At 47.7% G+C, this 1,153,433-nt stretch overlaps 1 protein-coding gene across 2 annotated transcripts; it reads left to right on the top strand.

The window, feature by feature from the left end:
• The first annotated feature begins 473,354 nt into the window (after nt 1–473,354).
• LATS1 (large tumor suppressor kinase 1) lies at nt 473,355–1,132,541 on the top strand. 2 transcript variants are annotated; one of them, XM_069607721.1, is made up of 8 exons: nt 473,355–473,464; nt 558,526–559,029; nt 646,361–646,502; nt 699,353–700,878; nt 901,516–902,098; nt 989,566–989,748; nt 1,025,954–1,026,060; nt 1,130,810–1,132,541. In XM_069607721.1, the coding sequence occupies exons 2-8, from the start codon at nt 558,679–558,681 to the stop codon at nt 1,131,323–1,131,325; spliced, it is 3,408 nt and encodes a 1,135-aa protein (XP_069463822.1). In that variant the 5' UTR covers nt 473,355–473,464; nt 558,526–558,678; the 3' UTR covers nt 1,131,326–1,132,541. The 2 variants fall into 2 exon arrangements, 1 of the variants encoding a protein (XP_069463822.1); XR_011268115.1 differs by lacking the exons at nt 989,566–989,748; nt 1,025,954–1,026,060; nt 1,130,810–1,132,541 and adding an exon at nt 726,864–726,930 and having other exon boundaries at nt 901,516–901,743.
• The last annotated feature ends 20,892 nt before the right edge of the window (nt 1,132,542–1,153,433 follow it).

The raw sequence follows: 1,153,433 nt of genomic DNA, 5'->3' as shown, positions 1-1,153,433 counted from the left end.
GAGGAGATGAAATTACTGACGGGCCCATTGGTCAGTACTCAACCCCCGAGAACTTGTAATACTAGATAGCTGCAACATGTGAGGACAGGGTGCAGGCTTCACATACTCCAGCACATCTAAAAAATCAGGACTCAATAAATTGGCAAAGGGAAGTCCGTTTTAATAATACATACATCAGCATATCAAAATCAGCAGCATCTCAAACATTTGTCTCGCTGCAACTTCCTCAAGCTTCAGCCGAACAGCCGTTTTTACAGGCTAAACTCGTCATCATTGACGTCTAATTCTACAAAAAATCATCACGCAATATAATTGGTTGGAAACGATAACTTAAGTATAGGTGTTATATATATATATATGACAATAGAGCATGCGGATTGGTTAACTCTTATCTGGTGGGCGTCTACGGCCATCCCTCTATATCACACGTGATTGACATCACCATAAGTACGACGTCCTATTGGCTACAATATCTATTGGATTCCAGATAACTTGGTCCATTATGATTGGGCAGGTTACACCCCTAAACATAAATCTCCAGTTTAATTAGCAGCAAGCAGGCTGGACACCCAGGTGCCTAGTGTCCCAAGATTCACCCTTCCTCCCTTCCATCAATCAGTGGTTTTAGGATGATGTTTCAATTAGTTGGCTAAGGAAGGCCTCGAAACTGTATGTCTCTTATCAGGGAAAGTTATGGCACCCCTCAGATCTGGGTGACATCAGACGGTGGTACATCTTCGCGCCTGGCTGGTCACGTGTGTTACGCTCACCTGACTCCTACGGAGGCGCAGGTCTGGTTTGGAGTGTTGTTGCTTCTTCTATGGTGAAGCGCAAGACCCGGAAGATGGACTGGACCGGACCTTTGAATCTGGCTTGCCTGGCTCGCAGGAATATCTGTCATGATGCCTACCCCCGGAGCACCAGGCCAGGCCCAGCACCCCCGGGAGCAGGCATCATGCCCCTGGGTAAAAGCCCAGCGGCCCCTTATAGGGGCTCTTTGGACTCTGTCCTGGCGCCGTTGGTGCCAGGATCATGTTGGACATCAGTCCTGGCGCCATAGGCGCCAGGCTCATAAAGGAAGGTGTTTTGTGCACTTACCTGATGCAGACCATGCTGCAAGATTCAGGCCTCCCTGAGACCTGAAAGGGACTATTTTTTCATTGGGACTATTTTGCCACTCGGGCGTGGCCAGGGAAGGATACTTACCTGGAACTACTTTGGGGGGCTATTTAAGCCACGCCCAGACAGTAGCTCACGCTTTGCGTTGTTCTGCATCCAAGCAGCTGAACGCTCACCGTGTCTGCTCCTGCATCTGGTCTCCAGCCACGCCCGCCTCGATCCTGGAAAACCTGTAAGGAAAGAAGAGAAGAGAAAGGTGAAAACCAAGAATTTTATCAAACTTCTTACCTGCATCCGGAACCTTCACGCCAGCGTTCCTGAGAAAAGACTTTCATTTAAAAGCACTGCGTTGCTCGCTGCACCGCCGCGCTTCACTCACCTATCCTCGGGAGTTCTTCTGGCTCCACCGTGACTGTCTGCACCGGTGGCCACATCTCTGCGCCTAGGGGAGTGAAGAAGAGACAAAAGGTGAGCTGAAGGAACATATGAGGAAAGCCTAATTTTCCGCCATAACACTTACCGGTCTTCTGTTGGTGGATCATTCCTCATTTCGGGTTGGCGCCGCTTCGTTGGCAGGTACCGCACCCCGGCCCCTATGGGGAAAGGACAAAAGACATTACTGGAGGAATATAAAGACATTAAGAGGGATCGCCCCCATCGCTAACTCACCTGAGTTTACCATCGACAATTCAATCCCTCAACGCATCGCCTTCATTCTGAACCTGAAATAAAGGACAGATCACAGGTTAGGAAGGCAACAGAAAAGGAGGTTCAACACTTGAACTTTAGTAATCTTCATACTTGCAGCGTTCCGCTCGGAAAAGTCAAGTGGATTTTGCCAGCGCCATTCTGAAAACCAGTGAAGTAACTGGACAAACATGTGCCCCTGCACCAGAAGCAGGATGGAGAGTTCATCCTTTCAAACCATAAGGTGAGCTTCAACCAGGGATTTCGGAGGAAGTTAGAGAAGAACGAAGGGAGGAAGGGGGGAGCAAGCACACTATTCTGCAGACTGTTAATCCCCTTTCTCATCTGCAGAAGGATATTCCTATGGGCCAGACAAGCAAGATTTGAAGGTCCTGTTCAGTTGGTGTTCCGAGTTCTGCGCATCACGCTCGAAGAGGCCATAGCCACCCAGACTAGACCAGCGCCCCTGTGGGAGTCAGGCGAGCGTTACAATATCTTTCTGTATGTGAAAAGGGAGTATTAATAATCTGCGGGAGAAAGTATAAGCCTCCCGCTCCCTTCTCACCCCCTCTACGAAACCCTCCTGCGACCCCCACGTGAAGTCTCACCTTAGGGTTTGAAAGGTTGAGCTCTCCATCCTGCTTCTCATGCAGGGGCACGTTGTATCCAGTTACTTCACTGGGATTTTGATTGTAGAGGGTTCAAGTTTTGTTTTCCCGGTATAGTACCATAAGGATTCTGTTAATGAGTATGATTCTGCAATAATAATTGTTCGTTGTCTCTTTTTCAGGTGCGGAAACTATTCCGAGAAGAGCTGTGGAACCGAAGAATGAGACTCTGGTGAGCTTGATGAGAGTTCTCTGTGTCCTTGTATCAATGCGCTCACTAACGCTGATGTCTTTTTTCCCCATAGGGGCCGGGGGCCGGAAATGCCTGGATGCGGCACCGACCCGAAACGAAGCTCAATCCAGAAGAAATCAGGTAAGTCTTTAATGGGCGTTTGGGTAATGTCTTTTCATGCGCCCACTAACACTGATGTCTTTTTTCCCCATAGGGGTCGGGGTCCGGAAATGCCTGGATGCGGCACCGACCCGAAACAAATATCAATCCCGAAGAAATCAGTTAAGTCTTTAATGGGCGTTTGGGTAATGTCTTTTCATGCGCCCACTAACACTGATGTCTTTTTTTCCCCATAGGGGCCGGGGTCCGGAAATGCCTGGATGCGGCACCGACCCGAAACAAATATCAATCCAGAAGAAATCAGGTAAGTCTTTAATGGGCGTTGGGTAACGTCTTTTCATGTGCCCACTAACGCTGATGTCTCTTTTTCCCCTTAGGGGCCGGGGTCCGGAAATGCCAGGATGCGGCACCGACCCGAAATGAAGTTGGAATAACCCAACAGGTAAGCTTTGTAATGGAAATTAAGGTTTCCTTGTTTTCTTTCCTCTCTCACCTTTATTCTTGTCTTTTTCTCCCTAGGCGCGGTGATGTGGCTGCGAGTCCAGATGTCGCCGTAGAACGTGGTGGTACCTTGTACAGGTGAGTGAGATGCGGCGCTGCAGCGATCGATGCGATGTTCTTTTAAATGGATGTCTTCCTTTTCAGGACCGTCGGCGAGATGTCTCCGGAATGCGGATTAAGCAGGTAAGGACTCTTCTTTACCCTTTTCTCTTCTCTCTTTGCAGGTGTTCCAGGATGCTGGCAGGAGTGGCAGAAGACAGAATGCAGGAGCAAACACGGTGAGCGTCCAGCTGCTAGATGCAGAACAACGCGAAGCGTGAGTTGCTGCTTGGGCGTGGCTTAAATAGCCTTCAAAGTAGTTCCAGGTATGTATCCTTCCTCTCAGGTATGTATTCCTCCCCTGACCACACCCGTGTGGTTAAGTAGTTCCAAAGATAAAGTAGTCCCATTCAGGCCTCAGAAGGCTTGGATGTTGCAGCATGGTCTGCATCAGGTAAGTTAACACTAAGCACCTTTAACACAAAGTCCCCTTTTATGAGCCTAGCGCCTATGGCGCCAGGACTGTGGCTCGATATGAGCCTGGCGCCAAAGGCACCATGGACTGAGTCTAAAGAGCCCCAAGTTGAGGCTGTTGTGACTTCCCTTGAAGACATGATGTCTGCCTCTGGGGTAGCTGGGTCTTGTCTGGCACCTTGGAGGTCGGCATCATGACACGTGTTCACCGTGAATCTGCTTCAGTTTCCAGCTTTTTGTGTATTTAATTCTGCTTCGGCGCTGCCACCTGCCTGGGCCTCTCTTATCTTGACCTTCACGGGCGAGCTGGTATGCTCTGGAGTTTCGATTCTCCTTAGCTGATGCTCGCCTCCCTCTCTTGGGTTGACCTCGATTTCCCAGGCCTGAGCCGTCCTTTGTTGAATTTCGATTCTGCTCTTTCCCCTGGCTTGGGCTTGGATATGAGACCCGACCAGTTAGGCCTTGGCCGCCTGGGCGTACTTCTGCTTTTACAAAATGGAGTCACACGTGTACATTGTGCCTGATTGCGGTAGATGTATGGTTGGCGCTTGCCGCTCTATCTTCTACTAAGCACTGCAAGCAGTATCAATTTCTTAGCATCTTGCATTTCAAGCCTATTTACACACGTTTATCAGGCCGGTTGCTTCCATCTTGTCACGTAGCACCGTTTCCTCACGTTCTAACATTCTCTTCCCTGCGTCCATTACATTTATTTTCGTAGTTACTTGCACTGGCGTGCTTGTCTTTCCTCATGCATTAGTCTGTGCAGGGCCTCTTCTCATCATCGTTTGCCTTCCATCAGGACTCTTTGTGTCTCCTCATGGACAGTCTGTAAATACTCATTGTTTCGCATCAGCAGCGGGTATGGTTGTCTGATTGGGTACCGTGCTGCTCTGGGCTGTCTGCTTATTGGCATTTCAACAGGTACTGATCTTCTAATGTACACAGGGCAGAGGCCCAATGCGGCTCTCTGTTGGTTCAGTTGCTCCTCATACGTAACATACCTTGGTGAGTATTTTACTGGCAACTCGCAATGGGGGCAGGGGTGCAGGTCATATCTGGGACCTCCTCTACACTCCCCCCTCTGGTCTGTTCATCGACCACTTCTGCTTCCCCTTTATATTTAGTTTCTTTGTTTCTTCAATGTCTTGTTCATCGTCTGGGTTTACACAAGATGGCGTGAATGTATGCAATTTTGGTGTCCATATCTTTATCACCCCTTTCAAGCTTTCAGCTATTTTCACATGCTCATCTTTGTTCCAGGTCATCAGCTGCCATTGTCTATTTGGACTGCAATAAATCCATTTTCCTTCATACCTTCTTTGTTTCTCGGGATAAGTGAATTTTGTTCCCTCTGGTGCAAATTCACTGGCCTTCACAAAGTCCTTTATCTCTTCATCTGTCAGGTCTCGGCTTCCAACCTGGCTCAATATCGACCATAATTTCCATCCCAATGGCCTTCTTTGCAGTTTTCTGGCACCGTGTGATGATTATCTTGATAACACAGAACCCTAGCAGCACCATAGCTAGTAAGGCTCCCAGAAACTTGAATATGTCAGCCATCCATTGCGGGACCTAGGAGAATAAGTTCCCAAACCAGCTGTCATCGTCCACTTCATCTGTTTCCTCAGTCATCTGGTTCTTTAGGCTTGTCAGCATTTCTATGGCCTCGGTGAGGGTTCCATTTTCCTCATGTGATGGTATAAGTGTGCAACATGATTCTCCGATTTTTGCACAAACGCCTCCATCCATCCCTATAATCATGTCAAGCACATATCTATTCCAGAGAGTCATCAGTCCGATTGCTCTTAGCTCTTCTTTGATCGCGTTGAATCCTATTATAGTGGTATTGATGGTCTGCAATAACTCCCATCTGGTTCTGCAACCATTTAGCATTCACTCCAACTTGGATGTGGGGCAAGAGTAGTGTTGTGAATACTGTTGAGGTGAGGCTGAACAGCCTGTGTTCATACGGGATTGCATGGAATGCCTCTTCTGATTTGGGAGAAAAGTAATTTTCTCTCTTCATCCTGGATACCAGTTCCACAGATCTCCTTCTTCTTAGATGAGCATCTGCTTTCGGGAAACTGTCCAAATTCAGTTCATTTTTTGGAATCACCAGTGCAGGAACATGGATGTTCACCAGTGTGCATATGCCTCCCCAGTACCTTGGTAGTCTTATATATGCCTTGGATCTACATGCCCAATAATGGTCCATCAGGACTGCAGTTCCTTGCAACATCCCTGGGGCTTCATATATTCGTCCGCAGTTTTGATTCTCCCCCATTTTCCTTGTGCCATTACTTCTGAAGCACAGTTTTGGGTTTTCCAGTGGTACTATTCTCAGGGGTCCTCCTCGGTCTTCGACCCATGTCAGCAGTTTTACCAGTCTTGGCCACAATGGTTTGCATAGTCTTTGTGAATTTTCTATGGCCTCTTGGCAGGCTCCAACGACCATCCAGGCTCGGCAGATCACGACCCCTTCTTCCCATCCGTTTGGGGACACTACTGACCCCCAGATCTGCATTTGGCCTTGGTTCTTCCAGATTTTAGCTTCTTCAACTGTTTTCCCTTGGACATTCAGTCTCGGGTTTATTTCCCATCTTATTACTGATCCTTTGGCGTCAGGGTTCTCATATCTAATCACATGATTCTTGGTGTGCGCCCTGTTTCTTGTTTTGATGTCCTGAACAAAACCGTCTTCATCAGGGAAATCCTTTTCGTTGGCCCATATCAGGGAGGCGTCTCTCCCCATAAACTGCCCTCTAGTGTAGCACATTGCTACGTGTGGCATGCAGTGTGCAGTGGGGACATCAACTTCTATCGCTACAAAGATTTTGGACTTGCCCATGCTGTATGGCAGGAGTGCACAGATGAAACATTCCCCTTCTGATTGACTCCTTTCAACTTCCTTCATGTGTTGGTACCAAATGTTGTTTCCTAGATGGGCTGTACTGTCCAAGTAATCGTTCAGTTTGTTGTCGGTTTCATATGGGCTTCTCTTGATTCTTAATGTTTTTCTGTTATTGGCTATCACTATGTCCCTGAATGCGTCTGTACTGCTCTTCCGTTCGGGTAGGCTTTCGGTATTATCCTTGGTGGGGCAGTTTCATCTCTTGCCCTGCAGTAATAGGGGGATGTTTTGCGTTTCTTTTTCTTCCCTCATGCATTCTTTTGTAGACTCCCTCCCACCACCATTGGCTCGTCATTTTCCCAATGCGTGGCGGCATTGTAGGCATGATGCTTATTTCTGGCATTGGAGCAGGCATGCTTCTTCTTACAGTTTCTGTGGTTTTCTTGCTCAGCTCCTCATGTAGCTTCTTTGCTCTAAGTATGAGCGGAAATACATACTCAACCAATGCATGTGTTTTCTCAGTAAGTTCTTTCGTGGCTTCTTCTGGTTCTTTGAGGGATTCTGTCATGCCCCCTCTGCTTGGGTTCTCGCCTGACTCCTCTTGTTTACTTTCACTATTTTCTGGAGCCGGTTGTTCCTTAGGCAGTTTTTCTTTTACTGTTAATTTGGTCGGAGGTTCCGTAGCCATTGACACTTGCCCTTGTTTGCGTGCATTCAGTGTGTGGGTGCGTGCCGTGGACAGTGCTATGTTATCATTCATTCTGAGCTGACCTTGTCTCCAGCTTTTCTCATCATTCATAACCTCAACCGTGTAGCTGTCACTATTTATTACATCCAATTTCAGTTTGTTTGCTTTACCATCAGCTTTTCTTGGAACAGGGATGACAATATATGGTCTGGGTGCTTTTGTGGGTCCCAGATGTTTGTTATCTCGTGGATGCACAGACAATGGGACCCTCCGTGCACCAATAAAAAATGCAGTTCTGATAGTTAGAGACAAAAACACAATAATAATCACTATGCATCTACATATAATGGCGTTAAACGATAGCTTGCAGTATCTTCTTCCAGGGAAACGGGGGCGCCCCCCCGCAGGTGGCAAAACTAGGTTACTGTTCTGGGCCCCCATGTCGATCGAGTCCATAGTCAATAGTTTATTTCCTTTCTTACTTTGATCTTGTTGCTCAAAAGGGTTCAGCAAATACTAAAGTGACTATTATTCAAATGTCCCCTTTATGGGTGTAACCATTAGTCTCGAGATATGCGGCACAGCACCGTTTAGCTAGACTATGGAGAAAGGTTAGACTACCGTCTTTATCATATCATTTTCATTTTGCATTTCTATAATAAACAAAGTCCCAAGGCACTCCACCAATTCACCTTGGCCCTGAGGACACGCAGGAATCTGTTCGCAATGACACCATGAAGAGATGGATTTGCTACAAATCACTCAAAAATAAAATGTCGAAAAAATAAAAGTGAACATATAAGAAGGTAGGAAAAATAAGAAAGATGTTGAAAATGGAAAAACACAATGGTGAAATTTTCATGTCCGTTCCTTCCAATTGGTCGTTCGTTGGCACGTTGAAGAATAGTGTCTCTCTCCTCCATCTGCGCCACGGCACAAAGATGATGAAAAATAGAAGAAAAATACAGGAAATAAAAATAAAATACGAACACGAAGTGGTTATCCTTGTTTCCGCTCTTCTCAATCTGTCCTATGTTAGCAGAATGGAGAACTTTGTCCTTGTTTTCTTACTCTGTCCTCAGCGGAAGGATGATGAAAAGTTTTATCGTGGATCTCCCCCCTCTAGGGCTCTCCTCAGCAATGGATGTCCATATTTGCTTCTCAGCTGTGAGAAGATAGCTCTCAGGAGCCTGTTGAGTTGCGTGTTCTTTGTTGGGTCGCTGAGGAAGGTGGACACGTCGACAGTGATGGGTCTACCCACTAGTTCTGGAAAGTTCTCAATGAGGTGGAAGAAGACTCGGAATGCGTATCTGCTGTCTTCTGGTGTCAACGACATTCGCTCTTACTTTCTGGCCTCTAGATCACAGGCCCCCCCCCTTTTTTTTTTTTTTAACAGTCTTTGTACTTCCCTCGATCTGTCCCTCAGTGAACAGTCTCACAGGCATCTCCTTAGGAACTCTCGCTGGAAGTTGGACAGGTCCACTTGGAGCATAATCCCGTGGAGAAGAGTCTTCATGTGTAGGAAATTGACTGGATCTCTGAGGAAAGTGACGACATCAACATCGGCAAGCCTTCCCACCATTTCTGGATAGTCTGACTAGTCTAATCAGGACATTGTGGGCTAGCTGCATGTCTGCAGGGGACCGGGACATTTGTTTTGTTTTGCTGGATCCTGATCACAAGTCTTTCTTTTGTCGTGAGCAGTTTTTGCACTTTCCTGCTGCGTGGATTGCTACCACATGGTTCAGTTTATACCACACTTGGTTAAAAAAGTCCTTGTTTCGGGGATCTCTGATGAAAGTCCGTGTAGCTGTGGTTCTCCCGACAAGTCCTGGGCACTCCTCTATGATTCAGAAGAATAATGTATACGTTATTTCATCAATGATCACTTGGGGTGGGAGCATTAGTCTCTTGTTCACTGTGCTCGGGCAACTCGGCGAAGACTTCTGTGATGACAGTCAGTAGTTGCCTGATTATCTTCTTATTTTCTGGATCTAGAATGTATTCTGCGACACTCGTTCCTCTCCCTATGAGTGACGGATATGTTGGGAGCATGAGCTGAAGGTAGGTGAGTACATCCCACTTGAGACTTCTGCCGGGATGTACCATACATTCTGTGCACAAAGTCTTGGTACTGAATGCTTTAGGATAATGTTTTTTGGTTCTCAGAAATGTCTTATTTTACTACTTATCCGAGTCTTAGAGTTCATGTTCAATGCTTCGTATGATTCAACGTGTTCGAGTTATCAGTGTCACTGTGGTTTCGGAATATATGATTCTTCTTTTACCCTGCACCTTTGGCTGCACAGAGTGTTAGTTTGCTTGGTTTTGTCTTTTTTTTTGCATAAAGGAAAAGTTCAGTGTGGACACTATTTTCACAAACGGGCTCTTTTCTTTTATTCTCTGCTCATGCGTCCTTCTTCCTCGCCATAGATCTTGTCTGCACGTGCTGAGGTCCTTCCCTGTTGTCTGTAGATTCCTCGGAGGTGGATGCAGTAGGAGTGCTCTCCCCTATAAACGGTTTGATGTCATTTAGGAAGATCCAGGGTCTTCTGCCCTTGAGCTTGACAGCAGATGGGGTGCAGTCCTCTATGATGAAAGGGCCATTAAACCATGGCTTGTCCCATTTTATCCTTGTAAAATTCTGTACGAGGACGCTGTCGCCAGGGAAGACAAGGGGTGCACGAAGGCTGTGAGCTGTGCCTGCATCAGCACTGTCTGTTGTGGTTTGTGCTGTGCTGTTCCCTTTACGCCGTCACTGCAGCTGGCCTGAAATGACAGTGGCGCTGGATGTGAGACAGTCAAGGTAATGCTTCATCTCTGCTCCCAGAACCTCCCTAGCAGGCTGGGCATCACATCTAGCCCTGTCTCGGGGGGTAAGAGGGGTCCTCATCCTTCTACCAGTAACAATTTTGTGCGGCGTAAGATGATGATCGGAGCCTGGTTGGTTCCGAAGAGCATACAATGCGAGTGGTAGACAGTGCAGCCATCCTTTCTTTAATTTGAGCTTTAATTTAGCTATTCTCTCATTTAACAGGCCGTTGAGCCGCTCACATATCCCATTTCCCTCTGGGTGATACGCCGACGAGAACTTGTGCTTTATACCAAGCAACAAGAGAATCTGCTCAAACACTGTGTTTTACAAAATGGGGCCCATTATTTGATTGATCTCATTACCTCGCACACCCGCCACCTAGGGAACACTTCCCTCACCAGAAATTTTGCGGCACAGGCTGCATCGGGGTGTGTACAGGGACCTGCTTCTATCCATCTTGAGAAAGGACACACCACCACAATTAAATACCTGTACCCATTACACACCTGAATCATATCGACATAATCGATGTGTAGGGGCTGGAACGGTCCATTAGGTCTGGGAATGATTCCTCTCACTACTTTTAATGTGTGCCCAGCGGTGAATTGCTGACAAATTATGCAGTTGACTATAAAATATGCAACATGCTCCGCTAAATTCGGCGTGAACCAGTCTTCTGCAAGCGTTGCAGCAAGATTTTCTTTTGACATGTGTAAAGGGGAGTGGAGCTGTTCTAATACTACCTTTAGAAGGGTGACGGGCATTACTGGTTTACCAGTGCTGTCTTGCCTCAACAATCCGTCAGAGGGGTTTAAAGAACACCCTTGACGCTTCCATAAATTTTTCTCCTCCTGAGGTGCCTCCCCTTGGAGCTCCATTAACTGAGTCTGCCCCATATTGCTATAGGCTTCTGGTGTGGCATGTGCTACCATCATTTGTTCATGGGTATGTGCCACCTCCACATCCATGATTGTTTCATTCTTGGATGCCATGCGCTTGGCTTCCGTGTCCGCTTCATGGTTTCCACGTAACACGAAATCTGTCCCCTTGGTGTGAGCGGCGCATTTCACGACCGCTATGCACACTGGGAGCTGTAGTGCTTTAATCAGCCTATCCAGTAAGGCTGCATGTTGCACTGGCGTGCCGTCTGCTCGGAGGTAACCCCTCCTTTTCCATTGTGCTAAACCTGCGTGCATGGTTGAAGTCACATAGGCAGAGTCACTGTACACCGTTACTTCCTGATCTGCATGATTTTCGATAGCGAGTATCAGTGCCACCAGTTCTGCAGCTTGGGCTGAATAGTGAGAGGGTATTCGCGCACTGACGAGTATCTGAAACTCTCCATCCGCCAGGTGTTTCACCATGGCTACGCCTGTATACCTTTGTCCGTCTTCTTGGTCGATTCTAGAAGACACGTCAATGAAGACGACCTCCCCACTTGGCAGGGCGTTTTCCTTTACCCTTGGGATTTCATCGTAGAATTCTTCATAGTTTGCACAGTCTTGGACTGGTTCACCCTCGGTTACTGGTTCTAATATGAACTTTGCAGGGTTCACCGTTTTACATTGAACTATTTTGATCGATGGATTAGAGATGATTAACTCATAGGCGGATGCTCTCTGTGAGGTCAATGTGCCTTTTGGCTTTTCCAGTATGGCGAACAGTGAGTGCCCAACATACAATGTCATAGAGCACCCCATCACAATGGAAGACGCCTTCTCGATGGCAAACGCGGCGGCGGCCAGATTTTGTTCGCATGGGAAGTGGCCCCTCATAACCGGGTCCAGACTCCCGCTGTAATACGCTAGAGGTTTGCACCCCAGCGATGTTCGTAGAGCAAGTACTGCCGTCATAAAATTGCCATCGGCATGTGAGAATAGATAGAATTCTTCTGCATAATTAGGGATCCCAAGAACTGGGGCCTTACAAATTGCCCCCTTGAGTTCTGAAAAACCCTTTTCCATTGCCTCATTCCACCCGATTTCTTCCTTTGTCGCTTGGGCCTTCTTCAGGGCCTGGTGTACGAGCTGTAGTCAAAGACCCAAGCTCGGACATAATTGCAGAGGCCTAAAAAGCTTTTCATTTGCTTGTTCGTGCGTGGCTTGGCCGTGTTCATGTAGGCTTCAGCCTTTTCTGAGGTTATCTTTTTCCCTTCATGAGAGATTAGTTGCCCTATGTACAGCACTTCCTGCTGACAGTATTGCAACGTTTCCTTGTAATCTTTGTACCCCTTCTCAGCTAGTATCGTTAGTAGCTGGACAGAGTCACTCTTGCATTGCTCCTCAGTGGTGCTGCAGATCAGAATGTCATCTACATACTGCAAAACAACACTGTCTACCGCAATGTTGCTTAGGTCCATTTGCCGCACTCTGTTACAAATGGATGGGGACTCGCAATACCCCTGTGGCAGCCTTGTGCTTTTCAGGCACATTTGCCTGAATGTGAACAATGTCAAGTCTTGTGAGTCACGGTGCAACGGAATTGAGAAAAATACATTTTTCAAATCGATCACTGTGAAATATTTTGCCTCAGTGGGTATGTTACACAAAATTGTAGACTGGTTAGGGACTAGAGGGAACTCTGCTTCGACAATGTCGTTCAATGCCCTTAAATCCTGGATTAAACGCCAAGACCTGCCCTTCGATTTCTTGACGGGATAGATCACCGTGTTACATGGTGATTCTGACGTCACTAGGATGCCCTGTTCCATCATGGCGGAAATTGTCTTTGCGATCCCCTCATCCGCTTCTCTGGACATGGGATATTGTTGTGCTCTTGGTAGGATCGCTCCTGGCTTTAGTTTGATTTTCACCTCTCCCGCCCCCTTCAGGAGACCTACGTCATAAGGCCCTGTTGTCCATACTGCGACAGGCACCTGGGCCATGTCCTCCTCAAAGTATTCTGGACGTACCAGCGCCAACATCATTCTCTGTGGCACTTCTCGTTTGATCATTTTGACCCAGAATATGAGACTTACTTCCACTCTTGTCTCTTCTAAGTCAGGGTGTTCTTCGAACAGATCGCCATCCATGACGACAGTCACTCGATACCCTTCTTCAATGGCGATAACAGCGCACCATTGTCTTCCTTCATCATCATATCCTTCTACCAGGACCACCTTCCCCTTTACTGCGGCAGATTGTATTTCCAAGGGACATATTTGTCCCTCTTCCTCACTTCCTCATGCATGGGAATTCTTGGTCTAAATAGAAATTTGTCAGGGGTTCTCATAGGTTTGTCTGCGAGGCCTGGCAATCCCGCCATAAGTACTCGTACGCCTTATGCGAAAACTTCTGGCTCCAGCGGTATAGCTCTCATGGCTGCATGTCCAGAGTATGCTCTGATCATTTCACACACATTAGAATAGTGCATTCCTGGCGTGGAGCACACTATACCATCCTCCGTAAACGAGATTGTCATATGCAACTTTGTCATCAAATCTCGACCCATGATGTTTACTGGGGACTGACTGAGTCCAATAAGGGCACATTCATTTCACGCTCTCCCACTGAGACTGGGAGTATGTCCGTAAAGGGAACTCTGCTATGAGTGAACACCCGTGTCAACTAAGAAGGAATATTCTTTACCCCCTATGGTGACATTTACCCTGGGTTCCCTATTAGGGTCTGGTGTCACCGATAAGATAGAGCACATCAGAGTTTTCCGTGAGCTGTCCTATTTTATGTATAGGTTTGGCCCACTGTAAATTTGCGGAATACCCCCATTCCCGGGGTTGGTTCACCCTTCATTGTTCATTCCTTGTGGCACCGGCGGTGGTGCCTGTTGGGGCTGCCCCTGTTGCAAGTTCCCCATGTTTGAGGGTTGAAACCCTTGTTGTGCACCTTGCATACCTGCTCCCATTCCTTGGCCATTTTGCCACATGCCTTGGTTTCTGCACATGTGCGCCACATGTCCTGTCATTCTACACAGCCAGCATACTGGCAGTGGTCGGACCATCTGCCCATCCGGCATGGCTTGACCGTTCATCTGTTCATTTTGAAAACCTCCCTGATTACCATGGAAACCTCCCTGATTACCATGGAAACCTCCCTGGCCACTTTGCCATCCTCTTCCTCTAAATCCTCTACTCCTCGGGTAATATCCCGTATTAGCTTGGTTATTTTCTTGCTGCGCGCTGGCCTCGGCTGGGCTGGTCAACATGGCTCCCTCGAGAGCTTCTTTTGTACCAGCTTCGCCTCCTCCCGCTTACGGGTTGCTTCCTTTTTTCAGTTCTTTTCTTGTAACAATCTGCAGTAGTGTGCAATTGTCAACTGAATTTCAGCCTACGGTTTGGCTTCGATCCCTACCAATTTCTTGAGCTGTTTTTGCACCGGTTCAGGCAACCCTTGATACAGTATGTGGTAGAAGACAGGGATAGACTTTGACCAAGACTCATGCATTTCGAGCACCCACCCGTCTTGAAAATTTTGGATATAAATCAACGAATCATCTGACTTTCATTTTCAGAGTCAGTATAGCTCCCATGTCTGATGTGTCTGGGTATAGCGTTTGCAGCGCTTTCCACACTGCTGCTCTACAATTAACGGTGCTCCATCATGGGTAGTGTTAGTTATCATTACCCTTGGATACCCAGCCCATTTCCACACATCGTCAGCCCTTTCACCAAGTATGGCGATCAGGAGGCCCTTGATGTCCCATATAGCTAAGGTGACTCCCCCGGTCATCTTTTCTAACTCGTGTATCCATTTCCCAGCCCCCGATGTCAGCATTGGAAGCTTATTTTTTAAGTTTTCTCAGTCCATGTGTGGTCATGGAATGTATTGTGGCCTCACTCCTCCTTTTTCTAGCAGCGGGAATTGAAAGGCACAATCTTCCTTTTCTTTTCCCCCACTCATCCCGACTACTGGTGGGGCACAATTACCATCTTGCCGTCTACCTAGCAGTGCCCTTAATCTGCCTGTATTGGTGGATGCTGGCTCCCCCCCCTCTGATCGCGGGGTGTTCTCTCACATTTGCCATGTGCCTTGATAGGCTTCGATGTCCTAGGTTCAGAATCACTGGCATTGGACCAACCTACCCCTTGGCCTCGAGGGAGTGGCTTTTCACATCGTCTCCCTTCCTCCTGTGCCTCGTCCTCCGTATTCCCACCGGAGTCCGATCCTGAGTAATCCCAGTTTACGCAACTCCTTCCATCCTTCGTTTTGCCTGATCTCCAGTCTATCAAGGGACAGTCCCCTGCTCCCACTACCTTGGGTGGTATCCCCAGTGTCATATAGCTGAGTGCTCTCTAAGTGCTCACCTTCCCTTCCCCCTTGGTGGGCTACCTCTAGTCCCATCTCGTCATATATTTTATCAATTGTTTCCCCGATGCTTCTGGTATCAAAGTCATTGTCAATATTTATCCTGCTTGTACCTGGTACTGCGTCGCTTGCAGGAAAGAATTCTTCTATGTCTTCTCACTCTACTGTAGGATTGGGTTTAACGACTACCCGCTCCAAATACTCAAGATCTCGTGCCCTTTGTCTGCGTTTTCGTTCCAATTCCTCATCTATCTCCTTTCGCTTTTTTGTTTCTTCTCTAGCCTTATCTACTTCTCTCATTCGTTAATTTCTACGTTCCTTTGCCCTTCTACTCTCCTCGTCTTCCTGCTTTTTTACCTTCCTTTCGTGCACTCTCCTTTCTTCCTCCAATTTTAACATGTTCAGCCTGTATTTTTCATAGGCTGCATACTATGTGCGACTGAGCGGTATTCCTTGCCCTTCGCGATATAGTTGTTCTCGCCTTAATCTATCCTTCTTTCTCGTCCTTTCATCCCTCGCTTCTTTCTCCTTTCTTTGCTCTTCATCGTGCCTTCCTCTCGTCCGCACATCACTTCCCTTTCCATCTAGCTTTAATAGTATCTAACCTCCCATCCATTCGTCTTTCGCGAATGCTGTCTCATCATTTCCTTTCCGCTTCTTTCCTTCTCTCTTTATTGAGAGGTGCACTAGCCTGTGCCTGATCCTTACTACTATCGCTGCGCCTCTCCTTGTCCCTCGGGACTGTGGAGGCCAAATCAATTTCCTGCTCCTCTTCTTTAGTTTCGTCACTACTACATTTAGGTGACTCTGCAGGGTTACTGTAACCTGTGGCTGCTTTGAGTTCTCGTAACGGGTAAAGACCCTCTGATTTGCTTCCCTCAATGAATAATTCTGGCGGGTCTGGTGGCGCGGTAGGCATCTCACCCTCCTCCGTACATACATTTAATACCCAGTCTGCAGGTGGTTCTTCTTCCTTCGTTTGCTCAAACATCTTCCAAAGCTTGAGAACAGCAGGGCGTTTCTCAAGCTTCTTGCCAGTATATGCGGCATGTAGGAAGGTTGTCATGTGCTGTAAAACAGCCTTAGACAATGACCCATTCTGGGGCCAAGGCATAAACATCTTATTGGCAGTACCCTTAACCCACTCCTGGCTATGTTTCTTCAATTTTGTTGCATGCTTGGGCAGTTGCTTGCACAAGTGCGCAAGTGGGGTAACCTCTTCCATTCTCTTAACTCCGACACCAACAATATTTACCCAATATTTTAATCTTCCCACTAGTATGAGCGAGCACCACAACCACAAGCTCCAATCCACTTCTTCCTGCCAAAATGTATGCTATCAATTAATTCAAAAGAAACCACCAATTCACTGGCGATTCCCTCTTAGTTACAGAATCGCGTAAGGCCAAAATGCATTTCAATCAATCACCAATACAATTGTTGAACATTTAACATGCAGTAGGACACACATGACGGACACTTGACAGACACCAGCTGGTCATACATGTCCCTGCCTTCTAATTAATACCCCAATAATGAACGAACCCTGTTAATTCCATCTTTAAACGTAATCGTAGCCTAAATTGTCCCCCCTCTGTGGGCTCTGGGTTCACGTTCCTTCTGACCACTCTTTAAAGCGCAGGAACAAGGCAAATTCTCATTTTTCTCTCGGGTGTCCCCCCCGGTATTCTCTTACGTTTTAGCACAGGTGCCCCCCTGGTATTCTCTTACGTTTTGGCTCAGGTGCCCCCCTGGTATTCCTCTTTATATATGTTTTTCTTTTTAAACTCGAGTCATTAACCCTTTAAATATATATCGTCTTCTCTACCTCTAGCTACTTTATTTTTCTCCGCCACCCTCCGTTACCTTTCCCCTACTTGCTCTAATGCCTATAAGACATTTGCCAAGGTAACGAGTTTCGTTGTTTCACTCACTGATTGCCTGTTTTCCTCTCTGGAACTTCAGGATCACCGCCCCTTCCTCTTCACGCTTTTATCATTTTCGTCTGATCCGGTGCCTGTGGGAATGCAAAGGGTTATGCTTGGAAAGGCGGGTTCCTTCAGACCCACTGCAGATTTTTTTTTTAAATTCTTTACTCTATCATTGTCCACGGGGAGCTTCTCGACCTACTCAGCCGGAATGGCGAAAGGACTTGTGATGTAACCGAAGGCCCAAAGTTACTTCGTGCCGTCGGTCTAAGGGTGTCTTATAACTATATCAATCGATTATCAATAATCGATGGCCAAAACCATCCTCACGCTACCAAGTGTTCACGAGGGGAGGAAATTACTGACGGGCCCATTGGTCAGTACTCAACCCCCGAGAACTTGTAATACTAGATAGCTGCACCATGTGAGGACAGGGTGCAGGATTCACATACTCCAGCACATCTCAAAAATCAGGACTCAATAAATTGGCAAAGGGAAGTCCGTTTAATAATACATACATCAGCATATGGAAATCAGCAGCATCGCAAACATCTGTCTCGCTGCGACTTCCTAGAGCTTCAGCCGAACAGCCGTTTTTTTCAGGCTAAACTCATCATGATTGACGTCTAATTCTACAAAAAAATCATCACGCAATATAATTGGTTGGGAAAGGTAACTTAAGTATAGGTGTTATATCTATATATGACAATAGAGCATGCAGATTGGTTAACTCTTATCTGGTGGGCGTCTACGCCCATCCCTCTATATCACACGTGATTGACGTCACCATAAGTACGACGTCCTATTGGTTACAGTATCTATAGGACTCCAGATAACTTGGTCGACTGTGATTGGGCAGGTTACACCCCTAAACATAAATCTCCACTTTAATTAGCAGCAAGCAGGCTGGACACCCAGGTGCCTGGTGCCCCAAGAGTCACCCTGCCTCCCTTGCATCAATCAGTGGTTTTAGGGCGATGTGTCAATTAGTTGGCTAAGGAAGGCCTCGAAACTGTAGTCTCTTATCAGGGAAAGTTATGGCACCCCTCGGATCTGGGTGACATCAGACGGTGGTACATCTTCGCGCCTGGCTGGTCACGTGTTGGTTCACAGTGAATCTGCTTCAATTTCCAGCTTTTCGTGTATTTAATTCTGCTTCGGCCCTGCCACCTGCCTGGGCCTCTTACCTTGACCTTCATGGGCAAGCAGGTATGCTCTGGAGTTTCGATTCTCCTTAGCCGACGCTCGCCTCCCTCTCTTGGGTTGACCTCGATTTCGCAGGCCTGAGCTGTCCTTTGTTGAGTTTCGATTCCGCTCTTTCCCCTGGCTTGGGCTTGGATGAGGGACCCGACCAGTTAGGCCTTGGCCGCCTGGGCGTACTTCTGCTTTTACAAAAATGGAGTTGCACGTGTACATTGTGCCTTATTGAGGTAGATATATGGTTGGCGCTTGCCACTCTTTCTTCTACTAAGCATTGTAAGCAGTATCGATTTTTTAGCATCTTGCATTTCAAGCCTATTTACACACGTTTACCAGGTCAGTTGCTTCCATCTTGTCACGTAGCACCGTTTCCTCACGTTTTAACATTGTCTCTTCTCTGCGTCCATTACATTTATTTTTGTAGTTACTCGCACTGGCGTGCTTTTCTTTCCTCATGCATTAGTCAGTCCAGGCACTCTTCTCATCATCGTTTGCCTTCCATCAGGGCTCTTTGTGTCTCTTCATGGACAGTCTGTAAATACTCATCGTTTTGCATCAGCAGCTGCTATGGTTGCCTGATTGGGTAGCGTGCTGCTCTGGGCTGTCTGCTTATTGGCATTTCAACAGGTACTGATCTTCTAATGTACACAGGGCAGAGGCCCAATGCGGCTCTCTATTGTTTCAGTTGCTCCTCATACGTCACATACCTTGGCGAGTATTTTACTGGCAACTCGCAATGGGGGGCAGGGGTGCAGGTCATATCTGGGACCTCCTCTACACTGATGTAACTGCATGATAGGGCTTCCTGCGTGCTATTAGAAGCTGAGTAGTACTTACTGCCCTATACTCCGCCGTCTTATTCTCATATTCCTTAATGCATCGTTCTATGCACCATTTTGTATTGCTCGGAAAATATGGGTAATGGACTGAAGTAGTCCCTGTCTTGGTTCTCCTGACTATAGAGAAAGTCACTCCTTCTGGTCTGTTAATCTCTAGGGCTCTAACTTCTGATACTGGTTTGCATGAAATCAGACACAATAACATAGCTAGTTTACCTGATAACTGTTTAAGAGAAAGGTATTTATCTGTTGGCCAATCTGCTAATAATCGTAATACTGTCGCCACGTCCCATGTTGTACTATATCTGGGCTCTGGCGGAACTCTGAATCTCGCTCCTCTGATGAGCCTCACTACTGCGGGATGTAATCCTGCCGGGACTCCTTCTATTGTCATGTGCCCTGCTGATATAGCTTATATAGCTGATCTGTATACTCCTATCGTACGGAAAGCTCTTCCTTTCTGCAATAAGTTCGCTAGGAAATTCAGTATTTCCACTACAGGTGCTGAAACGGAATGAACACTTCTGTTCTTGCACCAGCCTGTCCATTTTGCCCAAGCTGCGTCGTAGCTCCTCCTAGTGGATGAAGCCCAGGATTCAGCGATGAGCTGAGCAGCCTGCGCCGAAATTCCTGGCAGGGCCCAACGTCTCCTGATATCCTGCACGCGACTAGCGGGAGTGTTCATCTCACTCTTGGAGGATGACACAACCCAGCTGGGTCCGTGAGCAGTCGCTCTCCTTCAGGGAGGACTCTGGGTATGTCTGCTACCAGCTCCATTAGCATTGGAAACCACACTTGTGACTTCCACAAAGGTGCTACTAATACCAGCTCCGCTTTCTCCCTCCGACACTTCGCTAGAACTCTGCTCAACATCGCGAAGGGGGGAAAAGCGTAATGCGGGCCTCTTGCCCACTCTTGCAGGAAGGCATCTGTTCCTTGCGCTCCTGGGTCCAGCCTCCAGCTGTAGTCGAGGCTTGTCTGTGCATTGAGCTGAGAGGCGAAAAGGTCCATATGTAATGGTCCCCATCTCGTGTTCAGCACCTGAAACACTGCTGGATCCAGCCTCCAATCGCTGGAGTCTGTCAGGTATCGAGAGTTCCAATCTGCTACCACGTTCAGTGTTCCTCGCAGGTACTCTGCTGTCACTGATGTCTCCGATCGTAGGCAGAAGTGCCAGAAACCTTTCCCTAGTTCTGCTAGCATCTTGGACCTCGTGCCGCCTAAGTGGTTGATGTACCTCACTGCTGATATGTTGTCCATCTTCAGCAGTACACAAGATTTCACTATTCCTCGTGAAAGCCTTGATCACGAATGATCCTGCTAGGAGCTCCAGACAGTTTATGTGAAGATGGAGCTCCTCTCCTCTCCACTCGACTCCGGTCTGTAGAGTCCCACATCTGGCTCCCCAGCCCTTCCGGCTGGCGTCTGATTCTAATATCAGATCCGGCTTGTCTCCGAATATGGCTCGCCCATTCCAAGCAACCATATTCTTTAACCACCACTCTAGTTCTGGAATGGAGTCTTGATCTAGGGGTACCTGCTGGTGGTACTTCAGACCCTGTTGCAGATGTTTTATCTTCAACCTCTGCAGTGCTCGGTAGTGCAGGGGGCCTGGGAATATGGCTTGAATAGATGCTGCTAATAGCCCTACTATTCTCGCCAATATCCCGAGAGATATCCGTTGTTTTTCTAAGCATAATCTGATCTCTCTCTTTATGTCCTTTATCTTCCGAACTGGTAGCTCCAGAGTCGCTTTCTTGGTGTCTAGCACAAACCCCAGGAAGTCTAACCTCTGCGCTGGTATGGTATCTGACTTCTCTGTGTTCACTAGAAATCCTACTGAGACCAGAAGATCTTGTACCCATCTTGTTTGGTATACTAATACCTCTCGATCTTCTGCTAGGAGTAAGAGGTCGTCCAGATAAACGATCAGTCTGACGCCCTTATCCCTGATCGCTGCCGCTACTGGCTTCATCAGCTCCGTGAATGCCCAGGGTGCCGAAGCAAGTCCGAATGGCGTTGTCTTGAATTGCCAAAACTGTCTTCGCCAGCGAAAAGCTAGGAATGGTCTGTACTCCTTGAGAACAGGGACTGTGAGATAAGCGTCCTTCAGATCTAAACGCGTCAGCCAGTCTCCCTCTCTTAGGGAGTCCCTGAGCTGATGGATGCCCTCCATCTTGAAGTGGCGATATATGATCCAGCCGTTCAGCTCTTTGAGATTTATAACTGGACGCACCTTCGCTTTCCTGTGCACCAGGAAGATCTTGCTCACAAACCTGGGGGTCGTCTCGCATCTCTCTATCGCCTGCTTGCGGCTAGCTGTGCTATATCGCTGTCTAGGCATGCTTGTTCCGCTTGCGCTAGTCTCCGACTCTGTGGTCTGCTCCGCTGAACTGGGGTCTGTATGAAATCTAGCTGTAGACCTCTGACGGTCTGCAATATCCACGAATCGCTTGAAAGCTCATGCCAATTCTCTAAAAACATGCGCGTCCTCCCACCTACCGGAGGATACTGAACCGCTCTCACCTGGCGTAAATCCTTGACCGCGTTCTGATCCTCTGGACCTGTGGCCTCTTAGGAATCTCCCTCTGGACGGGAAGAATGTATCCTGGCTCTTGTTCTCCCAGTATTGCGCTGTGGGGTTCTGGGATCTTCTCCCTCCTTGATTGCGACCGGCTGCACGACCCCTGAAGCGGCCGATCCCTCATTAAACTCTACTTGGGAATATTTTGCGGATCGATGCTTGAGCCTTAAGGCCCTGGGCTCCTTCTCCCGCTTCATACGATGACAGATCGCTAAACTTCGAATCTATCTTGAGTAATAGACCCTTCCTTCTCTCTGAAGTGATGGCACAATTTGCATTCCCAAGAAGACAGACTGCTCTCTGCGCCCATCCTGCTATAGCTTCAGGGTCAACTTCTTCACCTGTGTCCTTTGCCCTTTCTGCGAGGCCCATGATTTTCACAAGAGGGCCTGCTAAATCTAATACTTTTTCCTGGCAGCTTTTCCAGGACCTATCAATACCCTTGCGGGGATCTTTACTTGTTTTTGACACGAAGGTCAGAATCTTCGGATCGAGCTCGGGGGCTTCCGCTACTTTTCCTGGTAGATCTGGTCGCGGACACTCTCTTGCCCCCACTGGGTTTCACCCAGTCCTCCTTGTCTTCCTGTGAGGCCTGATTGTCTACCTGCTCATCTTCCGAGCCTGGGTCTTCTCCTGTATTTTCTTTCCATGGAGAGGGGGTCATGAGGTCTGGCACCGCCTGACGTTGCAGATACATCTCCTTCAGCTTTGTAAACGCATCAGGCACCTCTGGGGCCTTTTCTGCTGCCCCTTCCAAAGAGCCCTGGGGGTCGTCGGAGGCTTTCCCCTTGAGGGCTATTTTACTCCCCTGGTGTCCCTCCTTCAAGGGATCTGTGGGCGTGCGCTTCCAGTCTTTGGTGCTACTATTAGGCTGTGAAAGCATAGCCTCCAGCCTCTCCTGTAGGGGTCTGATGACCTCTGCCACTACATCAATAAGGGAGCTTCCCAGCACTTGCTTAAAGCTGGCAGCGAGGTCCTGCGACTGCTCCTCCTCGCTCCACTAAAATTCTGACATTTTCTGCTGTGCTGTGTGCCTAAAAAACCTGAGTCAGGTGTCTTAGCACGCCCACTGCTCCTTCTTGATGATTCAGAGTCCGTAAAATCTCTTTACTTCTTTACTCTTCTTCTTTTTTTTTTATGCTTTTTTTCAGTGGCTGCACCTTATATGTACTCAGCTTTGTGGCTCCTGCGGGAGCCCTCTCTTCTGTTGCGCCAATCTTCTGCTGATTAGCAGTGTGTGGGATCTGCAGTCTCTTGGGCTCTGCTGTTCACTAGCACGTGGACTGCAGTCCCCTTGTATGCTCCCCTGAAGCACGGCACTCGCAATCGTTATGATCGCTGAATTCTGTTAATCTTTTATTGATCAAAGGAATCGGAATATTTTCCGCTCTTACGAGCGTTCTGATGCCGGTGTGCTATACGAATGGCGTCGCACAAATGCAGCGTCTCAATGTGCGTGTAAACGCGCTAAGCTCCTCCCACCCGCAGGTGGGGGCTAGCGCTTAGGAGCGTTGAGCTCCGCACTCGGTTCACGGTTGCTACGCCCACCCGCAGGTGGGGACTGTAGCCACGAATGCAATCTGGCCGCACTGCGTCTCTCGCGGGTGCCGGCTCCTCCTACCCAAGGGTGGGGGCCAGCTCGCGAGTGCAGGTGCGACCGGTGCTGCGTAGTTCGCGAGGCTGACTAAATCCCTGAGGTGCCGGTCTTACGATACTGGGCCGTCAAGCTCCTGAGTAAAATGAAACCTTTGAGGCTTTGCCTGATTATCCCTCGCGCTGTTGCGAGCCGAAAACTCCTAATTCTGTATGCGAACACGCTTCCGTATTAAAACCAAACCATATATATATTTTTTATTATTATTATTATTATTTTTTACTATAAACGATTTAAACGAATCCTCTCCTTCACACACCCAGTGCCTTGTCTATACATGTCTAATATGCTATTGAAACTAATCTCCCACTCTAACTCAGTCAATTCATCACTGACATACGGAGAAGGAAGAAATGGTACTTACCTGCTTGAAGAGCAGTAAAAGAAGAGGAGGAGTCCAAGCAAAAGAAGTGGGTTGTGACTGGTGGAAAGGATATGGACTACAGACACTCATGGATATTGTAGTTTGGGGAAAAAAGGAAAAGTATGTTGTTCACTTTTCAAAGTTTTATATGAGTTTGTTGAACTGCTGAAGAGTAGAAATAAATGAAGATGAAGCATAATGCTCGCCTCCAGTCTTGTCATAGAATTTGTGCTTTGCAGTTCAGTATAGGAAAATCTAATCAGATCACTGCATTTACTGATTAGTGATCTGCAACACTGCAAACTCGCTTTCTTGCAAAGCACTGTTGGTGACTGTGGAGGGTCCGTACTCTCTTTGAGCCACGCTGTGTTCTGGAGCATAGTCGACCACAATCTTAGGAGTCTACAGTGTGAAGAGTGGAGCAGTAACTCTTTCAGAACTATCTGCAAGGAGGTGTAAAGGAGGAGGAGCCTATAACTTAAGACCTAGGGTCCTCCGCAGAGCGGACGCAGAGTCGACCAGAGTCTTAGAAGAGCTTGGGTGACTGGTGAAAAGATGCAGAGCCAAACACGACTGTGTACCACTTCAGAACCAGTGGCAAAAACAAAGGCGCCTGGCTCAGCGGTAAAAACTAAAGCATCACAGCCCCAATGCGCCGCAACCTGCACATGCAACTGCGCAGTGACACAGAAGAGCTGAGTGCTGGACTACAAGTAAGAGAAAGCATAAGCGTAAAAGAGACACATACGCTAAATCTAAAGCCATGCTCCTCCAATGTCATGCTCAGTGCTTCTCCCGAATTCACGAGAGATGTGTCTGGTGCACTCTTACTCTCACCTTCACTCCTTCTTAAAGCTACATCTCAAACTGTGGAACATTGTGTGCAATTAGTCCCAATCCTGCAGAACGAACATTCAACTTTCCTTGGTACTGTGACAAATGAAGCACAACGCTGCCTTAGTCGGTTACCCGCCAGCCCTCCCGCCAATCACACAACAACGGAGCAAACAGCCACACAGCCTGGGGTGCTGGCGTATGGTGGCGGGTTTAAGATTTTTCCTCTGCGTGTTCTTGCTTGGCGAATTTGTGGTGAACCTCACCGGGGGTTGGCGGCTTTGGGCTACTGCCCAGGGAGGTGGTCCGTGTCTGCAGTCTGTCCGATGTCCCTGTTGGTGGCCTCTGCTGCTGTGCGCAAGCTGAATGGCATGGTGGGCAGAGACTGTGCTGTCGGAAACGAGGCCCTGGATTGCGGCTTGCTGTGAGGCGTGGCCGCAGGACATGTGACCAGGTGCGTGTGGTTTGGTTTGGCATGTCGGCTGCCCCAATGTTAGTAACAATGCATGTGGTTGCATTGTTACTAGGAGCCGCGCTGTAAGCGTTGTGTGCCCTGAGAGCCTTCCATCCACACATTCTACTGACCCAAAAGGAGACATGAGGACATGGAGCACGTGCGAGGCAAATAGCTCGCATGGAGAGCCATTTACAAAAAATAATATACAAAGGTTGAGCTCCCTTTTTTATGACTCGTTTGAAACTATTCCATAAACGTCTAACAATTGAATGAGTCCAATAAAATTGCTCCTCCTATGTTGGCGCTGTTCCAAAAACAATCATTGTCAGAACAAACACTATGTGCGAGCAGTCAACCTGACTGTCATTATTGAACGTAGAAAGTCCCTTGATGTGGTGAATACATTACTGTCAGACCTTACTCAGATTAATTCTGTACTTAATATAAAGAACTTAACTAAAAGTCCGAATTTTGCAGAAAGTGACAAACTTATGCCTTGTAAAGATCACATGCCTGGTAATACTGACAGGTCATCACTTTGTGCACCCCCTGGGAACAAATGGTCAAGTGGTGCCTTAAAACGGAGGAGAATTGAACTGAACCATTCGCCTCCTTTAAACTGCTCTCAGACAAGAAGCGTAAATGACCTGGCAAATGCTCAAAGTAGGCACGACCTTATGTGTAAACAGCTGCCCACCATCAAGTCTAATACGCTGCTTGTTCCTCCCCGCTTACCAATGCTGAATCCTCTCCAAATGATTAGTCATCAGATTCTTCTTTAGCAGAACGCGACTTTCCAAAAGTCAGGCGTTCTTTCTCTACTGCCCACTCACGATCTAAAGGCGGCAAGAAAGACTAAGAAGCAGTAGGTGAGGTGGTTTTGAAAGAGATACAACCAATTTTAATGTCAGCAATTACCATCTCATTAGCACCTTTCTTGAAGATCTATGAGCACATCAACGAAAACCTAAAAGACTTGAGCACTCTCTATGCTCTTATGAACACCAAATTGGCTAAAATGGAAAATGACAACAACTCTACTGTCTCAAGAACCCTGGACATACACAAAAACATGGAGCTCTCTCTGAAAGTTTTGGCAGAGCAAAAATGGAACAGCGAGGACAAATGACTCCTGGCGGAAGTAGCATGTGAAGCTATAGGCCTGTTAAAACATAAGCAAGAGGTTTCTACTATACAATCGGCCCATCCGCAGCCGGGAGGCTGCTGCTACCATCCTAACAAAAGCAGTCAAACATTCATGGAAGGCTCTGATCGGTGATCACGGTGTATTAACCAGTCCCTCCCTCTTACTGATCAATTAGAGCTGTTGCCTGCAATCACGTTGGTGGCTCATCTTGTGCTGGAATCTAATGAGGTACCAAATCGGGGCCCAGCATCAACGCCTGATCAGAAGGATACTGATGACAACAGATGTACCTCGCAAAATGATCAATTGGAACCGGACAACTCAGCAATTCAACTCAGTCCAAAGAAATCAAAAGAAGTGGGACTTGGCATACAGGATAAGCCCTCTACATCAAAAACGGGAGTTGGGTCTGCTGAGGCTCCACAACCACAGATGGACCGCATTGACCTGACCAAAGGAACAACGGATGCCGTTTTCCCTATTTTTGGTACTGGGAAACAGACTGAACAAAAGATTACAGTAAAGCACCTCAAGTCAAGAAGTCTAAAAATCAAGCAAAAAAGAACTGCGCTAACAGCTCAAAGATGTTCCTTTGAAATATTAAACTGGTGAACTTAACTGTTAATACTGGACGTCTTGATCCAGTTTAGAAAAATAATGAAAAGGTGGAAGGGCACATGCAAACTACAAATCCTCGATTTATAGTACAGTCCGATGAAGAACAGCTAAACGAAATAATGAATATGTCCTTATATGAAGATATAGATGACATAGAGGAGATTGAGGCTTTGCCAAGGGCTCCTATTAATATCCACCCTACAGAGGCACCTGCTCTAAATTCTCTAAAGGCCAGCAGAAGGAAAGAGCAAACCTGTACATTGATTCAAGAATTACCCGCAACATGCTGCTAGAGGCAGTCCCTCTGCTGCTATCGATGGGATTCGATATCCGAGAAGTCGAAATGGATGATCAACATTCTAAGCCCCCGCCTAAAATATGCCCCGGGAATGGACATGCATGCCTGTTTAAACACATACAACTACAGAAGTACGAAACAACAGAACTAATAAACGATCCCATGAAAATGAAAAATGTAGCTGAAAATGCAAAGGCCCCCTTCTCCGGGAGTGATGTACCCATGACTTCTCGGGTGATAATAACAATTGAAGGCAATGCAGATTCAACTCAAGCCATCCCAAACCAAACGAAGGATGGGAATACCAGCAGTGAACAAACAGACTGGACCTGGATGGCTGCAGCCTTGGCAGGTCGAAGTTCCAGTTAATGTTGGGAATCCTTGCAAAGAACAAGTATAAACCTTGGCACCTTGAACACCAGAGGTTCTGCTCATCTATTCAATATGGCCTGGACCTGGATGGATGAATTGGATATCTTGTGCCTGCAAGAAACTTGGTTAGATCGATGCTCGTTGGTAGATCATTTTGAAGTAGTAATTAATCCGGCCATAAAAAAGAACAGGGAAGTCAGATGGCTGGACTGCTGACAATGGTACGGAAGGAATCGGGGTTCCGTATATCTGAATCTTGGAACATATCTCTGTAAATTCAAATAAGTAGACTTGTTCGTGATGGCACCAATAAATGGAAGTTAACCGAAATCTATCTAATAAATGTATACTGGCAACATCAAGCGACGGATTCCTGGACAGTAATTGATACCATAACCCAGGTCATTGACATCTTAAACAAGCATTATGAGACACCTAACATAATTATATGCAGAGATTTAAATATTAACCTCATTGACTGTGATCATGGTACTGTTGGAAACAAAATAAAAGATCGCAGAGATGAATTATCTGTTAGATGGTGAGAAGAGATTGAAACAAGAGAACTCCATCTGATGAATGGGAATACCAGGGGAGATATACCAGCTCAACCCACATGGAAAAGAGACCATCAACGAATCAGTCCTTGATTATTTATTTTTGTCTTCCAACCTTGCTAAACACGCCATAAAAATGCAAATCATAGACACACTGCAGAATGTTCCTAACCTGGTCACGATAAACTTAGCAGGTACGGAACCCATGAAAATTATCAGCAGAGGGCCTGAACCCGTGGTCGACTCTAGTAGGATAGGACTAAAATTAAGTGAATCAGAAGTGAACACTGCAGTCGACACGTACAGATCCCAAATTAACAACTTGGAGTACGTGAATTCGTTAAAACAATTTACTGTGCGGAACCAAGTGCTGTGAACTCTCGCATTTAAACCAAAACCCATGTTTGATGTCACAATTGCGCACAGGAAAAGAGCACTCCAACAAGAACTCAGGCAATGTGTACACCTACAGCTGCCCGAACGACTCATACAAGCAAGAGCTGCTAAACAGAAATATAAGAACTAGTTGAAAGCCCACAAACCTAGGCTCGAACAACAAGATGCCGAAGCCATGCTGACGAGACTTGCAAACAAAAAAGCTTACAAATTTTGGAGGATCATAAAGGAAGAGTCCTATCCTGACACTGCGGTGCAACTCAACATGGTAACTGCAAGTGACTGCGAACAACACTATACTGAGCTCTATGCCAAGAAGGGCCATCTAGCTGACTGTGCTTATTTAACAACTGACAAATGGGATCTACCGTTTGATGAACACAATATTTTAGGTATCTTCAACAGGGCAAGTTCATCAAGAGCCCCAGGCCCCAAGGGTTTGACAAACTGTACCCTTAAAGAACATCTGGAAAAATGGGCTGAGTTGTGTGGTCTAATAATTGCAAGGATTGTGAGAGAAAAATCAACTCCAGCATCATGGAAGTCCGCTACAATTGTCTAAATATTCAAAAAGGGCAACAGGTTGAATCCCAGGGATTACAGACCAATTGCTCTTCTGGACGTTTTGGGCGAGGTCTATGCCACACTGCTACAAAAGAAATTGTTGGCCTGGATTAAATCTACCGGGAGGTTTGACGTTAGACAAACCGGTTTTGTGAAAGGGGTAGGCTGTGTGCTCAACCTTCTCATCCTGAACATCATGAAAATGGAAGCTATAAGGGCAGGAACATGTGTCTATCTAGTATTCATTGATCTCTCCCATGCGTTCGACAGCATCAGCCGTGAGCTCTTACGGGAGAAGATGCGCAAGTGGAATTGTCCGAGTAGCCTGCTGGTGGCAATTAAAGATCTATACACCAATACCAACCCAAAAATCAGGCTGGATCGGAGAGGCCCCCTATCTAATCTAATTAAAACCTACTATTGTCACAACCTATATACAGGCTCACCTGCAAGGGTTTGGAGTGTCTCTACTTTGTAGGTTCAAGCTTCCCGCACTTCTTGGAGGTGCGGTTCGTGGAGGTAAGGACAGGTTTCTTCCGACACCACTCTGTCGGGCAGTCAGTTCAATTGTCCAATGTGAAGACAGTATTCCCAGGGAAGAGTAGGAGCGGTCAGAGCAACCGCAGGTAGTTCAAGGATTCAGGAGCCCAGGGAGGAGTTGCAGCAGTCCGAAGGCAACCGCGACTATTTGGAAGCCCAGGAAGGAAGAGCAGCAGTCCGAAAGCAACCGCGGCTATTGGAAGTCCAGGAAGGAGGAGCAGCGGTCCGAAGGCAACCGCGGTAAGACTGAAGAACTCTGCTGCGGCTGAACACTCCAGGAAGGGTGAACACAGGATTGAACCACTGAGCAGAGATTCCAAGGTAGGCGAAAAAAACACAAGGAAAGCAGCGACCGGAGAACTCAGAAACTGCAAGCGTTGACATGCGCCGTACCGCAGGGGCAGGGCTCTTATCTAGCTATGGAGGTATTCCCAGGAGCTAGACCCCGGATCCGAATGCAGCATCTGCCATGTTGGGGTGCTTGTGAGGTCGTTCTGGTACGATACTGTATAGACCAGGAAGACAATAGGGGGCAGAACCGAGGTTTCATGACAGTATACCTGCTCCGAAACCTCAAACCCCCAGGCTTGCCAAGGTGTAACCGATGGAACTGTTGCACCAATCTAGGGGCATTAATGTTAGAGACTGGTTCCCAGGTACGATCACTTGGTGGATATCCCTTCCATTCTACCAAATACTGTAAACGTCCTCTCCTGTATCTAGAATCACAGATCCTGGAGACTTCATATTCAACCTGGCCTTGGACAAGAAGAGGAGGTGGTCGAGGAGTGTTCTTGGTGGTTTGATGGTAGGGTTTCAACAAGGAGGTATGGAAGACAGGATGAATCTTGTTCCACGCGGTAGGTAGATGCAGTTGGTATGCCACAGAATTGATGATCTTGGATACGATGAACGCTCTATCGTATCGGGGTGCAAGCTTGTTTGGTCTCAAATGCCTACGTAAATATCGTGTGGATAACCAGACCTTTTCCCCAACAGCATATGATGGGGCAGGACGTCTTTTGGCATCTGCATGTCTCTTCACATCTCTCCTGGTTTTGGTTAGGTGATTTTTGACATCCTGATGCATTGAAAATAAATGTGCAGCCCAGGAATCAACAGAGGGAACAGGATTTGGTGAAGGTAACACTGATGGAAGCACTGAAGGGTGGAAGCCTTGGTTACAGAAGAAGGGACTGGTTTTTATCGCTGAAGGCTCAGAGTTGTATGCAAATTCAGCAACCGGAATCAAAACAGACAAATCATCCTGTACCTTGGTGGCGAAGCATTGTAGATATTGTTCAAGGGTTTGGTTAACCCTTTCGGTGATGCCATTAGTCTGGGTATGGAATCCTGATGATAAGGCACGTTGGATTCCTAGCACTTTACAGAGATGTTTCCAAAACCTCAAGATGTACTGGGGTCCAAAGTCAGAGATAATCTTAGACGGGAGTCCATGCAGTCGGAAAATGTGTTTCACAAAAATGCCAGCCATTTCTGGCACAGAAGGCAATTTCACCAACGGCGTAAAGTGGGCCATATGAGAGAAGAGATCTATGGTGACCATTATGGCTGTATGTCCCCTGGAGGGAGGAAGTTCTACTATGAAATCCATTGCAATGGTTTCCCAGGGCCGACATGGTAGGTCTGGCTGGAGGAGTAATCCTGCTGGTTTTCTGCTGTCAGTCTTGTTTTGGTTACATGTAGTACATGTACAGAGCCACAATGCCCTTGGGCTGTCTGCGTGTGTTCTGCTTGATTTATGCTTGGTTCAAAATGGCATGGGCGCGCAATGCATTCTGGGAGCGCTCGGAGCCATGTTGGATATTTACTTCACTCCGCAGTGAAAGGCTGCACACATTTTGCTGAAGTGTTAGATTCACAGTGCTGAGACAAACATGCTTTTTCAAACTTGTTATGCAGTCAAGGCCATTTCTGTTGGGAAAAGCTCATGTTGTTATGACTTGCTACTGTTCTCCGTGGAGCATGTTTTTAGAGCAGGGAGGCCCTGCGTTACTTGGTGGGAGCTCTCGATTGACCCAGCTGGCAACCGACGGCTGTTCCTCAACTGCGCAGGTGCAATTCCAGAAGGTTCGAGAATGAGCTCCCCTTTTGTGGAGTTCCTATATATGCGGAAACCCAGAGGGGTCAGGTGAGACTTCAGCCAGAGAAGGACGCTCCGTCTGGCCTTCCTGTGAGCTGTAGCACTCTCTTCCTGGCTGCCCCCAGAGTCTTCCAGCCGCTTCTGGACGAGATGAGGACAAGAATTACGCTCACTGTGATGTATTTCTTTTGACTTCTTCTGTGATCTATGTCCATGTTAGTTTTATGAGTTATTTCTATGTACTTGTAATCTTTGAATAAATAGCCGTAAAGAGCTGATTATCTTCTAAAGAGTGCGTGGCTGTGAGTTATTGTGTCTGTCTGTTTATGGGTTGAAGTATTTGCTCTATAATTGCATTGGTGATTTATGGTAGTTCTGTGCACTTTTCAGGGGATAGCAATACAGCGCGCTATATAAAAAATAAAAAATAAATACATGCCTGGATATATGTTTGAACATCCTTGATCATCTTTGGCCACCAGAAGTTCCTTTGGATGGAAAGAAGGGTACACCTGACTCCACGGTGTCCGGAATGGAAGGTGTCATGGCATAGGTGTATTATCCGTTCCTTCAATGCCTGGGTAGGAATCACTGGTTGGGAACCTCGAAAAAGGAAGCTGTCTTTATATTTCAGGACCCATGAGTTATTTCCCTGGAATTCCTTCCATATGTCTGAAGTTGTGGTCTCACGCTTAATAGTAACCAGGAGATTATTAGCCTGGGTGATGAACACAGTGTTAGGCAACATCCTAGGAAGATCGTGTATTTCTTGTGACAGATAGTCTGGATGTCTGGACAAAGCATCTGCAATAACATTCGAGGTTCCTGGAATATGTTGAATATGGAACTGATATTGAGCAAAGAAGAAGGCCCATCGTGCTTGTTGACTGTTTCTGCATGCCATAGACTGGAGGACTTGTAGATTTCTATGTTCCGTTCCTACCAGCACAGGGTAAGTGGCGCCCAGGAGGAGATGATGCCATTCCTTAAAGGCTTGACGAATGGCAAGTAGTTATTTTTCCAGGACTGAATAATGAGTTTCACAGAGAAGCACGGTCCGAGACAGATAAGCCACAGGATGTTAAAGACCATCTTGTTTTAAAACCGCACCAATAGCATATTCTGAGGCATCTGTTTCCAAGAATGGTCTTGAAGTATCTGGTTGTATCAGAACAGGTCCTTGTGTGAACTTCTCATTCAGATTTTGAAAGGCAGTTTCTTGTAAGGAAGTTCATTGAAAGGGAATGTTTTTCTTGAGTAGGGACCCAATCGGTTGAACAATAGATGAAAAGGAAGGTATGAATTTTCTGTAGAAGTTCGCAAAGCCCAGAAAGGATTGAATCTGTTTAACTGAGCATTGGACTGGCCAGGAAGTGATTGCTTCTACCTTGGTTGGATCCATAGCCACCCCTTGAGGGTTCTAGACATATCCCAGGTAACGTACGTAGAAACATGGAATATACACTTTTCAGGTTTGGCTAGCAATCGATGTTCCCTTAGTCTTTGTAGTACCGCAAAGACATGTTCTTGATGCAGAACTGGGTCGTTGGAATACACCAGGATGTCATCCAAATATACAATAACGAAAAGGAGCAGCATGTCTGAAAAAACCCTATCCATAAAAAGTTGAAAGACAGCTGGGGCATTGGCAAGACCAAAAGGCATAAACAGATACTCAAAATGTCCAAAGGGTGTTCAATAGGCAGTCTTCCATTCGTCGTCTTCTTTTATTCGGACTAGGTGGTAGGCTCCTCTTAAGTCTAACTTGGTGAATTTCACGACACCTCGAAGTGCTTCCAGGATGTCTGATATCAGCAGTAAGGGATACCTGTCTTTCCGGGTACATTGATTTAATCCTCTATAGTCCAAACAGGGTTGTAGTTCCTTGGTGTCTTTTTTTGGGTACGACGAATAAAGAAGCTCCTGCTCGGACTTGGATGGACGGATGGTTCTGTTAGCAAGGTTGGTGTCCAAGTAGTCTCGTAGGACCCTTTTTTCTGATTCCGACAGGATAAACATCCTGCCAAAGGGAATGATCGCGTTCTCCTCGGTATCGATGGCACAGTCTTCAGGACTGTGAGGAGGCAGAGATTGCACAATGGCTGAGGAAAAGACATCCGAGAATTGTTGATAGATTTCTGGTACCTGATTGATATTGGATACGGTAAGGGGATGGTTGGATCTTTTGCTTTCCATGGATATGACTGGTCGTGTGTCTTGTGAAAGGCAATGTGACAAACAGAACTCGGAGCCCAAAAACAATGACCTGGCAGTCCAATTGATGTAGGGTTTATGTTTCTTTAGCCATGGCATGCCCAGGACACTGGATAGTGAGCGGCTTTTATGATGTCGAACTGTATGTTTTCCTGATGGTTGTGGATTGAGAGTAGGATTTTCATTGTTTGTTGGATAATTGGTCCAGAAGATAGAGGGGAGCCATTGATTCCTTCGACTGCTTGTATGATATTCTTGGATTCTCTTGGGAAGTTGTGCTTTAAGGCCCACTCCTCATCCATATTAATACCGATAGCTCCACAGTCTACCAATGCCAAGACATCCGGTGGGAGGGGTCAAGGTAACCTGAAGAACTACCAAATTACATCTTGATGAAGGTTTCAGGGATTGAAGGGTGGAGCGGTCTTTGGTCTCCCGAAGCTGGGCTCCGTTCAGGATCGGGAGCTGGCGTTTCCCGAATGCCACGGTGGAGCTATAGGACAATTTCTGACTAAATGCTTGTCTGAGGCACAATAAATGTATAGACCACTGTCAAATCTGCGGTTTCTTTCTTGAGCTGACAAAGGGCCTCTCATAGCCCCCAGTTGCATAGATTCTGGCTCAGCAGAAGGGGCTTCCCTGGAAATCGGAGCGAATGGAGATGACTTTGGGGGAGAGCTTCATGATTTCTTCTTTTCAGCCTTTCTTTCCTGTATTCTGAAATCAATCTGTAGGGATAGATCCATAAGAGCCTGGAATGAACCTGGCCGTGCTATCCTGGCCAGCTCGTCCTTCACCTCTTCATTCAGGCCACGACGGAACAAAGTAAAGCATGCCTCTGAAGACCAGTCAGCTTCTATAGCAAGCTGCTTAAAGCGGGTAACATAAGACAGCATGTCCTGGGAACCTTGTTGGAATTCCAGCAACCTCTCTTGTGCGGAATAAACCTGGTCTGGACGGTCAAACATCTCCTGGAAGGCTGAAATGAATCCATCATAATTGTCCAACAAGGCATCCCCTGCAGAAACCAATGGAGTAGCCCAGGCCAGGGCATTACCAGTAAGATGGGCTATGACAAAACCCACCTTAGCCGTGGTGGTGGAAAAATAATATGGTTTAAAAGTTCATTCACCAAACATGAATCCAGGAAGGAGTGGAGCGTCTTAGGGGTGTCATCATATTTATCCACAACACCACCCATCGAGGCACTTTCCTGATAGGCTGATTCCCGGGATAGAACTAGTTGTTTAAGGACTGCATTTTCTGCCTTAAGGTTCTGGACCTCTGTGGATAATTCTTGCATTACTCGTAAAAGATCCTGTACAGTAGGATCCATGTCGGGCCTCTTGTTAATTAGTGGGCATGTCAAACTGTATGCGGGCTCACCTGCAAGGGTCTGGAGTGTCTCTTCTTTGTAGGTTCAAGCTTCCCACGCTTCTTGGAGGGGCAGGTCATCATGAGGACCTCATAAGCGCTGCCTAGTTTCCAGTGATTCTGGGGATTCCATGGTTACGAAGGCATAGTTCAAGTATTGGCTGGACCCTGAATACCATCCAGTTCCAGTCCCAATATTGCTCTCAGGTTTGCCTTACCGAGAAGGTCAAAGACTCACAAGCAGGTATTACTGTTTCCTTGTTGTCATCTGTTGTGCTCTCTATACCTAAACACTATCAAGGCTTTCAAGACGTTTTTGAGGATGTTACCCCAAGAGAATTACCTCATATCGCATGAAAGACTGTGCCATTGATCTACTACCTGACACTACAGTACCGTTTAACAGGATGTTCCCATTATCCTTACCAGAAAAGAGGGCTCTGAGAGATTACCCTGAACTGCAACCTTCAAATCAGCCTAATCCGTGAATACAAATCTGCTGCAGGTGCCTCTCTTTTCTTCATCCCCAAGAAGGATTTGAAGAAGTTGAAGTCCTGCATAGATTATCGCCGACTCAACAATCTTACGTTTCAAGACAGATACCCCATGTCCCTGATTAAGGATGTTCTCAAAGCCGTTCAGGGTGCCAAAGTATTTACTAAACGCGACCTACGTGGAGCCTATCGTCTTCTCTGAATCAGACAGGGAGATGAATGGAAGACAGCATTCTGGACACCCCTCGGACATTATGAATATCAGGTCCTGATGTTTGGTCTGGTTAATATCTCAGCGGTTTTCCAGAGGTTCATGGATAAGATATTCACGGATCTCCTGTTCTCCTCTGTGGTGGTCGATTTAGATGACATCCTGGTGTACAATCTTCCCTTACAGAACATAGACGGCACGTCACTGAGGTCTTGCTTCATCTTCAACAACATCGATTGCTTGGTAAACCAGAAAAGTGCATCTTTGAGTATTCTCTAGTCTCCTACATGGGATTCATCCTCTCCGAAGAAGGTGTGCAAGTGGATCCTAGGAAGACCCGGTCCATCATAAAATGCCCTGAACCCAGGTCCGTCAAGGAAGTTCAGCGGTTTCTGGGACTTGCAAACTTTTATTGGAAGTTTATCCATCAATTCTCTAACATCATCCTACTAGTTACAGCATTACTCAAGATGGGAGTTTGTGTCATGATGCCTACCCCCGGGGACCCAGACCAAGTCCAGTAACCCTGGAAGCAGGCATCAAGTTACCCCAGGCAAGCCCAACAACCCCCGCTAGGGGCTATTTGGGTGCAGTCCTGGTGCCTATGGCGCCAGGCTCATATGCAGGCTCATAGATTAAAACTTACCTGATGCAGACCATGCTGCAAGAGCTCCAAGCCAAAACGAGGCTCGGAAGAGACTATTTTACCTAGGGACTATTTTTTTTTACTCGGGTGGGGCTGGGGAGGAATACTTACCTGGGACTTCTTTGGAGGCTATTTAAACCACGCCCGAAGAGCAGCACACGCTTTGCGTTATTCTGCATCCAGCAGTGTAACGCTCACCGTGCCTGCAAGTCTGCATCCAGTCTTCTGCCAAGCCCGCCTCGAGTTTGGAGCTCCTAGAAAAAGGGAGAAAGAAGGAGAAAAGGTTAGAACAAGAGCAATACCTTTCATCCTTACCTGAATTCCCGATCCATCGTGCTGTCGAGCTGGAAGAAAGAAGTTATTTTATGCGCGTCGCCTTGCCTGCTGCAGTGCCGCACTGAACTCACCGGCCTTCGCAGCATCTTCACATTTCAGCACATCCTCCTGCATGTTACCGCCGCACTCCGGCACCTAAGGAGAAGACAAGAACAGCAAGGTGAGCCAAGGGAATACACAGAGGAATACCCCCCATAGACTTACCTGATTTTACCACCGGGGGGTACTATTCTTCTTCACGGGTCGGCGCAGCTTCCACTGCATCCTAGCCGAACCCCGGCCCCTAAGGGGAAACAAAAGGACAGCAAGGTGAAACAAGGGACTAACAAGGGGAACCCTCCTCACCACAAAAGACTTACCTGATTTTACCGCCGGAGGCATTATTCCCCGAGACTTCATACTTTCTCTCAACGCCTGAATAAGGGAGAAAGCAACAGGTTACATATGGACATAATTTTATCGAACTGTGTTGGATAATACAAATCCTTACCAGAACATTACCGGTTGCCACGAGGAACTCTTCAGTAGGGTCACGCTGCAACCTGCAAGGAAACGGACAAGAGTGAAAGTCAGGCATTTGAACTCTTACAAACCACATGCTTACGGCGTCTTGCCGAGAATATCGGAGTCAATATTGTCCTGGAACTCACCAATTCCTTCGAGCCAGTGAAGCAACTGGTTATCTACGCGTCCCTGCGCTCAATGCAGGATGGAGAGCTCATCTTTTCAAATCATCAGATGAGACTATAAGAGGGAACATCCAAGGTGATCTGTGGGGAGAACAGCGGAGTGGGGGGATTTACGCTCAACTCCACGGGTGGTTAATTGCATTTCTCCACTTGCAGAAGAATATTCCAACGGGCCAAGCAAATGAAGCTAGGTGGGCCAGTCCAGTCCGTCATCTCGGCCCTACGCGTCACATTGGTGGAGACCGCAGCAGTCCAGTCCAGTCCAGATCGACGCCTCTGTGGGATCCAGGTGAGCGTAACAGTTTGCTTTGAATGGAATCATAAGGCTAATTCAGCATTCCAGAAACTTAAAACAGCCTTTTGTTCGGCACCTATTCTTCAACAGCCCAATCAAACGACTCCCTTTGTAGTCGAGACAGATGCATCAGGGGGCGCTGTGGGATATTTTGACCCATTCCAATGTACCCCACTGCATCACTTTAAAAATGGTGAAAGAAACAGCCCAAAATGGATGTGCTGACTCCTGTGCATGCCAAAATCTTCAAAACTATGTTTGCTCAGCCATCCAAGAAAAGGCTGCACACCTCGCCATACACAGTCAGGGGGGTGAAAACAGAGTTGTCACTGCAGGAGCATGCCAGTGGGCTTTGCCACATTCAACATGGAGCAAAGCAGCAGAATTGTGCTGAAAACTGAAAATGCCTTTTAAAATGTTAGCTTTGCAACCTTAAACAGTGCTGTTTTGGCGCTAGATCCATTCATTTCCATTAAATCATTGAGATTAAAAGGGTATTGCAATGCCCAGAATCATCCAGTGTGGCTCAGAGGAACTGGGCCTCATTGACTGACAGCTCTATAAAATGTATCTAATGAAAAAGCAGCGCAGGAACGCTTGTTTTCATTTTCCACGGGAAAAACGTGGCTAAAATCGCAACAAGTAACAGAATCAGCTGTGCAGAGAGAAACTCTAAACAAAGGCAGGATGCATGTATCCAGACTGCAAACAATCCCAGCACTCAAGGGAAGAAATAATTCTGAATAAAATGTGTATGTGCTGCATAGGAAAATCAGAGTAAAAGAAAGCCGTTTGATGTGCTTTTTATGAATGAAGTGCAAAATCCCCTGTTTTTAAAACAGGTTTTTTTTAAAGGCTTAATTCTTTAAGAAATGTCAAAGGATTGCTAAGGTAAAAATCCACCTATAAACTGTGTTCATTTTATGTGTTTAAATTAAAGATTTAGGTGAAACTTAAAGTTAAACCCAGTCTTGAGTTAATTAATCCTGATTTCCGCGTGGCGCCCTGTTCCTGAATTCTCCATCTTGTTCCTAATTCCAGATTTCTTTACAAAGCCAAGGCTCAGCATTGTTGAACTCTTTTTCAGCTAGGCCCAAATCCTGAAACCATCCCAAAACCAGAGGGAAGCAATATTGATCCAGTTTGGCTTGCTACCATTAATGCTTGCCTGCTGAAACACGCCATCCCACTGATCTATAGTGTCAAGCAACCAGTAGGGCAATCCAATCCAATCCAGTCCAGTCCAATCTAAGGTGCCAGTCCAGTTGACCAGAACTGCCCAGCTGACCTATCCCGCCAGAAGTGCCCTGCTGTCAGTAGACCCGAAACGTGATGACCAGAACCCTTGACGGTCCAAAATCTTAATTTAAAATGGACTGTAAGTATCAATAGGCATCATAGTAAACCATAGCATATATTGCCTTACATTGTCCCATCGCAATCTATAAACCATCCTATCTTAAAATTAAGAAGTTATAATATTGTCACCCCAGTCTTGAAACCTTGCCTTTGATTCCTTGTGCTAGTGATAACTTCTTTAAAATCCTTTTGTCTTGTGAAATCCCAAACTCTTAATCCTCCCTCGGGTAATCGGACTGAGTCCTCCAGGGCGGACCAAGAGGTTGTGGGGTTGGTTCTGCGGATCAACTCTAGAGCTTACTGTGTTTCATACTGATAACCAGCCTGAATGCCCTAGTGTAGAGCATAATTGTCATTGTAAAAATTGATTTCTGTTTTCTTTTTCGCGCCATTATTTTCCTGAAAACACCTCTCATTTAAACTTGCATACCTTCCTCAATTTAATAGCTAGAGACTTCATTTCAACTCTGACTTAAACCTATGACCTTTAGCTACATCCCCACTACATCCCCACCCAAAAACCGCATTCAGTTTCTTAAAAAACCGTTTACGGAAATTTAGGCTGGAATTCACATTTTTGCAAAGGTTTTACACATGTGATTTTCAATTTCTATTAATTCCAAACTTCCATTCTGATTCCATCAATTCCAAACTTCCATTCTGATTCCAAGTGTGTACTGTTGCTCATACTATAGCTTTTGTTTATTAGGATCTTTTCAGTGTTGCTCCCATAGAGATTTATATCAATTTAAGGACTTTTTGCACACTTGTCATTGTTTTTCTAAGTCATTTTCGAATGTCATTTTAAAAAGTGTACAATTTCCAAAACGTTTTTCTCTCTTGTTTGGGGAGGGAAGATAGAATTCAAACCCTATACACTGTTCTTTATTCCTGAATACCTGCTGCTTACTTACATCTGTGTAGAATTGCTTCTTTGTGAGTTGAGAAATTTGCAGGGGGAAATCTTAACTTAAGCGCTATCTTTCAAACAAGCCAAAACTGTTCTTTTCCCTGTGTTTTATCTTCTGTATTGCTATAAGTGAATTCAACTGCCTTACCTATTTTCCAATTTGTATTGTCACCACATTGCTGATTGCTGCCCCATATATTAAAACATGTTTGATTTGAAGTTTAAATAAATAAATATTAACTTTACCAACCAGCCTGATTCCTGGTCCATTGTGACCTGGGGGTATTTTGAGAAGGGGTGTGATATGAGTGGTATATCACTCAGAATATTGAACCTATAGACACAAAATTATTTCATCTGTGCATTGCATTCTAGGTTGAGACCCGGGTGTATGGCCTAATTGAAATCCTTAACAGAGCATTGGGAGCCATTCTTCTACAGAAAGGAGTTGATGGCATGGAACACCCTGTTGCATATTACTCAGACACTCACAGCTAGTAAGAGGAACTATTCTGTCCATGAAAAGGAGCTGCTGGCTAATCGCCAGGCATGTCAGGAATGGCGTCATCTTTTGCTGAGAGCTATATTTCCGTCTGTTGCCCGCAGGGACCATCAAAAACTCAGAATCCTCCAACCGATGGAGTGCTGCAATTCCAGACATGCTCGATGGGCTTATTTTCTTTCACAATTTGATTTTGTGATCACATATATACCAGGAAAGGGGAACATTCTGGCAGATGCCTTGTCTCAAAGTTTCAGTGGAGACTCTGGTATACCAGGGCAATGAAAGGATTCTAACAAGAAAAAGCTTCATAGGAGAGGTTAAGACTTTCCTGCAAGATGTCAGACAAGCCAACAGAGAATTTGAGGCTGGTATATCTAAATGATTTGATAGATCCTTTTGTTCCGAGCAAGGGTTTCCTTTTTTGAAACAAGAATTTGGTTCTGCTTACAAGAGAGCTACAAGTGTTGGCAATGTCATGGTGCCATGATTAACAGACCACAGGTCATAAGGGACAAGCAGCCACCTTGGATTTGGTTACACCTTATTTCTGGTGGTCTTCGGTGAACAGGGGTGTGCAAGAATATGTTTCTACGTGGCTGTGTTGTGCTCAGAATAAGTATTAGACAGACAAATACTTGGGTTGTTACAACAAGAGCCTCCTCCCACAGAACCTTGGCAACATGTTTCAACAGACTTCATTGTTGATACCCCGCCTTTACAGGGACATACAGCCATAATGGTAACTGTTGAATTGTTCAGTAAACTTGCCCATTTCTCACCCTTAGCAGGGATTCCTTCAGCTCCTGTGGCAGCGTCAGTGTTCCTCAAATACATTGTCAGATTGCACGGCTTCCCACACACTATCATGTCCAATAGAGGCTCTCAATTTACCTCAGTCTTTTGGTCTACCCTGCGTAAATGACTAGATATCCACTGTGCCTCATCAGGATATAATCTGCAAAGCAATTGGCAGACCGAGAGGCTGAATGCCACCCTGGGGCAATATCTGCATTGCTTCAGTAACCAAGAACAGGACAATTGGTCGGACCTATCACCACTGGCAGAGTTTGCCTACAACAACACCACACACACTGCAGCGGGCGCAAGTCCATTCTTCTGAACCTTTGGATACCATCCCAAACATCTTCCCACTACAGTGTTCCCTTCTTCTAAGATACCATCAGAGGATATTCTTCTGGAGACCCTGTCCCGTTCCCACAGGGAAGCTCTTCAAAACTTAGAAAGAAGCAAGGAATCCTACAAGAACGTGGACGACCGAGGCAGGAGAAAGAACCCTTCCTGGGACACAGGCACTAAGGTGCGTTTATCAACCAAGTACCTGCCTAGATGGGTATGTCCCACTAAGTTCTCTCCAGGTTACATCAGAACTTGTGAAATCATTTCTAGGGTAAATCTCGTAGACTACCGACTCGAACTACCCCAGAGATTAAGGAGGATTCATCCGGTCTTCCATACCTCACTCCTAAAGATCTGTCTTCATGACCCCTTCAGAAGCAGAAAGGACTTGGGAACCTACACACAACATCTATGCACCCCTGCTTATCTGCCAATTCCATAGGTGACATTTAGGAATACCCAGAGGACCCCAGATTAGGAGGGGCCATACTGTCATGACCAAATGTTGCAGCATATGGAGACGCTGGCGGTGTAGCTGTAGTTCCATCACATCTTCCACCGAACTGACATCAGCGGTCTAGTTTTTATCCAAGATGGCTGCTGTGTGTATTTTCAGCATCCCACTCATCGCTCGGAGCATTGTAACCCTCATTTCCCCGGGTAAGACGCTGCCGATTGTTTTTTTTGGCTTCCCTTCCTGCTTCACTGTCTCAGCTGTGAATTCCTTGCCGTTCTGCAATTTGCCTTTCCTTCTTCTTACCTCCGCTTGTCATCCTGCTGTTCGGTGATCCATACTACTGTATCCTCCCCTTTTTCTTCTTTACTTGCTTGATCATTCTGTTGACAGATTCCCATTGTCTACACTACTCCACTGTGTATTCTCGGACCAGGACTGGTGAGTATAATGTTGTCTGATCAACGTTCCATTGTTCCATCCTCCTGAGTTTGCCACTGCCTACACTCTATTACAGACTTTCCTATTTTGAAGCTACATCAGCAGAATCTGTGTTTTTTCACTGTAAGGCTTTTTCCCTGTTTGGGAGGGTTGGCTCCATGGGGTCCATACTTCCTGGCTTGTTTATCAACCAGGCAAAGTGGCCCCTGGGGGAGTTCGCCCTTATCTCTTCACGAAGAACCAGAACAACGGTGGACAGAGACGAAGGAAGAAGGGTGAGCCACAAGAAGAATCTGCCGATGATACAGGTGAGGAAGTAGAAGAGTGACTATCTTCAGATTCTGAGAGTCACAACAGAAGGCCTGGTGATGTGCAGGAGGAGGATCATCATACCCACAGGTCTGAGACAGCAAGTGGTGACCTGGCACATGAAAGGCATTGAGGCATGGTTGCCACTAAATGTCAGATAAGAGACACCATGTGGTTCCCAGGCTTTGGCACTAAGTTAGACACCATAAAGAAATGCCACCTATGCCAGTGCTCATCGAAGCACACTAATCCAGAACCACTCAGAATGTGGGAACTGCCAGAAGCACCCTGGACCCATGTGGCGGTTGATTTCTTTGGGCCGTTTGGTGGGGAAAGTATTGGATGGTGCTGATGGACAAATTCTCCCGGTTCCCCCTTGTACAGATGATCTTGTCCACGCCAGCCAGCACCGTAATCTCAGAACTAGACATCATATTCTCTGCGTGGGGCATTCCCAATATGCTGAATTCGGACAATGGGCCTCCGGTTAGCAGTGCAGAGTTTGCCCGCTTTATGAGTCATATGGACATACGCCACCAGAAAATCACCCTGTTGTGGCCACAGGCTAACAGAATGATAGAGATATTCATGGGGAGCTTGAAGAAGGTACTGCAGCAAAACGAGCTGAGCCCAATGTCTTTGAACCAAGCAGCATGCAGCATGCTCCGGGGATACCGAAACTCGCCACATGGGACAACAGGAAAATGCCCCTCTGAGTTGTTGTTCCAAAGAAAGGTGAAGAAGAGACTGCCCCATAGAGAGTATATTCTAGAGACGGACCTTGCAAAGCTACAGGTGGAGGATACCAACAGGAAACATGAGATGCAAAGGTATGGTGACGAGAAGCGCGTAGCACAGTCATCAATGCTGCAACCTGAGGACAAGGTCCTTATGTGCCGGAAACAAGAACGGAAATCGGAGTCAAGATTTGATCCTGGTCATCTAGTTATCATGCAGATCAAGGGACCTATGGTGACAGCCTGATCCCCGGGCAGGGTGAGCACACAAAATGTGTCACAGTTCAGGCTATACCGAGAGGCGGAGAAGGAGCTGGATGAAGACAAGATGGGAGAAGAAGCTCACCAAGGAAGATCGGAGATGGACGAGGCGGCGGCGACTGAGAGTGAACTGCCTGTGGAGTGATCCACAAGACCGAGGAGATGTATTACAAGGCCTGTGAGACTGATAGAAGAAATGTGATGCCAACTGAGAGTAACAGGATTTTGTTTTGCCGGAGAGGGGGAGATGTTGTGTCCGGCATGGGCACAGTTTATCCAGCGTGACGAGCAACACTTGTTACCTCGAGTATGGCCAATGAGGTTCGGAGGTCTCCTGTGTGAGGCAGAAAGTCAAAGTGTAATAAAGTGATGAGAGATACACTCCATGGCTTTGTGTCCCTCATTTTGGCACAGCTGCGCGTTGGGGGCATAAAGGACCGCATTTAAGCTCCCTGGTGTCCACAGGCAGGAAACTTTATTTACTAATGTTCCTGGGTTGGTGTAATGCCTAACTGGCCCCAACACTAAAGGGATGGTTCTGTGAACTGATGTTTCTAAGGGACGTCGAAGTCTGAAAGTCCAAAGTAAACATCTGTCTGTGTCTAAACATATGCTTGTCCTCACTCTTTGATAAAAATGTGTTAGGAAGTCTCATAAAAGAAGAATATATTGGTTCAATAGAAAATAGGAAACCAAGGTTGGCTTCCGATGGTCTTCTCACCAGGTGTAGTTTGGTCATTTTCCCAAAAATGAGTTCAATCTAAAAGGGCTATTCATGAGAGCTTCTCCACAGTTCTTGCAGTAGTCTCAAACATGTTCAATGCTTTAAGTTCCTTAGGATTCCCTTCCCTAAGTGTTAACTCTTCCAAGTTCAAAACATGACCAATAGAAATATACACAGTTCCTCTTCAAGCTTCTCATGGTTCCTTTCCAAAAGCTTAAGCCCCTCATGGATTCAAACGCAAGTTCAGCTTGTCAGGATGCACCTTTCTTTCATATACAGTTCATTCACATATAATCCATTCAGGGGGTAGCATCAGAGACTTTTGCGAACGGCCGGTTCTTTGATCCTCCTAACCACTCTGATCTTTAGCCCCTCTCTTTATTCCTTGCTCTTCCATTTTTAACCTTTCACCTTCAGGTGCTTCCTGCACCCCTTCTTGTTCTCCTTTGTTTCCTTTACTTCTTTGTCGTGCACACTTGCACCTTCCTTGCTTGCTCGTGCACAGTTGCACTTTTCTTGCTTTCTTGTGTACACTTGCACTTTCCTTGCTTTCTCATGCACACTTGCGCCTTCCTTGCTTTCTTGTGCACACTTGCACCTTCTTAATGTCTTTACTTTCCATCTGCACCGCTAGAACCTTTTCCTTTTGTTGCTTTCCTTATCTATATCTTGTGCTTTCTGTCTTCCTCATATTTCCTTTCCCTTTTCCGCTCCTTGCCGTTCTACAAGCTTTCTCTCGCTGCTTTCACTTTTCCACTCCATGCCACTTTACAGGCTTTTTCTCGATTTTCTGCTCTGTGCCATTTTACCAACTGTGTTTTTCTCCCTCTCCGCTCCAGTCAACCACATGCTCCCGAGTTTCTTTCACTGACATGAAACTCACCAGGAAGCATCGCATTGATGAGTGGTCACTCTGGATATACAGGGATGAGACCAGGTCTCACCACCTACCCCTCAGGCACCCTTGGGACAGGCACAAATCCCAAGGGATCAAGCACTTTTCTGACTGCTAACCGCAGGATGCAGGGTGCCTCGCTCCGGCTCCTTGCATACACAGCTCCCTACCCATGCTGCAGCCCCTTACAAACACCGGGCCAGCGTCTCGGCACACTCTTCTCCTCCAGGCTCCAGGTCCTGTTGCTCTCAGCTCCTTGGCCTCTCTGGTCCACACAACATCCCCAGCTTGCTCCCTGCTTCTGGCAGAACTCCACCTTTTATATTGTAGGGAAGAGTCAAGTGGAGTCAGGTGTGCACAGTTGAGATAAAGTGCCTGACCTTTGTCAGTGTGACCTCCGGGGTTGGGGAGGCCCCAACTCCTCCCGCGTCCAAAAAGGAGTATGATGCACACACAAGAGCAAAGTAATTACTGCTGTTTATTATAGTAACGGCAGGGATCGTTCTCCGTCCGTATGAATCCGGGGAGACGCTCTCGTTCTTAGTGGGGCTCACAGGCCCTTTTTACCATAGTATGACGCGCTGCTCGCGTCACCTGGGAAAAACCATCACAAAACCTATCACCACTTCAAGTTGGCTCCCCGAGTGGTAGGGTTATTATAGATGATTATATGGAGGAATATTAGTGGATAAGGGCAGGTCAGGAGGCACACTTGGGTTTTCCCTAACACTTGTTACAATAAATTGGTTACACGGGGACCCTTGGTGATTGGCTAACTGAAATGGCGTCAGTGAGGAGCCCCTTGTACTCTGATTGGTTCCCTCGTGAGCCCCCAAGCCTGGGACCATCGCTGTTCCCAGCCCGCAAGGTACCTGGTGTTGGCAACATTGTGCAACTATGTGTTAGTGGCGGACAATGGACAGGTCTTTGCTAGTGGCTGACGATCATGCCTTTCCCATCGGTGTAGGTGTCCAACTTGTTGCTTCGTTGTTGCAGCCTGCGTCCCAGACGTGGGACCCCGGCGACTTTCTGTCTCTCGAGCTTGGCATCTTGTCAATTTGGCTTGGTCATGTGTGTAGAGACCGTAGCTGGAGCAGAATTATGAGCATTTGATTTGTTTTTCGGCCCAGAGGGGCGCTTGGCTGCGGCAATGGAACTTTGGTACTGAGAGCTCGGCATGCAAGTTGCAACATTGTGGCCTTGGCGGAAGGCTCTCTCTGGGACTCGTGCATGGTCAGCGCATTGCTTTTCGTCTCAAGAGGGTTGTTTGTGTTAGAGGCTCCGACCTGGGGACTCTTGCTTTGCGGCCTACTCGGGCCTAGTTCCCAGGAGGTGGTACATAATACATAACATGGGTGCCGCAGGGCGACAGAGAGTCACAAGTAGCAGGGGATATATATACGAAGGTGTTTCTATGAGGACAGGGTAGCATGAAGCGTCTGCAAGCATATACACGAGCTCTTCAGGCATCTTGTGTTTCTGTGGTGCTGTAGGAGGCCTATGTGAAAAATTACAACGATGCATGTCCGTGAGTGTGTCAGTCTGCTACGCCATAGCACTGAGTATGTTCTTTGTGTAGGTTGGTGTGTGAGTGACCAGTGTGCATGGTGGCACGTGTTTTCTTGTCTGTTGGCTATGTCGTCATGGCATCTCTAACGATGTGGATACTTGTGGCTGTTGTTTTAGTCGATCTGGTCCATATCGCAAGCGTCGGTTTGGCCAGGGCATGGTAGTGGGCATGCTCTTTGTGCATGTGGGCCACGAACACATGGTACCTTGTCGTCTGGTAAGGAGGTGAGCGGGTCAAACTCCTCTCGCGGGGGGTACTTGGGCTGTGATCCTCTAGGCCAGGGTCTGGATGAGAATGGGGGAAGTGTGTTCTCCCATTTTCCCACTTCAGACCCCCCTCTGGTCGACCTCTCTTGTCTCTGCATGGTCTCCATACCTTTGATATCCCTCCTAAGTGTCCATACTGGTTCACATGATCTTCAAATGACCAGTACATATACACACATCCACCACCGGGTTTGCAGTAGACCCACTTTCCAACATAGCTCTTCGGGTTCCTTGGGTTTTCTATCTTCACAGACCGCTGGACCGAGTCATTTTCTAATATTTGCTTGTGCAATCTCTCCCTTTCCTTTATTATTATATCTGTGTGTCTGTCGTCTTCTGCTGGCATTAAGGCGTGCATGCCGATCATTTCCATCATTTCATCAGTCGTCCGAGCTCTCCACAACCTTAATCCTAAAAGGGCAGCCATACCCAGTATTATGCACACAGCTATTATTTTAAGACCATCTGACAACCATGATGGCATCCACGACCACAAGTAGGAAAACCAGCTGCCATCTTTCTTCACTCCTTTAGCTTCTTCTTCCATCTTGGCAAGTTGTGATACTGACTCAGTAAGTGTGCCGTTGTCTGCGTCATTAGCGGGGATAAATGTGCAGCATGATTTTCCAATGTTTACACAAACTCCTCCTTCCATTGTGGTAAGGCGGTCCAGCACATATCTATTGTGTAGTGCTACCATTCGTACTGCCCTCAATTCTTCTTTTATTGCATTGAATCCGTTGACGGTGGAGTTTGTCATCATTAGCTCCCATCTTGTTATCTGGAGCCATTTTGCATTTGCATATGCCTGCAATCCTGGATGTATTATTGATGAGAAGAACATTGCCGCTCTGCTAAACAGTCTGTGTCCTGGTGGAATGTCACAGAGCTGTTTCCGATCTTTCCCACAGGTAGTTTCCCGTCAGTGGTTCCCCTTGTCTTTTCACTCTTAACAATATGTTTGTGTCGTTACTTTCTTTTTCCCCTCTATTAATCACATATCTTTTCCTCCTTTTATTCCCTTCGTCCATCTTAGGGAAGTTCCCCAAATTGACATCTTTCTGTGTTACCACTAGGGATGGCTTTAGCAAAACAGAAAGGTGATGGCTGGAAAGTTTTGAATTAATCATAACCACGGGCAAAACTCCGGGCAACCCTCCAGACCATCGTTTTTCAGCCTGCCAAGTCATTACACAAGGGGAAAAACCATATGCAAATCAGGCTTGGTCCTACCCCAAAAGGGGCAGTCCAGCCCGAACTGCTAGGTCACAACCCTTCTGCACGAGACCACAAGCATCCCCAGACATGTTTCAGCCTTGTTGGGTGTCATCAGTGAGGAGTAGCGTGGGTCTCTAGGCCCGGCAGACTCGGGACCCACGTCTGGGCATACCCGTTCCACTCGGGGTGACTTTAGCAAAACAGAAAGGTGATGGCCGGACGGTTTTGAATTAATCATAACCACGGGCAAAGCTCTGGGCAACCCTCCAGACCATTGTTTTTCAGCCTGCGAAGCCATTACAGAAGGGGAAAAACCATATGCAAATCAGGCTTGGTCCTACCCCAAAAGGGGCAGTCCAGCCCGAACTGCTAGGTCACATCCCTTCTACATGAGACCACAAGCATCCCCAGACATGTTTCAGCCTTGTCGGGCGTCATCAGTGAGGAGTAGCTTGGGTCTCTAGGCCTGGCAGACTCGGGACCCACGTCTGGGCATAGCCGTCCCACTCGGGGTGACTTTAGCAAAACAGAAAGGTGATGGCTGGAAGGTTTTGAATTAATCATAACACATTTATGTGTACCATTGTGCATAGTCCATTCCAAGATGGCGGCAAGCTGTGGTATGCCTTATCTCCACAGGCCAAATAGTGGTCCATTAAAACCGATGCACCGGCACCCTCCTTAGTTATGGTCACTATCCTTTTGCAGTTTGTGTTCCTTCTGACATTGACATCTCCGTTGTGTTGATAACATAGTGTCGGTGCAATTAGAGGAAGTATTGATACCGGGTCTTTGTCCTTCTCTAACCAGGTCACCAGTCCGGCTGTCTTAATCCATCCGTTGAAACACTTGTTGTTCTCTTCGTCTATTTTTGCTATATTTGGTTTTGTCAGTGTTACCATTTCGCTCCCCACAACCCCGTCTGTCCATCCTTCCTTCGTGTATACTTTCCCATATATTAGCAGCAGTGGTCTTTCCCAGCACCCCATTACTCCAGCAACCTCACTTGCGCACCATTCACATGGTACGTAATTCAACGTTACTTCCTTCGTCTCTCCTTTGTCTGGGCCATCCGCCACGCACTGGAGCCCTTCTGTTAGCTGCCAGTAGTTATAGTACATGTGTAGTGTCTTGATGAAGTTATTTTCATACGGGTATGTGTCTCTCGTCTTCCACTTTATTATTGCCATTCTCCCTTGGAAACGTCCTTTGTTTGGAACAGGGCCAGGTATATCAGGCACTCTACTGATGTTGCTGGTACTTCAGTAGCCACAAATGTTCTGGAGGCGCTCATGGTTTATGGGATCAGTGAGCACACATAGCAGTTGTCCTTGGTTGTCCCCTTACCAATTTTGGACATGTGCTGATACCACATGTTTGAGACGTGTGCGGAATCTGTAAGATATGCGTCAACCCCATTATTATCAACATATGTGCTACGTTTAATCCTCCCCCTGTTTAATCTTGTTCTGCTCGTACCACCTGACACCGTACCTGTTGCAGCTGTGGTAGGGGGTTCATTAGAAGGCGGTGCAGCCATAACATAAGAAGCATAGTGTTCCTGCCAGACAGCGGCAGCAAGGAGACCAGTGATAAACAATAAACCTATAATTTTGAATACAATAGCTAATATCACTGGCATTTTCCTCTTACCTTTGCTGCGGTCCTGCAGCTTATTATTTGTGACGATATAGATGCCCACCTGAACATTTCTAAAACTAAGCGTTAATTTGTTAGTTTTGTTTATTCAAGCTCTCCCTATCAAGTAATCGTTTAATGCCCAAGCGAAAAGCTGTTCCCACGCGTACCTTAGTGGCCTATCTCTTAAGGCTGGTAAGTGCCCGTGGAGATGTGGGAATGATTGCTCTATGGCCAGAAGGAACGTGTTGTAATACACACATATTGTTCTCTTCTTTAAATATTTTGGTTTTTTTCTAACGTATACAAATTGGTGTGACAGCGCTTCAGGTGTGTCGTCATCTGTGGGCAGCATTTACCTTTGGGCAAAACGCAACGTTAGTTACTTCTCTTTTCTTTATACGTAAACAGTAATATGTGGTACCTGCATGTGCGAGACAAAAAGAGAAAGAGAACATGCATGATATGATATGATATGATATGGCATTTGTAACGCGCCTATACACAAGTGTTTCAAGGCGCGACGAGGCAGGGAGGGGGGAACAGAGGGGAAAGACAGACAACGAACCTACTAGGCCAGGTGTCATTCAGATCGCGCAAGTGCAGGGGTAGGGGGAAGGGAAAAAAGTGCAAGGGGAAGGGGAGAGGGGGAAGTGCTGAACTGGGTAAGTAGAATAAAAAAAAAATAATAAATAGGGCCAGCTGGTGGCAAGTGCAGACAAGTGCTGGGAGGGGGGGGGCTGTAAGGGATGTAGGGACAGCCCCCAGTGCAGGGGTTGCCAGGGAGGCAGTGCAAGTGGAGAGTGGCTGGGCCAAGGACCGAGGTCGGTGAGAGTGGCCCAGGTGCAGGTTCAGTGCAGTATCAATGAAGAATTAGCAGGGGAGAGGGAGAGAGAAAGCAGAAGCAAAGAGGAAGGTTTTGAGGTGCTTCCGGAACCGAAGATGGTTCTCCTCAAGTTTCAGGGAGGCGGGAAGGCTGTTCCAGAGGGAGGCCCTTGCCGCAGAGAGAGATCTACCCCCAGCTCGTTGCTTCGAGAAGCGGCTGACCCTGAGGGAGTTGGAGACAGATGAGCGAAGGGCTCGGGAAGGAAGATATTTAGGAAGAGAGAGTTGAAGGTATTTAGGCCCCAGGCCCCAGAAGGCCTTGTGGACAATGCAGAGGGTTTTGAACTTAATCCTCGCAGCCACAGGGAGCCAGTGTAGAGATTTCAGTCCTGGAGAGATACGGTCCCTGGGCTTGAGGCCAAGGACAAGTCTCGCAGTCCTGTTCTGGATGAGTTGCAAAGGGCGGAGAGTAGAGGCAGGCAGATTAAGATAGAGGCTGTTACAGTAGTCCAACTTCGAGAGAACCAGGGCTCTGGAGACCGTGAGCTTCTGGGGGAAGGAGAGGAAGGGAAGAATACCTCTGAGGAGGTGCAGCTGGTAGTGAGACTTCTTAGAGACGTCAGTTATATGAGGAGAGAAGGAGAGTGTGGAGTCGAAGATGACCCCGAGGATTTTTGCCTTTCAAGTAGGAGAAGGAAGCGGGCCAAGAGAGGCTGGCCAGAGCACTGCAGGGAAGGAGGAAGTGGGTGTGCCGATGAGTAGAATCTCAGTCTTACTGGCATTAAGGCAGAGGTCATTGGCGGCACACCATTCCTGGATAGCAGACAGTCGGAGATGAGGGAAGGAGAGGAGGAGGCCGAGGGTAGCCTGAAAATGAGCTGGGTATCGTCCGCATAGCACTGAAAGTTGGGGCAGAGAGTGGCGATGCGGTGGGCAAGGAGTGCCAGATACTGGTTGAACAGCCATGGAGAGAGATTAGATCCCTGGGGGACACCACAGGTAGAGAAGAAGATGTCAGAGAGGAAGGACCCCAGTTGGACCTGGGAGGGTTGATTGGAAAGGAAAGAGGTCAGCCACACCAGAACCTGACCAGTGATACCCAGGTTATCACGGAGATGGTTGAGCAGGATGGCATGGTTGACAGTGTCAAAGGCAGAAGAGAGATCGAGCAGAATGAGAACACACGGAGTGTTGGAGTCGAGGTTCGAGAGCAGGTCCTCACGGATGTTCAGGAGAGCAGTTTCCGTGATTCTGGCAGCTCTGAAGCCAGATGGATGGTCATGAAGACTACCAACAGATTCAGCATGGAGGTTGAGCTGGGAGATGGCCAGTTTCTCCAGGAGCTTGCCCAGGAAGGGAGTGATGGAGATTGGGCGATAGTTAGCCGGGCAGGCGGGGTCGGAAGAGGGTTTCTTGAGAAGAGGGTGCACAAGGGAGTGCTTAAGGGGGGATGGGAAGACTCCAGAGGCGAAGGAGTGGTTGCAAAAGTCAGCCAGGGCAGGAGCCAGGGAGTCGATGTGGTCCGTGATAGTTTTGGAGGAGCAGGGGTAAACCTGTTTAGACGAGACTTTCATAGATCGGACATGTGTCTACAAGTGTTGTGCAATATGACAGTTTGTTATACAATGTCCTTTATTTGGGTAGTGGCAGGGGTGGGGTTGGCCGGGGCAGTGTTTTGTTTGCTCTGGGACCTCGTGACCATGGGGTGGGCTGTGGGCAATTGTCCATTTAAGTCCTTAGGGGTGTCTGGAGTTTGGGAGGGGATCAGGGCCTGTGTCGCCGTTGTCTTTTGTTGCTGTTGCTCCTGCATTCTCTTCCGTTGCTGTTGCGTTGGCCCTGTCGTCGACGCAAGGGTGGGTCTGGTCTTTGTAAGGCTTGATGTCGTGTAGGTGAGTCCAGACCTGTTTATCCCTCAACTTCACTGCTCTAGTAGTTACTTTATCGACCTGGTGGGGCCCAGTAAATCTTGGGCTATTCCACTTTCTTTTAAAATTGCAAAGGAGAACGTGATCCCCCTCGCTTACTGTCCACTGTGCTGCTTGCTCCTGTCCTTCAGTTGTTTTGTCTTCTTGTTGGGTGGTCTTCGAACTGCCCCGCGTCCTCTCGAGCTGTTGAGAGATAAAGGTGACACTAGTAATCAAAGAAGATATATATTTGTACATTTCATCACCAAAAACAGTTTGAACAGGGTGGCAATCTGTTATGGCCCTTGATGGTGGTGTCAGTGGGAGGTCCATTTGGCGTCCGGTCACCACCTCGTGGGGTGTGAGGTGGTGATCCGACCCTGGCCTGTTTCTTAACTCAAATAGTGCTAAGGGGAGACAGTAAAGCCAGCTTTTCTTGGTAGATTGCTGAATTTTTGCTATCTCCTCTTTTAGGAGGCCGTTGAGGCGTTCACAAACGCCATTCGCCTGTGGGTCGTACGCACATGCAAACTTGTGCTTGATGCCAAGGAGAGCAGTTATGTGCTGAAACATTTCATTGGCGAAGTGTGGGCCATTGTCTGACCGCAATACCTCACACACCCCCCACGAGGAACTTTGCTGCTCTAAAGGCGTCTGCATGGGAGCATGGACCGGCTTCGATCCACCTTGAGAATGGGTATACTACCACAATCATGTATCTGTACCCTTGACGTTGATCATGTCAATGTAGTCAATGTGGAGGGTTACCAAACATTTGGTCGAAAAAAATTGGTCGACCAGACAAATGGTCGAATTTTTTATTTTTTTATTTTCACCCCTTTTATTTTGGGGGGGGGGGTCCCCACCCGGGGGTCCCCACCCAACCCCTTTTTTTTCTAAAAACCCATTTTTGTAAAAAATGAAAACCCAAAAAATAAACATATAATTAAAAAAAAAATTCAACCGTTTCTTTTTCGACCAAATTGCGTCGACCAAATGTCATTCGACCAGTTTTAGGTCGACCAAATGTCTGGACACCAATGTGGAGGTGTAGGAAGGGTCCTTCCGGGGTATAATACCTTTGATCACTTGCAGCGTTTGACCGGCCGTAAACTGTTGGCAAGTGAGACAATTACTAATGAAATTTGCAACGTGTGAATTTAATTCGGGACAGAACCACCCTTCCTTAATTCGTGCTGCAATCACCTCTTTTCCTGTGTGTGCAGGATGGTGTAGTTGGGCCAGGGCTGTTTTCAATAAGGCCAGGGGCATGACTATTTTGCCTGTATTGTTTTGCCACCATAACGCGTCTATGGGGGACATTGTGCATTGCCTTGTGACCCAGAGCTCTTTCTCTGCCATGGGTGCTGCTGCCTGTATCTCCATTATTTCATTCTCAGGGATATGAGTGTACCCATCCTTCATCAGAATCTGTCTTCCCCCCACTCTCCCCTTATCTTTTTCTTTTTCTGGGGGATCCAAAGCTCCCCGTAGTACGCAGCATGTTTAGCATGTGCATCTGCTGTTTCATTACCTTTGGAAATGTGATCATCTCCGTTTGTATGGGCCTGACACTTCACCAAGGCCAGTTCTTTGGGGTCTTCAATTACTTCAATTAGTTCAGCAAGTAGTAGGGCATGTTGCACTGGGGTGCCGTCTGCCCTTCTTAACCCTCTTCACTGCCATTTTATTAACCCGGAATGTACAGTGTAGTTTGGCAACCCACTGTTATTGAGGATGATTTTTCCACCACAAAGGCTGCGGCAGCCAGGCTCTGCTCACACAGGAAGTGTCCTAACATTACAGGGTCCAGGTGCCCGCTGTAAAATGCTACTGGTTTGTGCCACATGCTAGTTCTTTGTGTCAGTCCTGCTCTCATCACTGCTAAGCTGCAATGTGAAAAGATGAAAAATTGTTCTTCATAATTTGGGGTGGCTAGTACTGGTGCTGTGGATATGGCATGTTTTAGTTCTGTGGTCCATCTCAACTTCTTTTCCCCTCTCTTTGCTTCTTTTAGTGCCTCAAGCAGTGGTCCTGTGTATGAGCTGTAATCAAAAACCCACGCCCTGCAGTAATTGCATAGGCCCAAGAACTGCTGTAGTTCTCTCACTGTCTGTGGCTGCGGTGTGTTTGTTATGACCTGTGCCCGTTGAGGTGCAATGTTTCTTCCATTTTGTGAAAGGAGCTAGCCTATGTAGAGCACTTTTTCTTGGCAGTACTGCAGTTTTTCCTTGTCTACCTTGTACCCTTTTTCTGCTAAACACAGTGAGCATCTTCACAGAGTCTCTCCTGCACTTCTATTCTGTTGTGCTGCAGATGATTGTCATCTACATATTGTAGCACTGTGCTCTCCATCTCAATGTTTCCCAAGTCCATTTGTATCACCCTGTTAAATATGGATGGGGACTCACAATACCCTTGGGGCAACCTCGTGTGTTTCCCTTTTGTGTTGCGGTATGTGAAACTTGTCAAATCTTGTGAGTCAGGGTGTAGCGGTAATTGAGAAAAATGCATTTTTGAGGTGAATCACAGTGAATCATGATGCCTCTGTTGGTATTCCGCATAGTATAGTGGCTGGGTTAGCCGCTATAGGGTATTCAGCCTCTACAATGTGGTTGAGGGGTCTTAGATCCTGTATGAAATGCCAAGACCCTCCCTTGGCCTTGCACACAGGATACACAGCAGTGTTGCATGGAGATTCTGATGGTACTAGTATACCTCTCTCTATCAGTGCTGTTATTGTTTCATATATTCCTTCATCTGCCTCTTTTGATAGTGGGTATTGCTTCACTCTCTGCAGCATGGCCCCTTTTTTCAACTTTATTTTCACACCTCCAATGCTTTTGATACAGCCCACGTCATATGGACTGGTGGTCCATAGAGATGCAGGTACTTTCGCCATATCTTCCTCATAAAACGGCACAACTGTAGCGGCTGGTACTTCTAGCGCCAGTGCCATCCTCTGTGCTACGTCTCTGTATGCTACCGTCGCCCAGATGTGGACGCTCATTTGAAACACCATCTCCCCCTCACCATTATCATCTGAGAAGAGCTCCTCATCATATAATTGTTAGTTGGCACCCCTCTGCTAGAGCTATAACTGCCCTCCATGCTCTCCCTTCCCAGTCTTTGGCATGCACCGCGATGTAGTCCTGTGTTGCCGCAATGCTCTCAATGCTCAGTGATATCCTTGTCCCTTCCCGTTCACTGGTTGGTGTTTCGGGTCTGAAAAGGTAAGCTGCTGGCCTCCTCCAAACCTTCCCTTCACTTCCTGGCAGCCATGCTATTGCCATGTCTGTCCCATATTGAAATAGTTCTCCATCTATTGGTTCGGCCCTTGCTACTGTTTTGCCGCAATAGGCCTGTAATATTTGTCGTGCTGTGAGCATGCTTATGCCTGGTGTAGAGCAAATTATTCCTTTGTCAGTAAAGGAGATAGTCATGTTCAATCTGCTCATTATGTCTCTACCTAGTATGTTTACTGGTGACTTTTTTGAGTATAGCAGCGGTAGTGACATATCATGATCACCTACAGATAAGGAGATGTTATCTATGAAAGGAACCAACCCTCGAGCCCCAGAGAATCCTTGTGTGTTCATAGCTTCGCCTGACAATTGAAACTTCCCCTCTCTTATGCATGACCTAGTGGCCCTTGTGTCAACTAAGAAGGAAACATTTTTGTCACCTATCGTCACCTGTATGCGTGGTTCCTCCGCAGGGTTAGGTGTTACTGATAGGATGGGACACATCTGTGGGCTGTCCTATTGTGGGTATAGTGACTGTCCATTTCCTGTGTATGGGTTGTGACCCAGTATTGTCACCCTTCGAAGCTGTGTCTGGACTACATGTGTGTCAGTAGATGTTATTGCATTGTCTTGTATTGGTGCCAATTGTTGGCCAGTTTGGACCTGTTGTTGCTGCTGTACGTTTGGCTGTTGCTGCGTTTGTGTGTGTGTTTGCCTGTGTGGTTGTTGCTGCAGTTGTGTTTGCAGTGTCTGTTGTTGTTGTGGCATTTGTGTTTGTTGTGGTGGTAGCTGGTATTGTGTCTCCTGCTGTTGGTAACCCTATTGTTCCCCCATAGGCCCTTGCTGTCCCTGCTCCCCCATGCTGCCTGTGCTGGTCTCATCCTACAAGTGCGCGACATGTGTCCTACTATCCCACATATCCAACATGTCGGTGGTTCCCGCGCTTGCCATTGAAGTCCCCCCATATAGTCCTGATACACCTGCTGTCCCTGTTGATTGTAACCTTGGAACCCTCCCCCTTGCTGGTGTGTGGGTGGGCCATATCCTTTCCCTCTCATTTGCCCGCCCCTCCCTCTCTAGCTGTTTGAGTACCCGTTTACCATTTGCAAATATCCTCCCCCCATTTGTTCTGTGTATGTCGGGGGAGGAAGCATTTGCTGTGTCACTACTTGTGCTTGCTGTGATGGTGTTACAACAACACTCGTACACCAATGAAAGGATACTGATGGAAAAGGATACAGTCGGACTTGCCCCGTAGCGAAGAGGAGTAGGACGATGTCCGTTGAGAATCAGACCTTCCAAATAATGTCACTCTCTAGCTGGGTGAAAATGACAGCTAAAGAGAGTAATTAGTGGAAAGGGCGTGTAAGAGACCAAGAGCACAGGACTGTAAAAAGAAGAGAGTGACTTTAGAATATACCAAACCCAAACTGAATGTTACAACCTTACTAAACAACACTAACCTGTGATAGGAACAGTCCCCAGCAGAATGCAAAATCCATGGTCCTCCAAGGAAACAACGAAATAGGGAAGGTTGTTAGTACGGGAACTACCCCGAACGGAAGGAGGGCCGCACTAGAGACGGGCTGGTGCACTCAGGGTAGCGTCCTTAAGTTCAGTGCACTGGTCCGGAATGGAAAACCTCAGTGGATTTGGAGGAAGGAAAGTCAAGGTCCCTTAATCAAATGACAGGTAAGCCCTTAATGAGAATGAAGTAAAATGACAGGCTGAGAGAAAGGCTACTGACTGGAATATGTAGCCTAGTGTTCCCCTGTTCCCCGAGTATTAGAGTAATGGGAGCTGGAGGGGGTTAGCTTGCTTTGTAAGAGTGGCCATGCTGAGAAGACTGATTATGCACCTTGAAGATACGTGAAGTTGTGGAATGGTCAGCAGTTGGCTCCAAATGGGAAGGAGCGTTGATGTTGTTGTGCGTTGCACCACAGAGGAATGCAATGTAATTGTTGGCGAGGGGATGGGCCGACAACTCCAGGCGGAATTGGAGTGAATGCTGTTGAGTCCGTTGCACCGCTGAAGAACGTGGTGGAAATGTCAGCGGAGTAGAGGAGCCGACTGCTCCGGATGGAAGGAGCGTAGGAAGCTGTCTAGCGATGCACCGCTGAGAACTGCGGTGGAAGGTTGGCAGTATGGACAGCCGAGTCCTCTGGGAGAATGGGAGGAGAATACTGCCAAAGGAGGCACTATAACGCAATGAGGAAAAAATAGAGCAAAGCTGCGGGACACAACTCCAAGCTTCGAATGAAAAAACGATCAGAAGCAGGGAACCCGAAACTCTTCTGGGTTTATTTACAAGTCACGTGAAGACTCGCATAACGCGTATGTCTTCCAAAAACCACGTGACATGTTCCGATTTAAAGGAACAGAAGCGTCTCTGACGATAAACTAAAGAAAGAATAAGCATACCGTGCGTGCTATTGTTAAAAAGGACGCTTCCCCGGGAGTTTGCTGAAGAGACTCCAGTGGGTGTAGAACGGTCTGGCTGTTCTGTGTGCAGTGTGAGCATGAGGTCTCTGATGTTTAGGTTTAGGGCATGCAGACATGACAGTGCCATCCCCCAAAGAGCGCCCCACCCCCCGGAGGCATGGAAACGGTGTAGCAGCAATGGAGCATAGATGTTGGATAGTGGTTCCCAGGAGCGATCTTCAGGGCTGTACCCCTTCCAATCAATGAGATAATGTGGAACTCCTGCCCTCAATTTCATATCCTATATGGCACGCACCTCATACTCATCTGAACCTTTAACTGAAATTGCCAATGGCCGTACATGTAAACGAGTTCCTGGGACGTATGGTTTCACCAAGGAGACGTGAAACACTGGATGCACCCGCCAACACGAGGGTAGGTCCAAGCGAACGACTGCGGATTAAGAACCTTGTTGATTTTGTACGGCCCAACGTAACGTGGTAAGAGCTTTCGTTTCCCTGGAATTTTGAGGTTTTTTGTTGACAACCAAACACACATGCTGTCATGATGCCTGCCCCCGGGAAACCAGACCAGGCCCAGCAGCCCCGGAAGCAGGCATCACGCCATTTGGAGCATGCCCAAAAGCCCCAGTTAGGGGCTGTTTGGGTGCAGTCCTGGCGCCCTTGGCGCCAGGCTCATAAGGACAAAGTCAGTCCTGGCGCCATAGGCGCCAGGCTCATTAATGATAACTTACCTAAAGCAGACCATGCTGCTTACTCACCTGATGCAGACCATGCTGCATAAAGACCTAAGCCAAATGAGGCTTAGGAGGGACTATTTTATGCAGGGACTATTTTCTTACCTGGGTAGGGCAGTGGAAGAATACTTACCTGGGACTTCTTCCAAAGCTATTTAAGCCACGCCCGGACAGCCACACGTGCTTCGCGTTATTCTGCAGTAGCAGCGTAACACTCACCGTGCCTGCAGCAGCTTCCAGTCTTCAGCCACGCCCGTCTACACTCCGGAGCTCCTGAACCCTGCAAGGAAAGCAGAAGGAAAGGTTAGAGCAGGAGTTTTATTCATACTCACCTGAATCCTGCATCTTCCCGACTTGGACCTGGAAGAAAGAATCCATTAGACGCTCTTGCCGCGCCTCCTGCAACGCCGCTCTGAACTCACCTGTTGCCATTTTCAGCATTCCTTCATGCGCATCTTCAGTTCCCGGCCGCTCTTCATCACCTATGGACATAATAACAATAAGGTGAGCAACAGAGAGTTATCTAAGACAACAAAGGCAAATATTAAGACTTACTTGAGATCACCGGGGATACTCACCTAATCTCGGGTCAGCGCGACCTCTTCCGCATCTCCGCCGCACCCCGGCCCCTATGGGGAAACATTCCGCTACAGACTTACCCGATTGCGGTAAACGCTTCAATACACGGATCTTCCTCCGAATGGATGCCTGAAAAGGAAAAGACCACAGGTTAGAGCAAGCTTCCCTCTTTATTCCGAAACAGCTTTTATAAACACTTACCTGCGCATCTCTGGTTGCCACGTGAACTCTTTCCAGATCCATAAGGGCAACCTAGGGGAATTGGACAGAGTGAATTCCAGACGTTTTGAACTCTTTATAACTATTACCTCTACGGAGTCAACACCGTCTGCAACTCGCCAACTTCCCACACCAGTGAGGCAACTGGTCATCTACGCGCCCCTGCACTTGAAGCAGGATGGAGAGTTCATCTTTCCAGATTATCAGAAGAGTATTCATACGAGCCACACAGACCAAGCTGGGTGGCCCGGTCCACTCCATCATCTTGGCGCTCCGTGTATCACTGGAAGAAGTAACATCAGGCCGGTCCAGATCAACGCCCCCGTGGACACCAGGTGAGCGTAACACATGCCCGGTTTATAGGATGGAGCTGCGATTCTATGTTTGCATAATATTTTGAGCGTTTCTGTGCTTTTTCCAGTTGATTTCTTACCCTGGTATGCAACGTGGTTAAAGCCGCCAATTTGTCAGCTGCTCCTGGAACGTTCCTAGGAGACTCCACATCCAGGGGTATAGACCTGGGGTGTTGACCATACAGTGCATAGAATGGGGTAACACCAGTTGAGGTATGCCTCGAGTTATTGTAAGCGAACTCTGCCGCAGGCAACACTGAATGCCAGGTAGTTTGATACTACAGCCATAAACATCTTATGTATTGCTCCATAGTACCATTAACCCGTTCCGTTTGACCATCTGTTTGTGGATGGTAGGAACTGGACATGCGCTCATCCATAGGAAGGGAGGAAGTTAGTGCTCTCCAGAAACGGGATGCAAACTGCGACCCCCTATCTGTGATCACCACAGACGGTAATCCAAAAAACCGAAAGACATGTTTCAGGAATAGATCGGCCAACATGCTTGCAGTGGGAATACCCTGACAGGGTATGAATAAGGCCATCTTGGTGAATTAGTCTACTACTACCCATACTGTATCATATCCGTGACTGGGAGGTAATTTGACTACAAAGTCCATGGATACCATGTACCAAGGTTTGTGTGGCACAGGTAAGGGACGCAACAGACCCATGGGTTTGCTTGGTGAAGATTTGCATTGAGCACATGTGGCACATGAAGAGACATAGTCTACCACATCTCTTGCTATTTTTGGCCACCAACACCATCTCTGCAGTAAATCCAGTGTTGTCTTCTGTGAGCTGCAACTAAGGAATCATGACCCCACATTAATGCTTTATTGCGGGTTCCTTCTGTGGGTAGATACAAAACACCATTGATATAAAGAAGACCCCCTCTGATTTCTAAATGGAGATTTCACACATCCTGAGGGTTCTGTGAAACCCAATGTATCATCACCTGTTTCAAGGAGGGCTGGACAGAACAACTGCATATGACATTGTCTGCCAATAAAGGAGGATTTTTTGTGTCAATCCTGTTCATCCCCGTATGAAGACGCGATAGTGCATCAGCTTTAATATGGTCTCTGGAAGGCCTGTATGAGATACGGAAGTCAAATTGAGCAAAAAAACAAATGCCATCATGCCTGGCGTGTAGTAAGGCACTTCATAGTCTTGATGGCCTGAAGATTGCGATTATCGGAATAGACAGACACAGGATGTTTTGCCCCAAGTAGGTGATGCCGCCATGTGAGGAGAGCGTCTTTAATAGCCAACAACTCTTTCTCTGTTACGGTGTAATTGCATTCATAGGGAGCCAGTTTATGAGAGAAAAATGCCACTGGATGTTCTGCCCCAGTGTCAGTACACGTCTGGGATAATATAGCACCAATGGCCAAATTGGAAGCATCCGCTTCTACTATGAATGGCATATCCGGATTGGGGTGCTGCAAGACCGGGGCCATGGCAAAAGCTTCCTTGAGCTGATCAAATGCCTTCTGTGCAGCTGGCGTCCAGTGAAAAACTCTTTTTTAACTGGTCAAGGCTGTAAGGGGTGCCACAACCTTAGAAAAAGAGAGTATGAATCTTCGGTAAAAGTTCGAAAAACCAAGAAAAGATTGAAGGATCTTAATGGAAACAGGTACCGGCCAATCAAGTACGGCCTTGACTTTTGATTGACTCATTCAGACTCCTTGGCTGGTGACATCATACCCCAAAAAGTCTTGGGTGTCAAAAACACACCTTTCTGCCTTAACAACAGATGGTTGTCTCTCAGTCTCTGAAGGACTTTAGAGACATGATTAACATGTTCTTCAGGAGAAGCAGAATAAATCAGGATATTGTCTAGATAGATGACTACAAATTGATCAATGTAGTCTCTGAAAATGTTGTTACTAAAATACTGGAATGTTGCGGGGGCATTGCACAAGCCGAAGGGCATGGCGAGGAATTCAAAAAGACCATAACGGGTCTTGAATGCGGTCTTCCACTCGTCACCCCTTCGCATACGAACAAGATTGTACTCTCCCCGTAAGTCTAGTTTTGTGAAGATGACCGAAGAACCCAATTGGTCTAAAAGGACATTGATTAAGGGCAACGGATACTGGTTTTTTATGGTTAAGGCATTGAGGGTTCTATAATCAATGCAGGGTCTCAAGTCCCCTTCCTTTTTTGGGACGAAAAATAATGGAGAGGCAGCAGGAGATTGTGAGGGACGTATAAAGCTGATTTGTAAGGCTTTATCTAGGTACTCCTTTAGAACAGCATCCTCCTGCTGAGTGAGTGAATACACTCGTCCTGTTGGTATCTTAGACCCAGAAACCAGCTTGATGGGATAATCATATTGTCGATGAGGTGGTAGCAGCTCCACCTTGCCTTTATCAAACACATCTGCATAGGTGATGTATTCTCTAGGGACTGAATCCTTGTGTAGAACTAGCGCCCCTATGTGCAGTACTCCTGCAAGAAAGGCCAAGACAGGAGTGTGTACGACCTCAGTTTCCTGGAAACAACTTTTGTTACAATGTTCAGAGGGATATTGAATGTGACCAGTGACCCAATCTATGATGGGATTGTGTAGTCTGAGCCAAGACAGACCCCGGATCAATGGGTATTGAGGTGCAGCGATCACGTCAAAGACCAGGTTTTCAGTATGCCCATCAGGTAAGGATACCTTAAGGGGTATGATTTCTTCAGTTACCATACCGGAAGATAAGGCGGAACCATCCACTGCGTTGACCGATTCAGGTACTGGTTTGACAACCATGGGAACGGCAGACTGTCTGGCAAAGGTAACATCAATGTAGCTATTAGAGGCGCCTGAGTCTATCATTGCCTTAGTTTGAACAGTGATGCCATGGAAGGCCAGTGACACCTCCGTAATGATAGTAGAGGATGGATGTGAAATGGAGTCCGACTTGGCACTCGACACAGGGACCCCCACTATTGTCGAGCTTTGGCCTTTCCCATCTTTTTAACTGTTTTTTTAGGACATGCAACCAGTAAGTGTTCGGCAGAACCGCAATACATACACAGATTGTTTCTGCAATGGTTTTCACGCTCAGCGGCCGAGATGCGGCCACAAATTGCTCCGATTTGCATAGGTTCGGGATCACTGGAAGTAGACTGGGGTACTTCAGAACGCCCAGGGGCGGTCAAGAAGGGCTTCTTTTCCCCCTTTCTAGCAGACCTTCGTGCATCCATCTGAAGGATGAGATCTACTAGTTCTGTGAACCCGGTAGGGACTACAGGAACTGTTGACAAGGCGTCTTTGAGTTCATCTGATAAACCCTTATAAAAGACAGCAGTCCGCTCATCTTCTGGCCATTGTGTTTCTTCCGTCAACTGATTGAATCAAGCAAGATAAGCCAACAAGGATTGAGTGCCTTGTTGTAAATTCAACAGTTCCAAGTCAGTTGCCTGCATTGAGTAACGCATATCAACGACTCTACTCATTGCAGATAACAACGCATCACAATCATACAAGAGCGGGCTGTTGGATTCAAGTAACAGGTTTGCCCATGCTGCTGCAGTACCCCCTAAATATGACAACACAAAATCTGCTTTTGTAGTCAAATCCGGAAAGGAACTGGGTCTACACAAGAAGTGGAGACGACACTGATTCACAAAAGTACGATATGTCTTGGGGTCTCCTGTGAACCTCTCTGGTGGAGCCAAAGGGAATTGAGTCGGCATCAACACCTGTACTGATTCTCTTGGGGAAACTGGGAGACCTGAACCAGAGGCAACCGGTTCCGGACTAGCCATCCCTTGAGGAGATGCATGCATGGCGTCTTGTAAGATGTCCATGCGATGCCGCAAAGTATCCTGAGCTGTAATCATTTCCTGCCTTAAATCCGCCACCAGCTGAGTGAGGACTGTTAAGGGGTCAGAGCCCTCCATTTAAGGCTTCTGATTCTGTTACAACAACACTATTACACCAATGAAAGGATACTGATGGAAAAGGATACAGTCGGACTTGCCCCGTAGCGAAGAGGAGTAGGACGATGTCCGTTGAGAATCAGACCTTCCAACTAATGTCACTCTCTAGCTGGGTGAAATTAACAGCTAAAGGGAGTAATTAGTGGAAAGGGTGTGTAAGAGACCAAGATCACAGGACTGTAAAAAGAAATGTGACTTTAGTATATACCAAACCCAATCTGAATGTTACAACCTTACTAAACAACACTAACCTGTGATAGGAACAGTCCCCAGCAGAATGCAAAATCCATGGTCCTCCAAGGAAACAACGAAATAGGGAAGGTTGCTAGTACGGGAACTACCCCGAACGGAACGAGAGCCGCACTAGAGACGGGTTGGTGCACTCAGGGTAGGGTCCTTAAGTTCAGTGCATTTGTCCGGAATGGAAAACCTCAGTGGATTTGGAGGAAGGAAAGTCAAGGTCCCTTAATCAAATGACAGGTAAGCCCTTAATGAGAATGGAGTAAAATGACAGGCTGAGAGAAAGGCTACGGACTGGAATATCTAGCCTAGTGTTCCCCGTTCCCCGAGTATTACAGTAATGGGAGCTGGAGGGGGTTAGCTTGCTTTGGTAGAGTGGGCGTGCTGAGAAGACTGATTATGCACCTTGAAGATACGTGAAGTGGTGGAATGGTCAGCAGTTGGCTCCAAATGGGAAGGAGCGTTGATGTTGTTGTGTGTTGCACCGCAGAGGAATGCGATGTAATTGTCGACGAGGGGATGGGCTGACGACTCCAGGCGGAATTGGAGTGAATGCTGTTGAGTCTGTTACACAGCTGAAGAACGCGGTGGAAATGTCGACGGAGTAGAGGAGCCGACTGCTCCGGATGGAAGGAGCGTAGGAAGCTGTCTAGCGATGCACTGCTGAGAACTGCGGTGGAAGGTTGGCAGTACGGACAGCCGAGTCCTCCGGGAGAATGGGAGGAGAATACTGCCAACGAAGGCGCTAGAACGCCGTCAGGAAAAAATAGAGCGAAGCTGCGGGACACAACTCCAAGCTTCGAATGAAAAAACGATCAGAAGCAAGGAACCCGAAACTCTTCCCAGTTTATGTGCAAGTCACGTGAAGACTTGCGTAATGCGTACGTCTTCCAAAAACCACGTCACATGTTCCGATTTAAAGGAACAGAAGCGTCTCTGACAATAAACTAAAGAAAGAATAAATATACCGTGCGTGCTATTGTTAAAAAGGATGCTTTCCCGGGAGTTTGCTGAAGAGACTACAATGGGTGTAGAATGGTCTGGCTGTTCTGTGTGCAGTGTGAGCATGAGGTCTCTGATGTTTAGGTTTAGGGCATGCAGGCATGACAGATGGTGCTACTTGTTGTTGTGTTGTGTCTTGTGTCACCGTTGCCTGTGGTTGTGCGGGGGCTGTTATCAGTGCTCCCTCCATGGCATATTTCGATAACTTCTTCTGGACCAATTTTGCTTCCTCTGCCTTCCTATCCTCCTCCTTTTGTTTCATTTTCTCCTGCCACATCCTGCAATAGTGTACTATTGTCAGTTGTATTCCTGGCCATCCTTTAGCTTCCATCCCCACTAACGTCTTTAACTGCCTCTGTACTTGCTCCGGGAGCCCTTGTATTAGTATGTGGTAGACAATTGCTAGTGTTTTGTCCCACGGTTCCCGTGTTTCCAAGCGCCACTTCTCCTGAATCTCCTGTATGTATTCAACAGGATCTTCATTCTCACGCATCTTTCGTGATGTAATTGCTCCTATGTCTGAAGTGTCTGGAAATTGTACCCTTAATGCTTGCCAAAGTGCATGTCTGCAATTGGCAAATGGTGCTCCATCATGTGCTGTGTCATGTATTGTCACCCCTGGGAATCCTGCCCTCTTCCATATGTCGTCAGCAGCATCCCCCAGTATGGAAATTAGGAGGCCCTTCACATCTCCCACCGCTAATGTTTTCCTTGCAGTGTGTTTTTCCATCTCATATATCCATTTCACAGCTCCTGCACTCAGTGATGGGAGTCTGCATTTTATATTTTCCTTGTCTGCATGCTTCCAGGGGATGTATTGTGGTCTTGTTCCTCCTCTCTCTAGTAGTGGCATTAAATTGTACCCCTTCTCCTCTCCCTTCATCCTCCTATGTGTGGTTATGTCGCGGTATTCATCATTTTCCTCCATGTCTGGTTGCTCTTCAATGTTGTCAATGTTACAGGGGTTTGCTCTTTCACTCCCTATATCCCTCCTCCCCTTTTTGTGTCCTTCTGGTCCTATCATGGGCGTGCTTGCTCTCTATTCCTGCCCGAGTCCTGGGAGGTCCCTAAGCCTGCCAACATATGGGGTGTGTGTGGGGGTTGGTGTCAATAGGCGTGGTGTTTGTGCAGGTGTGGGTGTTAGTGGGCGTGGCATTTTCCCTATTATCTCCCTGCTCTTTGTTTCCTCTGCGTTAGGTCCTCCCCTTCTCTCGCATGCCCATGGTGACTCGCAATTTGTGCGCGTTATGTATAGTTTGTCTAAACTCTCCCTACTTTCATCTCTTCATTTATGCTTAAATCCTCCTCTTCTTCACTGCAAAACCCATCAGCTAATGTCGATCTCCACTCTGTGCATTTTCCCCCTACTGTCACTGTCTTTAAATCTATCAAATCTTCATCTGTGTACTCACCTTCTCTACCCACAGCTACCTGTGTTGATGTTGATGCCATTTCCTTATCCTTGTGTGTGTATTTCCTTGCTCCATTTTCCATCCTCCTATCTCTTACCTCCCCTTCCTTCTTCTCCACTACTTCACCACCTATTTCCTCTCTTTTCCTTTTTATTTCTTCCAATACTTCTGCACTTACCTTTGCTAATATCCTCTCCTCATCATCCTTTCTCCCTTTTATTCCCCCTTCCCTTCTTAATATGCTTTCTATTACCTTCCCGTCTTCATATTTCCTTGCGCTTTCAGCTATAATCCTATTTTTCCACATTCCCATTTCCCTATCGTTCTCTTCCCTCTCCTACTCCTTCCTTCTCATCTCCCATTGTTCCGCGCATGCCATTCTTTCTGCCATTGCCCTGATGCGCTCTCCTTCCTTTTTCCGTTCTTCCGCCTTCACCTTCATTCTCGCCATCTCTTCCTTATGTGCTTTCTTTTCATTCTGCCTCTTCCGTGTTTCTTCCTCGAACTGCCTGAGCAAAGCGCTTCGCACATTCCTCAATTCCGCCAACCTTTCCTCCAGTATCTTTTCCTCTTCTTGTGATAATCGCCCTTCTCTTTCTCTACTTATCTCTAACCATGTCTGCATGTTTCACTTCTCTTCCTTATTTACCAGTTTCACTATTCCTCCTCTTCCTTTGTTAAGGTTCCTCAGAGCTTCAAAAGCACCTGCGCTGCCATCCACTCCTCTGGTCCTACGTCTGCAAATCTCCCCAATAGCCCCCTGTCATCCCCCTCCTTACCTGCGTAGTTGTTGAATCTACTGTACCTACCTCCCCCGTCCTCCTTTGGCTATCATCCGGGGGTGCGTATGGCGGGGGGCTGAATGCAGGGTTGGAATATCCTTCAGCAGCCGTTAATTGCTGTCTGGCCGCTTCTCTAAGTTCTTTTAGTGGGTACAACCCCCCCTTCCTCCTTCTTCACTACCATAGCCACTTGCGCTTCTTCTGGCCCTTCTGGTTTTACCTTCGCCTCTGCTACCGCAAATGATCCTTCCGCATCTTCTTCGCTTTCTTCAGTGCTGGGCGCATTTTTGTTTTTCTTGTCCCCGCCCCCTCCTTTCTTTTTCTCTTCCTTAACCTTATTTTCCTCCCTTATCCCCTTCTCCTCTTTTATCCCCTGCACTGCGTACATACCTGTGTCCCCAGGTCTAGTTCCCTGGAACATATTCCAGAGGTCAAACACTTCTAAGTGGTTTGCTAATTTCTTCCCCTTGTAGGTATTGTGAATGTATGTTAACAAACTATGCTGTGTATACGTATCGAAGCTGCCATTGGGCGGCCACAGTATTCTTACTTTGTTGTCCATTCCTTGTGTCCACTCAATGCTGTACTTAATTATTTTTTCCCTGTGTGGTGTCAATGTCGTACAGATTTGCTGAAGTGGAGTTGTTAACGCGCTTCCCATGTTCCTCCACCCCGCTCCTGCCCCCGATCTATAGTACAGGGCCATATTACAACTTTACTTTTCCAAATTTAGCCTTTTACCTGGCCGTGTAAGCTGGGGACTTCGATCGTCCACTGAAAAGGAAAGCAATCTTTTATATGGTACGGTTATTACTTATAACTACGGCCCCCTACGGCCGAGGTACACAAAGCCCCCTGTGGCGATGTGCCCTGTGCGGCGTGCCTCTGGGCTGCCCCACCTTCCTCTTCCTTTTTTACTTGTCACACCTTCAACGCAACTCCTCCTCCTCCTCCCCTTTTCCTCTTTCCCCTCAAACCACACCCTCTACTTTCACAAACCCTTGTTGAGCGCTGCAGGCTTTCTCCGTGCGCAGCCGCCTCTCACCCGTGGCCCTTCCCCGTCTGAGCACGGCCAGCGTTCTCTGTGCGCGGCCACCTCTCCCCCGTGGCCCTTCTCCGTCTGAGCGTGGCCGGCATTCTCCGTGCACTGCCGCCTCTCCCCCTTGCCTCCTACCCGTTCGCACCCTCTGCCCCCGGCCACCCCTAGATGGACGTGGGGTGTATCGCAATGTCCTATACAAACCCTATGGGTGACATCACCAACTTCTACAACACACCGTAAGTATTTATTAATTTCAAAACTTCACAAATGCGCTCTTGTTCTCACGCCGTTATCCCCCATTAACCCCACAGCTGTCTTCTCGCCTCGTCTGGAGCAAGGTAATCAACAATCAATTCACTTAATTTAATCGGTCTGCGCACGCTGCGTCACGTGTGAAACGCCCCCTCTCCAGAGGAGCTTAACCAGCCAATTATCTTCCACACTCAGTAAACAACCTGGCTACCCCCTGCGGTAAAAACATCATCTACATAATGAGCTTCAACACTCAATTAGTAGTGAACCTCATCTACTCATTGATCTATAACGTCAACTCATAGGAAAACCACACCCCCCTCTTAAACAGGAGTCCGCGATCTCAAACCAATCCGCGCCCTCTAACAATCACACGTGGGTGCCTGAGGCCCCACCCAATCCACTTTGTGACGCTGTACGGGATGGTCCTCGTGCCTGTCCCGTTACACCTCACACCTCTATTGCCGCGGAACAGTCAAAATCAATTTCCAAACCTTGTTACAACTGCCCTCCTCCCTCTTTACAACTCCTCCCCCCTCCCTCACAACATTACATTGCTGGTTGGATGTGCCATACTCACCAAGTCGTCGTGAGTCGGGGCCGCTCGACCGTGGGCAACCGTCCAAAGCGGCTAGCCACCGCACCTCGTCTGGACCATGTCTGGACACGCGCCAACCGTGGGCAGGATACTTTTCAAGTCGGCTCCCGAGGGCCAATGTCCAGTTTGCGCTGTCCGGTCTTCTTGCAGTTCCGCGATGGTCCTGTAGTCCTTGAAAGGGGCAACGGCAGAGGGGGCCGCATGGCGGGTTGCCTCGCTGCAGGAGGCCTGGTAGTTATGCTCTTAGGGTAGGTTAAGCAGACCACAAACAGATCTTAGCAGTGCCTGCAACTTGTCGGGGTGATCTCCCGGGGGCCGGCAGAGCCGCCCGCGGACCTCCGGCGTTGGGGAGGCCCCAAATCCTCCCGCGTCCCAAAAGGAGTATGAGGCACACACAAGAGCAAAGTAATTACTGCTGTTTATTATAGTAACGGCAGGGATCGTTCTCCGTCCGTATGCATCCGGGGAGACGCTCTCGTTCTTAGTGGGGCTTGCAGGCCCTTTTTTACCGTAGTATGACGCGCTGCTCGCATCACCTGGGAAAAACCGTCACAAAAACTATTGCCACTTCGGGTTGGCTCCCCGAGTGGTAGGGTTATTATAGATGATTATGTGGAGGAATATTAGTGGATAAGGACATGTCAGGTGACACACTTGGGTTGTCCCTAACACTTGTTACAATAAATTGGTTACACAGGGACCCTTGGTGATTGGCTAACTGAAATGGCGTCAGTGAGGAGCCCCTCGTACTCTGATTGGTTCCCTCGTGAGCCCCCAAGCCTGGGACCATCGATGTTCCCAGCCCGCGAGGTACCTGGTGTTGGCAACATTGTGCAACTATGTGTTAGTGGTGGACAATGGACAGGTCTTTGCTAGTGGCTGACGATCATGCCTTTCCCATCGGTGTAGGTGTCCAACTTGTCGCTTCATTGTTGCAGCCTGCGTCCCAGACGTGGGACCCCGGCGACTTTCTGTCTCGCGAGCTTGGCATCTTGTCAGTTTGGCTTGGTCACGTGTGTAGAGACCGTAGCTGGAGCAGAATTATGAGCATTTGATTTGTTTTTCGGCCCAGAGGGGCGCTTGGCTGCGGCAGGTATAACCTTGGTACCGAGAGCTAGGCATGCGAGTTGCAACATTGTGGCCTTGGCGGTGGGCTCTCCCTGGGACTCGTTATGCATGGTCAGCGCATTGCTTTTCGTCTCAAGAGGTTTTTTTGTGTTAGAGGCTCCAGCCTGGGGACTCTTGCTTTGCGGCCTACTCGGGCCTAGTTCCTAGGAGGTGGTATATAATACATAACATGGGTGCCGCAGGGTGACAGAGTCACAAGTAGCAGGGGATATATACGAAGGTGTTTCTATGAGGACAGGGTAGCATGAAGCGTCTGCAAGCATATACACAAGCTCTTCAGGCATTTTGCATTTCTGCGGTGCTGTAGGAGGCCTATGTGAAAAATAACAATGATGCATGTCCGTGAGTGTGTCAGTCCGCTACGTCATAACACTTAGTATGTTCTTCGTGTAGGTTGGTGTGTGAGTGACCAGTGTGCATGGTGGCACGTGTTTTCTTGTATGTTGGGTATGTTGTCATGGCATCTCTAACGATGTGGATACTTGTGGCTGTTGTTTTCGTCGATCTGGTCCATATCGCAGGCGTCGGCTTGGCCAGGGCATGGTAGTGGGCATGCTCCTCATGCATGTGGGCCACGAACACATGGTACCATGTCGTCTGGTAAGGAGGTGAGCGGGTCAAACTCCTCTCACGGGTGGTGCTTGGGCCGTGATCCTCTAGGCCAGGGTCTGGATGAGAATGGGGGAAGTGTGTTCTCCCATTTTCCCACTTCACCTTGCATGACTCTATTAGTGAGACAACCTAGTGATAGGTTGTAGTAGTGTTATGGGAGAACTACCAGGCAAGCAGGGTGGTTGCTGGGAGTTCGTGAACACCAAACTCATGGAACGTCTAACTCCTTCTCTTTCCCAAAAGGAACGCAATTCCAGACAGGCAGCAAGTTCAACTGTGGTTTATTACAGCCAACAAACCATCAGGGATTAGTACATGGAGAGAATGCCAGAAGTCTAGGCGGAGAGTACAGGGCAGAGGCTATCTCCCACTGCATCAAGTAGATTAAGGGAGATTCCGGAGACAATGTTAGCATATAACAGATTAAAGGTACATAGCAAGCTGTTAGTTGAAACAGGTATTCACAGGAACTGCAGGAGTAGGCTGTAAACAAAGAGACAGAGAAAAGGCAAAGAAAAGAAGTACACTGGGCAACACGGATTGGTCAGAAATAAGGGTGTACTGGAATATGATAAGGGATCTCCAGGAACTAAGGAAAGCCCTTGGGATAGGTACCAGCAGATTTACTCTTAACAACAGTCATACAGCAACGTCATGACTGGGGCGTGCCGAGGAAACTGTTGTACTCAGTGCAAGGGTAAAACTGAAAGACCATATACTGAGGCAGGTACGACTTCAACGGACTAGGTGAAGGCAACAGAAGTCTTCCCTTATCTGAACGGAGACCAACCCAGGGTCGCACTGTAAAACGGATTCAAGTGGAGACACCACAGTAGACAAAGATGTATACAAGTAGAAAGCAGTGTTGAAAGAAATACCCAGGTAGAGTACAGGATAGGATATCAGAAGCTAGAACAGGCAGGTTGTAAGGCAAGGAGCCCAGAGGAACTGGGCAGAAGGCAGTGGAGTGCGGCAGAGCTGTCAGGCTGAAGCCCAGAGGAGCAGGGCGGAAGGCAGCGGAGTGCATCAGAGCCGTCAGGTGAGAGCCCAGAGGAGCAGGGCAGAAGGTACAGGTGGGAGCCCAGAGGAGCAGGGTGGGAGGCAGCGGAGTGTGGCAAAGCCGTCAGACGGGAGCCCAGAGGAGCAGGGTGGAAGGCAGCAGAGTGCGGCAGAGCCGTCAGGTAGGAGCCCAGAGGAGCAGAGCAGAAGGTACAGGTGGGAGCCCAGAGGAGCAGGGCGGAAGGCAGCTGAGTGCGGCAGAGCCGCCAGGTGGGAGGCCAGAGGAGCAGGGCAGAAGGCTGCAGCAGACTGGAGAGGGAGCTGCAAGCATCAACAGCAACAGGAATCAAAGGCCAAAAGAGGATTTCCAGGAAAGGTCAAAAACTGGTAACAGGAGCACCAGCACGAACTCCCAGTGGAAGCAGTTGACTGAAAACTGCTTCTGTTCAAAGTGAGCTTATAAAGACCCTCCCAGCTAGCAGGCCTGCAGGGTGGAGCTGATTGCAGACTCTGGCAGCTGTGTTCAATTAAGCCCAGCCCTGGCTTCAGTAGCCTGCAGCAGTAGCAGCAGTGGTTTCTAATCAAGTGCTCTCCAGCTCTATGCAGCCTAGCCTGCAGTAGCTTGGAACATGTGAATGCAATCAGGCCCTCTGCAGCTCTTAGTAACTTGCTGCAAACAAATGTATTTAGTATGCCTCCTCCAGCTCTCTGCCTTTTGGACAGCATACATGTCCCAGAATGCATCTGCTGGTTTAACCCAAAAGCCAGAATGGAACATGCAATTAGATTAGTCCAAAACTGCAGCAGTAAAACAAGGAAATAAAGGCAGAGGGGCATGTAGCGGTTCTGGGTGGCAGGCAAGCAGGAGCGTGACAGAGAAATCCAGGCACATGTCAGCAAACACTGGCTCGCAGGCCAGTTTTGTATTACAGTTACATTACAACGACATCATAGTCTGGGCCCTTCTCCAGAAATGTATGAACTTCTATGATTGGGTGGTGAGTGGTAGTTCCCTTATAGCGGTCCCTATAGAGGTTAGTCCACTGGTCCTCCCTTGTCAGGTGTCAGGCCTGGATCATCCCTGAAAAATGCTACTTCTAAATGTTACAGTATGCAGACCTGATGATTGGTTGGAAGTGCCAGCTACCCACCCCTAGGGCCATAAATTGTGATTGGTCGAGCTGCTAGTCCCCAGGCCTAGCACTCAAGTTGGTTCCCAGCTCGGAGTGTACTTGTTCAAGGTGACATGTGCAACTATGTGTCTGCATTATAACTGCATGTGAACCACCATAATTATGAGTGTTCTTTTCCCATCGCACAACTTCGGCTCTGGTTATAACAACTTTGTTGCCAGCCACTGTCTGGCTCATGAGACCGCTGCTCTTCCCACCGGTCAGTTCTTGGCTCATGGTCCGCTCTGCTGGACCACGTGTTCAGAGACCGTGTTTGTGAGCTTCTGGAGCTCTGAATTAGTCTGAATTTTAAGAGAATTATTTGTGTCTGCTGCGCTGGTGTTACTTCAGTTCGGGGGAAAGAATGTCTCTTGCAACAATGCGACCATAGCAGTGGTCCTGTTCCACACATGGCAGCTCTCTGGTTTGCGCTGCATTCAGTTTAGCTTCAGCTTTCTGAGATCATTGTGGCCTACTGTGATTTCCTGAGCCATAGTCTGGTTTCTACTGTATGTGCTTTTCCATGGTATCCATAGGATAATGGGTTCCGGTTCTCTGCTGGGTCCCTCGAGTGTCCCTGTATTTCTGTAGGGTTATTTGCATGGGAGCATCTGCAAGCATTTACACAAGATCTTCTTGCGGTTTCTGTGTTGCTGTGACAAGCTAATGACACAATAATAAATGTGTAGGTAAAGTGCAGCAAAAGTCCTGGTTACCTTGCAATGAGAATATGTTTGAACGACCCTTTAAATAAAGGATCTGATGCTTGTTGTTGTGTTTTCAGTGTGTATCTTTAATATTGTTATAGTGTAGACATTTTGTCTAGAGAGGGTGGTCAGCCGACACGTGTTTCAACCCCTAAGGGTCTTTCTCAAGGCTGATATTATTTATAAGGGTAGACAATGATGATCACAATCATGCAGTTATGTTACATGTAGAAAAATTGATACAATGGCAACCATTTGTGAGGCATAGTGGCAAAGTGACAAAGTGACAAGGTGTGCGTGTTTCAGTAAAAAAAACATAAAGAAAGTTTTTAAGCATGAAGAGTAATGGTGTTTGCATTTATCCATTTACATATAGTTGCATTTGGGCAAAAATGAAAAGGAAGAGGAGGAAAAAGGGTGTTAGACAGGGAGAGAAGAAAAGAGAGAGAGCTACAATTAATTGGAGGTCTAAAGGTGTCAAAAGCATTCTAATTAAGAGGACCTGAAGGTGCTTACCGGGTGAGGAATGGGGGGGGGGGATAATATCCTGTTAAGTTTGTTTGCGCCGGATGGCAGGGAGGTCTGCATATTTCAAAAAGTGTCAATGAGGCTGAAAGAATGGGTAGATTAGGGAATTAAGGTTCCAATTGTATTTGCAAGGGTTAAAAAGCCTGATAGCCAAGTGTGGATGGTGTAATCAACAATGTGAAGGTAAGCTAAATACTAAGCGTGCCTGTTGCGTTCCAAATTATCAAGAACCATTGAGAAAGGGTCAGTTCTAAGGAGACTGCGGTCTAAGTTGAAAAAGCATGTGTGATGCTGTGAATAATTTGTTTGAAAAAAGCTGTGTGGGGACATATAGCGAGGTCTGCATAATACTAGAACAAACAAAATGAATTCCGTCTTCCAGTTGTTCTGTTTCTCCCTGCCGGTGCGCCGGCTGAAGAGAGAACAGAATGGGGCCTGCCTTGGGCCCGGACAACAGAGCTGCCAATGATTTACACAACACGCGCTGTCTCCGTTTTGCCCGTAACTGCTGGCATGTGTGGTGGGGCGCGCCCTTTATTTACTCACGCCTTACGTCACTGCGCTATTGCCGTAAGGCGTACACAACATTCCTCCTTTTTCCCAACAGAATACAATGTCACATAACCTTGGTAACTATGTCAACAAATTAGCTTACCTCTTCTGTGCACTCAATTCCAGCACAGTTTTCTTGACCTCCCCCCAATGTCCTTAACGCATAATGCCCTGGCTTTGGCCTGGAGCCTGTCCCCGGGCTGGTTCCCCGCTCAGGCTCACCTTCATCATTTGGAGACGCCTCCTCCAGTCCGTCGGGTGGTTCGTCTGACTCGTACCTCAGGGTCACCTCTCCCTCGAATTGATGGCTTGCACCCTCCAGTGGTGGCTCCGCTTCCTCTGAGGTTGGCTGGTCCCCATCAGTCCACATTTGTCGGGGCACCCTCTTGAACCATGAGGCGTTCCGGGTGATCAGTTGGTGCCCTTGTGCAGCTGTCACCATTGTCCCTTCCTTTCGTGTCATGGTCCAGGGTAGATGATCATACTGTGTTTCGAGCTTGGTCTTTGTGCGGTTTCGCACCACCAACACCTGGTCTCCGACTTGGTGTTCCGATTTCCGTGCATGCCTCCTGATGCTCATGTGTTCATTTGCAGCCACTCTCCTTCGTTGAGTACGATCACTATCATAGGCGTCTATGCCCCTGCTTGGGTGATGGGGAATTGACGAGTTTATCAATGTCCCGTACATATCTCTGGTGTCAGAAGACAAGTGCACTGGCGTCCGGTCAAATAAAGGATTGTCTTTAAAACACTGTCACTCACACATAAATGTCTGCATGGATTAGCTCCCCCCTATCTAGCCCAAAGGATCATCAGACAAACCTCCTCTAGACCGTCCAGGTCTGCTTACACCAATTGCATTATTGTCCCTACCACACACCGAGTCCGAGCTGGCGGCTCCAGCTTCCCACCCATGGCAGCGACATACTGGAACACCCTCCCAGACCAAATCAGAGTGATCGAATCTCTTACAGCCTTCCGTAAGGCAATAAAAAACAGCCTCTTTGTATGACAGCTTCTCATTCTAACCTGTTTTGTGCTCCATGCCCTCTGTCGCTTTCATACCATGTACTGTACTGTAACTAAGCAATTGTATCTAACTGGGACTGCTCACATGTAACCCTGAAGCAAGCCTACTTTCAGCCTTCTTACACCGCATCGTTGCCCAAGGTTTGTAGTGCGCTAAACAAATCCAAAAATAATAATAATTATTGATGGATGTTAATATTGGGCCTCATTACAACTGCTCCGGCCCGGAATTAACGCTGCCGGTATAACCATACCGGCACCGTTTCTGCGTCCGCCCAATCATGACCCGCGGCCCTAGAAATAGCACCTCCCCCAAACGCCACCGCGGAGTTAAGGGTCCCGTAAAGTTCACCTCCACCGAAACCCCTCCGTTACCGGCAATACAAAACACCGAGAGCATCACAACCAGCGCAGACACGGAAACAACGCCAGAAAAATGGCGTTAAAACCGTGATCACTGCGGCGGTACCGCCGCCAACGTGAACATGACGTTAAACAGTGCCTGCTGAACTGAATCAGGGCACAGGTGCACCAAATCAGCCCAGCTGGACCCAGCGGCACACTGGGAGCTTACAAAAGGGCCACACCTAGGCCAACACAACACAAAACCATGCAGGCAGCAGCTCTAGTAGCACTTGGACTGGGCCTACTCAACCAACAGGCAGCACTGCACATGATGGCAGTAATGGTGCAGAGGAGGAGGCGGAGGCGAAGGAGGCACATGCGCCAACCAGCCAACCCTGCACCTATGGCAAACGCCATTGTCCAGCCGGCACAACCCCACAGGCAGCCTGCAATACCACGCATCAGGGCCTCACCCTAGAACCTTACCCCAGGACAGATCCACACACTATACCGGCTGGACCGTCCAACAATCCTGTACATCACTGCCATGATTGAGGACAACATCAGCAGCCACATAGACACCCCACCGCCACCCCCCCCCCCCCCTGAAGGTTGTGTCTGTGCTGCATTTCCTTGGCACTGGCACCTATCAACACACGGTCGGTGAGCTGCAAGGCATATCACAACCCTGTTTTTCAAAAATCATGGTACAGGTACTGGATGCCCTGTTGCGCCATGTGTCGGAACACATAGCCCTACCCCGTACCCTCCCCAAGGTCATTGCCACCAAGTTGGCCTTCCATGCCATAGTAGGCATGCCAAATTGCATAGGTGCAGTTGACTGCACCCACATTGAGCTGACAGTACCACGTGCAATTGAGATGGTGTTCCGCAATAGGAAACAGTATCACTCGTTGAATGTACAGATGGTATGTGATGCCACGCTACTGATTACACACTGCTGCGCATGTTTCCCAGGCTCAACCCATGACTCAATGGTACTGCGGAATTCCACGGTACATGGAACGCTATGCTGGACAAAACACGTGGCTATTAGGTGAGTACATCTGACAATGCTCCGACCCTGTTGAAGTGGTGTGTGTGTCTCCAGGCCAATGAGCAATGTGAGTGTGCCACTATGAACGCACATGCATCACCCCCCCTGCCATCAACCAAATAAACAGCGGATCCCAAACATCACAAAGGAAGACATGACAGGTCGACACAGTGTGCCCGTACACACCCTGCCACATGACACACACAGCCGATACTGTCACTGTCCCATACACCTTGTGCCACTGCAAACACCCACCCACAAATGGAACACTGCCCTCCCAATGCACATGCCTGTAAATGAGACGTCCTGCATTAACTACTTCAATACAGTGGAGTGACTCTGCCATGTGTGCACATCACTGCACTATGCCATACTCACAATCAAATTTCACCCGCAGGGCAGAGTACACATGCACGTAAATGTGTAGGTCAATATCCATTTGGCTACATCCACTGTGATGGCCGATAAACACTTCCAACCACTGCATGGCACACATACATGAATGAACAATGATACAAAATAGCACAGCATCAGATGAAGACATGATAAAACAAACACTGACATGTCCCCCCATCTACATCCCATGTAGGTGATGTTGGATATGCACTCACACCATGGATGATGACACCTGTACGGAGACCAAGGAACAGGCATGAAGAGGCGCACAATAGGGCACATGTCCGCACACGTGGACTGATTGAAAGGACATTCGGACTGCTGAAGGCGCGGTTCCACTGTTTGAGCAGATCTGGCGGATCACTGCTGTACAGCCCAGTGAAGACTGGTAAAATCCCGCTTGTATGTGCCATGATGCGCAATCTCTGCCTGCGCAGGAACATCCCAATGGCTCCAGACGCAGATGAAGAAGATGGGGATGGAGAAGGGGATGGGGATGGAGATGGAGATGGGGATGGGGATGGGATGGCACCACCTCCCCCTGGGGGTGCACTTGATGGCCAAAGAGCACGGGATGAACTGATTCCCATTTACTTTTGAGACACAGCACATTCACAGCAATGCATGGACATGGTGATGACAATAAATGATTTTTTGTACTGCAAATGAAATGATAGATGTCCACACATGTATGTTTTGATTTCAAATGATGATATATTGATGAATTAACAACAGGGAAGGAGGTGCAATGGTTAGGGAAGCTGTACACCCGTGCCCACCCACCACCCAAACATGCCCACCCACCACCCAAACGTACCCACCCCCACCCAGGCCCCAATGTTCAAACACCCAAAACAACCTCCCCCACCACCCAAACGTACCCACCCCTCACACCCTTCAAGTCCACGTGTGTCCTGCAGTGCCACACACACATGCCATCACTTCCGTGTGCTCTTCTGTGCCTGTGCATCCTTGCCCGAGAGCCCCGTTAGCCGACTCGAGCGCCTCCTTGGGCTTGCAGTAGTGGAGCTGGATGGGGTGGTGGTATTGGATGGCACAGAATCAGGTATAGATGGCATATGTGCAATATTTGCCTGTTGCCCAATCAACATGGACTCTATGAGCCTGGCGGTGTTGTCATTACCCTCCCGCACATGGCGTGCCAGGGGGACAATAGTGCTGGAAAAGCGTCCAATGGACCTTGATAGGCGACGCACTGACGTGCTGTAGCACTCCCTCTGCAGCCTAGATTCCTCGAGCTGCCTCTCCACCAGCTGGGTGAGGGGAGCCTGCTGCTCCTCCATCCGCTGCATGCGGGAATTAAGCTCTGCCATAGATGGGGTGGGTGACCTCATGGGACTTAGGGGTGATGTGGGACTAAACTCCAGCTGATGGACGGATCCCAGGTCATCAAATGTGGGCATCTCCCTCTGTGGCCCAGTATCAGAGTGCTCTGCCGGGGCACTGTTGTCACTACAGGCCGCCTCCTCTGCAGTGCAGCTGCCTTCTGTGTTGGTTTGGGTGGGCACGATGGGTTCCCGTGGCATCTGTGTTAACTCAGGCATGCAGTTGGTACTGGGGGCAGAGATGCCGAACTGCTGGCAGCATCCTCGTGTGCAGGGGCGGTGGCTTGGACACGTGCCGGTGCAGATTGCCTGGCCTGTTGTGCAGTATCACTGTCACTTGACACGGCTGTGGGGGCACAGAGGACATGCAATTAGTGTTGTGGTGGTGGCTGATGGGTGCATCACATGCATCATACAGGTTGATCATTCAATAGTGTTAGTTACTGATTGTTGGGGGTATGCATTGTTGTGATATTGGTTGCCATACGGATCATGATGGATCCTTTGGCCCAGTCATGCACTGCTTGGGGGGGGGGGGGGTTGTTAATGGGTCCTTTGGCCCAGTCATGCACTGCTTGGGGGGGGGGGTTGTTAATGGGTCCTTTGGCCCTTTCATGCACTGCTTTGGGGGGGGGGGGTTGTTAATGGGTCCTTTGGCCCAGTCATGCACTGCTTGGGGGGGGGGGGGGGGGGGGTTGTTAATGGGTCCTTTAGCCCAGTCATGCCATCAACATATTGTCATGTGGCATTCATGTTTCACCACTTACCAGCATCTGCAGGTGGGCTCACTCCTGCCTCAGCCTCCCCGATCCCATGGATGCCATCAAGGTCGAGGACACTGCTGCAACGCTCCTCCCATGCTTGCAGCCTCAGTGGGGAAGGGGGTCCTCCACCTGTCCCACTGCTGCGTTGGCGGTGTGTGGAGATCAGGTTCCGAACCCTCAGCCTGAGGTCGTCCCACCGCTTGTGGCAGCCCTTTACGCTCCTCACATTCACGCCCACAGCAGTGCACTTGTGTGCTGCTTCCGCCCACACTTCCTTCCTCCGCTGCTGTGTGGCACGCCATTGATCGGCACTGAACAGCATCTCTGCATGCTCCACTATATGCGCCACCAGAACAGTTAGCTCCGCCTCACTAAAGCGCTGTTTGCGCTGCCTCTGAGCTGGAATCCTGGCAGACATGCTGGTGGTCCCTTTTGACTTCTCACAGTGTGGATTCTGCTTGTGCTGACTCTGGATGGCAATGGATTGTGCTTTATATGATGGCCGCCTCTCTGTTTCCTGTTTTGGTGATCATGGTATTTCCGGTTCCGTGTCCGTGGCGACGGAGGCGGACACGGTTTTTGCGCTACTTGTGGCAGCGCTATGTCCATTTCCGTGGCTTTTTACGTGATGGCGGTAACAATGTTTCCGCATCCGTGTGGTGCGCGCGACCGACAGCATGTAATCGGACGGTCTTTCCGCAACCTTGCGGACACGGAAACTTTGTTACCGCCGTCACGGAATCACCGCGGTCCAAACCTGACAGGTTTTAATGAGGCCCATTGTCTTTTGGTATGTCATGAATAAGTATGATGTTTGAATTATGGGAACCATGTTATGTGAAACCTGAAAATATGCTCACACAAATCAACTGCTGAGGTCATTATTTGTGGATGTCAATATTGTCTTTTGGTATGTCATGAATAAGTATGATGTTTGAAATATGTGAATCTTGTTATGTGAAACCTGAAACATGCCATGTATAAGGTGATATGGGTCTGTAAGGACTGTCAGTCAACACCTGCCACTCCCATGCTATGCACTATGAATGGACATTTAGGGTCTTCTAGAGCTAGACCCGCCCAAGGCGCACCAAGATTAGGTAATGTCCACAATCAACTATATAGGAAGAGGACCTTGTGTGGCTTTGAGAAACCATGCAGGTCAACATACTGTAGACCTGCATGGTGAATCCACCACGTATAATGAGAGAGAGGCACGCAGCTGTTTTTGCAGCAGACGGCCTCTCCTCCCACAAACAGTTTATCTTAGGATCACAGTCCGGGGATCACCAGCTCGATTGGAATTAGCTACACAATATACATAAGGTGTGGTTCCATGCACCTGGCACCAGGAACATTAAGATTGACACTCTGCCGTTTGTTACGGCGGACGGCCTCTACTATTATGCACATTCTGACAATTCCATTGAGGGGACGATAAGGGGGATATCTCTTCCTTTGTCCCTGCTTCTAAACATGGAGGGTGATGGGGCACCCAACTGATTTTTATCGGGTTGCTGCCTTATTTCCCGCAGAGCGTGTACCATCGGTGCAGTTCCTTCAGTCTGAATTTGAATGTAATGGTCCCAAATACAGCTTCAGTTCCCCACTCATACGATTATGATTTGGTTACCCTTAGCAACGTACACCGTCCCACACCAAGATGGTGGAAGACACAAGTGCGTCAGGTAACTTAGCAACGAAAGTAAACATCAGCCGCTCAGGACTCGTGTGAGTCAGACGCCGAGCGGGGCTATGGTCACCGATGTTACGAGGAAAGCAGCATTCCCTATTGTGAGTGCACTGCTTGTTAAGACCACAATTGAATAATATAGCTAACGTAATTTTGAAGATTAGCTCAATAATAACTACGGGGAAGGGGGAGCGTGATTATCTGCCCCTACATAGTTATACACACATTGGCTGCAGAGTGATCGGAGGGATCTGCATATGAGTCAGTGCCTCCTTTTAAAAATACAATCCCTGCTGTAGGGTTTTGCGCGGGTCCCCTAACCGCTCGGGACAATATCACGCGTGAGCCGGTGTATAGCGCAACCTCTTTATTCTGCCTCTACATAGGAACTGCCCTTCCCAACGTCCCGCCCCCTCCCTAGCCCAACGTCACTTCCCTTGTGCAGGGAGGTAAGACCGCAACGGCGGTCTGCCCACACAACGATGTGGGCGGGCTGTATAGCCCTCACTTAACAACCTGACATCTCCCCCCTTTTTTAGCACTCACGTGGCTCTCTCCTCCTTAGTCCATTTCTTCTATGAGTCTGTGAGGCTTGAACCGACTTCTCTGGGGTCGACCTCTGTGACCCGGCGTTTGCTCAGCATGGCCTTGGGTGATGAGATGTCCTCATCTTCTGAGGTCTCGCTCTCCTCCACGTAATGTCTGTCCTGAGCGTGGCCATCCTCGCTGTCTGCTTCGTGATCCTGTGCATCCTCCATGTGGTACCTCTTGGGTTTGAAGTACGACACATTTCGGGTAACGGAGGACTGGTCGGCTCGCTGGGCCGTAATCATCGTTCCTTTCTTGTGCGTGACCGTCAGCGGTTCCGGTGCAAACGTAGCATCCTCTTTGCGTTGTTTGGGTTGTCGCAACCACACTTGGTTTCCCAGTTCCATGTTCGACTCCTGTGCCTTCCATTTGTGATCAGCCGTATCCTTCATTTTGGCTTTTGCGATGTCGTCCCTGTCTCTGGCCTCTTGTTCTAGGGGCGTGGCCTCTGCTGTACGTGCGTCTTCCGGCAGTCGTGTCAGGACTGGTCTGCGGAACATCAAATCAGCGGGGCATATGCCTGTCGTGCTGTGGGGAGTGTGTCGATAGTCCCTGAGGAACTGGTATAATGCTTGTTTGAACGGTTTGTGAAGTATGGTCGCTATTTGCAGGGTTCTTTTGATGTTGGCCATGAACCTCTCAACCATCCCTTTGGCCTGTGGCCATCTCGGAGTTATCTTCCGATGGTGGAATCCCATATATCTCGCAAAGTTCTCAAAGTCAGTGCTCATGAACGGTGCTCCATTGTCGGATTTTATGATCCTGGGTATTCCGTATGTGGACAACATGCGGTCCAGTACCGGGATGACACTGGCGGCTGCCGTGCTGTCCACAATCTGTGCGTCTGGGAATCGGGAGTGTTCATCTATTAGCACTTGCACGTATGTGCCATTTCTTAGGGGTCCAAAGAAGTCCACCGCCAGTTCTTCCCATACCTTCTTCGGTAGTGGCGACATTTGGAGTGGGTTAGGGTGCGGAGGCGGTGCTACCTGTGCGCACGTCGTGCATCGACCTATGATTTCCTCCACCATCATGTCGAGTTTGGGGAACCACACTTTTTCCCTTAGTAGTCTCTTGGTGGCAACCACTCCTCGGTGGCTTTCGTGTGCTACCTGGATTGTTCTGGTGCGCAGTGACTTCGGGAGGAGTACTTTGCATCCTTTTAGTATTATGTGGTCATCGACGATGGAGAGCTCGTCCCGGACGTGGTCTATTAGTTTGACATCCTCTCTGACCTCTTCCGCTTCGTGCTGCGCCTGTTGACGCATGTGTGCCCTTCTGTCTTCTTGTATGCAGTGGCGTACGATGCGTAGAGCCGGGTCTTGCTCTGAGTGTGCAATGATGTCTGCCCAACCCACTGGTAGCGGCTGTAGGTGATGCACCACATAGTTGAGGTATTCATCAGCGATGGATGGTTGGGGTATGGCGGGGCTACTTGGGTGGCGTGACAGATAGTCCGCAGGATTTTCCTCTTTCCCCGGCCGGTGCTTGATGTTAAACTTGTAATCCTGCAGTCGTAGGCCCCATCTGGCTATTCTAGGCGGCATCCTAGACTTGGGGTCCCCATATATTGTGATCAGTGCCTGGTGGTCCGTGACGATGGTGAACTCCTTGCCGTACACAAACAGGTGAAAGTACTCACATGCCCATACCACCGCTAGGCTCTCCTTTTCCGCCTGGGAGTATGCTTGTTCTGTCGGGGTTAGGCTCCTGCTGGCGTATGCGACCATGTATATTTTCGCGGGTTCTAGAGGGTCAATCTGCGTTAATATGGCGCCCAGGCCTGCGGTGCTGGCGTCCACTATCACCACGGTGTGCCTTTTCGCATCATAGTACGCCATGTCCTCCGCCTTGGAAATGGCATCTTGTATCGCCTCAAAGGCCTTTTGACAGTCTGAGGACCATGTGTAGGGTTGGTCCTTGCACGTTAAGAGGTGCAGCAGGTTACTGATGGTTGCATAGTCCTTCAGGTATCTGGAGCAGTAGCTGGCCAGCCCCAGGAAGGAGCGAAGCTCCGTTGTGTTCGTTGGGGGCGCGGCTGAGTTGAGTGCCGCCACCTTCTCCGGGTCTGGTCGCATCCCTTTGTCAGAGAATATATGGCCGAAGAATCTTAGGGAGCCTTTCTCAAATTCGCATTTGGCCTTCTTGAGCGTCAGCCCGGCCTCTTGCAGTGCGGCGCACACTCTGTGGAGAGCAGTGTCGTGCTCTTCTTTGGTCTTTCCAAATACGAGGACGTCATCCGAGTAATTCAGGCAGTTGGGCACGTGCCTGATGACTCTATGTATTTCCTCCTGGAAGATTTCTGCTGCTGAGGATATCCCAAAGCTAAGTCTCTTATATTGGAACAGACCCAGGTGTGTGACAAATGTCGTGATGTACCTAGATTCGGGAGCAATCTCAATTTGATGATGTGCCCCATGGAGCAGGTGTATCATGTCGGTGATCCTGGGCGCCTGGTGCCTTTCTCTCTCAATGGCCACATTTATTTATTTTGCATTTGTTAAGCGCACTTGCAGCCCATGAGGCATCGAGGCGCTGTTACAGAGGAAACACAGATTAAGATTAGATTTTTTTTTTTTCTTTGTCTTAGTTACGTATTTATAACGCGCTTAAACACTCGGAGGTTTCTAAGCGCGGACCCGGGGATCGAACCTGTTGTTGCTTTGTGTCGTCTTGCTTCCAAGACGCGCACGCTGCCGCTGTGCTATCCTCCCGGGACATTGGCTCTCCTCATGTCGACACATAGGCGTATCGATCCGTCCGGTGACTTCTTGGGGACGGGAACGATGGGGGACACCCATGGAGTGGGCCCTGAGACCGGTTCAATGACGTTGAGTTTGATTAGCTTGTCCAGCTCCTCTTCTACCTGATGTTGTATATTTAATAGAATGCCCCTGTAGTGCTGGGCAACGGGCGGTATCTTCGGGTTTATGTGCAGCTGTACCTTTCGGTGTTTTAGTTTTCCTAGGCCCCTGAATAGCTCGGGGAATGACTGCTCGATGGCGTCCGGTCTAGCAAAGTATTTGTGGGCCATAAGCTGGTACAGGATGTGCACCAGGCCCATCTCGACGGCTGTCTTGAAGCTGAGGATGCACCCACTGTTGGCTTCCGTCTTCAGGATGTGTAGCGTGATCTTTGCTGCGTGCGATTTATGTACGCACCATGCTGATATGGTCCCTTTGCATGGTAGTGGGGTTGTGGCTCCATAAGGGTATATGTCCACTGACGCCAATGTTCCCTCTAATTAGTTTTCTCTATGTGCGGAACTGGTTGGCTGTTGTGCGCACATTATTTTCTATGTGCGCAACTAATTAGGTAAGGCACTTTGTGAGCTACCGTCGCAGAAGAGAGTTTGGAATTTCCTCTTCCCAGCCACTGCAATTCTTTAAAAATATTACAACACTTTTTCCAAACACATAGGCTAAAATAAAATATGTCATATGTGATTATACAGAAAACTCTTCAACCAGTCCAAGACTTCAATATCTGCCACAGTACCTTCCAAACGTACTTCTGCACAGAGAAAAATGTCAGCCTCATTACGAGTTTGGCGGTAAGTGGTAAAGTTGGCGGTAATTCCATTACCACCAACTTTACTACTAGGCCAAATTACGATTTGGGGCCTGGAGTGGAGGATTTGGCTCCAAGAAAATCCAGTAGGTAAATCCTCCAACTCAACGCCGAAATCGTCTGAATTTCCATTGCAGTAATTCCGCAAAAAAAGCCACATTGAGTCCAATGGACTCAATATGAATGGGGAATTACACCACCTCCACCAGTTGTAATCTGGCAGAAATTCCTCCGGACCAAGGGGTGGTGACAGTAATTTGTTTGGGCGGTATTCTGGTGTTTTTACGCCGGGATACCGCCCCAAGTCGTAATGAGGACTTGTATGTTTTATGCCACTGGAAAATCACTCATTTGTATTACAAAACATAAATATCTCTTGCCATAACTGATGTGGCTGTCAAGAAACGCAACAGAATACATTTGCCGATGGATTAATGGCAATTAAAAGCAATGTGTCAAAAACATGCTGAAAGGAGTTCAAGTTCCACTTTAATGGAGTAATGCAAGGGCCAGGAGAACATGCTTCTAATAATTTGTCTAAGGATAATTGCATCAGAATAACTGCACCTTAGAATACGATGAACAAAAATTCCTGTGCCTCTGATTACTATCCACATTACGTTCTTCTGTGGGTAGCGAGAACACCAGCCTTAGAGCCAAGAGACATATGCACTATGCATTTTTACTCCCTAAAAAAAGGAAAATGTGCCTAACAAAAATGAGAAACAATGAACATATCCTTGCTTCAACCCACAAAGCTCCGCTGATATTTTTTTGAATTAGTGACAAGTAGAGGAGTGGCATAGAAAGGAACTCTAATAATATTAATGCCTGATCTCAAAGGGAATTTGAAGGTGAAAGAACGTCTTTTAATAAGCAGAGGGAATCCTTCTTGCCAAATCTAATTACTTTTTTACTCCCTGAAAAATCATTTGACTCCAAGTAGAGAGCAAAATCTGATTAGAGCCCTGCTTGTACCCCCAGCAGTTGGGCATAGAAAGAAAAAGAAGGTGCTGTTGTCTAGATGGATACTAGAAATTCCTATCCTTTAGCAAACAGGCAACACATTTCCTTCAGTGTACTGCTGAAACGTCTGACTTAGTCTTTGAAATGTGCTGCTTTGTTCATTACCCGCAAGAAGTGACGCTTCCACCCATACCCTTCCCCAGCACCTTTGCTTGCCTCCAATACTAGTTGATAGAGCACTGTAAAAAGTGAGGGATTGTAGCAGTAAACACTCACTGGGATATTTGCAGACCCACAATACTTTGCAAACAAGGCATATTTAAATGCCTCAACATATGATGCGCATTTTGAGAATGTCATGACTCTGCATGTGCACAATTCTTTTGCAGTGCATACAAGATTGTTTGCAACATACCCCATCCTTATATCATTGTGTAGGATTACACAAGTGCTCAGTGAAACTGTTTTTGTATAGAAGCGAGTTACCATATAATATGTGATGGTCTATGCCCAAAGGAACTCTGAACACTTGGAAACGATGCAGATTTTGTGAAAAGCATTCTCCCGTCTGAATATCTGGTGCCCTGATACTATGGACGAGTAATCCCATCCCAGGCATAGTCCATACCCATTATCCCTTGTAGGCTAAGTAAATGATATTGCTGTTTACCTATAGGGTAATGTTAGTAATGCTAAAGTAGGAGACAATGAGCATCACATTTGTCTTTTCAACATCTTTAGAGGGCAAATTAGTATTTGAGTTTTATAATGCATTAATTTACAAGGGGGCCGTTTCAAAGCACTTGTGTGAAATATGTACAAAGAAGAGGAAGTATGGGATTTGGTTACATATCCAAAAAGCCTGCTTACTTACAGTCAGTACCCGATATTTGAGCTGGTAGTTCGATTACATAGTGTGGGTGACGCTTTTGGTAAGGCACAATGAGTAACAAATTCTGGCGTGTGGATGTTATTCATGTTATAACAAACCTAAAACGTGGATGTAGGTACACGTCTGCTAACCTTTTGCAGAGGCAAGAGGGGAAAGTCAAGGTTGTCCGGTAGTATCTTAATGTACTCTGGGGCAGAAGTTAGAGTCATAAGGTAAACGTGTGGTAGAGTCAGGTTTAGGATTCATGGGTGGAGAGTGAACATTTTCGGTTAATGTGTGCAAGCATATCTTGGTTATATTCTTCTGTTCATGGAGCCGGTTTTGATATTAGTTTTTAACCTCTTGTGTTGTATTTTGCTGTTAGGGATTTTAAGTGCATAGTAGTGTAATGCAAATTAGCAGAATATTAAGACTAGTTGCTTATTTTAAGAGAAAGAAAATGTAAGGTAATTGCTGTGGCTTGTGCCTTATTAAATCTTTTTGAATAGGTGAGAATTGTCTGTGTGCGCTGCTAAAAATCTTCTGAGTGGCACCCAGAAGGAAGCTGGGCAAGCGCACATGCGCACAGCTTAGAGGGAACATTGACTGACGCTTTTCGGATCTTTGGGGGGCTGGCGAGTGAGCTGTACGCCTGTTCACTTATTATGTTAACTGTCGCCCCCGTGTCTATGAGGAATTCCACCGGTGTGTTGTTGACTTGTAACAGGAGTGTCGGACTGTGTTGGGTGGATGTGGCGTTGTTGAGCGCCCACACGTACCCTTTTTTCCGTTGATCATCCTCTGATGACTGGGATTCACTGTCCGATGGGGATCTCATCTCAATGTACCGGACGAACCGTCTTCTTTGCGATCGCCTCGATCCGTCCGATGGCCTTCTGTCGTCTCTGGCGTAGGAGCTCCTTCTGGGTTTTTCTACTCTCCTGGGTCCCGGCTGATCTTCTTCCCCTCTGCCTGCTGGTGGGCTCTGTCGCGAGTTTCTCCTTCTCTCCTGTTGTCTCGGTCTGCTGGGTCCTTGTCCTGGCGGATTTTTGCAGACGGCTCTGTAGTGATCCATTCCGCCACAGGCGGCGCACTTTTGTCCTACAGCTGGGCAGTCGCCCACGTGCGGATACTCAAACCCGCATCTGTAGCACGTGGCATCTGTTCCTTTCCCTCCCGGTGAGGGTGCGGTGTGTAGTCTGTTAATGGCCTCCGCAGCCAGCGGCGGGTGTTGAATGGTAACCTTGCCTAGGCTGTGGAGCTGCAACTCAACTGCAGCCTCCATCCTGGCAAGTGCGAGAATTTCCTCGAGGGACCTTTGTTTTTGGAGGAGCTGCTTCCTAAACGGCTGCGAGATGCAGCCGGCTATGACTTGAGATCTTAGCGCCTCGTCATTTGAGTACTTATGGAAGTCACAGTACTTTAGCTTGATGCGTAGACGCATCACAAAGTTGTCAAGGGACTCTCCTTTCTCCTGTCTCGTCGTGTGAAAGACATGGCGCTCGTAGTCTGTTTGTATGGGGCGTGAAGTATTCCGATAGCTTCCCATGTAGTTCCGCATAGGTGACCGTGTCTACGTTCATCAGTTCTCCTGCGATGTCTCTGACGGCGGGGCCTACTGTCATGAATAGAGTGTTTTTCAGCATCGCGTTGTCGGTCAACCCGATTGCCCCAGTGTAAAATTTGAAATCCCTGAGCCACACGACCCATCTGGGTCCTAGGTTGGATGTGTCTCTAACATCAAAGGGGCCCGGTAGCGGTAAATTGTGAGCGGCGGTACCTGACGTTGGTGCCTGTTGAGGGCCATCAGCCATGGCTCCAGCTCCGTCCGACGAGGAGGCTACGGGGCTCGCTGGGGCCGACATGTCCGCTGCGATGGTGGAGGACTCCAGGCGCCTCTGTGCTGCCTGCTGTCGTGCTGTGCGGCAACCCGCAGCACGTATGGTAGTGCTTAGCCTCTCCACTGGCTATGGTGTGTCCTTGGCCTCCTCACGGGCTAGTGCGTGCTTCCTGGTGTTGCCCCTTGGATCCTTGGCCCGTTTCAGGGCCTCCCGCCGAACGCAGGTTGATACACAGGGGGGGCGGGGCCAGCAGCAATGTGCCCGCGGGCCTGCGTTCGCCTCGACAGGCGTGGCTGCGGCCACTCTCCCGCACGATGTTTGTGGGGGGGCCTCCCCCTCCTCGGCACTCCGTGCCGGCGCCCTCTTCCGCGGGTCCCTGCGTCCGCTTCCGCTCGACTGCGGGCCTCCGGGGTTGCGAGTGGGTACGATGTACCCCTCGTCGCCAAATGTAGGGTTTTGCGCGGGTCCCCTAACCGCTCGGGACAATATCACGCGGGAGCCGGTGTATAGCGCAACCTCTTTATTCTGCCTCTACATAGGAACTGCCCTTCCCAACGTCCCGCCCCCTCCCTAGCCCAACGTCACTTCCCTTGTGCAGGGAGGTAAGACCACAACGGTGGTCTGCCCACACAACGATGTGGGCGGGCTGTATAGCCCTCACTTAACAACCTGACACCTGCAACCAGCGCAGACATGCGCGATTGCACTATATAACAAGAGATAGAATTTAGCACCATTAATCTTAACCAGTTGCTTTGTATTTCTAGTTTAAGGTTTCCACAGCAATTTCTGTGTGCACGTGTTCTGACTTGATGGTCGTGCAGATGTTTGGAAACTCTGTCCCCAAGTACCACACGAGCAGAGGTAAAAAACACCTCTCGTGTAATCTTTGAGGCCACAGGTGTAGAGTGCCATCAGTCTGCAACCAGGAATGCCGGAAGAACCCCTGACCACTGTAAGGTAATGAATGGTTAGGTCAAACACAATTCCAGAAGAATATACGTTGTGATGGCAAAGAAAGTGGTAAGGGCTTACCTAGTGGAGGTGGTAGGGCGACCTGAGCAGAGTAAGTGGGACAGGAGTGTATGGTATCCGGCGGCAGCAGCTGGCTGTTGGCTGTTAAAGGATAGTTCCGGGACTTTTTTTTTATTGTCCCTACGGTTCGGCCATGTGTTTTTAAGCATAAATCGGTAGATCGTAGAAAACTTTCCTATGGACCATACCCGACTTTTCGTCCATTAACGCACTCGAAATCAGCCGCCATTTTCTGATAATCCTCTCACTTGCCGCATCGCCCTGGCTCACCTGCTTTTGCGGCACTAAATCAAATCCCCCGCCCCTGAGCCTGACATCAGCAGACGCGTACCGCCCATTTCCCAACGCCAAAGCACGTTTCGTGTCAACAATCGCTGCGCCTCAGCTAATGACGTGTCGCCATGGAAATGGCAGGACGCCTCTTTCCTCAATAAGTATAAACACACCGTTTCACAACACACAGCAGCAGATTTTCGATTCCATTATTCTCTCTGTGTTACTTTGAGTATTCTGTGACTCGTTTCTGTGCTCTGGTCAGCTACCTTCGCCACTTCTAGGCCTTGTGAACACCTGTACCATCTCTGTAAATTATTTTACTTTCTTTACCACACAATGGCTACAATAATGCCGTATATGTACGAGCCCGAGTACACCGAGGAAGAACTACTGGAAAGGCAAGCACGCGAAAACGATGGGGATTCGGACGGCAGTTGGGAGGACCAGTCAACGGATGAAGAGCCTGGACCATGTCGCATGGACGGCGTCTCCACCTGGTGCACGTGCAATCGGTGCGAGCTAATGCCAACTGAGGAGGAGAACTGCTGCTGCCGTGAAAATTCCGGGTGCTTGGCCTACATTTCGGAAGGCGAGCCAAGTCCGCAATGCATCACCGAGCTGCCAGAGTTCAGGGAAGCCTGCCTCTCACGGACCGTGTTGAGGATGATGATGGTGCTTATGCACGAACTTCGCGGCACTGTTCGTCCGCGTAATCCCAGTAACGAGTAAGTATACTCTGGTTTTGATGTCAGTGATGCCACTACTATGTCATGGTCATCTCCCACATATAAAATTACATCTACATATCATTCGAATGCATGTAAATTGGGTCCATATTGTGCATTTTCTAGATAGAATTTTTTTCAAAGCAGAATGATAAGAAAGTTTTGTCATTTTAATACAGTTTGCATCTTTCATTTTCACAGGTGGTACAGGCTGGTGGCCTATCGTTGCTTCACTTGGTGGCTTCACGGGAGGCTCGGACACCACGTTCGGAGAGTAATACCTGCCTGTGCGGTACTTGCCATTAGACAACATTTCCCAAGCGACAGTGGACAATACCGCGGATTTTCCCTGGATGTGCTGCAACCGGAACTTTACAATGTGTAATGTTTATTATTTATGTTCAATTGAAATTAAGATCTAAAATAAAACCCAACATATATTTTAACAATGGTTGTTTTCATTTTTTAAATGAATCTAGTGTGTCTCCATTGAATAGTCTTCCTGTGCCTTGTCTTGTCACACCACATGTCTCCGGCCAGCATCCTCCCTCACGCTGGCCGCCCACCTTCAATCCACATAACCTTTGCACCCATATATTCTCCTGGGAGGGTGAGGTATTTATAAAGTCACCCCCCTGCCTTCCATGTACTAGATCCTGCAGCCTGCCTCTTACATGCAGTTAGATGGCCTCTCCTTGGTGAGGCCCTGCGGCAAACGAGTCTTGTCTGCACGACCACCGCCCCAATCCACCCCCCCGCCCTATCAAAGGCAGTTCGCACCGGGGTACTTGTGCTGCCAAGTGGAGCTGTCAGGGAGCGATAAAGGCCAAGAGGTGCCAAAGACCATGTACACTTCAAAGTGGTCTATAGAGCATGGGTTGTTGTTCCCATGTCTACCTCCAGACCCCGTGTCTCCTGCCAAGCATCCCCCCTCACACTGGACGGCCCCCTGCAATCCACATAAGTGTGTCTCCATTCACGAGTCTTCCTGTGTCTTGTCTGCACGACCAGCGCCCCAATCCACCCCCCGCCCTATCAAAGGCAGTTCGCACCGGGGTACTTGTGCTGCCAAGTGGAGCTGTCAGGGAGCGATAAAGGCCAAGAGGTGCCAAAGACCATGTACACTTCAAAGTGGTCTATAGAGCATGGGTTGTTGTTCCCATGTCTACCTCCAGACCCCGTGTCTCCTGCCAAGCATCCCCCCTCACGCTGGACGGCCCCCTGCAATCCGCATAATGCCACGACATATAGACGTCATTCATTCACAAACACACCCCTGTTTCGAATTCTTTATAACCCACTTCATATTTCTAATGAGCACTTCTTTGCGCTTTGCTAGTCAACCCGTGAAGGTGCTGGTTATCTGCTCTTCGTCTCTGTGAACTTCCGTGACCACTCGAGGAAACTCCTCAGTTTGCAACCGGTGAACTGCTCCCTGTTGTACGACAAGAAAGTACTCTGATCTCTGCATCTAACTGTTTGTTCGTCAAGGTAAGGCCATGTACCATAATCATTTTGCGTCCAATTTCTTTTTGTTCAAGACAGTACATGCAAGGAACTAGTCACATGTTCTGAGTTTACATTGGTATTCATAGAGAATTGTTGATCTTTACTTTTCAGAACTTTCCACAATGCCTGCCTGTTCCATTGGCGGTTGCCCTTCGAAGACCCATAATAAATCTGAAGGTACTATCATGCATGTTTTCCCTAAGACAATAGATCAGATAAGAGAATGGGTCCGATATTGCGGATATCCACCGTCTGAGCTTGAAAGTAGAGTCCTAGAAGTCTTTGCGGACAAGAGGGGTGATCGATACCGCATCTGCAGCAGGCACTTTAGCTCAGACATGTACTCCACATCATTGCTAATAAAGAAGAACACACCGCGAGCGAGGCGAAAATTGCTCTCAACCGCTATTCCCACTCTATTCGTCCACATCCCTCCACTGGTGAGTCAAGTTTACGTATTTATCTCTCGGCCTTGCGGTAGTGTGTAGCATTAGCTAACAATAATTTCCCCATTTATGTATCCACTCAATATGAAGGCGGAAGATTCTCCATCCGTGTCGTTATTGCAGTCATCAGCCACTTCAAGCGCCTATCGGGTAATCTTACTTGGCTATTCTGCCACTGACTTTTTTTAGGCATGTAAATCAATAGTTTTAATTTATCGTGTAATTATTTTACCTAATGGTACACCCTTGTACTCGTCCTCTAATCTTTGTTTTCAGTTATAATTATTGTTATCCAAAATAATGCAAGTACTGTCTTTCAGGGAGATGCTGAGGAGTCCAACGTATTGACGACAACCGTTGATGTCACTCAGATGCTCGAGGTACGTTTCCGGACAGTTCCATCGATGGAGATCATCAGATCTTGCATTCTTGTAGCGTGATTGTTACACACAATGTTTCTTTCGTTTTTAGCCATTGATATGTCCTTCTGTCGTCGCCCTCCTATGTGTCTTCTTTTTTCAATATTGTGTTCATTACTAATGAAAGACCTACGTTTCAGGGAGTCGATGGAGCATTAGTCCAAGAAGAAGGGGGAGCATGCAGTTACGGGTCGGCGCAACAGCTTGCAGAAGTGTGCACCGCAGTTACATCCTCCCTTGATGTTCTTATGCATTTCGAGGTATGGATACTGACAGTTCGATCAAGCGAAATCATATGACGTGATTACATCCGCTATACTTCCATCTTTATTAACGCAAGTACTATGTTTCAGGGAGATGACGGAGCTTCTTCTACAAGGACATCACCCCTAGTAGTTGATGCAGATCTCTGGGTGGTGACACTTCCAACGATCGAGCAAATCGAATCATATTTACATATCCATTATTTATTTTAGACAACTGATCATTTGTGCAGGTCTATTTAGATGAGCCGTTGACGCCTGCACAACGTTTATGTTCTTTTTAACAAAATAGAAAACCATACTAATGCAATTACTGTGTTTCAGGGAGTTACTGAAGCATCATCTTCAATAATATCATCAATGGAAGTCTATGAGGAGCCCGAGGTATGGATCTTGACAGTTCCATCTAACTAGATCAACAATGCGTGAATAATTGTCGTTTGAATGTTCTACACAAAGCGTTCATTCGTGTTTTGCTATTGAGATGTACGTGGGTATTGGTCCCCAAGTACATTTTGTGTTTTCGATATTATTATACATACTAATGAAAGTTCTATGTTTCAGGGAGTCGATGGAGCGTCAGTGCGTGATGGATGTGCTTATCATGAAAATATAGTCGTTGCAGCGCAAGAGGAAGTGGAGACATGCACACACGAGTCGGAGCAACAGCGTCCTGATGTTGAAGTTCGAGGCAAGAAAGTTTCAAAGAAAAGAAAGCAAAAGAAGGTTAGTGTCCTGGTCACTATATTATGTTGTTTTTCACTGTTAATAGTTCAATACTGTAAGTTGTGTTTAAACTGAACATCCCTTTTCCAATCTGTCCTCTAGTTGCGAGTGGGTGTACGAACTAGATCTACACAGACAGTGAAGCGAACGAGAGATGTTGCTTGTCAAACCTTTTGGCAGGGACTTGAGACTGGAGATGCATCGTGCCAATGGGAAGAATATGAAGTGATTGACAACGGAGCTATACCACATCCAGCCATTGATAGTGAATGTCCTCCTGGTAGTTCGGATACAGTCGGTGATCAGTTCACAGAATCCACACCCGCAAAAACTAAGACCGCGAGAAAGTTGAAGAAATTGTCTTATTCACCCATCGCCGGAGAAGGAACAGATGTTGCAATGGAAGAGAATGAAGTGGACGACAATGAAACACCATCAATATCACTTAACATAGCGGAAGACGATATCATAGATTCTACCTTTCATGTGAGTGACATGTCCTCAACGTTACAGGCCGAACCAGCTGGGATGCAAAGTGACAGTATAAGGAAAGAGGCCAAATTCATTGTATTCGATAGTTGTTTGATTGATATTATTATTCGGATGAAATGTGGGCATTCGGTTGGTGGGGAAGTATGTGGGGAGCCATTGATTAATGTGACTCGTGCAATTCGAGGCACTAACCTTAAAATACATGCCACCTGTACAAAATATCATCCTTTCTCATGGTCTGCACAACCCATGCTGGGGCAACTGCCAGCAGGCAATCTACTTTGTGCAGCGGCTGCACTTTTTAGTGGTTCAAGTTTTAAAAAGTTAGAGTCTTTCTTTCAGTTTGTGGGAATCCATTTCATTGCGAAAACTCAGTTCTACAAATACCAAACCGATTATCTATTTCCAGCCATTAGCGAAGCTTGGAGAATGGAAAAAATGTCTATTGATAGTACATTCGCGGGCAAACGGTTCAGGCTAGCAGGTGATGGACAGTGCGACAGCCCAGGATTTTCAGCCAAGTACTGCACCTACCACTTTCAGGACATGGAAAGTAAGAAAATTGTGAGTTCAGTGGTCGTGCAGGTGTCACAAAGTACATCCTCAGTGGCCATGGAGAAAGTTGGCTTTGTAGCATCATTGCAAGAACTACAATCGCGGGGAATGGTGATCGACCTGATAGCCACGGACAGACACGTTTCAATTGGCAAGACAATGAGAGAAGAGTACAAAAATATAAATCACCAATTTGACGTTTGGCATCTTGCAAAAACAATCAATAAAAAAATGTCTGCTGCAGGTAAAAAAAAAGAAACGCAAGGTATTTCACAGTGGTCCAAGTCAATCAGCAACCATCTTTGGTGGAGCTCAAAAACATGTGGAGGGTCGTTGGAAATTCTACTGGAAAAATGGCGGTCAGTAATGCTACACTGTACAAACGTTCACCGTTGGAACACAAACCAACATTTCCACAATTGTGAACATGGCCATTTGTCCACAGAGGAGGCACGGAAGAAGAAGTGGTTGATTCCTTCATCACCCACTCACAAAGCCATTGAAAAGATTGTATTTGATAAAACTATAACAAGAGATTTGAGGGGACTCACGGAATTCTGCCACACAGGAGATTTGGAGGTGTTCCACAATATGTGCCTAAAGTACAGGCCAAAACGATTGCATTTTGGCATGGAGGGCATGATAAATCGGACTCTTCTAGCGGTCTTGGCACATAACCATAATGTTGGACGTCAACAAAGTAGGACGACCGGAACTTTAGGGACGCTTCGCTACAATAAGGTCTTCACTAAAAGAAGTAAACAATGGGTGATCAAACCAGTGTTTGAGGATATGCAATATGAGTTTATTGAGAGACTTATTGTTGACGTCCTAGATAGGCACATAAATGGAGTTGTGAACGAACCTGTGCAGGGGACAACTGCATTGCCACCCAACATTGCCTCTGTTCCATGTCCACCTAAAGAAGAGCTCATTGAGAAATACACATCACGGTTTAAATGATTGTAATTTGATTGTCTGTTCTCTCGAGTCTCCTCATGTCGCAGGCCCATTGAATATGTGTATCTATGTAATGTGTAAATTAAAGTGATTGCTCAGTGTACATGCAATGTGTCTATCCAACCTTGTTCATCTGCGCATTAAATTAAACCAAACAGTATTATAAATCATTTTTCAAAAAATATAGAATGTCTCCGTATTTATGGTTCTCTGGGGCTGCAAAGCACGCAGACAAAATGCAAAAATGGAGTGTAAATTTCAAGTCCTGTGAGATGGCCTTACACTGAATGTAGCTAAATAGGAATGTGCGCTCGTTCAAAGTGAAGGTCAGCTGCTTTGATTTTTTGCTCGGGTGCCGGAATGGCCCACGACTCAGTATAAGGTTGTATTGTTATTTGACCTTGACAGGCCGGGACCATCCCGAAAGACTTCTTTTTGGGGGTGTGGGGCAATAACGTAAGAAACGATAATGAAGCCATTTCATGTTCGTTCATTAGAAGAAATAACGTCGGCATAGAAGGAGTGGTATTTCGGGGCTGCCCTACGCACAGACACAATGGAAAATGCAAATATAATGTAAGTAACTCTTTAGATGAGTTTATACCGCAATTTAATTACTATACAGTAGCTTTAAAGACGGGTTAAGTTGTACTTGTTCGTTCTATGTGGCATATTGTTTTGTACCACCACTATCTTGAGGAGAACCATCTCCTTTTACGGAAGCACCTCAAAACCTTCCTCTTTGCTTCTGCTTTCTCTCTCCCTCTCCCCTGCTACAACTGGTCCACTGTCTGCGATCTCGGTCCTGGGCCCTTCCACTCTCCACCTGCACTGCCTCCCTGTCAACCCCTGCACTGGGGGACTGTCTCAGTATCCTACAGCCACCCCTTGATGTATAATACCCAGTTGCACTGTCCTAGCTATGAAATAATTTCCCGACCTAATATATAAAATGAATAATTTTAATAAAGATCAGATGGTGAGACTAATTTCATTTTTTATGTTTTTCAAACAGGTACATCATGCATTACTGCATGTGTCACGAGTACCAGACACCGGCGGATGGTTTTTTTAACAGCCAGTTGCTTCTCCGCGTGAACAACGTTACCACCCTGACCATTTTATGGGACGATCGCCAAGTACAAGTATGCCCTTACGCGGTACTAACGGCTAGATGCAACATACAGACCGTTGTGGTGGCCTAGTGCCTCGTTGTTGGAACAGCCATGCGATTATCAGTGCGACCGAAGAGCTTATTTTATCGTAAACCAACACCCTGTGTACTGCACACGAACATCGCTTGCCTCAAGACGAACTATTTTGGATCGAGAGCAAAGAAAAATGCAAATCGCAGAATATTCTCTAAACATTTGATGTCGAATAAATGTACTTTGCCAAATGTACAATCTTGCCGTTTGCTTTTAAACCACAGTTTCATATTCCGAATTGTGGCGCTGTATTGTGAGATGATCTAAGACCCTGTGTACAGCAAAGGAACATCGCGTGCCTCAAAACGAACTTTTTGGAACGTGAGCAAATAAAAATGAAAATCGCTGAATATTCTCAAAACATTTGATGTCAAATAAATGTACTTTACCAAATTTACAATCTTGAAGTTTAATTTAAAAGTACAGTTTCATATTCCCGATTGTGGCGCGCTGTGTTGTGTGAGCTCATCTGTGTTGATTTCCGGGTTCTGTGTGGAGTCGCGTAGAAGACGCCTGGGCGCGTTTGCCTACGCAGCTCAGTCACGTCACGGATAGAGGCGGGGAATATGAATGTTTTGATAAAGTCTGTTTCAGGGGCGGGGGATTTGATTTAGTGCCGCAAAAGCGGGTGAGCGAGGGCGATGCGGCAAGTGAGAGGATTATCAGAAAATGGCGGCTGATTTCGAGTGCGTTAATGGACGAAAAGTCGGGTATGGTCCATAGGAAAGTTTTCTACGATCTACCGATTTATGCTTAAAAACACATGGCCGAACCGTAGGGACAATAAAAAAAAAGTCCCGGAACTAACCTTTAAGGGTCTTGGTAGCACTCTGGATAGACAGGAACACCTGGGGGCTCATGTAGAGTAGAGGAGGATAATCCGTAAAACAGTCCAGTAAAACAATCTGAGGTCGAGCCAAGAGTTATGCCAAGATCAAGGGGGGGTCCAAATATCGTGTCCAGTGAACAGTGCCAAGTTCGAGATCCAAGAAGACAGAGAACGACTGGTTTAAGGGAAATGGCAAGGGCAGTCCGTGCAACAATCCGTGGTCCTGAAAACTGAATCAAATCCAAGAAAAAACAATACGCCACACAGAAATCCGATGCATCAGCTGTGATGCGTTTCTTTGGTGTTTGTCTGATCCTTTTGAATGGGGTGTACGGTCACATGACGTGACTTACGTGACCGAGCGTCCCGAGTCATGTGACCCGTGATGTGAACGGGAACTGCTGTTCTTGATCACATGATGCAGGGATCTCCTCACGCCTGCATACTGCCGATGGCCATGGGGAAACCGCCATGGCAGATGCCAATGGAGAAAAGGTTGTAGAACTCCTGGACTGCCGGCCAGGAATCCCCGTTTCCGGGTGAGCCGCTGCCGTCGGATATGAAAGTGAGTGCGGGGATTGCAGGACATTCAGTGAATGTTGAATGTGAGGTCAGGGGGACAAGTACTGGATGCGGTTCGGGACATGACAGAGCCCCCCCAAAGGCCCACGACCCCGTGGGCTAGACGGGTGATCACGATGAAAGCGGGCAACCAACCGAGGGGCATGAACATCCTGAGAGGGAACCCAAGAGCGATTCGCAGGACCATAACCTGCCCAGTCCACTAGGTACTGCAGGCGACTCCTACAGATACGAGAACCCAAAATGGCTTCTTCGGGATGAAGAAGATGGGGCTTGTCTGCAGGGGAGGAAGAGGGTCGTATGTGGCCCAGCTTCAAGGCCTGTTGGATGTAATCCTTCAAGGCCTGTTCTTCCGAAGGTGACAGTGAATAGATCTGACCTTTCGGAATCGAGGCATCCGGGATCAAGTCAATGGGGCAGTCATATACCCTATGCGGCGGAAGGCCTTCAGCAGAGGCCTTGTCGAACACTGTTCGAAAGTCATGGTACGCTGCCGGTATCCCTGCTAGGACTGCCCCAACTGTATGAGGCATTGCAGATGCAAGGTTGCCCTCTTCGATGGACAAAGAGGCCACCACCCCTAGGGCACTTGCAGGGTTGGATACAACCTCGGAATCCAGCAGGCAGTAGTGCTGACAGACCTCAGACTCAAAGGAAACTTGACCGGTACCCCAGTTTATTAACAGGTTATGTTGCCTGAGCCATGGTATGCCTAGGATGATCCCAAACTGTGGTGTAGCAATGAGATCGAATGACAGGGTTTCTTTATGGGTACCTTGAATCAATACCTCCAAGGCAGCGGTTTGCTGTTTGATTGGGCCAGAAGCGAGGGAAGTCCCATCCACCGCCTGCACTGGTTCAGGGTGTTCTTTCCTTATCAGTGGTAAGTTCAGTGATTTAGCCAGTGTAATGTCTATGTAGCACCCAGTAGCCCCTGAGTCGATCACAATGTGTACCGAATGTGTACAGTCCCTGGTGGGTTTCAACAGAGCTTGGACTACAACTGGTCTAATAGGACCAAAAGGGGTCTCGGAGGGGTTTTGAGGAGCGCTCGCCCTTACCCCTGATCTCAAGGGCGAGCCTTCTGAAAACCCGGATTCCTGTTTTTTGGGCGGCGAGGACACTCCTTGACGTAGTGGCCATTGAGACAGCAGTAAAAACAGGTGTTGTTTGTTCTCCTACGTTCCCGTTCTGCATTGGTTATGGGACTGCGAATCCCGCCTATTTGCATGGGTTTGCTGTGTGAGTCTGGTGGAGGGAGAGACTGATGACCCGAAAGACCGGCTTCCGCCCTGCGTTCGGTTCTCCGGGCATCCACCTGTAGAGCCAGATCAACCAGATGGCCGTTAGAGACGGCACAACCGACAGGACGTCCTTCATGGCGCTACACAGACCTCTGTAGAATACAACAGCCTTTTTATTTTCGGGCCAAGACGTCTCCGCAGACAGTTGGTTAAACCGAGTTATATATTCGATGAGTGTTTGCCTGCCCTGGGTGAGGTCTAATAACTCCAGGTCTCGGGACTGTGCTTTGTACCTCGTATCGAACACTTTGGCCATCTCACCCACTAAGAGATCGAAATCGTACAGCGCAGGGTGATCGTTTTCCCTGATAAGTGAGAAAGCAGAAAGGCAGCCTTGGTGACAGAATCTGGGAATGCTTGAGGTCGGCATAGGAAATGGAGCCAACATTGGTTAAGGAATGTTCGGTACTTTCTAGGATCCCCCTGATATCTTTCTGGGGCCGCAAGAGGGAACTGGGTTGGGATTACCACAGGAGTAGCTGGTGCGGGAGAGGACATAGCAGGAGTCGGGTTTTGGGGTGTGACATCCCCGAACTCGGGATCTGCGGGTAAGGGAGGGCGGGCACTCTGTAGAGAGTTGAGGCGGTGGTGTATAGCGGTAGTAGCCGCAGCCATGTCCGTCCTGAGAGCCGTGACTGCTTACATTAGAGCAGCCACCGGGTCCCCGGCTGAGGTATCCATGATCTGGACGACCAGAAAGGCTTCACAGTGTGTTCTGACTTGATGGTCGTGCAGATGTTTGGAACCTCCGTCCCCCAGTACCACACGAGCAGAGGTAAAAAAACACCACTCATGTAATCTTTGAGTCCACAGGTGTAGAGTGCCGTCAGTCTGGAACCAGGAACGCCGGAAGAACCCCTGACCACTGTAAGGCAATGAATGGTTAGGTCAAACACAATTCCAGTAGGATATACGTTGTGATGGCAAAGAAAGTGGTAAGGGCTTACCTGAGCAGAGTAAGTGGGACCGGAGTGTATGGTTCCAGCAGCAGCAGCTGGCTGTTGGCTGTTAAGGGTCTTGGTAGCACTCTGGATGGACAGGAACACCTGAGGGCTCATGTAGAGCAGAAGAGGATAATCCGTAAAACAGTCCAGTAAAACAATCTGAGGTCGAGCCAAGAGTTATGCCAAGATCAAGGGGGGGGGTCCAAATATCGTGTCCAGTGAACAGTGCCAAGTTCGAGATCCAAGAAGACAGAGAACGACTGGTTTAAGGGAAATGGCAAGGGCAGTCCGTGCAACAATCTGTGGTCCTGAAAACTGAATCAAATCAAAGAAAAAACAATACGCCACACAGAAATCCGAAGCATCAGCTGTGAAGTGTTTCTTCCGTGTTTCTCCGATCCTTTTGAATGCGGTGTACGGTCACATGACGTGACTTACGTGATCGAGCGTCCTGAGTCACGTGACCCGTGATGTGAATGGGAACTGCTGTTCTTGATCACATGACGCAGGGATCTCCTCACGCCTGCATACTGCCGATGGCCATGGGCAAACCGCCATGGCAGATGCCAATGGAGAAAAGGTCGTAGAACTCCTGGACTGCCGGCCGGGAATCCCCGCTTCCGGGTGAGCCGCTGCCGTCGGATATGAAAGTGAGTGCGGGGTTTGCAGGACAGTCGATGAGTGTTGAATGTGAGGTCAGGGGGACAAGTACTGGATGCGGGTCGGGACATGACGGCACGCGAGCGAATCCGCACGCAGTGCATTAGATGTACCGCCACAGCCGCAGAGCCGTGCCTGCCAATTTATATGCTGATGCTTAACTCTGTGATCCCAGGACTCCAATCCACTGCACTAGGGAGTTCCCTACTGCAATTGGAGGTGAGTGAGGAAATATAACTACTCCTTTTGAATGTATGTATTCACACACAACACTAATACCGAGCTTCCTGTGTCACCTCACAGGCATTATATTGAAACGGATCTCTAACACACAGAAACTATATGCTCCAAGGCCCTGAAGAAGGATCTTATGATGACCTGAAACGTGTTGGCACAACCCTAAAAGAAAAACATCCAGGAGTGGAGCCTATTAGGATATTTTGACATTTGAGATTGGATTTATTGCTTGCAACAGTGTAGACTTGTGTAAAGAAATATAACACAGTTGTGTGTTGCATTGTCAGTAACTTTATGTTCTGTTAAATGAAGCCCCTTCAATTATACTGTTATTTTGAATGTTGTGTTGAATCTTCCAAACTTGGAGAATTTCTTGTTTCTTTTTTGCCTTATGATATTTGTTATAGAATTATACGTTTTTCTGAAAAAACACTGAGTCGACATGATTTGAATAGATTTCATTGGGCCTCATCACGACTTGGGCGGTAACGCTATTAGCGCGGGCGGTATTAGCCCTACCACCAAACTCCCCGACGCTAATAGCGCCGGATCACGAGTTTGGCGGTAATGTAAGCCCCCATTCCCCACTGAGCCCATTTGGGAATGCCCCATTCCCCATTGGGCTCAATGGGGAACCTTCGCGCTAATACCGCCGGTGGATTTCCCGCCGGCAGTAATAGCGCAAATTTTCAGCGGATTTCCCCCCAGCTCAGAGCTGGGGCGAAATCCGCCGAAGCCCTGATTCGGCGGACCCTTAAATCCGGCAGTAATAGCGCTACTGCCGGATTTAAGGGTTACCGCCGAAGTCGTGATGAGGCCCATTGTATGCACCAAGAGGTACGGTTGGACTCAATTTGTCTATTCGCCATTTTTCCATTGAAAGTATACATTGACCGTAAAGTCGCACACTGCGAGAAGAGAGTAACCACCATTTGAATTGTAACGAAATACTTAGGGATGTTGGTCTATATCCCCCAGGAATGCTTGTAGAGTTGACCTGTTAGCAGAAAACAGGTCTTGGTTTTCGTCATGGTTACAAGTCCTAGTGGCCTTGGGACTGTTTTTCTCTTAGCACCTGAAATAATCAACAATTACAGAACTCTGAAGGGGTATAAACAGGCATTGAATTGTGACTATTACCAGCATATAGTAGTGCCCCCCAAACACCAGCTTTGTTATCAAAAGCTGCTGACGGGTTCAGCAGAAAGAGGATGGCCAGGTTGCCTTTGTCTTTGGCTTCATCCATTTGGATTTTAAGGTCCAGGAGAGCAGTTTCCGTCCTATGCCTGGGTCTGAAGCCAAATTGACGCAGGCCTACGACATTGTTGTCCTCCAAGTGTTTTTGGATTTGTAGATAGGCCGCTCTATCTAGAATTTTTAGGAGGAATGGGACTGTTGTTATTGGTCTATAATTGGTAGGTATGTTAGGATCTACATTGGGTTTATTTGAGGAGAGGCATAACCCACGCCTCTTTGAGATTATTCGGGACTGAGCAGTCTTTGAAAGAGGATTTAATCAAAGTGGCAATGTAAGGAGCTAGATCTTTTGCTCCTTTCTTGATAACTGATGCTGGCCAGATGTCTCCCTGGCAGCTTGAAGGTTTTAGCCCAATGATGACGCTTTCCACTTCTTTCGGGGTGACTGAGGAGAAGTAGAAGGGATGACACAGAGGGGGTTAAATGTCAGGCGATTTGCACAGGTTGGAACTCGAGGATATGCTGTACTTTTTAGACTCAATTTTGGCTTGTAGTAGGGCTATCTTGTCAGATAAGGCTTTCTGGATATTGGCACACCAAGCTGCGTCTTTGATACACGCTTCTGTAGTTGGTGCGGCAGACACCAGTTCCCTTAGTATGGTAAAGAGCTCTTTCGTGTCTGATTTTTTTGTATTTTGAATTCTGACATTGTAGATCTCTTTTTTGGTATTGAGGATAGCAGTTTCGTAGGTCATGGCAGCCGAGGTGAACCTTTCCTTGTTTGGGTTTGATGGTGTTTTTCTCCAGATGGCTTTGGAGGGGTTTTTAGGTTCGGATTAGACCATTTATTTAAATGGGCTGAGGGTTTGGCTTTTCTTAGTTTGAGTGGGGCAATTTTATGTAAGGCTTGTTCTAAGGTATCATTATACAGGTCGACCAGAGACAAAGGGTCCGTATTTATGTTTTTAGGAGAGTCAATGATGGGCTGAAGTAAGGGTAATAGGTTGTCTGCTGTTATGTTACGTGTATTTCTAGAATGTTTTTCTGGGGGCGATGGCGGTACTAGTATTGAGATGGACACTGTCCTGTATATTAAAGGTGATGCAATGGTGGTCTGACCAGGCACAGGCACATTGTTAAGGATTGTGGTGGTGCAGTTGGTCTGCTAACCAATCCAGTGTTCTTCCCTTGTTGTGTGTAGGCTCATTAATGCAGTGTTTGAAGGCAAGTTGTGTGATAGTTTCCTAAAATGGGGGCGTTCGCGTCATTAAGGTCATTTGGGCCTAGGTTAAAGTCTCCCAGCAAAATAGTTTGAGAGTCAAGTTTTGTGTTTTGAGTGAGTAGGTGTGTAATATCCTCCTCAAATGAGGAAATGGACCAAGGGGCCGGTAGATGAGATATAGTAGAAGGGTGCGGTTAGCTGAAAGGGAGAGTTTAGCTGTGTGAAGACCGGTGGGGGGGTCTGTACTTCCGCTCTCTATATGGTAGAGGAGAGGCACAGAGGACCCCAGCCAAGATTCTCTAATACGGTAGCGATGGACGAGCAATCAAGGCCTAGCTTCTCAGGAGGTGATGCAGGCTGGTTCTTAAGTACAGTGTATCCCCAAGCCCCCCACAAAGGAATGTCCACACACTGTATTACTGAAAACACAGTCTTTATATAATTAATATTCAAGGGTTATGTACACTTATCACAACAACGCACTTTGTGCTCAGGAAAACCAATAATGATAAATATCTACAATTCTAAAGTGGTACCACTAATATTAGACCTCATTAAAGTGCATTCACAATACTGTAAAAATGGCACACAGATCAATAAGAAGGAAACCAGCAATAGAGAGAGGAGAGATAAAAGATGGTTGAAACAATAGGCAGAATACTGGCCCTAGCTACTGGACACAGTTCTGTGTGGAGATCCCCCCACCTGGGCAACCTGTAAAATAAAGGGATATGACACAAGCCCAGTCCATATATTGTTCAACAGTCTTATTCTCTCCTACAATGTTTTTACCCCCCCAATGTACCTGGTGGAGTCGAGTTCTTCGAAGAGGCGTCGACAGATCCTTCTTGAATGACCCCCTTTTAAGCAGGAGTCACGGATCGTCGAGAGGCGTCGAGAAACGTCGAAGACCTCGGGGTTCGGCGACGGGGAATCGACGGCCCTTCTTGAATGCCTTCCCTTTCAAGCGGGAGGCACGGGGCGTCGAACGTCCGTCGACAAACGAGGTAGAACGATGTCGAAGAGGCGGCAGCTTCGTCCGAGCGGTGCTCGTCGGCGTCGGGGCGTCGGCGTCCTGCAAGGCGGAGGTGTGCGGGGCACCTCGATGACAATAGTTCTGGACCGCAAAGATTGTAGAGACGGGAGCCCAGCAAGGGCGTCGAGTCGCTCGAGTCTTTGGGATCGTGAGGTGGCGGGAAACCCACCGGCGGATTCTCCTCGGCGCGTTGGTCGTCCTCGACTTTCTCCGGCAGGGCAAAAGCGGTCGACGGTGCGGACGAGGGAGTCCTTCGAGTCAAATGTTCTTAGGCAAGGAGCGGACGGCTCCGGTCGTCGGCGGCACGGCGTCAAGTGGTTCCCACGGCTGGGCAACACAACTTCGACGGGCCTCCAGCGGTTACACAGACCTGCGAACCCTGGTCGACGGCAATGGACTTCGACAGCGTCGAGGTCCGGGTGCTTCACTTCGATCTCCTCGGCGGTCCCGTCTCGGGTCGGCAGCCTTTCGAGGGTCTGACTTCCAGGGCGCTTCGGCGAAGATTCAGCGGTGCTCGATGGTCCCTCGGAGCACGGGAAGAGGGCGCCTAGCCAGGTCCTCTCTCGGGTCAGTCCTCGACGATTTCGACAACCTTCAGTTTCTGTCGAAGCAAATGCCACAGCAAGTCTTCTTCTTCCAGTTGGACGTCGAGGATCAGCAAATCCAGTTACTCTTGAGTGGAGACTCAGCTTCTGAATGCTTCTGAACAATTTCCAGTGGTGAGAGGTCCCCAGATATACTATTCTGTCTCTCATCCACACTGCTGGCACACACACAGCAGCCAATCACACAGAAGGGCATTCATGCAGTCAGTCAGCCAATCAGGCACATAGTGCATTCAGGCCACACTCCTCCCTTTCAGACACTCACAACAAGGAATGTGGATTGGGACAAGTACCCAGCCATTCAACACTACACACTGCATTCAGGCCAGTTTCGGGCAGGGCTGTCTCAGTCTTTGTCTCTCATGCCAGAAACCAGACAACCACAACAAGGAGTGTATATTGGTCACACACTCCATTCACCCAGGTCCCACCCACAGGAGGTACCCATAACATACAGTCACTGGGAAGGCTCCAGTCAGTCTAGCTGGGCCTTCACAACAACACCATATATGGAACTTCCACCCAACAGCCAGTCAGGGGGAAGGGACAGAGTCAGGGCTTCCCAGGACTTTGGGAAAAACAAGACAACAGGCAATAGAAAGCAAGAGGCCACAGGGGCCATCTTGTTTTCTATCAGGAATCAACTGATCCCAATGGCAGGGCCTGGGTATCCCAAAATGGAGGACGCCCAGAGCACCTGTCTAATTCAGCATGGAGCTGCCACCAGCCCATACCCTGCTCTGTGGGCCACCCACAGGTGCCCAAAAACATACACTAGGGGCACAGGGTTGTACCCCTACCCATGGGTGCCATAAGGGTATCCCATGGGTCTGTTCACCAAACCAAAAGAGAGCTGCACTGCCAGGAGTCCCTCATGGACTCCTGGGCAGAAAACATGACAGAACACACGGTAAAAACAGAAAAAGGACAAGGATTCAGAGGCCCTGTCCCTCAGATGCATTTCCGGCATCACAGTCGCCCCCCCCAGTCTGAGGTGGAGGGTGCCTAATCTCCCACGGGATAGACACCCTCATCCAGACGGTCAACATACCTTCTGGAAAGGCCATCTGCATTATCGTGACTCTTCCCTGGTCTGTGCTCTATGGTGAAGTCTAGCCCTTGTAGGCTAATCGACCACCTGAGCAATTTCGGATTCTCACCCTTCATCTGCATAAGCCACTTCAGGGGCTTATGATCTGTTTGGACCTTGAAGGTGGACCCCGTAAGGTAGGGCCTAAAACGCCTAAGGCTCCAAACTATACTAAAACATTCCTTTTCAACAGTAGCCCACCTAAGTTCTCTACCCTTGAGTTGTCTACTGATGAATATGATAGGATGTTCTCTCCCTTTGTCATCTAACTGGGACAAGACAGCTCCAATTCCGGTGTCGCAGGCATCCGTCTGGACGATAAAGGGTCGGCTGTAGTCAGGCGCACTCAACACAGGTGCCCTACACAGACTTTCTTTCAAGCCATCAAAGGCCCTCTGACAGTCTTCAGTCCAATTAACCTTCCTAGGCTGTTTGGGTGAAGTTAGAGCTGTCAGGGGTGCAGCTATGGTTCCATAGTCTGCCATGAAATTGCGATAGTACCCAGTGAGGCCCAAAAAGGCTCTCACCTGGGTTTGAGTAGTGGGAGTCTCCCAGTTCTGTACGTCCTGTACTTTACTGGAGAGAGGTTGGATTTGACCCCCTCCTACCTCATGACCAAGATAGGTAACTTTCCCCTGAGCTATCTGGCACTTGGTGGCCTTGATAGTGAGGTTAGCCCTTTTCAAGGCCTGCAACACCTTATCCAGATGTGTCAAATGCTCTTCCCAGGTGGAACTGTAGACGGCAATGTCGTCTAAGTAAGCCACACAAAAGGCTTCCAGCCCACTGAGCGCATGGTTGACCAATCTCTGGAAGGTGGCAGGGGCATTCTTCAACCCAAAGGGCATGACCCTAAACTGGTAGAGTCCCTCAGGTGTGGAGAATGCCGTCTTTTCCTTGGCATGGTCCGTCAGAGCTATTTGCCAATAGCCTGAGGTAAGGTCAAAGGTGCTCACAAATTTGGCAGCACCTATGGTGTCCACGAGCTCATCAGCCCTGGGCAATGGGTGCGCGTCAGTTTTGGTGACGGCATTGACTCCTCGGTAGTCCACACAGAACCTCCAATCCTTGGTACCCGCCGGGGAACTTGCCTTGGGGACAAGGACCACTGGACTGGACCAGGGACTGGTGGAGGGTTCAATAACACCCAGATCCAACATCTTGGCGACCTCAGCCTGGATGTGGTGTTTGACGGTATCTGACATACGATAGCTCCTGCTTTTGACAGGCACACTGTCACCAGTGTCAATTTCGTGCTTACACCACGGTGTAAGGCCCGGTGTCAGTGAAAACAGAGGGGCATACTGCTGGAGCAAAGCCCGGCAGGCCCTCTGCTGCTCTGTTGTCAAATCGGGAGAGAGTTGTACTCCCTCCACTGAGCCATCCTGAGGGTTGCTATGCAGCAAATCAGGAAGGGGCTCACTCTCATCCTCTTCTTGCCCTGAAGCTAGCAAGAGACATGAGACCTCTGCTCGCCTGTGGAAAGGCTTGAGCCTGTTGACATGGAATACCTGGGGGGCTACCCCAGAGGCTCCCATGTCCACCAGATAATTGACTTCGCCCATCTTGGAGATGATCCTGAAGGGTCCAGTCCACTTGTCTGCCAAAGCTCTAGGCTTGGTAGGCTCCATCACAAGGATTTCCTGTCCCGGAGTCCAATCCACTTGCGAAGCTTTCAGGTCATGCCAGTACTTATTCAATTCCTGGCTGGCCTTGAGATTTGCTGTTGCCTGACCCATCATTTGTGTCATCCTCCGCCTGAGGCCTAACACATAGTCCCCCACTTGCTTGGCGGGACCTGGAGGGGTGGCTTCCAAGCCTTCTCGGATCAAGGCGAGGGGCCCCCTCACGGGATGTCCAAAGAGTAACTCAAAGGGGCTGAAACCAACACCCTCTTGAGGTACCTCCCTGTAAGCAAACAGCAGGCATGGCAGGAGGAGATCCCATTTCCTCCTTAGGGGCTCTTCCAAAGCACCTAGCATGCCCTTGAGAGTTTTGTTAAATCTCTCAACCAGACCATTGGTCTGGGGGTGGTAAGAGGTGGAGAACTTGTAGGTTACCCCGCACTCTTTCCACATGGTTTTCATGTAACTAGACATGAAGTTGGATCCTCGGTCAGAGACAACCTCCTTGGGGAATCCAACACGGGTGAAAATGCCCAGGAGAGCCCTGGCAACCACCTTGGCAGTAACAGTCCGAAGGGGTATTGCCTCAGGGTACCTGGTGGCATGATCTACCAAGACCAGGATGAACCGATGTCCACCTGAAGTGGGAGGGTCAAGGGGACCGACGATGTCGATGCCCACCCTCTCAAATGGTGTGCCAACCACTGGTAATGGCTGCAGTGGGGCAATGACCCTGCCTCCAGTCTTGCCAGACAACTGACAAGTTGGGCAGGTCCTGCAGTGGGACTCCACCTCTACTCCCATCCGTGGCCAGTAGAAATGGGCAGAGAGCCTCTGCTTAGTCTTCTTGGTCCCAAGATGACCAGCCAAGGGCACCTCATGCGCCAACTGCAGTAGGAAGGGCCTGTAAACCTGGGGTACCACCAACCTCTTGCGGGCACCAGGTTCGGGCTTAGTGGGCTCACTAACAAGGAGCTCACCCTCCCAATAAATCTTGAATGTCCTAGGCACTTCACCTTGTGCCTGGGACAGGGCCTGTTTCCTCAGGCCCTCGAGAGAGTGGCACTCTCTCTGTCCCTTACAGAAGTCTGCCCGGGAGGGTCCCCCTTCAGCTAACAAGCATTGAAGGTCGGGATGATCCTCCGGGTTGAGAACCTCTCCCACAGGAGAGTCTTCTGTCTCTTCTCCCACAGGAGTTGAGTTTGGGTTTTCCGCTGGACCCAGCCCGTCCGGAGCATGGATCCCAATGGGTGCTGTCGGAACAGCAGGAAGAGAAGGTGTTCCCTCCACAGAGGTGGCCTTCTTGGTCTTCCTTCTTCTTGCCTTAGGCCTCGCCTTTGGCTCGGGTACCTGACTCACAGCCAGACCCGGTGTCACCTGTGACCTAGTGACTGCAGCAGCAGTCATGGGAAGACCATCCGAGATCAACCCCAACTCTACTAGATCATTTCCTAACAGAATGTTAGCAGGGACATTGTCCTGAACCAGGACAGGAAGCTTTGCTGTCTTGTCTCCAATCATGAGTGTGACTAGGGCTACAGGCGATAATTTGGGAGGCCCACCAGCTAACCTGGTGGTTCTCAAAGGAGCACCTACATAGTCCTCTGGCTTGAGCAGGGTCCTGTCCACCACTGTCATGCTTGCCCCAGTGTCTCTCAAACCAGTAGAAGGATGGCCATTCAAGAGGACACTTCTCAAAAACCTACGGGTGTTCTGCGGGATAGTTGCCAGTACTTCTGCGTACTGGTCCCAGGCCCCAAGGGACACTAAGGAAATCTCTACCGGAGCACCAAATGTGATTCCTGTAGAGGAGGGGAGGACAGTGGCCTCCACCTCAGCCACGGGGTAAGGGTAGGTCAGGCTGACAGCCTGTACTCCAAGTGCCTTACCTTTACACTTGGGGTCACCCCTTTTGTGATCCAGAGCCCCACAATCTCAACAAGTGCCAGGAGTGCGGGGTACGGTACTGGAACCACTGGGAACCTGCTTTGCAGCAGGTGGACCACTACTCTTATTCCCACCCACAGAGGACTTATCCCCACCAGATTTTTGGGTCTTAGGAGAGGAAGGTTTTGGTTTACTCGACTGTGATTGCTTTTGGGACTCCTCAGCTTTCTGAGAGGTCCCCTTTTCTTTGTCCTTGTCCTTCCCACTGGAGTCCTTAGGGGACACCCGGTGGGAGACCCACTTGTCAGCCAACCTAGCCAGCTTAAAGGGGTCCAAAATGTTCTGGTCAGCCACATACTGACGCAGCTCTGGTGAACAGGCTTCAGAAAAATGCTCAAAAAACAAGAGGTGGGACAACTCAACAAAAGTTTTCACCTTGTAACCGTCAATCCACCCCATCATGTTCATGTGCGCAGTACTCACCCAGTCAACCCAAGACACATTCTCTCTTTTCTTAAAATCCCTGAACCTTTTAAGGTATTGGGTAGGTGTCTTGCCAAACTTGGCAATCAAAGCAGACTTCATACACTCATACTGACCCCTTTCCTCCACACTCAGCTTCAGAATACAGTCATATCCAGTTTGAGGCACTCTGCTTAACAAACACTTAGCCCAATCTCTTTTATCTACATCATGAATTGCACAAGCCATTTCAAACGCTTCAATCCATTGGAGGATATCTGAACCCTCCACAAACACACCAACCAAATCTTTCATAAACTTGGTGGCTGGGGACCTGCCACTCTCAATTGGTCTAGCTGAAGTCTCCACTCTAGCTCTCTCTAGCTGGATTCTCTGACATTCAGTGTCCTTGTCTTTGAGCGCAAGATCCCTATTCTTGAGTTCCACTTGCTGTGCCAGCTCCTCTTTCTTAAGCTCAGCTTCTATTTCCAACTTGCGATATTCAAAGGCCAATTACATCCTTAATAACTCAAGTTCCATGGAATTGCTGGGGTTTGGAACAGAGGCAGCAGGAATGGTGGCATTCCCAGAAACAGATTCAGCGACAACCCCAGGGGCAGAGTCCTCACTGGTTGCATCCCCCCCTTCATCAAGGGTTTCACCATCAGTCTGGTAGTCCACCAGGGCAGCTATCAGCTCAGCCCTAGACTTATCCACAAAGTCCAACTCCCTGGCTTCACAAGCACTCTGGAGAGCCTCTAAGCTCATCCGAGTCAATTTACCATTTGCAATGGGCTCCATTGCCTGTAATGCAGTTATTTGGTACACACCCAAACCTTAATCTAATAAAGTGCGGATATTTTGTAAGTGGCACGGTTATACACTGAGTCTTAAAACCATAAGCATCCCACCGCTGCCACCAGCTTGTGAAGACCGGTGGGGGGGTCTGTACTTCCGCTCTCTATATGGTAGAGGAGAGGCACAGAGGACCCCAGCCAAGATTCTCTAATACGGTAGCGATGGACGAGCAATCAAGGCCTAGCTTCTCAGGAGGTGATGCAGGCTGGTTCTTAAGTACAGTGTATCCCCAAGCCCCCCACAAAGGAATGTCCACACACTGTATTACTGAAAACACAGTCTTTATATAATTAATATTCAAGGGTTATGTACACTTATCACAACAACGCACTTTGTGCTCAGGAAAACCAATAATGATAAATATCTACAATTCTAAAGTGGTACCACTAATATTAGACCTCATTAAAGTGCATTCACAATACTGTAAAAATGGCACACAGATCAATAAGAAGGAAACCAGCAATAGAGAGAGGAGAGATAAAAGATGGTTGAAACAATAGGCAGAATACTGGCCCTAGCTACTGGACACAGTTCTGTGTGGAGATCCCCCCACCTGGGCAACCTGTAAAATAAAGGGATATGACACAAGCCCAGTCCATATATTGTTCAACAGTCTTATTCTCTCCTACAATGTTTTTACCCCCCCAATGTACCTGGTGGAGTCGAGTTCTTCGAAGAGGCGTCGACAGATCCTTCTTGAATGACCCCCTTTTAAGCAGGAGTCACGGATCGTCGAGAGGCGTCGAGAAACGTCGAAGACCTCGGGGTTCGGCGACGGGGAATCGACGGCCCTTCTTGAATGCCTTCCCTTTCAAGCGGGAGGCACGGGGCGTCGAACGTCCGTCGACAAACGAGGTAGAACGATGTCGAAGAGGCGGCAGCTTCGTCCGAGCGGTGCTCGTCGGCGTCGGGGCGTCGGCGTCCTGCAAGGCGGAGGTGTGCGGGGCACCTCGATGACAATAGTTCTGGACCGCAAAGATTGTAGAGACGGGAGCCCAGCAAGGGCGTCGAGTCGCTCGAGTCTTTGGGATCGTGAGGTGGCGGGAAACCCACCGGCGGATTCTCCTCGGCGCGTTGGTCGTCCTCGACTTTCTCCGGCAGGGCAAAAGCGGTCGACGGTGCGGACGAGGGAGTCCTTCGAGTCAAATGTTCTTAGGCAAGGAGCGGACGGCTCCGGTCGTCGGCGGCACGGCGTCAAGTGGTTCCCACGGCTGGGCAACACAACTTCGACGGGCCTCCAGCGGTTACACAGACCTGCGAACCCTGGTCGACGGCAATGGACTTCGACAGCGTCGAGGTCCGGGTGCTTCACTTCGATCTCCTCGGCGGTCCCGTCTCGGGTCGGCAGCCTTTCGAGGGTCTGACTTCCAGGGCGCTTCGGCGAAGATTCAGCGGTGCTCGATGGTCCCTCGGAGCACGGGAAGAGGGCGCCTAGCCAGGTCCTCTCTCGGGTCAGTCCTCGACGATTTCGACAACCTTCAGTTTCTGTCGAAGCAAATGCCACAGCAAGTCTTCTTCTTCCAGTTGGACGTCGAGGATCAGCAAATCCAGTTACTCTTGAGTGGAGACTCAGCTTCTGAATGCTTCTGAACAATTTCCAGTGGTGAGAGGTCCCCAGATATACTATTCTGTCTCTCATCCACACTGCTGGCACACACACAGCAGCCAATCACACAGAAGGGCATTCATGCAGTCAGTCAGCCAATCAGGCACATAGTGCATTCAGGCCACACTCCTCCCTTTCAGACACTCACAACAAGGAATGTGGATTGGGACAAGTACCCAGCCATTCAACACTACACACTGCATTCAGGCCAGTTTCGGGCAGGGCTGTCTCAGTCTTTGTCTCTCATGCCAGAAACCAGACAACCACAACAAGGAGTGTATATTGGTCACACACTCCATTCACCCAGGTCCCACCCACAGGAGGTACCCATAACATACAGTCACTGGGAAGGCTCCAGTCAGTCTAGCTGGGCCTTCACAACAACACCATATATGGAACTTCCACCCAACAGCCAGTCAGGGGGAAGGGACAGAGTCAGGGCTTCCCAGGACTTTGGGAAAAACAAGACAACAGGCAATAGAAAGCAAGAGGCCACAGGGGCCATCTTGTTTTCTATCAGGAATCAACTGATCCCAATGGCAGGGCCTGGGTATCCCAAAATGGAGGACGCCCAGAGCACCTGTCTAATTCAGCATGGAGCTGCCACCAGCCCATACCCTGCTCTGTGGGCCACCCACAGGTGCCCAAAAACATACACTAGGGGCACAGGGTTGTACCCCTACCCATGGGTGCCATAAGGGTATCCCATGGGTCTGTTCACCAAACCAAAAGAGAGCTGCACTGCCAGGAGTCCCTCATGGACTCCTGGGCAGAAAACATGACAGAACACACGGTAAAAACAGAAAAAGGACAAGGATTCAGAGGCCCTGTCCCTCAGATGCATTTCCGGCATCACAAGCTGACAGAAGTTCTGATGATGGGAGGCAAGCACTAGAGAATTCTCTAAGAGCAAGATGTGATTTTGCTATGAAAGCCACTCCCCACCTTTGGCAGTGCCTCTGTCTGCACAGATGATTGTGTAATTATCTGGGAGAGCTAGTGACAGGGTGGGTCTTCCCGCAGGTTATAGTCAAGTTTCTGGTATGGCCAAGAAGTCTAGTTAGTTGCTGGAGATGAGGTCAGCAATGTCCAAGTCGTGGGCTAACACAGATCGTACTTTGATAAGATCTCCTTTGATTGCTGGTATGCCTATGTCTGGTGCTCCGAGTAATGGAGTTGTGATGCCAGGGGAGCAAGATTTGTTGTTGGAATCTGTGGACACAGTGGGATAAGTTACAGGCTGGGTGTTAATCAGGTTGTTCGGGGGTGTCAGGGCATTAAGTCTACTTGTCGTCTTATTGCGTGAGATACAAGACCCCAATCTCGCGTTCCTTAAGCTGAGTGGACAAAGGACTAGTGGTGTGGGGGGGAGGCGAAGAGATGGATCCATTCAGCAGGACTGATGGGATAAAGGGCATTGTTGCCAGGCAATAAGTTCACATCAGGGCAAGGTAGGTAAGGCTGTAGGGAGGGTAGGAACTTAGTTGGGGCTATAGTCGGGAACAGTGGTAGGAGGGTAGCCATAGTGAGCATTACTCTCCTTAAGGTGGCCATGAGCAAGAGAATAAATGGCGTAAGTTAGAATTCTAAGTTCTTTGATACAACACAATGGAGTATGTCGTGATATGCTGAAGTGAGGCACCAGTACTTGAATGTGATGCCAGAGGATATATCCAAAGATGGAGGAATAGCAACATATACTAGATGCCACAAGATATGGTATGCAGTGGAAAGCTAGGTACAGTAGCAAATACTAAATTCAACAGAGTATGGTACACAATGACATGCTGGGTGCAGCACTAGCTACTAGAAGCAACAAGATATGGTATGCAGTGGAATGCTGGGTACAGTAGCAAATACTAGATGTGACAATGAATGAGTTTGTGACAGGCTTTAGGGAGGTCACAGAACGTAGGCATATGTGTCCATATAAGTAAAGTATACAGATGCAGGACTACATATAAAGTCATCAACAATGAGAGCTTGGTCTGTGGCCATAATATTAGGGAACCATGCTTAGGGTCCCTTACAGCAGCGCTTAGGAATGGCGTGTCAGAATGAATGAGCAGAGTGGGGAGGAGGCTTGTTCCACACAATCGTTTTTAGACGGTAGGGGTTGGCTCGGTGGTGTCTCTTACTGTAAACTATTTCGGGCAAGTGGCTACATCGATGTTTGATGACTGTAGTTTTGCGGTGAGCAACACATGTAACATAGGTAGTAGAGGTGCGGCTTTAAACGAAGGGTGACATCCTTAGACCTCGGGCAGTACTTCTCAATCAGGATGGGAGAGGAAGAGACGATGCAGAGTGGAGGTGTACGTGAACAGGCTTGTAGGTCGGTCAGGTGACGCTTTGTGGTGGTATAGGGAACTAAATATATGGATATACTGATACATGCTTACCTCCTGATCAATCTGGATGAGGTATTAGCTGTGGATGGCAGAACGAGCAGTAGGACGTGCCCTGTGGCCTGTTACGACCCAGAAAGGCAACGACAGGCCTTGTAAATCGGGCCTTAGAATTAGAGCCGGCTTCCGCCTGCTGGTCCTTTGATTGGCTCTTTAGTGAGCCTTAGCCAATCAGAGAAGCTTTCCAGTGATAACAACAGGCTATTCAAACAACGGGTAAAGCAGCAACCATGTTCAAAGGCCAACGTGTAACTAACGTAGCTGCAGAGTTTGAATATAGGTACTGCGCAGATGTTTTAAATGCTTTTCGGATCTCAAACGCACTCAGATTGTTTGGAAAGGGCTACGTCTATGAATAGTTATGAGATTCAATTTTACAAAGCAGAAAGTAGAAATACGTGGCAGCAGACAACAAAGCTCTCACCAGTGCGAGTGCGGGTATACTGGCTTCTTCTATTGCTGCAGCTGGGTTCAAGTCCTGGGGGAGAGGACTCCTGCCCACACTGCAATGCTCCAAGTAGAAACGAATGTCGGCACCGTCAGGCCTTGTAAATCGGGCCTTAGAATGAGGGCTGGCTTCCGCCTGCCGGCCCTCGTGATTGGCTCTTCAGTGAGCCTTAGCCAATCAAAGAAGCTTGCTAGTGATAACAACAGGCTATTCAAACAACGGGTAAAGTAGCGGCCATGTTCAAAGGCCAACGTGTAACTAACGTAGCTTCAGATTTTGAATATAGGTACTGCGCAGATGTTTTCAATGCTTTTCGGATCTCAAACGCACTCAGATTGTTTGGAAAGGGCAATGTCTAGGAATAGTTACGAGATTCAAAGTTGCAAAGTAGAAAGTAGAAATACATGGCAGCAGACAACAAGGCTCTCACCAGTGCGAGTGCTTGTATACTGGCTTCTTCTATTGCTGCAGTGGGGTCCCAGTCCTGGGGCAAAGGGCTCCGGCACACTGCGATGAACCAAGTAGAAATGAATGTCGGTACAGGCAGTCCTTGTAAATCGGGCCTTAGAATGAGGGCCGGCTTCCGCCTGCCAGTCCTCATGATTGGCTCTTCAGTGAGCCTTAGCCAATCAGAGAATCTTGCCAGTGATAACAGGCTATTCAAACAACGGGTAAAGCAGCGGCCCTGTTCAAAGGCCAACGTGTAACTAACGTAGCTGCAGATTTTGAATACAGGTACTACGCAGATGTTTTCAATGCTTTTCGGATCTCAAACGCACGCACATTGTTTGGAAAGGGCGAATTCTAGGAATAGTTATGAAATTCAAAGTTGCAAAGTAGAAAGTAGAAATATGTGGCAGCAGACAACAAGGCTCTCACCAGTGCGAGTGCTTGTATACTGGCTTCTTCAATTGCTGCAGCGGGGTTCCAGTGCTGGGGGAGGGGTCTCCTGCCAACACTGCAATGCTCCAAGTAGAAATGAATGTCGGCAGAGGCACCAATAGGCCTTGTAAATCAGGCCTTAAAATGTAGAAAGTAGAGCCTCTCTTGCTCCTTAATTCTGCGCAGAGGACCTCCAGTCCAGCGCCTCTTCTTCTTACACTGCCACGATCTCGCATGCTCGGCGTTCCTCCAATTTCCCAACTGAACTTGGTATGGAGCGCCTCCATCTTCCCGGCTTGTCAGGCGTTTTAAAGTTCAAAGCATTGGTCCGCTGTTTGGAACAACTAGCCTGCACTGTGTGGTTCTCGGCGGGTGTGATCTTCAGTACTCGGGCCCTCTTCCTTGTCCCCATAGGCCCTTAGGAACAAGTATCTGTTTGTCTATGGTTTTTAACAGGAAGGTCCATATTCCAATATAAGGCAATGACTGGTGACTATTATCTCTCACATGGGGGGTATGACAGGTCTTCCTCTAGTGATCAATCTTCACCCCACCATGGTTGGTTTTACTCCATGTGGTCCTCCCTCAGATAGCCATCCCCAGGGTTGGAGTCAGGTAACTTCTGCCCTTCCCTGGCCACATGGGTAAGACCCTGAGCCGGGGTCTAGTGACGACATCCCCAGATTCGTCAAATACCCTTCCCCTTAAAAAGGAGGCTCCCTATTGAAAATTGTGTTGGGGTCTGTCCTCTGGACTTTTCCATTCCCAAATGGATTTATTAGGGAAATACTTCATCTCCTACCAGGAGTCTATAGGGGAATAATTTGTTATAAACTTGTTAGTGTTATCTATAAGGGTTTTGAAATTCGGGAAGTCTGTGCCTATAATAGTTTCCTCTGGTAGACCTGGGATTATGGCAGAGTTTACATGCGTCTCTTGATCTTGTATTCGGATGACCACAGGGGTTCAGTGATATATCTCCTGGTCATTTTGTACACATGTCACCTGAATAGGTTTGCCAGATCTGAACTCATTTACCTGCATCATATCAGCTCTTCCAGCGGTCTGTTTGCTGCTGGAGTTGATTAATGCTTTGACAGGTCTCCCATTCACAGTGGCCATATCATGTGTTTTAAACGGCGTGATATTACAAAAATAGTTGATCGCCGTTTCTATAGGTTCTTCTTCGATTATGTCCCATTCTTGCCAATGTTCCCCATTCATGCACCCGATCTCCATGGGTTCTTCCTTTTTTTAAATGGGCTATTTTGGGCCAGATGCCCTTCCTGTCAACTGATTAGGGGGACTTTAAGGCCTCTGACTTCCTCTAGCTGCTGTTCCCCTCTGTATTCTGGGCTAAGATATTTCTTTAGTTCTCTTTCCTTCCTCTCTGGATCCTACCCACTTGTTCTAAAAAGATTCTCGAGACCCTGTTCTTTTTCTGCGGTACGTGGAAGGTTTCGGGAAAAAACTCACAAATCTTTTTTACTTTCATATATTTTGTACATCACCCTGAGTTGTTTACTGGCTTCAGCAAATTTTTGAGCAATTTTGATGGCAATTGTCACAGTAGGTTTATTTATTTGTAAAACCACTTTTTGCAGAAAGGGGGGTAAACTATCAACAAATTGCTGTAACGCCAGGATTTCTAAAACTTCTGGGAGTGTCTTCCTTCCTAAACATAATGATAGGGTATTTTGGACTCGGGTTTCGAACTATGCTGGTGTTCTCCCGGGTTCAAATGGATTTCACAGAATTTCTGTTTATAAAAGGTTCCTGTTTAGCTGACCAGCTGTTTGATCTCATCCAACAACAAGTTCACCTTTCAAAAGGGCGGCGAGATAACACATTTTTAATTGATCCCCCATTCAAATTGTTATGCTAATCTATCAGAATTTAGAAAATAATTCCTAGGTCTTCTCCCTCCTTATACAGTTTTAAAACCCCATGAGGGAGACTAGGTCTATGTTAAGCAGTGATGACTTGTTCTAAAACTGTCTGTAATCTGTCCTCCACTTGAATTTGATGGTTTACCAATCGTTCTAATGTGGCCATGTTATCTCCCTGTCTTGGTACTACTTCTAGGGTCTGGTCTTTTTGTGTATATTTTAACGCAGAAGTCATTGGGGAAGAAAAATCTCTTGCTCAAACTTCGGGATATTCTCGTCGGTTTTGAGAGGGGAGGGAACGTATGCCATGGAAGTAGTGGAATGAGCTGGGCAATCCTCCTTTTGGACAGTACCAAAAAGAGTGGACATTTATATGCTAGATTTTAGGCCTGGAGAGCCCATGGGGAGAATAGGTGGAATGTGTTGTATAACTAGATTTTATTTGGCATTGGGAAGAATAAATTAATCTGACAAACAGCCGTCTGTCATGAATCAGAGGCCTTGAAAGTTGTAGGACCGTTGGAGGAAGAAACCAATGGTTTCCTATCTGAAACCATACAAATATGTACCTTGTGAAGGCATCATAAAGTAAGACACAGAGAACAGATTCACTTTTCTAAAATAAAATGGTTTATTTATTTGTCAGGATGGAGTAAGGCCCGACTTGCCCTATGCTAAGGTGGGATTTCCCTACCTAAATAAGCTAAGGATAGTCTGTGTCATTAGGTTGGACTCAAAAGTGTGTCTGTGTCCAAAACCTATACTTGTCCTCACAACTAAAGATATACAATGTGTAGGGATGTCAGCACCAAAAAGAAACAGTGTTCCAACATGAGGACCCAAGCCTCTTCCAGCTCCTGGCTTGCTTTTCAGCTTTCCCTTCCTCAAGTTCAAAACAGTTCCACAAAAAGGCCTTGGGGTTCCCTTCCCCAAGTTCAACACAGTTCCAAAGTCTTGGGGTTCCCTCCCTTAAGTCCAACACAGTTCCAATAGACTTCGGGGTTCCCTTCCCCAAGTGCAACACAGTTCCAATGGACTTCGGAGTACCCTTCCCGAATAAGGCAGCTCTTCCAGCTTCAAAACCAGTTCAAATCTCTCAGCTTTCAATAATGGTTCCAAGTCAACTTCATAACCTTTCAGGCTTTTTAACAGTTCACATAGAATTCTCCTTTCTTTAATCGCTTCAACACTTGTTAGGCAAAACAGCTTCATTATCTTAACTTTCCTTGGTTATTTCCAAATTGGGTTTACTCCGTCTAGGCGCAGTTGTTGAACCAAATCGTCCACCCATCACAGGTCACGCAACCGATAACCCTTGGTACATTGTTCTCATTGGACCTCCTTGCCAACACAAGCATTCTCTTTGAACCTGTATTATTAGTTCACTTTCAATTGTGTTTCTCTTTGGCGGTCTCTTGACTCTGCCACAACGTGACTTTCACACAACTTGCTTTGTGGTGTTTATTCCTTTTCACCACCTTGCTGTCATATTGTCATTGAGTGCTCATTACTTGCTTCTCACTTATTCCATACGTGCTCATTACAGGCTTTTTCTTTATTCATACTTTCAAATTGTCCATCAATGCATCTCTTGCATTCACTTACTCCACAAGTGCTCATCACTGGTTTTCACTTTGTTTTTTTGTTCCATATACGTATCTTTCTCTATTTCAGTATTCAATAATACTGCTTGTAACTCAAAAATACTTTGCTGTTTGTTCGGCATTCAAAATTATTCCATTTGGTCTCCAGACCCATTCATGCATTTTCCTGTGCTCAAATCCAGCCCCTGGAGCACCACTGGGATATGTGTTCCATCCTTGTCACTCACCGGTGTGCGGCTGCTCCTCCGGTTGCCTTCAGCAGTGCCCGCCCCTTTCGAATCTTGCTGCTGCGGTCGGTGGTACACTGGAGCCTTCTGTGTTCCACTGCTCCGTCTGTGGACTCACGGCACAGAGGTCTGCAGGGCTCTTGGCTCTCTTGTGGCCTGCTCAGTCCTCAATGTCTTCCTCACTCCCCTGCAGGGTTCAGCGTCCTTTTCACTGGCCCCCTCCAGAGCCTGCTCCATGTTGGGTTGCAGCAGCCTTCTCCGCAGGTCAGTTTCTCCCTTGCTCTTGCCTGTCTCTCCTTGTATGCACCTGTAGCCGCTCAATTGGTTGCAGGTGCAAGTCATTTGCCTGGCGATAGTTATCTTTATTAGTGGGACATGCCTGACCTTTGTAGTGGTACTCCATAGTCCACTTCCTTTTCTCAGTACCAAAGTGGTGTGCATGAATGGAAGTGTGCATAACTCCCAGTTGCTTCTTTCTCGTGCCAGTTTTAAAGGAACATGAATGTGGGATAGTTTGTGCATGTGTGAAAGAGGGAAAGCCTGAATGGAAGGGAGCATAATTCCTAGTTGTATCTTCTCTATCTTGTTATGGCTATGATAGTTTTCTGTATTAACAAAAGGAGGTTGATGTGGGCTTAACCTGTACATAGAAGAAGGTGTCCTATTTGACCTCTTTCTTGTTCCTCTGTAATGATGGTATTTCCGAGGGACATTTTGAAAGGAAGAAAAGGAGGGATTTTGACAATACCCTATAAAGCCTTCTGGCACTGAGGGCTCATTGTGAAATGGGAAGGGGGAATACCATGTCTCACCCAAGTACATCCTCCCTCCATTCCCCAAATCTTCTCCTCCCAGGAGATCCTCCTCTTGCAGATTCACCCCCAGGGTCAGGATCTAAAAGCAATGGCCTTTCCCTGGCCACCTGAGCAGAGGATGTTGGGGAGAAGGAAGTGAGGACTCCCTCAGGTGTCTCACAACCTCCCAAGATGGCCACCAACTGGGGGCCGGACGACTAAGCAGCAGACTACAGTCTAGAGCATCATCATGCCAGCACTGGTGAATGACTTGCATTCTCTTCATGAGCTGCCAATATCAGCAACTCCTTACATTGCTACGAACATAGGCGCACTGAGTTAATCCCCCTTGCTATGTTCTGCTGCTCGGCGCAGCTTCAGGTATCCCCTGGCTCCTACCTGTGCTCCTTGCTTCTTCCCTGCTCATGTTCCGGGCTATCGGCTCAGTGCTCCCCGCTCTCTGTACCTTACCGCTCCTCGCACCATTCTCCCATTTCCTGACTGCTTCTCTCTGCGCCTCCTGCACTCTCGTGTTCTGGCCAAGACTCGACCCGGTTGCTTGCAGGACACTTGGCAGACAGCGCTCCTTGCATCACACTGCCTCTTTCCCTTCTCCTTTCCAGCTCGCATTGCAGCCTGCGCTCCTCGCATAATGCTGCCCCTTTCCCTTCTAATTTTCAGCCCACATTGCATCCTGCACTCCTCGCATTATGCTGCTTTCTTCTCCTTGCTAATAATGGTTTACATAGCAGTCAGCGCTCCTAGCTCTGCATTTACCTCTTCCTTCCATCAGTTTACTTTATCCATTTGCTGGAAGTTCTGCTCTGCGCTCCACACTTTGCCTTAGTACTGGACTCCACAGGGATATCTCCTAAATTACAGCTATACACTGTCCACAATCTAGGACTGAGCAGCTGGACTATACTCTTCCCAGCAGTCCCATTGGACCTCTTCTCCTTGCTACTATCAACACACCGGATCCCTCTTGAGGGGTTTTCTCCCTTTCAGAGCATTTCTCTGGTTCTGCACATCCTCCTGTGTTCCTTCAGGGGACTGCCCGAGTTGGGGATCCCCTTCTTTGACTTCAAGCAGAAAAAGACAACACAGTATAGGTTAGTGTATACCATACTATCCTGACACCGTCTTCCAAAGGTCACCCTTTAAAAAAAGATTTCTGTTGATATATGGGGAGTTTTAGTTATTCATGTATTATTTCTCTGAGAGTCTTAACCTGTTTGTATTCATTCCCTTGTGTCTCTTTAATTCTTATTATTATGGAAATGGAAAGGAGAAAAAAGAAGGGGAAGGACAAAATGATGTATCTTGTGGATCCCTCAGTTTGTATCAGCTGAGCCAGATCCCACTCCTGACACCATATGTGAGGTATTGTGAGTAAGACTTGGACACAGAGGCATAGTGTCGATTGCTATAATCCTTTTTAAACAAAATGGGTTGGAAAAAAGCCTATTTTTCGCTAACTCTAGCCGGGGTTTCCCTGCCTCAACAAAAACAAAGTATGTTCTCTCTCAAGATGTCCAAAGTAAAAGTCTGACCCTCACATGCTAAAACTACAATAAGTGCAAAAGTGATTAATGTTCTCTAGCTGCCACTTACAGCTATAGTTCACAAGTTAAACTTAAAGGTCCAAAAGGGTGTCAAAGAAATAAACAACCAAATATTCCAGAATCATTGGAAGTGGTTTCTCTTTCCCTAAGTTTCTTAATTCTTTCCCAGTTCACAGTCTCATAAGCACCAAGAGGGTTTTGACTTCTCTCAGCCTTTCCTCCACTTTCAAATATATGGTAAGGATTTTGTATCAATGGATTGTCCTTTTTTTCTCCTTACAATCTCTTTCTTCCAAGGGATTTGGTTCCCTTTCCATGGGTTTCTTTGCTTTCTCCTCGGGCTTGCTTTCCGCACAGTTCAGGTGTGAGTCTCTTGACTCACGAACACAAAAAGCCTGGTGTACTCTTCTGCAAGGACTTGGTTAAACGTGACTATTTGTATTGTGGCTGTGGGTCCAAGACTTGTATTTAAATTGGCTAGTATACACTCCTGCCAGGACTTTATCAGACTTCTTTATTTTCTTTATTTGGGTGCGGATCCCAGACTCGCATTCAAGGGACGTGGGGTCCTGCCAGGACTTTGCCAATGTTGTAACACTGTCATATGTTTATATTCTTTTCCATTTGAGTATTGGCCATTTGCCCGCCTTTCATTTACAACTTCACGTTGCCAGGTTCCCCCAGCTACCGTGCTTGTTTTCTCTCAGGCTTTCTAATTACTTTCAGTTTTCGTGCAGTGTACGCCTCAAAGCGCCCCAGTGCCCCAATCTCCTTTAGTTGGCTCACTGGTCTCTCCTGGCTGCTTCGGTGCTCTCTGCAGTCTGCGCATCCATCAGTAAGTTTTGTCTTCTGACCAGTGTCGCGTAGGCACCCGGTCCTCGTACTGCAGCGGGTCTCCCAGTACAGGGTCTCTTGCTCCTTACTTCCGTGTTGGAATTCCTTACCTACTCTAAGAGCTAAGGGAATCACTCCTAACAGAAACAAACCTGCCCTCACTCTAAACAACAAAACATGCAAAGTAAATTATGAACAACATAAATTAGTCAATAACCTGTCATTTGGATGACTTTCACCTGTCCTGGGTAAATCCCTTCCCCAGGATTGTCAATGTCCTCAAATGTTCAAGCAGAAGAATAAAGTCTTGAACCAGTTCTTCTAAGTTCCAAATGAAACAAGAGTTCACCAAATAAAAATCTTTAGTAACAGTTCTTCAGCTTTCAGTTGAAAATATCCCTTTCCAATTCAAGCCAAAGTAAATAGCACCAATGGTAATCCTGGATGTCTTCCTTCCAGGATTTTGACACAGTTCAAAGAATAGCTTAGCCACTTCTTCTTCCATAATTCTAAAGGTGTTCATAACCTCTGTAGTGCATTGGGTATCATTTTCAGGATGCTCCTTCTTGGGTTGGTGCTTTCCACCTGACAACCACCCTTCTACTGCTGTTACCATGGAAACAGACTCCTTGGTTCCACAATATGCCACTACTTAAACCAACTTCAATGTGACATCCCCTGACAGTATTATACACAACCACAGTTCCTATACTCTAAGAAAAGGGCAGCCTCTTTGCCTCTTCACAGTCTGCCTCACTGCCACAAGTATAACTTGTTTCAGCTTCCAGGCTGACTTTCTCTCAACTTCAACAGTCTCAGCATTATAGGTTATTTGCTCAATCTTCTTACAAGCACCCAACTCCTATTAATACCAACACGTCTGAATGCTTGTTCTTAGTGTTACAAGGTTCAGTCTTCAAAGGAAAACCAGGTTTAGGCCTACACAACCACCCTTTAAGGTAGATCTTCAACCTTAAGTATGTATAAGGGTTTGTATTCCACCATATTAACTCAGAGACACGTTCTACTGTGGTCGAGAATCACAATTGCTCCCACATGACCTTCCTTTGATGCTGTAAGATCTTGTAAGTGTGAAAGTCAGCTTCAGGGATATCGGAGTACTTTAGAAAGCGTTTACTCTTTTTATTGGAGACACACGACCACTCCGGCAACATTTAAAAGTTCGACAATAGGAAACGAAAGGCTTTTCTTCACACACAAGCACTATAACGTTTACTAGAAGTGCGTGTGATACATTTCCATTATAAAGAATAACTTTCACAATGACAAACAGTTTATACTAGCTTCTACTCTTATGCAAGCCACTTTAGAGGGTATCACTACATATTATCCCCACCAAAAATATCGCTGTATATATGGTCATCTGGAACGGCTATAGGCAATGTTTTTGGGGGGGATAATTTTGGGGGGGTTTGGGAACAGGGGATGCAGGGGTGTCCCCCGCTCCTTTAAAAAATAATGCATGGGTTGCGGGGTTGTCCCCCGCAGGTTCCATGCCTTAATATCGGCGCAAAAATATGGCGATATTTTTGTACCGCGATATTTTTGCGGGGATATTAACACATGGAACCCTTTAGAGCTGATAACAGTTACCAGCAAGGGTTTATGAATGAACCTGAACGCCAAGCTTCACTCACTGGCTGCTTCAACTTCCGACTTCTTCCTGTTCTAATACGGCTTTATACACACTTGGGACCCACATCCCTCTGCAGCATGGGTGTCTCTGGTCCAGCCACGCCAACTGGAAGTCACCTGCACTCCTCTGTCCCTGCCTCTGTCTTGCTTCTTTCCACAGTCTTCAGGCTTCAGCACGGTCACGGCTCTGCAATAACAGCCACTAGGTGCACCTGGTAAGACCTTCACTCTCAGCACGTCTATCTCAGTGCAGCCACAGTAAGGCAGGGTTTGTGAACAAAGGACCCTCTCAGAACTTGCAGGCGAAATCTGCTTTCTCCACGACCCGGCATACCTTAAGTGATCACACTTCCTCATGAACTGACAGCCTTGCGCTCTTCTCCTTCTGCTACTACTGCCAGCCTACCTGCTCCTTCCTTCTTCCCCCTCCTGATGCAGCCTTTTATGCCTCTTACGTGGGGCAATTGATTTCATGTGCAGGCCATTGCTGTTAATTGCCTGATACAGGAAAAGGCTGTTGGGCCTTATTGCCTGTCCTCCACTTCTACATGCGTCTTCAGCCCTCTTCTTCATCTTAGTCCCTGTGGGATTCTCAGACGTGTGGTTCACTAGTCACTTTATCAAAGCTTTGTGTTTCTACTTCTTGTATATTTGTAAGGGTAGATTCAATTCCAGTAGTCATTTTAACAGAGGGTCTATTGGTTTTAACATTATTAGAGGATGAAGATGCAGAGAAGGCAACATTTCCGCCATTCCTTCTAGTGGACCCTGGATATTGAGGAAGACCTTTGCTTTTAGGGACCACAAGGATTCTTTCTTTTAGTACAATAGGTTTGGGAGTTACAACCTATTTTTAGCAGGAGGTTGAGAGATATTAAAATGACAATAAGGCATAACCTCTTCTGGCATTTTGGTAAGAACATCCCTTTCAGAGGAAAGATAATGTGCCTCATCCCACGAAATTGCCTCACCACCCTGGGCCCTATGTCCACCCAGGTGATCCTCCCACAGTACACTACCCCCAGGGCTGGGATCAGGAAGCACCTGCCATGCCTTGGCCACCTTTAGGCAGGGTTTTAGTGAAGAATCCACAGGACTCTTCACAGGAGTATGAAAACTGTTCTTCTAGTGAGCCATCTTCACCCCACAGAGGTTGGTTTCCACCCATGTGGTGTTCCTGCAGATAGCCACCCCCAGGGCTGGAGTCAGGTCACCTCTGCTCTTCCCTGGCCACATGGGTGAAGACCAACCCCCCAGGCTCTAGTGACGACTTTGCCAGATTTTTCACAGGGGCCAAAATTAGCTCCTGGTAGTTGTTGGTTTCAAACTAACCAGGCTATTCTAGGCTACAAGCAGGAGCTAAATAGTTCCAGCTTCCCTCAATTTTAAACCCTGTCCCCACTGAGCAAATACTTCAGTACTTGACACTACTTCAGTACTTGACACTGTTTGTTATGGCAGTTGATCGTGCTGGCACATCAAGGGCAACAAGGCGCGGCAAAGAGAAAGGTACGCCTACGCCAGAAGGCCTGGTTCCTTGACCTTGAACGAAGGGTGGAAGAGTTTGTGGCGTCCTGTGTATGGTGCCAAGCAGCGTCCCCTGCCCAGAGAGAGCCGGAAGTTGAGACCATGCCGAGAGGGATCAGACCATGGGAAGTAGTCCATGCAGACTTTGGGTCCACATCAAGGGGCACCCTTTTTCTGGTGGTGGTTGACGAGTGATCCCGCTACCCAGAGGTGGAGTTCATCGAGTCTGCGGCGTTCGACAAGGTGGTGATAGCAATTGAGAAGATCTTTGCCACCCATGGACTGCCCACGGTGCTCTGTTCTGACAATGACCCGCCCTTCCAGGGGGAGAGTTTTGCTGGGCTAATGGAGGAGTACGGAGTTCACCACCGCAAAGTAACCCCGCTGTGGCCACGGGCATATGGGGAGGCGGAGAGAATGATGCAAACCCTCAATAAAGTCTTTCGCATCGCCCAAGGAGAAGGCAAGTCCCTGGAAAGGACACTGTACAAATTCCTGAGAGGATACCGCAACACTCCACATACCTCCATGGGTGTGGCCCCGGCAGAGGCAATGTTCCAAAGGTGCCCACAAGACCTGTTGCCATAACTCGGGGAGCGGGAGCCAACTGTGATCGACAACGAAGAAGTAGAGCGGGAGCGCCATGAAAGGACTGCAAATGAGAACATTCGGAGAGGACTAAGACCATAGAGGCTGGTGCCCGGGGACGAGGTGCTGGTGAAGAACCGACACCCCCAAGGGAAGTTGTCTTTGACCTACGAGCTGGAACCCTTGGACGTGGTGGCATGAACATTGTGTCTGAAGCACCAGTACTTGGTCTCCTATGTGCACCTCTGTCTCTCTTGCCTTTCTCCTTGTGTCAGCATACACTTTCATTCTTTCTTTGCTTTCCTTGTCTTTCTCTCTCAGCTTTCAGTTCTGCGTCAGTAGACACATCGTTGGTGGGCAGATGTGGAATGTTGGTTCTTACAATTCTGCCGTATTCTGCCGTATTCGTGCCATGTTCGTATGGGCACACTCCTGTGGAGCTATGAGAAGTGTTTTGATAGTCCCGAGGAGAGTGCAGATAGCTTGCATAAATGAAGCATTTGTGATGGAGCACAATTGGAGGGTGCAATTTAGGTTTGCCATAAATCGTTCTACGGTGGCATTTGCTTGTGGTCATAAGGGGGCTGTGGCTGTATTAAGTGTATTTCTGGAATCTGGACATTTCATCCATAATGACTAGGACGTGCTTGCCATTGGGCAAGTCGACTGCTACTTCCGTGCGTACTTGAGGTGGCATCACTGTCATCTTGAGGGGTTCTGGAAATGTGCATGGTGCAACCGCTTTGCATATTGTGCAGCTTCCTAGGATCTTCTCAAACTTTGCATTCATCTGGGGGAACCACACCTCCGTCCTCTGTTATCTTTTGGTGGACACGATTCCTCCTTGTCGGTGTGTGCCATGTTGATCACTCTGTCTTGTAGTGTCTCTGGGATGACGACTCGATCCTCTTTTAGAAATAAGCCTTCTGGAGACAGGGATAGTGATTGCTTTAGCAGATGAAAAGTTTGGAATAATATCCTTTCAATGTCAGACATGCCTTTTTCTTCCTGTTTCAATTCCTGACATCTCCCAGAGGATATCCTCATTTTGACTGTCATGAGCACTGGGTCCTGGAGCATGCTGTTGAGGATTTCGGGAATGGTGAGTGACTTGGGTAGTCCATTGCTGGCAATGTAATTAATGTACTGGTCTGACTTGCGGGATTGCGATTCCTCTTGCGCAGGAAGTGGATACCTCGATAGAAAATCTGCTGAGTTGTTGTCTTTCCCAGGGCAATGCAATATTGTGATGGAATATTCTTGCAGGTGAAGTCTCCATCTTGCAACGCGGGGAGGCATTTTGGCTGTTGCTTTCCCATAGATGCTTGTGAGAGCCTGATGGTCGGTGATGATAGTGAATTTTCACCCGTAAAGGAACAGATGATAGTGCTCACATGCCCAAACCACTGCTAGACTCTCTTTTTCAGACTGCGAGTATGTACACTCCGCAGGAAACAGACTGCGGCTTGCATAGGCTACAGTGCGGCGCGATGCTAATGAGGGAGATCCTGTTTTGTATTGGGCAAGGATTGCTCCTAGAATAACTGGGTTTGCATCTATATTTAGCTCAGTTTCAAGATCTAGATCGTAGTATGCTATATATGAGACCAATGCAAGTGGTTGTTTGATTTCTTGGAAAGCCTTTTCGCACTCGTTTGACCATATGAAATCTTGTCCCTTTCCTGTGAGATGCCGTAGGGGTGTGTTGATGGACGCGAAGTACTGTATATACTGTGTACAGTAGCAGACCATGCCTAACAATGAACTGACTGCTGATGTTGTTCGGGGCGCGGGCGCCTCAATAAGCGCTTAAACTTTGTGAAGATCTGGTTGTAGTTCTTTGTGCGACAAAATATGTCCAAAGAATTTGAGCGTTGTCTTGCTCAGTTCGCACTTGTCAACATTTAGAGTCAAATTGTCTTCTTCTAGTGCCATGCATACTCGACGTAGTGCGTCATCATGAGCTTCTTGAGTCACACCAAACAATAGAATGTCATCACTATAATTGACACACTTCGGAATATGCTTGATTACCCGATATATTTTGTGTTGGAAAATCTCAGTGGCGGAGGACACCCCAAAACTAAGTTGCTTGTAGCGAAATAGACCTAGGTGAGTGAAAAATGTGATTATGTAGTGGGAGTCTGGTTGTAATTCAAGCTGGTGGTAGCCTTTGTTGAGGTCTAATTTTGAAAAGACTTTCGCTCCATGTAGCATGTGCATTATGTCAGTCATTCTCTGAGACACGTGCCTCTCTCCCTCAATGGCCACGTTGAGTGCTCTCATGTCCACGCAGATGCAAATGCTTTTCCCATTCTCCTTCTTCAGGACTAGGACAATGGGTGACACCCATGGTGTGGGCTCTGTGGCATGTTCTATAATGTCTTGATTTAGGAGTCATTGTATCTCGTCCTCTACTTGTTTTTGGATGTTTTGCGGAATTCCTCTATAGTGTTGTGCGAAAGGTTTGATGTCTGGGTTGATATGTAATTTGATTTGTTCTCCTTTAAGTCGTCCTAGTCCTTTGAAGAGGGTTGGAAACATTTTATTCATCATGTCTTTTGGGCTTGTGGTGTAGGTCCTCATGATTTGGTACATGATTTGTACTAGTGCCATATGTATGGCAGACTTGAAACTGAGGATGCTGCCACCTGGCACCTCACCCTTGACTACATGAATCATAATGTTTGCTGTTTTGTCCTTGTATGTGCATGTGGCTTTGAACATGCCATTACACTGTAGGGGCGCGTTTGTGCTATATGGATCGATGTCAATGTCAGATGGTTTCAACTTTCACTTACATTTGAGACCTTGATATGTCTCTTCATTAACAACATTCTCAGTTGCACCAGTCTCAATCAGGAATTCCTGAGGGCTGCCATTCAGTTGCAATAATATTGTCAGGCTGTATTCTGTTGCGGTCTTATTACCTATTGCATGTACGTAACCTTGCTTTCAATCATCACTGGATGATGAGGAATCTGAAGCATTATGGCGTCTTGGTGAGGCTTCTATGTATCGCACCCTGTGCCTTGTCAATATTTTTGGTCCTCAGGCGAGCGCCTTTGTCGAGAGTCCTCTTTTCTGTCCCTCTGATGTCTGGATCGATGTGGGGATTCTCTTCTTCTGCTAGTTGACTATTGACTTTTCCTTGCTGGAGATCTTGGGCCTCATTACACGGTAGGCGGTAAGGGATTACCGGCACCGGTAAGGGCACCGATGCTGGTAATCCCTTACCGCCCTACTACGAGGTCCCTCAGCGGGTCCCGTCCTTGACGCCTGGTCTGACCAGGCGTTAAGGACCGGACCCGCTGAGGGACCTCAGAGCTAATAACGGTACTGCTAATAGCGGTACCGTTATTAGCTCCTTCCCCATTCCCATTGAGCCCTATGGGGGCTCGAATGGGAATGGGAAATGGTAATTGGCATGGGGACTTACCGGGTCCCCCAGGGTCGGAATGACCCGGTAAGTCCCCATACCGCCTCCCCGGACCCAGAAGGCGGTAAGGGGGCAGCCATGGCGCTAATAGCGCCATGGTTACCTCCTACCGTGTAATGAGGCCCCTTGTCTGCCCCGAGCGAGAGCTGTCTCTCCTCCTACTTTGTTCGCTGTAGTTGGCAGGCCTTTGGAGGTATTTCACATTCTTGCATACTGACTGAAAATTATTCTCACCTTGGCATTTATCACAATTGTGACCGACTGCTGGGCATGGGCCAACATGGGAAAAGTTGTAGCCACACCTGTAGCACTTCTTCTGATCTTTGCTCTGTTCTCTCTCAGACACCCTGCCCTGGCATACGGGCATGGTTGATGAGGTTTGCGTAATTTTGATGTTTCCCAGGGATTCGGTCTGCATGGAAAGAGCCATGTCTGCCCTGGCTTGTTATAATATTTCCTCTAGCGACCTATTTCTCTGCAATAACTTCTTGCGAAATTAGGTCAATTCACAGCCAGCAATTGTTGGTGATTTGAGTGCCTCTTCCGTTGAGTAGTGTTCACAGTCATAATATTTTAATCTTTTGCAGAGTCTCATGATGAAATTGTCTAACGTTTCTCCTTTTTCTTGAGTGGATGTGTGGAAAATATGCCGTTCATAATACACGTTTCGTAGTGGCACAAAATAGTTGTTCAGGGAGTCAATGATGCCCTGAAACATGGTGGTGTTGTTTTCTGGCATTTTGAAAACGATGTCATACACTACAGGGTCTAGCAAGTGCATTAGAATTCCTCTGAGGCGGCGTTCCTCCCTCACCCCCGTTGCATCAATGTATATGTGCAGTTCTTGGAGCCATCTGTTCCACCTTGTGCCAAACTGCTGGTGTCTGTGATGTCAAAATGCGGGACCGCCTGTAGTTGCAAGGATTCAGGACCCCGGTCATGGGGTGCAGAGACGGGGGGAGAGAAGCTTGTGCAGACGAGCTACTAACAGCCTCATCCTCCGACATGATGATGGCTTGTTGAGACGGCATGTGGGCTCACAGGGGGGGCACCTTCACTCCAGCTGCTCAGTCTGGGCCAGTTGTTGCAGTGTAGGCTTTAGCTGCACTGTGGCACGTGCAGCAAAATAGGTTCCAGGAATGAAAGGGCCCCAGTTGTAGAGGCGAGGGCGTGGGCTGGCCTTCCTTTGTAATGGGAGCACTGGAGCCTGGGGCACATGTGTTCTCCAAAGGATGTTCAACGTTGACCAGATCTGCTCCTCGCACCTCGGGCTGGCTGTCAGCTTCGTGGGAGCATCGGCAGGCACTGTGTTGGGGAGATTTCTCACACAAGTGCTAAATTCCCTCTACCTTAGAGCCCTCCAGCTCTTTTGCTATATGTTGGGGCTTTGAACTGTTCATTTTCAATGTGTTTACTTTTGTGTTCTTTGGTTATGGAGTTTTAAAACAACTTCATAGGCATCATCTTTTTCTGTGTGTCACACTGCACCTTCAGTGCAGTGGCACAGGGTTGTCTTTCAGACTTCCCAAGGTTTAAACACCTTCTCTGGGACTGACTAGTGTCTCCCAGAGCCTGTAAAGTTAAATTGACTTTACTAGTTTCTTTAAATTTACTGACCCAGCACACACTATCTTCCTATAGAGTGCTGGAGGGGTTCCTTAGCTTCCCCTGAGTCAAAACACTCATGTAACAGTAAAATGGTACCCGTTCCTACTTTAAATGGCTGGTGGCAGTGGTTTAGATCAACTACCGTGATTTTTCCCGACCGCTAACAACGGTACCAGAACTGTGCTATCCTATACAAAAGACTGAACTATTGACTGTGGCCCAGGCCTATTGAGAAGAATTGCTGGTTGTATTTAACTGAAACCCTTTGCCCTGCCTATGAATGTATTTGGGCTGTCTATTCTTATAACCTTGTCTTTTCCCTCCTTTATTAAGTATCTGAAGGGCCATTTTGCTCCCACTTCATTTTGGAGCTGAACTTGTTAATTTACTTTCCGGTCGTATTTTTGTGGTTTATTAGTGTGTGATATTGAGCTGCTTATGCTAGTGTAACGTTTCCTAACTGAGTAAATAAATGTATATTCTTTTACCAAGAAACTTTGAGTGTTTACTTGAATCACTGTATTGGTTGGTCCTTTGTGTAACTTGTTCTACTGCTCACTTAAACTCTTGAGATAAGTCTGGCTGCCCAGCCATGCTACCACTTTACTGTGTAGTACGGGTGTGTACCAAAGGTGAAATTGTGCTTACACTTGTAGTCCTAATTGCCTGCAGTGTTCCCAAATGGTACTGCAGGTGATTTTGCCTAACACACTGCCCTGCAAGGTGTCAGGAATAACGCGGAAATCAGGATGAATAATAAAAAGTTCTGCGGCATACGCATATTTTATGACTGTGTCGCCATTGTTGTGTGCCAACAAGATAAAAAATCGTGTGTAACAAGACACAGGGGCAAAGCAGTAGGTCTTATCTGCTTTAATGATAGCAATCAACTGAACTGCCTTGGGCGATAACCACGCCCACTAACGTGCGCCTCGGCGCTCAAACATAAACATAGGACAGGTCCCTTTGTAGGGGTTCATGGGCATAGACATAGGACGCTAGACTCATGATAGTGTACCATTCATATTACTACCGGCACCTTCTTTTAATGTAATTTAGCTTGATCTCCTTGAACATCAAAAAATAATTCTTTGGTGTTATTTTCTGTGAGGTAACTATATACGCAAATCCAAATAAAAGCTCACTCAGTTGTTTCCTCCATGAGCTTTTCTGTCCACATAGATCATATTTGGTTGCAAGTGGGATAGTTTGCATGTGTGAAAGAGGGAAAGCCTGAATGGAAGGGAGCATAATTCCTAGTTGTTTCTTCTCTATCTTGTTATGGCTATGACAGTTTTCTGTATTAACAAAGGGAGGTTGATGTGGGTTTAACCTGTACATAGAAGAAGGTGTCCTATTTGACCTCTTTCTTGTTCCTCTGTAATGATGGTATTTCCGAGGGACATTTTGAAAGGAAGAAAAGGAGGGATTTTGACAGTACCCTATAAAGCCTTCTGGCACTGAGGGCTCATTGTGAAATGGGAAGGGGGAATACCATGTCTCACCCAAGTACATCCTCCCTCCATTCCCCAAATCTCCTCCTCCCAGGAGATCCTCCCTTGCAGATTTACCCCCAGGGTCAAGATCTAAAAGCAATGGCCTTTCCCTGGCCACCTGAGCAGAGGATGTTGGGGAGAAGGAAGTGAGGACTCCTTCAGGTGTCTCACAACCTCCCAAGATGGCCACCAACTGGGGGCCGGACGACTAAGCAGCAGACTACAGTCTAGAGCATCATCATGCCAGCGCTGGTGAATGACTTGCATTCTCTTCATTAGCTGCCAATATCAGCAACTCCTTACATTGCTACGAACATAGGCGCACTGAGTTAATCCTCCTTGCTATGTTCTGCTGCTCGGCGCAGCTTCAGGTATCCCCTGGCTCCTACCTGTGCTCCTTGCTTCTTCCCTGCTCATGTTCCGGGCTATCGGCTCAGTGCTCCCCACTCTCTGTACCTTTCCGCTCCTCGCACCATTCACCCATTTCCTGACTGCTTCTCTCTGTGCCTCCTGCACTCTCGTGTTCTGGCCCAGACTCGACCCGCTTGCTTGCAGGACACTTGGCAGACAGCGCTCCTTGCATCACACTGCCTCTTTCCCTTCTCCTTTCCAGCTCGCATTGCAGCCTGCACTCCTCGCATAATGCTGCCCCTTTCCCTTCTAATTTTCAGCCCACATTGCATCCTGCACTCCTCGCATCATGCTGCTTTCTTCTCCTTACCAATAATAGTTTACATAGCAGTCAGCGCTCCTCGCTCTGCATTTACCTCTTCCTTCCCTCAGTTTACTTTATCCATTTGCTGCAAGTTCTGCTCTGCGCTCCACACTTTGCCTTAGTATTGGACTCCACAGGGATATCTCCTAAATTACTGCTATACACTGTCCACAATCTAGGACTGAGCAGCTGGACTCTACTCTTCCCAGCAGTCCCATTGGACCTCTTCTCCCTGCTACTATCAGCACACCGGATCCCTCTTCAGGGGTTTTCTCCCTTTCAGAGCATTTCTCTGGTTCTGCACGTCCTCCTGTGTTCCTTCAGGGGACTGCCCGAGTTGGGGATCCCCTTCTTTGACTTCAAGCAGAAAGAGACAACAGAGTATAGGTTAGTGTATACCATACTATCCTGACACCGTCTTCCAAAGGTCACCCTTTAAAAAAAGATTTCTGTTGATGTATGGGGAGTTTTAGTTATTCATGGATTATTTCTCTGAGAGTCTTAACCTACCTGTTTCTATTCATTCCCTTGTGTCTCTTTAATTCTTATTATCATGTAAATGGAAAGCAGAAAAAAGAAGGGGAAGGACAAAATGATTTATCTTGTGGATCCCTCAGTTTGTATCAGCTGAGCCAGATCCCACTTCTGACACCATATGTGAGGTATTGTGAGTAAGACTCGGACACAGAGTCATAGTGTCGATTGCTATAATCCTTTTTAAACAAAATGGGTTGGAAAAAAGCCTATTTTTCGCTAACTCTAGCCGGGCTTTCCCTGCCTCAACAAAAACAAAGTATGTTCTCTCTCAAGATGTCCAAAGTAAAAGTCTGACACTCACATGCTAAAACTACAATAAGTGCAAAAGTGATTAATGTTCTCTAGCTGCCACTTACAGTTATAGTTCATAAGTTAAACTTAAAGTTCCAAAAGGGTGTCAAAGAAATAAACAACCAAATATTCCAGAATCATTGGAAGGGGTTTCTCTTTCCCTAAGTTTCTTAATTCTTTCCCAGTTCACAGTCTCATAAGCACCAAGAGGGTTTTCGCGTCTCTCAGCCTTTCCTCCACTTTCAAATATATGGTAAGGATTTTGTATCAAGGGATTGTCCTTTTTTTCTCCTTACAATCTCTTTCTTCCAAGGGATTTGGTTCCCGTTCCATGGGTTTCTTTGCTTTCTCCTCGGGCTTGCTTTCCGCACAGTTCAGGTGTGAGTCTCCTGACTCACGAACACAAAAAGCCTGGTGTACTCTTCTGCAAGGACTTGGTTAAACGTGACTATTTGTATTGTGGCTGTGGGCCCAAGACTTGCATTCAAATTGCCTAGTATACACTCCTGCCAGGACTTTATCAGACTTCTTTATTTTCTTTATTTGGGTGCTGGTCCCAGACTCGCATTCAAGGGACGTGGGGTCCTGCCAGGACTTTGCCAATGTTGTAACACTGTCATATGTTCATATTCTTTTCCATTCGAGTATTGGCCATTTGCCCGCCTTTCATTCACAACTTCACGTTGCCAGGTTCCCCCAGCTACCATGCTTGTTTTCTCTCAGGCTTTCTAATTACTTTCAGTTTTCATGCAGTGTACGCCTCAAAGCGCCCCAGTGCCCCAATCTCCTTTAGTTGGCTCACTGGTCTCTCCTGGCTGCTTCGGTGCTCTCCGCAGTCTGCGCATCCATCAGTAAGTTTTGTCTTCTGACCAGTGTCGCGTAGGCACCCGGTCCTCGTACTGCAGCGGGTCTCCCAGTACAGGGTCTCTTGCTCCTTACTTCCGTGCTGGAATTCCTTACCTACTCTAAGAGCTAAGGGAATCACTCCTAACAGAAACAAACTGGCCCTCACTCTAAACAACAAAACATGCAAAGTAAATTATGAACAACATAAATTAGTCAATAACCAGTCATTTGGATGACTTTCACCTGTCCTGGGTAAATCCCTTCCCCAGGATTGTCAATGTCCTCAAATGTTCAAGCAGAAGAATAAAGTCTTGAACCAGTTCTTCTAAGTTCCAAATGAAACAAAAGTTCACCAAATAAAAATCCACTAGTAACAGTTCTTCAGCTTTCAGGTGAAAGATCCCTTTCCAATTCAAGCCAAAGTAAATAGCACCTATGGTAATCCTGGATGTCTTCCTTCCAGGATTTTGATACAGTTCAAAGAATAGCTTAGCCACTTCTTCTTCCACAATTCTAAAGGTGTTCATAACCTCTGTAGTACATTTGGTATCATTTTCAGGATGCTCCTTCTTGGGTTGCTGCTTTCCACCTGACAACCACCCTTCTACTGCTGTTACCATGGAAACAGACTCCTTGGTTCCACAATATGCCACTACTGAAACCACCTTCAATGTGACATCCCCTGACAGTATTATACACAACCACAGTTCCTATACTCTAGGAAAAGGGCAGCCTCTTTGCCTCTTCAGTCTGCCTCACTGCCACAAGTATAACATGTTTCAGCTTCCAGGCTGACTTTCTCTCAACTTCAACAGTCTCAGCATTATAGGTTATTTGCTCAATCTTCTTACAAGCACCCAACTCCTATTAATACCAACACGTCTGAATGCTTGTTCTTAGTGTTACAAGGTTCAGTCTTCAAAGGAAAACCAGGTTTAGGCCTACACAACCACTCTTTAAGGTAGATCTTCAACCTTAAGTATGTATAAGGGTTTGTATTCCACCATATTAACTCAGAGACACGTTCTACTGTGGTCGAGAATCACAATTGCACCCACATGACCTTCCTTTGATGCTGTAAGATCTTGTAAGTGTGAAAGTCAGCTTCAGGGATATCGGAGTACTTTAGAAAGCGTTTACCCTTTTTATTGGAGACACACGACCACTCCGGCAACATTTAAAAGTTCCACAATAGGAAACGAAAGGCTTTTCTTCACACACAAGCACTATAACGTTTACTAGAAGTGCGTGTGATACATTTCCATTATAAAAAATAACTTTCACAATGACAAACAGTTTATACAACTTCTACCCTTATGCGAGCCACTTTAGAGGGTATCACTACATATTATCCCCACCAAAAATATCGCTGTATATATGGTCATCTGGAATGGCTATAGGCAATGTTTTTGGGGGGATAATTTTGGGGGGGTTTGGGAGCAGGGGATGCGGGGGTGTCCCCCGCTCCTTTAAAAAATAATGCATGGGTTGCGGGGGTGTCCCCCGCAGGTTCCATGCCTTAATATCGGCGCAAAAATATGGCAATATTTTTGTACCGCAATATTTTTGTGGGGACATTAACATATGGAACCCTTAAGAGCTGGTAACAGTTACCAGCAAGGGTTTATGAATGAACCTGAACGCCAACCTTCACTCACTGGCTGCTTCAACTTCCGACTTCTTCCTGTTCTAATATGGCTTTATACACACTTGGGACCCACATCCCTCTGCAGCATGGGTGTCTCTGGTCCAGCCACGCCAACTGGAAGTCATCTGCACTCCTCTGTCCCTGCCTCTGTCTTGCTTATTTCCACAGTCTTCAGCACGGTCACGGCTCTGCAATAACAGCCACTAGGTTCACCTGGTAAGACCTTCACTCTCAGCACGTCTCTCTCAGTGCAGCCACAGTAAGGCAGGGTTTGTGAACAAAGGACCCTCTCAGAACTTGCAGGTGAAATCTGCTTTCTCCACGACCCGGCATACCTTAAGTGATCACACTTCCTCATGAACTGACAGCCTCGCGCTCTTCTCCTTCTGCTACTACTGCCATCCTACCTGCTCCTTCCTTCTTCCCCCTCCTGATGCAGCCTTTTATGCCTCTTGCGTGGGGCAATTGATTTCATGTGCAGGCCATTGCGGTTAATTGCCTGATACAGGAAAAGGCTGTTGGGCCTTATTGCCTGTCCTCCACTTCTACATGCGTCTTCAGCCCTCTTCTTCATCTTAGTCCCTGTGGGATTCTCGGACATGTAGTTCACTAGTCACTTTATCAAAGCTTTGTGTTTCTACTTCTTGTATATTTTTAAGGGTAGATTCAATTCCAGTAGTCATTTTAAAAGAGGGTCTATTGGTTTTAACATTATTAGAAGAAGAAGGTGCAGAGAAGGCAACATTTCCGCCATTCCTTGTAGTGGACCCTGGATATTGAGGAAGACCTTTGCTTTTAGGGACCACAAGGATTCTTTCTTTTAGTACAATAGGTTTGGGAGTTACAACCTATTTTTAGCAGGAGGTTGAGAGATATTAAAATGACAATAAGGCATAACCTCTTCTGGCATTTAGGTAAGAACATCCCTTTCAGAGGAAAGATAATGTGCCTCATCCCACGAAATTGCCTCACCACCCTGGGCCCTGTGTCCACCCAGGTGATCCTCCCACAGTACACTACCACCAGGGCTGGGATCAGGAAGCACCTGCCATGCCTTGGCCACCTTTAGGCAGGGTTTTAGTGAAGAATCCACAGGACTCTTCACAGGAGTATGAAAACTGTTTTTCTAGTGAGCCATCTTCACCCCACAGAGGTTGGTCTCCACCCATGTGGTGCTCCTGCAGATAGCCACCCCCAGGGCTGGAGTCAGGTCACCTCTGCTCTTCCCTGGCCACATGGGTGAAGACCAACCCCCCAGGCTCTAGTGACGACTTTGCCAGATTTTCACAGGGGCCACAATTAGCTCCTGGTAGTTGTTGGTCTCAAACTAACCAGGCTATTCTAGGCTACAAGCAGGAGCTAAATAGTTCCAGCTTCCCTGAATTTTGAACCCTGTCCCCACTGAGCAAATACTTCAGTACTTGACACTACTTCAGTACTTGACACTGTTTGTTATTGCAGAGCAGTTAAAGAAGCAGCTATCTGTAAGCAAGGGTTCATGTAAGTAACCATTGAATTCCAGAAGACATTATGTTTTAACGTTTGAAAGTACTGCGATAGGGGTATTTATATTCCAAAAGCACACACAATGGCCCTCATTACGACCCTGGCGGAGAACCATGGTGCAATTTGCACCATGGTCCATGGCGCTAAGCTGCCAACTCCGCCATAGTAAGTCCCCAATCCCCATTTACCCTTCCCCATTCCCATTTTTGCCCCATAGGGTATAATGGGAGTGGGGAAGGCGTTAATTACGCCACCGTAAATTACGGTGGCGTAATTAACAACAAGTCCCGTAGCGCCATGGATTTTTCCGCCTGCAAAAAGCAGGCGTAAAAATCACCATGGCGCTACGGGAACTCGTACTCTGGCGGAAAGGGGCGCCATGGTTTACGCCGGCGTAAACCCCTTTCCGTCAGGGTCGTAATGAGGGCCAATGTCCTTTTATATGACCAAATCAATGACTTCTTTCAAGACAATTGAAATGTCACCAAGTTTTAAACAACCTCCCTTGTTTTCATTCATTCTTATTTGACACCAAAAGTCGCTTACTTGTTTGGCGAATGCTTCCCAACCTCACGTATGAGGCATGCCTTTTGTAAAACAATGAAAAACAATTGGGTTATTATTTTATTATTATCTTTTGTTGTGTGTCTAAGTAATGAAGGTACTTTTACAAAACCGATAAGCCATTTTTTCCCCTCCTGCTGAATTGCATGCCAGTATTTGTAGTCTTCCATTCAAAGAGGGGTAGGGGCAAGAATGCTAAAATCATACCCTTTTTGATTAACATATTTCTCTAAGGATGTATACATTTGTCTGAGTGGTTAATGATGATTTGTGCTTTTTTTCAAGTCATCTCTCTAAAATAGAAGAAGGAAAGTGGCTGGCCTGGGGAGTGCAAAGGTTGGTTTCCCCAGGCCCTGACCCCGAGTTGATTTGGCGAACGGTCACAGTAGGAGACATTCTCTAGGTGTATGGCGATGTATATAGCTCACCTTACGGTTTACACATACAAATATTCCTTGTAGGTTAAAACACTCATGGAAGTGCTACAAATAGAACAGCTTGCCTCAAGTAGCAGAGCACAATCACAATTGTTAGGCCTGCGTGCCAAAGTCATGTGGGGGTTTTAAAGTAACGCTGCAAAAGGACCTGTGGCAAAAAATATTTCTATCAACCACGGCTGATAAGATGTGGTTAAGTGCCTGAGATGCACATTGCTCTCAAATCCGGGATTTGCTACTAACTAAAGGATGTGCTCTGGGCAAATACTTAGATCACACTGTGTCATATCTGTCAAAATGTGAAGGCTACTGTGATGCAGGCCCTTTAAAGGCTGCACGCACGCAGCGGAGTGACGTTGCACCCCGCCGTGTGCAGTATAAATAAAGGGGGCGTTCCAAGCCGCGCAGAGCGACCGGGGAGCCCAAACCACACAGACGTGTCCATGTGAGCTCTGTGGCGGGAGGGGGCTCACGGATGCCCATGTGCACATCGGGTGCAACACAACAATGGCAACGAGGCGGGACTGCATCCCGGCCCGTGCGGTGAGATCGAAGGTGATTTTTGTGTGTTTTCATTAACAACTGCACCGTTCGATTCATGCCGCATGGAAAGATGCAGTCCACGCGGTCGGTGGCCATTTTGTGACCGGTCCTAGGAAGGGCGTGGCTTTGTTTCTGAAGCATCTAGAGGCCATCCAAGGACAATTTTTGGAACATTTAGCAGCGGAGGGCTGCTTATACCACATACTGTGGTTTGGATGAAGATTTTGTAAATTTGTGTCGTTTTACACCGAGTGAATGGTGGATCCAGGGGAGACCTGCTAATCTGGTAGGACAGACTTTGGTAACATCTTCCTGGCAAGACTTGAATGTGCATTCTGGAATCTAGTTGGTGAAGGGGCTGGTTCAACATCTTCCTACCTACAAGAAGAAAGTGCTTGAGTTGCGGCCTTTGGGGTCTCATACCAAGGTGCTTGTGCGCAAGGCAGCCATCCAACAGGACTCATGGCGGATGGTCATCGACTCCCTGGCAGCCAGAACACAGGAAGCTAAGTCCACACTATAGCTAGCAACTGTGGAGAGTGAGGGGAGAGTTGACCTTCTCGGAGAGTGGCCTGCTGCTAAGAGGCGACCGCATTGTCATCCCCCAGAGTCAGACACAGCAGATGATCGTGCTGGCACATCAAGGGCAACAAGGCGCGGCAAAGACAAAGGTACGCCTACGCCAGAAGGCCTGGTTCCTTGACCTTGAACGAAGGGTGGAAGAGTTTGTGGCGTCCTGTGTATGGTGCCAAGCAGCGTCCCCTGCCCAAAGAGAGCCGGAAGTTGAGACCATGCCGAGAGGGATCCGACCATGGGAAGTAGTCCATGCAGACTTTGGGTCCACATCAAGGGGCACCCTTTTCCTGGTGGTTGTTGACGAGTGGTCCCGCTACCCAGAGGTGGAGTTCATCGAGTCCGCGGCGTTCGACAAGGTGGTGATAGCAATTGAGAAGATCTTTGCCACCCATGGACTGCCCACGGTTCTCTGTTCTGACAATGACCCGCCCTTCCAGGGGGAGAGTTTTGCTGGGCTAATGGAGGAGTACGGAGTTCACCACCGCAAAGTAACCCCGCTGTGGCCACGGGCAAATGGGGAGGCAGAGAGAATGATGCAAACCCTCAATAAAGTCTTTCGCATCGCCCAAGGAGAAGGCAAGTCCCTGGAAAGGAACACTGTACAAATTCCTGAGAGGATACTGCAACACTCCACATACCTCCATGGGTGTGGCCCCGGCAGAGGCAATGTTCCAAAGGCGCCCACAAGACCTGTTGCCATAACTCGGGGAGCGGGAGCCAACTGTGATCGACAACGAAGAAGTGGAGCGGGAGTGCCATCAAAGGACTGCAAATGAGAACATTCGGAGAGGACTAAGACCATAGAGGCTGGTGCCCGGGGACGAGGTGCTGGTGAAGAACCCACACCCCCAAGGGAAGTTGTCTTTGACCTACGAGCTGGAACCCTTGGACGTGGTGGCAGTAAAAGGGTTGATGGTGACCGCCTCCGACGGACACACCTACGTGACTCGCAATGCTAGCTTTTTCAAATGGCTAGGAGAACCAAAGACTGAACCAAGGACTGATCCGGTGCCCAGCGGGCAAGTGATGGAAGTGCCACATGAGGGCGGTGGTTCCATTTGCCTTCCCAGCTCCACGGCTCAGGAGTTGGCGAGTGAAGACGCTGGCAGGAGGTACCCCCAGAGGACTGGGTGAGGGAAACGTGCCCGTCTCACCGACTACGTGTTGGAGTAAGACTGTGAGTGGGAGCCCTGAATGTCAAGGGGACCCGGGTGGCTGCTATTAAAGGGGATCCTGGGTTTGTATGCAGTGATGTTGTTTGGTAGATCGGTTAGTTATCCTTTGTTCATCTGTTTGTTTTTGTTATGAAAAAGGAGGAGTGTGATGCTGCCCTTTTAAGGGCTGCACGCACGCGGTGGAGTGACGTTGCACTCCACCACGTGCAGTATAAATAAAGGGGGCATTCCCAGCCATGCAGAGGGACCAGAGATCACGAACCACACAGACGTGTCCGTGTGAGCTCTGTGGCGGGAGGGGGCTCACGGACGCCTGTGTGCACATCGGGCGCACCACAACAGCTACTGTCTGCTACTCCAAAAGGGCTTGCTTATTGTTGTGTGCCAACCAGATAAGAGACTGCGTGTAATAAGACACAGAGCTAAAGCTGTATGTCTTATCTGCTTTAATGATAGCAATCTTCCGAACTGACTTGGGCTGTAAGCCTGCCCACTAATGTGCGCCCGACGCTGAAACATAAACCTAGGACAGGGCCCTTTGTAAGGATTCATGGGCATAGACACAGGACGCTACATCTCCCCCTTACTTAACTGAGAGAGTCCTCATTCACCCCATTTCTCTGATCCATCTGATGGGTCTACGAATAGTTCTATTTGACGGGTTGCGACTCACCAGAGAGTGATTGTCTCTCTCACTGTCACTGTTGTCCATGTCTACATCGCCATCCATAAAGTCTGAGCAGCTGTATGAACAGTCCTCGGAGAGGGCCCTCTCTTCACTTTGTTGGGTTGCTTCTTTTCCCATTTGTTTGAAGAATAAGGAATTTCTGGTGACAGTGCCATTTGGACTTGCTGCTGTTGTCATGGATCCATTGACGTGGGTGACTGTCATGGGTTGTGTATTGAATGCAGGCATCTCTTTTGAACATTGTGTCTGAAGCACCAGTACTTGGTCTCCTATGTGCACCTCTGTCTCTCTTGCCTTTCTCCTTGTGTCAGCATACACTTTCATTCTTTCTTTGCTTTCCTTGTCTTTCTCTCTCAGCTTTCAGTTCTGTGTCAGTAGACACATCGTTGGTGGGCAGATGTGGAATGTTGGTTCTTCAATTCTGCCGTATTCTGCCGTATTCGTGCCATGTTCGTATGGGCACACTCCTGTGGAGCTATGAGAAGTGTTTTGATAGTCTTCGAGGAGAGTGCAGATAGCTTGCATAAATGAAGCATTTGTGATGGAGCACAATTGGAGGGTGCAATTTAGGTTTGCCATAAATCGTTCTACGGTGGCATTTGCTTGTGGTCATAAGGGGGCTGTGGCTGTATTAAGTGTATTTCTAGAATCTGGACATTTCATCCATAATGACTAGGACGTGCTTGCCATTGGGCAGGTCGACTGCTACTTCCGTCCGTACTTGAGGTAGCATCACTGTCATCTTGAGGGGTTCTGGAAATGTGCACGGTGCAACCGCTTTGCATATTGTGCAGCTTCCTAGGATCTTCTTAAACTTTGCATCCATCTGGGGGAACCACACCTTCGTCCTCTGTTATCTTTTGGTGGACACGATTCCTCCTTGTCGGTGTGTGCCATGTTGATCACTCTGTCTTGTAGTGTCTCTGGGATGACAACTCGATCCTCTTTTAGAAATAAGCCTTCTGGAGACAGGGATAGTGATTGCTTTAGCAGATGAAAAGTTTGGAATAATATCCTTTCAATGTCAGACATGCCTTTCTCTTCCTGTTTCAATTCCTGACATCTCCCAGAGGATATCCTCATTTTGACTGTCATGAGCACTGGGTCCTGGAGCATTCTGTTGAGGATTTCGGGAATGGTGAGTGACTTGGGTAGTGCATTGCTGGCAATGTAATTAATGTACTGGTCTGACTTGCGGGATTGCGATTCCTCTTGCGCAGGAAGTGGATTCCTCGATAGAAAATCTGCTGGGTTGTTGTCTTTCCCAGGGCAATGCAATATTGTGATGGAATATTCTTGCAGGCGAAGTCTCCATCTTGCAACGCGGGGAGGCATTTTGGCTGTTGCTTTCCCATAGATGCTTGTGAGAGCCTGATGGTCGGTGATGATAGTGAATTTTCACCCGTAAAGGAACAGATGATAGTGCTCACATGCCCAAATCACTGCTAGACTCTCTTTTTCAGACTGCGAGTATGCACACTCCGCAGGAGACAGAATGCGGCTTGCATAGGCTACAGTGCGGCGCGATGCTAATGAGGGAGATCCTGGTTTGTATTGGGCAAGGATTGCTCCTAGAACAACTGGGCTTGCATCTATATTTAGCTCAGTTTCAAGATCTAGATCGTAGTATGCTATATATGAGACCAATGCAAGTCGTCGTTTGATTTCTTGGAAAGCCTTTTCGCAGTCGTTTGACCATATGAAATCTTGTCCCTTTCCTGTGAGATGCCGTAGGGGTGTGCTGATGGACGCGAAGTACTGTATATACTGTGTACAGTAGCAGACCATGCCTAACAATGAACGGACTGCTGATGTTGTTCGGGGCGCGGGCGCCTCAATAAGTGCTTAAACTTTGTGAAGATCTGGTTGTACTCCTTTGTCAAAACATGTCCAAAGAATTTGAGCGTTGTCTTGCTCAGTTCGCACTTGTCAACATTTAGGGGGTAATTCATAGAATTCAGCGCACAAGTGGCGCACGCGGCTGGCGCACAGTGTGCGCGTGCGAATCCCTGCGCCAGCCGCGTGCTCTAAAATTCATTTCCGCGCACAGCGTATTCATGGATTCCAGCCACCAAAACCAGCCGTGGCGCACAGTGGCGCAGCGACCCTGCAGCAGCGCCAGTTACGCCCCCAAGAACGCCTCTCGCGCAGGGAAAAGCCATCAATATACCCAATCCTGCGCAAAGGGCTGCGCTAACCCTGTACCAGCATGGCAAGCGGGCTACGTGTATCACTGGGGTGCGCGGGAAGTACCTCACGCGATTGGCCCCGTGCGAGCAGGGTACGCGTATTTCAGGGGTGCGCTGGAAGTTCCACACGCGATTTCCGCAGGGTACGCGTATCTCAGGGGTGCGCGGGAAGTGCCACACGTGATTTCAGCAGGGTATGTGTATTTCGGGGTGCAGGGCAAGTTTCACACGCGATCTCAGCAGGGTACGTGTATTTCAGGGGTGCGCGGGAATTTCCACACGCCATTGGGCCCGTGCGAGCAGGGTACGCGTATCTCAGGGGTGCGCGGGAAGTGCCACACGCGATTTCAGCAGGGTACGTGTATTTAAGGGGTGCGCGGGAAATTCCACACGCGATTGAGCCCTTGCGATCAGGGTATGCGCATTTCAGGGGTGCGCGGGAAGTTTCACACGCGATTCCATCAGGGTACGTGTATTTCGGGGTGCGGGGCAAGTTTCACACGCGATCTCAGCAGGGTACGTGTATTTCAGGGGTGCGCGGGAATTTCCACACGCGATTGGGCCCGTGCGAGCAGGGTACGCGTATCTCAGGGGTGCGCGGGAAGTGCCACACGCGATTTCAGCAGGGTACGTGTATTTCAGGGGTGCGCAGGAAATTCCACACGCGATTGGGCCTGTGCGAGCAGGGTACGCGCATTTCAGGGGTGCGCGGGAAGTTCCACACGCGATTCCATCACGTTACGTGTATTTCGGGGTGTGGAGCAAGTTTCACACGCGATCTCAGCAGGGTACGCGCATTTCAGGGGTGCGCGGGAAATTCCACACGCGATTGGGCCCGTGCGAGCAGGGTACGCGCATTTCAGGGGTGCGCGGGAAGTTCCACATGCGATTCCATCAGGGTACGTGTATTACAGGGGTGTGCGGGGAGCACCACACGTGAATTGCACGTGTGGGTCCTCCCAGGTGTTCCCTCTACACCCTCCACGGCCCCTGCAGGTGGCTCACACCACAGGGGCCTACCCTGCACATGTCCTGAAGGCACACTATCCACCATGGCCATGACCCCCAGCCAACCCACATGTCAACTTGCACTACTGCCCACCAACGCATGTCCCCCTGCACCCCCAGCCACCAGGGGCACCCTCCACCAGACCCCCACCCCTGTCTCCCACCACCCCCACCCCCCAGCAGTGCAGGGGCACCCTCCACCAGGCCCCCACCCATGTCTCCCACGACCCCCACCCCCCAGCACTGTGGGGCACCTGCCAGCAGGCCCCCACCCATGTCCAACTCATGTCTCCCACCACCCCCACCCCCCAGCACTGTGGGGCACCCTCCACCAGGCCCCCACCCATGTCTCCCACCACCCCCACCCCCCAGCACTGTGGGGCACCTGCCAGCAGGCCCCCACCCATGTCTCCCACCACCCCCACCCCCCAGCACTGTGGGGCACCTGCCAGCAGGCCCCCACCCATGTCCAACTCATGTCTCCCACCACCCCCACCCCCCAGCACTGTGGGCCACCTGCCAGCAGGCCCCCACCCATGTCTCCCACCACCCCCACCCCCCAGCAGTGCAGGGGGGTGGGGGTGGTGGGGAACATGGGTGAGGGCCTGGTGGAGGGTGCCCCTGGTGGCTGGGGGTGCAGGGGGACATGCGTTGGTGGGCAGTAGTGCAAGTTGACATGTGGGTTGGCTGGGGGGCATGGCCATGGTGGATGGGGTGCCTGCAGGACATGTGCAGGGTAGGCCCCTGTGGTGTGAGCCACCTGCAGGAGCCGTGGAGGGTGTAGAGGGAACACCTGGGAGGACCCACACGTGCAATTCACGTGTGGTGCTCCCCGCGCACCCCTGTAATACACGTACCCTGATGAGATCGCGTGTGGAACTTCCCGCGCACCCCTGGAATACACGTACCCTGCTGATGTTGCGTGTGATACTTCCCCCGCACCCTGAAATACACGTACCCTGATGAGATCGCGTGTGTAACTACCCGCGCACCCCCGAAATACACGTACCCCGCTCAATCGCATGTGTAACTTCCCGCGCACCCCCGAAATACACGTACCCCGCTCAATCGCGTGTGTAACTTCCCGCATGCCCCCGAAATACACGTACCCCGCTCAATCGCGTGTGTAACTTCCCGCGCACCCCCGAAATACACGTACCCCGCTCAATCGCGTGTGTAACTTCCCGCGCGCCCCCGAAATACACGTACCCCGCTCAATCGCGCGTGTAACTTCCCGCGCACCCCCGATGTACACGTACCCCGCTCAATCGCGTGTGTAACTTCCCGCGCACCCCTGAAATACACGTACCCCGCTCGATCGCGTGTGTAACTTCTCGCGCACCCCTGAAATACACGTACCCCGCTTGATCGCGTGTGTAACTTCTCGCGCACCCCTGAAATACCCGTACCCCGCTTGATCGCGTGTGTTACTTCCCGCGCACCCCCTCAATACACGTGCCCCGCTCGCACAGGCCCAATTGCTGTATGTTGCCACTTTTGTGATGCGCTGGGACTCTACCGCCTGCCTTCGTGTGGCGGACGTGTTTCAGCTTGTGCGTGTCTTTGGCTGTGCGTTGCTTTGCCCTATTCGATTCCATGAATATGTGTAGTACGAGTGCGTGTGGGCGTTCCGTCTGCTTCCCTGCAGTACATCCCTAGTTACGCCCTTATTTTCGCACGTTGTTCCCCATTCCTCGCGTTACGCCCCGTGTCCCGCCCACTTGCTAGGTGTATGCGCCGAGGTTGTGCGCTTTCACTGTGCGCGTCGCGCACGCCTTTCGGGATGTTGCAGTGACTTGTACGCCATGCACGAGTTTGGCACACATCCCGAGGTAAACACGCGCAGGGACTTCCATGAATCGTACGCGTGCGCCTGTTTTTTTGCGCTTGCGCCTGCTTGCGCGAAGATTTTCGGCGCACGTTTGTTGCATGAATCGGCCCCTTAGAGTCAAATTGTCTTCTTCTAGTGCCATGCATACTCGACGTAGTGCGTCATCATGAGCTTCTTGAGTCACACCAAACACTAGAATGTCATCACTATAATTGAGACACTTCGGAATATGCTTGATTACCCGATATATTTTGTGTTGGAAAATCTCAGTGGCGGAGGACACCCCAAAACTAAGTTGCTTGTAGCGAAATAGACCTAGGTGAGTGAAAAATGTGATTATGTAGTGGGAGTCAGGTTGTAATTCAAGCTGGTGGTAGCCTTTGTTGAGGTCTAATTTTGAAAAGACTTTCGCTCCACGTAGCATGTGCATCATGTCAGTCATTCTCTGAGACACGTGCCTCTCTCCCTCAATGGCCACGTTGAGTGCTCTCATGTCCACGCAGATGTAAATGCTTTTCCCGTTCTCCTTCTTCAGGACTGGGACAATGGGTGACACCCATGGTGTGGGCTCTGTGGCATGTTCTATAATGTCTTGATTTAGGAGTCATTGTATCTCGTCCTCTACTTGTTTTGGGATGTTTCGCGGAATTCCTCTATAGTGTTGTGCGAAAGGTTTGATGTCTGGGTTGATATGTAATTTGATTTGTTTTCCTTTAAGTCGTCCTAGTCCTTTGAAGAGGGATGGAAACATTTTATTCATCATGTCTTTTGGGCTTGTGGTGTAGGTCCTCATGATTTGGTACATGATGTGTTCTAGTGCCATATGTATGGCAGACTTGAAACTGAGGATGCTGCCACCTGGCACCTCACCCTTGACTACATAAATCATAATGTTTGCTGTTTTGTCCTTGTATGTGCATGTGGCTTTGAACATGCCTTTACACTGTAGGGGCGCGTTTGTGCTATATGGATAGATGTCAATGTCAGATGGTTTCAACTTTCTCTTACATTTGAGACCTTGATATGTCTCTTCATTAACAACATTCTCAGTTGCACCAGTATCGATCAGGAATTCCTGAGGGCTGCCATTCAGTTGCAATAATATTGTCAGGCTGTATTCTGTTGCGGTCTTATTACCTATTGCATGTACGTAACCTTGCTTTCAATCATCACTGGATGATGAGGAATCTGAAGCATTATGGCGTCTTGGTGAGGCTTCTATGTATCGCACCCTGTGCCTTGTCAATATTTTTGGTCCTCAGGCGAGCGCCTTTGTCGAGAGTCCTCTTTTCTGTCCCTCTGATGTCTGGATCGATGTGGGGATTCTCTTCTTCTGCTAGTTGACCATTGACTTTTCCTTGCTGGAGATCTTGGGCCTCATTACACGGTAGGCGGTAAGGGATTACCGGCACCGGTAAGGGCACTGGTAATCCCTTACCGCCCTACTACGAGGTCCCTCAGCGGGTCCCGTCCTTAACGCCTGGTCTGACCAGGCGTTAAGGACAGGACCAGCTGAGGGACCTCAGAGCTAATAACGGTACTGCTAATAGCGGTACCGTTATTAGCTCCTTCCCCATTCCCATTGAGCCCTATGGAGGCTCGAATGGGAATGGGGAATGGTAATTGGCATGGGGACTTACCGGGTCCCCCAGGGTCGGAATGACCCGGTAAGTCCCCATACCGCCTACCCGGACCCAGAAGGCGGTAAGGGGGTAGCCATGGTGCTAATAGCGCCATGGTTACCTCCTACCGTGTAATGAGGCCCCTTGTCTGTCTCGAGCGAGAGCTGTCTCTCCTCCTACTTTGTTCGCTGTAGTTGGCAGGCCTTTGGAGGTATTTCACATTCTTGCATACCGACTGAAAATTATTCTCACCTTGGCATTTATCACAATTGTGACCAACTGCTGGGCATGGGCCAACATGGGGAAAGTTGTAGCCACACCTGTAGCACTTCTTCTGATCTTTGCTCAGTTCTCTCTCAGACACCCAGCCCTGGCATAGGGGCATGGTTGATGAGGCCTGCGTAATTTTGATGTTTCCCAGGGATTCGGTCTGCATGGAAAGAGCCATGTCTGCCCTGGCTTGTTATAATATTTCCTCTAGCGACCTATTTCTCTGCAATAACTTCTTGCGAAATTAGGCCAATTCATAGCCAGCAATTGTTGGTGATTTGAGTGCCTCTTCCGTTGAGTAGTGTTCACAGTCATAATATTTTAATCTTTTGCAGAGTCTCATGATGAAATTGTCTAACGTTTCCCCTTTTTCTTGCGTGGAGGTGTGGAAAATATGCCGTTCATAATACACGTTTCGTAGTGGCGCAAAATAGTTGTTCAGGGAGTCAATGATGCCCTGAAACGTGGTGGTGTTGTTTTCTGGCATTTTGAAAACGATGTCATACACTACAGGGTCTAGCAAGTGCATTAGAATTCCTCTGAGGCGGCGTTCCTCCCTCACCCCCGTTGCATCAATGTATATGTGCAGTTCTTGGAGCCATCTGTTCCACTTTGTGCCAAACTGCTGGTGTCTGTGATGTCAAAATGCGGGACCGCCTGTAGTTGCAAGGATTCAGGACCCCGGTCATGGGGTGCAGAGACGGGGGGAGAGAAGCTTGTGCAGACGAGCTACTAACAGCCTCATCCTCCGACATGATGATGGCTTGTTGAGACGGCATGTGGGCTCACAGGGGGGGCACCTTCACTCCAGCTGCTCAGTCTGGGCCAGTTGTTGCAGTGTAGGCTTTAGCTGCACTGTGGCACGTGCAGCAAAATAAGTTCCAGGAATGAAAGGGCCCCAGTTGTAGAGGCGAGGGCGTGGGCTGGCCTTCCTTGGTAATGGGAGCACTGGAGCCTGGGGCACATGTGTTCTCCAAAGGATGTCCAACGTTGACCAGATCTGCTCCTCGCACCTCGGGCTGGCTGTCAGCTTCGTGGGAGCATCGGCAGGCACTGTGTTGGGGAGATTTCTCACACAAGTGCTAAATTCCCTCTAACTTAGAGCCCTCTAACTCTTTTGCTATATTTTGGGCTTTGAACTGTTCATTTTCAATGTGTTTTACTTTTGTGTTCTTTGGTTATGGAGTTTTAAAACAACTTCATAGGCATCATCTTTTTCTGTGTGTCACACTGCACCTTCAGTGCAGTGGACAGGGTTGTCTTTCAGACTTCCCAAGGTTTAAACACCTTCTCTGGGACTGACTAGTGTCTCCCAGAGCCTGTAAAGTTAAATTGATTTTACTAGTTTCTTTAAATTTACTGACCCAGCACACACTATCTTCCTATAGAGTGCTGGAGGGGTTCCTTAGCTTCCCCTGAGTCAAAACACTCATGTAACAGTAAAATGGTACCCTTTTCTACTTTAAATGGCTGGTGGCAGTGGTTTAGATCAACTACCGTGATTTTTCCCGACCGCTAACAACGGTAGCTAAAAATCGGGTCAGCCATGTTTTTCAATATGGCGCCACAGACCTATCTGTAAAAACAGACTCTGGTCATCTTTTTTCCCCATTTCTTTTAGGAAAGATCATTCTTGTGTTTGTCTCTGCACGCCAAACCAGGTTTGGTCCCTTTGTTCATTGGCCTTTGGCAGGCTTCAGTGCTGGAACCTTCCTCTGGTGCCTGGGGTGGACAAGATGTGAGGGAGGTGCCCGAAACTCACTGTGCTTAGTCTCCTAGGAGACCTGAATGCACTCTGGCTTGATTGGCCGGCTGGCTGTTCGGCAAGGACAGCCAGCCTGCTGTGTGAGTGACAGCAGGCTGGAACGAATGGGTGAAAACTGTTTAAAAGCAGGTATCTGGGACTTGGAAAGCAGAGTCGACCACTGGAACGAAAGAACCGAAGAAGAGAGGAAGGAAGAGGACTGCTGCAGCTCCTGGATGACCGGTGAATTGCCTGAAACTCTGACGACAGAGAAGCCCTTCTAGGTTAACTTCTTCCCTTGAGTTTGGGGGAACAACTAACTCGCAAGCCACCTGCGCACCGTCTCCATCTGGTCGAATTTTCATCAGAGTGCTGTTGAAAACCGGATAGCCAGAGCCCAGAGCAATTGCCAGTGGTTTAGATTCATTCGAAACCTTCCACCCATCACTTTTGTGGTCAGTTTGTTTCTCCTTGTGAGAGAGGGTATGCCCAGACGTGGGTCCCTTGCTCGCTGCGCCACAGGGAACCAGGCTGCACCTCACTGAGGAGGTCCAACAAGGCCGAAACATGTCTGGGGTTGCTTGGTTTTCTGTGCAGAGGGGACCTGGCCTAGCAGTTCGGGCTGGGCTGCTACCTTCGGTGGCGGCAGCTGCTGACTGATTTGCACATGGCTGGTCCCCTTTTGCAATGGCGCAGATGGGCTAAAAAACGGTGGTGTGGAAGGTTGCCCAAAGCAATTGCCAGTGGTTTAGATTCATTCGAAACCTTCCACCCATCACTTTTGTGGTCAGTTTGTTTCTCCTTGTGAGAGAGGGTATGCCCAGACGTGGGTCCCTTGCTCGCTCCGCCACAGGGAACCAGGCTGCACCTCACTGAGGAGGTCCAACAAGGCTGAAACATGTCTGGGGTTGCTTGGTTTTCTGTGCAGAGGGGACCTGGCCTAGCAGTTCGGGCTAGGCTGCTACCTTCGGTGGCGGCAGCTGCTGACTGATTTGCACATGGCTGGTCCCCTTTTGCAATGGCGCAGACGGGCTAAAAAACGGTGGTGTGGAAGGTTGCCCAGAGCAATTGCCAGTGGTTTAGATTCATTCGAAACCTTCCACCCAAAACTTTTGTGGTCAGTTTGTTTCTCCTTGTGAGAGAGGGTATGCCCAGACGTGGGTCCCTTGCACGCTGCGCCACAGGGAACCAGGCTGCACCTCACTGAGGAGGTCCAAAAAGGCCGAAACATGTCTGGGGTTGCTTGGTTTTCTGTGCAGAGGGGACCTGGCCTAGCAGTTCGGGCTGGGCTGCTACCTTCGGTGGCGGCAGCTGCTGACTGATTTGCACATGGCTGGTCCCCTTTTGCAATGGCGCAGACGGGCTAAAAAACAGTGGTGTGGAAGGTTGCCCAGAGCAATTGCCAGTGGTTTAGATTCATTCGAAACCTTCCACCCATCACTTTTGTGGTCAGTTTGTTTCTCCTTGTGAGAGAGGGTATGCCCAGACGTGGGTCCCTTGCTCGCTGCGCCACAGGGAACCAGGCTGCACCTCACTGAGGAGGTCCAACAAGGCCGAAACATGTCTGGGGTTGCTTGGTTTTCTGTGCAGAGGGGACCTGGCCTAGGAGTTCAGGCTGGGATGCTACCTTCGGTGGCGGCAGCTGCTGACTGATTTGCACATGGCTGGTCCCCTTTTGCAATGGCGCAGAGGGGCTAAAAAACGGTGGTGTGGAAGGTTGCCCAGAGCAATTGCCAGTGGTTTAGATTCATTCGAAACCTTCCACCCATCACTTTTGTGGTCAGTCTGTCAGCTTCGTGGGAGCATCGGCAGGCACTGTGTTGGGGAGATTTCTCACACAAGTGCTAAATTCCCTCTAACTTAGAGCCCTCCAGCTCTTTTGCTATATTTTGGGCTTTGAACTGTTCATTTTCAATGTGTTTTACTTTTGTGTTCTTTGGTTATGGAGTTTTAAAACAACTTCATAGGCATCATCTTTTTCTGTGTGTCACACTGCACCTTCAGTGCAGTGGCACAGGGTTGTCTTTCAGACTTCCCAAGGTTTAAACACCTTCTCTGGGACTGACTAGTGTCTCCCAGAGCCTGTAAAGTTAAATTGACTTTACTAGTTTCTTTAAATTTACTGACCCAGCACACACTATCTTCCTATAGAGTGCTGGAGGAGTTCCTTAGCTTCCCCTGAGTCAAAACACTCATGTAACAGTAAAATGGTACCCTTTTCTACTTTAAATGGCTGGTGGCAGTGGTTTAGATCAACTACCGTGATTTTTCCCGACCGCTAACAACGGTAGCTAAAAATTGGGTCAGCCATGTTTTTCAATATGGCGCCTAAGACCTATCTGTAAAAACAGACTCTGGTCATCTTTTTTCGCCATTTCTTTTAGGAAAGATCATTCTTGTGTTTGTCTCTGCACGCCAAACCAGGTTTGGTCCCTTTGTTCATTGGCCTTTGGCGGGCTTCAGTGCTGGAACCTGTGACGTCCCAGTTGTGTTGGTGCGCATGCGCGGGCCTCGTTATGGTCCCGCGCATGCGTAGTTTAATAAAGTGCGCCCGTGCGGCAGTTCCCGCCGGGACGCGGAGCAAGCAGCATCGCGTCCCGTGTATTCTTGTGTGGTCCGTGTCTGCATGTGTGCGTGGGCCCTCACGGCCAGATACAACAACTGGCGACGAGGCGGGATCGGCGCCACAGCGTTCGCCCCACGAACGGGGGCGTGTGACACACGTCACCGGCACGAGAGTACAAGACGGGGATTGAGCGAAAACATTCGTTGCTTCGAGGCAGTAGCGGCCTGCACAGGTGCTCGTGCGCTGCCACGAGGAAAATTTTTGGAACTCTTGTTTGTTCCCAGCAACCTGGGGACAATCCGAAAAAAAAAAAAAAAAGAAGCGGACACGAGGCCAGTGACGGGACACAGCGGAAGGTGTGCGGAACAGCGCATCAACCAGGTTAGCGGCCTCTATCACACCGAGAGGTGCCTGTGCGACCTGTGAAAATGACAAGCAGTGAGGATGAAGCAGAAGTGGCGACAAGAGTGGTGAGGACACAACAGGGTTCGCTGCTGCCCATGCAGGAGTTCGGGGCCCCCGTCCAAGTTGGGTCCCAGGTGGCTCCTATGGGTCAAGAAGTTGGAAATGTACTTTACTGCGACGGGGACGTAGAATGACGACGCAAAAAGGGCGACCCTTCTGTATTCAGCTGGCCTGGACATTATGCGAATCTATGAATCATTTGCCCTACCGGTGGTCACGTATGACACGGTCAAGACCGCGCTGGAGAACCATTTCATCCCACAGTCAAATGTCGACTACGAAAGGTTCCTGTTCTGCAGGGAGAGGCAAAGGGAGGAAGAATCTCTCGATCAGTTCTGCGCCAGACTGAGATTGATTGCTAGCACGTGCCCCTGGGACAACGACGAGCTGATGATAAGGAACCAGGTGCTCCAGGGCTGCAGTTCGGGCAAATTGCGACGTCAAGTACTGAGGGAGCCAGGATGGTCACTGCAACAGATACTTGACAGTGGGAGGACGTACGAGCTAGCAGAGTCCAGAGGTGCGAGCATGGACGCAGCGGTCAGGCCAAATGCGAGGGAGGAGGCCTTTGCCGTGTCCAAGAGAACGAAGCAGAAAGAGAAGTGGACCCCGAAGGCATCGGAGACCAGACATCCGTCCGTGCCTGGGTCGATTTGTCCGGACTGCGGATATGACTTACCTCACGTGGAGGAGTGCCCCGCCAAGATGAGGTCGTGCGGGTGGTGCAATGGTCTGGGGCACTATGCTCGAATGTGCCGCGCACCGGCCCCTATCCCCACACAGAGAGGTCCCGCGAGAGCGAGAGGCGGCGGATTCAGAAGGCAGCGCAGCATTGCTGCCCTCGAACAGGAGATACGGAAACTGCAGCTCGCGGAGGAAGAGGAAGAAGAGGACGAGGACGAAGAAGAGGTTTTCTTCATCTATAACATTGCCTCGGGGAACAAAAGGAGGAGGCAGCCCAGGTGCGTGGTGGACATATTGGGTGTGCCGACCCAGATACTGATAGATACAGGCGCTTCGGTGTGTGTGCTGGCAGAGGAGGACTATCAGAAACTTCCAGGCCCGCCGCCACTGGACATGTCCACGGCGAAGATATTTACTTTTGGAGGGGACACCCCGCTACCACTCAAGGGTGTGTTCGTGTCACCTGTGTCGAAAGGGGGCAGGAGCATCAAGGCCAAATTCTTTGTTACAGACGTGAGCCCCCACTCACTTCTCAGCTGCGCGGCGTCGGAGGCCCTTAACCTGGTTCATTTTGCATATGGTGTATACCAGATAGACATTGAGACACTGCTGGACAGGTTCTCGAGCATCTTCGAAGGCATTGGGAAACTCAAAGCACCCCCCGTGCGCCTCCACATCGACGAGTCTATCAAACCGACGGCCCTCAAGCACCGCAGGATCCCGTTTCACCTGCGGGAGAAAGTGGAGGAGGAGCTCCGATCACTAGTGGAGATGGACATCATTGAGAGAGTGGAGGGGCCCCGATAGTGGTGGCCCCCAAGCCAAAGCAACCAGGGGCCGTGAGAATCTGCGTGGACATGCGCCTCCCGAACGCTGCTATTAAGAGGGAGAGACACCTTACACCCACTCTGGATGACATCATCGGAGAGCTTCAGGGGGCGAGAGTGTTCTCGAAGTTAGACCTACGAGCGGGCTACCACCAGCTCGAACTACACCCGGACTCTAGGTTCATAACTACGTTTACGACGCATGACGGCCTCTTCCAGTTCAAACGGTTGAGCTTCGGCATCTCATCAGCCGCCGAAGTTTTTCAGAACACCATTAAAGGAGCGTTGGCTGGCCTCAAAGGGGTGCTGAACATGAGCGACGACATTTTAGTCTTCGCGGACTCGGAACGGGAACACATGAAGAGGTTGGAGGACACGCTCCTGAGGTTGAAGAACTTGGGGCTCACCCTCCATCGGCAAAAATGTGAGTTCTTCAAGGACCGTATTGGTTTCTTCGGGTTCATTGTCCACGCAGCTGGTGTGTCGCCCGACCCAGCCAAAGTGAAGGACATTAAGGAAGCCCCCGCCCCCAGTCACCTACGGAAGTGAGGAGCTTCCTGGGGATGGTAACTTATTGCGGGCGCTTCATCAAGGGGCTGGCGTCGCTGGCCTCGTGCTAACGAGGAACGACGCTGAGTGGAAATGGGGGGCCAATGAGCAGGAGGCGTTCCAGACTCTGAAAAATGCCCTTTCGGATGGAGACACCATGGCCTACTTCAACCCCAAAGTAGAGTCCGAGGTGGTGGTTGACGCTAGTCCGGTGGGAGTGGGGGCGGTGCTAATGCAACCTGACGCACGTGGAGACATGCGCCCCATCGCATATGCGAGTAAGGCCTTTTCGGACACGGAAACGAGATACTCACAGATTGAACGGGAAGCGCTAGCCATCCTGTGGGGCTGTCGCCACTTCCGGTTGTATATACTGGGCAAACCTGTAGTGGTGGTGACGGACCACAAGCCACTCCTGCCCATTCTGGCAGGGGGAGCCTCCAAACCCCCCCCCCAGGATTGAGAGATGGATGCTAGCCCTGATGGAGTACGGGGTGAAACTCATATACCGACCAGGCACGAGCAACCCGGCCGACTACCTGTCGCGCCATCCCAACAAGGAGAGCGCTGTCACCGACATAGGAGCGAATGAGTGCCACGGGCTGTTGTGTCAGGTGGTGGAAGGGTCCCTTCCGATGGCAATATCAAGGCTAGAGATGGCAACGGAATGTTCCAAGGACGAAGTGTTCACCATTGTCAAGAATGCCGTGAGAAGCGGCGAGTGGAGGGAAGTGCTGCAGGACAACTCCCGCCGGCAAGCGGAGGCGCAGAGTGACCTTCGAGCGCTCTGGAAGGTCAAGGATGAACTCTCAGTCGCGGACGATGGACTCATACTTCGAGGGCGGCAAATTGTAATCCCGCGGGCACTGCGGTCAAGGATCCTCGAACTTGCCCACATCGGACATCAAGGGATTGTCAAAATGAAGGCTCGGCTGAGAAACAAAGTATGGTTTCCGGACCTGGAGGGGCGAGTGGAGAGTTTCGTAAGGAGGTGCATCGCATGTCAAGCGGCGGCCCCGGGGGACAGAGCTCCGCCGATAAGGTCGATGGAGCGCAGTTGCCGTCCGTGGGGAACTGTCCATGTGGACTTTGGCTCGACTGGTCGGGGAATGTACTTTCTGGTGGCAGTGGACCAATGGTCCAGGTATCCCGAGGTGGAGGTAGTACACTCGACGGCGACAGAGTTTGCAACGAAGGCACTTGACAAAATGTTTGCCACCCATGGATTCCCAGACCTCCTGTGCTCGGACAATGGACCACCTTTCACAGGCAGCCAATTCGCGACCTACCTCCGTGAAAGGGGGATCCGGCATCGCAGGGTGTCCCCGCTCTGGCCGCGGGCCAACGGGGAGGCCGAAAGAATGATGAGGACTCTCAACAAGGTCCTGAGGATCTCCGCCTGCGGCGGTGAAGACCTGGAGAGGAAGCCCGTGGAGTTTCTGAGGGAATACCGCACGACGCCCCACCAGTCCACGAGAGTGGCCCCAGCTGAGGCACTATTTGGGCGATGCCCAAGGGGAATGTTGCCGGAGGAGGATGGCCGGCTGCCCGGAGTAATAGACGATGATGGTGTCCGGGGCGTACGGGCCAGGCGCAATGACAAAGAAAGTGAAAGGAGGGGCCTGCAAGAAAAGGAGGTGCGAGTGGGTGACGCAGTGTTGGTCCGGAACAGGCACCCCGAGGGGAAGTTGTCCTTGCCCTTCGAGCCGCGCCCGTGGAAGGTAACGCACGTCAAAGGCACCATGGTGACGGCAGCCTGCGACCGAGGGACAGTCACGCGCAACCGGTCGTTCTTCAAACGCATTGAAAGACCGGCAGAGAATGGACCAGCAGAGGAAGACGCAGGGCAGGCTGGTCCGCCAGAAGATCTGGAGAGCGGGCAGGCGGGCCCGCCAGGAGGTCCGAAGAGGGGGCAGGACAAGGAAACATCGAGGCTGGAACATGACGATCCTCCTCCGCCTCCCGCCTCACCAAGGTACCCTACCCGCCGTGAAAGGCGATTGCCCGGGCATTTCAAGGACTATGTCCTGGACTCACGTGACTGAACTGAGTGAGGCAAGGTGAGACTCAAGTGGTCATATGGCCGCCCGGAATACCTGGCGTGCAAGGTGATGCGCGTTTAACTGTTTACGTTGTTTTGATTGAAGTTAAAAAGGGATGTGACGTCCCAGTTGTGTTGGTGCGCATGCGCGGGCCTCGTTATGGTCCCGCGCATGCGTAGTTTAATAAAGTGCGCCCGTGCGGCTGTTCCCGCCGGGACGCGGAGCAAGCAGCATCGGGTCCCGTGTATTCTTGTGTGGTCCGTGTCTGCATGTGTGCGTGGGCCCTCACGGCCAGATACAACAGAACCCTCCTCTGGTGCCTGGGGTGGACAAGATGTGAGGGAGGTGCCCGAAACTCACTGTGCTTAGTCTCCCAGAAGACCTGAATGCACTCTGGCTTGATTGGCCGGCTGGCTGTTCGGCAAGGACAGCCAGCCTGCTGTGTGAGTGACAGCAGGCTGGAATGAATGGGTGAAAACTGTTTAAAAGCAGGTATCTGCGACTTGGAAAGCAGAGTCGACCACTGGAACGAAAGAACCGAAGAAGAGAGGAAGGAAGAGGACTGCTGCAGCTCCTGGATGACCGGTGAATTGCCTGAAACCAGGCCCGGCTCCAGCAGGGGGGCCAGGCCCCCCCCAGAGCCAGCCCCTGGCCCCCCCTAGAAAAGAGGCCATGTCAGTGGTGTAATACACCATTAGTAACCAAGGTAGTGGAGGGTGGATGTCACTCTAAACATTCATCAGCAACCTCAGAGACATCATTCTGAGAGGCTGAACTGCAGGAGGCCCAGCCAGGATTTGTTTTCTTGCCCTAGACAATGATTTATGCCCCACAGCTATGAAAGTACAAATGGACCCGGAAGATGGAGGGCCATTCACAACTCTAAGTGAGGTAGCACACGGATTCAAGTAGGCTGCCTACAACTATTTTCTCAAACCTAAAATCACAATTTTGGTTTCTGTAATTTAAAGTATGTTTATTTTTTGTGGGAACATAGTGGTTTTTCACATCATGCTTAATAAAATGGTTAATTATATCAAACAAAATAAATGGCAGTTAAAGTTGCTTGAACACAGATTTCTGCAGAAGGTGCGTCAACTGACTGGTGGCTCTTACAAATTAAATTTAAAGTATATATTCTGCTGCATTAACTACTTGAGTACAAGTGAAAAGATAAGATTGGTAGTAACACACATTTAATTCTGGAGGGGAAGAGTGTAGTAAAATCAAAGTGATAGATGCAAGGCTTTGAATTAAACATTACCACTACCGTTTCTCTGCGCAACATTCCATGCCATAATTCTGTAGTATGTATGTGCCATTACAGAAGGGGACAAGCCATTAGCTAATTACTTTTGGTGCTGCCACCAAAATGTGCAGTTCAATATCAATTGCTAGGCTGTGTTCCATCTGCACTGGAACACAAGTAAACACAGTCATTTTTAGGCCCTGTGGTCTAGCAGTATGCGACGGGCTTCTGATATTAGTGACAGGGCCAAGGCTGATATGCAAACAATGGTATGGAAGGCTGGCCAGAGCAATGACAGCGGTTCTAATTGATTCAGAGACTTTTTACCTGTTTGGTGCAACCAGAACACATGCTGTGAAACACAGATAGGATTGCAATAAAATGTGAGGAGAAACACACACCCTACGGGGGTGTCTGGTCATTTACCCACCTAATGACTAGCCATGGCTATGTTAATGCCTCATCACCAAAACCCAACCTTTCTAGAACTCTTTGAGCAAGCTCTATCACAAACTAACACCAAATGGGTTGCTGTATAGGGCCTGCCAGTGTTATATCTAAGCATTCTTTTGAGTGTTTAATTACTTAATTGCCTCTGTAAATGAACGCCTGGTTCTCTTAATGCGTGTCTTCAGCCAGTTGATTTTCAATATATTTGTCAATGCCTCAGTGACAGTGCACTAAAGTCCTGTCTTAAACAAGCAATCACATTTCATCAGTTTTTGCTTGTGCATAGGTATTAGCCGACATTTGCCAGGCATGCAATCATATGCCCAGTTACTGGTACCATTTTCCTGCTGTTGTCATTTATGGCCATTTGGTACCCGCATGTGGTACCCTTATGGCAGTGCCTGGCAAATGCCTATCCATGCCTAATCAAAATCCCAAGCTGTTGGCTTTGCCAATGCATGTTGGCTTCCGTTTGTTTCCCTAAGTGAATGTGTATATGCCCAGATGTGGGTGTCTTGCTTGCTATGCCTAGGGAATCAAGCTGCACCTCACTGTGCTGGTCCAACAAGGCCCTACCTGAAAATGATAAGGCTAGGTTGGCAAGTATTGACCAGTTTCAGATTTTCTGATGCATACTTACCAGTGGGGCTGCGACTTAAATAGAATGCATCTTTGTTTGGAAGCCTAGTCTATTCTGCCAGAACGTTTCGTGTTTCAAACTGATAGGTACTGACTTGATAACCTCATTCTGTTTGAGTAACTTTACAGAATTTGCATGCAAACAGAATATGTAATGCTTGTTGTGGGATTTGTTTGGAAAGCATGATGTGAATCCTGGGTGCTAGGTGTTTATGCAGTGCCGGAAATGAAACATGAACACCTGTTAAATAACATAAAAGAAGAGCGTTTTCTATAATGTTGCGGGCAGCAAAGTATAAAAGGTGCACATCTTTTATAACTAAAAAGCAGTATTTCAATGTTTTCTAAAGAGCGCCATCAGAGGTGAATTTAACATCTGGACAAGGTTAAAATGCCAATGCCATCCACCCCCTGTTCTACCCTCTCCCCTTAAATGCAAATAGCATGGCTGAACAGGCCCTACCATTGAGATTGTTTCTTTTTAACGTGCCTCAGAGGCAGATTATTTACAACAGGAAGTGCTATGATATGCTTATGATACTGTGCCTTTTCCCTTTATCAGATGACCACTCCAAAGACACTGAGGTCATTAATGCCACATACAGCCAAATCCAGCTGATGCTGTATAATGACCTAGCCCTGAATAACTCAAAAACTGAGAATAATATCCTGGGCACAGGCCCCAAGTGGCGCCAGCTTGATCAGTCCTATTGATTCTTTCAAGTTGTAGACAGTCTGCTCCCCACTTTGAAAAAAGTAAAAACCTTGGGGATCACTATTGACCAATAGTTCTCAATGAGGTCCCATATCAGTGGCCTAGTGTCTAACTCAACCTACTACATTACACTTTTGGCACAAATCAGACCATTCCTTGAGGCCTCCAGTTGTACCACCCTATCAAGGGCGATCATTGGGAGCCGCCCGGACTTCTGTGCTAGCAGTCTACTTGGGGTAGGCAAAGGAGAATTCAATTGTCTGCAAGTTGTGCAGAACAGCGCAGTGAGGGTCGTTATTGGTATGCGTAAAACAGATCATATTTCAACAGCACGCAGAGCATTACATTGGCTCCCCATTAGAAAGAGAATCAAGTTTCATACCTTTTGCATTGCACATGCTTGCATGTATGGTCTAAGCCCTTCTTATATGGCAGCACATTTGAAGTGGCTATCTAACAGGTGTAATCTAAGATCCAATAACACTGGGTTGCTTTTCACCCCAAAGGCCAAGCTGGTACAGGTGCAAAATGGATGCTTCGCAGACGCAATTCCTCACTTGTGGAATACTCTTCTGCTTGATTTGAGGCTGTGCGCCACTCTTCCCAGGTTCAAATGTGTCCTGAACACCTTTCTTTTAAAGTAAATTGATCCTTGGCCTCCAATAGTTTCCGTCAGGTTTCTCCTGAGGCCTCTCTGAGCTCTATGTTTTTATTGTATGTAATGTCAGCGCTCTTATGCCTCCGGGGCCACTGTCGTCGCGCTTTAGAAATAAATTAAAGATGAAAAAAGGTAAAAAGGCAGGGACCTTTGCTGTGGCACATTAAACAAAAAAAATTATATAGGGTTTTAAGAAGCTGTTTGGGTGATTAGTAATTAAGGGGATACAGAACAAGCTGTGTGAAACAATTACCTTGTCATGCATTTCATTTCACTTTGTGGCTGTATCAGACTTTTTGTAAGTTCTCATTAATTGCTATGCTGGAGCTTATAGACTTCCATTCAGGATGGGGAAAATAAAGCTACAGTCATAGGGGATTATTTTCCAGGTCAAGCGGAGTGGAAGAAGTGGCACTAAATGCATTTAGCTCCACTTTTTATAAGCTGTAGGATTCTGAATGATTTGATAGGCGAAGTTGGAGAGCAGATCAAACTTAACAAGGTCCCCCTGCCAAAACCAATTGGTATTGCACCACATATATTTTTATGTTGGCAGAAAACCAATGGATTCCTATGGGATCTGCCTGACTTTTACACCTGACAAAAGTGGACAGAGTCAAAAGGAATCCATTGTGGATGGCTCCCACTATCAGTGGTCGAAGTGTACGAAAAGAAGTATGGGAACTATGTTCCTTGCTGGCCTGCACCCACTCCCCACAAACCCCATCATCACGTCCCCTCCCACACACAATACACACCACCAAAACACTTGCACCTGCTGTTTAAGGGAACGTTCAGTGCAGTGCACTGAAAGTGCAAGCTGCAACGTCTTCCTACACTTTTATTTTAAAACGAAACTGTTCCGGAACGGTTTCTTTTTCAAATAAAAGTATAGGAGCTGTAAAAGGTAATATTAAAAAAGTAGAGGAGCACCCCTCCCGACCGCTCCCGCTCACTTCGACCACTTCCCACAATCGTTAATTGTGGAAGTGATTTACACTTTTCCAGACACGTAGTGGTAAAGTAAAGAGCTAAGGTGATTTTCGCATGTGTTTTACTCTTTACTTTACTTGGTGGAAACAATTAAAATTAATGAATGGCCCCTTTTGCAAAAAAGTGCAAACAGTAGAATTCAGCTCTATGCAGTTTATAATTCAAAACAAAATGCCCCCCTTAATCTTTTCATCAACATGTTTCTACAATGATGAATACATTGTCAGGTTGTTTTATCATGTGACTTGTGCATTTTTAAAGTAATCTGTATATAATTGAGCATTGTTTTAGGTATTCAAAGCTAAAATTCAACATATATTTGTACCAACTTGAGCTCAGAAGATGTGTAGTATCTAAATTTCAGTCCAGTCTGAAATTATGGCTTTACCACTTAATCAAAGTGTGTGATCCTGGGCATTTTATTTTTCACTATGCCTTGCTTGATAAAATGAGGTGCCCCTAGAAGTGATTCAGTTCGCATTATAAGCTATTCCAAAAAACAAACAAACACACCACATTTATAGAACAAATTTGTATCATTCAATGCCACATCAAAGTAAACACATCAGGCAAAGAGACATCATGGACAATTGCATATTATAAACAGTATGTACCAGACAATGGTGTGCAAGGCCCTCTCCTTCATGCCACACCCCACCAGGAGTGATACCAGGATGCCGGAAACCCCTCAACCAGCACCGTCTGACTCCTGATGCAGCCCTAGCACTGTCTTGCACTCAATTAAAATGTGTTGAAAAAATGCACCAAAATCAAACATTTTGTGTTTAAAATGTAATAATTTTGGACATGAATCATTGATGGGAAACATTCAGAATGGGACTACTGTAGGGGATCAGTTGGAAAGGAGGGGGGTTGTTGTGGACTGGGTGGGTGAAGGGAGGATTGTATACATGTGTATGCTATTGGAGGATATGTTTTTGTGCTCTAAATATTGTTAAGATCAACAAGGCTACATGTATTGATTGTTTGAAACAAAATGGTGGCGTCCTGCCACGTACATTTATGTCAGTTTGCATTATAATTTCCTGCAAATATTATCTCATTTGTCATGCTGAATATCAGAGACACTGTATACTCGTCATTATATGAGATGTAAGTACAAAAGGAATCCCAAGTTTGATTTTTAGCTTATTTATTTGGCTAAGGTCAAAACGAAGAGGTAGAGTAAGGGTACAGTTTCCCTTAATATTTGGTGCTTTTTACAAACCAACACTTGCCTCTAGGTTGGCAAACATGTTCGAAATGGAGTGAAACAGAAAGCAAATTATAGACATAATTCACAAACTTATTGTGCATAGTCATAACATTGTTAGTGCATGAGCATAAGAGCAAGACAGTTATTTCAGCAATTATGATCAAGACAATACATAGGTGTGAGCCATGAACTGAAGTTAGGTTTTCACATAAAACATCCTGGTAGTTATTTCCAAGCTGTATTGGCTTATTTTGAGGGAGGTAACCAAGTCTTTGGCCTACGTCTAGATGTTGATCAGGTGGTGTGAGGGGACCGGCATGTCTGAGCCAGAGGGGGTGTGGTCCTGTGACGTTTCGGCGGGAAGCGCCTTCTTCAAGGGAAAAACTGAGTCTCCCTGAATGTGTTAGAAATGGAAATGGGATTCATCTTCCATTGGCGTGGATTTGAGAAGAGTGGCCTGGGACAGAGTTTTAAGGCAAACACTGTTCTGTGCCTGGACCCAAGGCTCATTAATGGCTTCTTCTGTGATTAAGGCCCAGCCAGCCACTCTCTCTGTTGCGCTCGGCGCTGGACGTGAGCACACAGCTCTGTTATCTGCCCCTTCCCCACTAAGATAAGACCCCCCACACCGAGCATGCCTTCCTGCAAAAAAAGCACTTTGATTGGGCATGGTATGTTCTGTTCTTGAAAATAAAAAGAAGTTTGAAAAAAATGTAATTTTGTAGGAAATAAAATCTCCTATTCCTTCCTTCAGTATTCTGGGGTTTAGGGGGGTATATCTTTCACAACAAGATGGAGGGAGCACAAGCATCTCCTCCGAGGTCTGCTGGGAGTAGCCACAGTGCTCAGGAAGGTTTTGTTGGGCAGACACCATCTGAGATGGTACAAAGACTGGGGGCCTCACTGCTCAGCCTCTCAGAGGAAGTTGAGGAGGCATCACCCTCAATTCTCCCAAGCCAGGCCAGGAAAGGTGTGCTGGGTGCTATTGTGAATAGGTGGAAGGGTAGGTAAATGGGAACGGTGGTTAGGGCAGCTGTAGGAAGGTGTCTGGACGGTGAAAGGTGAAGGAGGATCAGATATAACAGAAAGGGGAGAGCAGATGGGAAGGGAAGATAGGTAGGTTGAAGTTGCAACACTATTTGCCTTGCTTCTCTTTTACTATCTACTGTTTTTTATAGAGCAGTGCAAATGGGAAATCTGGATTCACGCCAGCACTTTGATTAAGGTACTCCTAGACCCACATCCAATGAAATGTGGGCCCCCCTGGTCAGAACCCTGGCCCACCCAGATGAAAATTCCTGGAGCCGGGCCTGCCTGAAACTCTGACGACAGAGAAGCCCTTCAAGGTTAACTTCTTCCCTTGAGTTTGGGGGGAACAACTAACTCGCAAGCCACCTGCGCACCGTCTCCATCTGGTCGAATTTTCATCAGAGTGCTGTTGAAAACCGGATAGCCAGAGGGAAGGAAACCAGCTTGTGGACTTTAAGGCACTCACACCTTAAACTGAAGACTTGCTACAGCTTCTGGCCTCTTCCCTTGGCAATGCAGGAACCTCCTAACGTCCTCCTTCTTGTCTCCACGACTGAAGATCAGGAACAGCGAGATCTGCTTGAACTGCCAGGAACAACTGCCTCAGCTACAGCTTTCTTCATTGACAAGGTACTGTGCAAACGCGGTCCGGAAATCTTTTCAGCCATCGAGAAAGTGCATGAAACTTTCCTCAACTATGAAGGCTTGTCCTTCCATAAACATTCGTCAAACTATTTGCCGAGCCAAATTCTTCTAATCTCTGTGGCAAAGACTTAACCGTTACTTACCAGAACTGTGGTATCCAATACAAAAGACTGAACTAATGACTGTGGCCCAGGCCTATTGATAAGAATTGCTGGTTGTATTTAACTGAAACCCTTTGCCCTGCCTATGAATGTATTTGGGCTGTCTATTCTTATAACCTTGTCTTTTCCCTCCTTTATTAAGTATCATTTTGCTCCCACTTCATTTTGGAGCTGAACTTGTTCATTTACTTTCCGGTCGTATTTTTGTGGTTTATTAGTGTGTGATATTGAGCTGCTTATGCTAGTGTAATGTTTCCTAACTGAGTAAATAAATGTATATTCTTTTACCAAGAAACTTTGAGTGTTTACTTGAATCACTGTATTGGTTGGTCCTTTCTGTAATGTGTTCTACTGCTCACTTAAACTCTTGAGATAAGTCTGGCTGCCCAGCCATCGCTACCACTTTACTGTGTAGTACGGGCGTGTACCAAAGGTGAAATTGTGCTTACACTTGTAGTCCTAATTGCCTGTAGTGTTCCTAAATGGTACTGCAGGTGATTCTGCCTAACACACTGCCCTGCAAGGTGTCAGGAATAACGCGGAAATCAGGATGAATAATAAAAGGTTCTGCGGCACACGCATATTTTATGACTGTGTCGCCATTGTTGTGTGTCAACAAGATAAAAAATCGCGTGTAACAAGACACAGGGGCAAAGCAGTAGGTCTTATCTGCTTTAATGATAGCAATCAACTGAACTGCCTTGGGCGGTAACCACGCCCACTAACGTGCGCCTCGGCGCTCAAACATAAACATAGGACAGGTCCCTTTGTAGGGGTTCATGGGCGTAGACATAGGACGCTACACTCATGATAGTGTACCATTCATATTACTACCAGCACCTTCTTTTAATGTAATTTAGCTTGATCTCCTTGAACATCAAAAAATAATTCTTTGGTGTTATTTTCTGTGAGGTAACTACATACGCAAATCCAAATAAAAGCTCACTCAGTTGTTTCCTCCATGAGCTTTTCTGTCCACATAGATCATATTTGGTTGCAAGTAAGCAATGCAGGTGTTCATTACCGTTAATTCCCCCCACTTGGAACACAGTCATGTTTATCTTGAAGCCTGCCTTTTGATCCAAAGGTGTGCACCTTTGCCAATACAGTTTTAGACACGGCTGAACATTACAAATTGAATGCTTGGGAGCCTTCTCAACAGCTCTATAGAAAATATTTGAAATCCGTTCCCCTTGAGTGTAACATGCCGGAGTAGACTGAAAGCAAAAAATAAACTAACTTCCACTGTTAATTCTTATTGCACAACACTGCCACTTAGTGGATAATTAAGTAAATAGCAGGCCCTCGTGCCAGCGTTTACGAAAGGCAGAATCACATTCCAAGTGCCAGCACTAGGTAATGCCCTTTCACGACTTGTCAGCGGACAACATATCTTTAGGACAAAGAGCATGTCCAGGGTGTCAGGAGATAGGATTTCCGCAAGCCTGAACACCACCTCTGACCAGCCTATTTTGGCCTTTGCCAATTCTATTACATCCAGTATTTTACTCCTTTTAAGGGCAATGCTTGGCATGTCCAGCCTCAGATCCATTTCAGCAGCGTTACCCATTAATGGATCTTTAAAGTTGTGGGCCAATTCTGCCTTTATAATAATAATTTATTAATGTGATACAGTTTTATACATAAGTAAAAAACTTTACACATATCCACATAGAATAAAACAGAATCAGTAAAAAAAAAAACAATATATACTAGGTAATGGATTAAACCAAACTTTACCTACAGCATATTATAGAATAAAAAACTAATAATAATACGACAAGAGCAGCAAATACCTCATCATGTCAAACATAAGAACTCATACAAACGTTTTAGTATGCGATCATGTATATACAAATTTATACCAGTTTTGGTAGAGTCTGTGTATTTACCTCTAACTTTCACAATTGCCTACTAAAGAAGGTGGCTAGATGCCGGGCCAGCCCTAGTGCAGCTATTCATACGAGTAGCGGCATCACGCCACACCTGAAAAAGTGCTATGTGTAGTTTGGGGTTTAGTGTGTTAACACACTGATACCAAAATTCTATCTGTTCTAGATATTCGGAGTTATATATGAGGTTTTTAACTCGACTTGTACTCATCTCTCGACATTGGGTTAGAACATGATGAGCAGTTTCGGACTCGGAAGGCAATGCGCATATTCTGCAATACCTTTTTGACTCAACTAGCCCCATTTCAGGGCCTCTAGTAGCCAATGTAGGAAGATGGTTAGTTGGTTAGTCCGCAGAAGCAGAATAAAACGCCTTACCAAGTCAGAAGGACAGAGATTTAAGTAGAGCTGAGCCTTTTTAAAGGTAAACAACATATGCATGATGAATTTGTAGCTTTTCAGGCTTTCCAGGTGCGCAAAAGTACTCTGCCAATCCCACAAGTTTAAGCATTTCTGCATACTAAGAAACAGGCGCTCATTATCCTGTCCCCACTCAGGTGACCAACTGATTTCTTCAAACAGGGTATTAATTTGGGCTTCTAATTCATGCTGTCTGCCAACCTGTGTATCCTCTTTAATAGCCATAAGAAGCCTATTAGTAGGCTTATCATTGAATCTTATGTAGAATTCCGTTCTCTTTCTCAGAACAATGGATTTAAGAGAGGCGATTCCTAGCTCAAGCCTGATCATAGCCATAGGAATGCACTGAGGGAGACCAACAATTTTCCTCCAAAACCTGCCCTCTACCAGCTGTAACCACTCCAGATTCATATTGATAAGAGGATCTAGGCCATACGTGACCATAGGTACTAAACACTGAATATACAGTTGACGTGCTGCCCAGATCGAGAAGCCACTCTGATCGCGCGTGAATTTATGTATTAACGCTGTGAGTTGAGCAGCCTTGATTTTACGCGCCTGGTTGCACGAAATGTAGTTTCCCCTGTGGTCAAACTCAACACCAAGGTATTTCTACATATGGGTGTAATTAATTTCAATAGTACCAACCAACATACACAGCCTAGCCACCCTTCCTGCTGTATATAATAGCAGGTTCGTTTTGCTGTGATTAATGACAAGTTCGTTGGCCTCGGCATATCGCCATAGCTGTTCCGCAGATCTTACAATCCCACTAAATGTGTGGTTTAAGATCACAAGGTCATCTGCGTAGGCCAATATCAAGCAGTGACTGGAGCCGACCTTTGGAGGGCAGTTGTTGATCCCCCGCACACAATCGGGAGCATCAAAGACAAATAGGTTGTATGAAGTAAGGGCCGTAACACAGCCCTGCTTTACACCTTTCAACTGTGAGATGGGGCTGGTCATAGTGCCATGGTTGTCGAGTCTCAGTTGTACCAATGTATTTGTATGTAAAAGCTCTAGATAGTTTAAGAGAGACACAGGGCAAGCCAGACTTCTCAGTTTCCTCCACAATAGGGATCTGTTAACCGAGTCGAAGGCCGCCCTGAAATCTACATACAGAGCGTACAACGGGGGACTAGAATGTGCCAGCGCCTTACTTCTAAGTGAGTTCATAATGAACAGGTTGTGGGATGTGGAGTAGCCCGTTCTAAATCTGCTTTGGAAGCGGTCAAGTATTCCCGCACCCTCAGCCCACTTCTGTAATTCCTTTAGGATTAGCGCCGCAAACATCTTTCCCATGAAATCCAACATAGACAGTAACCGATAGTTACCAGGTTCAGTCTGTTCCCTTTTTTAAAAACCGGTATGAGAATAGCTGCCTGCCAAGTGGCTAGAATATGTCCCTCCGCTAGGATTTTTTCAAATAAGATTTTCAAGAGGCCAGCCCAGAATGGAGGGTTATTTCTCATAACAACATTGGATAAGCCGTTAGGCCCTGGAGCACGGGAAGAATTCAGCTCTCCAATTCTGAGTTGGAGCTCCTCAGTAGAGACCACTAAGGGAGGGTTCAATGGTTTGAGGATATTAGGGCTACTAGTCTTTCTGCATACCATACCATTACGGTTTTCCCAATAGGTACACAACTCCGCAATACCTATAGGGTTAATCGTATGTGAGATCTTACTACCCTTAACCTGCCCCAACACAGACCATATGTTTTGTGTGTTTCTACTGCATAATGTTTTGACAGTATGCTGCCATCTTTCCAATTTCCCGTGCTTATTATGTATTTTCAACCAGAATCTATAGCCATTTCTCAAATTTCCTAATGTTATTAAAGGTGACCACACTAGAGAAGCTCCCCGATCTAACTAGTCGGATATCTTTGCTGAGATTACCTTTCCTGTCTCTTATAGCACGGTCATAAGTAGCATCCTTCGGTGATTTCCCCACCATTGACCGTGCGCTACAAGAAGCGTGTAGACCACAGAAAGCACATATCCACCTCTCAATTTGCTCGGCAGACATATGTTTGAATCTATGAGCCTGATTTAAGTCCCAGGCACCAGTAGCCTTATTAGCTTTTAACACGTTCCTCTCTGACCAAGAGATACGATTTAAAGTGTGGTTGGCAGCTAGCTCTCCCAGGTTAGCTCGTCCCACCTGCGGGGTGAGAATCCCCAGACTCATGACCAGGGGATCATGATCACTCCATTCGGTTTCCCGAACTCCCATGTCTTCCACAATGGACGCGACCTGCGCACTGGTGAAGATATAGTCAAGGGTGCTCCCCAACCGCCCATTTCTTCAGGTGATCTTGCCTGGTCTGTCACCCTTGGTGTGACCGTTGATAATCTCAAGGTCCCAGCACTCAAAGAATCCAGACCAACAGTCCCATTCAGCATCTGGGAGTATGTGATTCCAGAGGCTGGAGTTACTCAAAAGCGGATTGTTGCCCGTACCACCCCCGCCGTTGATACGGCAATTTAGATCCCCAGCAACAATCACAAGGCATTTCTCATTGACAAGCCTCCATTTACCCAATAGCTCATGCAAGGAATCCTGTATATGTTCTCTGTGCTTTGCCCCCGGCGGATTGTATATGTTAACTATTAACATTCTTTCCCAAGATGTTTCTATCAGAACGGACACTTCGACAGCGCAGATGTTGTTATCGTCACCAGTGGAGATCTTTTTACTGGAAATCTTGTTGGTAATCCCAATGATGAGACCCCCAAACTGCAGCCCACGGGCTCCCTTCTGGGCAGGGATGTGATGTAGAGTGAAACCATCAATAGCCAAAGGGAGCTGTAACCATGTTTCTTGGAGAAAAACGAAGGAATGTTTGTTAATGAGCGAAAGGGAACCCTTAGCCGTCAGGAAATGTTGATGGCCATGTGTGTTCCACCTAAGTAGAGAACTATCTCATGGCTGTTGCAATACCGTAGGTAGTGAGTCCACAAGCCATTTCACGGTATTCTGAATGTCGCTCAACAGCACCTTCTTTGCCGATGGTTGGGCAGGCCTGCTGCCCTTGCTTTTGGGTACTGGGTAGCCCTTGCTCGGAAGGGAGGGGTCTTGCTTCTCCTTGCTCGCATCGACCTCTAAGCCAACCTGCATGAGACTTTTCTTGTGCGTCCGAATCAGTTGAGCAGATGCCAAAACTCTACAATGGAGGACTGAGACGTTGGGATTGCATACCCTAAGTGGTTCCACAATCGAAAAGTCCTCAGAGTGTATGAAACGCAGTTGGGGAATAAGGTGGAGTTTAGTCAGGACCTCCGTTCTTGACAACCACCTATCCCTTTTCTTCTGATTCAGGTTTTTAATGATGCACATTTTGCTTGCTTTGGGGTCTTCTGCCTCTTCGACCGTTGGCTGTCCTTGGTGCTCCTCCTCCCTAGGCTTATCTCTCCTGCGGGGCGTTGAGAACTTTGTTGAGTCACCAATTGTGCAGACCGAGAGGTCAGATTCTGAATTTTCCGTGTCTGCATTTTCTGAGTCACAGTTTTTGTCCAGCTCGTCAGGGTCCCGGCCCCTTTGTTTGCACGCTTCTTTGATTTACGGCCCCTTTTCTTTGCTTTTTTGGATTTAACTACTGGGGCATTGGTGGCAGGTAAAGAGGGGGCAATTTCCACCACTGTGTTTTTTATAGCTGCCCGTTTAAACAAACGTTGCTGCTTTTTTGTCAAGGGAGGGGCTAGGCTGTCCGCCACAGGTGCAACAGGGTTACCATTATTCGTAGGTACCACAGATCCATGGGCCCCCATCGGTGATGTCGGTTTTCTAGGCTCCTGGTCCAACCCAGCCTTAGGATTTGGCAACCCCAGTTGTATGGTAGTATTTGTATGTATCCTCCCACATAGTTTTAGCAGGATTTTTAGTGCAAATTGCACTGATGCCATGGACGCCTGCAGCTCAATTATGGCTGTATTGTTTAGAAGTTCTGCCGCCCTACGCCCGTCGCCATGCTCCAGGTCTTCCGTGTCAATGTACAGATTAGGGTAAGCTGACAGGCGTCCCATGGTTGGTACCACAGGTGAAATGGGGGTAGGGTGTATCGAATGATTTCCTGACAAATTAGACGTGGAGTTGCCAGACTGTTTAGGACTTGAGATCTCATAAGCTGCTTGGGAGTCATTATGAGCAGCGTTCAAGACTTGCGCCTCCACCACAATGGTGCTTTTTTCATTGGCGTGGTGGGTCTGTTGTTTGCTGCCATGGACTTTTGGATTGAGAGACACAGATCAAGGAGTGAATTATTGTCAATATCATTACAGTTTGTCGTGTACATAGCCGCACTGCTATTATGTGAGTGAGAAGAAGCCCCTCCTTCCAGTACACTTTTATCCGCCGGGGCGGTCACCTTAGGAGTGACTATAGAAAACATGGCAGGGATAGTCCCTTTGTCCAGATCACCACCCGCCACATTATTAGCATTCTTCTTGGGGGCTTAGAGGGATGTTTTGCCGTTTTCTCAGTGTTTCCTCTGCGGAGGTTATATCCGGATTTCCCAGATTTTGCTTTAGTCATTTTATTTCATGGGGTTAGACTTAGTTACCGTGACCAGAACGGTGATAGAGTCGTAGAGAATCGGCTGCTTTAACTCACCCCAGCTGTAAGAAGGGGGGGACGAGTGCACCGTACAACACAGTCAGCGGAGAGGGGGGTGGGGTAATAACTCAGAAACTGAGGAAAACAAGACCCTCACAGGCAGTGTTACACTCCGAGATAAGCGAAACAAGCAGCCGGGATCAAAGAGGGAACACAGCCCTCCACAGTCTCCCGTCCGCAATAAAACAGACTTAATGACTTGTAAGTTCCTTTTCTTACCGTTCCATACAGATAAGCGCCATGTTCGTAATCACCCGTTGGTGCGTGCGGCACGTCGCGTCAGGCACAGTGAAGAGGGGCTCCTGCCCACCGCAGCCCACAAGGTGACCACAAAGGACCACTTGTCCTCCCACTTCTCTGCGCGCACTCCGCGCACCAAATGGGATTTTGTAGAGAATGCAGTTCAATCCACCGGTATGGCTCCGCCTCCAAACAATGTCCACTGAAAAAACACTGTCAAAGCACCACAAAGGACCACTTGTCCTCCCACTTCTCTGCCTTTATTGTTACCGCTTGCAGCTGCTCTGGGGTAAGGATTTGTTTAAGTAACCCTGACAAATCTGCAGTGGTAGGGTTATGGGAATTGTGACGAATCTGATCATGATTTCCCAGAGGCGGCCTCTCCTCATGTGGCCAGGGGACGGCTGCCGCCTCCTGACCCTGGGGGCGGCTATTTGAGGGAGGACCACATGGGGGAGGTGGCCCTCGGGGATGACAAAACATCCTCAGGTGAGACATGGTACCCTCCCTTTTCCTTTTAGGGATATTCCCTCTATTCCACATGCCCTAATGGCATATTGCCATCATCCCCTTCAACAACTCGACAATTTTACTGACAGTATTCCTCAATATCAGATAACAAATAAAGAAACAAAAACTGAGCCGAATAATGATTACTCCTAATGCGAACCAACGCCAAGAGTCTAGTAGCTGGAAGAATTTGATTGTCCCGACATGGTTTAAAACCATGCCGGGAAAAGAGGGGAGGAGTTTGTCGTCTTCTTTCCCAGCTGTGGTGAGTGCAGCTGAGGAGAGAGACCGGGAGAATGGCGGCTGGCGGCGCAGGAGATTCACTGCTTCCGACGCAGGTCAGAACAGCCAGAAGAAGCAGCCGGTCTTGCCAAGTCATGGGAGACCTGGGAACATCGTTCAGAGAAGCTCACGGGTCGAACCACTAACGCCTAGAAGCGAAGAAGATGCCATGGGGAGCCGGAGGCATGAATGAAAGTGGATGAGTGAATGAAGTGCTCCGCAGACCCGACGACAAGCCACAGACTGACACAGGAGATGCGAATGGGAACCAGTGACCCTGCTCAGAGGGAGGGGGCCACCATGGCACTTTGGAGGGTGTACTGTGTACCAAAGGTAACACAGTGTGAGAGCTGGGGGATGGCTGAGCAGGAGAATAGGGCCCCTGCGACATTTTATTACAAGATAAGAAGTCCATGAGAAAGGGTCTGAGACCCGTAGCCACATTAGAAAAAACATGTGGGAAAAACAGTGTGGCAGGAAGGACTGAAATGAAATACAACATGGGAGGTGTGGATTCTTCAACCCATTGCGTGTCAATCAAACCAAAGCCATGAGCAGGAGCAGAATCGGATCTGTTTGGAATAGCATTGGTACCGTGGAACACAAGAGGCTTCTCCCACCCGACGGTCAAAAGAGACAACACCTGGTATGAAGCTAATTTCATATGTCTCCAGGAGATTTGGCTTGCCAGAAATCCCTCTCTCTTGAAGGTTTTGTGGCATTTTTCAACCCAGCTACTGTTCATGCAGGTGGTTGCATTGGGTGGTCTGCTAATTTTGATAAAGACCGGAACCTCCTTTGAACCACTAAAATCAATCAACTCCGGCCCCTTCATTCAACTCACTATCCTAAAACAACTTCTCACAACAATCTCATCTGAAGCTTCCAGTAGTAAACATCTGGCATTGATTAACGTGTATTGGAACCCAAAGAAAAAGGGTAAGGATCAAATGTTGGCAGACATTGTAAAGACCGTAGACAAGGAATATACACTGCACAATGTGGACATCCTTCTATGTGGGGATCTAAACCTGTTGTGTGGAGAGGGACTAGAAGTTCAAACTACTGGGTTTACAAATGTAATGACCCAAAAGAGACTAAGAGGATCCCGATGGTCTGAACTGATGAAATCTTGAGATCTCCACCTGCTCAATGGTGCCTTCGAAAAAGAGAAGATCTGTAACCCTACATGGCACAGAGGGAAAAACTCCTCAGTAATAGATTATGTTTTTGTTTCAAGAAGCATGATGGGAATCATTAAATCTTTGGAAGTGTGCTCTGCAGAACAAAGCGATCACAATCTGCTCAGAGTCCAGTGGCACTTTGAAGAGAGGCATACTAAATCGACCTATTTGTGCCCCTTGGAACTGGAAAATAAAGGATCCAGGCTTACAATCAAGAAACATGATATCCGGAAGTTGATTCTCACACTACGGAACCAACTAAACTCAATGGAAGTTGTACCTTTAAACTAATCTAGAGCAAACTATATTCCTTTGCTGGCTATATTTCAGAAGCCAAACACTCGAACCATGTAAAGCTCGCCCCCCACTTACACAGTTATGATACAGAGTTTACAAAAAAAGAATCGGTCTTGAGAAGGAAACTGAGACTGATAAAAAAGATCCAACCCTCGCTTGATCAAAGAAAACTCAACTAGACGTAAAAACTCCTATAAAAACTGTGTGAAAGGGAGAACGTTTGAGCTGACCAGAAGAGTTACACAATTAATGCTGAGGACTTTGTAAAAAGAAACTAATTCAAGAGATCTGGGGTCACTCATTAACTCTACGAGTCCAAACCAGACTTTACCCCTACTGAACGGAGTATCAGAGGGAGCTTGGATACAGTTCTTTAAAAGCGTATACGCAGACACAGATGAACAGCCCTTAAACAGACAAGTGTCTTGGATTCTGAATTATGATCACGCATACCTAACATCAATGATCAAAAAAGTGAACACGTCATGTGCACCAGGCCCAGACGGACTCTAAAATCAGATGCTTAAGGAATGTCCAGAAGAATGGGCCCTGGTGATGGAATCGATATTGAAGATGATTGTGGTGACCAGATCTATCCCACAGTCATGGAAGGAAGTGATTATAGTCCCGATATTTAACAGCGGAAACAGAAGACCCTGGGAACTATCACCCCATCGCCCTGCTTGATGTCTTGGGGAAACTCTATGCGACCCTCCTCCTAGAGGGACAAAAAACCTGGGCTCTGGATAGTGGGCACATGGACCATTTCCAATTTGGCTTTACAAAAGAAAGGACTTGGAACCTCACCTCACCTCACTTGGTAATACCGTCGCTACTTAAGAACAAGGGTCTGAAATCAAACTACAATTGCTATCTAGCTTTTGTAGATTTTCCTAAAGCTTTTGATAGCATTAGTAGATGACTACTCTGGGAAAAACTGAAGTCATGGAATTGCCTGGCCGATCTGATAGTACAGATAAAAGAACTTCATATGTATACATTCTGCAGAGTAAGGTTAAACACTATCGTCCTGCTAAGCGACAAAATCAGAACGAAGAGAGGTGTTAAACAGGGATGCCCAATCGCGCCCTCCATCTTCAATCTCTATATCTCTGACTTCCCGGCATTCAGAAAATGGTGTAGAAGCATACATCCGAAACTAGGAGGAGTGGAAATCATGCACCTCCTATATGCAGACGACCAAGTCCTGCTTGACAGGACCCCCATGGGCCTTCAAAGACAATTGAGACGCCTGGAACACTACACAATGATAAACCACCTAGAGATTAACATCAAAAAGACAAAAATCCTTCAACTCCAGAAGAAGGGAAAGAAATTGCAGAGCTTTCGTTGGTCTATTGCCTCGACAAAATTGGAATGTGTGTCTTCCTTCAAATACCTGGGGCCTGGGGATACAGTTCTCTATGAAAATCTGGGAAAAAGAAAACATCCTTACCCTTATAGGGAAAATCAACGCCTTGACAAACCAAGCTCTAATTCTGGAAAAAAAGGTTCTGTAACTTCTCATTAAAACCTGGATTGGATTTCTACAGAGCAAAGGTGGTCCCTATGATAACATACAGGTATGAGGCTACGTTAACTATTGAGAATGATATATGGCCATGTCTGGAAGGGAAATTGGGGAAACGGGTGTTAGGTTTACCTAAGTCAATTCCAATCCAGATACTGAGAAGAGAACTAATTTCACTTAAAGCCGTGGTAGAATGGAAAGCTCTATCATTTTTCAGGAAATAGACAACCCCAAACCCGGCAGAAAGTTTTAAGATCATCAAAACAGAGATAAAGTATGGAAAAAATGAAGCCGGCTGTGCAAGAGGCGAAGCCTGTAAAAACACTTTAGAAGAAATTGGAGCCTCGCAGGATGAGCTGTTGGCAAATCCAACCAATGTCAAGAAGAAACGCTGGAAAACAGACTGGATCTCTACCTGCGAGGGGGCTAACAAGTTCAAACTACATCACCAACTCTCGAAGGAGATTAGACCTTATGGGCAGACACCAATGTACCTAATAAAATATCCGGACCCGGTTTATAGGTGCAATCTAATGAGGATTCGGTTTAACCGATTTCCTACAATGGAGATCCTTACTGTTAGATCAAAGGGGACCTCCATTAAATCCTCATGTAGATTCTGCAAGTTACCAGAATCAGCGGAGAACCCCTGCTCTGGATTGACGGAACTAAAATCTAAGCTCTTTGGAACGTTTGTGGAGACCACCCCGTCTTTATCAACTGAAGAATGGTGGTCGTTGGTCTTGAGAGGTGACCAAGTGGGTCTTACTATTGCTGCAGTTGACTTTTTAAGGGAGTGTCTGGAGAAGGAATTCTTATCTGGATAACCAATGTACAGTTTTATTTTTACTAAGGACCAGTTATCTGTTTAATCACCTGACTTTTGACAAAAACACCATGAATATTGGGTTGGTCATTGGACGCTAAAGGACGTCACCTATCTCTCTCTCTCTCTCTCTCTCTCTCTCTCTCTCTCTCTCTCTCCCTTTTTCTCTCTTTCTCTCTCACTCTATCTCTCTCTCTCGTGTAATGAACTAAGTATGCAAAGAAAAATGAATGTTAGAAGACATGGCAGGAGAGTATACCAGGCAAAGGCATGTGTGTATAAAGTGAACTACATGAAGAAAGTCCTGGAAGGAGTGTATAAAAGGCAAAGCCAAGTGGGTGAAGTGAACTGCAGTGAATGTGTAAAGAGAACCTGGAGTCTGGGACCCGCACCCAAATTATATTATATGAAGGATAATTATATGAAGGAACTATATGAAAGAACCTGGCAGGGGAGTATACCAGGTGTTGTGTGAATCAGAGAATCCAAAGGAAGATTCATGCCCTTAGGATTTGTGGATTACGTTGAATGTGAGAAGGACTTGGGGAAGGGAGACATTTCCCCTGGAATAAGTTGCAACATCAAGAGGAGGGGAGCTATCTTCTTGAACTACAAAGAACATAGTTATTCTTTTGAACTTTTGTTTTGGTGGAGAGAAACCTGGGGAAGGGAGTCATTCCCTGGAACTGTGAACATTATTCATTCAGAAATTTTGTTGGATTTACACCTTTTTTGTTGAACTTGAAAATGTTCACATTTTGCAAGTTAGATACATTACCCTTAGCACCTTAGAGTAACTTTTAGAGTGTGAGGTTTAGGATAGGATTTCAGACACAGGACATTTTTGCTTTGGACATCTTGAAGCATGACAGGCCGTTAGTTTTGATTGAGGTAGGGAAATACCTCCTAGGTTAGGGACAGTAAGGCATTTTGCAACCCCTTTATTATTTAATAAATGTTTATGGCAAACACCATGAGTCATCTGTGTCCGCATCTCATTCCTGAATCTTCACATAATCTATGATGCTTTCTAGTTCCCTAACAAACCTTCCAGCGGTTGCATGGAGTGGCGGAACTGCTTCCTTTAAGGACCTTAACTGATCTGGTGTCCACATGGTACGGCACAGTGTGGAATCCCTCAGGTGCAGGAATGATGCTGAAAGGATATGCATGTGCTCCCATTTCCACCTGTTCTAGTGGTGATATGTTTTTACGTAAAGATGGTGTATCCCCTAACCTGTCATCTCGCTGTAATGCATCCAAAACATTGTACAGTAGATTGCTCAACCCCTTATTAGTAGTTTATTTACCCAACTGTGACACACTTTCCTGTAGGTGAAATTGAAGTCCATCTTATTGTTTTATGACTATCTCCACCCATCCTTCTGAAGTCTCTCTATTGTCATTGACCTTTTGTGGAGGAAGAATGGTCCGTAGATGTGCTTGCCAGATGATTGTGTATTCTTTAAAATGCATGTGGGAGATGGGCGGTGCTAGGAGAGTGAGGGGTAGAGGAGTCAGGTGATGCGACCACCGAGTGTGGCAATGGTGGGGATGGGTCTGAGGGAATTGATGAGTGACATGTTGGCACTGTAGTTGTAGGTGGGTAGTATATTGGAGGAGGGTCAGTGTAATTATTACTGGGCAGTATACTAGTGGGTGCTAGGACAGGCTAAAGAGCATGTTCTGCTTCATCATTATGTTTCTTATCTTGTAATTACTTCTCTAAATTTAGTTTTTCTTTCCTATGTTTACGGATTAGTTCCTGTGCCCTATTTTCAGATTTTATTTGTCCAAAGTGCAAAAACTGACATTTTCTTTGGATGGAGTTTATACCCATTGGAGTCCAGTAAAACAAGGATAGAGTTCAAGTACCCCTCCTGAAACGTGCCCATATGCGGATACTCTGTAGTCCCCTGTGCCGCAGCAGCAGTAGTGTGTTTGTGGCATTTAGCAACAAATCTGATTGAGTCCTCCCCAAAAGCTGTCTCCATCTGTCCAGTAGGAGTGTCATACTGATAGTGGTTATTATTATGTGATGTACATGTGGATGTCAGCTACCCATTGTTAAAGGGAAGGGTCTGGCAAACTCGCCACAGAGACAACAAGGGAAGGACTGGCGAAAAACTCCCCATAGACAAAATAAGCTGTGAGAAAACTGTTAAACTCAATGGGCTCCCTAATTATAAAATACTTCCCCTTTTTATCCCGGGCATTCCCTTCAGACTGGGGTGTGTGTTGTGTAAGCAAAGAATTAGTGGGGATTAGAAATAAGGCAAACACACCGGCAATGGGAAAGGCAGTACATATAAAACGTATCAATCCGTAGTACGCCCTTCCTACTTCCCCCAGCAGCAAGTTGTCTCGTCCTGTGTTATCAGAGACACAGGGCACTACTGTAAGCTTCCAGATCTCTGTGGTCTTCCATCTGAAGGGGATTTCTTTGGAGAAATGGCTACACACTCATTCTGTAAAAACAACCTCCACACTTAGATAATGAGTAAGTGCTCCCTGCATTTATTTTCAGAGGCATATTTATACACAAAAAGCCACAGAAGGAAGTACATTTCCTGTTCTGACCAGCCGTTCTTAGCGTGACCCGTTAAGGGACCTTGGAGCAAATAACGGGCCCGCTATTAGCGGGCCCGTTATTTGCTCCTTCCCCATTGCCTATGGGGGCTCAAATGGGAATGGAGAATGGTTTACTGAATGGGGACTTACCGGGTTCTCCAAGGTTGGAATGACGCGGTAAGTCCCCATTCAGTGAGACCGGACCCGGGTTTGGAGGCAGCCATGGCACTAATAGCGCCATGGCTACCTCCAAACTCGTAATGACCCCCAAAGTGTCCATTGCCACCAGCCCCCCTCACCACACATGACAAAGGACCTCATTACGACCCTGGCGTTAACCATGGCACTATTAGCGCCATGGTTGACGCCGGTATTTTTACCGACTCCGCCATGGTGAATGGCGGAATTGCCGCCCCATTCCAAGGTTGGCGGGGCGGTAATTCCCCATTCACCATTGGCCCTTCCCCATTCCCATTTTTGCCCCCATAGGGCTCAATGGAAATGGGGAAGGCAATTACCTCGACTGTCCCTTTGCGGGTTCCTTCCTTAACGGCTGGTAAAACCAGCCATTAAGGTCGGGACCCGTAAAGGGACCTCGTAATTAGGCGGTAAGGGTTTAACGGCGCCGACACCTTTTACGTCCCAAAGTGTTCAAAGGACAGCCATAAACTGAAGGGCATAATATATGAGTCATTCTAGCTGTGTCATTTTTATCTAAAAGAAAGATGTCTGGCCTTCGGCTGACCTGTTCTTAGGAAGGGCATAGTATACGAGTTATCCTGACTTGTGACATGTTTATCTAAAAGTAAGATATGCTGCCTGGACCGGAACTGTGCTTTAAGAGACTCCCTGCTTTATCATTTTTTGACAGCTAACCCCTGCAACATCCTTGAGTTTCCGTTCCCATCGCCTCAGCATACGCTAATGCGCACATTGCCAAAAAGCATTATGTAAGCATAGCTTTAAGATGGCGGAATGTTGCAAGACAAAATGGCAACCTAACACCACTGCTACACTGTTTGCCAAAAAGCACATCAAGGATCACCCGCGCCACATTGTCAACAAAGAGAATATTAATGGGAGTGCAGCAGCTGCTACCTAGGTGTGACACTGGACAGGAAACTCAACTGGAGGAACTACATTAAGAGTACTCGGCAGAAAGCAACTAGAAAGATGGCTGCACTGTACCCACTCCTGTAGACAAAATCCATGCATATCTGGAGCGAAATTAACATCTAGAAGTTGATTATCAAACCCACCCCTAAAATATTCCTTCCTGGTCATGGAGCACCTTGCTGGAAAGGCATTGTATGAACTTCAAAAAGTACAAAAGAAAGCCATACGGGTAGTGGCTGGAGACTCACTCTTCACAAGAATCACAGACCTGCATAGGGAGCTAAGCATCAGGATGTTGGAAGAACAACTAGCAAAGCTGAACAGTGAGTTCTTCCAAGGACTGGATCAGAATGCAAACTGACTAATCAAGAAACTTGAAGCCCTTAATGCGAACCATTGTGAATGCCACCCGCAACCTATCACAGCGCTGACACTGTGAAATTAACTCTACTGTGGTAATGTAACAGATCAAGAAAAAAAACACACCATCACTACATATTCAGCCGGAGAAATTAGAGTAATAATGATGTCATCACTCCTTTCTCAGAGTTAACCTCTCCTCATGTGGCCAGGGGATGGCAGCCACCACCTGATCCTGATCCTGACTCTGGAGGCGGCTATGCGCGGAGGATCACACGAGGGGAGGCGACCCTCAGAGAGATGGACAGGTGTCATCAGATGAGGCATGGAACCCCCCTTTTCTTTTGGGATGCCCCCTCCATTCCCCATGCCTACACAGCATATTGTGATACCGCTTTACAATATCCTGAAAAAGCTTCTGACAGAACTTGTAAAAAAAATGTCACCTTGTAAAACAGCATGTACTGAGAAGAAGAAGAGGACTGCCATGAGAGAGAGTGTGAACCATAATGCACAGTCTAGTGTTGTGAAGAATATGATTGGTCCAAGACATTTCCAAGCCTGGAGGCAGGAGTTTAAATCAGCCACTCTGAGAAAATAGAGCGGGATTCCTTTTCCAAGCGTCGACTTGCAAACAGATGGAAAACCCAGGTTGCAGTGCAGAGCAGACAGTGTTCCAATCCTGGAGCAAACCCCGAAGGCAGGCGAGTGGAGGCGGCAAAAGAGGGAGGGGACCCAAGCACTCCTGTCTGGTAAGGTGGCCTAGGAAGCAGAGGGGGGCGAGAGCTGTGGCTGCAGAGCACTGCCAGCAAGAGGAGAAGTGCAGAGCGAGCTCCAGACTGACCGCATAGTGAGCGGTGCCAGTTGACAGCGGAATCGCCAGACAAAGAAGAAGGAAGTTGCAGCGGGATCTGAAGGCCAGGACAGGGTTGGTTCTGATGCAAGGAGCGAGAATGCTCCTGCCGCTCAGTGGGGAAAGCCAGCAAATACTGATGTGAGTAGCTGAATATGGACAAGTGGAGTGAAAGAACGTATATGTTGTCAGTGAACCCAAAGGGAAGAATGGAACGCTGAAACTGAGGCAAACTGACCTTGAAAGAGTGTATTGGTTGCCGAGAGTGGGGAAGAGAGTAATCCTCATTGGGATCAGTGTCATCTTCATAGTCACAGTACTTTGCTATGAAGTAGCTTGGGGGAAGACCCATACCCCCTTGCACTGATTGAGAAAGACAGATTGAAACTTAAAGACCTGGCAGGAGAGTCTACCAGGTGAACTGCGAGTTTGGATTCACACCCATAAGGAACTGTACAAACAAACCTGGCAGGAGAGTATACCAGGTGCTTTGCAAGTCTGGGACCTGCACCACAATTGTTTAAAGAACTGTATAAGAGAGCATGGCAGGGAAGTATACCAGGTGCTCTGTGAGTCTGGTTCCCACAACCAAGTTGTGTTGTCTTAGAAAGAGAATCCCAAGGAAGACCAATGCCCTTAGGATGAGAACTGTATTGAATGTGATAAAAAGCCTGGGGAAGGGGGTCATTTCCCCTGGAGTGAATTGCGACGCCAAGAGGAGGGAGCTATCCTCTTGGGCTATAAAAAACTTGGTTATTATTTTGAACTTTTGTTTTTGCTGGAAAAAAACCTGGGGAAGGGAGTCATTCCCCGGAACTGTGAACATTATCCATTTAGAACTTTTGTTGGAGTTATACCTTTTGTTGAACTTGAACATTTGCGCACTTTCAAAGCCAGAGACAATACCCTTAACACTATAGAGTTGGTTTTTAGAATGAGAGTACTAGGATAGGATTTCAGACACAGGACATTTTGCTTTGGACATCTTGACATCTGACAGGCCCTTAGTTTTGGTTGAGGTACGGAAAAAACCTCTTAGATCAGGGATAGTGAGGTATTTTCTAACCCCTTTATTATTTAATAAATGTTTATGCCAATCACTATGAGTCCTCTGTGTCTGCGTCGCATTCCTCACATAAGTGTCAAGGATGACGTCAAGAGGATGAGACATACCTGTCTTCTTCACGGCTGGCGTTGATCTTGAAGCCAGGCTGCCTGGTTTCCAGGCTATCAAAGACTAAGTAGTGCAGGGTACCAACCCAACAACTCTCTGCTAAACAGACAGGTACTGGATCAGCTCCCAATGCCACGGACGGCACTTCCACAATTTGCGTGGTGTCAGGACAGTGCAAGCACTGATAGGGAAGGACACTGTAGGTGTAGAGGTTCCCAGATGTCCAAACCATGGGTAGCGGTATAGCAGATGCAGATAGTTGCTGGGCTAAAGCACTAGCAGAGGTGGCAGCTGAGTAGACCAGAATGGGTCAAAGGGTGAGGGGAGAAAGACAGAACGGCAACCCAGGGAGAAAGACACAGGCCCAGGAGCCAAGGAAGGGAGAGGCGAGACAACCCAAGAACCAGGGATCCAACAGGGGTACCCCCAACCCAGTTCTGGAAGAGCAAGAGGGAAACAAGAAAGGGACCAAGGTACAGAGCACAAGGCAGGGTTCAAGTATCAAAACTGAGCGCAGAGGGAGCAAAGCGCGATTCAGGCCTAACCTTGTTGATACGCAACTGGCAGCATCTGTGGTAGGCGGAAATAGTCCTTCGCATGAAAACGAGGCTTGGAACACAAGCGCTCGTCGTCGAGGGCTCCGCGCATGCGCAGAATGGAGAGAAACTGCAACTGCACATACGCAGATCTAGGCGATACACAAACTCCCAGAAAGCCTCATGCGGTATGCTGAGGCAACCAGGAAAGGGGCCAAGAGGGATAGAGACTCCAGGAAGGGACGACCAAGGTTCGGCGAACCATGGGCCCCCCACAAGTGAGTGGCATGACAATAAGGCTCAACCTTGGAATTGTCATGATGCATGCTGCAAAACCCCCGGAACTGATGGGCTCACCCAAGTCACAAGCACCAATAAGGGCTTATCAAGCCCCTAAGAAGTGCCAGAGGACCCCCTGGACTCAGTCCTGGCACCGGTGGCGCCAGGCTCATAATAAGTGTTGAAGTGCATGGAGCTATTTACTCAGCCTAGTCAGGCTAAGCCTTTCTGTATATCCAGGGTGTGGCTGACGGACTACTTTATCAGAAAGGCAGGGTGTGGTTTAGAGACTACTTTACCTGGAACAACATACAAGGCTATTTAAGACACACCCTGCAGGCAGAACACCCTTCGCGTTATTCTGCACTCCTGCAGCGTAACGCTCACTGTGTCTGTTCTGTCCTTGAACTGCTACAGCCACGCCCGTCCAGAAAATCCATCCATCGGTACCTGAGAGAAGAAAGAAAAGAGAACAGGAGTCAGTACAGCAGCGAAGGCCTTACCTGCAAAATTCCATCTCTCGGTTGCGCCTTCAGCCGTTCTCCGGACCACCGCACCTGCAGAAGAAAAGGTACCCGCTCAGGCATCCAATACTCACCCGCGGTCAGCATTCATCTGGAACAAGTCAGAGTGGTTCTTCCATTCATCATACCGGAGCCGCGCTGCATCTGCAGAGAAAGAAAAGAAAACAGCAGGTTAGTCGCTCACGGAAGGGAAAACAGTTATTCAGACATTCAGCGCCACTCTCTCGCGCAACTACTCACCTGAAGGGAAGCTGCTCAGCATCTTAGGAAGAGGCGATCCTCCTTTCAATAATCCGCTCGAGACTGCGCCTGAAAGAAAAGACAAATACAGGTCAAAAACCTGGGGAAAATAAAGACTTCAAGCACCTATACCAAGCAACCATTGGCATAGAGACTTACTTGTTTGAACCAGCTCTCCAAGACTTGGAAATCGCCCACAGGATCAGTGAAGTAACTAGATCCGGGAAAGACCGTGCTTATTGCGCCCATGCTAGAAACTGCAGGACGGAGAGCCTACCTCCTTAAACTCTAAGGTGAGATCGAAGAGGAGCAGGGCAATAGGTGGTTAAGGAGGTGGATTCAATCCAGCCCCACCCAGTAGCTAATATCTTATTTCGATCTTGCAGACAAACACCTCTTGGGGTGATAACAAGGGAGAAGTCACGGCAAGCATCACCACCTGCGGAGTGCCACGCCAGTGCAGACATCATTCGTGCAGCCACGTGCTACGCCCCCGTGGAGACCAGGTGAGCGTGACAGCAATCCAAAGTTATAACTGCCAGATCAAATCTGTCAGCAAGAAGGAACCCTTGCCCACAGCATGGTATCAAGATCATAGTGTTAAGGTTCTAATAGGGCACAGCACCTCTGTGTTTGCTTAGTGGTGTAGTTTTTGACTAAGAAGGTCATATATAAAGTGACAAAACCATATGATAACTGATGCGGCTCCATATTTTTGATTGTAGTCACTGTAGAAATATATGTGAATGAATACATTCAATATTGTTCAGTGCAAAATATGTACACCCATTACTGCGATATGTGCTACAATAATTTTGGAATGTTTAATACAGCAAAATGTTAATTTTGAAAGTGAAATCTACAGTACATTTATTGCATTAGTGAACCTGTAGGCCCTTTAGGTGATCACACAGAATACAAACATGATCATCACCAATAGTGCTCCACGAAACATGAAAATATTCACCATTCATTGTGGGACCCATGAGAAGATCAATGCAAACCAGCTGTCATCTGCAATATCTTCTGTTTCATCTTGCATCTTGATGTGCAAGTTCGTTAGCAACGTTATGGCCTCTGTCAAGGTCCCATTTTTGTCATCGTGAGAAGGTATGAATGTGCAACATGATTCTCCGATTTTGGCACAAACACCTCCACCCATACCTGTAATCATGTCCAAGACATATCTGTTCTGGAGAACCATCAGTCTTATGGCTCTCAATTCTTCCTTGATAGCGTTGAATCCCTTTATGGTAGTGTTGATCGTCTGCAGGAGCTCCCATCTGATAATCTGTAACCATTTTGCATTCGCCATCGTCTGGATCCCTGGCATGAATATAGTCGTGAATACTGCAGCAGTCTGACTGAACAACCTGTGTTCATACGGAATTGAATCAAAGGCTTCTATGGACTTAGCTGAAAAGTAGTTTGCCCTCTTTGTTCGATTAAGATGATTAAGAAATCCAACTGATCTCCTCTTCCTTAGGTGGGCATCAGCTTTTGTAAACTCTCCAATATTCAAATCACTCTTTGGAATCACCAATGCGGGAACATGAATGTGTACTATGGAACACAGCCCTCCTCAGTCTTTGGGAAACTTCATATGCGCTCTGGATCCACAGGCCCAGTAGTGGTCCATTATCACTACTGTTCCATCCTTTATTCCTGGTACATCGAAAATGTGGCCGTACTGCTGATTCATTCCAACCTTTCTTGTGCCATTGTTTCAGAAGCACAAGGATGCATTCGCTAGAGGCACTATGTGTAACGGGCCTCCTTCATCATCAACCCATGTTAGCAACTTTGTATTCTTCGGCCAATGATGTTTGCATTCATTCTTTGCATGCCACACAATTGTTTCAGGTTGTCCGGTTAGTGCTGGCGCTTTACACACAATCATCCATTCTGAGTAAGCACTGTTCCCTTGATTTGTATTTGTTCAGGGTCCTTTCTTTGACAATTGAGCTTTTTGGTTACTTCCCATCTGATTCCTGCTCCATTTATTCCAGGCTGTTCATATCTTATCACATGATCTTTTGTATGGGGTCTCTCTCTTGTCTTTAAATCTTGCACATAGTCATCTTCTTCCCTTCACCAATAGCTAGGATTCTGTTTGACCCTGGAACTGACCTCTCGTATGGCAGAGTGCAAGGTGCGTCAGGCAGTTAGCTTTCTGGACTGCTACTTCTATAGCTATACAAATCTTGGAATTCCCCATGGCATAAGGTTAGAGAGCACAAACAAAGCAACTCTCTTTAGACATTCTCTCTCCCACCATTTTCATGTGCTGATACCACATGTTATTCCCCAAATGCGCTGTACTGTCTAGATAATTGTTTAATTCATAATATTCGTCCCTTGTGCTTCTCCTGTGTCTCCCTCTCATAAGGAGGGTGCATGCATAATGCCCATAAAGCATATCAATAAGGGTCCATCCTACAGGGGTAATCACAGGAACACTTGTCATAGAAATGGGTGGCCTCATACGTGCCACTCTCATGAACCGTCGTCTGCGTCCCTTCTAGACTTCCTGGTCCCTGACCCATAGAGGATTGAATACAGTGATCCTTCCAACATGGCCGCTTGAAACGGAATACTGCTGGCCAGTCTTTACGCTCCACGCTGTATGCTCTACAAAACAGACATGCCCCCACGGCTCTGCGTGTCTCAACGCTGCCGCTTGCTGTAGTCGGACTTGGGTTGCCAGAGTTCGCTCGGGGCTTTCTTCTGATTCCTGGTTCCCGGTTCCTTGAATCCCCCTTCCTTCGTCACCATTCCTCTACCTTACCTCCGAACTTCCTGGATTTTCTTCCGCACTCGGGTCACAGCGTTCCATGCCTCCGAGTGCGAACATTATTCCTTCCTGGTATCCACCCTGGACTTCTGAACGTTCCCGGAAGTTGGATAGCGAACCTCACGCTGGAATCCGAGGACCAGTGCTCGGGTTTGTAAAAATCCCAGACCGTGAGAAAGAAGACATCACAGAAGGTCGAAAGCAAACAACAAAAGCAGGTGAGAAGGGGAGAGACTTGTGACAGATTGAGACGCCTAAAAAACAATACAGATACAGAGATGGAAGCCGCTGTTGAAGACCTCATGCGAGACATGCAGGAACTAACCACGGAGGTACAGAACCTTAAGGCTGAGAATGCTGCATTAAAACAGCTAGTTTTGTCACGTGACTCTGCAACTAAGGAAAGCATGTTATTGGGAGGAGTAGTGGACAATTATGATGGTTCTTCAAAGACTCTCTGTGCTTTCCTTGATTCATGTTTAGTGCACTTCACCTTCACCTTCGGTTTATGCTAACACCTACATGTATAAATTTGAAAAAGAAAACGTGTTGGAGCACCCATTTTGGTCATTCAAAATCTTGACCTGGAAACGTTATATAGATGATATCTTTGGTATTTGGTGTGGAACACGAGATGAATTGGATCTCTTTTTGGAACATCTGAATTCAGTAAATAACACAATCAAATTCACAATGGAAGTTGGGGATCCTTCATTACATTTTTTGGATGTGAGCTTACAGATCAAAGAGGGTCACATCGACACCACGGTGTACCATAAACCAACAGACGTGAACAATCTTTTACATTTCAGCAGTTTCCATCCTAAACCCATGCTTAAAAGCCTACCATTCAGTCAAATGTTAAGATTGAAGAGAATTATCTCAGATCCAGCAGGCCTTGACTCAGAATGTTCATTTTTAGTTGAACGATTTGGTTCTAGGGGGTATCCAGATACTGTCATAGGAGAAGCCCGCAACAGATCAGAGACCTTCACGAAGGAACAACTACGCATCCCTAAAGTCAAAGACAAACCCACACCGCTACTCTACATTTCAAAGTATTCACGACAGAGTTTCCAAATCAGCAAAACTTTGCGTAAAAATTGGACCATACTACACAATGATCCCTTTCTCCTGAAATTATTTCCTAAAGCACCAATGATGGCCTTTAGACGTGGACACAATCTCAAAGATAAACTAGTGAGAGCGGAAAGACCTCCTAAAGACAAACAACTTGTACTGAGTACCATAAAGAAGGGTACATTTCCCTGCTTGAATTGTACGAACTGTAACAATGTTATAAAAGGTGAAACGATATCTCACCCACAAACTGGGAAGAAATTCAAAATCAGAGATTTTTCCACCTGCCTCTCCGCAGGTGTCATCTATTCATTGAAATGTCCCTGTGGTAAATTATACATAGGACAAACCATAAGACCCGTCAAAGAAAGATGGTCAGAACACAAATCCACCATCAGATGTAAGAATCTCAGATCCCCAGTGGCAAGGCATTTCATCGAATTCCAACACACGATTGCACAAATTAAATTTCAAGTTATAGAAATTGTCAAACGTCCACCCAGAGGTGGCAATTACCAATCCCTGTTGTCACAGCGAGAGAAGTACTGGATCCACACACTTGACACTTTGCAACCTAAGGGTCTGAATGATGAATTCTCTTTGAGTTGCTTTCTATAGTTAATTGTGAAATCCACATACTACATTGCCAATTACTATACACAAGTGTCTGTATCCCGGATTTAAAACAATTTTTTGTTTACACTACTTTAATATTCTATTTCATTACAACTGTTGTGACTTTGATGTTTTCTCCAAAGGAACTGTATTCTCCTTTGTTTGATTTGCCTATATTTACTTAATTGTTTGCACTTGTCCACGAATGACCTATTGAACCATCTTTCTATGGGTTCGAACCTTGTATGAGTAATAGGCTATATCGCAATCTCTTATCCTTGTCCTCAATCCCCTTGCCATTGTATCATACTTGTTTCACTATATAATGAGTAGCCTCATGACTCTATATGATTGGTTTTGGACTATTTAGAGTAAACTGCATGTACCATTTGTGTTATCTATCATGACTGTAATGATTACTGTACTATTCACAAATTTCTGCTTTTTTAGTACCTAAATTATAAAATGCGTTACGATGGTGAACACCAGAATTCCTAAATTTCGAACCTTGTATGAGTAATAGGCTATATCGCAATCTCTTATCCTTGCCCTCAATCCCCTTGCCATTGTATCATAACTGTTTCACTATATAATGAGTAGCCTCATTACTCTATATGATTTGTTTTGGACTATTTAGAGTAAACTGCATGTACCATTTGTGTTATCTATCATGACTGTAATGATTACTGTACTATTCACAAATTTCTGTTTTTTTTAGTACCTAAATTATAAAATGCGTTACGATGGTGAACACCAGAATTCCTAAATTTCACTATGGAACATATTTACTCTACCTTTCTTATTCATCCTGATCTCTGGTCAGTCCTTATGAGTACGTTTGCACTATGCGCCATTGCAAGATGGCCCCCATATTCCTCACTCACCGTCCTCTATGCCCCCTTTTTTATGTTTATTATTTAGTTTCCTTTTTACGTCTGACGGCGTGTCCCCAGCACAGTTCGTTTCCTAGGTCACGACCGTGCGGAGCCATTGCCTGCCGGTTTCAGTTTCCACTAACAGTGTTCTACACACTGTATAGGTAAGCTACCGCTACTTGGATTTCTTTGCCCGGTTGGGAGACCCCATGTTCATTTCTCTTCAGTATAACAGAAATGTATGTGTCCCCACTTAGGTGCCAGCAGTACGTGTCTCTTTGCAGATGCCCTGCATCGTATAATTGTTTCAAATATTTGTTGACCACACGGATGCCCCTGATACCTTGGCTACCCGTCCCGCAACTCGAGTGAGGGCATTCTTTAAAACCGTTTCCGGTTCATTCTAAGTATTATTTATTTTATTCAGTAACGCTCTTCTGGAGTTTTTCTTTTTTCTTTTCCCGTCCATAGGAGGGGTAAGGTTTTTTTCTTATACACGCTCCCCATATTGTCTCTGCTTTTTCACTATTCAAGGGTGGTCCTTGCTATTTATAACCCACTACCGCCTTTGGCTTATCTCGATCTGTTCAATCTTTTATCACGCCATTTTCTAGATCCCACCATGTAGGTGGATCTCACACAATACATCTCCTTTGTTATGGGTTTAGTTATTAGTATAGAGTATTTCTCTTTTATCTGAGAGTTCACTCTTTTCACCATACTAGATCTCCAGTATTCTGCTTTTCACCATCTCGCTAGCATCTCGAGTTATGTACAGCTTGTCAGTCAGTCCTTGACTGGTATGGAAATAAAATAAAAGATTTTACTTTTTGTCTCTTTGTAATGTTGTCAACAGTTCAATTGGGCCCTTATGAAGAAGAGGTTACCCTCGAAACGCGTCGGCCACCCCACAATTGGACAGCATCATCTCTTCATCATTTATTGCTTCATCGCAATTTGTTTTAATATGTCATACGTCATGAATTACTTTGTATAACAGATTGTGCTTTTTGGCAAATTTTATTTTGTTTTCTTCTTTGCCAAATAAATCGTTATATGCTCAACTAACAAAACTGCTGTTATATATTTATACATTGATAGATTTATATCTATATATTTGAAGGCCCTATGTGGCATCAGTAAATAGTGTGCAGGGGACGGGAGGGCCCCACCTTTTGGGCCCTCTTCTATTTTCACTTCACCTTCAAGCCCTACTACTTTTCCACTCCTAGAGCAAAGGTGGGCTTTATGATCTCACACCTCACTGGAAATGCCTTGACCTGGGCAACCCCCCTAGTCAATTCGGGCGACGCCCTCCTGGATGATTATGATGGGTTTGTGGAAGCTCTAAAGGCCATGTTTGATCGCCCAGAACAGGTGTACACTGCTCAAGAACGACTACTTGAATTTCAACAAGGATCCCAGGATATTATCATGATACCTACCTCCAAGGAGCCAGGTCCGACCCAGCAACCCCAGGGGCAGGCATCATTTCCCCCAGGGAAGTGCCAGCGGGCCCAAGCTGGGGCCCTTTGGACACAGTCCTTGCGCCTTAGGCGCCAGGCTCATGTTGGACCCCTGTCCTGGCGCCATAGGTGCCAGGCTCATAAAGCTAGACATGTGTTCAAGTGTTTTAAGGTGCACTTACCTGATGCAGACCATGCTGCTACATCCAGGCCCTCTTGAGGCCTGAATGGAACTACTTTACCTGTGGACCTACTTTCCCCTGGGTGTGGTCGGGGAAGGATACATACCTGATCGGTGGAAGGATACATACCTGGAACTTCTTCCAAAGCTATTTAAACCACGCCCGATCAGCAACTCACGCTTCGCGTTGTTCTGCTCCTCGCAGCTGGACGCTCACCGTGTCAGCTCCTGCATCTGGACTTCAGCCACGCCTGTCAGCATCCTGGGTCACCTGCTAAGAGAGAATTGGAGAGAAAGAAGACCTTACCTGCTAAAGCTGCATCACGGAGACTTCACACCGACGATCCTGAAAGGGAAGACATCATTTTAAAAGCATTTCGCTTCGATCGCTGCAGCGCTGCATTTCACTCACCTTTCCTGGGCACCTCCATCTTCAGCAGCGATCATCCGGATCCGCAGCCACTTCCCAGAGCCTAGAGAGAAAAAGACAAGAACACAAGGTGAGAGAAGGAAGGGAATAGGAAAAGCTCAGTTTCCTTTTAAGACTTACCTGTTGGGTCATTCCCATTTCATTTCGGGTCCTGCCGCTTCCTGGCATTCCGGACCCCGGCCCCTATGGGGAAAAAAGACAAAGACATTGAATGAGCGAATGCAAAGACATTACCTGAACGCTCATCCAGAACTTACCTGTCATTTACTGGAACTGCACGTTTCACTTCGGGTCGGCGCCAAATCTCCGGCATTCCGAACCCCGGCCCCTAAGGGGAAAAAAGACATAAGCGATTAGCGCTTGCTGCAATAAGACAATGAACATTATTATAAGGCTTGAACTTTTGAACTTGCTACAGAACTCTTACAGCGCCTTACCTGAATAGTCAAGCTTATTTGAACTCCCATCAAACCTCAATCCAGTGAAGTAACTGGGTTTCAACGCGCCCCTGCATCAGAAGCAGGATGGAGAACTCATCCTTCCAGACCCTAAGGTGAGACTTCACGGGGAATCGAGGAAGGGTATCGTGGAGGGCTGGAAGGGAGTGGGAGGCTTGAGCATTATTCCGTCAGTAGGTAATACTCCCTTTTCACGCACAGGGGAATATTCCTGCGAGCCAGTGAGTCCATCTTCAGAGTCCTGCGCTTCACCATAGAAGAACCATCAGCACTCAAAGCCAGACCTGCGCCTCTGTGGGAATCAGGTGAGCGTGACAGAACGCGAAGCCTACCCATAATTTCCCACCCGGGCGCTATGGAGACTTCCGAGACAGATGCGCGGGCCCAGCTTTTGGGGGAATTACGGGCAGAAGTGCACTCAGCCCGCCAGGAGACTAACGCTCTCAAAAGAGAACTGATCCTATCTAAGGAAAGAACAGATGACCTGGCCAAAAGGTTATTGCAGGCCCAGGCAGGGCACACTCCTTTACCTAATTCCGGAGATACTTCCACATCAATGGGTTTGAATAACCCAGTACAAATCAATCTACCTGGACACATGCCTTTGGCCCCGCCTGAACGTTTTGCGGGGGATCCCAAGAAATATGCCGTCTTTATGAACCAATGTCGTTTACACTTTCTATGCAGACCCGGGGCCTTCCCTAACGACCAGACCAAGGTAGCCTTTATACTATCTTACCTCAGTGGCAGTGCTGCCGATTGGTCTATTCCATTGGTAAATCAGGATGATCCCATTCTCCAGAATTTTCAGGGTTTCCAGGCCAGCATGGAAAGATTGTTTGCTCGACACTCTCAAGGACAGGCCCTTGATAACGAACTGCTATCCTTACGACAAGGTAATCAGGATCTTCTGTCCTACGTTGCCACCTTTAATAGACTGGTTGTGGAAACTGGATGGCCAGAAAACAAAAGGATCACATTGTTTCATCGAGGCCTGCGCGGAGAGCTTAAGGATGTTCTAGCTCAGATAGTAGATCCACCCCAGGTCTGCGCAGACTACATAGACTTGGTGGTTCAACTTGATCACAGACTTCAAAATAGAAAAGCAGATCGGTTCAAGTACGAAACCCAAGTACCGATCAAAATCCACGCTAACTCCAAGAGTACCGACGTACCCGAACCTATGCAAATCGGCGGTGTTAAAGGATCATTAACACAGAAGGAACGAGAGAGAAGGCGGCAAATGCAACTTTGCCTGTATTGTGGGACTTCCGGTCACTTTCTTCGAAATTGTCCGGTTAAACCACCGAAGAAGGTGGTTGGAGCCACTGATAATGATTTATTGACACCTGATTCGGGAAACGACCTAGCCCGACAAGCGTAGGGGTCCGCTTGCCGAGCTTGAAAACAAACTCTTTGACCTCGCATTTTGTCATGCCAATGGTGCTAGTGGACCCAAAACAGCCTCAGCTGTTGCATGCTATAAAAGCATACATCGACAGTGGAGCTATTGGAAATTACATAGACCGTGAATTGGCTTCCAGGATTAAGCTCCCTCTCCGCCCGAAAGTAACCCAAGATGTCATTACTACAGTAGATGGAACCGAAATTGCCTCAGGGCCTGTAACGCATTCCACTGTTGAAATGACACTGGTGGGTCAGGATGGACATCGGGAAGCAATTGTGTTTGATGTGATCAAGGCCCCACAATTTCAAGTAATTCTTGGAATTCCTTGGTTAGAAACACATAATCCCAGAATCGACTGGCGAGCAAAGAAGATAAGTTTTTCTGATTGTGAACCAACTTGTTACCCAAGAAATCCAGTTATGGGTCTAGCCTCAGCAACTTCCACCCCTGTACAGCTACCGTCTGAATACCAAGAATTCCAAGACGATTTTCAGAAGGAACAGGTTACCTCCCCATCGGTCTTACGATTGCCAAATCGATCTGGTACCCAATGCTCAACTACCTTGTAGTAGGATTTATGCTCTTACGGAACTGAGAACCTACATTTGCGTCAGTATTTAGATCAGTACCTAGCCAATGGTTTTATTCGCCCGTCCAAGTCTCCTGTCTCCTCAGCTCTGTTCTTCGTGCCGAAAAAAGAGGGCGACCTTAGAACATGTATAGACTATCGCGCCCTAAATCAAATAACGATTAAGAATCGTTATCCTCTGCCCCTGATCCCTGAGCTTATCGACCAGGTGAAAGACGCTTGTGTGTACACCAAGTTAGATCTCCGAGGAGCTTATCACCTGGTGCGTATAAAAGAAGGCGACGAGTGGAAGACTGCATTCCGCACCAAATTTGGGCTCTTCGAATATCAGGTGATGCCCTTCGGTTTGTGCAATGCACCTGCCGCCTTTCAGTACTTTATGAATGATGTTCTTCGGGAACGTATCGACGTCTGTGTCATTGTTTATATTGACGACATCCTGGTGTACTCCTCTTCAGAATCCGATCACAGAAAACATGTTAGGGCAGTTCTTGAGAAATTGCGCCAGCACAGTCTATTTGCAAAGCTCGAAAAATGCGTTTTTTATACCACAGAAGTGGAGTTTCTCGGATTTATCCTGACACCTCAAGGAGTCTGAATGGACTCGCGAAAGGTGGACGCCATCCTCAAATGGCCATCTCCTAGCTCGGTGAAGGAAGTTCAGAGCATGCTCGGCTTCGCCAATTTCTATCGAAGATTCATCCCGGAATTTTGACTCTTGAGGCCGAACAAGCCTTTCAGGACCTGAAAACCAAATTCACCTCTGCACCTATATTGAAGCACCTGCACCCAGATCTCCCTTACATTGTGGAAACCGACGCATCCAGTTCGGCCATGGGAGCTGTCCTGTCGCAAAGAGACCCAGAAAATAACCAACTACTCCCTGTGGCCTTTTGGTCCAGGAAATTTTCTCCTCCTGAAATCAACTACGCAATTACCGACAAAGAGTTACTGGCTATTAAATCTGCTTTCAAGGCTTGGCGTCACTACCTTCTCGGGGCAAGACACACCATCACCGTAATTACGGACCACAGAAATTTACAGTATTTAAAGACGGCCAAGGCTCAATCTTCACGACAACTCCGATGGGCTCTATTCTTTGCGGAATTTGATTTTGTAATTACCTATCGCCCTGGCTGCAAGAATGGTAAAGCGGACGCCTTAGCCCGGATTGGCATGGAATAACCCAATTCGAGTTTAGAACCTGTGCCAATCATACCAGAACAAATAATCTTAGGCCTAACTTCATTGCAAACTATTGAGGACATCCAAACGCAAGTAAAACAACTTCTAGACTCTTCAGCCTTACTGGAATGGAGTCAATAGGGTCCTCATTACACCGTTAAGGATGACTTACCCTACTTCCAGGAGCGGTTGTTTCTGCCTAGTAAAGAATTGCAAGAACTTGTTATTGCCCATCATCATGAATCATTAATGGAAGGACACCCTGGTATCGCTAAAACGGAGGAAAAAATCAAACGCCACTTCTGGTGGCCTTCTTGGAGAAAAGACATAAAGTCTTTTGTTTTGTCTTGCGGAATTTGCGCCCAAAACAAGGGTCAAAAGAAAAGGCCAGCCGGCCTACTTCAACCCTTGGATATTCCACCGGCACCATGGCACACCTTGTCAATGGACTTTATAACTGACCTGCCTCCTTGTGCTGGTTACAACACTATCCTTGTAATTGTGGATCTATTCTCCAAAATGGCCCACTTTATCCCTTTAAAAGGTTTGCCTTCAGCTTCCACCTTGGCCAAGGAATTTCTGGAGAATATAGTTCGCATACATGGTTTCCCTTCCATATTAGTCTCGGATCGTGGAAGTCAATTTATCTCCCATTTTTGGAAGAAGTGTTGCCAACTAGCACAAATAGATGTGCGGCTATCCACCAGCCACCACCCCCAGAGCGACGGACAAACCGAGAGAACCAATCAGACTCTCGAGCAATATCTTCAGTGCATGTTACACCAATCCGAGTTAAATTGGAAAGACATCCTTTGGATCGCAGAATATGTGTTAGGCAGAAACCTGTGCAGTTCCCTTGGGGAACACTGCAAAAGATTTAAGACTACAGGTAGAGCAGTAAACCCCTTTGGTAGCAGTCTGTACCACCCAGATTTACCTGGTAGCTGTGGCTGAGCAGTCAGACTTCTCTCAAGAAGAGTTAGGCAGTATGCAAAGTATACACAATATGTACCAAAACACCATAGCACAAGCAAACACTGACCAGAGCTTGGTTTCAAAAGAATATTGTTATTTATTTAAAAACACACATAAGTAAAAACACTCTAGCAACGAATATGGTAAAAACACTTCAACACAGTTATAATGAAAGTAAATTCAATCCTTTCTCCTATCTAGACAACTCTAGGTTAACACCACTTAATTAAAACAGAGGTGAGTGCTTAACGTTAGATGACACTCTAGTAGTTTCCAAGAAAGGGAGAGAAAAAGCAGAAATAGGTTAAACACACCACTCTAAGGTCCAGAACACTTGCAATAGGCTTAAAGAAGCACAAAGTCACAGGTGAGCAAAAGTCACTAGGCAGGGCCCACTCTTAGAGTAGCCGGAGCGAAAAGGTGCCCAAGATCACACTGTTAGTTAGAGATTCAAGTCTTGCAAAGAGTCACAAAGAGTTTTAGAGTGGCTCAGAAAGTTTAGCCAAAGTGTCCCAGGCACTCCCAGGTTCGAAAGCCGGGGACTAAATCTACCCCGTACAGTCGGTGGCAAGGGAAGCCAGGCGGAACACAGTACCTTAAGCGGAAAGGATCCTCCAGCGGTGGCAGTTGTTCCAGGCAGTGGCAGCAGGGCTCGACGTCGGTCAGGGGAGAAGAAGTTCTCGCTGAAGAGCAGAAGAGGAGGGTCGTTGCACTGCCCGGGAAGAAACCAGCCGCGGAGTCCTCCGGTTAAAGGGTTGGTACCGACTTTCGCGGTAGGGGGGTAAAGTGTGGTATTCCGGTTGCCGGGGTGCTTGGCACAGGCAAGGCGGCCACGAGATACCTCAAAGAACGGAAAGAAGGCGAAAACTGGTTGTCCCCACCAGTTAAGGGAAGGAGCCACTCCGTTAAGAGTTCTCCTCGGTCGTCGGGAAAAAAGTGGTGAGACGGTTCAGCAGGGCTCCACCGGGTGGTGTCGTCGAAGCAGGTCGGCTCAGCTCTTCCCTCGTCGGATTCTTGGTCCTGTGGCGACTTCTGAAGTCCCAGTCCCCAAAGCCCTGCTTTTATGCAGCAAGCCCCCATTCACCCAGCCTAGCTGTCACTCAAACATGCTAAGTGGTGAGCCGGGCGGCTCACCACTTGGGCCAATCAGGACGGAGTGCGACTTGAGTTACCAAGGTAACTCAGTCCAGGGTGCCTAAATCCCCCTCCACCCCTCCTAAGTACCCCAGACAGAGTGGCACCACTTTGGAGGGCTTCTGTGGAGAAGCCCGCCAAAAGTGGAACAAAGGGCTCCACTTTGGGTCAGAGTTACAGAGGCGAACACCAACGCCATTTTTGAATCAAGTTTTGGCAAAAAGTCCCAACCGGAGTTATAAAAAGAAATATATAAACCGGCGGGATGTTTAAGGCTACCGTAAATAAATAATTAAATGTGTTAGCCTAAAACAATGGGAAATCCCATAGGGAAATATTCGCGGTCGAATATAAAAAGTAGTTTCCACTGCCACCAGCCAAAACTCGATCAGGGGGGACGGAGACGTGCCCCCTCGACTAACAGATCCTGGGGCAATCGAATTGCCCCAGCCAGTACGTCCACAATATGATGGTTTGTACTGGTTCTGTTCAGGATTCAAGACTAGCAAAGTCTTTGGTGACTTTACATGCCCTGGGAGACAGTAGTCAGTCCCAGGGTATGGAGTCTATGTTGGGGAGTCCCTAGGACACCCCTGGGTCACGGCACAGAGGGTGCTGTGTGACCCACATCACAAAAATACATGAGGCCCTATGGAGTAAAAGACCCCATAGCCCATTCAACACAAGGTTTAACCAAGAAAACACACTTCAACATGTCCAAGAGTGAGGGTAAAAGAGTCTCACTCTTGGCAGGAGAAAAAAATTAAACCCCAGAAATCCAGCAAAGCTGCTGGGGGACTCACTAGGTAGGGAAATTCAGCCTAAACAGAGAATTCTCCCTAACACTCGCCCCCCCCAGACTAAGGGACAGGAGGATTTAATCCACTCCTGGATGAACCTCATACCTCTAGTCGATGATATACATCCTAGAGAGTCCATCAGCATTTTGATGGTGACACCTTGACCTATGCTTAAGGGAGAACTCAAAGGTTTTCTTTTGCAAGCTAAAGGACCTACAAACCCTTTGAGGAACATCAGTCTTTTTGTTATAGGGGATCTGGTTGACCAGTCCCTCAGAAGTTGGTACAACTTCTGAACCTATGTTAGGCTTTTTGAAGGGGTCCTTATAAAGGATTCCCTTAGATCTAGAGGGGCCTCCAAGGTTCCTCACCACCTCTCTTGTGGGAGCAGGTTGGGTCTTAGGCCTCTTGGTTGGAGGGGTTGGGGTTAGGCAATGCACCTGCTTCCCCTTCCTCTTAGATCTACCCTTACCTATTTTAGGAGTTTCCCCCCTAATATTAGGAGTTGAGTTGGGGTCTTCAGTAGAAGGTCCAACAGTCTGCAGGTTTTTGGCCTTAGACTTTTCCTTTCTGGTTTTCCACCAGCACTGAGAATTACCAGTTCTCTCAGGTTCAGATAGGGGCCTAGTTGGTCTATCCACCTCTTCCTCAGAAGCAGGGGGAGTCAGAGACTCTGAGACTAGGGGAACAATGATGGAGCTTGGTTGGGGCGCCCATGTTCCTAGCATACTATCCTGAAATGTGCCTGGGCTAGAGGTCAACTTACTAACACCAGGGCTTGTAGTGGGGTTCTCAGTAGAGGGTCCCACAGGCTTAGAAGGGTCCTTCAAGGTAGCCGTTCTAGCCAATTTGGTTAAGTTCTGCTTCTCCATACTGGGAGGCCTGGGGGTATGTGACACTACTCCTAGAGTTCTTAGGTCATTCCCTAACAGGACCTTCCCAGGTACCTCAGCCTGAACACTGACAGGGATCCTTACTGTCATGTTGTTACATTGAATGAGGGCTGGTAGAATAGGAACCATTTGGACAGGGCCTCCAGACATCTTAGTGGGACCTTTGGGTGCTTTGGCCACATCCTCAGGTTGAAAGAAGCTTTCATCCACTACTGTTCTGCTGGCCCCAGTGTCTCTCCTGGCAGGAGTATCCTGGCCATTGACAAGAACACTGTCCACATAATACACCTTAGAGTTAACAGGTAGGGAGTTATATACAACCCTATTCTGGGGACTAACCAGACCCATAGGCTCTAAGTTTACAGTTGCTTGAAGACCCAAGGGTTCTTCAGCAAAGAGTTCAAAGTGGGCACTAGCCATCTGTACTTCATCCTCAGGAGTGAAGGCTAAGGAGACTGTGCTGATCCCTGCAGGTTTACCCTTGCACTTGGGATCTCCTTTGATATGGTCAGTACCCTGACAGACATAGCATTGTCCAAATGCTCTCTGGAAGGGTGGCTTGTTCTGACCTCCTTCTGGCTTGTGGCCAGAAGGTACAGTAGCCTGACTAGGTTTCCCATGTGGCTTACCCTGGTTATTTTGTGGTTTGGGGCCCTCTTTGGGATAGGAATTATTAGAATTCTCTTTGGAGTCTTTTTTTGGCTGTTTCTCCCCATCCTTCTTCTGAGTGACCCCAGAATCCTTGTGAGTGGCCCTGTTGGCAACCCACAAGTCAGCAGCCTTAGCTAGTTTCCGGGAATCTAATTCCCTGGAATCAGCCAAGTGTTGTCTGAGCTCAGGAGAGCAGGCATCATAAATAGTCTCCAACATAAACAAATTCTTCATACCTTCATAAGTGTTCACCTTGTAACCCTTAATCCATCCCTCTAAGTTTTTCAAACATTCATTCACCCAGGTAGCCCAAGGGGTACCATCATGCTTTTTGAGGCTCCTAAACCTCTTAAGATACTGGGAAGGGGTCTTCCCAAACCTAGCTATTAAAGCTAGTTTCACACATTCATAGTCCTTCCTATCCTCCTCCCCCATCTCCATTACCACATCAGTTGCAACAGGGGGAAGCCTAGAGAACAACCAGGTGAGTAAGTCATTTCCTGTGATGTTCTGGAGCCCATGATTATATTCAAACAGAGACAACCAATCCAACACATCCAACTTAGGCTCATACATACCAACCAATTCTTTAGGCATCCGGGGTCTTTTAGGACTGGAACTTCTAGAGGAGCCAGAGAGAGAAACATTCTCAACAGATAATTTCTTCATTTCTAAGTCATACTTGAGCTCCATTTCCCTTAGCCTTAGTTCTTTGTCAGTTTGAGCATTAAGTTTCTTATACTCCAATTCTAGCTTCATTTTCTCCAGTTCAAAGTACTGAGGACTAAATGTGGGACCTGGTAAAGGTCCAGTAGGCACAGCAGGTAGAGCAGGCAGAGGCCTAGGGGGGACAGTTACAACAGCCTCACCCTCCTCTTCTGACTCTTCCTCAGAATCATCAACATTTTGCTCCATGTTAACTTCAACACTGTCATCTACAGTTGCTGGAGTGGTAGGTTCCTCTGAACCATCACCCAGACTTTGGTTAGCTAACAATCTTTCAATCAGCTCCATTTTCTTGCCCTTAGTCAGGAGATCCTTATGTTTACAGAGCACTCTTAAACAATCAGCAGTTTTGGCTGCAAGGGACTCTTGACTATAGCTTTCTATAACTGACATGTTAGAGGTTTTACTTTTTCAGTGCTAAGCTTTGTGGTTAGTTGCACTAAGGTATCTAAAGCACAATAAAGTGTATACTCAATACAAATCCCACCGCTGTACACCAGTGTTAGGCAGAAACCTGTGCAGTTCCCTTGGGGAACACTGCAAAAGATTTAAGACTACAGGTAGAGCAGTAAACCCCTTTGGTAGCAGTCTGTACCACCCAGATTTACCTGGTAGCTGTGGCTGAGCAGTCAGACTTCTCTCAAGAAGAGTTAGGCAGTATGCAAAGTATACACAATATGTACCAAAACACCATAGCACAAGCAAACACTGACCAGAGCTTGGTTTCAAAAGAATATTGTTATTTATTTAAAAACACACATAAGTAAAAACACTCTAGCAACGAATATGGTAAAAACACTTCAACACAGTTATAATGAAAGTAAATTCAATCCTTTCTCCTATCTAGACAACTCTAGGTTAACACCACTTAATTAAAACAGAGGTGAGTGCTTAACGTTAGATGACACTCTAGTAGTTTCCAAGAAAGGGAGAGAAAAAGCAGAAATAGGTTAAACACACCACTCTAAGGTCCAGAACACTTGCAATAGGCTTAAAGAAGCACAAAGTCACAGGTGAGCAAAAGTCACTAGGCAGGGCCCACTCTTAGAGTAGCCGGAGCGAAAAGGTGCCCAAGATCACACTGTTAGTTAGAGATTCAAGTCTTGCAAAGAGTCACAAAGAGTTTTAGAGTGGCTCAGAAAGTTTAGCCAAAGTGTCCCAGGCACTCCCAGGTTCGAAAGCCGGGGACTAAATCTACCCCGTACAGTCGGTGGCAAGGGAAGCCAGGCGGAACACAGTACCTTAAGCGGAAAGGATCCTCCAGCGGTGGCAGTTGTTCCAGGCAGTGGCAGCAGGGCTCGACGTCGGTCAGGGGAGAAGAAGTTCTCGCTGAAGAGCAGAAGAGGAGGGTCGTTGCACTGCCCGGGAAGAAACCAGCCGCGGAGTCCTCCGGTTAAAGGGTTGGTACCGACTTTCGCGGTAGGGGGGTAAAGTGTGGTATTCCGGTTGCCGGGGTGCTTGGCACAGGCAAGGCGGCCACGAGATACCTCAAAGAACGGAAAGAAGGCGAAAACTGGTTGTCCCCACCAGTTAAGGGAAGGAGCCACTCCGTTAAGAGTTCTCCTCGGTCGTCGGGAAAAAAGTGGTGAGACGGTTCAGCAGGGCTCCACCGGGTGGTGTCGTCGAAGCAGGTCGGCTCAGCTCTTCCCTCGTCGGATTCTTGGTCCTGTGGCGACTTCTGAAGTCCCAGTCCCCAAAGCCCTGCTTTTATGCAGCAAGCCCCCATTCACCCAGCCTAGCTGTCACTCAAACATGCTAAGTGGTGAGCCGGGCGGCTCACCACTTGGGCCAATCAGGACGGAGTGCGACTTGAGTTACCAAGGTAACTCAGTCCAGGGTGCCTAAATCCCCCTCCACCCCTCCTAAGTACCCCAGACAGAGTGGCACCACTTTGGAGGGCTTCTGTGGAGAAGCCCGCCAAAAGTGGAACAAAGGGCTCCACTTTGGGTCAGAGTTACAGAGGCGAACACCAACGCCATTTTTGAATCAAGTTTTGGCAAAAAGTCCCAACCGGAGTTATAAAAAGAAATATATAAACCGGCGGGATGTTTAAGGCTACCGTAAATAAATAATTAAATGTGTTAGCCTAAAACAATGGGAAATCCCATAGGGAAATATTCGCGGTCGAATATAAAAAGTAGTTTCCACTGCCACCAGCCAAAACTCGATCAGGGGGGACGGAGACGTGCCCCCTCGACTAACAGATCCTGGGGCAATCGAATTGCCCCAGCCAGTACGTCCACAATATGATGGTTTGTACTGGTTCTGTTCAGGATTCAAGACTAGCAAAGTCTTTGGTGACTTTACATGCCCTGGGAGACAGTAGTCAGTCCCAGGGTATGGAGTCTATGTTGGGGAGTCCCTAGGACACCCCTGGGTCACGGCACAGAGGGTGCTGTGTGACCCACATCACAAAAATACATGAGGCCCTATGGAGTAAAAGACCCCATAGCCCATTCAACACAAGGTTTAACCAAGAAAACACACTTCAACATGTCCAAGAGTGAGGGTAAAAGAGTCTCACTCTTGGCAGGAGAAAAAAATTAAACCCCAGAAATCCAGCAAAGCTGCTGGGGGACTCACTAGGTAGGGAAATTCAGCCTAAACAGAGAATTCTCCCTAACAATATGCATACAACAATTCAGTGCATTCTGGAACCGGACAAACTCCTTTTTATACTTTGTATGGTCACCATCCTCGGACCTCTAATCTAGATCCACCTCTGACCCTGGAAATGCCCACAGTAAATCATCTGCATTCCACAATAACCCAAGCCTTCAAAGAAGCTGCAACTCATTTACAGCAAGCCAAGAAAAAGTATAAAGAAAACGCTGATTTGCACCGAAGTAAAACTCCTCCTTACCAAGTAGGAGATCAGGTATGGCTAGCAACAAAACATTTACCTCTCAAGGGCCCGCGAACTTTCAATCCCAGATTCATAGGACCTTATCCCATCAAGGCTATAATCAATCCCCTGGCCTTTAAACTAGATTTACCGTCTAACATGCGTATTCATCCAGTTTTTCATGCATCACTTTTGAAGCCAGTACAACCAGGGACCCGACTGTCCAAGCCTCCAGACCCAGTTCAAATTGAAGGGGAATTAGAATTCGAAGTTAAAGACATTTTAGACTCCAAGGTGTTAAAGTCCAAACTCTTCTATCTTGTTGACTGGAAGGGATATGGACCTCAGGAGAGATCGTGGGAGCCTAGTAACCATGTTCACGCACCTTGATTAATACAAAGGTTCCACCGGAGATTTCCGAACAAGCCAAAACCCCCAGAGGGAACAACCTTGGGAGGGGCCTTGAGGGGGGGTACTGTCATGATGCCTACCTCCAAGGAGCCAGGTCCGACCCAGCAACCCCAGAGGCAGGCATCCATTTCCCCCAGGGAAGTGCCAGCGGGCCCAAGCTGGGGCCCTTTGGACACAGTCCTGGCGCCTTAGGCGCTAGGCTCATGTTGGACCCCTGTCCTGGCGCCTTAGGCGCCAGGCTCATAAAGCTAGACATGTGTTCAAGTGTTTTAAGGTGCACTTACCTGATGCAGACCATGCTGCTACATCCAGGCCCTCTTGAGGCCTGAATGGAACTACTTTACATGTGGACCTACTTTCCCCTGGGTGTGGTCGGGGAAGGATACATACCTGATCGGTGGAAGGATACATACCTGGAACTTCTTCCAAAGCTATTTAAACCACGCCCGATCAGCAACTCCCGCTTCGCGTTGTTCTGCTCCTCGCAGCTGGACGCTCACCGTGTCAGCTCCTGCATCTGGACTTCAGCCACGCCTGTCAGCATCCTGGGTCACCTGCTAAGAGAGAATTGGAGAGAAAGAAGACCTTACCTGCTAAAGATGCATCACAGAGACTTCACACCGACGATCCTGAAAGGGAAGACATTTTAAAAGCATTTTGCTTCGATCGCTGCAGCGCTGCATTTCACTCACCTTTCCTGGTCACCTCCATCTTCAGCAGCGATCATCCGGATCCGCAGCCACTTCCCAGAGCCTAGAGAGAAAAAGACAAGAACACAAGGTGAGAGAAGGAAGGGAATAGGAAAAGCTCAGTTTCCTTCTAAGACTTACCTGTTGGGTCATTCCCATTTAATTTCGGGTCCTGCCGCTTCCTGGCATTCCGGACCCCAGTCCCTATGGGGAAAAAAGACAAAGACATTGAATGAGCGAATGCAAAGACATTACCCGAACGCTCATCCAGAACTTACCTGTCATTTACTGGAACTGCACGTTTCACTTCGGGTCGGCGCCAAATCTCCGGCATTCCGAACCCCGGCCCCTAAGGGGAAAAAAGACATAAGCGATTAGCGCTTGCTGCAATAAGACAATGAACATTATTATAAGGCTTGAACTTTTGAACTTGCTACAGAACTCTTACAGCGCCTTACCTGAATAGTCAAGCTTATTTGAACTCCCATCAAACCTCAATCCAGTGAAGTAACTGGGTTTCAACGCGCCCCTGCATCAGAAGCAGGATGGAGAACTCATCCTTCCAGACCCTAAGGTGAGACTTCACGGGGAATCGAGGAAGGGTATCGTGGAGGGCTGGAAGGGAGTGGGAGGCTTGAGCATTATTCCGTCAGTAGGTAATACTCCCTTTTCACGCACAGGGGAATATTCCTGCGAGCCAGTGAGTCCATCTTCAGAGTCCTGCGCTTCACCATAGAAGAAGCATCAGCACTCGAAGCCAGACCTGCGCCTCCGTGGGAATCAGGTGAGCGTGACAGATATGCTTACCTATGTGACCCGTTTTAAACAACTCGTTAAGGAAGCAGATTGATCTCAAGAAGCCAGCTTCACCCTCTTCCGTAGAGGTCTGAATGAAGAAATAAAGGATGAGTTAGCTAGGGTAGCTCGCCCAAGCTCCTTTCAGGCTCCCATGGACCTTTCCTTGCAAATAGACTTCCGAATCCAAGAAAGAAGAGCGGAGAAAAAGAAGTCTAAATCGGCTTTCCAAAAGGCCACCACAGAAGACCCGTCTAGACCTGAGCCCACAGTTTCTCTAACCCCGGACCCAGAACCCATGCAACTGAGTGTTAGGAACACCCCTAGAAGTCTTTGGAAACACTGGAAGATTCACCATCATCGGCGCACCCAGTGGAATCCAAGATGGCGCCTGTTGGATCACGTTTCCACTACCTAACAGTACAGGTCTAGTTCTCGCACTCAGTTTCCACGTGACCACTCTTACTTATACACAGGAATTCTAACACACTCTGCGTTGCTACTCGCTCCCGTGTATGCATTGCTGCCTAACCCTTGGTTCTGTGCTCTCCAGCACTCCTTTCCCTCGCATTTTTCATTTTCCTTCTTCAGTTCAGCTCTGCCGACCCTGGCATTGCGGCGCCTTTTTCCCCGCTCGGCTTTTGCCGTATTAGCTGCTCGCAGCGCCTGTCCTCAGTCCTCAGCTCGGCGTCTACCAAACTTTGGTAGTTCGCTGCTTCCTTTTCCACACGGCTTGCCGTGTTAGCTGCTGCTAGCCCTTCTCGGCATCTTCTTCTCCGCTCCGGCGCCTGCCACTCCTGTGCTCGTAGCTTCTGTTGCACTTACCTCTCTCTGCTTCTTTCCGCCGTCGGCCTCTCCCTCCCGCGGCTCCTCTCCTCCTGCTGTCACTTTGTTTCTTCTCCTCTCTTACCTCAGGAGTCTCGTCTCTCGAGTGACAGTTCGCTTCTCCTGGTACTGTTGGGGTTTTCCCCAGCTCCTTACCTTGGATTATTCCGCATTCAGTCTTCTATTGAACAACAAGCTCACTATTCTACTTCTTCATTGATCCTGCGGACTACCATTCTACACAATCGGAACCTGTCTGATTCTGGGTTTTCTTCCCCACGAGGGTTTCCCAGGAGGGTGGCCCCCTAGGTGCACAGAGTACTACTCACGGTCTCTGGACTCCTGGGGGGACGTCTCTCTCTTCTCTACAAACATCCGGATAAGAACCGAAGATTTGTGAGTACCATTCCTGGCATAAATAGAAGGCGAGGTATTGAAAGAGATTGTAAGAGATAGCAACGCCATGGAGCAGCAGATACAGCAGCTCGTAGCAGCTGTACAAAATCTCAATACCGAAATGCAAACCTTGCGCAATGAAAACACCATGCTTCGCCAAGTAGTACATTCAAGAATCGAACTGCCTCCAGGACCCCTCCCAATGGGGAAATATGACGGCAGTCCCAAGAAGCTAAAAGAATTTATTGACTCTTGTACTGTACAATTTACATTAAAACCAGCCTTCTTTCCAAACGACCGATCCAAGGTCAGCTTCATGATATCCAACCTATCAGGGAGTGCTCTGGCATGGGCCACACCCCTGGTGACTACTAATAATCAAATCTTAGACTCTCTAGTCGGGTTCTCCAATAGCCTACAGGCCATGTTTGGACGCAGAGAATTAGTGGTCTCTGCACAAGAAAACCTCTTAGACCTGAAACAAGGAACAATGGAGATTCTGGCGTACATCACACAGTTCAAGCAACTGGCACATGAAACGGCCTGGGCAGATGACGCCCTCATTACTATTTTTAGGAGAAATGTAAACGAAGACTTGAAGGACGAACTGTCTCGGGTGCCTCGCCCGCATAACCTCGCAGAGATGATAACACTCGTTCTACAGATGGATTATCGTATCCAAGAAAGGTACTTAGAAAGGAAGAAAGGAAAAGCCGACAAGCCCGATGGGCCTATTTTTTCTCTTCTTTTGACTTTCATATCACCCACATTCCAGGCACCTGTAACCAAATGGCTGATGCCTTGTCTCGCAGTACACAAACAGTAGACGGTACAGTTAAGGAGAAGATATTTCCGCAAACCACTTTTGTTTTTGTAGTCTCTTCATTTCTCCAAGATGTCCGCAGTCAAATAAAAGACATAAAAGATAGTGATATCCAAAATTACCAGCTTCAGGAAGAACATGGTCTATACTACTATGGCACTAGTCTGTTTGTGCCTACAGAAGACCTAAGACAGCAGGTATTACACATGTGCCACGATCACAAAGTAGCAGGTCACAGAGGAATAGCCAACACTCAGGAACTGATCAGCCGTCATTTTTGGTGGCCCACCTTAACTGCAGACGTCAAAGACTACGTTTCTTCTTGTGTCATCTGTCTCCAAGAAAAGACAACAAGGAGACTCCCAGTAGGAAAACTGGTCCAACCCACTCTACCCGACCAACCTTGGGAAAAAATTTCTACAGATTTTATTGTAGAACTACCACCTTCAAATAATAATACCACTATAATGGTAACTGTGGATTCCATGACTAAAATGGCACACTTTATTCCCATGAAAAAACTCCCAACAGCAGCTCAGATGGCCTCCTGTTTTTTGCAGACAATATTCCGATTGCATGGACTCCCCAAAAACATCATCTCCGATAGGGGACCACAATATATATCGTCATTCTGGAAAGATCTATGCCAATCGCTAGGAATACAACGAGATCTGACCTCTGGATACCATCCACAATCTAACGGTCAGACAGAGAGGCTGAACCAGTCTTTAGAACAATACCTTAGATGCTTTATTTCGGCTACCCAAGACAACTGGTACGACTTCCTTCCCTATGCGGAGATAGCATACAATAATTCTCAACACTCTGCTACCAAAATGTCTCCTTTCTACTGTACATACGGATATCATCCTGTAATAATCCCTACCACTCCTCCCAGAATTACCAACTCTCCTGCAGTAGAAGAATTGGTAGCCAACATTCAGTCTGGACATGCCCTGGCCCGTAGAGCTCTCAAGGAAACACAAGAAAGGACTAAAAAACAAGCAGACAAGCGAAGGTCCCAAGAACCCACTTACCATCAAGGGGATTTGGTATGGTTGTCCTCTCGATACCTCCCAAAAAGACTGATACCTACTAAACTATCCCCCAAGTATTTTGGTCCATTTACTATTTCCGGAGCAGTAGGGAAAGTGGCATATCGCCTTCAGTTACCTCCTTCTTGGTCTAGAATACATAATGTTTTCCACGTCTCTCAGCTAAAGGCCAATGTTTCAGACAGGTTCCAAAGGCAAGATAGAAACAAACCTTTGCCTATTGACTCCTCCGAAGGACAAGAATATGAAGTATCGGCCATAGCGGACTCCAGATACCATCGGGGAATTCTTCAATATCTCCTAGATTGGAAAGGTTATGGACCGTCCGACAGGACTTGGGAACCAGCTTCTGCAGTTCATGCACCAGCATTGGTGCGCCGATTCCACAGGTCTCAACCGTGGAAACCTGGACCTTCCACCCCACGGGAAGGGCATACTGTTAGGAACACCCCTAGAAGTCTTTGGAAACACTGGAAGATTCACCATCATCGGCGCACCCAGTGGAATCCAAGATGGCGCCTGTTGGATCACGTTTCCACTACCTAACAGTACAGGTCTAGTTCTCGCACTCAGTTTCCACGTGACCACTCTTACTTATACACAGGAATTCTAACACACTCTGCGTTGCTACTCGCTCCCGTGTATGCATTGCTGCCTAACCCTTGGTTCTGTGCTCTCCAGCACTCCTTTCCCTCGCATTTTTCATTTTTCTTCTTCAGTTCAGCTCTGCCGACCCTGGCATTGCGGCGCCTTTTTCCCCGCTCGGCTTTTGCCGTATTAGCTGCTCGCAGCGCCTGTCCTCAGTCCTCAGCTCGGCGTCTACCAAACTTTGGTAGTTCGCTGCTTCCTTTTCCACACGGCTTGCCGTGTTAGCTGCTGCTAGCCCTTCTCGGCATCTTCTTCTCCGCTCCGGCGCCTGCCACTCCTGTGCTCGCAGCTTCTGTTGCACTTACCTCTCTCTGCTTCTTTCCGCCGTCGGCCTCTCCCTCCCGCGGCTCCTCTCCTCCTGCTGTCACTTTGTTTCTTCTCCTCTCTTACCTCAGGAGTCTCGTCTCTCGAGTGACAGTTCGCTTCTCCTGGTACTGTTGGGGTTTTCCCCAGCTCCTTACCTTGGATTATTCCGCATCCAGTCTTCTATTGAACAACAAGCTCACTATTCTACTTCTTCATTGATCCTGCGGACTACCATTCTACACAATCGGAACCTGTCTGATTCTGGGTTTTCTTCCCCACGAGGGTTTCCCAGGAGGGTGGCCCCCTAGGTGCACAGAGTACTACTCACGGTCTCTGGACTCCTGGGGGGACGTCTCTCTCTTCTCTACAAACATCCGGATAAGAACCGAAGATTCGTGAGTACCATTCCTGGCATAAATAGAAGGCGAGGTATTGAAAGAGATTGTAAGACTGAGGGCCTTCCGTGGACCCAATACCTCAGAAGAAAGGATGCGACGGATTCACACTGGTCTGTGCATGTATTGCACCTCCGATAAACACCTCATGAGAGAATGCCCTATTGCTCCTCCACGGCGTTCGGGAAACGCCAGCTCCCGATCCTAGAAGGGGCACAGTTTCGGGAGAGAGATGTTTGCTCCACATCAATTCCATCCTTGAACTCTCCTGGACAAAATAATCTTGTGGTTCTGCAGGCCTTTCTATCGCCTTCCAAGAAAGAATCTTACCCCATCCTGGCATTAGTAGATTGCGGAGCCATGGGCATATTCATAGATCCTGATTGGGTCACTGCTCACAACATTCCACATGAAACTCGAGGAACTATGCAACCTGGAGAGGCTATTGATGGGAGACCTCTGTCTTCAGGACCCATAACCCTTCAGACTAAAAAGATCTTACTCTCTATAAACCACCATCAAGAGAGGAGCAACTTTGACATTATAAAATCAGCCCATTATCCAATGGTTCTAGGAATGCCCTGGTTACAAAAGCATAACCCCTACATCAATTGGGCAGCAGGCTCCTTGTTCCTTGGTTCTGAACACTGTATGTCTCACTGCTTATCCCTAGATTCCTTACCAAAGTCTTCTGAAGACTCGCAAGAGAGTCAGCAAAATCCAGTCACCGTCTCTAACATCATCCGGATACCCAGGGCCTACCAGGCCTTCACTGATGTATTTTCGACCGCTATAGTTCAAGGTCTTCCTCCTCACAGACCAGAGGATTGCGTCATCGATACTGAACCTTCAGCAGTGATTCCTTTCGGAAGGATGTTTATTTTATCAGAACCTGAAAAAAGGGCCCTCCGGGAATGCCTGGATACTAACCTGGAAAATGGCACCATACGACCATCTAAATCCCCAGCGGGTGCTTTGTTGTTTTTTGTTCCCAAGAAAGACACCAAGGAGCTCAGATCATGTCTAGATTACCGTGGCCTTAACCAGTGCACTCTCAAGGACCGCTACCCATTGCCTCTCATCTCGGATATCCTGGAAGCAGTCAGAGGTGCAGTAGTCTTCACAAAACTAGACCTCAGGGGTGCCTGCCATCTTATTCGTATAAAGGAAGGTGACGAATGGAAAACAGCCTTTAGAACCCCCTTTGGCCATTTTGAATACCTGGTTATGCCCTTTGGACTTGCCAATGCCCCAGCGGTCTTCCAACATTTTATGGACCGAGTGTTCTCTGATATGCTGTTCATCTTCGTCATTGTATAGCTGGATGACATACTGATATACTCCAAGGACCATCTAAAACATGAAGAGCATGTGAAGGCAGTCTTACAACGTCTACGTGAACATAAGCTCCTGGCCAAGCCCAAGAAGTGCCTTTTCCATGTATCAACTGTTCACTACCTCAGATTCGTTCTCAGCCCAAAGGGAATTGGAATGGACTCCTCGAAGATAGACTCCATTTTATCCTGGCCCGTTCCAACTACTGTAAAACAAATTCAATCCTTCCTGGGGCTTGCTAATTTCTATCAGAAATGTATACCTACTTTTTCGGAGATTGTGCATCCTATCGTTACATTGTTAAAGAAGGACACCCCCTTCCTGTGGACCTCAGCCCAAGATACGGCGTTCCAATGGTTGAAGTCGGAGTTCACACAAGCCCCCATCCTAGCTCAACCAGACATTGATCGACCTTTTCTTGTGGAAACTGATGCTTCCAACTACGCCATTGGGGCAGTCCTAAAACAAGAATTGGGTGACAAGTTAGAACACCCCATCACCTATCTTTCTCGCACATTGACTCCCAGTGAAACTCATTACTCCGTTCTGGAAAAGGAATTACTAGCCTTCACTGACTGGCGTCATCTTCTGCTGGGAGCCAAACACCCAGTGCAAGTTTGCACGGACCATCGGAATCTTCAAGTCCTAAAATCTCTAGAATGTAGAAACAGTCGTCAACCCAGTTGGGCCTTCTTTTTTGCTCAATACCAGTTTCAAATCCATTATGTCCCTGGAACACACAACATACTAGCCGATGCCTTATCCAGACGTCCTGATTACAAACCCCTTGAAGATCGGACCTTCCCAAAGATGTTTCCCCACACAATATTTGTTGCCCAAGCACCTACCCTCCTGGAGAATATTCAAATTCAAACCAATCCTCTGAAACCTGGAAGGAGTTTAAGAGAAACAATCGATGGAATCTCAAAACAAAGGACAGATATCTATTCAAGGACAATCGCTTGGTCATTCCCACTCCTGGACTGAGACAAAAGATCACAAGCCTATGTCATGATATCTTTCATTCAGGACACCGCAGCATCACCAACACCCTCCATCTAATACAAAGACAGTTTTGGTGGCCGAAGATGAAGGATGATATCAGGATCCATATCCAGACATGTGCAGTCTGCAATCAGAACAAACATAATAAGAAACCAGCAGGTCTCCTGCTCCAACCAGCAATACCAACAAGACCCTGGGAAATCATTGCCACAGATTTTATCGTGGAACTACCAGTTACTATTGATTTGTTTACTCATATGGCTCATTTTACACCTTTATACAAACTGCCATCCTCATCTGAACTTGCCGGAATCTTCCTGGAACTCATATTCCGCCTTCATGGGCTACCCTCCAAGATCATTTCAGACCGAGGACCCCAGTACATATCTCAGTTCTGGAAGCAATTATGTTGTATACTGGGAATCCAGCGTGCCTTGTCTTCAGTTTACCACCCACAGACCAATGGAGCCACTGAACGTGTAAACCAAACTCTAGAACAATACCTTTGTTGCTTCGCTACCAAGGTCCAAGATGATTGGTCACTCTTAATACCTGTGGCCGAATTCGCTTATAACAATTCGGATCATTCAGCTATCAAAACCAGTCCTTTTTTCTGTAGTCAAGGATTTCATCCTTCAGTTCTACCTTCTGTTCTCCCACACCCTACCCCAGTTCCTGCGGTAGATTCCTGGATTGAAACCCTTATTACCGTACACAAAGAAGCAAAGGAACACTTAGAAAAGGCCTGAAGAGACCTTAAACATTATGCTGACTCCAAAAGACGACCTGGACCTTCCTACTCAGTAGGCGATAAGGTCTGGTTATCCTCGAAACTCCTTCTTCGACATCTGCGCCCAAATAAATTGGCTCCCAGGTATTACGGGCCATTTTCGACTCCAACTACCAGAATCATGGAAAAGGATCCATCCAGTCTTCCACACCTCACTGTTAAAACCATAACTTCAGTCATCTTGAATAGCTCCAAAATCTACCCCAGTGATTGTCAATGACCAACTCGAATACAAGGTTTCCAGAATCTGTGACTCTAGGTACCGACGTGGTCAACTACAGTATTTGGTCGAATGGAAAGGATACCCTCCCAGTGAGTGCACCTGGGAACCCATGTCAAACATGAATGCCCACAGGCTGGTTCGAAGAGGAGCTGGGCTTCAGAGGAGGCATGTTGTCATGAACCATCGTCTGCATCCCTTCTAGACTCCCTGGTCCCTGACCCATAGGGGATTGAATACAGTGATCTTTCCAACATGGCCGCTTGAAACGGAATGCTGCTGGCCAGTCTCTATGTTCCACGCTGTACGCTCTACAAAACGGACATGCCCCCGTGGCTCTGCGCGTCTCAACGCTACTACTTGCTGTAGTCGGACGTGTGTTGCCGGAGTTTGCTCGGGGCTTTCTTCTGATTCCTAGTTCCTGGTTCCTTGAATCCCCCTTCCTTCCTCCCATTCCTCTACCTTACCTCTGAACTTCCTGGATTTTCTTCTGCGCTCGGGTCACGGCATTCCGTGCCTCCGAGTGCGAACATCATTCTTTCCTGGTATCCACCCTGGACTTCTGAACGTTCCCAGAAGTTGGATAGCGAACCTCACGCTGGAATCCGAGGACCAGCGCTCGGGTTTGTACAAATCCCGGACCGTGAGAAAGAAGACATCACAGAAGGTCGCAAGCAAACAACAAAAGCAGGTGAGAAGGGGAGAGAATTGTGACAGCCACTGGTGTAGGGATAATCACAAATGGTCTTGGTCTCTCAGTAACAGACAATCCTGTGAGAGTCACTGGAGTGGAAAGAATCAAAGGGACCTCTACTTTTCTTTGACCAATGAAGTAAACAGTATGGATCAACAAAATCAGGAAAACAATGATAAGTGTCGTTGAGTTTGCTCACTTTCCAAAACTGTACCATTCTCGACATTCCTCATTGTGCCTGTGTACTGCTTTAAGGAAGGAAAAAACATTTTTAATCAGGCAATTCTGTTAAATGGTCAGGTAACTGCAGGATCTGTTCAACTATTGCAACAAGCAGCCTCCTGATCGCAGGGCCATTTTTAGGATCATGCAGAAAAGTGTGAATATCACTACTGTGCGCAACAAGAGCAGGATAAGCTCTAAGTATAACAACGAAAACAGCAAGAAGGAGCCTATGGGCATCGGCATCTGTCAGGGCCATTGATTTATCTAAGCAGAAACACAGTGAGGAACGAGTCTGGAAATTGCTCACGTTTCCAGTGGTCAAATTCAAACTCCAGGTCTGGCATGTTTAGTACATCAATACTTTCTAAAGTCCAATTCAAAAGATTCCTGTGACTCAAGAACTGGATTTGCACTCCTGCTATAATATCTATAAAGAGTGTCTGGGGTGGCCACAGTCCAAATGAACACTTGCATTTATTTAATCAGCAGCCTTAGTGTCCTTCTTCCTAGTCATGCTGAACTTCTTCTTCTTGTCTCGCTTCTGAATCGATAGTTGGGGGTGCGTCGGTCTCACCAGCATATGGCTTTACGTCACTCAAGTGGATCCAGGCGCATCTCTCTTGGACTTTTACTGCTGAGGGAGTAATGTTTTCTACAATAAAGGGACCACTAAAGCGTGGCTCGTGCCACTTCCTGGCGAAGTTACGCACTCAGAACCGAATCTCCAATATAAAGTCTTGGTACAGGAAGTCGTTCTTGAATTACAGTTGCTGAATGGTTTTCATCTGTGTCCTGAGACCGCCCCCCCTTGTGTTTGAGTTGATCTGAAATGACAGAGATAGTAGCGGTCATACATGTTAAATTAGCATGTAACTAATTTCCTAACATTTCTGCAGTCTTCTAGGCATCACTTCTGAACCTCGATGGTGGACACAAAGGCGTTCTCATTCACCTCCTTGTCACTAACCCGTGGGGTGTGAGGTGGTGGTCAGACCCAGGCTGATTCCTCAATGCATATAATGCAAGGGGCAAGCAATACAGCCATCCCTTCTTCAGTGTCAATTTTAATTTTCCAATTCTCTCTTTAAGGGGACCGTTGAGTCCCTCACATATCACATTCGCTTGCAGGTGATAAGCAGAAGAAAACTTGTGTTTTATACTTAGTAATAGACTAATCTGTTCAAATACTTCATTAACAAAATGGGGTTCATTGTCGGATCTCAACACTTCACCACACTCCCCATCTGGGAAAGACTTCTCGGACTAAAACTTTGCTGCGCAAGTAGCGTAAGGGTTTGTACAAGGACCTGCTTCGATCCACCTAGAAAAGGGACACACCACCACTATCATATGCCTGTAACCACTACATACTTGCAGCATATCAACATAATTGATATGTAAATACTGAAGCGGACCGTTCGGTCGAGGAATGACTCCACTGATCATTTGCAGTGTATGCCCAGCGGTAAACTTTTGACATATGATACAATTTACTACATAAAATGCAACATGTTCTAACAGGTTCGGTACAAACCAGTCCTCTGCAATAGCTGCTGTGAGGCTTTCCCTGGTTACATGCGCAGGGTAGTGCAGCTGTTCAAGCACTATCTTTAACCGTGCTACTGGCATCACTGGCTTTCCAGTGCTGTCCTGTCGCCATAATGCTTCAGAGGGGGGGATAAAGAATACCTGCTTCATTTTCACAATTCCTGCTATTCCTGTGGGGCACTGCCTTGAACCTCCATCAACTGTGTTCTTGATAAATGATTAAACCCATCATTTACTGTCATAATCATAATCATGACATTTTTTTCCTTTAAATCTGGAGTATCAAAACGTGAAATATCTGGTGAATATGCAATCCTTTTGGCCTCTTCATCTGCGGCTTTGTTCCCGCAAGAGATAGTCAGTTCACTTAGTATGTGCTGTGCATTCAACTATTGCAATGACTAGTGGGAGTTGTAGTGCCTTCATAACCCTGTCCAATAATGCTGCGTGTTGCACTGGATTGCCATCCGCTCGACGGTAGCCCCTCCTTTTCCAACGTGCTAGCCCTGTGTGCACAGTTAACGTCACATAGGCAGAGTCACTGTACACTGTTACTTCCTGTACTGCATGTTTTTCGAGTGTGACAATAAGCGCCACTAATTCTGCTGCTTGCGCTGAAAAGTGAGACGGTAGTCTTGCACTTGCTACCACCTCAAATTCAACATTTGCTCTGTATCTTATCACAGCTGAACCTGAATTCCTTTCCCCACTAGTTTGATCGATTTTCGAAGAACCATCAATAAAGAGAATCCCCCCCGCTAACACATTTTTCGTTACGCGTGGGATGTCATCATAGAATTCCTCGTAGTTCGCACAATCATGCACATGCTCACACTCTACCACAGGCTCAGCTACAAACATGGCAGGGTTCACTATTTTACACCTGACTGTTTTGATTGCTGGATTCGATATAACCACCTAAATTGCAAAAGCTCTCTGAGATGTTAATGTACGCTTGGGTCTTTCCAAAATGGCACACAAAGCATGCTCGACAAACAATGTCATAGAACACCCCATCACAATAGTGGTAGACTTCTCGATTGCGAACGCGGCTGCTGCCAGCAACTGTTCACAAGGAAAGTACCCTCTCATAACTATAATATGCCACAGGTTTGTACCCCAGTGTAGTTCTCTGTGTAAGCAATGCTGTCATGACTGTGCCATTTGTGTGCGAAAATAAAAAAGAACTCATCATAATTGGGAATTCCTGAAACTGGAGCTGTACAAATTGCTTTCTTCAGTTCTTCAAACCCTCCCCCCATTTCCTCAGTACATTCTATTTTTTTCCTTTTTCGCTTGTGCTTTCTTCAAAGCCTGCAAATGGGGTCTAGTGTATGAACTATAATCAAACACCCACGCTCTAACATAGTTGCATAATCTCAAAAACTGTTGCATGTGTTTTACCATGTGCAGTTTTGCTTTTATCATAATCACCTCAGCTCTTTCAGGTGTGACCCTCATGTGAGATCAACTGGCCTACATACAACACTTCTTCTTGACAATATTGCAACTTCTCTTTGTCTACTTTATATCCCTTGTCTGCCAGGATAGTCATTAACTGAATCAAATCTTGTCTACGCTCATCTTCTGTTGTGCTACAAACCAAAATATCATCTACGTACTGTATCACAACGCTTGTCAAATCAATATTGCCTAATTCCATCTGGAGAACCCTATTAAAGATCGATGGAGACTCACTGCATCTTTGGGGCAAACAAGTGCTTTTCAGCCTAGTTTGGCAAAACGTGAATGACGTAAGGTCTTGGGAGTCCTTTTGCAACGGGATTGAGAAAAATGCATTCTTCAACTCAATCACCGTAAAATATTGTGCTTCTGCTGGTATACTACACAATATTGTCGCTGGATTTGCAACTAAAGGAAACTCTGCCTCTACAATCTGGTTAATTGGTCTCATATCTTGTATTAATCTCCACCACTCTCCCTTCGATTTTTTAATCGGATACACTGTGGTATTACACAGTGACTCTGATGTCACTAAAATACCTTGTTCCTTCAAGGCTGATATAGTCTTAAAAATACCCTCATCTGCCTCTCGAGACATTGGGTACTGTCTTGCTTGACGTAAAATTGCTCCTGGTTTAAGGTTATGTAGAGGAGGTCCCAGATATGACCTGCACCCCTTCCCCCCATTGCGAGTTGCCAGTAAAGTACTTGCGGAGGTACGTGACGTATGAGGAGCAAATGAACCAACAGAGAGCCGTACTGGGACTCTGCCCCGTGTACATAAGGAGATCAGTACCGGTTGAAGCAGCCATAATGCAACAACCCTGGGCGGCGCGGTACCCTATCAGACAGCCGTACCAGCCGCTGATGCAACATGAGTACTACCTGCACACGGTCCACGAGGAGACCCCTAAAGCCTTAATGGAAGGCCAATGGAAATAAACCAAGGCCCCGAGCAGCCCCGAGAACAAACAGAATTGGCTACTGAAAGCACGTATGCCAGTACTAGTAACTGCAAGGATAATTATAACGGATACATGGGGGAGACACTGGTAAAATGTAAGAGAATGGTGCCATGAGACAAGATGGAAGCAACCGCCCTGTTGAATGTGTGTAAATAAGCTTGAAACGCAAGATGCTAAGAAGTCGACACTGCCTACAATGCTTAGTAGAAGAATAGAGCGGCAAGCGCCAACCATATATCTACCTCAATACAGCACAATGTACACGTGCGACTCCATTTTGTGAAAGCAGAAATGTACCCAGGCGGCCAAAGGCCTGACGGGGCTAAGTTTCAAAACTCAGCAAAGAGGCTCATGCCAGGGAAATCGAGATTGACCAGAGAAGGGGAGGTGAGCATGAGCTCACGAGACTCCAACTACAGAGCATACCAGCCTGCCCATGAAGGTCAAGATAAGAGAGGCCCATGCAGGTGGCCAAGCGAATACGGAATTAAATGCACAAAAGGCTGGAAACTGAAGCAGATTCATGGTGAACCAACACGAGACCAGACAGGCGCGAAGATGTACCACCGCCTTATGTCATCCAGAACCTGAGTATGCCATAACTTTCCCTGATAAGAGACTACAGATCCGAGGCCATACCCAGCCAACTAATTGACACATAGCCCTAAAACACTGATTGATGGAAGGGAGGAAGGGTGAATCTTGGGACAGTAGGCACCTGGGTGTTTATTCTGCATGCTGCTAATTAAAATGGAGATTTATGTTTAGGGGTATAACTTGCCCAATCACAATGGGCCATGTAATCTAGGGTCCTATAGACACTGTAACCAATGAGATGTCGTACTTGTAGTGACGTCAATCACGTGTGTTGTAGAAGGATGGGCATAGACGCCCACCCAATAAGAGTTATCCAATCCACTAGCTTTATTTCCATATACAGCTATAGCACCTATACTTAAGTTACCTTTCCCAACCAATTATATTGTGTGATAATTTTTTGTAAAATTAGACGTCAATGATGATGAATTTTGCCCATAAAAGAGGCTGTTTGACTGAAGTTCGGGGAAGTCGGGGTGAGGCAGGTGTTCGTGATGCTGCTGATTTCCATTTGCTAATGTGTGTATCATTAAAGGGACTTCCCTTTCCAATTTATTGAGTCTTGGTTATTGAATCTTGCTGGAGTATGTGAATCCTGCACTCTGTCCTCACATGGTGCAGCTATCTTGTATAACTGGTTTTCGAGGGTGAGTACTGACCAATGGGCCCGTCAGTAATTTTCTCTCCTCGTCAACACTTGGTAGCATGAGGATGGTTTTGGCCATTGATTATAGATCATCGATTGATATAGTTATAAGACACCTTTAGACCGACGGCACGAAGTAACTCTGGGCCTTCGTTTACATCACGAGTCCTTTCACCATTCCGGCTGAGTAGGCTGAGAAGATCCCCGTGGACAATGATAGTGTAAATATTCCAAAAAATCTGCAGTGGGTCTGAAGGAACCCACCTTTCCAAGCATAACCCTTCTCATTCCCACGGCAGTGGATCAGACGAAAACCTTAAAAGCAGGAAGAGGAAGGGGCGGTGATCCTGAAGTTCCAGAGAGAAAAAGAGGCGATCGGTGAGTGAAACAACGAAACTTGTTCTCCTGGCAAAGGTCTTATAGGCCTTACAGTAAGAAGGGGAAAGGTAACGGAGGGTGGCGGAGAAAAAATAAAACAGCTAGAAGTAGAGAAGACTGTATATATATAGGGGGTAAAGACCCGAGCACCTGAAGTAATTGGTGAAAGATACCGGGGGGCACCCGAGAGAAAACTTTAAGGAATACTGGGGGGCACCCGAGAGAAAACTGTAAGGAATACCGGGGGGCACCCGAGAGAAAACTGTAAGGAATACCGGGGGGGGCACCTGAGAGAAAACTGTAAGGAATACCGGGGAGGCACCCGAGTGAAAACTGTAAAATTCGCCTTGTTCCTGCGCTTTAAAGAGGGGTCAGAAGAAATGTGAACCCAGAGCCCACAGAGGGGGGACATTAGGCTACGATGGCGTTTAAAGACGCCATAATGGGGTTCGTTCAAATCCCATGACGGGGTAGTGATTAGAAGGCAGGTATACGTATGACCAGCTGGTGTCCGTCTAGTCTGTCAAGCGTCTGTCCTATATGTCCTGTGTATGCTGAATGTGGAATTGTTGTATTATCGATTGATGGCAATGCATTTTTGCTTTACGTGATTCTGTAAATGAAAGGGAATCGCCACTGAATTGATGAGTCTTGAGTAAACTGTTGGTATAAAAATGTTGCGGAAAAGTTGGATTGGAGCTTGTGTATGTGGTGCTCGCTCATAATAGCGAAAGGTTGAAAAACTGTGTGAACATTGTTGGTGACAAAATTAAGAATGGAGCAAGTTACGCTACTTGCACATTTGTGCAAACAGTTGCTAAAGCATGCAACAAAGCTGAAGAAATATAGCCAGGAGTGGGTTAAGGGCACCGCAAATAAAATGTTTATGCCGTGGCCCCAGAATGGGTCATTGTCTAAGGCTGTTTTACAGCACATGACCACCTTCTTACATGCCACATATAGCGGGAACAAGCACGAGAAACGCCTTGCTGTTCTCGAACTTTGGAAAATGTTTGAACAAGTAAAGGAAGAAGAACCCCCCGCAGACTGGATAATAAACGTATGTACGGAGGGGGGTGAGACGCCTACCGCGCCACCTGCCCCGCCGGAACCAGTTGTTGAGGGAAGTAAGTCGGAGGGTCTGTACCCACTAAGAGAACTTAAGGCAGCCACAGGTTATAGCAACCCTGCATATGAGTCACCTGCATGTAGCAGTGACGAGACAAAAGAGAAGGAACAGGAAATTGACTCGGCCTCCACAATCCTGTGGGACAAAGAGAGGCGAGGTGAGGAAAGAAAGGGCCAGGCACAAACGAGTGCACCTCTCGATAGAGAGAGAGAGAGGGAAAGAAGCGGAAAGGAACCAATGAGTTAACATTTGCAAAGGACGAATGGATGGGAGGGCAGATACTATTGAAATTAGATGGAAAAGGAAGTGATGGTGCAAGGCCAAGTGAACGGTCTGACGAGGCGCAAAGAAAGGAAAGGGAGAAAGAAGTGGACATAAGAGACGAGAGGGCAAGAAAGAAGGATAGGTTGAGGCGAGAACAACTATATTGCGAAGAGCAAGGTATACCGCTCAGTCGCACGCAATATGCAGCCTATGAAAAGTACAGGCAGAACATGCTAAAGTTGGAGGAAGAAAGGAGAGTGCACGAAAGGAAAGTGAAGAAGAGAGAAGATGAGGAAAGTAGAAGGGAAAAAGAACATAGAAATGAATGGATGAGGGAAGTAGATAAGGCTAGAGAGGAAGCGAAGAAGCAAAGATAAATGGATGAGGAAGCAGAGCATAAACGCAGGCAAAGGGCGCGAGATTTAGAATATTTGCAACGGGAAGTTAAAAAAACCAATCCTGTTGTAGACTGGGAAGACATAGAAGAGTTCTTTCCTGCAAGCGATGCGGTACCAGGTACAAGCGGGACAATTATTGATGATGACTTCGACACCAGAAGCATCGGGGAAGCAATTGATAAAATATATGATGAGATGGGACTGGAACTAATCTCCCAAGTGGGAAGGGAATATGAGCGCTTAGAGAGCACTCAGCTATATGACACTGAGGATGTCACCCGAAGTAGTGGGAGTAGGTGACGTTCCCTAGATAGGCTAGATGTTGGGCAGAACGAAGATGATGCAAGAAGTTGTGTAAACTGGGAGTATTCAGAGTCTGACTCCGATGGGGAAGCGGAGGAAGTGATACATGACGAAGGGAGACGGTGCGAAAAGCGGCTCCCAGGGAACCGAGATGTACGATGATCAGATGCTGGCGGGTCCATAAATAGGACACCGAAGTCCGCTGGACAGTCCAGCCGACATGAAGAAACACACCACGGTCAGAGGGGGGTGTCAGCACCTGCCTATACAGATAGATTAAGGGCATTGCCAGGTAGACGGCAAGGAGGAAACGCCACCCCGGCGAGAGACCGGGGAGGTATAGAGACAGAAAAGGAGGATTGTGCATTCCAATTCCCACTGTTAGAAAAGGGGGAGCAAGACCGCAATATAGTCCATGGCCACACATGGACCGAGAGAATCTTAAAAATAAGCTTCCATTGTTGACATCGGGAGCCCGGAAGTGGATACATGAGCTAGAAAAAATGACGGGGGGCATCACCCTAGCCATAGGGGACATCAAGGGTCTCCTAATTGCTATACTCGGAGAAAGAGCAGATGATGTATGGAAAAGGGCAGGCTACCCTAGGGTAACCATAACTAAAACCTCTCATGACAGTGCGCCATTTAATAACTGTAGAGCAGCAGTATAGAAAGCGCTGCGTACGCTATATCCAGACACATCTGATATGGGAGCTATAATGACTCGAAAAATGAAAGAGTCAGAGGATCCGTTGCTGTATATCCAGAGTTTTCAAGATGTGTGGGTGCTCGAAATGCATGAGTCTTGGACGAAATCTATCCCTGAATTCTATCATATATTGTGCCAAGGGTTACCAGAACCGGTGCAAAAACAGTTAAAAAAATTGGTAGGAATAGAAGCTAAACCGTGGACCGAAATCCAGTTGACAGTTGCACATTACTGTAGACTGTTGCAAGAAAAGAATCGGAAGAAAGAGGCGACGCGTAAGGGAGAAGAGGCGAAGCTAGTGCAAAGGAAGCTCTAAAAGTATGCTCTTGAGGGAGCCATGCTAACAAGCCCAGCCGAATCAAGTGCACAGTGTGCAACTAACCCACCACAGACTAATCAGGGTAACGTGGGATTTTACCCGAGAGGAAGGGGATTTGGAGGAAGAGGATGGCAGAGTAATCAGGGAGGGTTTGGAGGTAACCAAGGAGGTTTACAGAATGTTCAAAATGGTATCCAGAACGCACCGATGGGCAGCCTGACTATGCCAGATGGACAGATGGCCCGACCACTGCCAGTGTGTTGGCTGTGTGGAGTGACAGGACATGTGGCGCGCATGTGCAGAAGCCAAAGCATGTGGCAGAACAACCAAGGGATGGGGGCAGGCATGGTGAATCAACCCGCTACCCCACAACAGGGCAGTGCACAAAACTATACCGTGCAGCAGCAGGCGGTTGGCTTGCAGCAAGGTGCACAGCAAGTGGTCCAGCCACAGAACGTGGGGAATGTACCATAGGGACAACCCCAGCAGACACTGCCGCAAGTGGCTCAGGGAACTAATTTCGGTGGGGGAAACCCACAGATATACAGTGGACCGAACCTATATATGAAATAGGACGACTCACTGGGAACTCTGATGTGTTCTTTCCTATCAGTGACACCAGACCCTAAGAGGGAACCTAGGGTAAATGTCACCATAGGGGGGGAAAGAATATTCCTTCTTAGTTGACACGGGTGCAACGCGCTCGTGCATACCAGAAGGCAAGTTCTCCTTGTCCGGCGAGGCCATAGATACCCAGAGTTTTATTGGAGCTCATAGCAGAGTTCCCTTTACTGATGCACTCCCGGTCTCAGTGGGAGAGTGCAACATGAATGTACCTTTATTGTATTCTCGTCAATCCCCGGTGAATATCATGGGTCGGGACTTGATGACAAAGTTGAATATGACCATCTTGTTCACTGAGGATGGCATAGTGTGCTCCACCCCAGGAATGCATTATGCAAACGTGTGCGAAATGATCGGAGCATACTCTGGACGTACAGCTATGAGAGCTGTACCACTGGAGCCAGAGGTTTTTGCATATGGTGTATGAGTGCTTATGGCGGGATTGCCAGGCCTCGCAGACAAACCTATGAGAACCCCTGATGAGTTTCTATTCAGGCCAAGAATACCCATGCACGAAGAGGAGGGACAAGTATTTCCCTTAACAATACAATCTGCCGCGGTGCGAGGAAAGGTAGTATTAGTTGAAGGTTATGACGACAAGGCCAGACCATGGTGTGCGATTGTCGTCATCAAAGAAGGGTATCGAGTGACTGACGTCACCGATGATGATCTGTTCGAAGAACACCCTGACCTAGAAGAGACACGGGTGGAAGTGAGTCTCATATTTTGGGTCAAAATGATCAAGCGGGAGGTGCCGCATAGGATGATGTTAGCAGTGGTACGCCAGGAATATTTCAATGACGACATGGCCCTACTGCCAGCCAAAGTATGGACTACAGGGCCTTATGATGTAGGTCTCCTGAAGGGGGCCGGGGAAGTAAAAATTAAATTGAAACCAGGAGCAATTCTGCCACGGGCACGACAGTATCCCATGTCCAGAGAAGCAGATGAAGGGAACGCAAAGACAATCTCTGCCATGATGGAGCAGGGCATCCTAGTGACGTCAGAATCACCGTGCAACACAGTTATTTATCCTGTCAAGAAATCAAAGGGAGGGTCCTGGCGTTTAATCCAGGATTTACGAGCATTGAATGACATAGTCGAAGCCGAGTTCCCTCTAGTCCCTAATCCATCCACAATGTTGTGCAACATACCCACTGAGGCAAAATACTTCACGGTGATGGATTTGAAAAATGCTTTTTTCTCGATTCCATTGCACCGTGACTCACAAGACCTGACATCATTTACTTTCAGACAAATGCGCCTGAAAAGTACGAGGTTGCCACAGGGGCATTGCGAATCTCCATCCATTTTCAACCGAATCCTGCAAATGGACCTAAGCAATATTGTGGTGGACAGTGTTGTTTTGCAGTATGTAGATGACATTCTAATCTGCAGCATCACTGAAGAGCAATGCCGACATGACTCTGTCCAGCTATTGACTATATTAGCTGAGAAGGGATACAAAGTGGACAAGGACAAGTTGAAGTACTGCCAACAGGAGGTGTTGTACATAGGGCAACTGATCTCACATGAGGGGGAAAAAGGTAACCCCAGAAAGGGCTGAGGCCATCATGAACACGCCCAAGCCACGCACATTAAAGCAAATGCAAAGCTTCATAGGCCTGTGCAACTATGTCATCGCATGGATCTTTGACTACAGTTCATATACCAAGCCCTTGTTGCAGGCCCTTAAAAAGGCCCAGGCGATGAGAGAAGAAATTGAATGGAATGAAGAAATGGAGAAAGGGTTTACAGAACTCAAGAGGGCAATTTGTAAGGCCCCAGTCCTCGGGATTCCTAATTATGCTGAGGAATTCTATCTGTTTTCTCATACTGATGGCAATTTTATGACGGCAGTGCTCGTGCAGCGAACCTCGCTGGGGTATAAACCCCTAGCATATTACAGCAGGAGTTTGGACCCGGTCATGAAAGGCCGCTTCCCATGCGAACAAAATCTAGCTGCCGCCGCGTTCGCCATTGAGAAGGCGTCATCCATTGTGCTGGGGTGCTCCATGACACTATATGTTGAACACTCACTATTCGTCATACTAGAGAAGCCAAGGGGCACGCTGACTTCTCAGAGAGCATCAGCCTACGAGGTGATTATCTCTAATCCATCGATCAAAGTAGTGCGATGCAAAACTGTGAACCCTGCTACATTCATAGCTGAGCCAGTCACAGAGGGAGAACCTATACACGACTGTGCGAACTATTGTCATGATGCCTACCCCCGGAGCACCAGGCCAGGCCCAGCACCCCCGGAAGCAGGCATCATGCCCTCGGGTAAAAGCCCAGCGGCCCCTTATAGGGGCTCTTTGGACTCAGTCCTGGCGCCTTTGGCGCCAGGCTCATGTTGGACATCAGTCCGGGCGCCATAGGCGCCAGGCTCATAAAGGGAGGTGTTTTGTGCACTTACCTGATGCAGACCATGCTGCACGCTTCAGGCCTCCCTGAGACCTGAAAGGGACTATTTTTTCATAGGGACTATTTTTTCACTCGGGCGTGGCCAGGGAAGGATACATACCTAGTTGGGGAAGGATACATACCTGGGACTTCTTTGGAGGCTATTTAAGCCACGCCCAGACAGCAGCTCATGCTTCGCGTTGTTCTGCTTCCTGCAGCTTAACGCTCACCATGTCTGCTCCTGCTCCTGGACTCCAGCCACGCCCGCCTCGAACCTGGAAGACCTGCAAGGAAGGAAGAGAAGGGTGAAAACCAAGGACTATTTCAAACTTCTTACCTGCAGCCGGAATCTTCTCGCCAGCATCCCTGAAGAAAGACTTCCATTTAAAAGCATCGCATTGCTGGCTGCAACGCCACGCTTCACTCACCTGTCCTCGAGACATCTCCCGGCTCCATCGCGGCTGTCAGCATCGGACGCCACATCTCTGCACCTAGGGGAGAGAGGAAGAAACAAAAGGTGAGCAGAAGGAACACAGAAGGAAAGCCTGATTAACAGCCATAATACTTACCGGCTTTTCTTCCACATTTCGGGTCGGCGCCGCCCCGTTGGCAGGTACCGTACCCCGGCCCCTATGGGGAAAGGACAAGAGACATTTCTGGGGAATGATAAGGACATTTAGAGGGATCGCCCTCATCACTACTCACCTCGGCAGTTTAACCCCTCGACGCATCGCCTTCATTCTGCACCTGAAATAAAGGACAGATCACAGGTTAGAAAGACAACATAAAGGGGGCCTCACTTGAACTTTGAACTTTCATACTTACGGCGCATCGCTCAGGAAAGTCAAGTGGATTTTGCCAGCGCCATTCTGAAAACCAGTGAAGTAACTGGACGAACACGCGCCCCTGCACCAGAAGCAGGATGGAGAGTTCATCCTTCCAAACCATAAGGTGAGCTTTAACCGGGGTTTGGAGGAAGTTAGAGAGGAACGAAGGGGGAAGGGGGAAAGGGGGGAGCTAGCACACTATTCTGCAGACTGTTAATCCCCTTTCTCATCTGCAGAAGGATATTCCTACGGGCCAGGCAAGCACGATTTGGAGGTCCTGTCCAATCGGTGTTCCGGGTCCTGCGCATCACGCTAGAAGAGGCCACAGCAATCCAGACTAGACCAGCGCCCCCGTGGGAACCAGGTGAGCGTTACAACTATGAGGAATTCTATGATGAGATCCCCAGGGTAAAGGAAAATGCCCTGGTGAGTGGGGAGATCGTCTTTATTGACGGGTCTTCGAGAATTGACCAAGAAGACGGACAAAGGTATACAGGCGTGGCCGTGATCAAACACATGGCGAATGGAGAGTTCCAAGTACTTGTCAGTGCACGAATACCATCTCATTATTCGGCACAGGCTGCAGAACTAGTGGCATTGATACTCGCCATTGAGAATCACGCAGACCGGGAAGTGACAGTGTACGGTGATTCCACCTATGTGACGTCAACAGTGCACACAGGTCTGGCGCGCTGGATGAGGAGGGGCTACCTCCGAGCAGACGGCATGCCAGTGCAGCACGCAGCCCTGTTGGACAGGCTGATAAAAGCACTACAGCTCCCAGTGGGCATAGTGGTCGTACAATGCGCTGCTCATACCAAGGGGACAGATTTCGTGTCACGTGGGAATCATGAAGCGGACACAGAAGCCAAACGTATGGCATCCAAAGCTGAAACAATCATGGACGTGGATGTGGCACGTGCCCATGAGAGAATGATGGTAGCACGAGCCACACCAGAAGCCTATAGTAATATGGGGCAGTCTCAGTTAAAGGAGCTCCAGGGGGAGGCACCTCAGGAGGAGAAAAATCTGTGGAAGCGTCAAGGGTGTTCTTTAAACCCCTCAGACAGATTGGGGAGGCAAGACAGCACTGGGTAACCAGTAATGCCTGTCGCCCTTCTAAAAGTAGCGCTAGAACAGCTTCACTACCCCATACACATGTCAACAGAAAATCTTGCCGGAACGCTCGCCGAAGACTGATTTATACCAAATTTAGCAAAGCATGTTGCATTCTTTATGGTAAACTGCATTGTCTGCCAACAATTTACCTCTGGGCACACTTTAAAAGTAGTGAGAGGAGTCATCCCCAGACCAAATGGACCTTTCCAGTACCTTCATATTGATTATGTCGATATGATTCAGGTGTGTAATGGGTACAGGTATTTACTTGTGGTGGTGTGTCCCTTTTCCAGATGGGTAGAAGCAGGTCCCTGTGCACACCCTGACGCTGCCTGTGCTGCTAAATTCCTGGTGAGGGAAGTTTTCCCTAGATGGGGGGTGTGCGAGGTAATCAGATCAGACAATGGGGCTCATTTCGTGAACGCAGTGTTTGAACAGATTAGCTTGTTGCTTGGTATAAAGCACAAGTTCTCGTCGGCGTATTATCCATAGGGAAATGGGATATGTGAACGAATCAACGGCTTGCTCAAGGAAAGGATAGCCAAGTTGAAGTTCACATTAAGAAAGGGATGGATGCACTGCCTCCCACTGGCATTGTATGCGCTTCGGAACCAACTAGGCTCCGACCATCATCTCACGCCGCACAAAATAGTTACTGGGAGAAGGATGAGGACTCCCCTTACCCCCCGAGACAGAGCTAGATATGATGCCCAGACAACTAGGGAGGTTCTAGGAGAAGAAATGCAAGCTTATCTGGACTGTCTCACATCCAGTGCCACTGTCATTACAGGCCAGCTGCAGCGACGGTGGGAAGGGGACAGCATGGCGCAAACCACAACAGATAGTGCTGATGCAGGCGCAGCTCATAGCCTTTGTGCGCCTCTTGTCTTCCCTGGAGACAGCGTCCTCGTGAGCAATTTTACAAGGAAAAGATGGGACGAGCCAAGGTTTAATGGCCCTTTCATCGCAGAGGACTGCACCCCGTCCGCTGTTAAGCTCATGGGCAGAAGAGCCTGGACCTTCCTGAATGATATCAAGCCGTTCATAGGAGAGAGCACTCCTACTACATCTACCGCCGAGGAATCCACAGACAACAGGGAAGGGCCTCAGCACGTGCAGACAAGGTCTATGGCGAGGAAGAAGGACACACAAGCAGAAGAGACAAACTAAAGAACTTGCTGTAGAAATTGTGACTATACACTGAACTTTTCCTCCAAGCACGGAATGAGATACAAGACTTTCAAACGAACGCAATCTGCAGCTGAAACTGCAGGCTAAAGAAGAAAACCGCATATTCTGAAACCGCAGTGACACGGGTAGCTTGATCACGTTGAGCCACGAAGCATTGAACATGAACTCTCAGACTCTGATAAACAGTAAAATAGGACACTCCTGTAAACTAAAACCGTTATCCTGAAGCATCCAGTATCAAGACTTTGTTCACGGACATATGATTCACCCCAGCAGAAGTCTTAAGTGGGATGTACTCACCTACTTTCAGTTAGTAATACTGACCTATCCGTCACTCATAGGGAGAGAAACAAGTGTCACAGAATACATTCAAGATCCAGAAAATAAGAAGGTAATCAGGCAACTACTGACTGTCATCACAGAGGTCTTCGCCGATTTGCCTGAGCACAGTGAACAAAAGACTAATGCTCCCACCTCAAGCGGTCATTGATGAACTTACCTACACTTTATTCTTTCGAATCATAGAGGAGTGCACAGGACTGGTCGGGAGAACCACAGATGCACGGACTTTCATCAGAGATCCCCGAAATAACGACTTCTTGAGTCAAATATGGGGTAAATTGAATCATGTGGTAGCAATCCACGTAGCAGGAAAGTGCAAGAACTGCTCATGACAACAAAAAAACTTGTGATCAGGACCCAGCAAAACAAAGCAAATGTCCCTGTCCCCTGCAGACACGCAGCTAGCCCACAACGTCCTGATTAGGCTAGTCACAGACTATCCAGAAATGATGGGAAGGCCTGCTGATGTTGACGTTGTCATTTTCCTTAGAGATCCAGTCAATTTCCTACACATGAAGACCCTTCTCCATGGCATCATGCTCCAAGTGGGACTGTCCAACTTCCAGCGAGAATTCCTAAGGGGATTCCAGTGAGACCTTTCGCCGAGGGACAGATCAAGGAGACAAAAACTGATCACACTGCAAGAAAGGCCTGTGACCTAAGAGCCAAAGAATCAGAGCAAATGTCATTAACACCTGAAGACGGTCGGTATGCGTTTCGTGTTTTCTTTCATCTCATTGAAGACTTTCCAGAACTAGTGGGCAGACCCCGCAACATTGATGTGCCCGCTTTTCTTAATGATCCAGCAAAAAATGCTCAATTGAACAGACTCCCGAGGGCTATTGCGTCACAACTAAGAAGCAACTATGGACATCCACTGCTAAGAAGAGCCTTCGAAGGGGGAGATCCAAGATAAAACTTTTCATCATCCTCCCACCGGGAACAGAGCAAGGAAGCAAAGACATAGTTCTTCATGCTGCTAACATAGGACAGATCAAGAAAAGCAAAATCGAGTATACCAACATCTTGGTCTCATTTTTCTTATTCTTTCTATCCCTTCATCATCGTTCCACAGTGGAGTAAATGTGGGAAAGAGAGACTGTTCAGCAACTCGACCTCGAAGGACCAAGTGAAAGGAACAGAGACACGAACTTCACATCCGTGTTTACCTTTTTCAACCTTTTTCTTATTTTTTCCTACCCTCTCATATGTTCACTTTTATTTTTATTTTTATTTTTTCAATATTTTATTTTTGCGTTATTTGTAACGAACCCATCCTTTCATGGTGTCACTGTGAACATTTTCCTGCATATCCTCAGGGCCAAGGCGAGTTGGAAGAGTGCCCTGGGAATGCGGTTCTCACAACAATGCAGAATAAATATGATGTGCTGAAAACGATAGTCTAACCTTTTCCCATAGTCTAGCAAAGGAACTGTACTCCATACTCAGAGACTATCATCATCACTCGCAAGAGGGGGGACATTGAACAGCACTTGTCACTTTAGTGTTTACTGAACTTTTGAGCGACAAGATTAGAATAAGAAGAAAAAAAAACTATTGACTATGGACTTGTTTGAAATGGGGGCCCAAAACAGTAACTTAGTCGTGCCACCAGCAGAAGGGCGCCGCCGGTTTGCTCAAAGCCATTATATGTATATGCATAGTGATTATTGGAGTATTTTTGTCTCTAACTATCAGAAGTGCATTTTTTATTGGTGCACGAAGTGTCCCAATGTCTGTGCATCCACCAGGTAATGAACGTCTGGGCCCCACAAAAGCACCCAGACCTTATATTGTCATCCCTGTCCCAAGAAAAACTGATGATAAAGCAAACGATTTACAGTTGAATGTAATTAGCAGTAATACGTATACACTTGAAGTAATGAATAGTGAGAAAAGCTGGAGACAGGGTCAGCACGCAATGAATGGTAATGCAGCACTGTCCACGGCACGCACCCATACACTGAGTGCACATGAACAAGGGCAAGAGTCAATAGCTACGCAACCGCAGGCCAAAACAACTGAAAGAGAAAAGTCATCTGTGGAACAAACAGCTCCAGAAAACAAGGAACCAAGCGAGAAACCGAACAGAGATGGCATAGCAAAATCCCTCAATAGAACGCAGGAAGCCACGAAAGAACTCACTGAGAAAACACATACGGTGGTCGAGTATGCGTTTCCACTCATTCTTAGAGCAAAGAAGCTACATGAGGAGCTGGGCAAGAAAACCACTGAGACAGTAACAAAGAGCACGCCAGCTCCAACGCCAGAAGTAACTACCAAACCTACAACACTGCCACATGTTGGGAGGATGATAAGCCAAATGTGGTGGGAGGAGTTCTACAAAAGAGTGCATGAGAGGAGGAAAAGAAATGCAAGCCCTTCCTCTGCTACTGCAGTGCAGGAAGTGAGACCTGCACCACCAAGGATAATACCTGAGAGACTACCTGAACGAAAGAGCAGCACAGACGCATTCAGAGACATAGTAATAGCCAATTACAGAAACACGTTAAGAATCAAGAGAAGCCCATATGAAACTGACAGCGAACTAAATGATTACTTGGACAGCACAGCCCATCTTGGAAACAACATTTGGTACCAGCACATGAAGGAAGTAGGACGAAGACAATCAGAAGGAGAATGTTTCTTCTGTGCACTCCTGCCATACAGCATGGGCAAGTCCAAAATCTTTGTGGCTGTAGAAATCGATGTCCCCACAGCACACTGTATGTCACACGTAGCGATGTGCAATACCAGAGGACAATTTATGGGAAGAGACGCCTCGTTGATATGGGCCAAGGAAAAGGACTACCCTGATGAAGACGGTTTGTCCAGGACATCACAACAAGAAACAGGACGCACACCAAGAATCATGTGATTAGATATAAAAACCCTGACGTCAAAGGATCAGGAATAAGGTGGGAAATAAACTCAAGACTGAACGTCCAAGGGAAAACAGCAGAAGAAGCTCAAATCTGGAAGAACCAAGGCCAAACGCAGATCTGGGGATTAGTAGTTTGCCCAGACGGTTGGGAAGAAGGAGTTGTAATCTGCCGAGCTTGGATTGATTGATTGATTGATTGATATTTTATTTCTATCGCACTCGTACACAAGTGTTTCAGAGCGCGACAAGGCAAGGGAGGGGAACAGGGGAGAATAAAACAGCGATCTTACTAGGTCTAGTGACATTGAGAACACGCAAGAGCATGGAAGAGGGGGAGGGGAAAAGTACATGGAAGGGGGAGAGGTGGAAAGTGCGAAGCAGAGGAGAACAGATAAATAACAATAAATAAATAATAAAGGCAACAAACAGTGGTAATGCAGCCAGCAATTTGCAAGTGCTAGGTTTAAGGCAGCAGACAGGGAAGGTCTTATAAGTGCAGGAAGAAAAAGGGGGGGCTGTATGGGTACAGATACAGACCCCAGTGCAAGGGGTGGCCCGAAGGCAGTGTGGGATGGTGGCAGGATGAGCAGGTACCTGGGCCCAAAAGAGAGAGGGTGGCCAGGTGCACGGTGCCAAGAGAGAACAGATCAGCAGGGGAGAGGGGGAGCGAAGGCAGAAGAAAAGAGGAAGGTCTTGAGGTGCTTCCGGAACCAGAGATGGTTCTCCTCAAGTTTTAGAGTGGCAGGGAGGCTGTTCCAGAGGGAGGCCCCAGCCGAAAACAGAGATCTACCCCCAGCTCGTTTCTTAGAAAACGACTGACCCTGAGTGAGTTGGAGGTAGAGGAGCGAAGAGCTCGAGAGGGGAGGTATTTGCGGAGGGATAGCTGAAGGTATTTTGGACCCATGCCCCAGAAAGCCTTGTGGACAATGCAGAGGGATTTGAAATTAATCCTTGCATCCACTGGGAGCCAGTGGAGAGATTTCAGAGCTGGAGAGATACGATCCCAGGGCTTGAGGCCAAGGACAAGTCTCGCAGTCCTGTTCTGGATTAGTTGCAGAGGGCGGAGAGTAGAGGCAGGTAGATTTAGAAAGAGGCTGTTACAATAGTCCAAGCTAGAGAGAACCAGAGCTTGAGATACCATGAGCTTCTGGGTGAAGGAGAGGAAAGGCAGAGTACCTCTGAGGAGGTGCAGTCAGAAATTTGACTTTTTAGAGACCTCAGAGATGTGGGCGGAGAAGGAAAGGGTGGAGTCAAAGATGACCCCGAGGTTCTTAGCCTCACCTGTGGGGGTAGGAGGAGGGCCAAGGGAGGCCGGCCAGAGAGTGAGGGGAAAGGATGGTGAAGGTGTGCCGATGAGGAGGATCTCCGTCTTGCTGGCATTCAGACAAAGATCATTGGTGGCGCACCAATCTTGAATGGCAGTTAGGCAATCAGAGATGAGAGAGGGAGAGGAGGTGGCAGAGGGCAGATTGAAAATGAGTTGAGTGTCGTCAGCGTAGCACTGGAAATTTGAGCAGAAAATGGCAATGCAGTGGGCGAGAGTTGCCAGGAATTGGTTGAAAAGCCAGGGCGAGAGGTTACACCCCTGGGGAACACCACAGGTAAAGAGGAAGATAGATGACGGAAGGACCCAAGTTGGACCTGGGAGGGTCGATCTGAGAGGAAAGAGGTCAGCCAGGCCAGAGCCTGATCAGTGATACCCAGGTTTTCACGGAGACGGTTGAGCAGGATGGTATGGTTGACCATGTCGAAGGCAGAAGAGAGATCGAGGAGGATGAGGACAGATGGAATGTTAGAGTCAAGGTTGGTGAGCAGATCTTCACGGATGTTTACGAGAGCAGTTTCCGTGCTTCTGGCAGCCCTGAAGCCAGACTGGTGGTCATGGAGACAGCCAACCGAATTGGAATGAAGGTTAAGCTGACAGATGGCCAACTGTTCCAGGAGTTTGCCAAGAAAGGGAGTAATGGAAATTGGACGATAGTTAGCTGGACAAGAAGGATCAGCTGTGGGTTTCTTGAGAAGAGGATGCACAAAGGAGTGCTTCAGAGGGGAGGGGAAGGATCCAGAGGCAAAGGAGTGGTTGCAAAAATCAGCAAGGACCGGAGCGAGGGTGTCAATGTGGTCCTTGATGGTTTTAGAGGAACAGGGATGAACCTGTTTTGAAGAGGCTTTCATAGATCGGACTTGTCTAGCAACCTCGTCAGGGGTGAAAAGAGGAAAGGATGAGAAGGATAGTGGGAGGGTGGCTAAAGGAGGGTCAGCAAGCACAGATGGAGAGGGAAGAGGAGGAGTGTGGGTGGAGAGGGTGGACAGGATGTTCTGGGTTTTTGAAATGAAGTGAGAGGCAAGGGCATTGCAAAGAGCCTGGGAGGCAACAGGAGGGGTAGAGACTGCAGCAGGGTTGGCCAGCTCCTTGCAGATTTTAAAGAGTTCGGCCGAGTTGTTAGATGCCGCAGAGACACGAGCTTGAATGTGGACTCTCTTCTTGGTGAGGACATAGAGTCGGTATTGCCTTTGTAGCAGGCAACAGGCCAGTTTGTCAGAGGATGAACAGGAAGTCCTCCATTCCCTCTCAGCAGCCCTACACTTACGTTTAAGTGTAGCTAGGTCAGAGTCATACCAGGAATTGCACTTGGCTTTGGACTTCAAACGGATCCTCATGACAGGGGCAAGAGCATCAAGCGTATCAGTAATTGAAGAGTAGAGCAGAGACAAGGCAGTATCAGGATGAGAGACAGCCAAAGGTGGAGGGGGGAGAGAAAGTGACGGCAAAAGCCTCAACTGACACACGCTTCATGGGCCGGATGTCCGAGAAGGTAGGTGGCAGTGTTGGGGTAGGCTTTGCTTGGGGGGAAGAGAGGGACAGATGAGATGAGAGGAGGGAGTGATCACTCCAGTAGAGAGGAGTGGTCAGAGGGATGGAGAGGGGGAGGTCAGTGGAGATCAAGATATCGAGTGTGTGCCCTGCAGAGTGAGTCGGGCCAGAGGGGAGGATGGACAGGGAGAGGGAGTCGCAGAGGTCACGGAAGAGTACAGAGGAGGAGCAAGGAGAGTCTAAATGTATATTTAGGTCACCGAGGAGGAGGAGTGAGTTGAGTGGTAGAGGCCAAGAGGGAGGAGGAGAGGTCTGCCCACTCAGAGAGAAATGAGGTGATTTGACCAGGAGGCCGGTAGATGGTAACCACAGTAAGAGAATGGGTAGGCGAGAGAGAAAGCCTACAGACAAGGCATTCAAAAGAGAAGTAGGTCTGAGTGGGAATGCTAGAGGCAGGAATCCACTCAGGAAAGATCGGGGCTACCCCCCCCCCCACTGGACCGGGAGGATCTGGGTGCTCAGAGGATCTTGTAGCCATCAGGGAGGAGAGTGTCAAAGCTGGTGACTGAGCTGGCCGTGAACCATGTCTCAGTAAGACCAAGGACATCAAGGTCTAGTTCTTCAAGGAGGTGGCAGATGTCAGAGGAGTGTTTGACGGCAGAGCGAGAGTTCAGAGTGGCAATATGAAGAAGGTTGCCAGCCTTAAAAACCTTCCGGGGAGGGGTACAGATCACAGGTACGCCCTGTGGAGGAGAAAGAGCCCTCGGAGGGGCAGAGGAGGAGGAGGAGAGCGAGGGCAAGGTAGCCAAGGGGGGAGAGGAGGGGACAGCAGGAGATGAATGGAAATTGATGAGGCGAGGGAAGCGCCTATCAAAGAGGAGGAGATTGGCCTAAGGGCCTTGGACCATGACAGTGCCATTTAAGTAGACATTAATGATGCCTTTAGAGGAGTCGAAGGAAGCCATGAGAACTTCCCAGCGAGTGCCACCATTAATGGGAGAGGAGGAGATAGGGCAGAGCACAGAGACTACAGGAGGAGTCCATAGATCTGGCGAAGGAACGACAAAGAGGATGTCGGTAAGTGTCTGTCTGGCGGAAGCATTGGAGTAGGTTTCGGCGATAGGAAGACCAGGATTAGAGGCCAAGATATCCTTTTTGAACTTCTTCCTACCAGACTTAGTGAGAAGGGAAGGATGGTCAATGGAGAAGCAATTGGAGAAGATAGGAGAAACAGAAAGCGCCATTGGGGTGGAAGTAAGGAGAGGATGGAGATACTGGGCGGGCTAAGGCAGGTAGGTGTGAGACAAAAGAGAGTGGTGAGGTCACTGGGCTGGCAAGTTACAGAGAAGAAACAGTATCCAAGCAAAATATAGAGAATTTCACAATGGGCAGCAAGATATGACTTTGTAGCACAAAGCAAAAACAGCAAGATTTGACTTTTTAGTACAAAGCAAAAACAGCAAGATTTGACTTTTAGTACAAAGCAAAAACAGCAAGATTTGACTTTTTCAATCTTGGAATCGGATGTTAGCAAAGGGTTTTAGGAAGCACTGCGCAGCAGGATGACAACATGGGATCAACAAGGAGAAAGAACAGTGATAGTCAAAGGCAGTAGAAGTGAGTACATAAGGCGGGAACTAACCCATAGTTCTGGAGGTGGCAAAGTCAAGGCAGTCCGGATTTCTTAGAGGAGTGAGGTGGCAGCATCATTGTGGTTAAGGTTCAGGGGGGACCACAATTAGCGTTCTGGAAGTGGACAGGGAGCAGACAGGGGCCTTGAAAGTGGGCCTTGGAAGTGGGCCTTTGCTGAGAGGGCCGGCTGAAGCCTTCCGGTCCCTGATTGGATGGAAAAAAACCCTCATCAACCAATGGGAGTGCAGCACAGGGAGAGGTGATTTAGCACAGCCTGCCTAAACAACAAAGAAAACCACGGTGGCCATCTTGGAAGGGCCAAAAACAGTCAAATAAGCAGCAATAGTAGGAAAAAACGAGTGCTTTCAAAATAGCAACGCAGCTACAGGTATTAAAAAGCTCAAAAAATGGCTGCACGATGAAAATGCCAAATAAAACAGTCCTTTCTAACAATATTATGCAAATTTCCTCTATTTTTCTTTTTCTTCTTTTTTTTCAAATTTCGATTTTTCAGGTTCAATAATTCCCCAGGAGGTGCAGTAATGCACAGAAAGTGCACCTACCTAATGGAATGGTCAGCAGCCAGGCACAAACTCCACATGTCCAGGAGAACAACAGATGGCCAGGAGGGTGGAAACAGGACCTCACTCCCAGTGAGAAGCAGATGAAAGAAACCAGTTCCAGCCAGTGGGCCTTGCTGAGAGCCTGCCGGTCCCTGATTGGATGGAAGAAAACACTCAGCAACCAATGGGAGTGCAGCCCAGGGAGAGGTGATTCAGCACAGCCTGCCTACACAACAAAGAAAACCACGGCGGCCATCTTGGAAGGGCCAAAAACAGTCAAATAAGCAGCAATAGTAGGAAAAAACGAGTGCTTTCAAAATAGCAAAGCAGCTCCAGATATAAAAAGGCTCAAAAAATGGCTGCACGATGAAAATGCCAAATAAAACAGTCCTTTCCAACAATATTATGAACATTTACTCTACTTTTCCTTGGTCCTTGGAGCCTGCCAAGAAGCAATAGAAAATTCACAAAGACTATGTAAACCACTGTGGCCAAAATTGGTAAAGCTGTTAACGTGGGTCGAAGACAGAGGAGGCCCCCTGCAAATAGTACCGCTGGAAAACCCGAAACTGTGCTTTAGAAGTACAGCACGAGGAAAATGGGGGAGAACCAAAACTGTGGATGAATATATGAAGCCCCAGGGATGTCGCAAGGAACCGCAGTCCTGATGGACCATTACTGTATATGTGGATCCAAGGCCTACATAAGACTACCGAGGAACTGGGGAGGCATATGCACACTGGTGAACGTCCACGTTCCTGCACTAGTGATTCCAAAAAATGAACTGAATTTGGACAGTTTCCCGAAAGAAGATGCTCACCTGAGGAAAAGGAGGTCTGTGGAACTAATGTCAAGGATGAAGAGAGAGAATTACTTCTCTGCCAAATCAGAGGACGCATTTTATGCCATTCCCTACGAACACAGGCTGTTTAGCCTGACTTAATCCGTATTTACAACAATACTCTTGCCGCATATCCAGGTTGGTGCAAACACCAAGTGGTTGCAGATAACAAGATGGGAATTACTGCAGACCATCAATACCACCATAAAAGGATTCAACGCGATCAAAGAAGAACTAAGAGCAGTCCGGCTGATGACTCTCTAGAACAGATATGTGCTTGACATGATCACAGCGATGGATGGAGGTGTTTGTGCAAAAATTGGAGAATCTTGTTGCACTTTTATACCATCACACGACGAAGAAAATTGAACCCTCACAGAGGCCATAGGCATGTTGACAACCCTAAAGAACCAGATGATCGGTGAAACAAATGAAGTGGACGATGACAGCTGGTTTGGAAACCTATTCTCATGGGTCCCACAATGGATGGCTGATATATTCAAGTTTCTGGGAGCCTTGCTAGCAATGGTGCTGCTAGGATTCTGTGTTTTCGAGATAATAATCACACAGTGCCAGAAAACTGCAAAGAAGGCCATTGGGATGAAAATGATGGTCGATGTCGAGCCATGCTGGAAGCCCAGAGACCTGACAGATGAGGAGATAAAGGACTTTGTGAAGGCCAGTGAATTTGCACCAGAGGGAACAAAATTCACTTATCCCAAGAAACGAAGGAGGTATTAAGGCAAATGGATTTACTGCAGTCCAAATGGACAATGCCAGTTGATGACCTGGAACAAAGATGAGCATGTGAGAACAGTAGGAAGCTTGAAAGGGGTGATAAAGATATGGACACCAAAATTGCATACTTTCACGCCATCTTGTGTAAACCCAGAAGATGATGAACAAGAATCTGAAGAATCAAAGAAACTGAATATAAACGAGGAAGCAGAAGTGGTCGATGAACCGACCAGAGGGGGGAGTGTAGAGGAAGTCCCAGATATGACCTGCACCCCTGCCCCCCATTGCGAGTTGCCAGTAAAGTACTCGCCGAGGTACGTGACGTATGAGGAGCAAATGAACCAACAGAGAGCCGCACTGGGACTCTGCCCCGTGTACATAAGGAGATTGTTACCGGTTGAAGCAGCCATAACGCGACAACCCTGGGCAGCACGGTACCCTATCAGACAGCAGTATCAGCCGCTGATGCAACATGAGGAATACCTGCACACAGTCCACGAGGAGACCCCTAAAGCCTTAATGGAAGGCCAATGGAAATAAACCAAGGGCCCAAGCAGCCCCGAGAACAAACAGAATTGGCTACTGAAAGCACGTATGCCAGTACTAGTAACTGCAAGGATAATTATAACGGATACAGGGGGGAGACACTGGTAAAACGTAAGAGAATGGTGCCATGAGACAAGATGGAAGCAACCGCCCTGTTGAATGTGTGTAAATAAGCTTGAAACGCAAGATGCTAAGAAGTCGATACTGCCTACAATGCTTAGTAGAAGAATTGAGCGGCAAGCGCCAGCCATATATCTACCTCAATACAGCACAATGTACACGTGCGACTCCATTTTGTGAAAGCAGAAATGTACCCAGGCGGCCAAAGGCCTGACAGGCCAAGTTTCGAAACTCAGCAAAGAGGCTCTTGCTGGGGAAATCGAGATTGACCAGAGAAGGGGAGGTGAGCATGAGCTCACGAGACTCCAACTACAGAGCATACCAGCCCACCCGTGAAGGTCAAGATAAGAGAGGCCCATGCAGGTGGACAAGCGAACACAGAATTAAATGCACAAAAGGCTAGAAACTGAAGCAGATTCATGGTGAACCAACACGTGACCAGACAGGCGCGAAGATGTACCACTGCCTGATGTCATCCAGAACCTGAGGATGCCATAACTTTTCTTGATAAGAGACTACAGATCCGAGGCCATTCCCAGCCAACTAATTGACACATAGCCCTAAAACACTGATTGATGGAAGGGAGGAAGGGTGAATCTTGGGACACTAGGCACCTGGATGTCTATTCTGCATGCTGCTAATTAAAATTGAGATTCATGTTTAGGGGTGTAACTTGCCCAATCACAATGGGCCATGTAATCTAGGGTCCTATAGACACTGTAACCAATGAGACATCGTACTTGTAGTGACGTCAATCATGTGTGTTGTAGAGGGATGGGCATAGATCCAATCCACTCGCTTTATTTCCATATACAGATATAGCACCTATACTTAAGTTAACTTTCCCAATCAATTATATTGCGTGATCATTTTTTGTAAAATTAGACGTCAATGATGATGAATTTTGCCCATAAAAGAGGCTGTTTGACTGAAGTTCAGGGAAGTCAGGGTGAGGCAGGTGTTCGTGATGCTGCTGATTTCCATTTTCTTATGTGTGTATCATTAAACAGACTTCCCTTTGCCAATTGAATCTTGCTGGAGTATGTGAATCCTGCACTCTGTCCTCACATGGTGCAGCTATCTTGTATAACTGGTTTTCGAGGGTGAGTACTGAACAATGGGCCCATCAGTAATTTTCTCTCCTCGTCAACAGTTATTCTTAACCTCCCCCACCCCCTTCAATAGACCTACTTCATAGGGGCCTGTGGTCTATAAAGAGTTTGGTACCGTTTCTAAGTCTTCATCAAAATATGCAGGCAGCTGCTGCACTATTATCATTCGCTGTGGGATCTCTCTTTTCTCTATCGGGATCCAATATTTAATACTCATCGCGAATATCACTTCATCATCTGATGGATCATCTCTGAACATATCCTCATCAGTGACGTCAGTCAATCTATACCCTTCCCCAATGGCAATCAATGTTCTCTATGGCCTGCCCTCATCATCGGTTCCTTTGAGCATGGCCATCTCCCGTCGCACTATGGCTGCATTTAAATCTAGAGTAATAATCTGTCCCCCCTCTTCGTCCATATGTATCTGTGGCCTGAACAAAAATTAATCAGGCATTCTCATGTCAACAAAATGCATACACCATAAAGAAAGACTTCTGGCTCTAATGGCATTCCTCACAGACCCATTTGCCCTATAAATACCAATATAAATTTGCCCACATTCAGATAGTGTATCCCTGGTGTAGAACATACTATGCCTTCATAGGTAAAAGAAATCGTCATGTTAAGCTTTGTCATTAAATCTCGTAATAGAATGTTAACTCGGCATCTGTCTTGAATACAATAATGGAACAGACATGTCACACTCTCCTATGGAGACTGGTAATTCAACAGTAAAAGGAACTCTATATCCAGAGAAACCTTGCGCATTCATGGCATTTCCCAAACGTGGGTATTTTCCCTCTCGTATACATGAACAAGTAGCCCCAGTGTCTACTAAAAAATAAAGAGATTAGCCTCCGATCGTCACATCAACCCTTGTTTCGTCTTGGGGTTCTGGTGTCACTGATAGTACTTAACACATCAAGTCACCCTGTGAGCTGTCCTATTGTGGATACATACTTATTCCTGTACCCGTGAAAGGACTTCCTCATAGCACAGTGACACCCCTACTCTAGGTGTCAGTAACCGTCCCGTGTTTGCATACTGCTGTATCTGCATGGGTGCGTGCTGTGACTGCCCTTGTGGGGGATTCAATGGTGCTTGCTGTGGCTGTAATGCCTGTTGCATTTGCAGCGCTTGTGCTTGATACACTGTCTGATCTTGGGCAAACCCATCACTAGCTAGTGAGCTATATGCTGGAGGATAAGCTGTCCCCCCTCTTAAGAATTGTCCATTCTGCACATACCCTTGGCTTCCACATGTGTGCGCAATGTGCCCTGTCATCCCACATGTCCAACATACAGGAGGATCTTGTCTGATTTGTCCGCCTTGATTAAATCCTCCTGGCACATTCTGATTATCATTCTGCATATTCTGAAAACCGCCTTGATTATTCTGAAAATCACCCTTTCTTCTGTTGCCTATTCCTCTTCCTCACGACATAAACCCATTCCCACACAGCCTAAGGCACAGCCCTCCCTGTCACATTTAGTTGAAATGTGACACCTAGGAGTACATCAAGGCATTTCAAAAGGGGGAGGGCAAAACCTTTTTCCTGCCATGGCCAGCCTAATTAAATAACAAAGGCTCTATTCATCTGCCCTATCCTTTGTTGGCCCAGCAGAATGGTGGTAGCAATTAAACATAATTAGCATACTAATAGAGTATACTGCAAACAGGCCCACATGGGGCATAGCTGCAGAGGCTAACAAAAGACAGGAACATCCCCAACAACCTTTGATATGCACTGTGTCAACCTGAAGCCAGCTCCCGTTCCTCAGTATCAAGGGCAGTGAAGTGTCATGTTTGATACATCTGTTTACAGTGGGCAACACCTGCAGAGGGGCCCCATTCAGATGTTAGGAGTATGTGATTTGATGGAGACAGAAAGTCTGTTCTCGCCACAACTTCAAGGGAGACCTGCCTTGAATCAGGAACCATAGAGAGCTCAATTAAACAGAGAGATACTTTGATCCACAACAGACAGGAAGATGGGTGGGATTTAGTAGTACATGTTTTCACCCCTTTACCTTTCTTGTTGCAAAGCACTCGGGTTATGACCTCATGCATAACAGACGATTGTTGGTGGAGGTCCAGGATTGGACTATTAAGGTATGCTTAGCCTACACCAATCAATGGGCCCATTTAGCTTTAAAAGAGGGTTGAGCCACTCTTTTGGCAGATCATCTGAAGACTTTGCAAGGAGTAGCAAGAATAACTCATTGGGACCCTGGCTGAAGGTACAGTCTGCCTTACATCTTACACCAGTGAAGGAAGGCAATGAACTCCAAGAGGGAAGCAAGATCCCTCCCATAAAGGTCTCCCAGGGAACAGAGGGAGATAATGAATCAAGAGGACCCTCCAGCAGCTCCAGAACCAGTACCCAGCCAGCACACAGTGTGCCCTGCTAGGTTTTAGAAGCAAGCTTCCTAGGAGGGAAGTGCCAGACAGTCTCTGAACCAAACCAATGACAAGATTTTGGGCCGTCCGCCTTAAAGGACGACACAAACCCAGTGAAGAAGCTAGGAGGAGTGCGCCGACATGCATCAACCAGCGTCCACCTTAAAGGAAATTTTTTCTAAACAGTCAAGCCCCTCGAGCTGCAACCGACTGCTGACTGTTGTCATGCTGCAGTCGCTCACGCCATCCGAGGCGCCTCGACCAAAGCTTCAGACCCACCAACCAGCACTGAGACAACGATTCCTGGCCCGAACTGCCGTTTAGGCAAGCCTGCAGTCGTCCATCCAGCCTAGCTCACCGAACTGCCTGCCGCCTGATACCCATAGCTGTCTCCTGTCTTGAACTCTGTCACTGAAGCTGCAAAGAGCTCTGAAACCAATTCTACACTGTCAAGCACCAAGAACTTCTACAAGCACAAGGCACATTGTGGTTTATGGCCCCTGGTCCTTCTCCAAAGGCCCATACTGACATTTTATTACCCATTGCTCCCTTTGTGCTGAAACCAAGTATCCTTGGTCTATTGCAATTAATTACTTTACTGACTACCCTCCCGTCAGTATCCAGAGTGTATTCCCTTTCCTTCTTGAAACTGTCTGTTCTCTGCATTCCTTTACAGGGTGGGTTGTATTTTTTAGTGTGCTACAACTGTCTGTTGGGATAATAAGAAGGTAGATATTTTTATACAACCTTGATTGGACAGTCACTGTTATCATTAGATAATAATTGTATTTTCGCTGTGTTGCAACTAACCAACGATCCACGACCTTATGGTGATAAGCCTGCCGCTCTGTCCACGTTACCAAAATTGGACAAGGAGGTTTATAATTGACTTGTGTTTCTAATATGTTAGGTGTACTAGACGTGTGGGGCTGATTTATGGTTTAGAAACTGACATTCATCCCTGGACCACTGGTGCCCCGGAAGTTGATTCGTCAAAGCTCCTCTGCCCGGACTCTGCAGTTCCAACTGCCTGGTGCACATTCCTGACAGGACATCTCTTGTATTTCCAGCTGCTTTGTATACTCCCCTGCCAGGGCTTCTTATGTGGTTTCAACTGCCTGGTATCCTTCTCTTGCCAGGACTTCTTATGTCTTTCATAGTTCCTCTTTACCACCAAAACTGCATATTTTGTTCTTAGATCAGTTTATCTCTCTGTTTCAATTTTTCGTTCAAGCTTTTCCCCACACTTGCATTTCATGCATTCATATGTTATTGGGGTTTGTAGCTCCACTTTGCCTTATCTGCTTTCAAACAATCTTCTTGTTGTTTCTGTATTAGCAATCGCATAGCATTCTAATTATTGTTGCAGCAGTTGCCAAAACGCCTTTGAGTCCCCACTTGCTTTGGGCTGACCCACTGACTCTCTGTAGAGTCTTCGGTCTTGTTCAAGCTTCTGATGCATTTCTCTGCTGCTCGCTTCCCCCTCTGGGTTGTTTAGATGTCCTTACGGCTTCCTTCATGGCTATGCTCCCACGTGCCTGCTAGCCGTCAGGTTCTGGTAAGGAGAATACTGCTTCTTGGAGGTGCAGAGCACCCAGGAACTCTCTTGCAGCTCCTGGTGTCTCCATGGTATGTCCTGCTTGCGCACTGCATCTCTCCTTTTTTACTGGCTAACTCCACTGCTCCGCCAAACCGGCTTGAGTCTCCAGCATTCGCAAGCCTCTGTGGAAGATCTGACGTCTTCTCTTGAACCACCACACATTATAGTGTAGTTGCCATCTTGAAATGTCCCGCGCACAGGTGGTTTCATTAAACAACTAGCACGCACATTGAGCTTAAGTCTCCAGTAACTTTGTACCAACTCCTTCATCCTCCTGATCACAGGTGGTTGCAGGAGTTGGAGTCCATGGATGTCATTGGACATATAGTATTTGGATAGTCTCTCTTAATGGTTATACATGAATGAACAGTCTTACATAAAGGTGAACCAGAAGCGAAAAGGGTTTTGTTGAAGCTTTTATTCTTTAGGCCATAGGTGGGGGTTCGATCTAAAGAATATTGGAAAAAGGTTTCTTTATTCCTCTACAGGGGGGAGCAAACACATGGCAATAAGCCATTAGGGTGTTGGGCATTAGGGGGGCTTCCTCATGAGTTAAGGGGGATACTACACTTCATCCATTGAAGCCAAGACATCTCTCCGGTAGTTGTCTCCTCCCATGTGATCCTCCCTCATATGGCCGCCCCCAGGGTCAGGATCACGTAGTAGCTGACGTTCCCTGGCCACATGGAAGGAGGTCAGCTCTGGGGAATCTGTGATGACCCAATTGGATTCAGCACATACCCTTCCCCTAATGTCGCTGGTTCTCTCAGCACCTATTAGAAAAGGGGAAAGGAAGTCCAAGTTACCCTTTTTGCTTCCTTTCCTATGTTCCAATGTAAAACAATAGGGGTGTAAATCTAAGAACCAGCGCATGACTCTTGCATTTGTGTCTTTGCAGAGGCACATCCATGTTAATGGGGCATGGTTATAGCCCACTTTAACGCCAAAGTTGCTAACTCAACAGTGGCGTAATATTTCTCTCAAGGGAACAATTTCCTACTGATGTAGAGGACGGGATGCTCAATGCCATCATGATCTTGTCAGAAAACTGCCCCCAGACCAATTTTCGAAGCTTCTGTCAGTAGGATAAAATCCCAGGTGAAATCTGCCACTTTCAACACAGGCTGACTACACAAAATGTGCTTAAGCTAGTCAAAAAACAACTGATCTTCCTCTCACCATTTAATTATCTGTGGTTCAGCATTTTTGATTTATCAGGAAGACAAGACGCGAGGGATGAGAAACTAGGTATAAAAAGTCTGTAATATCCTGCTAACCCCAAAAAGACTCTCAGGTCTTTCTTTGTCTTGGATTTCTTTAACTGCCTTGACCTATCCAGTTTGGGGCTGGACCAGCCCATTACGTATGAAAAATCCAAGATACCTGACTGCTGATTGCGATGAATCAGAGATGATTCCCCAAGAAATCCTCGCATAGGATCCTTCTCATGTGGATAGGGAAAGGCAGATGCTTTCTTATCCCGGCCCTTGGAGTGGTGTTCTGCGGGAAGATCACATGAGAGGGGGAGCAGGTCAGGAGGAATGGGAAACCCACTTGTTCAACTTCCCCTGAGACCCCAAACCTCTAATGGCCTATTGCAAAATAGAAGAGTTTAGAAAAATGGACTTTTGCATTATGGACATCAAGTCCCCTAACCCCTGAAGTGCTGGGAAGAAGAAGAGGGCTGAAGAAGAACAAAACTGCAAAGTGCAACTTGTTAAGTGGAATGACCCACACCTGAAGGAGACTGGGAGGCTAAAAAGGCTCCCTCATGTCTGGGCCTAATCACTAATGTGAGAAGAAAGAGCAGAGCAGTATCATAAGTGGCAGAGTTGTGAACTTTCCATGTTGCAGCAGAAGCAGAGACTGGAGGAGGAAGACGACACAGGGACCACTGTTGAGCGACAAGCAGTAGCTCGTCTTGAGAGGGTCTTTGCCTCCAGAAGCCTTAATTGCAGAGGTCGCACAGTGGGAAGTGTGAGAGAGGGAAGCTCGTCCGATGGATACCTGTTTTTGAGAGGCTGCGCAGCAGGAAACGAAAGCGTGGAAAGCTTTCCTCCCCACAAGGCTGTCTTCGGTGGTAGGTGAGCACTGGAGAGCCTCCGAAGCAAAGGCGGCTATGTGTGTAAGTAGCACGAGCCATGTCAGACTGAAACCAGCAGATTGCCGGATTGTGAGAAGCCGCTTAAATTAATGACCTGTAAACAGCGAGGGAAACCTACATGCACACCTTACCCGATGAGTTCACCAACTGATAGTGACACTGTAGCACTCCGTGACCGCTCACATGCTCAATGCAGGTATTTTCATATTAGAAAACAATCGCGCATGTGTGAAATTAAGACAGAAGGGCATTTTGAATACTGAACTAGCAAAAAACAGAGAAAACATTATTATGCAAAACCAAATAACTGTGACTTTATGCATGCAAGTTTATTTAAAACCCAGCAACAAGATGGGACAATACTTCTAGAACTTAATTCAAACAATCATTACCCAAGCCAAAAGAAAATCAAAGCAAGGCAATGTAAAACCAACAAATATTGCCAAAGTCAGGAGGGGGCAAAGGAAGGTCCCAGAGTTTGTAAAGCGTATTGCCCATGTTTGAAGAAGTACATAGCCAACGAAGAGGCAGAATAAAACATTATCATTGTCAGTGTTTGGTTAATAAAGAAGTGGGGAAACACGAGTTGCAAGAAGGCTGCCCTACTGGCAAAGGTTATTCAGGAGGAGAAGAGCATAATTTACAGAGGTTTTGAAAATCACAAAAGTGTACTAAAGAGCACCAATGTGAATCTTGCCTTCCCCAAAGAATTGCTTAAAACCTGATGTTGTAAAGTAGGAAAAACTGTGAAGTTGTTGTAAGCTGATCTTAACCACAGAGGCACTTGTTTGTAAATTACTGTTCGGGCGGGGGAGTATACCCGAACAGCAAACTTTGAAGTAGTAGGCCTGGCATTGGAGTAAACCAAGTGTGATTGAAGTAGCAAGCCTTGCCTGGCATGGAAGTAAGCCAGGTGGAAGTTGATGAAGTGTTGTGAAGTCGGGTTAACAAAGTATCATAATTTTTTAGATTATTGTACACCAGTAGTGATTGCGCTCAGCCAAATAATTATTTGAAGTGCTTTGTTGAACAAGAAATGGACTCCTGGTCCTATTGAATGACATGTAATGGGTTCTTGTGATTCAAAATCTAAGTGTGTTAAATATTAAACAAAATAATATTGTACCAAAAGATGTTCAATCTTCACTTGCACTGATCCTTAAGATTCCCAATCTTAAGATGCACATGAACAATTATTGTACTTGTACTTGTATTGTTACAGAAATTATAAATGCATTGTGCCCCAGCTGACAAGTGTTTCAACCCAATAGGCCCTTTTCAAGGCTTTACAATGGGCAAATGAGTAAATCACCAATTTACTAAAATTGACAAGCTCAAACAGGACATTGCAGATATGGATAGTCTAGAGAGCACAATGCAGACGAATTATACCAATATGTACTCCATGCTTATGGACTACAAGGATGAGGTAAAATTGAGGAAATCTTGCAAGTATTTCATTAGAGATTACAAAGATGATAGAGTTTATACTTTTCAAACTAAATATGACAACAATAAGAGAGACTCATCAAGGAGTAACACACCACTTCCTCACTAGGTACCTCAGATGTTGAATCGGAGGGAGAAACCACACAGGGAATTTTAATATAGAGCCCCACCAATGAAACTATACCGCAAGGAACCACTAGCATGAGGAAAGGTCTTTTAGAAGAGGTCAAACGGTACAAGAGGGGAAATCAAAGGATGAATTTAAAACATGTCAGATGTAAAGACCCCTCCTGTACAAGGTATGCTAATTGAAAGAACATCCTCAGGGGTAGAAGAGGAGGTAATCGCATGTGTAGACAGAAACCATGATCAAATAATAAGACTTACCAGATCGAGCTCCAGGATACTATCAACCAAGACATAGAACAGAATCTAGCAATTAATTTATCGTACAGAAAGCTAACCAATACCGAATCATCTGTCCTCAACAGAGGATTGGCTTTTGCACCAACAGTGGGTACCAATTTTATAGACTTCCAAATTGATCTTTTTAAGTTTGTGAGAAATCTCAAACTTAACAAATATTTCCATCATAAAGTCAAAACGTACAGACCTACTAAGGAACCAATTCCATTGAGTAATCTAACAATGGTTGATATTGAAAACACCCATTTAGTGCTCTTATAAGAGCCAGATACATCTAAGATTATGGAGAAAATTTGTGAAGAACTAGATGTCCAGGGAAGTAATATAAAAGTATGTGAATTCAAAGCTAACTCTAAATTTAGTCCACAACCTCCAACTGAGAGTGCTATTGAGACATTTCATAAAGCAGTCACCACTGAAATACATTGCCATATGGATAAGGACCACAAATAGTATACCAAAAACAGGTCAAATTTGAGCAAAGGCAAGAGACAAGCCTTGGAACAACTGTCTACCGATAATGATATAGTTATTAAGGAAGCCGATAAAGGGGCCAATGTGGTGATCCTCAACAGCCAAGACTATATATGAATGGGGGAATCACATTTGGAAACCCCAGATTGCTATGTTAAATTGACTTCAATCCGACCAGAAAAGTAGTGGGAAACTGTTAGAACTTATTCATAAATGGCATAGGAGAGGTCTGCTAACTGATGAGGAGAGATTCTTCCTTAGTAGAACAGAACCAACTATGCCAACGATATATTTTCTCCCTAAAATACACAAGACATATGAGAACTTACCTGAGGTATGCCCAATAATGAGTGGCATTGGTTGGGCTACTGAGGGTCTGTCAGAATATATAGATAATGCTATTAAAGGACAGGTACTTACTCTACCTTCATAAAGCAGGGAATTGACCCAAGTCCTTCAAATCTTAGAGTAGACGGAATGGAAAATCGGCTACAAATTGGCTACACTTGATGTTAAGTCCCTAAATACGTCAATTGAACGTTCACAAGCTATTGAAGCAATTGATTAAACATTGTGAGAAACCTGAGGGCGTTCTCACATTTACTCCCCTTGGATCCTTTGCTCAGGTGACCAGGAAAGGGCCAACGTGCTTGCATCCCGACCTTGGGGGTGGACAAGCAAGGGAGTATCACCTGGGTAGTGGATCCTTGGGGAGTGGGAAGGGGATGCTGTCAGGCGAGATGCAGTATTTTCCCTATTGGGAAAGCAATATTTCTCCTCGTCCCTCTTCCTTTGTGGGGTACTGCCAACCCTGTCCCTACAGCCCCTCCTTAGTCAAACCTGGTATGGGCATTTGAGACATTAGAGAGAAGATAAACCCCCCTTTCAATTATAACCACCAATTTATGAATAAGGTAAAGAAAAGGAACAACTGGGGAAAACATCTATGGTCTTTCCTAAACCACAACCTGTTCCTTCTTCTCTAAATTACGAAAGCCAAAGATCTGAAAGCACATCATGGTATCCCCTTTTTTCCAACATCGACCTCCCCTACAACCTCTCTGCCTTTGTGGGCTATTGTGACCCTAGCTCCAAGCAAAAACCTACACTTCCCCTACAGGCCATAAAAGCACTAAGAAAAGACATACTGTCCCTTTAAGATCCGACTCACTCAGAGTCAGGCATGTCCAGATAATTGGGTAATGGAAGGTCAGGCAGGCTCTATACTGACCACAGACCTGCAGCCTGTTAATCACATTCAGCAGTGCAGAGAGCAAAAGTTGGAGACATAGCAACAGGGAGGCTTTGTGGCTGAGTCCACTGACTGGATCCCTGACTTGCAAGGAACTGGCGTTCTGGAGGCAAGCAGCAAGGAGGCGGAGAAAAAACTAGCTGGAGGAGACTGACGGGCAGGCACGCTACCCAGTGGCAGAGCAGAGGCTCTGGGGTGAAGCGGTGAGGGAGACGTGTCTCCAGGGAGCCTGTGTTGGTTAAAAAGGGAAGGCCATGGGCAGGGCCGACCTTCCCTTATGTAAGCCGGCACGCTCATTCTTCTGCCGTGGCCAGGAGTGTCTGTGGGGAAGGTGGCGAGACCCTGACCTCAGCTGCAGTGTTCTTGATGCAAATAGCCTGTAAGCGTGAGCGAAATCACTGCCAGGGAGACTGGAGTACAGGGAGGCTTGCAATGTGATGTGCACGGCTAAATAGTGCAGTGTTCTGAAGCAGATAGCCTTGAAGCGCGAGCGAAATCACTGCCAGTGAGACTGGAGTACAGGGAGGCTTGCAATGTGATGTGCATGGCTAAATAGTGAGTGTAAGTGGAATTAAAGGAAATCCATTACTGCAGTCCTCCACGATTGTGAGACAATCGAATAATGCGGACTGGGAAAGAAGAAACACAAAGTATCTGAATGAAGGCGCAGGAAGGGAAAACCCATGGTGAAGGCCTTCCGATAGAAAGTACTTTTTGTGGCAGGACAAACAAATGGAACCTTGTGTGATACAAAGTTACCGAGCGGTTGCGTAAGGAAGATTATGTTGTCGAAAGTCTCAATGGACTGAAAGAAGATAATTGACATCCCGAGCGGAGCTATGTGAGGTGCGAAGTGCAAGCTAAGTAGCGTTGGCAATCGAAAAACACAGTGAGAGCCGACAAAAGGCTGTGCAGGACAAGGGAACACTCTTAAAGGGCCAGAGCAAATAAAGCCCAGCCAAGCCTAGTAAACTAAGTAAACTGACGAGGAGGGGGCAGAGCTAGAAGCCCCAGGCCCCGGGTTGCGCAATCTGCAATGGGTCGACCATGCGGTCCGACAACTGCGCCCAGACCAGGGGGAGCCTGAAAGTGGAACACCGATGTGGGGAAGAGAACCCCAGAAGTGTTTGTGAATATATACAACAGCTACAGCTGAGAGCTGAGACTTGGGCAAGGGAACCCTGAGTCTAAAAGGTACTGTGGACATTAACGGAAAAGACAAAGTGCTGCTTTCTGAGTTCAGGCAAGAGAAGCCTAAGAAACTAGCTGGACATTTGTTGTTTGGGCAACTGAGGAAAGCAAACAGGAACATTGTGAAACAGAGCATAAGAAGACTGGTGCTAGGTGTAACCAAGAACAAGGAGCTGATAAGGTACTGTGGCTTAAAATAAAGTATAACAAGATCTGTGAATGAATACGTTACTTTGATAGTTTTTTGAGAAGTACAACTTGAGAGACCTGTGGAGTTTTAAATCCCTGAGTGTCGCAAATGTAGGGGAAGGGAGCGGGTAGGAAGCTCCTGAAAGGAACTATTAGAGAAAGCCCACAGGCAGATTGGAAACCTAACATGACAAGAACTGTGAGCCGTTAAAATACTGTGACATTTACTTGGAACTAAATCCTGAAAGTTAATGGAACTTTACTCCCTGAGTGTCCTGAACTTGGGGAAGAGGTAATGGGACATTTACTTGAAGTGAATCCTGAAATCCTGTGGAACTTTACTCCCTGAGTGTCCTGAACTTGGGGAAAGGAGTTGTGTGAGAAGCTCCTGAATGACACTGGCATGTGATTTTGGAACACTTATTTAGTTTGAACATTCCAACACATTTTTAGTATTAGAAGTAAGGGCAAGTGTAGTCTGTGACACAGACAGCATTTTAGGGTTAGGGCAAGTTAGGCGATACTCCCATCCTGATGTTTAAATAAAGGTTTTCCAACTGCATCTCTTGTGTCTGTGTCTAACTGTTCATATCATGTCTTTCTCACAACATTCACAGACTTATCTGCATCTATATGGTCGCATGTAGAGATGATTAAAGATTTCCTTCATTTTACTCTAGACTAGAGCATAACAACTTTCTCTTTAACAAGGACTATTATTTACAAACAAAGGGAGTTGCCATGGGGGGCCAAATAGGCCCCTCTCTGGCAAACCTATTTATGGGCCAGTTTGAGGACACCTTTGCCCGCCAGGCAAACATATAGAAGCACCAGGAGAATGTTTGGAAGCGTTATATCGATGACGTGATTTTGATATAGGATGGTAGCCAGGAAAGCTTTGGTAACTTTGTTGATTGCCTTAATATCAATAGGTTTGGAATTGAACTAATAGGGCATAGTGATAAAGTAGCAATTGATGTTTTAGACCTGCATATTTACATAGCAGATGGAAAACTGGAAACTAGGATTTTCAGAAAAGCTACAGAAGTCAATTTGACGCTACATGCTAGTAGTTGCTATAGGAAAACCACCATTCGCAATATACCTGTAGGAGAATTTTATAGGGCCCAAAGAAACTGTAGCAAGGATGCAGCATACAAATGTGAACTGCTAAAGAAATGGTTTTGTGAAAGGGGTTACTCAATGGAATGTGTCCTCAAGGCCTGAGATAAGGTCAAGAATATTGAGAGGAAAAATATGGTTAAAACTATAGAAAAGGCTAAATCGGCACACACACCCACTGTCAATTTCCTTACCAAATTCTCAAAGGATAGTAATGTACTATACAAAATGTTATATGGGCATTGGCACATTCTATTGCGAGATAATGATTTAAAAGATTATATCTGTGAAAAGGCCAGCTTGATCTACACTAGGGCCCCCATCATCAAGAATAAACTAAGCATGTTTTTTTTAAAAATAATTGGGCCTCATCACGACCTCGGCGGTATTAGCACGGGGGCTATTAGCACGACCGCCATAGCCCCCGGCGCTAATAGCGCGGGGTCATGAGTTGGGCGGACTTGGAAGTCCCCATTCCCCATTGAGCCCATTCGGGAATGCCCCATTCCCCATTGGGCTCAATGGGGAAATTTTGCGCTCATACCGCCGGCGGATTTCCCGCCGGCGGTATGAGTGCGAATTCTCGGCGGATTTCACACCAGCTCAGAGCTGGGTTGTAATCCGCCGAAGCCCTGATTCGGCGGACCCTTAAATCCGGCGGTAATAGCGCTACCGCCGGATTTAAGGGTTACCGCCGAGGTCGTGATGAGGCCCATTGACTGAAAAGGGGGTCGTGTCTGGCTAAAATACTTGAGAAATGGTTTACATAAATGCAGAACTTGTAGTATGTTTAGTTTAGTTTAGTTTAGTTTCTTTATTTGTACCGCGCACCAAACCCTCACGTAACTGGGCGCCAGAAGCTTAAACAATAGTTACAGACAATTTAGAGAAAAGCAGTATGGAAAAACGGTAGGAATTACGTGCTGGTCTACCGTGGTTACATAAGGGTCGAGAGGTGCGAGAGAGAGTTACAATACCAATCAGTTAATGTTACAATAGGCAGAAGAGAGAGTAAGCATGCAGGTGTATAACGGGTAAGGTAGCTGATCACTACTGTTTCTTACTGAAGAGCCAGCCCTTTACTTTGGCTCTAACAGTTCAGAATGATTGCTCCAGTCTGAGGCTAAGGGGTAGGGCATTCCACTGTTTGGCTGCTAACACTGGGAAACTTGCCCCCCTGCTCTTTTTAGAAGAAATCTAGGGACGGTCAGGCAGTGTGAGTATGTGGCTCTAGTTGGTCTGGTTGGTTGACATTTGTTGACTTTATCTGCCAGGTATTTGGGGGCGGAGTTTGAGAGGCACTTGTGGGTGAGCATGCGCGTGCGAAGGGCGATTCTGTCCCGCACCGGAAGCCAGTGTGCGTCTTGCCTGAAACAAGAGATGTGGGCAGATTTGGGTATGCTTAATGCCGCTCTTAGTGCATTATTTTGAAGGACCTGGAGTTTGTTGAGGTTCCTTTCAGAGGTGCCTAAGTAGAGGGTGTTATAGTAGTCAATCTTGGATAACACTAGTGCCCTGGCTAAGGCAATGCAGCTACTAGGTGAAAGGAATGACTTGCAGGCGTTAATTAGTTTGTTAGTGTAGGCCATGGAGGAGGAGGTAGCATTCACTTGCCTCTTAAGGGAGAGGGTGGAATCCAGGTATACCCCAAGGTTTTAATTTCTTTGGTCACTTTGATTGGGTTTCCATCGATGTTGATGGACACATAGCGGGGGTCTAGTTTGTTGAGGCGGGTTTGGGAACCGACGATCAAGAGCTCCGTTTTTTCGTCGTTGAGGCAGAAGCAGTGTTCTGCCATCCATGCCTGGATTTCCAGGTAGATCTCGTCAACCCTTTTACAATCATCTTCATAGCATCCTGAGAGTGTGATGAGAACCTGGGTGTTATCAGCGTAATTTGTGTATGTGACACCCAGGTTATCAAGACGATCAAACAGGAACTTGGTGAAGATGTAAAGCGTTGGCAGGACGCAGGAATCTTGCGTTATGCCGCACTGGATGGGAATTGGGTCCGCTGAGGCAGACTGAGCGAATACGGTGGTGCGGTTAGACAGGAATGATTGTATCCAGGTAGAGGCATTGCTGGAGAAGGCAGCTGCTGTGGCCAAGTGATCGGTGAGGATCTGGTGGTCGACAAGGTCGAATGCTGCTGATAGGTTTAATAGCAGGAGCATGGCAAGCTTACCCTTGTCCTTGGTCTCATCCATTTGGATTTTAAGGTTTAGGAGGGCTGTTTCCATTCCATGTCTTGGCCTAAAGCCCGATTGTCTAAGGCCAAGTAAATTGTGGTCCTCCAGGTATTTCTGAATTTGCAAGTAGGCCACTCTGTCTAGGATCTTTAGGATATAAGGAACAGTGGTGATGGGCCTATAATTAGTGGGAACATTGGGATCTAGGTTAGGTTTTTTTTAAGAGGGGCATGACCGAGGCCTCTTTGAGGTTGTCGGGTACTGTGCTGGTCTCAAAGGAGGAGTTGATTAAAGCCAAGATGAAAGGGGCCAAGTACTTGGCACCTTCTGGATGATTGTCGCTGGGCAAAGATCTCCTTGGCATCTGGATGGTTTGAGGCTTTTTATGATTTTTTCTACTTCGTAAGCTGAGACCGACGAGAAGGAGAAGGGTGGGCAGTCAGGGGTGCTGATGGGCGGGGAAGCAGGGGTGCTGATAGGCGGAAGGCAGGTGGGGTTCTTGGCTAGGCTGATCTTTTTTAGCTCCATTTTTGATTGCAGCATAGCAATTTTGGCAACAAGAGCTTTCTGTATGTTAGCACACCAGGCCTCATCTTTCACACAGGTTTCTGCAGGTGGTGCCGGGCACTCAAGTTCCCTGAGAATACTGAAGAGCTCTTTAGTCTTGGATTTGGCATTAAGGATACGGTTGACATAGGTTTCCTTTTTAGCGTGTATTTCAAAAAAGGTAGCAGGCGCTCCTCTCCAGAAAGAACAAGGCATGATAACCTGCTCTGAGATGAGAGTTTGCAGCACACGCTTTTTGCTCACTGTACCTTTCACAGATGGGAAATATCCATTTGCATATCAGTCTTTGTCCCGCCTACATGGGCAGTCCAGCACCGAAATGCTATGCCAATTCCTCTCTGAACAAGAGTACCAACAGCAACCCCATACATGTGTTTCAGCCTTGTTGGGCCTCATCAGTGAGGTGAAGCTGCGCCTCTATGAGCACAGTGAGCAGGGAGCCCACGTCTGGTTGCCCCCAGGTAACTTAAGGTTTTTTAGCGTGGAGGATAGCCGATTTGTAGGCTGTGGCGGCTGAGGTGAAAAGCTCCTTGTTAGTGGGGTTGGGCAATTTTCTCCAAGTGGATTCTGCTGCTCTTTTGGCATTCCGGAGGCTTTTTAGTTTAGGTGTGAACCATTTGCTAAGGTGGGCAATCGGTTTGGCTTTGATAAGTTTAATAGGGGCAATGCTGTTCATAGCATCCTCCAGTGTGTTGTTGTATAAGTCAACTAGCTTATTTGAGTCCAGATCTTTGAAGTTAGCTAGGTCTAGGAGGTTCTTGATCAGAGGACGTAGGTTTTGGAGTGTTAAGTTTCAGTTGTTTCTGGCGAGGACCTGCGGTGCAATGTGGGGAATAGGAGTGGTTGGGGCGTTTCCCTGGATGATGAACGAGAGGAAATGATGGTCTGACCAAGCGGTGGGAGTGTTTTGGAGGATGGTGGTAGAGCAGTTGACGTGTGAGAACTTGATCCACGATTTACACTTGTTCCATTAAGGTTAGTATGGCGTCAGTGCATTCCATATCGAGGAAAATACGAGCAGGAAACAGAGAATAACTTATAGTTTTTTACATATTTATTTTATAGATTAAGAGAGGAAGGTACCTGAAGAAGGGCAGACAGTTGGCCCGAAACGCGTAGTGAAAACCCTAGAGGCTCAGTTTTTGAGCATCAGTTTAACATCAAACACAAGATATCAGCACTGAACAAAACTGAAGAACAATAGAAAAGAGTGGTCCAGAGACATGATCACTGAGTATCAACACAGCAATTAATGAATATGTGAATACATTGTATTATAACATGTGATTAGAAATTAATCAGACTTATGTGAAATTTGTTTTGATGAGATATCATGACATTGAAATGTACATATGATAAATGCTAAAAAAAAAATTGTTAAATGATTAGTTATGCAAAATTACGAATTGAACAATTTATGCATATGATTTTTGTCTTTACGAACAAATACAAAGTATATACTTTTTTGAACTTAAGGAAATACGTAATTCATTTACTTTATGGATGTGTCAGCAAAAAAGTGTGGTTTTGCTATGTCCTCTGTTTGAGATGGAGGAACACTCCTCTCACTTTTGTTTAGATACTAGTCTGATAGCACAGACTTAGCGAATAGCACCTGAGGGTGTACATACAATATAGAAATATCTGATAGCCAGGAATTAGGTAGTCCACATTAAGAGAGTAGACCTCCCCACCATATCTTCCATTAGTATACGCATTGTTGCTACACCTAACTTGGAGGTTGCACCATCAAACTGAATAATATGTCGTTTTCTAAAATCGAATCTCTTACAACAAACAGGGCAGAGACCCTGGCATTTTCACAAGAGGAAGCTACTAGAATTCTAAAACTCATTCAAAATACCGAACAGGACCTCAGCACTAACGCTAAACTTGAAGAACTAGCAAATCTGTTAGAGCGCTTGATAAGTCGAGAAATAAGTCAGAGACTACATGCAACTACTCTGTCACAATACTTTAGAGCACAACGAATCCCAAGAGGTCTAAGGATCTGGAACCTACCCTTTGTAAGGAAAACCCAGACTTCGTGAAACGTTGGAGACTCATACTCAATAAGTGTTCATTGGACCTTATTCTCTTAATGATTGAGGCGTTATCTAAATCTTTAACAACAATTGAACATGATCTGAACAATTGAACATCGCCCTGTGATCCGCCATTGCCGCACACGAGATCGAGCCACAGAAATGGCCGTCCGTGTTTTTGTTTATTAGGTTGGTAAGCAACCACCCGACAACGAAACGACCCCTGATTGGGCCTCGGCGCGCATTTCTATCGCACGACGCCACCGGATGGCGTTAGCCGGCCCGACCACAACAAGGCCCGCCTCATAAGGCCAACGCCTGTCTCCTGCCTGTCCACTGCCTACTGCCAGAACCCCTGCTGGACTCTGCAGGGCCCTCCACGGAGGCGCAAACAAAGGTACTCTGCTTGTTCCACCCCTGAGCGCCTGCTTCACCCCGTCCGGCACTCACCTCTATAGCCCCGCATTTCGCCTTGTTCCCACTACTACTCTGACTAGCGTACTTGCCTGACCCCAGCCTCCGTGGCTGTTCTCTCTTGTTTTCTTCATCATCACGGCATTTATGAACCTGCGCCTATGCCCCTAACTACTATACTGTAATGCAATTGTAATCTGTAAACTGCTCGCACCGTCTAGATGTGACTGTGTCCATGCCTCCTACATTGACATTCAAATTTAGATGTGATTGTGCTTATCCCTCTTACTCTGAAACTAAGCATGCCTTTAGCCTATAGCGCTCTCTGACACTGAAACTAGGTATGCTTATAGCCTATAGCAATTCCGTCCTAAGCACACCACTCACATTGCCCACTGTTGCTGTGTTAGCTGTGTGTTTTTGGCCCAGGTGCCCCCGTGCATTGCCTACTATTGCTGTGTTGGCTACTCTCTTGGCCCAGGTGCCCACCATGCATTGCCTACTATTGCTGTGTTAGCTACTCTCTTGGCCCAGGTGCCCCCGTGCATTTCCGACTATTGCTGTGTTAGCTATTCTCTTGGCCTAGGTGCCCATGCATTGCCTACCGTTGCTGTAACAGTTCTATCAGGCCCAAGTGCCCCCCATGCATTGCCTATTACTGCTGTTCTGTTTCTTATTGTCAACCCAGCACACACCCCATTATGCTGGTCTAGAACTTTACCTCTGACTATATTCTCCTTGCTGTATATCTCACCCTTAAACTATCAGCACTTCTGGAACCACTACCACACTATTATTACACCCCTATTGCTATACCACACACTCTCCCATTTTTCTCCTGCGCCTCACAACTTACACCCAACATGGTCCTCACTGCACTCAAGACATGCCGCCATGGCACCTCAGACTGCACACAGCAGCAACACCCTACGTCGGACACTATGGTCGACACTCCTGCTAACCCCTACCATAACTCACCGTCCCTCTGGCTCGAACACTTTGCCATGAAGCCCACTCGCTCTGTGTCCGCCAGAAATCTCAGACTGGGAGCCAGGCTCTCCCATTCTTCCTACCACCCTACCAACATCCACCTGCCGACCAAACCACCGTGCACTAGGCCCATAGCCTCTGCCCACTCCCACGCACCCCCAACTGTTCTGGAAACTACTACACCTGATGTGAATACCTTACCGCACTGCCCCAATACTAGTCTTAAGGCTGCCCTGATCAACACTAGATCACTCACGGCTCATGCACTCGACGTAGCTGACCTCATAACCACTCATGACCTGGACTTTATAGCCATTACCGAAACCTGGCTCCACGCTGCCTCAGGACCTCTACTATCATTAGCTATCCCCAAAGGCTACACGATCATTAGATGTGACCGCAACACGGACCAAAGCAAAGGAGGTGTATCGCCATCATCCACAAAACTTCAATTAATATCTGCATCACCACCCCTGGCCTAATGTCCTCAGGAGAACTACTCACAGCCAAGCCATTACCCCCAACAGGACTATCACACTCCACATTATATGTAGACCGCCCGGCCCACTATCATCATTTGCTGAGGACCTCTCACACATCCTCACTGACAACGCTAAGTCCAAGTCTCAAATCATAGTATTAGGTGACTTCAACCTAGGCTACCTAGACCCTAACAACACCCCCGCCCAGGACATTAACAACCTGCTACTCAACCTAGGCTTCGCACAACTGATCACTCTGCCCACCCACTCCAAGGGCTGGACCCTCGACTGGATAGCTAACTTAAATTGTGACACAAACATCGAATCCATTCAACCATGCGCATTGACCGACCACCATCTGATCACCTTAGCATTCCTGCCAAAACCACCAATCCCACGCACAATATAGCACCAGCCACCGCCACTAGAAATAAGCGTAACATAATCTGCGCTAAACTACTCCCACTTATCCTCCCTGCTCTTAACGATATCTCATGCTCTGACCCCACTGTCTTGGTTGACTTGTACAATCAAACAATGCTTAAATCGCTCGATCTTATCGAGTCCTCCAAACTAATAAAACCCAAATGTTGGGCACACCTCAACTCCTGGTTCACGCCGCAGCTGAGAACCTTACGTAAGGAAAAAAGGACCCTTGAAGCACGATGGAAAAGCAATCCGACGGAAGCCAACAAAGCTAGTGTCGCCTTAGCTACTCTTAACTACAAAGAAGCCATACTCACGGCAAAAAAAGAGACGTACAATAAACGCATTAAACTAGCCCAATCTAACACCAAGGAGCTATTTAGATATTTAGAGTCCTGAAAGAGCTAGAATCTAATGCCACCTCTTCCCTCCCCCCCCCCGACACCTGCTCTAAAGACAGCACCTGGTGTGCTAACATCCAAAAAGCCCTCCTTGGAAAAATCCTCACTCTCCAATCCAAAATCAATGATAAAAAAATTAGTTTACAGCCCAGCCTGCAACACAAACCACCCCGGACTAACACCAACCCGAACACCGAATCCATGAAACCCTTCAGCTTCACACCCCTCTCCACCATTGAAGTAGAACACATCATCAATAACCTTAAACCTACTAACTGTCACAGGGACCCCTGCCCCGCTACCATCATCAAGGAAGCCGCTCATAACCTAGCACCCTTTATCACCTCACTTATCAACTCCTCTTTCAGCACTGGGACTGTCCCCGACAACCTCAAGGATGCCTGGGTCATCCCTCTCCTGAAAAAACCCACACTGGACGCCAACATACCCACCAACTACAGACCGATCACTATGGTCCTTTTCCTTTTAAAACTTCTTGATCGTGCTGCATACCTGCAGATCCAAGACTACTTACAAATCAATAATCTGTTGGGTTTGAGACAGTCTGGTTTCCGCCCACGATACGGTACTGAAACAGCTCTACTAGACCTAAAAACCCAGATCAAAGACCTCGAATATAAGGGCAAACTGGCCGTCCTACTCCTCCTTGACCTCTCTGCGGCCTTCGATTTGGTTAATCACCAAATCCTATGCCGTCACCTAAAAACTGCCACCCACTTCTCAGACAAAGCGACAGCTTGGATCACCTCATTCTTGGATAATAGATCGATGCGAGTCTTCTCCCCTACCGCCACTGCAGAGCCCTCCCCAGTCACTTGTGGAGTGCCTCAAGGATCCTGGGCATCCCTGAAACTCTAGAATGTATTCACAAAACCTCTATTTGACATTTTGGATCTTCTGGGTGTTACGTGTACCAACTACGCTGATGACACCCAGATACTTATCCCGATCACAGGTGACCACAAAACCGACTCACTCGCCATCAACACCATTTATCAAGTCATCCAGGCCTGGATGGCCCAACACGAACTGTGCTTAAATGACGACAAGACTGAGCTCATCATCCTTGGCTCCCACCAAAGACTTAACAAACTTGACCCATCGTTCAAAGCTTTCACCATTGATGGCAGCACCATCAAAGTGGCCAAGGACACAAAAACGCTTGGTGTCTACATTGATTCCACTCTTTCCTTGTCCAGACAAACCAATGCAGTATCATCATTGGCCTCATACACCTGCAAGCTCATCACAGCTTGCCGCCCTTTCCTCTCTCCAGCCAACTGTACCACACTAGCCAGGACCTTGGTCCTATCCAAAATCGATTATTGCAATGCTCTCTATCTAGGGACCAACCAACGCAATATGAATAAACTTCAAATCATCCAAAATAACGCCATCAGAGTGGCGCTCAATATTTCTAGGAACCTTCACATTTCAGACTCCAAGCAAAGCCTTCGCTGGCTCTCAGTCTCCCAAAGAGTCTCCCTCAAAGCACTCGCTCTCACACACAAAAGCCTAGCCAACCAAGCCCCTAGCTACCTAGCCAGCAGATTCGCATTACACACCTCTACGAGACCATTCAGAAGTGCCCAAACTAACTGTCTCTCTGTCCCACGCTGCAACTTACAAAGATCTGGGGGACGCAGCTTCCCAGTCCTAGCAGCCAAGCTGTGGAACTCGCTACCTAACCCACTAAGAGCAGAAACTTTGTTCCCGTCCTTCAAGCGCAAAGCTTCAGCCTTGCTGTCTGCCCGGGACTTGCTATGATTCCTAGCTCATATCGCCTAGGCTCTCCACAACCACGCTACTGGCTCATTGCCATTACCCTCTCTCTCACATTGTATATCTCCTTGCTTAATAGGTCTCTCTATGTATATCACACTCAACTGCATTATTTTACCATGCCTGCACATGTTGTATAATTTGTATATTTGTAGAATGCCTGTATTTCATGTTGTATAATTTGTATATTTGTATAATCCACTCTAAATGCTTTATGCATCATGCCTATAACTAAATAATGCGCCCAGTTGCCTTTGGGCCTGGTGCGCTATACAAATAAAATAAATACTAAATACAAAATACTCTAGAAACAACTAAAAAAGCATTATCATCATTGATGACGAAGGACGAGTTATCCTCACTCTTGGAGGAAATCAACAACAAATTGAACAACTATAAAAAAGAAACAGAATCTAAGAAAATCAGGGTGCTCAGGAGTGATACCCTAGACTACAAACTTGATATTTTTGTCATGATGCCTACCCCCGGATCACCAGGCCAGGCCCAGCACCCCCGGGAGCAGGCATCATGCCCCCGGGTAAAAGCCCAGCGGCCCCTTATAGGGGCTCTTTGGTCTCTGTCCTGGCGCCGTTGGCGCCAGGCTCATGTTGGACATCAGTCCTGGCGCCATGGGCGCCAGGCTCATAACGGAAGGTGTTTTGTGCACTTACCTGATGCAGACCATGCTGCAAGATTCAGCCCTCCCTGAGACCTGAAAGGGACTATTTTTTCATTGGGACTATTTTGCCACTTGGGCATGGCCAGGGAAGGATACTTACCTGGAACTACTTTGGGGGTTATTTAAGCCACGCCCAGACAGTAGCTCACGCTTTGCGTTGTTCTGCATCCAAGCAGCTGAACGCTCACCGTGTCTGCTCCTGCATCTGGTCTCCAGCCACGCCCGCCTCAATCCTGGAACACCTGTAAGGAAATAAGAGAAGAGAAGGTGAAAACCAAGAATATTATCAAACTTCTTACCTGCATCCAGAACCTTCACGCCAGCGTTCCTGAGAAAAGACTTTCATTTAAAAGCACTGCGTTGCTCGCTGCAGCACCGCGCTTCACTCACCTGTCCTCGGGAGTTCTTCTGGCTCCACCGCGACTGTCTGCACTGGTCGCCACATCTCTGCGCCTAGGGGAGAGAAGAAGAGACAAAAGGTGAGCAGAAGGAACATATGAGGAAAGCCTAATTTTCCGCCATAACACTTACTGGTCTTCTGTTGGTGGACCATTCCTCATTTCGGGTCGGCGCCGCTTCGTTGGCAGGTACCGCACCCCGGCCCCTATGGGGAAAGGACAAAAGACATTACTGGAGGAATATAAAGACATTAAGAGGGATCGCCCCCATCGCTAACTCACCTGAGTTTACCATCGGCAATTCTATCCCTCAACGCACCGCCTTCATTCTGCACCTGAAATAAAGGACAGATCACAGGTTAGGAAGGCAACAGAAAAGGAGGCTCTACACTTGAACTTTTGTAATCTTCATACTTACGGCGTTCCGCTTGGAAAAGTCAAGTGGATTTTGCCAGCGCCATTCTGAAAACCAGTGAAGTAACTGGACAAACACGTGCCCCTGCAGCAGAAGCAGGATGGAGAGTTCATCCTTTCAAACCATAAGGCGAGCTTCAACCGGGGATTTCGGAGGAAGTTAGAGAAGAACGAAGAGGGGGAAGGGGGGAGCAAGCACACTATTCTGCAGACTGTTAATCCCCTTTCTCATCTGCAGAAGGATATTCCTACGGGCCAGACAAGCAAGATTTGAGGGTCCTGTTCAGTCGGTGTTCTGAGTTCTGCGCATCACGCTCGAAGAGGCCACAGCAATCCAGACTAGACCAGCGCCTCCGTGGGAGTCAGGTGAGCGTTACAATTTTGTATACGTGGAAAGAATATTACCAACAGAGAGACAACAGTAGAGGTACAAGACTTGGGTGGAACAAGAACAGGAAATACCCTAACCAGACAACACAGTCATCAGACGCATCTAGTGGAGAGACAGAACAACCCGAAACTGCTCCAAGTAGAGAACGGGGAGAGAACAAAGAGACCCCAAGTGGTAGTCAAGCACCAACAACTTCTAAACAAACTGCAGAAACCACAAATCCACATACTCTTTTTTAGACCAAATCCATTCCGAAGAGGGAAAAGGAAAAAATCCATCGAGAAAAGCCAACCTACAACAGAAGAAAACATAGTAATTAATATATCTAGGTATCAATTTATAAAGTTTGAAAGAAAAACACTACAGAACGGAATTTCATTTGTCCCTTCATTTAACAGCACTTCACTCAAGGAGAAGATAGACTTCTTCAAATTGACCAGGAAAATGAAATTGAAAATATTTTTTTACTCTCTAGAAGTACCTGAAAGAAGACCAACGTCAGAGAACCTGGAGATGAAACCAAAGAGCACCTGCAGTCCACCTGTACAAAATTCAGTGTTGGATGCATTCCAAAAAACAGTATTGAAAGATTTCCAGAAAATCAAATTTAGAGACAGAAAATGCTCCAATTTGACAAACAGAGAAAAACAAGTTCTGGAAAAATTATGGCAGAATTCTGACATCATATTGAAGCCGGTCGACAAAGGAGGAGCACTGGTCATTTTAGACATTGACAAGTACAGAACAGAAGTTGAACGACAACTCAATGACCAGGATACCTATTTAGAAATATTTCTGGACCCCACAGAAAGGATACGGGAAATAACAAAGAAGAAGCGGAAGTAGATGACATCATCACGAATAAGACCAAAATGTTCCTGATGAACTCACACCCGATAATGCCAGTGTCATGATCTCTGCTTCCAAAAGGTCAGGGTTTTCCCAACTCCCTTGGAAGCAGATCCATAACCCAGGTTCCGAGTGCCAACCAGTCCCAATTGGGACCTTTTGGACCCAGTCCTGGCGCCAGTGGCACCAGGCTCATAAATATGCCCAGTCCCAGCGCTGGAAGTGCCGGGCTCATAATGCTTGGGTGGACTTACCTGCAGCAGACCATGCTGCTTACTTGCCTGCCAGTTGAGCCTCTGATCCTCTTCTGTTTGGAACTACTTTTCCTGTTGGGTGGGGCAGGAGCCACTCCCTAGGTTCAGAACACTGGAACTCTTCTGGAAAGCAGGAACTCTTTTCTTACCTAGGCGTGGCTGTGGAAGGAGACACCTAAGCACTACAGGAGGCTATTTAAACCACACCCGATGGATGAATCTTGCTTTGCGTTATTCTGCATCCTCTGCAGCAGAACGCTCATCGTGTCTTCTGCATCTGATCCTGGGCCTAAGGAAAAAGACTTACCATCCTGAATCCCGTCTTCAGCAACACCTATAAAGACAAGAAAGAACAGGTTAGCATTACGGTCTTCAGTGACAGCGCTTCACTTACCTGTTCCATCGGCTGTCACCAACGCCTCGCGCTGCATTCCGACATCTGAAGGACAAAGGCTTACCTCCTCTTCGTGCGCTCCGGAGGTCTTCACACTGCATTCCGGCATCTGAAAGACAAAAGCTTACCCACTCTTCGCACGCTCCGGAGGCCTTCTGCGCTGCATCCCGCATCTGAAAGACAAAACAAGGTGCGTTTAAAGACATTGGGGAACTTTAATACTCACGTGCCATTACTCCTTTCCACATCTAACCCAGTGGGTATTCCGGCACCCTGCAGCCGCTCCGAACTTATACCTGCAAAATAAAAAGACAGTTAGAGCGCATCGTGAAGCAGGCAACAAGCGCTTACTTACGTGCTTCCAGGCGCTTCTATTCATCACACGGGCTCCATCTTCAACTCACTTCAGCCCGTCATCTACCATCGCCGGAACCCTGCAAAACAAGAGACATCATTACTAAAGACTTTAAAGACATTAGAATTACTCGAAACTTACCGTTCGTGCAGTAAACGACGGACAGCAGTCCTCTGAAGTCAAGAGGCCTGCTCCCCTTATCCAGTGAAGAAACTGGTTACAGCACCCTGCCCCGAGGCAGATGGAGAGCACGGCGTTCACTTACCTAAGGTGAGAGCGTTAACCTTCGGGGTTCGACAGGAGAAGAGAAAGGGAAGAAGAGAGAGACATTCAATAACCCAGTTCATTAATCCCATATTTTCTATCTGCAGACATCTTACCCTTCGAGTCAGACATACAGTGCACAGAGGTCCAGCCCAAAGAGCCAGCCGTGTGTTACACATCACCTTTAAAGATACGGTATACGCCCAGTCAAGACCGGCGCCTCTACGGGAATCAGGTGAGCGTTACAGCCAGTGATCTACATCTTCCCAAAGATACACAGAACTTGAATAACCCACCTGGACGTCCGATAATTGCAGCAAAGAATAGCTTACTGAAACCATTAGCCTAATATGTTGATACAGTGATCCAACCATTGACACAAAAATCGACTACTTACATCAAAGATACTAACCATTTCTTGAAAAACTGGAATGCATTACATTTGACGCAAGCACAGATATTATGTTCACGATGTACGTAACAAGCCTTTATACCAATATTAACCATCAAGCAGGACTCAAAGCCATGGAATGGCTCTTACTAAATACGGAAGAAGTTGTCAGAAGTGATCGATTATTGATATTGAAACTATTGACAATAAATCTGAACAATAATTACTTCATGTTCGAGGATTGTTACTTTGTGCAGATATCAGGGACCTCGATGGGTGCCGCAATGGCCCCCAGTTACACGAACACTTATATGAAATATCTAGAGGAGACGCATGTCTTTCAGAATCCTAAATGGAAGAACAAACTTACATTTCTTGTGCGATTTATAGACGATCTATTTGGAGTATGCAATGGGACGGAAGAAGAATTAAAAGAGTTCTTTACATTTATGAACACCATTGCACAGAGAATTAAATGTACGCACAAATACAGTAAAACCTCAATAGAATTTCTGGATGTGATGATCTCGACTCCAACAAGCTTGAGACAACAATCTTTACAAAAACAACAGACAGGAATAGTCTAGTCCGTGCATCAAGTTTTCATCCTAAAACGACATTGGAGAGTATTGTTACGCTCACCTGGCTCCCACAGGGGCGTCGATCCGAACTGGACAGCTGCGGTCTCCACCAATGTGACGTGTAGTGCCGAGATGACAGACTGGACTGGCCCTCCCAGCTTGGTTTGCTTGGCCCTTAGGAGTATACTTCTGTAAATGGAGAACGGGAATTAACCACCCGTGGAGTTGAGAGTTAACCCCCACCTCCCCCTGCTGTTCTCCCCACTGATCGCCTCTAATGTCCCTTCTTAAAGTCTCACCAGATAGTTTAGAAGGATGAGCTCACCAGCCTGCATCGAGCGCAGGGGCGCGTAGATAACCAGTTGCTTCACTGGCTAGAAGGAATTGGTGAGTTTCAGAACATTGTAGTTCATAAGAGTTCAAATGTCTGACTTTCACTCTTGTCCGATTCCTTGCAATTTGCAGCTTGACCCCAGCGAAGAGTTCCTCGTGGTAGCTGACGAAGTTCAGGTAAGGATTTGTCTTATCTAACACAGTTCAATAAAATAAGACCAGAATGTAACCTGTTGCTTGCTCCCTTATTCAGGTGCGGAGAGAAAATATGAAGTTTGGGGAATTCCCCTTGTTTCTCCCATTGTCTCACCTTGTTGTCCTTTTGTTCCCCTTAGGGGCCGGGGTACGGTGAGGATGCAATGGAGACTGCGCCGACCCGTGAAGAGGAATAGTACCCCCAGCGGTAAATCAGGTAAGTCTATGGGAGTAGTTACTATTGCCTCTGTTTATTCCCTTGGCTGACCTTTGCTGTTCTTGTGTTCCCCTTAGGTGGACGGAGTGCGGCGGGAACGTGTAGAAGGATGCAGAGGATCGTGAGAATGCTGCGAAGGCCGGTGAGTTCAGCGCGGCGCTGCATAAAATACTTCTTTCTTCCAGCTCGAAGGCGCGGTGGATCTGGAATTCAGGTAAGGATCGAAGATATTGCTCTTGTTCTAACCTTTTCTCCTTCTGTTCGTCCCTTTTTCTAGGAGCTGCAGACTCGAGGTGGGCGTGGCAGAAGACTGGATGCAGGCTTGCAGACACGGTGAGCATTACGCTGCTGGATGCAGAATAACGCAAAGCGTGTGCTGCTCTTTGGCCGTGGTTTAAATAGCCTCCAAAGTAGTCCCAGGTAAGTATTCCTCCCCAAACCTACCCGAGTAAAAAATAATCCCTAGGTAAAATAGTCCCTTCCAAGCCTCATTTGGCTTGGAGCTCTTGCAGCATGATCTGCATCAGGTATGTTTGCAGCATGGTCTGCATCAGGTAAGTTCTATTTTATGAGCCTGGCGCCTATGGCGCCAGGACTGACTCTCCTTACCGCATCCAAACAGCCCCTAGCAGGGGTTTTTGGGCTTGCTCAAAATGACTTGATGCCTGCTTCCGGGGTTGCTGGACCAGGTCTTGGTCCCCGGGGGTAGGCATCATGACAGCACTCCCCCCCAAGGCCCCTCCTATAGTCGTTCTTCCCCGTGGTTTTGGTTTGTCTGGGAAATTTCGGTGCAATCTTTTCACCGATCGAGGTGCATGCACGTGGTCACTAGGTTCCCAAGACCTTTCCTGTGGTCCGTAACCTTTCCAGTCGATTAAATAAAAAAGTTTTGACTTCACCATCTTGGAGTCCAGGATAGTCTTCACCTCAAATTCGGGTTCCCCGTCTATAAGGATGGGGTCTGGTGGCTTGGTTAGTCTTGTCCCTGGTTGCACTGGCTTCAAAAGTGACACATGAAAGAAGGGATGAATTTGCATATTAGCAGGTAAGTCCAACTTGACGGCCACCGGGTTGATAATGGCCTTAGTGGCGTAAGGTCCCAAATACCTAGGGTTAAAGGTCCGTGTTCCCTTTAGAGGTATGTGTTTTATGGCCAACCATACTTGATCCCCTATCTGGTACTGTGGAGTATCACTTCTATGCCGATCAGCATCTTTCTTATATTTCTCCTTCGCTTGTTTTAAATGTGCAGTTGCCTCCTTAAAGGCTTGTGTAATTGTAGCGTGTAGAGGGTCTGAGGTTCGAGGATGGTGTCCATATAGGGTATAAAAGGGGCTTTGACCAGTTCCAGAATGTACTGAATTATTGTATGCATATTCGGCGATCCAAAGAATTTCCTTCCAATTACTCTCAGTCTGATGTAACATAGAACGCAGGTATTGTTCAAGAGTCTGGTTGGTCCTCTCTATTTGACCATCGGTCTGGGAGTGGTGACTGGTCGATAATCTCACGTTGATTTGCGCCAATTGACAACATTTCTTCCAAAAATGTGAAATGAATTGGCTGCCCCGGTCAGAGACCAACACGGACGGAAATCCATGTATACGAACAATGTTTTCGAGGAATTCTTTGGCCAGGATTGAGGCTGAAGGTAATCCTTTTAAAGGAATAAAGTGGGCCATCTTGGAAAAAAGATCCACAATAACGAAAATGGTGCTAAATCCATTACAAGGAGGTAGATCAATAATAAAGTCTAACGATAAGGTGTGCCATGGCGTAGGTGGAATGTCTAAAGGTTGTAAGAGTCCAGCTTGTTTTTTCTTTTGACTTTTGTTTTGGGCGCAAATGCCACAAGACATCACAAATGATTTAATATCCATTCGCCAGGTGGGCCACCAGAATTGTCTTTTAATTTTAGCTTCAGTCTTTGAAATACCTGGGTGCCCCTCCATTAGGATATCATGATAACGGGAAATGACTAGCGCTTGTAGTTCCTTGTGTGGCAGAAATAGCCGCCCTTGGTAATAAGGCAGATCATTGGTGACAGAGTAGTCTGGGCCTTTCTTTACCCATTCCTGCAGGGCTGTAGGATCAAAGAGTTGCTGGATCTTTACCTGAATGTCCTCTAGTGTCTGTAGAGTAGTCATGCCAAGAATCCTTTGTTTGGAAATTATAGGTACTGGTTCTGGGTTCACTTCTGCCTCTCCCATCCCTATTCGGGATAAGGCATCTGCTTTACCATTCTTACAACCTGGTCGATAGGTTATCACGAAATCGAACTCGGCAAAGAACAATGCCCATCGGAGTTGACGGGACGATTGGTCCTTGGCTGTTTTTTAAATACTGTAGGTTCCGGTGATCACAGTAATGGTATGCCTGGCACCGAGAAGATAGTGCCGCCAAGCCTTGAAGGTGGATTTAATGGCTAATAACTCCTTGTCGGTAACCGCATAGTTTAACTCGGGTGCCGAGAACTTTCTGGACCAAAATGCTACTCGGTGAAGCTGGCCAGTTTCAGGGTCCTTTTGAGACAGGACAGCTCCCATGGCTAGACTGGATGCATCAGTTTCCACTATGTATGGAAGGTCAGGGCGCAGGTGCTTTAATACAGGTGCAGACGTGATTTTCGCTTTCAGCTCTTGGAAGGCATTTTCAGCTTCTTCAGTCCACATAAAGCGTTTATTTTTTCGCAAGAGTGCTGTGATGGGATGTACGACATGTGAAAAATCTGGGATAATTCTGCGGTAGAAATTGGCAAAGCCGAGAATGCTTTGTACTCCTTTAACTGAACTTGGTGATGGCCACTTAAGGATTGGGGTCAGGATAAACCCAAGGAATTCAACTTCTGTGGCATGAAAAACGCATTTTTCTAGTTTTGCATATAGCTTGTGCTGGCGCTGTTTCTCAAGGACTGCCCGGACGTGCTTCACATGGTCATATTCTGAAGAGGAGTACACTAGAATATCATTGATATATACGACAACACAAACGTCAATGAGTTCACGAGGGACATCGTTCATGAAGTATTGGAAGGCTGCTGGTGCATTGCACAACCCGAAAGGCATCACCTGGTATTCGAATAACCCATACTTAGTGCGGAAAGCAGTCTTCCATTGGTCGCCCTCTTTTACACGTACCAGATGATATGCCCCCGGAGATCTGATTTAGTGTATATGCAAGCGTCCTTCACTTGGTCCAGTAGTTCAGGGATCAGAGGCAATGGGTATCGGTTCTTAACAGTTATCTGGTTCAATGCGCAGTAGTCTATGCACGTTCTGAGGTCACCTTCCTTTTTGGGCACGAAGAACAAAGCTGAAGATGCAGGGGATTTGGATGGGCGAATAAAGCCATTGGCAAGGTACTGGTCTAAGTATTGTCGTAGGTGAAGGTTCTCAGGTTCCGTAAGGGCATAGATCCTGCTACAAGGGGGTTGTACACCAGGTATGAGATCGATTTGACAATCGTACGATCTGTGAGGTGGTAAGGTGTTTGCCTGTTCTTTTTGGAAGACATCCTGGAATTCTTGGTATTCTGGAGGTAGTTGCTTGACTGCTGTGGTTACTGTGGCCAGGCCTGCGTTCAGATTTTTCTTTTGGTAACAGGTTTGTGCACAATGCGGGAAGGTTATTCTCTTCTCTCGCCAATCAATACAAGGATTATGTGTTTCCAACCAAGGTATTCCCCGTATTATTTGGAACTGTGGGGCTTTCGTTAGATCAAACACAATAGTCTCTCGATGCCCATCCTGACCCAATAGTGTCATCTCTGCGGTGGAATGAGTCACAGGCCCAGAGGCGATTTCAGTTCCATCGACTGTGGTGATGACATCAGAGGTGGTTTTTCGGCAGAGAGTTAGATTCATCCTGGAAGCCAATTCGTAGTCCACATAGTTTCCTATGGCCCTGCTATCAATGTATGCCCTTACTGCGTGCATACGCGATGGCTGCCCTGGATCTACGAGGATCATTGGCATAATGAAATGCGACGTCTGAGTATCCTTATTCAAGCTCGGCAAGCGGACCTCTACGCTTGTCGGGCGTGGTCGTTTCCCGAGTCTGACTCCATATGGCTTTTATCAGCAGCTCCTAGCACCTTCTTGGGTGGTTTCACAGGGCAATCCCGTAGGAAATGCCCAGAAGCTCCACAATATAGACACAATTGCATTTGCCGTCTCCTTTCTCTTTAATTCTGGGTTAAGGGTCCTTCAACCCCTCCGATTTGCATGGGTTCTGAAGAATATGCTCCTTTGGGATTAGCGTGGGTTTTAACCAACACCCGATTCTCAAACTTGGCTCGATAAGCCTTTCTGTTCTGAAGTCTGTGATCTAACTGGACCACTAAGTCTATATATTCAGCGCAGTCTTGAGGTGGGTTCACGACTTGAGCCAAGACATCCTTGAGTTCTCCTCGAAGCCCTCGATGAAATAACGTGATTCGTTTTACCTCAGGCCATCCAGTTTCCACTATCAACCTATTAAAGGTCGTAATGTAGGATAGAAGGTCCTGGTTACCCTGTCGTAGAGACAAAAGTTCGTTATCCAGGGCCTGTCTTTGGGAGTGCCGGGCAAATAGTCTTTCCATGCTCGTTTCAAAGGCCTGAAAATCTCTAAGAATTGGGCCATCCTGAGTAACTAGTGGAATTGACCAATCAGCTGCACTGCCACTGAGATATGACAATACAAAGGCTACTTTGGCTTGATCGTTTGGGAAGGCTCCAGGTCTGCATAAAAAGTGCAAGCGGCATTGGTTCATGAACACGGCGAACCCTTTAGGGTCCCCGGCAAAGCGTTCGGGCGGAGCTAATGGAATAGTTCCTGGTAGGTTTATTTGCACAGGGTTACTCGATGAAACAGGAGCTGGATTCCCCCCGAGCTCTGGTTGGGGCGTTTGTCCAGCCTGGCTTTGCAGTAATTGCCTAGCAAGATCATCAGTTCGCTCCTTTGACAAAATCAGCTCTCTCCTAAGAGCATTGGTCTCTTGACGGGCGGAATGCACTTCTGCCCTCAGTTCCCCTAGTAGTTGGGCCAATTGGTCAGTTTCTGAGGTTTCCATAATGCCCGGGTGGGAATTTGTGGGTAGGCTCCGCATTCTGTTACGCTAACCTGGCTCCCACAGGGGAGTCGATCCGAACTGGACAGCTGCAGTCTCCACCAATGTGACGTGTAGTGCCAAGATGACAGACTGGACTGGCCCTCCCAGCTTGGTTTGCTTGGCCCTTAGGAGTATACTTCTGTAAATGAAGAAAGGGAATTAACCACCCGTGGAGTTGAGAGTTAACCCCCACCTCTCCCTGCTGTTCTCCCCACTGATCGCCTCTAATGTCCCTTCTTAAAGTCTCACCTGATAGTTTGGAAGGATGAGCTCTCCATCCTGCATCGAGCGCAGGGGCGCGTAGATAACCAGTTGCTTCACTGGTTAGAAGGAATTGGTGAGTTTCAGAACATTGTAGTTCGTAAGAGTTCAAATGTCTGACTTTCACTCTTGTCCGATTCCTTGCAGTTTGCAGCTTGACCCCAGCGAAGAGTTCCTCGTGGTAGATGACGAAGTTCAGGTAAGGATTTGTCTTATCCAACACAGTTCAATAAAATAAGACCAGAACGTAACCTGTTGCTTGCTCCCTTATTCAGGTGCGGAGAGAAAATATGAATTTCGGGGAATAATGCCTCCGGCAGTAAAATTTGGTAAGTCTATTGTGGTGAGAAGAATTCACCTTGTTTGTCCCTTTGTCTCACCTTGTTATCCTTTTGTTCCCCTTAGGGGCTGGGGTATGGCGAGGATGCGATGGAGACTGCGCCGATCCGTGAAGAGGAATAGTACCCCCGGCGGTAAATCAGGTAAGTCTATGGGGGTAGTTACTATTGCCTCTGTTTATTCCCTTGGCTCACCTTTGCTGTTCTTGTGTTCTTGTGTGCCGGAGTGCGGCTGGAACGTGTAGAAGGATGCGGAGGATCGTGAGAATGCTGTGAAGGCCGGTGAGTTCAGCGCGGCGCTGCAGCAGGCGAGGCGGCATGCGTAAAATACTTCTTTCTTGCAGCTCGAAGGCGCGGTCGATCCGGAATTCAGGTAAGGATCGAAGATATTGCTCTTGTTCTAACCTTTTCTCCTCCTGTTCCTCCCTTTTTCTAGTCTAGGAGCTGCAGACATGAGGCGGGCGTGGCAGAAGACTGGATGCAGGCTTGCAGACACGGTGAGCGTTTACACTGCTGGATGCAGAGTAACGCGAAGCGTGTGCTGCTCTTCGGGTGTGGTTTAAATAGCCCCCAAAGTAGTCCCAGGTAAGTATTCCTCCCCAGCCCCACCCGAGTAAAAAATAGTCCCTAGGTAAAATAGTCCCTTCCAAGCCTCATTTGGCTTGGAGCTCTTGCAGCATGGTCTGCATCAGGTAAGTTTTCAGCATGGTCTGCATCAGGTAAGTTCTATTTTATGAGCCTGGCGCCATAGGCGCCAGGACTGACTCTCCTTATGAGCCTGGCGCTATAGGCGCCAGGACCGCACCCAAACAGCCCCTAGCAGGGGTTTTTGGGCTTGCTCAAAATGACTTGATGCCTGCTTCCGGGGTTGCTGGACCAGGTCTGGGTCCCCGGGGGTAGGCATCATGACAAGTATCCCTTTAAGTCAATGTTTGAGATACAGAAGGATAATATCAAAGAAGGAAGAATATGTCATGAAGGCAATGTGTTAGGCGATCCCCTGCATACCAGTCCGACAAACAACACAACACTGCTCACATACCCCCAATGTCCCCACCCACGCTTCGAGGCTCAAGTGATGCGGTGAACCCAGAGAACCGACTACTCCGTACCAGCTTTGGTGTACGGGCTCGACTGCAACCCTTTCTGCATTGGCAATTGCCTTGGAGAGCGTATAGCAGAAGGGGCGCTGTTACGTCTCCACGTCGATCACGTGATCCAGCGTGGCGTTCCTCACGTGACCTTGTTGGACGTCACATGACCCAGAGACGTCACATGATCCAGAGACACACAGTATAAAGGCCTGAGGAACAGAACCACTCATTGCTTCTCAGCTGTCTTCAGACCCTGTTTGGCGTTACACCTTGCTCCACTGTTGCCTGTGATCATGGAACTCTGCCTCGGACTCCTTTGGATACCCCTTTGTACCTTTGCTTGGAACTGTTTACCTGTTGCCGGATTTTGGACTGTAACCTGACTTCTCTTTGGAACTGCCCTTTTGGTACCTTGCTGTACTTCTACGCCATTCCCCTCCCGGGGATTCGAATCACGCCTCCACGCCTACAGGTGGCAGATCCCACGTCCACGCTAACTCACGGTTCTACTATTCCGGGACCGTCGCATCATCTGAGTCTCGAACCTCTCCTAGGTTTCCTGGGTTATTCTGACACCAGATAGGTAAGACCTTTTAGATTCTTTGGTATACCTGACTGTACTGTGATTGCCTGATACTTAACCTCGTTCCCTTTTGACAGCAGCATCGGTGTTCCAGAGGTTCCGTGGATCTGGGAAATCATCTCTCACCTGTGGCCTCAAGGGTCGCACAGCGGGTTTCTATTTGTTCCCCTGTGCGTCACTTGGGGACGGAGGTCTCATCGGTCTACACGACACTCAAGTCAGAACAGACTGAGAAGCCGTATAGTCGTGTTTGACGATGCAGGGATCCACGGAAGAACCCATAGCTGCTCTAGTTCAGGCGATTACAGTATTAAGGGCGGATATGGCCGCCGCGAACGCGGTGATCCACCAAAGGTTAGATTCCATACAGAGTGTTCAGCATTCCCTTCCGTCAGACCCTGAGTTCGGAGATACTAGTCCCCCTACTACACCTCCTCCCTTGGCTAATATTACGGTCCCAACTCCGGTGGTCCTCCCAACCCCTTCCCCCCTGGCTGCACCCGAACGTTACCAAGGTGACCCCAAGAAATTCAGAACCTTTGTTAACCAGTGCAAGTTACATTTCTTGTGCAGACCTCTGGCCTTTCCTACTTCCACTGCTAAGGCCGCCTTCGCCCTTTCCCATCTAGCCGGGACAGCTGCCGCTTGGGCAAATCCCCTGTTGGAGAATAACAGCCCAGTCCTTTATGACTTTGATTTGTTGGTTCTAGAACTATCTCGAGTGTTTGACACCCGATACAGGGCACAGTCTAGAGATTTGGAGTTGCTAGAATTAACCTAGGGTAGAAGGACTTTGATAGACTACATCACCCAGTTCAATCAGTTAGTTGCAGAGACATCATGGCCAGAAAGCAAGCGGGCGGTTGTCTTTTATAGGGGGTTGAGTAACACCATGAAAGATGCTTTAGCAGCGATCCCTTCCATGCCCACTCAGTTTCTGGAACTGGTTGATCTTGCCCTGCAGGTTGATGCACGGCGATCGGAGCATAGAGCCGAGTTGGGGGTTTCTTCCCATCTTTCTCTTGCCAGTACTCCTGCTTCCAGTACAGAAGAACCTATGCAAGTGGGAGGTTTACGTAGTCCTGTAACAACAACTGAGAGGGAACGTAGAAGGGTGGATAATGCATGCTTTTATTGTGGCACCACGGGACATTTTGTGAAGGAGTGTCCTCGACGTCCCAAGAAGAACCAGGTTTTTCGGACAGCTCGACCTTAGATCCGGAGAGCAGGTCGAGTATTCCATCATCATCTCCGGGTACCCCTCTTGCCTTTGCTTGTGTTCAACCCATCTCGGTTAAGGCTACTCTATGTCCCTCTACAGGCCTTCTGCATACAGTCACAATCATCATTGATTCAGGTGCTACTGGAAATTACATAGACATTGATTTAGCCCATTCCCTCAATCTACCTTTAGTGGTAAAACCCCGACCTGAACCCGTTCAAGCCGTAGACGGCTCTGCGTTAGTTTCTGGTCCTGTTAGACACCAAACTGCACCTCTCTTGTTGACCATACAAGAAATCCACACCGAGACCTTAAGTTTTGACTTGATCACCACGCCCCAATTCGGCATCATATTGGGGATACCATGGTTACGCGAACACAATCCGCTGATCAATTGGCAATTAGGCACTGTGCTCTTCGAGTCCGAGATCTGTCAGAACTATTGTCTCCCGATCCATCAACCAACTGACACCCCTTCTCGGGTCTTGGGAGCCTTAGCTCAGCTCACGCTGACTGTTGATGAATCAGAGGTTGTGCATTCTCATACTATTGGGGCCTTGGTGTCTGGGATTCCATCTGAGTACAATGCTTTCGCATTTGTTTTCGATCGTGGCTCTTCTGAAGTACTCCCTCCACATAGACCATATGACTGTCCAATCGAATTACTCCCTGATTCCACTATTCCTTCGGGCAGGATATATTCCTTGTCTCCCTCGGAGGAACAAGCATTGAAAGAGTATGTACAGAACGCCCTTCGTTTGGGGCATATTCGTCCCTCTAAGTCACCAGCGGCAAGCCCTATCTTCTTTGTACCTAAGAAAGAGGGAGATTTACGTCCTTGTGTGGATTATCGGCGTCTTAACGCTATCACAAAAAAGGATAGATACCCAATCCCGTTAATCACACCTCTTATGGACCACTTATCACATGCTTCTATATTCACCAAGCTTGATCTGCGCGGCGCATACAATTTAGTGCGCGTTCGCGATGGTGATGAGTGGAAAACAGCTTTCTGTACTCGGTACGGCTTGTATGAATATCTAGTCATGCCCTTCGGCCTATGTAATGCCCCAGCCACTTTCCAACGATTTATGAATGACATATTCAGGGATATTCTAGATGTATATATGGTTGTATACTTGGACGACATCTTAATCTTTTCTCGTAATCTTGAGGACCATGTACGGCATGTCCGTGAAGTACTATCCCGACTGAGAAAACATTCCTTATTCGCCAAACCTGAGAAATGTCAGTTCCATAAAACGTCTGTTGAGTTCCTGGGATTCCACATTACCCCTGGGGCGTTATCCATGAATGAATCCAAGGTCAAAGCAGTCTTAGATTGGCCAGTACCTCAAACACTCAAATCCTTGCAAGCCTTTTTGGGCTTCGCCAACTTTTATAGACGTTTCATTTCTTCCTTTTCCACAATAGTTGCTCCACTCACGGCCCTGACCAGTCCTCAGGTACCCTATCGTTGGCAGAGAGAACACCAAGAGGCTTTTGAGGCTTTGAAAACTGCTTTCACTACCGCACCGGTGCTCCAGCACCCCAATCCTGATCTCCCGTTCATAGTTGAAGCAGACGCCTCTTCCTTTGCTCTTGGCGCGGTATTGTCTCAAACTTGTCCTACAACAGGCAAATTACACCCAGTGGCATTCCATTCCCGTAAGTTTTCCAGTACTGAGACTCATTACACAGTTACGGAGAAGGAACTCTTGGCTGTCATGGATGCCTTTCGGGTTTGGCGCCATCATCTTCTCGGGGCTAAACATCCCATCACTGTATACTCAGACCATCGGAATTTACAGGATCTGGCTTCATTGAAGTGCATTAATAGCAGACAAGTCCGATGGCATCTTTTCTTTTCCTCTTTTGATTTTCGTATTATGCATCGCCCTGGCACTGCTCATGGTAAAGCAGACGCCTTGTCACGTTCCCCAGGGGGGGTCGAGTTGCCAACCTTCCCCGACACTGTCCTCGGAAAGACTCATGTGATTTGTCTCTGTACACCCTCATTGTCATTATTAGATTCGGTCCGATCCTGGACTAGCAGTCATTCCGACCTGTTGCGAGAATGGGACCCCGTGTATTCTGATGGTTTGCCTTTCGTGCATGAACATCTGTTCCTCCCCACACCTGACACTCGTAACCTGGCCCTCGAGTGGTCTCATGATGCTCCTTTTAATGCCCATCCCGGTCAAGAACGCACCCTAGATCTTCTCAAACGCTGGTGTTGGTGGCCCTCTATGAAGCGCGATGTAGAATGTTATGTCAACTCGTGCGCAGTATGTACTCAGGCCAAACATCGGAGAGGCCGACCGGTTGGGTTGCTACTTCCGCTTCCGGTACCTCCCAGGCCTTGGCACACGCTGACTATGGACTTCGTTACCGACCTCCCCAAAACGAAAGGTTATGATTCCATCTGGGTAGTGGTGGACACGTTCACAAAAATGGCTCGTTTTGTTCCTTGTAAGGGGATTCCTTCGGCCCCGGTCTTGGCGGAATTGTTTTTTGAACATGTGTTCATGTTTTTTGGCCTCCCCTCGGTCATTATATCCGATCGAGGATCACAGTTCACCTCTCTGTTTTGGAAATCGTTGACTAAATTGTTGGGCGTTGATACCAGGTATTCTTCGGCCTATCATCCTGAGACCGATGGGCAGACCGAAAGGACGAATCAAACCATGGAGCAGTATCTTCGTTGCCTTATAATGCAACATCAGACATCTTGGTTGGCCGTTTTACGACTTGCGGAGTTCGCGTACAATAATGCAGCTCATTCAGCTACTGGGTATTCTCCTTTCTACACCCTCTACGGCCAACATCCCAAGGTCCTGCCGATCCCTGATGTTTCCAGTTCTTCGAATCCTGCGGCCACGGCATGTCTTAGGGATCTGTCTGCTGTGCATGCTAGTACAGTGGTTCATCTCACGGAAGCAAAGGCTTCTATGAAGGCCCTTGTGGATGGCAAACGTCTGGCTGCTCCTCCTCTGGTGGTGGGTTCTCGGGTCTGGTTGTCTTCACGTCATCTTCGCCTAGTGGGTTGCAGGAAATTGCTGCCTCGTTTTGTCGGGCCGTATGTGGTATCACAGGTTGTTAACCCGGTGGCTTTTCGTCTGTAGCTTCCTGGTTCTTGGCGCATCCATCCTGTGTTCCACGTCTCCCTCCTCAAACCTTGTTCCGATTCCGTCCGTCTTCGGACCCCTGTTGCGCCGGTGTCTCTGTCCTCTCCCGATGTCTTTGAGGTGTTGGCCATTTTGGGGTCCAGATGGTTTAGGGGTAGGCTCCAATATCTGGTGGATTGGAAGGGTTACGGTCCGGAGGAGCGTTCATGGGTTTCCGCTTTGGACCTGAACGCCCCTCGGTTGGTGGCCCGCTTCCATAGGGATCATCCGTCCTGCCCACGGGGTCGTGGGCCATTGGGGGGGGCTATGTTAGGCGATCCCCTGCATACCAGTCCGACAAACAACACAACACTGCTCACATACCCCCAATGTCCCCACCCACGCTTCGAGGCTCAAGTGATGCGGTGAACCCAGAGAACCGACTACTCCGTACCAGCTTTGGTGTACGGGCTCGACTGCAACCCTTTCTGCATTGGCAATTGCCTTGGAGAGCGTATAGCAGAAGGGGCGCTGTTACGTCTCCACGTCGATCACGTGATCCAGCGTGGCGTTCCTCACGTGACCTTGTTGGACGTCACATGACCCAGAGACGTCACATGATCCAGAGACACACAGTATAAAGGCCTGAGGAACAGAACCACTCATTGCTTCTCAGCTGTCTTCAGACCCTGTTTGGCGTTACACCTTGCTCCACTGTTGCCTGTGATCACGGAACTCTGCCTCGGACTCCTTTGGATACCCCTTTGTACCTTTGCTTGGAACTGTTTACCTGTTGCCGGATTTTGGACTGTAACCTGACTTCTCTTTGGAACTGCCCTTTTGGTACCTTGCTGTACTTCTACGCCATTCCCCTCCCGGGGATTCGAATCACGCCTCCATGCCTACAGGTGGCAGATCCCACGTCCACGCTAACTCACGGTTCTACTATTCCAGGGACCGTCGCATCATCTGAGTCTCGAACCTCTCCTAGGTTTCCTGGGTTATTCTGACACCAGATAGGTAAGACCTTTTAGCTTCTTTGGTATACCTGACTGTACTGTGATTGCCTGATACTTAACCTCGTTCCCTTTTGACAGCAGCATCGGTGTTCCAGAGGTTCCGTGGATCTGGGAAATCATCTCTCACCTGTGGCCTCAAGGGTCGCACAGCGGGTTTCTATTTGTTCCCCTGTGCGTCACTTGGGGACGGAGGTCTCATCGGTGTACACGACACTCAAGTCAGAACACAATGGAACCTAATAAGAAATTTCTAGAGAGAGGATGAAGCCCAGATTCAGTATCGAGACATGCGGCTAAAGTTAAGGAGACCCCAAGAACCGAAGCAATGAAACCTAAGCCAAAAAACACTGCTACAGAACTTGTCCATGTGGCTACGTATTCTCAGCAAAGCAACAGCATAAGAAAAATAATCAAAAATAATTGGAAATTACTAGAATTGGATCCTAAACTGGCAGCTCTATTCCCCAAACCATCATTATTTGCATATAGTAAGAGTCCATCGATTCATGACCAGTTGATGAAATCTGACCTTGGGCGCAAGAAGAGGAAAAGTGACATAACACATAAGGGCTCCATCCCATGTAATAATTGCAATTGTTGCAATAATATAATCAAAGGGAATACAATAAACCATCCACAGAATGGAAACAAAATATCATCACTACACACCTCGACATGTGAGACTACAAATGTGATTTATGGAATTAAATGTCCTTGTGCCATTTACTACGTTGGATTGACAAGACGGAAAGCCAAAACAAGATGGTGTGAACAAAAATCAAACATTAGACAACAATTAGCTAAATCACCAGTTGCACAACACTTCGGGGCACAGAAACACACGATTGCACAAATCAAGTTTGTGATTCTTGAACACGTGATCCTACAACGTAGAGGAGGTGATTTGACCAAAAAACTCCAACAAAGAGAGATCCATTGGATAGAGAAATTGGACAGTATGTATCCACGAGGCATGAATATGGAATGGGACTTGAATTGCTTCCTATGAAGGAATTGGTCAGAATAGATTGCTACCTAGCAGTGACTCATATAGTCATTTGACACATTAGGACCAGGAACAGTAAAAGAAAAATGAATTTTGTTAAATGGAAAGAATTGACATTCATAATAAACCCTATATGTGAGGGGTCTTTACCCAATCAGTAGGGTTTGGAAATCTTGTTGAGGTTTTGACATCTGTATGAACACAGATAAAATAATTACAACATAAGAGAAGAGATCGGAGTGCTTATTGAAGTAATGGGTCTAGATAAATTGTAAGCGGTAACTTAAGAATAACAGACACATGATCCAGATAAAATGTGTCAAATGAGTATAAGGGAACCCATGCACTTGGCAAAAACATGCAATGTGAATTAACTTTTAAGGTCACTTCAATGATGTTTAATGTAATAAGAGGATACTGAGAATTATGATTGTCCGTGATTCCCTGTTGTATCTTTGCGCACTATGATGTGCGAAGAATGAGATCATTACCAAACTACAATGTTTACAATCTGCTTAAATGTGAGCACTTTTGTATTAAATTCTGTGCGGCAGAGTGTCATCTATGATATAATTGTTGAAATGTAATGATGACGAGTCAGGATGAGTATGAACATCCACCTGACACTATTATACATAGAGTTGAAGTTAACACACATATACACTCAAGATGGCGGACAAAAAAGACGCGAGAGCTAATATAACAGACAGAAGAGGGCGTAATGTTACTTAGCAACAGTCCATTGCTGCATGCGAGAGACAGAGGGAACGCTGAGCTTGAGCGGGTCGGAACAAATATACAGCCGACAAGGTAAAGAATCCCTTTATAGATGAGAGGAGCCCCCGACCGCATTTTTGTTAATAAGCCTGAATTCGCAGTATATAGAACTTAATACAGGCATATCTTCTTGAAGTGACGGCGTCACACAAGAAGGATCTAATACACACAGAGCCTCAGGCTGAATTGAAGCACAAGATTGATTAACAACTCTTGCAATGCCGGATGTATTTAACACAGTCCTGCTTTAAGCATCCAACAAGTTCACTTAGAACGACGTGCATTAACAGGTACGAGATAGTTGGGTAAATAATTAAACTGACTAGAATGTTACCAGGATAGAGAGGATAATGAATTAAGTTTACCCTGATGATTTCTTTAAGAAGAGACTCAGAGTCCAACGTCAGAGCGAGTGACTCCGTAGAACTGGGTTAAACCAGACTTCGTGTTCTGGTAAGTGCTGTAATATAAAAAGTGAGTATTGACATACACGTGATCACAGAGTGGGACCCAGCGCTTTCTTGGCGACTGGTCCCACTCGTGATCACACCACACTGTTATTATCTTGATAAGAAGTTGCAGACCTTTAAAGTAGTGCTTTATCTTCGCAGTGAAGAACACATGAGAAGAATAAACACATACCACACTTATGAGAGAACCTGGTGGTCCAATCCAGACGTGTGAGAACTTGATCCACGATTTACATTTGTTCCATTAAGGTTAGTATAGCGTCAGTGCATTCCATATCGAGGAAAATACGAGCAGGAAACAGAGACTAACTTTTACATATTTATTTTATAGATTAAGAGAGGAAGGTACTGATATTCTCACCTGAAGAAGGGCAGACAGTTGACCCGAAACACGTCGTGAAAACCCTAGAGGCTCAGTTTTTGACCATCAGTTTAACATCAAACACAAGATATGAGCACTGAACAAAACTGAAGAACAATAGAAAAGAGTGGTCCAGAGACACGATCACTGAGTATCAACACAGCAATTAATGAATATGTGAATACATTGCATTATAACATGTGATTAGAAATTGATCAGACTTGTGTGAAATTTCCTTTGATAAGATATCATGACATTGAAATGTGCATATGATAAATGCTAAAATATTTTTTGTTAATTGATTAGTTATGTAAAATTACGAATTGAACAATTTATGCATATGATTTTTGTTTTTACGAACAAATACAAAGTATATACTTTTTTAACTTAAAGAAATATGTAATTCATTTACTTTATGGCTTTGTCAGCAAAAAAGTGTGCTTTTGCTATGTCCTCTGTTTGAGACGGAGGACCACCCCTCTCACTTTTATTCGGAAAAAGTATATGGCCACCTCAGAATGACTGCAAAGTTTAGTGCGGTTTTGTCCGGGGGGGGCAAAGTTATAGGCCGTTCCCACATTTAAAAAAATCCTTATAGACACAATGAGAACAAAATGTGCTTGAGCCTACAGCCCAAACCGCTGGATGGATTTGCACCAAACTTGCATGAGGAGCAGCAGCTTGGTCCCGAAAGCATGCTTTTGGTGTAAATTCGTCCAGTAGTTTTTTTTTTTTTAAATGGCCAAAAAGTAGGTCAAAAGAGATTACTGATATCTGGGTCTGGTCCGCGGACTCATTTCCTCATTCGGAGGCTGCAGACGCCTCTGGACCAATCAGAGAGCACTGTGACGTTCGCAGACATAATACGCGCCCGCTGAATGGTCAATTAGGAACGTGAGGTGTGTCAAAACCTTTTGAAACGTATGCCATGTTAGTTTCGCCAACTGCACCCGTAGTCCACAGACATTGCAGTAAAAACATATTAAATAACATAACATTGCAATTGCCAAACTAATGAAACAATCTCTAGGGAGGTGAGGGGTGATGAGGAGCGGATGGGATATGGGTATAAAAAGACCAAAATTAGGTGTTTTTTCTTCTACGAAGTCCACGAATATCTCAGTTGTTCGGGGACATCCATGCATAGTTCTGCATTACAGGGTCGGTGAAAAGCAGTTTTTTGATGGCTTATAACTTTGGCGCCACTCAATGAAACTGCATGGGATTTTGCATTTTAGACGTGACCCTGAATGGTTCTACAAAGTTTAGTGCCGTTGCGCCAAGAGGGAGCAAAATTAGAGGGGGGTCCCAAAATGTTTGAAAGGCTTATACATTTGGTTCCGTTTCATGTCGAATTGACTGAAAATGGTGAATATAAAATGTTGAATGAAGAAAAAAATCTGCATTCGGCATTAACAAAAGGGACACTCATGGCAGTCTCTACCCATTTTAGGGGTAGGAGACAAACGTAGCAGGGGGAAGGGTGACAAGAGGATCAGGTGCGAGAGAAGGTAAGTAGAACAAGCTAAGGTAAGTAGGGAGCGGGGGTCGGCGTAAGGGGAAAGCAGGATTCAATATTATGGTAATGCAAAGCTTTCCACTTCGCAAAATTCCTCTGCAGTCTTTTCCGCTTCAATTATTTCACGTAGATCCGTTTATCGAATCTGCACAACAGTTCGCAAAATAATTTAGATCCAGATTTGAATGTTTTGAAAAGTTTGGTGGGATTTTGTCAAGAGGGGGCACAATTAGAGGGGTGGTCTCAACATTTTAGATGGCTTATAACTTTGTTGCTGTTTGACAAATTTGCACAAAGGTTTTCAGAAAGATTATAGACCCATCTTTGAATGTTTGTGCAAAGTCTCAATGGATTTTGTCAAGTGGGGGCTAAGTTATATGACTAATTTTTGTATGTATATTTTCTAATTTTTCAAAAAATTAAACTTGGGCGGATTTGCAGCAAACTCGTGCAAGGAGCATTGGCAAGGACCCGAAAGTATGGTTTTGCAAATGTATCCATGTTTTATATTTTGAAAAGTGTCACAATTTGGTACAAACAATTGTGATATACCTTTGGTTACTGAGGTATATCCTGTGGCCATGGGCAGTGGCCAGATTGTTCGGGACATGGCCAAAGGCCATGACCCGGACTATCTGGCCACTGGTCATGACCACAAGGGATCGGCAATGGGGTTAAAGTGGGCATGGCCACCAGGGACCGGCTGTGTGGTAAGGTTTTTCGAAATCGGGATAGGGTTGAATGGGAAGAAATATTCTTCTCTTAGCTACAGCCCGAAGTGCTGTACAGGATTGCAGCAAACATTAGGGAGGAGTGTCAGCAAGGACCTCAAAGCATGGTTTTGCAAATCTGTCCTGTGTTTTATTTTTTCTAAAGTGTCAAAACGTAAGTACACAAAATTGCGATATAACTTTGGTGCCTGTGCAATGGGTTTGACCCTGAGCAAGGACAAATGTGTACTCTGATTTGCTTATTGGGGAATGTGGCATGGCCGAAACCCATGCCCCATGGATTGTGCAGACTGGCCATGACTGCAAGCCATGAGCTCTGCCCATTGGTCACATTATGAGGGTATAGTGGACACTCAACAAGGATACAGGGCCGGTGCAGTGGATAATGGGGGTGGTTTGGTGGGGCTGGGGTCATGGTCGAGCCTCATGCCGTAGGCAATTCGACCATGACTTGCACCCCCAGCAGGCCCTGCTGATAACGACACACATCAGTATACGTTGCAAAAAATATGCTTGTTAAAGGAGGTTTAGAGTTTTTTCATATATGTTAAAAGAGGAATTCTTAATAACTTATATACAGTGATGTAACATCATGAAACATTGTCACTCAATGTTTTTTCAGTGAATATATATATATATATATATATATATATATATATATATATATATATATATATATGTTGTTATGTAATAAGCCTTAATAACCCCCTTTGTTTATAGAGGTAGACTATTTGAGTCAAGTTTAAACAAGAAGCAATCTCATTTATTTAAATTATCTCAATTCCTCATATAGTTCTAACCTAAAATATGGTCAACTATGAGTACATTGGGAATAATGACAGGACAATGTAGCAGGACAGAGATGATTTAACTGGGAATCAGCAATAGATAATTTATTTTGCATTGCACCATAAACATGGGTTAATATGCAAGAAGTCATTGGGCCTCATTACGAGTTTGCCGGTTTGGATACAACGGTACCGGTAAGCTTACCGGTACCATTGTATCCTGACCGGCAAACTCCGAGCTCAGCTTGCTTGTAGCACCGGCACGGTAATGAACTGTGCCGGTGTTACAGGCATTCCCATTGAGCCCTATTGGGCTCAATGGGAATGGGGATCACCCGATTCTGGCACCTACAAAAGGGCAATTATCGGGTCCAGCGGGGCCGGAATACCCCGGTAATTGCCCATTTGCTGGTGCCAGACTTTCTTGTGAGTACCGGCAAGGCTACCTCCAACCTTGTAATGAGGCCCATTACCTGCGTGTTTGCAATCGCGAACACAGATGTTCCATAAATATAAAATGTGTCAAGTCAGAGATGACTATAAGAATAAGCTAAACTTCTGGTGCTAATCTATCTTAATACAATTATTCTCAGTTACAAGATTGAAAAAACATAACAACATTTATTTTTGGATTCCAATGGATTTGATTATGGGATTTTTACCGCGATGTAGCTCATTAAAATGGATGCTGCAATGTTTACTAATGATAATACGGATGCGACATCACATGTTGCGTACGTGTTACGTCACCCGCAGTATAAACATTAAAACAAAATAGCAGGAGAGTTACAAGCAGCTCAAAAGAGAAAATAAGGATGATTCCATACAGGATATCCTCAGCTTAAATATATATTAAAGGTAAGTGATAGGGGATCAATGCTTTTGCACATAAGGACAATTAGCTATGTGTAGATGATATAACCATTTCCAATATATAATTGAATTGATTAGTTGTTGTTCGATTTTTCTATTAGATGGACTTAGCATGAAGATGGAAACTTTAGACATACAATATCCCTAAACACCTGGAGAGCTATGATAAATGAACTGTGGTGTGTGCCGTGGAGTTGTACACACATAGGGTGTAGAAATAAAAGCCTCTGGGCATCTAATATTAATACAAATAGATTTATCCCAGATTCAGACAAATTCTCAAATCTATGAGGATCCTAAGAATATTGCTATGAACCACTACGGATACCAGATGTAAAGAGAATGTTTATAGGGTGAATTTGGTACAATACCAAATCATGGTTTGGAATGTGAGAAACCTGAAGGTGTCTCACCCGCTAGTCCCTGGGGATCTGTCATCCAGGTGGCCAGGACACCACCATCCCTTTTGGATCTAGTTCTTGGGGTGGACCAGTGCGGGAGGATCACCTAGATGAGGGGTCTTCGGGAGAGGGGCACCGGATGGTGAGATGCGGTATCCCCTTCCCTGTAGCACCTTTTCTCCATCCTACCAGGTAGGATACCTAGGAACTCAACCCCCACCTTTACTAACATGAATACTTTCTCATAGACAGTTCACAGTGAGCGACAACCGAATAACACTAGAGCCGTATACCTGACATGTCCCAATACAATGGTCAGGCAATTACTGATCCTTACACACATACCTGACTTCCATCACACTTCACCACACGGACAATAGGCAGAGCATAAAAGCACAATCTGAGGAAACAGCAGTTCCAAGATGTCAGTTTAAAACAAGGAGAAAGACGGCAAGACCAGAGAGGGTTACAATGAGGGAAGTGCCCTTGACCTTTAAAGAACGTTACTTTCACAAATTTTGGAAAGTAAAAAGCCTAAAACTGAGAGCTAAAGCTGAACAAACCTACACTGTGCATCGAAGGTACCCAGGGCTCTCCCACGTCTATAACCAAGGCGGGGAGGAGTGATTGCCACTGTGGTATGGCCGTTGGCTCCTACAACAAAGCAGCGCCAGTGAAGACGGCACAGCCGGCGAGTCTGTGAGACTGATACCAAACCAGCTTGTGCTTGAACCAAGGTTGCAAGCGGCAACATTGTATGAAGGAATCCAAAGAGGATAATATGTGAAACGCATTTGATGAACGACGCAAATATAACTGGAAACCAAAGGAGTGAATGAACTTTGGGAGGCCAAGTGAGATACCGTATACAGAGTGGTCCGGTACCACTTGGGTGCTCATTCGAAGGTCTCTGTTAGGTATCCAACTGAATGGCGACTGTATTGGAAAACAAACATTTGTATCGAATGAGTAGTCCTGCAACGGGTGAAGCCAAATCCTGTGCACATTTGAAAGTCTTTGATAAACCAAGGTGAAGAACAATTGGTCTGAACCTGGCTGAGGGAGACTAATTGAAAAGGGGAACAATCTGAGACGGTTGAGCGGGCTCCGGGGTGAACCGTTAATCACCCAAAAAAGAATATTCTCAGAACTTTGTAAACAGTGGTATCTGAGCCCGGAAGAGGGGGATCTGTAGTAAGGATCGTAAAATAACAGGGATCTGAGCCCAGCTGAGGGGGATCCAGGGTGAAGCACACGAGCTGAATACTTGTAAGAAGAAAAGAATTGTGTATATTCTTTTTATACATCGGGCCCCCTGAATCAAGAGACTTTGATGAGAAACGAGACTTGGGCACAGAAGGCACTGTTTCTGGAAATGGAACTGTTGAAGAAAATGTGGGGAAGGAAGGCCAACGGCCCGAACATTCTGACATATTATTTTCTGAACACTTCTTTCTTCATGAACACACACTATTTGTAAAATAGCGATATGGATTGGCAATTGTTTTTTTTAGTATAGGCCCTTTTTATTTTGACAAGACTCCACTAGGTCTGCATTATTATTATTAGATGGTCATAGCTTGCTCCAATCTGTAGATTTAGGTTTAGATAGGAGTTTATCACAGCCTTGTGAAAGTTCAATAAACACCCTTGAACCATGGTCACGTGTCTGTCTTACTGTTGATACAGTGCCTTCATTACAGGGAGCACAATGATGCATGAATTACCATGTTGCAATGTTGCGCTGCTGTTTTACTGGAAATACCTGTGCCTGAACGTTCGTTTGGTGAATCACATACTTCCAGCATTGCGAGCTGTCTAGGGGCTCTTGCTGGCATACGCTCGCTTCCTGGAGGAGGCGGAGCTCGCTCTTGACACGTGATTTATCACGTGACTATTCTCCACTACAAAGCGCAGAGGAAACCTCCCGAGTGGCGTGCGCTGCTGTTTTACTGGAAATACCTGTGCCTGAACGTTCGTTTGGTCAATCACATACTTCCAGCATTGCGAGCTGTCTAGGGGCTCTTGCTGGCATACGCTCGCTTCCTGGAGGAGGCGGAGCTCGCTCTTGACACGTGATTTATCACGTGACTATTCTCCACTACAAAGCGCAGAGGAAACCTCCCGAGTGGCGTGCGCTGCTGTTTTACTGGAAATACCTGTGCCTGAACGTTCGTTTGGTGAATCACATACTTCCAGCATTGCGAGCTGTCTAGGGGCTCTTGCTGGCATACGCTCGCTTCCTGGAGGAGGCGGAGCTCGCTCTTGACACGTGATTTATCACATGACTATTCTCCACTACAAAGTGCAGAGGAAACCACCCTTGCGGCGTTAAGCCCGACGGTGAAAAGCCCACTGGCTGTTGTGCGGCTGTTTGGCGGCACAATCAGAAGGGAGACTGCAGTGTATAGTCACTTTGATCCCTGAGGCTCCATTCCAACAATCGTTTTAACACTTGTAACTCTCCGGTTAGTCCTGAAAATAGAGTAATATATTATATATTGCTAGATTACGAAGATCTCATGATTTTATAACTAGCGCTGGTGAGCGTGGGTGAGGTTCCATTTTTATAAATTGTTGACATTTTATGCTAATTGGTATTGGTATATTGGTATTTTATCAAAATTTGAGTGTAAAGCTAGATTAGTCTTTATTGATCTTTGTTTTATTCCAACAAAGCTGAAAACCCTGTCTCTTTATTAATATATTGCACCAGTGCTATATTTACTATTTTAACTATGGCTAACGGATTGCGTAGCGGGCGGTGCACGGGGGCAATATTGAAAGCTGGTACTGAAACTAATACTGACCTTTTAGACCACAAAGGAACTATTTCTGACAATGAGCTACTCGATAATGACACTCCAGCTGTGGTAGCTAACGACGATAATATGAATCATACTGATACTCCAACACGAACTACTTATGTGGCCCAGATTCATGCCAATCCAACTCCTACTTCGTCCAATTCCATAAAAGACGAAGTAAATATTGATGCTAGGGTGAGTTTGGGGAGTTGCATAACCCCACTGCTACCTTGCACTTTTAATGAAGACCCGTTTAGAATAACTATGAAGAAAATGGCTGAATTAGATGAACAGGTTAATCAATCTATTGAAATGATGACCCGATTGGTTCACAGATCATCTAACAGGATTATTTTCAAATCAACCTATAGCAAGGGCATTACAAAAACTGATAATGAAATAATACGTGAAGGAAGCTCTGAAGGGAGCTCGCATGCTCTATTGTACTCTCCCGAGCAACTCAAAGATCAAAGAAGGTTTATAAATGATGATCCTGAGGGTAATATATCAGAGAGGTGTAGTGTTGAACATCAATCTCCTAGCCCCCTTCCAGTGATCACAAAAATACTAGATCTTCTTGACAAGGGCCATGAACTTACCCACTTGGAATTAAAAGAACTAAAGGCAATTATGCATTATTTCTGTTCCAAGATGGATAAAATTGAGGGCTTCATAACTGCAATTGATACCCTGAGATCTTTGCAATATGAAACAGGTGGCCAAAGATCAAGGGTAGGTACGAATGAGTGTCATGAGAAAAGCACGCATTGTTTGCTACCTGCTCACCTAGAATGTAACAATTCCGGACAATCACATGGGGTATCATCTGAGCCATTGAAGTGCAATTGTGAGAACGATCTGAGTGAGATTAAATCATCGATAACTGCATTAAACGATATTATAGTTTCACATCTATTTAACAAAGCACACCCTTCTGATATGCTGCAAAGTCCTATTACTGAAGTTCCGATTCTAGATCCGCCCGATAGCCCTTCTGTCTTGTTGGATGAAATTGAAAAACAAAAAAAGACGGAAATTGAAAATACTCACACCGAAGCAACTCCAACCTTTATGTCTCGCCGGGCAAAAAGGATGCATATGCGTGCTGTGAAAAGACTTGCTAAAAGAAGGAGGGAAGCGAAGATCAGTAAATCAACTTCCATCCTAGAAATTGCAGATGAGGAGCATATCAACTTGGAGGAGTTGTCGAAAGAGAGCCAGTATGCCCTCGCATCTGCTACTGAAGTAAAAGTGGAAAAAGGAGGAGGAGATCTAGGCACCCCTTCACTACTGAAGGATGACGTGCACACCAACATGGGAATCATAAAAACTAGTACCACACAATTGGCAAAATCAAAATCTCAAAAAACCTCAATTTCCAAAACTGTGTTACATCAAAAAATACCTATGATTATTACAAAAGACCACTCAACTCAGCAAAATGAAACCGTAAAGTCTAACACAGATTTCATTACGCAAAACTCGGCAAAAGCCTCTTTAAGTGAATATTTCCCTATAGTAGGCAGATGCTGTACCTCAAAAAATCAAATAAAACATCAAGATGAAGCAATCAGCGCCTCCCTAAAAACACCTATGAGGAAATCCTATAGCGAGATATGTACTAATGTTCCGAATGATCGTACACATGTAAATAATATGTGCACAGTGAGTAATGAAATACAATTAGAAGTAGCAAATAGAAATAGTAATAAAATGAATGTAACACGTGATGATTCAATAAGGTGTGAAAATTGTTTATTCGATAAAAAGAAAAATGTAGTGATGCTAAATGGCCAAGGCAAAAAAGCGGAAATTGTTGAGACACCTCTCAGGACCCAGCCTGGGAATTTATCAATTAATGAAGTAAATAATGTGGATGTCCCCTTTGCACCGAGTTACATATCTATTCACGGTCCTCCTTTAAGAAGGTCCTTATCTGAGAAACAAACTAATATGAATAAAGAATACGATCTCTCCGATAGCAAGAGCGCATTTTCACTTGAGTTGAATCCCCGCATGGCTACTAGGGCATCCCCATTGGTTACAACATTAATAAATACAGGAAAAAATACACCTCTAACTAGGCATCAAGATAGTGAATTGGAAACACAGTATATTATTGGATTTGAGGGGGATGAAAGGATATTGGCGGATAATCGCATTAATCGATCCTTTATATTCTCCGTATTCTCAAAAATACCTCAATTGAGAATAATCAAATCCGAAGATATTACAAGGGTTTCTTTGGTAAGTGTAAATAATCACAGGGCTATATGTTATCTTACCTTTGAGGCTATTATGAAATTTATCTGGTCCAATCATGAGGAAATAAAAAAGGAGGGTTTGACGCTGTTTATGTTTGACTCTGAGTCGGAGGCTTTACTATTTCTGGAAACACCGGCCAAGGGCATTGAAAAGATAGAAGAAGCAGGTAGGCCTCATTCGCAATCTGAAGCAGGGCTGGATGGGGGCATGTTGGAAATTTTGAAATTTGCAGCCAATACAAAAGGGCTACCATGGCTGGAACCTATGCTTTCGGCAATTTTATGTCCAAAATTACCTACCCCTGCTAAATAGCCATGCAATGATACGAATATGCAAATTATATCTTGGAATTCTTGCGGACATGTAAACTTAATGAAGTGGCACTCTGCTTTAACTCCCGTAGATCAACCTACAATAATAATGATACAAGAAACGATCAAAACTGAGCCATTCGTAATTCCTGGGTATTTAACTTTTACCTCACCTGCAAGAAGATCTTTGCTAGGACGTCCATCTGGGGGTCTGTTGGTTGGAGTTAAGATATCCTTGCAGGCTCAAGCGGAATTAGCTTGGGTATCTGCCAGTATACTGGGGATTCATCTTACAATACCCTCATTTAGTTATTCCTCACTTATGATAATTACCCTATACTGGAATCCAGCTGTCTTACCAGTCGACGAGATGTTGGACGAACTGGACGCATGCTTATTATATATATCTGGTAGATACCGGACTTGTGAAATCATTATAGGCGGTGACTTTAATTGTGATTGTAGAGATTTGACTGAAACCCACAAATTTAAATCATCCACTCTTTCTTATAGTAGAGGAGTTAAATTTAGAGAACTCCTCACAGAGTGGGATATGGATTTAATGGTAAGAAATGGCATGAATCTACGAAATACATGGGCAAGAGGAACGTTGCACTCAATGATAGATTATATATTTGTATCTCACAATCTTATCATGCATATGGCTCCCCTAGTAATAGGACAGATTGAGATAGGAGATCACGCTCAACTTTCTACCTTTTGTCAACTGAAATGTCATTCGCTCATGCCAAATATTACCTTGGCAGTGGTCGAAATTGATCGTCCTCTGCATTCCATTAGATGGAATCGAGGGATCTGCAATTTTGTTGTTAAACAAATTTCCTCGGAGATCGAGAGGATCAGACGCGCAGGGGGAAATTATGAATATATATTGTGCATGCATTATTCTGATATAGTTGCCACAGCACTCGAGCGACTTGGTAAAATACAAAGTAATGTGCAACATCCACACTTATATGATCATACATGTAAATTATTAAAAAGGGAGAAGAATAGGGCGTTGAGATCTTTAAAGAGAAGCAACTTGGGCATCGAAGATAGCAAGGCAAGGAGGAATAGAATATTATCAGCCTACAAACATAATTTGAAATCTGCTCGCATTTCAAGATACAATGACGTAAATTGCACATTAATTCGAGCCATTCTGGCTCATGACACACAAGTAATTTGGCGCACCTTGAAAGCTAATAATAAATGTGTGGCATTGTATTCGCTAACTGTATTCCTGAGCAGACTTGGCAAACATTTATAAAGGCTAAATACCAACTGCCTTGCAGTTTTCGTTTTGTCCCAGATGTTTCTCTTGAATATTCTAAAATCCCAAGGCTGAAGTGGGATTGTATTGACATTATGTGGGCAATCTCCAGGTTGACATATTCAAAAGCTGCAGGACCGGATGGTCTTCCCCCATGTCTTTATAAGGCGGATCCAGTGCTGTGGTCTGGCATTATAAACCATAAGTTCAACTCTATCATTAGGTCTGGGGAGGTTCCACCCTCATGGCTAACTGCTAACATAGTACCCATATTTAAAAAGGGTGATCCATCTCTCCCGGAAAATTATCGTCCAATATCTTTAATTGATACTGAGGCTAAGATTTTCACTATCCTTCTCTTAAACGAATTGGAGAAAGTAATTGAGGCGAATGACATGTACTCGAAATACCAAACTGGATTTAGGAAGAGCATGAGTACAACCTTAAATGCTTTTATCATGTCGCATGTCATTTCGGGAGTAAAAGAAAAGAATTCTAATCCTGTTTATATAGCAATGATCGATATGAGTTCAGCTTTTGACACGGTGGTCCGCAATTTATTGTGGAAGAAAATGTTGAAAATAGGGATTCCAACTGTGCTGATGTATTGGATCATTAAGTTGCACACAAATACTTTGTATAGAATAAGAATCTCTCCGGAAGGTGGGACCACTCCCCCATATGTACAACAATTGGTGTGAAACAGGGTTGTAATCTGGCGGCTACCTTATTTAACTTATACCTTTCTGATCTGGGTGAAAATTGGGAAAAAGAGAATTTGTTTTCTGTTAAAGTGGGGAGTATTCATCTGAAATGGATTGCATTCGCTGATGATATCATCTTGTTTGACCCTACTCCGGTAGGACTTCAAACTAAACTCTCATTATTTGAGACTTTTGCAAAAGCTAATAATTTGACACCTAACCCAGCGAAAACTGCCATTATGACCTTTGGAGTTAAATCAAAAGGAGGGAATTTTAGATGGCAAATGTTGAACACACAAATTTGTCGTGTGAACAATGCTATCTATTTAGGGTATTATATATCAGCCCTCAACTCCATTAACGCTTGGTCAATTATAATTAGAAACAAAACCCGACCACTATTGTCCCAAATGAAAAGGATCTATAGCCAATATTGCAAATTCTCTTTAATCCCGCTAATAGATTTTATGACATTAAAAATTGAAAGTGTTATATTGTATACATTAGATATTTGTCTATGTGACATGGCAAGCGCGCTGGACAGCTTACAGGGCTCTCTTTTGAAATCTGCAATGTCTCTCCCTATGTCAATTCCAAATGCCATTATTCGGCATGAATTGGGGCTGGTTGCACTATCATCTCGTTGGAAATGGAGACAGCTGTCCAACTATGTCAGGATGCATTATCCTCCAATTAACTCATTGTATATCGATCTAAACAAAATGTTGGGTTCTCAAACTCCAAAATCTTTTTCTAACTATCAATTGAAAATGCAACAAATTTTGGACAATGCAAATATTACTGTTGAGGATATTCAATATCGTCCTGGTTTTGCCAAGAAAAAACTTTTTGAAATGGATTGGTGTATAACAATTGATTCAATTAAGACCTATGGGCTATATAAAGAATATGGTACACATGTAAAACAGCGCATTCCACGTTACGATCATGTCTTGTTATTCCCCTGTGAAAATATCCGAAAGGTATATATCCGATTTAGACTAAACCTATACCATACTAGGGAAAGAACTAAGAACTGGGAAATGAATAAATCAAATAATTGTGTGGGATGTCGATTTGCTGAATGTAATGAATCTTATGAAACATTGAAACATCTTATATTGTATTGTCCGCATTTTAAGAACTTAAGGACACTTAAATTGAGGAAATTTGTGGAAATTGAATTTGAGGACTGCCTTGAAGTTTTGTGGTCCAGAATGATGCAGGGATCATATAAACCCCTAATATATGAAGTGGCAAATTTTTGTAAGTACATTGAAAATTAATTAGTTATTTTCTAAACTGCAATGATTGATTAAATGATTATCTGTAAGATTTTAAACTTTGTAAAGGTTCTACATGAATTGTCATGTATTTTGAACCAAATGCAAATAAAAAAAAATAAAAAAAAATAAAAGTTGCACAATATTATGAGCACTGATTGGGCGCTAGGTGATATTTTAACAAATCAGTCACTGTACCATTCCCTAATTGCATGCTATACCTGGAAGTGTGGGTTTGTGGCTCCTCTTAAAATACTAGATATGTATATAATGACTGACTGTTCAAATAATGGGACCACAATGTGGCACGAACACAGTGACATCCTTTGGGAGAATTAGGTGAATGGCCTTACGTGTATATTTTTGGAACTTTATCAGTAACTTGCTATGAGATCCAGCATACTAATTAAACTTTTATATTTTTTCTTTCCAACTTTTTTATTTCCAGTGGGAATTGTTTTCTTAATTATTTTTTGTACTTGGATATTATTATGTGATGTTTAAACAATCCTTCCTAACCACCTCTCCTACGCTCTCAATATGTTCTCCTTTTTTACAAAAAATCTGTTTATGTAATACATATCGTATGATGGTTTATAGGTTTTTCTGTCAGGAAACCGAAACCACGCAGACTATGAAAACCTCTGTCCCCAAGCACCAGTCAGAGAGATTACTACAAAGACTTGCTGACCGGTTATTGGGGCCAGAGGTAGGTGAGAGCAGGAACACAGGACCCCGGGCCGCTGCAAGAAAAAGGCAATAGTAAAATAGTTGACAGTGCTTTTGTGGACAACAGTGTGCAGCGTAACAGACAACGGACACCTACCTAGATGAGGACAGTGGTGTGCTGGGAAGAGGGTCTCTACACCTGATGTGCAGCTATGAAATACCAGGAGTACTTAGGGAACAGGAAGGCGGACCCAGCAGCTGCAGATTGATGATGGTGTGCAGAAAATAAAGGAGAGATTCTGTTTCGTGTTCCAATAGGTACAAGAGTGCTGCCAACATGCGTGGAAAAGGCAGGAGTCAACAGAAGAACTTTCGTAGCAAGCCAGAGATAGCTTTAGGTAGCCAAAAATGAGGATGAGGACAAAGGCAATCCGGTGGACAGTCCGTGGTCGTAAACAGTACAGGGGTTGAACAATCCAAAACATGATACAAGCGCAGTCCAGTAAGCAGTTCGTAGTCGTCAGTACAGCCGGGTAGAACAATCCAAACGTAAGGCAGGCGCAGTCCAGGGACGAAGCGAAGATTCCCAAACCAAAAAGATCCAAGGTAACAGAGCCGAGGAGTTGCATAACAACTGTCGAGAACAGCTGATAAGCACTGTTCTAAGGGAGCGACTTCCTTATGAGCGTCCCGTTCTGATCACTTGATTGGAACTTGCGTAATCACGTGATCGGTTCCGCGTTGCTCAGCTGGTGCTTGTGCTTTGTCCCCATGGCAACCTCAATCTCCATTGTGGCCACAGATGCCACGGTTGCCGGAAACGACGCACAAACAGGCTGTTCGCAATGCAAAAGCCAGGACGCCTCACACCAAGATGCCGCCGCTGGGTGCACACAGAAGACTTCAAGGTAGGGGGGCTGCCTGGGGTACCGGGGTATAAGGGTGGAATTGTACCACAAGGACATTTAGGGGCGATGGAGTGTGATGTGGAAGCCGTGACAGAGCCCCCCCGAAAAGGCCCGCGACCCCGTCAGCTGGACGGATTGTCCCAGTGAAAGCGGAAAACTAAAAGCGGGGCATTAACGTTCACAGTGGGTTCCCAAGACCTCTCCTCGGGGCCAAACCCCAACCAGTACACAAGGTAAAACAGGCGACCTCCAATGAGCCGAGAGCCAAGGATGGTGCTGATCTCGAACTCCTTGGGGGAACTCGGCGTGATAAGTGATGGCGGCAGTATAGCCCGAGTAGACAGAAAAAAGGACTTCAAAAGGGAGGTGTGACACACCGGATGGATCCTCCAGGTGCTGGGAACGAACAAGCGGTATGCCACCTGTTTGATGACCTTAGTGACCTTGTAGGGACCCACAAAACGAGGTAACAACTTCCTGCAACCAGGGATGTACAGATGTCTAGTCGACAACCAGACTTTGTCACCAACATGATATTAAGGGGCCGGAGTCCGGTGCCTGTCAGCGGCCCGACACATAAGGGACTGTGCTTACCGGAGATGGGACAATGTCTGGTCATGAATGGTGGACAAATCCCAGAGGCAGGCATTGGCGGCAGGTGTGTCTGAGAAAGGAAGGTCAGGAAGTGGCAGGGTGCGAGGATGCTGTGCGTACAGAACATAGAAAGGGGAAAAATCAGTGGAGGAGTGGGGGGCGTTATTGTACGCAAACTCAGCAATGTGCAATACTCGATGCCATGAGTGTTGTAACTGCAAGGCTAGACAACGTAAGTACTGCTCGAGGGATTGATTAACACGTTCTGTTTGGCCATCGGATTCCGGATGATAGGAGGACGAAAATCGAGCATTGATGCCTGTAAGTTTAGTGAGGGCCCGCCAGAAGCGTGAAGTGAACTGTGAACCCCTATCGGAAACCAGGACCGAGGGGAGACCAAACAGGCAGAAAACAGAATGAAAAAGCAAGTCAGCCAAGGTGGGAGCAGAGGGCACCCCAGTACAAGGAATGAAACGGGCCATTTTGGTAAAGGAATCAACCACGACCCAAATGGTGTTGTAACCTTGTATATTGGGTAGGTCTGTTATGAAATCCATGGACACTGTATGCCATGGACGGAGTGGGAGGGGTAATGGTTGAAGTAAACCCAGGGGTTTTCCTCTCCGGTTTTTACACTGGGCACAAATGGGACTTGCGCATAGAAGGCCACCAACACCACCGTTGAAGCAAGGCAAGGTTACACTTCTGACCGGGATGTCCATTGATAGGGGTGTCATGTGACCATTCCAATGCGCAAAGGCGGGGTGCCATGGGTGGGTATATAAAGCCTGTCCTGTATGAATGGCAACTCGTTGCGAAGTTCTAGGTTCCAATCCAGTATCTGTTCAGGATTACGGGATGCCCATTGCTTAATGGTTTTGAGTAGATGGTCTGGAGGGGTACATAAACAAATGACATGTTGTCTGCCTAAGAGTGATTCAGGAAAAACCGGGAGGGAGTCACCACCAGGTAGACGTGACAGGGCATCTGCTTTTCTGTGGATAACACTGGGGTGGTGTCGTATGATGAAGTCATAGGTGGAAAAAAATAGATGCCAGTGTACCTGTCGACTGTTGACGCATCTAAAGATTGCTAGTTCCTGCAGGTTGCGATGGTCCATATATACCGTGACCTGGTGTTTGGCGACCCAAAAGATGATGCCACCATACCTGGAAAGCATCTTTGATTGCCAGTAATTCCTTTTCAGTAACGGTATAGTGGGATTCCGCAGGGGTGAATTTACGGGAATGAAAAGCCACTGGATGGAGGAGACCTATGGTGGGACAAGGCTGGGATGGAACAGCACCCAAAGCGTAAGAGGAGGCGTCAGCCTCAACGACAAAAGGTAGGTCTTCTTTAGGGTGCTGAAGTATGGGTGCCATAGTGAAGGCTGTCTTTAGTGTGGTAAATGCTTCTTGATGTACAGAGGACCATAAGAATGGTGTCTTTGGACTAGTAAGAGCGGTTAAAGGAGTGACTATGGAGGAAAATCCCAGGATGAAATGCTGATAAAAATTGGCAAACCCAAGAAAAGACTGGAGCTGTTTTACATTAGTGGGAACAGGCCAATCAAGGACTGCTTTGACTTTGGAGGCGTGCATGGACAACCCACCCGATGAAATACGGAATCCCAGGAAATCTACTTCTGTCACATGAAAAAGACACTTCTCAGGCTTGGCGTATAGTGCGTGGAGAACCTCCCGGACATGCAGTATGTGTTCACTGATACAGGATAAGAAGATCAATATATCATCTAAATAGACGATGACATAGGTGTCAACGATATCATGAAACACATCATCCATGAACCGCTGGAATGTGGCAGGGGCATTACCTAGGCCAAATGGCATTACAGTGTACTCATAGAGGCCGTGTCGGGTGCAGAATGTGGTTTTCCATTTGTCGGCCCTTCGAATGCGTATTAAATTATAGGCACCTCAGAGGTCGAGTTTTGTGAAAACCGTGGCATTGTTCAAACGGTCCAGAAGGGGGTTGATGAGCGGTATTGGATACCGGTTCTTTATGGTCACCTGGTTAAGCCGTCGATAGTCCATACAGGGACGGAGGTCCTCTTCTTTCTTTGGCACAAAGAATATTGGACTAGCCGCAGGTGAACGAGATGGCCTAATGTGTCCAATACGGAGGGCATGCTGGATATACTCCCTAAGGGCCTGGTCTTTGGAGGGAGACAACGAGTATATCCGACTTGTGGAAATAACCACATCCTGGAACAAGTCGATAGGGCAGTCATGGGGTGGAAGATGTTCAGCACATCCCTTATCAAAGACCTCTGAGTACTCTTGGTACTCCGCGGGAATACAGGACACCAAGGCCCCTATCATATGGTCGGGAGAGCTGGAACCCATAGGTTAGGAGTCATCTACTCCTACAGTCAAACGAGCCAGGGCACCTAGAACCCAGGATGGAGATGACAAAATATCCGAAATCGTGAGGCAATGTTCCTGCCAGTAGGAGGACTCAAAGAAATCTCTCTCACTAGACCAATCAATGGACGGGTTATGAATAAGCAGCCAAGGGATGCCCAATATCATGCCGGACTGAGGTGTAGTGATGAGGTCGAAAGACACTGTTTCTCTATGGGTGTCCTGAATGATCAGTGTTAATGGAGCTGTATGTTGTAAAATGGGGCCAGACACAAGAGTGGAACCATCTACCGCCTGCACATATTCGGGTTTTTTCTTATTCTGCAGGGGCAGATTCAAGGAGGCCGCTATTGTAATGTCAACTTAGTTACCAGTGGCCCCTGAATCGATAACCAATTGTACTGAATGTGTAAGATCATCTGGGGACAAGAGGAGGCGAGTAACCACTATGGGTTTCGTGATGCCGGAAGAAAACATAGAGGCTTGCCATGGGCTCGTCCGTGCCCCCGGAACTAGGGACGAGCCTTCTGAAAATCCTGTGGTTTGTGACGTGGGTGCCTTGGCATTCCCTAACATAATGTCCCTGCAGTCCGCAGTAAAAGCAAGCATTGGAACTCCGGCGTCTCTCCCTCTCCGTGACAGTGATTGGACTTCTGATGCCCCCAATTTGCATGGGTTCACTGGGGGCTGGGGCAGGGGAAGCAAACCAACCAGAACCCTTACCAGTTTCAGATCTGCGCTCGGCGCGTCAGGTATCTACCTGTAAAGCCAAGTCAACTAATTCTGGATATTGGGCAGGTAAGGAGGGGACTACTGCTAGTGCATCTTTTATGTGGTTGTTCAACCCTCAGTAAAACACCACATCCTTCTTGCTCTCAGGCCAGGATGTCTCAACCGATAATTGGTTGAAACGGGTGATATAATCAACCAGAGAGGACTTTCCTTGGGTCAAGTCCAGTAGTTCGAGGTCGCAGGTTTGTGCTTTGTGACGAGTGTCAAATACACGTGTCATTTCAGTGACCAGCCTATCAAAGTCATAGAGTACTGGGCTATCGGCTTCAAGTAGTGGGTTGGCCCAAGTGGCAGCAATACCACTCAAATGGGAGAGGGTAAAGGCAGCCTTTGTACTGGAGTCTGGAAATGCTTGAGGGCGACGAAGGAAGTGTAACTTGCATTGGCTGATAAAGGTACGAAACTTCCGGGGATCACCCTGGAACTTCTCGGGAGCTGCCAAGGGAAATGGGGTAGGGACATAGACAGGAGTTGGCTGGTTGGGACCACTAGGAGCACTGGGGGTTGGTTGAGGAGCCCCAAATTCTGGGTCTGCAGGCAGATCATGCCGTTCGCTTTGAATGGTATCCAGTCGTTGGTGTATGGCTGCAGTGGCGGCTGAATTACCTGCCCCCAGGACCGTAATTGCCTGATCCAAAGCGGTATCAGTCTGTCAGGAAACCGAAACCACGTGGACTATGAAAACCTCCATCCTCAAGCACCAGACAGAGAGGTTACTACAAAGACTTGCTGACCGGGTGTTGGGGCCACAGGTAGGTGAGAGCAGCAACACAGGACCCCGGGCCGCTGCAAGAAAAAGGCAATAGTAAAACAGTTGACAGTGCTTTTGTGGACAACAGTGTGCAGGGTAACAGACAATGGACACCTACCTAGATGGGGACAGTGGTGCACTGGGAAGAGGGTCTCTACACCTGATGTGCAGCTATGAAATACCAGGAGTACTTAGGGAACAGGAAGGCGGACCCAGCAGCTGCAGATTGATGATTGCGTGCAGAAAATAAAGAAGAGATTCTGTTTCGTGTTCCAATAGGTACAAGAGTGCTGCCAACACACGTGGAAAAGGCAGGAGTCAGCAGAGGAACTTTCATAGCAAGCCAGAGATCGCTTTAGGTAGCCAAAAATGAGGACGAGGGCAAAGGCAATCCGGTGGACAGTCCGTGGTCGTAAACAGTACAGGGGTTGAACAATCCAAAACGTGATACAAGCGTTGTCCAGTAAGCAGTTCGTAGTCGTCAGTAGTGCCGGGTAGAACAATCCAAACATAAGGCAGGCGCAGTCCAGGGACGAAGGGAAGATTCCAAAACCAAAAAGATCCAAAGTAACAGAGTCAAGGAGTTACGTAACAACTGTCGAGAACAGCTTATAAGCACTGTTCTAAGGGAGCGACTTCCTTATGAGCGTCCCGTTCTGATCACTTGATTGGAACTTGCGTAATCACGTGATCGGTTCCGCTTTGCTCGGCTGGTGCACGTGCTTCGTCCCCACGGCAACCGCAATCTCCATTGTGGCCACAGACGCCACGGTTGTCGAAAACGCTGCGCAAACAGGCCGTCCGCAATGGAAAGGCCAGGACGCCTCACACCAAGATGCCGCCACTGGGTGCACACAGAAGGCTTCAAGGTAGGGGGCTGCCAGGGGTACCTGGGTCTAAGGGTGGAACTGTACCACGAGGACATCTAGGGGTGATGGAGTGTGATGTGGAAGGCGTGACATTTTCAGACCATGGCCCTCATTACGACCCTGGCGGAAAGTGACTGACCGGACCGCCACAGCGTAAATAGCGTTTCCGCCATTGCACGATGGAGCAAAGTGCGGCCCATTCCGACCCATCGGGCACGAGCACCACGCCATGGCGGAAGTGCAAAGTCCGCGATGGCGGAAATGACCCCAAAACGGCCCACACCGCCGCCGTACGGCGCCCTAGGTGCAATACCGCCACCCATCATAGCGGACACCGCAGTGAGCGCCAACCGGAAAGTACGGTGACCGTAAATATACGGAAACGGAAGTAAAAACATGGGCCCGGAACGGGAAACAACACCCCGTACACCTATAAAACCACAAAATACACACAACCACTAAAAACACCACCCTGAGACACATTCCAACCCGTCATCCACCCTAGTGAAACCAAGAAAAATGGGAAAAGTAGCGAAGAAAGCGTGCGACCGCAAGCGGCAGGTCCACTTCTCCCGTGAGGAACTCACCGTGCTTACAGAGACCCTCCAGGAGAATGCCGCCGCCGTCTTCTCCACGCAAATGACCAGGACGGCACTTGCGAACAAGAAGGCCATATGGGCCCTGGTGGCACAGCGGGTAAGTGCGGTGGGGACCGCACCCCGCAACCCACAGCAATGCAGGAAGCGGTGGGACGACCTGCGGATACTCGTCCGTAGCATACTTTCTGCCAACCGCAACATTGCCACAGCCACCGGGGGAGGGTCGGAATCACCCATCAAGTTGACCCCCTGGGAAGAAATCTGTGCCTCCACCATTGGAATGGAGAGCATAGAGGGAGTCGGAGGGATGGAGAAAGGAGTGCAGACATCCGGAGAATCAGGTAGGTGGCCCAAATAAAACCATGGCAAATCCACAATGTCCAATCATGTGACTCACATGTGTCCACATAGCGCAACAGCAACACATGGCCAGGAGAACGTCCACACACATTGGCCTGATAGCGCACTTTAAAACTCACAATAAATACATAAATAAGTAAAAACCCCAAAAACACCCACTTCACGTGCAGCAGGCACACCCTAACTGCAGGCTGCCAAACAACTGCACCCTCACTCCACACACAAATGAAAGCACCTCCAAGGCCCCGACCCAAATCACCCTCAGGTACCACCCCAATGCATGTGATACATTGCCATTCCATTTCCCACAGACCCATTAATAACGCTCGCCCTCCTTTACTCCACCACAGGGTCCGATCCAAACGACGAGCTCCAGGACACCCCTACCAGCACACCTGCAAAGAGGGCCAAGACCGACGGCCAAAGACCCTCCACCTCAGCTGCACGCATCAAGACACGGCAGCAGCACATATCAAGTGGCAGCACACAGGAGGGAACATCAACAGGCACCCCAGCAGCCAGCATGCCCACAACAGCACCACCACAGGTCCTCCCAATGGATGCCACAGAAGGTACTGCCTCTGGTGGCAGCAGCACCATAGGTGACACCCCATTAATGGCAGCATGCTCCGACACAGAAGACGGGGATGTCGAAGTCAGATCCATCCATGACCTGTCCCAATCCCCCTGTCTGTTCCATCCCGTACACCATGAGGATACCACGCAGGGGCACCCACAAGACGACGACTGGCCATCCCCCACAAGCCCTGTGGCAGGGCAACATGAGGCGAACAGCCCCTCTGTGACACCACCGCAAATGGCCATGGCCCAGCACAGGCAACAGTCCCTCGACCAGTTAATCGTGCAACAGCAGCAACTGGCCACGCTCCTCAAGGACCATGCCGATGGATGTGGGGGCACTAAGGCAGACATAGAAACATCAACTGAGACACTTAGGGCACAAATGGAGAGTAGCACCGAGAGCCTGAGAGTCCAAATGGAGAGTAGCACCGAGAGCCTGAGAGTCCAAATGGAGAGTAGCACCGAGAGCCTGAGAGTCCAAATGGAGAGAAGCACCGAGAGCCTCAGGGGGGAACTGCATGCGACGTCCAAAGACGTATGTGCCGAACTTGCCGCAGTGCGCCGTGTGCTCACTGAGCTCTCACAAACCCTTAGGGACATGCATGGACGTGAGCAGGCAGAGACATCATCCGTTGCAAGTTCCGTCCAGGGCAGCCCCCAACGTAGATCTGGGAGGAACCTGCGCTCCACAGGCAGGGGTGCCCCTGATACCCGCAGAGGGGGCTTGCAATAGCGACTGCCCACTGACAATGAGCATCTTTGGACACTGGTGTTCGGGGAGGAGGTAGGAGGGTGGAGGGGGTGTGTTGGGCTCACTTGGGTGGCGGGTCGATAGGGTGTTCAACATGATATCACATATGCCATAAACAATGCACGATCAAACAATGAGATGTGTGGACAATGATCTTTGTGTACTAGGCCATCATAGGCGTACAGTCCATATTGTGCATGTACCAGACACACACAGTGCCACGAGTCCCGTGTCCATGTATCAGCCACCAGGCGTGAGTGCTAGAAGCATGCATCTATGAGATGCTGACGAATTTCACGGCCCTCCTGTGCCTCGCAGACTCCTTGAGGTGCTGCCACATCCCCACCCTCATCATGACCATCTTCAGGTGCTTGCAGTTCTGAGTCAGGGGGCATGGGCACATTTCTACGTACGCACATGTTGTGGAGCATGACACATGCCATCACCATCTTTGCAACCTTCTCATGGCGGTACAGGAGTGCCCCGCCAGACCTGCTGAGGCACCGGAAACGGGTCTTCAGTAGGCCGAATGCCTGTTCAATGACTACACGGGTACGTGAGTGGGCATGGTTGTAGTCCTCCTCATGCTGGTCCCGTGGGTTCCGGACTGGTGTGAGGAGCCATCTCTTCAGTGGATATCCGGCATCACCTGTATGTGGACGATAAACGAATTATGTGGAATGCCATTGCTACGTACGCACCCCCCCCCGCCCTTCCTGCCAGGTCATTGCCGCATCACATACCCCACATCATCATGCATGAAATGAGACTCACCGAGTAGCCAGGATCTGTTCCCTGCGTGTCGCTCCATGTAGCGTGGTATTGTAGAGTTCCTCAAGACCATAGAATCATGGGTTGATCCAGGGAATCGGGCACAACAATGTGTAATGATCCTGTTGGAGTCACACACCATTTGTACATTCAGTGAATGAAATTGTTTTCGGTTGCGGTACTGGGCCTCCATGGCATGTGGGACGACCAATTCCACATGGGTGCAGTCGATGGCACCAATGCAACCCGGTATGCCGCCAAGTGCATGGAATCCCACTTTTGTGTTGGTTATTTCCTGCTCCGAGCCTGGTAGAGAGATGTAGTCGTCTGCGTGCTGCAGGAGGGCATCGAGCACTTGCAATAGTGTCCGTGAGAACAGTGGCTGAGAAATGCCATGCAACTGTCCGATTGTGTGCTGGTAGGTCCCTGTGGCCAGGAAGTGGAGTACAGACACCACCTTCAGTAGGGGTGGGATGGCGGTTGGGCTATCTATCATGCTGACAAGGTCAGCCTGTGTCATGTCCACAATGGCGGCTATGGTGTCCCGGTCCAAACGGTAGAGGGTGTGGATCTGCTCATCAGTGAGGTTGAACGGATGTGCTCGGAGGCGTGGGATTGCGGGCTGCCTGCGTGGTGGTAGTGGCTGTGCTGGCAGCCCTTGCTGGCCCTGCCTTGCCCTCCTCCTCCTCCTGCGTCTCCTCCGTGCGGCCGGTTGTAGTTGGTGTTCGTCTTCTTCTTGGAGTTGGAGTACTTGCAGTGCTATCAGGTCCCCCAGGGCCAACATCGCGAGTCCTGCCGGTAGCATTTCGGAGTGGGTGTGGTTGTGGGAGGAGACTGGGTGTGCAATTTATGTGTTTTCAGGCTGTATGGCCTCCACCTGTGGTGATTCATTCCACCTGTGCAAGCTGCTCTCCCCTTTGGGCGAGCACGTCCCGCACACAACGCTGCAATTCGAGGAATGGCATCTTGCTATTACAATCATGTATTAGTACCCGATGGCCGTGTAACATTGGTTGATATGTTCATTCGGCTATGGTCCCATTGTTTCACATGCATTCTTTGCAGTCGCGAACAGACTTGTGAAGGGTCAGTGGAACGTAGTACTTGAGTAACGGTGGACCCTCATGCATCACTGTACCGAGGTTCACCGACGGGCGGGGCCTCCCATTTGTGAGTGAAGGCAGTTGCCATTTTCACACACAGCCGCACTAGATGGATTAATTTGTGATTTCAAGCGGCCACAGATGCCTTTTCGACGTGATGTTGCAAATGAGGAATTCGAAGGGCGGCGCTTTCGGTCTTCAGCTAGCGGCGAGGAGATGCCCACAGGTCTGACTGCAAATATAACGTTCTATTGTTCAGTGTCCTTGGGACAGGGGCCATGGCGGGGATGCAATGATTGATATGAATAGTTTGGGATGCGCAATAGCGAAGTGGATGATGAGGCCGGACGTTCCCAAATACATGTTACTTCACAACACTGGAATTACGGGCTGGGGCACAGTGGATTTTGCAGGCTGCATAACGCACAGACTCAATGGAATTCTCACATGTTATGTGAGTATGGAAACAGGCGTTATCATTACGGGATGAGGGAATGATGAATGGATGCATGGACAGATGATTTGATACGGTGTTTGCCATGTACAGGGCTTCTTGGAATCTGTCCGCCTCCCCTGCGCTATGTGATGCAGGGCTGCCATAGTGGGACCATCGTCTATCTGGCCTTGTTGAGCCCTCCCTGTCTCGACGCGCCTTCAGACACTTGTGTCCATGCACGTTACCAATCCCATCTGATGGATTCTGTTTTCATAGACGCATGCACAGGTACACTCGTTTGTGATGGTGTTTTCACCTCGATATGGATAGTTATGAGTCGCAAGTGGTTTTGGGGTGGTGATGATCCTTTGGAGTGGGCTAGCATGCATATGGCTGTGGATCTAGTGTGATCATTGAAGTGAGTTGTTCGAATGTAGTTCTGATGGCCATTCTATTCTTTTTCTTTTCTTTTGGTTGACAGGTATCTCCTCCCCTTTTGCCACTGCCATCTGTATGCCACTCCTGCAGATGGGTTTTACTCCCGACACCTGCTGCTTCGTGTTAATCAGTGGAGCAGCATTACGATCTTATGGGACGATCGCCAATGGGCCACATGCCCTTACGCAGTACTAGTGGCTCGGAGCAACATTTCGGCCTTTCAGCTGGACTAGTGCCTCCCTATTGGGACGGCCCTGCGGTTCTAGGCGCTTCCATGTTGCCTTTTCGTACGAGAATGTAGCCCCTGTGTACCATGAAGGAACAGGGCGTCACACAAGAAGTAGCTGGTCATTTATTGCGGATGCAGCCCACAATGGTGAAATGTGTTTTGGAGTTCATGGCCTAATGGCTGTATGGGCTTGGTGAATTTGTTGTGCATTAAATTTCTATTCTGATATGGGCCGTGTAGCGTTCTTCTTTGCAAGTGATGTGGCATATTCCTGTTTGGGGAGCGATGTATTGTGAGGAGATCTGCATTGGGTTCCAGCTTCGGAGTATAGTTGCGTGGTACTGTGCTGGGCGCGTTTGCCTACGAAGCCCAGTGAGGTCAGGGGTGAGGGCTGCCAATATGACTGTTTGAATGATGTCATGCTCAGGGGCGGGGGATTAGGTTTTGTGTAACAGATGCCGGTCAGCCAGGTGGATTGGTGGAATGATGTGATTATCGGAATATTGCTTGGAACTCCGGCGTCTCTCCCTCTCCGTGACAGTGATTGGACTTCTGATGCCCCCAATTTGCATGGGTTCACTGGGGGCTGGGGCAGGGGAAGCAAACCAACCAGAACCCTTACCAGTTTCAGATCTGCGCTCGGCGCGTCAGGTATCTACCTGTAAAGCCAAGTCAACTAATTCTGGATATTGGGCAGATAAGGAGGGGACTACTGCTAGTGCATCTTTCATGTGGTTGTTCAACCCTCAGTAAAACACCACATCCTTCTTGCTCTCAGGCCAGGATGTCTCAACCGATAATTGGTTGAAACGGGTGATATAATCAACCAGAGAGGACTTTCCTTGGGTCAAGTCCAGTAGTTCGAGGTCGCAGGTTTGTGCTTTGTGACGAGTGTCAAATACACGTGTCATTTCAGTGACCAGCCTATCAAAGTCATAGAGTACTGGGCTATCGGCTTCAAGTAGTGGGTTGGCCCAAGTGGCAGCAATACCACTCAAATGGGAGAGGGTAAAGGCAGCCTTTGTACTGGAGTCTGGAAATGCTTGAGGGCGACGAAGGAAGTGTAACTTGCATTGGTTGATAAAGGTACGAAACTTCCGGGGATCACCCTGGAACTTCTCGGGAGCTGCCAAGGGAAATGGGGTAGGGACATAGACAGGAGTTGGCTGGTTGGGACCACTAGGAGCACTGGGGGTTGGTTGAGGAGCCCCAAATTCTGGGTCTGCAGGCAGATCATGCCGTTCGCTTTGAATGGTATCCAGTCGTTGGTGTATGGCTGCAGTGGCGGCTGAATTACCTGCCCCCAGGACCGTAATTGCCTGATCCAAAGCGGTATCAGTCTGTCAGGAAACCGAAACCACGTGGACTATGAAAACCTCCATCCTCAAGCACCAGACAGAGAGGTTACTACAAAGACTTGCTGACCGGGTGTTGGGGCCACAGGTAGGTGAGAGCAGCAACACAGGACCCCGGGCCGCTGCAAGAAAAAGGCAATAGTAAAACAGTTGACAGTGCTTTTGTGGACAACAGTGTGCAGGGTAACAGACAATGGACACCTACCTAGATGGGGACAGTGGTGCACTGGGAAGAGGGTCTCTACACCTGATGTGCAGCTATGAAATACCAGGAGTACTTAGGGAACAGGAAGGCGGACCCAGCAGCTGCAGATTGATGATTGCGTGCAGAAAATAAAGAAGAGATTCTGTTTCGTGTTCCAATAGGTACAAGAGTGCTGCCAACACACGTGGAAAAGGCAGGAGTCAGCAGAGGAACTTTCATAGCAAGCCAGAGATCGCTTTAGGTAGCCAAAAATGAGGACGAGGGCAAAGGCAATCCGGTGGACAGTCCGTGGTCGTAAACAGTACAGGGGTTGAACAATCCAAAACGTGATACAAGCGTTGTCCAGTAAGCAGTTCGTAGTCGTCAGTAGTGCCGGGTAGAACAATCCAAACATAAGGCAGGCGCAGTCCAGGGACGAAGGGAAGATTCCAAAACCAAAAAGATCCAAAGTAACAGAGTCAAGGAGTTACGTAACAACTGTCGAGAACAGCTTATAAGCACTGTTCTAAGGGAGCGACTTCCTTATGAGCGTCCCGTTCTGATCACTTGATTGGAACTTGCGTAATCACGTGATCGGTTCCGCTTTGCTCGGCTGTTGCACGTGCTTCGTCCCCACGGCAACCGCAATCTCCATTGTGGCCACCGACGCCACGGTTGTCGAAAACGCTGCGCAAACAGGCCGTCCGCAATGGAAAGGCCAGGACGCCTCACACCAAGATGCCGCCACTGGGTGCACACAGAAGGCTTCAAGGTAGGGGGCTGCCAGGGGTACCTGGGTCTAAGGGTGGAACTGTACCACGAGGACATCTAGGGGTGATGGAGTGTGATGTGGAAGGCGTGACATTTTCAGACCATGGCCCTCATTACGACCCTGGCGGAAAGTGACTGACCGGACCGCCACAGCGTAAATAGCGTTTCCGCCATTGCACGATGGAGCAAAGTGCGGCCCATTCCGACCCATCGGGCACGAGCACCACGCCATGGCGGAAGTGCAAAGTCCGCGATGGCGGAAATGACCCCAAAACGGCCCACACCGCCGCCGTACGGCGCCCTAGGTGCAATACCGCCACCCATCATAGCGGACACCGCAGTGAGCGCCAACCGGAAAGTACGGTGACCGTAAATATACGGAAACGGAAGTAAAAACATGGGCCCGGAACGGTAAACAACACCCCGTACACCTATAAAACCACAAAATACACACAACCACTAAAAACACCACCCTGAGACACATCCCAACCCGTCATCCACCCTAGTGAAACCAAGAAAAATGGGAAAAGTAGCGAAGAAAGCGTGCGACCGCAAGCGGCAGGTCCACTTCTCCCGTGAGGAACTCACCGTGCTTACAGAGACCCTCCAGGAGAATGCCGCCGCCGTCTTCTCCACGCAAATGACCAGGACGGCACTTGCGAACAAGAAGGCCATATGGGCCCTGGTGGCACAGCGGGTAAGTGCGGTGGGGACCGCACCCCGCAACCCACAGCAATGCAGGAAGCGGTGGGACGACCTGCGGATACGCGTCCGTAGCATACTTTCAGCCAACCGCAACATTGCCACAGCCACCGGGGGAGGGTCGGAATCACCCATCAAGTTGACCCTCTGGGAAGAAATCTGTGCCTCCACCATTGGAATGGAGAGCATAGAGGGAGTCGGAGGGATGGAGAAAGGAGTGCAGACATCCGGAGAATCAGGTAGGTGGCCCAAATAAAACCATGCCAAATCCACAATGTCCAATCATGTGACTCACATGTGTCCACATAGCGCAACAGCAACACATGGCCAGGAGAACGTCCACACACATTGGCCTGATAGCGCACTTTAAAACTCACAATAAATACATAAATAAGTAAAAACCCCAAAAACACCCACTACACGTGCAGCAGGCACACCCTAACTGCAGGCTGCCAAACAACTGCACCCTCACTCCACACACAAATGAAAGCACCTCCAAGGCCCCGACCCAAATCACCCTCAGGTACCACCCCAATGCATGTGATACATTGCCATTCCAATTCCCACAGACCCATTAATAACGCTCGCCCTCCTTTACTCCACCACAGGGTCCGATCCAAACGACGAGCTCCAGGACACCCCTACCAGCACACCTGCAAAGAGGGCCAAGACCGACGGCCAAAGACCCTCCACCTCAGCTGCACGCATCAAGACACGGCAGCAGCACATATCAAGTGGCAGCACACAGGAGGGAACATCAACAGGCACCCCAGCAGCCAGCATGCCCACAACAGCACCACCACAGGTCCCCCCAATGGATGCCACAGAAGGTACTGCCTCTGGTGGCAGCAGCACCATAGGTGACACCCCATTAATGGCAGCATGCTCCGACACAGAAGACGGGGATGTCGAAGTCAGATCCATCCATGACCTGTCCCAATCCCCCTGTCTGTTCCATCCCGTACACCATGAGGATACCACGCAGGGGCACCCACAAGATGACGACTGGCCATCCCCCACAAGCCCTGTGGCAGGGCAACATGAGGCGAACAGCCCCTCTGTGACACCACCGCAAATGGCCATGGCCCAGCACAGGCAACAGTCCCTCGACCAGTTAATCGTGCAACAGCAGCAACTGGCCACGCTCCTCAAGGACCATGCCGATGGATGTGGGGGCACTAAGGCAGACATAGAAACATCAACTGAGACACTTAGGGCACAAATGGAGAGTAGCACCGAGAGCCTGAGAGTCCAAATGGAGAGTAGCACCGAGAGCCTGAGAGTCCAAATGGAGAGTAGCACCGAGAGCCTGAGAGTCCAAATGGAGAGAAGCACCGAGAGCCTCAGGGGGGAACTGCATGCGACGTCCAAAGACGTATGTGCCGAACTTGCCGCAGTGCGCCGTGTGCTCACTGAGCTCTCACAAACCCTTAGGGACATGCATGGACGTTAGCAGGCAGAGACATCATCCGTTGCAAGTTCCGTCCAGGGCAGCCCCCAACGTAGATCTGGGAGGAACCTGCGCTCCACAGGCAGGGGTGCCCCTGATACCCGCAGAGGGGGCTTGCAATAGCGACTGCCCACTGACAATGAGCATCTTTGGACACTGGTGTTCGGGGGGGAGGTAGGAGGGTGGAGGGGGTGTGTTGGGCTCACTTGGGTGGCGGGTCGATAGGGTGTTCAACATGATATCACATATGCCATAAACAATGCACGATCAAACAATGAGATGTGTGGACAATGATCTTTGTGTACTAGGCCATCATAGGCGTACAGTCCATATTGTGCATGTACCAGACACACACAGTGCCACGAGTCCCGTGTCCATGTATCAGCCACCAGGCGTGAGTGCTAGAAGCATGCATCTATGAGATGCTGACGAATTTCACGGCCCTCCTGTGCCTCGCAGACTCCTTGAGGTGCTGCCACATCCCCACCCTCATCATGACCATCTTCAGGTGCTTGCAGTTCTGCGTCAGGGGGCATGGGCACATTTCTTTTTTTTTTTTTTTGAACTTTTGTTTATTGGCAGGAAGTCAAAACAGGTACAGCATGGATAGCATACATGTAAGCGAGCATCATGACAGCACATAAATGCATTGCAAAACAGATAGAATCAACAGTACATAAGAGCAGGGGGGATATTGTGGGATAGCTCGGGCGGGGCATGCCTCATTTTTAGTCCGGTTGGGCAGGTGAGGGGGTGGAGGTCCATTCAACCCCATCCTTATTATTTAAATAGCTGCAAAATTCTGACCAGACATTCCTGGGGCGGGAGGGGGTGGGCAGGGATCCAATGTACTCCTCTTCACACGTTTGTACCCACGTGAGGGCCCTCAGCCACATGTTGAAGGATGGGGGGTTATGGCGCTTCCAGCATTGCAGTATACATTTTTTGGCAACAATAGCACCCACATTTAAGAATTTCGACTTTTTCCTCTCGTCCTCCCCAGTCCAAATACCGAACACAAGGCTAGTGGGGTCGACTCAATTGGGGAGCCAATTATCTCCGATAGCGCTTCTGTGACCTCACCCCAAAATGTGTCGAGCGCAGCGCAGGACCAGAACATATGACCGTGGTCTGCCTCGGGAGCTCTGCATCTCGGGCATGTGTGTGTGGAGTTGGATGCGAATTTTGCCACTCTATGTGGCGTGTAGTAGAGTCTGTTGAGAAGTTTGTATTGCATGCAGCGGAACCTGGCATTGAGTGAGACTTTGCGCGTGTGTGCACACATTTTGCTCCAGACTGCGTCGGTGATCTCTGTGTTCAGTTCCTCCGCCCATGCTCGGCGTGAGTCTGGGGTCGTGTTACCCAGTCTGTCCAGCTGCATTTTGTACAGGGAGGAGATTATACCCCTACAGCCTGAGGAGTTAGCTATATATTGGAGTTCAGGGGAGTCAGGAGGCTCATCAGGGAAGGAGGGCCACATCTCCCGTACCGCTGCTCTCAACCTGTAGTACTGCAACAGGTCCAGTGCTGAGCCGGGGTGTCCTGAGCGCCATGTTTGGGGAGTAATAAATGTGCCATCGTGGTAGAGATCTGTTAGGGCCCGATATCCCAGGTCCTCCCACCGCCGAGAGAGAAGGCGATCATGTGTCGGAGGAAGGCCAGGGAACCGCCATAGGGGGAGCCACTTGTAATACGGACGCTGCTCCCGAGTGGAAGGGAGGATATTGTTCCAAGCCCTAATCGTAGTGGCCACTGGGTCCGATGGGGCATCAGTACGGTATGTATAGTGTAATAGTAAGGTCATGGCGTGGGTGCCATCGCCAGCCATTTTCTCTAATTTGACGTGTGGGGGCGGATTTGGGTGAGTGTACCAGTGGGTGGCATGTTGGGCCTGTGCAGCATTCCAGTATAGAGTCAAATCGGGGGCAGTGAAGCCCCCTCTTTCGTAAGGGAGGGCCATGTGTAGCCACTTCTTGCGGACTGCTCCGGAGTGCCATAGAAATTGGGCAAACGCTGTGTGGAGGTTCTTGAAGTACTGCTTGCCTGGCCATACCGGCACGTTGGCGAATATGTAGAGGAGCTTGGGTACCGCGATCATTTTGATTAGGGAAAGTCTGCCCGCCAGGGATAGTGGCAGGTTGCGCCACTTAAGCAGCTTGGATTCGATGAGCTGAGCTGTGGCTGCGTAATTGTCTGCCAACAGGGATGTTTTAGCTAATGACACTTGCACTCCTAGATATTTAATTCCGCCCGGGGACCAGCGCAGGGGGAACTCACAGGACGGTTGCTGAGTTGTTTTAGTTAGGGGGAAGATTTCAGATTTGGAGTAATTTATAGTAAAGCCCGAGTACGTTCCTATTTTGGTTATGTCGCGAATGATAGGGTCAAGGTGTATGGAGGGCTGTCTGACATAGAGGAGTACGTCGTCCGCATATAGTGAGATGATTTCTGGTGAGTCCTGTAAGCGTAAGCCCTTCCGGGTGTGGCGGTTCCTAACGTGATCAGCCATGGGTTCGATGGACAGCGCAAAGAGGATGGGGGAGAACGGGCAGCCCTGGCGTGTGCCTCTGTGTAGTTCGAAGGGGGAGGAGGGGACGGAGTTGATGAGGACCCTCGCCGATGGCCTTGTGTATAGCAACTTTATGTAGGAGATCATGTTCGGGCCTATCCCCATTTTCTCCAGCACAGCCCATAGGTATTGCCATGAGACCATGTCGAATGCCTTTTGGGCATCTAGTGTGACTGCCACTGCGTCGGCATTTGGATCAATTCTGGACAGGACATTAAAGAGGCGCCGGATGTTGAGTGCCGTGGAGCGCCCAGGGACAAATCCGCTTTGGTCGGCATGGACCAGGTAGGGCATGGACGGGAGAAACCTGTTGGCAATTATTTTGGCAAAAATCTTCGTGTCAGTGTTAATAAGCGACAGGGGCCTATAGGAGCTACATTCGTCTGGGGGTTTCCCGGGCTTGGGGAGGACAGTGATCAATGCCTCTCTTAGGGAGGGAGGAAGGATGAGTGTACGTAGTGCTTCCGTCCAGACTCCGTGGAGTATGGGCGCTAGTATGGCAACATGCTCTTGGTAGAACTCAGCTGTGAGCCCATCGGGACCCGGGGCCTTGCCCTTCGGAAGATCTGAGATTGCCCGAACTATCTCCTCTAGGGAGAACGGGGCGTCGAGGAGTTCTTTGGTGTTTTGGGAGATCAGGGTCATAGGAATAGATTCCAGTAGGTCATCTAAGTCCTGGGATGAGTGTGTCGGTTGGGGACCGTATAGGTTGGCGTAAAAGCCAGTAAAAGTGTCGAGGATAGCTTGGTCCGACCAGTGTCTCACGCCCCTTTCGTCGATAACACTATCAATCCGGGTCCTACCTCCCTCTGATCGCACCAGTTTAGCAAGGGTCCTGCCCGGCCTGTCCCCCTCTCCATACTTTCGGGCCGCAATGGGGCGAGCATGGTATCTCACCTCACTCAGGGCGTGCGTCTCAAACCGTTCCAGCTCCGTTCTAATCTTCGCTAGGGTTGCAGGCGCTGGAGTAGAGGCGTAATCTCTTTCTAGGTTTTTAAGCTTAGTTTCAGAGTCCCTCAGCGCCTGCCTTATGGCCTTGAGGACCCCTGCCTCCCTGGAAATGCACATACCTCTAATATAAACTTTGAATGCCTCCCACCTGGTCCCCTCGGGCGTGTCGCAGGCGTTGTTGTTTTCGAAAAACAAGGCTATGTCCGCCAGAATCTCAGCCTTAAAGACTATATCTGACAGGGCGTCGGGCTTGAAGCGCCATGCAGGGCGGGCTTCAGGGGCTCTACCAAGTTGGATCTGTAGGAGCACTGGGGAGTGATCGGAGAGCGTGCGCGGAAGGATCCTGACATCCGAAACCCTGCCCATGCGGTCACCCGACAGGAGGAATAGATCTATCCTCGAGGAACTGTCGTGTACCGTAGAGTAAAAGGTGTAGTCCCTCTCTCGGGGGTGGAGTGTCCTCCAGGCATCGATCAAGTTGAGGGAGCCCATATGAGTTTGAAGCCGTTTAGCCACGCGAGACATGGGTCTACGGGCAGTGGCCGTCCTGTCCAAGGTCGCATCAAGTATGAGGTTCATGTCTCCGCCCCATATGATAGAGATATCGATATATTTCATGAGAATGGCAGATATGGTGTCTATAAACTCCGGGGAGTCAATATTGGGGGCATACGAGTTCACGAGCAGGCATTCGTCCCCGGCCAAGGTGCAGTGCAGAATTACATATCTACCTTCTGGGTCGATGTGGGATGTGTGAAGTGTAAACGCAACAGCCTTGTGTATAAGAGTGAGTACCCCCCTGGACTGGGTGGAATACTGAGTGTAGAATCTGTTTGGACCCCAGGTCTGTGCGAGGTTCGATGACAGGAGTTTCTGAGCGTGAGTTTCCTGCAATAGGAGCACTTTGATCCCGTGTCTCTGTGCGTACGCCGTTATCCTACGAGACTTAGTAAAGTTGGTCAGACCCCGTACATTCCAGGTCAGCACTCTGATGGCCATAGCAGGGGGTTACGGGGCATCCCAAATGCGGGAACTGACTGCCACACCCACCAGGGGCGCCTGAGTGAAGTAGACCCACCACCCTGCCGCGTCCGTCAAGACCATCCTGCCATTTTGAATAAAGTAAACCCCAACTGTCCCACCCCCCACCCTCACCGCCCAGTAACAACTAGCAGTGCCTCGACACCCGCCCACAAAGCAACCTGCGTGCCATCCCCAACTCGGCAGCACCAAAAACATAGCCCAACAGGGGCTCGATAACATAACTCTCGCCTTAAGCGGCATTGCAGCTGCAGTGGGGGCTGCTGCTGCCGTCTAGACCACCTTTGTGCGATCATTGCATAATAAAGCATCGTTACAGTTTACAGTTTTTCCCCACCAGTGCGGCGGGGGTTACAAGCAGGAGGATAAACCGTGTTGTTTGAGATTGCAAGGACGAAGGGGCCGGGGATCCAAGATGTGAGCAGGCATCCCCCGGAGGAGATGCAATGTTAGACCCAGGGCCATGGGCCGGGGCAGGCCGGCCAGAGGGAAGTCAGGAGAGGGCCAGCACCAATCCACAGATGGGCAGACCTCAGTAGCCAGGGCACAAGAGGTTCATCTATGAGCACAGGGATGATAGTCTCAGTCCTCGCCAATTGGTTCCTCCGGGGGTTGTGGCAGTGGAATCTGTGCTTCTATAAACTTAACCGCTTCATCAGGGACCGTGAAGAAGTAGCTCTTGTTGCGGTGGATGAATTTCATGCGGGCAGGGAAGAGCATAGAGTATTCAATTTTCCTGTCTCTGAGCATCCTCTTCACCCCGCCAAATCGGCGCCTCTCCATTTGTACCCCTACCGAAAAGTCCGGAAAGATCCTGACAATTTGTGATTCAAATCTTAGCTCCCCCTTCTCTCTGGCCAAACGGAGTATATGGTCTCTGTCTTTGTAGCTCAGTAGCTTTGCGATGATCGGTCTGGGGAAGTCGCCAGGCTTAGGCCGGGGCGCCAGAGAGCGGTGCGCTCTCTCGATTGTAAAGAATGGTGAAAACTCCGGATCGCCAAGGAGATCTCTAATTAGCTGCTCGACCGCCACCTCCATGCGCCCTTTAAGTGCAGACTCGGGAACCCCCACAATGCGTATGTTGTTCCGCCGGGATCTAGATTCTAAGTCATCATTCTTGGCTTTGACCTGTTTCATGTCGTGGACGAGCTCAGTGACTGTGTTTTGGAGAGTATGAATATGGTCCTCGCTGGCCCCTATCCTCTGCTCCGTTTCAGTTATCCTGGTCCCATGTTGGTCCACCTTAGTCCGTAGGGAGGCCACACTAGCATTGATGTCGTCCAGCTTTTCGTGGAAGGATGCGAAGTTTTTCGCCATGGACTCCATCAAGGTGGTCAGATCCGGGTGTGGGGGGTCCAGGGGGGGCGCGCTATCTTCCTGTGCCGCAGAGGAGGACGCCAGGTCTGCCCTGGGCGCCGCTTTGGCAAACTTGTCCATAGCGCCCACTTTATTAGCACCCCGTGCTCTGCTGGACATGGCCAAGGTCGAGTCAAGGATGGGGCGACACGTGGGGGGTGGCAGCTGGTCAGGGGTAGCAGGGTGGAGGAGTCGTAGAGTCGGAGACTGGGCAGAGAAAGCGGGATATGGTGGTGGGAAGGTGGCGTGGTCTTGTGCGGCGGCAGCAAATGAGTGGGATCCCGTGCACTCCGGTGCCGCCGTGAGGTTAGCCAGCCGGCTGTCGGATCCCGGGAGCGGTGGCTCGTAGTGAAGTGTGTGGCTAGGGCAAAGGAGTGGGCCCAGTTCTAGCAGCAAGGTGAGGTAGGGGGGGGCCGCAGAGGTCCCAGCCCGTGTGTGGACAGCCCTCCGGGCGACTTAGGCCGATGGTACGGGGTCCGCACCCGAGGGGGCGGAGAGGGGGGGCCCCCCGCGTAGCGCCAAGCACCCACCTTCCTGCCCGTAGGTGGGCGAGACCGCCGCCTCCCAGGAGACGTCAGGGGATCAGGTCCGGATCAGCGGCCATCTAGTGGCGTGGTCTCGGTGATTTCGGGGGGGGCGGGCTGCGTCCCTCAAGGCGCCCCCCGGACGGTGTTGCCGGCGGCTCCCGCCGCGGAGCACACAAGGCCGCAGCCGGCAGGGGCGAAGCCCGCAGGGTCCAAGGGATCAGGCCGGGAGGCGGTGTCCGTGTGGGGGGGGCAGGAGGCCCCCGAGCGCTGCGCACAGGCAGACCAGTCGCGCCAGCCCCAGCCAGGGAACGGTCCACGGGAGCCTCGGCAATCAGTCCCGGCGGCAGGGGAGGCCTCGGATGGGCGCGGAAGGCGGCGCACAGGTGACGGGCGCCGGGACGCCACGCGAGCCGGAGGTCGCAGCGGCCGCGGCAAGGCCGTGGGGGAGAACCCGCTCCGGCGGGGCCCGCGCGGCTCCCAGGGTCCGATTCAGCCCGGGATTTCGGGTGGGTGTCGAGGACGGCTCCTGCTTTCAAATCGCAGCAATTGCTGCAGTTGCGAGTGCGGATTAGCACCGATGCGAGGAGGATTCCGGTGGACTGCGACGGAGCTCTCGAGCTAAGCAGCCATTTTCGTTGGCTGCTCAACAGCGCCCCCGGCATGGGCACATTTCTACGTACGCACATGTTGTGGAGCATGACACATGCCATCACCATCTTTGCAACCTTCTCATGGCGGTACAGGAGTGCCCCGCCAGACCTGCTGAGGCACCGGAAACGGGTCTTCAGTAGGCCGAATGCCTGTTCAATGACTACACGGGTACGTGAGTGGGCATGGTTGTAGTCCTCCTCATGCTGGTCCCGTGGGTTCCGGACTGGTGTGAGGAGCCATCTCTTCAGTGGATATCTGGCATCACCTGTATGTGGACGATAAACGAATTATGTGGAATGCCATTGCTACGTACGCACCCCCCCCCCTTCCTGCCAGGTCATTGCCGCATCACATACCCCACATCATCATGCATGAAATAAGACTCACCGAGTAGCCAGGATCTGTTCCCTGCGTGTCGCTCCATGTAGCGTGGTATTGTAGAGTTCCTCAAGACCATAGAATCATGGGTTGATCCCGGGAATCGGGCACAACAATGTGTAATGATCCTGTTGGAGTCACACACCATTTGTACATTCAGTGAATGAAATTGTTTTCGGTTGCGGTACTGGGCCTCCATGGCATGTGGGACGACCAATTCCACATGGGTGCAGTCGATGGCACCAATGCAACCCGGTATGCCGCCAAGTGCATGGAATCCCACTTTTGTGTTGGTTATTTCCTGCTCCGAGCCTGGTAGAGAGATGTAGTCGTCTGCGTGCTGCAGGAGGGCATCGAGCACTTGCAATAGTGTCCGTGAGAACAGTGGCTGAGAAATGCCATGCAACTGTCCGACTGTGTGCTGGTAGGTGCCTGTGGCCAGGAAGTGGAGTACAGACACCACCTTCAGTAGGGGTGGGATGGCGGTTGGGCTATCTATCATGCTGACAAGGTCAGCCTGTGTCATGTCCACAATGGCGGCTATGGTGTCCCGGTCCAAACGGTAGAGGGTGTGGATCTGCTCATCAGTGAGGTTGAACGGATGTGCTCGGAGGCGTGGGATTGCGGGCTGCCTGCGTGGTGGTAGTGGCTGTGCTGGCAGCCCTTGCTGGCCCTGCCTTGCCCTCCTCCTCCTCCTGCGTCTCCTCCGTGCGGCCGGTTGTAGTTGGTGTTCGTCTTCTTCTTGGAGTTGGAGTACTTGCAGTGCTATCAGGTCCCCCAGGGCCAACATCGCGAGTCCTGCCGGTAGCATTTCGGAGTGGGTGTGGTTGTGGGAGGAGACTGGGTGTGCAATTTATGTGTTTTCAGGCTGTATGGCCTCCACCTGTGGTGATTCATTCCACCTGTGCAAGCTGCTCTCCCCTTTGGGCGAGCACGTCCCGCACACAACGCTGCAATTCGAGGAATGGCATCTTGCTATTACAATCATGTATTAGTACCCGATGGCCGTGTAACATTGGTTGATATGTTCATTCGGCTATGGTCCCATTGTTTCACATGCATTCTTTGCAGTCGCGAACAGACTTGTGAAGGGTCAGTGGAACGTAGTACTCGAGTAACGGTGGACCCTCATGCATCACTGTACCGAGGTTCACCGACGGGCGGGGCCTCCCATTTGTGAGTGAAGGCAGTTGCCATTTTCACACACAGCCGCACTAGATGGATTAATTTGTGATTTCAAGCGGCCACAGATGCCTTTTCGACGTGATGTTGCAAATGAGGAATTCGAAGGGCGGCGCTTTCGGTCTTCAGCTAGCGGCGAGGAGATGCCCACAGGTCTGACTGCAAATATAACGTTCTATTGTTCAGTGTCCTTGGGACAGGGGCCATGGCGGGGATGCAATGATTGATATGAATAGTTTGGGATGCGCAATAGCGAAGTGGATGATGAGGCCGGACGTTCCCAAATACATGTTACTTCACAACACTGGAATTACGGGCTGGGGCACAGTGGATTTTGCAGGCTGCATAACGCACAGACTCAATGGAATTCTCACATGTTATGTGAGTATGGAAACAGGCGTTATCATTACGGGATGAGGGAATGATGAATGGATGCATGGACAGATGATTTGATACGGTGTTTGCCATGTACAGGGCTTCTTGGAATCTGTCCGCCTCCCCTGCGCTATGTGATGCAGGGCTGCCATAGTGGGACCATCGTCTATCTGGCCTTGTTGAGCCCTCCCTGTCTCGACGCGCCTTCAGACACTTGTGTCCATGCACGTTACCAATCCCATCTGATGGATTCTGTTTTCACAGACGCATGCACAGGTACACTCGTTTGTGATGGTGTTTTCACCTCGATATGGATAGTTATGAGTCGCAAGTGGTTTTGGGGTGGTGATGATCCTTTGGAGTGGGCTAGCATGCATATGGCTGTGGATCTAGTGTGATCATTGAAGTGAGTTGTTCGAATGTAGTTCTGATGGCCATTCTATTCTTTTTCTTTTCTTTTGGTTGACAGGTATCTCCTCCCCTTTTGCCACTGCCATCTGTATGCCACTCCTGCAGATGGGTTTTACTCCCGACACCTGCTGCTTCGTGTTAATCAGTGGAGCAGCATTACGATCTTATGGGACGATCGCCAATGGGCCACATGCCCTTACGCAGTACTAGTGGCTCGGAGCAACATTTCGGCCTTTCAGCTGGACTAGTGCCTCCCTATTGGGACGGCCCTGCGGTTCTAGGCGCTTCCATGTTGCCTTTTCGTACGAGAATGTAGCCCCTGTGTACCATGAAGGAACAGGGCGTCACACAAGAAGTAGCTGGTCATTTATTGCGGATGCAGCCCACAATGGTGAAATGTGTTTTGGAGTTCATGGCCTAATGGCTGTATGGGCTTGGTGAATTTGTTGTGCATTAAATTTCTATTCTGATATGGGCCGTGTAGCGTTCTTCTTTGCAAGTGATGTGGCATATTCCTATTTGGGGAGCGATGTATTGTGAGGAGATCTGCATTGGGTTCCAGCTTCGGAGTATAGTTGCGTGGTACTGTGCTGGGCGCGTTTGCCTACGAAGCCCAGTGAGGTCAGGGGTGAGGGCTGCCAATATGACTGTTTGAATGATGTCATGCTCAGGGGCGGGGGATTAGGTTTTGTGTAACAGATGCCGGTCAGCCAGGTGGATTGGTGGAATGATGTGATTATCGGAATATTGCTGGTCACAGGTGCCTGTGTTTGCGTGCGTTTCTTGGTGGGAGACTGAGGTCATGTCCATTGGTATAGCTTCTGTATTCGTGCCATCTGTGCCCTGCAGCTCCCATTGGCCCCTCTTGTGATTCTTTTGTTCGTTGGCATGCATGGGTGACTTGTACATTTCACTGGTTGCATTGTGACTTCGTTGCACCTACGGGGAGTTGTACTATGTGGCCAGGGAGCGGTGTACAGGCACTCAGTGGGGCCGTTTACGGTTGATTCGCGATGCCGTACTTCTCACCATGGCGGAATGGTACTTTCCGCCGTGCTTGATGGCGTTAAGTACATGTCCGCTAGGGTCGGAATTCGCGTACCCTTGCGCCATGGTGCTAATTACGGTTTGGCATGGCGCGCGCGCGCGTACTTGGTACAGTTAGCGTTGGCGTTCACTACGGTGTCGCTAATGGCATCGTACTTTACGGTGACGGGTCATAGTCGCACCGAGCGCTATTCGATGGCGGTATTGCATTTCCGCCATCGTTTTTCGATTTGCGCCAGGGTCGTAATGAGGGCCCATATGTGATTGTAATTTTGTGATTAAGTAATTTGCCCATTGTAAAGCCTTGAAAAGGACCTATTGGGTCGAAAAACATAATGGCTAGGGCACAAAGTATTCATAATTTCTGTAACAATACAAGTACAATATTTGTTCATGTGTATTTTAAGATTGGAAATCATAATCATTATTTTGTTTAATATTTAACACACTTAGATTTTGAATTACAAGAACATATTACAAGTCATTGAATAGGACTAGGGGTCCATTTTTGTTTAATAAAACACTTGAAATAATTATTTGGCTGAGCACAATCACTACTGGTGTACAATAATCCAAATGTGCATATGGAGGATAAGGTAGGGGCAGAGCCTAAACACACCAGCTGTAGCAGCTATCCTACTTGAGCATAGACACTGTTTTTGAACATATAAATACAACCCAAGCGCACCTATACACCAGGTTAGCCCCTCTATATAGCACTAGTAACACATTATCATGACAAACTTTCATTGCTGAAGCAAAAACTATATAAAACTGCTGCAGAAGTGTTCTATATCTTGAGAACTAATATGTTGTTGCAGAAGCATCCTGACAAATACAATGTATATTAATACTGATGAACTAAGGCAATATTATTGGTTTATGGGAAGAAGATTGCTTTGAGTATTACTATTACAAGTGGAAGAGAAAGAACCTTTGTTGAATAATTCTGAAGTGTTGGAACTTTTTGTTGATAAGTTGGAGTCACACAGAACTGTGCTGGAACTTTGTTACAAAACAGGATTTCCTTATTTGTTTTGGAGCTGTGCAACATAATCCTGCTTGAATCCGGGGAAGGGAATTTCACCCAGATTATAAGGAGAGACTGTTATCATCATATTGTGAATTTAACTGTTATATTTGCGATGCCTCTGAACTGCCATGCATTACCTTGCTGAGTTACTGTATGTATAAGTGTGAGGAACAAATACCTTTTGTTAGAGTATTTCCTTTAGTTTGTTTTAGGCAGGGAAATCCTTGTCAGGGTAGGTAGGTTAGTGAAGCACTTATCCAACCTTTTGAGGTAGTAAAATGGCATCTTTTGAAAAACCTTCACAAAGTTGTCCGCCTCACATTTCTAACCCCTCACATGATCTAGCCAAGTGGCATTTCTTTGGATTTGCTTTGAGCTAGGTTTTTCTTAATGCACTGGTAACTAAATAAAGTTGATAAACACTCTCTCTCCAGGATTTGCTGTGGATGATTATATCATCAATGTATGCTCCACAAAAAGATGTAAAGGGTCGGAGGATTTGGTCCATTAAACTTTATTTATTTGCATTTATAAAGCGCTCACACAGCCCAGGGACATCAAGACGCTGCTACAAGCATATGTCTTAGTTGCAGAACATAGGTAGGCTGTTATGTTACATTAGTCCACATAATATGTTGTCTTAGTTAATATTCTTTAGGTAAGTGGCTTGGTTACATTAGCCCTTGCCTAGGTTACAGTATGCATGATTGGTTACAGTATGCAGACTTGGTTACATTGGTTACAATTGTGTGATAAGGCAGCAAGGTCACATGTCGTGCTGCAGTCATACACATGATACAGTTGTTTGGTTAAGGATACCCATAGTCAATAGGATACGGTTGTTAAACATTGAACAAGTATCAGTGGAGGGTAAGGCCTTAATAGTTGTGTGTGCAGTTTTAGGCAAACAGTCTAGTTTTGATTGCCTTGCGGAAGGCGAGATGAGAGAGTTCAACTCTGATGGCATGATGCAGGGAGTTCTAGTGCCTGGAGGCAATGAAGGGGAAGTTTGCGCCCCTGCCTCTAGCACGTTTAATTCTTGGAACAGGCAGTAGATTGGCATTTGGTGTTCTTATGGGTCTTGCGGCAGGAGGAAGGATTACTCTCTGAGAGAGGTATGGAGGTGCAGTGAGATGGATGCATTTATGCGTAATGGGGAGTGTTTTGAACAAGATGCATTGGCGGACAGGCAGCCAGTGTGCTTGTTGTCTGGCTGCTGAGATATGTTCTCTTTTGGAGATGCCCAATGCTGCGTGCAGGGTGTTATTTTGAATAGCTTGTCATTTGTCTAGATTTTTCGCGGAGGTTCCTGTATATAGAGTAGATTACAATAGTCCAGCCTTGAGCCTATGAGGGCTCGCGCGATTGTCAGACAGTTTGTGGTGGAGAGGAACGGTCTGGTGGCATTGAGGAGTTTGGAGTAGTAGGCTGCAGAAGTGTTGATTGCGCTAACTTGTCTAGACATAGTTAAGTTAGTATCTAAGTAGACTCCCAGTGTTTTCACTGAATCAGAGACTGGGATGATGATGTTGTCGATGGTGAATGATAGATACTGGTCATCCAGTATGATATGTGAGTCAGTAGGGGTTAGCAGTAGTAATTCAGTCTTGTCCCCGATCAGGCAAACCCAGTTCTCAGTCATCCATGTGTGGATGGAATGAGGACTTGAGTATCGTCGGCATAGTAGATGATGCAGAGAGAGTGAAGTAGGTTGAAGAGGGAGATAGTCAAAAGTGTGGGGTATAGGCAGGAGCCCTGTGGGACTCCAAATAGGATGGTGTCTGGATTTGCGGCCGCTTGGTCTGAGAAGACACACATGGCTCTTCCTTGTAGAAAGGAGACGATCCAGATGATTGCATTAGGTGAGAAGAAGGCTGAGGTTGAGAGATGGAGACAGAGTAGTTTGTGATTCACAAGGTGAAATGCTGCCGATAAATCTAGGAGAAGGAGTAGGGCAGGTTTACCTGTGTCTCTGATATCGTCAATTTTATTATTTTTTTAAGGTCCAGTAGGGCCGTTTCAGTGCCGTGACCAGAACGGAAACCGGATTGTTGGGCGCCTAGAATATTCTTCGATTTTAGGAATTGCTGGACTTTGCTTGTATGCTGCTTTGTGAAGAATCTTAAGCAGGAAAGACAAGGTGGTTATGGGTCTGTAGTTATTGGGATTGGATGGGTCAAGCAAGTTTTTTTTCTAGAAGGGGCAAACCCATGCTTCTTTTAGGTTGGGAGGAACCGATCCTGATGCAAAGGAGGCGTTGATGAACGCTGTGATGAACGCTATGAGCAGGTCTGCACATTCCTTGATAAGGGGAGGCTGGGCTGATAACCCCTTTGCACATGAAGGGTTTAATGTTCTTCATGATCGCAGCGACTTCTGTCTCATTGACGCCTCTGAACGAGAAGAGTGTTGTGTCAGAGGTCTGCTGGTTAGGAGTGGGTGTTTGAGCAGTATTGGAGTGGAGTGGATTAAGTTGATTTGCTCTGATTTTGTTCTGAAGGGTGTCAAGCTTGTGGAGCATAGCTGCTTGTCTTTAAGATGGCTTGGGGTGGAGTGGTGTGGGCAGGAGTTTCTAACTCTCTAAAGATGGAAAATATGTCCTTACAATTGGACTTGGCATTGGCTATTCTAGTACTGAATGAGTTTGCTTTGGCAGGAATGATCGCTGTTTTATATTCATTGGACAGTTTGTTAAATTCAAGTTTGTCTCAGGCAAGTTGGTTGGTTTGCCATTTCGATAGGGCTGCATGCTTTTTAGCGCATAGGGCTGAGAGTTCCGGAGTGAACCATGTGTTGGCGTGTTTGGTTCGTTTGGCTTTGCGGGCAGTTAGGGGGGCAATGGCATTGATTGCTTCAGAGAGAATGGTACTGAGGGAGAGGGCAAGGGCATTCAGATCTTTGGAGAAAGGGGCCGCTAAGGATGGGACCCTGAGGTAGGGGGCTAACCTTTCCTTGGTGAGGAGGCGTGCGCTTCTGGTGGCGGCAGAGCAGAGAGGTATGGCGGTAGGTTTTTGGAGCTTAGGTGTGGAAAGGGTGAAAGGAATGAGGTGGTGGTCTGTCCATGGAAGGGGAGAGTTGGCTGTGACAACCGGAGGGCAGTTGTGATGGTAGCCGGTGCCCTATGCAAGCCAATTGGTAACACCTTAAAATGAAAAAGCAGAGTGTTTGGCAGTGTGCTGCCGTGTCCGCTCACTCCAACTGGTGCTTGCAGAGTCTTATTTCAATGCCCTTTGTTTCCTGAAGGAGATGCTACCCTTGAAAGACTCAGCCTGGGAGCGGAGGGTGGCAGAGGGTTTGGCAGAGAGTGTTACCCTGTTTCTGTGGACCTGTGGAGGTGTAGAGAACTACCATCTTGAGCCTTAATTTGGAGTGTTTGGCCAGCGGAGGTATAGTGAAAGGGTAAACAATAAACATCCGATCCACGGGGGCCGGCAGCATTAACTTCAGAGCACTGAGGCAGTCTGCTTCTGGGTGAGCATTATCCTAATAATCACTAAGTGCCCCCCTCATTATACCCTGAAGTATTGTGACAGTTTCAACTCTGACTTTCTGCCAGCTACTTACCGTGTAGAAAGACGGTAAAGATGCTGTGCCCCCAATCTTTCACAAGGAAGTGAGTCACCTTAAGTGACCGTGTTAGAACCGGTTGAGGTAGCAGTCATTGGGGGTCATTACGAGGTAGGCGGTAATGGAAAAACAATGCCGGTAAGGGATTACCGGCTCCGCATAGCGCTCTGGGCTATTATGAATCAACAACCCGGTATCAGCACCACTGCTGATACCGTGCATCCCCGTACCGGCATGCGCGCGGGTACGCGGCCGTCCGGTCCGGCAATACCAGGATGGCGCTAACAAGAGGACATCACAAGTCATGCGGACATGCAAATACTGGCATCATGAAGGTGGTAATAAGGGATACCAGGATGCCGGCATCACGAACCACCCGCAAACAGCAATGTGCAGTGTTCCCAACTGCCACAGGTGCACACAATCAGCACAGGTGGAGGCGATGGAGTCTGGGCCAGCACAAAAGGAGCACACCCACACACCACACCCCTTTGCACACCAAAATGATTCCACTTGCAGTAGCAATATTGGGGTTGGAGGACATGCTTGCATTGCTACATCAGCAACAACAACAACAGGCACCACAGAGGAGACACAGGAGGAGGAGGGTGAGACAGGCCCAGCAAGCCCCACCAGTGCAGCCAATGGTACCAAGCAGGCAGCCCCCAATCCCTCGCATCAGAGCCAGTGCATTCAACTTAACCCCTGAGCAGATCCACACCCTGTACCGTCTGGACCGGGACACCATCACCACCATTGTGGACATGATACACGACAACATTGTCAGCCTGATTGAAATAAGCACCGCCATCCCTCCTCTACTAAAGGTAGTGTCTGTGCTCCACTTCCTGGCCACAGGCACCTACCAGCACACAGTAGGGCACATGCATGGCATATCACAACCCTTATTTTCTCGCATGCTGAACCAAGTGCTGGATGCCCTCCTGAGGACTCAAGGAACTAAATATCCCTACCACGGACTGCCCAGGAGATCTTTGACACGAAAGTTGGCTTCCATGCACTGGCAGGCATGCCAAATTGTATTGATGCACTTGACTGCACCCATGTTGAATTGATGGTCATTCATGCCACAGAGGTGGTGTACCGCAATCGTAAGCTTTATCACTCCATCAATTTACAGATGGTCTGTGACTCCAGCAAGATCATCACACATTGTTGTGCCCAATTTCCCAGATCAACTCATGACTCAATGGTCCTGCGGAACTCCACGCTACCACGCTACATGGAGCGACATGCAGGACGACGTGCCTGGCTGCTTGGTAAATCGCATGACAGGCACATGGCAGTGTAATGGGGGGAGAGATGCACACACCACCATGGCGTCATTTTTGTGGGGACAGCACAAAGACCACATCGCAAAACACTGTGCCCCAAAGCATCCCAAACTGAACATGACAACCAATCCCCATAGCAATGATGGAAGCTGCACACCAATTACAGCATGCCTAACTTTCAACCAGCCCACATCACACCACCCATCATCAGACCTCACCCTCGGTAACACAATCCAGCAACATGCTGTGAGTATGCACAATGTAAATGTCCGCAGCAATTCACAACACAGGACAAGCATCCATGAGAGTGCACAAATCAATTCCACCAAGGGAATACACTGCTTGTCACAGGGCCACCAGCACAGTAGCGCTGCGTGTCACCATGAGAATAATAAGCGCTGAATGATAAATAATGCTGAGACTTCTGCCAACGCTGACAGTAACAAAATAATACTAATCACTACACATCACATAATGATAACAAACACAGTGGTATGCATCCACAGTACATGAAAAACAGCAAGGGAGTGTACACCATGTAACAACTGGAAGACGCAATCCACACCATAAGACCATGGCACAGCACACATTGTGGCAAGGTAAAATGTGTGCATACAACCAGGGACATGTGCATGTGAACAACATATATCTGCAGGCATGTGTGATAACTATAGGTCTCCATCAGGAATTGACTTACACATACCTTATTTTTAGGTTTCCTATTTTTGGGGTTTATTTTTTTTTTTACTTCCGGGGTGTTTTTCCAGTGTTTTCAAAACAATTCGGAATCTGTGTTTATCAGTGTTTTCCCATTTGCCCCTTTCAAAAAATCGCGGACAACTGTTTTTCCAGGTGTAAAAACAGAAATTTTATTTTATTGCTTCATTGCATGCAAATGTAGGGTAATTTCTCAATGTGAGATGTTCTAAGGTCCTGCCCCGTTCTGCTCCTCTGCCACGGCCTTGTTTTTTTATTTATTTGGACAATGTTTTTCGGGTCAACATTGCGGAAATAAATAATTAATCGGGTCCACGGACCCGAAGAACATTGTCCAAATAAATGTTAAAAAAACAAGGCCGTGGCTGAGGCCTGTAACTGCCGCTGGGCACCAGTGGCAGTAACCGCCCGCCCCACATCCCACTCCTCTGCTGTTGGGGGAGCTATCGGGGGCCAAGGGCATGACTTGCCTCTGGCCACGGCATGGTTTATTTATTAATTTGGACGTTTGTCGGGTCCACAGACCCGTCCAAATAAATAAATAAACCAGGCCGTGGCGAAGGCCTGTAACTTAGGGTGATCAGATTTACAAAACGAAAACCGGGACAACCAACAACATAAAAGAGGGACTACCACATCGCAGCCCACCAATGACCACCCCTCCCCCAATACGTCCCCACAACCACCACCCAATCATATTTCCAGCTATTCTCCTTTTTATAAACTGTATATAATCTCATTAGTGCAGTTTTGTCTCTGAATCTTGGCATGTTAATTCAAAACAAGCGTTTGCTACAACTGATAATACATGGCCTGCTGTACAATTATGTCCAAGCCAGTCTCTGTAGCACAGTTAGTAAGTGTTGCGACTTGGGGGTTCGAGCCAATCCTCCACCTCCAACATTGTGAAAAATAATTACAATTTTAATTACCATAGTCACCAACCATGCAAACCCCGGACCGGGTTTCTAAAATGAAAAAAAACTCCCGGGTCGCAGGACGGAGGGTGATTTCCCTGGGAAAACCGGGACGTCTGGTCACCCTACTGTAACTGCCTCTGGTGCCCTCTTGCAGGGGGCACCAGAGGCAGTAACAGTCCTGCTCTCGTCCTGCTTCTCGGCCAAGGGCGTGTTTATTTATTTATTTGGACAACGTTTTTCGGGTCCGTGGACCCGATTAATTAATTTATTTCCGCAATGTTGGTCCCACCAACATTGCGGAAATAAATTAATTAATCGGGTCCACGGACCCGAAAAACATTGTCCAAATAAATTTAAAAAGCAAGGCCGTGGCTGAGGCCTGTAGCTGCCTCTGGCAGAGGCAGTAACCGCCATCCCCACGTCTGGCTCCTCTGCTGATGGGTGAGCTACTTGGGAGCCAAGGGCATGACTTACCTCAGATACTGAAGGCAGGTTGCCAAATGCAATTCACCATTCAGCCACAAGGTGGCAATGGTGCATAATCATTTAAGGCACTAAATCGAAGTCTTTCATAGACCTGCCATGATAGCTCACTGGCAATGCTTCTGTCTTGAATACAAGACATCACAGCTTTCCCGCTCCCTGCATATGATTTACCGGGTTTATCGGAGTCCCCCGAGTAATAAATAAATAATAATGGGGTCTAGATATCGGGGAAAATCGGTAATCACCGAAAACCGGACTACCTACTTATTTTGCACCCATGCAGGTGATAGTGGCTATCCCTTGAAGACGTGGCTCCTCACCCCTGTCCGGAACCCGCAGAACAGGCACGAAGAGGACTACAATTGTTCCCATACCCATGTGGTCATCGAGCAGACATTTGGCCTGTTGAAGGCACGTTTTCGCTGTCTTAGCCGGTTGGGTGGGGCACTCCTGTACCGGCATGAGAAGGTGGTGTCACGATTCCTGACCCCAGCCCCCCGGCATATCAGGCTGGAGCCAGGTCACGGCCACCTAGTCGGCCCCTAAGGGCCTCTCCATCTCCCCAGATACCTACTTGGACTCAGACTTGGCGCCTTTGGCACCAAGTTCACACACAGTCCTGAGATCCACTTAGTGTTGGACTTGCAATGTATTATGGGGCAATGGATGCCCCCATGTAATTCAGTTGCTTGAACTGGATGAGCGGTCTAGTCTTTCGGGTGTGGCTCAGCCAAGGGATACCTGGGATACCTACAGACTATTTAAACCACACCCGGCCTGAGAAACATGCTTTGGTTTCTCTGCAGCGTGACACTCACCGTGCTCGGATCTCCTGAAGAGGCCCACTTCTTTCATCAGCGCCAGCGCACCTGCAAGAATAAGAACTTCGTTGCCAATACTCACCTCGAAGAGCATCCAACTTCTGTCCAGCTCTTCCCAGTCTTGCGGATTCCTATGGCAGAGTCATCTCCATCTCGGCACGCCACGCCCTACCAAAGGCGAGAAGAATAGAAGAAAAGACGTTAGTAAGCGTTCTGCAATACTTAGCCTCTCGAATTTGCAAATAGAGTTTAATCCCTACCTGAACTCACGTCGATCGGACAACTTCTGCTCTGGAGCATCCCGCCGATCTGAAAAAGGGGAAAAGACACATCAGTTTAGCGCAAAACATTTAAGAGGCGCAGCACATCACGCTTTCTCACTGCAGCTCATCTCCTCAGCTCGCTTCCATGCTGGGTTACTGCGGCACCTAAAAGGACACGGAAAAGGCGAACATTGGTTAGTGCTAAGGAAGCCAATAAGCATCACGCTCCGCATTCCTACTTACTTCAGCAGCGCATCACCATCCTCAAGACCTTCATCACCTAAGGAAAGAAAGACACAGTATTAAAGGGACTAGAGCCATCAGAACATTTGTAAGACTCATTCCAATTACCGGTCGGGCTGAAGCCGCAGCAAGCCCCGTCCGCCGGGCCCGTGCCAGTGAAGCAACTAGGCACCTTCCAGCCCGCATCACCCAACGCACTCCTGCATTGAAGGCAGGACCGAGAGCGCCCCACATCAAAAAACAAGGTGAGGAGAGGTCTGGGGGAAGGTTGGGACCCAGGGAAGAAAAGGGGGGCCAGACAAGCAAGACCAATAGGGAATTGACCTCTGATAATACTGTGTTTCAGGCCCAGTGCTTGGTTGAGCAAGTCCAGGGAAGGGTTCGAAGTGGTCGGAAGTCCGGACCGGCTGAGTGGCGTCCCCGTGGATATCAGGTGAGCGTTACAGAACGCAAAGCCTCACACCAAAAATCCACCTGGGCGTCATGGAAACGTCAGAAACCGACCAGTTAGCCCAAATGTTGGGACAGTTACGCTCCGAAGTACACGCAGCCCGTCAGGAGACCAACACCCTGAGGAGGGAGTTGATAGTTGCTAAGGAACTAACAGATTACCTAAGCCGACAACTTCTCCAGTCACAAGCGGGACATGCACCATTGCCGGGAAACGTGCCTACAATGTCAGTGCCATCAGCCAGCCCTGTTCAGATAACCCTTCCTGGGGCAGTTCCCTTGGCGCCACCGGAGCGATTCACTGGGGACCCTAAGAAATATGCCACTTTTATGAACCAGTGCCGTCTGCACTTCCTTTGCAGGCCCGGGGCCTTTCCAAATGACCAATCACGGGTCGCATTTGTACTATCTTATTTGAGCGGAGGTGCTGCAGACTGGTCAGTACCATTTGTGACTCAAGACGATCCTCTGTTACATGATTTCAGGGGTTTTCAACAGGAAATGGAAAAACTTTTTGCCTGTCGTACTCATGGACAGGCTCTAGACAACGAACTTCTATCCCTTCGTCAAGGGAACCAAGACCTATTGACATACATCGCCACGTTAGATAGACTTGTGGTTGAAGCTGAATGGCCTGCAGAGAAGAGACCCACGTTATTTCATAGGGGTCTGCGGGAAGAGCTAAAGGATGTCCTCGCACAAGTAGTGGACCCCCCTCAAGACTGTGCAGAATTTATTAAACTGATGGTTCAGCTAGATCAAAGATTGCAAGACCGAAGAGCAGATCGGATCAGACCCGACTCTCGCCCTATTTATGTGCGTTCAAAGGACAATGTTTCTCGATCAACAGAAGGCTCAGGGGAACCAATGCAGATTGGAGGCGTCAGGTCACCCTTGACTAAGGCGGAAAGAGATAGGAGGAGGCAACAGCAATTATGTTTGTACTGTGGAAAATCGGGTCACTTTCTAAAGGAGTGCCCAGTGAAGCCACCGAGAAGGATAGTAGGAGCTACAGACAAGGAAGACCCCACCAAAGAGTCGGAAAACTCCCCAGCCCGGCAAGTGTAGGGGTCCACTTGTCGAGCGAAGAAAGTGAACTACAGACCTCCCATTTTGCACTAGCTGTGATCCTGATTGATCACCAACAACCATCGCGAATGCACGCAGCAAGAGCGTACATAGACAGTGGAGCTGTTGGGAATTACATAGACCAAGATCTCGCAGCAAAGAAGAGACTTCCTTTATGTCCAAAGTTAACCACAGACACTGTAACCACAGTCGATGGCACGGAAATAGCCTCCGGTCCAGTTTCCCAATGCACTGCAACATTGACCCTTCTGTGCCAGGATGGGCATCAAGAATCTATCGCTTTCGACCTCATCAAGGCACCTCAGTTTCGACTGAGCTTAGGGATGCCCTGGTTGGTAGCTCATAATCCTCGAATAGATTGGCGAGCAAAGGAGCTGGCCTTCTCTCAAACGTGTTATCGTCAAGAGAAACAATCAATCGACGCCAGAACCTCTACGCTGGGAACAGTGGCAGCCGGGACCCTACCAAGAGAGTACCAGGATTTTCAAGACGTGTTTCAGAAGGAACAAGCTAATACCCTACCTCCACACAGACCATACGATTGCCAGATTGACCTGATACCCGGCACCCAGATCCCTTGTGGATGAATCTACACACTTACAGAACTAGAAAACCAGCACCTGATGTCCTATCTCAACCAATACCTGGCAAACGGGTTCATCCGTCCCTCGAAGTCCCCGGCGGCCAGTCCTCTGTTCTTCGTACCGAAAAAGGAAGGGGACCTAAGAACGTGCATCGACTATCGTGCATTGAACCAGATTACTGTCAAAAACCATTACCCCCTGCCATTGATTCCTGAACTGCTTGACCAAGTCAAAGATGCCTAAATCTACACAAAACTAGATCTAAGAGGAGCATATCACCTTGTCTGAGTTAAAAAGGGCGACAAATGGAAAGCTGCCTTTCGTACCAAGTATGGCCTGTACGAATATCAAGTAATGCTCTTTGGACTTTGCAACGCGCCAGCTGCATTTCAATATTTCATGAACAATGTTTTAAGGGAATTAATTGATGTCTGTGCTTTATTATACATTGACAACATCCTAGTGTACTCCGCATCAAAACAAGACCACGTCAAACACGTTCGATCCGTACTGGCAAAACTCTGCCAGCATCAGATCTATGCCAAGCTTGAACAGTGTTCATTCCATGTTTCCGAGGTGGAGTTCCTTGGTTTAATTCTTAGTCCGAAGGGTATCCGTATGGATGTACACAAGGTCGATGTGATCCTAAACTGGCCATCGCCAAACTTGTTCAAGGGAGTACAGAGCATGTTAGGTTTATCAAACTTCTACGGCCAGTTCATCCCGGAATTCTCACAGATAGTACATCCCATCACATTGTTACTAAAAAAGAGCAATAAAAAATTTCAATGGACAGAGGAAGCAGAAAGAGCTTTCGAGGAACTTAAGGCTCGATTCACTTCAGCCCCAATTCTACACCATCCTCGCCCAGAACTCCCATACGTGGTGGAAACGGACACATCAAACATGGTCATGGGAGCCGTCCTCTCGCAAAAGAATCCTGAAATGGGTCAGTTACACCCGGTTGCCTTCTGGTCACGTAAATTTACACCCCCCGAGCTCAATTACGCCATTACAGATAAAGAGCTCCTAGCCATCAAGTCTGCCTTTAAGGCCTGGCGCCATTACCTTCTGGGTGCAAGACACACCATCACTGTCATAACAGATCACTGAAATCTCCAGTATCTAAAAACTGCTAAAGCGCAATCTTCACGACAGTTACGTTGGTCCCTATTCTTCGCTGAATATGACTACGTGATTACATTTTGACCAGGAGTCAAAAACGGGAAGGCCAATGCCCTTTCCCGTATGGGTATTGAAGAACAGGACTACAAACCACCGGACCCGATACCTATTATCCCATGTGATAAACTCCTGAGAATTACAGCAACCATCACTCAGAAAGAACTGCACGAAAAAATCCAAAACTTGATGAGTCCTAAGCAATCACAAGAGTGGTGCACACAAGGGGAACATTACACGATAAGGGACCAGATGCCCTACTTCAGAAACCATTTGTTCTTACCAAATCAGGAGCTAGGAGGACAAGTCATGTCCAGCTATCATGATTCCTTAATCGAAGGCCACCCGGGGATCGCAAAAACTTTAGCCAAAGTAAAACGGAATTATTGGTGGCCCACGTGGCGTAAAGACATTGTTCAATTTATCTGATCTTGTGGAGTATGCGCTCAAAACAAATCATCCAAACAGAAACCGGCAGGACTCTTGCAACCGTTGGATATCCCACCGCACCCTGGCACACATTATCCCTCGACTTTATTACTGACCTACCATCCAGTCAGGGATTCAACACCATTCTAGTAGTTGTGGACCTGTTTTCAAAAATGGCACACTTCATCCCTCTAAAGGGGCTCCCAAACGCATCCACTCTAGCAAAAGTATTTCTGGAATGCATCGTACGGCTCCATGGTTTCCCCTCGGAACTGGTTTCGGATCGTGGTACTCAGTTCGTGTCCAATTTCTGGAGGAAGTGCTGCTCTTTGGCTCACATTGACATCTGACTATCCACCAGTCACCATCCCCAAACGGATGGTCAAACTGAGCAAACGAATCAGACGCTCGAACAGTATCTACGCTATATGCTCCATCAAGCTGAGGAGAGCTGATCAGATATATTATGGATTGCTGAATATGCCTATAACAACTCCCTACACACCAGTACTGGGCAAACACCCTTCTATACCATATATGGTCGACACCCACGCACTTCCGAGTTGGACAACCCTACGACCTTAGAAATGCCAGCAATTAAAACCTTATATACAACCATTTCACAAACCTTCAAAAAGGCAGCAGAACACCTACTCCAAGCTAAGGATCGTCAGAAGAAATTTGCAGACCAACACCGAATCAAAGCCCCCAACTACCAAGTGGGAGACAAAGTCTGGCTGGCATCCAAGCATGTACCCATTAAAGGGACCCAAACCTTCCGTCCAAGATACCTAGGACCATACACTATCACCTCTGTGATAAATCCAGTAGCTGTCAAACTAGCCTTCCCAGCTAATATGCGAATTCATCCTGTGTTCCACGTGTCTCTCTTAAAGCCTGTTCAACCTGGGACCCGTGTGACACCAGCACCGAAGCCAATAGAGATCGCAGGAGAGCCAGAATTCGAGGTCAAGGACATCCTGGATTACAAGTATGTCAGATCCAAACTATACTATCTAGTGGACTGGAAAGGGTACGGTCCCCAGGACAGAACATGGGAACCCTGTGAATACATCCACGCACCTCGTCTGCTTAGGAGGTTCCACCAAAACCACCCAAACAAGCCGGGACCTGAGGGGAAACCTCGAGAGGGGCCTTGGGGGGGAGTGCTGTCACGATTCCTGCCCGCAGCCCCCTGGCATATCAGGCTGGAGCCAGGTCACAGCCCTAAGGGCCTCTCCATCTCCCCAGACACCTACTTGGACTCAGACTTGGCGCCTTTGGCACCAAGTTCACACACAGTCCTGAGATCCACTTAGTGTTGGACTTGCAATGTATTATGGGGCAATGGATGCCCCCATGTAATTCAGTTCCTTGAACTGGATGAGCGGTCTAGTCTTTCGGGTGTGGTTCAGCCCAGGGATACCTGGGATACCTACAGACTATTTAAACCACACCCGGCCTGAGAAACATGCTTTGGTTTCTCTGCACCTGCAGCATGACACTCACCGTGCTCGGATCTCCTGAAGCGGCCCACTTCTTTCTTCAGCACCAGCGCACCTGCAAGAATAAGAACTTTGTTGCCAATACTCACCTCGAAGAGCATCTAACTTCTGTCCACCTCTTCCCAGTCTTGCGGATTCCTACGGCAGAGTCATCTCCATCTCGGCACGCCACGCCCTACCAAAGGGGAGAAGAATAGAAGAAAGGACTTTAGTAAGCATTCTGCAATACTTAGCTCTCTCGAATTTGCAAATAGAGTTTAATCCTTACCTGAACTCCCGTCGATCGGACAACTTCTGCTCCGGAGCATCCCGCCGACCTGAAAAAGGGGAAAAGACACATCAGATTAGCGCAAAACATTTAAGAGGCGCCGCACATCGCGCTTTCTCACCGCAGCTCATCTCCTCAGCTTGCTTCCATGCTGGGTCACTGCGGCACCTAAAAGGACACGGAAAAGACGAACATTGGTTAGTGCTAAGGAAGCCAATAAGCATCACGCTCCGCATTCCTACTTACTTCAGCAGTGCATCACCATCCTCAAGACCTTCATCACCTAAGGAAAGAAAGACACAGTATTAAAGGGACGAGAGCCATCAGAACTTTTGTAAGACTCATTCCAATTACCGGTCGGGTTGAAGCAACAGCAAGCCCCGTCCGCCGGGCCCGTGCCAGTGAAGCAACTAGGCACCCTCCAGCCCACATCACCCCAACGCACCCCTGCATCGAAGGCAGGACAGAGAGCGCCCCACATCAAAAAACAAGGTGAGGAGAGGTCCGGGGGTAGGTTGGGACCCAAGGAAGAAAAGGGGGGCCAGACAAGCGAGACCCATAGGGAATTGATCTCTGATAATACTGTGTTTCAGGCCCAGTGCTTGGTTGAGAAGTCCAGGGAAGGGTTTGAAGTGGTCGGAAGTCCGGACCGGCTGAGTGGCGTCCCCGTGGATATCAGGTGAGCGTTACAGGTGGCCAAGATCATCATGGCATGTGTCATGCTGCACAACATGTGCATCGGACGGAACGTGCCTATGCCCCCTGACATTGAACAGCAACCACCAGGTGAGGATGAAGAAGATGAAGAAGATGGGGTTGTACATCATCCCGGTGGCGATGCACAGGAGGTTTGTGCTGTGCACCAGTCAGTGATAGGCCAATACGTCTAAGACACATGGGTGCAGAGGGTGCCATGAATGTGGGACTGAGGGCACTGGGTGTGGGGGTACATGGACACTATGCACTGTAAACCAATAAATGACACATACACAATAAGGAATGTCCAGTCAAATATTTTTTCAGGTACACAACGGGTGTATTTAACAGGAAAAAGTTAAAAGTGCTCTTACCCTCCACCTCACACACACACCCTCCCCCCACAACTCCCCCACACATGGCGTGCAATGTTATGCCACTCGAGTCTGCATAGGTGTGCACATGTAGGCTGAGCCTGCAACTAATGTCCTGTGTCTGACTCATGGGGTGGCATGTTGGGGCGGCGCATGGTGCGCACACACCTGCGCAGGGGGCTTGTCTGTGTGGAGCTTGATGAAGACCCCGTGGGCGCATGCTCTACTGTCGGGGCAGGACGCAGAGCCTCCATGGCATCCGCAATCCTGCCAAGGACCTGCCGCACTGCCGACAGCTCCTCACAGATCTTCTGTGTGCTCGCCTCTATGGCCCCTTTCATGGCCGCAGTGTTGTCTCGGGCCTGCCTCCTCGTCACATTACCATCAGTGACATATTGCTTCACTAGGCCGGTCAGCTCCTGCTGGTGCGCCTCCATCTGTGACATCCTGAACTCCCTGTCCCGGACCCCTGTGGAGGTGGATGGCAGGTGTGGCAAGGGGCCCAATTCTGGTGTGTCCTGTGTGGGGCTCCAGGCCTCTGCTTCAGCCTCTCCTCCCGACTGGACATGAGACGTGCCATCGGGTGAGCTGATGGGTGTGTACTGGTGTGCTTGGGTGGGGCTGGGTGTGCCAAGGAATTCCATGGAGCGGGTGTCCTCCTCAAGGACACAGACCTAGCCTTGGGAAAGGACCTTATTGCCACTCTGTGGTGCAGTGGCAGCTGCCGCCCCAACCGAACTGGTAGCTGCAGACAGTGTCCCATCTGCCACTGGCTCTACAGCTGCGGATACCACAGGTGTTGGAACTTGTGGAGTAGTGGATGACCTATGACGCCCCTGTTCCCTACCATCCAGTGGTGCCTTTGTCCTCGGTTGCTGATGTGTCTTGCCAGGGCCCATGTAGGTAGAAGGCGTGGTGGTGTCTTCCCTCCTGGACATGGCCCTCTTCGTAAGAGTGGTGGCCTATGCTGCAGAGTCCTCTGCATCGCTGTTGGTATCATGTCCTGTGGGGGACCATAAGAGGGACGGCATCAGTGATGGTTGTACATGCATCATGCATACAATGGTATTAGTGCAGTTGTACACATTTGATGACTTGCTGTCCTACTCTTGTGGCATACAGGTTATCTACCATTTGGTGGGGTTGCTCAGGCATTCGTTAGGTTCACACATGTGTGAGGCGGTGTCTGCTGTGTGACATACCTTTGTGTTGTGGACTGCGTGCAGTGTGACACATGTCGTTTCCCTGTCTGTGGTGTGTGTCAGGTATGGCATAAGAATGCTGCATGCATGTGGATGTGTCAGTGCTGGGGACCGCATCTAGGCAGGGATGTGTCCATGTGTGTGTAATGGGCCATGCATTGCCTCATGGCACGGTCACATTGGTGGACTATCATCACACTTTGCAATACAGTGTTTTCTTAGGACACTCACCTCCATCTGCCGATGACGTGGCTCCATGTTCCATTTCTCCCACACCTTCTATGGACTCCATACTGATTGTGCTTGTGCAGGTTTCTTCCCAGCGGCTGAGTTTGATTGGTGAGTTAGAGCCACCGCCAGAAGCCAGGCCCTAGCTACGTTTGGCAGACAAGATATTGCGCACTCTGAGGCGCAGGGCGTCCCAACGTTATCTGACGTCCTTTACTGTGCGGGGGGTGGTGCCAACCGCACTGACTTTCTGGGCCACTAGCTCCCATATCTCCTTCATTTTGAGCTGTGCTGCTCTTTTCAGGTCTGAGGCAAAGACCACCTCTGCATTCTCAGCCAGAGTGTCAGCGAGCATGTTGCGTTCATCCTCGTAGAACTGCTCCTTCCGCTGCCGGGATGCCCCTTTCTTTATAGCCTTTTGCATGGTGCTGGCGGTATAGTAGATGTTCTGAGCGTTGGTTTGAGGCTCCAGGACCTGTGTATCCAGGATGGCAATGGATTGTGTTTTTCAAGATGGCTGCCGTGCCATTTCCCGTTCCGGCGCAATGACGTTACTTCTGGTTCTGGTATTAGCAGGCCCGTTATTAGCGGGCCCGTTATTTAGAGGTGGACGGACGGGGAAGGGCTGTCAGCGCTTTCAATGGTGCCGGTAAAAGATGTTTTAGGGTCTTTTGCGGCAAGCTGTTGTTGTTGTTACTGGCATGCAGCTACGCGCGTGCACGCATACTCGTAATCGGCTACTGTTAGCAGTGTCATTACTACCTGGACCCGATATTGCCTCCATGCCCGTAAAAACTGATTTTGACAGCGATTCTCGTGATGACCCCCATAGTGTTAGTGCCCCACCGTGCTTAAGTGGGGGAGCTTAGTGACTGCAGGGTTATACCCTTTGAGGTGATGTTAGGGAGAATTCTCTGATTAGGCTGAATTTCCTAACCTAGTGAGTCCCCCAGCAGCTTTGCTGGATTTCTGGAGTTTGTTTTTTTCATCCTGCCAAGAGTGAGACTCTTTTCCTCCCACTCTTGGACATGAATGTGGTTGATTTCTTTGAATGTCAATGTGTTCTATGTGCTATGGGGTCTTTTACTCCATAGGGCCTCATGTGTTTTGCTATGTGTGTTACACCGCACCCTCCGTGCCGTAACACTGGGGTGTCCTAGCGGATCCCCACCATAGACTTCATACCCTGGGACTGACTACTGTCTCCCAGGGCATGTAAAGTCACCATTGGCTTTACTAGACCTAAATTTACTAACAGAAATAGTACAGACCATCCTATTGTGGACGTACTGGTGGGGGTAATTCGATTACCCCTGGGTCTGTTGTTCGAGGGGGCACTGTCCCATCCCCCTCATCGAGTTTTGGCTGGTGGCAGTGGATACTACTTTTTATATTCGACCGCGAATATATTCCTATGGGATTCTTCCCATTGTTGGAGGCTAATACTTTTTCACGTTAGTCTCTAACATACTGCCGGTTTATTTGTCTTAAATAAATCCACTGGTTGGTATTTTCTGCCAGAACTCAGTTTTTAAAATGGCGTATGTGTTCGCCTCTGTAACTCCGAACCAAAGGTTGAGCCCTTCGTTCCACTTTTGGCGGGCTTCTGCACAGAAGCCCTCCAGAGTGGTGCCATTCTGTCTGGGTACCACAGGGGGTGTGGGAGGGGGTTTAGGCACCCTGGACTGAGTTGCCTTGCCAACTCAAGTCGCACTCTGGTGTGATTGGCCCGAGTGGTGAGCCGCCCCGCTCACCACTTAGCATGTTTGATTGACAGCTAGGCTGAATGAATGGGGGTTTTCTGCATAAAAGCAGGGCTTTTGGGACTGGAACTTCAGATGTCACCACAGGACCTAAGAATCCGACGAGGGTAAAGCTGAGCCGACCTGCAACGACGACACCTCCGGTGGAGCCCTGCTGAACCGACTCACCACTTCCCAACGACAGAGGAGATCTCTCTGCTGGAGAGTCTTCTCCCGCTGACTGGTGGGAACAACCAGTCCCTTGCTTTTTCTTCGCTTCCAGGACGTCTAGTGGTCGAATTGCCCGTGCTGAGCACCCCGGCAACCGGATAGCCACTAACCACTGTACCGCGACCAAAAGGTGGTGCCTTGTGACTGAGCACTCCGTGGCTGGTCTCTTCCCTGGTGGTGCAACAATGTTCAACTTTCCTCGATGACGAGATCATCTCATCTTCTGGCAAAGCCCCGACTTGCATCCACCACCAGGAACAACTGCCCCAGCCGGAGCTGTCTCTTCACTCTCAAGGTACTGTGTCCGCCTGGCTTCCCTTGTGACGGTTAGCGTGAGGTGTCTTAATCCTTACCTTTCCATTGGGTCGCCTCCAGACCTTCTTAACTTTTTGTTCTAAAACTGGTCCAACCTTTCTGTGACATTTTGCTACAAAGACTTGAAGTGCATTTCCACTGTGATACTTTTGGGACATACAGCCTTGCCTCTCTCTGAGTGGGCCTGGCCTCTGAACTTTGTGATTTACAGGAGACCCTGCCTTGCTCGCCTTGCATTTGTTTCGTAAAAGTGTTGGTACTGAGTTGGTTTCATACCCTGCCTTTTTCTCTCCTTTTCTAACGAATACTAGAGTGCCATCTAGGTTAAAGCATTCACCTCTGTCTGCAAATAAGGGTGCCGTTGAACCTAGACTTGTCGAAGTATTGTTATGGGATTGATATATACTTATAGTAACTGTGATTGAAGTTGTTTGCCATATTAGTGCCAGTGTGTTTTCCATAGATGTGCTTTTAAATAAATAATTATACATCTTTACACCCAAGCTCTGATCCGTGTCTGCTTGTTCTACTGTGTAAATTGCCCTATCTTGTATACTTCAAATACAGCCTAACTCGTCTTGAGAGAAGTCTGACTGCTCAGCCACAGCTACCAGGTAAATCTGGGTGGTACAGACTGCTACCAATTGGGTTTACTGCTAACTCCTGTAGACTTAAACTTTTTGCAGTGGTCCCAGAGGGAACTGCACAGGTTTCTGCCTAACACTGGTGGCAGCGGTGGGATTCGTATCGAGTATACAGTTTAGAGTGCTTTTCAACACTTTAGGATAACTAACCACAAAGCTTAGCACTAAAAAGCAACTTTCTAAAAAAACATGTCTACTATGGAAGTTTACAGTCAGGAGTCCTTGTCAGGAAAAAATACTGAGAGTTTGAGAGCTCTCTGTAGACAAGAGAATCTTTCTGTAAAAGGCAAGAAAATCGAACTGATAGCGAGATTGCTGGAAAACCAAAGCATGGGTACTGGTTCAGAGGAACCGACGTCTCCAGCAAATGTAGATAACAGTAATGGTGTTGATCTAAATCAAAGTTCTGATGATAGTGATGAAGAGGCTGAAGAGGAAGGAGAGGCTAATGAAACTGTCTCCCCTGCTCCCCTGTCTGCCTTACCAGCTGTACCTACTGGGCCTATAGCAGGTCCCACACTAGGTCCTCAAGTCCTTGAACTAGAAAAAATGAATATAGACTTGGAATTCAGAAGGATTACTGCTCAAACTGAACAGAAACACCAAGAAATGCAACAAATTCTTAGGCTCAGAGAAATGGAGCTCAAGCATGAGTCAGAAATGAAAAAGTTGTCTGTCGAAACTACTTCTGTCTCTGGCTCCTCTAGAAGCTCCAGTCCCAAAAGACCCTGGATGCCTAAGGAATTAATTGGTATGTATGAACCAAAGTTGGATGTGTTGGATTGGCTGAGTTTGTTTGAGTACAATCATGGGCTCCAGAACATCACAGGTAATGAGCTACTTACCTGGTTGTTCTCTAGGCTCCCCCCTGTTCCAACTGATGTGGTAATGGAGTTGGGGGAGGAGGATAGGAAAGAGTTTGAAAGTGTGAAACTAGCTTTGATAGCTAGATTTGGGAAGACCCCTTCCCAGTATCTTAAGAGGTTTAGAACCCTCAAAAAGCATGATGGTACCCCTAGGGCTACCTGGGTGAGTGAAGGGTTGAAAAACTTAGAGGGATGGATTAAGGGTTACAAGGTGAACACTTATGAGGGTATGAAGAATCTTTTTATGTTGGAGTCTATTTATGATGCCTGTTCTCCTGAGCTCAGACAGCACTTGGCTGATTCGAAGGAATTGGATTCCAGGAAGCTAGCTAAGGCTGCTGACTTGTGGGTTGCCAACAGGGCTACTCATAAGGATTCTGGGGCAACTCAGAAAAAGGATGAGGGAAAACAGCCTAAAAAAGACTCAAAAGAGAATTCTAATAACTCAAATTCCAAAGAGGGCCCAAACAAAACCATAAGGGTAAGCCACAAGGAAAACCGCAGCAGAATAGTGTACCTTCTGGTGCCAAACCAGAGGGAGGCCTTAACAAGCCACCATTCCAGAAAGCATTCGGAAAATGCTTTGTTTGTGGCTCTACTGACCATGTGAAAGGAGATCCCAGATGCAAGGGTAAACCTTCAGGGGTCCAGCTTGTCTCCTTAGCCTTCGCTACAGAGGAGGAAGTCCAAATGGCAAGTGGAAACTTTCTACTGCTGGCTGATGAACCCATTGGAGTCTCAGCCAGTGTTTCTTTAGTGTCTCTGGGTTTGTGGGAACAACAGAATTTAGATGTCTATAATTCTATCCCAGATAATACTAAAGAGTATTATAAGGACAGTGTCCAGGTGAATGGCCGGAAACTCCTGCCATGAGGGACACTGGAGCCAGCATAACTGTGGTGGATAAATCTTTTTTTCAGGCTGAGGATGTTGCTAAGGCACCCAAACGCCTCACCAGGTTAGCTGGAGGGCCTGTGCAGATGCTTCCCCAATTACCAGTTCTCATCCAGTGCAATGACATGACTGTGAAGATAACTGTCAGCATACAGAGTGAGGTACCAGGACAAGTTCTGTTGGGTAACGATTTAAAAACTCTCTGAGTTGTGTCTCATACCCCCAGACCTCCTAGTAAACGGTTACAGGAGCTAACCAGACCTGCAAGGGAGAGAACCATGAGAGGTACTCCCCAGGAGATGAGGAAGAAGGATATCACTCCTGCTCCACTGGAATTGTCAGCTGCTGTCTCCAAGAAATCAGAAGCGAAAGGGAAACCTAAAACTTCATTACCGAAACCAGCAGCCAGCACTTCAGTGCAGCCAACAAGGACTTCCCCTTGGTTGTCCAAAGTTACACCAGTAACTCCCCCTCCAGCTGAGGCTGAGAGGGTGGTACAACCCTGTGTGGTAGAATTAGACTCTGAAGAAGAACTAATGGAAGGCCAGGAACTCATTGGTGATCTGGATCCTGTTGACCATCCTGAGCTGCAGTCTTTACTGGCAGAAGGTGGACCCAACAAGGCAGACCTCAGTAAGGGACAGAGAGAATGTCCAACTCTGGAAGGTCTTCGCCACCAGGCAGAAGCTCAGACTGAAGGGCAAGAGCCTGGGAAATACAGGTTGCACTGGGAAGATGGCCTCTTCTACAGTGAACCGACCGAGTCTGAACCTGGAGAATACAAACGACTTGTAGTACCCCAAGAGAACAGACAACAGTTCTTGCAGTTAGCCCACGAGATTCCTTTGGCTGGTCACTTGAGTTTCAAGAAGACTAAGGAAAGGCTCTCTCTCTACTTTTATTGGCCAAAGATGGGGGCCGAAGTAGAAAAACACTGCAGGAGCTGCCACACCTGCCAGACCTCTGGTAAGGTTGGCTCCAAGAATGTGGCACCTTTAGTGCCTCTCCCAGTTGTGGGAGTCCCATTTGAGAGAGTAGGGATTGACATTGTTGCTCCCCTTGATCCTCCGACCTCCTCAGGCAACAGGTTTATACTTGTTGTAGTAGACCATGCTACTAGGTATCCTGAGGCAATTCCTATGAGGACTGTTACGGCTCTGGCTGTGGCTAAGGCCCTCCTTGGTATTTTTACCAGGGTCGGGTTTCCTAAGGAAGTAATCTCTGACAGGGGGTCAAACTTTATGTCCCACTACATGAAAGCCATGTGGAAAACCTGTGGAGTTACTTACAAGTTCTCAACAGCTTACCACCCCCAAACTAATGGGTTGGTAGAAAGGTTCAACCGAACCATGAAGAGCATGATAGGTGCTTTAGAGGAACCCCTTAAACGGAAGTGGGACCTTCTACTGCCATGCCTTCTCTTTGCTTATAGAGAAGTCCCTCAGGAGGGAGTAGGTTATTCTCCCTTTGAGCTTCTCTATGGTCATCCCGTCAGAGGTCCATTGGCCCTGATTAAGGAGGGGTTGGAGAGTGCTACTTCCCCCAAGCCAGTCAGAGTGACTGACTACGTGATAGGTCTCCGGAGGAGAATGTCACACATGATGGCGGAAGCAAGTGATAACTTGAAAGCTGGACAAGCATTGGTCAAGCACTGGCATGATCAAAAGGCTAACATGGTTGAGTTCACTCAAGACCAGCTAGTTCTCGTTATGATCCCAACAAGGCAGAGGACCTTGCAAGACAAATGGATGGGACCCTTCAGAGTTGTGGGTAAACTTGGAGAGGTCAACTATCTGGTGGACTTGGGCAATCCCAAGGAGGCTCTGACAGTCTTCCACACCAACAGACTCAAAGCGTATGTCTCGAGACCTGATGTAGGAGCGTTGCTTCTAGCATCATCAGAGGAAGAAGAAGAGAGTGAAGCTCTTCCGGATCTCCTCAGAGGCTTACCTTTAGACGAAAAAATTGAAGGAGTAAATCTCTCTTCAAATCTGACACCTGAGCAACAAGAAGAGTGCAAATCTATGTTGAATCAGTTTGCCTCTCTGTTCTCACTTTCACCAGGCTTGACCCCTTGGGGCCAGCATGACATACTCACTGGTGACTGTCTGCCAGTCAAAAGCAGAGGATACAGAATGTCAGAAAGTGTAAGAACCCACATCAAAGGTGAGGTCAGCAAGATGCTTGATTTCGGGGTAATAGAGCCCTCTACTAGTCCATGGTCTAGCCCAGTTGTGTTAGTACCAAAGGCAGGATCTAAAGAACATAGATTCTGTGTGGACTATAGAGCTCTTAATGCAGTCACCAAGACTGACGCCCACCCTTTGCCAAGAACAGATGAGTTGGTGGATAGACTTGGTTCAGCCAAGTTGCTCGGCACATTTGACTTGACGTCAGGCTATTGGCAAATAGCCCTGACAGACCATGCCAAGGAGAAAACTGCATTTTCTACCCCAGCTGGCTTATACCAGTTTAAGGTAATGCCTTTTGGATTGAAAAATGCACCTGCTACATTTCAACGGATGGTAAACCAGGTTCTAAATGGGATGGAGGACTTCTGCATGGCATACTTGGATGACATAGCGGTGTTCAGCAATTCCTGGGAAGAACATGTAACCCACCTAAGAGATGTTTTGCAGGCTCTTGGACGAGCCAATCTGACCATAATGGCGAGTAAATGCCAAATTGGACAGAGTAAGGTAGTCTATCTTGGACATGAGGTAGGAGGTGGATAAATAAGGCCTTTGCTCAGTAAGATTGAAGCTGTGCAAAATTGGACAACACCTACTACTCAGACCCAGGTGAGAGCCTTCTTAGGTCTCACTGGGTATTACAGGAACTTCATTGAGAACTATGGGACCATAGCTTCTCCTCTGAATGTCATCTCCTCTCCAAAATTCCCTAAGAAGGTTAGATGGAACGAGGAGTGCAATCAGGCCTTTGAAAACCTGAAAAAGGCTCTTTGCCAAGCCCCAGTACTCAGAGCTCCTGATTACCACCAAACTTTCATTGTGCAGACAGATGCTTCAAATGTAGGAATAGGTGCAGTACTCAGTCAACTGGATGGGAAAGGTAGGGAGCACCTTGTTTGCTTCATCAGCCGCAAGCTGAAGGATCCTGAAACAAGGTGGGCAACAATCGAAAGAGAATGCTTTGCTATCGTGTGGGCTCTGAAGAAGTTTAGGCCATACTTGTATGGTTCTACTTTTGTCATTCAGACTGACCACCAACCCTTGAGATAGTTAATGCAAATGAAAGGGGAAAACCCAAAACTACTGAGATGGTCAATCTGCCTGCAAGGGTTTGATTTCACCATTGAGCACAGGTCAGGGTGTCACCACCAAAATGCTGATGGTCTCTCTAGGATGTATATCATCGACTAGAGGTATGAGATTCATCCAGGAGTGGATTAAATCCTCCTGTTCCTTTAGTCTGGGGGGGAGAGTGTTAGGGAGAATTCTCTGATTAGGCTGAATTTCCTAACCTAGTGAGTCCCCCAGCAGCTTTGCTGGATTTCGGGAGTTTGTTTTTTTCATCCTGCCAAGAGTGAGACTCTTTTCCTCCCACTCTTGGACATGAATGTGGTTGATTTCTTTGAATGTCAATGTGTTCTATGGGCTATGGGGTCTTTTACTCCATAGGGCCTCATGTGTTTTGCTATGTGTGTTACACCGCACCCTCCGTGCCGTAACACTGGGGTGTCCTAGCGGATCCCCACCATAGACTCCATACCCTGGGACTGACTGCTGTCTCCCAGGGCATGTAAAGTCACATTGGCTTTACTAGACCTAAATTTACTAACAGAACTAGTACAAACCATCCTATTGTGGACGTACTGGTAGGGGTAATTCGATTACCCCTGGGTCTGTTGTTCGAGGGGGCCCTGTCCCGTCCCCCTCGTCGAGTTTTGGCTAGTGGCAGTGGATACTACTTTTTATATTCGACCGCGAATATATTCCTATGGGATTCTTCCCATTGTTGGAGGCTAATACTTTTTCACGTTAGTTTTCTGCCAGAACTCGGTTTTTAAAATGGCGTATGTGTTCGCCTCTGTAACTCCAAACCAAAGGTTGAGCCCTTTGTTCCACTTTTGGCGGGCTTCTGCACAGAAGCCCTCCAGAGTGGTGCCATTCTGTCTGGGGTGTGGGAGGGGGATTAGGCACCCTGGACTGAGTTGCCTTGCCAACTCAAGTCGCACTCTGGTGTGATTGGCCCGAGTGGTGAGCCGCCCCGCTCACCACTTAGCATGTTTGATTGACAGCTAGGCTGAATGAATGGGGGTTTTGTGCATAAAATCTTGGCTTTTGGGACTGTAACTTCAGAAGTCGCCACAGGACCTAAGAATCCGACGAGGGTAAAGCTGAGCCGACCTGCAACGACGAAACCTCTGGTGGAGCCCTGCTGAACCGACTCACCACTTCCCAACGACAGAGGAGATCTCCCTGCTGGAGAGTCTTCTCCCCCTGACTGGTGGGAACAACCAGTCCCTTGCTTTTTCTTCGCTTCCAGGATGTCTAGTGGTCGAATTGCCCGTGCTGAGCACCCCGGCAACTGGATAGCCACTAACCACTGTACCACGACCAAAAGGTGGTGCCTTGTGACTGAGCACTCCGCGGATGGTCTCTTCCCTGGTGGTGCAACGATCTTCAACTTTCCTCGACGACGAGATCATCTCATCTTCTGGCAAAGCCCCGACTTGCATCCACCACCAGGAACAACTGCCCCCGCCGGAGCTGTCTCTTCACTCTCAAGGTACTGTGTCCGCCTGGCTTCTCTTGTGACGGTTAGCGTGAGGTGTCTTAAATCCTTACCTTTCCATTGGGTCGCCTCCAGACCTTCTTAACTTTTTGTTCTAAAACTGGTCCAACCTTTCTGTGACATTTTGCTACAAAGACTTGAAGTGCATTTCCACTGTGATACTTTTGGGACATACAGCCTTGCCTCTCTCCGAGTGGGCCTGGCCTCTGAACTTTGTGATTTACAGTAGACCGCCTTGCTCGCCTTGCATTTGTTTCGTAAAAGTGTTGGTACTGAGTTGGTTTCATACCCTGCCTTTTTCTCTCCCTTTCTAACGAATACTAGAGTGCCATCTAGGTTAAAGCATTCACCTCTGTCTGCAAATAAGTGGTGCCGTTGAACCTAGACTTGTCGAAATATTGTTATGGGATTGATATGTACTTATAGTAACTGTGATTGAAGTTGTTTGCCATATTAGTGCCAGTGTGTTTTCCATAGATGTGTTTTTAAATAAATAATTATACATCTTTACACCCAAGCTCTGATCCGTGTCTGCTTGTTCTACTGTGTAAATTGCCCTATCTTGTATACTCCAAATACGGCCTAACTCATCTTTAGAGAAGTCTGACTGCTCAGCCACAGCTACCAGGTAAATCTGGGTGGTACAGACTGTTACCAATTGGGTTTACTGCTAACTCCTGTAGACTTAAACTTTTTCCAGTGGTCCCAGAGGGAACTGCACAGGTTTCTGCCTACCAGGTGAGGGTCCCCACTTCTCTTACACTAGTTTCTGGCTATATCATCATGTTTGGTCTGCGCACTCTTGTGAAGAATTCCAACATTTCATTGCATGAACAGATGGTAGAGAGGGCTGAGGAACTGCCGCTTCCAGATTTCCCGCTTGCAGCCGAGACTAATAGAGTTTTAGGGGTATCAGAAGTGCAAGTAGCCCAAAACAAAGCTGTGACGGCGGGGGAAGACCGGCAGTAGCAGACACAATGGGGCATGTGCCTATAATTGGACAAGCGACCCAAGCGGAGAGTACAACGGGGTACCTAACTGAAGTTGTTAATAGACTGGGAGATAAGTCAGAGCAGGGAGGAGGCTTTTCACTGTTCTTCTATACGGAGAAGGAAGGGGAGGATATACAGAATGATTTGAGCACTTCATATGCATCTACTCCACTTCGGAAGTCTAGAAGGAGCTCCTTCTGTCCTCAGTACCATCAAGCACTGGTCAGCGAAAGCCATGCACAAACGGCATTAACATCCCTTAACCAGGTCATCTCAACATTTGCAGCCCTGTACGAGGAAGTCAAAGCAGAGGTAAAACTCCACACCATAGTACTGGGGGCAATTCAGAGCAAACTGGAGGTATTGAGGGATTGAATCAGTTGGAATTCCTCCCAAAATATGATCCATCACCCGGTCGGATCAGACTTATCACAAGCAGTAAGTATTTGTGAAAAGAATAACCCAATCGAGGTACTAACCAGTGCACAGCTTTCAAGTGATGCCACCATGCAGGGGCAGTCTGGTATAACCCTGCTTAAGGTAGACAAAACAAAAAAGAGTGCAGAACAAGTGGACAATGGACTCTTCGCGGAAACTGAAGGTTAATGTATTCTTCATTTGAGGGAGGTACTATAAGAGTGAGTTGTAAGAGGGCAGAAGCCCAAAAGAAACCGACCAAAAAGAAAGGAAAGGAAAAGTTAAAGACCCCTTGCCAGAGCAAGTCTTTGAGAAATTTAACTATCCCGTAGGTTCTGGCAGCAAAGAAATCAAAGAACTTGTCATTCGCTAATTTCAAGACAGAGCTGGCTACAATAGTTATTGATAACCTCTCGGAAGAGGAACAGGAACCAGGGACTCCCCCATAATCATACTGCAAACTGATTCAGTGAACGGTAGGTTCAGTGTCTGGTGAAGGTTACATGTTTCCTACAATGCTGATGAACGTGGAGGCCAATGATTTGTTTATCCCAAAGTGGGAGGGAAAGGGGTGGCAGAGGGGTTCTTTTGTCATAAGAATTTGAAACCAATGTTAATTAAATGTCAAAATGACAGAGTATGACGAGTCAGAACTAATGGGGTTGATGAAAATGACGAGGGGTGGAGCCGGGTAGAAAAAGATCCAGTAGCGATGCTGAAAGGTCCACATCAGTTGCCAACTAATCAGTCACATAAAGTATTTTCATTCCAGGGTGATAGTTCTCTGGAAACAGAAATGTTATGTGGCTGGCGAGAAGTGATCAGTTCGGCTAAGGTGGACTTGAGTGGGCACCAATACTTGTATGAAAGGCTAAGTAGGCATGGGAATCCCACTTTAAAAAACAAATACGAGCAAGTAAGTGATCATACAAGAGGCCCAATCTCCATACTGGAAGGTGCTAGGGGTCGTGAGCTTGTGAAATAAGCAACAGTAGGAAGGGTGAGGAGAGGGAAAGAGAAAATTACAATAACATGGCCAAGAACCTTAACTCTAAACAACGTTGGCTAAAGAATAAGGCAACTAATATGTTATTATTAGGAAGCATTTTTGAGGCGGGCGGTTGATTAGTATTGAATCGTACCGCAATATTACCTTTGTGCTCAGAAATTGAGAATCTGAGTGTCATTTTGACACGAAATATAGAGAGTGTGGAATTTGTAGACTCAAGTATATTAATTGTTGTTGAACGAAAAGACCACCTTGAGACAAGTGGGTTTTTTTGATTGCCCTTTTAGAAATGGTGGTGGAAACACCTAGACGGGATGGTGATTACTCAGTGGAGAGGGGAATGCCGCTCAGGTTCATATGCTCTGTTGATTATACAAAGATGAAAATGTATAATAATAACGAAAAAAAGGTAATGGGCCCGGGGAAGTAACCTACAGGACTGGTCCTGGCTGGCATCGACACTGAGCAGTCACCTCCTGTTGGACGTGTTTAATAGAAGACTCTAGCGCAAACATCCATCTCATTGGTCTCTTGGAATTTGAGAGGGCACACCCATCTATATACAAATCCGGAAGTGGGACTCATGCTTAGATATTTGTAATTTGTATTCAGGAGTCCTGGTTGACAGAGTCTCTGGTACAAGAGGGATACACATCTCTGGTACAAGATGGATACACAGCGACAACTCAATTGGCCATAAAGGAACCTAGAGGGCGGCCTAAGGGGGGTTTAATTACCCTGTTGAAATCAGAGAGTTGAGTAATGAATGTAAAGAGGTATGATGTTTGTGAGGGGATTTTGGGAATCTAATGGGAATACACTGGAGTGTCTTCCCTACTGCAATGTTTTCTTTGTAATATCTATTGGCATGAGGGAGTTTGTCCTCTGAATGAGTTATTGAACGTCTTGGGCACATCCGTGATGGTTTGGTTAGAGAAACACATTAATGGTCATGTGATTGTGGCAGGCGATTGTAATTCCTCTTGTTTCTGCTCAGAAGAGGATAAAAGATCTAATAACTGGCCTGTTTCTGCTCATTATGATCTTATTGGCCAGGACTCAGAAAATCTTGACAATGGAGGCAAATGGAGATTGTACCTAAATAATATGGGGCTGTTCCATTTAAATGGGATACCGGGCTATGATCAAGGGGATCACACAACATGGCATAGAGGTCATCAGAGCTCCACATTGGACTATACATTTGTCAACGAATTTCTACTGAGGAAGTGCAGTGGCCTAGAAATCATTAAAAACCAGGCGGAGTGACCATTGCATGTTTGTTACTTTGACAGGAAAGCAAGACAGGAAAGGTTGTGCTATGAGGAGAGTGTGTCAACTAATCCATTGAACAATAGAATTATCTGGAATAAACATAGGATTGACAAACGTAATCAGGAGCTGGAACGGGTGTGGAAAAACACTGGGTATAGTTGGAAGTTGTTAACCTTCACTCACGAGAATTTCAATGCCTTTATTCAGGGTTTCATTGCTCAATCATTTGGATTTAACGTGAAAAGAAATGGACGTAATAGCCTAAACTATAAAAAAGCACATAGGTATGACGAAGATGTTGCCAGTAAAAAGAGGGAAATGAGGGTCAACATCAGAGAGATATTAAGAGAAGAATCCCATGACTCGGTCATTCAGAAGGAGATCCAAAAGATTAAATTAAAATATAAAAATTGGGTGAGACACCATCGAGCATGGATGCATCAGGCTGATGCTGAGGAAATGTTGGGCCACATAATGCAGAAGGACTCACATTCGTTCTGGGCATTAATTAATGAACAACAGAAGGATGGGGGAACAATTAATTAATGCAGTAACGGAAACGGTTTGGATGAGGCATTTTAGCCAGTAATATGGTGATAGTAACCAAATTATCAGTAAGGTTGACCTTAAATTGGAAGATATTGGGCTGGAGGGTTCCATCATTTATGACATAGAGGATGTTTGAAGTGTAATTATGAAAGCCAGTGACTCAATAGCCCATGGTCCCAATCAAACCTCAAACAGGTTCTTTAAGGGAGCTCCTACTGAGTGGGCAGGGACCCTAAACTTTCTGTTTGATGATATTTTGAAGTCAGCCAAGTATCCTTCCTTGCGGCACACAGCGTATGTCATCCCAATATACAAATCTTAAAGTAGAACCAAACCCAGAAATGATCACCGAGTTTCAATTCTGGACTCAGACAGCAAAATATTTGCAACTCTAATCTTAAAACATCTAGAGGTACGGGCACAGAGCATAGGACTGATCACCAAAAACCAAACAGGTTTTGGAAAATTGTACGGAACTAACTTGAACAGGTTTTTGTTGGCATGTCTCCAGGATTTGGTGACCAGGGGGAAATATGATGTAATTCACTTGGCAGTGGTGGATTTATCAAATGCTTTTGATCTGGTATCAAGACCAAGACTATGCAAAAAGCTAAGGAAATGGGGTATCCCCACAGGACTATTAAATTGATTATTAAATTACACGAAGAAACAAATGTGAGGGTTAGATTGAACCAGGAAGGAATGTTATTCCAGATGATCACCACAAGTAATGGATTGAGGCAGGGGTGGATTTTGGCCCACTGCCTCTTTAATTTATGTGTGGCAGATGTAGGTAAGTCACTAGAAAAGGCAGCCTTCGTCACCCCAAAAATAGGGAACCTGTCAATCTGTTTGCTAGCCTACACCGACAATTTTATTTTAATAGATTGTACAGGAGTCGGGTTACAATGTTTACTGTTTGCCTTTGAGAACTACTCCAAGGAAAATGGTTTAAAGATTAACGCTAAAAAAACACAGACCCTGTCATTTGTTTAAAGGAATAGGACAATTTCCATCCACTGGGTAGTGAATAACACAATCTTGAGTAAAGCTAAAACATTAATTTACTTGGGGTTTCCTTTTAGTGGATATCCAAATAAAGTATTTATTATCACTCATTTGAGAGCAAAAGCTGATGCCCTAATATCACAAATTAAGCAGTTTAGGAATCGATATTGTAAATTCTCCTTGACTCAACCAATTAAGTTCTTTACGGGAAAGGTTTGCCCGAAATTATTATATGGATTTGAGTTGGGTATAGATTGGGTCTGGGAATATATTTCACTGTTGGAAGGTGTAATATGCCAAGCTGTACTAGGTGTCTCAAAGTCAGTCCCAATATCTGCTATAAGATATGAACTTTGTCAGTTTATAGGAAGTTGTTGCAAGCTCCAGGAAACACCCTTTACAGCGAGTTTGCTGAAATCATGGAAAAAAGAGAAGATTCGACAGTGACAGACTATAGGCCTCATTACACGGACGGCGGTGGTCCATGCCAGTAAAATACCGGCACCGCCTTGGTGGAAAGGGGAATTACCGCCCTATTCCAAGGTTGGTGGGGCGGTAATTCCCCCTTTCCCCATTGCCCTTCCCCATTCCCATTTTTGCCCCATAGGGCTCTATGGGAATGGGGAAGGCGCTAATCACGGTACCGCAAATTGCGGTACAGTAATTAGCTCCCTGGTCCCTTTGCGGGTTGGTTTTTAACGCCTGCAGAAACAGGCGTTAAATTCCCCAACCCGCAAAGGGACCTCGTAGTAAGGCGGTAAGGGTTTACCGGTACCGGTAAAATACTGGTACCGGTAAACCCTTACCGCCTACCGTGTAATGAGGCCCTATGTCAATCGCTGCTCTTTAATCATGAGGTGCTCTGGTTCCTCAAATGCAGACCTGATGGCCGACCTAACAAAGGTAAAGAAATTAATGTTGGATCAAGATTGTTGTGGGTATTTGCAACTATTCAATGGCTACACAAGTTTGAGTCATCTTCAGAAAGAGCATAAGCTTAGAGGCACCATTGCTCAGTATTACAATTGGCTGGAACAATCAGGCGTCTCTCTGCCTCTGTTCCTGGCAGCCATTTCCACTGGCTATGGAACTGACTATGCAAAAAATGGCCTTTACCCAGGCGCACCAGCGTTTCAGCAAAGGAAACTGCAAAGAATCCAAAATGTTGCGGCCCGCCTGCTCATTAACCTCCCTACCAAAGAACACATCAGCCCTACACTGAGAGTCCTCCATTGGTTCCCTATTGGCCGACGCACTACCTGTAAAGCCATGTGCATCACCCATCGGGCCATCCACAACACGAGCCAGAGTACCTTCAAGGCGAAGTCACCCACTACCACCCCTCCAGGACTCTCAGATCTGGCACAGCATCTCTCATAGTAGTCTGTGAGAAACCTGAAGGTGTCTTACCTGCTAGTCCTTAGGGATCTGTCACCCAGGTGGCCAGGACATGGCCATCGCTTTTGGGGGTGGACCAGTGAAGGAGGATCACCTGGGTGAGGGGTCCTCGGGGAGTGGAAGTGGGACACCGGATGGCGAGACGTGGTATCCCCTTCCCTGTAACACCTTTAGCCAATCCTACAAGGTAGGATATTTAGGAACTCAACCCCGCCTCCCTTTTCCAACAGGAACACTTTCTCACGGACAGCTCACTGTGAGAGAAAACAGACTAACACCCGAGCCGTATACCTGACATGTACCAATACAATGGTCAGGCAGAGTCAGGCAATTACTGATCATTAAGTAGCATGAAAGCACACTCTGAGCAAGGTAAATCACACGAGGAAGCAGCTGTTCCAAGATGGCAGTTTAATACGAGGAGAAATATGGCAAGACCGATGAGGGTTACAAGAAGGGACGTGCCCTTGAACTTTTCAGAGAAAGACTGTACTTACATGAGCCTTTGCGAATAAGAAATTTAAGACCCGGAATCAAAGCTGAAGAAACCAGCATTGTGTGTTGGAGGTACCCAGGGCTCTCCCATGGCTATAGTCAAGATGGGGAGGGTTGTTTGCTGCTAAGGTACTGTCCTTGGCTCCTACAACAAAGCAGCGCTGGTAAGGCCAGCACAGCCGGTGAGTTGTGGAGACTGATAACATACCGGTCTTTGTTGAAGCCGAGGTTGCAAGTAGCAACATTGTATAGTGAAAACTGAAGAGAACAGTGTGTGAATCATATGGGCAAGCGACGTGAACATGATTAAACATCAGATGAGTGATTGAACTTTGAAGCCAAGATACGATACCTTAGACAGAGTGGTCCGGCACCATGTGGGTGCTCATTCGAAAGTCTCTGTTAGATATCCTACTGAGAGGTGGCAAATGTTACAAGAAAAGGAATTTTGAAATCAAAGTGGTCCTGCAACGGCTCAAGCAAAACCCTGGGCACATTCGAAAGTCTTCGCTAGTAAGAATATAAAGAAACTAAATGAAGTTGGTCCGAGCCTGGCAGAGGAAGATCAGATAAGAGCTTTCTGTTAAAGCCAGTGTGTGCTAAGAATTTACATGTGAAATTAAAATTGGTCTGAACCCGGCTGAGGGAGTCTAATTGTGGTAAAAAGGATCTGAGCCCGGCTGAGGGGGATCTGGTGTGAACCGTGAGTCCCCCGAGAAAGAATATCATATGAACATTGTATAAAGAGGATGTGAGCCCAGATAGGGGGGATCCAATGTGAAGAACATTGTGTTGAAAGGATCTGAGCCCGGTTGAGGGGGATCCGGGGTGAATGGTGAATCGCCTAAAGAAATTGAGTACTTGTGAAATCTGAAAGAGGAAAATAACTTCATTTATTTATCGCATCAGGCCCTCTGAAGAAAGAGAGTTTGGGCCTCATTACAAGTGCTCCGGTCCGGAATTAACGCTGCCGGTATAACCATAGCGGCACCGTTTCCGTGTCCGCCTAATCATGACCTGCGAACCTGGAAATAGCACCACCTCCAACCGCCACTGCGGAGTTAAAGCTCCCGTAAACTCTGCCTGCACGGAAACCCCTCCGTTGCCGGCAATACGAAACACCGCGAGCATCACAACTAGCACGGACATGGAAACACAGACAACAAAATGGCGGTAAAACCGTGATCATGGTGGCGGTACCGCCGCCACAGTGAACATGACGTTAAACTGTGCCTGGTGTCCTGAATCAGGCCACAGGTGCACCAAATCAGCCCAGCTGAACCCAGCAGGCCACTGGAAGCATACAAAAACTGCCACACCCAGCCCAACTCAAAACAGAACCATGTAGGCAGCAGCTCTAGTAGCATTGGGACTGGGCCTACTCAACCAACAGGCAGCACTGCACATGATGGCAGTAATGTTGCAGAGGAGGAGGAGGAGGAGGAGGCGGAGGCATAGGAGGCGCAGGCGGCAACCAGCTAAGCCTGTACCCATGGCAAACCCCATTGTCCAGCCGGCAGCACCCCGCAGGCAGCCTGCAATACCACGCATCAGGGCCTCACCCTGGAACCTCACCCCAGGACAGATCCACACATTATACCGGCTGGACCGTCCAACAATCCTGTACATCACTGGCCTGATAGAGGACGACATCAGCAGCCACATAGACACCCCCACCGCAACCCCCCCCCCCTCCTGAAGGTCGTGTCTGTACTGCACTTTCTTGGCACCGTACCTATCAACACACAGTCGGTGAGCTGCACGGCCTATCACAACCCTGTTTCTCAATAATCCTGGGTCAGGGACTGGATGCCCTGTTGCGCCATGTGTCTGAACAGATTGCCCTACCCCGTACCCTCCCCCAGGTGATTGTCACCAAGTTGGCCGTCCATGCCATAGCAGGCATGCCAAATTGCATAGGTGCAGTCGACTGCACCCACATTGAGCTGACAGTACCACGTGCAATTGAAATGGTGTTCCGCAATAGGAAACAGTACCACTCACTGAATGTACAGATGGTATGTGATGCGACGCAAGTGATTACACATTGCTGCGCACGTTTCCCGGGCTCAACCCATGATTCAATGGTACTGCGGAATTCAAGATTGCCATGGTACATGGAACGCTATGCTGGACAAAGCACATGGCTATTGGGTGAGTACAGCTGCCAATGCTCCGGACCTGTGTAAGTGGGGTGTGTGTGTGTGACCAGGGCAATGAGCTACGTGAGTGGGCTGCTGCGACTGCACATGCATCACCCCCTGCCCATCCACTGAATAGACAGCAGAACCCAAACTTCACAAAGCAACACATGACAGGTAGCCACAGTGTGACCATACACACCCTGCCACCTGACACACACAGCCTGAACTCCCGCTGGCACACACACCTGGAGCCACAGCAAACCCCCCCCCATAATATGCAACACAGCACTCACAATGCACATGATGGGTGTACATGAGACGTCCTGCATCTACTATATCATCACTGTGGAGTGACCCTGCCATGTGTGCACATCACTGCACAATGCCATACTCACAAGCCACATGCACACCAATGCATTGGTCAATGTCCAGCTGCCAACCCCCACTATGATGGCCATAGAAGATTAACACCCATCAGTGAAAACACTGCATGACACATACGCATGAATGAACAATGACACAAGATTGCACTGCATCTGATGAAGACATGATACTACCAACACTGACATGTCTCCCACATCTACATCCCATGTAGGAGATTCCGGATATGCACTCACGCCATGGCTGATGATGCCTGTACGGAGGCCAAGGAACAGGCATGAGGATGCGTACAACAGGGCACATGTCTGCACATGTGGCATGATTGAGAGGACATTTGGACTACTGAAGGCCCGGTTCCGTTGTTTAAGCAGATCTGGCGGATCACTGCTGTACAGCCCAGTGAAGACGGGTAAAATTACGCTCGTTTGTGCCATGCTGCACAATCTGTGCCTGCGCAGGAACATTCCAATGCCCCCAGACGGAGATGATGAAGTTGGGTATGGTGACAGAGACGGAGATGGGGATGGGGATGGGATGGCACAACCACCTCCTGGGGGTCCACTAGATGGACAACAAGCATGGGATGCACTGATTCGCATTTACTTTTGAGAGACAGCACATCCACAGCATTTCAGGGATATGGTGATGCCACTAAATGAACAAAGGGTATTTCCGTGACCAAATTGTAATTGTCCCTACGGGTCGGCCATGTGTTTTCAGGCATGGATCTGTCGATCGTAGAAAAATTTCCTATGGACCTTACCCGACTTTTCGTCCACTAAACAAAAGATTAATCAGGCTGCTGTGCGCTGACATTATGTGATAATCCTATCACTTGCCCCATCGCCCTGGCTGACCTGCTTTTGCGGCACTAAATCATATCACCCGCCCCTGAGCCTGACATCAACAAAGCATTCATATTCCCTGCCTCTCTCCGTGACGTTACTGGGCTGCGTAGCCAAACGCGCCCAGTCGACTTCTACGCGACTTCACACAGAACCCGTAAAACAACACAGATCATCTCACAACACAGCGCACCACAATTCGGAATATGAAACTGTGGTTTAAAAGCAAACAGCAAGATTGTACAATTGGTAAAGTACATTTATATGACGTCAAATGTTGAGAGAATATTCAGCGATTCGCATTTGTCTTTGCTCTCGATCCGCAAAATTTCATCTTGAGTCAGGCGCTGTTCCTTTGCGGTACACAGGGTGTTGGTTTACGATAAAGGAAGCACTATGGCCGCACTGATAATCGCAAGGCTGTTCCAACAACGAGGCACTACACCACCGTAACGGTTGGTATGTTGCTTCTAGCCACTAGTACCGCGTAAGGGCATATTGGTCCTTGCCGATCGTCCCATAAAATGGTCAGGGTGGTGAAGTTGTTGACATGGAGCTGCACCTGGCAGCTGAAGAACCCGTTGGCCGGGGTCTGGAAATGATGGCATTGGCAGTAGAGAAGGATGTACCTGTATCAAAAACATAAATTAGTCTCTCCAGCCGATCTTCATTAAAATTATTCATTTTATTTATTGGGCCTGAAACTATTTGCTAGCGAGGATAGTGCAACCGAGTATGTTACGTTATTCCCACGAACCCACCCCCTCTCCTCTGCCTTTTTCAGAGCCGCCTCAGCGCCAGGGGACCACTTCGGCGTTGATAATGCGCGGTACAAAATGCCACATTGAACGAACAAGTACAACTTAACCGGGCTTTAACGCTACGCTATTGTTAATATATACCCGTATAAAATCATTTAAAGGGTTACTTACATTAGATTTGCATTTTCCATTGTCTAGGCGTAATGCAGTCCCTAAATACCACTCCGTCTGTGCCAGCGATCTTTCTTATAGTGAACAAACATGAAAATCGGTCTTGTTTCTGAAATTTCATCCTTATCATCTCTTACGTTATTGCAGCCCTCCTTCAAAAGAAGTCTTTAGGCACGGTGCCTGTCTGTCAAGGTAAAAAAACAATAGAACCTTATGCTGCTAGTCATGGACCACTTCGGCCCGCGAGCAATAAATCGAAGCAGCTGACCTTCACTGTGAACGTGCATACATTCTTACTTTGCAACATTCTGTGCAAAGCCATCCCTGCGAACTTGAATTTTACACTCCATCTTTGTATATTGTCTGCGTGCTTTGCAGCCCTAGAGAACCATAAATATGGAGATAATTGTCTATTTATGTAAAAGTGAGATTTATCGTTTGTTTAGTGGACGAAAGGTCAGGTAAGGTCCATAGCAAATTTTACGACGATCGACCGATTAATGTTTAAAAACACATGGCCGACCCATAGGGACAATAAAAATTTAGGACTGGAAATACCCTTTAATTGTACTGATTATGAAATGACAGATGTCCACTAATTATGGTACTTTTCAAAGGTGTTGTATTTTCAATAAACCAGGTAAGAAAGGGCATTGGGTAGGTAAGCTGTACACCTGTGCCCACCCGCCACCCAAACGTACACACCCCCAACCAGGCCCCAAACAACTAACCCCTAATGGACCTCCCCACCACCCAAACGTACCCACCCCCCTACACCCATGGTGTCCCCAAATGTCATGTTGACTGGCATCCCCACATGCCACTATTTGCGGCGGCGCTTATGCAGTGCCGTGTCCTTGCTGGCAGCTCCAGCCAGCCGACTAGAACGCCTCCATGTCCTGGCAGAGCTGGATGGGGTGGTGCTGGCTGAGGTGACTGTCGGTGTGACTGTGGGCAAGTGCCCTTGAAATGCCTGCTGGGCTACCAACATTGACTGAGCAATGCTGGATTGCACACTGTTCCCTTCCCTGACATGGCGTGCCAGGGTGACAATGGTGGCCGCAAATCACCCAATCGACCTGGAGAGCCGCCGCACTGACGTAGCATTGCTCTCACGCTGCAGCCTGTCCTCATCCCGCTGATGCACGGCCTCCTCATGCTGCAGCCTGGCCTCCTCCAGCTGACTTTCCACCAGCTGCGTCAGGGTGGCCTGTTGTTGCTCAAAGTGCTGCAAGCGTGTACTAAGCTCAGCCACGGAGGGAGTTGGGAAGCGCATGTGGCTGTGCAGTTCTTGGGGGCTGAACTGTAGGCCATGGATGGGTGACACCTCATCCATGTTGTCCCCCTCACCCTGTTGTACTGCTTCGGCCTGCATGGCCGGGGCACTTCCATCACTTGATGCAGCCTCCTCAGCTGTGCAGATGGGCTGCGAATCATCATCCGGGACTAGGGTGGGTGCCTGCATGGGGATGGTGGTGTATGCTGGTGTGCCTGATGTAGCCGGTTTGCCTGATGTAGCCGGTGTGCCTGATGTAGCCGGTGTGCCTGATGCAGCCGGTGCTTGTGTGCTGGAGCAGCTAGCATCATCCTCCTGGGCAGAAGTGCTGAGTTGGGCACGTGCAGGTGGCCGCTGCGTTGCCTCTTGGCCGTCGCTGTCACTTGTCTCGACTGTGGGGATACAGAGGGCATGCTGTTAGTTGTGTGATGTTACTAGATGTGTCCATCACATGCATCCAACATGATAATCCATGACCACTTGCATGTACACACTTGTGACTATTGATGCACTCAGGTGTGTGTGTGTCTGCTTCCAGTCAGGCACGCACTGTGTGCATTTCCAGGGTTCATGCTTTGGGGATGTGTTACTTGTCATCTGGCCAGTCAGTGGGTCCATTGGGTCACTCCTTCCCTGTTGGGGGAGGGGGGGATTGTGTGTAGGTCCATTGGGTCACTCCTGCCCTGTTGGGGGGGGGCATTGTGAGTGGGTCCATTGGGTCACTCCTGCCCTGTTTGGGGGGGTGGCATTGTGAGTGGGTCCATTGGGTCACTCCTGCCCTGTTGGGGGGGCATTGTGAGTGGGTCCATTGGGTCACTCCTGCCCTGTTTGGGGGGGCATTGTGAGTGGGTCCATTGGGTCACTCCTGCCCTGTTGGGGGGGGCATTGTGAGTGGGTCCATTGGGTCACTCCTGCCCTGTTGGGGGGGGGGCATTGTCAGTGGGTCACTCCTGCCTGTTGGGGGGGGCATTGTGAGTGGGTCCATTGGGTCACTCCTGCCCTGTTGGGGGGGGCATTGTGAGTGGGTCCATTGGGTCACTCCTGCCCTGTTGGGGGGGAGGCATTGTGAGTGGGTCCATTGGGTCACTCCTGCCCTGTTGGGGGGGGGAGGCATTGTGAGTGGGTCCATAGGGTCACTCCCATTCACACTTATGGCTTTGTACTATGTGCACTTACCAGCATGTGCAGGTGGGCTCACTCCTGCCTCTGCCTCTCCTATGCCGTGGATGCCTTCGAGGTGCATGACACTGCTGCAGCGCTCCTCCCACGGTTGCAACTTGAGAGGGGATGCAGGGCCTCCACCAGTGCCAGTGCTGTGTTGGTGGTGTGCAGTCATGAGGTTGCGCACCCAGAGCCTGAGGTCATCCCACCTCTTATGGCAGTCCTTCACAGAGCATGTGGTCACACCGACCGCTGTGCACTTGCGTGCTGCCTCCGCCCACACCTCCTTGCGCCGTCGCTGAGTAGCGCGCCGCTGGTCTGCACTAAAGAGCATTTCCGCATGCTCAACAATGTGGTCCACCAGAACTGTGAGCTCAGCCTCACTAAAGCGCGGCTTTCGCTGTCTGCGTGCTGGTATCCTGGATGCCATTTGATGAGTTGTCAGTCTCACTGAGGTAATCTGACCTATGGTGTCTGAGGATGGCAGTGGATTGTGCTTTATATAATGGCCGCCTCTCTGTTTCTGTTTTTTTCCCCGCGGTCATGGTGTTTCCGCTTCCGGTGTTGGTGTTTCCGCTTCCGGTGTTTCCGTGTCGGCGGGGGCGGACACGGATTTAGCACTGTTTTCTGTGGCGTAAAGGTCATGTGCGTGGGTGTTTAAATGACGGCGGTGACTCCGTTTCCGCCTCGGTGTGTTGCGCGCGACCCAAGTGCCGTAATCGGCCCTTCTTTCCGCAACTTTGCGGTCGCGGAAGTGGAGTAACCGTCGTCACGGAATCACCGGATTCCGGCACGGCCGACTCGTAATGAGGCCCTTTGAAAGACAAAGAGACTTGGGCACAGAAGGCTGTGATGCTAATGATTGAACTGTATCCTCATGCTAGAGACTCTGCTAAGCTCGAGTGAACCGCCTTATCCCATGCTGAAAATGTGGGGAAGGTAGGCCTGAACATCCTGACATATCATTTTGTGAACACTTCTTTCTTTTTGTAACATTGTTTCCCAAACTATTTGTATTTAGCAGTAAGGATTGGCTATAGGTTTATTGGTAAAGGCCCTTTTATTTTGACAAGACACCACTAGGACTGAGATTTAGGTTTAGGTAGGCGTTTTTCAACCCTTTTTTGAAGTTCAATAAACACCCTTGAACTGTGGTCACTTGTGCTTGTCTTACTGTTGATACCATGTCTTCCTTACAAGTCTCACAGTACAACTCCTGCAAACTCAGCGGACCCTCTTTGTCCATCCAAGCACCGACCATCTGGAACTCCCTACCCCTGCACATTCCCAATATTGACAATCACCTGGCATTCAGAAATGCCCTCAAAACCTGGCTTTTCCCTACCTCCTCTTGAAACCCTCCCCCACTCTACACTCTCAATAGGCGCACATAACGCTTCCTTCCCAAACACAACCAGACTCATACCCACCAATACCCCATGGACGGCGGCAGCGTTCGCAGCGTCATACCGTTACAAACTCTTCCTTCACAAACACAACTAAACTCATACCCACCAATACCCACCGGATGCCAGCATCCTTCGCAGCGGCACACTGTATCAAACTATCACCCTCGTTCAACCCCAGCCCTCCATCCCTTTGGGTCCTCTCTCACTGCTCAGACTTGCATTCCAGGGAGACAACGAATAGCGACACCAGCCAAATGCACAGGACAAAGAAAAAGAAGAAGAAAGCAATCGAACTACGCTAAGGTTATGGTACGTATACCTTACACCACGTCTGTGGACACAGGCCACAGGCACGGCCACCCATCCATGCACCCATCATCAGCTGCTCGTTATTCCGTAACGTATGCAGCGGTCTAGCTCTTTTTCCAACATGGCAGCCGCCGCTTCTATAATTCCTCCCTGCGGCATCCCCACTGTGCGTTGCAACCCTGCTCTTGACTCTCTTGGGGTAAGATGCTGTTTTCTTGTTCGTGTGCTCTTCGCTCACTCCCTGCGGCATCTTTGTTCCTCGTGTTGCCATATCACTCCTCTCATTCCTTGGTTCCTGCTTTCTTCGCTGGGATTACTTCTCTTTTTTTTTGCCGCTTTGTTTCCTTGTGTTATTTTTACCTTCCTGTGGAACCTTTCCTTGCCTTCCACTGGACTCCTGGTTCTGTCGCAGGGGTGCCATTCCTGTTTCTATCCTATTCCTCCTACCTCCTTATATTGAATGCCAAAGTACTATAGGATACTTCCTTCCCGATCTTGGACATTGCAATCCAACTGATCTTCAGCATTTCTCTGCTACTTTGTACCTTGGATTGAAGGGTTTTTTCGGCGCCTGTTGGCTTTTTTCCTTCATTGTGTCATTTCGGTTGGGAGTCTTGTGCCTTTGCTGGGAGACAGCTGGCATAGTGGCTTCCCCCCGAGATCTACCATACCTCTACAAACATAGACAATCTTCCCGAAAGAAAGGAACGCCATCACCACAGGAAGAATTATCTAGCCTATCCAGCAATGAAGACTCAGGTGAGGAAGACGTCCTCGTTGTTGACAGCAGCCTAGAATGCAGCTATGGCTATGCTATTCCTGCCTAGCAGCACACATAGCCGTCCACACTGAAACCCCTGACGTACCACAATGCCTCTGCCATTAGTATACAGTGACAACCATCGAAAAATAAATCAGTTTAGCTAGGTACACATTGAATCTTCAGCACTAGAACCCTATCCTAATACACCAACAGCACCCACCCACGCGCCTGACCTGCTGGCTCCTTACTGGAGCCTAGCCAGCCTACCTAAGTCCTAACCCGGCAGAAATACACACAAGCATCTTTAATTCAAACTCTTAGGACTTCCTGCAGATGAACTGCGGTCACCAAGGATGTTGTGAGACACCTGAAGGTGGGGGATTTGTCATCCAGGTGGGCAGGATACGGCCATTGTTATTGGATCCAGTTCCTGGGGGTGGACTAGTGAGGGAGGATCACCTGGATGAGGGGTCCTTGGGGAGTGCAAGTGGGACACTGAAAGGTGAGAAGCGGTATCCCCTTCCTTATGACACCTTTTCCCCATCCTGCCCGGTAGGATACTCAGAAACTCTACTCCCGTTTTCTAACAAGAACACTTTCTTACAGCATGAATGACAGGGGACCAATGCCCGAGCCGTTTACCTGACATGTCCCAACACAGGGGTCAGGCAGAGTCAGGCAATTACCGACAACTACATACACCTGACCAGCCTTTCCCTTCCTCATAGGGATAAAAGGCAGAGCCCACAAGCCCACTCCGAGCAAGGCAAAACGCACAAGGAAGCAGCCATTCCAGGATGGCAGTTCAAATGAAGGAAAAAGGCGGTGAGACCAAAAAGGACATCAAGGAGGGAGTTGCCCTTGCCATTTTCAAGCCAGATCCACAAAGCCTCTGACGAAAGATCCCGGGAATCGCAGCTGGTAGGTGCTGCAACGGATGTCAGCGGTACATAGCACCCTCCCACACTGTTAGCCAGGGCGGGGAGATGTGGTGGCCATCGAGGTACCATCCTTGACTACAGCGGAAAAAGGAACAGAGCGAGTTCAACACAGCTGGTGAGTCAGAAACACCTGATAGTAGACCAGCTTGCGTTAGGCTCAAGGTTGCAATAGCAGCTGTAAGAAGATAAAGTAGACAGAGGTTGTGTGTGAACAAACTGGGTACCAGAGTCAGAGTGGTCCAGCGTTGTGTATGCGCTCAGTTGAAAGGTCTCTGGCTGGTACCCCTCTCCTGAACAAGGAGACTGTGTTGAAAATTAGAGTTAAAGGAAACTACAAGTGCTAAGAGGCCATAGGGAAGGCCGTGCTATAATTTGTTAAGGTGGTCATACAAAGGTCAAGTGAAATCCTTTGTACAATTAAAAGTCCTTGACACATTGTAGAGGTTTTATTGTTACAAATTGGCTTTTGCGCCCGGCTGAGAGGAACACTGTGCGAACTGTGATGGTAAAAACCCTGCACTTGCCGTCGGCTAACAGAGTGGCCCAGCGAGGCAAGATCGCCCTTTGGAAGTCTCTGTTTGCATCGGTGAGCGCTCTGGAGATCTGAGCTCGGATGAGGGGGACCTAGTGTGGACATTGTGCGATTGTTTAAAGAGACATTAAGAGTCACGATTGTCATAGAAGAAGAGAAAAGCTAAGCAAAGCAAACTGTGCGGCTTAAGAGAAATTCTGACTGGGAGCTTAAAAGAGAGCCTGACTGTGGGCTGGAAAACCAAGGGAAGTGAATCCTGCACCATGTTAAAACACCTATGAACATTGTGATGACAAGTGTGAACCCGACTGAGGGATGTCCACAGTAAGTGGTTGGTCTGCACCCGACTGAGTGAGGCTGATGATTGAGAGAAGGATCAGAACCCGGCTGAGGCGGATCCAAGAGTGACAGGTATTCACCCCATGTAAAGATTAACCAAAGGAACTTTCGGTTTTCTATTTTGGTGTATCAGGCCCTCTGAAGCAAGAGACTTTGCATAAGAAGAGGCCTGGGCACAGAAGGCCCTGATACTGGAACTGTAACCTTGTGCTGGAGAAGCCCAAGAGTGTGCTGTGCTCAGGAGTCCCGCCTTGTCCCGTGCTAGAAAATGTGGGGAAGGGAGACCCCGGCTATAACATCCTGACTTATTTTTGTGAACACTTCTTTCTTCTCTTATGAATATTATCCCACACTATTTTGTAGCATAGCGGTAAGGATTGGCAATAGATTTCTTAGTATAGGCCCTTTTTATTTGACTAGACTCCACTTGGACAGTATTATTATTATTTGATGGTCGTAGCTTGCTCCCATTTCAGATTTAGGTTTAGGTTAGGTGTTTATCTCTCCCATTTTACAGTTTAATATACACCCTTGAACTGTGATCACTTGTGTCTGTCTTGCTTCGATACCATGCCTTTCTTACAGTGTTGCAACCACAAAGCGCTTTGAGGCCATACAAATGGGGAAAGGGTGCTATATAAATGATGAATACAATACAATTTAGAAATATTTCTGTGCTCCAAAATTAGAAAGTAGTTTTTACGTTTCTGATGAAATTTGCACCTAACTAGGGAAGTCTTGCTAAAATGAAAACTGATAAAGACATCAGAGTCATACGGTAGATTTTGTAATAACTCGGATAAGATCGAGACTTTGAAGCACCTGTTGGTGGAATGCCCTAGTTTGAAGAATCTGAGATATATGCATTTTAGGAAATTCTTTGATGCCTGTGTTACATCTGATTGTGACACCTTCTGGGAAAGATGTGTACGTGCCTGTAAAACATCGACTGTTATATCAGTGGTCACATTTTTGTATAGTTTGAAGCTTTTAAGCTTTGAGCTCAGCTGTTGTTCGCTGGCGGCCTTGCTTTTTGTATCGTGCAAATAAGTATGGTCCTCCCTTGCTGCCAGGACTCCCTACAGTGATACAGGGTGAACCGGCTGCCAGAGAGGCCAATCCCCCAAGGTAAAAAAAAACCTGCCAATGGGTAAAAAACCTTTTGACTGGTGGTAGGTGTAGCTGGAGATAAACACTGGCGATGTGAGGGCTGGAGTTTTAGCAGGAACCCAAGGCAGGTGAGCAATATTCAGGTAGCAGGATCCAATGGTGTTCAATTATGATGGAAGGCAATAGAACCCAAGGCAAAGCAGCCACCAGTGAGGACACAGGTAAGAAGGCAGAGCTGAATAAACAAGTAGAAGGAAAACAGAGCAAAGAGCTCTGAGGAACAGAGCGGGAAAGGAAACAGCTGAACACGCGGAGAACTAGTATTTACACAGCAAGTTACAATGTGTAGAGCTGGCATTTCGTCTCTGTACTTGTTTGGAATTAATCGGCCCCTCCTTCCAAAGCGTATGAGGTAGGTTATGTGGCAGCCATCTTGGGATTGGCCGATCCAGCTCTGGAGAACTGTAAGCAGCCATTGAAAGGTTGGCAAAGCTTCTCCGAGAGTTCTGCAAGTGCTGATTCCCTCCTATTGCGAAGAAAGGACCAGATTGGACGCTGACACATTACAGAAGTTGAATGAAATATGGACTGTGATCATTGAATGAATTTAGTAGGTAACTATCAGAGAGATTAATTCTATTGGAATGTTTCTATTTTTTTATTTTCTCCCTCTTTTCTCCTTTGTTTTAATCAGTTATGAAATGTTTTGAATATCATGTTTTAATTGTTTGCATATGTGAATGTGATGATTTTAATTTTATGCATTGTCTTATTGTGAAGATATGTTATGGTTGAATTCATTTTAACTGTGAGAAACCTGAGGGTGGTTTCACATATAGACCATGGGGATTATTTGTTCAGGTGGCCAGGGCACAGAAACAGACCCTGGGGGTGGACCGGTGTGGGAGGATCCCCTGGACAGGGGGTCCTTGGGGACTGTTGTAGGAATGCCCTCAGGTGAGACTCGGTATTCCCCCCTTGTGTCTGACACGCCCCTACCCGATATCCCCTTTGTCTTTGGAGGATATTGTCAGCAGAGTCCTGTTGCAACCCAACCTTTTAACTTAGAAAAGGGAAACAGAAAACACCATGGGAAATGAAACCATCTTTTGACCCTTAAAAGTAACCTAGACCCCCTCTCTTCTAAACCCAGAGGACATTGAATACATCCCTCCTTTTCTGTTTTCCATACACAAGCTATCTACTGTCACGACAGGGAACTACAACTCACATAATTCCCTCACTCCACTGAGTAACCCATGTACTACAACTAGAAATACCTCTAGTAAAATGCAGTGGCCCTGCCCCACTGAGACCCCGCAGTGTCAAGCGCTTAATCACAATCACAATCACATCCATTCTGCCTCTAAAGGACAATTTTTCCATCACATCTCCCCCTCCACAATTTCGAAAATCACTAAGAAGAAGAGGAGGTGACTAAGAAGAATAGAGATTACTCAAAGCCACAGAGAGAGACAGAAGACAGACTGCCACATGTTAATATTGGACTGTCCCACTAATGGAGTCGGGCACGGACAGGCAGACCCAGCCCAGACCCAGCCCAGAACTCACACCTGCAGCCCTTTAAAGTAACCCAGGCGTATAAAAGGTGGGGTACCTGGCAGAACATGGAGCAGCAGTTGGGAGAACTGAAGGGAGGCTGCGTGGCTGAGTCCAGCAAGGGAGCCCTTCCTAATCCCAGCCCTAATTGCTACCTCGGCCATTGAAAAGCCAGACGCTGAAATGCAGACCCGGTGTGGCTGGAAGCTTTCAGCCTGGAGAGAGAGCCAAAAAGCAAGGAGAGCTGCTTGCAGCAGGCTAGTGCTGCTTTTCCTGGGTGGATGTTGATCCCCAGGAGACAGAGGGGGAGGTGGCGAGACCCTGACCTCTGAGCTAAGAGCGGGGAGTATTTTCCCGACAGCATTGCGTGTCCGGTGAGTTTCTGAGTAAGGGGAAACCCGGAACACGTGTAAGGCTTATGAGAAGGATCACTCTTGACACGGGATGTGAACGTAATAACTTTTATTAAACTTGGAGTCCGTAACGTTTTCTTCAGGCTTTAACAGTTTTGTGGGGGTGAGGTGAGAAGTTGGGACTTCCCTCGATGTTAAATGTCCCAGTACGTGTGGCAGGTCCTTCACCCCGGAGGTTATGTCTTTTCGGTGACCTGAATCTCACCGGGTACCACAAAGAGAGAATAGATAGTATAAATGTCCTTAACTAGTTAGGGTCAGTATTGTTCCCCAGCAACGACAATTGCTCCCTTAAAAGTCTACGACCCTCCTTTCCATCTTGAGACCCCTTCGCCTTCTATTTTTTTCTCTTTGCCAATGTCCTTGCCTCTCTTGTTTAAACAGGCCTCTCCTCACAATTCAGACTCCTCTTGTTAACGTTTCTTTTCTAAATAGTCCTCTACCCTTTATATAACAGTTCGGGCACGTGTCACAGTCCTCACCTCCTTTAGGTTCTCTGCCTCCGCAGCGCTGTCGATGGAGCCAGGCCTCCTCCTCTTCGCCCTTCTCTCCTTGATTCGGGAAGATCGACTATCCCTCTAGGTCCTCGTTCGCTCCACGGCCTGCTTGTATCTTCAGCTTCTCCTTGATGTAACGAACCTCCCCTGTCTGATGGGCGCCGTCGCGTCCGCCAACTTCGTGTAGGACTCCGCCGTCCCCGACAGGCCGGAGTGCAGGAGTGAACAGCGCTCAGCTGTTGGACGGAGCAGCTGGGAGATACAGCTGACTGTCAGCGTCGGCTTCGTTCTTCAGCCTCTAAACCCAGGACTTCTCGGCGACGGTTCTCTTCTTAACTAGACTAAAAACTTTAACCCTTTTTCCTTAAAACATGCTCAACCGGAGCTTCCAACGTTTATATTGTCTCTTCCTAATAGGCCCATTCATACGCGGCCGTTTCCTCCTTCTGGTCTCCTTCCTCTTCACCGCTTTCAACCGCCTGCAGAGCCCAACCGCAAAACAAAAACAAAACAAAACAAAACATCATCCATCCACAGGATTGTTTCAAGAAAAGCACCCTTTCTTTTCCTGTTCTTTCCTCATTGGAGCATAGATCTGACTTTTCTTAGAAGACCCTCCCATCGCCACATCATCTCCTGCTGACATCACAATCCCCTCAGCTTTCCTGCCTGGAAGAGCCTCCCATCGCCACATCATCTCCTGCTGACATCACAATCCCCTCAGCTTTCCTGCCTTCCTGAATGACTGCACCTTCAGTTGATTGGCTCTGATCAATGCTCTGATCTGTACCTTTCTCTCTTAAACTGTCACATTTCCCCTCCCTTAAGCCCTTACGCTCGGGAAGGGCATGTAATCTAGACAGGAAGTCTGCTTGAGACATCTTGTTCCCAGATTGGTGAACAGTCTGGAACGAATAAGGCTGCAACGACAGGAACCACCTTAGCACCCGTGGGTTGGTTTCTTTGTTTCGAGACAACCAGACTAGCGGCGCATGATCTGTAACTAGTGTGAACTTCCGGCCCAGTAAATAATATCTCAAAGAGTCTATTGCCCATTTTACTGCAAGGCATTCTTTTTCTATCGTTGCATATTTCATTTCATGTGGCATCAATTTCCTGCTAATAAACAGAATGGGTCGCTCGTCTATCCCTCTGTTCTGAAAGAGAACGGCTCCTATGCCTGTTCCCGATGCGTCTGTATGCAGATAAAAAGGCATCTTAAAATCGGGGCAGTGAAGAATAGCTTTGTTCGATAAAGCGTTCTTGAGGGCCATAAAGGCTCCTTCAGTTTCAGGATTCCTCCGCTCTCTTTTTGGTGGTGCATCAGATTTTAATAAATTTGTTAAGGGTGTTGCAAGCGTTGAGAAGTGGGGTATGAACCTACGGTAGTAACCCACAAATCCTAGAAATGCTCTAATCTGTCTTGTGTTTGCTGGGAACTGTACTTGCTGGATGGCTTCTACTTTCTCTTGTTGCGGACTGATGGTTCCTTGTCCCACATAATAACCCAGATATTTGGTATGTGAGTTTGCCATATTTGTCTTCTTTGGATTTATGTGTAAGCCCGCTCCCTTCAGGCTCCGAAAGACTGCCCCCAAATGTTTTAGGTGATCGGCCCAGGTTTGGCTATAAACCACAATATCGTCCAAATAGGCTCCCACATAACCTTCATGGCCCTTAATTAGGTGATTCATTAACCTTTGGAAAGTGGCAGGGGCCCCATGTAAACCAAAAGGGAGAACGGTAAATTGAAACAAGCCGCTGGGTGTAGCGAAAGCAGTCTTTTCCTTGTCTTCGGGATGCAAAGGAATCTGCCAGTAACCTTTGGTTAGATCGATTGTTGTCAGGAACTTTGCTTCACCCAATTTCTCTAGGAGGTCATCGATCCTTGGCATTGGATATGCATCAAATTTGGACACCTCGTTCAACCTCCGAAAATCCATGCAAAACCGAATGCTCCCGTCTGACTTCGGAACCATCACCAGAGGAGAACACCAGTCACTATGGGAAGGCTCCACAACCCCTAGCCGAAGCATCTCTTGAACTTCTTTCTCCACAGCTTGTAATCTGGCCTCTGGTAATCTATACGGTCTTATTCGTACTCTGACACCCGGATCAGTCTGAATGCGATGGCAAGTTAATGTCGTTCTCCCGGGCACTGAGGAAAACAAATCGGCATGTAGATCCAGCAACTCGGCCAGTTCCTTTTTTTGATAAGGGTCTAGCTGTGAGTTTATGTTTAAAGCCTCCCTACCGACTGTTTTCTCTGAAGTCGGTAGATATTCTGTTGTCCCTTCTTCCACATTTATCATGGCAATCATCACATCTGGTTCTACCCACTTCTTTAACAAGTTGACGTGGTAGGTCTGAAGAGGGATTTTATTATCAGTTTGGCGTACCTTATAAGTCACTGGTCCTAGTACCTTCTCCACCGTGTACGGGCCCCTCCACGACGCTAACATTTTGTTTTCAGAGGTAGGAAGAAGCACAAGGACCTGTTCCCCAACTTGGAAGGTACGCAACCTTGACTTCTGATTATAATACTGTTCTTGCTTCCGCACAGCTTGCTGCAGATTCTCCCGGGCCACAGCTTGGAGCTTCTTCACTCTTGACTTTAACTCTGAGGCGTATTCCGTTAGGGTAACCTCTGGGTGAGCTTGCTCCTCCCATCCTTCTTTTAGAATATCTAAGAGAGTCCTCACTGGTCTTCCGAACAAGAGTTCGAACGGGGCATAACCCGTTGAGGACTGAGGCGTATTCCTCAATGTCATCAAAACCCATGGTAACAGCCTATCCCAATTTCGCTCTTCAGGTTGTACAGTCTTCCTCAACATCTGCTTTATGGTCTGGTTGTATCTCTCAACCAGGCCATCTGTTTGGGGGTGGTACACGGCTGTTCTAAGTTGTTGTATGTGTAATGTTTCGCATACTTGCCTTAACACAGCCGACATGAAGTTGCTGCCTCTGTCGGTAACTATCTCCTTAGGAATACCCACTCTTTCTATAAATGGAACGAGGACATCACATATCTGTTGCGCAGAGGTGGAACGCAATGGAAAAGCTTCGGGGTACCTGGTCGCATAGTCAACGACGACTAGCAGATATTTGTGACCTCTACTGGTGGGATCCAAGGGACCGACGATGTCCATTCCTATTCGTTGAAAGGGTTCTAAAATTAGTGGCATTGACTGTATAGGCGCCTTGCTTATATTTGCTCGATTCTTTTTTTGGCATTCCGAACACTGTTGGCAGAACCGGGCTACTTGACCATAAATCCCCGGCCAAAAAAATCTCGCTAAAATCTTTTGTGTGGTCTTTTCTACTCCTAGATGACCTTCCCCTATCTGTAGATGGGCGACCTCCAGAACAGTCCGGTAATATTTGTGGGGTATCAACAATTGTCGAAGAGATTCTTGGTTCGGCCCTGTTGTCTCTCTATAGTATAACCCATTCTCCTTAATAAAATGGGGAGTCTTTCCACTCGTACCTAGTCCTATTGAGTCTCTCGCATGTTTCAGGAGGGGGTCGAGTTCTTGGGCCATACGAAAGCTATCGCCTCCTTCATCTATTTTCCAGTCTATGGCGACAGGGCACATGTTCTTCGTGATCCAGGCTTGTTTTTCTATCCTTCTCTGATTTTTACTTTTTCTCCTCTTATTGTCTCGGGATATCACTTCTTGGTTATAGAAAGGGGCCTCCTTTAGCCACTGACTCTCAATCTTTCTAATAAGTCGTGGTAGATCAGGCACATCAGAGCCAACTAACAATGGTTCCGGCAGCGTGGGCATTATTGCTGCCTTCACAGTCATTTGTTCCCCAGCTAGCTTAACCTTAATCTCTTTGACTGGGTACCTTTTAACATCCCCATGCACACATCTGATGGATATTCTTTTGTTCAACCCCTCGACTCCACCTACCAGTTCAGGGATCACCGCTGTCTGAAGACTTCCTGAATCTAGCATGGCTCTGGTAGGTCGACCCTCGACCTCGGCTTCACATACATAAGGATACGTGGTCTTCCGGCTTGGAGTAGCTTCATACTGGTTGATCTCCTTGGTTGCATCGAGAACTCCTACCTCCATCGGTTCTGCTTTAACCCTCCTCGGACACAGCCTGGCTAAGTGACCCCAATCGCCGCACTCAAAGCATTGCGGTCCTTTGGCGCTGAGGCTCGGTGGTCTGGAGAGCTGGGAGGTCAACTGGTTTTCACTAATAGGCCGAAATCGTCCTCCTTCCGAGTCAGTTTTTTTAAGCATTGAATTTGGCCATCGAGAGGTGGGCATAGGTCGGATGGCCATACCGGTGTGACTTCCTCCGGCCCTAGTAGTGGAAGGGTAAACCATTAGCTTCGCTTGACCGGCCTTCTGGTATGCAGAAGCGATATTGACTGCCTCAACCAGAGTGGGCCTATGATGTTGCCTCACCCATCTCTGCATTGGGACTGGCAAAGCCTCGACAAACTGCTCCATTATGACCTTCTCGGCTACTTCATGAGCTGTCGAGGTTGTTATTTGCATCCATTTTTCCCCTAATTCCTTTATCCGGTAAAACAGCTGTCGAGGTGTCTCCTCCGCCAGGAGTTTAGCCTCACGAAACTTGATTCTGTAGGCTTCGTCGTCATGCCCGAGCCGCTCAAGGACCACCCGTTTCATATCGGCATAGGCTGTGTCCCCGGCTGGGTATGCGCTTTGCATCTCTCCGGTCATAAGTGGTGCGATGTAATGGCACCACCTCTCGGCAGGCCATTGAGCATTCCTGGCGACTCTCTCAAAATTGACAAAGAAATGGGCGGGGTCTTCACCACTGGAGAATTTCTGAAGGACTGATGTAGGGACAGGTGTGTGAATTCTCATGTTGGTGGCCTCCAGCAACTGGGCCTGCTGTACCTGTAGCGCTTGTTGGAAAGTTTGTCGATCAGCTTGGGCCTGTTGGCTTTGAATTTGCAGGGCCTGCTGTAACAACTGTTGGCCCTCAGTCAGGGTCTTGATTAGTTCTTCCATCGTCTCCGTGTTCCGATAAATCCCACTTCTGACACCAAGATGTAAGAGTGTGTATTGAGAAGGATCACTCTTGACACGGGATGTGAACGTAATAACTTTTATTAAACTTGGAGTCCGTAACGTTTTCTTCAGGCTTTAACAGTTTTGTGGGGGTGAGGTGAGAAGTTGGGACTTCCCTCGATGTTAAATGTCCCAGTACGTGTGGCAGGTCCTTCACCCCGGAGGTTATGTCTTTTCGGTGACCTGAATCTCACCGGGTACCACAAAGAGAGAATAGATAGTATAAATGTCCTTAACTAGTTAGGGTCAGTATTGTTCCCCAGCAACGACAATTGCTCCCTTAAAAGTCTACGACCCTCCTTTCCATCTTGAGACCCCTTCGCCTTCTATTTTTTTCTCTTTGCCAATGTCCTTGCCTCTCTTGTTTAAACAGGCCTCTCCTCACAATTCAGACTCCTCTTGTTAACGTTTCTTTTCTAAATAGTCCTCTACCCTTTATATAACAGTTCGGGCACGTGTCACAGTCCTCACCTCCTTTAGGTTCTCCGCCTCCGCAGCGCTGTCGATGGAGCCAGGCCTCCTCCTCTTCGCCCTTCTCTCCTTGATTCGGGAAGATCGACTATCCCTCTAGGTCCTCGTTCGCTCCACGGCCTGCTTGTATCTTCAGCTTCTCCTTGATGTAACGAACCTCCCCTGTCTGATGGGCGCCGTCGCGTCCGCCAACTTCGTGTAGGACTCCGCCGTCCCCGACAGGCCGGAGTGCAGGAGTGAACAGCGCTCAGCTGTTGGACGGAGCAGCTGGGAGATACAGCTGACTGTCAGCGTCGGCTTCGTTCTTCAGCCTCTAAACCCAGGACTTCTCGGCGACGGTTCTCTTCTTAACTAGACTAAAAACTTTAACCCTTTTTCCTTAAAACATGCTCAACCGGAGCTTCCAACGTTTATATTGTCTCTTCCTAATAGGCCCATTCATACGCGGCCGTTTCCTCCTGCCGGTCTCCTTCCTCTTCACCGCTTTCAACCGCCTGCAGAGCCCAACCGCAAAACAAAAACAAAACAAAACAAAACATCATCCATCCACAGGATTGTTTCAAGAAAAGCACCCTTTCTTTTCCTGTTCTTTCCTCATTGGAGCATAGATCTGACTTTTCTTAGAAGACCCTCCCATCGCCACATCATCTCCTGCTGACATCACAATCCCCTCAGCTTTCCTGCCTGGAAGAGCCTCCCATCGCCACATCATCTCCTGCTGACATCACAATCCCCTCAGCTTTCCTGCCTTCCTGAATAACTGCACCTTCAGTTGATTGGCTCTGATCAATGCTCTGATCTGTACCTTTCTCTCTTAAACTGTCACAAGGCTTAAGCGGGAACTTGTCAGAAACATGAACTTTTCTTGTGAGCATGAAATCCACTTTTTAAAAAAAATACATTATTTGCATTTTTAAAGCGCTCACACAGCCCAGGGGCATTGAGGCGCTGTTACAGGAATATGTCTTAGTTGCGTACTTATAACACACTTAATACCCAGAGGTTTCTAAGCACGGACCCAGGGATCGAACCTGTGTTGCTTCGTGCCGTCTTGTTTCCAAGGTGAGCATGTTGCTGCTTGAGCTATCCTCCCGGACATATTTAACCATTAAGGAAAGGTGAATTATGGGACATGTAGTGGAAATACAACCTCAAAGACATCTGCACCTTGCCTATAACTTGTAAACTGTGGACGATTCTACAGAATAACACAGAGCTCCGGCATAGTGAAAGTACCCAATTGAAAGACTGTTTAGTTGACTGTGAGAAACTGCGAATTGAAGGGATTGGAAGTTTAGGGGAAGGAAACCCCTACCAGTGTTGTGATTGCAAAGTCTGAGCTTGGCTGAGGGAGACCTACATGGAATCAAGTGCTTCTTGTTGAAAGAGGTCCGAACCCGACTGAGGGAGACCTGCATACCTTTTAAATCCTGTGCGAAAGGTCCGAGCCCGACCGAGGGAGACCTATAAACGAACATTGTGTTTAAAGGGTCCAAGCCTGACCGAGGGAGACCTATTGAGACTTTGTGTTTAAAAGGGGTCCGAGCCCGATCGAGGGAGATCCAGTATGAACTGTGAACCTGAGCCTTGAGAACTTTCAGATCCTAAAGAGAAGGAACTTTGTTTTCTGTGTGCGATTTTGTTTTGGAAAGAGACTTGGTCACGGAAGGCCCTGGCTTATGTCCCGAACTGCAGCCTCGAGCTGAAAAAGCCAGAGAGTGTTCCAGTGCTGAGTGTGCCCCCTTGTCCCATGCTGAAAACGTGGGGCAAGGAACCCCACTGTTTAGCAAGGCATAAAATAAGTGGTATCGCATCGCAATTTGTGATATAATACTGCTGTTTTGCTGTGTATTTAAACAATCATGTCGCACAAACTGCGATATGATTTCCACAGCTAAAAAAGATTGTGCCTTTAAAGTCTGCCTCTCCACAGCATGCACTGCAGGCGAGGCAGAAGCACCCGGACTGGGCTAAAAACATTGAATCAATATTATGAGCCCAGCCGGGATGCAGCGTCATCACGTCGTGAGAGGAGGATCTCAGCTCCCCTCTCACACTCTGGCTTCGTATTTCTAGAGGTAAGGTGGAGGGAGTCACAGTGCTAGGGGAGGTTTGGGTGGGGGAACCGGGCCCTTTTGAGGCAAATGTGTTTGGGTGCTGGATGTAAGTGGCTGATGATATTTCTCCCGCCCGTTCGGGTGGGAACAATATTATTCTCAGCCACTTGCTAACACCCAGCACTCGCCGTAATAATGCAGCCTGCTTCTCGTAGAAGGCCTTTCAAAAGGTCTTCTGCGATCAGCAGGATGCGTTATTACTGCGGGTGCTGGTGTTAGCAAGTGGCTGAGAATAATATTTCTCCCGCCCGAACGGGCGGGAGAAATATTATTGCCAGCCACCCTCTAACACCCAGCATGCGCCGTAATAAGACAGCCTATTCTCTAACACCCAGCACCCGCCGTAATAACGCAGCCTGCTGCTCGTAGAATAGGCCTTCTACGAGCAGCAGGCTGCGTTATTACGGCAGGTGCTGGTGGTAGAGAGTGGCTGGCAATATTTCTCCCGCCCGCTCGGGTGGGAGAAATGTCATTCTCAGCCACTCTCTAACACCCAGCAGCCGCACTAAGCAGCATCAGTCCCGGGTGAAGATGTGTGCTTCCCAGCCCCCCCCACTGCTGATGGTGGAAACAGTGGGGAGGGTCGGACTGAGGCATACAATTGTCTTGGGCACCAACGAAAAAAGTGCTTCACAGTGAATTCATTCCTTTTGTGACGTTGTTTGAATAACCCATGGGGGAGGTGATGCAAATTGTACATTTTAATTCAGCAACACTGGTCAAAACTATTAACCATTAGGGCCAGTTTGATGAGTTACTGGACTCCAGTAACTCATCAAACTGGCCCACATTGGCAAAAAAGGTGGGCCACTAATTTCACCAAACAAATGGGCCCACACAGCTTCCAGAAGGCCTTTCAAAAAGTCTTGAAGGCTGTGTTATTACTGCTTGGGCAAATGTTAGTAAGTGGCTGAGAATAATATTCCTCCCGCCGTAGAGGGCGGGAAAAATATTATTCTCAGCCACTCTCTGACACCCAACATCCGCAGTAAGCAGCATCAGTCCCGGGTGAAGATGTGTGCCCCTCCGGATCCCCCACTGCTGATGGTGGAAACAGTGGGGCAGGGTCGGACTGGGGCATACAATTGTCTCGAGCACCAACGAAAAAGGGCTCCACAGTTGCAAATCAGAATTAATTCCTTTTGTGACGTTGTTTGAATAACTCAAGGGGGAGGTGAGGCAAATTGTACATTTTAGAATAATTCAGCAACACTGGTCAAAGCTATTAGCCATTGGGGTGTGAAGGATTCGAATGGGTTGTCACACATCGGACCAGGACCCTTGGTCTTAGCCTAGGATGTAGCGCTCAATGAGAATATTTTTTCTTTATTTTCTACAAATTCGAATTGAGCTGATACCCAGCCCGCCTAACACCACCTTTTACAAATACCCCGGGTCACAATGGACCATGAACCAGGCCGGTGGGTGGTAATACAATATTTATTTGTTTTAATTTCAAAGGAAATCACACAATTTTTATATTGGGCAGCAATCACCAATGGGGTGATAATGACAATGAAATACTCTTGGATAACCTTCTACAAGAACATATCGAAAGCACACATGAATAGGAGCACCTTTTCTATTCGGGTAGATAGCACCCGCGTTAAGGTTTCCCCCTGCAATGTTCCCTCAAACCCAAATTAATCAAATTCTGAGTGGGTGGATAGAAAGAAGCAGCAGGGAGGCAGGGATCTGAGGCAGCAAACAGAATCAAAATCTGACCTTCCCTCACAAAATAAGAGGCAAAAACCCTTTGCAATGGCATAAAATGACACTCGGAATTTGACAAATAATTAATTATATGTGTGGTTAAATAATGATGTACATATGTTTTATCACAGTATCAGGGATGTTATATGACTAGCAACTATAGGACAAAGTATCACAAAACCATACAGTCCAAAAGCCACTTAAAATTGACAACAGAGTGCAGTCAAATTAACACGTGGAAAAATTGTAATTTACACTTTTTGCAGTTTTAAATGTCAAACGTTTTCTTTTTTTAAACGGGTGAAATATACAGAATCGGAATGCAGTTTTTAGGCTGGGTGATAGATGCACATCACAGGGACAATAAAGAAGTGAACGAGTGACTATAGCTGTACACTTGGATGAGATTTTCAATGTGAAAGAAATTCGGTTTTGGTAAAATAAAGCAGTTAAAAAGAGAAAATCGGTTTGGAAAGAAAAAGGACAAGTTTTACTTAAAGTAGATTATCAAGAAGATAGCGCTGCCCATGAAAACAGGTTAAGCAGCCGTCTTAACCTCCTTCACGCCGCGTGTCTCTTTATGTGGAAATTAATTAAGTTAGGATGGCGCTAACACTAGGAAATCAAGGACAGGATGCACAGAGAATTCTAACAGTTTTAAACAAGTTACCACGGTATGAATAGGATTACTTAGAACACAGGACAATGACAAAGGGTCAAGATGGGATAGGCTATGTGTTGCTAGCGGATGGGGAAATACTCACAATCTGCACTTGAGTTTGGGATTTGGGACAGCTAACCCGTTTCTGGACTCAAAGGGCTCTGGTCACAGCACAGCAGGTGCCCCTTACAGCAAACAGCTGGGCAAGTCTGGTCACTGGATGGCAAGGGTAGAGCGGGCATGCAGGTAGTGGGCAAAAAGCTGGTCTGGTCACAGGATACTCCCAAAAGAGTACAACAGCTTTTTCTCCTTCGTTATTGGGATTTTTAGTGGGGTTTCTGGATCAATGGCCTTGCTGGGATAGGATCAAATATGCTTTGGCCTGGCAATAGAGTCTGGAATCTTGCCAAGATGGATCTGGAATGTCCGGATGCGCAGGCGCTGGAAATTCAGGAGACAGTGTCCTGTCCCTGTGAGCTCCCACCCCTTATATAAAGTGGTGACATCACCAGGTTTATTGTTGGGCAGAACTAAGCTAGACCTACTCCCAAGAACCGGATAGGTCAGTCTATGTTGGCCGCCTCCTCCAGGAGGGGACTCAGTTTCTGGGGTTGTGTTTTATGATATACATAGCCATCCCACCGTCCTTTTTGCCAAAAATCAATCTTAACATAAATCACACATTTGTACAGATGTGGCATTTTGGCAAATTACATAGGCAAGTTACATATTTCACACTGAGCATAGCAGTCCAATTCTCCCGTTTCTAGGACTTTGTTTCATCTGTCTAATAATTTTTCATCATTTTCACTGAAACTATTTTACCTAAAATTCTATAACTTTATACATATGTATGTATTATCATAAGGCATGTATTAAATTTCAAAGTGGCATCATATACACTTTCCTCAGAATATCCAATTCTCTGACATTTCTGTCCCCAATATGTGTCATGATCTCTGCTTCCAAAAGGTCAGGGTTTTCCCAACTCCCTTGGAAGCAGATCCATAACCCAGGTTCCGAGTGCCAACCAGTCCCAATTGGGACCTTTTGGACCCAGTCCTGGCGCCAGTGGCACCAGGCTCATAAATATGCCCAGTCCCAGCGCTGGAAGCGCCGGGCTCATAATGCTTTGGTGGACTTACCTTCAGCAGACCATGCTGCTTACTTGCCTGCCAGTTGAGCCTCTGATCCTCTTCTGTTTGGAACTACTTTTCCTGTTGGGTGGGGCTGGAGCCACTCCCTAGATTCAGAACACTGGAACTCTTCTGGAAGGCAGGAACTCTTTTCTTACCAGGAACTCTTTTCTTACGTAGGCGTGGCTGTGGAAGGAGACACCTAAGCACTACAGGAGGCTATTTAAACCACACCCGGTGGATGAATCTTGCTTTGCGTTATTCTGCAACCTCTGCAGCAGAACGCTCATCGTGTCTTCTGCATCCGGTCCTGGGCCTAAGGAAAAAGGCTTACCATCCTGAATCCAGTCTTCAGCAACACCTATAAAGACAAGAAAGAACAGGTTAGCATTCCGGCATCTGAAAAGCAAAGGCTTACCTACTCTTCGTGCGCTCCGGAGGTCTTCACACTGCATTCCGGCATCTGAAAGACAAAAGTTTACCAACTCTTTGCACGCTCCGGAGGCCTTCGGCGCTGCATCCCGCATCTGAAAGACAAAACAAGGTGCGTTTAAAGACATTGGGGAACTTTAATACTCACGTGCCATTACTCCTTTCCACATCTAATCCAGTGGGTATTCCGGCACCCTGCAGCCGCTCCGAACTCGTACCTGCAAAATAAAAAGACAGTTAGAGCGCATAGTGAAGCAGGCAACAAGCGCTTACTTACGTGCTTCCAGGCGCTTCTATTCATCACACGGGCTCCATCTTCAACTCACTTCAGCCCGTCATCCGCCATCACCGGAACCCTGCAAAACAAGAGACATCATTACTAAAGACTTTAAAGACATTTGAATGACTCGAAACTTACCGTTCGTGCAGTAAACGACGGACAGCAGTCCTCTGAAGTTAAGAGGCCTGCGCTACCTATCCAGTGAAGAAACTGGTTACAGCACCCTGCCCCGAGGCAGATGGAGAGCTCGGCATTCACTTACCTAAGGTGAGAGCGTTAACCTTTGGGGGTCTACAGGAGAGGAGAAGAGGAAAGAGATAGGGACACCCCAATAACCCCAGTTCATTAACCCCATATTTTCTATCTGCAGACATCTTACTCTACACGTCAGGCATACAGTGCACAGAGGTCCAGCCCAAAGAGCCGACCGGGTGCTACACATCACCTTTGAAGATACGGTAGTCGCCCAGTCAAGACCGGCGCCTCTGCGAGAATCAGGTGAGCGTTACAGAACGCAAAGCCTACCGCAAAACTCTCGCCCAGGCGCTATGGAAACCTCGGATACTGACCCCCTAGCCCGGTTACTTGGGGAACTAAGGGCAGAAGTGCATGCAGCTCGTCAGGAAACGAATGCTCTAAGAAGGTAACTAATTATTTCCAAGGAGAGAACAGACAATCTTGCTAGACAAGTGCTACAGTCACAAGCCGGACAGACCCCGTTACCCGCATCAGGGGCAAATCTTCCTTCAACATCCTCTATGAATCCAGTGCAGATCAACCTACCTGGGAATGTACCTCTGGCTCCGCCCGAACGATTTTCTGGTGACCCAAAGAGGTTTGCAGTATTTATCAATCAGTGCCGGTTGCACTTCTTATGCCGGCCAGCAGCCTTTCCAACTGATCAAGCAAAAGTAGCTTTTGTACTTTCGTACCTTAGTGGCAATGCGGCAGACTGGTCGATCCCTCTAGTTAATCAAGATGATACGGTTCTCCATGATTTTCAAGCCTTTCAGCTTAGTATGGAAAAACTGTTCGCAAGACATTCACAGGGGCAGGCCTTGGACAATGAGCTTCTTTCGTTGCGACAGGGTAATCAAGACCTTTTGGCTTATATTGCATCTTTCAATAGACTAATAGTGGAAACTCAATGGCCTGAGGACAAAAGGATTACGCTGTTTTATAGAGGTCTACGTGGAGAGCTCAAAGACGTTTTAGCCCAAGTAGTGAATCCCCCACAAGACTGTTCGGATTATATAGACTTGGTCGTTCAAATAGATCACAGGCTGCAGAACAGGAAGGCCGATCGTTCCAAGTTTGATGCTCGAGTATTTTCCAAACCACCAACTCCTTCCAAAGGAGTAGACTCCAGGGAACCCATGCAAATAGGGGGTCTGAAAGGTCCTCTAACACAAAGGGAGCGGGAAAGGAGGAAACAGTTGCAATTATGCCTATATTGCGGAAACTCAGGGCACTTTCTTCGAGACTGTCCGGTGAAACCTGCCAAGAAGGCAGTAGGAGCTGCAGTTACCAAAGTTACAAACTCTGAGCAGGGAAACGACCTCGCCCGACAAGAATAGAGGTCCTCTTGCCGAGCGTGAAAACCAGTTCCGTGACCTCGCATTTCGTGATACCTATGGTCCTCATTAGCCCTGATAATCCGGATCGATTACATGCAATTGAAGCTTACGTCGACAGCGGTGCCATCGGCAATTATGTGGATCATGAAATGGTTTTGAGGATTAATCTAACTCTTTGTCCCAAGGCTGTAAAGGACGTCATTACTACGGTGGATGGTACGGAGATAGCCTCCGGGCCAGTAACGCATACCACTCAAGAGGTGACGCTAGTAAGTCAAGATGGACACCATGAGAAGATCGTGTTCGATGTGATCAAGGCCCCTCAGTTTCAGATTATTCTAGGAATACCTTGGTTAGAGAAACACAATCCTCTGATCGATTGGCGAGCAAGAACGGTCCAGTTTCCAGAATGTGTCTCTACTTGTCACCCTCCACCTGGTGTTGCACTGGCCGCAATTTCTTCAGAGACTCCCCAGTTACGTCCCGAATACCTAGAATACCAAGATGTTTTCCGGAAGGATCAGGCTAACTCTCTACCTCCTCATAGGTTTTATGACTGCCAGATAGACCTGATACCTGGATCTACTCCTCCTTGTAGTAGAATTTATGCCCTCACCGAGCCTGAGAACCTTCACCTTCGACAATACCTGGATCAATACGTGGCAAATGGGTTTATTCGTCCTTCCAAGTCCCCTGCTTCTTCAGCTTTGTTCTTCGTTCCAAAAAAGGAAGGAGACCTTAGAACTTGTATCGATTATCGCTCCCTGAACCAGATCACCGTTAAGAATAGATATCCGTTACCTTTGATCCCTGAACTCCTGGACCAAGTCAGAAAAGCATGCATATATACAAAGCTGGATCTTAGAGGAGCTTACCACTTGGTACGAGTAAAAGAGGGCGATGAATGGAAGACGGCCTTCCGCACCAAGTATGGGCTATTTGAATATCAGGTCATGCCCTTCGGACTTTGCAATGCCCCGGCCGCGTTTCAATATTTTATGAACGATGTCCTCAGAGAGCTCATAGATGTATGTGTTGTTGTTTACATTGACGACATCCTCGTTTATTCTTCATCGGAATCTGAACATCGGAAACACGTGAAAATGGTCCTCGAAAGATTGCGTCAACACAAACTTTTCGCTAAGTTGGAAAAATGTGTTTTCAACGTGACTGAAGTTGAATTCTTGGGATTCATATTATCACCTGGCGGAGTGCGTATGGATTCAAAGAAGGTCGATGCAGTTCTCAAATGGCCATCACCATCCTCCGTAAAAGGTGTGCAAAGCATGTTAGGCTTCGCTAACTTTTACCGCAGGTTTATCCCCGAATTCTCTCGAATAGTCCAGCCCATCACTGCCTTGTTAAAGAAAAACAAACGTTTTGAATGGTCTACCGAGGCGGAACAAGCTTTCCAGGATTTGAAGACTAAATTTATCTCTGCACCAATCTTAAAACACCCTCGCCCCGAACTCCCCTACATCGTGGAAACTGATGCTTCAAGCCTTGCCATGGGGGCAGTTCTATCACAAAAGGACCCGGTAACCAATCAGTTGCATCCCGTGGCATTTTGGTCCCGCAAATTCTCGCCTCCTGAAATCAATTACACGATTACTGACAAGGAACTTCTGGCTATCAAGTCTGCCTTTAAGGCTTGGCGGCATTATCTGCTGGGGGACCGACACACCGTTACTGTGATTACGGATCACCGAAACCTGCAATATTTGAAGACCGCAAAAGCCCAATCCTCTAGACAACTCCGTTGGGCATTATTCTTTGCCGAGTTTGACTTCATAATTACCTATCGACCTGGTACAAAGAACGGTAAAGCCGATGCCCTTTCTCGGATGGGAGTGGAAGAACACTTGGTCAACCCTAAACCTGTACCAATCATTCCCGAACAAAGAATTCTGGGTGTAATCGCCACAGAATCCATAGAGGAAGTTAAGGATAAAGCCAGGCAACTTGTAACTCCAGCAGACATACAGAATTGGCATCTGCAGGGAAAGGACTTTGCAGTAAAGGACAACTTATTGTATTTCCAAGAACGATTATACCTACCCAGCACAGATTTACAGAAAAAAGTAATCTTTTGTTATCACGACTCTTTAATGGAAGGTCATCCCGGTATAGCCAAGACCTCAGAAAAGATCAAGCGCTACTTCTGGTGGCCGTCTTGGAAAAAAGATATCAGAGACTTTATAATGTCCTGTGGAGTATGCGCCCAAAACAAGAGTCAAAAGGAAAGACCAGCAGGCCTCTTACGCCCTATTGACATCCCACCTCGCCCTTGGCATACGCTTTCTATGGACTTCATCACCGATCTACCTCCATGCTCCGGATACAATATGATTCTAGTAATCGTGGACTTATTCTCCAAGATGGCGCATTTCATTCCGCTCAAAGGCTTGCCAACAGCAGCAACTCTGGCCCGAGAATTTCTCGAAAACATCGTCCGACTGCACGGTTTTCCTTCGGTTCTAATTTCGGATCGAGGTAGTCAATTTATTTCTCATTTTTGGCGAAGTTGCTGTCGGTCGGCTCAAATTGATGTGAGACTATCGACCAGTCACCACCCTCAGACCGACGGACAAACCGAGAGGACCAATCAAACTCTGGAACAGTATTTACGCTGCATGCTGCAACAAACTGAAAAAACTTGGAAAGATATCCTTTGGATAGCCGAGTATGCCTACAATAACTCTGTCCATTCGGGAACTGGGAAAACCCCGTTTTTTCTTTTGTACGGCAGTCACCCTCGAACCTCGGAGTTGGATCCCCTCCAAGATCTTGAAACACCAGCAGTAGACTACCTGCATTCTACAATCACCCAAGCCTTTAAGGAAGCTGTTTCTCACCTTCAAAGGGCTAAAGAACAATACAAGAAAGGAGCAGATCAACATCGGAAGGAAGCCCCTCACTATCAAGTAGGGGATCAAGTCTGGTTATCCACCAAATATCTATCTCTAAAAGGGCCACGCACATTCAACCCAAGATACCTTGGTCCCTATTCCATCACTACCATAGTAAACCCAGTAGCGGTCAAGTTGGACTTGCCCCCGCACATGAAGATACATCCGGTCTTCCACGTCTCTCTATTAAAACCCGTGCAACCTCAAACCCGACTAACCAAATCTCCAAAACCTATCCTAGTGGATGGAGAACTCGAGTTTGAAGTCAAAAGCATTCTGGACTCCAAGATCTCCAAATCTAAACTATTCTACCTAATTGACTGGAAAGGCTACGGCCCCCAAGAGAGATCCTGGGAACCTGCTGAACATGTCCACGCTCCTCGCCTAATCAAAAGATTTCACCGAACATTTCCTGACAAGCCAAAACCCCCGGAGAAGCCCGGTTTGGGAGGGGCCTTGAGGGGGGGTACTGTCATGATCTCTGCTTCCAAAAGGTCAGGGTTTTCCCAACTCCCTTGGAAGCAGATCCATAACCCAGGTTCCGAGTGCCAACCAGTCCCAATTGGGACCTTTTGGACCCAGTCCTGGCGCCAGTGGCACCAGGCTCATAAATATGCCCAGTCCCAGCGCTGGAAGCGCCGGGCTCATAATGCTTGGGTGGACTTACCTTCAGCAGACCATGCTGCTTACTTGCCTGCCAGTTGAGCCTCTGATCCTCTTCTGTTTGGAACTACTTTTCCTGTTGGGTGGGGCTGGAGCCACTCCCTAGATTCAGAACACTGGAACTCTTCTGGAAGGCAGGAACTCTTTTCTTACCAGGAACTCTTTTCTTACTTAGGCGTGGCTGTGGAAGGAGACACCTAAGCACTACAGGAGGCTATTTAAACCACACCCGGTGGATGAATCTTGCTTTGCGTTATTCTGCAACCTCTGCAGCAGAACGCTCATCGTGTCTTCTGCATCCGGTCCTGGGCCTAAGGAAAAAGGCTTACCATCCTGAATCCAGTCTTCAGCAACACCTATAAAGACAAGAAAGAACAGGTTAGCATTCCGGCATCTGAAAGGCAAAGGCTTACCTACTCTTCGTGCGCTCCGGAGGTCTTCACACTGCATTCCGGCATCTGAAAGACAAAAGTTTACCAACTCTTCGCACGCTCCGGAGGCCTTCGGCGCTGCATCCCGCATCTGAAAGACAAAACAAGGTGCGTTTAAAGACATTGGGGAACTTTAATACTCACGTGCCATTACTCCTTTCCACATCTAATCCAGTGGGTATTCCGGCACCCTGCAGCCGCTCCGAACTCGTACCTGCAAAATAAAAAGACAGTTAGAGCGCATAGTGAAGCAGGCAACAAGCGCTTACTTACGTGCTTCCAGGCGCTTCTATTCATCACACGGGCTCCATCTTCAACTCACTTCAGCCCGTCATCCGCCATCGCCGGAACCCTGCAAAACAAGAGACATCATTACTAAAGACTTTAAAGACATTTGAATGACTCGAAACTTACCGTTCGTGCAGTAAACGACGGACAGCAGTCCTCTGAAGTTAAGAGGCCTGCGCTACCTATCCAGTGAAGAAACTGGTTACAGCACCCTGCCCCGAGGCAGATGGAGAGCTCGGCATTCACTTACCTAAGGTGAGAGCGTTAACCTTTGGGGGTCTACAGGAGAGGAGAAGAGGAAAGAGATAGGGACACCCCAATAACCCCAGTTCATTAACCCCATATTTTCTATCTGCAGACATCTTACTCTACACGTCAGGCATACAGTGCACAGAGGTCCAGCCCAAAGAGCCAACCGGGTGCTACACATCACCTTTGAAGATACGGTAGTCGCCCAGTCAAGACCGGCGCCTCTGCGAGAATCAGGTGAGCGTTACAATATGCCAGTGAAGGCTACCACGTCTTAAATTAAAGCCACCAAAATTGCATCTAGATTGTGAAATTTTCACATTACTGCGTTGTCCAATTTCGGAGATAAAAATTCTTGAAATGTATTCAATCAATCAAACAAGTTTATTCGGATGTATAAAAAAATGTATTCATAAAATAGCCTTTGGAGCCAGATGGCCAGAATTGTCTACCAAATAAGGGCATAACTTCCAAGGTTGCTCTGGAGTTGGGTTTGAAGCTCCCCAGAAGAAGTTGAAGGGAGGTGATTTTCCAAAAATCACACGTAGGTGTCCCAGAATCTATTGTGTCAACCTGGAGCACAGACAGAAGTCTGACGAGCATGTGATATTCTGCATCCTGGTCCATTCAGAGTTTCAAAGGGCACAATTAACACGTAGGTGTCCCAGAAATCCATTGTGGCTTCCTTTGGGGGTGAGGCCACTCCTGTTGTCAGAACCCAAATGTCCCCTGAGCCATGGCTGAAAACCTGTTTGGGCTGATTTCCCAGTACAGCCAATACATTTATTTCTTCATTTTATTTGATATTGTTCTGAATCAAAAGCAAGCCTGTTGAAATAAAACATCCCATATATGTCCCAGAAAAAAACCTTTACATTGCTAGGCAAGGACAGGGCCTTATTCAACATTACACTTTTAAAACAGGTATTTTTCTTATTTGCAAAAGCACATTTTAACACGTGGCGAAGTCTGCTGGCATGTCCCTTTCAAAAGGTTTTCTCTTCCATCTGAATTCCAAACATTGTTTTGCAGCCCTAGTCAGTTTCTCTTATGCAGAAGTCTGTTCAAGAAACAGGTCCACTGAAATTGACATCTGCTCATAGAGCTAGGGTTTCCTTTGAAGCATTGATTTTTGACATTTTGTAGACCAAAAGTCAAGCATTTTCCGTGTGGCTGACAGTAAAGTTTCTGTTGATTTCCACGATCTGGTCTGACACAGCCTGTCATTCAGGCATAATGCTCTCTTCTGCTGGAGCACAATCTAAATATGGATGGGATAGGGAGGGTCTCACTGATAAAAGCAGTGTAATGTTGAATAGATGAAAAGAGCATCAGGGCCCTTTTCAATGTAAAATATTCCCTTTTCAATGGGAACTTTTTAGCAAGCAGCAGAGCAGAGCGCTGCTTTTCAATTTGCTTTTTTGGTGCACACAAGAACACACACTGGCAGCCTTTCCTGGTGTGCCCCCTGTTCCAACTTGCCCAATAGGTGCTTTGCAAGACAGTGCAGCCATCATTTTGTAGCTGCAAACACAATTTTGATGCGGGGCAATGGTGCTCCAAGGAGCCAGCGCTGCCATTTTGCTGTTAACTGCTGAAGTGCAGCTTGGTTATGGATGGGAATTCTGCTGAGTGGGTCAATGTATTCCACAAATCCCCTCTGACTCTTCTGAGAATTCTTGTCGAGGGAGAGTAGGGCAAAGTGGGGTTCATCAGTCGGGCAAAGTGGGGTTCACCAGGTGGAGTCCTTCTTCCATCAGGGAGCGGTACGCCACGCTCCTCTCGTTGTCTCTATTCAGAGTGTGGAGCGACACCCAAAGCTTCTCCTCAGGTCTTTCTTTGTGGTGTGGAGCAACACCCCCAGATTGTTCTTTTATCTTTCCTTCCCAGGTCTCCGGGAAGGTCCTCCTTGGTCTATGAAGAGGTGGAACCAGTACGAATCTCGTGAATAAATAAGAACCGGTTACTACATTTTCCCACTGACTGCCTTCCCGGAAGGTCGACAGCAGTGGAACACACATGCATTGCGATCATTACAGTACTTAGATGATAAAGACAAATAAAACACTCACAAGACAAGACACAGATAACTATTGATTTTACTAGAACTTTTTGTGATCCCTTTCGTACTGACAATGAAGAAAAATACTCCCTGTTAAATAATTATACCTATAAACCTACTTGTTCCTTTCTGGTTCTTCTTTTTCTTGTTCTTATTCTCCAGATTTCTCCTCTCTTTGACTTTCCCTTGGCGCCTCAATCCGCTGCAAAATATGTCTGGGGTGATAACTTTTTAACTGATTAATATGGACCCATTTCTCTTCTGCCAACACTCCTTTGGGGATGTGGATTCTATAGGCGCCAGGTGAAATTTTATCTACAATTTCAAAAGGACCACACCAGCTGGGGAGAAATTTCCGCTCCTTGGTCTGGTTCCTTTGCAAATTGTACAAGTAGACCCTGTCTCCTACCTGGTATTCCTTTTTGGTTGTTTTTAAGTCATATAGAGTCTTCATCCCCTCTGCAGATTTTTCCAGATTCTGCTGAGTGTACGCAAAAGCATGTTGAAGGTGTTTTCTTAGATTCTCAACATACTCATGAGTTGTGGAGACGTTTATCAGTGTCTGCTCTTGTGTTCTGTAGAGGAGATGCTGAGGTAGCACCATCCTCCATCCAGTCATTAGCTCAAATGGAGACATCTTGGTCGCAGAATATCGTGTAGATCTGATGACCATCGGGACAAGCGGTAATCGGAGGTCCCAACTGGGCCTAGAATCTGCCCATCTTTTTTGGAATGCTCACAATGGTTTTATTGTACCTCTCAACTCCCCCAATAGAGGACCGGTGGTATGCAATGTGAAGTTTCCTTTTTACCCCAAGTATCTCCCACATCTTTCTCATCACTTCGCTGGTGAAGTGACTACCTCGGTCTGACTCAATCCTTTGGGGTAGGCCAAAACACAAGAAGATGTGGTTAATCATCAGGGCAGCTGCTGTTTATGCCTTGCAGTTTGGGACGGGAGACATTCCACCCATTTGGTAAACAAGCAGGTTACTGTCAACATGTACTTGTTCCCCCTAGAGGAGCGAATTACGGGCCTGATGAAATCCACTTGCAAATCTGACCAAGGCAGTGTCATCCCCCTCTTCTGGTGGGGAGCTCGGTGTGTGAGTGAAGCTGGCTGAAATTGTCCAAACACAAGACACCCCTTCAAATATTGGTCGAGGTCCTGCCCCATGTATGGCCAGTATGCAACCTCCCGCAAGATTTCCAGAGTAGTGTGAAACCCCCGATGACCGGCTGTGGCCACGTCATTGGCGTGACTAAGCATCAGGCTTTGGAATGAGGTAGGTACCACCCACTGGTCACAGCCAGAGATGGATCTCCTTACCAACAAACCGTCTTGGATTGGGAACATTTTTGGACACCTCATCAACACCCTGAGGACCTCTTTCCCAATGTAATCGGTATCCGACAGAGGAAAGTTCTCAGGGTCCTCAATGGGTTGATAAAATTTCCCAATAATTGGATCCCCTTTTTGTGGTGCCGTGATTAAATCAGCATCTGGGGTCTCCTTACTCCACTGGGTAGTTGAGAGTTCATTGTGAGCATTTGTCTGGAACCTAGTGACGGCAGTGACCTGGATTTCCCCCAACAGGGACTCGACCTCAAGGAGATCCCCCTGGATGGCTCTGGTTTTAGCCAGCTGATCAGCTAGGTCATTTCCAGTTTTGTCTGGCCCCTCTATTCTGGAATAACCCTTGATCTTCTTCCAATAGATGGCCATCCCATTAGAGGGGTCTAGATCATCAATATTTTGGATTAGCTTGCCATGTTTAAGCAGTTTGTTATTAGCACATAGCATGCCTCTGGTTTTCCAATTAATCAGGTGCTCCACGAACCCGTTCCGGACAGAATCAGTGATTATGACCAGTTCGTGGAGTTGGTGTTGGACGGCAGTGAGGATGGCCTGATGAACTGCCATCAACTCCGCCACCTGACTACTGCGGGGGCCGATTTTTTACCCAGCGGAGGGCTCCGGGGCATCATTCACCCCATTGTTGTCAACATGGTAGGAGCACCCGTCCACATAAAATGTGGGCATTTCCTGGCATTTGTCTTCTTCATAGATTTTGTGCAGGGAATTCAGGTACGCCTCCATGTAGTCCTGGGTTTTAAGACTTTCGTCGTCGAGACAGTTTTCTCTGGCACAATCATGCAAGTCAGCCAGACCTTGCGCGAGGGGACTCTTCTTGTTTTGGCCATATCTGACCTCCACAGGAAAGCCTTGCATTGACAGAATCCAGGAAGTAATTCTAGAATTACTCACATTTCTGGCCCGGATTCTGTCACTTTGGAGGTATTGCAAAGGCTGGTGTGGAGTCTCCACTATGATGTGTTCCCCCAGGATGAACGGGCAGTAATTCGTCAATGCCCACACCATTGCCAGGAGTGCCTTCTCACAATCGTTGAATTTTTCCTCCACAGAGGAAAAAGCCTTGCTTGCATAGGAGGTGACTTTATTGACCCTGTCATGCTTTTGATATAATACTGCTGTCAAGCATCTATTTGAGAACCCTGTCTCCAAGAAGAACTCCTTGTTTTTGACAGGGTAAGCTAGACAAGGCGCTTGTGAGAGACTTCTTTTGAGTTGTTTTACTGCCTCAGCTTGTTCTGGACCCCACTCCCACTTGACCCCCCCTCAACAGATGGATCAGGGGTCTTTTGACCTCTGTGTAATCCTCAATGAACTTCCTACTGTAATTAGTCAGTCCAAGGAGGCTCCTTAGCTCACGCAAAGTTGTGGGGTCTTTCTTTTTGACGAGTGCTTACACCTTCTTCTCCTGGGGACAGAGACTCCGAGGAGTTATTTCATGTCCCAAAAAGTTGACACGGGTCCTGCACCACTGTGCCTTTTGGAAGCACAGTTTTTCCTCCGGCAACCCTCAACTTGATCAGAACATAACCGATTTCCGCTTTGTGTTCCTCCACAGTTGAGCTTTTTATCAGGGCATCATCCACATAGGCCAGGTTACCCCTTTCACCGAAGTCGAGCATGGCCTTGTGTAGGAAGATGTTGAATTTGTTCACCAGAATTTATGTATCCGAAAGGAGTCAGGGTCCACATGTACTGCTGGCCCCCGAAGGTAAAGGCCAACTTGTATTGGTCCTCCCTACTGACGGGCACGGTCCAGTACCCATTTGTCAGGTCAATGGCAGTGTATACCTTTGATCCCTGGATCTGGGCCAGCCCCTGGTCAATGTAGGGGAGAGGCCATCGGGGCGTTTGTAGACCTGTTTATTTAGCTCGCTAAGGTCTGCGCAGAGTATCCATTGGCCATTTGGTTTTTAAATCCCCAGCACCGGATTATTAAAGGTGCTGTGGACTGGATGAATTATCCCACAGGACTCAAGGTTTTCGATTATTTCTGTCATGGACTCCATGGATACGAGAGGCAAGCGATATTGCTTCACAAACACAGGGGTCATTCCAGGGTCCGTGGGAATTGTTGTAGTATGGATCTCGGTGCAACCACAGTCGTACGAGTCCACAGCAAAGAGATCTTGGAAATCTAAGCACACCTGTTTCAACTTTTGCTTTTGCTCTGGAGTCTCACAGGCAACAGCTAGGTTGACCCGCTCTTCAACCATTTGCCTGAAGCCTGAGAAGACTTCGGGTTTTGCTATCTCAGCGGCCTCCTCCAATTTGGTGGAGAGGTCTCTAGTTAGCGTATTGACCTGGACAGAGGGTTTCTGGTAGGAGAGGAAGTCCTGGTGGACCTGGAATCTCACCTCATCCAGCCTGATGTCTCAAGTCACCTCTTCCTCCCTGTAAGGGCAGTAAGAATACACCAGGAAATTCCCCCCTTTCTGGGTGAAGATCCTGTCGGGAGGTATGTCATTGTCAAAGCAGTCCTCTGGGATTGGTCCTATCAGTTCGGTTCCTAGATCCATGGAAAAATGTCAGTCATCAACCGCCATTCCAATAATGGTGTCTGCGCCCAGAGTGATACTCCTGAGGTCGCTGTTATCCATCAATATTGGAATGGTGTTATGTTCTACATTAAGTTATGGTGTTGGGTTTAACCCCAACCCCTGCTGTTGGAGATGAGCATTGAGGTGTACACATGCGTCAGGATTTCGCAGTTTCTATCCTCTTTTAATTTTTAATTCAAGTGGGAATAGTCGTGTCCATCCTGGGATGGTGACCTCCTCTCCAATTTGAACTTCAACTGCATACGGCAGCAACTGGGTTTTTAAGAATTCTCAAAGCCCATGGGATTGCCCCCTAGTTGGGACCAGAGTTTGTAATTTAACAGGTCCAAATTAATTTAAACCGATTCAGAATGTCACTGCCTAAATAGAATGCAGTAGGGACATCTCGCACAACCCAACAATTAAGTTCTATGCTTTTGTTGCCTATAGAAATTTTGAGCATACACCTGCTAGGTAGGGGATGTTTGGAATTGGGAGTTTCCAGGCCCATTTCCCACTTATCAATCAATTTAAATGTGGGAGTGGCTGAATCTTTTGAGCGCTTTCTGAGTATGGCTTCGCTGATGAAGCTCTTTCCGTTGTTCACGCACATTCGGGCAAGAACAGACTCCTTTCCCTCATTTAACTGAATAGGGAGGAACAACTGTTCTCTTTCTGAATGTCAGCTAAACTTTGAGCTGGTTTCTCATCACTTTTGACTATAGAATTGGGATTTTCAGATTGTAAATCAGTATACAATTTCAAAGTATTTCCTTCCAGTGTGGAATGCCATTTAAAACTGGAAGGAAGGTTGATTTTGAGGAATGGAGAGGAGTTCCCACCACCAGTTTGTTGTCCTACAGCAATTACTGTAACGTCAAGTATTCGATGATTCTGGAAATGAAACTCAATCTGATCAGATTTCGGTTCAACTATGTGCCATTTAAACTAACAAGGTTGACACTTTGTTTTAACTTTATTGGCTGGTTAATCTGACTCCAGAGGACCTTGTTCACACAGTCTATTAGGGGAGACAACCTGCAGAGGATGTCAATACTAATAGACAGGGGGTTCCCTCTGGAGTCACGACTATGAACAGCTGTTTCACCTTGTGTTGCCTAAATTTTATCTCCAAATCTGCAGTCCCCTCGACAGGAATTTAATTCCCATCAAAGTTCTGGAGTTGTCCAGGAAGAGGGGTGAGAGGGATCTTGTGTCTCTCCCCCCTTCCTGAATTTATCTGCTCAAAGGCCATTTTTGACAGAAGAGTGGCTTGGGATCCAGTGTCCACCAGTGCTGAAATTGCACATTGCCCTTGCACTTGGACGGGGGCATACAATCTCCCCACCTTCTCCTCAAGTGGGCAAAGGTAATGGGCATTTTGGGCAAGCTGGGTGGTCAATTTCTTCATTTTTTACTCCGACGCAGTGGCGTTTTGAACAATATTCTGTGCCAGAGTCTGTGAATCTGTAATAAAGATTTGGCATCCTGAAATAGATGTGATTTCGGAATCCACTTTTTCCCCTAGTTCTGTGCTGCCCCATTTTACCTGGAGGCGGTCACTAGGACCATGTTGTGGGGAGGATCCCTCCTTTACTATTTTTTTCTCAAAATGGCAATTCTGGGGTTCAGGTATGGGTGGCTCTGAATCAGTCCCCACACCCACCCAGTCTTCATTCAGATCTCTTCGGACCCATTCTTCTTTGGGAGGAATACCCCCTTCCTTGAAGGAGAAGATTTTTTTCCCAGAATCCTCTAAGGATTCTTCCCCTTCAAACTGGAGGACACTAACTTCCTCCACAAAATAGGCCTTTTTGAAGTTTTTATTCCTCCTACCCGCCCTCTGTTCCCTGGGTTGCAGATTTTAGGGGGAAGAGATTTTAGTTCCGGTTCCGGGGGGGACGGGGGCTTTTCACGGGTGAGGAAGGAAGCTTCCTCTAGGGCTTTACACTGCCCTTCCCCTGTGCCTCTTCCTCAGGAACCAGTGAATTATCGGGGTTCTCTCCCAGTCATTGTTCTGAGGTGCCAGACACTGGGTTTGCGGGGTTCTGAGCCGCGACGTTCATCTGAGGGTTCTGCTGAGCCTTCAACATGCGACCCAGATCCTGTGTGAGGTTCTGGACCTGGCGCTCCAGTTGGGACACCGTTCTGGCTGGTACGGGGGTCTTTGTTCGTACCTATGTGTTTCACAGGAAGGGTAACTATCCCTTCTCCCAGAATACCCTGGGTACTGGGGATTTTCGGAACCCTCCACCCTTGGCCTCCCCTCACCCGGATTGGGTTGTCTGGGCTCCTGAAACCAGGGAAAGAAAGGAGGGTTGTCCTGCAGGTTGGGGTTTTGTGGATACCGGGGAAAGAAACTTATGCCAGGATTAGGGGGATTGCTGCCCTCCTGAGGGAAGTTAGGAGGGAAGTTTCCTGGGACGGTACTTACCTGGTGGGCCCTCCCACCCCTTGGGCTGAAGGAGTCCATACATACCGCAAGATAGGTTGGTTGCCCTTGTATCTGGGACTTATGTAATCGGGGGAGTTAGGGGTCCCATTGGTGGGATTACCTGCCTGACTGGCTTCTTGGTCTCTGATTTTGCTGGTTTCTGGTAGGTAAATTTTTAGGCCTCCCCATTTCTAGGTCCAAAATGGGGGCAACCTTCACCACCGCCACCTTTGCAGGGGCGTTGGCTGGTTTGGGGTTTTTCATCTGGTTTTTATTTTCTGCAGGTTTTTGGACATCGTAAATGTTGGTAGCCTGCTCTGTTACCCACTCCAGGGATCTTTTATCATGAAAATCCCTCACCAGCTGGGTCATGATATATTTTGGGAGTGCATGAAAGTAGGTAGTTATAAACTCTCTGCTATCCGTGCGCACCCTCCTAGTGGTTTGGGCAAAGGGGCGTTTTAGCTCCTGCACAAATTCTCGTGGGGCCTGATCTCCTCTGCATTGCAGATTATAGGCCTCTTTGCTAGGCTCTTGGCGGTTTCTGTGGGCGGAAAAGTGTTTCAAGATGGCTGCCCTGTAGGTGGACCATCTTGAATGTTTTTGGTCTTCCAGTTCAGCAAAGAAACTGGAGTACTCTTGAAAGAACGTCCACCTAGCATACTCTATGCAGTTCTAGCTGTCTTTAAGGTGAAAAGTGTCCATCATTTGTTCATAGAGTTCCAAATGCTCACAAACAGAATACTTTGTGTTTTTTGTGGTACGGGGTTATGAAATTTCTAATGGCCTTGATCTGCCTGATGGGGTCTTTTCCCATCACTCTCTTTAGTTTATTTACCTTCTTTGGCCGCGTCACCTGAGTCCACTCGCCCTCAAACTCAGATGTGCTACTGCTTGAGGACCCCACATGATCTTCTAGGTGCTCCCTGATTCTGTGAGCTTGGGAGGGGCTTGCAGAATGGAGCAGCCTAGTTTTTGCTCCCCTGTGGAGCACAGGAGAGTAGTCTTCTGACTACTCCCTGCTTCCAGGTTTGGTGGACGACCCGCCCCACTGCCCGAATTGGGTGGAGGTCTTCAGAATGCTCTTTTTGGGCCTCAATGCATTCTGTTTTTCTACAAATTGAACCAACTGGTCCGTTTGGAGGTAGTATTTCTGCAGATCTAATTCCCTGACGTTCTCCTTATATGAGACTTCCTTGTCAGAGACATCAGCCTCAATATTTTTATATCTATACAGGGATGCCCATCCATCCATTTGTTGGGGGCGCTGACCTGTCAGATCCATCATGCTAGGCCTATTTAATTCTGGTGGCCTCATGGTTTCTGGCTCATGTAATCCAGTAGACATGAAGTAAGCTGTGCACAAAGTCTTAAATGGGTTTGAGTCCCTTAGTACAGAGGTCATCATACTATGATCAGGGGTTGCCCTGTCCCTCTCTACTTGTTCGAGGTCCCTCCAGTTTGGATTAAATCTAGCACCCTCTTTCTCCAACCTCGCTAGTTTCTCCTTCCCAGCCCCTACCTCTTGATAATAGGCAAAGATCTGAGCCTTTTGCTCATCTATCAGGGCTTTACTGGCCTCTATGACCCGCTCCTGAGCTGCCACGTGCTGGTGGAGCCCCTTTTTGTCCTCACAGAGGGCCTCATTGTCTCTTTGCGCTGCCTGTATGGTGTGGGAACAATGAGACCATTTCTGTTGCAGGAGGTAAACCTTCTTTTTCTGCATATTTAGAGCCTCTATGTCACGACTCGCTCCCTTCGCTCCCGTTCCCACCATTTGGGGGCATGATTTGGGGTTTGTTCCCTACTGGACTCTTCCTCTGAACTTTATGCTACAGTGCTGTGATGATTTGGGAGCGCTAAATCCCTATTTTCCCAGCTACTTCCCTTCCGGATCCATTCCAGGTTTTTGGCAGCCAGCATGCTTCTTTAACCAAATGACTATGCTTCCCAGAATGCCTGGCCCACTGCTCCACCTCCACCCTTGCAACACAAGGTTGGGTGGAGGATAGGTAACAGCTGCGGCGGCAGGTGCAGCTATCAGCACACCCGAGGCGTGTGCTCGTTAAGCAGCTTTAAAAGCCTCAGTCTTACTTCAGTCCAGCGCTGGTCATCGTTTGCAGTGTTCCTGTTTTTGACTAGACCCTGGTTCCTTGCCTTTGTACCTACTTCCTTGTTCCTGTTTTCTTGTTTCCTCCGCCCTGAATTTCGGATTCATGCGCTAATTGATTTCTGCTCCCTTGATTCCCTTTTTGCTTTCCTCTGTTTGCAGGCAGCAATTCTCAGTGCTTTCCCCTTTTAGATGCAGCCCAGTTTGTCTGTGTTCTATTTTCTTTGACTCTGTCCTTTGCTGCTGTTACCCATTTGCCTTAGCCTTCCTCTTAGTTTAGTTTCCTGTCTTTTCCTTGGAGGGGTAGGGAGAAGTTTGCATAGGTTATTTCGTTTTTCCCTGCTCCTGATCCTTACTTTCTAGAGGATCCATTCCATGTTTTCCACTGCACTTCTGCATTTATTTTCCCTTTGATTATTAGGTGTGGTGTGCGGTAGTAGCTAGCTCCTGTGTGAATGCTTATGTTTTCCTCACTATTTTGTAAACACTATTCCCACTTAGGTATTTAGTTTTCCTTCCATTGCTGTTCTAGCCTTTCGGGGTCCCAGTTTCTTCAACAGGATTCGTGGGCTAGCTGACATTCAAGAGGTTTATCTCGTCCTCGTGAGTACAGTTCTTAAGTTCCCTTATGTAATACCATCAAGAGTGTTAGTACACAGATCCTGTCATTGCTTGCCCTCCACGTGGGTTTAGCGCTGTCAGTACCTGTAACAGCAATTGGGGGTAAGGCGCTTGCCGACTTTCCTCGCGGTCAGGTGCTTACCCCACATCCCTTTGCATATATTGGTTTTGATGTCACACTCTATTTGCACTCCTGGGTTCTAGCATACCTGAGTCGTAGTTCCTGGGTGCACATTTCCCTTGCCATATTCGCTGCCTTTGTACTCGCCTGACTAATCCTGACAGTATGACCAGCCCAAAATTCCCATTGAATATGGCAAGTTTAAGAAAGAAAGGCAGCAAGGCCTCTAACAAGTTTGTACAGAAAGCTTCCCCTACGTTTACCCGTGACAATCAAACCACTAGTCCTGACTCCAATGAACTCCTTGTCACGAATGGGCATTTACGTGCAAGTATTTTTCCCATAGGATGGCACATCCTACATGGCCTGATCCTAGTTCTATCTTTGGTTTTGATCCCGATTCTATGTCAGCACAAGCCTTAGCCGCAGAAAACAACACACTGTTAGACTTATTATACGAGAGTACCTCTGTTGTTGAACCCCATGATTCCAGTTGTGCTTCACCTCAGATAGAACAGTTTCATGATACCAACATAAAGAATGGAGGGGTTTCTTGCATAACTTCTGTTTTCTACCCTCAGTCTAACGCATACTCCGTTGCACAGGTACATACTGTAGTCCCTAATGCCAAGAGGTCTAATGTCAATAGTTTGTTTAAGGGAAACACAGACCAAGTTGGAAAGATAAACTATAAATCACAGAACCTGCAAGCAGTAGTGGACAATGTACAATCGAGGCACATCCAGATTGCTAGTGCAGGATCCAGCCCTGATGCCACTATGCTTCCCCCTGTGCCTACTGATAGTGATGTACAGTTAATGCAGGGCATGCTAAGAGCTAAACTTGAGGAGTTAAGACAAGAACTCATTTCTGCACAAGAGGAAAATAAAACCTTACACTCTTTACTGAATACACCTCAGACTTTTTCTGTTGATGTGGAGGAAGTGAACACTGTTCAGCCCCTGAGGGCAGAGACTTTGGTAAACCATGATATTTGTCGATATGTTAGATCTATTGGGAGTGAAGGTCTTTCGTCTAGCACAGCGCTTAATCTAGGCACAGGTTCTAACATTTGTTCTGCTGTTTATCAGGGATTGCAGTTAGCTGAAGAGTTACAAGCCACTCCTTTACCAAAAATACCCTGTGTAGCAGTTTGTCATAATTCTGAGCTAGCACACATACAAGCTTCTGATTTCCAAACACAATCCACAATGGTGGCATACACAGATTCAGTCACTACCGTAGGCTTAGGCTCTGCTCTTGATACAGCTGCTGAGACTGAAGTAGATGTTAAAGCTGATGTGGAAAACAATGTTACCTCTGGGTTCACTCTTCCTTCTGCCACTTCTGATCAATACGAACAGTCAGAGACAGTACAGATTTCATGTTCTGATGGACTCATTCCACAGTATACTGAACCAAAGAACCGTCAGGCGGTTCCTGAACTGTTGATTGATAATCTGCCTCTTTCAGAAGCTAAAACAGAGGAATGGACAATAGACGAAATCCTGATTAACAGAGACTTTACTATGGTGATTCCACTGATTGATTTTGACTTCTACAAAGAAAAAGACTCTGTGTCACCCACTAAAGAAAGGGACTGCAAGGGTACAGCTCAGTCTTTGGTTACTGGTGCCAAGGAGTCGACTGCCCTAAAGGTGCCCTTCATTCCTGAGCCACCGATGGGTCTGTCAACTTCTGAGACTTCTGTCTGTCCTCTTACAACCATTGACTCTTCTATGATTCAATCCACAGCCCTGCAGTCATCTTTGGCACACCTGTCTTCAACCAATGAACCGCTGCCATGTCTGCCATTTACTCAAGAGCCAGTCCCAAAGACCTGGACATGCTTGTATCCAGCAACCGAGATTGCTCCAGCTTGCATGCCTTCAGCCTCAAGGTTTCCCCTGACCTGCCTGTCTTCAGCTACAGTGACTCATCCTGCAGATCATCCTTCAGCTTTAGAGCCTCCGGTAGTCCATCAAAAGAGCATGTCTTCAGTCCTGGAGTATACTGAGTATTTGCCTTCAGTTCATGAGACGCCTGTATCCTGCATAGCCTCGCTGCCAATATCAGAGGTATACCTGTCTACACCATCAGATTCTGCTGTATTTACTTCTGCTCCAGCGATTCCTCCTGAATCCCAACCATTTACAGTCGATGAACGTCTAGCCTGCCTTTCTTTTGCTTCAGGAGGAGCACCAGAATGCCTGCCTTTTCCACAAGACAATTCTCCCAACTGCTTCACTTTAGCATCAGAGCCTCCTAAAGATGCAGCATCAGAGTTTGAGACTTTTGCCAGCTCCCGCTTCAGAGTCATCAAGCTGGACCAAGTGATGAGTCAGAACCACTCACTTGGGTGTGCACAAGGGGGGGTGCAGACTGGCGTATTACCTACAGGACTTGTGCAACAGAATTCCGCCAAGAAGCACCAGTCGGGTGCTAGTAGCCAAAGGAAGGGAATGACTGCTGCAGTTCAAGATGTGTCTGTTATTGCTCCTTCTGCGAGTCTGCCTGAAATACCAAGTACTGCGTCTATCACTCCTATCAGGATACCAAACATCCCTGCTGTGGTATCCCACGTGAAACAAAGTGGCTACACGACTGTCACCAGGAGTACTAGCCTTGTACAACCCATTGGACTTTCAGGTCTCCAAGGCGTAGAACATGTGCAGTCAAACCTTAGTCACTTTCAACCACAAGCCTTTTCCCAGATGGATGACAGAAGGAAATCTGAACCTCTACCTCAGCCACCACCTTCTCTAATGGCTGAGCATAAACCTTTCCTGAAGCCAGCGTTTTCCTCACCTCCCGCATGTCCACTCTCGGCCGAAAGGCTAACAGAGCTTCTACCATTGCCTAAGGCATGTTGCACCAGCCTGCCTCCCTCCTCAAAGACTTATAAGGGTCCACTCCCAGTGACTGAGCTTCCTGGACCTTCCAACTCTGCTTCTGGTCCTGCAAGTCCTTCATGCCTTTCTTCGAACCATGAGTCTCTTCCTCACCAGAAGCCACCGTTTCCATCAGTACCATCTCCAAAGACAAAGCACTCCTATCATGGAAGTCCATCTGCCTTTGCCCACAGGCCACCATTTCCATCAGTGCCACCTCCAAAGAAAAAGCACTCCCATCATGGAAAGAAGATGTCTCGTGCGGGTGGCGGGCACCCGAAGCCGGCCATAGGAGGGGGTATACTGTCACGACTCGCTCCCTTCGCTCCCGTTCCCACCATTTGGGGGCATGATTTGGGGTTTATTCCCTACTGGACTCTTCCTCTGAACTTTATGCTACAGTGCTGTGATGATTTGGGAGCGCTAAATCCCTATTTTCCCAGCTACTTCCCTTCCGGATCCATTCCAGGTTTTTGGCAGCCAGCATGCTTCTTTAACCAAATGACTATGCTTCCCAGAATGCCTGGCCCACTGCTCCACCTCCACCCTTGCAACACAAGGTTGGGTGGAGGATAGGTAACAGCTGCGGCGGCAGGTGCAGCTATCAGCACACCCGAGGCGTGTGCTCGTTAAGCAGCTTTAAAAGCCTCAGTCTTACTTCAGTCCAGCGCTGGTCATCGTTTGCAGTGTTCCTGTTTTTGACTAGTCCCTGGTTCCTTGCCTTTGTACCTACTTCCTTGTTCCTGTTTTCTTGTTTCCTCCGCCCTGAATTTCGGATTCATGCGCTAATTGATTTCTGCTCCCTTGATTCCCTTTTTGCTTTCCTCTGTTTGCAGGCAGCAATTCTCAGTGCTTTCCCCTTTTAGATGCAGCCCAGTTTGTCTGTGTTCTATTTTCTTTGACTCTGTCCTTTGCTGCTGTTACCCATTTGCCTTAGCCTTCCTCTTAGTTTAGTTTCCTGTCTTTTCCTTGGAGGGGTAGGGAGAAGTTTGCATAGGTTATTTCGTTTTTCCCTGCTCCTGATCCTTACTTTCTAGAGGATCCATTCCATGTTTTCCACTGCACTTCTGCATTTATTTTCCCTTTGATTATTAGGTGTGGTGTGCGGTAGTAGCTAGCTCCTGTGTGAATGCTTATGTTTTCCTCACTATTTTGTAAACACTATTCCCACTTAGGTATTTAGTTTTCCTTCCATTGCTGTTCTAGCCTTTCGGGGTCCCAGTTTCTTCAACAGGATTCGTGGGCTAGCTGACATTCAAGAGGTTTATCTCGTCCTCGTGAGTACAGTTCTTAAGTTCCCTTATGTAATACCATCAAGAGTGTTAGTACACAGATCCTGTCATTGCTTGCCCTCCACGTGGGTTTAGCTATGTCAGTACCTGTAACAGCAATTGGGGGTAAGGCGCTTGCCGACTTTCCTCGCGGTCAGGTGCTTACCCCACATCCCTTTGCATATATTGGTTTTGATGTCACACTCTATTTGCACTCCTGGGTTCTAGCATACCTGAGTCGTAGTTCCTGGGTGCACATTTCCCTTGCCATATTCGCTGCCTTTGTACTCGCCTGACTAATCCTGACACTCTATGGCCTGCTCTAACGCAAGTTCTATTTGTCTCCTATGTCCCATTAATTTATCACATTCTTCTTTATGCCAGTCAGTACCTGAAGGTCTGACTCCCTTCTCTCCAGGTTGGTTTTTAATCTGCACATTTCCTGGTATAGGGCCTCTTTCTCCTGATCCAGAGCGCCCCTTTGTTCAGCCAGATCATTCCTTTGTTGTGTTATGGCACCCAATTTCTGGCGCTCTTCATCAAATTCTGATTGAGAGTGGAGTTCTCTCATAATGAATTTATTATTTTCCTCTTACACTTTTTCAATCTGCTTCTGTAACACCATTATTTGTTCTGAGCAAACTTTATTATATTTTAGTTGTTGGTTTAGTTTCTGTCAGCCTTTTCCTGACACTCCATTCTTAAGGCATTTAATTGGGCATCATTGTCTGAATTATTCTGTAATTGTAGAGCCAAGTCCTCTTTTAGCTGTTTGATGTAATTTCCAGATTCTGCCTCAGAATCTTGGCTCTTTTCCCATTTTTTCTCCACTAATTTTATATCAGTCTGGATAGTTACGAGTTCATATTGATTTTGCGCAAGAGTTGTATTTTCTTCATGCCTTTCCTGCATCACTCCCATATGGAGAAACATGTAGGCCGTGAATCTGACAAATTTAATCTGCTCCTCTTTAATTTTCGGGTTCATGTACAACTCACTCAAAGCTTGATGTAATAGGCCACCCTCCTGCCACGTGTCCATGTCCATGGCGAGGACTGTGGCATCATTTCTTCTAGCTAGATGTTTTCATCTTGCTCTGGCCATTCCCTTCTGACAAATAATTTGTGCAGACAATGCTCCCTAGCCATATTGATCTCTACTGTGGCCATTTTGGAAAGTGTCCTTTATTAATTAATTTATTTATTTATTTATGTAAGGGTAATCTGTATTCTGTTGCTTTTTGTCTATTTTTGGTGTTGATTTAGCTTTAATTTTATACACAGGCCTGATACTTAGGATTTTTGTTTTGGGGAGGCGCTTCTACAGCGTAACACAGTGTTCAAACACACAAAGTATCACTACCTTGAAGGTTAGCCTGCTGTGTTAAGCTGTCACAGGTGAATAAACAATCCCAGTTCTCAGCACGAGCCCCCAATTTGTGAAGGATTCCAATTGGGCGTCACACACCGGACCAGGACCCTTGGTCTTAGCCTAGGATGTAGCGCTCAATGAGAATAACTTTTCTTTATTTTCTACGAATTCGAATTGAGCTGATACCCAGCCCGTCTCACACCCCCTTTTACAAATACCCCAGGTCACAATGGACCATGAACCAGGCCGGTGGGTGGTAATACAATATTTATTTGTTTTAATTTCAAAGGAAATAACACCATTTTTATATTGGGCAGCAATCACCAATGGGGAGATATGACAATGAAAACCACCGAAATACACTTGGGTAACCTTCTACAAGAACATATCCAAAGCACACATGAATAGGAACACTTTTTCTATTCGGGTAGATAGCAACCGAGTTAAGGGTTCCCCCTGCGATGTTCCCTCAAACCCCAATCAATCGAATTCTGAGTGGATAGAAAGAAGCAGCAGGGAGTCAGGGATCTGAGGCAGCAAAAAGAATCAAAAAATCCGACCTTCCCTCATAAAATTACACTCGGAATTTGACAAATAATTAATTATATGCGTGGTTAAAATATGATATACATATGTTTTATCAAAGTATCAGGGATGTTATATCACTAGCAACTATAAGGCAAAGTATCACAAAAGCATACAGTTCAAAAGCCACTTAAAATTGAGAACACAGTGCAGTCAAAATCACAAGTGGAAAGGTTGCAATTTACACTTCTTGCAGTTTTAAATGTCAAAACATGTATTTTTTTAACGGGTTAAATATACAGAATCGAAATGCAGTTTTTAGGCTGGGTGATAGATGCACATCACGGGGACAATATAGAAGTGAAAGAGTGACTATAGCTGAACACTTGGATGAGATTTTCAAGGTGAAAGAAATTCGGTTTTGGTCAAATAAAGCAGTTAAAAAGAGAAAATCGGTTTGGAAAGAAAAAGGACAAGTTTTACTTAAACTAGATTATCAAGAAGATAGCGCTGCCCATGAAAACAGGTTAAGCAGCCGTCTTAACCTCCTTCACGCCGCGTGTCTCTTTATGTGGAAATTAATTAAGTTAGGATTGCGCTAACACTAGGAAATCAAGGACGGGATGCACAGAGAATTCTAACAGTTTTAAACAAGTTACCAGGGTATGAATAGGATTACTTAGAACATAGGACAATGACAAAGGGTCAAGATGGGATAGGCTATGTGTTGCTAGCGGATGGGGAAATACTCACAATCCGCACTTGAGTTTGGGATTTGGGGCAGCTAACCGGGTTCTGGACTCAAAGGGCTCTGGTCACAGCACAGCAGGCGCCCCTTACAGCAAACAGCAGGGAAAGTCTGGTCACTGGATGGAAAGGGTACAGCGGGCATGCAGGTAGTGGGCAAAAAGCTGGTCTGGCCACAGGACACTTCCAAAACAGATCAAAACAGCATCAGGGCAGCATCCTTTTCAATGTAAAATATTCCCTTTTCAATGGGAACTTTTTAGAAAGCAGCAGAGCAGCACTGCTTTTCAATTTGCTTTTTTGGTGTACACAAGAACACACACTGGCAGCCTTTCTCGGTGTGCCCCCTGTTCCAATGTTCCAACTTGCCCAATAGGTGCTTGGCAAGACAGCGCCGCCATCATTTTGTAGCTGCAAACACAGTTTTGATGCGTGGCAATGGTGCTCAAAGGAGCCAGCGCAGCCATTTTGCTGTTAACTGCTGAAGTGCAGCTTGGTTATGGATGGGAATTCTGCTGAGTGGTTCAATTTATCCCACAAGGGCCAGTTTGATGAGTTACTGGACTCCAGTAACTCGTCAAACTGGCCCACATTGGCAAAAAAGGTGGGCCACTAATTTGACCAAAATAATGGGCCCCCACAGCTTGCAGAAGGCCTTTTGAAGGCTGCGTTATTACTGGGGGTGCTGGTGTTAGCAAGTGGCTGAGAATAATATTTCTCCTGCCCGTTCGGGCGGGAGAAATATTATTGCCAGCCACTCTCTAACACCCAGCACCTGCAGTAAGCAGCAACAGTCCTGGCTGAAGATGTGTGCCCCCCGAGTCCCCACTGCTGATGGTGGAAACAGTGGTGCACGGACTGGGGCATACAATTGTCTCGGGCACCAACAAAAAGTGCTCCAAAGTTGCAAATGGGAATTAATTCCTTTTGTGACGCTGTTTGAATAACCCAAGGGGGATGTTTCTGATAAAATGTGATGCAAATTGTATAATATTCAGCAACACTGGTCAAAACTATTAGCCGCACAATTTAGACCAGTAACTAATCAAACTGGCCCACATTGGCAAACAAGGTGGCCCACTTTGACCCAAAAAATGGGCCCACACAAGCATTTTGCGTTTTTTGGTTAAGCCATGGGCCTATTGCCATGTAGGCCAGTCCAAGCAGCCTGCAGTGGGTGCATGGATTTAGCATGAGGCAGGCAGCCAGAGCCAGTAGGAAGCTTTACACCGGCCATAACTTTAATGTGAGCACTGCAAAGCACATATTAAAAGCCCCCTGTGCTTTGTGGACTGGAAATATGGGGGCAGTTGCTGGACTCTCTCCCCCCAGAGGCTCAAGGCCTCTTTTGTTTGTAAAGGCGAAAGGCCCCAACGCTGTCCCCGATTGCCGGCCTGGGTGTTAGCAAGTGGCTGTGCTGGCATTTGTTCGGGTGGGAGAAATGTTATTTTCACTCCATAGTGGGTTCTGAGGGGCCCTGTCGATTCTCGAGGTACGCCCTCCTCCCCAGAGTGAGTGTGCATTGTTGTGGGTAGGTAATGAGATGCTTTTTGTCTATTTTGTAGGATTTGGTCTGCAGTGTAGAGGAAGATTAGACAGAGAGGACCTTCTCACTGTGACTTGATAACAACGGGCCTGAGAGGTAAACAAATCCTAGCCCAACTTTTTATTCTAAAAATATCTTTTTAATGTAGACTATTCAAAGGCCTTCTGTAAGCAGGATGTGTTATTGGTACAGATGGCTGCCCTGGGAATTAATTTTCTCCTGCCCGTTTGGGTGGGAGAAATATCAATACCAGCCACTTGTTTGCAAGCCCTTTGCTAGCATGCAGCTCTGCACTGATAAAGCCTGCAGAAGGCTAAATGATTTGTTCTTTACTGTCAGCAGCAACTATGACTTGCAATAATAGATTTGTGATAATCATGTTAGCACTTGAATCAGAATAGTGCTTGGAAGCAAGTGGAAATGGGAGACCATTTAGCAAGCTAACTGTCAAGAGTCCCACAATGTGTAAATAAGTTAGATGCCTTAAACACCACATTTGCACAGAAAGTGACTCAAAGCTATTTCTTTTTAAAGCTGAGTTCATCCATGAGATCAAAAATGGTTTTGCTTTCTGATACATGTAGTCTTTGGTTCGGGGTGGTGCAAATACTCCAAGGAGGTTGTTTTGGGTGCACTTTGCAAATAAACAAGACCATTGTGGGTCTTGTTTAACCCAAAACAAATGTGTACTAATTAGAGCTTGGATGTTTGTGGCAGGTAAGTTAAATTGCTGGCAATTCTGGCTTCACTGCTTAACCAAAGCATGTGATCCTGGGCAAATCATTTGACCCACCCAACCATACAAGTGCTGGCAAGAACAGAAATTTGCATTTTATCCATTGGCAATGTCAGTGGCCTCAGCCCTACAGATAAAGGATGTATCAGCCCATATTACTCCCTTAAAACAGGCAAATACACCCAACAGAAAATGTGTGCCCCTGCTTTCACCCACAGAGCTCCTTATATATCATGTTTGGACCAGTAGTACCACAGGAAGAAACTAGGGTTATATCTGCCTGATCAAAAGTAAAGCCGTAGCTTTGATTGTGCTTGAATAACTAGGTGCAAAAAATATTATTACTTAGATAATTTCATTTTCCAGTATGAAAAAATGTTTTCCCACTTATAAAATACTGTCATTCGAATTAATTTCTACCCCTAAAAAGTCATTTTACTCAAGACTTTAAAAAATAGGGAGTAAAATACTCCCACTTTCAAATATCTGGAGCACTGGGTGGCCTAGATGGCCATTACTTTGCACAATTTGCTGTTAACTGCCACTCAGTACTTCCCAGAATCCCGTGGAGTCACAAAATGCACTTGTGACCCGGTTCAGAGACCAGATTTTTGATCTCTTGGCCACCCGGTTAATTTTTTTAGATTGGAATTAAGAGGTATCTGGGATGGCTGCATGCCCTATTTAGATAATTTATTTTGATCTTTTAAATCATCTGAGTTTTTTCTGACTTCCAATAAGCCAGACCATGGATGATTACACTTTCTGGGCCTGTTATTGTCTCGCACATAAGAAAGAATTTCTGGCACTAACTGGCTGGTGCGACATTAGGGCCTCATCAACACGTGCATATCAAGAGACTGAAATCTGGGCATCTACTGTGGTTTTGGTGCTGCAGAGTCTAATTATGTCAGTCCCCAAGTTGTTGCCCCCAGTTTGTCACAACCCCCTTGTAGCTGCTGTCTTCATCTTGAGCAGTTGACACTGTGATGCAGTCAACTGATGGACCTTTAACGTTTAATTGTTTTCAGTTTAGTCATGGCCACCTCAAAACCACATACTGTGAAATTGGCCACAGCTATGGGGTGGCAAAGACATTTTTTTTGTTTTATTTGTTTTGATCAAATTAGATCTTTACAAAATAATAAAAAACAACTTATTGCCAATTTAAGATCAACATTGAATTTACAATTCTTTTATACAATTCTACCAACAGAAGACATGCTTTTAAAGAGGAAAGGAAGAAGCAAACAAATGAACAAGAAAGGAAAGCTTACATTTCCCCAATAAAAACAATGAAAAAGAAAAAAAAAGAAAAACCCTTTCACCTCCTCCTCAGTTTTTGAATTCTACCATTAAATTTCACCACTTTTCTTTTCTGCCAAACGCATGTCTGAGTCAGGCCAAGTTTTAAAAGAACCTGACCCACTGCAATCGTCAAGGCGGTGTTTTGCCCCGAGATCAAGCGATTCCATAAGTTCTCTGAGTGCAGACATTCCAAACTATGGACACATTTCCCAAAATATAGAATTCTGGTTTCCCAAGTTCCTTCACATTCTAAGAGCAAATGGTGCAGATTTTGCTTATTTTGATTTGCAGATTTTACAAAACGGTATTAAATTCTGGCTTTGTCTTCTGATATATAAAATCTCACCTGTATGAATTACATTTACGCGTGCTCTTAGAAAAACAGATCTTGATTCGCTGCTTGGATGTTTTAGCAGATATTTAGGCAGTTCTCCCAGTTTTTTCCACTAATAGGAAACTGTTCTTTGGTTTTACAAGCCTCATTTCCAACCCTGTTTTGATCCAGTCCATTATTTACAGTTCTTTCTTTACTTTCGTGGGATTCTCTTTCAGGGTTTCTACAGATGAATCTGCTCCTACCAGGTTGTTTTTAGCTTTCGTATCCAACTGCTGGAGAATCTTGGAGCTGTCCATTTGGAGATGACACTTGAAGTCTTCATAGAGGGAATTTTTTTGCAGGATTATCATTAGCCTGTATAAAGATATCAATCTCCAGGCTACTTGTTGCTGCAATGATTTCAGGCCAAGTTCGAACCTAAGGACCTGCATAGGAAGACAACTAGGCAGTCCCAGGGACCTCTTGCAAATCTGACCTTCCACTTTTAGCCAGTCTATGTCCCAAAGCTTTGGTTGGGCCGCCAGTCCATACAATATCACTGGTACTACTTTGGCGCTATAGTACTTTATTAGTGGTTTGAATGTGAATTTGCACAGCTCGAGGAAGATCTTTTTCATCTGGGGTATTGTTTCTCAACCTTAGATCTTATTTCTCGTTCCACCTTGCTGATTGAGGGTGAAGCAAACAACGTGTAGCCCAAGTAGACTAATTCATCTACCCTTGTAATCGCCTCACCTTCGAAAAACCATTTGCCAAAGTTGATTTGCTTTTTCGGATTTTTCAACACCATAATTTTGGACTTCCTCGGATTTACTTGTAGACCGTTAAGTTTGGTGTATTCACTTAGGCCATTCAGTAAGTGCTGCAAGCCTATTGCTGTCCTGTCAATCAGGACGATGTCATATGCATAGGCGAGCCAATAAACCTTGGTAGAGTTGAATTTGGGACTTGCCATGGTCCAATTTTGAAGAAATTTGGCCAGATCCGACAGGAAAAGATTGAAGAAAAATGGGGCTCCCAAGCACCCCTGTCGCACTCCTTGCTCTACACTGATTTTATTTGAGAGATGACCAGCCTCATCTAGTCTAACCATAAGCGAGGTGTTTTTATGAAGCTCGATTAATATGGACAGGAGCTTGCTTGGAAGACCCCACCTCCTCAATTTAACCCATAGTTTCTCCCTGTTTACGAGGTCGAAAGCTCTGGAGAGGTCTGGCCAAGCTCCATATATCGGGCCCTCTCCATATTTTTTGGAGTGTTCTGTTAAGAGACTCAGGGTGATGCCATTTAATGTTGTCAACATCCCTCGTCTGAATCTTGTTTGGAACTTAGAAAAGATGTTATTTGATTTGCCCAGTCCTCTAGCTCTAGCAAGAGGATCCGCATAAAAATCTTGCTTTCAATGTCCAACAATGCAATTGACCTATAATTTTCAGGCTGGGATCTATCCCCGACCCTTGGAAAATGGTATTATGACCGCTTGTTTCCAGGAAGGAGGAAAGATTTTTGACTCTAGTATTTCCCTACAGAGGGTAACAAGAAGGACCGCACAGGTATCAACATTGTTCTTCAAAACCTGATAAGTTAACCCATTAGGGCCCGCCGCCTTAGATGTTGAGGCGCTCATGATCAGTTTTTCTATTAGTTTTAGGTCAGTCAACTGATGGACCTTTAATGTTTAATTGTTTCCAGTTTAGTCATGGCCACCTCAAAACCACATACTGTGAAATTGGCCACAGCTTTGGGGTGGCAAAGAAAATACAACCCAGGCAAAACCTGCTAGACATTTATGAAGAGGGAGATGCTGTGTGTGCAAGATGTAAAGTTTGTGCAGAGTTTCAAGCAGATTTGCGTTCTATGAGGAATTTCAGAGCCTCATTGATTTCTGGGATCAGTGGCTCCCAGCTGAAAGTAGACACACTCCGCAAGAACCTGGAAACAGAGCACACCGAAAAGACGAACAATTCAAGAAATTTGGAAAGTAACGCAGTGCTGTGGACCTTTATCGCCACACTCCAATTGGTACGTTAGTGAAGATTTTTCCTAGGGCTGTGCTTAGTTTGAGCAATTGCAAGCTGCTTTTGACAGTCATTGATTTTATGGTTTTTTATTTGTTAAAATAGGGAGAGCTTGGGCTACAGGAGAGGATCAGCATAGACTCACTGTGGGCAAGCTAATGGATATCCTTTATACAATGGCAAAGGAGGACATTCCTATTAAAATGTTTTCTGCGTTGGCTGAGCAGTAGAAGCGTCATGGTGTTGACCTGGGCTCCAAGTACACTTATGCTGTAACAGGACGAGAGCTTACAATTTGTAATTGAGCACTACCTTGAGGAAGAACTATTTAATGTTCTCAAGACTGCTGATTCTTTTTTCTGTTTTAATGGATGGTTGCACAGATAGCGGTGTAATAGTGAAGGAGTTGGTGTACGTTATATACATAAACCGACAAAGTGGTGAAGTGGAGGTTTCTTTTCTGTAAATAAAATCAGTTAGTGATGGTCGCAGTGAGGGATTGAAAAAACCTCTATTGGAAGTCCTAAATGAAACAGGACTCTCCTTAATGAAAATGGTGGGTTTTGGGGCTGACAGGGCAGCTGTTAACTTGGGTGTGAAACAGGGTCTTGCTGCACTGCTCAGGCAAGACATTAAATGGCTGGTGTCTGTCCATAGTTTTTCTCACCGTTTTGAATTGGCTGTGTAGGATGCATTGGATAAGACTTACTAACTGCTTTACGCATGGTACTCGCTAACTCCCTGGCGTTCTCTACCTTTGTTCCTAGCACCGTGTTCCTCGACACACGGACAGGTTTCCCAGCGGTCCCTACCTTAAAAGCGACACTCCAGTTCCTAATTGTCCATCTCTGACATAACTGGAGATGGCATGCACCAGATGTTTGACTGCCAGCAGTGACAGCTTTATCCCAGGAAGGCTCCTTACATGCACATTGGACCTCCAGGTAGGCTGTCCAGCTTCCTGTTCTCTCCTCTGCATTTGATCAGCGGATTTCTTTATACTCCAAGCATTTACAGGGGGCCTCTTCTTGTTCCCCCCTCCCCTTCTCTGTTTGACAGTGGCTTTTTGGAAACTTCACATGCTTGCTGCCTCTCACGACCTGCGGCACGCAGATTATACCTATGCTGTTGGAACTTGGACCAAATAGAAAAAATACACGCAAACTCCCTGCCTTTTACCCCCCTGGACCCAAGCTCAAGGTTGGCCTGCATCCGTGTGGATGTTTGGGTTTTTTTAAACATGAGAATGTGTTCTCTTTTTTAATCACACAGGTGTGTGTCCTTGTAATCATTACTCGTGCCACCTGTGCTATATTCCACTTTGTGCTTAGTCTAATATTCCTCCATTTTGAGTTCACTACCTATAGGGAGACACAATCCTTTGGCCCGGAAGAAGGCACCAAATCCTGGAAGCCGAAACGTCCTAGGATCCAGCCTCACTCTTGCTGGATCCTTACATACCTCTGGGTATTTTTTTGTCCCCGACGTAGACAAAGGGTTGGTCACCTGTAGTTCAATAGACTATTATCTAAATATACAGGACTTGCTTCGACTATGGAAGGACAAGTTTCGTTCTGTCTAATGTGTAGTGCTTATTAGACATGCTCCTGTTTCACTGCAATTTACTTTTATGTTTCACTTCACCAAATTGTTGTCAGTGAACTGATGTTTAGGTTCTTTTTGCTTTTCTTGCTATTTTCATGCTTCTTAGTCTACAACTCCTGTGTTTTGACTACATGTGAATAACCTGTTCTTTGTGCATATTGACTATTGCAAAATACATTCAAGATACATGCTTCTAAGTGTTATCTATCTGTTTTCACAAGTATCAAGATGCCCTACCTTGATTGTAGTTGGCCTCATGTTTTTAGCTTAATGTAATAAATGTGCACTATGTAAAGCTCCCGTTTTTGCTAGTATTGTGCCTATATGTACAAAGGAATGTGCCTATAGCCCTTACTTAATGGCGTCACTCAGACTCTGTCACAAATATGGATTAGTGATGATCTTTGTTAACACCACAACCACCTTTTTGTAAATAATGGCATACAAAACCATGAGTATGCCCTAACTATTTTTCGGCGGTTACCCCTATATGTCATACATTGGATCAGACTTACTTCAGTGATGTGTACAATATGTTAGTGCAATTGTTTTTTTTGTATCAAAAAAGCCCCAAAAGGTTGCGTGAATTGCATGCTCTGGGATTAGCCATGGAACAGTCTGCGCAGAAACCAATGAAAGCTCATGGGACCCCTTGGGTGCAACATAAATTATTTGCTACTCAGGCTCTGAATAAATCGTTCCTTGTTGTTTGTGCACATTTAGAAAGTATGGGAGCTGATCCAAGCCATGACCAGGCAAAAGCCAAGGGAGTATTGCAGCTTTTAACACGGTTTCAGATGGTATGCCATCTGCTTTTCTTTGAGCAGATGCTGCAACCCCTTGCTAGATTTTCTCTTGCACTTTAGAAGCAAGTGATTGAAATGCCAGAACTCATTAGCTCTATTTCTACTTTAAAAATGACTCTGCCAACCTTAAGGGGAGAGACTGCCTTTGTAGGAAGTGAGCTTGATACTCTTACAAGTGAGGCCAACAAATTATTGTCTGTAACCTGTGAGTCTGTTTCCTATGGTGGGGTCCAACTAACACATGTGAGTGCTCAAGTTCTGAACAGTTTCAAGCAACAGTGTACATAATATGTCATAAACATTGACAAATCTTGTGTAGATTGGGCCTCATTACAAGGTTGCCGGTCCGGTAACAACGGTAGCAGTATGCTTGCCGGTACCGTTGGTACCGGACCGGCAAACTCTGAGATGTGTTTGCGGGTGCCTTTCATTCCGCCAGGTCTTCCCTGGTGGAATAAAAGACACCCACGAGCACAGCAAGCCTGTAGCACCGGCACTGTTATGAACGGTGCCGGTGCTACAGGCATCCCCATTCCCATTGAGCCCTAATGGGCTGAAATGGGAATGGGGATATACAGGCACTGGCACCCGCGAAAGGGCAATTACGGGGTCCGCCGGGGCCAGAATACCCCAGTAATTGCCCATTCGCAGGTGCCGGATTTTCATGCCGGTATGGAGGTAAAACCGGCAAGGCGACCTCCAACCTCGCAATGAGGCCCATCTTTTACTGAGGACCGTATTTACAACTGTGCAAACGTGTTAGAAACAAGATTATGGCCATCACAGTTAGAAGAGTTGGAAAAATATGGAAATAATGAAATTGTTAGAGTGGCAGAACACTTTTCAGATTTAATTCTTGACTGTAGTTTTTCAGTAACAAGTCCTGGAATAATTCTGTCTGAGTGGCAAGAGTTTAAAGTATTTGCCCAGAACAACCTTCGTAAACTGCCACCAAAAGAGATCTGGGTGAAGCTGGCAACCCTCTATGGCACCTCATATCCCCAGCTTGTGAAGCTCATAAATATCTTGAGGGTTTTCCCGTTGTCCAATACAGTTGTAGAACGCTGCTTTTCCTGCATGAACAAAGGTAAACCTGACTGGAGAGCATCCCTATCAGAAGAGACCGTTGAAACACTCATTCATATTAAGAAGCAGGGCCCTTCTCCTGCAGAGTTCAAATCCAAAAAGGCTGTAGATTTATTTTTTAGCCTGAAACCAAGACGTCCTGGTGTTGCCAATGATGACTTAAGGCCTACCTCTCCCAAAAAGAACAGATCATGCACACCAAGCATGTCTCAAGACACAGATTCTTAGTCCTACACATTAATTTAAAAATATTTTCCCCAATTTTAAACCAAGTAAAGTTGCGTGTGACCGTTTATGCCAAACACTTGCTATATGTAACTTGATATAATAAAAGGAAAATTACACATGTACACACTATTGAGTCTTTAATTGATCTTGTTAACAAAATGGAGGACAAAGCACTGTGCTGCAACACTGACTGCATGACCCAGCTACACATCCTTGAACTGAAAAATGTTTTTATTTGTATATTTGTTTGGCCATTCAAGCAGCGAACCTTTACATTTTACAGACTTTGCACTGATGTTATACTTCAGAGGTACATAGAATTCATTTCTGCATTCTTGCTAATTCTATATCTTGGGGTACAACTAATTCTGGTGACATTCAATATTAGTACAAAATTGCTAATCAAATAAGTTAATTTGCTAATCAAAAATATTTTAACTAGCAAAATCTGCTAATCAATTTTTTTAAAACATATGTATGCCTTGGTTCAGTCATCCTGATACACAATTTCTTGAACACTGTTTTCTTTTGCATGCACCTTTTCCCCGCACACATTTGTTATAGCGGAAGGCTTGGCAATCGTTTTTTTAGTATAGGACATTTTTGATTTGACATGACACTACTAGGACTGCGTTATTTATTATTTAGTGGTCAAGCTTGCTCCCATCATTAGATATAGGGCTAGATAGGCGCTCTACCACCCCATCTTTGCTAAATAATGTAAGGAAGACACAGTATCAAGAATAGACAGACACTAGTGATCACAGTTCAAGGGTTCTTATTAAATGTTATGGGTAGGTTAGAAAAACACGTGTGTTACTCATGTAAATCTAAATCTAAGATGGGAGCAAGCTACGACCATCAAATAATAATAAGGCAGTCCTAGTGGTGTCTTGTCAAAATAAAATTGCCTATACTAAAAAACCTATTGCCAAGCCTTACAACTAAATATCAAAAAGAGTTTGGGATAGGATTCACAAGAAAGAAAGAAGTGTTCACAAATGATAAGTCAGGATGTGGTAGCCAGGGGTCTCCCTTCCCCACATTTTGAGCACGGGATAAGGTGGGACTCCTAAGCACAGCACACTCTCGAGCTTTCCCAGTACAAGGCGAGAGTTTCATTTTCAGCTATCAGGACCTTTGGCGGTTAAGCCTCTTTTCTACAAAAACATCTCTTGCCCACGCAGACCTGATGTGTTCAAAATAACAAACAAAAAGTTCCTGTCCTTATGCACATTGGGTGATGACTTTTCACCCCTGGATCCCCCTCTTCCTGGATCAGATCCCCAAACAGTTCTTAGCAGTATCAGGACCTTCAAAGGTTAGATTTCTTGCTCCTGATCGTCTGATAGATTCAAAATAGCAAAAAAAGTTCCTTTTGTATTGCACTTGAGGTGATAATTCTTCAACCCTGGATCCCCCTCTTCCGGGCTCAGACCCCTCTCAAATATCAGCCTCCCTCCCGTTGGGTTCACTCTGGCTTGTATTCAAAAACTATTTCTCAGTGGCATTCGCGTGTTGTTGCAGTGATGGCTTCTAACCCCTGGATCCCCCTCCTCTGGGCTCAGACCCTTTCTTGATTGTTTGCCTCCCTCCGTCAGGTTCACTCTGGCTTTTGCAAAGATATTTTCACCTTTCGTATTCACAAATCTTAATGTCTTTTTAAACAGCTCACCGTGGACATCCCTCTGTCGGGTTCACCTTTCTCAACACATTGTTCATTGGGTCCTTAGACTTTGCCCCGTTCTGTAGGCATCCATCCATCGGGTTCACTCTTGCCAATTTTACAGTTCCTTTGTTTCCTTTGGTTTCTATTCAATTGTCGGTCAAGGACTTTCCACTGTACCGAGGATTTTGCAAGACCCCTGTATGACCACTTTGACTTCTCTTTGCGGCTCTCCTACGGCCTTCTGGTATCAGTAGTTTCTACAAAACGTGGGATTAACCAGAGTCTCTTGAATGAGCACCCACGTGGTGCCGGACCTCTCTGCAGCTGGTTTTCCCTTAATGTTAATACTTCTTTGAACTCTTCCTAATTTGCCACTTTGCGACTTTCATTCAACACAGTTCGATTTCTATACCTGTTCCCCCTTGACTCACCGGCTGTGATGAACAGCTTGGATTTTCAGTATATCTGGAGTCAAGGCCGGTACCATTGTTTGCGGTATTACGATTCCTTCGACGGAAGTCTCACCAGTCTCGATCGGAAAGGGCAAGGTCGTTTCTCTCCTTGTCAGCCTTTTGGTTCTCGCTGCCTTTTTCCTCCTCTTGAATTGCTGTGCTTCGATAGCTGTCTCGTCGTGTGGTCTGCCTTGCTCGTCTTGTGCTCGCATGCTCTACCTTTTTATCCCTGTGGGTAAGGGAAAGGGCAGCCAGGTGTGTGTGGCTCTGGTCAATTGCCTGACTTTGCCTGACCCTTGGGTTGGGACATGTCATGTAAGCTTTAGTGTTAGTCCATTGTTTTTTTGGGTCGGGAGAAAGTGTTTGTGTCGAAAAGGAGGGAGGTAGAGTTCCTGAGTATTCTGCGTGGTGGGATGGAGAGAAGGTGTTTTAAAAAGGGGAAACTGTATCCTTCGTCCTAGGGGGGTAGGGTTTGTGAAATGAATAGGGTGGATTATGGGAACAGTGGTGTTTTGTCCATGCTGACTGGGAGTTTGGAAAATAATAACCCGAGGGACGTGGAAAAGAAAGACTGGAAGTATTCAGGTAGGACACAGGAAAACAGGGATTCTGGGAGAGAGAATTTACAGGTGCAACAGGGTTTGGGGTCTTAGGGGATTCGTTATATATGGAGGGGTCATTGGATCTGGGCAGGAGAGATTCAATGGGAGGAAGGGAGGCAGATGTAGTACAGCTTACAAAAGCCTCACGGATCTCGTCCTCATCTCCTTCTTCATTGGTAAAATACAGCGTCTCACCTGGAATATTTCCCTGACCACAACCCCGGGCTCCCCCATCCAGGTGATCCGCTCTCTATCGTCTGCCCCTAGGGTTGGGATCTGAGAGCATTGGCCCTTCCCATGCCACCTGAATAAGGGATGCTTGAGGTCCGCTTGGGAGAATACCCTCAAGTTTCTCACAATAAACACCATTGAACTGTGCCTCATGTGTTAAAAATTGAATTGATGTGAGATATAATGTTTTACCCAAATGCGCCAACCTTTGAAGTGAAATTTGTTGCAGTGAGTATTCAAATTATAGATCCAGTTAACAGATTTTTGAAAAAGAAAAAGAAAAAGTCTTCAATGCATTGTTCCTATTATGTAGTGCTTTTTATTTTGATTTCCACATGTTACCATCACATGTATAATTCCATTTAGTCCAAGTGTTTAGTCCACACTTAACAATTCAATAAGCAAAAAAGTGCTCAAATATAATATCTGTTTTCTCACTTGATTGTTTTAATTCCCACTCACTTTCGACACGTGTTTCCCCATTGCTCGTTGCAATGGTTCATCAGGAGAGCAAATCCTAGTCAGTTTAATATTATTGTAAGAAAAGAAAGGAAAAAGAAAAAACAAGGACCATTGTCACTATTGTAATTTATGAAATAAAACTTTTTGATGATGTGAAATAATGTATTGTTTCTTAACTCACCCTTTTTTAGTTCCTTCATAAACAATTTTAATAGTGTGTTCACTTTTCCAAGTTGGTTTAACTTTCAATCAATATAAGTCCAATAGCTGTGCGTTTTCTAATGGTAATTTTTAATCAGCTCTCTGCTGGTAGTTCTTAATAAGTTCTCTTGAGGACAGAGAAGGCTTGCTTAGACAGAATAGGGTATTTCTAGCTAATATTAAGTTTCAAAATGGCTTGGAAATGTGTATAGATTTCCAACACAAAAGTGCCTCTTGGTAAAAAAAGGCTAACTAATCTCACCTTTGTTTTCTGTTTTCATCTTCAAAAATTTCCTTCCTGATCCTGGTATTAACAGAGTGCTGCAGGATGCTTTCGTGGCACCTCTGTTTTCAGACGCTGTATTTATGCACAGCGCGAGGCGCGATGATGTCATCACGCCGCGCGGCACGTTGTTACGCGCTACACGATGATGTCATCACGTCGCCTCACGTTTCGGGGCCATTTTGTTTGTAATTATAGTTCGAAACGATCTTTTTTAGTGGTAATCCTAATTTGATTTTAAAGTGTTTATAAGTTAACACTTGTTGTATTATTCATGATTAGATGACAGGTATCCCTTATTTAATGGTTAGGCGTGACAGTTATTTTTTTGTGATTCTATTGATGTATTTTACTAGAGAGAATTGTTCTCGAAAAATACAAATCTTTACATAGTTATTTCTGATTGCTAAATTACATGTTCAGAAAATCTTACCCAAAATGAATTCTTTATATTGTGTTGGTGGTCAGTTAGACTAGGACATCATTACTTAAGCATGACCAAATCATATGTACAACTTGTTCTAGTCAGACAAATTCATAGTTAATATAACGAAATGCTAAATCATAACCAATTGTACATCTCTGTGTCGCAATTCAAGCCAGTTGTGCATGTGTCCATAATACATATCCATTTACTTTCCTGCTTTCTCAAGATTTCTTCCTTGTTACCTCCTCTAAGTGGTAAGGAGATTTTTTCCAAGCCAAATATCTTAAGATTTTATATCTCCAACGTTGGATGATTTTCCATTATGTGAAATGATATGGGAGATCTTAGGTCTTTATTTTGAATAGCTCTCAGGTGTTCAAAAATTCTTACCTTTAGTTTTCGTATTGTGCTGCCAATGTGAAGTTTTTTGCAAACACATTTTAGCCCATATATCACAGATGTTGAGTTGCAATTAATAAGTTGGTTGATTTGTTTAGTTTTTCCATTTGGTAATAAGATCTCCTTTTTTCCTGTGCTTAACAATGGGCATAGTTTACAATGTCCGCATTTATGAGTGCCCTTTGTGAGTGATTGAAAAAATATTTTTCTTGTATGTAGTAGTGGTTTGAGGAAACTAGGACTGATGAGATTTATTATGGTTGGGGCTTTCCGAAAGCATATACTTGCTGTTTCATCCAAATGTGTTCTTAAACTCGGATCCGTAAGGAGAATGTTCTAGTTTTCTGATAGTATCTTTTTAATTTTCTTTGATTCTGTGCTGTAAATTGTAATAAATTGGGTCTTACGTCTGGTGTTTGCAATTTTTGGTTTGTCAATGAGTAGAGATTGCCTAGAGATGTTTTCTGCCTTTTTTATGGAGGTTTTAATGTTGTTAATGCCATAGCCTCTTTGTCTGAATTTTGAAAAAGTTATCTTCAAATTTTCTTGAAAGTTAGAAGTAGTACTGCAGTTTCGTTTTATTCTAAGAATCTCCCCATATGGTATATTTTGAACTGTATGTCTCGGATGATGTGATGTTGCATAAAGGAGACTATTTCCTGCTGACGGTTTTGTGAACAGTTTAGTTTGAATCTGGGAGTCTTCTACGAAGAGTTCCAGGTCTAAGAATTCTATCTTTGTCAAACTAATCCGGCATGCATGGAAACATTCACTTTTCAACAACAATGTGAAATTCTGGGGACGCTTTATAGATGATATTCTGCTCATTTGAGAAGGCAATACTGCACAGCTGGATACCTATGTAACTCATCTTAATGACAACAACTATAATCTTTCCTTCACAAAATCAGTTAGTTTGACAAAGATAGAATTCTTAGACCTGGAAATCTTTGTAGAAAACTCACAGATTCACACTAAACTGTTCACAAAACCGTCAGCAGGAAATAGTCTCCTTTATGCAACATCACATCATCCAAGAGATACAGTTCAAAATATACCATATGGGGAGATTCTTAGAATTAAACGAAACTGCAGTACTACTTCTACCTTTCAAGAAAATTTGAAGATAACTTTTTCAAAATTCAGACAAAGAGGCTATGGCATTAACAACATTAAAACCGCCATAAAAAAGGCAGAAAACATCTCTAGAGAATCTCTACTCATTGACAAACCAAAAATTGCAAACACCAGACATAAGACCCAATTTATTACAATTTACAGCACAGAATCAAAGAACATTAAAAGATACTATCAGAAAACTGGAACATTCACCTTACGGATCCGAGTTTAAGAACACATTTGGATGAAACAGCAAGTATATGCTTTCGGAAAGCCCCAACCATAAGAAATCTCATCAGTCCTAGTTTCCTCAAACCACTACTACATACAAGAAAAATATTTTTTCAATCAATCACAAAGGGCACTCATAAATGCGGACATTGTAAACTATGCCCATTGTTAAGCACAGGAAAAAAGGAGATCTTATTACCAAATGGAAAAACTAAACAAATCAACCAACTTATTAATTGCAACTCAACATCTGTGATATATGGGCTAAAATGTGTTTGCAAAAAACTTCACATTGGCAGCACAATACGAAAACTAAAGGTAAGAATTTTTGAACACCTGAGAGCTATTCAAAATAAAGACCTAAGATTTCCCATATCAGTTCATATAATGGAAAATCATCGAACGTTGGAGATATCAAAACTTGAGATATTTGGCTTGGAAAGAATCTCCTTACCACTCAGAGGAGGTAACAAGGAAAAAATCTCGAGAAAGCAGGAAAGTAAATGGATATGTATTATGGACACTTGCACAACTGGCTTGAATTGCAACACAGAGATGTACAATTGGTTATGATTTAGCATTTCGTTATGTTAACTATGAATTTGTCTGACTAGAAAATGAACGTTTCGAACTATTATTACAAACAAAATGGCCGCCGAAACGTGAGGCGACGCGATGACAGCATCGCGTTGCACGTAACAACGTAGCGCGCGGCGTGATGACATCATCGCGCCTCGCGCCTCGCATAAATACAGCGTCTGAAAACAGAGGTGCCGCGAAAGCATCCTGCAGCACTCTGGTAATACTAGGACCGGGAAGGACATTTTTGAAGATGAAAACAAACAGAAAACAAAGGTGAGATCAGTTAGCCTTTTTTACCAAGAGGCACTTTTGTGTTGGAAATCTATACACATTTCCAAGCCATTTTGAAACTTAATATTAGCTAGAAATACCCTATACTCTCTAAGCAAGCCTTCTCTGTCCTCAAGAGAACTTATTAAGAACTACCAGCAGAGAGCTGATTACAAATTACCATTAGAAAACCACACAGCTATTGGACTTATATTGATTGAAAGTTAAACCAACTTGGAAAAGTGAACACACTATTAAAATTGTTTATGAAGGAACTAAAAAAGTGTGAGTTAAGAAACAATACATTATTTCACATCATCAAAAAGTTTTATTTCATAAATTACAATAGTGACAATGGTCCTTGTTTTTTCTTTTTCCTTTCTTTTCTTACAATAATGTTAAACTGACTAGGATTTGCTCTCCTGATGAACCATTGCAACGAGCAATGGGGAAACACGTGTCGAGAGTGAGTGGGAATTAAAACAATCAAGTGAGAAAACAGCTATTAATATTTGAGAACTTTTTTGCTTATTGAATTGTTAAGTGTGGACTAAACACTTGGACTAAATTGAATTATACATGTGATGGTAACATGTGGAAATCAAAATAAAAAGCATTACAGAATAGGAACAATGCATTGAAGACATTTTCTTTTTCTTTTTCAAAAATCTGTTAACTGGATCTATAATTTGAATACTCACCCCAACAAATTTAACTTCAAAGGTTGGCGCATTTGAGTAAAACTTTATATCTCACATCAATTCAAGTGAGGGGATTCCAAGATGGCCGCCTGCAGGGGATAGACGTGCCGGCGGAGCTCTTGAGTCCCGACACTGGGGAAGGCCCACCACCCAGTCACCGAGACCGATCATTGTTGCAGTGGAATAGAGGTGCAAACACTGTGCGATCACCTAGTAGCACGGGGTGAGCGAGGAACAGTGCAGTGGTTTGTCTCTGGCGGCTGCCGCGGCGCAGGAGCGGTTGAGGCGGGCCGGAGCATTCGAGATCCGAGGAGGCTGTTGTGAACCTTGTACGCAGCGTCTTGCTGAGCGCTGGTGCCGAGGGAGGAGGAGCTGTGGCGGAGACCGGGGAGAGCCTGGCTGTGAAGCGGAGGAGCGAGTTGCGGCCAGCTGCTGAATTGTGGAGCCTGCGGTGAGGGGGCCGGACCCGGATCAATCGAGCCCTGGAGAAGGCGGGGCGGAGCATGGAGGCGCTGGCGCCCGGGGAGGCCTTGGGAATGTGTCGGCTGACCGCGACACTCAAGTGGGGGGTGCCCCGTGAGGAGCGGCAGACCCCATAATCAGCGAAGGAAGCGGGGTGCCCTCGAGGGAGGTGGGGTGCCCTTCCCAGAGGAGCCGAGACGGGGCCCGGCGGTCTGTCCCCTGCGCTGGGTAATGTGAGCGCAGTGGGGAGTGGAGAAGTTGGCATCGACGAGGCGTGGAAGGCAGCAAGGCGGCCCCATCGGGGGCCGCGCAAGGTACTAGGCAGCGTTCTCGCCTGGCGTGGTGGAGCTGGCTTCGTGGGGGCCCGAACTTGGCAGGCCAGCATAGTAGGACAGGGGAGCAGCGCCAGCCCAGCAAAGCAGAGGAGCAGAGCGCGACCCAGTTGGGGGGGCTTGCAGAAGCTCCCATTGGCGACGTTGGAGCGGTCGCCCCCTGGAGAAGGGGAATATGAGTATCAAGTGACTGGGGAAGCGCCGGACCGGGAGACTGCAAAGGCTCCAGGTTCAGAAGATAGGCACCCAAGCGGCGCAAAGGTGAAGCACTGCCCCCGGGGCCCCCGGACACCGTTAGCCTCCTCGGACCACACCAGGAGGAAAGTCAAGTGTGGGTGGTCCGCCCCTCACAGAGGGGTGCCTATCAGTCGCTGCGGCGGAGCATGCCCCCACGCTGCCCGAGGAGCTATTGAACATTGAATTTAGTGGCCAGAGGAGCGAAATATCGAAGGAGGGCCAGAAAGGAAAAGTACTTTGGTAACCCTCTGGAGAGGGAGCAGGGCTTCCCTGCCAGAGGTGGGGCCCGGCTGGGACGAGGAGTGCACTGCATGGTTGGACCCGGCACGGACATGGCAGCAAAAGCTAAGGGGAACAGTGTGAGGGTGTTGCCAGCCTCGGTGGAGGTTCTGGGCACCCTCCCTAACATTTGGCCGATGCAGGAGGTGAGGGAGACAACTAAGGCCACAAAGGAGGACTCACTGAGAAGTATCTCATTATCCGAAGGGGAGAGTACTGCCACGATATCAAGGCAGGACTTTAGGGGGGAGATGCACGCCCTCCAGTCCAGCCTGACAAAGACTTTCCAGGATCACTTCCAGCTCCTTCGTGCCGACCTCAACTCGGCCTTAGGGGAAATAAAACAGGAGATGCGACAGCTGGGCGAGCGGACGGACCTGCTGGAGAGAGGCATGCAAGAAATGGACAAGGAGTTGACGGCCAACAGCGAGGCAATCGAAAGGCTGGACACGGCCACACACAATCTGGAGATCCAAATGGAGGATATGGAAAACAGGTCCCGTCGAATCAACATAAGAGTTAAAATGCTACCGGAAACCGTACAAGACAAAGATCTAAAAGGGGTGACCCAATCTAGCTTCGCACAGATCTTGGGAGTCTCGCCTCCGGAAAAGATTGAGCTTGATCGGGTCCACAGAGTGGGCCGAGGGGGCACAGGTACACAGTCATGGCCCAGAGATGTCCTGGCAGCATTCACCAGGTACGCCCAAAAGGAAGCAGTCTTGCGGGAGGCAAGGAAACAAGAGCCAATTATGCTTCATGAATACCGAATTGCGCTGTTTCAGGACTTAGCAAGCAGTACCCTCATGAAGAGACGCCAAATGGGACCAGTCCTTAAGGGGCTAAACGAGAGGGGGATTAAATATAAGTGGACCTTCCCTTTTGGATTAGTGTTTGAGTGGGAGGGGTCTCGAGGCGAATAACTACAGTACAGGAAGGGGCGAGCATTCTGAGTATGGATCTGGACGACACCCCCATGGGATCTAAAAAGCAGACCACAACCGCGGGGTCAGAATCGAGGCCATGGGCCTGGACAATAGTGGGAGAAAAGAGAAGGAGGGTGATGTCGAGCGAAAAGTCCATCAAGGAAACCAGCAAGAAATGCTCCGGGGAGGTGGGAGGGGATGCGCAAGAGGAGATCTAATTCAAGTAATGCTATAAGGGTGGTGGGCCACTACAGGGAGCAATTGGCAGAGGGGAGAGCATCCATCTATGAATCGGAAAGGGTGGGTATATCCGAGGAGTGGGGGGAAGGGGAGGCGGGAAGGGCACGCCCTTTGGGGGGTAGGGGAGGGGGAGGGAGAAAAATGGGTGGGGGGGTGGTGAAGACAGCAGAGGCTTTGCGCAAGGGTCAGAGTACGGAGAGTAGAGATTCTATCCAGCGCCAGGGGAGGTGGGGAGGGATCAGGGGGAACAACCAGAACGTCCCGCTGTTTGGGCACCCATGGAAGAGGAAGCCCTCGGGGGATGCAAGGCGACATGGCAGTGGAGGTATATTAGCCCACTCTTAAGTGGATAACGCATAATGTGAGGGGCTTGAACACCCCCCTCAAGAGGAAAAAATTAGAGCAATTCACGAGAAAAGAGAACCCGGACATTCTGGGTCTGCAAGAAACGCATCTTAGACCCAAAGACCAGGGGCGCCTCAAGTTACGGGGGTTTGATCAGATTTTACACACATCGGGGGGGAGCAGGTCAGCGGGGGTGGCCCTAGCTATTAAAAGCTCAGTGGACTTTAGGACTTCTGAAATTATAAGAGACAATGAGGGTAGGTACATAATAGTTATCGGGATGTACCAGAACAGTCTGTACACTTTGGCAGTAGTATATGCACCAAACGCAGGTCAGGAGCAATTTCTGATACATATCCTGGAGAAATTGGAGGACAGAGCCCTGGGGCAAATCATCTTGTTGGGTGATATTAACATAGCCTGGGAAAGGAAATGGGACAGGTCAGGGTGCCCAGTAGGAGGAGGGGGAGCAGTGATGTTGGCAGAGTTAAAAGACAGAATTCGCGGTGCGGGGTTGAGAGATGTGTGGCGGGAGGTCAAGGGGGAGGAAGAAGGGTACACTTTCTTATCTGGGGTCCATGGATCCCAATCCAGAATCGACTATATCTGGGTAACCTCGAGTCTAGTGGGCCGGGTTCGCAAGGTAGTAACGGGCCCCATTGGTATAGCAGACCACAAAGTGGTGTCTATGACAATGGACCTAGGTCGTAGGGAAGGAGGCGTGTGGACGTGGAGGTATCCAGGACACCTCCACAGAGATCCGATCATTAGGCAGGACATAGAAGATAAGATTAGGAACTTCTTTGTAATTAACCAAAGGGGAGATACGAGGGAAGAGATAAGATGGGATGCCTTCAAGGCTACGCTGAGAGGTGAACTGATAGCAGCAGCGACTCATAGGAAGAAGCAATTGAAAGGGCTGGAAGTGAGGTTGGAAGAGGAAGTTGAAACAGCAAGACGAAAGGCGGGGGTGACCCCGACAAGGGCCTCTATGAGGGAGTATCGTGGAGCATTAGGACAGTTGGAAGTCCTTCGTACTAAAAGAGCCGAGGGGGCCTTGTTGAGGGTTCGACAGCAATTTTACGCTAAAGCGAACAAGGCAGATACTCTCCTGGCACGCTTGTTAAGGGGAGCGAAATCCAGAAATGCGATCACGGCTCTAAAAACAGGTTCGGGGGAAAGGGTAACAGAGACAGGGGAAATACAGGAGACGTTGGTGGCCTTCTTTGAATCACTATACACGTCACAGAACCCCCGGGACTGCTCACAGGTAGAGTTTCTAAATAAGGTGGAGCTGGAAAGGATTGGGGAGGAGGCATTAGAATCACTAAATGGGGAGATTAAAGAGGAGGAAGTAATGAAGGTGATTAGAGGGCTACCCTTGAATAAGGCGCCAGGCCCCGATGGTTATACAGCGGCCTTTTATAAAACTTTTGCGACAGTGCTGGTTCCACACCTAACTTACCTTTATAATACATTTCACATGACAGGGAAAATATCCCTGTCTATAGAAGAGGCGAGATTGACCCTTATCCTGAAGCCTAATAAGAACCCAGAGGAAAGATCATCTTATAGGCCAATAGCGTTGATTAACATCGATGCCAAGATTTTCACAAAAATATTGGCGAACAGACTGGAGGGCCTTCTCCCGGAACTGATCCACCCGAATCAAGCGGGGTACATAAAAGGCCGACAGACAGTGGACAACATAAGGAGGGTGGCCCACTTGGTGGAGAAGACTCACAGAACAAACACTCCCGCGGTCCTCCTATCTTTGGACACAGAAAAAGCGTTTGACCGCGTGGGGTGGTCGTTTCTGTTTAAGGTAATGCGAAAAATGGGCATCGGTGGGGACTTCTTACGTATGGTTCAGGCCAACTACCAAACACCCACTGTGAGAATAGCGGTGAACGGGGCTATGTCTAGATCCTTCAGTGTGAGTAGGGGTACCAAGCAGGGATGCCCCCTGTCTCCCATGCTTTACGCAATCTATCTTGAGCCTTTATTGCAGGCAATTAAGGAGGCGGAGGGGATAAAAGGTATCCCATTTGGGGGAGTGGAACAAAAAGTAGCTGCCTTTGCTGATGATATGTTGTTAACGCTAACAGCGCCAATGTACTCCATTCGTCTAAGCAGGAAATTATTGGAAGATTTCGGGGAGGCCTCTGGCCTTAAGATAAATTTTGGCAAATCGGAACTCCTGAATTTAACACTAAGGGTGGAGGATCGGGAAACCTTGTGGGAGGCTACCCCATTCATATGGAGCCTGGGGAGACTTAGATACCTAGGCGTAAAAATCACATCGACATTGGCAGGCTGGTATCAAGCTAATTACCCACCGTTATTGAAGGATATCACACGGGACTTCCGCAAGTGGAGGGGGCTTCGGATCTCGTGGCTAGGCAGGGTAGCCGCAGTTAAAATGGTAACCCTCCCGCGGCTGTTGTATCTTTTTCAGGCAATACCTCAGGCAATTCCTACAAGCTTCTTTAAGGAACTGGGATCTTTGACTAGAGACTTCTTGTGGGGAGGGAAAACAGCGCGGTTCAGTAGGCATCTATTGATGGCGCCCAGGCGGGAGGGGGCTCTGACATTACTGAATTTCCAACAGTATTATGAGGCAACACAGTTACGGGTAATTAGAGATTGGCTCCGGGAGGGAGAGGTTACACAGGATAAGCAATGGGTGGCAATGGATAGAGCAGTGGCACATCGAAGTCTGGCGGAAATCCTATGGCTCCCAAAACAGCATAGGCCCAAGCACGTATATGAAAGCACTATTACGAAATTGATGGCAGAGAACTGGGATAAATTGGTGAGGAACAAAGGAATCACAACCTTTCCCTCCCCCTTCACACCCCTGTTTCGCAATGGAGACTTCACCCCAGGGCTGGAGGGAGGGGCATTTAAGCAATGGCAAGAGGGGGGCTGTAAGCGGTTAGGCGATATGTTTCAGGGGGAAGGATCCTCCACTTCGAGGAGTGTAAGAGGGAGTACGGGGTGAAGGCGGGAGAAAGACTCAGATACGCACAGCTATGCCACTGGGTCCTGAATCCTGTGAACAAACGGGACGCAGCAAAGGAAACAACACGGTTTGAGAGATTCCTTCTGTCTAATGACGGATCCAAGGGTGTAATATCTAATTTATATAAGATTTTGGATAATGCAATTGCCAGAAGTCAATGGTCGTATATGCAGCTGTGGGAACAGTTCTTGGGAAGGGCAATCGAGCGAGAAGAGTGGTAGAGATTATGGAGGAAAATTCCCAAGCTGGTCAAAGCATCTCAACTGTAGGAAATGTGGTATAAAATTTCATTTGGGTGGCATTATACACCAGCCCGTCTTCGGGAGATATATCCTACCACCTCTGGGAACTGTTGGAGGGGATGTGGGATGGAGGGCACGACTCAGCACATCTGGTGGACATGTCCAAAAATTAGGCCCTTTTGGTTGGAGGTTCGAAAGGTTCAGGAGCAAGCATATGGATCAGGCAGTAGCAGACCCCCTGTGGAGGTCCTTTTGGGAGTTGACCGGGCTAGCAGCGCGGGGGAACCCAAGTCCCGGGGAAAAGCAAGGGTGATCCTTATGATTGCAGCTATGACAGTAATAGCACAAAGATGGAAGAGCAAGGAGGTCCCTCTTCTCCAGGACTTGCTGCGAAACCTCTGGGAAATCGTGGCACCTGAATGGGCAACATATGCGAAGGACAATAATTTACAGTCCTTTGCAAGGGATTGGAAGGAAACTTTGGTCTTTCTTAAAGATGACTTTCGGATTGGGTGGCGCCCTCAGCGCCTGCGATTACTGGACTTGTGCTGAGCGATGGCAAATGACCCATGAAGCTAGTGGATCATGGACAAGGAGGAGCCGCTTCAAGGGAAGGAGAGAGGGAGGGTTTTGGGGGTTACTGTTTGTTTGTTATGTTATTGAAAACTTGAAGTGCCTGGTCCATGGCGCCAATGGGCTACGGACATAAAACAGCTGTCTTTGGGGGGAGGGAGGGTGGGGAGGAGTTGGGGAATGCATTTTTTCTGTGTTGTAAAATCAATAAAAAGAAGTATAAAAACAAAATTTAAAAAAAACAATCAAGTGAGAAAACAGATATTATTATTTGAGAACTTTTTTGCTTATTGAATTGTTAAGTGTGGACGAAACACTTGGACTAAATGGATTATACATGTAATGGTAACATGTGGAAATCAAAATAAAAAGCACTACAGAATAGGAACAATGCATTGAAGACTTTTTCTTTTTCAAAAATCTGTTAACTGGATCTATAATTTGAATACTCACTGCAACAAATTTTACTTCAAGGGTTGGCGCATTTGAGTAAAACTTTATATCTCACATCAATTCAATTTTTAATAGTTTCTGTGTAGCAGCCACACACGGATTTGAGAATTACTGATGCAGACAACACCCAAAGATACAAGAAAAACATAACTTTATAGAAAGCTGTCGTCAGGGATAAGCTTTTTTTTGGCTGCAAACTTTTTCTCAACAATGTGCCTCATGTGTGTTTGTCTTCATTTATGATACCATGCCTTCCTTACATAACCAATACACATTAAAAAAATAGAACATTAAAAAGCCCAAAGGGAGTAGAGAATGCTGTTTTCTCCCTATCTGCTGGATTAACAGGGAATAACCAGTACCCTTTTGAGTTGCGAAGAAAGGCAGTCCTGTGAATGAACTCTGAAGTGAGGGCAGCTGTGATATCAGCGATACTGAGTAACAGAGTGGTCCGGCGAAAGGAAGAAGCCCACTCGAAAGTCTCAGTTAAAGGTGCATTGTTTGTAGCGATAAAGTGAATGAACTGTAAAAGCGAAGTGATAAAAATTAACCCAGAGAGAAGGGGATAGTAAAAAGCTGAACATTGAACTTCGAGTCGAAGTGGTCTTGCGGTGGTCTGTAAAGAAATCCATGCACATTCAAAAGTCTTTGACAGACGAAAGCGGTCTGAGCCCGACTGAGGGAGATCCAAAGTGTAATAAGCTTAGGGAAGGGAGTCCCCTGCAAGTATTTATGAACTTTTTGTTGCGAAAGGTCTGAGCCCGACAGAGGGGGACCAACATGAACCTGTTGAGGTCTAGACCGGACAGAGGGGGATCGGCGTGAGGTTTTTGTTGAACGTTGTTTGAACGGCTGGAAAGAGAGACTTTAACGTGGAAGGCCAGGTGGAACTCAACCCAAGTTTTGAATCGTTTGTATTTTAAAAACCTGAGCCAGGGTGTGTCAACCTGCCTACGGGAACCGCCTTACACTGTGCTGTCTGGCGTGGGGAGGAGAGCATATTCAGCCAAATGTATTCTTTATATTTGAACACTGATTTTCTTTTATATACATATCTCCTTTATGCATCTTTTGTTCAAGAGATAGGCGAGACGTTCTTTTTTTTTTAGCATAGGCCATTTTGATTTCACTAGGACTGTTTTGTTTATCATTTGATGGTCGAGACTACTCCCATCCTACATATATGGCAAAGTTTGAGTTTTTTCAAACCCAGAAACTTTAATAAAGGTTTTACAAAATGTACCCTTTGTGTCAGTGTCAAACTTGTGATACCATGCCTCCCCTACAGGACATGCAGTATTTGAATAGTTTCTCTCGATGGTTTCACATGAAAGAACAGTCTCACATAAAGGTGAACCAGAAGCAAAAAGGGTTTTGTTGGAGATTGTATTCTTTAGGTCATAGGTGGGGGTTTGATCTAAAAAATATTGGGAAGAGGTTTCTTTACTTCCCCTACAGGGGGGAAGAAACACATGACAAAAGGCCATTTGTCATAATGCTTACCCACGGGGACCCAGACCAGGTCCAGCAACCCCGGAAGCAGGCATCAAGTTATTTTGAGCAAGCCCAAAAACCCCTGCTAGGGGCTGTATGGGTGCGGTCCTGGCGCCTATGGCGCCAGACTCATATGGAGAGTCAGTCCTGGCACCATAGGCACCAGGGTCATAGGGTAGAACTTACCTGATGCAGACCATGCTGCAAACTTACCTGATGCAGACCAAGCTGCAAGAGCTCCAAGCCAAATGAGGCTTGGAAGGGACTATTTTACCTTGGGACTATTTTTTACTCGGGCGGGGCTGGGGAGGAATACTTACCTGGGACTACTTTGGAGACTATTTAAACGAAGAGCAGCACATGCTTCGCGTTATTCTGCATCCAGGAGCGTAACACTCACCGTGTCTGCAAGCCTGCATCCAGTCTTCTGCCACGCCCGCCTCGAGTCTGCAGCTCCTAGAAAAAAGGGGAAAACAGAAGGAGAAAAGGTTAGAACAAGAGCAATACCTTCGATCCTTACCTGAATTCCGGATCCACCGCGCCTTCGAGCTGGAAGAAAGAAGTATTTCATGCGCGCCGCCTCGCCTGCTGCAGTGCCGCGCTGAATTTACCGGCCTTCGCAGCATTCCCACGATCCACCGCATCCTTCTGCACGTTCCCGCCGCACTCCGGCACCTAAGGGGAAACACAAGAACAGCAAAGGTGAGCCAAGGGAATAAACAGAGGCAATAGTAACTACCCCCATAGACTTTCCTGATTTACCGCCGGGGGTACTATTCCTTTTCACGGGTTGGCGCAGTCTCCATAGCATCCTCGCCGTACCCCGGCCCCTAAGGGGGACAAAAGAACAACAAGGTGAGACAAAGGGACAAGCAAGGGGAATCCTTCTCACCACAATAGACTTACCTAATTTTACCGCCGGAGGCATTATTCCCCGAACTTCATATTTTCTCTCCGCACCTGAATAAGGGAAAAAGCAACAGGCTACATTCTGGCCTTATTTTATTGAACTGTGTTGGATAAGACAAATCCTTACCTGAACTTCGTCAGCTACCACGAGGAACTCTTCGCTGGGGTCAAGCTGCAAACTACAAGGAATCGGACAAGAGTGAAAGTGAGACATTTGAACTCTTATGAACTACAATGTTCTGAAACTCACCAATTCCTTCTAACCAGTGAAGCAACTGGTTATCTACGCGCCCCTGCGCTCGATGCAGGATGGAGAGCTCATCCTTCTAAACCATCAGGTAAGACTTTAAGAAGAGACATTAGAGGCGATCAGTGGGGAGAAAAGCATGGGGAGGTGGGGGTTAACTCTCAACTCCACGGGTGGTTAATTCGCTTTCTCCATTTACAGAAGAATACTCCTACGGGCCAAGCAAACAAAGCTGGGTGGGCCAGTCCAGTCTGTCATCTCGGCACTACACGTCACATTGGTGGAGACCGCAGCTGTCGAGTTCGGATCAACGCCCCTGTGGGAGCCAGGTGAACGTAACAGAACGCGAAGCCTACCCACAAATTTCCACCCAGGCGTTATGGAAACTGACCAATTGGCCCAACTACTAGGGGAACTGAGGGCAGAAGTGCATTCCGCCCGTCAAGAGACCAATGCTCTTAGGAGAGAGCTGATTTTGTCAAAGGAGCCAACTGATGATCTTCCTAGACAATTACTGCAAAGCCAGGCTGGACAAACGCCCCTACCAGGACTCGGGGGGAATCCAGCTCCTGTTTCATCAAGTAACCCTGTGCAAATAAACCTTTCCAGGAACTATTCCATTAGCTCCGCCCGAACGCTTTGCCGGGGACCCTAAAAGGTTTGCCGTGTTCATGAACCAATGCCGCTTGCACTTTTTATGCAGACCTGGAGCCTTCCCAAACGATCAAGCCAAGGTAGCCTTGGTATTGTCATATCTCAGTGGCAGTGCAGCTGATTGGTCAATTCCACTAGTTACTCAGGATGACCCAATTCTTCAAGATTTTCAGGGCTTTCAAATGAGCATGGAAAGACTGTTTGCCCGGCACTCCGAAGGACAGGCCCTGGATAACGAACTTTTGTCCCTACGACAGGGTAACCAGGACCTTCTATCCTACATCGCGACCTTTAATAGGTTGATAGTGGAAACTGGATGGCCTGAGGTAAAACGAATCACGTTATTTCATCCAGGGCTTCGAGGAGAACTCAAGGATGTCTTGGCTCAAGTAGTGAGCCCACCTTAAGACTGCGCTGAATACATAGACTTAGTGGTCCAGTTAGATCACAGACTTCCGAATAGAAAGGCCGATCGAGCCAAGTTTGAGAATCGGGTGTTGGTTAAAACCCACGCTAAACCCAAAGGAGATGCTTCAGAACCCATGCAAATCAGAGGGGTTAAAGGACCCTTAACCCAGAAGGAAAGAGAAAGGAGACAGCAAATGCAATTGTGTCTATATTGTGGAACTTCTGGGCATTTTCTACGGGATTGCCCTGTGAAACCACCCAAGAAGGTGGTAGGAGCTGCTGATAAAAGCCATATGGAGTCAGACTCGGGAAACAACCACGCCGACAAGCGTAGAGGTGTGACACTCTAATCCGGCAAATCAAATGAAAACCCACAAGCGGGTGAATGTACATACAAGTTTCCACCAACCTGGTCAGAACGCCGGAACCGGGACAGCAACGGCGGAAATGAAGAGCCTCCCTGAGAGTCCTGAGCCCCCTACCCCTTCGGAAGGAAAGAAAACCTCAACAGGGAGAGGCAGGACCCCCAGGGAAACCCTCAAAGGGGAAAAAACCCTGGACGCGTTGTCGGAGATCCTTGCAGAAAGATGGCTATCCAAGGCACAGAACTCCTGGCTCGATGGCAGTATCACAGGATCTATCGGGAGAAAATAACAGGTAAATATAGGAGGAAACCGGAATAGAAGAACAGAATTAATACAGGTGAGTATGTTCTTACGGATGGTGTTGGTAGATTCTAGCTGTTGATGAGAGGTGAAGATTTCTTGGAGTGAAAGGTAGGTAAGGACTGGAGTTCTAGTTCCTTCAGGAACTTCTGTAGTAATGAGAGGAAAGAATACTAAACAGGAGCGGGAAAGAACGGATAAAAAACTAACCAGGAACGGAGAAGAAATGGAGGACCGGGGAAGGAACTCACCGAGTCAGGAAGACTTGGGATTCCGCTGTTTTCACTTTGTAATAAAGGCTTGGGATAGGATAGCGAACGGGTTCCCGGAAATGCAGGCTGAACGGTAGTAATAGCTGGAAGGGAGCGCTGGAAGGGAACGCTAGACGGTAGGAGAGAAAAAGGAATAAGTAGTCACAGGCAGGATAGCTTGGATACACGAGAGTAAGGAGTACCTAGAATTCGAACTTACGGAGCGTCATGCAAGTCAGTAGCGACGCGAGAGGGCGAAAGCCTTCGGTTCTGAAATAGTGCCACATGACTTGTCGTAAGAGTCAGCTGGTTGCGTGGATGAATCATGTGACCTATTCTTGACGTGCGCTGGCAACGCGGAACAACAGTACCGCTAAAACTGATAGCATTGACAGGAATAGACAGCGCTGCCGTACAACAAAGCGCGGAACTGCACAGTCTCCACTTATGCAAATGTAAAAAGCAGCGATGACGGAAAGGTGTAACAAGAGGTCCGCTTGCCGAGCTTGAAGAAGGATACTCAGACCTCTCATTTCATCATACCAATGGTCCTCGTAGATCCAGGGCAGCCATCGCGTATGCACGCAGTAAGGGCATACATTGATAGCGGGGCCATAGGAAACTATGTGGACCACGAATTGGCTTCCAGGATGAATCTACCTCTCTGCCGAAAAACCACCTCAGATGTCATCACCGCAGTCGATGGAACTGAAATCGCCTCTGGGCCTGTGACTCATTCCACCGCTGAGATGACACTATTGGGTCAGGATGGGCATCAAGAGACTATTGTGTTTGATCTAATCAAAGCCCCACAGTTCCAAATAATACTGGGGATACCTTGTTGGAAACACATAATCCTTGTATTGATTGGCGAGAGAAGAGAATAACCTTCCTGGATTGTGCACAAACCTGTTACCCAAAGAAAAATCTAACCACAGCAGACATGCAACTACCTCCAGAATACCAAGAATTCCAGGATGTCTTCCAAAAAGAACAGGCAAACACCTTACCTCCTCACAGATCGTACGATTGTCAAATCGATCTCATGCCCGGTGCACAACCCCCTTGTAGCAGGATCTATGCCTTTACGGAACCTGAGAAACCTTCACCTACGACAATACTTAGACCAGTACCTTTGCAATGGCTTTATTCGCCCATCCAAATCCCCTGCATCTTCAGCTTTGTTCTTCGTGCCCAAAAAGGAAGGTGACCTCAGAACGTGCATAGACTACCGCGCATTGAACCAGATAACTGTTAAGAACCGATACCCATTGCCTCTGATCCCTGAACTACTGGACCAAGTGAAGGACGCTTGCATATACACTAAATTAGAACTCCGGGGGGCATATCATCTGGTACGTGTAAAAGAGGGCGACGAATGGAAGACTGCTTTCCGCACTAAGTATGGGTTATTTGAATACCAGTTGATGCCTTTCGGGTTGGGCAATGCACCAGCAGCCTTCCAATACTTCATGAACGATGTCCTTCGTGAACTCATTGACGTTTGTGTTGTCGTATATATCGATGATATTCTAGTATACTCCTCTTCAGAATCTGACCATGTGAAGCACGTCCGAGCAGTCCTTGACAAATTGCGCCAGCACAAACTATATGCAAAACTGGAAAAATGCGTTTTTCTTGCTACTGAAGTTGAATTCCTTGGGCTTATCCTGACCCCGAAGGGAGTCCGAATGGACTCACGAAAGGTGGACGCAATCCTTAAGTGGCCATCACTAAGTTCAGTTAAAGGAGTACAAAGCATGCTCGGCTTTGCCAATTTCTACCGCAGATTCATCCCAGATTTTTCACATGTCGTACATCCCATCACAGCACTCTTGCGAAAAAATAAACGCTTTATATGGACTGAAGAAGCTGAAAATGCCTTCCAAGAGCTGAAAGCGAAATTCACGTCTGCACGTGTATTAAAGCACCCGCGCCCTGAACTTCCATACATAGTGGAAACTGATGCATCCAGTCTAGCCATGGGAGCTGTCCTGTCTCAAAAGGACCCTGAAACTGGCCAGCTTCACCCAGTAGCATTTTGGTCCAGAAAGTTGTCGGCACCCGAGTTAAACTATGCGGTTACCGACAAGGAGTTATTAGCCATTAAATCCGCCTTCAAGGCTTGGCGGCACTATCTTCTCGGTGCTAGGCATACCATTACTGTGATCACTGATCACCGGAATTTACAGTATTTAAAAACAGCCAAGGCCCAATCGTCACGTCAACTCCGATGGGCATTGTTCTTTGCCGAGTTCGATTTCGTGATAACCTATCGACCAGGTTGTAAGAATGGTAAAGCAGATGCCTTATCCCGAATAGGGATGGGAGAGGCAGAAGTGAACCCAGAACCGGTACCTATAATTTCCGAACAAAGGATTCTTGGCTTGACTACTCTACAGACACTAGAGGATATTCAGGTAAAGATCCAGCAACTCTTTGATCCTACAGCCCTGCAGGACTGGGTAAAGAAAGGCCCAGACTACTCTGTCACCAATGATCTGCCTTATTACCAAGGGGCGGCTATTTCTGCCACACAAGGAACTACAAGAGCTAGTCATTTCCCGTTATCATGATACCCTAATGGAGGGGCACCCAGGTATTGCAAAAACTGAAGCTAAAATTAAAAGACAATTGTGGTGGCCCACCTGGCGAAAGGATATTAAATCATTTGTGATGTCTTGTGGCATTTGCGCCCAAAACAAAAGTCAAAAGAAAAAAACAGCTGGACTCTTACAACCTTTAGACATTCTGCCTACACCATGGCACACCTTACCGTTAGACTTTATTACTGATCTACCTCCTTGTAATGGATTTAACACCATTCTAGTTATTGTGGATCTTTTTTCCAAGATGGCCCACTTTATTCCTTTAAAAGGATTACCTTCAGCCTCAATCCTGGCCAAAGAATTCCTCGAAAACATTGTTCGCATACATGGATTTCCGTCCGTGTTGGTCTCTGACCGGGGCAGTCAATTCATTTCACATTTTTGGAAGAAATGTTGTCAATTGGCGCAAATCGACGTGAGATTATCGACCAGTCACCACCCCCAGACCGATGGTCAAACGGAAAGGACCAACCAGACTCTTGAACAATACCTGCGTTGTATGTTACATCAGACTGAGAGTAATTGGAAGGACATTCTTTGGATCGCCGAATATGCATACAATAAGTCAGTACATTCTGGAACTGGACAAAGCCCCTTTTATACCCTATATGGGCACCATCCTCGAACATCAGACCTTGACTCACCATAACACTTAGAAATGCCCGCAGTGGACCATCTACACGCTACGATTACACAAGCCTTTAAGGAGGCAACTGCATATTTAAAACAAGCGAAGGAGAAATATAAGAAAGATGCTGATCGGCATAGAAGTGATACTCCACAGTACCAGATAGGGGATCAAGTAAGGTTGGCCACAAAACACATACCTCTCAAGGGAACATGGACCTTTAACCCTAGATATTTGGGACCTTACTCTATTAAGGCCATTATCAACCCGGTGGTCGTCAAGTTGGACTTACCTGCTAATATGCAAATTCACCCCGTCTTTCATGTGTCACTTTTGAAGCCAGTGCAACCAGGGACAAGACTAACCAAGCCACCAGACCCCATCCTTATAGACGGGGAACCCGAATTTGAGGTTAAGAACATCCTGGACTCCAAGATGGTGAAGTCAAAACTTTTTTATTTAATCGACTGGAAAGGTTACGGACCACAGGAAAGGTCTTGGGAACCTAGTGACCATGTGCATGCAGCTCGATTGGTGAAAGGATTCCACTGAAATTTTCCAGACAAATCAAAACCAAGGGGAAGAACGACTTTAGGAGGGGCCTTGGGGGGGGGGGAGTGCTGTCATGATGCCAACCCCTGGGGACCCAGACCAGGTCCAGCAACCCCAGAAGCAGGCATCAAGTTATTTTGAGCAAGCCCAAAAACCCCTGCTAGGGGCTGTTTGGGTGCGGTCCTAGCGCCTATGGCGCCAGGCTCATATGGAGAGTCAGTCCTGGCGCCATAGGCGCCAGGCTCATAGAGTAGAACGTACCTGATGCAGACCATGCTGCAAACTTACCTGATGCAGACCAAGCTGCAAGAGCTCCAAGCCAAATGAGGCTTGGAAGGGTCTATTTTACCTTGGGACTATTTTTTACTCGGGCGGGGCTGGGGAGGAATACTTCCCTGGGACTATTTTGGAGGCTATTTAAACCACGCCCGAAGAGCAGCACATGCTTCGCATTATTCTGCATCCAGCAGCGTAACGCTCACCATGTCTGCAAGCCTGCATCCAGTCTTCTGCCACGCCCGCCTCGAGTCTGCAGCTCCTAAAAAAAGGGGGAAAACAGAAGGACAAAAGGTTAGAACAAGAGCAATACCTTCGATCCTTACCTGAATTCCGGATCCACCGCGCCTTCGAGCTGGAAGAAAGAAGTATTTCACGTGCGCCGCCTCGGCTGCTGCAGCGCCGCGCTGAACTTACCGGCCTTCGCAGCATTCCCACGATCCACCGCATCCTTCTGCACGTTCCTGCCGACTCTGGCACCTAAGGGGAACACAAGAACAGCAAAGGTGAGCCAGGGGAATAAACAGAGGCAATAGTAACTACCCCCATAGACTTTCCTGATTTACCGCCGGGGGTACTATTCCTTTTCACGGGTCGGCGCAGTCTCCATAGCATCCTCGCCGTACCCCGGCCCCTAAGGGGAACAAAAGGACAACAAGGTGAGACAAAGGGACAAGCAAGGGGAATCCTTCTCACCACAATAGACTTACCTAATTTTACTGCCGGAGGCATTATTCCCCGAACTTCATATTTTCTCTCCGCACCTGAATAAGGGAGAAAGCAACAGGTTACATTCTGACCTTATTTTATTGAACTGTGTTGGATAAGACCAATCCTTACCTGAACTTCGTCAGCTACCACGAGGAACTCTTCGCTGGGGTCAAGCTGCAAACTGCAAGGAATCGGACAAGAGTGAAAGTCAGACATTTGAACTCTTATGAACTACAATGTTCTGAAACTCACCAATTCCTTATAACCAGTGAAGCAACTGGTTATCTACGCGCCCCTGCGCTTGATGCAGGATGGAGAGCTCATCCTTCCAAACCATCAGGTGAGACTTTAAGAAGAGACATTAGAGGCGATCAGTGGGGAGAATAGCAGGCGGAGGTAGGGGTTAACACTCAACTCCACGGGTGGTTAATTCCCTTTCTCCATTTACAGAAGAATACTCCTACGGGCCAAGCAAACCAAGATGGGTGGGCCAGTCCAGTCTGTCATCTCGGCACTACAGGTCACATTGGTGGAGACCGCAGCTGTCCAGTTCGGATCGACGCCCCTGTGGGAGCCAGGTGAGCGCAACACCATTCGGGTCTTGGGCATTAGGGGGTCTTCATCATGGGCAAAAGGGAGGATACTACTCCTCATCCAATGAAGCCATGACATCTCCTTGATAGTTGTCTCCTCCCATCTGATCCTCCCTCATATAGCCGCCCACAGGATCAGGATCAGGTAGCAGCTACCGTCCTCTGGCTACATGGGAGGAGGTCACTGCCGGGGAATCCATGATGACTCCATTGGATTCATCACAGCCTGCTCAGCAGCAATCAAAGACATTTCTACTAAATCCATGTGTTGGGTCATATGTAAGCCACAACATAATTGGCAAGAAGGGTTAAGGATCGAACCCACCACCGCTGAGATGGAAGGTGCAACACCACTGTAAGCTTTTCTGCAAACATCAAGTAGGCCAGCAATTCCGTGCCCTCAATGGGAACCCCTATTAACGATGCATTTGATGCCTTGGGAGGGACAGATTATGCCCCAGACAGGAAGAAGGCCATGCTACTTAATGGCATGGGGTTGGAAGGACAAAGGATTTTCACAGGTTTGAAGCCCAAACCGATTGCGAGTAATGAGGATGGTGTATTCAAAGTTGCCATGTGTTAATCAACTGTAAAATTATTAAGGTGAACACTAAACTTCAGTGGTGATGACAAGGAACGAAAACCTTAGAGTGGACTCACCCGCAATGAAGGCCTCTTGAATTTACTTGACACCGGATACCAGGTAGGAAGTAGCTGAAAATGAATCCCTCTGGGCTCTCCCTTACCCTCTGTGGCAAAAGCCCTGGAAAGGAAGAGAGCTCCCAGGGAAACCCTCGATTGGGAAGAAAACCCTGCGCTTCTGCTTCCTCGTTAGCCCTCTGATGTCTTCTAGTAGTGGCAACTCAAGGTAGGGAGTATCGTGTAGTCTAATGTCAGAAAATGAAAGAGACACGTTAGGCAAAGGGTATGGAAAGTTCACTTCAACAGATAATTCAATACAAGAGGGAAGTAGGATGAAACTAGTACCTGTAGCGGCTGGGCAATGGTTATGCCAAAGACCGGAGATTCAGCTTTCGGAAGGAAGCACTAAACAGAAAGAAGGGGGTTGAATATGGGCAGAGAAACTAGAAGCAGAGGTAAGTGGGTCTCAGTCAAAAGAAATACCTGTTAGATGAATCGGATTGCCTGCTGAACTGGGGTTCAGCTAAGTATATCTCTGCCTTACGGGATTGAGGTTTTAGCTTGAGAAGGGAAGAAAATCAATTTAGAACTAATATTCTCCGAACAGATGGAAAAACAGGTTTACCCTGCCCGGTCCCTGTACCTCGGGAGTAACCGAGGGAAGTTCTGGTTCGGAGATCCGAGAAATCCCGGAAGAGTCCCTTGAAAGAGATAACGCTCGATCTGCTGGAGACAGTACAGCGATTTCTATCCTATCGCTTGAGGAGAAGGATAGCTAGTAAGGGAAACAGAAGAGAAAGTCAATAGATTCAATAGTAATGTAAGGCCAGATAGACACAGCCTAGGTCCGAACTTACGTAGCGTTGAAATGCTGGAGTAGCAACGCGCCTGCTTGTTGACAAACGGGACTGATATGCAGCGTTCGGCTGAGAGGGAGGAGTCAGGTTGCCATGCGGATAAACAACAGCTAGACTGCAACCAAAAGCTGTAGGCGCCATCTTGGGTGAAAAGATGGACACCGCGTACCTTCTGGTCCAGCGGCACCATAGCGACCAGCGCTTCCTAAGGGGCGTGACACCATGGGAAGGATAGGTAAAAGGTTCTTCAATAATGAGAACATGGTGTTGCACAGAATAAAGTTCTATACCAGGAAGAAAGAAAGTGCAGATTTGGTGGATGACTATGCCACAAGAATGCGCGAGATGGCTGTGCTGTGCGTTTTTGGGAGCAATGCAGAAAATATGATATGTGACACGTTGATAGTGCACACCAACAGCAGGAAAGGGCAAGACTGGTTTATTCTGCAAAAATAACTGCAGTTAGATAAGGTCATTCAGATCCCCTGGGCGGTGGAAGAGACCACGTGCGACGAAAGAAAATGGCAGAAACTCACAAACTGTGAAGGTACAAGCTATCCAATAAAGAGCAAATAAAGAGAGGCCCAGGAGTGGCTCCAGAGAAGAGAGAGGGAAGCAGAAGGAATCTCTAAAATGCCACAGGTACACAAGCAGTTGTCAACTGCCAAATGTCAAAGCATGCCTGGCCAGAAACAAAGAATGCACGAACTGTAAAAGATTTGGACACATCACAATTGGGTGCCAGTAGCATGGAAAGAAAGTGACGTCTGTAGAAGCTACTAGAGATACGGTAGACGATGAGTCCTTCAATGAAGACAGGACAACAGTTATCATGGTAAACTGTTTGATGGCCAGGAGAGAGAACCTGCATTGCGTGATCAGGGTAGATAGCAATGAAACCAAAGTAATGGCGGACTCTGGATCAGACCTAAACATATTATCCATTCGCACCTACAAGCAAATGGTAGGACGTTTGTAGGACGAAGCATCAACCTACGGTGTTCGGTGGGGCCTCAGTACATCTACTGGGTTATATCAATGAAACTGTAGAATTCAAGGGCAGACAGACGAAAACAAGAGTGTGCTTTACAGAGGAGGGTCCAGCAGTACTGGGTTGTGATGATCAGGCAAGTTGAACATAAAGCTGAATCCCAGCACAGAAGATCAAGGGCCTCATTACGGGTCCGGCGGTAACCCTGCCGGAGATACCGGTGGACCCAAAATAAGTTACTGGCGCCTGACTTCCTGGTAACAACAGGGGATTACAATCCTGGTGGTCCAGGAAGTCAGGCGCTGGGGACCATAGAAGCAGTGGCACCTTTAACAGTGCCAATGCTTCTGTGACGGCTTACCTACCGTGGCCACTGTGCCCGGCAGGCAAACCCATAGTGTGCCGGTACGGAACCACTTGTAATGAGGCCCCAAGTACTCTCCATCAGAGCAGGAGGAGTGTATGTGTGAACTGTCAAGAGATGAATTCCCAAAGCTGTTTTCAGAGGGACTGGGACTGGGAAAGATAAAGAATTATGCACACAAGATTTGGCTAAAGCATGATGCAGTGCCAATCGAGTAGAAAGTTAGACCAGTTCCTGCGACAGTGAGCAGTGTGTTGCAAGATCAACTCAGGAAGATGGTCAATGAGGGCATGATGGAAACATTAGAGTCATCAGAGTGGTTAAGCCTAGATGTTCTGATTAAAAAGCAACAGTCTAATGATATCAGGATCTTCATTGATATGCACAGTTTAAATATGGAAATCATAACAGACAGCTATCCATTGCCTAGCATAAACAAACTGATCTTAATGACGAAATTGGATATGAGGAATGCTTATCAGTCAATACGTTTGCACAACTAATCAAGGGCATTGACAGTGTTCATCACACCATTTGGCACGTATCAATTTACCAGAATGTCATTCGTTTGTCCTCTGCAGCCTCGATATTCTAAAGAATGATGGGCTCGCTTTTGCGCAACATTGGCAATTTGTCGTATTTTCAGGACGACATCCTCATCTATGCCGAGGATGAGGAGACTTGTGATATTGTCTTTAGAAATGTGCTCACGAAATTGCAAGTGGCAGGAGTGAAGTTGTGATACGAAAAATGTATGGTTAAGGCAAAAGATGTAGAATACTTGAGATACAAGATCTTACGAGAAGGAATCAGTCCCAAGAAAAAACTACTGCAAGAAATTGTAGAAACCCCGGCACCAAAGAATAAGGAGGAACTAAGATCATTCCTAGAATTAGCAGAGTATTATGAAAAATGTGTACCCAGATTCTCAGAAATGACAGCGCCGCTGAGAGAATTACTTAAGAAAGGGGCAGAGTACGCTTGACAGCTGGAACAGAAGAGAGCGTATGTAGAAGTAAAAATGATTGTATGAGCCCCATGCTTACAACCATTCAACCCGATGTGAAAACCTACATCACCACTGATGCGTGTGCATACGGGCTGGGGGCAACATTCACACAGAAAAGAGGAGACGCAGAACACGTGGCGTTCGCGTCCAAGGCACTGTCAGATGCTGAGAAAAAGATGTTGGCGTGTGCCTGGACAGTGGAGTACTTTAGGACTTATGTGTGGGACACCAAATGTCATCTAGTTATAGATCACAAGCGATTGGTGTACATGTTGAGCACAGGTGGCACAAAGACGTCAACTCCGAGGTTGGCGCACATTGCTGCAAACTGCAGCAGTACACATATGAAATCATACACATTTTTTTCCACCTGATTTCCATCTGGTGAGGGCTTCCCAATGTGTTAGGCAGGGCCAGCAGCAACTACTTCAGGCCATACTACCCTACCACTCTTCTAACGCAGCATCAACAACGTAAATTCATTATAGTTGCACTCTGAAACATGTCCTTGCATGTGAAAGGTGTCCCCAATTGCATTTAGAAGCTGCACCCAATAACCTCCCTGAGAAAAGTTGAATTTAGAAGTGTACCCAATTGCATCTAGAAGTGTACCCAATTGCATTTAGAAGTTGCACCCAATAGCCTCTCTGAGAAAAGTTGAATCTAGAAGTGTACCCAATTGCATCTAGAAGTGCACCCAATTGCATTTAGAAGTGTGCCCAATTGCATTTAGAAGCTGCACCCAATAACCTCTCTGAGAAAAGTTGCATCTAGAAGTGTGCCCAATTGCATTTTGAAGTTGCGCCCAATAGCCTCTCTGAGAAAAGTTGAATTTAGAAATGCGCCCAATTGCATTTTGAAGTTGCGCCCAATAGCCTCTCTGAGAAAAGCTGAATCTAGAAGTGTACCCAATTGCATCTAGAAGTGCGCCCAATTGCATTTAGAAGTTGGACCCAATAGCGTCTCTGAGAAAAGTTGAATTTAGAAGTGTACCCAATTGCATTTAGAAGTTGCACCCAATAGCCTCTCTGAGAAAAGTTGAATCTAGAAGTGTACCCAATTGCATTTAGAAGTGTACCCAATTGCCTCTCTGAGAAAAGTTGCATCTAGAAGTGTGCCCAATTGCATTTTGAAGTTGCGCCCAATAGCCTCTCTGAGAAAAGTGGAATTTAGAAGCGCGCCCAATTGCATTTTGAAGTGTACCCAATTGCATTTAGAAGCTGCGCCCAATAACCAAGCCTCTCTGAGAAAGTTAGTTGAATCTAGAAGTGCGCCCAATTGCATTCTGAAGTTGCGCCCAATAGCCTCTCTGAGAAAGTTGCATCTAGAAGTGTGCCCAATTGCATTTTGAAGTTGCGCCCAATAGCCTCTCTGAGAAAAGTTGAATTCAGAAGTGCACCCAATTGCATCTAGAAGTGTACCCAATTGCATTTAGAAGTTGCACCCAATAGCCTCTCTGAGAAAGTTGCATCTAGAAGTGTGCCCAATTGCATTTTGAAGTTGCGCCCAATAGCCTCTCTGAGAAAAGTTGAATTCAGAAGTGTACCCAAATGCATCTAGAAGTGTACCCAATTGCATTTAGAAGTGTACCCAATAGCCTCTCTAAGAAAAGTTGCATCTAGAAGTGTGCCCAATTGCATTTTGAAGTTGCGCCCAATAGCCTCTCTGAGAAAGTTGCATCTAGAAGTGTGCCCAATTGCATTTTGAAGTTGCGCCCAATAGCCTCTCTGAGTAAAGTGGAATTTAGAAGTGCGCCCAGTTGCACTCTGAAGTTGCGCCCAATAGCCTCTCTGAGAAAGTTGCATCTAGAAGTGTGTCCAATTGCATTTTGCAGTTGCACCCAATAGCCCTCTGAGAAAAGTTGAATTTAGAAGTGTACCCAATTGCATCTAGAAGTGTACCCAATTGCATTTAGAAGCTGCACCCAATAGCCTCTCTGAGAAAAGTCGAATCTAGAAGTGTACCCAATTGCATTTAGGAGTGTACCCAATTGCATTTAGAAGCTGCGCCCAATAACCTCTCTGAGAAAAGTTGCATCTAGAAGTGTGCCCTATTGTATTTTGAAGTTGCGCCCAATAGCCTCTCTGAGAAAAGTTGAATTTAGAAGTGTACCCAATTGCATCTAGAAGTGTACCCAATTGCATAGAAGTGTACCCAATTGCATCTAGAAGTGTACCCAATTACATTTAGAAGTTGCACCCAATTACATTTAGAAGCTCCGCCCAATAGCCTCTCTGAGAAAAGTTGAATTTAGAAGGGCGCCCAATTGCATTCTGAAGTTGCGCCCAATAGCCTCTCTGAGAAAAGTCGAATTCAGAAGTGTACCCAATTGCATCTAGAAGTGTACCCAATTGCATTTAGAAGCTGCACCCAATAGCCTCTCTGAGAAAAGTTGCATCTAGAAGTGTGCCCAATTGCATTTTGAAGTTGCGCCCAATAGCCTCTCTGAGAAAAGTGGAATTTAGAAGTGTGCCCAATTGCATTTTGAAGTTGCGCCCAATAGCCTCTCTGAGAAAAGTTGAATCTAGAAGTGTACCCAATTGCATCTAGAAGTGTGCCCAATTGCATTTAGAAGTTGCACCCAATAGTGTCTCTGAGAAAAGTTGAATTTAGAAGTGTGCCCAATTACATTTGAAGCTGCGCCCAATAGCCTCTCTGAGAAAAGTTGAATTTAGAAGTGTACCCAATTGCATCTAGAAGTGTGCCCAATTGCATTTTGAAGTTGCGCCCAATAGCCTCTCTGAGAAAGGTTGAACCTAGAAGTGCACCCAATTGCATCTAGAAGTGTGCCCAATTGCATTTAGAAGCTGCACCCAATAGCCTCTCTGAGAAAAGTCGAATCTAGAAGTGTACCCAATTGCATTTAGGAGTGTACCCAATTGCATTTAGAAGCTGCGCCCAATAACCTCTCTGAGAAAAGTTGCATCTAGAAGTGTGCCCTATTGTATTTTGAAGTTGCGCCCAATAGCCTCTCTGAGAAAAGTTGAATTTAGAAGTGTACCCAATTGCATCTAGAAGTGTACCCAATTGCATAGAAGTGTACCCAATTGCATCTAGAAGTGTACCCAATTACATTTAGAAGTTGCACCCAATTACATTTAGAAGCTCCGCCCAATAGCCTCTCTGAGAAAAGTTGAATTTAGAAGGGCGCCCAATTGCATTCTGAAGTTGCGCCCAATAGCCTCTCTGAGAAAAGTCGAATTCAGAAGTGTACCCAATTGCATCTAGAAGTGTACCCAATTGCATTTAGAAGCTGCACCCAATAGCCTCTCTGAGAAAAGTTGCATCTAGAAGTGTGCCCAATTGCATTTTGAAGTTGCGCCCAATAGCCTCTCTGAGAAGGTTGCATCTGGAAGTGTGCCGAATTGCATTTTGAAGTTGCGCCCAATAGCCTCTCTGAGAAAAGTGGAATTTAGAAGTGTGCCCAATTGCATTTTGAAGTTGCGCCCAATAGCCTCTCTGAGAAAAGTTGAATCTAGAAGTGTACCCAATTGCATCTAGAAGTGTGCCCAATTGCATTTAGAAGTTGCACCCAATAGTGTCTCTGAGAAAAGTTGAATTTAGAAGTGTGCCCAATTACATTTGAAGCTGCGCCCAATAGCCTCTCTGAGAAAAGTTGAATTTAGAAGTGTACCCAATTGCATCTAGAAGTGTGCCCAATTGCATTTTGAAGTTGCGCCCAATAGCCTCTCTGAGAAAGGTTGAACCTAGAAGTGCACCCAATTGCATCTAGAAGTGTGCCCAATTGCATTTAGAAGTTGCACCCAATAGCGTCTCTGAGAAAAGTCGAATCTAGAAGTGTACCCAATTGCATTTAGGAGTGTACCCAATTGCATTTAGAAGCTGCGCCCAATAACCTCTCTGAGAAAAGTTGCATCTAGAAGTGTGCCCTATTGCATTTTGAAGTTGCGCCCAATACCCTCTCTGAGAAAGGTTGAATTTAGAAGTGTACCCAATTGCATCTAGAAGTGTACCCAATTGCATAGAAGTGTACCCAATTGCATCTAGAAGTGTACCCAATTGCATTTAGAAGTTGCACTCAATTGCATTTAGAAGCTGCGCCCAATAGCCTCTCTGAGAAAAGTTGAATTTAGAAGGGCGCCCAATTGCATTCTGAAGTTGCGCCCAATAGCCTCTCTGAGAAAAGTCGAATTCAGAAGTGGACCCAATTCCATCTAGAAGTGTACCCAATTGCATTTAGAAGCTGCACCCAATAGCCTCTCTGAGAAATGTTGCATCTAGAAGTGTGCCCAATTGCATTTTGAAGTTGCGCCCAATAGCCTCTCTGAGAAAAGTGAAATTTAGAAGTGTGCCCAATTGCATTTTGAAGTTGTGCCCAATAGCCTCTCTGAGAAAAGTTGAATTTAGAAGTGTACCCAATTGCATCTAGAAGTGTGCCCAATTGCATTTAGAAGTTGCACCCAATAGCGTCTCTGAGAAAAGTTGAATTTAGAAGTGTGCCCAATTACATTTGAAGCTGCGCCCAATAGCCTCTCTGAGAAAAGTTGAATTTAGAAGTGTACCCAATTGCATCTAGAAGTGTGCCCAATTGCATTTTGAAGTTGCGCCCAATAGCCTCTCTGAGAAAGGTTGAACCTAGAAGTGTACCCAATTGCATCTAGAAGTGTGCCCAATTGCATTTAGAAGTTGCACCCAATAGCCTCTCTGAGAAAAGTTGAATTTAGAAATGCGCCCAATTGCATTTTGAAGTTGCGCCCAATAGCCTCTCTGAGAAAAGCTGAATCTAGAAGTGTACCCAATTGCATCTAGAAGTGCGCCCAATTGCATTTAGAAGTTGGACCCAATAGCGTCTCTGAGAAAAGTTGAATTTAGAAGTGTACCCAATTGCATTTAGAAGTTGCACCCAATAGCCTCTCTGAGAAAAGTTGAATCTAGAAGTGTACCCAATTGCATTTAGAAGTGTACCCAATTGCCTCTCTGAGAAAAGTTGCATCTAGAAGTGTGCCCAATTGCATTTTGAAGTTGTGCCCAATAGCCTCTCTGAGAAAGTTGCATCTAGAAGTGTGCCCAATTGCATTTTGAAGTTGCGCCCAATAGCCTCTCTGAGAAAAGTGGAATTTAGAAGCGCGCCCAATTGCATTTTGAAGTTGCGCCCAATAGCCTCTCTGAGAAAAGTTGAATTTAGAAGTGTACCCAATTGCATTTAGAAGTTGCACCCAATAGCCTCTCTGAGAAAGTTGAATTTAGAAGTGTGCCCAATTGCATTTTGAAGTTGCGCCCAATAGCCTCTCTGAGAAAAGTTGAATTTAGAAGTGTGCCCAATTGTGGGTATATTGGACGAGTGTATAGATTGACCGAATGTGTGGAGCGGACGATTGTGTTGAGGAGCAGACGAGTGTGTGGAGCGGACGAGTGCGTGGAGCGAATGAGTGTACGTGGAACGGACGAGTGTACGTGGAGCAGATGAGTGTATGTGGAACGGACAAGTGTATATGGAGCGAATGATTGTATACGAAGCGGATGACTGTGTGGAGCGGATGACTGCGGAGCAGATGAGTGGCAGATGAGTCTGTGGAGCGGATGAACGCATAGAACGAATGAGTGTATGGAGCGGATGGATATATAGAGCGGATGAGTATGCTGAACGGACGAGTATGCTGAACGGACGAGTACGTAGAGCGGATGAATAGTGCATAGAACGGATGAGAAACAAAATGCATAGAACGGACCCGACTGCTCAGAATTGCATGACATATATATTATGCTTTGGAATGCAAGGAACTTTTGAAAGAGCATACTTCATATCACACCCCACGCTTACTCTCTCCTTACACCACCACTCAACTAGAACACAGAGATACTATGACACCATTCGGTAAAACTGTTCTCATATCAACATCTGCCGCTCACTCCCCATCACTCTAAGTAAACATCGCTGGTTTCACACCCCCCAGCCAGGCATTTCTCCTCAGGCCTAACGCTGCCACACTCGGCCTGGATAATTCCGGCCAGACCGAACACATACTCCTGATCTCTCAACCACCACACCTACCGCTAAGAAGCAGCTACCACATGAATCCGCACCCGCTGCACACATACCTGGTGCGCACACGCACCTTTGGACTCTCTCTAATCTCTTTACTGACCCGAACTTCGGTTCCCAAGGGCGTTCAACCTACCAGCGCCTTCAGACCATACCAATGGTATATAAGGCGCTATACAAATGCAAAATAACATAACATAACATAACAACCCTGAGTGGAGGAATGCGCAAGCTGACTGTATGTCTCGCTTACCGGGGCAAGGAGGTCAAGTGACAACATTCCTGAAGGATGAGTGCATGGTGGCATCAGGGGGGGATCTGAGGAGTAAAGAATTTATGGAGATGAGCGAGAGCCAGTGGCTAGAAGAATCTGCCATGGATGAAGTTTTGACGCAAATAATCAAATGGGTCAGAAATGGATGGCCATGCAAAACAGCTATCCCGGAAGGTCTAAGACTGTACTGGAAGGTGGCTGAAGAGAGCTACGAGGCAAAGGGCTTACTACTTAGGGGTGATCAAGTGATACGACTTTTGGCCACGAGGAAGCTCATACTGTGCAGAGCACATGCCGGGCATCCGGGGAGCACCATGACGAGGTACGAGGTTAATGGAGCCATACTGGTGGCCCTGCATGGACCAGGAAGTCTTAGCTATGATCAAACGGTGTCACAAGTGTCTAAGCAGTGACAAAAGGCTGAAAGTGAGGCAAGCCCCTTTAATTCCCACAGAGATCCCGGAAACAGTATGGCAGAAGACAGGCCTGGACTTTATAGGACCGATAGAAGCCATGCCTGCTAAGCATCGATATTGGGTAGTAATGGTTGATTATCTCTCAAAATGGGTGGAGGTGAAATTTGTGCCTGGCATTAACACAGCCACAGTAGTGGATGTTCTCACTTTAGCCTTCCAAAGAGAAGAGTTACCCAAAGAAATAGTGACAGACAACCAAGTTTAGCTGACGTCAAATTAAATGGCGACATTTTTGAGAGAGAACAAAATCAAGCAGAGAAAGGCATCCCTGTATCAGCCCCAAGCCAATGGGCTTGTAGAAAGGACTAAAAGACTTATAAAAGGAGCCTGGCAACTATCCATGGCATAGGGCATGGATCCATACAAAACGGTGAAAGAAGCAGTGACTGCACACAGGTTGACACCCAAAGGAACAACAAATGTGTCGCCATTTCACATGCTAAGAGGCAGGAGGGCTGGTTCTACACTAATGCTGCCAATCCAATGTGAGAGAGGATGACTCCATAAATATGGAAGATGTAGTGTGGGGAATCAGGAAGAGCAAGGACCACATGGAAAAATAGAATGACAATCGCTGGTCAGTGAAAAGAATAGAGGTAGAAGGAGGCATAGAGAAGATTCGCATGCAGCATAATGACAACGTGACAGGGTCCAAATCACATATGTACGGAAGATGGGAAGCGATGGAACTTAGAGAGAGTGGCAGTATTTGGAAAGGGACTGCCTCCTGATAAGGAAGAGAGATTTGCCCTAGAGAGAATGTACAAGGAATGACCGGTGAGGTGAGAGAAGAAGAGTATGCAATGAATGGTGAACAAGATCTGCAGAATGAATGGGAAGCCACGGCATCGACAAGAAGCAGGGAAGAAGAAACGGAAGGGGAGTCACCCAAGGTATGGAGTGAGTCAGGGCTGCCGCACCATGAGAGAAAGAGGACAGCGAGGTACCAAGACTTTGTGATGGAGTACGACCATGCTGCTAAAGAAAAGGAGGTGTGTAGAGACAAAGGGCCTCATTACGACCCTGGCGGAAATCGAAATACGATGGCGGAAATGCAATACCGCCATCGAATAGCGCTCGGTGCGATCATGAACCGTCACCGCAAAGTACGATGCCATTAGCGACACCGTAGTGAACGCCAACGCTAACTGCACCAAGTACGCGCGCGCGCGCCATGCCAAACCGTAATTATCACCATGGCGCAACGGTACGCGAATTCTGACCCTAGCGGACATGCACCTAACGCCATCAAGCACGGCGGAAAGTACCATTCCGCCATGGTGAGAAGTACGGCATCGCGAACCAACCGTAAACGGCCCTACTGAGTGTCTGTACACCGCTCCCTGGCCACATTGTACAACTCCCCGTAGGTCTAATGAAGTCACACAATGCAACCAGTGAAATGTACTAGTCATCCATGCCTGCCAACGAACAAATGAATCTCAAGAGGGACCAATGGGAGCTGCAGGGCACAGATGGCACGAATACAGAAGCCATTCAAATGGACATGACCTCAGTCTCCCACCAAGAAACGCACGCAAACACAGGCACCTGTGACCAGCCATATTCCGATAATCACATCATTCCACCAATCCAACTGGCTGACCGGCATCTGTTACACAAAAGCTAATCCCCCGCCCCTGAGCATGACATCATCAAAACAGTCATATTGGCAGCCCTTATCCCTGACCTCACTGGGCTTCGTAGGCAAACGCGCCCAGCACAGTACCACGCAACTATACTCCGAAGCTGGAACCCAATGCAGATCTCCTCACAATACATCGCTCCCCAAATAGGAATATGCCACATCACTTGCAAAGAAGAACGCTACACGGTTCATATCAGAATAGAAATTTAATGCACAACAAATTCACCAAGCCCATACAGCCATTAGGCCATGAACTCCAAAATACATTTCACCATTGTGGGCTGCATCCGCAATAAATGACCAGCTACTTCTTGTGTGACGCCCTGTTCCTTCATGGTACACAGGGGCTACATTCTCGTACGAAAAGGCAACATGGAAGCGCCTAGAACCGCAGGGCCGTCCCAATAGGGAGGCACTAGTCCAGCTGAAAGGTCGAAATGTTGCTCCTAGCCACTAGTACTGCGTAAGGGCATGTGGCCCATTGGCGATCGTCCCATAAGATCGTAATGCTGCTCCACTGATTAACACGAAGCAGCAGGTGTCGGGAGTAAAATCCATCTGCAGGAGTGGCATACAGATGGCAGTGGCAAAAGGGGAGGAGATACCTGTCACCCAAATGAAATGAAAAAGAATAGTATGGCCATCAGAACTTCATTTGAATTACTCACTTCAATGATCACACCAAATCCACAGCCATATGCATGCTAGCCCACTCCAAAGGATCATCACCACCCAAAAACCACTTGCGAATCATAACTATCTATATCGAGGTGAAAACACTATCACAAACGAGTGTTCCTGTGCATGCGTCTGTTAAAACAGAATCCATCAGATGGGATTGGTAACGTGCATAGACACAAGTGTCTGAAGGCGCGTCGAGACAGGGAGGGCTCAACAAGGCCAGATAGACGATGGTCCCACTATGGCAGCCCTGCATCACATAGCGCAGGGGAGGTGGATAGATTCCATGAAGCCCTGTACATGGCAAACTCTGTATCAAATCATCTGTCCATGCATCCATACATCATTCCCTCATCCCGTAATGAAAACGCCTGTTTCCATACTCACATAACATGTGAAATTTCCATTGAGTCTGTGCGTTATGCAGCCTGCAAAATCCACTGTGCCCCAGCCCGTAATTCCAGTGTTGTGAAGTAACATGTATTTGGGAACGTCCGGCCTTATCGCCCACTTCGCTATTGCGCATCCCCAACTATTCATATCAATCATTGCATCCTCGCCATGGCCCCTGTCCCAAGGACATTGAACAATAGAACGTTATATTTGCAGTCAGACCTGTGGGCATCTCCTCGCCGCTAGCTGAAAACCGAAAGCGCCGCCCTTCGAATTCCTCATTTGCAACATCACGTCGAAAAGGCATCTGTGGCCGCTTGAAATCACAAATTAATCCATCTAGTGCGGCTGTGTGTGAAAATGGCAACTGCCTTCACTCACAAATGGGACGCCCCGCCCGTCGGTGAACCTCGGTACAGTGTTGCATGAGGGTCCACCGTTACTCGAGTACTACGTTCCACTGACCGTTCACAAGTCTGTTCGCGACTGCAAAGATAGTATGTGAAACAATGGGACCATAGCAGAATGAACATATCAACCAATGTTACACTGCCATCGGGTACAAATACATGATTGTAATAGCAAGATGCCATTCGTCGAATTGCAGCGTTGTGTGCGGGACGTGCTCGCCCAAAGGGGAGAGCAGCTTGCACAGGTGGAATGAACCACCACAGGTGGAGGCCATACAGCCTGAAAACACATAAATTGCACACCCAGCCTCCTCCCACAACCACACCCACTCCGAAATGCTACCGGCAGGACTAGCTATGTTGGCCCTGGGGGACCTGATAGCACTGCAAGTACTCCAACTTTAAGAAGAAGACGAACACCAACTACAACCGGCCGCACGGAGGAGACGCAGGAGGAGGAGGAGGGCAAGGCAGGGCCAGCAAGGGCCGCCAGCACAGCCACTACCACCACGCAGGCAGCCCGCAATCCCACGCCTCCGAGCACATCCGTTCAACCTCACTGATGAGCAGATCCACACCCTCTACCGTTTGGACCGGGACACCATAACCGCCATTGTGGACATGACACAGGCTGACCTTCTCAGCATGATAGATAGCCCAACCGCCATCCCACCCCTACTGAAGGTGGTGTCTGTACTCCACTTCCTGGCCACAGGCACCTACCAGCACACAGTCGGACAGTTGCATGGCATATCACAGCCACTGTTCTCACGGACACTATTGCAAGTGCTTGATGCCCTCCTGCAGCACGCAGACGACTACATCTCTCTACCACGCTCGGAGCAGGAAATTACCAACACAAAAGTGGGATTCCATGCACTTGCCGGCATACCGGGTTGCATTGGTGCCATCGACTGCACCCATGTGGAATTGGTCGTCCCACATGCCATGGAGGCCCAGTACCGCAACCGAAAACAATTTCATTCTCTGAATGTACAAATGGTGTGTGACTCCAACAGGATCATTACACATTGTTGTGCCCGATTCCCTGGATCAACCCATGATTCTATGGTCTTGAGGAACTCTACAATACCACGCTACATGGAGCGACACGCAGGGAACAGATCCTGGCTACTCGGTGAGTCTCATTTCATGCATGATGATGTGGGGTATGTGATGCGGCAATGACCTGGCAGGAAGGGGGGGGGTGCGTACGTAGCAATGGCATTCCTCAAAATTCCTTTATTGTCCACATACAGGTGATGCCGGGTATCCACTGAAGAGATGGCTCCTCACACCAGTCCGGAACCCACGGGACCAGCATGAGGAGGACTACAACCATGCCCACTCACGTACCCGTGTAGTCATAGAACAGGCATTCGGCCTACTGAAGACTCGTTTCCGCTGCCTCAGCAGGTCTGGCGGGGCACTCCTGTGCCGCCATGTGAAGGTTGCAAAGATGGTCATGGCATGTGTCATGCTCCACAACATGTGCGTACGTAGAAATGTGCCCATGCCCCCTGACGCAGAACTGCAAGCACCTGAAGATGGTCATGATGAGGGTGGGGATGTGGCAGCACCTCAAGGAGTCTGCGAGGCACAGGAGGGCCGTGACATTCGTCAGCATCTCATAGATGCATGCTTCTAGCACTCACGCCTGGTGGCTGATACATGGACACGGGACTTGTGGCACTGTGTGTGTCTGGAACATGCACAATATGGACTGTACGCCTATAATGGCCTCGTACACAAAGATCAATGTCCACACATCTCATTGGATGATCGTGCATTGTTTATGGCATATGTGATATCATGTTAAACACCCTATCGACCCGCCACCCAAGTGAGCCCAACACACCCCCTCCACCCTCCTACCTCCCCCCCGAACACCAGTGTCCAAAGATGCTCATTGTCAGTGGGCAGTCGCTATTGCAAGCCCCCTCTCCGGGTATCAGGGGCACCCCTGCCTGTGGAGCGCAGGTTCCTCCCAGATCTACGTTGGGGGCTGCCCTGGACGGAACTTGCAATGGATGATGTCTCTGCCTGCTCACGTCCATGCATGTCCCTAAGGGTTTGTGAGAGCTCAGTGAGCACACGGCGCACTGCGGCAAGTTCGGCACATACGTCTTTGGACGTCGCATGCAGTTCCCCCCTCAGGCTCTCGGTGCTTCTCTCCATTTGTACTCTCAGGCTCTCGGTGCTTCTCTCCATTTCTACTCTCAGGCTCTCGGTGCTTCTCTCCATTTGTACTCTCAGGCTCTCGGTGCTTCTCTCCATTTCTACTCTCAGGCTCTCGGTGCTTCTCTCCATTTCTACTCTCAGGCTCTCGGTGCTACTCTCCATTTGTGCCCTTAGTGTCTCTGTACTTCTCTCCATTTCTGCCCTAAGTGTCTCAGTTGATGTTTCTATGTCTGCCTTAGTGCCCCCACATTCATCGGCATGGTCCTTGAGGAGCGTGGCCAGTTGCTGCTGTTGCACGATTACCTGGTCGAGGGACTGTTGCCTCTGCTGGGCCATGGCCATTTGCGGTGGTGTCACAGAGTGGCTGGTCACCTCATGTTGCCTTGCCACAGGGCTTGTGGGGGATGGCCAGTCGTCGTCTTGTGGGTGCCCCTGCGTGGTATCCTCATGGTGTACGGGATGGAACAGACAGGGGGATTGAGACAGGTCATGGATGGATCTAACTTCGACATCCCCGTTTTCTGTGTCGGAGCATGCTGCCATTAATGCTGTGTCACCTATGGTGCTGCTGCCACCAGAAGCAGTGCCTACTGTGGCATCCATTGGGGGGACCTGTGGTGGTGCTGTTGTGGGCATGCTGGCTGCTGGGGTGCCTGTTGGAGTTCCCTCCTCTGTGCTGCCACTTGATTTGTGCTGCTTCCGTGTCTTGATGCGTGCAGCTGCGGTGTAGGGTCTTTGGCCGTTGGTCTTGGCCCTCTTTGCAGGTGTGCTGGTAGGGGTGTCCTGGAGCTCGTCGTTTGGATCGGACCCTGTGGTGGAGTAAAGGAGGGCGAGCGTTATTAATGGGTCTGTGGGAATTGGAATGGCAATGTATCACATGCATTGGGGTGGTACCTGAGGGTGATTTGGGTCGGGGCCTTGGAGGTGGTTTCATTTGTGTGTGGAGTGAGGGTGCAGTTGTTTTGCAGCCTGCAGTTAGGGTGTGCCTGCTGCACGTGTAGAGGGTGTTTTTAGGATTTTTAATTATTTATGTATTTGATGTGAGTTTTAAAGTGTGCTATCAGGCCTATGTATGTGGACGTTCTCCTGGACATGTGTTACTGTTGCACTATGTGGACACGTGGTACTTCACATGATTGTACATTGTGGTTTTGGCATTGTTTTATTTGGGACACCTACCTGATTCTTCGGATGTCTGCACTCCTTTCTCCATCCCTCCGACTCCCTCTATGCTCTCCATTCCAATGGTGGAGGCACAGATTTCTTCCCAGGGGGTCAACTTGATGGGTGATTCCGATCCTCCCCCGGTAGCTGTGGCAATGTTGCGGTTGGCAGAAAGTATGCTACGGACGCGTATCCGCAGGTCGTCCCATCGCTTTCTGCATTGCTGTGGGTTGCGGGGTGCGGTCCCCACCGCACTTACCCGCTGTGCCACCAGGGCCCATATGGCCTTCTTGTTCGCAAGTGCCGTCCTGGTCATTTGCATGGAGAAGACGGCGGCAGCATTCTCCTGGAGGGTCTCTGTGAGCACGGTGAGTTCCTCATGGGAGAAGTGGACCTGCCGCTTGCGGTCGCACGCTTTCTTCGCTACTTTTCCCATTTTTCTTGGTTTCACTAGGGTGGATGACGGGTTGGGATGTGTCTCAGGGTAGTGTTTTTAATGGTTCGGTGGAATTTGTGGTTTTATAGGTGTACGGCGTGATGTTTCCCGTTCCGGGACCATGCTTTTACTTCCATTTCCGTATATTTACGGTCACCGTACTTTCCGGTTGGCGCTCACTGCGGTGTCCGCTAAGATGGGTGGCGGTATTGCACCTAGGGCGCCGTACGGCGGCGGTGTGGGCCGTTTTGGGGTCATTTCCGCCATCGCGGACTTTGCACTTCCGCCATGGCGTGGTGCTCGTGCCCGATGGGTCGGAATGAGCCGCACTTTGCTCCGTCGTGCAATGGCGGAAACGCTATTTACGCTATGGCGGTCCGGTCGGTTGATTTCCGCAAGGGTCGTAATGAGGGCCAAAGTCTTGCAAGAGTGGCCTCGGCAGTCTTCTTGTAGGACTTTCGGTCGGCACTGATGAGCAGAGGCGTACGCGCGAGAGAGAGGTGCGAGATGGAACACAGTAGGATAATAACCTGGCACTAAAGGAAATAGGAGCATGAGATAAAATTGAAAGAATGTGCAGTGCCTGTACGCAGCAAGGTGTGAAAGGTACCAATTACAGTGAGAAAATATTTAGAGTTGTTATTAGAGGAAATGGTATGGGATGACATAATAGAATCCATTGAGAGCTCAGAATGGGTTTCTTCTGTGGCTCTGACAAGAACATCTGACAGAAGGTTGAGAATGTGTGTTGATTTAAGGAATGTGAATGAGTTTGCGGTAGCTGATAGTCATGCCCAAATTGCAAGTAATGTTAGCGCTTCTTGGCCAAATGTTCAACACCTTAGATATGACTAGTGCATATCATGAAGTGAAGATACATAAGAATTTGAAACAAATAACTGCTTTCATAACACCTTATGGTGTGTATCAATTTGAAAGAATGCAATTTGGCTTAGTAAGTGCCTTGTCAGTGTTCCAGAGAATAATTCATGTTTTATTCAAGGGGTTAAGTGGAGTGGTGGCACTTCAGGATGACGTGTTGATCTATGGGAAGAATGAGATGGAACATAACAAAACCTTGAAGGAAGTGTTGATAATTTGGGGGAAAAAAAGCATGACGCTGAAAGCAGGAAAAGGCTAATTTGGGCTGGAATAGATAAAGTATTTAGGACACTGCATTTTGAGAGAGGGTATCAAACCTAAAAAGAATCACATTGATTCCATACAAGGAGCTCCTGCTTCGGTGAATGTAGATCAAATAAGGGCTTTTCTTGGTGTAACTGAGTTTTATTCAAGATTTGTGGAGCAATTTGCACACGAAACAGAACCTTTAAAGACATTTCTTAGGGAGGGAACTGAGTTTGAGTGGTCTGAAGTCGAAGATAAATGTTTTAATGAGATTAAGGAGGAAATTAAAGTGGCAGTGCCCCTGAATACATTTGAGAGTGGTAAAAGATGTGTGTTAGGATTGGATGCGAGTAGCTATGGTTTGGGTGCAACATTATCACAAAAGGAGAATGATTGGTTAAATGTTGAGCACATGCATCAAGAACCCTAACTGGAAGTGAACAGAAGTATTCAGTAATTGAAAAGGAGGCCCTCGCCCGTACCTGGGCTGTGGACAAGTCCAAAATGTTTTTGTGGAGAACAGAATTTACTATTAAGCTAGATCATGAGCCAAATATTACATGAAATGGCTACAGGTGGAGGCATGAATCTCAGTGCTAGATTGCAGAGACTAGTGTTAAAACCACAAAGATACAAATTCAAAATAGAATACATTCCCGGAAGAGATAATGTACAAGCTGATTGTTTATCAAGGATACAAATGGACATAGCTAGTGATCAGGTTGATTCTGAAAGCGAGGTTGCTTGGATTGAAAGTGAAGAGCAAATTAGTAAAGAAAGTGGATGGCTAGGTGAAAAAGCGATTTCAAAAGATGAGTGGCGCAAAGAAATGTGTAAGGATGTGGTATTAACGCAAGTTAAGGAGTATTGTGTAAAGAGTTGACCATCTGAGAAAAATGTAAAAGGGTAATTGAGTTCAATGAAGAAAATAGCTGTTAAGATTTGTGTTCATGGAGAATGTGTTGAGAGGTGAGGTGTTGATTCCTCCCAGATCATTGAGGATGAGAGTAATTAAAGTTGCGCATGAAGGACACTTGTGTATATCGGTTGCGAAGAGGAAAATCAGAGCTGACTTTTGGTGGCCACATATGGACTTGGAGATAGAAAGTGTGGTGAAGACCCCTAGACACAGGTAACTGTAATAAAGACAACTTTATAAAAAATAGCTTTTGTCCGTAAAGTTCGCACCTGGAATGGAGATTGCCACATGGAAATCGGGAGACACATATTTACCAATAGGAATGCATTTGGGCTACAGTTATTTTAGGCGGGAGACTGTGAAAAACAGCAATATTTTTCACCTGAAAATCGTGAGTCTCCTGCCTAAATCGGGAGGGTTGGCATGTATGACTACGCCCACCCTAAGCTCCACCGCCTTGACCCGACACCTAGGGCCCTGTGTCCAGAGCCGGCCTTAGTGGCAGCAGCGACCCGGACAGAAAAAGAATAATTTGGCAACCCCCCTCCTGCCGTGCCCCTGGTCAATTGGGGGGGCGCCAAATGTTTCTTTTTGTAGTGGGAGAAGTGTCATTTTAAAATTAAATGTGCTCGGGGGAGCCGGCTAATTTAACAATAGGATGCTTTGGCACCATATTAAGATGATTATGTCCCCACTCCCGCGCTGGAGCAGGGTGGTAATTATCTCAATAGGGGGCCAGCACACTATTGTTAAATGCTCCGACGAGCGCATTTAATTGCAAAATTACACTTCTCCAATGTTAAATATTCACTGAATACCTTTGTAGAGCAGCATACAATCGTATATATTCGTGATCAATATTGAATGCAATCAATCAATCAGGACCGGAGGCAGGTGCGTGTCAACAGGTCTTTAATCAAACGTGAACTGCCTAATTGGCGGTAACTCCGCCTCCATAATCACGTGGGACGCAGCCCACAAGCAACTGCAATAAACAGAGGACTGCTCCTCTGAACAAATAACAATAATAATAAAAGTAGGACATTACATCTCCCCTGTTCTTGAAACAAATACTTTAATACTGTCCAATCAAACTCTTCAATCCATCTCGTGGGTCTGCGGATGACCCTCTTGGATGGGCTGCGCGCCGGTGGGACCAGTTTCACTGGAGTGCCGTCACTGCCACTATCATCAGCGTCTCTTCCCTCTTCATGATATTCAGAGTCCTTATCTGACGAATCATCTGTAAGTGTCATTGAGGTGCTGACAGGGGTGTCCGTGCTGTTGAAAGCCTTGAAAAAGGATGAATTCCTGGTGATTGTGCCATGAGGGCTAGCAGCCATTACCATCGACCCTTGGATGTGAGTCACTGTCATGGGGTCTGGCTTGAAAGCAGGCATGTCCTTAGTGACTTGGTTCTGTCGTACTAATACCTGGTCACCAATGCGAATGGTGCTGGGTCTGGCCCTTCTTCTGGCATCTGTGTATTCCTTCATTTTGTCCTTGCTTTCTTGGTCCTTGCTTCTGGCATTCTGTATGTGCGTGGAATCATCCTTGTTTCGAGCATAGTGGGGAAGCCTTGTTCTGATGACACATCCGAACATTAGCATTGATGGGCATTCGCCAGTTGAGCTATGCAGTGTATTCCGATATTCTCGTAGTAACGTGCAGATGGCTTGCATGAATGACCCGTTTGTGATGGAACAGAGCTGGAGCGTGCGTTTAAGGTTTCCCATGAAACGTTCCACCATTCCGTTTGTCTGTGGCCACAGTGGTGTGACCTTGTGATGTTGGAAGCCTAGGTGTTCTGCGAACATAGCAAAGTCATGGCTCGTGAAAGGAGGCCCGTTATCAGATTTGACTCGTGAGGGGATGCTGTAGTCAGCAAAAGTTTTGTCCAGCGCAGGTATGACGGCTTGAGCACTGTTAGAGTGAATCAAATGTACATCTGGGAATCGCGACATTTCATCAATGATCTGATCACCAGCACATATTTGCCGTTTGCCAGCGGCCCAAACATATCCACTGCTACCTCATCCCACACCTGCAGAGGCATCTCAGATGTTTTAAGCGGCTCTGGGAATGTGCGCGGAGCCACCGCCTGACAGGGTAAGCATTTCCTTAGTAGTTGTTCCACCCGTTCGTCTATGGATGGGAACCATACCTTCGTTCTTAGTTGTCTCGTGGTTGACACTATTCCTCTGTGTCCAGCATGGGCGATATCTAGTACCTGGTCTTGCAGGGTTGCCGGAATTACTATTCTGTTTTCTTTCAATAGCAGGCCTTCGGGTGACGTGGACAGGGTATGTCGGACGAGCTTGAGTGTGCGAAAGTGTTGTTCCTCTTCCGTGGACAGGGAAGGTGCCCCTTTGGGTCTGTTCTGCCATTGGTTCGACTTTACGCAGGATTGTACTGTCTGGAGAAGTATGTCCTTTTGTGTCGCTTCTAGCAGCTGGGCTGTGGTGATGGATTTGGGTAGCGCACTGCTGACTAGGTACCGTAGATATTGGTTTGCTTTGTGTGATTGGCATTCATCTTGAGCCGGAAGTGGATAGCGTGATAGAACGTCTGCAGGATTGTTGTCTTTGCCTGGTTGATGGATTATCTTGAATGAGTATTCTTGTAGCCTTAAACCCCATCTGGCGATCCGTGGTGGCATTTTGGCTGTTGGTTTTTAATAGATGGTGGTGAGAGCCTGGTGATCCGTAACTATGGTAAACGGTCTTCCATACAGAAATACATGATAGTGCTCACACACCCATACTACCGCTAAGCTCTCTTTTTCGGGTTGGGAGTATGCACATTCTGTGTTGGAGAGACTACGGCTTGCATAAGCTACAATTCTCTTCGGAAAGTCAGGTGATGCACCACGTCTGGATTGTGCTAGGATTGCTCCTAGTCCAACTGGGCTGGCGTCTACTGTGAGTTCCGTGTCAAGGTCAGGGTCGTAGTATGCCATGCATGAAGCCGTTGCAATTCTTTTCTTAATTTCTTGAAATGCTTGTTCGCAGGTATCTGACCACTGGAATTCTTGATGCTTCCCAGTTAGCAATCGAAGAGGCGTGCTCACAGAGGCGAAATCTTGTATATAGCGAGTGCAGTAGCTCGCCATTGCCAGGAATGAGCGTACGGCTGAAACTGATGTGGGTGTGGGCGTCTCTACCAGCGCTTGAACCTTTTCCGGATCTGGTTTCAGGCCATCTTTTAAGAAGATATGTCCAAAGAATTTGAGAGTGGATTTGCTGATCTCACATTTGTCCGGGTTGAGTGCGAGGTGGGCATTTTCTAGTGCCATGCAGACTCTCCTCAGAGTATCATCATGGCTGCCTTGTGTGGTGCCGAAAATTAATATGTCGTCCGAGTAGTTTAAACAGTTGGGGATGTGTTTTATCACTTGATGTATCTCATTTTGGAAAATTTCGGCAGCCGAAGATACCCCAAAACTGAGTCTTTTATACCTGAATAAGCCGAAGTGGGTTGAAAAAGTGGTGATATATCTTGAAGCAGGGTGTAGCTCTAGTTGGTGATATCCCTTATTTAAGTCTAATTTCGAGAACACCTTGGATCCGTGCAGTAGGTGCATCATATCAGTCATTCTTGGGGCAAGGTGTCGTTCCCGCTCTATGGCAACGTTTGGGGCCCTCATGTCCACGCAAATGCGAATGCTATCTTTGTTGTCCTTTTTCGGTACGGGTACAATGGGAGACACCCAGGAAGTTGGTCCTGATGCTGGTTCTATGATGTCCTGCTGTAATAATGATTGAATCTCGTCCTCCACGTGTCTTTGTATGTTGAGAGGTATGCCCCTGTAGTGCTGTGCTCTCTGAGGTATCCGGGGATTGATGTGCAGCTTTACTTGTTTGTCCTTTAAATTTCCCAGCCCCTTGAATAGAGAGGGAAACATTTTTTTCATCATGTCCTTCGGGCTGGTCGTGTATGCCGACATAATTTGATACATAATTTGAATGGGTCCCATTTGGATCGCAGACTTGAACCTCAGAATGCTGCCGCCTGGCACGTCCCCTTTTATGACATGTATTTTGATCTTTTGATTTTTGTCTTTATACTGACAGTGTGCCGTGAACATCCCTTGGCAGTTGAGAGGCTTGTTGGAGCCGTATGGATATATTAATGTGTCTGCTTCTTTCAGTGACTTCTTGTAGTTGAGTAGTTTATGTCTCATCATTTATGACATTTACCGTTGCTCCCGTGTCAATTAGAAATTCTTTGTTTTGCCCATTAATTTGTAGTAGCAGGGTGGGACTGTATTCTGCGGCTATGCTGTTTCCAGTTGCGTGTACATATCCCCTTTTTCTGTCCCCGCTGGATGAGGATGAGTGCGATTCCTGTCTTCTGCGAGGCAAATTTTCTAGATATCTGATCTTCTGTCTGGATTGTCTCCTTTGCGAATCATGTCTGGTGCTAGTGCGGCTCGAGTAGTCACTTCTCTCTTTGCGCCTTCTCTCCTCTCGTGGCGTGTCGCGGGATGAGCTTTGCGGTTGGTGTCTGGATGTTGCAGGCGACTGCCTCCTGCGAGATCTCGAACTTTCTCTCGTCGAGGTTCGATCTTGTCTCTGCGTGTCCTTGTACATATCAGTCGGCTGGAAGAAATTGACGTTTCTGCACACGGATTGGAAGTGGTTTTCCCCTCCGCACTTGTCACAGTTGTGTCCGATGGCTGGACATGGGCCTACATGTGGAAATTTGAAACCGCACCTGTAACATTTTTTTTGCTCAGCGGGATATGAGTCTCTCGATGTTCTGATGGGGCATACTGATGCAGTGGAAGCAGACTGCGTGATCTTCATGTTATGAAGTGATTCTATTTGTTGCATGAGGGTTGCGTCTGCTTGTGCGAGTTGCAATATCTCTTCCAGTGTCCTGCTTTTTTGAAGTAGTTTCTTTCTGAACTCGTGCGATGCGCAGCCAGCGATGGTTTGGGACTTTATTGCTTCATCCGTTGAATATCTATCAAAATCACAATATTTTGCTCTTTTCCTTAAACGCATTACGAAGTTGTCCATACTTTCACTGCTGTCCTGTGTAGATGTGTGGAAAATGTGTCGTTCATAATCAACATTTCGTAAGGGTGCGAAGTAGGCATTTAGTGCGTCAATGATGCCTTGAAAAGTGTCTGTGGAAGATTCAGGCATTTCAAAAACGATGTCCCGTACTACAGGTCCTAGAGAATGGAGTAGTATACCTCTGAGTCGACACTCCTCCCTTACCCCTGATGCGTCTATGTAGAGATGCAGTTCCTTGAGCCATCTGGCCCAGCTGGGGGCGAGGCTGCTGGTGTCTGACATGTTGAATGGTGGCACAGCTTGTAGTTGTAAGGATTCTGAGCCACTGTCATCTTTGTTAGTGGCTTGCCGAGGTGTGGAGCTCGAGGAGGGGTTCAGAATTCCACTGTCTGTATTGTCTTCCGACATGTTTGCCTTCTTACTGCCGCTGGCAGTGCCTTGTTCGTTGTGGTAACTCTGCTTGTAACGGTTTCTTCACAGCGTGCCGAGTGTGCGCGTATTGCTGGGGCTGGACTCCACGTGTGTTACGCGGTGCGCGTAATACATGAGTTGCCGGATTCTGTCTGCTCAAACGATTGCTGCATATGAAGTCGAGTCTTCTTACTTGTGCGGATGCTTGCGCCGCGTGAGTCGTAAACGGCTCCGGTGCTGCAAGTTAGGCAGGTGGAATCCTCGAGTCAGGGTCGGGTAACTGGCAAGACCTTCTGGTTCCGGCGCCGTTTCACGGAAACCTCTTCGCCATTGTTAAATATTCACTGAATACCTTTCTAGAGCAGCATACAATCGTATATATTTGTGATCAATATTGAATGCAATCAATCAATCAGGAACGGAGGCAGGTGCGTGTCAACAGGTCTTTAATCAAACGTGAACTGCCTAATTGGCGGTAACTCCGCCTCCCTAATCATGTGGGACGCAGCCCACAAGCCATAGCTCTCAATCATTTGTGCTGCAAAGGCGGGTGAAATCACACGATTTTGTTTTTGGTGGGTGAGACGCCCATTGGAATGAATGGGCGTACAGGAGGCTTGGCGGGTGAGTCAGCCTTTTACAAGGCGGGTGACACCCGCCAAAAGCGTGTGAGTTGAGAGCTATGCCACAAGCAACTGCAGTAAACAGAGGACTGCTCCTCTGAACAAATAACAATAATAATAAAAGAAGGACATTACATCCAACCACACAAGCTCGGGGTAGCCCTTGAAAGGCTCCCTTGAGTTGGCGCCCTAGGAGGCTAATGGCGCCCTGGGGGACTACGGCACCCTGGGCTGTTGCCCGGCCCGCCCTAAGGCCTGCTATGCCTGTGTCAGATGCTGCCCACGGGGCCCTTTGCCTTAAATCTGCCACTGGGTGAGCCACTGAACGTTCTAGAAGTGAAGGTTGAGTAAGCTAGAGCTAGTGGCACTGTGATTGGCCGCCTCTCTCCCCTGCTTACTTAAATTAAATACGTCGATCTGGCTTGGGAATCTTCACTCTTCTACAGCAGCTCTCTCGCCCCTAAACTCCTTACAGGCCCATTTAAATCAATGAGCCTTCACCCGCCAAATACAAAATCTGGTGTATTCATCAGCCATTGGGCCACAAAAGGTTGAGAGCTATAGTATTCACCGTAGATATTTTTTTTTTTAAACGGGAAGTTTGCACTTGGCTTAGGGCAACCAAAACCTATTGGATCTGCCAATGCGTGTTTCAATGGTGTCCAATACAATACAATATTAATAGGAAGATCTTGATGCAGCAAGAAACTAGGCTGCCGGCGAATCATGGGAAACCTGTCTCCTAGCGTCTATCAACTTTTAGATTATTAAGTACTACCTTGTCTTGCGACAGATTTCTTTTTTTGCATTGACGTGTTCAAAATAGTTTAAAGTGAAGAAAGACTGTAACACCGAACGTACATGACGGCACCCAGATTTTACATAAAGAACGTCAATATAGCAAAGCCAATTCCGACAATTTGGAATGACATGGTTTCACTGTCATTGCCAGGGTGGAGGTCCTCGCACCTACGAACAATTTAGGGCAAAAACTCATAAATTAATGGGAGAGAAATTTGCGAAGACTGTTATAATGTTAGTTTCACGAAACAATGGCCTACATGAGGTTGTTGTATGGGGCCTGCCAGCCAACACTAAAACACCGATAGTCGTGCACCTGCTGAGGCTTATGCGAGTTTCTCTTAATTTCGCCTGCGTGAAGCAGCCCAACTCTGACTGACATGATGTCTGAGAACTTGTCCTCTTTCTAGGTCCATGGCATAGTGAGCCCCGTGCTAGTCCGCTGTGAGTGGCTGCTTTTGGCAGCGGAAGAGCAACCGAGGCGGAAAGGGCTGGGCTACAGAGGCGACCCCCCGCAGCCACCCCCCCTGGCCTGTGGAGAAAATGGAGGAGCCAGACCCTGCTGATTGAGGTACTGTGAGCCACGGAGAGTAGACAGGGTGGGTGAGGTTGGTGGTCGCGCAGGCGGGGCTAAATTCTTGAAGCCCCAGAGGGTTGGTGACAGCAGGTGTGACCCTTCTGCTGCTCCGAAGCAGAGGAGAACGGATTCCCTTTGGGCTATCTGGTACAGTTCATACTGTCGTTTTTAGGGGTAACTTCGGAGTTGGACACCGGCGGTGTTGAACAACATGCACCCAGCCAAACAGCATGCCTTGTGGTCATGACGTCGCTGTTGCTGAGATGTCATCGCTTTGCGGTGGTGCTAATACCTGTCTGGGTGTATTATGCTTGGTGGGCGACAGTTGATTTGCTCTCCGACAAAGTGGTGGGTTGCTAGGGGCTGGCCATCGCAAGTGGATTTGGCTAGTTCACGCATACTGTGTTCTGGTACAAATGAACGGCCACAAGAAATCAAAGGGAAAAAAAAACATGTCCACGCTAGTGGGTTACTCGGATCTGACAGGTGACGTCTCTGCCGTGAAAAGGCAAGGATTTTGAATAGGTATTGTCACAGAGCTCTAAAGTTTCCCATGGCCATGCGTGAGAAGAAGACAATTCAGTCTTGTTCCTTCAAAACAGAGTGGATGGGTTTATCACGCGCGGAGCCACTGGAAACTCGAGAGCTCCAGTGTTTTTATTTCTTGTTTTTAAGTTCAACTGCATAACTGGAAGCCTTCCGAAGATCTAGCAATCGAAACATTAAAACATACCACATCATTTGGTATTGTCTTGTTTCTGACGGTTGTATTTTGATAAAACCCTTATCTCGCTGCTTAGAAGCAGGAAGAATATGTATGGCGTGGTATGCTTTTTAAAAGTGTGATAATTTTTTTGGGGTGAATTGCAGGAACAGCTGTGGGTGAGGGGTAGATACATGAAATGTTTCTTTTTTAGGGCACAGATGCTCAAATACCATACTTTCGTCTTAGTGGGTGGCTCAGCGGTTAGTCGATTGGCTCAGCGGTTAGGCTATCACCTCTTGACATATACGAGCCTTTACTTCGGAAGTTAAAATCCTTGCATTTCGCCATACCTGCACCTGCCCGAGGTCGATACATTGAGCTCCATTAAATGGGGATAGCCATAACGCCTGTTGGGACGCTTAGAACCGAGAAAACGCCAACATAGCTTATGACCTGTTTAACAAAAACATGGCAACTAGTCTAAATGGAGACGGGAAAAGCTGTGCATGTTGTGGCATGCACAACATTTAAGACCACACCATAATTCAATGTACTTTCCAGGACCAATTCATCCTGTCTGCCTGTCGTATATAGCCAAATGTCACTCTTAAGCTTTGGACTTATGACTCCCCATCACCTATAATGGGTGGATAGCTACTCTGGAAAAGCCTTATTAGCCTCTAGCAGGGTAGTTCAACTCCAGGCCTCGAGGGCCGGAATCCGGACGAGCTTTCAAGATATCCCTAATTAATCATTCATGAGAAATGTGCATACATTTAGAATCCTTGTATGCAAATCTATCGCACGAATATTGAGGGATATGCTGAAAACCTGTCCGGATTCCGGTCCTCGAGGCCTGGAGTTGGACAACCCTGCTTAACTGTACCGTGCACTTCATATGTTTGAATCCGGCTGCAGGGCTGGGCTTGCCTCGCCTTTTATCCTTCCGAGTTTGATAACTTCAAAAATGGGGGGCGAGTAACACCTTTTATTGCTTAGAAAGTGGAGGAGTCTGACATCAAGCACAATAAAATAGTATTTATAGCAATAGAAAAGTTGTCTTTTGTGCATGCTTTACTTTTTCTATTAGACCAACAGATAAAGTATATATCCCTTGGCCTAATTTTAAAGATTACCTTCACGCGGTTTGCATAATTGTGCTATATACTAGAACACAATATGCTAGCATTTTCAGGGCCAAACATAAATATCTGTATTTTGTCCCAAATGCGAATTTAGTTTTTTATATTTTGTAGAAATGTACTCTTTGTCTCTGATTACCGCTTATGGCCCTTCGTATTTTCTTTTTTTAGTATCAACTATTCAAATGTGTGTATACTTGATCTCAAACATCTTAAATAAGTTCACTTTGATAGTATTGTGTTAAAGTAAAGTATGTTGCCCTAAGAGCACATTGCGCAGACAGTGGCAATGGTGTCCTTATTCCCATCGTTGCTGTAGAGTCATGGTGTCTCACTCCAGCACTTGTTTATTAGCAGGAGCATCCTGCAATAATATAATGTTTTGTTGTTGCAGTCAGACATGCTGAAACCCAAAGCCCGGGGCCTGCTGTTGACTGCATAGGTGTCATACATTTTGAAAGTGGGGGCCATTGCCCATGCTCCTGGCCCCACCCAAGAGCTGCCACTGGCCAGCTCTCCAAATAAGCAGCACGCCAGTCTGTGTCTGTTTTTACGCCCAAAAATTGGGCAAATACAAAAAAAAGAGAATAACAGGTAAGTAGGTTTCTGCCCCGTTGCTCTTGCTGTTTGTGTTCAGAACAGAGGTAGCAGCACTCCAAGCTATACAGGGAGACTCTACCTTTGTGTTTGACGTAATGTGGGTGTAAAAGATACAATGAACATCTTATGTACAAATGCATTAGACGAGATCAGGGGGCAAAAATTCAAGCTGCAGGCTACTAGCCAGCCATAGAAAATATCAACTGCAATGCTATACATACACAGCACACTTACTCGCCAAGAATCAAATATCACGAGCTAGTGGCGAAAGATATTAAAGGTTGAATGTGCACAAATGTATGATTTCTGGGCTGCAAAACCAGAAACTAGGCTAATAACCTGAGTTGCAGAGAAAATCGTGTTCGGGGGCGGGGAGGACTGTGGACTGGACGGTTGAAGGTCTATTTGCAGAATATTTAAAAGAGAATTGATATATTTGCAAAAAAGCAAAGGAAAACCTCGTGCAACACTCAGCATTTTAAAGCGCGAAAAGCGACAGTTCCAAAATGTAGGCCTTTTGAATTGCTAACTGGGCGTGGAAAGTAGAGGTTTTTAAACCTAAAAGTTGTAATTTCAAGAGTTTCTAACACATTGACTGCTCGTGGTCCATGGTTGTTTGTTTTATTAATTGGTGGGGTGCACCAAACCCTTAGGTAACGGGGCGCTCAGCATACAAAGAATATTTAAAGCTTAGTTACAGGTAAAGGTAAAATATATACATACATTAATAGTAGAGTCAAGATACAATGCAATAGGAACTGATTCAGGGAGCAATCTGTTGGCAGATACTGTACTGATGCAGTCATTTAGTTATAGTGGTCGTTGGATCGTAGCCAGTTAAGAGTGTTGCGTCTGAAGCTGTAGTGGGACTGATCCGTTCTGAGCTCAAGTGGTAGTGCATTCCAGAACTGGGCAGCTTCCGCCCGTTTTTTTTTTTTTTTTGGTCTGACTCTAGGTATTTGGAGGCAATGGGAGTTGACTGCCCTGGAAGGGCAGGTGGATGTTCTTCTAATTATTCTTTCCGTAAGGTAAGGTGGGGCTGCGTTATTTAGACATTTGAAGGTTAGAGACACAGTTTTGAAGAGGATCCTATCACTAATTTTAAGCCAGTGATGGTCTCTCCTTGTATTAGATACATGCTCTCTAGTTGGGAAGTTCAAAGCCGTTCAAGGGCATTGGTTTGGAGTGTCTGTATTTTGTTGATGTATTTATTGGCTCCCAAATATAAGGCATTACAATAATCAAGTTTTGATAAGATGAGAACATTGGCTAGAATAATGCAACTAGCCTGTGACAGGAAAGGCCTACATGATCTAATAAGTTTACAGGTGTAGGCAGTTGATGAACCTAGAGATTTAACCTGTTTTTTTAAGGTTAAGGTAGAGTCCAGATAGAAGCCAAGCATCTTCACTTCTTTGGCTGCTGTGATTATGTTGCTATCGATGTTGAAAGCGGCATAGTTGGTGTCAAGTTTTTTTTAGATTAGTAGCTGAACCGAGAACCAAGCTCTCAGTTTTATCGTCATTCAGGCAGAGGCCATGAGTTTCCATGCCTGAATGAGGATGTATATTTCATTTGCCAAGGCTGTATCGGAGGCAAAATTGCCAGAAAGGGGAATGAGGATCTGGGAGTCATCAGCGTAATTTGTATAAGTGAGACCCATTCTGTCCAATTTGTCAAAGAAAGGCTTGGTAAAAATATTATACACAGTTGACGAGACACAAGAGCCCTGTGGGACGCCACATGTTGTTTGAATTGGGTATGCTGATGTGGAGAAGACTCGCATAGTTCTGTTGTACAGAAAAGACTGGACCCAGGCTATGGCTTCACTCGAAGTGGGCAGCCGATGCTAGGTGTGAGTCAAATGCTGCCGACAAATCGAGGAGGAGCAGCAGCATGTCGGTGATTCCTTTATCGTTGAGCTCGTCAATTTGTGCCTTAAGGTCAATTAAGGCCGTCTCTGTGCCATGTTGAGGTCTGAATCCAGATTGGCGAGAGCCCAGGAGTTGGTTAGTCTCAAGATAGTTCTGAATTTGAAAATAGGCTTCTCTATCTATTATCTTGAGGAGGAAGGGGACCGTAGTGATGGGCCTATAATTAGTTGGGATGGAGGGGTCTAGGGTTTGCTTCTTAAGAAGAGGTAAAACCCAGGACTCTTGAATTACTTGGGACAGTGTTGGATGAGAGGGAGGCATTAGCAAGTTAAGAGATGAAGGGGGCTAAATCTCTAGCAGCATCCTCAATTATTTGGGCAGGGCAATTGTCACCTTTACAGTTGGATGGTTTCAGGGATGCAATAATTTTTTCAGTTTCCTGAGTGAATACCTTGGTGATTTTAAATGGTGTTAAACTGGGTTTGTCATTAGAAATGATGGTCGTTGGTGTCTTGGAAGGGAGGGGGCAAAGATGCTTTATTTTTAGGGCAATTTTAGTTTGCAGTGTTATTTTGTTAGCTAGGGCATTCTGGATGCTAGTGCACCATTGCTTGTCTTTAGGTAGGTTGTCAGGAGGAGGTATTGGTGTTTCTAGTTCTTGAAGGATTGCAAACAGTTCCTTAGTATTGGAGCTGGCATTTGAGATTCTTTCATTGTAGAGATTTTTTTTTTGTGTGGATAATTTCTTGTAGTTGCCCAAAGTTTTAATTTTTAATATCTTCCGTTGGGGAGTGTCGCCATAGGGTTTCTAGTTTCCTCTTTTGTAATCTTACTACTTTGAGGTGTACAGTGAACCAAGCATTGAGGTGAGTCTGCTTTTGCTCTTACTTAGCTTAAGTGGTGCAATGGTGTCTAAGGCCTTAGCCATGGTGTTATTCTAAGAATCCACCAGAGTATCTGGGTCAGAATTACATTACTTGGCAAATTGTTAATAACAGGGAGGAGGATAGGTAGAAGTTTGTCAGGTGTGATATTTTTCTTAGATCTAGTGGGGAGGGGGTGCCATAATTTTGTCTTTGGCTATTTATTTATCTAAAGTTAGGCGGAAGTCAATTAAATGGTGGTCTGGCCATGGCTGGGGTGTAATTTTAGTAATGGCTGTTGGGCAGTTCAAGGTGGCTACCCAATCTAAGGTCCTGCCTTTATTGTGGGTTGGAGAGAGGACTTTTTGGTTGAGGCTGTGTTCAGCGCGCATGTTAGCTATAACTTGGGGTCATTTAAATCCTAGGTTGAAGTCGCCTAAAATAAGTATTTCAGAGGAATCTTTAGAATTGTTTGCTACGAGGCTAGGTAGGTCCTCTTCAAATGTGCCAATAGGTCCTGGTGGTCTGTATATTCAGTAGATAGTTAAGGTGCGACAAGGGGATACGGGCAATTTGGCAATGAGTAGTTCACATGATTTTAGTGGGGTAGAGTAGATAGTCTTAGGTCAAGGTTAGCTTTAACAATGATGGCTAAGCCACCTTCTCTAGTATTAGGTCTGTCCATTCTAATAAGTTGATAGTCCTCTGGTATAGCGAGTGTAAGGGCTGCACCTGCTGCCTCATGCATCCAGGTTTCTGTGACCGCTAAAAAGTCAAGGTTAACAGAAGTTAGGATATCGGCTATTTCAGTGGCGTGAGCCACTACAGAGCTGGCATTAATCAGCGCTCCAGATACCGTAGTTATATTAGGCGGTCTCTGGTTTCATGGTCGCTAGTGTGTTTTTTCGGTTTAGCACACAGTGTCGTTCGTATAGAGGCTTGCTACATGTGCGTGGGGTTAGAGCAGCAGTTTAAGTAGTTATTACTAGTAATTGTAGGCTCATGGAGGTAGGAGAGTCTAGCTTGTAGCCTGGTATTTCTGTCAGGAGTGGGACAAGGTATGTACTTGATTTGGTCCAAAGTTAAAAAGATTATTTGTAGGGTCAGCAACGGTAGAAGGGACATCAGGGTTTTACTGACACACATTGTTCGAGTGGTGGCGGAGTAGAGTAGTTTAGATGTGTCATTAAGGTTGGTCTAGGGACTAGTCACTGGAGTAAGACAAGGTGCAACTAATACAGAACAGGACTGCAAGACTTGTCCTTGGCCTCAAGCCCTGGGATCGTATCTCGCCACTGGCTCCCAGTGGATGCAAGGATTAAATTCAAAACCCTCTGCATTGTCCACAAGGCTTTCTGGGGCCTGGGTCCAAAATACCTTCAGCTATCCTTCTGCAAATACCTCCCCTCTCGAGCTCTTCGCTCCTCTACCTCCAACTCCCTCAGGGTCAGTCGTTTTTTAAAGAAATGAGGTGGGGGTAGATCTGTCTTTGGCTGGGGCCTCCCTCTGGAACAGCCTCCCTGCCACTCTAAAACTTAAGGAGAACCATCTCCGGTTCCGGAAGCACCTCAAGACCTTCCTCTTTTTCTGCCTTCGCTCCCCCTCTCCCCCTGCTGATCTGTTCTCTCTTGGCACTGTTCACCTGACTACCCTCTGTCCTTTGGGCCCAGGTACCTGCTCCCACTGCCTCCGGGCCACCCCTTGCACCGGGGTCTGTATCTGTACCCATACAGCCCCCCACCCCTTTGTCTTCCTGCACTTATCAGACCTACCCTGTCTGCTGCTTTAAACCTATAGCACTTGCAAATTGCTGGCTGCATTACCACGGTTTGTTGCCTTTACAATTTATTTGTTATTTATCTGTTTCTCCTCTGCTTCACACTTTCCACTTCTCCACCCTTCCATGCACTTTTCCCCTCCCCCATGCACTTGCGCGTTCTCAATGTCACTGGGCCTGGTAAGATCGCGGTTTTGTTCTCCCTTGTCGCGCTCTGAAACACTTGTGTATGAGCGCGATAGAAATAAAATATCAATCATTTGATCGGTACTGAATGGGTCAGTTGTGGCTCAAGATAGGTCAACAAAGTATATTAGATGCAACTTTCAATTATGCTGCAGTAGCATAAGTGATGTATAGGAGTAGTCGTGCCGAACATGAACAGGGCAGGTGTGAATTTTAGATAGGCTGTTCTGACCTTGGTGGGGCAGTTATGCTTTGAGGATAAGCACCCCTAACCTAGCAAGGCAAATGCAAGTTTTAAGTAGGCTGGTCTGACCTTAGTAGGGCAGTTGTACATTTGTGTAGTCAAGTCTAACATAACAAATCAGATGCAAGAGAAATTTTAGTAGGCGCGTCAAGCTAGGTTTACAACAGCGCAGTTAGCAAGGCAAATACAGTTTAAGAGAAGTCTACAGTTATGCATCCGAGTAGTAAACAGTGAGCATGCAAGTGTTATTTTAAGAGGATACGGGCATTCGGCATGGCATTCAAAACACTGTTGCATAGAGTTAATGTTTGCACTGCTGCTACTGCTGCTGTCTAGCTGGGTAGTTTGCAAGCAGTAGTGTGTACAATCAGTGTTGCACTACAGTGGTAGACAACTGAGTGCGATTGATTGTAGACAATTAATCAGCTGATAGTCAAGAATGACATTAGATAACACAGACGTATTAGATAAAACAAAGTTCGGAAGTTCCTGTAGTTCGAGTATGCAGACCATATTAGTAGGCCATGTATTGTACAGATGAGCTGATAGTCAGCTGGGGTCAATTGGATAAGTAACGTCGGTCACAGTGTGTAGCTTCTGATGATGGGGTGCGCACGTAGAGCATTGGCCAAGTTAGTTCTGCAGGATTGAAGCCGGGTCCATGGGCTATGATAACTGTGGCAGTGCAGTTGGGGAGTGGGTGAGGTTTGATACAGCAGTTAGAGGATTGTAGGTCCAGCAAAAACGGCCCTTGAGGGTAGATGTAGGTTTAGTAAGACCGGTGATAGTACAGGGTTTTGTCTGCATGTAGCGGGTAATAGCGACTACAATACAGGTGGAAATGTACAAAGTAATTTGTAGGTACAGACCATTTAGTGCAGTGGTACTCACTTTGGGGCGCTGCGCCAGACTTTCTGGCCGACGGCCAGACGGCACCGGACAGGCACAGGACAGGGGTTGTCCTTCGATCGGGTCCTTGGATCGAAGATCCGGCTACGCCTACCGGCAGTGGGTTGGCCATGGCCTGTGTTTGTGGAATAAATGATACCCATACCCATACCCATACCCTTTCTCCTACCAGTATAACTACTGGGCACAACATGTTACTCCGAAATATCTGCGTTTAAAATAAATGCATTTTTACTTTCATAAAAATACCCCAGTCGTAAATTCACTAGATTTCCACCGCTGAAATATATTTTTCCCCCCAACTTCTGAAAGTTAAATACACAATATTACTGCCTCATATTATTATTTGTACGCATGGAACCTGATGACCCGAGTAATAATGGAGATTCCCCATTTGCTTTGCCACTCTATTGTGACTGAATCACTTTATCTTTGCTTCCTTATTTGCCAAATCTGTAAGCACTTTGAAACATGCTATTACATATGAAGTGCTTTTAAAATGGGGTATTAAAATCTCGACTGGATAGCCAGACTTTATTTGTTATAAAAACATTTTATTTATTGATACATAAAACATCACAGGAAAATAATGATCAGTGGAACATAAATGCATCACGGCACAATTGTGCAGCACACACTAGTATACATTGTATCGCACTGGAAGAGAACAGTATATGCGGTTCTAGGTTGACCACTTTTTCTGGCAAGATGCATGCGTGTATTGTTCTCCTCTGAAAAGTGCACGGAACAACCATAAATCATTCAAAGATTACAAGTACATAGAAATAACTCATAAAACTAATATGGACATAGATCACAGAAGAAGTCAAAAAGAAATACATCACCGTGAGCGTAATATAACTCATCTCTTCCAGAAGCGGCTGGAAGACCCCGGGGACAGCCAGGCAGAGAGTGCCGCAGCTCACAGGAAGGCCAGACGGAGCATCCTTCTCTGGCTGAAGTTTCACCTGACCCCCGCCGGGTTTCCGCATATATAGGAACTCCACAAAGGGGAGTTAATTCTCGAACCTTCTGGAATTGCACTTGCGCAGTTGAGGAACAGCCGTCGGTTGCCAGCTGGGTCAATCGAGAGCTCCCTCCAAGGAACGCAGGGCCTCCCTGCTCTAAAAACACGCTCCACAGCGAACAGTAGCAAGCCATAACAATAGCTTTTCCCAGCAGAAATGGCCTTGACTGCATACCAAGTTTGAAAAAGCATGTTTGTCTCAGCACTGTGAATCTAACACTTCAGCAAAATGTGTGCAGCCTTTCACTTTCAAGTAAATATCCAACGTGGCCCCGAGTGCTCCCAGAATGCATTGCGTGCCCGCGCCATTTTGAACCAAGCATAAATCAAGCATAACAATTCCACCCTTTGGATATTTATCTTCCGTAACCAGGTGGCACTGGAACTGGTCTCTGAAACCTATGAAATGTTAAAACTAAATTGGGAACACATTGAAGGCAACAACAACAAGCAATTATAATAGACAGAATAATAAAAATGCAAGCAAAAATATAACTTAGTGTACCGCCAATATCAGGTATCCATGAAAATAACCAATCCCACCAGTTTTTATTTTGATCTTGAGACACTTGAGAAATGAGATCCCTCAAACCTCGAATATGACTTTCAATGGATCGTGAGTGGTCACTCAAATTGAAGCAACACATACCTTCAAAGGCATTACACCCTAAATTATGTTTCAGCAATAGATAATCAACAGCAGCTCTGTTCTGCAAAGTAGCTTTTCTAATAACTTGACTATCAAGGAGTAATTCTTCTAAAGCTTGCGAAGTATGATTAAGACTTTTACTACTAAACACGCTAATTTCATCAAAGATTTGTAACCTCCAGCAGCTAAACCTCAAACACCTACTAATGAAAGGGTTAATGCTAGAACCTCAGCTTCTGATAGCAAATGTACATGTGAATCACAGTCAGGAGATAGTCCCATAGATTCAAAGGTTGACCTTTTACCTCGAGTTATCGCTGAGTGTAAAGGAAACATCATTAGTCCTAATCGAGTCAAAGCACTTGGACCTCCAGAAATGTTAGCTGGAATATAAGTATATGTAATGTTACCACATGAAAAGAGCCATCCTGTTGGAAGTTTCATATGATTCAAATGACTAGCAGTTATCACTGTATGATTGCAAGACATAGAGTGTTATTTACACTGGTGCATTTGCGTGACATTCGTGAATCCAGTCTCCTCTCGAATGTAGTATGATTGTATTGATCGGTCAACTCTATTTGTCTGCATTTACCAATTTCTTGTGCTTTGCACGTCATAATATAACACACATCACCTTGGGTTATGTTGTACGTAATCACACGTGTCAAATTTCTCCACTTCTTGTCGGTTTCTTGGCAGAACGTGCAATATTCGTAAACTGAAAAAGATTGTCTAATGTCTGAGTCTTGAACTAAAGAATCATTGTGTGATGCCGAAAATATGCTTTAAAACCGGAACGGGCGTTGGCACTGCTACTAAACATGTAGTCAATAAAGCATTGGGCACATCAGTCAAACAAAAGTGTGATATATTCAGTACTTGCTGTGCCAGATATATCCACATATTTTCTTCTTGGGTTATCATAGAGTGTTTCCTCCGTCCTACAAAGGGCTCCAGCACAACTGGCATCAAGGTTGTTTTCACTTGCTCCTGATGTGTTTGTCGCAATTCACGGATCCATGTCTTCGGTCTGGCGGGCTTGTCGGCACTGGCATAAGGCTGCTTGGGGACAACATTCTTCATCGCTATCAGTATCCCCTTGATCACTGGCACAGATGTGACATTTTTTGCTGGTGACCGAAGACCATCTAACCCTTCCAAATGGAGTCCATTTAGTGCCATGCATTGCGCGCCCGCGCCATTTTGAACCAAGCATAAATCAAGCATAACAATGCGCAAGTCCAACCAAATGTCTTTCGGGCGGCTGATACTTGGCAATAGAGTAATATGCAGTTTTCTTCATTGTCGTTGGCCTAATTGATGTCTCTCAATCACACTTAGCTTGTGGGAGGCTGTTTATGAGCCCACCTTATCGAGAATGCCCTTTTAGCTAACAACAATACCACATTTAAAAATCTACGTTTAGCAACCTTCATTTTCCCTGCGTAACCCAGTATGCATTCTCGTACAGTTAAATTCAACTGCTGACCAATTGTATCAGATAATGCAGCAATGACGGTGTGCCAATATTCGTACAATTTGGACCAAGACCATAACCTATGTAACGGGGTCGAATTCTTGTCTTTGCATCTGGGACATCCTCTTGTGTGTCCATAGTTTGTGCCAGCTTATAGAGCATTGAAATGCTTTTTCTGCCAGAGGACCTATGTAATCTTAGCATCTGGGACATCCTCTTAACCTGTCCGTATTCCCAGATGAACCTCCATGCGTTGAAGGAACATTGGCCATCTGGATTTAAATGCTGCTCGCATTCCGAGATCATGCAATGTTTGCAGTGGACTATCACCTGTGACTGTTTTCAGGTTATCCCAATTTACAAAGTGTCCTACGTATATGTCGCCAACGGTCAGGATACCAGCAGCACTCCAGATCTTTTCGATACTCTATCAGTGGTGGGAGTCAACATCGGCATCCCCCATAATGGGAGATGCTTGGATTTGAGCTTAGTATGGCGTCTCTTCCACACCCTCCTGGTTGCCCCTATTGGGTCTAATGGGTGCACAGACTGGTATTCACCAAAAGTGATACCAGTGGAGCTGAGCTGACTCGTGCCCGTGCAAGACTGATATGAGTCAATATAGTGTCTTCCGCTGGCCAATAAGTTGTATAATGCATCTGCGCTACCTAGTAGTACAATTCAAGGTCAGGGGTGTCAAACCCTCCACCTTCAAACGGTTGAGTCCGATGTGCCCACCTCATGCCAAATGTAAGACATGCATGTGGCTATGAGGTCTTGGAAGAGTGCGCAGCCTGGTCATAGCGGTATGTTATGAAACCTATATAGTAGTTCAGATACTATAATCATCTTGATTAAGGATAAACCTCCCTGCCAGTGTCATCGGTATGCTATCCCATCTCTGAAGTTTGGCTTTCTTTTCCCTTATATACACCCCATAGTTCAGCACCATAGTTATTGTTGGCAACCAAGCTATTGTAATTCTTGAATATCTTATTGATTGCACTGCCTATTTCATCCCCAACGCGTGGGTCGGTTCCTGTGTGTCATCGGTCAGTGGGAATATTTCTGATTTGTTATTATTTAGACTCTGGCCCGAGTAGTTGCCAAACTACACTAGTGTCAATTACTCTAGTCAAGTTGGTGTCTGGATCCCTGTTTTATAACAAGATATCGTTCGCGTATAATGAATTGTCTTTCCTCCTATCCATATAGTTGTTTGGTGCCTATCCTATCGCTGAGTGGCTTGATCACTAACGCGAATAGCAAGGGGGTAAGGGGGCACCCATGCCTAGTTCCTCCCCCCTAAGTGCAACACTTGGCAGTCAGACCCATTAGCACAGACTTGGGCCAAGGGTTGTTCATAAAGCAGCCTAACCCAGGAGATGAATCTAGGTCCAAATTCATAGTTGGATAATACCTGAAACAGGAATGGCCATGATACAGTGTCAAATGCTTTTTGCATGTCCAAAGTGACTGCTACAGCCTGTGGCTCTGCAAGTGTCGGAGCCATGCTATTATAAAGCTGTCTTAAATCAGGAGAAACATGCTGGTCTTGGAAGCAAGACCATGCAGAGCAACAGAGGTTCGGATCCCAGAGCTGTGCTTAGAAACCGAACTTGGGTATTAAGCACGTTTTATATAAAAAAACAACTAAAATAAATGCTGTAGACCGGTCAGGTATAAACCTGATTGTTCAGGGTGGACCATGTATGGCATTAGGGGGATAGTCTAGGTGCCAGTACCTTGGCAAATATCTTGGCATCTGTATTTATGAGAGACAGTGGTCTGCAGGAACCACAGTCCTCGGCCGGCTTCAGCAATAGTATTATAATGGCTTCTCATGCTGTTTCAGGCAGCACCCCTTTTATTAGTAGTGCTTCTTATAATTGCAGCAAATGTGGGGACAGCACCTCATGATACTCCTTGTAAAATCTCTGCTCCCAAACCGTCCGATCCAGGGGCTTTGCTGTTAGGCAAATATGATATATGATATAGCTGCGCTAACCTCCTTTATCATGAGGGGTACCTCAAGAGTGTCGCGTGCCCCCCCAGAGAGCAGAGTGGTCGGTATCCCGTTTGAATACTGCTCTGTTTCACTCGGAGTATCACTCCCCTTTGGTTGATATAAAGCCAATTAAAAGCCATAGAAAACATTATTAATTTCTGCATCGTGTGTGCTGTCAACTCGTCTGTCTTCCTGAAATATGGTATATGTGTATTCATAGACACAGATTTAACCAGGCGAGCTAATGTGCAACACATCAGCTTCCCCATATTTCCTGGCTAGCATCGACCTGTGCATGAATTTCACTTCCCTCTGTGCTATGTCTCTGTAAGTGTCCAGCGCAGATTTGACCTTTTAGGTGCAGGTCTGGGGATGGACACTGCTCACACCTCTGCTGCAGAGCTTTACCTCTGCTTTCTTAGCTGCCAAATCCCTCCTCAGGCATTTGAGGACCCCACATTCTGCTGACATTGCCACACCTCTAACATGCACCGTAGATGCCTGCCAGAATGTTGCCATTGATGAAACAGTTCCCACATTGTAATCGAAAAAAGAGATCACTTGCTTGTGTAAGTTCAGGGAGAACACAGGGTCGAGACCAGCCGGTTTAAACCGCCAAGGCGGGCGGGGCACATTGTCCAATGTGAATTGCCCTGTCAGTAGTACTGGGGAATGATCAGATAGGGTGCAGGGTAATATTGAGCACGGGGACACTTTGAGTAGTAAAGCAGATATCAGTCACGTGTCAATTTGGGAGTACATATCCTGTAAAGAGGAGTAGAATGTGTACTCTGTCCATGCCTGCAGCGTTCTCCGTGCATCCAAGAGCCTCAGTGACTGCTTGCTGTGTAATATTTCCTGCGCGGCTCTAGTCCATGATCGAGTGGGGTGCTGGTGTGATCCAGCATTGTGTTTGTCACCACAATATCTGTCATCGGGGATGAAGTGGAGAGTGACAGCCACTGCATTTGCCGCCGCCACCTTCCTTCCTCCTCCCACCTCATCTATTGACTCTCATACCAACTCTGCTCTTGCTAACCTTCACCGTTCCATCTGCAACACCCTGGATGTCCTTGCCCCTGTCATGAGGATTCGCATGAAGCATGCCTCCAAGCGCAACTCTTGGTATGACTATGAGCTGGCTGCTCTAAAACGCAAGTGCAGAGTGGCAGAGTGGAAGTGGCAGGCCTCAAGCGCACCCTCTGACAAACTGGCCTGCCGCCTGCTCCAAAGGCAATATTGATTCTCTTCAATCTAAGAAGAGGGCTCATGTCCAAGCCCGCATCCCTGAGGCCACCAATAACACAGGTGAACTTTTCAAAATCTGTAACGCACTTGCCAATACTACTGCAGTTTCCACTTCTCCTCTTCCCTCCCAGGCCCTGTGCACCTCACTGGCCTCCCACTTCGCTACTAAAACCCAGCACATCATTCTCTCTCTCTCTCTCTCTCTCTCTCTCTCTCTCTCCCCCCCCCTTCTCCTTCTTCTCCTTCTCTCTCTTCTCCTTCTTCTCCTCCTCCTTCTCCTCCTCCTCCTCCTTCTCCTCCTCCTTCTCCTCCTCCTTCTCCTCCTCCTTCTCCTCCTCCTTCTCCTCCTCCTTCTCCTCTCTCTCTCTCTCTCTCTCTTCTTCTCTCTCTCTCTCCTCCCCTTCTCTCTCCCTCTCTTCCTTCTTCTCCTCTCTCTTCTCCTCCTCCTTCTCTCTCTTCTCCTCCTCCTTCTCTCTTCTTCTCCTCCTCCTCTCTCTCTTCTCCTCCTCCTTCTCTCTCTGTCTCTCCCTCCCTCCTCTCTTCTCCTCCTCCTTCTCTCTCTCCTTCCCTCCCTCCCTCCTCTCTCTCCTCCTTCTCCTCTCTCTCCCCTTCTCTCTCTCTCCCCCTTCTCTCTCTCTCCCTCTCTCCCCCTCCTTCTCTCTCTCCCCTCCTTCTCTCTCTCCCCTCCTTCTCTCTCTCCCCTCCTTCTCTCTCTCCCCTCCCCTCCTCTCTCTCTCTCTTCTCCTTCTCCTCCTCTTCTCTCTCTCTTCTTCTCCTCCTCCTTCTCCTTCTCTCTCTCTTCTCCTCCTCCTTCTCTCTCCCTCCCTCTCTCTCTCCTTCTCCTCTCTCTCTCCTCCTTCTCTCTCTCTCTCTCTCTCTCCTCCTCTCTCTCTATCTCTCCTTCTCTCTCTCTCTCCCTCTCCCCCCTCCTTCTCTCTCTCTCTCTCTCTTCTCCTCCTTCTCTCTTCTCCTCCTCCTCTCTCTCCTCCTTCTCTCCCATTGCACCAGATGAGGTCTCTAAAGTAGTCTGCTCTAGGAAAGTCTCCTCCAAACAGGTGCTCCCATGTGATGCTTCCATGCTCCTCCAGAACTATTGAGGACAACATCTCTCTCGCCCCTGCCTTGGCTGACTTCTGTAACCAGTTTTTTGCCACTACCCCTCAAGCACTTCATTGTACACCCTCCCCTAAAATAGCTGTCTGCTGACCCTTCCTGTCCAGCTACCTATCGCCCTATCTCCAGCACCCTTTTCCCGTGCAAACTCCTGGAGAAGTTGGTCATCCCACAACTGATCCACCACACTGAATATGTTGGCTCCACGATCACCAGTCTGGCTTCAGAGCATCCAGCAGCACCGAAACTGCTCTCCTGCACACCTGTGAAAACCTGGTCTAAATCTTGATTGCAAATCTCCCTCCGATCTCATCCTCCACGATCTTCCCTCTTCCTTTGATTCAGTAAATTATGCCACCCTCATAAATCGTCTTCATGATACCCTTGGCATCACAGACTTGGCACTGGATTGGCTGACTTCCTTCCTATCCAACTGACCTTCTCAGGTGACCTTCGAATCCTCTCTCTCCTCACCTCGCGGACCTTGCCAAAAAGGCCCAATATCAGCTGCACCTCCTCAGAGGCGTTTAATTTCTCTCCCAGAAGCTCGATGTCTCCAGAGCTCTGGTCCTCTCCTATAAATATGCTATAAATAAAGTACATAGTGCAAATTCCTTACTTAAAACGCCTGGGGTCATCCACATTGGGACCAAAAACATTGAGTAGGAGAATTTCTTTCTTATGCAGAATCCCATGCACCATGACTTATCTGGTCTCAGCGTCTACCCTAGTTTCTAAGGTAGACCCAGTATCCCTCATTTCCATTCCATGATGGACTCTCAGTCCCAGCAGTATTATGGGGTATTGTGACTCTCTTCCCTTTTCTTCCTTCGAGAAAAACCCTACAAAATCCCCTCAATATTGGAACACTAGGAAGAGGAGGATGTCCGCGTGCGAGACATGGTATCTGCCTTTTTTTTTGGTAATAATCAACCTTGCCCTCCTCCTGCCTTTTTATAGGCTCTTGCCAATCACTTACTTTCATACCATTATAGCGACTAAGAGCGTTGCACCCTTACATGTCATTTCACCACTCTGGTACTGAGACGAGGAAGAGGCCTGCAGACTGTTGTAAGGGTCTGCATGTCCAGAAAACTCCACTAATTATGGTCTGGCAATTGGGCCTGGGGACGCATACCTGTAAACTGTTAAATGGTTGCAGGTGTATAAAAGGTCGTGTCGACCATCAGTGGAGAGAGACCAGTAGGAGAGAAGCCGAGCAGTGTCTTTCGGGCCTGAGGGGAGAGAAATTCTGTGCAGAAGGAGGCTGCCGAGGAGGGTCCTGCCTGTAGGCCAAGACGCAAGCACCCAGAAGAGACTGTGGCGCCGAGGCTCAGCGGGCCGGGTGGGTCACAGTGCTGGGAGCCTCCCATGTCAGGTGCCCACAGCAGGAGCTGTGGGGCACGAAGGAATCCAATTGCTGTAAGCTACTGGCAGGATTCAAGAGAGGCGAGCAGAGCTGCCGGGCAACCATAGAAAGACCGGAGTGCGAGCAGGGCTCTCAATACATCGAAGACGTGTATGCAGAGCAGAAGCAGAGGAAAGCGACCGCCCGGAGGAGCCACCTGGCACCAGTGAGTGCACAGAAGGGAATACTTGTATCGGGGCGCTCCTGGGGGTTGTTACAGGGCAGAAGTAATTGCCGAACCAACGAAATGTGATGTGCAAGATTAAGTGAACCCACAGTGAAGTGTTGTAGTGAACATTATTCACAAGATGAACTGTGAATGAAAAGAATATGAGCTAAGAAATATTGAATACCGAACTAAAGGAAAGCTTTTGATAAAGCCTATGAATGGAAGGCAAGCTTGTGTTAAGTACACAGAATATATATTGAAAAGCAAAGAAAGAATCATATGAAATACAATGAAAAGCAAGTAATGAATATCACTGAAGAGTGTGAAAGTACTGTGGTGAAGGAAAGAGAACTGTATGAAGGAACACATTGTGGCAAAGTCAAATGAGACTGGCAAAGAGGAAAACACATTGTGGCAAAGCCAAAAGGCTGGCGAGGAGAAAGCTATGTGAATCGGCACGCCGGCAGAGTGGCAAAAGAACCTCTGTGGGCAAGAAAGCATAGGGTTACTGGTTGCATGGCCTGCAATGGGTGGACTGTGTGGTCCGGCAACTAGACTGTGGGTACCCGCTCTGTAAAAAAAGTGAAGGAAATATGCAGAGAACAAATTCACACGTGTAAGAGAGATTGCTGAAGTAAAGCAGAGCAAAGCTATCTGTATAAACTGGCAAGGAATCAGGACTGTACAGTTGATCTGGAACTGGTTTTGAATATTAAGAGATTTAAACTTAGTATAATTGGGCCAGTTCAACAACCTGATGTCTTGGGGGAAGGGAAACCTAAGACCTTGTGGACTTTGTGGGTGCCTTGAGAAAGGGAACCTCGAGGCCCTTGTGGAACTGTCTCAAACTTGGGGTAGGGAAGCGGGAAAGCAATACTTGAAGAATAATGGCAGAATAAACGAACCTACTAATTTACCATAACGTGGATAATGTGCTTAATATTGAATGAGTAGGCCTATGCAAGCATTTACCATTTGTCAGTGGTCTGCTGTATTACTAACACTCTACTCCAATCTAACAAGAGCTACAATATGTACTTGGGCATCCTCGCACAGTACTGGCCCCAGATGCTTAGGCCCTGGATGGTGCACATACCTGTGAACAATTAAGTTATCTGGCATCGCATATCTACACTATGCTAAATACGTATTCTTCACGTGTGACCAGGACTTTAAATGGTCATATCCTCATTCCCTAAATCACTGCACAGCTGGCCGTGCATCACCTGTTTAAATGTATACAACCTACACGTTAGTATAAATAAAACTTTCTACAGAAGGTCACTTTTTAGAGTTGTAGGAGAGCTTCAGGCAATTAAAACCAAAGTGCCCTTCTCATTGCCATTGTTATAATGCATGTAATGCTTCACATAGATTCGGCCAAGTAGCAAACCAAATGTTTCCTTTATTTACAGTGAATTACTTGTTGCTAGTTGCGCTTAATTATGATGGTGCTTAACCCCCTCTGTGATATCCTTCAATCCCCCAGTTTTTAAAGTGCGATCTGAAGCAGTTGGTGGGGGTGCCATAACGTTTAATTTCCCCCAATTGTGTTTTCCCGAAAGCCTCCATCAGTTCAAGGAAGGGAGAGCCTACTGCTTCCAGATCTGAGTCTAAAACAGCCATGTCATCAGCATATAGTAAGGTCATCTGGGTGTATTCCGCCCTATCCCTGATCCCAAGTAAATCTTGCCATTGCCTAATGGCTGCTGCTATCGTCTCGACAATCAGATTTTTAAAAAAAGCATAGAGAATCAGGGACAGCCCTGCCTAGTTCCCTTCTACATGTTAAAGGATTCAGTAATCATACTATTCACCCCAGGGATCGAAATACGGATTTGACTAGCAGGAGCTGAAAGCAGTTCCTGTGTATTTGGCATCACTCAGTAAGCAGGAGCTACCTCTGGGGAACCGCAGATGCTATTTGGCGTTCAGCAAAAAGATGGCAACTAGAACGTTATCAATTATGTACAACTAATATATTTTAGATGTGCCCTACTGCTCATTTAGATGCATTCCCAAACACTTAGGAGCTAAATATAGCTCCTGTCAGTTGTTTGTGTCAAGCCAACCAGGCTCTCCTGGGCTATGACCAGATGCCCAACAATTTTGAGTCTTATACCAAAACCTTGATGGAGGGCTAGGCATTGAGCATGTGAAAATGGTGAATGGAAAGCCTCTCTGAAACCAAACATTTGAAGGTTATGTCCAGCCCACCAGGTGAAAGGTATTTTCCCTGTCTATTAAATACTGCTGCTAGCGGGATCTGTTCTTCAGCCGAGTGGTGCTGAAAACTGGGAATTGTTCTAACATTGTCGGCGGCTGCATACTCTTTAGGAACCCTGATTGAGAGGAATCCAATGCAGCAGCTAAGCCTTTCAGTGAAGTCTTTGAACTATAGGTGGGATCGGCTTATATTTCACACATTTTGTGGGGTCACAACCAAGCTTGGCAGTCCGGAATCCGTTTCACCTCCCTGAAACAATTGCTGAATAGCTCTTGAAGGATGGGGCCAGAACATGTTCGACCTTTTGGTAGAATTCACTGCTCAACCAGTCCAGACCTGGAGATTTCTTATTACTGGCGGACTTTAGGGCTGCAAATTCCTCACCTCTCTCTCTCTCTCTCTCTCTCTCTCTCTCTCTCTGACCTCTCCTTGCTCTCTAGCATGCTCGCTCTGGTGCGAGACCCCTGGGCAGGTTCTCCTTAAGTCTTATAAAGTTGTCTATATTAGCTTAAAAAACAGGCATTTATATCGAATGATCCAGTAACAAGATGACCTGATTCAAACTTAGATGGCTTTATAGCGTCCCTGACTTTTTCTTTATATCTGCCTCCTCTCTGCCAGTAGTATTTCCACTTCATCTCCATGTTGTCAGTAAAATTGGTGCATCGAATAAACTGACTTTTTTTGTATGGCCATGGAGTACAGCTCCTAATTCAGACTTGGTGGCCACCGTAGCTCATCATTGATGTTTCAGCTTTTTTCAAGCTTTCCGACAGGACTTTAATGGTGAGCTTCGTCTTACGATGGGAGAGCAGCTAATGAATTTATTGCTTGCATTAGTCTTGAAAGGATCCCAAACCATGTCTAGCAGTGCGGTCCTTACCTTTTTCCTTGGATTGATTTTTTTCCCCTCTAGTTCCTCCGCTTAACAATCGTTGTTCATGCTATATGCTGGTAGGCCACACTGCCTATTGTGACATGGGGAAGATGACCGCATCAAGGTCAGTGATCTGGTGTATGGTCGGACATCATGTGTTCCTCGATTCCCACTTCTGTAATCTTGTTCATGACGCATCAGAAACCAAGAACTAGCCCAATCTTGAATAACAATTGCAGGCTTCTTCGCATAAAGTAGAGCCACACTCATTCTGGTGCAGTCCCCAAAGCGCACCATATATGTCCTGGGCATCTACAAGGGTCAGAGTGGGCTTTTGAACTTCCCAACTTGGGCCTTATGCCAGTTCCTTATTTCTCCAAGGCCAGATTTCTACCGGACCGGTTTCTTTACATGATTAGTCTCCTGTGAAGTACAGTTACTGGGCCACAGCCTGTTCAGCACTATCCTCGATTCCAAGAAGAAATCATGAGAATAGGTAGATCATTGAAGGAACCCATAATAAACAAGGTGTCATTCGCTTAAGTCTACACCAAACATATCTGCCCTCTGTAAATTTCAACATACTCTGCACCTGCTAATTTAGACTTCTATTGATTTTAATATTGCACCCCTATTTCTTCTCCCTCGTTTGTTGCAGATCTTTTGATATTTGAAAATGAATGACATGTTGTGGTGGTGGCATGTAATGTCCATACACACAATCTGTTTTTTCCTGTGTCCGTGTATCCTCGGGGTGTTTGCACGAAACAATTTTTCTATGTTTGTTCTGGGCCTTGAACTCGACTGTACTGGAAGAACAAAAGGGAAGCTGCGCTAACCAATCTGCTACAACAGGTTGTAATTGGACAGCTAGTAGGCATAAAGCTACCTGTTAGAGGCTTTGCACAGTATTGCAGTGGAGTAAGAGTGAAGGGCAGGTCCCTGCACCCCCAAGCAGTCTGTGATTCGGCTTTACATGACCTAGTAGCAGCTTCAACCTTTACTGCAAAAGGAAATCTACTTAATCTGAAAATATTGCCCTTGAAAAACTGTTGTGTAAAACTAGTGATTCTAATGGGAAGATTCCTGGCAATTTGGTGATAATGCTTTCAGCTTTTGTCTCAGCCCAGTATGTTTCTCATGCCAACATTACACACTGATTCACAGTTCCCTCCAATGCCTAATGGGAAGATTCCTGGCAATTTGGTGATAATGCCTCCAGCTTTTGTCTCGGCCCAGTATGTTTCTCATGCCAACATTACACACTGATCTCACAGTTCCCTCCAATGCCTGGGCTCCGTATCGTTTCGAACCCTTACCTGAGACTTTTCACTGACAGTCGTGGGTAGGCCCTCCAAAATAATATGGGGCCAGTCATTGGATGCAGCAGTGACATCAGTGTTTAATGTTGGCATGAGATAATTAGCTGACAGCATCACGGCTAGCAAGTTAATTGCCGATCTTTAGAATTCTACTCCTCTCGACCATAGCTGAGGGGCTTGCATGAACTCTTGTCTGTGTTTAAACACATTCTAGGCAGCATGAGTGGGTAGAGTAGATTGAATGTATTACAGCACAGGTTAGTTTACTGCCATGTCAAAGTGGGGATTGTTATTATTCATAACTTGGATCAAAATTCTCTGAGTGTCTTTGCTCCCTCTTGTCTCATACAGTAGTCGTTAGGTTTTCGGTACACTTTGCAGTAGCTTCTCATTCTCCTGATTATGCTCCTGTTTACTGTGTGATGCTTGACACCAGTAGCTGCTTTTTAGCACCTGTTGTCAAATCTTTTTTTTCTCTGCAAATTATTGTAACTTTCTTTGGTTATACTTGTCGGCTTATATTGCTTATCAGTAGTTCACATTCTGGCCTCTACCAGCCACCTCAGACCTGCTATTAGGCCATTGTTTTGTTTAACAGCAAATTTGTCAGTTCTCATGCCAACAAGTGCATATTCACTGGCATAGCAAATCACACAGTAATCTGCTCTCAATGCATACGGTGGCTAAATATAATGTTGCAGTACAAGTTATCTCTGCCAAAGTTGTCATTTGCCTGCGTTCATAACATGTAATGTTTTTCAAAAAAAATAACTTTATGTAATACCGGGTACAGCAGATTACATACAGGTTAAGGAAACAAAACAAAAAAGAATAATAAGGAAACAGAGACGTAGAATATGCAGGTGTCCTGACTTTTGCCTCATCATCCTTCCCCATCCGTCGGGCCATGTCCTTGGGGTTTTCTCAGTCTCGGCGGCCCCTCCAGCACGGGGGAGGCAGCCTCTGTGGCCTTATGAAGCTTCTCGCCGACTGTGGTTGGAAGGTCAATGCCGGGAACTGGCTAATGAATTCCAGGATCAGAGCCCAACAGTCTGTAAAGCGGTGTAGTGCTCATTCTTTTGCCGCCGTGAAATTTGCTGCCACTAGGATCTCACAAACCTTAATCCACCATAGGGATATCAGGGGGTCCCTTCTGTGTTTTCCATTTGCGGGCTAGGGTTATCTTTGCCGCCAGAAGTAACTGGGTGAGTCATTTTGCGGATGTTTGGTAGCATTCCGGCCATGCCACGCTCAGTAGGATCACTTCCGGGTTTAGAGGCAATTTGCAGCTGGTTATTTCTTCAATGCTTTGTATCACCTCTTCCCAGAAAGCCCGGGCCTTTGGGCACTCCCACCACATGTGGAAGAAGGTTCCGCGGGTGCCACATTGCCTCCAGCAAGTCGGGTCCAGGGAATTTTGGAAATGTTGCAGACTCTCTGGGGGGAAGGGGGTAGTACCATCGGTGGAGGAGTTTGAGTGCACATTCCTTGTTTGTTTTGCATGTGGAAGCAGTGTTTCTAGTCCAAATGTCCACCCATGTTTGGTCGTCCACAGGGTGCCCTAGGTCAGTTTCCCAGCAGGCCATGTATGATGGCCTAGCTGCCAGCATGTCGACTTGCAGTCATTTATAGAGTTTGGTGATCAGCCCCTGGCGTGGGCTCTCTTTTATGGCATGTTCCAGGGAGTAAAGCTCCCTCATCGGCCCCCTGTCTAACCGTTGGCTGGGTGATTCAGTGTCGTATCTGAGAGTAGGTGAATCTTATTAGTTTCCGCCAAGGAGAAGCGGTTATTGAAATCCTCGAAGGTAACCGGGGTACCATCTCAAACAGTTGTGAGAGTTTGGAGTCGTTTCCACCCCCCCCCCCCCCCGAGCCCCCCAAGCACAGCTCCCAAAGTTTGCGTTTCCATGCCTGGGGAGAAGTCTGGGTTCAGGAGGTCTGGAGAGAGCGGACTCAGTCACTTGGGGAGCTTTTTCTTTCGCCGGCTGAGGCCCAAGCGTGTTCAGGGTGCTCCTAGTAGAGGTTAACACTGTCGGCCTGAGGTGGTGCGTCACGCCCGAAATGTGTAACAGTGAACCTAGCGGGGGGGAGGGGGGCTCCTGGCTTGTTTGATGCGTGTCCACTTTGGGGGGTTTGTGTGTTCTATCCAGGTGATAGGATTCGATAGTTGGGCCGCAATGTAGTAGCCCCATTCCTCTCCATTTTGCCGCTCCGGTCATCCCCTTCAATGGGATCCTAGCTCTGCCCCCTTTCCAGAAGAACTTGGATAGCTAGCTTCTTCTGTAGCTGTAACGGTGGTTGTCTGGTGGGTGGGTTGGACAGGTATGGATGAGCAAAGGTACAAGAATCTCGGCAGGAGGTTCCTCTTACATGGTGTGATTCTTCCCAGCAGGGAGATTTCCTGTCCCTCCCATCTCTTCAGGTCGGCCTCCAGTTCCTTGAATAGGGGAGGGAAGTTTGGTGCATATAGTTGTTTTGGGTTTGCTGCAATATGTACCCCCAGGTACGCTGATGACGTGGTGCTGCATTTCAGCGGGCATGTTATTCAGAGGTTATTTATAAGCTTGTTCGGCATGTTCAACACTAGCGCCTCTGGCTTGGTATAGTTCACTGCGAAGCCTGCCACCCGTTCAAATGCCTCTAGCTCAGTCAGAGTCGCCGGTAGGGAGGTTTGGCTGTTGGTAAGGGAGAGCATCACGTTGTCAGCGTATAGTGATATCTTGTATTGATCTCCTTTTAGCTCCATCCCTGTTATGCTGTCGTTCTTACGTATTCTCTGTGCGAACGGTTGCATCATGAGGGTGAAGATTAGAGGGGAGATCGGGCAGCCCTGTGTCCTCCCGCAAGAGAGTGAGATTGAGGCAGAGAGCTTTTGGTTTATCCTTAGGGAGGTTTTCGGGGCTTGATAATTAGCCAGTAGCATCTTGCGTAACATTGGTCCAAATTAGAATGCTTCTAGAGTGAGCCGCATTAAGGCCCAGTCTACCTGATTTAAAGGCTTTTGTGGCATCCAGGGTTACTATTGCTAGTTCCCGTTGTTCTTGGGATGTCACTTCGAGGTTTAGGGCCCGGCTGATGTTGTCCCCTGTGCTTCTCCCCCTGATTAAGCCTGTCTGGTCTGGATGGATGATGGTTGGTAGGACCGTCGCCAGTCTGTTCGCCAGCACTTTGGAGTAGATGTTTGCATCTACATTGAGTAGGGCAATGGGTCTGTACGAGGAGCAGTCTTTAGGGTCTTTTCCAGGTTTTAGGAGCATTATTGTGACTGACTCTTGCATTGATGCAGTTATAGCGCCTGTTTCGCAGAATGAGTTCGAGTTCCGTTAACTGACGCATTAGGACGGGACGAAAGAGTTTAAAGAATTTAGGCGAGAAGCCATGGGGACAAGGTGCCCTTGGTTTCAGGGCTTTGATCACTGTTTCTACCTCTTCGGCTGTAATCAGGAGGTCCAGGGCGGTCCTATTCGTCCCTGAGATGGGGGATATTGGCCTGTTCTATGAATTGCTCCTGCTGAGATAGGGGCCGAGGGGTGGCAGTCAGCGTGTTGGTGAGGTGGGTGGTTGCTAGCTGGAGCTTTGCCTCTTCCCCGTATAAGGTTGTGCCCACAGGGTCCCTTAAAGCTGTGAGGAGATTTTGCCTTCTCACTTTTGCCAGTTTAGTGACCAAAACATTGTTGGCCTTGTTGCTGTTTCCATAGTAGCTTTGCTTTGTTCTGATCAGGGCCTGAGCTGTGTCTTCCACATAATGTGCCTCTAGTTTTGGTGCGGGCGAGTCAGAGAAGTTTGGCGTTTTAGGGGACCATCGTTTCTTGAGGTGTTTCTCCGCTGCCCCCACTTCCTCCCTCCAGTTGTTCAACTTGCTGCGCCGTTTCCTATATGCTGCTGCTCTGCCGATCAGTTCCCCTCTAAAAACCGCTTTCATGGCCTCCCATCTAGTTGCTGTGAAAGTGAGATCCGGAGGGTTCTCCTTAAAATAGTTGTGAATGGCTTTGGTTATGGCATCTCGTATTGCCATGTCATGTAGCATTGGATCATAGAGTGACCATTGGGTTCTTTGGGTGGGGGGTTTGGGGAGGGGGTTGGGATCGAAGGCCCTGGCTGTCAGAATTATTGGAGTGTGGTCGCAGAGGACCTTTGTGCCTATTTCCACCTCATCAGTGAAGGTGAGTAGGGGCGGACTAGCCAGTAGCAAGTTAATCCGTGATGAAGTGCAGTGGACATGGCAGAAGACCGAGAAGTCTGTAGCTTCAGGTTGAAGGATCAATCCTCCATGTGTCTACAACACCCAGAGACCTGAAGGTGGCAGAGGCCCAGGGCGATCTTGAAGTCTCTGGGTGAGGGGTGATTTGACCTACCTGCTAAGGGTTTTGGGACCCCATTGAGATTACCTCCCATGACCACCTGGCCTTTGAGAAGGGGGAGGATCGCTGATTCCAGCTCTGTGAAGGTTTCCTGGCCCTCGTTTGGGGCATAGACCGAGATTAAGGTGTGCAATTAGCCAAACGGCTCCCCTTTCACTGCAATGTATCTTCCCCCCGGGTTCCGGTGGACCTCCTGTTCCCTGAACGGTATGCCTTTTGCTAGCAGGCTCGCTGTCCCACCCCTCTTGTCTCCGGATGCCAAGTATTGTTACGGGAATGCTCTGTCTCGCAGTCGTGCGAAGTCTGATGAAAGTAGGTGCGTTTCTTGGAGGAAGACCACCGAGTTGTGAAGGTACCTTAGGCACCGGAGGGTGGGTTTGCGTTTCTCTGGGAGAGTTTAGGCCCCTGGTGTTTAGTGAGACCTATCGCAGTTTCAGGTGTGGTGGGGGGCCTCCTGACGTCCCGCTTCAGCTATCGGGGGAGACGGGAAGAGGGGGAAGGGGGGAAGGCTGGGGTTATCTTCAGCTTTCTGTCTTCCATTATTGTATTGTGTGGACTGTTCTTCAGCAACCGGCTTTTTAAAACTTTTTCAGTCAGGTATTGAACATGACCCGGGACAACAAAAAAACAACATGAACAGGAACAAAAACAAAGTGGGTCCATAGGGCTTTGGGCCAGAGTGTGTATCCATACACTCGGCTCAGGCATATCGTGGGATGGCCAAGCTCCGAGGGTGCGTTCTGGCTTAGAGAACAGATTACTTTTAACTTGTTCCCTCGCCGCGGAGGGTGCTTAGACCTGCTTTGACTGGTTTGGTGGCTTTCCTCCTTTGGGTATCCTCGTCCAGACGTTTTGCTGCGCTTTAGGGGTTGCTCCCTGTTCCCTCTCTGGGGACGGGCTCATTAAGTCTTCATCCAGGGTCACAGGGTTACCCCCCACCCCCTAGAATACCTCTGCCTCCTTTAGAGCATGGATTATGCATGATTGGCCTTCGAATGAGAACTGGAGTGAAGCAGGGAAGAGCCAGCGATATTTGATTTTCCGGTCTTGGAAGAAGGTTGCCAGGGGCCTGAGGGCTCTGCGTCTTTGCACTGTTGAGGCCGCTAGGTCCTGAAAGATTTGCAGTGAGGCCCCTTGATATGTTAATTCCCCCTTAGAGCGACTTGCAGTCATAATTTCTTGCTTCGTAGAAAATAAGTGGACCTGTGCAATCACTTCTGGTGAAGCTCCTGCTGGGGAGCCCCTTCGGCCCCGTAGCCTGTGGGTACGGTCCAGTAGGAGTAGGAACTTGTTGCAGTCGGGGAGTAGAGTTTGCAAGAGGTCGCTGACGTATGCTGGCCGGGCTTAGTCCGCGATTGTGGTTGGAATCCATCTGATTTGAATGTTATTCCTGCGGGCCCTGTTTTCCAAGTCCTCCTGCCTGCGTTTCCTTCCCTTGCTGTCCTCCTCCAGAGCCCGGAGTTTTTGTTGCAGATTCGCAAGCTATGTCGAGTAGTCCACGACCTGGTCCTCTGTTTCACTGACCCTGCGCTTCACTTCCTCCATGCAATTGTCTAGCCCTTCTATTTTTGCTGCCACCTCTGTCATGCAATTCCTAAAATCTCATTTGATGTCCGCCAAGAGGGCTTGGATATCGTCCTTTGCGGCCCTGTGATCTTTGTTTGGCCATTTTGGTTATGGAGGTTGAGGCCACTCTGGGGAGATGTGGTTAGGCTTTTTATAGGCTTCCGGCCAGTGCATGGAAGAGTTGAAGACTCCCGCCACTTCTTGAGTTGGAAGGCCACCCCGCTGCGTCTTCGGCTCGGGTATCGACTTGGTGCTTTTGGCCTTTGTATTTTGGGTGCTGCTCTTGCCGTTTCGTGGCTGCCCCGTTAAGTTTGTCCTTTGGCGTGGGGGGGGTTATGGCTGATGTGAATCAGGTGCTGTTTGTAGTCCTGGTTATGCTTGGAGCTTGGGGCCCTGGTGCTCCTGGTCTGCTAAACGTAGGATACCTTGTGTTCCCCCTGCCCACTTGATGTGGCCAGCTAGCATGGATCTGGTAGGTCAGGAGGGGAAAGTGGGGGTAGGGGAGGTTGGAGAATTGCGGAAGAGCAAGTGGCCAGCCCCCTTTGGTCCCCTGTTCTTGTGCTGGTAGAGGGGGAAGATCCCCAGGCGCGGGGAGCTGTGTGGCAAGTCCGCTAATGTCTTCCTTGTTGTAGCCCTGGAGCTTAGGTCGCCAGTTTTAGCGAGGCAGGGCTGTGTGGGAGGGTAGAGTGCAGGTGTGGTGTGTTGCCCTGCTCCCCGGCTGGGGGTTCGAGGTTCTCTGCCTGCTTTAAGTGAGGCACTTCACCTTTTTGGGTTTGCGGCGCAGCCCGGCCACCAGTGCAGTCAGTCTTGAGGCCAGAGGAGTGGACATGCAGGGGATGTTAAGTGTGTGTTTTTTTTTTTTGTTTTTTTTTTTTTTTTTTTTAAATAACTTTTTTTATTACGTTTTACAAAACAAGCAAAAACAATATGAATGTACTTAAGCAGAGAGCAGGCAGCGGGGTCATAAGAAAACAGTGTAGATGGTAAACAATACAAGCCATACATGGAGCACCCAGATTCTTTGACTTTGAGGGAGGGGGGGAAGGGTGCCAGTGGGCGAGGTTCACCAGTTCCATGTGGGACACCCATCCGTGTTCCTTACTCCCTCCATTTCCCCCATATTTTCCGAAATGTGCGAGGGCACCCCCTTGCGGTGTAGATGTGTTGTTCCAGAGAGGCACATCTGTTCATTTCATTGGACCATCGGTCTACGCATATTTTACCTGCAGAGCCCCATGTAGCAGCAGTTAGTCTCTTTCCTACCCCTAGCGCCACCCCAAGGAATGCTTTTTCGTATTTGGTGAAGTCAGTTTCTCCCCACACCCCTACCAGTATCAGTTTTGGGTCTCGTGGTACTGGGGATCCCCTTATCCAAGAGAGTCTAGTGATGCACACCGCCCAAAACTCCTTTAGTACTCGGCACTTCCAGATCATGTGGAAAAAGGTGCCTTCTGCTCTTTTACATCGAGACATTCCCCATCATCGGCCTCTCCCCATCTAGCCATCAGTGTTCTAGAGTAGTATGGCCTGTGTAATCGGAGCTGTATCAGTCTCAGTTTGGCATCATTACCTATTTCTCTGGGGAACACCAACGCCTCCACCCGTTCTTCCGCCTCTAATGTGCCTAGGTCATTTTCCCATCTTCTTTTCAGTTTTGTGAGTGCCCTAGTGCCAAAGGAGTTGAGCTCCTGGTAGAGGAGACCAGGCTGGTTCAATAGCCAGTTTCGGGAATTTGTTGTTGATGGCATGTGTAAGCTGTGCGTGTCTAAAGCGGTTCATAGGTTGCAACCCATATTTCCCTTTCAGGGTTTCAAAGTCTACAAGTTGCCCCCCTTGAATAATATCCACCAGTATGCATACACCACCCATCTCCCAGGTTCCGAAGTATCCCATTCTCTGTATTTCAGGGCAGTGGCGTGCAGGGGATGTTGGCAGGTCCGCCCTTTGCGGTGCATTCGGATGGAATGGGCCTCCGTCCCCACCCCCCCCCCTTGGGGATGCAAGGGGTCTCACCTTATGGTCCTCCTGGATGGGCGGTGGGGGCGGCCTGCTTGTGCGACGATGTCGCCCAACCTCTGTTGCCCAACCTCTGCCTGCAGCCCGGCCCAGGCAGTAGGCAGCCTGGGCCGGGCTGCAGGTCCACCCCCTCGGCAGAGCTTCAGGTTTCTTGGGGAGTACTTGCCTGCTGCTGGCGGTTTGCTGGGGCCAGGCGTGAGGACCCAGCTACTCCTGCGCCGGGGATGGGGCTCTCTTCAGCTGTGTAGGAGCCCTTTCCAGCTCCTTCCGTTGCGTGACGGTACCAGTTGCAGCTTCGGTATTAGGGGCTAGCTGCTCCTTCGCTTTGTTTGCGAGTCTCGCTCCCGAGCTGCTTCAGCTTGCCTCTCGCTGGTTCTGGCGGCACTGGTCAGGCCGATTCCCAGCCCCGTGGTACCGTTGTCGGGGCATTATGGTGGGGGCCTGGCTTGCTGAGTGGTGGTCTCGTCTGGCCCCCGTTGATGGGTCTCTGCTGTTGCGGGATGATAGGTGCTGGGAAGGGGGGCGATGGTGCGGTTGCGTCCTCCACTTTTTCTCTCAGTGCCCCATGAGTGCTGCCATTTTGGGTGTCGGGATGTTGGCCAGCGCTTCGCTTGACACAGGGATTTATGGCTGCTGGGGTCCGATTACCCTCCTCATCTTAGCGGTGAGCAGTGCCACTGGTAGCCTGTCTCTATTGCTTTTCCTGCTGTTTAATATAGGCGCATATCGGCGGGAACTCGGGCGGCCCACAGAGGCTATTAAAGAGGCAACCGCATTGCCAGCGCCTCAAGCCACACCCCCAACATGTAATGTTAATACAAATTTGTAATGTAAATGTACAATTTAAAATGTGTACCAAATATGCATGTAATGTGAAATATTGGCAACATGTAATTGCAGAGCCCTCAACCACCATCTGTTGCTCCAGGGAAGTGTTCTTCAAACTGTGACCAGAGGGGGAATGCCATGCTCTTCCAAAAGGAGTACAGTGACTGCTTTTAATAGAAAAAATAAGCAGACATGGGTCGGCCCAGCAACAATATTTGTTTTCAAGCTGGTTGGCAACATCATTTTTACTCAAGGGGGTCCTTGGAATAAAAAAGTGGAATACCACTGCTCTAGGGATCAATAATTACTAATTTACAAGGCTCGATGCCCCGTACAGTGTCACCATGTGAGTTGACCAAGTCCCATGTTAAAAGAGGTCCTCATGCCAGAAATCAAACACTCACCGACATAGCAAATCACACAGCACCCCAACACCTACATTTTCTAAGTATTATGATACAGCACTAGTTATCTCTGCCAAAATGTGTCCCTTGCTGCATTCATACATATGTAAAATCCCTCTCCTGCAATGCAGTGTGCATCATTTGTGTTCAGACATCCGTTTGCTGAACTTCCAGACAAGTGCTTCGAGGCCATGCCAATCACAGTTCAGTGCTATCCAAATACTACAAAATGTGTTTGTGGCGAGGTAGGGTGAACATCCAGGAGCCAGAACATGTTTTATTCCTCTGGTGGTGTGTTGACGTATGTTGGTGACTGAGCAATTGTTACCAGGCAATGCTTCCGATCCATAGAATTATTCTTGCTGCATGCATCTTGAGGCAACCCTAAGTAGAGTGAAAAGTGTGGCCAGTGCCCGTAGCTGGAAGTAGAATAACGCATGTCGATGAAGAGTGGCCCCTCAAGCTACATGCATTGTTTTTATTTTCTGTGATTGGATGGCGGTAAGAAACAGACTTCCAGAAATTTCCTTTAGGAGGAGGGTTCCGAATTCCCTTTCTTTTCTGCCTGTAGTGTGTAGTTCCTGAGCCTAGGCTCAAGGGGGCTTTACAGCTAACATGCTGGCGTAAATGTTGTTGGCGCCACCATGAAAGTGTTGTGCAGTGGCAATACTGGCGTAGAGTTGTGGATCGGCAGCATCACGTGTTTTACAGGGCCTTGCTGGCATATATTTTGGTCCAAGGCATCCTACATCTGTTCTGTGTGCAATGTTAAAAAGTACAAGAATTTTAAAAAGGAAACCTAGTTTCCCAGTACTGATTGTCTGAAGGACTAGTCAGATTCCCCATAACCATGAATACATGGCCAGGGAAGTGAAGCTGAAGGCTTTACTTCCCTTCAAAAAATCAGAACCAGTTCAAACCCAGAGAAAAAAAGTAAGGGGTTCATAGTTTCTATGGAGGGAAAGCTGCAAAAAGATAAAAAAGTATGAAGCAAGGGAATATGGCAAAATGTCCTGGTTGGTGTTTTACCCAGAATAGACATGAATGTTTCTGCTTCACAAGGAGCTATACTGCATATCCATCGTCCCTGTGCTTTTCTGATACTCATGAAAAGGGGGAGGCGGCTCTCTGGAGGAAGTGGGTTCTCTTGACCCAGATTTGCCATCTCGTCGACGGTCACTGAATTTCACTGAATTTCTTGATCCCAGCACCTGAACTGCCGCTTCGGGTTAAAGAGAAGGAAACATAGCACAATCATGTGGTCCTATTCTCCAGGCAACTATGACCAGTCATTTAGTTGTCGTCGAGCAACTGGGTGTTTAAATGACTCCTCAAAGTGAACATATTTAAATAATCATTGGATTGTTGCCACGAATAGAGGCCTACATCCAGATATAACCAACTATCTGTGCTAAAGGTGCTTTTAACTGGTTACACAGAGCAGACCTCCAAATTTGAGAGGATATTTGAAGGACATTTATTTTTGCCATCAAGTGGAACTTTTCTTTGGAGGCACATTTGAGGATGTGCACCACTTTAAAGCGCAGCCTAGGGGACCCCAAACATGTGCTCCAAAGTGACTGCAAGGCAGCATAAGCGCTATACAAAACATCTAAGCAAATAGATATTTTATGTTTTTACCTCTAGTGCTGAAACGCTTGGGGGGGCCCTCTTGATCTTTTGTTTTCTCGAATACTCGCAAAATTGGCACATCTCAAAAGTGAGGGAATTAATTCTTGATGAGTAAGAATTGTGCTCTGTGTATGTCGAGAGCTAGCATTCGTGCCAGAGGGCCAGTTCATTTCATACCAGGCTAATGGTCTGCACCATTATCTTTTCCCCCTCTGGATGCAGCCACAACAGCTCCTTTATTTGCAAACTGCTTATAATTCTAATATTGTCATATAGACATTGTGAATCCTTGCACTTGCAACTCCTGGGCACCTCTCACTGGAACCAACAGAGCGAAAACAAACTTCAGTAATTCCCCCACCGGCCCCAATCACCCCTAGTTGACCCATCAAATCATCTGGGAATATCAGTCGGGGGGAGGGGGGGGTTAACGCAAAGCATTTGTACCCCCCATCCTTCATAGGATAACATTGGGACCCAGTCTCTTTGCATCTTCATCTTCTATTCCACTGCTTTTTAGTCATTGAACCTGGGTAGTATTTTCAGAAATATAAGAACACAATTTACTTATCTAATCTTTTAATCACCAAAACAAGTAAAATTAGAACTTCCCTACAGAGGCTACATTTTGGGGAGAAGCATTGTGACTCCTGTGACATTTTGGGAACCAGGCCACATTCTTAAAGGGATTAGACTGCTGAAGTTAGGAGAATTCGCGTGTGACTTGGTTCCATCTTTACTGCATTAATTTACTTACTGTCACAGCAACCTGTCTCTGTGGCACCAATGATGAGATGGACGTCGGCTGTTCACCATGTTTTCCGATGATCTTCAGACACGCTCTAGTGTTTTCTTTTGAAGATGGCGTCTTCACGTATACGTCTGTTGTATTTATTCCGGACGGATGAAACGCGAGAAGCGTTGCAACCCGGTTCTTTTCTGTTTTGCTCGGGTAAGACGCTAGGGTTTCTTGATCCTTACTTCTATCCTTTTTGCTTCGAATTTCCCAGGTTTTCTCCTCTGCTGGCTTCTTCTAATTTCTGCTTGCTCGCGCTTTCCACGCATCGCTCTACTGTGACTTAATCTTCTTTCATTACTGCGCATCGCGCACCTTAAAGAAGGTCCTTCCTCCTTTGTATTGCATGCTCCAGACCCATTGCTGCTTGTTGTACTCCTGTCAGTGGCCTGCATCTTTTCTGATTTGCTTCCATACCAAGTGGGTTCTGTTCTCTTTACTCTTCTGCCTACTCCATGTATTTCCTACTGCAAAACTACGAAGGACTTCCCTGCCCACGTTGTGTAGTACTGCTAGTGCTGTCCACTGAGAACCTATCCGGCTTCCATCCAGAGTCCCTACCACTCCTGTGAACTACCATTTCTACAGACAGGTTTTTGTGCTAGTCAGGCTTTTCCCTCTGAACAGGGGCAGTTCCCACCTATCTCTGTCCTTCCCAGTCATCTTTAGGGTGAAAGCGTGGCGGCAGCGCAGGCGCGTCCTTATCTTTTCGAGGATAGGTTACGGGATACGTCCAGAGTAAAGAAGAGCACCAAGAAAACATCTCACAAGGAGTCGGGCTCAAATGATACAGGTGAGACTTGCCTCCTGTGTTTGTCATTTGAATGCATTTTAAGAACCTATGGTGAATGTATATATGTTTATTGGGTATTGTGCGTTAGTGTGTATAAAGGCCTAGAATAAATATTTTTATACATTCCTGTCTAAATTGAATGATTGTGTATTATATTGTGTGGAATCATTGAATGCCCATGACTCCACCCACTCTCCTGAGAATAACCTTGACTGCTCTTCATGTTTACCTTGACTGGTTTTTGGCTAACCCCTGGAGGTCCTTGTTCACTATAAGTAGGGTGCCCCCCTAAGATCTGTCCAGCAGGCCAGAATCTAGAAATCCATCTTGACCCATATCTTACTTTCAAGACCTTGTGATTGGCAGAACATATGTATTACTGATGTTTACCTTAAAGTAAGAGGGCATTCCAAAGTGTTCAAACAGGAAAAAAAGTTCTGGCGTAGAGTATGCTGGGTTGGAGAGGACTATCAAGAGATCTGCATGGGCAAGTACATTGACTTCTATAGGGGCCCATCTTTATATCTTTGCTAGGTCCGTAGGGGCCCATCTTTATATCTTTACTAGGTCCGTAGGGGCCCATCTTTATATCTTTGCTAGGTCCTTGCTTATTGCTGACAAGCATGGTTTTTGGACAAGGTTTCAAAAGAACGGGGCAACAGTGAAGACCTGTCTGGTTCATTTCTGCAGGGCAAAGCTGTTGTAGAACATCCCATTGTCAAGCATAGAGGCATTGCCATACAAAGCGTTGAAAAGTTCTTTGCATCCAGCCCCATTGATGCCATGGAGCTACCAACTTAAGTTATTTGGCTTTTATACTGCACAGGTCACCACATTTTTGGTCTTTAAGGCCTGAGCCCTTGTCCGTGGGTGGGCGAATTGTTAGCCCACGCAGGATGTTAAACCAGACCGTATGTAGTCTGTGGGAGGAGAGGATAAAGGGAAAGCGAAGGCAGAAAATATTAAGTTGAAGGAGAATGGCAAACCAGACATAGCAAAACTTGGACAACAAACATATCTGCAATTGTATGCCATCTGTGGTAAATCGGACTCGGGAGATGGAGAAGTCATGTTGCAACTGGTATTTTACTAAACAAAAGAGAATAAGGCCTATCCTGTCCCTACTCCTAGGTGTTCTTGGCCCTTTCTAAAAGAAAACAATAAAGGGAGCTCGTCGGGATGTGTCTCCACACAATTAAGTCCTCACTTCAAATACTAATCTAACTTAAGTTTTTCCTCTACCACTAATAAAAAGGATTAACATAAGATCAACCAGAAAAGTCTGGAAATGGGATTTTCTCTCAACCTTTGAGGTGGCTTCTGCTTTCCTTACCCACCCAAATCTCTGTCTTACTCCAAGCGTCCGAATTGCAGGCAGCAAACTTTCTGATGCTGATGTCACTGCTATACAGCAGGGTTTTAATTTTATTTTATTGCAACGGTCACACACATAGTGAAGCTTTAAACTCGTTACCACTGCAACGTGTGTATAGGCTGGTGCTGCTGAGGGGCACATGAATACCACAATTAACAAATGTATTACTGCTGTCAATTCAATGTGTAAGGGGGCATACATTGTGATATCCCCCTTGCTATTTGGAATATGGTTTTATGTATTCTCATTAAATTAATCGGCTGTCTACTTTATACCTGTTGTGTTCAGTACGTTGCAGTCTGCAATTTATTCACATTACATTATGACCCAGCCTTTGGGCATTCATTTATACGATATGAGTTATAATTACTTTGTTTTGTGAGTATCATTTTTGTTTTTCTAAAACTGTTATCCCCGATATTCGGATACTCTTAGGGTGCTCCTCTGCTGATTAGTTATTCTTCAAAGTCACGTGCCTGGTTGTACAGTTCAAGTTCTGGGTAAACAAATGTCTCTCTGTTCTTCCTCTTTTCCTGTAAGGATAGTCTTGCAGTTGGGCTCTGGACTCGCAGACCCGGAATGCGGTTTCTTTCACCACTCCCACCCCCCTTGGGATTGTGTTTATCTTGCCCCGCTTTGAGGTATTGCTACTCGAACCCCACCTTTGGGTGTATTCTTTATTTTTATTTGTCCCCACCTCTCACTCCCTCCCCACCTGAGATTTTGCCTTTGGGAAGGGCTTCTCACGTTCCACTTTAAGGTCTTTTTCTTCTCACATCCCACCCTTGAATTCTGGATATCTCCTAGGGGTCTCTGGTCTCTCATCCCGCCCAGAGGTCTCTGCTGCCTGTTCCCGCCTTCCTGGAGGACGTTTCCCCTCACGGCGGGCTCATCTGGATTTTGTCCACCTGCGACTGGCTCGGTAGGCTTTCCTCTTTCTGTGGCTGACTCCCTCTTCCTCCTGTGCTGCTTGAGCGGCCTCTTTATGCTTCAGGCAGAAATGTGATTAGAAATCATTGATCCTGCGGTTCATGGGTCAATCCCCATACAGCCAACAAACGCATGGGACTTTTCACTTGATGGAGGATGAATAGAAACCTTTTCTGGGTTTCCTTGCCCTCGAAGGGGGAGTCACCCCCAATGGGATCCTTCTTGCCCTGTCCCCTAGGAGGTAAGTGTAACTGGCTCCCCTCTGTAGTCCCAAAGGGGGTGGTTCTCCCTTGGGACAAACTGATTGATACCATGGATTTGTTACACATCTAACAGCTTTCATACATTGTCACTTTCCAAGCATTACTCCATGAATCCAACATGATTTTTGTGGCCTAAATTGGGCATTGCATCATCCAGACAAGCTGCAAAAACATTGAATCCATATAATGGGGGTAATTTGCTCTATGCATCAGATCTTTCCTTTTTCATAATCAAGGCGCCCTGTTTAAGTGTGGCATTTCTTTGCCTCCACTAATGAGTTAAACAGCCGAACAAACAGAGGAAACAAGGTATGTAGTGATAGTCGTCAGGGAAAAGGCTGCCAGGAGGTGACATTGCCTCAGATTTATACTTCTATGAAAAATCAAGCGCTTTCCCCAAATATTCTAGGGCTGGAGTTAGAACAGTAATTGATACCATCCTAGAATACCTGGGGGAAGGTTTTTAGGGGTGCAGGGAAAAAGTCACCTACCTGGTGACTTTTACCTAGGGGACATTTTCATATAGAACCGGTTACAACATATGTCCGCGTTTTAAAATTCCACCGGAGTCCATGTAACGCCGGCATCATATTGCAATTCATATCTTGAAGTGCTTGAGCTATTTTCAACTCTTCGCAGCCTTTCCAAGTGGGCCCATGCATTCATTGACAGCGGTGCCAGGTGGATTTTAGGGGAAAGGACTTCACTGTCTCCTTTTTGGGGTAGCAGCGAACTATGCACCTCCTCATGAAAGGTGTTAAGATGATTTTTTAGAACCTACTATGGTGGGGGATTCTGAGAAGCTAACTTAAAAGTTCTACTAGATCACACTTAAGGTTTAAAGGTGTGTTCAGGAACAGGGGCCCACACAGGAAAGGGCAAAAAAGTACTTTTTATTGAAAATAGGCAATCTGTAAAATCAACATACCACTGGTAAATAAACATGCGATTAAACATATACATCACAATTTGGTAGCACCTGGTTCGCTTCTACGTACGATTTCAACATTGTTTAGTAAGCAACACATCCTGTATAGTGGCTAAAGTGGGAGGAAGAAGGGGCTAAGCACAATTTCTTTTTTTTTTAAAAATCTTTATTTTTGTTGCACACAGTTAATACAAACACTTAGCTGCAGTACTGATATGTTCATGCATTATACAATTTCAATTACTTTTCAGAGTCAGAGTGTTCTTGCTTGGCCTTTTCCAGCATGTAAAGTTTGTATCTTTCCCATATATTCTTTGGCCGGGATACTGGCAATACCGAGTCTATGTATAGTTCCTCCATATCGTTTGCCCATACCATGTCTCTATCCCAGTCCGCCTTGGTTGGGGGATTGGCACTTTTCCTTTTTTTTTATTTTTTTAATTTTTTTTTTATATTGTTTATTTTTCATTTTACAAATACAAGAATACATTGAATCATGAAATCAATACATTACAGCATGAGCAACAAAGTAAACCACATATGAATACGGAAAGAGAGAGAAGAAGAGAGAAAATAAATAAATAAATATACATTTTTTCTGCTAATACAAAATCATAAACATCTTTCCAGTTAATACAGATCTAAAAATACATTCCACACCTTAGCATGCACTTGTAATTTCCTCAGCCGCCTGTACATCACCCTCTCAATATTCGCGAAGGAAATCATCTCATCCGTCCAACCTTCCACTGTCGGTGGGATCTGGGATTTCCAACCCCTCAAGATCATTTTCTTAGACACTGAAGCACCCCTGAACAAAAACTTTTTCTCAGATACAGAAAGATCCTCCAGTAATTCACCACAGCCCAGAACCATCGTCTTAAAATCCAAATCAATGTTACAATCCAGGACCCGTAAGCACATTGTGCAAACCTCTTGCCAGAAGCCTCTCACCCTGACACAATCCCAGAGCATATGTTCAAGAGTTCCAACCTCCAAACCACAACACCAACACACATCGGAGTCAGACATGCCTCTATTCTTGAGCCTCTCCGGACACCAAAACACTCTGTTAAGAATTTTAATTTGCCTAGATCGTTCACACAAATTAACCGAGCAGAGCCGCTCATTCGCACATATCTCATTCCACATAACGGTAATCATCCAATCGTCTGCTCCACTCCTCCATCAATCCTGTGTTATCTTTGTAACCTGCAACCATCCGACGATACAATATGCCCGCAACAGATCGACAACCCACAACCATATTTTCCAGAACCTCAAGTCCACTCACACCAACATCACCAATGCACTGTTTCAATTTCCTGTAATCCACAACAGACACATTCCCAATATTAAAATCAGCACATAACACATCAAAATCAATCCATTTCCCATCTCTGTAAATATCTCCAATCCATTGAACACCGCTAAGAAACCATTCCGGCCAATAAATAGGCTTGCCAGCCTCAGTAATGGACTTATTAAACCAAATTGAAGCCAAGGGTGAAGTCTGAGCAGATGAACCGCACATATCGTGAACGCCCCTCCATACATCCCGCAAAAAAACAGTCAAAGGAAGTGTCCTGCCACGCCTGCCAACAGTCGTAAGTATCGCCCGTGGGGCCAGAGGACCCAAAACACTAGCTTCCGCCACAGCCCAAGCTCCTGGAGATTCATCTAGAAAAGGAAGTAAAAACTGACAAGAGAAGGCCAGATGGTATATTCTAAAATTTGGGACACCAGGCCCCCCCTCTGTCAACAGGAAGTTGTAACTTCCATAATTTAAGCACAGGAGGCTTACCGTCCCAAAGGAAGGCCTGCATCACAAAATCAATCATTTTCCAGTAACATGCACTGATCCTCAAAGGGAGCATACTCAAAACATAGTTGATTTTGGGGGCCGCAACCATCTTCAAAGCGTTCACCTTTCCCCATAAAGATAAATGCAAAACCGACCATCTCTGCGTGGAGGACTTCAGATCACGGCAGGCCACTCCTAGATTCGCTTCCAACATATCATTCACAACCGGAGTCAGCCAGATCCCCAAATATTTCATTTTGTGTGTGCACCATTGAAAACCAAAACCAGTCACCATTGATCTAACACAACTCTTCGAGATAGGTAAAGCCTCCGACTTCGACCAGTTTATTTTATATCCCGCCACCACATGGAACCGGTCCAAAATATTCATCAAAGAGCGCAAAGAAACTTCCAAATTCTTCAAAACCAATAAAAGGTCGTCCACAAAAAAACAGGTTTTCTGTTCAACCCCATTGAAAGACACACCTTCCAAGGTTAGATCAGTCCGCAGAGCAATCGCAAGTGGTTCAATAGCTAACACAAACAATAAGGGCGAAAGCGGACACCCTTGTCTAGTGCCCCTCCAAAGATTAAAGGTTTCTGATAACAAACCATTTGTCCTAACATTAGCCATAGGATGAGCATACAAAAGTGAGACCCAAGATATGTATTCCTCACCCAGATTCATCGCCCGCAGTACTGTAAACAGATATTGCCAATTAACGCGATCAAAAGCTTTTCAGCATCCAAAGAAAGCACGGCCACATCATCCTCCAAACTCTGGGCCTGGCTCATGGTCAACAAGAGATTCCGAATGTTGCTGGACGCCCTTCGAAGTTTAACAAAACCTGATTGATCCGTGTGAACAAGTCTTTGAACCAATTCTTCAATGCGTAAAGCAAGCACCTTAGCCAGAATTTTGCTATCAGTATTAATTAAACTGATTGGCCGGTAGCTGGATGGCAAGACACTGTCCCTACCACTCTTCAGAAACACAGAAATGGTAGCATGCATGGTAGATTCTGGAAGGTATCCCACCTCCCTGGACGCAACATACATGTCCTTCAAAAGACCTAATGCCGATTCAGGAAGAACCTTATAAAATTCTGCCGGTAGGCCATCAGGCCCAGGTGTTTTCCCAGAATTCAGACTCGCTATAGCCACCCTAATTTAATCGACAGTCACCAACCGACTCAACCCCACCAATTCATCATCAGAGATTCTCGGAATAGCCAAATTAGCCAAGAAGGAAACACCACCAATACCAACCTCATCTTGGTACAAGTTTGTATAATAATCCTTGAAAACAGTGTTAATCTCAGATGGATCAAAAGTTATCGTACCATCCAGCCCTTTTATAGAAGTAATGGCACCCTCTGAAATCTGTTGCCTCAACCTGTAGGCGAGCCACCTGTCACACTTCTCACCTTTCTCAAAATAAGCACACCTGATTCTGTATAAGTCCTTTTCAGCCCTAGTGTCCAAAATGTCATTCCGATTTTTCTTCAAACTCCTCAGTTCCACTCTCTTATCAACATCATTTCGATCACGGATCAACTCACTCATCACTGCAACAATGCGGGCCTCAGTCTCACCCTGCGCCATTGCCATTCTTTTCGTCCTACCACAGGATAATCCCAAAGCAATGCCCCTCATAGTACATTTGAAAGCTTCCCAAATTACCTTCTTACTAAGAACCTCTGAAGAATTCTCAATCACAAAGCATTCAGCCTCAGTTTTAAAAATAGTCTCATCCTGCAAATTAGAAGTATTCATCTTCCATTGAAAAGTCATACAGCGTGCAAAATTCAAAGATGGGCCCGAAAAAAATATACAGCCAATACGACTAGTTAAAAGATTCGTGGTCGCACCCCCAGCAGTAATGGGATTGGCACTTTTCCATTTGATCAGGATCGCCCTTTTGGCTAGGAGCAGACTTAAGTTCAACAGTTCACGCCATATCGGGTTCATTTTCTCGATTACCCCCAGCAGGCACATCCGTGGGGTCCATTCCACTGGTTGATCTGCCATCCCATCGAGGGCCAAACACACCTCCTCCCAATATCCCCTCAGTTTTACACATGCCCATAACATATGGTAAATGTTTGCATTTTCAGCATTGCATCTCGGGCAGTTCCCAGTCATGGTCGGATATATGCGTTTGAGCTTCATTAGAGTGCAGTGTGTTTTTTGTATTATCTTATAGTGAATTAGCCTGTATCTAGAATTACATGAAATCTGCTTGGTAAGTGCACAGAGTCGGGACCATTCATCGTCTTCGATTTGCTCTCCCAGGTCTTGTTCCCACTTGGCCTTAGTTGTGCGTTGCACTATCGGGCGTGTCTGGAGTATAACCTTTATACAGTGCTGACGCCGTTATCTTTTGAGATCCCCCCATGAACATATATCCCAATCCCATATTCTGCGATGGTTCATTAGGAAAAGTCGGACATATACTTTGTATGACTGCTTGTATACGGTTATATTGTTGCCTGGTCCCGTGCGTGTTCCCCCCTACGTCCTTGATATCATCCCACTGAATAAAGTGCCCATCAGTGAACAGTTGACCCCATTGTGATATGCCCCTGGAGGACCAGTGGCGGGCTACTTCCCCATCTATGCTGAAGGGTGTTTGGGGGTCGCCCCAGAGCGGCATACTCGGGTGGTATCTTATCCGTGTCGAATATCTCAACTATTTTAGCCCATGCCGTAGTCCCCACCTTTGATGGTTTCATGGCGTTATAATGCTTGGGAGTTGGCCTCGTAATTTGGTGGAGCGCCAACACGGCCTCTTTTTCGGGCTGGCTCGGTACAGGGCCCGTCGGGTTCAGAAATATTGTAGCCCACTGGGCGGCATATTGTGCCTGTGCCGTCAAAGTCCGGTGCCATCAAACCACCCTTTGGATAGGCATCAGTTAGTACCCTCCAGCTCACCCTAGGGTGACCACCCCATACAAATGAGACACATGCGCTAGACATCTTGGTGAACAAGGCCCACCCTGGCCAGACCGGCACCGTACTAAATAGATAAAAAAAGCTTTGGAAGAATTATCATTTTTACCAATGCGATCCTACCCATCATTGAAATGGGGAGAGCACTCCAACGCTTCAACTTAATACATAGAGTATCTGCCAGCAGGTTGTAGTTTAGTGCTCGCGATAATTGAGCCGTCCTAGCAATGCACGCTCCCAGATACAGAATATGTGTCGGGCACCACAGTAGGCCATGCAGGTCATGGGGTTTTCTCATGTTTTCAGTAATGGGGAACACTTCTGATTTGTTGGGGTTCAGTCGTAGGCCCGAGAATCTACCAAACCGTTCTACCTCTGCCAGGACCCTGCCCAATGTTCTGTCTGGATCTTTTAGGTATAGCAAAATGTCATCTGCGTATAGATTTATATTGTGCAGTTTACTCCCTATCCTCAGCCCGTATGCGCTGTAACGTGTCCTCAATATGTCCGCCAGTGGTTCTATTATTAGGGCGAACAGTAGTGGTGACAATGGGCAACCTGGTCTAGTGCCCCCTCGTAGTTCGAGCTTTTCTGTTAGGGTACCATTGATTCTAATTCTGGCCTGGGGGCCTGTGTATAGTAATTGTATCCATTTCAGGAAGTTTGGACCAAACCCATAATTTAGCAAAACCCCGAATAGAAAGGGCCAGGATACCGTATCAAATGCTTTACGCATGTCTAATGACACGGCTATAGCCTGCTGATCTGAGGGTGTCGTAGTCAGGATCTCATGGCATCTTCTGATGTTAGTGGCCGTGGACCTGCCAAGAATGAACCCTGCTTGATCCTCGTGGACCATATATGGCATCAAGGGTGTTAACCTAGTGGCGAGTATCTTTGCCAAGACCTTTGCATCCGTATTAATGAATTATAGTGGTCTACAAGACCCGCAGTCATCCGGGGGCTTCCCCGGTTTGAGCAGTAGCGTTCTTACTGCTTCTCTTGTGGTCTCATGGAGCTCTCCCTTATCTATGGCTTCGGTTCACACCGCGAGTAGTTTGGGTACTAACAGATGTTTGAACTCCTTGTAGAACTCTGCACTAAGGCCATCGGTGCCAGGGGCCTTCCCGTTGGGGAGTGCCTCAATTGCCTCCACAACTTCCGCCTCAGTTATCGGGGTCTCCAACAACTCCCTGGTATTCTCCGCCAGTAGTTTCGTTGGGATTTGGGAGAGCTAATGTTCAATCTCCGCATTCGTTGCGTCGGATTGAGGTGAGTAAAGTTATTCATAAAATGCGTGAAATGTGTCGTGTATCTTACCCTGATCAGTGGTGACCCAGCCATCCGCTGTTCGTATAGATGGGATGTCTGTTGATCCCCTTTCTCCCCTCACTGCTCTGGCTAACAACCTCCCCGGGCGTTCGCTTTCTCCATACCGGCGTGCAGCCGCTGGTTTGTCAAAGTAGCTGATCTCTTGGACCGCTGTCTCCGTATATTCGAACAGCTTGTTCTTTATATCTACAGTGAGTTGTGGTGTTGGAGTAAGCACGTATTGGGCCTGTATTGATGATATTTGCGCTTCTAGTCATTGCAATCTATTCCTAATGTCTTTAAGGATGCCACTTTCTTTTGATATGGATGCGCTCCTTATATACACCTTAAATGCTTGCACAATATCGCGAGACAGGACACGGAGTTCTCGTTGAGATCAAAGTATTCTTGTATGTGCTGTTGCATTGCGTTTCTATAGGCAAGATTACGTATCGCAGCCGGTTTGAATCTCCATGGGGGCCTGCCCACAGCGGCGCCGGGTATTTGTAATGCCATCAGTATGGGGGAATGATCTGAGTACGTCCTGGGGGATTTCTGAGTGTCTGTGACCCATGATAATACTGTTATCCACCAACCAAATATCTATCCTGGAATGCATATCGTGTATTGTCGAGTAATATGTGTATCCTCTCACAGAGGGGTGTAGCGTCCTCCATGTGTCCTTCAATTTCAAATCTGCCATGTGTGTGATAATTGTCTGTGCTGCTTTGGTTAGCGCCCTCACTTGTGTCGAAGTGCGGTCGATATTCACATCAAGAATGGTATTGAAGTCCCCCCCGCATATCAAATGGGCCGTGGGGAAGTTTGCCAGTTTCCCGAAGATTGTGGAGTAGAATCCCGGGTCGTCTATGTTCGGCCCGTATATGTTAAGGAGGACTATCTCTTTGTCTCGTAGAGTATCATGTACTAACACATATCTCCCCTCAGAATCGCATTCCACTTCTTTGCACGTGAACCGCAAGGTCTTATGTATCAAGATTGCTGTCCTCTAGCCCTTTTCGAATAAGTTGTGAAATATTGGTGCGTTCCCCAATTCGGAACCAGCTGCCCCTCCTGTTGTGGCGCAATGTGCGTCTCTTGTAAGAAGAGAATATTGGGGGTCTGTCTGTTAATGTATGCTATAATTTTCTGTTTCTTAACTCTGGAGCCTAGACCTCGAACATTCCAACTCATTACTTTAATATCATCAATGCCTGTTTCAGCCATTCCACATGAAGTGATCGTGAACGTGTGTTTGCGAATATTTTTTAACAATACTTTCAGAATTTCCAGTGTACATTACCTGTGTGCTTTTTATTTTCTTCCCCTCCATAACATAACTCCCGCCCAACGTGTTAAACTCTCCCCCTCCCCTCACCCTCACAGTTCCCCCAACTTCAACTGTGGTTTTAGGATCCCAACCCTTGCCACCCTCCAACTGCATGTGCACCTGCTACAGGGGGGCCTGCGGTGATTCCCAGGGCCTATGCCTTTCTAAACCATGAGTAAGAGTAACCGGTTCCATACATTGCTCTCACACATGTTGTTGTCTGCGGGGGACATTGCAATGCAGCATACCATACTTATTGAAACATTCCCGCCCCCACATAGAGCTGCCCACAAAAGGGGGAGCCGACATTTCAGGACTTATGCATCATTAGTTGAACTTTCTGTTAATGCAGACCTGTGAAGACTACTCCTGTTCATTCACTTCAGTGCTCCTCGACGGAGTGGGGATATGTGTCTCTATGAAGCTGGCGGCTTCCTCAGGAAAGGTGACGAAGTGGATCTTGTTTTCATATTGAATTTTAAGTCTTGCCGGGTAAAGCATGGCGTACTGGACCTGCCGTTCCCGGAGCAGTTTCTTAACCCCATTGAAAAGTTTCCTTTCTTGTTGTACCGGCAGTGTGAAGTCTGGAAAGATCCGTATAACGTTGGCTTCCCATCTCAGCTCCTGTTTTTCCCTTGCCGCTCTCAGTATCAGGTCCCTGTCCCTGTCTCTGTAGTTCATCACACGGGCTATGATTGGTCTGGGTTATGCTCCCGGCTTCGGTTTCGGGGCCAAAGACCTATGAGCTCGCTCAATAATGAACATTGGTGACCACCCAGGGTCCCCCAGCAGTGTGCGCAGGAGGGCCTCAACTCCCTTTTCCATGGAGCCCTTCATCGCCTCCTCCGGCACCCCCACTATGCGAATATTGTTGCGTCTTGATCTCGCTTCTAAATCCTCGCATTTAGTCTTCACCGTTCCTAATTCGATCGCCATCGTGGATACCGTACTTTTCAGGGCTTCAAGGGCATCTTCAGTGCCCGATATTCTTGTTTCTGCCTCCGTTATATGTGTTGTTTTGTCCAATTTCGTTTTAATGGATGCCACATTTGCGGTGATCCCATCAAGTTTGTCGTTGAGTGCTGGTCGAGCGGGGTCGTTACCTCCTCCATCTCGGGTGTTGAATCTTTCTGGATAGTTGTGGTGCATTTGTCGATAGCCCCGTTGCTCTTCTTGTGACCAAGATTCTTGGGCATTATCCCCCTTTTCTGGTTGATTGTTCAGTAGGATTAATGAGCTCTGCTTTCTCTGATCGAAGCACTGCAGCAAATGCAATGTGTGGTTGTGGCCCCCGGTGTGTATTGCACAGAGTAGGCCTGATCAGGTTAACACTCCATTCGTGAGCCCCACTGTAAGTCTTATCAGAGGTGGGGGGTCGGTGTCAGTATAGTTGTTGCAGGTAGTGCAAATTCGATGTCGCGGCACCAGTGCTGCGGTAGGAGCTCGATACTGTCTGTCGCGTAAGCCCCCCTAGTCGCTTGTTGTGAAGATGCGGTTCTAGAGTGCCCCTGAAAGGCCTCACTGTCCGCCGAGTACAAACAGAAATCCTTTCAAATCGTTTCTGTCTGCCGCGTATGTTTGTACTTTGCCCCAATTATATTGCGGGTGGCCGGGTGGGGGGGGTTCGCGCCTAGTGCACTACTGCCACCTCCCCCTCACCGCCCCACTTATCTGTGTTGCGGCCGCCAAGGGCCCGGGGGTACCGCTCCTGCAATTAGTCGGTGGATTCTCGTCGCCGGATACGAGCCGAGCACTGGTCGTTCAGCGGTGCTTGAAGGAGGGGGATGGCGCAAGCTGGTGGGGTTCGCCGCAGGCGCTCTACGAGGAGCGGAGCACCCGCAGCAAGCTCTGATATCGATGGGCCTCAGGTGTCCTGGGCGTAGCACGCGCCTTCTTCCGCCGGGCTCCTCCCCTCGAGTTCTGGCTTGACTTCAGGCTCTGTTCCCCACTCTCCGTGGAGTTCGTATAATGCTTTATCTCGGAGAGTCGTTCACCGTTGGCTTCCAGGTTTCGCCGTCCCGTTCAGTAGTGAATGCCATTCAATCCATGTTTCATAGAAGTAGAACCGGACCCGTTGAACCGTTATATCTGCATTACGGCCCTGGTTCACTCCGGAGCTCACACAGGAGCGGCCATTTTCTCCCGTGGGCAACAGCGCACCCCCCCCCCCCCCCCCGCCCTGGATAAGCACAATTTCAAAAGCATCAGGTAGGCTAGAAACAACTTAGTTCATCCATTGCTTTGTGTTTTGTTTTGTTTATTGCAAGCCGAGGCTCTTAAACAGGTTTTTTCAAAAGTGTCACTGTATACATGTTTAAAAGGGTTCTCTAGCTATTGAGTGGGTGGACAACTCACCATAGGCTTTATTGCAGGAGGGCGAATAAAAAGTTGCAGTCCAGTACCAGTCAGGTGCAGCCCAGGTGACGACTCCAACCTTTGAAAAAGTGATGGAACCAGACCAAGCCCTGCCACTATTTGGCCCCAACAGTCCAGAAGAGGAAGGCACCAAATTCAGGTTTTCCCAGTCAGTTAAAAGTCTGAGTTCAAAAGTCTGAGTTCAATGCAGGGTGATTAGCATAGCAAATTATGGTCGCAGTAGCAGTCTCTGGCAGTCGCCCTGCTTCAGATGCCTGTATCTTATCACATTTGGTTTCAGGTCTTCTTCTTTTATCTAGATTTCGGGCTGAAGGGCTGCAGGAGCACCCCCATGGAAGGTACCTGCAAGATTTTACTGGATGTAAGCTGTCCAATCCGTGACAGCTTGCAACCTCCCATTCTGCCCAGCAACTGGACCCTTAGCTAAAGTGTGAATAGTGACGAAATGGTCCAACCCAGTTTCAGCCAGTTCTCACATTCAAATAACTAATTTGTAGTCCATAGATGGTTGCCATGAAAGTGCTTGGGCTTGTTTGGCAAATTCCAAACCAGGAGGGCGGGAGGAAGATGATGGCACAAAGAACAGGAGTTCAGGGTTTGAACTAAAGAATTGATAAGAATCGGAAGCTGAGTTTCGGGCGTCACCAAGTATGCAGGAGCTTTCTCTTGGGAGGTAGAACGAGGCAAAAGCTGCAAATTACAACTTTATGTCCATTTCTAGAAAACCCTTGCAGATCTCCTGTGGATATGCCCTAATGCTCCTTTGTACACCTTCCCAAACAGAGTTTTTGTCAAATTGGAATTTTTGTATGGAACGAGTTGTCCTGGGAAGTCAAAAGTAGCTTCTGGCATATATGATATGATATATTTTATTTGTATCGCGCTTGAACACCAGTGTTGTAGAGCGTGACTAGGTAAGAGAGGGGAAACTGGGGAGAACACAAAACAACGATCTTACTAGGCCCAGTGACCTTGAGAACACGCAAGTGCATGGGGAAGGGAAAAGGGAAAAAGTGCATGGAAGGGGGGGAGAGTTGAAAGTGCAGAGCGGAGGAGAGCAGATGAATAAATAAAAATAAATAGAAAATGGAGGCAATAAATGTTGGTAGTGCAGCCAGCAAGTGGCAAGTGCTGTGTTTATGGCCGCAGACTGGGTAAGTCTGTTAAGTGCAGAAAAGAAGAAAAAAGATGCTCATTTAAAGCTAAGCAGTCTCTAGAAGGCTACATGCAGGAAATAAGTACCGAGCCCTCACCAGTTTCGAACTCCGGGCTTGTACCATGAGGAATAGCACTTTGAATGTGTGGTACTCTAAAAGACGTTATCATGGGCAAATATGATGCACACCCATCCACCAGGGAAACAAAAGAACATCTGTTGACTGCCACCAGCCTGTTCAGTACACGTTGCAAAAGTAATTCGGATGTTAATTAAAATAAAAGGCACACATGTGTCCCTGCAGCACTCCACTGAAGGTAGCCTGTGTTGCACTGTAAACACGACAAGACCCATTCCCTGCACTGGTAGCTGTAGGAAGTGACCAATGCACCACAAACGAAATATGAGCAGCAGGTGAGCGAGGGGGAAAAGGGCCTTCCCCTAAAAAACAGTTGTGACCCATTCCGAAAGGAAAGATGCTAGGCGTTCCTTTTGAAGTCCGGTGAGGAAAATTGAGAAAAGAAAGTCTTTCCTATGGTGGAAAGGAGGGACGATTGTCGGGGGGCCCCTCAACGCTTTTGGATGAATCAGAGGCCTGGGAATGTGGGGGGGGTAGGGGAGTTTAACAGGGTGTACGGGGGTTTCGCTAGGGGCCATAGTGCGGGGAGGGCAGTGTATGTTTTTGCTCTGGTATACATGGGGAATCGAACACCATCTCAAATAGTAGCAGCCATATTGGAATCGAGGCCTAGTGTGTGCTGAAGCCAGGGCCGCAAGCTTGAGCCACATATATAGAAATAGTGTATGCAAGCAGGAATAGGTTGTAGCTTGGGCATTGGCTAGAAAAGCCAGAGATTCATAGACCCTTCGTTGTCTCATGTTGCCAATATTTCGTATCCCAGAAAGAATGCACCCTGCAAGGCCATGACGGGGTTGAGGGCTCACTGTGAAAAGTGTTCCCATGGGGAGGAAGGCACAAGCCTCCCAACTTCCCTGTCCCAGCTTTAAGGTATGGCACCCGAAGGCCCCAGGCCCAAGACCCCCATAATTTCATGGTACCAGTCAGTCCCAAACCACCAACCATGAAACTGTTTGACACCCCCCTTCCCCACCCAAATCGATCAGAATAGATCTGAAAACAGGGTTCAGTTGCCTTCACCTTAGGTTGCGAGATTTGTGCTGCGATGTGCCGGGAGGGATAGCTAAAACAAGAGTGGGGAACTTTGGTTGGGCGCCAACGTGCATGGAATTGAACTGTAGTTTGTTAGAAGTGATGGCCTGAAAGTATCCTCTTAGCCCATGTTTGAAGTACCAGGCGCACATCGGGTTAGAGATAGTATTGTTTTTCTTCACATAATTGCCAACTAGTTGCAGCCTTATGATGTGCGAGGAGGAGCCCACATGGGTGAGTGAGTGGTTTATGGGTGGGTGTGTGTGTGTGTGTGTGTGTGTGTGCATGGATGGATGGATCGTTCGAGCAAATGGTCTGGTATCCCTTATGGAGCAGGTAGCCTATGTATAGGGTCTCGACTAACCAGCCATTTGGATTTGTACTTTATGTAATTTACGTCACTGATGACACTGTTGGCCTTCATGAACTGTTTGTATTGATTTCGGTAGAGCCTTCCATGGCAGCAGAGTTCTTTGCTGGCGCATTTCTATTTTTGTGGAAATTAGCTGTTTTCTTTGCAAGAGGTGTGCTGTGCCTTTTTTTCCCAAGTGGGTGGTATTTATTTCTGGTGTGAGCGTTGAGGGGGCTTCTCTACAATTTTGGTGACCATGATGTGACCCCCAGCGACCCCCTGCAAAGACTAGGGCTGTGCCCACCTACAGTGACCAAACCCAAGCGCGCAAATCGTAGTGGTGTACAGGATCCATTTTTACAGAATTGCTATCTGATCTTTGAAGCGCGCGTGGCTCCCAGGAGAGTGCAGGCCGTTGTTGGGACCCCATGACGGAGGAGCTCGGGTGAACACGCAAAAATAAGTACACCTCTTGCCAGCAACGACAAAAGGGGTAAGAGTGAGTGTATGGGTAATGAGAGAGTGTGAAAGGGCCACGTGGCGGTTTTTGTATTTTGTTTTATTTATTATTATTATTATTATTATTATTATTATTATTATTGAGATTATGAGGAGGAAACTGTGGGATCCTCCCTAAGTAAGGGGAGTAGGTGTTGCCATTGTTTTACTGCGATAAGGAGGATGCAAACTTAGGAGCTCTGTATAATTAGAGGGCTCTGCTTCCTGTGGCCAATTTATTTCGGGTGGGGGAAAGAGGAAAAGTAGTGGTTGTTGTTTTAGCTTATTATTTTAGTTTATTGTATTGAAATAGTATTGTGAACTCGGTGGAGGCCAAGGGAGGGCTGGTGAAAATAGCTTGTGTGTATGGTGTGAGAAGGGTGAGAGGGCGTGTGGGAAATGGAGCACTGGTAGTGACGGTTAGAATAACACTCTGTGCAATGTACAACTAGAAGCTTCTTTTGAATATACACATTGTCAAAACTGGGTGAATGACTGTGCAGGAGTATGTATAGTGCATTGCAATTGTACAAGGACAAGATAGTGAAGTACCACAAGCTGTGGTTTGTCGAGACCCAAAGGGGAATACCCCACCCCTTGCCAGAGCACAGTACTAATAATAGGGAGATATTAGAGCACATTTCTAACCGCCAAGTATAAGGGTAAACCACTGCAGAAGCGAAAAGAGATTTTAGACTTGTGGAAAATGGGGGTAGATGTATTGGATATCGCCGGATGTATGCCTCGACACGAAGATGGTGCCCCTTCAAATGTAGTCACCATGACCGCGCTAGCGGAAGCGCTGCAGCCCGCGCCTAGAGAGGGTCCCTATCCACTTACCGGCCTGCCAACCCTCAGGATACACCTTCCCATCGTATGTGCCCCCGCATGCTACTGCTCCACGCCCGTATCGACCATCCCCAAACAGCATTACATTGCACAGCAGGAGACTAAATCACGGAAAGCGTCAGAGGAGGCATTGGAGGCAGCACATGCAGAGTTGGCCCGGTTGAGGGCAGTAAAAGAAGGGGAGCGCAAACCAGGGTGTTGGTTGGACGAGTGGAGTGCTGGGGATATTTCCTTTAGACTGTATAGCACCGCTATTAAGGATGTGCGCGGCAAGTACGAGAGTATCGATCGAGGGGTGGAAAGTACAGGTTATGGAACAGTGAAGTTGGACAGGGAGGCAGGAAGGAGACTGGGACAGTGTGGAAGAATTCGAGGGAGGTGAGGCGCAGGGGGCTCCAGAAATTAGACTACACCAAGGGTAAAAAGTTTGTAGGGCGAGCGATTGAGGAGCAGGTTTGGACGGGTAGCAGTGGCAAGGAAAAAGGAAGTGGCAAGCTGAGAGCAGGGCGAGGACTAGGCAAGCAAATGCTGTTATTACACAAGGAACCTGGGAGGGCGCATTATGTGCAATGGGCGCAGATGGATAAAAACAATTTGTTCAGGGTGCTCCCGCTCCTTACTCCCGGGGCTGAAGTCGATATAGGCCTACGAGAAACGGACAGATGGGGTTCCTTTGGCGGTAGGGGACATGAAAAGCTTACTTGTGTCAATAGTTGGGTACTAGGATGTGTGGGTAAAGGCAGGCTACACCGGAGTAAAACTAGATGATGCACACAATGGGGCCCCTTTCAACAATATTGGGGCACAAGTGTGGGACGCTCTGCGATGGGCGTGCCCCTGTACACCTGACTTCATAATGCAGTACGCTATGGGGGACGAAGAAGATGCCGCTCAATACATTTTTAAAGTGCAGTACATGTGGCGAGCGGAGACGGTTGACCAGTGGGACTGATGCGTTCCTCTTTTTAGGGGACTGCCCAATGAAGTTTAGAAAGCGCTTAACAAGATAGTGGACATAGAGGCAAAGGGGTGGGCCGAGATTCAGACTATAATTGTACCCCATTGCAAAAGGATTAAAGAATGAGAAAAGGAAACGTATCGAAGGTTGCAGGCGGAGGAAGTGAAACTAGTACAGAAGAAGTTGGCTAAAATAGCAGCGGAAGGGGCTGTGATGCCAAACACTGAGGCAAATTCAGCAGAGCAGGCCGCAGCTCGCGCAGATGTAAGGATGGTGTTTTGGACCAGGGCAGTGGGGTGCCGGAACCCCGTATCAGTATCCCGAGTGGCAACAAGGTGGTCAGCAGAGGGAGGTTTCAAAGGGGAAGAGGGGGTTCTGAGGGATGGAACGCAGAGGCGGTGTAGGACCCATCTCAGTGTTGAAGCTGTGGGAAATGGGGACATTTGCAGGAGAGTGCAGAAGCAGGCAGGGGGTGGGGTATAATGCATACAATCAACATTACCACAGCTGTCCAGGTTCACTTCCTTATGAAATACATCAGGCTTACACGCAGTTGCCCCCAAGCCCCCCACACATGCAGACCCAAGCGCCGCCTAGTGCACAACCGCAGGCGGCCCCAGCAGAACACTTTATACAGAGGCCAGATGTCCACACCCAATGCAGTGCCGAATGGGATTGTAGCACCGTACCGAGGGGTCATTGTCATGGGAGGAAACCCCTTCACGTCACTGGGTACTAATACGTATCCTCATTAGGGCAGTGCACCGAAAGCTCTTGCGTGCCCAGTCCTGTCCATGTCTACCCACCCTGACGAGGAAATCTTGGTGGGTGTTGAGATGGGTAATAAGCACTTAATCTGTATGGTTGATACAGGTGCCACTAAATCATGCATCAGTGAAAGAAACCTCCCGCTATCGGGTGTCGCACTCGACATGCAATGATTCTTAGGGGTTGTCGGGACAGTTCCCTACACAGAAGAGGTTGCTATCAAAATACGAGGGAAAGTGGTGCGTGCACTCTTACTATACCCAGAGACCTCCCCCAAAAATCTATTGGGACGGTATTTGTTGAGCAAGTTGAACATGACCATTTCCTTTACCGACCACTGGGTGGTATGTGCCACCCCAGTTGTGTGTGTGCCTTAAGGCCATTGGTCATCATTCAGGCACAGGGAGGAGAGGTGATGGTCCGTGGCATCCCCGTAGACCCGGACATGTTGGTTTATGGAATAACCGTATTGCTTGATGCAGTGACGCAGATTGGTGGGTACCCTCGGATTTCATTTTCCGACCTGTGGTGACCCCAGAGCTTGTGGCAGGTACTATACTGTCCCTACATTTGCAGGGCCTGGTTGTGTCACCCAAAAGGATTGTTGTGGTTGGGACAGATCCTCATGCGTGCAAATGGCGGATGGTGCTGTGTATTAATCCAATGGTTCCCCTCTGTGACAGTTTAATTGCCTGGTCTCCCTTTTCTCCCCCTTCTGTTGAACTCTCCTCACCTGAACCGCCGGAATCGCTGTCGGGGTCCTGCAGACGCCGTCGAAGTAGATAATCCTTCTCCTTTTTCCGATGAGCTTGCTTGTCACGGAGGGAGGCCACCGTGACCGCTGAAGAGAACAGCTGTCCGAGGACCTCCCTTCCGGAACCAAGCTGAAAATAGGGGAAAAAACCCTGAATGGGGAAAAAACCCTTGGACTCCTCTGGTCTGTAGCACGGAAGGTGTAGTTCCAGCAGAAAGTAGACTTTCAGATGGGTCGGAGGAAAATAGTAGACTGTATCCGTAAGTGTGACTGAAGACAACACAGCAGCGGAACAGGGGAGTCCTGTCGTGGGATCCGGAACACCCACCAGCCAAGGCCGCCAGCGGGGTGAGGACCGGAGGAGAGGAAGCAAGAAGAAAAGCGCCAGGCAAGTAGCAGAGAGAGAAAAAGAAAAGCACAGGGAAAAAGGGCGGCGCCTATCCGCGGGGACGGGGCCGCAAGAGAAGAGAAACAGAAACCGCCGAAGCGCGGCGGCAGCAGAGAAAACTGGAGGAGAGAGAAAGCAAGAAGAACACTCGGTGGAGGGCGCGAGTGAATGGAGCCTGAACAGAGCGAGGCAGGAGCGAAGAAACCCGGAAGAGCGAGAGCTTCCAAAGGATAGTTGCAACGCAGGGACCGCTGGGCCGGGAGAGAAGATATACTCCCAGCGGCCCCGCACTACAAGGAGAAAACAGTAACGGACACAAAGGAGGGACTAGTACCTCCCGTACCTGCGTCCCAAAACCCAGCGTGGACGAAACCGCCAGTCGGAACGCCTGCGGGTGACAGTATGCCCCCTTCAAGTCCGCACCACCCCAGGCTTCCCCGGGTGCAGGCAGTGGAATCTGGCGAGTAAGCGAGGAGCATGCACCTGAGAAGCAGGTTCCCAAGAGTCCTCCGACTCTGGATAACCCTTCCAGGATAAAAGGTATTCCAACCTCCCTCGGTAGAACCTAGAGTCTCGAATGTTGGAGACCTCAAATTCTGCTTGATCGGGTGTCTGTGAGGGAGTGTGTCTGGGCACTGGTCTGTGATGGGAATCGGAATAGAAAGGTTAAGGAGAGACGAATGAAATACAGGGTGAATGCGATTTAGAGAAGGAGGCAGCCGAAGACGGTAAACCACAGGATTGATTTTGAGAAGAATGGGAAAGGGACCCAGAAAGCGAGGGGAGAGTTTAGAGGGCTTTGTCCATCTGGGTAAAAACCGAGTGGACAACCACACCTTGTCGCCTGGCTTCCAATCTGGACATTCTTTGCGGTGTTTATCTGCTCCGATCTTCGATCGTCTCCTGCTGTTCTCTAAACTCTGCAATGCCGTGGCATGGGCCTCCTTGATCTGATCCAATACCTCTTCGGCCGCTGGGGAGTTGGTGAAACTGGGAACCTCCGGAAGAATGGATTTAGGGTGGACCCCATAAGTACAAAAGAATGGCGAGAGACCAATGGCAGCGTGCCTGGTATTGTTATACGAGAATTCTGCAGTAGGCAGTAGAGAAACCCAATTGTCTTGATGCTGAGTGACATAACATCTCAGATATAGTTTGAGAGTAGCGTTCAGACGTTCCGTCATCCCGTTGGATTGAGGATGGAATCCCGAAGAGAGTGCTCTCTCAATCCCCAATCGGCTACACAGGGCTGTCCAGAATCTCGAGGTGTACTGACTACCCCGATCAGAGATGATCTTGTCAGGTAAACCGTGAAGTCTGAAGATGTCTCGTGCAAACACCTCAGCCATCCTGGTGGCTGTGGGAACACCAGAAAGAGGAGAGAAATGTGCCATCCTGGAGAACGCATCTACCGTGACCATGATGCAGGTACAGGATTCGGATACCGGTAGGTCTACAATGAAATCCGTAGAAGCCAACCCCCAGGGGCGAGTAGGCATCTCAATTTGGGTGAGTAATCCCGACGGTTTCCCTGTAGGATATTTAGACCGAGCACAAATAGGACAGGGCTTCACAAAGTCCAGGGTATCTCTTCTCTCTGTGGGCCAGGAAAAATTCCTCGAGATGAGCTCCAGGGTGTTGATTCCCCCGCGGACACCTGCAAGGCGAGAAGTGTGACACCAATCCAGAATCTTCTTCCGCAGTATGCCTTCCGGGACATACAGTCGTTTCTTGAAAAACAGCCAGCCGTCCTTCTCCTGGTAAGGAGAGTCGGAGTGTAGCGGTAATTGGGGAATTTCCTGAACCACAGCGGCTTTAACCTCTTGTAGAAAAGAGCTAACAAGGGCCAATATCCGGTTGCGATGAAACATGGGTTCAGCGGATAACGAAGCCCTTTCCTTGCTGGAGTCCTTGCGGGATAGGGCGTCTGCCAGACGGTTTAGTGACCCAGGAATGTAAGAAATCTGGTAATCATATTGCGAGAAAAGATAGGCCCAACGTGCTTGCCTGGAATTAGAACACTCCATTTCCTGGAGGGCTTTCAGGTTCTTGTGATCAGTCCTGATAAGGAAGGGATGTCGGGCCCCCATGAGCAGAATTTCATTGCCAACAGCTCCTTTTCTAGGACAGAATAATTCAATTGACTGGGTGAGAGTGTCTTGGATAAGTAAGCTACCCGATGTTCCACTCCACCGACAGCCTGAAGTAGTACCGCTCCGATGGCAATTGCAGAGGCATCGGTTTCCAGGATGAAGGGCTGAGTTTGGTCCGGGTGTCGGAGAATCGGGGCTGAGCAGAAGAGATGTTTGAGCAACTTGAAACTGTTATCGGTATCGGTTGACCAGCGGAACGGAGAGGCCTCCTTCTTGAGTAGGCGAGTGATGGGGTACACCACCTCCGAGAAGTTGGGGATGAACCTTCGGTAATAGTTGGAGAGTCCCAGGAACCTCTGCACCTCTCGGACAGAAGTGGGGGCGGGCCATTCGAGAATGGCCTGAACCTTCCTTTGATCCATGTCTATCCCTTCTTCTGATAATCTGTACCCCAGATACTGCACAGAAGGTACTGCAAATTTGCACTTCTCAGCTTTAACCAATAGCTCGTTCTTCTGGAGACGTTCAAGAACTTGAGTGACATGAACAATGTGTTCCTGTAAGTTCGAGGAGTAGACCAAGATATCATCCAAATAAATGATGACGGAAGTGGAAAGCATGTCGGAAAACATTCTGTCCATAAATCTTTGAAACGCTGCAGGAGTGTTAACCAGTCCAAATGGCATCACCTTATACTCGTACAGGCCGAATGGAGTGCGGAATGCCTCTTCCATTCGTCACCCTTGGAGATTCTGAGCAGATGGTATGCGTTTCTGAGGTCGAGTTTGGTAAAAATTCTGGCTCCTTGTACAGCCTCGATGATATCGGAGATCAATGGCATGGGAGAACGATCTCGGATAGTCACCTTATTTAGACCTCTGTAGTCTATACAGGGTCTAAGTTCAGTGGAATCCCTTTTCTTGATGAAAAATAAGGGAGCCCCTGCAGGGGATTTCGAAGGCTGAATCAGCCCATTCGTCATATTTGTGTCCAAATAGTTTCGTAACACAAGCTTCTCCGTAAGTGTTAAAGAGAACATTCTGCCGAAGGGAACTAGTGCATATTGGGTACCAGATCTATGGTACAGTCCTCGGGCCGGTGGGGTGGCAGTTTGGAGTGAAGGCTTTCTTGGAACACTTCGGAGTATTTCAAACAAAAATTGGGTAGTGCAAGAACCCCCACACAGTTGGAGGTGTGAGCCGTAATAGATTGAAGGCCCTTCTGACTCTTCGGTGGAAGACAGTGTTCGGTGCAGTATGCAGAACAGAAACTCAGCTGGTTATTTGTCCAATCGATTTGGGGATTGTGTCTGCGAAGCCATGTGATTCCCAAAATTATTGGAAAATGTGCAGCCCGGATGATGTCGAACCTTATCACTTCTGAGTGCTGAAAAACTGTTAAGGATAGCTCTTCAGTGGTATGGGTGATGAGTTCGGATGATAGTGGAGAGCCGTCAACTCCTTCTATCTTCTCACCTTCCTTCCGGGGTATCCTGCGTAGACCGACCTTATCAGCCCATAGGGTATCAACGAAATTTCCTGCTGCTCCGCAGTCCAATAATGCGAGAGTCTCCACCTTCTCACCTTCTATCATGATGATAGCTGAAACTACCATGAGTCTGGAATCTTCCTTGGAGTCAGAAGAAGAAACTGTTAGAGAAACATAGGGACGAGTAGACAGAACTGGAAACCCCCGGACACTAGTCCCTATTGATGCCGAGGGTGATCGTTTCCCTGCCTCTTGTTAGGCAGTTCTGTGCAGTCTTTTAGAAGGTGTTGATCCGACCCACAGTAAGCGCAAAGTCCTTTTTCTCTTCTTCGCCGTCTTTCGGCAGCAGTCAGAGGTGCTCTTGTGAAGCCAATCTGCATTGGTTCCTCTGAAGCGGCAGCAGGAGAACGACTAGGGGGAGAGTATGTCCGAGAATCCGGGAGGAATCCTGAGCCTCGTTGTTTGTGTCTTTCCATCTTCCTTTCCTGTAGGCGATACTCAATATGTAGTGCAGCAGTTAGCAGGTCAGAGAAAGTAGGTGAGCGAGTAGATCTGGCTAACTCATCCTTAATCTCCTCTTTTAGACCCCTCCTGAAAATGGCATACTGTGCCGGTTCTGGCCAGAGGCTACTGTTTTGAAAGCAGAGATATACGACAGGACGTCCAAAGAACCTTGTTTTACATCCAACAACTCTTCAGAAGCAGTAAATGACAACTCTGGGCGTTCGAAAGTCTGTCTCAGAAAATTTTGGAACGCTGCGTAATCTTGGAGAATGGCATTGTTGCTTGTGACTAGGGGAGTGGCCCAGGTCAGAGCGTTGCCTGTCATGTTCGAGATTAGGAAGCCGACCTTCGCTTGGTCTGTAGAGAAAGTGCGGGGTTGGAAAGTAAAGTAGACGGTACACGCCTCTAGGAACTCCTTCACTTTCTTGGGGGCACCATCAAATTTTCCCGAGGATAGTGTTGTAGGCGGTAGTTCTGGAGGGGGAGGTTCCCGGGCGGATACCATTTTGTCTAAGGAGGGCGTTCTCAGCTTTGACTCCCTGAAGTTCCTGAGACATGGCTTGAATTGCCTTCCAAAGTTCTTGCACTTGCCCTTCGGCTGACATGGTGTCTTTCTTTGGCGTTGCAATCTGTGACAGTTTAATTGCCTGGTCTCCCTTTTCTCCCCCTTCTGTCGAACTCTCCTCACCTGAACCGCCCGAATCGCTGTCGGGGTCCTGCAGACGCCGTCGAAGTAGATAATCCTTCTCCTTTTTCCGATGAGCTTGCTTGTCACGGAGGGAGGCCACCGTGACCGCTGAAGAGAACAGCTGTCCGAGGACCTCCCTTCCGGAACCAAGCCGAAAATAGGGGAAAAAACCCCGAATGGGGAAAAAACCCTTGGACTCCTCTGGTCTGTAGCACGGAAGGTGTAGTTCCAGCAGAAAGTAGACTTTCAGATGGGTCGGAGGAAAATAGTAGACTGTATCCGTAAGTGTGACTGAAGACAACACAGCAGCGGAACAGGGGAGTCCTGTCATGGGATCCGGAACACCCACCAGCCAAGGCCGCCAGCGGGGTGAGGACCGGAGGAGAGGAAGCAAGAAGAAAAGCGCCAGGCAAGTAGCAGAGAGAGAAAAAGAAAAGCGCAGGGAAAAAGGGCGGCGCCTATCCGCGTGGACGGGGCCGCAAGAGAAGAGAAACAGAAACCGCCGAAGCGCGGCGGCAGCAGAGAAAACTGGAGGAGAGATAAAGCAAGAAGAACATTCGCTGGAGGGCGCGAGTGAATGGAGCCTGAGCAGAGCGAGGCAGGAGCGAAGAAACCCGGAAGAGCGAGAGCTTCCAAAGGATAGTTGCAACGCAAGGACCGCTGGGCCGGGAGAGAAGATATACTCCCAGCGGCCCCGTGCTACAAGGAGAAAACAGTAACCGACACAAAGGAGGGACTAGTACCTCCCGTACCTGCGTCCCAAAACCCAGCGCGTAAGAAACCGCCAGTCGGGAACGCCTGCGGGTGACACCCTCGAGGAAGTGACTGGTGCTGAGTTGTCTACATTAGTGTTTCTTACTGATATTTGTGCCAAAGTTTACTTCTACTTACGATGGAGAAATTGTGTTGGCAATCTGTATCCCTTGTGACATTATTGTACAATAGCGGAAGGTACAAAGATCCTTGATGGCCCTTGTCACCCCACCCGCATTTACTGAGAGTGACTTAGAGCAAGTATCAGAAAGGTTATGGACAACATACGCCCACAATGTAGGGCTTTTGTAGGGGGTGGCGCTGGATAGAATAACACTGAAGCCAGACGCAGTGTTGCTCCGAGCTATGCAGTACCTGCTGTCCAAAGAAGCGGAGGAGGGCATGCAGGATACCATTGTGGCACTCTTGAATCAGGGAATAATAGTGCCCTCTACCTCCCCATGTAACACAGCGATCTATCCAATAAAAAAGGCAAATGGGGGAGTGTTGGGGTGGAGGGGGGTTTGGAGGATGATCCACGACCATTGTCATCTAAATGACATTGTCCAGGCAGAATTTCCTGTAGTTCCAAACTCTGCAACGATACTGTGCAGCATACCCTAGGAGGCCACCCACTTCACTGTGGTAGATCTTAATCACCTTCTTCTACATACCCCTGCACCCCGATTCGCTGAACCGCACTGCGTTTACCCATGGGGAATGCGTTTCCAGCACACAAGATTGCCCCGGGGTACTGTGAGTCCACCAGTATCTTCAACGGGATCTTACACCCTGATTTAGGGAATATCCAGTCCAAGTTCCCAGTACCATTATTCAGTATGTTGACTATTTGCTGGTGTGTAGCGACAGCGAACAGCAGTGCAGGAAGGATACCATCACCCTCCTGCAGCTATTGGCGTACAAGGGGTACAGGGTAGATAAGGCAAAGCTGCAATATTGTCTCCAAGATGTGCTCTGTTTGGGCCATATGGTATCTGTTCATGGGAAAGAAATTCTACCTGATCGTGCTGCTTCAGTGCACAAGAAGTCCCCAGCCCAAAACTGTCAGAGATGCAAAAATGTTTAGGGTTGTGTAATTATTGTAGGGCATGGATCCTAGAATATGCGGCGTAGACCAGGCCCCTTCTACAGGGCTTTAAAGAGGCCCAAAAGAATGATCATAACAGGGATTGAAATTGCTATTTGCTGACCAGGAGCAAAAAGGAGTTCTTGGGTATCCGGCATTACCAGTTGGGAAGGAGCTACCTCTGGGGAACAAGATGCAAACTCTAAATTTGTGTCAATTTCATGTTATCCAATATGCGCTAAATGTCCCTTAAATATATTCTTTATTGTCCTTTATATACAGCCCCAGACATACTTGGTTAATATCACATAGCTAGGATTGTACCACTTGCCCCAGGAGTTAAAAGTAGCTCCTGGTAGCTATTAGTTTCAAGCTAACCATGCTCCCCTTGGCTATAACCAGGAGCTAAATAGCTCCCAGCAATTTCGAACCCTGCCATAAGATTGCATGGGCGCAGGACATGCCCACCAATTTTAATGTGCGTAGCTACTTGTGTGCCCTAACCAAAGCCAGCAAATGTATCTCTCAACAGAAACGACCAGCGTTGCATCCAATACTCCACACGTCACCTCCTCGTCAGCTTTTTCCTGGCGACCACGTCTTTATAAAGCACCTTGTCTGCCGGTGCAGCGAGTCTAGATATAACGGCCCCTTTGAGGTGGTGTCTGCTACATCTCTTGTGGTAAAGGTTTGTGTATTACGGTACTGGGTGCATTTATCTGATGTTCGCAAAGCGCCCCATGCCACACTCCCCGTCCAAACTCAGTAAATTACTAAAGAGTACATGTTAAGTTTCTGCCAAGTAATACCTCCTTTCCAGGTACAAAATCTATAGAATAGCAGTCAGCTGCAAATTGGCCGTTGGTGTCTCCCCTATGTGTTTTTTAACTTCACTAAAAATACATTTAAAAAAACGGGATTCCACAACAAGCATACCTCTGTGATACATAAAAACGCTGCTATGCTATCTTCCTCTTTTTTCTTTTTCTTTCTCTCCCTCCCTCTATTGCCTCCCTTTCATTTTTTCACCTTGGCAGTGGATGTACATGGGGTCCAACAATTCAATTTGTAAAGCAATGTTACCGTTTTCAGAGGGATTCTCTTGTAATTATGTTTTCCCCTTACATATGTGTAATGCATTGGGTAGCCAGTATATTTGCAACTTTTATGTTTGGACTAGGAATTTATGTAGGATGGCGTTTTATATGGAGTAGTGATATAAAAAGGGGAGTGGGTTATGAAATGCAGGCTATATTAACGGATTGTTTACTTATGGCTTAACACATGACAATGTTGCAATTGCAAATATAACTGACACAAATAATACTGCAGCTGCAGTTCATGATAAACTACTTGATGCATTTCTCAGTGATACTCTTGTCACCCAGCAACGTACGGGGAGTGTTGCAAACCTGCTCATGGTATCATTATGTCCTAATGTGCTTTCTAACGTAATTGTAAATACTTCCTTTCTGGTGTTTCCCATTTTGTTAGAACAAAACGTTTTAAAAGACAAATTAGAAGGGTTAAATACGATCGATTGGGTTAGATACGATAGAAGATGTGCACCACCCAGAGTTGAGTAATAGTTGGTACACAGAGATGAGCTCAGTGGGGAAAACAAAAGTTAATGGAAGCTGTTACGTATGCTTCTTGATTCCACACGCGTCTGGAGCCCCCAAGGTATTAACGCCACAGGAAATGCCGATTGTGGAGACTCAATGTTTACTGCATCTGACATCATGCAGGCTGCAAAGCACTTCCAGGCACAAAGCATATGACGTGGCAGCTACAGTGTGCCAAAACCCCAGGTGTGTGGTGCAGTGTTTGCAAAGACCGTATATAAAATTGGAAGGTGTCGAGTTTGTGGCGAACAGATGGCCACAAACTACAATGGGCTGCATGGCAGGAGGACTAGTAGGATTCGGAGGAGAAGAGATGGATCAAGTAAACTGGGTATGCAGAGGATACTGGAACGAAGAAGTGGCAAAACTCACATGGATCGAGGCAACGGAGAAAACAGTGAAAGTGCAAAAGCAGAAAGGATATTAACTGTGCATTTACAACAAAGGGAGTGTCCTTGTGGGGATCAATAGTAGGTGCAGCTAAACATTATACATTCCAGATCTCAAAAAAGGGACATCTGCCATGATGGGGAACTACTGGGTGTGCGGCCAGCAGGCTTTCTGTACCTCCCGCCATCATGGAGGGGCACCTGCTCACTGGTCTCGTTGCACTCTGCTCTTCTGGTGGTCCCTGAAGAACATTTGATAGTGGCAACAGGTGGCTTGTCTGTTCTAACAGCTACACCAACACCAAGGTCCGGCATTCCCACCACGGTGCCACCGCAAAAGCATATCTTTCGCATTCTACGAGAGAAAGAGAAAAGAGAAGGATTTAGGAGGAGGAGAAGATCGAATTATCTATCACAAGATTCCTCTCAATTACTAAAAGAAATCCCCGATCAATACTAGCTCTACAGCAAAGAAGAAACATGTTTTTGTTGCTACCGGGGTGAAAACTGCGGCAAATGCCAAGTGGCTCCAGATCGTGCAGTGGAAGGAGGCCACTGGAGGAGCAGGAGTTCCACAAGGCTGCCAGAGCAGCAACACGCAACGTTTACCTCTCTTCAGCTGCCCGAGGTAAGCCACCAGGCTGTACCACTTATTGAAGGATTCTACAGCATTATTCTGCCATTTCTGTGCTTAAATACACAGTTGCTGCAATCTACTTTGCCCAGCTGCCCTATGTCCGTGAATCCCTTGTTTCACATTGCCACCATCGAGCTCCACGAGGCAGTACCCATTTAAAGATTGCCGCACCAGTTTTTTGTCATCTTCAAAGCGGCCCAGCCACTTGCTGTTCTGGCATTCAATTGGCTGCAGCACTCCATTTGTGAACCAATCCACGACCGGAAGTGCGAGCCGGCCCACCTCCTGGAAGGCCCTCGACTGCAAAGCTATCACCTGTCCTAGCATGTCCGGAGCCGTTTGGACCGCGGCCAGAAATTATGTCTCTTCTTTGATCCATGAAGTAAGTACAAACCTATAATCTGCCCGGTCCCCCCACTGCCTTTCATCCAAATAAGTCACCCAGCATTCGTGAACCGCACCGCCACTGCCCGGGCTGACTGACCCACATGATCCCAGCGCATAATATCTGACTCTGGGGCACCCCTCTCGCGGCATAGCCCACGACCGGCTCAACTGCGCTACTTCACCGTACACTTGGACCTATACTTCATAGCTATCATCATGCTGACTAACTTGGCTCGATGGATCCCCAGATCCACCAACCTTCTTGCCTCATTCACTGTGCCTGTGCTATGCATCATTGCCAGTTCCATTTGCCTTGCCCGCATTGTTTGCAAAATTGTATGTGATCTTGTCTGCCTCAATGTTTGCATTGTTTGCCTTGCCCACATTGTTTTTGCGAAATTGTGTGTGATCAGATTCTTATTGCCTGCTTCAATATTTGCATCGTTTGCCTTGCCCACATTGTTAGCGAAGTGCTATTTGCTCTGATCTACCAAGCCGGCATTATTTGTGCCGTTTGTCCTCCCCGCATTGTTCCTGAATCTGTATTCGACCTGACAGGCCTGCATTGCTATTTGCTCCACTCGCTTTGCTCCTTCTGTTTCCAAATTGTGTATTAGATCTAACCCACCAATCTTGCTTCAGTTTTTGTGCCACCTGCGCTGGTAAATGCTTTACCACTACCCGCCATCAGTGTGCCGTGTGCCGTGTTACAGGCTTGCCCACTGCCCATACATATCTAATCCTACCGGCACCTATGTTCTAGCTTCCCAGCCACCCTCACTGCTAGTCTGCCTGACTCATGCTCACATTGATCTCCTAGCTCTTACCATTCGCGCAGTGTCAGACTAGTCTGCTAGACCTCCCTGCGGTGCTCCATTCCAAGTGTATTCAGACTACAACCTATTACATCACTTGCTTGCTACAATTCACCTATTACCCCTCAGAATTAACCAAGGGCCAATCCTGCCTAGAACCATGGCCTCATTCCAGTGTGTCACACTAGCAATGGCCTCCTTTCTACCGTTAGTCCATAACATCTCCCCAACCAACCTCCTACCACCATTCCTGTCCAACAAAAGCTGGCCATCAGTCGATTCTCCCCCTCTCCCCCTCATGAGTCCTGAAACCAATTCACCTCTCAGCCCTATTGAATGGATACAGCGCTTCGCAGTTGCACTCACGCCACTTATCCCACTGCCTGTCCACATCAGAAACAGGAGACTAGGCTCTTGTTTTCTAAACCATAAAATAACTCTAAGAATGAGCAGTCAAGCCACTCAGCCTACACCCTATAAACACAACCTAACCACCTGTGTAGCAGCAGTACCGAAACCTCAACTACCCTCCTCCTATCTTATCAAATCCAGCTGCCAGCCCCTCTACCATCGGCCTCCCCACCACACCCAGCTAACACAAGTTTAAGAATACCCTCACACAGTCCTCTGCCTCCTACCATCACAGGGGCACTCATCAATGCTCTGTCCCTAGTCGCCCACACCACCGATATCTCTGACCTAATTGTAGCCAACCACCTAGACTTCCTGGCCATCACTGAAACGTGGCTCCATCCTGCAGCAGGCCCAGGTCTCTCTAGCCTTGCCAGCAGGATACACCATCATCAGTACTGACAGAAACCTAGGTAAAGGAGGTGGAGTGGCTTTCATTTCAAAAACCCATGTAGGTCCCAGAGCCACCACTCTAATCAGCCTTCCTTCTGCAGAACTCCTATCAGCCAAACAGCAATCTCACCCGCCCAAACCTTACTCGTGCACCTCATTTATCGTCCCCCGGGTCCGACTTCGTCCTTCGACGAAGACATCACTAACCTCCTTTCTTCCAACACCAAACCTGGATCCCAAACCATCCTCCTGGGAGATCTAGGCCTTCCAAGACCCTAACGATCCACAAGCACTAGCCGTGGAAAACTCCATTACCTAACTGGGTTTTAAACACAGAGTCACCGAACCCACTCATTCCAAAGGTCGAATTGCGGACTGGGTGTCCGACCTTAACTGTGCCATCACAATTCTCCGAGCCAGTGGCCTGGTCGGACCACCACTTCATCTCCTTTTCCATCCAAGGAAACATCCCCCCTAACACTTCCTGAGCCCCACTCGCACTTTCCAGAAACTGCTGCAATATGTCAATAGTATTCGCCCACTCATCAACAATATCCTTGACGCCTCCAAGTTTAAGGACCTTGACTCGAACAAGTTGGACGACCTATACAATGCCACACTCAAATCAGCATTAGACACCAGCGCACCCCTCAAACTAAGAAAAGCCAAACAACTGGTTTACTCCTAAATTAAAAATCTTAAGAAATGCCAAAAGGACAGCGGAATCCATTTGGCGCAAATCACCCACTAGCCAGAACAAAATCACATTCACCACAGTAGCCGCAACCTACAAAGCGGCTATCCTAACCACCAAAAAAGAAGCTTATAATACCCACAATGCCAAATCAAGTACCAAGGAGCTCTTTAGTATCCTAAAGGAGCTTGAATCCCCAGCACCTCCATCACAGGATTGTACCAAGGACACTGCCTGGTGCACAAAAATTCAACAAGCATTAGCCGACAAAATCACCCTATTACAAAGTAAGATTGAATCCAAGAAAATCAGCCTCTCAAGCTGCCATCGCCCTAAACCGAAGTCTGCGAATACTCTTCCGCAATGCCCACCTTTCGCATTCTCCCAAGTAACCCCGAAGGAAGTGGAAGATATCATCAAAACGTTGAAACCCTCCCACTGTCGGGGTGACATCTGTCCAGCCTCCATCGTCAAGGAAGGAGCTAAAGACTTAGCCCCGTTCATCGCCACTCTGATAAACTCCTCATTCAAATCCAACCAAGTCCCTAACAATCTCAAGTAAGCCTTGGTTATGTCTCTCCTAAAAAAAGAAAAAAAAACCTTGACCCCAGTACTCCTCCTAACTATAGACACTAGACCCATTACGACTGTCCCTTTCCTTCGAAAATACCTCGACAGAGGCGCCTATCTGCAAATTCAGAAGCATTTAGAAGAAAACGACCTCTTAGGCAGACAGTCCGGATTCAGACCTAGACATGGAACAGAGACCATTATGACTGTCCCTTTCCTTCGAAAATACCTTGACAGAGGCGCCTATCTGCAAATTCAGAAGCATTTAGAAGAAAACGACCTCTTAGGCAGACAGTCCGGATTCAGACCTAGACATGGAACAGAGACCACCCTTTTAGACCTAAAGATTCAGATAGATGAGACAAAGGCAAGCTAGCGATCCTCCTGCTCCTAGACCTGTCGGCGGCCTTCGACCTTGTTAACCACCAAATCTTAATCGGACACCTTACCACTGCTGCAGCCTTCTCCTCCAATGCTTCTGACTGGATCAACTCTTTTCTCTCCAATCAGACCACAAGGGACTTTTCCCCGTCAGTCTCAGCAGACCCGATCCCCATTCTCTGCGGAGTCACTCAAGGTACGTGTGTATCACCCACACTCTACAACATATTTACAAAGCTCCTCTTCGACCGATTGGACAACTTGGGTGTCATCTACACCAATTATGCAGATGACACCCAAGTCCTTATCCCACTCTCCGGTTGCTATGACCAAGACTCTAAATTACTGAACAATGTCTACCTAGAAATCCAGGCTTGGATGGATACCAACAGCCTATGCCTTAATGGCGATAAGACCGAAATCCTAATCATCGGCACTCTGGCACGTTGAACAAGCTCCATCATATATACACATTCTTCAGTATCGACGGTAATACAATCAAGGTCTCCAAAGAAATAAAAACTCTGAGAGTCTACCTTGATTCAACTCTATCCCTCAAGAAACAACTCCACTCTGTGGCTTCCTCCAGAGCCTACACCAACAAGCTTATCTACAGCTGCAAATCTTACCTGTCCTCTAGCAGCTGCCTAACATTAGCTAGAGCACTTGCTCTGTCAAAAATTGATTATTGTTACACTCTTTCTAAGCTCTTCTGAACTCAATCTAAATAGGCTTCAGGTCCTCCAAAACAACTCCCTGAGAGCAGCACTCAATTTACCCAGAACCAGCCACATCTCATCACTCGGACGCAACACTAACTGGCTGCCAGTTCGTGACAGACTCATGCTCCGTACATTGGTAATCTCTCACAAGTGCCTTGCCAACACAGCCCCCAAATACCTTTCTGACAAATTCAACAAGCACCTTCCCTTTCGCACCACCAGATCTGCCCTTTCTCATCACCTCACAGTACCTAGATACAACTTAAAAACTGCAGATGGAGCCAGCTTCCCAGTCCAAGCAGCCAAACTCTTTAATGCAATTCCCCCTACCTACAGACAAGAGCCCTCCCTCCTGAAATTCAAATCGGGCCAAAAAAATGGCTTAGCACCAAACCACTCCCCTGAGAACCCTCGGGCGATTTCTCTCAGACCTCTCCCAATCTCAATTCTATATATATCTAATGCACTTGCGCTCATGTTTTTGTACAAATGTCAACTCCTAGACCTATCTGTAACCTCCAGGTCTTCTTTACTGTTACCTCGCTTTTCTATTGTATATATGCTAGACCTACTGTAACCTGGTCTCTAGACTGTTATCTTGTGTCTGCTCCTCTCCAAAGTCTCTCCAGCGCCAAGTTACCTCAGGGTTCAGTGCGTGATATAAGTAATAAACAAATACAAAAGGTGATCCAGCTGGCCAATGATCCAGAACCAAGGCCTGAATGCGATCAAGATGGAAATGCGTGCAATCAGTCTGAGGCTGCAGAATGGATACGTGCTGGACCTCCTCACTGCCATGTAGGGAGGGTCTGTAAGGAAATTGGAGATTCATGCTGTACCTACGTACCCCCTAATGACAAAGAAAACAGGTCCATTACCAATATAATAGGGGCCCTGCACGTTCTCTGCACTCGTATGCAAATGGAAGCCGGTATACAAGAGACTGACTGGTTTGACATCCTTTTTTGTTTGTGCTCCATCCTGGATGGGGGCGATTGTGAAGATGTTGGTGCCTGTGGTCGTGTTTGTATTGGTAATATTCTGCACGTGCCTGGGGGGACTTCGGTGTTGGGCCAAAGTTGTGCTTAGCAGTGCGATGATGATGGTCTCAATTGGGGTACAGCAGGCATCTCGTGGTACAAAAGTTAGCGCAGTTCAGACTGACGATCCAAACAAGCCACGCATGGTTGCAATAGAGCAACGTCTTCAACCCCAGGTATCACCGCAATGCCCCCCACCTGACCCTGAGAACTGCATAGAACACTGGGTGGATTTAGCAGGGGATGGAGGAGATGTATGTATATATATATATATATATATATATCACTGAGAAATATGCACAAACAGTTGAACGTTATCGGTCTGTATGCAAGGTGTGGGTGCCAAAGCAAGGGTCGCCTCCATATTTAGAAACTGAAAGGGGGGAATGGAATGTTGGGCCCTGGGCCCCCAATGCTTTTTGGTGAAGCCTGGGAATGTGCAGTAAGGGGTAGAGGAGGTTACAGGGGGGAGGGGTGTCGTTAGGGCCCATAGTGCAGGGAGGGTAGTGTGTATTTTTTGCTCTGGTATACATGGGGAATCAAATGCCATCTTAAATAGTAGCAGTCATATTGGAATCGAGTGATGGCCTCACAGTATCCTCTTAGCCCATGTCTGCAGTACTAGGTGCTCATCAGGTTAGAGATGGTTTGTATTGCTTTTATTCGCATAATTGCAAATTACTTGCAGCTTTATGCCTGATGACATGTGAGTAGGAGCCCACATGGAAGAAGATGGGCGGACAGGGCTGGGACCAATGGCCTGACATCCCATATGGGGCTGGTAGCCTAATTATAGGGTCTCAACCAAACAGCCATTTGGATTTGTACATTTTGTAATTTATGTCACTGATGATGCTGTATGCCTTCATAAAGTGTTGTTTGTACTAATTTCGGCAGAACGTCCCGTGGCAGCAGAGTTCTTCGCTGGCACGCATTTCTATTTTTGTGGAAATTAAACTTTGTTTTCCTTGCAAGAGGTGTGCTGGGCCTTTTTCCCTACTGTTGTATTTTTCTGGTGTGAGTGTTTAGGGGCTTCCCTGCACCTACCAAAAGGCCTTAAAGCGCCCAGCAATATGGTCGACCCGCCACAGTATTAGATGGAACCCATCTAGAGATATCCATCCTCTTCAATCTTTTAGCCAATAGCTTCCCTACTTTTTAACATTTTTTTTTAAATTTTATTTTATTCATTTGTTACACGCCCAGACCCTGGGATGTCACGCCGTGGTTACAGACAACTTAGTAACTGGTAATACATTTGCGGTAAGAGCAAACAGGTAAATGAGACACAAAGCAAAGGTAAACAGTGTATACAAAATACAGGCGGTCGCACTGGTGTCCGTTCAGCAGTGTGCTAGTATTGATTGAACAACCATGTCTTTATTTGCTTTTTGAATCTAGGGAAGGAAGTCTCTAGTTTGAGATTGATGGGGAGGGAGTTCCAGTGTCTGGGGGCTAAGACCTGGAAGCTGCCAGTTGCACCAGCTGCTGCCCATTGCTCTGGTATTGGTGTAGCGGGGTAACACAAGGAGTTTACTGTCATTAGATCTCAGCTTTCTGACATTTTCTTTTTTCTGAAGGGTGTTGTTCAGATAAAGGGGAGCTTTTTTGGCCAGACACTTATGTGCGATGCATAAAGTTTTAAAGATGATCCTGGCTTTGATGGGTAGCCAATGGACATCCTTCCTAGTCTTAGAGATATGATCATGTTTTTTTTATTCCTAATTCTGTCATTAGGGCTTTATTTTGCAAGAGTTGCAGTTTGCAGAGGTTGGTGTTGGATGTCTCTAGTAGAAGCACATTGCAATAGTCCAACTTCGATAATACTAGGGCTCTGGCCAGGGTAAGGCAGTTGGGAGGTGTCAAGAATTGTCGACTTAAAGCAATCAGTTTGGCTGTGTATGCCGTGGATGATGACAAGGAATGGATGTGTTTGGTCATTTTGAGGTTAGCGTCAAGGTGAACACCTAGTGTTTTTACCTGCTTGAGGACTGGAATCATAGATCCAGTTGTAATCTGCATGGAGTGTTGCTATTTTGGTTGGGGATCCGACAAAGAGGATTTCTGTATTCTCATCATTGAGACAGAGACTGTTTAGTGCCATCCAGCTTTGGATGATAGCATATATTTTGTTAATGGTATCCTGGGAGTAAATCCCTGTGATGGGTATGAGGATGTGGGTGTCATCTGCGAAATTCGTATAGATGACACCCATATCGTCAAGGGCAGAGAAGAGGAGTTTTGTGTAGGCATTATAGAGTGTAAGGGAGAGGCACGATCCCTTGGGTACTCCTAAGGGTACTGATATGGGGTCAGCAGCTTCCTTACCTATGGTCACTCTAGATGTCCGTTCAGCCAGGAAAGATTTGACCCACAGCGTCGCTTCTTTGGAGAAATTAAAGTCATTGGATAATGAGGTGCACAGCTTATCATGGTCCACAAGGTAGAAGGCTGCAGAGTGGCCTAATAGCAGCCGAATACAGAGTTTCCCTTGGTCCCTGATGGTGTCCATCTGGATTTTTAGGTCCAAAAGGGCCGTTTCTGTGCTATGATTAGGCCTAAAGCCTAATTGTCTGTTTCCTAGGAGCTGGTTCTGTTTGAGATGAGATTGTATATGTGAATATGCTATTTTATCTATGAGTTTCAGTAGAAATGGGATCGTTGTTATTGGTCGATAATTAGTGGGTACTGTCGGGTCCAATGTTGGTTTTTTAGGATGGGTGTGACCCAGGCATTTTTAATGCTTGCTGGGACTGTATTGGTTTTAAAAGAAGAGTTGATAAAGGTTGTCGGGATGAGAGTGGTAGCACAAGCTTTCACTAGTTTGGCTGGTACGCTGTCGCCTTTGCAATTGGAGGCTTTTAGTTTGGAGATGATGTCAAATTCCATTTAATGGTTGACTGGGGAGAATTGGAAGGAGGAGTTGGGATTTTCAGGGGGGGTGGGAATTGTGTTGATGTGTTGGTGTTTTTGTCCACTAATGCCAGTCTTTTGGCAGAGATTTTATTTTGTAATAGGACAATTTTAGCAGATAATGCTTCTTGAATAGTAGTGCACCATTCTTTGCTGGAATTGATGGGGGTCGTACTTGGGGTGGGATTTTCTAATTCCCTGAGAATGGAGAAGAGTTCTTTGGAGTCTGATGCGGCATTGCTGATGCGGGTGTTAAAGCCATTGGCTTTATGGGTAATGATAGCTGTTTCATAGATTTTGTTGGCGTCTTTGATTGCTTTGGTGGTCTCTGGGGTAGGATGTTTAGTGTAGGCATGTTCAAGGGACCGTTTGGTTTTTCTTAGGGAGGCTAGTTCTTCATCAAACCAGAAGTGGTTATTTTTGTCAATTCGGCGCGTTTTAGTTGACAAAGGTGCAACTTCATTGATGGCGAGGGTGAGGCACTTGTGGTAGTAGTCTAGAATGATACTGGGGACATTGCTGGCGACTAGATTAGATTCAAGTGTTTTTATGAGGTTAAGGGTGAAATGTTCTGGCGTGAGTTTGCTGGGATTTCTGGCTTCGATGGTATCCGCAGTATTGGTCTTGGGAGGAAGGAGTTCCTCGCTCATGACGGTGAATTCTATGCAGTAATGATCTGACCAGTTGAGGGGGGTGATCAGGTCGATAGTTAGGGTGGTGTTAAGTGACAGTATCCAGTCCAGGATTCTGCCCTTGACATGTGTGGGCTCATTCACCAGTCGGGCGAAGTTTAACATGCTTGGCAAGTGAAGAAACTGGTCCTTTCACTCTGGTGTGTGAGTGAGCCTAGAGTGTTTGGTTCCCTGAAGTGCCTATAATACACTCTCTCTTAGTAATGTATGATTATCTCTTGCATTCTCTAGTGCCCCATCTAAAAAAACGGGTTCCCTTCTCTTATTCTCTTAAGCATAGTTATTTATAGGTCTTCCTTGTGACGTCATTAAGTGCATCCCAAAGACAAGTCAGCCACTGAATCGGCCTTCTCTGTAACAGTGTAACAAGTACAGCCGACACATGATTTGAAAAAGCCCCTCATCCGTTAAAAACCGTAACTTCCATATCTTATCCCTTACCCAGACCCTCCTAAAATACACATTAAGTGCTATCACCATATCCCCTATTGAAGAGGTCACACTATCCCAACAGGTTATTGGATATCGGGTAGTAATCTATGAATGAGTGGTTTGAGTTAATTGTGATGGATGGGAGCGAGGAAGGGTAAACTCTCTCAAATGGTTTCACGTCATGCAACGGGTCAGCCGTATTTTCTTTCTTTTTATCTAGCTCCACCTGCTGGTCAAGGATGGCCAAGCAGAAGAGTGATCAAGACCATTCAAGGGCAAAGTTAGGCACCCCCAGAAAAACCCTGACATCCCATAAGGATTATCTTTTCAGTCATTAAATAGAAGTCTCCCTCAGAGCAGCTAGGGGCCTAAATGTTCCTGACATTGGTGTTACCTCAACTACTACATCCACTAATACGTCGTGCCCTTCCGAAACAATCTTTTACTGCTGTTTAAAAAAAAAAAAAGATTCAAAATGTCAACCCCTCTTGACTTATGATTGGCAACTTCACTAAAAATAGTTCAGTATATAGCTCTTATTATTCTGGAGCAGCTGTGTTTCCTGCAACGTGTTGACATTCCAAGAGTAACCACCCAGCCATTTGGACATCCCAAGGGAACATGTAACACAAGGACGGTCATTAGTCCATAACTCTGGTGTGGAGTGATTGTCTGAAGTGGGATAATGATCACCTTCCTTTCCCCTTACTCTCTGGCCAGCCTCCCTTGGCCCTCCTCCTATCCCCACCTGCGAGGCCAAGAACCTTGGTGTCACCTTTGATTCCACACTCTCCTTCTCTGCCCACATCGCTGATGTATCAAAAAAGTCAAACCTCCTACTGCACCTCCTCAGAGGTATTCTTCCTTTCCTCTCATTCCCCCAGAAGCTCACTGTCTCCCAAGCTCTGGTTCTCTCTAAGATGGACTATTGCAACAGCCTCTTTCTTAATCTACCTGCCTCTACTCTCCGCCTTTGACAACTTATCCAGAACAGGACTGCAAGACTTGTCCTTGGCCTCAAGCCCTGGGATCGTATCTCTCCAGCTCTGAAATCTCTCCATTGGCTCCCTGTGGATGCAAGGACTAAATTCAAAACCCTATGCATTGTCCACAAGGCTTTCTGGGGCCTGGGTCCAACATACCTTCAGCTATCCCTCCGCAAATACCTCCCATCTCGAGCACTTTGCTCCTCTACCTCTAACTCCCTCAGGGTCAGTCGTTTCTCAAAGAAACGAGCTGGGGGTAGATCTGTCTTCGGCTGGGGCCTCCTTCTGGAACAGCCTCCCTGCCACTCTAAAACTTGAGGAGAACCATCTCCGGTTCCGGAAGCACCTCAAAACCTTCCTCTTTGCTTCTGTCTTCTCCTCCCCTATCCCCTGTTGATTCTGCTCTCCCTCGGCACCATGCACCTGGCCACCTTCTGTCCTCTGGGCCCAAGTACCTGCTCATCTTGCCACCCTTGCGCACTGCCTCGGGGCCACCCCCTGCACTGGGGTCTGTATCTGTACCCATACAGCCCTCCCCTTTTCTTCCTGCACTTTCAGACCTACACGGCCTGCTGCCATAAACCCAGCACCTGCCACTTGCTGGCTGCACTCCCATTGTTTGTTGCCTTTTTATTTATTATTTTATTATTTTATTTTTTTTTCCTTCTCGCTCCGCACTCTCCTTTTGTTCCCCCTTCCATGCACTTCTCCCCCTTCTCCCTCTACCCTGCACTTGCATGTTCTCAATGTCACTGGGCCTAGTAAGATCGTTGTTTTTGTTCTCCCCTGTTCCCTTTCCCTGCCTGGTCCAGCTCTGAAACATTTGTATGAGCGCGATAGAAATAAAATATCAATCAATCTGCTAGTTTCCCTGGTGGTCCCAGGGTTTCATGAGCCGTATGCGGCCAGGCAAGCGGTTTGGAGCACAAAGCTCACAATGCAAAGTAAGGTAAGGGACATCAAGCAGTATTGTAACAACTAGACATCAGTTTAACTTCAACAGAGTGGTCCCAAACTATGGGCAGGCACAAAGCCCCCCCCCTCTCTAAAACCAAATTGTCATGCTCCGCAGCAAAGCAGAAATGCCTACACCAGATTTGGCTTTCCGTTTTGAAGTTGAGGTTCTCTCATGGATAGTAAGTACTCCTAAATTATGGAGGTGGGTAGCACAGACATTTAGCCACCTCATTTCTTCAGCATAATTTCCCAACCGAACTCGCACTAGCCAGCCACTCCCATCCCTGCCAATGACAGACTCCACGAGAGCAGACCTATTAAAAGACTGAATACCCCCACATACCTTCCAGCGGATTGAGGTGCAGGTTCAATACGTATGAAGCAGGGTAAGGAGAGGTAACTGTTACACCACCCTCCTACTTTCATCTCATGCAGACAGATAAGTTGCCAGTGATCCTCTACCAAACCCAAAATTGGAAGTCCCCTCTTCATGCACACCTTTCATTACTGATCAGCTGGGGGCCACACGGCCGCTGACCCTTTGCTGCTTTCTCCCAGGGCAGACAGCCATTTAAGAAGCTGGTTGGTCGTTCTCTGCTCTCAACACCACGCTGGAGGACTGTATAAATATATTGGTGATTTTTGTGTTTGTATCGCTGTAGAGAGGATTCTGAATCTCGCCTTCACAGGAACTACATACAGTATACATTTCATGTGGGAGTTCATTGATTGTAAAATGTATCCTCACTTAAAGGAATGGTTCGGTCAAAAAATGTTATTGCCCCTACGGATCGGCCATGTGTTTTTAAGCCTAAGTCGCTCAATTTTAGAAAAATTCCCTATGGACCTTACCCGAGTTTTCGTCCATTAAACGCACGCGAAAACGGGCATCATGGAGCTGCCATTTTGTGATAATCCTATCATTTCCCCCATCGCCCTGGCCGACCTGCTTTTGCGGCACTAAATCATATCCCCTGCCCGTGAGCCTGACCTTATCAAAACATTCATATTCCCCGCCTCTCTCCGTGACGTTTCTGTGCTGCGTAGGCAAACGCGCCCAGTCGTCTTCTACGCGACTTCACACAGAACCCGGAAACCAACACAGATCAGCTCACAACACAGCGTGCCACAATTCGGAATATGAAACTGTACTTTAAAATCAAACAGGAACACGGTAAATTTGGTAAAGTACATTTATTTGACATTAAATGTTTATAGAATATTCAGCAATTGCCATACGAACTTCGAAAGTCATTTATTTTCTTTTATCTCTATCCGCAAATCCGTAAAAGTTTAACGTGAGTCACGCGCTGTTTCTTTATGGTACACAGGGTGTTGGTTTTCGTTTGAAGAAGCACTTTTGTCGCACGTTGAAACGCAAGGCTGTTCCATCAAGCACTAGGCCAGCGTAAATGTTGATATGTTGCTTCTAGCCGCTAGTACCACGTAAGGGCATATGGGCCCTTGACGATCGTCCCATAAGATCATCAGGATTGTGCAGTTGTTTACATTAAGCTGCAGCTGGCACAGTGGCAATGTTGGGCGGCAATGGATCAGTGCTCTGCACAGAAACGTTCAAAATTCCATATCTGTGCTTCTCTAATACAGCAACAATAAGGCTTTTGACAAAGTCGAACTCCATTTCCTCATAGACTGGTTTGATCACCCATTGCTTACTTCTTTTTGAAAGGGCCTTAGTGTAGCGAGGCATTCTTACATTACCCTTGGTCCTAGACTGTTCACGGCCGAGATTCTTGTTATGGGCCAAGACCGCTAGTAGAGTCCTATGTCTCATGCCCTGTATGCTGAAATGCAAGCGCTTTGGCCTGTACTTTAGGCACATATTGTGGAACACCTCCAAACCTCCTGTGTGACAGAATTCTGTCAGTCCCCTCAAATCTCTTGATAGAGTTTTATCGAAAACAATCTTCTCAATGGTTTTGTGTGTTGGTGAAGATGGATTCAACCACTTCTTCTTCCGTGCCTCCACTGGGGACAAAGGACCATGTTCACATTGGTGGAAATGTAGGTTTTCTGACCAGCGGTGCACATTGGTACAGTGGTGCATCAGTGACCGCCATTTTTCAAGTAGTATTTCCACTGACCCTTCACAAGTTTTGGAGCTCCACCAAAGAGGGTTGCTGATAGATAGGGACCACTCTGAAATACTTTCCAAACCTTTTTTTTCCCCTGCAGCTGAGATTTTCTTATTGATTGATTTAGCAAGATGCCATACGTCAAATTGATGTTTAATATGTGGGAACTGCTCTCTCATTATCTTGGCAATTGAATCGTGTCTGTGCGTGGCTATGAGGTCGATGTGCATTCCCCTCGATTGCAGATATTCCACTGATTTTATAAATCCTAGTTTCTCCATGGCCACTGGAGATGTACATTGTGTTACCTGCACGACCACCAAACTCACAATTTTCTTACTATCCATGTCCTGAAAGTGGTAGGTGCAGTACTTAGCAGAAAATCCAGGGCTGTCGCACTGTCCATCGCCGGCTAGCCTGAATCGTTTGCCTTCAAATGTACTTGCTAGAGACAATTGTTCAATTTTCCAAGCATCACTAATGGCCAGAAACAGTTAATCATGTTGGTATTTGTAGTACTGCGTTTTTTAAATGAAATGGAGTACCACAAACTGAAAGAAAGACTCTAACTTTCTAAAACTGGACCCACTAAAAAGTGAGGCAGCTGCACACAGTTGATTGCCTGCTGGCAGTTTCCCCAGCATCGGTTGTGCAGACCATGAGAACGTATGATTTAATTTACAGGCGGCATGTATTTTGACGTTACTGCCTTCTTTTTGACGAGTCACATGAATCAATGGCTTCCCACATACTTTCCCTCTAACTGAATGCCCACATTTCAGCATACTTATAATATTCATCAAACAACTGTCAAATACTATGTATTTGCCCTCTTTCATTAGACTGTCATCCTGCGTCAAAGTTGTTTCGGCCTATGACGTTAAGGACATATTACCACATTTGAAAGAAATATCACTGCTATCAAGTTCTGATGCGTTGGTGAATGCTGCTGGTTCATTCTGTCATTTCACCATCTGCTACTTCAACATTGATGGGAGAACACAACAATGTCGACAGCTTTTTGGGTGACAATTTTTTGGCGGGTGTAGATTGTGTGAATTGATCTGCGACTACTTCAGAGCTATCTTCAATACATTCAGTATCATCTTCTTGTGGTGGTGCGGTCGCATTGTAGCAATGGTCCTTTACAACTTTACTGGATTCTCCGCACACATTAATTTCATGTTCTGGCCATTGGACATGAGCATCTCTAGTCTCAACACCCAGCGTCTGAATTAATAGTTCCTCCATAGTGTAAATGGTCTGGCAAGCAACATCTCTCATTCGCTCCACTGTCTGTGTATGTATAGTTCGGACACCCACGGGTAACTAGAGGATAGATTGGAAAAAGGATGTTCAGTTTAAACACAAGATAAAGTATAGTACAATTGACTTGAAAAAAACATAAAATAGTCCCCAGCACAAAAGAAATTCTGAAGTTATGAACTGTTTGTAACTAACCTTATTTTTGTTTCTTTTCTTTGCAACTTTTTTGACTCGACCTTCAACATCTGCACACTGTTGCTCCGATACGTATCTGCATGTCTCCCCTTCCTCTTGCGCTGCAACGACTATATTTTCTGTATCCGCATAGACAGCACGGAATGAGGCTCCATCGACTCCCTGAATCATAGATTTTCATTACTGTGTATCAAAATATTGTTAGCATAAAACACACGTGAGGACGAACACACATGTACATCTCAATAGCCAAACACAATTTAAACATTGTGTGGAAAAATCAAATGACAAGTATTCAAGCTCTGATGACCTAGTTCGATGGAGCTGTCAGTATCCATACCTCTGGCTCTGGATGGACTTCCACGAATGATTGTATTGAAGGAGGCATCAGCAACTCCCTGAAACACAGTACTTGCGTTAGTATGGTTTTCAATATTGTAAACATAACACACACTTGGGGTCGACGGCACACGTACATCTAAAGAGATGACCACAAATGTTGCATTGTCTAAAAGAATCGAGGAATATTTAAATATGATCAGATTTAATCGACTTATTTCTACGATTTCTTTACATCTGCATCATCTAAATGGGATCTTGTGATTGTAGTGGAAGCTCCATCGTCTCCCTGAAACACAGTACTTGCGTTAATAGGGAAGAAAGTGTAGCAAATGGAATCACGTTATATGATCACGCTCGATGGAGCTCTCAGTATCCATACCTCGTGCTGCTGAAGAATATTTAGGGCTGTTGTCAATGTGGTGCGCACTTCCGAAAGCTGTTGCGCCGATTCGTATCCGCATGGTCCCGCTTCCACCGGAATTACCTGAATGTCAGGCTCTGCATCAACTGCTTGGGTTGACGATTCAACAACTGCCTGAAACATAGTATTTGCATTAGTAAGGATTACAATATTGAAAACACAACACACGCTTGGGGTCGACCGCACAGGTACATATCAACGGCTAACCACAAATGAAACATGGTGTAGAACAATCAAACGGCAAGTGTTCTAGTCCTGATGATCACGGTCGATGGAGCGGTCAGTATCCATACCTCGTGCTGCTGAAGAACATCTAGGTCTGTTGTCAATGTGGTGGGCGCTTCAGCATCTCCCTGAAAGACAGTACTTGCATTAGTATGGATAACACTAATTATAACTGAAAACAAACACCAGGGGACGACAGCTAAGGTGTATATCAATTGGAAAGCACTAACCAAACAATTGGTAAAATAATCACACGATACATAAAAACTATTACTTGACATGCATAAAACAAGTCTGTAGCGGAATAGCCAAGTATGATTACCTGATACGTGCTAGAAGTGGTTGATAACTGCGAGCACGTGACGGAAGTAGAATGTTCTTGCTTCAGATTCAAGGGATAGTCAAGAAGTTGTAAAGGTAAATTATTGTTTGATAATGAAATGCCAATATTTAAAATTGCCATTAACGGAGACAGAATACTTGAGTAATGCGCAATATAGCACAGTTGCCTGTGCCCATATATAGATTTTGTTTGTGCGTTATGAAATCTAAAAATAATATATTGATAAATGTCATTATTCAAAAATATACACTCATATCAATGTTGAAAGTATTACAAATTGGAAACAACAGCTAAAATATCAATGAATCCATTCGGCTACCTACACACTACCGCAAGGCCTAAAGCTAAAAACGGATACTTGACTCACCAGTGGCGGATTGTGGACGAATAGAGTGGGAATAGCGTTTGCGAGCAATTTTCGTGTCGATCGCCGTTTATTCTTCTTTGTTACCCAAGATGTGGTGTACATGTTCGAGGGAAAGTGCCGGCTGCAGATGCGTTATCGATCACCCCTCTCAAAGACTTGTTGGACTCTACTTTCCAGCTCATCCAGTGGATATTCGCAATGTCTGACCCATTCTCTTATTCGATCAACAGTTTTCGGGAAAACATGCATTCTAGTGCCTTCAGATTTAGCATGGGTCTTCGAAGGGCAACCGCTAATGGAACAGGCAGGCATTGTTGAAAATTCTGAAAATTAAATATCAAGATTATTATAAAACCTTGATGAATAAAAATGTCATAAAAAAGTAAATGAACCGTACCATGCTCAATGCAAGGTTTGTTTTGGTCGCCGGAACCAAACTAGTTCATCATGTGCGGCTTAGTATTTGCATAAATTACAGACATTTTTTTAATTATGTGACTTAACTCTGAACATGTGACTCGTCCCTTGGATGTTCTGATTTGCACGAAAAGGAAACATGTTTACATTATAGACTGGACCCCCGAAGGATACCATTCGATGACAATTGACACAAATGTTAATAAATAGATCTATTGATAGCATAACAATTGAAACTCAAGTCAATAGCAATGAGACCAATGACCACAGCTCTATTGGGTACTGTAATAGCAAATAGATTGAAATGTAAAAATGACTGAAATATGACTAGGATACATGGCCTTACCTTGACCAACAAACAGTTGGATTCAGCAGGCCGAGCAGTATGTTGCAGGAGAACAGGTAGATGGCAACAGGAAGCACACTGACGAGTTGCTCGAAGCGGTCACAGATAGCACGGCGATGGGCAGATTAGCATAGATCTCAGTGCTTCTCAGGTAGAAGGTTCAGGAGTTGACTTGCAAAGCACAAAGATGTTCTCATGAGACATATCAAGTGGTTTATAAAGTATTAGAAACAGAGGTGTGTTTGTGAATGAATGAATGACGTGTGTATGTCGTGGTATTATGTCTATTGCAGGGGTGCGGCCTGCCTCGGGGGAGGCCTGCCTGGAGACACAGGGTCTGAGGAGGCCATGTGAACGATGGCCCCTGGGCGTGGGATACCTTTTGAAGTGTACATGCTGTTTGGCACCTTGGCCGTTTGCGCCCGTGGCAGCCCCCCATGCCCGCGCTCATCCCCGGGTGCGAACCGTCTTTGATAGAGGGGGTGGGATGGATGGGCCTGGGGCGTGCAGATAAGGCACAGGAAGACTGATGAATGGAGACACAGTTATGTGGATTGCAGGGGTGCGGCCTGCCTCGGGGGAGGCATGCCTGGAGACACGGGGTCTGAGGAGGCCATGTGAGCGATGGCCCATGGGCGTGGGATACCTTTTGAAGTGTACATGCTGTTTGGCACCTTGGCCGTTTGCGCCCGTGACAGCCTCCCATGCCAGCGCTCATCCCCGGGTGTGAACCGCCTTTGATAGAGGGGGTGGGACGGATGGGCCTGGGGAGTGCAGGCAAGTGTGTGGGAGCAAGGGGCCATCAGGCCCCTCTCATCCTTTACTTCTCAGTAGAAACTCGTACCAAGTGCCTCCAGTAGTGGGTTCGCCCCTTGCCCTTATGTGATGTTAACTTTGGATGACATTCGCGTAGATGGGAAGACTGAGCAGGACACGGGGCATCCCTTTTTGTACCCCCTTTCCACTCCATCTTGGTGACCAGGCCTCACTGCGATAGTACAGCGCGCAGAGCACATGGCCCACACCCTCGTTCCCACTCTGACTGTAAAACTCCAGAGGTATTTGCAACAGCTAATAAATGTAACACATCACTCTCTGAGATCACGGTCCTGCATGTGAACCGGCCTGAACCAAGCACATAGCTCGTTCATCTCCACAAACGTGTCCTTGCCCACGCACCCTTGCCAGTGGAAACTTACTGCCATTCTGACCCTGTGTCCCTGCAAGGTATTCTCTTCATGTGTCAGACCACTGACCACGCCATGATGCCCACCTAGCAGATCCCCAACTAACATTAGACCCCTACTTCAGTATATCGTTGCCTATCAATAACAAATGCCACATACCGGAGATTCTTGTGAGCACAGACCCACACTTCAAACAGTGTATTATAGTGGTCAAGACCCTTGACCTAAGGCCTGTATAATCCAATGTTAATTGATAGTATATATATATGTGTGACTTTTATAGAGACATAACCGACTGAAAGACTTTGAACAAGTGTTATTTAGTGCATGCATTATTGATAATATATTATGTTAGCTTAGATTCGGACCACCCCGCTTCACAGCGACCTGAACTTCACCCATTCCGAGCACAGATGTCTGACGTCCATCCTTGAATGGAGACCCACTTGATTCATTTAAAAAATCGAAACAACTGTTGTTAAAATATGTGGTGTTTTATTTTGTATCTTATTTTGATGACACAAAAATACAAGACTTTAAACATTGTACAGTTCAGGTTGCAGCACAGCGAGAGAAAATCCCCTGTACTGACCGCTGTCACTCGGGAACGTTTCTCTTATGGCACGAACGGCACAGGCGGGTATCACTGTTCGAACGCGGTGTCCAAGCCTCCCGTGAAGCCACCATGTAAAGGAATGATAGGCCACCAGTCTGTACCACCTGTCAAAAGGAATGAAACAAACTGTTTTTAAATGACCAAGATAAGTTTAATAAATGTTTGTTGTCAATGACAATTCTTGTAACTAATGGCATTCTGCTCGGACAAATGCTATCTAGACACTGCACACTATTGAACGACTTTCGTGCGTTACAATGATATGTATATGTAATTTTGGATATAGTAGAAGACCATAAAATAGGAGTGGCATGACAAGCAGAGTATACTTACTCGTTACTCGGATTACGAGGACAAACAGTTGCGCGAAGTTTGTGCATAAGCACCATCCTTATCCTCAACACGGACCGTGTGTGGCAGGCTGCCCTGAAGTCTGGCAGCTCGGTGATGCATTGCGGTCGTGGCTCACATTCTGAAATGTAGGCCACGCATCCCGAGTTTTCACAGCAGCAGCAGTTCTTGTCCTCGGTTGGCATTCGCTCGCACCGATTGCATGTGCACCAGGTGGAAACACCGTCCATGCGACTAGGTCCAGGCTCTTCAGCTGTTGAATCGTCCTCCCAACTGCCGTCCGAAGACCCATCGTTTTCGCGTGTTTCCCTTTCCGGTAGTTCCTCCTCGGTATACTCTGGCTCGTACATGTAGGGCATTATTGTAGCCATTGTGTGTTAAACTAAAATAATTTATAGCGGTGGTACTGGTATCTGTTCACACGGGCTACAAGCAACGAAGGTAGCTGACCAGAGCACAGAAACGAGTCACAGAATACTCAAAGTAACACAGAGAGAGGAATGGAATCGAAATTCTGCTGCTGTGTGTTGTGAAACAGTCTGTTTATACTTATTGAGGAAAGAGGCATCCTGCCATTTCCATGGCGACACGTCATTAGCTGAAGCGCAGCGAATGTTGACATGAGACGTGCTTTGGCGTTGTGAAATGGGCGGTACGCATCTGCTGATGACAGGCTCAGGGGCGGTGGATATGATTTAGTGCCGCAAAAGCAGGTCAGCCAGGGCGATGGGGGAAATGATAGGATTATCACATATTGGCAGCTCCCTGATGCCTGTTTTCGCGTGCGTTTAATGGACGAAAACTCGGGTAAGGTCCATAGGAAAGTTTTCTAAAGTCGAGCCACTTAGGCTTAAAAACACATGGCTGACCATTCCTTTAAAAGCATGACCACGACACATGGTGTTGTGGCTTTATATTGAATGTAGTAATTCTGCAATATCAATTTAGTTTTCCCTGCTATACATTGCTACCGAACCACAACTGGGGTGCATGTGAAGAACAAAGTATACACCAAGACAAGACCCACATGTAAATTAAGCCTTTTCATGAGAGCGCATCTGATTTAACTGTTGCTTGCACAGGGAATTTTGCCAACTATTCTTTTTATTGAAGCCTGGTTTGATCGCAGGTGAAGATCGATTTGTAAAAATGTTAACCAGACCATGGCAACTTTGACAGCTACATGTCCTCTTCATTGAGATAAACTCGATAAAACCTTTTAGTTGGGTAATACAAACAAACGAACCAAGAAAACCAGTGTTGCCACAGCTAGAAACATTTTGGTGCAGTGTCCAGACTTTACAACTGAGTTTACGAGACTTACAAGTAGGCTTGCTTCAAAGCCACCATTGAAAGCTTAAACGAAAAAGTGACTGGTAAAATGAGAACTTGTGTACAAGGCCACAATCCATGTACTTTTTCAGGGCCAGGGTTTCAACGCTTCTGTTCTGCCAATTGTAGTGGGTGACTGACTGTGTTCCCGAAGGGCAATTTGATTGAATACGTAGCAGTATTGTTTGCGAATTGAAATAAAGTCAAATCGGTTTGTGTATGCATGTCCTTTTTGAGTTTGAAAAAGCTTTTGTCAATTTTTTCAGACCATGAAGTCTTCCAAAAACAATTGTAACATGTTTCCTTCACCCCCTTACATAACTTTGTGATCATGTTAGTATGCATGCTTTTCTTCTTTTTGTTAGTTAATTCTATCAAACGATTTTAAATATAAATGACGCAAAGTACCGTTTCAAGATGGTTGAGTTTATGTAGAAACTAATTAAATGGACGTTTATATTGGTTGAACACACTAAACTTATTAACGTCCTTGTTTTTCTTTCTAGGATGAACCATTCAGGGTGTGAAAAACTGCAACATCACAAGAAGGAACTGTTTGAAAGCTTGCACACCCTCGTTCTTAAGGCCTGTATTGTACCTTCCACCAAGTTGCTCTGTACTGAAGTTCCCAGTAGAGGTTCCACGGGTTACATGTATTCATGAAGAGAAGCGAGAAACCGGAAGGCCATCGGCAAATGAGGCCTAAAACCTTTCCTGCCAGTAACTTCTCTGGCAGCAGTCGCCAGATGCTGCTGGAAATACGCGAGAGCCTTCGGCATTTGCCGAAGCCATCAGAGGCTGTCAAGGCTGAGCACAATGTAGGGAAAGTTAACACTGAAGACTCTCGACAAGGGCGGAATCCTCCAAAGTTTGTAACGCATCATCAAGCTCTACAGAAGATTCGGAACTCCTTGCTACCCTTTGCCAATGAAACAAGCTCTTCCAACCGCTGTGCCTCAGATATCAACCAGCAAATGTTTCAAGACTTGTTGACCGCAGGGTTTGAAGAGGTAAGCAGCGCTGGTTTATTTTTCTATGCTTTCAATGAAGCATGTTTCAGTCATTAACCAAATACTGCTAGTGCTACTGCTTTTGCAGAAGAACGATCTTTTATGGTGTTTAGTGTTGACCCTGCAACCACACACTATTACCGTCAATGCAATATCTGGGCACATAGACCATTAGTAACTCATTCTTAGGGCCCTTGATTCACTTCAGTTAACAATCCTGGCAACCTCCTTTAAATTTACAAAAAGCAGGCAAAGGAATTTCTGAACATGGTTGTGTTTTTAATAGTGCCCACATTTCACGCATCTCAAATAAAGGCGCATGCCATTCTACCAGAAGTCACTACACTTAACATCGCATCTGTATAGGCAGTGATGTTGACAGCAACATAATGCACCACAAACTCTATGAATGCATGTAAAGTTCACTCTAATGAAAACTCTTGTTCACATCATAGCGCCTTTGCACATGTGCTAATCCTCTTAAAGGAACCTTTGTGCCTTTTGTTGCTCATTGTATTCATTTTACCTAACGTACCTGTGTGAGGTGGATTTTTTGTTTTTGTTTTTAAATGTTTGAGTTACTGCCACCAGATTCGCCATTATGGATACTTCCTTAATACTCATAAACGCTACCTGAATCCATACGTTCGATCATGTGGTTGTCTTTTATCTTAATTTTTTTTTTTTTTTAAACTTGACATAAGCGCATTTGATTTCCTGCTTTAATGCTGTCATTAAACTGTGCTCAGTGGAGGATAATCGAAGAAGGAAAGGCAGCTAGATAAATTCAGCATAAGAGACCTTCCCCTTTCAGCTGTACCAGTATACCATCATGGAGTGTAGTCACAATAGAGGCACTGTTCACTTTTTCACTGTGCGGAATAAGCATTTCTGAGCACTAAAATCTTTCAAGATTTTTTTTTTGTAAGCAAACATTTATAAAAGAGTCAAATTTCGCACAATGTCCCCCGTGTACTTTATACATCAACATTTTGGTGGCGGGGAGAGGGTCACCGCACCTCCCCCGCTTATTTTTTTTTATTTTAAACTTATGTATTTTTTTGTTGTTTTGGGTTTCTGACTGACTTGTGGTTTCTGACTTGTGTTGTCAGATTGCGAGCCAGTAAGGTGACCTTCTCAGAGTGTTTGGGCACCCACGCAGAACCGCACAATCAGTGGCCAGCTCTGACACGCGTTTAGGTGTGATATTAAAAACCATTATCAATCATCAAGGTCGTTTTTTGATAATTCTGCTCGAGATAATGTTCACTGTAGAGGGGCGCTCTTCACTCCCAGTGTTGAAAATCCATCATCTTGAGACCTCGTTCATGTCGAAGTATACGCATTGAGGATTTCAGTGGCCTCTGCACAAGTTCTTTTACAGCCACCAGCCCACACAGGCATGGCTTTTGACATAACACCTGAAAGATCAAGGGAGACACAAAGTATCACCGGAAACAAAAGGTCTGGAAGACTTGACCACGGGCTACATATTTCATTTGTGTTCTCATTCATTGACTCGACAAAGCCCATTCCCTTCACAGCCCATTCCCTTCACAGACTATCTACATTGACTGCATATTTGAGCAAATATTTTACATGATTCTGGTACTCTAACGAGATTCTCCCTATCTGACAACATCCTGCACGTTCTAGAGGTTTCCACGATCGTGGCTGTGAAGCTGCTTATCCCTTATCTATTCTTCAAGTGAAGATTTCAGTTACTTTTGAAACTTCAGACATTAGGAATTTCCAAGACCCCAAATATTCTTACTGTTTTGCCTTCAGGAACTCGCCAAAGAAACCCTTCTCCCTCCAACCTCTGTCTGTGGATGAGAGGTGTGTTCAGAAATATAAAACTCCCGACTCCGACTCGTTTCCTCTGGAAGCCTCTGTCTCCAGATTCCCTGATGGTGTCCGAATCAAGGAAGAGATTGCCATCTGGAGACTGGATATTTTTGTTTAAAAAAGCAGCGGTCATCATTTTCAGTGTCGAGTTCACTGCCCTGTTGGGCCAATACGATTAAGACCTTAGGGACTCATTTCTGTCTCTGTGACAAGAACAGGCTTGTTAGATGTCACCAAAGGGGAATAACTCATTTTCGATTCAATTGTTAGTGCAGCAAACTTTGTAGTGCATAGCTATTCCTGGACTAACTTTTCTGAAAACCTTTTCAGGATTCTGGTTGGCTATTGTGCTGATGTGGCTGTCCTAATCATGAAATCTGCACTGGTCTCCTTCGTCAGGGGTTTGGAGCCAAAGACTGGGGAGTATGCAAGGTTGTCTTATTGATGGCTGAGGCAGGGCTTTTCCCCCATTGAGGTCAACCCTCCCACAGCAAACAATCCTAGTGTTACCAACAAACTGAGGCTTGCTTACCTCTCCATAATACATAAATGGTTGAACGGTGTGGAAGGCAACCATCATGGGGCTCAGCAGGACCGACTCAGCCAGTATGTTATTTACCAGCATTCGCCCCATACAATGGAGGAATTTGCCATTAAAACAACTTGCATGAAGTGCGTTTGTTTTTTCATATATTATCGTTCAGAAATGGTGACATGTCTCTACTGTTTACCCTATGCTTTATCACTATTCAAAATGACATGAGCTACAAACCAAGAAATGGCAAACATCACATAGGGTGCTGTAGCACATTTATGTTTTAAACAAGTCCTGTGAAACAAAGCAACAGTTTAGTCTCTTCATTGCAATTAATTTCCCTTTCAATAGAACATAATGAAACAAAATTGCTAATCCTATAAATTGGATGTGTGAGGGGTCAGAAATGCGAGGCAGACAACTTGATAAAGGTTTTCCACAAGAAGCCATTTGCTTAACTTAAGGTGTGATAAACTCCTCTCTTTCCCTAACCTAACATGGGTTTCCCTGCCTATGAAATGAAGGCTAAATGAAAATGCTGCACAAAAAGGTATTTGTCCCTCACAATTACATACAACAAAAGCATTTCAGGTATTTATATGGCTGTTCAGATTCAACAAAATAATAATTTGAACCAAATATTCTTGCAACCAGGGTTGGACCCCCTTCCTCAGGATTAAGATCGACATTCTAAATAAGTTCCAATGAATAAAGTTCACTCCAATAATCAGGTTCCAGGTATCGAAATTAAGTTGGATAAGCAGGAGCTAAAAGTAACTCCTGGGTATCCAGCATTAACAAGAGACTAGGAGCTAACACTTGGCAACAAGGAGCTAGTGAATAGCTTTCCGCAAATCTAACTCTTGCATACGATGCAAACATGTTTTGTGTATTATTTTTCTTTAAACCTTGCTAGGTGCAACCTTGATCCGGCCTCCCCAGCGTCGGATTGGCCAGCCTCCCCTAATCAAGCCAATCGCTGTGGCCGGGAAGGCAGAAGCCGGCCCAATTGCACTAAGGCACAATCCAATAAGGCACTGTCTGTGCCCTACACTGCTATCCACTCTGCAGCGACAACAAGAGGGCAGGAGCCTTCTCCACATCTTGCCTGTTAATGAGGATCCTTACAACCTTGTTTTGTAATGAGCACAGTGAGATTTAGTAAAGCCTAATATTGCTTGCCCATCCGCTTGCTCTAAGCACCGTAATGCTAATTGAAGTGATATTCCAATACCGCTGTATTATTTGGCCTCCTCGCAGGATGGTGATATAGCTTGTATGCCAAAACCGACTGCATCGTGATTTTTGGTGCCTTGAATTTGCCATTACAAAATGGCCCCTACGTTCTTTACACCTTGCTAGGTGCAACCTTGATCCGGCTACACCAGCGTTGGATTGGCCAGCCTACCCTGCCCTATTCAAGCCAATCGTTGTGGCCGGTAGGAGGAAGCTGGCCCAATCGCACTAAGGCACAATCCAACAAGGCACTGTATCTGCCTGTCCGTGGCCAAGGGCCCAGCCACCCTGCCCGTCTGCCATCACATATCCTAACATTATGCCCTACTAGAGCTCTGATCGACTCACCGGACGTCCAGCATTGATATTCTATCAAGAATCCGATAAGCAAGACACTCTACCGTACCTGCAAAACTGTGGCCACGATCGTATGCATAGTGAGACGGTAAATCCTGCCTGTATCTGTAAGTCACATGGTCGCCATAACCTACTGCAGTTTTGCTCACTAACAAGTGATGAGGAAACTGCCTAGAACCTTAAGTGTCACTAGATAACCTACCTTAATCTACCCCCATTATTTGCGTGGAAAGTAACTTTCACGATTAACGATGCGTATGTCTAAAACACGCCTCTAAATGTGCAACTAACTACATATTGATCATCTGTTGTCTGCCTGAGTCCTATGTAAATGTTGTGCTTGGATCTGCGTTTGCCATATTATAGTTACTGCTTATTCTTACTTGCCCACTCGGTAGATGCCACCTGACTGAACCTGCTTGTAAGCAAACTGATCTATAAATTAAATATGTTGGGGTTTATATTCACTGTATGTGTCTACCGCATCCAATTGCAAATGGTTCGTTAACATAGTACCATCTGCACATACTAGGAATTGCCCTCCTGTAGGAGTTCACATGCCCATTGTTTACCCACTGTCTTCCTGACTCTGCCTGTAAGCGTTAGACCTGTAAAGTGACTGCTAGGAATCACTATGTCGCCCCCCCCCCTTGCACCCCATCTACCGGCAATGAATGACACTGTACTAGTATAACAGTTTATCGACATTTCTAGATATTCGATTGACTTTGTTTGAACCCTTATGATCCAAGGCTAATGTGTTAGTAAATGTATACCAAATTGACACTACCAACCATGCTCCCCTATCTGACCACTAGACTAGCTAACTTCCATTCGCCAACAATATCATGTCTCGTCAATATTAGTGACGCTACTATTTGCAAGCCTAGCCATCACTCCGTTACAAAGCACAATATACAAAAGACTGTCTCCTTCCCATAAACCTAGGCTCTCGCTATCCATGTGTACAGTACTCCCTCCACCAGAGTCTATTGCCCCAAGTACATTCCTTCCGCCCCAAGTACATTCCTTCCACCGTGCATACCAGACTTACCAAATCCTGTGCGGATGATTAAGTCTACAACGAGTCACCATTATGCTCTTTCCCCAGCCCAATGGATTCAACGTTGGGCCTCAAGCCTACCCCAAACCTACCTTGCACAACTTGTGTCAGAAACAATAGGCTAGGCTGTAGACTCATTATTGACTATCCATCACCTACTAATAACCGTGTCAGTCCTAATCCTTCACGAGCACGGATAAAAAGTATTAAAACTAATGTCAAACCCAGAAAAAGAACGTATCCATCAAAACTACCTCTCCCTTACCTAATTAACTCTAGTTGACTTGCCTCATATCAAAGGGGCACTAATAAATGCTAGGTCTATGGTAGCCCATGCACTAGATTTTGCAGATCTAATTACCACTAACTAACTAGATTTCCTAGCAATAACCGAAACCTGGTTGAATGCCGCAGCAGGCCCATCTGTGTCACTAGCATTACCAGACACCTACACTATACTAAGGGCAGACAGAGAAACCTCCCGAGGAGGAGGTATTGCTTTCATCGCTAGAACCAAATTAGGTCTTAGATTACTACCTCAACATCACTTCCCATCAGGAGAACTCTTTACAGTCAAACTGCCACTCACACCATCACCTACCATAACGCTGCAAATTATATATGGCCACCCCCCCACCCCCCCACCCCCTCCGGGTCCCATCACTTCCTTTGAGGAAGATATCGCCTCCTTACTTACGACCAATACTAAACCTTGTACTCGGATTATACTTCCTGGGGACTTCAACCTTGGCCTTAATGACACTAATGCTTCTACTCTCGCAAACAAGATCACTGAACTGGACCTTAGCCACCGCATCAATATGAGAACTCGCAATAAAGGAAGAATATTAGATTGGCTTGCTGACCTCAATTGTGAGACCATAATTACAGCTAATGAACAATGTGCTTGGACTGACCATCACATGATCACATTCCAATTACCAGTTAGGTCATCTTCTACCCCTAACCTTATTTCTCCCCCTACACTGACCAGAAATAAGAGAAATATCACTGTACATAGCCTACTGCCACTACCCCAACCTATCACTAATTCTAAACTCACTAACCTATACCCAACAGCTTTAGTCGACCTATACAATATCACGATTAACTCGGCAATTGATAAAGTAGCACCTCTAAAAATGTGCAAAGAAAACCCTTGTGCACACCTTCATTCTTGGTTTACACCTAATCTTAAAGTCCTAAGTAACGAGAAAAGAAGTGTGGAAACCCTCTGGAAGACTAACCCTACGGATGTCAAAAATGAAACATTTTACACCATATCTAAACAATGTAAGAATGAGATTTCCCCAAATGAAAAAAGAAACCTTCAATAACAGGATTAACAAAGCTAACTCTTAACACCAGAGAGCTTTTCATTATCCGAAAAGAATTAGTCACTGGTACCCCCAGCATAAACTTGCACTAAGTACAAGACCCGGTGCACTAATATTCAGACTGCGCTAGCCAACAAAATATCACTACTCTAAGAGAAAATTGAAAACAAAAAATGGAATCCATCCAAGGATATTCCCTCCCCTAAACCAGACGCAAATTGGGTGAAACTTTGCAACCGTTTCAAATCCACCCCGGTCTCTTTACAAGTAGTAGTTAAAATAATATCCTCCTTAAAACCTTCTAAATGCCAAGGAGACTCTTGCCCAGCACCCACAATAAATGAAGCAGCCAGGGAACTAGCGCCATTCATAACCAACCTCATTAGATTCATGTACTGTCCCTGCAAACCTAAAAGTCGCATGGGTCCTCCCATGTCTTAAAAAAAACAAAAAAAAAGCAAACAAACCTAGATCCTAATATACCCACTAATTACAGACCAATTACAACTGTCCCCTTTCTTCTAAAAATCTTATATCGAGCATCCTATCTGCAGATTCAGTCCTACTTAAAAACAATCTCCTTGGTCTACGACAATCTGGCTTCAGACCTAAACATGAAACTGAATCCGCTTTACTAGAGCTGAAAAACCAAATGGACAGTCTTAAGGATAATGGAAAATTGGCTCTCCTACTCCTTTTAGATCTCTGGGCGGCATTTGACTTAGTTAGCCACAAGCTCTTATGTAATCACCTCACATCAGCAGCATGCTTCTCGGAGGAAGCCACGGCCTGGACTCAATCATTCACGGAGAACCGTACCATAAGAGTCTTTTCACCCAATGCCTCGGCAGAACCCACTCCCATCACATGCGGAGTCCCACAAGGGTCATGTGTCTCGCCAACACTGTATAATATATTCACCAAGGCTCTTTCGATGCTCTCGATAATCTAGGTGTCACCTACACTAATTATGCGGATGACACTCAGATTCTCATCCCCATCACTGGAAACCATCAATATGACTCCTCCATACTCAGTAATATACTCAGTAATATATATCTGACAATACAGGCATGGATGGCTACCCACGGCCTATGTCTGAACGACGAGAAGACTGAGCTTCTCCTCGTTGGATCCACAGCAACATTAAACAACCTGAGCCACCAGTTTAACTCCTTTTTAATGCCGACGGCGGCAACATCAAAGTGTTCAAGGAGGTAAAAACCTTTTTGTTTCTACCTCGACTCAGCACCAAATCTAAAAAGACAGATTAATGGCACTGCATACACATGCAAATTAATTAATGCTTTCAAACTGTTCATCTCAACAGCCAGTTGCACCATATTAGCCAAAGCACAAATTTTATCAAAACTAGACTATTGTAATGCCTTATCTATGCTCGAGTAAATATAATATAAATAAGTTACAAACTCTGCAGAACAATGCATGAAGTATATTCAATATCCCTAGAACACAGCACATCTTATATTAGACTTGGTATTAACTGGCTCGCAGTGAAAGACAGGATCCAACTCAAAACTTTAACACTCACTTATAAATGTCAGACTAACTCTGCCCCAAAATATCTTGCTGACAATTTTGCCAAAAAGTCATCACACCCTACTAGAACTGCACACTTGCATTGTCTGAATGTACCCAGTTTCAAACTGCAAAAATCAGGCAGAAGTAGTTTCCCAGTAATGGGCACCAAATTATGGAACTCATTACCTGTTGACCTAAGAGCAGAACAGTAATTGTTTAGCTTTAGGAAGAACACCAAAATCTGGCTTTCATCCTCTGATGTATAATGAATGTCCTGATTTCACTCCTATCTAGATACATGTACGCAATATCTGTATATATCTGTAACTTATTGTAAATACTGTCCTGTGCTTTTTAATTTTGCTCATTATGTAACTTTGTAATGCACCAAGATGCCTACGGGTTTGGTGTGCTTGATAAATAAACCCTTATGATTTAAATGTCGTATAGATGTGTCCTCCTGTTTATTTATAGATTGTCCCAAATGCACATAGTTAAATTCACATTGGTTTGTTGTTTCAAAATCAGTTGACTTGGGGAGCCAAAAGTAGCTCCTGGTAGCTGTTGGTGTCAAGCTAACCAGGCTCTTCTAGGCCACAACCAGGAGCCAAGGAGCTGCCAGCTCACCTGAATTTCGAACCCTGAGGTTCTACTTCAAAAGGTAACACACACAGATTTCTCCTGTATGGCAAGTCCCCTTCATGACAATCACAATAATCCAAAGAGCAAAAATTGAGATGCATGAGATACAAGAAAAAAAAACCCCAGCCTGCCCAAAAAATGTAACGGCCAAGTCTGGGAAATATCTAACAGACATTCCCAATCAGCCAGCCAAATTGGCATGTTATATAGTAATAACAGAAAGGAAAAGAAAACAGTTGTTGCAGGTTTCATCACTATTGATTGGCTGGTGTGGTCAACAATATAGGTACTTCTATACATTTTGTACATTCATTGGCCTATTCTAATCACGTTAACTATTTTTTACAACAAAGTAATCTCAATTGGACAGAGGCATTAGACATATGCATTAGTCAGAACTACTTTATATGGGCAAAGGTGCTCGTGCAATGAGTTGTCTTTATCCCTGTTGCATTAATCCGATAGAAATTGTGTGTTATTCTCTATATTGTTCACTAATTCTTAATTGAGGCTACATAGCATTTATTTGACAGAGAGCCCTGTGCACGAGATTATACCCTATGGGGGGAGGGGCAGTGTTGTGCTGTGTCTATCTCTACAGTCATGCTTCATGCTCCACTTCTTCCAATGTGGGACTTTCATAAGTTTGCTTGTTCTGCCTAGGGACACAAATGGTTATAATTCTCTGGAACATGGCTATGGGAACTCAGCAAACCTGATGGGTTCTGGCCAATCAGAGTACATTGTCTTGTCCTTAAACTCCGGGGTCTTTTACCATTTTCTGTTGCTCGTTCATGATCTCGCTACCGCAAACTAAACCCAGGGACAGCTCCCCCCCCCCCCCACCTCCCACACCCCATTCCTTTGACCAATCCCTGCACGGCGTTCAGCCTTGAGCTGTGTGAGTGTTGCAATTTGGAATGTGTGTAGCTTTCAATTGGGACCTGGCCGCTATTTTCTGACATGGAGTGATTGGCGGCTTGGGGGTTCCATGCTTCAGGGAAAGCTAACTAAATCTTGAGGACTACATGTTAGTGCATTGAGCGTAGTGCATTCAGCTAATGTAAAAGCAATGGCAATCGATTATTTCATCAATGTCTACTATTTTTCTCTACTGCTGTTGGTTGCTGCTGAGTTAAGTTAAGAGTATATGGTTAGGTTTGTTTACAAGAGGTGTGTGATGGCCTAGTCGAAGCGTGGCTACTGGTGCTTTGTTGGTCTATACACAAAGCATTTTGCTAAATGGGGCTGCTTGCTTTTTCGCAGCGTGCTTTTCTCACAGTGACTTCCACAGCTTATATTTTCGTTCAGGTTTGGGACGTTGGACACAGCTTATATTTTCGTTCAGGTTTGGAACGTTGGACACATTATGTCATGAAAGGAGGTTCATGGAAGATGTGGTCCCGGTGGAAACTCCGCTAGTCCTGTTTCTATCTCTCTGCAACTATGTATCTCTTCCCCTTTAAATGCAGGGAAGCCACGCCCCCTCAGTGCGTTGCAACTGTGTTGCGGTTTCCTCGCTCTCTGGTTCTCTCGTAGTTCCAGCCCTCCTTCGTTTCTTCCTGAAAGCCCTCCGTAGCGTTCCTTCCAGAGCTCATTTCTTCCTGCCTATCTGTCTGCTGTTACCTTTATCTGCAAGCAGTATTCGAGGGTTTCTGACATTGTTTACTTTCACTTTCCGTCGCGGCGCTCGCCGCTTTTTCTTACTCCGCCTCTTTCAGTCCCTTTGATTACCTTACCTTCCTTACAGGAGTTCCCAGGTATCCTGACCACTTGCTCCCGTTTCGGTGCCTTCATTCTGGGGGTAAGAAGTTTTCCACTTGCAGAGGTTTCTTTTTTGCACGTTAGTACGGTGACCTTATGCGCTTGTACCATTCTCTCTTTCTTAAACCAACTTAACCTCCTATCTTTTCCCCTGATATTTTCCTTGGTTTCCTTTCTCCTTCTATTTTTCCACCGAAGTTTCATCTTGTTTTTCTGGTACTCTTCCGCCCTCCATTTTTCTTTTCTTCAGAACCACAATTCCCAGTTCGCATCTTGCCTTCAGAGTTTTGTCTCTTCTTCGTCCGCTGGATCTCCATCACACCAGCCTTCAGGATCAGATTTGCAGAAAGAACAGTTACTTTTCAACTTACCTGATTTATTCAAGTCATTCTACTGGATCGGACAAGCCATCATCTCCACACCTTCTTGCCATTCCATCTATAGGGGTTTTTGTGCCACAGGCTTTTTCCCCTCCGTGGTCTGCACAGGGGGATTGTCATTTCTGTCTGTGACTGTTACTCAGCACGACAATTGTGGCGAGCTCCCGGAACAGACCTTACCTCTTCACAAAAAAAAGGAACGCCTGATCTCTCGGCAACGATTCTTTCCGGATCCGACCTCTCCTCCGGCGAATCGGATCTCGAAGCACAGGTGAGCCCCACTTTTGATGACAGTTTGCAACGCCAAAAGATGGCTACGGCAGAACAGGTCCAGGAGTTGCTGAACGCAGTTCAGACCCTGTCTATGGAAGTACAGGGGGTTAAGGCTGAAAATGCAACTCTTCGCCAGATAGTCGCGGCCAGAGACGCCCACCAGACTGATCTTCCACCCTTGTCTTTAGCAGTTGGGAAGTTTGATGGAGCACCCAAGAGAGTCAAGGAGTTCCTGGATGCCTGTATGGTATATTTCACATTTAGACCGGCTACCTACGCGTCGGATCGCACCAGAGTGGGGTTTCTCGTCTCTAACATGATTGGAAATGCCCTGGCCTGGGCCACCCTATTAGTTACATCCAATAATCCGATTCTACAAGACTAAAAAGTCTTCACTACGCTTTTTCGACAGACTTTTGAGAGACAAGAGATCGGATTCGCAGCAGGCGAAGCCTTGTTTGATATTAAACAGGGTACAATGGATCTTTTGTCATATATCTCGAGTTTCAAACGACTGGCTGCAGAAGTAGATTGGCCTGAACCAGTCCAATATACAGCATTCAGAAGGGGCTTGCATGAGGATCTGAAAGACGAGTTGGCGCGAGTACCCAGACCTACTACTTTGGCTGATCTTTTTACGCTGGTACTCCAAATCGAATACAGGATATCGGAGCGTAGATCCGAGAAAAAGAAGAGTCGAAACCCAATGTTACCTGTATCCGGATCTCCTTCATCCCTACCACTATCTTCAAACCGTACTGGTGACGAACCGATGCAAATCGGCACGGCCAGGGGACCTTTGTCATCTACAGAACAAAGCCGACGCCGGGACAAGGGTTTATGTCTTTACTGCGCCTCTGATTCTCACCTGTTGAGGGATTGTCCTGAGGTTCCTCCACGGCGTCGGGGAAACGACGGACCCCGGTCTTAGAAGGAGCCGCTTACTGGGGTTCAGTCAAAGGCTCACCTTGTGCTCAAACATCAGAAGAGGACTCTCGTCTCATGGTTCTTCAAGCAACCATATCCAAGAAGAACCAACAAAAAAAAAATGTCTTAGCCCTTATTGACAGTGGAGCTGCAGGAAACTTCATTGATATCCATTGGGCCAAACAAGAAGGCATCCATCTTGTTGATAAACCGGAAGAACAGAAGGTAGAAGGTGTGGATGGCCGTCCGTTAAGTTCTGGACCCATTGTTCAGGCTGCAGTAGACCTTGAGCTTTGTATCTCCCATCATCATGAAACCCTCACTTTTGATGTTATAAGAGCAGCTCACTTCCCAATCATTCTGGGAATTCCGTGGCTTCGCAGACACAACCCGACGATCAACTGGTCTCTCAACACCCTGAAATTTGAATCCGAGTACTGTGATCAACGATGCGGAGTTTCCAAAGCGAGGTTTCCAACAAGATTAAAGAAGCTGTGGTGACTTTTCCGTCCTTCTCATCAGATTCCCTTTCAGTCCATAATATCCATTCTATCTTCCAAGAGTTTGTCGACGTATTCGAAGACAAGCTACCTAAGACTTTGCCTCCACACAGACCCAAGGACTGTGCAATTGACATTCTGCCTGGCTCTTCGGTCCCATTTGGACGCATGTTTTCTTTAACCATTCCTGAAAACAAGCACTAAGAGAGTATTTAGACCAAAACCTTCAAAACGGTCTCATCCGGCCATCTAAGTCTCCAGCTGGGGCGTCTTTATTTTTTACTTCCAAGAAAGATTCGAAAGAATTACGTCCTTGTATTGACTATAGGGGCCTGAATAAGATCACAGTGAAGGATCGCTACCCAATGCCTCTAATAAGGGATATATTGGAAGCCGTAGAAGGATCACGCTTGTTCAGCAAACTTGACCTCAGAGGTGCCTACCACCTTCTCAGGATTAAAGAAGGGGACGAATGGAAGACGGCGTTCCGTACTCCCTTTGGACTGTACGAATACTGGGTGATGCCCTTCGGCCTAGTCAACGCCCCGGCAGCCTTTCAGAGGTATATGGACCACCTTTTTGCTGACCTTCTGTTTGTCTCAGTTATTATATACTTAGATGACATCCTAGGTTTTTTCGCGAAACCCTCACCAACATCAGGCTCATCTAACGGAGGTCATGCAGCGATTAAGACGTCATCAGATGTTTGCAAAACCGGAGAAATGTCTCATTGCAGTATCTTCAGTACCCTATCTAGGTTTTATACTATCCGAACAAGGAGTTGAGATGGATCCCAAGAAGGTTTCCGCAATTCTTGCCTGGCCCTCTCCTTGCAATGTGAAAGAGGTACAAGCCTTTTTAGGTCTTTCCAATTTTTACAGGAGATTTATCGCCAACTTCTCAGAGCGGGTACTACCTATCACAGCCTTATTAAAGAAAGATGTTCGGTTCGAATGGAATTCTTTAGCAGAACAGGCATTCTGCGGGCTTAAGCAAGCCTTTTGTTCTGCACCCATCCTGAAACAACCCGATCAGAGTCGACCTTTTATTGTTGAGACTGATGCCTCTGCTGGAGCCCTAGGAGCCGTGATTAAGCAAGAACATAATGGAGTGGAACATTCGATCGCATATCTCTCTCGCACTCTATGTCCCAGCGAGATCAATTACTCCGTAATTGAAAAGGAATTGTTGGCCATTAAACAAGCCTGCTCTGAATGGAGACATCTTCTCCAAGGATCAAGACATCAGTTCGAGATACGCACCGATCACAGTAATCTCAAGGTGCTTCAAAACATGGAGTGCAGGAATTCCCGCCAAGCCCGATGGGCATACTTCTTTGCTCAATATGATTTTTACATAACATACCTTCCAGGAAGTAAGAATATCCTAGCCGACAGTTTATCTCGCAGTCCCAACTCCTTCAATAATCCACCTTTTGAAGGCGAGGTGTTGTTTCCCAAAGTCCATTTTATACAGGTCATTTCAAAATTCTTGATAGACGTCAAGAAAGCCTCTCCAGAAGCCCTACTTCCGCTTCCCAGAAGTCTATCAAGCCGATTAACTACCAAAGAAGATCTATGGTTTTACCAGGGGAGACTTTTCATTCCAGACACTAGGTTACGAGCATGAATCCTTCATTGGGGTCACGATTCTAAGATAGCGGGACACAGGGGTGTCACCGCCACATCCGAACTCATAAGTCGGATGTTCTGGTGGCCGAAAATGCTTACTGACATCAAACTTTATGTACATTCATGCCCTATCTGTGCCAGAAGTAAGGGATCCACATCTAAACCGGCGGGTTTGTTACATCAACCAAGACTACCTTTGACTCCATGGTCTCATGTCTCTACTGATTTTGTGGTGGATCTTCCCAGGTCAAAGGGATTCACAGCGATCATGGTCACAATCGACAGTTTCAGCAAGATGTGCCATTTTTCTCCCTTAAAGGGGATACCCTCTGCTCCCGAAATGGCACAAGTGTTTTTGAGAGATGTGGTACGTCTCCATGGTCTACCAGAAACGATCCTGTCAGACAGAGGTTCACAATTTACCTCAGCATTTTGGAAGACTTTATGTGCTCTTTTAGGTGTAGAAAGAGCTCTTACTTCCGGATACCATCCTCAGTCCAATGGCCAAACGGAGCGACTCAACGCAACCATGGAACAATATCTGCGTTGCTTCGCCAATGAACAACAGGACAATTGGGCATCTCTCCTCCCCATGGCAGAATTTTCGTACAATAATACTGTTCATTCTGCTATCAAGATGTCGCCGTTTTTCTGTGTTTTTGGTCGTCATCCTCGTTCTTTCCCTTTGAGTAACATCCCCAGTTCTGCTATACCTTCGGTGGACTCTCTTCTGGATGATATTGCAAGGATACAAAAGAATTCCATCACTAATTTACAGGAAAGTCGTCTCCGATATAAACTCCAAGCAGATGTTCACCGCACTCAGACTCCAGGATGGCAAGTGGGAGATAAGGTATGGCTATCAACAAGATACTTACCTAGATGGACTCATCCCTCCAAGTTGAGCCCCAAGTTTTTGGGTCCCTTCCCATCACGGCCCGCATCAATCCGGTGGCTTTTCGACTGAGACTGCCTTCTCAGCTAGGCAGAGTTCACCCAGTCTTTCATTCCTCCTTGTTAAAGACCTATCTCTCGGATCTCCACCATCGGAAGAAGATCTTTAAGTTGCAAAATAAGAAACCGGAACCAGAAGTCTGAGGTGGAACGTATTCTGGACTCTCGTTACCATAGAGGTAGACTACAATACTTGGTTCATTGGAAAGGATACTCTCACGCGGAAGACTCTTGGGAACCTGTAACCAACATCTGCGCCCCCAGATGTCTACGACAGTTCTATGCCCTTCACCCAGGTAAACCCGGGCCCGTTGCCCCAAGAAGGGGACATACTGTCATGAAAGGAGATTCATGGAAGATGTGGTCCCGGTGGAAACTCCGCTAGTCCTGTTTCTATCTCTCTGCAACTATGTATCTCTTCCCCTTTAAATGCAGGGAAGCCACGCCCCCTCAGTGCGTTGCAACTGTGTTGCGGTTTCCTCGCTCTCTGGTTCTCTCGTAGTTCCAGCCCTCCTTCGTTTCTTCCTGAAAGCCCTCCGTAGCATTCCTTCCAGAGCTCATTTCTTCCTGCCTATCTGTCTGCTGTTGTTACCTTTATCTGCAAGCAGTATTCGAGGGTTTCTGACATCGTTTACTTTCACTTTCCGTCGCGGTGCTCGCCGCTTTTTCTTACTCCGCCTCTTTCAGTCCCTTTGATTACCTTACCTTCCTTACAGGAGTTCCCAGGTATCCTGACCACTTGCTCCCGTTTCGGTGCCTTCATTCTGGGGGTAAGAAGTTTTCCACTTGCAGAAGTTTCTTTTTTGCACGTTAGTACGGTGACCTTATGCGCTTGTACCATTCTCTCTTTCTTAAACCAACTTAACCTCCTTCTATCTTTTCCCCTGATATTTTCCTTGGTTTCCTTTCTCCTTCTATTTTTCCACCGAAGTTTCATCTTCCTGTTTCTGGTACTCTTCCGCCCTCCATTTTTCTTTTCTTTAGAACCACAATTCCCAGTTCGCATCTTGCCTTCAGAGTTTTGTCTCTTCTTCATCTGCTGGATCTCCATCACACCAGCGTTCAGGATCAGATTTGCAGAAAGAACAGTTACTTTTCAACTTACCTGATTTATTCAAGTCATTCTACTGGATCGGACAAGCCATCATCTCCACACCTTCTTGCCATTCCATCTATAGGGGTTTTTTGTGCCACAGGCTTTTTCCCCTCCGTGGTCTGCACAGGGGGATATTCATTTCTGTCTGTGACTGTTACTCAGCACAACAATTGTGGCGAGCTCCCAGAACAGACCTTACCACTTCACAAAAAAAGGAACGCCTGATCTCTCGGCAACGATTCTTTCCGGATCCGACCTCTCCTCCGGCGAATCGGATCTCGAAGCACAGGTGAGCCCCACATTTGATGACACATTAGCCCATATTCTCCTATTACCCGACTTTCCCCCCCTTCATCCCTCAAGGGATGATTGTTTCTCTAAATTCTTTCATAGGTTTGTTCTTCTTCTGACCATTCATAGACACTCGTGGGTATCCATAATTTCCCTACATCTCTCGTCTCCTCCGGACATGATCTAATCCCATGCACCGCAGATAGTTGTGGGGCCGTACTATTATAATTATTCTTTTATAACACGCTTAATACCGAGACCGGTTTCTAAGCGTGAGACCGGGATTCGAACCTGTGTTGCTATGCGTGTACTTGCTTCCAAGACAAACGCGTTGCCCCAGGGCTATTCTTCCGGCCCAAAAGTGGTATTGTTCTAAAGCGGTATTGCTATAACACTTGAAATAGTTGGTGGGGTCATTGGGTTTGGACCAAAGGACATTATCTGGGTAACAGCGTCTGTTTGCTTCTCCTGCCCATCTGTTTGGCTGATTTTATCTTTCCACTGAGGAGTGGCATTACCTGTGAGCGGATCCACACGTCGTGAGGTGCAGAAGTGGCATGAACAAACCACCCCCACTGCGGTTTTGGGACCTGAAAGTCAGGACTTACACAGTGCTCTGCAACCCCAGCAAGGAAGGAGCGTTAGGGTAACGTTGGTTGGATAGGATGGGGGAAGTAGGGTAGCCGGGAAGAGGGTTAGGGAGAGGCTATGGATAGGTAGGGGTGTGTTTGGGCTGGTTTCTACCTCTGCGCACACTTCCAGCATGTAGCCAGTAACACACCAACACTCCTACATGCTCTTGCTTACCACCCTACTGCTGTCATGCTTTCTGTGAGCATAAGTAGTACAAGAACATTAGGAATCGTCAAACAGGAACACCTGTGTACATGAACCTGTGCCTGGGGAAAAAAAACAAGACTGTGCAACACTTAGCTTAAGTTGTGGTTCTCCTGGAGTGTCCCCCTGTTGTCTCCTACAAGCGATCGAGAAGGCCTGTGTTGCAGGAGCAGTTCAAATTCTCAGAAAAAGTACTATGATTAGTGCACTGGTCTGCACCGCATTACGACCGCCATACATGCCTATGCCTTTTGTCCTATGAAACCGCATGTGGCTGTTCACCTGCTTAGTGTATATTCTTATGCTTGCACGTGGTTATACATGTGCTTCACACATGCAGTTAGGAAAAGCTGCATGTGGCTGTAAACATGCACTACATGTGGCTTGGGCAGTACTGGAGAATGCAGGCGTTCCTGCAGTTAGCAAATGCTGCATTAGGCTTCCCAGTGTTTTCAGAGCATCCACAGAACTGCATATGGCCGTGCGCGGGCAAGCAGCGCTGGTGAATGCGCTTCGTTAGGCTGCATATGTGGACTTAACTTTCCCGCTTGCAGGGGCCAGTGATCTGGTGGGACTGGGCCCCCTGTATAAGACCCCCTCTGCCCCCCTTAGGCTCTCGAGGCGCTCAAGCACTTATTTGTGTCAGGTGATGGGCGGTGAGTGATCTGTTGGTGCGTGGCCCCTCGCATTGGCTTGGGTGGCTGGAACAGCTTGGAAACAAGTCTTCCCGACGTGGAAACCTGAGCACAAACCCGGTGCCCTGTCTTCTGTGTACGTGTGCCAGCGAGCCCCACCCGACATGGAGTTCCTCTTGTGCTGGGCCCAGGGCTTGCTAGGTAGTGTAGATTTATAGGCTTTTTTCCTGCAGATGCTGCACAGAAGCCTCCTATAAGGCTGGATGTGCTTCATATGGATGTAACTTTGTTTCGGTTTGGCCTTGGACTTTGTTCCTTGTTTTTGCCCATGACTTATGCCACATAATGTCACTGCAATGCCCTTTCCATGTGTGTCCCTCCCCTTTCTAATTCTAGCCCTGACAACCTGTCATTACTGCAAAGAAACTTTTTTAATGTCACGGGACACACAACAGGTGATAATCAAATGATATATGCACCAAAGTAATATGTGGATAGAGAACAAAACTCGACCAAAGTTTATAAGCCAATGAGGCATCCAATGAGGCATCCATGATGTGAACATTGACAGCCAGTGGTCCTTAACGATTCCTCCTCCTTTTTCAATATCAACAGTTAATTTGCCCATCTGCTTGATGGCAAGAGTCAACGTCCCATTGTCCGCATTGTTGACATAGGCGCAGCAGGAGCTCCCAGTTTTCCTGCAGACCCGCCCTCCGTTACAGTTATCGGGTCAAGTGCCTGAACAGCCTCCCTGCCACCTTGAAACTTGAGAACCATCCCCAGTTCCGGTAGCACCTCAAGACCTTCCTCTTCGCTTCTGCCTTTGCCCCTCTTCTCCCCTGCTGATCTAGTTTGTCTCTTGGGCACCATGCACCTGGTCACCCTCTGACCTTCGGGCCCAGGTACCTGCTCACTTTGCCACCTTCCTGCACTGCCTCCGTGCCATCACTTGCACTTGGGTCTGTATCTGTTCCCATACAGTCCCACTTTTCTTCTGCACTTATCAGATATACCCTACCTGCTTACCCTAGCACTTGCCATTTGCTGGCTGCAGTAGCACTGTTCATTACCTTGTTTATTTTACTGATTATTATTTATCCTGCCTCTCCTCTGTTCCGCACTTTACACCTCTCCCCCTTCCATGCACTTTCCCCTTTTCCCTTTCCCATGCACTTCGCGTTCTCAAGGTTACTGGGCCTAGTAAGAGCGTTGTTTTTGTTCTCCCTTGTTCCCCTCCCTTTGCCCAGTTAAGCTTAGAAACGCTTGTGTACGAGCGCAATATAAATAAAATATTTAATTTCAAGCACCATGCGATTTTGGAGTGCCATAAGCCTGAGCATGCGTAGCTCCTTGTGTACTGCACTTAATCATGTTCAGTTGCATTGGTGAGTGCCATCAAGTTCCAATGTATTAATTGTAGCCATTTCGAGTTGGTGGCTACTTGTATTCCAGTTTTGGTAAAGAGGCGATACTGTGCTGGCATCTTTTCCAATGCTTCACTTCATCTGTTTCCTTTGAAAAATAACCTGACCTTCTTTCTTTGCACCCTAGGTGAGTCCAAATGTTCTACATTCATTGAGGGCTGTTCAAGGGACTGGGATTTCCCTTTTGGCAGCTTATGTTTCTCCGGGACGACCATGATGGGTGTGTGTAGCGTGGCAAGAGAACAGATGCCACTCCATAATGGTGGCAAGTAGTGTTCTGCTTTACTGCCACTTTGCCACAGGACGTCTATTATTGTGGCTGTGCCTTTGTTCAGTGCTGGCATCTGGTATGTCCAGTTGCAGTTGTTCTTTACACCAACAGGCACACCGTGCCTTTGTCTCTAAAACAAAATGAAGATCGAGTGAGTTTCTGTATTAGAGTTTGTTCATGATGACACAAACTTGTCAACTTATTCATGTGTAATGCCCCCACATGTCTACGCAGTTACTCTGTTTGCTCTACTTCTTCTGTAAATCCCATTAGTCCCTCAGTGTTGAATACTGCTTGCCCGTTTACCCACTTCTTGTTACAAAATGTTGCTCCTCCTATTATCAGGGGTTTGTCTGGACACTGTGCCTTCTCGTTTTGCCATCTTTTTACATACTACTTCTGATCTCTTTTCCAGTCTAATATACACTTTGTTTCCTTGGAATTGGCCCTGAACTTTACAGGTTACTAAATGTGCCAAGCACTGAGTCTCTAAAGTCGGCAGTTCCTGTGATCAGAACAGTTTGAGGGTGCCAACCCCATGTGGGATAAGCCCACAAATGTAGCATGACTCTATTACCTGGGCCCTGCTGAAATCTTTCATGAGTTTGTACCACATGTTTGTACCTTCTGAGTCATTCTCATCTAGCACGCAGCTGGTCTCTGCGCTCACTCGTCTTCTTTGTCTAATCATAACGTTAATCCTAGGTGCGAATACATTTTCTACCTTTGTACCATTTTGTTTAGGACCTCTAAGTCCTAATCTTAGCAGCTCAGTAAAGAGGATATAAAGAAGAAAAGAGAAATAAACAACATATCCCTATCGATCCATTTTTCTTGTTTCTATGACTATTTTCTCGAGCTTACTCCATATAGCTCTTATCCTGCTATGCACAAAGGGCTCTGTTTCATCTCTTATTTGTTTTCAAAGTCACTTGATATACTCCACTTTCGTTGCTTGTTTCGATGTTGGAGACGGTTGTTAATCAAAGTTGAGGTGCTGTGCGCAAGTCTGTCAAGTGAACCCAGGCATGACAATCCTTCAGTTTTGCAGCAGTTGGGGTTGCTTGCTCCATCTCGTGTGGTCTGTTGAACTTCGATTCATTCCGTTTGCACTTGTGCTGTTTTGTGTAGACCTTGTCAATTCGGCATTGTAGCTGAAGAGGTTCTTCTTGCTATGAAGTTTATCTGTGAAGAGATTAACTTTGCACAGGTTGACAGATTGTTAAGATGGACATTAAATTCTTCTCCTAGCAAATCTGCACCTGCGATGTGCGTCTGACTCTGTTCGTGACGGCACATCTGGGGCAAACATTCTTCTTCCTGTTACTACCTCGTGGGGTGTGAGGTGGTGGTCTTTGCTAAGCTGATTTTCTTAAACTAAACAGGGCCAGGGATAATCAGTGGAGCCAGCTCTTTTTAAGGGTGTCGCAGAGTTTTGCTAATGTGATTTTCAGCAGGCAATTCAGCCTCTTTACCACTGTTTGCCTGCAGATGGTATGCAGTGCAGAGCTTGTGTCTGATTGCTGACAGTCGAGTGACCCCTACCAAACATTCATTCACAAAGTGGAGACCATTATCTGACATCAACGTCTTGCAGATACTCATCTAGGGAACACTTACCTCACCAAGAACCTGGCGGCAGATTTAGCATCTGCTGTGACTCGAGGGCCTGCTTCGGTCCAACAGGATTATGGGCACACTACCACTAGTACATACCTGTATGTGTGGCAATAATTCACCATATCTATGTAGTCTATATGGAGTTCCTTGACTGGCTCTGTGGGGGCGGGGAAATGTTCCTTTCAATGTCTTAAGTATGTGTTCTAGATGGAATTTTTGACATGTAGTGCAGTTGGCCCCGTATTTGTCAACTTATTCGGCCAGGTTTGCCACAAACCTGTGCTCGCTTATATCAGCAGCAGTGTACTGCTTAAGTGTATGCGTGGGGGTAATGGAGCTGCTCTCGTGCAATGTTTAATACCCTACGGGCATCACTACTTTACCTGTGCTGCTTTGTCTCCATACAATGTCGGTGGGTGATAGCACAGCTAGTAGAGTGCTCGCTTTGACATCTGTGCAGATCCTGCTGATGCAGGTTTGAATCCCGGCAGGGCCAAACTCAGCCTTTCATCCTTCTGAGGTTGATAAATGAGTACCACACACCGTGGGTAATGAGCAGCGCTCAGATACCTGAGGGTTCGTAGCGCTATATAAATGCTAAATTATTATTTTTATTATCAAGTTCACCCTCTCTGTACCCATAAAGATTTTTCATCTGCTGGGGCTCTTTCCAGATTTTCAATTGTGTCCTTTTGATTGTGCACTGTATGCTTCTAGTAACACTCCTTGTTGTGCTGCGGTACTAGGCATTGTGCTTCCTTCCAGAAAAGGCATGTAAGCTAACTGTTTTGCAGCAGTGTCTGCAGCTGCATTTCCGGGTGACGCAAAGTCTGTTCCTTCAGACTGCGCTGCACACTTTAGCTAAATGCGCTTGGGTTTTTCAATGCTTCTATTAGTCTTGCTAACAAAATTGCATGCTGGACGGGGGACCCATCTGCTCATCTGTATCCTCTCCTCTCCCATCGTGATAAACCTGAGTGTACTGTAGATGTAATTTTATTTATATTTGTTTGCTTGTCAGGTGCTTATACAGGATGTAAATGTGGTTTCAAATCTCCCACCGGGCAACAGGGAGGGGCCAAGGGAATGTGAGACAATTAAACAATGAATACAATTATACATACAGACCTATTAAATCTAGTGGGTGGGGGAGGACAAACCTATTGTGAGTGTTCAGAACGTTCAAGTGTAGAAAGGAGGAGGAATGGGATAGGTTCTGTGGTGCTCATGTTTGAGCAACAGGTGAAGTGCAATGTAGGGTAAGTGCGAGCAACCAGGGAGGAGGGTGAGCCAAGGCAAGTGCTGAGGATAGACAGAAGCTGGGGGCGATTCGGTGTGGGAGGTCCGGGCTCTGATGATGCATAAGGGCCCTGCACCGCAAACCAGCAACTGTGAGATTAGCAGAAGAGAGTCACGTATGCAGAATCGGTGTCGTTAGGAACATCCTTGTATGCTGAGATGTCTAAAGCTTCAATAAGTGCAAAGAATTCTGCTGCTTGTGCTGAATAATGTCGGGGCAATCTCTGCTGTATTACTATCTGGAATTTCTCTTCTTGATCCTGCACCTATTTTCACAACTGCTGCACTCGTGTGCCTCTCACCATTTTCTTGGTCTATGCTTGATGAGCCATCTAACTAAAGCACTTTTCCCGTGTCTTCGGGGTCTTCACTGATCCTGCTGAACTCCTCTGATTCTCCCTCGCATACTGCATAATCATGTACGTGGTCTTGTGGCTCAACTGGATTGGCAAGGTAAGTTGTTGGATTAACTGTGTGGCACCTCACTATGGTGATGGCTGGATTTGTCAGAATTATCCCCTACCCACTTGCTCTCTGTGTGGTGAGTGTCCGCTTGTTTCTATCAAGTATCGAAAAGACTGCATGTTCAGTGCACAAAATGAGTGCACACCTCATGACAATCGTGATGGACTGCTGCTGCTAATGCTTGTTCACATGGAAAATGTCCTTGCATTACTGGAGGCCACTATAAAATGGCAATGGTTTGTTTCTCTGATGATCGCTTTGTCAGTACTGCTGTCATAACTTGGCCATTTCAATGTGAAAATGAGAAGACTTGTTTTTTGTAATCTGGTGTTGCTAGCACAGGAAGAGCTGGATTGTAGTTCATAGTTCGCCCTGAAATGTTAATTAGAACACAGTTTTCACACACAAAAACACTTTGTGGGGTCCACTATTTGGTGTGGAAGTTTTTCATTCTTTTGATGCCATTCAATGTGTGGCCTCAGTGGCTATTTCTTCTGGGGTAGCCCTTGTAGCATGTCCGGGCTTCCGTCCTTAGGTGTGGGATGGTGGGGTCTTCTGTCTGTTTTGGGGTAGGTATAGTAGTGGTAGGGATCCAGTCCCTAATGCTGTAGTCAGTTGGCTATTGACCACCTGCTGCTTGATGATGGTCGTAGCTTGTCAGTGTCTCAGAGGACGTTGGGGCCGCATTTCTAAGAGGAACTGTTTCCATGGGTCACGGGACCGTTATTATTTTATTGACCTTCACAAGAACTGTGTGGTCTCCAAGTCATAGATCACTTTCTGATTAAAAAGTTCATAAAACCTGATCCGTTGTTGTGGGATCCTCTTGGTTGTTTTAATAGATCTGGATTAGATGTCCAGTATCTTTTGGGTGGTCTGGTTTCTTTAGATTATGACCACTCTATTCTAGTTCAAGTGTTGGAGTACACAGAGCAGCGGAACTTAGGAGGGTCCTTCCTCCAAAGATAACATTCACTTTCTTAGTGGTATCCCAGCTGGTTTCTTGGGATATCCCAGGTTTAAAATGGTCGACCGGTTTCGATGATAATCATTTGTCATCTTCTTCAGGACCGTACATTCAGGCCTGTCTCAATAGGATCAGGATATCAAGGAGATGGGCGAAGCCGTCATTTAATCTGCCTTCTGCACAGCACTAGCTAATACGCTCGCCAGGGTATCCCATGCTGTATGCTTTTCTATCGCACTGATCCATTTACTTGCTCCTTCTGTAAGAGGTGGCAAATTATTCTTGTCCATATGTGCCCATGGTACATATTGCAATCACCACACTTCTTTCTGTATCAATGGGAACTGCCTTGCCTGCTTTTGGCTATGCTGTGTCCTAGCCTTCTTCCCCCTAACCACTGCCACTGTTCTAGGACGCAGTCTCAATTGTCTACCCCCATGGAGTTCTCTCTTGGTCCTCCCCTGTTTCCCAATTCTCATTACCTTCCTCTGGCTCACTCTCACTTTCATCTGTCCCATAATCTGCATCCTGCCGATCTTGTTCCTCAGTTTCTACTTTCACCTTCTTTATTACTGTCTCATGCAATTTTTTTAATAACATTTCTCCAGCTGCCCACATTTTTGTATCTGCCATGGGACGTGGCCCCTCCTATTTACTGGTCGCCCTGTGTAATTCTTCCTGTCTTGCACAGCCCTCCAGATAAGGTGTGTACTGGGCTATTTTATGCAATTAAATCCTGTGCATACGCCAAATTTGTTTTTATCCTTGCATATCATTTATGTAGCAACACAAAGTTGTTTGTGTAGTTCCTGCTTTTGTCCAATCGGTGGCACTGTGCCACTGCAGCTTAACAAGAAACAGAATGCTGTTTGCAGACACTGCAACACTACAACCAAGCTGACTGATCTGGGGGACTCTGGGGGTGGGGGGGGGATGATGGGGATGCTACAGAAAAGGCAGCATAATGTGCACTACTGCAGTGGTATAGGTCACAAGTCAGCCTTCAAAGGGTAAAATGCTGTAGAAAGTACTACTGTAAACCTCCTCCTCTCCCCCAGTTGCACCTAGCTTTACACAAAGTGCTAATGGCAGCACGGTTATGCTCATTTCCCTTAAGGAAAGTGAGCACCAGTTTTCCGTTTTGCTCTTTTGTCCCCTGGGGATCTATCCCTAGGTTGTAGACCGAAGGGGACGGCCGAGGGAAAGCATAACCACTTCCTGGAGCGCCGGTTGGCAAATAAAGCTTTGCATGTGTTTTCACAGCAGGCATAGCAGTACCCAGGGCTGGCCAGAGAACAAACATACTTTTTCCAGTTCAGCCACCGGACCAGTCACCAGAGCATTCCTGAAAAGGTCCCCATCGTGCTGCAGTGACCATCAGGAAAAGCAGAGAAAACCATGCTTTTTTTTTGTACCTTCCAAGAGGGTATGAAACCTGTTGTATTGTTTCCAAGGGCGCCCCAGGGCCTTCCATTCAGTGTGAGAAGACTTGGGGTGCCTCTTAAAGGTTTCTCCTATTGCAGGACCAAAGTGTGTTCCTGCAAGCCCTCAGAAGATGAAGTGAAGAAGCTTTTTCTCTGATGAGCTTAGATGCTGCTGCAAGACAAACTGAAGAATTTGTGTGCCTATCATCGTTAGGCACAAGATGACCATGATTTGCATGAATGGGCCCCACTTTTAATGTGAGCTAGAAAATTCCGAACTGATCAATTACCCTCAATGCTACAACAAATGATAGTAAAGTCATACTTTCTTTGTTACAACCTTCCGGACCCATGTCTGTGACAAGAGTACGTATCTTGGTCTTCCCCCAACTGACCCTGCATACTGAGCTCGTTGGTTGCCTACACGACCATCAATCTGGAATCGCGAGCATCCAGTGGCACGGAAAATGCTCTCCTTAACACCCGTGAAGAATAACTTGCATCTATTGATTCCAACTCACCTACCGTTCTCATTCTATTCACTCTCTCCTCTTCTTTTGACACAGTGAACCATTCCATCTTCATAAAACGGCTTCATGATACCCTTGGTATCCTCGGAGCGGGCACTGGACTGGCTGATCTCCTTCCTCACTGACTATCCTTCCCAGGTTATCTTGGGTTCTTTCTCTTCACCTACCTCTATCTCCACTTGTGGCGTTCCCCAGGGCTCTATCCTCTCGCCCTTGCACTTTAACATCTATCTCGCTCCTCTTGCTCACCTTATCTCCACTTTTTCACCACACTTCCAGTGTTATGCAGACAACACCCAACCCTTCAGACTACCCTCTGCATTGTTTCTAACCTCTGTCATTCCTGACTGCCTCTCTCACCTCTGTCCCAATGCCAGCAAGACTGAGATTCTTCCTATCGGGACAAGTATTCCTTCTTTCCTCCCTTCACTCTGGCCACCATCAATGCGCTCTCCTTCGTCAGCGACCAGAAACCTGGGAGTTATATTCGATTCCTCTCTCTTTCATTCCTCACATCTTGCACCTTGCCAATGATGCCCATTTCCAACTCTACCTCCTCAGGGGGCATCCTCACTTCCTCACCTTAACCCAGAAGCTCAATGTCACCAGAGCACTGGTACTCAAGGCTGGACTACTGCAACAGACTCTTCCTAAATCTACTTTCTTCTTCTATCCACCCCCTCCAGCTAATTCAGAATAGGGCTGCAAGACTTATCCCTGGCCTTAAGCCCACGGACTCTCTCTTCACCTCTAACATCTCTCCACTGGCCCCCGGTTGCTGCAAGGATCAAATTTAAATCCCTCTGCATTATCCATAAGGCTGTCTGGGACCACTCTATCTGCAACTTGCTCTCACCAAATACTCTCCTTCCAGATCGCTACAATCCTCTGGTTCCAACTCTCGCCTTGTCAAGTGCTTCTCTAAGAATAGAACGGGCGGCCGTTCCCTCTCTTCAGCTTGCTCTGTCCCCTGGAACAGCCTCCCCCTTTCTCTACACCTTGAGCCGGATCTCCTCAAATTCCGCAAACATCTGAAGATTCCCACCCTCACCCCTACCTCCAGTGCTAAACCCCATAGTAGCTGTTGATTGGTGGTCTGGGCCCTTATGTGTTGGTCTGGGTCCTGGCCTTCTGTCCGATCACTCGCAGCATCCACCCTCCCCCTGCACTTGCCTTTGTGCATTAATAGGCCTGGTGCCTCACAGTTCTGCACTATTGATGGGCTGCTGACCCCTTGTCCATCTTGTGGTCACTGCCTGGCTCTTGTTGCCTTCGCAACTGACTCATGCACTTCCTGTTGCTTTGCAACTATCCCGCTGGCACTTCACCCCTCTGTGGATCCCTAGCACCTACACCCCTTCCCTTTCTGTCTCCCTGCACTTGCACAATCCAAATTTTCACAAGGCCGAGTAGGACCACTTTTCTGTATTTTGCATCTTCCATTGTTTTGCTTTTTTCCTTGTTCCCTTCCCTTTGCCCTGTGGGTGCTTTGAAGCACAATTTTCTTCATGTATAAGCGCCCTACAAATGCTCAATAAATAAATCTGTTTAAAAGTATGTGTATGATAGTGATTGTAATCAATGCCTCATTGTCCTAATCCATCCTGATGCAAGTGAAAGATTAGCTCAGGAAACTGTTCCCAAAGGCTGGCTCCTAATGGAGAGATGCTGTTAAGTATTTCACCAACACACAGCAATAAAGTTGATGGTCTTTCACTCGCTTTTACAATAACTCATGAGCATCTACCCTGCAGATTGCAGTCACAATTGTTTCAGAGTAAACGTCTATTCTATTCTCACTTGCATGCTGTACTACAGTAGCAGGCCTTTGGGCAAGCATCACCTCTGCAGACTGCACTACAGTGACTGCATGGGCATTTCCTCTATATGCTGCTGTGCAGACATTTGTTTTGGAATGCTTATTGCCTTTTCTAACAGAATTCCATATTTTCTGATTGTGAAAAACACCTGTGAAGTAGTCAAGAGTCGGGCATGGTCTTAAAAAAGCCTCACCAAAACCATCTCCTACACTGAAATCTAGCTACCCAACCCACACACTCAGTGCTCCAGATAAGTTTTGAAGTGGGAGTATTTTACTCCCTATTTTTGAAAGTTGAGAGTAAAATGATTTTTTAGGGAGTAAAAATGTAATCCCAATTCCCAAAATGTTTTAACTGTAAAACTGGAATGTGTTTGTAAGAATTATTCATTTGTACCTAGTTATTCAGACACTTTAAAATATACATGTTTACTTCTTCCTATCAGTTGGTAATAATAGTTTCTTCCTGTGGTACTATGGGCCCTACTGGTCCAAACATATCCATGGAGCTGTGTGAGCGAAAGAAGGGGTACCAGGTCCTACATGTCTTTCCTACTTTTTGTTGGGAGTATCTTTATACCCTATTTTTATTTTTATTTTTTGGGAGTATTTGTCTATTTTTAGGGAGTAAAAGTGGCCAATACACCCCTTATCTGTAGGGCTGCACACACCTGCAGAAAAGGTTATTTCTTTATAAATATGTCTAGGAGAATGCTTCAGAAAGGGACAGATTGGCCATTAGTACCCGGCGAGGGTCAATGAGCTTGTAAAACGCAAGCTCATTGGCCCTCGCCTGGACTTTGCCTGCCCGAGAACTCTCCAACCTCTGCAGTGTCAGGAGTTCTTTCCGCGACTGCCCGCCATAGAAAGGGAGAAGGGACTACATAAAGGCCCTTCCCCCTGATCATGGCAGACCTATTTGTTTGCTTTTTGCTCGAGTCGAGAAACTGTGGTAGCACCGTTTCTCGACTCGAGAAAAATTGCAATTGGTACCTCGGTACGACGTGCCAGAGTACTAATGGCACTATGAACTTCGGAGGGTGGCCATTAGCGGTCAGGTAATGCCCCCGGGGCTCCATTAAAGCCCTTGCTTCGCTCTGGCTTCTAACTATGGCCCTGGGGGCATTACCTGACTGCTAATGGCCCCTCTCCTCGGGTCATATTGCCCAATTATACTCTTACATCCCGTGCCCTTTGCTCCATACTTATGGGACATTTCTCTGTCCTGTGTGACGGGACCGGAGCACTTTGTAAAAAGCATCCACATTTTTTTCAAAAATATGTCCCTCTTCTCTTTGCTGCGCGGGGCCCGACATGCGGCCGTAACCCCACCCACCTTGGCTCCGCCCCGCGCATCGCCCATCGGTCCTTTTCTCGGCACGATCGGGGCCGGACGCACTTGCATCCTCGAAGATTTTCTTCCCTTTTTCCCTCTCTGGCTCTCGCTAGCGTTCGTTTACTAGTCCGTCTGTCTTTTAAACTAGATTTTCCAGACTGTTTGTGTCACCATCGCTTCCCGAGGGCGGATACCCATCCTCTTTGTTTAGAGTGTTTGGGTCCGGAACACCGTTGGGACTCATGTTTTTACTGTGACTCCCTTTCGGTCCGGGCACTTCAAAGTCGGTTGGAGCGGTGGGAGGAGGTTTTCGGACAGACTCCTCCTTCGCATTTTCAGGCGTTCATCGACGAGAAGAAAAAACGCCCGGTAAGTTCTTTAATTTTCAGGGCACCCCGGCCGGGGGATACCTTTCCGGGTTCCTCTCGAGCCGGGGGGGGCGTGGATCGCTCTGTTAGCGGGGTTTGCCCTGATGTGCCTGTCGGGCCTAATAATTCTACCAGAGTTTTCTCTGAGGGTCTCCGTAAGGGGCCTGTGAACACCGGAGTACGCTCCGAGGCCCCTCCTGTGGGGGCTGTTTGTAGACCCAGTTCTGACTCGTCGTGGGGTACCTGAGCTTGCTCTGAGGCCGCTCTTTCGGCTTCCCACAAAAACAAAACCGGGGTGCCCCCCGTGGTCTTGGCTGGGCTTGAGGTTACCGAACGGATGTTCGAGGCCCGTGCTGATAAGGCTTCTAACGGGCCTAGGTCCGAGGTCCCTCATACAGAGGCTAAGGATACCAACAATTCTGAGGGGCCGGGCAAGGCCCTGTCGGTGACAGCGCACCGTTCCCGCTCTTGTGGTGACACCAGATCTGTTGAGGGGGCAAAGAAGAAAGTTTCTTCTTTTACTGGCAGTGCCGAGGCTCTTCCTTTGAAGGCTCAGTTGGCGGTTGGTATGTCGCAGCAACATTCCAGGCCTCATAGTACCAGCTCTGCTGAGGTTCCTTACGTTAAGGCTAAAATTAAGACACCTGACCCATCGACGGGGACCCCTGCCTCACTTCCTCACGTGCCGCAGTTCCCCTCAGATGAGGACAAAATGGCGGCCGTTCCCGCCACGACCACAGCGGCCATTTTAGGTACTACCCCTACAACTACGCCATCGGCCCCTGGTGTAGGGTTCGGTCCTTCGGGTGAACCTAAGGTCCCTTGTGCGCATCCTTACCGGCCGGTTTATGATTGGAACGCCCGGATGCCTCTTCCGCACAATGTTTCGTTGCCCGCGGGGGCGGCTCCCTTGATTTATGTGGATACGTCGGCGGAGGGGCCGGTGTGGCACTCTTCCCCGTTACGTCCCTGGATTTGTCCACCTCACAAGAGGCCTCCTCAGGTTCCGAAACGATCTCCTGAGGACGCCTTTTTCGGTAAATTTCAAACGCTTATGCGCACCGACCCCATGAGGGAATATTTCAAAGGGCTTTTCAAGGAGATATGTACACCCGCGGCTCCGGCTCCACCCGTTCCAACAGTGGTTCCGCCGGCGCCTCCCTTGCCCGTGGGGCCTCCCCCTGCGCTTCCGCCTGTGCCTCCATTGTCCCCAGTGGACAAGGCAGTACCTGACACGGCTCAGCAGGATCCTGACCTGTCAGATGACCCTCAAGGCGATCAGGACACAAGGACCTTCCCCGCTCTACCAGAGCTTTCCATGACCGGGTACTGGACTGGATATGTTTCTTAGATGTTCCGGTGCCCGAGGCACCTGCTACGCAGGAGGCCGTGCTTACTGGGGGGTTCACCTTGTCTCCTTGTCTCTGCAGAAGGACGTTCTGGCCGAGGTCTGAAGAGTTTGAGAAAAGCCACACTCGGGACTTTTTGTAAATAAAAAGATTGACGCGAGGTACAGGCTACATTCCTCGGAAGAAGTGGCCTTGTCGCCTTGTCCGCCTCCCTCCTCCACAGTGGTGGCTGCGGCTACGTTGCAATCTAGACCTGCAGCATCCTCCTCCGCGACGGCTACTCAGGTCTTGGGGAAAGGAGGACAAGCTCCTGGACTCCCTAGGGAGGAAAATCTTTGCCAATTCGGCCTTGCAGCTCAGGCAGGCCAATGCAGAATTGATTTTGGCGGGAGCTAACATGCAGATGTGGAGAGGTCTGTCGAAGTTTGAGGAGCACATTCCGGTCGAGAAGTTGGAGGATTTCAGAGGAGGCCTTTCCGATGCCAGGGTCTTGGCCCAGGATCTCCTGGAGGTTGCGGCTCACCACGTAGACACCTCAGCTCGGGGTCTGATGCTTGGGGTTGATACCTCGCGGCAAGTGTGGCTACATGCCACTAAGTTCTCGAAGGAGGTGCAAGACAAGGTTCTGGACCTTCCATTTGATGTTAAGGAGCTTTTTCACTCTTCTACTGATGTAGAGCTCACCAAAACCAAAGACAGCACTCAGACGGCCAAATCATTGTCTGTTCTGGTTAAAGCTCCCTTCAAGGCTCAAAGGCTGTTGTCGCAAGGTCGACCTTCCCCTGGTTTTAGGGGCTTCCTCGACCGCACATCTCGCAAAGTGGATACTCCTGCGGGGAATAACTGCCGTAGACAACAGCGTACGCTGTATTTCTCCCGCTCCTCAGCCTCCTGATCAGGTTCAGGTGGCACCACCACCGATAAACCTGCCAAATGAGGTTTTTCCCCACTCGCACGAGACCCCGGTGGGAGGACGCATTGTGTCTCATTGGGAGGCATGGCAGGCCATCACAGAAGACAGATGGGTCTGGTCAGTCGCTCGAGCGGGCTTCCGCTTACCTTTACCCCCTACCCCACCCGTCAACCCTCCTTTTCAGCTGTCGGGCTCACCCTCCCTCAAGGCCGAGGTTCAGAAACTTCTACTCCTCAGAGCTGTGGAACCCGTTACCCTTGGGGAGCGAGGGGAGGGCTTCTACTCCCGGCTGTTTACGGTGCCCAAACCCAACCAGGCTGGCCTGCGCACCATCCTAGACCTTTCCCAGTTCAATCTTTCCCTACCCCAAGAGAAATTCAAGATGATCACGCCCGGCCAGATTCGCTCCTCGTTGCAGACGGGCGATTGGCTCAGCGTGGTGGATCTTCAGGATGCGTACATGCATATCCTGATTTGGAATCCACACAGGAGATACCTCCGTTTCTCTTTGGGAGAGGAGCACTTCCAGTTTCGGGTGCTTCCTTTTGGCCTCAGTTCGGTGCCGCGTGTCTTCACGAAGATGATGTCGGTGATTGCGGCCTATCTTCGTCTCCAGGGTATCCATGTGTATCCCTATTTGGATGACTGGCTCCTACGCAGCCCTTGTCCGTTGGCAGCAGCGGGCAACCTCCAGACTCTCCTTCAGCTCCTGTTCCATCTTGGGCTGTCAGTGAACTGGCGGAAATCCTCCATGACGGTCTCACAGGACCTGACTTTCCTGGGTTTTCGTTGGAACACGATAGACTGCCGAGTGTATCTGACCGGGGACAGAATGGCGGATCTGTTGGCCACGTGTCAGATGTTTGCGCAGTCGGAAAGCATGTCGGCCTGGTGGTTCCAGAGGCTTCTGGGCCTCATGGCCTCGTGTGTACTGGCTCTTCCTCTTGCTCGTCTCAAAATGAGACGGACCCAGATGGCTCTTCCGAGTTCCTGGTGTCAGGCTGTAGACCCGGATTCCAAGCGGATAATGATTCCGGATTCCATGAGAGTGGACCTGGACTGGTGGTCATCTCTCAGCAACCTGTCAGTGGGCGTGAGGTTCCAGGACTCAGCCCCCATGGTGACGATCACGACAGACTCCTCCCTTTTCGGGTGGGGTGCGACGTTAGATCTTTTTCAGGTCTCAGACCTCTGGTCACCTCAGGACAAGCTCCTGCACATAAATCAATTGGAGCTTCTGGCGATTTTTCTGGCGATCAAGGCGTTCAGACCTCTCATTGTCAACAAGGTGGTCCGCATAAGAACGGACAATGTGGTGTCAATGGACTACATAAACAAGCAAGGGGGAACGAAGTCTCCCCCTCTCGTGGATCTTTCCATCCAGATTTGGGAGTGGGCCGTGCTTCATGGGGTCTGGCTGCTTGCAGTGCACATCCCGGGCCGGCTGAATGTCACCGCGGATGCCCTCAGCCGGGGGACAGTGGTCGGCTACGAGTGGGAGTTGAAGGCGGAGATCCTCTCATGGATTTTCTCGCGTTGGGGCACACCAGAGGTGGACCTCTTCGCCACGGCGGTAAACAAAAAGCTTCCTCAGTACGCCTCCAGAGGGGGGCTGGGAGCCTCCTCTCTGGGGGACGCACTCGAGATCCCATGGCACATGAGAGTTTACGTCTTCCCGCCTCTTCCTCTGGTTCATCGAGCATTTTGGAAGTTGAAGAGCTCTTGTCAACTGTTCTCTTCTACTGATAGCTCCGTGGTGGCCGGCCAGGTTTTGGTTCTCAGAACTTCAACACCTGTCGGTGTGTCCTCCGATCAGGTTACCAGTAACTCCCGATCTTCTTCACCAAGGGGAACAGCAGATGTGGCACCCCTCCCCACAATCGCTCAACTTGGCGGCATGGTGCCTGAGTTCACGGCTCTAGAGCATTTGGGTTTGTCTGCGGATAACATGCGCATTATCAAGGCAGCCAGGAAACCCTCGACCAGATCCCAATACAAGAGTAAATGGCTCAGGTTCTGTCATTGGTGTTTGGAAAAAGAATTGGACCCGAGGGTGGCGGCGATTGACACAGCGCTGTCCTTCGTATCCTCCCTAGCAGAGTCAGGGGTTCATGTCTTGTCCTGTAGGACTTATCTCTCTGCGATTTCCGCCTACCTCTCTACAGACCAGTGTTCGTATTCGTTAACTAACCCGGTGGTGAAGAGACATTTTGCTGGTTTCACACGCATCTACCCTCCGGTTCGTAGTCTGCACCCGCCTTGGGACCTAAATGCAGTCCTGACTGCGCTGTGCCATAAACCCTTTGAGCTGATGGCTACGGTTGACCTCAAGTCGTGTCCTGGAAAGTGTCCTTTCTGGTAGCCGTTACGTCAGCGAGGAGAGTGAGTGAGCTCCAGGCATTGTCGGTGGAGTATCCTTTCTTGGTCTTTCACAAGGACAAGGTAGTCCTTCGGACGAACCCAGCTTTCCTACCAAAGGTAGTGACCGAATTCCATCTGAATCAGTCGATTTCCCTTCCGGTCTTTTTTCCGAACCCTGCCTCGGAGGCGGAAAGGGTTCTACACTGCCTGGATGTCCGAAGAGCTCTTAAATTCTACCTGGACAGGACTTCTGAGCTTCGGAGCTCTTCCCAACTGTTTGTGACCTTCGGTAAACCCCAGGGCAGGCCGGCGTCTAAGGCATCCATTTCCAGATGGATTGCTGCCTGTATCACGGAATCTGTCACCGTCCAAAAGCTGAAACCTCCTAAAGGTATCCATGCACACCAGGTGCAAGGCAGCCGTGGTTGCTTTTCAGAAGTATGTTCCCTGGGAGTCCATCGCTAAAGCGGCTACTTGGGCCTCCCCATCTGCTTTCTGTAAGCATTACTGCCTCGATATGACGCTCTATTCATCCAGGCTGTGCTGAAGAACCTGTTTCAGTAAGGGGTATTTCCATCCACCCATAGTTCCTGTAAGGAGTGCTTGGGAATCTCCCATAAGTATGGAGGAAAGGGGACGGTACGTAGGAGTATTACCAGGTTACTCACCGTAGTGACCACCTTACTCCTAGTCCATAGTCCCCTTTCCTCCATAAGCCCGCCCGCCGTCCCCTTTAATAAGGTTCCTCTGTTATTGCTACTGGGTCTTTGACCCTGCGATAGAAAAGGACTGATGGGCGATGCGTGGGGTGCAGCCAAGGTGGGCGGGGTTACGGCCGCGTGCCGGGCCCCGCGCAAGAAAGAGAGGAGGGACACATTTTTGAAAAATATTGGGATGCTTTTTACAAAGTGCTCCGGTCCCGTCCCACAGGACGGAGAGATGTCCCATAAGTATGGAGAAAAGGGGACTATGGACTAGGAGTAAGGTGGTCACTACGGTGAGTAACCTGGTAAATCCGAGCAGGCTTTCAGGGATGGTGGCCTGCCAGTTTAAAATGTGCATGATACACAGGATCACTACCCTCCTCCCAAGGGCTGCCTCAACAGGGAAGCCCACCATGAAGTATTAGCATAGCTTAGTTACTGGAATGTTATCATTCTGCTGCACATCCCTCTTAACATCCATGTAAATAGCTAGTCATTTTCAGACCAGGTTTACAGATCTCATAGCTCATAGTTATGTGATTGCTATTTACATGTTTGAGTCCCAGGCCCTACTCCAGTTTTCATTTTTATGGGGGTTGATAATGTGTGTAAAATTGATGGTATTAACCCTGGTTTTGCAAGTTAGCATGCACAGACGTGGGGTGTTGGTACTAGTTTTTGTCCTGGAGACCCATAACCACAAGTGTTATACATTGTTTTAAGCCAAATAACTTTGTTATACAATTCTTGTATTGCTTCAAATGTTTTCTAAATAGGTTTAACTTAATGCACACATTAGATGGTTTTACTTCATTTTTACTCTCTTGTGAAAGAAAATAATTTTTACTCATGAAAATGCATTTACTTTCGAATTATAAAAATAAGGAGTAAAACACTCTGATCTCAAAATCTTATCTGCAGCAATAGTCTTGCGCATTGCTGCTTCTAAATCTTTGCATGCTTTATTCTCTAATTTTACTATTTTTGGATCTAGTCTATCACACTGTGCATTTGCTTCCTTTATGGGGGTTGTTTCTGAATAAGCAGGGCGTTTGTATTTGGGGTTTGTGTAACCTGCAGCTGGCTTATTTATTTCATGTATAAAGTGCACAAACATCCCAATGGCATTGAGGCACTGTTACAGTTAGAGGTAATTCATATAGAGTACAATTGTAAAGCATTTTGAGTACATACAGGTAAAGATGTACAGAGAGGATAAACTGAAAGCTCTAGGCAATTCAGTCAAACTGCTGTGTTTGTAGTGCTTTTCCAAATACCTAGAAGGATTTTTTTCAGCTCTTAACCCTAGGGGTGGGGGTGGATTCCATTGTTTGACTGCGATGTATGGGAAGTTATTAGTGGGCTTTATAAGGCTGGGGAAACGGCTAGGAGAGAGGGGGCTAGGGTGGGGACGAGGTTGGCTGGCCACAATACACATTTCTCTGAATGGGACCCTTTCCAATTGACTGAGGCTCATTTGTGCTGTAGAGGAGAGGAGTCATGGTATCACAAGTATGACACTGACACAATGGGTACAATTTTCTAAAACCTTTATTCAAATGGTTGGTGTTGGAGAAACTCCTAGTGTGCCCTTTAACTAAGATGGGAGTAGTCTCGACCATCAAATAATAACGCAGTCCTAGTGTGGTCTGTCAAATTAAAATGGCCTATGGTAACAAAACCTAATGCCTGCCCTATCTCTTGTATAAAAATGTGAATAAAAGAGAAAGGTATGCAAAAGAAAAGATCAGTGTTCAAATGCATTAAATGTGGTTGAATCAGCTCTCCTCCCCATTTTGGACCTCAGGGCGTAAGGCTGTCCCTGTAGGCAGGATGAAACACTCTGGCTCGGCTTCCAACACAAATAGAGTTCTGGAATGTGGATCAAGGCCCATGTGGCCTTCCATGTTTAAGTCTCTCTTTTTCTCGACGTCCAAAAATAATGTTTCAACCAAAATCTTCACAAAGGTCCCCCCTCTGTCGGGCTCAGACCTTTCACCACACAGTTCTTGTCAGTCCCTCCTCAAGCTGACTTCACTTTGGGTCTCCTTCTGTCGACCTCGGACCACTTTCGGATGTCGAAGGCATTCAAATGTGCGTGCCTAACTTTTCAGACCATTGCAGGACTTCTTCGATTCGAAATGTATATTTGAACTTATACTTTCCCCATTCTAGGAGTTAAACTATCACATTTTGTATATTCTTTCTTACTTCGAACAATTTCCCTTTCACAGAGACTTTGGAGTGGCTACTTCCTTTCACCGGACCACTCCGTTACTTAGTATCACTGAACGCGCAGCTGCCATTTACTTCAATGTTCATTCACAGGTCTGCGTTTCCTTGCGTCTCATTCAAAGGTGTGTAGCCTTCACTTATGATAAAATGTTGCTATTTCAAACTTTAACACACACCAGTCTTTCAGGTTGCTTGCCAACTCACTGGCTGTGTGCGTTTCTTCTTTGCTTTACGATTTCCAATTCAAGAGTCAAGGTTAGTACCACAGGCTTGGCATCGCCTCCCCAACTCTTCTGTTAACCCGCCACCAGGGTTGCTGGCGTCCTTGAAACACAATGCAGTTTTCACTTGCAGGAGCTGACCTTCTCCACGTGTCGCTCGCGGCCTGTTGGAGGCAACGACGTCCAGTAGGGAACTGGCTTTTTTTTTGTTAACCCGCTGCTCTCGCCCCTTGGTCCTTCGCTCTGCTTCAATAGGGTTGACTTCGTCCCAGAAGGTCTTGTGTTCTGAGTATGTCTTTGGGTACTGCCTTGTATTCGTGTGAGGAGAGCGACTTGGTATCAGGTGTATGCACTTAGATTTAAGTGCCTGATAAGGATACACCTTTTTCTCACCCCAACCTGGTATAAGGGACCCCACAAATAAGATTCAGACCAAATAAGTCAAGTCATCCATTTATTCAATTTAAGCATTCACGAAGGGCCTGGCTCCCTGCACATTCAAGAGGACTGCGCAGGAGTGAGCTAAGCATTCAAAGTTTATACAGCTTATATACATTTTGGTTAACATTACATTCAATAGCTGGCACGTAGTCCAGACAAAATCTGCATAGTCATTGGCAGCTGGTTGCACGCCCTGTCTCACGTGTCTTCGTTCGTGCAAAGGATTTCTTGCAAACTCATTCCTGTGGCTTAACAGTTATCACACACACCACGCCTGCCTTAACTTCAGGTGGCCTAGTTGTGGTTGCATAACTAATGCATATCTTCTGCTACAGACATGCGTCTCTCCCCTGCTAGGCTGCTCTTCTTGGCATACTAAGGGTCTTAGTCACAAGCTATCGGCCCTTCCTCGGAAAGTGTCAGAGGTTTCCGAGAAGGGTTTATCTTGCTGAAAACATGAGCACCAACTGAAGCGTCATGCCCAGCCCTCCTAATCAGAATCCACACTGATCCGATTAGCGGGACATGGCAAGTATGATGTGTGAAAGTTAATGTTGTTACTCCGTCACCCTCTTCCTTTGCCCAGTGTTTGTGTAAAAAGGGGATGGGGGGGGGGAGCTGGGACCTTGGAGCATCGTAAAATAAAGGATGGGTTGGATAAACAAAATAGGGGGGAATACCACGTCTCGCCATCCCATTGGATCCAGACCCTGGGGGTGGACCAGTGTGGGAGGATCACTTGTGTGAGGGGTCTTCAGGGAGTGGAAGTGGGTCTCCGAGGGTTGAGATGCGGTATCCCCTTCCTTGTAAAACCTTTTTCCCCATCCTACCCGGTAGGATATTTAGAAGCTCTACCCCCAACCCCTCCCCCACCCCTTTCCAACACGAACACTTTCTTGCACTGTAACGGACAACATACTTGCACTAGAGCCATTTACCTGACATGTCCCAACACACAGGTCAGGCAATAGACACTAACCATGCACACCGGTGGCCCTTTTTCTCCCCCACAGGGATAAAAGGCAGAGCACGAAAGCACACTTTGAGCCAGGCGTAACGTATGAAGAAACGGCTACACCGAACCGGCAGTTCAAACGGAGGAGAAAGGCGGCGAGACATGGAAAGACAACGAAGGGAGAACTGCTCTTGCCCTTTACACCTCAGACCCGCAAAGCCTCAGAGAGGGAAATCATAATACCGGAAGTTACAGCTGGCGTGTGGAGGAACAGATGCCAACAGTGCATAGGGCTCTCTAGCATTGATAGCACAGGCGGGGAGGCGTGCTGGGTACCGTGGTAACGTCCTTGACTCCAGAGGCAAAACCAGCCAACGGCTCAACAGCGTCAGTGAGTCTAAGGAAGCTGATGTCAAACCGACGTGTGTTGAGGCAAAGGTTACAAGTGGCAACATTAGATGAACCCAGGAATCTGAAACAAAGAACTTGTTTGTGTTTGAACATTATGTGAAAGCCCAGAGAAGGGCCAGCTGCAGAGTGGTCAGGCGCTGTAGGAGTGCTCAGTCGAAGGACTCTCGCAGGCCCCTTTTGTGTTGAAAAATAAAGTACCAGAAGGCCCTAGGAAACGGTGATGTGAGATGTCCGAGTGGTCCTATAAAGGTCACATCAATTCCTTTGTACAATTGAAAGTCTGACCCATGGCGGAGAGAAATCAGCAAATCATGAACAGTGTTGAAATTTCATAAACTGTGTCATGGAAAGGCTGTAGTGAACCCGACGGAGGGAGGCCCAAGTTACAAAGAGGATCCGAGCTTGAAGGAGGGAGATCCTAGGGGCGAAGAGCAATCGCCCAAGTGCAAAACCACCAAAGGAACTTTTGTTTGTTTTAGTGAATCAGCAGGCCTTCTAAGGCAAGAGACTTTTACAGGAAAGCGACTTAGCCTCTGAAGGTTTTTGATAACGTTGAAATGGAACTGTGAACCTTGTGCTAATGAGGCCCAGGAGTGTGCTGTGCTCAAAAGTCCCCCCTTATCCCGTGCTTAAAACGTGGGGAAGGGAGACCCAGCCATACCATCCTGACTTACAATTTTTGTGAACACTGCTTTCTTTTCTGGTGAACATTATCCCGCGCTCTTTTTGTAACTTAGTAGTAAGGATTGGCAATAGTTTTTCTTTTAGTATAGGCCTTTTTTATTTGACAAAACACCACTAGGACTGCCTTATTATTTGATGGTTGTAGCTTGCTCCCATCTTAGCTTTAGGTTTAGATTAGGTGTTTTTCTCACCCCTGCATACAGTTTAATAAACACCCTTGAACTGTGATCACTTGTGTCTGTCTTTACTGTTGCCACTGTGAGTTCCTTAAAGTGTGTGGGGATTGATGCTGCTTGTCTAGATTTTTGCACAAGGTCGGTCTTGAACTGGTGTGGACGTTGAGTGGTCGTCGGCATAGATGTGAACTTTGCGGAATTCATGGCTGGTGATGAAGGATGCCACGAAGGACAGTTAGTGATACGACCCAAGGCACCAAGTTATCTTGGTGTGTCGTCGGGACAGGGCCAAGTGTGGCATGTAAACAGATATTACCTATCCTGGATGGACGTAGGTAGACTGAGTTACGCATGGGCAAGGTCTGCTCCTTAAGCCTGTGGACCCTCTATGTGAGGCAGTGAGGGCAGTGATTTGAAAAGGTGGCGGTCGACAGAGGAGGTTGACAGATGTGCTAGGTGTGGCTTAGTGACTTTCTCTGGGGTTCAAATCAATCGAGGATATAGTAACCGGGCTGGACGTAACAGAGATGTCTTGGCAGAATCTTGGCAATAGTGCACGTTTCAGCCTCCATGAAGAATAGGGGGTTTGTGTAGTGTGACGGTCGAGTTGCGTGAGTGGTTATCCTGCTGGCGTGCTTTCTCTCTGTGTAGGCTTGCTCTTCCACAAGCTGCGGATGCGCTCTGCGTGCGGCTGCTGGGAGTTCTGTAGCCTTCCTGGAATGGCGGATGTGTTCGATTGCAGTTAGTCGCGTATACAGGCTTGAGCAAAGACGGTGGTGGTGTGGATATATGCAGTGCACATGTGAGGTTGATTGGGTAATTGCCTACAAGGTTTGGGACTATCGGCTGTGTAGACAGCTGCCCGAGACAGGCAACTGGCATGGAGTGTGCGTCTCCCCCACGGGGTAACCTGCAACAGCAGCGCTTTCCACTGCGCGACCCCTGCAATTCGGGCTCCTTCTCACTGCACCATCACCCATCAAAGATACGGCGGTGGTCCGGGCAACCTCGGCTCTCTGATAATGTTTTCCACCACTACTACTGCTGCTCCTCTGCACCTGCACCTGAGGGGGATTTAAATACTCAAAATTCCCGCTCGGGTGTAAGTTGTCAGGAACACTAGACTGCATACTGCAATTCTGGGCCTCTGTGCTCTTTGTCCTTGTCCCAGTACGTATTTCATTATGGGACTGGAAGTCCCCAATGTTTTCCTTCTTTTGATCACATATTTCAACTTTGCAATAGGGCATTAAGGCAGTAGGGTAATTAGGGAGGTTGTTTAGAGGGTTTTCCCAATTCTCCTAACCAGAGTCGCCTCCCATATGATCCGCCTGCAGAACACCACCCCAGGGTTCGGATCAGGTAGCGGTTGCCTTACTCATGTCACCTGGGAGGAGACTTTAGGCAGGGATTTTGTGAGCACTCTGCAGGATCGATCACAGATGGCTAATCAAAACGTTTTCATTTAGCAACATTGACTAATTGATTTCACAAAACTAATGTATGCCTTTTGTGAACTGAAACTTACTTCCAAACCCATATATGTACATAGATTGTGATTTTAAAGTGATGGCACCTACACTTTAGAAATCGAACTGTATAATCGGTTCAGATTAATAATGAAACAAGAGAAACTGTAGGCAGTATGATTGAGATCAATGCATTTAAAACCTAACCCCATATGCTCTGACTTATAATTTTAAGCCCCCTATGGCTTCAGCAGTCTTTCCCTACCAGCTAAGTATGCCTACTCCCTCAACAAAGTCAGGTAGGTAAGTACCTGAATAGGGGGCATGAAGTCTTGACAGTGCCTGTTAGGCAGAATTACATGCAGTACCCTTTGGGAACACTACACACAATTAAGACTTCAAGTCTAAGCACAATTTCACCTTTGGTACAAGCCTGTACTACACAGTTATGTGGTAGCAGTGGCTGAGCAGCCAGACTTATCTCAACAGTAATGTGAGCAGTACAAGTAAGGTAATATAGCTCAGCAGGTTGAGCGCTTGATGCTGCGATCTGAGCATGATCTGCAGGTCGCAGGTTCGAATCCCGGCAAGGCCAACTCAGCCTTTCATCCTTCCGAGGTCGATAAATGAGTACCAATTTCGATTGGGTGATATTGTATGTAAATGTGCTCTGTAAAGCGCTTTGGATTAAGGCGCTATATAAATAACACAACATTATCATTAACATTACAATCGGTTACACAAAGGACTTGCGATCACAGTAGTTCAAACAAACAGTATTCAAGGTTTCTTGGTAAAAAAATGTACATTTATTTACTCAGTTGGAAAACATTCCACTAGTAAGAATGCAGCTCAAGATCACACACTAATATACTACAGTACACATCCAATATGTTTCTGAACAAGTTAAGCTCCCCTTAAGTGGGAGAAAAATGGCACTTCAGTTACTTTCAAAAGGGGTAGAAAAACCAGGTTAAAAGAAGTTAAAGCACAATTACTTTCATAGGCAGGGAAAATAGTTTGAGTTCACTACAACCAGCAATTCAATTCAATAGGCCTGGGTCAAAGTCAATGGCCCTGGCGGATAGCTCAGCGGCAGCGTGCGCGTCTTGGAAGCAAGACGACACGAAGCAACAACAGGTTCGATCCCCGGGTCCGCGCTTAGAAACCTCTGGGTGTTTACGCGCGTTATAAATACATAAGTAACTAAGACAAAAAAAAAAACAACACAATTACTCAACTAAGAAAAACAAACAATTCTCCAGCATGGGGTCTGGCATGGATTCACATGCTCATGAATATTCCCCGTCGTCAGGCTGGGAATCCTCGGTAAAGAAAAAACCAGTATCAGTTTCGTTTCTGATCTGTCTTTCGTAGTAGTAACCAATCACTGGTCTCTGCGTCATACTGACCACAGCCAATGACTGCCCTCTACCTAGGCCCCGCCTCTGGCAGCCATCTTCAGATTTTTACCGCACGTTCATGTGTTGGGATCCTCGTGCTATTGCTCTCGAGCGTTAGTGCTATTTTTTCCCGTTTTTTCTCAAATACTTCATTTTTTTCGGTCAAAAGAGCCTCGAGCTCCACCGACTCTCCATCCGATCAACGGGGACCCGTGTCGGATTCGTCCACGCCCCTCAAGGGTGAAGATTCGTCGAGCTACGCTTTTGGAGGACTCCAGAAGTTTCCCAGGCCCATCTCGGTCATGGCCCAGGAGAAGGGAAGCTCGACGCCCGGAAAGCTGTTCAGGGTCTGCCCTGGATGCCAGCTGCAGAATGTCTTTAAGGAAGACGAACACTCCTTTTGTCTTTACTGCCTACATGAGGACAAGACGCACGTGGAGAAGGACTGTGAGTTTTGCGGCAACATGTCGGAGCGGACCATGAAGGACCGCCATCAACGTCTCGCCAACTGGCTGGAAGGGAAGAGCCCGTCCGGCGAGAAGAAGAGGAAGAAATCCGAGCGGTCTTCTAAGACCTTTGAGGACGCCCAGGAAATGGGGGTCCAACATAAGGCCAAGCACCGCGAGTCCGCTGGCACCGGGAGCGCCGAACGGTCGGGCTCTACGGGCGCCAGGCAGGGCGCACCCTCCCAGGCACCATCAACCACGAGCCAAGGCTCTGGGTCGGGTAAGAGGAAGGCCGAGCACCCGGCGAAGCTCCTGGAGAGGCCCCGGTCGAGCTCGAAGGCGGAGGGGGAGCGAGGCAGTGTCCCCCCCCCCTCAAGGAGAAGGCGGTGAGCGCACCTAAGGTGGTGAAAGCCTTAATCCATCCGGCCAAGGCCTCTATCGAGACAGTCGCGGCGGCCCTGGCTCAGCCTGTGGAGGCTACAGCAGTGGTGGCGACCTCGGGGCTCAGAGTCTCCCTGCCACCGCGGAGGGAGTCCTCTTTTATGCCCATCGACAGGACCCCCGTGAAACCTCCGACGGAGAAGAAAAAGGGGGGATTCGGCCTCAACCTCTGAGGAAGAACTGATCGAGGTCTTAAGCCATGGCGTTGGCGTGGAAGAAGACCAGCCTGTCGGGAGGGATCCCGACGCAGGAGACGACGACGTCGTCGAGGGTACCGACGGGGCCCCTGACCGCCCGTCGGATTCCCCTCTGCCAGTGCCGCAAGACAACTCGGCGGCCATTTTGTTGGCTATACAGTCCTTATGCTCAGAGATGAGGACGAGACTGCCGTTACCAGTGGAGGAACCACTCCCGTCGGGGGACCCGGAACCATGCCCTTCGGGCAGCCCCCCTCCTAAGAAAAGGAGGATTCACCATCCACCTCCTTTTCAGCCGCGCGCCCCGCTCAGCCCTCCTCCCCGTCCACGACTCTAGGGGATGATACGGGGACTGACATGGCCGCGACGGGTACGGACGACGAGGTGTACGACGAGGATCTGCCGTCGTCTCCTCCCACCCGGGCTTCCCCGCCCGACGAGATTGGATCTTTTCACTCCATGATCGCCAGGGCATCCGAGCTCTTACAGCTCTGCCCGGAGGAGAAGAAGGAAGGTTTCCTTTATCAGCGGCGCGAGGCCAAGAGGAAGACGGTCCTCGCGGTACCTCTACTGGACGATATTTGGGATGAGGGCCTAGCCCTCCTCAAGAACCCGTCCACGATGCCGGCTAGAAGAGACCGGTACGAGAAGAAGTACCGGGTCCCGGACGCGGCCCCCTTGTGCCTCCGGGCACAGCCTACCCCGGACTCCGTCCTCTCCGCGGCGGCCAGGAAGAAAGCGGGGGGGGGGGGTGCGGCCTCCACGTCGACTTCCCCGCCGGACGGCGAGGGAAAGAAATTGGACACGATGGGGCGCAGGGTCATCTCGTCTGCAGCGACGACGATTAAGGCGGCTAACGCCTTGGCTATCGTAGCCCGCTACGACAGGGAGCTGTGGTACAAACTGGCTCCCCTGCTGGACTTCCTACCGGACGACAAGAGGGCGGATGCCCTGGAGATCTTGCAGGAAGGTGAGGTGGCGTCGGACCACGCCATCACGATTGCGACGGACATCGCCGACACTGGATTTCGCCAGTTGGGCAACGGCGTGTGCCTTAGGCGGCGTGGATGGCTCAAGGCTACTGACTTCCGTCAAGACGTACAGACCAGAGTCCTGGACATGCCGTTCGATGGGAACAACCTGTTTGGGAAAACAGTGGACGATTCCCTTCAAGCCTTTAAAGCAGACACGGAGACGGCCCGGGCGCTCGGGGTTCTCCAGCAACGGCGGCCGCCCTTTCGGAGCGGCGGAGGCAAGGGCGCCTCCAAAGGTTCCGGCGGCGGATTTTCCACCTACCGTCAAGCGGCCCGTTCGTCGTCTCAGGAAGCTTACAGGGGATGAGGCAAGTCAGGCGGACCCCGCCGTCGTCGCCAAGGAGGTCAAGGCGGCAAAGCCTCGTCTAAGCAGGATTGAACCGGCCGTGGGGTCGGGCCCCCACCGGAGCACCCCGGTGGGAGGCCGGCTGGCGAGCTTCGTCAGCGTGTGGGAGTCCATCTCCACCGACCGTTGGGTGCTGGACGCCCTAGCCCAGGGCCAAGCGCTCGAGTTTCAAAGAAGGTGCCTGCGCGTCCCCCCTGTGGCCAGGAAAGAGCTTCACGTCCCTCAGCTTCTCCGGGAGGTAAAGGCGATGCTCAGGAAGGGCGCCATCGAACTCGTCCCAAAGAGGCTTCGGGGCTCCCGAGTTTACTCAAGATACTTCCTCGTGAAGAAGAAGACGGGAGGATGGCGCCCCATCCTAGACCTACGACGGCTGAACAAGTTCATCAAGGCACAGAAGTTCCGGATGGTCACCCTCCAGCACGTCCTGGGTCAGCTGGAGGAGGGCGACTTCCTGTCGTCGTTGGATTTGGAGGATGCCTACTTCCATATTCCCATCCTAAAGGGGCACTGAAAATTCCTCAGGTTCGTGGTCCAAGGGCGTCACTATCAGTTCAGAGCCCTTCCCTTCGGTCTGTGGTCGGCGGCCAGGGTATTCACCAAGTGCCTTGCACCAGTGGCGGCGCAGCTGCGCCGAGAGGGGATCCACGTCTACCCCTACCTGGACGACTGGCTCATCCGAGCCAAGACAAGGGAGCTCGCCGTGGAGCACACGGCAAGGACCGTCCAACTTCTCACGGACCTGGGATTCTCCGTGAACTACGCCAAGTCCCACCTGGTACCCGCGCAAGACGCACTGTTTCTGGGAGCGAAGCTCGACAGTGTCCCTTCTGGCCTCCCCGTCGGAGGAAAGGACCAGGGCCATCCTGGGCAAGGTACAGCGGATGTTGGTTGCCGACGCGGCCAAGGTGAGGTCCATCAAGTCCCTCCTCAGAATGATGTCTTCTTGCATCTACCTCATTCCCATGTGCAGGCTCTGGATGCGCCCGTTGCAGGAGTTCCTGGACGCGTGCTGGATCCAAACGACGGGCGACTTCGAGGAGAGGATCACACTCGACGAGAGTTTCCGACGAGCGATCCGGTGGTGGGGCACCCGCGCGCATCTGACGGCGGGCATGGACTTCCAGACCCCAGGCCACCAGAAGACAGTGACCACGGATGCCTCCCTGGAAGGGTGGGGAGCGCACACCGAAAATCTGCACGCGAGAGGCATTTGGCTCCCGACGGAGAAGTCCCTCCATATCAACGTCTTGGAGCTCCGTGCAGTGTTTTGGGCCCTCAGGTCCTTCCTTCCGTCCCTCAAGGGCAAGGTGGTGAGGATCTTCACCGACAACACCACCACCATGTTTTACATCAGGAAACAGGGCGGAACCAGGTCCCCAGCACTGTCCAAGGAGGCGCAGGACCTGTGGCATTGGGCCGTCGCCCAAAGGATGTCTCTGGTGCCGTTTCATCTGGCAGGGATAAAAAACACCATCGCCGACTCACTCGGCACGGAGCTGCGCTCGTGCCACGAGTGGGAACTACGGCAGGATCTAGTGGATCGCCTCTTCCGACGGTGGGGCACACCCCAGATCGACCTGTTCGCGACGGCGACGAACTCCAAGTGCCGGAGGTTCGCCAGCAGGTTTCCCCAGCCGAGGAGCATGGGCGATGCTTTCTCGTTCCCCTGGGAAGGCCTGTTCCTATACGCGTTCCCTCCACTGCCACTGCTGATCCGGCTCATCAACCAGCTCAAGAGGTCACGGTGCAGGATGATCCTCGTCGCACCTGCGTGGCCGAGGCAGATATGGTTCCCGGACCTTCTGGACTTTCTCCAGGGAAGGAGGCGCCATCCTCCACCACGACCCGAAGTCGCTGAACTTGCAGGCCTGGCTCCTGCAGCGCTAGAGTTTGGAGGATACGACATACCGGCCGACTGCAGAGAGGTTCTTGCAAAGGCCATGGCGTCCTCGACTCTTAAATGCTACGGACACAAATGGAAGAGGTTCTCTGTCTGGTGCCACGCACAGAAGATTAACCCTCTAAGGATTACGGCTCCCCAAGTACTGCCGTACCTGTTGACGCTGGCCAAGGCTGGACTGGCACACGCGTCCATCAAGATTCATCTTGCTGCGATCTCCCGATACACCAGAACCACGGGGCGGACGTCCTTGTGGTCTCATCGTCTGGTGAAAGAGTTCATGAAGGGACTGTTCAGATCGTTCCCGCCGGTGAAGGCTCCGGCCCCGGCGTGGGAGCTCAACGTGGTGCTGACCAAGTTCATGGGACCTCCGTTCGAGCCTCTGCACTCGGCCCCGTTGAAGTTCCTGTCGTGGAAAACAGCGTTTCTTGTGGCCATCACCTCCGCACGACGAGTGGGAGAGATCCAGGCCCTATCTTGCAAGCCACCATACTTGACTTTTCACGACACAAGGGTGGTGCTCAGGACGCACCCCTCCTTCATGCCCAAGGTGCCGTCGGACTTCCACCTCAACGAACCCTTGGTGTTGCCTGTGTTTTTCCCGTCGCCTTTGTCGCCGGCTGAGAGGACTTTGCACTCGCTTGATGTGGCTAGAGCGCTGAAGTTCTACGTGGACCGCACAAAGTGTTTTCGGAAGACGTCACAACTCTTTGTGAACTTTGGACCTGTCAATCAGAGGAAGGCTCTCTCGAAGGCTTCCATTTCCAGATGGCTCTCCGGCTGTATCATGTACTGTCATCGGTTGGCAAACCGACCGCTGCCTGGCCGTCCGAGAGCCCATTCCACCAGAGCGATCGCAGCTACCACGGCGTTCCTATCTGGTGTGCCCCTGCTGGACATATGCAGGGCTGCTACGTGGAGGTCGACGCACACCTTCACTAAATTCTACTGCGTCGATCGGGATTCCAGGGAGGAGTCCAGGGTCGGCCAAGCAGTGCTGCGCAACCTGTTCGCCTGAGGTGAGCCTGGTGAGGAGGTAAGATTGCTTAATGTTGAGTTTGATGTAATGCTTAATGTTGAGCCTTTGCCACCTCCCGTGGTTGTGCATGTGTGTACTGCTATGTATTCTTTATTCATGAGCATGTGAATCCATGCCAGACCCCATGCTGGAGAAGGAACAAGTTACTTACCTGTAACTGTTGTTCTCCAGCATGGGTCTGGCATGGATTCACATGCGAACCCTCCCGCCTACCCCTCTGCGGCTCTTCACTTGGTCATACTGCCACTTCACGTGCTTCCAAATTTGAAGATGGCTGCCAGAGGCGGGGCCTAGGTAGAGGGCAGTCATTGGCTGTGGTCAGTATGACGCAGAGACCAGTGATTGGTTACTACTACGAAAGACAGATCAGAAACGAAACTGATACTGGTTTTTTCTTTACCGAGGATTCCCAGCCTGACGACGGGGAATATTCATGAGCATGTGAATCCATGCCAGACCCATGCTGGAGAACAACAGTTACAGGTAAGTAACTTGTTCCTTCCTGTAACAGCGCCTCGATGCCTGTGGGCTGTTGGAGCGCTTTATAAAATGTAAATAAATAAATGGTTCAGAGCCTTGAATAGGATAGCACAGTTCTGGTAGTAAACGGTTAAGTCTTTGCCAATGTTCGAGGAAGTAGTTTGCCAGAAAAAGTTATGTCGGTTTAGGAGCGAACAAGGCCCCAAAGTTGGGAAAATTTCACAAACGTTCACCGTGGCAGAAACGAGTTTCGCACCGCATTTGCACAGTACCTTAGGTATGAAGAAAAGCTGTACCTGAGGCAGTTGTTCCTGGCAGATCCTGCAGATCTTGCTGTTCCTGAGCTTCAGTCGTGGGGACAAGGAGGACGCCGGGAGGGTCCTGCACTGCCCAGGGAAGAGGCCACAAGCTTGGCTAAGCGTCGGTTTAAGGTTCGAGTGCCTTAAAGCCCACAAACTGGTATTCTTCTCACTGGCTATCTGGTTTTCAACAGCACTCTGAAGAAATGCGACCAGTCTGGAGACTGTGTCCAGGCGGCTTACAAGTTGGTTGTTCCCACCAGCTCAAGGGAAGAAGTCGTCCTTGAAGGAGCTTCTCTGTCGATGGAGTTTCAGGCAATTCGGACCTGCATCAGGGCTTCACTGGGCAGACCAACAAGGAGGAGTTGCAGCAGTCATCTTCCTTCAGCTCGTCTTCGGTTCTTTCGTTCCAGTGGTCGACTCCGCCTTCCAGTCCTGGAGACTCGCCTTTTAAACAGTTTTCTCCCATTTATCCCAGCCTAGCTGCCACTCACCCAGCAGGAAACAGCGAAAAAAGATGACCGGAGTCTGTTTTTACAGAGAGGTCATGGGTGCCATATTAAAAAACATGGCTGACCCGATTTTTATGCTACCGGTGTTCGCGGTCGGGAAAAATCACCACTGCCACCAGCCATTTCAAGAGGAAAGGGTTACATTTGACTGTTACTTTAGTGTTTAGACACAGGGGATGCTAAGCAACCCCTCCAGCACTCTATAGGAAGATGGTGTGTGCTGGGTCTATGAATTAAAAAGGAATAGTAAAGTCAATTTAATTTCACATGCTCTGGGAGATGGTAGTCAGTCCCAGAGAAGGTATTTAATCCTTGGGGAGTCTGAAAGACACCCCTGTGACACTGTACTGAAGGTGCTGCGTGACACACAAGAAAAAGATGATGCCTATGGAGTTTGTCTGAAAACACCATAACCAAAGAACATACAAGTAAAACACACATCAAAATACATGAAAGAGTGGGAAAAAAGGCTCGCACCCTTTCCAGGAACAAATATAAATCCTAGAAATCCAGCAAAGTTGCTGGGGGTCTCAAAAGTTAAGGGAAATTAGCACATTCTTGAGAATTCACCCTAACGGTGCCCCAGAAAAGGCTGTGCCAAAGCCAATATGTTGTGTGCAGTTCCAAAATAAAGCACTTTGGGAGTTTTAAAGTAAGTCAAAAGATTTTACCCACCACAATACCCCCACAGGGTTGCCCTGAGGGGGTCATGTCGTCCAGAACTCCATCAATCATCAGTGAGGGGTTAAGGATTTCACACCTATACAATCTCTCTGACTAGATGTGGGGGGGGCGAGCAAACTGGTATGCAGGTTGTGCCCCAAATTCAGATTTTCCAAGTGGACACCCCCCTGGGGTCTCGATACTGGAGCTACTTCTGCCGTCTGTCTAGGGGCCAATGATGTGGCTCAAATCAGATTTGGGCAACATTAATGAACCCCAATCTAGAATTTCTGAAAATGTATAGCCCTACATTCAGCAATCTGGATGCAGGGAGGAAAGCACCACTTTAATGGGTTACTTTGTTGAGAAGGTTTAATCTTTTTTTGTAAAACAAAATTCATACATCGATATAAACAAAAACATATGGCAGGGATGCAAACGGAATTTCAGCTTGCCATCCGTGCCTCACAGAGAATAATCAAACGGCAATCAAGTGACAATGTAAAAGAAACAAATCTACAAAACACGGGGAGGAAGGAGCCCCCGACTCTCAACCTTATACACATAACAATTGCGTCACATTCACACACATCACACAGACATGAAAAAATGCAATGTAATAACACAACAAACACAAGATTGTAAACAAATGAACAAGGTGGCAACTAATTGTAGGTAATGTATACAGTTAGTTTACTTCACTGCAGCAAATCTAATGTTTAACAGTTTTCTAAGGTGAATGTATAGGTCTCGTTGGTGGGACTGAACAATTAAAGAAATTTCACATGAGAAATAAAATTAAAAAAACAATCGAATGGCTCCCGGATTGATGAACTGTCGACTCGAGTTTCGGGCTACCCTGGTCTCCAGCGAAAGCCGGGACCAGCTCTCTTCAGGACAGTACGTGTGGCAGTCGGGGTGGCTGTTCTTGTTTCCAATAGTTAGATGCGCTCTATAAGGAGATTCAAAGACACATGAAGGCTGATTTAGTACCGATGTGCTGTTCACGCCCACACAGATGTTCAAATGCAATCACTAACAAAGACATCAATCACTAATACAGCATAAAGCAGTTCAGCAAGAGAAGAACCTGTGCTACCACGAGGGGCGTGCCCAGAGGCGGAAGTCAGAGTAGTTGGTTTAAGGAAAATGATGAGTGAAGAAACTGATCCTGGAAAGGACTGGATGAATACCATGCACACCGTAGCAGGTGAAAAGAGGTTATGGAGTAAAGGTGTGCATGCGCATACAGTGATGTGGTTGTATGAGAAAACTCACAGAATAAATGAGCCAAACAGCCAGGACCCTTCCTTGGACTGCAATTGATAAAACCATTCTCGGGGGTGTCACAGCAACTACAGCATGCTTGTTTCCAAACGATGCTAATCCTTGTGGACAACTGACCTGAAATAATAATAGTGACCCGTGTTAGTCATGGTCACAGTCCAATGCAAGGCCACCTGTGGCTGAGCCACTCGCATATGCACATCCAGCCTACCTTCCTTAGAGAGAGAACGCGTTTGTAGGAGGCTGCTCCGGTGCGTCGTTGAGGTCCAACATTCCTTTGGAGGGGGAAAAAGTTAATGCTCTTGCTGGGTGGAGACTGTCCTGCTATAAGCACTGAGAATGCCTTCAGATCAGAGGCCTTGACCGCGTTCCCTGTCGACAAATACGGGACCATCGCGGCAGCCATCTTGGATGGGGATTGTGGGTGGAGTTGGCCTATTGATGATATACTAGAAGCTACCCCTTTCGAGGGGAATGTCACAGTTGGCAAATCAGATCAAAGATCAAAAGATGGTCAAATTTTGGTTCATTTTTGGCTAGATGGCAGTTCCACGCTTGACTAGGATGGTTCTGATGTTCTCCTAGCGGCTCTTCCCATGCATTTTAGGACAGCAGCCACAGTGGGTCTTTTGACAAGAGAAAGCACTCTCCTCGGACATTGCTGAGATGGGCATCAGTGAAATTCACTATGATCAGGGGGCTGCAGGCAAGGTGTGTGGTGGCGAGGAAGACCCAACTCCAGTAAGGCCCCTTTATTTCGTGAGAGCGGCAGCTTCAATGGTCTTCAGGCCCAAGTAGTCGACCTAAAGAGTCCCATGCTGCAGGCCAGGATGGTGACTGTTGAAGTGGAATGGTCTTGTAGAGATGGTCCTGGGTTACTTCCAACTGTGACCTCCTCATGCAGGGGTCTGGACTGATTGGTCCCACCGATAAGGGCTTTTAAGGATCACAGCAATAGAAGCAGGGCTTCACTGGGACTTGGCTTTGGTAATGCTGGTCATCCCCAACAGCATTCTTCAGCATGGACTTCTCATCTTCGGTTGTTGACTCCAGTGGTCAAACTAAGAAACTCCTGCAGGTCTCCTCTTCTAATCCCAAATTCGGGCTGGTTCTGCGCTACTCCATCAATACTGAGGATCCGCACCATTCAAACCTGTAAGGGGTGGCCACTCGTCAACAGCCTCAAACCCCACATCTGTCCAGCAATGTACATCCCCAGGCTGGAATATGCATTTGAACAAGACCAACACGTCCCCCAAATCCGGCGTGGTGGCACACAACCTTGCTTTTTTGCGAATCCAAGATGGTTCCCGCAAGCTGCATGCCTTGTATGGTATTAACGGACCTGAGCAGGCAGGAAGAAGTTCAACACAAGATGGCCAAAAGGCAAAGCAAAAACCACATGGCATGGCATTTAGAGTATATGGTCCTCAAAATGGTATTATGTAGTAAAAAATAAACGTGTACGCGAGTGCATCAGAAAAAGTAGCACAACTTCGACCGCTTCCGCCAGCCACTATATTAGTCACATGAAAAAAATAACACACATGTTACTAAAGAAAAAATAAAAGGGATATGAAGTACCCATGTAGCACTTCGCTATAGGGACACGTGTGCTACTTTAAAACACAACGGGGAACTTGCACAGGGGACAGAGTCCCTCCCCCCCGCACTGGTAACCTTTTGGGCCCATCTCTTGCTTGATGGACTTGATTTTCGGTGCAGTGAAGTAACGCAGATGGACTTTAGGAGGTAAGTCGCTACATGGTTCAAGGTATAGGAAAGAATTTTCTTTTTCAAATTTCATTCCCTTGAACTCGTTGTAACCCCCAGCTATTTGCTGATACCCTTTCTTCAGCACCCTGAACACCAAGTTGTGTGAAAGCATACCAAATCATTATCTAGACTGTACCTCACAGGAGGCAAATTGATGTTCAACGTTTTTCAAGCTGGCTAGAAAATTAGGTTTTTTTGAGTGCTCAACCCAATATCCTCTGACGTCTACTAGCTTGCTCGGGAAAGTAAATTTATCGCACTCAAGCTCAGTAAAGAGTGCCAGCATCTCGTCAAGCTAGAGAGATTTACCACTGTCACGTCACGCAGCGCAAGGAAAGAATTAAACAATTTAGACCAACTGTATAAAATGGCAAGTAAAGTGGGCAAAAAAAGAAAAATTCAGAATGTTGTCTTTGCACCAGATTTTCCTCATTTGTAGATAAAGTAGATTGTGGACTATAGAAGCATATTTACAGATTTTAATTTGGTTGATAGTTTAAGCCGTGGTTGCTGCTCTTTTCAGGAAAGCCAAGAAAATATCTCTATCCCTCTCAGCACTACTGGTTTATAAAGGCAAACTCGCCCCAAAAGACATAGATTTTCCAACCTTGTATCCGGCCTGAGAGAAACCAGCTTTCATAACTATCTGGAAAATGTGTACTTGCTCTGTGCACTACTCTGAACATTAACAGGCCAATAGTGTCTTGTTAGAAGGGGAGGTTCACATCGATCTACTAGCTCACATCGATCTACTAGAAGTACATCAATCTGAAAGTCCTGCCTCACCCATCGACTACAGCAGTTCCATCCCTACTGATCTCCTACGTATTGTGAGAAGTCAGAATCGGGAAGCGGACAAGGAGGCTTGATTTTTCACAAGTTTTATTCTCTATTGAATTTTAGTAGGCTTAGTATTACAGATTTAAGTAAATAGTAGGTGTTTTGAGTCTGAAGGTCAAAAAGAGTGCTTGTCAGGGCTTTAAGATGGCTAAACATAAATTAAGTCCTCTGTGCAGAAATCCTATTCGAATGGATTGTGTCCTCCCACGTATTTCTCATCTTTGATATTCAATATCCAGCTTCAGATGCGTTTGGAAAAATAATTCGGCAGATGGCGCTGTGTGTTGATGCAGTTGACTCGATGTCCCTTGAGGGCCTTCGTCTCGAGGATGATGTCATCAAACGTATATATTGTTTAGTAGTTTAGACCATCCCCATCTGTGAATGGGACTGGGGAAATGTACAAAATTCGAACACAAAAAGTTGCCCCAGGAAGGTTATTTGCATCTGAAGATGAATCACTGTTATTTCAATAAAAAGCGTGGTGGTATTGCATGTCTTTTCTATTTGACGCCTATCTGACAAGACCCAGTAATCTATAAATCCTAATGTAAAAATGTGTGAACATTTTAGCTTTTTTCACCAATCACACATTTTATTATTCATTTGGCTAGGTGTACATTTTAATTATAGTAAAAACAAACAAAACATTACAAAAATTCTAGATATGTTAAAAAAACAAAGATTATACAATTTGAGAATTCATAAAAATGTGCTAAATCAGAAGGAGCAAACCAAGTATAAATAAAATTTAATTAACTGTCAAGGTGCTCCTCTATCTAGATAATAGGTAATATGACTAAAATTTCCTGCCCATTAGACAATTTTAGGGCTCGAGTGTCCGTCCAACTATTACATTTACCATTGAGGCAGATAAGGAACAGATAAACTTTTTGAATTTAATCATTAAAGGGGTAAATGGCCAACTGAAATGACTGAAATGCTCTCTTCAAAAAAACTACTGATGGAAATACTATGCTCCATTATGACAGCTTCCACCAGAAGCCACCACTAAAGGACAATTTACCTTTTAGTCCATTTAGTCCGCAATAAATCTTGGGGCTAACCTAAAAGACAGAGGTTATCCAAAGAAATTAGTATTTCATGCCCTCAAAAGCGCCAGATCTCTGTCGTGCTGTGCAGCCCGTCTCGCGTGTTGTTGGAGCCACTGTGTACCTGCTTGTGAGGTGCGGTCCAGCTCGGGAGACTTGTGCAGTCGGTCCGGCGTTACTCTCTGCGCAGAGTCGTTTACGCAACTGCTCAACTGAACTCCAGCAGTGCTTGTCGAGGAAACGGCTTCTTGTTCAGCAGCACCACGACTCAGTCTTCTTCGCGGTTGCTTCTGCCTCCTCTGTTCTTCCTGTGGCCCGTGGACAAGACTTTGGTTTCGGGTTTGCTGGATTCCGGCAAACCGCTCCTGCTCAGTTGTTCCTGTCTTTAGGTGGCTCTAGGCTCTATTCCGTCCTCTTCGACTCGGCAGCGTTCCGTGACTCTGTGCACCATGCCTCCAACATGGTCCTGCCTCCAGGTTGTTGCTAGGGATACTTTCCCTCCTCTTCGCTGTGACGCAGACACTGTGCTTTAGCAACTGGCTGGTGCTCTCCGCCCCCTCCCCCCTTATGCGTGGCCCGAGCCTTTCTCGTTTCCTTCCTGGAATACGAGAGCGGACACCATTGGCCCTAGGTTTCAGGTAGGGGCATCCCCAGACTAGGGTCAGAAACCAAGCCAATCACCTTAAAATGTCCTTCCACATTATGAAACTGTTCAACTGCAATATATCCTACAAACGTGGGAGTCGGCATACTGGTGAGGTGTGGAAGCATCTCTGCCTGGGGACAACTTGTTCCCTAGGTGCGGGGGGCTCTCCCCCAGTGAGATCCTGCTTGCCCTGTCCTCTAGAGAGTGTTTTGCGTAGGTGGTTCGTCTCCCTGGTCCCAAAGGGGCAGCTCCCCTTTGGGGAGCAGGAACACAGTTCTTGATTTTCAAATAGCCCATATGGCTCCTAAGATGAGTGTGCTTTATAAGCACCCCATAAAGGTCCCAGGGGACGCTGTCTAAGTTTTTCCTCTTCCTGGTTCTTCTCACTTGCTGGACTGGCTGTCGGGGGGTCAGTGTGTGGGTTGTTGCAGTGTTAAATCCCTGATTAATCCTCCTGGACCAAGCACCTCGATTTAGAGCCTCCCTTGCCCTAGTGTGGCAGGTCACCTCTGCTACTCTGCCTCGGGTCATTTTGGGTCACCACCATCAATTGCTTCCCTTGTGGGACTGTTATTTGTTGGCTGGCTGGTCCATCTTACCCTTCAAGCTGGCTGGATCCTCTTGGTTGGATTCCTTAGTCTTCTAGAACCTTCTCGTTTACTGCTTTTGCATCTGGCTCGTGAGACCCCCTCCTGGAAAAGCCCATTCCTCTTTCTTGATCGTTGCTGGTCCTGGATTCAATACCTTGCAGGAAGGATCCTTGTCCCTGCCCTGTAAAAGAAGCCATGTACGTAACTGGTTCTGCCGGAGTCAGTGACTGACACTAAAAGTACTTGTCCCTGGGGCAATGATATAGTCTTCAGAATTTTTTTCACAGTTCCCTGCATCTGGGAGTAGTTGGGTTTTGTATGCCCCTCTCAACCACAAATCACCATGGACTTCTATTGGTTAGAATTCTGCTCTGCTTCAGTATTTCTGCAGCTGGCTGGGTCTTGAACCTGCTTTCAAGGTAGTTTCCTCTGGTGTTTTCTGAGGTTGGTTGCGTCTTTGGCTACACATGCAGGGTAAAACTTGAACTAAAGCTTGCCTGGCTTTAATTCAACCATGGCTTGCCTTCACGACTGGCCCTGTCATCACGGGACGAAACGTTTGCAAATGTTAGAGCTCCAGCAACTACTGAAAACCTGTTCTATCCTTGACTTGGGTATTTTTCTTGGCTCCACCTTGGGTTCATGGAATTCTCTGCCAGAAACTGACTTTAGGGGGTACTTGTAATTTATTCGGGAATTTAATGTATACATCTCTGCTATTCGCTCTTTTCCCCATAGAATATAATTGAATACGTTTTTACAGCATTTCTTAATGTTATATGTACGGGTGAATTGGGACCTAAATGGGCCCCAGTACAGGTTATTTGATTTGCCTGTATTTTTGGATGGTCTTTGTTAGGAAAGATTTCTCTTCGCAACTTTCCCTCCATAGTTATATGGACTGTGAGGGTATCGAGACAGAGACAGCCCCAAAAGTATTAGTTTTAAAACCATTTATTTACTAAGGTTCCTGGGTTCGTGGAATGTCTGAATGGCCGTAACTTTAAAGGGACGGTTCCCTTAACTGATCTTTCGAGGGGATTGGTTCCTCAGACGTATTCCATATCTATGACAGGTAATTGCCACAGCTCTGCTGCTTCAGAATTTTTTTCCTGCGTCGATGACGTCGATACGCTGTCCTCGAGGGCCTCTGTCGTGCCGACATCACCGGATGTTATAAGTAGGACGCACAACACCCGTAGCCTCAGTTCCGTTTTTTCCGCGAACGTGTTCGCTTCGGAGATCTCGGCGCGCCTCGGTTCTTCTGAGTTGTTTTATCGGTTTGTTTGTGAAGATTTCCATGATGTCTTCGTCTTCTACCCCGTGGCCGGGTTTCAAGAAGTGTCGGGACTGAGGTTCCAAGATGTCGCTGACGGACCTGGACGACGCCCGCCTCTGGTGCCTAGGTGAGGACCACGCCACGGACGATTGTGACGAGTGCCAGTCGTTGGCATCGAAGGCCTTGCGGGAGCGTAAGAAGAAGCTTTCTGTCGGTAGGGTGTCCAAGCCCCAAAAGTCGAAATCCACTGGGCTTTCGACCAACGATTCGAGGGGCGACTCTCCACATTGTCGGCATAAGTCCAGCGGGTCTTGGTCCCGGAGTGGGTTCCGCCATTCCTCTGCCTCTTCGAGGCACTTGCGGAAGCACCGTCACCAGTCGCCTTCCTCGTCCGAGGACTCCACCCGTCGGCAGGTTGCTTGTCCCAACAAGCATTCCTCTCCTGCGGAATGGGATTCATTCCGGAAGGAGATGATGGCGATTTTTCAGACGCAGGGCTCCGTTCCGTCTGTGCAGTAGAAAGACGCCGGCAGGGAACGTGCTAGAGCCACCGTTCGCATGCCTTCGGGCTCGAGCTGTTGGCGCGATCTCCGGGAACCTTCGAGTCCCGGTCGGACAAGGTGGATCGCTCTAGCCATGCCCGATCCAGGTCCCGGTCCTCGACGCCATCGAGACTGTCGGAGCCTGTGACGTCAAAGAAGACGTCAAAGTCTTTGGCGCCGAGACCGTCAAAGGACTCTCGAGGCTCTGCCTCAGAGGAAGCCATTGATGTCATCAGCGCCGTGGCTGTCGAAGGACATGCTCGGGGCTCTGCCCTCGAGGCCTGTGTCGAAGCCATCGGCGCCACGCTCAACGTTGACGCCAATTCCGTCAACGCCTTTCGAGGAGGCTTGATCAGAGGTTCCCCGGAGACCGGTGGAAACCCTGAGGAAGGCTCTGGCCAAGTCAAAAAACGTGGTTGTGTCTTTTTCTGTGCCCTCATCCAGGGATTTATTCCAGCCTCTTCATTATATTTCTGAGGTGGATGAAGGGTCTGAGGAAGGTTTGGTTCCTGACGACCTCTTATCTGGTCATAGCCAGTTGGAAGACCTGCGTCAGTCTTTGCACGACGCCCGTGGTCTGGACACCTCTCTGGAGGTTGAGTTCGGTAGGCCTGAGCCTGGCATGCACGCCGATTCTTTGTACTGGCGGCTCATGTCAAGGGTGACTGAGTACTTGGGGTGGTCTGCGCCAGCAGTGGATTTTCTGCAGGATGACCTGACAGATATCTTGGACCAAGGTCCACCAACTGACCCGGTTCTGCCATTCCTTATGGGTGGCAGCGGCTTGGACTGCTCCGGAGAGTCTCCCGGCAGTGAGCAAGTCTTTGCTGAAAAAATACCATCCAGCCAGTAGCGACCCCTGCTACCTGACCACGCACCCCACTCCGGAGAGTTTGGTGGTGCAGGCGGCGACGGCCCCAGCAAAGCAGGCGTTGTACCCTACATTCCCTTCTGATAGGGACAACAAGCGTTTAGATGGCTGGGCGAAGAAAGTGTTTTCTTCAGGGGGTATGGCTTTACAGGCAGCCAACTCCGTGAGTGCCTTAGCACGTTTCACTCACACTGTGGAATTGTCTCTTTGTCGGCTGAACATATTCCCGAAGGGGAGGAATGGGATGTCTTTCTTGCTCTTGTTCAGGATGGCAAGGATGCCATGTGTGAATCCGTTCAGTCGGGTCTGGACATGGCCGATTGTGTCAGCTGGTCCATGGCGGCGAGCACCATGATGCGTAGATTTGCGTGGTTGCGGAAGTCAGGGTTTGCTCCTGATGTACAAGCCCGGCTTCTCAACATGCTCTTTGATGGTGAACATCTTTTTGGCAGCAAGGCTGACGAGAGCCTTGAGAGGTTGCAAACCTCCAAAGCTGCAGCGAAGTTGAGTGCTGCAGTTCGCCAACCTCAACCTTTTTGTCCTGGGTGACAGCAATGGAGGGGTGGTTCCTTTCTATACTACTCTTCCTTTGGTAGATCGAGAGGAGCTGCAAGTCAAAGGGGCCACCGTAGGAGTACCAGAGGTGGAAAACAAGGTACTCGAGGTGCCAAGGCCGCTCGGGCAGTTGCCTCTTTACCCTCAGGAAATGCCACAGCCGCTTCAGCTCAGTCATGAGGCCATGTCCCATGGTTCGCCGGTTGGGGGAAGGATGGGGCAGCATTTGGTAGAATGGCGTGCCATTACTTCAGATGTGTGGGTTCTGGAGATCATAACCCACGACTTCGGTCTTCCTTTCTGGCAGAGGCCTCAGGACAATCCACCAGGGAATGTCTCTTTGAAGGATCCGCTCCTTGCGCAGGAAATCCAATCCCTCCTGTCGAAAGGCACCATAGAACTGGTGCCTGAAGCGGAGAGGAACAAGGGATGGTATTCCTCTTATTTTTTGATTTTAAAGAAAGACTGGGGATTGAGACCCATCATGGACTTGCGTGGTTTGAACAAGCTCCTCAGGAAGGACACGTTCAAGATGGTTACTCTCTCTCAAGTCCTCCAGGGCCTTCAACTTCAGGACTGGTTGGTGTGTCGCGACCTCAAGGACCTCAAGGACGCTTATTTTCATGTGCCGATTCATCCCAAGCACAAGAAGTACCTGAGGTTCGCGGTTGGCGACTCGCACTTTCAGTTTCGGGTCCTGCCTTCAGATTGACCTCCGCCCGAGGATTTTCACCAAGCTCATGGTAGTGGTGGCAGCGTATCTCGGGAAAGGCGGATTCACGTCTACCCCTACCTAGACGATTGGTTGATCAGGGCACGCTCTCCCAAGCAATTCCTGGATCATCTGTCAGTCACCTGCCACACCCTTCACAGGCTGGGCTTCTCCCTCAACTTAAAGAAGTCCCACTTGACGCCAACCCAGCGGCTCCAGTACATCCGAGCAGTGCTCGACACATCCCTGGTGCAGTGTTTCCCCTCCCCAGGTGAGGGCTGATCACATTCTGCAGATTGTGCACAAGTTTCAACCTGCCCAGAGTCTCCCGGGGTTCGAGTTCTTGAGGTTGCTAGGCCTCATGGCATCCTGCATTCTTCTGGTGCCAGAGGCCAGGCTGCGGATGAGATCTCTGCACTGGGCTCTCATGATGCAGTGGTCACAATCCTCCGGCAGGAGGTCGGATCCCGTTCAGGTGCCGTCTTCGGTCGCCCAGGATCTCCTGTGGTGGGCCGTCGAAAGCAATCTGGTGAAGGGGGTCCCATTTTGGCTACCCTGGCCGTAGGTGAAGATCGTGACGGACGCATCCCTCACGGATGGGGAGCTCATGCCAACGAGTTGACAGTCAGCGGTCGTTGGTCTCCGTCGGAGTCCAGACTCCATATCAATCTGTTGGAGCTGAGGGCCGTCAGGCTTGCCCTGAAGGCTTTTCTGCCGACTGTGCGAGGGAAGAATGTCCTGATTCTGACGGACAACACAGTGGCCATGCACTACCTCAACAAAAAGGGGGGGCAGGGTCACTTCCTCTGTGCAGGGAGGCGATACAGCTCTGGTTCTGGGCCATCCAGCAGGAAATTTCGATCTCAGCAGTTCATCTGGCCGGAGACGAAAACGAGACGGCGGACGCTCTGAGCAGGCATAGCGTGATCTCTCACGAGTGGGAGCTGGCTCAGGAGTTTCTCCTGGAGATCTTCGCCCTTTGGGGGACCCCACAAGTGGATCTCTTCACCTCCAGTGTCAACCGAAAGTGCGAAAGGTTCTGCTCACAGGAATTTCCTTCAAGAGGAGCCTTAGGGGACGCGTTCGTGGTGGAGTGGTCCTTCCCACTGCTGTACGTGTTTCCTCAAGTCCCCGTCATTCCGCAAGTGCTGCTGAGGTTACGGAGGTTTGGTTCTCGGATGATCCTCATTGCTCCGGCATGGGTCAGGAGATGGGTCAGGAGAACGTGGTACCCGGACCTTCTGGACTTGTCCATCTGCCCTCCACGCCGTCTTCCCTACCGAGACGATCTGCTCTCATGGGAGGGGGCCAGGTTCTCGATCCAGAGGTCAGATCCCTCAATCTTCACGCTTGCCTTCTGAAAGGTTGAGGTATAAGGATTGGGACCTTCCTGAAGACGTGATGGAGGTGTTGCTTTCGGCCAGACGGCCTGCAACAAAGTCCCTGTACCATTGCCGTTGGAGAAAGTCCTGCGACTGGTGCAGGGTTCAGAATGTGGACCTTTTTCATGTGACATTCCTGTGGTTCTGTCTTTTTTGCTTTCATTACCCCACAAGGGCCTGCAAGTGGGTACCGTTAAAGGATACCTGAAGGCGCTGTCCTTATTTAAGCGCTCGTCTGAGGAGTATTCTTATTTTGAGATTCCTTTAATTTTTCAGTTTCTGAAAGGGCTCACTAATGTGTTCCCACTTTCACCTTTCCAGGTTCCCGGTTGGGATTTGAACCTGGTTCTAAAATTCCTCATGGGTGCTCCCAGCCTTTACATTCTTGTCCTTTAAGACTGTTAACCCTTAAAACTGTATTTTTTGTTGCGGTTACTTCCGCTCGCAGACTGAGTGAGTTGCAGGCACTTTCTGTTAAGCCACCCTTCACAGTGTTTCATAAGGACAGGGTTGTCCTTAGGGTTTGTCCTTCCTCTCTTCCGAAAGTTGTGTCGGAATTTCATTTAAGCCAGAAGGTCCTTCTTTCGGCGTTCTATCCTCCTCCGCATCCTGGTAAGGAAGAGGAGAGGCTCCATAGGTTCACGCATGTCCCGGGTCAGAGTGGACGATCAGCTCTTTATAGGATACACTGGCAGGCGTTTGGGACAAGCTGTTACTAAGCAGACTTTGTCTAGATGGATTATCTTGGCAATTTCTGAATGTTACCGCTTGGCGGGTAAGGACCCTCCGGTAGGCTTGCGGGCCCATTCTACTAGGGATGTGGTTGCCTCTACTGCTCTGCAGAGGGGTGTTCCCATTCGTAACATTTGTGAAGCAGCCACATGGGTTTCGGTCCATACTTTTGTAAGACTCTTAGATTCTATCCATGGGCAGGATCTGGCCTTTGGCAAGGTGGTCCTTTATTCTGCAATTTAATTAGGCATTCTAAATTTCTAAATTCTTTTCCCTCCTCCATACATTGGTACTGCTTTGGGAGTCTGTCATAGATATGGAACAAGTCGGAGGAACCAATCCCCTCGAAGAACAAGTTACTTTCTTACCTGGTAACGTTCTTTCGATGGGATGTTCCAACGACATATTCCATATCGTTCCCTCCCAGCCTGCCCCGCTACAGAATTTCTTATGCGATTGCAGATTACGTTTCCGCAAGGCTGTCTGTGGTCATACTGGCAGAAGATTGGTGCCACACGTTCTGGGAAAAAACTACAACTGGGGGTACGGGCGTCCTACTTATAACATCCGGTGATGTCGGCTCATCGGAGGCCCTCGAGGACAGCGTATCGACGTCATCGACGCAGGACGCAGACGCCGAATTTTTTTTCTCCAAAGCAGCACAGCTGTGGTGATTACCTGTCATAGATATGGAATACATCGTCGGAACATCCCATCGACGCAGGACACAAACGCCAAATTTTTTTTCCGAAGCAGCACAGCTGTGGTGATTACCTGTCATAGATATGGAATACACCGTCGGAACATCCCATCGAAAGAACGTTACCAGGTAAGAAAGTAACTTGTTCTTCTAATGGCCGTCGTTGTCTAATAGTCCAAAACAAAAATCTCTCTGTGTCTAAACCTATGCGTGCCCTAATGCTTTACAAAAATGTGATGGGAAGTCTTTTTGAAAAGAAAAAATAGTGATTCAACAAAAATAGCAAAACCAGAGTTGGTTTCAAGTGGTCTTCTCACCAGGTGCAATTTGGTCAGTGTCACAAAGATGTGCTCACTGTACAGGACTGTTAGAAAAATACCTTCTCCACAGGGCTCTTACAGTGAATTCCACCACCTCCAATGTCTGAGTTCCTTGGGGTTCTCTTCCCCAAGCTTCAACTTGTTCACTTTACTTTCTTCAATGGGTCTCTCGGGGTTCCCTTCCCCAAGCTCAGGCCTCTTCCAGCTTTCCAAAACACAAAGCAATAGGTATCAGTTCCTTCTTCATCTCTAAGGGCGCCCTTCCTCACGCTTGGGACCCCTCTAGTTCCAAACACCAATTTATCAGTTCTCTCTCCCTCTTCCCTTTTTGGTAATGTTAGGCAGAAACTGTGCAGTTCCCTTAGGGACCACTGCAAAAGATTTAGGACTACAGGTGGTTGGCAGTAAACCCAATTGGTAGCAGTCTGTACCACCCAGATTTACCTGGTAGCTGTGGCTGAGCAGTCAGACTTCTCTCAAGATGAGTTAGGCAGTATATAGGGTATACACAATAGGTACAGAGATACAGTAGCACAAGTAAACACTGACCAGAGCTTTGGTGTAAAAGTATATAATTATTTATTTAAAGACACACTTGTAAATTACACTAGCACAAAGAGGTAAGTAAATTCAACACATAGTCACTATTATATATATATACAACCCTAATTACTTATTAGACAAGCCTTAATGAGAAGCACCACTTATTTTCAGACAGAGGTGAGCGCTTAACATAAGATGGCACTCTAATAAGTTATTAAAAAGGGAGGGAAAAAGGCAGAGTTATGAAAGCACACAAATGTCAATATTTTTCAAAGAACCACAGTGAGGCAGGTTAGGCAAAGTCTACTGGAGAGCAAGGAAGTTCAAATGCCAGGCCCACTCTTAGAGAGAGCAAGCGAAATGTGTCCAGGATCACACAGTGGGGTTATGCCCAAAGAGTCTTTGTAGAAAGTTCACAAAAGATTGAGATCAAGTCAGGAAAAGTTAGTTAACAGGTCCCAGGCTAACCCAGGATAGAAAGTCGAGGATTTACTGTCACCCCGAACGATCTGTCGCAAGGGAAGCCAGGCGGGACATAGTACCTGAAAGTGGGAAGAACGCTCCAGCGGGGGCAGTTGTTCCTGGCAGCGGGTGCAAGTCTGTGTTTCGTCCAGAGGAAGAGGAGGTCTCGACGTGGAGGAAAGCTGAAGGTCGTTGCACTGCCAGGGAAGAAACCAGCCGCGGAGTTTCCCGGTTACAAGGTACCACCCTTTTCTTCGCGGTAGTGGCAGGGTGGCCACGAGATGGTCCAGGAAGGCGAAAAGACGGGCAAACTGGTTATCCCCACCAGTCAAAGGAAGAAGACTCTCCGGACTGGAGATCTCCTCTGTCGTCGGGAAAAGTGGTGAGACGGTTCTGCAGGGCTCCACCGGTGGCGTCGTTGTTGCAGGTCGGCTCAGCTTCTCCCTCCTCGGATTCTTTAGCTCCTGTGGCGACTTCTGAAGTTTCAGTCCCCAAAGCCCTCATTTTATTCAGAAAACCCCCATTCATTCAGCCTAGCTGTCACTCAAACATGCTAAGTGGTGAGCCAGGCGGCTCACCACTTGGGCCAATCACACAAGAGTGCGACTTAAGTTGCCGAGGCAACTCAGTCCAGGGTGCCTAAACCCCCCTCCCACACCCCCTGTGGTACCCAGACAGAGTGGCACCACTTTTGGAGGCTTCTGTGGAGAAGCCCGCCAAAAAATGGAACAAAGGGCTCGACTTGGGTTGGAGTCACAGAAGCGAACACAAACGCCATTTTGGAACCAAGTTTCGGCAAAAAATACCAACCGGTGAATTCATATTAATTGAATAAACCGGTGTATGTTCGAGGCTATTTTAAAAAGTGGTAGCCTCGAACAATGGGAAAATCCCATAGGAATATATTCGCGGTCGAATATAAAAAGTAGTATCCACTACCACCAGCCAAAACTCGGTCGGGGGGAACTGGACAGTGCCCCCTCGAACAACAGACCCAGGGCAATCAAATTGCCCCGACCAGTACGTCCACAATAGGATGGTTTGTACTGGTTCTGTTCACAATTTGAGACTAGTAAAGCTAATGGTGACTTTACATGCCCTGGGAGACAGTAGTCAGTCCCAGGGTATGGCGTCTATGTTTGGGGGTCGCTACGACACCCCTGGGTTACGGCACGGAGGGTGCTGTGTAACCCATATACCAAAAACACATGAAGCCCTATGGGGTAAAGGACCCCATAGCCCATAAAACACATACAAAGTCAAAGGAACACCTCAAATCATGTCTAAGAGTGGGAGGAAAAGATTCTCACTCTTAGCAGGAGAAAAAAATAAACCCCAAAAATCCAGCAAAGCTGCTGGGGGACTCACTAGGTTTGGGAAATTAGCCTTTACAGAGAATTCTCCCTAACAGGTAACATTGTAACAGTGTACACAGCATCTTACAAATGTCTCCCCACTTCACTGCATTGCATCATCCCAGTCATTTACACTTGGGATTTTTTACTTTGCTGCCACCAGCTTGTCTTTAGACACATATCGATCACATTTGTACCATTTGCGGGTTATTTCTAGTGTGCACGTTCGCGTTTATCGCGTATGGCTTGTGAACGGCTAGTTCCCTAAAATGGCCACGCCATGAGGTTTTTGCTTGTTCTTGCTAATATTGTGGTGTGTCCTTCTTCCTGCCTTGCCATGTCAGGAAATCCCATACAGCGTCATATGAGGGAGAGAGAGCCCCCCCACCCCATCCTTTCCAAATCAGAGGTACCTGAAAGTCTAGGTGCGTGGAATGATTGAAACCCCTGTGGTCCCCGATTAGACCACTGCTGGCTGTTTGAATGGTGCATATCCTTACCATTGGTGGGCTTGGACTTGCTTCAAGGCAGAATCTTGGAGAACGAGAGGACTCCTTCAGCATTTCTTCAGATTAGCATTGAAGCCAAGTATCCTGTGTAGAAGAGCAGCTGACTGAAGATCTGTGGATGACTCCCGAACAGGCCTAGCATCACTGCCTGTGTTTGGCCTGGGGAAGCCCTGCTGGGACTACCGGAACTGCGAAGGCCTGAGCGGTTCTTCAACCCCTGGACTGGTGGGACCAGCCAGTCTCTGCACGTTCTTGAGGATCCAGCCTTCCTGAGCCTTTCCAATTGTCCCTGGACCACCCGGGGGACTGACCAGCTCTCCTGTGGGCTACATTACGACAACCGTCCGCGTTAGTCACCGGAACATTGGTGGCCACCAGCTTTGGGTGTAAGTCGCCTTCCTGCCAAATTTCAGCCTCCCAGCTTTAAGGAATCCTGCTCTGGAAGGATGCCTGCCGTTGCCCGTGTGCGCTAACCGTCAGTGAAACTCACCTTCCCCCGTCTGGTGAAGTGTCCTGAAGAGGTCTGCATCAGTGCCTTCTGCATTTCTTCATCCCCAAGGGTTGGACTCTCTTCTGGTCAGTTCCAGGAGCAATCTTTGCACCCGCAGCTCCTGTGCACCTATCACTGGAATATATGGCAGCAAAGCCTACCTCAAGTGAACCCCCTGCTTCCTCTTCCCAGTCAACCCACCCAGTGCTCTTGGAATATCTGAGTCAGGGGGGTAAATAAATGCATAGCATTTGTCCCCCCCCCGATCCCTGATTTCCTTAGAATTAATCTGAGGTATTCTATTCCACTGCTTTTTGATCGTCGCATCTAAAGCATTTGTACCTGAAGGATATTTTTACCTACCAGTAAGTTTTGTTGATTATCTTCTCTGGAACTTTTCACCAACACAAGAACTTTACTTGCAGCAGACACTTCATGGGGAGAAGCATTGTGACCTTTGGGTACGAGGCCCCACTGTTCATAGGTATTGGACTTTGGATGTTGTGGCACATTTCTTGTGGGTTGGTTCCATTTTAATGCATCACTAAACCTTCTTTTGTTGATTAAGTTATTGAATGTGTTATAGACAGTAATATTATACAGTGCAATAGTCATTTTAATGGCTATTGGGTAATTGGAATTGTACATTATGTATGATTGTTATATTTTGTCTTGCATTTAGTAATGTATGTGAAACGTTCTTTGAGCTGAAACACATTAATAATAAACAAAGGAAATTACATGCATTTCTAAGAACCTATGGTGACTGTATATTACAGGGTCTGAGGTAGTGGCCCCGTAGTTATGGCTAAGTTATTCAACTCCTCGAAAGAGCACTGCTTGGGTGGCTTATAACTTTGCCTACCCTGGACGAATCTGCACCAAACTTTGCAAAAAAGTATTTGTCCCCTTCAGAATGATTTAGCAAAGTGTGGTGCGGTTTTGTCCACGTGGGGCAAAGTTATAGGGGGCAGGGGGCAAAATGTGTGGAAATCCTCATCAACGCAATGGAAATACATTTTTGCCTGCGCCTACAGCTCAAACCACTGGACGCATTTTTACCAAATGTGCGCTAGGAGCTTTGGTTGTCCCCGAAAGTGTGCTTTTGTAAATTTGGTGTAAATCCATCCAGTAGTTTTTACTGTGATATAACTGGTTTTAAGTGATCTATCTGGTTATGGTTCCGGTTTGCAGACTCCTTTCCGGATTCAGAGTCTGCAGACACCTATTGACTAATCGGAGGGTGGCTTGGTGTACGCAGACATCAAAGATGCACGCCGATTGCATGTTAAACGTGAGATGAATGATTTTTTATTTTTTTTATTTTACATGGTCGCCTATTGGATCTGTGGTCAACGGCAGTTATCCACAGACAGTGCAGTGTCTGGAAAACACATTTGGGGTTATTTGGTGGCCTAAAGAGGGTATGAAAAGCGTGCAGGAGGGGAGAAATGTTCATGGGGAGCTGTTTTTTTAGGTGGAAAAAAAGCGGGTCATGTAATACAGTTTCTGGGTACACCACGGTAGTCCACAGACCTGCACGTGTCATCCGGGTCTTTTAGGGATGCCTGGCACGGAAAGAGGACATCCGGGGAGTAAAACAATCAGGTTTTGTGGTTGTGGAGGAGGAGTTGAGAAGTGTACAGGAGTACAGGATAGCACGTATTTTGTTTTGTGTAGTGAAGATGGCTATGAAGAAGCAGTGTGTGTGGATGGTGGGAGATTCTTGGATCCGTTCATTAAAGTTTTATACTGAATCTCATGGCATCTCTGCTGCTATTGGATTGGAAGAAGTGAAAGTTTCGGGGTATGCAGATTGTGGATTAAAGTGGGCGACTTTATTACCGTTCTGTAAGAGTATGCCTCACTTTAAAGGGCCAGATATTTATTATTGTGCGTTGTGGAGGCAGTTGTTTGGGCTATGTGACTGCAGGATCTTGACAGTTTGTTATGAAGCACATGTTTCCAGCTGTGAAGATTCTTTTGTCTGAAATCTAAAAGTCAAATATGGAGACCTCTAAACTTGTTTTGTTCTGAAATGGAAGAAGCTAGACAGCATGTCAATAAAGGTGCATTTGTTTTTATTTGGATTATGAAAGGCATCTTTTGATAATGCAAATATCAAGTTGGATGGTGTAAATATTTTTCGAGGAGATGCAATGCATTTGCTGATGTCGGAAATCAGATTTTTCTTTTGAATATCCAAAATGCACTGAATTTGTTTTGTGAATCTGTGAAATATGTCGGAAGAGGAGTTGTAAATAAAAAACAGAAAAAAATAGATGTTTTTGAAAACATTAGAAAAAATGAAGTTCAGTAGAACATTTGTTTCTTTAGTATATAATATATATATTTTTTTTTAAACGGTTCTTTTAAGAGCCACCATTTCTGAATGAAAAACAAGTTAATTGATTTTAATTCCCCCCACGCTTGGAATTTTCCAGATGTCCGTGGCCCTTGTACTGTCCGCGGACTATGTAGACTGCAAAAGGTGATTTGATTTTTTGTTTTTGTTTTTAGTTCTATTTTTTAACTGTGGTGGTTTGAAAAGGAACCTTTTTTGTTGCCTTTCTGGCTTTTATATTTTTGGGGGATTTTGTTTTTTTTGTAGGAGAGGTAAGGTGGGAGTGGGAACAGAGGGAAGGGGCAGCAACCACAAACAGAGGGGCAGGTGGATGGGGGAAGATGCTGGGCGTGCGTTCAATCTAAAGTAGGTGGCAGTGTTCCTCGTGCACCTTGACTGCAGCCTGGAAAACACTCTGAAACTGCTCACCCATGCAGAGTGCTTTGTCACAGTACAAACTAATTTCCTTTTTGGGAACGTTTTCCTCTAGCCACTGAAGTGCGATTGCCATTTCTGTCAAAATAAGAAATTACTATATTGGTTCATGAGAAAAGTTTATATAATGAGTGGTAATATCATTTGTTAAGTTGCTCAAGTTAAAGAAATGGTACTTTTTTGGCAGCTTATAACTTTGGCGTTGTTCGACAAATGGTCACCAAACTTTACAGAGAGGCGTATGCTGATTGGATGTTTGAAAATGTGAGGTGCGTCATCATTTAAGAAATGGTCACCATATTGGATGGGTGGATCATATCCTTTGTTCACGGACAGTGCGGTGAGGAAAGTATGTACAATATATTTGGGCTTATGTTGTGGATGAAAGAGGGCCTGGAAATGGTTGGGTTTAGGGGGGTGGAAAAAAGTTGATGGCTCTTTTTATAGGTGAAAAAAGCTGCACCGAAGCTCCCGAGTCCGCCGTAAATTTTTCTGTCCACTGAGGTTATTGGGATTTGGGGGGCTGGGAGGGTTTTTTGGCGAGTCTTGTTATTTGAAGGTGTATTATCTGGTCACTGGCCACATACAGTATAGTCATATGTGTATAGTTATTATAGGTACTATAGGGGAGTATACTGTATTTGTAATATGGTTGAATGATACAATTGAAGTGTATATGGTATTTATGATCATAGTTAGTACAGTTGAGGATAGTGCTTCTTGATCTCTCCTCCGCCATGAACATGGTCAAACATTCTATCCTCATTTAATGGTTACATGATACCATTTGTATCACAGAAAGGGCACTGGACTGTCTGACTTGTTTTCCTTACTAACCACCCTTTCCCAGCTGTAACTGGGCCGTTTCTACTCCCCCACCTCACTCTCTATCTGCAGCGTACCCCAGGTTTCTCTCCTATCGTTGTGGCTCTTAATATCTACCTGGTTCCTCTGGATCACCTGATCTTCTCTTCTCATTTCTAGTATTATGTTGATGACACACAGCTTTCTTTGAAACTTCCGTTTTGGAGCTTGTAAAAAGGCCCACCTTCATCTTCACATCCTTACAGGCAATATACTGGTCCTCACCTTCCCCCAAAAGCTCAACATCTCTAGAGCCCTGACCACTCTAGGCTGGACTACTGCAATAGCCTCCTTCTGAACCCCCCCTTTGTTGTCTATGCCCCTTTCAGCTAATCCAGAATAGACCTGCAAGATTTAACCTTGGCCTCAAACCCAGAGATTGTATCGCTGCAGCCCTAAAATCTGTACATTGGCTTTGGTGGCCTCAAGGATGAAAATGAAGATTCTCTGTATCATTGACCAGGGTTTCTGGGGCTTCTGACCACTCTATCTCCAACTTCGTCTCCCTAAATACTCCCTTGTCGAACGCTTTTTGACACAGAGAGAGCACAAGGCATGTCTCTCTCTTTGGCCGGTGCCTCTCTTTGGAACAGCCTTCACACTCTTCCCAGACTTCAGCTGGACTTCCTTAAGTTCCGGAAACTTCTCAAAAGTGCTTTTCTCTTCCCGCTTCCCTCGATCCCTTCCCTGCTAACTCATACCACTGCCACTGAGACTGGTGGCCTGGTTCCTTGTGAACCTCACAGGTATCGGGCCCTATATCTAGTCGACATCAGTACACCTCCCCCCTTCAGCACTGACCTTGTGGGTCTACTGCCTGGCAGCTGTGTACCCAACCCTTGGGTCTGCTCTGCCGCAGCAGTTAGGCAGTGGTCTTCCGCCTTGGCTTCCCTTGGCACTTTCCTCCTGGGCTCCCATTACAAGCAGTTGGCCATGCCTACTCCCCCTTCCATTCATGCACTTCTCCTGCTGCACAATGCACATGTGCATTTGTAGCAGCACTATGTACATGTTTTTTTGTATATGTAAGGGAAATGGAGATGCAAACGATTTCTGAAGCATTAAGTGGCAGTTGGTGTGTGACAGTTTAATATGTTGATAGGGTTATATGTAGAGTTTTTGGAAGTGATTGTTGGATGGATGTGTGACTATTCGAAAGCAGGAAATGAGAGAGTGTTAGGGAACATAAAAGTAAAAAGGGTAAAAGGGCTGTCCTGTGCGATCGTGTGCACATGCCATCCAGGTCTTTATAATGATGCATGGCCTGGAAAGGGGACTGCGGAGACCGCGGGTAGTCATGAAGGTCCATGGATGATGGTCCTTATTGTATGCTAGAGAAAAGTATTTGGGACGGAAAATTGATTCTGTTCTTTTTTATATTTCTTCTTTCTCCGGTATACATACAGTTGTCCATTATTACTTTACTGAAAAATGTAGATGGAGTCTATAAGATTATTTTATTTTTGTTCTATTTTCTAACTGTGAAACGTGGTTCCTAAAGGAAACTTTTTTTGTGTTTTTTGATTGTATTTTTATTTTTTTTGCAGGAGAGGCTAGGAAGTAATGTGGGGGAGGGAAGGGGCACCAACTACAGATCTGGAGGTACAGGAGGACAGAGTGGCATGTTTCAGTCTATACAGTGTACTGTTATCTTGGAAAGATATGGATTAACACCCTCCTTCTTAGCTTGCAAGGTAGCTGGTGAGATCTTCTGCCCCACAGGAGTAGCCTGTGTGGTGGCAGTAGCGGTTGAGGAAGATGAGGTCGCGGAGGACGGCCTACTACTTCCTGAGAAAGGAACAGCCTTTCTCAAAGAACCTGGGTGGGTTGAGTGGGTGTGGTGTTGCATGGAGGTGGTACCAAAAGAGTATTGCCCATGTTGTCCGCGACGGAGTATGATTCCACACTCAATGCATTGAACTTGGGTAGCTTGAGCCTTTGGTACCCCTCATACGTTCTAAAAGGACTGCCACACCCATGATTCTCTCTGGGTGCTGGAGGGTAGTATTTATCTCATCTTCCTGGTCCTCTTGATCATCCTCTGCAATATTGTGCCCTTTCCCTTGCCAGGCCCTTGAGCTGGTGGTGGTGGTGGCCCCCCCTGGGGAGGAGGGATGGCCATGGCTGATGCCATTTTTGAATTTCAATACCAGGTGTGCCAATACTCTTTCACGCAGGTGCTTTCTCCTGGATTGTAAATGGAAAATGAGTAAGAATGGGTCTAGGAGCTGCTTGAAACATCCATGATTGGTTGAAAATGCTGTGTAGAACTGTTTGCGAAGCGTGGCCGCGTTCGCGAACAATGCATGCAGACGTACGTTCATGTGATGCTGTTCGGTAAGTCCGCAGTGACGTCAGACGTTCACGAAGGTGGGCAGACAAAAAAATGGTGTAGTTGTAGAAAGGATAGAAGTGTTTAGAATGTTACTAGGAGGTGGGGAATGGCACCGTTTTTACTTGAAACTTTATAGATTGGGTGAAAAGGATGATATATTGGGGTGAGTATGATATTAGGAAGTTTGGGTGAAAAGGATGATATATTGGGGGTGAGTATGATATTAGGAAGTTTGCGTGAAAAGGATGATATATTGGGGGTGAGTATGATATTAGGAAGTTGTAACAAATTAGGGTGCACCGGTAACCTATGAAAAAAAGTTGTTAAAGGGACACTATGGTTACAAGTAAAACCGAAAACACCAAGAAATTCCCCAGTTATGGTAAGCTAAGCAACCATAACTCACACCACCACCGAGCACTGCTAAGACTAACACCCAGGGCATCACCGATGACATCACACATCAGGTCCACTTTTTTTTGTTCACTGACAGTCAAAATATTAAAATTGAGAAGGTGCTATATATACGACATTAACCTTCCATGTTCTTAAAGTACTTTCCTTGGGGTTTGCTCTCAACTCTTTGTGCACATATATGGGGCAAAACGCAGGCCTCAAACACACAATTCATTTGTATACATGATGATTAACTTTAATGTTATTGACATTTTCCAGTGATGTTGTTTCCTTCTACCTTACTTTAGTTTCCCTGTATGTGCCTCTCATTTGTATGCATTGCAGGTCTTCATATGTATTGTTTGTACTAAAAGTATGTAGTAAGTCTTCAGTTATTAGGTATTTACTCCATGTTCAACATTACTCAAAACGATAAGGTAGCATTAATTATTTTAATAGCCAAAATGACTAGATAAAAAATATTTCACTTCTTTGATGCATGCAGCAGCCATGGCTTGTGTCTATGTATGATTAGGTTCCTGCATTAACAACAACACGTTGAATAGAATGGGTGATTCACAAGTTTTTGTCAAAGGGGGGTTGGATTTGTGTCAAAATAACACAGCGAAGTTGATGTGTGAAGGAAAGAATAAAAACATTGCACAAGGTTTCCAGAAATGAACAACGCCCACATTCAAACAACTCTTCAGCCGACGCTGAACAATAATTTATAACAAGCTTCGCATCTAAAGATTGACACATACAGAAGCTGAGTTATTAAGGACCATAAAACAACACCTGGTCGTTGAGTTACCGACTGTGGAAGACGCAAAATACACGAGTCCCACAACGCACAGAAGATGATATATATTCTTCACAAGTAGTGAAAACACTCCAATCTGACTGAACACAGGACACAGTGTCTGTGTGTGCAACTACGAAAGGGGTGAAAGTATTGATTTTGTTCCGTGAAAAGAAATATATATCTGTCCTGAAGACGGCTATAAGAGGAAAATGGACACTACGGATAGTGTCTAATTTATATTTTCTGCCGAAACAAATGTAGACAAATCCAGGGGATTAAAAACAACAATCCCACCATAGAGGAATAATTGATCATTCCTGTGCTTTAACAATGGCTACAAATAAACAATGTAATCTAACAAAAAACGACACAAATTTATATGAAAACAAGGAATGTGTCATAGGCGTTTGTATACATATATATGTCACTTACTAACCCCACCTCTGGATATAATACCGCACTGAAAAAGTCATATTTTATGTATGTGTGGCTTGTGGAAAGTGCACATCTTTTTTGAATTGTGATGAATGTTTTTTAGTAATATTTTTGATGTTTTGAATAAAATTTGGTTTTAATAAAAAAAAAAGTGATTTTTGAATTTGGCTATGAGATGTTGGGAGTAAAAAACTGCTTTTGTAAAGGCACGCTTGGTACACAGCAAAATGAGATAGGGGTAGTTGATTGGTTGTTCTATATTTTCTTTACAACACTCCAATATAATATTTTGTTTAGATGAGCACATTCTTTAATACATCAAGTACTTCATATTAGGTCTTTTGATCACACCTAATGTCTTGTTTCCAAAGTTGTAAACACAACACCTCGTAAGAACTTTTCATCAAAATTAATTTCATATGTGACATCATCAGTGATGTCATCTAGGACATTTGTGATGTCATTGTTGATGTCCTGGTGTTAGTCTTAGCAGTGCACGGTGGTGGCATAAGTCATGGTTGTTTAGCTTACCATAACTGGCGAATTTCTGGGTGTTTTCGGTTTTACTTGTAATCATAACGTCCCTTTTACAAAGTTTTTTTCACTGAATATGTTTAATTATTTTGTACAATATTGCCACCTGCTTGTTACATATTCTAGTGTGTGTTTTGGGCATAGAATAAATATATTGTTGTGCTTACCTCTCTGAATGGAATTATTGTGTGCTTAACTGTGTGGCCTCGTTGTGGATCCCGGACTACACTTGCTCTCCTGAGAATAGCCTTCACTGCTCTCCTCTGCTACCTCGATTTGGTTTTGACTAACCTCTCAGTTATCCTGTTCACTATAACTAGGGTGGCCTCCTAAATTCTGTCCACCAGGCCATAATCTAGAAATCTATTTCAACAGTCCTCTGGTCCGGTTTTGTAATTGTGTAACCCTTTCCCACCCTCTGTATAAAGATTGTATGTATATGTAACATCCATTCCTTTTAACTATTGCGGTTTTGTAATATAGTAGAGATTGAGGCGAACAATTGTTCAACCCATGTACTGGCATGTTGATTTGAGGATGTGTGTATGTATTTTCTTGCCTGCTTAAGGATACCTCCTTTAGTATCAGAATGTCCAGGAGTGGGAAGGGTCTGACGTAAGTACTATGCTTTTCTGCGCTTTGTGCACACCCCAACACACTTATTTGATCTGATATTTTTTTTCAATTTGTATTCCACAATAGTGTAATATTGTTTAGCGTACCTTTTTGTAGCATATTCTCTTGGATTGCTTAATTGGGCTAACTGTACCTGAGCACCCTCTTTCTCTGCTTCCCGAGTAAAGCCTGACAGCTCTGCCATCTCCAACTATTTTGAGTTTGGTCTAATTTTATTTTGGAACCCTACTCTATCTTACCCTTGGGACAGATGATTTCACACCCTTCAATAGATGGCTGTGAAAAGAACTCCCTAACATCACTGTACACTTAGTTTGAAAAAGTCTACTTTTCACTATGTGCCCCGTTTGACAAACCTAGTGTAATGAGCACCACACACCGTGGGTAATAAGCAGCGCTCACATTCCTGAGGGTTCGTAGCGCTATATAAATGCAAAATTATCTGTTATTGCACAATGGCTGTATATTGACAGTTTGAGAATGCCGGTAGAATCTCAGTTTGTGCAAAGTAGCTAGACTAACTCACTGTTGAGTTTGACCATTCTGTTACGTTCCCAGTAAGGCAGTCCCATTTGAACAGTTCCACAGCAATTTCTGATGCAAGTATAATCTGATTTTACCAATCCCAGTATATTCTGATTATGGCAACCCAGTAATGGTCCCACTTTGCACGAAGCCTTGAAGATCTAGATACGGGGGATGTAGTTTCACTTTGCAAGTTGCTAGCCAGTTATTAAAAGCCACTTGTCCCCTCAATTATCTATATGCACACAGCACACCGTTTCTTACTTGCCACAAGTGAAATATCAATCGCTAATGGCTACTGGCGAGTGCACATTTTGTGCCCTGATAGTTAATCACCTCATCTCATTCACTACTTCTCCCCAACAAGAAATCACACAGTAATATCAACTGAACTGGACAATATACTTTTCTGATGTGAAACACAGATTATAGTAACAGTATAAACTTATAAACGATTCAGGATAACAGTTATTCTAGGGTAGATGGACCTTGGGGTGTAATATTCAACTACAGTTGCTTTTCACTTCACAGACCAAGAGAAGCAATAATAACTTATTTTAGGATAACCGTTATACTCAAGGTAAGTAACACCTATACACTTTTTACAGGAGCTATAAGTAACTTAAAGGCAGGTACTAAGACTGTTTTTGTGTCTGTCTACAACAGACCAGGGAGAGCAAAACCCAGTGTTATACTTTATGAATGACTCAAAGTTATTCTAGGTAGGTAAAACCTAATGCAGACTTATTCTGGACAGGCTAACAGCAAGTCATGGGAAGCAAGACCCAGTTAGGGATACTCGTACATTTATCCTAACAGGAATAGTGAAGTGAAACCAACAGCATTACTTTTGGGAAGTGGCACAATCAAATCACAGGTGAGTAATATAACCATGCATCTACTTTCTGTTAGAATGGCGAAACAGTTTCTAAGGAAAGAAAGATGTTACATATACTTTTCAGAATGGCAGAACATTTCGATGGTAAGTAATAACTTTGTAACTGTTCACTCTGAGTTACCAACCAACTTCTTTTGCAAGTAAGTAACTTTACAGGCAGGTCAGGATAGGTTCTTAAGTAGCAAAAGTTCCTAAGGAAGACTGTTATAACAAGTACGTACTTTACTTTAGAGTTAGTTGAGGGTCCCGGGGCTTCAGAGAAGAGCCCCTAAGAGGATTCCAGTAGGGGCCTGGGTGCACTGGACGAGAGGACTATCGCAGAAAACACCCCAAAAGTACACAGGTATCACAAGAGACTTAGGGCAAGTAAATACCCAAGCCAGCACACTACCTCAGCAGAGAAGATTTTGCAGCAGGACGACTTCAGGATCTGCAGCCAAAAACCAGTTTGTTGCAGCCAAAAACCTGGTCGTTGAATTCCTTGATCAGGACTTTTGCATCACAGGAACGGCTCTATTCACGGTTTTCCTCGCGGCTGGGTGCGGCTTTATGGATTTGGTGCCTTTTTCAGGAGCAAAGAAGAAGACAGAATATCGCTGGTCGGATTCTCGTTGTTTGCAAAGGTCCAGCACTCTGGTGAGAGACATTTTGGACTGGAATCGTGCCTCTGGAGATCCAGAAGGATGGCCACAAAGTTTCAGAGATTTGGAATTCTGAAGACCGTGCACTGCACAAGGGCTCGCTGTCCCAGGGTAGTGGGGTATTACAGTCCTGCAAGGTGGCAGCACTGCGTGAGATGGCTCAAAATGGAGGTCTTCTTGAGTCTAGTGGGACTCACCAGGCTCTGGGTCAGGGTCGTTGTTTCCAGAGTCCCCAGGTTGATTGGATGGAAGGGCTACAGCAGCCTCCGGTTACACAGCAGGCTCTCTGGTCGCTGGAAATTGTTTCAGTCGCAAATTCTACGTCTTCCTCTTCAGTTTTGGTTCCAGTGGTCGACTACCTCTTCAGCTTCAAGGTTTGGACTTTTATGCAGGAACTCAGCCAATCAAACAGCCGTGCAACATTCAAACTTGGGGGTGGACAGCCAGCTAGCCTCCCAGTTTGAACTGCAATATCACACTCGGGCTGGGAAACAAAGGGCTTCAGAGTTTTGGACTCCTCCCTCGCTTCTTGCCTTCACAGACACTCTGGGTGGGGAGGCCACAGAAATCCTGCCGAAGATAAAAATATTACCTTGGAATTTCCCACCCTGGATGTCGGGGGAACAAGAAAGGACAAGGAACACTAAAATGGTGAAAAAACAAGACGGGGGCCATTTTGGTCAAATGATAACCCATGGGTGCTGTTACCGGGGCTGTACGAACAGCCTGCAGTAAAGGTTCACTGAATTGATGAAAAGGTTCACTGCCTCCAGCCATTAAAATTACGTTTGTCCTCGTAACATACATGTTACATTTAAAATGAGGAAGGGGATACTCAGTACCTCCCCAGCACTCCACATAAAGTGGGGGTGCTGGTCTTAGCTAATAAAATGTAAAAGATCCTTTCTACCCTTGGGAAGTGTAGTTCTTGCAAGGTTATCCAGAGGAAATTTAAAGGGGAGCCCCTAGGGCAACCCAGCAACAATAGGCACTTATTGCCAAAAGATAGTCAGAGGAAAACTTATAAAAAAAAAAAAAAATGTGGAGAGGATTAAAAATGACACCCATAAAAAGAGTAACAGATTCTGTGAGTTTGGAAACCGGTTCCCACTCGCGGGTATGAGAAAAAATAATTTGCCACTAAAAACAAAAAGTTCTGGGGTGACACAGGTCAGGAAGATTTACCGTTACTATGAAAATCTTACTGAACACCAAGCTAGAACACAATCAGTGTTCCTAAACCTTTAATACATAGTAACATGAATGGTAACAATTTGCAGCTTACATTGAATGTAGCACCTTAAGGGAGTAGAGGGGGTGAATTCTTTGCAAACCCACCACAGATTAATATTAATAACCAGCAGTTGTACGTTGTAATATCATTTTCAGCAGACAGGAGTGTAATACCAATACTTAATAAAATAAAAAATCTGGTGTAAATGCTGAATTTCCAGTTCTTTGGCCTAAAACCACAAAGACCCAAAGGGTGGTGGCAAGAACAATTTTTCTGTATAGAGAAGTACTTGTTTAGTCAATTAACGAGTTAAAGTATGACAAAATCAGGTGATAACAGAGGAGACCTGCAAAAGAGTTCCACTGTCAGATTGGAGACTCAGTAGCCCCAGCAAGAAGTGAAGCACAGTAGGATACCGGCAATGTAAGGCAATGGCAACATGCGATTGAAGGGAGCCTTCAGAAACCCCCACTGCGTTATGCCTCCACATGGGATGGGCTAAGATACCCATGCTGGGACTGTTTTTGGTCCTTATTGCTGCTCCTGAAATACTGCCTTGGTCATACACCTTGGGGGTAGAAAGCTCCCATCATCCAGAAGGTTTGTGGGGACAACACTGACCCACCTTTGCTGTTTGTCTGGGATGTCTCATGGGTCTCCATCGTAGTTGCTTCTCTGGAACCATATGCTACTGGTTAGCTGTCCCTCTTTGTCCTTTGAGCTGGCTGATAGTTTCAGTTTCATGGAAGGCGAATGTATTCTTCTTTTGGGTCGTCTAGGTCTTTAAAGATCCTGGTTTCAAGTGCTCTAGGTAACCTAATCCTGTAAACCACCCTGCAAGATTTTTTACTCGGCGTTTTGCCATTTCCTGAGCCATGTTTTTGGGAACCTCTACCATGCGTACTCTCCTCTGTGCCCTGTGCTGCTGGGTTAATCAAAATACTTATCCTCTGATCCCTGTGGTCCATGGTTGAGTATTTCTCCGGACCCCTTTTGACTGCGTTTGCCTTTGAGTTACATTGGGATTATTGCAGAGCTCATTGGTGAGGGATGTGGAACCTTCTAATTAAAGGGAAACTGGATACCAACTAAAAGGAAAGTCTTAGTGGTAGCTGTGGCAGAGCAGTCGGGCTGTACTCAAGGAAGGAAGGATGGAAGGAAAATTGGAAGTGAAGTACAGTTAATTGTATGCTAAAGAAAACGCTATTAAACAAGACATCAAATCTGGATTCATTTTTTAAAAAGCACTTCATAGTGTTATATTTAACTCGATTTATGTATAAAAACAGTAATGGTCATTTAAGACCTTATACGCTCCTAAACTAATTGTTTCCCTCTACATGGTGGTAGGTGTTATTTATACCACACACCACTACCACCCAAGAGCAGTCTCCAGGCGTTCTGTGGTAGGAAATATTTTCTTTTTGCAACTTTCCCTCCATAGTTTCCTATTGAACCCCATTATTTTTGCTCTGTTTATCCTGTCGTAACTTTTTGCAGAGAAGTAAAGCCTTCAGCTTAACTCCTCTTGCCTATTGCTCCCATGTTATGGGATAACAATTGCTCACATGTTATGAGATAACTGATCAGTCCTTCAGACTACCAGTATTGGTCAACTTTGGTTCCCTTTTGAATTCTTGTATTTTTATATTGCATACAGTGCAGTGGGGATACTTGTGTATGTATCACTATATATTTTCCCACAGAGGATTTTGTGGTTACTTTTATATGTGCTTTGACAAATTGAGGTAATTTGCCCCTTCTCCCCAGAGGGGAGCCCCCCTTGTGAGGCTAGGTAGGTGAGCCCGCTCAGCAACACCCTCCCTATGGGTAGTGGCATGTGGGACTTCTCCAGGAGTGACTCCCTCTTAGGGTACAAAGACTCCCGTGCCTGTGAGGGACTCCTAAACAATTTCACGTGATGGCATACATGGGACTATCTAATATGCCAAATGGTTTCAAGTCCCGAGACTTGACTGAAGAGGAAGCTAACTTACACCATTATGAGGAAGAAAGGAACATTGCCCCTTTAAATAAGGACCTCCAATTAACTGGGGCGAGTACGTTGAAGGAGTACATGCTGAACAAAGGCGAGAGAGCGGGATGCATACGCAGGCAGTGAAGGCACCCTGGATACCGAACACCTGACAGAGGCAGAGCGAAAGAGACATGGAGCCCACGACGAGCAGGTCTGCTCTGAATGGCAGAATGAAATGCTGCAAGCCCAGCGTGTGCTGCAAGGGGGAAATGGGGGTGACAGGAGCCCAAACCTCGATGATGGTGTGACCACAAGAAGATGGTGGGTAGACTACCCATCCAACTACTCTGACACCACCAAGCATAAATCGCAGCGAACGGTCCGGTTATCCCGTGGAGGTACTGAGACCCCGAGAAGGAGAAATGCAAGAAGAGGACGGCGGGAAACCAAACAGACGTGCAGGGGAACAAAAGAGGAGCATTACCCTGGGAAGGGGGAGGGAAACTGTCACGTTTATTCAACAAGGAAATAGAGGAATATAACAGAGAGAAAACATTGTGAATGGCAAGACAGAGAAATCCCTAAGTAAAATAATAAACAAAAGAGGCCAGGCTGTAAAGAGCTTAACTATAATTGTCCAGAGAACAAGACCTACACAGAGAAAGGTTAAAGAAAGACCTCTCTAAAGAGGAGAGAAAAGCCAACAGTATCTTGAACGGTTCTGTTTTTTTTCCGCTGCACTTTTTGCCAAAAAATATTTGCCCAAGAAAATCTGATTCTCTTTTTTTTTTATTGTGGGGGGGGGGGTCCCCCCAATCTACCCCGCCCCTATTATTTATTCCCTACACACCACCCTACCCCTTATATTCGCCCCTCCAAAAACAATTAGATATTTTTATTGGCAAAATGACTCACCAAAAAAAATAAATGAGTCGATGAATGAATGTCGTACCCTTGAGAACTACGTGAATTGAAAAAGAAAGTAACGAGAGGCTATTTAAAACTTGCATATTAACAAGAGGAAGAAAGAAGACAACTGCAAGAAGCAATCATCAGTAAAAGGGAGTTATTCTCCTGACCTTAGTTTGTTTATTTGTTTATAATAGTGGTAAGGTCAGTCAGGGCTAGGTTTGGTCAGCTGACCTACTCCTTTTGGACCTTTACTGACTACTGACAAACACCTAAGTTAGTAATATAGGTAGGAAATGCCCCATAGCGATAGTGAAAGTTAGGCATTATTCTTTAATAAGCACATGTTGGAAATGTCCAGAGTCTCTGCGTCCTCCTTCTGAGCTGCCGCAGTGCCTATAGGCAGCAGTTACATTTTTTACAGTTTTTGATTTATTTTTGGTGTGCACTTTCGCATTCACTCTGTATGGCTACTAAACTTGGCTAGTGCCCTAAAATGGCTGTGCCACAATACGTTTTGCTTGTTTTTTGGCCATATTGTAATTTGGCCTTCTTCCTGCCTTCTCAGTTCATGAAACTCCTTATATGGGTATGCACTTCCCCGCTAAAGCTGCTGCTTTTGCGGGCTAGTGAGTCTTTGTGTGTATCTGGCTCAGGAAGGGGCCTGGGCCTGTGCAGTCCCAGTCCATATCCACGGTGCCAGAAAGTCTGCTTCTGGTGCGGATGTGAAACCAATAGTTGTCCCCGATTAGACAACTACAGGCTGTTTGAATGAAGCAGATCCTCCCATTGGTGGGCATGGACTTGCTTCCAGCTCGACTCTTAGATAAATGGAAGATCTCTGTAGCTATTTTTCAGATCTACGCTAGAGCCAAGAATCCCTCAAAGAGCAGCAGTCGGCTGAAGATCCGAAGACTATTCCGAAGTTGCCAAGCATCCCTTCCTGCTCTGCTCCTCTGCCTGATCTTCATGAGTGGTGCTTCAGCCCTTGGTCTAGTGGGACCAACTAGTTTTGATTCCTTCTTAAGGATCCAGCCCTTCAAACCCTTCGGCATTGTCTGTGGAACTCCCGGTGGACTGACCAGCTCTCTCATGGGCTACCTTTCCAGAACAGTCAGCGTTCCGAGTTGAAGCTCAGAACTTTGGTAGAACTTTGGTAGTCGCTAGCTCTGCCACAAGCCACATTCTCCCCAAATGTCAGCCGCTGTGACTGTGACTGGAAGGACGCCTGTCATCCCCTGCAAACAGTGATAGTCGCTGGATCTCTCCTTCCATACTGTGAAGTGTCCTATGGAGGCCTGCATCGTGGAACTCTACATTTCTTCACCAGCAGGTGTTGCAACCTTCATTTCCATTCAACCGAAAGAATCCTCGAACCCGGAACTCCTCAGTGGAACAAACGCCAGAAGATCAAGCCCCCCGCCCCTGGACGATACACAAATCTTAGTCTGTGAGGTAAGTATCATCAGTGTTCCTTTTCAAGACCCCCCCCGACCCCACCTCCATAGAATAACATTGGGAACATGTTCCTTTGTCTCCCGTCCCTCCACCCCTCACCTTTTGGTTGTTGAACCTGGGTGAGGTGTCCTGTCCCTGTGTTAGCTTTGGGTCTGGAAGAGAGGAGAAAACTTTCCTTTGGTAAATTGTTAAATAACTTTTAAATGGTTTAAAACTTCATCACCACCATTTGCCCGTTGCATCCTTTCTAAAGAGAAGTCATGCTGGTGAAAAACAGACTTTTGGCCGGTGTCCTCATGTAAGCAGGTGAGCCTCCTCGGAACCTCCTGACCCTCTGAAAAATCTTGGGCCTTGCCTTTTTTTTCTGCCCCCATGCTCCGCATGCTGCCTTGTATCGCCGGATCCCTGTTAGTCCGCTCCCAAAGCCTGCCCCCCAGCCCTCTGACCACCCATGACTGGTTAGTTCCCTGGTCTTAGCTGCTCCCCCCAGGGCAGCCCTCTGCCTGTTGCGGGCCCCTGCGGCTAAGGGCCCGAATGGCAAAGAGCAGCTCCTGCATTGGCAGCTCCAAGATGTGTCTGCAGGTGTCCACAGGGGAAGCCAAGGATGCAGCAGTGAACAAACACCAACAAAACTGTGTGTGGCATGGGTGGGGTTCTAGAACAATCACCCTACTCCAGAAAGCCCCTGCCACTCTACTTTACCTTTACATGAACATAGCCTGCCATAGACTTACACAATGCATACTTAGAAAGACTTGTGACCATTAGCCTAATCTGTTAGATGGAATCCCTAACTTAAGCCTGCGTCGCATCTGAATGGGATCATGATTGTTAGCATGTGCGACACTTAGATGAATTCCTAACTTTAGCCTGCGCCGCATCTAGATAGGTTTGTGATTATTAGCATGTGGCACACTTAGATGAAATTCCTAACTTTAACCTGCGCCGCATCTAGATAGGATTGTGATTGTTAGCATGTACCACACTCAGAACTATGAATGCTAGCAACGCCACACCTAGACAAAACTGCAAATGTAAGCATATGCCACATATCGATAGAACTGTGAACATCCGCACACGTCACATCTAGATAAAACTGTGAACACTGGTCTGCGTCTCATCTAGATAGGATTGTGAAGGTTAGCATGTGCCACACTTAGAATTGAACATTAGCCTGTGCCGTATCTAGAAAGAATTGTGAATGTTAGCATGTGCCAAACCTAGACGTAATCTTGAACATTAGCCGGCGTCGCATCTAGACATAATCGTAAACGCTAGCTGTCGTCGCACCTAGATAGGTTAAAATGTCAGCATGTGCCACACTCACATAGAATTGTGATTGCTAGAATTTGCCCAATTAACCAATCCACTAACGATTTCACCCCTCTGCATACACCTCTCTAACTCTAACCAAACACAACCACAAACCTATAATACAACAATCCGCACAAACTTCACTACACTGCAACAACAAAACAAACCACACATAGACTCGCACAGCAGCACACAACGACTACCGACCAGAAAACGCCCCAAGCCCAGCCAACGGAATTCCGGGTTGAGGCCGCCAACAGCACATCACTGCTCTCTTGTACTTTTCCAGCTTACTCCCACTAACTCACCCTCACCCCCCCCCCCTCCATTTTTCAGAGGCGCCAGGGGACCACTCCAGTGGTGATAGTGCACGGTACAAATATCCTTTAACATTAACATTAACACAATGGCCCATTCAGCTTAAGTGGCCCATCTCAAGTTAGGATATTGTTCAGGTTCTCGCCACCTCCCCGGATCTGATGCCACAGTGAGGGAAGATGTGTTACAGATCGGAAAGATGGGGTATAGTTGGGATGGGGTTAGGGGGGGAAAAGGGGATGAAAGGATTTTGTAGCATAATTGTAATGCCTGATTAGAACACGAGAATTTCATAGGGTAAAGGGGTGTCTTGGATTGACATATGTACATGGTAGATTCATGTTGAGAGAGGGGAAGATGCACAATGTGTAGTCTGGCTGGCACTTATGTGTATGGAGGAGGAAACCTTGGGATGGTTATAACTGTTGTAGTATATTGTACCCAACTCTGAATTCTTGCACAAACTTAATAAAATACATTTAAAAAGAAAAATCAGGATATTGTTCTTGTGATTGGATCCCATCAATTACCGCATTTGACTTACTTACCTGCTTTGCTTGATTAAGTTATCTGATGGTTATTAGGTGAACCTATTGTGATTGTATATATTTGTATTATTTTGTGTGATGATATTTGAGCAATAAACCCTTGCTGGGGTGGGGGGCATTACCGTGTCCGGTAATGGCCTAGGACCTCAGTTACAGAGGGCCTTTACGAAGTCCCCGGGGCATTACATGATGCGGTAATGCCCTCCACCCCCAGCAAGGGGTTTATTGCTATCCGTATCCTGGGTGTATTTCCCTGCATACTAATAGGGTTGGTGACACGGGCTGGCTGCGTTGAACGAAAGCGAAGATTGATACCGAGCACGCCTGCAAAATGGCTGCGCTGTGCATTAGGGAAAACATTAGACCGCTCAATTTGTATGGACGGTAGATGGTGTCTGGCAGCCATGTTGGAAGCTGTTCTGGAAACCAATCAGTCCTTCGCCGACAGAATAAGAGTGGTCAAAATGACTGGATTGGATGTGGGAGACTTTAGACATCAGAAAGTTAGATTTTAAGTGACACAGAGGTGTGGATCGCTGAGACCGCGTCACGGAAAATCGTGAAGGGGAATGAAGATTTATTATCGGCTAGAAAAAGGCGGTGGAGGAGGGAAGACAAAAGACAAAAGGCAAACGGAAAGGGATGGAATGCAGCAACCGGATACGTTCGAGACATGAGGCCCATGAGTAAATGAGGGATTTGTCAGCTGGTAAATCCCAACAACTTGGTAAGTAGAAAATATGGCGCTGGGGTGCGAATACCGGCTGAATTCATTTTTCATTGTGTTCATAAGGCCTCAAATAAAGAACTATTTTTATAACTGAATTTCTAAATTGAATTGTTGTGTGCCATACTGTGTGGACTCATTGAGGGCCCCTGAGCCTACTCTCATTCTTCCTAGACTAAGCCTTGACTGCTCTACCGGTTCAGATTCTTGAAATACACCTTACAGTTGCACAATACAAGACTAATGGGTGGAGGAAACAGAGGTCCCAGATAATAGAAACATACCTTAATAACGTCATGATCGGGACCCATTATGCCACCACATACACAGTGATTCCTAAACCTCATACACATAGTAACATTAAAGCTACAAATGTTCACCATACATTCAATATAGCACGGAGGGTGGAAAAAGGAGGGTTAGTACTTAAGAAACCCATCTCTGAGGGCCACCAAAAGGTAGTCTAAGGTTTCTTATTACACTCCTAGGCAATAAATGAAATGTATAACTGCTGGTTATTAATGAAACATTGCATTTTCAGTAGACGGGAGTGAAAATAGATTACAATAATCACATTAAATGCTAAGGTTCCAGCGCTTTGGCCTAAAACTGCAAAGTCCCAAACAATGGGCAAAGGACACATGTTCATATACAGGTAAGTACCCGTTTAGTCACTTTAAAAGGGTTTATGTTGGTGTAGAAGATTCCCATAGGAATACATTGGAACAAAGTCTGCAGGCATAGCTAAAGCTATGCAGACTATTCAGGTAAGTCTGTTCCCTTCTATAGGTGCAGATAAGGTAGCCCAAGGAAAATCAGAGAAGATTCTCTTTCTTGCCAGATTGCCTTGTGATGTAGACATTTAGGTTATGGGTCACCTGTTTGTTACTAGAAAAGCATGATTTGTTATTTTTAAATAAAGTGTAAAACAATATTTCATCAATATAGACACATTTGATAATTTGATATATAAAAATGAATAGCAAGAATATAAATTGACAAACTTCCAATGAATGTTTCTTCAGTTTTGCCAGTAATAATGACTTGGACACTTTGGACAATTTAGCCATGTGTTCTATTGGTTAAAAGTAATTATGAAATGGTTAGTAACATAGTGAGAAATTAAAATTGTTCAATAGATGAGGTAGTGTTCAGCAGCAGAGGGGTGAAACTGCATTGTAGAGAAGTTAAGCATCCACTGCCATTTTGCCTTGGACCTTTAGATTGTATGTTACATTTCAGCAGTTTTTTACACTACAAAAGTAAGTGGCCGTATATTAACCTTTACTCATTTCTTTTAGGAAATGGTAATTCGAGCTCTGCGGCAAACTGGAAGCCTTGGCATAGAGGCCGCAATTGAATATATAAGCTTTCAAGAGTCTTTAAGGGATCAAATGATTGCCCCAGAAACCAGATTGACGAATGCAGGAATAAAGCCAACAGGTATTTTATCCTGCATGTGTGTCTGTTTGCATTTATTCATTACTTGTACTCAACCTTCTTTGTTTCTGAGAAATGGTTGATGTGTTTTTTTTTAATGCTAACCTTCCACAATGGGCATGATTTTTTTTTTTCCTTCAAGATAATCCGTTGGTAAATTCTTACATTCCGCCCTGTTGATGCCCAATTGTTGCAGTTTTCTAACCCAGTTAATATTTTTATTACCCTGGGTGAACTAGTTTTCCTTCAGTATGTTTTGTAGTGGCTTACTGTTGCTTACTCTTGCAGTTTCCTGGGCGGTTCCTTAGTTTGGAGATATCTTCTTTTTTTGAAAATCCAATAGTACTCCTTTTCTTTATCCTTGTCTCACGTTTACCTCTGAAACATTGTAAGCTGTGGGCAAAGTGTGTAGTTGCTTCCCAAAATTCAGTTATAGACACTTTGTTGCAGGCTTTACTTTATATATTAGACCAATATATTTTTTCAAATATGATTGAGTCGTAATCTCTGCCTAGTTAAGTTACTTTAGTCCTACAGCCCTTATCTGGCCCTTCTTGCTTATAATCTTGTTTTCCTTACATGAAACAAAAAACCTTGCAAAGAATAGCAAGATTAAAATCGGACACTTTGCTTGTTTTCGCAGCATATTTTTCCTTTGTTTTGTTTAAAATAAAGTTGGCCGCTTGGGTGCTCCCCCATGGTATTTGTGGAATCTGCTGCAGTGCATCCTACCCCATATATGCCAGTTTGCTATGATTTGTCTGGCAACACGTTCTATAATCGGAAAGGTAACTGGTCTCCCAAGACTACCCCCATCACCCGTGCAGTGACCAAATTTTGATTGGAGAGAACAGGAATGTTTTAACAGTCAACACCGAAGACTGTTCCTATTCTAATGACATCATTGCTGGTTCGCCACTCTGCTGGGGCTTGCTGTCAGCTATGTCTCACCTGTTTGCCCAGTCTTTTTTTTTGACTATTTGCAAGGGGTTTTAAATAACAGATGATCCTTTCTCTTAGGCGCATAGTCTTTTTATTTTTCAGTTTTCCTGTCAGTACTTTAAATATTGTCCCAAATGTCTTAACTGCTTTTAAAGCCTCCTCCAATTCAAGCCTTGATGACAAGGAGCTTGTTGCTTTTTATGTTGTAAATCAGATTTCCTGAGTGAACGGTGACATTGTCAAAAGTGAATCTGCTAATGTATAAGCAGCTGGGTTTCATCTAATTTATTTTATCATGGTTTTCCTTAACAATTGGTAGGTAGTTTTCCTTTTTCAGCTTGTACTGCAACCTGTATTGCGATGATGTAGTGGATGGTATTTCCTATTCACTGATCGGCTAAATTCAAGTGTTATCTAAAATCTTGATACTCCGATCTTCCTTCAACTTGGTTTCAACTGATAAGGGGACTCGAGCCGTTGCTCGCTTCCTTTACATTTTTATAAATAGACACAACCTTTATTCTACACCATCTAGCACAAAGCAGTTCGTCCAGTAGCCTATTCGTTTTGGGAATCATTGGTTTGCACGGACTCCTGCTAGTTCTAGGTGATCCAACCTGCTCATCCTTCAAAGAATTTGCAGTGATGATGGAAGACTCTTCACCTAGGCTGTCCCGGCTCATAAATCTACAATTAATGTGTAGATTGCACAGGGTATTCATCTCTGCCGTGGCCTTTTGTGAAATCCAACGCGTGACACACTATTTTGTTTGCTTCTTGTAAGAAATCATCCTTTAAACTAACCCCCACTCCCTTTCATTTGCTGAGCATTTTAAGGTTCTGCTGCATTCTATCCATACAATGTATGTCATAGCACTACACCACCCCCAAAATAGCACACACTGATGTAGACTGTCCTCCCTCCATTCCTCTCCATCTGTAAAAGACCACTCCTTTCTGTAAGAAAGGCATGGTATCAAAGCAAGACCGACACGAGTGATCACAGTTAAGGGTGTTATTAAACTGTAAAGTGGGTGAGATACATGCCTGATATAAACCTAAATCTAAGATGTGAGCAAGCTATGATCATCAAATAATAAGAATACAGTACTAGTGCAGTCTAGTCAAATTAAAAGGGCCTATACTAAGAAAACCTATTGTCAATCCTTACCGCTATGCTACAAAATAGTGTGGGATAATGTTCACACAAAAGAAAAAAAGTGTTCACAAAATGATAGCCAGGATTTTATGGCCAGGGTCTCCCTTCCCCACGTTTTTAGCATGGGACAAGACGCAACTCTTGAGCACAGCACACTCCTGGGCTTCTCCGGCACAAGCTCACAGTTCCTTTTCTCTATATCAGTGCCTTCTGTGCCCAAGTCTGTTCTCATGCAAAGTCTCTTGCTTGAGGCGGCCTGATACGCCAAAACAACAAAATAAAAGTTCCTTCTCGTAACCTTAACGTGGGGCGAGTACTCTTCACTGTTGGATCCCCCTCAGCCGGGCCCTTTTCCTCCTCTGTGATTAGCCTCCCTCAATCGGGCTCAGACCAACCATGTGGACATTCTTCAGTCAGGTTCATACTTGTCACAATGTTGTTCACTTAGCTTCTTCAAAACTTTTCTCTTGACGTCCCTCAGTCTGGTTGACTATCGCCTTTCAATCACAATTTCCTTATTTGTAATGTTCAAGAGTCTCAATGTCTTTTTAAACAACCACCTTTTAGTTGGGTCCCCCTCACCCGGGCTCAGACCTTCCACAGCACTTGCCAATTTTAAACAAAGCCTTCCGAAGGGCACTCACGTCTCTCTGAGTCGCTGATAGCTTATTGCAAGGTCATGTCCATTCACAATAACCAGTTTGCACAGTGTTCCCCTCCGCCGGGCGCAAACGCCTGTTTCACAATTCCCTCAGTCGGGCTCACAATTCTATTATCGTCAAAACCTCTAACGTGTCAAGGACTTTCGATTGTACAAGGGGTTTTGCTTGACCCGTGTATGACCACCTTACACCTCACGTCCGCCTTCCCTAAGGCCTCATGGTACTTGTAATTTATTTACCCTTTATGTTCAACAGTCTGTTCGTTCAGGAGAGGGGTACCAGTCGGAGACCTCCCAACAAGCGCCCACGTGGCGCCGAACCACTCTACCTCTGGTACTAAGTTTGTTCACAAAAGACCTCTATCTCTTAATCATCTTAATGTTGCCACTGCAACCTTGAGTCTAACACAGTCCGGCCCATTAGCCGGTTCTTCCGACTCACTGGCTGTGCTGAACTCGTTAGCGTTTTTGCAGTTGGGAGGCAAGGACGGTACCACAATGGCAACCGGATCTCCCCACCCTGGCTATCAGTGCGGGAGGGTTCCATGTACCACTGACATCTGTCACACTATTCGCCAGCTGAGATTCCCAGTCTTACGGTTCTTTTGTCGGAGGCTTCACGGGTCTGGGTTGAAAAGGCCAAGGGCAACTCCCTCCTTGATGGTCTTTCAGGTCATGCTGCCTTTCTCCTCCTTTTGAATTGCTGTCCTGGAATAGCTACTTCCTTGTGCGTTAGGCCTTGCTCCGACTGCTCATATGCTCCGCCTTTTATCCCTATGGGGAAGAGGCAGGGAAGTCGGGTGTGTGTGGTTATCGGTAATTTCCTGACTTTCCCTGACCTCAACATTTGGACAACATGGCAGGCTTTCATAGGTAATAACCCTTGACTACCCATGTGGATTCTTTCTAACTCTTAGTTCATCATCCCTCATCCTAGGTGGCATTGGTAAACTCGAAAGGGTGAGATTTGTAGGGTTTGTGAAATGAATGGGAAAAATCTGTAAAATAATAATTTGGAGGTTTGTTGACGGAATGATCAGGATTATTGTTGTGAAATGAATATGGGGGATTGTGGGAACTGTAGTGTTTTGTCAAAGTAGACTGGGAGTTTGGGAAATAATCGGAGGGACGGGGAGAAGAATGACTGGGAGTACTTGGGTAGGCAACAGAAAAATAGGGATTCTGGGAGATGTAGTTTCCCACTGCAACAGGGTTTGGGTTCCTAATAGGTTCACCAGATGCAGAGGGGTTGTTGGATTCTGGTAAGGGAGATTCATTGGGTGGAAGGGGGGAGTCCTTGTTCTCTTCCCCGGTGTAATACTGCGTCTCACCTGTTGCATTCCCCCGAGCATAACCCAAAGCTCCCCTACCCAGGTGATCCTCTCTCCCTTCCTCGCTCGTCCACCCCCAGGGTTGGGATTTGAGAGTATCAGCCCTTCCCACCTGAATAAGGGATTCTTGGGGTCTAATCGGGAGAACACACTTAGGTTTCACACATTCAGTGGGAGGGCAGTCTGTGACTTAACATCATCTAGTCTAAACCTCAGTCTGATCTCTGCTTTCTCAATCTGTCCTCCACATATCCTTCCTTCACATTTTTCACCTCGTGACCATTTCATGGTGCCAAAATAGTATTTCACAGGCAGAGAACAGGCTCTTCAAGTGGTGGGTTCATAGCCATCTTGTCCCCTCTCTTTTCCTCTTAAGCATTGACATCTGTTGCACTTTACACAGGACTGAACATCTTGTACAGCAAGTGATTCCAGAAAAAGCACAAGAGAAGCCAGTGCATCACACACCAGTACGCCTCCCCACCCACACACCTTCTGACCGGGCAAGACGCAGAGCAATTGTGGGATCCTCACAATGTTCTAAAATGTATTTATTACACCCGCCTTTCCTTGGAACTTTTCTTAAATCTATGCTGTTCAGGAAAAAGCTTTAAAGTTTACCAGTTCTACTCTCGAAATGTATTTTGTAGCAGACATGCATAAGCTGTGCCTTGCAAAGACCTGAATCATACCTACCCACTTTGCCTCCCCTCTGGCACTTTCAATTGGGTATTTGAGATCACGTTTCATGTAATGGGAGGACCTCTTACCTGTCCTTTCTCTTCGTTGAAATAGTAATGTGGAAAAAGAGTGGCAGGATACGTTTTTGCCAGCACCCCACGCTAGTGATACATTCCTGCAGGTCATTGGTTTTAGATGGGAGTCATTCTTATTCGTGCCACTCAATGCCGTCCCAGTGATAGCTTTGAGATTTTGCTTCAAATATCTAACATTGGTCCCCAATGTCCCCAGATTCTTTCTTGGCCCAAGGCATCCACTAATGCCATTACTAGGTGGGTACCCAAGGTGTCAAATATGCCAGAAATGTGATGCCTTTCCCACCCACAAACAGGTCTACAACTTGCCCACATCAGGTTGTCCCCTGTGAAGTTGAACTAGATATCTTAAATCCATAATAGTAGGACCTAATAATGTGCCTTGTATGGATCTTTCACAGTTTATTTTTTTCTTTTCTTCAGAGGTGTGAAATCAAGCCACAACCAGATGGTCTCAAGGCTCTGCACGTGGTATGCACCTTCGGTAGTGATAATTGCTACACGCAAAAGACCTACCAATGCAAATAAGCCTTTAAGCTTACTGCCAAACGATTTGCAGTTCAAACAATCTTAACAATCATATTGAATGGGGGAAAAGAGCAGAAACAACTGTGCCTGTTGAATTAGATACAAACTTCTTCTGTAATGCCCCATGTTTGATCCACCGCCTGTGAGATATCCTCCATGTAAAGGCAGAAACTATTATGTTACACTCATTCCTGATCACTCTGAACAACTGCCCACAGCACTACCTGCACCTCCTGCCCCTCTCCATCCTCCTTGCTGCTCTACCCATTTTCTTTTTCGCCACCACAGGCTGACCTCTGGTTACTCTAGGCATGGGCCCAATACCCACTCTTCACAAGCCTCTGCTCTGCACATCACACATTTGCTTATCTACTTTTTGGGAGCAGCAGACCAATGTTCTGCAACCTAGCTATGGTTTATTCTTTTCACTGTAGAGGCCTTCGTTTTCTCGACTGGAGGAAGTTTTGGGACTCTCGCTTATGAAATGCAAACCCTTCTAGCTTTGTGGAAGAACCCATTCAATACACTTTTCCCTAGGCCCCCTCTCCATCATCCACAGGATGATTTCCAAACTTGTATGAAGTGCTGCATATGTTGACGTATTCTCATTCTGTTCTTTTGGCCTACGTTTTTGTTTCTTGTACCACATTAACCTGTCAGAGGAACTTCTGTCACTTAGTGAGGTTTGGGGATGGGAGCACCTTCTATCAGCAGGAGGGTTGAGCTTTACATCCCCTGTGTCGGTGATATTAACCACCTATTTTACAAGTAGCTGGTGTTTGGACCCTCCGATCTCTCGCTGGACAATTAATTAAATCCTCTGTGTGGCTAGGAAAGACTAAGCTTGTGCTCAATAAGAAAGCAAGTGACTCTGGTTCTGCAACTGGGTTTAGTACAAGGAGGTCATTCTCCTGTCTTGCTCTAAGGACCATATCTTGTCTTGTTTGTCACCAGCCTGGCTAAGCCTGGTATCTGGGTAGGGTGCTGCAGACCTCCATGTTTGCAATCTGAGTGTTTTGCGGTACTAATGGTGTGTTCTATTCCAAATTTTTAGAGGCTCGTGGACTGCACTTTAGTTTAGTTTCTTTATTTTTACCGCGTGCCGAACCCACTTGGCGCCAGAGACTTGGAGCAGGTTACAACAAATTATAGACATACATACATGATAATGACAATAAGTGCAGGTGACCAGGTAACATGGTGATCAGAGGGCAAACATAGGAAGATAAAGCTACAGTGAAGAGGCAATGGAAGAAGAGTCAGGCAGTGGAAGAGTTCTTGTTGGCGAGCCAGGACTTAGTTATGGCTCTGAAGGTCCAAAAGGATGGTTCTGATCGAAGATTCACTGGTAAAGCGTTCCATAGTTTGGCTGCTAAGACCGGGAAACTGGGAGAATTTGGGGATGGAAAGGCAATGAGAGTACAACGTTCTCGTTGGTCTGGCTGAGATGTGCTTGCTAAACTTATCTGCCAGATACTTGGGGGCGTCATTAGAGAGGCACTTGTGGACGATGACGAATGATCCGAGAGTGATTCTGTCTCGTAATGGGAGCCAGTGGACATCTTGTCTGAAGCTGGAGATGTGAGAGTCTCGCGGGATACTCGGAGCCGCTCTGACGGCATCATTCTGTAGCACCTGCAATTTGTTCAAGTTGCGTTCTGAGGTGCCAAGGAAGAGAGTATTGCAGTAATCGATTTTTTTTTTTTTTTAAATTTTATGTTTATTGGTTTTACAAAGAACAGAAAAATGCAAACATTGTTTAAACACAGTTTTACCTCCCTCAGGGGGGCAAGTCAGGCACGAAATGCAAATCAGAACAATATGCTAAGAGTCTCTTAGTCGTGCGACAGTCCCCGTTACCTGAGTATGCTTCGTTGGCTGTTTGCCGTACTCCCTCCCCCCCCTCCCCCACTTGGTTTGTTGTACATCACAAATGCAATCGTCTAACAGTAACATCGGCATTGTGCGGTTGGCACAGGGCTAAGCGTTGCAAAGTATTGGCAGTCGGACTTAGGTGACTCGCTTTCTGTATTTTGTAATGTTCTTTGTATTGTCCTTTGGACGTGGCATCATCCGGTCGGGTTTTGAGGCTCCTCTGACTGGGAGGCAGAGGGGGGTGAGATATACGTGTTCTTGAAATCCGTCCATAGGGTTTCACATTTCGCGGATTTATTGTGCAAGGAGGCGGTGATCGTTTCCATCACATAGATATTTGTAGCAATTTTGATCCACTCGGCTTTCCCTGGGGTCCGGTGGGACTTCCATTTGGTCGCTATGAGGGCTCTTGCCGCCAACAGCAGCTGGGGGGCCAGGCCTTTCACCCGGAGCCATTCTTCCTCGTCTCTTTCAAGGCCAAACAAAACAAGGTGTGGGTCGAGTTCTCTGTGAGTATTATCTATCTCCTTAATCCATCCCAAAACCTCAGTCCAGAACACCTTGATGCGCGGGCAGCTCCACCACATATGCCAATAGTTGGCATTTTCTCCACACCTCCTCCAGCATTTCGGGCTCATGGATTGGGACATTTTAGAGAGTCGGAGTGGGTCATAGTGCCATCTATGTAGGAGCTTTATTGCATGGAGTTTGTACTGGCTGGAGATGGAGGATTTGGGTGCGGCTTTGCACATCTGGTCCCATTGGTCGGGGAGTATCTCCTCACCTAAGTCTTTTTCCCATCTGGCTTTGAGGGGTTCCGTATTGCCGCCTCCTGCTGCTAAGAGTGTTTGGTACATCACGGATATGAGGCCTTTCATTTCCGATCTGGAGTCCAGAAGTTTCTCAAAGGCGGTGAGGTCTCTTCTCAATTTTGCTCTCCATTCAGATTTTGTCAACACCCCTTTCAATTGGATAAAGTGAAATGTCGATAAGGTACCTATCCCCAGAGCCGTTGTCAGGTCCGGTAGTGTAATGAACGAGTCTTTTTTCTGGAGTTGCCCTATCCTTTCAAGGCCCGCTTCATACCATGATTGGAATCGCTCCAGGTTCGGAATATGGTCATTTACACCAGGAGACCATAGGTGACTAAGCGGGGATGGCCAGGTGGTGACTTCTCGCATCCCTTTCCCGGTGCGCCATATGTTCCATATAGTAGTCAATATGGGGTGTTGTTTGATTCTCCTCTGCACCCGTTGGTATGGGGACCAGAGCCATTCTGCTACCGTGGCAGGGGACAAATAATGGTTATCCATCTGGACCCATTGCAGGTGTTTGTGGTCTCTAAGGTGTGGGATTAGGACGCGCAACTGGGCAGCTTTATAATAATTCCGTAAGTCAGGAAGACCCATCCCCCCTTTTTCTGTGGGGAGAATAAGCGTGTCATATGGGACCCTCGGTCTCTTCCCCTGCCAGATGAACCGCAGCATGGTCCTCCGGGCCTCAACAAAAAATTGGTCAGGTATCACGATCGGTAACATCTGGAAGGGGTATAGAAAGCGAGGGAGGCACACCATCTTAACGGCGTTGATACGCCTCAGCCATGAGATCGTCAGTTTGCTCCATCTCTCGAGATCTCTTGCAAAGCTTCGGAGAAGCTGGGGGAAGTTGGCCTCATAGAGGTCATCTAGGGTTCTAGTGATCTTTATACCTAGGTATTGTAATGTCACGTGTTCTATTTTAAGCCCGAGGGAGAGGAACTTTGCCTCATTTTCGACCGGGGCACCTTGGAGAGGAAAGAGGATAGACTTGGACATATTCACTTTGAATCCGGAGAACCGACCGTATTCTTCTATTAGGGCTATGGCATGAGGGATTGAGGTCATAGGTCTGGTTAGGTGTAGGAGGATGTCATCAGCGTACAACGCTGCTTTGTATTCGGTCCCTCCCAGCCGTATTCCCTCTATTCGGGAGTCGTCTCTGAGCTTTTGTGCCAGGGGCTCCAGGGAAAGTGCGAACAGGATCGCTGAGAGCGGGCATCCCTGTCTGGTCCCCCTTTGCAGTTCAAACCACCTGGAGTATTCTCCATTTACGAAAATTGACGCTTTGGGAGAGGCATAAAGAGCTCGTATCCCATCGCAGAATTTGGGGCCTATTCCCACTTTCCGGAGGACTGCACCTAGGAAGTCCCATTCCACCCTGTCAAAGGCCTTTTCCGCGTCAAGCGAAAGGAGGGCCGGGTCGTCTTGGAGGCTGTGTCCAGCGTGGACAAGGTGCAGAGTCTTGCGCATGGTGTCGGCACCCTGCCTGCCGAGGATGAATCCGACCTGGTCGGAGTGGACTAGTTTGGGCATTAAAGTTTCTAATCTGGCTGCCAATATTCTGGCATAAATCTTCGCGTCCAGATTGAGGAGGGAAATGGGGCGGTACGATCCACATAGTTTGGGGTCCCTACCCTCTTTAGGGATGACAGATATGAGGGCTTTCTTAAAAGAATCTGGGGCGGTCCCGGAGCTCACTATCTCGTTAAAAAGTTCCGTGAGGAAGGGTGACAACTGGTCGGCGAAGGTCTTATAGAAGCCGGCTGTGTAGCCATCTTCGCCCGGAGACTTCCCTAGTTTGAGTCGTTTGATCGCGTCTCTCGTTTCACTTTCAGTTATGGGGCTATCGAGGAGTTCGGCTTCCGTTTGCGTTACCGTAGGAATGGTAATTGGGGACAGATAGGACGTTATGTCAGAGTGAGCCGGTAGCAGCTCGGAGGTATATAGATTTTCGTAAAAGGTGGCGAAACGCTCGGGTATTGAGCAGGGTGTGTGTGTCGTGGGGTTAGTGGGCTCTAATATCTCCTTCACCTTGCGTTCCTCTCTCCGTTCCCTGAGTCTGGCAGCTAAGAGTGCATCGGCCTTGTCCCCTTTTTCATAGTATGTTTGTTTCAGGAATTGCAGTTTCCGCACCACTTGGCCATGCTCCACCAATCGTAGTTCTTCTCTTTTGCGGTGGGCCATGTCTAGCTTGGCGGAGTCTACCTCTGTTCCATCTCTCAATTCACTCTCCAGTTGGTGTATTTCACTGCGTAACTTGTTTTCGACAATCTTCCGCTCCCTCTTTTTAGAGGAGCCCTCGCGCATTAGCAGGCCTCTCCACGTAGCTTTCCCAGCTTCCCAGATCCCTTGTTTGGAGACCTCTCCGTTGTCATTTGTCCTAAAATATTCTTCAATCTCGGTCTCCATTTCTCCCCTGAAAACCGTATCGGTCCAAAGGGACTCATTGCAGCGCCACGATCCTCCGGCAACAGGCAAATCAGCCCAGTCGACGTCCGCCAATACCATATCGTGGTCTGTCCATGTAGTCGGGACTATACTGGAGTAGCTTGCGGACTTCGCTAGATCAGACGAGAGGAATATATAGTCTATGCGCGTGAATGTGCCATGAGGGTTCGAGTAAAAGGTGAAGCCCTTTTCGTCATGGTGCTGTGCTCTCCATACGTCACGTAGGTCGTATAACTCCATCAGAGCAGCGAATTCAGTGTGGGTCCCTCTATGTTGATTCCGTGTGTCGGGGTTGCCTGGTCTCCAGTCTACAGATGGATCCATCCACTGGTTGAAATCGCCTCCCACCACGAGATGGCCTGCAGTTTCCAGCACTATCTTGGGGATCGTTTTCCTGAGGAATGCGGTCTGTCCGGTGTTGGGCGAGTATACTGTGGCAATCGTGACCTGAACCCTTGCAATTTTCCCCACAATCAAGAGGGCCCGTCCGCTCACATCCGACCAGGACTTCTCTAATTCGAACCCGACTCCTTTCTTAATGAGGATTCCAACCCCTCCTTTTCTGAGCGGGCCAGAGCCCCAAAATTCCGTGCCTCCCCTAGTTCCCAGAACTGTCCGCTCCTCGCCTCTCGCGAATTTTGTCTCCTGTATGAGGAGAATGTCTATGCCAGATCTTCGAAATTCTCTATGTACCAGTGACCTCTTGGTAGGAGAGTTCAGTCCTTTCACATTGATTGACCCAATCCTGAGAAGACCCTTGCCCTTGACCTTCTCATGTGATGCCATTGGTGGTCTGTAGTCTGGAATCCGTCGCCTCCAGAGTCCGAAAAGACCTGCAGGTACCCTGTGTCACCGCAAACACGATACCTTGAAACGAGTGCAATGATATTTGTACATTTCCCAAGTGTTCATTATCTCTCTCCCCTTCTCTCGTGTCCCACCATAATCGGTGGGGCTTGTTTGAGCGTAGGAATAGGGTGTGCTGCGTCGGCAGCCGTTGACGGCGTCCGGAACGGACTAGGTGGAAACGTATGGTCCGTTGGCGGACCATCGGTGGGAACCGTCGTCCCACGGTCCCGATCATATTTCCCATCGCTACTTAAGGGTGAGCCCCCATCTTCTTTCTCCCTCCCCCAAACATTATACAGTTTCTACAACAGTAACAACAAACAGGTGAAAAATTCCAACGTTACGTGCGGTTTACTGGACTCTCCGCGGGAGTCCTCATCACTTTTCGGTCCGGAGGGATGCCCCGCCAGCGGCGACATCCGTTCAGCGGGGTCCGCCATGTAACGATCTCCGCGGGAGACAGTGCAGCCCACTGTGGCCATGGCTGTGGTCAGCTCAGATTTCGCCTGGGTCCCTTGGCTCAGGTCTGCTCGGGGGTGTTGTTGGGGCGTCTATATTTTCTTGATCCCTTTACCCTCTTGCGTCTAGGGCCCTGGAGTTCCCATTGCCTTCCCGGGCGCTCGCCGTCGTCATCCTCTTTGCTTCCCTGGTTCGCTCCGAGGAGATCGGCGATACAATCCTTGATTTCTTCTTCGGAGCGTAGGATCAGTTTTCTGCTACCATGCTCGAAGGTAAGCGAGAAGGGGTATCCCCATCTGTACCTTATGTTTTGGTCTTTCAGCCATTTCGTCAGGGGGCTGCAAAGGCGTCTTAGGGCTAGCGTTAGCGAAGATAAGTCTTGGTAGATGGTGATTTGCGCGCCCCCCATCGTGAGCGGGCCACCAGATCTGGCTTTTTCAAGTATTCTGGTTTTGTCTTGGTATCGGTGGAATTTGGCCAGTACAGAGCGTGGGCCGCCAGGCGGTCCTCCAGCTCTGTGTATGCGTTCAGTCTTAGGTTCATCAGTGTCCTCGTCAGCTGTTAGTATCTTGATGATATCGTGAATGGTGTCTCTGAGGTCTTTCTCCGTTTCGCCATCACGTTCCGGAATGCCGAAAAAGCGAAGGTTATTCCTCCTTTCCCGGTTTTCCAGGTCATCTATCTTGAGCCTTGCCTCAATCTCTCTTTTCTCGATGTTGCGGATTCGTACATCCATCTGAGTTTCGAGGGTATCAATCGAGGTCTGATTATTCTCCACGCTTTCCAATCGCTCCTCGAAGCTGTCCATTCTCTGGGTGATTTTGTCGATTTTGCCGCCAAGATTGGCACTCATGTTTTTTATTTCAGACAATAGAGTGGCAATGTCTCCTTTGGTGGCCGCAGCACCTGCCTCCGATGAGTCCGAGGCCATGGCGTCTATATTCCTAGAGGGTGCAGGGGATGGTCCGTAGGCAAATTTATCCAGTTAGTGTCGTGGGTCCATGCGCAAAAATCCCGGGTTAGAGGAGGCACACGCCCCTGGACAGGGGGCCCTACCCTCTGGGAGGATGCACGGGTAGCAGGCTCAGTGTTGTCGCTTGTTCTCGGCTCTTTGTGTGGTGTGGGCCCGTTCCTCGGGCCAGGTCAGCGGAGGGTCACGGGGGAGGGTATTGCCCTGTATGTAGTGCTCAGCTGGCGGGTTACCCTTGTCCCTTCAATATGGCATTTGGCACGAGAAGCGTATGCCTAGGCAGCCAGCAGCTAGGAGCGATGGTCATGTGAGGATTGAGCTTTCACACGGATCGTGCTGTGGGCCGCATCTTTGAGTACGGCGTCTCGCGGCCTTCTCGGCCTTCAGGTGGGTCGTCCCCGCCTCTACCGCAAGGAGGTTCAGGGCTCACCGCCGGGATCTGGCGCGGCCCGGTGTTTAATAGCACCTCGCTATCCCCGGTGGGGCCGGGGGCAGCAGCACAAGCGTGGGGGTCCAGATCCAGCAGGCAGCTACTGCGGGGGTCGGCGCACTGCCGGGGCACAGCTCATAACACGCGTCGTCGGCAGCGAGGAGATGCGCGTATCACGCGGCGCCGCCGGGGCACGGGCCTGGCGCCGCGGAGTCTCGCGGTGGGGGTCCTCACTCACCCCGTGTGCATATGCCGGTCCCGGGGGGTGTCGCCTCTCCGGGGCCCCGCGTCCAGTCTGCTCTGTAGGCTCGGGGCGCGGACCGTCACCGCAAGAGAGGCCCGTCACGGGGTCCGCCGTACTCGGGTCTCCCGCGGTGCAGCAGGCGAGCGCTCCTAAAAACTCCCCGTTCTCGGTGAAATCGGGCCCGATTTCCGTCGGGTTTCTTCTCCGTTGCGGGGGGGTCTCTTCAGACAGTAGAGTTTCGCACTTTCGTGGTGGGGGGGGTCCGTTAGCGGGGGCTCATGCCGCTATCTCGGGACCATGGAGGCGGTGCTCACACGGAGAGGACTTTCATCCGTGCGCCCCCTGGTGGCCAGTCCCAGTAATCGATTTTTGAGAGTACTAGCACTCTGGCTAGTGTAATGCAGCTAGACGGCGAGAGGAAGACCTTACAGGCATTGATGAGCTTATTTGTGTAGGCCGTGGAGGAGGCTGTGGCGTTCACTTGTTTTTTGAGCGAAAGTGTGGAATCAAAGTAATCCCCTAAGGTTTTGATTTCTTTGGCCACTGTGATTAGGTTACCGTCTATGTTGATAGAAGCGTAACAGGGGTCCAGTTTGTTTAGCCGTGGTTGGGATGCGACGAGAAGAAGCTCAGTTTTCTCGTCGTCGAGGCATAAGCCGTGTGCTGCCATCCAGGCTTGAATCTCCAGGTAGAGGTTGTTAATCCGTGTGGAGTCCTCTTCATAGCAACCTGAAAGGGTGGTGAGAACCTGGGTGTCATCAGCATAATTTTTGTAGGTGACACCCAGGTTATCTAGTCTGTCGAAAACTAGCTTTGTGAAGATATTGTATAAGGTTGGCGAAATGCACAAACCTTGGGGGACGCCACAAAGGATGGGCATGGGGTGGGCTGAAGCACCCGGTGAGAAGACCCGGGTGGTTCGGTTGGTAAGGAAGGATTGGACCCAGGCGGTCGCCTGACTGGAGAAAGCAGCTGACACCGCCAAATGTTCCGTTAGGATCTGGTGGTCAACGCGGTCGAAGGCTGCAGAGAGGTCAAGCAGCAAGAGAATGGCTAGGTTACCCTTGTCCATCTGGATTTTTACGTCCAGAAGGGCTGTCTCAGTTCTGTGCCTTGGGCTGAAGCCAGATTGTCTGAGACCCAGAAGGTTGTTCTCTTCCAGATGCTTCTGGATTTGTAGGTAGGCCACTCTATCTAGGATCTTTAGGATGTAAGGGACTGTGGTGATTGGCCTATAATTAGTGGGGTTGTTGGGGTCAAGGTTTTTTTTTTTTTTAGTTTTTTTTTTTAGGAGGGGCATGACCCAGGCCTCCTTGAGGCTGCTAGGGACTGAGCCCGTTTTGAAGGAGGAGTTCATTGGGGCCTTTATGAACGGGGCAAGGTCACTGGCGCCTTCCTGAATGATGGAGGTTGGGCAGGAGTCCCCTTGGCATCTGGAAGGCTTTGAGGCCTTTGCTGATGCTTTCCACTTCTTTTGTTGAGACAGGGGCAAAAGAAAAGGGGGCAGGTTGGAGTTTTAGGAGAAGATAGTGATGTAGAGTTTGCTTTTTTGGCTAGGCTGGTCTTTTTTTTTTGTTCGATTCTAGATTGTAGCAAGGTAATTTTGTCTGCCAAGGCTTTTTGGATTCTCTCACACCAATCTACATCTTTCACGCAGGTTTATGTATATTCGTGATTTGGCATTGTCGATTCTATTGTCATAAGTCTCTTTTTTGGCCAAGAGGATGGCTGTTTTGTAAGTGGTGGCCGCAGTCGTGAATAGAGCTTTGTTGGCCAGGTTGGGTTTTTTCTCCAGTTGGATTCTGCCGCCCAATTGGTGTTCCGATGGATTTTAAGCTCCGGAGTGAACCATTTGTTCAAGTAGGCTGCCGGTTTGGCTTTGGTAAGTTTGATGGGGGCGATGTCAATTGCTGATTCTAGCGTATTGTTATAGAGGTCACCAAGTTGATCCACATCTAAGTTGGTGTAGTTTACGGGGGCCAAGATATTATAGATTAGAGGGTGAAGGCTGTGCATCGTGATGTTGCGGTTATTCCTGGAGAGGGTTTGTGGGAGGGTCGCCGGTAGGGTGTTCGGCTGCACCTTGCAAATGAACAGAGTAACTGAATTCACGGGATGTAGTATAAATTCACCTGTCTATCAGGAGGATGATATGACTGGCATCCTTTCAGGGGGACCTCAGAAAGACCCCATACTTCCTTTTCATGCAGCCTTACAAAGGAGGGTTAACACTGAATGGGGAAACCCTGAATCTATTCCAGCAGTAAATAAAATGTGTCAAAATATAGGCCCTGTTCCTCAGATCCTGAATATTTGAGTAAACACCCATCACCTGAAAGTCTTGTAGTTCAGGCAGCTACTTCTACTAGAAATGCTGCATATCCTACAATTCCCCCAGATAGGGATGATAAAAAGATTGATGCATGGTCCCGAAACATTTTTATGCCAGGGAGCATGGCTTTAAAATCTACAAATGTAACTTGCACCCTTGCAAGATTTACATATACCCTGTGGGACTGTATGACAGCGGCAGCTGAACACAACCCTGAAGGTGAGGAACGTGAAGGGTTCCCGTCCATAGTAAGGGATGGAAAGGAGGCTTCGGGGAATGCCTTCAATCAGGTATGGACACAGCTGACAGTATCAGTAGGTCCATGGCGTCTAGTTCGGTGCTACGCAGATTTGTGTGGCTGAGGAAGTCAGGTTTTGCATCGGATGTACAATCCAGGCTTCTCAATATGCCATTTGACGGCTCGAGGTTGTTTGGCAGCAAGGCGGATGAAAGTTTGGAGAAGCTGCAGACCTCCAAAGCGGCGGCAAAATCACTCGGTGCCGCTATAAGACAACCCCAACAATGCCCCTAAACAGGCTCATCTTCCTCGAGTGGTCATCCCTTTCGATTTTAATCCTCATTTGGAAAAGGAAGGGGACAGGCCAGTCAAAGAGGACAAAGGAAATTTCATCGGGGCGAGGAAAAGGTACTAGATCTGCCCCAGCAACGGCAACTGTCCCCTCAGCCGCTGCTGCAAAACCACTCTGAGGTTTTGACCCACAAGGCCCCGGTGGGAGGCTGGATCTCACAGTATCTGGAAGAATGGCGGGGCATTACTTCAGATGCTTGGGCACTGGAAACAGTATCCCAAGGTTACTGCCTTCCTTTTCAAAAGAAACCTCAGAATCACCCGTCGGGTTACAACTCTGCCAAACATCCACGCCAGCTCCTTTTGCAGGAAGTCTTAACCATGCTATAGAAAGGTGCAATAGAACATGTACCTGTAGCGGAGAGGAACAAGGGTTGGTATTCCCCATATTTCCTCATACCAAAGGACGACTGAGGATTGCGACCCATCTTGGACTTGAGAAGGCTGAACAAGTTCCTCAGGAAGGACAAGTTCAAGATGGTCACACTTTCTCACATCCTTCAGGCTCTCCAACTACAAGACTGGTTGGTATCATTGGACCTTCAGGATGCTTACTTTCATGTGCCAATAGATCTCAAACACAGGAAGTATCTGAGGTTCGCGATTGGCAATTCTCACTATCAGTTTCAAGTTCTGCCTTTCGGGTTGACCTCCGACCCGATAGTTTTCACCAAGTTGATGGCCGTGGTGGCAGCAAGTCTCAGGAGAGGGGGGGGGATTCATTCACGTCTACCCCTACCTGGACGATTGGATGATCAGGGCACGTTCTCCAGAACAAGCCCAGGACATCTGTCCTAGACCTGCCACTTCCTTCACAAACTAGGCTTTTCTCTGAACTTAAAAAAGTCAAACATGATTCCATCCCAGAAACTCCAGTTTATCGGAGCAGTCCTGGATCCTTGTTCGGGCAAAGCCTTGCCTCCCGAAGAGAGAGTTCACCACATTCTGCAGATGGTAATACAATTCCAGAATGCCCAGTATCTACCGGCCATCAATTTTCTCAGGTTGCTCGGTTTAATGGCATCCTGCATTTCTCTGGTGCCAGAAGGCAGATTGAGGATGAGATCCCTTCAATGGGCCCCGAGGACTCAATGGTCCCAATTTTCAGGGAAAATGTCAGATCTTTTGCAAGTTCCAACCAGAGTAGCACAGGATCTTCAGTGGTGTGCTTGCAGGGAACATATCCTCAGGGGAGAATCATTTTGGCAACCATGACCGGAGATGACGATAGTGACAGGCGCCTCACTCACAGGCTGGGGAGCTCACACCAACGAGTTGACAATCGGTGGTCGTTGGTCTTCATCGGAGTCCAAACTACCCATTAACCTATTGGAGCTGAGGGAAATCAGACTAGCGCTGAAGGCCTTCCTGCCCTCTCTACGGGAAAAGAATGTCCTGATAATGACGGACAACACAGTGGCCATGTACTACCTCAACAAGAGAGGAGGAGTAGGGTCACTACCACTGTGCAGAGAAGCAATGCAGCTCTGGTTCTGGGCAATACAAGAAGGGATCTCTCTGTCGGCAGTTCATCTAGCCAGAGAGCAAAACACAGCGGCGGACGCTCTGAGCAGGCAGAGCAGTCTCCCACGAGTGGGAACTAGCTCAGGAAGTCCTTCAAGAGATCTTTGCCCTTTGGCGAACTCTGCAAGTGGATCTGTTTGCGACCAGTGTCAACAGGAAGTGTGAACTGTACTGCTCAAGGGAATTTTCTCAGAGAGGAGCTCTAGGGGACACGTTTGTGGTGGACTGGGAATTTCCACTCCTGTATGCATTTCCTCCAGTCCCTGTGATCCTTCAAGTAATCAGGAGGTTGAGAAAGTTCAGGAAAACTGTGATCCTAATTGCCCCGGATTGGGCCAGGAGAACGTGGTATCAGGACCTTCTGGACATGTCCACCTGCCCTCCAATACGTCTTCCAAAAAGAGAGGCTCTTCTCTCGCAAGAGCAAGGTCATGTTCTCCATTCAGAGTTCAAGACACTCAACCTTCACGCATGGCTTCTGAGAGGCTGAGATACAAGGATTGGGACCTTCTGGATGACGTCATGGAGATCTTGCTTTCGGCCAGAAGGCCAGCAACTAAATCTCTGTACCGGTGTCGTTGAGATAAGAATATGGACCCGTTTCAGTGTAATATTCCCACAATATTGTCTTTTCTGTTATACTTGGCTAATCTGGGGCTGCAGGTTGGCACGATAAAGGGTTATTTAGCAGCGCTACCTAATTTCAAGCGCTCCTCAGAGGAAGAATCTTACTTCAAGATACCCTTTTGATAAAACAATTCTTCAAAGGTCTAAATAATGTGTTTCCTCCAATACCTTTTAAAGTACCAGTGTGTGGCTTAAACTTAGTACTAAAGTTCCTCACATGCATTCCATTTGAGCCTTTACATTCCTGTCCGTTAAGGCTCCTTACTTTAAAAACAATACTTCTTGTGGCAATTACATCAGCCCGCAGGGTGAGTTCCAGGCACTTTCTAGCGGGCCTCCTCACACCATCTTTTATAAAGATAAAGTTGTCCTTAGGGTTAAACCCTCTTTTTTGCCAAAAATTGGCTCAGATTTTCACCGGTCACAAAAAATAACACTGCCTGCTTTTTACCCTCCCCCTCAAGCAAGTAAGGAATAGGAAAGGCTACATAGATTAGACCCTAGAAGGGCTCTCAGCTTCTATATTTCAAGATTGGCAAGATTACTTCAGTGTGACCAACTTTTTGTCGGATACACTGGCCGTAAATTGGGACTGAAAGTGACTAAGCAAACATTATCTAGATGGATCATTTTGGCTATTACTGAATGTTATAGATTGGCTGGGAAAGATCCTCCAGATGGGCTGAGGGCTCATTCAACCAGGGGCATGACGACTTCAACAGCACTTCAAAGGGGTGTCCCAGTGCAAGATATTTGCGCAGCAGTCACATGGTCATCCATGCACACTTTTTAATAAAATACTATGCTCTAGATTCGACTTCTTCACAAGGAGGACTTTTTGCTAAATCAGTACTTCATTCTGTACATGACTAATATTTCTGTATTCCCACCTCCGATACAAAACTGCTTTGGGAGTCTATCGAAGATGAGGAATACGTGGGAGGACACCCACGTTACTTACCAACTGTAACGTTCTTGCGATTGGATGTTCCTCCCACGTATTCCTCATCGACCCTCCCAGCCTACCACCGAGTACAGTTTACGTGGTTTACACTCAAAATTCCTTTACGGCTTGGGTCAAAAGAGGCACGCCATTAACTACAATCCATTGGCTACAATATACGAAAAAACAGAACTGAGGCCAACGTGCGCACTCGAGGCATTTATATAGCGGATGGCGTCGGCGTTCAACAGATGCCGCCGAGGGACATCGATGCTGCATGCCTCGAGTGGAGCGCCCTCTGGTGGGGAGAGAATTTTTTTTCCAAAGCAGCAAAGCTGAAGGTAAGGATATATCTGAGATGAGGAATACGTGGGAGGAATATCCAATCGAAAGAACGTTACAGTTGGTAAGTTAACTTGTTCATCTGCCCCGTGCCACTCCAATCTGCTGACCCAACACAGGGGAATAACATTACACCCTCACCCTCACTCTATGAACCTGACAGCATGGCTCCTGAGGTCATAGAGTTTGCACACCTAAATCTTCCACAGAGGTGTATGGATATCCTCAAGGAAGCACGTAAACAAAACACTGAACACTGTTATTTCGACAATGGGAGGAGATTTGTTATTTGGTGCCAGTCTAAACAAACCCTGTAGAATGTACCCCATCCAACATTCTAAACTATACGCTCTACTTGGTAGACTATGGGTTGGTATTTAACTTGATAAAGGTCCACCTGGCAGCTTTATCGGCTTAAACCATCTCTCAAAGCAAAGTATTGTGATTGAAAGTTCACGTCATTAACGCATTCATGGAGGGAGTAAAAAGATCCACCCTCTAATTTCAAACCCATCGCCGGGCTGGGATCTGTGTATTACTCGCAAAGCTCATGGGACCACCTTTTGAGCCTATGCATAAGTCCAGTCTAAAACACCTGCCTTCTTAGTGATTATCACATACATAAGAAGGGTTAGTGAACTTTAAGCTTTGTCAGTGCAGGACCCATTCTTTGTCAAACACAAGGATTAATAAATTGGTTTTACGAACAAACCCTAGGTTTTCACCTAAGTTAATTTCCAAATTTCACGTGAACCAATCCATTGAGCTACCAGCCTTCTTCCAGAACCCTACAAGCTTAGCTGAGAAAAAAACGACATATACTAGATGTAAGGAGGGTAGTCCTTTACTATGTAAACAGGACCAGACTGATCAAGAAAACAGACCAACTGTTTGTCTCCGTAGCACCAGGCAGAGAAGGAGACCGCATTTCGAAGAATGCAATCTTCAAATGGATAGTTAGATGCATATAGCTCTATTACTCATTATCAAGCAAAACACTGCCTTTCACACCAAGAGCTCACCCCACAAGAGTTGCAGGAGCTACTTTGGCTTTCATCGTAAATGTCCCGCTGGATACCATTTACAAAGCAGCTGCATGGACCTCAGTACCCACATTCACTCAGGACTACTGCATTGACATTCATTCCAAAGTAGATACCCATGTGCAACAAGCGGTTCTAAAACATCTATTTGCCGCTGGACCTTCTCACTACCCACCACCTTCTCCTAACACTGCTCGCGAATCTGTGCACAGCATGTGATCCAAGCAGATTCCGCAAGCCTCAGAGGGGATACATTACTCACTGTCATTGTATTTCTGATGCTTGTATCTGTTTAGATTCACATGCGCCCACCCTTGCTCCCCTGGAGAGAAGGTGCATGGATGTTTATATGAGCTTTATCTGATCATATCTGAGTTAATACACCTGCACCCATGCTACCTCATGTCAGAAACAAAACAATCTGAGGGACCTCGACGCGTGAAGGACCATGGGTACAGTGGATGTCACACTAGGGATAGTATTACTGGCACGCCCTGTCGATGTCCCTTTTTGAGTTTCAAAAACAGCTGTAATCTGAAACCACGGCAAGAATAATTTATTTGAATAATAAGTGGACAGGGAAACGCACAACGTGTTTTGCAGTACACAAACCGCTTGATCACATAGGAGGAAAAGACATAGAGATAGGACATTAATATGGTAAAAAGATCTATGGTTCGAGCAAGAGAGATAGATCTCGTTGTTGCAGGAGCACCTAATTCAAACTGAAATGTATCTGACATCTTGTAGTGTCTTATTTCGGCTGGTGAGCATCACAAGGCTTTGATGGATAGACGTGAACCATAGGGACAAATGCATTAAGAAAACAGCACTGAATGCGAGTACATATGAGTTTATTGGTAAAATTGCTGTGTGTTTTAGGTATACCACAAAATTGTGCAAAATGTTGCTAGATGTCCCAAAAGGCACAATAATTGTGCGATAAAGTGCTTAGTGCACAGTTTAACCAACTTATCAAAGTGGAATATATTTCTGAGGCTTGTGGATCTGCTTGGATCACATGCTATGCGTAGGCCGACGTCTAGTGGTAGTAGCGGATTACATTATTTGTTTTCGAAACTTGAAATGGGACGTCGACAAGGCGTGCCAGTAATACTATCCCTAGTGTACCCATGGTCCTTCACGCATCGAGGGCCCTTGGATTGTTTTTTTCTGCCATCCTAGTCTGACGCAAGTTGCAGAGTTCCTTCTTTCTTGCTAACGCCTTTGATTATACAAGTTTTAAAAGTAAGATTTCTTCCTATCCTTTCGATGGCTGTACCAGTGTAAGACCTTCTGCCACGGCTTGCAAGGACAGATTCTTCTTCGACGATGACTACTTCACCGTCTCTACGAACATTGACCTAGGCCTACCTAAGCTCGGCCCTTCACAGTAGGGAGAATGGGGGAAGGTCATAACTTCTTTCTTTAAAGAATGCCTATTTCCATATTCTTCCTTTTTCCATCGCTGGGCTGCCATCTTTCCATACTATGGAAAACACACCATTTAAATGTTGCCCTTACTGTAACAGGAAGTTTCCCTGGAAGGACTTGCATAGGGTGTGTAACCTCTACCTCCCCAGGGACCAACCCGAAAGGCATTGTAAGTTCTGCAAACTCTTTCAGCACAAGACACTAAGGGACCGTAAGACTAAGCGCTGTGCCCATCACGCCAAGCAGGGTCAGGCCGCTATGGACATGGAGGGAGCCTCCAGCGATGGCAGCGTCTGCGTCCTTAGTGACACTGAGGGCGATCGGGACCCAACTGTTTCCTGCGTGCAGTCCCCAGAGGCCGGCGGTTCTGCTACGGAGACGACACCCGGTGGCTCAAGCACCCACACTGCACGCCACACAAAGCACACACCCCATGGTCGACAGCTTCGTCGACCGTTAAGCCACACGCAGTGTTGAAGGGAAGGTCTGACAAATCCCTGTCTTCTGGGCCATCGCCACATAACAGGCACCCAAAACAGATGCCATAATCTGTTCCCAACACTGCAAATAAACCAGACAAACCCTCCGGTACCAGCGAACAGGCGTCGAAAGACGTTTCGATGGCCATTCCAATAACTCTAAAATGAGGCAGTTTATTAAGAAACGTGTCCCAGACACACTCCTCAAGTCCAAAGAGTAGGAAAACTCAAAATCTTCGATGCCCCTACTCTCTAAATTACCCTATTTTAAAGGCTAAAGAACCCTCTCTCTAGTGACACCTTTTCAGGGGCCATGCAGCATAAACAACACACTACATCAGAGAGTGTATCTACCCCTGTTCTCACAGGTTTTCCAAGCTCCACCCAATGGACCCCTGAAAAATTCAACAAAGTAATGTGAAGAATGTCATGGTTAGTTGACTCCTTTGATCGTCAACCTGATCAACTGTCCAACCTCCAAGGGCCTTCGGAAGGAGAGGCAGCTGAAGACCAACCTACTGCCAAAAGACCATGACTAGACACTGCCCAGCCAAGTACTTTGCAGGACATGTCGCAATAACTCTACTACATTGACACTTCTGGCTCTCAAGATCCTGGTTCAATAGCAGACCAAGGAAAACAATGGGACCTATATGACAGACCAGTATTATGATGACAGTGACGTCTACATCATACAATCTCCGGACCATCATGACCAACCCATGGCTGACTCCCCTGTGGATAATCAGCTGTAGTATGATAAAGGCTGCTGAACATTTCAAGATTGATACCTTAGCACAAGTCGACAAAGATTTTGTAGAGGGCATCCTTGGGGATAAGAGGTCTGCAGCACATTTTATACCACTCCTGCAGTCCGTCCAGAGAAGCATTCAGCCTTCTCTACTTACGCCTACCCTTACATGGGCAGTTAACCCCGTATTGAAAAGATTTTCAGGCCAGCACCCTCGACCCATTATACATCGGGGGTCAATTAAAGCCTGCCTCTCTAGTTGTATTTACCACAAGAGAAAGGGCGGGCACGCCCTCAGCCTCTGCTGATGCCCCTCTGGACAAGGAGAGCAAAACGATATATACACTGGCCAGGAAAGTAGCTTCCTCGGCTGCATACCAAGTAAGACTAGCTAATAACACCATGCACTTGGCAAGTTACAACTGCCATAAATGGGACAAGATCATACAACAAATTGACTCTGTCTCATAGCCCCTTACAACACAGCTTTTAAAAACAGTAGCTGGGGGTAAGCAAGTGGCCAACTGCATCCTTAAACTAGATGCAGCAGAAAATGCAGGCCGTATAGTAACAGAGGGTACTCTTATTTAGCGCCATGCATGGTTCAGACAATCCTGTTTTAAGCTGGAAACTCAAGCCACCCTACTTAATGTGCCCTTCGAACCACAGGCCTTATTTGCAAAAGCAGTCGAGGATGCATGGAAAAGTGCTAAAGAAAAGTATGACACGCTCGAGTCCCTGGAACAGCTTACTAACAAACCTTTTGTGCAAAGAGACGTGTTAAATACACACACGATTTCGAGGACAAAACTTCCAGCGGTCCTCTAATTGCAATCAGAGTGGACAATCTTCATCTTGTGGTCCCTCGCAGGGGCGGTCCTCCCAGCAAAAATGTTCAAAGGGGTGTGAGAAACCTGAAGGTGTCTCCCTGACTAGTCCCCAGGGATCTGTCATTCAGGTGGCCAGGACACCGCCCTCGCTATTGGGTCCAGTTCCTGGGGGTGGACCACTGACGAGGATCACCTGGATGGGGGGTCCTCGGGGAGTGGAAGTGGGACACAGACGGGTGAGACGCGTTATCACCCTTCTTATGACACCTTTCCCCCAACCTACCACGTAGGATACACAAACTCTTTACCCCCCGCCCCCTTTTCCAACGTGAACAATTTCACATATTGCGAAGGATGACGGACTAAAACTTGAGCCATTTACCTAATCGGTCCCAACACCAGGTTCAAGCACCGTCGGCAATTAACCAGAACCGCACACACCTGACGGCCCTTTCCCTTCCCCACAGGGATAAAAGGTGGAGCACAGGAGCGCAATACGAGCAAGGCAGACCACACGATGAGAGAGCTAACTCAGCTCTGCAGTTCAACAGGAGGAGAAAGACGGTGCATACCGAGAGGGTGACAAGGAGGGAAGCAACCTTGCCCTTTTCATCCAAGGCCTGTGAAACCTCTGCAGAAGTAATCGTAAGACTGCGAACAATAGCCAGCGTGTGTTGCAGCAGATGTTAATGGTACACAAGACCATCCTCCGCTGATAACCAAGCCAGGGAGAGAAGTCTGTCTCCGTGGTACCAACCTTTACTCCGAAGAGAAAGAAAGCCAAGCAGTTCACCACAGCCGGTGAGTTGAGGGGAGACTCGATAAGAAACCATTATCTTCACCACACAGCGCATGGCCTGTTGACACACATCACAGCCCAGAACCACGTCAACCTTCTGGAGCTGCTAGCGGTACTCCAAGCCCTACAAGCTTTCCAGCTGCATCGAACTGGCCAAACGGTGCAAGTCCTCACAGACTGCACCACTGCCGTGTTTTACATAAACAAACAAGGATGCACACACCAAGTCTGTCCAGGCTGTCCCAAAGTGGAAATAGGCACTCAAGCGGAACATGTTACTAGTGTCACAACAGGTTCCAGGGGAACTCAATGTTCTAAGCATAAATACTCTACACGATCAATACGAGTGGCAGCTCGACAGTGTAATTATGGACAGTCTTCTCTCTCTGGGGGTTATCATCCTTTAGACTTGTTTGGCACAAACCTAAATGCACAATGCCCAGACTTCGGATCCAGGTTTCCCCAACCGAGATCCAAGGGGAACACCCTGTAGATGAGCTGGTCAGGGAAATTTGCTTACGCTTTTCCACCAACACCACTCCTGAGCAGGATAGTGCACAAGAGGCACCAAGAAAAAGCTACTCTTGTCCTGGTTGCTTCTATGTGGGCGAGACAACCTTGGTTTACACATCTGCTCAAACATGTGATGTGCGAAACCATCAAACTCCTGTGCCCCTACAAAATGCTATCCCAGCAAGGGGGGGACAACATTCCAACCACATCCTCACTCTATGAACTTGGCAGCCTGGCTCCTGAAGTCCTAGAGTTTGGACAATTAAAATTACCTCAAAGGTGTATGGATATCCAGAAGGAGGCACGCAAACCTAACAGGCACTGCTACTTCAACAAATTGAAAAGATGTGTAATATGGGGCTGATCAGAAGATGTAAACCCTAATGAATGTACTACATCACACATTCTTCACTACATGCTCCACTTACTAGACTCTGGCGTAGTATTCAACTCCATCAAGGTTCACCTAGCAGCTCTGTCGGTGTACACCACTTCTCCAGCATGGGGTCTGGCATGGATTCACATGCTCATGAATATTCCCCGTCGTCAGGCTGGGAATCCTCGGTAAAGAAAAATCGGTATCAGTTTCGTTTCTGATCTGTCTTTCGTAGTAGTAACCAATCACTGATCTGAGTCATACTGACCACAGCCAATGACTGCCCTCTCCCTAAGCCCCGCCTCCGCAGCCATCTTCATATTTTTACCGCACGTTCAAGTGTTGGGAGTCCTCGTGCTTAGTTCTCAAGCTTTTACTGCGTGTTTCACGCTTTTTCAGGTGAATTTTTTTCGGTTAATCGAGCCTCAAGCTCCACCGTTTCTACTCCCGTTAACGGCTACCCGTTGCAGGATTTTCCTACGCCCCTCAAGGGTGAAGATTTCGTCGAATCAACTTCTTGGAGGATTCCAGAAGATTCGCGGCCTACTTCGAGATGGCCCAGGACGCGAGTTCGTCACCCGGACCCAAGCTGTTTCACAGCTGCCCTGGATGCGGGCTGCAGAATGTGTTTAAGGAGTACGAACATTCGCGATGCCTCTACTGTCTTCATGGCGACAAGACTCATGTAGAGAAGGACTGCCAGTTCTGCAAGAACTTGTCGGAGCGGACCATGAGGGACCGTCGATCCTGTCTCGACCAGCTGGTTGGAGAAGGGATCAACGGGTGAGAAGAAGAAAGGGTCTGAGCGGGCTTCTAAGTCCTGTGCGGGCGCCCCGGCGACGGGGGCCCAACACCAGGCCAAGCGCTGCGAGTCCGCTGGCTCCAGGAGCGCTGAAAGGTCGGGCTCTTCGGTCGCCAGACAGGGCGTGCCTTCCCCGGCACCGTCAACCACGAGCCAGCGCTCCGGTTCGGGGAAGAGGAAGTCCGAGACCCCGGGTAAGCTTCGGGAGAAGCCCCGTCCGATCTCGGAAGAGGGGGAGCGAGGCGTCTCCCCTCCCCCTAAGGAGAAGGCCCGGGACGCACCTAAGGTGGTGAAGGCCCCTACCCAGCAGGCAAAGGCCTCTATCGAAGCGATCGCGGCGACTCTGGCCAAGCCGGCAGAGACCCCGCCAGCGGAGACTGCCTCCGGGACTAGAGTTTCCCTGCCGCCAAGGAGGGAATCCTCTTTTCAGCCCATCGTCATGGCCACCATGATGGAAGAAGCGAGGGGGGGGCACGGTAGCCTCCTCGAGCTCGGAGTCAGCCTCGGAGGAGGAACTGACCGAGGCTGTGAGGAATCTCGAAGTCCAATTCGAGAAGGTTCGATCCCGTAAGGAAGATCCTCGGGAGATAACCGAGGAAGACGACGATGGCGAGGAAGAGCAGCCTTTCCTTCCGGTGCAGCCGGAACCTAGGCCTCAGTATAGCTCGGCGGCCATTTTGTCGGCGATCCAGTCCTTATGCTCTGAGATAAGGACGAGATTACCACGGCCCAGACCGGAGGACCTGCAACCTGGCCCGTCGGGAAGTCCTCAGAACAAACGACGGAGGACCCAACCCTCTCCTCCACTCGCCCCCGTAAGGCCCACAGTTCCCTCCTCATCCTCCCACGAGTCGGGAGATGACGGTGCGATGGGCTCGACGACGGGTTCTGAGGGCGATGACGACGGAACGGGTCTCCCGTCTCCCGTCGCACGGGCCTCGCCGCCCGACGAGATTGGCTCATTCCACGCCATGATCGTCAGGGCGTCCGAATTGTTCCAGCTCTGCCCGGAGGAGCAGAAAAAGGAGGGTTTCCTCTATCAGCGCCGGGAGGCCAAGAGGAAGACTGTCATTGCGGTGCCTCTAATCGATGACATCTGGGAGGAGGGCCTGTCGGTTCTCAAGAATCCCTCCACGGCACCAGCCAAACGGGACCGGTACGAGAAGAAGTACCGGGTCCCCGAAACCGCTCCCCTGTGCCTCAGGGCCCTGCCAACGCCAGACTCGGTCGTCTCGATGGCGGCGAAGAAGAAAGCGGCGGGGTCAGGAGCCTCGACGTCGAATTCCCCGCCGGACGACGAGGGAAAGAAGTTGGACGCCATGGGGCGGCGGGTCATTTCGTCGGCGGCGACGACGATCAATGCGGCCAACGCCCTGGCGATCGTGGCCCGTTACGACAGGGAGCTCTGGTTTAAGCTGGCCCCCATATTGGACTTCCTACCGGACGACAAGAGGTCCGAGGCCCTGGAAATACTTCAAGAAGGTGAGGTGGCGTCGGACCATGCCATAACGGTGGCAACCGATATTGCCGATACCGGGTTCCGCCAGCTGGGCAACGGTGTTTGCCTACGACGACGGGGTTGGCTCCGGGCGACCGACTTCCGTCAGGACGTCCAGACCAGGGTGTTGGACATGCCGTTCGACGGCAGCAACTTGTTCGGGAAGGCGGTGGACGAATCCCTCCAAGCCGTAAAAACGGACACGGAGACGGCCCGCGCCCTAGGAGCCCTTCAGCAACGACGGCCCTTTCGGAGCTCTGGAGGCAGACAGGGTGCCTCCAAGGGTTCCAGCGGTGGCTCGTCGTCCTACCACCAGGCAGCATGCTCCTCGTCTCAGGAGGCCTACAGGGGTCGCGGCAAGCAGGGAGCGCCTCGCCACCGTCGGCAAGGTGGCCAGGGCGGCAAGGCCACCACCTCCAAGCAGGACTGAACCGGCCGTGGCCTCGGGCCCCCACCGAAGCACCCTGGTGGGAGGCCGGCTGACGAAGTTCGTCGGCGTGTGGAAGTCCATCTCCACCGACCGTTGGGTGCTGGAAACCCTGGCAAGAGGACACTCTATCGAATTTCTGAAGAAGTGCCCTCACGTTCCACCTGTGGCCAGGAAGGAAAATCACGTCCCGCAACTGTTGTTGGAGGTACGGGCGATGCTCAGGAAAGGCGCCATCGAGCTTGTCCCGAAGAGGCTCCGGGGCTCCGGGGTGTACTCAAGGTACTTTCATCAGGAAGAAGACGGGCGGCTGGCGCCCCATCCTGGACCTTCATCGTTTGAACAAATACATCAGGTCACAAAAGTTCAGGATGGTCACCCTCCAGCACGTGCTGGGACAGCTGGAGGAAGGCGACTTTCTATCGTCGTTGGACCTGGAGGATGCATACTTCCACGTTCCCATCCTCAAAAGTCACCGAAAGTTCCTCAGGTTCGTCGTCCAGGGACGCCACTACCAATTCAGAGCACTGCCGTTCGGATTGAAGTCGGCCCCCAGGGTCTTTACCAAGTGCCTAGCACCTGTGGTGGCGCGGCTGCGCCTGCAGGGGATTCATGTCTACCCCTACCTGGACGACTGGCTCATCCGCTCAAGGACGAGGGAACTCGCCGTCGAACACACTGCGAGGACTGTCCAGCTACTCAAAGACCTGGGATTCGCCATAAATTACCCAAAGTCCCACCTGGTGCCGTCGCAGGTGGCCCTGTTTCTGGGAGCGAAGCTCGATACAGTGAGGTGCCTGGCGGCACCGTCGGAAGAACGGACGAAGACCATTCTAGGCAAAGTGCAGCGCCTGCTAGCCACGGACGTGGCCAGGGTGAGGTCCATCAAGTCCCTCCTGGGGATGATGTCCTCTTGCATCTACCTGGTGCGCCTCTGCAGACTACGGATGCGCCCTCTTCAAGAATTTCTCGACGCCCGTTGGATGCAAGCGACGCGCACCTTCGAAGACAGGGTCCCCCTCAACGAGGTGTTCCGGCGGGCAATTCAGTGGTGGGGCGTTCGAGCGCACCTCACGGCGGGCAAGGACATTCAGACGCCGGCGTACCAGGAGACGGTGACGACGGACGCCTCCCTGGAGGGTTGGGGCGCCCACACCGGAGATCTCCACGCAAGATGGCTCTGGCTCCTAGAGGAGAGGCTCCTGCACATCAACGTCCTGGAACTCCGAGCCGTGTTCTGGGCTCTCAAATCGTTCCTCCCGTCCCTCAAGGGCAAGGTGTTGCGGGTCTTCACGGACAACACCACGACAATGTTTTACATATGGAAGCAGGGAGGCACCAGATCCCCAGCCCTATCCAAAGAGGCACAGGATCTGTGGCACTGGGCGGTCGCCCAGGGGATGTTCCTGGTTCCCTTCCACCTGGCAGGAGAAAGAAACACCATCGCCGACTCGCTCAGCAGGGAGCTGCGCGCGTGTCACGAGTGGGAACTGCGCCAGGATCAGGTGGACCAACTCTTCCGACGATGGGGCAAACCCCAAATCGACCTGTTCGCAAGAGCAACGAACTCGAAGTGCAAGAGGTTCGCCAGCAGGTTTCCCCAGCCGAGAAGCATGGGCGATGCGTTCTCGTTCCCCTGGGACGGCCTATACCTGTATGCGTTTCCTCCGTTGCCGTTGCTGCTTCAACTCATCAACCAGCTCAAGAGGTCCCGGTGCAGGATGATCCTCATCGCTTCTGGACTTGTCAACGTCCCCTCCCATCAAGCTGTCGGCGGACGCGGACCTTCTCTCCAGAGAAGGAGGCGCCATCTTCCACCACGACCCGGCGTCGCTGAACCTGCAGGCTTGGCTCCTGCAGCGCTAGAGTTTGGAGGCTACGATATACCGGCCGATTGCAGAGAGGTTCTTGCAAAGGCCAGGGGGTCCTCGACTCTCAAATGCTACGGTCATAAGTGGAAGAGGTTCTCTATCTGATGCTGAGCACAGAAGATCAACCCCCTATGGATTACGGCCCCTCAAGTGCTGCTGTACCTGCTATCGCTGGCAAAGGCTGGGCTAGCCCATGCCTCCATTAAGATTCATCTGGCGGCGATCTCCAGATATACCAGAACCACAGGACGGACGTCCCTGTGGTCCCATCGACTGGTAAAAGAGTTTATGAAAGGACTGTTCCGGTCGTTGCCGCCGGTGAAGGCCCCGGCGTGGGAACTTAACGTGGTGCTGACCAGGCTCATGGGGCCCCCATTCGAGCCGATGCACTCCGCACTGATGAAGTTTGTGTCGTGGAAGACTGCATTCCTGGTGGCCATTACCTCCGCACGACGAGTGGGAGAGATCCAGGCCCTATCCTGCAAAGCACCGTACTTGACTTTCCATGCCTCGAGGGTAGTGCTTAGGACGCACCCCTCCTTTATGCCCAAGGTGCCATCGGACTTCCATTTTAACGAGCCCCTGGTGTTACCTGTTTTCTTCCTGTCTCCTTCGTCGCCGGCCGAGAGGACTTTGCACTCGCTGGATGTGGCTAGAGCGCTGAAGTTCTACGTGGACCGCACTAAGAGTTTTCGGAGGACATCACAGCTATTTGTGAACTTTGGACCTGTGAATCAAGTGAAGGCTCTCTCGAAGTCTTCTATTTCCAGATGGCTCTCCGGCTGCATCACGCACTGCCACCGGTTGGCAAACCGACCGCTGCCAGGCCGTCCGAGAGCCCATTCGACCAGAGCGATCGCTGCTACTACGGTGTTCTTATCTGGTGTGCCCCTGCTGAACATCTGCAGGGCTGCTACGTGGAGGTCAACGCACACCTTCACGAGATTCTACTGCGTCGATCGGGATTCCAGGGAGGAGTCCAGGGTCGGCCAAGCAGTGCTGCGCAACCTGTTCGCTTAAGGTGAGCCTGGTGAGGAGGTAAGAGATGCTTAATGTTGAGTTTTTGTATTGCTTAATGTTGAGCCTTTTGCCACCTCCCGTGGTTGTGCATGTGTGTACTGCTAGGTATTCTTATATTCATGAGCACGTGAATCCATGCCAGACCCCATGCTGGAGAAGGAAGAAGTTACTTACCTGTAACTGTTGTTCTCCAGCATGGGTCTGGCATGGATTCACATGCAAACCCTCCCGCCTACCCCTCTGCGGCTCTTCACTTGGTCATACTGCCACTTCACGTGCTACCAAATCTGAAGATGGCTGCTGGAGGCGGGGCTTAGGGAGAGGGCAGTCATTGGCTGTGGTCAGTATGACTCAGAGATCAGTGATTGGTTACTACTACGAAAGACAGATCAGAAACGAAACTGATAATGATTTTTCTTTACCGAGGATTCCCAGCCTGATGACGGGGAATATTCATGAGCATGTGAATCCATGCCAGACCCATGCTGGAGAACAACAGTTACAGGTAAGTAACTTGTTCCTTCACAAAACAAGGTGTCCTGGTAGAAAGTCGCTGTTAAGGCTTTCATGGAGGGAGTAAAGAGACTTTACCCCCCATTTCCAACCCAGGATCTTAATTTTGTACTCTCATAGCTCATGGCTCTACCCTTTAGGCCTATGCACAATTCCAGCCTCATACACTGGACGTACAAGACAGCTTTCCTAGTAGCCATCACCTCAAAAAGACAAGTTAGCGAGCTACATGTCAGTGCAAGACCCTTTGTTATCCACAAGGACAAAGTGGTATAACACACCCCAGGTTTTCTCCTAAATTCATATCCACGTTCCATGTTGACAATCCATTAAACTACCCTACTTACTTTCAAAATCCGTCCAACTCAGTTGAGGCAAAACCGCCATACACTAGATGCAAGGAGTGCGGTTTTGTACTATGTAAAAAAAACAAAACTGTTAAGGATAACAGATCAACTGTTTGTCTCCATTGCACCTGGCAAGGAAGGTGATCATGTTTTGAAGAACGACATCTCCAGCTATGCAGCTTCCTATCAAAGAAAACTCTGCCTTTCACACCAAGAGCTCACGGTACCAGAGGTACAGGAGCTACTTTTGGCTTTTATTGCAAACGTCCCCCTAGACACCATTTACAAAGCAGCTACATGGAGTTCCATACATACCTTTACTCCGCACTACTGCATTGACACACATTCTAAAGCTGATTCACAGGTGGGACAAGCGGTGCTCAAACATCTATTTGCTACCGTACCTTCTCACAACCCACCTCCTTCTCCTGATACTGCCCGCTGGTCTATGCATAGCATGTGTTCTAAGCAGATCCACAAGCCTCAGAAGGGATACATTACTCACCGTAATCGTATTTCTGATGCTTGTATCTGCTTAGATTCACATGTGCCCACCCTTCTTCCCCTTGGAGTGGAAGGTGCATAGATGTTCTCTGGCTTTATGACTCTGCTTTTTTACATCTACTCGCGCTACACTTCATGTTACCTCATGTCAGAAACCAACCAATCTGAGGGACATCGACGCGTGAAGGACCATGGGTACAGGGAACGTCACACTAGGGATAGTATTACTGGCACGCCCTGTCAGCATACTTTTTTTTGAGTTTCAAACACAAATAATGTAATACATTGCAGCTACTCACTAGATGTCGGCCTATGCATAGCATGTGAATCTAAGCAGATACAAGCATCAGAAATAAGATTACGGTGAGTAATGTATACCATATATAACTGCATAAAGGAAGCCTGCAGTACCCACGAAAACACTTTGGGAATGCAACTTTCCCTTTGTTATGGGGTTTGCAGGAAATGGAAACCAAGAGAATCCTTGTTAAAGCATGAAAATCAAGGCCGGTAGACTGACGAGGGAAATTCGGAGACTGGAGAGAGCACACCATGACTGTGAATTAGGCAAAACAAAACAGAAATACACAACGTACTTAATTGGGGATTAAGCCTTCCCATTGGGAACACCTAAAACAGGTGGAAGAAGGGGCACTAAGAGGAGAAACGTATCCTCTGAGCCCCGGGATTAAGACCAGGGGAAGGGGTATTGTCCTCCTGGCATTGGAAGTGCATTTAGTAAGACCAAGGATGAGGATTGTCCCCTTGGCAATGAATTATCCACCTCATACCCCTTAGACACTGGTACCCATACGGTGGAAGAGAGCTGCGAAAAAGCAGCCAATTATATATATTAGTAATAGTTTTGAATACTTTAGTGTGAGGGTCAGAATAGGTTTTGGACACAGGACTGTGGACATATTTTTGGGTTTTGGTGATCCTGACAATCCTTTCATTAGTTTTGGTGAGGCAGGGAAACCCCTCCCAGAATTAGGGATGTCAAGGCCTTTTTTTTTTCCACTCCTCTTATTATTTAAATAAAAGCATTTGTGCAAACACAACACTAGTACCTCAGTGGCCGCTATAAAGGGGCTTTTTCCTATTTATTTATAATGGCTACAAATAGTGTAATCAAAAGTACAGTTGCCACCAGTCTACTCCCCCAATACACTTTCAGAATGATGGAATCACCCTGGGACCAAAATGGTGTGCTTAAAAAGCACACATGCCTTGGTATTTCTATGGACTACAACAGGGTGGAGCACCAATATGAGTGGCAAAGACTGAGGGATTCTACTGAAGTCGCCCTGAGCACAAAAACATCACAAATCTACATGTCTTTAGAGAAAGGGATTAGCCCTCTTTTCTGCTCCTTAATTTCAGATATTGTAAACTCTGTTCAATTGAAATCTTGCATTTCTTCCCTATCTTCGCACTGGGCTTCAAGGAAAAGATATTATGAGCTCTTCTGTCAGATCTAGTTTTAAAAAGACACTATCACGGACTACTGTATTTGTCTTCACATGTTTATCCATCTGTGTTCTTCTTGGGAGCTTAATGCAGTTTTTTCAATGCTGGCTAACAACTTATTTTTGCCTGTGCATGCTGTGGATCATAAGATTGGCGCTTGGAAGTACATGACCTACCAGCCCCAAAAGGCGATGATGCTCAATGAATGTAAAAGCTGCCTTTGTTGCCTTCCAGATCACTCCCCTTCAGAGGTTATTTGTGGGGCTGCTTTATAGAATGCTCCCTCTGCTTTCTATAGACCTTGCTTTGGACTCTAGTTACAGGGCCAACACTTTGCCCTGCCAACTGGTCTGCAAATTTCTTTTTGTTTGGAGCAAGTTGCGCCACATCCCACCCCACAGCAACCCTATCCCCCACACGCCGTTCGCTGACTTGCTTGGTTAAGCTCTGCCAGAAAGGAGGTAATTGGACAGGATATAGGAATACAAAAAAGATAACTTGCGATAAGGACTATTGTACTCCCATTCCATAGTTCACTTTCCTCCATTGGACTCCTTTCATGCTTGCTAAGACTAGGTGTCTGCATTGGGGACATCCTACGTGGGTGGAAAGGGACTCCTGAATGAAGTAGCAGAACAGAATCTGTGAGGATAGGGCATGACACAGATTTCTTCATGCATGTGCACCAGCTGTTTTATTCAGTTTGTGCGGTTCTCCAGCAATGGGGTCTGGCATGGATTCACATGCTCATGAATATTCCCCGTCGTCAGGCCGGGAATCCTCAGTAAAGAAAAAATCAATATCAGTTTCGTTTCTGATCTGTCTTTCTTAGTAGTAACCAATCACTGATCTCTGGGTCATACTGCCCCCAGCCAATGACTGCCCTCGTCCTAAGCCCCTCCCCTGGTAGCCATCCTCAGATTTTTACCGCACGTTCAAGTGTTGGGAGTCCTCGTGTTTAGCTCTCGAGCTTTTACTGAGTTTTCACGTTTTTTCAGGAGATTTTTCTCATTTTTTTCGGTTAATCGAGCCTCAAGCTCCCCCGTTTCTACTTCCAATAACGGGGACCCGTTTCGGAATTCTTCTACGCCCCTCAAGGGTGAAGTTTTCGTCGAGTTACGCTTCTTGGAATTTTCCAGAAGATCTGTGGCCTACCTCAACGGACATGGCCCAGGACAAGGGAAGCTCGACGCCCGGATCCAAGCTGTTCAGGAGCTGCCCAGGATGCGGATTGCAAAATGTTTTCAAGGAGGACGAGCATTCGAGATGTCTCTAATGCCTTCATGAGGACAAGACGCACATGGAGAAGGACTGTGCGTTCTGCAAGAACCTGTCGGAACGGACCAAGCAAGATCGTTGTTCCCGCCTCGCCGCCTGGCTGGAGAAGGGCACAGCAGGTGAGAAGGCGAAGAAAAAGTCTGAGCGGTCTTCTAAGTCCTGTGAGGGGGCCCCGGCGACGGGGGCCCAGCAGAAGGCCAAGCACCGCGGGCACCGGGAGCGCCGAAGTTCGGGCTCCTCGGCTGCCAGGCAGGGCGCCACTTCCCCGGCACGATCAACCACGAGCCAGCGCTCTGGTTCGGGGAAGAGGAAGTCTGAGAACCCGGGTAAGCTTCTGGAGAGGCCCCGGTCGATCTCAAAGGGAGCCGAGGGGGAGCGAGGCGATGACCCTCCCCCCAAAGCGAAGGTCTAGGACGCACCTAAGGTGGTGAGGGCCTTGATCCACCTGGCAAAGGCCTCTATCGAGGTTGTCGCAACGTCCCTGGCGAAACCGGCAGAGGCTACGCCACTGGAGGCGGCCTCGGGGCCCAGAGTTCCCCTGCCGCCGTGGAGGGAATCCTCTTTCCAGACCATCGTTAAGACCCCGGCGGAAAAAGAGGGGCGGGGCGGTGGCCATTAGGGACTCGGATTCAGACTCCGAGGAGGATCCCGTGGAAACCGTGAAAGGCCTCAACGAGAGGTTCATAGGCCTCAACGAGAGGTTCGAGAAGGTTCGATCCCAGGGGACGGTTCCCGCTGATGTGATCGAAGATAGCGACGATGGCGACGACGAGGGCCCAGTGGAGCAGCCATCCTGTCCGTCGCAGCCATTACCCGAGCCCCAGGATAGCTCGGTGGCCATTTTGTTGGCGATCCAATCCTTATGTACTGAGATAAGGACGAGGACCCCGACGGAGGATCCAGAAGCAGGCCCGTCGGGAAGCCCTCCGAACAAGCGGAGGAGAGTCCACCCCGCTCTGCCCTTCGTGCCCGCAAGGCCTGTGGACCCCTCATCCCTCTCGCTGGACCCTAGAGAGGATACGGCGACGGATACAGCGACGGGGACGGATGACGACGGCGATGACACAACGGACATCCCGTCATCGCCCCCCCCCCCCTCGGGCTTCTCCGCCCGACGAAATTGCCTCTTTTCACGCCATGATAGCCAGGGCATCCGAGCTCTTCCAGCTCTGCCCTGAGGATCAGAAAAAGGAAGGTTTTCTTTACCAACGACGAGAGGCCAAGAGAAAGACGGCCCTTGCGGTGCCGTTGCTCGACGACATCTGGGACGACGGGTTGGCTATCCTCAAGAACCCTTCCACGACACCCGCCAAGAGGGACAGGTACGAGAAGAAGTACCGGGTCCCCGATGCCGCCCCCTTGTGCCTCAAGGCCCAGCCCACGCCGGACTCTGTCGTCTCGGCAGCGGCCAAGAAGAAAGCAGCAGGTGCGGCGGCTTCAACTTCCACTTTCCTGCCGGACAGCGAGGGCAAGAAGTTGGACTCCATGGGACGACAAGTCATCTCATCGGCGGCGACGACGATTAAGGCGGCCAATGCCTTAGCGATTGTGGCCCATTACGACAGGGAGCTTTGGTTCAAGATAGCTCCTCTGCTAGACTTCCTACCGGATGACAAGAGGGGGGAGGCCCTACATATTCTGCAGGAAGGAGAGGTGGCGTCGGATCACGCCATAACGGTGGCAACGGACATTGCCGATACTGGATTTCGCCAAATGGGCAACAGGGTTTGCCTCCGACGACGAGGATGGCTCAAGGCGACGGACTTTCGCCAGGACGTCCAGACCAGAGTTTTGGACATGCCGACGGCAACAACCTGTTTGGAAAGACGGTGGATGAGTCCCTCCAGGCCATCAAGACAGACACGGAAACAGCCCGAGCCCTAGGAGTCCTTCAGCAAAGGCGGCCCTTTCGGAGCTCTGGAGGCAGACAGGGAGCCTCCAAGGGATCCAGCGGCGGCTCTTCTACTTACTGCCAGGCGGCCCGCTCCTTGTCCCAGGAGGCCTACAGAGGCCGCGTCAAGCAAGGAGGGTCTCGCCGCCGTCGGCAAGGAGGCCAAGGCGGCAAGGCCTCTTCCAAGCAGGACTGAACCGGCCGTAGCGTCGGGCCCCCACCGAAGCACCCCGGTGGGAGGCCGGCTGACGAAGTTCATCAGCGTGTGGGAGTCCATCTCCACCGACCGTTGGGTGCTGGACACCCTGGCCCGCGGACACTCGCTGGAATTTCAAAAGAAGTGTCCTCGCATTCCTCCCGTGGCCAAGAAGGAGAATCACGTCCCTCAACTGCTGTTGGAGGTAAGGGCGATGCTCAGGAAGGGTGCCATCGAGCTCGTCCCCAAGAGGCTCCAGGGCTCTGGAGTATACTCAAGATACTGCCTCGTCCGAAAGAAGACAGGCGGTTGGCGCCCCATCCTGGACCTGCGTCGGTTGAACAAGTACATCAAGGCACAGAAATTCAGGATGGTCACCCTCCAGCACGTGCTGGGACAGCTGGAGGAGGGCGACTTCCTATCGTCACTGGACCTGGAGGATGCTTACTTCCACATCCCCATTCTAAAAGGTCACAGAAAGTTCCTCAGATTCGTAGTCCACGGGCGTCACTACCAATTCAGAGCCCTGCCGTTCGGATTAAAGTCGGCACCTAGGGTGTTGACCAAGTGCCTCGCACCTGTGGCGGCGCAGATGCGCCTGCAAGGGATCCACGTCTACCCCTACCTGGGCGTAGGGATGTAATGGTATTACTGTATACCGTTAAAGATACCGTGAACTAATTAATTGAACAATAATAACCGTCACATTTTTTATACCGGTATACCGTTCATACCGTTAAGTGTGCTTTTCAATCTGATTTGGAAAGGCTGCAGTAAGCAAGTGCTGCGCAGTCATGGTCTTGCACTGTTGGATGTGCCGCCTGCCAAGTAGTTTCAGTTTGAGCAATTTTTAATGCCATTCCATAAACCACACGTGCCTGACACAAAATCAATATGTTAGCAATAGGAAGAATAAATACAGTGCCAAGGAGGAAAAGGGTTTGCTTTTTTAAAAATTTATATATTTTTTAAAGCGCTCACACAGCCCGCAGGCATCGCGGCGCTGTTAAAGAAATTGTTTTTGTTTATTTAGTTGTGTAATTGTTTTTGTCTTAGTTGCGTATTTATAACACGCTTAAACACCCAGAGGTTTCTAAGCACGGACCCGGGGATCGAACCTGTGTTGCTTCGTGTCGTTTTGCTTCCAAGGCGCGCACGTTGCCGCTGAGCTATCCTACCGGGACTTTGGGTTGGCGGCTTTGGGGTTTATATATTTATAATGGATAATGTTTTCTAAACATATGACAATGGGGGATTTCCCTGGTTCTATCATTGAATTTACATATAATAAGTCACACTGCGAAATTTAATCATCTCTGTGGGTGTTCCCTGCTGCCATACCAAAGGGTAACGTGTCCGTCATTACTGAACACCTTTTGGCCCGGAAGTAAACTAAAGGCTGTAATGTAAAGAGAGAGTTTGTGTGCATGCGCACAAGCGTATACTACCATCAGACGCCATTGATATGTGGCATGCAGGTTATCAGGATGGCAACATGTTCATCTTCACCAGTAGCCAGTGGGGGAGCTAAAAGCCTAAATGACCACTTAAGAAAAGCTATTCAGTTTGCTTTGCCTGTCGCAGCAGGGCTCCCCCCCCCCCTCCTCCTCCTCCTCTCCACACGTGTGTTTGTGTATGGTGGAAGCAAGGGGTGGCATTTCAGTGGAAAGTATGTTGAAAAGCCCACTTCTGGCCCTGAGTGCCTGGTTTTGTTTGTGATGAATAATCTGACAATGGATGACCTTTTAGAAAATATTTGTTAAGATTAGTTAACTCCACCTGCTATACCGCGATAACCATGATATACCGTCATTTGGCAAGAAGGTTATTGTACCGTCATAAAACTAATACCGTGACACTCCCACCTGGGCGACTGGCTAATCCGTGCAAGGTCAAGAGAACGCGCCGTCGAACACACGAGGACCGTCCGCCTGCTCACAGAGCTGGGGTTCGCCATCAACTATCCCAAATCCCATCTGGTCCCCTCACAGGTGGCACTGTTTCTGGGAGCGAAGCTCTATACAGTGAAGCGATTGGCATCTCCGTCGGAAGAAAGAACGAAGGCCATTTTGGGCAAGGTGCAGCGCCTGTGAGGTCCATCAAGTCCCTCCTCGGGATGATGTCCTCATGCATCTACCTTGTGCCCCTTTGCAGACTTCGGATGCGTCCGCTACAAGAGTTCCTCGACGCCCGCTGGATTCAAGCGGCGGGCTGCTTCGAAGACAGGATCCCGCTCGACGAGGAGTTCCGTCTTTCTATGGTGGGGTGCCCGTGCACACCTCTCGGCAGGCATGGACTTTCAGGCCCCAGCATATCAGGAGACGGTAACGATGGACGCCTCCCTGGAGGGATGGGGGGCCCACACCAGAGATCTCCACGCAAGAGGCCTCTGGCTCCCGGAGGAGAGGTCTCTTCACATCAACATCCTGGAGCTACGAGCCGTGTTCTGGGCGCTCAAATCGTTCCTTCCGTCCCTCAAGGACAAAGTGGTGAGGATCTTCACCGACAACACCACCACGATGTTCTACATCCGGAAGCAGGGAGGCACCAGATCCCAAGCCCTATCCAAGGAGGCCCAGGATCTGTGGCACTGGGCCGTCGCCAAGGGGATGTTTCTGGTTCACTTCCACCTGGCAGGAATAAAAAACACCATCGCCGACTCACTCAGCAGGGAGCTGCGCTCGTGCCACGAGTGGGAACTACGCCCGGACCAGGTGGATCGGCTCTTTTAACGGTGGAGCAAACCCCAGATCGACTTGTTCGCGACGAACTCCAAGTGCCAGAGGTTCGCCAGTAGGTTCGTCCAGCCGAGGACCATGGGCGATGCTTTCTCGTTCCCTTGGGACGGCTTGTTCCTGTACGCGTTCCCTCCGTTGCCGTTGCTGCTCCGTCTCATCAACCAGCTCAAGAGGTCCAGGTGCAGGATGATCCTCGTCGCACCGGCGTGGCCGAGACAGATCTGGTTCCCGGACCTTCTGGACTTGTCAGCATCCCCACCTATCAAGCTGGCGACGGACGCGGATCTTCTCTCCAGAGAAGGAGGCGCCATTCTCCATCACGACCCGGAGTCGATGAACTTGCAGGCTTGGCTCCTGCAGCACTAAAGTTTGGAGGATACGATAACCCGGCTGACTGCAGAGAGGTTCTTGCAAGGCCAGGGCGTCATCAACTCTCAAATGTTATGGACATAAGTGGAAGAGGTTCTCTGTCTGGTGCCGTGCACAGATGATTAACCCTCTGCGGATTACGGCCCCTCAAGTATTGCTGTACCTACTGTCGCTGGCCAAAGCTGGACTGGCTCACGCCTCCATCAAAATACATCTGGCTGCCATTTCCCGATACACCAGAACTACAGGACGGGCGTCCTTGTGGTCTCATCGCCTGGTGAAGGAATTTATGAAGGCACTATTCCGATCGTTCCCGCCGGTGAAGGCCCCTGCCCTAGCGTGGGAGCTCAACGTGGCACTGACCAGGCTCATGGGGGGGGGGGCGCATTCGAGCCTATGCACTCGGCGCCGTTGAAGTTCCTGTCGTGGGAGACAGCATTTCTTGTGGCCATCACCTCCGCACGACGAGTGGGAGAGATCCAGGCCCTATCTTGCAAGCCTCCATACATGACTTTTCACTACACGAGGGTGGTGCGGAGGACGCACCAGTCCTTTATGCCCAAGGTGCCGTCAGACTTGGTGTTGCCAGTTTTCTTCCCATCGCCTTCGTCTCCGGCCGATAGGACTTGCACTTGCTGGATGTCGCTAGAGTGCTGAAGTTCTACGTGGACCGCACGAAGAGTTTTCGGAAAACGTCACAGGTGTTTGTAAACTTTGGACCTGTGAATCAAGGGAAGGCTCTCTCGAAGGCTTCCATTTCCAGATGGCTCTCCGGCTGCATCATGCACTGTCACCGGTTGGCAAACCGACCGCTGCCCGGCCGTCCGAGAGCCCATTCGACCAGAACGATCGCTGCTACCACGGCGTTCCTGTCTGGTGTGCCCCTGCTGGACATCTGCAGGGCTGCTACGTGGAGGTCGACGCACACCTTCACGAGATTCTACTGCGTCGATCGGGACTCCAGGGAGGAGTCCAGGGTCGGCCAAGCAGTGCTGCGCAACCTCTTCGCTTAAGGTGAGCCTGGTGAGGAGGTAAGAGATGCTTAATGTTGAGTTGTTGTATTGCTTAATGTTGAGCCTGTTGCCCCCTCCCGTGGCTGTGCATGTGTATACTGCTATGTATTCTTATATTCATGAGCATGTGAATCCATGCCAGACCCCATGCTGGAGAAGGAACAAGTTACTTACCTGTAACTGTTCTCCAGCATGGGTCTGGCATGGATTCACATGCGAACCCTCCCTCCTTCCCCTCTGCGGCTCTTCACTTGGTCCCACTGCCACTTTACGTGCTACCAAATCTGAGGATGGCTGCCAGGGGAGGGGCTTAGGTAGAGTGCAGTCATTGGCTGGGGGCAGTATGACCCAGAGATCAGTGATTGGTTAATACTAAGAAAGATGGATCAGAAACGAAACTGATACTGATTTTTTCTTTACCGAGGATTCCCGGCCTGACGACGGGGAATATTCATGACCATGTGAATCCATGCCATACCCATGCTGGAGAACAACAGTTACAGGTAAGTAACTTGTTCCTTTTGTTGTCCAGTTGCTCCTGTCACTTCCCCATAGAGATAATCTCTCTACAAGAATGGAGGAAAGGGACTATTAGTGCACTCCTTCAATGGGAATCACAAAAGTAGAACAAAAAACGTTTATATTGGTCTTGTGACAATCCTACTTGTGCAAGTGCATGACAAGGTGATAAATGCAAGGGGGTGGGGGTGGTAGAGGGAGAAGTGCAGGAATGGGTTACATCCATGGTGGGGGCAGGCGGCAAGTGTCAGGGGAAAAGGGGGGAGGAGAGGATGAGTGCGGTGGACATGGAGGACCAAGTATGGCTAGTCTGGGAAAGGGAGCCAGAGGGCAAGTGCTGGCAAAGGACGCTGGGGGGGACTGGTAGGGGGTGGTGTGGCCCCTGTATGACTAAAGGGACCAGGCCCCAGTCGCAGCGGCAGATGGAGTGTTTAGCACAAGAGGGGGAGAGGGAAGGAAGAGGAGAAAAGGAAAGTCTTCTTAAGTTTCCGAACTTAAGAAGATCCGGTTCAAGTCTGAGGGGGGAGGGATGCTGTTCCAGAGGGAGAAGCCAGCTGAGGAAAGGGATCTACAACCCACTCTCTGCATGGAGAAACGTTTGACCTGCAGAAAGTTGGAGCCAGAAGACTAAAGGCCACTGGCTGGGAGGTATCTCGGGAGAGAAAGCTGGATGTAAAGTGGTCCAAGGCCGCAAACAGCCTTGTGGATGATGCAAAGGGTCTTGAATTTGATCCTTGTGGTCACGGGAGTCAGTGGAGAAATATTAGAGGCTGGAGAGATGCAGTCCCTGGGCTTGAGGCCAAGGATAAGTCTTGTAGTCCTATTCTGGATTTGTAAATTAGGGCGAAGCGAGGAAAGAGGCAGGTTGAGGAAGAGGCTATTTCAGTAGTCTAGCCTAGAGAGAACCAGGGCTCTGGAGACGTGGAGCCTTTGGGGGAAGGTGAGGAAAGGTACAATACCCCGGAGGAGATGAATCTGAAAATCAGACTTCTTGGCAGGGTGCATGATGTGTGGAGAGAAAGAGAGGGTGGAGTCAAAGATGATCCCAAGGTTTTTTGCCTCACAAGTGGGAGAGGGGAGAGGACCCAAGGGGTCTGCCATAGAGTGGGGACGGGGGAACAAGAAGCGGGCGTACCAAGGAGAAGGATCTCTATCTTGCTTTCATTAAGGCAGAGATTATTGGCAGAGCACCATGCCTGAATAGCAGTCAGTCGGGTATGAGGGAGTTGGAGGTGGTAGGGGAAGGCATCTTTAAAGAGAGCTTTGTAACACTAGAAATGAGGAGAGAAAGTGGCGATCAGGTGGGCCAGAGGTGCCAGGTAGATGTTGAAGTTTTCTACTTGGCAGTCTTTGGCTTTGCCACAACTAGTATTCCATTCACTCTGTGGTGTTCATTCTTTTCCCCCACCTTGCTTTCACATTGTTTATTAATGTTCATCAACTTGCTTTTCACACTTGCTTTCCTCTTAATTCATAAATGCTCATTACAGGCTTTCACTTTGTTCATGAATGCTTCTTAATGGTTTTTCACCACGTTCCTAACCGCACATCGTTCGCGTTCCACTTGTGCTGTATCTTAGCATAATGTCCATCTCTTCTCCTTGGCTCAGCATCTTGTTGCTTTTCAAAAAGTACTTTTTAGTTTGTTCGGTATTCAATATTCTTCCATTCGGTTTCCAAATCCCACTCTTCGAAGTTTCAGTTTGATCGATAATTGCAAAGGTCCAATTCCCGCCCCCTGCAGCACCATGGTACGAGTGTTCCCTTTCTCAAACTGACCGGTGCCCGGCTCCTCCTCCGGGCTTCTTTGTAGTTTTCTCCGGCTTTCACTCGCTTCCCGGGTACGCATCGAGAACTCCATCGAGCAGCGCTCGCAACCTGTGAACCTCGCTGCAGCAGCCCCTGTCAATTTCTGAGTCTTCTGTGTTCCCTAGCTCCAGCTGGAAACACGCGCCACAGAGGACTGCAGGGGCTCTGACCCTCTGTGCAAGTCGCAGCGTCTTTCTCACTCCTCAGCAACACACTGCGTCCTCTCCGCTGGACCCTTTCCAGCCTGGCTCCTCGCCTTGTAGCTGCATCGTCATCCCCAGGCAGGTTCCCCCTCCCCCTCTCTCGGTCTCATTTTATGCACCTAGGCCTCGCAATTGGTTCCAGGTGCAAATCCTTTGCCTGACCACAGTTGCAATGGTTTTCCTCCTCACTCCTCTTCCTCGTCTCGGTACCAAAGTGGTGAAAATGTCTAGAAGCATGCATCACTCCTAGTTGCCTCTTCCTCGTCTTAAAGGCATATGATTGTGGCACAGTTTGTTTGCATGAAAGGGATAAAGACTGGCAATACCCAACGAAGGCATGCGGAGGCTAGGACTCAATCTAAATAAGGAAAGGGGGGGAATACCATGTCTCACTTGAAGACGTAATCTCTCCACTCCCTAAGGTTCCTCCGCCTAGGTTCTCCTCCCTCGCATATCCACACCCAGGGTCAGGATCCAAGAGTGATGGCCTTTCCCTGGCATCCTGAGAGGAAAATCCAAGGAGAGTAGTTGGGAGGATGCCCTCGGCATCCTCACAGAACGTGGCAAGGCCATGCTCCGAGATGCAGTGGTTATTTCACCTTTGTGCTTCTACATAATCACCCATATTGAAGAATTGATGCTAAATGCCAATTAGTCCTGATTTTGGTTTGAGACTAAAAGTCAATAGAAACACCAAGTACAAGTACTGACTGCTGTACTGCTGTGATATTGTCCCGGGAGGATAGCTCAGCGGCAGCGTGCGCGTCTTGGAAGCAAGACGACACGAAGCAACAACGGGTTCGATCCCCGGGTCCGCGCTTAGAAACCTCTGGGTGTTTAAGCGCGTTATAAATACGTAACTAAGACAAAAAAAACAACACAATTACACAACTAAGAAAAACAAACAATTCCTGTAACAGCGCCTCGATGCCTGTGGGCTGTGTGAGCGCTTTATAAATGTTAAATAAATTAAATTAAATTAAAATAAACCTTTCTTCGTCCTACAGACTTTTCCAACCAATCCAGCTTCCTGGATTTCAACTATGTGGCTCCTCCTGGGTACCACAACTATACTTGTACCACAACTACACTTGTACCACAACTACACTTGTGGACTTTCATTACCCCAATGAACTTCAACTTCTGTTAAAACTCACTATTATATATTTTCTCATTCATCTCTTTAGCCACGCCCCCAACCACGTGGGCCCTATAAAATCAGCCGGCACGCGCCCCTGCGCGCACGCACCTAGCACGAGTAACAGCGAGGGCTGACTGCTGCGCCGTGGTGCAGCTGAGCAGTCTTATCTAGCCTGCCTTTCTGTAACTCTAAATCTCCTAACCAACCTCTTGCCTTTTCAGGCTCTCTTCCTTGCCTGACAGTACGCGCAACATTAACTCCTGCTTTAATCCACCATGTCGGCATACCGCTTAACATCGGGCATGCCGCAGCCAGTTCTACGCCTTCCCCAACGGAATGCTACTTCTAAATCTTCTGTTCAGCGATCTCGTTCTCGCGTGCCTGCTCCCCTAAAAATTGCACCTTCTAAAGCAGATATCAGAACGTTTTTATCCCCAAATGGAGATCCTCCGGGAATGCCATTTTTCGGTATGGCAATGCAATTAACCAAAAACCAGGTGCCAGTCACTCCTCCTTTGAACAAACACCCCCTGGCCGATAGCGAAGCCAACCCACTCCTTTGAGACTCTACATTGCAGTCTTGCACGTTTCCTACAGCTCCCGGCGAAGACATAGCAGCTCAGAAGACGGTTCAGCTACAAAGTCATTTCTGGGTGAAAAAGTCTTCTGACACCTGTTACTATACATGCAATTGATGCATCTAGCATTCCCCAATTATACTCTCAAGTCGTACAACAGCATACCTCCGGGAACCTAACCCCTTCCCTCCCAGCAACAGCTACTGCAAAGCATAGGGATGCTGCTCCACCATGTGCCTTATTGCGCGGACTCCCATCCACCCAATTTCACTCCACCCAGAATCCATCCATTAACCAAATCAAGCACCCTACCAACCGTTCCAAACCCACCCCTCTGTATGCAGCTCCACCCAGACTCTCCACTTCGCACGTGCTTTTCTCAAATAACTGTACAAATCACAACAGCTCATCTGCTGAATCTGAGTCTTCCATGGTCGCCTCCTTCACCAAACCCACACTGTGACCTTCTTTTGGTTTCCCATCAACGTCAAGCTCTGCGCTTGACTCAGCCCTTATGGCGATTAATACAAGCATATTTACCTTACCTAAACTATTTGAGGTACTTGACCAGAAAGCTGCCGCACAATTCCCATCTCTTAATGCCTTTACTAGCAAATTAGACTGGTTTGCACGGAATCTTCCTGTATTACTGAAATCTGTTCATGGTACCAATGCAGTAACTAGCTCGGCAGCTAGCTCATCCCCACAGTTTATTTTATTTATTTATTTGTTTGTAAAGCGCTGAAAGCCCGCGGCATCAGAGCGCTGACGAAAAGACAGGACAACGAATAGTGAAAAACAGGACACAGCGTGAATTGACCGATTTCCTCAAGAATGATTTAGCCTGTTTCGCGAAGTTAATTGAAAAGTAATGTTTTCAGTTACTTCTGGTGGTGCCACAAACCGAGATGGAGGATCCTGCCAACATTATTCCTCCCTCCCTGCAGTCTATTATTGAAGTTAATGACTCTGTATATCCCATATCGGAACCTCTTGACATGTTTCTAATTCTGAAATCCCATTATATGAAGTTTTCTGTCCTGAATCTCTAGGGGAAAAAAAGGAAAAGAAAGAGGAACAGGAAACGCTCATCTAAAATTGCCAGTGCGTCTAACACCAACAATTACCAAAATAGCAATTAAAAAAAAAACTAAAAAAACAAACGACATGCCTACACTGATAAAAATAAAAATAACAACAAAACCAAAGCATTCATTGCAAAAATCGCCAAAGCAAACACTCGGCTGCTAGTCTGGAGATTGAGGAATCGGAAACTATCGTCCAAAGTAACAACGAAACCAGAGATTCCTCTGAGACCGCCCTCACTCCTTAGTTGCCTGTGGCACTACCACAAGGTAAGATGCCCAATGAACCCAGCATTCTAATTGTTCCATCTGTGAATGAATGCCTTGCTGACGAAGTTGCTGAGACTGACACCATCACAAAAAAGGACCTTATGACTGTCAGTTTACTTTAACAACAATATTTCACTATCAGAAACTGTTCACCATAGTCTCCATGACCAACAACCAACTGCTGACAAACTGAAACAAACTTTCTTTGTGAACCTAAACATTGATCCTTCAATGTTTAAATCCCTTGATCAAAAGACGCAGTGACGCATTAGTCCATGCAGTACTATTCAAAGAACAATCTACCTCCCTGCCAGTTATAAATAACAATGTCTTACATCTGAAACCTTTCTGTTCTTTGCAATCTAATCTTTAACTGGCATTTAAATCTAAACAAGCCAATAGTCACTAGCCTGAAAAGGTGCTACTACATGATGAAGTTATATGAATCACCATGCTGGAGAGTGTACTCAGACCTGTATCCTAATAGGACAAAACTCATCATAGTTTTAAACTCCATTCCATCTCTGAGGCACATTAGGCCGGCTGACATTCACCTTGTTCAATACCCCATACCAGCCAATCAGGATATTGTAGAAGTTATCATTCCTTCACAAATTGTTAAAAACGTAGTCTGGCAGGAAAGGCACAAGTTACTTCGAAAAGGCCTGCATCTCGAAGCTCAGACTCCACCGCCGCTGATAGAACAAGCTTCAGAACCCTCAGAATCAACCCCTCCGGCCTCTCAATGAAGACCCACAACTGACTCCTATGACAAATGAACAAACCTGCTGCAATTGTAAAATAAACCCGCAACCGGCTGCACATATACAGCCTACACCCAAGTGGTCATGGATCTATGATGCAAGGGGCAATTCACAGAAACCTCCAGCCCAATAGTACAAAACTGCAGGCTCCACACATGCCCGCTCAATAGCTACCTGAAATACGAGAGGTTTCTCCTATCTGCTGAAGAAGATCCCTGCAACTCTAAATATATTCGACCTAGTACTTTTCCAAGAAACCTGGATGACGACAATTCCCATCTGGGCTGATCATGAAATTGCTGTAATAACTGCTACTAAAGCAGCTAGAGGCCGCCCGGTGCAGGCCTTTTAATAACAGCCCAAACTGATTCTGAACTACACCTTGAATCTTGGTTATCTCCTGATTTAGGCATCCAAGCTGTTAGAATTAAAACCTCTAACCCCTATCACCGATCACCCACTTTTTCCCACTGCAATAATAATAAACATTTACTGGAATCCCATTTTCCCAAACAAAGCCCTTTTCATTGACAAAATTGATGCCATCTTAGATCTCATCCTGCTTGACCAGTCGGTCCGGACAACCATCATTGCAGGAGATTTTGATATGAACTGCATCACTCCAGCCAATATTCAGTCTCGAGCAGTGAAATGGACTACAATAATGGAAACTAGAAATTTCAGCATGCTAAATGCTCCTCCCTCAAAGACTGTCCACCTGCCTTTACGTGGTCTAGATGACGGAGCACATCAGTGATAGACTACGTATTCATATCATCGAATGCAAATAAGCATAGCTTCTTTTCAAGTGACCCCTACTACCGCCAGTGATCACAACATTATCGAAACACACTGGTCCCCCCATTTGTGGTAAAGTTCCCAATACTACACACCGTCGCTTGTACTGAACAGCGGCAGAAACTGCCTTCGGTGGAACCCGCGACTCATAGCTTCTTTAAGACGGAGGCTTATTAAATCCAATGCAGGCTCTGATGCAATTGTCCAAATATTCTATACTGATTGTATACAAATAATACAATACTAGCAATTTAACTCTCGTCCAATATTTAAGCATAGATATAGTTCTAATGCACGGATCCAGGAGCTTTAAACTGATCTACGATGCTCTTTGCGTCACCTCTCCCCACAACGCACCTAACCGAGAGGTCCACTCTGAAAACAAGATATAAAAATACAATTAAACAAATTCTTCTTGCACAAAAACAATATGATGCAGAAGTAATGCTTAAGGCACTTATATCCAAATCTGCCGGGGACATATGGCGTATAATTAATTATTCACCTGTAAATGCTTATAAATCAATCAAATTAAACATTATAGGCGAAATCACATGGAGCAAACCTTTCCAAACTTCTTAAAAACAAAACAAATGCTCCAGCAACTTCAATATTTTCCGAAATTCCAGACTTGACAAAATTTGACTTTGATACTTTAGATATCCTTATGATAATCAAAAAGCTAAGTATGTCCAGAGCTGCTGGTGCTGATAACTTAACCACTGCCATCTGTAAAGCTCATCCTGAGGCTTGGGCCTCTGCGCTTGAATTAATATTAAAAAAAAATATTTTTACTGGCTAAATCCTGTCGTCGTGGCAAACACCATAATCATTCCGATGTTTAAACAAGGCGATAGAAATTAACCAAACAGCTATAGACCCATTGCGCTTTTAGATGCCACAGGTAAAATTTTTGCTAGACTTTTACTTTGTGACATTTTTAAAATGGCTCACTCTGAACAATCCACTTGACATACACCAGTCAGGTATTGGCACCGCGCTAAACTGAAATGATATTATCATCAGCCATAAATAAAAAGCCATCCAATCAAAGCAGCCTTCGATTTTAAACATGCTTTCGATTACGTCCCTCGTGAGATTTTATGGACCAAACTTCTTTACAACAATTTCTCTGACTACATCGTTTTTTTTAATCCATCAGTTTTACCCAAACACATCCGTTAAAGTGAAACTCATGACAGATGGGCTTTTATCGAAAGCTATACAAACAAACATTGGTTTAAAACAAGGCTGCCCCTTTGCGTCGATTCTTTTTAACTTTATTAATGACATTCATCTCGCTTTTAAATCCGTTTGCTCATTCCCCCCCTAAACTAGGCACCTTTGAGATACCTTATCTTTTATACGCGGACGACTTGGTGATATTAGATGGAACGCCAATAGGGCTGCAAAGAAAATGATTAGCCCTAAGCAAGTATGCTCAAGACAACAACCTCACCATTAACATTAACAAGTCTAATAAACTTATCTTCCAACACAGCTTCAACTGGCAACTTTCGAAGAGATCTTTGTCTCAAATTTACCAATACAAATATCTCGGGGGGTGAATACCAACTCTCATCCTTCTGGCCAGCCTTACAAAACTGAACTTTACTCTCGAATGAGACACCTAGCCGCACAAGGGAAAGCACTCCAAAATAAATATGGGAAATTTTCAATCTGATCAGCAATAATTTTCTACCAACAAAAGGTAGTCCTGATTATTACATATGGCAGTCTAAATCAATGTCCAATGCCCCTAGATGGGACACCATAGAAGGCATTTACTGGAAATCTATCCTTCTCGTCCGGATAAACCCACCAATCGCAATTATCAGATTTGAACTATGCCTAACCTCTCTTTTTTGCAACTGTAATCTGGCTAATGCTGTCATCCTACGGAAGTGCCTTTTAGCCTTAAGCAATTCACACAACCTTTTCCCGGTTCTCGAAGCCCTTTTAGAATCCCCATACTCGGGCCCGATTCAAGCATGGAAAGAGTTATGCTTATCGTCACTGCAAATTGCAGATATTGCACTCAAGCTTCTATTAAACAATCCTGAAAAAGCAAAAATCAAACTTTGGCGCTGGGATTGGATTACCATTTGGGATGAATGCAATTCATATGCATCATTTAAAGCAGGTGCCTTTCTTACTAAATCCATGAATGAGCAAATTCCCGGATCGGATCTATGCCGATTCATTCTTGCGATTTCGTTTGAACCTCCCTCCGATGAAAGTAAGAAAGGCAAACCATATCAGAATCACCAATTATATATATGTGAAGATTTTGTAAAATTGAAAGTTCCGTAGAGTCCACCGAGCATCTGATAACTGAATGCCCTGCCATATTAGACCTAAGAGTTCGATATTTTCACAAATACTTAAAACGCATGACTTCAATGATAAAAGAACAACTCTGGGAGGCAGTGGTTAACACCACTAAAATATCACTGGTCATAGCTACTGTCCAATTTCTTGTGCCCTTAAATCTCCCCTCCCTGGATAATCCTGACCGGCAAAATCATGTCTTACTAGCTAGAACCTCTGCGCGGTATATTTTGTGCGACAAAAGTGTAACTTCCAAAGAATCGTGGGCCGTGATTAGCTGACAAAGGTCACCGATTCCACAGGATCATCTACTTTCTCCAACTGGGATTTCTTGCTTTTCAATGACATTTTATTTGCTTTTAAGGAACATTTTTGAACTAGGCTTTAACTAAGCCTACCCATGTTGATTACTGCAATCTCCTAAAATGTCAGCACTTCTACTTGCATAAAATGGATAGTGAGTTCATGTTTTAACCTAATCTAGATAAAAAGTATATTGATCAATACCTCTTCTAAATATTGATGTACACCTTTTTCATTAATAACTAAAAAGTTAAATTGTATTATCTTGATTTTAAAGGTTAAGTTTGAACAAGGTTTTTAAGGATTCTAAAACGGGTTGATTACGGTTATATTTTAACATTCCAGTACTTTTACTCCTACAAAATGAATAGTTGGGGCATGTTTTAAATTAATCATTTAAAAGTCTATTGACCAACACCGTTTTTACATATTGCTTTTTTATCTGGTTTTAATGTGTCAATGTTTTTCAGCTCTTGATTATTCTGACCATTTGATTGTGAGTCCAAAGAAATGCATCCTAGTCTCTTTTTTTAACCACTTTGTAGACTGTTTATATACTCAATTTGGTGAAAAAGCTAAGAGCAATGAGTATGTATGTTCATATCTACCAACTATCCCTTGTTGATGTAATACTGATTGTATTTGATTATGTAACGGTTTGACAATTCAGGTGATATGTTATTGTAATGCCTATATTGAAAAAGTTGATATATCAACTAAAACAATTGTTAAATAAAAAGAAAAAAAAGAAATGGGTTTTCTTTCCGTAGTTGTGTATTTGTGTATTCTGAAAAGTGTGCTAGTCCTTCTTCTAGTTTTGTGATGTTTCTAAAGCTTAGTTGGGTGAAGACAATTGGCAAGCAAGAAGTCATGGACTACATCTACAGTACCATTGGCAAGGGAGTCCATGCTTTATATATGGTGTTCTTAGATGCATATTTGGTGGTTGTGATATACAGTATTTTTCACTTAATAGTCTTAATGTGCAGTCAAAAGCATAAAGGTTCATCTTAAATAACACACGTTCCCTTTTGCCAATACAGGCAATGTGCAACAATCTGTTAACCGGAGACAAAGCTGGAAAGGCTCAAAAGAATCCTTGGTCCCTCAACGACTCGGCCATCCGCTTTCTGATGGTGGGTACCATCCAGAGAGCCCTAACTCTCAACACGAAATGGGAAGACCTCTGTCAGGCTCAGGAATAGCCACTTTTGTTCAAGCTTATCCTGTGAATGGACAGAGGGTGAACCCACCTCCACCACCTCAAGTAAGGAGTATCACTCCGCCACCTCCACCTCCTAGAGGACAAACTCCGCCACCTAAGGGGACCACACCACCTCCATCTTCCTGGGATTCCAACTCTCAAACTAAACGCTATTCCGGAAATATGGAGTACATGATCTCTCGGATTTCTCCAGTTCCATCTGGAGTATGGCCAGATGGGTACCAGCCTTCTCAGCCTCCCATAATTAATCATCCAACACAAGGTCAAAGGGCTATGAATTCTGTTCCTGTCGGCCGGCAGCCCATCATTATGCAGAGCTCCTCCAACAATAAATTCAATTATTCTTCTGCAAGAGGCGGAGCTCAGAATGGTAACGGTCAGTCAGATTTTATGGCACATCAAGGAACAAGCAACTTGATGAATCGACAAGCGCCACCTCACCCAATAGCATCTGCAAATGGACAGAGCCCAACCGCCTTACAGATGCAATCTGGAGGACCTGCTGCTACATCTGGGTATGCCAATGGAAATCTTCCACTTTCTATTATGGTGCCAAGCCGAAATAGTCATAACATGGAACTTTACAATATCAGTGTGCCTGCGCTACCGACCTCCTGGCCACAGCCTTCATCTACCCAACCTCAGTCTGCCCCAGTAAGTGGGCATGAGATGTCTCCCTGGCAACAGAATATTCCAGTTAGATCAAACTCCTTCAACAACCCCCATGGAAATCGGCAGGGTCCCCATAACAACACTCAGCCTTCTGCCACCACTGTAACTGCTATTACACCAGCTCCTATCCAACAGCCTGTTAAAAGCATGAGAGTGCAAAAGCCAGAGCTGCAAACTGCTCTGGCACCTACCCATCCTTCTTGGATGGCCCAACCAGTGCAGGCTGTTCAGCACACATCCTTTACAGAGTGGACAGCTGTAAGCATGACTCCCATGTCGCCTGTAGCAGAGGCTCCAAATTACCAAGGTCCTCCACCACCATATCCTAAGCACTTATTACAGCAGCCACCCTCTATCCAACCATATGATGCCTCATCAGTGAAAGTTAGCAAAGAAGAACTGCCTTATTTACCCATGCCTCCAAATAAAGATGAGGACAGTGAAAAAGGTTCCGAATGTGTGGAAAGTCAAGACAAAGAAAGAAAACAGATAACCACTTCTCCTGTTCCTGTGAGAAGAAACAAGAGAGACGAAGAGCGGAGGGAGTCTCGCATTCAGAGCTACTCTCCACAGGCCTTCAAATTTTTCATGGAACAACATGTGGAGAACATCCTAAAATCTCATCACCAGAGAATGCATCGAAAGAAACAACTGGAGAATGAAATGATGCGGGTAAGTTTTCAAATTCCAGTCAAGGTTCATGTATGTTTTTAGTTGATTGTTATCATTTGAACTAAAGTTCATGATTTGTTTTCATGTAGCACATTAACTTGTAAGGATACTAGGTCTGTAACTAACGAAAGACCGTTAAAGTATTTCTTTTAAAAAAAATATGTAAGAATAATTGCCTGTCTGAATTGCTTGCTGTAAATGAGGATCCTGACTGTCTTTAACATCTTTTATTGTGTATCAATTGATCATAAAAGAAAGAATAGCTTTGAAACCAGCACATGTATGCACATTTTTCAAGAAAAGCACACCAATACCGCCTCAGTAGAACACAAATGGGTTTGAAAAGCGGGAGGAAAGAACAAGGGACTGGGGATATTAAAATGAACAAAGATGAAGAATGGTGGGGGCAGTGGCAAGGTGACCCACCAAGATGATGCTTAACATGACCAAAAATAACACTACCAGCCCCTCCCTAATCCCCACTATTGCTATTCAGAAATTGGAACCAACACCAAAATGCACATCACTTTAAGTATCCCCTAGGCCAGGGGTCTGCAAAATTTGGCTTTGCAGATGTTTTGGACTATATCTCCCATCAACCCTATCCAGCATAGGCAATGGTGAGGGATCATAAGCATCATTGTGCAAGACACCTGGAGATCCAAAGGTTGCAGACCCCTGTCTATGCCCCAAAGGCTAATATGACTGTCCAAAGCATCCCCCTTGACCTCCGTTATTTCTCAGCACAAATTCAATGGTATCAACTGGGATCAGTAAATGCATAATTAGATTTAAAAAGCACCACAAGCCTAGGTGGGCTGAACACTGATGTTTTCATCCCCATATCTGAAAGTAACTTCCTATTATCCAGCAGTGTTCTCCTTTTGGACGTAGATCCCTTATTCGGGATCCGTTACGTTAAGATTCTAGACCCCTCCAACTCTAGCTGACTGATTCTTCAAAGATCCAGGAGATAGAGAGGTGCTTCTGAGGAAAGTGAAGATTGGTATCTCTGCCCCCTCCTGAGCATTGAAAGAGGAGACACCCCCTGCTTGTGGCCTCAGATGCAACATCCATTTGACAGTCTTGTTCCCTGCAACTGAATCCACAATTGAGTCGACCAGGGACTGCAAGGTGGAACATAGCATATTCTCAGGAATTAATGGGGAGGATACATCTGCCACCCTTCCTTTTGGCCCCATCACGGAGGACAATCAGTGCTCCTTTGCAGGCTAGTCCTGGGGCATTCGACCCTCCCTAGTCCATCAGCCAGTTAGGACAGTCCTGATAGCCCTGACTCTCCTGAGAACCCCAGTAAGACCATGCAGGGCAGTGATAGTGAACACCCTCTCCAACGGAGAGCCTAAAGCTCGTTCTAGGCACGCTCAAAACTCCACTGAACGAAATCGAACCGTTTTATTTAGCTCTAGTCCAATTCATTCATACAACATTGGCAATGATTGTCCCGATACTTTTATAGTTCCACCTGCAGTATCTGGGAACGTAATTTTAAATCCCTGAACAGAGAGAATATGAACTTCAGAGACCAGCGCATGAAAAGTTCCTAATTCAAGGTCTCCCGGCAGAGCACTCAGAAATCAGCATTTTCTGCACATTCTGAGAGTCAGTTAGCCAGGGTGGACTGGAGGAGCAGGTGGCTAGAGTTTGGCAGTGGCTGGAGATTTGAGAGTTGTAAGCTGGAGAGGTGAAGGAGGTTGGAGATGTGTTGGAGAGGTGAGACATGAGAAGGTGGTGTGAGATAAGTGATTGAAGGAAGCAGGGGAGTGAGAAGGAGGAGGTGTTCACATCAGGAGAAGATGTTGGACATTATTAGAATGGATTTTGAACTCTGCTCTGGTGAACAGCTGTTCAGGAGCTCACCATTGTTAGTGAAACAGCAAACACTTTGAAATTAGCCAGGACAATTCAAGGTAGCTTGGAGAGCAGCTTGGAGAGCAGCCGAGACTAAATCTCAGGAGTAGTGGGGCGGGATCTGTGGTCTTGGATGAGCACACACAGTAGGACAACAAGAATTACCCATAGACAGTAGTATATCAAAACTACACATTTTATTAGGCCCAGAACAAACACCAGTGAATAATGGCAAACGTAGTAATATCACTACACACACTATATAAAATATATGTACAGGCACTTTTTGGTCAATGCAGTAAAGTGTGGATTCCCGCCAAAACCTGTGAGGAGGGAAAGCAGACAAACCTGATCACAATGCCAACTCCAGGAATGAATGTCCCCAACTTTAAAAGTCCAGCCCTACGAAGATTGAAGCCTTGTGCTCAATGTCGAGTTTGTGCATAAAAGCACTTACTGATGTGTAACGCTACAAAACACAATGTTCAAGGGGGAGGAAAAGTTAGAAGAGGATACTACAGTGTGGAAAATGTGGTTCCGAGAGTCAGAGGAAGATCTGCTGCATAGAACAAAGCTATCCCCAACTTTTGGAGGGCCTTGGGAGGCAGGGGCCACCCAAGAAAAGGACATCAAGGGATCCTTTGTGTGTGAAAACGGGTTGGATGAACTAGGGGCCACTGGTAAGTGGTATGATTACTCGCCACCCTTAGCTCACTCTGGGGTCAAACTTGGCAGGTTTGAAGAAGGTAGCCTGAAGTATGAAATCCCCTCCTTGCTTAAGCTTCAAGATTCACAGGCACTGCGGATGCGGATGCTGGTCTGGTTTACAACTGGAGCTTGATCTCTCATCACGATTGCAGGACAAAAAAAGCACTGATGCAGCTGGTATCAGGACACTTGTTGAAAGGTGGGAAAGTCCCCAGCAGTGACTGTTGCACAGTGACGCAGGGGCACCCAAGTCTCGTGGACTTCTTTCTTGCGGGTCAAAGTAGCTCGGACAACGGAATTTGGCAAGAAGGTTCTTTGCAGTGCGAACTAGGATTACCCTAAAGCTCCAGCACAGGTGCCAATGTACAAGCTGGTCTGTCCACTCTAGGGCCCAGGGACGCTTCAGAGAAGGCTTGTTTGCAGGACACTGAGAAGGCGTCACAAGCGATTGGTCCCACCACTCCAAGGGGTTGAAGCACCTTTGCAGGCCTTGGGAGATCGAGTTCAAAATAGAGCTGTACCGGGACAACAGCAGGCTCAGGGTGCCAAACCTTCTGTGCGCGGTTCCGTACAGTCCTTGGTTCAGAGTATAGGTGGATTCGGATCTATGGGTGCTCTGTGGGTCTGCACTCAGGACCCCTCCACAAATCCTAAAAGCCCAAGGCATACTCGCACACAGCTCGCCAATGAGGAGATCTGCTCACTTATGTACGCCAGCAGTGGTCCAATCGGGGACCACTGAGGCTCTCACGTCCGCAGGCACACCAGACATCCTGGCACCAGTAGTCTGGATTGGCACCAGACAGTCCCAGCCCACTTACTGGCTATCCCCACACGTGACCTGTGAAAAGAGCGGGCTTTCGTGGGCAAATGCATGCCCAAAGAAGGACTCCCGGGTCACAAAGATCAGGTGCAAGGCCAACGGTCAAAATGGCCAAAGGAGAAGACCAAAGACCTTGTGGCACGGCCATGGCAGACACTAGCCACAGTCATGAGCCAAACACAGTATGGCTTGGTAAAAGTTATAAAATTACATGAAAAAGCTTCTGCTGCCACCAGTCTACTCCTAGGCACATTGTCCAGTTACCAAAAAGCCCTTAGTGGATGGCTAGGGCCTGAAAACACAAGGACCCCAGTGTGTGGTACAGTAATGTACTTTGCACACTGAAATACGGTTGCCAAAAGTGGCAACAAATTCCTAAGACTAAGGGAAACAAAGTTCAGAAGGACAAGTCAGTTTCCTCATAATGATGAGTGAAAGCCCATTGAAGTGCAGCTGATGGCTGTGTTCCACTGGCCGAAGCAAAACAAAAGAGGTGATGGCTGGAAGGTTTAGAAGAAATCTTAACCTCTGGCATTGTTCTGGGCAACCCTCAGACCCTCATTCTTCGCCTGCCAAGCAATTGCAAAAGGGGAAAGACCATATGCAAGGCTTGGTCCCACCCCCAAAGGGGTAGTCCAGCCCGAACTGTTGGGTCACATCCCTTCTGAACGAGACCACAAACATCCCCAAGCATGTTTCAGCCCAGTGAGGAGTAGCTTGGCTCGCTAGGCCCAGCGGGCACAGGACCCACGTCTGGGCATAGCCGTCCCCGAATGACAATGAGTCAGGGAGGTTATGTTGAAATCCTAGAGGCGAGGGGAGAAGTAACGGAAGGGACCCCTGATAAGGCAGACTGCCAGAGACGCTGGTCCAACTCTCCCTGCTAGCATCACCAACTGACCCTTCTGCTCTGAAAACGACATGCCTAGGTTAGTTTTGGGGTTTGGTACCCAAGACAGCAACCGGATCAGCAGAAGAATGGTTTGGGAAACCTTAAAGCCTGCAATTCTGAGAAAGGGTTGACAAAACCTGAACTGAATGGACTGGGACAGACAATCCTGAGGCCAGGAAATTATAATAATTGTTTTAATAACATGCTTAATACCAGCGAGTAGCACAGGATCAGGATTTAAACCTGTGTTGCGCTGCGTTGTCTTGCTTACAAGACCAACGTGTTGCCCCTGAGCTATCCTTCCTCCTGCCAGAGAACCTGGGATGGCACTGTGAAAGTCTTCTAATGGGGAAAGAGACCTTGTTAGTCGAGGAGACATACCTTCCTGACAGTGTTTACTTAAAAATCCTATTTGTACTTTGAGTCAGCACCTCTTGCAATTCCCCAAATTAAAGCTGCTGAATTGAATGTTTGGTCTCGGCTTACATTTTGTTCCCAGTCAACCCTGTGATGCACCCAATTAATTGTCTGAGTACACCCTACCTTGGGTAACCCTTGGGCATTCTGGTTATAGACTTTACAAGCACAAGAGGATCTAGATGTTCGCAAGGCTTTTAGTTTTCCTAATATCTGGATTTGGGAGAGACTGACCAACAGTTTAGCAGCAGGGTTTCCTCAAAGCTGTCCCTGGCTCACAAATTGGTGGATGTAACTGAGCAGTCAAGTCAAGTGCCCCTTCTACGATAACACTGGTAGTTCTGATAGAGTACAATGCACACACAGTTCACTTATGGAATTTGCATGCAAAGATGTTCTATAACTGCTTTAGCTTCTGTGATAGCAACTAGATGTAATGCAGGCTACAGGTGAGGAAACATTAATGACAGTCATTTAGGTGTCTTGATTTTGAGATCCCTGCAGTTAGTGTTACCAGCAATGTCCAAAGGCCTGCCGATTCTCTGGGTATCAAATGAAGTGCTCAATATCCTGTTCTTGGTGTGTTTTATGGATGGAAATCTTCACAAAGGGAGGCCAGTCTCTCATAGGAATGAAACGGAGAGATGGAGCAGCTTTGAATAGACTGAGCAGTATAAAGTTTTGGTACAGCTGTTCCCCTCCAATGTTAACATTGGCCCAATCACGTAGGACAGTACTTTTGCAGTAGCCAATATTTGCATGGATTGTGTCCTCCCATGTATTCATCATTGTTGATATTCTATATCCAGCTTCAGCTGCTTTGGAATTTTCTTTTCGGCAGAGGGCGCTGTGCGTCGATGGCGTGGACCTGATGTCCCTCAAGGGCCTCCGCCCAGAGGATGTCATCGAAGGGATATATAGCACATGCAGTGCCCGTTGGATTCAGTTCAGCTTTTCTGTGACCGCTTTAGCTTTGGGAAATACTGCGCAGTACCTTCACTTTCGCGACAACTTCGTTATTTCGAAAGTGAATGGAGAAAATGTCTTATTCGTCTACACCGACAACCCCGAAGACCAGGTTCAAAAAATGTTGTGATTGTGTGTCGAAAATGTCTTTGACCGATCCCCATCTTATTTGTTTGTGGTGCCTCGGGGCAGACCATAACACCTCGGGCTGCTCCAAGTGCCAGTCGATGACTGGAAAGGCCTTGAAGGAACGAAAGGGGAAATTGAAGGTAGGTCGAATCCCAAATCTCCTACCCTGGCCAAGAAACCTTCGACTGACTAGTCGAGAGGCGACTCTCCTTGGAGGAAGAAGGCCAAGCGATCGAGATAGAGGAGTAGCTCTCACCACTCTTCTTCGTCCTCGAAGAACGAAGGCACCATAGGTCACCTTCGTCGACTTCGTCGGACGCTTCGCCTGAGAGGGTTTCTTGCCCAAGTAAAATATCCACTCCGGCTGAGTGGGAGGCCTTCAGAGCAGAGATTCTCAAAATATTTGAAAAACGGAAACCTCCAAGCCATGCTTCTACCGCGCATTCGAAAGAAGCCGGGAAGGAAAGGGCTCAACCTAAATCCTGCATGCCCTCGATCCCGGGACAAAGGCCAGATCTACATCGAGAGGCGTTGAGGTCTCGATCCTATTAAGTAACATCGAAAGATCAATCGAGCCGAAAGCATAAGTCGAGGTCGTCGAAGCCAGCTGTGCCATCATTGCCAGCTGCGCCATCGACGCTAAGCTCCCCAGTAAAACCTATGGCGCCAATGAAGGTTTCGACAGCTCCTCCAGCATCAAACCCATTATTTACAACACCTCTTGTATCTGAGAAAACCAATGTGCCACTACCGAGAAAAGACTATTTTGAGTCTCTTTCTTCCATATATGAGGAAAATGAACCCTTGGGTGAAGATGCTCCATTTGGCCTCCAATTCGGTACGCCAAATGTACCAAAGAGTTTTATTGCAGAGGAGTCAAGGTTGATAGACCTCAATCTACAGACTGGAAGTGGGGTGGATAGCTCACCTGAGTTGGAGTTTGGGAGACCATAGGATAGGGAGCATGCAGATGCGTCCTACAGACAACTTATGTTCAAGGTAGTGGACTACATGGGGTTGAGTAGGCCTCCATTGCCATTCGAACAAGATTATCTAACAGACATCTTAGATAAGGGTCCTCAGTCAGATCCCATATTACCGGTTAACATTGCTTTGCAGAACAGGGTGGCGTCGAATTGGGAAACACTGGAAACCAATCCGGCTGTAAACAAACACTTGACCAAGAATTACCGCCCTTCCAGTAGTGACCCAGACTACCTGTCAAAACACCCCACTCCAGAGAGTCTGGTGTTGCAGGCAGCTACTGCAACATCTAAGCAGGAGGTTTACCCTACCATCCCTCCTGATAGGGACGGCAAAAGAGTAGACAGATGGCCACGTAAGGTATTTTCTGCAGGGACTGTGGCATTAATATCTGCCAACTTCACATGTGCCCTTGCAAAATGTACATTCACTCTGTGGGACTGCATTTCCATGGCTGCAGAGCATATTCCCGTAGCATCAGCAGAGCCATGGCTACTCGCACGGTTATGCGCAGGTTTGCGTGGTTGCGAAAGTCCGGTTTTGCACCGGATGTGCAATCCAGACTTCTCAACATGCCCTTTTACGGGTCTCACCTTTTTGGAAACAAGTAAGAGTCTTGAGAAGTTGCAGAGCTTGAAGGCGGCAGCCAAATATTTAGGCGCTGTTATTGGGCAATCTAAGCCTTTTCGGCCTAATGGACAACCTTGGAAGGGTAGATCTTTAAGCTACTACTCCTCAGTTGGAAGGGCGAGAGGAATGGCTAGTCAAAGGGGCCAAATAAGATTTCCTCGTGGTGGACAAGGAAGGGGTACAAAGCCAGCTCAAGCAGGGGCATCCTTAACATCTGCCACTGCATCAGCTGCCTCAAAACTTCTGAGGTCTTGAGTCACAATTCACCAGTGGGAGGCAGACTGTCTCAGCATCTCGAAGAATGGCGATACATTACTTTGGAAACTGTAGCCCACAGGTACTGCCTTCCTTTTATACAGAGACCTCAGAACAATCCACCGAGGAACCACTCTTTGAGGGTTCCAGATCCGTTCCTTGTGCAGGAGATTTTAACCCTGCTAGGGAAAGGCGCTATAGAACCAGTGCCTGTAGCGGAGAGGAACAGTGTTTGGTATTCCCCTTATTTCCTAATACCCAAGAAGGACGGAGGACTGAGACCCACCTTGGACTTTAGATACTTGAACAAGTTCCTCAGCAAGGACAAGTTCAAGATGGTCATGCATTCTCAGATCCTTCAGGCCCTCCAACTCCAGGATTGGTTGGTATCATTGGTTTTATATTTATTTTATTTATGTACTTGTAAATTGCAGAAAGCCAGCAGGCATTGGTGCACGCAACATAAAACATGACACTACCTAAAAGACTTTTAACAATCTGACCTAAACTAACTGAATGTACAGGTGCAGGTAGCCTTTATTTGTGTTTTAAGGCTCTTCCTAAAGGCCAGGTAGCTTGGTTCCAGTCGGAGGGTTAAGGGTAGGTTGTTCCCGTTCTTAGCAGCCAGTACGGGGAAGGCCCTGCCCGAGCCAGTTGCCCGTCTGTCGGAGGGCACTGTGCTCCTGCCTTGCACCTCTGGATGGATCTTCAGGATGCTTATTTTCATGTGCCAATCCATCTCAAGCACAGAGAATACCTAAGGTTCGCAGTTGGCGGTTCTCATGATCAATTTCGAGTTCTGCCATTCGGGCTAACCTCCACCCGAGGGTTTTCACCAAACTTATGGCGGTGGTGGCAGTGAGTCTCGGGGAGGGGAATTCACGTCTACCCCTACCTGGACGATCGGCTGATCAGGGCGCGTTCTCCTGAACAAGTCCTGGATCATCTCAACGTCACCTCGTACTCTCTTTACAGATTGGACTTCTCTGTCAATTACAAGAAGTCCCATATGACACCTTCTCAAAAGCTCCAGTTCATCAGAGCTGTACTGGATAAATCCTTGGGAAAGAGCTTGCCACCCGAGGTGAGGGCTCAAGACATTCTGCAGATGGTCACCAAATTTTAAACTGACCTGTGTCTCCTGGCCTTCGATTGTTTGGGTTTTTTTTAAATTTTTTTTTTAGGTTGCTCACCCTCAACATCCTGAATTTTCCTGATGCTAGAGGCCTGCCTGAGGATGAAATCCCTTCAATGGCCTCTCAGAACTCAACTGTCACAGTGCTCAGGAAAGATGTCGGACCTACTTCAGGTCCCAAGCAGGGTCGCACATGATCTTCTGTGCTGGGCCTGCAAGGACAACGTTCTGAAGGGAGAACCTTTTTTGGGCACCTTGGCTGGAGATAACAGTAGTGATGGATGCCTCACTCACGGAGTGGGGAACCCCCACCAATGATCTGACAGGTAGCGATGGTTGGTCTCCATCAGAGTCCTAACTACATATCAATCTTTTGGAGCTGAGGGCAATCGGCCTAGTGCTGAAGGCCTTTCTGCCCTCTCTACGGGGAAATAATGTTCTGATAATGACAACACATTGGCCATGTACTACCTCAACAAGGGAGGTGTAGGGTCACTACCACTGTGCAGAGAGGCAATGCAGCTCTGGTACTGGGCAATTCGAGAAATAATCTCTAGATGCAGTTCAGATAGGAGGAAAACATGGTGGTGGATGCTCTGAGCAGGCAGTGCAGTCTCCCACGAGTGGGAACTAGCTCAGGAAGTCCTTCAAGAGATCTTCACCCTTTTGGGGAACCCTGAAGTGGATCTGTTTGCGAGAGGTGTCAACCCGGAAGTGCAAACTGTACTGCTCCAGGGAATTTCCCCCAAGAGGAGCTCTAGGAGACGCGTTCATGGTGGTCTGGGAGTTTACACTCCTGTATGCGTTTCCTCCAGTCCCTGTCATTCCTAACGTGATCCTGAGGTTGAGAAAGTTCAGGAAACGCATGGTCCTAATTGCCCCGGATTGGGCCAGGAGGATGTGGTACCCGGACCTTTTGGACATGACCATCTGTCCTCAAATGCATCTTCCACAAAGAGAGAACCTTCTCTCGCGATAGGAGGGTTCTCCATCCAGAGGTCAAGACACTCAACCGTCACGCTTGGTTTCTGAGAGGCTGGGATACAAGGATTGGGACCTCACCGATGATATAATGGAGATTTTGCTTTCGTCCAGAAGGCCAGCAACAAAGTCTTTGTGCCATTGGAATAAATTCTGCAACTGGTGCAAGGAACAGAATGTAGATAATTTTCTGTGTAAAGCACAAGATGTTTTATCCTTTTGACTATCTTAAGCCAATCTAGGGCTCCAGATTGGTACTATTAAAGGCTATTTGGCGGCACTGTCCATCTTTAAGCGCTCGTCAGAGGAATGTTCATATTTCAAATTCCACTGGTGACACAATTTCTAAAGGGGCTCACCAATGTGTTCTCCCTCCGACCCCCCCAATCTCCTTTCCATGTTCCAACTTGGGACCTTAATCTGGTATAGAATGTCTTATGTGTGCATCCTTTGAACCTTTACACTCATGTCCTTTAAGGTTAACTTTTAAAATCATTCTCTTGGTAGCTTTAACTTCAGCCCATAGATTGAGTTGCAGGCACTTTCGTCTAAGCCACCCTTTACTATCTTCCATAAGGATTGAGTTTTTCTGAGGGTTAAACCTTCATTCCTACCCAAGATCATTTCTGACTTTCACGTAGGACAGAAAATAGTTTTACCTTCTTTCTATCCCCCACCTCCTCCTGGAAAGGAGGAGGAAAGATTACACAGGTTGGACCGTCGAAGAGCTTTGAGCTTTTATATATCTAGGCTGTCAAAACTTTGCATTGATGATCAACTTTTCATTGGCTATATGGGCCACAAACTGGGTCAGGCTGATACGAAACAGACCTTATCCAGGTGGATCATTCTGGCTAATTCGGATTGTTGCAGACTGGTAGGCAAGGATGTTCCTGAAGGGTTAAGAGTCCATTCTACCAGCGGCATGGCTACCTCTACAACCCTGCAAATGGGCGTACCGATAAAAAGTATTTGTGAGGCAGCAACGTGGTCTACGATTCACACGTTTACAAAACATTACTGCTTAGAGTCTTCCCTCGGTCTGGATGGGAGCTTTGGTTCATGAAAGGCTATAAGAAACTGAAATTCTTACTCCCTCCACCAAATCCAACATTGCTTTGTGAGTCTACCAAAGATGAGGAGTACATGGAAGGAGACAATCCATTCAAAGAACAAGTTACTTAACCCTGGTAAAGTTCTTTCGACTGGATGTTCCTCCCACGTATTCCTCATCGCCCTCCCAACCTACCCCACAGTAGACTTTCCCATGCTATTACAGCTTTCGTTCCTTCAAGGCTGAGTACGGTCATTCCCGTGGTTATGCGGGTATTTCTACTGTAATAAAAAACAGAACTGAAGCCAACGGACGCTGTGCGTGCTATATATGCCTTCAATGACCTAATCCTCGAGATGGAGGCCCTCGAGCGACATCTAGTCGCCGCCATCGACGCACAGCGCCCTCTGCCAAAAGAAACTAATTCCAAAGCAGCTTAAGCTGGCTATCGAATATCAAAAATGCGGAATACGTGGGAGGAACATAACCTATTCTTCTAACTCCGCCAAGCCACAAACGGCTAGGTTTAATAGACTAGAAAGCTGGAAGGAAACGTGAGCACACTTAACTGATGGTGGGATTTCATACCACAACTTCTTTGGGAGCAGAAGCTCAGTCACGCCTTCCTGGAGGTTCCAGAGTCCTGGTGGTGCCTTTAAGGTGTAATGATCTTAATAGTGTGTGAGGCAGGAATCCTCTTAGGATGGGCGCTTATGGTAGTTGATTTATATAATCCAGCCTTTGACTTGCCTTTTCACCCTGGGCTGGAGTTATTGTGTACTGTTAAGAGAGGACATCGTGGTTCAAAACTGATTTTGTAGGTCTCCTTTTTTTTCCGTCTTTAGGACAGCTACCTGCTGTCTTATGGCTGCTTCAAAGGTGCTTGAAAATCAAATATTTAAAGCAAAACATTATAGTGAAACCTCAACATAAAAGAACATGACCTAACCAGTTAGTATAAAAGGAAACGCACATCATAATGTCCCCCTCCCCCAAAAGGAGCCAATGAGTACATACATTAGCACTCAGGTTGATTCTAGTTAATGTGCTTTTAGTTTTGGGAAATTAACACATTTGATCCCAGCAGAGCACAACATTACCAACATGTTTGGATGGCTTGAAACCGGACATGCAACAGAACATAGCCCAGTGTAACATACTAAACCTTATTCAGTGTTGGACCTGACGCGCCTCCTGAATCTCTTGGGTAGACTGTACGTGTGTCTGAAATATAGTATATTTTCATAAGTAAATAACTCCCAATATTTCTTAAACCCGTTTTTAAATGCTTTGTGGCATGCACCACCTCAGTGTGAGGTATGGGTTCATGTCAATCAATGAGACAATTCTTAAATATTTTTCCTGAAAGTGTTTTCTTTTTTTTTTCCCCGGAATGTTCTTCAGTAGTCTCTTCATTTCAAATGGATTGTGTCCTCCAACGTATTCCACATCTTTGACATGTAATGTCCACAGCTGTGCACTTCGGAAAACTTTTCGGCAGAGGGCGTCCTGCGTCAGTGGTGTCGGCCGATGTCCCTCAAAGGCCTCCGTCGAGGACGACGACACCGGATGTTATAAATGGGACGCACAGCACCCATAGCCTCAGTTTCGTTTTTTCTGCAAACGTGTTTGCTTTGAGAACTCGGCATGCCTTGTGGATTCTACGTGAGAATGTCTTCCTCTTCGACCCCTCCGACTCCGCGGTCTGGCTTTAAGACCTGCCGAGACTGCAAGTCTAAAATGTTGATCACCGACCCGCATCGAGTTTGTTTGTAGTCCTTGGGTGAGAGTTATGACACCGACGACTGTTCCAAATGCCAGTCGCTGACTGCTAAGGCCTTGCGCGAACGTAAGGGGAAGCTCCAGGTAGGTAGGGGTTCAAAACCCAGTAAGTCTAGTAAATCCAAGTACAAAGGTATGTCCACCGACGACCCGAGGGGTGACTCTATGTGTCAGAAGGAGTCCCTGGGGTCTCGGAGTGGTTCCTGCCATTCGTCCTTGTCTCGGCGTTCTAGGAAGTGCCGTCACTGGTCGCCTTCCCCATCCTCCTCGGTGGATGGCACTGCGAGGAAAGTGGCTTGCCCGACTAAATCCTCTGCCCCGGAGGAATGGGCTGCTTTTCGGGAGCAGATGATGGCGATTTTCCGATCACAGGGCACAGTTCCATCCGCGCCTTCTGACGAAGCCGGTAAGGAACGGTCTCGATCCGTAGCTTGCACGCCTTGGGGCACGGGTCCTTGGCACGATCTTCATCAGGAACCTTTGAGGTCCTGTTCGGACAAGGCTCAAGATGGTCGCAAGAGACATGCTTCCAGGTCTCGGTCCTCGTCCCCAGCGAGACCGCAGAAACCTGCTAAGGGCTCGAGGTCGGCGTTGACTCCGTCGGCGCCGTGTCTGTCAGATACCGACGCCGAAGCTCTGCCTTCGTATCAGCCCACAGCGCCGTCAACGCCGACGCCCTCGACGCCGAAGCCATCAGCGCCCTCGACGACTTCGAGGCCCTTTGGCCAAAATTTGCCATCAGAGATCCCTATTGCTGTGGATCCTCCTAGGAAGGCTACTTCCAAGTCTGAGGCCTGTTATGGACTCCAGGACCTCGCCTGTTCCGAGACAGGACTTCTTCCTTCCTCTGGGTGACATCTATGAGGAGGAGGAGAGGTTCGATTTTTATCTTGATGCTGTTGAGCCTGTTGGGGCGCTTGTCTTTTCTGGGGATAGCCAACTGGAGGAGTTGAGGCAAATCCTTCATGACGTTAGTGGCCTGGACACTTCTCCGGAAGTGAAATTTGGCAGGCCTGAGCCTGGGGCTCATGCTGAGTCGTCCTACAGGAGAATCATGGCTAGGGTCTTGGAGTATCTGGGCTGGTGCAGTCCTCCTGAGGATTTTGTGGAAGATGAGCTCATGAGGACATTTTAGATCAAGGTCCATCCTCTGACCCGGTGTTACCTTTTCATCTAACCTTGCAGAAAAGGGTGGCGGCTGCTTGGTAGTCATCGGAATCTCTTCCGGCGGTTAACAAATCGTTGACCAAGAAATACCACCCTTCCGGTAGCGACCCCAGCAACCTATCCACTCCCGAGAGTTTGGTGGTTCAGGCGGCTACGGCCACCTCGAGGCAGGTGGCGTACCCTACCATCCCTCCTGATTGGGACGACAAACGCTTTGACGGTTGGGCATGCAAGGTGTTTTCTGCGGGGAGTATGGCGCTGAAATCTGCCAACTCCACTTGTGCCTTGGCAAGGTTTTCACACACTCTGTGGAACTGTGTTTCTCTTGCGGCTGAGTATGTATCAGAGGGGGAAGAAAGGGATGGGTTCCTTGCTCTCGTGCAAGATGGCAAGGATGCCATGTGTGACTCCCTTCCGTCGGGTTTGGACACGGCTGACAGTGTTAGCCGGTCCATGGCTGCGAGCACCGTTCTACACAGATTTGCCTGGTTGCGGATGTCAGGTTTTGCTCCGGATGTACAAGCCCGTCTTTTGAACATGCCCTTTGATGGTGCGCATTTGTTTGGCAGCAAGGCTGACTAGTGCCTTGAGAGGTTGCAGATCTCAAAAGCTGCAGCAAAATCTTTAAGCGCAGCCGTGCGCCTACCTCTGCCTTTTCGTCCTAGGGGACAACAGTGGTGGGGAGGTTCCTTTCATTACTACTCCTTTGATAGAACGAGAGGAGCCGCCAGTCAAAGGGGTCAGCGTATGAGTACCCGTGGTGGTCGGGGAAATAGAGGTGTGAAAGCTGCTCAGGCAGCTGCCTCTTTGCCTTCAGGCGCTGCCACAGCCGCTCCAAAACAGTCATGAGGCCATGTCCCATGGTTCTCCGGTTGGGAGCAGACTGTCTCAGCATCTCGAAGAGTGGCGAGCCATTACTTCGGATGTGTGGGTTCTGGATACAATTGCCCACGGCACTGCCTTCCCTTCCTAAAGCGGCCTCACGACAATCCACCAGGGAATCTCTCTTTGAAGCTTCCGGATCCGCTCCTGGAACAAGGGATGGTAGTCCCCTTATTTTTTTGATCTCAAAGAAAGACGGGAGATTGAGACCCATCCTGGACGTCTGTTGGTTGAACAAACTTCTTAGGAAGGACAAGTTCAAGATGGTAACTCTTTCTCAAGTCCTCCAGGCCCTTCAACTTCAGGATTGGTTGGTGTCTCTGGACCTACAGAATGCTTACTTTCATGTGCCGATTCATCTCAAGCACAGAAAGTACCTGAGGTTTGCGGCTGGCGACTAACACTTTCCATTCGGGTCCTGCCATTTGGATTGACCTCCGCCCGAGGGTCTTTACCAAGCTGATGGTGGTGGTGGCAGCGTATCTCAGGCGAGGGGGGGATTCGCGTCTACCCCTACCTGGACGATTGGCTAATCCGTGCGCGGTCTCCCAAGCAGGCATTGGCTCACCTCGGTCTCCCCTGCCGCGCCCTACACGGCTGGGCTTCTCCCTCAATTTCAAGTCGTCGCATCTGACACCTTCCCAACAGCTCCAGTACATCGGGGCTGTGTTGGACACGTCCTTGGTGAAGTGCTCGCCTCCCAAGGTGAGGGCTCATCACATTGTGCAGATGGTGGACAAGTTTCAACATTTCCAGAGTCTCCTATCTTTCGAATTCTTAAGGTTGCTCTGCCTCATGGCATCCTGCATTTTTCTGGTGGCAGACGCCAGGCTGAGGATGAGATCCCTGCAATGGGTCCTCAAGATGCAGTGGTCGCAGTTCTCAGGCAGAATGTCGGATCCCGTTCAGATTCCAATCTCGGTGGCCCAAGATCTTCTGTGGTGGGCCAACAAAGGGAACCTGATGAAGGGGGAGCAGTTTTGGCATCCGTGGTCGGAGGTGGCTCTAGTGACAGATGCTTCCCTCACAGGATGGGGGGCTCATGCCGACGACTTGACCGCCAGCGGTCGTTCTTCTCTGTCATAGTCCAAACTCCACATCAACTTGTTAGAGCTGAGGGCCATCAGGCTTTTCTTCCGTCTGTGCGGGGGAAGAGTGCCCTGATCATGACAGACAACATAGTGGCCATGCATTACCTCAGCAAAAATGGGGGGGGGGGGTAGGGTCATTCCCGCTGTGCAGAGAGGCAATGCAGCTCTGGTTCTGGGCCATCCAGCAGGGAATTTCGATCTCGGCAGTGCATCTGGCCGGAGATGAAAATGCAGCAGCGGATGCTCTGAGCAGGCAAAGCACGGTCTCTCACGAGTGGGAGTTGGCTCAGGAAGTCCTTCTGGAGATCTTTGCCCTTTGGGGATCCCCGCAAGTGAATCTCTTCGCCACCAGTGCCAACCGGAAGTGCGAGAGATTCTGCTCAAGGGAGTTTCCTCTGAGAGGAGCCTTAGGAGACGCATTTGTGATGGATTAGTCATTCCCACTGCTGTACGCGTTTCCTCCAGTCCCCGTCATTCCTCAAAGTGTTATCATGATCCTCATTGCTCCGGATTGGGCCCGGAGAGCATGGTACCCGGAGCTTCTAGAAATTTCCATCTGCCCTCCATGCCGTCTTCCCTACTGGGAGGATCTACTCTCGCGAGAGGGGGGGGTCAGGTTCTCCATCCAGAGGTCAGGACTCTGAACCTTCACGCTTGGTATCTGAAAGCTTGAGATATAAGTAAGGATTGGGACCTCCCGGATGATGTGATGGAGGTGTTGCTTTCGGCCAGAAGGCCGGCAACAAAATCCCTGTACCATTGGCTTAAGTTTTGCGACTGGTGCAGAGGACAGAATGTTTATCCTTTTCAGTGTTCCATTCCTATGGTTTTGTATTTCTTGCTTTCTTTGGCCTACACAGGCCTTCAAGTGGGTACCATTAAAGGTTACCTGGCAGCGCTGTCTATCTTTAAGTGCTCGTCTGAAGAATGTTCTTTAAGATTCCTTTGATTTGTCAATTTCTTAAAGGACTGACTGTGTTCCCGCCGTCCCCTTTCCAGGTGCCGGTTTGGGATTAGAATTTGGTTTTAAAATGTTCTAATGGGTGCTCCGTTTGAACCTTTGCACTCTTGGCCTTTGAGATTATTGTCCTTCAAGACGGTGTTCCTGGTTGCTGTTACTTCCGCTCGCAGAGTAATTGAATTGCAGGCACTTTCATCTGTGCCGCCCCTTACTGTGTTCCACAAGGACAGGGTTGTACTGAGGGTACCTCCTTCCTTTCTAGCTAAGGTAGTGTCTGAATTTCATTTGAGCCAGAAGGTGGTTCTTCTTTCTATCCTCCTCCTCATCCTGGTAAGGAAGAGGAGCGACTCCATAGGTTGGATCTTAGAAGAGCCCTGAGCGTTTATATTTCTAGGATGTCCAGGGTCAGAGTGGATGATCAACTCTTTGTGCGATATGCTGGACACCGATTGGGCCAGGCTGTTACCAAGCAGACCTTGTCCAGGTGGATTATCCTCACTATTACTGAATGCTACCGATTGGCAGGTAAGGACCCTCCTGAAGGGTTGCGAGCTCATTCCACTAGGGGCGTGGCTACTTCCACAGCTCTACAACGGGGGGTTCCAATTAGGAATATTTGTGATGCAGCCACATGGGCTTCTATCCACACCTTTGTTAAACATTATTCCCTGGATATGGTCCATGGTCAAGATATGGCCTTTGGTAAGGCGGTTCTTTAGTCCGCCATCTGATTGGGTACTCTAAATTCTTTTCCCTCCTCCATTTTCTGGTACTGCTTTGGGAGTCTGTCAAAGATGTGGAATACATTGGAGGACACAATCCATTCGAAGAACAAGTTACTTACCAACTGAAGTTCTTTCGATTGGATGTTCCACCAACGTATTCCACATTGCCCTCCCAGCCTGCCACTCTGGAGAATTTCCTATGCCATTGCATCTTACGTTTCCGCAAGGCTATGTGCAGTCCAGCAGGCATTGGATTGGTGCCACACGTTATGAGGGGAAAAAACATAAACTGAGGCTATGGGCGCCGTGCGTCCTATTTATAACATCCGGTGACGTCGCCTTCGAGGGACATCGACCCAACGCCATCGACGCAGGACGCCCTCTGCCAAATACATTTCCGAAGTGCACAGCTGTGGACATTACATGTCAGATGTGGAATACGTTGGAGGAACATCCAATCGAACAAACGTTACCAGTTGATAAGTAACTTGTTCTTTTCATGTGCAGTCTCTCAAAATCTAAGTTTTGTTTTGTATGAAAAATTGTTTAGTGTCTTTTTTGGTTGCTCATTAGCTTTAGAACTACCGTCTGAAGCCTGGAACTTCGAAAGTTATTGTATTGTTCCATCTCGGTATAATATTTATTTGGCCTTAATTCTATGATTTTTAAAACTACTAACAGCGTGCAACCTTTTGATCCAAAATTACAGTATAATATACCATAATATAAGGTTGGCCACGTTTTAAGTTTCAAGGATGAGGTCAAATCACAGGAGACTAATTTATCAGTTTCTAATGTAAAGTGTCATGTAACTTTTCCAGCAAGAGACATTTCAATCTCTTGCAACCTGAGCTATTTACCTCCTGCTTATAGTCTAGGAGCGCTTGGTTTTATAGCTTGGTTAGCTTGATCGGAACAGCTGTTAACTGTGCTTGAAGCCCAGGTTACCTTCATCCAAACAGCTACTAGGACTAAACATAACAGTCCCATTAACTGTGTGTTTGAAAATGTTTACAAATGAGTATTGGGACACTTCTACATTTTAAACTGTGATAGTGAATATGTAATGCAGTCAAAGTTTGCACCTCATGTGAGATTCCATTTTTGACTCTCTAAATATTAGCTCCTCATTGCCCAGCAGCAGCTCCTTCTTTTCCTGTGTGATGCTGGATATCTAGGAGCTGCTTTTAGCTTCAGCTGAAAAAATCCTTACTGTGATCTCTGCTGTGTGGCCCCAATATATTGGTATGGGGTGGGACACCCCATGGGGCTATGTTCTGGTGCGCTGGGATGCTGCACTCCTTTGGCCGGTAATGAGTAAGAGACAACGGGAAAGGAGCATGGCATTGCCACTGCCCTCGCCAGCTCTCTTGTCAAAAGGTAAGACAATGGATGTGGGAGTGAGCGGTGAAATGCATGGGAGTGGCTTTCCATTGGCCGCAATAGAGGGTGCATTATCACTGCTGTTCCACTGCTGTGGTTTTTGTTGCACGCATCAGTACATGAAAGGGCTGTTTGTCAAGCCAAAGTACAGTATGTCTCTGCAAATCTGGATGAGTTCTCATCAGGTATTTTATTCAGTCCTCTATCTGAAAAAGAGCCAGCAAATCGCAACATCTATGGAACTAGACACCTGAAATGCCTGATTCAGTTGTGGTGGCTTCGTGAGACACTGTGGGAAAACTGCTTTCTGTGTAATCTGTAATAGAAAAGGGGTAGTACAAAATATAAAAGGTTCCAATTTGTGATTTTAGATTTCTTTTTGTATAACTGTTCAAAGTGTGTTAAGTCTTTCAAATGTGGCAATCTGCTACACAGCGCTACTCACAACTCTTGCTCTGCTGTCAAACACTCATCTGACATCTGCCGACTCCTCGAAGAACTTGATCTAGATACCCTCTGTCTCACCGAGACATGGTTCACGGCCAGTTCTGTCACAAGTTTTGACCCCCCGCAACCTCCCGATGGTTACAGGATCCTCTCCGAACCCTGAACCAACTTTCCAGGAGGTGGAGTAGCTCTGATCGTTCCGGAGTGGATCCCTGCTTCTGTCATTCCTATGCAGGCCTACTCCTCCTTTGAATGCCTGTTCTGCAGGTTCTCCATCTCTCCTGGCCTCTCTTACTGCTCAGCGGCCACTATTTACAGGCCACCTTGCCAGGTTACCCCCTTCCTCTCTGAGTGAGCCAACCTCTCCTCTCCCCTTGGCTCCACCTCTCAACTTCTCCTTCTTGGAAACCTCAACATCAATCTGGATACTTCTAACACCTCCTCTGGCTCTTTTACAATCTCTGCGACTTTCTATTCTACCCTCTGTCCCGACACACTCCGCTGGGCACACCCTGGATGTACTCATCTCCTCCGACATCCCCTTCTCGCAACATTCTTCTCTTCCCACCTGACGCTCTGTCTTCTAGGTGAAGCCGACCCCAGCACTGCCACCCACCTTCTTGGCCATCCGGCCCATGAAGCATGCGTCAGTGGAGGCTTTCGCCGCTACTTTCTTGCCGCCTCCTACGCCTGCAGCTGACTCGTACTCTGACACAGCCCTCTCTAACCTGCATCTCTCTATCACTAACACTCTTGATGTCCTTGCCCCTGTCCTGAGGATCCATTTGAAGCCCACCTCCAAGTGCAACTCTTGGTATGACTCCTACCTTGCCACCTTCAAACGCAAGTGCCGGGTGGCAGAAAGGAAGTGGAGGACATCAGAAGCATCCTCTGACAAACTGGCTTGTCGCCTGCTCCAAAGGCAATACAGACTCTGTCCTTTCCAAGAAGAGAACCTACATCCAAGCCCACGTCGTTGGGGCCTCTTACAAGCATGGCTTAACTTTTCAAAATATGCAAGTAGCTGGCCAATCCTGCTGCAGTCTCCACCCCTCTTGTTCACTCTGAGGCCCTCTGCATGGCACTGGCTTCTCACTTCACCACAAAAACTCAGGACATCCTGTCCTCTCTCTCCTCTTCCTCTCTCGAACCCCGCTTAGGCCGCCTCTCCCCCTCCTTCTCCATACTCCTCTTTCCCTGTGTTCACTCCTCGCAATATTTCTAGACCAGTCCGATCTATGAAAGTATCGTCCAAGTAGGTGCGCCTCCAGATCCATCAAGGACCACATTAACACCCTTGCCTTGGCAAATTTCTGCTCCTTTGCCACTGGAACTCGCCCATGCCCCCTAAAGCACTCCCTTGTGCACCCTCTCCTGAAGAAGCCTTCTGCCGATCCTTCCTCTCTCGATCCTTCCTCTCCGGCAAACTACCGCCCAATCTCCACTCGTTTCCTCGACAAACTCCTGGAAAAGCGGGCCATCTCCTAGCTCACTCTCCATACCGAATCTGTTGTTTGTCTCCATGACCATCAGTCTTGTTTAAGAGCAGCCAGAAGCACAGAAACTGCTCTCCTGAACACCCGTGAAGACCTGCTCTCAAATCTCGACACTTAAAAAAAAAAAAAAAAAAAAAAAAAAAAAAAGAAACCAGGTCTGGTCACTCGTCCTGTACAAATCAGTTTTCCCCAAGGGTGGCCTGGGTACCATAACATACAAGAGATGTAGGATGACTTTTGTACACTGTTGTCTTCGGGTTAGAAATATTATGCGAGGGACCAGAAGTTATATATGAACCTCAGTGTTCTGTTAGGAGATTTTTATGATAATTGTACAGTTTGAAATCTCAACATGTTTCAGTTCAGAGCTACACAAATGTAAGAAATTCATCAGGAGTGGATAACCCAGTAGTTAGAAGCGTGGTGGTACGCTCTGGTGCTTGGAATAGTTTATACGTAGAATTTCTAATCTTTCTTAACCTGTCAGAAAAAACAAACATAAAATGGAGTAAGCCACTGTTCCTATTTCTCTATTTTTGCTCAGTCAATGAGTTCGAAACCTATGTAGGTTAATAATTACCTGAGTTGGTATTCTTGAGGTCGAAACCATTGAGATTAGTGGTAGTCAGGACTAGGATAGGTCCTTCGCAGTGCCTAATTAATGGAAAAAGCATAAGGGTATGCTTTTATAATCCCTAAAACAAGCCACATCGGGTAAGTACTCTGATACTACAACAGAAACTAGAAATGTTTATTGAAAGGCAAAGCACAGGGTCACCCATTTCCCTTATTAGTTGTGAGCAGCTTATCTTGTGCAGTTAGTGAGGAGGCTGAGCCTTCAGATATACAGTGGCAGTTGGACACTTGCAGAGGCCTTTTTTGAAGCCCCATTCTCAGTGGGTTTCAGGTGATTGCCGCAAACCTAAAACAGGAGATACAGTAATGGAAGTAAAGACACAAGGTCTATACCTATTGTATATTCTGTGTGGATGTCATGTGTGTAGCATAAAAATTGGAATTACCTTGCAGTTATGGTCCATACATGCACTGTAATGAAATTGTGGGTAGCGAGTCTCGGCTCGCCCTGCGGTGCCCGGAGAACATCCGCGTGTCTGCGTGAAAACTGCAATGATAAGTAGCTGCGATCAGCGTTCGTAGTATAACTATGTGGGAGCTTCGTACATGCTAGATAGCTGTGTGTGGAAAAATGAACGATTAGATCACTCACCAAAGTGTACGCGCGATGTAGATCTAAATTCGCTTGTATAGTCCGGTGGTTCCCGCATGGCTGCAGCAGCGTTCTGTAAGTCTGCGTACTCTGTGGTTGGAGTTGGTCGCTCGGCAAGGGAAAGAGCTTTTCCACTCCTCCGCCAACGAGGAACTCAGCAAGACAAAATCAAGCACATTGACGGCTAAATCTTTGTCAGTCCTAGCAAAAAATCCTCCAGCTAAAGCGGCCCATACACAGAGGACGGGGAACCAGACAAGATCCTTTTCAGGGTTTAGAGGTGTCCAGGAACGTCGAGGACGCCGAGCATTGTCTGAGTTCCACATAAACCAGTCAATATCCCTCCTGGTTTTATTTTTGGACCAAGTCTCTGATGCGGAGAGGGTGCTTCAAAACCTAGATGTCAGAAAGGCTCTGAAGTGTTATCTTCAATTTCAGAAGCTCCCCACAACTCGGTTGCTTTCGGGGACCCGAAAGGGAAACCGGCCTCAAAAGCTTCCATTTCACAATGGATCGCTTTCTGTAACTCAGAGGCTTATACAGTACAACGCCAAAGGGCGTTCATGCTTATTTTGCCCGAGGCAAAGCGGCTGCTGTTGCCTTCCAGAAGTATTTCCCTTGGGAGTCCATAGCGAAGGCGGCTACGTGGGCTTCTCCCCCTGCTTTTTGCCGACACTATTGTCTTAACCTGAGCTCCCGGGCTGATGTCCAGTTTGGCCACGCTGTTCATAAAAACCTGTTCCAGTAAGGGACATTTCCATCCTCCCATTTCTTTGGTCAGCGCTTGTGAATCTCCCAAAAGTATGGAGGAAAGGAGATGGGACGTAGGAGTATAACAAACTTACTCAACATAGTGACTGCGGTACTCGTAGTCCATAGTCACCTTTCCTCCATACGCCCACCGCCCCCTCTCCTCCAAAAAGTTTGCTCTATTTTGCTATTGGTCCTTCGACTTTGGCGATAGAAAAGGACTGAGGGGCGATGCATGGGGTGGAGCTCAGGAAGGCGGGGTTATGACCACGTGCGGTGACCCTGTGTAAAATTAAAAGTACAATAAGTCGTTTTTTGATGCTTCAAAGTGCTCCGGTCTCGTCCCAAAGGACGGAATGTCCCAAAAGTGTGGAGGAAAGTGGACTATAGACTAGGAGTAAGGTAATCACTACGGTGAGTAACTTTGTTACTACTACTGGCCCAGGCTTGGAGTTCGGAAAGCCTGTGGAAATACTGAGCTACTTTCAAAATTAAAACATCTCCTGAGTCTAGAGAGGGGGCGGGGGATGTGTCCCATCAGTAACACATGTGAAGAAGGAATTAATGGGGCTGAATGAAGCTGCACTATGGGAATTCCCTGGCAAAAATGGATAAATCTGCTTTGCCCAGAATTAAGAGGACTATAAAATCGAGAGATAGCTGATGCTTGAAATGGCGAGAATCATCAAGCTGGGTCCAGCCTACATTGAGGGCAAATTAGATTTTAGTTTAGAATATTAATTGTTCTGTTATTATTATTATAATTAATTGTTCTTTTATAATGCGCTTCATACCGGGGAACCAGTTTCTAAGCGCAAGCCCGGGATTCAAACCTGTGTTGCTCTGCGTTGTCTTGCTTCCAAGACAAACGTGTTGCCTCTGAGCTATCCTCCCGGACCAATATTATCTTGATGCATAGATCCGCCATATGAGAAATCCCGGTCTATGCGCTTTAGGATGGGAACGCTTCAATTAGCATCCTTTACTAATTCTTTGGACCATGGCAAATCGGGTATATGCCCTTTATGTGGCCTAGGTATGGAAACAGTTACTCACTTTTTCTTTATCTGTACCCGATTTGAGAGTTTGCTATTTAAGACCGCTTCTCAGGACAACTAGCTTTCGATTTACTATTGAAGCGATTCAGTTTTGTAGATTCCCTAATGAACTTCATATTGTATTTGCAGTAGCACGCTATATTCATAGGGCCTGGCTGCTCAGACGTAAGTTACTGAATAAGGGTATGAACGATGAGTCAAAATATTTCTATATAATCCTCACATATTAGAAGGTAATGTAATATAATTTATAAAGTGCAGGGAAAAAACACTGCCAAAAAGGCATCTGGGCGCTAGCAAAACCAGTAAGGAGAGAGCAACAATAGAGGATAAGAAACAGATCCTGCCGGGCTCAGAACAAGAAGATCTTGAGTGCTCTACGGAACTGAAGATTATCAGGAGTCTCCCTTAAAGAACCTGGTAGAGAGTTCCATAATGCTGAGGCAAGCACAGAGAAAGAACAACCTCCTGCTCGGGTTTTACAAAACCGAGGGACTTCCAACAAGTTAGCAGAGGAAGAGCGGAAGGAACGCACAGGCCGATAAGGGGTCAGTTTAGATTGTAAAAAAGATGGCCCTGTATGAAAAAAGCATGATGCGCAACAGTGTTTTAAAATGTAATCCGACTCTTGACTGGAAGCTAATGCGAGGCTGATGCGAAATGGGGTATTGAGCGCCAAGGGCACATCAGAATTTTGGAGGACTTGAAGCTGGTGGGCCAAAAAATCATGTTGGCCCAGATAGATACCATTACAATCGTCTATGATGCCCATGATGGAAGCAGTGACTACCGCTGCCCGAAACTGCAAAGGCACAAATGGAAAACCTGACCTACAAACTGCTGCAATCTGCCCCTCTCTAGAGCCTGAGGGCAGCAGTTTAACACCTAGGCTTTTAACCGAAAGGCTAGGAGAGGGACATGGTCCCAGTGAGTTAGGCCAGAAATCACGGTGCCAGAGAACGTGTGCCTCAGGGTGGCCGGCAGAATGTGCGCCTCGGGGGCCGGCTACCATGATCTCATGTTTTTATCGCTGTTGAGTTTTAGCCAATTTTGAGACATCCATTGGTCAATCTCTCCCAGGCAAGACCTAAGCTTAGCAGCTGGATCAGAAGCCGAAGTGTTCAATCTAAAATGGAGTATCGTCGGCGTAGGTACAGAAATGTGCGCCAAACGATTCAATTAAATTTGCCATCGGACGCAAATATAAATTAAAAAGCAAAAGCGACAGTGAGGAACCCTGCGGCACCCTGCACAAGATTTGCATAGGCGGGCCATGAAAACCTGAACAAGATTGTCTGCATACGGTCTTGCAGAAAGGGAGAAAACCAGGCCAATGAGGATGCAGTGATTGATTTAAATCTTGGATCTTAATGAGGCTGTGAGTATAATTCCCTCATTTTAATAAGGAAGGGAAAAAGTGAAGGGAATAGGAATATATTTATTTGTCTTACATTTTTTTAAGGACAATTTTAAAGAAAATGTCATACATTTGAAAAATGTTTTACCTTGTATGTTTTGTACGTTTGCCTTCTTTTGTTATGTACTTTAGGGTTTGTATGATTGACAAAGTGTTGCATGGTTTTTTGAGGTGAAGAGGATTACTGTCTGAAGGAGATGTTTTGTAAATATGTGCTGCGAGATCATTGTACTGATGAATTTTCTATGTATTGCTCTACTTGCAAGTTTGTAATAGCAATATTGTTAAATGCAATGGAATGCAAAGCAAATTTCACCCATCTAAAAAAAAAAAAAAATATCTCCTTTTCAGCGAGAGGCGCAAAAAATGTAATCCAGATAGTTTCTTAAGGTACTTCTAACGGGTAGTCTGTTAAAGAAGATTAACATTCAAAACCTTGTCTCCATTTGATGCTCACAACCCTGCATAATTTGTACAAGTGTTCTATCATTTACTCTGTTGGATAATATTGTACAGATATTTGGGCGCATGTTTTTGATGGGCTGCTGTCATGACTATTAATTTAATGTTAAACTGTACTTTTGTCTTACGCATAATGTTATGGTACAATTTTCTTTGATAGGTGATTGAGTAATGTCAACCCCTTAGTTTCTTGTTTTTAATGTCGACCTACATATCATGTTTGCTTGCGTGGGTGCCTATTCTCTTAGTCTCTTCTTTTTTCTCTTTCCTTTTTCCACTTTCGCTACCAGATGATTTAAAGTTTTAAGGTGTTGGAAGCTTTGCTGATCCTATCTAGGCTCTTTTCTGTGTACGCAAGTAAGATTCAGAGTGACTGCTGTATGGAGCATAGCATGTAACCCCTTGAAAGGACTGCATGCATTATTGCATCACAATTTAAAGCATGAAGACGATTGTATTCAAGTCATGCTACTAAGTGCCAACCCTAACTTGTAAAATCCACTTTACATTTTTAGTTTCTTCAATTTTCTGTAAATTAATATACCTCGTTTTTCTGTTTTTTGGTGATTAACTGTCTTTCTGCTACAAAATATCACGCTGCAGAACATGCTTCAGAAATGTTTTATCTTTAATTACTTAGTGTGTACAAGCTGAACAAGGAGTAATGTGTTTGTTAATCATTTTTTCCCCTACAGATTTACTGGAATATTTTAATAACCACAATCATGATACTAGTCAGAAATTGCAGTATTCCAATAGATGCTTCTCCTTATTAAATGCTGCCAGGTTCAGACTGGATGAAAACTTTGTAACCATCAGGGAGTATCAAAGCGATTCCAGCTTCACTCCATGTGAGATTAGTGCCACTACCGCTAGAAATGAAGTGCAGTTTTTTTAATGGGACGGGCAAGTTTCCCTCTACTTCAGTCCCTACTTTTCACGTGCCACAGATGCCACACTTTGAATGTGTTATGTTTTTATTGGTGAATACTGCCCTTGTATCTATGGTTGCTCCCTCCATCCGAGCCTCAAAGGGTGTCCTGTTTTAGGCCTTACAAGAAGTGCAAAATGCTGCTGCCTTTTTCATAACCGTGCAGATGTGGCCTGAAGTGTGACCCCCTAGCCGTGCAATATCAGAACATGCAAGGAAAGGCCACCTAGAACCATGCAGCAAAGTGCTTTGTTTTCCTAACAAATGCCTGTGTGACAAGTCGTTCCGTCTCTCTACCTCACCACCAGTGTGAGTTGACATTCCTGCAATATTTTGAACTTTAGCCTGTCTTCCCAGTTGTAGAGCCTGACAAGAGGAAGTTCATAGTCTCATGGCCCACTTCCTACAATTGGGCGCTGACTCCAGCAATCCCAGCACAGCTTGCATACCTAAGAGCTGATCCTATTTCCTGATGATCCTAAAAAAAAAGAGGTTTTCTCTACTGCTTCCACTCATGCTGAATTGGAGATATTTAGGATATACCGTGTTGGTTATCTTCGAGTGGAATTCTTCGGCCTCAATTACGGTTTCTGCTTCTCCTTCACAGGATGACGTCTTTGAGTCTGCTTGTCAGCTGTGCCACACCCACCTATGGTGTCATGACCGAATGCAGAACTACTGGCTTCTGTAAACCAATTCACTGCTCCTGGTGGTTCTCTCGCTGGATCATACTGCTCCCCCAGCTGATCAATGTGCTCCAACCTTGGCTTTTTATGAAGATCTTTTTACACAGCTCAGGGAATGAAATTAAGATTCCATAAGCAGGAGCTAAAACCTGCTCCTGGGTGTTAGGCATCACCCAGTAGGCAGGAGCTACTGCTGGGGAACCAGTACACAGCACACCGCAAATCTAATTTCCACGTGAGATCCACACTTTAACTTTTGTCTATTATATATGATTCCTGTTTAAAAATGTTTTAGATGTGTTTAGATATGCATGTTTGTAAAGCACCAGTTGGCCTGGGTAGCTAAAAGTAGCTCCTTGTAGCTGTTGTTTTCAAGCTACCTAGGCTCTTCTAGAGTAGAAGCAGCAGCTAAATAGCTCCCAGCTACCTCAATTTCGAACCCTGTATCTTTTTTTTAAATTATTATTTTTTTTTATCAATAGCTTATTTTCCCTGGCATGAGCAGTTTGGTGCTTGTCAAGCTGTCGCTGTTTTTATAATTGGTAATTTATAACGTGCTTAATACCCTGAGGTTTCTAAGCGCGGACCCGGGGATCGAATCTTTGCGTCGTTTTGCTTCCAAGGAGAGCATTGACCCTGAGCTATCCTCCCAAGACCACCTGTTGATGCAGCGGCCACTCCCCCTCTTTTGTGAGTATTTTAGCCACCTGTGGGCAAAATGCAGTTACACTCAATTTACTGCAACAGACCTCACCTCCTTGTCATTGTAAGAAAATCTTTTATTTCTAATATATAGGCGTGATTCAGAAACATAACACACAAATAGTTGACAAACATCAGTAATATCACAAAGATCAATAATCCACAAAAGCTTATTATAAAAAAGAGCTGTGTGATATGGGGTTAGTAACCAAGTGCCTTTTGTGGAATAAAGATATTTCTTATTACAGAATAATTATCCTTTTCAGTTTACTATTTGTAACCATTTGGGCATGAAAACACTACCAATACAGATTATTTTACGGAAATAATTCATTTTTCTGATCCAGTTAAATGAGTCATATCGTTTTAGTACAAAGCTCAATAGGTGAGCTGTAAAGTTCATCCTTCCTTTTATATTTGTTTGGTTTATTTAACATTGCCCTTGGTGCGTTTTCTAACCTTGTTTAGGATGTTTTAGAAAAAAAAAACCAAATCTGTTGACGCTGGGTGTTTCCGCCCTCCACATAAGATCCACCCATCCTTTAGTGTTCTTTTCTTTTACATTACAACAAGGCCTTTATCGGAATTTAACATTGATTCACATAATGAAATTCATTCGCTGGACTACCCCATAGAAATTCATTTTTATTTTGTAATACAACAAACACAACAAGTAAAACCATTGAGTGAGGGTCCTTTTTGTGTAAACACTTGCATAAAAGTTGTCCAAAGTACAAGATGCTACCAACCTTTGTATTGTTAACACATGGGGGAAGCATTAAAGTTATTTGTATGTTTTTTATGGACTATGTCTATTCTTGCCGTGGCACCTACAGTAATAATCCTATGATTATTTTAATTCTCCATCTTATTCTATAACGTTTTTTTAACTTCATGTTTGGTAGTAAGAAAACACACTAACCTTCATTCTTGGAATGCAGATAACGTATTAGTTACACCTGGTGCTTTTCTCTTAGCGTCCACAATCCTGGTCATCCCTATTTCTTTATAAAAAAATCATTATCAGAAGGCTAGTATATAACCTGAGTAGAGTTGCACAGGCATCCCATTTTTGTTTATTATTAAATTCAAATGGACTGGATCAGAACAATGTATTTCCGTTAAATCTATATTGGTAGTGTTTCAATGCCTGAAAAGAATAATTATGTTATAAGAATCAACTTTATTGCACAAAAGGCACTTGGTTACTAACTCCATATCACACTGTTATGAGCAGTTTTGCACATCAATCAGCAGCTCTTTTGTATAATATGTTCTGCATTGATGTTTGAGATTATTGATGTTTGTCAACTATTTGTTTTTGAATTAAGCCTATATATAGCCTGTATACATTACAAATAAAATATTTTTCAACAATTACACAGAGGTGTGGTCCCTTGCAGTAAATTGACTGTACCTGCATTTTGTCCAAAGGTGGCTAAAATACTCACAAAAGAGGGAGGGGCTGCTTCTGACTCGACTGTTTTTGACATACGTAATGCTTCCCCCTAGTCAGTGAAGCCCCCCGATAACAAAAAATAGGGGATGTTCCATTTTTTTATAAAGATGCAGCTGGTCTGGCAAGCATATAAACCACACTGTCAGGATCTAAGTCTACCTCCCCCTTCTCCTCACCTGACTCTCCTGAGGTGGATTCTTGATGGCCAGGTTCAGTCTTCTAGAGTCTTTTTTCTTTTATTCTTGCACCCTTGGGTGCTCGAATCTTCTTTTCGTGCAGGTAAGGTCTAGCCCCTCCGGAGGCCACCTTGACAGAGGCAAAGACCTGTCCTAGGGGAACCCCAGGGGGCCAGCCTCCAATCTAGGGAAAAAGCACGAGGCAGAAAAAACCCTAGTTCATATATGATCTGGATGATGATTCGAAGAGATGGCACAGCAGCTCTTGTTGTGGATCCAGAGAGGCGAAATTACAATCCAATGGTAAAATAGATAAACCTCGCGGAGGCGAGCAAAACACAGCATATGACTGGGGGTACGGAATCAAGTAAGAAGGGAGCTGCCGAGCTGGCAGTGGACAAAAGGCAGCAGAAAAGGAATGGAGAACACGGTGCGAAGAAGAGGCACTGCGTCCTAAAGGTAGGAAGTTGAACCAAAACTGCTGGCGGAATGGATAGGTAAGAGAGGAAAGGAAACGAGCGTAGTTCAGGCTCGCTACGGGAGGGCTGTAGAAGGAGTAGAATCACGGAAGGAAGATACAGGTAAACAGCACTCGGAGCGTTGAAAGAAACAGCAACAGATACAACGCGCCGAGCAGGGGGGCGGAGCCTGCTTTTAAAGGCATAGCGCCATGTTGGATGAGGACTAGAAAGATCCTCGGTTTCGGAACTTCCAAGGCATAGCGCCATGTTGGATGAGGACTAGAAAGATCCTCGGGGTCGGAACTTCCATCGACTCCAGCATTTCCAATCCTGGTTCCTGACAGTATACCTCCTTCCTCTCGGGGAACCCCCCGGCTTGCCCGGGTGGAGATAATGGAACTTCCTGAGAAGTCTGGGTGCGTGGATGTGGCTAACTGGTTCCCAGGACCTTTCTTCCACTGGATAGCCCTTCCAGTGTACCAGGTATTGGAGTCTGCCCTTGCGGTATCTGGAATCCACCAGGTAAGCCACTTCGTATTCTTCCGGAATACATCGTACTTGGGCGCGACCCTTGTGGATGGGTCTAAGGAACGGATCTTCCTTATACTCCTTAAGCAAGGATATGTGAAAAACCGGATGAACTCTCTTGAGGTAGTCCGGAAGTCTGAGCCTGTAGGCTACCGGATTGATTTGTTGGAGGATAGAAAATGGCCCAAGAAATCGAGGGGAAAACTTCCCAGCATGGAACCCATCTAGGTAGGAATTTGGTTGACAACCAAACCAGTTGACCCACACCCCAGTTGGGATTAGATCCCCGGTTCTTATCTGCCCATCTCTTTTGAGTCTGTAGACTGGCCTGGTGTGCCTTCTTGGCAAGACCATGAATTTCCTGTATTTCCTGCAAGATACCATCCAAGGCAGGGATCCTTGTGGCTGGAGAACTAAGACCTGGTAGATGTTGAGGATGATACCCATACGTGCACAAAAAAGGGCTCATTTGGATAGAGGTATGCAGAGTGTTATTGTATGCAAACTCTGCTTGCGAGAGGAAATGGTACCACCTCTCCTGCTGTGGACTGCAGAAACACCGCAAGTATTGTTCTAGGCTGGCATTCAGCCTTTCTGTCTGCCCGTTACTCTGAGGGTGGTAACCCGAGGAAAGAGCGCGGTGGATTCCTAAAGTCTGACAAAGTGAAGTCCAGAATTTGGACGTAAACTGAGATCCCCTGTCCGATACAATAGTCCGGGGTAATCCATGCAGTCGGACAATGTCTCGAAGAAAGACCTCAGCGGTCTCAGAAGCGGATGGTATCTGCCTGAATGCAGAAAAGTGGGCCAGCTTGCTGAAGGAGTCTATTGTGACCATGATTACTGTCATGTTGTTAGAAGGAGGGAGTTCGACAATGAAGTCTGTAGACACGTGTTCCCATGGTCGTGATGGTAAGGAATGCTGCTGCAAGAGACCGAGTGGTTTGCCAGTGCGGTATTTATTAGAAGCACAAATAGAGCATGAAGTGACATACTGGTGCACATCCTTTCTTACCCTTGGCCACCAGAAACCTCGTTGCAGCAATTCATAGGTCTTTCGGATCCCGGGATGTCCTGTCAAAGGAGAATCATGACACCAGGGAAGAATGAGTTTCTGCAGATCTTTAGTGGGAATGAAAAGTGCGTCTTCATGGTAGTACAACCCATCACTACGTAAGCGGACCGAAGAAGGGAGTTCTGTGCAAGCCTGATATTGAGGTATCAGGTCTTGGAGGAAGGAGACCGCAGTTGCTAAAACCTTAAGATTGGGGAAAATACGGTCATGCCCTTCGTAATTCCCTGAGCTGTCCCCAATGCTTCGTGCCTTCTTGTTTTCAGAGCCGGGAATGTAGGTTATCACAAAATCGAATTGCAAAAAAAAATGAGCCCACCGGGCATGTCGGGCATTGGTACACTCCATTTGTTGGAGAACCCGAAGGTTACGATGGTCCGTTCTGATCACAAAACAATGGGCAGCGCCCTGTAGGAGATGTCGCCATTCTTGACAGGCTAATTTGATGGCCAATAGCTCTCTTTCCAGAACAGAGTAATTGCGTTCGCTGCTGGTGAGGGTCTTAGAAAAGTATGCCACTGGGTGTTCACACTCATCCGCGGCCTTCTGCAATAGGATAGCACCTATCGCTCCTATCGACGCATCAGTCTCTAAAATGAAAGGTTTGGTTTGGTCTGGTTGTACCAGAACAGGCGCAGAAGAAAAACACTCCTTAAGGGTTAGCATAGCCTTCTGTTGTTCCTCTCCGAAGACAAACTTGACACCCTTCTTTAGCAGGGAGGTCAGAGGAAGCACTAGGTTGGAGAAGTTGGGAATGAACCTCCTGTAAAAATTTGCTAACCCTAAGAAGCTTTGTAGCTCCTTGACGGTATTGGGTTCTCTCCATTCCCTGATGGCCTTAACCTTACCCGGATCCATCTCTATGCCTCTTTCTGACAAAAGGAATCCTAGGTAGGATACAGAGGTGGTTTCGAATTGGCACTTCTCCGGTTTAGCTAATAGCTTGTGTTCTTTAAGACGTTGTAGTACTCTCTTAACCAGTACCCTATGCTCGGTTAATGTCTGGGAGAATACCAGGATGTCGTCCAAGTACACTACAACAGATACGAACAACATATCCGCGAATACCTTGTCCATGTATCTTTGAAAAATGGCTGGGGCATTGACAAGGCCGAATGGCATCACCCGATACTCGAAAAGTCCAAATGGGGTGCGGAACGCCGTCTTCCATTCGTCCCCTCTTCTTATCCTTAGGAGGTGGTAAGCGCCCCTTAAATCCAGTTTGGTGAAGTAAATAGCCCCCTGTACTGCCTCCAGAATATCTCGGATCAAAGGCATGGGATACCTGTCCCGAATTGTCACCTTATTCAAACCTCTATAGTCAATACATGGACGTAATTCTGCACTATCCTTTTTTGGAATAAAGAACAAGGAGGCACCACAAGCGGATCTAGACTCCTGAATAAGCCCGTTTTGAAGATTGGAGTCTAGGTAATACCGTAGAGCCTTTCTTTCAGGGAGAGACAAGGGATACATCCGTCCAAACGGAACTACAGCATCCGGAAGTAAGTCGATACCACAGTCTTCTGCCCTGTGAGGAGGTAACTCACGTGGTTGGATGTCTAAAAACACCTCCGAATACTCTTGGTAATGTGTTGGAACCAAAGCGATGATAGCCGGACTTAGAGCAGGACCCGACCTTCCGCCATGGTGAGTTAAGCCGATTGACTGGTTCATACAAGTGGACCTACAAAAGTGCGAATTAAAGCTCACTCTATTGGCCTTCCAGTTGATCTGAGGATTGTGTCGTCTTAACCAAGGGATACCAATGACCACTGGAAAGTGCGCAGCTCGGATCTGATCGAACACCAAATATTCAGAATGGTGGCTCAATTCCATCCTCAAAGGGATAGTCTCTTTAGTAATAGGTCCGGAAGACAAAGGCCTCCCATCCACACCTTCTACAGGTATGGGAGTTGTCTTTGGTCTTGTGGGCACCTGATGTTCCTTAGCCCAATTGGAGTCCATAAAGTTTCCGGCTGCTCCACAATCCAACATAGCAAGAACTTCAGTGGGACTCGAGTCAGATAGCCACAATTTAACTCGGAACACCATCAGACTGTTCTCCTCGGGGTTATTCATGGTTCTTGAGCAGTTGCAAGGGTACTTGGCAATTCCCCCGAGACTTCCCTTGCGACAGCTCGAGGGTTGTAGTTTTCCTTCCGCCTAGGAGGAACTTCCGGACAGTTTCTTAGTAAATGTTTAGAGGAACCGCAGTACATGCACAATCCGGCTTCTCTTCTTCGTTTGCGTTCCTCAGGGGTGAGAGGTCCTCGGGTGGCTCCTATTTGCATAGGTTCTTCAGGAGTGAGGTTTGACCTGGATGTGGGAGAAGGAGCAGGTAGACCGACAGTCTGAGGGGTGCCTCTGATTCGTCTTCTTTCTTGTCTCCGTTCTGATAGACGGAATTCGATCTGTAGAGATAGAGTCATCAGTCCTTGGCAGGACAAGGGTCGAGCTACACGAGTTAACTCATCCTTGATTTCATCGTGTAGCCCTCTTCGGAATATTGTTTGTTGAGCAGAGTCCGGCCAATCTGCCTTAGCCGCCAATCTCTGGAAGCGGGATATGTAGGTCTGAACGTCTGTGTTCCCTTGTGTGACATCCAATATAGCTTCCAGTGAAGAGTAGAATACTTCTGGTCTGTCGAACTTATCCTTAAAGGCTTCCACAAAACGGTCATAGTCATTCAGGGAAGGATCATTTCTGGCTACCAGGGGAGTGGCCCAAGCCAGTGCGTTGCCAATGAGGTTGGAAATAATAAATCCGACTCTGGACTTGGCGGATTCATAGGCATGGGTGCGAAAGGCAAAATAAACATTGCAGGCGTCGAGGAAGTCCTTTAATCCCCCTGGGTGACCATCATACTTGCCAAAAGAAAGGGGCATAGCGGGTAGATCCCCGCGGTCGTCACGGTGTAAGACCACCTGTTGTCGGAGGGCGATATTCTCAGTTCTCAGCGCTTGGACTTCTGCAGTTAGGTTCTGCATAGCTGCCACTAGTTCTTGGTATTATTCCAAGGAGGCCATGGTTTTGCACAGGCGTTGTATTCTGTCAGGATCTAAGTCTACCTCCCCCTTCTCCTCACCTGACTCTCCTGAGGTGGATTCTTGACGGCCAGGTTCAGTCTTCTGGAGTCTTTTTTCTTTTATCCTTGCACCCTTGGGTGCTCGAATCTTCTTTTCGTGCAGGTAAGGTCTAGCCCCTCCGGAGGCCACCTTGACAGAGGCAAAGACCTGTCCTAGGGGAACCCCAGGGGGCCAGCCTCCAATCTAGGGAAAAAGCACGAGGCAGAAAAAACCCTAGTTCATAGATGATCTGGATGATGATTCGAAGAGATGGCACAGCAGCTCTTGTTGTGGATCCAGAGAGGCGAAATTACAATCCAATGGTAAAATAGATAAACCTCGCGGAGGCGAGCAAAACACAGCATATGACTGGGGGTACGGAATCAAGTAAGAAGGGAGCTGCCGAGCTGGCAGTGGACAAAAGGCAGCAGAAAAGGAATGGAGAACACGGTGCGAAGAAGAGGCACTGCGTCCTAAAGGTAGGAAGTTGAACCAAAACTGCTGGCGGAATGGATAGGTAAGAGAGGAAAGGAAACGAGCGTAGTTCAGGCTCGCTACGGGAGGGCTGTAGAAGGAGTAGAATCACGGAAGGAAGATACAGGTAAACAGCACTCGGAGCGTTGAAAGAAACAGCAACAGATACAACGCGCCGAGCAGGGGGGCGGAGCCTGCTTTTAAAGGCATAGCGCCATGTTGGATGAGGACTAGAAAGATCCTCGGTTTCGGAACTTCCAAGGCATAGCGCCATGTTGGATGAGGACTAGAAAGATCCTCGGGGTCGGAACTTCCATCGACTCCAGCATTTCCAATCCTGGTTCCTGACACACACAACCGTATCCTTTTGTTGAGGATGAGGGTGGCAGTGCCCATATGCATCTTCTTTGGATTTCCCAGGGACTACAAAGAGTCGCTGGATAAGTGCATTTCTCCAGCATCGGATCTTTCATAGATTCACATGCTTGAATATTCCCTGTCGTCAGACTTGGAATCCTCTGTAATTTAAAATGTGTAATTAAATAAACGCTTCCCATTGGAAAAGGGTATACGGCAAGCCCCATAGGACCTGTGTGGCCATTCACTTGTGTAGTCCCTCCTCCTTAGGTCCTTTTATACCCTAACCAATGAGGTGGCAGGGCATTATGTTACTGCCCCCCCCCCCTTCCTACCTCCAGACAGCCACCTTCAGATTTGTCACTGTGGCCTAACTGACAGGAGAAGCCTCTTGAGCTCTCTGAGCTATTTTCGCTATTCCTTTTAAACATGTTATTTCTTCTACCCAGAGGTATGCTCCTACTGCTGGGATTCTGCCTTCCCTAGCTGGAGTGTTTCCTGGGCTTGGGGCACCTTAATTCCCACCAGATTAGTCACATTTTCGCTGCCTTTCTGTCACCTCCATGGCAGAGCCAGATATGCACATTGCTAAGGAAAAGACCTCCCTTTTCAGGGACTGCAGCAAGTGTGGCAAGAGAGGGATTTTTATCAGCGACCCTCATGAATACTGTATTTACTGTCCCTACCCCCAGACATTCTCAAAGAAAACCATGGAGGATAGGCACAGAAGACTAATGGGACACTTGGAAAGCAGACTGATGTCTTCTTACGAGCAATCCTCAAAAACTGTAAGAGCAGTGCTGCATCAGTGGGTTGGACCTAAGCTCCACAGGCGAAGAAAAGGATTCAGACGGTCACCTTCACATCAGAAAAGGCCTCCAAGGTCCTGCAAAAGGGGCACCACCACAATAAATGTAAAGATTCGGTTTCTTAGTCTTCGGCAGAGTGATCGTCCATTGCGGCTCCGTCCACGGCCTAACCTTTGTCGATGTCCACGAGCGGCTTCACACCGGCCAAGACATCTGACATGTCGACGGGTAAATCCTTGTCGACCAAGATGTTTCTCGTTGTCGAAAGACTTGGTGAAACATTTGTCCATAAAACACCCCTCGCCGACTAAGATGCTGTCGATGGAGACTCAGTTGATGGACACTTCCAAACAACAGAATTAAGCATTAAGCACAGTCGATTAGCACTTCACCCTCCACATCCACAGCAGCGGACATTTTTGATGAGCCTCCACTACGGTTAATTCACCCGGAGAAGGAGCTTGTTGCGCTGGAATCGCAAGTTCCACAGTTAGCGAACTTAGGGGAGGTTGCACAACTGTCCCCAATAAGAGAAATGGCAGAGAACCTGACCTGTTTCTGCAGGAGGAGTATTCAGAGGGGGAGGAGCTGCAGCCAGCACAGCCTAAAGAGCAGAGCCCACACTGGCTGGCAACCAGTTATGGAGGGGTATACTGAAACATTTGTCCAGAGGTTTTTTTATTTTATAAAGGTATCAAATTTTATTTACTAAGATACATTATTTTTTCAATGAATTAATCATCTATTAATATACACATTAAATTACATAAATGTTGCAGGAGAGCATGGTACACCAGATTCTAAAACAACCTAACACAACCAACATTCTTCAACAATCAAACCATCATTTGTACCTCAAATCAATCAACCTCATTCATTCACAATAAAAATTTGGACCAAACAATTGGTGCAATATATATGTGTAGTAGCACTTCATTGATTAGCCCCACATAATCTTTGACATTTCATTTCATCCACATTCAGTATGTATTAGCACAATAATTGTCCAAAATGTGCTCTATTCCGCGGAGTGGGTGCATTCAACAAAAAATGACAGATCCCATCCCCGGATGCTGTTCTACCGGTTTCGACGTTTGAGGATAATTGAACCAACGTCTTCATCAGGAAAACCAATTATTGCAATATAACAACTGATTTCCAGTGTCAAATGCTCTCAATGGTTGGAGCCCCAAATATGACTCAAAACGAGTTCAGAAGGATTCCAGATCCCGGGCCAGATGTCGGAGATATTCCAGTACTGAGCCTACAAGTGCCACGTGTGCCATCGAAGTAGATAAAAATTCAACTTGCACGGATCAAAATTTCATTGTTATCACTACCGAACGCTGGACAAAGCCTCGCATACTACAGAAGAATACTTCCAATTTGGACTTGTTTCCGACAATGATGTCTGTCAGACATCTCCAAATCAATCCTTATACAGGGTACACATTGCAATTCTACCTAAACCTCTTCAATCTGTCACTTTCGGCAGGGAGAGTACTGCAAGCCTTCAAATCTGCCTACATCAAACCGCTCCTCAAGGAAACAACGGGTGATGTGGATCACCTCTCAATCTACAGACCGATCTCAAACATTCCTTACCTGGCAAAACTATTAGAAACCTATATCTACAAACAAATACTGGAACACATGGAAAATAACCAACTATTGGAACAGGCACAAGTAGGCTTCAGACCCATGAGAGGAACTGAAACAGCACTACCCTCTATATGGGATGACCTAAAGATCAACGCAGACTCGCTTTGGATCAAATCTTTCTTGTCCGAAAGACCAGAAACAGTATGGATAAAACAATTCAAATCTGCATCCTGCTCCTCTTCAGCTATATGACGCTACTAAACAACCTAATCAAAAGACACTGCTTCACATGCTACAACTGCGCAGATGATACCCAAATCATGTACAAAAACGGTGATAAACAAGAGGGGAGCCCAACGCTAAAATACTTTCTCAAAGAACTGTACCAATGGATGAACACAAATTACCTAAAATTACCTAAAAATGAACCCGGACAAGACGGAAATCATGATTACACCTGACGACCAAGGAAACAACCTGTACATCTCGTGGCCCACAGAACTGGGAACGCCTCCCACACCGTCCAAAGTAGTAAAAAAACCTGGGAATCCTAATGGACGAGTTAACCATAGAACCTCAAGTAAATGCAATAATTAAGAAGTGCTTCTTCCATTTTCAGATGATCAAAAAGATTCTAACATGCCTCTCATTCACGCACAAAACACTAGCTATCGTCTCCCTCATGTCTAGATTAGACTACACCAACAACCTATACAACCAAATGCCAGACTACGTACTGAGGAAACTGCAACGAATACAGAATGCAGCTGCCGGACTTCTCCTCAATCTCTCACGAAGAGACCACATCACACCAGCGCCAAGGATGCTACATTGGCACAATCCACGGCCAAGGAGCGGAATTCATACGAAAGAAAATAACCATCTACAAGCCAATTTGAACATTTGGATCCAGCAACGACATTTGCTTAGAACATAAACTATACACAAGGATAAAACATAGTGGATCAGCATTCTCTTGCAAAGCCGTAACACTTTGGAACTCTCTCCCCAAAGAAATACGAACTATGAAGGACCATCTAAAATTCAGAGAATCTCTCAAATTCAGAAAACCCCTAATAACCTGGCTCCTCAGCTCTGAACGGGATGAAAACGACTGAGCAACCACAATGTACCATGAAACAACGCATAATAGAAAAGGAATGTGAAGTATGTCAGACCGGAGTAGTGCCAGGGAGAAGAGCGGCGTCTGACTGGGAAGGGTTGTTTCAGACCTGAACTGTACCTATCCTGAAGGAAGAGACACGGGAGGGAAGATGTGTCCCACTTAATCCGAGGGTGTGAAACTCGTCCCATAAAAAGGAATATGGCTGGAGGAAGAAACCAGGTAGCCCACGGACTGACCACGGGGCACAGGGAGCACATTACTCCTGGAGTAGCTCGCAAGGCTGGTAATTGCTGCACTCTAGATTGAAAGACTGGGCAAGGGTAGGGCATTGCATTTAGTCAGAACAGCGGGGGTAGTAAATGTACTGCCACTAACAGTACTAAAAGCTCACCCTTCTGCATACACCTCTCAAAGTATTAACTAAACACAACCATACCTCTACAGCACCACACATACTTCACAACACCACAACAATGAAACAGACCTCCCATAATCTCGCACAATTACAAATGGTGGCCACCAACTGAAAAATACACCTATGCTCAGTGACAGGTGTATCCAAACTGAAGCTGCCTACAGAACATCATAGCTCTCTTGATCTTTTTCCCCGCTGAGTCCTACTAAGATACCCGCCACCCCCCTTGCATTACAGATCCACCAGAGCGCCAAGAGACCACAACAGAGCACAGTATACGAACCTTTAACATACAATTCTTCCAGTTGGCTGGTAATGCAAGACCCAGCTCCTGTCAGTGTAGGAATGCAGATTCCAATGATACACAGGCCTCCTTTGGACACTTCATTGGATGGAGGAAGGCAGGTTCCAGTGGCAATCGCTGTTTGCAAGCGACAACAGGCGTCCGTCCAGTCGTAGTTGGAGCAGCTGCGCCAGGACATGTTCACTCGAAGGTGGGAAGCTGTACTTTGGGGAGAAGGCCATTCATGGCACAAGCTGGCGGCCACCAAAGTTCTGCCCTTGATCGCAAAACGGCGACACTTCTGGCGAGGAAGCCCATAAGAGAGCTGGTTAGTCCATTGGGCAGTGCAGGGACACTTTGGAATATTTCTGAAGGCTCAGAAAGACTGGATTCTCGAGAAGGTGTTGAGACCAGTTGGTCCCACTAGTCCAAGCATAAACAAAGAAGCATAAACTTTTCTGTTTTCCCACTAGTCCAAGAGCTGAAGCACTGCTCAGGGTCTTCAGAGATTAGGCAGAGGAGCAGGACTTCACCATGGCGGACACTGCTGGGCCACGTCAGGAGTCGTCTTTGGATCTTCAGCAGTCTGCTCTTCTTCAAGGGATTCTTGTCTCCAACGTAGATCTGAAGAATAGCTGCAGAGCCTCCTTTTATCCAAAATTCGAGCTGGAAGTAAGTCCGAAAGTCTACCAATGCTAAGGATCTGTACCATTAAAACAGCCAGTAGTCTATCAGGGACAACTACTGGTTTCACATCCACCCCAGAAGCAGACTTTCTGGCACCAATCATGCCGACTGGGACTAGAACGTCCCAGTCTCTCTCTCTCTCACTCTCTCACTCACTCACTCACTCACTCACTCACTCACTCACTCACTCACTCACTCACTCACTCACTCACTCACTCACTCACACCCCCCTTTATAAGGACTTTCCTGACTTTAGCAGGAAGAAAGCCAAACATAACATGGCCAAAGAACAAGTCGAAATCTCATGGCAAGGCCATTTAAGGGCACTAGCCACGTTTAGTAGCCATACACAGTAAACCTGAGAGTTGTGAAAGCATCATGAAGTAGACACAGACAACTGAACTCAAGTTTACTCTTTTGGAAGAAGGCCTAACTTGCCCTATATTAAGGTGGGATTCCCCCATCTAAATAAAACTAAGGATAGTCTGCCGGAATGTCAAAAGTAAATGCCCGTCTGTGTCAAAAAAACTATACTTGTCCTTACATCATTTGTATACAATATGTAGGGATGTCGGCTTCAAAATCATAAGTGTTCAAATATTAGCTCCAAACCTCTTCCACCTCCGGGGTTGGAAAGGATCTACCTTCCCCACAATTCAAGATAGTTCACAAAGCACAAAGGGTCTCCCTTCCCCAAGGCTTCAAGTCTCAAAAATTCCACAAAGTTCAAATGCTTAGTTCCAGTTCACACTAGATTTCCTTCAAGTTCACCTACAAGCACTGTTGCAGATATTTCAATGGGCTTTTCCATAGGTGGGTGTCCTCGGTCTAGGCACGGTTTTAAGAAATGCTGGGATTGCAGGTACAAAATGTCACTTACTGACCCGCACTGTATCTGTTTGTGATGCCTCGGGGAGGGCCACGATACCTCTGACTGTTCCAAGTGTCAATCCATGACGGGGAAAACCTTGCAGGAACAGAAGGGGAAAACTAAGGTAGGAAAAATCCCTAAAAAAAATCACCTGCCCGACCCGCTAGGCCTTCTACCGACGAGTCGAGCGGCGACTCTCCTCGGAGGAAGTAGGCCAAGAGATCTAGGTCGAGGAGTGGTTCCCACCACACTTCTTCGTCTTTGAAGAAATCATAGAGAAGGCACCGATGGTCGCCTTCGTCGTCTAACGTTTCCCCCCAAAAGGGTCACTTGCCCTACAAAGAAATCAACCCCAGCTAAATGGGAAGCCTTCAGGGCGGAAATGTTAAAAGATCTTCGAGAACAAAAAAAGCTTTGCTCCTACCAAACCTTCGAAACAAGCCTGAAAGGAAACATTCCGTCCGAAAACCTGCGTGCCCTTGAACCCGGGTAAAAGGCCTGAACTGCATCGGGAGCCCTCAGGCCTCGATCCGAAAGATCAAAGGATCATACGAGACCAAAGGCGAGGTTGCGGTCGTCGACGCTGGCGGTGCCTTCGACGGCCGCCAGGCGCCCGACATCGACGCCGAAGCCCTCGATGCCAGCTCTGCCACACTTGCCATCTACGCTGTCAGTGCCAAGCGCCCCTCCAAAATCATTGCCGATAAAGAAAACATCGACAACTTCGACATCGAAGCCTGTTCATACAAAACCTGACAAAATATATGATCCACTCCCGAAGAAAAAGTTCTTCAAATCTCTTACTTCAATTTTTGAAGAGGAGCAACATTCTGAGAATGATGAAGCCCCATTTGGCTTGCAGTACAGTACACCCAATGTACTAGAGAGCTTTATCTCTGAAGAATCCAAAATGCAGGACCTGAATGACAACTTACAAACAGCAAGTGGGGTAGATACCTCGTCAGAACTTTTGGAAAGCCAGGGGAACATGCAGACTCATCTTATAGGCGGCTCATGTCAAAAGTGGTCGAATACTTGGGTTGGAGTAGGCCCCCATTACCTTATGATCAAGACGACCTCTCAGACATTCTGACAAGGGTCAACAAACTGATCCTATTTTGCCTTTTCATGTGGCACTGCAAAAAAGGGTGGCTAGGAACTGGGAGACTCTGGAATCTAATCCGGCAGTCGATAAGAACTTGACAAAAAAATACAGCCCCCTCCAGCAGCGACCCCGACTACCTGTCGAACACCCTACTCCGGAGAGGCTGGTGGTGCAGGCAGCTACGACTACTTCTCAACAAGCAGCGTACCCTACCATCCCTCCTGATGGGGATGACAAGCACATAGATGGATGGGCGATGAAGGTGTTTTCTGGAGGGAACATGGCACTAAAATCTGCCAACTCCACTTGTGCCCTTGCAAAGTTTTTGTATACTGTATGGGACTGTATCTCCATGGCGGCAGAACACATTCCTGAGGGGGATGAAAGGGACGGCTTCTTAGCTATTGTTAAGGACGGCAAAGAGGTCATGTGCGAGTCCCTTCAAGCAGTATTGGATTCTGCGGTCCGTTGTGCGCAGATTTGCGTGTTGAGAAATTCGGGTTTTGCACCGGAAGTGCAATCTAGGCTTCTCAACATGCCTTTTGATGGGTCTCATCTTTTTGGCAACAAAGCTGATGAGAGCCTTGAGCAGTTGCAGACCTCAAAGGCGGCAGCCAAATCTTAAGGCACCGCTATTAGGCAACCTCAGACTTTTCGTCCTAGTGGGCAACCTTGGAGGGGTAGACCTTTTCACTGCTGCTACTCATTTGAAAGGTTGATGCGAATGGCCAGTCAAAGAGGTCAGAGAAGATTTCCTTGTGGTGGAAGAGTTAGAGGTGCAAAGCCAGCTCAAGCAGCAGCCTCCTTACCATCGGCCTCTGCAGAAGCCACCACAAAATCACTCTGAGATCTTGAGTCACTGTTCACCAGTGGGGGGCAGACTGTCTCAGAATCTGGAAGAATGGCAAGACAATACTTTGGATGCTTGGGCTTTGCAAACCGTAGCCCACAGTTATTGCCTTCCTTTTATAAGAAGACCTCAGAAAAATCCATCCACTGGGGAACCGCTCTGAGGATTCTGGCCCCCGCTCCTTGTGCAGGAAATGTTAACCCTGCTAGAGAAAGGTGCTGTAGAACTAGTGCCTGTAGCGGAGAGGAACAAGGAATGGAACTACCCATATTTTTTTATCCCCAAAAAGGAGGGAGGACTGAGACCCATCTTGGAATTGAGATACTTGAACAAGTTTCTCAGAAAGGACAAGTTCAAGATGGTCACACTTTCTCAGATCCTTCAGGCCCTCCAACTCAAGGATTGGTTGGTGCCCTTGGACCTTCAGGATGCTTACATTCATGTGCCAATCCATCTCAAGCACAGAAAACACCTGAGGTTTGCAGTTGGCGGTTCTCATTAATTTCGAGTTCGGCCATTCGAGCTGACCTCCACCCCGAGGGATTTCACCAAAGTGATGGCGGTGGTGGCAGCGAGTCTCCGGAGAGGGGGGATTCACATCTACCCCTACATGGACGATTGGCTGTTCAGGGCGCATTCTCCCGAGCAAGCCCAGGATCATCACAACATTACCTGCCACTCTCTTCAGACTGGGCTTCTCCCTCAAATACAAAAAGTCCCATATGACAACTTCCCAAACGCTCCTATACATCCGAGCAGTGCTAGATACATCCTTGGGAAAGAGCTCGCCACCTGGGGTGAGGGCTCAAGACATTCTTCAGATGGTGATCACATTTCAGAATGCCCACAGTCTACCGGCCTTCGATTTTCTGACGTTGCTAGGCCTCATGGCATCCTACATTTTTCTGGTGCCAGGGGTTTGCAGAGAATGAGATCCCTTCAGTGGCTCTTAAGAACTCAATGGTCCCTGTTCTCGGTAAAGATGTTGGACGACTTCAGGTTCCGAACAGGTTCTCACGGGCCTGCAAGGACAATATTTTGAAGGGAGAACCCTTTTGGCAACCATGGCCGGAGATTACAGTAGTGACGGACACCTCACTCATGGGGTGGTGAGCCCATGCCAATGATCTTACAGTCAGCGGTGGTTGGTCTCCATCAGAGTGCAAACTACATATCAATCTTTTGGCACTGAGGGCATTCAGACTAGCGCTGAAGGCCTTCCTGCCTTCTGTCCGGGGAAAGAATGTCCTGATAATGACGGACAACGCAGTGGCCATGCATTACCTCAACAAGAGACAATGCAGCCCTGGTATTGGGCAATTCAAAAGGGAAACTCCCTATCAGCAGTTCACCTAGCCGTGGAGGAGAACACAGCGGCGGACACTCTGAGCAGGCAGAGCACAGTCTCCCACGAGTGGGAACTGGCTCAGGAAGTCCTTCAAGAGATCTTCACCCTTTGGGGAACCCCTCAAGTAGATCTGTTTGCGACCGAGGTCAACCGGAAGTGCGCAATACATTTCTTCAGGGAATTTCCTCAGAGAGGAGGTCACGTTCCGAGCGGACTGGGAGTTTCCACTCATGTACGCGTTTCCTCCAGTCCCGGTCATTCCTCATGTGATCAGGAGGTTGAGAAGGTTCAGGAAACGCATGATCCTAATTGCCCCGGATTGGGTCAGGAGAACCTGGTACCCAGACCTTCTGGATATGTCCATCTGTCCTCCAATGCATCTACTACAAAGAGAGGACCTTCTCTCGCGAGAGGGAGGTCTGGTTTTCCATCCCGAGGTCAAGACTCTCAACCTTCACGCTTGGTATCTGAAGGGCTGAGATATAAGGATTGGGACCTCCCGGATGATGTAATGGAGGTGTTGCTTTCGACCAGAAGGCCAGCAACAAAGTCTTTGTACCATTGCCGTTGGAATAAGTTTTGCGACTGGTGCAAGGAAAAGAATGTTGATCCTTTTCTATGTAAAACTCCAGATGTTTTATCCTTACTCTTACGTCCCGTCCCGTTTCCTCCAGACTGCATTGGCGTCCCTTTAAAGGGACGGGAGACTGAACCTTTTTCACCAGAAAAAACCTTATTCCGCTTTAAATTTAAAAGCGCGCTGTGGTGTGGCCCTGGGAGCGTGCGCTTCCCTGACTCCGCCCTCTGGCACCACACCTTGTTCCCTTTTTCCGCATCGACAGGAACAGGCCCAATTCAGCAGCGCTCCTGGGTTTGGCTTCGGCCATGTATTTCCACGCGCGGCTACTTCTTCTCTTTGTCTTTTTTGTCTTTCTTATCATTCAGGTACTCGGTCCTCGGGCGTCCCGCTCCTCCCCGGCGCATGTCGACTTCCACAGGGTTCAGCAGGTTCCATCCTGCAACGGGCTCTTCCCAACTTCAGACCCCCACGCCCTCTGCCTACGTTGCCTTGGCCCAGACCACGGTTGGCAAGCTTGCACAGCGTGCAACACCCTGTCATCGAATTTGCTGAAGAACAGACTAGCCAGGTGGAGAGAGCTCTTCCAGAAGTCACCTCCAGAGGACCTCAAGAACTTCGTGAAACATCGAGCGAGGCCCAAGGTAGGGCCTCTTTTCCATCGCACCCTGCAAAGGAGACTCCTTCCCAAGGACTCTCCCGCACGGGAGGGACCACTCGGGTCCTTGTATCAGCATGCGCACTGAGACTGCTCCAGCTACCGGCCTACTGGCCGAGGGATTCTCGGATCCTCCCGGTGACAGTGGTGAGGGAGCGGAAGATGATTTTTTGACCGGGTCTTCACCCGAGGGGCTCTGCCCTTTTACCAGCATTATGTCTGAGGGGCCACGCCCTAGTACCGGCAATACTGCAGAGGGTACGCCTAAACGCAGCTCTAACGGCCCACAGGTCGAGGGTGTCGCACCTACCGGCCTAGGCCCGAGGAGCAGGCTAGGCCTCGCGATCCACACTCAAGAGTCTTGGAGGAGGCTGGGCCCAGCGAGCCGAGCAACACGACACAGGCATGTGGCAGGCGGCTCAACAAAATGGCCGCCACACCAGACATCGGCACTTGTCCGATGCCATTCCAGGAGTTTGGCGAAGAATGAGTGTCAAGGTGGGACTGGCCTCAACCAGGTAGGTGGCCTACAGCCTATCCTTCATTTGCACAGGGCAGGTTCCCACTGCGTCCTTAGGGGCAGGGTATGCAGCGGCTCCAGCAGCCTCCTGCTACCCCGTCAATATCCCCTGCCACCTCGCCGACCTGTGAAGAAGGGTTCTTCGAGAGGTTCCTCAGGCTCATGAAGTCACCTCGGATGGGTGTTATCCTCAGGGACGCCATCAGGGACGTGCTCCTTACGATGCTACCGGCACCCACAGGCTCCTCTGGCGCCCCTGGCCCCGGCACAGCCTCTGCCTCCGGCTCCCCAGCCGATTCCTCAGGCGGTTCCGTACCAGCCTCTGCCTCCGGTCCCCGTACCCCAGACTCCAGCTCCCGCTACTCCTCCTGACCCACAGGATATGGATGAGGAGGAGCTTTCCACGAACATCTTGCAGGGCTGACAGAGTACCTGGACCTACCCCAACCTGAAGTTGAGCAGCCGGCAGAGGGGGTTCTGGCTAAAGTCGTCACATGTCGCCCCTCTGCCAAAACGGGAATTCCATTGCAGACCGATGTAGTCTCCCTGGCTTAAAAGGGTTGGCTCAAGTCCCACTCTGTCCAGCTGGTCAATCGAAGCCTGGACGCCAAGTACAGGCAGATGGAGGGGGATACACTCTTGCTATCGGTGCATCCTCAGCCACACTCCTCTGTGATCGCTGCAGGATCACTATACTCCAAGGCTCAGTCAGCCTCAGCCTCCTCTGCGGCAATGCTACTAGGCAAGGAGGAGAAGATCTTGGAGGCGTACGGGGAAGAAGCTGTATTCCAACGCATCCTTACATCTTTGTCAGGCCGACGCTATGCTGGCGGTAAATTGCGTACTTCCCTATGCAGAGCCAATCACGCTTCAGGGTGGGACTGGTTGAGGCCAAGCTGGTGGCGCAGGACCTCATGGAATCCACCGTGGCCCATATTGACACCTCTGGCCGTGCCATTTGTATCGCCACGGACATGAGAAGGACAGCCCGGCTCCAGCAACGAAATTCAACCCGGGTGTACAGGAACGCATATTAGATCTGCCGTTCGAGTTGGGGGGGTGGGCGGGACTCTTCCACTTCACCAATGACGAGGAGCTGGACAAAAAGAAAAACAGTTCCCAAACGGCCAAGTCTTTATCCATCTTGACAAAAACCACACCCAAGTCGTACACCCAGTCACAACAGCGCTCCGACAGGGGGCGTATGTATGGAGGGGTCCGCGGCTTCCAGGAACAGAGATCCACGCAGCTTGACCGCTCCCTGTCTCAAAACCGGCGCAAGCACCAAAAAGGGGTAGGGGGTAAGGCCTTTTTCCAGTCCCCCTCCACTGCGACAGCCTCCGAGGGAAAGAAGGCATGACACGCCCCTCCGGGTCCACGTGTCTCCAGTGGGGGGGGGGGGAGGCGGCTTGCTCTCCATGCACATTTCTGGTGCCAGAATTTTGCGGACACATGGATCCTCTCCGTAGTATTCATGGGGTACTGCCTACCCATCCCAGCCTCTCCTCCCTCCTCCCCTCCACTCCCTCAAGTTGGGACAGCAGCTCTTCTGGCAGAGATCTGGTCGCTCGTAGAGAGCCAGGCAGTGGAGGAAGTCCCAGCCTGCCAGCGAGGCTTGGGCTTTTACTCCAGGAGTTTTGCCATTCAGAAGAACCGTGCAGGCCTGAGAGTTGTGCTGGACCGTTCAACCCTCAACCTCTCCTTTTCAAAAAATTCAAGATGGTTACGCCAGCTTGTATAGCAGAGACATTGTGCAAGGGAGACTGGATGTGCCCCCTTGTTTTGAAGGACGCGTACCTACATGTCGCGATTTGGCAGCGCCATTGTTTTTTCCTGCGGTTCAGTGTCATGGGCTACCATTTTCAATACAAGGTCCTCCCTTTTGACCTCAACTCAGCCCCCAGGGTCTTTACCAGGCTCGTGAATACGGTGGCTGCCCTCTTCGGAGCGCAGGGCCTCCACATCTACCCATACCGCAACGACTGGCTCGTCAGGGCTACATCTCCGCAAGCGGTTCACCACTCTTCCCATCCCCTTATGAACACACTGCACAATCTGGGTTTCTCGCTCAGTCTCAAGAAGTTGCAGCTGCAGTCCACGCAGACTCTGACATTCTTGGGCCTCATCTGGGACACGTGCTCCGAGAAGGACAAGATCTCGGCCATCAAGAGGGCTACGACCTCAACGGAGAGGTCACCTTGGCATGGTGGTACCAGCATCACCTGGGTCTCTTGGCAGTGGTCCTATTAGCCATCTCATACAAGAGATTGAGGATGAGGAGGATTCAGCTGCACTTTGCAGCCTCATGGAACCAGGAGTGGGGCTCTCAATCCGAGATGATCAACATTCCTCTCTCTCCACCCGGACCTAACATGGTGGTCCAGGGACTGCAACCTACGGACGGGCAAGCCCTTTTGGCTGCCTACCCCGCAGGCCACCATCACCACGGACACCTTGGTGGCATTCTGTGGAGCTACCCTGCATGATCTCTTGGTCCACGACACCTGGACTTGACCGGAGCAGGAATACCACTTCAATTGGTTTGAGCTGAATGCCATCTGGCTAGCGCTCAGAGCATTCCTACCACTTCTCAGGGGCAAGGTTGTCCTCATCCAGACAGACAACTCGACCAGCATGTACTACGTCAACAAGCAGGGCGGCACCAGATCCCCTCCTCTGTGCAGACTGGCAATCGGCATGTGGGAGTGGGCCCTGGAAAACGACATCTACCTCACGGCAGTCCACCTCCCGGGCGAATCCAACCTGGAGACGGACAGGTTCAACAGGTTAGGAGCAGTCAATTACGAGTGGCAGCTAAACCACCTCGTTATTCAGGAGATCGTCAACAGGTGAGGTCATCCCCTGGTGGATCTCTTAGCCACCTGGCACAAGAAGTGCCCTCAGTTCGCCTCCTGGCAGGCACAGCGCCCCGTCTCCCTGGGTGATGCATTTTGGCTTCAGTGGAACGGCATGAAGGCTTATGCCTTCCCACCCACTCCGCTGATTCACAGAGTGATTTGCAAGATCAAGGAGTCTCGCCACCTCAACATTATTCTAATAGCTCCATGGTGGCCTTGGTTTTCGAAGCTGCTCAGCCTCTCGGGGATGCCTCTGATTCACCACCCGACAGGCCCAGCACCTCTTCTGGCACAGCAGGGGGCTAGGGTCATCCACTGCACGCCTCAGAAACTAGCCCTCACAGCGTGGTGCCTGAGCAGGTAACGCTGCGGCACCTCAGCCTCTCCCAGGCTAATCTGGAAATCATACAGGGCGCAAGGAGCAAGGCTACCAGGGCCCTGTATAAAAGTAAATGTACCAGGTTCTGCAACTGGGCAGACTCCAAGGAAATCAACCCCCTGGCATGTACTTATGATGACGTGCTCTCCTTCTCGGCGCACCTCGCCCACTTTGGTGTGCAGGTGGACACCTGCAGTACATACCTCACAGCCATCGGGGCTTACAGGAACTCGGAGGAGGGGATCTTCTCCTCCTCCAATCCTATCACCAAGAAACATTTGACGGGGCTTGCAAGACTCTACCCGTCCATCAAGAGGCCGCACCCCGTGTGGGACCTTAATATAGTCTTGGGTGCCCTCAAGCACAAACCGTTTGAGCCAGTGGTGTCCGCCGGCATTACGCTGGTCACCATCACAACGGCCTTACTAGTCGGCCTCACCTCAGCTCGTAGAGTCAGCGAAATCCAGGCACTGGTCGCCTCGGAAGCATATACTACCTTTCACAGGGACAAAGTAGTCCTGCGGACACACCCAGCATTTCTGCCCATGGTGCTGTCTGCTTTCCACTTGAACGAGGAAATAGTCCTTCCTACGTTCTTTGCCGATCCTAAAGACGAAGCACAGAGAGTGCTTTACTGCCTCAATGGTTAGGTGTGCCCTGAAATTCTTCCTGGACAGGACCAAGGGCTTCTGCAAATCGGATGCCCTGTTTGTCACTTTCGGAGGCTCAAGACCAGGCTATCCGGCCTCCATATCCCGATGGATGGTCTCGGCCATCAAAGAAGCATACGAGGGCCAGCACAAACCACTTCCGGCCAACATGCACGCCCACGCAGTCGGGGCCAAGGCAACGGCCATCGCATTCCAGCGCCATGTCCCTTGGCAAGTCATAAGAAGGGCGGCCACTTGGGCCACTCCATTGGCTTTCTGCAAGCATTACTGTTTGGATGCCGGCGCTAGACCTGATGCGGCTTTCGGACAGGCGTTTCTCAGGAACCTGTTTGCTTAAGAAGGGTCTCCTCTCCACCATGGGGTTACATTCAGTTGTAATCGCCCATGCAGTATGGAGGAAAGGGGACGGGATGTAAGAGTAATTCGAAGTTACTCACCGTAGTGACTAACGTACTCTTAGTCCCTATTCCTCCATAAGTCCCACCATCCTCCCCGCCCTTATAATACTGGTGTCATTAGGCAATGTTAAATCTATTGTCAATGGGGACTGAGCTGTGGCGCCAGAGGGTGTAGTCAGGGCAGCGCATGCTCCCCCGGCCGCACCCTGTGGTAAATTTAAAGGGGAAGAAGGTTTTTTCTGGTGCAAAAGGTTCCGTCTCCCGTCCCTTGGACGGGAGGCCCATGCAGTATGGAGGAAAGGGTAGTCACTATGGTGAGTAACTTGTATACTCCTACATCCCGTCCCCTTTCCTCCATACTTTTGGGACATTCCGTCCTGTGGGATGGGACCGAAGCACTTTGTGTAAAAAAGCATCAAATTGAAAAATGTGTCCTTCTTTTTACGAGAGGTACCACACGCGGTATAACCCTGCCCTCCTTAGCTCCGCCCTGCGCATCGCCCTTCTCACCTTTTCTCCGACGCGGTCGGGGCTGGACGCACTTGCATCACCGGGAATACCTTTTTCTTTTCCCGTTGTCCTTCTCTCCTCCTCCGGTTGCGTAGTCCTCCTTCTTTGCCGGGTCGTTTTGGATTTGTCGCTTGTTCCTCTTGTGAACGTCGCTTCGCTAGGGTGGATCCCCATTCTCTCTGTTTGGAGTGTCTGGGACCGGATCACCGTTGGGACTCATGTTTCTACTGCGATTCCCTTTCGGTCCGGGCAATTTCACGTCGTCTTCGTCAGTGGGAGGAGATCTTTCAGAGACTTCCTCCATCACATTTTCAACTCTTCATCAACGGAAAGAAGAAACACCCGGTAAGTTCCTTACTTGTCAGGGAACCCCGGCCGGGGGCTGGGTTCCTGTGGTCCTCCAGGTCCGGGAAGGGCCTCAAAAGCTCTGCTACCAGTGTTTCTCCTGAGGTGCCTCGGAGGCCTAATAGGAGAACCAGGGTTTTCTCCAAGGGGTAGCTCAATTTTTCACTGCAAAAGGTTCTGGTACCATCCCCATGTTGGAGGGACACCCCACAAGGAGGGAGGAAAGGGAAGTATGGACTAGGTGTACTCTATTCACTACAATGAGTAACGTTAATGTATTTCACAATATGTGGATAAAATCAATGGGAGCTTTCCACATTCTGTGGACACTGTAAACTAAGCAGTTCAATACACACCCATCAACACATGGGAGGAGGAGGAGGAGGAGGAGGAGACAATGCTTGCAGAGCTTGGTGTAACTCTTATTGGGGATGACTGGTACGAAGCTCCATTAATGCACTGGCTTGGCATATGGTGTAATGCAAGAGCTTCAGTTACCCATGAAATCATTAGATCCTTGATGCTTGGTGTATCTTGGAGTAGGATACCGTGGTTGAGATTTATTTGTGACTGCCTAAAACAGGCGAATGCCCATAACCTTCAGTGCCTGGGGAATCTCTTGACAACAAAGGGATAGCAAAATGTTCAGAATGAACTTTCGATACTTAATTAAACCCAAACGAGAATCAACAGGGCTGCACTGGAATCAAATGGAAAACACGCCAGTATTACGAAGTTTGATGCCCTGCAATACTATCTGACACTCGGCAACAATCCAGTAGATCATTGGACCTTAACACGAGCATGCATTAATCTACTGTTGCTGCGAGGCAACACTAAGAGCTGGCAGGCATATGTCCAAAATTTGGTTTGCCTGTGTTGTAGTGCTGAAACAGAAGACCTTTTACATTTTGTCTTATTTTGCCCTTGATACATGGAAATCAGAAAGCGGACAATTATGCCAGTACTAAAACAAGCAAGATTTACTCAATGCCGACTGGCACTTTACATTTTTATGCAAAAAAGAGAAAGCAATCCGTGAGGGATAGCCGCGTCCCCTGCACACTGTCTAACAGGCCGAACGGCCTAATGGAGTTGATAATCCGAAGATTATTTTGAAAGTTTATGAATTTCTTTATATTCAAAATACAGAAGATTTAGGAAAAACACATTCAATAGACAATTAGTGATCATCAACAGTAAATTCTGTTATTTATTTGTGTTTTCAAGTGCCCAACGCGTTTCGAGTCGAAAAAACTCTTCATCAGGGGCGACATATTCATCAAACAATTTCTATAAAAGGAAAATTATATACAATATATTAGTGCTTTAGATAGACTTAATGGTGAACAAAATCTAACAACAAAATCACATTTGTTATGAAGACAGTAATTAGCTTAAACATTTTAGCTGTATTGGTGGGTAACACATTCTATTGAAAAAAAGCCCAACATTACCCTAGTCTTTCCACATTCACCAAGTTAGTGTGATTATGCCACATATGTGTCTATATAGAAAATAGGTAGCTGCCCCTATATTTTGCCTTTGGCGCAGTGAATTTTGGGGGGATAATTTATTACTAAGGAGTGCAAATTATTGTGCTGCACTGATGCAAAATGACCTCTTACCTTGAGTTATGCTAATAACCAGCAAGGACTCAGAGGGTAGACGATTGTGTATTGTCCACTAGGCTCACGGTAACTAGTTCTTTTAAATCTGTGACCAATGGGGACCGATGGCAGAAGCGAATCTCTCAAGTCTAGAGAGAAGGAAAGATATTTTATAACAATGTATGTGAGAAGCTTTCTAAAAGAAAAAAATAGGCTTAGAGCCCAAAGTTAAGTGCGTTTACTAAGTAGTTTTAAAGTCCGGTTTAAATACTCACTTCGATTCACACCAGCAATCTAGGAGGAGTTCAGGAGCCGTAGAAAACGGCAGTTGAATGAGCCTCTCTCACATTTTGCGTGTTTTTATATTGTTAAGTGTTATGACGTCACTCGCGCATGCGTTGGCGGCGTCACGCTTACGCATGACGTCACCCGCGCATGCGCGGAGTGATGTAAACAATCCCCCATGTTGTGTATGAATTAAAATGCAGCATTCTACCATAGGCGATCCATATGCGGAAGCAACGATATCGATTTTTAATTATATGGCGTTACTTAGTAAAAAGTGATGGCCGTAGATGTGTATTTCTAATCTAAAATTTGAAATAGCGGTAATCCGTGAACCTCGATATGGGCAAAAGTGGGTCAAACGGGCTAATGATTAGGCTTTTGTACTAGGGCAACTGAAGAGAGTAGGTTGCTCTCTGAATTGTGATGTTATGTAATTATAATTTGTGTATATATCATCAACAATACTGTCGTGGAAACTTTGTTTAACACATTTAGCATTTTTCAGACCCGTATAAACGTTTCTTAGTTAATCAGTGGAGCATAAGGAAAACACACATTTCAATCACAATGACATAGCAGAATCCAAAAAAGGATAAGGTTTTGAATGTAAAGAATTAAACCGAAAATAGCTTCTAAAAGACATGTCATTGGTTCGGAAAGTTATATCTAGTGTAAGGTTGACCTATGTGAGTGAGACTAAGATGGCTACCTCCTTGTAGTGGGAGTTCATAGGAATGGCCCTAGAAAATAGACCTCATTAATTCCCAGGGGTGTCATAGCGTCCAATTTGTTGATCCAGAAGAGTTCTCTTTGTGCAAGCTTTTTAGGAAGATTTCCACCTCTACTTGATGGTCGTAGGACCTCCAAAACCACAAATCTCAACTGTGAGATATTGTGTTTTTTCTCTTCAAAATGTCTATAGACTGGGGATTTGCAATTTTTGGTCCTGATGCAGGATTTATGCTCCGTCCATCGGTCTTTAACTTTCCTGTTTGTTCTCCCCACGTAGTATATACCGCATGGGCAACGTATAGCATAAATTACATTCTTGGTATCACATGTTGCAAATTGTTTTAACGAGATTTTCTTGCCGTTGTAGGGGTGTCTGATATGGTCTCCTTTTATTACATTATTGCAATGTTGGCAATGTAGACATGCAAACGTACCAAGTTTTTGTTTACTGAGAGTTGTCTGTGATGGTTGTTTTGGTTTCTCTGCCTTAATCAGTTGATCTTTCAAATTTCGCCCTCTTTTGTAAGCCATCATAGGTGGATCCGGGAAAAGCTGAGCAAGCGTATTGTCTGATTTAATAATGGATCGCCTATGGTAGAATGCTGCATTTTAATTCATACACAACATGGGGGATTGTTTACATCACTCCGCGCATGCGCGGGTGACGTCATGCGTAAGCGTGACGCCGCCAACGCATGCGCGAGTGACGTCATAACACTTAACAATATAAAAACACGCAAAATGTGAGAGAGGCTCATTCAACTGCCGTTTTCTACGGCTCCTGAACTCCTCCTAGATTGCTGGTGTGAATCGAAGTGAGTATTTAGACCGGACTTTAAAACTACTTAGTAAACGCACTTAACTTTGGGCTCTAAGCCTATTTTTTTCTTTTAGAAAGCTTCTCACATACATTGTTATAAAATATCTTTCCTTCTCTCTAGGCTTGAGAGATTCGCTTCTGCCATCGGTCCCCATTGGTCACAGATTTAAAAGAACTAGTTACCGTGAGCCTAGTGGACAATACACAATCGTCTACCCTCTGAGTCCTTGCTGGTTATTAGCATAACTCAAGGTAAGAGGTCATTTTGCATCAATGCAGCACAATAATTTGCACTCCTTAGTAATAAATTATCCCCCCAAAATTCACTGCGCCAAAGGCAAAATATAGGGGCAGCTACCTATTTTCTATATAGACACATATGTGGCATAATCACACTAACTTGGTGAATGTGGAAAGACTAGGGTAATGTTGGGCTTTTTTTCAATAGAATGTGTTACCCACCAATACAGCTAAAATGTTTAAGCTAATTACTGTCTTCATAACAAATGTGATTTTGTTGTTAGATTTTGTTCACCATTAAGTCTATCTAAAGCACTAATATATTGTATATAATTTTCCTTTTATAGAAATTGTTTGATGAATATGTCGCCCCTGATGAAGAGTTTTTTCGACTCGAAACGCGTTGGGCACTTGAAAACACAAATAAATAACAGAATTTACTGTTGATGATCACTAATTGTCTATTGAATGTGTTTTTCCTAAATCTTCTGTATTTTGAATATAAAGAAATTCATAAACTTTCAAAATAATCTTCGGATTATCAACTCCATTAGGCCGTTCGGCCTGTTAGACAGTGTGCAGGGGACGCGGCTATCCCTCACGGATTGCTTTCTCTTTTTTGCATATGTTTCCAGCCTAGATACCAAGGCTGTGTATTTTCTCCCCTGCACCTTGAACTCTGTAATCATTATTTGGAACAGTCCTCATTTTACAAATTTGAATTGTTATTAATTTGGTGTGCAAGTGTATTTACCAGTTTGTGTTCACTTTACATTTTTATTACAGGCTGAACCATGTATAGTTGCCTGGTCTTTCCTTGAATATTTGAGGAGGGCTTGGAATCTAAGAAATCACTCTGTGGATGTTTTAATGTAGATTTGATGTATGGGTGGCCGCCCAGTTCTTAGGTAATTGTACTGGTTTAATCCGACAATGTTATGTTTATATTACATGCTGCATAGTGATTATATTAATTGTTTTTTATTGTTGTACACTTAATTCTTGTGGAACAATCAGTTGTTTAATTTTATGCTGTGTATTGGTTATCGATTGTATCAGAATTAACTGTTTGTTTTGATTGAAGTACACATATTAAAAGTAGTCTGGATGCCACAGAGACTGCTGAAAGACGATAATTAATGCGCCTGTTGCAGGTGTTCGTCATCCCCTTGGACATTTTACCACCAAGACTTGCCAAAGAGTTATTGCCACCTTTTACAAGCAAGATTAAGTATTTGTTCAGCCAATCGCTATTGGCTGTTGTTGTCCCGTCACAAAGGAAGAGGGCAGTGGTGTGCCGTCTCTTAAAGAAACCCTCCTTGAATCCAAATGATTTAAGTAATTTTCTACTGATATCAGTTGCCATTTCCTAGTAAACAACTGTAACATGTCTTATCGAAACAAGTTACCTCATTTATAGAAAAAACAATATCTTGGATCAGTGCAACTGGACTTAAGATCTGGTTGTTAAACCGAGCTTCTCTGCAACATTTGATACTGTTCACCACAATACTCTATTAGCCCTTTTAAAACTTTTTGGAATTGGTATCACAGCATTTATTTGCTTGTCATCTTTTTTGCTGTTTTCTAAACCAGAGTGCTGAATTTGCAATCACAACTAGCCATTGGCTAGTGATATTTGAATCTTGGCGAGTAAGAAATGGTGTGCTGTGTTCATGTATAGAATTGAGGTCATAAATGCCTTTTTTAATAGCTGGTTAGTAGCTTGCAACTTTTGCCCCCTGTCTAAAGTATGCAGACAATATACACATCTTAGCAAGCATATGTGATGAAAGAGAAAAACTGTCCCTTAGGTTGAGCAACTATTCAACAACAATGAAGAGTAGATGAACAATAACTACTTCAAATAAAGCCTAGTGAGACCGAAGGGCTGGCTACTGAGCTATCCTTCAGACCACGTTGCTCTCTATTCAGGCCTACATCCTTTGGCTCATGCCTTACCCCGTTGCCTGTTGTCACGAATCTTGGTATGCTTATGGGCTGTAATCTCACACACAAACTGCACTTGTCACAAGTACCAATGTTTTCTAATTGAAAAAACTGAGACACTTGCTGCCTCTTAAATCCAACTGTCATAGTGTTAGTGGAAAATTCATTTGTTTCCACACATTTTGACTATTGAAACACTATCTAACTCCATCTCCCAGAGAAACTGATCAGGCAGTTGCAGAGCCTAAACTCGGCGCCCAATCGTCTTCTAAAAGAATTGTGAATCATACAATAAGATGAAAGACCATATGTATGTTTTTTCAATGCAGTCATGCACAGTAGAGACTGCCTGCTTCGCCTTTTGTCACAGATAGAGGAAGCTGTTGCCTTAGGATATTTAGGGGTCCCACTGTTTAACTGAAAACCATCTTCTGTATCCCACTCATGACGTTTTCTGACAATGAAACTATTACACAAATAAAATATATACATTAAAATATATGAACAAAAATTCCTTTGATTATGCACTGTTTCTCTGATATTACGCACTTTGGACGGTGTATGATAATATTTCTCCTGAAGGTGCCTTCGTAACTTGATTCCCGTAAAAAAAAGTTTTACAGCAATGTGTTTCGTTTTTTTGCGTGCAAAAAAAAGGCTTTTGCATTGTTTAAATCACCTACAGTCCTACAGACCGCTCAAATCTAATATTAAACACCTAAATATTAAACACCTATTAAAAATCATGAAAATTAGAAGACTCAATGGGGTGGGTGTGCTTTTTCATAGCCAGCTGCAAAAAGGTGGAATGTGGAACTCCCACTCCCCCCTTTATTCACACTCTCCGTTTCAGATCTGCCAGAGCACCTGGGGACTAATTTGGTGGTGACGTTGTGCAGTATAAATACCTTTAACGTTAACATGACAATGATTTTCTTCCAAAAATAATGAAGGACCTGCCTCGCTTCACCTAATTTGTCTGGTGTAGTTATGCTAACCGCTGTTGGTTCACACACATTTTCTGTAGCACATAATGCCTTCGGGGGATAATACACACAGTTAATGAAACCCACCACAGAACGTAGCAGTACTTAAAAACAATACTTCCGGCTAAGGGTTGCAGAGTTGAAACCTGTCACAAGCAATTCTTGTTAACCCGCTAATAGATGGTAAAATTCCTATTTGATAGCGATGTCAGTAAAGCCCATAAACAAATGAGAGACAACATGAGACAATGAGATCTGGGATCTCCGTCAAGGATATTTTGTAACAAAAACGCTGCGGAAACGAGGGTAGGGTTCAAATCCCACTCATTATCCACTTATCAGCATGTTTTTCAGAGTTTATAATTGCCCCAAATGGTTTTCCCTTAAAGCCACCAAAAACACAGTCAACCCCACTGTTGGTACAGTCGATACTGCCCAAATAGAAGAGGACAAACAGATTGTGGTGGCGCAGCCCAGGGTGACACAGCTACAAAACAGTACTCACTGCATATGCCCTCTAATTGTTGCCCAGCAAGGGGACAAATGATTTGCCCAGGAAGGGTAAGCAATCATCAGTTTAGTGGGTCCACTACACAGTAAGGTATGATTACTGTACAAGAGTTTGATTTCCCTGTAAAGCATTCCACTGCAGAAATCAAGCAGGAGCTACACCACTTCTGCTAAAGGGTGCCATACAGGAGTGTCTATTTTTGCATTTAAACGAGGGACTCTACTTAACCTATTGCCTAATTCCAAAAAAGCACAAGACCATGAGACCCATAATGGACTTATGGCAAGCTAACGCAACATGCTCATCAAAGCACCAAAATTCAGGATTGGTAGCCTTACAATATGTCCTACCTACAAAATATATCCAGCTTTCTCTTCTGAAGTATCTTTCTACTGTAGCTCTTCGCTTCTCCAACTCCTTGAGGGTCGGTCGCTTTTCCAAGAAACCAGCTGGGGGCAGATCTCTCTCTTCTGCTGGCACCTCCCTCTGGAACAGCCTCCCTACCTCTCTGAAACTTGAGCAGAACCATCCCCGGTTCCGGACGCAGCTCAAGACTTTTCTTTTTGCTTCTGCCTTCTCTTTTCCTCTTCCTACTGATCTCCTGTCTGATACTGCACTGGTAACCTAGCTTCCCTCTGAACCATGGGCCCACGTCCCTGCCCTCCCAGTTTCACAGCTGCACTGCCTCCTGGCAACTCTGCACTTGGGGCTGTACCTGCAACCCTACAGTCCCTCTAGCTGCACTATCTAACACTTGATGTCTGCACTTAACCCCTGCACTGCCACCTGCTGGCCGCACTTCTTGATTTTTGATGTTTCAATCCTATATCTTGCACTTGCTTCTCCTCCCCTTCCTCTGGCAATTTTCCCCCTTTCCAGTTCCCTGCACTTGCGCAATCTCAATGTCACTGGGCCTAGAAAGATTGTTGTCTTGTTCCCCCTTTGTTCCTCTGCCCTGCCTCTTTGCGCCTTGAAACACTTGTGTATAGGCACGTTATAAATAAAATTTCGAGGGGATTGGGTCCTCCGACGTATTCCATATCTATGACATGTAATCACCACAGCTGTGCTGCTTCGGAAACTTTTTCGGCGTCTGCGTCCTGCGTCGATGACGTCGATGCGCCGTCGTCGAGGACCACGTCCGACGTCATCCGATGTGATAAGTAGGACGCACGACGCCCATAGCCTCAGTTCCGTTTTTTCCGCGAACGTGTTGCTTCGTGTTTCTCGGTTTAAACGCCTCGACTCTTTGGAGTTCTGTTCTTCTCGGTTCTTCGAACCTGTTCGTTTGTGAAATTCCTTCTGAAGATGTCTACTTCGTCTTCGACCCCGCGTCCGGGTTTCAAGAAGTGCGGGGAGTGTGGGTCCAAGATGTCGGTGACGGACTCGCACGACGCCTGCCTCTTGTGCCTCGGGGAGGCCCACGACACGGATGACTGTATCGACTGCCAGTCGCTCACGTCCAAAGCCTTACGCGAACGTAAGAAGAAGTTGTCGGTAGGTCGGGTGTCCAAGCCCCGGAAGTCGAAGTCTGCGGGGCTTTCGACGGATGATTCGAGGGGTGACTCTCCGTGTCATCGTCGGAAGTCTCGTGGGTCTCCTTCTAGGAGTCGGTCTCGCCACTCCTCTGCCTCTTCGAGGCATTCTCGGAAGCGCCGACATCGGTCGTCTTCCAGGTCCTCTTCGGAGGGCTCTGCCCGGCGCGTCGCTTACCCCTCCGGCCGTGCGACGCCGGAGGAATGGGCTTCCTTCGGGAAGAAGATGTTGGCGATTCTTGAGTCGCAGGGTACTCAGCCGTCCGCGCCCCCGAGTGGGGTCGGTCGTGTGAGGTCGAGAGACACCGCTCGCAAGAGTGGTCGGCACGAGTCACGGGAGAGGTCCCGTTCGGACAAGGGGTCTCGTTCTCGACGTACCCGTTCCAGGTCCCGGTCCTCGACGCGTTCGAGACCGTGTGCACCTGTGAGGTCTTCGAAGAAGGCATCGACGTCTGTGGCGTCGAGGGCGTCGACAGGCTTTCTCGAGGCTCTGGCTCCGAGGAAGTCGTCGATGCTCAGGTCGTCGAGGGACACGCTCGGGGCTCCGGTCTCGAGGGCTGTGTCGACGCCGCCGATTCTGGAGGCGCTGCATCTGACGTCGACGCCGATCCTCTCGGCGCCGATGCCAGTTCTCTCGCCGCTGGCGCCGATTCGCTCGACGCCATCGACGCCTTTCGTGTCGGAGGTACCCCAGGGCACGGGTGGACCCCCTAGGAAGGCTCTGGTTAAGAGCAAGCACTCTCGAGTGCCTTCTTTTCGCCACCTGGACTATATTTCAGAGGCGGATGAGGATTCGGATGGCCTGGTTCCTAGTCAGGTTCCGGATGACATTGTCTCGGGCCATAGTCAGTTTGACGAGTTGAGACAGTCACTGCATGATGCCAGTGGACTGGACACCTCTCCGGAGGTGGAGTTTTGTAGGCCTGAGCCTGGCTCTCATGCTGATTCCTCGTACCGGCGCCTTATGGCTAGGGTTTCTGAGTACTTGGGATGGTCTGCTCCCCCAGGGGAGTTTGTGCAGGATGATCTGACGGACATCCTTGATGTTGGTCCCCCAACTGACCCGGTTCTGCCGTTCCATATGGCTTTACAGAGAAGGGTGGCGGCGGCTTGGACTGCTCCGGAGAGTCTCCCGGCGGTGGGCAGATCCTTGTCGCGGAAATACCGTCCAGCCAGTGGCGACCCCTGCTACTTGACCAGGCACCCCACTCCGGAGAGTTTGGTGGTGCAGGCGGCCACGGCCCCGGCGAAGCAGGCGTCGTACCCTACCATCCCTCCTGATAGGGACGACAAACGTTTTGATGGCTGGGCGAAGAAAGTGTTTTCTTCTGGTGGTATGGCGCTTCAGGCGGCCAACTCCATTTGTGCCTTGTCACGTTTCACGCACACTCTGTGGAACTGGGTTGCGTTAGCGGCTGAACATGTTCCCGAAGGGGATGAACGGGATGGTTTCCTTGCTATGGTCCAGGATGGTAAGGATGCCATGTGTGAGTCCGTTCAGTCGGGTTTGGACTTAGCTGAATGCGTCAGTAGGTCCATGGCGGCGAGCACCGTGATACGCAGGTTTGCGTGGTTGCGGAAGTCGGGGTTTGCGCCTGATGTGCAGTCCCGGCTCCTCAACATGCCCTTTGACGGTGAACACCTTTTTGGCAGCAAGGCTGACGAGAGCCTTGAGAGGTTGCAGACCTCAAAAGCTGCAGCGAAGTCGTTGGGCGCTGCAGTTCGCCAACCTCCGCCTTTTCGTCCTAGGGGACAGCAGTGGAGGGGTGGTTCCTTTCGCTATTACTCTTCCTTCAGTAAAGCGAGAGGAGCCGGCAGTCAAAGAGGCCAACGCAGGGGTACCAGAGGTGGACGACAGGGTACCCGTGGTGCCAAGGCCGCTCGGGCAGTTGCCTCTTTGCCCTCAGGTAACGCCGCAGCCGCTCCCACTCTGTCGTGAGGCCATGTCCCATGGTTCGCCGGTTGGGGGAAGGCTGGCGCAGCATCTTGTAGAGTGGCAAGCCATTACTTCAGATGTGTGGGTTCTGGAGATCATAACCCACGGCTACTGTCTTCCTTTTCGGCACAGGCCTCGCGACAATCCACCGGGGATCCTCTCTTTGCAGAGTCCGGATCCGCTCCTTGCGCAGGAAATTTAAGCCCTGCTGGAGAAAGGCGCCATAGAACTGGTGCCTGTAGCGGAGAGGAACAAGGGATGGTATTCCCCTTATTTTTTGATTTCGAAGAAAGACTGGGGATTGAGACCCATCATGGACTTGCGCGGTTTGAACAAACTCCTCAGGAAGGACAAGTTCAAGATGGTTACTCTCTCTCAAGTCCTCCAGGCCCTTCAGCTTCAGGACTGGTTGGTGTCACTCGACCTCAAGGATGCTTACTTCCATGTGCCGATCCATCCCAAGCACAAGAAGTACCGGAGGTTCGCGGTTGGCCACTCGCACTTTCAGTTTCGGGTCCTGCCGTTCGGATTGACCTCCGCCCCGAGGGTTTTCACCAAGCTCATGGTGGTGGTGGCGGCAGCGCATCTCAGGCAAGGGGGGATTCACGTCTACCCCTACCTGGACGATTGGTTGATCAGGGGGAGCTCTCCCGAGCAAGTCCTGGATCATCTATCGGTCACCTGTCGCTCCCTTCACAGGCTGGGCTTCTCCCTCAATTTAAAGAAGTCCCATTTGACGCCAACACAGCGGCTCCAGTACATCGGAGCGGTGCTCGACACTTCCCTGGGGCAGTGTTTTCCTCCCCAGGTGAGGGCTCTTCACATTCAGCAGATGGTGCGCAAGTTTCAGCATGCCCAGACGCTCCCAGCGTTCCGAGTTCTTGAGGTTGCTCGGCCTCATGGCATCCTGCATTCTTCTGGTGCCAGAGGCTCGCCTGCGGATGAGATCTTTGCAGTGGGCACTCAAGACGCAATGGTCGCAGTCCTCCGGCAGGATGTCGGACTCGATTCATGTGCCGTCCTCGGTCGCCCGGGACCTTCTGTGGTGGGCCGTCGAAGGCAACTTGATGAAGGGGGCTCCGTTTTGGCTTCCCTGGCCGGAGGTGACGATCGTGACGGATGCATCCCTCACGGGATGGGGAGCTCATGCCAACGGGCTGACAGTCAGCGGTCGTTGGTCTCCGTCGGAGTCCAGACTCCATATCAATCTGTTGGAGCTGAGGGCCGTCAGGCTAGCCCTGAAGGCTTTTCTGCCGTCTGTGCGAGGGAAGAATGTCCTGATCCTGACGGACAACACAGTGGCCATGCACTACCTCAACAAAAAGGGGGGGGCAGGGTCCCTTCCTCTGTGCAGGGAGGCGATGCAGCTCGAGTTCTGGGCCATCCAGCAGGAAGTTTCGATCTCGGCAGTTCATCTGGCCGGAGCCGAAAACGTGACGGCGGACGCTCTGAGCAGGCAGAGCGCGATCTCTCACGAGTGGGAGTTGGCTCAGGAGATTCTCCTGGAGATCTTCGCCCTTTGGGGGACCCCTCAAGTGGATCTCTTCGCCTCCAGTGTCAACCGGAAGTGCGAAAGGTTTTGCTCGCGGGAATTTCCACCAAAAGGAGCCTTAGGAGACGCGTTCGTGGTGGAGTGGTCATTCCCGCTGCTGTACGCGTTTCCTCCAGTCCCCGTCATCCCGCAAGTGCTGCGGAGGTTACGGAAGTTCGGTTCCCGGATGATCCTCATTGCCCCGGCGTGGGCTCGGAGGACGTGGTACCCGGACCTTCTCGACTTATCCGTCTGCCCTCCACGTCGTCTTCCCTACCTAGACGATCTGCTCTCACGGGAGGGGGGTCAGGTTCTCCATCCAGAGGTCAGATCCCTCAACCTTCACGCTTGGCTTCTGAAAGGTTGAGGTATAAGGATTGGGACCTCCCTGAGGACGTGATGGAGGTGTTGCTTTCGGCCCGAAGGCCAGCAACAAAGTCTCTGTACCGTTGCCGTTGGCGTAAGTTCTGCGACTGGTGCAGAGTTCAGAATGTGGATCCTTTTGCATGTGACATCCCCATGGTTCTGTCCTTTTTACTTTCTTTGGCCCACAGGGGCTTGCAAGTGGGTACCGTTAAGGGTTACCTGGCGGCGCTGTCCATCTTTAAGCGCTCGTCTGAAGAATGTTCTTACTTTAAAATCCCTTTGATTTCACAGTTCCTAAAAGGGCTCACTAATGTGTTCCCTCCGTCACCTTTCCTGGTGCCCGGTTGGGATTTAAACCTTGTTCTTAAGTTTCTTATGGGTGCTCCGTTTGAGCCTTTACATTCTTGCCCTTTGAGGCTGTTAACTCTGAAAACTGTGTTTTTAGTTGCGGTTACTTCTGCTCGCAGAGTGAGTGAGTTACAGGCACTTTCAGTTAAGCCTCCCTTCACTGTATTTCTCAAGGACAGGGTTGTCCTTAGAGTTCGTCCTTCTTTTCTTCCGAAGGTGGTGACGGAATTTCATTTGGCCCAGAAGGTTGTTCTTCCGGCATTCTATCCTCCTCCGCATCCTGGTAAGGAAGAGGAGAGGCTCCATAGGCTTGATCCTAGGAGAGCTTTGAGCTTTTATGTTTCACGCATGTCCCGGGTCAGAGTGGATGATCAACTCTTTATTGGTTACGCTGGGAAGCGTTTGGGTCAAGCTGTGACGAAACAGACTTTGTATCGCTGGATTATTTTGGACATCTCGGAGTGCTACCGCTTGGCGGGTAAGGACCCACCGGCTGGCTTGCGGGCCCATTCTACCAGGGGTATGGCTGCGTCTACTGCCCTGCAGAGGGGTGTTCCTGTTCGCAACATCTGTGATGCAGCCACCTGGGCTTCAGTACATACATTTGTACGTCACTACTCCCTCGATTCCATCCGAGCACAGGATCTGGCCTTCGGCAAGGCTGTCCTTTGCTCTGCTATTTGATTGGCTATTCTAAATTTTGATTCTAAATTCTTTCCCTCCTCCTTGCTTTTGGTACTGCTGTGGGAGTCTGTCATAGATATGGAATACGTCGGAGGACCCAATCCCCTCGAAGAACAAGTTACTTTCTTACCTGGTAACGTTCTTTCGATGGGATGGTCCGACGACGTATTTCATATCGCTCCCGCCCTGCCTTCCCCGCTGCAGAATTTCTTTTGCGATTGCAGCTTACGTTCCGCAAGGCTTTGTGTCTGACTGGCAGTTGACTTATGTCACACGTTCTGGGGGAAAAAACTGCAACTGAGGCTATGGGCGTCGTGCGTCCTACTTATCACATCGGATGACGTCGGACGTCGGAGGAGGTCCTCGACGACGGCGCATCGACGCAGGACGCAGACGCCGAAAAAGTTTCCGAAGCAGCACAGCTGTGGTGATTACATGTCATAGATATGGAATACGTCGTCGGACCATCCCATCGAAAGAACGTTACCAGGTAAGAAAGTAACTTGTTCCTCTGATGCTTGTTAATCTGCTTAGAATCACATGCTGTGCATATCGTCCGACAACCAGTGGTAACCGCACAGTATTGCATCTGGTCTTTCAGGGACCGAAAGGGGACGTCAGCATAGGCGTGTTTGTAACACTATCCCTATCGTGATGTGTAGTGTACCCAAAATCCCTCACGCACCGAGGTCCCTCAGATAGTTTTTTTCCACCCAGATGACTGGTCGCCCTATAGCGGAGCTCTTACAAGAGACATTGTTTATCTTTACCGACTTGTCGGTTATTCCCCGTTAAGTCACTTCGGTCAACAAGAACATCTTCGATGAAGACTACTGGGGATTCTTCTGTGGCTGTGGATTTCGGCGCCTAAAATCCGGCGGCCGGATTTTCCACGTGGTCGGGCCCTCTGGCCAACATATACAGTAGGGAAAGTGGGGTCGGGGTGGCCATATTGTCGGTATGTCTTTCCTGCTTTCCCCTTTTTCCCTTTTCGTCTGGTCATCCTTCCCTTTAGCTATGGAAAGGACTCCTTTTAGATTTTGCCCTAAGTGTAGGGTCCGATATCCTTGGAAGGACGAACACAGGACGTGTAACGCCTGTCTCCCCCTAGAGCACGAAGAGAAGCGGTGTGCGGCCTGCAAACTCCTTCGGCCTAAGGCCCTTAAGGAGCGCCGTGTGAAGCGGTGGACCGCGTACGATATGTCGCGGGTGGAACCCCCTTCCCCCACCGCCACACCCGCTGAGAATGACGGGGGTACTTCGGATGACCAAACATCCATTGCGGATGTTATAGACCTCGAGGCGGACACTTCTAGGTCCGCCACACCCTTCCCCGACCCTTTAAGGCCTGACTCTGGTCTCGCTACAGGGACAACACCCGGTGACAGGGGCGTACAAGCCCATCACACTAAGCAGACAACCCCTACACCGTTCTCGACGTCTTTGTCGAAGAAGGTGAAAGCGCCAACAGGGCCGCCGAAAACTTCGCTGGTTTCCTCGGATCGTTCAGATCCAAAGCCTTCCCCGCATCTGCAGCAGTGTCTTGCACTGGCCAATCAAAATCAAGTAAGGGCGCTACTCCAAAAACTTCACACGTCGAAGCACGGAAATCCGACGCTTCGGTCCCGAAGTTTGCGGTAGGCCCTAAAACTACGGTTAGGCCTCTACCCGGAAAACCAACCGCTAGGCCCTCTAGCGCCGTGGAAGGTAGTACACCTACCAATAAACCATCAGAACTACTGTCTCACGCCGATTCAGCGACTATCGAAAGAATTACGGCGGCGGTGGGTCTTACCCCGGTTCCGCCTAAAGTTATCGGACAAGCCGCGGAAAAAGTTTCAGATGCGGATTGGGATCCCAATTCTTACGATGCTTGCGAGGATAGTCAAGAGCCTCTTTCCGACACCCTAAGAGACTCATTTCGACGTCGTAGGGCAGAGAACGCCGTTCTTCCACCCGTAGGCCCGCTTGGGTCCACTAAATGGACTACAGAGAAGTTCGAAGGGTCTATGGATCGGCTGTAGAAGATTATCAGTTTTCCTGATTATCCTCCCCCAAAAAGGGCTCGGGTAGACCCTAACCTCCAAATTCAAAAAGATCAGTCTTCTGCCTTTCAGCAGGAAGACCTTGTCCACATGGACACATGTAGGGACATTTATAATGAAGAGGAAGAAGCTTCATTTCTACAAAGTTATGAGGAAGAACAGGATACTACGGACAACTGGGAAGAAACCCAGCAGGAAGGTCAGGACCCATGGACACAGCAAGATCAGGACACTGATGTTTTGTGCCTGGATTCTCATCCGTCCACCCCGGCTCGCCAGGCCTCTCCTGTAGATGACCAAATGGCATTCAACTCCATGTTGAAAAAAGCGGCTGAATACTTAAACATTTCCACTCAAGAGGCTGTCCCTGAGCAGGATTTTGTAGAGGATATCCTTAAGGAGAAACCTCCATCTAGCCGGGCCATCCCCCTCCTTAATTCTATTAAGAGAAGGGTGGCCCCCTCATTGGTATCACCAGCTCAAACGCGGGCAGTGAACCCAAGAGTCGAAAAATGATTTTGCCCTTGCCCTTCTGACCCTCTATACATTAGAGGACACGCCGTCCCAGATTCATTGGTAGTGACTACCACTCGGAAAAGGGCAGGGGTACCCCTTGCCACAGGGGAATCGCCACCGGACAAGGAATCCAAGCGACTGTATGCCCTTGGCAAACGTGTCACGTCGGCGGCCGCGTACACTAAGCGGATTACTAATAATACAACACTATTGGCAAGCAATGCTGACGCCCAATGGAACTTGCTGCAGGAAGGCCTTCAAGAGGTTCCTGAACCCGCCAAATCAAAGCTTCTCTCCATTGTAATGGAGAAGACAAGTTAACCAGCATGTGATCAAAAACACCCTGGACACTGCGGAAACTGCAGGCAGGTCTCTGACCCAAGGGACCCTACTGAAAAGACACGCTTGGCTGCGTACCTCAGGTTTTAAACCGGAAACTCAAGCCTCCCTCATCAATAAGCCCATTGAGGAATCTAACCTCTTCGGGAAAGCGGTGGATGAGGCTTTGAAAACAGCCAAGAAGGAGCATGAGACTCTGAACTCTTTGCAACAGATCACACACAAACCTTCCACCCAGAGGGGTAATAACTCTCGGCGGTCATTTCAAGGGCAAGCCTGTGCTGGTCAAAACAAGTATGGCACGGGGAACCTCAACACAGGACAAACTTCTGGAAGCCCAGCATCTACCCTTCAAGGGGTCAGAAACGTGGCAAAGGCAGAGGTAGAGGCCCTAATATCAGAGGAACCACAGCCTCTGTTCAGAAATGACCACCAAATCCAGGTCCCCTCCCATGTCGCCCCGGTCGGGGGGCAATTAACATCTTCCTCATGGCATGGGAGGGGATAACTTCAGACCAGTGGGTTATGAAGATGGTCGCCCACGGTTACTGCGTGGAATTCGCCCGACCTCCACAATTCAGACCGCCACGCTCACGGCGCCTTTCACCGGACCATCTGGAGATCCTGAATCAAGAGGTGCAAGCACTGCTGGGAAAGGACGCCATAGAAGCCGTCCCTATGTCATGGTTCACACTAAAGGCTCCATGGATCTCATCCCCCCCCCCCCCGTCAGCGACTCCATAAGGGCTTTTCAATCCCCCAGAACCTCTTGGACTCAGTCCTGGCGCCAGGCTCATAATATGGGATAAATCATGTGGAACTACTTGCCCAGTCTAGCCAGGCTGAGCGTTTGTTTCCTCAGGGTGTGGCTGAGGGACTATTTTATTCAAAGAACAGGGTGTGGTAAAGGGACTACTTTACCTGGGACTACTGGCAAGGCTATTTAAGCCACGCCCTGCATGCAGAACACGCTTCGCGTTATTCTGCACTCCTGCAGCGTAACGCTCACCGTGTCTGTTCTGTTCCTGAACTTCTACAGCCACGCCCGTCCAGGACTTCATCCATCGGTACCTGGAAGGGAAAAAGACAGAGGAAAAACAAGTCAGTACAACGGCTAAGCCTTAACTGCAGCATCCTTCCATCGGTTGCTTCTTCAGTTTCTCCCGGGCCTTCGCACCGGCTGAAGGGGACGGTCTTCGTTCTGGCTGTAAGAGTCCTCTCGGGTTCAGCATCCTTCCGGGGCATCTTCGGAGCGGTTCCTCCATTCTTCATTCCAGCCACGCGCCGCCTCTGCAAAAGAAGAAGAGTGATGGGTTAGCCACGCACGGAAAGGAAAAACAGTACTTCAGATTTACAGCACCTCATTCTTGCGCTTCCACTCACCTGTAGGACATCTGCTCAGCGTTCTAAGTCCATTTGAACCCTCATGCAAAATCCATTCGAAGTTGCGCCTGAAAGTAAAGACAAAGACACCGATTCAAAGGAGTTGGGGCCAAATAAAGTCTCAAAGACTTTATACCAAGCTGTCATTGGCATAGAGACTTACCTGTTTGACCAAGCTCTCCAAGACTCGGCAATCGCTCATCAGATCAGTGAAGTAACTCGATCCTGGAAAGACTGTGCTATTCGCGCCCCTGCTAGATTGCAGGACGGAGAGCCTACCTTACAAAACTTCAAGGTGAGAGCAAGCTGAGAAGGGCATCAGATGGTGGCAGAGGTGGGTCCAACTCAACTCCCTCCCCAGTCGTCAATACCTTATTTTGACCTTGCAGACCAAAGCCTCGGCAGGGTGATAACAAGGGAGAAGTTGCAGCGACATCACCAATCACGCAACACCACGCCAGCACAGACATCATTCGTGCAGCCACGCGCTATGCCCCCGTGGAGACCAGGTGAGCGTGACCGAACGCGAAGCCTTGTACAAAAACCTCTACCCGGGCGTAATGGAAACTTCTGAGACAGATCAACTAGCTCAGCTTTTGGGGGAACTCGGGGCTGAGGTACATTCAGCTCGGCAGGAAACCAATGCCTTGAGGAGAGAACTGATCGTGGTCAAGGATCGTACTGGTGACCTTGCTAGACAATTGCTTCAGTCACAGGCGGGGCAAACACTTAACTGGATTGGGGTCAACGGTTCCAACAATGGCAAGTAATCCAGTCCAAGTGGTCCTTCCAGGGGCCGTACCTTTGGCACCTCCGGAACGCTTTGCGGGAGACCCAAAAAGGTATGCAGTCTTTTATCAATCAGTGCCAACTGCATTTTCTTTGTAGGCCAGGAGCCTTTCCGAACGACCAAGCTAAGGTGGCCTTTGTGTTGTCATCTCAGTGGCAGCGCGGCGGACTGGTCAGTGCTACTAGTAAATCGGGATGATCCTATTTTGCAGGACTTTCAGAGGTTCCAATTGAACATGGAGAAGCTTTTTCCCTGCCATTACCAGGGCCAGGCATTGGATAACGAACTCTTGTCTCTACGCCAAGGCAATCAAGATCTGTTAACTTACATCGCCACTTTTAATCGGCTGGTAGTGGAAACCGACTGGCCAGATGACAAAAGAACAACACTGTTTCACTGAGGGTTAAGAGGGGAATTAAAGGATGTTTTAGCTCAAGTGGTTAACCCTCTTAGAGACTGTGCTGAATATATAGACTTGGTGGTTCAGCTTGATCATAGACTACAGAACCGTAAGGTGGACCGAGCTAGAATGGACACTCAGGTATTTGTACGCCCAAAGGAAAGGGCGTCTAGAACCACCGACTTCGCCGAACCCATGCAGATTGGAGGGGTACGCGGGCCACTATCCAAGGCTGAGAGAGATCGGAGACGGCAGCAGCAGCTGTGTTTACATTGTGGGTCAACCGGCCATTTTCTCCGAGAGTGCCCCCTGAAGCCTCCAAAGAAAGCAGTTGGGGTTGCCTGCAAAATGGAAGCAGAGCCAGAGTCGGAAAACTACCCCGCCCGACAAGCGTAGAGGCCCGCTCGTCGAGCGAAAAGAAGGATTTCCAGACCTCGCACCTAGCCTTGCCAATGATCCTTATAAATCACCAACAGCTGTCTCTAATGCATGCGGTTCAAGCTTATATTGACAGCGGTACCATTGGAAATTATATGGACCAAGAATTGGCTACAAGGATGAATCTTCCTCTCTTTGTAAAGGCAACAACAGATCTAGTCACCACTGTTGACGGAACAGAGATCGCTTCGGGTCCTGTAACGCACTCAACGACTGAGATGACACTTCTGTACCAAGACGGACATCGGGAAGCCATTGTGTTCGATATAATTAAGGCCCCACAATTCCAAGTTATTCTGGGAATGCCTTGGCTAGTATTACACAATCCTTGCATCGACTGGCGTGCTAAGAGCCTGACATTCAAGAGTGCTATCAGGTAAAAGAACCCCTGGTCAAGTAAGCGACAACGATCATGAGCCTAGTTAATCCACTGCCCCCGGATTATCAAGATTACCAGGATGTTTTCCAGAAGGATCAAGCCAACACTCTGCCTCCTCATAGATCGGACTGTCAAATCGATCTCATACCTGGCGCACAGTTTCCATGCTGTCGAATCTATGCACTCACCGAACCCGAAAATCTGCATCTAAGGAAATATCTAGACCAGTACCTGGCTAACGGTTTTATTCGCCCTTCCAAGTCCTCGGCAGCCTCCCCCTTATTCTTTGTGCCTAAAAAGGAAGGTGACCTTAGAACTTGTATTGATTACCGCGCATTGAACCAGATCACAGTAAAAAACCATTATCCCTTGCCTCTAATTCCTGAACTTTTGGACCAGGTTAAAGACGCACAAATTTATACCAAGTTAGATCTCTGTGGGGCATACCACCTAGTATGAATCAAGAAAGGGGATGAATGGAAGACCGCCTTCCGCACCAAATACGGGCTGTTTGAATACCAGGTGATGCCCTTTGGCCTTTGCAACGCCCCAGCAGCGTTTCAGTATTTCATGAATGACGTCCTGCGAGAACTAATCAATGTGTGTGTCGTAGTGTACATCGACGACATTTTGGTGTACTCCCCATTTGAACAAGAACATATGAAACACGTCTGTGCTGTTCTGGCAAACTCTGCCAACACAAACTATTTGCAAAACTGGAGAAATGCTTCTTCCACGTCACAGAGGTTGAGTTTCTTGGATTTGTCCTAACCCCTCAGGGTGTACGAATGGATACGCGGAAGGTGGATGCCATCCTCCATTTGCCCTCCCCGACCTCAATTAAGGGAGTTCAGAGTTTGCTTGGATTCGAAAACTTCTATCGTCGGTTTATTCCAGGTTTTTCACAGTTGGTGCACCCTATTACCTTGTTACTGAGAAAGAACCGGCGTTTTCAATGGTCAGAGGAAGCAGAGAAGGCGTTCCAGGACTTAAAACAAAAATTAATCTCAGCCCCAATCCTGAAACATCCCCGCCCAGATCTACCGTACGTGGTTGAGACCGACGCTTCCAGTTTGGCAATGGGAGCGGTACTCTCGCAAAAGGACCCTGAATCCGGTCAGCTTCACCCTGTGGCCTTTTGGTCGCGGAAATTCATGGCCCCAGAATTGAATTATGCCATTACGGTAAAGAACTCTTGGCAATCAAGGCCGCCTTTAAGGCTTGGCGGCATTATCTCTTAGGAGCAAGGCACGCGATCACGGTAATCACTGATCACCGCAATCTACGGTACCTAAAGGTGGCAAAAGCTCAATCATCTCGCCAACTTTGATGGGCACTATTTTTTGCTGAATTTGACTTTGTGATTACTTATCGCCCTGGTTGTTGAAATGGTAAAGCGGATGCTTTATCTCGTATAGGAGTAGACAAGGAGACCGTCAATCCAGATCCAGTGCCAATCATCCCTGGAGAAAAAATCTTGGGAATTACGTCCCTCACCTTACATGACATCCATAAGGAAATCACTCATCTCATAGATACCAACACTCTGAAAGCTTGGCCTACCAAAAGTGCTCACCCTTCAATCTCAGACCAATTACCATACTTTCAGGGTCGCCTTTATCTGCCCAGCAAGGAACTTCCAAGAAAAGGTCATTTCAAATTATCACGAATGAATGATCGAAGGTCACCCTGGAATCGCTAAGGCTGCAGCCAAGATAAAGCAACACTTTTGGTGGCCAACTTGGCGTAAAGACATCAAACAGTTTGTGTTATCCTGTGGGGTCTGCGCACAAAACAAGGCCCTAAAAAAGAAATCACTAGGCCAATTGGAACCTCTGGATATTCCACCTACACCTTGGCATACATTGTCGCTTGATTTTATAACTGATCTTCCTCCTTGTAATGGCTACAACACAATTTTGGTGGTAGTGGACTTGGTTTTCCAAGATGGCTCATTTTATCCCACTGAAGGGGTTACCCTCGGCTTCTATCCTGGCAAGGGAATTCCTAGAACAGATAGTCTGGATACATGGATTTCCTTCTATCCTGATTTCTGACCGTGGCAGTCAATTTGTATCACGTTTCTGGAGAAAATGCTGCGAGTTGGCTCACATCGATGTAAGACTTTCCACCAGTAACCACCCCCAGACTGATGGGCAGACTGAAAAAACCAATCCGACCTTAGAACAATACCTCAGGTGTATGTTACACCAAACAGAAGACAGTTGGAAAGACATTTTATGGATAACGGAATACGCCTATAACAACTCCCTACACTCCAGCATTGGACAAAGTCCTTTCTATACTATCTACGGGCTGCATCCGCGGACCTCTAATCTTGACCCACTTCAACCCCTGGAAATGCCAGCAGTAAGAAGTTTGCTCACAACTATCACTCAAGCCTTCAGACAAGCAACTGATCATCTGAGACGAGCAAAAGAAAGCTGCAAGAAATCAGCAGATATGCATAGGAGTTAAGCTCCCAAATACCGAGTGGGGGATGAAGTCTGGCTGGCGTCAAAGCATATTCCCGTGAAAGGAACTTGCACCTTCACTCCCAGATACATAGGCCCATACACCATTAAGGCCATCATCAATCCGGTAACTGTAAAGCTAGACTTAACTTCACACATGAAAATCCATCCGTATTCCATGTCTCACTTTTGAAGTCAGTGCAACCTGGAACCCGAATACTGAAACCACCAAAACCAATCATAGTTGACGGGGAACCTGAATTTGAAGTTAAGGATATCCTGGACTCAAAAATCGTCAAATCAAAACTATTTTATCTAATAGACTGGAAAGTATACGGATCACATGAAAGATTGTGGGAACCCAGCGAACACATTCATGCTCCTCGGTTGTTGAAGAAGTTCCATCATAACCACCCGAACAAACCGAGTCCATTGGGAGAACCCACCGTTAGGGAGGATTTGGGGGGGGGGGGCCTGCTGTCATGGTTCACACTAAAGGCTCCATGGATCTGATTCCCCCCCCCCCCCAGTCAGCGACTCCCATAAGGGCTTTTCAAGCCCCCAGAGCCTCTTGGTCTCAGTCTTGGCGCCAGGCTCATAATATGGGATAAATCATGTGGAACTACTTGCCCAATCTAGCCAGGCTGAGCCTTTCTGTTTCCTCAGGGTGTTGCTGAGGGACTATTTTATTCAAAGAACAGGGTGTGGTAAAGGGACTACTTTACCTGGGACTACTTGCAAGGCTATTTAAGCCACGCCCTGCATACAGAACACGCTTCGCGTTATTCTGCACCCCCACAGCGTAACGCTCAGCGTGTCTGTTCTGTTCCAGAACTTCTACAGCCACGCCCGTCCAGGACTTCATCCATCGGTACCTGGAAGGGAAAAAGACAGAGGAAAAACAAGTCAGTACAACGGCTAAGCCTTACCTGCAGCATCCTTCCATCGGTTGCTTCTTCAGCCGCTCCCGGGCCTTCGTACCGGCTGAAGGGGACGGTCTTCATTCTGGTTGTAAGAGTCCTCTCAGGTTCAGCATCCTTCCGGAGCATCTTCGGAGCGGTTCCTCCATTCTTCATCCCAGCGCCGCGCCGCCTCTGTGAAAGAAGAAAAGTGACAGGTTAGTCACGCACGGAAAGGAAAAACAGAACTTCAGACTTACAGTGCTTCATTCTTGCGCTTCCACTCACCTGTAGGACATCTGCTCAGCGTTCTAAGTCCATTTGAACACTCATGCAAAATCCATTCGAAGTCGCGCCTGAAATTAAAGACAAAGACGCTGATTAAGAGGAGTTGGGGCAAAATAAAGACTCAAAGACTTTATGCCAAGCAGTCATTGGCATAGAGACTTACCTGTTTGACCAAGACTCGGCAATCGCTCATCGGATCAGTGAAGTAACTCAATCCTGGAAAGACTGTGTTATTCGCGCCCCTGCTAGATTGCAGGACGGAGAGTCTACCTTACAAAACTTCAAGGTGAGAGGAAGCAGAGATGGGCATCAGATGGTGGCGGAGGTGGGTCCAACTCAACTCCCTCCCCAGACACTAATAGCTTATTTTGACCTTGCAGACCAAAGCCTCGGGAGGGTGATAACAAGGGAGAAGTCGCAGCGACATCACCAATCGCGCAGCACCACGCCAGCGCAGACATCATTCGTGCAGCCACGTGGTACGCCCCGTGGAGACCAGGTGAGCGTGACACCCTATTCTTCAGGTAAACAAGGGTATTTATTCAGTGTACTTCCTTGTACCCAAAAAGGATCTCATCATGCGCCCTGTTCTGGACCTGCGCCCAGCGAACAAGTTTATGAAACCCCGGAAGTTTTGCATGGTCTCACTGCAAGAGGTGATCCCATTGCTAAAACAAGGGGACTACATGGCAACATTGGACATGAAAGATGCATACGTTCATATTTCAATGTTGCCAGCGCACAGGAAATATCTAAGGTTCATGATCCAGGACAGGCATTACCAATTCAAGGTACTTCCCTTCGGCATCGCCTCGGTGCCAAGGGTGTTTACCAAAGTCCTGGCAGTGGCGGCAGCACACCTGCGCAGACTATCGGTCCCAGATTACCCTTACCTCGACGACTGGCTCATCGCAGGGGACTCGTTCGATGCATGTTTTTCGAACACCCAAAAAACAGTAGATCTCCTCTTCAGTCTGGGTTTCTCAATCAACGAAAAGAAATCCAGTTTAGTCCCCAGTCAAATAAAACAATTTCTGGGAGCTCTAATTCGGACGAAGGACCGTCTCGTCTTCCCCTCCAACGAGAGGGTTCAGAACATGCTTTTTCAGATCCCTCAATATGTAGCCAGTCGGGAGGTGACGGTGCGCAAAGCCATGCGCTTGCTAGGAATGTGGCATCATGCATATACTTGGTTCCCCACGCGCGGCTGCGCCTGCGTCCCATGCAAGAGTGGCACAACAGCCAGTGGTGTCAGGCCAGCGGACAATGGGAAGATCTAGTAGTCTCGCCAGCCCTTATTCTCTCTCTGCAGTGGTGGTAAAGAGAAAACCTCTTGAAGGGGATGACCTTCACCACCCCTGCAGTGGAAGCCACTCTCACTACAGACGCATCTCTCACAGGGTGGGGAGCTCATCTGCTTCAGCAGACAGCGCACAGGGTTTGGTCCCCTCAAGTAGCGTCCAACCATATAAACCTACTGGAGCGATTGGCGGTGTTCAAGGCTTTGAAAGATTTTCAGGTGCATCTGCAAGGGAAGACGGTGCTGATTCTAACGGACGGCACTACAGCTATGTATTACCTGAACACACAGGGGGGCACTCACTCTCCAGGGATATCCAAGCTGTCCCAAAACATTTGGATATGGGCTCTCAAACACAAGATGTTTCTGTTGTCCCAACATGTTCCAGGGGAACTCGATCTTCTGGCAGACGTACTCAGCAGAGATTTTCCTCTGCCCGAAGAATACGAATGGTGGCTACACAAAGACATTGTGTCCAACGTCTTTGCAGAATGGGGCTTCCCAGAGATCGACCTGCTCGCAACTCAGGAGAACGCCCAAGGCCAAGACTACGCCTCCAGGTACCCCCAGAACCGATCCAAGGGGAACGGTCTCTGGATAACATGGTCAGGGAAAGTTGTCTACGCTCCCTCCCCACACCCCCCCCCAACTCCCCTTCTCAACAAGATAGTGCACAAGATGCACCAGGAACCAGTTACCATGATACTGGTGGCCCCCATGTGGGACCACCAACCCTGGTCCGCTCACCTGATGGAAATGTCCCTCTCCCCACCAGTGAAACTAACCTGCCCGTACAACATGTTGTCTCAGGACAGGGGGGATACCCTACACCCATGCCCACAAACTCTGAACTTAGCAGCATGGCTCCTGAGGTCATAGAGTTTGGACACCTACAACTCCCTCAGAGGTGCATGGACATACTCAGGGAAGCTAGAAAACCAAATGCACGTTATTGCTATGGCAGCAAATGGAAACGTTTTGTTATCTGGTGCAATTCCAAGGGCGTCAATCCCATCGATTGCTCACCCACACACATTGTGCTGTACCTAATCCACCTGTTGGACACTGGGTTAGTCTTCAATTCCCTAAAGGTTAATATGGCTGCTCTGTCAGCCTACACCACATCACAACAAAAAGTGTCATGGTTGAAAATACCGGTGATCAAAGCCTTTATGGAAGGGGTTAAGAGGATTTATCCTCGTATTTCACACCCAGCACCTGGATGGGATCTAAATGTGGTTTTAACCAGGCTCATGAGAGTTCCCTTTGAGCCTATGCATATAGCAAGTCTGAAAGACCTGACTTATAAGACAGCCTTCCTAGTGGCTATCAGAAGGGTTAGCGAACTACAGGCACTCTCTGTTCTAGACCTCTTTGTTACAGTCCACAAAGATAAGGTAGTTCTGCGCACACATCCTAGATTTGCGCCTACTTCCATGTGAACCAATCAATCGAACTACCCACTTTCTTCCAGAACCCTACTAGCATGGCCGAAAGAAGCCTACACACAATAGATGTGCGCAGGGCAGTCATGTTCTACCTGGAAAGAACTAAACTACTGAGGAAAACGAAACAATTCTTCGTTTCAGTGGCAGCTGGTAGAGAAGGGGATCCTGTCTCTAAATCAGCTATCTCAAGGTGGATTGTCAAATGCATCACACTATGTTACACTCCTGCTAAGAGAAAACTGCCCTTCAAGCCTAGAGCACATTCTACTTGGGCACTGGGGCATCCATAGCATTCATTGCAAATGTTCCCCTTGAGTCCATTTGCAAAGCGGCAACCTGGAGTTCTGTACACACCTTTACAAAACAATATTGCCTATACGCTCATTCTAGGTCTGATTCTCAGGTAGGACAAGCAGTACTAAGACATCTTTTCTCTACTGTTCCTTCTCACAACCCACCTTTAACTCCGGGTACTGCTCGCTAGTCTATGCACAGCATGTGATTCTAAGCAGATTAACAAGCATCAGAAGACATGCATTACTTACCGTAATAGCATTTCTGATGATTGTATCTGCTTAGATTCACATGTGCCCTCCCTACCTCCCCGCTCGGCGTGGGCGGAACATGGACGTCTTACTACTTTCTCTCTTTATGTACTCACTCACTATAGGCTTGGGCTCCCTCATGGCAGAAAAAATCCAATTGGAGGGACCTCGGCGTGTGAGGGATTTTGGGTACACTACACGTCACGATAGGGATAGTGTTACGGACGCGCCTGTGCCGACGTCCCCTTTCGGTCCCCGAAAGACAAGATGCAATACTCCGCGATTATCAATGAATTTCGGACTATATGCACAGCATGTGAATCTAAGCAGATACAATCATCAGAAATGCTATTACGGTAAGTAATGCATGTCATATCATACTGGAATTAAACCAGTGAGACTTCATTGCAAGGTTCGACATGAAAGATGCTTGCACTCATATTTCCAGGTTACCAAAGCACTGAAGATGCCTTCATTCAAGGTAGGTGCATTGCACAACTTGTTCTTCCACTTGGGACAACACTGGCAAAACGTGTATTCACGTAAGTGCTATGTTGTCGCATTACACTTGCGTGGGTAGACGGTCCATTTATTCACCTACCTGGATGATTAGCCTTACGACTGGGAATAGTGCCTTATAGCCCGAAGAGCACAATAAGCCAATTATCACACTTTCACCTACCTACTGGAAACCTCAACTAATGCACCAAAGTCAAGTGAAAAATAAAATTCCCAGGGCAGACTTTGACACAAATCGGACAGTTTTTTCTGTACAGTGTGTTAAGCTGTCATCGCAACTGGTTCACTTTTAGGCCTTCACACAAGATCGTGGTAAAAATAAGTGATAAAACTGCTGGGAATATGGTTTCTCCAGCATTGGATCTTTCATGGATTCAAATGCTTAGAATATTCCCCGTCGTCAGGCTGGGAATCCCCGGTACATTATATAGACCCTTTCCCGTAGGAAAACTTTTTCGACGCTTATGCGTCCTATCCACCTCGTTTTGTATCATGCGTGCCCGTACCGTCAGGACGTCATGATATAAATACAGGCCCCGCCCCCGCGCTCCCTCAGATTTCAACCGTCTTTCAAAGTAGTGGGATCCTCGTGTTTACTACTAGTGGAAACTAGGTTGTTTTTTCTGTTTCGCTTCGGCGACGTTCAAATTCTGGAGAATTATGTCCGGAAAAGTGTTATTTCGCCCTTGTGCAACATGTGGCCTCAAAAAAGTTTATGAAGGAGATGGCCACATGGACTGTATCTACTGTCTCCACCCGCACCACACGGCGGATACATGTGAGATATGCCAGGGTTTCTCCCAAAAAACCCTTAAGGACCGTAAAAGAAGGCTGGTCGACTGGCTTAATGACGGAGCGGGTGCCTACCCGGCTTCGGAAGTGGGCTCCACGGCCTCCAGGAGCAAGTCGGAGCCTCCATCGAAAAAGGTACGGCCAGCGGAAATTCGCACTGAGGACAAGCATAAGGGGAAGCATGCTGGATCTTCCTCATCACATAAAAAGCCCTCCTCCTCATCATCTAAGACGGAGAGGCTAGCGCTGTCAAAATCCTCCTCAGGGGACCGTCCCAGGTCTTCCATGAGTCGAGATGCTTCAGCCGGGAAGTCGGCATCGAAATCGACGACGAAGTCTAAGGGCTCGACGACGACGACTTGCTCGTCGACCTCGGTGTCATTGACGATGCCTATTACCGTTCAGGCAGCAGCGGTTGGGATTCCTTCGTCGACGGAGACTCAGTCTATGGCTTGGCTGCCAGAGGTCTATGACCCGATCCCCCCTGAGGTCTTACTGCAGCCTGACACGGCCTGCTCGGCGGAAGGAGAAGGTGACACGGTTCTGCAGCCATCGGATTTAGGCTTACGGCCTTCCACGTCTACGACGACGACGAGTGCGAGTGGGGGTATGGTACCTATATCATCCACGTTACTGACCCCCCAGACGATTTTGTCTCTGGATGTGCTTAATACTCTTCAGAAGCTCCTGCAGCGGCTGGATACGCAGTTCCCTCAACCTGGGACGTCATCGTCTCTTTTTTCTGTACCTTCCGTCGACGAGCAAACTTGTACGGCTCGCTCGACGACTAAACACCCATCGGTTCCCCAGGCGGTAAAAGATCGTCCTCGAGCTCAGGAGGAGGGTGAGTTGTCGGAGTCCGACTCTATACCGGGTGACTCGGGGTCAGACATCTCCCTGTCACCGTCGAGGGACCCAACATGGAGTTCGGATGTAGAGGTAGAGTCTACGAGGAGCCAGACACAGCCATCTCCCCCGGATGATGTGGGAGCCTTCCATGCAATGATGGGAAAAGCTTGTTCCGAGTTCGGCTTGATTCCTGAGGAGCAGAAGAAAGACTGTTTCCTTTTTGACCATATGGGTCAAAGGAGAAAATCGGTATTTGCCATCCCAATTCTGGACCACGTGTGGCAAGAAGGTCTCAAGACGATGCGCCATCCGTTCTCGGAGCCAGCTATAACGGGACGGATCGAGAAAAAGTTTAAAGCTCCGGAGTCCACTCCAAAATGTCTAACATCACAGCCTCTGTCTGACTCGGTGGTGTCGGCGGCAGCGGCTAGGAAGGCCAGGGTACAGCAAAAATGTTCAACGCCACCGGAAAGCGAGGCTAGGAGGCAGGACGCCTTTGGAAAAAAGGTGCTCTCGGTCGGAGCGACGACAGTAAGAGCAGCCAATTCCTTAGCGATCGTGTCACGATATGATAGAGAAATGTGGCACAAACTAGCCCCTATCCTAGAACACCTGCCAGACGAACACCGGAAAGCAGCTATGTTACTGGTGCGGGATGGCGAAGAGGCCTCGAACCACGCAATTAATATCGCAGTTGACCTAGCAGAGTCTGGCTTCAAACAAATCAACCATGGAGTAGTGCTTCGTCGACAAGCGTGGCTCAAATGTACTACTTTCCGTCCTGAAGTCCAGTACAAAGTCCTTGACATGCCATGTGAAGGGGAACACCTGTTTGGCGAAAAGGTTGATGAAGCGTTGAAGGGGATGAAAGAAGACACGGATACTGCTAGGTCCCTCGGCGCCCTTCAAACGGGTAGAAACTTTCGCTCTTTTCGCCCCTTTAGGGGTGCTTCGGGAAACTCCCGCTTTGGAGCCTCGAGGGACCGTGGATTCAACAGGCCCTCGTACTCTTCACAAGGGTTCAGACGAGCGTCCCAGTCGGCACGTAGAAGCAGGGACTATCAAGCCTCCAGGCGGCGAGGCTCGGGTCCGTCGTCGACGAAGAACAAGCAAACCAGCAACCAATGACAGCCTTCGGAACGTCCTGGGGGGGTCAAGTCTCTCATCACTTCGACCGATGGAAATGCATCACCACAGATCGATGGGTTCTAGACACGATTCGCATGGGGCATGCGCTACAATTCAAAGACAAGCCTCCGCGTCTTCCGGCTTTATTCTCGACACAGCCCCACCTCCGAATCCTACGACAAGAGGCGGCGCTTATGTTGCGGAAAGGGGCGGTAGAGAGAGTTCCTGTGACACAGGAAGGACAAGGAGTTTATTCCCGGTTCTTTGTTGTCAAGAAGCCAAACGGCAAATGGAGGACCATTCTCGACCTGAGGGTACTCAACAAGTGGCTAAAGAGCCTAAAATTCAAAATGCTAAAGCTCCAAGAGGTTATCAGGTCGGTGCAACCCATGGATTATCTATCGTCACTAGACCTTCAAGATGCTTATTTTCACATCCCAATACGCCCACGACACAGGAGATATTTAAGGTTCGTCGTCGGGAGAAAGCATTTTCAGTTCAAGGTCCTCCCGTTCGGGCTCAAGTCCTCCCCCAGGACGTTCACCAAGTGCTTGGCCCCTATAGCGGCCCATTTAAGGAAGGATGGTCACCATGTCTATCCATATCTAGACGACTGGCTGGTCAGAGGTTCGTCCAAGGAACAAACACGAGACAGTCTAAGGGCCACAATGTCCCTCTTACAGGAACTGGGCTTCGCAATAAACTTCAACAAGTCCTCCGTAGAGCCTTCGAGGACCTTGGTCTTTCTAGGAGCGGAGTTTCATACACACACAAGCCTGGTGAGACCATCCAGCGAACGAATTCAAAAACTTCAAAGCAAGGCGTCGGAATGGAGAGGCGGTACCAAGGTTTCAGTGCGCAAGTACATGTCCCTGCTAGGGACCATGTCGTCCTGCATTCCGTTGATAAACAACTGCCGTCTGTTTATGAGACCTTGCCAGGAATTTCTAGCGGACCGTTGGGCGCAGAGCCGAGGTCGCTGGTCCGACAGACTGGTCGTCGACGAACAACTAGTTCAAGCACTCTGCTGGTGGAGAGTGTCTACTCATCTAACGAAAGGAATGCCTCTACTGGAACCGGAGTTCCAAAAGACGGTGGTGACGGATGCATCGCTGAGCGGATGGGGAGCTCATCTGGATACGTTACAGGTACAAGGCCAGTGGTCGTTGCAGGAGTCCTCCCTGCATATCAACCTGCTAGAACTGAGAGCAGTGCGATGGGCTCTGAAATCTTTTCTTCCTCAACTGAGGGACTCGTGGTGCGTGTCATGACGGACAACACCACTACGATGTTCTACTTGAGGAAACAAGGAGGGACACGTTCCAGGTCCCTATCGACAGAGGCACAGAAAATCTGGCATTGGGCCCTGCAACACAACATGAAAATCTTAGCGTTCCACCTACCAGGCGTGAGAAACGTGGAAGCCGATGCCCTCAGCAGAGAAATGAACGAAGTTCACGAATGGGTGCTGAACGACCAACAACTACAACAAGTATTCAAGAAATGGGGACACCCTTCCATAGACTTGTTTGCGACGAAGAACAACAGGAAAGGCCATCAGTACGCAAGCAGATGGCCTCAGCAGGGCTCACTGGGGGATGCGTTCTCCTTCCCATGGACGAACAAATTCCTGTACGCATTCCCTCCATTTCCCCTTGTCCGGAGGACGTTGCAATGGATCCTCAGGTACCCATGTCGGGTAATTCTGGTGGCCCCGTACTGGGCCAGACAGGTGTGGTTTTCAGACCTGCTACACTTAGCGGTGGCGGAACCGATGAGATTCCAGAAGACCCCCGACCTTCTGTCTCGACAGGAGGGTGTCGTTTGGCATCACGACCCGGACAGCCTCAAGTTGACGGCCTGGCTCCTGACTTCGCCGAATTTGGTCGGCTAACGATTCCGGAGGACTGTTGGCGTATCCTGCAAGCGGCAAGAGCACCTTCCACAAACGCCTCATACGCGTACAAATGGAGAAGTTTCTGTCAATGGTGCGAGGATCAACCAGGTTTGGCCCCGCAATCGATTAAGCCGGAACAGCTCCTTCCATACTTGCTGTTCTTAGCTCAAAAGGGCCTGTCGGTATCGTCAATAAAAGTACACCTAGCAGCCATTTCCAGGTTTACTCGTCAACGGCATTCGGCACCATTGTTCAGCGACCGCCTGATTATGCACTTCCTTAAAGGCCTCTTTCGGAGTTTCCCTCCAGAGAAGAAATTTCCGCCGGAGTGGAGCCTCAATCTGGTCTTAACGTCTCTTATGAAGCCTCCTTTTGAGCCAATGTCATCATCGTCTCTAACGTTTTTGTCGTGAAAATTGGCCTTCCTGGTGGCCATCACTTCAGCCCGACGTATTTCAGAAGTTCAGGCTCTAATGGTAGACCCACCATACTTATGATTTTTCAAGAACAAGGTAGTCCTAGCCACTAACCCACAGTTCATACCAAAAGCTCCTTCGGTGTTCCATAAACACTCCTCTATTGTGTTGCCTACGTTTTTTCCGGAGCCATGCTCGGGAGCGGAGCGCATGTTACACACATTGGATGTAAAAAGGGCTCTCAAGTTTTATCTTCATCGTACGCAACCGTTCAGAGAAACGAGACAGCTGTTCGTGGCCTATGGTTTGGGTGCTAGAGGAAAAGCCATTTCAAAGCAAGGACTGTCAAGATGGGCGTCATCTACCATTTCGTACTGCCATTCCAAGGCAGGGAAACCTCTTCTACGACGGCCAAGAGCTCATTCAACTAGAGCAGCGGCATCGTCGACGGCACTGTGGGCCGGAGTCCCTCTGGGGGACATCTGCATGGCGGCTACCTGGGCGGCTACACACACCTTTACCCGCCATTACTGCCTGTCGCAGCAACATGCCGGAGATACCCGGATGGGACAGGCGGTGCTCCGACACCTATTCCAATAAGGTAAGCCCCGGCTGAGGGGTTGCATCCTGTGGAATTTATGACTGTATGTGGTTCGTTTTCCTATGTTAACGTTTTCTAATGTATACATGATCATAGGGAACGGGCTTTGCGAAGAAAGTATATGGGTTTGCATGCACGCCTCCTCTTTGGGGGTGGTACTGCTATGTAATCTATTCTAAGCATGTGAATCCATGAAAGATCCAATGCTGGAGAAGGGAATAGTTTCTTACCTGTAACTCCATTTCTCCAGCATTGGTATCTTTCATGGATTCACATGCGCCCACCTGCCTCCCCTGAACATGCAAACCGGTTCCTCCACTACTTTGGGGGCCGAAATCTGAGGGAGCGCGGGTGCGGGGCCTGTATTTATATCATGACGTCCTGACGGTACGGGCACGCATGATACAAAACGAGGTGGATAGGACGCATAAGCGTCGAAAAAGTTTTCCTACGGGAAAGGGTCTATATAATGTACCGGGGATTCCCAGCCTGACGACGGGGAATATTCTAAGCATGTGAATCCATGAAAGATACCAATGCTGGAGAAATGGAGTTACAGGTAAGAAACTATTCCCATCCTGCATGTTCTTTGTGCCACAGGCAAGACTGCATGTGAGAGGAATGGCTCTGTGCACAATGAACACAAGCAACCAAGGATTGTCAATCTAGTAGTAACACAAAATATTATCCAAGCACTAAAACTGTGGAATAAGCACATCCTGTCCAAAGGATGTCCATTTAGAAGTCCCCCCCTCCCCACCCCCCCCAATCCAAGTAACTATTAGAACTGATGCCGCCTCAGGGGAGCACATTCCAGTCCTACAAAACTAGAAGGACCTAGACACATCTTGAGGCAGAGTTACAAATCAATGTCTTGAAACTCATGGCAGTTGAACTAGTTTTATGCTGCCAGATACAAAGACAAAGCGTCATTGTAAAGACTGCTAGTACAACAGCATTGTTTACATAAAGCAGGGAGGAGCTCACTCCAGAAACTATCCTAAACAGCACAATAGATTTGGAATTGGAGCATACAAAGGAAGGTATGCCTGCAAGCACAACATGTGCCCAACATAGACAGTTGCCCAGCAGAACACGCAGACACGCCAGTCTTCTCCCACTGTATTGTAGGGAAATGTAATAAAGCGCAAACAAAGACCGGTAAGGGCATTAAGGCGCTGCGGGGGAGGCAAGAGACTAGAACCAGCACAAGTACTCATAACAGAAAAGTTTTCAACTGCTTGCGAAAGGAGAGAAAGGGGGGGGAATAGTCCTAATGTCAACCGGGAGAGCATTTCATAAGGTAGGAGCAAGCACAGAAAGACAGTACCCTAGCCTGTGCTAGGCCTACTCGTCGGATGCAGAGCAAGGAGAGGTTAGCCGACCGCAGAGCCCGACAAAGCTGATACGGAATCCGTTTGGATTGTAAAAATTCTGCTCCTGCTTTTGATTTGCTCGATATACAAGGCTACAAACCTTAAATTTAATGCAGCTTCGTACAGGGAGCCAATGAAGCTGACTTAGAAGTGCCTGCGAATGAACCATTCTAGGTGGCTTCAAGGCCAGACGAGCAGCCGAGTTCTGTAGAGTTTGTAGCCGCTGAATCAGAAATTCGGGTGGGCCTAAATAGATTCCATTACAATAGTGAATGGAGCCCATAATGGAGGCTGTGACAATTTTAGATATTGATTCGGGTGGAGGTAAGGGGAAAGCCTTTTTTAATGATTTAAGTTTACGAAACGTGGGCAGATCAAGAACCTGAAGACATGATTTTTATGCCCAGACTTTTCACTGTTGTAATAGGTACAGGGCAGGGTCCGAGGCAGGAGGGCCAGTAACAGAAGACCAAGAGCAACTGCCACAGGCCTGAGCCGACCTGTAGTATCTCAGTCTTATCACTGTTGAGCTTCAGCCAATTAGTTGACATCCATTCAGAAACTACCAAACAGCAATGTTTGAAGCGGATGTGGAGGATCAGTGAGAGAGGCGTTAAGCCGAAACAAAATTAAATTTGGGTGACATCGGCATATGAATAAACCGAATGCTGTGACTGGCGATCAAATTAGCTAGAGCAAACATATATAAGTTAAACAAGTGAGGCGAAAGAGCCGACCCCTGTGTAACTCCGCAATCCAAAGCCACAGGAGAAGACATGAAAGGTGTTACAAAAACAGACTGGGTATGATTTGATTAAAAAGGATGAGAACCACTTTAAACGAGGGTCAGAGATTCCTGACACTGAAGAGTCTTTGATGATCGACAGTATCAAGGCTGCAGAGAGATCAAGAAGAATAAGAACAGTGGCCTCTCCGCGGTCCTGAAGTAGAGCATTGTCATCAAGAAGGAAAACCAACACTGATTTAGTACCCATGCACGGACGAAAACCTACCTGAAAGGGTTGTAGAAGATGGTGAGATTGCAGAAAGTTGAGGAGTGACAATAGCTTCCAACAACTTCATAGCCACAGGGAGAAGAGAAATAGGCTGGTAATTCTCTACCACAGCCGGGTGAAGCTGAGGCTTCTTTAATAAGGGAGAGATAAGAGCATTTTTAAGTGTGGCTGGGATATAGCCCGTAGATGGGGAATGCTGAAGAGCACGGGTAAAAAGAGGAAGAAGACTGGAAGATAGATTTTGCAAGATGAGGCAGAACTATGCTTGAGTAATGCAGTAGCGACTATAGTGTCCATCACAGTAGCGAATTGGAAACTGTTAACAGTAGCAGTGGTAAAGGAAGAAGCCGGGTTGGGAGATGGATCAAGCCCACCTCTGTCAGTGCGAATCTTGTCACAAGTTTTGCAGATTCTTTCCTTAAAGAAAAGTGCAATTTGGTTGCAATCTTCTAAGTTATTTGTCGGTCAGCCCAGTAAGTTACTATAATGCACACAAGCTGTGGCAACTCTGAACCAAATAACTCTGCTAATAGATGGGTTTTGATTTGTATGTGAGAACGCTCTCAGATATGGTCAAAATTGTGACTGTTACGAATACGTGATTTAACTTGTTTAATAATTTCAGCATTAATGTAACGAGGCCAACTAGTGGCGCTGTTAATACTTAGAATTCCAATCGGCACCCCAGCTTGTCCTTCTTATTTTAAATCTTGATTCATTCAGATTGGCTTTGATAAAGACTGGTGTATGTGTCGAAAAACGTGTTGACTGGGAAGTCATTTTGTTGATCACCACAGAAGAAGCAATTCAAGTTTCTGTAAAGTATTTTCAGTTACTCCAATCTTAGATTTTTGCATATAGCTTGTCAACATTTCTATAAGAGGGACCAAGTTGGTCAGGGCATGACGCTGTTTGTATTCACAATCTGTGACGTTGACCTTCACCACACCTGTGTTGCCCACCCTCTGTTTTTTTTTAAAATTTAAATATTTCCAAATTTATACAGCAATGCACAACGTATCAAACATACAATAATTCCTTCAATGGAAAGTCAACAACAACGAAGCATTTGTGGGAAAATAAATAAATAAATAAAAAAAATAAAAAAACAGTATTCAGAAGAGGTCATTGAACCTACCCCAAATTCGTTCATAGAGAGACAATTTCTGTTTCATTTTGAAGATCAGTTTCTCAACTCTCGAGAGTTTATGCATTTCATCCATCCAGTTCTCCAACAATGGAGAAACCCTGATCTTCCAACCCCTCAGAACCAGACGTTTCGCAACAATCGCACCTCTAAAAATATTTTTTTTTATGCGGTGAACAAAGATCATCAAGTGAGGAGTCATCCCCCAATATCATAGTTCTAAAATCCAAGCTTGGATGCCCACGCCCACCAGAAACTTGAATACAGGCAGTACATACCTCAGACCAGAAGCCAGCAACTCTTACACATTCCCACATCATGTGTTCCATGGATCCAATTGCGTTCATACATCCCCAACACTCATTACTGTCAATCATCCCCCTCCGTTGCAGCCTTTCCGGGGTCCAGTAAACACGGTTCACAATTTTAAGCTGCCTCGCCCGTTCACCCAGGTTCAAAGAACATAATGAGAACTTCCGACAGATCGTACGCCAACAATCCGATGAGATATCCGAGCCAATCCTTTCGCTCCAGGTATTCTGCAGCGTCTCATTCCCTTGATAACTGGACACAATCAACTTGTAAACCCTACTCGCCCGACCACCAGAATTGTCCATAATTGCAGCCAGAAGACTATTCAAACCGCCAACATCCACCCAATCAATGGACCCCACACACCTTCTCAAACGCCTATACGCCGAGTCCGTGAGATTCCAAAAATTCCACCTCCTCCTCAATTCATTCGTAGACATCCAGTGGTCACTCTGCAATAAATCACCCAATTCCTTAATACCAACAAGAAACCAGTCCGGCCAGAAAATTGTTTTCGTATTATCCCTAATCTTAGGATTCAACCAGATTGACGACTTCGAGCATCTGAAAGCATCCACACCCACAAGAGACAGCAAATCCCTCCAAAGCAGTGCGTAGAGATGTCGTAACCAGCGAGCTGCAACCACGATCTTTGGTATTAGTAGACTATAAAGCCTCCCGACCCAGAGGACCGAAAGCATTAGAATCCGCCAGCGCCCATTGATCAGGTTCAGAACATAAAAAGGGGACGAAAGCATGAGCAAAAAAAGTGATATCCCCTGAAGTTTGGAATTCCCAATCCACCTTCACAAACCGGTAGTTGCAGTTTCCAGATGGCAAGCCGGGGGCTTTTGTTATCCCATAAAAAAATCTGAACAAGGCGGTCCAGCTCCCTCCAGTATCCATTATTTATCTTCAACGGAAGCATACTCGTCACAAAATTTATCCTAGGTGACAAGTTCATCTTAAGGGCATTAACTTTACCCCACAAAGAAAGGCGGAGAAGCGACCACCTATCAAGACTCATCCTACAAACCTGAGTGATCGCACGCATATTCACATCAACTATATCCACAATTGAGGGGGTTAACCAGACACCTAGATACCGCAATCGCTCATCACACCACTTGAAACCCAAACCAGTCACAATAGTTTTATCACAACGAAACGTTAAAGGCATAACGTCAGACTTCAGCCAGTTCACTTTGTAACCTGATTAATTTTGTGTGCGACACCCAATTGCTGGTTGGAGTTGTTTGCGCCTGTTGTAGCCCAGCTTGTTTTCCTTTGTATTTTGTACAGTTATCCTTTCCCATTTTCGATCACCAGAATTATTTAATGGAGGCCGCTGTCAAATGTTCAGCCTAGCGTCTCTTTGGAGGTCAACGTTTAAGAGTTTCATCTAGAAATTATGAATTGGTGGTACACAGACAATAACACACATTAAATGTTAGCTTGGCTTGAGCTGCATATAAAGGTTAATGCAAAGGTAAAAAGCATCAATTTTAAAAAGTGTCACCCACCAAGTTCCAATGTATTTTTATCTAAAATGACCAGATTTAGATTGTTACCTGTAAAACACTTAAACTAAAACTGAGAATCTTGCATACAACACATGTAATCAATGAATTGTAGTTAATCTACTTATAAGCCACTTTCATACCATCCTCCCACTGTTCCCTCTTCACTTTCTAGTGAACAATTTATCCTATTTTTTGATATATGTCAGGATATATAGGTATATGTTAAATTCAGGCCACCTTGAAAGTCGTTCTCATCATCTGAAGGATAAAACTAAGATTGCTTTTGCAAATTGGAGGCAACAATCCTTTACTTCCCTCGGTCTACTTCGGTACCATGCAGTTGTTTCCGCCATTGTCCATCTTCTCAAATCCTGTAACCATTTGTCTATACTTGGGCTTTCTTCCCTTTTCTGCGCCATTGCTATTTTGCTTTCAGCCAATACGAAAACCAAGTCCATACATTTTAGTACGTGTTTTGGAATTTCAAACATGTTTCAGGTTTCATATTTTCTGATGCTTATTAATCTGCTTAGCATCCCATGCTGTGCATATAGTCTGACATCCAGTGATAACCGCAGAGTATTGCATCTTGTCTTTCGGGAATCGAAAGGGGACGTCGATATGGGCATGCCTGTAACACTATCCTGAACGTGACATGTAGTGTACCCAAAATCCCTCACGCGTCTAGGCCCCTCAGATTGTTTTTTCCGCCCAGCTATCTGGTCGCCTTAATGCAGAGCTCTTCATAAAAGATTGCATTATTGTTATATTTCTCGACCTTCGATCGTTTGTTCTTATTGTCACTCCTCTCGACGGTTGATTCCTGTGCCACTGCCGAAGACTGCTGCCTACGGAACTTCGACAGCTGTTGATCCGGTCGGCGCTGCCGACCACGTGGCTGGGCCTTCTGGCCTGTTCAGTAGAGAGAATGGGGTTGGGGTGGTCAAATTCTTTTCAAGAATGCCTTTCCTTTTCCCCTCTTTGTTCCCTTGGGTTTGTCGTCGTATCACAGTCCTGCGCTATGGACAGGACTCCATTTAGATTTTGTCCTTCCTGTAAGGCAAAATTTCCATGGAAAGACGAGCACTGTCAGTGCAATAGGTGTCTTCCGCTCGATCACACCGAGGCGGCCTGTAAGCTCCTACGTCCCAAAACTGTTAAGGAGCGACGTTTGAAGCGGTGGGCGGCCTAAGGTATGTCGCAGGCCGAGAATTAATCCCCCGCCGCCACAGTGTGACGAAGAGGTTTGCTAAGACCAAGGCTCCACTTCGGAGGCCATTGACCTTACGGTGGAGAGTTCTCACTCCGCAGCCCCCCTCGGCCCCGATAGGCACGACGAGAGTCCTGCTATGAGGACTGTACATCCCGGCGATAGAGATGCACCCGATTCCCCACAAAGCAAACAACCCATGGTTCGGCTTCGGCAGGCCAGTCGAAGCGCTTCAAAGCGCCAACGGGCACGTTGGATTCTTCGGCGGTGCCTGCTGATCTTTGATCGGCAGCCCTCCCCGCAATCGCGGCAGCAGCATGTGTCCGGGCAGTCCAAGAGTAAGGGCGCTAGCACCAAAATACACGCAGCCGTGGATACGCATCAGAAGAAAGGGCTGACACTGCTTAAGGCCCTGGTTGTGCCGAAATCCGCCGCGCAGCCACCGGCTCAACTTACACACCTCCCTGTAACACCGAGGATCAGTGATAGTATTGTGAGGATCGCTTTGGCGGTAAAACAAAAAACAGTTGAAAGATGTCGAAACAGAAGGAACGGTCTAAAGACACGTCTAAAGACACGTCGCAACGCACGGAGCCCCGAAAGGATTACACTGAGAGCCCTTTGTTTTTATCTAAGACTTGGGGGGAGGGGGGGGTGGAGGGGAATTCTCAACGTTTTAGAGAGGAAAATCGTCCGGAAGACCCCTTTGCTCCCCTGGACTCTTATAGTTCATCATCATGGACAAGAGAGAAGTTTGAGGGGTGCACGAACAGACTGGAGAAGTTTGTTGAATTCTCAGAAAGGTTTGCTCCAAAGAGGCCTCGTGAGGAGTTCCCATATACACCTATGGCCAAGTTTCAGAGGACCTTTGATGCTCCTCAGGAAGAGGATGTTTATGCCCTTACTGATGATGAGGTTCCTATGGATCCATACGTACAGGATAATTATCCTTTGGAGACCCTACTGATGATCCTGCTGATCCCATGGAGGGTTGGGAAGACAATGGATTCCCCTCCTACCAGACCAGTCCCGCAGGCCTCACCTGTTGATGATCAGATGGCTTTTACCGCTATCTTAAAGAAGGCAGAAGAACATTTCCAAATCGCCACACAGGAAGGCTGTGCCGGATTCGGATTTTGTTGAAGACAAACTAAAGGAAAAGCCACCTGCCACTGGCGCCACTCCATTACTGAACTCTATTATGAGACGTCTCTTTCCTTCATTGTTAACACCAGCTCAGACCAGGGCGGTTAATCCCAGAGTAGAGAAGTTGTTTTGCCTTTCTCCTACCGACCCCCCCGCGCTTAAATTAGGGGGCATGCCACTCCAGATTCCCTGGTAGTTAAGACAATGAGGAAGAGGGCGGGTGTCCCCCTGTCTGCAGGTGAGACGCCGCCTGATAAAGAATGCAAAAAGTTGTACGCACTCGGAAAGAGGGTTACGACTGCTGCAGAATTCTCCACCCGCATAGCAAATAACACCACACTGTTAACAAGAATATCAGAGTTCGGGAGGATATCTCGCGCTCGCACCAATACGTTTTTTATGAAACCTATTATCACTGTTTCTAAAATTCCTCAGGATAGGTTCAAAAAAGTCTTCAAGTTACACAACGCTTGTCAATTCCATATATTTTAATTTATCTTCCAAGGTAAAGAACAGCCGACACGTGTTTCGACCCTTGGTCGTTATCAAGGCCTCTCTATGTCATTTAGTAATATTTTCCATCCCTATGTTGTAGACCCTGAAAATCTATGTTCTTAGAATACCAAATGTTCCAATAGTCTTTACTTTCGAAATGTTTTAGGTCCAAAATTGGCTTTCACTTCCAGAAGCGCACCTCTTCACCTCAGATTCAATGGCTCCTCTCCAATTCACATTTCTTATATATATATTTTTTTGAAGTTCGAGAGTGGAAAATAGCGCACACAATTTGATAGCGATCCCACAACATTTGGTATTTAACACCACACTGTTGGCTAGCTATTCGGATGTCCAATGGAACCTGCTGCAAGAGGTCCTTCAAGAGGTCCATGAACTGGTGCAGGCTCGTCTGCTTGCGGTTGTATCTGAGGGCAAGCAGATGAACCACAACATTCTTAAAAATACTTTGGACACTGTTGAAACAGCGGGCAGGACTTTGGCCTAGGGTACCCTACTAAAACAGCACGCCTTGGTTGAGGAACTCCGGGTTTAAGCCTGAAACCCAGGCATCCTTAATAAACAAGCCGATTGAGGAGACCAACTTGTTCGGCAAGGCTGTTGATGAGGCACTTGAGACAGTAAAGAAGGAACATGACTCTCACGACATTGAACCAGATTACCCAAAGACCTTCCCAAAAGAGAGGGGGGGGCTCTCGTTCCTTTCGTGGGCAATCTTGCTTCCCTCACAACCAGTATGGTTCAGGAAACAACTGGTCCTTAGGACAAGGATCTAGCACCACCACCACGTATCCACCTAGAGGGCAACGACGTGGGAAGGGTAGGGGCTGGAATTCCACTCCCAGAGGGTCCCCGGCCTCAGGGCAGAAATGACCCTCCGGTCTGGGTCCCCTCCCATGCCTCCCCGTTCGGGGGACGCCTAACATCATTCCTTCATGCATGGGAGGGGATAACAGACCAGTGGGTACTCAAGACCGTTGCCCACGGGTACTGCATAGAATTTTGCCGACCACCTCAATTCAGACCACCACAATCAAACTTGACCCTGGATCACCTACGCATGCTGCTGCAAGAGGTCGAGATCCTGTAGGAAAAGGGCGCCATAGAAGTCGTCCCTCTTATACAGGTAAACAAGGGTATTTATTCAGTGTACTTCCTTGAACCCAAAAAGGATCCTGCCATTCTCCCTGTGCTAGACTTGCGCCCAGCGAACACATTTCTCAAACCTCAAAAGTTTAATATGGTCACGGTGCAGGAGGTAATTCCTCTGCTGACGCAGGGAGATTACATGCCAACATTCGATATGAAAGATGTATATTTTTATATTTCAATGTTGCCGGCGCACAGAAAATACCTAAGGTTCATGATAAAAGACAAGCACTATCAGTTCAAAGTACACCCCTTTGGCATTGCCTCAGCACCAAGGGTGTTTACGAAGGTACTGGCAGTGGCAGCATCGCACCTGCGCAGAGAATCCGTTCCGGTTTACCTTAACCTCGACGACTGGCTCATAACGGGCGATTCCTACAGAACATGCCTCTAGAACAGTGAAAAGATGATAGACCTCTTATTCAGCCTGGTATTCTCCATCAACGAGAAGAAATCCAGACTAGACCCCAGTCAAGTCAGCAGTTTCTAGGGGCTCTAATTCAGTCAGAAGACGGCCTCGTCTTCCCCTCCGAGAGGGTACGACGTCCTTTCGTCGCGTGATGTTTTTTCACTGGGTTTTTTACCGCGATTTAAATATCGCGGTAAAAAACCCAGCGAAAAAACATCCCGCAATGAAATGACATGCTGTTTCAGATCCCTCCGTATGAAGCCGGTCAGGAGCTGACTTTTGCAAAATCATGCGACTCTTTGGAATGATGGTGTCCTGGACTTACTTAGTTCCTCACGCGCGTCTGCGTCCCATCCAAGAGTGGCTCAACAGCCAGTGTTGTCAGGCCAGCGAACAATGGGACGATCTAGTGGTTGTCTCGCCAGCCCTCGTTCTCTCACTACAGGGGTGGTCGAGGGACAACCTCTTGAAGGGAAAGGCCTTCACCACCCGCAGTAGAAGCCACTCTCGTGACGGATGCATCTCCCGGGGTGAGGGGCTCACTTGCTTCAGCAGACGGCGCATGGCGTGTGGTCCCCAGAAGTAGCATCCACCACATGAATCTGTTGGAAATGTTAACCGTATTCAAAGCACTGAAAGCCTTCAGGCACAGCTGCAGGGGAAGACGGTCCTGATCCTCCCAGACAGCACCACGGCCATGTACTACCTGAACAAGCAAGGGAGCACGCTCTCCAGGGCTATCCACGCTGTCACAGAACATTTGGAAATGGGCTCTCAAGCACAGGATGTTCCTGTTGTCCCAGCACGTTCCAGGGGAACTCAATCTTCTGGCGGATGTGCTCAACAGAGACTTCCCACTGCCCGTAGAGTACGAATGGCAACTACACAAAGACATTGTCTCCAACGTTTTCGCGCAATGGGGCTTCGCTGAATGCCAAGATTACACCCAAGAACCGATCCAAAGGGAACAGTGTCTGGATAACATGGTCAGGGAGATTTGTTTACGCTTTTCTCCCGACTCCCCTTCTCAACAAGATTGTGCACAAGATGCACCAGGAACCACCATGTGGGCCTCCGACCCTGGTTCTCTCCCTTGATGGAGACGTCTGTATATCCTCCAATGAAACTGCCTTGCCCATACAACATGTTATCTTAGGACAAGGGGGAAACACTTCACCCATGCCCGCAAACCCTGAACTTAGTGGCCTGGCTCCTGAGGTCATAGAGTTTGGGCACCTACAACTTCCTCAGAGATGCATGGAAATACTTAGGGAGGCGAGAAAACCTAACACTCGATATTGCTACTCCAGTAAATGGAAGTGCTTTATCTGGTGCATTTCCAAAAACGTCCATCCCATTGACGGTTCTCCTACTCACATTGTATTGTACCTGTCATGATTCCTGCCCCTCATGTCCCCTGCCCTCCAAGATGTCGGGCTGGAGCCAGGCCACGATCACCTACATGGCCCTCAAGGGCCTCTCCATCCCTCCAAAGACCAACTTGGAGTCAGACTTGGCGCTTGTGGCACCAGACTCACTCACTCCCATAGGATAACATTGGGGATTGGACTTGTAATGCATTGATGGGTACAAGATGGATGCCCCTACATATTTCGGTTCCCAGAACTGCATGTGCAGTCTAGTCTTTTGGGTGTGGTTCAGCCCAGAGACTATTTAAGCCACACCCAGGCTGAGAAACATGCTTTGTGTTTTCTGCACCTGCAGCGTGACACTCACCGGGTTCGGATCGGTCTCCAGTAGGCCTGCATCTTTCTTCTGCGCTCAGCTCCTGCAAGAACAAGAACACCATTAGGAACAGCCTTACCTTGTGGCGCTTCTGCCCATCATTCATCGCTCCTTCTGTTCTGCGGGCATCTTCGGCGGTGTCATTCCCATCCCGGCACGCCGCTTCCTAAGGAAAAGGGAAAAGAACAGAAAAAGGCATTAGTAAGCATTCAGCAAATCTTCGCTTATTTTTAAAGACTGTACGAGCTTCAAACGCTTACCTGAATCCCAGCCGCTCTGGGGGAACTCTGTCTCCGGAACTTCTCATCCATCTGCAAGAGGGAAAAGACACTCCAGGTTAGCGTGGAAACATCTAGAGGCGCCGCATACCGCGCTTACTCACCGCATTTCTTCATAACCGGCATCCACGCTGAAAACGTTGCGGCACCTAAAAGACACAGAAAAAGAACTCGGTTCAATACAAATATGAAGGGTCGCATCGCGCTCTCACTCACCTTCAGCGCTACTCATCTCAGCAGCACGTCGCTATCCCCGTACGACGGCCATCATCTAAGGAAGGAAAGAAACGAAGTTAGAGAACTGTTTAAAAGACTCATTATACTTACCTGTCGTACTCTTGCCAGTGAAGTAACTAGGCAGCAACAAGCCTGCATCAATCAACGTGCCCCTGTGCTGAAAGCAGGACGGAGAGCACACTTTCCAAGAAAACAAGGTGAGCTGTGGATCAAAGGGAAGGGTTGGACCCTGGGGAAGAAGGGTTTCAAGCACACACGGACAATAGGGAGTTAAACTCTACCAATCCTGTGTTTCGGGCCCACTCTCCAGTCGAGTAGACTCCAGGGAAGGGTTCAAGGTCGTAAGAGGTCAGAACAGGCTGAGTGACGTCCCCGTGGATACCAGGTGAGCGTTACAGTACCTGACTCACTAGACTCCGGCCTGGTTTTTTAATTCCCTGAAAATTCACTTAGCTGCTTTCTTAGCCTACACTACGTCACAACAGAAGGTGTTATGGTGGAAAATACCAGTGAAGGCTTTTATGGCAGGGCAGTCATGTATTACCTGGAACATGACTGCCCTGCCATAAAAAGAACTAAACCACTAAAAGACTAATCAGTTTTCCGTTTCAGTGGCAGCTGGCAGAGAAGGGGATCCTGTCTCGAAGTCAGCCACCTCAAGATGGATTATCAATTGCATCACACTTTGTTACACACTTGCTAAGAGAGAACTGCTCTTCAAGCCTAAGGCACACTCTACTCGAGGCACTGGGGCTTCCATAGCATTCATTGCAAATGTTCCCCTAGCGTCCATTTGCAACACCTTTACAAAACTTTATTGCCTAGACACTCATTCTAGGTCTCATTCTCAGGTGGCACAAACAGTACTAAGACATCTTTTCACTGCTGTTCCTTCTCACACCCCACCTCCAACTCCGGGTACTGCTCGCTCGTCTATGCACAGCATGTGATTCTAAGCAGATTAATAAGCATCAGAAGACATGCATTACTTACCGTAATAGCATTTCTGATAATTGTATCTGCTTAGATTCACATGCGCCCACCCTTCCTCCCCGCTCGGGTGAAAGGAACATAAACGTCTTACTACTTTCTCTCTTTTATGTACTCACTCCCGATAGTCATTAGGCTCCCTCATGGCAGAAAAACTACAATCGGAGGGACCTCGACGCGTGAGGTATTTTCGGTACACTACACGTCACGTTAGGGATAGTGTTAGAGGCACGCCCATGTCGACGTCCCCTTTCGATCCTCGAAAGCAAAGATGCAATACTCTGCGGTTACCACTGGATGTTAGACTATATGCACAGCATGTGAATCTAAGCAGATACAATAATTAGAAATTCTGTTACGGTAAGTAATGCATGTCATAGGTTGGTATACCAGTATTTTCCTATTTAAGCAATACTGATACCTAAAAATGTTTGACTATTGGAACAATTCCGAATATATTTATCTGATCTGCTTCACTTTGAGTGCATTTATAACAATTCGACAGATGTCTTGGTAACATCTTTGAGATTCTAAGTGGTGGTTGAAAAGGTCTGGTTAACCTAGTAAATTGTAGTCATTTAAAAACCTGCTCCACCATTTTCTCCATGTCTGCATCCCAGATCTCGTTTTCAGTCCGTTATAACCTTAAGCTTTGTGTGTTGCAAAATGGCAGAACAACAACTTGGTCAAAAATATCCACCCACACTGATAGAATCTGTTGTATATTGGGCAGGTAAGGATAATCTAAGATTAGTTCCTTCAGTGTCTTAGTCCAAATATCATGTCAGTAACATCAGGGAATTTCTGGGGTTTTCACTGTCTATCCACAGAACCTCCTTCGAGTCATATGGAGAATCATCTGTGTTAGTAATTGGGTGAATGTATGTGCTCCTCAATTGAGAACCATTGACTGTGCTGCTAAGAACTACATGTGATAATTTTTTAACATGGCCTGCACCTTTTTCTAGGTGCCCGTAAAAACGCTCTGATCTTGAGTGTTCATTTCAGTAAAAAAAAAAAATCTCTCAGGAATATTAAGTACAGCAATCTCTGGGAAGAATCGTCATCTCAATCAACGCCACTCTTCCCATCAACTAGCAGTGCAATTCCTTCCCAAAATGTATTGCATTCTTAATTCTGCAATTCCACAAACCGTGTTGGGTAGAGAGAATTATCTCTGCCTGTATGGTGTATTTCTATAGGCAAATATTTAAGACTAATTTTACCAGCACAGTGGCAGTGCTGGCACAATCAAGTTTTCCTTTCCAATCAAGACGCAACAAGTAGAATTTCTCCCAGTTAATTTTGATGATTGATAATTTACCAAATTCTCTAAAACTTCTAGGATGTAAGACCAATTTGTGCCAGGATCAGCAACCTAGAAATGTATGTCATCGGCATACTTTGATATCAAATGTTGGATTCCCCCCAACTTTTATCGCCACATCCTCATATTCCTTTCGAAGTAGAGCAGCAAGCGGCTCACGTGCAATAGCAAACAATATTGGTGATTACAGGTATCCTTTCCTGGTACCCGATTTGATCTCCTACACTTTTGATATGTTAGTTCATGTCCTAACCCTAGCCATCGGCATCTTGTACGAGTCGTATCCAATTCAGAAAACCCTCTTATTACACCAAGTGTACGAAACGCTGCAAACTACCATTTTCACCTGACCAAATCAAATGCTCTATGACATCAAGAGATGCCATAGCATAATCATGGTATCAAAATCAGCCTATTCTCTATGCACTTTTTCCAATATTAATGGGTTCTCATCCAAAAACCACACTTGCAACCCTCTAAAATATGTCGAATTTTCTTTTTTTTTAAATTGTACATGTTTAAATTAAACCTTTACAAATTCATTTAATTACAGAAGATAAAAAGAATCATTACACCAGTGAATGAAGAACATGAGATTCAAAATCATAAAACCATATAAAGGCAAATAAAATTAAGAATTAAAAGCAACAATTAAAAATAAAAGGAGCAGAAGAAAGAAAAAAGAAAAAAAGACCATATTTAAATAACAGTTATAAAATAATCACTGTTCCTAAGCATAATACAGCTCATTCAAATCCCATGTTAAATAGTTGATAATATTAGGTCAGCATGTAGTAAGAGCCAAATACCTGTAATTACGAATGCTAAGTGAGGCGACACTGAAATACTGAGGTAACTAGAACAAATTCACCATAGTTTGTAATGATTCACAGTGAGTCACAATACATAATTTCCCTTACATATTCATTACATTTAAAGCTTTAATAAAACCAGCTAGGGCCAGCCGCTCTGAAACTTTCTGGATGCTAAGGCACCGCTTCCACCGTAAATCTTCATCAAATACAGAGTTGTGTCGATAAGCAGACAGGAATCTAATTCTTAACCCCACAAGAGTAGGTGTTATCACATTCCAGAACAAGGTGTTTAATTGACTCTTGTTTTACCTTACAAAATCTGCAACCCAGATCCTCAATTAGGATTTGTTTTCGCCTATATAAAATATCCGTAGTTGGTAAAAGGTTCCACCTTACTAAGGATAAGCCTGCGATAGAAGCGGTTTGGAAATTGAAGGAGGATGGGGGAGACGGTTCCTCTGCGTTTATGTTCATGGACAAGATGGCTCATAGATGCATATGACTGGATGGCATGTTTATGTTTATGGTCCAACAAATACTTTTTTGTTCGCACAGGATTAGTAGTCAAAATGGTTAAATTAGAACCAATGTCAGATAAGATCAATTCACATCTTCCCTTTGCATCATTCACTTCTATTGACAATTTTACATTATCTCCCAAAAGTTGGCAGAGCGAATTTGGTTAGGGGTCATAATTTTGGCATATAGTGTTAGTTAACGCCATTGGACCCTTGCCACCAGAAACGGCAACCCCAATTCGTACCTGATGGCTGAGTTTGGCACTGCATTGGGGATGCCAAGGATCCGTCTCCAAATCTTACCCTCAATTTTTTGAAGAGATGCCCAAATACCCACTGCAGATAACTCCAGGCCATAAATTAATTTCGGCACTATCTTCCCTTCAAAGAACATAATCGCTGGTTTCAATAAAAACCGCCCAAACTTGTGATCGATTTTTACAATTTGAGATTCAAGCAATTTAGCTTTTTAAAATGTTTATTTTTGAACAAGGCAGGTTATGATAATACAGTGTTTGATCAGATTGACATGCATCATAGAAACAGCATATTTTATTGCCCTCCCTTCACTCCCAATGATTGTTAGGACCCCTAGCGCTGCCCCTTCTACCACATTTCTTGCGCCATGCCTCCATCCTTTAGAGTCCTTCGCGCCATTTGGGGGCTTGTAATTCAAGGCTGGGAAGTCTCGGTCAAAGTCTAGGACTGGGCCCCAAATATTTTGGAAACGATGAAGGTGGCCCGCCCTAGCTGCCGTTACCTTTTCTGCGGTTAATACCTCCCATACTTTCACCCATCAGAAGGGCATAAGAGGACCCTATACAGATTTCCATTTGCGGACCACCACAATTCTGCCCTCCAGAAGGCACTGAGACAGCAGTTTAGCTTTGGGTCCAGATCTTGGGTATGTTCCGGCGATCAGAACTCCCAGCAGAATGGGTTCGGGGTCTAGGGGTAACCGTATCTGGGTGACTTCTGCGATGGTTGTTAGACATTGTTTCCAGAAGGTTCTGGGCTTTAGGGCAAGTCCACCACATATGGAAGAAGGACCCTATTTGGCCACATTGTCTCCAGCATTGCGGGTCAAGTGTGGGATTGATGTGGTGGAGTCTTAGAGGTGGGTAGTACCAGCGCATAAGGATCTTATATGCACATTCCCTGTTTGTGATACACGCTGATGAGGAGTGGGCCCGGGTCCAGATATCCACCTATGACTGGTCTTCTATAGGGTGACCCAGGTCTGCCTCCCATTGGGCCATATATCGGGTTTTGAGGGTAAGAAAATCTTTCTGCAGGAGTTTGTATAGAGTGGACATTTTCCCCCGGGCCGGGAGCTCCCCAAGAGTTAATTCGATAGCTCTAAGGGGACGGGTAGCTGCTTGGCAAGTCTGTGGGTGGGAGCACCAGTGACGCAGCTAGATGTATGTGAATCTGTCCTTTTCCTGAAGCTGGAAGCTTTCCTTACATCATTCAGAGGTGTGGGGCTGACCTCCTTCAAAGAGTTGTCCTAGAGTCTCCAGGCCTCCCGCGATCCAGGTTTTGAAGTTCTGGGGGGACATCCCAGGTGAGAAGGTTGGGTTCAGGAATACCGGGGAGGAGGGGCTGAGTCACACCGGAATCCCCTTTAGCTTTAGGGTCTTATTCCAGATCGCGATGGTGTGTTTGGTGGTCGCCACCATGTCCTACCACTGTCGCCGCACTAGAGGTGGGATGTGTAGAAGGAAGCGCAGTGGAAGAGATAGTTGCGATTGTTTGAGGTCCACCCACCTTGGGCGATTGGTAAGCACTGCCATGCCTGGATGCAAGCTACTTGGTCCGCCATTTGGTATTTCTGCAGGTCCGGGACCCCGAGGCCGCCGAGCATTGCATTACCTAGCATTGTGATTTTGGGGATTTTAGCTTTTTTCCCACTCCAAATGAACTGGAGCATTTTCCTCTATATCCTGGAGGGCAGGCGTATAGGAATCCCGGTAGCAGGTTCATTTTACATGCCGTAATCCGGCCCATTAGAGAGATTTCTTGCGTCGCCCAGCGTTTGAGGTCAGATTCCAGTTCCTTAAATAATGGGGGAAAGTTTGCGCTATAGACTGCTTTCGGGTCAGCTGGGATCCGGACCCCCGGATAGTCAATTGCCCTTGTCTTCCATTGAATTGGGCACAGTGGGATCAGGGTCTCCCGCTCCTCCGGGTTCAACCCCACTCCCAGCGCAATTGATTTCTGGAAGTTAAGGGAAAATCCTGCAACCCTTCCATAGTTCTCTATTTCGGCTAAGGCCTGCGGTAGGGAAGAGCGAGGCTCCGTAATGGTCAGTACGACATCCGCGTAGAGAGCTAGTTTGTGGTGCGAGGTGCCAGTATGAAGGACTTTGACCAAGGGGTTCCGCCTGATCCCCTGGGCAAATGGTTCCATGATCAGCACAAAAAGGAGAGGTGAGAGTGGGCATCCCTGTCTGGAGCCACCAGTCAAGGTGATCGGGGTGGAGAAAATGCTGTTGATTCTGAGAAGGGTTTTAGTGATTTATAATTGGCCAGTACCATCATACAAAATTCTGGTCCGAACCCAAATGCCTCGAGAGTGAGCCTCATAAAGGTCCAATCCACTTTATCGAATGCTTTGATCGTGTCAAGTGCCAGGAGCACTAGTTCTTGGGAGTTCCGGGAGGCGAGCTCTACCAGGTCTAGGGCTCTGCGAATATTATCAGCTGTGGATTGGTGCTGAAGAAATCCACTCTGGTCTGCGTTAATTATTTCCGGCAAGATATGGGATGGGTATGTTGCTAGGATTTTGGAGTAGATGTTAACATCTATATTGAGTAGGGCAATTGGCCTGTAGGAGGCAGGGTTTCTCAGGTCGCCTCCGGGCTTAGGTAGCAGGATCGTGATGGATTCTTGCATGGATGGAGTTATGACGCCTGAAGTTCTGAATGAATTCAAGAGGTGTACCAGGGGCGCTAGTAATTGAGGCTTAAAAACCTTGTAGAATCTGGTTGAGTAGCCATCTGGGCCAGGGGCCCGAGATTTGAGAGCTTTTATCGCCTCATCCAACACCTCGCTGGTGATTGGGGCCTCCAGGGAATCTCGGGCTAGGTTCTTTAGACAGGGGAGCGCAGCCATCTGCAGATATTCTTTCTGCTCCTCTATATCCCATACTGGGGCGGACATAACCTGAGTCAGGTGGGCTGTTGCTAGGCGTAATTTGTTTTGGTCAGCGTGTTGGATTCTGCCTTGTGGATCTCGAGTCCAATGATTGTGTTTCTTTTTGCTTTGGCGAGTTTGGCCACTAATACTTTGTTTGCCTTGTTATTCTTAACATAATAAAATTGTTTAGCCTTCGCCATTTGATGCATAGTGTGCTCGGCGTAGTGGGCCTCAATCTTCTTTCGCACCACATGGATAGCTTGTTGTGCTTTAGGGGACCAACCTTTCTCCTTGTGAGTCTTCTCTGCTTTTTGGAGTTCCTCTTCAAGGATCAGGCGGGTTTGTCTCCTCTTCCCGTGGAAGGCCACCCCTTGAGCAATCGGTTCTCCCTATATTACTGCCTTCATTGCGTCCCAGTTGTTGGTGGGAGAGGTGTCTTCGATGGGGTTTTCCCTGAAGAAGTTTTTGATTGATGTGGCGATAGTGTCCCTGAGCGGCATCTCGTTGAGAATTGGGTCATATAGTGTCCATCTACGTCGGTGTGGGGGGGATGGCTCATGCACACGAATTTCCAGAGTCACTGGGGCATGGTTGGAAAGGATCCTCGAACGTATGGTGACCTTGTTAGTGAATGTGAGTGTGTGCGGGGATACCAGAAGGTCTATTCTGGAGAATGTTCTGTGGACATAGGAGTAGAAGGAGAAGTCTTTCTCGGAGGGGGTGGAGTATCCTCCACAAATCCACCACTTCTAAGGTTCTGAATAGCCATAGGAGAGCAAGTGCTGTAGTGAAGTCTCCGGGGGAGGGCGGATGCGATTGGTTTTTTGGTGGGGTCTGGGACCCCATTGAAGTCGCCACCGATTATTGTCTGGCCCTCCAAGAAGGGAGAGAGTATTGAGTTTAATGAGTCATAGAAGGGCGCTTGGCCAGTATTTGGAGCGTATATTGAGGCTATGGAGAATAATTGTCCCCTCAGTAGGCATTTCACGGCTATAAAGCGGCCCTCAGGGCAGCGTATAGAGTCCAGAATCTGAGGGTTTAGGTCTTTCCTAAAAAGGATCGCCGTGCCACCCCTCTTAGCATTCCCTGATGCAAAGAGTTGTTTTGGAAAGTGTTGGGAATAGTGATGCATTTCCTGCAGCATAACCACTGCTGCATTGTCATCTTGGAGTTTCTGCAAAATTGACTTGCGTTTGGCCGGTGAGTTCAGCCCTTTGACATTCAGAGAGACAAACCTCAGCGTTGGGTGTTCCGGGACGGGATCTGGCACTGCGGGTGAGTTCTGGGGGGAGGTGGGAGTCGTAGGAGGATCAATCAGCATGTCGTAGGATCCGGTGCCGCTCAGTAACCTGCCTTTGAAATTTTTGCTCGGTCCTCCAATGGGAGGGCCAAGATTTAACTGGGGGGGGCTTTGGTAGGCCCCCACCCCCCTGACCAACGGGGCCACGGAACAGATTGTAGCCAACATGGCTAAAACCAAAGGTAGTCTTAGTGGGTCGCTCCAAGGACTCATAGGTGGTTTGTACCTTGGAGCGGGCTATGGGCCGTGGGGTAGTGCCCGCTGCTTCGATGGTTGGGGATCATCTGAGCTCTTGTAGGTGATGGGCGTTTCTGGGGTGCCAATCCTGGGGCGCAGGGCCCTGTTGTGTCGATGGTTCCATTGCGTATTTGTGCACACCTATTTCCTTTTTCTGAATCTTGGGACCTTCCACCATGAGTTCTGCTTAGGTTTTGGAGAGGCCCCGGGATCTGTATCTGCAGCGATCTCTGTAGATGGTGGGAGCGAGGCTCCAGCTGAGTCTGGGTGTATAATCTTTTCGGCATCCTCCAAGTGGCTAATTCTCGGCAGAGTGCCTTTGTATGAGAATTGTAAAGCAGTAGGGAAGAGCCATCTGTAGCTGATTTGTTGGTCCTGCAGGAAGGTGGGCGGAGGGCTCGTCACTTTTATAGGGTTAGCAGCGATAGGTCTTGGTAAATTTGGAGGTGGACGCCTTGAAAGGTAATTTCGTCTTTAGAGCGGCCGATTGCTGAGATGGCTTCTTTTGTGGTAAAGAAATGTACCCTGGTGATAACATCTGGTGGGGCATCTGAGTCCACCCCGCGGCGGAGACGCAGTCTATGGGTGCGGTCTAGGAGCAGTTGTGACTTCTCCAATTGTGGCAGGAGAGACTGAAAGAAATCGCCCACATATTGTTCCAGATTCTTGTCTGGGACTGATGCTGGAATGCCACGAATTCGGAGGTTATTCCGTCGGGCCCTATTTTCCAAGTCGTCCTGCTTGAATTCTAGGATTTCGCATTCATCTTGGAGGAGCCTGATTGAGCGCTGGACCTCTATTAGGCTGGTGGCGTGGTCTTGGATGTGATCCTCGACCTCTCCCAATCTTTGCTCAGCCTCCGATATTCTTTTATCAGTGTTCTCTAGTTTCGTAGTAAGTTCAGTCATACATGACCTGAATTCTGATTTAATATCGGCCATGAACTCTTGGATGTCATCTTTGGTAGCCAGCGGTCCCTTGTTATCTAGGGATTCCCGTGACAAGGAGGGGGGTCTTGTTTCTTTGGTTTGTCAGATGACATTAGCATTGCCGCGATGTCTGCGTTCTTGCCAGATTTAGGTTGTTTAGTCATTGTATTGTTCGTAGTTGGCGAGGTAGCCCTGCGCCCCCCTGGATAAGAGACCGCGGTAGGGGGAACCGACTGTTGAAAGATGAGATGCTTTTAGAGCTGTCCATGGCCTCTCTGGTGAGCAGGGATGCACTGTCGGTGAGAATGCTAGCACTCAGGTGGGCTTCCTGCACCCCTCAGTCTATATCCCACAGTGCCCAGGTTCCTCTAGGTCCGCCTAGGTGAGGACAGACGAGTGGGAGGGGAGTGGGCCGGGACGCCCCAGGAAGGGTTCAATGAGAGGAGGGCGAGGGGGACCAGAGTCGCGCAATCGGGCTGGGGGAGTGATCCCGGGGTTTACCTCTGGTTGTCGTAGGGTGGGGGTTCCTCTGCAGAATCACCTGGTCTCCTGGCTAGGTGCTGCTTGAGTCACTCCGTGGCACGGAGGGATGCAGCATCCACTTGCTGAGTGGGGTGGGTCTGCTGCCCCCACCTCAATGTGGCCTTCAGACCTCTGCAGCTTGTGCGTGTTCCCAGCCTGCAGTAGTGCGCCTTCCAAATGATCAGTACCAAGATTTGGGCCGGGGCGCCCCAGGAAATGTAAAGTGGGGGAAGGGCGGCATCAGAGGGTGCCCAGAACCGAGCAGCAGGCTGCAATGACCACTCCCCCTCAGTGCTGGGGGGAGGGGAGAACAGCTGGTGTGTCAGCAGGGTCCAGGCAGGGGCTCCAAAGTGTCCGTGGCTTCCCCAGAGCGGGTCCGGGGTTCCCCAGTCCCGTGGCGCCCCACGGTGCACTCAGCCGCCGCAGTCGGGAAAGAGAAGGGCGGAGCAGTGCCACGCTCCGTCCCTGGCCCCCGGTCCTCATCGCGGGTGCAGCTTAGATTTCCCACCACAGCTCGCGGTGCAAGGTGCTGTCCATGGGGCTCACGGTCCCCAGGCCGCCGCCCCCAAGCCAGAGCAGCCGTACGGGCGAGGTTAGCCAGCCCAACAGGACCCACCAAGAATCTGGAGGTGGTTCAGGGGCAGCAGAGCTTCGGGTGTGGGTGACTGTAGGTCAGCGAGCGGGTGCGTGGGAATGCGGCACCACAGCAGAGCTCTTCAGGGCTGGGAGCCCCCATCATCAGCATCTCTCTCAGTGCTATCGCGGGCCACAACCGCTCCGTCCGCCATCTTGGAGGAGGCGGCGGAGGGGCCGCAGAGTCAACAAGCCCGCTTTAGGGCTTCCCAGCGGCTCAGAACTCCGCTTCTTCTCCAACAGTTACCCCAATGCTTCATGTGTCCCGTCAGGCATAGTGTCCCAGAGTTCGGGTAATGGAACCTTGCTCAAATTGGCAGCATAGCGGGCCCGCCACGGAGGCCATTAAAGGAGCGTCCGCATCGTCGGCGCTCCAGGCCACTCCCCGCAAGTTAGCTTTTTGCATCAGAATGTCAATGCCCCGTTTGATTCCCTCATTTGCTCCAAAATCGAAACCCGATATTTAACATTTCCCGATGGTTTGATAGGAGTCCCTTCAATGGACCAGAAATTATGGCTTTTTTTAGATTTTACTTTTGAAAAGACCAAGATTTTTGTTTTAGCAGGGTTAATTCTGAGGCCATTATATTTAGCATAGCTGGAAAATCTATTCAGTAGTTGCTGCAGCCCGACCTTTGTAAGAACAAATATCAAAAAGTCGTCTGCATATGCAATCCAGATGATTCTACTATTCCCTACTTTACGGGCTATCAGTCCTTCATTAGCTAGGCAGACCGCGACATCTGACATATATTGGTTAAATAACCAGGGGGCAAGGACACAACCTTGCCTGACCCCCCCCGATAACATCGAATTCGTTCTGATAGGTCCCCTTTTTGGCTTAGTCAAACTTGTATTCCACCGTTCTTATATACCCCTTGGATCAGCCTAATCAGCCCAATCGGCAAACCCCATTTTGCCAGTTTAGCCCAGAGTTTACCATGGACTATACAGTCAAAAGCGGCCGAAAGGTCGATTGAGGCCATAAACGTGCAACCCTTCCGTCTTCTGCAGGCATCCTCCTGAATATATTTAAGGACCAGCCCTTTGATATTACTCGCATAGCCTTTACAAAACGCTGTCTGCATTTATCAAGGGGGTGAGCCCCCCCTGGCCCATTCCTCTAAATGTGAGAGTAGAAAAGCAGAGAAGGTATTACAATTCCGCATCTCTTAATGATAAAGGGCGATAGTTCTTAGGATCTGTTCTACTCCCACATTTGTAAATGGGAATCACATGGGCCATACACCAAGACAGAGGATAATATGTTAAGTTGCTCCCTACCATGGCAATTTTTCCAATAACGTAACCTGTCTAGTCTGTGTCAAAAGCGTTTCCTAAAGTAGTGTTTTAGCTTTCCTTTTCCTCTTCAGATAAGAGTTAACTCTTTCTCTTTGTGTAGCCGTTCAGTCCACTGATGATCCAGGTCAATACCTTAATGCTAGACCCCATGAATACTAATATCTAAAATGTCAGTGTATCTTCTGTCTTTGTCGTCCTATAAATTCACTTAATCCCGCCCAGCCATTGAGTATCCTTTAACATTCGTCTTCCCGTCTCGTATTGTGCCCCTAGACTAGAAAACATTTCTTTAATAACTGTAAACTTAGCAAACTTTAAACTAACTCAATAACTGTGTGCTATTTCAGAATTGCGCCAGGTTTTACCACACTCCCACTGCTGTGCATGCTATGAGAGTTGTGCCCTGTGTTACTGCAAACCCCCTGCTGTGCATGCAGGCCGCATGTTTAGGGGCCCATGAAGTTGCTTAACCAGTTATATTTGGGGGAGTTTTTCAGTGTCCAATGCAGTGCTTTCCAGCAAAGTATCACCTTCTAAGTGAGTTTGTGAGGTTGCTTCACCTAAGCCTCTCAAGGCTCAGTAATCATAAAGCAGTAGATCTTCTTTCTGTTTCTGAGGCAGTTCAGGATCTCATGTTGAAATATTGTTGTAGCCTCTATCGGGCTCCTATTTTTCAGCATACATTGCAGTTTCTGGAGCTTGTGAATTTGCTTAGATTCACATGCTTTGCATTGTACGCCAACTGGGGTGTTGCATCTTTTCTTCGAATTCGAAAAACTGGCCATAGACGGGTAACACTGTCCCTTGTCTACATGGCACAGGGACGCACAATCCTTCATGCTTCGACGTCCTCAGATTGATTTTTTGTTCTACTGTCTGTTGTCAGCAACTTCCAGACCAAGACTGTTTTGACACCATTTTAGACGTAAAGTTGGAAAATTCGAGACCTGGTATCGCTGAGAGAGCAGTGGATGACACTGAGAGCCGGCATACAGTAGGTAGAGCGTGGAGAGATGTACATTCATATAGATAATTAAATATTTATATGCATTCTCCAATGGGGAATGTATATCACCATCGGCTTTCCTATTACCTAGGCAGCATTGAAACCTCAATACACTTTTTGAGAGTAAACTGTTTACATTTTACCCATGGTGCAATTCTAAATTCCCCATACGAGATGCACAAAAGGTGTGCAATAATGGTTTACTCTGAGACCACGCTATAGAGCGCTGTTGGGCATGCCAGAAATTCAAGCTGAAAATGCTTAGGAAGCGCAGACCGAAACATTGGGTGACCTACGCAATGCAGTCTGAGTCGGCATAGGACGAGACCGAAACGTTCCGAAATGTTTCAAAAGCAGGGGCCGGGTCAGACCACCAACAGCTGCACAAAGACGCGCCAGTAGCAAAAGCTTTGTGGGTGATCTCCCTGCTGTGGCTTGCCAAAATTCGTGATTGAGATGTACCCTGTCAATCGAGAAGGCTGCTAAACACATCCAAGCAAAAAAAACGATGGGAGTTGAGAAGTGCAGAGATGTCCTCATCAACACTGAAACACTTCCCAGCATGTCGAGCACAGTAAGCCCCGACACTGAAAAGGGAAAGGAAAAGAGCACCCCCAAAGTTTCAACCCGTAGTACAGAAAAACACTTACACTAAAGGGATTAGTTCCATTTTTGAGGCTATGAAAAGAAGATGTTGGTGCACATCTCCAACTCAGAAGACTGGGAAGATGAGGAACTGGGGTAGTACAGGCATAGAAAGTTTTGACACCGAAAGCCAGATCCCGTTTACTCCATCGGAGGATAATCCTCAACCCCAAAAATTGTTTCATGAATGAGATTGGTGACACCATGGCTATAATGCTTTCCTCTATGAAAAGCCATGAGCAGAACAAAAAGAGAACCTCTGCTCTGCCTCAAGGGGAAATCCCTGCGCAGCCATAGTCAAGACATGCATTGGTTAGAGTACAGGATTTAATCCAGAGATGCTGACTACTATGACTGGTCAGTGATGTGAAACTCGTGACTGTATCAAGTTTTCTCAGGATTTGCCATTTTATTAAACACCAAATAATTATCCTAATTAAACTTACTCCACCAGGAGATTCCCTACCTATTATAAGATATGAGGGAAGACCTACTAGCATTCACTAAACTAACACTCACCATAAACAATATTGACATTCAAACAACATAAATACAACATAAATGACAGGTTACCAAACACCCAGTGGATGGCTTCTTGTGGTCCTTGGTGGAACACCCTCCCACCCCCAAGAAATGTCCAAAGTACATTTTCTCCAAGTAACAAACAGTCTTCACCAAAGTCTTCAAAAGTTCAGAAGAAACAAAACGTTCGCACAAATAAAAACCACTGTTCAAAGTCTCTTCTTTGTTTGGTGAAAGACTTCCTTCTTTACAGTTCCACATAGTATTAATGGTACCAGTGGAGTTTCCTTCCAAGAAAAAATAGATGAACTTGGCAAAAGTATCTTCTCCCACTTTGCCAACAACTACTTCACTTCAAGATTCTCTGGTGTATTTTGTACAATTGTCAGGATGTTGTTGCTTGAGATTTACTCTTCTCTCAACCAACTTCCTTCTACAATGTAACTGTGAGAATAGCTCTCTTGGCTTTGCAGTTAGCTTTAACAATATTGACAGCAACAGTCTTGCTACTGCTACTACAACCTCTACTGCTTCTCAATATGCTGCTACAATGGCAACTGCAAAATTGGGCATTGCTACAAGACATCTTGGCAAGGCACTCTTCTTTCTATATCCTCCGAAACAGCAGCTTCCTTGCTTGTCTTTCAGCTATCATAGACTCTGCCTCACTTCGGTGAACAAGTACCCAGATCCCTTCGCCAGCTTAATGAATACCTGGTCTTCAGTAGTTACCAAACAGTGGTTGTGCCACTCTCCCAACTTTGGATGAAGACTCTTGGGTAACAACACTTTCATCAACTTTAAAACCATCAGTGTACCGATATTATATGCATGGGATTTGGTTTTCATAGAGATCCCTCTATGAGCTAGAGCATTGCTTGTTCTATCTGCGACTTCTTCTACTTCTCCAGCATTGGATCTTTCATGGATTCACATGCTTAGAATATAGAAACCAAAATTAGGTGCATGCGATTGCGTTTTAGTATTGAACTGTCATTTCAAAGAAAGACCAGTTCCCACTTTTCAGTCAGCACTCAGCCTCCAAAGCACAGGGAAATATTGTCTCATGTGTGCGGTCCCTCTAACAATACTTGCAACTCTTCAGAAAAGTCTGTTTCGCTTTGCTTAGGCTACTGGCAGTGTTCTCTGTGCTAATCCGAGACACGCGACTGCTCAGCAATAAAGTATTGCTCTTCTGGAAAGAAAGGCTTTTTATCACATTCAATCGTTTCAGGTAAGCGTGCGTTATTTTCCCATTAATAAAAGACTTCCTACTTCTACGATTGATTTTCACTCGCTCAACGCGAGTATAATTGCAAGCTGGCTACAGTACCGGCAATGAGCTTCTGCTTCTTTGGACTACGGAGCTTCCTTTTCCGACTCCCAATTATAATGATTGCGGGCTGCAGCGGCTTCCCAACTCTGCCGCTTATCCTGCTACTACTACGAGCACTCCTGGATCCACACCCCTCTGCTGCAAGGGTGTCTCTGATCCGGCCTCATTAAGGGAGAGATTCCCACTCTCTAGTTTAACCTCGCCTTGACTCTGCACACGGGCCTTAGTAACAACTGCAACTTCAGCTCTGCACACACAGCAATGAGGCGTACCTTTTAAAGACACTGTCTGCTTTCTTTTCTCTCTAGTGCTGCCACAGCTCTTCAGGGTTTGTGAGCACAAGACCAACTTAGTTTACAATTGGAATTTGCCACTCTACTCTGACCCTTTTGTTGTCACACTTTGTGTTCTGCTGACTAAGTGCTCTGCTTCTGCAACTTATGACCTTCCAGCTCCTGCCCCAGCTTCAGGTGCAGGCCCTTCTGCTTAATTGCCTGATCTTGTTTAGAGTCATTAGGCTTCCCGGCCTGACCTGGACTCCTGCTTGCCGTTTTAGCCCACTTCTTCACAGTCCCTGAGGGATTCTGCGACTTGTAGAAATTCGTTTTCTCTAATTCTTCAATGGATGTGAAAATTGTTTTTCTTCCCCCAGGTTTTATTAAGAGAAGAATTTTATAAAGTTTAACCATTTCAGAGCCCAAAGGTACAAAAAAGGTCATATGGTCATTTTTCCTATTGCAATATATTTGATATTGGAAAGGACATGGCGTTTTAGGGGTACAAAAGAATGGCTCTGGGACGTTAATATTTTTCCAAGGTTGACATTCATCAGAATGACAAGAGGCTAACATTTCTTTGGAAAGGATTTTATTATCATCTCAAGAAATCGTACTGTGTCTCACCCTGGAATATTCCCCCACCTCCCTGGGCCTGGCCACCTCGGAGTCTCTAGGCAGGGTTTTAGTGGGGGATCTGCAGAATTCTCCACACTACCCTCGAAGATGAGCCAATCGAGGAAACGTACTTCTTCGGGCGCCAGTAGATGAGGCTCTAGATAGTGCTAAGAAGAATCACAACACCTTAAAGACTCTGGGGCAAATCTCAGGCAGAAACTTTTTAAAGCAGAGGTTTCCCTGCAAATGGTCAGTCTTCGGTCAACAACCTATATGCAGCCAATTACCCACCAGACACATATAGGGTTAGTTTGTTCGCACGGGCACACCAGGAAATGGACACAAGGGCTGTCCTCGAGTCAAACACAATGACTGCAAGATTAGGGTCCCCTCCCATGCAGCCCTGGTAGGAGAGTGTATAAAACATTTCACCCATGCACGGCAGGGAATAACATCAGACCAGTGGTGTTAGACACAATGTCCCAGGAGTGCCTCAAGTTATGTCAGCCTCCACGCAGCCTACCTCCATGAGACCAGAAAATGCCAGTAGAGGCATTACTACTAAAGAACCCCATCAAGTACCTTGGCATCAGGTAAACAAAGGCATTTACTCACTTTATTTTCTAGTGCCCTAAAATAACAAGACAAAAAGACTGGTACTTGACTTAAGACCTGTAAACAAGTATGCAAAACCACAAAAGGTTCGGCGGACTACCCTTCAGAAAATCATTCACTTACTGAAAAAAAGGATATACATGATCACTATGTAAATAAAAGATGCATACTGTCATATTTCCCTGTTTCAATTCACATAAGACTCCTAATGTTCACTGAAGAGATACAAAACGTCCAGCTGCAAGTACCATTTTGTAGAATGGCATCACCACCACATGTATTCTCAAACGTTCTTGCAGGTCATCGGAGCACATCTATGCAGAGAGAACATACCCGTCTATCCCCCATCTAGACGATTATCTCATAACAGGCAAGATGCTACCTTCATGCCCAGAGATCACACAAAAAACTGCAAACCTAATTCACCCCCTAGTGTTCACCATCAACAAGACAGTCCAGTTTAGTTCCTAGGTGCAATAATAGAATCGATACAAGAACTAGCCTACCCATCGGAGGAACGATGGCAGGCGATTTGAGCACAGATTCCCACCTACCAGATGGGGCCAAAGATATCCATACGAAAGGTAATGAAATTGCTAGGCATTATTGCAGCCTGCATATACATTGTCCTGCACACGTGCCTAAAATGCGTACATTACAGCAGTGTCTCTAGAGCCTGTGGTCCTAGATGGATGGTGGTTGGGATGATCTAGTGGTTATAACAAAGGTTCTAATAGGTTCTTTGAAATTGTGGACAGGACAAAACCTCTTAAAGGGAAGGCCATTCATGCAACTGCCAATACAGAAAACACGGACTACAGCTGCATCACTGCTGGAATGGGGAGCACATTAGCAAGAATTGACAGTTCAGTGAGCGTGGTCACAAATGGAAATGGAGAGCCACATAAACGTACTGCAACTCAGCCATTAATATTGAATTACTATCTTTTCAGACAAGATGATCCAACAGTCTGCTAGTCCATGCCAACCACACCACTGCAATGTCCTACATAAACAAGCAGAGGGGTAACACAGACTGTAGTTATTTCACTCGGCACAGAACATGTGGAGGTGGTGCATCAAAAGAGGAATTTATATCCAAGTTCAGCATATTCCCGGGGAGATCAACTGCCTAGCGAACAGCATAAGCAGTGCGTTACAACAAAATCATGAGTGGGAATTAAACACAAATACACTTGGACTGACTTTCATCAAGAAATGGGGACACCCCAGAGTGGACATTTTTGCAACAGCACAGAACACGAAATGCCTCACCTTCACATCCAGATACCCAGAGAATGGGACACTAGGGAACGTACTATGGATGAACTGGTCAGGGACATTTGCTTAGCCCACTCCTACGCAAGGTGATACACGAACGATTACAAAAACTGCTCACTCTGATACTTATAGCACCAATGTAGGCATGACAAACGAATACATCTAAAAGCTGGCTACCCATCCACCAATCAAGTTACAGAGTAGACACAACTTGCTAACACAACAAGACAAGCTACTAACACATCCATGCCCGCAGACGCTGAACTTAGCAGTTTGCCTTCTCAAATCATACATTTTGGGCACTCAAAACTCTAAGATAGATGTATGGAAATTCTAAGGAAGGCAAGAAAACCAAACACAGGACATTGCTACTCCAACAAATGCAAGCAATTTGCCATTTGGTTCAAATCAAATCGGATTCACCTCAACTGCACATCCTTAGATATTTTAATATACCGATACATGGACTGGGTTCAGGGTTGGTCTACAACTCTATCAAGGTAAATCTGGCACCGGTAGCTGCCTATTCTACCTCTCAACATAAAACATCCTGGTGGAAGGTACCAGTTGTTAAAACAATCACAGAAAGGGTTAAATGCGTTCATCCCCCTGGGGTGCACCCACAACCCTGGATGGGACCTTCATATACAGTCCTTCAATAACTCATTGGAGTGACTTTTGAACCCATGCAAAAGACTTCCCCAAGAGATCTTACTTACTAGGTTGATTTCTTAAAAACAGTCAGATCTATTACTCATCAAGTAGACTTTACTCTTAATTACAGAAACTTGGCTTTCAGATGATCAGACCCCGGTTATCCATACAAGTATCTCAACGAGGTTCAAGATCATCTGTGCTAATCACAGCAATAAGAGAAGACATGGTAGAGCTCTTGTGCATCGAGACTTCTTCGTACCCTCAATTTACACCATCCCTGACTGCCAATCGCTCGCTCTGATCTGCTTCCTCTCTCCCACAGCTACATTACGGTTCCTCTTAATCTATAGACCTCCCTCCTATAGGTCGCACTTTGCTGACAAACTCGCTGATGCCACCCTGTCCGTATTTCGCCAACTACTGGCTATAATTTGAGATTTCAACATCTGGCTCGAGAAAGAAGACGCTATTACGAAATCACTTGATGCATACCTTGCTGCATTACATCTCAAACAGATGGTCAAGGGTCCCTCCCACATAGCTGGACACACTCGGGGATGGCATTTTTTGTAATGAAAACATAATCAATGTCTGCTCCCCAGTCCACCTCCCCTTGGGGGATCACTTATCTATCCTGTTCACAATATCCAAAGAGAGACCACGCCTCCCAGGACCTTCAAAAGAACCATCAACCATGACCCAAACCATAGAAAGGAATGCACATAAACTCCCTTCTGGAAAGGCGAGAAGCAACCAAATTTACCATATCCGCAGATAGACCAAAAACTACATTGGATGCAAAACTCCACATTTGCAACTGGATTACATCTGAATTGGACTACATTCCCCCAGAAAACTCTAAAAAAAAAAGAAACAAGCCAAATTGTTCCCCCCAGACTAAATCAGTTCAAGGAAATCTGGACCGGGATAATATCTGGAGGAAAAACCATCTACCCTAGCAAATTCTCCTACCACCAACAGTTACACCTTTACAGGGCTGAAACACTCAAAGCAAAGAAAACACACTACTCAAATGCATTTATTTGGCACATCACAGTGAAAGGGAAATGTATAAGATCGTCAGAATTTGAAAAGTGAGACGGCCTGTAACACATCTCATACGACTGCAGAAGAGCTCTGTGGCCAGATTGCTGCATACTTCAACCAAAAGATCCTAGACATCCAGGATGACCTTGACAATAAAGGATGCACCCACCCACATGCCACTGAGATTAAACCAACACCTCCCACTATCTCCTCTATTGTGTCCTTCTGCCTTCTCTCTACAGAGGACCTAAAAGCCACCATTCACTCATGCAACCCATCAGGATCCCCTGTGGATCCATGTTCCCCCAATGAAATCTCCAGACTTGGCTCCCATCGTCCTATCCCTCCTCAATGACTCCAATCAGCACCAGAAGAGTCCCGGCTCTGTTGAAATCTGCATACATCAGACCTTTTTATAAAAAGCCGACAGAAGACCTATAATGATCCATCTCAAACATGCCTTTCATCGGGAAACTTTGGGAAAAATGCATAGATCGTCAACTCTGGGACTTTATCGAAATAAACCAACACCTAAATGAGGCACACCTTGGTTTTGGAACTTCTATGCGTACAGAATCGGCTCTCTGCTCCATCTGGGATACCCTTAAAAACAATGCAGAGGAAAACTCAGAGTGTGCACTCATCCTGCAAGACATCCCAGCCTCTTTTGACACCATCAGTCACGAGATCCTCCTGAAAAGAATGGAAGATATTGGTATTAAAGAATTGGCTCTACACTGGATCATCTCCTTCCACACAGGTAGAACAGAAGCAACAATCTTGGTCCCATATAATTCCCGGCCTTGCCCACTTACCTGCAGAGTACCCCAATGATCCACACCCTCACCTCTACCTTTCAACATCCAAGTGACACCCCTACTTGACGTAATCCATAACTCTAGTATCTTCTGTTAAATCTATGCAGATGAGACTGCGAAGATCCAGGAATGTAACACAGACACAGAGGACTCATGTTTTGGTTGGAAACTTGTATTAAATGATAAAGGGGTTGGAAAATGCCTCGCTATCCTTAATCTGAGGAGTTTTCCTACCTCAACCAAACTAATGGATCTGTCCTTTGTCAAGATGTCCAAAGCTAAAATATGTCCTGTGTCCGAAATCCTATCCTGGTCCTCGCACCCTAAAACTAAATCTAACGTGCACAGGATATTATTTTCAAAGTGCATGAATTTTCAAATCCAACCAGAAAGATCCAAGTGGACAATGTTCACAGTTCCAGGGAATGGCTCCCTTCCTCCGATTCCTTTTCTCCAAAAACAAAGAGCTCAAACAAAGAATAACCACATTCCTTGTAACCCAAGAGGGATAACTCCCTCCTCTTGGTGAGTTCGCTGTTCATGGTGAAATGGCTACCTTCCTCAGGTTTCTCTTCACATTCAAGACAGTTCAAAATTCTAAGGGCATATATTTTCCTTGAGATTCTCTTTTCGCTGTATTACAATTTGGGTGTGTGTCCCAGACTCGCAAGTCACCTAGAATACTTCTTGCCAGGCTCTTTTCCACATTTACAACAATTCACAATCTTAAGGGCATGGATCTTACAAGAGTCTCTTCTTACTGTAGTTTCATACACACTTGACTTTGCCTGGTATACTCTCCTATCAGGACTTTCATGCAGTTTCTTTCAACAATGTGTGTTTTGGTACTTTTAATATATTCTTTCAGCTTGCTTTCCAAACACTTGGCATATTTCTTTCTACCAGGTTTCACCCTGTAATGTCTCCCTGGTTTCCCTTCTTGGTCTCCCCCAAGTTCGTACTGAGGGTCCCAGACCCCAGTGCCACTGTCAAGGGCTTTCGTTATCTCGCCCGACAGTGATTCGGTGTCCCAACCCTTTCCCTGGGTTCACTGATTCTCTTCTTTTTTTAAATCCCTATTATTCCAACACTTAACAAACATCAACGACCGACATTACACTACAACTGGCACTTCGTATAGGGATCCGCACTGAATCCTCCGTCTCCTTGACGCATCGGCTTGGCTCTCTTCTTGTCTGTTCATCGTTCAGTATCGGTCATCCCTGGCTACCGCGTTTGACCCGTTGTGGCATGTCCACAGCCCCCTCAGAGTTCCCTCACCCCCATTGTCGCTGGGAGTTCAATCCTCCTCCGGTCCACTAAGGCCTGTCGTGTCTTGCCCTTCCGTGCTGTTAAAAAGGTCCCGTATAAGAGAGTTCCATGCCATTCTTTTGTGCCGCCTCTGCGTTCCCGACTCCAAGTCGGATGTTTCTTCAGCTCCCATGCCTCTCTTCTGTTGTAGGCACCTCCAGTACGCGTTCGGGCATCGGTCAGCTTTCTAGTCAGGAAGCGCAACTTCTTCGTGCTTTGTTCTGGTTGCTGCAGAGCCTCCCTGAACGCATTGCTCACTGGACTGCCCTCTCGCTCTGTGTAGCTGCTTGGACTTTCGAGTCGCCGCCGGTGCCTCGCTGTGTCCTGAGCTGGAGAACGCCATGCTTCTCTTCCCGGCATGCAAGGCCAATCTAATTTCCCCAGTGACTAGACCGCTGATATTGGTTCTCATTAGAAGTAATCGTCATTGCACATCTCCACTTCCTCTTCTCAGTTGTTAAATTGTTCCTTATTTGATGTTGGAGAAGCTGATGTTGGACCTCATTGGGAGTAATCATCATCATCGCACCCTGTCTCTTCGCCATCTCAGTGTTTGAGATATTCTTTCGGTGATATTGGGGAATACTTGAAGTAGACTTGGCCAGTGGTTGAGCAAGAGTGTTACAATGTGCCATCAAGGCATGTGGAATGGATGGAACATCCCTAAAAGGGAATGGGGGTGGGTATGTGACTTATGCTGTAGTGTCATACCCCTGAGGGTCGCCTCCCCCTCATGTGGTCCTCCATCATATAGCTGCCCCCAGGGACAGGAAGTGGCTGCCGTCCCTTGGCCACATGAGCGGAGGCTACATCAGATTCATCACAACACACAAATCTATACATTTGTGAACTACCCATCACCAAATGCCCAAGACATTAAAAACTGCCTAGCACAGGTGGACACATGGATGACCACAAACGGACTAAAATTCAACCATAGCAAAACAAAGCTGATGTTTTGTAGTCATACAGGTTCTAACTCCACCACGATGCCTTGGCAGGACCAGATGGGACTCTGTCTAAACCTGTCGGAAGTGTACACCACCCTTACTCTTGTTCCACAGCTCAGAGCCTTCATCAGAAGCTGTTTCTCAGAGTTGTGCATGCTATGCCGCATCGTATCTTACTTAACATTCACTCACAGGGCAATGGCATCATTGTTCTAATACTATATACACAAGACTATGCACACAGCCTCTATATCTGACTCCCAGATGACTTGATGAGGACAAAGAGTTCAAATGCAGCAGCAAGACTACTTTTCAAGATGAGGCGATTTGAACCTATCACACCAGCATTACGTACTCTGAATTGGCTACCCATTAAAAAAAAAGCGTTAATTTCAAAACATTGCATCGCCCATCGTTCATTCCACGGATGTGACCATTCCTCCTTCAGAAGTAAGCTTCTCCAGCATGGGGTCTGGCATGGATTCACATGCTCATGAATATTCCCCGTCGTCAGGCTGGGAATCCTCGGTAAAGAAAAAACCAGTATCAGTTTCGTTTCTGATCTGTCTTTCGTAGTAGTAACCAATCACTGGTCTCTGCGTCATACTGACCACAGCCAATGACTGCCCTCTACCCAAGCCCCGCCTCTGGCAGCCATCTTTAGATTTTTACCGCACGTTCATGTGTTGGGATCCTCGTGCTATTGCTCTCGAGCGTTAGTGCTATTTTTTCACGTTTTTTCTCAAAAACTTCCTTTTTTTTTTTTTTCGGTCAAAAGAGCCTCAAGCTCCACCGATTCTCCATCCGATCAACGGGGACCCGTGTCGGATTCGTCTACGCCCCTCAAGGGTGAAGATTCGTCGAGCTACGCTTTTGGAGGATTCCAGAAGTTTCTCAGGCCCATCTCGGTCATGGCCCAGGAGAAGGGAAGCTCGACGTCCGGAAAGCTGTTCAGGGTCTGCCCTGGATGCCAGCTACAGAATGTCTTTAAGGAAGACGAACACTCCTTTTGTCTTTACTGCCTACATGAGGACAAGACGCACGTGGAGAAGGACTGTGCGTTTTGCGGCAACATGTCGGAGCGGACCATGAAGGACCGCCATCAACGTCTCGCCAACTGGCTGGAAGGGAAGAGCCCGTCCGGCGAGAAAAGGAGGAAGAAATCCGAGCGGTCTTCTAAGACCTTTGAGGACGCCCCGGCGACGGGGGTCCAACATAAGGCCAAGCACCGCGAGTCCGCTGGCACCGGGAGCGCCGAACGGTCGGGCTTTACGGGCGCCAGGCAGGGCGCACCCTCCCCGGAACCATCAACCACGAGCCAACGCTCTGGGTCGGGTAAGAGGAAGGCAGAGCACCCGGCGAAGCTCCTGGAGAGGCCCCGGTCGAGCTCTAAGGCGGAGGGGGAGCGAGGCAGTGCCCCCCCCCCTCAAGGAGAAGGCTGTGAGCGCACCTAGGGTGGTGAAAGCCTTAATCCATCCAGCCAAGGCCTCTATCGAGACAGTCGCGGCGGCCATGGTGCAGCCTGTGGAGGCTACACCAGTGGTGGCGACCTCGGGGCTCAGAGTCTCCCTGCCACCGCGGAGGGAGTCCTCTTTTATGCCCATCGACAGGACCCCCGTGAAACCTCCGACGGAGAAGACAAAGGGGGGGCAGGAGGTCGTTGTGGATTCGGCCTCAACCTCTGAGGAAGAACTGGTCGAGGTCTTAAGCCACGGCGTTGGCGTGGAAGACGACCAGCCCGTCGGGAGGGATCCCGACGCAGGAGACGACGACATCGTCGAGGGTACCGACGGGACCCCTGACCGCCCGTCGGACTCCCCTCTACCAGTGCCGCAAGACAACTCGGCGGCCATTTTGTTGGCTATACAGTCCTTATGCTCAGAGATAAGGACTAGACTGCCGTTGCCAGTGGAGATCCCGTCGGGGGACCCGGAACCAGGCCCTTCGGGCAGCCCCCCTCCTAAGAAAAGAAGGATTCACCCTCCACCTCCTTTTCAGCCGTCGCGCCCCGTTCAGCCCTCCTCCCCGTCCACGACTCGAGGGGATGACACGGGGACTGACACGGCCGCGACGGGTACAGACGACGAGGTGTACGACGAGGATCTGCCGTCGTCACCTCCCACCCGGGCTTCCCCGCCCGACGAGATTGGATCTTTTCACTCCATGATCGCCAGGGCGTCCGAGCTCTTCCAGCTCTGCCCTGAGGAGAAGAAGAAGGAAGGTTTCCTTTATCTGCGGCGCGAGGCCAAGAGGAAGACGGTCCTCTCGGTACCTCTGCTGGACGATATCTGGGATGAGGGCCTTGCCCTCCTCAAGAACCCATCCACGACGCCGGCTAGAAGAGACCGGTAGGAGAAGAAGTACCGGGTCCCGGACGCGGCCCCCTTGTGCCTCCGGGCACAGCCTACCCCGGACTCCGTCGTCTCAGCGGCGGCCAGGAAGAAAGCGGGGGGGGGGGGGTGCGGCCTCCACGTCGACTTCCCCGCCGGACGGCGAGGGAAAGAAATTGGACACGATGGGGCGCAGGGTCATCTCGTCTGCAGCGACGACGATTAAGGCGGCCAACGCCTTGGCTATCGTAGCCCGCTACGACAGGGAGCTGTGGTACAAACTGGCTCCCCTGCTGGACTTCCTACCGGACGACAAGAGGGCGGATGCCCTGGAGATCTTGCAGGAAGGTGAGGTGGCGTCGGACCACGCCATCACGATTGCGACGGACATCGCCGACACTGGATTTCGCCAGTTGGGCAACGGCGTGTGCCTTAGGCGGCGTGGATGGCTCAGGGCTACTGACTTCCGTCAAGACGTACAGACCAGAGTCCTGGACATGCCGTTCGATGGGAACAACCTGTTTGGGAAAACAGTGGATGATTCCCTTCAAGCCATTAAAGCGGACACGGAGACGGCCCGGGCTCTCTGGGTTCTCCAGCAACGGCGGCCGCCCTTTCGGAGCGGCGGAGGCAAGGGTGCCTCCAAAGGTTCCGGCGGCGGATTTTCCACCTACCGTCAAGCGGCCCGTTCGTCGTCTCAAGAAGCTTACAGGGGACGAGGCAAGTCAGGCGGACCCCGCCGTCGTCGCCAAGGAGGTCAAGGCGGCAAAGCCTCGTCTAAGCAGGATTGAACCGGCCGTGGGGTCGGGCCCCCACCGAAGCACCCCGGTGGGAGGCCGGCTGGCGAGCTTCGTCAGCGTGTGGGAGTCCATCTCCACCGACCGTTGGGTGCTGGACGCCCTGGCCCAGGGCCACGCGCTCGAGTTTCAAAGAAGGTGCCCGCGCGTCCCCCCGGTGGCCAGGAAAGAGCTTCACATCCCTCAGCTTCTCCGGGAGGTAAAGGCGATGCTCCGGAAGGGCGCCATCGAACTCGTCCCAAAGAGGCTTCGGGGCTCCGGAGTTTACTCAAGATACTTCCGCGTGAAGAAGAAGACGGGAGGATGGCGCCCCATCCTAGACCTACGACGGCTGAACAAGTTCATCAAGGCGCAGAAGTTCCGGATGGTCACCCTCCAGCATGTCCTGGGTCAGCTGGAGGAGGGCGACTTCCTGTCGTCGTTGGATTTGGAGGATGCCTACTTCCATATTCCCATCCTAAAGGGGCACCGAAAATTTCTCAGGTTCGTGGTCCAAGGGCGTCACTATCAGTTCAGAGCCCTTCCCTTCGGTCTGTGGTCGGCGGCCAGGGTATTCACCAAGTGCCTTGCACCAGTGGCGGCACAGCTGCGCCGAGAGGGGATCCACGTCTACCCCTACCTGGACGACTGGCTCATCCGAGCCAAGACGAGGGAGCTCGCCGTGGAGCACACGGCAAGGACCGTCCAACTTCTCACGGACCTGGGATTCTCCGTGAACTATGCCAAGTCCCACCTGGTACCCGCGCAAGACGCACTGTTTCTGGGAGCGAAGCTCGACACAGTGTCCCTTCTGGCCTCCCCGTCGGAGGAAAGGACCAGGGCCATCCTGGGCAAGGTACAGCGGATGTTGGTTGCCGACGCGGCCAAGGTGAGGTCCATCAAGTCCCTCCTCGGAATGATGTCTTCTTGCATCTACCTCATTCCCATGTGCAGGCTCCGGATGCGCCCGTTGCAGGAGTTCCTGGACGCGCGCTGGATCCAAACGACGGGCAACTTCGAGGAGAGGATCACACTCGACGAGAGTTTCCGACGAGCGATCCGGTGGTGGGGCACCCGCGCGCATCTGACGGCGGGCATGGACTTCCAGACCCCAGGCCACCAGGAGACAGTGACCACGGATGCCTCCCTGGAAGGGTGGGGAGCGCACACCGGAAATCTGCACACGAGAGGCCTTTGGCTCCCGACGGAGAAGTCCCTCCATATCAACGTCCTGGAGCTCCGTGCAGTGTTTTGGGCCCTCAGGTCCTTCCTTCCGTCCCTCAAGGGCAAGGTGGTGAGGATCTTCACCGACAACACCACCACCATGTTTTACATCAGGAAACAGGGCGGAACTAGGTCCCCAGCACTGACCAAGGAGGCGCAGGACCTGTGGCATTGGGCCGTCGCCCAAAGGATGTTTCTGGTGCCGTTTCATCTGGCAGGGATAAAAAACACCATCGCCGACTCACTCAGCAGGGAGCTGCGCTCGTGCCACGAGTGGGAACTATGGCAGGATCTAGTGGATCGCCTCTTCCGACGGTGGGGCTCACCCCAGATTGACCTGTTCGCGACGGCGACGAACTCCAAGTGCCGGAGGTTCGCCAGCAGGTTTCCCCAGCCGAGGAGCATGGGCGATGCTTTCTCGTTCCCCTGGGAAGGCCTGTTCCTATACGCGTTCCCTCCTCTGCCACTGCTGATCCGGCTCATCAACCAGCTCAAGAGGTCACGGTGCAGGATGATCCTCGTCGCACCTGCGTGGCCGAGGCAGATATGGTTCCCGGACCTTCTGGACTTGTCAGCGTCCCCATCAATCAAGCTGCCAGTGGACGCGGATCTGCTCTCCAGGGAAGGAGGTGCCATCCTCCACCACGACCCGAAGTCGCTGAACTTGCAGGCCTGGCTCCTGCAGCGCTAGAGTTTGGAGGATACGACATACCGGCCGACTGCAGAGAGGTTCTTGCAAAGGCCAGGGCGTCCTCGACTCTTAAATGCTACGGACACAAATGGAAGAGGTTCTCTGTCTGGTGCCACGCACAGATGATTAACCCTCTAAGGATTACGGCTCCCCAAGTGCTGCCGTACCTGTTGACGCTGGCCAAGGCTGGACTGGCACACGCGTCCATCAAGATTCATCTTGCTGCGATCTCCCGATACGCCAGAACCACGGGGCGGACGTCCTTGTGGTCTCATCGTCTGGTGAAAGAGTTCATGAAGGGACTGTTCAGGTCGTTCCCGCCGGTGAAGGCTCTGGCCCCGGCGTGGGAGCTCAACGTGGTGCTGACCAAGCTCATGGGACCTCCGTTCGAGCCTCTGCACTCGGCCCCGTTGAAGTTTCTGTCGTGGAAAACAGCGTTTCTTGTGGCCATCACCTCCGCACGACGAGTGGGAGAGATCCAGGCCCTATCCTGCAAGCCACCATACTTGACTTTTCACGACACGAGGGTGGTGCTCAGGATGCACCCCTCCTTCATGCCCAAGGTGCCGTCGGACTTCCACCTCAACGAACCCTTGGTGTTGCCTGTGTTTTTCCCGTCGCCTTCGTCGCCGGCTGAGAGGACTTTGCACTCGCTGGATGTGGCTAGAGCGCTGAAGTGCTATGTGGACCGCACAAAGTGTTTTCGGAAGACGTCACAACTCTTTGTGAACTTTGGACCTGTCAATCGGGAAGGCTCTCTCGAAGGCTTCCATTTCCAGATGGCTCTCCGGCTGTATCATGTACTGTCATCGGTTGGCAAACCGACCGCTGCCTGGCCGTCCGAGAGCCCATTCCACCAGAGCGATCGCAGCTACCACGGCGTTCCTTTCTGGTGTACCCCTGCTGGACATATGCAGGGCTGCTACGTGGAGGTCGACGCCCACCTTCACGAAATTCTACTGCGTCGATCGGGATTCCAGGGAGGAGTCCAGGGTCGGCCAAGCAGTGCTGCGCAACCTGTTCGCCTGAGGTGAGCCTGGTGAGGAGGTAAGATTGCTTGATGTTGAGTTTGATGTAATGCTTAATGTTTAGCCTTTGCCACCTCCCGTGGTTGTGCATGTGGGTACTGCTATGTATTCTTTATTCATGAGCATGTGAATCCATGCCAGACCCCATGCTGGAGAAGGAACAAGTTACTTACCTGTAACTGTTGTTCTCCAGCATGGGTCTGGCATGGATTCACATGCGAACCCTCCCGCCTACCCCTCTGCGGCTCTTCACTTGGGCATACTGCCACTTCACGTGCTTCCAAATCTGAAGATGGCTGCCAGAGGCGGGGCTTGGGTAGAGGGCAGTCATTGGCTGTGGTCAGTATGACGCAGAGACCAGTGATTGGTTACTACTACGAAAGACAGATCAGAAACAAAACTGATACTGGTTTTTTCTTTACCGAGGATTCCCAGCCTGACGACGGGGAATATTCATGAGCATGTGAATCCATGCCAGACCCATGCTGGAGAACAACAGTTACAGGTAAGTAACTTGTTCCTTCAACACTCCATTCCTTCCAGAATACTTAGGTCCAGCAATGCTGGACTAGTATTAGTCGCCAACTTCAACAAGAAACGGCAAGCAGGATCCTTATTTTCACTTCTGGCCACAAAAATCTGGACCACCCTACCCAAAGCTTTCCAGCTGGAGGAGAACTACCTGACTTTCAGGAAACGGCTCAAGACTTGCCTTTTCAACCAACCACTTGAAAGAAAAGAAAAAGAATAGCAACTGACTAAAAGCAGTGCGCTAGAGACTTGGGCTATTATACAACAAGCATTTTTCAAAACTCTTGGCACTATCATCTGCGGGAAACCACGCGGACTCATGAAACCTCTCATGCGTGGCACTGGACCACACCTTTAATCTCAGTGAAATTTACCACCTAGAGCATGAAAGTTGCAACACCCTCGTCCCCACTTTTCACACACCCCTCAACCTGCTCCTCACTACTAAAATCTTGCATAATTGCATCTCACACACTCCTACAGATCTCCTAGGTCTAGTGTACTTAACAGATTCAGGCCCAATCCATCTTCTATCAAGAGACATGCTGTTTATTTTTGCAATTCACAATCCGGAGGCTGTCCATATGGCTAATCTGCCCACTCGGTACCAACCACAAACAGATTTTCATATCGACACACAGGCAACGGTACTTCAGTTCTACATCCATCAATACCAAAGGCTTCTTCATCTGCCTTTCCACTGTCCGACTAACACAGACTGCCCTCCTTTCTTAGACCCATGCGTAGCAAGGCCAACATTATTGGCAGAACGGCGCTGTAAGAAAACTAGAAGCACTATCGGTTACAGAACATTTCATATCTCTCCACAAACATAAGGTAGTTCTAAGAACACACCAATGATTTTCACATGCATATACATCTAAATTTCGTGTCAACCAATCCATCAAGCTCCTTATTTATTAGTAGGGTTGAAACCGCATTCTATACTAGATGTACTCCGAGCTGCCACGTACTACATTAACGAGATGAAACCAATAAGAAAGACATGCCAATTCTTTGTTTAGTTTGCAACAGACTGAGAGTGGGATCCCGTTACTAAGGCCAATATATCAAAATGGATTATCAAATGTATTCAACTGTGGTACTCGCTAGCACATAACAGTACCATTCACTCACAGAGCTAACACTACATGCAGTACCGGGGCAACCTTAGCCTTCATTGCTAATGTCCCTTTAGAATAGGTTTTTAAGACTACAACATGAAGTTCAGCTTATTTTTTTATAAAACACTATTGTGTAGATACACAGACAAGAGCAGATTCACAAGTGGGTCAAGCAATTCTTAAACCTTTTTCTCCTGTTTCTTCTGCTTACCCACCACCTCCTTCGTGTACTGCTTTCTAATCTATGCATAGCATATGACTCTAAGTGGATTTGCAAGCTCCAGAAGACAAATATTACTTACCCAGTAATCGTCATTCTGTGGCTTGTATCTGCTTAGAATCCAATGTGCCCACACTACTTCCTTGCAAGGAGGAAGGGGAGCAGTGGTCACAAAAACCCTTAATCGGTTACAGATACAAATAATATACTCAGGGCAGGAAATAAAAACTATCTGAGGGCCTCAGTGTGTGACGTATTGTGGGACCCTTTACATGTAGAATATGGATCGTGTTACAGGAACGCCCCTGTCGATGTCAGTTTTGTTAATTCAAAAAAGCTGTAATACTTCGAGTTAACCAGTAAATGGCGAACTATGCATAGCATGTCATACTAAACATATACAAACTACAGAACGACTTATTGCTAGGTAAGTATTATTTGTGATCTATCACAATTGCATACGAGTGCTCCAGAGAATGTAATCTTCATCAAGGATCTTCACTTATGTACATCCCCCTTTTCTTTGTCTGCAGGAGTTTTCCTTTCAGCTCCAGTAACATTCTTATGTGTGGCCTGCACAATTTATTGATCCAGCCTCTTCTGGATATCAAATATAGATCTACCCTTGAAGATCATTCTCAACCTTGCTTGATACAGTAACATGTATTAAATTTGCAATTTTTGGAGCCTCGCTTTTATGGATTCATACATTTTTCTTCTTCTTTCCGTTTCTGCCGTGTAGCCGGGAAATGTCACCAAATCTCAATTGCCTAGTCTTCTTTTGCCCCCTACCTTTAGAATTTCGAAATTAGATGTGTATCCTTGTAATTGAGTACTTTCGAAATTGTAAGCCTTTGGTGTGCCTATTCAGGGGTCTCTCTTTATTTAAAGCCGTGTGCGTGCTCTCTGGTGTTAATTTGTGCTACCGCTTACCCAGTCCGCTCATTGACAGGAGTGGTTTCTCTATGTAATTGTTGGGGACGCTTCCCTCTTTCCACTGTGACGCATCTGTCTCCTTTACACACAACTCCAGGAGTGTATTGTCCTTGCAAAAGTTCTCAGAATGAATGCGCATCACCAGTCATCCATAAGTTCAGAAGCTCCTGCTGTAGAGGTCCTGTGTCTGTGGCTCCTCCTTGTGGTACGACCACCATGGTGACTCGGTTGGAAGGTACCTGTATTAAGTCTGCGCTACTGCGTCCCGCGGTGGTAAGCCACTGATAGTAGTAGTAGTAGTATCACCCTGATTTAGGTTTCTCTCAGCCCCTAAACCTCTATTCTTATTACTATCCTTCACTGTGACTTCTCTCCCCCTTCCACAAGCTTTAGAAGACCGGGCAGCAGTGGTTTATCGCCCTGTCAAAAGTCGGGAGCGCAGATGTTCTTCACAGGAGTCCAGCAGCTGCAGAGGACCTATATCTGCTGCTGCTCCCCTCGTGCCGCAATCATTGGACCAAGCCCTGCTCTTAAAGGTGCCATCTTTCCTGCCTATTGTATTGCGCTTCAACTCATTAAACCTAAAGATGTCTGGGTCTCAGCTGAATCTTCTGTGTAGTGTGGCGGGTCAGAAGAAGGGCACAGACTAGGATCTTCCATTTGTATTGTATTTTTTAGTAAAGTAAAGAGGAAAACAAACTTCTAACTTTCTCTAATCTATGGGTTTTCCCTACCTAACCAAAACAAACTACGGTGCTTGTCAATTATCAGTCCAAAAGAAAGATCTGGCCAAAACTAATCTAACCTGATCCTACCACTACAAAAACCAGATAAGGTACAGGAGAATGACACTCCTCTCCTGTAGGCTGATTGCTCATCAAGTTCAATTTAATACAGTACTCGTAGGTACTTCTTAGTGACTACTTTTATTGGGTCAAGTAGTTCAGAGATTCAGCTCTTCAATTGTTCTGCTAGTGTCCTTTTATTCTGTTTCTCTCTCTTTTTTTTTATTATTCTCTCATGGGATCTTGTTTGGTTTTATTCCTCTTTCCTTGAGACAATTTAGCTTTTTCCTTATAAATCTTTAATGTCCAGTCCTCTTTCTGACTAGGATTAATGAGACTGTTCAAATAATAACTTTCTTTCTTTCTATTAGTAAGAATGTTCCAATGATACCTCTCGCATGTCTGATGCACTTTGCACACTTAGTCTTTCTGAGACTTAGGGTTCCAGTAATGATTTGCACTCTTCTCCAATATTCACTTTGTACTGGGACGAGTAGGAGTGTTCTAGTAATGATTCTCACCCTTTTCCAATATTTGTTCTCTACTGAGATGTGTATGAGTGGTCCAGTGCTGGTTCTTACTCTTCTCGCCTCTTCAGTATTTACTGGGACGAGTTTGAATGTTCTACTAATGATTTTCACTCTTTTCTAATATTTGGCCTTTACTGGGAATAGTATGAGATCTCCCATGTTGAGTCTCACTCTTTTCCCCATCTCAGTCCTTACTGGGACAAGTATGCATATTCCAGTAATGAGTATTACTTTTCTCCTCTGCTCAGACTTTACTGGGACGGGTATGCAAACTCCAGTACTGATTCTTACTCTGCTCCACTACTCGGTCCGTGCGAGGACGAGTATGCTTATTCCCGTAATGATTCATACTCTTCTTCTGTACCTTCAATACTCTGTCTTCACTGAGACGAGTATGATTGTTCCCTTCGTTATTTTCGGTTTGGCTCCCAGGTCTCCTGCTCGGCCGGTTACCTTTTTGCTTTGGGGTTTATGTCACCGGGCCTGTGGTTAGGATGGGACCATCTGCGATTCTCAGCTCAGCTTAACGGGAGCTGCTTCTTTATGCACGCTCTGCGGTGTCCTCTTGTAAGTGATGTCAGTGTAGTTTACGGACTCCCAAGTCCACCGACTGTTGTCATTCCACAGCCACCACTTCTTACTCTATTGCTTTCCGGACCTTCCAGTCCTTCGACTCCTCTCGCTTCAAGTTGCCACTGGCGGGGAGTTGCACACCATCTCCCTTCCAAGCTGTGAAGCCATGCGTCCCTGTCTGCTTCAGCTTCACTTGTCCAGCTGATTTGAACTCCCAGGCTTCTTGCTCTCTCGGGTGGTTTCCTCCCAGATTAATGACACAGTGGGACTTCCCCAGCGTAACGTAATCGTCCTTCTTCTTTGTTCTACTTGAGGTCTGTATTACTTCAGTGATTTTCTTCGTCTCAGTACCACAGTAGTATTCTTTTTCAGGTTTACTCACAGGTTCTATGTAACAATAACAAATGTCCACTTTTTCTCCATGTTTTCTTCTAGCAGATGAGGTTACCAATGGATTCTAGTTAAGAGGGTTAGGGAGTTCCCTCCTCGGCATGGGAGTCCTAGTCCCCAGGAGGGGCGTCTCTCTCGGTGAGGTCCTGCATGCCTCTACCCCTAGGGAATGTATTGCCTAGGCGGCTCACCTCCCTAGCCTCGCAGTGAAAGGCTCCCCCTTGGGGAGAAGTGACTGTATCCCGCTGTTCGTCACCGTAGGCTCTCAAACTCCAAACACTTTTTTGTTTTGATAATTAAAAAAAGGCATGAATGGAAGCATTTGTCATATTTCAGAGGCCTTGTGCACGGAGCGTGCACGGAGCAGGCACGTCCTCATGCACGCGTTCTTACCTGATATGCTCTCGCAATGCCCCCAGATTAGGATATTAGCTTAGATAGTAAAGTCATCTTGCTCCACAACCAGAATCTACAAAATAATCACTGAGTGCCAGTAAATAAAGGGCCAAGGCCTAGGTGTTTAGACACATAGGCTGCCATCTAGTGGTTGGCACAGTGTATAAAGTTATTTATTTGCAAAGTAAAAGGGCATCAGTCAGCAGAGACGTTCCTGTTGCACTAATCCTACCATAAGTGAAAAACTACCCATGATCCTCCTCCATCTATCCTCAGATTGTGGGGTTTTCTGCCATCAGTTGGTTACGTGAGGAAAGGTGGAAAGCGAAAAGACGTTGGGAAAATTCCTGTATCTGAAATCAAAACCAGGCTCCAGTTACTGACCACAAACTGTGTACAGTATGGACATTTTTCAGTTGTGAGGGCTTGAGGTTGATGCTGCCTACGCTTCCCCTGATATTTACATGTCTTCTCCCCAGATTTTTTCCTGTCCGCTAATGAATAATACACAATTTAAATTCTGCCCTAGCTGCAACTTGAAGTTCCATTGAAAGACACCATAAGATGAATAACCACTACCTTCCAAGGTACCACGTTAAAGACACGTTAATAATTATACGCTGAAAACATTGAAAGACTGTCCAGTATGTGATGGGCTGCAAATGTAACAGAGGCTGAGGCCTCTGGGCGTAAAAAAGACTTCCACCTATGAAGAGGTTCAGGAACTCTAGCAGTCTGGGGGAAGGGGGAGATTTCCAACCCCAAACGGCTCTTTCAGAAAAGTAGTGCTGGGCTACCCACGCAGTTGGCCCACCAGCTGTATTTGGTCTGCTGGAAGACTAAGAAAGAGCCTTTAGTAACCTTGAGACTGTGTCTCTCTCACAGGCAAAGACCACCTTAAAAACCAAGGCCCACCCCAGGTCCACTAAGCATGCCATGATGCACTGACCCACAAAATCATCGCCAGAGGTTCTGGGTGAATCCTGACACGCAGTGCTGACCTGTCTAAGATGCCATTAAAGCGTGGAGTGTAGTAACTTTCGCAGGGCTCAAAGGCCGAAGAGCACTCTTCAACACTTTTCTTTTGCATAACATTGTTTCCCACACTATTTGTATTTGGAAGTAAGGATTGGCAAAAGTCTTATAAGTATAGGCCCTTTTATTTTGACAGACTCGACTAGGACTGTGTTATTATTATTTGATGGTCGTAGCTTGCTCCCATCTTTAGATTTAGGATTAGATAGGCATTTTCCAAACCCAATTGAAGTTCATTAAACACCCTTGAACTGTGATCACTTGTCTGTCTTACAGTTTGATACCATCCCTTCCTTACACCATGTGTACAAGTGACAATTGACACACTTGCGTAGCATGGCAGGTGGACCCTTCATCACTCCTTTCGCATAAATGTCCTTGGGTTACTGGCTGTGAAGCAAGCACTGATCTGCTTCCAAACACCACACATTCACAAAAGCATTCTAATCAACATAGATACCACAACAGCCATGTTTCACATAACTAAACAAGACACTACACAACTTCTGGCACAATGACAAATGGGCCAGCAAATTTGGCATTGTTGCATAAAGGACATGTATATTCAAGCGCAAAAGGTCCCAGCAATCATCATCAGCCTAGCAGGTAGTCTCAGCAGATCAGTAGATTTGCGAGTGGGGACCGAACACACAAACGCTGAACATGGGTGCATCTGGACATAATTATTTCTAAGAAAAGCTATTGCGTAATGAGATACCTATAATCGTGGTCACTGGGCAATGTCGTATGGATGAGTTGGTATGGGATATTTACCTATGCGTTCTCATTTGCCTTTGTAAGACTCTGAATTAGTCTTCAATGCATTTAAGGTTCACTTGGCTGGTATGGTTCCACCCTGCAACATAGTGTCGTGATGGAAGGTACCCGTGATTGAAAGCCTTCATGGATGGGGTAATCCACCATTGCCGCTTCTGACTCCAGGCTTGGATCTCAACTCCGTACTGTACAGACGTAGTCTGCCACCTTTGGCTCTCCAGATGTATGTTTTCGACTACAACTCCGTTCAGCTCTCGCCAGCATAGTCTGTGCTGAGGGACAAAGGGAGTTATGTTCCAACATATCTAGCTAGCCACAGGTTGGAGACTCCTGCTGTACTGGCTCATGGATCCCGCATTTCAGCCCACACATCAAACATCCTTCAAATCCCTCACAAAGTGGCTTTTCTAATAGCCATTATGTCTTTTAGAAGAGTGAGTGAATGTCAAGCATTTTCCAACGCATAAGTTGACACTTGGAGAATATCCATGTTTCTCACCAAAATGGATTTCAGAATTTCATGTCAATCAATCCACTGAGTTCCAAGTCTACTTCCAAAATTCTCATACTCAATGCGAGAAAGTACTATAAACTCTTGATATGCAAAGAGAGCAGTCCTGTTGTATCCAGACAGAAGAAAGTTACTGTGCAAAACAAGTCCGTTCTTTGTGTCTTTAGTAAACAGGCAGAAGTGGTGTCAGCCACTAAATCTAACAGTGTGTACTGGATTGTGTCGCAGTTTATTCGCGCTTGGTTCAAAGGATTTAAATCTTTTACAAATCAAAATGAATCCATTGGTAGTTGAAATGGCTAGGCAAGCTTTTGAAATAAACAATATCATGGAATGCGAAGATTGTCTTGTTTATTCCTTATTATTCAGAAGAACAGCCAACACGTGTTTCGACCAGCTTGGTCGTTATCAAGGCTGTATGTTATAATGTTTCCGATTTAATCAACACAAGATAATGAGGGCAAATTAGCCGACAAAGAAAACAAATAACAAGACACATGGTTCGTATGAATAGAAGATTAAAATAAAACATACCACACAGGATGTTGCCATTGGAGAAAGCAAAACGTGTAGTCCTAATCAAAAGAAAGAAAGAAAGTTACAGTTTCAAATCTTTATCGATCTTAGTATCATCGTTAAATGATTGCATATCACATCAGTTAAATAATGTAGTCCCAAGACCAATTATAAGTATAAACACAATATGTGTATATCAAACACAATCCAGTGTCCAGACACATTGATAGTTCACCATATTTAGTGCTAGGTGAGTAATTCCAATTAATCATCATAAGATATTTAAGCCGAAGACTCTTCGGGAGCGCTGTCAAAAGCACTGGACATAATATGCATTGCAGGCAGTGTCGGAAGCTGCAGGGTCTGACGTCGAAACGCTGGTACCCGAGATTGGGGGTCAGAGCTGAAACCTAACGGTCAAACAAAGAGGGGCTTTCAAAGAAAGCCGAGCCTCTGATCCCCAGCTCTGACGGCTTGATCTGAGGGCAAGCTATGCAGAAGACCCCTGGTGATCAGGAGGCTGCAGAAAGCATAAAATGAAATGTAGACACAAACATGAGGGTACTCTAGAAAATACAGTCGAATCCTCGGACTGTGCATAAGTCACATACCCCGGTGTCGAGCAGAAAAGAGGCCGACAAGGGGGAAGCCAAGATAAAGGCGGTGCAAAAAGCACACATTCGGGAAAGGTGACTCATAAACACTAACGCCCTCCACGTCAGCAGTCAATGCAACGCTGAAGGAGTAGAAACTTTCTTCCACATTAAAACATACATTACTAGAGGTTTCTGACTCCAAAGACGAGTCAGAGGGGGAGACAACATGGCTGACGAACAAGATGTCAATGCTGACATTTTAACATCGACCCCGAAACGGGGCGCTACTTTCCTGAATAAATGCTTTGACATCCAAAGGAGTGGCCGATGCTAGAGTTCAGTGATACAATACCAAAGGTGATTTCTTTTACGAAGAAACATAAAACGTCACACAAGGGTAAGAAAAGCCCATTCACATAGTGAGACACAGTCAAAGCTATCACGTAAAGTTCCCCAGGAAATGCAGGAAGACACATTAAGAGACAGAGATTTCTTAGATGACACTAGTGACATGGATCAACATCTGAAATACCTAATGCCTTCACCAGATGAAGTTGACCTACTAGGCACCTCTCCACCAACGGAAGACCATTTCCAGTACTCGTACCAACAACAGGAGGCAGTTGAGCATTTTGGCATTTTTACTGATCCTCCAGATAAGGATGCAGGCTTCATAAAGGATATTCTAGAAGGATAAAAATGGTTTTTCACAAGCATTGCTCTACTAGCAGCAATTAAAGAGCATTATGTCATTCTCTAGCCAAGCCAAAGCGGTAAATCCCAGTAAAGTGCTTTGACCCCGGATTCTTTAATGGTCACTACTGCTAGAAAAAAGGTCAACTGCAGTGTCTACCATAGACTACCCTTCCATATATGAAAGTAAACGCTTATATGCTCTACTAATGCCCAGATACTTGAAAACAAAGGGTGGCGCACATGCATTTATATCTTTACATATATTTTCTGTATATCTATTTTTTCATGCTTTATATTGCTGCAGAAGAATCTGCTTTTTGCTACTTTCAGTCAATTGAGAGATAGAAGAGCAAAAACAGTTATTGAGTTCACGTAGCTTTTTATTATTTAGCTAGTGTTGGAATGCAGTTATTACGCAATGCCTTACTTTTATTTTAATGAAGAGGGTTTTCTTTGGGTATTCAAAAAGTTCTGCATGCTTGTTATACTCTTTTTTTGTAAATTGTAGAGAAAAACAAACATATTAGATACACATCAAAGTGGACTAACAGGTGCAAAGATCTACATAAATACAATACATTGTTGGACAGTGTAACCAATTGCAATGCACCTTCTTTGCAAATACATTCAGTCAATGTAATAGAAGGCACTACTGTGCTAAATACAGAAATATTTATATTCAAAGGTTTGCGTTAGTGTGTCCTTCTTTTTTCTTTAGGAACACTGGATGATCAAGGTTGTCAGGCGGAGAGGTGACCTAGTCATCGGTCTACGTCTAGATGTAGATCAACTGTAATAGTACGTGACGGGAATTTTCCAAAACTCAAGGTGTTCCGTCCTGGGACGTTTCGCAAGCTGGTCAGACAGCCTTCATCATGGGCCTAGACCGGGTCTCCCTAAAGGGGGAACATATAAAAGGGGGAACTCAATTAGTGTCCAGCTCTTCTCTGCTGGGGCCAAAGACTCATATAAACGCATGAACATTTAAATAGTAAAATAAAAAGCCGTATACTGGATAATTGAGGAAAAAAGGGATTTCCTATTATGCAGGGGCTTGCCAACCGGTAACTGACCTGGTCTGAGTTATTCTGTGGTACGTCTTCCTGGGGTGAGGAAGCAGAGGAACCTATGTCTGTTATATTAGAATGGCTTATGGTAGCCACACATCCTACAGTGCTGTGGAACAATAGACAGAAAGCAAGGGGTTGAGTCAAGTGCTTGGGTTGAAGATCGTATCTGGAAAAGATAGACTAAAGAGAGTAGGTACCTGTGCTTCCTCTATGTTGGAAGTGTTGTGGGCACTGGAGCGGGTTCAAGTGAGGTCAGCAGGGCTGAAAAAAGGTTGCATAAGCCTGTGCAGGAGAAAGGTGGGGAGAGAATTAGGAAATGGTATCCCCAAATGAGGGAGGCTAGCAAGGCACTATTGCTGTACAGAAAATAACCGACATCGTATTGTGAAAATGAGGTCAAGGGTTAAAATAGGATTGTTCTCATCCACAGTAGTTGGAGAGGCTTTAAATTGCAGGTCGTGCAGTAAAACGGAGAGTACTGTCTTTCAAAGCACAGCAGACCCTGTGGGGAAGAAGAGGAACGGGTGAGCTGCTGTACCAAGGAGCCAGCTCAGTGAACTGAAAGGAGCCCCAAAGCTGAGCGTGCAAGTCTGGCCACGCCCGGTGGTGGATACTGGGGAAGAGGGGCAGAGGGCTTACCTAGTGGGGTGTCCGTGCAAAGTATGTCGGCTCCTGCACAACGTTCTTGCAGGCAGCCAGCAAGGAGTGATTACAGCGCACTGGGAAACAACTGCATTGTGAGCTGTGTAGGAAGAATATGATGTGCATGCGTGCGGGGGAAGTGTCCTGGCATTAAGCGCATGCGCACGAGAACGCGTGTACAGTTGTCAACGGCAACCAATGCATAGAGGATCACATACGTCCTGATTGCCGAACAGGCTCCTCGTAGTGGAGACTGTGCCTAATGTGGCATTTCAATTTGCCTGAGGTAGGCGGGAACGCATAGGCTTGTCACAGATATTAACGTTACGAGACTGTGTGCGCGATCTCAGGGGGCAGCCATGTGCTAGGGCTGTCCAACAAAGATGCAGCTCGCAGGGCTAGGCGTGTAATTTTGTTGGAACAAAAAGTAGCAATCATTATCCACACATTTAATGTGCTAAGTGAAGCATTTGTGATGGAGGCCAGGCTCGGTGGAAGCAAGCTAAAGCAGCTAATAGTCAGTGTGTTGTAGGACACAGTAATCGGAGGACAATAAATAGCGGAAAGCACTGAGTGTTTGTTCAGGTGGCTAGTTGGTGCTATATATTGTAGTATTTGCATATTGTTACAGGTACAGAGTGAAATAAATCAGAGAGGTCAACAACATTTCCTAGGTACAAAGTAACAATAGAAGTAGAGATGGAGGGTAATCACAAGTTACTTGATGACAATTCTATACATTATATAGTGAAAAACCGGTATACATCTCTATCACAGTTCCCATTATGACTAGAGGAACACATTGCACTGTTAAAACTGAAAAGGAAATGTTTTCGAACAGAAGTTCATGGACACTTCCTAAGGGAATACTGGACAATAAAGAATACAAGGTTGGTTTTAGTAAAATTTCTACTAAATGTTCCAGAGACCTCATGGTGCTTACTATAACCACTGCCCAGGGGATACATGCCAAAATTAAGGAGGAACTAGCAGCTGAAGAAAGCAAATTCCTTAATAATGAAGATCTAGCAAAATGCCCGTTATAAATGTAGAAATCAACACAGCCCTTGACCAGTTTATGGCAGCAACCCTAGAAAAGAAACACAAAAAACTGGCTAAAGATATCAAAAACTAATTGAAAATGTGTATCCATATTTGGCGGCAGACTATAAATACAACAAGGAAAAGGAACACTAGCCAACCAGACGGGGCCCAACAGAAACAGATGAAAATGGGTGACGTTCTCTGACACCTCGAGTTCGGGGTCTTCAGACGATCAATCACAAAACCAAGGAAAACAACAATATCTAGGGCAATTCCAAACCCCACCACCCCAGGTTCCTTTTTTAGGGAGAGGGGGGCCCCAGACGACGTTACTGGGGCCCGCCACCAGCCATGCCTATGCCCATTTACAACTACCAACAGTGGAGGCAACCATACAGGAGACGACGCAACCAATGGAGGTATTAAAGGACATTCCTATCTTCAATCTATCCGGCATTGAACTAACCAAAGCTGAAACATCGGTCCTGGAGAAAGGTCTCTCCTTCGTACCCTCGAATACTACCAACTGGTTTCAATTTGATCAAGAACTGTAACTTCTTCAGAACTATACGCCGAAAAGCATGAGCACCACCGGAACAAGATGATGATTCAGGCCTACGGGTTCCATCCAACTTCAATCCAAGAGAAAACGATGACCAGCATCCATAGTGATCTTTGAAAAATGCATAAGGAAAGAAATGATAAAGCTACAAGAAACACCCCAAAAACTGAGGCATAATTTGACCTCAGATGAACACAAAGCCCTTAATCTTTCATCAAACAGTCATTAAAATGGCTGACGAGGGTGGGGGCATTGTAGTACAAAATATGAACCAATACAAGGACATGGTCAGGAACCTTCTAGATGAGGCAACTAACTATAGAAAACTGAAAAAGGACCCCACTGTTGAGATATGAGCCAAAATTCAAGAGACAACCAAGTTTGCCTTTGACCACAACTGGATCAGTGAAAAGGAAGAAACATTTCTAACCACCTTGGAAGGTAGAACACCGGCATTTTATGCCCTTCCCAAAGTGCACAAAAACAAACTCCATCCACCAGGGAGGCCCCTAGTGTCCGGATGTGGATCAATATTGGAGCCCATCTGTAAATTTGTGGACCATTTCCTTAAACCTTTAAGCCAACAGACACTGACATACCTGAGGGACACAATGGCTACAATCTCTATATTTGAAAATCAACCATTTTCTCCATCAGAACTACTACTGGTCACAATGGATATTCCAAGTCTATACACAAGCGTTCCTCAAAACTCAGCAATAGAATGTATCCGCCACCATCTCACTTGCCATATGACGCAGAAAAGAGTCGAAGTTAACTTCATTGTGGAGCTCCTTGAATTGGCTTTGACCAATAACATCTTTTCATTTGATGAAGTCTTCTATCTGTAAACCAGCGGCACTGCATAGTAGCATCATAGACATTCTAGACACTGTAGACAAGGCCATTCCCAGCTTTGGCTTTTATTTGGTACATTGTGTATTGTGCATATCTTGGATATATTTGTGTATATTTTGTATATGTTTAAGCATGTAAGCATTGTATTTGGTGTACATTTTGCAACTTTGTTAGCTTTGCATTTTCATACTGCAGCGCCCTTCTACTTTCGAGTCTGGTGCACTTAACAAATGAATAAACAAACAAACAAACAAACCGCAATGGGGGCTGCTTTCACCACCAGCATGGCTGTCATCTTTATGTCTGAGTATGAGTGGCAATACATCCTGAATACCAACAATCCCTTAAGAGACAAGATCTCCCGTTGTTTCCGTTATATAGATGATATAATCTTTATCTGGTAAGACAATGACGCCACTCTGCCCAACTTTCTAGATTGGATTAACGAACAAACTCTTGAAATCAAATTCACATTGAGTAAAAGCAATCAGGAAATTTATTTCCTAGATCTCGTGATTGGCACAAGGGAGAACAAACTAACATGCTCACTGTATAAAAAAGAAATGGATAGGAACACACTCATACATTACAGGAGCAACCACCCGAGGAATCTAAGGGACAATCTACCCTTCGGACAGTTCCTACGGCTAAGAAGGAATTGCACAGAACTAGACCAATTTAAGAAACATGCCAACGAACTCCAAACCAAACTACAAACCAGAGGTTACCCAAGGAAACTGGTCAAAAATACAAAAAAAGAGAGCCCAGTAAACTCCACGAGAGTCTTTGCTCACACCCAGAACACAAAATATGTAAAATGAACAACTTATGACTTGTGTCACTACTTTCGGACCTAGCACTACAAAACTGAAGTCCCTGATGAAAAAATTCTGGCCTCTCGTTTACCAGAAGAACCAATGCCAAGAATGGCTCTGAAACTGGGTAACATTTTTAAAGACGTATTAACTCTCGCCAGAATCAACAAAAAATCACAAAGGACCGAATTGTGGAGCATGAGAGAGATAGTGGGCCACCATCCATGCGGGTTCTGTAATGTATGCAGACTGACCAAGAAAACAACTTCCTTCATGATTGAAGATAATGAATGGAAAATCAAACATTTCTCAAGTTGCTAAACCACCAATGTGGTCTACATAATTGAATGCCCCTGCGGGCTAAGATATGTAGGCCAAACTAAAAGACAGGTTAATAAAAGAATCGGGGAGCACAGATCGCGGATCAGATGCAGAACACATTCAGCCCCCCTGGACTCACACTATCTTGAACATCAACATAGCGCAGACGACATACGTTGGTGGGTCGTAGATACAGTTTTGAACACCACAAATGCCACCAACGCATTAAACCATAAAGAATCCTGGTGGATCTTTAAATAAAAATCCACCACCAGAGGTCTCAATGAAGTTTCGCCCACATTCTGTTCATGAACTGGCACGTGTGACCCCTTTCCAGAGATCTAGGGTACTACTTCCTCACCAGCAAGGAACAAAATAAACCCCCACTCCCTCATTCCCTTTTTTACAGTCCCTTTACAGACTGTTCCACCTAGCACTAGGCTAGCCATAAGGGCATTATATCCAGTGCAATGTGTTCCTCTAGTCATAATGGGAACTGTCATAGAGATGTATGCCGGTTTTACTGCATAATGTATAGAACTGACATCAAGTAACTTCTCTACTTCTATTGTTATTTTGTACCTAGGAAATGTTGTTGACCTCTGATTTATTTCACTCTGTACCAGTAACAATGTCCAAATACTACAATATATAGCACCAACTAGCCACCTGAACAAAGACTCTGTCCTTTCCGCTATCTATTTACTCCGATTACTGTGTTCTACAACACACTGACTATTAGCGGCTTTAGCTTGCTTCCACCGAGCCTGGCCTCCATCTCGAATCCCTCACTTAGCACATAAATGTGTGGATAATGATTGCTACTTTTTGTTCCAACAAAATTACATGCCTGGCCCTGCGAGCTGCATCTCTGTTGGACAGCCCTAGTACATGGCTGTCCCTTGAGATCGCGCGCACAGTCTCATAACGTTAATATCTGCGACGTGCCTAGGCGTACCCGCCTACCTCAGACAAATTGAAATGCCACATTAGGCACAGACTCCACTACGAGGAGCCCGTTCGGCAACCAGAACGCATGTGATCCTCTAAGCCTTGGTTGTCGTTGACAACTGTACACGCGTTCTCGTGCTCATGCGCTTAATGCCGGGATACTTCTCCTGCCCGCATGCGCATCATATTCTCCCTACCAAGCTCACCATGCAGTCGATTCCCAGTGCGCTGTGATCACTCCTCGCTGGCCGCCTGCAAGAACGCTGTGTAGGACCCGACATACTTTGTCCAGACACCCCACTAGGTAAGCCCTCTGCCCCTCTTCCCAGTATCCACCAGTGGCCGTGGCCAGACTCGCACACTCAGCTTTGGGACTCCTTTCAGTTAACTGAGCTGGCTCCTTAGTACCGCAGCTCACTCGTTCCTCTTCTTCCCCACAGGGTACGCCGTGCTTTGAGAGACAGTACTCTCCGTTTTACTGCACGAACTGCAATTGAAAGCCTCTCCAACTACTGTGGATGAGAACAATACTATTTTATTAAGGTACCCTTGACCTGATTTTCACAAAACGATGTTGGTTATTTTCTGTACAGCAATAGTGCCTTGCTAGCCTCCCTCATTTGGGGATACCATTTCCTAATTCCCTCCCAACCTTTCTCCTGCACAGACTTATTCAACCTTTTTTCAGCCCTGCTGACCTCAAGTGAACCGTCTCCAGTGCTCCCGACACTCCAACATAGAGGCAGCGCAGGTACCTACTCTTTTTAGTCTATCCTTTCCAGACTACGATCTACCTTCAACCCAGGCACTTGACTCCACCCCTTGCTTTCTGTCTATTGTGCCACAGCACCGTAGGATATGTGTGGCTACCAGGAGCCATCCTAATGTAACAGACCCAGGTCCCTCCGCTTCCTCACCCCAGGAAGACGTACCACAGAATAACTCAGACCAGGTCAGTTACCGGTTGGCAAGCCCCTGCATAATAGGAAATCCCTTTTATCCTCAATTATCCAGTATACAGCTTTTATATATATGTTCATGCATTTATATGAGCCTTTGGCCCCAGCAGAGAAGAGCTCAACACTAATTGAGTTCCCCCCTTTTATATGTTCCCCCTTTAGAGAGACCCGGTAGGCCCATGAGGTAGGCCCTTCATGAAGGCTGTCTAACCATCTTGCCGAAACGTCACGGGATGGAACACCTCCGCCTGTCAACCCTGATCATCCAGTGTTCCTAAAGCAAAAATGAGAACACACTAACGCAAACCTTTGAATATAAATGTTTGTGTTTAGCACAGTAGTGCCTTCTATTAAATTGACTGAATGTATTTGCAAAGAAGGTGCATAACAATTGGTTACACTGTCTAACAATGTATTGTATTTATGTTTCTGAGGCTTGTGGAATCTGCTTAGATCGCATGCTGTGCATAGGCCGACATCTAGTGGAAGCTGCAGAGTATTACAGTTTGTTTTTCGAAACTCGAAAATGGGCGTCGACACAGGGCGTGCCAGTAATACTATCCCTAGTGTGACGTCCAGTGTACCCAAGATCCCTCATGCGTCTAGGATCCTCAGATTGTTTTTTTCCGCCATACTGGTCGGAAGCATTTTGCGGAGTCCCCTGGCCTTAGCCATACTTTTGCTAGAATTTAAAATAATAATCTATTGACATCCTTTCGCACCCCAACGTCGAACTTCGACACTCGATGCCGGCTGGAGAAGAAATCGACCGTCGGCTGCTGCACGACGGATTTGGGCCTTGGAAGGCCGCTGGCCTCGGCTCGGGCCTAGTAGGCTGCTGGCCTCGGCCCTGCAAGTAGGGAGAGTGGGGGGTGGTACATACTCTACACTCTTGTTATATAGGTACACCTTATACATTTCCTACACTTAACAGCCCGCTGCCTCAAGGTGCGTATGGAGGGTACCCCTTTTCAATTCTGCCCCAAGTGCAATCGCAAATACCCTTGGGTCGACAGGCACGCCACGTGCAATCTCTGCTTGCCGAGGGACCACCCTGAAGCGAACTGCAGAGCGTGTAGTAGGTTTAAACCTAAGACACTTAACGACCGTTCGACGAAGCGTTGGGCCCACCACGCCAGGCAGGCGGCCATGGCAGCGGAGGGCGCATTCAGCGATGGCAGCGACGCCGTACTTTCGGACGGTGAGGGCATTACGGCGTCGAAAGACAGCCGAGCGCAGGTCCCCGACCTCGGAAGGTCGTCCGGCAGGGCGGCTATGGGGAAGACCCCCGGCGACACAAGCGCTTCACATACTATATACACTAAACACACTAAGTCCAACCGAGACTCGACGACGTCGAGTTCTCGGAAAGAGGCACAGACAGAACGGTCCGATTCGGTGTCCTCTGTGCGCTCTCGATCAAGATCGCTGCATGACTCCAGGCAATCATCCACTCTTGCCAAGAGTGCCTCGCTCCCTAGGCTAACAGAAGTTCGATCGTCGGAAGACGAAGACGACTTCCACCCCCAGGCCGCGCTCCAGGAGTCAGAGCCCGCAATTAAAGCCAGCGAGGCCCCACGCTCGAAGGACAGGGACACCTCTCCCGATCCTCGACGCCAGGCGTCGAAAAACTCTGGAGCCACTAGGGGACAGGGAAAACATTTTTCTACGCACAGGGAGGGGGGAAAACAGCAGAAGAAACTACCTGTACATTCTTCCACACCTGTGAAACACTCGACCCCCCCTAAACAGACAGACAAGCCCAGGTCTGCTGATAGGTCCACAACCAGCAAAGCTACTCAAGATAAATCCCATAGACTTGCTGAGAGAGTCATTTCCAGTTCCAAAAAATGGTCCAGTGAAGACATAGATAGGGTCATGTCAAGAATGTCTTCTTTGGCTGATTTTTATGATAAAAATCCAGAACATTTCCTCTCGTATGATCCACAAGGGGCCACACCCTCAGGCTCTACTGATCCTATCCCCCCTAGTAAGAAGGCCCGGTTTGAAACTCCAATGAGGTCCGAACCCTTCGAGGTACAACCTTACGCAAGACCATACTCACGGTATCAAGGAGAGGATTCCTTTTGTGAAGACCATGATTTTGGGTTGATAGAAGAGCAAACCGGGGCGGCCTACTATGGGGATGATGAGGACCAGGAGCAAGAAGAGGATGACCCGGAAATATACAGAGTAGATTCCCCGGTAGAGAACGAATCCCCGGTTACCGACTCCCCGGTCGATAACCAACCCCTCCTAAATGAGGTTCTCGCTCGCGCAGCAGAACATTTCCACATTGACACCCACGGTGTACAGGAGGAAAGGGACTTCGCAGAAGAGTTAGTGGGAGAAAGGAGGCCTGTTGCCCAGACCATCCCTATCCTTAAATCCATTCAGCGGAGAATAGATCCGTCCCTGGTGAACCCAAACTTCACCAGAACAGTCAATCCCAGGGTTGAAAAACTTTTCAGGGCAGCTCAGTCTGACCCTCTCTATATAAGAGGACATCTGAAGCCAGACTCCCTAGTTGTCACCAACACTTGTAAGAGGGCTGGGACACCCTTGTCTTCGTCAGAAGCTCCTCCCGACAAGGAGAGCAAAAAACTATACGGTTTCGGCAGGAAGGTAGCCTCAACGTCCGCCTATCAAGCAAGGATTGCTAACTCCACCACCCTGTTGGCCAGCTACAACTGCCATCAGTGGGAAGAAGTCGCGGCTCTCATAGCCTCTGCTCCTGAACCATTAAAGGGCCAATTAGCTTGGATTTCCGCAGAGGGTAAAGCCGTGTCTGGTTGCATTTTGAAAGCAACCTTCGACGCCGCGGACAACGCAGGCAGATTGATAGCAGAAGGTACTGTTATCAAGAGACATGTGTGGTTACGGCATTCTGGTTTTAAGGCAGAAACACAGGCATCATTGTTAGACAAACTGGTGGAAGCCGATCTGTTGTTTGGTAAGGCGGTCGAAGACGCACTGAATGCACTGAAAAATGCCAAGGACGAATACGAGACACTCAAATCCCTTGGTCAGTTAACCAATAAACCCCCTAACCAGAGAGGGAATAGTAATTTTCGTCGCCCACGCGGCCAAAATTCCCAGAGAGGATCTAACTATTCCCAGGGGCAGGGTACACAGTGGAACAACAACCAACAGTCTACCCAGGGTTACGGCAGAGGTAATAGGAGAGGTTGTGGTAAAGGCAGAGGCAGCCCCAGCAAGGGAGGCGGCAGGCCTCCACCAAAGCAGTGACGCTCAGTTCAGGGTCCCTTCTCACGCAACCCCAGTAGGGGGACGCATTTCAAACTTCACCCAGGCTTGGGAAGGGATCACATCAGACAGATGGGTGCTATCAACAGTATCCATGGGATATTGTATAGAGCTACTGCAGCGTCCCCGGAACCATCCTCCACGACAAAGAGTACACTCCTTAGAACATCAGAAGATTATCCTCGAGGAGATCGCCATTCTTCTACAAAAGGACGCGATAGAACTCGTCCTGGGACACCAGGTAAACAAGGGTATTTATTCAACGTACTTCCTTGTGCCAAAGAAAGACTTGATAATGCGCCCAGTATTGGACTTACGACCTGCCAACAAGTATGTCAAGCCCCAAACATTTTGTATGACCACGCTACAAGAGGTAATCCCCCTCCTAAAAAAGGGGGATTACATGGCCACCTGGATATGAAAGATGCTTATTTTCATATTTCCATGTTCCCAGCGCACAGAAAGTACTTGCGCTTCAAGGTGGACAGTCGGCACTACCAATTCAAGGTACTGCCCTTCGGGATAGCTTCAGCACCAAGGGTATTCACCAAGGTACTGGCGGTGGCGGCTGCACACCTACGCAGGGAGGCAATCCCAGTGTACCCTTATCTGGACGACTGGCTCATAACGGGGGAAACCCCAGGAATTTGCAGGACAAACATTCAAAGGACTATCAACCTCCTCCACGAGTTAGGCTTCTCAATCAACGAGAAGAAGTCAAACCTGGTGCCAAGAACCTCAAAACAATTCCTAGGAGCAATCCTGGATACCCAGGAGGGGTTTACCTTTCCTTCAGAAGAAAGAATTCGGAATATACTACTGCAAATTCCGCATTATCAGTCCGGTCAACAAATAACGGTACGCAAAGCAATGCGTTTACTGGGCATGATGGCGTCATGCATTTACCTGGTCCCCCACGTGCGCCTCCGCATGCGTCCCATGCAGGAATGGTTGGTGAAACAGTGGTCTCAGGCAAGTGGTCAGTGGGACGATCTAGTGGTTGTTTCGCCAACACTGGTACAAAGCCTTCACTGGTGGACAAGAGAAAATATCGCACAGAGGAAACCCTTTTACGATCCCGAAGTACAGGCAGTAGTCACTACAGATGCATGTCTGACGGGGTGGGGAGCTCACCATCTCCACCACACAGCTCAGGGTCTCTGGTCTCACTCAGTGGCCAAGAACCACATCAACCTGCTAGAGGTTCTGGCAGTATTCAGAGCGCTTCAGGCGTTCGAGCCCCACCTACTAAACCTGTCAGTGCAAATCCGGACGGACAGCACTACAGCCATGTTCTACCTGAACAAGCAAGGAGGGACTCGCTCGCCAAATCTGTCCAAGCTTGCCCAGAAAATCTGGATATGGGCACTCAGACGGAACATCTTCCTGTCATCACAACATGTTCCAGGGGAGCTCAATTCCCTAGCGGATGCTCTGAGCAGAGACTCCCTCCCAGAGGAACACGAATGGGTTCTTCACAGAGAGGTCGTAGAAGATCTCTTCGCTCAGTGGGGTTTCCCCACTATAGACTTATTCGCCACAAGCGAAAACAGACAATGCCCAGATTTGCATCCATGTTCCCCCAACCAGACTCCCAGGGGAACGCCCTGTGGATGAACTGGTCAGGGATGTTTGCATACGCTTTTCCACCAACTCCTCTCATCAGGAAAGTGGTGAACAAGATGAACAGGGAGTCGATGACGCTCGTCCTAGTTGCTCCCATGTGGGCAAGACATCCGTGGTTCCCACACCTACGCAGGATGGCGGTGTGCGAGCCCATCAAACTTCCAGCCTGGTACAACCTACTGTCCCAGCACCAAGGGCAAACAGTGCACCAGCAACCCAACTAAATGAACCTGGCAGCATGGCTCCTGAGGTCATAGAGTTTGGACACCTCAATTTACCACAGAGGTGTATGGACATCCTAAAGGAATCTAGGAAACCAAACACAAGGCACTGTTACTTTGACAAGTGGAAGATGTTCGTTATCTGGTGCCAGAGTAGACAAATCAACCCAGTTGATTGCACTCCTTCCACTATTGTTACATACATGCTCCACCTGCTAGATGCAGGATTGGTTTTTAACTCACTGAAAGTACACCTGGCAGCCCTCTCGGCTTACACCACTTCCCATAGCAAGGTTTCGTGGTGGAAAGTACCAGTAGTTAAAGCCTTCATGGAAGGAGTAAAGAGACTTCACCCTCCTATTTCAAACCCACCACCAGGGTGGGACATTAATGTGGTGCTAGCCAAGCTCATGGGCCCCCCTTTCGAACCCATGCATAAAAGCAGTCTCAAACACCTGACTTATAAAACCGCCTTCTTAGTAGCTATTACTTCTATAAGGGTCAGTGAAATTCAGGCTCTGTCAGTGCAGGATCCTTTCTTTACTATCCACAAAGACAAACTGGTTTTACGCACACACCCTAGGTTCTCGCCTAAATTTATATCAAAATTCCATGTAAACCAGTCCATCGAGCTTCCGGCTTTCTTCCAGAACCCGCAAAGCTCGGCTGAGGTGAAACTACACACCCTAGATGTGCGTAGGGTGGTCCTCTACTATGTAAATAAAACCAGACCGCTAAGGCAAACAGATCAACTGTTTGTCTCCGTAGCTACAGGCAGAGAGGGGGATCGCGTCTCTAAAGGTGCCATCTCGAAGTGGATTATTAACTGTATCCAGCTGTGTTACTCACTCTCTGAAAAGACTCTGCCTTTTACGCCAAGGGCCCACTCTACTAGAGGCATTGGGGCCACTCTGGCTTTCATTGCAAATGTACCCCTTGACACCATTTGCAAAGCAGCTACTTGGAGCTCTATTCACACTTTTACTCAGCATTACTGCATTGACACCCATTCCAAGGCAGATACACAAGTGGGACAAGCGCTTCTAAGACACTTATTTGCTCATGTCCCTTCTCACATCCCACCTCCTTCTTCTGGTACTGCTCACTAATCTATGCACAGCATGTAATCTAAGCAGATTCCACAAGCATCAGAAGGGATACATTACTCACCGTAATCGTATTTCTGATGCTTGTATCTGCTTAGATTCAAATGCGACCCACCCTTCCTCCCCTCCGAGAGAAGGCGCATGATTGCTTGTAGTCTTACCTTTCTGTCTATCTGCTTGGATTATCTGTACTCGCGCTACTCCTCATGCTACCTCATGTCAGAAAAAATACAATCTGAGGATCCTAGACACCTGAGGGATCTTGGGTACAGTGGACGTCACACTAGGGATAGTATTACTGGCACGCCCTGTGTCGACGCCAATTTTCGAGTTTCGAAAAACAAACTGTAATACTCCGCAGCTTCCACTAGATGTCGGCCTATGCACAGCATGTGAATCTAAGCAGATACAAGCATCAGAAATACGATTACGGTGAGTAATGTATCCCATATCTTTGCACCTGTTTGTCCTCTTTGGTATGTATCTTAATATGTTTGGTTTTCTCTACAATTTACAAAAAAAGAATATAACAAGAATGCAGAAATTTTTGAATACCTAAAGAAAACCCTCTTCATTTAAAAAAAAAAGTAAGGCGTTGGGTAATAAACTGCATTTCAACATTAGCTAAATAATAAAAAGCTACGTGAACTCTAACTGTTTTTGCTCTTCTTTCTCTCAATTGACTGAAATTTAGCAAAAAGCAAATTCTTCTGCAGCAATATAAAGCATGAAAAAATAGATATTCTTCACATAAAATATATGTAAAGAGACAGAAAATATATGTAAAGAGATAAATGCATGTGGAAGAACGCCACCCTTTGTTTTCAAGATAATTAGCTCATTAGTCCTCCCACAAAAATGAGCAGTCCCTCCAGTTACCCACTAATGTCCAGATACAGCAGGGCACAGTTGGTTGACATAGAGAAAATAGAAGAAAATATCCCTAATTAGTTCCAGGCTACTTGTTGGGGAATTGTAGGGTAATGGAAGAAAACAAGCAATATGATTATTAAAAATACACTTGATGCAACAGAAACAGGGAGCCCGGTTGCTCGAGCGAGCGTCATTCATGGCTACAATCCTCAGAGTTCAAGTCAGACACACAGACAAGTTAGGCAACACCTGCTGGACAAACCTGTCAAGGAGGCAGCACTGTTTGGAAGAGCATTCAATGAGCTTGGATGTCGAAGCATTTGATCAGACGCTGTAGAAGTCCAAGAATTACCACACAACCCTAAAAATACTAGACCTGATGTCAGGGAGATCTTTCCATTCCAAAGGAGCACAGTCGAATTGCCACTCCGTTCCTACCAACACTTAAACACGACCAACAGCCCAGTTCTAGTGAAGCAGCTTGTATGTTGGAAATCAGCAACAGCAGCAGCCCTTCTCATCCCTCTCAAGACTACATTGTTGGGGAAATGGTAGGGGCAGAGGACAAACGCCCAGAAGGATGACCTCTGCCACAAAACAATGACTCTAGCATCCTGGTCCCTTCCCATGTCACCCCATTGGGTTGTCGCATTACATCATTCGGCCACGAATTGGAGGGGATAACATCTGATCGGTTGGTGTTGGACACTGTCTCATAGGCATCCTGTATAGGATTGGTAGGATCTCCTTGTGACTTAACTCCATACAACCGAATATTACCGTAAGATCATCAAGAAGTTTTTCAACAGGAAATCGAGACACTTCTACAAAATGGAGCCATCGAGAAATTTATACTAAACCAAGTAAACCGGGGCATTTACTCCTGTTATTTTTTGGTACCAAAGAAAGACATAACAGAGACCAGTATTATGCCTAAGGCCAGCAAAGAAATGCGTGAAACCCCAGGAGGTCATTCCACTTAAAATGGGAATATTTATGACATTAGATGAACAAGTTACTTACCAACTGGTAACGTTATTTCGATTGGATGTTCCTCCAACGTATTCCTCATTTTAGATGTATTCCATCCAGCTTTGCTGCTCTTCGGAAATTTTTTCGGCAGAGGGCGCTGTGCGTCAATGTCATCGAGTCGATGGTCCCTCGAAGGCCTCCGTCGAGGGTGACGTCATTGGGTATATAAGGAGCACGCGCGGCGCCCGTTGGCCTCAGTTCTGTTTTTCCCCCTTTTATCTTTGATCTTGTACTGTGTAGATTGTGCCGGTAGACAGGTATCAGCCTTGCGCGATTTGATTTGGCAATAACCCGGAAAAATCTATAGAGGGGTAGGCTGGGAGGGCGATGAGGAATATGTTGGAGGAACATCCAATCGAAATAACGTTACCAGTTGGTAAGTAACATATTCTTTAAGTGGACTTGGTCCTCCAACGTATTCCTCATCTTAGATCGACTCCCAAAGCAGTATGTATAATTTCTCTGGAGGAGGGGTTAGATTTTTCAATGCCCTTAGATGGCGGAATAAAGCACTGCTTTTCCAAAAGTCAGTTCCTTAGACTGGGAAGCATCCAGGCTATAGAATTTTGAAAAGGTGTGTAGTGAAGACCAAGTTGCTGCTTCTCAAATGGACCTTATTGGAACACCTCTTTGAAGGGCTGTCGAAGAGGCGATGCCTCTGGTGGAATGAGCCCTTAACCCTTCTGGTGGGTCTTTTTTGCTTGTCTGTAGCATTCTGAAATGTAAAGCACAATCCAGTGTGAAATTGCCTGTTTTGTCACCGATTGACCCAGTTTCCTTCCTGTGTAACCTGTAAACAGCTGGTTGTCCACTCTAAGTCTGGAAAGTCTAGAGATGTAAAAGCTTAAAGCTCTTTTTGGATCCAACTTCTGTAATCTTTTCTCCTCCTTAGTAGGATGGGGTGGAGGATAGAATGCGGGTAAAACAATTTTCTGACTTAAATGAAAATCAGATATTACTTTCGGTAAAAATGATGGTTTAACCCTCAACACAACTCTGTCCTTATGGAACACAGTATAGGGTGGCCTAGAAGACAGTGCCTGCAATTCGCTCACTCTTCTTGCAGATGTTAAAGCCACTAAGAAGGCAGTTTTACATGTTAGTAATCTTAATGGGCACTTGTGCATCGGCTCAAAAGGTGCACACATTAAGAATTTTAGGACTAAATTGAGATCCCAAATCGGTACTTGAAATGGGTGAGGAGTAAACACATTAGTGAGTCCTTTTAAGAATTGTATTAGCAAAGCAATTTTGAAGTAGGAGCATTCATCCGACGAGTGCTTGAAAATGGAAAAGGTAACCTTTTATTGTTCCAATATTCAGATCTCTATGTGCTAGGGTCAGAAGGAAAGATAGTACTTCCGGAATAGAACATAGAAAAGGCTTGACATTCTTTTCTCTGCACCAGTTGCAAAACTTTTTCCAACGGTATAAAGACTTTGTTGCTGGCCTTCTTGCCGAAAGCAACACCTCCATATCATCATCTGGAAGGTTCCAATCCCTGTATCTCAGCCTTTCAGATACCAAGCATGAAGGTTGAGCGTTTTGACCTCTGGATGGAGACGTACTGGAGGACAGATGTACTTGTCTAGAAGGTCCGGGTACCACGTTCTCCTGGCCCAATCCGGGGCATTTGGGATTATGCGGCTCCTGAAGCTTCTCAGCCTCCTGATGACCTGAGGAATGACGGGAGAATGAGGGAACGCATAAAATAGTGGGAAATTCCACTCCACCACAAACGCGTCCCCCAGGGCTCCTCTCGGGGGAAATTCCCTTGAGCAATACTTTTCGCATTTTCAGTTGATACCGGTTGCAAATAGGTCTACTTGAGGGGTTCCCCAAAGGGTGAAGATCTCTTGAAAGACTTCCTGAGCCAGTTCCCATTCGTGGGACACCGTGCTCTGCCTGCTCAGAGCATCTGCCGTCATATTCTCTTCCACGGCTAAATGAATTGCTGTTAAAGAGATTCCCTCCTGAATTGCCCAATACCAGAGCTGCATTGCCTCTCTGCGCAGAGGTAGTGACCCCACACCTCCTCTTTTGTTTAGGTAATGCATGGCCACTGTGTTGTCCGTCATTATCAGGACATTCTTTCCCCTGACAGATGGCAGGAAGGCCTTCAGCGCTAGTCTGACTGCCCTCAGCTCTAAAAGGTTGATGTGTAGTTTGGACTCCGATGGAGACCAACGACCGTTGATTGTCAAATCGTTGGCATGAGCTCACCACCCCATGAGTGAGGCGTCCGTCACTACTGTGATCTCCGGCCATGGTTGCCAAAAAGGTTCTCAGAATGTTCTCTGTAAAGGTCCACCATAGAAGATCTTGTCTGACCTTGTTCGGAATCAGAAGAAGATCCGTAATTTGACCCGAGAACTGGGACCACTGAGTCTTTAGAGCCCATTGAAGGGATCTCATACTCAAGCGTGCCTCTGGCACCAGGAAGATGCAAGAAGCCATGAGGCCGAGCAACCTTAAAAAGTCATAAGCCTGGAGATTTTGGGCATTTTGGAATTTGGAAACCATCTGAAGAATGTCTTGAGCCCTCGACTTGGGAGGCAAGCTCTTTCCCAAGGATGTGTCTAATACAGCGCCTATTTACTGAAGCTGTTGGGAAGGTGTCATTTGCGACTTCTTGAAATTGAGGGACAGGCCCAGTCTGTGGAGGAAGTGGCAGGTGACTTTCAGATGATCCAGTGCTTGCTCGGCAGAATGCGCTCTGATCAACCAATCGTCCAGGTAGGGGTGGACATGAATCCCCCCTCTCCTGAGGTGCGCTGCCACTACTACCATTAACTTGATGAAGACCCTCAGGGCGGAGGTCAATCCGAATGGCAGGACTCCAAACTGATAGTGTGAGTCGCCAACTACGAACCTCAGGTATTTTCTGTGCTTGAGATGAATCGGCACATGAAATTAAGCATCCTGGAGGTCCAATGACCCCAACCAGTCCTGAAGTTGAAGGGCCTGAAGGATCTGAGAAAGGGTAACCATCTTGAACTTCTTCCTGAGGAACTTGTTCAAGTCCAAGATGGGTCTCAGTCCTCTGTCCTTTTTGGGGATCAAAAAATACGGGGCATACCATCCCTTGTTCTTGTCCGCTGCAGGTACTGGTTCTATAGCACCTTTCTCCAGTAGGGTTAGAACTTCCTGCTGTAGGAGCGGGTTCGAAGACTTCAACGGGCGTCTCCCTGGTGGATTGCTTTGAGGTTGCGTTAGAAAAGGAAGGCAGTAGCCTTGGGCTATTATTTCTAGAGCCCAAACATCTGAAGTAATGGCTCACCATTCTTGCAGATGCTGTGACAGCCTACCTCCTACAGGTGTTTTGTGATGCAAGTCCTCAAAGTGGTTTTGTGGCGGTTGTTGCAGCCACTGATGGCAGAGAGGCTGCAGCTGGAGCTGGCTTTGCACGTTTTCCTCGTCCACTGCGAGTGGCCTTTTTCTGGCCCCTTTGACTGGCCATTCCTCTCGCCTTTCCATATGAGGAGTAGTAACGATAGAATCGCCCCCTCCACGATTGTCCTTGCGCACAAAAAGGCTGAGGTTGCCTAATAGCAGCTCCTAAAGATTTGGCAGCTGCTTTTGAGGTCTGCAACCTCTCAAGGCTCTAGTCAGCCTTGTTGCCAAAAAGGTGAGACCCGCCAGAAGGCGGTTCTGTACGTCCGGTGCAAAACCCGACTTCCGTAGCCAGGCAAATCTGTGCATTACCGTGCTAGTGCCCATGGACCTGCTTACACTATCCGCAGTGTCCAATCCAGATTGAAGGGATTCCTGCATGGCTTCCTTTCCATCTCGAACGATGGCTAGGAACCCTTCCCTTTCTTCCCCTTATGGTATGTGCTCCGCCGCCATTGCGATGCACTCCCACAGAGTGTACGAAAATTTTGCCAAGGCACATGTGGAGTTGGCAGATTTTAAAGCCATACTCCCAGCTGAAAATACCTTCCGTTCCCAGCCATCCACAAGCTTATCGTCCCTGTCTGGAGGGATAGAAGGGTACGCAAGTTTGTTAGCTGTGGCTGCCTGTATGACCAGACTCTCGGGAGTCGGATGTTTGGACAGGTAGCCGGGGTCGCTACTGGCCCGGCGGTATTTTGAGGTGAGGGATTTATTTACTGGAGGAATAGAATACGGAGTTTCCCAATTCTTGCCCACCCTATTTTGCAAGGCTACATGAAAGGGTAGTACTGGGTCTTCGGTGGGACCATGGTCCAATATATCTGTTAAATCATCCTGGATGAATTGGGCTGGTGGTCTAGCCCATCCTAACTTACTACCTTTGTCATTAATTGGTGGTATGATGGACTGGCATGCTCTCCTGGTTCTGGTCTGCCAAAGTCATTCTGAGGAGATGTGTCAATGCCACTTGCATTGTGTAAAGATTCCACCAAATACCTCATTCGAAGGGATTGTGTCCTCCGACGTATTCCTCATCTTAGATATCTCCTTCCAGCTCTGCTGGCCTCGGAAAAATGTTTCTCTCTAGAGGGCGCTGCGCGTCGACGTCCTCCGTGTCGATGTCCCTCGACAGCCGCCGTATCGACGTTGACGTCATCCTGCCTATAAAGGCCGCGCGCAGCGTCCGTTGCTCAGTTCCGTTTTTCTGCACTTACTCAGTGCCTCGGAATACCATTGCTCAGTTTTGTCAGGTTAAACTTATTTACCTTGAGTTATTCGATCCGTACTCGATGGCTTCTTCGTCGGAACCGACAACTCCTCGATCCGGCTTCAAAAAATGCTGAGATTGTGGAAAAAAGATGTTGTTGACTGACCCTCACAGAGTTTGTCTGCGGTGTTTGGGAGCTGAACACCATTGTTCGGAGTGCGAGGACTGTATGTCCATGACAGCTAAGGCCCTGAAGGAGCGTAGGGGGAAGCTGGAGAAAGGTAAGACTTTTAAAGCTTCTTCTTCGTCGACGAAGTCGAGACATTCGTCTCCTCGTCACCATTCGCGCTCCAGGTCTCGGAGTGGGTCCCATCACTCCTCGAGATCGAAGCATTCGAAGAGGAGACGCTGAAGATCCCCTTCTCCGTCTTCCTCTTCCTCTGTTTCGCCAAAGAGAATCCCTTGCCCCACGAAACATAGTTCCCGGGCTGAATGGGAGGAATTCCACAAAAATATGATGACCGTCTTCGAGAAAGCGGCCTCAACCCCCTCGAAGACTGCCGAGAGCGATGCTCTGGTCGAAAGACCCGAAGGTCAAAAACGCCGCGAGTCGCAGTACCCGGCGAAGGAAACCTCTCGAGCGCGTCTCAAACCCTCGAGTAGGACTATGACCTCCAAAGGTTCCGTCGACGAAGGTTCCGTCGACGCCGAGGTCGGTGTCTTCGATGCCGTTGTCGAAGGGACCTTCGACACACGGGTCTGTCGACTCGACGCCAGCTTCGACACCAGCGTCGATGCCAAGAAAGGTCACGGTCACGACACACCCAGTGACTATCCCCAGGTCCTCGATGACGATGGCTTCGAGATTGTCTAGCAGAATCCCAATTCTGTCGAGGTCATCGAGGCCTCCGCCTTTGTTTTCGACGCCACGCTCGAAGCCTTCGACGTCGGCGTCGACGACATCGACGTTTTCGAGGCCGATTATGACAAGTTCGGCACCCTCTGCCTTGGAAATGGGATTTACACCCTTTATGAGTTCAGAACAATTGAGAACTATGTCCTCAATTATGGAAGAGGGTGAATTGTCTGAACAGGAAGACACATTTGAGTTGCAGGGACCTGTAACCCCAATTAGAGAATTTTCCTCTGAAGAACGCAGGTTAAAGGATCTTCATGATTCCTTACATGAGGCAAGTGGGTAAGACACTTCCCCTGAGGTGGAGTTTGCTATGCCAGACCCGGGGGAGCATGCTGAAACCCCCTATAGAGCCTTAATGGCCAGGATCACAGAGTTTATGGGGTGGTCTGCACCTTCACAATCTTTCCAACAAGATGACCTCACGGTTATTCTTGACAAAGGCCCACAGGAGGATCCTGTGGTGCCTTTTCATAAAGCCCTTCAGAGGAAGATTATGACGAACTGGGAAACCACAGATGTCGTCCCGGCAGTAAACAAAAAACTGTCTACAAAATACAGGGTATCCTCTACAGACCCGGAATTTTTGTCAAAGCACCCATCCCCAGAAAGTCTGGTGGTACAGGCGGCATCTTCTACCAATGTCAAGACGGCTTATCCTACCGTCCCACAGGACAGGGACGATAAAAAATATGATGCTATGGCAAAGAAAGTTTTTTCGGCATGTAGCATGGCGTTAAAATCTGTTAATGCTACTTGCACCCTTGCTAGATTCAGCCATACACTTTGGGAGTGTGCTTCTACAGCGGCTGACTGCATCCCGGAGGGAGAAGAAAGGGAGGCGTTCCTGAATATCATACAGGACGGTAAAGACGCTATGTGCAAATCCCTCCAGATGGGTATTGATTCGGCTGACAGTATCAGCAGAGCAATGGCGGCAAGTACAACAACCAGGAGATTCGCTTGGTTGAGAAAGTCTGGTTTTGCCCCAGATGTGCAAGCCAGGCTCTTGAACATGCCATTCGATGGCTCTTCTTTGTTCGGGAAAAAGGCGGATGACAGTTTAGAGAAACTGCAAACTTCAAAAGCAGCAGCAAAATCCCTAGGCGCTGCAATCCGTCAGACACCTTTTCGTCCCACAGGAACCTCTGCGAGGGGCAAGTCCTTTCGCTTCTACTCCGCATTCGGAAGAGGTAGTAGAGGACGACCGGCTCAAAGGGGACAAAGAAGAACTACCCGAGGTGGACGGGGTAGATATTCAAAAGCCGCAGCAACAGCAGGTGCCTCTTTACCATCGGCATCTGCATCAGCCGCCCCAAAACCACTCTGAGGACTTCCCTCACAGGACACCTGTAGGAGGAAGGTTGACTCAACATCTGGCGGTATGGCAGGCTATCACGTCAGATGCTTGGGCATTGGAAACAGTTGCCCAAGGTTACTGCCTGCCTTTCCTACGCATACCTCAGTCATCCACCGGGGATCAGCTCTCAGAAAGCTCCAGATCCGCTCCTCTTGCAGGAAATTTTGGACCTGCTAGAGAAAGGTGCCATAGAACCGGTACCTGTAGTGGAGAGCAACAAGGGCTGGTACTCCCCTTATTTTCTCATTCCAAAGAAAGACGGAGGACTGAGACCCATCTTGGACTTGCGAGAATTGAACAAATTCCTCAGGAAAGAAAGAGGTGAGGGCTCAAGATATTCTACAGATGGTTACCAAGTTCCAAGATGCCCAACGTCTCCCAGCCTTCGACTTTTTGAGGTTGCTAGGCCTCATGGCATCCTGCATTTTCCTAGTGCCAGAGGCTCGGCTGGGAATGAGATCCCTCCAGTGGGCACTGAGGACTCAGTGGTCACAATTCTCAGGGAGAATGACAGATCTTCTTCAGGTTCCCGACAGGGTGACTCGAGACCTTCAGTGGTGGGCCTGTCAGGAGAACATTCTAAAAGGTGAACATTTTTGGCAACCCTGGCCGGAGATAACAGTAGTCACGGATGCCTCACTCACGGGGTGGGGAGCGCACGCCAACGACCTGACCATCAGCGGTCGTTGGTCTCCATCGGAGTCCAGACTACATATCAACCTGATAGAGCTGAGAGCCATCAGACTTGCGCTGAAGGCGTTCCTGCCAGCTGTACAAGGGAAAAACGTCCTGATAATGACGGACAACACAGTGGCCATGCATTACCTCAACAAAAGAGGAGGCGTAGGATCACTACCCCTGTGCAGAGAGGCGATGCAGCTCTGGTTTTGGGCAATCCAAGAAGGAATCTCTCTATCGGCAGTTCACCTAGCCGGAGAGAAGAACTTGACAGCGGACGCTCTGAGCAGGCAGAGCACAGTCTCCCACGAGTAGGAACTAGCTCAGGAAGTCCTTCAAGAGATCTTCGCCCTTTGGGGAACCCCTCAGGTGGATCTGTTCGCCACCAGCGTCAACAGGAAATGCGATCTGTTCTGCACAAGGGAATTTCCCCCGAGAGGAGCTCTGGGAGACGCGTTCATAGTGGACTGGGAGTTTCCACTCAGAGAGAACCTACTCTCACAGAAGGGAGGTCAGGTTCTCCATCCAGACATCAAAACCCTCAACCTTCACGCTTGGCTTCTGAAAGGTTGAGGTACAAGGATTGGGACCTCCCTGATGATGTTATGGAGGTGTTGCTTTCGGTAAGGAGGCCAGCAACAAAGTCTTTATACCGCTGCCGTTGGAACAGATTTTGCAGCTGGTGTAGAGAACAGAATATCGACCCATTTTCATGTGGTACACCAATGGTTTTGTCCTTCCTTCTATATTTGGCGAATTCAGGCCTTCAAGTTGGCACCATTAAGGGCTATCTCGCAGCGCTATCCATCTTTAAGCGCACTGCGGAAGAACCATCCTATTTCAAGTTACCCTTGGTAATACAGTTTCTAAAGGGGTTAACCAATGTTTATCCCCCAAGACCATTCCAAGTTCCCCTATGGGATTTAAACTTAGTACTAACTTTCCTGATGGGCACCCCTATCGAACCACTCCATTCTTGTTCGTTAAGATTCCTTACCCTTAAAACTGTTTTATTAATAGCACTTACATCTGCTAGAAGGGTGAGCGAATTACAAGCTCTTTCTTGTAAACCCCCTCACACAATATTTCACAAAGACAAAGATGTCCTGCAAGTGAAGTCTAATTTCCTCCCAAAGGTGGTTTCTGAATTCCATATCACTCAGAAGATTACCCTACCATCTTTCTATCCTCCTCATCCGGGGAAAGAGGAAGAGAGGTTACACAGGCTAGACCCTAGAAGGGCTTTAAGTTTTTACATCAGTAGACTAGCCAGGATAAGACAGGCAGACCAGCTGTTTGTAGGTTACACAGGTCACAAGCTGGGGTTACCAATAACTAAGCAGACCATTTCCAGATGGATCATTCTAGCCATTCTGGAATGTTATAAACTGGCAGGAAAAGAGCCCCCTCAAAACCTTAGGGCTCATTCGACCAGAGGTATTGCAGCTTCATCGGCCCTCAAAAGAGGTGTGCCAGTTAAAGACATCTGTGCGGCCGCTACATGGTCGTCTGTCCATATCTTTACACAATTTTACAATTTGGATTCCTCCTCCAGTCAAGAGACTAGGTTTGGAAGGGCTGTACTGCATTCTATTCATCAATAGAAGACAGCGTGAAGTCAGTACTCCCTCCTCCAATAATAGAATACTGCTATGGGAGCCTATCTAAGATGAGGAATACGTCGGAGGACACAATCCCTTCGAAGAACAAGTTACTTCTTACCTTGTAAAGTTCTTTCGACGGGATGTTCCTCCGACGTATTCCTCATCGACCCTCCCATCCATCCCCGCAGTTCTACTTCCCTTGTTGTTGCAGCTTACGCTCCTTCAGGGTGATTAGTCTAGTCCAGAAAGTATTATTGTGGGCTACAAAACGGAGGACGTCGACGCGCAGCGCCCTCTAGAGAGAAAAAAATTTCCGAGGCCAGCAGAGCTGGAAGGAGATATCTAAGATGAGGAATACGTCGGAGGAACATCCCGTCGAAAGAACGTTACAAGGTAAGAAGTCACTTGTTCTTCTGCTTTCTTCTGAGATCAAGCATTCTGGGAAATTTGGGTGCCATATTCTAGCCCAAAAGGTACATTTTCCTCATCAGATCTCTCCTGTTCCTCAAAAATTGAGGTCAGGGACTTGGAAAAACTCCTTCCTGGCGAGAGGCTTGAAAACCTTCTCTGGGAGAGGCTTGAAAACCTTCTCTGGGAGAGGAGGAGGAAGAGGTGTATTACAGGGCTCTGAGGATATTGCAGGTTTTGTACCCTTGTCCTTCCCTTTTTCTGGCTTCCCTGGCTTGGCTGGAGCCTTTGGCGCCGAGGGCTTCGACGTCGATAAGGGCGTCGACTCCGTCAACGACATAGTGGTCGTCGATGGGGTCTGCTTCGAAGGCGTTGAGGCGGTCTTCGAAGATTTTCCCTTCGCGGTGTGATGGATCTCAGACAGCGTCGGTGAACTTGAACGGTCGACTCAAGTGTTTTTAGCTCGGCGTCCTGGAAAGTTCCCTATCCTTCCTTTTTCGATCACCCCGGCTCGAGGGCGCGCGAGTGTGGGAGCGATGACACTCCTTGCCGGCTTCCGAAGAAAGCGCAGACCGAGGCTTCGCTTTCTCAAACACCTCCATCATTTTGACCATGAATGCTTCCCACTCTTCGGGAGACAAGTGTTTTGTGGGGCGTTTTGAGGGAGACCTGTGGTGTCATTTCTTTGATTTTTTTTTTTTTATTATTTTTTTTTGACGAAGATGACGAGCGATGAAAATCGCTTCGGGGCCTGATCGATGCCTTTCGCGTCGAGGAGATTTCTCCTCACGGGATCTCGACTCGATGCTAGATGCACCACAAACACTCTCGGTGCGGCTCTGTGATCGACATTTTTGAGCCGCACGACTTGCACTTTTTGAATCCCGATTTCGGGGTCGTGGTCGGCGTCGATGACTAGGACATATTTCGGTATATTTATTATTCTTCACAGAACTCGAGGCGCGACGAATCTCCGAAGCAACGTATACTGCGGAAAACGGAACTGAGGCCAACGGGCGCCGCACGTTCTACTTATATACCCGATGACATCACCCTCGACGGAGGCCTTCGAGGGACCATCGACTCGACGACATCGACGCACGTCGCCCTCTGCCGAAAAAATTCCCGAAGAGCAGCAAAGCTGGATGGAATACATCTAAGATGAGGAATACGTTGGAGGACATAATCCACTCGAAATGAAAGATTCATACTTTCATATTTCAATGTCACCTACTCACAGAAGATTCCTAAGGTTCAAGGTAGGAAAGGAACACTACCAGTTCAAGGTACTGACTTTTGGAATGGCATTAGCACCTCGTGCATTCACGGAAGTGCTTGCGCTGGGAGCGGCACATCGCTGCAGAGGAAACATCCCAGTATATCCTTATTTCGACGACTGGCTTATAAGCGGGGAATATCGAGTGGAATGTCTAAAGAACACTCAAATAAAAGATAACCTGCTCTTCAATCCCAGAAAAACAGATGATGGGAGCAGTCGTAGATTCAGAACAACCGATTACCTACCCATCCACAGAAAGGGTGCAAGCTTTTGTGATGAATTCCGCGTAATCTACACTAACTCTCCAGTGGTAGTCTCTGCCTCCATCGCCAGGGAACGACAGCCGCTACCTGATTTTGACCCTGGTGGTGTCCAGAGGATCATGGAGGAGGTGATAAATACTGGGGAGGGGTGGTGGCTCCAACAGGAGAGACAGTGTTGTCCCCCTTTTGAGGAAGAGGAAACCTTAAGTTCAGAATTTATTATGGCATATTGTTGTGAAACATCTGATGTTCATGGTCATTGTAATGTTGGTGCAACTGTTCAACAGTTTAATGTGAAATCCATTGAAACATCTTTGGACTCAAAGTCCCAGAAATCCTCAAGTACTTTGATGAAGAGGAGTAAGGAGTTCATGTGGAGGAAATGGGACTTTGGCAATACTGTGCAGTCTCGTTGTCCCAAGTCTAATCAGCTGTGCTGGACTTTTAAATTCCCAAATCACCTGCAGCTGGGAGAACGTGGAAAAAGATAGAAGGCAGGTTTTAGAGTGCGCAAAGAGGAAAGCGTGACCGGTGACAGAGGAGATCCTAATAAGAATTGTAGGAATAGAAGCTCATCGTCAGTAGGCCGGCGGCGTTCGGAATAGGGGAAAGGAAGCTCCGGGTGAGAGAAATCAGAAGGCGCGCAGCAGAGCCGTCTACAGAGACGCGGTCCTACAAATGCGTTGGTCTTGGTGGAGAAGGCTGGAGGAGCTGATGTCGACCCAGCTGGACTCTGCCACTAAAGGGGAGCTGGCTCCTCGCGCATCTCTCAACCCCTGCATGAAGAGCCAATGAGTCAGCCTTATAGAGAAGGGGTCCCCGGGATGTGCGGATATGCTGAAAAGTATATTAAAAGTAGTTTTGAAAACCGTATGAATAGAAATTGATGGAAAAGGTGAATGTGGTGCAATTTTCCTGAATTAAGAGGTCACTTGGAGGAAACCTGGGACCAGCATTGCCTAAATTAAGAGACATTGCCAAACGAACAGGGGCAGATATGGTGCAAGTCTCCTGACTTAAGAGGTCAGTTGGGAGAAATCTGGAACAAGCATTGCCAGGAGTCAAGAGGTATTGTTGAAATGAAAATCTTGAACAAGCCGTCAGACATTGGCTGTCAGTTTGGTAGAGATTGGAACAAGTAATGGTTCAAGTCAACATAAGTGTGCTAGTTGTGATGAATCGGTGAGGATTCCTCCCAGAAACCTGGCCTGGGACCCTTCTCATGTGGCCAGAGAAGGGCAGACACTTCCTGACCCTGGGGGTGGTGTTCTGCGGGAGGAACACATGGGGTGCGGGGGTCAACAGGCCAGGAAGACTGGGAAATCCCCCCGTTTAACTTTCCCCATAACCCCACACTTTTAATGGCTGTCTGCACAACAGAAGAAGTCAGACATTCCGATTTTGTTGTTGGGTCCCATAATCCCATACATTCTGGGGCAAGGACGCGGACTGAGTCATGCTGTAGTAGTAGTCGGGCAATTAAGCCTGATAGCCCACACCTGAGGGAAGCCAAGATGCTTAAAAGGACCCCTCAGCTGAAGGCAGTTAGGAGGAGCTGGAAAGGTGGCTGGAGTGCATACAGTAGTAGCAGAAGTAGAAGGAAGAAGGCACATTGTTGGCAATCCAGGTAGAAGTGGAAGAATCAAAGGGACGCTGGTACTCTTGATAAAGCAGATTTCACCCGCTTGTCCTGTGAGGGGGTTGTTTCCCCAAACTCTGGTGTGCAGTGGCTGCCCAGAGGAAGACGTTGCGGAAGGCTGCCTTTCCCCATGTGAGCCTAATTGCAGAGATTGGGCAGCAGGAAGCGCGTTGGAGACCATAGTGAGGAGGTGTCGTGAAGCTGTGGGTCTTGGGAGCGAGAGGAGCTCCTTAATTGAGTGGCAGACTAGAGACACCATCAGCGAGGAAGGGTGTGGATCCCAAGTGAAGCCAGAAACTGTACATGTTGTGCAACACATGGAGAAAGGCACACTTAGGCAGGTGAGTTAAACCATGCATCCTGATTCCTTGCGTGAGCACTGCCAGCAAAAGTATCCAGCTGAATAATAATTTGTGTATTCATAAGTGATGCACACTTGATCGTTGAGCCTTTAACAAAGGAACACTTGAAATGTAGCATTTGCGTGTGATCGGGTAGTCTTTCACTTGAATGAGAAGCAAATGCTACAAAAAGCAATTGTTAAACTCTAAACTTTGTAAAGTACATGAAGAAGTGGTTGCATGTGCCCAATTACGATTCTAGGAGGAAGAGAGACCTCTGAATCTTTAGTCACGTCGTCAACAATTGCTAACAAAAAGTGTCAAGTGTTGAAACATTATTTGGAGTTGGAGAGAGCAAGCACTGCCCAAGCCAAGAGTGAACAAGGTATATTCCCAATTGAGACTGAAACCAGCCTTTCCCAAAGCCTGTGAACAGTCTAAAAGTATTGTAAGCCAAATAGCATCTTGGCATTGCCTAGGATACAAGTGTACAAGCATTATCTAAAGCCAAGAGAGTGGTATTAGGCAGAATCATATGCAGTACCCTTTGGGAACACTACACACAATTAAGACTACAAGTGTAAGTACAATTTCACCTTTTGTACAAGCCTGTACTACACAGTAAAGTGGTAGCGATGGCTGAGCAGCCAGACTCATCTCAAGAGTAAAGTGAGCAGTACAAGAGATTACACAAAGGCCACAATTAATATGGTTCAAACAAACACTGATTCAAGGTTTCTGAGCAAAAGAATATACATTTATTTACACCATTTATAAAACAGTTCACTATCATAAAGCAGCAGAAAATCACAGTCTTTAATATCCTACAACACCACCCAATCAATTCTGGACAAGTTAAGCTCAAAATGAAGTGTGAGCAAAATGGCACTCCAGCAATTTAAAAGGGACAAGGTTATCCAAAATCAATAACACCAACAGGTTATAGGCAGGGCAATCTTGAAAAGGCTACTACAACTAGGATTCAAGTCAATAGGTCTGGGCCAATGTTAATGGTTCAGAGTCTTTGCAGAGGATCACACAGTTCAAAGTAGGTTGCGGTTAAGTCTTTGCCAAGAGTTCAAAACGAAGTTGGTCGGAGGAAAAGTTATTTAAAGGAAAAGAGAAGGACGAGCCTTCGGAGAGGCAAAAGATTTCCCGCACTTTCTCCGCGGTCGGACGGAACGAACGACCGAATTTGCACAGTACCTTTAAAGAAGAATGCTGTAGCTGAGGCAGTTGTTCCTGGCAGTTCCTGCAGGCTCGCGGTTCCTGGAGCTTCCGTCATGGTGACAAGGACGACGGCTGGAGGGTCCTGCACTGCCCTGGGAAGAATCCAGCAGCGGAGCAAAACGACGAATAAAAGGTGCGCTCCTTAAAACCCAAACTGGTTCTCTTCCCACTGGCTATCCGATCTACTGCAGCGATGCACAGTAAATTCGACCAGGATGAGGACCGGTGTCTGGTGTTAGGCGAGCTGGTTGTTCCCACCAAGCTCAAGGGAAGAAGATTCCTTGCAGATCGCCTCTGTCGTCGAAGTTTCAGGCGATTCGGACCTGCAGCAGGGCTTCACCGGGTGTCCAGTAGTTGCAGCAGTTGTCTTCCTTCAGCTTCTCTTTGGTTCTCTCGTTCCAGTTGTGACTCTGCCTTGCAGTCCCAGAGACTGGCTTTTTATGCACCAAATCACCCATTCACAGAGCCTGGCTGTTAATCACACAGCAGGGTGGCTGTCCGGCAGGGCAGCCACCAAGCCAATTAAACATGAGTGCGACTTGGGTCTCCAAGGAGACCCTGTGCAGGGTGTCTCAAACCCCTCCCTCACATCCTGTCCAGCCAGACACTCAGGCGCCTAAGGAGAGTTTCTGTGCAGAAGCCCGCCAAAGGACGGCGAACAAACGAACCAAACCTTGTTTGGCGCGCTGAGTAAAACACTAGAAAGACCTTTACAAAAGATATGGCAAAAGAACTCGACTGGAACCAAGTAAAAATAAAAGTGGATTGCCGAGTTTGAGTTTGAGACTACCACCATAGCCTCAAATGGTACCAAAGGCTATTTTCATAGTCTGTGGTAGAATAAAAATGGTAGATACCACTGCCACCAACCAAATCTTAGAGAAAGGGGAACATACTAATGTTCCATGAGAATCAGACAAAAGGGGATAACTATTAACCCCTTCAGTACTCTATTGGAAGATAGGGTGTACTGGGTCTGTAAATTTAAAAAGACTAGTAAAGTCAATGGTAACTTTACATATTCTGGGAGACAGTAGTCAGTCCCAGAAAATGGAGTTTAAAGTTGGAAGTCTGAAAAGACAAAAAGAGGATGCCTATGGAGTGGGTGAGACTCCATAGTCCATGAGCATATAAATGTACAACACACAGCAAAACACATGTAAGAGGGGGGGGGAGGCGGCTCATGCTCTTACCAGGTGAAAAAATTAAACCCTAGAAATCCAGCAAAGCTGCTGGGGGACTCGTAAGGTAACGGAAATTAGCCATTCTGGAGAATTCTCCCTAAGAAATGTGAACACAGCTTCTGGGTAATTATTCTGGCTAACAGTTGGCAGATTGATAAAGCCAAGGTTGGGAAAGGGAAACTTGCTACTTATACACCTTATTTGAAGTTGATACAACCTATATTGCCAAAGACTGTAGGAGAAAGAGAAGTGCGTCCCAAAGGTAATTCCAGGTTGTTGTAGCGGGCCGACAAGAACGGCACAGAGGCTGCCCCTCTGAAAAGGAAGGTTCAGAGGAAGAGTGCCTTGTCAAGTGAATCTTGTCATAACTACAACTTGATTGAAATTACAAAGTGCTGAAGCTGTGGTGGTGTGTTTGGTTGTCAGTAGATTTGAGACTTCAGTAGCACAAAAGATTGTGGAATGACTATGAGGCAAATGAATTAGACCCTCATGGTTAACTCTTATAGACTTTGAAGCTGTTGAAGTGGAAGTAGATGTGATGTGATGTCATCCTGACAAATATACTGTGACTCCTAATCTTGTAAAGACACATACTAAGTGTTGACCAAGGACTGTGTTTCATTAACACTTACAGAAGTTGTATTTTCTTTAAACTGTGGTCATTTTTCTTGGGTAACTGGCAAAGCATCGTGTCTGGGAATGACATTGATGCTATTTTGAGGAGATGGAAAGTCCTTATTCCAATAAGAAGAAAAGCTTTGCTGTTTGAACTTTGGTTAACAAAAATTTACTTTGACATTGAAACATCAAGAACTTAATTACATCCGTTGATTTCCTTATTTCTTTTTGTTGAACATTGGAGCTGGATTTACCTTGAATCCTGGGGAAGGGAGCTCATCCAAGTTACTGAGAGGTTATCAAGAAACAGAATTTCTGATGTTTGTTAATCTGCTTAGAATCACATGCTGTGCATAGTCCGACATCCAGTGGTCACTGCGGAGTATTGCATTTTGTTTTTCATAGTCGAAAAGGGGACGTCGACAAGGCGTGTCTTTAACACTATCCCTATAGTGACGTGCAGTGTACCCATAATCCCTCACCCGTCGAGGTCCCTCAGATTGTTTTTTTTCCGCCCAGATATTGGTTGCCTTTATGCGGAGCTCCTCGAGAGACATTGCAAAAACTTTATTCGACCTTTGGTTGTTCTTAACTTATATTATTACTTACATCCCTCCTTCGGCATCATAGCTGCGAAGCTGTTCACCGCTGATCAAGATCTCCGACGTCGGTGCCTTCGACGGAGGAGGAGGTTCGGCGTTCGCCGAACACGTGGCCTGGCCTCGACTCGCCTCGACGGCCAAATACAGTAGGGAGAGTGGGGTCGTGCAACATTTGTTTCTCTTTGAGAATGCCTTTCCCTTTCCCCCTCCCTTTCCTTCGGGGTTGTTGTCACGTGCAATCAGTTCCTCAGCTATGGAGAGGACACCCTTTAGGTTTTGCCCGCTTTGCAAGGGCAAGTTTACCTGGAAAGACGAGCATAAACGGTGTAACCGTTGCTTGCACCTCGACCACAAAGAAGACGGCTGTGCGGCCTGTCAGCTCCTTAAGCCGAAGACTTTAAAAAACTGCATGGTCAAAAGGTGGGCAGCCTATGCCATGTCTAGGTCTGATTCATCACCCGCCGCCGCTGAAAGTGACGAGGAATGTGACAACCCAATGTCCGTTTCGGAAGTCGTAGACCTCTCTAAGGAGCGTTCACGCTCCTCGTCTGTCCCCGGCCCTGACAAGAACGGCTCACGCCCTGCTTATGGGGATGAACACCCGGGCGACAAGGACGCACACAGAAAACACTCCCATAAACACGACCCACGGCTCTTCCTCGTCGAAGATGAAGAGACCATTAGCGCCAACGGAGACGCAGGTCCTACCGGCGGCCTCCTCAGACCATAAGAGTCTTAAGCCCCCCTCACAACCGCAAACGCGACTAGCGACTGGGCTACCCCCAGATATGTGCGCTATCACTAAACCGCCAGACGCGCACCGTCAGAGAGCGCCGTCGGCGTAGAGCAAGCAACGCCTGTAACGTCGACACCGGAGGTACCCTCGACAGATAGTTTAGTTGTCGAGAGCCTGGCGTGGATTATTTCCACCGATAGCCAGAGACGGACGGCGAAAGAAACATCGATCACTGCTCATAAGGCCCAGGAGACGCCGAAAAGGTCAGAAGGCAGGAACCGTCCCCTCCGTCGAGAGGGACTCCTAGCCTACCAGAAGGATTTTCAGAAGGCGAGGGGAACCTTTCTTCGACGTTATGGGATAGGTTGAAGCGTTTTCTAACGGAAGGCCCTCCCTTTCCCCCCCCTGACCGCTCTGGGGTACCTCACGAAACCCTAGAGAGACTCCAGTTCTGTATGGACAAAATGGAGAGGTTTATGGAGACTCAGAACCTTCCAACACCCAAGAGATCAAGAGAGGGACCTCAGAAGGATCCCAGGGCCAAGTACCCTAGGCTGTTTGATTGATTTACCCCCCGGCCCCCCCCTCCAGAGGATGTAGATTTATATGACCTCACTGGAGAGGACCCCCCACTTTCAGGAGGATGATGAATTCTTAGGCAATGAGGGGGAACAAAACCTTGAGGAGGAAGGTTTTGAAGACAACCCGGATATGGGTGGTGGGCGCTTCACGGCCCTGGCAGTCCCCATCAGCGTTTTCAGACCCTGACGCTATAAACCTGTCCCCACCCAAGGACTCACCTATTTGGAATACGTCACCTATAGACGATCAACCTACCTTTAATGCACTACTACGCAAAGCAGCAGCGCATTTCGAGATCGAGACCGGGGAAACTTCTCCTGACATCGACTTTGTAGAAAAGATCATTAAGGAGAAACCCCCTGTCAGCCAAACCATTCCCCTTCTCGCCTCAGTAAAGAGACAAATTATTCCTTCACTATCCACTCCCGCGTTGATCAGAGGGGTCAACCCGAGGATAGAAAAATTATTCTCCATCGGGCCCGTTATACATCAGGGGCCACTCTGTACCAGACTCTTTAGTGGTGACAAATACTAGGAAGAGAGCAGGGGTCCCGCTGTCAACTAGCGAGGCACCACCAGATAAAGAGGGTAAAAAATTGTATGCCCTAGGAAAGAGGATTACAGCCTCAGCTGCCTTTTCCGCAAGAATTGCCAACAACAACTCTTTGCTGGCAAGTTACGCAGATGCACAATGGAGCAAACTACGTAAGGACATTGAGGAGGTACCGGAACCCCTACGTACTCGGCTTCTAGCCACGGTGACTGAAGGGACCTTAGTCAACCAAAGCATCATTAAAAATACTCTGGATGCTGCAGAAACTGCTGGCCGTTCCCTAGTCCAAGGAATCCTCCTCAAATGCCATGTATGGCTACGTAATTCAGGCTTTAAACCTGAAACACAAGCATCTCTAATTAACAAACCTATAGAAGATGCAAACCCCTTTGGTAAGGCGGTGGATGAGGCACTAGAGACCGGAAAGAAGGAATTTGACACCATCAAAACCCTAGACCAAATTTCAAGGCCTCCCAACAAACTTGGTTATGGCAACAAACGCTTTTTTTCGAGGCCAGCAGCAGCAATACTCTGCAGGTAACTGGTCCTCTAAGCAAGGTACCGGTGGACAATACAACCAAAGAGGGCAACGTCGTGGCAAGGGAAGAGGTCGGGGTCCCACCCCTAGAGGTTCCCAAGCCACCAACACCAAATGACTCAAAGATTCGGGTCCCCTCCCATTCTTTGCCGGTCGGGGGCAGGTTAACATCCTTTCTTCCAGCAAGGGAGGGTATAACATCAGACCGCTGGGTACTATCAACCATAGCCCGCGGTTACTGTATAGAATTCAACAGTTCCCTTACATACAGACCCTCAAGGGGACGACGCATGTCGCCAGATCACCTCGCCATCCTTCTTCAAGAAGTGGACCAACTACTAGAAAAAGGAGCTATAGAGTTCGTGCCTCTTTCCCAGGTAACAGAAGGTATTTATTCAGTGTACTTCCTTGTACCCAAAAAGGACTTAACCATGCGCCTTGTACTAGATCTGCACCCAGCGAACAAATTTGTCAAACCTTAAAAGTTATGTATGCTGACTCTACAGGAGGTAATCCCCCTGCTTTCACAGGGAGATTACATGGCAACACTGGACATGAAAGATGCATACTTTCATATTTTAATGTTGCCAGCGCACAGGAAATACCTCAGGTTCATGATAGAGGGCAAACACTACCAGTTCAGAGTGCTACCCTTCGACATAGCATCAGCGCCGAGAGTATTCACGAAGGTACTGGCAGTGGCAGCGGCCCACCTGCGCAGGTTGTCCATCCCAGTATACCCTTACCTCGACGATTGGCTCATAACGGGGGATTCTTACGAAACATGCTTCTCAAATACCCAAAAGACTGTCGACCTTTTGTTTCAACTGGGCTTCTCCATCAACAAGAAGAAGACCAGTTTAGACCCCAGCCAGATCAAACAATTCCTAGGGGCTCTAATTCCAACAAAGGACGGCCTTGTCTTCCCCTCCAACGAGAGGGTCGAAAACATGCTGTTTCCCTCAATATGTGGCCGGTCGTGAGGTGACGGTACGCAAAGCAATGCGCTTACTAGGAATGATGGCGTCATGTATTTACTTGGTACCTCACGCGCGCCTGCGCATACGCCCAATGCAAGAGTCGCTCACCAGCCAGTGGTCTCAGGCCAGCGGACAATGGAACGATCTAGTGGTGGTCTCGCATGCCTTGGTTCTCTCGCTACGGTGGTGGTCGAAGGAAAACCTGGTAATAGGGAAACCATTTGCCACCCCCGCAGTGGAACCCACTCTAACCACAGACACATCCCTCACAGGATGGGGGGCTCCCCTATCCCATCAGACTGCTCACAGAGTTTGGACTCCGAGCGTAGCATCCAAGCACATAAACTTACTGGAGCTACTAGCTGTGTTCAAGGCATTGAAAGCCTTCCAGGCACATCTGCAAGGGAAGACAGTGATGGTCCTCACGGACAGCACCACAGCCATGTACTACCTCAACAAGCAAGGGGGCACTCACTCTCCAGGACTGTCCAAGCTGTCCCAGAACATCTGGAAGTGGGCTCTCAAACACAACATGTTCCTACTGTCACAACATGTACCAGGGGAACTCAATCTGCTAGCAGACGAACTCAGCAGAGACTTCCCTCTGCCCTCAGAGTACGAATGGCGATTACACGAAGACATTGTCTTCGACGACTTCATACAATGGGGATTCCCAGAAATAGATCTGTTCGCAACTCTGGAGAACTCCCAATGCCAAGATTACGCCTCCAGGTATCCCCAGAACCAATCCAAGGGGGAACGGTCTATCGATACCATGGTCAGGGGAATTTCTTTACGCTTTTCCCCTCCGACTCCCCTTCTCAACAAGATATTGCACAAGATGCACCAGGAACAAGTTACCATGATACTGGTGGCCCCTATGTGGGCCAGACAGCCTTGGTTCGCTCACTTGATGGAGCTGGCCCTATCTTCTCCAGTAAAACTTCCCTGCCCGTACAACATGTTGTCACAGCACAAGGGCCTTGCCCGTACAACATGTTGTCACAGCACAAGGGCAGGACACTGCATCCATGCCCTCAGACCATGAACTTAGCAGCCTGGCTCCTGAGATCATAGAATTTGGACATTTACAACTCCCGCAGAGATGCATGGACATTCTCAGGGAGGCTAGAAAGCCTAACACTCGTCACTGTTATTCTAGCAAATGGAAAAGATTTGTCATCTGGTGTAGGGGAAGGAGCATCAACCTGGTTAACTGTTCTCCCACACAAATTGTTTTGTACCTGACTCACCTACTAGACTCAGGCTTGGTGTTTAACTCTATTAAAGTCCATTTAGCTGCACTTTCCGCATACACCACTTCCCAACTTAGTGTCATGGTGGAAAGTCCCAGTTATTAAATATTTCATGGAAGGAGTGAAGAGGATCCACCCTCCCATAGCTAATCCGCTCCCGGATGGGACCTAAATGTGGTACTAACCAGGCTCATGGGGTCTCCCTTTGAACCCAGGCACAAAGCACCACTTAAAGACCTCACTCTTAAGCCTGCTTTTATAATAGCTATCACCTCCATTAGGAGAGTAAGTGAAATACAAGCGCTCTCTGTACTAGACCCCTTTGTAACAGTTCACAAGGATAAGGTGGTTCTACACACACATCCTAGGTTTGTGCCAAAATGTATCTCTAAATTCCATGTCAACCAATCAATAGAAATAACAACGTTCTTTCAAATTCCTTCAAACTTAGGTGAGAAGAGCCTACATACACTGGATGTTCGCAGAGCCGTTATGTTTTATATGGAAAGAACTAGACCATTGAAAAAGACTAATCAGTTCTTTGTCTCGGTGGCAGCAGGAAGAGAAGGAGATGCAGTTTCAAAATCCACTATTTCTAGATGGATTGTACCATGCATCACTCTCTGTTACACTCTTGCTAAGAGAGAACTACCCTTCAAGCCAAGAGCACACTCCACTCGAGGCACCAGGGCTTCCATAGCTTTCATTGCAAATGTCCCTCTTGAGTCCATTTGCAAAGCGGCAACCTGGAGTTCTGTTCACACCTTTACAAAACACTACTGTCTAGATGCCCACTCTAGAGCTGATTCCCAGGTGGGAAAAGCAGTATTAAGACATCTTTTTTTATACTGTTCCTTCTCACAACCCACCTCCAACTCTGGGTACTGCTCGCTAATCTATGCACAGCATTTGATTCTAAGCAGATTAACGAACATCAGAAGACAATGCATTACTTACCGTAAAAGCATTTCTGATGGTTGTATCTGCTTAGATTCACATGCGCCCACCCTTCCTCCCCGCTCAGTTGGAAGGAACATAGACTTTCTTCTATATCTCTCTTTTCTGTACTCACTCACGTCTAATAGGCTCCCTCAGGGCAGAAAAAATACAAACAGAGGGACCGCGACACGTGAGGGATTGTGGGTACACTGCACGTCACTATACGGATAGTGTTACAGACACGCCTTGTCGACGTCCCCTTTTCGACTACGAAAAACAAAATGCAATACTCTGCAGTGACCACTGGATGTCGGACTATGCACAGCATGTGAATCTAAGCAGATACAACCATCAGAAATGCTTTTACGGTAAGTAATGCATTGTCATCAAGGTTGATGTTATTTGAATTACCATATATTTTCTTTGTGTATTTGATGTTTAAGTGTGAGGCCCAGGCATCCTGTGTTAGTGTTTCCCTTTAGATTTGATAGGCGGGAAATCCTCGTCAGAGTAGAGATAGTGAGGCGTTTAATGGCATTTATAATTTAATAAAATGCCATGTTTTGAACTATCATCCAAAAGTTGTCTGCCTCACATTGCTGCCCCTCACATAGTGAAGAAGCACAGTTATCTGATACTTGAGGAGAAAGTGAATGTGAGGAGAAGCCCGATTAAGATATCAGGTAGCAAAACCTTTTTGAACAAGGATACCTGGCAGGGGAGTACACCAGGGGATCAGAGTGAGCCAAAGGGGAGATATTCCTAGCAGGAGAGGAAACCAGAACATCAAGAGTTTGAGTTTCCTGGCAGGAGAGTGCACCAAGAAACTCACTTTGTTTTGTCATGTTGAAAAGAGACATTTCCATATTGAGTTCTTATTTTCTTTGAACATTTTGTCAACCAGCTACTTTGAAAAGTCTTTCCTTTTGCCATTCTTAAATCTGTTTTGGAAAATACTGTTTTGCCATCTTGAAAAGTAGTAAAGAACTTTCCTTTACCTTATCCAAACCAACAATGTGGAAAAGATACTTTGTGTGGCCTTTCTGAAAGACTATGAGAGACTTCTTCTTTTCAGTCTCATGGACGGAACATTTGTTTTGTCGTCTTAAGGAGAGTGTTCGGTAAAAACATTTATAAGGCCTTTAAGAGACTGGTTTTGGCACAGAACATTGTGATAATGCTTGAAATAATCCTAACGGAAGGAACCAACCCTTGGATGTAAGAAGTCTTTTTGTTGAGCTATCTGTTTGAGGTATTACTCTTTTCTACTGAGTTGAACTTTGAAACAGTTTCCTTGCACATTTTGTTTGAATGTATTAGTGTGAGGGTCAGATTGAGTTTGGACACAAGGTCATCCTGCTTTAGTTTTTGTTTTATAGGAAGGGACACTCTTGTTAGGATAGGGAAAGTTAGGCCTTTATCCGAATCTCTTTACATTTATAAAATGGCTAATGTTGAGAATGATACCTCTTTGTGTCCGCCTCTCGTTGCTGACCCCTCACACTTTTACTTCATCTGAGCCCTTGTTTCAAAACAGGCATCCAGGTAACAGTAACAAAGATCATGAAAGTGATAGGTATGAAGGCATCCTGCATCTACATAGTGCCAAATGCACGATTTAAATATGAGACAAATACAATTGCTGTCACAATATATTAGTGGTTTCAAAAGAGGTGGTAAAAGCTCTGCAGTGGTGGACAAAAGAAAACCCCTTAAAAGGCAGGCCCTTAAAACAACAAATAATCCAGGAAACTATAGCTACAGTCCCCTCAATGTTGGGGTCGGGGGGCCCATTATCAAGAACAAATGACTCACGGCACGTGGAAAGAGGCAGACTGCACATATGCACATTACATAAACATACTACAACATTTGGCAATAGAAATGGCCCGCCTGTCATTCCAAACATCGATTAACCGGAAACAGTGTGCTAATCGACACACCACAGCTATGGCATACATAAACCAACAGGGAGGAACACACTCTCATACACTGTCTACTTTAGCAGAAGAAATATGGCAGGGGTGCATCAAAACATGATTTATTTACAAGCAGAACTGGTCCTAGGGGAAAACAACCACCTGGCAGACAGCTAATGAGATTCTTTTAACAAATCCATGAATGGGAGGTAAATGCATCCACACTCAGATTTTCAGGAGTTTGGTCAGGGGTGGGGGTGCGGGGTAACCAACAGTGGGTCTATTTGCAACAGCATAAAACAAAAGCCAAAACTTTTCTTCCATGTACCCATAGAAAGGGTCACTGGCGACTGCTCTATGGATGGATTGGTCAGGGATATTTGCTTCTACTTTCTCCCCCTGTACCCTCCCCCAACTCCCCTTCTATGAAAGGTGATTCACAAGCTCCTTTACGACAGTTCAACAATAATACTAATCTCACCAATGTTGGCCATGCATACTTGGTACCCTTGCCTGCTGAGCATGGTGTCAGCCATCGGTCAAACTTCACCCAGTTCACAACCACTAACAACAAGGCAAACTAACTCACCCCTGCTCAGGAGCCATGCTGCCAAGTTCAATGTCTGCGGAGTCCTAGAATTTGGGCACCTTATATTGCCTCCAAAATGCATGGAAATATTTACAGAGGCCCAAAAACCAACCACAAGACATGTATTACTTACTAGACTCAGGCCTATTATACAGCTCATTCAAAGTCGATTTAGCAGCGCTGGCAGCCTATACTACATCCCAACACAAGTTGTCCTGGTGGAGAGTGCCAGTGATTAAAGCCTTCATTGAAGGCGTCACAAGATGACATCCTCCTATTGCACATCCACCCCAAGGGTGGAATTTAAATATAGTCTTACAAAGACTCATGGGAGCACCATTCAAGCCTATGTGCCAAGTCACATTAATGGATGTCTCTTACAAAGTGGCTTTTCTTATAGTGGTTACATCCATAAGAAGAGTTAGTGAGCTACATGCACTATCTCTGTCGGAGCCTTTCATCTCCATATGTAAGCACAAGGTGGTGCTTTGCACCCACCCAGTTTTCTCTCCAAATGTCAAGAATTGAGCGGAAAGGACTCTGCACACACTAGATCAGAGGTTTGCAATCTGCGGCTCTCTAGATCCCTCACAATTGACTATGCTGGATAGGTCTGATGGGAGTTATAGGCCAAAACATCTAGAGACCCAAAGGTTGCAGACCCTACACTAGATGTACAGTCATGTTCTATTTACCAAGACGAGCTATGTAGAAGTACAATTCTTTGTATCTTTTGCCACGGGCAGGTAAGCTGACTCAGTAACCAAAGACACTATCTGCAAATGGATTGTCAAGTGTATTCAACTTTTAATCACTCGCAAATAGAACATTCTCTTTCAAATTTGGCACACTCCACGCACAGCAGAATAGCTACCTTTGCATTTATAGTAAGTGTCCCATTGGAAGAAATCTGCAAGGCTGCAACTTGGAGTTAAGTGTACACTTTCACACACGACTACTTTGATACTCAAGCTAGAGCAGAGCAGATTCACAGGTGGGACATGCAGTACTTAAACACCTTTTTCAACTGTCCCAAGTAACCCACCACCTGCTTCAAGTACTATTGGCTAAATACTATTGGATAAATTATGCAAAGCATGTTAATCTAATCAGTTTCACAATCTCCAGAAGACAAATATTACTTACCAGTAATAGTCTTTCTGAAACTTGTATTTGCTTAGAATCACATGCGCCCGCCCGGCCTCCCCCCAGGAGAGCTACGGGACCAAAAAATGAAAAATATTAAATGCATGGAATTATTACACACACCTTACAAAACTATATGCGGAAAAAGAATCTGAGGATTTCGACGTGTTATGGTTCATGGGTACCTGCACACGTGTGACGCATGCCCTGCTTGATGTCTCTTTTTTCGACTTCGAAAAAGCAAATGTTATACTCTGAGCCAACCACTAGATGGCAGACTATGCAAAGCCTTTGTTTCTAAGCAGATATGAGCTTCAGAAAGAGGATTACTTGTAAGTAATATTTGCTGTATATTGACAGCATCCCATCCATGACTCTGGGGACTTCAAGGGGGGTGGTTTAGGGGGCCTGGCGCGTCTTCAAGCTGGAAGATGATGCAACAGGTGATGTGGGGTGGATCCCCAGGTCACCCTCCTTTTACCCCAGTTGTGTACCAGAGGACAGCCACAACACCACCAGACACTCCTACCCCTTTTAAAAAATCTAGTAACAGTGGCCCCACATTACGAGCAGTGCCTACATGCCCGGCTGCCCTTGCATGGATGCAGGAATCCCTACAAATCTACAGAGTTGAAGAAAGGGGCCTGAGTGTGGAGGGAATCCTTAATCCGGCAGCCAGCCATTGCCCAAGGCTTCCACACTCTGTCAGGAATAGGCTAAGGGAGTCTACCCTGGTTGAAGGGGTAGAGGATGTGACAACCAGAGAAAGGACCGCCCAAAAGCAGAGACTAGCCAGACCAAAGTCCCACATCAAAAATGGAAGCCATCCTCCGGGGTTGTGACCACTTACCAATCCCTGTTCTGCTGTCTGAAGTAACACACCCAAGCAAGTCGCCTTCCTCCAAAATAGGCTGGAAAGCAGGGTCAAACAGTGGCAGACAGTGGAATGGCTTCCCAAAGTGGGGAATGAGCTAACCCTAAGTTCCAGCCATCCCCAGGGACTAAGCCCACTAGTCAATCCTCATCATAGCTAACAGACATGAGTGCCCTCTTACCAAAGAATGATTGAAAGGTCAGGAGAAGATCCAATAAAAGCTCACAAGTTCAGTGTAGTGATGTGGGAATTTGGAGGGAACAGCACACTTTGCTCGCATCTATTTCCCTGACAGGCCGCTTTCATCGAACAGCGGCCTGTCTGGGAAACTGCATGTGTTTACTGCGCATTGAGGAAGTGGACTGACCATCACGTGGTGCAGACTATTCGATAATGAGGGGGTATAGGAAGTGGTGGGTGTGTGGGGGGGGGGGCCTGTGTGTGTGTGTGAATAACGAGTCGGGGCATCAGGGTGTTTCCCGCTGAACACATGATTGGGGCCGGGGGAAGAGGGTGGGAGAGGAAACAGACGTTGTAGGTATGTCACCCACATTAGGAAAGGCCACAGAAGGGGGCGCTGAAAGGGAATGATGTTTCCCCGCTGTGCCGAGGGCCCGGGGAACCCAGGCTTCAGTGAAATCAGCCTGTGGGGAAACATCATATGTCTGTTTGGAGCTCAGTGGCAAATACGGAGAGCGTATGGAAGAAGTTGGAGGAGGGAATGAGTGATTGGCTGAACAAGAGGGAGAAGGAGGTGGTTAATAAGGTTCGTGAGGAGGCGTTTATTCAACATCAGGAGGAGGTCAATGGAATGCAAGGATGTGGTTGGTCACAGCAAAGATGGGGGTGGTGGAGAAGACCAAGAGGAGAAATGGGGGAAATGTCTGAAGCGCTACAGGAGAGGGTTGGAGGCTACACAGAGGTGGTAGGGGAAGAACCTTCCAGAACTTTGTTAGGTGACTTTGGTGTGGGCGGGTAAGAGACTGGGCGGGTGGAGGGTGACTGACTTGGTTGAAGGAGGTTAAGATGAAGTAAGGCAAGGAATCCCCAATAGCTAGTCCGTTAAGGACGTTTATAGAGGGCCTGATTGGCTATAGACAGCTGTTAAAGGTGGGAGGAGCATCACACACACTCAGAATGGTGTTTATGAGGGTCTGAGAGGTGAAGAGGGAGAGATGATGTGGGCACATCAGCCCCTGAGATCGACCCTTGTACCTGACACTGGGATGCCAGCTCCCCCCAGAACCTGAGACACCACATGGAGAGAGGAAAGCTAAAACTGGGAGTCATACAAAAGAGTGCCGTGTCCCCTATAAGCCTGGGACTGTTGAAAGAAGACACTTGGAATCCTTTTAAAACCTGAAACGGACATCTTCATGAAAGAACTGTGCGGGCGACCTTAAAACCCAGAAAGACGGGCACAGGGTGCCGGAAACCTTCCCTATGGGGTGGCAGGCAAGACTGTGGAGACTTTAAATAGACTTTCTCACTGGACAGGAGCCGGGGACTGAGCAGGAAGCCCTTACCCAGGAAGGGATAGCCTCAGGTGTTGAGATACCTGAGATTTTGTTATTTATTCCCCTGTTGTTTTGGCCTAACCTATGTAAGTTTATCCCAAATAAACATAGCACCTATATTTACTATCTTGGCATAAGTTTTGATCCCTGAAACGCTTTTTGACAATATATAAAGAGGCTGCGATTGAGGTACATAAAGTACAGGTAGTATTTATTATGATCTCATTGCATTATTAATCAAGAACAAGTGTAATCTTCTCCTTCTGAGGTGTGTATGTAAAATACATGTAAGCAGGGCAAAGCATTGAAAGTTAACAAGTGGAGTGCTTTCCTGCATTATAATTTCCATTCTATTACCAAGTAATATTTAATCTATAAATGCACAAATAGTAATGTTCCGGTTAAGTAATGATGTAAGAGCTGAATATAATGTGCTTCATTTTGCATAGTTTGCTAGTTCTGCAGACTTTACTTTGAACATAAGTGACTGCCTCACTGCTCTTCCGAAGCTTAAGTATTCTTAAATATCCTTCCTGTGCCTGCTTCTCATCCTAGGATCACCATATCCTCCTCCCCGGAGGCCCATGACTGCCCTTCAACCAAATTGTAATATTGGTATTGGAGATTAAACCTGGCGTGTAGCACCTATAAACCAGGTCATAGCAATAAATTGGCATGGCATGTTGCCATGAATTGACCAATCAAAGAACAACAGTTGTCTACCTTTTACAGCTCCTCTGCTACCCCTGCACCCTACTTGTAAACCCTTGGGTGTTTCCTCTGTGTACATCACTCTTTTGCTTCTTAGCAAGGTTTGTGCTTTTTAAATCTTGTACATACAAACATAAATGACATTACTAGGCCGTTTTACAATTTCAAGTAACCAGCTACTTGACAAGCATACAAAGTCGCTTTCCCCCTCAATTGTCCACATACAAACGTCACACCATTTCTTACTTGCCAAGAGTCAATTATCACTCCCCAAGTCTAGTGGCAAGTGCAATGCTTGGGAGCTGTTTGTAGGTGAATTACTTACATTAGTGAAACGAGGGAAACAGCATGGTTTTTAATTTGGTTTTATTTATTTTAATTTAGTTGTATTTATATTTTTATGTGTTCTTTATTTTTTCTGCTGTGTTCATTTGAGTTTTGAGTGACACCTTTTTTTAACTGTGCCGTTACAAATTTATCTTTTTGGATTCAAACCTTAGACAGCGGCTGAGGACACAACTTTGACAACCTTTGCCTTGAGTCTTGTAAACATGGTTTTTCAACAACCTTTTAATGTCTTGAGACACAGGATTGTTTTCCTTTACTCATGCTGATCTGATTTTAAGAAGAGTTATAAAATAGAAGCCACTTTTAAGGTGTGTTTATTTGAAAGCAATAAAACATCAGTGATGTCCACTCTTGGATATGTTGGCATTCCTTGTATGTACCATTGGATTTGCAAGAGAATATTTTCTAAACTTAGATTTCGAAATATTGTGACGAGCCAGGAATGAGATGTGGACACTCAGGTTTTTGGTTATGGGCCTTTATTAAATAATAAAGGGTTCGGAAAATGCCTCACTATCCCTAATCTAGTAGGTGTTTGCCTACCTCAACCAAAACAAAGGGTCTGTGAAGATGTCCTAAGAAAAAATGTTCTGTTGCCGAAATCCTACCCTAGCCCTCACATTCTAAAAAGTAACTCTAAGGTATATAGACATTTGCTATGTCCTCTTACCTTGTTGTCACCAACCACAGTGAAAAAGTATAAGAAATTGTTTAATGGTATCCTTATGTTGAATAGAGAAACCATGGAGCTCAGGGTTGAGGCAAAGAGAAAGCACATGCTTATCTCAGCCGTAGAAGGTGTTCAGTCATATCTGTTGCACAGTCATAAACCCTCTGACTGCTGGGCATTGACGCAGGCACGCTTTAATTGTTTATGGCTCAGGTCTCGCACGCAGAGCTGGTTAAGTACGGATCAGTGTCCAGCCTGCCCGCTTTGCCTCTGGCCCGGGGAGGACCTTTTGCACTTTGTAATGTTTTGTCCGGCTTACCATGATATCAGAAAAAGGACTATTGTACATCTGCTCAGAACCCCAGGCTTCACTCTGGTAAGACCTACCCTGATATACTTGGTCCGAGCTGAGACCACTCCTGTGGCTTGGGGCTCTGTAGAGTTTCTAAGAAAAGCCTGCCACCGGCGGAACAAACTGATTGCAATTTGATTTAAACACATGCATTTTTTTTTATCTTGTCTCTTTTTATTGTATGAATTTAGATTTAAGAGGAATTGGCCTTTTAGCATTATTGAGTGTTATGTTTTTTCTGTAATGTGGTTTATGGATTTACTTCCGAATAAACTTTTTTGATTATGATGTATAGGATATTGTCTTTGGCCTTGAAAGAGAACAAGATTTTCAAATCCAACTTTGCCTGTATACTCGCCTGCCAGAACTTTCTTACATGTAACTTTACACAACGTATGCCTAGTTCTTTTAACTTCTTCACTCACTTTTATACACAAGATACCTGGTATACTCTTCTGCAGGTCTTAATACACAATATCCCTCTGGTTTTTTCTTCTTGGTCTTCCCCCAAGTTCATACTGTGACTCCCAGACCCAAGTCTGACTGTCTAGGGCTTCCTTTACTTTGCACGACAGTGCATAAGTGTCCCAACCCTATCCCTGTGCTCACTGGTTCTTTTTCTGCTGTCTCTGCATACCTGACTCCGAATCAGGTGCTGCTCTGGTGGCTCTCCATGACCCTGCAGGCACTTCTGGCGGGCGTTCGGTCCTCGGTCAGCATCCCAGCTCCTTTGGCTGTCTTGGAAGCACGGCTTGCTTACTCCTGCTTTGCCCATGGCTCTGCAGCGCTTGCATGAGCGTGTCACTCAACGGGCTGCCTTCTCGCTCCGTCTTGCCATCCCGCCTTCTGCACTGCCACCCACTCGCCGCACTCCTGTTATCGTGGCTTCCTCCAACTGCACCAGGATGATGAAGACGACGAACCCCATGCTTCTCTTCCCGGCATGGTTTTAAACCGTGTCGGGCCGATCCGATTCTTCCAGCTACTAGACTGCTGGTGTTGGTTCTCATTGGGAGTAATCATCATCATTGCTCCTTGCTTCTTCCTTGTCTCCGTTTTTGTCACTTTGTCCATTATCTGATATTGAAGAGTACCATCAGTTGATTTGGCAAGTTTGGGAAGGGGATTGTGGCAGTATGCCATCAAGGCATGAGGAATGGAGGGAATATATACCTAAAAGGGAAAGGAGAGTACCATGTGTCCCCCGATGTCATGCCCCCTCTCGCCCCAGAGGGTGGCCTCCCCATGTAGTCCACCCTCAAATAGCCACCCCCACGGTCAGGATTAGGTAGCGGCTGCCGTCCCCTGATAATGAGGAGAGGCTACCTCGGGGAAAAGAGTGATGACATCAGATTTATCACAATATGTAATTACCTTTCCACCATTACCGCCTCAGTATTCATTGACTTGGTCTTGGTCACAGCTGCAGCAGTAAGGAGTCTTCGGTTCATTTAAAACCACACAAATGTTATTTCATTTTAAATTGACAACATGTAGATGCTGCTCTGTCCAGTTATTGCTGTTTGCTTGATATCACATGTGGGCGCTTAGTAAAATATTCCTATGAAAGTTACTACATAGGAAACAAACAATATAAAATGTTTGTTGTAGATTTGCATTACTACTAGGTTACCCTACCATCTTTCGCAATCTTTCTAAGAAATAATTATCTATTTCAATGAACAAGCCACAGATGCCACACTGCCACCTAGTAGCTACAAGTGGACGTTCACTTCCAGATCAGAGTTGCAGAGAAATGCATCGCAAGGATGCATATAAACTAACACGCTTGTCTTTTAGCTCCTTGTGATTCGGCGGTCTCATTTTATGGGACCTGCACAACATTGCTATTTCCTTTTTGTTCTTGCTACATCTTTGACCTTGTTTTTGTTATCAGAAGGACTTCTGCTGAAGTCCTCTGCAACTGAAATGTTTTTTTGATGTGCTGTGCTATGGTAGCTCACATGGCTCCTAGGACAGGGCTGCTATTTAAGCACTTCATTTTGACCTTGGTGTGATTGGATCACTGTACAATATTTTTGTCAGTTAGGCTTGTGGCTCCTGCAATTTAGTTTTAGCTTCACCAGTGGTGCAGCCAATTTTACTTCATTAGCAACCCAGTTTACCAGTATGGTAGCCATTGGGATACTAATGCATTTATTGAAGCTCTTCTCCCTGAAATGTTGTTTGTGGCCATCCATCCATCCCTTTGTCTGTGAGGACCATGAGGTAGGCCTGAATCTGCAGTTCTGCAAACCTCTTCTCATCCTGAGACTAGGCCTCCCCCGCCCCCAGAGAGGTTCAAACTAGCCTGGGCTGGGTTCCTGTCAAAGATAGCCCTAGTAGATATGCAGTGTGGGTGGACTTTAGTGGTAGGCAGTTCTAGGGCCAGTCTGATTACTTGGCTGCCAAAACCTTTGTCTGTCTGCTTGTGTGTGATTGAAGGACTGGCTTAAACCATTCAATTTGTAAATGTGCATATTTAGGGCAAGCCCTGTGCATTTCTCAGATCCTTACCAGAATATCTGGAGGATTTTCCACAAAGATAGGCTGCTTATTTTTCTATGACCATGTTTAGCCATACTGACTAGGTTATTTGCCCTTTGTCTTTTGTGAGAAACCTGAGGGTATTCTCACTCCCAGACCCCTTGCATCCTCTGCGCAGGTGGCCAAGGAAAGGCCATCACTCTTAGATCCTGTCCCTGGCGGTGGATAAGCGAGGGAGGATCATCTAGGTGGAGGGTCCTTGGGGACTTGGAAGCGGGTGCCCTTGGGTGAGTAATGGTATCCCCCTTTCCCTATTAGTGACCAACCCAACCCTTACCCCATCTTCATGGGCTGTTATAAGCCAGTTCCCCTCATTTCGAGGGGATTGGGTCCTCCGACGTAATCCATATCTATGACAGTAATCACCAGAGCTGTGCTGCTTCGGAAAATCTTCGGTGTCTGCGTCCTGCGTCGATGACGTCGATACGGTGCCCTCGAGGACCTCGGCCGACATCACTGGATGTTATAAGTAGGACGCACGACGCCCGTAGCCTCAGTTCCGTATTTCCGTGAACGTGTACGCTTCGGGATTCTCGGCGCGCCTCGACTCTTTGGAGTTTCTGTTGTTTCTTGGTTCTTCGAACCTGTTTGGTGTTTGTGAAGTACTTTCTTTGTGAAGATGTCTACCTCGTCTTCCACACCGCTTCGGGGTTTTAAGAAGTGCGGTGACTGTGGGTCCAAGATGTCGGTGACGGACTCGCACGACACCTGCCTTTGGTGCTTCGGGGAGGCCCATGACACGGATGACTGTCGACTGCCAGTCGCTCACGTCTAAAGCCTTGCGGGAGCGCAAGAAGTTGTTATCGGTAGGTAAGGTGTCCAAGCCCCGGAAGTCGAGGTCTGCCGGGCTTTCGACGGACTCCTCGAGGGGCGACTCCACGACGTCATCGGAAGTCCAGCGGGTCTCGGTCCCGGAGTCGATCTCGCCACTCCTCTGCCTCTTCGAGGCACTCCCAGAAGCGCCGTCATCGGTCGCCTTCCTCATCCGAGGACTCCGCCCGTCGGCGGGTCGCTTACCCCACCAAGCATGCGACGCCAGAGCAATGGGCTTCCTTCGGGAAGAAAATGTTGGCGATTCTCGAATCGCACGGCACTTGTCCGTCTGCGCCTCCGAGTGGGGTCGGTCGTGATCAGCCGAGAGACACCGCTCGCACGCCTTTGGGCTCGGGTGGTCATCACGATTCGTGGGAGAGGTCCCGGTCGGACAAGGGGAATCGTTCTCGTCATGACGGTCCAGGTCCCAGTCCTTGACGCGCTCGAGACTGTGTGAACCTGTGGTGTCTTCACGGAAGATGTCGATGCCGGTGGCGCCGGGGTCGTCGACGGACTCTTTCGAGGGCTTGCCTTCGAAGAAGTCGTCAACGCCATCGGCGTCCTGGCCGTCAAGGGACACGCTCGGGGCCCCGGCCTCGAGGACTGTGTCGGCGCCGATTCACTCGACACCCTCAACGCCTTTCGAGGCTGTGTCGAGGGGGGGTACCACGTGGCTCGGTGGAACCCCCTAGAAAGGCTCTGGCCAAGGTCAAGCATGGCTTTGGTTCACGTTCTGTGCCTTCTTACTGCCATCTGGAGTTTATTTCAGAGGTGGATGAGGGCTCTGATGATGGCATGGTGCCTGACACGGTGCCAAGCGAGATTCTCTCGGGCCATAGCCAATTTGAGGACCTGAGGCAGTCCCTGCATGATGCTAGTGGGCTGGACACCTCTCCGGAGGTGGAGTTTTGTTGGCCTGAGCCTGGCACTCATGCTGACTCCTCGTACCGGCGCCTTATGTCAAGGGTCACCGAGTACTTGGGATGGTCTGCTCCCCCGGGGGAGTTTGTTCAGGATGACCTTACGGATATCCTCGACATTGGTCCACCAACTGACCCGGTACTGCCGTTTCATATGGCTCTACAGAGGAGGGTGGCGGCGGCTTGGACTGCTCCGGAGAGTCTCACGGCAGTGGGCAAGTCTTTGCCGCGAAAATACCGACCAGCCAGTAGCGACCCCTGCTACTTGTCCAAGCACACCCTACTCTGGAGAGTTTGGTGGTGCAGGCGGCCACGGCCCCAGCAAAGCAGGCGTTGTACCCTACCATCCCTCTTGATAGGGACGACAAACGTTTTGACGGCTGGGCGAAGAAAGTGTTTTCTGCAGGGGGTATGGCGCTTCAGGCGGCCAACTCCATATGTGCCTTGTCACATTTCACACACACTTTGTGGAACTGTGTTTCCTTGGCGGCTGCACATATTCCCGAAGGGGACGAACGGGATGGTTTCCTTGCCATGGTTCAGGATGGCAAGGATGCCATGTGTGAGGCCGTTCAGTCGGGTTTGGACATGGCAGATTGCGTCAGCCAGTCCATGGCGGTGAGGACCGTGATACGCAGGTGTGCGTGGTTGCGTAAGTCGGGGTTTGCTCCTGATGTGCAGGCCCGGCTCGTCAACATGCACTTTAACGGGGAACATCTTTTTGGCAGCAAGGCTGACGAGAGCCTTGAGAGGTTGCAGACCTCAAAGGCTGCAGCAAAGTCGTTAGGCGCTGCAGTTCGACAACCTCCGCCTTTTCGTCCTAGGGGACAGCAATGGAGGGGAGGTTCCTTTCGTTATTACTCTTCCTTTGGTAAAGCGAGAGGAGCTGCGAGTCAAAAGGGCCACCGTAGGAGTGCCACAGGTGGAAAACAAGGTACTCGAGGTGCCAAGGCCGCTCGAGCTGTTGCCTCTTTGCCATCAGGCAACGCTGCAGCCGCTTCAGCTCAGTCATGAGGCCATGTCCCATGGTTCGCCGGTTGGGGAAAGCTGGCGCAGCATCTTGCAGAGTGGCGCGCCATTAATTCAGATTTGTGGGTTCTATAGATCATAACCCATGGCTACTGTCTTCCTTTCCGGCAGAGGCCTCAATACAATCCACTGGGGAATCTCTCTTTGAAGAGTCCGGATCCGCTCCTTGCGAAGGAAATTCAATACCTGCTGGAGAAAGGCGCCATAGAACTGGTGCCTTTAGCGGAGAGGAACAAGGGATGGTATTCCCCTTATTTTTTGATTTCCAAGAAAGACGGGGGATTGAGACCCATCATGGACTTGCACGGTTTGAACAAACTCCTCAGGAAGGACAAGTTCAAGATGGTTACTCTCTCTCAAGTCCTCCAGGCCCTTCAGCTTCAGGACTGGTTGGTGTCTCTCGACCTCAAGGACGCTTATTTTCATGTGCCGATCCATCTAAAGCACAAGAAGTACCTGAGGTTCGCGGTTGGCGACTCGCACTTTCAGTTTTGGGTCCTGCTGTTCGGATTGCCCTCCGCCCCGAGGGTCTTCACCAAGCTCATGGTAGTGGTGGCAGTGCACCTCAGGAAAGGGGGGGGATTCACGTCTACCCCTACCTGGACGATTGGTTGATCAGGGCGCGCTCTCCCGAGCAAGTCCTGGAACATCTGTCGGTCACCTGCCACTCCCTCCACAAGCTGGGCTTCTCCCTCAACTTAAAGAAGTCCCATTTGACACCAACTCAGAGGCTCCAGTACATCGGAGAAGTGCTCGACACGTCCCTGGGGCAGTGTTTTCCTCCCCAGGTGAGGGCTCATCACATTCAGCAGATGGTGCACAAGTTTCAACTTGCCCAGAGTCTCCCAGCGTTCGAGTTCTTGAGACTGCTCGGCCTCATGGCATCCTAAATTCTTCTGGTGCCAGAGGCCAGGTTGCGGATGAGATCTTTGCAATGGGTACTCAAGCTCGAGTGGTCTCACTGCGCCGGCAGGTTGTTGGACCCTGTTCAGGTGCCGTCCTCGGTCGCCCAGGACCTTCTGTGGTGGGCCGACAAGGGCAATCTGATGAGGGGGGCTCCATTTTGGCTGCCCTGGCCGGAGGTGATGATCATAACGGACGCATCCCTCACGGGATGGGGAGCTCATGCCAACGAGTTGACAGTCAGCGGTCGTTGGTCTCCGTCGGAGTCCAGACTCCATATCAATCTGTTGGAGCTGAGGGCCGTCAGGCTAGCCCTGAAGGCTTTTCTGACGACTGTGCGAGGAAAGAATGTCCTGATCCTGACAGACAACACAGTGGCTACATGCACTACCTCAACAAAAAGGGGAGGCAGGGTCACTTCCTCTGTGCAGGGAGCGATGCAGCTCTGGGTCTGGGCGATCCAGCAGGAAGTTTCGATTTCGGCAGTTCATCTGGCGGGAGACGAAAACGAGACGGCGTACGCTCTGAGCAGGCAGAGCGCGATCTCTCATGAGTGGGAGTTGGCTCAGGAGATTCTCCTGGAGATCTTCGCCTTTTGGGGACCCCTCAAGTGGATCTTTTCGCCTCCATTGTCAACCGGAAGTGCGAGAGGTTCTGCTCGTGGGAATTTCCTCCAAACGGAGCCTTAGGAGACGCGTTCGTGGTGGAGTGGTCATTCCCACTGCTGTACGCGTTTCCTCCAGTCCCCGTCATCCCGCAAATACTTCATTGGTTACGGAGGTTCGGTTCCCGGATGATCCTCATTGCTCCGGCGTGGGCCCGGAGGACGTGGTACCCGGACCTTCTCGACTTGTCCATCTGCCCTCCACGTCGTCTTCCCTACCGAGACGATCTGCTCTCACGGGAGGGGGGTTAGGTTCTCCATCCAGAGGTCAGATCCCTCAACCTTCACGCTTGGTTTCTGAAAGGTTGAGGTATAAGGATTGGGACCTCCCTGAAGACGTGATGGAGGTGTTGCTCTCGGCCAGACGGCCTGCAACTAAGTCCCTGTGCCTTTGGCGGAAGTTCTGCGACTGGTGCAGGGTTAAGAATGTGGATCCTTGTGCATGTGACATTCCCATGGTTCTGTCTTTTTTGCTTTCTTTGCCCCACACGGGCTTTCAAGTGGGTACCATTAAAGGTTACCTGGCGGCGCTGTCCATATTTAAGCGCTCGTCTGAAGAGTGTTCCTATTTTAAAATTCCTTTAATTTCTCAGTTTCTGAAAGGGCTCACTAATGTGTTCCCTCCGTCACCTTTCCAGGTGCCCGGTTGGGATTTGAACCTTGTTCTCAAGTTTCTCATGGGTGCTCCGTTTGAGCCTTTGCATTCATGTCCTTTGAGACTGTTGACTCTTAAAACTGTATTTTTAGTTGCGGTCACTTCCGCTCGCAGAGTGAGTGAGTTACAGGCACTTTCAGTTAAGCCACCCTTCACTGTGTTTCATAAGGACAGGGTTGTCCTTGGAGTTCGTCCTTCTTTTCTTCCGAAGGTGGTGTCGGAATTTCATTTAGGCCAGAAGGCATCCTGGTAAGGAAGAGGAGAGGCTCCATAGGCTTGATCCTAGGAGAGCGTTAAGCTTTTATATTTCACGCATGTCCCATGTCAGAGTGGACGATCAGCTCTTCATTGGTTATGCTGGAAAGCGTTTGGGACAAGCTGTGACGAAATAGACTTTGTCTCGCTGGATTATTTTGGCTATCTCTGAGTGTTACCGCTTGGCGGGTAAGGACCCACTGGTCGGCTTACGGGCCCATTCTACCAGGGGTATGGCTGCCTCTACTGCCCTGCAGAGGGGTGTTCCTATTCGTAACATCTGTGATGCAGCCACCTGGGCTTCGGTACATACTTTTGTACGTCACTACTCCCTCAATTCCATCCGGGGGCAGGTTCTGGCCTTTGGCAAGGCGGTCCTTTTACTCCACAATTTGATTGGCATGCTAAATTTCTGTTTTCTAAATTCTTTTCCCACCTCCTTGCATTGGTACTGCTTTTGGAGTCTGTCATAGATATGGAATACGTCGGAGGACCCAATCCCCTCGAAGAACATGTTACTCCCTTACCTGGTAACGTTCCTTCGATCGGATGGTCCGATTACGTATTCCATATCGCTCCCTCACTACCTTCCCTGCTACAGAATTTCTTATGCGATTGCAGCTTACGTTTCCGCAAGGATGTGTGTGTCAGACTGACAGAAGGCTGGTGGCACACGTTCTGGGAAAAAACTACAACTGAGGCTACGGGCGTCGTGCGTCCTACTTATAATATCCAGTGACGTCGGCCGTTGGAGGAGGTCCTCGAGGGCGGCGTATAGACATCATCGACATCGCCGAAGATTTTCCGAAGCAGCACCGCTGTGGTGATTACTGTCATGGATACGGAATACGTTGTCGGACCATCCCATCGAAAGAACGTTACCAGGTAAGAGTAACTTGTTCTTCTTCCCATTTGACACTTGACAGTACTGGGATGAAGAAGAGGTAACTAAAGCCAATGTAGACCACACTCTTTTACCACTCTGATACTGGGACAAGGAAGATGCCTGCTATGAGCTGTGAAGGTCAGGCATGTCACTTTTAATTGTGGTCAGGCAGGGCTGATTGAACATCCATACCTGCAGCCTGTCAAGGGGCTGCAGGTGTATAAAAGGAGACCAGCCCAGCAGCATCAGACACAGCAGGGAAACCTGTGTGTGGAGGAGCAACAAGAGCAGCAGCAGCAGTAGGAATGTCTGTGCAAGCGTGGCGTGGGAGCTAGGGCTCTGTGAAGGCCAATCAAACGTCAAGATGGGAGCCATGTGGAGAGCCTGGTCCTTTTTGTGTGTTCAAGATGCTTGTTCCCCTGTGTTGGGACGTCGACACGGTGGTGTCTGAGGGTCAGGAGTGGTACCCCTGACGTGAGGAGCAGAAGTCTGTACGATCCATGCTGCTGTGAAGCCTTTGAACGGCACCAGTGAGTTTCTAGCCATTGAAAAACCAGGTGCGCGAGCGTTAAACTTGGTTGTTCTAAGAAACACGTTTTCAAAGGTCTCTGATTCAATCCATTGTCCAATTTTGAACGACTAGGAATATTTTGTATCCGAGTGGTCACGTGTGGGAGAAAGTTTTTGAAAATCTCCAAAGGATTCAAATTCCGTTTGAAGTTAAACGATTACATTGCGGGTTGAATGAAAGGTGTCTCTGGGTACAAACCATGTTTCTTGACTACTGAACTGAATGAAAACCTCACACAAGAGCAGAACTGTTGCATACCAAGTTCAGAAGTAAAACAGAACTTCAAATTAGAGTAAAACCATTAGATGCTGCCTACTAAAATGAATAATGCTTTACCTCCAAGTGAAATCAGTATGTGCTGTCTTCTAAAGTGAATAGAACTTTAAATATTGGAACAAAGAAATGCATATTGAATTCCAGACTACATCTACACTGCATATAACAGAAAATGACATTGAAAGCAGAATTAACTAAAGCTTTGAGGATTATCCCAACAGTCACAATTTGCGCATGGAAAACCCATCATGAAAAGAAAGTACAAGAGTGGCAAATAACTCTAAAAGAATAAGGGATATTTTTGCGCTGCAGAAATGAAATAAAGTCTTGGGGAAGAGTATTGTTTAAAACTGTATCCTCCTGAACTCAAGAGAGGTACATTTTAGACTTTTTGGTTGGAGCTATTTTATACTTGGTGAAGAGAGCTGAAAGGAAGCTGTGAGCTGGAAGAGGCTCAGAACCTTGATGGACACTGTTTTTTGTATTGCTGACATCCCTACACATTGTATAGATTAGTTGTGAGGACAAGTCTAGATTTTGGACACAGATTCTTCAGTTGAGCTCTTTGACTCTGACTTCCTTCGTTTTATATAGGTAGGGAAATCCTGCATTATCATAGGGCAAGTTAGGCCGTCAATCATTTAAGTTAATAGGTGTTTTGAATTCAGAATCTGTTGTCTGTCTTGCTTCATGATGCTTTCACACTTGTCTATGGTTTCTTCTTTTTGGCTGCTAGATGTCCTCCCTGGGCCGCTCCTCATCAGCCTCTCATTCCTCCTTGCTTGCTGGGCTGTCTGTCAAATGCTGGGACCATTTGTGGGTTGTTAGTGTCTGTTAATCCTCTGGAACCAAGCTCCCTGAGTAAGGGAGCGTCTGTCAGTAAGTTAGGTTATCATTGCCCTGCTTCAGCTCAGTCTTGAGCTGTATGGGGTCGCTCCAACTGTTGTTTTCTTTGTGGGACTGTTTGTTTGCGGACTGCTTTATGTTGCCCCTCAAGCTGTACAAAGCTTCTTGATCAGGTTCCTATATCTTCCTGGTGCCTTTGTCATTGCTTCTGCTCTGGACTGGTTGGTCACCTACCTGGGAAGACAGATTTTTCTTCTTTTCCATTGCCTAGGTTGTCCCTCATCCACGTTAAGTCCCTGGGTACCTGACCCTCGTCCAGCCCTGTACTTACCAGGTTTTTCTGCTGTCTCTGAACCTATTCTGTAGGGACTATCTCTGCAAGTACTTGCCCTTGGTATTTTGCTTCAGGGTCTCCTAGGTTCTGGGGTAGTGGGGTTTTGCAGGTCCCTCTTTATGCGTTTTCACCATTGAGTTCAAATGGCCTGAATCTTTCCTTCTCTGGTTGTCTGGGACCAGAATTCTTCAAGGCTGTCTCTTCTAGCGTCCTCTGGTTGGTTACTGTGGTCGGAAACACTGAATAACGCAGCTATTTACCCGTCTTCATCCTATAACCATGCTCTACCTATTTGATTTGTTTATTTCTTTGAGAAACCTGAAGGTGTCTCACCCGCTAGTCCCTGGAGATCTGTCGTCCAGGTTGCCAGGACACAGCTATCGCTATTAGATCCAGTTCCTGGGGGTGGACCAGTGGGGGGAGGTTCACCTGGGCACGGGGTCTTCAGGGAGTGGAGTGGGACACCAAGGGTTGAGACACGGTATCCCCTTCTCTGTAACACCTTTTTCCCATCCTACCCTGAAGGATATTTTGAAGCTCTATTCCCTCCCGCGCCCTTCCCACCCACTTTATTACACTGTAACAGACAATGGACTAACACCAGAGCCGTTTACCTAACCTGTCCCAACACACGGGTCAGGCAATTGACAATAACCACGCACACCTGACAGCCCTTTACCTTCCCCACAGGGATAAAAGGCGGAGCACAAAGGCACACTTTGAGCAAGGCAGAACGCATGAGGGGCCGGCTATATCAAACCAAAAGTTCAAACTGAGAAGAAAGGCGGTGACACCTGGAAGGACGACGAAGTGGGGATTGCCCTTGCCTTTTTCAACTCATGTCCACAAAACCTCTGAAAGGGAAATCCTAACACCAGGAGTTACAGCTGGCGTGCAGAGCAGCAGATGTCAACGGTACACTGAGGCCACCGGCATTGATAACGCAGGTGGAGAGGCAAGCTGGCTACCTTGGTACTATCCTTGACTCTAGAGATCCGAGAAGCCAACGGGTTCAGTACAGCCAGTGAGTCAGAGAAAACTGATAGAAAACCGAACTGTGTTGAGTCGAAGGTTGCAAGTAGCTAAATGTTTTTGAACACCAGGAATTTGCAAGACAAGGAACTTGTGTGTGTGTTTGAACTTCAAAGAAAGCTCATTTGAGGTCCAGCTGCAGAGGGTTCCAGTTCCACGTGGGCGCTCATTCGCAAGGCTCTGACCGCGACCTGTTTTGAAACTACAAGAACCATAAGGCCCTAGGAAAGAGTGGCATAAGACTTCAAAGTGGCCCTACAAGGGACACGTCAAATCCATTGTACACTTGAAAGTCTCTAACCCGTTGCCAATGTAAAGCTAGGGGAAGGGAACCCCGCTTTCCGATAAGGTTGTGAACTGTAAAATGTGGCAAGTGTGGACCCGGCCGAGGGATGTTGAAAGAAAGATAGGAGAAGGAAAATTTTACTTTCTGATGAAAATGAGCAATGCACGAACTGCATTAAAAATACTTGAACTGTGTTAAAGGAAGGCCGTAGTGAACATGACGGAAGGAGGCCCAAACTGCGAGGAGAATCAGAGCCCGACAGAGCAAGGTCCTGGGCAATCTCCCAAGGTGCAAGATCACCAAGATAACTTTTTGTTTATTTGTCATTGTGAAACACTGCAGGCCTTCTAAGGCAAGAGACTTTTGCAAGAAGGGGACTTAGCTTCTCAAGGTTTTTGATATCGTTCAACTGAACTGTGACCCTCGTGCTGACGAGACCAAGGAGTGTGCTGTGCTCGAGAGTCCCGCCTTGGCCTGTGCTTCAAACATAGGGAAGGGAGCTCCAGCCATAGCATCCTGATTTATTATTTGGTGAACACTTCGTTCTTTTCTGGTGAACATTTCACACTCTTTTAGTTGTAAGCATTGGCAATATTTTTTTTTTTTTTAGTGTATGCCCTTTTTTATTTGACAAGACGCCACTAGGACTGCCTTATTACTTGATGGTCTTAGCTTGCTCCCATCTTAGATTAGGTGTTTATCTCACCCATTATAAAGTTCAATAAACACCCTTGAACTGTGATCATGTGTCTGTCTTTACTGTTGCCACCATGAGTTCCTTACATTTCCTATGTAGAGCTTTTCTACAACTTCCAAATTCTACTTAAGCGACTTGGTACTCACCAGTACACTGATATTTGTTCTCCGCTTTCCAGGTGTCCGTGGAGATTGCTACCAAAGTCTATAATTGTATCCCTGATTTTCCATCAATTTTTTTTAAATCACTGCTTTACACTTGTGCCTATTGAAATGTTCTAGGTGACTGTGTTTAACTGTAGTTTTAATTTTTTTTACTAAGCGTTTCGAGGAGTCTGAGACCAAGGTTGTCTGATATTGTGAACCTATTCAAACTGTTAATTGCCAACCCCTTGATTCCCTCAAGATGCCACATATAGTATATGGTCTACCTGTGTGTGTAATCTGCCCTTGCTATATTCTAGAGTTTGTGCAATCCTAAATGGTGTATATATTTTGTTTATTCCCATGTAGTTAATCAGGGGCAGAAATTCAAGTAGTTAACTACTAGTTAGCCCCCAAATAAGTTGCTGAAAAGTCACCCTGCACCTTAATTCTAAATATACACACAACACACCATTTCCTACTCGCCAGGAGTTAAATTTCACTAGCCAACGGCTAGTGGCAAGTGCAAACTTTGCACCCGGAATACATTTCTTTGTGGTCTCTATTTGCGACAAACTGTATGTATCCATCAGCCTTCCTTCCCTAGAGTCGAGCATGTCTGTAAAGAGTTTGGTCTGTCTTTTGGTTGGAACCATGCGGCCATTTAGGATAGATGGTATAATGCCCCACATGGGAGGGTGGCGGAAAAATCTCCCAAACAATTGTCATTATCTTAAAGTGCAGTGTTAATTTATACATAGCTTTGAATCTTACTAATGCATTATTTCTGTAAATTAACAAGCCACCAAATTATCATTGTTTAATGCTTTGTAGTTGCTGCTAAACAAATTAAAGCTGTTCACGGTATTTTGCATTTAATGTTACAGCACCACTTTATTTTCTAAGCGCACCTTTTATTCTGAACCTCTACTTCTTGCTAATTGGTTTGTGCATGGAGATTACATTTGCTGCAGCCTTGCTATTTGTGATATACACGTTTCTTGTAGATTGAAAATCCCAACAAGTGAAGTCCTGCATAGATGTCTTATTTTCTTTTTAGACTTTGACATTTTATATTTCGCCTATAATTTGTTCTCCTTTTTCATTTACACTTTTTCTGGATGGGATTTAAAAATATATATTATTTCTGGCTTCCATGTTTGTGCAATTATGTTGATCATTTCTGCAGTTATAAAAGGTTTAATGCTAATGAATGATGCTTATGGTAGATACCGATAATCTAAAGATCAGTTTCTCTGCTTAATGAATGACTTCAGAATATGTTGGGTGAATGTTGGTTCAATCATATATAGGTTTTTTTTTTATATAGCACCAACATTCTGACAAATATAAGCCAAAAGGAAGCATTGCAGGGGAAGCATTCAAGCATTTAGACTTAATTAAACTTCACTATTTCTAGCAGTTTGGAAAATTAGAGATGGCTCGTAGTTGAGCAAATGTTTTCTGAAAACATTCATCACAACAAAATAAAAACATTTGGTAATTAGATAGTTGGTCTTTTGAGTTAAGAATCAGCTGCAAATTGGTCATTGGTATAATAAAGTTGCCATTCAGTGGTAGAGTGCATCAGTCCCATTGCTTAGATGGATTAATGGCCACAGCCAATGATTTTGAACTGTGATCTTAGAAAGCCTGTGTAGAGATTTGAGACCTGTTGTGTTTTGTTTGGGACAGTTCCGAATTTCCACACAACATGATTTTATATTTTAAACCCTCAGGTTGTGTTAAATGTTTAACAGGTCATTGTCAAAACAAGAAACCACAAATTGATCACCTAAACTATACATAGGAGAAGGGAAGCAAAAAGATTGATTGTCGATACTATAAAAATAAGGAGTAGTTGTCTAAAACTATGGCATGGATTTCAAGAACACTGATCCTGCTTAATGTTTAAGTTGAAACTTCGAAAACCTTTAATTTTGGGTTGAACAGTAGTATGCCAATGCGACTGAACACGAAATAATTGAGTTAAAACATGTTTGAAAAGAAATGATACCATTGAGACTACTTAACAAAGGCCAGTCAGTGACACTCAACCCTGTGTCATTATAATCCAAAATATAAGAAAATACAGTAGACTGGCACTTGTAAAGTGCCAATGGTGTGCTAAAGTAAGGTACACTTGCATGAAGGAAATCCTTCCAATTTATGATGTAAATGGATAAATCAATTAACCACACCGAAAAATGTATGTATTTAGTACATTCATCTTAGTAAATCGTAAAATATCAGATTTACAAGAAGTATATTTGATATGTTACTTTGTATTTATGACATGCATTCCAAGATTAAGTAGCTAAAACATTTATTTTAAAGTAGGTATACATTTTAACATGTATTCACCCAAACAAGCAGTTATCTGAATATTGGGTATATGTTCACGCTATAATTGTCTATTATACCTTAATTTTAACCATTCCTCTTTATCTGTATTTATTTGGATGTCTTACATCCTGCCGCGCTCAGAATCTCTGCGCTCCATTAGTGGTCCGCACATGATTAATTGATTCATGCAGTTACTTAAAGACCACAAGACCAGAATTGACTTTTTCATATTTTAAGTTGAAACTCACTCTGTCTTTCTAGCTGTGTCTTCAACAAGTAATTTACATTAATATGCGAGAAACTAGCTTTGACATATTGAAGGTGATCTACAAAAAGAAAGCACGGCTATGGGATTAAGCTGCAAATTATGATCTTCATAGCCTTAGGTCACATACTGAAGTGAGTAAAAATGCCCATACTTCTCTAAAGGTGCAAAGGTATATTGCTTGCTGCCCTAGCTTGGCTTTGAGAATGTTCTATTGAAGCTCCGGACCAATCAGTTACCATTGCTAATTAAAACTGGGGTTTAAAATAAAGTTGTAGCACTCTATAACGGTCTATGGAGGACTCATTGGAGTATAGTGTATACGTATCACCAACCAGTTGTACACACATACAGGCAGACTGTCCCTACTAGAAGAACACACTGTCCCTCTCTCTGCCACAACGCGCCCTAGAGTTCGGGTGTTGCACCGCCATCTAACAGGGATAGAGTGGAGAGACTTTCCTTATTGAGAAATGTTTCACTAAAAAGCCAGATGAAGTTATTAGTCACACAACTTTTTTTAGGCATTCTACATTCGATAATGTCTAAGTCTAAAGTATACTTGGGATCTCTGATAGCTGGAATTCCTGTGCCTTTATTAACCAGTACACTATCAGCTTCTAAATATCTCCATTAACTTGTACTGATGTTTAAAACCTGATTGGCTCCCTAGATGCAGGGGCCTTGAATATCAAAAAACAAAGACCTGATCAGACTGTCAAGTTCCATAAAACTTGTAGTGTCTGCGACAATTATTTAGGTAGACAGATCATCTATGGCATGAGTCCAGCTCGACCTCTCTTCTGCCTTTGACACTGTCAACCACACCATCTTGCTCAACCGTCTCCGTGATAACCTGGGTATCACTGGGCAAGCTCTGGCGTGGCTGACCTCCTTCCTCTCCAATCGACCATCCCAGGTCCAACTGGGTTCCTTCCTCTCGGACATCTTTTTCTCTACCTGTGGTGTCCCCCAGGGATCTAACCTCTCCCCATGGCTGTTCAACCAGTATCTGGCACTTCTTGCTCACCGCATCGCCGCTCTCTGTCCCAACTTTCAGTGCTATGCGGATGATACCCAGCTCATTTTCAGGCTACCCTCGGCCTCCTCTTCCCCTTCCCTCATCTCTGACTGTCTTTCTGCTATCCAGGAATGGTGTGCCGCCAACGACCTCTGCCTTAATGCCAGTAAGACTGAGATTCTACTTATCGGCACACCCACTCCCTCCTTCCCTGCAGCTCTCTTGCCGGCCTCCCTTGGCCCTCTTCCTGCTCCTACCTGCAAGGCAAAAAACCTCAGGGTCATCTTCGACTCCACACTCTTTCTCTCCTCACATATCTGACGTCTCTAAGAAGTCACACTACCAGCTACACCTCAGAGGTATCCTTCCTTTCCTCTCCTTCCCCCAGAAGCTCACTGTCTCCAGAGCCCTGGTTCTCTCGAAGCTGGACTACTGTAACAGGCTCTGTCTAAATCTTCCTGCCGCTACTCTCTGCCCTTTGCAACTCATCCAGAACAGGACTACGAGACTTGTCCTTGGCCTCGGCCCAGGGACAGGATCTCTCCAGGACTGAAATCGCTAAACTGGCTCCCAGTGGCTGCGAGGATTAAGTTCAAAACCCTCTGCATTGTCCACAAGGCCTTCTGGGGCCTCTCTCTCTTCCTAAATATCTTCCTTCTCGAGCTCTTCGCTCATCCACCTCCAACTACCTCAGGGTCAGCCGCTTCTCCAAGCAACGATCTGGGGGTAGATCTTTCTCCGCAGCAGGGGCCTCCCTCTGGAACAGCCTTCCTGCCTCCCTGAAACTTGAGGAGAACCATCTCCGGTTCTGGAAGCACATCAAAACCTTCCTCTTTGCCTCTGCTTTCTCTCCCTCTCTTCCCTGCTAAAATCACTGAACCTGCACTGAATCTGCAACTGGGCCAGTCACCGATCTCGGTCCTTGGCCCAGCCACTCTTCCCTGCACTGCCTACCTGCACTATGGGTCTGTCTCTGTATCCTACAGCCCCTTCTCTCAGCACTTAACTTGCACTTGCCACCAGCTGGCCCTTTTATTTATCTTGTATTCTACTAACCATGTACTGCACTTTCCTTGCACTTGCCACCATCTGGCCCTATTATTTATCTTGTACTCTACTAACCATGTACTGCACTTCCCCCCCTCCCCTTCCACTTTTCCCAGTCCCCCTACCCTTGCACTTGCGCGATCTGAATGACACCTGGCCTAGTAGGATCGTTGTCTGTCTCCCCTTGTTCCCCCCCGCCTCGTCGTGCCTTGAAACACTTGTGTTTAGGCGCGTTACAAATGCCATATCATATATAATGCCTCAAAAAGGTCGACCAGTTTAGTGGACAGTTATGGTTGAGGTCATCTTCATCATGACGATAGCTCGGTTGGAGGTGTAGGGGACCTTGTTCCCTTCGTAGGTTGCTACGTATGCCTACTATAGTGCTTCCCTCTCCTAAAGGAGAGACAACAGGGAGGGGGAACAAAAGGGGAGCAGGGAAGTATATAGCCCCCTCCTAGAACATACTAGTAATTTACTAAATGTTCAAGAATGCATGTGTATTATTTAAGCTTATTAATGGATAAGGTGAGACCTAGACCACAGGAAACCATCTGCGTCTACTTACTTTGCCTGGTCTATTACAAAGAGGGGGGAAAAAAAGAGGGATTGGGTGAGGGGATGTGTTCTAATATCACCCACTGTAGATAATACTAAGGGCACCCATGCAGTGAGGCGTTGGTGCAGGGTGATATCTATCTGGTACACAACTATCCGGATCTGCTTACCACAATTGGAGTCACTCCAGCCCAGCTGGTACGTTTGTAAAATATGGGCGGGCTCTCTCATACTAGGAGTACCTAATAGTGGGTAAGCAATGTGTTATAATCTTTGAAAATCCCAAAGAAACGGGCTCTGCAAATTTAGAGGCCAAGTTTGGCTTAACGGCACTGTGGTCTTGCTAGGCGCGGTATATTGCTGGAAAAAGTTCTGTGTGGCAAGCGCAGTCTGACTTGTTGGACTGTCTGAATGTCCGCGTTGAGGAAATTCAATTGGTCCTTCCTATAAACAAAGCCGTGAGACAGTGTGTAAAGCATCAGTGGCTCAATATATGTCCAAATGTCTCCCTCGGCTTAGGTCCCTTATCGTTGCACTTAACTAGTTGGTGATGCGTATACACTATACTCCAATGAGTCCTCGATAGACCGTAATAGAGTGCTACAATGTTACATTATTAACGGTAGGAATGTAAAATAGACCTCATGGTCTCCAGATATACCCTTTGTGTTTCAGTTTAAAATAAAGTTCCACGTCAAGAACGTATTTGCTGTGTAAGTAGCAGTAAATACCGTTTGGAGACTGCCAAACATCTGTTTACCGAGTGTTTGGGGTTGGGACCTGTTATCATAGGAGAGTTAAGCTGTTTTGTACACTATCGATTTTACAAAGACAGACTCCTTTTGGACATATTGCCTTAATACGGAAAATTAATGTGTCCATAAAGCCCATTTTAGGTTATGGGGCAAGAAAGTATTGCCCATGGAATCACGCTAGTAACTTAGTAAAGGACAGAACTATGGTATAGATGGTCAGGATAGTTTGGCATGGCCTTTTGCAGTTAACACATGTGTTTACTTTGCTTTCTTGTTATTTTGTTTTAATATGCAAGCTTGCTTGCAGTTTTACTATATATATCAATTGATTGATTTTGATTACTTTGGTTTTAAGATCATTAATGGTGAAGCGGGTAGACACCTGTGCGTACGGATGGTTTTAAATCCCTTACTTGTATGAAATGAGATTAGTGGAGGGTAGACTTGAAATAAAAGTGGAATATCCCGATAGGAGGCTGGTGTATTAGAATTATAATGAATTGTATTTATTTATTGTGCTAATATTACTGACTGCTAAATATGGAAGCATGGTATTTTGTGGTTTGTTAAATTGATTGTGATTTGTATTTGTAATCATTCTTGTTGTATTTTAAAGTGTAAATTTGAACGTTTGTAAAAGTTGAAATACTATATACAAACTAATAAATAATAATTAATGCCTAGGAGTAGAATGCTACCATAGTGATGGTAAAAATGTAAGTGTTTATCTGCTTCTGAAGTCCTAGTAGGCCTTATTCTTGGTGACCGCTTTGTAATTTCTGCTTTTAAGTTCTAAACATTATCATGATCTCATTTGCATTGTAAAATCAACATTGCTGTATTTCTATGAAATCGTAATGCTGCTTTTGTAATTATAGGTGGGATTATCCCAAGATGCCCAGGATCAGATGAGAAAGATGCTGTGCCAGAAAGAGTCAAACTATATCCGTCTCAGACGAGCGAAGATGGACAAAACCATGTTTGTGAAAATCAAGACTCTGGGTATTGGGGCATTTGGTGAAGTGTGCTTGGCAAGAAAAATGGATACAAATGCCTTGTATGCCACAAAAACCCTGAGAAAGAAAGATGTGCTCCTGAGAAACCAGGTTGCCCATGTAAAAGCAGAGCGCGATATCCTTGCAGAGGCTGACAATGAGTGGGTCGTCCGCCTTTACTATTCTTTTCAAGACAAGGACAATTTGTACTTTGTTATGGACTACATCCCTGGCGGAGACATGATGAGCCTACTTATAAGGATGGGAATTTTCCCTGAGAACCTGGCACGCTTCTATATCGCTGAACTGACTTGCGCAGTAGAGAGCGTCCATAAAATGGGCTTCATTCACCGCGACATCAAACCTGATAACATTCTCATTGATCGCGATGGCCATATTAAACTAACTGACTTTGGACTCTGCACAGGCTTCCGATGGACTCACGATTCCAAATACTACCAGAGTGGTAAGAAAAAACAATACACTGTTCTATTAAAATATTCTTGATAACCTGTTGGGTATTCAATAATGTCCAAGTGCAAAAGAGTGATTGCTTTGCACTTGGAAGGTATTGAGACCTCCAGTATGCTGAATGACTGCTCACAGATGACTTGCATACTTTGTCCATCGCTTCAGTCGCCTATTGGAGTGGCTCAGGTGGCATGAGAAGCACTGCAAATATTTTGTTTTGTTTTAGCCTTTATGAAGGGCTTTGTTCTCCACTCCTCCAACTAAATCTGAGGAATAGTATATCTGGTACTCATCCCTGTGCTCATCCCTGTTGTGTTGGCCCCTCTTACGGCCTTCCTGTCTCCTTTTACATGATGATGCTTTTTTCATCTCAATGTAATCATTTAGCATCTGCAGTATATGCCACGGTCTGGTGCTGTTTCAGCACAAAAGTCTTTGTGGAGATACTAAATGCCGTATTTTATGGTCGGAAGAAACCAGGTCATGAGACATCTGCTCACCTGGCTGCTGATGGAAAAAGGTATTGATCAACCAAGCCAGTCAAGACATCTGTGCTAACTTTTCAGACATACTTGTAGCAAACAATGCAGCATGATTGTAAGGATTTCAACTTGAATTACTTTCTTCTTTTTCTGTTTTGTTTGCATATGCTTTGGGGGCTAAAAAGGCACATTTGTAGCCAATTCAACTGAGAGATTTAAATGCATATAATTAAAACATATAAAGGTGAGAGGTACATTACAACTAATGTACATGTTCTTAGTATAAGCAAAAGAAAATTGTACCAATGGTCTTTTCCATTTCTGATAGTTTACCATTGTCATTCTATTCTTTTTGAGAAGACTTATGCATATGCATAAAAAAGGAGGCTTTGGTTTAATTGTATCTGTGAATGTCTAACTGTACAACATTGTCCTGGTTGGGGCGCTGTCATGCAATGTACATTGTTACCATTACTTTATAGTTCACAGACCATACTCATGGGACTCTGCAAGAATGGGGGAGTCACCAAAGCAATATGTTTCTCCAATTAATACTTTCCATGAGTCTACTTGTTTATATGCTCTCCTGCATTGGTTGACTCCCTGAGCCCTTTTGCCTACTCTCTTCATGACTCTTCTCTGCTCCACCTTATCTATCTTGCCTAACTATTTATTGTTAAATGCCCTCTTGTTACATCAACACTGTCTCCTTATGTCAGCCCCATTGGACCACCAATGTATTGGCAGTGTACAGACTTTGCATACCGGTCAAAAGGGCAGGTGGGACACCAAGCCACCTCAGCACCTCCCAGAGTCGACGCTGTGTCGAATGCTCTTCTTAGGTCCACATAAACTGCATAGCCGCAGACCTTCCGAGAACTGCCTATTTATCAATGACCAGCCAAAACCGCAGGCTCAGATCTACTGTGCTTAGGCCCTCACAAAACCCTGCCTGCCGATAATCAATAATCAGATTATTCACTGCCCAGTCCTCCAGATGAAATAGTGCCCTGGCAAAGGTTTTCCCTCCTGCATCTAACAGCGATATTGGTCTGTAGTTGACAGGCTGATCTCTTGATTCTTTCTTATGGATCGGGACCAGTTCGGGACTGCTTCACGATACCGGGACCACATTACAGCTCATGATTGCGTTTAAAAGTTTTGTTAGGTACAGACCCAAACTACAGGTTTGTTTGCATGAGTGTACTGGAACCGGTGCCTTTCCTGGCTTTTGATCCAGTAATGTTTTTCCGACCTCTTTGCAGGTCAGTACCAATTTTGTGTAACTGTGCCGCTCGCCATGCCTGGGATCTGTCCCTTCATGCAGGGATGTTGCACTCCCATTGCTCCCGCCATCCCATAGAGCCTGCTGTAATTTTCAACCCTGGTCTACTCTGCGATACATCCCTGCAGCGTTTTGGATCCCACTCTGTGACCAGGGGCCCATTGGGCCCCAGAAGCCCTTGAGTCTCCCTTTCTAAGGTTCCATCTGATAATATCGCCATACAAAAGTTTCGCCATATTTTTGCAGCGATATTACCCCATGGAACCTGCGGGGGACACCCCCGCAATCCCCATATATTTTTAAAGGGAGCATGGGACACCCCCGCAAATCCCCCCACCCATCTACCCCATAAATTATCCCCACCAAAAATATCGTCTATGGCCGTTCCCGACGACCATATGTACAGCGATATTTTTGGTGGCGATAATATTACCCAATACCCTTTCTAATGACATTAAGTAGAGTGCTCCAGGTAGCATCATGCCTTGCCCTCTTTTTGTCCCCGAGTAACCTTAGATATTCTGGTCTCATTGTCTTTAGCCCTTGCCTATTTGGTGATGTTTTTGACCTAGCTGTGTTAATCGATCGGCTCTTGGCTAGCCTACACTCCTTATCGTATCAAGAGTACTCTTAATGACCACAAACCACTTCTTGCTAAACCCCTCCAAAACTGAAATCGTGGTGTGTGGCAACACCAAACTTCTTCTACACCCACTACCCTGGCCATACTCCATGGGCAACTCACAGACACCCTCTAATTCAGTAAAAAAACCTTGGATGCACCCTAGACTCAGACCTAACCCTCTCGCGCCAAGTCAACAACGTCTCAAAGTCCTGTCACTACCACCTTAAAACTCTTAGGTGCATTTTTCCATACCTCTCCTTTCCCAACAGACTCTCCACGGTCCAATCAATTGTTATATCAAGGCCGGTCTATGCTAACCCCTTCTACCTCGGAGTGCACGCATACCAACTGTTTAAACTACAAAGAGCACAAAATGCCGCAGCCAAACTGCTACTAGCGCTTGGCCCAAGAGACCACATTTTCTCAGCCCTCAAAACTCTGCACTGGCTTCCGGTTGCCCGAAGGGTGACCTTCAAAACCCTATAAATTTCTCACCGAGCACTGCATAAAACTGGACCTCAATATCTTCAAGACAAGCTAAAACCCTATCACCCTATACATATTCTACGGTCAAGCTCAGCCGGCCTCCTAGTCATACCTAAAACAAACTTAGATTAGGTGGATCGTCATTCTCGGCCTTGGCCCCCACTCTGTGGAACGCACTCCCACCCCATATCCGACTCACCGAAGACCTCATCTCTTCCCGCAAATTACTGAAAACATGGCTCTTTCCCTAAAACCGACCCCTAACTCAAATTGGATAACAGCAACTCAGTGACATTAGACCGAAATGCAAGACCATAAATAACAATCCAGCATCATGATCCGAGCTAGAAATCGAAAACTAATAACTTCTGAGGAAAACTAAAAAGGACAAACGAAATAAAATTAGTAAAAAGGATCAAAGCAGAGAAATGGATAAAAAAGAATGTTGTATGAGAGCTGTAAAGTGGTAGAAATTAATGAAATGCATAAATGTAATGGACAGGAAGATCAAAGTGGTCGAGAGGAATAAAACGGATAACAGCAATTCAACTAGCCCAAACTACTAGATCATAAATAACAATAACATAAATAACAATCCAACATCAAGATTCCAAGCGAGAAATCGAAAACTAATTACCTCTAATAGAAACTAAAGAGGACAAAAAGAATAGAATGAGTAAAATGAATCAAAGCAATGAAATGGATAAAAAGAATTAAATTGTATGAAAACAGTAAAGTGGTTAAAATTGATGAAATAAATGTAATGGACGAGTGAAACAAAATGAACAAGAGGAATAAAGTAGAGAGGATGGAAAGATGAATACATGACACGGATGAGTGCACAGAGTACACAGAACTGGTAGAGTGCATGAAACAGATAGATGGCATGGAATATAGGAATGCGTAGTATAAATGGAACAAATGGAATAAACGACTCAAGTGCACGAGACAGGTGTATTGCATGGACAGATGGAGAACATGGCGCAGATCGAGTATGTGCAACAAGTGACATGAGCTGAACCGATAATGCATGATGAAGGGATGAAGTGAATGGAGCGGATAAAGTCGGTAGAGCGGATAAAGTCGGTGGAGAGGATGAATGTCGGTGGAGAGGATGAAGTGCATAGAATGGATGAGAACGTAGAGCGGATGAGAGCGCAGAATAAATGATAGCAGGAAGCAGATGACAGTGTGGAGCTGATGAAAGCGTCGAGCGAATGTAAGATGTGATCCGGATGTAGGGTGTGGAACGGGTGATGTAGGTGGAAGGACCGGGTGAAGTCGATGGAGCGGATCAATGTCAGTGGAGAGGATGAAGTGCGTACAGCGGATCAGAGCGCAGAATGAATGATTACTGGGAGCAAATAAGAGCATGGAACTGATGAGAGCGTCGAGCGGACGTAGGATGTGGAACGGATGATGTAGGTAGAAGGATCGGGTGATCTAGGTGGACGGAACGGGTCAGGTATGTAGAATGGAATGGATGTTAGAGTATGGATGGGGTGTAGAATGTGGAGCAAAAGGGTGATGTATGTAGATGGAACGGATGAAGTAGGTGGAATGAATGGGTGGTGTATCTGGAAGGAATGGGTGAAATCTGTGGACGGAACGGGTTAAGTATGATGGAACGGATAAAGTATTTGGATGGAACGGGTGAAGTGGATGGATTAAATGAAATGTGTTGCTAGAACGGGTGAAGTATGTGAGCGAACGGATGAACTGGGTGGAACGGATGAAGTATGTGGATGGAAATCACGAAGTATGTGATGGATCGGGCAAAATGGTTGGATGGAATGGGCAGAAGTGAGTGAATGGAATAGTGAAGTAGGTGGAAGGTGGAATGAACGGATGATGCATCTGGAAGGAACGAGTGAAATCTGTGGACGGAACGGGTCAAGTATGTTGAATGGAACAGGTGAAGTATGTGGATGGAACGGGTGCAGTGGATGGATCAAATGAAATGTGTGGATAGAACGGGTGAAGTATGTGAGCGAATGGACGATCTGGGTGGAACGGACGATCTGGGTGGAACAGATGAAATATGTGGACGGAAAGGATAAGTATGTGATGGATCGGGCGAAATGGGTGGATGGATTCGGGAGAAGTGAGTGAATGGAATAGTGAAGTAGGTGGAAGGAACGGGTGAAGCGGGTGGATGGAACCGAGTAAGTTCGAAATGGGTCAAGTTTCCGGATGGAGCGGATCAAGTATGTGGACAGAACAGGCCGAATATGAGGATGGAACGAGTCAAGTATGAGGATGGAATGGATGAAGTTTATGGAAGGACGGGTGAAATAATGTGGATGAAGTGAGGAAATGTATGGATGGAGCGAGTGAAGTATGTGGATGGAGCGGGTGAAGTATGTGGATGGAGCGGGTGAAGTATGTGGCTGGAGCGGGTGAAGCATACGGTTGGAACGGGTGAAGTATGGGGCTGGAACGGGGAAGTAGGTGGGTCGAACGGATGAACTTGATAGAACCGATGGAGTAAGTGGGAGGAATGCGTGAAGAGGGTGGAACGGGTGAAGTGGACGGAACATATGAAGTGGGTGGAACGGAAAAATTACGTGGACGAAACTGGTGAAATAGAACCAGATGAAGTAGGTGGTTGAATGGATGAAGTAGGTGTTTGAACTGTTGACGTATGTAGATGAGCTGATGATGTATGTGGCTGGAACGGGTAAAACAGGATGTATGGAACGGGTCAAGTATGTGGTTTAGGAAGCATGGATTGGCTTGAAGTACATGGAACGGCACGGGGTACATGGAACTGCCTGCAGTGCATGGAACGGTCGGAGTACAGGAAACAATCGGAGTGCATGGAACTATTGGAGTGTGTTCGATCTCAACCACCTAAGGTAAACCACCATATCACATCTCCACGCTTACTCTCTTCTTCACACCATCACTCAACTACAACACAGCGATACTATGACACCATTCGGTATAGCTGTTCTCATACAATCACTTGCCTCATTCTCGACATCCTATTAAACACAGCTGGTTACACACCCTCCAGCCTAGGCGTTCTCCTCAGGCCCAACACAGCCAGAATCGGTCTGGATAACAACCTGCCAGATGGAACACATATTCTTGATCTCCCAACCACCACACCTACCGCTAAGAAGTAGCTATCACACAAATGCCACACCTGCTGCACACATATCCGGTGCTCACAGGCACCTTACGACTCTGTCTCTCTCTACTGACCTGAACTTCGGTTCCCAAGGGCGTTCAACCTACCAGCGCCTTGAGATCATACCAATGGTACATAAGGCGCCATATAAATGCAAAATAACATAATACCTTTTGAATCACGGTGGTGGAGTGTTGGTTGTTGCCATGCCCCTCTCCCCAATGGTTAAAAGTAACCCTTCGTTCTACCCCACAATGGGAGGGAAAATCCCGACTACCACTACCAGCACCAATGGTGTTTGCTATTGGGGTTCCTGGGCCCTGGTTCTTCCCCTTAAACCCTATATACTCCTACGTCCCGTCCCCTTTCCTCCATACTTGTGGGACATTCCGCCCTTCAGGACGGGACCGGAGAACTTTTGTCAAAAAGCATCAAAATTGAAAAAATGTTTGTCCTTCTATTTTTACGTGGGGTACTGCACGTGGCCGTGACCCCGCCCTCCTGAGCTCCGCCACACGCATGGCCCTTCAGTCCTTTTCTCCACACTGTCGGGGCTGGAATTCTATTTTTGTTCCCTTTGTCCTTTCTTCCTGCTCCGGTTCCTCGGTCATCTAGTCCTCCGTCTATGCCGGAGCGTCTGGGATTCGTGTCCTGTTCTTCATGCGAACGTCGCTTCGCAGGGGCAGATCCCCACTCTCTTTGCTTGGAGTGCCGAGGCCCGGAACATCTTTGGGATTCGTGCTTCTACTGTGACTCCCTCTTCGTCCGGGCACTCCAGCGTCGTCTTCTTCGGTGGGAGGAGGTGTTTCAGCGCGTTCCTCTGCCTCATTTCTAGCTTTTCATCGAGGAAAAGAAGAAACGCCCAGTAAGTTCTTTACTTTTTAGGGCGCCCGGCCAGAGGACTCCTTCGCAACCCCTGTCGGTGAGAGCATTCCATGGCCTGGTCCTGGATATGATGGCCCTCCTTGACATTCCAGTACCTGAGGCCCCCACTCCGCAGGAGGGGGTGCTTTCAAGAGCCTTTAACATGTCACCTCAGGAGCGCACCGTCCTGTTCCTCCGGAAGGACGTCTTGGCCGAAGCCCGCAAAGTGTGGGATAAACCTCACACTGGGCTACACATCAACAAGAGAATTGACGCTTGATACAAGCGTGTCACCTCTGAGGAGATGGCCTTATCGGCTTGTCCGCTCCCATCCTCAACGGTGGTGGCTGCGGCCACCCTCCAGTCCAAGCAGGCCTCTGCATCATCAACGGCAGCGGCTCAAATTCTATCCAAGGAGGTTAAACTTTTGGACTCTTTGGTCCTTTTGCCAATTCGGCGCTCCAGCTTCGTCAAGCGAACACTGGGCTCATCCTGGCAGCAGCCAATCCGAGGCTGTGGAAAGAGTTAGCCGATTTCTAGGAGAGCATTCCTGCAGATAAGCTAGAGGACTTTAAAGCCGGGTTGTCGGACGCCAGAGTTCTGGCTCAGGATCTACTGGAAGCTGCAGCTCACCCCGTGGATACCTCGGCTCGAGGCCTTATGATAGGGGTTGACACCTCTCGCCAGGCGTGGCTCCACGCGACAGTTTTCAAAGGAAGTGCAAGACCAGGTTCTGGACCTTCCTTTTGACAGTAAGGAATTGTTTCATTCTTCTACCGACGAGCTTACAAAGACCAAAGCTAGTACCCAGACTGCCTAATCTTGATCGGCCTTGGCGAAATCTCCAGCTAGGGGTCCCAGACTCTCGTCCTTCTCTGGTTTCATGGGGGGTTTCCGGATCGTCGTGCGTGCCGAACTGATGCTCCAGTTGGTGGGACTCGCTGAAAACAAAAACGGCAGGGTGGCCGGTTTTTCTCTCAGCCATCAGCCTCCTCTCCAGGAACAGATGGTCTCCCTGCCGACAAATCAGCAAAATATTTTTTGTCTGTCGCACAAGACTCTAGTGGGAGGACGAATCTCGTGTCATCTGGAGGCGTGGCAGACAATCACTGAAGACCGGTGGGTTTTGTCCTTCGCTCGACCAGGCTTTCTCTTGCCCCTCCCCCTTAACCCACCCTTTAACCCTCCCTTTCAAAAGATCGGGACGCCCTCCCTCAGAGCCGAGGTACAGAAACTTCTAGACCTCAGAGCGGTGGAACCTGTTCCCTTTGGGGAGCAAGAGGAGAGCTTCTACTCTCCTCTGTTCACAGTGCCAAAACTCAACCAGGCTGGCCTGCGCACTATCCTCTATCTTTCCCAGTTCAATCTTTCTCTTTCCCAAGAGAAATTCAAGGTGTTCACACCTTGCCAAATAAAGTCCTCTTTGCGAAGGGCGACTGGCTCAGTGTAGTAGACCTTCAGGACACTTATATGCACAACCTGATATGGAGGCAGCATCAGAAATATCTGCGGTTTTCCCTGGGAGGAGAACATTTCCAGTTCCGTGTGCTCCCTTTTGGTCTCAGCTTGGTGCCGCGTGTCTTTACGAAGATTATGTCGGTCATCGCAGCTTTCCTCCGGCTACAGGGTGTTCATGTATATCCGTATTTGGACGGTTGGCTCCTACGCAGCCCTTGTCCACAGACGGCTTTGAGCAATCTCCAGTCTCTCCTCCAGCTCCTGTTCCACCTTGGGTTGTCGGAGAACTAATGGAAATCTTCCATGATGGTCTCCCTAGACCTGATTTTCCTGGGTTTCCCTTGGAATACGATCGATTCCAGGGTGTTCCTAACAGCGGACAGGATTGTGGATCTATCCACCACATGTCCGCTCTTCCTCCAGTCAGCGCATATGACGGCTTGGTGGTTTGAAAGACTTCTGGGCCTCATGGCTTCGTGCATGCTTGCTCTTCCTCATGTCTGAAAATGAGGCGTACTCAGCTGGCTCTTCGGAGCGTTTGGTCGCTTGCTTCGGACTCTGATTCCAAGATGATCCCAGTCCCATCCTGCATGACGACTGATCTTATATGGTGATCTTCAACCAATCTTTCCGTGGGGGCCTCCTTTCAGGAGCCCTACCCACAAGTAACGATTACCATGGACTCCTCCCTTCTGGGGGTGGGGCGCGACGCTGGATCATCTCCTGGTTTTCGATCTCTGAACACTGCAGGACAGGTAGTTTCATATCAGTTATCTGGAACTCATGGCTGTTTTCCTGGCGCTAAAAGCTTTTCAGCCGTCCATCACAAACAAGGTGGTCCGTATCGGCACGGACAACTCTGGCGATGTTTTATATCAACAAGCAGGGTGGCACCAAGTCACCTCCCTTTGTGGACCACGCCATTCAGATTTAGGAATCGGCCATCCAGCACAGCATTTTGCTTCTGGCTGTACACATTCCGGGTCACTTTGCAGACACACTTAGCCACCAGCCAGCAGCCAGCTACGAGTGGAAACTGAACACTGAGGTGCTCTCCACCATTTTTCGCCAATGGGGCACTCCAGAAGTGGACCTTTTTGGGACTTTTACGAACAGGAAACTTCCTCTTTATGCTTCCAGGAACGCTCTCGTAGACTACTCCCTAGGGGACACTCTTGCGATCCCGTGGCACAACATGAAGTCCTATACTTTCCCGCCACTTCCTCTCATTCATCGGTCACTATGCAAGTTCAGGAATACATCGACTTGCACTCTCCTGTTCATAGCTCCTTGGTGGCCAGCCAGATTCTGGTTCTCGGAACTTCAGCATCTGTCGATTCTTCCTCCGATTAGACTGCCGTTGATTCCTGACCTGCTTCACCAGTGCGATCAGCAGATGTGGCACCCCTCCCCACAATTATTCAGCTTGGCGGCCTAGTGCCTGAATTCAGATCTTTAGCGCAGTTTACCTTGTCCGATGACAATATGCGCATTATCCAAGCAGCCAGGAAACCTCCTACGAGGTGTCGATATAGGAGCAAGTGGCTCCGCTTTTGCCACTGGTGTTTAGCTAGGCAGCTCGACCCCAGGCACGCTACGATTGACACTGTTCTTTCGTTCATATCTCATCTGGCAGCTTCGGGTATCAAGTCTTGTCTTGCAGGACCTACTTGTCGGCTATTGCCGCCTACCTGTCCACTGACAGCTGTTCCCTTTCTTTGACGAATCCAGTCATTTAAAAGGCATTTTGCAGGTCTATTACATCTTTTTCCACCGGTATGCAATCCTCGTCCCAAATGGGATTTGAATGTGGTCCTCACCGCCTTATGCCATAAACCATTTGAACCCATGGCCACTACTGATCTCAAATACTTTTCTTCTAAGGTCGCATTTTTGATTGCAGTGACATCGGCAAGGCGAGTAAGTGAGCTTCAAGCTCTCTCTGTAGAACATCGTTCCTCACCTTCTATAAGGATAAGGTTGCGCTCCGCAGTCATCCTCCTTTCTTTCCTGCCTAAGGTGGTTAACTATTTTCATTTGAATCAATCTATCTCATTATGTGTCTTTTTCCGAATCCGGCCTCAGATGCCGAGAGAGTCTTACACAACTTAGATGTCAGACGAGCCCTGAAGTTTTATCTCGACAGAACGAGTGAACTCGGGGGCTCCTCACAACTCTGTCACATTTGGAGACCCAAAAGGGAAACCTGTTTCAAAAGCTACTATCTCCCGATGGATTGCCTCCTGCATTTCTGAGGCATATACCGTTTAGGGCCTTCAACCTCTGAAGGGCATTCATGCCCATCTTGTACATGGCAAAGCAGCTGCTGTTGCCTTCCAAAAGTATGTTCCCTGTGAAACCATTGCCAAGGCTGCTACCTGGGCTTCCCCATCAGCTTTTTGTAAGCATTACTGCTTGGACATGAGCTCCAAGGCCGATGCCCAAATTCGGCCCGGCTGTTCTTAAGAACCCAATACAGTAAAGAGTTTCCAGCCACCCGTATTACCTGTGAGGTGTGCTTGGGAATCTCCCACAAGTATGGAGGAAAGGGGACAAGGACGTACGAGTATAACAAAGTTCTCCAGCATTGGATCTTTCATGGATTCACATGCTTAGAATATTCCCCGTCGTCAGACTGGGACCCCTCGGTACACATATATAGCCTTTTCCAATAGGAAAACTTCCGACACTTTTGTGTCCTATCTACGTCCTTTTAGGATCCGCCTACGCATGCTCCGTAGGCCGTCCCAGTATAAGAGGCCCGCCCCCGCGGCTCCCCTTCAGATTTCAACCGTCTCCAAAGTAGTGGGATCTCCTCGCGTTGTCTTACTATTTTATACAAGGTTGCATTACTTTTGAGTAAAGAAAATGTCCTCCGTGTCAGGAAAGGCGCTGTTCCGTCCATGCGCGACGTGCGGCTTGAAAAAAGTTTACGAGGGGGACGGACATATGGATTGTATATATTGCCTCCACCCTCATCATTCGGCGGATAACTGCGACATATGCAAAGGGTTTTCGCAAAAAACCCTCAAAGACCGGAGTCGATGACTGGTGGCATGGCTGAATGATGGAGCGGGGGCATACCCCCCTTCGGAGGTAGGCTCCACACAATCGGCGAAAACATCACGCCGCGCTACCTCGTCGGAACCACCGGCGAAGAAATCTCGACCGACAGAAAAAGAGTAGTCTGGAAGTCACTCAACTAGAGACTCCTCGTCAAAGAAATCATCATCAAAAAAGCAGGAAAAGGAAAGGAAATCCTCCTCGGGCGATCATCATAGATCGACCACGAGTCGAGAGTCGAGTAAAAGCAAGCCAAGTGTGGAAAAGGCGGGACCGCCAAAACCACCTGCTAAGTCACCGTCGTCGACGGCGGTCCAGTCATCGGCCTCCATCCTGCCACTTACGCAGGTGGCATCCACCGTCCCACTGACAACGGCGTCGACGATGGCCTCGTCGACGGGGGTCCTACAGGAGGCCTGGAGGCCTGAAGTTTTTGATCCGATCCCCCCGGATACTTTATTACAAGAACAGGCTGTGTTGCTGTCCTCGGAGGACGAGAACGAGAGAATAGCTGGCCCAGCAGACCTAGGGCTACGAGTGGCTGACAAGTCGTCGACGAGGGGATCCGTTATACCGGTATCTGCCCCTCTTCTCAATCCTCAATCTGTTTTGTCGTTGGAAATTCTGTCCACGCTTCAGTCTTTGTTACAGTCGTTGGACCAGAGACTACCTCAGGCAAACCTGCCACAGTCACCCGTCGACGAGCCGGGCCCGTCCCGTCAGGCGACGCACCTACGCACGCCAATCTCAGCACTGGCACAAGAGGAAGGTGAGCTGCCAGATTCGGAGTCTGACAGGGGAGCCATGTCGGATATCTCATCATCCCCTTCCAGGGATCCAACCTGGGAGTCAGAGGTGGAGTTGGAAACCCCTAGAAGCCCAGCTCACCCGTCCCCTCCGGACGACATTGCGTCATTCCATTCTATGATGGAGAAGGCATGCAAAGAATTTGGTTTGTCCCAGGAAGAACAGAAAAAGGACTGTTTTTTGTTCGACCACATGGGTAAGAGAAGGACGTCTGTGTTCTCGATACCAATACTAGACCATGTGTGGAAGGAGGGGTTGCAGACAATGCGTCACCCGTTTTCAGAGCCGGCAGTGAAAGGACGCCTGGAAAAAAAGTTTAAGGCTCCAGAGTCTACCCCCAAGTGTTTATCCTCCCAACCAACGCCAGACTCGGTGGTGTCGGCGGCAGCGGCGAGGAAGGCGAAGGCCCAGCACAAGTGCACGACTCCGCCTGAAAACGAAGCGAGACGCCAAGATGCCTTTGGCAAAAAAGTGCTATCCGTGGGAGCGACCACAGTAAAGGCCGCAAACTCTCTGGCAATTGTTGCCAGATACGATAGGGAGATGTGGCACAGGCTAGCTCCGTTGCTTGATCATCTTCCGGAAGAGCATAGGAAGGCAGCAATGTTACTTGTCCGAGAAGGTGAGGAAGCCTCAAATCACGCAATAAACATCGCGGTGGACCTCGCTGAGTCAGGCTTCAAGCAAGTCAATAATGGGGTCGTATTACGTCAACAGTCATGGCTTAAGTGTGCCTACTTCAGGCCAGAAGTACAATACAAAGTTTTAGATATGCCCTTTGAGGGAGACCTTCTTTTCGGTGAGAAGGTGGACGAAGCCCTAAAGGGAATGAAAGAGGACTCGGACACGGCACGTTCATTGGGTGCCCTCCAGAGTGGCAGAAGCTACAAGTCTTTTCGTCCCTTTAGAGGGGCTTCAGGTAATTCAAGATTCTCTGCGTCTGGAGACGGATCCTTTGGCAGATCGGCTTACCCCTCCCAGGGATACAGACGTGCCTCCCAAACGGCAAACCGTCGCTGGAACTTCCAGACTTCCAGGAAAAGACCATCATATCCGTCGTTGTCGAGAGACAAGCAAAATAAAGATCAGCAGTGACATACAACACACCGTTCTGGGGGGAAGAGTTTCAGCATATGTCGACGAATGGGAACGAATAACGACGGATCAATGGGTGCTAGATACTATAAGAAACGGACACTCTCTACAATTCAAACACAGCCCTCTGCAAATTCCACCTGCGTTCACCGCTCATTCCCATCTGAAGATACTGCAACAAGAGGTAACACTCATGTTAGCAAAGGGCGTGATAGAATTAGTTCCAACATCACAGAGAGGTCAAGGAGTCTACTCAAGATATTTCGTCGTAAAAAAGCCGAACGGCAAATGGCGTCCCATTTTAGACTTACGCGATCTCAACAAGTCTTTAAAGAGCCTAAAATTCAAGATGCTCACTCTGCAGGAAGTGATCCGCGCCGTTCAAGAGGGGGATTTTCTAGCGTCCCTGGATTTACAGGACACGTATTTCCATATTCCAATGTGTCGGAAACACAGGAAATTCCTAAGATTTGTAATAGGGCGGACTCACTACCAATTCACGGTTCTTCCTTTTGAGCTCAGGACCTCCCCCAGAACGTTCACGAAATGCCTGGCGCCAGTAGCGGCCTGGCTAAGGAAGCAAGGCCACCATGTATACCCATACCTCGACGACTGGCTGGTAAGGGGATCCTCCCCAGCGTCGACCAACACAAGTTTACAAGCCACCATGCAGCTTCTACAACAGCTGGGATTCGCCATAAACTTCGAAAAATCCTCTCTGCGGCCATCGAGAACGCTGGTATACCTGGGGGCACAGTTCGAGACCCAGTTAGGGCTAGTGAAACCTTCTCTCGACAGAACCTCAAGACACAATCAACAAGCATGCCGACTACGGCGAAACACCAAGATCTCAGTGAGAAAATACGTTTTGGTCCTAGGGGCCATGGCATCCTGCATCCATCTGGTGGAAAACTGTCGCCTATTCATGAGTCCAGTCCAGGAATTCCTCGCGGACCGATGGACGCAGGCTCAAGGATCGTGGTCAGACAAGATAACCATCGACGACGACAAGCTGCTTCGGACCCTTCAGTGGTGGCAGAGTTTCCACAATCTAAACAACGGTGTACCCCTACAGGAGCTGGAGTTTCAGCGAACCATAGTCACGGATGCGTCCCTAACTGGATGGGGAGCTCACATGGGTGCTCTCCAAACGCAAGGTCGCTGGTCTCCAACGGAGTCACTCCTACACATAAACGTGTTAGAGCTCAGAGCAGTACGATGGGCCTTGAAGGCATTCCTACCACACATCAAGGGTTCGCGAGTACGACGAATACTGACCGACAATACAACGGCCATGTTTTATCTGAGGAAACGAGGAGGGACGCGATCAAGAACTCTTTCCAGTAAACATGGCATTGGGCATTAAAGCACGAAATTTCCATCGTGGCTCATCACCTCCCAGGAGTGAGGAACTCCCAAGCAGACTCCCTCAGCAGAAGCATGGCCCAGATACACGAGTGGGAAATGGACACAGTTCATCTGATGAAAGTGTTCGAGAAATGGGGTCACCCCCCTCTGGGCGCCTTCGCGACCAAAGACAACAAGAAATGCGAGCAATTCGCAAGCAGATGGCCTCAAGAGGGTTCCATAGGGGAGGCATTCTCCTTCCCATGGACGGACATGTTCCTCTATGCTTTTCCCACGTTCCCCCTCATACGGAGGACAATACAGTGGATACGCAGATACAATTGCCGGGTACTTCTAGTGACACCATACTGGCCAAGGCAACCGTGGTTCTCCGACCTGCTTCACCTGTCGCTGGAACATCCCATAGCGTTTCAGAAAGTCCCGAACCTACTATCCCGGGACAAAGGCACGGTGTGGCATCACGACCCGGACAGTCTCAACCTTACAGCTTGGCTCCTGACTTTTCGGAGTTTGGTGCTTTAGAGGTTTCGGAGGATTTTCAAAAAATTCGGCAGGCGGCTAGAGCCCCTTCTACAAACAAATCTTACTCCTATAAGTGGCTGAGCTTCTGTGAATGGTGTAGAGGACAACAGGGCCTACAACCGTTGTTGGTGACGCCGGAACAAGTTCTACCTTACCTGCTCCTCTTGGCGGAGAGGGGATTATCCTTCACATCGATAAAGGTGCACCTGGCGGCCATCTCGAGGTTCACAAGGAAGAGGCAGTCGTCTCCTCTATTTAGCGACAGACTTGTAAAACACTTCATGAGGGGTTTATTTCGAGCTTTTCCCCCGGTAAAACGTTTCCCCCCGACTTGGAGTCTCAACACAGTGTTGGCAGGCTTAATGAAACCGCCTTTTGAGCCTATGGCCACGTCCGACATAAAATTCATTTCATGGAAGTTGGCATTCTTGATTGCTATCACATCAGCTAGAAGAATCTCGGAACTGCAGGCGCTGGTCGTAGACCCGCCATACCTAAGATTCTTTAAGGACAAAGTAGTCCTGGCAACTAATCCTATGTTCGTCCCAAAAGTTCCAACAGTGTATCACAAACACTCGTCCATTGTTCTCCCTACTTTCTTTGCCACACCATCATCGGCAGGAGAAAGAGCTCTTCATACCCTGGACGTTAAGAGGGCTCTGAAATTTTACCTACATCGTACACAGGAACTCAGGTCTACTCGACAACTGTTCGTCGCATATGGTCCGTCGACGAGAGGAAAAGCAATCTCTAAACAAGGATTGGCTCGATGGGTCTCATCGACGATTGCGTTTTGTCACTCTAAGGCCGGAAGGCCACTGCAAGGACATCCTAGACCCCATTCTACAAGATCGATGTCCTCCTCAACAGCTTTATGGGCAGGAATTCCGTTGAAGGACATATGCCAAGCTGCGGCATGGTCAGTGCCCCACACGTTTACCCGCCATTACTCCCTTGCCAGGCAGCATGCGGACGAGGTGCAGATGGGAAGAGCTGTCCTGCGCCATCTGTTTCAGTAAGGTAAGCTCCACGCTGTGGAGAATCTGTTGTCTACCTTTTTAATGACAGTATATTTTATGTGGGTAAGGTTATATGAGTTAACTTATTCCTACTGTACATACTCATTGTGTAGTATGGTGAGGGTATATTACATTACATTCTCACCGCCGTCTCAAGTGTTACTGCTATACAATCTATTCTAAGCATGTGAATCCATGAAAGATCCAATGCTGGAGAAGGGAATAGTTTCTTACCTGTAACTCCATTTCTCCAGCATTGGTATCTTTCATGGATTCACATGCGCCCGCCAACCTCCCCGGAATGTAATGTATTTGATTGATGAGTTTAACCCTTCCTACTTTGGAGGGGCTGAAATCTGAAGGGGAGCCGCGGGGGCGGGCCTCTTATACTGCGACGGCCTACGGAGCATGCGTAGGCAGATCCTAAAAGGACGTAGATAGGACACAAAAGTGTCGGAGGTTTTCCTATTGGAAAAGGCTATATATGTGTACCGAGGGGTCCCAGTCTGACGACGGGGAATATTCTAAGCATGTGAATCCATGAAAGATACCAATGCTGGAGAAATGGAGTAACAGGTAAGAAACTATTCCCTTACTCACCGTAGTGACTACCTTACTCCTATTCCATATTCCTCAATACTCCCACCCGACATCCCCTCTAATAAGTATCCTCTATTATTGCTTAAACAGTCGCAGAGCTGGTGATAGAAAAGGACTGAAGGGCGATGCGTGGGGCGGAGTTCAGGAGGGCGGGGGTCATGGCCACGTGCGGTACCCCGCGTAAAAATGGAAGGACAAACATTTTTCAATTTTTATGCTTTTTGACAAAAGTGCTCCGGTCCCGTCCCAAAGGACGGAATGTCCCACAAGTATGGAGGAAAAGGGACTATGGACTAGGAGTAAGGTAGTCACTACGGTGAGTAACTTTATTGTCTACCATAGTTACTCTGCCACCGTCACTCAGCCATGGTGGAGGCAACATTTTTATGTAGATCAACAGGCCTTTCGGGGTAGTGATCGATGTTCCTTTTCCAGGAGTCCTCTAACCAATAAAGGATCCCTCATTCGGACTCTTGACGGTATCCACCTCATTTGACCCCCTCAGCCTTATGCAATGTGGATTGGTGCTTTGTATAATTGAGAGACCTCCTCTTTGCTCTCAGCCAATGTGTGACTTTGTTGATAAGGCCTTCGCCCTGCTCATACTTGGTGTCTTGCATTTGGGGACATTCATTAAGGAAAAAAAATCTGGCCTGTTTAGGCCTCTGTCGTTGGTCTTTTGAGGAGGGTGTATCCTTGATTATAATGTTGGCCTATTCCGCTCATTGTTACACAACCTTGGCTGGGTATCACTAGAACAAAAGAGGCAAGCCTCTGCTCGTCGACGCATTCTCTTGTTGAGTGAGCCCCTTAAGACTACATTTTACTGGGTGGGCCTCCTGACTCGGTTTCAAGGGCCCAGCTTCCAATATTACACCCCCCTGCCACATACCCACATGAATGGGGTGTGCAAGGCGGGTGAGCTGAAATGCGTTTTGCCGACTCCTCCACCAGCCCTGACAGTCTATTCAGATCTTTTTTTTTACTTCCCGTTTCTCCTTCCGCAGTAATGTTATAATATCAAAGGTGCATTTGCAGCCCTCGCACCCACGGATCCCTTATCACTCATTGGATTGGAGTTTTCACTTGGGCATTCTTTCCAGGCTCAGTAAAGGGAGCGTGAAAGACCAAAGGGATTTTCACTGTACCGATCCTCGGGGAGCTGGGTAGGGGCACCTGAAGATAAAATACGGTATATCCCCTTGCTTTTCCGCCCTCTTCCGCATCCTGTTAATGCAGATGCTACTGACTTCCCAACTCGCTCTCCTGATAGCCCTCCTCCCCCCCCCCCTCAAACTGAGAAGAGGAGGAGAGAGATTGGGAGGAAGGAGATTACCAACAGGGAACCTCAGACACGGAAAACAGACTCCCCCCCCCCCCCCCCCCTTTCTACAGCAGAGGGTCCCATTAACAAGGCCAGGCAAAGTCAGGCCTCCCTTTACAACTATGCATACCTAAACCTAATCACCACTCACAGGAAGTATAAAAGGCAGAGCAGGAGAGCACACTTTAAGCGAGTTGGGGATGTTGGAAGGTGCAAGAAGCCGGAGGAAGACCAAAAGAGCTGCAGAGACTCTGGGAGACCTGGAGGAGGAGAAACCCACCCTGACACTTGACCTGTGAGTTCAGAAGAGACTGCACTGTGGAGATGGAGCTGTACCTCCAGAAAGCAAGACCAGGGGCAGCTGGGGTTCCCTGACTGACTGTACCCACAGCAAAACTCCTACCCTGGGCATGCCAGGCGAACCCAGGTCCCTGAGGGCCAGCAGAAGAGACCCTGACCTCAGAACAACATCCCCTTTTAGCTCCTGCAGCCCCCAATGCCAGAAAATGCCATTTCGGGAAGCTCTGAAGTGGATTCTGGGACTAGAAGTCCCAAGACCCTTTTTTACAAATTGTGAACTTTGAAAGGAGGCTCAAGCCCGACTGAGGGAAGCCTTCATTTGTGAAAAAACATGAGGAAGCAGCAGTTCTGAGATGGCGGTTTAATATGAGGAGAAAGATGCTGAGACCAGAAGGGTTTGCAAGGAGGTAATTGCCTTTGGCCTTTTCAGAGGAAGAAAACCGTTACTTTCACGAGCCCTTGAATAAGAAGCATAAGACCGGGAATTAAAGCTGAAGAAAGGTGCATTGTGTGTCGAAGGTACCCAGGGCTTTCCTGCATCGACGGCCGAGGCGGGGAGGAGCTATTTGTCGCCGTGATACTGCCCTTGGCTCCGACAACAAAGCCACTCTGGTAAAGTCAACACAGCCAGTGAGTCAGGGGGACTGATAGTAGATCGGTCTGTTAGAACCAAGGTTAGTAGCAGCAACCTTCTATGAAGAAATCTGCAAAGAGCAAAGTTTAAGCCATATGTGATAAGTGACGCGAATATAATTATATATCCAAGGAGTAACTGAACTTCTGGAACTAAAGTGCATACAATATACAGAGTGATCCCACGCCAAGTGTGTGCTCATTCGAAAGATCTCTGTGAGGTATCCAACTGAGTGTGTAAAATTGTTAACTGGGAAATCGAAGTGGTCCTGCAACGGGTCAAGCCAAACCCTGTGCACATTAGAAAGTGTTTGATAGCTAATACGAACTGTAATGGTTAAAAGGGGATCTGAGCCCGGAAGAGGGGTATCCGGGGTGAACTGTGAGTCACCCGAGAAAAGATATTGCTGTGACTAATGTGAACCCGACTGAGGGATGCCAACAAATTGAACTAAGACTGGTTCGAGCCCGACTGAGGGAGACTAGTTGTATAAAAGGGAACCGTGCCCAGAAGAGGGGGATCCAGGGTGAAGAGTGACTCTCCTGACTAATTTTGAAAAACTTTGTTTGTTTGATACATCAGGCCCTCTGGATCAAGAGACTTTGATAACACAAGAGGCTTGGGCACAGAAGGCCCTGATGTTGGTAATGGAACTGTGTCCTCGTGCCGAAGAAGCCCAAGAGTGTGCTATATGATAGTTTATTTGTATCGCGCCTATACAAGTGTTTCAGAGCGCGACGAGGCAAGGGAGGGGAACAAGGAAGGACAAATAACGATCTTACTAGACCCAGTGACATTGAGAACGCGCAAGGGCAGGGGAGAGGGAAGGGGGATACATACCCTAGCGTCAATTCATGTACCTTTGAACTGAGAAAATATCTTGTGTTCCACTCAAGAAACAAAGAGCCGCATGTATATAAATATTGGGGTCATAAGTGAGACCGCAGGGGTTGCACCCACGACCACAGGCGTCGCAGGTGTGACCTCTAGCGACCCCAAATGACATCCCTATGCTCAAGTGAACCGCCTTGTCCCATGCAGAAAACGTGGGGAATAGAAGCCAACGGCCTGAGCATCCTGACTTATAATTTTGTGAACACTTCTTTCTTTTTCATGAACATTTCCCCACACTATTTGTAAATTAGTGGTAAGGATTGGCAATAGTGTTTTTTTTTTTTTTTTTTTTTTAGTATAGGCCCTTTTCATTTTGACGAGACTCTACTAGGACTGGATTAATATTATTTGGTCGTAGTTTGTTCCCATCTTAGATTTAGGTTTAGCTAGGTGTTTATCACACCCTTGATAAGGTTCAATAAACAGCCTTAAACTGTGGTCACTTGCATCTGTCTTACTTTGATACCATGCCTTGCCTTCCTTACAGGAGGCACCGGTATAGGCATGGATGACATGCAACAGTATAACTAGCAGTGGTGTCTTCACAATGTGTATTTAAAGGCTCAAACCTATTATTAATGATCACCCCTGGGCGATATCCACTTTGGAATTTTGTATACCATCCCCATCGTACAGCACCACCAGCCCCCCGTTCCCCCCGACCCTCTGCCCAATAACTCCTCACGGGAGCTTTTTCACCTCTACCAGTATATGGTGTGCCCTGCCTTCATTTTAGTTTGGGTAATTTTGAACCTGGTACCCGGGCAACATATTCCCCATATCCTCAAGAGCCGTTAAGCTAACTTTGGTGGTGCCCATACTCTCGCTAGCAAGAGCTCTCATCTCCTTAATGCTGAGCTTCTGCTTACGCTCCAACTTCCCCTTACCGCCGTGGTAGCCGCCTCCTTGGTAACCATATTAATGATCTCGTCGCCATTTCGGATACTACAATTACATGACATTCCCGTGCCTAGAGGGCCCTTTTTGGCACATTCTTCCTCCCCGCCACCTGGCCTATTTGCTAGGCGGTTCCGTCCTATAGGAACCCAGCCATCTCATTGATCATTGGATTCGCCTCCTCAATGTAGTCTACACATTTTATGGTGAGTTTCCTTACTGAGCTACTTACTGGGGAGCGGATTGCCTTTCTTTTAGACGTGGTGCTATTCAGGCACCCAAGCAGGAAGGTGTGCACCACTGGTGCTTTAATTTTCTGCACACCACCAGTGGTTACTATATCACTACTGGCGCCTGCGACGCAGTGCACAATCTACGATTCCCCCAAAAGATATTTCACAAAATTTCCGATTATATTAGCCGTTAAAAGCATAAAACACAGTAAAAATCAATAAGATCAAATAAAAACATTAAAATCAATCAAACAAGCATACAAATAAAAAACATTGACCCTATATAAATCTCTATGTTAAAAGGTACAAATGTAATTTTAACCCAATATTAACCAGTCGCCTTCTATTTACCTTCTGACCTTGGGTGCGTATATAAATGTAGTACACAGGGTTTCCGCCTAGCCCCCCCCCCCCCGTGTGGGCCACGAGTGGGTCCATACCAGCCCAGACCCCAGACAAAGATGTTCCATGAACACTAGCAAAAAAATACAAAATTAAAAAACATTCATGTAAACCAGCTTAGTTAACTTGCCTCTCTGATACCCTTTGAGGTGGAAAAAGTGAAGTGAGGTACGCCTGCCTCGAGGGGCTGCCTTAGTCCGACTCCCCCCAACCCACTTCTCTCCCACCTGCCTAAATCGCTAAAATGCAGATCATAAATCACCAGGCTGCAGCTATTCCCAAACTGTAGTCAATAAGGGCCTTCAGTAAATCGTTTTATGGCTTAATAAATCATTGTGCGCCCAGCAACGTCCATAAAAAGAACACGCGTTCAACTTCTTGCCCCAACTCACCGTCACAACTCCCACTCAGTCCCGTGGCCATGCCGCGTACCCAGTCCTCTAACATCAGTGGCCCACTTCCCCTGGAACTGGACATCAACTGCAACTGAAGGCTTGATGCAGTTCTTCCGGTTGGAAAGGGTGATTGAAACAGCGAGTTGACAGGCAACACTGCGGACTGCGGTTCATGCTCACCTCCCCCAACTGATCCGTTCCGCTCACCACACGCACCGGACCAGAGCACAGACCAGCTGGGCACTACGCCACCTCCCCCAGCGGCAGCCTGAAGTCAGCAGTTTATTGCAGCAATCAGCGATCCAGCGGGACCTGGCCGTCGTACACCACCATGTGGGAATTGTCAGAGCAGGAGAGGCGAGCAATGCAGGCACTGGCGGGGGAAAAGAACAGCAGGGTGTAACATGTAGCGAGTAATGTTTTTAAAAAATGGGGTTGGGAAGCCATATATCCAAAGTATTCAGAAAGTGCAGTGTTTTAATTTTGTTCATTTTTTTCCACTAAACAGTTACTACATTAAAGAAGGGACAAAATAAATGCCCAGAAAAAAAATATGATGGTGCAATGGCAAATGACAAAAAATCATCAGGCAGGAATGGCCAACAGTGGCTGAGCCAACCGGATTAGCAAGATCAGCAAGTTTTAAAGAGGTAGCGGTGTGTAGTACTGAGAGCCCCACCTGGGGGTCTCCAAACAGCCCTTTAAGAGGAGTAGCAGCACCCTTGTGATGATGGGGATTCAGATTCGTACTCTTGCACCAAATAATTATGACAAATCAATAGTTTGGCAAAGGGAGTCCGTTTAATGACAAGTACAAAATACGGGGAGTTCAATGAACATCAGCAACCGCTCGATCTTCCTTCTCGCTTCAACGCCACTTAATTTCAGAAAAAACACAGTATTTATATCAAACACTCGTCATCGCTGACGCGCAATCTTAAAAACCTAACGTGCAACGTGATTGGTTACAAGAAGGTAACTTTAACATATGTACTATAAATGTATGTGGTAATGGGGAGAGGGGATTGGATAATCAATGTCAGGTGGGGCAACTAAGCCCTTCCTTCAAAATGGTCACTAAGTGTCACTAAAAGTACGTTGTTTCATTGGTTCTACTCACTATAGGACCCTAGATTACACGGTCCACTATGATTGGGTTGGCATCAACCCCACTCATACTTTTCCACTTGCGCCTAGCAGCATGCAGAATAACCAGCCAGGTGCAGGTAGTTAGTCTGCACCCCAGCTTCCCTCCAATTATGTTACAATTATTCGTCACCTCAGTGGTCATGTGTCAATTACTTCTTTGTAGTTTGGCCTGAGTCTGCTCATGGTCTGAGAAATTTAAGGAGTATGGTTATGGCAGGGATCCTTGCGTAGGTGTGACAGTTTCATCCCTTCCTGTCTGCCTTGTCACGTGATTCAGACACGTGAAATAGGCCTCGGCTTTATGTATTATTTTTCGTTTATTTGATTTGATTCTGACAGTATTCTACCATCTGTGGCTTATCTTGACCTTTCTGAACCGTTCTTTTCTCTTTAATTGTATCCACTGTTGGCCACTTCCAGCCCGATACGACCTTGGCTTCTTGGCTTGGTTACCTTCAGCTGGGTTTCTCTCAGTCTAAATTCCCAATTTTGTTTGCTGCAGCACTCTCCTCTTGAGACCTTTAGGAACCTTTGTTCAATTTTGCTCATATGCGTAGTGGATTTACACTTATAAAGTGCTTTTGAGGTATATTTCTGTATAGTTGGCGCTTGCCTCAATCTTTTGTACTACTAAGCCTAAGCAAGCTTCACGATTTATTTGCTTCCTGCGGTTTCTTGCATCTTTACACGTTTAAACTAACTTAATAACTTCATCGTGCATATGCCATATGTTTCTGCATCTTGACATCAGTTTCTTCATCTTGGGCTCAAGATTTCACTTATCCATGGTATCTCGTCTTGTCATTATATCTTCTATAAGTACGTCAGTCCGATTTCTTGTGACATCACCATTCGTCTTTCTTTATTATCTCCTTGGCTTCTTTGGCTATCAAATTCTGACAGCCGTCATTTCGTCTTGTCTGTAGATATGGTTTTCTCAATGGGTACCTTACTATCCAGGTTTTCTTAGGTGTCGGTACTTCAATAGGTGCTGTTATTCTGATGGGCACTGGGCAGAGTCCAGCTGCGGCTCTCTGCTGGTTTATCTGTTCATCATTCGTCACATATTTTGGCGTGAACGTACCTGGCACTTCAAAGGGGGGTGGCTGGGGTGTGTATGATGCTTGGCACTTCCTCTTCAATAGCGCCTGGCCAGAACAGGTTTGAATATATAAAGCATTTACTTGTCAGCCAGTTTGTGGAACTTTGTCAACTTAACATGCATCAAACCCAATGTGGGACCACTCTGTATCCTACCATGCTCGTTTTCCAGCACACGCATCTGACACTCCACGTAATGTAACTCTCTCCTGCTAGCCCTCAGAGCACCAGTCTATGTAGAAAGAAGCACAACTCTCATCCACACCTTAAATGCCTCCCATAGCATAACCATGTTTGCACTGATCCCTCGTTAATACCCCTGTTTCTGGGGTCAAAACAGACCGCAAGCAGCAGCCACCGCAGTAGCACCCAATCGTTCAATTAATAAGGGGGAGTGCTACACCTTATATGGATACAGTTCGATAACTTTTTGCCTTGATAAGAACTGCAAAAGATGAAATGCGTGTTGGCAAACGGGCAAACTGCCACAGTGGTGAAAGCCGGTTCTAGGTCATTTGGTCGACACCAAAAGGTTGACAGGACAAATGGTCGACACCAAAAGCTCAACAGGTCAAATGGTCGAATTTTTGTTTGTTTGTTTTTTCACATTTTTTTGGGGGGGGGGGTCCCCCCAACTCCCCTTTTTTTTGCTAAAAACCCCTTTTTTTCCCCTAAACGAAAACCTAAAAAATATATATATAAATTTAAAAAAAATTAGACCATTTGTCTGTCGACCATTTGACTGGACACCGTGAAAGCCTCGCAAATTGGCAGACTGTTATAGTAGCGAAAGCCTCATTGAATTGTCCAATCATGCAACAAATAAAAACCTCACCTAACTATCCAATCAATAGTGTATTTATGAGAAAATACGGATACCACTGTATGTTACCTATATTATTTTACGTTAAAGCGCAGTGATATTGGCACACAGTTTTGGTATGTGCTATAACATATCGACCCTGTGGGTCCACACTACTCCTGGAGACTTGGAACCCCAGAGAATGGTGAATGATTGTGAGAACACCCCGAGACTGTGAGAAATAATCTGTGTAATACCTAAGTCCCAACTTTGCACAAATGTCTCATGCACCCTCCCCAAGGCGTGTCTCCCGAAGCATTAATATCTTGGACCCAACCCTGTCAACATAAGCAAGAATCTTTCTGGCCTTGACTGGGTTATTTAATGCTTGTATATTCCATGTTAAAAATGTAATGGGGAACCTCTTCTGCTTGCCCACCACCTGCATCATCCACCCCAACCTTACAGTGTACTACGTACCCAAACCCCTTTGAAAAACACCAGGGAGCACAATGCTAAACCCAATTTAACCACATAGTAGTAACAACTTCCAGCAAAGCGTTCATGGAAGCATGTCAAATACTGTCAATCCCATACGAAGAAAAATTTACCATCTACAAAGTCTCGAAGTAATGCACCAGATGGAGATGCCGCTGGTGAGGATGTATGGCCCTTCCCACCTGTGTTCAAGCGTCAACCCTGTGGGATAGTGATTGATCGTTCTATATATGCTACGGCATCCTCTGGGGGTGGGTGGTAGTTCGAAGAAGTGGGCCCTGCCACCGTGTTGAATGCAGAGCTTGGCCGGGAACATTATGGCATATTGTGCCTGCCTGTCTTGCAATTGTCGTTTCACCCGATCGTACGTCCTCCTGGCAGCCCGGACCTCCATTGAGATAATACGGGTAGATGTGCACCCTGGCTGACTCATACTGAAGTGTTCCTTTCTCGGGTAATGATTTGCGTGGTGGCGCCCCGGGTTTAGCGACAGGAGCAAGTGAACAGTGATTTCAGCCCTCCACAAAATGCTCCATGGGACCATTACCAGACATTTCGGGTCCATGGTGTTGTTGCCTGGCTGGCCTATCTCGCTGCCACCTGCTGATGTCTCAGATGCCCTAGCATCCTTCCCTGTGCTTGTTACTCGTGAAGGAATCCATGGGGCCTTGCTTGTTTTTTCCGCTACCCCGAGGCAGGGCTCCCAAGAAGTGTCACGTAAGCACCTGTATGCAAGAATCCCACACCGTGCCCACCGCAGCTGCACCACACAATTCCTGGTATACGGGGATGCACTCCTCTTAACATGCACTGCGGGTAACCTCAGATCACCACTGTCCAAGTCGCAACCCCCCCTCAGGGAGACAATGAATATTTACCTCAGGGGCCCCCCAGTGCATACTTTATAGCCAGTCCATTGAGGGTCACCTTGTACAGCTGTCCCGCCACAGATGGTCCTATGGCAATTTCCAGATTGTCGCACTGCATCAGCCAGCAGTTGGTTTGCAGAATATTCCCAACGTGTCTCATCACAGTGCCAGTGTCACACCACCGAGAGTGCTGCTCTGCCCTCACCAGATGGGCGCTGACATGCCTTGTACAAGGGCACCAACAGTTGTGGTGGCAACCGCTCACCGGTCCGGCAAACCGCCAGCACCAGTTCAGGTCCTCCATACGGAAAAATGAATATTAAGGCATAGCGAATGACAGGATCCGTGCTCTGGGGTCTACGTGTAACTTGCGACACTGGATAGTGCTCTCTTCATCTTCCACTCAACGGCGTCTGAGCACACCAGACCCCTACAGGCCGATGCGCAACACGGGCAATCTGGCCTCTTCACCCGCCTCCTACTTGGATCTCCAACACCACTGATCCCGAACCTTTATCTGTCCAAAAATCGAGGAGCTTGTAGCCAGTGTTCCGCCACATGAATCTTATCTATGTTCGTTTTGCGGTGCTTTTTTGAAAGATATTTTCAAAACAGTATGTTGATGGACGCAGAAGCATCCTCGCTGAATCCATATTTGTGTCCGTTCTCCTTAAACCACATCCATAAAGCTTGCCTAGTTGCCATTATCAGTTTTAATTTTAACCTCTTATTAGTCATCTTTCCCATAGAATAAAGACCAGATTGGTTCCCTAAAGTTGTCATCCTTATAATATGAGCCCTTTTTAAGTAGGAATGCTCTACAGTATTTTACCAAGTCCGGGTAGCCGAATCCGCCCTCTTCAACCTTCTGCATTAACCTACATCTTGGTATTCGAGGTCTTTTACCCAAACCCCATAAGAAAGATTGAAAAAAGTTTATCAATTTGCATTATTTGCTTCTTACTAAGCATTAGCGTGATTGACTGGATAACATATAATATTTTTGGCACCAAGAGCATCTTAATTGCATTAATTTTCACCCATAAAGTTAATTTCAACCTTTCACATCTCCTTATGGAGATATTAATTTGATCCAATATCCTATCTATGTTATGTTGAACAATTTTCTTCAAATCGCCAATGATGTGTATACCAAGATACTTAACACCCTCAGGGACCATTTACAATTCCATGATTTTAGAATATTTTTGCTACAATTTCTCGATAATGGTAAAATCTGTCTTGTCCCAATTTGCTTTATGTCCAGACAACACCCCCACTTCCTCAAACATCTGCTTCAGTAGAGAACCACATGTATCTGGGTTTGACTGTATGACCAATATGTCATCTGCATAGGACAAGACTTTACCCTCTATTTTCCCAACGTACAGTCCTTTAATTTCTTCACATTGTCTGATATATGCAGCCAGCGGCTCTAGTGCCAAAATGAACAAGAATGGTGACACTGGGCATCCCTGTCACGTGCCCTAATATAGCGAAAAAGACCCTGATATCAGACCATTTACAGTTACTCTAGCTTTAACATCATGATGGATACATTCGATCATTTTCATAAATACTGACCCAAACCCCATCCTCAAAAATGTATACTCTAGAAATCTCCAATTAACCCTATCAAAGGGTTTTTCTGCATCAAAAAACCTTATGATCCCATTTGAATCCTTTTTGTAATGCATCCCTATAACATCCAATACAGTTCTAATGTTGTCATACCCATACCTTCCTGGAATAAAGCCCACCTGAGACTCTTCAACCAGATCTCCCCTATTAGTCATAAGCCGTTTTGCCCATATTTTGGTAAATATCTTGAAATCTACATTTAACAGCGAAATCGACCTACAGTTCCCACACTTTTTCTGATTCTTATCTGGCTTGGGTAGAACAATAATCAGAGCATCTGTCATTGAGCTACATATTGTTCCGGATGTTAAATCATTGAAAAGCACGCTTAGAATTGACATGCAAACTTCTTATAAAACTCAGAGACAATTCCATCTGGCCCCAGTGATTTCCCATCCTTCATTTGTAGAATTGCATTATTCACCTCTGTCACTTCTATCACAGATGCAAGTGCCGATTTTTTTTTTATCATTATGTATCTTTGAAAGATTGATTTTATCAAAAAAAGTCTTTAGATCTGTTTCATTAGGATGGAGTTCTTCCTTATATAAATGTTTATAAAAATCTTTAAAATATTCGCAAATATCTGCACTTCTATGTAACGTATCCCCCTCATCACTTTCTATGGAAGAGCTGCATGTGTCAGTCATTAGTCCTTTAAGCCCATTTGCTAGGAGTTTACCGTTCTTGTCACCAAATTCCCAAAATCTCTGCTTTGTATAAAACAACCCCTTTCCTGCATGTGTCTGCACCTAATTCTTCAACTCTTCTTCCAGTCTTTTTATCTTCAATTTTTTCAATTCTGTTTCCGCAAGAGCACAACTTTTTTGTAACTCTACAACCTCTTCTTCCAGCCTTTTAATTCTTACTTGGTTTTTCTTTTTAGCATGTGAATTTCTGCATATCATTTCACCACGCAAAACTGCCTTAAAACAGTCCCATACCGGCTTCACATCTTCGGATCCATTGTTCTCCCTAAAATACTCCCCTATGAACCACTCTAATCCTGTACCTATCATTGGATCATTAAGTGTATTCGCTTGCATTCTCCACCTTTTAGTTTTTTCGCTCATGCTGTTAGAACTAAGTTTCAGATCTAGTAGCGCATGATCAGAAATACTTCTCTCTTTGAAACTTGAACACAATGTCTGATTAACTAATTACTCTTACATCCCGTCCCCTTTCCTCCATACTGCAAGGGTGTCCCTCGCGAGGGACGGGAGACAGAACCTTTTTCACCAGAAAAATCTACTTCCCTCTAAATTTAGAGGCGTGCAGAGGTGCGGCCCTGGGAGAGTGCGCTGCCCTGAGTCCGCCCTCCGGCGCCACACTTCAGTCCACTTTTCCGCGGCGACTGGAACGGCTGAATTCACCAGCGTTCCTGGGTTTGGCTTCGGCCGTGTAATTCCACGTGCGGATTCTTCCTCTATATCTTATTTTGTCTTTTTGTTCAATAGGTACTTGGTCCTCAGACGCCACAGCTCCTCCCCGGCACATGTCGACTTCGGGGTTCAGCAGGTGCCCATCCTGCAATGGCCCTTTCCAACTTCAGACCCCCACGCCATTGGACTACGTTGTCTTGGCCCAGACCACGGTTGGCAAGCCTGTTCGGCGTGCGGCTTGCTGTCCTCGAAAGCGCTGAAGAACAGACTAGCCAGGTGGAAGGAGCTCTTTTAGCGGTCTACTTCTGAGGACCTCAAGAGTTTTGTGAGACGTTCCAGAGGTAGGGCCTATATTTTCATCTGCACCTCGCAAGGGAGACTCCTTCCCAGGGAGACTCCTACGTGGGAGGGACCAGTCCGGTCCTTTTACCAGCTTGTGCACCGAGGCTGTCACAGCTATCCGCCTTCGGGCTGAGGGTTCCTTGGATCCTCCCGGTGCCAGGGTTGAGGCGCCGCTATGCTCTATTACCGGGCTTGCGCACGAGGGGCTCCGCCCTTGTACCGGCATCATGGCCGAGGGGCTACGCCCGGTTACCGGCAGTACGTCCGCGGGGGTGCCTGAACGCAGTTCTAACGACCCCCGGGTCGAGGTTGATACACCTACCGGCACGTGCCCGAGAAGTGGGGCGAGTCGTGCACCTCACACATAAGAGACTTGGCAGAGGCTGGGCCAAGCGAGCCGAACAACACGTCGCAGCCACGTGGTAGGCAGCTCAACAAAATTTCCTTCGTGCCAGAAAAGGACACCCATTCGACACCTCTGCTTGACTTCGGCGAAGAACGAGTATCAAGGTGGGACTGGCATCAACCTGGTAAGAGGCCTACGGCCTACCCTTCTTATGCGCAAGGCTGTTTTCCTTTGTGTCTATATGTACAGGGTCGGCAGTGGCTGCAGTTGCCTCTAGTAACCCCCTCAGTGCCCTCCTCCTCCTCTTCGGCCAGCGAGGACCGGATCTTTCAGAGGTTCCTCGGCCTCATAAAGTCTCCAGATATGGGGCTATCATCAAGGATGCAGTCAGGGAAGTCCTTCCCGCTATGCTAGCGCCACCAAAGACGCCTCCACCGACGCCTCTGGCCCCGGCACAGCCGCCTCCTCCAGCTCCTCGGCCTACTCCACAGGCGGTTCCTTGCCAGCCTCTTCCTCAGCCTCCGGCGATGGTTCCCGTGCCCCAGTCTCTGGCTCCGGATACTACTCCTTCTCCTTCTCCCCCTCCTCCTCCTCCACAGGATCCCCCAGACCCTCAGGATACGGATGAGGAGGAGGATCCTGACACACCATCATCGGCCAGGGCCTTCCACGAACAAGGCGCCCTTCTGTCAGAACGGGAATTTCACTGCAAACCGATGTCTCCCCCGCCAAGAAGGGTTGGATCAAACCATACTCTGTCCAGCCAATCAACCGCCGCCTGGACGCCAAGTACAGGCAGAAGGAGGGAGGGGGATACACTCTTGCTCTCTTCCCATTCTCAGCCACACTCCTCTGTGATCGCTGCAGCATCACTGTACTCCAAACCTCAGTCGTCCTCGTCTTCTTCATCGACGGCACTTTTAAGAAGCTGTATTCCAATGCTTCCTTGCACCTCCGACAGGCCAACCCAGACGCCATGCTGGCAGCTGCTAACTAGAGATTATGGCGGGAAATTGCTGACTTCCTCCCGGGACTCCCCACCCACAGCCAATCACTTTTAAAGGCAGGGCTAGCCCAGGCCAAGCTCGTGGCACAGGATATCATGGAGTCCACGCTGGCACACATCGATACATCTGGACGTGCCATCTGTATTGCCACGGACATGAGAAGGATGGTCTGGCTCCGGGCAACCAAGTTCAACCCGGATGTCCAGGAACGTATTCTAGATCTGCCCTTCGAGGGCAGTGACCTCTTCCACTCCAGCACAGACGAAGAGCTGGACAAGAAGAAGAATAGCTCTCAGATGGCTAATTCTTTATCCATTCTGACAAAGGCCATGCCCAAAGCATACTCCCAGTCTCAGCAAGGCTCGGATGAGGGTCGCTCATCTGGAGGCTTTCGCGGCTTCCAGGAACGGAGGTGTAGGCAGCCAGAACGCTCGCCGACCCCTAGTCGGTGCAAGGATCAAAAAGGGGGGGAGGGGGGGCAAGGGCTTTTTCCAGTCCCCCTCCTCCGCTACTGCCTGAGAGGGTAAAAAGTCATCACAGACACACTCGGGTCCACGTGATGCCAGTGGGGGGGCAGGCTTGCTCTTCATGCACACTTCTGGCGACAGAACTTTGCGGACCCCTGGATTCTGTCAGTAGTATCCTCGGGGTTTCTGTCAACCTATTCCTGCCTCTCCTCCCTCCTCTCCCCCCTCTTCCGCAAGCTGGGACAGCAACTCTTTTGGTGGAGATTCGGTCGCTTGTCCTGAGCCAGGCTGTAGAGGATGTCCCAGCCTCGGAGCGGGGATCGGCTTCTAATCAAGGATCTTCACCATTCAGAAAAAGAACCAGGCTGGCCTGAGAGTTGTACTGGACCTCTCCACCCTCAACCTCTCCTTACCTCTCCAGAGGTTCAAGATGGCGACACCAGCTTTTATTGCTGAGACACTATGCAGGGGAGACTGGATGTGCTCCCTGAATCTGAAGGACGCCTATCTGCACGTCCCAATCTGGCAACCCCATCGGTCTTTCCTCAGGTTCAGAATCATGGGATGCCATTTTCAGTACAAGATCCTCCCTTTTGGCCTCAACTCAGACCCAGGGTCTTTACCAGAATCATGAATGTGGTGGCAGCCCTCCTACGGGCTCAGCCTCCATATATACCCCTACCTAGACGACTGGCTCATCAGGGCTACATCTCAGGAAGCAGTTCACCACTCCTCCCATGCACTTATGAACACGCTACACGACCTGGGCTTTTCACTCAATCTCAAGAAGTCACAACTGCAACCCACACAGTCGTTGACCTTCCTGGGCCTCATCTGGGACACGCGCTCCGAGAGGGTCTTCCCCCTCGGAGGACAAGATCTCAGCCATCAGGAGGGCCATGTCCCATTTCCTCAGCCGAGGCTCTACTTCGGCATGGTGGTATCAGCATCTGCTGGGCCTCTTTGCAGCGGTACTGTTGGCCGAAACCCACACAAGACTCATGATGATGAGGATTCAGCTACACTTCGCAGCATCGTTGAACCAAGAGAGGGTCTCTCAGGCTGAAATTATCAGGATCCCCATCTCTATCTCCACCCGGACCTCACACAGTGGTCCAGGGACTGCAACCTGCGGACGGGCAAGCCCTTCTGCCCCCCCCCCCGTCCCTCAGGTGACGATTACCACAGACTCCTCTCTAGAGGGCTGGGGAGCCACCCTGGAGGACCTATTGGTCCACGGCATGTGGACCCGGCAACAACAAGAATACCACATCAATTGGCTGGAACTGAACGCCATCTGGTTAGCACTCAGAGCCTTCCTCCCACATATCAAGGGAAGAGTGGTCCTCATCCAGACAGACAACTCAACCAGTATGTACTACATCAACAAGCAAAGGGGAGTGGGGGGACCAGGGCCCTTTCTCTGTGCAGACTGGTGATCAGATCAGCGTGTGGCAATGGGCCTTGGAGAAAACTACCTCACGGCAGTACACCTTCTGGGGGAATCCAACATGGAAGCGGACAGGCTCAGCAGGTTGGGTGCGGACAAATACGAGTGGCAGCTGAACGACCTTGTTGCACGGGAGATCTTCATTGTTGCGGCTGCCCCCAGGTGGATCTCTTTGCCACCAGGCACAACAAGAAGTGCCCCCAGTTCGCCTCCTGGCAGGGGCGGGGCCTAGGCTCCCTGGACCATGCCTTATGGATCCAATGGAACGGCATGTCAGCATACGCCTTCCCGCCCACTCCACTGATCCACAGAGTACTTTGCAAGTTCAAGGAGTCACGCCAGCTCAACCTCATTCTGATAGCCCCGTGGTGGCCAGCATGGCCATGGTTCTCGGAGCTGCTCAGCCTCTCGGCGGTCCCGCCAATCCACATCCCGATGGACCCAGCACACCTGACGCAGCAGGGAGGCAGGGTCCTCCACCCCGGCCCCCAGAAGCTGGCCCTCACAGCGTTGGTCCTGAGCAGGTCCTGACGCTCAGCCGCCCCAACCTATCCCAAGCCAACCTGGAAATTATACAGGGGGCTAGGAGCAAGGCTACCAGGGCCCAGTATAACAGTAAATGGACCAGGTTCTGCCACTGGGCTCACTCCAAGGACATTGGTCCACTGGCTTGCTCATTGGACGACATGCTGTCATTCTCAGCTCACCTCGCCAACACTGGCGTGCAGGTGGACACCTGCCACACATACCTCTCAGCCATTGGGGCCTACAGGAACTCGAAGGAAGGGGTCTTCTCCTCCAACCCGATCGTCAGGAGGCATTTGGCCAGGCTCGCTAGGCTCTACCCGCCCATCAGGAAGTCACACCCTGTGGGATTTTAATCTGGTCTTGGGCGCCCTCGCGCACAAGCCTTTTGAGCCTATGGCGACGGCAGACATCAGGCTGGTTGCCATTCAGACGGCCCTTTTAGTTGGCCTCACATCGGCGCGCAGGGTCAGCGAGATCCAGGCCCTAATCGCCTTGGAGCCGTACACCACCTTTCCCAAGGACAAGGTGTTCCTGTGGACCCATCCGGCATTTTTACCTAAGGTGCCATCAGCCTTTCACTTAAACGAGGAGATCGTCCTGCCTACATTCTTTGCGGACCCGAAGGACGAGCCTCGGAGAGTTCTGCAATGCCTGGATGTCAGGTGTGCCCTGAAATTCTACCTGGACAGGAACAAGGACTTCCACAAGTCAGATGCCCTATTTATCACCTTTGGAGGCACCAAGCCGGGCTATCGCTGGATGGTCTCGGCCATCAAGGAAGCGTACGAGGGCCAGCATAGACCCCTTCCGGCGAACATGCATTCCCACGCGGTCTGGGCCAAGGCAACGGCCATCGCCTTTCAGCGCCATGTCCCCTGGCAAGTCATTAGCAGGGCGGCCACGTTGGCCTCTCCCTCGGCTTTCTGCAAGCATTACTGTTTGGATGCTGGCTCCAGATGCAGCTTTCGGACAGGCGGTTCTCCGGAACCTGTTTGCTTAAGGAGGGTCTCCTCTCCACCCTGGTGCTACATTCTGTTGTAATCGTCCATGCAGTATAGAGGAAAGGGAACGGAACGTAAGAGTAATTATAAATTACTCACTGTAGTGACTAACTTACTCTTAGTCCATAGTCCCCTTTCCTCCAGACGTCCCACCATCCTCCCCCCTAATAATCTGGTGTCATTAGGCAATGGTAATTATATTGTCGCTGCGTCTTTGGGGACTGAGGTCTGGCGCCGGAGGGCAGAGTCAGGGCAGCGCATGCTCCCAGGGCCGCGCGCCTCTAAATTTAGAGGGGATGTAGATTTTTCTGGTGAAAAGGGTTCCGTCTCCCGTCCCTCGCGAGGGACGCCCATGCAGTATGGAGGAAAGGGGACTATGGACTAAGAATACGTTAGTCACTATGGTGAGTAACTTATAATTTATCAGTAATTAAAAAGTAGTCAATTCGTGACTACGAATTATGTACTGGCAAATAAAATTAATATTCTCTATCCCCATGATGGAGTACCCTCCAAATATCCACAAGTTTATACTTAAACGCAAGCTGTTTCATTTCTTCACTGTATTTTTCACTATTGTACCTACAATCTGATCTCCTGTCCAATTTACTATCCATCAGCAAATTGAAGTCTTCACCCAAAATTACAACTTCCCCCTCCATCTCATCCAGGAGAGTATCCAACACTCTAAAGAAATCTATATTCGGTATGCATGGAGCATATACTGTCCCAACAGTTATCATCTTCCCATTGTACAGTGCGTCAATCAATAGAATACGACCCTCTTGATCTTTTACTGTCTTCGCTACTTTTATTGGTAATACTCTCCTGAACATTATACTTACTCCTCTAGATTTAGTATCGTAATAATTTGAAGTCACCTGCGGAAATGTATCCCTACAAGAGACGCATTTGAGTGAACAAATTGGGTGTTATTTATCTAGTCATACATTTATGCACAAGGTTTCTTGACCTGAGCTGTTTTCTTTCATGCTGTTCTGTGCTGCATTGCTGAAGGAGGAACATTACTGTTTAAAACACCATTAGAACGTGGCTTGGCGCCATGGCAAGCGGTTTGGCCCGATGAGAGCTCCCGGCCGAGACCGTGTGTCTATACAAAATGCCCCAGTAAAACCGAATCTCCTGTTCGCAAATTCGGTGTTCTGAAGAGCCGGGAGGCGGCGGCAGCTAATACAACCGCCGCGACGCTCCTAGCCCGTGAGGGGAGGGAGTTCTGGCCGAGCTCCCTGGCGAGATGACTCAGCGCGTTGGCAGAGTTCCAAGATGGCAGACCGCGGCGGCTCCTAACCGGACCTCCTCTCCCTGATCAGCCTTGGTGGGAGGGACGGGAGCTAATCCATGGGCCTGCAGATGGTGACTCCTCCAGTCTGACAAGGAATAAATCTACTTGGCAGCCCCCGGGGGATGCGCTTACCATTGGGGGCACTCGCAGTGATCGAAAGGGAATGCAGTAGGTCCCGACTCCTGCCGAGACCCAGTGGAACAACCCGCTCCGGCAAACTCTACGCCGGAGTATCGGGCTCGAAGAAGGCCCACAGCAGCAGGAAGGGGTCCCGTCGCAGAAGAATGCAGCACAGGGTCCTGCCGACCCCTCAAACCCACCAACCTCCCGCCACCTGCATCTCTGAGCGGGCGACCCACTGCAGGCTTCCGCGGGCGGCCCAGGGCTTCCAGTGTCTTGTCCCTGCCGGGGACTCAACGTGCCACACCGTAGGTGCTCGCCCCTGACAAGCATCAGAAGTGAGTGAGGAGGTGGCTTACAGCGGCTCCGGGCACAGAACACGGCACTCGCTCCTGGAGGAAAGTAGGGCAGCACCTGCCGCACCACCCGGGACCTGTCGCGGACCCACCTGCCGGCTCCTCAGCCCCGGCTCCCAGTGGAGGGCGGGGTGGGCCCATCCCGCCGCGGGTCACCTCAGGACCGGGGCTCGAAAATCCATCTCTTGGCCTCCCGGACTCAGGAAAAAGAGGCCGCACCTCTCCCTCCCTGCTCCATCCTGCAGACCCGGGGAGCCCAGCGCACTGCCGCCAGCCACCGCACAAGTAAAACTAAGATCTTACTTATTCGCCCATCAATCATGCTCCACCATCCTGAGCCTCTATCGAACCCTTACCTCAATGACCCAGCCCTTTGGCTCAAGCACTTTGCTACCAAACCCACCCCAAACATCCCATGTACTTTACAACAAAGGAATAGCAGACTTAGAACTAGACTGCCTAGACCACCTCGTATTGTGCACAATCGCACTGCCCTTCCACTACCCATCCCTACAGCAACGCCTAGCCCTCCACCATCCACCTTACCCATCGCAGCACTCAAGGGAGCCCTTATCAATGCTAGATCCCTCACGGCGCACGCCCTTGACATCGCTGACCTCATCACGGTCCAGAACCTTGACTTCCTAGCTATTACCGAAACCTGGTTACATGACGCCTCTGGTCCACTCCTCGCTCTATCCCTACCCAAGGGTTATACCATCATCAGAAATGACCGCCATTCGAAAGGAGGTGGAGTCGCTTTTATTCACAGCAACAAAATCGTTATGAGAGCTGCTCCCCTCATACAACTTAGCTCTGCAGAATCTCTCTCAGTGAAACTATCACTCTCTCCTACCAATACAGCAACACTCCACCTTATATACAGACCTCCAGGCCCATTGGGCTCATTCACAGATGAGGTTGCATCCACCCTGTCGACTAACACCAAGCCCAACTCTCAGATACTGTTATTAGGAGACCTTAACCTAGGTCTCTCAGATCCCATGGACCACATGGCTACTGAAGTAGAGACCACCCTCTCCAACCTAGGCTTCCAGCAGCGTATTCGTGATCCCACACACATCAAAGGAAGAACGCTCGACTGGCTAGCCGACCTTAACTGTAACACCAATGTCACCTCTAATGATGCATGCGCCTGGTCGGACCATCATGTTATTACCTTCCTCCTGCCAGCCACCAACCCCCAGCCCATACCTACCATAGCCCCCGCTATACCTACCAGAAATAAAAAAGATATCACCAGGGAGAAACTGCTTCCTCTTATCCTCCCTTGCTTGAACACCCTTGCTGCACAGCAGAAGGATAAGGACCCCACTGTCCTAGTAGACACTTATAACAGCCTAATGACCAATGCCATTGAGAGCCTTGCTCCACTAAAAATCCGTAAAGCCAAACAACAATCCCACCTGAACACCTGGTTCACCCCGCAGCTCAACGCGCTGCGTAAAGAAAAGCGCAAAGCTGAAGCCCTTTGGAAAAGCCACCCCAGTGCTGCTAACAAAGCCTCCCTTCTAATCACCTCTCTTAATTACAAGGAGGCCATATTACAAGCCAAAAAGGAGACATACAACACACGAATATCCCAGGCAGAATCGAACACTAGGGAATTATTCAAAATCCTTAAAGAGCTAGAATCTCCCTCACTTGCCCCGGACACATGCACCAAGGATAGCACCTGGTGCAACAACATACAAAATGCCCTTCTCAACAAAATATCCACCTTACAAACCAAAATCAACGCCAAACAAAACACCCTCCACACCCCTTCATTTAGCAATACCAGGCCACCCAAAATAACAACCCTCGACTCCCCGGTGCCGTTCAGCTTCACGCCACTCACCGTTCTGGAGGTGGAAAAAATCATCTGCAATCTAAAACCCTCAAATTGCCAAGGGGACACTTGTCCAGCTCTGATCATTAAGGAGTCGGCTCATGACCTCGCTCCTTTTATAACCTCTTTCATCAATGCCTCCTTTCTATCGGGAGTGGTCCCCAATAACCTAAAGGATGCTTGGGTTATCCCTCTCCTAAAAAAACCCACCTTAGACCCGGAGGTTCCAACCAATTACAGACCCATCACAACGGTCCCTTTTCTGCTAAAGATCTTAGATAGAGCAGCCTATCTTCAGATACAGAACTATCTGGAATCAAACAACCTACTAGGCACGAGACAATCCGGCTTCAGACCGAAGCATGGTACGGAGACAGCCCTCCTCGATCTCAAGACCCAAATTGAGGATCTCAAAGACAAAGGTAAACTAGCCCTGCTACTACTATTAGACTTATCTGCTGCCTTTAATCTGGTTAATCACCAAATCCTCTGTCACCACCTGAAAACTGCAGCTCACTTCTCCGACATGGCCACAAACTGGATTCAATCCTTCCTGGATAACAGACAGATGAGGGTATTCTCGCCCACCTCTGCGGCTGACCCTGCACCAGTCCCGTGCGGAGTCCCCCAAGGATCGTGTGTATCCCCCACCCTTTACAATGTATTCACTAAACCCTTATTTGATGTGCTTGACTATCTGGGTGTTACCTACACAAATTATGCGGATGACACCCAGATACTCATCCCCATCACGGGTGATTACACATTAGACTCAAAAGCCTTGAATGATGTTTACCATGTCATTCAAACCTGGATGGCCCAACATGAGCTCTGTCTCAATGATGACAAGACAGAGCTCCTCATCCTAGGTACTCAGCAAAGACTAAACAAACTGAACCCTATGTTCAGTTCCTTTAACATCGATGGAAATATAACAAAAGTCTCCAAAGACACAAAAACACTTGGAATCTACCTTGACTCCACCCTCTCCCTTCACAGACAAACCAATGCAGTAGTGGCCGCCGCCGCCTATACTTGCAAGTTGATCACAGCATGTCGTCCTTTCCTCTCCTCGCACAACTGCACTACCCTGGCTAGGACCCTGGTCATGTCTAAACTTGACTATTGCAATGCATTGTACCAGGGCACTAATCAGTGTAACCTAGACAAGCTCCAAATCATACAAAATAACGCTATCAGGGCAGCCCTCAATATCCCCAGATCTGCACACATTTCGGATACCAGGAAGAACCTTCATTGGTTGTCAGTCACCCAAAGGATCTCACTAAAATCGCTTGCCCTTACCTACAAATGCTTGAACAATCTGGCCCCCACTTATCTTTCCTCACGATTCACACTGTACACTCCAGCTCGATCACTTAGATCTACCCTGAATCAGAGCCTATTGATACCTAGATACAAGCTCCAAACAGCCGGTGGTTCTAGCTTCCCAGTCCTGGCAGCCAAACTGTGGAATACTGTCCCATTGACTATCAGAAACCTCCCCTCCCTCAACCTTTTCAAACACAGAGCCAAATGTTGGCTCGCCTCCTCCAATGCCTAAGTTTCTTTCTAAAACGTGCTGTAATAACATCTGTAAAGAAGTATTACTTGACATTCCATGTATCGCTGTACCTCCTACCTATGTCTATTTCCATGCCATATTTATTGTTGATATATCATCACTGTATGCAACTTATGTAACCATTGCCTTAAGAAATGCGCCCGGTAGCCTCCGGGCCTGGTCAGCGCTATACAAATAAAACAAATACAAATACAAATGCATCTCCCCTCCGACGACTCCGTTCAGCTTCCCGGAGAAGTGGACTCAGCTGGGTGGTGATTCCGGCCCTCCTACTCCCCATCTCTAGACAAGAGAATGGGAGAAGTCGAAACCAGAACAGAAGAAATCGAAACAACTCTGTTTGAGCAAAACTTTGAGATTGGGGAGGGGGCTGACAGGCTCACCGCGTTGGAGGCCAGATGTGAAGCCCTTGAAAACAAGCAAGAAGAAGCGGAAAACAGATCCAGGTGCAACAACATCTGCCTGAGAGGAATCCTGAGTTGTATCCCCGAGGAAGAACTCAACACCTATGTCAACGACCTATTCCGCTTCATTCTAACGCTTCCAGACGACGCCCACCTGGAACTGGACAGAGTCCATAGGGTTAGAGCCAAACAAAATGGATCCTCCCCGCCAGATGTCCTAGCGAGTGTCCACTTCTATAGGGTCAAGGAAGAAATCATGCGCGAAGCCAGAAGTTCGGCCCGAATCGGCTTCAGAGATGCCGCAATTTCCCTCTACCAAGACTTAGCAGCGGTTAGACTCGCAAAAAGAAAAGCCCTTAAACCACTCACTGAATGGCTGCGGGAGAGGAAGACAACCTATCGATGGGGATTCCCCACAGCCCTAATCTTCACCTGGGATGGCAAGCCATGACTAATCCCCTCCCCCAGGGAGGGCGAGCGCTTCATGAACCCGGATAGTGAGGCGGGGGCTTCCGGGGGGTCCGGAAGTCTCGGAAAGACCCAATAGGGTCTCCTCCAGGCCCTAGACCAAAATGGAGGGGCGCCGCAGACCCCGAAGCCACCTGAGCAAAACTAAGAGGGATAACAACCTCCTAAGAAAGAGGCCAACTTCAACTGGGGGAGCCTCCAAGCCCCTTCCCAGGCTTATCACCTTTCCGGTGGGAAGTGAAACCGAGACAACTACGGCTGGCCCCATAACACGGACTATCCATCCCCCGGGACATTCAAGTCAAGTCGCCCATACGACCCATAAGTCCGTCTGGCCCGGGGAGGGAGACCCGAACACCACCGAAAATTGGTTTTAACCCCGCCAACGATCAGAGGCTGAATATTCTCAACCTGTACTTTACTGGGCAACAAAAGAGGCACAGTTGCCTCCATGAGAGTGACTACACCGGTCCGGCCGGCTCCCCCGTTGGTTGAAGACTGGTCCGGAAACCTTGCGATTGTTGGGGGGGGGGGCAGGGGAGGGGGGGTTTGGAGGGGTGGGGGGCCACGGGGGAAAAAGGAGCGAAAAGGGTGGGAACAAGAAACCTTCAGGGAAGACTACGAACTGATCTATCTTGGCTCAAAGGATGGGTTCGTTAAACAAAACACTTGCAATCACGACGTGGAACGTACAAGGTCTCAATACCCCAAGAAAGCGGAAGTCGGTGGAACATAGACTAGACCAATTAGCAGCTGACATTGTCTACCTCCAGGAAACTCACCTGATAGCAGAGGACGAAAAACGGATACGTTTCCGACGCTACCCTAAATGCTACTTCTCCTCTGCCACACAGAAAAAAAGAGGAGTTGAAATCCTGCGGAGTCAAAACCTGCCATTAACCCAGATTACCATCAAAAGAGACCCGGAGGGGAAATTCCTGCTCCTAAAAGGCCTCGTAGTTGAATTACTATTACCCTAGTGGCAATCTATAGTCCAAACAAAGAGCAAGACCAATTTCTTCGCAACCTCCTCCCGATCATCACCGCTTTCTCCGCCGGCCACCTACTAATTGGAGGAGACTTTAACCTTCCCCCCAGACCAGAGTGTCGATAAGACCCTACCATCCTCCAGAGAAGAATACAGCAGAGCCTTGGCCATGGCCGAATTCCCACGGGAAACAGACGATCGACACGTGGAGACTGCGCAACCAGGGAGAAAGGGAATATACCTTCTTCTTGCATGTCCACAGAGGGTACTCGCGGATTGATCTCCTACTCGCCGCAAACACAATGGCCCCCTATGTGGAGGAGATCCAAATTGGGCATATAGCAACTTCAGATCATGCGCCGGTTACGATGACGCTGCTTCTGCATGGAGTCCAGAACCCACCCAACGGCAATGGAAAATGCAAGATCACATCCTGGCCGATGCAGAGGCGCTTCAGAATTACTTCACCACAAATACAACCCTGGACTCCTCAACGGCAACGGTGTGGGACGCTATGAAACCAGTAATCCGAGGAGTGGCAATGGACACAACAGCCAGACTCAAGCGGCAAAATCTGCTGAAGCAACGAAAGCTGGAGGAAAGGCTAGTAGAACTGGAAAACAAGCTCAAACAGCGCCACACGTAAACAACGAACCGAGAACTTAAGAGTAAAAAGGGAGCTGGAAATGCACCTAGCAGATCGGGCCGCCAGAGCATTAACTTATACCAAGCAATTCTATTACCTCAACAGTAATAAAGCTAACCGGCTCCTAGCACATAAGTTGAAAAAACTCCAAACCAGGAACTACATCCAAAGCCTGGCTGACAAAAATGGCACCCTACACAATCTGGACCCAGAAAAGCTCGAGACAATGGTCCAACATCATGAAGAAATCATGGCAGGACCCCCGACGCCAGGTCCGACCATCGCACAATTCCTGGCCCCGATCTCAAAGAAGCAACCACATCCCCTAATGCCGGACCTGGAGCGCCCAATCCCAGTTGAGGAAGTAAGCGAGACGATCCGCCTCCTGAAAAATACTACGCCCGCACTAGACGGGCTGACCTCAAAATTCTACAAGAAGTTTGCTTACCTGCTAGCACCCCACCTGGCAAACCTATACAACTCATTTCTCGTTACAGGGTCCACTACAGCGGCCATGAATTAATCTCTGACGGTGCTGATCCCAAAACCAGGGAAAGACCGGGCACAATGCGCATCATACAGGCCTATAACTCTTCTGAACAACGATGCGAAAATATACGCTAAAATATTGGCAAACAGGCTGGCCCCGCTCCTCCCAGAGATCATCCATCCGGATCAAGCAGGCTTCATTCCGGGGCGGAGCACTCAGGACAATATCCGCAGAACCATCAACATTATAGACTCGGCAAACAGGATGGGCTCAAAGCTGACAGTCCTCTCCCTGGATGCGCATAAGGCATTTGACATGCTCGACTGGGGTTACATAAAGGAAACTTTACTGCATTTTGGTTTTGGTCCGAACTTCGTAAAATGGGTCCTAGCCAACTACCAAAGTCCCTCCACGAGCCTGTGTTTAAATGGGGCCAAATCCGGCAAAATTAACGTAACCAGAGGTACTAGACAGGGATGTCCCCTCTCCCCACTCTTCATCGCCTTATCTGTGGAGCCATTCGTGGACAGAGTCCGCCTGAACCCATCGATACACGGGCTCACAGTCAAAAGGGAATCCTACAAAATAGCCCTATATGCGGACGATGTGCTGCTCACTCACCCACACAACGGAATCTATGGGAGCCCTATGGCAAACCCGTGAAGAATTCCGCACAGCCTCAGCGTTCACTGTAAACGTCTCCAAATCGGTGGCGATGGGCATCAACGTCCCAAGAAAACTCGAGACTGCACTGGAGGCCGAGCTCCAGATCCCATGGGCAAAAAGAAGCATTAACTACCTAGGAGTTCATTTACCCCACAAAACGGGGAAGCTGTACAAGACAAACTTTCCGGCACTTTTCAGAGAGCTGAAAAAAGTCATTGGACGCTGGAGAATACAAGAAATCTCATGGTTTGGTCGGATCACAGCGATAAAAATGAATTTAACCCCTCGGCTACTATACTTCGCACAGGCTCTTCCAGTGGCCATCTGGGAAAAAGCCCTACAAAAGCTGCAAGGGGACATACTGAACCTTGTCTGGGAAGGAAAGAAGTCACGCATACCGAAACGCATCATGCTCCGGAGTGCCGCAATGGGCGGCCTAGGGGTCCCGGACGTGGCTAGGTACTGTCTTGCAGCTCAGCTAGCCCCAGCCTTTGCTAGGAAACTTCTCACCAACCGCCCCCGGTGGCTACAAATGGAAGAAGATTGGAGCAAGACCCCGATCGAGACGCTGCCCCACTGCAAAGAACCCAAGGGGACCCAAGACCCGGGAACCTCTACCCTCAACGAGGAACACAGTGGCTAGCTGGAGAAAGGCAGCCCGCATATGGAAATGCAGAAGTACAACGGGACCCCTCACACCAATCTGGGACAACCCAGACTTTTCCCCGCGAACCGCACCAAATCATTTTGGGAAATGGAGAGCCGGGGGCTTAGAGATCATGGCAAACTTCTTCGAGAATGGCCGCCCACAAAATTTCAAGGAGTGCAAAACTAAATTTCAGATCCCGGAGACCGAAAGGTTTCACTACACGCAACTGAGGCATTGGCTGTCGAATGAACAGGTCAAGAAATATGGCAGCAGAGAGTTGACAGCATTAGAACACACCCTCACTGCTAACCCTCTGAGGGGGAAACTCTCCACGCTATACAAAATATTGGATAGAACAGACCCTACCAAAAAAAGAACTGTACATGCTAAAATGGGAAGAAGACATCGGAAGAACGATTGAACTGGAGGAATGGTATCACATCTGGACCCGAGCGCAAAAAAGCTCAAAATGTGTGACGAACAAAGAAGGGGCGTTCAAAGTCTGCTACAGGTGGTACCGTACCCCCGAAATTCTAAACAAGTGCAATTCAGCCATCCCGGCTCAGTGTTGGAGGGGCTGCCCAGATCGAGGAACCCTGTTCCACCTTTTCTGGACTTGCCCGAAAGCCACCCAATTCTGGAAGAACACCCTGGAACAAATCAAAGCAATCACTGGGCTTAATATCCCCTGGGATCCGGGAATCGTGCTGCTGGGCGCGACAGGAGATGGCCAATTCCCCGTAACAGGCTGCATGGCGGACCATTGCTCTCACCTGCTAAAAGCCGCCAAAATTATGGAAAAATCCGGAGGGTCCGTCTATGCAAATGTGGTGGTCCAAATGTTGGGAAGTCGTAGCAGCTGAGAAAGTCACTGCCATCGGACTCGGCAACAAGTCTAAATTTGAGCGCACCTGGTCCCCCTTCCTGGACTATGTGCAGCAGTTCCCTGGTGTGGCAAGACAGCCCCCGGCGCTGTGTTGGATGGAAACCCAGGACTGAAAAGAAAGGGACACAACATATAGTCGGTGCGCAGAAAGTCTCCTGCTTGCAACCGAGTCGCTAAAGGCTGTGCAGTCGAGGCACAAACCTGCAGAGGCTACTGCCGGAGGAACCCATCCTAAGCCCACACAGAGAGACATACTGACCGTTTACAATACGCTAACTGTGAATGAAGCAGTCTTTTCTGTCCCTACTATGTATATTGCTCCCTCCCCCTCCAGTTGTTACTGGTTCGGTTCTTGAAGAAAATCCATGTTTTGTTATGATTTAATTATGCTAATTGCAGTTTTCTTCTCTTAAGTGCCACGACAAGTGAGAAAAGCATGTAATAGTTGAAAATTTACAATGCTTGTTATGCCACAAAAACAATAAAAACAATGTTGGAAAAAAAAACACACCATTAGAATGTCGAGTTGTGCGTTGAAGGGCTTGTCCTGTGTAGTCTTTGCAGGCTAACGGCCCGGTTGAAATATTCTAATTAATCCTTCTGGCTGTAAGTGCTGTTAGATCAGAGCTTTGGTATTAATTGGCTACTATCCTTGCCACCTTATCAGTTTGTGGTGTCTCACAGAGCGACTTTCTTTTGGATACAGATGAAAGCTAGTGGCAGTTGAGTAAAGCCACGTGATTTGAGCTCTAGCTAGCTTCAGATTGTTTGAATATACTGGTTGGACTCCTTCTCTCACAGAACAAATTTCGGAAAGGTGATAATTGCTTCTCTGTGACCAAAGTTCAATTCTGCTGTTCCACGAGTGGACTAGGTTGGATCTTTGTTGTTAATTTGTGGGACTGTAAATCAGGAAAGCCCTCATGTATAATTTGAGGAGTGGCATTTATAGGGATGATCCGAAGGCCATTGAGGTGGATTTTGAGGAAGGAAGTGCTGAGCAACCTGTTGACGCTTCATGCTTGACCAGAAATCCGCATCCGGTGCCAGTTGGTCTTACCACTGTGATTCACACTGGTTCTCCCCCTATTCCTTCCGGTGTGTCCCAAACCTTTTTGCAAATTGTAAAGAATATACATTCTCCTCCTCATCAATAAGAAGAAAGATAAATGACGGTCTTCTTAAAGGTCAGAATGAGAGCTTGACTGATGAAGATGCTTTGGAAGGGTTAAATATCCTGGAGGTGTTTGTACAAGTGGCCCTGTCTTAATCACCTCGACGGTACAGAAGCCTCAGGAAAACATGCCTAGTTACCTGGAGGTGAGAAGACATTTTGAAAATATGCCCTTCTGCATTAATGATGGCCCGCTAATAAGTCCCATTCTGCCATCTTATAATATGGCAGAGGGCGGGGATCTGCTGAGGTGTCAATAAGGGAGGCTCATCAGGTAGCAGACTCTACAGAAAGAAGTGATGCTCCATCCTTGTCTTTGGATTCAACCAATTCTCCCCAGTGCTTGTGGTACTAAATTACATTTTAACCTCTATGGTTAAGGTTTTTGAGCTTCTAAAGGGAGAGGTTCAATTCCAGGCCGGAACCTTACTGGAACTTACAAAGGAAGTGCGGGGGTGTGGTTGGGTGGGTGAATCTACCCTGGTTGGGTTGAAGTCAGCAGTGATACAGTTATTTTTGACAAGCTTATTGCCATTAAAGAGGCTGCCAACAGCCAAACTTCAGCTCTCGTTACTTTTACAGGGTGAAGTGGGCCTGTTGAATCTGCAACTCTCCGTAACTAACACCAAAATGGAGAGCTTGGTAAATTTGGCGAATTCATGGGTTCCTTGGCTGTATCCTGTCATACAGGAGGTCCAACCGGATGAGCTAGATGATTCTCCCTCATCTCAATCAACCGTGGAGGAGTTAAGACTTGCTATTCAGTCATTGAGTAGGAGAGAAGTTGGTTGTTGCTTCATTAGAGACGCCTACTGCACCAGAGTGTCTGTCCGATTCCCCAAAAGATAATCCAACAAAGAACCTAAGGAAAAATAACAAACAAATAATTGCTAATTGGAACGAATTGCAGGAAAACTAAAAAAAGAAATCTAAAAACCAAAGATGAAGAACAAAAAGATCAGGTAATCAGCAATTTTTTTATGCAATGAGCACGACTTGCCAATCCCCTGAAGATCCGTTGGTCCCAGAACAGTTGGCAGTTGCGAAAGGCTCTCAACGAAAGGGAAATTCAAAGCCTATGAAGGGTAAGGAGCCCGCACTGGCTCCTACTCGTGTATCTGCCAAGAAATGCACACAATCATTGGATTGTGCATCCCAAACGGACAAGGTTATCCTTTCGGGCTCTGCTCCAGCATGTCCAACACCTAACCAAAAAAAGCTAGTAGATGGGCCCAATTTTGTTTTGTAGGGAGAAATAAAAAAATCTAATATTCGTGCTATGATTTACCCTCCATTACCCATTTCTATTCCGATAGTGGACCTTACAGTTGTAACAGCAAACACAGACTTGGGGCAGTATGGAGTTGGTTGATGCTGATGTGAGGCCTGATCATTTTCAAAGGGGTCTCTGCCTGTAAGAGGGAAGGGTGGTCTACTCACTTTCTGAAACTGTATGGACCCCTGATTTCTACGTATGATCATTTTTCCCCGGTCCGGTTGTCCTTGACTATTTCTAGGGAACTTATCGTGGACGTCCTCTTCAAGAGCCCCGGGGCCGAATGGTCTTTTCAATTTTGAAGTCGAATATCCCTGCGTGGTCCAGGATCCTTTGATTTGTTTTAGAACATCCTCCAATTTAGGGAGACTCCTCCCTCCTGGAGCTCTGCCATTGTGGTCCCACTCTTCAAAGGGGACGACAGGGCGAACCTACCAACTACCACCCAAATGCCCTTCTAGATGCTGACAACAAGATTTTTGAGGCAGCAATTTTGGGAGAGTTGGATTCATGGGCAGATGGTACAGGAATCTTGCAGAAATGTCAGATAGGATTTAGGAGAGGCCTTTCGACTTCCTTGAACGGGTTGATAATGCACTCATTGATTGGGGTGGTGCCTGGATCGACTTATCATTAGCCTTTCACATCCTTAATAGAAACAGACTTTGGTCTAAACTACATTGGTGGGGTTTCTTGGCCATCATTTTATATATATATTCTCTCTCTGTCTGTCTGTCTGTCTCTCTCTGTGTCTGTCTCTGTCTCTCTGTCTCTCTCTGTGTGTCTCTGTGTCTCTGTGTCTCTCTGTCTCTCTGTGTCTCTCTGTCTCTCTGTCTGTCTCTCTCTGTCTCTCTCTTTCGAAGGGATTGTGTCCTCCGACGTATTCCTTATCTTAGATATCTCCTTCCAGCTCTGCTGGCCTCGGAAAATTTTTCTCTAGAGGGCGCTGTGCGTCGACGTCCGCCGAGTCGATGTCTCTCGACAGCCGCCGTATCAACGTCGACGTCATCCTGCCTATAAAGGCCGCACGCAGCGTCCGTTGCTCAGTTCCGTTTTTCCGCGCTTACTCAGTGCCTCGGAATACCGTTGCTCAGTTTTGTCAATTTAATCCTATTTACCTTGAGATATTCGATCCGTACACGATGGCTTCCTCGTCGGAACCGACAACTCCTCGGTCCGGCTTCAAAAAATGCCGAGATTGTGGGAAAAAGATGTCGCCCCCTGAGCCTCACAGAGTTTGCCTGTGGTGTTTGGGACCTGAACACCATTGTTCGTAGTGCGAGGACTGTATGTGCATGACAGTTAAGGCCCTGAAGGAGCGTAGGGGGAAGCTGGAGAAAGGTAAGACTTTAAAAGCTTCTTCTTCGACGAAGTCAAGACATTCGTCTCCTCGTCACCATTCGCACTCCAGGTCTCGGAGTGGATCCCATCACTCCTCGAGATCGAAGCACTCGAAGAGGAGACGTCGAAGATCCCCTTCTCTGTCCTCCTCTTCCTCTGTTTCTCCAAAGAGAATCCCTTGCCCCACGAAACATAGTTCCCGGGCTGAATGGGAGGAATTCCGCAAAAATATGATGAGCGTCTTCGAGAAAGCGGCCTCGACCCCCTCGAAGACTGCCGAGAGCGATGCTCTGGTCGAAAGACCCGAAGGTCAAAAACGCTGCGAGTCGCAGTACCCGGCGAAGGAAGCTTCTCGAGCGCGTCTCGAACCCTCGAGTAAAGCTATGACCTCAAAACCTTCTTCGAAGGTTCCGTCGACGCCATCGACGAAGGTTCCGTCGACGCCGAGGTCGGTGTCTTCGACGCCGTTGTCGAAGGGACCTTCGACACACGGGTCTGTCGACTCGACGCCATCTTCGACACCGGCGTCGACGCCAAGGAAAGTCACAGTTACGACGCACCCAGTGGCTATCCCCAGGTCCGCGATGACGATGGCGTCGAGATTGTCGACTTCCTCGAGCAGAATCCCAATTCTGTCGAGGTCCTCGAGGCCTCCGCCTTTGTTTTCGACGCCACGCCCGAAGCCTTCGACGTCGGCGTCGACGACATCGACGTTTTCGAGGCCGATTATGACAAGTTTGGCACCCTCTGCCTTGGAGATGGGGTTTACACCCTATGTGAGTTCAGAACAATTGAGAACTATGTCCTCAATTATGGAAGAGGGTGAACTATCTGAACAGGAAGACACATTTGAGTTGCAGGGACCTGCAACCCCAGTTAGAGAGGAGTTATCCTCAGAAGAACGCAGGTTAAAGGATCTTCATGATTCCTTACATGAGGCAAGTGGGTTAGACACTTCCCCTGAGGTGGAGTTTGCTAGGCCAGACCCGGGGGAGCATGCTGAAACCCCCTATAGAGCCTGGATCACAGAATTTATGGGGTGGTCTACACCTTCACAGGCTTACCAACAAGATGACCTCACGGATATTCTTGACAAAGGTCCACAGGAGGATCCTGTGGTGCCCTTTCATAAAGCTCTTCAGAGGAAGATTATGACGAACTGGGAAACCCCAGATGTCGTCCCGGCAGTAAATAAAAAACTGTCTACAAAATACAGGGTATCTTCTGCAGACCCGGAGTTTTTGCCAAAACAACCATCCCCAGAAAGTCTGGTGGTACAGGCAGCATCTTCTACTGACGTCAAGACTGCTTACCCTACCGTCCCACAGGACAGGGACGATAAGAAATATGATGCTATGGCAAAGAAAGTTTTTTCGGCATGTAGCATGGCGTTAAAATCTGTTAATGCTACTTGCACCCTTGCTAGATTCAGCCATACACTTTGGGAGTGTGCTTCTACAGCGGCTGACTGCATCCCGGAGAGAGAAGAAAGGGAGGCGTTCCTAAATATCATACAGGACGGTAAAGACACTATGTGCGAATCCCTCCAGACGGGCATTGATTCGGCTGACAGTATCAGCAGAGCAATGGCGGCAAGAACAACAACCAGGAGATTTGCTTGGTTGAGAAAGTCTGGTTTTGCCCCAGATGTGCAAGCCAGGCTCTTGAACATGCCATTCGATGGCTCTTCTTTGTTTGGGGAAAAAGGCGTATGACAGTTTAGAGAAACTGCAAACATCAAAAGCAGCAGCAAAATCCCTAGGCGCTGCAATCCGTCAGACACCTTTTCGTCCCACAGGAACCTCTGCGAGGGGCAAGTCCTTTCGCTTCTACTCCGCTTTCGGAAGAGGTAGAGGACGACCGGCTCAAAGGGGACAAAGAAGAACTACCCGAGGTGGACGGGGTAGATATTCAAAAGCCGCAGCAACAGCAGGTGCCTCTTTACCATCGGCGTCTGCATCAGCCGCCCCAAAACCACTCTGAGGACTTCCCTCACAGGACACCTGTAGGAGGCAGGTTAACTCAACATCTGGCGGAATGGCAGGCTATCGCGTCAGATGCTTGGGCATTGGAAACAGTTGCCCAAGGTTACTGCCTGCCTCTCCTACGCATACCTCAGATTCATCCACCGGGGATCAGCTCTCAGAAAGCTCCAGATCCGCTCCTCTTGCAGGAAATTTTGGACCTGCTAGAGAAAGGTGCCATAGAACCGGTACCTGTAGCGGAGAGGAACAAGGGCTGGTACTCCCCTGACTTTCTCATTCCAAAGAAAGACGGAGGACTGAGACCCATCTTGGACTTGCGAGAATTGAACAAATTCCTCAGAAAAGACAAATTCAAGATGGTAACACTTTCTCAGATCCTTCAGGCCCTTCAGTTCCAGGACTGGTTGGTATCTCTGGACCTTCAAGACGCTTATTTCCATGTGCCTATCCATCTCAAACACAGGAAATACCTGAAGTTCGCAATTGGCAACTCTCATTATCAATTTCGAATGCTGCCATTTGGGCTGACCTCCGCCCGAGGGTCTTCACCAAGTTAATGTCGGTAGTGGCGGCAAGCCTAAGGAGGGAAGGGATTCACGTCTACCCCTACCTGGACGATTGGTTGATCAGGGCTGTATCTTCGGAACAAGCTCAGATCCAGCTAAATCATGTTTGCCACTCCCTTCACAGACTGGGCTTCTCCCTCAATTTAAAGAAGTCACAAATGATACCATCGCAGAGACTCCAGTTCATCGGAGCGATCCTGGACACTTCCCTGGGAAAAGCCTCGTCACCAGAGGTGAGGGCTCAAGATATTCTACAGATGGTTACCAAGTTCCAAGATGCCCAACGTCTCCCAGCCTTCGACTTTTTGAGGTTGCTAGGCCTCATGGCATCCTGCATTTTCCTAGTGCCAGAGGCTCACCTGAGAATGAGATCCCTCCAGTGGGCACGGAGGACTCAGTGGTCACAATTCTCAGGAAGAATGACAGATCTTCTTCAGGTTCCCGACAGGGTGGCTCGAGACCTTCAGTGGTGGGCCTGTCAGGAGAACATTCTGAAAGGAGAACAGTTTTGGCAACCCTGGCCGGAGATGACAGTAGTCGCGGATGCCTCACTCACTGGGTGGGGAGCCCACGCCAACGACTTGACCATCAGCGGTCGTTGGTCTCCATCGGAGACCAGACTACATATCAACCTGTTAGAGCTGAGGGCCATCGGACTTGCGCTTAAGGCGTTCCTGCCAGCTGTACAAGGGAAAAATGTCCTGATAATGACGGACAACACAGTGGCCATGCATTACTTCAACAAAAGAGGAGGCGTAGGATCACTACCCCTGTGCAGAGAGGCGATGCAGCTCTGGTTTTGGGCAATCCAAGAAGGAATCTCTCTATCGGCAGTTCACCTAGCCGGAGAGAAGAAATTGACAGCGGACGCTCTGAGCAGTGGGAACTAGCTCAGGAAGTCCTTCAAGAGATCTTCGCCCTTTGGGGAACCCCTCAGGTGGATCTGTTCGCCACCAGTGTCAACAGGAAGTGCGATCTGTTCTGCTCAAGGCAATTTCCCCCGAGAGGAGCTCTGGGAGACGCGTTCATAGTGGACTGGGAGTTTCCGCTTCTGTACGCGTTCCCACCGGTCCCTGTCATTCCTCAAATGATCAGGAGGTTGAGAAGATTCTGGAAAACCATGATCCTAATTGCCCCGGATTGGGCCAGGAGAATGTGGTACCCGGACCTTCTAGACTTGTCCATCTGCCCTCCAATTCGACTTCCCCTCAGAGAGAACCTACTCTCACAGAAGGGAGGTCAGGTCCTCCATCCAGACATCAAAACCCTCAACCTTCACGCTTGGCTTCTGAAAGGCTGAGGTACAAGGATTGGGACCTCCCTGATGATGTTATGGAGGTGTTGCTTTTGGCAAGGAGGCCAGCAACAAAGTCTTTATACCGCTGCCGTTGGAACAGATTTTGCAGCTGGTGTAGAGAAAAGAATATCGACCCCTTTTCATGTGGTACACCAATGGTGTTGTCCTTCCTACTCTATTTGGCGAATTCAGGCCTTCAAGTTGGCACCATTAAGGGCTATCTCGCAGCGCTATCCATCTTTAAGCGCACTGCGGAAGAACCATCCTATTTCAAATTACCCTTGGTAATACAGTTTCTAAAGGGGTTAACCAACGTTTTTCCCCCAAGACCATTCCAGGTTCCCCTATGGGATTTAATCTTAGTCCTAACTTTCCTGATGGGCACACCTTTCGAACCACTCCATTCTTGTTCGTTAAGATTTCTTACCCTTAAAACTGTTTTATTAATAGCACTTACATCTGCTAGAAGGGTGAGCGAGTTACAAGCTCTTTCTTGTAAACCCCCTCATACAATCTTTCACAAAGACAAAGTTGTCCTGCAAGTGAAGCCTAATTTCCTCCCAAAGGTGGTTTCTGAATTCCATATCACTCAGAAGATTACCCTGCCATCTTTCTATCCTCCTCCTCATCCGGGGAAAGAAGAAGAGAGGTTACACAGGCTGGACCCTAGAAGGGCTTTAAGTTTTTACATCAGTAGACTGACCAGGATAAGACAAACAGACCAGCTGTTTGTAGGCTACACAGGTCACAAGCTGGGGTTACCAATAACTAAGCAGACCATTTCCAGATGGATCATTCTAGCCATTTTGGAATGTTATAAACTGGCAGGAAAAGAGCCCCCTCAAAACCTTAGGGCTCATTCGACCAGAGGTATTGCAGCTTCATCGGCTCTCAAAAGAGGAGTGCCGGTTAAAGACATTTGTGCGGCCGCCACATGGTTGTCCGTCCATACCTTTACACGATTTTACAACTTGGATTCCTCCTCCAGTCAAGAGACTAGGTTTGGAAGGGCTGTATTGCACTCTATTCATCAATAGAAGGCAGCGTGAAGTCAGTACTCCCACCTCCAATAATAGAATACTGCTATGGGAGCCTATCTAAGATGAGGAATACGTTGGAGGACACAATCCCTTCGAAGAACAAGTTACTTCTTATCTTGTAACGTTCTTTCGATGGGATGTTCCTCCGACGTATTCCTTATCGACCCTCCGATCCATCCCTGCAGTTCTACTTCCCTTGTTGTTGCAGCTTACGCTCCTTCAGGGTGATTAGTCTAGTCCAGACAGAAATACTGTGGGCTACAAAACGGAACTGAGCAACAGACGCTGCGCGCGGCCTTTATAGGCCGGATGACGTCGATACGGCGGCTGTCGAGGGACATCGACTCGGCGGACGTCCACGCGCAGCGCTCTCTAGAGAAAAATTTTCCGAGGCCAGCAGAGCTGGAAGGAGATATCTAAGATAAAGAATACATCGGAGGAACATCCCATCGAAAGAACGTTACAAGGTAAGAAGTAACTTGTTCATCTATCAGTGTTGCTCCTTAGGGAGGGTTGCTGTCCACGTAAATCAGGGTAACTCAGCTCTACTGAGGAGATTTAAAGACTTAGGGCCTCATTACACGGTAGGCGGTAACCATGGCGCTATTACCGTGTCCGCCTTGGTGGATGGCGGAATTACCGCCCTACTCCAAGGTGAGCGGGGGCGGTAATTCCCCATTCACCAAGGCTCTTCCCCATTCCCATTTTTGCCCCCATAGGGCATAATGGGAATGGGGAAAGTGCTAATTACGGTACCGCAAATTGCGGTACCGTAATTAGCTCCGAGGTCCCTTTGCGGCATCCAACTTTAACGTCTGGTAAAACCAGCAGTTAAAGTCGGGTCCCGCAAAGGGAACTCATAGTAAGGCGGTAGGGGTTTACCGGTGCCCTTACCGGTACTGGTAAACCCCTACCGCCTACCGTGTAATGAGGCCCTTAGTCTTAAAGTCTGTCTCGACTTAATAAACTACCTAAGGAATTGATTGGGAACCCGGAGGAAATTAAAAGGGCAATTTTGGATCGAGACTGGATTCAGACTATTGACTCTATGCGAAGTCTGAAGATAGCCACATCATTTTCCATCCTGGATAAATCCAGGGGCTTCCTCCCAGGGTATTTTATTACATTTCCAGATGCCCGGGACAGGAATTAATTCCTTGGGTTTTGTATCAATTTCATTCCCACAGGTGAAATAAAGTCCTCTAGAGATAAGTCACTGGTTGAGGAAGGATTCTTTTCACTGTGTGCAAGAGGCGAATTGCAGGCGCTAAAGCATGTTGTTGACTGTGCAGCATTGCGAGAACGAAGAATTAGACATTGTTCCCGTTTCATTTACTGTGAAGACTGGTTGTGCATGGTTACATTCTGGGACAGAGCCTCATCTGGTTGTGACCCCAATGTAACTCTGGGGGTTTTGAGATTATTTAAAAGTGCAGGATGTAAATAGAGTATTGAATTGATGTATCGTGTTTCCTTTCCACTTTTCTTTCTTTTCTATATCCTTTTTTCTCTTTTCATATTAGTATTTTTTTTTCTTTTAAAATGTATTAACTTGTATTTGCTGTACAATTCCGTTGAATACAATGGATTTTTATCTTTTGTATTGACTGTATAAATGCAAAAAATAAAGAAAAATATGCGCACCAAGAAAATTGACACATTTTCCCTGCCACCAGACTGCAGTGGTTCACTAAAGGTGGCTTGTGCTTCACTTTAAGAATATAGGTAAAAGCAAAGGGTCTCCCATTTCCAGCACTGGCAGCCAGAGGTACTAACCAGTGCACCCTGTTAGTGTGTAATCTTATCATGTCAAGGGGAATGGGAACCCTGGAGTGGGTTGGTATGGGGTGGGGTGAGTCAGTGTGTGTTAGGCAAAGTTTGTATGCAGTACCCTCTGGGAACACTACGAACAACTCTGACTACAGGTATAGGAAACCCAACCTTTGGTATAAGCGTGTACTACACAGTTTTGGTAGCATGTTGAACAGCCAGGCTTATCTCAAGACCGGTCAATATGAGCTGTAGGGGAGTTACACAGAGATTTACAGTTACAAGTATTCAAATAAACTCTTACACTCAAGGTTTCTTGAATAAACAATGATTAGCTTATGTATCAATCAGTTAGAATAAGCCTACTTCAGAAGGGAGCAATAAACCTGTAACACTCAAATGCACATCATGAAATACACACTCTTAATATCTCTAATTCAGTAGATACCCTTTTGGGATGGCCCACAGACACTACCTACACCCTCAGGTGACTTCAATTGCTAGGGTGCTGGAGACATTAATATATCAATGTTACATTTAGAATCATATAATAATACGTCAAAGGAAAAGATTATTTAGAACTAACAAGAGACCACAAATATTCTTAAGCAGGCAATTACTTTCAGATACCCCCAATAAGAGTCACAGTGGAAGAGGCTAAGCCAAAATCAATAGGCAAAAGTCTATATGAGCTGAAGCCCTTCTTTGTAGGTAAGTAGAAAGTCTTTGCACAGTGTTTTAGAAATCTTTGAAGAAAAGAAAAATCAAATGTAGGGCCACAAGCTGATTAGACTTTAGTAGTAGAAGATGCAAGCAAATCTACAGTAAGAGGTAAGTTCTCTCAGACTTTACAGTACCTTTAGAATGAAGAAAAGTACAGCAGATGACTTCAGTTCCTGTGCAGCTCTGCAGATCTCAATGTTCCTGGGTCTCCGTCGTTGGGACAAGACACAGGACTTCTGGGGACTCCTGCACTGCAATGGGACGGTCACCGCTCGCAACGGCAAACTTCAATTCAGTGGCTGTTCAGTGTTTCAGCTCCTTCCATCTACCGCAAATAGCAACACCACGGTTCCTGGCTGTCGAGGTGGACTTTCCTTGCTTCTGGTGTCCTGCACTCTGTTGAGCGGGGGCTTGGGCTCGGTCAGTCCTGCTTCCTGGGATACCGGAGGATCGTCCTAAAGCTGTAGGCAACCTTAAAAGCAATGCACACAATCTGGTGTTCCTCTCCCTAGCAATACGGTTTCCAGCAGCAACTCGGTGGAAATTCAACCAGCTCTGAGATGGATGTCCGGGTGGCTTACTTTGGAGTTGATTGGTCCCACCAACTCAAAGGGAGAAGTCGTCCTTGCCGGGGCTTCTCTGGCGATACGAATTTTGAGTTTCAGCACAGCAGCAGGGATTCACCGGGAAAAGCAACGGTCCAGGAGTTGCAGCAGGCGTCCTTTTCAAGTTCTTCTTCGATTGCTTCGTCCAGTGGTCGACTCTGCCTTCCAAGCCAAAGCCTCGCCTGTTGTTCAGTTCTCTCCCATTCATGCCAGCCTACCTGTCAGTCACCCAGCAAGGTGGCTATCCTTGCCGGACAGTCAGCTGGCCGATCACCACAGCGTGCATTTGGGTTTCCTAGGAGACTAAGCACAGGGAGTTCGGGCACCTGCCTCACTTCCTGCCTACCGCAGACACCCTGGAGCAAGAGGTGGACTTCACTCGTGAATCCCACCAAAGGCAAAGTGAACAATGGGACCAAACCTGGTTTGGCGCGCAGAGTAAATCTCAAGAAGGACCTTTCCACAAAGAAAAGGTGAAAAAAGAAGACCGGGCCATTTTGACAAAAAATGCACCCTTTGGTGCTTTACTACAGCTGCGAACGCAGCCCGCGGTAAATGCACACCACGGTAGTTAAAACAAAACCACTGCCACCAGCCATTCAGTGAGAAAAGGGTAACATAAAAAATGTTACATGAGAAGCTAGACAAAGGGGGTACCAGGTAACCCCTCCAGCACCCTATTGTAAGATAGTGTGTGCTGGGTCTAGAAAGTTACAAATGTAAGTAAAGTCAATTTCACTTTACTTCTCTGGGAAACAGTAGTTTATCCCAGTGAAGGTATTTAAACCTTTAGGAAATCTGAAAGAATTCCCTGTGCCACTGCTCTGAAGGTGCTCTGTGACACAATGTAAAAGATGATGCCTATGGAGTTTGTCAGACTCCACAACCAAAAGAAACACAGTGTACAAATCACATTAAAATACGTGAGAGTGGGAAAAAGAGCCTCACGCTCTCCAGGTTTAAAAAATCAAGTCCTCAAAATCCAGCAAAGTTGCTGGGGGGTCTCTAAGGTGGAGGTAATCGGCACATTTCCAAGAATTCTCCCTAACAGTGTGGGGTGGGTGGCCTACTAGGGAAAAATGCAGAGCCAGTACTACCCGAGAGGGGAACGGTGGACGTTGGGAGGGCTGCGCTTCTGACCCCTTCAAGTTCCAGTCTTTGCAGTAACAAATGGCATCTCCCTGTGGTGTGTCTGAAAATGCTGGCCACATTTTCTCTCTTCATTTTAGAGGAACACCAGATCCAGGAAAAGAACACCCATGAGATAAAGAACCAGCAGCGCCACACGCCAATATTTATGCATGCTCCAGCGGGGGGAGAGAGCTTTGGACAAGATTGAGACCCAGCATCCCTCTCAGAAAGCCTACGTCAGCAGCGCTTACACACAGCACAACGGGAAAGGCAGTGATAGAGCTCCTATGCCGCAGTCAATGAACCTGAACGCTAGCCTCAACCTCCCAATGAGCAGCCACCAAGAGCATGCAACAATACCCTTCCCATCACCCCAACCAAGGATTGGGCTTAAATTTGCCTTTGTCTTCCCCTCTAGTACATGTAAGAACTTAGACAGTAGGGTACAACCTGTGGTACATAATAACCAGTGGAGTATGGATGCCTGGTGTAGGGAGGATTTGTGCTTTTTAGACAAGAGAAAGAGGGAAGCCTCTAAGGCCTTGAAAAATCAAATATCGCTTGATCTGTCTCTGACTAGACTATTTCTTGAGCATCTCTGTGTCGACCACAAATGAAATGAGGGAAGCAGGTGAGGCAAAAGGCCCTCACTCCTCCCATAAATCTGTCAGGATCCAGCCTAAAAGTAGAATATACTGCAAGACTCCTTTGAAATTAATGGAGAAAATTGAAAAAAGATAACTTTTCTCTTCCATCTCGCCTTGTCCCCTCTTGAGAACTGCAAATGTGTTTCTATTCTGTATTCGCCACACCAGTAAGTGAGATAGTGGGAAACTATTGTTTAACATAATCCATTTAACAATTTTTTTTCCTGTGGAATTACTTAAAATGTTGGTTGTCCCTCCCCCCCCCCTCTCTCTCTCCAGCCTTCCTAGTGTATGGGCTGTGGTTCTCCATCGCTTCCTTCTAATATGGAAAAACTTCATTTCACTGCCAGATTGAGATGTAGAGGTGTGCTACCAGTACACTGTACTTCTTAAACTGAACTTTAGTCTCAAGGTTTTTCTGAATTTTAAGGTGGCAATTTGGGCCCGTGAATGTTGCTTAAGCAAACAAAGTTGTACTCCATTTTAATTCAGATGATCCAGTTCCCCAGCATGGGGTCTGGCATGGATTCACATGCTCATGAATATTCCCCGTCGTCAGGCCGGGAATCCTCTGTAAAGAAAAAATCAGTATCGGTTTCGTTTCTGATCTGTCTTTCTTAGTAGTAACCAATCACTGATCTCTGGGTCATACTGCCCCCAGCCAATGACTGCCATCTACCTAAGTCCCATCCCTGGCAGCCATCCTCAGATTTTTACCGCACGTTCAAGTGTTGGGAGTCCTTGTGGGCTAGCTCTCAAGCTTTTACTGCGTTTTAGCGCTTTTTCAGGAGATTTTTCTCTTTTTTCGGTTAATCGAGCCTCAAGCTCCACCGTTTCTACTTCCGATAACGGGGACCCGTTTCGGAATCCTTCTACGCCCCTCAAGGGTGAAGTTTTCGTCGAGTTACGCTTCTTGGAGGATTCCAGAAGATCTGTGGCCTGCCTCAACGGACATGGCCCAGGACAAGGGAAGCTCGACGCCCGGATCCAAGCTGTTCAGGGGCTTCCCAGGATGCGGATTGCAAAATGTTTTCAAGGAGGACGAGCATTTGAGATGTCTCTACTGCCTTCATGGGGACAAGACGCACGTGGAGAAGGACTGTGCGTTCTGCAAGAACCTGTCGGAACGGACCAAGCAAGATCGTCGTTCTCGCCTCGCCGCCTGGCTGGAGTAGGGCACAGCAGGTGAGAAGGCGAAGAAAAAGTCTGAGCGGTCTTCTAAGTCCTGTGAGGGCGCCCCGGCGACGGGGGCCCAACAGAAGGCCAAGCACCGCGAGTCCGCGGGAACCGGGAGCGCCGAAAGGTCGGGCTCCTCGGCTGCCAGGCAGGGCGCGACTTCCCCGGCACGATCAACCACGAGCCAGTGCTCTGGTTCGGGGAAGAGGAAGTCAGAGAACCCGGGTAAGCTTCTGGAGAGGCCCCGGTCGATCTCGATGGGAACCGAGGGGGAATGAGGCGATGACCCCCCCCCCAAAGCGAAGGCCCAGGACGCACCTAAGGTGGTCAGGGCCTTGATCCACCTGGCAAAGGCCTCTATCGAGGTTGTCGCAGCGGCCCTGGCAAAGCCGGCAGAGGCTACGCCAGTGGAGGTGGCTTCGGGGCCCAGAGTTTCCCTGCCTCCGCGGAGGGAATCCTCTTTCCAGACCATCGTTAAGACCCCCGTGAAGACCCCGGCGGAAAAAGAGGGCAGGCAGTGGCCATTACGGACTCAGATTCAGCCTCCGAGGAGGATCCGGTGGAAGCCGTGAAAGGCCTCAACGAGAGGTTCATAGGCCTCAATGAGAGGTTCGAGAAGGTTCGATCCCAGGGGACGGTTACCGCTAATGTGATCGAAGATAGCGACGACGAGGGCCCAGTGGAGCAGCCATCCCGTCCGTCGCAGCCATTACCCGAGCCCCAGGATAACTCAGCGGCCATTTTGTTGGCGATCCAATCCTTATGTACTGAGATAAGGACAAGGTTACCACAGACCCCGACGGAGGATCCAGAACCAGGCCCGTCGGAAAGCCCTCTGAACAAGCGGAGGAGAGTCCACCGCCCTTCGTGCCCGTGAGGCCTGTGGACCCCTCATCCCCCCTCGCCGGACCCTCGGCAGGATACGGCGACGGATACGGCAACGGGGATGGACGACGACGGCAGCGATGACACAACGGACATCCCGTCATCACCCCCCCCCCCCACCTCGGGCCTCTCCGCCTGACGAAATTGGCGCCATGATAGCCAGGGCATCCGAGCTCTTCCAGCTCTGCCCTGAGGAACAGAAAAAGGAAGGTTTTCTTTACCAACGTCGAGAGGCCAAGAGAAAGACGGTCCTTGCGGTGCCGTTGCTCGACGACATCTGGGACGAGGGGCTGGCTATCCTCAAGAACCCTTCCACGACACCCGCCAAGAGGGACAGGTACGAGAAGAAGTACCAGGTCCCAGATGCTGCCCCCTTGTGCCTCAGGGCCCAGCCCACGCCGGACTCTGTCGTCTCGGCAGCGGTCAAGAAGAAAGCAGCGGGTGCGGCGGCTTCAACTTCCACTTACCCGCCGGACAGCGAGGGCAAGAAGTTGGACTCCATGGGACGACGAGTCATCTCGTCGGCGGCGACGACGATTAAGGCGGCCAATGCCCTAGAGATTGTGGCCCGTTACGACAGGGAGTTTTGGTTCAAGATAGCTCCTCTGCTAGACTTCCTACCGGACGACAAGAGGGCGGAGGCCCTACAGATTCTGCAGGAAGGAGAGGTGGCGTCAGATCATGCCATAACGGTGGCAACGGAAATTGCCGATACCGGATTTCGCCAACTGGGCAACAGGGTTTGCCTCCGACGATGAGGATGGCTCAAGGCAACGGACTTTCGCCAGGACGTCCAGACCAGAGTGTTGGACATGCCGTTCGACGGCAACAACCTGTTTGGAAACACGGTGGATGAGTCCCTCCAGGCCATCAAGACAGACACGGAAACAGCCCGTGCCCTAGGAGTCCTTCAGCAGCGGTGGCCCTTTCGGAACTCTGGAGGCAGACAGGGAGCCTCCAAGGGATCCAGCGGCAGCTCTTATACTTGCCGCCAGGCGGCCCGCTCCTCGTCCCAGGAGGCCTACAGGGGCCGCGGCAAGCAAGGAGGGTCTTGCCGCCGTCGGCAAGGAGGCCAAGGCGGCAATGCCTCTTCCAAGCAAGACTGAACCGGCCGTAGCGTCGGGCCCCCACCGAAGCACCCCGGTGGGAGGCCGGCTGACGAAGTTCATCAGCGTGTGGGAGTCTATCTCCACCGACCGTTGGGTGCTGGACACCCTGGACCGCGGACACTCGCTGGAATTTCAAAAGAAGTGTCCTCGCATTCCTCCCATGGCCAGGAAGGAGAATCACGTCCCTCAACTGCTGTTGGAGGCAAGGGCGATGCTCAAGAAGGGTGCCATCGAGCTCGTCCCCAAGAGGCTCCGGGGCTCCAGAATATACTCAAGGTACTTCCTCGTCAGAAAGAAGACAGGCGGTTGGCGCCCCATCCTGGACCTGCGTCGGTTGAGCATGTACATCAAGGCACAGAAATTCAGGATGGTCACCCTCCAGCACGTGCTGGGACAGCTGGAGGAGGGCGACTTCCTATCGTCACTGGACCTGGAGGATGCTTACTTCCACATCCCCATTCTAAAAGGTCACAGAAAGTTCCTCAGATTCGTTGTCCAGGGGCGTCACTACCAATTCAGAGCCCTGCCGTTCGGATTAAAGTCGGCACCCAGGGTGTTCACCAAGTGCCTCGCACCTGTGGCGGCGCGGCTGCGCCTGCAAGGGATCCACGTCTACCCCTACCTGGAGGACTGGCTAATCCGTGCAAGGTCAAGAGAACTCGCCGTCGAACACACAGCGAGGACCGTCCACCTGCTCACGGAGCTGGGATTCGCCATCAACTAGCCCATCTGGTCCCGTCGCAGGTGGCACTGTTTCTGTGAGCGAAGCTCGATACAGTGAAGCAGCTGGCATCCCCGTCGGAAGAAAGGACGAAGGCCATTTTGGGCAAGGTGCAGCGCCTGTTAGCCACGAATGTGGCCAGAGTGAGGTCCATCAAGTCCCTCCTCGGGATGATGTCCTCATGCATCTACCTTGTGCCCCTTTGCAGACTTCGGATGCGTCCGCTACAAGAGTTCCTCGACGCCCGCTGGATTCAAGCGGCAGGCAGCTTCGAAGACAGGATCCCGCTTGACGAGGCGTTCCATCGGGCGATTCTATGGTGGGTTGCCCGGGCGCACCTCGCGGCAGGCATGGACTTTCAGGCCTCGGCGTAACAGGAGACGGTAACAACGGATGCCTCCCTGGAGTGATGGGGGGGGCTCACACCGGAGATCTCCACGCAAGAGGCCTCTGGCTCCCAGAGGAGAGGTCTCTTCACATCAACATCCTGGAGCTACGAGCCGTGTTCTTGGCGCTCAAATCGTTCCTTCCGTCCCTCAAGGACAAAGTGGTGAGGATCTTCACCGACAACACCACCACGATGTTCTACATCCAGAAGCAGGGAGGCACCAGATCCCCAGCCCTATCCAAGGAGGCCCAGGATCTGTGGCACTGGGCCGTCGCCCAGGGGATGTTTCTGGTTCCCTTCCACCTGGCAGGAATAAAAAACACCATCGCCGACTCACTCAGCAGGGAGCTGCGCTCGTGCCACGAGTGGGAACTGCGCCATGACCAGGTGGATCGGCTCTTTCAACGGTGGGGCAAACCCCAGATCGACCTGTTCGCGACGGCGATAAACTCCAAGTGCCAGAGGTTCGCCAGCAGGTTCGCACAACCGAGGAGCATGGGCGATGCTTTCTCGTTCCCTTGGGACGGCCTGTTCCTGTACGCGTTCCCGCCGTTGCTGCTCCGTCTCATCAACGAGCTCAAGAGGTCCAGGTGCAGGATGATCCTCGTCGCACCGGCGTGGCTGAGACAGATCTGGTTCCCGGACCTTCTGGACTTGTCAGCGTCCCCACCTATCAAGCTCACAACGGACGCTGATCTTCTCTCCAGAGAAGGAGGCGCCATTCTCCATCACGACCCGGAGTCGCTGAACTTGCAGGCTTGGCTCCTGCAGCACTAGAGTTTGGTGGATACGATATCCCGGCTGACTGCAGAGAGGTTCTTGCAAAAGCCAGGGCGTCCTGAACTCTCAAATGCTATAGACATAAGTGGAAGAGGTTCTCTGTCTGGTGCCGTGCACAGAAGATTAACCCTCTACGGATTACGGCCCCTCAAGTATTGCCGTACCTACTGTCCCTGGCCAAAGCTGGACTGGCTCACGCCTCCATCAAGATACATCTGGCTGCCATTTCCCGATACACCAGAACTACAGGACGGGTGTCCTTGTGGTCTCATCGCCTGGTGAAGGAATTTATGAAGGGACTATTCCGATCGTTCCCGCCGGTGAAGGCCCCTGCCTCGGCGTGGGAGCTCAACGTGGTGCTGACCAGGCTCATGGGGGGGGGGGCCCCATTGGAGCCTATGCATTCGGCGCCGTTGAAGTTCCTGTCGTGGAAGACAGCATTCCTTGTGGCCATCACCTCCGCACGACGAGTGGGAGAGATCCAGGCCCGATCTTGCAAGCCTCCATACTTGACTTTTCACAACCTAAGGGTGGTGCTGAGGACGCACCCCTCCTTTATGCCCAAGGTGCCGTCGGACTTTCACCTCAATGAGACCTTGGTGTTACCAGTTTTCTTACCGTCGCCTTTGTCTCCGGCCGAGAGGACTTTGCACTTGCTGGATGTGGCTAGAGCGCTGAAGTTCTATGTGGACCGCACTAAGAGTTTTCGGAAGACATCACAGCTTTTTGTGAACTTTGGACCTATGAATCAAGGGAAGGCCCTCTCGAAGGTTTCCATTTCCAGATGGCTCTCCGGCTGCATCATGCACTGTCACCGGTTGGCAAACCGACCGCTGCCCGGCCGTCCGAGAGCCCATTCGACCAGAGCGATCGCTGCTACCACAGCGTTCCTGTCTGGTGTGCCCCTGCTGGACATCTGCAGGGCTGCTACGTGGAGGTCGATGCACACCTTCACAAGATTCTGAGTTGCTCCGGACTCCAGGGAGGAGTCCAGGGTCGGCCAAGCAGTGCTGCGCAACCTGTTCGCTTAAGGTGAGCCTGGTGAGGAGGTAAGAGTTGCTTAATGTTGAGTTGTTGTATTGCTTAATGTTGAGCCTGTTGCCACCTCCCGTGGTTGTGCATGTGTATACTGCTATGTATTCTTATATTCATGAGCATGTGAATCCATGCCAGACCCCATGCTGGAGAAGGAACAAGTTACTTACCTGTATCTGTTCTCCAGCATGGGTCTGGCATGGATTCACATGCAAACCCTCCCTCCTTTCCCTCTGCGGCTCTTCACTTGGTCATACTGCCACTTTACGTGCTACCAAATCTGAGGATGGCTGCCAGGGGAGGGGCTTAGGTAGAGGGCAGTCATTGGCTGGGGGCAGTATGACCCAGAGATCAGTGATTGGTTACTACTAAGAAAGACAGATCAGAAATGAAACTGATACTGATTTATTCTTTACCGAGGATTCCCGGCCTGACGACGGGGAATATTCATGAGCATGTGAATCCATGGGAGACCCATGCTGGAGAACAACAGTTACAGGTAAGTAACTTGTTCCTTACTGTAGCTTGGGTGCATGCGGTTCAATGCATGCCATTCACTCTACGTCCCGTCCCTCTTGCTTCATGATTGTGGGAGTTCCTGCTAGTGGAGACTGGACTGGAGCATTTTGGTGCATAGCAACAGTTCCCTCCACTTTTAATTGGTGTGTATACAGACATATACATATGTGTCCACACCCCTCCATGCACCGCTCCCCAGCATCACCTTGCCAGTCCTTTTCCGTTTCCGAGGCTGAACCTGACTGACAGCTAGGTGGGACGCCGTATGGAGGAAGAGAGGGGGGACTGTGGACTAGTAGTGTACAGTAGTAACTGTTGTGAGTAATTTTTCTTTACTGCTATGGGCTGTCACCCATCCCTTCCTCAATATTTGTGGGAGATTAACCAGCATTCACACACTGAAGGGGTGGTGTTCCTGACACTAACCAACCAAACTGGTTCTGTGGGGCTGCCTGTCTGAACAAAGCATTCAGGAGCTGAAATCAAAACAGTAGTGTCCACAAAAACCAGATGGTGAGGCCCAAGCGGCATCTCTGGAAATGACCTCATACGGACCAGGTCTTTGAAAGGTGACAGAACCCGCTTTGGTGCGAACAGCATGAGCTTGAGCGTGAAGGGCGTTTGGTAGCTGCAAGCCATTGGCCCTGTAAGTTGGAATGTTGCATTCAAGCTGGACCCTGGGACCGTTTCTCTGGCATGTCTTCCAGTGGATTGTCCTGCAACTCTTTTTCCAAACTGCAACTCTGATGCTGGATAATGGTCATCATTGTACTTTCTTTACTTTGAAGCGGCTACCACACCCTTTTTTTGTTGTCCCTGCATCTGTGGGGTCCTGTGACTTCATCCAAAGTCGATAGTCTGTTCCTCTGGGCCTGTAATCTTCCGTAGTTGACCAGGTTAATCCGGCAGTGAACTGCAACCACTCCAGCTGTGCAACTCGGACCTCACTCTGCAGGCTCTTCAACGACCTGGCTTGAATTCATTTTTTTCACCTTTTCTATCATTGCAGTTCTTAGGCTTCACTTGGGCTCTTGGTTCCTTTCCACCAGCAGCAAGCCTTCTGCTGCTGACCCTACCGATCCAGCGCTAAACAGAGACCTCTCCAGCTGCTCCTTCAGACACCCCTCTGTTGAAACCTCATGTGCGTCCTGCTACTTCATCCACCACTTACTTCAGGACTTAAAATTCCTCTTGGTTCCTTTTTTGTGTCAATCTGGCATTTTGAGGCTCCATCTGGATCTTAGCCATGGCCCTTCTGGTTGTTGACATTGTGCATTTTCCATGACTGCCTGCTGGTGAGTCCCCCTCAATGACTGAACCGCTTCAGTTGGTTCCTGATTTTCTTCTGGGTTTTTCCTTTCGTACTGCTGGCCATGTGCAAACCCTACCTTGACTCCTTAGACTTTCATTGGAACCACTCAATCAGACTGGAGCTCTATTCTAAAGGGAATTACCTTCTTTTTCAGTTTCATGGATTTCACCATCAAGAGGTGAGTGTGTAACATCTCGTATTCGTGTTTCATGAAAGATCCTGGTGGACTTTGAGGGACCCTCCGACATTTCTTTTTATAACCTTGTGTTGTCCAATTTTCTATACAATGTTAATTTCTAAAGCAATATTATTTGCCTCAATATGTAGTTATCTTCATTGCACAACATTTCTGCAAAGAATATATTTTTACACATTTGTTGTCAACGTTTCTTAATTGTATACTGGATACATTTAAATCACCTTTTAACAGTTGTGATGAATATGATGTCATCACTACTTTTCCAGGGAAACCCTCTCCTCATGTGGCCAAGCGATGGCCACAGCTACCGGATCCTGACCCTGGATGTGGATATTCGAGGGAGGTTCACATGAGGGGAGGTGTAACCTTGGAAGGGGTGGCCAAATATTCATTTGGTGAGGCATGGTACTCCCCCACTTCTTATTCCAGCTCTACCCCATTTTATGCCCCAAAACCTATGGGCATACTGTCAAACTACAGGAGAGACTGTTAGTAAAGAAGGTTCACAGATAGTTTTTCCAATACACCTTTATTCCACAAACCTTCCCCTTTGTACTGAGATGAGAAGGAGGGAAAGATTAAGGAAGTTATCCAAGATAAGCAAACCAACGCAGGAGTCTCGTTTTTGGAGAGCAAATCATCCGGCCGTGAAGTTTCAATCCCCACCAGCTGAAGGTACAGAAGGAAGAAGGCTTGCAGGCGATCTTTCTGGCTGTAGTTGGGGATTTGGAGAGCAGCGTAGACAGATGACCGTCGTCGGACAGAGCAGCGGCAGCATAGGCATGAGGGTGTTGTCCGAAGGTGTGACCCCGAAAGCCCGAGGTTTGCAGCGAGAGACAAACCAAGTGTAAGAGCAAAGGCTTATGATAGTTACCAGCGAGGAAGAGAACCAGAGAAGGGAGCTTCGACTGAAGCGCTGCAGGCCCATGCCATCAGTGAGATGCTAAGCTGAGAGAGAAGCTAACGGGAGCACGTGGCTCCTGTGTCAGAAGGAAACTGCTCAGCGAGACCCCAGTTACCAGCAAAATATGTAGAGGAGAGAGGAGCACGCCACAGAAGGTCTGTCGGGCCCGCTAGGGAGGTGAAGCGGTTGAATTGAAGCACTCGCGTCACACTAGCAGTATCGGAGAGATGCTGCCTCTAGACCGCAGAAGGCAGATGGAGAGCAAAGGAAGGACTGGATATTTTCACGAATGAATACAGCTATCATGGAAGTATGTGAGGGACGCTGAAGCGGCCGCATGTGACTGGCGAGCCCCGTTGGGGAAGGTGGGAGCACCGGGGCGCTTCACAGAAAGTACTGCATAACATGGGAGACGGCGGCAAGCCCAATGGAACTGAATGAGATTGAGCCGCTGATCCATAAAAGGCAGAAAAGCAGGGCAAAGCTGAAGCCTGCAATTTAGCTAGTTTGAGGCCCCCATCTGAAATAAGCCTTGAGAAAGAGAATTGTGAACCTTTGACCTGTAGAAGCCTTAGGAAGACCATTGCCCTTAGTGATTTGTAAAACAAGTGAACTACAACATAAAGTCCTGGCAGGGGAGTATAATGGGCAACGCCAATTGGAGCGAGTATCCTAAGGAAGATCCATGCCCTTGGGATTGTGAATTGTGTAAAATGTATCAGGTCCTGAAAGGAGAGTATACCAGGTGAAGACTAAGTGTGATTGCAGACATCAAGAGGGAGTGATCTTCTTGAGCTGTACGACAATCTGTTATTCTGTTGAACTTTATTTTTCCGAAAAGAAACCTGGGGAAGGAACACATTCCCAGGAACTGTGGAACACCATTTAAGTGGATTACAAATTGAGTGAGCTGAATAAGAAAGTCCGGGCAGGGTAGCATACCAGGCAAAGTCAAGTATGTAAAGTAAATTACAAACTCCAAAAGAAGGGAGTGATCTTCTTGAATTGTATGACATTCACTTCTTCAGTTGAACTTTGTTTTGCTGCAAAGAAACCTGGGAAAGGGAGACATTCCCAGGAGTCGTGAACACTGTCTAAGTGGAAGCCTTTTGTTGAACTTGAACATTTGTACACTTTTCAGGCCTTTAGCACCTTGCAGTTATTTTTTGAATGTGAGGGTCATTCTAGGATTTCGGACGCAGGTCATTTTGTTTTGGACATCTTGACACAGGATAGACCCTTTGTTTTGGTTGAGGTAGGGAAATACCTCTTAGAGCAGGGACAACAAGGCATTTTCCAAACCTTTTATTATTTAAATAAGTCTATGAAAATCAGCATGAGTTCTGTGTCCGCGTCTCATTCCTTGTTCATCACACAGTCTTTCTCCTTCCCTAGAGTTTACCTTTTCTTCTTTGCCTATAATTGTACCACTACTTGGACAATTAAGGTGACTCTAAGGTGACATCCTGTATGCAAAGGAGGACGATATATATCAGTGCACTTCAGATATGATCTAGCGAATATCCCACTAACACCAATGCAACATTTCTGCTGTCAAATTCTTTGTTTTCAGAATATGTCGGTTCTTCCAATTCTTTAATCAGACTCTTTACCACAGACAGGCCTCTCACTACCCACATATTGTCCTCCTTATCGAGATCAGTGAATTATGAAATGTCGCTGAACTGTGCCGTCTTTAAGTACAAAGCAAAGGCTAGAAAAAAAGCTTTGGTACACCTCTTTTCAAAATTGTATCACTTTATGGCAGATGGTTCCTATACAACAAATGGTGTTTCAACGTGCCACAAGCCAAAGGGATTGGGGGGAGGTGGGGGGGCAAGGGTGAAGGATAACAATAGCAGTCTTACTAGGCCTTGTGACATTTGGATCGTGCAAGTGCAGTAACAAGCGCAAGGAAGGGTGGGGGGAGGGGTGAGTGCCAGTAGGGCAACGTGGAAAGTGCTAGGGTGGGAAGGGAAGTGCAGGTTAAAGAGGACAGAGTGCAGATGAAAAAGGTGGTGCGGGGGTAGCGGGAGGGAGCCAGTGGCAAAGGAGTGATTACAAAAATTGTACAAGGCTTGCACAATGGCGGTAATGTTGTCCCTGATAGTTCTGGAGGAGCATGGGAGCACCTGTTTGGAGGATTTCATAGAGGGGACTTGTCTAGAGACCTCATCTGGTGCTATGGGCAAGAAAGAGGAGAGTAGGAGGGATGGTGAGAGGGGGGCCAAGGGAAGCCAGGGCCCTGCTCCTCCAGAACTATTAAGGACAACATGGCCGCCCTTGCACAAGTCCTTGGCCGATTTCTGTAATCATTCGATTGCCACTGCTCCTGCCCGCTACCCCTCAACCACCCCTTGTGCATCATCGCCTCAAAAAGCCCTCTGTCGACCCCTCCTGCTCGGCTAACTACCACCCTATCTCCATTACCCTCTTCCTGGGCAGACTCCTGGAGAAGCTGGTCATCTCCCAACTGATCCAACATACTGAATCTGTTGGTTGGTTGGTGGGAGGGAGAGGAATAGAGGAGAGCGAGGACAGGATGTCCTGAGTTTTGGTTAAGAAGTGGGAGGCCAGTGAAGAACAAAGGGCCAGGGATGGCAGGGGAGAAGTGGAGACTGCAGGAGGATTGGCAAGTTCCTTGCAGATTTTAAACATTTTGCCCGAGTTGTTAGTGGCCCCAGAGATGCTTGCTTGGATTTGGGGCCCTCTTCTTAAAGCAGATGGAGAGTCTGTAATTCCTTTGGAGCAGGCGGCAGGCCAGTCTGTCAGAGGATGTGCCTGATGACCGCCACTTCCGCTGAGCAACTCTAAACTAGTGTTTTTCAAATATTGAGAAGATAAATGCTGAATGCACATTTACTGCGCATTCGGCATGGGCAATTCCAGCTCATTCTATAATATCAAACAAGGGAAGGGGGATTGCAGGAATCTCTACCGCTCCACTTGTTCGGCATTATTGGTTTACCGGTTGCCCAGCGCATCCATTACACGGATTGTGGGGGACGTTAACGAAAAAAGGAAGAAAACAGAATAGGACCCTGTGGCGGAAGTTCTGCCCTGTTGATGTGACACGGAACTGACGCCACAGGGAGAGGGCCAAGTGTGCTGCGGCAGTCAGGTACATTTGCCGCAGAAGTATGGAGGGGGGGAAATGGCTGGGGGGTGGTGGTATAGCCGGAATGTGATATTTTTGGATGCAAAGCTTTGTGCTTCACATTAGTTGGAAGCGCAGTTTTCAGATACATTGTTTTAACGTAGATCTGTTTCAGGGAAGCAAGGTCCGAATAATACCAGGTGTTGCGCTTGGATGCAGGCTTCATGCAGATCATCATGGCAAGGGCAAGTATTTCCATGGTTTTGGTGATGGAGGGGTGAAGATTAGCAAGGGCCGAGTCAGTGTCGGAATCCATGGCAGTAATGAGAGGCGGAATGAAAGTGGCGGCAAAAGCTGCAACTGACATTCGCTTTAGCAGTCGAATGACAGGGATGAAGACTGGCAGTGCAGGCAGAGGCATAGCCGGGGGAACTAAGAGGTCCAGGTGAGGGGACAGGAGAGGATGGTCAGACCAGGAGAGAAGTGTGGTAAGAGGGTTGAAGATGATGTCTGCTCTGCTGAGAGCATCCAAGGTATGTGTTAGGCAGAAACCTGTGCAGTTCCCTTGGGGACCACTGCAAAAAGTTTAGGACTACAGAAGTTAGCAGTAAACCCAATTGGTAGCAGTCTGCACCACCCAGATTTACCTGGTAGCTGTGGCTGAGCAGTCAGACTTCTCTCAAAAAGAGTTAGGCAGTATACAGAGCATACACAATAGGGCAGGCAAACACAGTAGAACAAGCAAACACTGACCAGAGCTTTGGTGTAAAAGATATATAATTATTTATTTTAAAACACATCTAAGAAAACACACTGGCACTAATCTCAAGCACGTTCAAAAACACAGTCACTAAAGTATATACACTCCCTTAAAAGAATATTAGACACGTCTTAAGCAAAGCCCCACTTATTTTCAGACGGCAGTGAGCGCTTAATGCTGATGGCACTCTAATAATTCGGTTTCCAAGGGAGAGAAAGGCAGAGTATAAATTGAAACAGATCCCAACACTTTCAAAAGAACACAGCAAGAGAGGAAGGCAGAATCAAACCGTGAAGTTAGAGTTCAGAAAGTCGGATCCACTTTAAAAGGATCAGAACGAAATGTGTCCAAGGTCACACAGTTGAAAAGTGCACAAAAGTCTCAAAGGTTCAGAAAGAAGTTGGACCAAAAGAAAGGGACCAGTTAGATGGTCAAGAGGCCAGCCCAGTCCAGAAGGTTAAGTATTTACTGTCACCTTGTAGCAATTTATAGAAAGGGAGGCGAGGCGGACACAGTACCTTGAAATGGTGAGAACACTCCAGCGGGGGCAGTTGTTCCTGGCAGCGGTTGTGAGTCGGTGCTTCGTCCGGCAGAAGAGAAGATCTCGGCGGGGAGGAAAGCAGGAGGTGGTTGTGCTGCCAGGGAAGAAACCAGCCGTGCAGTTTCTCGATTAAAAGGAGTGGTCCTTTCTTTTGCGGTTCAGTGGTAAGTGGCTATCCGGTTGCCGGGGTACTTGGCACGGGCAATTCGACCACTAGACGTCCTGTTAGGCGAAAAAGGAAAGCGAACTGGTTGTCCCCACCAGCTCAAGGGGAAGAGACTCTCCGGCAAGAAGATCTCCTCTGTCGTTGGGAAGTGGTGAGACGGTTCAGCAGGGCTCCACCGGTGGTGTCGTCGTTGCAGGTCTGCTCAGCTTCTCCCTCTTCGGATTCTCAGGTCCTGTGGCGACTTCTGAAGTTCCAGTCCCAAAAGCCCTGCTTTTATGCAAGAAACCCCCATTCATTCAGCCTAGCTGTCAATCAAACATGCTAAGTGGTGAGCCGGCCGGCTCACCACTTGGGCCAATCTCACAAGAGTGCGACTTGAGTTGCCAAGGCAACTCAGTCCAGGGTGCCTAAACCCCCTCCCAGAGTGGCACCACTTTTGGAGGCTTCTGTGGAGAAGCCCGCCAAAAAGTGGAACAAAGGGCTCGACTTGGGTTGGAGTCACAGAAGAGAACACAAACTCCATTTTAGAATCGAGTTCTGGCAAAAAATACCAACCGGTGAATTAATATTAAATAAATAACCCGGCGGTATGTTCGAGGCTATAAGAATTAAATAATTAAAGTTGGTAGCCTCGAACAATGGGAAAATCCCATAGAGATATATTTGCGGTCGAATATAAAAAGTAGTATCCACTGCCACCAGCCAAAATTCGATCAGGGGGGACGGAGACGTGCCCCCTCGAATAACAGACCCCGGGGCAATCGAATTGCCCCGACCAGTACGTCCACAATATGATGGTTTGTACTGGTTTCTGTTCATAATTTGGGACTAGTAAAGCCAATGGTGACTTTACATGCCCTGGGAGACAGTAGTCAGTCCCAGGGTATGGAGTCTATGGTGGTGTCACTGCACTGAGGGTGCTGTGTAACACACAGTAAAAACACATGAGACCTTATGGAGTAAAAGACCCCATAGCCCATAAAACACATTAACAGTCAAAGGAACCCCTCAAATCATGTCCAAGAGTGTGAGGAAGAGAGACTCACTCTTGGCAGGAGAAAAAACCAAACTCCAGAAATCCAGCAAAGCTGCTGGGCGACTCACTAGGTTAGGAAATTCAGCCTAAACGGAGAATTCTCCCTAACACTATGTCCGGCTGAGTGTCGTGTACTTGAAGGATGAATGGCGAGCAAGAAAGTCACAGAGGCTGCAGAAAAGACCAGTGGCCTAATCAGGGGAGTCGAGGTGAATATTGAAGTCTCAAAGGAGGAGAAGCTTGGAAGTGGAGGCAAGAAGAGAAGAGGTGAGGGCAGACCACTCGGAGAGGAAGAGGGAGACCGGACCAGGGGTCCTGTTGATGGTGGCAAGAGTCAACGAGAGGGTTGGAGAGATACCAAGGCTGCAGACGAGGCATTCGAAGGAAGAGTAAGTCTGGGTGGGTATAGTAGCAGGGACCCATTCGGGGAAGATCAAAGCCACTCCTCCTCCAGACCCGTTAGGCGTGGTCTTCGAGAGGATTGTGTAGCCCTCAGGGAGTAGTGTGTCAAAAGCAGTGACAGAACTGGCAGTGAACCACGTCTCAGTGAGAATGTCAAGGTCAAAGTCTTCGAGAAGGAGGCAGATATCAGAGGAGTGTTTAACAGCAGAGTGAGAGTTGAGGGTAGCTAGGTGAAGCTAGTTGCCACCTTTTGAAGGTCTTCCAAGGAGCGGTATATGTATATTGTACGCCATTCAGTGCTGGAGAAGAGGCAAGAGAGGAGGCAGACAGAGGAGTGGCAGGAGAAGGGAGGAAGTTGATGAGAGACGGAAGACGCCCATCAAGAAGGAGGAAGTTGGGCTGAGAGCCCTGCGCCATGACAGTGACATTCTGATAATCATTAATTGATGCACCTAGAGGATGGCTACCCATCTGGAGCAACCACTAATGGGCAACAAAGAGAAAGGGGAGAGGACAGAAACCATGTGGGCAGTCCATAGGTCCGGAGAGGGAGCGACAAAGAGGGTGTCTGTGACAGCCTCCCTGGAAGAAGCATTGATGTGGGTGTCTGTGGTGGGCAGGCCTAGATTGGAGATCAAGAGATCTTGTTTGAACTTTTTCCTTGCAGGCTTCAATTGAGCGGTAGTATAGATGATAGAGTAGCAGTTAGAGTAAATGGGAGAGAACCATGAAGGGAAAGAGCAGAGAGATGGAGAACTGCAATGCACAGAGAAACTGCACAATGCACCGCAAACTCACCAGACGGCCTAGCAGCAAGCCATTTGCAGAAAGTCAGGTGCACGATACGTCCTAGGTCGCTGACTCTTGGCCGTCAGTTCAGAAGTGCTGGGGTTGTCCACTGCATATGCTAACCTCTTGATGATTAACTCACCCATCCCTTTGCAATATTGTGGTGATGGCTTAACAAGATGGAGAGAATAAGTCCTTTCCTGTGCAAGAGACCTAATGACAGTTGGAAAGGTGCTCACATTTAACAAATCGAAAACTCCCCATTGCCTGTTCAAGTCTGAATTGTGAACTCCATGCAGCTTCAACAGAAGCTCGAATCACCATCTCTGGTAAATGTGACGTGGTACCCGACTGAGTAATTTAACAAGTGTTTCACAAAGGTTTGTTCTGTTGTGTAACATCTATTGAGCAGATACTACAGATGTTTTAGGAACATGCAACCACTGTGAGAAACCAGCTCACCTGTATGAGATCATGGGAGAATGCTTGCACTACCATTAATAATCTCTAACATCACGTATAGAGGCGAATTACCATAAGGAGCCGCTAGTTGGGCAAAGAATCGTCATTATTGATTCTAGGTGAAAATGAGCCATTGTAAAACAAAGCAGGTTAATGAACAGTAGTTGGATGACATTTAGCAGTACTGATTGCAGCTTTGCGTGCAAAGAACAATGAACAGTGTAGAACAAATATAGGGGTTGAAATTTCCGTGGTTCTAATTAAGGCTGAAAAAAGAGTTGAAGGGGGTACCTTTAATTTGAGAGTACACCCCGTTAAAAAGGACAAAACCTGTGTCAACATTTCTTGAATACAATATATTGTGCATAGACATTTTGTATAGGTCGAAGACTGGACATTTCAACCAAAAATGTGATTGCTGTTGATGTGTTCATTTTCTGTACTACCTAATGACCAAGTGAGCGAAATCAAGATCGGGGAGAGGTAGTCTTTGTCGAAAGGTTATAAGCGGAGCCAATCTATACTAATGGTGTGAGAAATATAGTTTTGGGACGAAAAAAAATTACAATGTGTAATACATTTTTAGAAAAAGATTTACGAGCATACAACCTACAAATGCCCATGAATTCATTTGGATGAATGATAAACAATTAAAGGGACAGGTGACAGCTATAACAAGTACCTCTGTTAGGTGCATTGTTTTGGTCTACTGTAATCCCGGTTGTGGGAGGTACATTATCCAGGTCCCCATCTTTTGTCGAAAGATATATTAAGAGCTTTTGAAAACTGGAAGTATCAATACCTGAGTGTAGTGCTCAGAAAAATGACTTAAATCCATTTTCCACTCAAGTTTACGTTTGCAGTACACCTTTTTTCTGCAAAGTGTGTTATATTATTTGTACCTGCCACCGAAGGAAATTGCAAGACTAGGGCTACAAGCCAATGATGCTTGCTGGAAATGCAATACCCCTGATGCTAATCTACACTATGCTGATCGATTGCTAGTATCAGCTGCTGTCTGCAACTGAAGCCGGATTTAGCAGCAAGGACAAAACTAGGTGGGAATACTGAATGGCAGGATAAGGTAGCTGTGAGGAACTGGCTCAGTCAAGAGATGGAGGCAGCAGATAAAATGCCAGATACACAGACCACCCTGAGCCGACAAGAGATCCAATCCTAGAGGGTAACGTGTGATTCAAGCAACAAAACAAGCAACGACGACTCAGAGCTCACACTGGAATGGGGCTCATGGATGACTGTATGTATATCTGGGAAGAATCACAGAATAGGCCAAAGTACAGATGGGAAGCACCCATTGGTGGAAGTACTGGTAAAGTCCTAGTGAATGAGTGAATTGAGAAACTAATGGATGGAAACGGGCAGGGCAAAGTTCCTAGAGCGCAGAGAGGGAATGGGAAATGGAAAAACCTTATGTTTGAACTTAGAGCAAGAGTTCCTCCACAAATGAAATGGCAGAGGATGTTCTTAAGCATATTGAAGAGATTCAAGACTATCATTGCATGTTTGGTATTAAGGTCCGCCTTTCCAGTATTTTTAACAAGACTGAAACAAAGATTATTGCATGCTGGGACTTGAAGCCCATATTACTGATGTAGAAACATTTTGAAAAAGCAAGATCTGTAGCAACACTGAGTGAGTCCTTGACATTAAATATCTTGGATTTGTTTTAAAGTTGGGTGCAATTACCTGGTCTATGAATATTCTCTGGGACCAAAGATCTTTTTCTTGGCGTTGCTCTTCGGGACCCTGTTCAGTTATCGTGAAAAGGAAGTTCGGGTGCAACCCATGGCATGACAAAGGGCCTCCTACTTATGGAGGGACCAGTTCACCCTCTGCTAGTGCAGGGTTCCTTCCGTCCCAAGATGCATTACAGCCCAAATGTAAACGGCGTGGACCTGCCCCTCCTGGAGAAGGAGAGAGGCAGAGAGGGAAGTAGAGAGGGAGGGAGGGAGGGACGGAGGGGAGAGGGAGAGAGAGCGAGCGAGAGAGAGGCACTTGTATGGATCTACCTTTGTGATTCAGACAGACCACCAACCCTTGAGATGGTTAATGCAAATGAAAGGGAAGAACCCAAAACTTCTAAGATGGTCAATCTGCCTGCAGGGGTTTGATTTTACCATTGAGCACAAAGCAGGATGTCACCACCAAAATGCTGATGGTCTCTCTAGGATGTTTATAACCAACTAGAGGTAAAGCTTCATCCAGGAGTGGATTAAATCCTCCTGTCCCTTAGTCTGGGGGGGGGGGGCGAGTGTTAGGGTGAATTCTCATAAATGGCTGATTTCCCTTACCTAATGAGTGCCTCAGCAGCTTTGCTTTGCTGCATTTCTAGGATTTATTTTTTTCACCTGGTAAGAGTGTGAGCCTTTTTCCCACTCTTACATGTGTTTGCTGTGTGTGTTTTCACTTTTTGTGTGATCTTGAGCACTGGAGCTTCACCTACTCCATGGCCTCATATTGTTGTGTGTTACACAGCACCTTCAGTGCAGTGACACAGGGTTGTCTTTGAGACTTCCCACTGACTCCATTTTCTGGGGCTGACTACTGTTCCCCAGAAAAGGGTAAAGTTGCCTTTAACTTTACCATAGTCACTTTAAACCACAGACCCAGTACACCCCATCTTACATGGAGTATTGGAAAGGGTTGACTCTTATACCTTTTTGTCTGTGCCTCTTGGAGCATTGTTTCGCTCCCTTAACATCAAGACTTAGCTGGTGGCAGTGGTATCTACCCTAACTTTTCTACCGCGATTATCTTATATAAATGTGGCAGGCTATTATATTAGCCTCGAACATAAACCGGCTTGACCAAATACATTTTATTTTGGCTCCGGCTGGGTTTATTCGCCATTTCTCCAGCATTGGATCTTTCATGGATTCACATGCTTAGAATATTCCCCGTCGTCAGACTGGGACCCCTCGGTACACATATATATCCTTTTCCTATAGGAAAACTTCTGACACTTTTGTGTCCTATCTACGTCCTTTTGGGGCCCGCCTACGCATGCTCCATAGGACGTCGCGGTATAAGAGCCCCGCCCCCGCGGCTCCCTTCAGATTTCAACCGTCTCCAAAGTAGTGGGATCTCCTCGCGTCGTCTTACTATTTTGTACAAGGTTGTGTACTTGGAGTTGGAGTTAGGTGAATTTTTCCTTCATGTCGGGAAAGGGGCTGTTCCGTCCGTGCGCGACGTGCGGCTTGAAAAAAGTTTACGAGGGGGATGGACATATGGATTGTATATACTGTCTCCACCCTCATCATTCGGCTGATAACTGTGACATATGCAAAGGGTTTTCTCAAAAGACACTCAAAGACCAAAATCGATGGCTGGTGGCATGGTTGAATGATGGAGCGGGGGCATACCCCCCTTCCGAGGTAGGCTCCACACAATCGGCGAAAACATCACACCGCGGAACCACTGGCGAAGAAATCTCGACCGGCGGAGAAAGAGTCATCTCGGTGTCATTCAGCTAGAGAATCTTCGTCGAGAAAATTGTCATCCTCGTCAAAAAAGCATGACAAGGAAAGGCCGAAATCCTCCTCGGGCGATCACCATAGATCGACCACGAGTCGAGAAAAAGCAGGCCAAGTGCAGAAAAGGCGGGACCGCCTAAACCACCTGCTAAGCCACCGTCGTCGACGGCGGTCCAGTCATCGGCCTCCTCCCTGCCACTGACGCATGTGGTATCTACCGTCCCACCGACAACGACTGCGACGGTGGCCTCGTCAACTGAGGTTCTACAGGAAGCCTGGAGGCCTGAAGTTTTTGATCCGATCCCTCTGGATACTTTACTGCAGGAACAGGCAGTGTCGCTGTCCTCGGGAGAGGACGAGAGCGGGAGAATAGCTGGCCCGGCAGACCTCGGGCTACGAGTGGTTGACAAGTCGTCGATGAGGGCATCCGGAATTCCGGTGTCTGCCCCTCTTCTCAATCTGTTTTGTCGTTGGAGATTCTGTCAACGCTTCAGTCTTTAGTACAGTCGCTGGACCAGAGACTACCTCAGGTAAACCTGCCACAGTCACCCGTCGACGAGCCGGGCCCGTCCAGTCCACCGACTCACTTACCCACGCCAGTCTCAGCACCACAGGCACCCCAAGAGGAAGGTGAGCTGCCAGATTCGGAGTCTGACAGAGGAGCCATGTCGGATATCTCATCATTCCCCTCCAGGGATCCAGCCTGGGAGTCAGAGGTGGAGTTAGAAACCCCAAGGAGCCTGGCTCACCCGTCCCCCCCGGATGATATTGCATCATTCCATTCTATGATGGAGAAGGCGTGTAAGGAATTCGGTTTGTCCCAGGAAGAAAAGAAAAAGGACTGTTTTCTGTTCGACCACATGGGTAAGAGAAGGAGGTCAGTGTTTTCAATACCCATACTAGATCACGTGTGGAAGGAGGGTTTGCAGATAATGCGTCACCCCTTTTCGGAACCGGCGGTAAAAGGTCGCCTTGAGAAAAAATTTAAGGCTCCAGAGTCTACCCCCAAGTGCTTATCCTCCCAACCAACGCCTGAATCGGTGGTGTCGGCGGCATCGGCGAGGAAAGCGAAGGCCCAGCACAAGTGCACGACTCCGCCTGAAAACGAGGCAAGACGTCAGGATGCCTTCGGCAAAAAAGTGCTATCCGTGGGAGCAACTACATTAAAGGCCGCAAACTCTCTGCTATTGTAGCCAGATACGACAGAGAAATGTGGCACAGGCTGGCTCTGTTGCTGGATCATCTTTCGGAAGAGCATAGGAAGGTGGCGATGTTACTTGTCCGAGAGGGTGAGAAAGCCTCCAATCACGCGATAAACATTGCGGTTGACCTCGCTGAATCGGGCTTCAAGCAAGTCAATAATGGGGTCGTGATACGACGACAGTCATGGTTTAAGTGTACCTACTTCAGGCCGGAGGTATAATACAAAGTATTAGATATGCCCTTTGAGGGAGAGAAAGTAGATGAGGCCCTAAAGGGAATGAAAGAGGACTCGGACACGGCACTTTCATTGGGTGCCCTCCAGAGTGGCTGAAGCTACAAGTCTTTTCGTCCCTTTAGAGGGGCTTCAGGTAATTCCAGATTCTCTGCGTCAAGAGACAGATCCTTCGGTAGGTTGGCGTACCCCTCCCAGGGGTACAGGCGTGCTTCCCAAACAGCAAACCGACGCTGGAACTTCCAGACCTCCAGGAAGAGACCATCCTATCCAGCGTCGTCGAGAGAGAAGCAAAATAAAGATCAGCAATGACGAGCAACACACCGTTCTGGGGGGAAGAGTATCAGCCTATGTCGACGAATGGGAATGAATAACGACAGATCAATGGGTGCTGGACACAATAAGGAACGGGCATTCTCTACAATTCAAGCGCAGCCCTCCGCACATTCCACCTGCGTTCGTTGCTTATTCCCATCTGAGGGTACTGCAACAAGAGGTAACACTCATGTTAGCAAAAGGTGTGATAGAATTAGTTCCAGCATCACAGAAAGGTCAAGGGGTTTACTCAAGATACTTTGTCGTGAAAAAGCCAAACGGAAAATGGTGTCCATTCTAGACTTCCGCGATCTCAACAAGTCCTTAAAGAGCCTAAAATTCAAAATGCTCACGCTCCAGGAAGTGATCCGAGCCGTTCAAGAAGGGGATTTTCTGGCGTCCCTGGATTTGCAGGACGCGTACTTCCATATTCCAATGTGTCGGAAACACAGGAAGTTCCTGAGGTTTGTGTTAGGGCGGACTCACTACCAGTTAACGGTTCTTCCCTTTGGGCTCAAAACCTCCCCCAGAACGTTCACGAAATGCCTGGCCCCAGTAGCGGCCTGGCTAAGGAGGCAAGGCCACCATGTATACCCATATCTCGACGACTGGCTGGTAAGGGGATCCTCCCCAGCGTCGACCAACACAAGTTTGCAAGCCACCATGCAGCTTCTACAACATCTGGGATTTGCCATAAACTTCAAAAAAATCCTCGCTGATGCCATCGAGAACCTTGGTGTTCCTGGGGGCACAGTTCGAAACCCAGTCGGGGCTAGTGAAGCCTTCCCTCGACAGAATCTCAAAACTCAATCAACTGGCGAGTCGACTACGGCGAAACACCAAACTCTCAGTGAGAAAATACATTTCGGTCCTAGGGGCCATGGCATCCTGCATCCATCTGGTGGCAAACTGTCGCCTATTCATGAGGCCAGTTCAGGAGTTCCTCGCGGACCGGTGGACACAGGCCCAAGGATCGTGGTCAGACAAGATAATCATCGACAACGACAAACTGCTTCGGACTCTTCAGTGGTGGCAGAGTTTCCACAACCTCAACAACGGTGTACCCCTACAGGAACCGGAGTTCCAGCTAACCATAGTCACGGATGTGTCTCTAACTGGCTGGGGAGCTCACATGGGCACTCTTCAAATGCAAGTTTGTTGGTCTCAAACGGAGTCACTCCTACACATCAACGTGTTAGAGCTCAGAGCAGTGCGATGGGCCTTGAAGGCGTTCCTACCACACATCAAGGGATCGAGAGTACGAGTGCTGACGGACAATACGACGGCCATGTTTTATTTGAGAAAACAAGGGGGGACGCGATCCAGGACCCTTTCCATGGAGGCCCAGAAAGTATGGCATTGGGCAATAAAGCACAAGATTTCCATCGTGGCTCACCATCTCCCGGGAGTGAGGAACTCGCAAGCGGATTCCCTCAGCAGAAGGATGGCGCAGATACACGAATGGGAAATGGACACAGTTCAGCTGACAAAAGTTTTCGAGAAATGGGGTCACCCTCCACTGGACGTCTTTGCAACAAAGGAAAACAAGAAATGCGAGCAATTCGCAAGCAGATGGCCTCAGGAGGGTTCCATGGGGGAGGCATTCTCCTTCCCATGGACGGACAAGTTCCTTTATGCTTTTCCTCCGTTCCCCCTCATACGGAGGACGGTGCAGTGGATACGCAGGTACAGTTGCCGGGTAATTCTAGTGGCACCGTACTGGCAGAGGAAACCGTGGTTTTCCGACCTGCTTCACCTGTCGCTGGAACAACCAATAGCGTTTCCGAAAGTCCCGAACCTACTGTCCCGGGACAAAGGTACGGTGTGGCATCACGACCCGGACAGTCTCAACCTCACAGCCTGGCTCCTGACTTTTCGGAATTTGGTACCTTAGACGTTTCGGAGGATTGCCAGAAAATTCTGCAAGCGGCTCGGGCCCCTTCTACCAACAAATCTTACACCTATAAGTGGCGAAGGGACAACAAGGTCTACACCTGTTAAAGGTGACTCCGGAGCAAGTTCTGCCTTATCTGCTTCACTTGGCAGAGGGGGGTTCATCTTTCACATCGATAAAGGTGCACCTGGCGGCCATCTCTAGGTTCACGAGGAAGAGACAGTCGTCTCCTCTATTCAGTGACAGACTAGTGAAACACTTCATGAGGGGTTTATTTAGAACTTTTCCCCCAGAAAAACGTTTTCCACCAACATGGAGTCTCAACGTAGTGTTGGCAGGCTTAATGAAACCACCCTTTGAGCCTATGGCCACGTCGGACATGAAATTCATATCGTGGAAGTTGGCATTCTTAATTGCTATCACGTCAGCTAGGAGAATCTCGGAACTGCAAGCGTTGGTCGTAGACCCTCCATACCTAAGATTCTTTAAAGACAAATTGGTTCTGGCAACTAATCCTACTTTCTTTCCGAAAGTTCCTACAGTGCATCACAAACACTCGTCCATTGTCCTCCCTACTTTCTTTGCGACCCCATCATCGGCAGCGGAAAAAGCTCTTCATACCTTGGACGTTAAGAGGGCCCTAAAATTTTACCTACATCGTACACAAGAACTCAGGTCTACTCGACAATTGTTCATCGCATATGGTCCGTCGACGAGAGGAAATGCAATTTCTAAGCAAGGATTGGCTCGATGGGTCCTGTCGACGATTGCGTTTTGCCACTCCAAGGCCGGAAGGCCGCTGCAAGGGCATCCTAGAGCCCATTCTATAAGATCAACGTCCTCTTCAGCAGCATTATGGACAGGAATTCCGCTAACGGACATATGCCAGGCTGCAGCATGGTCGGTGCCCCACACGTTTACCCGCCACTACTGCCTTGCGAGGCAGCATGCAGACGAGGTGCAGATGGGAAGAGCAGTCCTGCGCCATCTGTTTCAATAAGGTAAGCTCTACGCTGTGGAGAGTTTTTTCTACCTGTTGGTGACCGTATGCTTTATGGAGGTACAGATATATGGGTAAACTTATTTCTGGTGTACCTATGCATTGTGTATTGTTGAGTGTATATTGCATTGCATTCTCACTGCCGTCTTCAGGTTTACTGCTATACAATCTATTCTAAGCATGTGAATCCATGAAAGATCCAATGCTGGAGACGGGAATAGTTTCTTACCTGTAACTCCATTTCTCCAGCATTGGTATCTTTCATGGATTCACATGCGCCGGCCAGCCTCCCCGGAATGCAATGTATATGCTTGATAGGTTTGACCCTTTCTACTTTGGAGGGGCCGAAATCTGAAGGGAGCCGCGGGGCGGGGCTCTTATACCGCGACGTCCTACGAGCATGCGTAGGCGGGCCCCAAAAGGACGTAGATAGGGCACAAAAGTGTCAGAAGTTTTCCTGTAGGAAAAAGCTATATATGTGTACCGAGGGGTCCCAGTCTGACGACGGGGAATATTCTAAGCATGTGAATCCATGAAAGATACCAATGCTGGAGAAATGGAGTTACAGGTAAGAAACTATTGCCTTCTTTTTGTTAAAGTCTTTCTCGTGTTTTTCTCTGCGTGCCAAACCGGGGATGACTCCTTTGTTCGCTGTCTTTTCGCAGGCTTCTGAACAGAAGCCCTCCTTCAGGTGCCTGAAAGTCTAGGTAGGCAGGATGTGAGGGAGGGATCTTCGGACCCCGGCCATGGGTTCCCTTGGTAACCCAAGTCGCACTCCTGTTTGATTGGCTAGGTGGACTGTCCTTACCTGGACAGCATACCTGCTGTGTGATTGATAGCCGAGCTGTATGAATGGGGGAAAACTGCATAAAAAGCAGGTCTCTGGGACTGGTAAGGCAGAGTCGCCACTGGAACGAAAGAACCAACGAGGAACTGGCTGAAGAGGACCCCTACAACAACTGAAACGCCCGGTGAGGCCCTGCTGCAGGTCCGAATCTCCGAAATCCGCCGACAGAGAAGATACTCCAGGAAACTTCTTCCCTTGAGCTGGTGGGACAAATCAGTTCGCCCAAACTGCAAGCCAGTACCCCTCCTCTGGTCGAATTCGCTGTACAGAGCTACAGTGGGCCGGATAGCCAGGAAGGTCGGACCCTGCTTGGGTTTTAAGGAGCGCACCTTTTATTTGTTGCTTTGCTTTGCTGCTGGTTTCTTCCCTGGGTAGTGCAGGACCCTCCAGTCTTCCTACTTCTTGTCTGTCCGACATTCGCTTCAGGAACCGTGAGCCTGCAGGAACTACCAGGAACGTCCGCCTCAGCTACAGCTCCCTCTCCGTTTTAAGGTACTGTGCAAATCCGGTTGTGCGTTTCGTTCAACCGCGGTGAAAGTGTTTGAAATATTTCTCCAATCCGAGGGCTTGTCCTTCTCTTCTCTTTGAACTAACTTTTGTATCAGCCAACCTCGTCCGGAAACCGTGCCACGAACTTTACCGCGAACTACCCTGAACTGTGTGATCTTGAGCAAAAGACAATTTACCCATTGACTTTGGCCCTAAGCCTTTTCTATCTGATCTTCTCACTGAAGTTCCTCTTATTCAACTGCCCTGACTACTTACCTGTTGGTTTGATCTAATTTCTAATAACTTTAGTCTTTCCCTCCCTTTTAAATTGCTGGACTGACATTTTGCTCCCACTCCATTTTGTGAGCTTAACTTGTCTGGAATTTAAGGGAAGTGGTGTGGTGTATTAAGATTGTGATTTTTGACTTGCTTATAAGAATGTAAGGTTATACAACTGATGTATATGTTTTTACTTGAAAACCTTGAGTCAGTGATTGCCTGAATCATAGTAATTGCTGTCCTTTGTGTAACTACCTTGTACTGCTCACTTACTCTTGAGATAAGCCTGGCTGCTCCGCTACTGCTACCACTTTAACAGTGTAGTACAGTGTTGTAACAAAGGTGAATTTGTACTGTCATTTGTAGTCTTAATTGTGTGTGGTGTTCCCAATGGGTACTGCATATAATTCTGCCTAACACCCCGTGTGGGGTTCATCGCATAAATTCATAGGCAGATCAGGGTAACCTGGCTTGAACAGATACCCAGTGGATGATATGATCTGGCTCAGTCGTAATGTTTGAACATAAGTGCTCTTAGGCTGTGGTATTGTAGTTATGCGCATTAATTCCCAGATGAGTGTAATTGACACAGGTTAATAAGAGCATCCCGAATCATATTGTTTAAAGCTTAAATGTAATTGCGCTCTGGGTTTGTGGTTCTGCGCATTGATTCATAGATAGGTAAGATTGACATAGGTTGACATCTCCTGGACTGATACACAGTGCATACTTGGAGGAGGTTAACGTTCAAGCTCAGTCCAGGTGCAGAATGAAGTGCTGATACGACTCTAGTTTGGAGATGGAGTATTAGTTTCAAGATAGATAGGTAGAGATAGACATTTCCTGGTCTTAGAGCGTGGTGCTTGTAGGGTCAAGGACACTGAGCAAGCCCAGTAATAGCGTAAGAGCATAGGTGCTGTTATTTCTCGGGTTTGGAGTTGTGGGTATTAAGATTCTAGCAATGTTAGGGCACGGTCAGCATTATTCTAGTGTTGGAATAGACTGGTCTTTGGAGCCGGCTTCCGAGTCCCGACTCTTCTTACCTACCCGTCTTGATGCAGTTCCAGCCAATTCTGGCCATTGGTGGTGGGTCGAGTGGCCCAAAGTGGTCCCTTATATGATTTAGGGGGAAGAAAACTAGTTTTCAGTGCTTTCTGGAAAGCCATGTAGTCTTGGCTGTGTCGAATGTGGGGAGGTAGTGAGTTCCACATTTTTGGTGCCAGGGTTGAGTAAGCGGACCCTCCGATCCTGGCTAAATTGAATGCGGGGCCCACTAGGCGGAGGGCCGTGCTTCACCTTAGGCTGCGGGTTGGGAGATGAGGCATAATCTTTTCTTATAGGTATAAGCAACCTTCCTTCCCTTTGAGGGTGTATGTATACCCATCGGTAGAGGCACTAGCGTTTGAAGAACCTATGTCTCACTTATTGTACGATTTGCACCAGATGGAAGCTTTTATGGGTTTACTGCAATAGAAATAATAACTGAGGGTGTTGCCTAAACCAGATATTTCTTCCCTTGATCTGTCACACCACTTTTACGCTGATAACACTCACCTTTTTCTCTACTTTTCTTGTTCTTCTGAGATTCACCACACTCTTTCTGCTTTTCTTCTAGCTATTAAATCTCAGATGTCTTCTCGCTATCTCACACTTAATGCTGGGAAAACAGAGATTATCTTCTTCCCTGCTAACACCCTCCCCCCGTCCTGTATTTCTTCCCCCCATCCCAGCTTCCAATCCAGTCTACAGCCAGAAATCTTGGGCTCTACCTTGGCTCTAGTCTATCCTTCTGTCATCACATTTCTCTAACTTCGCATGCTTGTCGCTTTCACCTAAAAGATATCCGTAAACCTCGTCCATTTCTCACCTTTCAAACCTCTAAATTGTTGATGTCCTCTCATAGCTCTTCCTGACTTTCACTGTTCTTCTGCTATCTTTGGGCTTCCAATTTCTTGTCTTTCCCCTCTCAAATCTGTTTTTAACTCTTCTATTCACCTTCTTTGTCTCCTTCCTTTCAGGACTATCTCTTCTTCTCTCTCTTGCTGCTCTTGGTTGGTTATCTTTTCACTGTCAACGTAATTTTAATGTCCCATGCCTCGTCTTCAAATGCCACTATGGTCTTGCTCCTGACTATCTCCCTGATCTGGTATCTTTCTATACCTCTTCTCATTCTCTCCGTTCTATCTATCAATTTCTCTTGGTGGCACCTTGCCCCCTTTTCCTCAATGTCATTTTAGCCGGTAAAGTGGCACAGCGAGTAGAGCGCTCGCTTTGACATCAGTGCAGAGCCTGCGAACGCAGGTTCGAATCCCGGCAGCGCCAAACTCAGCGTTTCATCCTTCCGAGGTCGATAAATGAGCACCACACACCGTGGGTAATAATAAGCAGCGCTCAGATACCTGAGGGTTCGTAGCGCTATATAAATACCAAATTATTATTATTATTATTATTATTTTCATACTTTCACTCTTTTAGCGCCCCTTCACTGGAACACCCTCCCTTTAATCTCTTTGCTCTATCTCTGTTTATTCTTTATTTCGTAAGTCATTGAAATCTCACCTTTTCCAACATGCTTGATTGTTTACTTACTATTTTTTGCTTATTCATTTTATTGTACTGTTCTCTGTACAGCGACTTGGCTTAAGGTGCTATATAAAGCACAAATAAATTCAAAGGCAAATACATGTGTATTTAAAAAGCATTATTCCATGAGGTGATCTTAATGTAGTTTTATGTAAGGGGAAACCCAATTGATGCATAAAGATCACTACTTTATTTTAGTATGTTATAATATTCCAAGTCATCTTGCACATAGAAGTATTTTGGTCTGAGTGCCAATGACTCACTGGCTCCAGAGTGAAGTCGCAGCTAGAAAGATTGTTCAGGGGCTAACAATTCATGGGTCACCTGCATGAAAAGTGCAGGGGAGAATGCAGTCTGACACTTCTGAGCTTGACTGTTATTTAGGAGTTGTTTGGTTTATTTCAGGCGATCATCCTCGCCAAGACAGCATGGATTTCAGTAATGAATGGGGAGACCCTGCAAGCTGTCGCTGTGGAGACAGACTTAAACCACTCGAAAGGAGGGCAGCACGCCAGCATCAGCGCTGCCTGGCACATTCCCTGGTTGGTACACCCAACTACATTGCACCAGAAGTATTGCTACGGACAGGTAAGTGCTTGTTATAGATGGACGAGTATACGATTTGATCACACGCATGCCACAGTTTGCAGTAGAAGTTGAAAATGAAGGGTTTTAACAAATATTATAAAATGTCTGCAAGTAGTATACTTTCCTTATTATAGGACTGTATGCTCATATATGAGGGCTGCTACCGTTTAAAATATATTATGGGCTATACATATTTACATTTGTAGCCGATGGGTCTATTTAAGACATTTCTTGAGACTCTTCACCCATGATGGCTCAAGTGCCTTAGTATTTGTAAAGTAGCTATGTTCAGATACTGCTGGGGGCCCCTATGAGCATTGAAGACCGGTACTTTTTCTGATCATTGGCCAGAATACCATTTTTGGCTACACCACCCAAACCTCAAAATGCAATTCGCGTTCTTCAGCATAGGGTCTGCCATGGATTCACATGCTCATCAATATTCTTCGTCGTAAGGCTGGGAATCCTCGATAAAAAATATATAACAGTTTCACTTTCACTTTAAAACTGTATTTCAAATGGATTGTGTCCTCCAACGTATTCCTCATGTTTGATATCTCATCCAGCTACGGCTGCTTTCGGAAAAATAATTCTCGGCAGAGAGCGCTGTGCGTCGATGGTGTCAAGTCGGTGTCCCTCGAAGGTCTCCGTCGAGGGTGACGTCATTGGGTGTATAAGTAGCACATGCACTGCCTGTTGGCCTCAGTTCTGTTTCTCCGCAAACGTATTTGCTTCGGAGACTCGGCGCGCCTCGTTAGTATTTACTTACAATGCAGTTCTTCAAAAATAAATCATCGAAGACATGTCTTCGTCATCGACCCCGACTACACCTCGTTTGGGTTTCCAAAAGTGCAGACAATGCGATTCGAAAATGTCCATCACGGGTCCACATCGCTCGTGCCTATGGTGTTTGGAGGCGGCCACGACACGGATTCCTGCTTGAAATGTCAGGCAATGACGAGTAAAGCCCCGCGAGAAAGGGAGGGAAAATTGCAGGTAGGCCGTAAAACTAAAACTGATTGTTCCTCAACCGTCGAGTCTGGAGATCATTTTCCTCGATGGGAAAAGGACAAAAAGAGATCAAGATCCCGTAGTTGCTCCCGTCACTCGTCCTGACGGAACGATTGAGGAAACGGCGCCATCGGTTGCCATCCTCTTCATCGTCGGACGAAACCCCCAGAAAATGTAAGTGCCCCACAAAACATTCTTCATCTGCAGAGTGGGTGGCATTTCGTATGAAAATGCTAGAAATTTTCGAGAAGGGCAAGCCTCCATCAGCGCCTTTTTCGGAAGCCGGACGAGAGCAGTCCCGTTCTGACACTCGCGCACCCTGGAGCCTGGGTGATCGAAGAAAGACCCATCGAGAACCTTCTAGGTCTCCGATGAAAAAGACACACGATTCATGACGGGCGCTCGAGTTAATCAACGCCATTGAAGACCTCCACATACCTCGAAGAAGAAATCTTCTAAGACGACTGTTGAATCCTCAACACCGTCGGCGCCAATTCCATCAACGCCATCAATGCTTTTGTCGATGTCGACACCAAAATCATCAGTGCCAAAAATTACTGTGGCTTAAAATCAGCCTTCTGAGCATGTTAAAACTGGCAAATCAAAGCCTCCCCCAAGCCTACATCTTTGGTGGCTCCTGACAAAGTTCATACTCCGTTGCCTAGAAAGGAGCACTTTAAATCCCTCTCTTCGATTTTTGAGGAAGAAGAGGTCTGAGGAGGTTCCCTTTTTCCTTGAGTTTGGAACTCCTAATGTGCCAGATTGTTTAATCGCAGAGGAGAGTAAGATGAGACATCTTGAGACACTGCACAATGCTAGTGGTGTTGACACATCACCTGAAGGATTTTGGTAGACCGGAGCCCGGGAACATGCTGATTCCTCGTACGGCACCTGATGTCAAAGGTAGTTGAATACCTAGGTTGGGCTAAACCACCAACTGTAACGCTCACCTGATTCCCGCAGAGGCGCCGGTCTTGACTGGGTGAATGCCGTATCTTCAAAGGTGATGTGTAACACACGGTTGGCTCTTTGGGCTGGACCTCTGTGCACTGTATGTCTGACTCGAAGAGTAAGATGTCTGCAGATAGAAAATATGGGATTAATGAACTGGGGTTATTGGGTGCCTCTCTCCTCTTCCCTTTCTCTTCTCCTGTAGAACCCCAAAGGTTAACGCCCTCACCTTAGGTAAGTAAATGCCGAGCTCTCCATCTGCCTCGGGGCAGGGTGCCGTAACCAGTTTCTTCGCTGGATAAGGGTGCAGGCCTCTTGACCTCAGAGGACTGCTGTCCGTCGTTAACTGCACGAACGGTAAGTTCTGGGCACTTCAAATGTCTTAAAAGTCTTTTGTAATGATATCTCTTGTTTTGTAGGGTTCCGGCGATGGCGGATGGCGGGCTGATGAGAGTTGAGGATCGAACCCGCGTGAGGAATAGAAGCGCCTGGAAGCACGTAAGTAAGCACTTGTAGCCTGCTTCACGATGTGCACTAACTGTCCCTTTTATCTTGCAGGTGCAAGTTCGGAGATTTAGAGAAGCTGAAGGGTGCTGGAATACCCACTGGATTCGGCGTGGGAAGGAGTAATGGCACGTGAGTAATAAAGTTGCCCAATGTCTTTAAACGCACCTTCTTTTGTCTTTCAGATGCGGGATGCAGCGCCGAAGGCCTCCGGAGCGTGCGAAGAGCTGGTAAGCTTTTGTCTTTCAGATGCCGGAATGCAGTGCGAAGACCTCCGGAGCGTGCGAAGAGTAGGTGAGCCTTTGTCTTTCAGATGCCGGAATGCAGCGCGAGGCGTTGGTGACAGCCGATGGACCAGGTAAGAGATGCGCTGCCACTGAAGACCGTAGTGCTAACCTGTTCTTTCTTTGTCTTTACAGGTGCTGCTGAAGACTGGATTCCAGGATGGTATTTGTATTTGTATTTATTTATTTATAACGCGCAAACCAGCAGGCCCGGAGGCATCAGGGCGCAATTTGTAAAAGGTTACAGATATGCAGGTATAACAGAGAATCATAAACATTTACACATGGGATCCGATATGCAGGTATAACAAAGAATCATTATATACATTTACAAGAGGATCTTATATACATATGTACAGTAGTTTCAGTGCCGATAGGTGATAGTAGCGGTCGGCAAGTCAGGGTAGGTCAGGAAGAAACGCGAAGCCGGCCTTAAAGCTGGTTGAAAAGCCAAGATCTAGTATTGGCTTTGAAGGTATTGAAAGAGTCTTCCGCCCTAATTGAAACATGCCTTTGTTCCCTTAGGCCCAGGATCAGAAGCAGAAGACACGATGAGCGTTCTGCTGCAGAGAATGCAGAATAACGCAAAGCAAGATTCATCCATCGGGTGTGGTTTAAATAGCCTCCTGTAGTGCTTAGGTGTCTCCTTCCACAGCCACGCCTAAGTAAGAAAAGAGTTCCTGCTTTCCAGAAGAGTTCCAGTGTTCTGAACCTAGGGAGTGGCTCCTGCCCCACCCAACAGGAAAAGTAGTCCCAAACAGAAGAGGATCAGGGGTTCAACTGGCAGGTAAGTAAGCAGCATGGTCTGCTGCAGGTAAGTCCACCCAAGCATTATGAGCCCGGCGCTTCCAGAGCTGGGACTGGGCATCTTTATGAGCCTGGTGCCACTGGCGCCAGGACTGGGTCTAAAAGGTCCCAATTGGGACTGGCTGGCACTCGGAACCGGGGTTATGGGTCTGCTTCCAAGGGAGTCGGGCAAGTCCTGATCTTTTGGAAGCAGAGATAACTCAATTCTTCCAGAATGACCTTACTGATATTCTGGACAAAGGTCCACCTACAGACCCAATCTTACCCTTTCATGTGGCCTTACAAAATAGGGTGGCCAAAAATTGTGAATCCCCGGATTCTGTCCCCTGAGGTTAATAAATCCCTCAGGAGAAAATACCACCCTTGCAGTAGCGACTTCGGCTATATGTCCAAACACCCCACTCCCGAGAGCCTGGTGATCCAGGCAGCCACAGCTACATCTAATAAAGCAGCGTACCGTACGATCCCTCCGTGGACGACAAGCGTGTGGATGGATGGGGGCGCAAGGTATTTTCAACTGGGGATTATGGCCCTTAAATCGGCCAACTCCACATATGCCTTAGCCACATTTTCGTACACGCTGTGGGACTGCATATCAATGTCGGCTGAGCATATTCCAGAAGGGGAGGAAAGCGAGGGTTTCGCAGCTATCGTTAGGGATGGCAAAGAAGCCATGCAGGAATCCCTTCAATCTGGATTGGACACTGCAGACAGCGTCCGCATATCCATGGCTGCAAGCACGGTTATGCACAGATTTGCGTGGTTATGGAAGTCGAGTTTAGCACCACATGTGCAGGCCCATCTTCTAAACATGCCATTTGACGGGGTCTCACCTTTTTGGCAGCAAAGCTAAGAGACACTTCAGAGGTTGCAGACCTTGAAGGCGGCTGCAAAATCTTTAGGGGTCGCTGTTAGGCAGCCTCAGCCTTTTCGTTCTCCAGGACAACCATGGAGGGGGCGATCCTATCGTTGCTACTCCTCATTTGGAAAGGCGAGAGGAATGGCCAGTCAAAGAGGCCAAAGAAAAAACCCTTGTGGTGGACGAGGTAAGAATGTAAAGCCAGCTCCAGCTGCATCCTTTTTCATCAGCAGCTGCAGCAACCGCCCCAAAACCTCTTTGAGATGTTGCGTCAGAAATCACCAGTGGGGGACAGACTATCTCAGCATCTGCAAGAATGGCGAGCCATTACTTCAGATGCTTGGGCTCTGGAAACAATAACCCAAGGTTACTGCCTTCCATTTATAAGGCAGCCTCACAACAATCCACCGGGCAAACACTCTTTGAGGATTCCAAATCCGCTCCTTGTGCAGGAAATATTAACCCTGCTAGAGAAAGGTGCTATAGAACCAGTACCTGTAGCGGAGAGGAACAAGGTTTGGTATTCCCCAAGAAAGACGGGGGACTGAGACCCATCTTGGACTTGAGATACTTGAGCAAGTTCCTCAGGAAGGACAAATTCAAGATGGTCACACTTTGTCAGATCCTCCAGGCCCTCCAGTTAAAGGATTGGTTGGTGTCATTGGACCTTCAGGATGCTTATTTTCATGTGCCAATCCATCGCAAGCACAGAAAATAGCTAAACTTCCCGGTTGGCGGCTCGCACTATCAGTTTCGATTCCTGCCATTCTGGTGGACCTACGCCCCGAGGGTCTTCACCAAACTGATGGTGGTGGTGGCAGCACATCTCAGGAGAGGTAGGATTCATGTCTACCCCTACCTGGACGATTGGCTGATCAGGACGCGTTATCCCAAACAAGCCCTGGATCATCTTTCACCTGCCACTCCCTTCAGAGACTGTGCTTCTCCCTCAATTTCAAGAAGTCACAGATTACACCACCTCAGCAGCTCCAGTACATCAGAGCTGTATTAGATACATCCTTGGGAAAGAGCTCGCCACCCAAGGCAAGGGCTCAAGACATTCTTCAGCTGGTTTCCAAATTCCAAACTGCCCCGAATCTTCCGGCATTTGATTTCTTGAGGTTGCTCTGCCTCTTGGCATCCTGCATTTTTCTGGTGCCAGAAGCCTGCCTGAGAATGAGATCCCTTCAATAGGGTCTAAGAACTCAGTGGTCACAGTTCTATGGGAAGATGACGGACCTACTTCAGGTTCCAAGCAGGGTCACACAGGATCTTCTGTGGTGTGCCTGCAAGGACATTGTTCTGAAGGGAGAACATTTTTGGCAGCCATGGCCAGAGATTACAGTAGTGACGGACGCCTAACCCACGGGGTGGGGAGCCCATGCCAATGATCTGTCAAGTCAAGCGTTTGTTGGTCTCCATCGGAGTCCAAACTACACATCAACCTTTGGGAGCTGAGGGCAATCGTACTAGCGCTGAAGGCCTTCCTGCCCTCGGTCAGGGGATAGAATGTCCCGATAATGACGGACAACACAGTGGCCATGCATTACCTCAACAAGAGAGGAGGTGTAGGGTCAGTAGGGTCACTACCACTGTGCAGAGAGGCAATGCAGCTCTTGTAATGGGCAATTCAAGAAGGAATCTCCTTATCAGCAGTTCACCTAGCCGGGGAGGAAAACACGACGGCGGAAGCTCTGAGCAGGCAGAGCACAGTCTCCCATGAGTGGGAACTAGTTCAGGAAGTCCTTCAAGAGATCTTAACCCTTTGGGGAACCCCTCAAGTAGACCTGTTTGCGACCGGAGTCAACCGGAAGTGAGTGCAAAAAGTATTGCTAAAGGGAATTTCCTTCGAGAGGAGCTCTAGGAGACTCCTTCGTGGTGGATTGGGAATTCCCACTACTTTACGCGTTTCCAGCGATCCCCGTCATTCCTCAAGTATCAGGAGGTTGAGACGGTTCGGAAGCCGCATGATCCTAATTGCCCCGGATTGGGCATGGGGAACGTAGTACCCGGACCTTCTAGATATGGCCATCTGTCCTCTCATTCATCTTCCGCAGAGAGAGTATCTTCTTTCACAAAGGGAGGGACAGGTTCTCCATCCAGAGGTCAACACTCTCGACCTACACGCTTGGTTTCTGAAAGGCTGAGATAAAGGGATTGGGACCTCCCGGATGACGTTATGGAGGTGTTGCTTTCGGCAAGAAGGCCAGCAACAAAATCTCTGTACCGTTGCCATTGAAACAAGTTTTGCGACTGGTGCAGGGTAAAGAATGTTGATCCTTTTCTGTGTTCAACTCCAGAGTGGTCATCTTTCCTCTTGTCATTGTCACACAAAGGTCTCGATGTTGGGAACATTTAAGGTTACCTGGCAGCGCTCTCCATTTTCAAGCGCTCTTCTGAGGAATGGTCCTACTTTAAAATTCCCTTGGTGATTCAATTTCTGAAAGGGCTCACAAACATATTCCCACCTTCTTCTTTTCAGGTCCCAGTTTGGGATATTAATCTGGTTCTAAAGTTTTTAATGTGTGCCCCATTTGAACCCTTGCACACATGTCCATTGAGGTTGTTGACCTTTAAAACCATATTGGTGATTGCATTGACATCTGCACGTAGAGTGAGCGAGTTGCAGGCACTTTCCTCTAGGCCACCCTATACTGTATTCCACAAGGACACGGTTGTGTTAAGATCAAAACCCTTCTTCCTACCTAAGGTTGTATCTGATTTCCCTCTAAATCAGAAAATTGTTCTGCTGGCGTTCTACCACCCCGCCGCATCCTGGTAAAGAGGAAGAAATGCTCTATGGGTTGGACCCTAGAAGAGCTTTAAGCTTTTAGATTTCTAGGTTCTCCAAACTCGGAGAGGATGACCAACTCATTATTGAATACACCGGAAGGAAATTGGGTCAAGCTGTTTCAAAACGGACATTATCAAGGTGGATTATTCTTCGCATCTCAGAATGTTACAAATTGGCAGGCAAGGACCCGCCAGAAGGTTTGAGAGCTCATTCTGGGGCGTACCTATAAATCTATCTTATGATGCGGCAGCTTGCTCATCTCTGCATACATTCACAAAGCATTACTGTTCAGATGCTTCCCACTCTCAGGATGTTGCCTTTGGTAAAGTGGTACTGTATTCGGCCTTGTAAAATGGCGACAATTTCAAATTCTACTTCCACCAAATTCTGCATACTGCTTTGGGAGTCTATCAAAGATGGGGAATATGTTGGGTGACGCAATCCATTCGAAGAACAAGTTACTTGCCAACTGGTAACGTTGTTTCGACTGGATGTTCCTCCAACGTATTCCTCATCGCCCTCCCAGCCTACCCCGCTGTAGATTTTCCTATGCTATTGCAGATTCCGTTCTCGCAGGGCTAACTACTGCTTGCCTAAACTGACAGCACAACACAAATAGGAGGGAAAAACAGAACTGAGGCCAACGGACGCGGCGCATGCTACTTGTACACCCGATGTCACCCTCGACGGAAGCCTTGGAGGGACACAGACTCGATGCCATCTACACACGGCACCCTCTGCCCAGTATTTTATTTCCAGAAGCAGCCTGAGCTGGACAAGGTATCAAAGATGAGGAATAAGTCTAAAGCAATCACTGTCCTCTGTGTCATACTGCCCCCATCCAATGACCGCATTCTCCCTAAGCTCCACCCCTGGTGGCCATCTTCAGATTTTTACTGCACGCTTCATTTGGGAGTCCTCAAGTTGCTCTCCGAGCTATTTTGTGTTTTTTCAGATTGCTTAAATATCTGCGGGGATCCACTACCAATCCGCTACCGACAAAGATCTTCATCCACTGTCGGATCGTCATCAAAGTTTCAAGAAGGCCCTGCCTTGGGCCTACTGTGCACCTTTTCAACCATGAGTGAGGAGAAGGAAAGTCTGAAGCCTCTTCAAACTCTGCGCGAAGTGTGGATTAAGGAACGTCTTTGAGGAAGATCTGCATCATAAATGCTTGTATTGCTTGCATCCGGACCACGATGAGGACGGATGCAAGGTGTGCCGTGGTTTCTTGAAGAAAACCAAAAAAAGACTGCTACAGCAGACTGTCGGCGTTGCTCAAGTCGAGCAAGGCCACTGACTCAGCCGCAGGGCAGAGTCAAGCCTCATCTAGGATCGGCCAGTGTGAGGAGCAAGCTCCTCCTGAGAGGAGGTAGAGATCCTTTGAGGACACCCCGCTCGTGTGGTCCAAGAGAAGGCCAAGCGCTGCGTCGCTAACGCAGATGGGTTTGCCGCTGATGCAGGTCCCTGGTCGGGCAGAAGGCGATCCTCATCTAGGATCGGCCAGTGTGAGTAGCAAGCTCCCTCTGAGAGGAGGTAGAGATCCTTTGAGGACGCCCCGCTCGTGTGGTCCAAGAGAAGGCCAAGCGCTGCGTCGCTAACGCGTCTGGGTTTGCCGCTGATACAGCTCCCTGGTCGGGCAGAAGGCGATCGCCATCACCAGCGACCCCTATGGTGAGCCTAACATCGAAAGGGGTCCTCTTCAAAGAGGAAGTCCTCAAACCCCGGCAAATCTCTGTGTGTCCGTGGATAAGCCTGGGAAGGACTTGTCGAAACTGGCAAACGGAGTTGACGACAGCACTGTTGACAAAAGTGGCGACAAGCTCGTCGTCATCCAAGTCACGACGACTGCTGCGATAGCGCTGAAGGAGAGTGGCTCAGCCAAGGAGGCAGCGGCCACTCCGGGATCAGGGATCGACCCGGCGACCACACAGACCCAGCAGCCTCCTGAGATGGAGAAAGAGACGGTCTCTCCGGTGGGGCTTCCCCGGTACGTGGATAAGGGGGCTGTGCCAGACAGTCTGGCGCAGATCTACTTGAGTACAGACTAGGACAATCATCTGCAGGATGATTACTACACGGATCACCTGCTTGCAAGAGGAGGCGTGTCAGCCCAGACCCGACTCGGCTGGCTCCTTTCACCCCTAGACATAGGGACGTGTCACTGGATATTCGAATTACCCTGCACACAGTGGTCAGTCACCGAAATACCTCCAGAACCTGCACCTTCACTGGAGACACAGGAGTCTTCCCCGAGGCTAAGCCCGCCCCTGCGAAGAGGAAGGCCAAAGGGGTCGCTGGTCCTAGCCGTCATCCGACTCCGACTCCTCCACCACCACCACCTTGTTGCGAAAAGACCCCACCCAGAGCCCTGGACCCAAATTCGAACACAGCACTGACGAGGACGACTTCATCGCGGCCGGGGAGAAGCTGCACGTGGAAAAGCTCCATAGGGATTCCACGCTCGACAAAGGTGAATTCTTTAATTCTGTCGTATCAAGGGCCTCTGAGCTCTTTCAGTTAACCACTGCGGAGACCAAGAAAGAAGGCTTCCTATACCAACGGCGCAAGATGAAAAGAAAGGCTATCGTGTCTGTTCCCTTCCTGGACGACATCTTTGAAGAGGGTCTGACGCTAATGAAAAACCTGAGTGCAGGCCAACCAAGCGCAACAGGCTGGCAAAGTAGTACAGGGTCCCGGATTCAGCCCCCAGGTGCTTAAGGTCTCAGCCCTCGCCCAGCTCGATGTTCTCGGCAGCAGCCAGGAAGCGCTCGGCAAACCAGTCGTCGGTTGCCATGGTACCTCCAGACTCAGAGGGGAAGAAGCTGGATGCAATGGGTAAGAATAATTTACATGCTATCCTCTACCATCAAGGCAGCTAACACCCTAGCCATCTTGTCCCGATACGACCAGGAACTGTGGTTCAAGTTGGGTCCTATTCTGGACTTCCTGCCCGAAGACGAGGTGAGGCACTGGAGCTCTTTGAGGGGGAGTGGACATCGCAGACACGGGTTTCCGCCAGATGGGGAACGGGTGTCCCGCGTCGCCAAGGTTGGTTGAAGGCAACTAATTACTATCCAGACCAAGGTACTGGATATGCCTTTCGACAGGGAGAACCTATTCAGAAAGGCAGTCGACGAGTCTTTGCAAGCGAATAAGACTGACACAGATGGCACGCTCCTTGGGAATTGGCAGCAGCAACGACCGTTGTCCTTTCTTCCAGAGGTGTAAACCAGGAAGATCCTCCAAGGGATATAAGAAGCCTCCTCGCTCCTCCTCTCAGGAAGCATACAGGGGTCACTCTCAAGGCAGCGGAGTACAGTGGCAGCACCGCCCGCAGGGCAGATCTCTGACCCCCAAGCAGACCTGAACCGGCCATGGTCTCGGGCCCCCACCTAGGCATCCTGGTGTTAGGCTGGCTGGTGAGGTTTGTCAGCACGTGGGAAAAGATCACCACAGACAGATGGGTGCCGGACACTCTCGGGCAGCGGCACACCTTGTAGTTTCAACACAGGTGTCCTTGTATCCCACCAATTCAGCGACAAGAACAGCACAAACCGCAACTTCTGCAGGAGGTGCGTGCCATGTTAAAAAAAAGGGGCAATATAACTTGTCCCCCAGCTTCTCTGGGGCTCCGGAGTGTACTCCAGATACTTTCTGGTTCGAAAGACAACAGGGGAGTGGAGGCTGGTCCTATATTTTCGTCATCTCAACAAGTACTGAAGTCCCAAAAGTTTCAGATGGTCATGTTGCAACACGTGTTCGGTCAGCTGGAGCAAGGGGATTTTCTGGCATTGTTGCATCTGGAAGAGGCCTACTTCCACATCCCCATTCACAAGAAACACTGCAAGTTCCTGCGGTTCGTAGTTTGCGGTCAGCATTAACAGTTCAGGGCTCTGACCTTCGGCCTGATATCTGCCTAAGAGTGTTTACGACGTTGCTGGCCCCGGTGGCGGCACATCTGTGTTTACAGGGCATCCACGTAAACCCCTACCTGGACGACTGGCTGGTGTGTTCCCTCTCAGGTGCTCTGGCGGGAGCACACACATGGTAGACCATACAACTGCTGACGGATTTGGGGTTCTCCATAAAGTATCCAAAGTCTTGCTTGACACCATCTCAGGACGCGTTGTTTCTAGGTGCCGGAATCAACACAGTGACGTGTTTGGCGTCGCTCTCGGAGGAGAGGTTGAGAGCCATTCAGGGCAAAGGACAGTGCTTGTCGCCGGTGCAGACGGCGAAGGTTCGGTCCATCAAGTCGATGCTGGGCATGATGTCCTCCTGCATCAGCCTTGGTTGCCTGTGCAGACTTCACATGAGACCTCTTTAGGCGTTCCTGGATGCAAGGAGGATGCAGGTGTCTGGGAAATTGGCGAATAAGACCTCAATTTGGAGTTCTGTCGTGCGGTCCAGTGGTTGGGCATATGGCCACATCTCATCCAAGGAGCTCCATTTCAGGTTCCTCCTTACAGTCACCATGGACGCCTCTCTAGAGGGATAGAGAGCCCACACCGGACAGCTGCACGCCAGAGGCCTCTGGCAACGGGAGGAGGAGGACCTCCACATAAATGTCCAGGAACTTCAGGCTGTATTCTGGGCCCTCAAGTCTTTTCTCCCATCGTTGAAGGGCAAGTTGGTGAGGAGCTTCAGACAACGCCACCACCATGTTCTACATCTGGAAACGGGGAGGGACCCGCTCACAGGCGCTTTCCAAGGAGGCCCAGGACCTGTGACGCTGGGCCGTTCGTCAAGGCATGTTCCTCATCCCGTTTCATCTAGCAGGAGTGAACACCACCACTGCGGACTCGCTCAGCAGGGAACTGCATTTTTGCCACGAGTGGGAGCTTTGCCATGACCAGGTGAATTTTCTATTTTACAGCATTTGGTCTGGCATGGATTCACATGCTCATGAATATTCCCCGTCGTCAGGCTGGGAATCCTCGGTAAAGAAAAAATCAGTTTCAGTTTAATTTCTGAACTATCTTTCTCCTTAAAACCAATCACTGAGCTCTGGATCATACTGCCCCCAGCCAATGTCTGCCCTCTACCTAAGCCCACCCTCTGGCAGCCATCTTCAGATTTTTACTGCACGTTCAAGTGTTGGGAGTCCTTGTGCTTAGCTCTCGAGCTTTTACTGCGTTTTTCGGTTTTTGGAAGAGTTTTACTCTCTTTCAGTCAATCATGCCAGTGTGCTCCATAGATCAACATTTCGATTAACGGGCACCCGTTTTTCGGATTCTTGAGTGCCCCTCAAAGGCAGATTTCGTCGAGTTTCTTTGTGGAGGCTTCCAGAAGATTCTTCAGGCCTACACCACGTGGATCATGTCATGTCGGACGAGAAGAAGGATTTCCCCCCTCTTTTCAAGCTTTGCACTGACTGCGGTTTGCAGAATGTTTTCATGGACAACAAACATTCCCAGTGCCTGTATCCGACGCACAAGGAGGAAGATAGTGCGTCTTGCCGTGAACTCTCGACTCGCACGTTGAAGGATCGGTGTAAACGGCTAGGAGAGTGGCTTCAGGCCAAGGCCTCTGCAACAAGTGGTTCCCAGGGGCATGCCGGTGCCGGGAAAGCTGAGCGGGTTTCTAAGCCCTTTTGAGGGCGCCCCTCCAGTGGGGGGTCCAACAAAAGGCCAAGCACCGCAAGCCCACTACCATGGTGAGCGCCGTTGCGGTGGGCCCTCGGCGGCTAGGGCGCGTTCGACATACCCAGCTGCATCGGCCTCTAGTCAACGCTCTGGATCTATCCAAGAAGAAGTCGGATCACCCGGGCAAGCTGAAGGTGGCCCCGGAGGCAACTAAGGAGCAGGCCAAGCAGGACAATGTGTCTGGGGCGACCACAAAGGCCAAGCAGGACGAGGCTGGCCTGACCGTGAAAGCCCAGGTGCACCAGACGAAGGCGGCCCCTTCCATCGAAGTGGTGGTGGCGTCCCTTTTGAATGCCGCGGGGGCGGACCTGCAGGGTGCCCCTCCGAAGGCAATAGTGTCCGTCCCTGCCAGGATGGAGTCTTCATTCCAGCCCAAGACCTTGGAGAAGGAGAAGCCGGTCATCTCCCTGAGACATCCCCTCTGGACACTAAGAAAGGGGGGGTGAGGCGTTGAAGTACTCCAGGGCACGGATATCCCCTCGGCCGATGAGGAGGAGGTAGAAGACTACCTCCAGACCATCCAGGAGGAGGGTGGCGATGAGAGAAAAGTCAGAGTTGAGCCCTATGACGAGGGAGCAGATGAGGACGACTAAGATACCGCCAAGGAGGGCGACGGAGGTCCTCAGGACGATGAAGGCCTTGGCCCTACTCCTGCGCCCCAGCTGCCGATCCCTACACCACAGCTGCAACCTAGAGATCTTTCAATGGACATTCTCTCTACCCTTCATACACTTGTATCTGAGATACAGAAGAGGGTGCTGACTGTCCCGCTGACGACAGGGGAACCTCCTCTTGGAGGAAGAGCCACCTGCTGCCCCCCTTGCCACACATCACCACCTTCTCCACTACCACCCACGGGTGAGACGGGGTTGGACACAGCGACGACGACGGCAGATGCTGGCGGGATGGGGGACCTCCTATCACCTCCTCCCAGATCCTCTCTGCCGGATGAAATGGGTTTGTTCCATGCGATGATCTCCAGAGCGTCGGAGCTATTCCAGCTCGTTCCAGAGGAGAAAAAGGAGGGCTTCTTATACGAACACCACGAGGCGAAGAGGAAGACCATCCTTTCAGTCCTGCTCTTGGATGACATTTGGGATGAAGGACTGGGGATTATGAAGAACCCGTCGACGGCCCAAGCAAAGAGAAGTACAGGGTGCCGGACTCTGCGCCTAAGTGCTTGCAAGCCCAACCGTCGCCGGATTCAGCGATTTCTGCAGCGGCCAAGAAGTCATCTTCGGTCTCTACATCTTCGGCAGCATCCACCCCTGCCGACATCGAGGGGAAGAAGTTGGACGCCATGGGACGATGAGTCATCACATCGGCGGCGACGACCATTAAGGCGGCCAATGCCCTCGCCCTTGTAGCGCGCTCCGACAGGGAGCTCTGGTTTAAAATGGCTCTCCTTCTGGACTTCCTTTCCGATGACAAGAGAGCGGCATTTGCCCTCATCAGCGGGGTTTGTTAAGGGCCACAAACTTTCGCCAGGATGTCCAGTCAAGGGTATTGGACATGCCCTTCGACAGGGACAATTTGTTTGGCAAGACCGTGGACGAGTCTCTTCAGGCCATCAAGGCGGACACTGAGACGGCTCGTGCCTTGGGCATGCTTCAGCAGCAGCGACCGTCCTTTTGGACTCCCGGGGGTAAACCCCAAAGTTACTCCAAAGGCTTCCGTGGAAGCTCTTCGTCCTACCGTCAGCCGTCCCGCTCGTCAGCCCAGGAGGCCTACAGGGGCCGCTTCAAGTCTGGAGGAGGTCGCTGGTGTCGCCTGGGTCCCCAAGGCGGCGCCTCCACAGCGAAGCACGATTGAACCGGCCGTGATGTCGGGCCCCCACCTGCGCACCCCGGTGGGAGGCCGGCTGGCGAACTTCGTCAGCGTGTGGAAGTCCATCTCCACTGACCTTTGGGTGCTGGACTCTCTGGTCCACGGACACAACCTGGAATTAAGTGTCCTTGCATACCACCAGTGGCCAGGCAGGAAAACAACGTCCCTCAGCTTCTGCTGGAGGTGTGGGCCATGCTGAAGAAAGGCGCAATAGAGCTTGTCCCAAAGAGGCTCCGGAGTGTACTCTCGGTACTTCCTCATCAAAAAGAAGACGGGCGGTTGGAGGCCCATCCTAGACCTCCGCCATTTGAAGAAGTACATCAAATCCCAGAAGTTTCGGATGGTCACACTTTAGCATGTGCTAGGACAGCTGGAAGAAGGGGATTTTCTGTCGTCGCTGGACTTGGAGGATGCCTACTTTCACATCCCCATTGTTAGGGAGAATTCTCTGTTTAGGCTGAATTTCCTAACCTAGTGAGTTCCCCAGCAGCTTTGCTGGATTTATGGAGTTTCTTTTTTTCTCCTGCCAAGAGTGAGACTCTTTTTTTTTTTTTTTTTTCCCCCCACTCTTGGACATGATTTATGGTGTTCCTTTGAATGTTAATGTGTTTCGTGGGTTATGGGGTCTTTTACTCCATAGGGTCTCATATGTTTTTGTAGGTGTGTTACACAGCACCCTCCGTGCAGTAACACCGGGGTGTCATAGTGACCCCCCACCATAGACTCCATACCCTGGGACGGACTACTGTCTCCCAGGGCATGTAAAGTCACCATTGGCTTTACTAGTCCCAAATTCCTAACAGAACCAGTACAAACCATCATATTGTGGACATACTGGTAGGGGCAATTCGATTGCCCCTGGGTCTGTTATTCGAGGGGGCACTGTCCCGTCCCCCCTCTTCGAGTTTTGGCTGGTGGCAGTGGATACTACTTTTTATATTCAACCGCAAATATATCTCTATGGGATTTTCCCATTATTCGAGGCTAATACTTTTTAACATAGCCTCTAACATACCGCCGGTTTATTTATTTAATATTAATTCACTGGTTGGTATTTTCTGCCAGAACTCGGTTTTAAAATGGCGTTTGTGTTCGCCTCTGTAACTCCAAACAAAAGGTCGAGCCCTTTGTTCCACTTTTTGGTGGGCTTCTCCACAGAAGCCTCCAAAAGTGGTGCCACTCTGCCTGGGTACCACAGTGGGTGTGGGAGGGGGTTTAGGCACCCTGGACTGAGTTACCTTGGTAACTCAAGTCGCACTCTTGTGTGATTGGCCCGGCTCACCACTTAGCATGTTTGATTGACAGCTAGGCTGAGTGAATGGGGGTGTGCTGCATAAAAGCAGGGCTTTTTGGACGAACTTCAGAAGTCGCCACAGGACCTGAAAATCCGACGAGGGAGAAGCTGAGCCGACCTGCTACGACGACACCACCGGTGGAGCCCTGCTGAACCGACTCACCACTTCCCAACGACAGAGGAGATCTCCCTGCTGGAGAGTCTTCTTCCCCTGACTGGTGGGCACAACCAGTTTACCTTCTTTTCTCGCATCCCAGGATGTCTTGTGGTCGAATTGCCCCTGCCAAGCACCCCGGCAACCGGATAGCCACTTACCACTGGACCGCGAATAAAAGGACCGCTTCTTTTAATTGAGAACTCCGCGGCTGGTTTCTTCCCTAGCAGTGCAACGGACTCCTGCTTTTCTCCCCGACGAGATCCTCTCTTCCTCCGGACGAAGCACCGACTTCCCGCTGCCAGGAACAACTGCCCCCGCTGGAGCGTTCTCACCATTTTAAGGTACCGTGTCCGCCAGGCCTCCCTTTCTAAAGATTGCTACAAGGTAACAATAATCCCTTAACCTTCTTGACTGGGCTGGCCGCCTTGACCATCTAACTGGTCCCTTTCTTTTTGGTCCAACTCTTTCTGAACTTATTGCGAGACTTTTGGGCACTTTGAACCGTGTGACCTTGGACACATTTCGACCGGAGCCTCTTAAAGTGGGTCCGGCCTTGGTAACTTTGACCTTACGGTTTAAACCTGCCTTCTCCTCCTACGGTGTTCTTCCGAAAGTGTTGGGATCTGTTTCTATCTTTGCTCTGCCTTTCTCTCCCTTTTAAACCAATTGATTAGAGTACCATCTTCGTTAAGTGCTCACTGCTGTCTGAAAATAAGTGTTGCTTTACTTAAGACTTGTTTAACTAATCGTTGAATGGAGTGTATATCTTTTAGTGACCATGTTTTTGAACTGCTTGATATTAGTGCCAGTGTGTTTTACTAGATGTGTTTTTAAATAAATAATTTTCTGATGTTTGTTAATCTGCTTAGAATCACATGCTGTGCATAGGTCCGACATCCAGTGGTCACTGCAGAGTATTGCATTTTGTTTTTCGTAGTCGAAAAGGGGACGTCGACAAGGGGTGTCTAACACTATCCCTATAGTGACGTGCTTTGTACCCACAATCCCTCACGCGTCGAGGTCCCTCAGATTGTTTTTTTCCGCCCAGCTACTGGTCGCCTTTATGCGGAGCTCCTCGAGAGACATTGCCAAATAGTTTCTTCGACCTTTGGTCGTTTGTTATTAATATCAATAACGTAGATCCCTCCCTCGACGCAGAACTTTTCTCCGCCGAGCAAGATCTTCGATGGAAGGACGAGCGGAGGGGATCCCTCGGCGCTGCCGAACACGTGGCCTGGCCTCGCCGGCCATACACAGTAGGGAGAGTGGGGTTTTGTGGTCTTTCTTTCTTCTCTTTAAGAATGCCTTTCTCTTTCGAGGTCGTAGTCACACCTATTACCCTCAGCTATGGAGAGGACGCCATTTAGGTTTTACCCGCTTTGCAAGGGGTAAATATACCTGGAAGGATAAGCACAAACGGTGCAACCGTTGCTTACCCCTCGATGACCAGGAGGACGGCTGTGCGGCCTGTAAATTACTAAAGCCCAAAACTCTAAAAGACCGCAGGGTCAAAAGGTGGGCGGCCTACGCCATGTCTAGGCCCGACTCCTCGCCCGCTTCCGCCGCCGCCGAGTGTGACGAGGACAGTGACTACACGGCCCCCGTAACAGAGGCTGTAGACCTCTCAAAGGAGCGTTCACGCTCCTCGTCGTCCGTCCCCGGCCCCGACAAGCCCGGCTCACGCCAAGCTTATGGGGATGAACACCCCGGCGACAATGACGCACATGGAAAAACACCAAAGCACATACCCCCCGGCACACATTCGTCGAAGACGAAGGCAGCCATAGCGCCAACGGGGACACCGGGCCCACCGGCGTCTTCCGCCGACCGTAAGGGTCGACAGCCCTCCCCGCCACCGCTTCCGCGACAGGCGACTGGGCACTCTAAAAATAAGGGCGCTAACACCAAAACCTCCGGCGACGCGCATCGCAAGAGCGCTCACGTTGCCAGCAAGGTCTCGACGACCAAGGACTCGACGAGCAGGGACTCGATGGACAAAGGCTCGACGTTACATAGCGCGACGGCTACCGATCCCTCGGAAGAGAGAATGATCGCCGAAAGCCTCGCGTGCATAGCATCTAAGGACGGCCAGAGATGTACGGTGAGTGAAACGCCGAAAACAGCGCACAAGGCCAAAGATACGCCGAAAGCGCCGGAAAACAGATCAGGCCAGTTCCCGACGATGACAGAAGGCCCTAGCCAGCAAAAAGGCTACTCAGAAGGCGAAGGCTCACTTTCTTCGACGTTATGGGACAGAACCAGACAATTACAGGAGGAAGAAACTCCTTTTTCTTTCCCAGACCGTCCTGGCCGACCTCAGTGGACCTTTGAGAGGTTCCAGACCTGTATGGACAAACTAGACAGGTTCATGTCCATCCCAGAAGACAGGGCACCCAAGAGACCAAGGGAGTCACCCCTGGAGAGTTCAAGGGCTAAATACCAGAAGTTTTATAACCCCATACAGGAGGACATATACTCTTACAATCCCACTGAGGAAGACACCTTTTTCCAGGAGGAAGATGAGTTCACCTATGTTGAGGACCAATAAGAAGAGGAAGGTTTTCACGAGGAAACTAACATATGTGAGGAGGGATTCCAGGAAGACACAGGCGAGGGCGACCCAAATCCCTGGCAGTCACCGGCTAGGTCGACTGACACAGGCAGTAGCAGTATAGTCATCAGGTCTACTGAAACTACACCAGTCAGGAACCCTTCGCCTGTCGATGATCAACCCACCTTCAATGCACTGATCACCCCAGACACCGATTTTGTGGAGAGGATTATCAAAGAAAACCCCCCCACTAGCCAGATTATACCCATCCTCGCCTCAGTTAAGAGACGTATTACACCTTCTCTTTCCACTCCTGCATTGGTGAGAGGGGTCAATCCGAGGATTGAGAAACTGTTCTCTCCCTCTCAATCAGACCCATTATATATTAAGGGTCACTCAATCCCGGACTCCCTGGTTGTGACCAACACCAGGAAAAGGGCAGGAGTCCCACTATCTACTAGCGAGGCACCCCCAGATAAAGAGGGGAAGAAGCCCTAGCCAAGAGAATCACCACCTCTGCAGCATTCTCTACCAGAATCGCCAATAATAATACCCTATTGGCAAGCTACGCCGATGCTCAATGGGGTAAGCTCAAACAGGACATCAAAGAAGTTCCCGAACCCCTAAGGACTCGTTTACTGGCTACAGTTAACGAGGGCTCTCTGGTCAATCAAAGCCTCGTCAAGAATACCCTCGATGCAGCAGAGACGCCTGGCCTCACTTTGGTACAAGGAATTTTACTGAAGCGTCACGTCTGGCTTCGCAATTCCGGATTTAAGGCGGAAACACAAGCGTCCCTTATTAATAAACCCATAGAGGAGTCCAACCTCTTTGGGAGAGCAGTGGATGACGCGCTGGAGAACGCGAAGAAAGAATTTGATACAATTAAGACCTTAGACCAAATTTCAAAACCCCCTAACAGGCGGGGGATTTGGTAATAAGCGCTTTTTTCGTGGACAACGCCAGCAACAAAACCAACAACAACAGTATTCTGCCAGCAACTACCAGGGTAATAGCAGACAGTACAATCAGAGGGGTCAACGCCGTGGCAAGGGAAGAGGCCGGGGTTCCACCCCCAGAGGTTCCCAAGCCAACAACACCACCAAGTGACGCGAAGATTCGCGTCCCCTCCCATGCAACGCCGGTCGGGGGCCGGTTAACATCCTTTCTTCCAGCATGGGAGGGAATAACATCAGACCGCTGGGTACTTTCCACCGTAGCCCGCGGCTACTGTATATAGTTCAACAGTTCCCCAACATACAGACCCCCCAGGGGACGCCGCATGACACCAGAACACCTCGCCATCCTTCTCCAAGAAGTGGACCAACTGCTGGAAAAAAGAGCCATAGAGGTCGTGCCTCTATCTCTGGTAATGGAAGGTATTTATTCAGTGTACTTCCTTGTACCCAAAAAGGACTTAACCATGCGCCCTGTATTAGATCTGCGCCCAGCGAACAAATTTGTCAAACCTCAAAAGTTTTGTGTGGTGACCTTACAGGAAGTGATCACTGCTATCACAAGGAGATTATATGACAACACTGGACATGAAAGATGCATACTTTCATATTTTAATGTTGCCAGCGCACAGAAAATACCTCAGGTTCATGATAGTGGGCAAACACTACCAGTTCAGAGTGCTACCCTTCGGGATAGCATCAGCACCGAGGGTATTCACGAAAGTACTGGCAGTGGCAGCGGCCCACCTGCGCAGTTTGTCCATCCCAGTATACCCTTACCTCGACAATTGGCTCATAACAGGGGATTCTTACGAAACATGCTTCTCAAATACCCAAAAGACTGTAGACCTTTTGTTCCAACTGGGCTTCTCCATCAACGAGAAGAAGTCCAGCTTAGACCGTAGCCAAGTCAAACAATTCCTAGGGGCTCTAGTTCAAACAAAGGACTGCCTCGTCTTCCCCTCCAACGAGAGGGTCCAAAACATGCTGTTTCAGATCCCTCAATATGTAGCAGGTCGAGAGGTGACGGTACGCAAAGCAATGCGATTGCTAGGAATGATGGCGTCATGTATTTATTTGGTACCCCACGCGCGCCTGCGCATGTGCCCAATGCAAGAGTGGTTCAACAGCCAGTGGTGTCAGGCCAGCGGACAATGGGACGATCTAGTGGTGGTCTGGCAGGCCTTGGTTCTCTCGCTACGGTGGTGGTCGAAGGAAAACCTGGTAATAGGGAAACCATTCACCACCCCCGCAGTGGAAGCCACTCTAACCACAGACGCATCCCTCACAGGATGGGGGGCTCACCTGTCCCATCAGACTGCTCACAGAGTTTGGACTCCGAGCGTAGCTTCCAAGCACATACACTTACTGGAGCTACTTGCTGTGTTCAAGGCACTAAAAGCCTTCCAGACACACCTACATGGGAAGACAGTGATGGTCCCCACGGACAGCACCACAGCCATGTACTACCTCAACAAACAAGGGGGCACTCACTCTCCAGGACTGTCCAAGCTGTCCCAGAACATCTGGAAGTGGGCTCTCAAACACATGTTCCTTCTGTCACAACATGTACCAGGGGAACTCAATCTGCTAGCAGACGAACTAAGCAGAGACTTCCCTCTGCCCTCAGAGTACGAATGGCGTTTACACGAAGACATCGTCTTCGACGTTTTTACACAATGGGGATTCCCAGAAATAGACCTGTTCGCAACCCTGGAGAACTCACAATGCCTAGATTACGCCTCCAAGTACCCCCAGAACCAATCCAAGGGGAACGGTCTATCGATTCCATGGTCCGGGAAATTTGTTTACGCTTTTCCCCCGACTCCCCTTCTCAACAAGATTGTGCACAAGATGCACCTGGAACAAGTTACCATGATACTAGTGGCCCCTATGTGGGCCTGGCAGCCATGGTTCGCTCACCTGATGAAGATGTCTCTATCTCCTCCACTGAAACTTCCCTGCCCGTACAACATGCTGTCACAGGACAAGAGCAGGACACTGCATCCATGCCCTCAGACCATGAATTTAGCAGCCTGGCTCCTGAGATCATAGAATTAGGACATTTACAACTCCCGCAGAGATGCATGGACATCCTCAGGGAGGCTAGAAAGCCTAACACTCGTCACTGTTATTCTAGCAAATGGAAGAGATGTGTCATCTGGTGTAGAGGAAGAAACTTCAACCCTGTTGACTGCTCTGCCACACAAATTGTTCTTTACCTGACCCATTTACTGGACTCAGGTCTAGTATTCAATTCTATTAAAGTCCACCTAGCGGCACCTTCTGCATACACCACTTCCCAACTTAAAGTGTCATGGTGGAAAGTCCCAGTTAATAAAGCCTTTATGGAGGGGGTAAGAGAATACATCCTCCGATAGCAAACCCAGCTCCCGGCTGGGACCTAAATGTAGTACTTACCAGGCTCATGGGCTCACCATTTGAACCCACGCACAAGGCAACTCTTAAGACCTCCTTCCTAATAGCTATCACCTCCATTCGGAGAGTAAGTGAACTACAGGCTCTTTCTGTTCTAGACCCCTTTGTAACAGTTCACAAAGATAAGGTGGTTCTATGCACACACCCAAGGTTTGCACCGAAATTCATCTCGAAATTCCAGGTCAACCAGTCAATAGAACTACCAACGTTATTTCAAAACCCTTTAAATTTGGGAGAAAAAAGCCTGCATACACTTGATGTGCGCAGAGCTGTCATGTTTTGTATGGAAAGAACTAGACCACTGAGAAAGACTAATCAGTTCTTTGTCTCGGTGGCAGCAGGAAGAGAAGGAGATGCAGTCTCAAAGTCCACTATATCTAGATGGATTGTTCAATGCATCACTCTGTTACACTCTTGCTAAGAGAGAACTACCCTTCAAGCCAAGAGCACACTCTACTCGAGGCACTGGGGCATCCATAGCATTCATTGCAAATGTTCCCCTTGAGTCCATTTGCAAAGCGGCAACCTGGAGTTCTGTACACACCTTTACAAAACACTACTGTCTAGATGCAAACTCTAGATCTGATTCCCAGGTGGGACAAGCAGTATTAAGACATCTTTTCTCTACTGTTCCTTCTCACAACACACCTCCAACTCCGGGTACTGCTCGCTAGTCTATGCACAGCATGTGATTCTAAGCAGATTAACAAACGTCAGAAGACAATGCATTACTTAACGTAAAAGCATTTCTGATGGTTGTATCTGCTTAGATTCACATGCGCCCACCCTTCCTCCTCGCTCGGATAGAAGGAACATAGACATCTATTTATATCTCTTTTCTGTACTCACTCACGTCTAGAAGGCTCCCTCAGGGCAGAAAAAATACAAACAGAGGGACCTCGACGCGTGAGGGATTGTGGGTACACCGCACGTCACTATAGGGATGGGATAGTGTTACACGCCTTGTCGACGTCCCCTTTTCGACTACGAAAAACATAATGCAATACTCCGCAGTGACCACTGGATGTCGGACTATGCACAGCATGTGAATCTAAGCAGATACAACCATCAGAAATGCTTTTACGGTAAGTAATGCATTGTCATATTTACCATTGTTGATTTTCTGAGCACAAAGTGAGTTATTGTGATAGTGTATATAACCTTGAATCTTAATTATATAAAGACTGTGTATTAACTAATACAGTGTGTGGACATTCCTTTGTGGGGACTTGGGGACTACACTGTACTTAAAAACCAGCCTGCATCACCTCATGAGAAGCTAGGCCTTGATTGCTCGACCACGTACCAATAATAGAGAATCTTGGCTGGGGTCCTCTGTGCCTCTCCTCTACCATATAGAGAGCAGAAGTACAGACACTCCCCTCCAGTCTTTACAGGTACAACGGCTGTTGACCCTGAAGATCGCAAGCGTATGGTCCATCCAGTCCCTTCTCCGCATGTCATGCATATACCTCATTTGGCTGTGCATGCTGCAGATGCGCCACTGCAAGAGTTCCTCGATGCCCGTTGCATTCAGGTATCTGGAAGCTTCGAGGACAAGATCTCTCGACGAGAGTTTCCGTCGAGCGATACGGTGGTGGGGAGTCTGCGCGCACCTGTCGACAGGCGCAGCCTTCCAGACCCCAACTCATCAGGAGACGGTCACGACGGAAGCCTCCCTGGAAGGATGGGGCGTGCACACCGGAAGTCTCCACGCAAGAGGCCTGTGGATGCCGGAGGAGTTGTTGTTGCATTTCAATGTTCTCAGGCTGCGGGCAGTGTTTTGGGCCCTAAAGTCTTTCCTTCCGTCCCTCAAGGGCAAGGTGATAATGGTCTTCACGGACAACACCACCACGGTGTTCTACATCCGGAAGCAGGGGGGGGGGGGGGGCACCAGATCCTCAGCGCTCTCCAGAGAGGCGCAGGACCTATGGCACTGGGCTGTTGCCCAGGGGATGTTCCTTGTCCCTTTTCATCTGGCAGGAGTTAAGAACACCATCGTCGACTCCCTCAGCAGGGAGCTGCGCTCTTGCCACGAGTGGGAGCTTCAGCAGGATCAAGTGGATCACCTGTTCCAACGATGGGGCAATCCCCCCATCAATCTGTTTGCTACGGTGACGAACACCAAGTGCCGGAGGTTCGCCAGCAGGTTTCCCTAACAAGGCAGCATGGAGGACGCATTCTCATTCCCCTGGGATGCCCTGTTCCTGTATGCGTTCCCTCCATTGCCGTTGCTTCTTCGACTAGTCAATCAACTCAGACCGTCCCGGTGCATGATGATCCTCGTCGCACCGGTGTGGCCGAGACAGATATGATAACCAGACCTTCTGGACTTGTCAGCGTCCCCTCCAGTCCAGCTTCCTGTGGCTGCAGATCTTCTCTCCAGAGAAGGAGGCGCGATCTTGCACCACAACCCAGGGTCGCTGAACTTGCAGGTCTGGCCCCTGCAACGCTAGAGTTTGGAGGATACGATATCCCAGCGGACTGTAAGGAGGTGTTGGCCATGGCCAGGGCTTCATCTACACTGAAATGCTACTGATATAAGTGGAAGAGGTTCGCCCTCAGGTGCCGTGCACAGAAGATCGACCCTCATCTGGCGGCTATCTCTCGCTGCACCAGAACTCTGGGATGGTCGTTGTTCTGGTCAGACCGCCTAATCGGGGAGTTCATCAAAAGACTTTTCTGATCGTTCCCGCCGGTGAAAGCTCTGGACCCAGCGTGGGAGCTCAATGTGGTGCTGACTAGGCTCATGGGTCCACCGTTCGTGCCTATGCATTCGACGCCACTGAATTTCTTGTCGTGGAAAACAGCGTTTCTTGTGGCCATCACCTATGCACAATGAGTGGGTGAGATCCAGGCCCTCTCCTGTAAACCACCTTATCTGGCTTTCCACGAGACGAGGGTGGTGCTGCGGATGCACCCCTTCTTCATGCCCAAGGTGCCGTCATACTTTCATCTAAACAAGCCCTTGGTGTTCCCTGTATTCTTCCTGACGCCTTTGTCGCCGGGTGAAAGGACTTCGCACTCGCTGGATGTGGCTAGAGCGCTGAGGTTTTATGTGGCCCGCACAAAGATTTTCCGGAAAACTTCTCAGCTCCTTGTGAACTCTGGTCCTGTGAACCCTGCGAAGGCCCTTTCCAAGGCTTCCATTTCCAGATGGCTCTCCGGCTGTATCACCCACTGTCACTGGTTGGCAAACCGACCTGCTGCCTGGCTGTCCGAGAGTCCATTCCACCAGGGCAATCGCTGCTACAACGGCGTTCCTGTCTGGTGTGCCCCTGCTGGACATCTGCAGGGCTACTACGTGGAGGTAGACGCACACCTTCACGAAATTCTACTGCGTCAACAGGGATTCCATGGAGTCCAGAGTCGGCCAAGCAGTGCTGCGCAACCTGTTCGCTTGAAGGTGAGCCTGGTGAGGAGTTTAAAGATGCTTATGTTGAGCCTTGCCACCTCCCATGGTTGTGCATGTGTGTACTGCTATGTATTCTTTATACTCCTACGTCCCGTTTTTCCTCCATACTTTTGGGATTTTCCCTCCAGTGGGACGGGACCGGAGCACTTTTGTAAAAAAGCATCAAATTGAAAAATGTGTCCTTCTCTTTTTACGCGGGGTACCACACGTGGCCGTAACCCCGCCCTCCTGAGCTCCGCCCGCGCATCGGCCTTCAGTCCTTTTCTCTGCACGGTCGGTGCTGAATGGACTTGCATCACTGGGAAGACATTTTTTCCTGTTGTCCTTCTCTCCTGCTCCGGTTCTGCGGTCACGTAGTCCCCCGTTTTGTGACTGAGCAGCTTTTCCACGCTATGTGGACAAAAAAAAACTGTTTGTCGTTCCTGGCGATAGCTTCAGCTAAGGCCCCTTTTACACAGAGGTCGGGGTCCCATACTCGGTCCTTCTCTGGGATCAGGGGGTTTCAGGGTCGCTGTGCGAAACCGATCTGAAACTCCTGTTGGTAGCCCCGCCTTAAGTGGCAGCGGCAAGTGGTTTTTCTCTCGTCCATCAGCCTCCTCTACAGGGACAGGTAATCACCCTGCCGACAAATCACCAAATGATATTTTTGTTGGTCACACTACACTTCGGTGGGAGGACGAATCTCATCTCATTTGGAGGCGTGGCAAACCTTCACGAAGACTAGTGGGGTTTGTCCGTCGTTTAAGCGGGTTTTCGCTTGCCCTTTCCTCCTACCCCCACCCTTCAAACCTCTCTTCCAACAGACCAGGATGCCCTCCCTCAGAGCAGAGGTACAGAAAGTTCTATTCCTTCGAGCGGTGGAACCTGTTCCCCTCATGGAGCAAGGGAGGGTATAGTACTGCTGTCCTTTCACAGTGCTCAACCAGGCTGGCCTCCACACTATCTTCGGTCTTTCCGAGAGAGATTCAAGTTGATCACGCCCTGCCAAATAAAGTCCTCTCTTCGGAAGAGCGATTGTCTCAGTGTGGTGGTCTTCCAGAATGCGTAAATGCACATTCTGACTTGGAGCCCGCATATGAAATATATGCAGTTCTCCGTGGGAGCAGAACACTTCAGATTCGGGTACTCCTATTGGTCTCGGCTCAGTGAGATGCACAGGAAACTCCTCTGAGGGGCCCCACAGCGGTCTCCCAATACCGGCTCTTCTTCTAAGGTTCCCCATTTGGGGCTAAGGCTGACCCCAATTCTGCTATGGCTTTGGATACCAGGGTTCGCCCTGAGGCTTCTCCATCTGGAGCTAACTGTAGCGAGTCTTGGCCCGAGGCCCCTCTCGAGGTGGCTCTAATACCAGGGTTAAACCTGAGGTTCCCCTGCTTGGGGCTAAATCGGTCACCAACAGAATTGAGAGTCCCTCATCGAGGGTCCTGGCTGTAAGGTATATCCCAAAGCCTTTCCATGCGTGCGTGGCCGTGGGGATACCAGTTCTGTTGAGGGGGTGAAAGAAGGCGGTCATGCACCACAGACCTTCCAGGTCTTCCTTCCAGACCTGCCGAGGATCCTCCACTAGAGGCTAATTCTAGGGAAGCCCCTGACGTGTCGAGTAAACACCCTAGATCTGCCAGTACCGGCTCTGCCGAGGTTCCTTGTTTCAAGACTAGGATGGCAAGCAGGGCCCCTGACTCCCCTGGGGAGACTATTGCTCCACTTGCTCCTGTGACACAGTTCGCCCTTGGTGTGTGGTAATGACGGCCCAACCTCCGTGGGCCACGGCGGCCATTTTGAATACCTCCCTTAAAGCGAGGTTTTACATCAACAAGCAGGGTGACACGGACTCTCCTCTCCTTGTCGATCTTGCCATACATGTTTGGACTGGGCATCCAGTATATTGTTTGGCTCCAGGCTCCACACATCCCGGGTCACCTCAATGTGACCACAGATTAATTCAGTCGCCAGTCTGCATCGTTTACGAGTGTGAGATAGATGAACAGCAATATCATCCAAACTTTTTCCAGCAATGAGGCACGCCAGAGGTGGTCCTCTTTGCAGTTTGTGGGTCAACATGAAAGCTTATGCTTTCCCCTCATTGCCTCCTATCTATTGGTCGCTCTGTAAGCACATTGAACAGTTGCCAAAGCAGCTACGTGGGCTTTCCCATTCGCTTTTGTTAAGCATTACTGCTTAGACCTGAGCTCCGGAGCCGATGCTCAATTCGGCCAGGCTGTTCGTAAGGTTCCATCCACCCGTATTTCCTGTGAGGAGCGCTTGGTAATCTCCCAAAAGTATGGAGGAAAGGGGACGGGATGTAGGAATATAACAAAGTTACTCACTGTAGTGACCATCCTAGTCCATAGTTCGCTTTCCTCCATACGCCCAGCCGCCATCCCCTCTAATAAGTATTCTCTATTATTGCTTAAAGGTCTCAGACCTAGCGATAGAAAAGGACTGAAGGGTGATGCGTGGGGCGGAGCTCAGGGGGCCGGGGTTATGGCCACGTGCAGTACCCCGCGTAAAAAGAGGAGGACGACACATTTTTCAATTTTATGCTTTTTTACAAAAGTGCTCCGGTCCCGTCTCACTGGACGAAATGTCCCAAAAGTATGGAGGAAAGGGGACTATGGACTAGGAGTAAAATAGTCACTATGGTGAGTAACTTTGTTATCCATGAGCATGTGAACACATGCCAGACCCCATGCTGGAGTAGGAACAATTTGCTTCCCTGTAACTGTTGTTCTCCAGCATGGTGGGTCTGGCATGGATTCACATGCAAATCTTCCCGCCTACCCCTCTGTGGCTCTTCTCTTGGTCCTACTGCCACTTTACATGCTACCAAATCTGAAGGTGGCTGCCAGAGGAGGGGCTTTGGTGGAGTGCAGTCATTGGCTTGGGGCAGTATGACCCAGAGCTCAGTGATTGGTTATTAGGAGAAAGACAGTTCAGAAATTAAACAGATTTTTCTTTTACCGAGGATTCCCAGCCAGACGACGGGAAATATTCATGAGCATGTGAATCCATGCCAGACCCATGCTGGAGAACAACAGTTACAGTAAGTAACTTGTTCCATGGTAACCCTTTCTCAGATCCTTCAGGCCCTCCAGCTTCAGGATTAGATGGTATCATTGGACCTCCAGGATGCTTAATTTCATGTGCCGATCCATCAGAAGCATAGACGGTACCTGAGGTTCGCTGTTGGCTGTTCGCATGATCATTTTCGGGTTCTTCCATTTAGGCTGACCTCCGACTGAGGGTTTTCACCATGCTAATGGCTGTTGTGGCAGCGAGTCTCAAGAGAGGGGGTATTCACGTCTACCCTTAACTGGACGATTGGCTGATCAGGGCCAGTTACCCCGAACAGGCCCTGGAACTTATCAGCTCAACCTGTCACTCCCTTCAAAGACTGGGCTGCTTCTCCCTCAACTTCAAGAAGTCCCACATGATGCCATCACAAAGACTTCAATTCATCGGAGCAGTCCTGGATGCATCCCTGGGAAAAGCCTTGCCACCAGAGGTGAGAGCTTAAGACATTCTGCAGATGGTGACACAATTCCAGCATGCCCAACATCTACCGGCCTTCGATTTTCTGGGGTTGCTCGGTCTCATGGCATCGTGCATTTTTCTGGTGCCAGAGGCTTGCCTGAGAATGAGATCTGTCCAGTGGGCTCTCAGGACCAAGTGGTCACAATTCTCAGGAAGGATGTCAGATCTCCTACAAATCCCAAACAGAGTCTCACTCGATCTTCAGTGGTGGGCCTGTCGGGAGAACATCTTAAAATGAGAACCTTTTTGGCAACCATGGACAGAGAGAACAGTAGTGATGGACGCCTCACACACAGGGTGGGGAGCCCATACCAACGATTTGACCATCAGCGGTCGTTGGTCTCCATCGGAGTCCAAACTACATATCAACCTTTTAGAGCTAAGGGCAATCGGACTAGCGCTGAAGGCCATTCTGCCCTCTGTATGGGTAAAGAATGTCCTGATAATGATGGACAACACAGTGGCCATGTACTACCTCAACAAGAGAGGAGGTGTAGGGTCACTACCACTGTGCAGAGAGGCAATGCCGCTTCGGTTCTGGGAAATACAAGAACGAATATCTCTGTCAGCAGTTCACCTAGCCGGCGAGAAGAACATGACGGCGGACGCTCTGAGCAGGCAGAGCAGTCTCCCGCGAGTGGGAACTAGTTCAGTAAGTCCTTCAGGAGATCTTCACCCTTTGGGGAACCCCTCACGTGGATCTGTTCGAGTCCAGTGCCAACACGAAGTGTTAACTGTACTGCTCAAGGGAATTTCCCCCGAGAGGAGCTCTAGGAGCCGCGATTGTGGTGGACTGGGAGTTTCCACTCCTATACGCGTTTCCTCCAATTCCTCAGGTAATCAGGAGGTTGAGAAGTTTCAGGAAATCCATGATCTTAATTACCCCGGACTGGGCTGGGAGGATGTGGTACCCGGACCTTCTGGACATGTCCATCTGCCCTGCGATACGTCTTACGCAAAGAGGACCTTCTCTCGCGCATGATTTGAGGGGCTGAGATACAAGGATTGGGACCTCCCGGACGACGTAATGGAAGTTTTGCTTTCGGCCAGAAGGCCAGCAAACAAATCTTTATACCGCTGCCACTGGAATATGATCTGCAACTGGTGTGGAGATAAAAATGTTGACACTTTTTCATGTAGTACACCGATGGTGTTATCCTTTCTGTTTCATCTGGCAAATCTGGAGCTCCAGATTGGTACCATCAAGGGATATCTGGGAGCGCTTTCCATTTTTAAGCACAATTCAGAGGAAGTCTCCTGCTTGAAGATTTCTTTAGCAGTAGCATTTTTGAAGGGACTGACTAATGTTTACCCTCCAACCCCCTTTCAAGACCCGCTATGGGATCTCAGCTTGGTGTTAAACTACTTAATGGGAGCTGCTTTCGCGCTTCTACATTCTTGTCCGTTAAGACTTCTAACTCTGAAAACTGTCTTCTTAGTGGCAATAACATCAGCCCGAAGGGTGGGTGAGCTACAGGCTTTATCCTGCAAGCCTCCTCCTACTGTCTTTCATAAAGACAGAGTGGAATTAAAGTGAAGCCTACTTTTCTCCCCAAAATTATTTCCGAGTTTCATATTACTCTGAAAATAACGTTACCATCTTTTTATCCTTCTCCACATCCGGCGAAGGAAGAAGAAAGACTTCACAGGCTTGACCCAAGATGTGCACTGGGCTTTTACATCTCTAGATTGGGAAAATTGCGGCAGGATGACCAGTTATTTGTTGGCTATTCAGGTCACAAATTGGGACTGGCCATTACCAAGCAAACTATATCCAGATGGATTATACTAACAATGTCGGAATGTTACAAACTGGCAGGTAAAGAGCCTCCAGAACATCTAAGAGCTCTTTCGCCCAGGGGCATTGCAACTTCGTCTGCCTTGCAGAGGTGAGTTCCGATAAGATATATGTGCAGCTGCCACATGGTCATCTGTTCACACCTTTACTAAACATTACAGTTTAGACTCCTCCTCGGGCCATGGTTCTGCTTTTGGAAAAGCAGTGTTGCACTCATGCATACGTAACCACACTATTGTCTACTCCCACCTCCTAATTACATAAACTGCTTTGGGAGTGTATCATGAGGCATACGTGGGAGGACACAATCCATTCGAAGAACAAGTTACTTACCCTTGGTAACGTTCTTTGGACTGGATGTTCCTCCCACATATTCCTTATTGCCCCTCCTAACCTACCCCGCAGTAGAATTTCTGTTGCGGTTGCCGCCTACATTCTCTCAAGGGAAGTAACCGTCGAACACAAGGTAAAGCTCCACTGGTCAAAATGGAACTGAGGCCAAAGGACACTGCACGTGCTACATATACCTGCGGTGACATTGAGACGGAGGCCTCCAAGGGACACCGACTCGAAAGGCATCAACGCACAGCACACCCTGCTGGAAAAATAATTGAGGCAGCAAAGCTGGGATATTGGAAATATCAAAGATAAGGAATAAGTGGGAGGAACATCTAGTCGAAAGAACGATGGTTAAGTAACTTGTTCTTCTGTGACTTCTATCTGCTTAGTCCCATGCGCTGTCCCCTCTCTCCCCTCTCAGAAGCAACAGGACAATACAAAATACAGCAGCGCACTCTCAGTACATGCATGCATCATGTCAGAACAATCAGAGGACCCTGACACGTGAAGTGTCATGGGTCTTTGTAAATGTAGAATAGGGAGAGTGACTGGAACACGCTGTCAACGCCCTTTTTTGAGGTGAAAAACAAGATGTAATACTCCCAAACCAACTACTTGAGGGCAGCATATGCAAAGCACCTGAGACTAAGCAGATACAAGTCACAGAAAGAATATTACTGGACAATATGTCCTACCCATCACAACAACAACAAAAAATTGAAATTGGGTCAACTACATTTAACTCCTCTATGTAACAACTGTCTGTACTCTTACAGGCTCCTTAGTTTCCTCCATACTCTCGGGCATCTGCAGAGAGGACTGGAATGTGAAGCAATTAACACGGGTTTGTTGTTGAAAAATGAGGCCGCAGAGCATGGACTGCCATGCCACGCCCTGCTCTTCCTTAAGGCCCCCTCTGCCGCCTCCCATAGACACTTCTTTGCTCCATCAAAACAGGTTGTATTTCATAGTTGCTTGCACTCCTTTGGTGCAAACACTCTCATGCATCAACAGGTTCTGAATTTCAACAATGCCAGCTCACAGTCCTTTGTAAATGAAATATTTAACTATTGTGCATGTAAGGAAATGAGGGCTGCGCTGATAAGGCAGCTCTGAAAAAGCGTTGCTGTGAGGAATGGGGGAAAAGACTACATTTCCCATGATTTTAATAACCATTGGGAACGAGAAAGCAGGTGTGCCGGCTCACGTGGAGCTGCTACTTAAGTCCCTCCCTGGCCCGTGCTGCCTATTGGTGATTGTTGGCATGGCAGGCACCGGCCGAGGAGAGCAGGAGCACGGACGTAGGTCAAACTGATAGGATCTGGGCTGGACAGTGAAACAAAGCGTTCCTGACGCTACGTTCCTTTCTAGGAGCGAAGCAGGCTATGACGGTGGCCCGTCCAACACAGGATTATTTCATGCCATGGGAGGTGCCTCCCCCACCCCCACCCCCAACAGCCCCCAGCCTCAGTTAAGTGACCTGGGAGAGTGTGTGCACGCTTGATAACATGCTAGCATTTTCACACAGTGCGTTGAACTTTTCATGTTGTACGTTGTGAAGACTTGAGTGTTTGGATACTATCGGTATGATTTTCTGTTAGGGAGAATTCTCTGTAAAGGCTAATTTCCCAAACCTAGTGAGTCCCCCAGCAGCTTTGCTGGATTTTTGGGGTTTATTTTTTTTCTCCTGCTAAGAGTGAGACTCTTTTACTCCCACTCTTAGACATGATTTGAGGTGTTCCTTTGTCTTTCCATGTGTTTTATGGGCTATGGGGTCTTTTACTCCATAGGGTCTCATGTGTTTTTGATGTGGGTTACACAGCACCCTCCGTGCCGTAACCCAGGGGTGTCGTAGCGACCCCCAAACATAGACTCCATACCCTGGGACTGACTACTGTCTCCCAGGGCATGTAAAGTCACCATTGGCTTTACTAATCCCAAATTATGAACAGAAACCAGTACAAATCATCATATTGTGGACGTACTGGTCGGGGCAATTCGATTGCCCCGGGGTCTGTTGTTCACGGGGGCACGTCTCCGCCCCCCCTGATCGAGTTTTGGCTGGTGGCAGTGGATACTACTTTTTAAATTCGACCGCAAATAAATCTCTATGGGATTTTCCCATTGTTCGAGGCTACCAACTTTAATTATTTAATTCCTATAGCCTCGAACATACCGCCGGTTTATTTATTTAATATTAATTCACCGGTTGGTATTTTTTGCCAGAACTCGATTCTAAAATGGCGTTTGTGTTCTCTTCTGTGACTCCAACCCAAGTCGAGCCCTTTGTTCCACTTTTTGGCGGGCTTCTCCACAGAAGTCTCCAAAAGTGGTGCCACTCTGTCTGGGTACCATAGGGAGTGTGGGAGGGGGTTTAGGCACCCTGGACTGAGTTGCCTTGGCAACTCAAGTCGCAGTCTTGTGTGATTGGCCCAAGTGGTGAGCCGGCCGGCTCACCACTTAGCATGTTTGATTGACAGCTAGGCTGAATGAATAGGGGTTTGCTGCATAAAAGCAAGGCTTTTGGGACTGGAACTTCAGAAGTCGCCACAGGACCTAAGAATCCGTGGAGGGAGAAGCTGAGCCGACCTGCAACGACGACACCACCGGTGGAGCCCTGCTGAACCGTCTCACCACTTTTCCCGACGACCGAGGAGATCTCCAGTCCGGAGAGTCTTCTTCCTTTGACTGGTGGGGATAGCCAGTTTTGCCTTCTTTTCACCTTCCTGGAGCATCTCGTGGCCACCTTGCCTGTGCCAAGCACCCCGGCAGCCGGAATACCACGGCTTACCACTACCGCGAAGAGAAGGGTAGTACCTTTTAACCGAAGAACTCCGCGGCTGGTTTCTTCCCAGGCAGTGCAAAGACCTTCATCTTTCCTCCACGGCGAGACCTCCTCTTCCTCTGGACGAAACACCGACTCGCACCCGCTGCCAGGAACAACTGCCCCCGCTGGAGCCTCCTTCCCACTTAAGGTAATGTGTCCCGCCTGGCTTCCCTTGCGACAGATCGTTCGGGGTGACAGTAAAGCCTCGACCTTTCTAACCTGGGCTGGCCTGGGACAACCTAGCTAACTTTTCCTGACTTTAATTTCATTCTTTGTGTGCAAACTATCTACAAGACTCTTTGGGCATAACCCCACTGTGTGAACCTGGACCCCTTCTGCTTGCTCTCTCCAAAAGTGGGCCTTGCAATTGATTTCCTTGCTCTCCAGTAGAACTCTGCCTATCCTGCCTTACTGTGGTTCTTTTAAAAGTATTGAAATGTGTGTGCTTCCATAACTGCCTTTTTCCCCTCCCTTTTTAATAATTTATTAGAGTGCCATCTTACGTTAAGCGCTCACCTCTGTCTGAAAATAGGGGGTGTTTCTCATTAAGACTTGTCTAATAAGTAATTAGGGTTGTAAATATATATAATAGTGACTGTGTGCTGAATTTACTTACCTCTTTGTGCTAGTGTAATCTACAAGTGTTTCTTTAAATAAATAACTATATACTTTTACACCAAAGCTCTGGTCAGTGTTTGCTTGTGGTACTGTATGTTGGTACCTATTGTGTATACTCTATATACTGCCTAACTCTTCTTGAGGGAAGTCTGACTGCTCAGCCACAGCTACCAAGTGAATCTGTGTGGTACAGACTGCTACCAAGTGGGTTTACTGCCAAACACCTGTAGTCTTAAATCTTTTGCAGTGGTCCCAGAGGGAACTGCACAGGTTTCTGCCTAACATTTTCCCTATGTAGTGGGGAATCTTGTGAACTCGCTAAAGACATTCCGTAACAAGCAGAAACCAGGAACAGTGATTGCACGTATCATTCAAAGCAGCAGAGGCAGAGAAGAAAATGCCATATATTGTGTGCGGCTTGCTCTTATTTTCATGTTTTGTCAAGCAAGTAATTTATGTTCGACTTGAAAAGGGAATCAAGCTTGCCAACTCTGGAAGGTTTTTGAGAGTGCCTTTCTATAAGAGGTGCACTGGGAATATTACATGTTGAAGGTTGTGCCGTGTCTTTCCATGTTGTACGCAGTTGCATTTATCCATGGCCATCTATAGCTGTGTGCTTATGTTTGTTTCTATGCTTAGAAAGGTAGCAGGATTAGTCAGGAACTATTAAGGCAGCAATATCCTAATCAAGAAGGGCATAGTTCTGAGTGTGGAGGTGTCGGGAGGTGCTGTTTGGCATTCAGTGTACATTCAGTATTTGTATGTTTCTTCCCCTATGTTCCCCAATACCCATCCATTTGTAAGGAAATCCTTAACCTTTTTCCGGTTTTCCTAAACACCCCCTACCCATCCACAACCTCTCCCTAACCCTCTCATCCCTCCTCCCCCCTTTGGCTGCCTCAAGGTACCTGTTATATTCATGTCAGGGGCTTGTGCCAACCAAGGTGGGAGGGGTCAACTACATTTGGCTTCCGTGGCTAGGAAGGAATTGTGTGATACTCAAGGGGTGTGACAATGCAATTGGAAAGCTTTGAAATGACCATTGGTCAATTCAGTGATCCTCCCTTGCAGTTATAGTATTAGGTAATTAGTCAGGTAAGCAATATCCCTCAGTAGGGTAAAAGAAACTAAGCAAGGATTTTATAGCGATCAAATACAATATAGTAAAGTAAGAGTACATCATGAGTGCATACGAGCCAGCATTAGGAGTTATTTACAAACTCTATTCCAGGAACAAACTTCCTTGCCCCCTCCCCTCTCAGTGCACCACCCCCATCCCCCACCTTGCTTCCCAATCAGACTTCATTTCTGCATATAGTTCCTAAAAATTGTCCCATGTGCAAATGGCAGCGGGCCCAGTATAAATCCCAATGATGTATCATGCAAAATATACTTACGGCACTTTAGTGCCATTGTATCCCTGTCCATCCATAGCAGTTATTCCTGTTCCACCATCCACTCCTCCATTCTTGGGTTGTGTTTCTAGTGTTATGTATGTGTCTTTTACCCACAGAGATGTAGTTCTTTTTATGAGTTAAAACGAAAAAACATGCATTTTTAAACTTTCCTTTAATGGTTTGTCTCTTTTGAAGGTTATACACAACTTTGTGACTGGTGGAGTGTGGGTGTTATTCTGTATGAAATGCTAGTCGGACATCCTCCTTTCGTGGCTCAAACACCACTGGAAACGCAAATGAAGGTAATTTACTTTTTAAAAGTGTACAAATGAACCATTGCACCCTTCCAGGGAATGTTCCCTAATGAAATCCATTGGGTGTGGTAAATTTCCCTTTTGGTGTCCTGATTTAAATTCACATGGTATTCTTAGTACACCATTTGGTGATTGGTCTGGGGTATAACAAGTGGTTTCTGAAAGTTAAAAATGGCCATAAACAGGGGGCATTCCTATAACACTATCTCTATATTGCATGTACAGGCTACCCACAATTCTCCTTCATGTAGACGCCCCTCAGATATTAATTTTTTTCTGCCATTGTTTCGGTCACAGTTAAGAGACGGAAGAAAACAGCTGCAGTGATGCATGGACAATTTGCACAGTCATGAAACTGGCATAGAAACAAGTCTTAGCCTTGCAAATGTATTCCATGTGCTTTCGTGGTAAACAATGATTGCACACCTAATTTGTGTGGAATTTGTATCACTTAAGGAAGCGTTTAAATTGATTACTTTCCATGTGTGTTGTCTGCATCAGGGGCCTGAGAAAATTACTGAAACGTTTATGCCTGCAGAATGGTAAATAGTAATGTATTGGCAGTCACAGACAGGGGATTTGGCTGGCTGGGTGGGTATAGGATGGACTTTCCAATATATGTATGTATTGCACAATGCAATATCAAATGTTCAGTCTTTCTGGCATCTTGCAAACTAAGGGTCTCATGGGGGATACACAAGGCTCAGAAGAACAACATTACTTACCCAGTAATAGTCTTTCTGCGGCTTTACATGTGCTCGCCCTGCCTCCCTGCAAGAAAGCAATGGAACAGTACTAAAGATCAGCCACATTACCAATTGCATCTGCAACACACAGTTGACCTGTCAGAAAAATAATCTGAGGACTTGATGAGTTAAGCATCATGGGCCCCTGTACACTTAGGATAGGGATAGTGTGACAGGAATACCCCTGCGCCTGGTTATTTGAATTCGAAAATATATAATACTCTGAGCAAACCACAAGATGGCTATCTAGGGTCTCACCATTACCATGTAACACACGATGAGGAAAATGTCAAGACTAGAACATACCCAAAAACATGTTGCACATTTCTTTCTTTCAAGCTGTGTCATAAAAACATCAGGGTTCAGAAGACTTCATCGGTTTTGGCTAACCTAAACCTTCCTACAAAGGAAAGGGAGGCTGTGGATAATAGTAAGCCAGGATGACGCACAATCAAGTTTCAGAACCACTGCGGCTAAATGGCTCACACCACATGCATTTCCCCCTAGACTGTCGAAGGAGACCACCCTTTCACTGAAAGGGAAGATAATTGAGAATTAACTCCCAGATCAGCATTGTGACTGGGATGAGTATTATGGATTTATCGGAAGACGGAGCCATCCTTGTTGACCTTCCCAATGACCAATCAAAGTATATTGCAATACTAAAGTTTGCTGCGGCATAACTCCAATTATGAACGCCATTAACAAACAGGTAAAGCATACCATGCTATCACCAGTTGCAGCCAGATGTTAATGGCAGCATAGAAACAATATAAACGTTCACCCCTTGATCCACTGTATATTGGAGCACACCGTAAGGCAGGCTCATAACTGCAGCTAGGTAGAAATGCGGCTCACCTGCATACACATGCTCGGTTCCCCTGAGAAGAAATGTGTGCTATGGGGAGGAGATGGCTTCCACTGCAACTTAAAACATCCTCATAGCAAATGCAACTGCATTTTGCAGCAGATAAGGTCGCCCAAAGTGGGACGAGATTCAGACTCTTGTCAAGCGAATGCCTGATGACATTAGTGCCTATTCGTCTACCAGCGGGATTTTCAAGTTGTTTCCCCCCTTCCCCTCCAAATAACACATGGCAAATAGGCCAGCAGGGGTATAGTCAACCCCATTACCCAAAGGAAATGACTACCTAAACAAAATATGCAGATCACTAGGAAGAGGCAGAATCATCAAAGGCTAAACTACCACAACCAAGAGGCTTCTCGTTACTGGTTCCCTCCCCTCCTTTCCCAGTAGGGCAAAGAATACAAAATTATGCTCACAAATGGGAGAAAATTACCCGACACCACTGAGTGCTAAGCACAGTAAAATATGGTTACCGTATAGCGTTCCTGGTTTCCCAGTACATCATACCACAGAAATCCTGCTCAAAGCATGATCAGGTTCTTTTTGCATCAGTAAAAGCCCTCCTCAAAAAGAGATACATAAAGGAGGTCCCGCTAGACTAACATGGATATTGTTTGAACCTCTTTAATTTCCAAAAAAGTCAACTCGATCTCCTGCACTCGACCATGAAAGACCTTTGCCATACCATAAATGTTCTGCTTGACAACATTGCAAGAGGTCATTCCCTTGCTCAGCTAAGGAGACTATATTGCAACATTGGACTTGAAAGATGCATTATTCATGTTTCCGTGCTCCCAACACACAGAAAATATCTGTGGTTCAAGATGGTTGCTTCCATATTAAAGTGTTCCCTTTTGGTATAGTTCAGCTCCACATATATTCACAAAGGTGCTCTCTGGTCACAATACACCTGCACATGCAGTACAGAGAGTCATGAAACTGTCAGGAAATTATGGCATCATGCATTCATTTTGCCTCAAATGCAAGGCTGCACATGAAGCCATTCCACAAATGGACCTAAACAAAGAGAACACACTTATAACGAATGAGGCCCATAAGCACTCCTAACTGAAACAACCGTATTCTCACTGCGCATTCTGTTCTTTTTACAAAGAATATAAGAAACAATTTATAAAAGATGTTTGACTAACAAAGGTAATTCATTAAATAGCCACACTGCTGCATTCAACATACATTTGAATCCATGTTCAACATGCAGTTCATTTACTCTAACAAATGTACAGACCTTGTGAAACCATTACATTATCAACAATGTATTTGTTTACGGTTCTTCAATATAAAAGTAGTGATATCTGAAGTGTGTCAAACAGATCCATCTTACTTAAACCCAAAGCGTTTTGGATCATATGATCCTTCTTTTTAGGGGGACCAGAACCTTTTTACTATTTAAATAAAGTCAACGTCTTCCATACTTGTTTATTTAAACTTTCTTTGTTAAACATACACAAATGCCCAGCGAGACCAGCAAGTCACAATTGTAAAAATGCCATTTGCTGTTTGGAAATAGTGTCAATTGATTGCAAACATTTGTTTGGAATTTAACACCATCTGTGGTGTGTGTAATTTGACTGTGTATGTGATAGCGGCGCCACTTGCTTGAATAGAAATTAGTGCTCTGGTTACTGTGAAAAGCTATGGGCTTACATATACAAATGAAGTGACCAGTAACCAATAATCAGACTGGTTATTTCAATTAATTACTGAAAACTATGATGCCACAAGAGTTTCATTCAAGCCTAAATCCAATCTAGTCTTTCTCCACCTGTCAATCATGCTCTAAATGCTGACCTAAGCAGATTATACCAGCTGCTTACGTAGTGCTTAATACCAGAGTTTCATATTAACTCAGTCAATTATCCACTCCAATAACTGCCACGTTTATCAGTCTTGGAAATCGGACTCGAAATCCTGTTGTAGGTACTTTAAAAAAAAAAAAAAAAATGTATTTTATTATTTAAAAAAAAACACAAAACTTGGCACCATTTACAAATGCCGTAACGACAAACGTCAACTTATAACAAACAAAACACTTCATCAACCCTCCCTCCCCCTTCTGCCCAGCACTCCTCCCTCCCCTGCCTGCATCTCAATCACAGTCTGTACACACCACCTTTCGAACATATATAAGATACATAAGCTATTCCTAAAATCAATCCACCACTGCATCTGCTGAACCCGTTTTGGCAAACAAGGGGTGTAATGGACCCTCCCATTCACCAATTCCTCCCAGGGCATCCGACTGATCTCGTTGCAAAACCCTCCTCCAGTCCTCTGTCTCTGCTACACCCCACTTATACAAATTCCTCCACCATACCTCTATTTCCAGGCCTCTAAACGATTTCCATGCCATGGCTATCCTACGTTTGGCCAAGATAAACGCCAAGGTCTTCAGTTTTCTGGCTTGCGTCCTGCGCTTGTGGTGCGTAGAACAGCCCAGCAAGAATGCATCGGGGGAGAGCACATCCAATTCCACCCCTGCCTTCCGCAGTCTATTCACCACCTTCTGCCAGAATAATCCCGTCACCGGGCATGCCCAGAACATGTGAAGCATTCCTGTATCCATCACGTTACACCTAGGGCAACCACTGGCCAACGCCCCCGGAAATTTAGAGATCTGCAAAGGTGTCATATAGGCTCTGTGTGTCACCAACAGCTATATAAGCTGCAATCTCGCATTGCGTGACGCCTTCTTGTGGTATCAGAGTATCCTCCCCCATTACGCCTCCGTAAATGTCTCCTCCAAATACTCTTCCCATTTCCTTTTTATCTCCAGAGGGGAGGCGAACCCATTTGTCATTAAGAGGTCATATATTCGAGATATGGTGTGCCCTCCTTCAGCTATATCACATAGGATGTCTACTATCGAATGTTTCTCCATCAGCTCCACATATGCAGGCCATCTACTTGTAATCTCCCTCCTAATAGTGCTGTGCAACATATAGGGTCCCTCATGCACACTCATCTACTCTGCCAACTCTATGAAAGGTATATAAACGGTGTCCTGCAACAAATCGCTCATGGTGGCCACCCCACTGGCTTCCCAGTACATGCAAATATTCATTCTTGCCTGGGGCGTAGATGCGACTATCAATGCTAGAGGGATCTGTCCAGACACTGGGTCTGTCAGCCCCATCACAGCTATGGCTCTGCCCCACACTTTCAGACCTAGGGTCACCATTTGCGAGCACCGGCCCGCCCGAGGTTTCCTGAGCCACAAGAACTTTAAAGCCTGTCTATGGCTTGTAACATCTGTGTGTCTGGAGTAAGGTCTTCAGCAAGCCAATCTACTACAAATTGCAGCTGTTCTGCTATATAATAAAATACTAAGTTTGGGACCCGTCTTGCCTCAGAAAACTTCTACAGATGCTTTCTAAGGTCTTAAAGAAGGGCATAGTGATCTAGAACGGGACATTCACGAAGAAGTGTAATAACCTGGGCAACACCATTTTCAACAAAGCTGCCCCCTCCCCATCATAGAGAGGGGTAATTTAGTCCAAAACCTCATGGGTCCCTTAATGCCCTCTAGTGCCTGTAGCGTGCTGTGCCTGTGTTCGACCCCTGGGTCATAATACACATTGACTCCTAAATATCTGAATATGCGCTCCTTCCACTGCAGTGCCAAAACAGGCAGCTCTCTGCGCCCTGCCCTGTGCAGATGCGCTATTGGGAACAATGCCAATTTATCTGTGCTAATGGTGATCCCTGATAGTCTTGCAAAAAGCGCGAAGGTCTCCACTAGCAGCTCCAGATTATCCTCCGGGTTCTGAATGTATAATGGCGTATCATCCGCGTATAAGAATATAAAGTGTCTGGCCCCATCTATTTCAATACCCGCTTCGCGATATTCCACCCTGAGGTAATAGGCAATTGGTTCCATAGCAAGCCCATACAGCAACGATGACAATAGACAACCTTGCCTCGTCCCCTTTTCTAGCTCCCATGCTTCTGATATGCATCTGCCCATCTTAACCCAAGCCATAGGCCTAGTGTACACCAATTGCACCCACTTGATATTGTTAGGGTGGACCCCCAGGCAGGCAGAGCCGTGCTAGGAGTCCGCGGGTGCCGAACTCACGGAACCCTAACTCCTTCCTCTGCCCAAAGGAACGCAATGTCCACACCAATAGCCAGGGATAACTGAGGTTTTATTACAGCCAAAACCCACAGGGAATTACATGCGCAGCGGGAAGTCCATGCAAGTCTCAGCAAACTCTGGCACGCAGGCTAGTTTTGATGACACGTGACGTCACAACTTGCATCACTCTCTAGGCTCTTCTCCAAAACCTATCCTTACTCCGGATAGGACGCTGCGTGGTAGTTCCCATATAGGAGCCTATAGAAAAGTGGTATTATTGGAAAAGGCTGCGTAGATGTTATGCTTGGACCATCCCAGAAAAGTTACTTTGCAGTTGTTACAGTGAGCAGGCACCGTGATTGGTCAGTGACCCCCGCTATCCATCCCTCTGGTCCTGGAGTTTGGTTGGCTGATCCGCTAGCCCCCAAGCCTGGGACAAACTCTGTTCCCAGCCCGCAGGACAACTGTAAATGGTACATGTGCAATTATGTGCCGGCAAGGTGCAACTATGTGTCTGCATCATAACCGTGTGTAAACTATAGCTGCCGTGAGCGTGCTCCATTCCCAGCGCAGAACTGTAGCGTGAATGTAGCAATGTTTTCGCGACCACGGTCTGGTCCGTGGGACAGGTTGCTCTTCTCAGCCACCAAATCTTGGCACCTCCTCAGCTCAGCCAGATCACATGCTTGGCGACTATGTTTGAGAGCACAGGGTTCTGAATTATTCTGTATTTGTCGGAGAACGTGCCTCTCCTGTATTCAGTGTTACTTTGGTTCAACGTGAGGAATGTCATTTGCGACCTTGGCAGCTGCTTTGTTCCCGCTGCGGTGGTTCTGCTTGCACAGCATTCTGTGAGACTTGGGGTCTCTCCGAGTCGATCGTGGCCTACTAGATTTCCTAAGCCATGGTCTGGCTACTACTATATACTTATTCCATAGTGCCTATAGGTTACTGTGTCATGGGCGTCAGGTCCCTTGAGTGCTCTTGTCATACTATGGGGTTCTCCAGCATGGGGTCTGGCATGGATTCACATGCTCATGAATATTCCCCGTCGTCAGGCTGGGAATCCTCAGTAAAGAAAAAATCAGTATCAGTTTCGTTTCTGATCTGACTTCCTTAGTAGTAACCAATCACTGGTCTCTGGGTCATACTGCCCCCAGCCAATGACTGCCCTCTCCCTAAGCCCCGCCTCTGGCAGCCATCTTCAGATTTTTACCGCACACTCAAGTGTTGGGAGCCCTTGTGTTTAGCTCTCGAGCTTTTTGCTGCGTTTTCAAACTTTTTCAAAGAGATTTTCTCATTTTTCGGTCAAATAGAGCCTCAAGCTCCACCGTTTCTACATCCGATCAATGGGGACCTGTTTCGGATTTTTCTACGGCCCTCAAGGGTGAAGTTTTTGTCGAGTTACGCTTCTTGGAGGAGTCCAGAAGTTTCTGTGGCCTACCTCGGACATGGCCCAGGAGAAAGGAAGCTCGACGCCCGGAAAGCTGTTCAGGATTTGCCCTGGATGCCAGCTGCAGAATGTGTTCAAAGAGGACGAGCATTCGAAGTGCCTCTACTGCCTTCATGAGGACAAAACGCACGTGGAAAAGCACTGTGTGTTTTGCGGGAACATGTCGGAATGGACCATCAAGGATCGACATCAACGTCTCTCCAACTGGCTGGAAGGGAAGAGCCCGTCAGGTGAGAAGAAGAAGAAGTCTGAACGGTCTTCTAAGTCCTGTGAGGGCTCCCCGGCGACAGGGGCCCAACAGAAGGCAAAGCACTGCGAGTCCGCGGGCACCGGGAGCGCCGAACGGTCGGGCTCCTCGGCTGCCAGGCAGGGCGCACCCTCTCCAGCACCATCAGCCACGAGCCAACGCTCTGGCTCAGGGAAGAGGAAAGCTGAGAACCCGGCGAAGCTTCTGGAGAGGCCCTGGTCGATCTCGAAGGATCCAGCCGATGGGGACCGAGGCGGTGACCCTTCCCCCAGGGTGAAGGCCACAGGTCCGCTGAAAGCGGTGAAGGCCTTGATTCACCCGGCTAAGGCCTCTATTGAGGAAGTTGCGGCGGTCCTGGCGCTGCCTAGGGAGGCTATACCAGTGGAAGCGACCTCGGGGCCCAGAGTTTCTTTGCCACCACGCAGGGAAGCCTCGGTCCCACGGGAGGGATCCCGACGAAGGGGACGACCAGAGCGACGGCGATGCCGGCGAGGTTCCTAGTCAACCGTCGCTTCCCGAGCCGCAGGACAACTCGGCGGCCATTTTGTTGGCAATACAATCCTTATGTTCGGAGATAAGGACGAGATTGCCCCTACCACCGACTGGGGAGCCAGAACCAGGCCCGACAGAGGAGCCAGAGCCAGGCCCGTCGGGAAGTACCCCCAACAAGAGAAGACAGACCCATCCAGCCCGCGCCTTTTCAACCCTCGCGGCCTGCTCCACCTTTGCCCACGTCCCCCGTACCTGGGGATGACACGGGAACGGACACGGCCACGACGGGTACAGATGGCAGCGGTGATGACGAGACGGAGCTCCCATCACCTCCAGCCAGGGCCTCCCCGCCCGACGAGATTGGGTCTTTCCACGCTATGATTGCCAGGGCATCTGAGCTTTTCCAGCTCTGCCCCGAAGAAAAGAAGAGGGAAGGTTTCCTTTACCAACGGCGCGAGGTCAAGAGGAAGACAGTCCTCGCCGTGCCTCTGTTGGATGACATCTGGGACGAGGGTCTCACCCTTCTCAAGATCCCGCCTATGATGCCTGCCAAGAGGGATCGGTACGAGAAGAAGAACCGGGTCCCCGACACGGCCCCTTTGTGCCTTAGGGCGCAACCGACCCCTGACTCGGTCGTCTCAGCTGCAGCCAAGAAGAAAGCCGGGGGGGCATGGGCCTCGCCGTCAACTTCCCCGCCGGACGACGAGGGAAAGAAGCTGGATGCAATGGGAAGACGAGTTATCTTGTCGGCGGCTACAACGATTAAGGCGGCCAACGCCCTCGCGTTCGTGGCCCGCTACGACAGGGAGTTAGGGTACAAGATCCGCCCCCCTGTTGGCCTTCCTACCGGACGACAGGAGGGCTGAGGCCCTGGAGATCTTGCAGGAAGGGGAGGTGGCGTCGGAGCACGCCATAACGGTGCCAAAGGACATTGCCGACACCGGTTTCCGCCAGCTAGGCAACGGCGCTTGCCTCAGCAGACGAGGGTGGCTCAAGGCGATGGATTTCCGCCAGGACATACAAGCCAAGGTTTTGGACATGCCGTTCGACGGGAACAACCTGTTTGGGAAAACAGTGGATGAGTCCCTCCAAGCCATCAAGGCGGACACAGAGACAGCTAAGGCCCTGGGAGTTCTCCAGCAACGAAGGCCGTCCTTTCGGAGCTCCGGAGGCAAGCAGGGTGCCTCCAAGGGATTCGGCAGTGGCTCCTCTACGTACCGTCAAGCGGCCCGCTCCTCGTCGCAGGAAGCCTATAGAGGACGAGGCAAGTCGGGTGGACCCCGCCGTCGTCGCCAGAGAGGCCAAGGCAGCAAGGCGCCCTCCGGTGGGAGGCCGGCTGGCGAAGTTCGTTAGCGTGTGGGAGTCCATCTCCACCGACCGTTGGGTGCTGGACGCCCTGGCCCAGGGGCACACCCTTGAATTTCTAAAAAAGTGCCCCCGCATTCCTCCCGTGGCCAGGAAGGAAAACCACGCCCCTCAACTACTGTTGGAGGTAAGCGCGAAGAGGCTCTGGGGCTCCGGAGTATACTTAAGGTACTTCCTCGTGAAAAAGAAGACAGGAGGGTGGCGACCCATCCTGGACCTGCAACGACTGAACAAGTACATCAAAGCACAGAAGTTCCGGATGGTCACCCTCCAGCACGTGCTGGGACAGCTGGAGGAGGGCGATTTCCTGTCGTCGTTGGATTTGGAAGATGCATACTTTCACATTCCCATTCTAAAAGGACACCGGAAGTTCCTCAGGTTTGTGGTCCAAGGGCGGCACTACCAGTTCAAGGCCCTCCCGTTCGGATTGAAGTCGGCACCCAGGGTTTTCACCAAGTGCCTCGCTCCAGTGGCGGCGCGGCTGCGCCTGCAGGAGATCCACGTCTACCCCTACCTGGACGATTGGCTCATCCGCGCAAGGACAAGGGAGCTCGCCGTAGAACACACAGCGAAGACCGTCCAGCTGCTCACGGACCTGGGGTTCTCCATCAACTTCCCCAAGTCCCACCTGGTCCCCGCTCAAGTCGCACTGTTTCTGGGAACAAAGCTCGACACAGTGGCGCATCTGGCCTTGCCGTCGGAGGAAAGGACAAAGGCCATCCTAGGCAAGGTGCAGCGTCTTTTGGCCACAGATGTGGCCAGGGTAAGGTCCATCAAGTCCCTCCTTGGGATGATGTCCTCTTGCATTTATCTCGTGCGCCTGTGCAGGCTGCGGATGTGCCCTCTTCAGGAGTTCCTCGATGCCCGCTGGATTCAAGCGACGGGCAGCTTCAAGGACAGGATCCCTCTCAACGAGACCTTCCGACGAGCGATCTGGTGGTGGGGCACCCGCGCTCATTTAGCAGCAGGGACAGACTTTCAGACCCCGGCCCACCAGGTGACGGTGACGACGGATGCCTCCCTGGAGGGGTGGGGAGCGCACACCGGAGATCTTCATGCGAGAGGCCTTTGGCTCCCGGAGGAGAAGCCGCTCCACATCAACATCCTGGAGCTCCGGGCAGTGTTCTGGGCCCTCAGGTCCTTTCGCCTGTCCCTCAAGGGCAGGGTGGTGAGGATCTTCACTGACAACAACACGACAATGTTCTACATCCGGAAGCAGGGCGGAACCAGATCCCCAGCCCTATCCATGGAAGCCCAGGATCTGTGGCATTGGGCTGTTGCCCAAGGGATGTTTCTGGTGCCGTTTCATCTGACAGGGATAAAAAACACCATCGCCGACTCACTCAGCAGAGAGCTGCGCTCGTGGCACGAGTGGGAACTACGCTAGGATCAAGTGGACCGACTCTTCCAGCGATGGGGGAAATGTAACGCTCACCTGATTCCCGCAGAGGCGCCGGTCTTGATTGGGTGAATGCCGTATCTTCAAAGGTGATGTGTAACACACGGTTGGCTCTTTGGGCTGGACCTCTGTGCACTGTATGTCTGACTCGAAGAGTAAGATGTCTGCAGATAGAAAATATGGGATTAATGAACTGGGGTTATTGGGTGCCTCTCTCCTCCTCCCTTTCTCTTCTCCTGTAGAACCCCAAAGGTTAACGCCCTCACCTTAGGTAAGTGAACGCCGAGCTCTCCATCTGCCTCGGGGCAGGGTGCCGTAACCAGTTTCTTCACTGGATAAGGGTGCAGGCCTCTTGACCTCAGAGGACTGCTGTCCGTCGTTAACTGCACGAACTGTAAGTTCTGGGCACTTCAAATGTCTTAAAAGTCTTTTGTAATGATATCTCTTGTTTTGCAGGGTTCCGGCGATGGCGGATGGCGGGCTGATGAGAGTTGAGGATCGAACCCGCGTGAGGAATAGAAGCGCCTGGAAGCACGTAAGTAAGCGCTTGTAGCCTGCTTCACGATGCGCACTAACTGTCCCTTTTATCTTGCAGGTACAAGTTCGGAGCTTTAGAGAAGCTGAAGGGTGCTGGAATACCCACTGGATTCGGCGTGGGAAGGAGTAATGGCACGTGAGTAATAAAGTTGCCCAATGTCTTTAAACGCACCTTCTTTTGTCTTTCAGATGCGGGATGCAGCGCCGAAGGCCTCCGGAGCGTGCGAAGAGCTGGTAAGCTTTTGTCTTTCAGATGCCGGAATGCAGTGCGAAGACCTCCGGAGCATGCGAAGAGTAGGTAAGCCTTTGTCTTTCAGATGCCGGAATGCAGCGCGAGGAGTTGGTGACAGCCGATGGACCAGGTAAGAGATGCGCTGCCACTGAAGACCGTAGTGCTAACCTGTTCTTTCTTTGTACAGGTGCTGCTGAAGACTGGATTCCAGGATGGTAAGCCTTTGTTCCCTTAGGCCCAGGATCAGAAGCAGAAGACACGATGAGCGTTCTGCTGCAGAGAATGCAGAATAACGCAAAGCAAGATTCATCCATCGGGTGTGGTTTAAATAGCCTCCTGTAGTGCTTAGGTGTCTCCTTCCACAGCCTCGCCTAGGTGAGAAAAGAGTTCCTGCTTTCCAGACGAGTTCCAGTGTTCTGAACCTAGGGAGTGGCTCCTGCCCCACCCAACAGGAAAAGTAGTCCCAAACAGAAGAGGATCAGGGGCTCAACTGGCAGGTAAGTAAGCAGCATGGTCTGCTGCAGGTAAGTCCACCCAAGCATTATGAGCCCGGCGCTTCCAGCGCTGGGACTGGGCATCTTTATGAGCCTGGTGCCACTGGCGCCAGGACAAGGGTCCAAAAGGTCCCAATTGGGACTGGCTGGCACTCGGAACCGGGGTTATGGGTCTGCTTCCAAGGGAGTCGGGCAAGTCCTGATCTTTTGGAAGCAGAGATCATGACAGCACCCCCCCCTCAAGGCCCCTCCCAAACCGGGCTTCTCCGGGGGTTTGGGCTTGTTAGGAAATGTTCGATGAAATCTTTTGATTAGACGAGGGGCGTGGACATATTCTGCAGGTTCCCAGGATCTTTCTTGGGGACCGTAGCCTTTCCAGTCAATCAGGTAAAATAGTTTAGATTTGGAGATCTTGGAATCCAGGATGCTTTTGACTTCAAACTCGAGTTCTCCATCAACTAGAATAGGTTTTGGAGATTTAGTTAGTCGGGTTTGAGGTTGCACGGGTTTTAATAGAGAGACGTGGAAGACCGGATGTATCTTCATGTGAGGGGGCAAGTCCAACTTGACCGCTACTGGATTTACTATGGTAGTGATGGAATAGGGACCAAGGTATCTTGGGTTGAATGTGCGTGGTCCTTTTAGAGGTAGATATTTGGTGGATAACCAGACTTGATCTCCTACTTGATATTGGGGGGCTTCCTTCCGATGTTGGTCTGCTCCTTTCTTGTATTGTTCTTTAGCCCTTTGAAGGTGAGAAACGGCTTCCTTAAAGGCTTGGGTGATTGTAGAATGCAGGTGGTCTACTGCTGGTGTTCCAAGATCTTGGAGTGGATCCAACTCCGAGGTTCGAGGGTGACTACCGTATAAAAGAAAAAACGGGGTCTTCCCAGTTCCCGAGTGGACAGAGTTATTGTAGGCATATTCGGCTATCCAAAGGATATCTTTCCAAGTTTTTTCAGTTTGTTGTAGCATGCAGCGCAAATACTGTTCGAGTTTGATTGGTCCTCTCGGTTTGTCCGTCGGTTTGAGGGTGGTGGCTGGTCGAAAGTCTCACATCAATTTGAGCCGACCGACAGCAACTTTGCCAAAAATGAGAAATAAATTGACTACCTCGATCCGAAATGAGAACTGAAGGAAAACCGTGCAGTCGGACGATGTTTTCGAGAAATTCTCGGGCCAGAGTTGCTGCTGTTGGTAAGCCTTTGAGTGGAATGAAATGCGCCATCTTGGAGAATAGGTCCACGATTACTAGGATCGTATTGTATCCGGAGCATGGAGGTAGATCGGTGATGAAGTCCATAGAAAGCGTATGCCAAGGGCGAGGTGGGATGTCAATAGGGCGTAAGAGGCCGGCTGGTTTTTCCTTTTGACTCTTGTTTTGGGCGCATACTCCACAGGACATTATAAAGTCTCTGATATCTTTTTTCCAAGACGGCCACCAGAAGTAGCGCTTTGTCTTTTCCGAGGTCTTGGTCATACCGGGATGTCCTTCCATTAAAGAATCGTGATAACAAGAGATTACCTTTTTCTGTAAATCTGTGCTGGGCAGGTATAACCGTTCTTGGAAATATAATAGGTTGTCCTTCACCGTAAAGTCCTTTCCCTGCAGATGCCAATTCTGTATGTCTGCTGGAGTTACCAGTAGCCTGGCTTTATCCTTAACTTCCTCTATGGATTGTGTGGCAATTACACCTAGAATTCTTTGTTCGGGAATGATAGGTACAGGTTTAGGATTGATCAAATGTTCTTCCACTCCCATCCGAGAAAGGGCATCAGCTTTACCGTTTTTTGTACCAGGTCGATAGGTAATTATGAAGTCAAACTCGGCAAAGAATAGTGCCCAACGGAGTTGCCTAGAGGATTGAGCTTTTGCAGTTTTCAAATATTGCAGGTTTCGGTGATCTGTAATCACAGTAACGGTGTGTCGGGCCCCCAGAAGATAATGCCGCCAAGCCTTAAAGGCGGACTTGATAGCTAGAAGTTCCTTATCAGTAATAGTGTAATTGATTTCAGGAGGCGAGAATTTGCGGGACCAAAATGCCACGGGATGCAACTGATTGGTTACTGGGTCCTTTTGTGATAGAACTGCCCCCATGGCAAGGCTCGAAGCATCCGTTTCAACGATGTAGGGGAGTTCTGGGCGAGGATGTTTTAAGATCGGTGCAGAGATAAATCTAGTCTTCAAATTCTGGAAAGCTTGTTCCGCCTCGGTAGACCATTCAAAACGTTTGTTTTTTCTTTAACAAGGCGGTGATGGGCTGGACTATTCGAGAGAATTTGGGGATAAACCTGCGGTAAAAGTTAGCGAAGCCTAACATGCTTTGAACACCTTTTACGGAGGATGGCGATGGCCATTTGAGAATTGCATCGACCTTCTTTGAATCCATACGCACTCCGCTAGGTGATAATATGAATCCCAAGAATTCAACTTCAGTCACGTTGAAAACACATTTTTCCAATTTAGCGAAAAGTTTGTGTTGACGCAATCTCTCGAGGACCATTTTCACATGTTTCCGATGTTCAGTTTCTGATGAAGAATAAACGAGGATGTCGTCAATGTAAACAACAACAGACACATCTATGAGCTCTCTGAGGACATCGTTCATAAAATATTGAAAGGCGGCCGGGCCATTGCAAAGTCCGAAGGGCATGACCTGATATTCAAATAGCCCATACTTGGTGCGGAAGGCCGTCTTCCATTCATCGCCCTCTTTTACTCGTACCAAGTGGTAGGCTCCTCTAAGATCCAGCTTTGTATATATGCATGCTTTTCTGACTTGGTCCAGGAGTTCAGGGATCAAAGGTAACGGATATCTATTCTTAACGGTGATCTGGTTCAGGGCGCGATAATCTATACAAGTTCTAAGGTCCCCTTCTTTTTTTGGAACGAAGAACAAAGCTGAGGAAGCAGGGGACTTGGAAGGACGATTAAACCCATTCGCTAGGTATTGATCCAGGTATTGTCGGAGGTGAAGATTCTCAGGCTCGGTGAGGGCATAAATTCTACTACAAGGAGGAGGAGATCCAGGTATCAGGTCTATCTGGCAGTCATAAGACCTATGAGGAGGTAGAGAGTTAGCCTGATCCTTCCGGAAAACATCTTGGAATTCTAGGTATTCAGGAGGTAACTGGGGAGCCTCCGAGGAAATTGCTGCCAGTGCAACACCAGGTCGAGGGTGACAAGTAGAGACACATTCTGGAAACTGAACCGTTCTTGCCCGCCAATCGATCTGAGGATTGTGCTTCTCTAACCAAGGAATTCCTAGAATAATCTGGAACTGAGGGGCCTTGATCACATCGAACACGATCTTCTCATGGTGTCCATCTTGACTTACTAGCAACACTTCTTGGGTGGTATGCGTTACTGGTCCGGAGGCTATCTCCGTACCATCCACCGTATAATGACGTCCTTTACAGCCTTTGGACAAAGAGTCAGATTCATCCTCAAAACCATTTCATGATCCACATAATTGCCGATGGCACCGCTGTCGACGTAAGCTTCAATCGCATGTAATCGATCCGGATGTTCAGGGCTAATGAGGACCATAGGTATCACGAAATGCGAGGTCACGGAACTGGTTTTAACGCTCGGCAAGAGGACCTCTATTCTTGTCGGGCGAGGTCGTTTCCCTGCTCAGAGTTTGTGACCCTGGTAACTGCAGCTCCTACTGCCTTCTTGGCTGGTTTCACCAGACAGTCTCGAAGAAAGTGCCCCGAGTTTCCGCAATAGAGGCATAATTGCAGCTGTTTTCTCCTTTCCCGCTCCTTTTGTGTTAGTGGTCCTTTCAGGCCCCCTATTTGCATGGGTTCCCCGGAGTCTACTCCTTTGGTAGGAGTTGGTGGTTTGGAAAATACTCGAGCATCAAACTTGGAACGATCGGCCTTCCTGTTCTGCAGTCTGTGGTCAATTTGAACGACTAAGTCAATATAGTCCGAACAGTCTTGCGGGGGGATTCACTACTTGGGCTAACACATCTTTGAGCTCTCCACGTAGACCTCTATAAAACAGCGTAATCCTTTTGTCCTCAGGCCATCGAGTTTCCACTATCAGTCTGTTGAAAGATGCAATATAAGCCAAAAGGTCTTGATTACCCTGTCGCAATGAAAGGAGCTCATTGTCCAAGGCCTGCCCCGTGAATGTCTTGCAAACAGTTTTTCCATACTGAGCTGAAAAGCTTGAAAATCATGGAGATCCGGATCATCTTGATTAACTAGAGGGATCGACCAGTCTGCCGCATTGCCACTAAGGTACGAAAGCACGAAAGCTACCTTAGCTTGATCAGTTGGAAAGGCTGCTGGCCGGCATAAGAAGTGCAACCGGCACTGATTAATAAATACTGCAAACCTCTTTGGGTCACCAGAAAATCGTTGGGCGGAGCCAGAGGTACATTCCCAGGTAGGTTGATCTGCACTGGGTTCGTAGAGGATGTTGAAGGAAGATTTGCCCCTGATGCGGGTAACGGAGTTTGTCCGGCTTGTGACTGTAGCATTTGTCTAGCGAGATCGTCTGTTCGCTCCTTGGAAATAATCAGTTCCCTTCTTAGAGCATTCGTTTCCTGACGGGCTGCATGCACTTCTGCTCTTAGTTCCCCAAGTAACTGGGCTAGCTGGTCGGTATCCGAGGTTTCCATAGCGCCTGGGTGGGAGTTTTGCGGTCGGCTTTGCGTTCTGTAACGCTCACCTGATTGCCGCAGAGGCGCCGGTCTTGATTGGGTGAATGCCGTATCTTCAAAGGTGAGGTGTAACACACGGTTGGCTCTTTGGGCTGGACCTCTGTGCACTGTATGTCTGACTCGAAGAGTAAGATGTCTGCAGATAGAAAATATGGGATTAATGAACTGGGGTTATTGGGTGCCTCTCTCCTCCTCCCTTTCTCTTCTCCTGTAGAACCCCAAAGGTTAACGCCTTCACCTTAGGTAAGTGAACGCCGAGCTCTCCATCTGCCTCGGGGCAGGGTGCCGTAACCAGTTTCTTCACTGGATAAGGGTGCAGGCCTCTTGACCTCAGAGGACGGCTGTCCGTCGTTAACTGCACGAACGGTAAATTCTGGGCACTTCAAATGTCTTAAAAGTCTTTTGTAATGATATCTCTTGTTTTGCAGGGTTCCGGCGATGGCGGATGGCGGGCTGATGAGAGTTGAGGATCGAACCCGCGTGAGGAATAGAAGCGCCTGGAAGCACGTAAGTAAGCGCTTGTAGCCTGCTTCACGATGCGCACTAACTGTCCCTTTTATCTTGCAGGTACAAGTTCGGAGCTTTAGAGAAGCTGAAGGGAGCTGGAATACCCACTGGATTCGGCGTGGGAAGGAGTAATGGCACGTGAGTAATAAAGTTGCCCAAGGTCTTTAAACGCACCTTCTTTTGTCTTTCAGATGCGGGATGCAGCGCCGAAGGCCTCCGGAGCGTGCGAAGAGCTGGTAAGCTTTTGTCTTTCAGATGCCGGAATGCAGTGCGAAGACCTCCGGAGCATGCGAAGAGTAGGTAAGCCTTTGTCTTTCAGATGCCGGAATGCAGCGCGAGGCGTTGGTGACAGCCGATGGACCAGGTAAGAGATGCGCTGCCACTGAAGACCGTAGTGCTAACCTGTTCTTTCTTTGTCTTTACAGGTGCTGCTGAAGACTGGATTCCAGGATGGTAAGCCTTTGTTCCCTTAGGCCCAGGATCAGAAGCAGAAGACACGATGAGCGTTCTGCTGCAGAGAATGCAGAATAACGCAAAGCAAGATTCATCCATCGGGTGTGGTTTAAATAACCTCCTGTAGTGCTTAGGTGTCTCCTTCCACAGCCTCGCCTAGGTGAGAAAAGAGTTCCTGCTTTCCAGAAGAGTTCCAGTGTTCTGAACCTAGGGAGTGGCTCCTGCCCCACCCAACAGGAAAAGTAGTCCCAAACAGAAGAGGATCAGGGGCTCAACTGGCAGGTAAGTAAGCAGCATGGTCTGCTGCAGGTAAGTCCACCCAAGCATTATGAACCCGGCGCTTCCAGCGCTGGGACTGGGCATCTTTATGAGCCTGGTGCCACTGGCGCCAGGACAGGGTCCAAAAGGTCCCAATTGGGACTGGCTGGCACTCGGAACCGGGGTTATGGGTCTGCTTCCAAGGGAGTCGGGCAAGTCCTGATCTTTTGGAAGCAGAGATCATGACAGGAAACCCCAGATCGACCTGTTTGCGACGGCGACGAGCTCCAAGTGCCAGAGGTTCGCTAGCAGGTTTCCCCAACCGAGGAGCATGGGCGATGCTTTCTCGTTCCCCTGGGACGGCCTGTTCCTTTATACGTTCCCTCCGTTGCCTTTGCTGCTCCGACTCATCAACCAGCTCAAGAGGTCACGGTGCAGGATGATCCTCGTTGCACTGGCGTGGCCGAGGCAGATCTGGTTCCCGGACCTTCTGGACTTGTCAGCGCCCCTACCGGTCAAGCTGCCGACAGACGCAGATCTTCTTTCCAGAGGAGGCGGCACCATCCTTCATCACCACCCAGAGTCGCTGAACTTGCAGGCCTGGCTCCTGCAGCACTAGAGTTTGGAGGGTACGATATCCCGGCTGACTGCAGAGAGGTTCTTGCAAAGGCAAGGGCGTCCTCAACTCTCAAGTGCTACGGACATAAGTGGAAGAGGTTCTCTGTCTGGTGCAGTGCACAGAAGATTAGCCCTCTGCGGATTACAGCCCCTCAAGTACTGCCGTACCTACTGTCGCTGGCTAAGGCTGGACTCGCTCACGCTTCCATCAAGATGCATCTGGCTGCGATCTCCCGATACACCAGAACTACGGGACAGGCGTCCTTGTGGTCTCATCGCCTGGTGAAGCAATTTATGAAGGGACTGTTCCGATCGTTCCCGCCGGTGAAGGCTCCTGCCCCGGCGTGGGAGCTCAACGTGGTGCTGTCTAGGCTCATGGGGGCCCCATTCGAGCCTCTGCATTCGGCGCCGTTGAAGTTCCTGTCATGGAAGACCGCCTTTCTTGTGGCCAGCACCTCTGCACGACGAGTGGGAGAGATCCAGGCCCTATCCTGCAAGCCTCCATACTTGACTTTTCACGACACGAGGGTGGTGCTGAGGACGCACCCCTCCTTTATGCCCAAGGTGCCGTCGGACTTCCATCTCAATGAGCCCTTGGTGTTACCAGTTTTCTTCCCGTCGCCTTCGTCGCCGGCCGAGAGGACTTTGCAGTCGCTGGATGTGGCTAGAGCGCTGAAGTTCTACGTGGACCGCACGAAGAGTTTTCGGAAGACGTCACAGCTGTTTGTGAACTTTGGGCCTGTGAACCAACGGAAGGCTCTCTCAAAGGCTTCCATTTCCAGATGGCTCTCCTGCTGCATCATGCACTGTGGTTGGCAAACCGACCGTTGCCCGGGCGTCCGAGAGCCCATTTGACCAGAGCGATCGCTGCTACCACAGCGTTCTTGTCTGGTGTGCCCCTGCTGGACATCTGCAGGGCTGCTGCGTGGAGGTCGACGCACACCTTCAGGAGATTCTACTGCGTCGACTGGGATTCCAGGGAGGAGTCCAGAGTCGGCCAGGCAGTGCTGAGCAACCTGTTCGCTTAAGGTGAGCCTGGTGAGGAGGTAAGAGATGCTTAATGTTGAGTTTTATCTAATGCTTAATGTTGAGCCTTGCCACCTCCCGTGGTTGTGCATGTGTGTACTGCTATATATTCTTATATTCATGAGCATGTGAATCCATGCCAGACCCCATGCTGGAGAAGGAACAAGTTACTTACCTGTAACTGTTATTCTCCAGCATGGGTCTGGCATGGATTCACATGTGAACCCTCCCTCCTACCCCTCTGCGGCTCTTCACTTGGTCATACTGCCACTTTACGTGCTACCAAATCTGAGGATGGCTGCCAGAGGCGGGGCTTAGGGAGAGTGCAGTCATTGGCTGGGGGCAGTATGACCCAGAGACCAGTGATTGGTTACTACTAAGGAAGACAGATCAGAAACGAAACTGATACTGATTTTTTCTTTACCGAGGATTCCCAGCCTGACGACGGGGAATATTCATGAGCATGTGAATCCATGCCAGACCCATGCTGGAGAACAACAGTTACAGGTAAGTAACTTGGTCCTTATTTACATGTGAGCATCTGCAAGCATTTTCACAAGCTCTTCTTGCTTCTTGCGTTCCTGCGCTGCGGTAGCAAGCCTAATGGCAAAATAATAAACGTGCAGACAGTTTGTGTGCCACTATCGTCTAACTCATAAAGCTGAATACCTGTATTCTTCGTGTAGTTGGGTGCGTGAATGTCCTGAGTGTGAAAATGGCACGTGTGCTTAATGTCGAACGTAGCTATGTCGTCGTGATGTCTCTAACGACTTGAGGCATGGCTTCTTGGTGCTTTAGTCGATTCTGTCCATGTAACTGTCTCCAGCTCCTTCTTGTATATCTTCGTCCACTCTGGGTAGAGTTCGTACTGCTGCAGGGTTGTAGAACCTGCTGAGAGCATACTTTTGTGATATTCGTCTATCGTAGGAGCAGTGGGAATTGATGTGAGCTCATATGAAAGGCGGCCATATTGTCTCTGGTGCTTCTTCCGGTTGGAGGGTCTTTTGGGACAGAAGGCATATTCTGACCTTCCCTCTGCAGTCCCCCCTCTGGTCGACTTTCCAACCACACCACCATTGTTTCTTCCATTGTCTACCAAACGCCACACCTTCGTTATCCCAGCCAGGTGCCCATAGTAGTTGTCATTTGAAGATTATGTCCAATACATGTAGATTCATATACCTTCGGGTTTGCAGTATACCCAGTTCCCTACGTACTTCTTCGCGTTGCGCAGGCTTTCTACCTTCATTCCCAGTGAGAATGTCAGATTCTGCTATCCTTTTTCTCAGCCTCTTTCCTTTATTATCTCATCCATTTGCTCTCCCTTTTCCAGCTCCATCAGCAGTTGCATTCCAACTATGGCCGACCGATTCCTGATGCCTGCCTGCATCACCTACTGAGTCCTGAGCAAGCCTACCTGATTGGCTGCCCCCGCCTATTTGTCCTCTGATTGGGCGCCGGCAGGCGAAGTCAGCCCACTTCACTCAAGGCCCACTGCTAACAAGGCCATCTCCTGTTTCCATGCCTGGCCTCACCCTCTGCAACTCGGCACCGGAGCTGGAGCTCCTGGACCTGATCCCGACCTGCAGTAGCAGCGGGAATCAAGCACCAAGGCATCTTTCCTTAATGCCTTAATTTAGGTAAGCGCTGTGTCCGAGCGCCGCCTCGACGTTTTTGCACCATTTCTTGCTGCATCCGCATTAGCAGCCGATGCGCTTCACTGCCCAAGCAAGGGCAGGGCTATCCGCTGCCTGTTTACAGCTACACGCTGTCTGAAAACGAAATTCGCCATTGAAGTACACGAGGTACTTCATTGCTAAGAAATGGCCGACCGATTCCTGTTGCCTGCCTGCATCACCTACTGAGGCCTGAGCAAGCCTACCTGATTGGCTGCCCCCGCCTATTTGTCCTCTGATCGGGCGCCGGTAGGCGAAGTTGGCCCACTTCACTCAAGGCCCACTGCTAACAAGGCCATCTCCTGTTTCCATGCCTGTTACCTGCCTACTCTGCCGTCTGCCAGAACCCCTGGTTCTCCCACACACGACAGCCAAGGTAACTTTGCATTACAGCTTACTGTACAACATTGACATTATCTGCATAGTCCCTGCTACAAATCTACATGAACTCCGCTGCAAATGACTTTTTGCCCCAATCTATCTCTACTTTGCAGTGCACTTTTAAACCCACTCATGCATCGCCGCCGTTCTGGTGCGCCACTTGAGTACCTTTAGCCCACCTTTTTTACCTAAACCAGATGGGGTCCCATGCACTCTAGATCTACTGTGATGCCATGTACTAATTCTAATTTCGGTGCTGCCATGTGTATTGTAGCCTGCCTTTGATGCCCAAATCCAGATACTGCCCCGTGCATATTAGTTTAATTGTGTTGCCTTGTGATGCCCTGTGATAATTCGAATTTAGGTGCTGCCATGTGTACTGTAGCCTGCCTTCGATGCCCAAATCTAGATACTGCCCCGTGCATTCTAGCTTAATTGTGCCTGTGACGCCTCACTGAAGTAGATAGGCATACTAGCCCTGACTAAAACTGTCAAACCTTGGTGCTAAAGCACCAGCATAATTGTATCTCATTCCCCACTGGGACAGCCCAATATACCTGTCACTTTGCCCTCCTCACCCAACATGCGCACCCTCCAGACATGCCTTCTATATACATCCTGGTCCCTAGCCTGGACTACTCTAACCATCACCACAATAATGGCCCTCACCAACCTCACCCCCTGCAACCTGCAAGAGAGATACTTGTGACTTAGAGCTAGGCTGCCATGACTTTGACATCAAAAATAAAAGAACTAGTCCACCAGTACCTACACGTACCCCTACTGCCATTAAGCCTAACATCTTAGCCTCAGCGACGATAAATCGTCCCGAACCACAAGGTGACCTATACTACAAACAGAGGAGACCCAACCACCCTAATCCCGGATTTGCCAAAGACTCCATTATTACGCCTACATTATCAGGAGCCCTTATTAATGTGAGGTCCCTTATAGCACACAATACTGAAATAGCTGATATACTGGCTATGGATAACTTAGATATCCTTGCTGTTTCTGAAACCTGGCTCCATGATGCAGCCGGCCCGGCCCTCATGACTGCCATACCGGACAATTACAACATCCTAAGGGTCGACCGGCCTAACACACCCAGCAATCACATTGTGCGAACTTCTCTCAGCTAAAATACCTATCTCAAACAATAGCACACTAACGATACTTCTAGTGTACAGACCACCATGCCCATTAGGCAATTTTGAGGAAGGCCTATCTAGTCTCCTTACTAACAGCATTAAAGACTCCACCCAGCCCTTTTACTAGGTGACTTTAACCTGGGCTTTAATGACGCTGAAGACAGACAAGCCCAATCTATCCAATCCATTTTAGTCAATCATGACATTACCCAAAATGTCCTAGCTCCTACACACACAAAAGGATGCACAATAGACTGGATAGCTAACCATAACTGCGACATCACCATCTCTAGTATTCTTCCTCAAATATGGATGGACCACTATCTCATATACTTTATGGCCAGCATCGAGCCTCCCAAACCTATTGAGAATAAAATAGCACCCCCCATTCCAACGAGAAGCAAAAAAGAAATCACGACTGAAAAACTACTCCCACTACTCATTTAACAACTCCATGGCCAAAGCTGTAGACTTGATCGCCCCTATCAAACTTCATAAAAGTAAACGTGAAGCTCACCTTAACTCCTGGTTCACCCCCCAACTCAAAGAAATGCGCATCCAAAAACGCAAACTCCAAGCTATCTGGAGGCATACCCCTTCTGCTGACAATAAAACCACACTTGCCAACTTTGCAAAAAGTTACAAGAAGGAAATAATCCAAACTAAAAAAGATTCATTCAATGATAGAATCAGTAAAGCCAACTCGAATTCCAAAGAGCTCTTCACTATTCTCCGAGAACTGGAAAATCCAATTGCCCCTACAGACAATGTCCCTAAGGACAAATCCTGGTGCACCAGCATCCAAAATGCCCTAGCAAATAAAATTACAACCCTTCAATCTAAAATTGCCAAGAAAAAAGCCTCATTGAGCCCTAGCGGAACTCGTACCACCCCACGGAAAGAAATACCGAGCATACCCACCCAAAGCAACTGTAAACCTTTCAGGTTCACTAATATCTCTATATTGGAAACCGAAAAGGTCATTCTATCCCTTAAACCATCGAACTGCCAAGGCGACAGCTGCCCTGCGCAAATCGTCAAGGATGCAGCCAGAGATTTAGTACCCTTCATTTCGAAACTTATCAACGCCTCCTTCAATACGAGTACTGTACCTACAAACCTTAAAGAATCTTTGGTACTGCCCCTACTCAAAAAATAGACACATGACCCAGCAATCCCCACTAACTACAGGCCCATTACTACGGTCCCATTTCTCCTTAAAATCATCGATAGAGTAGGCTACCTCCAAATCCAAAACTACTTGGAGACACACCAACTATTAGGTTCACCGCAATCTGGCTTCAGACCACTTCACGGTACTGAAACGGCCCTTATTGACCTCAAGACACAAATCGACGAGTTGAAGGATAAAGGTACTACAGCTATGCTCCTCCTCCTTGAAATATCAGCGGCCTTTGACCTGGTGGATCATGCAGTATTATGCAACCACTTAGCATCTGCCGCCCATTTCTCAAGTGAAGCTATAGCATGGGTACAATCCTTCCTAGCTAACCGTACGTTGAGTGTTCTCCCCGGTAGCGGCAGCGGACCCAATCCATATCACTTGTGGTGTCCCACAAGGCTCATGTGTCTCCCCGACAATGTATAATATATTTACTAAGCCACTCTTCGACAAACTTGACAGATTAGGGGTAACCTACACCAATTATGCAGACGATATGCAGATTCTCATACCACTATCTGGCAACTTTGTCGAAGACACAGCTCTAGTAAACAAAATGTACCTCCTCATTCAGGCATGGATGGCCTCCCACGGCCTCTGTCTAAATGACGACAAGACAGAGATACTGATCTTGGGTTCCGACTCCAACCTAAAAAAACTGAGTCCCAACTATAGTAACTTCAACATAGATGGTAACATAATCAAGGTGGCAACTGAGGTAAAAACTCTAGGCTTTTACCTCGATTCCACTCTATCCCCCAAAAAACAAGTTAACTCCTTGGCATCTTCCACAGCGTATACTTGTAAATTAACCAGGACCTGTAGACCGTACCTTTCCAAAACTAACTGCATCACATTAGCTAACGCATTAGTAATGTCCAATCTGGACTATTGCAATGCCCTCTATGCAGGAGCCAACAAAACTATCATCTGTCCCAGGAGGATAGCTCAGCGGCAGCGTGCTCGACTTGGAAACAAGATGACACGGAGCAACACCGGTTCGATCCCTGGGTCCGCGCTTAGAAACCTCTGGGTATTAAGCGCGTTATAAATAACCTATCCTATCATATCATATAAATAAATTGCAAATCCTTCAAAATAACGCTTCTAGAGCAGCCCTTGACATACCCTGTAGAGAACATATCTCCAACATCAGGAAAGACCACCACTGGCTTAAAATCAGCGACAGAGTCCTTCTTCAAGACACTATCGCTCACCCACAAAGGGCTTAACAACACAGCAGCCCCTTACATCTCGGCCAGACTGACCAGAAAATCGTCCAGACACCACACTAGGGCTACCAACCACTTCCTGCTTGAAACCCCTAGATTTAGACGATCCAAAGCGGGCGGAGCTAGCTTCCCTGTCAGAGCTGCCCAGGCATGGAACGCATTGCCTACTGCACTAAGGGCTAACCTACCATACACCAACTTCAGATGTAAGGTAAAAAACTGGCTCTGGTCCAACAACAACTAATTTGCGCGGTACCTATGGCCATGATACTCCTGAAACCTAGTCTATGACTATGCTGCTTTTACCCTTTTACCTTTTTGTACACACCTTTAATACTGTAACATGTTAGTTTTTCATTTCCAACTGCTTGTATGGACATGTATGCACTGTATTGATATGCTTCTTATCCCCTGTATGCAACCTAAGCTTAAGTAACCTTGTACCTGCTGCACCCGGCTACCCCTGGGTTTTGTGCGCATTATCAAATAATAAACTAAACTAAACTACCTCTTCTGCTGTCTTCTGGCACCTTCCAATGCATATCTTTATACCACACAAGGATGCTGCTCCCAGTATTAGTCCTCCAGTCAGTACCTTAAGGGCATCAGCCAGCCAGGAGGGCATCCACGACCAGAGAAAGGCAAACCAGCTCTTGTCCTTTGCCATCCCCCTCGCTGCTTCTTCCATTTTTGCGTGCATGTGGGCCAACTGGGCAACTGCGTCTGACAGTGTTCCGTTCTCTTCATCGTTGGCAGGTATGAATCTGCAACAGGAATTCCCTATTTTTGTGCATACACCTCCTTCCATTGCTGTGAGGAGATCTAGGACATACCTGTTTTGCAGTGCCACCAACCTTATTGCTCTGAGCTTTTATTGCGTTGAATCAGTTTACCGTCGAGTTTAAGGTGACCATCAACTCCCAGTGGGTAATTTGGAGTCATTTGACATTTGCATACGCCTGTACTCCCGGAACCTTAGTTGACTCCTTCCATACCGCCAGAGGCAAGATTCCCCTCAGTCCCCTCACCAGAGTGCAGGACCGAGCAAGTGGGGTGAATCGATGGAAAGAGAAACGTTCTTCATTGGGGTCTGTGAAAAGGTGCCAAAACCACAGATCCACGTTGGAATATGAAGAATCCTTTGCTGGGAGTCCCCTCTCTTGACTGCTGCTGCGAAATCCCTTCCACAGTTGTCCCTTTTGTCACCATGACCGCGGAACAGGAGACCGGGTCTACAGCTGCTGCATCATGAATTCAGTTTTTTCATCTTCTCGGGTACTATGGTACTCTGGGTAACACATACCTGGAGTCATTCTTTCTCTCCTTTGTTGCTGGAGTGCTGATTCCAGTATTTGGGGTTCCGCCCATACATGTGCACCCAGGCCTAAAGTTTGTTTGCATACAGGGAGCCTTTCCTGAGGTCCCTGGTCTCTTTTTGACCAACAAAAGCTTGATACCTACTTGTAACTGAAGAATCCCCTAGAACTTTGCCTTTTTTACAACTGTGCCTTACTTGCTTTCCCTCCAATTTGACTTTGAAAAACTGATACCTAAATAGCGATGGACTGCTAAAGCCTTAAGGCCTATGAAAAGTAGAAGTCTTGAAAAGCACTAATTTGCTGTTGTTGATGGTGGTCATACATTTTATTCCTACAGCAGAATATTCTGAGTTACTATAACAGTGTTTTTTACTTACCTTTCAATTGCTTTCATATGTTTTACACTGTAGTTTACTTACCTGAATTATTGCATTCGTTTTCTATTGTGTTTAGTAGCTTTGAAATAGTACTTAACTATCTGAAGTGTCTGTCTGACCTTGAGTGGTACAGACTTCTACTAAAATAGAAGTTGGTGCTCTGTATACCAAGGGGATAGTTTTATAAAGTCCTACCATAGGTGGACTTCAGACAAACTCCCCGATACCCTGTGTTTCAGTTCACAGTGGCAGACATTTGTGAAGCATTGGAACTGCAGAAGTGGGTCAAAGTCCCTGGCCCTGACCTAACACCTGTAGATATCTTTAGGAACACTCAGGGAATTTTGGTACCAGTCTTCTATCATCTGTTCAGCACCGTCTTAGAATCTGGCGTTGTTCCGGACAAGGGCGATTATTGTACCCCTGTACAAGAAAGGGGGTCAGGAAGACCTCACTAATTACAGACCAATCTCCCTTATGTAGGCAGTGGGGAAGGTATATGCGAGAACTTTGCTACTCCACCTGGATGGCTGGGTATACAATAGAAATATCCTTAGATCTACAGGCTGGTTTTCAGCCTGAAATGAGCACAGCGGATCAAACATTTAAACTATACATCCTATTACTAAAATATGTCTCACTCAGGAAAATGAGTTTGTTTACCATATTTATCGACTTGAAATTTGCATTTGACGGGGTTCCCAAGGTTTGTTTTAGTTTATTACTTATATAGCGCACCTAACCCAGGGGTAACTGGGCACTTGTACTTGTCTTTATGGCAGGCAATGCAAGAATTGGATATCTTGATACAACTGCTCAAAGCGATTCAAGGCTTCTAAAATGTCAATACAGCGAGAGTTTAGGAAGCTTGCCGGGGTTGTGATGCCACCAGTAAAAATGTTGGAGTAAGGCGAGGTTATGTGCTTGCCTCTACACTCTTTTGCGTCTTTATTAATACAATTATTGCTAAACTAGAGAACCTGCAATCAGATGACTCAAAGCTGGGAGAGAATAGAATACTGTTGCTTATGTTTGCAGATGACGTATATTTTATTTTCCTCACTCCTAGTGGATTGCGGAAGCAAGCAAAAGCATTCCATGAGGACTCCATCAACAATGAGCTCAAAATTAATTAGGAAAAAACGAAATCTATGGTATTCATGCCCCTTCGCAAAAGAGAGAAAAAGGCTCATTAGAATAGGTGGAGAGTTTCAACCACCTCAGCATTAGGTTCAGAAGCATTAGGTTCAGAAGCGATGGTAACTGGTCCAGTCAAGAAGAAAAATAATTTCTCACTTTGGAAAGATATAGCAACGTTGTATTACAGTTTTTCATAAATCATGGCAAAGGCACATTTTCCCCAGCTCTCCAACATTATAATAGGCAGGCTAGAGTGTCAGCTATGTTAGGAGCAGAAATGTGGGGACACACCAATAGCTAGTATTAACCAAGAACACATTTCTCAACAAGGCCCTATGTTTACCCCAAAGCACCCCAAACACAGCATTGTGCCTAGAACTCAATCTAAGGCAGCAGCCCTGTTCGCTTCTGCCTCCAGCTTTGGAGTGCAATATAGAGCTTCCTTGTCAGATCTTCTGTCACAAAGCGGAAGGACAAACATAAGATGGTGCACACGTCAGTCCCCTTTTGAACTCCCTGGGCTGTGGGGATGTTTGACATAACCCACATGGGATAACATAGACTGGGGGTGTTTGTAATACTATCCCTTGTGTGACATCTATTGTACCCATGGTCCTTCACGCATCGAGATACCTCAGATTGTTTTTTTTCCGCCATCATAGTCTATTGCGTTTTGTGGAGATTCCTGGCTAAAGTCATTATTATTAGAAAGTTACACTATTCTAATAGCCATTCCAATATTTGTTCGCCCACTGCTTTGACCGACCTCTGGCGACGTTCGACGGAAGGCTCCAGTTACCATCTTTGACTGAAGACCCTTGACTCTCGACGAATGCGGACTCTGGCCTACAACAGGCCCTCACTAGGCTCTAGCCTGTCATAGTATGGAGAGTGTGGGGAGGTCATTTACTTTTTACACCACTTCCCATTGTTTGTCGTGCTGCCTTTTATTAAACATACAAAATACACCATTTAAATTTTGCCCGTCCTGCAACCGCAAATACCCCTGGAAAGACATGCATTTTGTGTGCAATCATTGTCTTCCTCGAGACTATGCAGAAAAACACTGCAAGTCTTGCAAACTCTTCAAACACAAAATGTTAAAAGATTGCTGCACTAAGCTCTGGGCCGCACACGCCATCCAGGCCGAAGTGTACACCGATTTAGCAGGCACTGAGGAGTCTGGCGAAGGCAGCTATTAAGCACATAGTGACGCCAAAGCCAATCGAGGTTCCACGGGTTCCCATGTGCTAATCCATACCTCCGGTAACCAGGCCGGTGTTCCTGTGATGGAGACTACTCCCGGCGACAAAAGCACGCATAGCCATCAGCACACAACCCAAGCCATACGCTGACCACGTCGTCAAAGAAACACAGACACGCTGTGTCAAGAGAGAAGGAAAAAACAAGCATCCATTGTCCTCTGGTTCCTTGCAGTAGTACTTCCCAAACTGACACTGAGTAAGCCTATTACTGACACCGCTCCTAAAAAGTCCTCCCTTTCATGCGGCGAAGGACAAACGCTGAAATCTAAACTCTCGATGAAAAGTTCTGCCACGTCAAAGATGCGACAACTAAGGTTAAAACACATCCTGAAAACGCTTCTTATGACCAAACCGCCAACATCTTTAGGTATTTCGAGATCCGAAGATGCCACATCACTGGAGAAACATTACATACCCTCCAAAATCACTTTGAGAGGCTTTACATAATGCAAAAAGCATTCCTCTTATCCAGAACCCTCCCCCTCAGGGTCACATCCATTTCCAAAATCCACCGAGTGAACTACAGAAAAATGTGAAAAGGTCATAAAAAGAATTTCATGCTTTGTGGATTTCATGGATAGACACCCAGAGGAATTCATACACCCAGAGGGTACTAGAGAACCACCTACTAATGTACAATGGCTAGACACCTCGCAACCAAGTACTTCCTCACATCAACCTATAATTAGTCATAGTCAAGACACTTCAGATGACCTATACATTATTGACCCCACACAGCAGGATAGTCAATACTAACAAGACGCCCAATACACCAAGATCATTTTTATGACGTTGATGATCCAGATATACATTTCTCCAGCATGGGGTCTTGCATGGATTCACATGCTCATGAACATTCCCTGTCGTCAGGCTTGGAATCCTAGGTAAAGAAAAAATCAGTTTCATTTCTGAACTGTCTTTCTCCTAACAACCAATCACTGGTCTCTGGGTCATACTGCCCCCAGCCAGTGACTGCCCTCTACCCAAGCCCCTCCTCTGGCAGCCATCTTCAGATTTTTACTGCACTTTCAAGTGTTGGGAGTCCTCATGCTTAGCTCTCGAGCTTTTACTGCATTTTTTGCTTTTTGGAAGAGTTTTACTCTTTTTTCAGTCAAACGAGCTTCACGATCCATCGATATACCTTCCAATTAACGGGAACCTGTTTTTCAGATTCTTCAGCACCCCACAAGGGGGAATTACGTCGAGTGTGTTCATGGAGGATTCCAGAAGTTTCTTCAAGGCCTACGACGCATGGACATGTCGGAGGAGGAGGAGGAGGATTCAGAGCACCCTTTCAAGATTTGTTCCGACTGCGGCTTGTGGAATGTCTTCTTGGACGTCAATCATTCCAAGTGCCTCTACTGCCTGTACCCGGACTCAACACACGTGGAGGAAGACTGTGCGTTTTGTCAGGAGATGGTGCCCCGCCCGCTGAAGGATCGGCATAGGCAGCTCAAGGAGTGGCTACAGGCCAATGCCCCTGCTCTGGGTGGGTCCCAGCAGCATGCCTCCCCTGCTCCCAAGAAAGCTTCTTCTAATACCTTTGAGGGTGCTTCTCTCACGGGGGCCCAACAAAAGGTTAAGCACCGTGAGTCCACTGTCACCCAGAGTGCCGTTACAACGGGCTCCTCGGCGGCCAGGGCGAGTTCAGAGTCTCCAGCGGCTTCGATCACCAGCCAATGCTCAGGATCTTCATCGAAGCGGAGGTCGGACCATCCGGGCAAACTCTTGGAGAAGACCCAGACCGGCCCGCCGGAGAAAGCGAAGGGGGAGCGGGCGCTGACCCTCCCCCTAAGGAGAAGGCCGCGGGTTCGACCAAGACCGTGAAGGACCAAGTGCATCTGACGAAGGCCCAACCTTCCATCGAAGGGGTGGTGGCGTCTCTCGCGAAAGCCGCTGTGGCGGATCTGCAGGGAACAGCCCCTAAGGCAAGAGTATCCCTGCCTGCCAGGAGGTAGATCTCTTCTCAGCCCATAGAGAAGACGCCGGAGAAGATTATGCCTATCATTTCACCAAAACCGTCCCCCCTGGTCGCAGAGAGGGGGAGGGCACAGATTTCTCCTCGGAGGAGGAGCTTACCGGCCTCCAGACCATCCAAGAGGAGCAGTGTGTTGAGAGCAGGCCCTGCGGCAAGGATTCCGACGAGGGCGATGGCGAGGAGACCGACGAGGAACGGCAGGGCGTTGAGGACCTGGACGACCAGCCTACACCGCAGATGCCTTCACCGTCGCCACAGCCGCCTCAGCTGCCACCTGGAGATGTTTGTGGACATTGTTTCTGCTTTGCATACTCTAGTCTCAGAGATCCGGATGAGGATGCCTTTTGCACCGGCGGCCCCACCTGCGGCGCCGACAGGGGAACCACCGACCAAGAAGAAGAAAGTTCACCCGCCACCTCCTTGCCACCCCTCGCCCCCCTTAGCCCCCCAGAGAGATGAGACGGATCCTGACACAGCAACGATGGGCAGTGGCAGGGAGGACGACGACGACGGCGGCGGGTTGGGGGACCTCCCATCGCCACCTCCCAGATCTTCACCACCCGACGAGATAGGCTCATTTAATGTCATGATCTCCAGGGCTTCGGAGCTCTTCCAGCTCGTCCCTGAGGAGTAGAAGAGAGAGGGTTTCCTATACCAGCGCAGCGAGGCAAAGAGGAAGACTGTCCTTTCGGTCCCACTCCTGGATGACATTTGGGACAAGTGGTTGTCCCTCATGAAGAATCGTTCTTCGGCCCCGGCGAAGAGGGACCGTTATGAGAAGTACAGGGTGCCGGACTCTGCGCCCAAGTGCTTGTGGTCCCAACCGTCGCCAGACTCTGTGGTGTCGGCAGCAGCCAAGAAGTCTTCTTAGGGCTCCTACTCTTCAATGGCTTCCACCCCCCCGGACAGTGCGGGGAAGAAGTTGGATGCCATGGGCGACAAGTTATCACATGGGCGGCGGGACTACCATCAAGGCCGCCAGCGCTCTCGCCATTGTGTTAAGTTACGACCAAGAGCTGTGGTTCAAGATCTCTCCTATTCTGGACTTCCTTCCCGAAAAGAGGGTGGAAGCTTTGGAGATTCTGCAGAAAGGCGAGGTGGTGTCAGACCACGCCATCACGGTGGCCACGGACATCGCTGACACAGGGTTCCACAAATGGGCAACAGCATTTGCCTTTGTCGGCGTGGCTGGCTTAGAGCCACGTATTTTCACCAGGGCGGTCAGTCGAGGGACATGCCCTTCGACGGGGACATTTTGTTTGGGAAGACCGTAGATGAGTCTCTTCAAGCCATCAAGACGGATACGGAGCCGGCTCGTGCCTTGGGCATGCTTCAACTGCGACGGTCGTCCTTTCAGACTTCAGGAAGGAAATCCTAAGGATTTTTCGAAGGTTTCAGTGGAGGTGCCTCATCTTACTGTCAACCCTCCCGCTCTTCGGCCCAGGAGATCTACAGTGGCTGTGCCATGTCTAGAGGAGGACATCGTCGTCGCCAGGGTCCCCAAGGTGGCGATTCAACGTCCAAGCAGGATTGAACCGGCCGCGGCGTCGGGCCTCCACCCTTGCACCCCGGTGGGAGACCGCCTGGCGAGCTTTGTCAGCGTTTGGAAGACCATCTCCATCGACCGCTGGGTGCTGGACGCTCTTGCCCACGGACACACCCTGGAATTTCAATGGAAGTGTCTCCCTACACCACCGGTGACCCAGCAGGAAAACCACATCCCTCATCTGCTGCTGGAGGTGCAGGCCATACTGAAGAAGGGCGCGATAGAGCCCGTCCCAAAGAGGCTCCAGGGCTCCGGAGTGTACTCTCGTTAGTTTGTCATGAAAAAGACCACCGGCGGCTGGAGGCCCATCCTAGACCTCCGTCGTCTAAACAAATACATCAAGTCCCAAATGTTCTGAATGGTGACTCCTCAGCATGTGCTCGGACAGCTAGAAGAAGGCGACTTTCTGTCGGCGCTTGGTTTGGAGGATGCTTACTTCCACATCTCCGTTCACAAGGGACACCGCAAGTTTCTGCGCTTCGTGGTCAAAGGGCAGCATTACCAATTCAAGGCCCTGCCCTTCGGATTGAAGTCGACGCCAAGGGTTTTCACAAAGTGCCTGGCGCTGGTGACGGCAAAGCTGCGTCTACAGGGAATCCACGTCTACCCTTACTTGGACGACTGGCTCATTCGGGCCAGCTCAGAGTTCATCGCTGTCGACCACACGGCGAGGACTGTCCGCCTCCTGACGGATCTGGGGTTCTCTGTGAACTATGCAAAGTCCTGCTTGACTCCATCAGAGGACGTGCGGTTTCTGGGATCCCAACTCAACACAGTGTCGTGCCTGGCGTCTCCGTCGGAGGGAAAGGATAGCGGCCAACTTGGGCAATGTACAACAGCTGTTGGCACTGAAGGTCGCCACGGTGAGTACCATCAAGTCTCTGCTCAGCATGATGTCGTCCTGCTTCTACCTCATCCCACTATGCAGGCTGCGGATGCGTCCACTACAGGAGTTTCTCGATGACGGTTGGATACAAGTGTCAGTAAACTTTTAGGACAAGATCCCGCTCTGAGAGCTTCTGTCGAGCGATACGGTGGTGTGGAGTTTGCGCACATCTGTCGAGAGGCCTGGATTTTCAGACCCCACCACACCAGCTGACGGTCACGACGGATCCCTCTCTGGAAGGTTGGGGAGCTCACACCGGAAGCCTTCACGCAAGAGGCCTGTGACTGCTATAGGAGAAGATGTTGTACATCAACGTGCTGGAGCTGCGGGCAGTGTTTTGGGTCCTCAAGCCCTTCCTTCCGTCCCTCAAGGGCAAGGTGTTGTGGGTCTTCACGGACAATACCACCACAATGTTTTACATCAGGCAGAAGGGGGGCACCAGATCCCCGGCGCTCTGCAAAGAGGCGCAGGACCTATGGCACTGGGCGTTAGCCCAGGGAATGTTCCTCCCGTTTCATCTGACAGGAGTGAAGAACACGGTCGCCGACTCTCTCAGCAGGGAGCTGCGCTCTTGCCACGAGTGGGAGCTTCGGCAGAACCAAGTGGATCACCTATTTCGCAGATGGGGCAATCCCCACATCGATCTGTTTGCGATGGCGACGAATACCAAGTGCCGGAGGTTCGCCAGCAGGTTTCCCCAGCTGGGGAGCATGGGGGATGCATTCCCATTCCCCTGGGACGGCCCGTCTCTGTATGTGTTCTCTCCGCTGCTGTTGCTTCTTCGACTCACCAATCGACTCAAACGGTCCCTGTGCAGGATGATCCTCGTCGCACCGGTGTGACCGAGGCAGATATGGTACCCGGACCTTCTCAGCATGTCAGCGTCCCCTCCAGTCAGGCTTCCAGTGGTCGCAGATCTTCTCACCAGGGAAGGAGGCGCATTTCTGCACCATGACCTAGGATCGCTGAACCTGAAGGCCTGGCTTCTGCAGCGTTAGAGTTTGGAGGCTACGATCTCCCAGAGGACTGCAAGGAAGTGCTTGCCAGGGACATAAATGGAAGAGGTTCGCCGTTTGGTGCCGTGCACAGAAGATCGATACTCTACGAGTCACGGCTCTGCAGGTACTGCCATATTTGCTGTCGTTGGCCAAAGCAGGACTGGCCCATGGCTCCATCAAGGTTGATCTGGCGGCTATCTCCTGCTACACCAGATCACGTGGACGATCATCCTTATGGTCGCATTGTTTGGTCAAGGAGTTTGTCAAAGGACTATTTCGCTCGTTCCCGCCGGTGAAGGCTCCGGCCCCGGAGTGGGAGCTCAATGTGGTGCTTACTAGGCTTGTGGGTCCCCCATTCGAGCCTATGCATTCGGCGCCACTGACATTTTTGTTGTGGAAAACCGCTTTTCTTGTGGCCATCAACTCCACACGCCGAGTGGGAGAGATCCAGGCCCTCTCCCGTAAACCACTGTACTTGACATTCCACGACACAAGGGTGGTGCTGCGAGCGCACCCCTCCTTCATGCCCAAGGTGCCGTTGGACTTTCATCTAAACTAGCCCTTGGTGTTACCAGTATTCTTCCCGACGCCTTTGTCGCTGGCTGAGAGGACTCTGCACTCGCTGGATGTGGCTAGAGTTCTGAAGTTCTATGTGGACCGCACGAAGAGTTTCCGGAAGACGTTGCAACTTTTTGTGCACTTCGGCCCTGTGAACCATGGGAAGGCCCTCTCCAAGGCTTCCATTTCCAGGTGGCTCTCCGGCTGCATCGCCCATTGTCATCGGTTGGCAAACCGACCAAGAGCCCATTCGACCAGAGCGATCGCTGCAACTATGGCATTCCTGTCTGGTGTGCCCCTGCTGGACATCTACAGGGCTGCTACGTGGAGGTCGACGCACACCTTCACAAGATTCTACTGCGTCGACAGGGATTCCAGGGAGGAATCCAGAGTCGGCCAAGCAGTGCTGCGCAACCTGTTCGCTTGAAGGTGAGCCTGGTGAGGAGGTGAGAGATGCTTATGTTGGGCCTTTGCCACCTCCCATGGTTGTGCATGTGTGTACTGCTATGTAGTCTTTACTGCCACTTTACGTGCCACCAAATCTGAAGATGGCTGCCAGAGGAGGGGCTTGGGTAGAGGGCAGTCATTGGCTGGGGGCAGTATGAGGTAAGTTACAGGTAAGTAGCTTGTTCCATATATAGATATTGCTATTTTATTTGTATCACGCTCGTACACCTGTTTCAGAGCGCAAAATATATGCTTCCATCTCCAGAGGACCAAGACCAGCCAATTGCTGATTCCCCAATAGATAATCAGATGCAGTATAATGAACTGCTAATTAAAGTAGCCCAACACTTAAGAAGCCCTGCAAGATTCAGACTTCACGGATGACATTTTGAGAGATAAAAAAGCGTTAACAGTTTATTCCCTTATTCCAATCTGTGCAGACACAAATCCAACCGTCTCTAATTACATCCACAATAACCAGGGCAGTTAATCCTCAAAGTGAAAATGTGTTCAAACCTGCTCCAACTGATCCCCTCTAGGTCAGTTAAAACCAGACTCATTGGTGTTAACAACCACAAGAAAAAGGGCAGGCACTCCATTAGCATCCCAAGAGGTTTCCCCGGACAAGGAAAGTAAAAGGTTATATGCAATGGGCAGGAAAGTGGAAACATTGGCAGCGTACCAAACACGCATCGCCAACAACACAACCCTACTAGCCAGTTACAACTGTCATATCTGGGACACCCTGCAGCAAAAACTTGGCATTGTTCCCGAACCATTAAACATATTAAAGACGGTCTCAGAGGGTAAACGGGTTGCCAGCTACATCTTAAAAAATAACTTGGATGCAGCAAATAATTCTGGACGCATTGTAGCAGAATGGGACACTTCTAAAACGACACGCATGGCTGCATCAGGCAGGCTTCAAATCAGAAACCCAGGCTACCCTGGTATATATGCCAATCAAACCCAATGGGCCTCATTACGAGGTGGGCGACGAGGGATTACCGGTACCGGTAATCCCTTACCGCTCTACTACGAGTTCCCTTTGCGGGTCCTCCCTTAACGCCTGGTTTTTCCAGGCGTTAAGGACGGGACCCGCAAAGGGACTTTGGAGCTAATAACGGTACCGAAATTTGCAGTAGCGTTATTAGCGCCTTCCCCATTCCCATTGAGCCCTCTGGGGGCTCAACGGGAATGGGGAAGGGCCCTGGTGAATGTGGAATTACCGCCCCCGCCAGCCTTGGAATGGGGCGGTAATAGCTCCATTCACCAGGGCGGAGTCGGTAAGGGTTTGGAGGCAGCCATGGCGCTATTGGCGCGATCCGATGAGGAAAATGTACCTTTTGGATAGGAATATAGCACTCCAAATGTCCCAAAATGCTTGATCTCAGAGGAAAGCAGAATGAGGGATTTGGTGGAGTCTTTACATAATGCAAGTGGCATTGACACTTCTCCTGAGAATGACTTTGGTAGACCAGATCCAGGAGAGCATGACCAATGTGGTAGATTACTTGGGATGGGCTAGACCACCAGCCCAATTCGTCCAAGACGATTTAACAGACATATTGGACCATGGTCCCACTGAAGACCCAGTACTACCTTTTCATGTAGCCTTACAAAACAGGGTGGCCAAGAATTGGGAAACTCTGGATTCTATTCCTCCAGTATATAAGTCCCTCGCATCAAAATACCGCCCAGCCAGTAGCAACCCTGGCTATATGTCCAAACATCCAATTCGAGAGTCTGGTCATACAGGCAGCCACAGCTTCCAACAAACTTGCGTACCCGTCTAACCCTCCAGGCAGGGACGATAAGCGTATGGATGGTTGGGCACGGAAGGTTTTTCAGCCGTGAGCATGGCATTAAAATCTGGCAACTCCACATGTGCCTTGGCAAAACTTTCGCACACTCTGTGGGAGTGCATAGCAATGGCGGCGGAGCACATACCAGAAGGGGAAGAAAAGGAATGTTTCCTAGCCATCGTTAGAGATGGAAAGGAAGCCATGCAGGAATCCCTTCAATCTGGATTGGACACTGCGGATAGTGTAAGCAGGTCCATGGGCACTAGCACGGTAATGCGCAGGTTTGCGTGGTTACGGAAGTCGGGTTTTGCGCCGGACGTACAGAACCGCCTTCTGAACATGCCTTTTGACGGGTCTCACCTTTTTGGCAACAAGGCTGACGAGAGCCTTGAGAGGTTGCAGACCTCTAAAGCAGCGGCCAAATCTTTAGGAGCTGCTATTAGGCAACCTCAGCCTTTTCGTGCGCAAGGTCAATCATGGAGGGGACGATCCTATGTTATTACACCTCATATGGAAAGACGAGAGGAATGGCCAGTCAAAGGGGCCAAAGAAAGGCCACTCGTGGTGGACGAGGAAAACGTGCTAAGCCAGCTCCAGCTGCAGCCTCTCTGCCATCAGCGGCTGCAACATCTGCCACAAAACCACTTTGAGGACTTGCACCACAAAACACCTGTAGGAGGCAGGCTGTCGCAGCATCTGCAAGAATGACGAGCCATTACTTCAGATGTTTGGGCTCTAGAAATAATAGCCCAAGGCTACTGCCTTCCTTTTATAAAGCAACCTCAAAGCAATCCACCAGGGAGACACCTGTTTAAGTCTTCAAACCCGCTCCTACAGCAGGAAGTTCTAACCCTGCTGGAGAAAGGTGCTATAGAACCAGTACCTGCAGCGGAGAGGAACAAGGGATGGTACTCCCCGTATTTTTTTTATCCCCAAAAAGGACGGAGGACTGAGACCCATCTTGGACTTAAGAAACTTGAACAAGTTCCTCAGGAAAGACAAATTCAAGATGGTTACCCTTTCTCAGATCTTTCAGGCCCTTCAACTCCAGGACTGGTTGGTGTCATTGGACCTCCAGGATGCTTATTTTCATGTGCCGATTCATCTCAAACACAGAAAATACCTGAGGTTCGCAGTTGGCGACTCACACTATCAGTTTCGAGTCCTGCCATTCGTGTTGACCTCCGCCCGAGGGTCTTCACCCAAGTTAATGGTAGTGGTGGCAGCGCACCTCAGGAGAGGGGGGATTCATGTCTACCCCTACCTGGACGATTGGTTGATCAGAGTGCGTTCTGCCGAGCAAGCACTGGATAATCTGAAAGTCACCTGCCACTTCCTCCACAAACTGGGCTTCTCCCTCAATTTCAAGAAGTCTCAAATGACAGCTTCCCAACAGCTTCAGTACATAGGAGCTGTACTAGACACATCCTTGGGAAAGAGCTTGCCTCCCAAGACGAGGGCTCAAGACATTCTTCAGATGGTTTCCAAATTCCAAAATGCCCAAAATCTCCAAGCTTGCGACTTTTTAAGGTTGCTCGGCCTCATGGCATCCTGCATCTTTCTGGTGCCAGAGGCACCCTTCAATGGGCTCTAAAGACTCTAAAGACTCAGTGGTCCCAGTTCTCGGGTCAAATGACGGATCTTCTTCAGATTCCGAGCAAGGTCAGACAAGACCTTCTATGGTGGACCTGTACAGAGAACATCCTAAAAGGAGAACCTTTTTGGCAACCATGGCCGGAGATCACAGTAGTGACGGACGCCTCACTCCTGGGGTAGGGAGCTCATGCCAACGATTTGACAATCAACGGTCGTTGGTCTCCATCGGAGACCAAACTACATATCAACCTTTTAGAGCTGAGGGCAATCAGACTAGCGCTGAAGGCCTTCCTGCCATCTGTCAGAGGAAAGAATGTCCTGATAATGATGGACAACACAGTGCCCATGCACTACTTAAACGAAAGAGGAGGTGTGGGGTCACTAACCCTGTGCAGAGAGGCAATGCAGCTCTGGTATTGGGCAGTTCAGGAGGGAATCTCTTTAACAACAATTCATCTAGCCAGGGAAGAGAATATGACGGCAGATGCTCTGAGCAGGCAGAGCACGGTGTCCCACGAATTGGAACTGGCTCAGGAAGTCATTCAAGAGATCTTCGCCCCTTGGGGAACCCCTCAGGTAGACCTATTCGCAACCAGTACCAACCAAAAATGCGAAAGGTATTGCTCAAGGGAATTTCCCCCGAGAGGAGCCCTGGGGGACGCGTTTGTGGTGGATTGGAATTTCCCACTATTGTACGCGTTCCCTCCGATTCCCGTCATTCCTCAGGTCATCAGGGGGCTGAGACGCTTCGGGAACCACATGATCCCAATTGCCCCGGATTGGGCCAGGAGAACGTGGTATCCGGACCTTCTAGATATGTCCATCTGTCCTCCAGTATGTCTTCCTCAGAGAGAGAACCTTCTCTCTCAAATGGAAGGTCAGGTTCTCCACCCAGAGGTCAGAACACTCAACCTTCATGCTTGGTATCTGAAAGGCTGAGATACAGGGATTGGAACCTTCCAGATGATGGCAAGAAGGCCAGCAACAAAGTCTCTATACCGTTGGAAAAAGTTTTGCAACTGGTGCAGAGAAAAGAATGTCGATCCTTTTCTATGTTCTATTCCGGAAGTACTATCTTTCCTTCTGACCCTAGCACATAGAGGTCTGAATATCGGAACAATAAAAGGTTACCTTGCGGCGCTTTCCATTTAAAAGCGCTCATCGGAAGAATGCTCCTACTTCAAAATTCCTTTGATAACACAATTCTTAAAATGTCTCACTAATGTGTTTCCTCCTCACCCATTTCAAGTACCGATTTGGGATCTAAATTTTGTCCTAAAATTCTTAGTGTGCCCCTTTTGAGCCTATGCACACGTGTCCATTAAGATTACTAACATGGAAAACGGCCTTTTTAGTTGCTCTAACATCAGCAAGAAGAGTGAGCGAATTGCAGGCACAGTCTTCTGGGCCACTCTATACTGTGTTCCATAAGGACAGGGTTGTATTGAGGGTTAAACCATCATTTTTACCAAAAGTAATATCTGATTTTCATTTAAGTCAGAAAATTGTTTTACCCTCATTCTATCCTCCACCTCATCCTTCTAAGGAGAAAGAAAGATTACACAGACTGGATTCAAAAAGAGCTTTAAGCTTGTACATCCCTAGACTTTCTAGGCTTAGAGTGGACAACCAGTTGTTTATCGGCTACACAGGAAGGAAACTGGTTCAATCGGTAACAAAACAGACAATTTCACGCTGGATCGTACTTTGCATTTCAGAATGCTACAGACTAGCACAAAAAGACCCACCAGAGGGGTTAAGGGCTCATTCCACCAGAGGCATTGCCTCTTCCACGGCCCTTCAAAGAGGTGTTCGAATAACGTCCATTTGCGTAGCAGCAACTTGGTCTTCACTTCACACCTTCTCAAAATTCTATAGCCTGGATGCTTCCCAGTCTAGGGAGCTGACTTTTGGAAAAGCAGTGCTTTATTCCTCCATCAAAAGGCATTGATGGGGGGGGAAAATCTGACCCCTCCTCCAGAGAAAGTAATAAAATACTGCTTTGGGAGTCTACCTAAGATGAGGAATATGTTGGAAGACACAATCAACTCGAAGAACAAGTTACTTACCAACTGGTAACGTTCTTTCGATTGGATGTTCCTCCAACGTATTCCTCATCGCCCTCCCAACCTACCCCTCTGTAGATTTTTCGGGGTTAGTGCCATCTCAAATCTCGCAAGGCTGATACCTGTCTGCCGGCACAATCTACACAGTACAATATCACAGGCAAAAAAAAGGGGAAAAACAGAACTGAGGCCAATGGGCGCAGCGCGTGCTACTTATACACCCGATGACGACACCCTCTGCGGAGGCCTTCGAGGGACCATCGACTCGACGACATCGACGCACGGCGCCCTCTGCCGAAAACATTTCTGAAGAGCAGCAAAGCTGGATGGAATACATCTAAGATGAGGAATACGTTGGAGGAACATCCAGTCGAAAGAACGTTACCAGTTGGTAAGTATCTTGTTGGAAGCAATTATAATTGTCTGGGAGCAAATATAAAAACACAAAAAAAGTTGGTTTTTGCCTCGAACGAGAGAGTACAAAACATGCTATTGCAGGTATCTCACTACGTAGCCGGTCAACGGATAACTGTGCGCAAGGCCTTGCGCCAGCTTTAGATGATGGCTTCCTGCATTCATCTTGTTCCACATGCGACTGCGCATGTGTCAGATGCAAGAGTGGCTATCAAATCAATGTTCTCAGGCAAGTGGTCAGTGGGACTATCTAGTGGTTGTTTCCCAAACCATGTGGACGAAAGAGAGCATGTTAAAAGGGAAACCTTTTCGCAACCCGCCAGTGCAAGTCACTCTCGCAACAGACTCCTCACTATCAGGGTGGGGAGCTAATTACCTTCATCACACTGCACACTGCGTGTGGACACAGACAACAGCAAAAAAAACACATCATCCTACTAGGACTACTAGCTGTCCTGAAAGCCCTACAAGCATTCCATCAATAGCTGTCAGGGCAGACAGTTGTAATACTCCTAGACCGTACCACTGCCATGTTCTGTAGTTCTGTATCAACAAACAGGGATGGACACACTCTCTAAGTTTGTCCAGTTTAGCTCAAAAGATTTGGAAGTGGTCTTTCAAATGCATCATTTACCTAGTGTCACATGTTCCAGGGGAACTCAATTCACTAGCAGACACCCTAAGCAGAAGTCTACAGCTACCCGCAGAACACGAATGACAAATTCATGCAGATATTTTAAACATCTTCACCCAATGGGGGCATCCACCTCTAGACCTATAGACCCTTCAAAAAGAGAACTTTAGTGTGTTGTGCCTACAAGAAACATGGCTGTTGCAACCACCGACACTGGAAGGTTACGTGGTTCTGCTAAATCCAGCGGTCAAAGGTCAAAAAGGCAGACCCATGTCAGGCCTACTTATAGCCATCAAAAACGATCTGGATTGGCAAGTCCTGGAGGAGTCAAACCCAAATTTATTCATCCAGATGGTAGTGTTACAGCCGGACAAAAAAGCCAGTAAAATACTAATATTGATCAACCTATACTGGAACCCAGCAAATTTATCAAACGAAAACCTACCAGATAAAATAGCAGAACTAATTGATGAACAAAGAGAAAAATGGACTGATCCAATATTCATATTGGCAGGAGATCTAAATTGTTCATGCCTGAACAAGGACAACCAACCCGAATACGATACAACAACTGCCTCAGCAAAGGAAAAAAGAGGAACAATGTGGAATCGTATGGTACAATCAAGGGACTGTGTCGTTCTGAATGGAAAGGTGAAGGGGGACCAACCAGCAAAACCTACTTGAAAGGGAACACAATCAGTAGAGATCCTGGATTACATTTGCATTTCAAGCAACTTGTCAGATAACATCCAGACCTTTAAAGTAATCCCAACAGTAGAAAGTGACCACAATCTGTTAAAACTGTCGTGCAAAAACATAAGCAATAACAAGATTGGAACCTACAACCAGAAGGTGGTCATAGACCAACGGGGTATTAAATTAAGGATCAGACCAGAGAAAACCAGAGAAAACAAGAGAACTAAACCATAACCTAAAACAAATGATCTCGACGCTTGAAAACAAACAAAGCCAAAAAAGGATTGACTACACCCCGCTTTTCAGAGCATTTGTTACAGAAAGGAAGCTTAGAAGTAACCATCAAACAACGACTCACCAACATCAGTATGACAGTCGCATACGAGAAAGGAAAAAAGCATTAAGGAGAGATATTAGACGACTAAAAAAGACCAAACACGACAACTGGAGTAAAGAGATACATAAGTTAAAACAAAAGTACAGAAACTGGTTACACTTACACAAGAAGACATTGCTAAACCAAGACGCAGAAAGAATGTTGGGGAAAATAAGATCTAAAAACACAGCCGAAATTTGGGCAATTATCAACGAAGCGGAGAAGCCTCAAGCAATAAGTCAAATGAACCCAATAAGTGCTTCATCATGGGTTAAGTATTATACACAGCTGCAAGGGGAAATTTACATCGACCCAAAGCGGAAATCAATGACAAACAAAAATGAGGCAGTAATAGATATCAGTATTGAGGAAATAGAAAACATCCTGAAAAAATTGAGACTCGAGAGCCCCAGGGCCCGACGGGCTCACGAATGTAATACTGAAAAGCAACATACGTGAATGGGCCAAATTCCTTCAACTACTATTCAACTACATATTAACAACAGAAAAAATCCCGGATTCCTGGCGAAAGGCAGTAGTGGTACCCATTTTCAAAAAGGGTCTCAGAACATCAGCAGCCAACTACAGACCGATTGCATTACTGGACGTGGTGGGGAAGGTCTTTGCGTCCACACTATTGAAAGCATTAAACCACTGGGTACAGCAAAGTGGACGTCGTGATCCTTGGCAATTGGGTTTTGTGAAGGGGAGAGGCACAGCACTCAACATTTTCCTGATTAACTTATTGAAAGCCAGCACACAAAGGAACAAAAACCAAGGAATCTACATCGCGTTTGTAGACTTGTCGAAAGCTTTCGACACCATAAAAAGAGCCAAACTATGGAAGAAAATGGAAAACTGGGAATTTCCTCAGTCACTGGTGGAGAACATCAAGGACTTGTACACGGACACAAGCATCAGAGTCAGACTGGATACAGCGGGTACACTACAGACGAAATTCAGATAAAAATGGGCTTAAAGCAAGGATGACCACTGGCACCGGAACTGTACAACCTGTTCACGTCAGATCTGGAAGATTCATTTGAGTCCACCCGCTGCTTTCCACCAAAAATAGCAGGAACGCCGATTGGGAGACTGCTTTACGCAGATGATATCGTCCTGATGAACCAAACCCAAATCGGCTTGCAAAGACAGCTTACATCATTACAGTCGTATGTGGACTCAAATGACCTGGTTATAAACCCAGAAAAATCAAGAATTCTGAAGTTAGGCCCAGGAGGTAATAAAGCCAGAGGGAAAAAACTAGGATGGTCTCTGAGAAACAAAAAAATCCTGGAAGTCGAAGCATTCACGTACTTAGGAGTCTGTATAGACAACACGAAGAACAATACGCCAAGAATAGCTGGGCTAAAAAGAAAAGCAACCAATCTAGCTGCCTAAGGGAGAATTCTGCGTTAAAGATACTGCAGATTTACCTTATCACCTCTAATAGCCTTTTATAGGATGAAAGTGGTGCCAATACTAACATATGGGGTAGAATCACCAATCCCCTTACAAGCTCAAACATGGTCAATCCTGGAGGGTCTGTTTTGGAGGAAAGCTTTACAGCTGCCTAAATCAGCCCCAATACAGCAGATAAGAAGAGAGCTGGCTCTGACATCACTCAAAACAATAGTGGTATGGAAAACACTAAGTTTCTATCGGAAATGTCTTGAGGAAAACACTACGGGTGGATTTGGGGTGTTGAAAAAAGCCCTAAAAGATCAATCCGATATAATCCTAACAGACTGGCAAAAGTCATGTCGAGGGATCCTAGTGAACCTCAGCGAGTCAGAGGATGATTTATGGATTAACCCAGACAAAACTAAAAAGAAACTATACATGGCAGATTGGATCGAAACCCAAGAAGATAACTGTAAATATAAAGGTTACAAAGACTTCTTGGCCCAGCCACGAAAACTGAATCAGATCCCGAGCTATCTGACTTTATTCCCCAATTGGTACTTCCGAGACCTTTTCCTGAGATTCAGATTGAACATTTTACCAACAGGAGAAATATTACAAAGAAGAAAAAGGCTGGACATCAGGGAAAGCTGCAGAATGTGCAAAAAAAAGGAGAGATAGAATCTCTGAAACACCTCATACTACAGTGTACCGGTTTAAGGAAAGAGCGAGAGCAGTGCTTGGGGGACATCCTTAGAAGCTACACGACAAGGAATGTCGATGAGTGGTGGAGGACTCTTGTAGAAGGAGAAAAAAATGAAAACGACATTAGCACTCATAAAATTAGTGATTTTAATCCTTAAGAAACCAGAGGAGATCAACAACATAACCCAGGACTAATAAGATGCTACCAAGCACTGCTACTAAGATACTGTATACCAAACGAAGAATCATGATGAAAGAACGGACATGCTCGGGTTAAAGGTTTCAAATAAGGAAACCACACAATCTGTTTAAATAAAATAAAAATAAAAAATTTAAAAAAAACCTATTTGCAACAAAGCAAAACGCACAATGCCCAGACTTCGCATCCAGGCTTCCCCAACCAGGATAAGAGGAACACCCTTGACACCTACTCAAACTAGCAATGTGCAAACCAATCCAGCTTCCATGCCCATTCAACATGCTGTCCCACCACAAAGGGACGACGTTCCATCCATACCCTCAAACTCTAAACTTGGCAGTTTAGCTCCTGAAATAATAGTGTGGACATTTAAACCTTCCACAAAGATGTATGGACATTCTAAAAGAAGCACAGAAGCCCAACAGAGGAAAACACTGTTATTTTAACAAGTCGAAGCGATTTGCCATTTGGTGCTAATCATGCAATCCAATTGACTGTTCTCCCTTGCATATAGTTCAATATATTTATCTCCGAGAACCAGATCTAGTCTTTAATTCTCTCAAGGTACACTTGGCAACACGATCTGCTTACAATACATTTCAAAATAATTGTGGTGGAAAGTACCAGTCATCAAAGTGTTCATGGAAGGAGTTAAGACTTTAAGACTATATCCTCCCATTTCACATCCACCACCTGGTTGGGACCTCAATATTGTACTCACAAAACTCAAGGGTTTGCCATTTTTGCCTACTCATCTGCAACCTCTTTTAGTGGCCTTGTTAGTTGCAAGTCCTATTGACTATTGCAATGCCCTGTTTCTGGCTCAACCTGTTGGTCTTAAACATTGGTTGCAGCTCTTGCAGAATCTTGCTGCCCGTGTAGCCACCTCCACTCCATATGCCTCTCACAATAGCCCTGTGCTCCCTTCTCTTCACTGGCTCCCGGTGCCCAAAAGAATCAAATTGAAATCTCTCTGCCTGGTCCACCGGACATACTATCGTCAAGATAAGTTCCTGCATTACATCCCCGGATGGCCTCTACATTCCGGTAATGCTTTTCTTGTTGTTATCCCTAAATTTTGCCTATCCACGGTTGGAGGCCATGGATTCTCAATCTATGCTGGTAAACTATGGAATAATCTTCCGGTTGCTCTTAGGTGTATTGAAAACCATTTGCAATGTTGGTGGTCCTTGAAAATCTTGCTATTCTATGTTTTAGTGTTGCCTAGCCTGCTGCTTTAGGCCTAGCGCCAAAGAGAGGTGGTATAGGGTCACTACCACTGTGCAGAGAGGCAATGCAGCTCTGGTACTGGGCAATCCAAGAGGAAATCTCCCTATCGCAGTTCACCTAGCCGTAGAGGAGAACACGGCAGCGGTCTCTCTGAGCAGGCAGAGCACAGTCTCCCATGAGTGGGAACTAGCTCAGGAAGTACTTCAAGAGATCTTCACCCTTTGGGGAACCCCTCAAATGGACCTGTTTGCAACCGGGTCCACCGGAAGTGCGAACAGTACTGCTCCTGGGGGTTTCCCCCAAAATGAGCTCTAGGAGACGCGTTTGTGGTGGACTGAGAATTTCCACTCCTGTATGTGTTTCCACCAGTCCCCGTCATTCATCACGTGATCAGGAGGTTGAGAAAGTTCGGGAAACATATGATCCTAATTGACCCGGATTGGGCCAGGGCGACGTGGTACCTGGACCTACTGGACATGAACATCTGTCCTCCAATACGTCTTCCACAAAGAGAGAGGATCTTCTCTCGAGAGGGCTTTTCTGCCTGTAGTCTCTGGTCCGCATCCTCCGAGTCCCGGCACCAATGAAGGAAAAGCCACCCAGTGATAGCTTTTGTTTACTCCAGTTGGCTGGCTTTTCCTTCATTAGTGCCGCAAAAGCAAAGGCCAGCACAGTCGGGCATCCATTTCACAAAATGGATGACCCATGTGCTTGGTTTTGCAAATTTTGAGCTTAAATTGCTCAAAATTCTACATAGGGACTTGAAAAAAAATGCGAATCGTTTTTTTTTTATATTGCCTATCTATTTTTTAAATCAAAAGTTTTGGCCGAACCATCCCTTTAACAAAACAAAAAATATTTGTTACCTACGGTCACCCCAGCAAAAACAAATCATCACTACTACTACTCCGATCACGGCCCCCCTTTCAAGCCATCCTTGGTGCTCTACTGACCCTCACCCTCCAGTAAAAACACATTTGCAGGGCTTCATAAGGTGCCCCCCCCCCACTTCCACTTAGGGTGGGGGGAGTGGCCACCCCCCCTTTCCATTACTAAATTCCCTTGTGGTTTAGGGTGTCCCTCAGCCCCCCCCCCCTAAATTGCATCCTACCATTTTCAATTTTTGTTTTTGTTTACCCAACTTCCCTTGGGGCAGATGGGCACATTAGTGTGCCCATCTGCCCCCAGGGTGCCCAAAACCTACTGCCCCATCCATTGGGGGGCCTGTTCCACGTTTTTTTGGTGCCTCCCCACCCCAAATGGATGGGGGGCATCTCATGTAGCCCTCCCTGGGGGCAGATGCCAGAAATCTGCCCCCACAGAGGGCTACATGAGGTGCCCCCTCCCCCTACGGCACAAACAGATCCCTGGATTTCTAGTGGCATTGCTGGGCTCTGTGCCGGATCCTCGCCCAGCAATGCCTTCAACAAAATAAAAAGGTGTCGTTGGAAAGGGGCGACACCTCCCTCGATCTGAACGGCACAATAGCCGTTCAGATCGAGAGAGGGGTGGGGGGGCGTTGGAGACTCGCCTTTAATTTTCACCGCTGTTAGGCAAGATTGTATGCTGTACCCTTTGGGTGCACTACAACAACCCTGACCTCTTGGCAATAGGAACCGAACCTTTGGTTTGTCTGTACTACACAGGTTGGTCGCGTTTTGAGCAGCCAGGGGTCAATGTGAGATGTATGGGAGTTACACAGAGATTCACAGTGACAAGTGTTCAAATAAACTCTTACACACAAGGTTTCTTTATTAAACAATTATTAATTTAACAGTCAGAGTAAGCCTTCTTCAGAAGGGGGCAATATAATAGTAACACACAAATCCACTCCAAAATCCACACTCTTAATACTTCTAAATCAGTAAGTACCCTTTTGGGATTGCACACAGACACTTCCTACACCCTAAGGTGACTTTAGTAACTAAGGACACTGTGGACATTAATATACCACTGTTTGCATTTGGAATCCGACTTGAGAGTTTGGCAAATAAAAAGGTTATTAGAACAGAACAAGAGATCACACCAATATTCTGAAGCAGGTGAGTACTTTTGGTAACCCCCAATGCAAAGTTAGTTAACTCCTTCCTGGAAGGAGGACAGAACACAATGTCAGAGGGCAGAAGAGTCATTCGGGAGGCAAGCTAGGCCAAAGTCCATTGGGCAAAAGTCTAGGGGAGCTGAAGCACTTCTTGCAGGTAAGTAAAAGCCTTGCACAGTGTTTTAGAAGTCTTTGTAGAAAAGAAGAATTCATAGCAGTGCCAAAAGCTGTTTAGACTTGTGAAGTAGAGAAGCTATCAGCAACTCTACAGAGAAACCACAACAGGTCTCACCAACAGAGAACAAGTGCAGTTACACAACAAGACCTAAGTTATCTTAGACTGCACAGTACCTTTAGGTTGAAGAAAATGGGCAGCAGATGACTTCAGTTCCTGTGCAGCTCTGCAGATCCTGGTATTCCTGGGCCTCAGTCGTGGGGACAAGAGGGAGGACGTCTGGGGACTCCTTCACTGCAATGGGACAGTCACCGACCGCAACCGGCAATCTTCAAACAAGTGGCACTTCGGGGTTTCAGCTCCTCACGTCTACCGCAAATAGCAGCACTGCGGTTCCTGGCTGTCGAGATGGGCTTTCCTTGCATCTGTGGTCCAGCACTCTGTTGAGGTGGCTCAGGCTCGCTCAGTCCTGCTTCCTGGGAGTCTGGATGATTTTCCTGGTGCTCTTGGCCAGCTTAAAAGCAACGCACACGATCTGGTGTTCCTCTCGCTGTCTGTTCGGTTCCAGCAACAACTGCAGTGGAATTTCAACCAGCTCAGAGGGGATGTACAGGTGGCTTACTTTGGAGTTGATTGGTCCCACCAACTCAAAAGGAGAAGTCGTCCTTGCAGGGCTTCCCTGTCGATATGAATTTGGAGTTTCAGCACAGCAGCAGGGCTTCACCAGGCAAACCAACGGTCCAGGAGTTGCAACAGGCGTCTTCAAGTTCTTCTTCGGATTCCTTCGTCCAGCGGTCGACTCTGCCTTCCAAGCCAAAAAGCCTCGCCCTTTATGCAGGTTTCTCCCATTAATTCCAGCCTAGCTGTCAGCCACCCAGCAGGATGCATATCCTTGCCGGACAGCCAGCCAACCAATAACCTAAGAGTGCATTCCTGTCTCCTAGGAGACTAAGCACAGGGGGTTTTGGGCACCTCCCTCACTTCCTACCCCCGCCAGCACCCTGGAACCAGAGGTGGGCTTCACTCGTGAATCCCGCCAAAGGCAAATTGAACAAAGGGACCAAACCTGGTTTGGCGTGCAGAGTAAATCTCAAGAAGGACCTTTCCACAAAGAAATGGCAAAAAAAGGCCAGGGCCTTTTTGACAAAAATGGCACCCTTGGATGCGTTACTGCAGCTGTGAACGCAGTCCGCGGTAAATGCACACCACAGTAGTTAAAAGTAAACCAATGCCTCCAGCCATTCAGTGAGGAAAGGGTAACATAAAAATGTTACATGAGAAGTTAGACAAAGGGGATACTAAGTAACCCCTCCAGCACCCTATTTTAAGATAGTGTGTGCTGGATCTAGAAAGTTAGAAGTGTAAATTCAGTCAATTTCACTTTACTGCTCTTGGAAACGGTAGTTTATCCAAGGGAAGGTATTTAAACCTTGGGGAAATCTGGAAGACTTCCCTGTGTCACTGAACTGAATATGCTGTTTTACACAATGTATAAGATGATGCCTATGGAGTTTGTCAGACTCCACAACCAAAAGAAATGGATTTCCAAATCACATTAAAATGCATGAGAGAGTGGGGAAAAAGGTCCTAGAGTCCAGCAAAAGAGCCGGGGTGCTCTAAGGTAGAGAGGAATGATAACATTTCTGAGAATTCTCCCTAACCACTGCGACAGCCTGAAATGGCTGCCGCAGTGAAAATTACTTTGTCTCATGTCGGCGTGCATTATGCACGCTGACGTGAAACTGAAAGAAATCCAACCCCGGGCCGTGAGGAGGACCCGCCCCTTCACATAGCCCGGGGGTTGGATTTAAGTATTGTGCGAATCCTGCTTTGCAGGGATGGCACAAAACGCAGTGCCAGAAAGGACAAGCTATCTCTTCCTTGGCACTGTGAACATAGTGTCACGGATGAGATACCGCGCCCTTGGCACTTAAAGGGTTAAAATCAAATTCGAATCCCTCCACCAAATCAAACACTGCTTTGGAAGTCTATCAAAAATGAGGAATACATGGGAGGACACAATCCATTCGAAGAACAAGTTACTTACCCTTGGTAACGTTCCTTTTTCGACTGGATGTTCCTCCTACGTATTCCTCATCGCCCTCCCAACCTACCCCACAGTAGAATTTCCCATGCTATTACAGCTTTCGTATCTTCAAGGCTGAGTACAGTCATTACTGTGGTTATGCGAGTATACTGTAAGGGAAAGAACAGAACTGAAGACAACGTGTGCTGCGCGTGCTATATATGCCTTAGATTACATCATCCTCGAGATGGAAGCCTTCAAGGGACATCGTGGACGGGGCTCTGTACCTTCCACAAGATTACCACGAGGTCCTAGCCAGAGCAATAGCTCCGTCCACCTTGAAGTGCTACAAAAGCTAGTGGAAACCTTTTCAACTGTGGTGCAGGAACCATGGACTGCAACCTCAAACCATTCGGCTGGACGACCTGTTGCTTTATCTGTTGTCGCTAACCCAGTCTGGCTTGACCCATTCTTCCATTAAGGTGCACCTGATGGCAATCTCCAGGTACAGCCGCTCCGCAGGTGTGCCATCCCTGTGGTGCCATCGGCTGGTGAAGGAGTGCCGGCATGGGCTGTTCTGACCTTTTCCACTTGTCCGTGGCCCAGCTCCGGGCATGGGAGCTAAATGTGCTACTTGCAATGCTCATGAGGCCAGCCTTCGAGCCTATGCACCAAGCATCCATTAAACACCTTTCCTGGAAAAAAGCGTACTTGGTGACCATCGCATTGTCCAGGCGAGTGGATAAGATGCAGGCCTTTTAATTCAAGCCACCCTACTTGACGTTTCACAAGGACAAGGCTATTCTGTGTACTAACCCAATCTTTATGCCAAAGGTGCCATCCTTTTTCCATCTTAATCAGCAGGTGGTTCTGCCAGTATTTGTTTGCACACAGACTTCTCCAGCGGAGCGAACCCTGCACACGCTGGATATTGTGTGCACCCTCAAGTACTATGTGGCACGTGCTCAGTCTTTCCGAACAATGGATCAGCTGAACTCTCTCCAAGTCCTCCATTTCAAGATGGATCGCAGCCTGCCTCTCTTTCTGGCATCAACAGGCCGGCAGGCCCCAGGCTCACTCCACCAGAGCAGTGCAACTACTGCTTTTCTCTACGGAATCGTGCTGCCTGATATCTGCCATGTAGCCACTTGGAGATTGGTGCCTACATTCACCAGGTTCTACTGTGTCGACTGAGATTCCGCACAAGAGTCTAGTGTCAGCCAATCGCTTCTGCTGCACCTTTTTGCGTGATGTTAGTAGGTCTCCAGTGATAAGTTATGCTGGAAGCTTGCCTCCTTCCATGTGTATTGTTAAAATACTGCTTTGTAATCTATTCACAGCATGTGAATCTATGGAAGATCCAGTGCTGGAGAAGGAATAAGTTACTTACCTGTAACTTCGGTTCGAAGGGATTGTGTCCTCCGACGTATTCCTTATCTTTGATAATACGTTTCCAGCTTGCTGGCCTCGGAAATTTTTTCTGTAGAGGGCCACCGTATCGGCGCCGACGTCACCATGCCCATAAATAGCCACGCGCGGCGTCCGTTGCTCAGTTCGTTTTTCCACGCTTCGTGGGGCCTCGTAACATCGTTGCTCAGTTCAGTCAGATAAACTAATCTACATCTACTAGAATATACCAACTCGTTCTCGATGGCATCTTCATCGGAACCGACAACGCCACGATCCGGCTTCAAGAAATGTCGAGACTCCGGTAAAAAAAATGTCGATAACGGATCCACACAGGATCTGCTTTTGGTGCTTGGGAGCCGAGCACCATTGTTCGGAGTGTGAGGACTGCATGTCCATGATGGCGAAAGCCTTGAAGGAGCGCAAGGGGAAGCTCGAGAGAGGTAAGTCAGTCAAAACCTCCTCAAAAGTTTCTTCGGCTGAGTCGAGGCATTCGTCTCCTCGCCGTCGAAAACATTCCCATTCTAGATCTCGAAGTAGCTCCCACCATTCGTCGAGATCAAGACACTCAAAGAAGAGATGTCGAAGATCCCCTTCCTCGTCTTCTGTTTCCCCAGAAAGGGTCTCCTGCCCCACAAAACACAGCTCTCAGGCTGAGTGGGAGGAATTCAGGGAGAAAATGTTAAGCGTCTTCGAGAAAGCGGCCTCAACCCCCTCGAAGACAGCTGAGGGTGATACCCCAGGTGAAAAACCCAAAAAATCAAAACGCCACGAGTCGCAGCACCCGGCGAAACATTCCACCCGAGTCATCGGGTAAGAAGGCACAGTCTTCGACGCCATCGTCGAAGATTCCTTCGACCCATGGATCGGCACCATCGACGCGGTTGTCGAAGGGTTCTTCGACGCATCGGTCGATCGACTCGACGCTGACATTGACGCCGATGAAAGAGAAGACCACGGCTACTCCACAGCCAACAGTGATTCCAAGAGCCTCCGGCACGACGCCGAGACCGTCGTCGACATCCTCGAGTAGGATCCCGATCCTCTCGAGTTCTTCGAGGCCTCTTCCAGTTTTCTCAACGCCGTTCTCGGCGCCTTCGAAGCCTGTCACATCGGCGTCGACGACATCGTTTTCTCGCCCAATCATGACGAGTTTGCCTCCTTCTGCCTTAGAAATGGGTTTTATACCATTTCAGAGGTCAGAGTACCCTGGATTATCTTCAATTTATAAAGAAGGGGAAGATTCTGACCAGGAAACCTTTGGGTTGCAGAGGACCACACTACCTGTTTCAGAGGATTTCACCTCTGAGGAAAGAAGGTTAAAAGACCTACAGGACTCATTACATGAGGCAAGTGGGCTGGACACTTCCCCAGAAGTGGATTTTGTTAAGCCAGACCCAGGGGAACATGCCGAAACACCCTATAGAACCCAGATGGCAAGAATTATTGAATTCATGGGTTGGTCTGCGCCTTTGCCTGTTTTTCAACAGGATGACCTGACAGACATATTAGACAAAGGTCCACAGGAGGATCCTGTGGCCCCCTTCCATGCAGCCTTACAAAGAAAGATTGCATCTAATTGGGAAACTCCTGAAGTTATCCATGCTGTCAATAAAAGATTATCAGCCAAGTATAGGGTAGCTGCAGCTGACCCTGAATAGTTATCGAAACACCCGACTCCAGAGAGCCTGGTGGTCCAAGCGGCAACTTCATCAAGCAGCAGGACCGCTTACCCTACTGTCCCACAGGATAGAGATGATAAGAGGTATGATTCTATGGCAAAGAAAGTCTTCTCTGCTTGTAGTATGGCGTTGAAGTCCATCAACGCCACCTGTACGCTTGCCAGGTTCAGTCACACACTGTGGGAGCGTGCTTCATCAGCGGCTGACTGCATACCCGAAGGAGAGGAAAAGGAAGCCTTCCTTAACATTATTAAAGATGGCAAAGATGCCATGTGCGAGTCACTTCAAACTGGCATCGATTCCGCTGACAGTATCGGCAGGGCCATGGTGGCTAATACAACAATCCGCAGGCCTGCGTAGTTGCGAAAGTCTGGCTTTGCTCCCGATGTACAGGCCAGACTTTTGAATATGCCCTTTGACGGTTCTTCATTATTCGGAAAAAAAGGCTGATGACAGTCTGGAAAAGTTGCAGACATCTAAAGCAGCAGCAAAATCTTTAGGAGCTGCTATCCGCCAAACTCTTTTTCGCCCCTCATGAACCTCTGGGAGAGGAAAGTCCTTTCGCTATTATTCCGCATTCGGGAAAGGCAGAGGACAGCCGGCTCAAAGAGGCCAAAGGAGATCCACCCGAGGTGGACGGGTCAAAAGTACTAAGACCGCAGCAGCAGCAGGTGCCTCTTTACCCTCGGCATCTGCATCAGCCGCCCCCAAACCACTCTGAGGTCTTTCCACACAAAACACCTGTAGGGGGCAGGTTAACTCACCATCTGACGGAATGGCAGGCTATTACGTCAGATGCTTGGGCATTGGAGACAGTTGCCCAGGGTTACTGCCTACCCTTTCTACACATCCCTCAGAGTCATCCACCGGGGAACAGCTCTCTAAAAGTTCCAGATCCGCTCCTCTTGCAGAAAATTATAGACCTGCTAGAGAAAGGTGCCATAGAACCGGTACCTGTAGCGGACAGGAACAAGGGCTGGTACTCGCCCCTACTTTCACATACCGAAGAAGGACGGAGGACTGCGACCTATCCTGGACTTACGAGAATTGAACAAGTTCCTCAGGAAGGACAAGTTCAAGATGGTAACTCTCTCTCAGATCCTTCAGGCCCTCCAGCTCCAGGACTGGCTGGTATCTCTGGACCTTCAGGATGCTTATTTCCATGTGCCAATCCATCTCAAACACACGAAATATCTGAGGTTCGCAATTGGCGACTCTCATTATCAATTTCGAGTTCTGCCATTTGAGCTGACCTCCGCTCGAGGGTCTTCACCAAGCTAATGTCGGTAGTGGCTGCGAGTCTAAGGAGGGAAGGGATCCACGTCTACCTCTACCTGGACGATTGGCTGATCAGGGCTGTATCTTCGGAACAAGCTCAGACCCAGCTAGATTATGTCTGCCACTTCCTTCACAAACTGGGCTTCTCCCTCAATTTAAAGAAGTGACAGATGATACCATCACAGAGACTCCAGTTCATTGGAGCGATCCTGGACACTTCCCTGGGAAAAGCCTCGCCACCAGAGGTGAGGGCTCAAGATATTCTGCAGATGGTCAACAAGTTTCGAAATGCCCAACGTCTCCCAGCCTTCGACTTTTTGAGGTTGCTAGGCCTCATGGCATCCTGCATCTTCCTTGTGCCAGAGGCTCGCCTGAGAATGAGATCTCTTCAGTGGGCACTGAGAACTCAGTGGTCGCAATTCTCAGAGAGAATGACAGATCTCCTCCGGATTACGGACAAGGTAGCCCGCGACCTTCAATGGTGGGCCTATCCAGAGAACATCTTGAAAGGAGAACTGTTTTGGCAACCATGGCCGGAGATAACAGTAGTCACAGACGCCTCACTCACGGGGTGGGGGAGCCCATGCCAACGACTTGACCATCAGCGGTCGTTGGTCTCCATCAGAGTCCAGACTACACATCAACCTATTGGAGCTGAGAGAGATCAGACTAGCGCTGAAAGCTTTCCTGCCATCAGTACAGGGGAGAAATGTCCTGATAATGACAGACAACACGGTGGCCATGCACTACCTCAACAAAAGAGGAGGCGTAGGGTCACTGCCACTGTGCAGCGAGGCAATGCAGCTCTGGTTTTGGGCAATTCAGGAAGGAATCTCTATCGGCAGTCCACCTAGCCGGAGAGAAGAACTTGACAGCGGACACTCTGAGCAGGCAGAGCACAGTCTCCCATGAGTGGGAGCTAGCTCAGGAAGTCCTTCAAGAGATCTTTGCCCTTTGGGGCACCCCTCAGGTGGATCTGTTCACCACAAGCACCAATAGGAAGTGCGATCTGTTCTGTTCAAGGGAATTTCCCCCGAGAGGAGCTCTAGGAGACACGAAACTGGGAGTTTCCACTCCTTTACGCGTTTCCACCAGTCCCTGTTATTCCTCAAATGATCAGGAGGTTGAGAAGATTCCGGAAAACCATGATCCTAATTGCCCCGGACTGGGCCAGGAGAACGTGGTACCGGGACCTTCTAGATATGTCCATCTGCCCTCCAATCCGTCTTCCACTCAAAGAGAATCTTCTCTCGCAGAAGGGAGGTCAGGTTCTCCATCCAGACATCAGAACCCTCAACCTTCACGCTTGGCTTCTGAAAGGGTGAGGTACAAGGATTAGGATCTCCCTGATGACGTCATGGAGGTGTTGCTTTCTGCCAGAAGGCCAGCAACAAAGTCTTTATGCCGCTGCCGTTGGAACAAATTTTGCAGCTGGTGTAGAGAAGGGAATATCGACCATTTTTCATGTGTTACACCAACGGTGTTATCGTTTCTACTCTAATTGGCAAACTCAGGCCTTCAAGTTGGCACTGTAAAAGGCTGTCTCGCAGCGCTTTCAATCTTCAAGCGCTCTGCGGAGGAACCATCGTATTTCAAACTACCTCTAGTGATACAATTTCTCAAAGGATTAACTAATGTTTATCCTCCAAAACCATTCCAAGTTCCCTTATGGGACTTAAATTTAGTCTTAAACTTCCTAATGGGCACTCCATTCGAACCACTTCACTCTTGTTCGCTGAGATTTCTCACGCTTAAAACTGTCCTATTGGTAGCACTAACACTTCTTACCTTGTAACGTTCTTTCGACGGGATGTTCCTCCGACGTATTCCTTATGGCCCCTCCCATCCATCCCCGCAGTAATACTTCCCTTGTGGTTGCAGCTTACGCTCCTTCAAGGTCAATAACCAATTCAGGCATGACTTTTCTTATGCTACAAAACGGAACTGAGCAACAGACGCCGCGCGTGGCTATTTATGGGCATGGTGACGTCGGCGCTGATACGGTGGCCGGCTAGGGACATCGACTCGGCGGACGTCGACGCGCAGCGCCCTCTACAGAAAAAATTTCCGAGGCCAGCAAGCTGGAAACGTATTATCAAAGATGAGGAATACGTCGGAGGAACATCCCGTTGAAAGAACGTTACAAGGTAAGAAGTAACTTGTTCTTCTCCAACATTGGTATCTTTCAGAGTTCCACGTGCGACCCTCCCACCTACCCCGCATGATTAGTCTTTTGGCTCTTACTGTCACTTACATGCACTTGCCAAAATCTGAAAATGGGTGACCGGGGAAGCGCTAAGGGACATGTTCCTTTTGGCTGTGGGCAGTATGACCCAAAATGACTGTAATAAAGCACAAAGTGACAAAGTTGTCAGTTTAAGTGTAAACTGCTCTGTTACCAAGGATTCCCAGCCTGACGATGGGGAATATTTGCAGCATGTGAATCTATGAAAGATACCAATGATGGAGAACCGAAATTACAGGTAAGAACTTATTCCATACTCACCGTAATTGTATTTCTGATGCTTGTATCTGCTTAGATACACATGCGCTGACCTTTCCTCCCCTCCTGGAGTTGAAGGTGCATAGATGTTTTCTTTAGCTTTCTACATTATCTTTCTTATACTCACGCAAACACCTCATGAACCCTCATGTCAGAGACAAAACATTCTGATGGACCTCGACACGTGAAGGACCATGGTTGCAATACTCTGCGACTGCCACTAGATGTCGGCTTATGGCATAGCATGTAAATCTAAGCAGATACAAGCTTCAGAAATAAGATCACGATGAGTAACGTATGATATAGATATAGATATATTTCTGATGCTTGTGAATCTGCTTAGAATCAAATCCTGTGCATGTAGTCCGACATCTAGTGGTAATAGCAGTATTGTATCTTTTTATTTTTTTTCGAAAATTGAAAAGGGACATAGACATGGGTGTGACTGTAACACTATCCCTGACGTGTAGTGTACCCAAAATCTTTCCCACGTTGAGGTCCCCACAGATTGTTTTTTTTTTTTTCCACCTTTCTGGTCGGTCGCTTAGTGCATAGCTTGTCTATCGAGATGATATGGCTGTTTACTGCATCTTTGCTGCATCCATCTCCAGACATCCTCGACGGCTGTTTGGTGATGCTCTCGACGGCTGATCCGGTTTGCCAATTCTACACCTCCAGCACCTCGACAGTTGGGTTTTCGGCCTTGGGCCTCTCGCCCGGCCTTACAGTAGGAATATGATATATTACGCGCTTAATACCCAGAGGTTTCTAAGCGCGGACCCGTGGATCGAACCTGTGTTGCACCATTTTGTCTTGCTTCCAAGGTGAGCACGTTGCCGCTGAGCTATCCTGCTGAGGCAATAGTGGGGACATGTTATCTACTGACTATTCTCTTTGAGAATGCCTTTTCTTTACCTCTCCTCCTCTTCTCGTGTGCTTTCCCCCTCTGTTATGGAGCCAACTCCTTTTAAATTTTGACGATCGTGTAACGGCAAATGTCTGTGGTGTAGACCGGTATCTCCCTCATGACCACGACGAACGACATTGCAAGGCCTGTAAGCTCTTTCGCCCCAAAACCCTTAAGGACAGACATACCAAGTGGTGGGCGGCCTAGCCCATGCAGGCCAAGAATCTCTCTCCCGCTGTCACCTCGGCTGACGAGTCCATAAGCAGCCATGTCTCCGATTCAGAGCCCATAGACTTAACCGTGGAGTCTGCTGATTCCTGTGTGTCCGTGCCCGATAAGCATGCCTCCGGCAGTGCGATGGGGACTTCACACCTCCGCGACAAAGGCACACACCTTTCACATGAGGCCAAGCGCACAACCTCTCAGCCTCTCTTGACGGATTTGTCAAAGAAGCCATTGATGCCCGTAGGACCGGTGAAGGTTTCACGGCCCGCTGCACCCCCTCCATTGTGGCAGGCACACGTTCCTAAGGCTTCGGCCTCCCCGGGCTCCTTCCCTAAAACTTCAGCGTATGTTGTGGTGGCTTCGAAAGATGTGCCAAAACGCACCACACTTGCTAAAATGCTTCCCAAACTCTGAGAGCTTTCCAAGGCACCTTCTCATGGCTCTGGCCCCAAGAAGGCCTCAGCTTTACCTGAGGGATATTCTCTAGCCTCTCCAGCTCTGTCAGAGGCCCTACAACAGGACCCTGTCAATCTACTCCGCCTTTCCCTCCCCCTGATGAATCCTCTTCCTCTGTATGGTCAAGGTAAAGGTTTGAGGCCTGCATGGAAAACATTTCAGAATGTATCAAGTTTTCAGAAAAACTTGATGATCTTAAAAGGCTACAGCCTATGGATGACTGCCTAGGCCTTTAAAGTCCCCAAGGCACCACTCACCTGGGGCTCACCTTTCATCTCTGCCTAGGCAACATGTACCAAATCCTCCATAGGCTATCTTTCAGGATGACCAATATGACGCAGATGACGGCATCTATTATCTCCTGGATCCAGATAAAGTCTCACAGGACCTGGTTTCTTAAGATCCAGATGCCTGCCACCCACCCCGCTGATGACCGGGGTAATTGGCACACTACTCCTGCTCGTGAGGCTGAACCAGACAATATATTCCTGGACGCCCCTTCTGTCTCTCAGCCCCAGGAGGCTTCACCAATTGACAATGAAATGTTGTTCAACAGCCTTTTCGGGAAGGCTGCAGACCACTTTAAGATTGTGACACAAGATTCGAATTTGGTTGAGGACATCCTCAAGGAGAAAGTCCCCGTCAGCCAGGCCATCCCGCTTCTGAACTCTGTTAAGAAACGCCTTGCCCCCTCCTTACTTAACACCCTCACTTGGGCCGTTAACCAGAGTGTTGAGAAAATGTTTTGCCCAGCGCCTTCTCATCCTTTATTCATCAGAGGACATGCCATTCCTGACTCCCTCATTGTGACTACCACCAGGAAACGTGCCTGGGTTTCATTGTCTTCATCCGAGTCACCTCCTGACAAGGACTGCAAGAAGCTTTCTCCTTTAGGAAAGTGAATTACTTCCTTCACCGCTTTCAGCACCCGTATAGCTAATATAACAACTCTGGGCTAGCTATAACAATGTACAGTGGGCATTAGCGCATGAAGGCCTGCAAAATGTTCCAGAGCCTACTCGATCACAGCTTCTGGCAGTGGGGAACGAAGGCGTCAGTTGACCCAAAACATATCAAAGAACACCCTTGATTTGGCGGAGACTGCAGGTAGGGTACTAGCAGAAGGCATCCTGTTGAAGCACTGAGCGTGGATCAAGAACTCTGGTTTAAAGGCCAAGACACAGGCTTCACTTATTAATAAACCTGTGGAAGACTGCCATCTTCGGCAAAGTGGATAGACGAGGCCCTCGAAATCGCAAGGAAAGAACAGGAAACGCTGAAGTCTCTAAATCAAATCTCGGCCAACCATTTGTGCAATGGAAGGTCTTTAACACCCACCGGTCCTTTCGCAGGCATTCTTTTTCCTGCTCATCTCAAGGTGCCTATGGAACGGGAGAGTCTTCCTGGTATTCCGGCCCGGGCACTTCAACAGCTTTCAAACCCCTCAACAGCAGGGATATTGGCGTGGTGCAGGTCCCCTCCCATGTTTCCCCGGTATGGGCAACGAGTAACATCTTTCACCCACGCATGGGAGGGCATCATCTCGGATCAGTAGGTCATCCCAACCATAAACTGCGGCTACAGTATAGAATTCCTTCAGCCACCCTGATACCACCCGCCAAAAAGCAGTCAGCTGTCGCCAGAACATCTACACATCCTGCTAGAAGAAGTGCAGTTCCTGCTACTGAAAGGGGCGATTAAGGTAATCCCAGATATTTAGGTAATCAAGGGTATTTATTCAATATACTTCCTTGTACCCAAAAAGGATCTGACTATACGCCCTGTTTTAGATCTAGTGTGTCAAACCCCAAAAGTTCAGGATGATCACTCTATAGGAGGTAATTCCACTGCTACAACAGGGGATTACATGGCCACCTTGGATGTGAAAGATGCATACTTTCATATTTCAATGTTGCCAGCGCACAGAAAGTACCTCAGATTCAAGGTAGAGAACACTCTGTATCTGTTCAAGATACTCCCATTCGGCATTGTCTTTGCTACAAGGGTGTTTACAAAGGTACTAGAAGTGGCAGCAGCTCACTTGTTCAGGCAGACCATCCCAGTGTACCCTTAGCTCGACCGCTGGCCCATAATTGGAGACTTGCAAAGGCGTGTATGGGGAACACCCAAAAGACTGTAGGTCTTCTATTCAACATGGGGTTCTCAATCAATGAGAAAAAATCAAGTCAAACAGTTTCTAGGAGCACTAATTTGAACAGAAAATGGACTCCTCTTCCCCTCCAATGAGAGGGTTCAAAACATGCTGTTCTAGATACCTCAGTATGTAGCCGGTGGTCGGGTAACCATACGCAAAGCCATTCGACTGCTGGCGATGACGGCATCTTGCATCTTCCTAGTTCCACATGCCCGTCTGCGCATGCGTCCTATGGCTCTCGAGCCAATGTTATCAGGCAAGAGTTCGGTGGACTGATCTAATGGTTGTCTCAACAGCCCTTGGTCCTTCTGAAATGGAAATCATTCACCACCCCCGCAGTGGAAGCCACTCTCACCATGGACACATCACTTTCGGGATGGGGAGCACACCGCCTAAAACCGACAGAACACGGCATGGGGTCTCAATTAGTAACAACCAAACATATCAATCGTTGGAACTACTTGCAGTGTTCAAAGCCCTGAAAGCCTTTCAAACACAACTACAGCGGACAACCGTTCTGGTCCTTACAGACAGAGCCACAGCCATGAATTACCTGAACAGACAAGGGGTCACTCACTCTCCGGGGCTGTCCAACATTTGGAAAAGGGCACTCGCACATGATCCTACTGTCAACATGTTCCAGGGGAACACATTCATCTGGCAGACATACTCAACAGAGACTTGCACCTACCCGTAGAGCATGAGTGGCGCTTGCAAGAACACATTTTGCACTAAGTCTTTACAGAATGGGGTCATCCAGACATCGACTTGTTCGCAACTGTGGAGAATGCACAATGTCCAGATTACGCCTCCAGGGACCCTCTGTGAAAGTCCAAAGGAAACTTTTCTCTGGGTAAAATGGTCGGGGAGATTTGCCTATGTTTTTTTCCCCCCAATTCCCCTACTCAGCAGGATAGTTCACAAGATGCACCAGGTGGCTGCTGGTGGCACCAATGTGGGCTTGACAGCCATGGTTTTCTTATCTCATGAAAAGTCAGTCTCCCCACCCAGGAAATTGCCTTGCACATACAACATGCCGTCACAAGACCAATACTCAATTTAACAGCTTGGCTCCTGAAGTCATAGTGCGGGAACCTCCAACTACCTCAAAGATGTATGGACATTCTTAGAGAAGCACGGAAACCTCACACCAGACATTGTTACTCCAATAAATGGAAGCGCTTTGTCATCTGGTGCAATACTAACATCAACCACCCTATTGACTGTTCACCTAAAATATCGTCCTTTATCTAAAACGCCTCTTAGATTCAGGACTTTTTTGTTTTCAGCTCTCTAAAGCTCTGTTAGTGAGAATTCTCAGACATGTGCGAATTCCCTCCACCTTAGAGACCCCCAGCAACTTTGCTGGATTTTGAGGACTTGATTTTTTTTAAACCTGAAGAGAGTGAGACCCTTTTTTCCCACTCTCTCGTGTATTTTCTTGTGATTTTGAATACTGTTTCTTTTGGTTGTGGATTCTGACCAACTCCATAGGCATCATATTTTACATTGTGTCACACAGCACCTTCAGTTCAGTGGCACAGGGAAGTCTTTCAGATTTCCCAAAGGTTTAAATACCTTCTCTTGGATAAACTACTGAGAAGTGAAATTGACTTTACTTACATTTGTAACTTTCTAGACCCAGCACACACTATCTTACAAAAGGGTGCTGGGGGGCTTAACCGCTTAACATTTTTATGTTATCCTTTCCTCGATTAATGGCTGGTGGCAGTGGTTTACTCTTAACTTCCGTGGTGTGCATTTACCGTGGGCTGCGTTCGCAGCTGCAGTAAAGCACCCAGAGGTGCCTTTTTTTGTCAAAATGGCCACAGTCTTCTTTTTTCGCCGTTTGTTTTTGGAAAGGTCCTTCTTGAGATTTACTCTGCGCGCCAAACCCAGTTTGGTCCCTTTGTTCACTTTGCCTTTGGCGGGATTCACGAGTGAAGCCTGCCTCTTGCTCCAGGGTGTCTGGTGTGGGCAGGAAGTGAGGGAGGTGCCCGAACCTCCCTGTGCTTAGTCTCCTAGGAGACCCAAATGCACTCTGTGACGATTGGCCGGCTGACTGTCCGGCAAGGACAGCCACCCTGCTGGGTGACTGACAGCTGGGCTGGAATGAATGGGAGAAAACTGAAAAAAAGGCGAGGCTTTTGGCTTGGAAGGCAGAGTCGACCACTGGACGAAGGAACCAAAGAAGAACTTGAAGAGGACGCCTGCTGCAACTCCTGGACCGTTGGTTTGCCTGGTGAAGCCCTGCTGCTGTGCTGAAACTCCAAATTCGTATAGACAGAGAAGCCCCTGCATGGACGACTTCTCCCCTTGAGTTGGTGCAACCAATCAACTCCAAAGTAAGCCACCTGGACATTCTCTCTGGGCTGTTTGCATTTCCACAGAGTTTCTGCTGGAAACCGAAACGCCAGGGAGAGGAACACCCGATTTTGTGCATTGATTTTAAGTTGGCCAAGAGCTCCAGGAAGATCCTCCGGACTCCCAGGAAGCAAGACTGGCCGAGCCTGAGCCCCCTCAACAGAGTGCGGGACCCCAGAAGCAAGGAAAGTCCATCTCGACAGCCAGAAACCGCAGTGTTGCTATTTGCGGTAGTCCCTGGGAGCTGAAACACTGAAGTGCCACTTGTTGGAATGATTGTCGATTGTAAGCTGTGACTGTCCCATTGCAGAGCAGGAGTCCCCAGAAGTCCTCCCTCTTGTCCCCACGACTGAGGCTCAGGAACAGTGAGATCTGCAGAGCTGCACAGGAACAGGAGCCATCTGCTGCACTTTTTTTTCAATACAAAGGCACTGTAAAGTCTGAGAGAATTTACCTCTCATTGTAGAGTTGCTTGCATCTTCTACTACTCACAAGTCTAAACAGCTTGTGACGCTACATTGATTCTTCTTTTTCTTCAAAGGCTTGTAAAACATTGTGCAAAGATTTTTTTTTACTCATCTACCAGAAGTGCTTCAAGACCTTTGGCCATTGACTTTGGCCTTGCCTGTTATACTGAATGACTCTGCTTAGGGATCCAAAAGTATTTGCTTGCTTAAGAATATTTGTGGTCTCTTGTTTTTTCTAATAACCTTTTTGACCAACTCCTAAAAGTATTCTAAATGCAAACAGTAAGATATCAATTTCCCCAGATTCCTACTTATCGTAGTCACCATAGGGTGTAGGCTGTGACTGTGGGCCATCCCCAAAGGGTCTGATTTAGAAACTAAGAGTGTACAGTTTGTGAAGTGTATTTGTGTGTTGCTTTTATATTGCTTAGAAGGCTTACTCTGACTGATAATTAATAATTATTTATTCAAGAAACCTTGTGTGTAAGTGTTTATTTGAATACTTGTCACTGAATCTCTGTGTAATTTCCCTACAGCTCACATTGATCCCTCTTGAGATAAACCTGGCTGCTCAACATGCTACCAAACTGTGTAGTACAAGCTTATACCAAAGGTTGGGTTCCTATTACCTGTAGGTCAGGGTTATTGTAGTGCACCCAAAGATTACTGCATATAATCGTACATAACAAGGTCTACCTTCCTGGCCTCTCTGCATACACCACATCTAAGGTCGAGGTTTCCTGGTGGAAAATCCCAGTGATTAAAGAATTCATGGAAGGATTAAAAAGAATGTGTCCTCCTATTTCTAACCCAACTCCTGGATGGTACTTGAATAGCGTACTTATAAAAGTAATGGGATCTCCTTTTGAGCCAATGGATAAGGCTAGTCTTGAGGCTCTCACCTATAAGACTGCCTTTCTGGTGGCTATTACCTCTCTGTTCAGGACCCATGTGTTACCATTCATAAAGACAACCTGATACTGCTCACACACCCACGCTTTGCGCCAAAATTAATTTCTATGTTCCATATGAACCAATTCATCAAACTTCCAACTTTCTTTCAAAACCCCCACTAACTCAGCTGAAAGAAACCACAAACACTAGATTTTATGAGGGCAGTGGTGTATTACCTTAAGACTTAACCACTAAGAAAAACAGACCAATTCTCTTTTGCTGCTGGTAGAGAAGGGCACCCTGTCTCTAAATTGGCCATTTCTAGATGGATTGTTAAATACATCCAGCTATGTTACTCTCTTGCTAAGATAAATGTAACCCTTTATGCCTAGAGCACACTCTACTCAAGGCACAGGAGCTAATGTAGCTTTTATTGCAAATGTTCCTCTTGATTCTATTTACAAAGCAGCTACCTGGTGTTCTGTTTACACTTTCACTCAACATTACTGCTTACTCAGACATCCCACCATCATCTCCTGGTACTACTTGCTAGTCTATGCACAGCATGTGATTCTAAGCAGATTCAGAAGCTTCAGAAGACCTACATTACTCACAGTAATTGTATTTCTAGTGCTAGTATCTGCTTAGATTCACATGCGCCCACCCTTCCTCCCCTCCTGAAGTTGAAGAAACATGGTCATCGCACCTTCTTTCGTCTGTACTCACTCACGCATTGTATCATGCTTCGTCAGGGCAGAACAAAAACAACTGGGGGGTCCTTCGGTGCATGAAGGACTTTGGCTACACTACATGTCACAGATAGTGTTAGTCACGCCCATGTCGACCTTTCTTTTTAATCATCGACCAAAAGATGCAATACTCCGTTATTACCACTAGAAGTCGTAGATGTTGGACTATATGCACAGCATGTGATTCTTAGCAGATACAAGTACCAGAAATACGATTACGGTCAGTGATTGATCTATTTCTGAGGCTCGTGGCTCTGCTTAGATCACATGCTATGCATAGGCCGACACCTAGTGGTAGCCGCTGAGTATTACATTTTTTGTTTTCGAAACTTGCAAGGGGACGTCAACAGGGCATGCCAGTAATACTATCCCTTGTGTGACGTGTACTGTACCCATGGTCCTTCACACATCGAGGGCCCTCAGATTGTTTTTTTCCGCCATCCTAGTTGGACGCATATCACGGAGTTCCTTCTTGGGTGACGCCATTATTTAGTAAAGGTGTAATCTTCGTATTTCTTTCTCTCCTTTCGACAGCCGCTTACCGTAAGATCTCTGGTAACTGCTTTGAGGACAAGACCACCTGTCGACGACAGCGATTCCCGTCTCGATGAACATTTGCCTGCGATCACCACATGACAGCCCTCCCGAAACAGACCTGAAAGTCCATTTCCGACACCATGTCTAAATCTGGAAAGTCCTTGGGTCCCGACGACGGGCATCGAAAGACGTGTCGACGGCCTTCGGGGAAAAGGCACAAAATTAAGCGAATTAATTAAAAAACACATTCCTGACTCCCTACTAAAGGCCAGAACGTCAAAAACCATAAATCTTTGACGCCCCAGGTAAAAAAGTTACAGGCAACAAAGTAGTGATTACACTACCCCAGAACGCACTGTTTCAGGGGCTATGCATCATAAGCAGACGCCTTTCCCAGAACCTCCACCTGCATCAGCTCCACCTACTCCTGCTCCCTCTGTGTTCAAAATAGATGCCGAGGAATCCCAAGTTGATAGACTTCATGGAGGACATCCTTGGGGATAAAAAATCTGCAACACAGTTTATCCCTTTGCTTCAATCGGTCCAGAGGTGTATTCTGCCCCCACTGCTTACACCCAATCTGACACAGGCAGTCAACCCGCGCATCAAAAAGATGTTTAGACCAGCCCCCTCTCACTCCTTATACATCGGGGGCAGCTAAAACCAGACTCTCTAGTAGTCACCACCACAAGAAAGAGAGCCGGAACCCCTCTGGCCTCTGCCGAAACAGCCCCTCCTGACAAGGAGAGTAAGAAAATCTACAACCTGGGCAGGAAGGTAGCTTCCTCGGCTGCTTATCAAACAAGGATAGCTAATAATACAATGCCATTAGCCAGCTATAATTTCCACAAGTGGGACGAGAACGCACAACAGATACTCAGTACCAGATCTCCTAAAAACACAGCTCCCACTCAACATCGCTGAGGGGAAACGGGTAGCAAGCTGCATCCTTAAAAATAACATGGACGTAGCAGACAATGCGGGATGAATCGTGGCAGAAGGCACACTGATCAAACGCCACGAGTGGTTCAGTCAATTGGTCTTCAAACTGGAAACCCAGGCGCTACCCTCTTGAACTTGCCCATTGAGCCCAATGCTTTATTTGGCAAAGCAGTTGAGGATGCACTTAAGAGCGCAAAGGAGGAATATGATACCCTCAAATCCCTGGGACAGCTCACTGACAAACCCTTTGGGCAGAGAGGACGTTCTAACTCTCGCCGGTTTTGAGACCCAGCGGTCCTCCAACTACAACCAGGGTGGGCAAAATTAGTCTTGTGGTTCTTCACAAGGGCAGTCTTCCCAACAGGGTTTTCAAAGAGGCCAGAGAAGGTCTAGAAATAGGGGCAGATCCTCCTCCTCAAGCGGGTGTTCAACCCCCTCCTAAGCAATGACCACCCGCTACAGGTTCCTTCCCATGCCACTCCAGTAGGAGGTTGTATTTTACACTTTACCCATGCATGGGCGGGGGAATCACGTCGGACAAGTCGGTTCTGTCAACCATGGAGGGGGGTATTGCATAGAGCTAATTAAAACACCAACCAACCACCTGCCAAGACAAAGAACAATGTACCCTGTTGGAAGAGGTCAAAGCACTGCTACTAAAGGACGCCATAGAAATTGTCCAGGCGAACCAGGTAAACCAGGGTATTCATAATTCTGCATGACAACGCTACAGGAAGTAAAACCTTTGCTGAAACAGGGGGACTACATGGCAACCTTGGATATGAAAGATGCATATTTTCATAATTCAATGTTCCCAGAGCACAGAAGATTCTTGCGCTTCAAAATAGCGAAACAACACTACCAATTCAAGGTGCTACCCTTCGGTATTGCCTCAGCTCTGAGGGTATTCACCAAGATATTAGCGATGGTGGCAGCCCATCACGCAGAGAATCAATCCTAGTGTACCCTTATGCAGATGACTGGCTGATAACAGGGGAATCCCCCCAAATTTGCATACAAAATACCCAGAAAACAATCAATCTCCTGTTCCAATTGGGATTCTCAATCAACCAGAAAAAATCAAGTCTCGTTCCAAGCAAGACCAAACAGTTCTTGGGGGCTGTCATAAAAACAGAAGAGGGGTCTAGTCTTTCCATCAAACGAAAGAGTGCAAAACATACGGCTGCAAATACTGCGCTATCTAGCAAGTCATCAAATAACCGTCTGCAAAGCAATACGCGCGCTCCGAATGATGGCTTCATGCATTCACTTGGTTCCACACCTGTGAATGCGTCCAATGCAGGAATGGTTAGCGAAACAGTGGTCTCAGACAAGCGGATAGTGGAAGGATCTAATGGTTGTTTCGCTAACCCTGGTTCAGGCTCTTCGCTGGTGGTCCAAGGACAACCTGCTAAAAGGAAAACCTTTTTGCGCTCTACCAGCACAAGCAATCCTAACTACATACTCCTCACTCGCCGGATGGGTGGGCCCACTTCCTTCATAACACAGCCCACGACTAGTGGACACACACAACTGCCCAAAGACATATCAAATTCCTAGCACTCTTGCCAGTCCTCAAGGCTCTTCATGCCTTTCAGCAACATGTCAAGAGTCAAACGGTGCAGGTACTCAAAGACAGCACCATGGCCATGTTCTTTCTGAACAAGCAAGGAGGCACACACTCTAAGTCTGTCCAAGCTATCCCACAAAATATGGAAGTGGGCACTCAAGCGGAACATGTTGCTAACATCTCAACATGTTCCTGGGGAACTCAATTCTTTGGCAGACACTCTAAGCAGACACCCTCTACCAGAAGAACACGAGTGGCAACTCGACAGATAATCCTAGACCGAATATTCTCACTATGGGGTCACCCCCTTCCAATAGACTTGCTCGCCACAGACCTAAACGCAAAATGCCAAGACTTCTCGTCCAGGTTTCCCCAACCAGGGTCGAAGGGGAACACCCTGTGGGTGAACTGGTCAGGGAAATTTGTTTATGCTTTGATCACCCACCCGCCCCCTGCCGATACCACTCCAGTGCAAGATAGTGCACAAGATGCACCAGGAACAAGAAACTCTGATCCTGGTTGCTCCTATGTGGGGGAGACAGCCTTGGTTTCCATATCTGCTCAAGCAGGCGATGTGCGACCCAGTCAAGCTCCCGTGCCCATACGACATGTTGACACAACATTAATGGGCACCCCTCCAGCCACGCCCACAATCAAACTTGGCAGGTTGGCTCCTGAATTTAGAGATTGGCCGCTTAAATCTTCCACAAAGGTGTATGAACATCACAATCACTAAACCAAATAGAATGTTCTTCAGCTAACATTCTAAACTACATGCTTTACCTTCTAGACTCCGGCCTAGTATTTAATTCCATAAAGGTGCATCTGATGGCCCCGTCGGCTTACACCACCTCAAAGAATAAAGTGTCATGGTGGAAAGTCCCTGTCATTAAGGCATTCATGGAAGGAGTAAAGAGGCTATATTCACAGACCCCCTTTGTTTTGCATAAATTACCTTTGGGTCTCACCCTAAGTTACCAGGGCGATCCAGACGTGGGTCCACCCTTTGAGCCTATGCATAAGGCCAGCCTAAAACATTTTACTTACAAGACAGCATTCCTAGTAGCTATCACCTCCATAAAATGCGTCAGGGAGCCACAAGCTTTGTCCATATAAGACCCCTTTTTCATTATACACAAGGACAAGGTTGTTCTCCGAACACATCCTAGGTTCTCACCTCGGTACACATATATAGCCTTTCCCTATAGGAAAACTTCTGACACTTTTGTGTCCTATCTACGTCCTTTTGGGGCCCGCATACGCATGCCCCGTAGGACGTCGCGGTATAAATGCCCCACCCCTGTGGCTCCCTTCAGATTTCAACCGCCTCCAAAGTAGTGGGATCTCCTCGCGTCGTCTTACTATTTTGTACAAGGTTGTGTGCTTGAAGTTGGAGTTGGGTGAATTTTTCCTTCATGTCGGGAAAGGCGCTGTTCCGTCCGTGCGCAACGTGCGGCTTGAAAAAAGTTTACGAGGGGGATGGACATATGGATTGTATATACTGTCTCCACCCTCATCATTCGGCTGATAACTGTGACATATGCAAAGGGTTTTCTCAAAAGACCCTCAAAGACCGAAATCGACGGCTGGTGGCATGGTTGAATGACGGAGCGGGGGCATACCCCCCCTTCGGAGGTAGGCTCCACACAATCAGCAAAAACATCACACCGGGCTGTATCGTCGGAACCACCGGCGAAGAAATCTCGACCGGCGGAGAAAGAGTCATCTCGGAGTCATTCAGCTAAAGAATCTTCGACGAGAAAATCGTCATCTTCGTCAAAAAAGCATGACAAGGAAAGGCCGAAATCCTCCTCGGGCGATCACCATAGATCGACCACGAGTCGAGACTCGAGTAAAAGCGTGGTATCTACCTTCCCACCAACGTCGACTGCGACAGTGGCCTCGTCGACGGAGGTTCTACAGGAAGCCTGGAGGCCTGAAGTTTTCGATCCGATCCCTCCGGATACTTTACTGCAGGAACAGGCAGCGTTGCTGTCCTCGGGAGAGGACGAGAGCGGGGGAATAGCTGGCCCGGCAGACCTCGGGCTACGAGTGGTTGACAAGTCATCGACGAGGGGATCCGGAATTCCGGTGTCTGCCCCTCTTCTCAATCCTCAATCTGTTTTGTCGTTGGAGATTCTGTCCACGCTTCAGTCTTTAGTACAGTCGTTGGACCAGAGACTACCTCAGGTAAACCTGCCACAGTCACCCGTCGACGATCCGGGCCCGTCCCGTCCACTGACTCACTTACGCACGCCAGTCTCAGCACCACAGGCACCCCAAGAGGAAGGTGAGCTGCCAGATTCGGAGTCTGACAGAGTAGCCATGTCGGATATCTCCTCATCCCCCTCCAGGGATCCAGCCTGGGAGTCAGAGGTGGAGTTAGAAACCCCAAGGAGCCCGGCTCAGCCGTCCCCCCCGGATGATATTGCATCATTCCATTCTATGATGGAGAAGACGTGTAAGGAATTTGGTTTGTCCCAGGAAGAACAGAAAAAGGACTGTTTTCTTTTCGACCACATGGGTAAGAGAAGGAGGTCAGTGTTTTCAATACCCATACTAGATCATGTGTGGAAGGAGGGTTTGCAGACAATGCGTCACCCCTTTTCGGAACCGGCGGTAAAAGGTTGCCTTGAGAAAAAATGTAAGGCTCCAGAGTCTTCTCCCAAGTGCTTATCTTCCCAACCAACGCCTGAATCGGTGGTGTCGGCGGCGAGGAAAGCGAAGGCCCAGCACAAGTGCACGACTCCGCCTGAAAACGAGGCAAGACGTCAGGATGCCTTTGGCAAAAAAGTGCTATCTGTGGGAGCAACTACAGTAAAGGCTGCAAACTCTCTGGCTATTGTAGCCAGATACGACAGAGAAATGTGGCACAGGCTGGCTCCGTTGCTGGATCATCTTCCGGAAGAGCATAGGAAGGCGGCGATGTTACTTGTCCGAGAGGGTGAGGAAGCCTCCAATCACGCAATAAACATTGCGGTGGACCTAGCTGAATCGGGCTTCAAGCAAGTCAATAATGGGGTCGTGTTACGACGACAGTCATGGCTTAAGTGTACCTACTTCAGGCCGGAGGTACAATACAAAGTATTAGATATGCCCTTTGAGGGAGACCTTCTATTCGGAGAGAAAGTAGATGAGGCCCTAAAGGGAATGAAAGAGGACTCTGACACGGCACTTTCATTGGGTGCCCTCCAGAGTGGCCGAAGCTACAAGTCTTTTTGTCCCTTTAGAGGGGCTTCAGGTAATTCCAGATTCACTGCGTCAGGAGACAGATCCTTCAGTAGGTCGGCGTACCCCTCCCAGGGATACAGGCGTGCTTCTCAAACAGCAAACCGACGCTGGAACTTCCAGACATCCAGGAAGAGACCATCCTATCCGTCATCGTCGAGAGAGAAGCAAAATAAAGATCAGCAATGACGAGCAACACACCGTTCTGGGGGGAAGAGTATCAGCCTATGTCGACGAATAGGAACGAATAACGACAGATCAATGGGTGCTGGACACAATAAGGAACGGACATTCTCTACAATTCAAGCGCAGCCCTCCGCACATCCCACCTGCGTTCGTCGCTCACTCCCATCTGAGGGTACTGCAACAGGAGGTAACGCTCATGTTAGCAAAAGGTGTGATAGAATTAGTTCCAGCATCACAGAAAGGTCAAGGGGTTTACTCAAGATACTTCGTCGTGAAAAAGCCAAATGGAAAATGGCGTCCCATTCTAGACTTACGCGATCTCAACAAGTCCTTAAAGAGCCTAAAATTCAAAATGCTCACGCTCCAGGAAGTGATCCGAGCCGTTCAAGAAGGAGATTTTCTGGCGTCCCTGGATTTGCAGGACGCGTACTTCCATATTCCAATGTGTCGGAAACACAGGAAGTTCCTGAGGTTTGTGATAGGGCGGACTCACTACCAGTTCACGGTTCTTCCCTTTGGGCTCAAAACCTCCCCCAGAAAGTTCACGAAATGCCTGGCCCCAGTAGCGGCCTGGCTAAGAAGGCAAGGCCACCATGTATACCCGTATCTCGACGACTGGCTGGTAAGGGGATCCTCCCCAGCGTCGACCAACACAAGTTTGCAAGCCACCATGCAGCTTCTACAACAGCTGGGATTTGCCATAAACTTCAAAAAATCCTCGCTGATGCCATCGAGAACGTTGGTGTTCCTGGGGGCACAGTTCAAAACCCAGTCGGGGCTAGTGAAGCCTTCCCTCGACAGAATCTCAAAACTCAAATCAACTGCCGGGTCGACTACGGCGAAACACCAAGCTTTCAGTGAGAAAATACGTTTCGGTCCTAGGGGCCATGGCATCCTGCATCCATCTGGTGGCCAACTGTCGCCTATTCATGAGGCCAGTTCAGGGGTTCCTGCCGGACCGGTGGACACAGGCCCAAGGATCGTGGTCAGACAAGATAATCGACTAAGACAAACTGCTTCGGACTCTTCGGTGGTGGCAGAGTTTCCACAACCTGAACAACGGTGTACCCCTACAGTAGCCGGAGTTCCAGCTAACCATAGTCACGGATGCGTCTCTAACCGGCTGGGGAGCTCACATGGACACTCTTCAAATGCATGGTCGTTGGTCTCAAAGGGAGTCACTCCTACACATCGTGTTAGAGCTCAGAGCAGTGCGATGGGCCTTGAAGGCGTTCGTACCCCACATCAAGGGATCGAGAGTACGAGTGCTGACGGACAATACGACGGCCATGTTTTATTTGAGAAAACAAGGGGGGACGCGATCCAGGACCCTTTCCATGGAGGCCCAGAAAGTGTGGCATTGGGCATTAAAGCACGAGCTATCCATCGTGGCTCACCATCACCCGGGAGTGAGGAACTCGCAAGCGGATTCCCTCAGCAGAAGGATGGCCCAGATACACGAATGGGAAATGGACACAGTTCAGCTGACGAAAGTTTTCGAGAAATGGGGTCACCCCCCCACTGGACGTCTTCGCAACGAAGGAAAACAAGAAAAGCGAACAATTCGCAAGCAGATGGCCTCAGGAGGGTTTCATGGGGGAGGCGTTCTCCTTCCCAGGGACAGAGAAGTTCCTTTACGCTTTTTCTCTGTTCCCCCTCATATGGAGGATGGTGCAGTGGATACGCAGGTACAGTTGCCGGGTAATTCTAGTGGCAACCTACTGGCCGAGGCAACTGTGGTTTTCCGACCTGCTTCACTTGTCGCTAGAACAACCAATAGCGTTTCCGAGGGTCCCGAAACTACTGTCCCAGGACAAAGGTACGGTGTGGCATCACGACCCGGACAGTCTCAACCTCACAGCCTGGCTCCTGACTTTTCGGAATTTGGTACCTTAGACGTTTGAGGATTGCCAGAAAATTCTGCAAGCGGCTCGGGCCCCTTCTACCAACAAATCTTACACCTATAAGTGGCAAAGGTTCTGTGAGTGGTGTCGAGGACAACAAGGTCTACACCCGTTAAAGGTGACTCCGGAGCAAGTTCTGCCTTATCTGCTTCACTTGGCAGAGGGGGGTTTATCTTTCACATCGATAAAGGTGCACCTGGCGGCCATCTCTAGGTTCACGAGGAAGAGACAGTCGTCTCCTTTATTCAGCGACAGGTTAGTGAAACGCTTCATGAGGGGTTTATTTTGAAATTTTCCCCCAGTAAAACGTTTTCCACCAACATGGAGTCTCAACGTAGTGCTGGCAGGCTTAATGAAACCACCCTTTGAGCCTATAGCCACTTCGGACATGAAATTCATATTGTGGAAGTTGGCGTTCTTAATTGCTATCACGTTAGCTAGGAGAATCTCGGAACTGCAAGCGTTGGTCGTAGACCCTCCATACCTAAGATTCTTTAGAGACAAGGTGGTTCTGGCAACTAATCCTACTTTCGTTCCGAAAGTTCCTACAGTGTATCACAAACACTCATCCATTGTCCTCCCTACTTTCTTCGCGACCCCATCATCGGCAGCGGAAAAAGCTCTTCATACCTTGGACGTTAAGAGGGCCCTAAAATTTTACCTACATCGTACACAAGAACTCAGGTCTACTCGACAACTGTTCATCGCGTATGGTCCGTCGACGAGAGGAAAGGCAATTTCTAAGCAAGGACTGGCTCGGTGGGTCTCGTCGACGATTACGTTTTGCCAATCCAAGGCCGGAAGGCCGCTGCAAGGGCATCCTAGAGCCTATTCTACAAGATCAACGTCCTCTTCAGCAGTATTATGGGCAGGAATTCTGCTAACGGACATATGCCAGGGTGCAGCATGGTCGGTGCCCCACACGTTTACCCGCCACTACTGCCTTGCGAGGCAACATGCGGACGAGGTGCAGATGGGAAGAGCAGTCCTGCGCCATCTGTTTCAATAAGGTAAGCTCTACGCTGTGGAGAGTTTTTTCTACCTGTTGGTGACCGTATGCTTTATGGAGGTACAGATATATGGGTAAACTTATTTCTTGTGTACCTATGCATTGTGTATTTTTGTGGGTGTATATTGCATTGTATTCTCACCTCCGTCTTCCAGTTTACTGCTATACAATCTATTCTAAGCATGTGAATCCATGAAAGATCCAATGCTGGAGAAGGGAATAGTTTCTTACCTGTAACTCCATTTCTCCAGCATTGGTATCTTTCATAGATTCACATGCGCCCGCCAGCCTCCCCGGGATGCAATGTATATGCTTGATAGGTTTGACCCTTCCTACTTTGGAGGGGCCGAAATCTGAAGGGAGCCGCGTGGGCGGGGCTTTTATACCGCGACGTCCTACGGGGCATGCGTATGCGGGCCCCAAAAGGACGTAGATAGGACACAAAAGTGTCAGAAGTTTTCCAATAGGAAAAGGCTATATATGTGTACCGAGGGGTCCCAGTCTGACGGGGAATATTCTAAGCATGTGAATCCATGAAAGATACCAATGCTGGAGAAATGGAGTTACAGGTAAGAAACTATTCCCTTCCTACCCTCTTTTAAAATCCATCGAACTCGGCAGGAAAAAAGCCTCCATACACTTGATGTACGGAGGGCGGTCTTGTACTATGTGAACAAAACAAAACCTCTAAGGAAAACAGACCAACTGTTTGTTTCCATAGCGCCTGGTAGAGAGGGCGATCACATATCAAAGAACGCCATCTCCATACGCTATCCACGAAAGTCTTACCTTTCACTCCTACGACACACTCTACCAGAGGTACAGGAGCTACCTTAGCTTTCATTGCAAACGTCCCTCTAGACGCCATCTGCAAGGCTGCTACATGGAGTTCCATCTATGCGTTCACACAGCTTTATTGCTTTGACACACACACTCTAAAGCAGATTCACATGTGGAACAGGCAGTCCTAAAACATCTTTCTCCAGCATGGGGTCTGGCATGGATTCACATGCTCATGAATTTTCCCCGTCGTCAGGCTGGGAATCCTCAGTAAAAGAAAAAATAATTTTCAGTTTTGTTTACGAACTGTCTTTCTCCTAATAACCAATCACTGGTCTCTGGGTCATACTGCCCCCAGCCAATGACTGACCTCCACCTAAGCCCCTCCCCAGGCAGCCATCTTCAGATTTTTACCGCACGTTCAAGTGTTGGGAGTCCTCGTGCTATAGCTCTCAAGCTTTTACTGCGTGTTGCGTTTTTTCAGAGAGTTTTACTCTCATTTTTCGGTCAATTCGAGCCTCAGGCTCCACCGATTCTTCATCTGATTAACGGGGACCCGTTTTGGAATTTTCTACGTCCCTCAAGGGCGAATTTTCGTCGAACTTCACTTCTTGGAGGATTCCAGAAGAACTTTGAGGCCTACCCCGCGTGGACATGGCCCAGGACAAAGGAGACTCGACGCCAACGAGATCCAAGCTGTTTAGGATCTGCCCAGGATGTGGACTACAGAACGTCTTCAAGGAGGATGCTGGTGCATCTACTGCCTTCACGCCGACAAGTCGCACGTGGAGGAGGACTGTGCGTTCTCCAAGAACATGTCCACCCGGACCATGAAGGACTGTCGTGCCTGGCTCGCTAACTGGCTAGAGGAGAAGAGCCCATCAGCAGGTGAGAAGAAGTCTGAACGGTCTTCTAAGACCTTTGAGGGCGCTCCGGCGACGGGGGCCCAACAGAAGGCAAAGCACAGCAAGTCCGTGGGCACTGGCAGCACGGTTGGTTCGGGCTCCTTTGCTGCTAGGCAGGGCGCGATGTCACCGACGCGGTCAACCTCGAGCCAACGCTCCGGCTCGGTGAAAAGGAAGTCGGACAACCCGGGTAAGCTTCGGGAGAAGCCCGACAGGACCCGACAGAGAAAGCCAAGCGGGAGCGAGGCGGTGACCCTCCCCCTACGGTGAAGGCCTCAGACGCGCACAAGGTCGTGAAGGCCCTGATTCACCCGGCTAAGGCCTCGATGGAGGGAGTCGTGGCGACACTGGCGAAGCCTGCAGAGGCAACCCCAGTGGAGATTACTTCTAGGCCTAGAATTTCCCTGCCATCCCGGAGGGTATCATCTTTCCAACCTATCGAGAAGACCCCTGTGAAACCCTGGGATGAGAAGGGGGGGGTGGGGGCAAGGTAGCTCTAACGGACTCGGAGACCTCTTCCGAGGACGAGCTGTCTATCGTCAAAGCAACCCTGGACCGACGGATGAGACAGACTGGGACGACGGAACTGATCTCCGATCGCCCCCTCCCCGGGATTCCCCTCCCGACGAAATTTGCTCATTTCACTCCATGATTGCCGGGGCATCGGAGCTCTTCCAGCTATGCCCCGAAGAGCAGGAGGAGGGGTTCCTCTACCAACGACGGGAGGCCAAGAGGAAGACCGTCCTCTCCGTCCCGTTACTGGATGACATCTGGGACAAAGGACTGTCCCTTCTGAAGAACCCGTCCACAGCCCCTGCGAAGAGGGACCGTTACGAGAAGAAGTACCGGGTCCCAGACACAGCGCCTATGTGCCTCAGGGCACAGCTGTCCCCGAATTTGGTGGGCTCCGCGGCAGCCAAGAAGAAATCGGCTGGGGCAACGGCATCAACTTCCACTTCTCCACCGGGCGGCGAGAGGGAAGAAGCTGGACGCCACGGGACGGCGTGTCATCTCGTCGGCAGCGAAGACCATCAAGGCGGCCAACGCCCTCGCGATCGTGGCCCGCTATGACAAGGAGCTGTGGTTTGATTGCTCCCCTCCTGGACTTCCTCCCAGACGACAAGAGGGCAGAAGCCCTTGAAATCCTGCAGGAGGGCGAGGTGGCGTCGGACCACACCATCACGGTGGCAACGGACATCGTCGACACCGGTTTTCACCAGCTGGGCAACAGTGTTTGCTTTTGCCTGCGCGGTTGGCTCTGGGCCACCGACTTCCGTCAGGGCATGCAGACCAGGGTCGTGGACATGCCCTTTGGCGGGAACAACCTGTTCGGCAAGGCAGTGGACGAGTCACTGCAGGCCATGAAGGCGGACATCGAGACGACTCGGGCCTTGGGCTCTCTCCATCAGCGACAGCCTTTCGGACTTCCGGAGACAAGTCTCAAGGTGCTTCCAAAGGATTCGGCGGCAGCTCCTCGTCGTACCACCAGGCGGCCCGCTCTTCGTCACAGGAAGCCTACAGAAGCCGCAACAAGGCCGGTGGACACCGTCGCCAAGGGGCCCAAAGTGGCAAGGCCTCGGCAAAGCAAGACTGAACCAGCCATGACGTCAGGCCTCCACCCGAGCACCCCGGTGGGAGGCCGGCTGGTGAACTTCGTCAGCATGGGGGAGTCAATCTCCACCGACAGTTGGGTGCTGTATGCCCTGGCCCATGGGCACACTCAGGAGTTCCAAAAGAGGTGTCCCCATTTTCCATTAGTGGACAGGAAGGAAAACCACGTTCCACAGCTGCTTCTGGAGGTACGAGCAATGCTGAAGAAGGGCGAGATAGAACTTGTCCCAAAGAGGCTCCGGGGCTCCGAAGTATACTCACGGTATTTCCTAGTCTGTACGAAGACCGGCAGCTAGTGGCCCATTCTAGACCGCCGCCTCAACAAATTCATAAAATCCCAGAAGTTCCGGATGGTCAACCTTCAGCACGTGCTGGGACAACTGGAGGAAGGCGACTGTAACGCTCACCTGACTCCCACGGGGGCGCTGGCCTGGTTCGCGCTGCTGTGACCTCGTCTAAGGTGATGCGCAGGGTTCGGAAGACGGACTGGACCGGGCCCCAGATCTGGCTTGTCTGACTCACAGAAGTATCCTTCTGTAGGTGAGAATAGGGGGTTAACTGTCTGTGGGGTAATGCAATTGGCCTCCCATTTACCCCTCTCACCCTCCTCAAAACCCTGCTGTGCTTCCCCGTACCGTCTCACCTTCGGGTCTGGAAGGACGAGCTCTCCATCCTGCTTCTGATGCAGGGGCGCGTTGGTATCCAGTTACGTCACTGGATTTTCGGATGGGTGAGAACCAAACTTGCTTGGCTTCCAGGTAAGTTTTTCTATAAGTGGTTCCCCTTGTGTCCATGCATTAATGTTCTAATGCTAGTGTCTTTTTCCCCATAGGGGCCGGGGTACGGAATGCCGGGGAACAGGCACCGACCCGAGGTGAGCGGTGAAATCCTTGTGGAAATCAGGTAAGTCTTTAATGAGTGTTTTGGTAATGTCTTTTCATTCACTCATTAACGCTGATGTCTTTTTCCCCTTAGGGGCCGGGGTCCGAAAATGCCTGGATGCGGCGCGGACCCGAAATGAAAAGGGAATGACCCAACAGGTAAGTCTTGACATGGAGTTTTAGCTTCCCTTTTCCCTTCTTTCTCTCACCTTTGTTCTTGTCTTTTTCTCCCTAGGCGCGGGGGCGCGACTGCGAATCCGGATGGTCGCTGCTGAACATGGAGGCGCCCTGTAAAGGTGAGTAGAATACGGCGCTGCAGCGATCGATGCAATGTGCTTTTAAAAATAAATGTCTTCCTTTTCAGGATTGTCGGCGAAATGTCTCTGGGATGCAGATTTAGCAGGTGAGGCCTTTTCCTTCTTCTGTTCTCTTGTTCCCTTCCTTTGCAGGCGATTCAGGATGGTGGCAGAAGTCAGGATGCAGGAGCAGACACGGTGAGCGTCCAGCTGCTAGATGCAGAACAACGCAAAGCACGTGTGGCTGATCGGGTGTGGTTTAAATAGCCTTGGAAGAAGTTCCTAGAATGTGTCCTTCCTCCAATCAGGTATGTATCCTTCCCCGACCACGCCCGGGTGGTAAATGAGTCCCACAGGTAAAGTAGTTCCTTTCAGGCCTCAAGGAGGCCGGGGTTCTGCAGCATGGTCTGCATCAGGTAAGTGCACCCAAACACTTTCATAATGAGCCTGGCGCCTATGGCGCCGGGACTGACGTTTTCTATGAGCCTGGCGCCATAGGCACCAGGACGCTGTCCAAAGGGCCCCTATAAGGGGTTGCTGGGACCTTCCCCGGGGACTTGATGTCCGCTTTCGGGGATGCAGGGCCTGAGCCGGCTCCCCGGGAGCGGACATCGTGACAGCGACTTCCTGTCGTCGCTGGACTTGGAGGATGCCTACTTCCACATCCCCATACACAAAGGACATTGAAAGTTTCTGCGCTTCGTGGTCCAAGGGCGACACTACCAGTTCAAGGCCCTGCCCTTCTGTTTGAAGTCAGTGCCAAGGGTCTTCACAAAGTGCCTGGCGCCGGTGGCGGGACGGCTGCGCCTGCAGGGGATCCATGTCTAGCCCTATCTGGACGATTGGCTCATCCGAGCGAAGTCAAGAGAACTTGCTGTCGACCACACAGTGAGGACCGTCAGCCGGCTCACAGAACTGGGGTTCTCGATAAACTTTGCAAAGTCCTGCTTGGCATCATCGGAGGACGGCCTATTCCTGGGAGCCAGACTCAACACGGTGACACGGCTGGCATCATCATCATCGTCGGAGGAGAGGATAAAGGCCATCCTGGGCAAGGTACAACCTTGGAGGTTGCCAGGGTGAGGTCCATCAAGTCCCTGCTCGGTATGATGTCATGCATCTACCTTGTGCGACTGTGCAGGTTATGGATGTGGCTGCTGAAGGAGTTCCTCGACGCCCGTTGGGTACAAGTGACGGGAAGCTTCAAAGACAAGATCGCCCTCAACAAGACTTTCCGGCAGGCGATCCGGTGGTGGGGCACCCATGCGCACCTCATGGCGGGCATGGACTTCCAGACCCCAGCGCATCAGGAGACGGTGACGACAGACGCCTCCCTGAAGGGATGGGACACGCACACCCGAGATCTCCACGCAAGAGGCCTTTGGCTCCCGGAGGAGAGGTCTCTACAAATCAACGTCCTGGAGCTTCGGGCCGTGTTCTAGGCCCTCGGGTCCTTCCTCCGTCCCTCAAGGACAAAGTGGTACGGGTCTTCACTGACCACACCACCACGATATTCTACATCCGGAAGCAGGGGGGCACCATATCCCCAGCTCTATCCAAGGAAGTGCAGGACCTGTGGCACTTGGCTTTGGCCCAGGGGATGTTCCTGGTACCCTTCCACCTGACGGGAGTAAAGAACACTGTCGCCGACTCACTCAGCAGGGAGTTGCACTCGTGCCACGAGTGGGAGCTCCGGCAGGATCAAGTGGATCTACTATTCCGACGATGGGGCAATCCCAGATAGATCTGTTCGCGACAAACACCAAGTGCCGGAGGTTCGCCAGCAGGTTTCCCCAACCAGGGAGCATGGGCGATGCATTCTCCTTCCCCTGGGATGGCCTGTTCCTCTATGCGTTCCCACCATTGCTGTTGCTTCTGCGACTCATCAGTCAACTCAAGACGGTCCCGGTGCAGGATGATCCTCGTCGCACCGGCGTGGCCGAGGCAGATATGGTACCGGACCTTCTGGACATGTCGGCATCCCCTCCAGTCAAGCTTCTGACGGACGCAGATCTTCTCGCCAGGGTCGCTGAACCTGCAGGCCTGGCTCCTGCAGCACTAGAGTTCGGAGGCTACGATATCCCGGCGGACTACAAGGAGCCACTTGCCAAGGCCAGGGCTTCCTCGACTCTTAAGTGCTATGGACATAAATAGATTCTCTCTGTAGTCTCCACGGGTACCGCCTACTGGTCCCTTCCTCTCCTCCCCTCCCACAGATTGGAACAGCAACTCTGTTAGCAGAGATCCGGTCGCTCGTCGAGAGCTAGGTATTGGAAGAAGTCCCAGCCTCCAAAACAGGATTGGGCTTCTATTCCAGGATTTTCACCATACAGAAAAAGAACCGGGCTGGCCTGAAAGTTGTGTTGGACCTTTCCAACCTCACCCTCTCTCTTCTGCTACAAAAATTCAAGATGGTTACGCCAGCTCCCATTGCGGAGACACTGAACAGGGCAGACTGGATGTGCTCCCTGGATCTGAAGAACGTGTATTTACACGTCCCGATTTTGGCAGCCACATCGGTCCTTTCTGCGCTTCAGGGTCATGGGCTGCCATTTCAAATACAAGGTGCTACCCCTTCGGCCTCAATTCAGCCCCCAGTGTATTTACCAGATTGATGAACGCGGTGGCTGCTCTCTTCAGGGCCACCACGTCTACCCATACCTGAACGACTGACTCGATCAGGGCCTCCTCTCCGGAGGTGGTTCTCCACACCTCCTCCGCCCTTATGAACACACTCCACGATCTGGGGTTTACTATCAACCTCAAGAAATCTCAGCTGTTGGCCCTGCAGAAGCTGACCTTCCTAGGCCTCATCTCGGACACCGGCTCCGAGAGGGTTTTCCCTTCGGAGGACAAGATCACGGCCATCAGAAGAGCCACTACTTGCTTCCGCTCCAGGACTGTGACCTCAGCCTGGTAGTATAAACACCTACTGGGTATAATGGCGGCGGTCCTTTTAGCCATCCCCAACACAAGACTCAAGATGAGGAGACTGCAGCTGCACTTCGCAGCCTCCTGGAACCAGGAGAGGGGCTCACAATCGGAGACAGTGGACATTCACACTTCTCTCCACCCGGACCTCACTTGGTGGTCCGCAGACTTCAACTTACAGTGGGGCAAGCCCTTCCGGCAGCCTCTCCCTCAGGTCACTGTCATGACAGACTCCTCCTAGAGGGCTGGGGAGCAACTCTCGACGGCAACAGCATCCATGGAGTCTGGACCCGGCAGGAACAGGAGTCCCACATCAATTGGCTAGAGTTGAAGGCCATAGAGCTAGCCCTCAAGGGCTTCCTCCCTCTCATAGAAGGTAAGACAGTGCTTATCCAGACAGACGGACAACTCCACCAGCATGTACTATGTCAACAAGCAGGGGGTACCAGGTCCCCCCACTATGCAACCTTGCTGTCAGCATGTGGGAATGGGCTCTGGAGAACATCTACCTCATGGCTGTCCATGTCCACCTTTTGGGGGAATCCAACCTGGAGGTGGACAGGCTCAGCAGACTGGGGGCAGACAATTATGAGTGGCAATTGAACGACTTGGTACTGAAAGAGCTATTCCTCAGCTGGGGGCACCCCCAAGTGGATCTCTTGGCCTCTCAAGACAACAAGAAATGCCAGCAGTTCGCCTCCTGGCAGGGACAGGGCCGCGGCTCCCTAGGCATTTCATTCCGGATTCAATGGAACTACATGACTGCATACGCCTTTCCGCCCACACCCCTGGTTCACAGGGTGATCTGCAGGATAAAACCATTCTGGACAGGCCCCCCCCCCCTAACCCCCCCCCCATTCACCTACCACTGGGCCCAACTCTGCTCCTGACCCAGCAGGGGGGCAGGGTTCTCCACCTTGCTCCGCATCAAACTAGCCCATGCAGCATGGTTCCTGAGCAGGTCACTCTGAAACACTTGAACCTATCACAGGCTAACCTGAAGATCCTCCAGGACTCCAGAGGCAAGGCTACCAGGAGCCAATATAAGAGCAAATGGTCTAAATCTGGTCATTGGGCCACCTCTAAGGAGATGACGTACTCTCCTTCTCGGTACACCTCGCCCACTCCGGAGTGCAGGTCAACACATGCCGCACTTACCTGGCAGCCATAGGTGCCTACAGGAATACAGAAGAGGGTCTCTTTTCCTCCTCCAACCCAGTGGTCAAGCGGCATCTAGCGGGCCTCCACAGACTCTACCCACCCATAAAGAAGCCACACCCGGTGTGGGACCTCAATGTGGTGTTTAGCACGTTGGCGCACAAGCCTTGCGAGCCAATGGCGTCAGCGGACATCAGACTGGTCACTCTAAAGACAGCCCTACTCATGGGCCTCACATCCGCTCGCAGGGTCAGCGAAAGCCAGGCCCTTGTGGCATCAGAGCTCTACACCACTTTTCACAAGGATAAGGTGGTTGTGATGCTGGGAATGCAGTGGAGGGACAGGGCCTCCCTGTCTTTGTTCTGTAGTCCTTCATGTGTTCTGTATTGTTTTCTGCCCAGGAGTCCATGTGGGACTCCTGGCAGTGCAGCTCTTCCTATTTTTGGTTTGGTGTACAGACCCTCGGGATACCCTTATGGCACCCATGGATGGGGGTACAACCCTGTGCCCCTGGTGTATGCACCTGTGTGTGGCCCACAGAGCAGGGTATGGGCTGGTGGCGGCTTCATGCTAAATTTGACAGGTGCTCTAAATATCCTCAATTTTGGGATACCCAGGCCCTGCCATTGGAATCGGTTGATTCCTGATAGGAAACAAGATGGCCCCTGTGGCCTCTTGCTTTCTATTGCCTGTTACCTTACTTTTCCCTGAAGTCCCGGGAAGCCCTGACTGGCTCTTGGGTGGAAGTTCCATATATGGTATTATAGGGAAGTCCAGGCCAGACTGGCTGGAGCCTTCCCAGTGATTGTATGTTGTGGTTACGCCCGTGGGGTGGGACCTGGGTGAATGGAGTGTGTGATGAATACACATTCCGTGTTGTGGGTGTCCAGTATCTGGTGGTTGACACAATGACTGAGACAGCGCTGCCCGAAAGTGGTAGGAATGCAGTGTGGATTGTTGAATGGCGCGATACTTGTCCGAATCCACATCCCGTGTTGTGAGTGTCTGGATAGAGAAGAATGGCCTGAATGCACTGTGTGTCTGATTGGCTGCCTGGCGGCCTGAATGCCCTTCTGAATGATTGGTTGCCTGAGTGTGACCCAGCAGAGTGAATGGGAGATTAACAGTATTTCTGGGGGCCTCTCACTGCTAGAAATCGTTCAGAAGCTGAAGTTGAAACTGACGCTTAACTTTGAAGCCCACTGGAAGAAGAACTCCTGATGCTGTCCTTCGCTAATCTGAAAGCTGCTGTGCCTTCAAGGAACTAATCCAAGAGAGGACCTGGCTAGGAGACCTCTTCCTGAGCTACGAGGGACCATCGTGCACCAACTGATCTTTGCCAAAGCTCTCTGGACGTCAGACCCTCGAAAGGCTGCCGACCGGAGATGGGACCGCCGCGGAGTCACAAAGAGAAGCACCCGGACATTGAAGTCCATCACCGTCAACGACCTACGTCACCGACCGGAGCCGCAGTGCTCCTTTGCCTAAGAACATTGCAACAAGGAGTCCCTTGCTCATCATCGTCAACCTCTTTTGTCCTGCAGGAGAAAGTTAAGGCCGCTGACGACTGAGGAGAATCCGCCGGTGGGTTTCCCACCACCCGAAGACTGCAGAGACGCCGGACGACTCAACACCCTTGCTGGGCCAAAGTTCTTCAATAACTCTTTGTGGCAACGAACACTCGTCATCGAGGCGCACCGCATGCCTCAGCTTGCAGGACTAGGTAACTGGGCCAGTATTCTGCCTATTGTTCTAACCAGCAGCTTTTCCTCCTATGTCTATGGTTGGTTAACTTTATTACTTAATTTGTGTGACATTTAAACTAAGTACCGTTGATGCACTTTAATGAAATCGAATAGTAATTGTGGTACCAGGTAGAACTGTGTATATATTAGCCATTGTAGATTAACTGAGCACAAAGTAAGTTATTGTGATAGTCTATGTAACCTTGAACCTTAATTATATAAAGGACTGTGTTTTCACTAATACAGTGTGTGGACATTCCTTTGTGGGTGCTTGGGGACTACACTGTACTTAGGAGGTGATGCAGGCTGGTTCTTAAGAGCTAGGCCTTGATTGCACGCCCACATTTGACCAAATAGAGAATCTTGGCTGGGGTCCTCTGTGCCTCTCCCCTGCCATATAGAGAGCAGGTGTACAGACAACCCCCTCCAGTCTTTACACTGGTGGTAGCAGTGGGATGTTAATGGTTTCAAGAATCCGTGTGTAACCTTGCCACTTAAGAAATATCTACACTTTGTTAAATTGAGGTTTAGTTGTGTACAAGATAACTACAATACATGCAATGGAGTCTATTGTAAATGGTAAATTAACTCGGATGAGCTTAGAGGCTCTCCAGAGTGCTTGTGATGCCAGGGAGTTAGAATTTGAGGATAAGTCTGGGGCTGACCTGATAGCTACCCTGGTGGACTACCAAACTGATTGTGAAGCTCTTGAAGGGAGGTGGTGGGTGTAACCAATGAGGGCCCTACCCGTGGGAGTGTTGTTGGATCTGATTCTGGGAATGCCACCATTCCTGCTGCCTTTGTTCCGAAACCCCAGCACTGCTCTTCAGGGTGAAGCCCTGAAGATTGAACTTTTAAAATTGGAGCTACAATGGGAACAGTTAGCCTTTCCATACAAAATGTTGGAAACAGAAGCTGAAGTAAAGAAAGACGAGTTGGCACAACAAGTGATACTCAGATAGGGGCACTGAGCATTCAGCTAGAGAGCGCTAGAGTGGCAACTTCAGCATGTCCAGTTGAGTGTGTCAGGTCCCCAGCCACCAAGTTTAAGAAAGATTTGGTTGGTGTGTATATGGAGGGTTCCGATATCCTCCAATGGATTGAAGCATTTGAAATGGCTTGTGCAATTCATGATGTTGATAAAAGAGATTGGGCTTAGTGTTTGTTAAGCAGAGTGCCTCAGACTGGATATGACTGTATTTTGAAACTGAGTGTGGAAGAAAGGGGTCAGTATGAGTGCATGAAGTCTGCTTTTATTGTCAAGTTTGGCAAGACACCTACTCAATAACTTAAAAGGTTCAGGGAATTTAAGAAAAGAGAGAATGTGTCTTGGGTTGACTGGGTGAGTGCTGCACATATAAACATGATGGGGTGGATTTATTTGATACAAGGTGAAAACTTATGTTGAATTGTCCCACCTTTGTTTTTTTGTGAATTTTTCTGAAGCCTGTTCACCAGAGTAGCATCAGTATGTTGCTGACCAGAACGTTTTAGGTCCCTTTAAGCTGGCCCGGCTGGCTGACAAGTGGGTCTCCCACAGGGTTTCCTCTAAGGACTCCAGCGGGATGGACAAGGACAAAGAAAAGGGGAACTCTCAGAAGGTTGAGGAGTCCCAGAAGCAATCGCAGTCGAATAAACCAAAACCTTCCCCTAAGTCCCAAACATCTAGTGGGGATAATTCCTATGTGTGTAGGAGTAGTGGTCCACGTGCTGAAAAGCAGGTTCCCAGTGTTTCCAGTACCGTACACCGCATTCCTGGCACTAGTTGGGACTGTGGGGTTGTGGATCACAAGAAGGGTGACCCCAAGTGTAAAGGTAAGGCACTTGGAGTCCAGGCTGTCAGCCTGACCTACCCTTACCCCATGTCTGAGGTGGAGGCCACTGTCTTCCCCTCCTACAGGAATCACCTTCGGTGCTCCTGTAGAGATTTCCCTAGTGTCCCTTGGGGCCTGGGACCAGTACGCAGAAGTACTGGCGACAATCCCACAGAACACCCGTAGGTTTTTGAGAAGTGTCCTCTTGAATGGCCAGCCTTCTACTGGCTTGAGAGAAGTGGGGCAAGCATGACAGTGGTGGACAGGACCCTGCTCAAGCCATAGGACTATGTAGGTGCTCCTCTGAGAACTACCAGGTTAGCTGCTGAGCCTCCCAAATTATCTCCTGTAGCCTTAGTCACACTCATGATTGGAGACAAGACCGCAAAGCTTCCTGTCCTGGCTCAGGACAATGTCCCTGCTAACATTTTGTTAGGTAATGATCTAGTAGAGTTGGGGTTTATCTCGGATGGTCTCCCCATGTCTGCTGCTGCAGTCACCAGGTCACAGGTGAGATCGGGTCTGACTGAGAGTCAGGCACCCAAGCCAAAGGTAAGGCCTAAGGCAAGAAGGAGGAACAAGAAGGCCACCTCTGGGAAGTAGGCTGCTCCTCCTCCTCCTGCATCACCCATTGGGATTAATGCTCCGGATAGGTCCAGTGGAAAACCCAAACTCAACTCCTGAGGCAGAAAACCCTCCTGCGGGAGAGGTGCTCAACCCGGAGGACCACCCCGACCTTCAGTGTCTGTTGGCTGAAGGTGGACCCTCCCGGGTGGACTTCTCTAGGGGTCAGAGTGTGCCACTCTCTCCTGGGGGTCTGAGGAAAGGGGCCCGGTCCCAGGGACAGGGAGAAGTGCCTAGGACATTCTGGATCTATTGGGAGGGTGAGCTCCTTGTTAGTGAGCCCACAGAGCCTGAACCTGGTGCCCTCAAGAGGTTGGTGGTACCCCAGGTTTTCCGGCCCTTCCTACAGCAGTTGGTGTATGAGGTGCCCTTAGCTGAACATCTGGGTACCAGGAAGACTAAGCAAAGGCTCTTTGCCCATTTTTACTGACCGGATGGGAGTAGAAGTGGAGTCCCACTGCAGGACCTGACCAACTTGTCAGTTGTCTGGCAAGACTGGAGGCAGTGTCATTGCCCCACTGCAGCCGTTGCCAGTGGTGGGCACACCATTTGAGAGGGTGGCATCGACATTGTCGGTTCCCTTGACCCTCCCACTTCAGGTGTACATCTATTCATCCTGGTCTTGGTTGATCATACCACCAGGTACCCTGAGGCTATACCCCTTGGGACTATTACTGCCAAGGTGTTTGCCAGGGCTCTCCTGGGCATTTTCACCCAAGTTGGATTCCCTAAGGAGGTTGTCTCGGACGGAGGATCCAACTTCATGTTGAGTTACATGAAAACCATGTGGAAAGAGTGCGGGGTAACCTTCAAGTTCTCCACCGCTTGCCTTCCCTAGACCGATGGTCTGGTTGAGAGATTTAACAAAACTCTCAAGGGCATGCTAGGTGCTTTTGGAAAGCCCCTAAGCAGGAAATGGGATCGCCTCCTGCCATGCCTGCTGTTACCTTACAGAGAGGTACCTCAAGAGGGTGTTGGTTTTAGCCCCTTTGAGTTACACTTTGGACATTCCGTGAGGGGGCCCCTTGCCTTGATGAGAGAAGGTTTGGAAGCCACCCCTCCAGGTCCTGCCAAGCAAGTGGGGGACTATGTGTTAGGCCTTGGGCGGAAGATGACACAGATGATGCGTCAGGCGACAGCGAATCTCAAGGCCAGCCAGGAATTGAAGTACTCGCTAGTGGATTGTACTCCAAGACAGTAGATCCTTGTGATGGAGCCTACCAAGCCTTTGGTGGACAAATGGACTGGACCCTTCAGGATCATCTCCAAGATGGGCGAAGTCAATTATCTGGTTGACATGGGGGGTCCCTGCGGTAGCCCCTCAGGTATTCCACATCAACAGGCTCAAGCCTTTCCATAAGCGAGGAGAAGTCTCATGTATCTTACTGGCTTCAGAGCAAGAAGAGGATGAGAGTTGAACCCCTTCCTGATTTGCTGCATAGCAACTCTCAGGATGGCTCAGTGGAGGGAGTGCATCTCTCTCCAGATCTGACGACAGAGCAGCAGAGGGCCTGCAGGGCTTTGCTCCGGCAGTATGCCTCTCTGACAAAAGACCTTTTACCCTGGTGTAGGCACAAAATTGACACTGGTGACAGTGTGCCTTTGAAAAGCAAGTGCTACCGTATGTCAGATACAGTTAAGAACCACATCCAGGCTGAGGTCGCCAAGATGTTTGATCTAGGTGTTATTGAACCCTCAACCAGTCCTTGGTCCAGTCCAGTGGTCCTTGTCCCCAAGGCAAGTTCCCAGGCAGGTACCAAGGATTGGCGGTTCTGTGTCGACTAAAGAGGGGTCAATGCCATCACCAAAACTGACGCGCACCCATTGCCCAGGGCCGGTGAGCTCGTGGACACCATAGATGCTGCCAAATTTGTGAGCACCCTTGACCTCACCTCAGGCTATTGGCAAATGGCTCTGACTGACCATGCCAAAGAATGACTGCATTCTCAACAGCTGAGGGGCCCTACCAGTTTAGAGTCATGCCTTTTTGGTTGAAAAATGCACCTGCCACTTTCCAACATTTAGTCAATCATGCACTCAGTGGGCTGGAGGCCTTTTGTGTGGCCTACTTAGACAACCTCGCCATCTACAGTTCCACTGGGGAGGAGCATTTGACTCACTTGGATAAAGTGTTGCAGTCCTTGGAAAGGGCTCACCTCACCATCAAGGCCACCAAGTGCCAGATAGCTCAGGGAAAGTCTCGTATCTTGGTCATGAGGTGGTCAAATCCAACCTCTCCCCAGTAAAGTACAGGATGTACATGACTGGGAGACTCCCACTACTCAAACCCAGGTGAGAGCCTTTTTGGGCCTCACTAGGTATTATCGCAACTTTATGGGGGACTATGGAACCATAGCTGTCCCTCTGACAGCTTTGACTTCGCCCAAACAACCAAGGAAGGGTTAATTGGACAGAGGGACTTTGTTGGCTTGAAAGAAAGTCTGAGTAGGGCACCTGTGTTGTGAGCACCGGACTACAGCAAACCCTTTATCGTCCAGACGGATGACTGCGACACCGGAATTGGAGCTGTCTTGTCCCAATTAGGTGACAAAGGGAGGGAACATCCGATCATATTCATCAGTAGACCACTCAAGGGTAGAGAACGTATGTGGGCCACTGTTGAAAAGGAATGTTTCAGTATAGTTTGGATCCTTAGGCGTTTTATGCCCTACCTTACAGGGTCTACCTTCAGAGGCTTATGGTCTGTTTGGACCTTGAAGTGGCTTATGCAGATGAAGGTTGAAAAACCGAAACTGCTCAGGTGGTCCATTAGCCTGCCAGGGCTAGACTTCACCATAGAGCACATACCAGGGAAGAGTCATGATAATGCAGATGGCCTTCCCAGAAGGTGGGGGGTACAACCCTGTGCCCCTAGTGTATGTTTGTGGGCACCTGTGTGTGGCCCACAGAGCAGGGTAGGGGCCGGTGGCAGCTCCATGATGACTTTGACAGGTGCTCTGAGTATCCTCCATTTTGACTGCCCTTCTGAATGATTTGTTGCCTGAGTGTGACCCAGCAGAGTGAATGGGAGAGCAACAGTATATCTGGGGGCCTCTCACTGCTAGAAATCGTTCAGAAGCTGAAGTTGAAACTGATGCTTAACTTTGAAGCCCACTGGAAGAAGAACTGCTATTGCTGTCCTTCGCTAATCTGAGAACCTGGCTAGGAGACCTCTTCCTGAGCTACGAGGGACTATCGTGCACCAGCTGATCTTTGCCAAAGCTCCCTGGACGTCAGACCCTTGAAAGGCTGCTGACTGGAGATGGGGACTGCCGCAGAATCGTGAAGAGAAGTGCCCGGACATTGAAGTCCATCACTGTCGACGACTGCCGTCGCCGACTGGAGCCACAGTGCTCCTTTGCCTAAGAACATTGAAACAAGGACTCCCTTGCTCCTCATCGTCAACCGGTTTCATCCTGCCGGAGAAAGTCAAGGCTGCCGATGACCAAGGAGAATCCGCCAGGTGGGCTTCCCGCCACCCGAGACCAGAGTTGCCGAATGACTCGATGCCCTTGCTGGGCCAAAATTCTTCAGTAACTCTTTGCGGCAACAAACACTCGTCGTCAAGGCGCACAGCACGCCTCAGCTTGCAGGACGTTTTCAACCGATCGTCAACGAGCATTGTAAGAACCGAAGCTGCTGCCGCAACGACAGTGTTCACCCTTTTTCCTCGTGGGATCTCGACGATCCGTGGCACCTGCCTTAAAGGGAGTCGCTCAAGAAGGATCCGTTGACGACCTGACTTCTAACTCTGCTATTCCAGGTACATTGGGGTTGTAGAACTATTTAGAAGGAAATAAGACTCTTCTGAACAAAATATGGACTGGGATTGTACAATATATCTTTATTTACATGTTGCCCAGGTGGGGGCATCCTCACACAGAACTGGGTCTAGGTAACCGGGCCAGTATTCTGCCTATTGTTCTAACCAACTGCTTTTCCTCCTATGTCTATGGTTGGTTAACTTTATTACTTGATATGTGTGACATTTAAACTAAGTACAGTTGATGCACTTTAATGAAATCTAATAGTAATTGTGGTACCACGTAGAACTGTGTATATATTAGCCATTGTAGATTAACTGAGCACAACGTGAGTTATTGTGATTTTTTTATATAACCTTGAACCTTAATTACATAAATAACTGTGTTTTCACTAATACAGTGTGTGGATATTCCTTTGTGGGTGCTTGGGGACTACACTGTACTTATGAACCAGCCTGCATCACCTCAGGAGAGCTAGGCCTTGATTGCTTTCCCACTTTTTACCAAATGACGAATCTTGGCTGGGGTACTCTGTGCCTCTCCTCTACCATATAGAGAGCAGGAGTACAGACACCCCCTCCAGTCTTTACAGTGGTCCTCTGGTCGCATCCGGCGTTCCTACCCAAGGTCTCGTCCGCCTTTCACCTGAACGAAGAGATTGTATTACCCACCTTCCTCGCCGACCCCAAGGATGAGCCTCTGATGGTCTTGCATCGTCTAGATGTCAGGCGCGTTCTGAAGTACTACCTGGACAGGACCAAGGAATTCCACAATTCGGGATATGCCCTCTTCGTCACCTTAGGTGGTTCAAGGCCAGGTGATCAGGCTTCCAAGGCCTCCATCGCGAGGTGGATGGTCACTGCCATCAAGGAGGCCTATGAGGGGCAGCACAGACCAGTTCCGGACAATTTGCATGCCCATGCAGTCAGGGCCACGGCTGTTGCATTCCAACGGCATGTACCGTGGCAAGTCATCAACAGGGCGGCCCCCTGGGGTACCCCTTTGGCTTTTTGCAAGCATTACTGTCTAGACGCTGCCTCTAGGTCAGACGTGGCTTGCGGGCAGGCGGTTCTGAGAAACCTGTTTGCTTAAGGAGGGGCTCCTCCCCACGTTAGGGCTACATTCAGTTGTAATTGCCCATACAGTATGGAGGAAAGGGGACGGGATGTAAGAGTAATTAATAGTTGCTCACCTTAGTGACTAACTTACTCTTAGTCCATACTTCCCTTTCCTCCATACGTCCCACCATCCTCCCCCTAATAATACTGGTGTCATTGGGAAATGTTATATATTGTCGACGCGTCAAAGGGGACTGAGGAGTGGCGCCGGTGGGCAGAGTCAGGCGAGCGCATGCTCCCCGGGCTGCTGCCGTGCACCTCTAAATTTAAAGTGCAAGAAGATTTTTCTGGTGAAAAAGGTTCCATTTCCCGTCCCTTGCGAGGGACGCCCATACGAAAGGGGACTATGGACTAGAGTACGTTAGTCGCTACGGTGAGTAACTATTAATTTACTCACCATAATTGTATTTCTGGTGCTTGTATCTGCTTAGATTCACATGCGTCCACCCTTCCTCTCCTACTGCAGTAGTAGGCGCATAGATGTTTTCTGGGTTGTCACTGTTTCTGCTTTATCACATTTGTGCTCACGCTACACTTCATGCAACCTCATGTCAGAAACTAACAATCTTAGGGACCTCTACGCGTGAAGGACCATTGGTACAGTACACGACACACTAGGGATAGTATTATTAAACATGCCCTGTCGACATTCGTTTTCTAAAAACATCTTGTAATACTCTGCGACTTCCACTAGATGTCAGATTATGCAGAGCATATGAATCTAAGCAGAAACAAACACCAGACATAAGATTACGGTGAATAATGTATCACATATATATATATATATATATATATATATATATATATATATATACACACACACACACACACACACACACACACACACACACACACACACACACACACACACACACACACACACACACACACACACACACACACACACACACACACACACACACACACACACACACACACACACACACACACACACACACACACACACACACACACACACACACACACACACACACACACACACACACACACACACACACACACACACACACACACACACACACACACACACACACACACACACACACACACACACACACACACACACACACACACACACACACACACACACACACACACACACACACACACACACACACACACACACACACACACACACACACACACACACACACACACACACACACACACACACACACACACACACACACACACACACACACACACACACACACACACCCCCCCCCCCCCCCCCCCCCCCCCCCCCCCCCCCCCGGAAAACTCATGCCACCTCAGCAGCCTTGCCCAATCACACATCAGCACAAGTTTAACCAGGCTGTGTAGTGAATGACTTAAAGTAATATGCAGCATAAACGCAACCATATCCAAATGAATTAGAATTATTAGGGGCATAAGAATCCCCACGCACCTCTGCCTCGCTTGATGTTTTGTGGTGTGCTTTCTGCAGCAATTGTGTGGAAAGTCATAGGAATGGCGCATGTTAGTAAGGTACCTTTGCACCTAATATGAGTAGTATAGTGCAGAGGGAGACCGCTTTGGGTGTATTTTCTTAACTTGAGTTTGAAAAGCATTTGATACTTTTAAATATGTTCTTAAATTGTTCTCAACTATTTCTGCCTATGTATGATTTGTATTAAAATAGCTTTTATAGAATAACTCTGAAATAAAACATTATTATAAAAATAAATGACATCCGACCAAGTCAGAGCAGTCTCCATCAGTGAGCGAGACTTGCTTAGTTACTTTCTGTCCCTGGATACCGAAGACGTGCAGGACAATATTAGATTTACTATTTACAACAACGCTCTTTCAGGCTGGTCGATGGAAGGGACCCAACCATTTAAAAAAGTCATAGTGATCATCAATGGCCATTCTCAGGACATCGCTCAACCAGTGTTATTCAAATCTAGCCAGCCGGCAAAACAGAGCACCCTTGCTCGGCAAAGTATTAGCTAACATAGACATTCTGAGGTAAGTTGCCTAAGTCCTGTTGACTTGTTTGTTGCAACATCCAGTCCTCCAGTATCACTGAAAGTTGGATTATTAATTTCTTTAAAAATGTGTCAACGGTTACCCATGTGCCTTAATGCGATAAAGCAGGGCAACCGACGATTGTTCAGCAGTCTCCCCTGTTTCTACCCCGAAGGCATCTATTGGTCTCTCTGCCAATCATAGACGCACTGTTCTGAGGTTCAAGGACAATTCATTACTGCAGCCAATTTGTATAACCTAGTTTATTGACAGTGGCTATTCTTTAAACAATGTACCAAAGGGGACAGATCAGACACTCTGCTTCCTTTCCAGGTGGGGTAAAAGGACATGAAGCCTTTTTCATTCATATGCTCCTCTGTCAAGTATTATTGCAAATGAGCTTTCCCAGTAATGTGATCCATAGGCTGAACCGCAGTTAAGCATTCTCAAAATGTTTTCTGTTCTTTGTTGCTGTGGCATTCGTGTGGACATAGTTAACGCATTTCCTGTCGGGAGGCCTCTGGTGGGAAGGGTGGCACACAATGTCACTGGGATTTGGGGAGGTGGGGGAAATTCTCCCCATCCCCCCAAAAAAGGCAAGTGAGAATGGGAGAGAACAGCCTTAAGATGGAAGCCCTCTGTAACATCGTTCTTTTGGGAACAATCTTTGAACCTAGATACAGTTAATGTAATGTTACTTGCTTGTGTGGATGCTATCTGTGCATCCTGACATGTACATACTTCTGGAATCCCTGCTGAGGTCCCATCTGGAATGTGATGTGAGGAAATGTTGTGTTTTTAAAGGTGAGACGTTGCTGGTGGCTGGACCTGACTAGGGAGAGGTGAGGCATTCTGCAGGGCTTCTTTTTTTTATTTTTTTATTCAAAATTGTTTTAGTTGAAAAATCAACTTTTTCAATATTTTACATCAAGGTTACATTTCTTTCTTTTTACACAGACATTTTACACAGACATATGTATCAGGTCATATATTTCATTACAATAATCTATCCAACTTGGAGTCACATAGAACAACAAAAAAACAAGTGATATTTTGTGTGATATGATACGATGGAAAGACATCACAGCAGTTACATGGTATAATGGTTGCATTGGTTTCCCACTAAGTTCAGAGAATTCAGATATTGCACCGTTGCTATAATTAAGGAGACATTTGCTGTGTTAAATATTTCATACCACAATTGTTCTTTTGTGAGTAGTACTTTATGTTTAAAGAACTTAAAAAAATATCTTATCCTTAGATCAAGTAAAGAAGAGCATTCCGAGATTAGATGGAAGGTAGATTCTTCTTTCATACGGTTTTTGCAAAATCTGCAGGTGGTGCTTAGGATTAGAGTTTTGGAGTATTGGGCCAGTTTGATCTTAGTTGGAATTAGGTCTAATCTAAAGCGCAAAAAAGTATCCGCATATGATCTATCAGGGAAAGTTGAAATGTATTTCGGAATGTCATTCAGTGCTTTTACAATAAACGGGCCTGCTTTAAAGGCTGAGTATTGAAGACATTTTTCCCTTGTGGTGATCCAATCATATCTAAGAAGCTTGATTTTTGCTTTATCCGGGAAAAGGGCAAGGTCATTAAGAGAAATGTCAGCTCTATCAAGAGTTTTTTTACATTCCTCAACCCATGGAGAGATCGAGTTATCGTTTGAGGAATTCATCCGATCTCTTATTGCCGGAAATACATTTTTGACGTTATCTGAAGTAAGCCGGGCTTTCCGGTAAAGTGCTAACATTGCCCATGAGACTGCCACGGCTAAAGAAGACAGCCCAAGTTCATATCTAAGTATGGTTATTGGGAAACTCTGCGGGACTGGCAGTAATGTTTTCCAGTATATACCTTCAATGTAGTCCCAGTTTATTTGTTTATTCATAATCTTGGTGTGACTTCCATTTGTTATAATAGGAACTGCTTTCTGTAAGTAAAACATACGAGCAGGTATTAAGGAAAACCAACCATACTTTCTTTGTAAAGCTTTAGCTTGAATTGCCAAAAGTTTCATTCTGTTAGAGATTTCATCTTTGTATGGAGTGTTGGCTATACTTGCATTGATGTTAACTCCTAGATATTTATACTGGTATATTATCTCGAGTGGGCAGTTAGAAATGTACCACTTGAATTTGATTTTGGATTTTTTGGGAGATGTTTGAACAGTTAAAATTTTTGTTTTTTTGATATTGATTTCAAGTTTGTTTGTTTCTGCGTATTTTGATAACGCACCTAGTTTCCTCTGAAGTCCTATGGGTGTTTTGCCAAAGAGGACCATATCATCTGCATATAGTATGTAGGGAATTGTTAAGGAACCTATCCGTGGTGAGAACGACCGGACGGTCAACATTTCTTTTAAAAAATCACTGATCTAAAAGTTAAAAAGGATTGAGGCGAACGGACATCCCTGTTTTAGACCTGTATTTGTTCTTATTGTATCAGACAGGAGTCCGTCAGTGGTAAGTTTTACTCTTACACTCGTGTTCGAGTAGAACAATAAAATTAAATCAAGAATATGTGTCGGGCAGTTGGCATTACCAAGTTTCTCCCATCGCAGGGTGCGAGAAATAGAGTTGAAGGCTTGTTTGAAGTCGACTAGGACAAGATAGATTGGTTGTTTTAAACAAATGGCTTCAGCTTTCAATATGGCAATAGTGATTAAATTTAGTGATGTACCTATGCATGGTACAAAGCCATATTGATAGTGATCCATTAGATCCTGTTCGCAGAGCCAATTTGTAAAGTCACGGACTACCAGTCTTGCTAAAATTTTCCCTGGCACATCTAATAGAGCTATAGGGCGGTAGTTAGAAGGGGAAGTGCTATCGCCCAATTTAAAAATGGGGATTATAATTGCTATTTGCCATGATGGTGGAAATTTGTTTTGGGTTATGATATTTTTAAAAATTAAGAATAAAACCTCAGCCCATGCTTCTGGGTTTTCTTTTGAAATAGCATTTATCATGTCAGGGCCGGGGGCACGTGAATTATTTAGTTTTTTTATTATAGTGATTATATCCAAGGGATCAAAAGCCAGTGTTTTGTTACCAAAACTACTTTGATTTGTAGCAGAGTTAACTTCTTGCGGTTTGAATAGAAGGTTTCCATAATGTTTTACCCAGATCCTTTGGTCGATGCAGTTTAATAGAATGGATTTTTCAGCTGTTTTATCTGATCTGTTTATTAGTTCCCATATTTCGCCAGCTTTTTTGGATAAAATTGCTTTTAGCATAGTTTCTGTGTTGTGTTGCTTTGTAGACGCTATTATTTGCTTAATTTGATTTCTATATTTATTTTTTTATTTTTTGTTTTGCTGGTGTATTATTTAGAGCCGAGAATGATCTTAAGTCAGATCTTAGTTTTGCTTTGAGGGCAGTTATATCAGGGTTCCATTTGTATTTATGTTTAAAGGTCGGCTTGGTATATTTATTGCTCGATTCGTGAATAATTTGAATTAAATCGTTGTAGTGGGTATGGGCCGACTGATCTTGTTGTTGATGCAAGAGTTGTGTTAGGTAATTTATGCGAGGTGAGGTCCACCGGAGTCTTGTCCTTGCATTATTAATTGCAAGTGGGACTTTATAGTACTCATTGTTTAATTTAGGATAAGGACTTCAAGAGGTTACTACCAAGTTGTGATCGCTCGCGGAGGTTTCAAGGATTTGAAAGTTATTTATTGTTTTCGTTGAGTTGTTGGAAATGAAAACATAGTCTAGAGTTGATTGAATATTGCCTCGTTTCCAAGTTGGTCTTGGGGGCACATCCATAGGGAATGTGCCATTTAGTAATGTAAAATTTCTGATTTTCATTCGAGATAGCCATTTGCTTGGTCTAGTATTGTTTCGTTTTTCAAAGGACTGTAAGAGATTCAAGTTGAAATCGGCAGCGATTATTGTATTAGTTATGTCAGGTTCGGGAAGAATTTGGTCAAGAATAAGCTCGACTTTGTCAGTGAATTGTGGAGCATCAGCAGAGACTGGATTCCAATATATGTTAATAACCGCAGTCTTAGGATAGAAAGTATGGTTTTTATTCTCAGTCATAATTAAGGCTGGTTGGATGCCAGGATCTGGACTTTTCCATGCAGATATGGTTAGTTGAGTCAGTTCTTACTGCTATAAGCAGACCTGCAGCAGGTCTCCCCTTAGCTGATTTAGAGGCGTTAATTGCTGCAGGTTGGTGATCCGGCCAAAGAGGAGTGCTGGACATCCATGTCTCTTGTAACAGAATAACATCGTAGTTATTAAGTAATAGAGATTTGGAGTTCAGTAATTGGGAAAACCCGCGGGTATTCCAAGATATGAGGGTGATTTGGTGAAGAGGGGCCCTAGCTTGCTAGTGATTATTATTTTCTAAGGCTCTGGCAGAGGAAACCCATCCCCATTTGGATTGTTGTGGTGGAGGTTGGGATTTAGTAGTTGGATTGCAGTTGGTACATGATGAGTTCGAGGTGAATTGAAGGGGGGGGTTTGTTTTTTTGGGCTCAGTAAGTTCTGGAGGTCAGGAGCCGGCGGAGCAATAGGTTCAAGGAGGAGGCCTTTTTCAAGAAGTAATTGGCATTGGTCCCAGACGTGTTTTTTTACAATTAAAGATCGAATTTTGACATCAACAATGTCTTGGTGAGCTGGTATGGGATAGGATACACCGTCAATGTCCTCTGAGATAATGTGTTAACTGGGGTAGGGAGTGAAATATTGTAAGTATAGTATTCCTGTTTGGAAAGGGATCTTCAAATAATCTGTCAATCATGGTAAGCCTGAGAGTTTCGTTTGATAGAGCTCTGGGTAGCCATTCAGCTTCTTGGGAGGCAGCCACATGATGGGGGTTTAAGTCGGACTGATCAGCAGGAAAGTGTGCACTGGTAGGGTCGTCTACATTTGTGGTTTCAGTGGTGGGGAAGGAAGAAGCATTATTCGGGGCTATACGCTCTTGGTCTCTCAAAGGAGAGCCTTTAGGAAAAGGGGCTCTCCTCACCAATTTTCTTCTTTTTTGTTCAAGGGTCATGAAAGGATTTGCATCATGGTCTAATACAATGCAGAACATTGGATCTCGAAGTTGAGATCTGGCTCCGTCATGATGAAGACTTTGGTGTACCGTTTCCATGATAGATATGTTGTTTGGATAAACTGATATATTCATTAAGTCATCATTTGTATTGACCTTGTGTGAGGATTCTGCTTCACATAATGGTAATGCAGGCACAGTACACGAAAATATAGAGACAGGCTTCTTACCTGCGAGAGACATCACACCATCAGAGGGCAGCTCAGGATTCAAGGTGGGCTCTTTGGAAGGCAGAGCAAGGATCGCTTGGGCCACAGCCTCGCTAGGGAGCGCTTTCTGTTCAGGCGGTAGTAAAAATATTTTCTACAAACTTTTTAGCTTTAGAAGCCGGTAGATTTTGTTTTTTAGTCAAAGGTTGATTCTTGGGGGGTTTTTTTGTTTTTGTTTGCGGATTTTCCAATATCGGGTCTGCGATGTTGTTCAGACTTTGGAGTAATGATGATTTGTTGTGTTTTTTACGTTTTCTTCTCTTATTTTGTGAACGGCGATCGAAGATCTCATAGATTGGACTATGGACTGGTGGAGGAGAGGGGGATGATTCAGACTCAGGACATAGGTCCACCACTGGTACCAGAGATGTTTCCGGAGGGTCAGGGATCTGGGGAGTTGGAATTTGGGTCACAGTCCTATTGAGCTCCTCGGCAGGTGGAATGTCTCTCTCAGAGGGAGATATTATACTTAGAGTGCTTAACTCAGTTTTCACAAATGCTGGAAAGTTTATTGCCATCCAATCAATTTTGCTAATTAAGTTGTTTAGCAAGAGTTCCTGTGAACCTACACGGGAGTCTACGAGTTCAAAAAGTTTGGTGAGTGCCAACATCGAAGTGTTTATAGCCGTGAGGGCATGTTCTATATTAAGGTTGGGAAATGAAGGGAAGCCAAAAGATGGACGTGGGGTGGGTTTGGCAAATGATGGGACTTCAGTGTTGCATGATGAGTCAAACTCCGGAGAGGAAATAATGTCGTTAGGGCAGTCGGTTGGAAACATTTCCAGAGAATTGGAGAGCCTTGAGTCAGCGAGGTCGTTCAGGGTGACCTTTCTGGTTGATAAGATGGGAGCGGCACCATTTGCCGATGGGGGATGTTGTTGAGTGTGCTATTGGTTCATTGTAGGGGTGGTTCGGATTTGTTTTTCAATTTTTTTTTATCGTTTCTTGCCATTGCCCCATTCGAATCAGCTTTGTCAGAGGCAGCGGTGTAAGCTCCGTGATTTGACCTACCCATTACCTCTGAATAGAGAGGGGGGTGGTAAGGATTTGAATCATGAGCTGGAATGAGTAGAGATTGCGTAGCAAGGCACGAGGTGAAAGAGCCTTGCTCATCGAAGGCAGGGTGGTGGGTCTCATAACACTCTTGCATGGTTTTGTCGGACATGCAGATCACAGAAGAGGAGTCATTTGATTTTTCAGGACAGATTGTAGAGGGCTTTGCAATCTCCTCTGAAGGAGGGATCAAAGCTGGAGGATCCTCGAGCGCGTTCACAGGGCCATGAGATGATGAGCCGCCAGACGTTATGGAAAGTTTAAGGCCCAGGCGTAAGTGTACAGAAAGGCGCGGGGCATAGCATGGGGGGGTAGGGGCATTCCAGTCGTTAGCCTGAACATGTTGGACATAGCACTGTTAGCTGAGTGCACAGAGATTTGACTTGCGAGGAACGCGATGTGAGTGAGAGCCTTACTTGACTCTTCAGTTCTTGGGGTTGTGGATATGCCACGATTTATTTATCCTCGACGCAACACATCCAGGCGGTCTACGTGTCAGATGGTTAGTTGGGCGTCGGGAGTATAAAGCGAGAACCCTGTGAAGAGTGAATCGCTACGCGACTTCCGAGAAGGCACTACCTCAATTGAGAAGCTCACACAGCGGACTACGAGGCTTCTGAGGGGTCACTAAATTGAGAACAATCAGTGGTGAATTGGGTTAGAGGAGGCAAAGTGCTGGAGGGACCTAGCATGCGAAGAAGGAGCGGAGCTGCACGAGTCTGTGAGATCGAAAAAGAAATGCAGCATGATTGGTCTGCGGGCGCACAAAGTACTAGCAGGTTGTTAAAGGAAGTTTGCCTAGCACTGGCAGGCTGACAAAAACGGGGGGAGTTCTGTACCTGCCATTCAGTAGCCGCTGTGAATGCGTCAATCTGCGAGCTAGCTGGATCCCAGAATGGAGCTGTGTTCCACAGGATGTTAGTGCGCAGGTGCAGTAAAGGGAATGCTGCACCTCCGTGCATGCGGGTTGGAAGCGAAGTCATGGCAACCAAATGCTACTGACATGGGAGAAAGGCACTTATCTCCTAATGCCGGCGTGAGCTACAGCAGAGGAAAAGTCCTGCTTTAGGCGCCGCTGGGAGGTGCATGTTACACTATGAGGGAGGGGCTACAGGGCAGGGTACACGATGTGTGGCCGGTGTGTGGCCTGGCATTGCAGGCTCAGTGAGGCAGTGTGAGAGGGGCCATTAAGAGTGGCTCTGGAGTTGTGCCTCGTTAAGGCCCATAGTTGTGGCCTGGAGTTTGTACATTCACCATGACTCTTTGAAGTTAAGGGAATTGGTGATGTTACTGGTGTTATGTACTTTGTCTGCAACCCACCATAAGAAATTGTCTGGTCCATGCTGAAGTTCAAGGAAGTGTGGTACCAGTGGTGCCGTGATGGTTCTGCACCGAATACGGGACCGGTGTTCCCCAATTCTTTTATGTACCAGTCTCGATGTTTGCCCCACATATCGTAACCCACAGGGGCATTCAATGATGTAGATCACGTTGCTTGATTTGCAATTAGAAAAGTGCCTTAATTTCCACTCCTTACTGCCTATATGGAAGGAGGTCATTTTTTTAGTTTGTTTGCATGCTGTGCAATTTCCACAGGGATGGTGCCCATTGATTTCTCTTAGGTTCCACAAAGACAATCTGGTAGTCTTTTTGCTCATCCTGGCATGGGTGAGCATGTCCTTCAAATTTGTTGATCTCTTCAATGCCATTCTTGGCATGGGTTCATCAGGTATGCTGAGCTGAATAAGTGCCCAGAATGTTCTTATTAGTCCTTTAAGTTTAGTGGTACTAGGTCCAAATGTGTTGACTCAAGCCATGATGTTATCTTCCTGGGTGTCATGGGCTTTGGGTAAGAGTAGAGCTTCTCTAGGCGTAAATCTAGCCCTCTTCTGGGTGTCTCTAAGCAGTTTTTTAGGGTAGCCTCTAGCTTTCAACTTGTCTTCCAGGGCTGGCGCATTCTTTTTAAATTCTGAGATGTCTGTGCAGTTTCTACGGACTCGTAAAAACTGACCATACGGGAGGTTATTTCTCAGATTGCACGGATGGTTGCTTTTGTAGTGGAGTACTGTATTGCAGTCGTTCTCCTTCTTAAACATGGTACATTCCAATTGATTGTTTTTAGGTCTAATAGTCAAATCCAAGAAATTGATACTGGTATTGCTGCTATGGATGGTGAATTTTATCTCTTCCGTACAATTATTGATCCAGTCGAAGAAGTCCATGAGGGTATTGGTCTCCCCTTTCCAGATAAAAATATCATCAATGTATCTGTGCCAAAGCACTATGTTGTCAAGAAATCGAGTGCGTGTGTTCAGTACATTGTTATATTCATATTCTGCCATGAAGATGATGGCCATACTTGGGGCAAATGCTGCCCCCATTGCTGTCCCACGGATTTGGAAATAGAAGGTCTCCTCAAATTGGAAGAAGTTGTTTGTAAGCGCTAATTCCAACAACTCAACTATAAAGTTGGTCGGGACTCTCGTTTGTATCATATGATGCGTAAGATGGTGCCTGATACATTCCACCGCTGAATCTTGGGGGATACTGGTGTAAAGGCTGTGTTAATATCCATAGTGACTAGTATGTCTTCAATGGATTAAAGGGTTGATGTTCAAATTTGTTGATGGTCGACATGGTGTCACGCAGGTATGTCAGTGTTTTCTGACTCAGATGCTTCAAGAAGTAATCAATGAACTTCCCGATAGGTTCCAATATTGAACCACATCCCGACACTATAGGTCGTCCTGGTGGCGTTGTTTGGTTCGCTTTCTGCAAACACTTCTGTCCAGTTTGGGCCTGTGGTTTTCAGAAAGCTTTTTCTAAAATTCCATTCTGGTCCATTTCACCCACATCTTGCAACTGTTTAATCTTTTGAACTTTCCAGAAAGCATATATTCGAGAGAGTTGAGACCTAGATCTAAAGGTTTATTACTCTATAGGTTAAAGACTGCATATTTGAATCCTAAACTCTTTGCTTTATTACCATCGCACCACCCATTCCCCACAACACTGACTTACTAACATACTATTTGCCAGCCATGCTAAAGGTAAGGGATGCAGAGATGATCAGTTAAAACTGATACCGTTTGATGCAACTAGAAAATGGAACAGGCTTGAGTTAGTCTGGTTAGTTGAGCAAATTGGTTAAAAACCACTCTTACGTTCTCACTCATTGCTACTACTGGTGGGATGAGCACTCTTTAGAAATAGTTAACACTTGCGGCTCTAGTTATCCTGATTTCTTATGTAGAAAGCCTACTAAACACAAACTATGTTCTGTTTTTCATGTAGTGGCTTGCCATGTATTATAAAATGCTTAATTTTAACACTTCTTTTTCTTTTTTTCAAGGTGATAAATTGGCAAACAACTCTTCACATAACACCTCATGCCAAGCTGAGCCCAGAAGCATCTGATCTTATTATAAAACTCTGCCATGGACCAGAAGATAGACTTGGGAAAAATGGTGCAGATGAAATAAAAGCACATCCATTTTTAAAAAATATTGATTTTTCAAGTGACTTGCGACAGCAGCCTGCTTTATACATTCCAAAAATTACACATCCTACAGACACCTCAAACTTCGACCCTGTTGATCCAGAAAAGCTACGGAGCGAGGAAGACAAGGAGGGTAATGTGAATGACACTCTTAATGGGTGGTATAAAAATGGCAAGCATCCAGAGCATGCCTTTTATGAATTCACGTTCAGACGTTTTTTTGATGACAATGGTTACCCGTACAGCTATCCGAAGCCGATTGAGTATGACTACAGTGAACCTCAGGATTCAGAGAGTCAACAGACTGATGATGAAGAAAGCCAACAGGCCAACAACATTGTGCAAAATCGGGATCTAGTGTATGTTTAGCTATCAAAGCTCTGTGATAGATTAAGTCAAACTATTGGCACAGCAGAAAATAGCATTGCTATATTTCAAGTAACACAAATGCAATCTTTTATAAGGGTTTCTTATTTTATTTGTTTGCTCCCTTTACGTTATTTACTGTTCCCACAAGGGTAAAACATATTTTCAAATATTAATTTATTCCACTATTAATCAGTAATTTAGATATATTGTCCTACTTTATAAAGAAAAATAGGAAATACAGTGGTAACATAGTTGTAAGGCACAACCTCTGGTTTCTTCTTTTTGTACATATGGAAATTAATTTAAAGCTATTTTTTCTGAATGACACTTCTTTCCTGCTTTGACCAAATATGAATCAGTCCAACCTGTTTTAAAGGTTTTTTTTTTCTAATCGTAAACACTACGCAAGTGTTTCTTTTTTGATTTGTTCTGATTTATGCAAATGTATTTATAAATTATGTCTATAGTAATTGACTTTTCCTGTAAATAGTCTGACCTTTTTTGTGAAACAATGACACTATCCTAGGGCAGGCCCTCTCTCTGGATTAATTCCAATTTTAGTAGTTCACGTTCAGCTCTATAGGGTGTACAACTAGTCATTTCCGATGGGATTGTATGAAAAACAATGTGTTCTGCTGTTGCAGAGTGCAAACAGTGCGAGTGGTTTTATCTGGTTTATATTAATATTTTATGAATGGTGAATACAGTTTTGGGTTCTTAGACAATGCCGCTGTGACCCAGAACACCTTTTAGAATTTCTGATAAGTTGCCTTTGGTATTTAAAGTGAGTAGATGTATACTGTTTACTTTAATTACACCAAAGCAAACAATTGGTTTCAATGGGTAAGAATTCATAGACATTTATTTTTTAAATATTCTGCTGAACGCTGATTGCTTTTTTTTTTTTAACGAAAATCACACTAGATTCAGATAATGGTTTCTGACTGTACAGTGATATCACTTTTGCATATTTCTACTTTGGATCATTGTCAGTCCCTACATGTGTTTTCCATTGCTCCTTCTGTGTTTTTAAAATCACTTTACATAATGTAACTTTTCTGATGAAATAAAATACAAAAAAAGAAATGTTTTCATCTTATCACAAACCTGTACGGACAACTCCCATGGAACATAGACTTTGACAACAGAACCCCTGGGCTCAATATAATTGTTTCATTGTGTACTGCAAGAATCAGTAAAACTATGTTTGAGATAACGTGTGTTTCAATGTGCTTATTCATTAAACAATATAATTCTGTCCGTAAAACTGCTCCAGAATGTGTTGCGGGGTGGATTTCAATACATTTCAGTGTCATTGAGGTGTATTATTGTATTAGCTGCTTTTGTAGTCTCCTTTTTAAAACATTTGGTAACCTCTCAATTTAAAATCTATTTGCTCTTGTGGATTGGGATATCCAGAGTATGGAGATGTCAGAATGTGAAGATGGGAGCAGAGCCATAATTACATAGGATGCTCTTATTTGGACAACTGAGCTGTGGTGCATTCACAGATCTGTAACACAATCCTCCATCCTTCACCCTCCTTAACCGCCAATCGCTCATTTTTCCAGGCTAAACTGGACTGGATACCTCATACCTCTAGCCCTTGCTTCTTTACTTGTACAGTTTTCTTCTCATGTTTGTTTCCTGTGACCAGCTCATGAGACGCTCCATTCCCTGCATCTCACCAGCTTACACTCTGCCTGAAGTGCTTAGGTCCAGACAATGCATGCAAGCTTTGCTCGCTGTGCAGCATCTTCTTTGTATTTTAACTTTGGTACTGAGGACCTTCTTTCTCCAGCATGGATTCACATGCTCTTGAACATTCCCCATCGCCAGGTTGGGATCCCTCAGTAAATTTAAAGCAGTTTAGCTTTAAGCTAAAAACTGCTAGTGTTCTCTATAGCCTATCAGTGTCACTTTGGGTCATACTGTCCCAGCCAATGACACCAGTCGTCCTAAGCTCAACCCCTGGTGGGCAGTTTCATATTGCGCAGGTTTCTCATGCTGGGAGTCCTTGTGTTTCGCTCGTTTTTTTTTGTCGCTATTTGCGTGAAAATTCTTCTTATCCAGCATGGGGTCTGGCATGGATTCACATGCTCATGAATATTCCCCGTCGTCAGGCCGGGAATCCTCGGTATAGAAAAAAATCAGTATCAGTTTCGTTTCTGATCTGTCTTTCTCAGTAGTAACCAATCGCTGGTCTCTGGGTCATACTGCTCGCAGCCAATGACTGCCCTCTCCCTAAGCCCCGCCCCTGGCAGCCATCCTCAGATTTTTACCGCACGTTCAAGTGTTGGGAGTCCTCGTGCTTAGCTCTCGAGCTTTTGCTGCGTTTTCACGCTTTTTTCAGGAGATTTTCTAATTATTTCGGTTAAATAGAGCCTCAAGCTCCACCATTTCTACTTCCGATCAACGGGGATCCGTTTCGGAGTTTCTACGCCCCTCAAGGGTGAAGATTTCGTTGAGTTACGCTTTTGGAGGATTCCAGAAGTTCCGAGGCCTACCCCGGACATTGCCCAGGAGAAAGGGAGCTTGACGCCCAGGAAGCTGTTCAGGACCTGCCCTGGATACCAACTTCAGAACATTTTCAAGGAGGACGAGCATTATTTATGCCTCTGTCTCCATGAGGACAAGGCGCACAAGGAAAAGGACTGTGCTTTTTGTGGGAACATATCGGAGCGGACCATGAAGGATCGCCACCTCCGTCTCACCAAGTGGCTGGAAGGTAAGAGCCCGCCAGGCGAGAAGAAGAAAAAGAAGTCCGAGCGGTCTTCTAAGTCCTGTGAGGGTGCTCCAGCGACGGGGGCCCAACAAAAGGCTAAGCACCGTGAGTCCGCGGGCACCGGGAGCGCCGAACTGTCGGGCTCCTTGGCTGCCAGGCAGGGTGCATCCTCCCCGGCGCCATCGACCACGAGCCAACGATCTGGCTCGGGTAAGAGAAAGTCCGAGAACCCGGCGAAGCTTCTGGAGAGGCCCCGGTCGATCTCGAAGATTCCGGCAGAGGGGGAGCGAGGCTCGGACCCTCCCCCCCAAGGTGAAGGCCCCAGGCGTACAGAAGGTGACGTTGGCCTTAATTCACCCTGCTAAGACCTCGATTGAGGATGTCGCCACGGCCCTGGCTCAGCCTGTGGAGGCTACACCAGTGGAGGCGCCCTCAGGTACCAGAGTCTCCCTGCCACCACGGAGGGAGTCGTCTTTCAGGCCCATCGAGAAGACCCCCACGAAGTCCTCGTTGGAAAGGGTGGGGGAGGGGTTGGTGGCCGTCGTGGATACGGACACGACCTCTGAAGAGGAGCTCATCCAAGTCGTGGAGGAGGCCCAGCCCATCGGGAGGGATCCCGACGAGGGCGACGGTGTCGCAGACGAGGCTCCTCAAGAGCCCTCAGTCCCGTCGTTTCCGGCGCCGCAGGACACCTCGATGGCCATTTTGTCAGCCATCCAGTCCTTATGCTCGGAGTTAAGGACTAGGTTGCCCCTTCCCCCGACGGAGGTGCCTGAGCCAGACCCGACGGAGGAACCGGAGCCAGGAACTTCGGAGAGCCCACCACTTAGGAGGACGACTCATCCTAGGCCTCCTCTCCCGCCTCTGCGGCCTTCTCTGCCTTCCCCCCGGTCCACTACCCACGGGGATGATACAGGCATGGACACGACTACGACGGGTACGGATGACGACGGAGGTGACGACGGGACGTGTCCGCCGTCGCCCCCTGCCCGGGCGTCCCCACCCGACGAGATTGGATCCTTCCATGCAATGATTTCCAGGGCATCCGAGCTCTTCCGGCTCTGCCCCGAGGAAAAGAAGGAGGAGGGGTTCCTTTACCAACAGCGCGAGGCTAAAAGGAAGACGGTCCTCGCCGTACCGCTTCTTGATGACATCTGGGATGAGGGGCGCGCCCTCCTCAAGAACCCTGCCACGGCTCCTGCGAAGAGGGACCGGTACGAGAAGAAGTACCGGGTCCCCTACGCTGCCCCCTTGTGCCTTAGGGCGCAACCTACCCCGGACTCGGTCGTTTCGGCGGCGGCCATGAAGAAAGCAGAGGGGGCATCGGCCTTGACTTCAACCTCCCCTCTGGACGGCGAGGGTAGAAAGCTGGATGCGATGGAAGACGGGTCATCCAATCTGCAGCGACGACCATCAAGGTGGCCAACGCCCTGGCCATCGTAGCCCGCTATGACAGGGAGTTGTGGTTCAAGATCGCCCCTCTGTTGGACTTCCTTACGGATGCCAAGAGGGCTGAGGCCCTGGAAATCTTGCAGGGAGGTGAGATTGCCTCGGACCACGCCATTACGGTGGCTACAGACATCGCCGACACCGGTTTCCGTCAGTTGGGCAACGGCTTTTGCCTGAGACGACGAGGATGGCTCAAGGCGACGGATTTCCGCCAGGGCGTTCAGACCAAGGTTTTGGACATGCCTTTCGATGGGAACAACCTTTTTGCCAAGGCGGTTGATGTATACCTTCAGGCGATCAAGACGTTCACAGAGACGGCCCGTGCGCTGGGTGTGCTCCAACAGCGACGGCCGTCCTTTCGGAGCTCCGGAGGCAGACGGGGTGCCTCTAAGGGAGCCGGCAGCAGCTCCTCTACGTACCGTCAAGCAGCAAGGTCTTCGTCGCAGGAGGCCTACAGGGGACGTGGCAAGTCAGGTGGATCCCGCCGTCATCGCCTAGGTGGTCAAGGAGGCAAAGCGGCCTCCAAGCAAGATTGAACCGACCGTCGGGTCGGGCCCCCGCCGAAGCACCCCGGTGGGAGGCCGGCTGACGAAGTTCGTCGGCGTGTGGGAGTCCATCTCCACCGACAGTTGGGTGCTGGACGCCCTGGCCCTGGGGCACCGCCTCGAGTTCTAGAAGAGGTGCCCCCGCATTCCTCCCGTGGCCAGGAAGGAAAATCACGTCCCTCAACTGCTGTTGGAAGTAAGGGCGATGCTCAGGAAAGGTGCCATCGAGCTCATCCCGAAGAGGCTTCGGGGCTCCGGAGTTTACTCAAGATACTTCCTCGTGAAGAAGACGGGAGGATGGCTTCCCATCCTGGACCTGCGACGACTAAACAAATACATCAAGGCACAGAAGTTCCGGATGGTCACCCTCCAGCACGTGCTGGGACAGCTGGAGGAGGGCGATTTCCTGTCGTCGTTGGATTTGGAGGATGCTTACTTCCACATCCCTATTCTAAAGAGACACCGAAAGTTCCTCAGGTTTGTGGTCAAAGGGCGGCACTACCAGTTCAAGGCCCTCCCGTTCGGATTAAAATCGGCGCCCAGGGTGTTCACCAAGTGCCTAGCAACGGTGGCGGCGCGGCTGCGCCTTCAGGGGATCCACGTCTACCCCTACCTGGACGACTGGCTCATACGGGCAAGGACAAGGGAGCTCGCCGTGGAACACACTGCGAAGACCGTCCAGCTGCTCACGGACCTGGGGTTCTCCATCAAAATCCCACCTGGTCCCGTCGCAAGTCGCCCTGTTTCTGGGAGAACAGCTCGACACAGTGGCGCGGCGGGCCTCACCATCGGAGGAAAGGATAAGGACCATCCTAGGAAAGGTGAAACGTCTGCTGGCCACGGACGTGGCCAGAGTGAGGTCTATCAAGTCCCTCCTCGGAATGATGTCCTCCTGCATTTATCTGGTGCCCCACTGCAGACTTCGGATGCGGCCCTTGCAAGAATTCCTTGACGCCCACTGGATCCAGACGACGGGCAGCTTCGAGGACAGGATCCCGCTCGACGAAGCGTTCCTTCAGGCGATGCGATGGTGGGGTGTCTGCGCTCATCTGACAGTGGGAACAGGTTTCCTAGCCCCAGCCCACCAGGTGACGGTGACAACGGATGCCTCCCTGGAAGGTTGGGGAGCGCACACCGGGGGTCTCCACGCGAGAGGCCTTTGGCTCCCGGAGGAGAAGACTCTCCACATCAACATCTTGGAGCTCCGCGCAATGTCCTGGGCCCTCAGGTCCTTCCTTCCGTCCCTCAAGGGCAAGGTGGTGAGGATCTTCACTGACAACACCACCACTATGTTTTACATTCGGAAGCAGGGCGGAACCAGATCCCCTGCCCTATCCAAGGAAGCCCAGGATCGAGGATGTTTCTGGTACCCTTTCATCTGGCAGGGATAAAAAACACCATTGCCGACTCACTCGGCAGAGAGCTGCGCTCGTGCCACGAGTGGGAACTGCGCCAGGATCAAGTGGACCGACTCTTCCGACGATGGGGCAAACCCCAGATCGATCTCTTCGCGACGGCGGCGAACTCCAAGTGCCGGAGGTTCGCCAGCAGGTTTCCCCAACCGAGGAGCATGGGCGATGCTTTCTCGTTCCCCTGGGACGGCCTGTTCCTTTATGCATTCCCGCCGTTGCTACTCTGGCTCGTCAACCAGCTCAAGAGGTCCCGGTGCAGGATGATCCTCGTTGCACCGGCGTGGCCGAGGCAGATCTGGTTTCCGGACCTTCTAGACTTGTCAGCGTCCACACCAGTCAAGTTGCCGACGGACGCGGATCTTCTCTCCAGAGAAGGAGGCGCCATTCTTCATCACGAACCAGAGTCGCTGAACTTGCAGGCCTGGCTCCTGCAGCACTAGAGTTTGGAGGATACAACATCCCGGCCGACTGCAGAGAGGTTCTTGCAAAGGCCAGGGCATCCTCAACTCTCAAGTGCTACGGACATAAATGGAAGAGGTTCTCTGTCTGGTGCCGTGCACAGAAGATTAACCCTCTGCGGATTACGGCCGCTCAAGTATTGCCGTACCTACTGTCTTTGGCCAAGGCTGGCCTATCTCACGCTTCCATCAAGGTACATCTGGCTGCCGTCTCACGTTACACCAGAACTACATGACGGGCGTCCTTGTGGTCTCATCGTCTGGTGAAGGAATTTATGAAAGGACTGTTCCGATCATTCCCGACGGTGAAGGCCCCTGCCCCGGCGGGGGAGCTCAACGTGGTGCTAACTAGGCTCATGGGGGCCCCATTCGAGCCTATGCATTCAGTGCCGTTGAAGTTTCTGTCGTGGAAAACAGCATTCCTCGTGGCCATCACCTCTGCACGACGAGTGGGAGAGATCCAGGCCATGTCTTGCAAGCCTCCATACTTGACTTTTCATGACACGAGGGTGGTGCTGAGGACGCACCCCTCCTTCATGCCCAAGGTGCCGTCGGACTTCCACCTCAACAAGCCCTTGGTGTTGCCAGTATTCTTCCCGTCTTCGGCTGAGAGGACTTTGCACTCGCTGGATGTAGCTAGAGCGCTGAAGTTCTACGTGGACCGCACGAAGAGTTTTCGGAAGACATCACAGCGGTTTGTGAACTTTGGACCTGTGAATCAAGGGAAGCTCTCTCGAAGACTTCCATTTCCAGATGGCTCTCCGGCTGCATCATGCACTGTCACCGGTTGGCAAACCGACCGTTGCCAGGCCGTCCGAGGGCCCATTCGACCAGAGCGATCGCTGCTACTACGGCGTTCCTGTCTGGTGTGCCCCTGCTCGACATCTGCAGGGCTGCTACGTGAAGGTCGACGCACACCTTCACGAGATTCTACTGCATCGACCGGGATTCCTGGGAGGAGTCCAGAGTCGGCCAGGCAGTGCTGCGCAACCTGTTTGCCTAAGGTGAGCCTGCTGAGGAGGTAAGAGTTGCTTAATGTTGAGTTGTTGTATTGCTTGATATTGAGCCTTTTGCCACCTCCTGTGGTTGTGCATGTGTATACTGCTATGTATTCTTATATTCATGAGCATGTGAATCCATGCCAGACCACATGCTGGAGAAGGAACAAGTTACTTACCTGTAACTGTTGTTCTCCAGCATGGGTCTGGCATGGATTCACATGCGAACCCTCCCGCCTACCCCTCTGCGGCTCTTCACTTGGTCATACTGCCACTTCACGTGCTACCAAATCTGAGGATGGCTGCCAGGGGCGGGGCTTAGGGAGAGGGCAGCCATTGGCTGGGGGCAGTATGACCCAGAGACCAGTGATTGGTTACTACTGAGAAAGACAGATCAGAAACGAAACTGATACTGATTTTTTCTATACCGAGGATTCCCGGCCTGACGACGGGGAATATTCATGAGCATGTGAATCCATGCCAGACCCATGCTGGAGAACAACAGTTAAAGGTAAGTAACTTGTTCCATCTCTTCGTCTAATGTCACATTGTGACTACCGGCGGCGGAGACCTTATGCCAAAGGATGTCCTCTGTCCATAGTCGGATCTCCAGCACGTGGTGCCACGGGCCCCGTCTTTGGGCCTTTACTCGAACACCATTTCACTCCTGTGAAAACTGCAGCCTGAAGAATATCTTCGAGGATCGTCACCTCGGGTGCATTTACTGACTACATCCCAGCACCAATGCAGATGGATGTCCGATTTGCCAATCCTTTTCCTCGAAGACTCTGAAGGGCTGCCATCTGAGGATGGTGTCATGGATCGAAGAAGGGAAGGCCTCTGACGGGTCCTTTGGGCATAGTCCTGCCTCTTCCAGGGCTGGCAGATCCAAAGAGTGTGCTCCTTCAGGTAACAAGGTCAAGGTCTGTTGAGAATGCTTCCTTGGTGGTTCCAAAAGAAAGTAAAATCACATGCTCAAACGCCTTCCTCGTCAACGGTCGCCATGGCTGCGGGACCCAGTTCAGAGAGAGGCCGGTTGCCATCACCGGCTCGGTCGATGGTTAGCCTACAGGCAGGCAGGCTCCCTCGGTCTGCAAGAAAATCGTATGCGTCAGCAGCCAATCACAGGTCTTCGAAGAGCAAGTAGTTGAAGGACCAGTCACCGGCTCCACCGTCATAGACTTCACCAGGAACTCGCACCATTGACTAGTACATAGTTGATAACCCAGTCTAGAAAGGCTGCTTTTTTTCTGAAGGCTGCAACACCGGGGTTCGTCTTTAACTGTCACCTTTACCACTGCGACAGTTACCACGCCCAGGGTTTCCTTGCTACCTAGACCTCCCTAAGCGATTCCAACTGTTCCATCAACAACAGCGCCTTTTCTTTCTCCGCAGGCTCCAGTTGTCGCCTCTTTCCCTAAGGGCTCTGTTTTGATCAGAGACTTGCCTCTAGCTCAGGATTTCCTGCCTAGGCCCACCAAGGTTGCACCACTCCTCAGTTGGCACCTCTGGGATACCCCGGGAGGTCTCCAGCAATTTACACCAGTTCTGAAGGAGAACTGCCAGAGAGGTCTTACTTGGATCAGGAATGGGCCAAGGGGAACCGGACCACATTCTGCCAATGCCTCATTAAAGGTCTCTGGCCAGCTGCCCTTCCCATCTGTTTAGCCCTCCGCAGGGCTCAAGTCCGACACCTGCTCCTGTGCCTGCCCTTGGCACCAAGGGATATGTCCTTGGACATCTTAACCACCTTGCACACACTGGTAGCTGAAATCCAGCACCGGCTGCCCACTGCTCCTGCCCCTGTTCCGGCAAGGAGCCCTCTGAGGCCCTCTTGGGCTCAGCCGACGCTGCCTCAGTGGGCCCCTGGTACCACTTGGCCATTGCTGGTGGTGCTTGACACGGACAACGTCGCCACCAGTACACACACGGATGAGTTCAATGATTACATTCCCACAGATGGGGAACTCCCCCCTGATGTCGATGTGCTCTCCAGGACCGCTCCATCAGACGAGATTGGGTTGTTCGACTCCATGATATCTAAAGCTGCCAAGCTATTCAATCTAGTCCCGGAGGAAAAGAAAAATGAAGGTTTTCTTTTTTGAGTGCCGGAAGTCCTCCAAGAAGACCATTGTCTCAGTTTGCCTATTGGACGTCATATGGGAGGATAGCTATCATGAAGGCCCCTAATACCATTCCTGTCAAAAGAAACCAGTTGGAGAAGAAATACCGTGTTCCGGACTCGGGCCCTAGGTGACTCGGGGTCCCAGCACTCACCGGACTTGGTGGTCTTGGCCGCTGGAAGAGATCTTCCAACCCCTCTTGGTTCTTCGGGACCAAGAGGGGGGGGCTAGATACAGCAGGAAAGTGCATCATTACTATGGCAGCATCCACAATTAAGGCCGTCAATGCCCTTGCCATCCTGTCAAGGTACGACAGGGAGTTATGGTATAAGTTGGGGTCCATCTTCGACTTCCTCCCTGATAAGGAGGCCGAAGCTCTAGCCCTGTTCCATGAAGGGGGGGTTGGCTTCCAACCACGTAACTCCGCCCTCAACATTGCGGTTTCTGGCTTTTGCCAGATGTGCAATGGTGTAGCCTTCTGCCACCATGTTTGGCTCAAGGCCACCAACTTCCGTACAGATGTGCAGACCAAAGTAATCGACAAGCCGTTAAATGTTAGCAATTTGTTTGGAAAGGTGGTCAACGAATCTCTACTATCCATTAAGACTGACACAGAGATGGCATGTGCGCTGTGCACTCTTCAGCAGAGAAGGCTGGCTGTTTGCTCCTCAAAAGGGAGAAACTCCAGGTCATCCAAGGGTTACAGAACCCCCTATTGTCAGCCCTCCTCTTCCACCACCCAGGAAGCTTATAGGGGACATGGCCAGGCCTACGGCAGTGGCACCCATCATCGTCATCGCCCCCATCCAGGACGCGGATGCCGAAGCAGTCCTGAACCGGCTCACGACCTGCATAATCCACTTCTGCACCCCAGTGGGAGGCCAGCTATCGCAATTTGTCTATCAGTGGTGGAAGATCGCCACAGACAAATGGGTGTTCAATGTCCTTCAACAGGGACACACTCTGGAATTCCATGCCAAATGCCCTCGCATTCCTCCTGTCACGTGACAAGAACTGCACGCAGCACAGCTACTAAAGGAGGTTCAGGGCATGCTACACAAAGAAGCAATAGAACTAGTCCCTCAGAGCCTCTGGAGCTCCGGAGTGTACTCCAGATGCTTTCTGGTAAGGAAGAAGTCAGGAGGGCGGCAACCCATTCTAGACTTGCGATGCCTCAACAAGTTACGCAAATCCCAAAAGTTTAGGAAGGTCATGTTGCAGCACGTGCTGCACCTGCTAGAGGAAGGAGATTTCCTAGCGACCTTCGACTTGGAGGACGCCTACTTCCACATCCCCATTCATCGCAAGCACCCGAAGTTACTGCTTTTTGTTGTTCAGGGGCAGCATTAACAGTTCAAGCCATTTACCTTCTGTCTGTAATCTGCCCCAATAATGCTTGGCCCTGGTGGCAGCACATGTACCCTTACCTAGCCGATTGTCGCATCCGATCCTGCTAACACACACTGGCAATCCAGCACACCGCAGAGACCATCCTGATCCTGACTTCACTAGGATTCTCGATTAACTATCAAAGGTCCTGCATAGTGCCATGTCAGAACGCACTATTCCTGGGTGCCAGACTCAGCACACTCTTGTGTCTGGCTACTCCTTCGGGGAAGAAGGGTGTAAGCCGTTATGGGAAAGATCCAATGGACGACGACAGCTTCCGTTTCAACAGTCAGGTCCATCAAGTCCCTGCTAGGTATGATGTTCTCCTGCATCCATCTAGTTCCCTTCTGCAGACTACAGATGAACCCTTTCAGGAGTTTCTGGCCAGACAGCAGTAAGTTACTCACACGTGGACCGACAAGATCGCCCTCAATCGGGCAATCCGTCAAGCCATGCAGTGGTGATCAATTTGCCACCTTCACGCACGGGGGGCTCCCTATCTAATCCCTGCTTATCAAGCGACAGTAGCAACTGACTTTTCCCTAGAGGGTTGGGGGCCCCACACAAGACAATCTCATGCCCGGGGACTCTGGCTCCTGGAGGAAAAGGTGTTGCACAGCACTTGCATGTTCCAAATGTTTCAAGACCTTTTAAGAACTTTTAGATTTTTTTATACCTTCTTCTTCACCCCCCCCCCCAACCCTGTCTTGATGCGCCTTGAAACACATTCTGTTTACCGCGCATTACAAATAAACCTCCTAGAACTGCAGGCAGTCTTCTAGGCACTCAGGTCTTTTCAGCCTCGGCTCCAGTGGAAGGTGGTTCGAGACTTCACAGACACCATCACCATGTTTTACATCAGGAAATAGGGCAAGAGGCACTCCCCCACACTCTCCCTGGAGGCACAGAATCTGTGGTGCTGGATCACACCTGGCAGGTGTCCAAAACACCATTGTGGACTCTCTCAGCAGGGAGCTTCAGCAAGTGCTAGTGGATCGTCTCTTCAATGAATGGGGTCTCTCTCAAATCTACTTTTTTTTTCGACCGCTACCAATGCCAAGGTTTGCCTGCAGATATCCTCAGCCAAGGAGTCTGGGGAATGCATTCTTGCTCCCTTGGGAGGGCCTCTTCCTGTATGCTTTCCCACTGATTCCACTGTTGCTATGAGTGATCAACACACTAGCGACGCTGACACTGCATGATGTTCCACATTGCACCAGCGTGGCCCTGGCAGATCTGGTACTCGGACCTTCTCCATTTGTCGTTGGCTGCTGCCATCAAACTGCCTCCACTTTCAGACATCCTTGCCAGAGAAAGAGGGTAAATCCTGACCACGACCCAACATCTCTGTACCTCATGGCCTGGCTCCTGCAGCCCTAGAATTTGGATACTACTCACGGTCTTTGGAATGCAAGAAGAGTACACGTACACACACACACGTACACACGTACACACGTACACACACACACGTACACACACACACGTACACACACACACGTACACACACACACACACACACACACACACACACACACACACCACCCTACCCCCCCCCCCCCCGGGCTGTGTGCAACAGCGCCTCGGCTTCTCCCGTACCTGCTCTCGCTGACCAAGGCCGGCCTTGCCCTTGCATCTATCAAAGTACACCTAGCCGCCATATCCAGGTACACCAGATTCCAAGCATGCTCTCCCTGTGGTCGCAAAGTGTTGTTAAGGAGTTCCTGAAGGGCCTCTTCAGAACATTCCCTCCAGTGAAGGCACCTGCCACAGCTTGGTAGTGGAACGTGGTACTGTCCAAGCTAATGGGGCCTCCATTTGAACCAGTGCATCGACTACTTAAAATTTCTATCCTGCAAGACTGCCACCAGGAAGGCAATCACCTTGGCCAGGCGGGTTGGGGAAATGCAGACTCTCTCCTGTAAACCTCCAGATTTGTCGTTCCACTCGGCCAAGGTGGTTCTGCTAACTCGTCCCTCCTTCATGCAAAACATACTGTCAGACTTTCATCTTAACAAGCCTTTGGTTCTACCAGTTTTATTTGCGAGTCCTCCTTCGCCTGCTAAAACGGTGTTGTGTTTGCTGGATGTTGCGCATGCTCTAAACTTTTACATTGCACGCAGGGCTTTCGAAAGACATCTCAACTGTTGGTCAATTTTGGACCTGTGTGTCATGGGAAGGCCCCATCTAAGGCTTCTATCTCCAGCTGCCTCTATGACTGTATCATGCATGGCCAACACACAGCTTCCAGGCTGCCCGAGAGCCCATTGCACCAGAGCCATCGCAGCGACGACAGCGTTTCTCTCTGGTGTTCCCCTGCTTGACATCTGTAGGGCTGCTACGTGGAGGGTCTACCCACACCTTCACAAGATTCTACTGTTCGCTGGGATTCCAGAGAGGAGTACCATGTCAGACAACAGTTCTGCGCAACCTGTTGGTTTGAGGTGAGTCTGCTCCAGGGGGAAGTGTATTGCTTCTGTGAGCCTTGCCACCTCCCGTAGTTGTGTATACTGCTGTGTAATCGTATTCATGACCATGTGAATCCATGCAAGACCCCATGATGGAGAAGGAACGAGTTACTAACCTGTAACTATTGTTCTCCAGCATGGGACTTGCATGGATTCACATGTAAACCCTCGTTCCTTCCTCACTCTTCTTGATTCATACTGCCACTTTATGTGCCCCCGAAAAATGTGAAGATGGCCACCAGGGCTGGAGCTTAGAACAAGTGGTGTCATTTGCTGGGGCAGTATGACCCAAAGTGACATTGATGGGCTATAGAGATGAGCAGTTTTTAGCTTAAAGCTGACATGCTTTAAAACTTACTGAGGATTCCCAGCCTGACAATGGAGAATATTCATGAGCATGTGAATCCATGCAAGACCCATGAATGGAGAACAAGAGTTACAGGTAAGTAACTTGTTCCTTTGAGTTTCTATCCCTGTATGGTAACAGTTCCTCTTGGTTTTCTGCATCGCCTATACTTACTATTGCCTTATTCTATTAATGTGCAGGGCCCACAGTAAATACAAAACAATCACAAGTTATTCAAACGTATATTCCATTATTATAAAGCATCCTCTATGCCACAACCTATATATTCTCGTTTGTGTAGGTACTGATTGTATTCTCCATTGTGGAGTGTCTTGTGTACAGGCACCTAATAATTGCCATAATATATTAACTCTAGAGATGATTGCTTTTGGTGAAGTCTTGAGCAGCATGATAGCTTCCAACATGTTTCTTTCTTAAAATCAACTGTAAGAAATTTCTCAGAGCTTTCATTTGAAACCACATTGGGTTACTGAAGGGTTGCCCTCTAGTAATTAGTGCCTAGTATTCAGTTATACATTAACCTATCTTTAAGATCTGCAAAAATGTAAAGGCACCCTTCAGTAGGTTTCTAGTATTTGATTTTCCATGCACAACCCATCACAGAATGTTAGTCGTCCGATACTAAACTGTACCTCTCTACGTCTTTTTTTATGTCGGGCCATGCTGTATATTACTGGCTCTTCAGGGCTTATGGTCAATGACAATCTAGCTGTTGGAAAAACTATTGGGGAAAAGCACATTTAATTTGCTTGCCAATGTACCTACTCTCACACTATAAGTATCTGGTTGTGTGCATCACTCTACCTACAAGGCGGTAGGGGGGATTGTCTAGCTGGTGCCCTTCTTTGACCACTTCCTTTAAACTACTTCTTTCACCCCCATTAAACACCTGCAGGTGAAAGATGGGTGGGGGGATTTTAAAATCACTTGACCCCTGTTTTGAACAATTACACAAATTGGAAACTGAATCTACTTTTATAAGGATCAATTGAAGGAAGAATCCTCAAACTATTGCCTTCCAAATAAGTAGGCTTACAACTAATTGTGTGTGTGCGCGCACATATGTGCCCTGCTGCCGTTCCGGACTATTACAAACATTTCTTTATGTATTGTAACTTGTCCTGTTTTGACTTTACAGTCTACGTTAGTGTTAATTCCTTTCATATTTGTTTGTTGTAATTTTTCTACTCCAAATGGGCAAACCAAAGTTATGCCGCTAAAGAATGTTCTGCCTAAAGAACTAATAGTGATGGAAAATGTCTTTGCTCAATACTCTCAAATGTTCCCACTGGATGTGGATTGGCCAACTAATTAACAAAGGAAGGGTTTTCTCTAAGCAAATTTGCCCCTTTGATTACCTTGATGTAGGTACCCTGTATACTGCTAAGGTAGTATTCTCATTTCCTCAACACTGCTTACACGTCTCTTTTGTTCCACTGCCTCACCTGAGTAATATCCAGAGAAATATCTTCAATGTGTACCTATTGAATAATATTGGTAACTGAAGGCATGCTATCTGTTTCTAGCGCTGCTTCACTGACCCTTACTTTTCAGGTAGTCATCACCTATGCATTGTCTCACATGGCCAGGATATAATGTATGCTATATTTTGAGAATTAGTCCTGCTCCTCAGCTGCCATGCCTTCTTGGTGCTGATGTCCTTTTTTTGATGATCTGGCATTCAGTACACCCTATTTTATACACAATGCACCAAATGGGAGTAGTTCTGAACTTGTTAGTTATTCTCATTGCACATATGGAAGGCCAGATCAAAGAATATAAAACAAATTAATTTGCTTTATTAACCATATCCAAAATGCTAAGAACAACACCCACTGCTTCTTCCTCAACTAAAGATCAAGTGCTTTATACTGATGTCCTTGGCAGAGTGGCAACCAGGTTCAAAATACAGACACAAGAATCAGAGGACACAGATTTTATAGGGAACAGTTTAAAGGAAATAACATTGGTCTCACAATCTATTCCTCTACGTAAAAACATACAATAGAAAGTTACTCCTTTAAAAGCCAAAGCTAAAAACTGTTGCACTGAGAGAAATGTATACTTCCCCAGTGACCCCCTCTACATTAAGGTCCATTTAAAGGTGGACTTGCTACTACTGCCAGAAAGGAACCCGCGAGTACCCTCCCGACAATGAAAATGCCCACTTTCACAGCATGTCAACTACATATATTTAATACTACAGATTTAATGGCACAATATAATGGGGATCTGTGGGACAGCGTAGTACACCTCACTGAGCGAACCACTGAAATCTGCAATGTAAACGTTTATCACTGGGAAAATGTTCAGCGAAAGTTGTAATCAAAAACTCCTTGGATTCAAATGGCAGAAACATAGCAGGTGCCACTGTCATTAAAAAAGATGCATGGCTTAGGGGGGGTTTAGTTTTAAGCCTGAGATGCAAGATTACTTATTGGACGAACCAGTTGAGTCTTGTCTGTTTGGGTCAGTGGTAGATGAGGTGCTAGAGAAGGCCAAAAAAATGATACTATTACATCTTTGTCCCATATTGGAAACACATTCACTCAAAGGGGGACTTTTACCTGTAGGCGTGCCTTTCAAGGTCAAACTTATAGCCAGACAACAAGTCAAATCAGCCTTAATACAGGGAAGCATGCCTTGCCAAGGCTCCTTTTCACAAGGAACAGGTTCTTATACAGCCCATTGCTAATGTAGAGATGGAGACTCTGGCAGAGGACAAGTCCCTAGAGAGGCCGCCTCAGCCACAAAATGATTCCCCATTTGTGGTCCCTTCCCATGTTACCCGGGTAAGGAGTCAAATTACATCATTTGCCCACGCATGGAAGGGGATCAAATCGGTCTTGGACACAGTCCGGAGGAGGTACTGCATTGAGCTGCTGACAAAGCCTCACGATCCTGCGCCACATCAAGGAAGGTAGTACAAGATCATTTGGTGGTATTTCAAGCGGAGATCCAGGGACTCGCCTCGAAGGGATCAATAGAGGCAGTCACTCGCAAACAGGTAAACGCAGGAATTTACTCTGTGTATTTTCTGGTACCCAAGAAAGACCGGACCAAAAGACCTTTTCTAGACCTAGTAACGGTGGAAAGTGCAGAAAAGTGCCCTCATCAAACACAGCAGGCCATGCACTTGCAGTCTAGGATTCTCAGTCAAAGAAAAATAGTTAAGCCTCTTGCCAAGTCAGAAGACGACTTTCCTAGACACCGTGTTAGGCACTCAAAGGGCAGGAGCCTACCCAATTCTAGAAAGAGTACATGCATTGTAGACACAAATGCCTTGTTCAACAGGTCAACTGATAACAATTAGAAAGGTAATGAAACTCTTGGGCGAAATGGCGTGTGCAATAAGTTCTGTACACCCACCTCAACAGTGGCTGATGGAACAATGGTGTCAAAAGACAGACACGTGGACAATCTAGTGGTGGTATCGCAAGAAATGGTAATTGGTTCTACAATGGTTGGCAAGTAGTAAATGGCCCGAAGGGTGGGGGGGATATTTGTAAAACTGCCAGCGCAAATTACGATCATAACCGACGCATCGATAGAGGGTTGGTGGGGGAAACATTGAGGTGTTGACAAAGCATAAGGGGGATGGTCAAATATTCAGGCAAAACAGCCCATAAACTGGTTGTAGTTGCAAGCAGTCAAAATGGCACTTAATTTCTGCAGCATTTGATCTTTCATAGATTGACATGTTGTTGGAGTATTCCCCGTCAGGCTGGGAATGCTCCGTAACATTATAAGATGTGTACATTTAATTTTTAAAACTGCTGTCACTTTTCTCTTTTTTTCGTTTTGGGTCACATTGGCCCAGAGTTTAGACAGGTCCCCCTTAGCTCAATTCCTGGAGGACATCTTCAGATTTTTTACTTCATGTTCTGTGTTGGGAGTCCTCAAAAGTTCTCTACTTCATTTGACAATTCTGTGGTCAAAACTTCAAGAATTTGATAATTCCAGAATCAGACCCAATGACTCATAGCCTTGTGGGGGCTGTTCCAGCTTCTGTGGTTGAGGCCCTGTTGGTATGACCTTTTGATACTATGGCAGCCTCCAAGGCTAAGAAAAGCCTCTTGAAGGCATAATCCACCTGTCACTTGAAAAATGTCTACATTGACAACTACTTTTACTGTCTGCACCGGGACCATGACAATAACCATTCCATCTGCCACTCCTTTGCTAACATGACGCTCAAGGACCGTCGCAGAAGGTGGGTGGCTTGGTTCCACCTCTGTCCTAAGCCCTGTCTTTCTCCATCAGAGCAAGCCCCAGAGCTTACTCCTTCATCTAAGAGGTCGAGGTCCCCCAAAGATTATAAAGCAGGGACATACCACCTTTGCTCTGGCTGCCTTACATTATAATGACCGTTGCTTCACAGTCCACTCAGCTTCTTAGTTGACGGCCACAACGACATAGTCCACATCACCATCTTTTCCGACTTCAACAACGTAGTCTTTGTCATTCAAGACTCTGTCGAAGCCCGGTTTGTCAACGGCTACTAAAAAGCACCATTCACTGACTCCACCTGCCCCGTCAATGCCACATTTGTTGATGGCTCATACATGTCAAGTCCTACTCTGTCTACAACTTAGTCCATGGCTCCAACTAATATCCATTGCCTAGACAGCGTCTTGTTTTTGGTACAAAAGCCTCAACTAGTGCCATGACTAGCACCACCTCATCCACGACCTTGTCGCCTGTGACCTCCTCTGCTCCTCAAGTTGCCTCTCATGGATGGGATTTGGCAGGGACTACTTCGGTTTCAGCAGTACCCGCTCATCCACAGGACCCTTCTGGTTCCCCTTCAGACATACACAACCAGTCTTTACATTGGCACCATATGTGCCTCACGCAGTTCCAGGTTCGGCCATGACTCCTCTAGAAGCCATACTGGAAAATGTCATTGATGCAGGCTTTGCAGGTTCAGTTGTGTTCTCGGAGTACAAATATGAGTAGGTCCCTCCTTCACTTCCGGCATAGCCTCCTGTTATGCTGCCTCCATGTGTTCCTGCGGCACCCTCGGGGCTGCATCTGAGACCTGCTCTCAGTCATCCGGAGCACTGCGATCGGTCATTGGACATATTGTCTACATTGCAGATTCTTGTCTCAGAATTACATTCTAGGATGCCTACACCGTCTTTTCCTCCTTGTCAGGACTTGTCTGTGGACCCATTGCCTACGCAGCCCGATGACGGCCCCTCGTCTCCATGTCACTCTTTCAGATACCAAATCAGAGGTTTTTACCCATACTCATACCACCGATTAATTTGATCCGATTTGATGGTGAACCTGAGGACCCTTCAATCAGAGATTCTACCCTGACACAATTGGTTCTTACAACTCCTCCATGACCTCCAATTAGGCCTACGGCGAGTCAACAAGTTCATTCAGTGTCAAACCTTCAGAATGGACAAGCTACAACACCTCCTGAACCAGCTACAGGAAGGTGATTTTCTGTACTTAGAAGACTTGTATTTTCATGTTACCAGGGAGGGATTACCCTTCAGGCTGAAGTCCGTGCAACGGGTGTTAACAAATTGCCTTGTAGCAGGTCACCTCAATATTTCGTGGATCCATATCTACCCTGGCCTGTAAGCTTGGAGAGGACCAAATTCAACTCCCAGGTAGGAGCCGGTGCTTGAACTGGAGGGAAGGAACCGAACAGCCCCTTAAGGAATTCTTTCATGAGTCTCTGAGACCATAGAGAAGGCGTTCCTGGGTAAGAAACCTAGATATGGCTACAAAGTGTACCTTGAATGAGAATGCATCAGTCCACTGTGAGCATGATAAAAGGCAAGACGTCCTGTGTTTCCAAGCAGAAGCGATCAAATCCCTTGCCAGCATACCAAAATAGTGAAGCATTTTCACTTGCTTTTGTAGCATTAAAGGAATACTGCGCTCAAAAATGTTATTGTCCCGAGTGTTCGGGCATGTGGTTTTATGCAAACTGTGATCAATCATAAAAACATTTCCTATGCACCTTACCTTAGTTTTCCTTACTTTTACACATGCGAAATCAACGAGCGGGGCGCGGCCAACTTGTACTAATCTTATCTGTTGCCGCATCGCCCTAAGTTCAACTGCCCTCGCAGCACTAAATCATATCACCAGCCCCTGAAGCTGACATCACTAGACGCGTACGGCCCATTTCACAATGCAAATGAATGTCAACGTTCTCGGTACCCGACGTGTCTCCATGAAAATAGCAGGACTCCTTCTTTCCTCAATAAGTATAAACAGATCGCTTCTCATCAGACATCAGTTGCTTTTTCAATTGTTTTTTTTGTATAGCCCGTGACTCGTTTCTTCTGTGCTCAGCTATCTTAGTTGCTCGGAGCCTGTGCAAACGGATACTTGTACTAGCATTACTATTGATTTTAATGTTGTCATATAATGGCAACAGTACAGCCCTACCAGTACGAGCCGGAGTATTCCGAGGAGGAATTAGTTGATGGAGAAAGATGCGGAAACGATGGGGCATCGGACGACAGTTGGGAAGATGAATCACTGGATCCTGAGCCAGAGCCTAGTCGCATGGAAGACGTTTCCACCTGGTGTACCTGCAATCGGTGCAAGGTCATGCCAACCGAGGAGAACTACTGCTGCAGAGTAAACTCTCGATGCTTGGCCTACATATCCGAAGAAGAGACACTGCCGCTATGCGTTACCGAGCTGCATGGCTTCAGGGCAGCCTGCCTCACAAGGTCCGTGTTGAGGATTATGATGGTACTTGTGCACGAACTTCGCGCAACAGTTCGCCCTCGCAATCCAAGTAATGAGTAAGTACTCTAGATTTGATGTCACTTAGACCACGGAGGCCATTAACATTTCTTGTTTGTCTCCTATATTTTCGTAACTTTGTTCTATCACTGCCAAATGAATGCAGTCTGGCAATTCAATACATCTCTCGCGCTTTGGGGAAATCATAGTGGTCATCTTATGTGTCTTTCAATTTCAACTAAGAAACAATATTTCTCCAGCATGGGGTCTGGTATGGGTTCACATGCTCATGAATATTCCCCGTCGTCAGGCCGGGAATCCTCGGTAAAGAAAAAATCAGTATCAGTTTTGTTTCTGATCTGTCTTTCTTAGTAGTAACCAATCACTGATCTCTGGGTCATACTGCCCCCAGCCAATGACTGTCCTCTACCTAAGCCCCTCCCCTGGCAGCCATCCTCAGATTTTTACCGCACGTTCAAGTGTTGGGGGTCCTTGTGTTTAGCTCTCGAGCTTTTACTGCATTTTCCCGTTTTTTCAGGAGATTTTTCTCATTTTTTCTGTTAATCGAGCCTCAAGCTCCACCGTTTCTACTTCCGATAACGGCGACCCGTTTCGGAATTCTTCTACGCCCCTCAAGGGTGAAGTTTTTGTCGAGTTACGCTTCTTGGAGGATTCCAGAAGATCTGTGGCCTACCTCAACGGACATGGCCCAGGACAAGGGAAGCTCCACGCCCGGATCCAAGCTGTTCAGGAGCTGCCCAGGATGCGGATTGCAAAATGTTTTCAAGGAGGATGAGCATTCGAGATGTCTCTACTTCCTTCATGAGGACAAGACGCACGTGGAGACAGACTGTGCTTTCTGCAAGAACCTGTCGGAACGGACCAAGCAAGATCGTCGTTCCCGCCTCGCCGCCTGGCTGGAGAAGGGCACGGCAGGTGAGAAGGCGAAGAAAAAGTCTGAGCGGTCTTCTAAGTCCTGTGAGGGCGCCCCAGCGACGGGGGCCCAACAGAAGGCCAAGCACTGCGAGTCAGCGGGCACCGGGAGCGCCGAAAGGTCGGGCTCCTCGGCTGCCAGGCAGGGCGCGACTTCCCCGGCATGATCAACCACGAGCCAACGCTCCGGTTCGGGGAAGAGGAAGTCCGAGAACTCGGGTAAGCTTCTGGAGAGGCCCCGGTTGATCTCGAAGGGAGCCGAGGGGGAGCGAAGCGATTACCCTCCCCCCAAAGCGAAGGCCCAGGATGCACCTAAGGTGGTGAGGGCTTTGATCCAACTGGCAAAGGCCTCTATCGAGGTTGTCGCAGCGGCCCTGGTGAAGCCGGCAGAGGCTACGCCAGTGGAGGCGGCCTCGGGGCCCAGAGTTTCCCTGCCGCCGCGGAGGGAATCCTCTTTCCAGACCATCGTTAAGACCCCCGTGAAGACCCCGGCGGAAAAAGAGGGGGAGGGGGCGGTGGCC

This window comes from Ambystoma mexicanum, chromosome 4q (genome assembly GCF_040938575.1).
Source record: "Ambystoma mexicanum isolate Mex_15411 chromosome 4q, UKY_AmexF1_1, whole genome shotgun sequence".
In the NCBI taxonomy this organism is placed as follows: domain Eukaryota; kingdom Metazoa; phylum Chordata; class Amphibia; order Caudata; family Ambystomatidae; genus Ambystoma; species Ambystoma mexicanum.
This window is presented reverse-complemented; position numbering and strand designations above follow the sequence as displayed.

What these genes read in the sequence shown, in the direction of transcription:
- LATS1 (XM_069607721.1), top strand. Translation starts at nt 558,679, where the DNA reads ATGAAGAGAAGCGAGAAACCGGAAGGCCATCGGCAAATGAGGCCTAAA. An exon ending in TGACCGCAGGGTTTGAAGAG is followed by an intron (nt 559,030 to 646,360) that starts GTAAGCAGCGCT and finishes CATTTCTTTTAG; the next exon opens with GAAATGGTAATTCGAGCTCT. An exon ending in TGCAGGAATAAAGCCAACAG is followed by an intron (nt 646,503 to 699,352) that starts GTATTTTATCCT and finishes TTGCCAATACAG; the next exon opens with GCAATGTGCAACAATCTGTT.